Source organism: Caretta caretta, chromosome 4 (assembly GCF_965140235.1).
Source record: "Caretta caretta isolate rCarCar2 chromosome 4, rCarCar1.hap1, whole genome shotgun sequence".
NCBI lineage: Eukaryota > Metazoa > Chordata > Testudines > Cheloniidae > Caretta > Caretta caretta.
The window spans coordinates 74,983,318-76,136,750 of NC_134209.1; the positions used below are offsets into that span (position 1 = coordinate 74,983,318).

The 1,153,433-nt window shown below is 40.9% G+C and overlaps 3 protein-coding genes and 2 long non-coding RNA genes across 8 annotated transcripts; 3 read left to right on the plus strand and 2 right to left on the minus strand.

Annotated features, from left to right (window-relative positions):
- Positions 1 to 43,776: 43,776 nt before the first annotated feature.
- Positions 43,777 to 50,662, plus strand: LOC125635485 (uncharacterized). Its single transcript, XM_048847224.2, has 3 exons — positions 43,777 to 44,385; positions 44,974 to 45,337; positions 50,005 to 50,662. The coding sequence occupies exons 1-3, from the start codon at positions 43,803 to 43,805 to the stop codon at positions 50,660 to 50,662; spliced, it is 1,605 nt and encodes a 534-aa protein (XP_048703181.2). The 5' UTR covers positions 43,777 to 43,802.
- Positions 50,663 to 209,518: 158,856 nt separating this feature from the next.
- On the minus strand, positions 209,519 to 786,204 carry FSTL5 (follistatin like 5). 4 transcript variants are annotated; one of them, XM_048847574.2, is made up of 16 exons: positions 785,744 to 786,204; positions 745,218 to 745,356; positions 685,933 to 685,966; positions 595,291 to 595,539; positions 442,725 to 442,921; positions 435,862 to 435,982; positions 369,884 to 370,050; positions 325,324 to 325,444; positions 311,212 to 311,373; positions 304,137 to 304,271; positions 266,368 to 266,394; positions 262,447 to 262,565; positions 256,063 to 256,212; positions 248,265 to 248,372; positions 243,422 to 243,546; positions 209,519 to 212,009 (listed from the first exon to the last, which is right to left on the minus strand). In XM_048847574.2, the coding sequence occupies exons 2-16, from the start codon at positions 745,338 to 745,340 to the stop codon at positions 211,307 to 211,309; spliced, it is 2,541 nt and encodes an 846-aa protein (XP_048703531.2). In that variant the 5' UTR covers positions 745,341 to 745,356; positions 785,744 to 786,204; the 3' UTR covers positions 209,519 to 211,306. The 4 variants fall into 4 exon arrangements, with proteins under 4 accessions (XP_048703531.2, XP_048703533.2, XP_048703535.2 ...); XM_048847576.2 differs by lacking the exon at positions 785,744 to 786,204 and adding an exon at positions 764,606 to 764,627; XM_048847578.2 differs by lacking the exon at positions 785,744 to 786,204 and adding an exon at positions 744,442 to 744,520 and having other exon boundaries at positions 745,218 to 745,324.
- On the plus strand, positions 721,905 to 725,440 carry LOC142071804 (uncharacterized). The gene is made up of 2 exons (XM_075127352.1): positions 721,905 to 722,250; positions 725,069 to 725,440. The coding sequence occupies exons 1-2, from the start codon at positions 721,918 to 721,920 to the stop codon at positions 725,438 to 725,440; spliced, it is 705 nt and encodes a 234-aa protein (XP_074983453.1). The 5' UTR covers positions 721,905 to 721,917.
- Positions 786,205 to 800,550: 14,346 nt separating the features above from the next.
- Positions 800,551 to 809,968, plus strand: LOC142071900 (uncharacterized). Its single transcript, XR_012668122.1, has 2 exons — positions 800,551 to 800,660; positions 803,299 to 809,968. It is a non-coding gene; the product is annotated as an uncharacterized LOC142071900 (long non-coding RNA).
- Positions 809,969 to 932,817: 122,849 nt separating this feature from the next.
- LOC125635642 (uncharacterized) lies at positions 932,818 to 941,434 on the minus strand. The gene is made up of 2 exons (XR_012668123.1): positions 937,639 to 941,434; positions 932,818 to 936,721 (listed from the first exon to the last, which is right to left on the minus strand). It is a non-coding gene; the product is annotated as an uncharacterized LOC125635642 (long non-coding RNA).
- Between the last annotated feature and the right edge of the window lie 211,999 nt (positions 941,435 to 1,153,433).

A 1,153,433-nucleotide genomic window follows, 5' to 3' on the forward strand; every position in this document is an offset into this window, starting at 1 on the left:
TTAAAGAAATCATAATCTAACACATACCTAGCTAGATTACTTACTAAAAGTTCTAAGACTCCATTCCTGGTCTATCCCCGGTAAAGACCAGCATATAGACAGACATACAGACCCTTTGTTTCTCTCCCTCCTCCCAGCTTTTGAAAGTATCTTGTCTCCTCATTGGTCATTTTGGTCAGGTGCCAGCAAGGTTACCTTTAGCTTCTTAACCCTTTACAGGTGAGAGGAGCTTTCCCCTGGCCAGGAGGGATTTCAAATGGGTTTACCCTTCCCTTTATATTTATGACAACCCTAAATAATGAATTTCAGTAATATCAAAATCAGGATGACTACTGATTTTGAGCATGTCAACTCTTTATTTCACTGCACAAAACACAAACAAGTAGCTAATGGCAACATAGACTTTCAGTCAAAGCCAAATATATTCCCTTTGCATTAATTTTGGACTTTGACGTATGATAGAATTTTATTTACCATTCCTTCTTTACTAGTTCATCAAGTTTTCATTAATGTATTTCTTATTTCTCTCTTTCCTTTTCTCTGTTACCTAAAATTTAAATTGCACTGTCAAAACCTAACAAAATAGTTATTTTATTGTATTAAATCCATGTGTATTCATTTTGGTATAGGACTTATAATAGCATGAACAACTAAAGTTGTGTGAGCAGCAATAGGTTTGCAAAGTGGGGTTGGTTTTATTTGTGTGTTTTCTCCCCCTCAGGCCATAGCTCTCAAGCTGCCAAAAAGCAAATGAGGAAGAAATTAACAAACACAGGACCCAGCAAGAAGTACTGAATCAAAAACATCCAAACAACATTTGAAATCTAATTAAGCAGTCAACTTGCATTTTAGATGCCTCGATAGTTAATACATTGCACTCTGATCATATGGCGCAACCTACTCCCAATAATGATTGTCTTTTAAATCTACTTGTGTATTATATATGGGTATGAAGGGAGGTGAGCTAGAGAAAGATGGCAATAGAGCATGTTTACTCTCTTTGGCTCGTGAGCAGGTTTTTAGAGTGAAAGAGAACGCAACATGGAAATTAATTCTAAAAATATTTACTATTCCATTATAAGGACATCTTCCAGCGTCAGTTAGGTAAATCTTTGTCAGCATTTCCTTTTTAATTCTCATTTTTGAGAGATTTAATAACCCTGTGGTTATAATCCATATTAGGCAGAAATATAGGATTGGGCTAGAGTCTCAGCTGATGTAAATGAGTGAAGTCAATCAACTATGTTGATTTCCACCAGCTGGCCCAATTTTTATCCAGATTTGGTTGTCACTTGTTTCATCACTGAGATGAGTAAAAAAAAAGTTTTTGTAATCTTCTAATTACAAAATTGATAATTATTTATATTGCAGCAGCACCAATGAGCTCCAGTCCAGCACCATCGTACTAGGCACTGTACAAACATATCAGAAAGATGGGTCCTGTCCTGAAAAGATATGTGAATTAATGTATCTTGTGTACCTGTATTTGTGAGGCTTCTTGAACCCAGGTCCCACATAATTGTTTCTACAGGAACAGAGAGGAAGATGGGGCAGAGAGAAAAAAAAAACTTTTTAAAATTTCAGAAAAACTCTATTTTTATCTAATGCAAGTGAAAGTATAGGTACTTGTTTACCCAGATTTAAGATGGGGAAACAAAGTGTTTTAAACATGTTTCTATCTATTTAGATACTTATATGGTTCTGTAGTGGGTGGTCACCTGCACCAGCTCCAAACAGGTTAAAACACCCTGGGAAAGGGCTGCCTCTGGGAACCAATATGCTAGGCTGATTGAGGAGGCAGCCACAGCTGGGGCCATACCCCAGTCAGGCCGCAGCTGGCCCTATAAAAGGGCTGCTAGCCAGGAACTCAGGCAGATTCTTTCTCTAGCTTCAAAGGGAGAAGGACTTAGCTATCTAGGAGCTGAGGGTATAGGTAACAGAGCAGGGCTAGGGAAAGGTGAGAGGAGCTCCTGCCTGGCAACTCCCCAGGCTGCAGGCCCAGTGCCAGGCCAAACCAGGTACTGCGGTTGCAGAGGCTGTAACCTAGGGGTTAGGTAAAGGCAGTAGGTCCAACCCTCCCCCCTCTTTGCTAATGATGAATGGCTTGTATACTGCAGTTGCCCCAGTGAGTAGGGGCTAGATGGTGACTGGCAGTAGCCATGGACTGAGGCAAGTTGGGTATAGAGGGTTGGGGGTTCCCTGGGGAGGGGAGACCCAGTGAGTGGGGGCACTGCTGGGGACAGCACCCCAATGTACAGGGGCACTGGGGTCTGGGAGGGACATGGGAGGCAGAAGCAAGCAGGACACCAGCCTGCAGAGGGCGCTCCAAAGGCTGGAAGAGCTAATTCCCAGGATGACCAGCAGGAGGCGCTGTGCCAGTGAGACCCACCTCGCTACAGGTCCCCATTATAGTATTGGAAATCTTTGTTGTTGGAATGAAATAAAATAGTAAGAAAGTGCCTGTTTCTATTAATAGTGCTAGCCACTGGAGCTGGTCAAAAATTGACTCAACTTGTTTGCATCAAAAAATGCCATTTCATCCAAACCTAATGTTTTCCCAAATTTTTTTCACTAATCTACCATTAGGAAGGTTTTTCAGATCCAGGATGAAATTTCTGGCTGAAACAAAGAGGAAAACACTGACTCTATAGCCAGGTGGTTATGGCACTTGCCTGCATGTGGGGAAACCCTGCTTAAGTCCCTTATCTGCATCAGGCAGAACAGAGACTTGCACATGGGTCTCCCACCATCCAGTCCTTTTTCAGAGATGAATATACACCAAATCCAGTTCTGAACACCTCCATTCTTTGTGAGGAGGATGGGAAAACTAGACCCCATTTATGCAGCTCAGGACCATCTCTATTTCTTATGTTTCTATTTATTTATATCTGTATTGTTCTTTGGTAAGCATAAGGCTTTGTCTACGCACAAACTTACACAGGGTTAATTAAACTGGTACAAATTCCTGTGTGAACCACACACTTATTGCAGTAACTTAAACCTGTTTCTAATCAACTTAAACTAATAAAAAATAAGGTGGTTTAAACCAAAAATAAGCGTGTCCCCCACATCCTTTCGTATTGGTTTAACTACATCAGTTTAAAATCACACCTTAAATTAAGGCAGTGCAATGAAGATGCAATGAAAAGAGTATAGATTTGTACAGTGCTGTGATACTGGCTTTTTTTTTTGTCAGTCAGCACTCAACGTTTTGGGGCTGGATTCTAAGCTGTCATCAATCAGCATAGCTCCATGACTCCAGTGAACCTATGCCAATTTACACATGGAGAAGATCTCACCCTTTAACTTATTTTTCTGGACATTATCTCAGGCTGGAAAGAATACCAAAAAGGACCATAGCAGCAGCAGGTAGAGTGGAAAAGCATATTTCTCCAGTGAAACAGAGATCTATGGAATGGTTATACCTGAACTAGCTATCAATCTTCTGAGTGAGAATTAGGCCTGGTCCACCCTAAAAAGTTAGGTGGGCCCAGCTACATCTCACAGGAATGTGCAAAATCCATACCCCAAGTGACTTAGTTAAGCCAAGCTAACCCCCTTGTGTGGACAGCACTACGATGATGGAGGAATTCCTCCATCAACCTAGCTACCACAACTCATGAAGGCGGACTATCTATGCCAATGGGAGAATCCCACCCATCTGCTTAGGTAGTGAAGCGCTTCAGTGGCATAGGTGCAGTGGTGCAGCTGTAATGTTTCAAGTGTAGACAAGCCCTTAGTTTCTCTCCTGTTTCAGGTTTAGACATAGTATAATCAGATGTGAAGAGGAGAAAAAAAATCACACACAAGTCTCCCAAATCCTAGATATGTACCCTAATTACCAAGCTATAGAATCAGACTCATGCTCTTGCTCTGGCTCAATGACTAATCGAGTATTTTGTTTGAAGTAGAACAGCTTCAGCAGGAGAAATTGAGAGAGCCCTTCCCTAGAATTGCCTATAGCCTGGTGGTTAGGGAATGCACCTGGGATGGGGGAAGACCTCCAGGGTATACAGCAGGGATTTGAATTCAGGGTGCCTCCCATCTCAGGTGAGTGTCCTAATCATTGGGTATGTGGCAGCTGGGGCAGTAATGCTGCCTGCATACAACATTTTCTGAATGGCAGCTAGGTTCCCTTGCAAATCTAGCCCCAAAGTTTTGTTTTGTTTTTTTGTCCAAAACAATTCAGCAATTTTTTTTTGTCAAACCAAATTTGCAGCATCTGGCAAATAAACTAGTTGCCTGAAAAAATTCACCCAGCTCTAATGAAGTAGCTAAATATAATATGTGCCCAGATTTTTAGAATAAGTACAATTAAATATTTTATATTTTTACTCTGTCTTTACCTTCCACTAAACTGGATACATATACTTTCTCCACATAGCACTACAGCTGTACAAAGAAAAATAGCACATACAGAGCTAAACTACTGAATTCCAGCTCTTTTGTAATGTTTGCAAATACATGACAGGGAGGGAGGAGGTAGAGTCTCTTGGTGCCAGGAATTCATGGTTCATTCATTGCCAGGCAATTGACATTATGCCAATACAATCCAACTTTGCATTTGGGATAATTAAAAAAGGAAAATGTAAATTAGCTGCCTTGTATTTAAGGCTCCGGGATGACACTGACACAGGCAAGTCTGTACCATATAGCACTTGAACACTGAGAAACAAAGTTTTATGACAATATTCACTGCTAATGTAAGATATTACAAATGCCATTGACTCCAAAAGAATTGTACCTTCTCATACCAGCAGGGAATGTGGCACTCTGTATTATGGTTATTAGGCTAATTATGCATATTTTCAGTCCTAAGAAGCCAGAAACCATCTGATGTTGAGGAAAGGAACCTCAGAGCTAAAAGATTCATTGGTGCATATGCAGATGATTAGATATTAAAAACAAATCTTTTTTTTCTTCCCTACTCTCTTACAGTGGAAACAGTAAGTTTCAATGATGAACTGAAGTTTGGGACATTGGAATAACGATCATTTATCTTCCATTCTAGCAGAAAAATTGCAATATTTCACAATTGTCATTTCTATATTTACAAAATTCTGAACATTCATCTTCCTCCCCAACTGGCAGAATGCATCTAATATTTATAAGCAGTTTTGTTTTATTGACTAGGATTTTCGAGGGTAATTGTTTTCTTATAAGATACAGTGGGCTTGCTGTAGAAAGAAAGTTCATCTGAGGACCTGTTTCTGACATTATTTCTATTTGCCAGTGATACATTTTGTTTATTATAAAACATTAAAAAGTAATAAAATATAGTATCCTATTTCATTATAGATTTAAGGGTGGGGGTTTTCACACGAGTTTAAGGAAATGTGTACATGGCAAATTAAAACCTGCAGCAGGCTTGTGCCGGCCAACTCAGGCTCACAAGCTTGGACTGTGGGGCTGTTCTGTTGCTGTGTAGACTTCCAGGCTTGGGCTGGAGTTCAGGCTCCATGACCCTGCAAGGTGGGGGGCTCCCAGAGCTCAGGCTTCAGCCCAAGTCCAGAAGTCTACACAGCAATGAAACAGCCCTGCAGCCCAGGTCAGAGTCAGCTGGCACGGCCCAGATGCAGGTTTTACTTTGCTGTGTAGACATAACCTAAAATTCCACTGAAAATTAGTGTGAGTTGGACACCTAACTCCCATAAGCTCATTTGAATATCCCACTCCCAGATCTTTTACCTAGCTACCTTATTAACATATAGGTTATCATCCCCATACAATACAGGAAGTAGCAGCCAGCACGTCCCTGCGGCCCACAACGCTTCCCACAGTTCCCATGGCTGGGAATAGTGAACCACGGCCACTGGGAGCTGCAGGGCTCCATGCCTGAGGATGGTCAACATAAACAAAATGTCTTGCAGCCCACCAGCGGATTACTCTGATGGGCTGTGTGCCAAAGGTTGCCGACCCCTGCTGTAGACCACAGGGCTAGAACTTACAGGTCTGTCTCCTGTAAGACATTAGCTTCAGCAAGTTACCATAAGGCTTGAGGACTATGAGCTTTGAACAGATAAACGGCCCAATGGGAAAACCCCAAGTATTGAGGAGCTGAAAATACAATATTTTAAGGGAATTTCTGACCAGAGGAACGTGATGCAACCACCAGGGTGTCATGGCAATGAATTGACATACATAACAGGTACATGAGCTACATCGGCAGATACCTAACCACATGAGAGCCATGGTGAAAAATTGACATATATGATAATAAGTTGAGATCATTGATATAATAACCTATAGGAGGACACCCCAACATTAGTAAGGTGCGGAAATTCAAATAAGGAAAAGGGGAAAATCTCCTACTGAATATGCATCAAACATAATGGTGTCAGCATATCATATTATAAGAGTTGCATCCCAGACTAGGAGCAATAGGAGAAAGATGTAGTCCTTGGGAGGTGCCAGAATGATGGCCACTGGTGATAATGGGGAAGGTGATGGTGATGAGGAAGATGATGGCTAACATTTCAGGTTGTTGTGCAAGGGATGGTGAGAGTATATGGATGTGCAGATGTACATTCTGTAGTACCTCTATCTACCTTATTGAGTTGTGACTGCTAAATGTATTTATAAACTATATGTAAATATAGAAGAATTCCTATAGTGAGAGTGTTGCAACTGTGCACACCAGGGTTCCCAACTATATAATAATTTAAATAATACTGGGTCTGATCTTGGAACAAGAACCCATCAACCCTCAAAATTGGGAATTCTTAAGTAATCAATTCAATATATAATCTATAGATCGGGCTACATAACCCAGACCAAGAAGAGGAAAAAAGGAACTAAAGTATTCCAGTGGAAGAAGGGAAGAAATGCTACTGTCCATTGTAGGAGAAGCTGTTGAGCGTGGATGCTGATTGCCTCATTTAGGGAGCAAGGTTCAAAGAGATGCAAGTCTTGGGTGGGTAGAAGCTGAATTTCTCCTCATACAGACCTACAATTAATTTATTGAGCTCAAAATCCTTGGGGCTTTATTCTGTTAGAGAGGGAGGTTTTGTTTAATTAAACCAAGCACGCAGCACCTTTGTCTGCTATCCCCTGGAGAAAAGTGACTGTTAATTTCTGGGAACAGTTTATTTCAGACACCCTTCTGGAAGAGCTTTGTGTCATTCTCCTGAGGCTGGAGAATCAGATTAGGTGTTTGTTCGCTTGCTTGTTGTTTAACCAACAGACAAGCTGTAAGAACGGGTGCAGTGTCTTTTATGACCTCTTTTAGATCATTGCTGCTTTTGGGGATGCAGAACTGCCCGATTTCAGACACCACCAACTACTCTATCCACAAGGTCTTTTGGATGAGCCCCTAAATGTAGGGTTCACAACCAGTCTGCTTAGGTATTGATGATCCCATGTTTCTTATTGTAAAAAGTAGGTTTGTTTTCATGTCCTTGGCCAACATTTCCCTAACTCACGCTGTTCTGCATCCTACTGTGTGCCAGTTGATGGGCTGCTTTCCTTTCATACTAGAAGTGACTATACTTCAATGGTATTATTAAGTCAAGTGTGTTTGTAATAAGAAGAGTGTCTGTAAAAATGGCACCATCTTATTCAACATATCTACTCGCATATCTATTGTTCTATCCCCCAAATTTTTACTCTGGATAGCAATACAGAGACAATATAGCTATGGATGAATGTGCTAGATTGCATTCTGCAACAAGCTTATCAACAAAAGTGATGATAAAAAGCTGACTGAAGAACTGCAAGACACATGACTAGATTCTTATCTCACACTACTCTAAAGCTGAAGTCTTGAATCCAATAGTAGATCCAGATTTAGATCTAAATCTGGCCTTCAGAACACCACTTGAGTTTCTAATTTCAGACTGAGTTGGTTGTGCTGGCAATTAGAATAACAAAATAGTTTGTTTTATAAACTAAGCAAAGTGTATAAAAGTCATACAATATTGTTTTTACAACTGTACTTCAAGAACCATGGTCACTATTCTTTAGGAAGTCTCCAGTCTCTCAGCAGAGACCATAAGGATGTGATTTGGCACAGCAACTGGAGGCCAAAGAGCAGAGTCTTTGACATGTGCCTATAGCGGTGGGAATGGAGCAATGGATCTTGGACACTTTCCAAGCAAGAAAAAAACAAAATTGATTAAAAACTCTTCTAGAGGACATGGCAATGCGAGATGAATAATGCACCTTCCTCATCTGTATACTACACAAGAAAATATACAAAAGATGGAATTAAATCTACTATCCAGTTGAAGCTACTAGTAGAAGTGCCAAGAGGAGAATGATTGCACATGTGGAGGTGATAATGTGCAGAACAATCCAGAAGATAAAAGCGTCAATTCAAGATGGAAATAAAATGAAAAATTTTACCCTTTTTGCTGAACCAGCTGCAAGTCAAACTGTTGGGTAATGGCTAAGAAGATTTGTTAGATTGCAGGAAAGATGCCGAATCCGAATGAAATGCAACAGTAGTCGCTCCAGCTGGAGACTGTAAATAAGATGGAGGTAGTTAAGAAGCCAAGCACAGATTATGTAAACTGGATGGAGACAGCAAAAGAGACACACGAGAGAAGCTCAAAGAAAAGTGGTGACTGAAGAAAGTTGAGATGTGACAGAAATAAATGTGGGTAAATGGAAGCAATACAAATAAGAGATAGAAGAAAGCAAGCTCATAGCAAGAAACTGAAATCATAAATAAAATCAATGCGGAAAACATTGGTTTGGAGTCAGTGTATAAAGATGGTGACTCGTTCTTGATTAAATGTCATCTAAACAACTTGAAGAAAAAAAAAGGTGTGGATTGGAAATTTTTTGGCAATCCCACTGTATGGAAAAACAGAAGTTAGTATATTGTTGCTGATAGAAATAGTTGTGTTATGTTATGTGAACTTTAAGAATGGAGACTTAAAATTACAGAAAATTTTACACAATCTGAGTAAATATTTTGAGGACTTTAGATATGTCAGAGACTTTATAAAAAAAAAAAGGTGCTCAGATGTATCACTATGTGGCCTAATACTAAAATCAAATTAAAAAAATCAAACTGCATCCTAAACAAGCAGTGGGCTGATTAATTTTGGTTTGTTTGCAAACTATGAGGAGAAACCTTTGTGAACATTTCTGCTCTATTCATATGTCTGCAAATGTTACTAGGTTGCTCTTCATAGTATATTTTCACTTTTAGTCTGGGTCCTTGGGAGAGATCACACGGTCTAAATAATATATATAGGTCTCTCACTGGCTGTGTCACTGTCATGTCATCAGGAGGTTTAGCCCTACTCAGAAATTATTTTCATTTGTTTCATAAGGGAGAAACAGAGGGGCAGGTACCTTTTTGTTTACTTCTCTGATCCAGAGGAGAAAATCCCCCTAGCCCCCCTTGACCATTTCCTTGTCTGTCTGTCTCTGGCAGGCAATGAGGTAGTACTTTATTATCTTCTGTAATTCCAGTAATTATTGGTACATGTCTCATTCTTCTGTGAACCAAATGGAACATTATATCACAGTTTTAAAAGGGATCATTCCCTAAAGGTGGCCATGAGAAGCTGAGTTGATAGACACCAGAGGAAACACAGACCGACAGACTATTGCAGGAATATTAAAACCTCCTCCCACTTCTAGATTCCTATGAACCAACAGTGCTGATGGGCATGTACCCAAACTTCAGCTATGGATTTGCATCACACCTACATTATTATTAATTAGTATTAGAAAATGTGTAGGTAGTATTTGTAAGTGATCCATCTAGTTTCCAACAAAAGCACTCAGTACACCACAGGAAGAAAACATTAGATAAAGAAAATATCTGTTATGAATGCTGTAAACTGTTTTACACTCCTCTTGCAAATAAAAGAAAAAAATGAATACTATGTGTCACTTTCTATATCTTTTTATGAGCCTCGCTTTTAAAATCTTTGTGGTTTTAATATTTAGTATTTTATCAGTAATACTTAAAACAACTTTTACTTTTTCTTAATACAATCTACCACCATCTCTTTTTATTCTTTTTTCCAACATATTTATATTCCTTTCATTGTGTTTCCTGCATTACCTCTTTTCCGCCATTTCACTTTTTAATTACAGTGCAACCAGTATTCTCAGTACGATCAATACTCCTCTGTTATGGAAAGGTTATATTCACATGCAGTTCAAAATAAGAATCTTTAATTTTTTACCCACAAGCAAAGCCCAATCAAATATTTTATCTTTCTTAAGGGAATTATGAGCCTTGTGCAAAAAGCACAATAAAAGACTAGATTGAACAGAGTCTCAGTGCCAAAAGATGCAAGTCCCCAAGTCAGCAGGATTTCCCACAGTTGATTTCATAGAATCATAGAATCATAGAATATCAGGGTTGGAAGGGACCTCAGGAGGTCATCTAGTCCAACCCCCTGCTCAAAGCAGGACCAATCCCCAATTTTTGCCCCTGATCCCTAAATGGCCCCTCAAGGATTGAACTCACAACCCTGGGTTAAGCAGGCCAAGGCTCAAACCACTGAACTATCCCTCCCCCCACATCACATCATCTATATGTCCTTAGCTGTGGGGGAATCTTGCTGTCTGCAGGGCTCCCTTCTGCTTGGCACTGAGTGTCTTTTTAAACTATGCTTCTGCTGCTCAATGCTACTAATTCCCTGAAGAAGGTCACTTAGTCCAAATACCGGATTGAGCTGTTTGTAGATGGCTAAAAGACAAATGCACTTTGAATCATGTACGAGTAAAATCTTCTCACCTCACCTCAGTCCCTGGAAAAATCATGGAGCAGGTCCTCAAAGAATCAATCCTGAAGCACTTGCATGAGAGGAAGGTGATCAGGAACAGCCAGCATGGATTCACCAAGGGAAGGTCATGCCTGACTAATCTAATCGCCTTCTATGATGAGATTACTGGTTCTGTGGATGAAGGGAAAGCAGAGGATGTATTGTTTCTTGACTTTAGCAAAGCTTTTGACACGGTCTCCCACAGTATTCTTGTCAGTAAGTTAAGGAAGTATGGGCTGGATGAATGCACTATAAGGTGGGTAGAAAGCTGGCTAGATTGTCAGGCTCAGCGGGTAGTGATCAATGGCTCCATGTCTAGTTGGCAGCCGGTATCAAGTGGAGTGCCCCAAGGGTCGGTCCTGGGGCCGGTTTTGTTCAATATCTTCATAAATGATCTGGAGGATGGTGTGGATTGCACTCTCAGCAAATTTGCGGATGATACTAAACTGGGAGGAGCGGTAGATACGCTGGAGGGGAGGGATAGGATACAGAAGGACCTAGACAAATTGGAGGATTGGGCCAAAAGAAATCTGATGAGGTTCAATAAGGATAAGTGCAGGGTCCTGCACTTAGGACGGAAGAACCCAATGCACAGCTACAGACTAGGGACCGAATGGCTAGGCAGCAGTTCTGCGGAAAAGGACCTAGGAGTGACAGTGGACGAGAAGCTGGATATGAGTCAGCAGTGTGCCCTTGTTGCCAAGAAGGCCAATGGCATTTTGGGATGTATAAGTAGGGGCATAGCAAGCAGATCGAGGGACGTGATCGTTCCCCTCTATTTGACATTGGTGAGGCCTCATCTGGAGTACTGTGTCCAGTTTTGGGCCCCACACTACAAGAAGGATGTGGATAAATTGGAGAGAGTCCAGCGAAGGGCAACAAAAATGATTAGGGGTCTGGAACACATGAGTTATGAGGAGAGGCTGAGGGAGCTGGGATTGTTTAGCCTGCAGAAGAGAAGAATGAGGGGGGATTTGATAGCTGCTTTCAACTACCTGAAAGGGGGTTCCAAAGAGGATGGCTCTAGACTGTTCTCAATGGTAGCAGATGACAGAACGAGGAGTAATGGTCTCAAGTTGCAGTGGGGGAGGTTTAGATTGGATATTAGGAAAAACTTTTTCACTAAGAGGGTGGTGAAACACTGGAATGCGTTACCTACGGAGGTGGTAGAATCTCCTTCCTTAGAGGTTTTTAAGGTCAGGCTTGACAAAGCCCTGGCTGGGATGATTTAACTGGGAATTGGTCCTGCTTCTAGCAGGGGGTTGGACTAGATGACCTTCTGGGGTCCCTTCCAACCCTGATATTCTATGGGTATGTCTACACTACGAAATTAAGTCGAATTTATAGAAGTCAGTTTTTTAGAAATCGGTTTTATATATTCGAGTGTGTGTGTCCCCACAGAAAATGCTCTAAAGTGCATTAAGTGCATTAACTCGGCGGAGCGCTTCCACAGTACCGAGGCAAGCGTCGACTTCCGGAGCGTTGCACTGTGGGTAGCTATCCCACAGTTCCCGCAGTCTCCACTGCCCATTGGAATTCTGGGTTGAGATCCCAATGCCTGATGGGGCTAAAACATTGTCGTGGGTGGTTCTGGGTACATATCGTCAGCCCCCCGTTCCCTCCCTCCCCCCCCCGTGAAAGCAAGGGCAGACAATCATTTCGCGCCTTTTTTCCTGAGTTACCTGTGCAGACGCCATACCACGGCAAGCATGGAGCCCGCTCAGCTCACTTTGGCAATTAGGAGCACATTAACCACCACACGCATTATTCAGCAGTATATGCAGCACCAGAACATGGCAACGCGATACCGGGCGAGGAGGCGACGTCAGCGCGGTCCCGTGAGTGATCAGGACATGGACACAGATTTCTCTGAAAGCATGGGCCCTGACAATGCATGCATCATGGTGCTAATGGGGCAGGTTCATGCTGTGGAACGCCGATTCTGGGCTCGGGAAACAAGCACAGACTGGTGGGACCGCATAGTGTTGCAGGTCTGGGACGATTCCCAGTGGCTGCGAAACTTTCGCATGCGTAGGGGCACTTTCATGGAACTTTGTGACTTGCTTTCCCCTGCCCTGAAGCGCATGAATACCAAGATGAGAGCAGCCCTCACAGTTGAGAAGCGAGTGGCGATAGCCCTGTGGAAGCTTGCAACGCCAGACAGCTACCGGTCAGTTGGGAATCAATTTGGAGTGGGCAAATCTACTGTGGGGGCTGCTGTGATGCAAGTAGCCCACGCAATCAAAGATCTGCTGATATCAAGGGTAGTGACCCTGGGAAATGTGCAGGTCATAGTGGATGGCTTTGCTGCAATGGGATTCCCTAACTGTGGTGGGGCTATAGACGGAACCCATATCCCTATCTTGGCACCGGAGCACCAAGCCGCCGAGTACATAAACCGCAAGGGGTACTTTTCGATAGTGCTGCAAGCTCTGGTGGATCACAAGGGACGTTTCACCAACATCAACGTGGGATGGCCGGGAAAGGTGCATTATGCTCGCATCTTCAGGAACTCTGGTCTGTTTCAAAAGCTGCAGGAAGGGACTTTATTCCCAGACCAGAAAATAACTGTTGGGGATGTTGAAATGCCTATATGTATCCTTGGGGACCCAGCCTACCCCTTAATGCCATGGCTCATGAAGCCATACACAGGCAGCCTGGACAGTGGTCAGGAGCTATTCAACTACAGGCTGAGCAAGTGCAGAATGGTGGTAGAATGTGCATTTGGACGTTTAAAGGCGCGCTGGCGCAGTTTACTGACTCGCTTAGACCTCAGCGAAACCAATATTCCCACTGTTATTACTGCTTGCTGTGTGCTCCACAATATCTGTGAGAGTAAGGGGGAGACGTTTATGGCGGGGTGGGAGGTTGAGGTAAATCGCCTAGCTGCTGGTTACGCGCAGCCAGACACCAGGGCGGTTAGAAGAGCACAGGAGGGTGCGGTACGCATCAGAGAAGCTTTGAAAACCAGTTTCATGACTGGCCAGGCTACGGTGTGAAAGTTCTGTTTGTTTCTCCTTGATGAACCCCCCCGCCCCTTGGTTCACTCTACTTCCCTGTAAGCTAACCACCCTCCCCTCCTCCCTTTAATCATTGCTTGCAGAGCCAATAAAGTCATTGCTGCTTCACAGTCATGCATTCGTTATTCATTCATCACACAAATAGGGGGATGACTACCAAGGTATCCCAGGAGGGGTGGTGGAGGAGGGAAGGAAAATGCCACACAGCACTTTAAGCACAGCACTTTAAAAGTTTACAACTTTAAAATTTATTGAATGACAGCCTTCTTTTTTTTGGGCAATCCTCTGTGGTGGAGTGGCTGGTTGGCCAGAGGCCCCCCCACCGCGTTCTTGGGCATCTGGGTGTGGAGGCTATGGAACTTGGGGAGGAGGGCGGTTGGTTACAGAGGGGCTGCAGTGGCAGTCTGTGCTCCAGCTGCCTTTGCTGCAGCTCAACCATACACTGGAGCATACTGGTTTGGTCCTGCAGCAGCCTCAGCATTGAATCCTGCCTCCTCTCATCACGCTGCCGCCACCTTTGAGCTTCAGCCCTGTCTTCAGCCCGCCACTTACTCTCTTCAGCCCGCCACTTACTCTCTTCAGCCCGCCACCTCTCCTCCCGGTCATTTTGTGCTTTCCTGCACTCTGACATTATTTGCCTCCACGCATTCGTCTGTGCTCTGTCAGTGTGGGAGGACAGCATGAGCTCGGAGAACATTTCATCGCGAGTGCGTTTTTTTTTCTTTCTAAGCTTCACTAGCCTCTGGGAAGGAGAAGATCCTGTGATCATTGAAACACATGCAGCTGGTGGAGAAAAAAAAAAGGAACAGCGGTATTTAAAAAGACACATTTTATAAAACAGTCGCTACACTCTTTCAGGGTAAACCTTGCTGTTAACATTACATACATAGCACATGTGCTTTCGTTACAAGGTCGCATTTTGCCTCCTCCCACCGCGTGAACGGATTTTGGTTGAATGCCAGCAAACATACACTGCAATGCTTTGTTCTACAGTGATTCCTGAGTACGTGTTACTGGCCTGGAGTGGTAAAGTGTCCTACCATGAAGGACGAAATAAGGCTGCCCTCCCCAGAAACCTTTTGCAAAGGCAGAACCGCAAATGCCAGGGCAAAGTAATCCTTTCACATGCTTGCTTTTAAACCATGTATAGCATTTTAAAAGGTACACTCACCAGAGGTCCCTTCTCCGCCTGCTGAGTCCAGGAGGCAGCCTTGGGTGGGTTCGGGGGGTACTGGCTCCAGGTCTAGGGTGAGAAACAGTTCCTGGCTGTCGGGAAAACCGGTTTCTCCGCTTGCTTGCTGTGAGCTATCTACAACCTCCTCCTCATCATCTTCTTCGTCCCCAAAACCTACTTCCGTATTGCCTCCATCTCCATTGAAGGAGTCAAACAACACGGCTGGGGTAGTGGTGGCTGAACCCCCTAAAATGGCATGCAGCTCATCATAGAAGCGGCATGTTTGGGGCTCTGACCCAGAGCGGCTGTTCGCCTCTCTGGTTTTCTGGTAGGCTTGCCTCAGCTCCTTCAGTTTCACGCGGCACTGCTTCGGGTCCCTGTTATGGCCTCTGTTCTTCATGCCCTGGGAGATTTTCAGAAAGGTTTTGGCATTTCGAAAACTGGAACGGAGTTCTGATAGCACGGATTCTCTCCCCAAACAGCGATCAGATCCCGTACCTCCCGTTCGGTCCATGCTGGAGCTCTTTTGCGATTCTGGGACTCCATCATGGTCACCTGTGCTGATGAGCTCTGCATGGTCACCTGCAGCTTGCCACGCTGGCCAAACAGGAAATGAGATTCAAAAGTTCGCGGTTCTTTTCCTGTCTACCTGGCCAGTGCATCTGAGTTGAGAGCGCTGTCCAGAGCGGTCATAATGGAGCACTCTGGGATAGCTCCCGGAGGCCAATACCATCGAATTGTGTCCACAGTACCCCAAATTTGAGCCGGCAACGTCGATTTAAGCGCTAATCCACTTGTCAGGGGTGGAGTAAGGAAATCGATTTTAAGAGCCCTTTAAGTCGAAATAAAGGGCTTCATTGTGTGGACGGGTGCAGGTTTAAATCGATTTAACGCTGCTAAATTCGACCTAAAGTCCTAGTGTAGACCAGGGCTAAGATTCTATGATTCTCTTGAAGATTCTCTTGAGCTGAAAGGCTGAATCCAATTAGGTTTTTACTTTGCTGAGAGAGAAACATGCTTTGAACTCCATCTGAGTAAAACAGTCTCCCTTTCCTATAGCGTTAGTAGAGCCCTGCTCTTCTATTGGCAGCATCCAGATTTCTGCAACAGCCACCAGCTCCAAGAATCACATCTTGACGTTATGCTGCTGCATACTGAAAATACTTCCGGATCTACAGCTGAAACATTATTTGAACACTAATTATTTTCATTTTTTCTTTTCTCCTTTTGCTTTAAACTTCAATTTTCTCTATTGAGAAACTTTCTTCTCTCTTTCCTTTCTCATCTTTTTCCCATGTTCTTTTCATCCTCTGACTCTCACCTTCTCTGTCCTGGACTCATGAGTCTTCCTCGACAGGAGGCATTTATTCAAGAAAATAACTACAATTAAAGACACAAAGAAACAGCTTCCACACAGACTGAGTTCCAGTTTAGCATTCTGGTTTATCAGGAACCACACTCTGCCTGGACCTGTAAAAAGCACACAGAAACATCTAATAACTTAATACACTGCAATATATATTTCTCACTCCTTCAATTCCCCCTTCTTCCCAGTCCCTGAACCTCTCCAAGCTTATCTTTCCTAAACAAAATATTAAAATATTTTACAGACATTTTATACCCCCTAAACTGCTTCTCCTCCTCCGTACAAATCCTAAACTTGGTGGTACAACCTCTGAGTATGCTTCTCTATTCCACAGTCAAGGAAGCCAGGCCAGCCTGCTGCATTCTGCCTCTGCTTTGAACATCATTTGTCAAAAGAGCGTGTCACCACAGAGCACAGACTGAGAAATGAGCCAAAAGCAGTGGGAGGATTGTATCGTGTTGTCATAGAAGAGGAACATGAGCAGTCCTCACCAGTTTGGTAGAAATCGATATATTAACAAATGGAAATAAAAGTATATGTAAATAACTTGATCTGTGTTTCCTCAAATCTGTTGCCTCCTTTTGGTTCTGTTAGTTCACCAACCTCTCTGGAACTGTTTTGCATTGATTTTTTTTCCCTTCTGTTTTCATTATTCACAGTCTGTTTCAAAGTCCTATGATGTAGTATTAATTCAACAAGTCTACCATCACACTTCTCTTAGCACCTAGGGAATATTAGTCGGTGCCCCCTTTAGAGGTGTTTTAATCGGCAAGTAAAATCCCAGCTTTTCCAGTCTTCTTGTATGTGATAAGTTTCCAGACCCATGTAGTAATCTTACTTCTGTTCATCTGGTCCTTTCTGCCCCCTTGTTTGGGCATAATTTTATAAAGTTGGTCTAACAGGCCTCTTCTAGAGTACCAGAACAAATTGATACATGTGCCTAATTAACATAATTTCTAGGCTCCTATTTAAAATGCTTTCTATTACTAGGACTAATTTAATCCCCAGTGTAACTCCACTGAAGTCAAGAGAGTTACATCACAGATAAATATGGCTTATTGCAGTGTCTCTTCAAACTCTTTACAGTGTATTTGTTTCATGGTTCTGTCTACCATAATGCCTTTGTTTTATGTGTCCTGAACAAATGTTCTTTTGGTATATGCTTTCTCCAAATATTTTAATGGTAACGTTTATACTGAAATTTACTAACCCTGTCTGCCTAGGCATTTATCTTTTAGCATAATTTAAATTTTAAATATAAAAGTGGTAAATGCTCATGTTCAAAGACTAGAAGATTTGGCAAGTCTTTGAGTCTTTTGGTCTCATTCTGTTGACTTGCAAGCCTCTTTGCAGATGTTATTTTAAAAATGTAAATGTCTATACGCTGTGAAGCAGCAGACAATTTTAAAAATGGCTGAAACAAATCTAGAACAGTAATACACTGTAAAAACTTGCACTTTGTCCCTCAGATCACTATCAGACACATAGAAAGGTGGGCATGGAATGGACCTCAGGAGGTCATCTTGTCTATCCCGCCCCTCCCCATGTACTACGTTCAAACAATGTCATTGTGCCTGTAGTAGCTCTCTGCCTCTTTTGCTGGTCTATTGACTTTGATGTCATTTTCAAATTTCAACACAAAATACCATCATCTCTCTTTTTACATGTACAACTGTACATATATTGTAATGTAAGATCAGAGTCCTAAACCCTATGATGATTCATTTAGCTTCCTTCATATTATACACTGAACAATACATATTTTCCTTCACAACCTGTGCTTGGTCATGATCTTATCACTTCAGTGTTTATGGCTTTTATATTGTGTTGGCTACTCTTATGTAATGAAGGTCTATAGTGCAATACTTTTGTCAGATCTCTTCATAACACAAGTGGCTTCAACGCTCACTGCTTTCCCTGTTGCCTTATCAAAAACAAATTCCAACGGCTCAGTCAGACGAGATTTATAATAAATAATACCACCTTGCACTTCTATAGAGCCTTTTACTTAAGGATCCGTAAGCACTTTACAAATCTAAACATAGAAGGCTTCTGTAAGACAGATAACCATTGTCTTAATTTTATATCTAAAACTAAGTCAAGCATGTTAAGTGACTGGCCTGGATCTCTGAGTGAGCCCATAGCAAACCTTGTAGATAGAACCCAAATATCCTGAATCCTAGTCCTGTGCATTAGACCATGCTTACTCGATTTCAAACCATACTAGTTATTTTTAATCAGCTCATATTTCTCCATATGTTTTAATATCTATTTAAATTTTACACACGACCCACCTTCTGTGTGTACAAGTTATTATAGGGGCACTGTCAGTTTATAGATAGATTAGATAATAGACCCTCTTTCTGTGTGTGCAGGCTTTATGGTGCTATTCTTCTGTGGTTCTCAGCTAGCTGCTAAGCACTTGACAATTAATAGCATGCACAGGTTTCAGAGTAGCAGCCATGTTAGTCTGTATCCGCAAAAAGAAAAGGAGGACTTGTGGCACCTTAGAGATTAACAAATTTATTTGAGCATAAGCTTTCGTGAGCTACAGCTCACTTCATCGGATGCATTCAGTGGAAAATACAGTGGAGACTGTACACTGTAACGAGAGTGATCAGGTAAGGTGAGCTATTACCAGCAGGAGAGCGGGGGGTGGGGAAAAACTTTTGTAGTGATAATCAAGGAAGGCCATTTCCAGCAGTTGACAAGAACGTCTGAGGAACAGCGCGGGGAGCAATAAACATGTGGAAATAGACGGCTTGTAGTCCATCTTTGTGTGGAATGTTAGTGTAGAGGGCTTCTACATCCATCCGTCAGGAACAGTATCCCTGATAATGTCACGGCAAACCTGGTGGCTGAACTTTGTGACTTTTTCCTCATCCATAACTATTTCACATTTGGGGACAATGTATACCTTCAAATCAGCAGCACTGATATGGGTACCCGCATGGCCCCACAGTATGCCAATATTTTTATGGCTGACTTAGAACAATGCTTCCTCAGCTCTTGTCCCCTAATACTCCTACTCTACTTTTGCTACACTGATGACATCTTCATCATCTGGACCCATGGAAAAGAATCCCTTGAGGAATTCCACCATGATTTCAACAATTTCCATCTCACCATCAACCTCAACCTGGACCAGCCCACACAAGAGATCCACTTCTTGGACACTACGGTGCTAATAAGCAATGGTCACAAACACCACACTATACCAGAAACCTACTGACCGCTATGCCTACCTACATGCCTCCAGCTTTCATCCAGACCACACCACACGATCCATTGTCTACAGCCAAGCTCCACACTACAACCGCATTTGCTCCAACCCCTCAGACAGAGACAAACACCTACAAGATCTCTATCAAGCATTCTTACAACTACAATACCCACCTGTTGAAGTGAAGAAACAGATTGACAGAGCCAGATGAGTACCCAAAAGTCACCTACTACAGGACAGGCCCAACAAAGAAAATAACAGAACACCACTAGCCATCACCTTCAGCCCCCAACTAAAACCTCTCCAACGCATCATCAAGGATCTACAACCTATCCTGAAGGATGACCCATCACTCTCACAGATCTTGGGAGAACTGAATATTATACTAATTTAGTCCAGTGCTTCAGACACCCATTTGCTGAATGGTAACAATAGTCGGGGTAACACAAGCATAAGGAAATATTTTAATGAAATTCATTACTTCCTTTGGAATAGAGTTTTTTTCCATATAATGGTGAGTGTTTTGTGCTTTGTACCACACAAAATATACCCTAACTCTATTGTCCATGCAGGATCCAAAGAGTCTTATGAGGACTCATCAAGTGTCAGGCCCTGTAATTGGACAGATTCAGACAGTGTGTATTAGCTCAATCCTGCATGAGCCCATTGACTTGAAAGCTGAAGTTAGGTGGAAAACAATAACCTGAAATATTCAAAATATATTTTCAAGTCAGATTGAAGCACTCTCTCTATGCAATTTATGAGTTAGCTTTATGTGTGTAAAGGACTTTCAAAAAGACCCCTCTCAATAAGGAAATGGCTCATGGTAGTGGAACCAGGCTAGAGCAGGCCTACTGTCATCTAATAATTTAGAGCAGAGACTTTCTCCTCCTTTCCCCTCCAGTAGCCAATCTGGCTACTTGGGTTGTGAGCTGCTAAGAGGGTTAGTGTCGGGCCACTGTCTGCATGGTGTTCGCTATTCTGAGGCAACTCAGTTTTGTGTTTCCATTGTGTCCTCACCACTGATACAAAGGGGTGAAGGCACAAAGCTTTACCTGGATAAGAAAGAGAAAGTTGGTAGGTTGGAAAAACAACCTGAGGATTCTGATGAAAAGGGTGTGGTCTTTGTTTGTAGCACAAGTTCACAATTTATGAGGCTGGTTGAACCTGATCAGCTGTGGAATGCTCAGGGGGCAGCTGTGGCCAACATTTCTTTTCCATTTGCACCTGATAATTATTTATGCTTTTGGCACCTCAATGCTAGACTGAAGTGATATATGCTATCTTGGCCTACACCTAGAAATCATTCACAAACAGAAACTACCATAGAGTTTCTGTTATTGAGAAGATTTTCCCTAAACTGCACTGGCTGAGTTTAATTCAAAATATTTATTTTGACCTTTAATGATGTAAATGGGTTGAGGCCTTTATATGGAGCTTAGGGCCAGTGCTTCAGGCACTCCTTAGTGCCTAATTCTGCAAGAAAAGCTCAGATGGACAGAATTAGCTAGCTGAGGAGCAGAGCAAATGTTGCATCCTAAAGGTTAGCATAGTGGTCATACACCTCTGTTAACTCTGCAGCTGATACCTCCCAGAGATCCACCAGGAGTAGGATAACTCCACATCATCCCTTACTCAAGTGTGCCTCAGCCTTCTTAGTTTGGTTTTGCTGTTTATAGGTGTGCAAGGAATCCTGGTTACAAATCAGCAAAATAACGTTTCTGTGTCTCTGATACCATGACACAAATAAGGCAAAGAGAGTGGTTTCCAAGATCTGTTGGTTAGTTGGGTTTTTTTTTTTTTTTGCATTAGATAGAGTTTTAATTGCATAAATCATTCACATCTTACCACTCTGATTTTGTAAAATCAGTATTTACTGATAAAACAATGCAGAAAAGGAAATCTATTATTTTGTTAGTGCTTTTGAAAACCAAGACAAATTAGGCAACATCCTATCTCCACAGAATGTAAAGTTATAAATTGTGTGTGCAGAAAGGGAAAATAAAAGTGGGACTATCAAAGACAAGAAATATCATAAGGATGCTGTGCACACTGTTGGAAACAAGGTTGTTTTGGTATTTCTGTCCTCAGCCACTAATCGCTAGGGATTATCACAGTTTTAGAAGGATTCTTTTGTCTGGATATACCACTATAAAGAAGTGGTGTTTTTCTTCCACTTTTTTTTCCAATCCATGTATTCAACAAGAATGCCCTTAATGTCATTGCTTAGGTACCAATACTATAAAGGTGTAATGGGTAATGATGTCACTGCATGTATACCAAAGACACACGAGCAGAAATTTCCTACCTTGTCTGCCTAATATCAGGATGTCCTAAAAATATGCTGACAGCAACAGCCTTCCAGGGAGCATTCTCCCAGTTGGGGATTGCCAGAGTGCATGGCACTTTGGCCGTACCTTCTCCTATTCCCAACCCAGCAGTCCAAGCATAGGAATGGGTGATAGAGATACCACATAGGGATTCCTCTATGTCAGGAAATTCCTGTCTGCCTCATTAGTGCAGCTCGGGGGCTTTTCTGTGTTGTCTGAGCTGCAAAAAATGGCTGGACTGGGAGACCTGAGGATCTGGCTGTTTATTTTCCAAAAAAAGTTTCTCATTAGGTGAAATTTCAAAACTGTGACTGAAGGAAAGGGGTTGTCGCTTTTTCTAAAAATCTGCATGCTATTGTCTGAGTTGTTTCTGACTATGGTGGTGGTGGTACAGAGAATCTTAATTTTCAGTTGTTTAAGAGGAAGTTCATATGCAGTGCTTCTAGCTCAGAATTATCTGCTAATGCACATTCAAAGTCATTTTCCTGTGTTGCAGCAACATTTGTTAGCAGCACCAGTCACCGTGACAGACGCATTATGTCAGTTGAGATTTCTACCAACAGCTTGTTGCTATGGTTAACTTCAACAAGAATGTCATGCCAAATGACAAGGCATAAAATAAATCTGAATTATGACTTTCTGCCTGTAAGATCTTGGCTCCTATGTATGCTACAGCAACTTTGATCTTCATAGTTTCACCCATATCTTGCAGAACATGTAGTGAAGTGCACTCACACTTTTCTACCTAGATTTAATAGAGAATATTTGAAAAATGACTAGAATGGAGTCTTTTCTAATGAAGTCTCCTGTGTAATATGAAGACAGAACAGTGGCTGCCAGTTAGCCAGAAGCAGCTATAGAATGAGACAGGTGTAGCTAGCTAATGTGATATGTCATTTTCTTCTAATCATAAGTAGTGGCTTGCAAGCAGCAGGGAAGTATAAGAATAGCATGGTACAGTATTTAGAACAATAACAAAATAGAACAGAGGGAATATATTTTTAAAAAACGTGCCAATGATTATTTATATACTAACATTTTATCACTTTTCATGGGGAGAACATCTCACCCACCTTTTTTACTGACTTCATATTCCTTTCACTTTGTCTCGATAAAATAGTGTTTTTTTTTAAAAGATAGGGGGATGGCTGGACTCTTAAAAAGATCATCCTCTATTTCTGTGAAAAAAGGAGCAACAAACTATTTAGATTTTGGGTGGTTTATAAAGCAATTCTGGCTGATCCATAACCCTTTTTGATTTGCAAGTTTGGAATAGTTCATTAAAGCTTTGTGATTCAAAATTCCACTTCTCTACCTGAAGAGATCTTCTTTACTTACAGTTGATCATCCTACTAAGTCTATTGTGGTCGGGGGGATGGAAGGGGACTTTGCTGGGCTCTCTACTGCACTCAGATTTTCATGGTGTCTGGATCCTTCTCAGGATTAGAGGCTCAACAAATTATGAAGAATGCAGAAACTGTAAGATTTGATAACAATAGCCAATGCAAATACAGAACGATCAGCTAGACTTGCTGAGCTACTGAAATGGGGTAGGTAAAGGGGGTTGTTAGGAATTTACATAGAAATATGCAGGTGGGGGCTATGGCGGATAGAAAGAAGGGGTAGAAGAGATAAACAGGTGTCATTAGGTACAACTTGGAGAAGTTAGATACTTAAATTAGGTATTAGAATTGCAAGAGAGAAAAGCTGACAGAGCTGGGTGGAGAATGAGCTGCAGTGAAGCATGGGAGGGAAAAGAACTCATGTTAGTATCACCTAAGCTCTTTGATGCTTAGCTGGCATCAGACTCTGAATGCCCATATTCTAACTAAATACCGCACATGATAGAATCAAATTAAAATTTGTTTGGGAGGGTTTAAATTTGAGACCCCTGGGAGGACAGATTATAGAAATAGACCTGAGAAGCAATGTTCAGAACTATATCCAAGCTTCCCCAGAATTTGTGAGGAAGATAGAAGGTATCTGATTCAATCCCATTTCTAGGTGTATGTTCACAAGCCAAATCAAAGGCTGATTTAATGGATCTCCAGCGCATCATCAAGGATCTACAACCTGTCCTGAAGGACGACCTATCACTCTCACAGATCTTGGGAGACAGGCCAGTCCTTGCTTATAGACAGCTCCCCAACTTGAAGCAAATACTCACCAGCAACCACACAACAAAAACACTAACCCAGGAACCTATCCTTGCAACAAAGCCCATTGCCTGCTGTGTCCACATATCTATTCAGGGGACACCATCATCCCTAATCACATCAGCCACACTATCAGAGGCTTGTAAACCAGTCGGAGAACACTTCAATCTCTCTGGTCACTTGATTACAGACCTAAAAGTCACAATGCTTCAATAAAAATACTTCAGAAACAGACACCAGTGAGAGACTGATGAATTGGAATTAATTTGCAAACTGGACACCATTAAATTAAATTAGGCTTGAATAAAGACTAGGAGTGGATGTGTCATTTTACAAAGTAAAACTATTTCCCCATGTTTATTTCCGCCCCATCTGTTCCTCACACATTCTTGTCAAGTGCTGGAAATGGCCCACCTTGATTATCACTACAAAAAGTTTTTTTTCTCTCCTGCTGGTAATAGCTCACCTTACCTGATCACTCTCGTTACAGTGTGTATGGTAACACCCATTGTTTCAAGTTCTCTGTGTATATAAAATCGCCCCACTCTATTTTCCACTGTGTGTATCCGATGAAGTGCGCTGTAGCTCATGAAAGCTTATGCTCAAATAAATTTGTTAGTCTCTAAGGTGCCACAAGTACTCCTTTTCTTTTTGCAGATACAGACTAACACAGCTGCTACTCTGAAACCCACAATAATTAGAAACCCATGGAAAAAACAAGAGTGCTATTTTTGCTGAACTTGGCTACAATGTGTTGAAGGAAAAAATGTGGATGCAAAAACATTGAGAAAAAGAAGATCTAGAGATGACAAGATCATCCCATCCCTACCCTGTCCTTATCATTTCATTTTACTATCCTCAGCCATTTAAAATTTGTTTTGAACCAAGGCAAGCTTACAAAACTATAGTAGCTGATAAACAAGCACAGCTGGATATGAGCTGCAAGACTGTGGTACAGCTCTTCATACAAATGTTCTCAAAGTTTGTGGCTCTTCAGATTTGTGGTCCTGGTTTAGGGCCTGTCTTTAAATAAGATACTGTTTATTGTACAAGATTCCAGTGTAAGCATCAAGATACCTCCACCTCTCTCTCTCACTATGATGTGTTCAACAGGGCAGTTAAGCACATGCTTAAGTTCCACTGAAATCAATGTTTGATGTTAAGCACAAATACTATAGATAAGGAGGCTCATGTGTTCACAGTATCTAGAGGTCTTAGAAGCTAAGTCAATGGGAGCTAAATTGCTTTCACACTTCTGAGAATGGAACTTAGGCTCCTTAAGTCACTTATAAGCTTTTGAAAACTTTACCCTATGAGGTCTAGTTATTGAAGCAAATTTGGGGTTCCCATTAGAGATGGGTAAAATCATTCAGACTAACTGGAGCAAATGCAAACCCCATACCAAAGAAAACATTATACAGGTTCAAAACTGGTTGTTTAGGTTTTACTTTTACTTTTATTTCTCAGGTTCATGAATCTCGAGTTCTAGATGATCCATTAGCAGGAAATACCTGAATAATCTCAAAGGCGAGAGCTTGTTCTAAAAATGTGCAGATGAATTTTGTTTACCAAAGAGGTTTGGATAATTATATGAGGTTCAAACAAACATTCAAAATGCAGCAGTTTTATTAAGTAAGACCATCAAACCTTCTAAAGTTAGACCACCACAAAATTTCCCTTGCATTTACTGCAGCCTGCTAGCTTGTATACATTAGACCTACCCTAGTGGTAATATCGATATGTACTTTATATAGCATTTTAAAATGAAAAAGTCAAGAGCACTGTTCTGTTTCTTGGGAGTGCAAAAGAAAAACACGGATAAGACAGAACTGAATATTACATATTAAAGTAAACTGCAGACAACACAGAGAAGGGAACACAGAGAAGAGCCTGTTCTAATATTGATTTTGTTTTATTTATTTATTTTCTGTGTGCTTCAAGCAGTGAGTTTTTATCCCAATGCAAACAGAGTCCATCCTAGGAAGATATATTTTATTGATAGGTTTTCTTGTAATGCCTTCCGCCTCTGCAAGCCATCTGTAAAGCAAACTGAAATCTAACAGAATGCAGAAAGCAAACTACAGCATTGGGAGAAGGCCAAGGACACGTTTTAACATTTTACAGGGAGCAGCAACTATTTCCCCCCAGGGTTCTTTTTTTATTCTCCATAACCCTCTCTCCCAGACACACGGGCATGCAAAAATAATAATCCCTCAAAGAGACTGCCCATGGAGCAAGATATAAATCAACATAAATAAAGGTGACAGTATCTCTCCCATTGTGTTCTTTGCTTAATTGGTTTGTCTGTCAAGCTCTGCCTGTGTTTTTGTCCACCAAAAATAGCGACAGTCATGCATCTCTCAATAGGCTAAACAGTATTAATGACAATTATTTATGACTAGGGGACACAAGAAGATTATTGTGCGTATGTTCTTTCCATGACAGCAGTGAGATGTAAAAGGTATTTAATTAGCAGTGGTGGTCTAAAATAGTACTGTTCAAATGGTGCTACGTCGAAGCTGACTAGGGAACTGTTACTGTGCACTAGCAGGGTCTACCCAGACCAGTTAGTGCCCAACACAGTAATGCATGTTAGAAATCACACCCTCATAGTGCGCTCTGTCACTATATTATGTTGAAAAGAAGCCTGACCCCAAACCGTAAAAAATAAGAATTGACCAAATATCAAACCTATCCTCAAGCCAAATGTGCAATTTTTACAGGATTGGATAAGCAACTCATCCTTTCTGTATCACATTCTACCAACAGGCGTCCCAGTGACTTCCAGCATCACTTCTAAGTTCATAACTTAGATTCATAGATATTTAGGTCAGAAGGGACCATTATGATCATCTAGTCTGACCTCCTGCACAACGCAGGCCACAGAATTTCACCCACCACTGCTGCAAAAAGCCTCACACCTATATCTGTGCTATTGAAGTCCTCAAATCGTAGTTTAAAGACTTCAAGGAGCAGAGAATCCTCCAGCAAGTGACCCGTGCCCCATGCTACAGAGGAAGGCAAAAAACCTCCAGGGCCTCTTCCAATCTGCCCTGGAGGAAAATTCCTTCCTGACCCCAAATATGGCGATCAGCTAACCCCTGAGCATATGGGCAAGATTCATCAGCCAGATACTACAGAAAATTCTTTCCTGGGTAACTCGGATCCCACCCCATCTAATATCCCATCACAGGCCATTGGGCCTATTTACCATGAATATTTAATTACCAAAATCAAGTTATCCCATCATACCATCTCCTCCATAAATTTATCGAGTTTAATCTTAAAGCCAGATAGATCTTTTGCCCCCACTGCTTCCCTTGGAAGGCTATTCCAAAACTTCACTCCTCTGATGGTTAGAAACCTTCGTCTAATTTCTAGTCTAAATTTCCTGGTGGCCAGTTTACATCCATTTGTTCTTGTGTCCACATTGGTACTGAGCTTAAATAATTCCTCTCCTTCTCTGGTATTTATCCCTCTGATATATTTATAGAGAGCAATCATATCTCCCCTCAACCTTCTTTTAGTTAGGCTCAACAAGCCAAGCTCCTTGAGTCTCCTTTCATAAGACAAGTTTTCCATTCCTTGAATCATCCTAGTAGCCCCTCTCTGTACCTGTTCCAGTTTGAATTCATCCTTCTTAAACATGGGAGACCAGAACTGCACACGGTATTCCAGGTGAGGTCTCACCAGTGCCTTGTATAACGGTACTAAAACCTCCTTATCCCTACTGGAAATACCTCTCCTGATGCATCCCAAGACCACATTAGCTTTTTTCACGACAATATCACATTGGCAGCTCATAGTCATCCTATGATCAACCAATAGTCCAAGGCCCTTTTCCTCCTCTGTTACTTCTAATTGATGCGTCCCTAGCTTATAACTAAAATTCTTGTTATTAATCCCTAAATGCATGACCTTACACTTCTCACTATTAAATTTCATCCTATTACTATTACTCCAGTTTACAAGGTCATCCAGATCCTCCTGTAGGATATCCCTGTCCTTCTGTAAATTGGCAATACCTCCCAGCTTTGTATCATCCGCAAATTTTATTAGCACACTCCCACTTTTTGTGCCAAGGTCAGTAATAAAAAGATTAAATAAGATTGGTCCCAAAACCGATCCTTGAGGAACTCCACTGGTAACCTCCCTCCAGCCTGATAGTTCACCTTTCAGTAGGACCCGTTGTAGTCTCCCCTTTAACCAATTCCTTATCCACCTTTCAATTTTCCTATTGATCCCTATCTTATCCAATTTAACTAATAATTCCCCATGTGGCACGGTATCAAATACCTTACTAAAATCTAGGTAAATTAGATCCACTGCGTTTCCTTTGTCTAAAAAAAATCTGTTACTTTCTCAAAGAAGGAGATCAGGTTGGTTTGGCACGATCTACCTTTTGTAAAACCATGTTGTATTTTGTCCCATTTACCATTGACTTCAATGTCCTTAACTACCTTCTCCTTCAAAATTTTTTCCAAGACCTTGCATACTACAGATGTCAAACTAACAGGCCTATAATTACCAGGATCACTTTTTTTCCCTTTCTTAAAAATAGGAACTATGTTAGCAATTCTCCAATCATACGGTACAATCCCTGAGTTTACAGATTCATTAAAAATTCTTGCTAATGGGCTTGCAATTTCATGTGCCAATTCCTTTAATATTCTTGGATGAAGATTATCTGGGCCCCCCGATTTAGTCCCATTAAGCTGTTTGAGTTTCGCTTCTACCTCAAACTTCCCCACACACAGCACATTATATATATATAAAACAAATAGGACTGTTTTTCTTTTAAAAATGTACTGTTCTCTTGTGCTTTCCCCATCCACTCATGGATTCATCTCTCCAAAGTATGTGAGTTTTGAAATGAGAAGCCAGTCCTGTGTCCAACAGAGTGTGCCAGGCCGCATAATGAGATATCAAATAGAGGCGGCGGTGGCCATTGGGCATGTTATTTTTGGAGTATTAGTAATATAAGAGTCTGGAACAAGTTAGAAAGAGAACTGATGTTATGGATATTAAGGGATATTCAGCTGAGCTTCAATGAAGCTGCAAAAGTAAGATGGAGGAGAGTTCCATTTCTGTTTAGTTCTATAAATACAACACCCACCAACATTCTCCAGTAGAGTAACAGATCACAGGTGTCACATCACTAGCAAAAACCTCCTTGCCTGATCCACTCCTGAAGCAACTCACTGATGATAGCTGTTTGTGGAAGAAACAGGCTTAGAGAAGCAGACAACACTTTTCAAACACATGTGGGGCTGGAAGGAGGAGGGGTTACAGAGAAGAATGTGTGGGGGAGGGTTCCTGGAATGTTGGTGTTCATAAGGAGTTAAATGAAGCCTATTAGGGGATGAACAGCAGAGGAAAAGGAAACATGAATAACTTTTGGATTTTGACCACTATCCGGGCCATCCCAGAACAATGCAAGGGAGACTCCCCCACTGTGGGCACTGGAGCCATTTGGCTGCCCCACTCTCTCCAAATATGTAGGCTTTGGGAAAAACTGCAGGGAGGAGTCAGCCAGAAACTAAGGCCGGAAGAGTAGTTGCAGAAAGTAGTTCAAGCAGGTATTGTTGCACTGGAGAAGGGAAGTGGTAAAATGGAGCCCAGCACCCTAGGACTCAGAACTGTACAGGGAGACCCCCCCCCCTCCTCTCTGGAGGCTTTGGGATGGAAACTGCAGGGAGAAGCCAGCCAGAGATTGAAGTCAGCAGTAGAAGGGGCTAAATAATTGATTTTTCAGTTTGGCCAGAAAAAAAATAAAATCAGAAAAAATATTCAGTTCAGTTCCAAAGATGTTTGGAATTTATTAGCCAATGAGAAAAGCCCAGTCAGCTTCAGAAAATGAACATGTGTGCACGGACGCACACACATCCCATCTTTAGGGCATTTTCCTGGAACGGGGGTGATTGCAGTTTGAATCTCCAACGTGAGGCGACTTGAAGTCAAATTGCACTATGCCTAGGTGCATCCCAAATACTTGGGTATTCTGGAGTGCCAGAAAGGTGTTTATTGCTGAAGCTGTTCCACTTTGTATACATACATAACTATTAAGTGAGCCAAAGAGAGAATGATTCTATGTCCTGGTTATTAAGAGACTCACCTGGGAGGTAGAAGACGTGGATTCAAATCTTTTCTCTGCCTGATTCAGAGGAGGGCTTTTAGTCCACATCTACTACCTCCCAGGTGAGTGCCTTAATCATCAAGCTACAGAGTCACTCTCACACCCTTTGGTTCAATGAATATTTATGTATTTATACACAGTGGAACAGCTTCAGCAAGAGAGATTGAGAGAAACTCACCCCAACACAGCCTATGGCCTGATGGTTGGGCTGCTCACCTGGGAGGAGTGAAATCTGTTTTCAAGTCTCTACTCCAGAGTGGAGATTTAAAGCTGGATCTTCCTCTTCCCAGGCAACTACCCAAACTGCTGGGCGAAAGGATCACACACACACATGCTTTTCCAAAGCTGACTCTAAAAACCTTTTTCCTCACTGAAACTATTCAGGTCAAATTCACAGATTATTTTGGGTTGACCAAAGCTGCATTTTCGGCAAATACACTATTTCTCATTATATATATATTCACTCAGCTAGCCAGCCACAGCAGAAAGCAGGGATTGGTGGACACTGAGGTCAGACTGCTTCCTACACTTTTAACTCTGAACATTCTCTCCATTGTATTGATTGGCTGTTTGCTCCATCCCCTTCCTTTCCCTATCTTTCCATCTAGCTGCTTCCCTCCTAACATAGCCCCATGAAAGGGTTAAAATACAAGAAAACAAAAATTCCAGAATGAACATATTTGCTACCCTTGCACTGTTCACTCAGACTGTAAGCCCTATCCCTCTCTCTATCCCTTTATCTGTCTTATCTATTCACATGATAAGCTCTTTGAGGCAGGGACTGTCTTTTACTCCATATTTGTACAGTGCCATTCTTGGTTGGCTCCTAGACACAACCATAATAAACATGGTAAATAACAATAAAAATAAACATGCAGACATTTATGTCTTTGTAACAGAGGTGGGGAAAGTATTATGCTAACATTTCTTTCCCCTTTCCTGTACCTCAGCTAACCTCTCTGCTGGACTACAGATCCATGTTTTCAGGACTGTGATGTACATCTTATATAAAACTATTTTATATTTAGTTAAATCTCAGAGAACAAAAATGATGCAAAATCACTAAAGGGAAAACATTTACTAAATCTAGATGCTATAGATATACATACAGAAGCTAATTTATAACCCTTGAAAAAAAATTGTGAATAACTCTTGTTTACAGCCCACATTTTCAGGATTTCCCCCCAAATTTTAGTACTTGTTACTACTACAAGTATAAGATATAATCATTCATGCACACATACACTCACATCTCTGGGCTTTTTTCTGAGAGCACTTACCCTTCTTTGTTTCTATGGAATGGTGTCCAAACCCTCTGTAGGGCATGACAGCTCCTTAAAGTCTGGGAAACACATGATTGTTCACAGGCTCCATCCAACTCTGTTTGAGTCTTTGCAGTATCAGTCAGCAATTTGCACAGCCTTCAGTAATTTTCATTCTCTTTTCTTTTCCAGTGGTGTGAAGGAACCTGCAGTCTAAATCCAACAATCTGTCAAATTCTCTGGAACACAAGCCTTACAGCGGACCCTTCTGATCCTAGAGCTGCTCCACCATTGAGTTGTTCAATCTGGCTCCCACTTCTCCTATTTGCAAACTCTTTCCCCTCCCCTTGAGTTCCCTCCTATTAGTTCCATTCTCAGTGCATGCCTGTGGTAGTCCCACCAGGCTGCTTGCCCCCACAGGAAATTAGCTGTTAGAAGCAATGTAGGTAATTAGCACACACCACCCAGTGCCCATGACACCCAATTGCTGGATGATTTTGGCCCATCCAGCAGTCACCCTGCCCAGTCCAGGAAGTCTGCAGGCACACAGTGTATTCCCAAAACTAAAACAAGGCCCTACATATTTTCCCCACCATTTCTCTCCTTATTTACACCACTAAATGCTGCAATGCAAGCATGTGGGTTACATCTTCATATCCTAACTCTGTGTCAGAGTGTAAATCTACACCTAAGCTATAACAACTAAGCCTGGTCTATGTATACCTTATTCAATTTCTTCATATGACATTCATGTCACGTCAGTAGAATCACCGTGGCCTGAAATGTGAGATTATACAGTTCTTCTGCATTAATTATATAGGAATGATGTAAATCTCTTTTAGCTCTTCCTTCTAATTTTTGTTAATGCTACTATTTTCATAATACTGTGATGAAATGGATACTTGCAGTCCTAGGAAATATACAGTGTATATTATTTTTCATTACGAAAATTATATGCTGAATTATCATTAAAAAAGAACAAAACAGATGTTTCTAATACTTTCATAGATAACAATAGAGAAAGCAATTAGCTTTAAATTCCATTTACCAGCTGAATTCCCTCTCTGATCCATTCCCTAATTATTGTTTGAAGAAGGCTGGGGCAGATCGATGGTTGACTCTAAGTGCTATTTGTTTCTCTCCTTTTTAGCATGAGGCATTGGGTCTATTGTTTTTTAATTTTGCATCAATATGGAAACTAAGAACACTGAGTTCATGAGGAGCTGGTAATATGGCTGAAAGGATTTTGAAGTCTTTTTCACAAAAAGGACATCTTTAAGGCAGAATGTAATATTTCAATGAAGTACTGATTGTTGTCTGTAATATATCCAAAGTCATTAAGTCATGTTCACTCTCATTCTTCAAAGGAAAGGTTTTAGTGAACTATTTAAATCTGTCTTGACATTTGGGAATGTATTGATTTTAAATGATGTTCTGATACAAAGCAGATCTTGCATTTGATATTTTCAGGAGTGGTCATACAGTGCTGTGAAGTGGGTGGCTGAATTGCCAGTAGAGATACTATTGAAACTTATCAGTAAAACTATCCCAAAAGATTTTTTAAAAATATAGTATACAAAGGAATATCATGTTACTTCTCTTGGCAAATGCTTTACTTTGACAGCATCTATGTAGAACAAACTCCAGCAGAAAATTTGCTGCATCATTATATTTTCTGTTATACAGCCACATTGTCAGTTTTGTAGTTTGGAATCTACCCAGTAGCCTGTTTCTGTCAAAACCATTGAAGAGAAATAGATAAGAAAAGTAAACATTTATCTGGGAGAGGGGAAAAAGGAAGCTTCATTTATCTGGGGGAGGGGAAAAAAGCCCCTTATTTTTATCTTGAGATTTAAAGCTGATTTAAAGCTGTGAAAAAGAAGTCAATTAAAATAGATTTTTTCCCTTTTATCTTAGTGTTAACATGATGAAAGACCTACAGTTAATAGGTTGGTTTTATTTTTGCCCATCATGGAGAATGAGACAGCCTGTGTCTCATCAGGATACACTGAAAAACAATTACACAGGAATCACATGTTTTAAAATGAATATGCTTGTCTACTGGGCACACTGAAATAAATTTGTATTAAGTGAAGTTGCTCGTTGGACTCATGCTCCTGGAGTTTAACCGTTAGTATCTGTCATCATGGTCTCTTTCCCGAGTTTCTGATATAGCAGGTTGTCAAAATGACAAGGTTTGTGAAGGCCAATACTTATAGGCAGTTTATAGAAAGTGGAAAAAGTTCCTTTCATTTTCTTTCAGGAGGTAACATTATAAAATACTTACGTGAGATAAATATTTTTGTTTTACAGGTAGATTTTCCTCCAACTGTCCAAAAAGCATAACCACTGTGAAAAGTAAGTTTCTCATTCTTCATTATAAAGTGAGCCTTCTTAACTTTTTATTTCAAATTTTTGAGTCACAGTAAAAGCATTAGTACCTCTGACTGGAGATGAACCAGGTCCAGGGACGAATAGCCTAAGTAATGCTGTCAATTAATGGGGAGACCAGAATTCAAATTCTGATTAAGGTTACAGATATTGGGTAACCTTTTCAAAAGTGCCTATGTGACTTAGGAGCCTAAGTCCCATTGAGCTTCAGTGAAACTTTGGCTGCTCAGAACCTAAGTGATTTTTAAAAATTGTATTTAGCCACTTTTGAAAATACTACCCAAAAATAAGTTTGGCAGCCTGACCCAATTTTGATCTGCTCATGATATGTAAACCTAGCTACATAGACACAGACATACAATTTACAGTTTTCTCAAGAGAGGTTTAAGACTAGAATAGAAGAGATGTTTCAGTTTAGATGGAGAACTTGTGAACCTTGACAGAGATGTTTGTTTGTCAGAGCTTACACAGTTTGTCCAGTGCCTAGAATGGATGACACTGAGAATGCCACCCTAGGGTTGCCAACTTTCTAATCTCACAGACCCGAACACCCTTGCCCTGCCCTCTGCCCTGTCCCTTCCCTGAAGCCACACCCCTGCCCTGCCCCTTCTCCAAGACCCCACCTCCCGCTCACTCTTCCCCACCCTCACTCAAATTCACTGGGCTGAGGCAGGGGGTTGGGGTGCAGGCTCCAGGGTGGGGCCAGATATGGGGGGTTCAGGGTGTGTAAGGGTGCTCCAGGCTGGATCATTCAAGGCTGGGGACGGGCAAGCTGTGGCTGGGGACGGGCCTGGGATGAGGGGTGCAGGAGGGGGCTCCGGGGTTCAGAATGCAGGAAGGGGATCAGGGCTGGGTCAGGCAGTTGGGTGTTTGAGAGGGGGTGCAGGCTCTAGGAGGGACTCAGGCCTGGGGCAGGGTGGTGGGGTATGGGAGGGGTTTCGGGCTCTGCGAGAGAGTTTGGGTACAAGAAGGGGTTCAGGCCTGGGGCAGGGGGTTGAGGTGCAGGCTCTGTGGAGGAGCTTGGGATGAGGGGTGTGGGATGCAGGAAGGGGCTCATGACTGGGGCCGAGGGATGTGGGGTGTAGGAGGGGGATCAGGGCTTGGGCAGGTGGTTGGAGTGTGGGAGGGGGTGTGAGCTCCGGCATGGAGTTTGGGTGTGGGAGGGGGCTCAGGGCTGGGACAGGGGGTTAGGGTGCAGAAGGGGGAACAGGGCTGGGGCAGGATGTGGGAGGGGGTGAAGAGTGTGGGTTCTGGCCAGGCAATGCTTCCCGCGGTTGCTCCCGGAAGTGACAAGCATGTCTGGCTCCTAGGCTCAGGAGCGGCCAGGTAGCTCTGCGTGCTGCCCCTGCCTGCAGGCACCACCCCACAGCTCCCATTGACCACAGTTTCTGGCCAATGGAAGCTGAAGAGTCAGCACTCAGGGTGCAGGGGCAGCTCAGAGAGACCCTCTAATCACCCCTATGCCTAGGAGCCAGACATGTCGGCCGCTTCCAGGAGCTGTGCAGAAGCAGGGCAGGTATGCAGCCTGCCTTAGCCTCACTACACCACTGACCAGATGTTTGGCCTTTTAAAATATCCCAGAATGCTTTTAATAGTCACTGGGAAATTGAAGCTGATTCCAGGAGACTCCCGGCCAATCCGGGAGGGTTGGCAACCCTTAGCCACACTAAGGGCAGACTGCAAGAAAAAGGCAGACACACCCCAAAAACTGATGGTTTGTTCTATAATTAGGTTCATCAAACCAGTAACAAAAGAGTTTCTGTAGCACCACACTGGTTAACAAGAAGCCAAACACAATAAACTTTAGGCATTCCAGCCCTTGGTTCCCATCCAGACAAATTGGTCTTATATGATGAGAGGTTACTGTCCCAAACAATGCCTATAGCCCATGTGCATGGAAAGCTACGGGCAAAGATGGAGTCTTAGGTCACAGGTCCATACATGTTTTGCTGAATTACGGGGGTAAGTCATTGGCTCCAGGCTCTCTGAGACATCTTCAGTAAGAGCTCACTGAAGAGTTGATTCCTCTTAATGGCCCATCATCACCTGAATGATCCATCAACAATTGAATTGTTCATCAACACTGGACTGGATGTAAAACTACTTTCTGGGTGTCACCAAGTACAAAACACATGTTTGAGATAAAAATACAGAGCAAATATTCATAACTTCAGGTTCAAAGATGATATGTGCATATCAACAGGATTATCATATTTAGCAGGTTACAACTTTTCCATTGACACCTTACATGATATACCTTGTTTCAGACTTAGCGTAATTGTGCAATAGTGATATAAATTATCATCATTGTTTTCATACAGCATCACACACAGTATCTGTCTGAATGTTTATTGATTATATGCCTATTGATAGTGTGAAGAGTTCCTAATTTTAAGCCCAGACATATAAAGTCTATTTCCCCCCTTTTTATGTATGTTTCAAAGAAACACACACAGATTAATGAAAGGCATACAGACTGTATAAAAACTGCAAGAGTTTTTAATGATAACTTCTTTGTGCCTCAGTTGCCTCACCTGCAAAAGGGGGATAATAATACTTTGTAAAGTACTGTGAGCTTGTATTTAAATAGCTCCTAACAACCCAAAGTACTTTACACACTTCATCTAGAACTGAAATGCTACCACCATTGTGGTCAGATGTTTAACAGGAACACAATGGAACACTGTATAATATTTTAGCACCAAAAATAAAGATTACCACTATACCCAACTGAAATTTCAAGGGAGAGATTTAGATAGAATAAAATTACTAAAATTGGAATTTAGCAAGGACACCAAGGCTAAGTTTTACATTTGTGAAAAATGTCATATGATCTTCAGCAAGTGTCTAGGGTCTGAATTTTATGCCTCATTGCAAAACCAGCACCTCAAGAATCATTACACCTCCTGTCATTATGCTGTAAAAAATATTGACCTTTATCTGAACTAGCCATGAAAATGAGCCAAGAATATCCATATTATATATAGGAGTGTGAGATAAGATAATCACAAGTACATTTTTACAGATTTCTTGGGCAAAATTTATCCTGATGCATTTCTATTGATTTTCAGCAGAGCTACAAAGAGACGAATTTGGTCCATTCTGTATTTTTCTGATTTTACAGACAGAAAATAATTGTAGAAACTCTGTTTGCCAACAGCTTCAATTTTTTTGCTTCTCCAGTGAGTTTAAGTTGTTTCATGGGAATTAATAACAACCCATGTATAATTATATGGAGTACCTGAAATATCCATTCATTAAGACTATAATTCCATTTAAGGATTCTAGTGATACAGTAGAATCAACTTTATATGTAGTTGAGGGGCACATTTTTCCTTATCTTAAAAGCCTGAGGCACTGTGTACACCAGTGGTTCCCAAACTTGTTCTGCCACTTGTGCAGGGAAAGCCCCTGGCAGGCCGGGCCGGTTTGTTTACCTGTTGCGTCCTCAGGTTCGGCCGATCACAGCTCCCAGTGGCCGCAGTTCGCTGCTCCAGGCCAATGGAAGCTGCTGGAAGCAGCAGCCAGTATGTCGTGAACACTGCTGTAAATCGATCTAAGGTATGTCGACTTAAGTTACATTATTTATGTAACTTAATTAGGGAAACTTAGATTGACTTACAGCATTAGTGTCGACCAGGCCTCAATAACATTCTTTCTCAGAAAATCTTGAAATTAGTTAGGCTAAAGTAACTTTTAAAATCATGGAGACCAATGAAATGGAACAAAAATCAAAAACAATCATGGCATAAAATTATTACATTTTAATACCTGAAAGGCAGAATAGCCAAAATGGCTGGAAAGCTTGTCTCTTGTTAAATTCCCATACATTTGCCCGCCTTGTGTTGCTACCTTTTCAGGAGCTTCTAATTATAGTGTCTTTCAGTGGAAAGAACAACGGAATATCTTGGTTGCGGATTGTCCTTGCTTTACAAGAGGAAGGTCAAGGCAAATTAAAGCAGCTGGTTTAAAATAAATGAAAGTCAAGGGTGTGGGTCCTTCTTTCTTTTGGGGGGGGGAGGAGGGTGTTAGTTTTTTTCTCCTAATAAGGACAGTGTACACAGTGAGAAAAGTAATATCCTTGGGAGGATGAAAAGGATAATGCAGACACAAGTGTTACGCACACCGACATGCTTGTGTCATTTCATTCTGCTTTACAACATACACAGGGAGAATAGGGCCATATGACACCTCTTGCATATATGGAAGTCCCACTGAATACTACCAGCCAAATTCAGCATAGATTTTCAACCGGTGTATTCCCAATGAATCCATGGGAATGCAGAAAGTGTAAATCTGTGCTGAACTTGGCCCAAGAACATTGAGTACAGACTCAGAGCAGAACACAGCAAGGTAGGAAATGAATTGCAGATTAAGTATAACAGATTCCCTGCAGACTGTACTTGTGCAGAGCTTTTCCTTTGGTTCAAGTAATAGAATATTTGCTGGAGAAATGAAAGGCATCTCTTCTAGCACCACAGAGGAATTTTCCATATAAATTATTTTTAATTGCACATTTATTCTTGCATAGAAGTTTAAGCAGGTATATGTGACAGCCTCCAGTTGTACTTATATAGAAAATGTCACCGTATAAATGATTTTTAGCTCACAAGTGAAGAAAGATTCAATAATTCATAAGTTGTGGAACCAAAGGCAAAAATTTGAGGTATTTCCACACCTACTGACTAAAATCTGTCCATGACATATTCTGCACTATGTTTATTCAATGGACTTCATTTCATAACTGATATTTGTTCTGTCTTTTTATTTTAATTTTCTTTTTTCTTTTTATGGTCATTTCATCCTTGACCAAAGAATGACATTTACTTAGTGTACATTTGCTGTCAGATATTCTTACTCATTTAAAATCACCTTTCACTGTCTGAGTTGAATAATTCTAAGATAGGTAGTAGTGGGATTGTTTTGAAATTCAATTCTGATTAAAGGGCAGAAAGGACCATGTCAGTATAGTACAAATAGAGAGAGAGAGAGAGTACAAGAGAGCATAAACACTTTGATACACATAATCTATGTCCTTGATCCTGCAAACAACTGCACTATTATGGAACTTTCCTCTCCTGCAACAGCAGCATGCCCTTGACTATCTCTGATTGGTTGTTTTATGGATCTGAAGAAACAGTGTTTTACTTACCTACCATTGTACTTTTAAAATTCTATCTGGGTGCGTATAGTCGATGATAGGCATTTTCTTTTCTTAGCTATAAGTCTAAATAAATAAATAAAAATAGTCATGAAATTTCTCTGCTGGGTAGAATCATTATATGTGGCTATTTAAAAAAAAAAGATGTAAATCACTTTGTCAGAGCAGCAGAAATAATTTAGCTAAGCTGCATAAAAATATGACAGGAGAATATCAGTGTACTTTTAAGCATCAACAAGATATGCTGCCACTAAATGTTGTTACATTCACTTATAACCATGGTTTTGGTTTTGGTTTGATACTGTAGTTTTAAAGCTAAGTCGCTATGGTTTTCCAATGATCTTTTTCACGTACCAAAAGAAAAAAGTGTAAAAGGACAACATAATACCACAGATAGGAGGCATGTTGAAAATGTGGTACTCAGTAGATAGCAACATTTACAGGCGGAGAACAGACTTGTATTAGAAATAATTTGGTATAAAATAATAATCCTGTTCAAAACTCAAACTGTTCCTAGTTTATGTGTGGTGTAAGCCTCTGCCAATGTGACCAACACTACATGTACTAGAAAGATTAGCACCCATTCGACTGTGAAGTTGAACACTGCAGAAACAAACTGGATGAAAAAGCAACTCGTTTCAGACCTGATCCTAGTAAATGCTGGACACTGGACTTTATCTAGCAAAGCACTTAAGCATGTACTCAATGCTTTTTTTGCCTCTGTCTTCACGAACAAGGTCAGCTCCCAGACTACTGCACTGAGCAGCACAGCATGGGGAGGAGGTGACCAGCCCTCTGTGGAGAAAGAAGTGGTTCGGGACTATTTAGAAAAACTGGACGAGCACAAGTCCATGGGGCCGGATGTGCTGCATCCGAGAGTGCTAAAGGAGTTGGCGGATGTGATTGCAGAACCATTGGCCATTATCTTTGAAAACTCATGGCAATTGGGGGAGGTCCCGGATGACTGGAAAAAGGCTAATGTAGTGCCCATCTTTAAAAAAGGGAAAAAGGAGGATCCTGGAAACTACAGGCCAGTCAGCCTCACCTCAGTCCCTGGAAAAATCATGGAGCAGGCCCTCAAGGAATCAATTCTGAAGCACTTAGAGGAGAGGAAAGTGATCAGGAACAGTCAGCATGGATTCACCAAGGGCAACTCATGCCTGACTAATCTAATTGTCTTCTGTGACAAGATAAGTGGCTCTGTGGATGAGGGGAAAGCATTGGATGTGTTATTCCTTGACTTTAGCAAAGCTTTTGACATGGTCTCCCACAGTATTCTTGCCAGTAAGTTAAAGAAGTATGGGCGGGATGAATGGACTACAAGGTGGGTAGAAAGCTGGCTAGATTGTCAGGTTCAATGGGTAGTGATCAATGGCTCCATGTCTAGTTGGCAGCCGGTATCAAGTGGAGTGCCCCAAGGGTCGGTCCTCAGGCCAGTTTTGTTCAATATCTTCATTAATGTTCTGGAGGATGGCGGGGATTGCACCCTCAGCAAGTTTGCAGATGTCACTAAACTGGGAGGAAAGGTAGATATGCTGGAGGGTAGGCATAGGATACAGAGGGACCTAGACAAATTAGAGAATTGGGCTAAAATAAATCTGATGAGGTTCAATAAGGACAAGTGCAGAGTCCTGCATTTAGGAAGGAAGAATCTCATTCACCGCTACAGACTAGGGACCGAATGGCTCGGCAGCAGTTCTGCAGAAAAGGTCCTAGGGGTTACAGTGGACGAGAAGCTGGATATGACTCAACAGTGTGCCCTTGTTGCCAAGAAGGCCAATGGCATTTTGGGATGTATATGTAGGGGCATTGCCAGCAGATTGAGGTACATGATTGTTCCCCTCTATTCGACATTGGTGAGGCCTCATCTGGAGTACTGTGCCCAGTTTTGGGCCCCACACTACAAGAAGGATGTGGATAAATTGGAAAGCGTCCAGCGGAGGGCAACACAAACAATTAGGGGACTGGAACACATGACTTACGAGGAGAGGCTGAGGGAACTGGGATTGTTTAGTCTGCGGAAGAGAAGAATGAGGGGGGATTTGATAGCTGCTTTCAACTACCTGAAAGGGGGTTCCAAAGAGGATGGATCTAGACTGTTCTCAGTGGTTGCAGATGGCAGAACAAGGAGTAATGGTCTCAAGTTGCAGTGGGGGAGGTTTAGGTTGGATATTAGGAAAAGCTTTTTCACTAGGAGGGTGGTGAAGCACTGGAATGTGTTACCTAGGGAGGTGGTGGAATCTCCTTCCTTCAAAGTTTTTAAGGTCAGGCTTGACAAAGCCCTGGCTGGGATGATTTAGTTGAGGATTGGTCCTGCTTTGAGCAGGGGGTTGGACTAGATCACCTCCTGAGGTCCCTTCCAACCCTGGTATTCTATGATTCTATGACCTTAATTTTAAGTAGGAGAGTAGTCCCATTGGGATGAAAGGAATAGAGCCCATATTAAGTAGCAGCAAAATAGATACAACGTCAGTATTCACTGACCTAATTATTTTGACTGCAGGCATCCCAATGTGACTATATCATATATAGAAAAATACAGTACACATTTAGTTTTCATTATATATGCACATTTATATTTAGGTGATTAAATCATTTCATTTCTAAATTTTAGCTCAAAATAGCCATTCAAAATACTGAAAAGTGTTTTCCCTAATAAAGGGCAGCATGATAATCCTAGTTTGAATTTTGTAAAATAAGTCCCATCTGAGTGATGTAGGACCACCCCCCCGCACACACATAGGAAAATATTTCAAAAAATAATGGATATCTTTTCTTATGGAACTGCCAAATCTCCAAAGCCCCTTTTCTGATTTTTGTCAAGTTTCCTAAAGAAATTTTATCCCAGTATAACATTATGGATGCTGTCTTCAGCTTTGATTATGAAAGGACTAGTGCCACTCCAATCTTTTGTATGGTTTTCTAATGCACTCATCACTGTGCTATCTAGTGACTGATAGCAAAGTTAAGACTTATACGGATGCATCTATAAGAGACCTAATTCCTTGATTTTGTTTCCTTCTAGGTTTTGAGGTTTCCTCCCCCTCCCCATATTTTTTTCTTTTTCTTTCCCACTCACGCCCCCTCACCCCAACTTTTGCTCTCTACTTCTTCCACTTTTACAGGGTGCGATTGCAATTTATCTTCCCTAACTCAGCTAACTACAGTATCATTTTATACTCTTTCTACCATGTATTCTGTACTGTCCTGATATTGTAAAATAACTAAAAATAAAGTGACCCCCCTCCCCCAAATGCCTGATGTTTCACTAATTAGACTGCAGAATTTCCTAGTGTCATTCTATAATGAAAATTTGAGGCGGTTCCCTATTAATTTAATGATAACTGTATCCAGGCAATATACAACTTGATCTTCAGCCTCCGAGTTTATTTAGTTCAAAATGCAATTAGTACCAAGTTAATAGGAAACACTGTCAAATCTAAAGATTAAGGGCAAATTAATACCCTGGGATGCATAGACTCACTCACGGCAGCTGGGCAGGAATACAGGCTAACCATCTCTTGAGCAATGGTTGGAGAAGCAGATAAGATGCCTACAGCAAAATCAGAGGCAAGGAGGTGGTTTATTGTCTTTGCAGTAAGAATTAGTCCCAGTATACATTCTGTTTTAAGCAGCAGGAGTAGGGAGACACATATGATTAGAGCTGGCTCTAGACCTGGCAAGTGAATCTGCAAAATGGTTTCAAATTTAAATGTGGAAATCATGATAAAAGGAATGACATTCTGAATATGTTCTTGTACCCTGTTAATATGCTGAGTCTGAAATACAGGGACTTTAGTAGTAGGAATCAGTATGTACTGTATTACTGTGTAGCAACAGTTATAGTACAGAAAAGTGAAATATAGCACTGTTCTCAATATAAAGCTTTAGAAAGAATCATGGCACAAAGCTACTCTAAACAATAGGAGAGAGGTGGATGGAGCAGGGAATCAATTTGAACCATCAATTGGCATTCAGTTAACTGCCTACTTCTGTACAAGTGATGTATAATATCTAACACTGGATAGTGCAAAAAAGAAAAAAACCCTTAAAGTATTTTCCAACCCACAAAAATGAAGCAAGGAGTGCTGGACAGCCAGTGGGATGGCAATTCAACTAAAAGGCCTGTTCAGAGAGGCTGGATGGTTGGTTCATCTGCAGCTCAGAGTGATCACTAAATCACTTTTTGGTGGTCTATGTGAAATGAGTTTTTTGGCTTCACTGATATTCCTAGTGGATAGATGTCCACATCATAAAAATCACCAATACAAGCTGGCAATGGCAATCTTGCCGGCAGCCTCGGAAAAAGAACAAGGATTTAATGGGCAAAGAAACAAAACTATCTTCCACTGATCCAGCTAGCACAATTTGTGTCAGATGGATGTATTCATGGGTGGAAGTATGTACTGCTGATTCTTTTGCTGTACAGGAGGTTATGGGTGCAATTAACACAAACACAAAGGAGGTCAGTTCTCTCTAAAAACCTCAACTTAGCCCTGGTCTACACTAGGACTTTAGGTCGAATTTAGCAGCGTTAAATCGATTTAAACCTGCACCCGTCCACACAATGAAGCCCTTTATTTCGACTTAAAGGGCTCTTAAAATCGATTTCCTTACTCCACCCCTGACAAGTGGATTAGCGCTTAAATCGACGTTGCCGGCTCAAATTTGGGGTACTGTGGACACAATTCGATGGTATTGGCCTCCGGGAGCTATCCCAGAGTGCTCCATTCTGACCGCTCTGGACAGCGCTCTCAACTCAGATGCACTGGCCAGGTAGACAGGAAAAGAACCGCGAACTTTTGAATCTCATTTCCTGTTTGGCCCAGCGTGGCAAGCTGCAGGTGACCATGCAGAGCTCATCAGCACAGGTGACCATGATGGAGTCCCAGAATCGCAAAAGAGCTCTAGCATGGACCGAACGGGAGGTACGGGATCTGATCGCTGTTTGGGGAGAGGAATCCGTGCTATCAGAACTCCGTTCCAGTTTTCGAAATGCCAAAACCTTTCTGAAAATCTCCCAGGGCATGAAGGACAGAGGCCATAACAGGGACCCGAAGCAGTGCCGCGTGAAACTGAAGGAGCTGAGGCAAGCCTACCAGAAAACCAGAGAGGCGAACAGCTGCTCTGGGTCAGAGCCCCAAACATGCCGCTTCTATGATGAGCTGCATGCCATTTTAGGGGGTTCAGCCACCACTACCCCAGCCGTGTTGTTTGACTCCTTCAATGGAGATGGAGGCAATACGGAAGTAGGTTTTGGGGACGAAGAAGATGATGATGAGGAGGAGGTTGTAGATAGCTCACAGCAAGCAAGTGGAGAAACCGGTTTTCCCGACAGCCAGGAACTGTTTCTCACCCTAGACCTGGAGCCAGTACCCCCCGAACCCACCCAAGGCTGCCTCCTGGACACAGCAGGCGGAGAAGGGACCTCTGGTGAGTGTACCTTTTAAAATGCTATACATGGTTTAAAAGCAAGCATGTGAAAGGATTACTTTGTCCTGGCATTTGCGGTTCTCCTAGATGTAGTCCTAAAGCCTTTGCAAAAGGTTTCTGCGGAGGGCAGCTTTATTTCGTCCTTCATGGTAGGACACTTTACCGCTCCAGGCCAGTAACACGTACTCGGGAATCACTGTAGAACAAAGCATTGCAGTGTATGTTTGCTGGCATTCAACCAAAATCCGTTCTTTATCTCTCTGTGTTATCCTCAGGAGAGTGAGATATAATTCATGGTCACCTGGTTGAAATAGAGTGCTTTTCTTCAGGGGACACTCAGAGGAGCCCATTCCTGCTGGGCTGTTTGCCTGTGGCTAAACAGAAATGTTCCCCGCTGTTAGCCACAGGGAGGGGAGAAGGTTGAGGGGGTAGCCACACGGTGGGAGGAGGCAAAATGCGACCTTGTAACGAAAGCACATGTGCTATGTATGTAATGTTAACAGCAAGGTTTACCCTGAAAGAGTGTAGCGACTGTTTTATAAAATGTGTCTTTTTAAATACCGCTGTCCCTTTTTTTTTCTCCACCAGCTGCATGTGTTTCAATGATCACAGGATCTTCTCCTTCCCAGAGGCTAGTGAAGCTTAGAAAGAAAAAAAAACGCACTCGCGATGAAATGTTCTCCGAGCTCATGCTGTCCTCCCACACTGACAGAGCACAGACGAATGCGTGGAGGCAAATAATGTCAGAGTGCAGGAAAGCACAAAATGACCGGGAGGAGAGGTGGAGGGCTGAAGAGAGTAAGTGGCGGGCTGAAGAGAGTAAGTGGTGGGCTGAAGACAGGGCTGAAGCTCAAATGTGGCGGCAGCGTGATGAGAGGAGGCAGGATTCAATGCTGAGGCTGCTAGAGGATCAAACTAATATTCTCGAACTTACGGCTGAGCTGCAGGAAAGGCAGCAGGAGCACAGACCGCCGCTACAGGCCCTGTGTAACCAACCGCCCTCCTCCCCAAGTTCCATAGTCTCCACACCCAGACGCCCAAGAACGCGGTGGGGGGGCCTCCGGCCAACCAGCCACTCCACCACAGAGGATTGCCCAAAAAAAAGAAGGCTGTCATTCAATAAATTTTAAAGTTGTAAACTTTTAAAGTGCTGTGCTTAAAGTGCTGTGTGGCATTTTCCTTCCCTCCTCCACCACCCCTCCTGGGATACCTTGGTAGTCATCCCCCTATTTGTGTGATGAATGAATAACGAATGCATGACTGTGAAGCAGCAATGACTTTATTGGCTCTGCAAGCAATGATTAAAGGGAGGAGGGGAGGGTGGTTAGCTTACAGGGAAGTAGAGTGAACCAAGGGGCGGGGGGTTTCATCAAGGAGAAACAAACAGAACTTTCACACCGTAGCCTGGCCAGTCATGAAACTGGTTTTCAAAGCTTCTCTGATGCGTACCACGCCCTCCTGTGCTCTTCTAACCGCCCTGGTGTCTGGCTGCGCGTAACCAGCAGCCAGGCGATTTGCCTCAACCTCCCACCCCGCCATAAACGTCTCCCCCTTACTCTCACAGATATTGTGGAGCACACAGCAAGCAGTAATAACAGTGGGAATATTGGTTTCGCTGAGGTCTAAGCGAGTCAGTAAACTGCGCCAGCGCGCCTTTAAACGTCCAAATGCACATTCTACCACCATTCTGCACTTGCTCAGCCTGTAGTTGAACAGCTCCTGACTACTGTCCAGGCTGCCTGTGTATGGCTTCATGAGCCATGGCATTAAGGGGTAGGCTGGGTCCCCAAGGATACATATAGGCATTTCAACATCCCCAACAGTTATTTTCTGGTCTGGGAATAAAGTCCCTTCCTGCAGCTTTTGAAACAGACCAGAGTTCCTGAAGATGCGAGCATCATGCACCTTTCCCGGCCATCCCACGTTGATGTTGGTGAAACGTCCCTTGTGATCCACCAGAGCTTGCAGCACTATCGAAAAGTACCCCTTGCGATTTATGTACTCGGCGGCTTGGTGCTCCGGTGCCAAGATAGGGATATGGGTTCCGTCTATAGCCCCACCACAGTTAGGGAATCCCATTGCAGCAAAGCCATCCACTATGACCTGCACATTTCCCAGGGTCACTACCCTTGATATCAGCAGATCTTTGATTGCGTGGGCTACTTGCATCACAGCAGCCCCCACAGTAGATTTGCCCACTCCAAATTGATTCCCAACTGACCAGTAGCTGTCTGGCGTTGCAAGCTTCCACAGGGCTATCGCCACTCGCTTCTCAACTGTGAGGGCTGCTCTCATCTTGGTATTCATGCGCTTCAGGGCAGGGGAAAGCAAGTCACAAAGTTCCATGAAAGTGCCCCTACGCATGCGAAAGTTTCGCAGCCACTGGGAATCGTTCCAGACCTGCAACACTATGCGGTCCCACCAGTCTGTGCTTGTTTCCCGAGCCCAGAATCGGCGTTCCACAGCATGAACCTGCCCCATTAGCACCATGATGCATGCATTGTCAGGGCCCATGCTTTCAGAGAAATCTGTGTCCATGTCCTGATCACTCACGGGACTGCGCTGACGTCGCCTCCTCGCCCGGTATCGCGTTGCCATGTTCTGGTGCTGCATATACTGCTGGATAATGCGTGTGGTGGTTAATGTGCTCCTAATTGCCAAAGTGAGCTGAGCGGCCTCCATGCTTGCCTTGGTATGGCGTCCGCACAGAAAAAAGGCGCGGAACGATTGTCTGCCGTTGCTCTGACGGAGGGAGGGGCGACTGACGACACGGCTTACAGGGTTGGCTTCAGGGAGCTAAAATCAACAAAGGGTGTGCCTGTACATCAAGGAGTATTTCAGGCAGGACTGCACGGAGGGTTCCAATAAGAAATGGTGCACCTAAGTTATCGTTGTTATTGGAACAAGGAGGTTAGCCTGGCCTCTGATTGATACATGGTTAGATTTACCTCGCTGCACCTTCTCTGTGAGTGACTGCAGTGTGATCTAGACAGGGGAGGAGGCAAATGAGTACAAAACAAATCTGGTCTATTTCTTGTTCTGACCCACTCCATCTATCTTTTACATCTTTGGCTGGCAGCAGACGGTGCAGAAGGACTGCATGCCATCCACATCTCATGGCTGCTCGGCAGAAGATGGTACAGTACGACTGCTAGCCATCTTCATCTCTTGCCTGCCTGGCATAAGATGGTACAATACGACTGCTAGCAATCCTCATCTCTTGCCTGCCTGGCAGAAGATGGTACAGTACGACTGCTAGCAGTCCGTATCGCCTGCCCGCTCACCATAAGACGGTTCAATAGGACTGACTGCAGGACTAAAGAGAATGACCTGGTCAAGTCACTCCAAATTTAGTCCCTGCGCCCATGTCTGCCCAGGCGCTCCCAGCCGACGTGGCCAGGAGCACCTCGGACACGACGAGGACGACTACCAGTCGTATTGCACCGTCTGCTGCCAGAAGGTAATGGGTTGCTGCTACTGTGCAGCAAAGCCGTACCGCGTCTGCCAGCACCCAGGAGACATAGGGTGACGGTTACCTGAGCGGGCTCCATGCTTGCCGTGGTATGGCGTCTGCACAGGTAACTCAGGAAAAAAGGCGCGAAATGATTGTCTGCCCTTGCTTTCATGGGGGGAGGGAGGGAACGGGGGGCTGACGATATGTACCCAGAACCACCCGCGACAATGTTTTAGCCCCATCAGGCATTGGGATCTCAACCCAGAATTCCAATGGGCAGCGGAGACTGCGGGAACTGTGGGATAGCTACCCACAGTGCAACGCTCCGGAAGTCGACTCTAGCCTCGGTACTGTGGAAGCGCTCCGCCGAGTTAATGCACTTAGAGCATTTTCTGTGGGGACACACACACTCGAATATATAAAACCGATTTCTAAAAAACCGACTTCTATAAATTCGACCTAATTTCGTAGTGTAGACATACCCTTAGGAATAAACTGGTGCATGTGCTTATGCTATACCTCTGTTGCACAGGGTATGAATTTTACCCTAAAAGTGAAATTTAATCAACAGGGCTGTTAGTTTTTGAGTACCAAATTCATACCAAAAAATGTGCAGTGGAGCTTGGTGGAAAAAAATGTATCAATAGCACCATTCTTTTCACGTTCACCCTTTGAAATGTTTACTTACATGTAACGTTATTTAGTTATTCAAAACTATTGCCATGAAAAGAAACATTTAAAGAAAGCAAAGTAATTAAAGCCCCTATTTTGTATATTCAAACTGACATTCTCAAGACAAAAGTCAGCAGTTAAATTATTTAGGTATTTTGGCTTGTCTTTATACTATTAGTTAATTATTTTATTTATTATTTATTATTTATACACAACTTAAAAGAAGTGCAAATGGTGACTGGTTAGCCTGTAGAGAAGATTGGTAATTAATATGTTTACTCAAATTATGCATTCAAAAATATTTATATCAAAGGAAAAACTTGGTCTAAAAAGAGAAAGGCTTAGCCTTTGGCAAGGAATACAATGTGGGACTAATTAAACAATAGGTATTCCAAAATCTCAAACGAAGACTTTTAATTTTCCCTTGTATCATGCCATTTTATGCTTATATTTTGTCTGTCCAAAATTGGATTTATTGGAGCAGAGGCTTATTCTGCTCTGAGCTCTTCCTAATAGTTTTTATTTTTTAACCATTATACTATTATCAACTTAATTTAGTATGTATTATATGCACTCTATTACATAATACTTGTATGATATTGTTTAGCTTATATGTATTCAGTGTTTTTGTAGCCCTGTTGGTCCCAGGACATTAGAGAAACAAGGTGAATGAGGTAATATCTTTTACTGGACCAACTTTTGTTTGTGAGAGAGACAAACTTCCAAGTTTATGCAGGGCTTTTCTGTGCAAGCTCAAAAGCTTGTCTCTCTCACTAACAGAAATTGGGTCTGTGACGAGGAGGATCGACCCAACATTGGTACGGCGGGGGTTAATCCTTCCCTCCTGCAGGGCATACTCCTGGCAGAGCCTCAGGGCAGGTATAAAAGCCTGCAGAGCTGCTCAGTCAGGGTGGACTGCTGGAGGGGAAGGAGGCTCATCACTCTCTCCAGCAGAAGAATGGCCCGCACACCAAGATGCAGAGGCCAGACATACCCAGATGCACTGCAGCGGGGAAGCAGAGGACGCTACAGATCTGGTTGAATCTGAGGAAGGGGTAGGAAGTGACACAGGGAGTCCTTAAAGGGGCACGGTGCGAAGACCATTCAGGCCAACATGTTTTGGGAGGATCCCCGCTGGACCACTGAGGAGGAGAACTTGCCTCAACCCAGGGCAGGGGTGGGACCAGGTCCACCTACCTCTCACACCCACCTTTTAAAGGGGATGGCCCCACACACAGTGAGTGGATTGGACTTTGTCCACTAGGGTGCATTACCCCACCAGAGGGGGGGAATTAGATGGACTCTGGCCACTGGGCTGTGCTGTCCTAGGGGCACGTTGTATGGATTCCGGCCGCCAGGCTGCATTACCCCACTAGGGAAGGGGAACGAGGTGTACTCTGGCCACTGGGCCACATTGTGCTAACTACAGAGGGATTCAGAACATCGACTTGGATGTAGAGGGTCTGGGTTACCTAACGCCCCCTTGACTTAAGGGGCTGTCGAGGTACTAGCCCTGCCACACATGGTGGAGAATGTGGGCACCAACCAGAGCCTGCTGGAAGGACCCACACCTACAGAATGGAGATGGAGAAGCTCCTGAAATGGCTGCTGGAAAACCAGCAGCAACAAGCTGCCCAACAACAGCAAGAGCAGGTGCAGCTGCTGGCTACCCAGGAACAACTACAGGCGGCACAACAAGAAGCACATAAACAGCTTATTTGGGAATTGGCTGTCCAGCAGCAAGTAAATCAGGACCGACTCTTCCAACAGGTGGCAACCTTGTTGAGGACAGCTCCAAGTCCTTCTTCCACCCCGGCCAGAGGGGGACTACTTGTGCATGTTACAGAGATGGGGCCCGGGGATGATCCCGAGGCTTTCTTGGTGACTTTTGAGCGGGTAGCTACTGCCACTCAGTGGCCCCCTGAACACTGGGCTACTATTCTACTCAGCTTAGCGGGGCCAGCTCAGGCCGCTTACAGCAATCTTGACCCTCAGGAGGTGCTGCAATACAAGATGGTTAAGGTTGCTGTCCTAGACCAAACAGGCATCAACACGGAGACATACCAGCAGAGACTCCACCAAAAGAAATATCCACCAAGGGCCAAACTGCAGGCCGTGGCACAGTGGGTCCGCGACCTCTGTTGGAGGTAGCTAGAGCGGGAACGCTGGTTTGAAAACTGTTCAGGCCAGCGTGTTTTGGGAGGATCCTTGCCAGACCACTGGTGAAGAGAACTCGCCACCAACAAGGCCCTGGGTTGGGACCCGGGGTAGGGGGCGGGACTGGGTCCTCCTACCTCTCACACCTACCTTTTAAAGGGGGTGGCCCCACACTGTGAGTTGGTTGGACTTTGGCCGCTAGGGAGCATTACCCCACCAGAGGAGGGGAACTGGATGGACTCTGGCCATTGGGCCACGCTGCTCTAGGGGTGCGTTGTATGGATTCTGGCCACCAGGCAGCGTTACCCAACTAGGGAAGGGAAAGTACATGGACTCTGGCCCTTGGGCCACATTGTGCTAACTACAGAGGTGTTTAGAGCATGGACTTGGACATAGAGAGGCTGGGTTACCTACCGCCCCCTTGACTTAAGGGGCTGTCGAGGTACAAGCCCTGCCATAGGGTCCAATAAAAGATGTTACCTCTCCCACCTTGTCTTTCTAGGTATTTAACTTATGCATTGTTAAGTTGAAATGTAGTTTGTGGGCTTCACTGTTCACTCTGGCTGTGCTTGGGATAATAACAGAAAGGGAGGGGTGAAGAACAAGGTGACTTTAAGACACCTTGTGCCTGCTGAATTCTTTGCCTTGCTGGTGGCTCAGGGCTGTTCTAACTAAGCCCCCAAGAGACTGGTCCACAGATAAGAATAACTGGAGTGCAGCATGTCTTGGCCAAGAAACTAATGTGAAAGTATAATTAGTGTATTGTAGAATCACAGAATTGTAGTGTTGGAGAGGTCATCAAATCCAGGACCACATGTACCAAGATCAGTGGAGGGCAATCTGTGGAGCGCGGGCCGCGAGACAGCGTTTACATTGACCGTCTGCAGGCACGGCCACCCACAGCTCCCAGTGGCTGCGGTTCGCCATTCCTGGCCAAAGGGAGCTGTGGGAAGCTGTCCCCCAAAGTGCTTGCAACCCCTCTCACAAATTTTATATGCATACTGTCCACAATATTATCAAAGTCATTTATGAAAATATTGAATACTGCCAGACCCACCACTAACCCCACGGGGACCCTACTAGATATACTGCCCCAGTTTGATAGTGATCCATTGATAACTACACTTTGAGTATGGACTTTCAACCAGTAGTGCACCCACCTTATAGTAATTTCATCTGGACAATATTTCCATAGTTTGTGCATGACAATGTCATGTGGGACTGTGCCAAAAGCCTTACTAAAATCTAGATTTATCTACAGCTTTCCCCTGTCCACTAGGCCAATAATCCTGTCAAAGAAGGAAATTAGTGGGTTTGGAATGATTTGCTCTTGACAAATTCATGCTGACTATTCTTTGTAATGCTGTTAGCCTCTAGGTGTTTACAAATTGATTGTATCCAAGGATCAAAGTTAGGTTGATTGGTCTATAATTCCATGAATCTTCTTTGTTCTGTCTTTTAAAGATAGGTACTATGTTTGCCCTTCTCTGGGACTTCACTTGTCTTGTATGATTACTCAAAGATAATGGTTAACAGTTCTGAGATTGCTGCAGCTAGTTCCATAAATACCCTAGGATGAATTTCATCAGACCCTGCTGATTTGAATACACCTAATGTATCTAAATATTTATTCTTTTGTATTCTTCCTTTTGTAGGGTTGTTCTGTTGTATCTATACCATCTAGTTCCTGGAGGCCATTTCTCTTAGGTGTAATGCCCCTGTTATGCCAGTGGAGGCTGGAGCAATATAAAGGGGCCACAATGGAATAGGAACTGGGTCCTTTATGTATTTTAACGGAATCATAGCAGTTAGAGATGGAAAATATTTATTAGTGCATTTGATCTACTGCCCTGTCAACATAGGAGTATTTCTCTATATAGATTTTCTTAGTTCTTTGTTCAGTCTACTTTATAATGAGTCTCAGTGCAAGATTTCCACCATCCCTCTTAAAAGAATTTTAAGTAGTTCTTTTTTGATATTTATAGCTTACAATTACCCCTTCTATATTTCACCCCAATATTGCTCTTATATTTTCAGGATAGGCCACAGTACTTCGGGACATTGGTTCTGCAGATACATCAAGACAGAGTCCATAGACCTCCACACAAATTGTAGTAGGGAAGGGTTGCAGTCACTGTTTCCACTTGTAGAGTAGTTAGTACAAAGGTCCTGCAGAGGCCCTCTTTATAGTTCTGCAGTGTGCCTTTTGGTTGAAGGATTGAATTCCCCACCACCACCACCTGCCCTGCATGAAACCATGCTTATTTCTTGCACGAAGGGTTAAATTTACCTCTGTACAGAGGGCCAATAACAGGGCATATGCACCACTTCAATCCCAAATAAACCCTATTTGCGGGCTTAAATTGGATTTAAATGTTATACAACCAAGCCTTGGGCTGGCTTTCTGAATAGGACTGAATTTCATCATCCAAGTAAGTTCTATTGTGTACAGAAAAACTAGGTATAGCTTAGAACTATCCAGCAAATTTTATGTCATGTTACCAGATATGCCCTCTTACTAAACCTGCAATTATATTTTTGTGACTAGGAAGATAAACAGGAATTACAGTGCACATATTGAACACAGTAATGAGCACAAAAAAGATTTCCAGTCCCAGATTAACTTGATCTTTACCTTTGTTATGCAGTGTTTGCATACTTTATCTCTGCTTAATTATTCTGTTTCACGATTTTCATCACAGATTAGGACACAACCCAATGGAGAAAACAAACAACAATACATTTCAGGATGTAAGAGATCCTATAGTCCAGCAAGCCCTGAACAAGTTAAAATATTACCAAGCAATCTATTTTCTATAATAATAATAAAAAAAAACCTGCTAGGCAAATAGCACTGATTGAAAAAAGATTATCTTGGTCTCTGCAATTTCAGCTGTGTATTTGAGAAATACCTGATATTAATACTGTACTATATAGCACAGGCTTTTCCAAGTGAAAATAAATATCCCAATTTTTACTTTTAATCATATCATTAGTCTGGAAAAATGAAACTATAGCCTGTCAAAAATGTGATTATTTATTGTAGTCTAATAAGCAGATCAAAGGAAGAAAAAATGACACCACTCCTTGAGTGACTGTAATTCGTAAAACATTAGCACAAAAATACATCAAAATAACACTACTGTTTTGATTTAAATAAAAAGCAGCATTTTTTATCTCTTATTGTACTGAGGTATTGGAGGATTTTGATCCAAGTGCTTGAAGGTCTGTAGTAGTATGCCATGCATTATAGGCTGCTGCCTACGGGGATCACTTGAATGTTATGTTTGCAAAGCTTTTAAATTAAATTTATTTTTAAACTGATGCTGTGAAGGAACTCCATTCCCCACATGGGTCCTGTGGTGGGGCGGTGCCCCAACCCCTGAGAAGAAGGGCTGAACCAGGCCAGAGAGGCTGCACAGTCCAGCAGCAGCCAATCAGAGCAGGGGGAGAGGTAGCCAATCAGGGCCGGCCTAGGCCCTATATAAAGGCTGCCTAGCAAAGAGCAGGGCAGTCTCTTCCTGGTGGTCAAGGGAGGAGGTCTGGCTACTGAGCTGAAAGGTAGCACCTTGGCCAGAGCAGTGCTGGGGAAGGGCAGAAGGAGCTGGGGAGCTCCAGCCAAGGAAAACCCCAGGCTGCTGGCCTAGCTACTAAGGGCTGGGCAGGTGCATAGGGCTGAAGGGGAAGTGGCCCAGGGACAATTGCAGGGCAAGGGGAGAGAAGGAGGGTAGAGAGGCTGCTGCTAGAAGGTTCCTGGGTTGGGACCCAGAGTAGGGGGTGGGCCTGGGTGCTTCCCCCTTGAGCTACACCTGGCTGAAGAGGATTGTGGCCTGATCCAGGCTGTGGCTGGCCCCTGTGACAAAGGGGCTAAACTCTGAGGCTGCAGCTGGTGGACTGCTGATAACACCAAACCCCTGGAAGGGGGCTAGACTGGAGCAGTGGGCACTGCCAGAGGGCAGTGTCCTGAAGAGGACTCTGCTGAGCGAGGAGCAATGTGGGTCCAGACACCAGCAGGGTGAGAGACGGATGGGATGCCACCAGCAGAGGGCACCCTGCAGAGGACAGAGCTAATTCCCAGATGTGCCAGCAGGAAGTGCTGCAGTGGTGAGTCCCAACCCCATCACAGGTCCCAATAAAACAAGCGGGGGGGGAAAAAGGAAAGGAGAAATAAATTTAAAATTTCTGCATTGAGATAATATAAAAAATAATAGACTTACAAAATCAGTTTCTTCTCTGAAAGGAAGAGAAGTTTTCCAATGGGCTAAAAACATAAATAGGCCCAGGAAGGAGCAAGTTCACCTCCAAGTCACATACACCTGAAAGCAAACTATATACAGGCAAGGAAGGCCATTGCCTTAAAAAGGACATGTCAATTTTTGCAGTTCAATAAATTCTTCCAAATGGCCCTTCCACTGTAGATCACTGGCCTTAATCAAGGTGGCTCTGGGATGTGAGGAAGCCCTGTCTAGATCATTGGAGTTTTGGGAGTTCTAAGTAGGTAAATGAAGTTTATCAACACAGACAACAGAATAAGTTTTCCACAAACACTAACTTTCCAGTGTGCCACCACCCTGATGCAGGGACTTCTTTTAGTTCTGCCTCCAAGGCTCATTCTCTTCTTGGTCCCCATGCTGAGTCTCACATTTGCTGTAAAGCATGCTTGTCAGTTTGTAACAAGCCTACCAAACCCATCTCATATAGAGGATACCAAACAGCCGTTAAATGGGGTTAACTTCTAAAACTTGTTAGTCAAACTTCTAAAATTTGCTAGAGTGAAACTGGTGACCCAGAAATGAAAGACTTCGTCATTCTTTAGCAAAGCCCTGACGCATCTGGTTCCCCCAGTAAGGGCTAACTATAGGGGGATCCCCTGTATTATACTTTAAAACACTATGCTAATAAAATGTTATGAATGCAAAATCGAACTCCTGAAAGTTAGGAAATACCAGATTTGCGGTTAGCCATCCAACCTTAATTCAGCTTCATTGTGCATATATGTTAGGAAGATATAATCCTTCATTAAATAATCAGAAACTGCGTCTTCCAGCATGGATGATCAGAAGGATTTGAAGAGGGCTATTAGTTCCACAGCACACACCCTTTATACTTGAGCTAAAGGAATAACTATTAGAGGGCTAAGAGAGAGACTGGCACAATTGTGGTGGGTGGGCAGTGGATGTCAGGGGGTTGGTTCTTAATGGTGTGGAAGACCTGGGAATCTCTGCCCCCATTTTCCCCCTATATAGATCAGCCTCCTACATTTTTAGACATTGCCTTATTTTTCCACCTTCTCAACTTTATTCAGGTCCCCATCTCAACTCCCTAATTCTCATTTTCCCCCAGTGTAAACTCCCAGTTCAGTTCCCATCTTCTAATACTTCCCCCATTTCATCTTCACGCTCAGTTCTTCCATATCAGTCTTTCTTTCTCAGATCTCCATTCAGTTCACCCCGATCTGAGCTGTCGTCCTTCTCAGACCATCCGTTCACCCCGCCGGACCAGTCACTGCTCTGTTGGCAAAGTAAAATTGCCCTCGCTGTTCCTCCTGCTGGCTTGGCCCACCAAGCAGGTGGCACTGTAGTCTCCAGTGGCCAGGAGTAGAACTGTAGTTCTATCCCATAACCTGGCTAGATACAAGAGGATCTTGTTGGCATACAAAGATACCTGACCCTTCTCAGCCCTAGACAAGCACAGAGCTCCGGAATACAAGAAGGGGAAATCAAAAGCATGTTGCTTGCTAGAAACGCATGCACAGATGGTTGAGGAAGAGCAGGAACTGAGCACATTGGTTATTGTAGTTCTCATGCAGTCTCAAACCTCCTCAGTCCCCTCCCCTCCATCCGGCTTCTGACAAGACCTTTATGAAGAAGAATACACTATCAGAAAACTGAATTCTTAAAATTAAACATTTGAAAAATTCTGCTTACAGAGCCTCTTTAAATGAGGTTATTCTGAAATAACTCTACAACATTATAGAATTTCAAAGAAACTAATATCCTTTCTACAGAATTTTTAAACCAACCTATAAAGAATTATATCCTGCTATGTAGGTACAATTTTAAATGCTAAAGAAAAAATAATCTTATTAGAATGAGTGCCCTGCACCTTTAATCAGGGTAGGGGGTATTTGACAGGCTGGCAGAATGAAGGGAACAGTGCTTTATGGCTGGTTGGGGGTAGGGGGAGATTAAAACTGCTGCAGAAAGGGTCAGTGTGGTCACTGACTCATCCCCTGGGAATGCAGGGTTTAAAAGGGGCAGCTCTGCACCTGTAGCCTCCCTTTTTACACAGATCAGGCTGAAGCAGGAGGGCTCCAGTGTATAACTTGACTTGGCTCTTTGTGGAAGAGGAGGGAGGGAAAGCCTGGAATAGTGCCTTTGAGTATCAAAGCCAGCCTATCAGGCTTGGGGAAGGAGGGACGCTATGTGAAGCACTCATCCACACAAGTGAGCTGGTTGCGTTTAGTGGTGGGTCAGTCAGTGGGGATTTGATACACGTAATCAGGGTTATTGCATCTGAGGTCAGTTCCACAGCTTTGCAGGCCATACATGGTTTATGGTTTGCCCAGATCTGGGACACCCCACTTGGGTGATTGCAGGAGAAGAGGGAAACACCGAGGGCAGGGGGTACACACATTTCTGGAGCTGGTACCAGGAACCAGCCAGGAACCCAGGCAGATGCCACTAGCGCTATGGCATAGAATGGTGGTCAGTGTGGTGTAAAGATCAGTTGCTTCACGCATATGGCAGAACTATGAGAGAAGTTTTAATGATTTCATGCCATTTCAGGATCAGAAAGGCTGTTTAAAAATATGGCCCATTACAGAGGACCAGGTGCTGTGGTACAGGCTGTCATTGACAACCCGTCAACTGGTTTCCTCCACAATCTCGAATCACCTTTCTGCCATTACATTTGTCAATAGACTAAATGGTTATTCTGATCCTTACAATGTTTTTTGGACAGGTGGTCGCATGCCGGTGGCCCCATGGTGGATTCCCATCATGGTTTACATCCTCAGGGATCTTGTGCAGATACTTAGCACTCTGTCATAGTGGACATGAGGTGGCCTTGTTCAGGGCAGCATTCTTGACGGCATTTTTTTTTTGGTGCTTTCAGGATCAGTGAGCTAGTACTTGGGTCCAGTAGGGACTCTACAGGAAGGGCTTTGCAACTGCGGGATATACAATGGCATGTGCATTCAGTGATATTACACCTGCGAACTCAAAGACGGATCAAGTCAGCTGGAGTGAATCTGTTATCCTCCGGCAGGGTGGTGAGCCTGGGGTCTGCCCAATTCAGGCTTTCAAGGCTGACAGGGTGATGCGACTGAAGGGAGAAGGGCTCCTCTTTATGCACAGTGATGGGAGTACCCTCACAGCATATCTATTTATTACCATGTTGAGACAGGGACTGCCAGCAGCCCAGCTAGATATGGGAGCCGACGCAATCCAGGCAATCGGGTGTTGGCATGAGGACACGTACCAAACATATGTAAGACCTCAGGCGGTAAGTCAGCATTAATTTGGTGTAATTGCATTACAGACGTTGGACAACCATGCAGATGATGGTATGGATATGCGGGTACAGTATTGTATTTTGGGCGCATAGGCACATGTCCAAGTTGCCCAAGGGGTGGCAGCTGGGCTTCGGTGATGAAGCGATACTCACTTGGCATGCAAGGAGGGGCATGTTATGGGATCAACTAATACTGCTGCTGTGTGGGCCCATTAGCGGCCACCAGATATAATTGTGGTGCATCTTGGGGAAAACAATTTGGGAATGCTTAAAGGGGTAGAACTAATGCTCAGAGTAAGGAGGGACTTGAGGCTAATCCTTGAACTCTTTCCAGGAGTTAACATTGTTTGGTAAGAAATGCTGCAGCGCAGGGTCTGGCAGGGAGCGGTGAGCACCCCCTACCTCCCCCCATGGTGGACAAGGCAAGGAGGTATGTGAACAGGGAGGTGGCCAATATCCTTGGGCCCATAGGAGGGGCAGTAATTTCACATCCTGGCATAGTATATGGGGCAGCAGAGTTGTTTCGGGAGGATGAGGTTCACCTGTCCAACTTAGGTGCTGTCATCTTTTTAACTGATTTAAAAGACTGCATTAGGAGATATCTGGGAACCCAGCTGGCTGGGGGAAGAAGGCAGCCAAGCTAACTGCTAGTGCCTCCTTGTGGCAGATCTCCAGTGCAGGTACTCCATAGGGAAGGTATACAGTGACTACATAAATAGCTTGGAAAAGGACTTAAAAAGAGGTGTTCATTAAAGGAATGAATGGGGGGAGGTTGGGGATTGGTATGGAAGGGAGCCAACTCCCCATTCTTATAGCACACCTTAACCCTCCTACAAGGAGGGGTAGATGGTAAGGTCCTGGCCATGGATTTACTGGAGGGATCTGGATGGAAAAAGAGGGGAGCTGGTAAAAGCCCCCCAGGTAATTATGGAATAAACATGGGGTTACCTGCACTGTACACTTTTATCTCCCAGGTAGTCCCAGACATCTAATAATTAAGTTGTGGCCTGATTAAACCCGTGTCAGATGTCTCCTGCCCTTCTTTGGGCATAGCCAGACAACTCCCTAAAGGGACATGGCCTACAAAATACATAAGTACAGGACACATCTATTTTAAATTTTTATTAACGTACATAGTTAAACAGTGCAATACATTCACTCCCATTGGTTTCTCTTACATACTCTTAAACTGATCCCAACTGAAAGATGGAGGGACAACAGTTTCTATTTATTTTGTATAGTATTTATTCTGTACTTTCTCATTTACACTACTGTATTTTCTATCAGTTATAAAATGCTCTGTAATAATTTGCTCTATTTTCATATTGTATGGCTGAATGCACCTCATTAACAAGTTTAAGTTAATTTCTGTTCTAGCGGTCTGCACTACAATATATGCTTTATACAGTGCAGTAATTCCTTGTTGAACTCTGGCTTAATCATCTCTGTGTGTTGTGTCACAATGCAGGGGTTTTGTTTGTGCTACACTAAAAGCACATTTTTGTTTAAACAGTGGTGCATGCCTATCCCTTCCTCTTTTCTCAAAATAGTTTAGTTTATATCACATCATATGCAGGATTGTACTTCTTTACACTAGTTATGGGAGGCTGGAATAACCTAAATTAATACTGGCCACACCTCTTTTTGATGAATTACCAGGTAGGAGTAACATTAAAGATGTTTCTTTTATTAACAATGCTTGACAAAATAGAGCCAGTATACTCTGGTTCTATAAGAAAGGTTTCAATTTTAGCCAACTTTAGCTTTTGCAGATCCTATTTGAGTGGAATATTTGATATAACCGGTTGGTAGCTGACCATTATCAGGTGACTGAAACCAGAAAATAAAGTTCCATCTCTTACCACTTATCACTCTTGGGTGACTCATATTTAATACAAAGCCCACAACCACTCTGGTTGTGAACAGGATAACCAGCAGCCTTTGGTAATGTCGCTGTAACTCAAAACTTGTCCAGGAGCTTTACTCTACAAGTCTAAGGGGTGGACAAGGAGTGTCAAGGGTCAAACAAAGGCCAGAAATAACCTTGTCCTGTAGATTTATTAAGAAATAAAGTTGCAACTTGTTTTGCTTGCTGCAAATAAGAAAGTAGCCCAGTTAATTGGACTAGAGATAAATAAATACAATTGAAAGTATTTTCTTCTGTGAAGGAGGGTGGGGTGGAAGGTCATGGAGATAACTCATTCTCTGAAACATGGATTTGTTTTACTTCCAGGTGTCCTCAATTGGTACAAGTAACTGGTACTTCAGCCAGTGGCAGAACTCATATGAATTAAATCAAAGAATCCAGGCTTGACAGCTTGCATATACATAATATATATGAAAATAAATGTGTTTAGGTTCTAGACCTCTTGAAGAACAGGGTTTACAATGGAATCAGTGACAAACTTTCTTCGTGATAAGAATCTCAGTAGTACTATGAACAGTTTATTAACCTAGAAAGGTCAGCTAAGACTATTAATCAGAATTATTTAGTCTGTCTAAAGATACTATTTTTCTAATCTGAAACATGAGGGAGAACAATACCCTTTCTCGTCAGAAAACCACTCCTATGTCTGGCATGGAGGTTAAGTAGATTTTAAAAAATGCTCTATATAATGTGCATAGCCACATGTCACGCTAGGATCAAGGCTATCATTGCAACATAATGAAGGCTTGGAAGCAACACGGTCATTGGGTCAAGGTCCTCAAATATTTGTCTCAGCCTTTTCTTATTTCCATTTCTCCAATTCTTTAACAGTTGAATAAGCGACTATTTCAGTGGGCAATAATTGAAAAATTTCTTATCTCTAAGGACACATTCTCAGTATGGTTCCTGATTTTCTGTACACCACAAATGATGGTGCATATAACATTGATTTAAATGACAGTAATGCAAGGGCTACTTTTTATAGGATCATACACTTTCTGCCATTTAATGAGTAAGAACAAATTTAATATATGGAAGTATACCCAATCTTCTCACAGTGTCTTATGTTCCCCACCCATAAACATGTAGAAACTCATTTTATTTGTGTGCACACCAGATTAGTACTTTGCTATGTCCATTCAACCTTTTTATTCCACTACTTGAACACCACTGGTTTTACTTAGAGTGCTATTTCAAGAGCACCAAAGGATCCTAATTATTTGGATTAGCACAAATAATCAGCATCTTGATTTTGATAAATTGAGAAGTTGTATACATGAAAGATATGGAAAATATTCCCTGAAGACTGGAAGAGGAGTTAATGCCTGTGTGCCTAAGTGCCTGTTTTGCTACGTTGCTAGAGAAAGATGAACTAAAATAGATAGTATTAACATTAGAAAAATGCCTTGGTCATAAAGGTACCAAAATCATAATAAACCAAGCTAGCATAAAATGCTGGTATACTTAAGTTGTGCATTCTACAATTTTCAAGTTAGTCTTTTTTTTTTTTTTTTGGTCTCGGACTGGAAGAGTTTTTAGGCTTTAGGAGGCAATGCCTGTGTGCATAAGTACTTGTCTGAGCAAACAAATGAGAGGTTGCATGTGCAATTTATGTAACCAATTCTCAAAATGTTGTTCCCAGTTTAACTTAAAAAAATAAAATAAATATTTGTCTTTCAATATGATGTACTGAAACCTCATGAAAGAAAAAAAGAACAATTAGTGCCACATTTCAGGATTCTAGCTCATCAGGAACAAGGAAATTAATTGTCAGTCAGTGAGTAGCAACCTGTCACAAGTTCCTGCATATAATAACCTGTCATATGAGTCAAAAGAAAATATTCAGCAGGGAAATTGTTTAAGTGTGTAGCACAAAATCAGGTCGGTTTTCAATAACATTCAAAGTATAGATAAATTTACTTTGCCAAAAAGAGAGGCAAGTCAAAAGACAAAATAGGATGAATTAAGCCAGGGTTGTAGGATCATCATAGACAGATTACGGTCATAAATGAAATGAAGCCTCTAGTTTCTAAAGCACCATGTGCTGACCAAAGCAATTGTTATGTGGAGGGCTGTGTCTGGAGAGGCAGCTGTCATGTTCTTTTGTATCATATATGGATTGGTCACAGAGCTTGCTTATACACACCAAATGTGTTCATTATAAGATCCTTTAATGTTCTTCCAGGTAGGGGTGAGTCTCATTTAAATAAAATATTTTTCACACAGTGGATGGCTACTATAATATAGTTGAGCATCCCATTACATCTCTCCCTTTGAAGTCTACTTTCCTACCCTTTACAATATTTACACGCTGTAGCTCACGAAAGCTCATGCTCAAATAAATTGGTTAGTCTCTAAGGTGCCACAAGTACTCCTTTTCTTTTTACACTATTCTGCTATCTTTGAAGTTTTATGGATCAGTCTGTTAAGCATCTCTGAGTCATACGCATTCATGTCAGGTAATTACAAAACCAGTAACAGCTTGGTCTCCTGGCTGTCCGTTATTTGTGACAATTGACTATATTCAGTTTGGAATCCTTGAGTCGTCGTCTTCTCCTGTATCTACCATCTGTAAAATTTCCTCAGTTGATTATTCCTTCTGAGGAACAGACTGTAGATGTTGACAGTTTCTCTTGACCTCTCCACAGTCAGTCTGGATAACCTATGATCTGGGCGCTGGAATTCTTTTTCTTTATGACAGCTGCAGTTGTCTATTCTTTTTCTCCATCTAATTTGACACACACAGTCACCAGGGTCTAGAACTGGTAGTTCTCTAACAGACGTCACTCAGTTATAAAAGTTTTAGCCTTTTTGTCCAATTTGGCTACTCTCTTCATGTCTAGCCACTTTGGAGACAGGTTATTTTCCAAAGTTGTAACAGTACTTCTGGGTGGTCTTCCCATCTGGGGTTATGCTGCACTGTATCCAGTAGTTGCTGTTGGTGGAGTTCTGTAACTCTGAAAAGCAAGGAAAGGATTGTGCTGCTGTGGGATTTTCTGGGATGTCTGTACAGCTCTCTCAATCTCTTCATTTGCTTATGGGTAATGTGGTCAGCTAGTACTGTGATCAAAATCATATTTCATTTGGAATGACTTCAGTTCTGCTGCAATGAATTGTGGTCCTTTGTCTGTCACTAGTGTCTGAGCGTATGCACAGTGTGCCCAACCATTTGATGGTATCCGCATCAACCAGCTGGAGAGCCAGTAGCTCGCCATCAAAATAAGTCCGTGGGGACTCATCAAGGATATGTGGCATAATCTGAAGTTGACCACAGCTGAGTCATTAGGAAAAACAAACATTTAAAGAGATTAGATGCACAGTTGCCCTGTCCTGTTTGAAACCCATTCAGATCTAATTAGGTTGGGTCAGTAATGAGAGAGTGATTAAAAACGGTAATCGGTGACCACTCGTTGGGCTAAGCAGATGCCACCGTCACATCCTGTATGCCACCGCAGGATGTCTAGAAGACAGGCAAGCTTGGTAGGTGGTTGAAGAGACCTGTGTACAAAAAGGCAGGTCACTGTTCTCATGGATGTTGGCCAGCAGTATGACAGAGGCCTTCTCATGGCTAATATGAGGCAGTGCTATGTCACTAAGTATTGGCAGCCATGGCAACAGAGTTGCACGTAAAGTCCCAGTAACAATGCACATAGCTTTGTTAAGCTCTACATTTATCATCCTCGTGTAGAGGTGTCACTAATGGTTCTGGAATACCAAAGTGAGCAAAAATCCACTTCCAATTTTTCCATAATACTGCAACATATGTCTTTTTAAGTATGTTATTTCTGTATACCTGGATAAGTAGTCCATGATGACCAAGTAATGTCCTCTGAATTTGCATAAATCTGCGCTTGTCTCTCTCATGCTATCTGGAGTGTCTCAGGACCAAGAGTGCCAACCTCAGAGCAGACACCCCAAAACTGAAGGTATGTTCTACAGATTTCACTAACCCAGTAACAAAGGTGAACTCCTGGATCACGATAAGTCTTACCATGCAGTCACAGACAGTTCCCTGGCCCCTCCCCAGTCTATCTTGCCACCCAGGCAAGCTGGACTTAGTGATAAATGGTCACTTACACCAAATATCTCAATATTCAGGTTGCTCCCTGAAGAGACCAGTCACTTACCCCAGATCGTTTTGTACCTTAAATCTCACACAACATTGATAGCCAATCCTATACTGAACTAAGGATTTATTAACTAGGAAAAGAAAATGAGTTATTTACAGGTTAAAGCAGGCAACATATATACACAAATGAGTTCAGTTTATGGCTACAAACAGTGACAAAGATGTAGTAATCTCTCGGCACTGAACGTCTTTTTAGAGCTAACCGAGGTTGCCGTGGGGATCTCTTCTTCTTGTTTCTTACCTCCAGCCCTTGTAAGAGTCCAAACAGCAAAGAAATGAAAAATCTTCATGTCAGCTATCTTTATTTATCTCTTTCAAGTTTATAGGACATACTTTCTCACATGTAGTACATTCATGGGTGTAAGAGGGCCATTAAACCACAATGGCCCATTTAGTCTTGATAATTCTTCTGGATAGGTGGGAGAACCACTTTTCCTGCCGAGGCTCACAAGTATAGAGCAGACATTTTTACTATGATAAAGCAAACTTACATATTGCCTTATAGCACAGGATATAGCAGTTACAAGTAAGATTAATGCATGCAGCAACTTACAAGCATTTTATAGAGTCTAGATACTAAACACATTCTGACAAGTTCAATACCCATCTTGAACAATATTAGCATACAGGTGAGCTGGTCTCGTTTCCAGCTATGAATTTGTCAGTGATCAGCTGATGCCTACACTTTGGTAAGAGCTGGCACCTGGTTTACCAGCATGAGAATCTCTTCTAAGGTCTCTCTCTTCTAAGGTGTATACTGTATTGTTCAGCATTAAGTAGATTTCCACTCTGTCTATTCTGAAGGTTTGTCATAGCTGATGTTCTCTGGGGCTTTGAAGAGTGGTGCACTGATGAGATCCTGCAAGCTTTGTTGCTTTTTTTTAATTCTGTTTGCAACTTTTGCTCTGTGTTCCTTCTGTCTCTGTTCTTAGTTTATACCTGATGTAAGGCTATATTCTGCAGTGCTTGGAATCTAATAATTAAAGATATCCATGGGGGAAAAGAAATGGACTGTGCATGTGTTGTGAATAAGAGACCATGCAAACTGGCCAGGCAGTACAGCACAAGGAGCAGCAGAACTGAGGAAGCATGCTGTGATAAATGGCTTCTGGATTACTGAGCTTGATGAGTATCCCAGGCAGCTGATAACCTTTGGCATTTTTTTTGTCTGGTACTGTTGGGTATAAATGCCTTTGGGCATCTGCCTGGCACCAGAGGTGTCTTAGTGGAACTCCCAAACTACAAGGTTGTAGCTGATGACTAGAGTTGGGTGGGAAATAGTTTTCCCATCCTGTGAAATTTTGAGACTTCAAAAAATTTTCTATTCCACATTGGGGCAAACATGAGATATTTAAATTTTTTTTGGAGAGATAGACACTAGGGAACTCACCTGGAATGTGGGAGACCCACATGAACACACTGACCACCAGGCTACTGGCTAGTCTACAATGAGTGTGTCTCTCTATATATCTTCTGTTACATTTTATATAAACAATTAAATATTCATTGGGCCAGAGAACAACTGACTCTATAACCCAGTAATTATGCTTCTCAGCTGGAGGTGGGGGGGTGGGTGGAATGTGGGAGACCCAGGTGCAAATCCCAGTTCTGAATTAGGCAGAGCAGGGACTTGAATGTGGGTCTCCCCAATTCCGGTTGAGTGCCCTAACCAATGGGCTGTTGGTTAGTCTTTGGATGCTCTCCCTGACCAAAACTCCTATTCTGGACCTAAGAACCCTTCCCAATGAAGAGTTCATTGAAACAATTACAGTCAGTTCTGATGATGATTTTTTTCATTTTAGGAGGAAAAAAACATGAAGGAAGTGACCATCCAGGACCAAGAGATCAAGTAACAACTCATAACTAGTTGCTAGGAGTGGAATATTAAGTTAAATGCAGAAAAGCTGAAGAGAAATGAGGTCCTGTATCTCAGACATCTGTTGACTTCTGAAGTACTCCAAACAAACCGTGAGAAATGGATCAAAAAAGGAAATGCCTAGACTAAAGGTTGTGAAGGGAATCCAGCAATTTATATGGCTGGCCAACTGTTGGATTGAGATTCACTTACTCAGCATATGGGTCTAACAAATCTTTATTAAGGCAAAACACTCAGCAAGTAGTGATCAATTACTTACAAGTGGGGAAGGTCATAAGGACAATCTCATCACAGTCACCTCCAGCACTAGGCAATACAGCTTCAACCTCCCTTTGCTACACAACCTTTTATCTTTTGTAACCTTTTATCTTTTTTTATACATATATATTAATTCTGATTAGAGAGGCAGGGTGACAGAGTTCCTGGGGATATGGTTCTCATCCCTGGTTTTCCAATAGTTGCTCTTGATCCCGTTAGGCCACATCCTACACTTGTTACCAGTCCATTTAATCGCCAAGGCTACCAGTTTGTCTGCTATTTCTTGGTACACATGGTCACTTCTGGTACTCCTACTGAAGTCTAACATCTTGTTCACCTCACACCAAAGATTCGTCAGAAACTGTTTTCCTGTGAGCAGGTAGCAGCATGGTTGGCAAAGGATTTCTTTTTGTTGGTGGCCATAGCTAACACAGGAGATGGTTCCCTCTGTTTGCAGTTCAGTGGTCAGAATTAAATGGAAGGATTAAACACAGAGTAGTTGTACTTGAACCAGGGGGTGCTACAGCCTCATGAAATCTCAACCCAATCCTGGTAAAAGATCAGAACAGACCATTAACTTTTAGTGACAGGAACTGCCTGGTCACAGTACTACTCCTGTTTCTGGGAGGGGGACTATCCAGGGAGTACTCAAGCAAGAACTGTGATCAGGAAATTGAAGGCACATTTCTCAAGGTATGGCATACATGTCATGCACAGACAATGGGCCACAGTATGCTGCAATAAAATTCAAATGATTCACCATCAAATGGAAGTTTGAGCACAAGCTGTGTTCCCCTTGGTATTCACAAGGTGGGACGGCAGAGCAGGCAAAGATATCCAAGAGACTGATGGCAAAGGAAAAACAGACAGAAAGGGATACCTACCTGGCAACGGTGGACAACTGCAATACACCTTCCCAGGGACTACATGGTAACCCTGTACAGAGACTAATAGGTTGGAGAACCAAGACTTTCCTTCCCTGGAGGGGGGCAGGCTGCTGCACAACAATGCACAGGACACAGAAGTTAAGAGAATGCCAAGCTGAACAGGCAGCCCACTACAACAAAGGATCCAAAAATATGAAGCCACTCCACATAAATGCATAGGTCTGAGCCTAGACGTCAAATAGCTAAATAAGGCAAGGGCCAAAGGCAAAAGTCTAAGCTGCAGTGTGATAGGTCATAAGTGGTAGCTACAGACACAGGATAGCAGTGGAGCTGAAACCAAAGACCACTTTGGAGTGGTGAAAGACAGCTGGCACATCCAGACAGACAGGGCCCAAACCAGGACAAGACAGACTTAGAAAGAGCCTCAGCCATTAGCTGGTCTGAGGTAGGAGTGGCAGAAGAAACCAGGCATATGAGTGATACAGCCGACCAACAGGACACCACCCAATGGAATGAAGGCAGAAACAGATTGGAAGCAAGTATCCCACCGACAGGATAGCACAAAGATGTCGGACTTATTCAAGACTAGCATATTTGAAGGAATATGAGGCCTGACTGGTGATAAAGCCCATGTCCGTATAATGGGACATTTACTAGTAATAGTATGGAAACACTTGCACAAAAGACACAACATAAATTGTGAAAAGGAAAGATGTAGCAACCCACTTGGAAGGAGGAGTTTAGAGGGCATTCGATGAAGTCAGTCTGTATTACAACATGCACATGACTAAAATGTTAGCTGAAGTTTGGGCATTTCTGTAAATAGTTAGTTTTAGTTTTTCAAGCAGGGAATCCTTTCATGTTATTGCCTAGCACGTGGTACATGAAACTCTATGGGTAAGATCCTGAGCCTATGAAGTCAAGGGGAGTTTTGCAACTGACTTCAATAGAGCCAGGATTTAACCCTGTGAATATTCCCACTGAAGTCAGTTGGACTACTAACAATGAAAAATTAAGCACAAGTCTTTGCAGGACTGAGGCTTTTAGACAGTTTAGTTGTGTGCACTTATCAGTTAATAAAAGAACAACCGTTTAAAACAGTGTGCAACAATGACAGGTGCTTGGAGAGAAATTAAGTACATTGTTTAATCTGACTGAGCCTAGTGTATGTGCAATTTCGGCATTCTGGATCAGTGGGAATTAGTCACTTCCTGTGAACTAAAGGAGATAATATCCAGCTTCTACTTTGGATGCTCTGCATCAGATTCACTTCAAGGTTTAATTTTGTGTCAAAGACATGAAATTCAAAGTCACTGCTACCCAAAGACAACTTAAAAAGCTTATATTTTGATGCCTGGGCAATATAGTGAATGTTGAGTAATAAATGTACCATGGTTCACATTCACAGCTGAGATTTCTAATTGTTTATTTACCTTGCTCTTTAAAATATATATTATGGTAGACCTAATCAAGGTCCCATTGAAATCAGTAGGAGTGCTGACATTGTCTTCAGTAGTAGCAGAATCAGACACCAAAGATTTGCTATACCAATTAAGCATTTCTTTCCATCCTTCCTTTTCTGTGATACACATAGAAAAACAGGTCTTCACCACTGCCTTTTCCTGGTTATTGGTTGGCTTTGTTCACAACAACTGAGTATACCACATGCTAGGCATTTTACAGCTGCCCCTGCCAATGATGCAGGGCGGGCAGCAAGCTCATTTATTATCCCAGTGCAAATAGTGCCTCCCTCCAACATCAACGGCTTGTTCAGTATCATGATGTACTTTCATTGCAACACTGTTGCTCCCCAGATAACAGCATTACTGTTTAAATGGTGGTCTTCTATTAAATGGGAGGCCACACAAAGGAGCATCCATTTACACGATTCTGTTGTATTAACTCAGCTAATGAGTGTGTGACTGAAATTTGAGTTGAGACTGGATAGTCCCTGATAAACAAGAGATGACTTTGCACTCATTTGTATCCATAGACAAAAAGATGAAAAATAGTATCCCACACATTATTAATTCATTGCTTCTCTTTTTGTTGTATTAGCATTGACGAGAGATTTTTAAAGAGCTAGTGGAAACTGCTGTGGAGAACAATTCTCTTAGTGGTCTTTTTTATATAAGGTAATCTTGCACTTTAATCATTTTCTTACAATCTGAAATCAAAGCATATGGTTTACCTGCAAATGGATGGTATACGTGTAGGATGGACAAAACAGTTTAAAACAAAACAAAAAAACACAACGCCTGATTTTTGTTTTGTTTTTAAACTGGATGTGTCATTACTAAGGGTTTAACAACTTTCCTGTCTAAAAAGTTGCACGTGCGCACACATGTATTTAATGAGTTAGAAGTTGTATGTTTAATCTTAATAAATCACAAATGTAGGTGAAAATAAAGTGATTTGAATATTAAAGGTAAAAAGCTGCATAATTTTGGATTGTATTGTAGTGTTTCATGTAACACTATCTTGGGGCAGGGGTAACAAGGCTGGCCATTGCCCAATCATCAATAATTTGGGCAGGCTGCCTTAATTGGCATCTCAACATTGGCTTCAATTTGGGAGTGATTTGACTCTCCCAGTCTCAGCTATTTGGTTAGAACATAAATACATCAACTGGTCTTGAGACTGATGATACCCTGTTACTTTGGAGTTGATCACTGAACAGGACTGCTTCCTTAACAAATTAGTATCCAGAGTATAAAGAATTGTTGGTCTATCTGATATGGTTTAATCTAGTAATTACATTAATTTGATTTTATATTAACCTATTTTCTTTTTGCTGAATTATTTAGTTTAGTTAATAAAATGTATAAAATTGAAACCCTGTGTGGTTTGGATGTTTCTTCCCCAGATCTCAGGATTTCAGTCCTGAGGAATCTAAGGATAAATACAAGAGGCAACTCTTTGACCTATCTAGTAGAGGTCCATAGAATTGACCTTGCAAAACCGGTTGTTAAAGAGGAACTCTGAGTTTTGAGGTTGATCATTTCATTCAATAAGCAATGTGGTTTACAGGACCTTTGAGGGGCTGGTAGGGTAGATATGAGCTGGTTAACCTAAAGGCTGACCAGTATCCCATAATATCTTTATACACTTCACAATATACTTATGAAAACAGAAATGTCTCACATAAAAGACCAAATATACTCTAGGAATGTGTGAATTAGGTCATAAAATATAACAGCCTTGATGAACAGTAATCTTTCACCAACCAGAAGCTAATACTTTTTAGAAGGTTTTGAAGGAGACAAACACTTTCTCTAACCAGATAGCATCTTCTCATCAGATATTCCACCAAAAATCTACCCTTACCTCCACACAGTTTCTCTGCAAGTTCCGCCAACCTCCTACAACTCTCTATAATGCCCCTACACCACCACCGAGTGCAATTGTTGATTCCAGGATAGAGCCCTGCTGATCTCCAGTCTCTCTTTACTCAAGTCAAGTTTCACCTTTCAAAACTTTTCTTCTATGGATTTTTCCTGACAGATAAGCACAAGATATATAGACACTACTAATAAAAAATTCCTGAAGCACATGACATATAATAGGGGAAATTAGTCCAAGACCAAGCAGACAGATTAGACATCTAGGTTGTGTTTCAAAGATATGTAGATATGAATCTATAAGGGGAGGCAGGATGAGAGATTGGTTTCAGGCCTGAGAAAGTAACGTAGTGTGACAAAGTCACTGATGACAGATATAAGAGCATGGTGGAGGGCAGATGTATCAGCCCATGAATGGTGAAGGCCCTGTTCCCTATGAACTGAAAAAAGGTTATCCCAGGTTAACTAGAGACACCTGAGGCCAGTTAAGGTCTGCCAGTGACTTTTTAAAAAACCCTCCTTCTGGTGAGAGAGGAGGAGGGGAGAGAGACGCTGCTGCAGGAAGGAAAGGCTTCCCCTGCATGGAATGTTGTCTCTCCTCCCTACAGGGAAATAAACTAAGGGCTTGTCTACACCACACAGCTTTTAGCGACAAGGCTGTGTTGACACAGCCTTGTCGCTAAAAGTCAGGTGTGTAAACGTTCTTTGTCGGTACTTTGTTGTCACTTTTGCCGACAAGATTCTTCCAGCCCCGCAAGCGCTGTTAGCTTTGTCGGCATGAGAGAGCTCCTGCAGACAAAGCTGGGTTCACACTGCCACTTGCATTGGCAAAACTTTTATCTTTAGCGGAGGGGCTTTTTTAAGTACCCATGAAAGACAAAAGTTTTGTCAACAACTTTGCAGTGTAGACGTACCCTAAGTTAACAGCCGCTTGGGGAAGGATTGGCAATTAGGAGCCAGCCTGGTTACATAACCCCCTGGAGAGGGGGCAGGGAACAGTATTTGTTTGCATTATGCATTTTGCGGGGGAGGGGTGTTGTTTGCTTAAGAGAAATTCTTGGGTCTACCCTGAGGCCCACCACGAAAACAGAGGAAAACCATAGTAAAGAGAAAAACTCTTTGGAGTCAGACTGATTTACTCTAGGCCCCCCTACTGCCTGAGGGAGAAACGCGGAGGCCGAGGAGGCAAAGGATGTACCCTGCCACAGTGGAAGAGGAAACATTTGTTGCTGGGCAGGTTCACACATCACTAATTTCCCATACTATCTCTTACCCTCTCCAAAAATACCTTTAATATGACTCATTTCAATTAGAAATGAGCCCAATGGCAATCCCATGCTCATACGCTCTCAAATTCTAGGGAAATTCAGGTATGGCTCTAAATTTCCATCTTGGGTCTCTCTCTCTCAATTGATAATAGACCAGGTTTTTCAGTCACCCATGTAGGAACCGAAATGAAGTGGCTACATTTTCAGAAGTGCTGCACTCCTACTGAGAAGAAGGGAGATAATGGGTGCTGAGCAGTTTTGAAAATCTGTCCATTCGATGTAGATGTCTAAATGGAAGTTTCTTTCACAATCCGACCTAGCATTCTATTCTATTCTATTCTGTATAGGTTTTTATCAACGTAGAATCTTAGTGGCTTCCACTAGTGCATTGAGCAATGTGACTACCTAGCTGTCATGTGTTGTTTGTTCTCTCATCCTCTCTCCCTAGAAGGAGAAGTGTGTGCAGTGGAATATCTTTTTTTGTTTTAAACACACACACCTTTTGCTTGGTTAGTTTTAAATCCTCCTCCGACTATTCTATTTTATTCTTTCTTTCAGCCTTTTCCCTAGCAGGATTCTCTCTTTGTCCATAGAAGACTGACCCAATAAAAAGAAAGGAAAACATTTATTTTTGTAACTGTCTCTACATAGTTAATCTGGAAATTAATACAAAAGAGCTGAGATGTTTCTCTTATATTTTGAAGTAAGCATTTGCAGTTCCAGTAAGTTCATGTGAACTGGTCATTTCATAAAGGCCAATCTTTATTTTGATGATTTAGATTTCAAATACATGTTACATGGAATTCATTGACTCCTCTTCTTCTCTACAGCTTCCCCTATGCTCAGTGATGCTATCCACAAATATAATGTGGATATTTAAATACATTAGGACACTGCCTCTACAAGTTTAATATCAACAGCAGGGCAATCATCCTAGTCTATTCATTTAAAAATGTACTTTTCTACTGTACTAGTTTATAAGCCATATGAAACTTTGTTATTAATAAAGCTGAGTGAATACTGCACAAACATTTTCTCAAGGATTCGTGTGAAAATAATTAAACATCTATGTGCCTAATTTATATCTAGCTAAAAATTATATTGCCTTTAGTAAAACTACACAGGCTCTAACACTGTAATTTACACCACTGCAGTTTGCGAGGTGAGGTGTGTGCGGGGAATGGGGTTGGAGGGGGGGAATGCAAATAAATTAACACTTATTGAAAAGAAAAAAAGTAATTGCTGGAACACTTAATGTTACACTTTAACAGATTGCTTGGGCCAGACAAAACCCTTTCCTAATTGTCTATTAACACCATACTTCAGAATGCAGCTATTGAAATAAAAATGTAACATAATCCATCACTTGCAGTCGGGTTGATTTTGCAAGGCAATGTAGAAACTGTCTGAATTGTGTTGTAAGGTGATCTGCCCTTTTAATTTCTTGCTGTCTAATGGGCAGTAATTAAAAAATGGAATCTAGATTACTATATGGGTGATGCCTACAGTCCTCTGTCTTAAATTATTACATGGGGACACTGATTAATTCGGACTTTATCATAAAAATGCTAGCCTTCTAATACCATTTATCAAAAATACATTAAGGCTTTGTTTAACTTTCTTTTCAAGTGACCTCTTTCCCCTTTAGCAAATATTTTAGCAAATGAGATCACTGGCAGGAACATTCACAGAAACATCATAGTTGAAGTGAATTTTACAGAATATTTGTGGTGACTCAGCTTTATAATCACAAGCATTGTAGCAGGAATTTAAGTCTAAGGGTTACATTCATCCATGCAGGGAACAGAAACAACATAATGTAACCTATATGGTCAGTCAAGCAAATGAGCTGTACATCAAGACTTATTAATGGAAAATAATTATGATCAAATAGATTTTAGGAAATTGGAACCTTTTTGTGAAGAGTTTCAAACAGAAAAAAAAACAGGCAAAATGATTGGATATATTTGTTAAAATTTATTTATCTAGCTGTAATTATTAAACTCATCCAGCCCTAGGAGGATACTTCCAATACAATTCTTATGTCACTGGTCTAGAAGAATGCCTCTCTAGCAGGGATTTCCAAACTTGGTTCATGGCTTGTACCGGGTAAGCCCCTGGCAGGCCGTGAGACCCTTTGTTTACCTTAGTGTCTCCAGGTATGGCTGCTCACAGCTCCCAGTGGCCACAGTTTGCTGTTCCCGCCCAATGGGAGCTGCGGGAAGCAACGCGGGACGCTGCTTTCCTCAGCTCCCATTGGCCCAGAAAATCCAGAAATAGGGTGTGGCAGTTTTTAGACGTTCTCAGTAGCTCTTCCTGTAGCTGTACTCTAAGGCAGGTATCTTTTGTGACGGCTGGGTCTCGGTGCCTGTACTGCTTTGGATAGAGGTCAGTGTTATTCCAGCTGTACTTACTCGGGAACCTCTCCATTAGGATAATATCTGGTCCACCTCAATGCATTATGGAGGTAGAGGGATAGCTACACTCCAAAAGGCTACACAGGTTATGGAACTTACAGTTAATGATTAGTTACAGAGGCCTGGCCACTCAAGACTACCTGCCATCCTAGGCAAAATTTAAGGGTGCCCACCCCACAACCCCTTCCTAATGGGGCTATCATAACGGAGGAGTGGCCACGCCAAACTTAAGTGAGTAGCATTGCAATCTCATGTGCTGGGTCACCACACTGCCATCTGTCCATTATGGCAGAGGGATGGCAGGGCCAAATCTGCCAGCCTAGGCAGCTGCTTAGTTCTCATGTAGCTAGAGCAGCCTGTGTTTCATTAGCTGCTTTAAACTGGGATTTTATCCCCTTTAGAGAACAGGAGAGCTCAGTGAGGTGAAGATTTGTAAATGTTTGCCTGACTTAGCTGAGCTCTTGTGGAAAGATAGTGTCCTATAGAGTGAGATAATTATGGAAATCCAAGGAATGGATGTTTTATATGCTGATCCCCGTACTTTTGATTTCCTATCTTACCAGCTACAGGTTTTCCTTCTTATCACCAACTGAGCAGACTACTCCAGTATGAACCCAAGGACAGGAATGCTGCTAGTTGTAAGGATCCCCAGATTTTTGTTTGCTGTCAAGGCTCTGCAGTGTTTGGAAAAGAACAGCGATACTATCATACTTCCCAAGATCTGAAGAATCCAGGTGACACACACTACATATTATGGCCATGGTACTGAGAAATCATCTGTGAGACTGAGAAATCATCTGTGAAAAAAGATCAGAGGGGAATGTGTATACTAAAGTGCAGGAGTGTATTGAAACTCTGCATTTAAATATATGTAACAGCAACTAAGTGGGGAAGGTTGTATAAGTAGATTTACTACTTAACAACTTTTGTTTAAAAATTATTCATACGTATTGCAAATATTACTCACAATGTTTTTTGTATTAAGTATTTGTTTACTAAAAACTGTATGGTATCCTGTCTTTCAAGCTGACTGGGAACTAATACTATGACAGCTACAGTCAGGGTTTTACATACGAGAGCCCTGAGGTTTAGCTCTGTGTAATGCTTTCTGAAAAGTCCTGAAATGGCAGAACTTTGGCCTATTCCATAGCAAAGAGTTGAGCTGAGATGCAGGAAAATGGAACATGTAATGGAATTAAATGTAATATTATGTCAGAACCCCACTCCGTGTTATATAAGCATTATATGGACTTGGATGTTTAATTATAGTACAATATGTACAATCTTTTTTAAAAGTTAGCTTTTTACTATACATTTCCACTGTCTTTAAATTTGATGTTTAGGTGTATTACACCTGTATATATAGATAAATGGAGAGAGGAATTTAGCCCAGGAATAGTATGTTCTTCCATCATATCTCAGCCTGGTTCTAATAACAAGTCCCTGGGATTTCTTACATTTGTCATAGTTAAGACCCTACTTAACTCACAATATTGTGAAAATTGTGGATCCTGCAATAATAGGCTTCCACCACAATTTCGAGAACAGGAGCCCCCGCTCTCAATCCTGGGTCACTGCTCTCAGGCCCAGCCGACTGACAGTGGGGAGCACCTGCTCTCAGCCCCGGATGGTCAACAGTGGGAACTCCCATTCTCAGACCTGAGTCCCCACTCTCAACCCTGAGTGGCAGACAGCGAAAATCATGAAAAAATAACAACGTACCTTATTACCACAAATAATAAGATCCAATATTATTTTTCCGCAACTTTCCATGGCTTGTCCACAACTCAGCTGCAATTTTTGGACAATCATCCAGCAATTCAAGTGGGGCCTTAGTCATAGTTGATTTCAGAGCATACATACAGAAGAAATAGATAACTAACAAACACTCTCACTGGAAGGTTGCAACATAACACTACTTTAATCCTTAGAATTCAAAACAACACACAAGAACCCAAACCAGAGAGAGACAAAGCAGGCTGTTGCCTATAACAGAGAAGCATAACTCACCCTACCTTACTATAGGTTGGCTGACTGCAGCCTAACTGCTGCCAGGCCCACCTTGCTCACTTCCTCACAGAATACCTTGGCCTGCAAAAAGGACCAGGAAAATTCCCTGAAATTTAAAGTGACAACTTACAATTTTAACACTATTCTCAATACGCTGAAAGTAACGCATCTCAGAACTCATGGTTCTCTTGCCTAACCCTGTGAATGCTTGGGAGCTAGTGAGGACACATTAGGGCCATTTGTACACACAAATCAGGTGTTTTTTATATCCAAAAATGTGGTACTTAGAATGTGGATTCCCCAAACTAGTAACACTTTTGGACATTGGGATCTATTAATAGGGGACATAACCCGCAAAAAAAGATTTCTATATATAATCTAGCTGGGGGTATATTACTGCCATCATATTCACAAAGTAACATTTCACAGACAAATCCCTGAAATTATTAGTTGGGTTCTGTTCTTGCTCCCATTGAACTCTATGGCATTTTGCTATTGACTTGAATGAAAACAGGAGTAGACCTTTAATGTGGTTGAGATTCTCAACTGATAAATCCTGTCTTGGGATTGGAATGTGCCTTGGGTGAAGGTGACTTTCCCAACATTACAGGTGAAGTGATTGAAAGTTGGGTTTAAGGACAGAAGACGACCCAGATGATCATCTCACTCAAAAAGAGAAAGCAAAGTTAAAGTTTTGTTCAGAGCAGAATAGGTAGCTAACTGGGAAGAAAGAGGTGGTGATAAGGCTCTCATATAATAATTATCTTAGTTTAGAAAAGAAGGCCAGACTTTCTGCTGTGTCAGTTATATTCAGGATACTATTCACTAGCTGGGGATTGCCAGAGCAGAGTACACCCTCTCTATGCCTCTCCCCACCCAGAAATCACCTTATGTGCTGGAACTACAAAGGGCACAGTGTAGAAGCCAGTTCCACACCTGAGCCTAAGCCTATATCAGAGAAATCCTCAACTGGGGAATTGTGATCAGTTTCCGCTCCCTAGGCCAGATCTTCACCAGATGTCAATGCACACTAGTGGAGGATCTGGCCCCTCTTTTTCTTTGATTGAGAAAGGGGGGAATCTAACTGCTACTGAAACATGATACTAAACACATCTTATAAAGAATGCTTTAATTCTTAGCCTTTGTCATAAATATAAAGGGAAGGGTAACCACCTTTAAATCCCTCCTGGCCAGAGGAAAAACCCTTTCACCTGTAAAGGGTTAAGAAGCTAGGATAACATCGCTGGCACCTGACCAAAATGACCAATGGGGAGACAGGATACTTTCAAAGCTGGGGGGGGGGGGAACAAAGGGTCTGTCTATCTGTATGATGCATTTGCCAGAAACAGATTAGGAATGCAGCTCAGAACCCCTGTTTCATGTTCTCTGTGTATATAAATCTCCCCACTGTATTTTCCATTGAATTCATCCGATGAAGTGAGCTGTAGCTCACAAAAGCTTATGCTCAAATAAATTTGGTAGTCTCTAAGGTGCCACAAGTCCTCCTTTTTTTTTTTTTTGCGGATACAGACTAACACGGCTGCGATTCTGAAACCTGTCATTATGCAAGGCACTGAATTTAGCCATATGGAGTGGAAGTCTATCAACTGCATGAAAAAACTTGTACAGATGCAGACAGACATCATCTTCCTTTCCAAATGCAAACTGATGGACATCATACCAAAAGGACTGAAGGTAAAAAATCCATTACAATCTACATACCACACAGACTATGTTGACAGCTTGTGCCACACGCTCTCAAAGAAACTGCGGAACCACCTGATCAACATCCTCTACAGCAAACAGGGAAAGATTAAGAATGAGCTCTCAAAACTGGATACTCTCATAAAAATCCAACCTTCCACACAAACTTCCTCGTGGCTGGACTTTACAAAAAGTAGACAAGCCATTTACAACACACACTTTCCTTCTCTACAAAAGAAAAAGGACACTAAACTATCTAAACTACTACATGCTACAAGGGGCCACAACAGTGGTTCCCTCAATCCACCCAGCAATATTGTTAATCTATTCAACTATACTCGTAGCCCAGCAGAAGAATCTGTCCTATCTCGGGGCCTCTCCTTCTGCCCCTCCACCCCCATGAACATGATACAGTTCTGTGGGGACCTAGAATCTTATTTTCAACGTCTCCAACTCAAGGAACATTTCCAACACACCTCTGAACAACATACTAACCCACCTTCCTACCAAGAATACAAAAAGAAGGATTCTGGATGCACTCCTCCTGAAGGTCGAAACAACAGACTGGACTTCTACGTAGTGTGCTTCCGCTGACATGCATGGGCTGCAATTGTGGAAAAGCAGTGTCACTTATCCCATAACCTCAGCTGTGCAGAACACAATGCCATCCACAGCCTCAGAAACAACTCTGACATCATAATCAAAAAGGCTGACAAAGGAGGTGCTGTTGTCCATCATGAATAGGTCAGAATATGAACAAGAGGCTGCTAGGCAGCTCTCCAACACCACTTTCTACAGACCATTACCCTCTGATCCCACTGAGGGTTACCAAAAGAAACGACACAATTTGCTCAAGAAACTCCCGGAAAAAGCACAAGAACAAATCCGCACAGACACACCCATAGAACCCCGACCAGGGGTATTCTATCTGCTACCCAAGATCCATAAACCTGGAAATCCTGGACGCCCCATCATCTCAGGCATTGGCACCCTGACAGCAGGATTGTTTGGCTATGTAGACTCCCTCCTCAGGCCCTACGCTACCAGCTCTCCCAGCTATCTTCGAGACATCACTGACTTCCTGAGGAAACTACAATCCATCAGTGATCTTCCTGAAAACACCATCCTGGCCACTATGGATGTAGAAGCCCTCTACACCAACATTCCACACAAAGATGGACTACAAGCCATCAGAAACACTATCCCGGATAATGTCATGGCAAACCTGGTGGCTGAACTTTGTGACTTTGTCCTCACCCATAACTATTTCACATTTGAGGACAATGTATACCTTCAAATCAGAGGCACTGCTATGGGTACCCACATGGCCCCACAGTATGCCAACATTTTTATGGCTGACTTAGAACAATGCTTCCTCAGCTTTCATCCCCTAATGCCCCTACTTGCGCTATATTAATGACATCTTCATCATCTGGACCCATGAGAAACAAGCCCTTGAGGAATTCCACCATGATTTCAACAATTTCCATCCCACCATCAACCTCAGCCTGGACCAGTCCACACAAGAGATCCACTTTCTGGACACTACGGTGCTAATAAGTGATGGTCACATAAATACCACACTGTACCGGAAACCTACTGACCGCTATGCCTACCTACATGCCTCCAGCTTTCATTCAGACCACACCTGTCAAGGTTCCTTCCCCACTCTGAACTCTAGGGTACAGATGTGGGGACCTGCATGAAAACCTACTAAGCTTACTTTTACCAGCTTAGGTTAAAACTTCCCCAAGGTACAAACTAGTTTACCCTTTGCCCTTGGACTTCCACTGCCACCACCAAACGTTTTATCTGGGTTTATTTTATTAGGAAAGAGCCTGTTTGGAAATGTCTTTCCCCCCCACAATCCTCCCAACCCTTGCACCCCACTTCCTGGGGAAGGTTTGGTAAAATCCTCACCAATTTGCATAGGTGACCACAGACCCAAACCCTTGGATCTTAAGAACAATGAAAAAAGTATTCAGTTCTTGAAAAGAAGAATTTTAATAGAAGTAACAATAAAAAGAATCACCTCTGTAACATCAGGATGGTAAATACCTTACAGGGTAATTAGATTCAAAACATAGAGAATCCCTCTAGGCAAAACCTTAAGTTACAAATAGACACACACACAGACAGGAATATCCATTCTATTCAGCACAGCTTATATTCTCAGCCATTTAAAGAAATCATAATCTAACGCATATCTAGCTAGATTACTTAGTAAATTCTGAGACTCCATTCCTGTTCTGTCCCCAGCAAAAGCATCACACAGACAGACACAGACCCTTTGTTTTTCTCCCTCCTCCCAGCTTTTGAAAGTATCTTGTCCCTCATTGGTCATTTTGGTCAGGTGCCAGCGAGGTTATCCTAGCTTCTTAACCCTTTACCGGTGAAAGGATTTTTCCTCTGGCCAGAAGGGATTTTAAAGGTGTTTACCCTTCCCTTTATATTTATGACAACACCACACAATCAATTGTCTATAGCCAAGCTCTACGATACAACCGCATTTGCTCCAACCCCTCAGATAGAGACAAACACCTACAAGATCTCTATCAAGCATTCTTACAACTACAATACCCACCTGCTGAAGTGAAGAAACAGATTGACAGAGCCAGAAGAGGACCCAGAAGTTACCTACTCCAGGACAGGCCCAACAAAAAAAAATAACAGAATGCCACTAGCCATCACCTTCAGTCCCCAACTAAAACCTCTCCAACGCATCATCAAGGATCTACAACCTATCCTGTTGGTTGGATGACCCATCACTCTCACAGATCTTGGGAGACAGGCCAGTCTTTTCTTATGGACAGCCCCCCAACCTGAAGCAAATACTCACCAGCAACCACACACCACACAACAAAAACACTAACCCAGGAACCTATCCTTGCAACACAGCCCGTTGCCAACTGTGTCCACATATCTATTCAGGGACACCATTATAGGGCCTAATCACATCAGCCACACTATCAGAGGCTCGTTCACTTGCACATCTACCAATGTGATATATTGGCCATCATGTGCCAGCAATGCCCCTCTGCCATGTACATTGGCCAAACTGGACAGTCTCTACATAAAAGAATCAATGGACACAAATCAGACATCAAGAATTATAACATTCAAAATCCATTTGGAGAACACTTCAATCTCTTTGGTCACTCGATTACAGACCTAAAAGTGGCAATTCTTCAACAAAAAAACTTCAAAAACAGACTCCAACAAGCGACTGCTGAATTGGAATTAATTTGCAAACTGGATACAATTAACTTAGACTTGAATAAAGATTGGGAGTGGATGTGTCATTACACAAAGTAATACTATTTCCCCATGTTTATTCACCCCCCACCCCACCCCGCTGTTCCTCAGACGTTCTTGTCAACTGCTGGATATGGCCCACCTTGATTATCACCTCAAAAGGTTTTTTCCCCCCTGCTCTCCTGCTGGTAATAGCTCACCTTACCTGATCACTCTCGTTACAGTGTGTATGGTAACACCCATTGTTTCATGTTCTCTATGTATATAAATCTCCCCACTGTATTTTCCACTGAATGCATCCGATGAAGTGAGCTGTAGCTCTCAAAAGCTTATGCTCAAATAAATTTGTCAGTCTCTAAGATGCCACAAGTACTCTTTTACTTTTTGCGGATACAGACTAACACAGCTGCTACTCTGAAACCTGTAAAAAGTTAGCAAGTAATCTAGCTAGACATGCTTTAGATTTTCTTTTGTTTAATAGCTGGTAAAATATTCTGTGCTGAATGGAATGTATATTCCTGTTTTTGTGTCTTTTTGTAACTTAAGGTTTTGCCTAGAGGGATTCTCTGTTTTGAATCTGATTACCCTGTAAGATATTTACCATCCTGATTTTACAGAGGTGATTCTTTTACCTTTTCTGTAATTAAAATTCTTCTTTTAAGAACCTGATTGTTTTTTCATTATTCTTAAGATCCAAGGGTTTGGGTCTGTGTTCACCTGTACAAATTGGTGAGGATTTTTGTCAAGCCTTCCCCAGGAAAGGGGGTGTAGGACTTAGGGGGATATTTTGAGGGGGAAGACGTCTCCAAGTGGGCTCTTTCCCTGTTCTTTGTTTAACACGCTTGGTGGTGGCAGCATAGGGTCCAAGGACAAAGGCAAAGTTTGTACCTTGGGAAAGTTTTTAACGTAAGCTGGTAAGAAAAAGCTTAGGGGGTCTCTCATGCAGGTCCACACATCTGTACCCTAAAGTCCAGAGTGGGGAAGGAACATTAACAGCCTTGCTTTCACTATTAGACAAAAAAACAAAGGTTTAATTTGGTGGCAGCACAACTAATATGTATTAAAACTTCTAAATCCACTAGGTCAAATTTCCTAGTTACATTTCGTTAAGGTCTGTAATGAAAGTTGTAACCATAAATAGAAAGCTTTCATGGACAGAAGGAAAAAGTTCCTTTAGATGTACCTCACTGTCTACAGGTTGCCTGGTATGGTATTTTACATTAGCATGGTTGGGCTTTAGAGCAGATAGCAAAGGCTGTGTTCTGAAGTCATTCAAGGAAACAAAGATTATTGCATGGGCAATACAAAGGTGTTTAAACTCATGAGATGTTAATACAGAAAATGCATTTCTTGAGAAAATCAGCATTCCCAATGTGACAGCCTTTTAATGCTACATGTGTGAAGGAAGATGAACACAAGAGAGGGAAAGGAAGAAAGTTGCACAAGCCAATTGGATGCCAGTCACGATAATAGTAGTTAGCCAATTAAGAGACCCCCCCCAACACACACACACACATCTGGGGCAGGGCATTTATCATCAGAAGTTCACAAAGTTTCCCATTTTGTTCAGGAACTGTTGTTGTTTTTTTGTTTGGGTTTCTTTGCAATGATTAAATATTGTACCATATATTTTGATTAATTATTGCTTGTTTCAGTGATCACATTCCTTTCATATCTTACAACTTTCTATACAATAAATACTTATTGACAGTAATGTTGGGTTACAGCCCAGAACACACTCTGGGCTTTTCTCTGGATTAAGAAGCAAATACTTTTATGGAGAAGTCTAATTACTTTATATCTTGAAAAGAATAACTAAATGGCCTGGAAAATGAGAAATCTTTGGGAATGTTTGTCTAATTCCACCCAGGCTATGCATAAGAATGCAGGTTGAATTTCCCAACACATGACTTATTAGTTTCATTACCATGATCCAGGAGAAATACCAACAAAGATGTGTTTTTTCATAACTGCTTGAAACAAAACATTCATAAATGTTTTGTTGATGATGAAAAAACTGAGAGAAGTAGTTTCTCATTGATTTTTGGCATGTGTTTGAATTGCAATTCAATATATTTGAAACTATATCTTGAATGCAATTTATTTTATTCATTTTTTGCCAGGTCTGCCTATCTATATGTCAAGTAGCCTTCAAAAATTAAGGGTATTTTCAGGGAGCTTTTCAAAGGCCAAAGGGAAAGTTAGAGGATCATCTGCTGTTCACTTTCAATGGGAGTCTGGCAAGTAACTCTCCTTTGTGTCCCTTTAAAAATGATTATTAATTGGAAAGAGTTTTTAAATTCTGAGTGCATGCCTTTTGAAAACCTTGTTTAAACATAGTTTGAAGACAGATTGCAGCAAAGGGCTTTCTTTAAAAAATGAAAAAATACTAGTAGTACAGGTTTCAGAGTAGCAGCCGTGTTAGTCTGTATTCGCAAAAAGAAAAGGAGTACTTGTGGCACCTTAGAGACTAACCCATTTATTTGAGCATGAGCTTTTGTGAGCCACAGCTCACTTCATCGGGTGCATACTGATGAAGTGAGCTATAGCTGACGAAAGCTTATGCTCAAATAAATGGGTTAGTCTCTAAGGTGCCACAAGTACTAGTAGTACACTTTGTTAATATTCAATAGACTGGCAGGATCCAAGTGTTAATTTCTCTTTATTGTTGGCTCATCTCCCCTTTGGGTTCAGCAAATTAGGTTTCATCTTATTTTGGAACTGGTAATCAGTCGTGAACGTTCAGTCCCAGATTCTGCTTCTGAACCACCACAATGAGAAGTAATACAATAAGCTTTTCATCCAGCCTCATTGAATCACTTTGTTCAGGCCTTTACCTATTGATCAAGTTACAGCTTCCAAAATAAATCCATGCCTATGACTCTCCAAAAAAAAAAAAAAAAAAGCATTGATACGAACCTGCCCAAGGCCACTGGTTATGTACACGGGTGGCTAGCCCATGCTGAAGTCTGTGCTGCTGCGGCTTCAGTGCTATTGGTACTCACACTAGCTAGATTAAAGCTAGCTCGGGTATGTCTGTGTGTGCTGCAGTCATGCCTCTGACAGCAGTGCCGCCATACTTTAAGGAGAATGTTAAAGAACACCTACTAGGGATAAACATTTTTAAATAAGCAGGACAGAGAACTTGCACTTCAGATACATAAAAGAACTGGCTGAAGACAATTAATACCAGTCAGCTTGGTTTTATGGAAGCTAGGTCTTATCAAACAATCCTGATTCCAGTCTTTGATGAGATGACAAGTTTGGCTGGTAAAGGTAAGGGCACAGGAGTAATAACTTCAGACTTTTGTGCGGCGTGTGACTTAGTCCTGAAGAACATCCTGATTAAAAAAAATAGCACTAAGCAGTATGAATAAAGCATACATTAAGTGGATTAAGAACTGACTACAAGAGATCTCAAAAAGTTGTAGTCAATGTGGAATCATCAAATGGGTGTGCTTCTAGTAGGCTTGCACAGGGTTTGGTACTATGCTTGATGCTACCCAATGTTTTCATCACTGATGTGAAAGTAAATACAAAATCATTGTTCATAAAATTTGCAATGACACAGGTTGGTGGAGTGGTAAAGAACGTGGGCAGAGTAGTTCTCCAGAGCCAACTGTATCACTTGGAAAGCTGGGACCACTCTAACAAAAATGTTTTGTAATACAATCAAATGCAAAGTGATACATCAAATAACAAAGAATACAGATCATACCTACAGAATGGGGTATCCTGAGAAGCAGTGACTCTGAAAAAGACATTGGGCTCATAGTGAACAAACAACTCAACATGAGCTCTCAGTGCAATGCTGTGGCAAAAAGGGCTAATGCAATCCTTGGATGTATAAACAGGAGAGTGGGGAGGTAATTTTGCCTCTGCATATGGGATTGATGAGTCCAATACTAGAATACTGTGAACAGTTCTGGTGTCCAAACTTTAAAAAGGATATTCAAAAAATGGAGAAGGTGCAGAAAAGAGCCACACAATTATTTGAGGGCTGGAAAACATGACTTACACTTGGACACTTGAAGATCTCAATCTGTTTAGTTTATTAAAAAGAAGACTGAGTTGTGACTTGATTACAGCGCATAACCACCTTCATAAAATATTGGATTCGAATGAGCTTTTAATCAGAGAGAGAGAGTAATACATAACAAGAACCAATGGGTGGAAGCTGAAGCCAGACAAATTCAAATTAGAAATAAGGCACTTTTTAAAAATCAGCAAGGATGGAACAATCTACCATGGGAAGAGATGGATTCTCCATCTCTTGATGTCTTCAGATCAAGACTAGATGCCTTTTTGGAAGATCTGCTTTAGCCAAACATAAGTTATTGGATTCTATAAAGTGATGACTGGGTGATTATACAAGTGGTGAGACTAGGTGATCACAGGTCCCTTTTAGCCTTAAACTCTATGAAGCAATGAGCTGAAGGTCCTGCATTTCTTTTTTTTAAGCTGAAACAACAGTGATGTAATATCTTACTTACCTAATAAAGAATATAATAATAACTAAAATGGCTTATCTGTGTTAAGAATTCTTGGCTCTTTGATATGTCTTCCAGAAAATATCCTACCTGAAAAATGACAATGACAATTAATCCCTTAAAAAAAATCTAAAGTGAACCAAAAGCAAAACTGAATATTTAATAAATATCAACATAATGCAATAGTTAATTTCTTAACAGACTTGTAAAAGAGAGAGTCAAACAAGATAGATATTTTAAATGTCTCAAATTGTCTATGTAAAGTATTAGTTTCTTAGATAAACATGTCAAAAAATGCAACATAAGAACTAACTTTCAATAATATTAAGAGTGTTATACAAGGTCAGAAAATTTGAATGAACAAGAGTAGGCTACTCTATTGGCCAGATTCAGCTTGTACACCAATATAAATGTGGACTAACTCCCCCAAACTCAATAGAGTTACACCAGTGTAAAAGCAGCTGGAATGAGAATCAAGTTCTGTGTGCATAACACTTGCTGATGCTTATTTGAGTTCTAAGAATGCAATAGCAGCAGAGTACTCTGTCTGCCGTTCTGCCTTAGTTAGATGGTTTATTTAGGAATGAGCAAACCCAGTGAAATTCCGTGAATGCCAATGAAGGCAGAATTTACCCTAACTTTGAGGTATCCTTCTCCTTCACAGCTAAACCACTAAAAGATAAAGTTTAATAATGAGCAAAAGTTTAAAAATAAACTTGATGGCCTAGCTCAGTGGTTCTCAACCAGGGGTCCGGGATCCCCTGGAGGGCCACAGGCAGGTTTCAGAGAGTTCACCATGCAGAGCCCGCATAAGACCTGCCAGGGCCCAGGACTGCCAAACAAAGCCAAAGCCTCACTGTGCAGGACTGCAGCCGAGGGCCACCCCCGTCACCAATAGCTGAAGCCAAAGCAATTTAGCTCTGCGGTGCCCCCCGTGGCGTGAGGCCTGCAGACAGTTGCCCTTTACTACCCTTTAACTACTACCCTACAGACAGTTGCCTTGCTACCCTTTAATGCTGGCCATGGGTTTTATATGCAGAAAAATAGTTGTTATGGCACAGTTGGACCATGGAATTTTTAAAGCACATTGGGGGCGGGGGGGGGTTGGTCAGAAAGAAAAAGACTGAGAACCCCTGGACTAGATTCTCTGCTGCATCCCCTGAGAAAGTCTTTATGCAACTTGGTACTGCATAGAGTCTGGGCTGTGAGAGGGGCTGAAATCTCTCCTGGGACGAGTTAGCGAAGCACGGGCATTATGGTTATTACATCCTTACCTGGACTGTTCTGCATCCCAGAATCCCCAATAGAGCTGAGCACTAAAAGAACCCTGATCTGCCTTCTTGTACACAGCTCTACCCCTGAGGTTGGGGCCTATTGGGAGGGGGAGCAATATAGGGTCACATATAGAGACACTATGCTGTTCTTGTGCCAAGGAAATTCTTCTGCAGCCCATTGTAGGGGCCAGAATCTGGCTCCGTATTTCTTCAGGGGAAAAGCTAAGCAGTCTCTCTCTTCATTCCCCTGTGAGTAAATCACCAAGTAAATATTTGTAAAAAATATGTGTTTGTAGAACTTAATAGCCCTGAAGCACCCATTAATGTCAATTATGTGTTTTTAAAACTATGTTTAAAAATTGCTCGATTCCTTGTAAAGGGATTTCACTCACTATCAAATTATTAATATGTATAAGTGCATGAATGAATACATGAATGATGTGCTGCCTTAATGAGAATGTGTGCTATCATGGAGGCTAATATAGAAAATGGATTATACCTCCAACTTTTGCTGAAATAGGGTTTAAGTTTTGGCAGTGTGCATAAAATTATGATTACTGGTGATGGAGTGTGTGGCTGAGGGCATAAGAATGTTTGGGACTGTTTCTAAATGATACACATTTTTAATTATAAAATACATTAATTATTTTTAGATGAAATACTAAAAGTACCAAAAGAGATAAACAATAAAGAACTGTTTATAAAAATATACTTCTGGTACAAAAATAAGTAATTTAAATTATTTTTGTAAAATGTAGGGGAATATATATTGCTATTCTGTTTCATGGTTTACCAGCATTAAATCAGAACATTTGAAATCCATGGTTTTCTGCAAGTTTCTAGTTATATCAGAAACAAGGAATACAAAGATAAAGGTGCGGGGGGAAGATTGCATCTTGTCCTAGATGCCCATATAGGATTAGGTAGTGTTACTCCTTCTCTTGGGTTGCCTACTATATCACCAGTCTGAGCAGGGGAATGAAAAAGGTTCTGTGGGGTCATTACCTCTACTTCCATGTAAATGGTCAAGAAGTAGGCAGGCACGGGAGGGGAAAGGATGTAGCTTTGGCTCCACCTTTCAATGAACCAGTAAGCACAGCACAGCTGTGGGTTGGTGGGAGAAGTGATTCGCTACTGGTATAGGCCAATAGTAGGTTATTTCAGCCCTGAAGCAGGTGGGCAACTAGGGAGGGAATTGTACCTTTTAAAATATCACTACCTTGAAAAAGGGCAACTATATACCTGCCCTTACTATGGGCTTGAAAGTAAGATTATAATCTACCCCCAGATAATTCCTTTGGGTCACTATCAAACTAAAATGGTATTATGAATATGGCATTAAATAAATGAATTTGATTTATGGTTTAAAAAAATCTACGTAACCACCTATAGGTTTATGCAAACCTTTCCCTGTGAATAGCCCCATTATTCATTTGTATATGCTTCTGTGACTGCTAGATAGGGCACCATATGTTAGTTCTCTGTATCTCCCTTTTCTTTCCCCTGAAGATTTTTGTTTTATTTTTCACTGCCTTCCTCTTCTATTTTTCTTGTCTCCTTCCTCCCATTTCTCCCAGATTGACACCACTTTTAAAACTATTAATATACATTTTTATTGTGTACTTTTCCTCATGTCATGTTTTTATTATGGAATTAACTGTGAATGAGTGCATGAATGTAAACTTCCATTTTTCATACAGACTTTCTTGTATTACAGTGAATAAAGGGATATTCAAAAATATGTTATATTTGTAGAAAGATGAAACAAACAAAATTGTTTTTAGACTGATGATTTGAAACTCTACTCATAATATCAGGTGTTAGTAGTAGATTATGACTTAGTTTTCATAGTCTGATTTTTAAGTGTCATTTTAGGATAATGGTAAAATGCCTATGCCTGTTGTGTTGAAAAATAAAATTATCCATTTACTTTCAGGGGAAATGGAGTACTGTATTAGCTGCTGGCAGCCACATGTTGTTTGAGAACACACCTAAATGGGATAAAAGGGGAGTAATTTGGCTATCAGTAGGGACACACTTTACCATCACATAATCTTGGAGTACTACAATGTATTTTTCAGTTTTTAGACTGATAAATTTTACTTTCCTATTTTCCAAGTAGAGGTGAATGTGATTTCCCAGCCTGGTGGCAACTCATAGGTTCAAAAAGCAACCTTGAGGGATTCATATGCTTCTCAACCTCCACTATTTCAGCAGGGTGTTCATTTTTGGGTGTGGTGGGGTCATCCTGAGGGATCAGCCCTTCTGGATTCCCTCATAGACCTGCTGCCCATGGAGCAGGAAGATCCTATTTTGAGTCTCAGTTGCAAAAATGTATGGAAGCATAGGGAGTCCTGCATTTGGAAATTCTGCTAAAGGAAAAGTATATTCTAGTGTCTGGCAAGCAGTGTGAGAAACTGCAATTCCCACATGACATGCTTGTCACCTTTGCCATCCTATCAGATCTGGAGGATTGCATTAGAAAAATGATATACAGAAAAATGAATACAATGAAATTGCGTTGAATCATCAACAAACTGAGTGCCCATTAAGGACTCAATATTTTTGACCTTTGAAAATGCTGAATTTTGAATTTTCCCATAAAAAATGGAAAATTTAACCAAAACACATACTTCCTTGAAAAATAAAGATCAGAAAAATTTACCACTTGACAACTTTTACCCAGTTCTAGTCTCAGGTCTATACACATTAAAAAACCCGACAACCTTGAAACTTGATTATGGTCTACAGTACTGCCAATCCAAACCAGTACAGCTACTTTACTGTGCATGGAAATCTCTGAATAAAGAACCGCTCTTCATCATTGGAGTAACATGCATAAAGAATATGTAAAGGATTGTCCTGTCATACGTAAGTGGCAATATTATTCTAGAAATTAATGGAGTTCTTTTAGAACTGATAAATTGATTTTTTTAAGAAGGGAATAGAATGACAGATAACATAGAATTTTTATATTACTGTAAGAGTGACATTGTTATTTTTGTAATTTAATACTGACATTACCTTCCTCCTGACTACAGTAGAGTTTACTCCAGCTTTAGGGTTGTAGTAACAACTGTGGTAGTCACTACCTCAGCAGATGGGGTGGAGGGGAATGGAGGATCTGTGACAAGGAGGTGTGTAAGGGACTGCGGAAGACTTGGTTACGGCCTAGCTAGGGAACTTCCGCTTTCTCGGAGCCGACGGGTCACTGTAGGACATGGAAAACCAGCTATAACCAGCTTTAGGCCGGTTTTGTCTGCCCTGCATGGCCCTTTGCCAGGTAGTGGAAAGCCCCTTAAGAAAAATACCTAATTATATATTCATGAGCTGTTTCTGTGTACTGCTTATTATGGCTCGCTGGTTGCCCTTCGTCAGACTCCGTCCCAGGCAGAGCTCCAGTGCGCTGGGTTCCCCACCTCTGTGACAGCAACGCTTGGAGTCCCCATTGCGGGTGTGTCACTTACCTTCATTAAAGCCAATAACTCGCTGTCTTGGTGCATGTAGACCTCGTTCTTTCGGAGCACTCCTAATAGGCCTGCGGCCTAGCCCAGAGCAAGGTGAAGGCTGCCCAGACCCAGGACAGCTCCACAGCTCGCATCAGACAAGCTAGTATTTCTATTTTTTATTCCTATGCAGTGGGTGAACCTTTGTCCTTAATAGGTCAGTCTGCTGCTACACGGTCAACATAAACAGCCTTGCAAACCCTTCCTAGCCTGTAAGACCATATGTGTTCTAAAGTGGATAGAGTTGTAAGGCTGGACTCGATGAGTTCTCTAAGTTACTTCCAGCCCTACATTTCTATTATTGCATATTAGAAACCATACAAACCCCTAAACCCACGACTAAGACCTCTGGAAACATTAAAACAAACAAACAAAAAACTTCCATTTGAAATAATGTTAGTGATAGTGTAGGTTGGGAGATAAATATAAATCAAGAAATGAAGGATTTTAATGAATTGCCTTGAATCAATTAAAGTTCCAGTAAGCTATAATTTTCTTTAGAGGTGAGAAGAATATTTTTTTAAAAAATGTAAATTATGCTGAAAAATTGGGATGAGAGAAAACAATTCAAGCAACTGGTTTCTTAAAGAAGCAGCAGCAGAAAGCTTCACTGGCATCACAATATTTTGTTAAAAATATCAAAACATTGAAATAGGTGTAATGTACTACAGTATAAAAATGCTTCACATTTTGTTAAAAATAACTGAAGTGTTGACCTTTCTGGCTTTGGTTAGGATTTTATTACATCCTCTGAATAATCTTCTCTTTAACAGGTTTCAGAGTAGCATCCGTGTTAGTCTGTATTCGCAAAAAGAAAAGGAGTACTTGTGGCACCTTAGAGACTAACAAATTTATTTGAGCATAAGTGACAGTGGGGAGATTTTTACAAGCCCCCCAACCTGAAGGAAATACTCACCAGCAACCACACAACAAAACCACTAACCCAGGAACCTATCCTTGCAACAAAACCCATTGCCAACTGTGTCCACATATCTATTCAGGGAACACCATCAAAGGGCCTAATCACATCAGCCACAATATCAGAGGCTCGTTCACCTGCACATCTACCAATGTGATATATACCATCATGTGCCAGCAATGCCACTCTGCCATGTACATTGGTCAAACTGGACAGTCTCTACATAAAAGAATAAATGGACACAAATCAGACGTCAAGAATTATAACATTCAGAAACCAGTTGGAAACATTCAAACATTCAAAAACCAATCTCTCTGGTCACTTGATTACAGACCTAAAAGTGGCAATACTTCAACAACAAAAAACTTCAAAAACAGACTCCAACGAGAGACTGCTGAATTGGAATTAATTTGCAAACTGGATACAATTAACTTAGGCTTGAATAAAGACTGGGAGTGGATGTGTCATTACACAAAGTAAAACTATTTCCCCATGTTTATCCCGCCCCACACACACTGTTCCTCAGACGTTCTTGTCAACTGTAGGAAATGGCCCACCTTGATTATCACTACAAAAGATCCCCCTCTCCCCCACTCTCCTGCTGGTAACAGCTCACCTTAAGTGATCACTCTGGTTACAGTGTGTATGGTAACACCCATTGTTTCCTGTTCTCTATGTATATAAATCTCCCCACTGTATTTTCCACTAAATGCATCCGATGAAGTGAGCTGTAGCTCACAAAAGCTTATGCTCAAATAAATTTGTTAGTCTCTAAGGTGCCACAAGTACTCCTTTTCTTTTCTCTTTAACAGCACTTCCTCTCGTCTATTTGGGCAAATGTTTTGAGACAAAAATAGGGAATTAGGCACTGGGACTTTATCCTGTTGTACATTTTGAAGATTGATGAAATTCTGTCCTCCTTAAATGACATACTGGATACATGGAGCAGGGGATGTGGGAGTTGTTTGACTCAGTGAAGTTATTTATGATTTATAAACTGCAGAAGGCTTTCCATCAAAACAGCAGGAAAGGCTGTTGTGTTGTCTTGAATGAAATCCAGATACTCTGCAAACAGAGAAACTTGATTTAAAGGGTACCATTTTCCTGAAGCTAAAAGCACCCCCTACTGCTACTCATCCTAAATGAGGCCCTCAGTTTAGATTCTGGCAAACAGCACTTCTTGCTATCTCATAGATTTATTGTCCTTCTGCAGTGGTTCCCAAACAAACAGTAGTACTCAGAATATGAGGTTACTGGCCTTAGTCTTTTAAGGTGCAACTCTTTATCAAGTTTGAAATCATGAGTGATGCCTTGCTATGTTTATAGTAGATATGGACTACCATAGATTGAGCTTCACCTGTGACCTCATTTTAGGCAATGTCACAAAGAGATATGATTGCTGGTCTGGATTTAAAGAGGAAAGAAACTGTCCCTTCACCTTGACGAGTTCTCTTTGTTCCACAAAGTTTTAAGACAGATCCTACTCACACTGGAGCACAGGTACTCCAGCCCATTAAGAGTTTTGTGAGCCTTTAATGCAGCAAGACATTGGCTAGCTAAAGAGTACTAACAGAGAATTTAAGTGGGGGAAAGGATTTGTAGCCTATAGGTATTTTCTAGGTGAGGTATAAGTAGAAGTTAAGGTAATAATGCAATGCACCTACAAGCCTGTAACACAATAGCTTAGACAAACTAATTAAGGGATAAGGCCCCCAAAGCCTTAGCATATGTAGCTAACCACGGTAAACCCCAGATCATAAGATAACACAAAATAGCTAACCTGCTGGTAGGTAATCACAAGATTTATAACAGTTTGGGATATTTTTAGTTAGGGACATCAACTGATGTCTGAGCACAAGAATGTCATGGTAACCAATTGACATACATGCTAATAAGTTTGAGGGAAGAGGACTAATAACTATGAGAGAAGGGCTCCCTAACATTAGTAGGAACTACAAATGAGGAAAAGGTACTGAAAGCCCTGCTGAATATGCATCTGGCATAGTGACATTAGCGTAACACATTATAAAAGTTGTATCCAGCCAGTGTGCTTAGAGACAGAGAGATGTAGCCCTCGTGAGATACCAGGATGACCACCACTGGAGATGGGGATGATGGTGAGGGGAAAGATGAGGAAGATGATAACTAATGGTTCAGGTTGTTTTTAAAGGGGTGGTGTAAGTATCTGATGCTGACCTCGATCTATATGATCTCTACCTGCCTTGCTGCGTTGGAGTGTTTGTGACTTTGCTAACTGTGTTAATAAAACTATTATAAATATAGTTTGACTTTCTAAGTAAGGGTGTTGCACTGTGTACCTCGGGGCTCCCAAGTGATAATTCTGATAATACTGGGCCTGATCTTAGGACAAGAACCTACCAAATGTCAGAGTCCTAACCGGGGAAACTAAATCAGTAACATAATCATTATGCAATCAATTGATCAGGCAACAGATCCTTGCATAATTCCTTCACTTGCATGCCCATATAATGGCCAGTAACAGTCTGGCAAATTGTGAGTAACGACTTGGAAATGTGGGCCATTTCATAGTCCCAGAAAGTGGTTTTGCCCTTGTAATGACAATAAATAAATAAAAATAATACTTCACACTAATATAACTCCTTCTAAGGATCCCAAAACACTTTGTAAATAGAACCCTTCTGTCAGGTAGGGCAGAAGGACCAGATTCAATATACCTATGGTCCTTTTTGACAAATAACTAAGCCAACATAAACCCCCAGCCAAGAACCTTGGGAAACTCAAGACCTCCCATTCTACACTTGTGTGCTATCTGAGCCTGTATACAAATAAGGGAATCTTTATTATGGGTAATGGTCCACAGTCATAAATCTGGGAAAACACACACACACACACAAAGTTATATGCAAATAGAGAGTGAAATATTTCCTCTGCCAGTATTTTTGTCAATAGTCCATTTAACTCCCTTCCTGGCCACCGGTCAACATGTCCCACAGGTAATAGTCTCTTGACTGTACCACTTCACCTGTCCACCAAACCCCATTAATTGTTAGGATCAGTGAGTGAAGTAGTCTCTTTACAAATCTGTCTCTAGTCCCAAGGACTCCAGTCCCAAATTACAAGGACCCACCTGAAGGTGCCACCACCTACCCCAGCTAGAGATTCAGTTTTATTAAGGTACTTGGTACGCTACTGTCCTCTGCATGTCTCTTGCAGTGAAGTCCTCTGTCTGTACTCTCTCTCAGAATTCAGGCACCACAGGAGAAGAGCAAAGAATACTAAGGACCACTGAGTAAAGTCCTCATGTTTGGAAATATCAAAACACTTTGTTTTTAAACTCATGGAAGACTCAGGAGAGACTTCCGATTCTATTATTCTTTTACCTGTTTTAAAAATATCAATTATGTATGTTGCATGGCTTGTATGTTAGGTCTAAAATAAACGAAGAGACATCAAAAGCTGACAGACATGAAAGAGACCTTACAACATATTTTTGATGGCTAGAGACATAAAGGGGTTGGATGAAAACTGTGTTTAAGTTGCAATGCTTATTATAAAGATTCTTTCATGTGAATGCTGGAAGGAGATTTCCAGCATTGTTTTAGCACAGCTAAATCTGAGCACGTACAGCAAAAAAAGATTCCTCTATATTCTTGTGAATAAACCTTTCCAATACACTTTGCTGATAACTACCTCTTGTATTCACTAGTGCTTGAATATTTGAATGAGTGAGTTTTTTTTCAGAAATATGTTCATGAAAAGCAAAGGCATTTGAAACTAGTGTGAATAGATATTTTGGAGAGTATACAAATTGGAAATGGGCTCATATACTTTTCAAAAAGCTTTTTATTATTTACAGAATAGATGTATTGAACATTTATGAATGTTCACTGCAGCTGGTTGGACATTTTTCATAGTAGAATGTAAATTAGTTGAAACTGAAACCGTTCCCAAACACTAGGCCCTTCAGTTCTTTTGCAGCTTGCTGGTGGGTTCCCAGCTCCCTTCAGACCTGCAGGTGAGATGACAGGAAGTGAGGCACAAGGAACTCTCAGAGTGTGAGTTCCCAGGCTTGCAACTCCTCAGCAGACTCCTAGGGCTTCCAGGGTATGTGACTCCAGGCCAACCAGCCAGGCAGACTGACCTGGAGCAAGGGCACCATTCCCTTTCACTTAGAATTTCAATTTTTTTATTTTTATTTTCCAAATTAGAACAAAGTCAGATTTTGAAATATCAAAATTCTCTGTGAAATGGAGTTACATTTCTCTGCACAGATCTAATGTTCACAGATAATTTGAATGTAGAAAAGGGACAACTGTTTATAAAAATTACCATATCCATTCACAGAGAAAAAAACAATACCGCATGACATACGTAGCCAATCATGTGGCATAAATGTCAAATGAGAACATCAAATACTCATAACAGTTAGCTCATAAATACATAAAAGGCTAAACATTATGCAAAGAATGTTGAATAATGAACAAATTTGTGAAAATCATGACCTTTGTGCACAAACAGCAAGCATTGCGGGGGGGGGGGGGGAGGGGAAGGAAGGGGGTGCGCTGTACAGTTGGATATGTGAATTAGATGGTTCCTGGGAAGAAGTGTAATGAGCTGTCTTAATTACATGACCAAACAAGACCTAGGTCACAGGATACAATACCTATGCATCCCAACCAATAGCACGTTCACTGCTATGTCCTGCTGAAGTGGATATATTCAGGCTGGTAGATCGGAGATACAGAAAAAGAGAATTTGAGTGGCTACTTAGAGACTGGAGTGGCAAAACCAAAACAATTGGTGCACAGGCTCCCAAACAATTGTAGCGAGCTGTATTACAAAATATAGTCCAGGAGCTCTGGTAAATGGTTGTCTCTGCTGGGATGACTGCATGAAGAATTGTTCCAGGACTAAGAAGTAGAGTTCCACTAAGCTGTGGTGCCAGTCCAGTAAGTAGAGAGAGAACACAAAAATCATGATAGATTTTAATGAGAAAGCTAGGTTATCTGAAGGCTAGTGAGTTAATTCAAGAGCAACACACTGCTGATGCTTGTGAGGACTGAGAAAGGCCGAGTGGATTAATGGCTTGACTGCTTTTCTTCATGATTTTTAGAAAAAGGGATAATAATCTAGATATTTTTCCTTCGTATATCTTGCTGGGAAAAGAGGGATGAGCGAGAGGCAAAAGTGGCAGATGGCCAAGAGAATTTAGTTCCACTGCTGTTCTCACATGAATTTCCTTCCACAGCTCTAAAGGACGAAGGCAAATAAATACCATTAATGGGAAAGAGGTAATAAATGGATATGAAATGGATCATTAGTTGTTGCCTTGTACCTCAGCTTCTTTCAGGTAGATTCAAAAGCCCATTAGGTAGAGATCTCTTCTGACTGTTGAAAAAAGGGAGCAAATGACAGAAGGTTTTATAAAGACAGGCATTTTTAGTTTCAGGAATCTTCTGACAAGATGTCTAATAAAACTGTTCTATAGCCAGTTACTTTGAAACATATTAATATTTTGGGGTTTAAATAAAACTGCAGCCTGTCAAAGAGGTATTTGTACTTTGTTTTGGCAAGGTGAATGGTGTGGGAGAGCCTGCTAGTCTAACTCTCGTTTCTGCCTAAATCAGTGTGTGACACAGCAGTAGTTTTCAATGGAAAGACATCAGAGCAGCACAGGATTTCCTGGCAGCAGCATGAAAACAGTTCCATTGAGCAGAGGAGGTGTCAGGATGCCAGAGTGTCATGCAGGCGGAGCACACCTTCTAGCCAGTATGGAGGTCATTTCCTAAGAGTCCCTCACTGCCAGCATATAAAGGGCAGGTGATGGTGGGTCAGGGCAGGCCAGAGAAGGAGCAGTCTTTATGTATCTGTTAAAATCAATACATCCAAGGGGAAAATAAATCTACTCATATATAAGGATACTCTTTATGACAAATATTGAAGTTCATGCCATTTTGTTTAATTCTGTGCAGCTGTGCTCCTCCTTCCCATAATATTTTTTTAGTTGATGGAAATGAATAAGCAAAATCAGTAGCTTTGGCATGTTTGATTTTACATGAATGATCATGGAAGATCAGATCAAACATTCATCCGAACCTGGAGAAATGGCTGTTTGTATTGCACATGTGCCTGGAAAACTAGTCTATTGGGAAACTATGCAAATTCCACATGGTGAGATTTTACAGACTTCTCAGTAACAATAGAATACATTCCATGTGTTAATGAAACCAAGTCAACTGAAACATCTGTAGGAATCACTACCCTAATTTACCGTGGTTTCACATTTTCCACTGTAAATGAATACATATGCTACATTCTATAATGTTTGTCTTATAAATAGAATAAATTCTAATATTATTAAAGAATAAACAATGTGAATTAAAATTTATCACAGTATCAAAAATATAGTCAATCACTTTGTAACTTTGCATTAAGGAAGAAATGCAAATCAATATTGTCACTATGAAACACAAGCACTATGAAATGTCTCTTTTAGTGCTATTTGTAATACAAAAGGTCAATCTACTAACTATTATTATGTGTACCATAAATAAGTATGAGACCTGTCGCTTATCAGTAAAATCTACGTTCTCCCTGAGAATTCCTCCTCTCTCATTGATGCTCCTTTTCTGACCTTTCCCACTAATGGATCCATGTCTTTTATCATCTTCCTCCTAAGCCTGACACTACCTCCTTCTTCTTATATATAAATGATCTGATTTCACTAGGAGCTGCATATTCTTTGCCTCCATTGCATTCAACTACTTGGATTCAGTGGTAATTGGAAACTTTTAATACCTTGCCCATTAGAGTCTCAAGAGCCTGATACAAAGCCCACTGAAGTGAGTGGAAAGACTCCCTTTGACTTCAACTGATGTTAGATATGACCCCAAATGACCGCACCTTATTCCTTCAAAATTTCTCTTCAATCCATTCTTCCTTCAACCAAATTTCCACCACTGATCTCCACTCCAGCTCATGCACCTAACCTAGCAAAAACAGTAACAAAGAGACATGACACAAAGCAACATATATAACTTGCTCACCCATAGACAAAAATGATGCTCTGTCAATAGAAATTTTCTCTTACCACTGATTACTGTTGTTTCCCCTGCACACCTATACACATCTCCTGTGGTTTCCATTGTCTTAGTGGAACTATTTCATCCAGGAGCTCTTCAGAATGGAAACCTGACCCTAGCACTGACAACACCATGTCACGTACACAAGTGGTCACATGAATATAGGCAACATATTCCCAGGCAATGACAAGATAGTGTTATTAGAGCTGAAAGAAGAATTTTTCAGTTCAGTGACTGAACCAAACAGTAAAAAAAAAAAAAAAAAGTTTGTTTCTAACAGAAACTGAATTTCTCTCTCACTGAAACAGAACCACCAAAAATTTGTTCTGACTGAATGAAGCATTTTGACTATCTATTTGAACTGACATTTTGTATTGAAAATTTCATTTTGAAACAAAATGTCAAAATGGTTCTTTTAAAAAATGTTGAAACAAACCATTTCAGTAACAGTTTTCCCCCACTTTTTTTTCCAACCAAAATTCTTTACCATATTCAGATTAATTCGTGATTAATTTTGGTGTCTAAAAAAATGTTTTTTCAGTGAATTTACTGTTTGCCAAAAATATTTTTTGCCCACCTCTAATCATTATATTATCAGTTTGTGGCTCTCTGAGTCTCTGTTGGAAGCAATATTAGATCCATCTCCCTTCTGTACCCATACTGGCTGCTTAGAGAGTTAGAGAAAGAACCTGCTCCAATCTGTTTTCCTATTTCTCCCAAACTGCTTTGTAACTGAGCAGTGTGGGAAATGCACCTGTAATGAGCGTTCAGTTTAATCTGCTTTAGATAAGGCAAAGCAAAAGGTGTTTCAGTAAGACCTATGAAATCTGCAAGTGCCACACTAAGCCCCAAGTGCACATACCAACCATCACTAGTAGAACATACTGTAAAATGCGTTTTTCTCGATACAATCTACACACTTGCTTTAATAGTCATTAAAATAAATTTTACTTAAAAGATAAAAAAATGTATTTTTTAATTGTTACTGGCTTTTAGATTTGCTACAGTAGCTATTTGTTAAATTCTTGTCATGGCTAAGCTAGGATATCAAATTAATTCTGCAAATGTTTCTTGATACTTGCCATGGATTTTATCATATTTTGGAAGAAGACTGAATTGCTGGAGAAAGGAATTGAACCTAATATGAATCAATTTAAAATTGTCAGGGAACTATTGAATATCTTCTCTCATTCATTGTACTTGTGAAATATTTAATGAGGTATGACATAATAAAGGAAGGGGATGCTACTGTATTTAATAATCAAGGTGTATATGCACTGTGGTATATACCATAAGTCTATAAATCATTCAGAGTAAATCTTTAGTACGTACAAAGCAATTTTATTTTGTCTAAGAATTCCTGATGTGCCTAGAATACTGGGGAAACACACATGAATTTAATTATATATTGATATATAAAGATTCAGAAAACCTTGTTTTACAATATATAGATTTACTTTCCAAATCTTTGCTTGTCTGTGGTGTCCCCTTACATTCAACTTGGCTTGACAGAGATGAATGGGTTTTTGGTTCAAGCACAGGTATGATAATCAGGACATCCTGGTACTATGCCTCCAAACCTACCATGGGATGTAACTGCAAATTACTCTGAGACTAAAGTCACAACAATTAATCATGGCTGCTTTTGGGTGGTGGATTCTGGATGGTCAGTCAGGATATCTGTGGTAGATGGAGGAATAGTACCCAGGTCTCCTGATTAGTCCTGTCCATAATCAACAGACCATCCTTCCTCTCTCTGGGTTGTTCTTCAGTCTCACACCAAGCTGCCCATATAACTCCAGCTCAATAGTGAACTTAAAACATAGATAGAATTTTGATCTCCCCAATACACAAAAAGAGAATCTTACAAAGCAGGAGGCAAACCTTAAACAAGCTGAGCAAGAATATAAATATGACCTTTGAAGAAAAAGATATGAGCACATGAATTTTTCTATTTCTTAGCAAACATAGTATGCATTTGAGAGCTCTAAACTCTCAGTCCAGGGCTTTTAGAGATTTTTGCATGTTTTATTGCAAAACATACGTATCTCCTGAAAGCTTGCAAAAGAGAATAAAATCATGAAGAATAAATTGGTGGAAATTTTCTTAAAAAACGTGTTGCTAGTTTAAGTCATCTATATGAATTATCAAAAGTAAGTGTCATAAATATAAAGGGAAGGGTAAACACCTTTAAATCCCTCCTGGCCAGAGGAAAAAACCCTTTCACCTGTAAAGGGTTAAGAAGCTAAGACAACCTCTCTGGCACCTGACAAAAATGACCAATGAGGAGACAAGATACATTCAAAGCTGGAGGAGGGGGGGAAACAAAGGGTTCTCTCTGTCTGTGTGTTGTTTTTGCCAGGACCAGAAAAGGTCAGAACTCCTGTAAAAAGTCAGTAAGCAATCCAGTTAGATATATGTTAGATTCTGTTTTGTTTAAATGGCTGATAAAATAAGTTGTGCTGAATGGAATGTATATTCCAGTTTTTGTGACTTTTTGTAACTTAAGGTTTAGCCTAGAGGGATTCTCTGTGTTTTGAATCTGATTACCCTGTAAGATATTTACCATCCTGATTTTACAGAGGTGATTCTTTTACTTTTTCTTCAATTAAAATTCGTCTTTTAAGAACCTGATTGCTTTTTCATTGTTCTTAAGATCCAAGGGTTTGGGTCTGTGTTCACCTATGCAAATTGGTGAGGATTTTTATCAAGCCTTCCCCAGGAAAGGGGGTGTAGGGCTTGGGGGGATTTTGAGGGGAAAGGCGTTTCCAAATGGGCTCTTTCCCTGTTATATTTGTTAGACGCTTGGTGGTGGCAGCAAAAAAGTCCAGGGACAAAAGGTAAAAAGTTTGTACCTTGGGGAAGTTTTAACCTAAGCTGGTAAAAATAAGCTTAGGGGGTTTTTCATGCAGGTCCCCACATCTGTACCCTAAAGTTCAGAGTGGGGAAGGAACCTTGAGAATAAGTTATTAACAAATTTATTTTTGGTGAAATAATGCCCCGTGCCCTATAGAATTCTCAATAGCAGAGGTAATAAATCAGTATTCTGGTACATCTAGCTATACAGTCTTTAGAAGAAATCATCATAAAATTTGAAAGCCCACAGTGTCTCTTGTTGGAATCAAGTCCTGAAAAATCTGATTACTATCCGGCCACCACAAGTTTGTAATTGGATTACCATACCTTGCTTTTTAGGTGCTCCCATAAAATCATTTGTTCAATTTGGATTTAATCTATGATCCCGGAAAGCACTTACAGACATGCTTAACATTAGTAGTTAATTTAGTAAGATTAATATCCACATAGTTTTGTTACTATGAAAAAATAGCTAACTCATTCAACATGATAGAACACTAATTAAATATCTTCTAATACAGATAGATGTAAGCCAAAAGGCTAGCTCTAGGAATAGTGTGTTGTAACACAAGAATATATTGCTCCCATCAGGCTTCATTACAACTCCTGGATATATTTAATTCTGCTCATATCTAGCACAGCCCCCAGAAATAACCAAAGTATATTGTCTGGCTTGTCACAAAAAATTAGGTCATCACTTTCAATCTAAAAGTAAATGCTAATGCTTGCGTTTCTGTGAAAAATAACTGCTTAATTTCTGATCTGTTTGTTAGCGGTTGGTGTTAAAGTTCCTGTGACCTTAAATGTGCAGTCACCCTAATCTTTGCCTGGAACAAGAAGGCAGCAAAGAGCAAATGTACAACTATGCTGACAAAAGGCTTGAGAAGACTAAACTATCTTTGACTATTTTTGGTGAACTGTTTTGAATGTTTTCTTGTGTTTATGCTGCCTTCTTCCTTACCAAAGTCTCCACACTTGTGCCTGGCCAGTAAATAAGCTAATGACTGCTTTCTCCTTCTCTTAGATGAATGGAGAGATTACTTTTGGGTAAATAACTGATTATTCTGAATTGAGTTACCAATACTAGATGCAATCCATATTATAGTTACTTTGATTGGTAATTTCTCCACTTTTGCTTTTATGCAATACTACAAATCCTACTCACTTTAATCATGTCAACTATATTCCAATTACATTGAATGAGACCATAGTTTTCATGACGAATGTGACCAGGATTTATTCCTGAATGTTTGTATCTTTAATTGACAATAATGCATAATGATACTGTATCATGGTTTTTAACCTTAAAAAGCAGAACACATTCAGATGAGTGCATCTCCAGACTGGGCCTACTACCCATCCATTTATATACTGACACATGGGTACTGTTGTGACATTTTGCTCATGACACCCACAGTGAGCCACTGTGTTACTGCTCTGCCTTAGCAAAAGTGAGAGCTTTGCTTCTGCTAAACTGTGAGTGTCAGTTCCCAGCCTTGCCAGCAAACTCTTCAAGACTCTGCCAGTCTAAGCCTTGCCTTGCAGTTAACAATCAATCAACCCCAGTTCCTCAGAGAGGTCTCCCTGCATTGTCCAGTCCCGTTTACTGAACACTCACAGAAATTGTTAAGTTTGCTGCCTCCAAAGAGAAAGAGCACACATCAGCCTGTTCAATTAGTTAAAGTCTCATGCTTCACTTGAATACACAGCAGTGAGATAGCTTTATAATAAAACAAGAATAATGGAGACCAGAGACTTAAGTGATACTAAGCAAGAGAAAAAGAGACAGGTCTGGTTACAAATAAAATAAAACAAAAGTACTTTCTAGTGACTAAAACTTAATCTTAGCACATTACATTCTTTGCCTAAGCAGTTTTCTTACTTACAGTAAGTTAACAGCATCCGCAGACTTTCAAACTGAGGATCGAACTTTCACAGGTTTGAAGGGTGTTGTATCCTATATCTCCTCAGGAAAGATTAACAAAAAAAGATCTTTTTGCTCCCCTGTTATTACTCAAAATACATTGCCCCTGCCGAAAGATCCAGGAAGGTTCCCTGGGGTACAGATTCTGTCCCCCAGCATGGTTATTCAATTATCCTTTGCTTGTTTAGCTTAATGGCTTTGTTTACTTTATATGTAAATGTACTTGGATTGTCCTATGGCTTACAAAGCTTGACCCAGATGGATAAACACACATTTCTTTGTCTAGGGCATGCTAGGTTGTAAGCTCTGTCTCTCAAACATTTTAAGTACATATATCCAGCATCCATCTATAAGGCTTTGTACGCAATCTGTACGTATATCACAAAATGATTTTCAGGACCAGCATGTCACCAGTTTACATACAATACCTTACATGACACTTTTGAAATATATATTATCAGCGTGCTGGGGAATGAGTCTATCAGGCTTGATGTGAGTTGCATCATGAGGGTGGTCCTCTGCCTGTTGGCACTGAGGGGTTCCCAGGGTCAGAACTGACTCAGTATAGGAGTCTCTGAAAGAATTAAAAAGTGTGCAGTGGAGAACTTCTGTGTCTCATTCAACATCTAGTAACAATGCTGTCCAATAAAACCATTGATAAAATATGACACCTAATGCACTCCATAACTGTCTCAAGATGGGAAAGGGTACTGAGTTTAGAATTAATGATTGACAAGGGTATATAGTAGACTGCATTAAATTTTTTTGATAAAGTGAATTGTCCACCATTTAAAAAGTTAAACACATTTCACTGGTATCATTTAAAGACCTGCTGTACATATTACAAAAGGAGCTGATATTACACTACTCTTCTGGTGCAACAAGCATTTTCTCATAAATGAGATCAACTCTGCCTACGGCTTTGTGTAATTATGCTAGAACCTCAGTTCTAGTAGTTTTTCAATGTGTTGATTTTCAGTTGGCATTGGCATTTTCACTCATTCTCAGCTGACATCACTTAATTTTACTCGCTGCAATAATGCAATCATCCTCTTCATACTTATTTATTACAAAGAAGTGAAATCAGAGTATTAGAATGTCTTCACATATCCCATATTAGTGGCATTTAAAAATTGGAGCCAGATTTTTTAATTTGGGTTCAGTTAAGAAATTAAACATAATAACAGAATCTGAATTTTGTTGCAAAATATAACAAAACAATAAAAGCCTAATGCTCATTTATATTCTATCTCCTTTACATCATTGTGGCATCCCCTTTACACTGCCAGAGTGGCATGAAGGGATTTATGCAAATGATTATCAGACCTCAAATATACTAACTACTCTGGTATATCTGTAACTTATCAATATATTTATCATAGCTACACTGTAGTGTCATATATTCCTAGGCCAGGAGGGATCACTGTGATCATCTGGACTGACCTCTTGAATAACAAACGCCATAAAACTCCCTCCCCCTCAAAATTCCTAGAGCATATCTGTCAGAAAATCATCCAATCTTAATTTAAAAATTTCCAGTGAAATCTAGCATCACTCTTTGAAAATTGTTCTAACTGTTAATTACTCTCACTGTAAAATGTTACCCTGGCCATTCCATTCTAATCAATATTTTAAATCTCTTACTACCTTTCACAAACACATTATTTTGGGTTAAGATTTCTCACACGTAGCCTCATACCAGAAAGACTAATATTGAAAACTTGGACAAAACTCATGGAGCCATTTTTAATTATAAAGCAGTTATGAATGTGCATGTCTCTGTTTTTAAGTGCATCTCTAATCTTCTTTCTCAGCTCATCTAAAATGTATTGATCAACAATTTAAAGGTATGCATAAGAGCTCTATGTAAAAGAACATCACAGGACAAACACAGAAATTACTATTTACATATATACAGACATCTTTTGTACCAGCGAACATCTTAATATTGCACCATTAAGGTCACTGGGAATTTCTGAAACCCCTTCTAAGACATGAAGCAAGTCTCTCCCCTTCTAAAACATGAAGCAATTCCATATTCCCTCTGGAATTGGTAGCTCTGACCTTGACTCAACATAAGAGCAGGGATGTCAAGTACCAGTGGCCTCCCCTCACTTTCTAATCCATGATAGTCCAGGAACAGCAGGAGCAGCTCTGGGAGTGACATTACATTTCCTCTAGATCCTCAAGAGAACAAACCAGCTGCAGCATCTGCTGGGCCTTCAGAGCTCTAGATGCAATTAGAATGATCACACGTGAAACTCTTCTCACTTTTCAATTATGCTGATTGGTTGTTTACTCTTGCCTGCAACTGCCACCCCTTTCTGCATGAGGTTCTCGTCCTTCCCTCTTTGAGTATCCTCCTTCCCTTTCTTCCCTTCTATTCATCCTTCTCCTCATTATTTTTCTCTTTCAAATTTTCCTTTCCTTCCCCTCCTCCAGAAAAGCACTCATTTACAGTTTTGTTTTGTTTTTTTAATAGTTTGAACTAACACAACATCCACTTTGTCTGTCTGTCATCTTTTCTGGACTGTAAGCTCTTGGTGTGTCTTTTGATAGGTTCAGAAAACAACTTTGCATGCTATGGTTTATATCGATTGATATAATAAGTAACAGTGGTGCAGTAACTTGAAGTAATTCTCCCTAATTCTCTGAGGTACTGAGCACCCTTGACTCTTATCTCCATGTATGTGCTCAGCCCCTAGCAAGATGGGTTTCTATTGGTTTTCCAAATATGTCTCTAGTCTTTGAGTTCAATCTATTTATCCAGGACTTTTTCATGTTTTCATTTCTTTTATTTTCTATATGCCTGCTGCTCAGTGCTCTGTAAATAGCAGATTGCACTCCCTTTGCACTCCAGTTATTTTTAATAAAGGTTTCTATTGTTGACAATTCTCTAGTCATTACATTCTTATTTTTCTCCTGAATAAGATAATGTTTGATTTGAATATATAGCATAAAGGAGAGATCAGAGCACTTATATTTCAATTTGGGTTGAAAAAAAAACCCTGATTTGATGTCTTCCAAATATTTATTGAAATTTACTTTTTCTGCCTTCTTCAGCTACAGTAGAAGAATATTCCTGTCTAAAGAGCACGAGTTTAATTGAGGTTTAGTCTTAGCAAAATTTGTCCCTACTTGCCCATTAATACCTGTTTACCCACTTGGAGTACATATTCTGTTATTAATTTTACTAAAGAAACAATTGTTTACCAGTACAATATATTTCCTTATCTAAGCAGTAGAAGATAGTATGCGAAACAAACTTCTCAGACTGATCCTCTTAATATGAGAGTTAAAATGTATCACACTTTTTGGTGGGATGAACATTACTAGGCTTGAATATTTGCCGGGATCACGAGAAACAAACAAACTACTGTAGAGAAGACAAGAAACTCTGGCCTTGCGTGCACAAATTGAATACAATTATAAGAACTTCTACTGATCATTCTGAATAGCTCTCCTGTTTTTCATTCTGCACTCTGATTTTGTTTTGCGCAGATGGGGTCTGAAAATAATTTAATGACACCTAAACTATTTGTTAAAAATGAAGTTGAAAAGCCTTTCCCATTACATTCACTCACACATGTAACTTGTGATCTTTGGACAAAGATAGAAGACAGAGCCTTTTGGATCCCCAAAGGGTATTAATGGATATTCTCAGTTCAGAGCTTTCATTTTACTAACTATGGCCTGAGGCAGTAATAAATCATTTTCAAACAGTGCAGTGAATAAAAGATAAGTACAAATATCACCAGAATCAATAGCCTGGGGTTCTATCATTGTATTATAATTACTAACATAATTTAGCTCTAATGCTATCTAAAATTGAGTTTAATTACCTAAAGGGAGCAGAACAATGGGATAGAGCATATAAGCTAAAAATGACACAAACGATTTTGGCAAAAACAGACCTTCATCTAAAATTTTCTAACCAGACTAGACATCTAAACTGCCACTTGAACCCACACTGACAATTCCAAACAGATGCAGGAACAGATAAGAAATGAGTTTGTTAACTTCTATACATGTGAAGGAAAATGTTCTGTATGCTTAAACAACAATGGGTTTCTGTTCCATCCATTTACATCTTCCTTTCTTGTTAATGACAGTTTTGAAAACTCCACAATAATTTTCTTTTAGTAGGGAGATACTGGGGGCAAAAAGCCTTTCTTTGCTCTACTAGTAACTATGCCTTGCACTACACTACTTCACTTCAGTCCTGACCTGAAAAGACCGTATTTTACCTGGATAATGAGTCCCCATACTCATCTAAGCAAATACTGACAGTTGTACCAAAGAGAGGTTTTTATTTATGCCGTTATCTGCACAGAGTTCAGCAGAGACCACAATGCTTACCTCAAGTGCATTCATTAGCAGAAGGCTTTTAAACAAAATGCTTGAGTTGTTCTCATTAGTGTATTTTGTTTTAAATTGGAGACTTTTCTAGCATACAATTAATTTAATTTTTCTTAATATAGCAAATGCCTTCTCTAAATCACTTTAGAAATCCAAGTAGGTTTTACCTTCTTTACATTCAGTTTCTAATTTTTTAGACTGTTCCATATGCGTATGTAAAACAGTGAGAGTGACATCACCACCAGCTTCCGTCTTGGTAAATTATATTGTTGTGTGCTCAGCTTCAGAAACCATACTTCTACTTCAGACAAGAATTTAAATGCTGTGAGAACAAAGGATCAAAGAAAATCCTACAGTTCTTATTCAAGCAAAACTCAGCTGATCTGAGTGGGAGTTCTGCCTAAGAAATAACTGCAGTCAGGTCCAGTTTTGACACCTCTCCTGACTGAGTAATATTTTACTTCATAAGTAATCCCACTGACCTCAACAGCAGGAAAGAAAACCACATGGTTTATCTCAAAGAGACTATTCATGGAGTAAGTACTAATCAATAGAAGAGTGGAAGAACCTTGTCCTAAATTAACTTTTTCATAAGGAAGCAAAGCTTTCTTCAATTACAAACACAAGAAAAAAATCCGGGCTGCTTTGATTATTTTTATCATCTATGGAAAAAATAATTCATTTTAAAAAAATGTTCAGCTGAATTTTCTTCTATTTTCAAGACTGTCCCAAATTAAAGCTCAATTCAACAGTGCACTAATAGAAAGTAAGTGGGTGCAGCCATAAGAATAGATTAATGGAGCAAAGAAGAAATTAGAAAAAAAAATTGCGTGGGGGCTGAAGTACAGCATTTATAGTGCAGTTCCTGCAAATGAAGTTCAATTTGAACATAACCTGTCTATCTGCTCCTTTTGGGATAAGATTGTCCATTATTTGAAGGATTAAAGGAATGTGATCTAAACATTACTTTTTAATTTTAATCCTGGTCTTTTTCGTGATGTGATTTACATCAAGATGTGAAGTTTCTCTCAATTATTTTTAAAAGGCAGAATAATCATCAAAAAATAATCATTTTTGCCTATTTACAAATCAGTGGGTATGGATAAATTTTTTCTAGCATTTAGTGAAAGTCTGTGTTGACTCATATTTTGAGTCTTCCTAGATTTCTCTCTGCATTAAAAAGAATAGTTTGATGGCTTAAGATTTTTAGGTTGATTACTTTTCTACTTTCTCTGGTACCTGACTGTGGGTATTTTACATTGATTATGGGGAATTTTACCATGTGAAATGCTGGGCCAGAGACTTATCCCCATTATGTTTTCTTTCCATTACTGTGGTAGGACAAAGCAAATGTAAAGTCAAGAGTGGCACAAAGCTGGCATAATAGGTGCCTTACAGACATGTTAGAAGAGAAATGCTACATAGTAACATGGAAGTTAGCCAATGGCAGTGTGGCTCCTTTACGGAGTGCTGCCTGGTGGGAAGGGCCATGTGGAAAAGTGAACTCTCCCTGAGAACCTTTCCGACTCAGTGGTCTTTAGGCTTTCCTTTCCCATGAATACAGAGGATATGTAAGTTTGGAGGCTTTGACCCTGGCCACTCTATGCACCAAAGATCACTTCTACATCACAGTAGCAGCCGTGTTAGTCTGTATCCGTAAAAAGAAATGGAGTACTTGTGGCACCTTAGAGACTAACAAATTTTTTAGAACATAACCTTTCGTGAGCTACATCCGATGAAGTGAGCTGTAGCTCACGAAAGCTTATGCTCTAATACATTTGTTAGTCTCTAAGGTGCCACAAGTACTCCTTTTCTTTCTACATCAGAGTATGTGCCTGGAAGACTCAGCAAGACATTCACCACAGGATTTTCTGTCCCCTCTGCTCTTTCCCCAAAAGATTTTTCCTCAGAGGTGGGGGGTGGGGGAAATGGTCAGGTCAAACTATTTATAATCTTAATGCCACATCTACCCAGATTGTTTGTTTTGGTAGGTTCAGAAAGCAAAGTATAGTTTACCCCCACAAGCAGTCAGAATGAGAACTCAGAAAAAGTGTTTCAATTAAAAGTTCTTTTCATCTACAAATGCCCTTTTTTGAACATGAAAAGTTTTACCCCAAACTTGACTTTCATATTTTTTCATGATTTTTTTAATACAAACTTGTAACAAAATTGTTACCAAAATGGTTCTTGGCAGATTCTTCAGTAAACAAGAAGTAGGATGAACCTGAGACTATTATATTTAACATAAAGTTATCTGTATGTTTGAGCCAGGTCTCGAAAGTATGAAAACTTCAAAGACCATTATACTGAGATAGGCCAGATGATGAGAGCCCATAGATTATTCACAGACAAAAATAAGTCTTCTCCTGACTCACTCAGGGGCAGGATTCCTTATGGAATCCAGAATCAGTAGGGGTCAATTAATGCAAAGTTCCAAAGCAGGTTATACAAATACCCAGCCCTTTGAGACTTAAGCCCCCTGGGGAAAAAAGAGCAGTGACTGGTTTTACTGGGAAACAAAGGCGTTGGGGGTAAAAGGCTGAGTTTATACAGACTCAGGAGCCCTCTTTTTGATTCAGCAAACTGCTATGACCTTTTGTCAAAGGGAGGACCCAACCCTACTTGGAAAGATTAGAGCCTCCAAGTGTCACAATAGGACTGATGGGTAGGACACTGGTATAGTTTTATACGTTTTGCTGTGTGTTTTTATCCCTGATGAATGTACTCTGCTTATGACATTTTGACAGTTAGGATATTGCTTAACAATTTGTATTCCTATTGACTCCTACTGCTGCTGGTGAACTCCTGGCTCTGTTTTATATCTTGAACTTAGGGTTATTGTATTTCTCTTCTATTTTGTTCTTTTGCAGCACTGCAAAGAACTAAGCCTATTGATCTTTATATTTAGATATTTCATAAAAAAGGGACTCTACCAAGTCAAAGAACCTTAATGGCAGCCTACCTTTTTGACTTTTGTTACCTTGTCAACTACTAGAACAGAAAACAAAAGTATGGAATTATGCAAGTTTCATATATCAACAGCCCCCCAGCTTGGTTTAACTTTTGCCAGTCAGTGGTCTTTAAAGGGCCCATTTAATTGACCTACCTGCTCCACATTTCATCTGAACCATTTTATTTTATACAATGTGATGGCTGCCATTTTTTCATAGTACTGTATTGTAATATTTCCTTTTCCAAATAGAGAGAAATAGATCAGATACCAGAGGGACAGATTGTGCCCATACCCTGAAGAGAGGCTAGAAGCATATCCCCCTTGTGTTCAGCTTTGCAGCAGTAGCCTTCCCAAAGGCAGTAGGGAGGAGGCAGGGCATCTGGCCCGAAAGGAGGGGAAGATATGGTACATCCTTGTGAGAGCTGGTATAGCAGCTGTGCTATTCAGAAGAATCTACTGGGGCAAGATGACTCTTCACTACCACAAAAACAGAGGCATACTAGACAAGGCATACTAGACTCCAGAGTATGATAACTCAGTAAGTATTGACTTTTTAATGGCTAGCTCTGCAGAGTGACTAATACAGGGGTTCTCAAACTGGGAGTCAGGATCCATTAGGGGTCACAAGGTTATTACATGGGGGGTTGTGAGCTGTCAGCCTCCACCACAAACCCCGCTTTGCCTCCAGCATATATAGTGGTGGTAGATAAATTAAAAACACCTTTTTATATATAAAGTGGGGGTCGCACTCAGAAGCTTGCTATATGAAAGGGGTTACCAGTAAAAACGTTTGAGAACCACTGGACTAATACCAGTCTCTCTTGATTTTAAATTAAGATCTTGACCTTTTGCTGTTGACTTTCAGTGAATAATGTTTAGTCATTAAAGTCCATCCAGCAGACTGGAACTCTGCTGGAGAGATATTACTTTTGTTCTTAACTTAGCTGTTTCTCTGCAAAAATACATTTTCTTCTCATGGTCATCCAACTAGTTATGTATTCACCAGTCACACTCATAAAATATACTTTAAATAGATTGCTTCTAGCTCTGGATTTTAATGATCTTTCCAATGAAATGATTCACATTAATATTCCTTTATTCAAAAGTCCCATTTCCGATGGAGCTCTCCCATTAGCTTGAGGGACTGAGCTGCATACAGTATGATTTGATGGTGGGGAACTCATGTATTCTACAAGCTAATTATTTAGAAATTTCCTAATAGAGGAATGCCAGCATTTACAAGGATTAGTGAGTCAACTAGTTAAGTTTATCACACAGTTAGTCCATAAAGTAATATGTCTCCAAATAATTTTAACAAGGCTATAGAGCAAATTATTTCATAACGGATGGTGCCCCTGATTTATGTGTCAGGTGTATTTTATCATTTTCCTTTCTAACGTATAAACTAGAACTGTCAATCTTGCAGTGCCTAAGAGCTTTATTGTCCATTGATCTTCCTTTGTCATCTGTTCCTTTCTCAATTTCCACATTGCACAATTCCCCTAAAAGCGCTCACACACACCTTCATAGGAAATAATTCATGTACATTGATTGGAAGGCACCTGTTGGGCTTCTGAGATGATATTGTATTTTACCTCCAGAAGTCACACTCATTACATGCCATACTTTCATGAAAAGCAAAAACAAACAAAAGAAAACATAGGCACTGAGGTCCAGTAAATCCTATACACAGTAGTTCAATATATCTCCAATAAAATAGTGATCAGCAGTTTTGTAAAGATAATACTTGAGTCAATTGAGGTACTAATTTCACAGTTCTCATTAAATTACCATATGCAGAAAATTACCTTCAAGCTATCATTACTAGATACTGTGTCATGACAAAAATCCAAGAACTGTTGAAAAAACTCTCCATGCATTGCTGGTGGGAATCCATCTAAGCACACATGATTTGAGCTAAATTGGTAAGACACATAATATTTTTTAAAAAGTAAACCTCTATTAATCACTTGTGATATCTTTATTTTTCTGAGGGTATTTAATTCCAATGGTACAAAAAGCCTCTACCTAAATAATACGTTTAAAAATAATTGGCAATATGTTGCAGCATTTAAGAGGAAAACAAAGATCTGCATAAGTTTGGGTTTCATTAATTGATTCTAAATGGTAAGGGATTTCTTGACATTTATGCCAACTTGGCTATTACTGTTTTCTCTATGTAAAATGAAAATCTCAGGAAACTGTGCCCTCTTCTTTAGGACATAGACCTTGCTGTGGTGATCCATTCCTTTCAACACCTTTAGACTGCACTATCAAAATGTTCTCTACATGGGGCTACATCTTGAGACATTTCAAAATCTTCATTTGGTGCAAACTGCTAAAGGGTGGTTTTTGCTGGAAGCACATTAAATCAGTGCTCCAAGCTGTCCACTGACTTCTGTTAATTATTGGGGGCAATTTAAGGTATAATGTTCAGGACCTGATCTCTCACTGTTAAGCTCTAGATTATGGACTTTGCCACAAGACCTGAATAGGGTAGGACATAGTTGCCCTGCCACAGCGGAAGGCAAGGGATTAGACTGGTCTGACTCAGAGAGAGGCACAGTCTGGTCCCTGGTTCCCCACTTAGACCAACGGGAGACATAATCTGCCCAATACCTGGAGTATATTACTTTCCTCCCCCACCCGTAATGGCTGTGCTGGGTGGCACACTGAAGAAGTTAAGTCTCCTCTGACTCCACTTCTGCCTATCCACTCCCCTCCCATCTGTGCCAGACAGGGGGTAGCAGCTCTGAGAGTATAGCTTATCCCTTGTGCTCTGTGTGGCTCAAATAAGGAGCAGTGGAAATACTTTCTGTATAGCAGGTCACAATCTGGCCCTAAATCACTGGGAGCTCCACTATTGTCTTAGACTGTAAATGCCTTTCAGTGTGTTGGGGCTTGGAAAATTCTACGACAACCTTTCTCCCTGTGTTTCCTGTGGCAGGTGAGACTTGTTGTCTACCTTGCATTTTAGCAGAACTAATTTTAAGGTAACTCCTTCATCCAAAATGCAGAATGAAAAAAATTATTAATTTAGATCGCTTAATTACAAACATCTTTGAGGAAATAATTAAAATGAATACCTCTAGAAAATAATTTTTAAAATATATTACTTCATTCTCACAACCCATTTTGTTAGTATGCAAATGTGCAAGAATAATTTTTAGTTTGGGTGTTTTCCCTAATGATGATGGCAGAAAATTCTACCTTCAAAACAAGCTTTCCACTAGCCTCCTCAAAGCACCTCGTGTGGTTAAAAACAAAAACAAAACAAAAAACCCAACAAGAACAAAAGCCTGAGTACAGCGGCGATGGAAAAGCTAAAGAGAACAGACATAAGTGCCAAGCTAACTGTAGTTGCAGTAATTATACTCATAAAGGTATCCTTTTGCACTCCCACTCAGGGAATTGAGAGCGTCGATAAAAAAAAATGGATGGCTTCCATTCACCCAGTCTTTTATGGCTTGCAAGATATTTGGTGTGTTAAGAATACAACAAGATGAATCCTATTTATTCCGTCTTTACTCCCTTAGACTTCCATGTGCGTTTTGCTTGAGCAGAGTCTGGTCATAATCTTATTCCCATTCAAATCAATAGGATCCTTGCCACAGACTTCAGATGGTGCTGGGCCAGGCTTTAAGTGAAGGACCTGGAAGAACTGATCCTGGAGTGAAATGTTCATCCTCTTTTTCCTGTATTTATGAAATGAAAATAAAAGAACAATCCCATAAACAGATCCTCTAGGTGGAAGGGGGGGGGTGTCCTTCCAGCAATACCTTTAAAGAATGGTGGGTTGAAACTGCTCAAATATTCCTGCTATATCTACAGGTTCCTTAATATCGTCCATGTCTAATTTCTGTCATTTATTTTCTGTAGAGCCTAGAATGAACTAAAGATAATATAGTATAAAGAGAGTACTGCTAAATTCTGCACTATCCTCCCCGTGAAGAATTTTTGTGTCTCTTATATTTTGCTTTTTAGCAAACTTGCTGACACTGCTCTCCCCCCTGCCCCGCCCCTTCCCCCCCTCCCCCCCCCGCTCACGAAGCCTAGTTTATATGTTTAAACAACATAATTCACTGGCCATGGCTATGTGTTCTGTCTAAGATCTCATTTCACACTGTGTACAGTAGTGTAATGTCTTGATTGTATTGCTGCTGTGATTCATTCATTGCCCTGATACAGGGATGAAATGCTCAATATCAGCACATATATCCCTAAACTGCAGCAGATATTTTACCTCACTATTTTACAGTGTTCATTGACAAGAAAAAGGTAATTAAAAATGAAGATGTACCTCCTACTCTCCTCACAAATCACATTTTATTGTTATTCATGCTTTTTTATACAAGCATTTGAAGGGAATACATCATAAATTTTTATGGTGTACATGAAAAAAGTAGGTAATATTCCAAATAGGTAATAACTTTACAAATTGCATGGGAATTAATGGTAAATGGATTGCTAGTGCTGTTGCCTTTTAGATACACACCGCAATAACATTAATCATTTAGAAAGATTTTTATTCAAATGCTCGTAAGTTGAGAAATCTTTTTCAATATAACATGTTCATTGCTTTGTTCAGTGGTCTTATAGATTGTAGAAAATGTCCACAGGTAATACAAAACACATTTCCTGCTTAAATTATTGGTCAGTCAGTCTCTATGTTTGAGAGATTATAGAATCTACGGGGAGGGATTAAAATCACAGTGGCTGAAATGATGGTATATAGGTGAGACTTTCTGGCTCTGTTGCAGACTATTGTATGTGAAAGGTAGCTTGATGAAATAGTCACTAAAATTGGACTATGAAGAGCTTTTCCCATCAAAATGACAACTTGCTATTGATTATGTTGTGCTATGTTCCAGCACCATGGGATTTTCTGGAAGAATGAGTTACACATCTGTACTGCAGTGATAATATTCACAAACCATTTCTGTGGCATCGTGTCTACAACCATAAATATTTACAATGGGGACAATTAATATGCTCTGATATCATGATAAAGAAGGAATGTCAAGCATGAACCCAGATGTATTTCCACTGTTATGGAATCACTTAACAGCATATTCTGCTATCTGATAGTAAATAAATGACAGTTTTAATTTTAATTTTAATAAACTCGTTTGAAAAATCATTCAACTGGTCTGTACAGATGAGTATTTCTGGGTATGTCTACACAGCACATTAAACCCAGGTGTGTGTACCTTAGCCTGAGAACTCTGTTTCCAAGTCTGTGCTTGAGCATCCACACTACATTGGAAAGCCAGGCCTCACAACTGTACTGGAACTATGCAGGCCTGAGCCACAACTTCATCTTCTGCGGGCATATACTATTATATCTCAGGGGTTTTAGTGCCCCCACTGGCTGAAGATGGTCTAGAGCTCAGATCATAGTAGTTGTCTAGGGTTTTTAGCCCATGAACACATTCACCCAAACCATTGTGTCTGCACAGCCCTAGTAATCACAGTCATCAACACGGATCCCGGCCTAGTGGGAGAACATTACTATCTCATGCTGCCAGTCCTATTTCGGGAAACAGGTGGAGCATCTACAAGATGCTGGGGGACATTTTGGTGGCACTTTTGAATTGCCAAAAGCACCCCTCCAAGGGGGATATCATGCTGGCTATAAGCCAGCTGATGCTGCTCATGCCTGTTGCTTGAGCAGCAGACTCTCCCGATGAAGGCTAGTGCTTATGGAGCAGGGCCACAAGCACAGTGTGGTAGTGTATGGGGAGATTTCAGCAAACCACTAAAGTGCCTGAAACCACTATTGCTTATTGTTAAAAGCAGCCAAGTCAGCAGGCCGTAAATTGGACATGCAGCAGCCTCAGTTTAACCAAGGCAGGAGGGGAGGGGGTTCTGGGTGCCACAGAAAGGGCAGCTTGACCTCACGTCCTTCCTGATAAGAAGTGTGTTGAAGTTGATGATACATGCTGTCAGGGCTCCCTCCCCACTCTGAACTCTAGGATACAGAGGTGGGACCCTCATAAAAGACCCCTAAGCTTATTTCTAGCAGCTTAGGGTAAAACTTTCCCAAGGCACAAACTCTTTGCCCTTGGAGGGTACGCTGCCACCACCAAGTGATTTAACAAAGAATCAGGGAAAGGACCACTTGGAGTTCCTATTCCCCCAAAATATCCCCCAAGCCCTTATACCTCCTTTCCTGGGGAGGCTCAAGAATAATATCCTAACCAATTGGTTACAAAGTGATCACAGACCCAAACCCCACGGTCTTAGGACCATAGAGAAATCAGTCAGGCTCTTAAAAGAAACAGAACTTATTTAGAAAGAAAAAAAAGATAAAAGAAGCACCTCTGTAAAATTAGGAGGGAAGCTAATCTCACAGGGCAATCAGATTTAAAACACAGAGGATTTCCCTCTGGGCAAAAACTTTAAAGTTACAAAAGAAAACCAAGAATACACCTTTCTCTCAGCACAGAGAAAAATCACAAGCCAAAACAGAAGTAAACTAATGCATTTCCTTGCTAGTACTTACTAATTCTAATGGAGCTGGATTGCTTGCTTTCTTGATCTCTCTCTGGCAAGCACACAGAACAGATAGACAAAAGCCTACCTCCCCAATCGCCCAGATTTGAAAGTATCTTGTCCCCTTATTGGTCCTTTTGGTCAGGTGCCAGCCAGGTTACCTTAGCTTCTTAACCCTTTACAGGTAAAAGGATATTGTGTTTTTGGCCAGGAGGGATTTTATAATACTGTATACAGGAAGGTTGTTACCCTTCCCTTTATATTTATGACACATGCATTTTAGAAGAGCAGGATGTGCCCTCAGAAATGTCTATTACGACCTCAAGGCTACAAACTCTGGGAAAAACCCACACCTGGTTAATCAATAATCAGAAGGAAACCTCTTGCTTGACCATTGAAACTGCTGCTAAGCAAAGTTTTCTTTAAGGGATATGTCATTGTGTTACTAATTTATAAATAAGGTGAAAAGTTTGAGATAGTTGGACTCTTCAGAACTGGACTCTCCCTCTGGATACATCTTGTGGTCCCCTCCAGAATATTTGGTGACTGGAAGGCTGCCACTGTGCCACTCGAGAGCCACACTCAGCTTCGGTAATTATCAAGGGTTGGGGGTGTTTTACTAACCTGTTGCAGACATGTATAAGTGCTTGAGACTAAGTAAAGTTTAGCTTTAAGTGAAATCACTCGTGTTGTCCTGTTTGCGTGAGCCATCTATCAGTCGGACGGCCATGTCTCCCCTGATTTATTTCCTGAAACCACTTCTCACAGAATAAAAGTTACCAAGAGCTTTGGGTTAAAAGAACCCCGGATAACAGTGGGATCCTATCATCATGCAGACCTGGGATGACCAGTAGTAGGTTCACAATTTTCATGATAAGAAGCAGATGTTCCTTGAGGTTTGTGATCAGTTTATCCCAACATGCCAGCACCAGACCACCACAGAGGTAGACCATGCTGGTCCAGAAGCAGGTCACCATGGTCATCTGGAAGATGGCTACCCCAGTCTTCTACTGGTTTTTGACTAACCAGTTAGGAGCTGGCAAATCAACTGTGGGGTTTGTGGCAGGTTTGTGAGGTGAGCTGGATTGTGATGTACCCAAAAAGTGGTGGCTATTACAAATGTTCCTGAAATTATTGCTGACTTGAGAATGGGGTTTCCAAACCACACCAGGACCATTAATGTGACTCATATGCCTCTAGTTTGCCCTCTGTAAGGAGCACAAACTACATAGGGACTGTTCATTATACAGTCCCTGGTTATCCCCACAGGGGTAGATTCCTGGGCACTGATGCCATGCACCCTTCCAGTGCATCCCATGTTAGAGCGTTCCAGAGATCATGACTTTACCTTCATAGACAAGCTGGCACATTATTCCCACAAGAATTACTGCTATTCTAGGAGACCCTGCTCACCCTGATATTGCTTATGAAACCATAACCTGATTTCAGAGGACCTGGCAAAAGAAGATTCAACTATACACTCAGTAGCTGATGTAATGTACATTTGGCAGATTGAAAACTCACATTGGTGCTGCTCTCAAAGCCATTTGGATGCCAGTGTCATCAATAGAGGCCACAGTAATATGGCCTTCTGTGTTCTGCACAATGTCTGTGAGGAAAAGGGGGAATCTTTTAATCAAAACAGACTCAAGACAGTGCTAAATTTTTGAACTATTACATACAGCAATGGAAGTTAGGAATGCTTTGTGCACCCATATAATGGGTCTGTACTGTCCCATACATGAAAGAACATGAATTGTTATTGGAGTTATTGGGGGCAGCTATGGGATGTTTATTAAATATGTTGGGATTATGGACTGTAAATTCTGTAAACACTTCCATGAAGTGTATGGAGGTGTGTTCTGCATTTTATCAATACCAGCCATGTACTGCAACTGAGTTTATAAGTTTCTGTGATGACAGTTCGTAAACTTTTTATTATGAAAGTTACTGAGAATAGGCATGTGATTTATTAAAATCTGTGGCACTGAACATTACATATAATAAATCCTGCTATTATAGACTTGTGTGCAAATTCAACACTTTGGTATGTAAAATAATGCAAGAACTAGAAAGGCAGACCAGATGACATCAAAACATACTGCACAATAAATAAACTCAGTGCCAAAACATTCCAAGGTCCATGTTCCCTCATGGCATGTCCAGTTATTTCCTAGCTATCCCTTCTCCCTCTGGCCTTTTTGGTGCATTTTGAACATGGGGCCCTTGACTGGACTGGAGTAGATGAATGTACAGGTTACATTTGTCCATGCCATGTGCTAGTAATAATTGCATCTGATGTGGTCCAGCCATCTCCCGAATTGTCCAAAGGCTGCGTGATCTTCAGGGCACAATAGTGCAGAGGGAACTCAGGGAGTAGGAAGGAGCAGCTGCTAACGGTGGCACTGGAACCTGCAGTCTGGTAGCCATGAGCACAAGTAATCACTCAAACAATTGTGCTCTTTCTTCCTCAACCTGCAGTGACACTGAACAAACCTGTCCACCAATTTCATCTCACACTGAGCAGCCTCTGCCTCTTTCCACCTTTCTTAGGTCCTTGTCTTTTTCATACTTCCTTTGGTCCTTCTGGAACTCTGGCATTCATTTTATCTTGCAGGTCTCCCATTAGCTCCTCTCAGAACTGTTTTTTGTTTGCTTGCATTAGGTTGGTCCCCATGCCCAAGCTCCTGGTGCCAGGTGTTTGCCCTGTGGAGGTGGAAGAGCCTTGAAATGAGAAAGAGGGAGCACATTATCATCTGATCGTGAAAAAAAGATTATGTTTCCCACTCTATGAAAGATGCTGCACTAATTCAAAGTAAAAAATAATACTTTTTAATCAGTGGGCTGTATTTTATTCACACAATAATACAGGTCAACTCAGATATCCTTTGGAGCAGCACAGAAGACCACCACACATTGTTTTAAGGTACACATACAAAATTCAATTGAAATTATTTCTTTATCCTCTTCATTCTCTCCAGCGCAGGCTGCAAGGCTTAGGAGTGGTCTAGTTACTAGCTATAGTTTTTCAATTCTGTCAGGCAGGGCAAGCTCTGGGGAACACTGATATTCTGGAGGTTCCCAAGTGGAAGTGTGAACATCTGTTCAGGCCAGCGAAGGACAGCCATCTGTGTATACTAAGGAGGACATCCAGGGAAGGGAGTATTAGGAGACTGGCTTGGATTCTGCCCTGAACAGAAGCACACCAAATCCCTGACTTGTATTAATTGAACAGGTTCCTAAGCTGGAAATCCCTCTCATCCATGTATTTGTAATAAACAAAACACTACAGCAGAAACTTACCAGGCTCCAACACTTTCTCTGATGCTGGTTCCCCAGCAGGCTGCTCTCCAGAGCCATCCCCAAACACCACCTCCAAGTACGGACTGAAGATGTGCTATAGCTGCTGTGTTGGCATAATGTCATTGGTTACCAATCTCAGCACCAGGTCACTTCTTACTTTTCATTAGGTAGCTGGTTCTCCTCTGGCAGTGCCTGGGATGGGGAAAGTTATAAGGGTGCTATCCCCACTAAGCAGCTCATCATGCACATTGTGGGCTCAGTGCTTACTACAGTTCCCAGAACCCAGTTTAATTCCTCATAAAACAGGCATGGAGATGGGGAGTTCCCAGAGGTACCACCAGCATTCTTGACTTTGCAGTATTCTGTCTTCAGCTGCTTGATTCACTTTCTGCCTTGTTCTTCTGTCCAGTCAATCCCTAATGCTGCCAGCTGCTCAAATATAGTTGTGTAGACAGCAGCAGCAGGAGCACAAGAAATGAAACCAAATGTCTTGCTTGCCTCACACCAGTGGCTAACTAGAATCCAGCTTTGTTCCTCTAGCCAGCTAGCAGCACACATGATGCAGGACTTCTTCTGAGTGCTACCCATGCTAATACTTGTGAGGTTGGGAATCTCCATCACTGGAGATTTTTAAGAGCAGGTTAGATAAACACCTGTCAGGGATGGTCTAGATCAGGGGTTCCCAAACTGTGGATCAGGACCCCATTTTAAGGGGGTTGCCAAGGCTGGTGTTGGCCCTGGGCTCCAGCAAGTCTGAATCCCAAGCCCAAGCCACACCACCCAGGGCTAAGGTTATATGCCCTCTGCTCAGGGCAGAAGCCCTTGGGCTTCAGCTTTGGCCCCCCCAGCCCAGGGTAGTGGGGCTTGGTCTCCTGGGGTCACGTAGTAATTTTTGTTGTCAAAAGGGGGGTCATGGTGCAATGAAGTTTGAGAACCGCTGGTCTAGATAATACTTCGTCCTGCCATGAGTGCAGGGGACTGGACTAGAAGACCTCTCAAAATACCTTCCAGTTCTATGATTCTATAATCTTAGGGCATAGTGCTATGGTAATAGTTTCACATTTGACTGATTAACATGACCTGCTACCCTCTGTGACAACATTTTATATCTACACAACACACAAACCCAAACTCTGACTCAGGTTTAAGCTCAAGCCCCGCTCCCCTTACACACTAAGATTAGTCTCAGTCCAGGAACTCTTCTGGGCTTGGATCAATGGACCCAGCAAGAGGATTGAGTCAGAGCTTGAGTCCTGCTGGTCAAGTCACCTTTCAGTGTGGATGCAGCTCAAGTGTGGTTTGCCAGACTATGGTCTGGAGAGTCTGTCAAAGCCATTCTACTACCCCCTGGGGCTGTGGTTTCCTGCTCTTCAATCCCAAAACTTCCAACTCACCACTCACTTCCCAGGAAGTGAAAGCAACCTCCTGGTTAAAACGTTTTTGCTTGGCATTTAACCCTTAACTTCCATGCAGACTGCTCAACTGGAGAAACTGTTGACTCATATTTAGGTTGTGGTCTACTATGACCCCCCCCAATCGCTTTCCTCAGTACTCCTTCTTGGCAGTCATTTCCCATTTTGTATGTGTGCAACTGATTGTTCCTTCGTAAGTGGAGTACTTTGCATTTGTTCTTATTGAATTTCATCCTGTTGACTTCAGACCATTTCTTCAGATCATTTTGAATTATAATCCTATCCTTCAAACCACTTGCAACCCCTCCCAGCTTGATATCGTCCGCAAACTTGATAAGTGTACTCTCTATGCCACTAGATAAATCATTGATGAAGATATTGAACAGACCTATCTCATGTATCTAATGACCTACAGATGTAGTAACATGTCATACTACAATTACTTTGATTACTTAATAGGTATGTGTTAAGAAGGCCTTCCTACACTGAGATACATATTTTTATTGGCGTCTAATTCAGGGCCCAATCCTGCAGTATACTCCCACTGACTTCACTGGGAGCAGCATCAGGACCACAACTAGCCTGGAAAGAAACACACAAGATGTAGGAACTTTAAACACATTCATTAAATTTACTTGTCTTAGGCAACATTTCTTCTTTATCCACATTTTTTCCATTTCTTTATTCCTTTGTCTTTCCTTTCGTTGCCAAAATGTTCTCTTTTTTGTCTTTTGTATTTTTCCCCACCCAAATTTGCTTTCCATCTGCCCATTTCTCTTCATCTCCATTTTTTCTCTCTTTTGCAGATGGGATTCAATAAGCTTCCCCTCCTTATCTCTCTCTTTTGCTCTTCTCCCCATGTTCAAGTACCGATGACCCTGTAATACATGAGTGTGACACATAGGAGTGCCAAGAAGAGGCCAAGTGATCTTTACCTTCTGGCTCTGGTCACTTGATGTGGGCCAGGGTTCCAAAATGTTAATAGTTGTCACATAACAGGAATTAGTATTTGCTGACTCCAATGGCTACTTATATAGTCCTGACAACTGCCTCTTGGCTCACCTGCTTCTCCCCCCCTCCCCCCAGCCCCTCCGGCTACTCCTTTCTTTACCTACAGCCTTTCGTTACCAGCCACTTCTTCTTTGCCCTCACCAAAAAGAGGAAGCAGTGGACTGTCTCTTTTCTCCTTATCAGAAAACCTGGGGGAGCACCAGTAGGCCTACATGCCTGCCTAAGTTACTGCTGATAAGCCGTGAACCTCTTCCCCAGTTCTCCTGACATAATTACTGTCACACAGGCAGGAAGGAATGTGGTGGTGCTCTGTTTTGCCTACTTTCCACATGTATAGGGTCCATAAACCAGTGGTATAACTCAGAGCAGCCTCAGAATCAGGTAGACAGAACTAGTTCCCTAATAACACCCGTCTCGACACTGTCTCCTGCACCAAGGAGCTCTCTGCCACCAAGATGTAGACCAGCCCTTAGCCTCTACTTAAAATGCTACATCAGTGCAGCTGCACCACTGTAGGGCTTTAATGAAGATGCTCTATGCTGAAGGGAGAACTTCTCCTGTTGGCATAGTTAATCCACCTCCCCAAGAGGCAGTAGCTATATTGACAGGTAAACTCTCCCACAGACAGAGCACTGTCTACAGCAGAGGGTTAGGTCGATACAAATACATTGCTCAGGGGTGTTTATTTAAGTAAGTTTGTAGTGTAGACCAGACTAAAGTGACTTGCACAAGACCAAAGAGAGACTTGGATCAGAATTCAAGAGCAGATCTGCCTAACATCTGGCTTTGGGGCATTTCCTTAAACCTGCTAGATTGCAGCACTCTCTTGGCTTCCTGAGGTACTGTCTGCACTTTCTATGGGTTTCCATGAAGCTATTGGCTGTGCTGAGATAATGAATCTTTATGGTTTACACTGTGATATCACAATATAGGCTCTGTATATGGTACACCTGCAGAGGGGAGGTATTGCTGTCTCCGCGGTAAACAGCAGAAGTGAGTTGCTGCTGCACAATTTCTCCCCACACTATGCTCCCTACTACAACCTTACATAAAGCATGTGCTGAGTGGGTAGTGCTTTGCAGCTGTTCAGTTATACAGGATGTTCAATGTACGGAGGCAGCATCAGTGGAGGAAGAGAGAGGAGTACTAAAGCAAGCAGTTTTGAGTATGGTAGGCATTGTAGCCTGGCCAATGGTGGTTCAAAGACGGACTAAATAATAAAGAAAAGTGAAGAGAGGAAGAGGAAAGGCAGAATATATATAGACCGAGCATCAACATATATAAAATGCCAGTGCCTAAGGGACAAGGAGAGAAAAGGAGATTTCTATGATTAAGGACAGTCCAAGCATCGGTGCAATGGCTTGTAGGAGACCCAGGATAGGAAGATGCCTGAGAATGCCTGATGTAGGAACAGAGGCAGTTTGCTTCAGGAAGATGAAAATGTCAAAGAGCTGGAGGACAAAAGGAAGAGTCTGTGTGTACTGGAGGGCTGCAGGTAGCAAAAAAAAAAAAAAAGATTGCGGAAAGTGCAGTTTACTTAGTAAATATATTTGGTTTTCATATACTTGCCTTCACTTTAAGTCATAAAAATGCATTTGCTTTATTTTCAGAATCCTGTCTTTTCCTACAGCTGACAAATATCCAATCACATGTCGATGAGTGGAGCTGAGTAAGCTGACAAGGGCTGTGATGCCAAATGCCTCTCTGGGAGCGGGGGTGAATACCTGGTGCTAACTCATTTTTCTGTTTGCTCTTGTTTAGTACTATAAATTACTAAGAAAAATTGATGAGTGGTAAAACTAAGTGTTTCAGTACAATTTTAAAATAAGCAACCATCCTACTTCAGTTAAAAATATACTGCTTGATCCCAACCCTAATGAAAATCACTGAGTAGATTTCATTGCGCTTTAGACCAGGCACATAAGGTTTCCATTCTGTGAAAAACACGTCTGAACAGTATAGTACAATAAACCACAAGCATTTTCATGTAAATAATTCTATCAAATTATTCTGTCAAATTTAAAAGGACTAAAAGGTAAAAAAACCCCAAAAATTATAAATACATTTTAACGCCCCTTCAACTGCCCATGAAATAAATCTTGGACTCTCCAACTTTCTTCTTGTGTCACGTGAGAGAAGGCAGGTGGGGAGAATGGCACATGAGGGAAAATGACAAGGGGATTTGAGTAAGGGAAATCAGAAGAGTGGAGATGGGCTCTTTTTTCCAGACAGGCCACAAATAAGAAAAATCCTGATTCTAGGATGACCAGATAGCAAGCGTGAAAAATCAGGATGGCGGCGGGGGTGGGGGGGGGGGGGGAGGGATAGGCACCTTTTAAGGAAAAGCCCTGAGTATCAGGACTGTCCCTATAAAATTGGGACATCTGGTCACCTTACCTGAATCTCACCACTATCCAAATTGAATAAAATAGATAATACTTACAGATTTCACTGAACTTTTACAGCACATATTTACAGCACACTTTTACATTGGTAGGCCCCATGAGGCGGTGCAATGGCAGCTCCAAAAGGCATTGTGCCTGAAGGAGACAGAGTGATACTGAGCACTCTGAGAAGTGCCACCTTTGAAGAGGGTGCAATGTCTGCTTCTTTGCTCACCTATCATTGCACACAATGGAGATGCTAGTATCACCAATAACGCTTGCCTGGCATAGCCTGGGACTATATATGCTGGAGCATGTGGAACAGGGAAGAAGAGTTTGACCCCTTGGAATCCTCCCCACCTCATCCCTGGTACTGACAAATCTCAGGATCCTAGTTCTGTTTTCAGATCATTAGACCAGTAGCTCTCACTCTCCTTACACATAATGAAAGGATAGCATTTTGGTCTTAACTGACTTTCAGTAAGTAATGTAGCTAAAACAATTCGTATGATTTACTTTTCGTTTGAGCTTTAAGCAATTTAAACTCTAACAGAGACTCCTAATGAAACAAAATATTTAAAAGGTCCTTACTAGCCTTGGGAATATACAGCCTTCTTAATAGCGAGACATAATTTTATGCTTTTGCTGCCAAGAAAAAAAAAACCCGCTAAGCACGTCTACATTTAATTGCAAATGACCATAAATACGAACAGCCATAGGGCCTGAACAAACATTGATAGGATTAATTAGATATGGCGTCAAAAATGAGCTTTAAACTTCCATTATTTTCCTCCATAAACATCTGCTTCGTTATTTCCTCTTCCCCATTATATAATGGACATTTCTCTACAACAAAGTACTGTACAGAAAAAGCTGATCAGTTGCTAGTTAACCCTGGAAAAGTAGGCTCTAAATAATGTTACCTTTTTCTAAAAGAAATATTTTCATTTTATGTAAGCCAACCAATTCACAAAGAATCTGAAAACATCAGTGTCTAGTGGGCATTCCATGAGTCATCATCCCAATTATTATTATTATGGAAATTAACTACAGGGATTCAGTTGGGAATCACTTTAGAAAATACCTTATTTGATCTTTAATACTTGATAATGTTTAACACTTGTTCAAGGCTTTTGATCTTCAGAGCACTGTACAAACATTGTTACGTGGACGTGGGAGGAACAGCAATTGTCACCAGGCTGCTATTCCCCTCATCCTGTGTACGTGGGCATGAATGGGGACATGGAAGAACCCAGAGGGAGCAAGAGGAAAGCCTATAGCCATAATTCAGTCCATGCTGTGTCCCTGGGGCAGTAGAGTTGTATATTGCCCCTTACTCAGCTTGGATTGCAGGGCGACCATCCACCTCAGAGGGATGCGGGGTGGCGTGTGTGTGAGAAGAACAATTCCACAGAAAGTGGTAATATAGAAGGGGTTCTATTAGAATCTCCTTCAAGAAATCTGCCAATGCCACCTCAGCCATTTTCATTTAAATTGCACTTTTTAAAAAATATATATATATAAAGTCAAACATGTATGCATATTTAGTGTCATCCACAGTGGATGGGACACACAAACTCCATAAACAGCCAAAAGAGTTGCACAATACATTCAGTGAAAATGCACATCCTAAAAATTGAAGGATGATATTTTTCTTACTTTACCCTATGATTTTCCAGAATGCTAATATAGCACAAAAATGTAAGTGACTGTCAGGATTTTTGCCTTTAATTAGAGACAATAGAATACTTTGGGCAGTCCTATATTTTTTTTTTAAAACCACACTTTCAAGGTATCTTTCTTACCAAAGCACCATAGAAGAGCTATCAAGGTTTAAGTGACCATAAAACTTCTAAAACACTTTGCCAGCTTTTCCAAGGCTTATATCTTTGATGAATGCTTGTTCCACGTTCTACACTTTTCTACTTCAATTGCTATTCAGCCACTCATTTAGCAGATTTTGCTCGCTCCCAGACCTAATAATTATCTTTTGATGAGATATAATTTCTTAGACTTCAGCCATTTACTTTCAAGTGTAGATGGTATGTGCCCATATAAAGTATTTATTCTCTTATAGCAATGGTTTTCACCTTTTTAATACCAAGGTCATACACTTCCATCAAAAAACATCAAAAATAAATTTCAGCCTAAGCAAGGCTATGATTAGAAACTGGAAACAATACTTTTGGGACAAAAAACAACCCCATATACTGAATGAGATGTTATGGCCTTTGGTGAATTCTTTGTTTTTTCCAGATTTGAAGAAAATGAGTGAACCTACACTCCATGGTAGCATAGCTAATAGCCATAGCTAACAGTGTAGGTCATAAAAGTATTAGATAGGCCCTTTGCACAAGAATGACAGAGGAATACCTGAAATATCATCCAATAGCATGCTGCCTTTGTTGCCTGAACTGTTGTGATAAGTTTGAAGCTTATCTGTTTTCACAAGCCCAAAGGAATTTTGTAGGGGAAAACAAGCAAACTCATGATGTGTTCTGAAAATACTTTTGGGAGGCACTTCTATTTAGGAAGTTAATATTCTATGAAAAAAGTGCACTGTTACAAAGGTTATAGAGCTGATTAAAAATTTCCCTTAGTTTTCCTTTTAATCAGAAAATAGGGTTTTAGCAAACTTGAAAATGTTGGGAAACTGTAAGAAGCGTGGGAAGTTATTTACTTTCACAGTTTTGAGATTTCCCATTGGAAAACCAGAATTTCCAAACAGGAAAAAACCTAGAGAAATCTTCACAGGAAAAATTCTGCTTTTCTGGCCAGCTCTCAAAATTTATATTGCAAAATATAGCTTATGCCATCCCCAGAGTGGATTCCAGATATAATGAGACAAAAATAGATTTAAAATAGGATTATAGAAGAGGAATGTAAATAGGTTAGAAAACAATGAGAAAAATCATTGTTTGTGGGATTTATTATATAATTCTACCCCAGTGAGTTTCGGAGAGCTTCACATTACATTTGTCCAAGCTTGAAAAATAAAGTAAATAGGAAATATCCTGGCAAACAAATGGAGTTTAAATTTTGTGATAACTTGCAGGTTTAACAGATCTCTGTTAATAACTAGATCTTACTTATCCTTTAGCCTCCTATGTTTTCTTCTCATTGTTGGGAACTAGTGAACTTTGCCTTGGACGTAGGCCAGGGGTGGGCAAACTACGGCCCAGGGGCTGCATCTGGCCCTCCAGATGTTTTAATCCAGCCCTCGAGCTACCGCCGGGGAGTGGGATCTGGGGCTTGCCCTGCTCCAGCGCTGCAGCCACAGAGCAGGGGAGGGGGCTTGCCCCGTTCCACACAGCTCCCAGAAGCAGCAGCATGTCCCTGCTCCGGCTCCCACACGTAGGGACAGCAAGGAGGCTCTGCATCCTTCCCCCCCAGCCACCTGGCCCTGCCTCCACACAGGAGTTGGAGGGGGGACATGCCGCTGCATCTGGGAGCTGTTTGAAGTAAGAGCCACCTGGAGCCTGCACCCCTGACCCTCTCCCATGCCCCACCCCCCTGACCCAGCTCTGACTCCCCTCCTGTCCTACAAACCCCACCATCCCAGCCCAGAACAACCTCCAGCACCCCCAACCCCTCATCACCAGCCTTACCCCAGAGCCCATACCCCCAGTCAGAGCCCTTCCCACTCCCCCCCACACCCCAACCTGGAGCCCCCTCCTGCACCCTGAATTCCTCATTTCTGGCTCCACTCCAGAGCCTGCACCCCCAGCCAGAGCTCTCACCCCCTCCTTCACCCCAACCTCCCATTTTGTGAGCGTTCATGGCCCACCATACAATTTCCATACCCAGATGTGGCCCTCAGGCCAAAAAGTTTGCCCACCCCTGACATAGGCACTGAGTACTTGCTGTTGACTTTTTGCACTGCAGTTCCATCGTGTTCTTCCTGAACCTCTGTAAGATGCAAGGTTTGGGGTTATTTTTTAAGATTTTTCCTCTAAGAAATCAATGTTTTTGATGTTTCAACTTCAGAACTTTAAATAGCTTTCTTGCCAAAAGAACCAAAGACTAGGTGGAACAAACTAGTGTTTCCTTTTCATAATGAGTGGTCCAGGAGCACTGTTATTTCACTTCTGAGAAGTCAAAGTTTTGAAAATCTAATACACTAAATGATAGCTCACTCTTTGAGAAGGCTGATGTTCAGTTTATGCTATTAAACCCTCAAATCAAATTATTTTTCCAGGTTTTTTTTAGTAGAGATGAGAAATATATTTGGGGAAAATATCCTGGTATTAGCAGTCACAGACAATTAATTAATTTTACTCTTTTGCTGCACTGTAATGTGTGTAGGTGCTATTGCATTGCTTCCTTAGCAATACCTTCTTGAACAGAATGAATTCCCGAAGTTGCATGTTTAACATTCTCTGAACATGTATACAGAGCTGTGTAACTTGGGTTCTGCATCTCAATGCACAGTAACTAAAGGAAAAGTGATATTTTACTTTAGATTGTTGGATTTCACGTTGTCTGACAGACTCCAAAATGGTGGAGGAATTTGAATACAGGGAGTAATGCTAGTATATTTCAGCTTTGTCTGTTATGATAGGACTGCAGTACTAGCTCTCACTGTTACTATCACTGTAGTACCACATCTGCTGGTTCCTTCAAGAATGGCTTCAAGCTCACATCCTCAGAACGTCCTGCAACTTCATTCCAATCTCCACTCCTGCACTACTCAACAGCTTCTCACTTATCTTGTTCTGGGAGGTGGATATTAGCCTCATGCTTCTAAACTTCCTCTCTTCACTTGAGGCTGAGTGTCTTTTTGCATCTGTTATTTAATTAATACTGATGTCTATTTCAGATTTGCAGTGAAGAGTTTTATGTTTCAAACTTTCAAATGCTGGTGCATGTTACATGCGTATTGGTTATGCGCTCTATATTTCTCGCCAAAAGAAATAGAAATAGTTTAATTCTGAGAATATTCCAAAAGCTCTCGCTCTAATTTGTCTTCATTTAAAGGAATATTCAGAATCATTTCCTTTTGTTACATATCCTTACTGAGTTCAGGACTGTGTGCAATATAATAAATACTCTGAAAATGAGATTAAGATGTCTCTTCATCCTTCTCCTTTTTCTTTCCTGAAATGCTCTGAAAATATCATTTAGGGCAGGTTTGAGAGTTAATATTTTTGGATGCCATGCAATGTGTATTGCCTTTTGTGGGTATATCGGTAGGCAGTTGCTCTGCACTGAAGAAGTGATTTAGCTTGAGTGACTCATCCAATAAAATACCTTTTCTTGTGTATGCAAACAACATCAGCAATGAACTGCTAGCAACAGCATGCCTTCTACGACATAACCCTTTGCTCATGCAAACAAACATGTAGGGCCATGTCTTTTCCTCCAAATAAGGTGTGTTTGTTTTTAATAGCAGCAAGATAACTAATGCAAATTACCCCTTTCTGTAAAATCCTAGGGGAGATTTACAAAGCATAGGGTAGTTTACCTGGATGTAGCTAGGCTAGGCTAACACTATACCATACACAGGGTTGATAACAATAGCATTGCTCAAAAAAGATTCCTCCTGAAGACAAGGTGCTCCATGCTCTCAAGGGATGAATGCTTTGTGCATTACAGGAGTTACATCCATTCCCATCAGCAGTAGCACAAAACTAGATATGGAAACCAGGTCTCTTTCAAGGAGTTTTACATCACTAGACCACATGATCTCTCTTTCTTTCAGTTCTCCATTGATGTTTATAGTAAGGAGCTTGCAATACAAACTTCATGCCAATATGACATCGCAAAGTTATAATACAGCTTAGTATCGATATGCTGGAGGTTGGGTGGTTCCCCGCAAGCATATTTTCTATCAGTGAGGCAGTCACAAGCCTTGCAGAAATTGGTGGGCTTAATAGCTTTAGCCGAACTGGAAGGTAGCTATCAGTTAAATCCCCTTTGTTTATTAATAGCTAGAAAAAAATAGAAGCGACTGTCCAAATCACAGACTTTTGAGGGGTCTGAATGCAAATGTGGGGGCTGAGTATTTTTTTGGTGGAGCTGTGTACATCTGTAAGTAAAAAGCAGCCAGCCAAAAACAAGCAGAAAGGCATGAAACAAAAGTAGCACTGACAAAGTGGCTCAAAGAGAAAGCTTTTTGGAATTATGAGCAAGAAAACTGTGTCCTGTTTATTTCTTACTGTGTTCAGGGAAGGAGGACTTTGGGTATATTCTTTGTAAGAAAGCAGGTTTGCATCAAAGAAATACCCAACAATCTTTGGTTTCTCCTCTTAACAGAAACAACCTTCCAGGCTCTGAATATTGGCTAACCACTCAGGCCAAAAGAGGGTAATACTATTTAATTTGTATAAAAATGACAAAAATGTGTGTTTATTCTATGTTGATTTGCAAGTTTATGTTACAATTAATTTGAAACCTGGTTCAGAAAAGAAAGGATTAAAGAGAGTGATGCTACTTTTATATACAACAAAAGGATTTTACAATATTGGAGTTGTGACAAGCATTGCCCAGGGGAGCTGGGGGCAGGCTTCCCTTCAGCTCCTGCCTGATTCTCAGTTCCGTTACACTGATTTTAGGGTGGTCTGTTTTTTCATTGAACAGTGCAAGTACGAGTTTAATTATATGTTGAAATAACCATAGCTCATAATTAAATATTAACTCAATTTCTGTGCTAATCTAGTCAATTTATATTGTCAGGGCTTAAATTCAGCCAGAACCCATTGGAGTGGAATGGAGGTAAATATTTTCAAACCCTGAAGCCCTCAGCCCGCGTGCGCGTGCAAACTCACTCTCTCTCTCTCTCTCCTCCCCCCTCCCCCCCACGCAGCCCTAACGCCCCAGGGGTGGGGGTTCAGGAAATAATGTTTGAGAATTTAAGCCCTGTATACTGAAAGCAAATCTTTGCTTCATGTCTGTTAAAATATTGTAATGAGCTTCCAATCCCTCACTATCTGGATTGCAAGTGGGCATGATTTCAGTGAGGCTGATGGAAAGGAAAGTGAAACAATGTGTTCTGTTGTGGGGGGTTGCTGCCTGCTGCATTGATTTGCTTAAAAACAGATTAGAGACAGAGAACATAAACCAGTTCAGTAAGTACTGTTACTTTGACCAAACTTATCTCATGTGATATTGAAAACAACTAGTACCACAGTATTGTTTTAGATTCTAAGGGCTGGCTTATGACTTTGCTACAAGCATTGAGTTAGGAACTGCACATACAGTAACTCCTTACTTAATGTTGTAGTTATGTTCCTGAAAAAATGTGACTTTAAGCGAAATGATGTTAAGCTAATCAAATTTCCCCATAATAATGAATGTAAAGGGTGGGGGGCATAAGTTCCAGGGATTTTTTTTTCCCAGACAAAAGGCATTATATACTTTTTAAACAAGCAATTTAATATAAGTATAAGTTTTAAACAATTTTAAAGAAACAATTTAATACTACAATCATGATTGCTGAGTATGAAGCTTGGTTGAGGTGGTGGAGTCAGAGAGTGGAAGAGTGTGGATTGTCCAGCTGCTCCTCTTGCTGAACTTTCTGAACTCGAAAAAATACATCTAGAGATTGTTGTTTTGCCTTCCTTTTTTTTTCCCCCTTGGTAAATTTCTTTATAGCAAGTCATTAGATGACCAACTCCCCTAATCACTTTGGAGCTGTTCTCCCTGTCAGGATTGTCAACTCTCAGGATTTGCAAGCCAGCCTTAACCCGCCTCTTCTCCCCGCCCTCGCCCCCATTTACTCTACGCACAGCATCCTCGCTCCTTCCCCCTCCCTCGCCTCCTGTCTGTGGCAATCAGCTGGTTTGCAGCATTCAGGAGGCAGAGGAGTGATGGGGGGAGAAGAGAGGACACAGCGGGCAGCCTCCCTCCTCCCTCCTGCCCATGGCAATCAGCTGGTTTGTGGTGTTCAAGAGGCAGGGGAGGGAGGGGAAGGCTGTGCGCTGCGTCTTTGCTCCTCCTCCTCCCTCCCCTGCCCCCTGAATGCTGCAAACCAACTGATTGCCATGGGCAGGAGGCGGCAGGAAGGCACTGATCCGCGGGGTCTGCCAGCGGGTGGGAGGCTCTGGGGGCGGGGTGTAGGGGAGCTGATAGGGGGCCTGCCAGCTGTGGACAAAGCAGGCAGCCAAAGGATGTTATAGCGGAGCATTGCACAGCTTTAAATGGAGCATGTTCTGTAATAGAATAAGGACATAAGACTGAAACAATGTTAAGCGAGAGGACATTAAGTGGGGAGTTACTGTAATTGCATCTGAGTAGACCAGGGTCAAATTGTGGTGTCTTCCCACTCCCCACATACCTGCACTGGAATAGGAGTGGTGACTCTGCAAAGCTGCTCAACTGCAGGCTACAATACAGGTCGCCCATACTGCAACTTTATGATAAATGTAGCGCTTTATTGCCCTTACTCCTCTACATGTGTGCATAACAAAGGTTGAACTTGTCCTCAAAATGTAAATGTTTTCCTATATTTTATTCATAAATTTGTTTCATTTTTAAAATTCTTATATATAGTACATAGAGTACTGGACTAGGACACAGAAAACTTGGATTCTATTCCTGTCTCTGCCACTGGTCTGCTGGGTGACCTTAGGCAAGTTACTTTACAGCTGTGCCATCTGTAAAATGGGGAGAGTAATACTAGCCTTCTTTGTAAAGCACTTTGAAATCTACTGATGAAAAGAGCTGTAGAAGAACTAGGTATTTATGATGATAAATGTAATTCCTAAAGACATTGGAACAGATAGATCCTCAGATGGTATAAATCAGCACAGATCTATTTACAAGTTCAGCACAGATCTATTTACATCTATTTACATAGAAGCTTAGGATCTGTTCCTTTTATATTTTGGGAAGCTCATTTAAAGGGCAGATGGTGACCATTTTTTTCCTCTTTATGTTAGTTGTATTGAAATGATACAGCTGAATAGGTTCTTTATTTATAGGATGAATGAACTGTTCCCTGTAACTGGTGAACAGGTACAAAAATACTTTTGCATAGATGAATCACAAGTGTGTTTTCAGTTATAATGCCATATATGAATTCAAATAAACCCAGAATAGAGTTAAGATTTAATACCAAAATAGGATTATTTAGGTCATAATTTTAAACCTTTATTTGCAGTGTTCCATAAAAGAGCATATTTTCAACATGCAAAGAATAAAGTCAGTCAACTTTCTACCTGTACTTATACGAAAGTAGTGATGCTTTATTTATATTTTACCAAATCAGACAGTGATTTCTTATTTTTCATATCCATTAATACTTTGTGTGATATAAAAACCACAGAGAAATAAGCTATTCTAGATATGGGCAAAATTTTCCAGACAAATAGTTATTTGCCAGTGATGATGCTCTTATAACCCATTGGCCAGGGCATTCACCTGGGATGTAGAAAACCCAGGTTTAATTCCCCATTCTGCCAGATGTAGAGAAGGGGGTTGAATGGGGGTTTCTGAGCTCCCAGGTGAGTGTCTTAATCATTGTGCTTTGAGACATTCTGGGGTAGGTCTTAGTCTCCACTGCTGAAGTGGTTCAACTTTGTATACGTAGTCATGGAGCAGTGACTAGAATCTAGGTCTCCTATGTTCCAGATTCAAGCTCTAACCTCTGAGACAGAGAGTTGTTCTAATGCTCTGTCTCTTGCCCAGTGAAACCACAGTTCATCTTTCAGCAAACATGTAAAAATTGGCCTGGGCCTGAATTAAATGTTTTGGGCAACAAAAAAAGCTAACCCATTTCATTTTAGATTTGTCAAAAACTTTTGGAATTTTTAGTTTGTTTGACCCAGCCCAATATTTTTTGATTTCCAGAACTTCCAACCAACTGAAGAATTAGTTATTCTCCCAGACTTATTGTACATCAATGGATGTTAAGTTTACTGCAACTGATTCTTTGTAAATTTTAGAACAATTTGCTGCAATATTTGTTTAGAAGTAATACAGAGAGCTGCTGCTGCTTCATCACAGACATGATCATGGAAAACTATTCTGTAGAGCATGTTAAACTGGCTATTTTCTTAACACTGTTTAATGGCTTATGCTAATTGAATCTGTGGTCTCAGTCCAGATCTTAATAGATGTATCTGCAGCATAACCCGCCCCCCCCCACCCCCACCACCACCACCACCACCACCGCCAACAGAATTAACTGGGACACTTGCCCACTGGAAGATTAGATTCCCATTGTCTTCAGTGGGCTTCCAATGAGATCCAGATTCAGCAAAGACTAAAGAGCGACTGGGTGTGCAAACTGAATGTTAAACTGAAAACGGAAACTGAAAATTAAAAGTTTTGAAGAGCATCCAGGAACAATGAGACCAGAGAAGAATGGTGAAACAATCCAATTTTTATAACCTTTTGGTGCTGGAGTGACTGGAATAGATTTTTGAAAGAAAGCAGGAATTGGCTGGAACCTTCTTCCATCCTGTCTCCACCCTTCACATCTAGGATCTTTAGGAAGAATTCCTCTGGAATAGAGGTAGGAAAGTGGCAAGCAAAGAATCTGACAAGTCCTAATCCTGGACCTCCATTTATAGGAGGGGAAGGGACATGGAGGCCGTTGTCCCTATACTCCGAATCCAGACGTTTGAAAAGAGTTTAAAATAAAGAATATTACTATTCACTATTAATATTGCAAGTTAAAATATAATTTCATGCTCAAATTTTGTTACTACTAGTACTGTACTAGGATGACTACCAAGCTCGTTTCATTCATAGCACTCAAAGCATTCTACAAAGGAGGTCATTTTATGGATGAGAAAACAGAGGCACAGAAAGGTGAAATGACTTGTAACTTAGTGGTATGGTCCCACTGTTGACTGGACATGTGGGGGTGAAATTACATTTGCCCTTCCACTGATTCAGACACATCTCTTACTTTCATTGGCACTAGTTCTCGATTAACAAATGTTTTTTCTTAAGACTTCCATACATGGAAGGGGTGGGAGAAGTGAGGGAAAGATAACACCATTTTCTCACCCTCAGTGATTCTATAGACCACTGTAATTGGGTTTCTACCCCTGTACCCTTGCTAGCTGCACTTTCTGTGATGTGGGTGTCCTGGTCTACTCAGCTGCTGTTTCAGTCTGAAACCTCAAGGTTGGCAAGCAGCTGCATGGATTAGGACAGCAAAGCAGTAGTCCGTTCACTACAGAGCCCAGCAGTGGTAGCTGACTACAGAACAGAATAAGTGTTTGGTTTGGGGGAAAACTGTTTTGGTTTAGGGAAAACTGTTTTGAACTTACGCACAGAGGTGCCTTCACTAGAGAGGAATACTTGAGTTTTGTATCCGTATTTAAAACGGAGTGTGGGTGACATAAAATAGTGACAGTTGGGAGTTTTGGACTCATTCTCTACAAAACAGTTGGTGACTATGATATGATGGTTGCTCAGGATTGACAGGAATCCAGAAGGTGCTCATGGCATAACTGGACAAATCGTCAATAGCAATGTGTGCACTGGTTGTTAACTATTTGAAAGGTGTGCAACATGATCGGATCTATCAAACAATTATCTATACTTTGAGATAGTACACTAAGGAAATACCTCATTTTTTCCATACCAATACTATATAAGGATAGGCTGGATTCAAAGGGAGAAGTAATAAAGCATTCCCATTTTTACTGTAAACTTCACATCCAATATTACATAGTTTGCAAAGCCCTGTTTGTACCAGAAACAGGCAAACAAGGTAACTTGCACACTAATTCTTTCATGCAGCAAGTGCACATGACAATTATCGGGGCACCTAGGACTGAGAGTCACTTTGTTACCCCCTGCCTGCAACATGAGGAAATCTTTCATGTGCCTGGCTGGATATCAGTTCCCTAACACAATCAGCCTCTTAGCCACTCGAGCACTCTCCTTTGGGCGATGCCAGTCTTGCAATCTCGGAAACAAATAAATACTTACAACACAAACCTAGCTCTATACTTTATTAATAAAGTAGGTTCCCTCCCTACCTCCAAGTTCACTCTGGACAAGCATAAAAGGACAAGCATCCAAACATTCATGAATACATCCCCACTTCACAAGGGGTTTCCTCAGTGAATGGAGTCAAGAGACCATTCCTCCCTCTGCATTATACTGAAACAGTCTTTTATTTTAGTTGCTATCGATAGACCGGGTAAACCCCTGTCTTGCTGTAACATTCCTTTTGTACCTTCAAGGAGTTTTGGTTGTTTGCAGTTGCCTCAGATGCCTTTCCAGTCAAAGTCTTGGTACTGAGCAAGACTAAACAATTGAGCCTTGCATTACACCCCCAGCTAAACAGGGCTGAATGACGACTTCCTCCTGCTTGAATGGACCACCACTGAGGCATATTATCCCCTGGCTACTAATTTTCATGCCAGATCCATAAAGCATACTTTCAGTACAAATACATTATCCCCTTAAATATTGCCTGTTCATACATGTCAGAATGATTACAAGTCTTGACAATTAATGAGCTTTCTTTAGATATTTTACATGTTACTCTACGGAAAAATATCCTGTAAGAGATGTGTTTGATGTAGTGAGTTTGTCATGTCTGAGGTGAGAGTTGTTTGCAAAGAACAGGGAACCCTTTGCTAAGGAGTCTGTGTCACATTGCACATCAGGCTTATATAAAAAGGACAAACAGGATTGAATTAGCCACACTGGAAAAAAAAATTCAGTTGGTTTTCTTCAGAGAACTAACCAGGATTCATCTTGCTCAAGATAATCCTTCCCAAGCGACTTTCAAGAAACTAAAAATGTTCAAAGGTGTGCATGGCACAACTATTTTCAAAGATACAGCTATGTTGTGATTTCGTAGCAGAATGCTTGTGGAGAATATGGGTTACACTAGTATTCTGGAACATATCAAATTTTACCCTCTCATTAATATGGTCATCTTGCCTGCTCCTGCCCTTTCAGGCTCAACTTGAGCCATTGAACATTCCTTCAGATCTTTGCAGCATGAAGATGTGGCTCTGACCAGCAATGGGGAATCAGAGGATGAATGCATTGTGTTTGGATTTGAGTCCATCAGAAGAAGATTAATCTTAAGGACACACTTCTGGAGAGAGTGCTGAACCAATTGGGACTTAGGGAAAAGAAATTTTGCTTTAGGAAAAAAAAATCTTGTGCATAAGCAAATAATTATGCTACATTCATCATTCAGTTAATATTCTGTTTAACTATGGTTAACAATCATTACTTGATTAAAACCTTGTGTGCCTGGCAACAAAATTTAGCTTGTCTAAAAAATGGTGGGGCAGGGAAATGTACTAATGCAGGTAAGGGGAAAAAAAAGGCAACTGTGCAAGTTACTAATCAAATCACTTAATTAAAACTAGTTTGTGTTAAACAGGAATTCTTAATTTAGGACTGGGAATGTCAATGCGAAACAGTCAATTTTGTTCAGATAGTAAACAAAAACACACAAATAATGTTAACATTAAAATCTTTCCAATGAATACAATACATTGATAAAATTGAACAGAAAAAAATATTATGCAAACAGCTGATTTCAACCTTCCACACAAACTTCCTCGTGGCTGGACTTTACAAAAAGTAGACAAGCCATTTACAACACACACTTTCCTTCTCTACAAAAGAAAAAGGATACTAAACTATCTAAACTACTACATGCCACAAGGGACCACAACAGTGGTTCCCTTAACCCATCCAGCAATACTGTTAATCTATCCAACTATACTCTTAGCCCAGCAGAAGAATCTGTCCTATCTCGGGGCCTCTCCTTCTGCCCCTCCACCCCCACGAACATGATACAGTTCTGTGGTGACCTAGAATCCTATTTTCAATGTCTCCGATTCAAGGAATATTTCCAGCACACCTCTGAACAACATTACTAACCCACAGAGACCTTCCTACCAAGACTACAAAAAGAAGAATTCTGGGTGGACTCCTCCTGAAGGTCGAAACAACAGACTGGACTTCTACATAGAGTGCTTCCGCCAACGTGCATGGGCTGAAATTGTGGAAAAGCAGCATCACTTGCCCCATAACCTCAGCCATGTAGAACACAATGCCATCCACAGCCTCAGAAACAACTCTGACATCATAATCAAAAAGGCTGACAAAGGAGGTGCTGTCGTCATCATGAATAGGTCGGAAAATGAACAAGAGGCTGCTAGGCAGCTCTCCAACACCACTTTCTACAAGCCATTACCCGCTAATCCCACTGAGGGTTACCAAAAGACACTACACCAATTGCTCAAGAAACTCACTGAAAAAGCAAGAACAAATCCGCAAAGACATGCCCATAGAACCCCAACCAGGGGTATTCTATCTGCTACCCAAGATCCATAAACCTGGAAATCCTGGACGTCCCATCATCTCAGGCATTGGCACCCTGACAGCAGGATTGTCTGGCTATGTAGGCTCCCTCCTCAGGCCCTACGCTACCAGCAATCCCAGCTATCGTAGAGACACCACTGACTTCCTGAGGAAACTAAAATCCATCGCTGATCTTTCTGAAAACACCATCCTAGCCACTATGGATGTAGAAGCCCTCTACACCAACATTCAACATTCTACACAAAGATGGACTACAAGCTGTCAGGAACAGTATCCCCGGTAATATCACGGCTAACCTGGTGGCCAAACTTTGTCCTCACCCATAACTATTTCACATTTGGGGACATGTATACCTTCAAATCAGTGGCATTGCTATGGGTACCCGCATGGCCCCACAGTATGCCAACATTTTTATGGCTGACTGAGAACAATGCTTCCTCAGCTCTCATCCCCTAACACCCCTACTCTACTTGCGCTATATTGATGACATCTTCATCATCTCGACCCATGGGAAAAGAATCCCTTGAGGAATTCCACCATGATTTCAACAATTTCCATCCCACCATCAACCTCAGCCTAGACCAGTCCACACAAGAGATCCACTTCCTGGACACTACGGTGCTAATAAGCGATGGTCACATAAACACCACCCTATGCCAGAAACCTACTGACCGCTATTCCTACCTACATGCCTCCAGCTTTCATCCAGACCCCATCACACGATCCAGTGTCTACAGCCAAGCTCTATGAGACAACCGCATTTGCTCCAACCCCTCAGATAGAGACATACACCTACAAGATCTCTATCAAGCATTCTTACAACTACAATACCCACCTGCTGAAGTGAAGAAACAGATTGACAGAGCCAGAAGCGGACCCAGAAGGTACCTACTCCAGGACAGGCCCAACAAAGAAAACAGAACACCACTAGCCGTCACCTTCAGCCCCCATCTAAAATCTCTTCAACGCATCATCAAGGGAAGTGAAAGGTGGGAGCACGGAAGAGGCATAGGACATTAGAAGCAGTGAGGCAGAAAGGCATAAACACTAAGGAAAGAGGGTGTGGAAGGCAAGGGAATAGTGTTCTCAGTTTAAAAAATACCCCAACAACTACAGTGTTTGTCATCACACTGATCTCTCTGCTTATATATTAAAGCCCTTTCTCCAACCCTTTAGCTGTCTACATCCTATTAGATTGCACATTTTGGGGGAAAAGACTGTGGCTCTTTCACCATAAAAAATTAAATCATCTGGATGATATTCCTACACATCATGGCAATGTACTCCGATTTTGGGCCTTCTTCTAATTCCTTCCTCCATGTGACATGGTACTCCACTCACTACTGGAATGGCACCCTCTCCTGGTCATTCTGGGGAATAGCTTGCAAGGTTGATGCCCTTCCCAATGGCCAGGTCACCAAACGGTTTCCTCTTCTAGGGTTGGAAAGTCTCTTCCCCCAAACAGGCTCAGGCAATCTTGCTATTTACTGCCCCATGGTGCCGTTTCCCCAGTGGGTGGCAGGGGAACCAAGGCCCACCTCTAGCTCTACTCCAGGTTCCAGCTCAGGGACCCTCTTGTCAGCAGTCAAGATCTGTTCCACCCCAAACCTTGCTGCATTCCCCTGAGCCCTTTCCTAATCTTCTGGCTCTCCCTTTCTTCTCTGGGTCTACCAGCTTCACCACTCCCTCCTCCTAGGGAGAGACTACAGCCTTTCCCAGCAACCCTGTCTTTCTGCTACCAATTTCCTGTCATTGTAAATCCAGCCCAACTCATTCCTCCCCTGCTGTGCTCCCCTCACTCAGTCCAGGGATTACTTAGCACCCGATTCCTCTCAGCTGTGGGCTGTTGGGTTAAGTAGCCCTCCTCTTACCCTCCATTAACCTGTCAGGGCAAGTGTGGGGTGAGCACCCCATCACACTCCCCTGAGCCCTTCGGTATAAATTCAGATCAAGAGTAGAAAAAGCTACAACTAAAGGAAGTATTTCCCCATGGTCAGCCTCTATACTTTGAGGTTTAGAAGCATATTTTTCACATGTAATTAAGCATCTCCATTTTTGTGGGCTCACAAATATGAATGCAAATTTCTATTTTCACAGTGTGAAAATTCCTGTATCAAAGATGTTTTTAAATTTTACATCCACTTATTTTCAGCTACTGAGATTCCTAAATCTCGGATTTCACCTGCCAAGATTAGACAGGGTTCCAATTGTATAGGAATTCAAAGTCACTGCCCAGCATCCACACAGGCAAAAATAAAGTTCAGATGATTAAGACAAAGCTTTAAAAGTTCCTTGGTTGCAGTGACTATGTAGCCATTCAATTTTCAGTCCTCGGTGTAAGATGAGAAAGGTGAAAATTAAGCTATTTGTGTAGCACTGTAAACTTTTTTTTGTTTTGCACAACACTTTGCTCTGCTCCCTCTTTTTCTGGTTACAATTTAATCATCTGCACTAACCTGATTAGCAGATCTACTTGGAGATCATTGCAGGGCATGCTGACTCAGGAGCAGCCTGGCAATATGTAGGTCCAGTGGGTCCATTTTGTTGACTAGATATATTAATTGTGCTTGATTGATTTAGAACTGTGAGCTGAGTTGCACTCACCACACCAGCATTGATCTTATCTTTTTGGGAAGGCAACATATTTTTTCCTCAGCTGCTGCTCAGTTTTGTATAGCTGTTTATTCTACTACTAATGATAGAATGGTAATTTTTGTGATCAATTCTGAGTGCCACTTAATATCATTTTGATAGACGATTCTTCCCCAGTTAAAACATTTGGGAATAGTAGTAAGCTTTAATAAAATATAAAGCATACACAAAAAGTTAAGGACAATAGTTACTACTTGTGTCACATGTGGCCGAAGGTGATATGAAAAGAGCATTTATCCTTACCCTGTGCCACGAAACTCTAAACAGAAAACCATATTATAATAAAGACACAACTTGTGCTCATTTCAAAAGTTAATCTTTCATAGTGCCACCACAGGACTTTCTTATAACTGCTTCCTACCATTTGTCAGGCAAAAGTCTTGACTCACAGAAACCATATTAATTAAGTTTTTACTAGCTTTTCCAAACAGATGGGGAAAAAACCAAGACAACCATGATATTTGACTGTCAGCATAATACTAGTGTAATACTTGTAACAACAATAGAAGAGTTCAGTCTTTATTGACATTACATTGAACAGAGCAATGACTCGCCATTTAATATCATGACCAACGTCTTCCTTTTCTCTTAAAATGGCCCTGATTTTTTTCCTTGCTCTATTAAAGGCACTTCATTTTAACTTATGTATGAAACATAAAGGCCAAGTTCTTCTAAACTCATTCTTACAAGCCTGCTTAAAACGCTCAGTGCATAATTATATTAACTAAATTTCTTTTTAGAGAAGCAAGGTTATGTTTGCACATTCTTGACAGCTGGTTTGGCATAGAAAGGGATTTTAATAAGTGATGGGTAATTTTCAGAAAGTTTAGAGTCCTGGTTTGGTTCAGATAAGCATCCCACCTTATGTAAAATATCTGAATTTTCAGTCTTTCTTTATTCAGGAACTTCTCTGTCCAGTGACTCCTGCTACACAAAATCCTTAGTTCACTATGCTGTTAGTTATGCCCCTTCCATATAAGCCAACAGCTTTCTATTTCCTCTACTGCATTTTTCCCCTTTTTTGTGCAAGGTGCAGCAGCTTGTTCCATGGCCTTCAAGAGACATCTCAACCGGCCCCTAGCATTACACAGGGGAAAGGTTCTCTGGCTAGCTATACTCTGTGAACAAGTATCTTTAGAGATTAACCTGGCAACCCACCTTACCTATCTATGGCACTTATATGCCCTCAGTTGCTGTAATATCCAAGTACCTCTATCTGTCATGTATTTATCCTCAATACCCCCAAAGTAGGGAAGTGCTAACATATGGGGAATTGAAACAGAGATTAAGGTTTTGTCCTCAAGGGGGAAGATAGCGCTCAGCAAGCATGGGTGTGAAAATTGCACAAAGGCACTTTAAATTCACACCCTACTTTGCTGCCTCCCCCTGTAAACAAGTCCCAAGTGATTTGCCCAAAGTCACACAGGCTGTTTCTGATGGAGCAACAAATTGAACCCAAGTCTTCAGGGTCCCAGGCTAGTGTCCTAACCACCAGATTACCCTTTCACTCTTAATGGGTGGGATTTTCAAAAGCACTCAGCACTCACCTCATTCTACTTCTATCAATGTCAATGTGAACATTAACACTGATTTAGGGAGTGTCTACACAGTAGGGATGGGGGGTTAATCTAAAGCTTTCTGATGCACATCATGTAACTCACAGTACACAAGTCACACAAATAGTGTACACACAGAATGCCTGCTTTGTTTTCAATTCAAATCATGTGAACACACAGCAGCAGTTTGCTGTGAACTGAAGGTGTAGTCCATGGTCCTCTGTGTTGCTTCAGAGCAGTATCCATCCTGGGGTTGTTTTCACCCTGATTCCACTGTCTCCACCCCTATGCTTCCTTTCTGGGATGTCTCGCATCATTTTCAAATTGCTGTTGGCCAGCAAGGATCAAACAATGCTCTGCACCACTACGGTGACCAGTGTGAATAAGCACAGGCTACTTGGGCTGTATTACAGCAGTCAGAGCTAGATGAATTCAACATTGGACTTCACCCATCACACTACTGAGCAGATGGAGCAAGAAAACACTCTGTCAACAGCAGCTCCTTTGGCAGCAGGATGAGGCAGAAGAAGAACAGGATGACACTGAACTGCTGGAACAAGAAAACCAGTTCATGGATCACCAGAACAGCATTCAGTGCCATTTCTGGGCCTGGGAAACCAACATGGATTGGTTGGAGGCTCACTCTGCAGATGTTCTCTTGCTAAAGCTGGTTATCCCACTTTAGGATGGGGGCAGCTACCATTTTTGAGCTCTATGCAGAACTGGCCCTGGATACCAACATGCTGGTCCTAAACCTATAGAGAAATGGGTCACCATTGCCAGCTGGAAGCCAGACATCCCAGAATGTTACCTGTGTATAGTCAATCAATTTCAGCATGGGGTGATCAACTGTTAGGGACACTTTCCTGCAGATCTGCTCTGCCATTGATAACTAGCTGTCTAACTGGATCATGAAGCAGGGTAATGCTCAGGAAATTGTTGATGACTTTACATTCATGAGGTTCCCAAACTAGAAGTGCAACTGATGGAACACATGTACCTATCATTTGCCTCTTCCCCTAGGCAAAGCACAGAATTTATAAACAGAACTGGGTAAATTTATTTAGTGCTCCAAGGACCAGTGAACCCAGCAGTAGCTTTACAGACATAGGCAGGGGACAGTCCATAACGCTAGGATCTTATGGAACTCAGTTCTATTTAAATTAATGGAGACAGGACTGTTTGTCCGTAGGTCATTAATGGTGTGGAGGTTAGTGTGGTTATTCTGGGAAACCCAGACTATACTCTGGTGCCATGGCTAATGAAGCCATTCAGAGGAGCATTACTGTCTGTGCCTTGAGAGGTTATGCATACATCACGTAAACTACAAGAACTAACCAAGTGTCTTTTCCTGTAAGCATTGTCTCAGTGAACTGTTGGAACTTTGCACAAATGAATGCTATATGTATTCACATCTGCTGTGGGAGGTGGGCCAGGAGAAGGATGAGGTACAGAGTACAACTGTACCATGCTAGCGTGTGCCATTTTGAAACAGCAAAAGGCCGGGGCGGGGGAGGCTGGGACAGGCTGGCTGTCATTGAGATCCTGAATCCCAAAAAGATCCGGGCTCTCAGAGGGCTGCTCCTCTCATCATTCTCCTGCTCATCCCCCAATGGGTCAAGCTGGTCGTCCACAGCAGGGGTGGGTGGGGGGAGAAAGTGCAGGCAGCAGGCTCCTAATAGCCCCTGGGACAGTTGTCCTGTAATTGCATAGAATCCTTCCCAGTTCATCCAAAAGTGAACAGGTCCCATGTGCCCTACCAAAATGTCTCTTTATTCCTTTTTTCAGTGTACTTTCCCCTGAGCTGCTTGTTCTTTATCCAGCACTGGTTAGCATTGCAATCATGACTCCTCATGGATATCTGTTTAGCAGTATCCACAAAAGGGTCTTCATTCCTCTGCCTGGCCAAAAGAGCTTCATGCAGTGATGCTTCTCCCCAGATGGCAATGAGATGTAGGGTCTCAGCATGGCTCAAAGCAGCTATGTGAGACATGTTGTGGGCTTTCAGGAGTGCAATCATGATTGTATCACCAGAACAATATACTGGGATCCAGGACTAATGGGCAAAATCTGGCTCTGCTTTTAAAAGGGGGAAGGGCCATCCTGGAAACTTAACAGGGCAGGGAGGGTGCATAAGTAAACAGACAGGCCAATAACAGTTGACCTACAAAGCATTGTGCAATACCACTTTCTGCATGCTTCCAATGCTATGCAGCAACTGCATGTACACAAAACACTAATACAATTCAAAACAATTCTAGTCCACTTTGCAAGAGGATGCCCGATAAATGCTGAGTACATGCGCAGTGATGGGTTTCATCATGTGTATGCAAGTGTTTTCAAACCAGATTAACCTCAGTTTGATCCAGTTTAAAACCTACACACAGACAAGCCCTTACATGGAAACAGAGTTATCCCAACATCAAAGTCCTTTACAAAAAAAAAAAAAATATCCACCCTCTATCTGTACTGCATTTACAGTTGTGCCTCTCCAGCCTTATCAAAAAGTCTCATAACATTTACAAAGAGAGGGAATTTATGTTCGTGGCATACACACACACAGTTCGAAACAAAACAAATACATTGCAATCTGTCAGGAAGAGTAACTACTTTTTTTCCCTTAAGAATCCAGAATTCTAACATACAACCACCACCAAATACAGAGAGGAAGAGAGAAAGTAGGCTGCTACCTAAAGCAGCGAGGCACAACTCAACCCCATGTCCTAGGCTGGCTTTTTGCAGATTGACTGGTAGAGGACAGAATGCACACTTCCCTCTAAGCCCCGAAGCAGGACCAGTAAATCCCTTAGGATTTAAAGGGACCGCTAGTAATTTTTACACTTGAATACACCACAGTAACATCTGTCTCAATTTTTTTAAATTACCCTATAGGTTTCTGTAGCAAGTAAATATCTATTAAATTCCATAAGACATTTAAAAATTTCTACTGTGTATCCAATGTGTATTAAATTCTATGCGTTTTAGAGTACCTCTATTATATACTAGGACTTTTCCACGAATGAGCCATTTGTGGATCCTATTCACAGTCCTGGTCTTAATTTTTTAAGATCCTTAATAGGCTCTCAGTCCTTCTCCCTCTGTGACCCACAAAGAGAGTTGCACTCAAAGTTGTGGTTGACAAAGCCCAGGATGAAACTTATCAGGAGCTCAAGGTTGAGGCCTCTCAGCAGAGGGCCCTGAAGCTGCAGAACTGTATTGAAAGAGGTCGCATTGAGCCCAAGTCTAAAGCACACAATAGAAGTTAGCCTCTTTGCATGATTTCTCCCATGAGGTGGTGGAGGATGGTGAGGATGCAAGAGAGAAGTGAAAAAAGGATGTTTATGGGGGGAATTAAAAAAACACACACACACACACACACACAATAACTAAGCACTGGAACAGCTTCAAGCAGGGATTGTTGGATTGCAGAGATCACTGCCTATCAGGATGACCAACGTTTTCTCATTGTTTCCTTGTACTCCATCTGTTGTCTCCCAAGTTATAATTAAACTGTAAGCCCCTTGGGTCAGGATCTTTTTGTACAGCACCTAGCACAATGGGCTCCTGATATATGACTATAGGCACTAGGGTTGCTGTTATTTAGGTCCTTTTGGACTGAATTAGTGCTACCTTTAGCCTTTGAGCCTGCAAACATACATGAACTTGCTTAACTTCATTCACATGAGTAATCCCACTGAAGTCAATGGGACTGCTTAGGTGACAAAGTCACATGTATGCACAAGATTTTGAAGGAATATTTTTTTTTTGTTTTAATTTGGTGCTGAGCTATCATGATTATAAAGATGCAGAACATAGAAAGAATATGCCCTTAAATATGGACTCATACAATACGTCCATTTAGAGCATTTGAAAGGTAGGGCCTGGAATTATTTTATTTAGATTTTGTTTAATATGATTTGTCACCTTGTGTTATGTGAAATTTTCTTTTATGGGTCATAAAAAGAAACTTGAAATTGAATTTAAAATAGGTGCCACTCCAAGCTAATCTTGCAAACAAATCCTATTTAAAACTAAGATCGATTTGCTTCTCCTGTGTTAATAATTTCCCTTGCCACTTTTACTAATTATAAAATGGTTTTATTGTTTACCCAAAGGAGTTTTCTCTATTCCAGCCCATCTGCTCCTCCTACTTTGATGTTACAGGAATAATTAAAACAAGATTAAGCTAAAACTGATCCAAATTTTTTGAAAGCATATAAAGAAACAACTTTTTGATGGTCAATATAATTTTTTGCCGTATACCCACCCCATATACAAAAATATTCAGCCCCTTAGGTATTTCAAGTGGGGCACTTAAAGCCAGCGGACAACTTTTAAAATGTAGATTTAAAGGACTAGAGAGGCAATAGTCTCATGCTAGAGGGAAGAGTCCAAAGTCTGAGAACCTTAACATATACTATCCAATGTATCTTATCAAAGTTAGATCTGATCGGGGAATATTTTTCCACCTGAGAAATCAAAGATAAATAAAAAAACCTTGAGAAATTTTCTTTAACATTTTTGAAGGAGTGGGGATGGAAGGGGTGTTGGGGAAAAAAATAAAACAAAGTTTTCACACACCCCCCCATTTTTTTTAAACCTGCTCTGCTCCAAATGTGCTTTTGTTGGCATGTGTTTATGTTCTTTTTTGTCTGTATGTAGATAAAAATAAAATATTCTTTATGGAAGTCTGCAGCATAACTGCTTTTATTTTTTTTAAAATCCAGAATCTTAAACACAGGAGAGGGAGAAAGCAGGCTGCTCCTTAAGGCAGCGAGGCATAATTCACCCTCCTTACTCTAGGCTAGTTCTTTGTACAGTGAATGCTCCTAGACCTAGATTACACTCACTACAAATCCCCCTAGACTTCAAGCAGGACTGGAGAAACCCCAAAAGTTGAAAGGACAGTTTACAATTTTAACAGTTTTTAAAACCACCACATATCTGACTCCGAGTTGGGAATAGGAAACCACCTTGAAACTCCTTGTAGCTGTGCAGAAAGCTTTTGATTCTAAAACAAAGCTGTAAATTTATAGTTTTCCCATTAGTCATATCCTACCATCAGGTTTTTTCCCCCTCCTCCAGAGATTCCATAGACTTTAATGTAGTTTCCCCCACAGAACATGGCCTGACATTTGGGAGATTAAATGTGAAGTTTGCAAAAGGACCACACTATTCACAAAAGAATAGGGCATCTGTATAATGTTCTGAAAATGGGGGGGTGGAATAGAATGTTCACTAAATGTTTCCATTAAAAGTTTTGCTCTATCGTAACGGGGGAGGAGGGGAGGACAAAAGGAAATATACATTCCTTTACTTTTAAAATAAAATTGCCAACTATCTCCCCTCCTACTCACATTGAGTTCTTTGTTTCTAGCCATACCATAACTAAGTTACATCTGAGAGGTGTATTAAGCCTGCAGACTTGCTTTGGTCAGCCATAATTCATAACTAGATGTGTGCAGAAAGTCCTAAAGCTTACAATATTTTATGGTCTCAAGTGGGCAGGATCCTTGGTTACAGTTGCTTCTTGAAAAGGTCAGTTTTTTAATATGTCATTATAAGAAGAGGTTTCAGAGTAACAGCCGTGTTAGTTTGTATTCGCAAAAAGAAAAGGAGTACTTGTGGCATCTTAGAGACTAACCAATTTATTTGAGCATAAGCTTTCGTGAGCTACAGCTCACTTCATCGGATGCATACTGTGGAAAGTACAGAAGATCTTTTTATACACACAAACCATGAAAAAATGGGTGTTTACCACTACAAAAGGTTTTCTCTCCCCCCACCCCACTCTCCTGCTGGTAATAGCTTATCTGAAGTGATCACTCTCCTTACAATGTGTATGATAATCAAGTTGGGCCATTTCCGGCACAAATCCAGGTTTTCTCCCCATCCCCCCACAAACCCACTCTCCTGTTGGTAATAGCTTATCTAAAGGAGAGTGATCACTTTAGATAAGCTATTACCAACAGGAGAGTGGGTTTGTGGGGCGGTGGGGAGAAAACCTGGATTTCCTTAGCTGAGCCTTCCCATGCAGAGCTGATTTCAGGGTCTGTGTTTCTGCAGTTGGGTATGTCCCTACCTCTGTGCTGGTGAAAGTGAGAGACCAGAAGCATGTCTTCAGCTTGCCAGAGCATTATAGGGTAAAAGTGAGCCCAGGCTGGTGGGCTCAATAGTGCCCCAGTTCCAGGTAGTACCTCAAAGGGGGGATGGGGAGGATCAGTCACACCCACCTTATAGTAAATTTAATCTAGACCACATATATGACATTCTCACATGCAAAGTAGAAATAAGACTGTCAAAAGTCTTACTAAAAACCAAGCTCTATCACGTCTACTGCTTCCCCACTGCCATCCACTAGGCTGTAACCCTGCCAAAGAAGGAAACTGGTGATTTACCATTATTTGTTCTTGACAAATACATGCTGGAGATCCCTTCTAATCCTGTGATCCTTTAGGTGGCTATACATTGATTGTTTAGTAATTAGCTTCTGGTACCTTTCCAGGTATTGAAGTTAAGCTGACAGGTTTATAATTCCCTGGGTCATCTTTGTCCCCCTTTTTAAAAAAATAGGAGAAACATAGTAACTTCTTCAATCCTCTGGGGTCTGATCCATCTACCAGGAGTTCTTGAAAATAATTGTTAATGGTTCCAAGATTCCTTCAGCTAGTTCCTTAAGTACCCTAGGATGAATTTCATCCAGTACTCCCACTTGATTACTTCTAACGTAGCTAGATATTCTTTAACCTATTCTTTCCCTATTTTGGCCTGTGTTCTTCCCCCTGTCGGAGAAAAACACAGTTCTCACTCTCAGTTTGGGTGCAGCAAATCAGATACACTTTATTATCTCAAGCAATTGCACAGAGGGAGAGAATACACTAGGACACAGGGTTTCCCCCACCTAGGCAGGTCTCTCCCAGATAAACAATTTGAGCAAATATTTATACCTTTATTACAGACAATAATAAGCAACAACTGCATATTGTTTATACATATTCCTTCATGATATCTTATTTTTCTTACCATTTCTCTTATAGTCTGCATTCTATTCTTATCTAATACAAGGTCACAACAGCCTCTTTCACAGTTGTATTCCACTCGCTTCGCGCTATCCCTGCTTCTACAAATCTTGCGTTATTAAAGCTAGAGTTAGCCTGACTCCTGCTCATTTCAGAGGACTGCATCCAAATTCCCTTTTTTCCACACCCCCTCGTTAATATTAATTGTGTTGAGTAGCTAGTCAGCATTAACCTTTTTAGTGAAGATTATAGCAAAATAGGCATTAACTCAGTCTTCTTGAGGTCATCAGTTATTAGTTTTCCTTCCCTGATAAGCAGAAGGAAAGGAGAAGGACCTACACTTTCCCTCAGTTTTCCCTTCTGTCAAGGTTCCTCCCCCACTCTGAACTCCAGGGTACAGATGTGGGGACCTGCATGAAAAACCTCCTAAGCTTATCTTTACCAGCTTAGGTCAAAACTTCCCCAAGGTACAAAATATTACACCCGTTATCCTTGGAATGGCCGCTACCACCACCAAACTAATACTGGTTACTGGGGAAGAGCTGTTTGGACACGTCCTTCCCCCCAAAATACTTCCCAAAACCTTGCCCCCCACTTCCTGGACAAGGTTTGGTAAAAAGCCTCACCAATTTGCCTAGGTGACTACAGACCCAGACCCTTGGATCTTAAGGGCAATGAACAATCCTCCCAACACTTGCACCCCCCCTTTCCTGGGAAATGTTGGATAAAAAGCCTCACCAATTTGCATAGGTGACCACAGACCCAAACCCTTGGATCTGAGAACAATGAAAAAGCATTCAGTTTTTACAAGAAGACTTTTAATAAAAAATAGAAGTAAATAGAAATAAAGAAATCCCCCCTGTAAAATCAGGATGGTAGATATCTTACAGGGTAATTAGATTCAAAAACATAGAGAACCCCTCTAGGCAAAACCTTAAGTTACAAAAAAGATGCACAGACAGAAATAGTTATTCTATTCAGCACAATTCTTTTCTCAGCCATTTAAAGAAATCATAATCTAACACATACCTAGCTAGATTACTTACTAAAAGTTCTAAGACTCCATTCCTGTTCTGTCCCTGGCAAAGACCAGCATACAGACAGACACAGACCCTTTGTTTCTCTCCCTCCTCCCAGCTTTTGAAAGTATCTTGTCTCCTCATTGGTCATTTTGGTCAGGTGTCAGCGAGGTTACCTTTAGCTTCTTAACCCTTTACAGGTGAGAGGAGCTTTCCCCTGGCCAGGAGGGATTTCAAAGGGGTTTACCCTTCCCTTTATATTTATGACACGCCCCCCAAATCTCAGCTAGGGTGGAACACTGGCTGGGATTTCTTCCTGGAGCTCTAGGAAAAACAGAGTTAATAAGACACATGCATCTCTAAATATACTACCAAGTACATAAAGACTAACAATATTTTCCACATCTCAAGGACGATTTTAACCAGTTGATTCTGGGAAACTTTCACGGGAGAGTGCATCAGCCACTTTGTTAGAAGCTCCTGAGATGTGTTGGATGTCGAAATCAAAATCTTGGAGAGCTAAACTCCACCGAAGAAGTTTTTTGTTAGTTTCCTTGACGGTGTGAAGCCACTTTAGTGCAGCATGGTCGGTTTGCAGGTGGAAACGCCGTCCCCAAACATATGGGCGTAGCTTTTCCAGAGCGTAGACAATGGCGTAACATTCTTTTTCAGTGACCGACCAGTTGCTTTCCCTCTCAGACAGTTTTTTGCTGAGAAACACTACAGGGTGGAATTCTTGATCAGGTCCTTTCTGCATTAAAACTGCTCCCACACCACGTTCGGACGCATCCGTGGTTACTAGGAACGGTTTGTCAAAGTCTGGGGCCCTTAGTACAGGGTCAGACATGAGTGTCGCTTTAAGCTTGTTAAAGGCCTTCTGACACTTTTCGGTCCACTGAACAGCATTTGGCTGTTTCTTTTTGGTTAGGTCTGTTAGTGGGGCAGCGATTTGGCTGTAGTGCGGTACAAATCGTCTGTAATAACCAGCCAAGCCTAAGAAGGATTGAACCTGTTTCTTTGACTTTGGGACAGGCCACTTTTGGATAGCATCCACTTTGGCCTGTAGGGGGCTGATAGTTGCTTGACCCACCTGGTGTCCGAGGTAAGTCACTCTGTTTAGGCCTATTTGACACTTCTTAGCCTTAACAGTTAGTCCTGCCTCCCTTATGCGCTCAAGGACTTTTTGTAGATGTTCCAGGTGGTCTGCCCAGGAATCCGAAAATATGGCCACATCGTCAAGGTAGGCGACTGCATATTCTCCTAATCCCGCTAGGAGACCATCTACAAGTCTTTGGAAAGTGGCGGGTGCATTTCGCAGCCCAAAAGGGAGTACATTAAATTCATACAGCCCGAGATGTGTGATGAAGGCTGACCTTTCCTTGGCAGATTCATCTAGCGGTACCTGCCAGTACCCCTTGGTTAAGTCCAAGGTAGAGATGAACTGGGCCCGTCCCAGTTTCTCTAATAGTTCATCTGTGCGTGGCATTGGATAGTTGTCTGGGCGAGTTACAGCATTTAGCTTACGGTAGTCCACGCAAAAACGTATTTCCCCATCTGGTTTGGGAACTAGAACCACTGGAGATGCCCATGCACTTTCAGAGGGGCGGATTACACCCATCTGTAACATATCCTGGATCTCCCGTTCTATAGCAGTTTTAGCTTGAGGAGACACCCGGTAAGGTTGGACCCTAATTGGGTGAGCATTACCTGTGTCAATGGAGTGGTATGCCCGTTCAGTCAGTCCTGGGGTGGCTGAGAACATTGGTGCGTAGCTAGTGCACAGCTCCTGGATCTGCTGTTGCTGCATACGCCCAAGGGTCATGGAGAGGTTCACCTCTTCCACACCACCAGCACATTTCCCTTCGTAGTAAACACCTTCAGGCCACTCAGCGTCGTCTCCTCCCTGGGCTGTAAACTGACAAACCTTTAATTCTCTGGAATAAAAGGGCTTTAGAGAATTAATATGGTACACCTTAGGCTTCCGGTTGGAGGTGGGGAATGCTATGAGATAATTAACAGCTCCCAGGCGCTCCTGGACCATGAATGGCCCTTCCCACGATGCTTCCATTTTATGGGCCTGGAGCGCCTTTAAGACCATGACCTGGTCTCCTACTTTGAAGGAACGCTCTCTGGCATGTTTATCATACCAGGCTTTTTGCTCTTTTTGAGCATCCTGTAAGTTTTCTCTAGCAAGGGCTAAAGAGGTTCGGAGGGTGTTTTGTAGGTTGGTTACGAAGTCCAGAATGTTAGTTCCTGGAGAAGGTGTAAATCCCTCCCATTGCTGCTTCACCAACTGCAATGGCCCCTTAACCTCACGGCCATATACAAGTTCAAATGGGGAAAACCCTAAACTGGGATGTGGTACAGCTCTGTAGGCAAAGAGCTACAAATCTTGTGTTATTAAAGCTAGAGTTAGCCTGACTCCTGCTCATTTCAGAGGACTGCATCCAAATTCCCTTTTTTCCACACCCCCTCGTTAATATTAATTGTGTTGAGTAGCTAGTCAGCATTAACCTTTTTAGTGAAGATTATAGCAAAATAGGCATTAACTCAGTCTTCTTGAGGTCATCAGTTATTAGTTTTCCTTCCCTGATAAGCAGAAGGAAAGGAGAAGGACCTACACTTTCCCTCAGTTTTCCCTTCTTTCTCCTAATGTATTAAAAGGCAATAAGAAGTAGTTTTTTAATGTTGCTTAGTTGGCGTAATTCATTTTGTACTTTAGCCTTTCTGATTTTGTCCCTTCATGCTTGTTCTAGTCTTTTGCACTTCTCCTTAGCACTTTGTTCACATTTCTATTTTTTGTAGGATTCCTTTTAGATTTTCAGGTCATAAGGAGCTCCTGGTAGAAGCATATTGTTATCTTTCTATTTTTTAATGTTACCTTTGCATCAGAATACTTTGTTGTTGTGCCTTTAATATTGTCTCTTTGAGAAACTGTAAGCTCTCCTGAACTCCTTTATCCCTTAGATTTTCTTCCCACAGGAACTTACCTACCAGTTCATGGGTTTGTTAAAGTCTGCTTTTTGTTTTTTAAGTCCATTGTTCTTATTCTGCTTCGCTCATGTTTTCTTTCCTTAGAATCAAGAAATGTATCCTTTCATGCTCATTCTCATCCAACTGCTCTTATATTTTCACAACCAATTCCTCCCTGCTGGTCATAATCAAGTCTAAAATGACTGTCGTCCTGGTTACTTCCTAAAACAAAATGTTGCCCCAATACTTACTGGAAATTTTGTGTCTTACCATATTACTTTTCTAACAGATGTATGGATATTTATAGTCCCCCATTAGTACCAGGTCTTGTGTTTTGGAATATTTCGGTTATGTGTTCTAGCAATGCCTCATCCACCTCCTCTTCTTCTGGCAAGTTCCAATGTGGATGGGGAATTAGGAAGTGTCCACGTGAGGTCACTGAGTAACAGCCGTGTTAGTCTGTATTCGCAAAAAGAAAAGGAGTACTTGTAGCACCTTAGAGACTAACCAATTTATTTGAGCATGAGCTTTCGTGAGCTACAGCTCACTTCATCAGATGTATACCGTGGAAACTGCAGCAGACTTTATATACACACAGAGATCATGAAACAATACCTCCTCCCACCCCACTGTCCTGCTGGTAATAGCTTATCTAAAGTGATCATCAGGTGGGCCATTTCCAGCACAAATCCAGGTTTTCTCACCCTCCACCCCCCCACACAAATTCACTCTCCTGCTGGTGCTAGCCCATCCAAAGTGACAACTCTTTACATAATCAAGTCGGGCTATTTCCTGCATAAATCCAGGTTTTCTCACATCCCCTCCACCCCCATACACACACAAACTCACTCTCCTGCTGGTAATAGCTCATCTAAACTGACCACTCTCCAAGTTTAAATCCAAGTTAAACCAGAACATCTGGGGGAGGGGGGTAGGAAAAAACAAGAGGAAACAGGCTACCTTGCATAATGACTTAGCCACTCCCAGTCTCTATTTAAGCCTAAATTAATAGTATCCAATTTGCAAATGAATTCCAATTCAGCAGTTTCTCGCTGGAGTCTGGATTTGAAGTTTTTTTTGTTTTAAGATAGCGACCTTCATGTCTGTGATTGCGTGACCAGAGAGATTGAAGTGTTCTCCGACTGGTTTATGAATGTTATAATTCTTGACATCTGATTTGTGTCCATTTATTCTTTTACGTAGAGACTGTCCAGTTTGACCAATGTACATGGCAGAGGGGCATTGCTGGCACATGATGGCATATATCACATTGGTGGATGTGCAGGTGAACGAGCCTCTGATAGTGTGGCTGATGTTATTAGGCCCTGTGATGGTGTCCCCTGAATAGATATGTGGGCACAATTGGCAACGGGCTTTGTTGCAAGGATAAGTTCCTGGGTTAGTGGTTCTGTTGTGTGGTATGTGGTTGTTGGTGAGTATTTGCTTCAGGTTGCGGGGCTGTCTGTAGGCAAGGACTGGCCTGTCTCCCAAGACCTGTGAGAGTGTTGGGTCATCCTTTAGGATAGGTTGTAGATCCTTAATAATGCGTTGGAGGGGTTTTAGTTGGGGGCTGAAGGTGACCGCTAGTGGCGTTCTGTTATTTTCTTTGTTAGGCCTGTCCTGTAGTAGGTAACTTCTGGGAACTCTTCTGGCTCTATCAATCTGTTTCTTTACTTCTGCAGGTGGGTATTGTAGTTGTAAGAAAGCTTGACAGAGATCTTGTAGGTGTTTGTCTCTGTCTGAGGGGTTGGAGCAAATGTGGTTGTATCGCAGAGCTTGGCTGTAGACGATGGATCGTGTGGTGTGGTCAGGGTGAAAGCTGGAGGCATGCAGGTAGGAATAGCGGTCAGTAGGTTTCCGGTATAGGGTGGTTTATGTGGCCATTGTTTATTAGCACTGTAGTGTCCAGGAAGTGGATCTCTTGTGCGGACTGGACCAGGCTGAGGTTGGTGGTGGGATGGAAATTGTTGAAATCATGGTGGAATTCCTCAAGGGCTTCTTTTCCATGGGTCCAGATGATGAAGATGTCATCAATATAGCGCAAGTAGAGTAGGGGCTTTAGGGGACGAGAGCTGAGGAAGCGTTGTTCTAAATCAGCCATAAAAATGTTGGCATACTGTGGGGCCATGCGGGTACCCATAGCAGTGCCGCTGATCTGAAGGTATACATTGTCCCCAAATGTGAAATAGTTATGGGTAAGGACAAAGTCACAAAGTTCAGCCACCAGGTTAGCCGTGACATTATCGGGGATAGTGTTCTTGACGGCTTGTAGTCCATCTTTGTGTGGAATGTTGGTGTAGAGGGCTTCTACATCCATAGTAGCCAGGATGGTGTTATCAGGAAGATCACCGATGGATTGAAGTTTCCTCAGGAAGTCAGTGGTGTCTCGAAGGTAGCTGGGAGTGCTGGTAGCATAGGGCCTGAGGAGGGAGTCTACATAGCCAGACAATCCTGCTGTCAGGGTGCCAATGCCTGAGATGATGGGGCGCCCAGGATTTCCAGGTTTATGGATCTTGGGTAGTAGATAGAATATCCCAGGTCGGGGTTCCAGGGGTGTGTCTGTGCGGATTTGATCTTGTGCTTTTTCAGGAAGTTTCTTGAGCAAATGCTGTAGTTGCTTTTGGTAACTCTCAGTGGGATCATAGGGTAATGGCTTGTAGAAACTCGTGTTGGAGAGCTGCCGAGCAGCCTCTTGTTCATATTCCGACCTATTCATGATGACAACAGCACCTCCTTTGTGATATATGCCATCATGTGCCAGCAATGCCCCTCTGCCATGTACATTGGTCAAACTGGACAGTCTCTACGTAAAAGAATAAATGGACACAAATCAGATTTCAAGAATTATAACATTCATAAACCAGTCGGAGAACACTTCAATCTCTCTGGTCACGCAATCACAGACATGAAGGTCGCTATCTTAAAACAAAAAAAACTTCAAATCCAGACTCCAGCGAGAAACTGCTGAATTGGAATTCATTTGCAAATTGGATACTATTAATTTAGGCTTAAATAGAGACTGGGAGTGGCTAAGTCATTATGCAAGGTAGCCTGTTTCCTCTTGTTTTTTCCTACCCCCCTCCCCCAGATGTTCTGGTTTAACTTGGATTTAAACTTGGAGAGTGGTCAGTTTAGATGAGCTATTACCAGCAGGAGAGTGAGTTTGTGTGTGTATGGGGGTGGAGGGGATGTGAGAAAACCTGGATTTATGCAGGAAATAGCCCGACTTGATTATGTAAAGAGTTGTCACTTTGGATGGGCTAGCACCAGCAGGAGAGTGAATTTGTGTGGGGGGGTGGAGGGTGAGAAAACCTGGATTTGTGCTGGAAATGGCCCACCTGATGATCACTTTAGATAAGCTATTACCAGCAGGACAGTGGGGTGGGAGGAGGTATTGTTTCATGATCTCTGTGTGTATATAAAGTCTGCTGCAGTTTCCACGGTATACATCTGATGAAGTGAGCTGTAGCTCACGAAAGCTCATGCTCAAATAAATTGGTTAGTCTCTAAGGTGCTACAAGTACTCCTTTTCTTTTTTCGTGAGGTCACTGTAACCCAGTGGACTACCTGGGCATAACAATGCATGGTGAGGAGGTATGCCTCTATGTCTGGCACCCCTTGTGGCTTGTGGCTCCCCTCATCTTATGTCTCATATCTCCAGTGTGAAGGAGGGGAGTGGTTCAGGAGTCAGGCTTCCACTTAGGGTTCCTTTCCAGACTTAAAAGGGGCATGGCCTTCGCACCCACCCTCAGGTTTGCAGTATGTTGGGCCACGAGTGACAGTTGAGAACTGCACCAAAACAAACCTGCCAGGTAGTTTGGAGTAGTTACCTCAATTGAAAGCTTTAAATAAAGTTGCAGCCTCTGCATTTAATCATCCTCTGTCTGTGTCATGGGCACAAACAAGGACAATAACCTTAAGTTAAAAAACACACAATACTTGTTTTTAAACAGTGTTTTGAGACTTATCAAATTATAGACATTTAAATGATTTAAAAGGTTACACTGTTTACCAAGGTTTTCAGTGCATGAACAATTCTGATAACTATTTTAATACATTTGAAATCGTTTGCTAAACACTTAAAGTTACCAAGACATTTCACTACCTCTTCCCCAAATTGGCCCCTGAAAAACTAACATTTAAAGTTTTTTTTGCAAAATGGGGTTCCATTTTTTGACCAGCTCTAAAGATATTAATGGCATGAGGAAAAGTAATAGGTTTATATAGACCCTAACCTTGCAAACATTTAAGCACATTGAAGTCAATGGGACTATTCATGTAAGTGAAGTGCATATGTACATGTTCAGACTCAGGACCTTAAATTGTAAACCAGGATTGTCAAGATGTTTGTACAAGTTCTCACTACTAATGAACTACAAAGTTCAAGATCCTGTAGACAGATAAAATAATGTGATTAGTGATTCCTCTAGCGTTTATGGTCATTTTGTTTAACTCATGCTCACCTCTATCATTGCAAGATTCTCTCTTCTTGTTTAAGGGTTAACTTTTTTTCTTACAGCAGTTGATAGTACTTTAATATATTTCTCATTGGCTAGGTCGTTAGCTAACATAAATCAGTATAGCATCATTGAAATCTAGCAGTATCAGTGGAAATATCAGTCCCTCCACAGTACCAACCCCAACCTAGTGGGATAACCTCCAATTCTAAGAGAGTAATGCATGCAGACTCAATTCCTTGGTCCATTGGATAAAACGATCAACAGATACAAATATGGATTGTGGGGCTGACATTTCCCCATTAAGAATCGACTCAAGTCCACAAACTTATTTCATATGGAAAAAAAAAAGCTAGTCAATGACAATAGTTTGTGTTTTATAACTGATTTATCAATAGGACTCACTGAAGTCAGCAGAATTCTACAGCTGAGGATCTGACCTAATTATTAAACTTTATTAGGGCTCTCTATAGCACTCGTCACTGTAATATTTGAAACCTGGAACACGAAGCCAGTGAAAGGCTCAATATCCTCTACCAATCAGTCCCTAACACAAGCTCAATTTTAGATAAAGCAGTTGACTGCACCGCACTTAAAGTGGGGCAAATGGGTGGGCTTGCTGAAGGAGGGCAGCTGTGCTTTATGGCTGGGGGGCGCTTTATGAGCTAGTGTGATTGCTCAATGTCAGATCAGAAAGCCAGGCATTGAGAGGGAGAGGGAGAGAGAGAGAGAAGGTAGCTTAGCTCTCTCTTGTGCCAACCCTGTTTTTACCAAATCCGTGGGGAATTAGGTTTCGCCTCATTCCTGCTTGGCCAGATTAGCACTGGGAGAAATTTACCTTCACTGCGGGGAGGGTAACAAATGTTGCACAGGGCAGTGCTAGTGCGGGTGAAGGGGTAAATGGTGGCCCAGGGTGGGCTCCCCACACTAGGGGCAAGGGGTTACCACCAGGACAGGGGTTGGGGAACCCCACAGTGGTGTGGTAGATCACCCAAGGTAGACTCATGCACTGGGGGAAATGGATGCTCCAGGGGAAGCAACTACACATGTAGGTGAGCAGGCTGTTTGCTGGTGGGTTAGCCAGCAGCCATTTGCAGCAAGTGACCAGTGAGGTTGTTTCCACAGTACTGCAGGGCTTCCAAAGTGTACTGAGCCACCCAGAACCCCAATGTTCTTCTACACTGAATCAAGGAGACGGGGGTGAGGCTGGTTCCAGCAGTAAGGGGGTGCTTTGCAGGACCAGCTCTTGAGCAAAGCAAGCACGTGCTTGGGGCGGCACAATTCCAGGGGCGGCGTTCTGACCACTCCCCCCCCCCCTTTCTTTTTTTTTTTGGCTTGGGCAGTTGCCATCGGAGCTTGTGGCGGCAAAAAACCTAGAGCTGGCCCTGGTGCTTTGCAACAGACAGAGGTGCAGGATCTGGGCTCAAATTATACCACCTCAGAGTGTACTGGAGGGAGACGGGAGTGAGCCTTGTGGGGTAACAAATAGGCCAGGGCCAGGAATGGGAGTCCCAGAATCCATATCAGATCCATCTGGAGGGTGCACCCCGGCTGGAGACACCCCTGCTGGTGTTGTGCAGCTGCTGCAAGCTAATCTGCAGTGCTGCGCCAGCTTCAGGCATGTGTGGGTGAGGAGTTTGGCCTCGATTCCAGGGGAGGCCCAGCATGTGCCTGAATTTGGGAGTCAGGAGACAGGCCGGCGGGGAAGACTCCCCTGCACGGGTACGGGGGGCAGCAGTGTGGTGGAAACTCCTGGCCACATCAACTCACTGGCTGTTGACAGATAACCTTCTGGAAGAGAGGTGAGCTTCCTGGGGAGGCTGTGGGGGAACAGGGCACAGAGGAGGCCCCATCAGTCAGTCCCAAGTATGGTTATGCTCAGGTGGGTGACCCCATGGGCGTTCACCTGCTCAGTACAACGAAGGACAAAATCCTGCGTGGGGAATACGTGGACCTATTATCCCTCTTGCACAGGGAGGCATTGACAGAAAGTAAGCTGGAACACAGCGCACAGAATGAGTTGCCCAAGCGGCCACGAGTGCCTAGAACGTGGGAAAATTGGGAGGCTGCCTTCCTTATTTCTGCAGGTGTTATAGGGCAGGCCTACCCAGAGAGAAGCTCAGCCTTGTTTAAGTATATGGATAGAATCAGGCGGGCATACAATACGTTGGGGGGCATGTATTGGTTTACTTATGACGAGCAGTTTCGATTAAGGCCAGTAACACAAACTGGGATCCGGTAACACATACCACATCACACGCTGTGGTTAGAGTGGATGACTCCACAGGGACCAGGATTTCACACGAATAGTGGCCTGTTCCTTCCACTGCAAGCTCAGGAGAGGCACGAGTCACATAATATTTGCTGGGCATTTAATAACAGTGTTTGTTGTTGCAGCCCCTGTAGATTCAAGCATATGTGCAAGATATGTTTTGGGACCCATTCAGCCTGTTCTTGCCGGAGCCATAGGGGATGATCGCAAGAGGAAAACATAACTGGGGGCGGTCCAAGTGCCAACCGCAGGTTTGGCTCAGCTGGACAGGGTATGGGACACAGAACACAAGTTGAGGAGGGGGCCCAGTTGGTGGTGGTGGTGCAATGGGCATGGGCACCACTGCTAGATGTGTTAAACGTTCTCCTATGGGATTATCCTAACAAGACAGATGGGGCATATTTGTGGAAGGGATTTACTGTGGGATTTCAGATCCCCTTTGTGCGGAATAGGACTCATGTGATGTCAAAAAATTAAAAAGTCAGGAACTGGGATGGGCTATATTGTTCAAGAAAAGACTACATAGGAATTAAAGGAGGGCAGGGCAGCTGGGCCCTTTGACCAATTACCTATAGAAAACTTGAAGGTGATGAATTAATCACCTGCCATACCCACAAGGTGGCTCTGTTAACGATGGGATAGACCCGGCGCTATGTTCTGTGCACGGTTCCTCCATTGATGAAGCCGTTCATATGGTTAGGGCTTCTGGCCCAGGGGTAATAATGGCTCAGTGAGATATCAGGTCTGCTTTTCAACTGGTTCAACATTGGACTTTGACCTTTTGGATTTCTTTTTTGAGGCACAATTTTATTTTGACTATGGCTATGCCCATGGGCTGTTCGGTATCCTGTTCAGCATTTGAAAAACGTAATACACGGTTGCACCAGGCAGTGGTGCAGGCAGCAGAACTATGTCAAGTAGTGCATTATTTGGATAATTTTTTGTTTGCAGGATGAGCCTGGTCAGATGGACCTAATGGACATTTCAGTCCTGGCTAAACAGTTGGGGATACCCCAAACAGAAGAAAAACCAAAACCAAAACAAAACACAAACACACACAGAGGGCCCTTCCATTACACTGACTGACCTGGGGATCAAGCTGGACACCAACGAGGGCATATCTTCCAAGCACGTGCCGGGCACGGATAATGGCATAGCAGACACCTTGTCTCATTTCCAGTTTTGTGAGCTTACACAAGAAGCTAGCAATAAATCTGTGCAGATGCTGCTGGCTCTATGGAACCTCAGCATATGATGTAGTCAGTGTCATGGAGATTTGTGGCTCAGGGCACGCAGTTGAGCTATGTAAGAAGGTTTTTTTTTTGTTTGGTTGTTTTTTTTTTTTAAAATGAGTTTTCAATGTAAGGATCCAGAGTGCTGGTCACCTATACTACCCACCACAGAGGGCGATTGTTCTGGTACCTGGTTGAGGACAACCCAGCTGCTGGTACCCTTTGACAATCCTGGCATGGTGCAAGGGACAATGGGTTCTTTCAGGAGAATGGGGCTTCACCTATTGGGGCTGCTATACAAGAGGTCATTGGGAGATGTCTGGGAACCCAACCAGGTTGGTGGGGGGAGGGGAGGGGGAAGAGGAGGCAGCCGAGCAAATTGTTGGTGCTTTCTTGTGGTGGATGTCCAGTGCAGGTACTTCATAGGGAAGGCATCCAGTGACCAGATAAATGGCCTGGTAAAGGACTTAAATGGAGGTGCTGGATAAAAATAACAGAATTGGGGAGGGGGATTGGGGACTGCTATGATTGGTATGGCAGGGAGCCACCGCCATTCCTCCCCCCAGCCACCCATTCTCATACCCCACCTTAACCCTCCTATGAGGGGGGGTGGATGGTAAGGTCCAAGCCATGGGTTGGCTGGGGGGACCTGGATGGAAAATGAAGTGTGACTGGGTAATGATTTGAATAAATATGGATTTGCCTGCACTGTACACTTCATCAGACATCCATATAAAGTTGTGGCCTGATTAAAATCCATATCAAGTGTCTCCTGTCCTTCTTTCAGTATACCTAGACAATGAACTTCCCTCTCAACTAACATGATGTTGTAGCACATTTTACTGCCATATAGAAGAGCTGAGTATAATTGCCTAACTTGGTATTTACTCCTTGGTCCAAAAGTAGTCAGGAGACATACAAGTCAGTGAGCAGTCTCTCACAATAATCCGTTGAAAAGTTTGCAGGCAGATTTAGAAACAGTGTTTTTGGCTCCAAAGGAAGTTCTATGAATTTCTCCCGAGTTTGAAACTGCCTTGCAGAACAGCGTCTTAAAAAAGGCACAGAAAGACATGTAGACACTGCATAAGCCTTTTGTGGTTACGTATACACTGAAAGCAAATTTAATTGTTTGACCTGCCTAAACTGTAGATAAATGTATTTCAAACAAGAATGGGGCATCATCTTTTCTCCAATAATATAAAATTAAATCCTGCAATAAGAATCAAGATAGGTAGATTTGATTTGAAGTCTGTTGTCAAATCATGCATCATAGATTTATAAATATCTGCTCTGGAAGCTAGTCTCTTAAGTATGAAAAGCTCACTGAGCTGATGAAGTAAATCCCACAGAATGCCTGTAATCAGTCTCAGAGATCTTACATGTATAAGTATATGATACTGCAGACAGATGGCATGAATAGCCTCATCCACGAAGCAGTGCAACTGCTCTGGGGCTGTGGGGGAAGTCCATATCAATAAGCAAATGAACTACCATAGTTAGTTATTCTGAAAGACTGAGCAAATGGAATTAAAGAATTTTTCTAGTTAAATTGTATGTGAAGTATGCTGTAAACAATGCATTTTATGAAGATGCAAATCGTTCGTAAGACTCCTAACCACTATTAAACAATTGGCATGACCTTGGGTTTCCAATTTGCAAGTATTTTTAGAAATCCATAACTGCCATAATTGATTAAACTTTCCGTTACCATAGTTAAAAGCCTTGTAAAGCTTCCATTGTTCTTGAGTAATTGGTAATAATATGCTGTTGTTCTAATGGGCGCTTGTGCATGACTGCAATATTAACAATTTACCCTTTGATTTTTAGCACATTATAACTAACAGGAAATAGTATATCAATTTTCAACTTTGTATATTTGGTATAGCTTCAAATCACATCAAAACTTCAAATCATCTCCTCCCTTTGTTAGAGGATATATTCTGAATGCTTGAAATCATGGAACTTAGCTACAGCTCTAGCTAATGAATTAATTATTTAATGACATCTGCAGAATAGGAAGGAAAATATATTAACCTAAAGGCTGTCCCCATGCATCAGATAGGAATAAAACTGGGAAGCTTAACAGCTTTGACTTTATTAATGAACTCAAACCACTAACAACAGAAGTCAACTTAATCATGCTTTATTTTTTAACATGTATTCTTATTATCATGATGCAAGCAGTTAATTTCTGGAATATACTATTTAACCAGGAATGGGTTGGTTATAAAGGACACTGGATATTTACTAATCAATGGAAATATTTTAATTCATATTTTTCAAAGTATACTTTCAACATATTAAAGTTATTATTCAGTTATTACATATTCAGTATTTACCATAGAAGCCATCTGTGTATTATCTATGTTCAAGAATAGGGGAAAATAGGTCTACATTAGCTCCCCTTGAAAGAGTGATTTTTTTCCCATTATACAATTACTGTAGCTATCCAACCTCAAAACTAAATGTATCCTCCCTGATTCAAGTCACCCTTTGTTCCTAAAGATAGAAGTTCCTATAAAAGCCAAAGACAACCCTAAAACTACCACCTTCTCACATGAGTATTATACCATGAAAGCATCAGAAGAGACCATCTTAATTAGGCAGCATTTGTAGTTAAAAGACCCTCCCAAAGCCTCTCCAGAGATGCAAGAACAATTCTGTTGCACCTTTGTTAGAAGACTATCACTCCTAATAAATGATTGAAGCAACCAATAGTCACTCAAAAAATACTAGTCAAGTCTCACTGTCTTTATTTCCAAAGCTGATAGTTACCTGCGTTTCCAGGTTAAATGGCAACTACTGATCAACCTTCCACCATCCAGCTCCAAATGGAATGGGGCACTCTTGGTGAATCCCTATGCAATGAAACATGAAAGCTAATATAACATAATACATTTTCATCATTGCTCAACCTATATCTATTTCAAAATTAATACATTCTAGCAGACACCAGACTGCAGAATCAACAACTTTCTGGAGCTGCAACCTCTCACTCGTTGCTATACGCTGTCTTTGTGTATATGAGGGAGGAAGTCATATTGTTCTCTAGTGGCTGCCCTGATAATTACCTGTTACTACCACCTACTACAGTGTTTGTCAGATGTTCAGCTGTGTGCGTGTGTTCTTTCAGTGTGCTGTCCCAGCTCTTCACAGATAGCAGAGATAGCAGACTTCCACTGAACTGCCCAATAAATCCACAGACTCTGTTTTTAGTGAAAGAACCTGGCCAGGTTTATTGTCAACGAGGCATGGTCCTAGTATCCTGCAGACTCTATGGGACCACTAACACATGTATGCCTGTTACACTGAGCTGTCCATTGTATGGCAGGACTTTCCGTTCCTCCCTGGGCCAGACGAAGACATTCCCTCTGAGACTCCATTTTATATACCAACACAAACAAGTTACGAATTGCCCCTCTGAAATGGCTAGTTGCCACCCACTGATGTGGCTCGCTTCTACCTATCACCTTGTACATGTTGGTTGAATCAAAACATCTCTCCCCATCTTACTGTCATCCTGACCTTATCTCTGAGGAGCATGCTTGTACTATTCTTGGTATCGTGGTGTTCTGATACTGCCCATCTGGAATGCGTTTGTGTGAGTGTTCCATGCCTAGCACTTATTAGGAATCTGTGTTTCTCCAACATCAGCCCTGGTCTTACCAGGTTCTGGGAGCACGTTCACCTTTAGTTCAAATAGTGGAAGGATGTGTTTGTGGCTGAAAGTAAGGGTCCAATTCTTGCTCCCTGTATATGGGTATATATCGTGTGTGATTTATACAGTAACAGTGGGCTTGTCTATGTGGTGCACACACACTAAATGCTTCCGAGAGCACCTAATATAGTACGGAGGCTACATTAACATGCACTAGGGAACTTTCACTGTATGCCAACAGGGTTCACAGAGGCCGCCAGTTAGTGGACAATATGCTGGTGCACATTAGAAAGTAGTAAAAGTGCCTGAGCTCAATCTACACAACAGTGAACATCATTGGAGCAACAGAGTGGTACTCTTGTTGGGAAAAAAAAAGGGATAAGAAGTTTCCTATTGTACACAGTCTCTTTTGTGTTGTGTTATGTGACGTGACTAATGAGTCTGGATGCCTAGATTTCTGGGTACCAAATTACAAACAGCTTAAAGGAATCTCAGAGGGCAGTTACTCAGCACTTTCCGAAAGTCAGGTACATTTAGATTTTCTTCACTTGCATACCCGAAATCTAAGCACCCAAAATATTTAGTCACCTTTGAAAAAAGTCAGTCTACTTTCCCATTAGATATAAAAAATGTCCAGGACAAGAATTTTTATTTCTTGAATAGGAGTCAAGTATTGTATGTAAGACCCAGGAATTAGTTGTTCCATTCTACTCTGCACTGGTGAGGCCTCAGTTAAAAAGTGTTGCGTCCAATATTGGGCACCACACTTTAAGAAAGACGTGAACAAAGTGCAGAGAGTCCAGAGGAGAGTGATCTCAATAATAAGAGGTTTAGAAAACCCCACCTAACGACAAGGCTGCAAGAACGACTACAAGGGACTTGATACCTCAATAATATTAAGGGCTGTTCTAAAAAGATCAATTGTTCTGCATGTCCACTGACAATAGGTCAAATAGTAATCATCTTAGTTTGCAGCAAGGGAAATTTAGGTTAGATATTAGGAAAAAAGCTCTTTAAGTAAGCACTGGAACAGGCTACCTAGGGAGGCTATGAGATACCTATGATTGCAGGTTTTCAAGAACAGGCTAGATATACTCCAGTCAGGGATGGTCTAGGTATACTTCATCCTGCCTCAGTGCAGGAGAATGAACCAGATGACCTCCTGAGGTTCCTTTCAGCCCTACATTTCTATGATTAGTGAAATCAAGTACAAATAAAGTCTCCATGAAAGAGCACATTCACTCTAATGATCAGCACATGTGTACTAAAACACAAATTTGGAGCTGCATCCTTTTTGTTATTAAACAGTGTGTCTTAGAAGAAGTCCTAAAAATGTTAGAAGCCTAATATACCTACAGTGGGCCTGGATGAAAAATATTAAATGTTAATCGAAATTCTGAGAAATTGAGCAAAGAGCAGATTTGAGTTTGGTTCAACTTTTGGGTGAAGGTTTGAGTTGTGTCTTATTTTATCTGAAGGGTTTTTCCGAGTCTGGTAGGCTAGTGTCCCAGAGGGGTTTGCACCAATGCACCTATACCAACAGCTGGCAGTTGATGAGGCCTGGCCCTGCTCACAGCCAAGGCCCTGGTCAATGGCCCTGGCAACACCCTGTGACTGAACACATCCCTGTATTCACACCCTATGCACCATTGTAATAATCTTTGTGCTACATATGCTTTATGAGTTATCAGATTTCAAATGATACCTCACTGGTCAGTAATATCATGGTGAAATATATGTAGCAACATTATATGTAAAGTTATGCATTCCCCCGAATGCTGTTGGTAGCAGCTGTTCAAACCCACATTGTCCCAGTTAAGTAGGAATGGTCAAGCAGGTCTATTTTAAAAGAATGAGTGTCTACCTCAATTTACATATGCAGTAAAGAAGGTCCTTGAGACAGCAAGAGGGAGACATCCCAGACTCCCACCTCCTTCTTTACTGTTTAAGTAAACTTCGCTTTGAGGGGTAGTCCTCAGAAGAATCCATTTCAAAAGGGGATCTAACTAAAAGTGAGAGGCAAAAGGATCCCGGGTATTAATTATTATTTTCCTCTAACATTCACACAGAAGATGGCAAAATAAACTAGACCTTTGGACAGGGTTATGACCTGATAATTTTGTGAGTCCTGTTGCTGGGAAGGATTTTACTTTGAACCAAGTCTAGTTTGTTTAAATTTAGTTATTGGAAGTTGTGATGCATGGCTAGAAAGGGTTAAACATCCTGCAAAATAAATAACTCTCAAAAGACATGTAGGGAGATAATGTTTGTGTTTTTGTGTATTTACGTATGTATGAGTAGGGTCAACAATGTAATCAACAGTCCCCATCTATGCTGTATTCTGATATCATTTAAATGAATTGTAAACACAGGATCTGTCAGTATTCATCTCTTTGAAATGTACTGTGAATGGTGGAGGAACAAGCAAATGGCCTTATGTGAATTCATCTAGCTAAGTACTGGTGAAGGACCTCCTTCAAAGTCATCCTAATTACGTTTTGTTCCCTGAGGAACTCCAACTTGTCAAAAGACATGAAATTGTATAAAAGATCTTTGGATCCTGATTCTGTCATCTCAGATCTGCTTAAGCTTCATCAGGGGAAGTTTGAGTCACAAGCCTGAGGTCCCAGTTATGCTGGTATGCCCTGAATATGATATTTGGGCATTGGACTATGACCTATAAACTGAATTCTGAAAGAATTCTTTGCAACTACAAAGCTCACCATCTCTGCTATGAATCTGAACCTCAATGATTGAACTCATGTCTGTATGTATATTGATCTTTTAACCATTCTCTCGTTTTTTTTTTAATAAATTTTAGTGTAGTTAATAAGAATTGGCTGTAGTGTGTATTTGGGTAAGATCTGAAACATTCATTAACCTGGGCAGTAATGTGTTCAATCCTTTGGGATTGTTAAAACCTTTTCTTTTATATGATGAAATAAGATTTACAAAAATTTTCATCATATTTGATGTGGGTAGCTGGAGGCCCGAGGCTGGATCACTTAAGGGAACTGTGTTTTTTGGACTTCTGAGTAACCAGTAAGGTAAATAAGAAACAGTTTTATGCTGGCTTGGTAAATCACTTAGCTTTATGGGGATTGTCTGCCCCATTCTTTGCAGTTCACCCTAACGGAGTGACCATATCTGGCTCCCCACTAGGGCCTCGGTCACAGAAGTGTTATCTTTTTCTCTCTTGTAACCATTTCTGACTTCAACTTTTTTATTCTTTAATTAAAACTATTCCAGTGTTGTGGTTAAACTGGGCGGAGTAGTAACTCCATTTAAAGTAGTCAATTGTTAGATATTGTTCCCGTACAGGGGCAACAGGCCTCCAATATCTGGACTTTGCATGAGAAGGCAGTGTAGAATACATGATTGGGTGGAAATTTGGGACAGAGTTTTGGAAGTCATCCTGCAGATAGTAACTAAGGCTGCTGGGCTCAGTGTTGCTAGCAAGCTGCAGCTATACTCAGACACTCAGGTTGTGACCTGCATGCTGTTTGTGAGGAGCCCAGGTTGAGAGCTACAGCAGAAAAGCTGTAAACACAACCCAGGTTTCAGGGCAGATGGTGACAACCTCTCACTGATTTGGATTGTACCCCAGAATACACCAAAATCAGCTTGACCAAAAAAAGTCTACTCCCACTTATAACAGACTAGAAGTGTCCCTGACAGTGACTCCTTCCAGCTTCAGATCACTTGTTAATGATCTACTGGCACAGATGAAGTTGCAGAAATGGCCCCCTGCTCCTGGTGCCCCCAAGCATCGGTCCACATAAGGGGCTGTTTTGGGACCAGAGAATACCAGGGTCTAAGGGAAATCCAGCCATTCCATTGGCACTGGTGGATGTGCATGGGTAGTACAGGAGCTTTCCCCAGTTGCTCTGAATCACCTGAGGAATCCTCTACCCAGGAATATTCCTTTAGAATCTTGATCTGCCAGATTTAAGGACGTTTTGCATCAGCAGAGCAGTGCCATTTTGCACTCACTGTTCATTATACGAGGAGTTTTGCACCCCACTTGGATTAGAGGTTAGGTTGAGACATATTAAAAATAGTGTGTTTTAATGTACGAAATTGTTTAAATTCTGATCTACTAAGTATATGATTTTTTGGAGGGCTAAATCACTACTAAAGGATAAAAAATTTGGTAGGGCTGCATCTTTAAGAGGAGGTAGCAACAACCATGTATGTTGCCTCTCTAAAAGTGAATAGTTATTGAAGTTAGTCAAATCCAGAGAAGACTGAGCAACTTCAGAGAACCCACCCAAGCTAGGTGATTGGACAGCAATGACAAATGAAGTTCAAAGCTGATAAATGAAAAGTAATACACATTGGAGGGAAAAAGCCGGAGTACTCATATCTTACCGAGTTCACCATATCAATTCAGGAAGAGAACCTTGGCATCACTGTGGAAAGTTCTATGTTTGATGTGCAGCTCTGATCCAAAAAGCCAACAAGATATTAATATGTACAACAGTGGTCCCCAAACTTTTTACCTCATGCCCCTGTCAAGCTGATTCCCCACTCTGGCACTTTGAGTGCAGAAGGTGGGGGCCTACAAGGATTATACAAATTAATCCTGGCCACTCCAGGCTGGTATTAAACTTCCAATGTTACAGCTTCTCTCTGACCTTGTATGGGTAGATGCTGCCACCACACAAGTGAAAAAAACCCCTTTTGACCCAGGAAGGCACAGTTGGGAATTCTTCCTTGTGGGGTACCCTCAAGCCCTTTCACACACCCCTCTGGGAAAGAGCTGAGAAAGAAAACAAAGGAAATCAGTTGTTGCCACCAGCTTATTAAACATATGCACAAACCTTTTAGGACACACAAAACCCCAATCCAGTTCTTTAAAAAGGTAAATTTTATTAAAAACAAAAATAATTAAAATACATCTGGAACTTAGGCTTTTGCTAGATTTAAAAAGAGCAAATATAATAATTAAGAATCAAGAATGGTTTTCTTGAGGTCCAGCTCAATGGTTACAAGCAAAACAAAAGCATTTGGGAGTTAGCACAGAGGAGTTCAAAGCCTTACAAAAATAAAAGATAAACCTAATCGCGTCTTTCTAGACATTTCCTGATCTACTTACATATCTGGGGTTTCAAATTGAGTAGTTTCTAGGTATGATCTGGTGATTTTCATACACGGTTTACAGATTTTTACAGCATAGCTCCAGCCCGGTCTCTGCTGTGTTACCCGCCCCCCCATTTAAAAAGTTCTAGCCCTCCCATTGGCTCTTTTGGTCAGGTGCCCACTCCCTTCCTTTTACCTATGGGCTTTTTTAACCCTTTACAGGTAAAGCAAGTAGAGAATAGCTACTAACAGGGATTTTATAGCTAACTGGCTGGCTGGCTGGCTGTCCATAAAAGGGAGCTACCCACCCGTCCCCACCCCCCTTCATTTAGCACACCCCCACCTTACCCCTGTCCACACCACCTCCAGCCTCCCAGAGCTTCTGCCAGGAGTGGGGCCAGATTTCCAGGAGGGAAGGGGACACGGAGAGGGGTAAGGGTGCCAAGACTGGGGCCATAGCTGGGATTGGCAGTGGAGCTGGCAGTGTGGGACTGCAGGGCCAGTAGCAGAGCTGGGTGGTGCTCCCTCCCCACCCCCTATAAGGGCTGGCCCAGGGCCCCAGCTGTGCCCCCCCAAATGTTCCTCCGTGCCCTCCCTAGGGGGGTGTGCCCCATAGATTAGGGACCTCTGATATATAAGAGGTGGGATAGAGAATGTGGAAATCATTCTATTATATCAATCAATGGTATAACCTCCATCTGAAATAGTGTGCAGTACTGGTGACCCCATCTCAAAAAGGATATGCAGGGAAACATGATGAGAACAATTAAGGGCCTAAACTCTCACATGGAGAGACTGAAAAGATTGGGATTGTTTAGCTTAGAAAGGAGATGAGTAAGGGTTGACATGATAGAAGAATGAATGGTTAGAGAAGGTTTCATTTTCGTTGAATGTCAACATGGCAAATTCAAAACGGATAAAGGAAACTAGTTTTTCAAGCAAAATGTAATTAGATTGTGGAACTGATAGCCGCAGAATGGCATGGAGACCAAAAATTTAGCAAGATTCAAGAAGAGTTTGGACATTTATGACCAAGAATATTCGGAATTGTAACAGTTCATGCTAACAAAAAAATCAGAAGGTATGCTTCAGCACTTAAATCAATCTCCAACTATTACATGTTAGGTTGAGTCCTTCATGGGAGATGAATGCAAAGTAGGCAGATGTGGAACAATCACATTTCTTGCACCTTCCTGTGACGCTCCTGGCTCTGGCCCCTGTCAGGAGGAGGATTCTGGACTAGGTAATTCCTGGTTCTGATCTAGGTTGGCGATTCCTATTGATGGCTCGAGCCTGATCTTTGGTTTATGATTTAGTTTTGATATATTGAGCTTGTTTTATGCCAGTTTTGTAACACAAAGATCAAAGTGGTGAACCAGCTCCATTAAGAGATGTGACTTAAAAACTAAAACCAAACCCTATTGTTTCTATATTCTCCTTGTCAGGTTTTGTTTTTGTTTTTTTTTTAAACTTAATATCGTTCTTCCCCCATTTTCTTCTGCTTAGCTTAAGCACACAAAAGGCTGCTCTTTATGGTATTAAGGGACTCCATTTCTGTTTTATTTCCACTGAACTATGCCACAGAGTCAGTTTAACTTGCGTTTACTGAGGTGTTTTAGGTGGCTTGATTAAGGTTTAGGAGTTTCATTGCTGTGTTGGAAAAAAATCCACTAAAATAGCAATAAGTAAATGAATAAAATACATGATGAAGATTTAGGTTATACTTCCAAATCAACTAGTAAAATAAACAAAATAGTTCAAAACAAAAATAATTAAAATACATCTTAGCAATCACTTTCTCAATCAGGCCATAAAAAAAAATAAACCAAGCCAAGTAACAGACAGTGTCAGCACACTAATTCCAACCTCAGTTAAACAATGATGCAGCGGATTCTGTTGTCCCGCCAATTTATGTAATTTACCGTGCAGTCTCCAGCCTGAATATTAAAGCTAAACATTTTTACATGTTGGACATGTGGGCTAACAGTATCAAGGGAGAGTGAAAGCAAGTGTTGGCTAGGGAACAAACATACCTGCTATACTGAAGGCAGTGCTAATGAGGTCCAATAAATCTCTTTCTGGCATTGAATTTATCAGAAGTAAAGCTTTCTTGTAGGATCTTGGTCCCCCTTTTCAGAGTTTGCAGGGGTCAGGATTCACAGCTCACTTAATTTCAGAGAGAGAGAGAGAGAGAGAGACTACCTTTTGCCTCAAGTAACTTAAAAGTGAGCTTTTTGGCAGGATAAGGGAGACTGGCTGCAATTGGAAACCCACCCATTCTTCCACCATCCTTCTAGCTGAGGCTGTGAAGCAGGACTTCAAAGGTTGTGAGACAGAAACAAGGCCAAGAGAAGGATCCTCTTTTCATTGTAAGGGACGTCTGATCCCTTAAGGAATGAATCTCCAAGCTAAACTCCAATTTTTATTCACACATAGAAGCACAGGTGCCTTGTTCATTAAAATAATTCAATATCATTATATAATGATATCAGTATGAAATATGCTTAGTAACTACAATCCAGTTATAATTACTTTATAAATTTATTTGTGGAAGCTAAATAGACATTCCGAAAATTGCAAAAATATCAAGCTAATGGCATTTACATATAAATCACATTTTACAAAAATCTTCTTTATAATAGAGTCTATACTTTTGTCATGTTTCTATACACAGAATAAAATTACCAAGTTCCCCAGTGGCTGACAAAAGAGTGCTAAATATACACTAGCAACTCTCTCATGCATCAAATTTGTAATAAAAAACATGGCTAAGTCTGAAGGAAAAATCTGCACTTTAGAGAAATCATTAAATAAAAATAATTGTTTTAACAGAGGGATGTTTTTCATTCCCCCCCCCTTGCCCCCACACAACACACACATTCCTTCTCCTAACCTGTTGTGTTTCACACCAAAGTTGGCTGCATTTCAGTGGTGAGAGAAGTGTAATGTCATTTGGGTTCCTTCACACAGAGGCAATATAGATATTTAATATAGTTAATAAAGTATATTATTTAATGAGACTCATCTATGCCTCAATTTCTGTGGCCTCTACCAGCCTAATCCACTGCAAATCCTTTTAATTTGGAGGTTTGGGTGGTGGTTTTATCTGGTACTGAAAGCTCCTATCAGGTATAAATTGGCAAATCTGCCAGAGCATAGCCACTTTGATTCAGTGGTAAGTGTAATGAACAAAGCTGTTGACTGCATCTAAAAACCTTACCTTGCTAGAGAAGGTCTCAGTCCTAACTTTAACAGCTTTTTCTCCATATCAGTATACATCTCCCATTAAGGAAACATCCAGGATATGTCCACACTGCCATTAGACAACTGAGGCTGGCCTGTGCCAGCTGACTCAGGCTCAGAGGGCTCAGTCTAAGGGGTTATTTAACTGTAGTGTAGAGATTCAGGTTTGGGCTGCACTACCTGTGAGACCCACCTCACAGGGTCCTTGGAGACCAGGCTCCAGACTGAGCTGAACATCTACAATTCAATTAAACAGCCCCTTAGCCCAAGCACGGTGATCCCAAATGAGCTGGCATGGCCATAGGGTTTTTAATTGCAATATAAAACATACCCCCATTCATCTACAGCTAGTGACCTGGCCCTTAAACTGCCAGCACAAGGACTTTTATTCTTTAGAACATTTGGCTCAACACCATTAGGTCTGTCACATCTTTTCATGCTTTAAATCACAGTTTAAGGTTTTTCTATTTAATTTTGTTAAAATGGACCTGTCTGCTTACTTTTGCTTTGCTCATTGTAGGTCACTGACATTTTCTTTTCACCTGTCTTATGTGCTCTTTTGTAAAATACTTCAAGATATGCATGAGAAGTAAGTTATAAGTGAATTGATACACTGGATGGGTGCTTGTCAACATTAACATATTGAATGAATTTCAAACATTTTAATGGAACTATTTGGCCAACATAATATAATCACTTATGAGACAAACTATCTGAAACAGTTGTTTCTTTCTTATAGGAGTGCTGGATTTCAGTCCTGCATAAAATATATTAGCATTTAAAGGTTCCACAATTCATTTTCATAGCTGGCTTTCTGTGCTCATGCAATTTAAAAAGCAGTTTCTTGACTGTCCATTTAGCTGCCCCTGCTGTTAAAGATGTGCTCCTTAATCAGAACTTTAAAAAAAAAAAAAAAAAAAAGCTCAATATGTATTGAAAAATGCTGCAAGAAGTCTTTTGGAATTCTGCATTCCATCTGTGAAATTGAAATACATTCTTTAGAAATGAGAAACGGTGCAGCCTGCTCTCACAAAAAGAATATCAATATTCTGTAAAGGAGAGTGCTCCCAAAAAGAAAACCTAAATGTTTTCCATAGGACATATTTCAATACTACCTCTTCAGAGAGTCTTGAGGAAAGCAGCACAATGAAAAGGAACTCAGCTCTCTTTTTCCCTCAGTCATGACTAAAGGCAAGAGATACAGAAAGGTGTATGTCATTTAAGAGGAAAACCCCCCACATTTTCCATCTTGAGAACAAAACTATCAGAAGTCAGTAATACCTTTCAAGATCCAAGACCACTGGAAATAAAAAAAAAAACATTCTTGTCAGCAAGTTCTTGAAGAAGCCAATTGGTCTGTAAATCTTATTAAAATGAGATTACCATCCTAAATGTGACTATAAGAGTGTCATTATGGGGCTCCATGTTTGTTGTCTCCGCACAATTCTGTTTCAAATTTGCTCAGTTTGAAGGGTGAAGATTTTTGTTCCTCAGCAGTCAATTCTGCAAAACTCACTCAGGCATTTAAAAACTAAGCTGAGTTGTTCTTTCTAGTCATGTACCCAAGGCTTGAAATAGCCCAGTGGTGTGGGGGGAATTTGACCTTCTCCCAAGCTCCATCCAGTTGAGACAGACACCAAAATGAGGTAGACACCTATGCCTTCAACCTTGCTCAACTTTGCTTGCCCATGGTGGAGCTTGAATCCTCCTCTGACATCTGCTGGTCTTGACTCACCCTCAGTGGGACTTTGTTTGTCCTCTGTCAGGCTTGGACGTCATTCTGGGCTCAGTTGTTCTCAGAGGGACCCGTTTGTCCCCCTGAGATTGATGGAGTGGTTGGTTCCCTCTAGTTGAGATGTTGCCTATCTGGCTATTGCACCCTGTTCTAGTGGACATAGCAATATTGCTGCTGCCTCTACCTAGTACTCTCTCTCAGGAAGGCAGAAATGCTTGCTGCTTCTGTGTTGAGGGTAGCAAATAGACTCCCTCCCAGGGGTTTCAGACAGCAAAAGATGGGGAAATTGGTAGAAGTTGGGGGCCCAGCAGACAAACCCATAGGGAGAGCTCCTCTCATGAGGGACATTGTTTTTTTTTTCCCTATGCTGAGCCTTCATGGGTGGGGCTACGGCTGTGTTTGAACTTGGATCATTCTCCCTCTGTAAGGAGAATGATGCCAGGGACAACACAAAATAGCTGTTGAGGAGCAGACAGGAAATCATCAGGAAGCCCAGAAGTAAAATAAAAAGGGTAGATGGCCAAAAATGCCCTGGTTCACCAAGCTGGCATAAGTCAGAACAATTTGAGAACTGCAAGCCCTCCTGACTCAAAAAAGGTGTATTATTGGGGTCAGTAAAGTGCAATTGTTTTGTTCCTCTATATGCAATTCAAGGTAAAGATGAGGGTTAGGTTAGGGTTAAAAATTGTGTTCACAATGCATGAGCTGAACTAGTTATTGCCCAGTGTTTATCCTCCCTTTTCTAAGGGAAAGAATCAAGAAGATAGAAACTTTGTTTTTCTAATAGCACCCATTAAATGCCAATAGCCTGATGCCGGTCAGACTTAAAGTCAGAGCAGGATACAGAGACACCAGTTGCAGCACCACCGGATGATGACCTCCTAGCCATACTCATTCTGCTGGGTCTCTGTGCATCATTTGATTAATGAATGATGCCATTTTCCAACCCCAGTGCAGAGATGCATTGAAATGCACTGAAATGGCTGAGATACTTCACATTCTGAATTACAGGTTCATTACATGCAGCTGTTTCTCCACCACCAAGACCCTCACCTGTGGATTCTTACTGGATAGTCACAGAGGGTGAGCGTCACTTTGCAGTCCCTCTTGAATATGCCCCATGGGTAAACTTTGCTACCTTCACCCCTTTCTGGGTGGAACTATGCAGTCCTACCACATTGGCACACAGACTCAGTGACAAAGTCCCCATTTACCACTCATGATAATCAGTAGGCCTAACTGTATTTGGCATCTGAACTTTCCTTCAGGACCTTGTGACCAGCAGCTGACTGAAGTGACTCAAAACAGGCCCTTCAAAACAAACTATATTTGTTTACCCAAAGGTACATATTCAGAGAAATGAGCTAAAACAGAAGTCTGTACACATCCGGTCTCACCTAAACATTATCTTTTCTTTGCAAATTTTGGTAAGCTCCACTTAGCCCATCTATAGCTGGCTGGAGAAGAAAATCTGCAGCACTCTGCCTCTGTGTCTTGCCCAAGTAACTGCTGCCCACTCACCCCCACCCTGCCTCTCTAGGTAGGGTTCTCAACTGTTCATTGGCCTTTTTGAATCTAGACTCTGGACTTGCAAAAAAAAAAAAAACAAAAAAACAGCTGGCACCAGGGAATAACATCCTTCCAATTAGTAGCTTCCTCACTGTTATCTTAACTCCCTTAAAGTTGTTGACTTCAGATGTCTTATCTGACCATTATTTCGTTTCCCATTTGCTATTCCTAAGGCACCACCTGCATCAACTTTACCCAGCAACAAACAAAGCACTGCAACACATCATTACAATAATCTCACTTCAATCCTACCTTCCCTCCCAGAGGCTCTGATAGGCAGCAGTTTCGCAAGCAGTTCCTAACTCAAAGTGAAAGCTGGAAGCCTACTTCTCTTCCCAGCCAATCTAGAGGTGACCTGGGCTCTCTCCTTTTAACTCCTCCACCCAAGCCTAGCACCTAAGGCAAGGGTAGCAGGCTAGGGCTGATTAAGCTCACAAATGCTAGTTAACCTTTTCCTGGCCAGTACGGGGTTTGTACACCCTTTCATATCTGATGCTACAAAACCCTTTTGATTCTTTAAAAAAATCATTTTAACTCCATACATAAAACAAACAAAATGTAAAACAAACAAAGAACCAAATATCAGCCTGGGGGTCCATGTCCATTGTGTGAAGCCCAACACAGCTTTTTGTAACTGCTGAGTTCCACAGCTGTAGAAATATAAGCACTGTTGCTGATTGAGAATTTTTCACTGGAACAAACTTTTGTTAGAAAATGCAGATTAATCAAACCAAAACTTGTGGCAATGTATTGGATGTAGAAGACAACAAGCTACAAGCCAAACAAGCTACAACCCAAAACTAGCCAACAAGCAACTCACAAGCCAATTAAGCCAAAAACAAGCTCAATTTCTGCTTTTTTTTTTTTTTCAGGTTTGGCATGTCTGCTTGGGACACATGCAGGGTTCAGCTGGTCAAAAAATGCAGAAAGAAAAGGTTTAAAAATGATTTTCACTCTCTCAACCAGTAAAATAAACAACAAAATCTCTTTCAAAAAAAGACAAAATTTTGAGAAATCCAAAAGTTTTGACCATCTCTAACATAGGGTTGTTCCGGTTGCACTATGCACATATAAATGTGAGCCTCACCCCACAAGCAGTTTTACAGCTTCTGACTGCACAGCAGTTAGGGGTCCCTGCACCTGCTATACACCAATGCCTGACCTTCCATAGGAGACTCTTGCCCCAGAATTATTGTAGCCAGTTTTTATGGTATGCTGGGACTCCCATGCTCTATACTGCTGCATACACTGACCTTAAGATTTGGCCCCAAAGTAATAAAATACATAAAACAAACTGTCTAGTCAAAAGTTCAGCTTGAATGAGAATGGAAAGAATCTTATTGAGCCTACCATAAAGGCTCCAAATGTCATCATGCACTCTTCTCCTTTTTCTGTCAGTATTATTTTCATTAATGCCAGCTTGGACTATCACAATCATTCTTACATTCATCAGGCATGTGGCACTTTGCACTGCCTCATTAGAACTCTCAGGGCTACAGCTAGTGCAAGAGAAACCCATCTGAAGGCAGATGGAGAAAGATGGAAATTAGGAACAGGGAGACTGAAAGTAGAGTGCTTAGAAGATGGAACTAAATACATGATTGCAAGCAAGAAGGAGAGGCTGTTACAAATGTCAATGTAATACATTTTTGCCTTCAAGACACAGGAGTAATCTGAGGGACAGATTTGCAGGTTGTCATTGCCGCAGGCACTTCCAGAATGTTTCATCATTTGAACACCTTGCCTTGTTCATTCTCTCTGACAGCCAAAAGTTCCCGAAGGTTTTTAGAACTCTTTGGCAGCTTCTACACAACAGATTTTCCACTTGTCAATTGTCCAACTCTCTCTGTGATTTCTTTCTCCAAGCCTGAATGTATTTTTTCCCTTAAGAGGTAGTAGCTGCAAACAGTGCATTAGTGAGAAGAAAATCCACCTCAATCAGCAATAGAATATGGGATAATTGTACCTTCCAATTTTCTTACGATTGTGGAACCTTAAAAATTCCACCTGTCCTGCAGGGTCACTTCTGAATAACATTACATTTCTGATAAAACCCTATAGGCCTTTTCTTCAAACAAAGGTGAAGCTTTATGTCTGAAGGACTATGTACCTTTGAGAGATCAGATTTACATTTTAACTTTGTTAGTTTGAATTCTAGCACCAAAGCACATAAAGTTACTTTGGAACAAATGTCAGCTCATATAGCACACAACTTTAAATAACAGAGCTGTGAACATTTGCCAGTATATTAGCATTCACATGCAAAAATGGCTACTCTTGGAAATAGAGTATTTGCAATTTAAATATGAGATTATAATTTCCTGATGATACATATGGGTTTTTAGAAAACGGATTAATTTATTACACGGGCAAAGTCATGTCATTCATTTGCACACAAGGAAAAATCTCAAAAAATTTAAATCAGAAATACGAAACCATTGAGTAGCACAATCAGTTTCTTGAAGGAAAAATCTTCCTTCTCCTCCACCCCCAAATTAGAGGCAAAAACAAAACAAAAAGTGTTGCTTTTATGGAAACTCGTGAAATGTATAGCTTCAGTGCAGGGGACTGGATTTGGTGATTTCTTGAGGTTTCTTCCAGGTCTACATGTCTACAGTGCTATGGTTCTATACTGTTTACTGGTTTTGCCAGTGGTAAGAATTGTATTACATAGTTCTGGTAACTTAGTGACATCCTCATATTCATGAATTTGCAGAAACTCTCATGCATTTGTTTCCCTTAAAAAAGTGAGAAATCTATATGCTATGCAAAAAGGGTAAGAGGGGGGTGTTTGTTTTTCTTTTTAACGAACCCCACTCTATCCATTTAAGAGAGGGCGGAACATATACAAGTAAAGGATGTTGTCATAAAAGTTAGAAATATCCTTTCTCTCTAACAGCTTCTGGGGCCTATCTACATAGCAGGCTCTTTGTTGTGTAGTCAGTTCGTTTTATTAACTTTCTATTTCTGGGAAGCCCTGAAAGGCAAGAATTTTCAGAAACAGCGGATCCTGACAACGTGTACTGTTTGAGCAAAGCCAAGTGACGAGTTTTATTGTGACAGCATTTGCAGATGCCAAAAAAAAGTTCTGAATCGATTTTCAAATCATAAAAGAAACAGCATATTCTGTATGGCAAATCAGATTGGTAACTCTTTTTGATCTGAGTAGTTAGCTAACGTCCAGGGCCCTGAGGATTGTTCTGTTAGGAGGAGAAATTGATGAGGGAATCAGGTAACTTTGATGCAATCTTGTTTATTTACAAAGATTGTACAAAGTCCTGTTTCCCTGAACACAGGAGAAATCAAATAACAACATAGTTTTCTTGCTCACAGCTCCAAGCCTCTTTCCAACCAGCATTCAGCACAAAAGTTCTTTCTCAGGGCAAGGCTACCAGTGCTTCTGCCACTGTAGCTGGTGCTTCCTTTCTGACTTCTTTATCAACTTCTCTGATCTTTTTCTTTCTTTTTTTTCCTTTTTCCTTTTTATTGAGTTACAATAAAATGTTAACATTCTTATTATGTACTTATTCAGGATCAGGTGAATACTCAAAGAACCTGGGTAAAGATTCTGGCTTGCTGCTGTTTCTCTCACCGACACATAATAATAGCCAGCAAAGCACTTCCACCCACATGTGCCTTTGCTTTGGATGGTAACATGTGCCTGTGTTTGAGGTAGAGGCCACTATTATTTTCACCTATATAAAACAGCTCATTAGCTTCTACAATTATCTTACATGAGGAGTTGTGATTATACTCCTTGCCCCAGTTTCAAAGAGATTTAATCTAACACATAACAGTGTAATTTAGTTCCTTCTTATTTATGTATACAGATTTAAACGCATCCTAACTACAGATAGGAAAAAACCCACAACTGCAACCATCATTTTCAATCCTCAGTGTCTACAGTTAGACATCTAAAAAAGTGGCCTGATTTTCACAGGACCTGAGCACGCACATTTACTTGTCTACATTTTGATTCAGGTGCCTAACTTTGGGCACACATGTTTTAAAATTTTAGCATACGCCTGATGAAGTGAGCTGTAGCTCACGAAAGCTCATGCTCAAATAAATTGGTTAGTCTCTAAGGTTCCACAAGTACTCCTTTTCTTTAAATAATTGTCCTTTTGGATCTTTTCTTTCCCATACAGAGATGGGCCAGAATCTTTCTATTCAGTTGGTGCACTAGATGGAGGAGGTGCCAGTTACCTCTCCCTACTGCTCAAACTGCCTCAGTCCTGACACAGAGGTAGATAGATAGGAGCAATCTAGGGACTACTCTAATTTACGACACCTGGCTCTGGGCCCTAAGGGACCATATACCAGCTGTGGTTTGACATACGGAGTTCCCTACCTCTGACTTGTCCCCTACCTCAGGGGAGGGGCTGATGGCATAGGAGCCAGTTATGACAGTTTTTCACCAGTTGACTATTCCCCTCCATCTGGGGAATTCTCTGCTTGTACCTAGAGCAAGAATCTTGCCTCTTTGTGCTGCAACGGGGTTACAATAAGGACACAGCAGCTGGACCTACTTGCGTATCATGTTCCATTTCTTAATGTTAACTTTCACACTAAAGGACAAATTGTCAAAAACAGTTTCTAATGTAGTCACTATTTTATGCCAACAATCAACTGTGGGAGCACATCTGTGGGTAGATTATACTTTAGGAACAAAGGACAGAATTTAGATAAATCACTACCTGATTTTCAAGTGCAAATAATTGCTGCTGTTTGTGCCCTCGACTGAGCATGTACAATTATGCCTACAAGTTAAACTCACACCAAATGAGAGGCTGAGGGGAGCACTGTAAATATCATGAAGGATGATGGAAATCCCACCCCAAGGAGTTTACAAATCTGAGATGACAATGTTTTAAAATCCTCTGCCATTCTTCTTGCCTTCCATATCCTTGTTTTGTTTAATGAATTGTAACTGTTTGGAAATTAAACTGACTGGCCTTACAGAAGAACTATGCTTCCAGGAGGGATTAAAAGGAGGAATGTGTAAAGGCTAGCTGCACCAGGGAGGGGATGGCATTCCTAGTGCAGCGTGGGCAGTGTGGGGAAGGAGAAAATGAAGGGATGAGCATAGGAAAAGGATTAGGAGAGGTGAGATGGAGTTCACTGAGGGAGCAAAGTGGAGAAGTATTTACAGCTATAGGGTGAATGGAGCCAATGACTTATAAAACATTAATATAATCAGAGGAAGATGAATACTATTATCTTAGTAGAAGCATTTTGCAGGTAGCAGGCAGAACTATTAGATATTGCAAAACCTACCATACATTTATTTAGCCAGGAAATTTAAATTTAAATTTAATATGTTAACATATGTATGGGCATATGTTGCTTGTGTTGAGGGAGCCAGAAAGGATTTTTTCCACATACATGGATCATTGCACTGGTGGCTTGGTGCATTATGGGAAGAATTGTGTTTTTTTTTTTCATTCTCTGAATAATCAGGCAGTAGCTACTTCCCAGGATGTCCAGATTAACAGTAGTTATGATGTATTTGAAAGTTCAGATAGTACATAGCCCCGGTACAATTTTGCCAGTAGATACATTGATTACTACAGTGCATGTTCTGCATGTTTCAACTGTCTGAGAAGCAGTTCCTCTAGAAAAGAGAAAATATCATATTTCTGTCTGCCCAAGAAACTATAACGTGTCTTGGTGTTTATTGCTAAAATGACAATTGTACACATAGAATCATAGACTTTAAGGTCAGAAGGGACCATTACGATCTCTGTAGTAACTCAGATCCCACCCCATCTAACATCCCATCACAGGCCATTGGGCGTATTTACAGCTAAAAGTCAAAGATCAATTAATTGCCGAAATTAGGCTATCCCATCATACCATCCCCTCCATAAACTTATCAAGCTTAGTCTTGAAGCCAGATATGTCTTTTGCCGCCACTGCTCACCTTGGAAGGCTGTTCCAGAACTTCACTTCTCTGATGGTTAGAAACCTTCGTCTAATTTCAAGTCTAAACTTCCTGATGGCCAGTTTATATCCATTTGTTCTTGTGTCCACATTGGTACTGAACTTAAATAATTCCTCTCCCTCCCTGGTGTTTATCCCTCTGATATATTAAGAGAAAGCAATCATATCTCCCCTCAGCCTTCTTTTGATTAGGCTAAACAAGCCAAGCTCTTTGAGTCTCCTTTCATAAGACAGGTTTTTCATTCTTCGGATCATCCCAGTAGCCCTTCTGTGTACCTGTTCCAGTTTGAATTCATCCTTCTTAAACATGGGAGACCAGAACTGCACACAATATTCCAGATGAGGTCTCACCAGTGCCTTGTATAATGGTACTAACACCTCCTTATCTCTACTGGAAATACCTCGCCTGATGCATCCCAAGACCACATTAGCTTTTTTCACGGCCCTATCACATTGGTGGCTCATAGTCCTCCTGTGATCAACCAATAGTCCGAGGTTCTTCTCCTCCTCTGTTACTTCCAAGTGATGCGTCCCCAGCTTATAATAAAAAAATTTTGTTATTAGTCCCCAACTTGTTATTAATACAGAACTGAAAACAAAAAGGATCTGATCTGCTAAGGCAGGGTGGCCAACCTGAGCCTGAGAAGGAGCCAGAATTTACAAATGTACATTGCCAAAGACCCACAGTAATACGTCATCAACCCTGCTGATCAGTGCCTTCCCCTCCCTCTCCGCACCTCCCAATCAGCTGTTTCGTGGCATGCAGGAGGCTCTGTGGGGGAGGGGGAGGAGTGAGGGCATGGCAGGCTCAGGGGAGGGGGCAGCAAGGGGTGGAGTGGGGGAAGGGCCTGTGGTAGAGCCAGGAGTTGAACAGTGAGAACCCCCGACACATTGGAAAGTTTGCGCCTGTAGCTCTAGCCCCAGAGTCGGTGCCTAGACAAGGAGCCGCATATTAACTTCTGAAGAGCCGCATGTGGCTCTGGAGCCACAGGTTGGACACCCCGGTGCTAAGGTAAGTCCTGAGGTCCTGTGATATAGATTTGTAGATTCTAAGGCCAGAAGGGACTATCGTGACCATCTAGTCTGACTTCCTACATAGCACAGGCCTTAGAACTGCCCCCAAAATAATTCCTGTTTGAACTAGATCATTTAGAAAAATATCCAGTCTTGATTTAAAAATTGCCTGTGATGGAAAATCTACCATCACTTTTGGTAAATTTTATCAACGATTAATTACCATTGCTAACAAAAATGTACACCTTATTCCAGTCTGCATTTGTCTAGCTTCAACTTCTAGCCACTGGACCTTATTATACCTTTGTCTCCTAGATTAAAGTGTCCATTATCAAATATTTGTTCTCAACATAGGTACTTATAGATTGTAATCAAGTGACTGCTTAACCTTCTCTTTGTTAAACTATATAGATCGAGTTCCTTGAGTCTGTCGCAATAAGGCATGTTTTCCAATCTAGATTATGTGAGGGAGCAAGAAGAGGTTGATGGATAATTCATTTTTGGTTCACTGGAATTTCTGAAAACCGTTAAATAAAATATAGGTTCAGGTCGAAACAAATGTGAAAAATTACAAACAAAAATGGTGAATCAAAAAAGTATTTTTTGAATTTAATTAATAGTTTTAATTTACTATTCACTGAAAACCAAAAATTCAGCCAGCTCTAGTGGCAAGTGATATTGGTTAAGAAAATTAACAAATAATATAGAAATGGAGGCTGGAATGCATATCTGCATATATCTTTTTTTATTTTTTTTTAATTAGACATTAGTTCTCTGAGAGTCAATTGAAAACAACAATAAAATGACCCTTCAAACAAAATAACAATTTATTTAGAGATCCAAAATACTAACTGCATGCAGAAGCTCCTATGAGCATCTAGACCTTTCATTGTCTGACTCCAAGCTTTTTTAATGCAAATCATATTTTAATTCTACGTCTCTCACATGTACCGACATACATTGTACAATAGTTGGTGTTGATACATGGAAATCACATGCATATTTCTACACTTTGCTATGAGATATTTCTGGTTGCCTGTATTTTCGATGGAACCAACATATTCCAGTAACTTGGACTGGTGAAGCATGCAAAATCATATTTTATGGGTGTCTCTGGTGTGTGTACATCACTCACTTTGTGGATTACTTGTTTTTTTTTTTAAAGTCTGTGCACTAACACAAAAGATCAATCTTTTAAACTCCGCCATATGAAATGTTGTGTCATTCATTTCAAAAATTGTGATGACTAACCTCCAGGAGGCATAAAAACATAAAGGTGGAATTGAACAAGTATAGTGTCACAGAGAAAAAGTTCAAGCATTAAAATATTTCAGTCAGAAAACTAACCACAATTATCCCAAGAATAAGAAAACAACCTGGGACAGACTTCCCTTTGAGCCATCCTGCCCTACATTGGCTGCATGATTCATGGACTTCCTGCAGGTGATTGGCTCCAATCCTATAACTTTACACAGCAGAAAAAGATGGATTTTGCTGTAAGTCTGGGACGTACAGCAAGCATGCGAAAAGTAGCAGGTGTCCACCTTACACAGATGCCTTGCACAGTGATACACTCTCACAGAGATAACCATGTAACTGCAGTTTTCCATTCATTACAACGAGCACATTAGGGGATTGAAGAACACTACTGAGGAAACACCTGCATGAAATCTCCCATCTTCTACAAAACAAAGTAATATTAACAGGGAGCACATTACCATTGTGCAATTTGAAGTCTCCCCTTTAACAAGCTGATTTTTTTGTCTGTAGCTCATATTGGATTTTTAATGGGAGTCTAGTAGCATGAATGTAAGAAAACTAGGAAAGATCTATTTTTCTGCCTGCAAGGCCTTGTTTGCCTGTTCTTTCCAGAGATGAGAGTCAACCATCTCATACTTCATGGGAAGCAATTCTCAGCAGTCCAGAAAAACAATATTTGCTGGCATTTCCTAATAATCCACAGGTGGAGAGAAAACATGCAGCTGCCATTTCTTTGTGCGCTGAACTAGCATAAAGCTCTCTCATTCTTTTCATCATCTCACTCATTTTAGGTACTTTAAACTCTGAAAAAAAAAAGGTGAAACAACTCCTTTGGGGTGGGAAAAGAAACTTCACCATAAATACTGAATTCAGACATTTATTTCAATTTGTCTTTTTTTCTTTTAGAGTCTTAATATTATGGGCCAAATGATAGCCATTTCCTGCATGAACTCTCCCTGGTATCAGCCAGTATTAAAGCCCCTTGTGATCTCCTGAGAGTAAGACCTAGTGCTCCATAGCGTACTAGCTTCTCCAAAAGTGCTGGTGGGCTGAGGCAGGAAATAAAGAGAGTGCCATGTTTCTTATTTCCCTCCCACAAGCAACATAACCACCGGCAGGCCAATGATGCAAATGGGCAGCTCACACTGTCTGATGGCTATTCTCTGTAGAAGTTCTGCACTCTACTCTACTCAGGGCCACTCTAAATAGCAAACTTTCTGACTTTATTTATGTAGTGATGTTTGCAAGCTATAATACTACAAATAAATAATAGGACAATTAACATACATTTGAATGGTTGTTACCTTCCTGCAAATACAATAGATATCTATGTGTAAATGGTGAGAACTCCCTAAATAATAAAGTGCTCCACACCTGTATACATGCCAGATAAAAGTTTTGTGCCTTTCTTGATTAACATGGCTCTTCCTCTTCTAATTCAATATTCTCTCTTTATTCTTCAGATTATTCATTTTCCCCACTCATTTCCTCTCCCTCCTTACAGTACCATAGATTTATGTCATTCCACATATGATATAGACAGAATTCTTGTCTCATTTATCCTAGTAGAAAGCAGGACAGACTCCACTTAAACTTAGGAAATTACACTACTGTGAGATCATAATCAGGCCCCGTGCTGTTCATTGCACCCAGCAGGGCCTGCATCTACCAGTATATGTAGGGGCCCAAGCTTTCTCTAAATCAATTGCCTGAATTATTGTAGTTGCACATTGATTTTCCACTGAACCATAAACTTGGCCTGACTGGTAGGATGACATTAATACAAGGAGTTCTTTTTCAAAATCAAATTATCTTGCATAAAGCTCTTCACATTGATTCCCATAACTAGTGCTGATGGGAGCCACTTCAATGAGGTGGTGGGAACTTTCCTAATTAGATTAGATGCTATTCTTTCTAACAGATTTCTGAGGTGTTATTTCTAACAGGTGACAGACTGATAAAGAGAACAGTTGGACAGGAGAGATTGTGAAGTACTTGAATGATAAACAGTTAAAGGTTTCAGAGTAGCAGCCATGTTTGTCTGTATCCACAAAAAGAAAAGGAGTACTTGTGGCACCTTAGAGACTAACCAATTTATTTGAGCATAAGCTTTCATGAGCTACAGCTCACTTCATTGGATGCATGCAGTGGAAAATACAGTAGGGAGATTTTATATACACATAAAACATGAAACAATGTGTATTACCATACACACTGTAACGAAAGTGATCAGGTAAGGAACAGTATGGGGGGGCGCTAGTGGCGTTCTGTTATTTTCTTTGTTGGGCTTGTCCTGTAGAATTTACCTACTATCTATTCTGAAGGACGACCCATCACTGGGAGTGGATGTGTCATTATATAAAGTAAAACTTTTTCCCCAGGTTTATTTCCCTCCCCCCATTGTTCCTCAGATGTTCTTGTCAACTGCTAGAAATGGCGCACCTTGATTATCACTACAAAAGGTTTTTTTTTCTCTCCTGCTGGTAATAGCTCACCTTAAGTGATCACTCTGGTTACAGTGTGTATGGTAACACCCATTGTTTCCTGTTCTCTATGTATATAAATCTCCCCACTGTATTTTCCACTGAATGCATCCGATGAAGTGAGCTGTAGCTCACAAAAGCTTATGCTCAAATAAATTTGTTAGTCTCTAAGGTGCCACAAGTACTCCTTTTCTTTTTAGTATGTATTGGGAGCACTATAAAAAAGGAAACATCAGAGAAATAGGGCAATGCATTGTTTAAAAACTGAATTTATCCAACTAAATTTAGCTAAACAGCTATTGTGAACCTAGAATGGAAGTAAAAGAACATTTACTTGTTTCAGCTAATCTGAGTTCTTAACTTGGATCCTCTGCTTGGGTTACCTAAAAGAAAAAGTAAAATATCTTTTCTTGGTAATATATATATTTTTTGAGACAAGTGTTAATATTGTAGTAGAGACAGTTACCATGAATTAACATGTATTAATCTCATCAACTGTGGCTATTTTGTAGGTTTTTTTTTATTTTCAGATATTTACCAGGCCTATTATGATTTTCTGTTTTCGTTAAAGTAACTCACTCTACAGTTCTATGATTAAGGGGAATGAAATATAAAATTTGTATGAAAAAAAGATTAAAAAAATTCAAAATACTGAATAATAATGATACAAAACAGTTACAGTGTAACAAATTCTGTCAAAACTATGAGGCAAATTTGCATAAAGGCACAAACCTGGTAGCATACACCTATATAGTTACTGTGATGGCACACACAAATACTCTGGTAGTTTGATTCCAGGTTGATGATAACTAACAATTCCTAGCATCAAATGAAAAATTGTAATTTGAAGTATAAGCATGAATAAGCCTCAAATCTTGCAGTCAAATATGGCTGGATAGACACCTATTTACTTTAGTAGAGATGTGCACAAAGATAGTGTCCACTTACATGGATCCAAGAACTAGAGCCGAGTAGGAAATCTTTTTCTGTCCTGTGAGATTTTCTGAAATTAAAAAAAAAAAAAAAATCCTACCCGACATCAGGACAGTTGAAATCTCAATGTTTTTTGCACCAAAAAGCCAAAAATAAAATAAAATAAAATAAAATAAAATTAAAATAAATAGCTCGATCTTGTGAATTAAAATATTTTGTTTCAATTTTGACATTTTTTTAAAGAATTGTTGGGTTTTTTACTATAAATTAATTTAAATTTATAAATTTTTAAAAAAATAAACAAACACATTTATAAAATGTCAGCATGGGATGTTTTGACAACTTTGAAACTTTGGCTTTGACAAACTGGCATTTTCTGACCAAAATAAAACCAGTATTGTCAACAAATTGCTGACCAGCTCTACTAAGTATAGTTTTGGGACACAAATTGATTGTTATAACTGGTGACTTAATTCATTGTCTTGCATTGGAGTATGTTGATTGAAATAAATTTTGTTACATTTACAAAAAAGGACATTGCATTGTTAGATTAGAAGCAATTTATGTTAGCAAGATCCTGGCTGTGAATGCTACAGAGACTTTTATTCTGATGAAATAAAGTGTACCTTTCTGAAGTTAGAGATCACTCAATCAGCAAAGTCAATATGAGAGGAAATATTACAGCTTTGACGTCTTTAATGGGCCTGCCAATGAGCAGAGTCTCAGATGCCAGTAAGATGACTAGTGTTCCTGAAATTCTGAGGGGAGGAAAAAAAGATGTTTTCCTGGAAACAAGACATCAAAGACAAATGGTCATGTCTTCTTAGCATATGCACAACCTGCCTCAGGTGGCACATGCCCAGGATTCATCACCGAATTTGGTACGCTGGTTTAGTAGCATGCTGTACTGCTCACTTACAGTATGCTACTAAATGAACATTCGAGTTGCTCAGCCTCAATCATGCAATGAAACCGCGATGGAAGTAGTAATGGACCACTGGAATACCTCAAAATTACTGCAACAGGTAGCAATGGAAAAACATCTCCAGTTTTCTCCCTCTCCTTGTGTCAGGGAAAAGTATGAATCTATTTTTTCAGGATTCTGTGGAAATAAATACTGCATGATGAGGATAATACTGATACTAAATGATACAAGGATGGATGGAAGGCACTATACTACATGTAACTGTCCTGAAGGCTCTAGCTAAATGGTCAGTGAAAGTAACTTTAGAAAAGCAGTATGAAGACTGCAATTCCCTAATTTTATAGACTACTGAATTAACAAACTGTCTTCTAGGTATAAAAAATCACAATCAATCTCTTTATATGAAAACCCGCATTCAGGAAGCTCTAAAAACAATGTTGTAGCAATGGTGGGTTTTTGTTTTTGTTTTTTTATTTGTTTTAAATCTACAAAACAAAGCAGCTTCCTAATTAAAGAAAAGGATTGATCTGATTCCAAATCCTCTTTCTTGGTGATTAAGAAATAAGAGTATTAGATTATTGAAAAGTACTCACATTTACTGAACCAAAGATTTTCAGTGTTTGCCAAATGTAACTATTAATATGATTAGGAACCATGTTATAGAATAATAGATATTTTTGTTAGAGCTATGTGAAACCTCTGTATAAATACACCAAAATAACAGAAAGGTAATCTACTGCAGTACTGTATCTGGAAACCATTCCTAGATATATTTTCTAAGTGGCTGACACTTGAGATGAACCCTTCTGCTCATTTGGGGTCCCATTAAAGTCAATGGAAAGACTCCCCTTGACTTTGATAGGAATTTTATCAGACTCCTGTTTACACAACTGGTAGATTTGCAATCTAGATACCATAGTTGGGGCTTTTGTTTGTTTTGGAGTTCAATAAATATTGAGCCAGTCTATTCTATTTGCCTGGTAGTACTCCATTACTTTGTCATTAACTGCTATCATGACATAATGAGATATTTATGTATAAGCATATTTATGTATAAGCATCAGTGTCACCAGCGTGAGAAATAGCATGGGTCTAGCATGAGATAGCAGTACTGTAGTGCTTATTGCTTTTTGTTTTGTTCAGTGGAGATCTTGACTTATATGGTGGTACCTCTGCTTTATGGCTTTCCTCCTGAGAAGACACAAAGGAGTGCTGCTCCCAGGGCATATAAAACACTAACTGTTCAAGAATAATACACATTCCCCTCAGAAATTAACAAACAGAGGCATGAAAAGAAGGCCAAGACATCCCTCTGGTGAATCAAAGAAAATATGTCTTATTTGGATCATAAAAATAAATAAATAAATAACTACATACATGCATACATAGAGGGTAGGAGAAGAGCAAAGAACTTGTACCCATGGGGTGAGCACTGGACAGTTCCAATGGACATGCTGCTGGGTCCGACACATTTAGCATTACTGTGTGAGAAGAATGGGGTCTAAAGGTTGATTTGGGGGTGTAAGAATGCTGGTTCTGGCGAAACCCAACTGAGAGTGCCAATTCAGGACAAATTGCTTAAAGCAGGGCAGTTACCGCCCAAGGCTGGGGTTTCTATGCACACCAAGGCAAACCAAACCAGCCAAACAGAGAAGACTTTGGTTTCACCCCACTGGCTAACCACAAGTCACACAAGCAGTTCCCTTAGACACTCCAGTTTCCCAGTATCACAACCAGTGCCACTCGTTATGGGGACAAATGGTTATGGGGGCTACTCGTTATGGGGACAATACCCCAGTAAAAGAAGAAAGGTTCTCTCGATCCCGAAGGATCAAGCCCCAGACCCAGGTCAATACAAATCAGATCTTACCCACAAATCATGCTGTTGCCAATCCTTTAGAATCTAAAATCTAAAGGTTTATTCATAAAAGGAAAAAGACATAGATGAGAGCTAGAACTGGTTAAATGGAATCAATTACATACAGTAATGGCAAAGTTCTTGGTTCAGGCTTGCAGCAGTGATAGAATAAACTGCAGGTTCAAATCAAGTCTCTGGAGTACATCCAGAGCTGGGATGGGTCATCAGTCCTTGGTTCAAAGCTTCAGTGTAGCAAAGTTCCTCCAGAGGTAGGAAGCAGGATTGAAGACAAGATGGAGGAGCTGCGGCAGCTTTTTATAGTCTCTTGCCATGTGGTCTTTCTTTCTTTGTTCCAAAGACAAGCTGTCCATCACATGGCCTGGAAAAACCTTAGAGTTCTGTCCATAGGCAGGTCCCTGCATGCCTTGCTGAGTCACAAGGCGTGTTTGCCTTCTCTCAATGGGTCAATTGTGTAGCTGATGGTCCTTAATGGGCCATCAAGCAGGCGAGGCAGGGCTGACACCAACTTGTCTGGGGTGTCACCCAGAAGCATAGCGCAAGTTTGAACTACAGACAGTACAGAGCCAATGTTCATAACTTCAACTACAAAAATGATACACATATACAGATAGCACAATCATAACCAGAAAACCATAACCTTGTCTTAGACACCTTATTTGACCCCCTTTATACAAGATTTAGTGCCACTATAGGACCTTGGTTGCAACAATGTTCTATATGGTCCCAGTTCAAGTCAATCACGTCACAGGGGGCTTAGGGAAAATGTCCCTACCTCCTTCAGGTGACTCACACTGTGGCAGACATGTCTTGGATTAGATTGGGCAATTAGTGTTCTGAGCATCGATGCTGCCATATTGACTTGCCTGGAACTTGGAGTCAGGAGAACCGTTGCAGGGGATTTTCTAGCTCTGATCCTGCTCAGCCTTCCACTGTGAGACCTCAGTTCTGCTGTCTCCACGTTATCATTAGCAAATGACAGCTGGGTTTTGGGTGTGCCCTTTTGGCCATCGAGCACATTAGGTTAATCTGTAATAGTTGTATGAATATGTGATCTACTCAGTGAACCAATGCATTGCTATATCAGGCCATTGGAATGTGGGAATGTCTTGCAACAGTTTAATATTGGACTGTTGGGACAACAAGAAGGCAGGCAACAGTAACAGCCCAGATAAGGAACAGCCAATTTGAAAGACAACAGCAGAGCTGGCAGTTGAGAAAAGGCCACTTCCAGGCTCCAGTATGAGTTGCACAGCTACTTTGCTAAGATTGGGCACCTAGAGCTCAACAGAACTCTAAAAAATTGAAAAGATTCTCCAGAGAAAGTGTGGAGGTGGGGGTGGGGTGAGTGGTCAGCAGCTGTTGCAGAGGAGAGCCACTGATACACAGCAAGTCTGCATCAAGAGACTTGTCTCTGCAGACCAGAGGTGATGGTACACTTGGATTAAGAGGAATTTACCAAAAATCTGGAAAGGGAGGTTAAGGTTTAGGCAAGGTCTACAGCTCTGCTAGGTTCAGCCCTGTCCTCTGATGGCTGTGTACCTATGGGTGATTAAACATGTTTGTCTGGAAGAAGTTGTTTTGAATAACTTTAATTAGCCTTTGGTCACAGACTCCCAAAGGAAAGTTGCTTGTGAGTGCCAAGTACAGTTGGGCCTGTGGATTTATGATGGTTGAAAAGAGGGATGGGGGGGTTGCCACCCTGGTATGCAGTCGAATAGTGGCAGACCTATGGGGTTCCACTCAGAGAGATGAAGGGAACAGAAGGGGACAGTTGAGAGGACTGCAAAGGGATCTAAGGCACAGCTCATCCTGTAAATGTGACAGTCCATGGTGATCCAGTCTAAAGTAGGATGAACTTCAGAGTTCCACTCAGAAGGAAGTGCAGGAAGAGGGCTGTCACTTGGAAAGAGTACCCAAAGAGACATTGGGGGAGTGGTTATAGGTGCAACTCACCCGTGAACCATGATATCAGTTTTGTAAGAAAACATCTATTTATTTAAAATAAGAATGAAGTCACCTCAAAATTAGTTTTGGAGTAAATTGGAGACCTAAGCTACAGTCCTCTTTGAGCAATAGCTTTGTTATGAAAAACATTTAAAAAATAATTGAACTGCATAGAAAAATAATGGGATTTGAAAAGGACTCTAGGAATCTGGAATTACTCAGACTTCCCGCAAAAAAAAAAAAAAAAAAAAAAAAAGAAATGCAAAAGCACTGCAAATGTTGGATTCCCTGTTTATTTTATTCAAAAAACTACATTGGCTCACTAGATTTAAAGGTTTGAGAATCCCATTGAATGGAAATCCCTGATTCAACTTGAAGTATGCTCTTGCTACTAATCCACTATACTAAACTGATGAGCCAAATGCTCAGCTGTTAATCAGCACAGTTGCACTGAAGTCGAAAAAGCTATTCCGATTCACACCAGCCGAAGATCTGGGCTCATATATTTTAAAACAAGGGTTCGTTTTAAACTTGCATTACAGTGGCTGCTGCTCCGCTGAAAATGCACCTCTATAGAATATGTGTTGAATTGTTTCAATACTCACAAAGCCATTTACACACATTGAAATGCAGAGTACTAGTAAGGGCTCATCACATGAATAGAATGTACCTGTATGTCCATTCCATTTAAGAGTTTGTACGTACTTTTACACTTTGCCTCACTTAGTTTAGTAAAGCATCACTTGCTCTAGCTGGAATAAACTTCCTGTGGAACAAACAAGAAGTTGTTTTTTAAAGAGATACCATTGTTTTGAGTCGTAGCACCTGATCCTTTGAGAGTTGTTGCTAGCTAGCATCCAAGGCTGCTCAGTCACCACTTTCCTATCTGTGAACAGAGAGTGTGCTATCTCAAAGATAAATGAAAAGTTACACAGTTTATACAGTATGTCTGAAAAATTAAAAGCTGCATGTTTTGTATTTTTAACAAACAAAACCACATTTATTTGCTAAAATCATTTATAAATTCACAATTCAGAATGTATCATTCATCATTAATCCTTCACTGCTAAAATAAACTGTTCTTGCATTTTGCTGGTGTATGACCTGCTGGTAGATGTTGACTGAACTGCCTGTACATAAATATTCATCAAAATCCGCAAAGTCATGGATTTAGACTCACCTGGGATGTGAGTAAGCCAGTTGCAACAGTGTCACAGTGTATGACAGGGTCTTATAGGTCATCTTTACACAGACAGTTGTAACATATACAAATTTTAAACTGGTGTCATGTATCCTTTGGCCTTAAAACAAACTTTAAAACAAACAAAAAAACAACAGGAATGACTATGCCAGGCTCGCTCCCTAAAACCTTTCAGTGGTGGCTTGTCATGAGCATTTGTCCTTAGGAAGGAAGGCATGTCATATTGTGTCTTTGGAGCTTATTATTGGTCAAGCTTATCGAGTTCTATACTCAACATGGTGGCATTTCTCTGTTTGCCTGTGTGGATATAACACAATAACTTTTGAACACCACATCCAGAAAGGAGAAATGATGGACACATGGAGCCCCTGCCATCTGTTTAGCAGAACCACAGCTTCATGCTCCTCTACAATTGTCTGAAGACCAAAAAAGTGGTTGATGGCACCCATCAGCACCTTTCAGCATAACAATATCCCTATCACATCTCTGTACATCCTCCCAATGGAGATGACCATGTTGACATCCTGAATGAGTTATCTCCCCTAGATAAAAAAAGAGAAATAATAATTGTTGAGGAAGAGGAGAATGGAGTGATGTACAGAACCCTGTGCAGGGGGAGATTAAGGGATCTTGGTATGGGGTGGAAGAGAGGGCATACAAAACCCATGGTACTGGGGAGGCTGCTGGGAGTTCCTGAAATACGGGGGGAATGGGAGGGTGGCACACAGTGAGTTTTTGAGACAGAAAGGAGGGATGAAAGGATTCCCTGGTTTTCTCAATGAATTATGCGACCCTCCCCTAGGTCTTAAACCATAACATCCTGCTGGTAAAGGTCACAGTTCATTTTGGGTTTTACACTCACACACACACACGAAAACCCCTGAAGCATCTCGTCAGAGAACACATTGTTTTTTTACCATACATTTAATTAAAAGGGGGAACAAATGTTGTACCAATAAAATAAAAACCAGCAGGATCTTATTAAAGGGAAAAAGGCAAAATACCACATTTATTGTGAATACAGAAAGAATCATAGTAAGCAGTTAGTTATAGTTATAACATTCCATTCAATCTCATATTTATTCACACATTCATTCATACAAACATACACACACACACACACACACAGGTTCTGCAAGGTTGTTATCATAGTTACCAGCCTTAGAGTTGCTCATGCCAAGCCACTGGCCAGGTGGCCTGGACATGAGGAGGGAGCAGGGCCTTGTCAGATGCTCATCTGATGCTCCTGGAAGTTGGTTTGCAGAATCAGACCCCAAAGTTCTCACTTTTTAGAGTCTATTTTTATAGGAATTTCTTCCTATGCCAGTCTATGGGAATTGCTTCATCATGCTGTTGCTGAATCAATCAGCAGATAGCACATTCCTGACGGCTCCAAGATGTTATCTTGTTCTTTGGTTCTCCCATTCTTGAGGCTGTTGGGTGGATTCCAGTCTGCCCTCCGGGGGGTCCTCTGGTTATTTCCACTTGACGCCTTCTTCAGCCGATGGACACTGGATTCTTAGGCTGGCACCTCCCTGATCGTTCAGTTATTATCCACACCAAGCATCCATCCACATACATCCTCTATCTCTATTTTAATCACAATTGTTAATACAACAAAAGGGTGGGGAGTCTCTGGGTGCTGTTTCTGTTGTTAGAGTATTGCTTTGAGTCTCTCTCTCTGTGAATTGCTTTGAGAATAGACTCTGTCTTAGAATGTACTAACACAATTAGCAGCTTGCAAGTTTCACACATAGGGGGAGAGAAACAGTACCAAAAACCAAGAGACCTCTTAATTAGTAATACCCTGGAATTTAAACTCTGGGGAATCAAACTCATTTGTGATTTTAATACAGAACTTCTTTAATATGATCCAACATAATCCCCCTTTTGACACTAAGATTTATAATCGTCAGTGTCACTTTCTATGTAGCCTATTCAAGAGAAAGTACTGTGAGGCAATTTGAGTTTGTGATTCCAATTCATGCCACATACATGATCCTAGTGATGTATCTTTACTACAAGGTTCTGGGGCAACAGGCAAGGTGAGGCACACCCACTTTTGAGGAGTCCATTCGGTACAACCTCTAGTGTCCAATAGCTTCCCTCCCTCCCCAGCCCACTGGCTCAAGGTCCAGGGTAGCCAAAAGGATCCCATGTGTAATATGGGGAGTGGGTTAACCTTCAATACCTTTGCCTCCAGGGACTGTTGGTGTGCAATTTTGACAACAATTTCTCCCATTAACAAGTCTGGTTTACAGTACTGGAAACATATTGCATCCATTCATATTGATAAGTGTCAAACAATGATCTCTTTCTTTTTTTAACAAATGAATCAAACCCTTAATATTTCCCAATATGACCCAGAACATTTTGTGTTCCAAAGTAGCTAGTGCAAGTATCTGCATTTCAGTGCATCCCATAGCTATGGCTGTGTAGTTTCCTATTTCTAATATTTTTTTTTTCTTATGGATAAGCCATGTGGTAGTATTAAGCCATTACTAAAGATTCCATCGGCCTTTTAGGTTACCCAGACCAATTTGGACCAAGTCTACATTGGCATGTACTTGTTTTTGTATCAGGCTGTCCTGTAGCTGGGACAGAAAGCTTAATTTATTTTTAAGTTCCTGCAGGTCTTCAGTATTTTTTTTTTAAACACACAACAGTGCTAGCAACAAGACAAAACACAAGACAAAACATAGAACACAGAACACAATTTCTATTGTGACAGTAGATTCATGGTATTGGGTTGCTTTTCAGCTGGCATCAGCTTTTCCTGATTTTCTGAAAGACAAAAAGAACATGTTTCTACCCCTTTTGGGGTGGCAGATTATTGCTTAAAATATTTCTTTTACAAATACCCTGGCTGATTGCAGGCAAAACAGAGAAATTGCCCCCATATTTTCCTGTTTTTGTTCTATAGGCAGGCCAGGTTTCAATGGCTTTTATCTTTTAAGGGTTATGGGGAAATTATCCCACTGTTTAGTCATTAAATCCCTGAGTTTTCCTTCTTATACAGCAGACCAAGTTTATAATGTTTTTCCTGCTGTGTTAAGCTTTAAGTTCTATTTACAGATAGTAACTGAGAAGCATCATTACCGTACGACCTTAAAGGATTTTTCCAAAAATCATACACACTATACGTTGTTACAGGGATACTTATTATCATTAAATTTATTAAAATTATCTTGTTATCCCATGTCTTTTATTTAGACAATTTGTTTGCTGACCAGGTATGTCCTTTATCTGCAGCTCCTTTGTGCTGCTAGTTCTTTCCTTCATCATTTAGGTAATTTGCATTTTCACAGAAACTTCCTGCTTTTGGATTTAAAGCCATCAGCAGCTCAGAGAGTCTATCTTAAAAGGGACACAATCAACTTTCACCAGAGTTTTGATTACTTTTAACTTCTGCTTCCAAAACACACAGCAATCTGAAAAAGAAAACCCAACCTATTGTGGCTCCCTTTGGAGCCCTAATAGCATTTTAATTAAGTAGCATGGTATGTTTGCATTTCTTTTGCCCCTTCTACAATATACCCTGCACATGTTCTGGGGCAAATGCACATTCCTTCCATAGTTTAACGTCTATAACATTATCCAGATCCATTTTTACATAAGGTGTCACTATTTCTTTTTTTGCTTACAGAGTTTTCATGTACCTTTATCAAAGTGACAGTCTGATTACGCAGAGCCATTTTAAGACTCAGTGTTTCTAACATTGCTCCTTTTTGTTTTGTGCACCTCACCCCTGCTGTTGCTTCAGAGAGGCACTGTCTTTTTTAATTTTTTTTTTTTACTACAACTCTCATTTGCTATTTTGTTACAAAAACAAACAAACAAAAAACAAACAAAAAGAATCAAAATTTTTTTTTTTTATATTCTCCTGATTTTGACTGCCCTGCTGCAGCCACAACTTAAAAACATTTTAAATTTTGTAAAGCATTGAGTTACCTTTTAAGGGTTAAATGCCAAATCCCAAAGCCAAACAACACTAATTACCTGTGTCTAGCAAAAAGGTCTGTCAGTTTTGCAACTTTGAATTAAAGAGTCAAATGGATTTTTAGTGGCATTATTTAAAACAAAAACAAAACTAACTGGTCCTTAGAACTTTACATATTTACACACACACAGACAGATACATACACGTTTTCTTTTCCTTAACATCCCTTCCACACTGCTCTGTTTTTACATCTTACATTCCCTTTATACATTTGAGGCAGTTAAGTTCCAATAGAACCCTCTTATGTTCTTTTATCAAATTTGACTAAATTGTCCAGTCAAATGATTTTCATCAGATAGTTTATTTTTGCCTGGCTAATTTACAGACATTCCTTTGGAAAAGGGCCCATTTTTCTTTCAGAATGGCTGCAAAGAAACCAAGAATGCTCTTTCTCTAACATTTTTCCTTTTTAACATTTTCGGTTAAAAGTTGTTTGGGTGAAATACAAAGTTTAACTGCTTAATTCCCTCCAGCCTCTGCAGAGTTAACTTTTTTTTTTTTTACTCTCTTTTCTCTTTGTAATTATGCCTGGGGGTGCCGTACATAGGGCCTTCTCCCCCTTTACCTGCGTCCCTCCAGCCTCTGCAGAGTTAACTTTTTCACTCTTTTTGTATTCCTGGAGTGCCTCTTTCACTATTTTCAGCTGGCTTTGGGTATTTGTAGCCAGCACCTTCCAATGGTCTGCTCCCTTTTCCGTTTGTGCCTTTTCCTCTTTACATGAAGACAAGCGGAGGGAAGAATCCTTACATGCCTCCCACAACAACCAAATTGCTGCTGCATCTCTTTTGGCAGCACTAGAAGGTTTGTATATGAGGATATACTGAGCCAATCTATCCTCTAGGTCCGAAATAGTGCAGACATCAGCTAGGGCTTGTTTAGTCCAAGGACTGTGCCCACATTTTTGAAGGATTTGTTTAAAAGGTGTAATTTCTTTAACAAAAGGTGAGGTTGGAGTTCCTTCTGACTCCATTCCTCCCTCTGGTACTGGCTTACCCTTAACATGGATATTTCAATCTCTTTGTCCCTGCTGGTATTACTTAGCAAGTGACACAGCCTAGATTCTGAAATCATAGCTTAATCTATGCGTTTTTCCCCTGCTACCTTCCCGGAGGCCAGCAGGTCCCCTGCTACCTTCCCAGAGGCCAGCAGGTCCAGTTAACCTATTTCTCCCTGCTACCTTCTCGGAGGCCAGCAGGTCCGGTTAACCTGTTCTTCCCTACTACCTTCTCGGAGGCCAGCAGGTCCCCTGCTACCTTCTCGGAGGCCAGCAGGCCCAGTTAACCTATTTCTCCCTGCTACCTTCTCGGAGGCCAGCAGGTCTGGTTAACCTATTTCTCCCTGCTACCTTCTCGGAGGCCAGCAGGTCCGGTTAACCTGTTCTTCCCTGCTACCTTCTCGGAGGCCAGCAGGTCCCCTGCTACCTTCCCGGAGGCCAGCAGGTCTAGTTTAATCTGTTTTCCCTGCTACCTTCTCGGAGGCCAGCAGGTCCCCTGCTACCTTCTCGGAGGCCAGCAGGTCTGGTTAACCTAATAGAAATGCCTAGCTCACTAGAGCTGGCGGTGTGCACACCAATATTTACAATAACTAAGGTTTTTTACCAATATTCCCCCTTTCGCAATTCTCCACCAAAATGTTGTACCAATAAAATAAAAACCAGCAGGATCTTATTAAAGGGAAAAAGGCAAAATACCACATTTATTGTGAATACAGAAAGAATCATAGTAAGCAGTTAGTTATAGTTATAACATTCCATTCAATCTCATATTTATTCACACATTCATTCATACAAACATACACACACACACACACACACACACAGGTTCTGCAAGGTTGTTATCATAGTTACCAGCCTTAGAGTTGCTCATGCCAAGCCACTGGCCAGGTGGCCTGGACATGAGGAGGGAGCAGGGCCTTGTCAGATGCTCATCTGATGCTCCTGGAAGTTGGTTTGCAGAATCAGACCCCAAAGTTCTCACTTTTTAGAGTCTATTTTTATAGGAATTTCTTCCTATGCCAGTCTATGGGAATTGCTTCATCATGCTGTTGCTGAATCAATCAGTAGATAGCACATTCCTGACGGCTCCAAGATGTTATCTTGTTCTTTGGTTCTCCCATTCTTGAGGCTGTTGGGTGGATTCCAGTCTGCCCTCCGGGGGGTCCTCTGGTTATTTCCACTTGACGCCTTCTTCAGCCGATGGACACTGGATTCTTAGGCTGGCACCTCCCTGATCGTTCAGTTATTATCCACACCAAGCATCCATCCACATACATCCTCTATCTCTATTTTAATCACAATTGTTAATACAACAAAAGGGTGGGGAGTCTCTGGGTGCTGTTTCTGTTGTTAGAGTATTGCTTTGAGTCTCTCTCTCTGTGAATTGCTTTGAGAATAGACTCTGTCTTAGAATGTACTAACACAATTAGCAGCTTGCAAGTTTCACACATAGGGGGAGAGAAACAGTACCAAAAACCAAGAGACCTCTTAATTAGTAATACCCTGGAATTTAAACTCTGGGGAATCAAACTCATTTGTGATTTTAATACAGAACTTCTTTAATATGATCCAACACATATACCTGAGTTTTAATTACCACGGAAGGATACGTTGTTTTAAACCTGCTGACTATTAATTTCATTTGGTGACCCCCTACTTCTTGTGTTATGAGAAAGAATAAATAACACTTCCTTATTTACTTGCTCCGTACCAGTCATGATTTTATAGACCTCAATCATATCCCCCTTAGTCATCTCTTTTCCAAGCTGAAAAATCCCAGTCTTATTAATCGCTTCTCATATGGAAGCTGTTCCATACCCCTAATCATTTTTGTTGCCCTTTTCTGAACCTTTTCCAATTCCAGTATGTCTTTTTTGAGATGGGGCGACCACATCTGCACGCAGTATTCAAGATGTGGGCGTACCATGGATTTACATAGCACCAATATGATATTTTCTGACTTATCCTTTCTTAATGATTCCCAAGGGCAATTTCAAAGTAGTTCAGTCTTTTGCAGAAACCTGAATTTGTCAACCACTGTGAAGTGGAGCTCATCTGAAGATGTTCAGAAGAAGATAATTTTTGCATATTTTTAAAAACACTGGCACAGTCAGTGGATGCAATTTTACTATTAAAAGAGATATAATTGATTAATATAAAAAGTTAAAAAAACATGATGGTTAAGAATGTTCAGTCAATGATAGACTAATACATTTCTTTCTACACTAATAGTTTTTGTCCCTGCAATTATTAAAAAGTGATTTTCACATGGTTTTTCTCAAAACCAGGATTAGGCTCTTTTCTTGTTACTCAGGTGACTGCTCCAATTAGCAGTTATTCAGAGTTTATATGCGATGGCGAATAGATATGTCTCTAGTGCAAACTGAAGACATTAGCAAAAGCTACTGAGTGCTAGCACTTCCAGAGTGTTTGTCTTCACCAGTGTACCAGTGATATAGATTAGCTCACTGTCTTTATTTGCTGCTCCGATTCATGCCTTATTTCTGTGCTGCTCTCTGTGTCTGAAATGGCCTCCCAATCCCAGCATACCAGGGTTCTACCCACTTCACATTCCTCAAAAATCCACATCTTCCATGAGTCCCCCAAACACTAACTACCTTTAGCCAAATGCTTTCTGCACCTTTGTGTTATGTGAGAGGAGGAAGAAGAGGGAAAAGCAGAGGAACTACAAAGTTACTACTTTCTAGTTTCAGAGTAACAGCCGTGTTAGTCTGTATTCGCAAAAAGAAAAGGAATACTTGTGGCACCTTAGAGACTAACCAATTTAGTTGAGCATGAGCTTTCGTGAGCTACAGCTCACTTCATCGGATGCATACCATGGAAACTGCAGCAGACTTTATATACACACAGAGATCATAAAACAATACTCCTCCCACCCCACTGTCCTGCTGGTAATAGCTTATCTAAAGTGATCATCAAGTTGGGCCATTTCCAGCACAAATCCAGGTTTTCTCACCCTCCACCCCCCACACACACAAACTCACGCTCCTGCTGGTAATAGCCCATCCAAAGTGACAACTCTCTACACAATGTGCATGATAATCAAGTTGGGCCATTTCCTGCACAAATCCAAGTTCTCTCACCCTCTCACCCCCCTCCAAAAAACACACACACAAACTCACTATCCTGCTGGTAATAGCTAATACATTGTAGGGAGAGTGGTCACTTTGGATGAGCTATTACCAGCAGGATAGTGAGTTTGTGTCTGTGTTTTTTGGAGGGGGGTGAGAGGGTGAGAGAACCTGGATTTGTGCAGGAAATGGCCCACCTTGATTATCATGCACATTGTGTAGAGAGTTGTCACTTTGGATGGGCTATTACCAGCAGGAGAGTGAGTTTGTGTGTGGGGGGGTGGAGGGTGAGAAAACCCCGATTTGTGCTGGAAATGGCCCAACTTGATGATCACTTTAGATAAGCTATTACCAGCAGGACAGTGGGGTGGGAGGAGGTATTGTTTTATGATCTCTGTGTGTATATAAAGTCTGCTGCAGTTTCCATGGTATGCATCCGATGAAGTGAGCTGTAGCTCACGAAAGCTCATGCTCAACTAAATTGGTTAGTCTCTAAGGTGCCACAAGTACTCCTTTTCTTTCTACTTTCTAGTGTATCTTGTTTTAGCTCTATCTGAATTTAGGAGGATTAAAATTGTAAGACTCAGATTTGCTTCTATAAATTTCACCTCTTCATGATGGCTGTAGTCACTGATCACTTAATTTCACTCTATTGTCTGGTTACAACTGTATACTCCTTACTTTCCTCTTGTTCTTCCATAGCAATAGCCTTGTGTTCATGGCTAATCACAGACAGAATGACATAATTAGTAGCTTTCTGAGAATCTGATTCAAATGAAAATTAATAAGCAGACCGAAGGGAGAATGTACAGATCAAAGATGCCAATTTTGGCTTTCTCCAGGAGGCTAATACTATTTTCTTCATGAGCAAAGAGTTCCCTTTGAAGACACTCATACTATATACCTGACATGCTCTTGCCTGTCTCAAGCCAATTAACCAGTTAGCTTCTCTTCTACTTTACATACCCCCATGATGAATACAATATGGTAGGCTTCTAATATTAAATATTTGTTCAGTGTATAAAACACCCAGAACTGCTGCATTCAGAGCTGTGGCAGGTCTGGGCCATTTGGAGGCCCACCACAACTGGGCCATTAGGAAGTCTGGGAGGGGCGGGCCTTGGCTGTGAGGTTCAGATTTGTATATGCGCTATCCAGTGCTGCAGTTGAGTCCCACTTCAGTTGTGCTGTAGCTGTTCTTCCACAATTTGTAAAGGAGTACTTAGTGTGCAATGCCCGTTACAGGCTCCTTTGCATACCTGGGTCTATTTGACACCCGAGGACTGCATTCTAAGTATCAACATAAGACTGCTCCTGCCTCAAGATGAAATATTCAGGGCTCTAGATTAGCCAAATGTCAACACAGATTTCTGACTGTATCTTGGGCCAGATTTTTAGCCCCTCCCTAACTGAGTCTCTGGGCTTCACGCTCGCAAATTAGACAATTTAGCTTTAAGCACTGATATGCAAGTGCAATCAAGTAGTTTGACATTTGAAACACTTAAATTATGTCTGTAATTATTTTCAAGCACTGGTTTCATGAGCAAAAATGAAAGCCAGCATTTATGAATCTTGCCCTTGATTATGCTATCACATCTCCTCTTTGCCATCTTTTCTTCATGTTGGCTTTTGAGGTAGTGTGTCTCCCCCTAAACAAATATTCAAGAGCTACTAGAAAAATAACCCATCATACACACCTATACAAATGAACTGTGGAACAAAATTCAGATACTCTTTCAAGCTATGGAATGAATACTGCTTGGATTAAAACCTGCTAATACTTCAAGAAACACCATGTCATTCTCTAACTACTGTTGTTTTTTTTATAGGATGGTAACTATGGTTTGTTGGTTTGTATTTTTTTAAAAACCCACCTGATCTATAAAAAAAACAGCTAATTTTAAACTTTCTTTTCTAGTATAAAGTTTTAGGGTCTTATTCTCTTCTCATCTATATCAAGAATCAGTGCCTTTAAGTCAATGGATTCATACTGATGTAAAATTGTTGTAGGTGAGAAGAGTATCAGCCATTTGCTAAACAAACCAAAAGAGGCAGCCTATGTCATGAGGTGACCATTTGATTATTTGAGGTGGTGATGGTTCTCTATATTTGTTCATCTGTTATATATTTAGAGCTAAATTTTCAGTAAGATGCATGTAAATGTTCACATACATGTATGGCCTCAGAAGTTATGAATGCAAGTATGTAACAAAACCACATAGAAAGGGTATTTGTATGGGCCTTAAGTGAGCCCGCTACTCTCCTTGTTTAATGATCTCATTCTGATATTGGACAAAAATTAAGTGTCCATGCTGATTCTTTTAGCAGAGACAGTGAGGCGATGAGGGCAGCAGTGGCTGCAGTATGTGGAGAACGTGCCTCTCTACGGCTCTTTCATTGGACAGTTCACTAGTTCAGTTTTCCCAACATCCAGCAAAGATCAGGACTTTACTGATTTAGACTCAGTCCATATAAAGACAAAGAGAACAGAGTAGATTTGGGGAAACAACCAGAGGAATTGTCAGAGATTATACTAGTGATCTCTAATGAGTAACAATGGGTCGCCCCTTTGTTACTCAGGTTCACAACCGAGAGGTCTTGATGGATCCTTGGACGTAGGGAGATAGAAGCAGTGGCAGTGGCCCTCACCCAGAGTCAATTTTCCACCTGTGCTTAGCCAGAATGATGATGGTGTTGAGTTTTTTTGTCACAATTCTCATCACATTTAATCGTTCGTTTGTCCTCTGTTACCACAGCACGTTCTTCATACTTGAAGACAGCTTTCAGACACTGTATTTGGTGCAGAATACAAGTATCGACTCACATAACTGTATTTCTACAGACCATTATTCAGTATGAGCTCTAAGTTCCTGTTTATTTCTGGGTGCAATTCAAGCTCTTGGTTTTGATATGTAAATTCTCAGCAGGTTGGGGCTGGTCACATCAGATACCACGATTTCTTTGTGTAATGCATTAGTAGTTGAGATTAGCTGAAGTGGGCAAGGAATTTACTTCCACAAATATGATCAAGCAAGACCACAGTCTGTTGACCTTCAGAACATGAAATAAAACTCAACTGTTTTCACACATTTCCCACCCCCCAAGGGAATGGGATGAATGATTGCAAGGCTAAGGGGAAACAGTGGAAGTATTCCTGGATGGTGGAATTGGTGCAAATTTATGGCTAATTTACAGATAGTATGTGTATTTTTTAGGCGCTTTTGAAATATTGATGCAGGTGATTATCCTTACTCAAAATACCATGAGAGGTGAAAAGTTAAACATCACAAGTAGAAATGAAAAAGGATGGAATGGCTAACACTGGTAAATGTTGTAGGACGTGTATGAATAATTGACAGTCCTTTTTCAAAAGTTAGCCGGACACCTTTCCTGCCAATTAAAATAAATGGCCCAAATTAAGCTGGCATTGCTAATTCAGTTACAAGCCTAGTCAGGGTACCCAAGTATTTTGAGCTAAGTGGGCAAAAGGATTTAATAATTATACTTTGACATTTATACAATATTTTTCATTTATAATTCTCCTGAATAACTTTGCAAATATATTCAAGAATAATTTCATTCATCACTGAAATCCCTGGGTGGAAAATAGCAGCTGCTTAACAGCACACTGCAAACTATACCCATTTAAACTTGAAAGTGTAGAAAAAGTCTACATCTAATTTAAACTGCAAGGTAATATATAGCAAGACAGAATATAATTATCCTATCTCGGGTATAGCCAAGACTCAAGACTTAAAAACCAAATAATGTTATGAGATTTTAAAAGCTAAAAATATTCAGGGGCTCACCCAGCAAAAATCCCTCCAGTAAAAGCCACCTAACACCATGTTAATTCCACTGCCATCCACATCACTTACAATAGCAATAGTCTTTTCTTTAGAAGTCTCCCACGTGAGAACTTGTTAAGACAGATGCTTCTTAACATTTGCTTTCGTAGCTGACAAGATCACATCTGAGATGGCATTGCTAGAGACAAAACCCACTGATTATAATTTTCAGCCTATACTTTTTTTAAATCATTACGAGCACCAGTGTTCTGTTTTAAATGTGTCTGTAAATGTATGAACAACAAATATGCTTGAATTTTTGATGGGATGGGAAACTTTCAGATATTTGCAAAGGTGTTTTTGGGCCCATATACTCTTTTGTGCCATATGTCTTCACATTGGAAATAACTTGTTTGCAGCAAATATAATTAAACAAGTTAAAGTAGGTGTTTTGAGCTTAGTTTACCTATTTCTGTGAGCGAATTAATTGGTGATTAATTAATACTTAGGAAACAGAGCAGTCTGTTGAAAGAATGTAACTGAAGGCAACGTGTACATGTTGGAAGATACAACCATCAGATTTCTGAGTGGCTACCTCCACTAGCTTATAAAAAGAAACTGCAGTGGCCTCTCACCTTCCCTCCCCTGCGTCCATTGATGTAGGTACTCAACACAAGGCAGGTAGATCATATTTCAACTGATTATTGGTATGAAAGAAGTTATTAAAAAGTAAGTGCTCCAGAACGCTGCCTCCACCACTCTTCCCTTCTCCTATCAAACTGATGGAAAATTCAACATGATTTCCTTGCCTCAGGTGGAGTTCATTCTTCTCTCTGGATACTGCTAAGTCAGCCCTGCCAGAACTTTGTCTCATAAAAGTACAGCATTCTTTTGGAATAGTTCAGGTTGGAACACATAGGAAGCTTACACAATTCCCAGTGGAGGTCTCCATTCTACCCCATACCCGTCAAATTACACATTTTAATGCTGTGCTGTTCTTTCAATATACTCAGTTTTCAGAAACAAACTTTTCCAGCAAATTTATATTTACTGTAAATTTGTTTGCCATGTGGTTTTTGACTCCTTTCTGTGTTATGACTAGGTTTCTCAATTTGTATCTATGAGCAGACCATAAATCTATGAGCAGACCACAGGTTACAGAGGAAAATCAGGACTTTTACCACAGGACTTCTTCCATTTTTGTGGGAGGCCCATGCTAAAGTATTGTCACAGAACATTATTAGACTATATTTTAAAAGATAGCATTGATTGGGACTTCATTTATAACAACAATTAATAAAGTAAGAATCTGAAACTGCCTACTGTATCTTGCATATGCACATCAAGGTGGAATTTTGGCTGCATCAAAGTCAATAGGATTTTTGCCATTAACTTCAACAGAGCCAGAACTTCACCCCCCGATGCAGGGAAGCTGGAAGGACTTTTTAAAATCAGCAACTGGAAACCAACCAAATTGTGGGCCTTTGTGACAGCAAAATGTGAGAACAAAGCAAGCAAACAACTGCTTCAACCACCTTATCCAAATATACTTACAATAATGGATTTTAAACTAGAATTCAGCAAGTTACTGGGCCAGATTCTGTGCTCGTATAATGTAATTTCATTGAAGCCAATTGAGTTATTCCAGTTCACATGAGCAGAAAATTTGGCCCACTATGTTAATGGAAGTTTAACATATTAAATTTACAACTGAAGGTGCCTACTACTACCAAATATTTTTGAGTTCTTAAAGAAATGTACTTTGACCAAACTGTTAATTGACTATTTTATTTATACTTCAATGAGACAGTGGGGCTAACACACAATGTGGCACAGCTTCTCAGAAATATCCTTTACTGTTGGAGACATAATCACACTATGCTTTATAGATAAATAGAAGTCCTGAGTCTTTCTGTGTAAAAGCAAATGTAAAGCTTCCCAGTTGGTAAAGTTTCTCCAAACAAAAAACATATGCTGCATATATCATTCATGATACGCAGTAGGTGATGAAAGGCAGATGAGCCTCTTCTCCCTTGGCCTTCAAATAAAAAGCAGTGTTATATGTTTCTTGGTTTACTACAATAAAATATAATTTATGGCTGTACTGCAACATTCACTGAAGTCAAGAATGTTTAAAATTGAAAGGGTTTATTCTCCTTTTGTCAAGCATTTTCTACATACAGAACATCCACATGGTGTAAATTACAGAAGAAAAATGCATAAGAGACAGACTACTGTAAATAATTGAGTAACAGTTTACATGGCTCTCATTCACAATGGGAAAAATTGTTAAAAAGGAAAACAGATTCAGTAGCTAGAAATGTAAGCAGATTTTTTATTTTAATTAAATCTACCTGCCAGGAAGTTTCCTCAAGCTAAAGAGAGATCTACTGTATCACACAGCACAGGATGCTACATACACACACAATTACAATGCTAGAAAATTTCAGGTTTCTAAGTGATTTTACACAATCTAAACTGGAGCAAAATTTTACTTAGAAAAGCTTTTTTTTTTCTAATTGTCTTTAGTAAACAGAGGACAGTTTAAGAGCTCATAAGCATTCCTTAGGAAAATAAAAATAAATAAAAATTACCCCCAAATATTTATGTCATTATTGTAAGTCTTAGATGTTTTACTGCTGGCTTCAATTAGTCACATGTTTATTTTTTTCTGATTTTATGTGCTAACATTGTTCTAAATTTAAGAACCTTATTCTCATTTAGATGTGTAAGCTATGTTTAAATTTAGAGTAACAGTTAGTTAAATTAAAAAAAAAATACAAGGGAACTTTTTTTTGCAATAATCCAATTAGAGATTTGGAGTGGCAAATCTACTAAGCAAATGGAAGAGGTTATGAAATACTTGTACATGACATAACGCACAAGCAAAAACTCTATCCACTGGTTGTTGTCTTAAATCCAGTTCTGAGTTTTATGTTAAGTTCTTCAAAATGCATGTCTCACAAAATTATTTTAAAAAATAACAGTTTTCTTGCCAGTATAAGTGAAGCTTCATATCAGTATGAGAAAGTGTGATTTATTCTAAGCAGATACACATCTTGTTTCTCTTTAGTAGAAACTCCCTGTTGATGCAACCCTGTGATAGCAAAATAACCTGACACTTAGATCTGTTACAAAAAGGTAAAACTTCTGCTATCAATTGAAATGATCTCAACTAAAACTCACAATAAAAATAAACTTCTCAAACTGCAGTGATCAAAAAACAGAGTACAGAAAAAATTGCAAATATAATTTGCCATTTTTTTCCTTAATGTGCTCCACAACCTGATGGAGACTAAAAACTTGAGATACTAAATGCTTCTTTTCAATGACACAAAATCCTGTAGCCACACTGGGAATAAATTATATAATTTCTACTCTTCCTTTTCCTTGTGAGACATTCCCTTCAAGGCACAAAAAGATTAAACAGTGGACAGGATAGAACATTTCAGTTTAAGAAGTCTAAGGTTGCACAACACTTCTTATTTTTTGTTGGAAGAAAACCAAACTGGAATTTAAGTATATTTCAGTATGCCACTTACAAATGCAATGGATCATATTAAGTCATTTGAAATTCCCTGAAGCATAGGTTTGTTGTTTTACTACCTTAAAATATTGTATCATCATTTCATAATTAAGCTTTAGAATTGCTCTCATTATTAAGGTGTAGCATAAATTTCAATATTGATTTTAATCAACCAACGTATCCTCAGATGGTGATTAGTAATAAGTCCCTTTGATGAATAATCAGTTTTAACAATTTTCTATGTCAGAGTTAATATCAAATTGTATCTGAACCAAACAAATGACAGATACAGAAGGGTCTAAATTTCAAAGGAAAACAATATAAATTTAAAGAATGAAGTTAAGTGCAATGTACTGTAGAACTATTCATTCGGTAATTATCTAATATGATTCCTTATGCTTCTCCAACCCAAATTACTGTGTTGCCTCTCTCAACTTCAGTGATTTCACAATTTAACTTATTGAGTCTTCCATCCAGGATAAACAGGGATTCCTTGGAAGGTGTCATAAGGTACTGGCCAAAGAGACCACTGTCCTTGATTAGCCGGTTCTTACTGCTCCATGGCCATTCTTCTGTCTTGACAGGCTCTTTAAGGCTCTTCACCATTTTCACTTTGCCAGAGGAGAGCTCTACAAAGAGCACATCAGTTTGTGTGCTGGAACTAGCATAGATATTGTATTGATGGGCTTCAGTAAATGATGGCTGAAAAGCAACATCAGATATGTGCAAGTTAGTGTGAATATCAAATGCATCCTGTACTTCTCCTCTGATTGTAATGGACTGGACCCTCATGAGACCTTTCACATCATCAATGCTGACAAGGTAGTGCCCATCTGGAGAGATATATGGGGTGCCTGTCACATCACCATTGTATCCAATCACAGAATCAGTGACACTGTCCACAATAAGCTGTGGTAGAATAGCCCCAGTTGTATCAGGCTTGCAGCAGATAAAATAATATCCTCCGAGGTGTGTATAAGCCAGAGACTGAGGAATGCAATTATAATCCTTTAAACTAATTGTCTTGATGTATGACATAGTTTCAAGATCAATTTTCTGGAGCACAGGCTCATCTTTGTGAAGAATAAATCCAAACCTAAGAGGAAAAAGCACAACATCAAAGAAAGAAAGCCCATAGTCTAATTATGCACAAACGTGCAATCTATGTAAGCAAAGTAGATGAGTTAAGATGTATAACAATATGTTCCTGCATATCTCAGCTTCAAATGTTTCAAACAGTAAGCTGCTTATAAATATCTATGTTTTCTTGGCTTCTTTGCAATTATAATTCAGAATTTGTAAAGCAAAATATTTTAAAACCATTGATCTAGTTAATTGGAAGAGTATAATTTGTTCTTTTTTTACAAAGGGTAAGAGGTAAACATTATTCCGGATGTGTCTAAATCTATTGGCATTTTCTATGTTCAGTTATAAAATCAAGTAACTTTTACCAAAACCAGAAGGGATACAAAACTTGAATATCAAGATGCAGTACATCCCACATATTTTAATTCACTTCATTTAGTTCTCATATTTTGTTGAGAACATCAGATTAATCCATCTGAATTGCTATTCAGATAATAATCCAAATCCTTCTAATTGAATTCATCTGAAATAAATATCAAATAAGGATTTAGATTTATGTCTTTCAACCACAAGGACCTCACTTATAAAATTTTTAAACAGCCCTTCTTAAATCACAGAATGTCGATTGAAAATGAGCTGTACAATTAAACCCTAAAATCCCTAAATTTTATATTGATAAAAAAATTAATATAAACTCCATAGTAGTTCTCTAACTATCTGCACATTGTCCCACAAAGGAGCATTTCTGGTCCCATTAATTATTGCATTGCACTCACACAAAAACCTTAAACATTTTCTAAAGCTTAGGAAGTGCACAGTACTTGTTTCCCTTCAAGACAAGAGCATCAGCAGCATTTTTTCTTAATAGGTGCTTCATCTCGACACACATTTCAAACCCTAACTGACCCCTGGATCCTGAGAGCCAGGCTTTCTTGCTGCTGAGTGCTAATATATCTGGAAAGCCTGACAATCTGAGCCAACGGGTTAATAGGATTAACAACAAATAAGGATGACAGTGATGCTGGGACAGGAAATTGGAATGGATTGACTGAACAAGATTAGGCTCATATTGTGTTTTGGAAAGTCTGATTTTGGATGCCTTTTCTTTTAGCTTTGACCTTGACTAAAATACGCTCCCACACTCTTCTCATGAAGCCTACTGAGACTCTTGATGCATGATATTGTGTTGCTGAAGGTAAAATACAGTATTCGTACTTCTGCGGTAAGAGCAATGTAATTTGGCTAATGCTACACACATTGTGAATTGGCAAATGCACATGTTTGTCAGACATTTAAAACAATATTGGGCACAATTACATACTGAATTACCATTTGTAACACGAGGGCTCTTGTCGAGCAACAATATGAAATCTTAAAACTATATGGCCCACTTCAATGCATATATCAACACACTGCATCCAAATGCAGAGAAGTAGAATGATTTAATAAAGGTGACTAGAAAAGAGTAAATAATAACTAAATCCGGATGTCCTTTATGTAATGGCCTCCACTGAGAGTTATCTTTGGGGATTGATCCCCACACCTCCAGTGCTAAACGTAAAGGAACATTAATTGGTAGCAACAATGGACTCATACTCTCCATGAATCAACCGGTTTAACACACTTAACAGTACTTACCTATTACTCAATCTTTCCCATACGAACCATTCAACTGGATTTTTATTTGGCAAGCAATGACTGGGCCAGATAACGTCTTCAATTCTGAAACAAAACTCCCCTTTGACTTCACCTTTAATACCAAATTCCTTCCTCTTCCCTCACAAAAATTGTAACATTAAAATTGCTATGTCAAGCATTCAAAAGTCAGTAAATAAAAATCAAAAATGGTTTGTCCCACAACATTAACTCAGCTTAACAACACAGCCTTTCTACTCTATGGTGTACATTAATAAAAACAAAAAATACATTTAACAAGGAAAACAGGATTTGAAACCACCATGTATTTGTAACACAGCTGAATTAACGCTGTGGGAGAAAATCTTAACCTTTGGCATTTCTTGACTTTTGAGATGAGTGAATACAATTGACGATTTTAAAAAAAAAATCAGATGTTTTCATTTAAATCAGATTTTTTTTTATAAATTAAATACATTTTTCTTTTAAAAATAAACTTGTTTAAAATTAAATCTAAAATTATAACAATGTATGTTAAGGCCTAAACTTGCTACAATTTATAAGTTGACTTGTGGCCATGATCCTGAAGAGGTTCTGAGGCAAACTTAATTTATATATAGTTTGCAAAATTACCTTTATGAGTCAAGCCAATATAGCTAAAGTGAAAACAGAAAACATACAGTATAAATATTAACATTATTAATGTTAAGGTAAGTTTGGCAATCAAGCTGAAGCCTAGCGATGTCTATTAGTAGTTATATTTTTGTTAGTAGAAATAGCATAGGAGTTAGCATAGATTATAAGATTTAGCAATATGTGCCTTGTGATAAATGTGTAAACTGCAAAAGTACCAGTATAACTTTTGAAATAATGAAATTTTAGAAACTTTGTAACAGGAGCTGATCACATTGATGTATTAAAACTATTAGGAAATGTACTGATGCAAATAGCTTATGTTAAGAGTTGAAACCTTAATTATGGTCTTTCAGGATACCATACACAGGCAAGAGGCTAAAATTTAACAAGTTATCATCCTGGACATGTGTGGGTGTTCAGGGTATAAAAGCTAATGTGTGGATATTCACAAGTGGGTTCAATAGAATGACAAGAGCAGGCAGTAGGCCAGATCCTCACTTCCACTTACAATGTGCTCCACTTATTGTTCTTTCCATCTTCATTTCTAATGGTCGCCATAAGATTGTAAGTATGAGCAAGAGAGGGGGACACTTTGTTATCTTTACTTTGCTTTATGATAATTTTCTATTCTTTCAATTATATTTACCTGTAACACCTAAAACTCAATGTCTGTGTGTGCACCTACCAATCTCATACATAATAAAAGTGACTGAAGAAAAGAATCTGTTGTTAGTGACCTGTGCAATTTCCACTCCAAAGTTATCAAAGGCTACAATTAAAACATTTAAATAAATAAATTTGCTGGAACAATGAGCCCTCCTCTGGTTGCCCCGTCTCAAAAGAGATATTAGAATTGGGAAAGGTGCAGAGAAGGGCAACAGAAATTATTTGGGGTACAGAACAGCTTCCATATGAGGAGAGATTAAAAAGACTGATGACATTTTCCTGTGGAGTCAAGGGCTCAAGTAACAACAAATAGGCTGCGGGCAAACCAGCTTATCTAGCAGCTAAAAAGTTGTAATTTAACTGAATTGTTGCAAAACCTTAAAATCACCAGTTTAAAAAAAATCAATTGGAGGGAAAGTGAGAGGAAGAGAGAGATTTTAAAGAGCATTTTAAAAGGCTTCTTTTCTATTTATAACTGGCTTTTTTAGAGAGAGTCTCTGAAATTGGGATGGGGATGGGTACATGAATGTGCAGGGGATGGGTGTATGTGTGTGAGGGGGACAGCTGTGTGTGTGTGTGCGTGCATGAAAGGAGAGTCTGCTAGTTAAGGCACTGGACTGGGATTCAGATATGCAGTTTCAGTTCCTGGATCTGCCACAGACTGCTTGTTCGACCTTGAAGAAGTTAATCTCTCTGTGCCTCAATTTCCATCTCTAAAACAGCGATACTACTACTTTATTTCTGACATCCTTTGTCATCTTCTTAGATTTCATATTTTTTGGGGCAGAGACTCTCTCTTACTTTCTGTGAACACAGCATGACTAGATGGTGATCTCGATTGGGGCCTCTAGGTGCTACTGTAATAAAAATAAAAGGAAAAATAATGTACACCTCCAGCCGCTGGAGGTAGGATGTATTGCCACTTCTCTCACTTGGAAAGTCTGGTGGGAGGAAGCAGAATTAGATTATGGTTCAATCTCAGAAGAGTCCCATCAGCCAACCTGCTGTGTGGACACATTAAATCAACACACCTCAGTTTGGCCTGACAACTTATTCTTGGCCAGATCTTCCCTCATGTTGGCTGTGCTGATCCCCTAAAGTCCTTCAGTGGAGGGAAGATTGCAGCTGCCTTCTGCTACAAACCCTACCCAATAGACTTTTCTCTCCCAAAGGCCACAGCCAAGGACTGCACCAGAATAAACACTGGGTTGCTGATTCCAGCCCACTCTATTAAAACACTTATGGCTGGAATTTTCAAAGGATCTGGGCACCTAACTCACTTAGGTTCCTTTCAAAATTAAGCCTATAAAGTAAACACACCATAAGATAGCATGCAGAGGCTCGTGTATTCATATAGACCTTGGATTTTCATACCATGTTTTGAAAAGAAACATTTTAAAAAGAAAGATTTTAGTTTTAAAATTAACCTCACAACATTTTTGATCTATAGCTTTTATCATGTCCATGCTTTGCTGATTTCACACAAGGGCATTTCAATTAACTTTTTCTGAAATAAAAAGAACGAATGACCAGTTGTGATCATACACTGTTCAAACTAAATGTTCCCTCCAGCCTAAAACCATGTCTTCTTATAAGGCACTGATCTAGTAACTGGGGAGGGGGTTTGTTGGTGTTTATAATTTTACATTTTAAAAGATTGTCAAAAGGCTGGCCATTCTTTTGAGGGATATAAATCTAAATAAATAAATACTAATACAATGCACCATTGCTGACAAGTGTTTTTATGTTAATCAGCCATAACAATGTGGAAACTCCTCAAGTAGCAGTGAATGGCTTGGGGGACTAGCACTGGGATTGATATGGAAGCTTTTCTCTCAAGATTGTCAGTTGTATGCAGTGTTGTAGCTGTGTCAGTCCCTGACTATTAGAGAGACAAGGTGCGTGAGGCAGTATCTTTTATTGGACCAATAGCTTTTGTTGGTGAGAGAAACAAGCTTGAGGGCTTGTCTACACTGGCACTTCACAGCGCTGCAACTTTCTTGCTCAGGGGTATGAAAAAACATTGTATCACCACTGCACTCCCAGCGCTGGCAGCTACGCCCCTCGTGGCAGCGCTTTAATGTTGCTAGTGAAGATGTGCCCTGGGTCTGGAAAACACAGAGTGTCACAACTAAATACAAAGTGGAAGAGATTGTTTAGCATAAGTAGTTAACAAATATTTCAAATGACTATTCAAGGTGAAATGGCCCATTAATACCTCTCCAGTCATTGGAGGTGGGGGAGGGGGAAGGGGCAAGGGGGCTGTTAGTGGGTTATATAAAGTGTTCACCCATGGATGATGTGGTATTCTTGTCTTTTATCATTTTCCTGTGAGAGTCCATTTAAGAGCGTAGTGATTGTCTGATTTCATCCACATAGTTGTTTTGGGGGCATTTAGTGCACTGGATGAGGTACACCATATGCTGTGATAGGCATGTGTAGGACCCCTGGATCTTGAAAGGTGTGTCACAGACAGTATTGATCGTTGTAGCAGTGGAGATATGGCTGCAGGTTTTGCTTTGGTTGTTCTGGCAGAGTCTGGTGCTGCTTTGAGTTGGTGTGTCCTGTCTGTGGGGAGCTTGCTTCTGATGATGAGTTGGAGAGGTTGTGGGGTTGTATGAAGGACAGAGGAGGGAGTTTAGGAAAGATTTCTTTCAGGATGGGGTCCCATTGAGTATGGATTGTAGTTATTTGATGATACCCTATATGGTTTCAGTGTTGGGCGGTAGGTGGCAATTTGGGGTGTGCAGTTGGAAGGGGGTTTATTTCTGTATTCAAGCAGGTTCTCTTGGGGTATTTGGTGGCCCATTCCATGATGCAATCTACTCTGGTGGAGTGTCCCTGTTTGGTGAAGGTGGTTTTGAATGCATTAAGGTGTATATTCCAGACTTTCTCCTCAGAGCATATTCTGTGGTATCCGAGTGCCTGACACCTCTATAATAATAAGCACCCCCCACAATACACCTTTCAATATCCATGGGTCCTACACATGCCATCACATCATGTAGTGTACCTCATCAAGTACACTAAATGCCCCAGTAACAACTATGTGAGTGAAACCAGACAATTACTGCACTCTTGAATGAACTCACACAGGAAAATGAAAAAAGACAAAAAGACCATATCAGCTGTAGCAATTCTCACAAAGTGATCACTCTGTATCTGACATATCAGTCCTCATCCTCCAAGGAAACCTGCACAAAACTTTCAAAAGATGAGCTTGGGAGCTAAAATTCCTAACTTTGCTAGAAACTAAAAACTATAGAGCAAATAGAGACACTAGTTTTATGGCTTATTACAACAATCTATAATCCACTAAAAAAAACCCCTCACCACACTTCTTTTCCCTCCAATGACTGGAAGGATACTAATGAGCCACTTTACTTTGAACAGTCCCTTGAAATATTTCTTAACTACTTATGCTAAACAATCTTTTCCACCTTGTATTTAGCTGTGACACTTTGAGTACATTTCCCAGACCTGAAGAAGAGCTCTGTGAGAGCTCTAAAACTTGTCTTGCTCACCAATGGAAAATTTCCAGTAAAAGATATTACTCACCCATTTTGTGTCTATGACACGGCCAGTTAGAATTTCGCCTAGATTAATAGCAAACTGATTAGGTTGGGGTTGGTTCTACTTTGAGCGGGTGGTTGGCCTAGAAGACCCCCTAAGGTCTCTTCCAATCCTAATCTTCTATGATTCTATGACTCTATGAAATGGCCATTTTTGCCATCTCATGTTTTCTCAATGTCCTATATGACATGAATGGTTTGTTATTTCAGTGCTGATTCCTAGTAGAAGGATGTCCACTTCACAAAACTGGCTTTAAATAGAACCTATTGTTGACAGTCTCAGCAGATTGGTTAGTGATTGATTCGGCAGAGATGTCACTATCCACTTAGCTTTATATAAGGTTCTTTCTGAGCTGTGTGGGAAAGTCTGTACTGCTACCCCCTATGTTTCACCTGCTCTGTGGATGCAGGAATTCAATCTCCATGACAAATTTCAAAAGCACTTAATTTTAAAATATTTTTGTTTTTTAAAAAAATATAGCCACGCATAATCATGCCAAGAAATTATGCCTGTGGCTTATGTGCTGCACGACTATTTTATGACTAGGCCTCCAGTAGAACAAGTGATACATCACAGAGCCTTCAGTTTTCCCAAATGATTCATGGGTAAGACGTGGTGTGTTTAATGCAAAGTTTCCTCTCATACAAGTTGATATAAAGAGTCCTCCCACTGTTCATTAATCCCTGATTAATATTTATGAGTTCAACCCTCATGTCTCCTCCATGCAATAAAATAATGCTCAGTATCAGGCAGCCTATATGGCATTTGTCAGAGCATGTACTGGGAGCTCAAATAACTCAAGTCTGTAAGACTAAGTAGCTAAAACTTATTTTTTTCAACCATTTACTTTACAATTAATGAAGGTGAGAAGCTGTAACCTGCAGGCACATCACTGCATGAAGAATATTTGTCAGAGTTTCAAAAGCTGTAGTCAATTGTTTCTTTCTTCATTTATTCCATCTGACTATCTAATACAAATCTCAATCTTCCTAGAGGTAAAGAAATTTAGCCAAATTGTATTTTGTGACTAACAACCAAAAGAAGGGTTTCAGAGTAGCAGCTGTTTTAGTCTGTATTCGCAAAAAGAAAAGGAGGACTTGTGGCACCTTAGAGACTAACAAATTTATTTGAGCATAAGCTTTCGTGAGCTACTGCTCACTTTGTAGCTCATGAAAGCTTATGTTCCAATAAATTTGTTAGTCTCTAAGGAACCAAAAGAAGAAAATTGAAGCAATAATACCTTGCTCTTCTATAGCACTTCTTAGCTGGTTGTGGTGCTAGAAGCACTCTACAAGCATGAATGAATTAAGCTTCATAATACCCACATTAAGTGCTCTGGGTAAGTACTATTATTATAGTACCAGCTTGGGTAAATTGAGGCAAAGAGAAGTTAAATGACCTCTCCGAAATCACACAGCGCAGGTTGGAAGACAATCCAGGAGTCCTGACTCAGTGCCCCGCTCTAATCATTAGACCATACTTCCCCCAGAAGTAAAGCACAACCAATACAGATAGTTATGTATTTTTCTAATTCAAATGAAAGTAGCTATGTCAAGGTTCCTCCCCCACTCTGAACTCTAGGGTACAGATGTGGGGACCTGCATGAAAAACCTCCTAAGCTTATCTTTACCAGCTTAGGTCAAAACTTCCCCAAGGTACAAAATATTCCACCCGTTGTCCTTGGACTGGCCGCTACCACCACCAATCTAATACTGGTTACTGGGGAAGAGCTGTTTGGACGCGTCTTTCCCCCCAAAATACTTCCCAAAACCTTGCACCCCACTTCCTGGACAAGGTTTGGTAAAAAGCCTCACCAATTTGCCTAGGTGACTACAGACCCAGACCCTTGGATCTTAAGAACAATGAACAATCCTCCCAACACTTGCACCCCCCCTTTCCTGGGAAATGTTGGATAAAAAGCCTCACCAATTTGCATAGGTGACCACAGACCCAAACCCTTGGATCTGAGAACAATGAAAAAGCATTCAGTTTCTTACAAGAAGACTTTTAATAAAAATAGAAGTAAACAGAAATGAAGAAATCCCCCCTGTAATATCAGGATGGTAGATATCTTACAGGGTAATTAGCTTCAAAAAAATAGAGAACCCCTCTAGGCAAAACCTTAAGTTAAAAAAAGATACACAGACAGAAATAGTTATTCTATTCAGCACAATTCTTTTCTCAGCCATTTAAAGAAATCATAATCTAACACATACCTAGCTAGATTACTTACTAAAAGTTCTAAGACTCCATTCCTGGTCTATCCCCGACAAAGACCAGCATATAGACAGACACACAGACCCTTTGTTTTTCTCCCTCCTCCCAGCTTTTGAAAGTATCTTGTCTCCTCATTGGTCATTTTGGTCAGGTGCCAGCGAGGTTACCTTTAGCTTCTTAACCCTTTACAGGTGAGAGGAGCTTTCCCCTGGCCAGGAAGGATTTCAAAGGGGTTTACCCTTCCCTTTATATTTATGACAAGCTATATTAAAACATATAGTATCTTTAACAACTAAGTTAACAATATGTTCCAGCTGACTCCCTGAATTATCTCAAAATCTATATCTGACATGAGACTTTTTTTATGTTACGTGTTCCTTAATACTTAGCTGTGCTTATATTAATGTGTCTTGCCTCCTGTAAAGGAAAGACTGAGTAATGTTCAGCCTAAAATACAAAAGAAACAGCTTTTTAGCTGAACTTCATACGAAAGCTGAGGTGAAATATTTCAGTTCTTAAATAGTAGTTACATTCATAGTTAGGAGAAAAAAATGCACAGAGAAGTACAAATGAATACATTTATTATAGCTCTAAAGCTAGAATTGGAACAGATTCTGAATAGCTCAAATGCTGGGACATAGTTGAGAAATGGATGAGCTCTTCTGAGCTCTAGATTTATGGAACCAATAACCAGTATACAGGCAAAACCAGAGAATGGGAAAAAAACTACCAGCTTAGATCTCTGCAGCATGTTTTCTCACATACCCTCCCTCTCCCCCCATGATGAAAGATTTCCACTACCTCCCTATATTCATTGACAGCCACTGCAAACTAGTTCTTTTTCATTAAACACCCTTCATGGTCATGCCTCTCAAAATTCCTCTCTCCAGTTTCTCCATTCTGCCAATAACAGCCTCTTCTCCCACTTTGAAGTCAGACTGGACTTCTACATAGAGTGCTTCCACCAACGTGCACGGGCTGAAATTGTGGAAAAGCAGCATCACTTGCCCCATAACCTCAGCCTTGCAGAACACAATGCCATCCACAGCCTCAGGAACAACTCTGACATCATAATCAAAAAGACCGATAAAGGAGGTGCTGTCATCATCATGAATAGGTCGGAATATGAACGAGAGGCTGCTAGGCAGCTCTCTAACACCACATTCTACAAGCCATTACCCGCTGATCGCACTGAGGGTTACCAAAAGAAACTACACCATCTGCTCAAGAAACTTCCTGAAAAAGCACAAGAACAAATCTGCACGGACACACCCCTAGATCCCCGATCAGGGGCATTCTATCTGCTACCCAAGATCCATAAACCTGGAAATCCTGGATGCCCCATCATCTCGGGCATAGACACCCTGACAGCAGATTGTCTGGCTATGTAGACACTCTCCTCAGGCCCTACACTATCAGCACTCTTAGCTATCTTCGAGACACCACTGACTTCCTGAGGAAACTACAATCCATTGGTGATCTTCCTGAAAACACCATACTAGCCACTATGGATGTAGAAGCCCTCTACACCAACATTCCACACAAAGATGGACTACAAGCCGTCAGGAACAGTATCCCCAATAATGTCATGGCAAACCTGGTGGCTGAACTTTGTGACTTTGTCCTCACCCACAACTATTTCACTTTTGGGGACAGTGTATACCTTCAAGTCAGCGGCACTGCTACGGGTACCTTCATGGCCCCACAGTATGCCAACATTTTTATGGCTAACTTAGAACAACACTCTACTTGTACTACATTGATGACATCTTCATCATCTGGAGCAATGGAAAAGAAGCCCTTGAGGAATTCCACCATGATTTCAACAATTTCCATCCCACTATCAACCTCAGCCTGGACCAGTCCACACAAGAGATCCACTTCCTGGACACTACAGTGCTAATAAATGATGGTCACATAAACACCACAATATACCGGAAACCTACTGACCACTATACTTACCTACATACCTCCAGCTTTCATCCAGACCACACCATATGATCCATTGTCTACGGCCAAGCTCTACTATACAACCGCATGTGCTCCAACCACTCAGACAGAGACAAACACCTACAAGATCTCTATCAAGCATTCTTACAACTACAATACCCACCTGCTGAAGTGAAGAAACAAATTGACAGAGCCAGAAGAGTACCCAGAAGTCACCTACTACAGGACAGGCCCAACAAAGAAAGTAACAGAACGCCACTAGCTGTCACCTAGAGTCCCCAACTAAAACCTCTCCAACGCATCATCAAGGATCTACAACCTATCCGGAAAGACGATCCCTCACTCTCACAGATCTTGGGAGACAGGCCAGTCTTTTCTTACAGACAGCCCCCCAACCTGAAACAAATACTCACCAGCTACCACACACCACACAACAAAACCACTAACCCAGGAACCTATCCTTGCAACAAAGCTCGTTGCCAACTCTGTCCAAATATCTATTCAAGGGACACCATCATAGGGCCTAATCACATCAGCCACACTATTAGAGGCTCATTCACCTGCACATCTACCAATATGATATATGACATCATGTGCCAGCAATGCCCCTCTGCCATGTACATTGGCCAAACCGGACAATCTCTATGCAAAAGAATAAATGGACATAAATCAGATGTCAAGAATTATAACATTCAAAAACCAGTTGGAGAACACTTCAACCTCCTGGACACTCAATTACAGCCCTAAAAGTAGCAATTATTCAACAAAAAAAAGTTCAAAACCAGACTCCAACGAGAAACAGCAGAACTGGAATTAATCTGCAAACTGGACACCATTAAATTAGGCTTGAATAAAGACTGGGAGTGGATGAGTTATTACACTAATTAAAAACTATTTCCCCATGCTAATTTCCCCCCCTACTGTTACTTACACTTTCTTGTCAACTGTTTGAAATGGGCCATCCTAATTATCACTACAATTTTTTTTTCTCCTGCTGATAATAGGCCACCTTAATCGATTGGTCTCGTTAGAGCTGGTATGGCAACCCCCATTTTTTCCATGTTCTCTCTCTATATATATCTTCCTAATGTATTTTCCACTACATGCATCTGATGAAGTGGGCTTTAGCCCACGGAAACTTATGCTCAAATAAATTTGTTAGTCTCTAAGGTGCTACAAGTACTCCTTGTTCTTTCATTTTATCTCTATTGTCTCAACCAGTGAGTACCCGCATACTTTAGGTGTGATCAATTTTCCACTTTCTCTTATAGAATCAATGGAATTGCCATGGCAGGTTAGACTAGTGGTCTGTCTGGTCCAGCATCCTGTCTGACAGTAGCCACTACCGGATATCTAAGAAACCCTGCAGTAAGAAGTTATGAAATAGCCTACACCCAGGGAAAGTTTCTTCCCCAGCCTTTTCATTTAGAGTTGGTTTATGCTCTGAAACATGGGGATTTAATTCAGATTTCAAAGTATATTTATTTTTAAATCCTAACAATGGTAATTCTGGATACTCACGCTATCCATATTACAATGACTCTATTGGTTTTTCAAGTTCTACTTGCCTCCTTTTGTTAGTTATCTCTACCTACTCTTGCATTGTTTTTCAATATTTTTCCATTGTTTTAACTGTTGTGACCTGTGAGAAGAATGAATCATACATTATACAAATATATTAGGTTGTAATGTATAACCTCAAAAGGAATAGAACAGAAGTCTTCCAGTGTATGAGAAAATATTGTGTAAGAGTGTGGTATACATATTCTGATGTCACCATGGGATTTAGGTAGCTACCTCCTTTCCATTCTCTGAAACATTTACATAAGAGATTTGTCATTGTCTTAGTGCATGAGTTATTTTCACAACTGCTCCAACGCTACTGCTACTGCAGAAAAAGAATTCAGTACATGGTAATATCCACTGTTGGGTATGCTTTATACAATACTCCTATTCAAATTCTACATCTGTGCCATTTGGACTGGAGCACCCTCCCTGATGCCGTAGAGTAGACCAATACAAGTAAAGATTCTCTTTTATTGATGGAAGGAGAGTCCTCAGTTTGATTATTTTCTTTCTGTGTTATATTCATCTATATTTCTACCCCTACTTTAAAAATGCTTTGAAGGTATTAGCACAGTTTAAAGTCTAGGTGACTCTGTGGACAGATGAATCTGAAGTCCAGATGCTTATTTGAAATTTATATGAACTACCAAGCCTATGGAAGCTTCCCCACCCCAAATCCTCCTTGCTCCCAGAAAAAAAAACACCCCTTATAGCCAACAGGTTCTCGCTCCCCCAACCTTGTCTGGGTACCTCTCTTCCTGTCCTCTAGCACTGAGAAGAGTGGGGGAGCCATCTTCTAAACTCCCACAGTGGTGAGCTTCATTGCAGCACTTCTATCTCTGTTTAGGGATCATACAGTCTTATTTACCCAAACCAATATACATGGCTGTGAAGCAAGCAGGATAAATGTTGTCCAGTTCCCCTCTGAAGAGAGGATATAGAGCCAGAGGACACATGTGACAGCAGATGTTGATGGTCATACTGAAGAATAAATTTTGTAGCCTCTTTTAAAATCATTAAAAACTTACTATGATATTTTTAATGCTTTCATCCGGAAGCTGCATTCCCTCAGGCTGATTCTACTCCCTATATGCCACCCTGGCAGGGTATGCAAGCTGCAGTAGAGACACAAGTAGCTAGGGAAGAATGTCTATGGTAAAGAAGCTGCATGGGGCCAACACGTGCCCCTATCCAGCCCTCCCCTCCTTCCCTTGCAATTTCCATTTCAGGGGCAGAAGATGGTCTGAGGGCTATGGGAAATTCTGGGCTGCTGCCATAAATCTGCATTGCTGGATTCGGGTAAGCCACTATAAGTTAGAGCAGCACTCTGTTGGGGTCTGTCATGGCCCCCTCAGCAGCCCAGAATCCATTGGGTGCAAGATTGGCAGGAAAATCAGCTTTTTCCCCATGTCCCTGTGCTGTACCACTCTGGAATTGGAGCTCAGACACTACCCCTCTCTATGGTGTAGTCTGCTTCACCCAACTTTCAAGATGGCACTTTCTTTTCTGATAGTTAATTATTATTTTTGTTAGAATTAAGACACTTAAAATATGTTGTCATTTGCTTTGTTGGTGATTAGCTGCAGTGATGAAAATATCTTCCATATATTATACAAGGATTTTTAATTCAGTTACTGCTTGACACATTCTATAAGTTTCTCCGTTTTCCTTGTAATGAGGGCAGTAAACAGTTTTACTTCTGATCTATTACTTTCTAAAGGAAGGAAACAGAATTTTGGTGTCAAGGATAGGGAGGTCACATGACTTTTCTTCTCTAGTCTCCTCTCAAAAGGCCACAGGTAGAGTTAGTGCACAAATGCTTCTTTTGCATGTTAGCTACTTTTGCGTCAAACAGAGGGTCCTCTTGAATGTAACATGAGGCCCACCTTCCTCCCACCCTCAAAGGATGAGCATACTGCCTCTGCTTATAAATAAATTCAGTCTTGTGCTTCAGTTTATGAAATGGATGCTCAAATTTATACTTCTCTCTCATAGAACAAAGTACACTGCTAGAGATGGACTCAACAAGTCCTGAAATTTGGGGGATTCACCATCTAGATCCAAATTCTGCAGCTCAAGCATATTTTAGCCTCATCACCGTTGGCGATGTTTTCGAACGCTGAACATTTAAAAAAAAAAGACTCTGCTTCTTAGGACCAATGGTACAAAGGCATTTGGTAGAACTGCAGATTATACTGCTATATTTTTAAAGTCTTGTATTTCCCACAATGTATGTCTTGGATCAGTTTATCAATAAATGGCACGGAGATCACATCCCCCCTTTTGGGTTAGGCATGGTGTTACACATGAGCCCTGCCTCATTGCCCTTCACTCAGGTTACAAACAAGTCCAGACAGACCTTTTTATCAAAGAGCATCCCTTTTCCTATAAGTGTAAATAGGACCTTACCCAGATGCACTTGGGCACTGATACTCTCTGACTCCTTCATTCTTCACTGCACAAGGTAACACACACTGTTTCTGGAACCCTTCCAAGTTCCTTCTCCTTTTCAGACTTTTCTTAAGCAGGAGGTCTACTTAAAACAGAATTCCCTCCAGCTCTCCTGCCTGGAACCGTTATTCAGATTTTCTAGGCCTTCTTAAGTAGGAGCTCTCACCTCTCCTCTCTGGAGCTAAGTTAAGGTCAGTCAACTTAACACACCAGCTTCTCCTTCAGATGGTTCCTTTTCCTTAATCAGGTTTCAGACTGTTCCAAATGCTAGGCTTTCTTTATTGGGATCTCCTGGTGTCTGCCCTGCTGTGAGGGAGGAGGCAGCATTTATTCTCCCACCTCATCCCCAATTGGCTGCGGGAGAGGGAAACCTAACCCTACCCCCTCTGCATAGTTGGTCTCAGGCCCGCAAAAAACTGTAAAAGGATTTTCCTCTGAACACTTCTTACTCATAGACTATCAGAGTTGGAAGGGACCTCAGGAGATCATCTAGTCCAACCCCCTGCTCAAAGCAGGCACAATCCCCAATTTATTTTTTATTTTTTTTTGCCCCAGATCCCTAAATGACCCCCTCAAGGATTGAACTCACAACCCTGGGTTTAGCAGGCCAATGCTCAAACCACTGAGCTATCCCTGCATAGATCCCTAATTTTTAGAAGGAAATTAGAATTTTTAGAAGCAGACTGCTTCTGCTCCAATATCTAAGATCTCCTTGTAGCTATAATTGGATCTTTCTAACTCTTAAAGGACCATGCCAGGTGACAGGGTGGGCTGACCATTAGTCATCACTACTCTTAAGCAGTCAACTAACCCCTCACATGCTACTTAGATCTGTTGGACTAACAGCTTCCAAAACTTTTGGCTTTCTCCTTGTGGTAGGTGTCCAAAGCCAGCCTACCATTTTTGAGCAAGCCTGTGAAGCAAAGCATTACTTTTCTAACCAAATACAACTGATGACTCTTCACTATGACCACACCACTATTCATTGCAAAGGCCTGAGGATTTTAGAGTTGTGGGTGCCCAACAACCCTGAAAATCACACTCCAAAAAGTTTCAAATTTGGCATCCAAAAAAATGGAGGCATCAAAAATCTGTAAATACTTTTGAAAATTCTAGCTAAAAATGACCAAGGCTGCAGTGAGAATCAGAACCAGAACTAGATTTCAAATATCGGTGGCCCTTTCCCCTGTCCAGGGCATAGTCCACTAGCTCAGACAGACACTCAAGCTACTTTCCTCCATGGTCAGAAATCACAGTGGCTGCTCAAGAGAGAAGCTAGCTCATCTACAAGTAACTGGCTAGGATGGTGATGGATGTCAGTCCCAGTCCCATATTTGCAAATTGATTTGGTTTCCTTCTAAAAATTCAGGGATCTATGCAAATACTATCTATAGGCTTCAAAGATTAGTCCTGGGTATTTGTAATGAAGGACCATAAATAACTCTGTGTTTTAGGGAAAAACTACTTTTGAAACACTAGTGATCAATTTAGATATTTTTATACTTTTACATTTTCAAAACTATGTTCCCAAGGAAAAGGGCTAGACATTTGAAAGAAAGAAAGAGAGAAAGAAAGAGAAAAACAAAAGAACAAAAAGAAAAAGAGAAAGAAACTTGTGATTCTCCCTTGCATTTCTAGGCCCCTAACAAGTTTTCCAAAGGTAACTGTGCTTATTGCAAATCTAAATGTGCTAGATATTGTTTTTACTATTAAACTAAAAGACTTGACATACTTTGCTAGTATTAATGTGATAGCTGCCAGTGATATGGCTTCTACTAGATTTCTTTCAGATATTCCATTTACAAATGTGGAAAAATGTTTAGAAAGGAAGATTAAACTCTGAAGAAAACATTAATATTTTTCCCCAGGAAATCGTATATACATTATCGGCACTGTAGCTTTAATATTTTATGGATGACACTTAAATAACTCAAGATGATTTTTTTAAAATCTACCAAATACACAGCAGTCGCAAAGCACTGAATCACATAGTTAGTGTATAATAATGTGGAGGTTTTTAAAGAAATATTGTGATTGGTGTGATTAATTATTTTAAGTTATTCCTTTTAAAAAAGGCATTTTGAGTGTGCCTTTGTATGTACACACAGTCTGATACTGTCAAAGATAATAAGGAAATTGGACATCCACTTTCCATGAATTTCTAATGGCCACTGGGCTTCTCTCTCATTAAGGTGGCATGCACATACTGCTATATATTATATCTTTACATAATATGTATGTATGGAACAGAATGGCCACCACTGAAAAAAGAAGTCAGCATTTGCCAGTTGTTTCACACAGTGATATTTGAGGTTACTATAATTTCCCACTGTTTAGTATAGGAGATGGCTGTGTGAATTGTGTGATATCTGACTTCTGTACAACACGCTAGTGCTGGGTGGATAGCTCAGGAAGAAATTCAAGGCCACTTAAAGGTAACATTTGAGTTCCTGCTGCTTTTAGTTTTAGTCCAATTAACGTTGATTGAACTGCTGCATCATATGACCTCAATGTAAATATCACTGAAGGGTCAGATGCAAGGGCAAAAAGAACTGCACCTTCTGAGAACTGATCTCTGGGGAGCAGGAAAAGCTGTTTCCCTGCATTTCTGAAACCCATTTCTGGAGTTCAGGTGATTCAGATTTGACCAAACTCTGTATCTAGCTGCTGAATGTGAACATCTCTAGGCTGTTCGATACCAGTAACACTGCATCCCCAATAGTACACTATTGCCATGATGACATCTGATACAGTTAACTCCTAGAGTGAAGTAATATCGTCTGAAACCTCAGATGTATGACTTTATTCACAACTCTACTGTTATTCTGAAAATAGTTTCAGACAGTTACAAACGCTAGTGAAGATGTGCCCTTAGTCTGGTCTTATTCTAAATGTTACTTCTTAGAGAAACTGTGCTCACTATTACACAGGGATATCTTGGCAGAGAAGGAAGGTCATACAGGTATTGAAAGAAATAATTAAGGAAAAGTGCACTCAAATAGCGAAAAATTACCATTATCTCTCTTGCTTTTTTTAAAAAAAAATTAAATGTTATATTTATTTTTAAATATGTTTATCTAATGAAATGAGCAGGAAAATTGGTTGAATGGAATGTGCTGTAGTCTATGGAAAATATAAAGTCATTTTCAGTTTCTATCTTAGTCCCTGCTCCCACAAAATACCTACGGAAGTCAAGAGGCATATTTATGGAATCAAGAGTAAATAGAGTGAGTGAGGACTCCCAAGAATGTGATGCTATGGAAGGAGAATGAGCACTTAAGGACAAATTTCTCTCTCAAAATAAAAATAGATAAAATAGCAAAAGGAAAACAAAATAGGGGAAAAAGAAAGGGCTGGACCAATTAAAGAAGCAGGATTTATCCTTTCTATCAGCCAAGAGCAGTGGAAGATTTAGTGGTGCCCAAGACCATGGGACTCCAGGTTTACATAACTGTCTGTAAATAACACTTTGAAGGACTGGGGTCTAACATCATGAAGAGCGTCTCTTCAATCCATATAGAAAACTACTAATTATCACAAACAAAATTCAAAAGAAGCAAAATGTTATCTGCTAGCTATTTTTCTCATGAAATGGAGTAATATTCACTATACTCCCAGATAGGGAAATATTCATTTAAAAAAAACAAAAAGAAGCATGTTTTTTCATGCTTTACTAGGCTGTTCAGCTCAGTTACTTTCAGGGGCCCATTTAGTTTTTGTGATAAATAAAATATCAAAATTATTACACTTTTCACTCTAAATATTTGATCCTCTAGGAGTCTGACATTTAGTATCCCGAGTATTCGCTATTTATTTCTTTTGTTGCTCTCCAGTTTATAGCTACACAGAGATGGATGTGTGAGCGTGACTGACTGGTTGCACAGATCATTTATTTGATCTGGACATTTTAAAGTACCACACGGGTAACCTTCTCTGACTAAAATATTTGTAAACAGGCTATACTTCTTTAGAACCATTTTATATTAAAATATCCTATTATGTATTACACGTACATATATTTATCTATAGATAACATATACTTTAGACTGAACTGTTTCTGATGTCAAAAACTGTCAGCAAGTGCACAGCAAACATCCCTTCATTCTTGCCTACGACAGTACACTTCCGGCAGATGCCGAGAAGGGCCCTTTGTTTAATTTCTGTAACTCAAAAATTGTTGTTTGATGATAAGGAAAGGCTAAGTAGATATTGCCAGTGGCTATTGCTCATCAGAATAAAAAGTTGTTTTTCTTTTGGGTGCTATTACAGTCTCTGACCTTTAAAGTTCATTTCCTTAATTTTCCTTTCCTGCTGTTCTCTATGAATAATAAAATGATACTGAACTTTTCCATCAATATTTAGTGCTCTGTTTCTGTGGAAAGATTAATCATTCATTTTTTGGTTTGGAATATTTGTGTGTGAAAATTCTAAGGAGGTAGAAGTCCACCTGACTGAGGACTCATCTAAGTGGCACACACTGATAATTCTGTGTTGTTTCTGTTATTGAAGGCCTTCTTCCCTTCCCTTTCCTTCCACAATTTATTTTACTTGTTGCATCACAGAGAGTAATATTGCAATATTTTTTATATAAAACACAACAATATTTTACTAGCCTGTAATACTGCAGTATCACTAGTAATCTACTCATTAGGGGAATCCAAATATTGTTACTCTGAGGATCACAATATGGGAGTGGATTAGTAGGCCAACCAAAAAAGGCAGAGCAGAGGAATGACAGGAAAACTGAGTCTTATAAACTGTTGCATAAAAACAGCCAACACCGTGTGAAACACCCTCATTACCCCCAAGTCAAAAGGTAAGCTCTGATGAAACGCAGGATTGATGATAGGACTGTTCCTTTAGTCCTCAGACTGTTCATGCTGCTCAGAACACGGCTGTTCCAAAGGAAGTGCTGGGTTCTGAGCTCTGTAAACAAACCTAAAGGTGTGTGAGAGCTTATGAACATGAAAACAGAGATAAGTACTGTGTGTGTAATTGAGAAGAATGGAAGGATTTTCCCACTTTTAAATTCATTACTTTTACTGAATGTGCATTTATCGACCTCAGCCCAAACTGACCTCAGCATGCTAAAGTAATAAAGCAATAATAATAATGATGATGCAAAGCATTTGTGAGGGTTTCCTTTGCAAACCAGTCTTGCCCATCTAGCTGATACTTCAGAATGTGAGCAAATTTAGGGCTCCATTTCCCTTACATTGGAATAACCCTTGAAGGGAAAAAGAACTTCATGAGTTGCAAATTTTTGGATTTTCTGAATAATTCTTCTGTTGCAGTGGATGGCTGGGAATGGTTTGCCCCCAAGGAAAAGACTACAGGTTCAGCCTGAGAACCCATGAATCCTGAGACTCAAATGGATGCTGACGAGTCCCCTGGAAGCTCTGGTCCATCATGGAGATGTGCAGAGCTCATGAAGAGTTCAATGTAACTATAATGATGTAAATGAGAACAGAATTTGGCCATGTAACTAACTGCAAGTGATTAACAAAAACCTCATTACCAACCTTTGCAATTTTACTTCAAATCTCATGATACAGTATCTGGTGCATGGGGGAGGGGGGGAGAGGAGGAGTCTGAGTCATGCCATTACACGAGAATCCCGACTTTCATGACAAAAATTAAAAGTAAGTTTCTAGCATTTGTGGTTGCAGAGGAACGCCTGAAAATGTGAAGTGAGTGTTCCTTAAAGGCTCAAAAATACAGAAAGCAAATTTAATTCTATTTACACCAATTTCCTGATTTTCAGGAGCCTGACACATGATTTTTGAAACCATGGGGTTGGCAATTTTGAAGTGTGGAAAAACTTGGGTCTGACTTTAACTCACAGAAGTGTAAATCATGAGTAATTCCACTGACATTAGTGAAGCTGCATCAGTGAAAAACCTGTATAATAACTGTGAAGAAATCCAAACCCTCTTAGAAAAAAAATGATTGAACAACAGCTCCCATATATCTGAGGGACCTTGGGTTATAGTCTACTTTTTTTGTTCTTATAATTCAGACACAGGAATATATGTCTGATAGATATTTCAAAAATACAATCCACTTTATCATTTGCTATTTAACTTGTCGGTGGAAAAGCCACCAAAGTAAGTTTAATTAACTTGTGGTCATTCTGTGCAAACAATAAAGCATTTAAACAAACAAACAAATAAAAAAACAGTCCCTTACCACATATACTGAATTTAGTTTAAAAATCGTGCTTTGGAAGCTGACAAAATGGGTAACTGTTAAATTTCAAGATCACTTAATACGTCTTGCCATCACTTGCCATAATCTTTATAATTTGATTTATCTGAAATATGTATGATTAATTAGGAGGGCATTAAAGAAAAGTTACCTGCTGCTCTTTGAATACCATGGACAACAGGCTACACCTCTGTGGGTTAGTTTTCTGCTATACTTGAATGTGTTTTAGAATAGATTACACACGTGCTTTATTTCCATGTAGTGCTACATGCTGCTGTCCCAAAAAGAGTGGATGAAAGAAGGTGCTACAATTATTTGAAATAATGGTTTATTTGGCCACTTCTAATGGACTGGGTACCCATTATCCCCTCCTGTACACCAGCTCTTAAAGATATTTGTACAGGCATTAGGGAAGAAGAAACATATAGGGTGAAATTCTAGTCTAACTGAAGTCAATGGCAACATTTCCATTGACTTCACTGGGGCCAGGATTTCATGCACACAACTTATTTATGGCCGGATTCTAGCTGGTGCCTGAATTGCTGTGAAAGTAGGATAGGTCACAAAGAATTTCCTTTCACCACCACCTTTGTGCCACAGCACACAGCTGATCTGAATCCCACATGTTTCTAACAGAGTACTAAGCATCAATTTTGATAGTTATACTGAAAGAGTTAGGTATTTACTATCATCTTTACTCAATTAACAATTAGCAGCTATACTTCTGCAGCCCTTGCAAAAATTCTACTCCACTCACTCACAACAAAGATTTTGGGTGGGTTTTTTTGGGTGTGTGCGTGAATTAAATCAAATATTTTTTTTCTTTATCATCAGTTTTCACTGTATAAAGGAAGCAAGTAAATGTCACGCCCGAAATAATGGTCAATTTAATAAATGTAATCAATGTAAGAGTTAGCTATGTTGAAATAGCCTTTGTCTGTATAAATCAATGACTTTTAAATAAACATAATAAAGACCACAAGGTGAATTTAGAAATGAATTGCTAACTGTACCATACAAAATAATGTCTATTAATTCTCTTTTATCTACCAATTTCATTTGCAAACAATGGCCAGACGAATCCACAGACCTAACTTGAACTTTTACACCAGTTCATTTCTTCCATAAATACTGAATGACCTATACAAGCTAAATCTCTTCTCTTTTGTTCATTCTTTGTATTGCTTTTAAAGTACAGATCCTGGAAGGGAACAATTTAAAACTAGAGGCAGATAAAGTCTTAAGGAAACTTTCTATCTGTCTCACGTTCTTCCTGTAAAACCAAATTGCACTCTTTCCTCCTTTTTGGGCGGGGAGAAGGGACATAGGAATGGGAAAGAGGACTGAAAAGTTTTGCAAGGTTATTTTTGCAGTTTCCAGCTAATGCTCTCCTCACCATTAAGTACTTTAGAGAGTTAGAGTGAGCGTAGGCCTCCAAACTTTGCTGGTCCTGCACAAGCTGTGCTGCTACTGGCTGCTCAGAGTATCAACTGGATACTACAGTTACTGTCAATTGCAGTTGCTCCACAGATTCTCCTCCTCCTCAGAGAAGGCATCTGCTCTTGGAAGTCTTGATCCCACAGGGTTGGGGCATATTAGCTTCTTTTGGTCTAAGGTAGTGTGCTGTGATGCTGCTGAGCCTTCTATAACTGTGTCCTTAAGCACCACCTGAAATGACTTCCCCCTTAGCTTACATTACCACTGAGAAGCACTGCTCCCTATATTATAAACCCATCATTAATATTTTGTTCACTAATGTGTGTGAATTGGCATAAATTATCATTTTCCTTACCCAACTTTCAGTAGTATTTGTAAAATACTAAATTGTTGTTTATTATCTTTGAACTAGACCACATTAGCTAGTTGGATATACAACCCAAAATTTAATTGTATCCCTTTGTTGTTGTTTTGACAATGATAGACACAGAATTTACTGCTTGCATCATCTGATTTGCAAAGCAAAATTTCATGATTTCTAATCTTTCAGGATTCCTGAAGCAAAGTGATATTTTTTTAATGTGCTGATTTACACTTGGTTCAAAGAATGTGCTTCCAGCTTTTCAGCTATTCCACAGCAGTGTGCGAGCCTATGCTTTGGAATGAAGTTGGAAGCCTTGTGAGTTTTTTGAATGCATTAATTCTTCCCAAAGGGCTTACTTTTAGGAACTCTTACAATGGTGTATTTCCAATCTCTTTTTATAACGGCTCAGTTTTCAGAAAGTTTGGCGTGAACCAATGAATATAATTTCAGAGTGGATATTTCTCCTAATAACATCTACACAACAGAAAGAGAAGAATGAAACATTTCAAACAGAGAATATTTAATTTTACTCAGCTCATGAGCCTTCCCTCACCAGTGGGTTGATTGTTCATTCTTTCACAGATTGAGGCAGGTAACTGTATGATGGTCAAAATGCTTGTTAAAAAGATTAAAACAGCTGAAGAGTTAGCGAGAATCCATTACAACTAGTTCATTTAATATTGCTTAGAAACATTGTACAGCAGTGTAATGATAGACTTTAATTTATTCCAATTATCTTTTGTTCACTTAGATTTATGAACTGCGGAACTGAAATAATCAGCCCTTGTGCTCCTTAGACTTCTAAGAACATCCTTTCATGGGCACTGCAAAAATAATCTTTTTGCAGCCATCCCACACACTAATTACAAATGTCTATTTTTATGATAAGGAACAGATATTAAGAGACAACATAATTGCTTGTATTGATCTATCTTAGCAGGAAGGGTGGTTCATTTAATGAAATTTTCTTCAAGGTAAATATATGGGGCCAAAGACTGAAGCCCCTACTCAATTTTTACAGGCAAATCTCTAAAGGGAATAAATTGGGTGTAGGTTTGTCTGAATAAAAACTAAGTAAAACAGAATAAGGACCTTGGAATTTCTTCTACTACTACTACGTTCCATCTTAACTATTTGTCTCCTTGTATGACCATGGTATCTGAGTGCCCTTGGCTGCAACAGTGGGATCTACTTTCAGGCTGTGCACTCTGAAAATGTGGATAGAAGAAACTATATTTTTACATAGATGCACATACACACACACACAGAGCATGTGCTCAGGCATGATTTAACTAAAACCAGCAATGAGCCAATATGTTACAGGTACTAACAAAGTAGAAGTTGATAACAGGCTACACATTTTTTTTCAAGATTTGCAAAATGAAAAATAAAAACAAAAATCCTCCATTGAGGACCATACACTCCTAACACCAATCCCTCATTTATTTATAGATTTGGAATCACTGGTGCCTTAGTGGGTTGTACCACAGTGTCCTTCCAGCTTGTGATCTGCCCGAGATGGAATTCTCGGGCACTGGACTCAACTAGTAGCTCTAGAGTCTCAGTAAACAGTGCAGAAGTCACTACTCGGTTCTGCTGAAGTCAATGGAACTTTTACTTGAGTAACAACTTCAAGCATGTGTCCTTCATTTTTAAGTCTCAAGGGGGTGATGGTCTTCTGCTGTCCCTTGGAGGAACTCCCACATACATGACACCACGTGTCCCAATGTAACTAGCAGGGGGACCACCCAAGCCATAAAGTGACATGAGGATTATGGGGTTAAATTCACACGATTTTCAGAGGCTCATCAGGGAGTCCCTGACCTTAGAGTAGTTGAGGAAATCTTACGCTTCCTATCTGCATTTGAGAAAATCAGGCATGGATTTGGTAACTAGAAAAAAGGACAAGGTATTCTGGAGATATTAGAGCTACCTTTAACAACAGACCTATGCTTTATTGTATGGTTTGCTTTGGTGTTTAAGGATGGTTAACTGACAAGAAAGCAATGTGGCCAGAGTCTGGTAGCTTGTTTAACATTATTTTACGAGGGGAGAGGAGTAGTTTGACCAGACCAGAGGGAGAAAGGCACACCCTGTGCTCTTAGTCATGCTGCAAGATAGAGTAGGGGAGTCACTCAGCCCTTCACCTCCCAATGCTCGTGGCCCTCCTCCTCTTCCTTCTCCTCTGCATGATTACATTCATCTTAGAGAGAAGGAAACGGGTCTGGGGGTGGTTTCAGAGACAAAGCTGGACACTTGCTCCACCCCCTCTTGGCACTCATCTGGCTAGCTTGGGGAGTGAACCAACCAGGTTTGGTCAGCTCATGAGGTCTCTCTCCAGGCCCTGGCACAATCTTTGCTGATGTCTAAATGGCTCCTACTCACTCTCCTCGGTACTTAAGTGGCCTGAAAATGGCATACCTGGGACTCCCACTATGCTGTCAGCTAAGCCATATCACCCCTCAGTTAAAGAGGAAAGTTTGGGAAGAAATTTTCTCTCAGGACAGCATGGGCCATTGCTCTGAGGATTTTCAGTTTTTGTTGTTTTGCTTTTTACTTACTCACAATACCTGGGAAGCCTTTTTGGGTGGGATGGGCTTTGAGAGTCAACACAACATTTAGCTGGTGTCCAGCATGGGATTAGTGTAGCTGTCAGTTGACCAGCTACTGGGATAAACCTGAGCACAGGACTCAAAGCACTGGCTAAATTCACTTTTTGTAGAGTGAGAGGAAGTCTCTTCAGTGTAGCATTGGTCACAGTAACTCCCCTCCACCCCCATTCCTTAACAAGAACAGGAGGAATCAGGAGGATATCTGTGGCTGGGTAGACCTTTAGGATACTAAGCGATTGAGCCTTGTTTGTGTTGTTGGTGTAGCATAAAGTCATATTTTCCTCTATTGGACCACTGTTTTGCCCGATGGAATTTGTCATACTTTTCACCCTAGCATTAATTCATATCAATAAAAAGTTATGGTCTGCTGCTTAAACCCATCTACTGTGTGTTGTCTCTGCATTCATCTGTGTATCTGGGTCAAAAACCCTGGAAATAAACTCCAGATTCCAGTTCTGGATTAGCTTTAGAAAACACATTACAATAATGTTCAGACAGCCATTAACCCAGTCCTATCTCAAATATTATTCTCAGAGAATAATCAGCAGCACCCAGATTAATTCAACTATTCAGTGAAATAGACACAAAGTTTAACTCATTTCCCCCACACCAATCAATTTTCTCAAAACTTCAAAAGTCCACATCTCTTGGGCGTGTTTTAAATGCTTAGAGCTTTGAAAACTATAGGCCAATGCTCATTTAAGTGAATGTTTTAAGTACAGTACACAGTGGACAAGTCTTGCATAATTCATTTCTGTTAATGCTGGTAAGGAGCAAGGAATACCTTTTAAATGACAAATGGATAAATGTAACAACTAATTTTATATGACAGATTTTTTTAAAGAGTAACTTAGAAGCAGTGTATTTTTCTTTTTTAAATGTAAAATTAAAACCAGTTAACAGCTAGGGTTGACCACACATCATTCTGTCCGTGTTAGTCTCATTCAAATTAAAATATAAAACTCATCTGTATTTACACAAAGTTTTAAATAAGTATGTAATTGTGTTAAAAGTAAAAATGAGACAGAACCAATAGTCCACCATTGCTTTACATTCATCATTTTCATTTATGTACATGTACATACAAACATATAGACACTATCTCTCTCATACAAACCTCCTTAGCCTCTATATTTCACAAATAAAAACTCATTAGAAAGTTTAAATGATATCACCTACATCACGCTCTAATTTACACAAGATGTATGGCATCTTTTGAGAGCTACAGTCTTTTTACAAGACAACGTCAGATGGCTCAGAAATGCCTCTTTTAAAAAACAAAACAAAAAACCTCAGACTTGAGTTGCCACAAGATAAACTCAGATTTGTCCTGGACACCAATTTGGTAAAACATGCACATTCTGTAATCTGCCTCATCATTCAAAGAATTAGTTTACAAGTGACAAATGTGCGTACCTCCAGAAGGTTTTCATTATGATGGAAAACTCTGCTCTTGCATGGTCAGTGGGGACTGAATTCTAACAAAGCAAAGAGGAGCTCCTGAACAGTTAAGTTAACCATATCAACTCACTCAGCCAGTGGGGTTATTTCCTTTGTAGCTGTCTCTTGCTATTCAAGTTCATGACATGTTCTCCTGGTTGGTTTATACACAAAAGGATAATAAGCAGGAAATCTGATGTTTGTTGCTTAACGTCCTTAACACGCTTGTGCTGTTATTGAGTATTTTCATAGCTCACTGATGACAGGTTAGATTTAGACAGTTTTCCCATACCACTACTAATTTGATGGATTTCTCTTTTGCAGTTAATTTAAAACCTTCCCTGACACACTGCACATATAGTTCATTTTTATTTAAACAAAACTTCAAAGTGTTTGAAAGTCAGGCACAGTGGAAGGTGAATTTTTTAAATAATGAACAAATTTAAATAGATTTATTCCAGAAAAGTAAAAGAAAAATATATACGTGATCTCTGTCTGCATCATTTTTTTTTTTTTTAAATACAAGATGCATTCAGAGTTGGTACAATTTTAACAATCAAACTCCAGCTCTTTTTAGTGTCAAATTCCTTGGGAGCTAAAAGCTCCACATGCATAACCAAGGTCAGGATTTGTTTTATTGGAATGAATATTGGGAGAATTTGCTGAAGTATTTGAACTATTGGTAATCAAGATTTTTTTTGGTGAAAATAATATCAAGAGAGAGGAAAAGGCAAATAATTACCTCTTTGATTACTAAATAGGAAGAAGTCATTTTCTACTCAGGATCAAATGCATTTAATGATACCCTAGAAAGTATACTGTCAAACTATTTGCAAAAAACAATTTTTGATTTTAAACACTCTATTAATTAAAAATTAAGGGCACTATTTGCACTTTTAGAAATTTGAAAATGGCACATCCTTAAAGGAGTTTTTTCTAAGCATGAGGAGGGTTGTCTTTTTGGAAATATATTTCAGGGCATTTCCAATGCAGCACAAACCAATCAAACTCTGGTGAATTAATTTCATTGGTTATATACATAAATCAATTATGTCAGCATAGGAAAAATATAAGCCCTTTTGAAACAGTAGCCATTTTATTTTAAGAAAATGAAAAGAAAGTGCAAAAGAAATTAGAAGTTAGAGAAATCAGAAGCATCAAAAAATAAAATAAAATTCACTAATCCTAAAAGTTGTGTTTCTTTCTATTTTATGTTGTCACTCCTTATCCCATTTCATTCTTTCAGTATTTCACTCCATTTATGTCTTTCTTTTCTAAGTATTTTTAATTTAAAATTTAATGTGTACAATTCAATTTTTAGTTTTCTTTCTCTTCTTCTTCCCTTTCATTCTGTTGGGTGTATTGCAAAGCCTGCTGAAGCCAAAAGAAAGATTCTCACTGACTTCAATCGGCTTTGGATCAGGCCCTTTGTCTTTTCCCATTCCCATGTCACTGTTGTCTCTTGAGTAGGAGTATGGAGGTTAAATTACCTCTGTATTTAGCACCACTGAAGCTACTGCTGGAATACTATGTCTAGTTCTGGTGTCCACAGTTCAAAAAGGATGTTGAAAAATGGTCAGAGGTTCAGAGAAGAGGCACAGAAATGATTATAGTATTACACTCAAGAAACTCAGTCTACTTAGCTGAGCAAAGAGAAGGTTAAGGGATGACTCCATCACATTTTAAAAGTACCTACATGGAGAACATTTTATGGTGGGCTCTTCAGCATAGGAGACAAAGGTATAACAAGATCCAATGGCTGGAAGTTGAAACTAAACAAATTCAGTCTGGAAATAAGAAGCAATTCATTTAACAGTAAGAGTAATTAACCTTTGGAACAACTTCCAAAGGTTGTGGTGGACTCATCATCAGTGGTCATTTTAAAATCAAGATTGGTTGTTTTTCTAAAAGATATCTTCTACCTCAAAGAGGAATTAGTTCAGGGAAGTTCTATGTCCTGTGTTACACAGTAGATCAGACTAGATGATCATAGTAGGCCCTTCTGTTCTTATATGTCCATTTCCATATTTCTGTTTCCTGTTCTGACTGTAGGGAAATTAATGTACCGAACTGAAATGTTACCTCTGTTCCATTGTACCTTTCCACTGTAAAAATCTGCACAAGGAATATTTTATAGTTATATTAAATTTTGGCCCAGATAAAGTTGGTAGCATCTCTTTAAATAAATGTGTCTGCCTAAATAGTGTAGGATCTTTTTGACTTTCATGAAACAAAATAAATATATTTAATATTAATAAGGTTCATTACTAAGATGGCACAATATGTGCCTATCTGAAAAAAATGTTACAACATATACCTATATTTAATTTAGAAAGTTGACTCAGTCTTTATTCTGGCAAAGCTTTTTACTGGTAGCCATGCTGTGGGATGTAAAAGAACACCACATTTTATTGTTATGCTTAAGCTATACTGCTTAAACTGAATACAATTAGCAACATGTAGAAGTGCCCAACGGGATCCATTAGTTGAAATATTGCCCAGGAAGACAATTAAATCAATCAGTCCAGCACTTTAGGGTAGATCAATGCCAGCTCTTTCTTTTAAATGTTGCTCTGCAATGTGGATTAAGGGTTTGTGGGCACCTGTCCAGGTAAGAACCACCACCACTGCATGCCATTAATGACAGAATTCAATAGAAACCAAGTCTCCCCAGGGCATTAATACAGAAATAAAAAATTATGTTCCATTAATACTAGGAGAAGTGCTTCCTTACTTGATTGCTACTTTATATAAATAGTGGCCATTGGCTTTAAAGTACTACTACTCCAAAATGTAGCAGACATGGTTTAATGATTTTCTAAGCATGAAGATAAGGACTGTTTGTGCACTTATTCAGGTATAGTGTATACTCATGTTTAAATCGATTTAATTAAAGAAATATGTGCACAGTTATGGTACTTGGAATCATAATTTATTATTCAAATGTGTTAATTTACATTTACTATATGTTTTCATTTACATATGACAGGGTGATAATTCACTTGTTATCTAGGAATTACGTGGAAAATTAGACATTTTGCCTTTTAATGTGACAGCATCTTCAGGAGAACTGCAAAGATGTTTTCTAATACAAAGGACCAGATTCAAAGATATAGGGAATATTTTTACTTTTATGAATTCCAACAGCTCAGTCTCTATCCTACTAATTTGAATTCAGAAACTGACAAATATTTTTATTGATAAATTTCTGAATTTCATATTTAAAAGAAAGCCAATGCCAAACTTCTAAATATATATTTTAAAAAGGGAGGATATATATTATTTGAAATTGTAGCTGAATCTCCCTCAGGGTGAATGATGCTTGTTCATTTATAGTGAAGATATTCCTAATTAAAGCAGTTTTGTACAAGTATCCAAAACCTTTGAAACTCAGAGTACTAAACAAACAGCTCAATTATTTGCAACACTGGTTTGAAGTAAAAGCAGGACTAGGTTAATCCGGGGCTGACCTTACATTCCTTGAGCACACAAAGCTCCCAATGAGAATTAATGCAAGTTTTGGAAGTGTGGAAGGAATGTGTGACTTCTGCATCTTCTGTGGACTGAAGCACTAGTAACTGCTATAGGCAAATTTGGGGGGAAAAAGCAATTTAATATACCTGCTAACATACTCAGAGAAAAAAATAGTATAATTAAAATTGACATACATTTACATATATCATTGGTTACAGCACTTGGTGATGGTGTGGGGACAACACCATCACCAAGCCCTTCTCCCTTGAAGTGGGTGGGAGGGAGAAATTGGAGTGTGGGTGGAAACATGAGATTTCTTTTCTCGTTTCTTTCTCATTTAAAATATTTCCCTCCTTCCCTCACCTCTTCACAATTTCTCTTTCCTCTCTGACTAACCCATGTCTCCATAAAATCCAACTGGCCACTTTCTCCCATACCTGGTATATTCATATTACAGGCAGAGTTTATATAGTCTGTAGGACAAATAAGCATAGTTTGTGAAATTTATAGGCTCCAGTGGTTCAACTAGTGGATTGTTACACTTCTTGAGAGAAACAGCTAGAGTTCATGAAATTTACCACCTCTTCCAGCAGAGATTGTAATGAGCTCCCACTAACACCTCTAAGAGGTGTATTTTTGTCATGAAGAAACAACGGGAAACTCACTATACAAGAATTAATGTACATTAATTTGTGAGGGCACAATCAAGAAAGCAATTGGTGACATCTAATGTAGTCTATGCCGGAAAAGATGCTCTATGGTTATCAAGACACCCAGGGCTCAATTCTGCATTGTCAATGGGACTTTCAAGTGTGTGCGCAGTGCATAGCAATACTAACAAACAGGTATCTGTGACCTTCATTCAAGGAAGCATCCAGACTCCACAAATAAATCAAATAACCAGAGAACACTCAATCCCAACATTATTCCATGTGTGGAGCCCTTACTGACATCAGTGGAAGTTTTCAATATATGACAAGATCAGAAAGGTGGTACAAGGCCAAAGTCTGACATACTTAGTCTATACTCAGCAAAACTCCCACCGAAGTAGGCCCATAGAGAATAACTTTATAACACAGTAATAAATGTTATCATTACTGGGGTTTTTTCAAACAATACAGTGCTTTCTTTACATGAGATGTCATGGCTCATTTGAAAGTTAATTATAAAATATTATGACTCATATGGACTTACCTAATATGGGTGATGATTAAGGTTGTAGTTGGAATGAAAAAGTCATCCACTCTATCAAACTGTTTTCCCACGGGCTGAGTATGGATTGTGTGGTGAGCAATACTCCCACTGGCCTGTGTTATTACCTAGAGTAATAATAACAGTGTTACATGCTTTAAAAATACGCCAACAATTAGTTGGAATTAATGGGGTTTGATTCAAAATAATAAGCAGGTTTAAAGATACCCTCTCTGCCTCAACTCCACCATTGTCAGCACAGGAATGCTATTATATGCAAGTCAAATTAATAAATGGTAATAGTCCATCATCAGTTGCCTTTTTATTCCACTCCTGTTTGCATTAATCTTTGGCTATGCTGATAAAGAGCAGTTCAAAGGACAATGGAGTAAAACTAACTGGTATGACAGATTTTGGAGAAACATTGTGTCCAGGCTTTAACCCTGTTGTAATGATTGGGCTTACACATTTATCCTAATTGTAAGCTCAATTGTAAAAGTGCATAAAAATTATAAAACGTTACTGTAACCAACAATAACGAATGTTCATGGGAAAAGGTGCAAAGTAAGACACAAAGACTGAATTAATACAAACAAAAAAGTCCGACTAATATAATTCAAGGACTGTATTAAAATTATGACCGGTAAACAAGATAAATTAAGGATCAGAAATTAATGAACTAAAATTAATGTGCTGGAAATTGGGCCTAATTGGTGGACAAAATGATGAAGGCTACTCCACCCATCAATTTCTTTTGGGGTACTTAAAGAGATTTTGGAAAATAACTGGCTACTTCACCATCATGGCTGCTACCCCTACCATGTCCTGGGACCCGGACCATCTTCATCCTAATCCTGGAGATATAGCCTGATCAGACCAGGCCAGAGAGGGACCCAGATGACACCACCACCTCCACCAGTTCTGGAATGTGAGATTTTGTCTTTCTTACTCACACTCCCTATGTGTTCTTTTCCTTGCTAACCTTATTTCCTGTCTGTGACCAAAAAGAGGCAGCTGAAAGCAATGCCCTACAGCCTGATTCTGGTACAAATTTGCCAGGTCTCAGAGTGGTTAATAAGACAGTATGCTGTAAGGTTCCAGCAGTAAGGTTCCAAGTGAAAGTCAATATCAAAGACAAACTGAATTTTCTATCTTTGCTATTCTTTTCTATTCCCTTTTTGTGTGTTTGCCTTGTTTTATTTCTTTAGGAAACAGGATTAGTCTTTAACAGCAGCAGCCTCTAAAGCTCCAGACCATCTCAACTCATTTCTTCTCTTTTTCTCAAGAGGACAGTTACAACCATCTTTAATACCATCTAAGAGACTGTCAAACAAGATGTTTTCCACCTCTCTCAAACTCTGTCCAGCTAAAGGAAAGGAACAAGGACTGTTGTTAAAATAAAAGCCTCACTTAATACTTTGCATCTCAAATGCTTTAACTGTTTTTCCTTTTTTCTGTGTCATTAATAAAAGGTTAACAAGATGTTGAAAATTGTATTTGCCATGGTACTAAGCAGGCTAAGGTGTTTGTGTACTAAACCTTCTTTAACACTGTTTAATGTTGCACAGGGTTGTGTAACACCTTTTACTTTTTGGGCCATGTCACAGGGCAGGGTTCCCTCACTGTCCTTACTGCCAATAGTCTTCATGAACATAGAACTCATGGCAAGTTCAACACCTAGTGCTTTATTTACAGTGTGAATATAAGAACAAGTACCCCACTGCTTGAGGTTCTTATATTCTCCCAAGGCAGGGTGTGAGAGAGGAACAAGATCGCACCTCTCTGAGATCCTAGGCTTCTTTCTTTCTTCCAGCCTTCCCCTCTTCCTGTCTCTCTCTTAGCTGTCCTCAGCTGATGAGCTGAGGAACCTTGTTAACTGGTTAATCATTCAGTCCGTAACTAATTATTTCCCTAATTTGCCCCATGTGGGGATGCTTAGCAAATGCCCAGCCTGGTGAGTCAGCCTAAGGCTACACTCACTCTGTCACAGGCCCATATATTCCATCTAAATTAGTACAACCACCCTCATGCTTACTTTTTATTCTAGTACAGTTTTCTTAGGCCAAGGTACCAAGATTTTTTTTTTAAATGAGTGCCTGAAATCAGGCTGCTGAATCCACAATGGGGCATCTAAATTAAAGGGCCAGATTTTCAAAGGGCTTGTCTACACTGGCAAGTTTTGTAGCCAAAAACACCAAGTTTTGGTGACAAAAAACTTCCACCCCTATGAGAGACTTGTCTTTTTCCCTCCCTTTATTGTCAACAAAGAGCCAGTCTAGACACTGATGATTGTTCTGTCAACAGAACTAGCTTCCGCCAGTATCCCACTATGCCTGCCCTAATTGTGTACCCAGTAGTTCACACTGAAAACCACCCCACTTGCTTAGGTGCCTACACATGAATTTAGAAGCCTCAGTTTAGGCACTCATTTAAAAAAAAATAAAAAAAAAACCTTGGCCTTTATCTTTATACAGCAAAAAAGAGGATGTATGGGGGAAGATTCTGTAAAGCAGTAAGAAAGGAAAAGGTAAAATAAAATAGCCAGATACCCTGAAATTATAGTAAAAAAATGTCAGGTAGAGCAGGAGATTACCATATTGTCATGATGTTGTTTTAAACAGAAGTAGAAAATGATATGAAAAAAATAAAATTTAAGTACAACTGTTGAAATGTATTTTTTAAATTGCTCTCCAGTGACTGAACTTAGATTTGCATATGCTCACAAACATTGTAAAAGTGAAGCTATTTATTCTTTTATTTTGAAAAAAAGTTCACATTATGGGTTTTTGTTAGCTTGCCCACGTCTCTATAAAGCCCGCATAATTTTACTGAAACACAGTTTAATAATGCTACATCTAAGCAGCAAATCAACATGCTTAAAATCCGCTGAAAGCTCCAGACATTCAGTCACAGTCAGTAGCAACACATACAATCTACATTCAAAAGATATGCAGCTATAAAACATGCTATTCTTCTAACCTGTGTCACACTGCCATTATCAATTCAGTGGAATCACCCCTTTAGAAATAAAAGAAAAGGAGTACTTGTGGCACCTTAGAGACTAACCAATTTATTTGAGCATGAGCTTTCGTGAGCTACAGCTCACTTCATCAGATGCATACCGTGGAAACTGCAGCAGACTTTATATATACACAGAGAATATGAAACAATACCTCCTCCCACCCCACTGTCCTGCTGGTACTAGCTTATCTAAAGTGATCATCAGGTGGGCACGAAAGCTCATGCTCAAATAAATTGGTTAGTCTCTAAGGTACCACAAGTACTCCTTTTCTTTTTGCGAATACAGACTAACACGGCTGTTACTCTGAACCCTTTAGAAATGAATACGATGAAAACAACCAACTTTAGTAAACAAATTCACCGGTTATCTGAATTATTTTCAGGTAGTTCACTTTATCACCATTGTTGAGATTATTAATATTATGTTTAAAGGAAGACAAACAAAAATGTTGTTATTAAGCAGATTGTCAGGTTTCCATATAATTTAATAATTTTGGAACTAGATGCTTTTAAATCACTTTTTATTTGACGAATGAAAAGGTATTCCCAGTGAAAAATTAATCTGGGTATACAATGAAAACGATCTTCCCCAACACCGTTTTGTTTAAGTGTCTTAGTTTCTATATTAAAAAAAACCCCACACATGAACCAAATATTTTATCTCTATTTTTCTTCTCTTAAGTAGTGTTTTCCATTCTTTTTGCTCAATTTTGAGAGATGCTGAGTTCTTCTTGGGAGGTGACGAGCCTTCTAGACTCCCAGTGATGTCAGTGACTGCTCAAGATCCTCAGCACCTGCCATGATCAAACTATATATTTGCTATTTTGTCATGCACACAAGTATCCTCCCAGGATATGCGGATCCCATCAAGGCCCTGATTGGGGAAAGCATCCTTATTCAAGACATTAAATGTTTGCTTAAATGCTATCCTGAATAGGGATGGACATATATAAGGGCTTGCATGCTTAGCTGAACGAGGTCCCAAACTTATGACATAAAAATTTTGAACCCAGGTCTCTAGATGGTAAAATGCCAGGATATGAATCTGCCACTGACCTGTTGTTAGTGTTGCTAGTGCCCCACTGCTTAAGGTTCTTATATTCTCCCAAGGCACGATGTGAGAGAGGAACGAGATCGTACCTGTCTGAGATCCTAGGCTTCTGGTACTGCTATTTCTGGAGCTCATATGTATTCTGCATCAGCAGAGAGTGTAGTTTGTTGATTCAGACCTCGATGTTTTTCAAAGAAAGACCAAAGGCTCGGTTCGGTGGTGAAGGCTTGGCAAGGTTTATTGTCAGCAAAGCACTGTGCTAGTGCCCTGTCCAATGGGTCACAGGGACACTAACACATGTATGTCCATGACAAGGTACCGGCTCAATCAACAGCATTATCCCCTAGGCCAATACGAAGACAGCCCTCCTTCCACTCTCTTCTTATACATTGATACAAACAAGTTACATATTAAATTCCATATGTTGTTACCACCTTTGTACTTTGTAGTTCAAACAAAACATCCTTATCCATTATCCTGTCATCCCATCCTTATCTTTACAGGAGGTCTGTGGTTTCCTGTACCACCATCTTAGGAATTTGTTTACATACTGTTGAACACTCTGTGTGTTCCTATGCCATTCTCTCAGGTCAGGGACATGCTTACTAGTTAGCTGATACCGAGTGTCACTATTCTGACAAGGCCTGCTTTGATTCATAACCTTTCTTTAGTTCATATTTTAAGCTGAGGGCTCCAGCAAGGCCTGCACTACCCACTGACATTTGTTAAGCTTGAGTATTAGCATCACTACAAAGATTCACAAAGTATACTGACCTGCAATGTCGGTGAATTCTTCTCCATGTTTCCCCAGCTGAGCACCCATACCTGATCATGTGATTTGTCATAGTGTAGTTTCACTGGAACAGGGTCTGTGCTTACTGCCTATAGTATAAAAAAAAGTAGAAATAATCACTCTTTTTGATTTCGGAAGAGAAAAATAAAATAGAATAATACAAGAAATTATGACTGAATGAGATCTTCGAGATGCCATAAGACCACATATAAAAATCAGGCTGCCAATTGTTGAAGCAGGTCTCTGATTAATTTGAAGCTACTGTACTTCTGCTTAAATAGTAATCTTCATTATTTGCATAACATGACAGATATATGTTCACTCAGCATCTGACTGTATACTGTACTGGAGCTACAAAGAAGCTCAAGACAAAAGTGGTAAGTCAGCCAAAAGTTTATTTAACCTCCTTACCACATTGTATATTACATTTAATGAATATGGATAAGGGCATTTTTGACTGAAAAGGGAAGGGCATTTTGATAATGTATTTCGCTAAATGTTTTGCATTTCTCTTGAGTTGTAGATCAAAGTTTGAAAAATCTCCCTAAAAATTTCAGAGCTTAAAGCAGCAAGCACATTTGTACAGCACATTTCTTTCCCAGCTGGATTACTTAAATGACAAGGCCACCATCAATAAGGAAACAGTTTGTATAGTATTGTGTATAGATTAGTACTTTTATTAGTCAGTCAACATTTGTTAATGGTTGGTATTTAATTTACTAAACTTGAAAGAAATGACTGCTATGAAAATGTTCTTATTCTACCTAATTGGGTTCTTCTGCTACAGATCAATACTACTTTTGTTTTTAAATTCATTGCAGTTCATATTTTGATATTTTCGTATTTTTACAAAATACGTTCAGTACAACATCTCACCAACCCTTAACAGTATTTACAATAGAGGCAGAATTGTTAAAAGTAGGTAACACCTGCCTTCTCTTATTCAGAGTGAAAATCTTATTGCACTATATAAAATGTTCTCAATTGGATGGGACAATACTGGTTCTGGGGTATTTGCGGGAAACTATGTGGGTGGGTGAAAGATGTTCTGGTTTGGATTCTAGCTACATTTTTGGCAGCTCTGACTTTTCAATTTGATTAAAACTACTATGTGACATCATATGCAATAAGACCCCAGAAGAGGCCTGGAGCCCATCTTCAAAAAGAGAAGATAAGAGAGCTAGCTTCAAAAGCAAACAAACAATCTATATTTTATACTTTTGAGATCATATAGGATACATCTACACAGCAATCAAAGATGTGATTGCAATTCAGGAAGGCATACCTGCATTAGCTTTAATCTAGATAGTGTGGTTGAAAGTAGCAGTGAAGATACAGCATCTTGAACCTTGGACCAGGCTACGGTTTCAGGTGCAACTGTACAGTTTGTGTTAAGGCCTGTATTGCCATGCCTTCACTGCTATTTTTAGCCATAGTAGCTAGATTAAAGCTAGTGTGGATATGCCTACCCAAGCTACATTCACATCTTTGACTGCAGTGTAGACACACCCGTAGTGTGAGATCTTCATTATGATATTACAACAGAAACCTCACTAATTGGAAAAAAATATGTCAGGATGCAATGTCATTTCAAGGCTGTGGAACATATAGAAAAGTGTATTGGGCTGACTCAAAGAAAATGTATTCATGCTAGTTCAGAATTCCACCAGAACTCTTCATATAACCGTAATAAAATACAGAAATATTTAAACGTTTAAATTAATTGCAAAGCTAGACAAAAATTGGGAATAGAGAAAAAGTAGACTTTTTCCTCCCAGTAATTGTAATAATTCACTAATGGCTGGATTCAGAGACTTAGATCCTGCCACTTCAGGTGCCTGAATACCAGAATCAGGCCACAGTGGAATTCACAAAACCTCTGCTCAGCTGCCCCCAAGTCCTACAGGGGTACAGCATCACCATGGCTGAGTTTCTTTGTGAATCTAGCCCCAAATCAATCAATCTGGAGTAATTCTGTTGGTATCAACAGTTATACCAGTGTGAGATCAGAATTTTGGATCCAGTAACATTCCCTGCTCTTCGAAGCTTTGTGATCAAGTCCTAGTAGGTCACAGAGTTCAACAGGCTAATTCAGTATAACTAATTTGAGTTCCGTGCCTCTTCAGCCCAACCAATTATTTTAGATATTTGCATGCTCTTCTTTCCTTTCTTGGAAATGGCTTGTTAACAAAATCACACCGCTGAGAACATATCTGAAGACTTTATAAGTGGAGGACAACAAAGCATTTGATTAAGTGACACATTGTATTATAAGTGAAGTAAAACAACTGTAGGGCTAATTTTTCTATTTTGGTCATTACAGTAGAAAAAATAACATGTGGCACTCTGTTTTTTGGTCTTGCCATTATGGAACTCTAAAGCACAGCTTGTTTATCAGTTTGTCAAGGAGAGTACCAGCTGGCTAATTAAGTGAACCTAATTTAAACTAATGATGTCGATCCTCAAGATAATGCACTAATGGCTGGATGAGACTGCAGATGATACTTAACTGTACTCCTGAGGGCTCAGAACAAGCCTCTTCTGCATCTAAGCAAAACCTGATTTTCCTTTTGAAGACACAAAATGAAGCCAGTTGTTTACTAGCTCTTTTTAAGCAGCAAAATCACTCCTGTAAAAAGTCATTCACACTTTATAAAACTTTTATAGTACTGTTGAGTTAAGCTACTTACTGTCTAAAACAATAGCTAGACTGCTGTACTATTTAATTTGCCTCAAATTTCCATTTAGCTACTTCAAAGGAAAGGTATGAATGACAAATATTTATGATTACACGTGAATGATTCCATTTCTTCCTTCTTGGTAGTGCCCCAAATTCCCAATCCCAATCCCCATTGTGCCAGACACAGCACAAACACAGAAGACAATCACTGCCCTAAAGATTTGCTTAAGGTCCATATCCTGCAGATACTTAATTTTATGCATGTGAATATCCAACTAAAGTCAAAGAGCTCATTCGTGCTTAAAGTTAAGCATGTGCTTGTTTGCAACAACCATTTGTAACTCAGAACATTCAATATAGGATCGGTCATCTCATCTTCACTATTTTATATATTTCCCTAAAAACCATCATCTTAGAACCAAATTGTCACAGGTGTACCTCTACATTTTTTCCTTTACTGTCGATTTTTATCAAAGAAATTAATAAAACTAGCTAGAACAAGTTCCGTCCAGACAAAATCACCACAGAAATGAAAAAGGACAATAAACGAATGAAGCAAAATAAGAGATAAAAATTTAGATAGGAAAAACTAGAACTCTGCAGCATAAAAGTTTGCACAAAACATGAAAAATTGATTTTAGTGACTTAGAGTTTCTTCACTTTAGAAACTTGACAGATTTTTTTTCATTATTGAATCCATGCCTCTGTTTTTCCCACTTTTGATCCTGATGAGAACACTTTTTTTTGCATGTCTGAAAACTCAATTTTGCAAAGCAGACATAAGAATGGACATACTGTGGTAGACCAAGGGTTCATCTAGCCCAGTACCCTGTCTTCCGACAGTGGCCAATGCCAGGTGCCCCAGAGGGAATTAACAGAATAGGTAATCATCAAGTGATCCATCCCCTCTCACCCATTCCCAGCTTCTGGCAAACAGAGACTAGGGACACTATCTCTGTCCATCCTGGCTAGTAGCCATTGATGGACCTATCCTCCAAGAACTTATCTAGTTCTTTTTTTTAACCCTGTTATAGTTTTGGCCTTCACAACATCCTCTGGCAAGGAGTTCCACAGGTTGTGCGAAAAAATACTTCCTTTTGTTTGTTTTAAACCTGCTACCTATTAATTTCATTTGGTGACCCCCTAGTTCTTGTGTGATGAGAAGGATTAAATAACACTTCTTTATTTACTTACTCCACACTAGTTTTATACAGTTTTATCTTGAGGAATTAGAGTTTAAGTGATAATCAACTTGAAATAATTATGCTCAGTATTTAAGTAACATATTACTAAAAGAGAGGACAGCTAGAAATGGAACAAGAGACTCCAAACTCCCTTCCCCCCCAAAAAAAAACCAGATAAGGGTTTAAATTAATGATGGAGGAGTGCATCAAGCAGGTCCTGTCTTCCTCTTGCTGGACAATGGGACACAGCAAGCCCAGGGAAGAGGAGGTACTACCTGCATTCCTCCTGCTTGTATCACCCCACTTTTACCTGCAGAGTCTGTTTCCTTCCCAGCAGGTCCAATCAAGTCTTTAACCCACTGAGCCAGGTGGACTGCATTTTAGGAGGTATGGCCTTATTTATATACAGAGGAGACAGGTTTTCTAGATTTTACATTAGTTACTTACAAAGGAGGCAATCTATTAAGGAGCAGCTGAACAAACAGCTTACTATTGTATTTTCGAAGAAACTTTGACTTTTTGCAATTTCCTGTGCTAGGAAATTATACTCATATGAACAACAGAAATAAATACTTTTCAAACAACTGACCTGAGTAAGAAGTTAAACTCCCTTTTCACTCAATTTTAAGGTATATATTTACAGACCTAACTTAAAGGGAAATAAAAAATTACTAGTGCTTAGAGGAAAAAAGGGTGTGGAGGTGAAAGCAGATGTCTTATTAAAAGATAAGGAGAAAAGGACTGTTTCTGCGGTAATACCAGCAATGCTGAGCAAAGTATTTCCTGTACTATGTGTAGAAACTTTTATGGACTTTTTTCTTCTTCTCTACTCAAACACTCGGAGACTTTTCAGGTTGTCGTCAAGCTATATATTTTAAGTATGTGCATGGTTAACAGCAACCAATCATCTGAGGCAAGTCCCATGGTATTTTTGCAGTGATTGGCTAAGCGTATCCCATGTTCAGGAAAATCAGTTGAGCTCAAAAGAAGCTCTATTCAATCACTTCAATAGAGAGACAGGCTGCCTTTCAGTTCATTTCTCTAGTCCAACAGTTATTCTCAGTCCTATTATCCTACTTCCTATAACAACTTTGAGGACTATCTTATATTTATATTTGTCTGAATTAAGTATTTTCAAGTTTATTGGGGGAAAATGCATTTCTTTCACTAAGTCTCCTTGTACCATTAAGACTGAGGCTTATATTCCTGGACAAAAGCCACCTCTGTAGTTCCCTAAGTTGGTGTCCAGCAGTATTATCATTTGATATTTTGCTTTATATAAATATCTCTCAGTTTTACAATAGCAATTTTCCTTGACATTCAAATTTTTCTTTTGCAAAAACTTAGATTTTCTGGGGAAGTCATCCTTGCACTGGCAGTAGGGTCAGTCTGGACTGGTGGGAGGTGGCTTGTGCCTCCCATATTAAGGGGATGTCTTAGTCCCTGGTGCAGAACAGGATAGCTCTGTTCCCCATCCACAATCCTTTTCCTCCCCCAGCACTAGGGACTCTTGCAGGGGAACACAGAGTGGGCTCCAGAAAAAGGCCTTTGTTGTTGTTTTTAATTTAGGGTAGTTTAACGATGTATTCCACTGCATTTTATGATGACAAAAAAGATAATTTTAAAAACAAGTAATTGGAATGATACCTCAAGTAAAAAACTTCGAGTGTATTTGCATAGTTTTTGTTAGAATCCTAAAGTGTTATTAAAATCAACTTTATATATTGTTAAAAAGCATGTGTTATGCATCAGCATTACATCATGTTACACAGAATCTTGTAGACATTATGAACACTTGTGCGATTGCAATTTGAATGAGAACATGCACTGTGGTATAAGAAACCCTCACTGAAATAATTGCCTTTTATTCTGAGGATGACAGCTGAATTGTTAACAAGTTATTAGGCTTATTCATGAACTGAATTCATAGATGCTTGCAATAGAGTTAAATTTATTTTAGCAAGTGCAGAGTTTTACTTTTAAAATAAGTTTAAAGATGATTCTACATGTTCTGAAATGGACAGTAATTAGAAAACTCCTTTGCTGGCAAAAGACTGTTGACAGTTCCAAACTGAATGCCTGTAATTGGTTGACCTGTGTTGCAGCTGGAAACAAAGTAAAGCTAATTTTCTTGGTCGGATGACAACAGTCAGAAAGACTGTATAGTATAATATATTCCACTGTAATAATCTTTGGCTTAAAAATGAAAAACTGAGTATAATGCCTTTGTAGAGGTATTAGACAAACTGAACTAAGAGGAAAAGGAATTCTACTGCAATTGTGCCTTTGTAAATTTTATCTGTCTTGTTATGAACTGTAAACACATGAGAGTATACAACAAGTAACCTCTTCGTATTTTGGAGACACATTTTTAGACATTGTAAAGCTTATTCTATTATTCTCCAAGCATATTTTTGTATTTGAGCATCCCATGTAGCTGGTGATAGAGGGCCTGATCCTGCTGCCATTAACGTCAAGTTTGCACGGAGTTCAAATGGGGCAATATCAGGTCCACAGTGCTCAGTCTTGTAGTCCTTACTCACATGAATCCTCATCTTGATTGACTTAAATGGGAGGACTCACATGAGTAAGGACTACTGGGTTATTGACGTCAGTATGACTGTACATGTGAGTAATGTCACCAGAACCGAGTGTATCGTAAGATTTTACATTGCCTTGTTAACAAATCAAAACTGTACACCATGGAGCAATTGGGAGGGATTCTCACCTCTGCTTGAACCTTTCTGTGGAAGCATAAAAGAGCCTGAAGACCTCTTGATCCAAATGAAGAAAACAGGTTTCCATAACTTAAGAAGCCCCTCAATTTGTCAAAGTCATGTTGGGGGCCTCCCTACTGCCATAGCAGCCGAGAATTGAGAGGACAGAAAGGTGGCTTAAAGTCACCTTGAGCTTCACTCTCCCTCAGCTGTGGAATTTTGTGCTCTTGCAATGCCGACAGACCCTGGTCGTCAGTGGGCGGGATCGAACGGGGACCTCTGGAGCTTAAAGCATGAGCCAAAAGCCAACTGGCTGTTAGCTAAGGCTGTAGAGCAGACTCATTAATTGCTCTAAGTGGTCTCCGTGCCACTAGATGGGACAGAACACCACACCCAGGAGGTGTGTAGGTTACATACTTCCCCTAGCTGAGGAAGCGTGACCCGAGCTTCAGAGGGCTTCCCAGCTGAAATCCTGGATGAGCCCCCACCTACAACACACAGACCCTGACAGACATTGGCCATCAGAGGGCAGGATCGACCCACGGACCTCGGGTGCTTAGTGCATAAGCCTCTACCACATGAGCTAAAAGCCAACTGCCTGTTAGCTGAGGCTGTAGAGCAAATTCATGAATTGCTCTCTATGTGGTCTTGGTGCCACTAGATGGGAAAGAACACTACACCCAGGAGGTGTGTGGGTTACACTGTGTTTAAGAGGCACAGCACAGAACCTAACAAGTAGCATCTTGAATGTCTGTATATAGGGACTGTAACAACATCTAAAATGGATACTATTTTTTTAACTGACAAATTAAAAAAAATCATTTTCTGATGGAGCACCCTTTAAATAGTATATTAAAATATTTTTTAATGTTGTACTGATTCTTTATGTTTCTAAAGGTCTTTTCAGTTAGTTTCTCTCTTGCTAACTCTCTATATGCAGGGGAAAAGTGAAAGTGACTAAATACAAACTACTGTCAAATACGCAAAGTAAACAAATTGGTTTGGGGCAGGAAGTGTTCATTAATTACTTTCAGTGTAAGTAATGTTTGGTGTGAATTGTAAAAACAATATGTTGAATTGCTTTCAGACATAAAAGGTAATTGTCAGGTTGACTGTGTCCCTGAAAAGCATATAGAGAAGCAGAGCTGGAGATGTTGCATCCATACTTGTCATTAATTGTAAAGTTAGAAATAAGTACCTGCACAACTTTTTGGGATTGTACATCAACAATAAGCACTCTGTCCAAAGTAGGCTGAGTTATGTAAATGAACTTGTCTTTGATATTAACAGCAGATGCCCACACACACCTCTGAACAGTATCTCTTTCAGCTTTGGGACAAACTTCATCCTATAATGCAAGAGAAACAAATAAGAGAGAGAAATGAAAATCAAAACAATAAACTCAAGCAATGCAAAAGACTGGTCACAATTACTGTTTGTAACACGTTTCCTCCTGGATCAAATACAAGGGATATTGCATTTCATCTAAGGAATTAAAAAAAAAAAAAGGTTAGAGTATAGACTATTCCAGGAGTTTATCATCTTAGTGTTAAAACCAATGTGGACAAACACCTTTAAGTCAGATTTTTTTTCAAAGTCTCTTAGGTGAAATCCTGAATCCATTGAAGTTAATAGCAAAAATGTCCATTGAATTTGAAGCCTTAGGAAGAATTTGAAAAATATTCTGTTTAGAGATGTACATCAAGGTTTTTTTTTCCTGTTTATTTCTCCAACTTTTACTACTTGAATAAATGAAGACTTGGCACACCACTTCTGAAAGGTTGCCAACCCCTGCGATAGTACATAAAAAACATGCCCTTTAAAGGAACATGAATGCAGAATAAAATTCCCTTGGCACTGGCTGTAAAATTGTGCTAGTTCAAGGAACAAGATATATTTTAAAAAAGCAGCATGAATTTAGATGAGGGAAATTCTTGCATATTTATTAAAATATTGTTTAACATAGCTCTTTGTTGTATAAAGAGTATGCATATAAGGCTGCTAGTATGAGCAAGCAAATATGTAACATGATCAATAATTGTCAGATTTCAAGTGATGGGAGTTTCTATCACCTTCTCTGAAAGACTATCCCACAGACCTCCTGGCCATCACTCCTTCAGAAAGATCCATGCTGATGGCCTCTGACACCTCTTTATGCTCAGGGTTTATCAACAGGGAAATTATTTCTGATGCTCAGCCTAAATGTTCATTTTCTCAGTTTTATGTAATTAATCAAATGTATAACCTTTTGGATCACTCTAAAAATTCTCTTCCCTCCTGCTGGGAGGATTTGAGGACTGGCACTGGACCTAAGGTAAATTGAGTTTGAGACCCCTAGCATAGATCAAGCTATTTGAGAATTTTAAAATATATCTCTATGTGAAAATGAAGTAAAAATCATGAGACCCATGAAACAAATTTCAAGTGCTAATATTTTTTTTTAAATTTGCAATTATGTGAAAGTAAGCTGGAGATATGGAATATTCAGAATCTTTTTCTCTCCTATTCTACGTCACACACACAAAATGTAAAGCAAATGCTGTCTCAAATAATAAATTAAAGAGGTGGTCAAATTAAAGTTTATAAATTAAACTCCCAATGCAAATGCAACCATGGAGTCACTATAGTGGCTTTATGATTTTTTTTTTAAATTCCACAATATGCTAGCTGACCCTTGCTCTCCCCCAAAACATCCTCTACAAAAATATATAGAAAGATTCAAATCAGTGGTATAAAAACACTACAATCTCCAAACTCTTTTATCTAAAATATGATTTTGTTTCCCCACATGAATCCATTTCCCATTTGTTTCCCCACTTATTCATTCCCCCATTTATCTGGCATTCGAGAGGTCCCAGAAATATCGGGGATTAATGGAGCTGAGATTTTGCCTTTTAAAGAAGTAAAAATTATGTGAGGAGGCTGAATTTGGAGTTCTCTTTAAAACTATACTCTCTGCTATTAAGAGTCAATATTAATTTCCCTTGGGGTTGGGTAACAGGATAAAATATTTTTTCCTTAAAGTATAGGTATAAATGCACTTGTTTTTTTTTTTAATTAAAAAGTGAGCAATTTACCTTTTTTTCTAATTTAGCCTTTGTACAAGACAAGCAAACATCTGTTAAAAGGCAATGGAAAAAGTTAATTTATTTAATTCTTTTCACCGCATTTCCCTACTCAGAAAATGACTCTCCTAAATCAAATCAAGGGATGGTAGAAAATAATTCCTTGGATGTACTGTAAAGAATGTTTGAAGATGTTGGGGCAACAATACATTCTAAAGAGAAAACATCTGTTTGTGGACAAATTTTACTTTAATCCAAAGCCACTGAAGTCAATACAATGATTCCATTGTCCAGCTATACCAAAAAGAGGACAGAAGACACTTCATATGGTTTTAATCAGGCTACAACTTTATTATTATATGTCTGGCATGACCCAGCAGCTAAAAGTATACAGTGCAGATAACTCCATGTTCATTCAATATCTACCTGGGGGGCTTTCACCAGCCCCCCCCTTTTTCCATCCAGGTACCCCAGCCAACCCATAGTTTGGACCTTACCAAGCTCTCCCCCCAAACAAATGAGAGTTAAGGTGGGTTATAAGAAAAGAGGGTGACTCCCTGCTGTAGCAATCATAGGAGCCCAGAACTCCCCACCCCCATTCCACACCTAAACACCTCCTTTTAAAGTCCTTTACCAAGCCATTTATCTGGTCACTGTATCCCTTCCCTGTGGAGTACCTGCACCGGACTTCTACATCATGAGTTGCAACATCATAGCCTAAATCACCATAACAAAGCCCCCTGAACCCACGGTGGGGAAGGCAAAAAACAAAACAAAACAAAAACCCACTGCACCTTGGCCAATCTGATGGTGAGGGAAAAATTCCTTCCCTAGGAGGGGGAAACTAGTGTGAGGCCCACAGCAGGTCCTGAGTCCTGACCAATCCTAGTATTTTGCCACCTCCAAGGATGGGGAGGATAGGTGCTGCTCCGTCTGGTCCAGGAAAAAGGGGCTTGTTCTGCCGGGTTGGCCCCTTTCTAACTCCGCAGCCCTTCCAGTCCCTGGGGATGAGTCAGCATCACCACATTGACCCACTCTGCCTTTGGCAGCAGCTTCTGAGCCCCTCTTCCCCCCTCCAACCCCTAAAGTACTATTCCCTCTCCTCCGGCAAGCTGGACAACAGCCTCCCCACCTACTTAAAGGTGCAGTGTGGCCAATTGTATGTCATGGGCTTTCAATCAAGTTGTTTAAACACAGATTTGATAATCTGATGAACTCTTATTACATAATTGTAATTAATAATCTCAAAAAACCCTCTTTCTGCTGGTTAGGGCTTACGTTTTCAATGCAAATAATTTTCCACAAAAAAGTGTTGGACAAGATTCCAGTCTGAAATTCAGGGTGAGCACCCCACACATATCTCACAAAGAGTACAACTGTCTTTGGGCACGTTGAACCAGTCGTGGCTTTTTCAAAGTATACAGTGAAGTATTGCTTCCCTTTCATAATCTAGTCCTTCGTTTGCTAGTGTAATTCAGCTGAGATAGACCAGCAACCTGAAAAAGCTAGAGGAATGTGTATACTGTCCCCAGAAAAACTGGTTGGTATCAGTGTTAGCTATTGTATGGTATCAGGTTGTACAAGATACTGTATATGTTATTATGTGCGCTCATTTTAGAAGGACAGGATCCTGGTTTAAAACGTTAAACCTGTAATTTAACAACAACAATTACAACACAATTTCAGGATAAGAAATAGTGTTAAAGAATCTGGCCCCATTAGAACTTTATGTGCTTAAATGCTGTCATGAACTGGTATAATTGTGTAGAGGACAGACAAGGGTTGAAATATTGGCTCCACTGAAGTTAACGGGAGTTTTGTAATGAACTTCAGTGAGCCCGGGTTTCCACCAGCCTCAGGGGAAGGGAAAGAATCTGGGTTTTTTGCTTGTTTTAAGAGTAACTCAATGATTTTCACTCTGCAGGGCAAAAGATCCCCTGCACAATGGTAGAATGGTAGAACCAAAGCCATCTACGAAATATTTTAAGTTCTTCATTATTGCTCTCAGAATAAGTGAGATCCCCTTTCCTCTGGCACAAATGTAATGAAAGGAATCAATACATTCAGAAACTTCTGAAAGGAGTGTAGGCTTCTATTTTTCTGGGGAAAAAACAGAGCAAGTTTGGGATGCCACTGAACCAAATATGGATGCATGCAACAAAACAAGGCTTCAGTCCAGCAAAGTACTCAAGCACATACTTAACTTTGAAGATGTGAGTAGTCCCATTGATTTAAATGTTAAGCACCTGTGTAAATGCTTTGCTGGATTGAGGCTCAATAGAATGAGTGCCTAGAAAATCTTAATATATACTTGGTGGGAACTTACATTTTCTCTCATCAAAATGTAGACATCTAATTTACTGAACAGAGTGTACACAACTACCAAAGAGCCCTAAATATGAGCTTGAGTGTATGGAGCATTACATCAGAAAGGTGTTTAAGAAAAACTAATTCAAGGAGCTGTGCATATGCTTCACTTTTTTCTTCTTCCACTGAAGGCCTCATATTTAGAAAGCTTTGTAAAAAAAACACTGCATGGTTTCTTGTAGACATATCAAAGAATTAAATAATGGAAATGTTTCATTCATGGTAGGTATATTAAGTGGTGGGGCAAAAATGTATGCACAGCTATAAAAGTAGATATATCTAAAATACTACCCTGTAAAGCTCTCTGGCAAAGGAAGCCGGAAGAAAGAATAACTCAGAATGCATCACATGAACCCTGACCAGTCAATGAGCACAAGCTGAAAGTTGATGAAATCTGACACTGCACCAAAATTGATTTTTTATTTAGAACAAACCCAGAGCTTTTTCCAAAGAGGTATGAGAAAGATAACAACTGACTCCTTTGCAGAGTGGATCTAAAGTTCCTGCTCAATGAGTTGTTTTGAGTAGCACACAGCTGTCTTGATATTAAGAGTGTATATAGGGAATTCTGTTAAATTCACACTTCAATCCTTCTTCTAGGAAGAAAATCTCAATGGACTTCTATTTGTCCTATCACACTCCAGAATCTTTCACTGAAAATCAACCCCTTTTTCTTGGACAGGGAAGTGAAGAGTGGTTTAACAAGTATTTGTAAAAACAGAAACAAAAAACCAAACAACAACAACGAAACAAAACACACACACCAAGGTAACTGTCTGAATACTCTCATGTTTCTTTCTGCAAGAAAAAGTCCCCATTAACCTGCCTATTCAAGGGAGGAAAAAGTCAGTCTTCTGATGTACGTGCAGCACTAGTATTGATGTTAATGGAGGTGACCCACACATTCAAGGGCAAAATCTACTGCTCCTCCCTTTTAAAAAAAAATATATATATATCCATGTACTACCTTATAAATTTTATACATAAATCAAAATACATTCTACAGAGACACCAAGTTTGTTCCTATTTAAAGAAAAGAGTCACTCTCTAACATTTCCTTGGCTTAATTAGAATGTTATTTTGGAAATGGAAAGCTGCAAAAAAGAAATGTGTTTTTTTTTTCATTAAACTTACTTATCCATACCATTAATCATTCTGAAGATCATTAAATTCTTAAACAAAACACAGGATACATTTAAAATATGCCACTCTCATTTTCACTTTAACCCAATAAAATTTTCAGAGATTTCTTAAATAATCAGCTTTTGAATTAACCATCCATAAAGAAAGGTCTTTAGCTTATTTTTGGCTGTGTCAACCTAATTTAACTTAAGCGGCACAAATCAAGGTATGATTAGCTGCTGAAAGTATAATTATTCACAGTAAAAATATATCTTGCTGTTGTGTATTGCATACTATGACTTCTGTAATGACAGCTGAAGAGGCAAACTCCATAGAGACAGTTCTGTTTTTTTTTTTAACTTAATGTACTTTTGGTAATTGAAAAACATTGCATGGGGGATTGCTCATGGATTGTTAGACTGAGGTTTTCATCTAAAGCTCCATCAGTCAAATCCAGTCCAGATGTGCAGTGAGAAAGAGTTATTACCGTTCGAAGGCTTTATAATGGACTATACAAAATGAGTTAATCTAGATATGAGCACACAAGTGTTCCTATCAGAAGTGCCCATCACCCCAGTCAATAATGGAATGAGTGGACATGGAGACTAAACTACTGTTTACAGAGTGCTTTACAAACACACAAAAATTTAACACAGAAGTGGATGAAACTGGGTACAACACCAGTCATTGCAAAGAGATGCAACTGCTTACATCAACTTTAATTGTGGTCTTCTGGTGTTAACTATCTCCACTGACTATGACAATTTACACCAGCAGAGGTCTCTGATCTCCGGAGCTGACAATCTAATTTAGACAAATAAAATAAAATGGAGAACAATACAAACAGTTCAGCACTGAGGCACATTGGTTTGTAGCAATTACCTGTTACAATAGACACGTAGAAGACTTCACTTTCCATGGTCATCATCCTGGCACATTTGACCAGTATTAAATTGACATTTTTATTTTAAAAGAAAAGAATCACTGAAGAAAAAAAAACCCTATAAATAAATTCATAAAATACTTGCCTGAAACCCGAGGAGTTTTTCACTGGGCTTAATATGTCTCTGAAATTCACATTCTACAGGTTGTATCACTTTGATTCCATCTTCATAAAACACATAGAACATGTTCCCAATTCCCAGACCTTAGGAACAAAAACACATTCAAATGAACAAAATTAGAGCCTAAAAAACACACAACCAACTCCTCCTTTTGAATGCAAGCCCTCACCATATCACTGGCATGAGATCAATTTATTAATGTGCATGATGTTAATAAAGCTAATCCTATGGGATCTTTTATTGTTTAGCTAAAACAAAAAAATGACATTATTCAGGATTTCACATTGTTTTTTCCCCCCACGAGTAAGCCAGTGGGCTTCATGAATACAGACTTGGAAATGTATACCATATTGAGAGCTTCATTAAGGAAAATGATCATGTAATTTTTTTTTTTACATTTGGATCAAATGAAAATAAATTCCACATATTTTTCACTTTTCCTTTTCTGAGGGATGAGTTCAAATAATTTCTATAAAACCTTAACAGAACCATCCTGATTTTTAGTTATTCATTATTATATATCACATTTCTTTCAGTACTGTAAATAAGATATTCTTTATAATATTTTATTGGAAAGTCACGGTGGAAGAAGAAGGGGCCTACTTTAATGCTAATTTGAACAAACACAAATGTTTAGCCACTGTGCAATCACAGAAATGTAGGTCTGGACGGGACCGTGAGAAGTCATCTAGTCCAGCACCCTGTGCTGAGACAGGACAAAGTATACCAAGACCATTCCATAGATGTTTGTCTAACTTGCTCTTAAAAATCTCCAGTATCAGAGATTCAACAACATGCCTTGGAAGTTTACTCCAGTGCTTAACTATCCTTATAGTTAGACAGTTTTTCCTAGCATCTAACCTAAATCTCCCCTGATGCAGACTAACAGTATTACTTGTTGTTCTACCTTTAGTGAACATGGAGAATAACTGATCGCTATCCTCTTTAATAACAGTCTTCTAATACGTTTATATGTCCCTCCCCCCGTCTTCTTTTCTCAAGGTTAGTGTGCCCAGTTTTATCTTTCCTCCAAAGTCATGTTTTCTAAACCCCCTTTTTTTTCCCCCTTCATTTTTCTCTGAACTCTGCACTCTCTAATTTCTCTACATCTTTCCTAAAGTGTGGCACTTAGAACTGGACACAGTACTCCAGTTGAGGCTTCACCAGTGCCAAGTTGAACCCCTGTGTCTTACATACAACACTCCTCCCCCACAAATTATATTAGCCTTTTTCACAATTGCATCACACTGTTGGCTCATATTCAATTTGTGATCGACTATGACCCCAGATCCTTTTCGGTAGTACTATTACCTAGCCAGTAATTCCCTGTTCTCTAGTTGTGCATTTGATTTTTCTTTCCTAAGTATAATACTTATCTTCATTGAACTTCATTTTGTTGATTTCAGACCAATATTCTAATTTGTCAAGGTAATTTTGAATTCTATTCCTGTCCTCCAAAATGCGTGCAACCACTCCCAACTTCTTTTCATCCCACAAATTTTGTAAGCAAACTCTCCACTCCTTTATCTAAGTCATTAATGAAAATATTGAATTGTACTGGATGCTGGACACACCCATGTGGATTAGATACTTTATCCCAGTTTGACAGTGAACCATGATAAATACTCTTTAAGTTCAGCCTTTCAATCAGTTGCGCACCCACCTTTTAGTAATTTCATGTAGACCACATTTCCCTAGTTTGTTTATGAAAATGTTATGCGAGCCATGTGAAAAGCCTTACTAAAATCAAGATACCTCATGTCTACTGCTCCCCCCTCTCCACTAGGACAGTAACCCTGTCAAGAAATAGAAAACCAATTACGTGGTCTGGCATGATTTGGACTTGACAAATTCATGTTGGCTATACCTAATAACCCTATGTAACCACCCTCTAGGAGGTTACAAATGATTGCTTAATAATCTGTTCCACTATCTTTTCAGGTATCAAAATTAGGCTGATTGTTCTATAATTCTGTAGGTCCTCTTTGTTCCCCTTTTTAAACATAGATACTATGCCTGCCTTTCTCCAGTTGTCTGGGACCTCACCACATAATTGCTTCAAGGCCCAGATGAATCCATGCTGACGAATAACTACAACTGTGAGAGCCTATATTAACTCTATATAATACTCAACTCCATCAAGGCACAGCAATAAGTAAATATCGGACTTAAAGGAAAGGTAAGGATGGTGGGAGTGCTGCAACAGTGTAGAAAGGGAGAAAAGGCATACTTCCTCCTGGCTTTGCCTTTATTGGATGTCTGCTGTCACCTTCCTGCCAGCCGCAATAATTGCTAAAGGCACAGGGACTGACCTGACAATAACAGAACTGCCATTGGCCTGTGAGTGTTTGGTTACAGTCCCTGATCCACAAATAGGAGTCCTGGGGGCATACAAGAGTCTGGGACATGTTTACTCTGTTCTCATCAGTCCACACACTGGTACATCATTTTTTTATTATTAATAACTATTGTTACAGAAGCAATAAAAATGTGATAGGTACTCTCTAATCACAGAAGATGACAGAGGATCAGGCTTGAAAAGTTTACACTCAGCTTATACTCAGCAGACAAAAAAGGGCCAATAACGTACTCAGTTCTATATAAGACAAGAAATGAGCGAACCCTTTGCTAAAGTTGCAAAATAAGCTTGGAGGGTGATACATGTTGGATTCTCAGTCCCCACCAACTGAATCAAGAACCCTAGTATGTGACTCTCAGTGTTGTCTTGGAAAACTCACTTGAACTCTCTGGGCCAGATTCCCACCTGGTGTACCTTGGCTTAGCTCCACTGAGGTCACTGGATTGGCAGGTTTATATCGGGACCCGTAAAATAGGGATGTTGAAAGAACCTAGTTAATATTTGTAAAGCACTTTGGCAGCCTAAAGAATATGTGCTAAGTTTTATTTGTAATTAGGCCATTTCCAAGTCAAATGTTATATTTTGAACTTTGATTTCTATGGAACAGAAAATTCAGTCACAAAAAGTGTATTTGTGTACCACACATCAACATCTACCATGGCAAAAGAGCACTGTAGCACAGAGCAAAATCTGTGGGAAACTCAGCTACCATGAATCTTTCATTGGAAGTAATTGAAAAAAAAAAAAAACCCCTTACATTTATGGAAATATCTGAAAGTTTCCCTATAACTTTAATTGAATATACGGCTAGTCAGAGTTAAAAATAAAGGGTCTTATTAACACTTCGGTTTCAACATTTTTGCTTGTGCCTAGATATTGCTATGGTAAGTCATATTAAAGCACAGACTCAGATCCTGCAAAATACCTATCATTGGAAGTAAACCTTAGAAGGCAACAGTGTTCTAAACTGCACAAACACCTGATACTGCTTATGCCATAAAATGTATCCCTTAGAGAAGTTTCCAAAAGGTCATGAAATTTTCCCCCAGAGTCACAACATTATATCAAGAAGAAACTGCTTTGTCTTATGGACTAATTAACCAATCAGAATTCTCTATTATTCTGCGAGCTGCACAAGATGACACTCTTGACAAATGATTCACAGCATGCAGTCAAAATTCTAACTACAGATAGACTGAATGGATGAAAGATTTATAACAACAACAGGACAAGCTAAGGGCAAAGCAACAGCCTGGATTTTCAATTCTGACTCTGAGTTTCCTTGTTCCTATACCCTTAACATTACACAGATGTAGGTTAAATACAAACAATAAAAAAGTTGTTGTAAATAATCAATTTGCCCCAAAATAAGCATGTTTATATAAAGGCATTAACATGCCATGATATTTTACAAAAAAAACCCTGCAAATGAAAAGATAATTACTAGAACTACTGACTGCTAACGAGAAATGTAATAGGCACAAAAGAAAAAATATCATAGTATAGAAAAAATAATGTGTTAGTACCTTCCTCTCGCCACAATATGTTTGCAACTGCAGCATGTAAGAGAGAAAGAACAGAAGAGACAAATGAACAAGAAAAAAAAACCATGAAATGGTATATCAGTCCCTGAAATAATTATGATGCTACATTTTCTGGTTCATAAACTAAAGAACTTGTATTTACAAAATACAGTGAATTTACCAAAAGTTTCATATCAAACTATTGTACTTCAAAATGGGAAAAGCAATGACTTATCCATGCTTGTTGTTGATGTTTTTTGCAATTAACATTTCTAGCCTTTTATTAATAATGAGTATGTTCAATATTCCATTACTAACATATCTCAAGTTTATGTTCATAGAAATATAGATAAGACTATAGCTGAAGATAATTTTCATCTACTGTTTTAGTGCAAGTAATGAATTTTGAAGAATTATTCATTTTAGAAAAAAGTGATGAGAGACGTACACACTTAAGAACATATTTATAAGAGGCACTTAAAAATCATTGTTACTTCTATCCTGCTGTAACATGAGTCCTGATCCTTCAAAGTTAATGGTATGTTTGCCATTGACCTCAAAAAGAGCAGAAAGGGACAATAACTTTGTGGGGCAAACACACATGAATTGTGAGTTGTTACATTTACATGACATCATGAGCCATATCTGAAATTCTTGCCTGAAGTGTTTGGATTTTTGACATGTGGGATGGAGAAAAATGAATTATACAAATTCTGCTACTCCTTCCATCTATATATATTATATATAGCACCTAAATATAACTACCCGCTAAATATTTCTAAATATTTAAAGCACAGCCTGAAGTGGAAGAAACTAATCAAACAAACACACGAATGCCTTGAAAAATAACTGTCCTCACAGATACATACATATTTCAAGGAAAAGGAACAAAGAGAGAGAAAAAAAGTTTTTGTAAGCCCCTGGAGAACACCATTAGACTTTTTTCTAAGTTAATGATTCAGAGGCTTTGGAAAACATGGCAGTTGGGTTTTTCTTATTATCTTATTGCCTCCTCATTGTATTTCACACACTGTCTCTCTTAGTAGTATTGACTTGCTATATGACCTTAGCCATACTACTTAAAGTCACTGTCTTTCAATTTCCCTATCTGCACTAGAGGAGGAGAACGTTTATGAACATTCAGCACTTTCAGATCTATGGATGAAGTTTTCTATATAAGTGTAAATTATTAGTAGCAATAGTGAAATGTAGCATTATTGAATTTTGGAATCAAAGCTTCACTCTTCTACATGACAGCATACGTTATTAACATATTACTATATTAATGTTTATTAGCTTTATAACTGTTTAATTTTTGTGCCTTTGTTAATTGCCCCTTGGGCGTATAGTAACTTCGAACTCCCAACACTGTATTGTCTTCATTGTGACCCATTAATGTATTATACACTACAAACGGCTAATACTGATTGTGGTCCTGATTCTGCCACCCTTTATTCACATTATGACATTTCTACATAAGGGGGCACATCCTCCCTCAGTTGGTGTAAATTGTAACAGACCCATTGAAATCAAAATTGAGACACTGCAAATTAAAATCTGTTTGTATATTCTCTCAATTTATTTTTTATACTTGCTCTTTTGAAGTCAAGTTGGCTTCCTATTTCAAAAAGAGATTAACTTCAGTGGAGTTATGACAGTTTACACCAGCTCAGGGTCAGTCTCACTGAAAGCAGCAGGATACCTGGGGACAATCTGCAGAGTAAATTACTACTCAGCAACAGTGAGGAGGGCAGAACTGGGCTCTATGTTAACAGTACAAAATATGCTGGGCTTGCAGTGTGATATTACATTGGCAATCACAAACACAGTACTTAATATGCCTCTGTTAGTGTAAGGTACAATATTTTTTACTTGGCTACTCATGTGTAAGCAATTTCGCTGTTTTGCTAAATGATATTTCTTTTGTCCTTGTGTAAAAGAGTTTAACAGTTTGAGGCAGATCTAGTCCTCTTGCTGTAAGCTGCATTCATGTAGGGATGGAAGATTAGCTTGGTGTCTTATTGACTGATTCTCTTTGTGAAGTAAGAAACCAACTTGACATAAAGAGGGCAAATATATTGTGGCAGAGCTCCGACCTTGTTCCCGTGGGTCCCGCGCTTCCAGGGGGTTTATGCTAGCTTCAGAGGCTCACTGCAACCCTCCACATAGCCCTTCTCTCCCAAGGGCCAGGGATACAGTCTACGGAGTCCTTTTCATCATAAGCCAGCAATGGAGGTTGGTGAGAGAATTCCCAAAGTCTCTGTTGCTCCTACGGACTTATGCCAAAACAGTTTAGCCTCCTGTCCTGACAGGGGCCTGTTTTCCCCTCCCAGGAGGTGTTTCTGTAGTGGAGGGTTGGGGGGAACCCAGGCCCGCCCTCTACTCCGGGTTCCGGCCCAGGGACCCTAATGGTAGCAGCTGTTGGCAGCCAACCTTTTACTGCCAGAGTTGCTACATTTTCCTGGGCCACTTCCCCACAGCTCTAATGCTTCACCCTTCTTCACCCTTACCTTAGGTCTCCCTTACCAACGACTTGGGGGTGTCTTCATTAACCAGCCCTTCAGCTGCACTTCCTCTCCTCTGGTTCCTCTCTGCCCAACTGGAGTGAGCCCTTTTATATTATCAGAGGGGCCTTAATTAGAGTCAGGTGGTCACATTACCTTAATGGACTCACCTGACTCTTTGCAGGTTAATTGGAATTAGGTGTTCTCATTAGCCTGGAGCAGCCCCTGCTCTGGTCAGTCAGGGAACAGAAAACTGTTAATCCAGTGGCCAGTATATCTGCCTTCTGCTTAGGCTGGGGGGCCGGTGGGCCAGTCTCTATTCCACCTTAGTCCTGAGGCCTGCCGGGGATATCAGTTGGCAGCTCCTTCACGGGGCCGTGAGCACGAGCATGTACTTGGCATGGTTCACCCCAATCCCGGACAACTGCCCCTTTTGCGGCGTGAGGGAAACCCTGGCGCACGTCTATCTGGAGTGCGCCAGGTTGCAGCCCCTATTCCGGCTCCTCACGAATATTTTGTTAAGTTTTTGGTTGCACTTTTCTCCTCACCTTCTTATCTATGCACTCCCTGTCCGTGGCTCCACTAAGTCACGGGACCTCCTGGTCAACCTCCTCCTGGCCCTGGCTAAAGTGGCTTAGGCTGGGGGGGAGGAGGGCCTGGATCCCAATAAGGCTTAGGCTGGTGGGGGGGAACCTTTAGCAGTGGGCTAGCCCGCCCATATAGATATATATTAAAAAAATTGAGATGGTATAAAATATAGATTTTAAATTGTGTTACTCCAGACAATGGAGAGAAAAACGTTGAATTTGGATTTTTTTTTCTACTTAAAGAAAATTTTCAATGAGATAATCATAGTCCTGCTGCTACAGAGCCAAGCATTCCCTCTTCTGCACAGGAAGGTGAGAGCTGGTGGTACCCATAAAGAGAAGGAAGTACAGCCAATAAAGCATTACCCTTCCCTTCAACTTCTTTGAAGCCCCTCTTTGCAAACAACCTGCAGTGGAGCCTCTTCACGTGCAGGGGACACCAGCCTGAAGGGGGAGGGGGTGCAAAACAAGAAAAAACACTCTATATGTCATACACCCCCAGCAACTCAATCTTTCCAAGAAAAACAAACAAACATGGTAGTTAACACCCCAGCATTTAACTACCCTTTGTACATCTGCAGGGGGGTAGGACATAAACAGGGATTCAGAGAGCAGCATGGACGAGCAGGGTGTCCTTGCAGATGCACTAGGATAGTGTGGCTGGAGACTATTATGCACGGACATTCAGTATCTGCAGCATTTGTGGACTCAATTTGCCTATGTAATGCTATGCAGGGTCTCTCTGCAAGACTCAAAAGCTGTCTCCTTAGAGTAGTGGTTCTTAAACTTTACTTCAGCCTGCACCCGTTTGGTTCTCAAAATATGTTCCTGCACACCTGATCAAAATCAAAATATGTTCTCGCACCCCTTATCAAAAATTGTTGAAGTAGGTCAGTTCTTTAAACCTATTTGTATATTACAGTAATCGTTAAAAATGTATAACGTTAATAAATACATAGGTTTGATGAAACAAAGTACTTGTACTTATGTGCCTGCGCTTAATTTGTGTTTTTGATGATTTACCTTCTAAAAAAATCTGGCATGTCTCGCACCCCCAGGGGGTGCGTGCGGTCCAGGTTAAGAACCACTGCCCTAGAGCAAATTGGAAGGATTTTTTTTTTTAAATTAGTGTTCCTCTCCAAAGATTTTCTTAAGGAAGGGCAGCATGTGACCCAAATGTATTCAAGGCCTCCTGCACAGAGCTGTAACTCCTGCATTTGAACAATAAATTCTAGGAAAGGTGGATGTGGGGGAGCGAGACAAAAGAAAATTAAAACCATTCTCCCAATTATTTCAACTACATGTAAGGACATGGCATTAACAAATGCATGACATCTAAGACATTCAATACAGAATACAAATAATCTGGTTAATGCAAAATGACATATATGATATCTAGATTTGTTACACAAGACAAAAAATGAATGAAAAAAAACCCCTCAGCTTTAGAAAAACTGACTTACTAGCTTGAAAATACCACAAGATACCTGGTAAATTGTAGTGGGAAGAAGATTTAGCATTGCTTTTTGAAACTGCAGCTTGGATGTGAAATACAGATTTTATAGATTTTAAGAGTGGACCATTATCACCATCTAATCTAACCTCCTGGAGAGCACAAGCCAAAGACGCTGCCCCAATATTTTATGCATTAAGTCCACAACTTCTATTTGAACTATAACATATTTTTAAGGAAGATATCCAGTCCTGATTTAAAGATTTCAATAATGGAGGATCCATCACATCTGCACTACAGATGGGAGGCACTACAAGGAACATGCCCTTCAGATTCTATTTTAAATAAAAACTAATCACTCAGCCATACCCCAATACTCAACTCTTGCATTTTTCTTAGGCTCAAGATGGAAAAAATGCACAATTATTATAAGTAATCTCATAGATGACAATTCTTCCCATGTATTAAAATGGAGAGTTGCTATGTTCCAGTCATGTCTTTTTTGTGTCAAGAAATGCGGTATGTAATGCATTACAACTACTGATTAAACAGTTACGTATATACAATATACAATTATTAAATAGTAATACTGGTCAAGATCCAAATCTTTTCCCCTTGAACAAGAAGTGTTCTTAACATAATCAGAAACCTCCACAAATAGGCCAGAGAAGCTCTGAATGGCTAGGAAAACACACATACTCAGTATTTACAAAAGATGACTTTCAGTAAAGAAAACAGGTTTCAGAGGAACAGCCGTGTTAGTCTGTATTCGCAAAAAGAAAAGGAGTACTTGTGGCACCTTAGAGACTAACCAATTTATTTGAGCATGAGCTTTCGTGAGCTACAGCTCACTTCACTTCATCAGATGTATGAAGTGAGCTGTAGCTCACGAAAGCTCATGCTCAAATAAATTGGTTAGTCTCTAAGGTGCCACAAGTACTCCTTTTCTTTTTAGTAAAGAAAACCCCTCTCTGCCAGTATGGGACCTCTCTGCCACATCACATGGTATTACAGTGTCCTAATTTTCTTCTTTATATTGAAATGGTGGAGAATGGATACAAATGATGGGATCTTTCTTGTTTATTTTTCACGACTTGAAATTCAACAATTTTGCAGCTGAATTAACAATTTCCTTTTGCCAACATAACTGGATCATCATATTGCCAGCAATCAATAAGCAGTATACTATGTTTCAGGAGAAAACAAAGGGTGAGGCCACTGAGAATCAGAAAAGTCACTTCTTTTGTACAAAAAAATGCTCTTTCATGTTTTCCATAGAACAGTTTTACTTCTTGACTCACATGCTTCAATGGCCATCATATAAAAAATGGCTGATGACCTTTAAGATCTATTAGCTTTTATCTTCACTGAAGTATTGTCATTTTTTTACTGGACATATATTATGCAGCTTGTGGATAAATAAGCTTTCCTTCCCTCTCCATTGATATTTCAAATCACAGGGCTAAACAAAACATTTTCAATACCATTTTGTTGCTTTGGTGCTAATGTAGACTAAGTGGAAATCAATTGAAAGCTTAAGTTTAGAAATGTTTCCAGAATCACTATGCTGGCTGAACATTTTAATTCAAAACAGCCTCATAAGAGACGGGGAAAAAAACCCTAACAAAAAAGACACCAAATTCTCTTCTGGGTTTGCATACTGAACTAGTAAGAAATACATTGTTTCAACATTGTCATTTATGATATTAAATTAACAGGTTTCAAACTGAACATCCATTTGTGGAAACCTGGCAAATGGAGAAAAACAATGATCTCTCATGACACCTTATGAAATATAACTCAAACTCAAATTTCTCTATCTCTAACTCCTCAAAATGCCTTTCCATAGTTTGCATTTAATAAGAATATATTAACTGACAAATTGATGGTGAATCAACAGTTTCATTTTTCAGGGGGTTGTGCATAATTTTTATTATGTCAATACATGTCATCTGTTTCTTTATCCCCCTCCTTAGAGACTATCCGCAGAAGTTCCTTTGTCTAGTATTATTAATTCCAATAGATGGATCAATAGATACATGCACAGTGGCACCACAACTCAAGTAACCTTCTTTCACATTAACCCAACAACCTAGGGTGACTGCTCTATAGGGGTCAGGATATCGACTGAGAATTCCTTCTACTGGCTCTGCAGCTGCTCAAGGGTAGGAAGGGGATTCTGTAGAGTTGGCTTCTAAAGACAGTAATTCCAAACGTTTTCATTAATTGTGATCATGAGTTTATATCACATGAATTTCAATTTAAAGGTTGGATTCAAAACCATCAGGTTTCATTTGGTTTCCTGATTATCATTTAAACCCACACAGTTTGCAATATTTCTAAATGAACCCAATTTGAGTTTTAGCTTAGTCGTGAAACCAAGAAACAAGATGAGAATTTTTGCATGTGTTTGGTTTTTTTACGTTATCTTTAGATCGTGTAACCAAGTATAACACTTAAATCTCTCTGGTCACTCGATTAGAGACCTAAAAGTGACAATTCTTCAACAAAAAAACTTCAAAAACAGACTCCAACGAGAGACTGCTGAATTGAAATTAATTTGCAAACTGGATACAATTAACTTGGGACAATTAAATTGGGAGTGGATGGGTTATTACACAAAGTAAAACTATTTCCCCATGTTTATTACCTCCCTCCCCGTTCCTCAGATCATAGAATCATAGAATATCAGGGTTGGAAGGGACCCCAGAAGGTCATCTAGTCCAACCCCCTGCTCGAAGCAGGACCAATTCCCAGTTAAATCATCGCAGCCAGGGCTTTGTCAAGCCTGACCTTAAAAACCTCTAAGGAAGGAGATTCTACCACCTCCCTAGGTAACGCATTCCAGTGTTTCACCACCCTCTTAGTGAAAAAGTTTTTCCTAATATCCAATCTAAACCTCCCCCACTGCAACTTGAGACCATTACTCCTCGTTCTGTCATCTGCTACCATTGAGAACAGTCTAGAGCCATCCTCTTTGGAACCCCCTTTCAGGTAGTTGAAAGCAGCTATCAAATCCCCCCTCATTCTTCTCTTCTGCAGGCTAAACAATCCCAGCTCCCTCAGCCTCTCCTCATAACTCATGTGTTCCAGACCCGTAATCATTTTTGTTGCCCTTCGCTGGACTCTCTCCAATTTATCCACATCCTTCTTGAAGTGTGGGGCCCAAAACTGGACACAGTACTCCAGATGAGGCCTCACCAATGTCGAATAGAGGGGAATGATCACGTCCCTCGATCTGCTCGCTATGCCCCTACTTATACATCCCAAAATATCATTGGCCTTCTTGGCAACAAGGGCACACTGCTGACTCATATCCAGCTTCTCGTCCACTGTCACCCCTAGGTCCTTTTCCGCAGAACTGCTGCCTAGCCATTCAGTCCCTAGTCTGTAGCTGTGCATTGGGTTCTTCCGTCCTAAGTGCAGGACCCTGCACTTATCCTTATTGAACCTCATCAGATTTCTTTTGGCCCAATCCTCCAATTTGTCTAGGTCCTTCTGTATCCTATCCCTCCCCTCCAGCGTATCTACCACTCCTCCCAGTTTAGTATCATCCGCAAATTTGCTGAGACTGCAATCCACACCATCCTGCAGATCATTTATGAAGATATTGAACAAAACCGGCCCCAGGACCGACCCTTGGAGCACTCCACTTGACACCGGCTGCCAACTAGACATGGAGCCATTGATCACTACCCGTTGAGCCCGACAATCTAGCCAGCTTTCTACCCACCTTGTAGTGCATTCATCCAGCCCATACTTCCTTAACTTGCTGACAAGAATACTGTGGGAGACCGTGTCAAAAGCTTTGCTAAAGTCAAGAAACAATACATCCACTGCTTTCCCTTCATCCACAGAACCAGTAATCTCATCATAAAAGGCGATTAGATTAGTCAGGCATGACCTTCCCTTGGTGAATCCATGCTGGCTGTTCCTGATCACTTTCCTCTCATGCAAGTGCTTCAGGATTTATTCTTTGAGGACCTGCTCCATGATTTTTCCAGGGACTGAGGTGAGGCTGACTGGCCTGTAGTTCCCAGGATCCTCCTTCTTCCCTTTTTTAAAGATTGGCACTACATTAGCCTTTTTCCAGTCATCCGGGACTTCCCCCGTTCGCCACGAGTTTTCAAAGATAATGGCCAATGGCTCTGCAATCACAGCCGCCAATTCCTTCAGCACTCTCGGATGCAACTCGTCCGGCCCCATGGACTTGTGCACGTCCAGCTTTTCTAAATAGTCCCTAACCACCTCTATCTCCACAGAGGGCTGGCCATCTCTTCCCCATTTTGTGATGCCCAGCGCAGCAGTCTGGGAGCTGACCTTGTTAGTGAAGACAGAGGCAAAAAAAGCATTGAGTACATTAGCTTTTTCCACATCCTCTGTCACTAGGTTGCCTCCCTCATTCAGTAAGGGGCCCACACTTTCCTTGGCTTTCTTCTTGTTGCCAACATACCTGAAGAAACCCTTCTTGTTACTCTTGACATCTCTGGCTAGCTGCAGCTCCAGGTGCGATTTGGCCCTCCTGATATCATTCCTACATGCCCGAGCAATATTTTTATACTCTTCCCTGGTCATATGTCCAACCTTCCACTTTTTGTAAGCTTCTTTTTTATGTTTAAGATCCGCTAGGATTTCACCATTAAGCCAAGCTGGTCGCCTGCCATATTTACTATTCTTTCGACTCATCGGGATGGTTTGTCCCTGTAACCTCAACAGGGATTCCTTGAAATACAGTCAGCTCTCCTGGACACCTTTCCCCTTCAAGTTAGTCCCCCAGGGGATCCTGGCCATCCGTTCCCTGAGGGAGTCGAAGTCTGCTTTCCTGAAGTCCAGGGTTCGTATCCTGCTGCTTACCTTTCTTCCCTGCGTCAGGATCCTGAACTCAACCAACTCATGGTCACTGCCTCCCAGATTCCCATCCACTTTTGCTTCCCCCACTAATTCTACCCGGTTTGTGAGCAGCAGGTTAGGAAAAGTGCCCCCCCTAGTTGGCTCCTCTAGCACTTGCGCCAGGAAATTGTCCCCTACGCTTTCCAAAAACTTCCTGGATTGTCTATGCACCGCTGTATTGCTCTCCCAGCAGATATCAGGAAAATTAAAGTCACCCATGAGAATCAGGGCATGCGATCTAGTAGCTTCCGTGAGCTGCCGGAAGAAAGCCTCATCTACCTCATCCCCCTGGTCCGGTGGTCTATAGCAGACTCCCACCACTACATCACTCTTGTTGCACACACTTCTAAACTTAATCCAGAGACACTCAGGTTTTTCTGCAGTTTCGTACCGGAGCTCTGAGCAGTCATACTGCTCCCTTACATACAGTGCTACTCCCCCACCTTTTCTGCCCTGCCTGTCCTTCCTGAACAGTTTATAAGCATCCATGACAGTACTCCAGTCATGTGAGTTATCCCACCAAGTCTCTGTTATTCCGATCACGTCATAGTTCCTTGACATCACCAGGACCTCCAGTTCTCCCTGCTTGTTTCCAAGGCTTTGTGCATTTGTATATAAGCACTTGAGATAACCTGTTGATCGCCCCTCATTCCCAGTATGAGGCAGGAGCCCTCCCCTCACAGACATTCCTGCCTGTGCTTCCTCCCGGTATCCCGCTTTCCCACTTACCTCAGGGCTTTGGTCTCCTTCCCCCGGTGAACCTAGTTTAAAGCCCTCCTCACTAGGTTAGCCAGCCTGCTGGCAAAGATGCTCTTCCCTCTCTTCGTAAGATGGAGCCCGTCTCTGCCCAGCACTCCTCCTTCATGGAACACCATCCCATGGTCAAAGAATCCAAAGCCTTCTCTCCGACACCACCTGCGTAGCCATTCGTTGACTTCCACGATTCGACGGTCCCTACCTAGGCCTTTTCCTTCCACGGGGAGGATGGACGAGAACACCACTTGCGCCTCCAACTCCTTTATCCTTCTTCCTAGAGCCACATAGTCCGCAGTGATCCGCTCAAGGTCATTCTTGGCAGTATCATTGGTGATAAGAGATGTTCTTGTCAACTGCTGAAAATGGCCCACCTTGATTATCACTACAAAAGGTTTTCTCGCCCTCCCCCCCCGGCTCTCCTGCTGATATTAGCTCATCTTAAGTGATCACTCTCGTTACAGTGTGTATGGTAACACCCATTGTTTCATGTTCTCTGTGTATATTAATCTCCGCACTCTATTTTCCACTGAATGCATCCGATGAAGTGAGCTGTAGCTCACGAAAGCTTACGCTCAAATAAATTTGTTAGTCTCTAAGGTGCCACAAGTACTCCTTTTCTTTTTGTGGATACAGACTAACACAGCTGCTATTCTGAAAACTATAATAGTAATGACTGCAGACACTATGGCTAAGGCTTGCCTTTTCAGACTATTTTCTTCAGAAAAATATGAATAGCTGTCCTTATGTCATGAGTGAGGAATCCTGGTTTCTGTTCCCAACTCTGTCCCAGACTTCCTGTGTGATAATGGGTAAGTTTTTTTACTCTGTGGTACAGGTTTCCCATAATACTTTCTTAAATTATGTGTTTCTGAATTTCCTCATTACCATTTAGTTTCCCTTTATTGGAATTTTGGGTAAATTTAATAGTGATATCAGATCCTAATTCAGATTTTCTCAGGACTCGCTATCTACCAATGTTATGGTCAAATACTCTTCATCCATGGTGAAACTCATATTAATATTAATGAAGTGTTCATGTGTGGGCTCAGAGCAACATTGGCCCTAAAAATTCATTTCTAGTTAAGTTTCAGGCCTGTCTCTATAGTACTGTATAAATGAGTACAAACAGCATGAGTGAATTTTAGGAAGGTAGTTGCAGTACACTTTTTCTGCTCTCTGTAATAGCTATAAGATTAATTGTTGAAAAATAATGTCATTATTTGGGAGAGACATTCTCTGCTTGATTCATATGGTGATAACTCTCATAGGAAACAGCTGTACATCGATATACACCCATCAAGAAGAAACCATATCCTGTGACAGGGTCGGTCCATATGACTACAGGAGAAGAGTAATAGAAGGCAGATATATTAGCTGCAAGCTAAGTAGGTCCCTTTTCCCTGGGTAAGGTAATAGGGAAGGTTCCAGAACAATCAGGAACCTTCTGGAGACAACTAAGACAGGCAGGCTGATTAGAACACCTACAGCCAATCAAGTAGCTGCTAGAATCAATTAACGCAGGCTAATCAGGACTTCTTTTAAAAAGGAGCTCACTTCAGTTTGTGGTGTGCGTGTGAGGAGCTGGGAGCAAGAGGCACTAGGAGCTGAGAGTGAGAATGTGGACTGTTGGAGGACTGAGGAGTACAAGCATTATCAGACACCAGGAGGAAGGTCCTGTGGTGAGGATAAAGAAGGTGTTGGGAGGAGGCCATGGGGAAGTAGCCCAGGGAGTTGTAGCTGTTGCACAGCTGTTCCGGGAGGCACTCTGGACAGCTGCATTCCACAGAGCCCTAGGCTGGAACCCGGAGTAGAGGGCGGGCCTGGGTTCCCCCCAAATCCTCCCAACTACTGGTCAGACACAGGAGGAGTTGACCTGGACTGTGGGTTCACGAAAATGGCCAAACTAAGGGCTGCCGTGAAGCTCCAAGGCGAGCAAATCCACCAATAATCGCAAGACTCACTAAGGTAGAGGAGGAACTTTGTCACAATCCCTAATGATATAATTTTTTCTGGTACTTCTAAAACATAAACATGATACTCCTAAGTGATAGGAACAATGTTGTGTCATTAATAATTCTTGGTATGTGAATAAAACAATGCACTTTTTCAAAAAGAACCATGACTTCTTTCAATTGGTATTCATGTGATCGAGTATATCTGACAAAGTAAGCCTGACTCTTTTGTTCTATTAGCATCATCTCAGATTTAAGAGAAAAAAAATGAGCCTGCTCTCCCTTCATGTGATACGTGCTTTGATTTCATCTTGGGGTATATTAAAACCAATTATCTAACATTTATTGTCCTGACTAATTATTAAGCTTTTATTTATCAGTTAAAATGTCACAACTTCCATATTACTTCCTCTGATTATATTGCTCAGAGCAGAAGGTTGTTTGATTTTAATTTTTCATAATTATATCTTGAGATAGTGTAACAAAGCATAGCAAAGATGACATTTCAGTGATAGCGGTGCATATTATGACACAAATAATTTTGCTGTAAGAGATTAAATATTGACACCTTTCAGTGGAACTGACTTTTCAGGGGTAAGATAGTCTGGAGTTCATCATAAATGTTCGTGACCTTTACACTGCACTCTTATTTATTTTCTGTAAGTTCTGGTAGTGATCCAACCTGAATTCTTTTGTCAGAGCACCCTAACACAATACAATGTACATGAAAATAATCTGAAAGTTTAACCTTATTTAAGCTTTGAATACCTAGCCATAAAATGAAATGCCAGCATAATTATCTCCAAAGAAATTAGGTAAATAGGTGTCACTGAGTATGAGAGTCGACAGGGAGATTCCATTAAAGGTGCATAAAGCCTTGCAGGGAAAATTTAGGCAATAAAACATAGTCAAAAAGCTTTTAGTCTTATTCCAAATTCTAGGCAGCGGAGATGCCTGGTTGCTTATGATGGCCATAAACCTGTCAAGTCAGTAGTATTCAGATCACATAACCTCTTGTTAGGTGATAAGACTATGACATTACCTCCAAAAAGGCATTGTGTTAGACATAGATCTATTTAACGGCATGGAAAAGGCATATTATTTTTTAAATACAGCCCCAAGGCAGAGAGTGCATGAGGCAGATAATTTTCAGCTTCCTCTGGGTGAACAGACGAAAGGATTGTATAGAAAAAGTTGCTTCATGGAATGTGACAGCATCACAGTGGCTAAAGTGAGTACATGGGAAGCTGCAATTGATGTTAAAGAATCAAACCTGCTTGATAAAATTTTTAAAATATTCTTAAACTGCTCCAGAAATACCATAATGACATCATGTGACAAATTTCTATCTCACTAGATTATCAGGTACATCTCTGTCATAAATATAAAGGGAAGGGTAAACCCCTTTGAAATCCCTCCTGGCCAGGGGAAAGCTCCTCTCACCTGTAAAGGGTTAAGAAGCTAAAGGTAACCTCGCTGGCACCTGAACAAAATGACCAATGAGGAGACAAGATATTTTCAAAAGCTGGGAGGAGGGAGAAAAACAAAGGGTCTGTGTGTCTGTCTATATGCTGGTTTCTACCGGGGATAGACCAGGAATGGAGTCTTAGAACTTTTAGTAAGTAATTTAGCTAGGTATGTGTTAGATTACGATTTCTTTAAATGGCTGAGAAAAGAATTGTGCTGAATAGAATAACTATTTCTGTCTGTGTATCTTTTTTGTAACTTAAGGTTTTGCTTAGAGGGGTTCTCTATGTTTTTGAATCTAATTACCCTGTAAGATATCTACCATCCTGATTTTACAGGGGGGATTTATTTATTTCTATTCACTTCTATTTTTATTAAAAGTCTTCTTGTAAGAAAACTGAATGCTTTTTCATTGTTCTCAGATCCAAGGGTTTGGGTCTGTGGTCACCTATGCAAATTGGTGAGGCTTTTTATCCAACATTTCCCAGGAAAGGGGGGGGTGCAATGGTTGGGAGGATTGTTCATTGTTCTTAAGATCCAAGGGTCTGGGTCTGTAGTCACCTAGGCAAATTGGTGAGGTTTTTTACCAAACCTTGTCCAGGAAGTGGGGTGCAAGGTTTTGGGAAGTATTTTGGGGGGAAAGACACGTCCAAACAGCTCTTCCCCAGTAACCAGTATTAGTTTGGTGGTGGTAGCGGCCAATCCAAGGACGACGGGTGGAATATTTTGTACCTTGGGGAAGTTTTGACCTAAGCTGGTAAAGATAAGCTTAGGAGGTTTTTCATGCAGGTCCCCACATCTGTACCCTAGAGTTCAGAGTGGGGGAGGAACCTTGACATGGTGGCATAGTGGTGGGATTAACCTGAAATCATTTTGAGATCCAGTTGAGATTTTTTGAACTAGACATACAGATTTTAAAAAGGAATTTTTTTTTTCCTTTGGAAAGGAAGTCCAGAAAGCAGCTGAAACTGAAAGCAGCTTGTTTTTTCTCTGCTTTGTGGCCAAGCAGAGACAAAAGGGGATTATCTTTGTGAATTGCAGGTTTTCTTTGCATGGAGGCAGGGTACTTAACTCCTGCAGGGAAATTCACAGTCTTCCAACCCAGAGGGTTTTTTTTTTTTTTTCTTCCTAGAAGTAAATAGGGTGTGTGTGTTCTACCCATTTGCTTTTTCTTTGGGCTGGGTAAGCAGGTTTCCAAGTAGTTGGAGGTTTTTTGCTTTAATTTGGGCCCAGAGCAGAGACAAGAGAATTGTCTTTTTCTGTAGGCTGACAATCACTATCAGAGAATAGGTATTCTATTCCAGCACAGCAAAATTTTACAGCCAAGTTTTGTTTGTTTATTTCTAAACCTCGGGTGTAAAGTTAGTTAAAAACAGAGAGGTTAGAATGACAAAATCCGCGGCTCAACTACAGCTGGAATTAACCAAATTTCAGGCTGAGGAAAAACAAAGGGAACATGAAAGACAGATAGAACTCATGCAGCTGAAGAAGGAGGTACAGGAGGCTGCCCACAAGAGGGAAATGGAGGCAAGGAAGCATGTGGAGGAGGAGAAGGAAAAAGAGAGGAAGCATGTGGAGGAGGTGGAGAGGATAAAGGCCCGGCAGAATATACCAACAAACCCTAGCAATCCTTCTCCAGGTACCACTTCCCATCCCAGAAAGTTCCCCACCTACAAGGCAGGTGATGATACTGAGGCCTTCTTAGAAAACTTCGAAAGGGTCTGCCTTGGGTACAGCATCTCTACTGACCAATACATGGTAGAGCTGAGGCCGCAGCTCAGTGGACCCTTAGCTGAGGTGGCAGCTGAAATGCCTAAAGAACACATGAACAAGTATGAACTGTTTAAATCCAAGGCAAGAGTCAGAATGGGGATAACACCCGAGCAGTCTCGTCGGAGGTTCAGAGCCCTAAGGTGGAAACCAGACATGTCATTTACCCGACATGCCTACCACATTGTGAAACATTGGGATGCCTGGATATCAGGAGCAAGTGTTGAATCTCCAGAAAATTTGCCCTTCCTAATGCAAATGGAACAATTCTTAGAGGGTGTTCCTGAGGAAATAGAAAGATACATCCTAGATGGGAAACCCAAAACTGTAATCGAGGCAGGAGAGATTGGAGCCAGATGGGTGGAGGTGGCAGAGAAGAAGAAAACTGGTCGCAGTTGGAGAGGAGACCAGAAGGGACCACCCCAGACCACACCCTATTACCGGGGGCCGCCCAAAGCCCCACCTACCTCCCAAAGAACCCTCCAGACCCCTTATCGTCCCACCACCCCATTCTCCAGCAACCCTCCTCGCCCCAGTGACCCGTCAGCTGGACGATGTTTTAAATGTAATGAGCTGGGGCATGTAAAGGCCAACTGCCCCAAGAACCCCAACAGATTACAGTTCATTGCACCGGAATCACACCAGAGGTCCGCAGGCCCAGATACCTCCCAGATACCCTTGGAGCGGAGGGAAATTGTGAGTGTGGGCGGGAAGAAGGTCACCGCGTGGAGGGACACCGGAGCACAAGTGTCAGCTATCCATGCTTCCTTAGTGGACCCCAATTTAATCAACCCAGAGATCCAAGTGACGATTCAACCCTTCAAGTCCAACTCTTCCAATTTGCCTAGAGCCAAGTTGCCTGTCCAGTACAAGAGCTGGTCAGGAATGTGGACTTTTGCAGTCTATGATGATTATCCCATCCCCATGCTGTTGGGGGAAGACTTGGCCAATCATGTGAAGCAGGCCAAGAGGGTGGGAACGGTCACCCGCAGCCAGGCTAAACAAGCCGTGAGGCCTAGCTCTGTTCCGGAAACTTCTATCAGGACCCGGTCAGAGGTGATGGACCCGGACCCCAGGCCAATGTCTGCAACCGCAGTAGTGGATCCAGTCCCAGAGACCCAGACGGAACCAGTCCCAGAACCGGAACCAGCCGAACAACCAATACCAGACCCCGTGTCAGCACTGAATCCAGTACTTGCAACCTCAACACCAGAGGGCCCTACCGACCCTGAACTGGCAGCAGCCGATAACCCGACACAAGAGGCTCAGCCGGAGCCTGAATCCCAACATAGTGCACCAGCGGAGAGCGGTTCACAGTCAACAGAAACAGCTCCATCCCCTATATCGCTTCCAGAGGGACCAAGCCTAGGTCCACAATCCAATGAGGAACTGATGTCTCCAGCATCAAGGGAACAGTTCCAGACCGAACAGGAAGCAGATGAAAGCCTCCAGAGAGCTTGGACGGCGGCACGGAGCAACCCACCGCCTCTCAGCTCTTCTAATCGATCCAGGTTTGTTGTAGAAAGAGGACTTTTATACAAGGAAACTCTTTCTGGGGGACACCAGGAAGACTGGCATCCTCAGAGACAGTTGGTAGTTCCAACTAAATACCGGGCCAAGCTCTTGAGCTTAGCCCACGATCACCCTAGTGACCATGCTGGGGTGAACAGGACCAAAGACCGTTTGGGGGGGTCATTCCACTGGGAGGGAATGGGCAAGGATGTTTCTACCTATGTCCAGTCTTGTGAGGCGTGCCAAAGAGTTGGAAAACCCCAAGACCAGGTCAAAGCCCCTCTCCAGCCACTCCCCATCTTTGAAGTTCCATTTCAGCGAGTAGCTGTGGATATTCTGGGTCCTTTTCCGAAAAAGACACCCAGAGGAAAGCAGTACATACTGACTTTCATGGATTTTGCCACCCGATGGCCGGAAGCAGTAGCTCTAAGCAACACCAGGGCTAAAAGTGTGTGCCAGGCACTAGCAGACATTTTTGCCAGGGTAGGTTGGCCCTCCGACATCCTCACAGATGCAGGGACTAATTTCCTGGCAGGAACTATGAAAAACCTTTGGGAAGCTCATGGGGTAAATCACTTGGTTGCCACTCCTTACCACCATCAAACAAATGGCATGGTGGAGAAGTTTAATGGAACTTTGCGGGCCATGATACGTAAATTCGTAAATGAGCACTCCAATGATTGGGACCTAGTGTTGCAGCAGTTGCTCTTTGCCTACGGAGCTGTACCACATCCCAGTTTAGGGTATTCCCCATTTGAACTTGTATATGGCCGTGAGGTTAAGGGGCCATTGCAGTTGGTGAAGCAGCAATGGGAGGGATTTACACCTTCTCCAGGAACTAACATTCTGGACTTTGTAACCAACCTACAAAACACCCTCCGAACCTCTTTAGCCCTTGCTAGAGAAAACTTACAGGATGCTCAAAAAGAGCAAAAAGCCTGGTATGATAAACATGCCAGAGAGCGTTCCTTCAAAGTAGGGGACCAGGTCATGGTCTTAAAGGCGCTCCAGGCCCATAAAATGGAAGCATCGTGGGAAGGGCCATTCACGGTCCAGGAGCGCCTGGGAGCTGTTAATTATCTCATAGCATTCCCCACCTCCAACCAAAAGCCTAAGGTGCACCATATTAATTCTCTAAAGCCCTTTTATTCCAGAGAATTAAAGGTTTGTCAGTTTACAGCCCAGGGAGGAGATGAGGCTGAGTGGCCCGAAGGTGTCTACTACGAAGGGAAATGTGGTGGTGGTGTGGAAGAGGTGAACCTCTCCATGACCCTTGGGCGTATGCAGCGACAGCAGATCCAGGAGCTGTGCACTAGCTACGCGCCAACGTTCTCAGCCACCCCAGGACCACTGAACGGGCATACCACTCCATTGACACAGGTAATGCTCACCCAATTAGGGTCCAACCTTACCGGGTGTCTCCTCAAGCTAAAACTGCTATAGAACGGGAGATCCAGGATATGTTACAGATGGGTGTAATCCGCCCCTCTGAAAGTGCATGGGCATCTCCAGTGGTTCTAGTTCCCAAACCAGATGGGGAAATACGTTTTTGCGTGGACTACCGTAAGCTAAATGCTGTAACTCGCCCAGACAACTATCCAATGCCACGCACAGATGAACTATTAGAGAAACTGGGACAGGCCCAGTTCATCTCTACCTTGGACTTAACCAAGGGGTACTGGCAGGTACCACTAGATGAATCTGCCAAGGAAAGGTCAGCCTTCGTCACACATCTCGGGCTGTATGAATTTAATGTACTCCCTTTCGGGCTGTGAAATGCACCCACCACTTTCCAAAGACTTGTAGATGGTCTCCTAGCGGGATTAGGAGAATATGCTGTCGCCTACCTTGACAATGTGGCCATATTTTCGGATTCCTGGGCAGACCACCTGGAACATCTACAAAAAGTCCTTGAGCGCATAAGGGAGGCAGGACTAACTGTTAAGGCTAAGAAGTGTCAAACAGGCCTAAACAGAGTGACTTACCTTGGAGACCAGGTGGGTCAAGGAACTATCAGCCCCCTACAGGCCAAAGTGGATGCTATCCAAAAGTGGCCTGTCCCAAAGTCAAAGTCAAAGAAACAGGTTCAATCCTTCTTAGGCTTGGCCGGTTATTACAGACGATTTGTACCGCACTACAGTCAAATCGCTGCCTCACTGACAGACCTAACCAAAAAGAAACAGCCAAATACTGTTCAGTGGACCGAAAAGTGTCAGAAGGCCTTTAACAAGCTTAAAGCGACACTCATGTCTGACCCTGTACTAAGGGCCCCAGACTTTGACAAACCGTTCCTAGTAACCACAGATGCGTCCGAGCGTGGTGTGGGAGCAGTTTTAATGCAGAAAGGACCTGATCAAGAATTCCACCCTGTAGTGTTCCTCAGCAAAAAACTGTCTGAGAGGGAAAGCAACTGGTCAATCACTGAAAAAGAATGTTACGCCACTGTCTACGCTCTGGAAAAGCTACGCCCATATGTTTGGGGACGGCGTTTCCACCTGCAAACCGACCATGCTGCACTGAAGTGGCTTCACACCGTCAAGGAAACTAACAAAAAACTTCTTCGGTGGAGTTTAGCTCTCCAAGATTTTGATTTCGACATCCAACACATCTCAGGAGCTTCTAACAAAGTGGCGGATGCACTCTCCCGTGAAAGTTTCCCAGAATCAACTGGTTAAAATCGTCCTTGAGATGTGGAAAATATTGTTAGTCTTTATGTACTTGGTAGTATATTTAGAGATGCATGTGTCTTATTAACTCTGTTTTTCCTAGAGCTCCAGGAAGAAATCCCAGCCAGTGTTTCACCCTAGCTGAGATTTAGGGGGCATGTCATAAATATAAAGGGAAGGGTAAACCCCTTTGAAATCCCTCCTGGCCAGGGGAAAGCTCCTCTCACCTGTAAAGGGTTAAGAAGCTAAAGGTAACCTCGCTGGCACCTGAACAAAATGACCAATGAGGAGACAAGATACTTTCAAAAGCTGGGAGGAGGGAGAGAAACAAAGGGTCTGTGTGTCTGTCTATATGCTGGTTTCTACCGGGGATAGACCAGGAATGGAGTCTTAGAACTTTTAGTAAGTAATCTAGCTAGGTATGTGTTAGATTACGATTTCTTTAAATGGCTGAGAAAAGAATTGTGCTGAATAGAATAACTATTTCTGTCTGTGTATCTTTTTTGTAACTTAAGGTTTTGCTTAGAGGGGTTCTCTATGTTTTTGAATCTAATTACCCTGTAAGATATCTACCATCCTGATTTTACAGGGGGGATTTATTTATTTCTATTCACTTCTATTTTTATTAAAAGTCTTCTTGTAAGAAAACTGAATGCTTTTTCATTGTTCTCAGATCCAAGGGTTTGGGTCTGTGGTCACCTATGCAAATTGGTGAGGCTTTTTATCCAACATTTCCCAGGAAAGGGGGGGCGCAAGTGTTGGGAGGATTGTTCATTGTTCTTAAGATCCAAGGGTCTGGGTCTGTAGTCACCTAGGCAAATTGGTGAGGCTTTTTACCAAACCTTGTCCAGGAAGTGGGGTGCAAGGTTTTGGGAAGTATTTTGGGGGGAAAGACACGTCCAAACAGCTCTTCCCCAGTAACCAGTATTAGTTTGGTGGTGGTAGCGGCCAATCCAAGGACAACGGGTGGAATATTTTGTACCTTGGGGAAGTTTTGACCTAAGCTGGTAAAGATAAGCTTAGGAGGTTTTTCATGCAGGTCCCCACATCTGTACCCTAGAGTTCAGAGTGGTGGAGGAACCTTGACAATCTCTTACATGAAAATTTAGATCTAGGCAGTAAGTTAGTTTTAAAAAAACAATTTAAGAGACACTGTTCAATTTAGACCCATTTGTTTTGTAAAACAACGTTCTAGAAAGTTTGAAAACAATAGAAATGTTGCCATGATTTAAAAATAAACAAAAATTAACTGAACCAGTTGATTTTAAAAGAACGCATATTTTCATTATCTGCAAGCCCAATATTGTAATATTCAGCGAATGTGCAATGACCCAGCAATGAAACTAACCATAAGCAAGTGAAATTTATCTAGTTGCATTGTCAAAACTGAGTGAATAGCAAAAATTAAACAGAAAAAAATTAAAGGATTTTTGTTTAAAATATTGTTAGTAATTATTAGTTAGACAGATAAAAAAGTTTTTTTTTTTAAATACATGACAATTAGTATTGAAAGTGTCCCTTTGGCATACACTTTCTTCCCTCTTTAATGCTCATTCTTTTAAAGCTCTTTCTGTAGTATACTGTCAGGTTATCTTTTCCCCTCCCTATCTAATCTATTCCACACTCCTAAACATGTAATTAATACTACTCTACTTCTGTAGCTTTCCTTTATTTTTCCAATCTGATTTGAGTTTCCACTTAAGACAGATTTCACTGTGCCTCCCAACTTTGCATTTCTTCTCTCAGAAGGCAAAATTCAGGCTTGCTCCTTAGCTATTTATTCAAATACATCTTGGTTGATGTTACTTTTACTAAACTAAAGCTTGAGATATATATTACCAGCACTGTTACTGCCTGGAAGGATTTGTAACTTAACTTTAGGTTAATGAAACTAAAATAGCCCGCAGACAGACAAAATCACTTCTGCCTCCTCAATGTTTCATTTTGATACAGTAAAAAAAAACCTAACTAAAATGGTCATTCTCTGCATTGTCATCTAGATGCTGTCAACTCAAATTTACTCACATTCATTAATATTTAATGAATGCCAATACCTCAGCCAGAGAACCTGCACCCTTTGCCTGGTGGTTTTCAGCATCCAGTTGACCAGACTGTAATTCTGATAGTAAGAACACGTATAGTAAACTGAGTCAGCACAGGGCCTGCTGCAGACTCACACTCACATAATCTAATCAATAATACATTCGTTATGATGGAGGGAGAAGCTGCTCATATCAATGACTTTAATGAGAGAGTTGAGAGCTTCTTGAAATTCAGCTGCATGTACGGCAAACTACGAAAAGAAACAGCTGTCTTATCAGCTGTTGCTGGAGATGATGGACTACTGGAATAAGAATCATGTTCAGAAAACAGCAAGATTAACTGTTCCTCTTAGGAGAAGATGTAGCTTTAACTACACTTGATACCTTTGTTTTAAACCGAAGGAATTATTTCTAGCTGCTTGAAATTCATTCCATGCCGTTTTATTCTCCTCCACTCTGTAACAACAAAGGCCACATCACAACAACCTATCAGATACGAGACAATAATGTGATGCAGAAGCAAAAAAGGCAAACATAATTCTATATTATATTAACAAAATTGTCACATGTAAGACATGGGAAGTAACTGTTCCACTATACTCAGCATTGGTGACACCTCAGCTGGAATATTATGTCCAGTTATTAGTGCATGCTTTTAAAAAAATGTGGACATACTGGAGAGAGTCAGAGGAGAGCAACAAAAATGATAAGAGGTTTAGAAAACATGACGTGTGAGGGAAAGTATTTTTTTAAAGGACGTATTTAAGTCTTGAGAAAAGAAGACCAAGGGGGACCTAATAATATTCTTCAAATATGGCAAGGGCTGTCATAAAGAGAGATCAGTGATCAGTTATTCTCCATGTCCACTGAAGTTAGGACAAGAAGTAATTGGATTAATCTGCTTCAAGGGACATTTAGGTTAGCTATTAGGAAAAAGGTTCTAACCATAGGATAGTAAAGTACTGGAATAGGTTACCAAAGGAGGTTGTGGGATCCCCATCATTGGAGGTTTGTAAGAAAAGGGTAGACAAACACCTGTAAATGATGGTCTAGGTATACTTGGTCCTGCCTCAGTGTGGCAGGCACGGACTCTATATTTCTATGATTCAAGCAAATATGTGCATGTATGTGAGGAGAAAGAAAATATGGCCAGATGGTGCCGTACAAAGATAACTAATCCAAATGCTAAATCATGTGGAAAAGCTGTAAGAAGAGAAGGAAAAATATTCCCTTTTAAGAGCTACTTAAAACCTGTCAGGTTTGGTTTGAATGGATGTTGGAAAATTTTATAGCATGTTTCATTGTTAATATTGTTCAATAAATATTTCTAGTCTTTATTTGGAAAGAAGTAGGATGATATACACTTATCACATGGATAATTTGCATCGAAGAGTCCCAAAAGTATTGGCTGAGAAAATCTATGGCTCATTCATATTAATTTTTAAATTTTGAAACACCACAGACATTCCAGAAAACTGGAAAAGTGCTACTATTGTGCCAATATTCAAAAAGAGCAAGAGAGATGACCTAAGTAACAATACACCAGTCAGCCTGACATAATCCCAACCAAAATAATGCAAAAACTGATAAGAGATTTAATTGATAAAGAATGAAAGGATAGGACTATAATTCATGCCAGTCAACATAGGTTTTAAAGCAAATAGGTTTTATCGAAGAAATCTGATTTCATTCTCTGAGGAGATTGGAAGTTTGGCTGATAAAGGTACTACAAAGTTGTAATACATTGACTTAGTATTGCACAGCATTCTGATTAAAATATTAGCACTCTACAATATATCAAAAGGCACACTTTAAATGGAATAAGAACTGGATAACAGAGAGAACTCAAAAAGTAGTAAAGTAGTTGTCAATGAGGAATCATCATCAAATGGGGGTATTTCTAGGGGTGTTCCATAAAGATTGGCAGAGTGACAAATAATGATAAAAACAAGGCATTCATATTGCACAATCTTGATTGCTTGTTAAACTGGGCCCATTTAAAGAAAATATGTTCTAATATAGTCAAATGCAAAATTATACATCTAGGAACAAGGGATGCAGGCCATGCTTACAGAACAGGGGACTTTAACCTGGAAAGCAATGATTCATAACAGGCAAGCAACTCAACATCACCTCCCAGTGGGATGCTGTAGCAAAACGGGCTAATGCAATCCTAAGTAATGTAAACAAGGGAGCAGTGAGAGTAGGATAAGGAAGTGATTTTATCTCTGTATACTGTATTGAAGAGACTGATCCCAAAATATTGTGTACACTTTTGGTGTCCACATTTTAGAAAGGATGTTGAAAAACTGGAGAAGGTGCAAAAATGGACCACAAAAATCATTTGAGAGCTAGGGAAAATGCCAGATAGCGAAAGACTTACAGAACTCAATCCACGCATCTTATCATAGAGACAAGGTGACTTGATTACAGTGTATAAATATCTCCATGCGGAGAAAACACCTGAGCTAAAAGTCTCCTTAATCTAGCATAGAAAGACATAACAAGAACCAATGGATGGAATGTAAATCCAAAGAAATTTAAATTAGCAATTAGGCACAATTTTTTTTAACAGTCAGTATGGTTAACCATTGGAACAAACTACTAAGGACAGTGGTGGATTCTCCATCTCTTGATGTCTTCAGATGAAGACTTGATGCCTTTCTGGAGAATATGCTTTAGCTAACCACAAGGCACTGGGCTTGAACAGCCATGACTGCTGTTTGATTTCCTGTGATATACAGGAGGTCAGACTTGATCAAATGGTCCCTTCTAGCCTTGAACTCTAAGTGGTTACAGTTTCACTCTGAGTATTGAGTTCATTTGAATTTGAGATGCCAAACAAAATAAGATAGAAGTGGAAAGCCAACAGGTTTCATTGCTTTTATTGTGAAACTGATGAAACTAGCCCTGATCTTCCTATCCACAATAAGTATGCAAAAGACACTAGAGGTGATAGGCTAAATACTAGAGGTGATAGGCTAAAGACACTAGAGGTGATAGGCAACTAGGGGGGGCGCTTTTCTTGACCTGCTGCTCACAAACCGGGTAGAATTAGTGGGGGAAGCAAAAGTGGATGGGAATCTGGGAGGCAGTGACCATGAGTTGGTTGAGTTCAGGATCCTGACGCAGGGAAGAAAGGTAAGCAGCAGGATACGAACCCTGGACTTCAGGAAAGCAGACTTCGACTCCCTCAGGGAACGGATGGCCAGGATCCCCTGGGGGACTAACTTGAAGGGGAAAGGAGTCCAGGAGAGCTGGCTTATTTCAAGGAATCCCTGTTGAGGTTACAGGGACAAACCATCCCGATGAGTCGAAAGAATAGTAAATATGGCAGGCGACCAGCTTGGCTTAATGGTGAAATCCTAGCGGATCTTAAACATAAAAAAGAGGCTTACAAGAAGTGGAAGATTGGACATATGACCAGGGAAGAGTATAAAAATATTGCTCGGGCATGTAGGAATGATATCAGGAGGGCCAAATCGCACCTGGAGCTGCAGCTAGCCAGAGATGTCAAGAGTAACAAGAAGGGTTTCTTCAGGTATGTTGGCAACAAGAAGAAAGCCAAGGAAAGTGTGGGCCCCTTACTGAATGAGGGAGGCAACCTAGTGACAGAGGATGTGGAAAAAGCTAATGTACTCAATGCTTTTTTTGCCTCTGTTTTCACTAACAAGGTCAGCTCCCAGACTGCTGCGCTGGGCATCGCAAAATGGGGAAGAGATGGCCAGCCCTCTGTGGAGATAGAGGTGGTTAGGGACTATTTAGAAAAGCTGGACGTGCACAAGTCCATGGGGCCAGACGAGTTGCATCCGAGAGTGCTGAAGGAATTGGCGGCTGTGATTGCAGAGCCATTGGCCATTATCTTTGAAAACTCGTGGCGAACGGGGGAAGTCCCGGATGACTGGAAAAAGGCTAATGTAGTGCCAATCTTTAAAAAAGGGAAGAAGGAGGATCCTGGGAACTACAGGCCAGTCAGCCTCACCTCAGTCCCTGGAAAAATCATGGAGCAGGTCCTCAAAGAATAAATCCTGAAGCACTTGCATGAGAGGAAAGTGATCAGGAACAGCCAGCATGGATTCACCAAGGGAAGGTCATGCCTGACTAATCTAATCGCCTTTTATGATGAGATTACTGGTTCTGTGGATGAAGGGAAAGCAGTGGATGTATTGTTTCTTGACTTTAGCAAAGCTTTTGACACGGTCTCCCACAGTATTCTTGTCAGCAAGTTAAGGAAGTATGGGCTGGAAGAATGCACTATAAGGTGGGTAGAAAGCTGGCTAGATTGTCGGGCTCAACGGGTAGTTATCAATGGTTCCATGTCTAGTTGGCAGCCGGTATCAAGTGGAGTGCCCCAAGGGTCAGTCCTGGGGCCGGTTTTGTTCAATATCTTCATAAATGATCTGGAGGATGGTGTGGATTGCACTCTCAGCAAATTTGCGGATGATACTAAACTGGGAGGAGTGGTAGATACGCTGGAGGGGAGGGATAGGATACAGAAGGACCTAGACAAATTGGAGGATTGGGCCAAAAGAAATCTGATGAGGTTCAATAAGGATAAGTGCAGGGTCCTGCACTTAGGACGGAAGAACCCAATGCACAGCTACAGACTAGGGACCGAATGGCTAGGCAGCAGTTCTGCAGAAAAGGACCTAGGGGTGACAGTGGACGAGAAGCTGGATATGAGTCAGCAGTGTGCCCTTGTTGCCAAGAAGGCCAATGGCATTTTGGGATGTATAAGTAGGGGCATAGCGAGCAGATCGAGGGACGTGATCGTTCCCCTCTATTGACATTGGTGAGGCCTCATCTGGGGTACTGTGTCCAGTTTTGGGCCCCACACTTCAAGAAGGATGTGGATAAATTGGAGAGAGTCCAGCGAAGGGCAACAAAAATGATTACGGGTCTGGAACACATGAGTTATGAGGAGAGGCTGAGGGAGCTGGGATTGTTTAGCCTGCAGAAGAGAAGAATGAGGGGGGATTTGATAGCTGCTTTCAACTACCTGAAAGGGGGTTCCAAAGAGGATGGCTCTAGACTGTTCTCAATGGTAGCAGATGACAGAACGTGGAGTAATGGTCTCAAGTTGCAGTGGGGGAGGTTTAGATTGGATATTAGGAAAAACTTTTTCACTAAGAGGGTGGTGAAACACTGGAATGCGTTACCTAGGGAGGTGGTAGAATCTCCTTCCTTAGAGGTTTTTAAGGTCAGGCTTGACAAAGCCCTGGCTGGGATGATTTAACTGGGATTTGGTCCTGCTTTGAGCAGGGGGTTGGACTAGATGACCTTCTGGGGTCCCTTCCAACCCTTATATTCTATGTTTCTATGATTCTATGAAATGGTGCTCAAGCTTCCCATCCTAATCCAAGGAGACATCTGATATTTTGGGAGATCAATACCTGCTGGGAATGGGTCCTGGTCAAAAATCTTACTTGAAGTTTGCTGAAAAGTTTATGGTAACCATAGGCATTTTCCAGTTTTGTTACAAAACTTTCACAAAGCCTGCTTAATTCACCACTAAGGAGCTTATGACAGGGGATGGATCACTTGAGGATTACCTGTTCTGTGCATTCCCTCTGAAGCACCTGGCATTAGACAGTCAGAAGACAGGATAATGGGCTAGATGGACCTTTGGTCTGACCCAATATGGCTGTTCTTATGTTCATATGACCCAAATTCTACTGAAATGAATAGAAAGACTCCTTTTGACTTCATAGGCTTTAGAATGGTTTTGCTTTGCTTCCACTATTGCTCCTGTCTTCTGCTGACCTAAAACACAATCCACACAGAGCACTAACCACAAGACCATTTGGATGTCATTTACAAAGTATGATTCAAATGGTTTTGGCTCTCTAAATTGTGAGGAAATCAAAATGGATTGCTTCAGATGTAAGGAAAAAATGTATTCATTGGTATCATTGCATGGTTAAAAGCTTGTCAGAGTGCATCCTGCTGTAGTTCCTGTATTAAAACAAAACTGGTGTCAGGAATTTGTTTGCACAGTGAAGTCTACACCCTCACGTGCTATTTTTTTAGTCCACAGAATAAATAATGAATTAAAATATAGCTAGTGGTCTACATTTAAATATGATTACTGTTAGACAAGAACACTGAATATATGTGCTAGAAATTTTACCAATTTTTGGTGTATAAAAATTTGCTTTAATTGTAAAGTATTTTATTTTAACGTTTAAAGAGGCATTTTCCTTCCAAAATGGGTTGGGCCATTAGTTGAAGGTCAAAATCTGCGTACATATACAGAACTGCATGCACCAATTAACTCCCATATGTATGCTAACAATACATATAGATTATATAGACCAGTCGTTTCCAAACTTGTTCCACTGCTTGTGCAGGGAAAGCCCCTGCCGGGCCGCGCCAGTTTGTTTACTTACTGCATCCGCAGGTTCGGCCTATTGTGGCTCCCAGTGGCTGTGGTTTGCTACTCCAGGCCAATGGGAGCTGCTGGAAGCGGCAGCCAGTACGTCCCTCGGCCTGCGCCACTTCCAGCAGCTCCCATTGGCCTGGAGCAGCGAACCGTGGCCACTGGGAGCCGCGATCGGATGAACCTGCGGACATGGCACATAAACAAACCGGCCCGGCCCACCAGTAGCTTTCCCTACACAAGTGGCGGAACAAGTTTGGGAACCACTGATATAGACATACATTAACAAAACTATACTAAAACATCAATAAGAGGTTGCAAACTCAAGCACTCAAAAGTTAGGAAATGCCAGAATTAAGATTACCCATGCAATGTTAATGTGATCTCCTTCTGTGTATGCACTATGATACAATCTTTAATTTCATGGCCATATACTATTTTTTCCACACAAACCCAGCCTCATGCAGCGAATCAGCAGCTATTCAATATTTATTTTCTTCTCCATATTCAATGTATGTCCCTAGGCCTTGTTTAACATACACCATCCAATCCCTGAACTGAATAAAAATTATTAATTTCCTCATGGATGTTTCTATGGTGTTTTCATCATAGTATCTGAGTGCTTCACTAACATTAATGAATTTAACTTTCAAATGTCTTGTGAGATTAAGTGGCAGTCAGTATTAAATCCAATTTGCAAATGGGGAACTCAGGCACAGAGAGATTAAAGGACAAAACTGTCCACTAATTTTGTGAGCTCAACTTGAGTCACTTAGGACCTGATATTTTAGAGTACTTAGCATTATATAGTACAGTATATATTCAGTGCACAGCTCCCACTGACTTCAGTTGCAGTTGTGATTGCTCAACACCTCTGCAAATCTGTCCTGAGGTTTCTCACCTGGGTATCCAGAAAATGAGGAACACACTATTACTTGCCAACGGTGCAGTTTGGATTAAGAGATTTCCCCAGCATCACACAGGAACTCCGTGGCAGAGACAGGGACAGAATCCATTTCTTCAGGACAGAATACAACTGCCTTAACCATTAGACCATCCTTTATCTTTTCCAGTTCTCTGCCACCACACATCTTTCAACATCTGCCACAAATCAGGCAGGTGTTCTACAAACGACAGCCTCCTTCACTACACAATCCTGATTAATTTGTGGAGCACTGTCCATCCTTTACATTGAATGAGGCAGGGATCCTCTGGAAAAAATAGTATATAATCATGTCATTATAGCATGTATCATAATGCATACATAAAAGATGGACGAATTAAGTTTACACAGGTAAACTTAATCTTAGCATTTCCTAACTTTTGAGTGCTTGGCTTTGCAAGCTATTTCTAACATTTTTATATAGAATTTCTTAATTAAAAAAAATTTAAAAAAACCCACAAAATCTGTCATGTGGAACCACACTGAGCCCCAGATTGGGTCATCGGCAGGATTCAGATCATTATATTCACAGCATAGACCTCTAGCACTTGAGCTTACTTAGTAATTAGTAGCAGCAGTACACAATTATCCTCTATATGGACCAGATACTAGAGAGTGGACAAGACACACATCTGCCATTGATTTCACAAGTATTTGCTGACAAGAGAGGAATATAAAGAGTGAGGACACCTGGGTTCAGTTTCAGGTGGAGGAGGGTGCTCTCATGGTTATAGACCCCATTACCCCAGGCTGCTCCTCTTATCCTCTCCTGACTTCTATCCATTTAATAATCCCACGTTCCTGCCATCCTCTAGCTCTATGCCTATATAACTCCAGAACCGCACTCTCTGCCCCTATCCACACACCTGCACACCTGCTATCCTTGCCTCCTTTGCTTCCCCACACTCTTTAGTCCCTGGTTCTAGCAACCCGCTCTCCCTGTCCCTGGATTCCTCTTCCCTCTGCATTCCAATCAATTACTTTCTCCTTCTCTGCCATACAGTCTAGGTGCCTGCAGGGGAGCACTGAGTACAGGAAGGAAAGACTCTATGCTTTCAGTTTCTGTACCAGTTCCACAGTGGCCTCCAACAGCCAAGAAAGCAATTACGGGAAAGTCCTGCTCAGTTCCTGCAGCCCTAAGGATGGAGCATGCCCAGTAGAGACAAAATTTGAAGAGAACTTAGCTGCCAAACTTTAATAAATCTCTACTGACCGTGTATAAACTGGGATTATTTGGAGGCTTATAATGTGGCCAAATTTGGGCAGATTTTAATTGGGATGGCAAAAGGCATATCCCAGTGCCACCCCTCCCCCCCAATTCCAGTCCTTGTTCCAAAATGTGGATATGCTAAAGCTTCTCAATAAAACTATTTTTTAAACATAATCAAAAATAATGTATTTTCCCCTAAACCTTTTTCTCAGAAATGGCTGAATCTATTAGTTGAAACTTAAATGAACAAAAAACGCATTCTAAGGCAGACAACCATCATGGAAAGTTTCAGCCTGAACGGTTAAGGCTCAGCAAATGAAAATAGGGTCTAATGATGGGAAGCATCAGGCAACTTCTGCATATAATATAAATGTTTTGCGGAATAGTATGTAACTGGAAAAATTCTCATGGCATTTTTTTTCAGATCTGGCAAGAAAAAGGTATCAATTCTTGGGCTCAGATGTAAAATATATCAAGTTTCAATTCAAAAGGGAGTTTGTATGTTGACATAGTAATCCCCTGAAAGTATGTTGTTTGAAAGAAAATGCTCTTGCATATTCAAGTATTGTGCTTCTGGGACAATCCTAACATGAAAATGTATTTTTAAAAGTTTGTTTTGTTTTCTTTTAAAAATATATACTGCATAATGCTCAAAGGCTAACCAGAGGCTGGACTTTTCTTGAGATTGCCATAATTTATTAAAATCTTACCTATATGTAACAGAACACCAGCTCATTGTTTAATGTAGGCATAAATTTAACAGCTCTGGGTGACAAAGCACTTTCACAATGTTTTTCATCTACTTTAATCTTGAATTTCCATCTTGATGATGAATCATTATCATCTAGGTGTAGTGACGTCTCCTAGGAATGGGAATGTATCAAATATCTGTGCTACCTGCTAGAAACTTTAAAATAAATAACGTCCTTACTGATCTACCTAAACCATACCTCATACTATTTATTTCCTTTTATTCTTGCTTCTAGCATCAGGCACCACACAATCCACTACAGGTCCTATCCATCACTCTATTTCTCTTTCTGTTATAAACAACAGGACATTCATCTCTAACACACCACACCATAAACTATTAAATCTCAGCAATCTAATCTCAAATTTAAAATATAACAATAAAGGAAATGCTCTGATTTTTGTTTACAGTCAGTGGCTTCAAAAAAGCAAATTTCAGAGTCTAATTTTTGCTAATGAAACCTAAGTGATGACATTATGACAGAAGCACAGGAAAATGCAAGCCTTACTATCATATTCTGCAAGACCTTGTTCTTTCCAAGACCTTTTGTGGGTCCAAGAAGGAATTCATTCTTTACACGAGATAATTCTAGGGCTCTGGTGAGAAGATAGCATTTATGTTTATGTTCACAGCACTGTGTGTACTCTTTAATATACAAATTAAGCAACTCATTTTTGTTGGACTGAAAATGAGATCCCAGAGATAAATGGCCAAATGTAATCTATTATGGAACACTGATTCTATATTCATTGCCAAAATGTTTTACACGCATACAAAAACAGTAGATGGAATCAGTGCAGAAAGGCAACCCGTCATTCCAGAAGTGAAATATTTACACTCTGTGTACTTTTGTTTGTTGAGTGGATCATTATGTTAGTACTATTAAGTGCGATGCAATGCAATTATAACTCTTTATACTCCAGATAGACACTGGAAATGCTCATTATAAATCATTACCTCCTCAACAGCCAATCAGCATTCTGAATTCCCCAATACTCTGACATACTGTTCTCAGAAAGCAGGGGAGTTCAGGCGAGCTGACAAGCTGGAGAGGAGCTATGTTGCTTCCCTCCTGATGCAGAATTCCACTATAACATTTCCAACAGGGAGGTTTCTGTGCTTCAGTAAGAAAGAAAAAAAAAGCCTAGATTAAGAATATAAACATGTCCACTTTATTCCCTTAATGGAGAATAAAAGTGGAATCATTTATAATGAATGTAGTATATAAGAGCTACAGCTTATGTGAGATCATATGAAATCACATTTGCACCACTCACCAGAGGACATTCTTGGATCAGAACCTGTGGCCTCAGCAGCAGGAATTAGATTATAGTTGAAAAAAAAATGTTGCATTTAAGTAACAAATAACTAACCAGACGGTTCTGGCTGTGTCAGTCTCATCCCTGTTAAAAGGGTAAAGCAATTTTTTCTAAAATGCAGTGCTTGGAGGGGTCTGAATAAAAGCAGACTGAAGTTAGTGACAAAGCCCTCCTCCTCTAACTTCAAATATAAATTAAATAAATATTCTGTAAAGGTGCATCTTTTTCAATAAGAATACAACAGAAATGATAGCCAAAAAAAGTGTGCACCCTGGTGTCTACAAAACATCAGTAGTTGTGCAGGCAGGCTAACATTTGTGCATGTAAAAACAACAACTGGATGCTAACAGTAACTACCCATTTCCATTTATATGCCCATATGTCTGATTTGGACATGCAAATATAGGTTTTGAGTGCACGTGCATCTTCTGGAAGCGCCTGTTGAACCCACGTTTGAAATACTCACTCAAAGTGTAATGAGGTATAAGAAGCTGAGGACAATAATGTCCATACCTATACAAAAAGAAAAGGAGTACTTGTGACACCTTAGAGACTAACAAATTTATTTGAGCATGAGCTTTCATGAGCTAAAGCTCACTTCATTGGATGCATTCAGTTGAAAATACAGTGGGGAGATTTATTCACATAGAGAACATGAAACAATGGGTGTTACCATACACACTGTAAGGAGAGTGATCACTTAAGATGAGCTATTACCAGCAGGAGAGCCGGGGGCCGGGGGAGGGGGAGGGGAGAGGAAAACCTTTTATAGGGATAATCAAGGTGGGTCACTTCCAGCAGTTGACAAGAACTTCTGAGGAACAGTGGGGGTGGGGAAATAAACATGGGGAAATAGTTTTACTTTGTGTAATGACCCATCACTCCCAGTCTCTCTTCAAGCCTAAGTAAATTGTATCCAGTTTGCAAATTAATTCCAATTCAGCAGTCTCTCCTTGGAGTCTGTTTTTGAAGTTTGTTAGTCTCTAAGGTGCCACAAGTACTCCTTTTCTTTTTGTGAATACAGACTAGCACGGCTGCTACTCTGAAACCATACCTATACAGTCACAGATTTTTAGAAAAAAAAACATCTTAAGAATCTCTGAACAATAGGATAATAATACTCCCTGTCCCCAACATACAGCAGTCTGTTTTACTTAGATGGATCCTCTTAGAAACATTTAGGTTTATAGTCTGTTTTTCTCCTGTTACAAATTTCAGTTAAACCCAAATGTCTACACTAACTGCTCCCAACATATTGCTACTGAACCTGACTGCATTGTAAGTCTTATAAAGTTAGCTGCTATAAAGTCTTCGCATCATTTTATAATTCATGAAAACAGTATTTTGAATTTGTAAAGGGAATCTTTTCTGAGTTTAGACCTCATAAATATCACAACTTAAAGTGATTTTTCTCTGACTAACTTTAGTTCTCAGTTTTATAAATTAAGACGAATATACATGGTTGTTAAGCATAAAATAATAAATAATAATATTAATAATACTAATTTTGTTTGCAATAAAGATATCAAAAATAGAAAAAATATTATACATTAAGTTTAAAAAATCCTAAAAAGGATATATATTGAACATTAAAGTTGAAAGGCCCCAAGCTTTACTTAAAACACATACATCACTTTAAAACGTGACCTCCTGATCCTGGAAAATCTAACAGTTACTCAAACTGAAGACGACAGCCTTGATAAAAATTAAAGTTTACGGTATCCGTTTTGTAATCCTACAACAGCAAAACTAATATGCAGGATTTCTTTGTGATCATGGATGTTCAAGTGAGCTTTAAATTGTCCTTCACACCCTTTGGTACATTCTTAGCATCATGAAGAATTTATTTTAATATCCCCCCTCATCACACAAGGGTGTTTTGAAAATAAATCAATTAATGTTTGTGATACACTCAGATACCATAGTGATGACACCCCTGACGAAATTACTAATTCAGTCTTCGGAACAGGATATGAATAGTCTGCAGTAAATAAAACCTGGGGCCACACACTGAATCATGAAGATACAATAATATATTGAAGGCTGCATGCCTTTAGCACCATCCTCTGCACTGAATGAGGCAGGGATTCTGTGAAAAAAATAGTATGTGTTAATGTAATTAAAACCTGCATCAACATGCATGTGCAAAAGGGGGTTGGGCTAGGGTTACCAGAATTAAGGTTATCCCTTTGCATTTCCTAACTTCTAAGTGCTTGACTTTGCAATCTTAATAATGTTCTTTCAATGTAGTTCTTTGTGTACAACTTTTTCCTAGATTTAAAAAAAAAAAAAACCCCGCAAAAATAGAAAATCTATCACACGGCATAGGGTCCAGACAAATTGGAGGATTGGGCCAAAAGAAATCCGATGAGGTTCAACAAGGACATGTGCAAAGTCCTGCACTTAGGATGGAAGAATCCCATGCACCGCTATAGGCTGGGGACTGACTGGCTAAGCAGCCGTTCTGCAGAAAAGGACCTGGGGATTAGACTAGATGAGAAGCTGGATATGAGTCAGCAGTGCGCCCTTGTTGCCAAGAAGGCTAATGGCATATTGGGAGGCAAAAGTAGGAGCATTGCCAGCAGATCGCGGGAAGTGATTATTCCCTCTATTTGGCACTGGTGAGGTCACATCTGGAGTACTGCATCCAGTTTTGGGCCCCCCATTACAGAAAGGCTGTTGACAAATTGGACAGAGTCCAGCGGAGGTCAACAAAAATGATCAGGGGGCTGGGGCACATGACTTATGAGGAGAGGCTGAGAGAACTAGGCTTGTTTAGTCTGAAGAAGAGAAAAGTGAGGGGAGATTTGATAGCAGCCTTCAACTACCTGAAGTGGAGTTCCAAAGAGGATGGAACTTGGCTGTTCTCAGTGGTGGCAGATGACAGAACAAGGAGCAATGGTCTTAAGTTGCAGTGGGGGAGATCTAGGTTGGATATTAGGAAAAAATATTTCACTAGGAGGGTGGTGAAGCACTGGAATGGGTTACCTAGGGAGGTGGTGGAATCTCCATCCTTAGATGTTTTTAAGGTCAGGCTTGACGAAGCCCTGGCTGGGATGATTTAGTTGGGGTTGGTCCTGCTTTGAGCAGGGGGTTGGACTAGATGATCTCCTGAGGTCGCTTCCAACCCTAATCTTCCATGATTCTATGAAAATGACACCCATTGTGGAACACTGGGTTGGAACATTTAGATCCACCACACAGACTTTTGCCACTTGAGGTAAAGGAGCAACTGATAGAAATATTTGGTTGCCATCCTCTAAGTGGACAAGTATTAGAGGGAGATTTTGATGGAGTTTACCCCCTGCACCTGCAAGGCAAAGGAAAGAACCCATGTTCCACACCTAGATGGTAATTAACTGATTGCCTTCTGGCCAGAGGACACAGAGCTAGGCCTTATAAGTAGACTGATGGAGCTCAGTTGGAAAGAGGCAACAGAGGTGACTGGACTCTCTGATGGAGAAAAGTCTTAGCTTAGGGTTTAACAGACAGAAAGCAACAGAGAAAGAACACTACAAGACCAGGTTAGACTCCTGCAGGGGAAGCCCTTGAGCAGAATGAACAAGTGATGTCTGAAAGGCGTGGAATGGCTATTAGTTATAAGATTTATTTGGATTTTCATTTAGACCTGTAAGGGGCTTAAACTTTTATGTGATTTGGCTGGAGGGCCACCGCATACAATACCCCAAGAGGGAGCCAGGAGACGATGCAGGCTGAGAAAGAACATTGCAAATCCAAGGGAGAGCCCAATAGGGGGACTCCATGAAATATGGTGACCAGAGACAAGGGGGCACTCCTGAAGGGTGGACATGCTACTATTGGGATGAGACATTTTGTCAGTGAGTTTAACAGATATTTGCTGACAGAAGTGGAATAGTCAGACTTAGGAGTCTTGGGTTCCATTCCAGATTCTGGAGGGGAATGTTCTCTAGTGGGCATAGACTCCAACCTCAGTCTCTTCCCCCACACCCATCTTATCCCAATCTATTTACTCACAACTCCCATCTGGCTCTGTCCACTCTGCATTAGATTCATAGAGCTTCCTCCTCTACAATGCATGGTCCCAGCAGGTTGAGCACAGGAGAAACAGGCTTTCCTGCCTCAGTTTAGGTACCAGGACATAGCATAGCATGGACAAGAGTAGCAACTTCACTTTCTGGACCGTGCACAGTGCAGACAGACTCTTCAGAGATATTGGCTGTTAAGCCCTAGCAAGTCTTGACAGAACATATTCTAACTGATTTTTTTCAAAGGCTTATAACTTAGCAAAACTTGGGTGAATTTTCCTGGGGAAAGCAAAAGACACATCTTTGACATAAAAACCAGCTCCTGCCAAATGTCAGGTCCTTACTCCAAAGCATCTCATAGCAAAGGTGACCAGAAATATTTAATATGTGCATAAAAGTATTTTTCCTGAGAGCATCATTCTCAGAAATGGATGAACCTTTTTGGTTGAAGTTTAAAAACCAAAACCAACAAAAACGAAACCTCCACAAAGCCCAAGGTAGATATCCCTCATGCATAATTTCAGCCCAAATGCTTAAAGTTTGGTAAAATTATATGCAACTGAGAATAGGGTCTTATAATGAGAAGTGTCAGACAACCTTACTGTAATACCGTAATCTTATATATATCATCTATAATATCTATGATTGTTGAATAATCATCCAGGTTACTAGGGATTCCTTGAATTAACACGACACTCATTATTAAACTATACTGGATGTACTTGCAGTGAATGGGAATCTGCATGGTATTAAATAAAACTTGCAGAGTTGTTCCGCCATGAACGGGGCTTAGTGTAAAACCAGGTCGGGATTCTTTGGAAATGTCTCTTATTCAGTTGATATAAAGGCCAATTGTAAGATCCTCGGCATCTACAATTCCTCTGTATCACTCTAGTTCTGCAAAGGGCCGTTAAAGCTGCCTTAAGGTAACAGCTAAGGATTTTCCTGGCATTGTAGAATCCTGTGCTGGCATAGGACTAGCATCACTGCTGTTTCTTATTTCCCCAGGCTAACAGGTGCTTAGGGGAGGGTTGGGGTATGCAGGGAGAATTACAAGAGCACAAGATTGCAGAGACAGACTACAATTCTTCGGACTCACTGGAGTCTGTTATCTACTAGACTTTACTAACTAGAGCAGTGGTTCCCAAACTTGTTCCACTGCTTGTGCAGGGAAAGCCCCTGGCTGGGCCGGTTTATTTACCTGCTGCATTCGCAGGTTTGGCCAATCGCCAGTGCCTGCGGTTCGCTGCTCCAGCCCAATGGGGGCTGCGGGAAGCGGCATGGGCCAAGGGACGTACTGGCCGCCGCTTCCAGGAGCTCCCATTGGCCTGGAGCAGCGAACCGTGGCCAGTGGGAGCCGCGATAGGCCGAACCTGCAGACGCAGCAGGTAAACAAACTGGCCCGGCCTGGCAGGGGCTTTCCCTGCACAAGCGGCGGAACAAGTTTGGGAACCATTGATCTAGACATACAAACTTTAAAACTTCACAGTGGTTTCCAATATCAATTTTCTTAACACATAGCTGAGGGCTAACATAAGAAATAGACTTTCTTCCCAATACATACGGGTCTTCCGAGCAGAATCTTCCACAAAGAGAGAAGAAATGTCTTCATCCACTCCTGCTTCATTCTTTGCAATACAAGTATACGCTCCTGTATCTTCATAGCGCACATTGCTAATGTGAACCTCACTGCCATTTGCTGAAAACAGAGGGAGAACACGCCATGTGAACAACCATTTCAGTTTTGCTACAGTGCTTTCAGATTACACTCAGGAAGTTATCTCAGTTCATCCTAATTAAACTGCTTTCGTTCCTGAGTTCATGCTTTTGAGCCATGCCAAACTACTCCAAAGGTATAGTAGTACTATCAACCATTTCACAAAGAACAGGAATATCTCAATTGTACTTGCTGCTTGGATCTAGATATCAGTTCCAGATTAGATACCTGCTTGAGTGCTGATATGCCCTCTTCTATAGACTTTAGCTGTTGTTACTTATGCTGTATATAATCATTGACATTCTGGCGTCTTGTATTACTGATTCAACACAAAATAACATGGCTTCCATAGAACATAATGGGGTAAATTTTCAGCTCAATTCAAGCTGAAAGAGAAACAGCTTCTAGCATATGGGATGCTATATTAATTGTATTTATTTATAATTTGGTATAATTGAGTTAGAAAAATAGAGAGTCGAATTTGCATAACCCAACTTCTTGTTCATGCGTACACTCCTGCTCACCAATCAGAGTGCCACTGCACACGCAGATGACAGTTTATATGTGCAAAATGTGGACAAATGCCCTTGAAAATTCACTCATATGTGCTTACAGCAATAAAAGTCAAACACATGCAAACTGTCAAAAGCACAATTACACCACACGCTGAAAGACAGATATAGCTCCTAGTTTCTGCAATGCTACTCAAGGAGGCTGGGCTGAGGGTCCTTTGAAATATCAGTCTAAGAAAATCCACCTTTCTGAAACGGTTCTCAAATATGCAATATTGCTCTAATACACTTTTCAATTGATAATTCTGCCTTAAAAAAAAAAAAAAAACAACAGCCATAGCGATTACTACATCTGGAAGTGAATGCAGAATAGCAGCTGACAGGTTTGTACAGGATTTTATAGTAGGATTCTGTGGAAACCTGTCTCTGAAACAATTTCAGGGCTATATTTCAGATATGCTTGTGAAACAGTACACTCAAATAGTGTTTTGTGCACAAGTTTGTACACACAAAATCAATCTTTGTGCATACAAATGAGAAATTGTATGTGGACTTGGGTAGATAGGTGTACAATTTTCTGGTTTTCATATGCAAATACCCTTTTGTAATAGGAGTGCCACTCTGCTGTAAGTGCAAAATGTGCCTGCTCAAATTCAGAATCCATGTTTAAGAATCCAATCTTTACAATTGTATATGGACAAAATGGGACTCAGGGATGTGGCATATAGCTTGTCAAGGAGCACTTTTCTTTTGTTCCAGTCTTTACATTTTTTTTTACTGCTGATTTGTGGGGTAAAGGATAGACAGGTTACAGGAAAAATATATTAAGATTATCCATAATTTAATTTTTAATAAAGTGTATTAAGTAAGAAGGCATGAAATATGTTTTCCTTGAAAAAAGATCATTCTCCTCATTGTATTTATCTCTAGACATCTAATGTTAAAGTCAGAAGAGAACCTCCCTAAACAACCCTCCAGAGCACAAGTGAGCTGTCAGAGTCCTGAAGGCATGTTCCCATGGACAGTGATCCTGCAGAAGGAAACTTTTCCATGGTATGAAGTGCTCCTTCAAGGGGAAAGTGGGTATGTCTCTTGGGGGAGCTGAAGTGGTTAAGAGAGCTCAGGATGATCACCTATAAGGGTAAATACAACACTCTCTGCACAGAGTTATCTGCTACCTTCCCATCTGTACTCTTTCCCCAGATGCACTTTGGATTATTGTCGATAGGAACTCAACACTCTCACACTCCCCAGACACTTCTCTGTCTAGAGGAGTCACTGCCCCATGCCCTACCTTTGAAGTTGAACATAATGGAGTTGTGGAGGGAGACTAACACCACAGGGTCCCTTAAAGTGGCAGATCATCCAAGAGAAGGATGGATAACAAGTAGCTCTGCACATGGAACAGAGGGATCTCAATGAGCTATTTACCCTGCATTCAGACAGACCTGAGATCACTGTTCCCTGTAAGCTGTGCGCATGTGCGTGTGCGCAGAGATCCTAAACCCCATGCACACGGCGAAACACCACGCGCACAAAAATGTGCACAGAAGCACAACAATTTGCACAGAAGAATTTTTTTGTGCACACGGCCTGTCAAAAATTAGAGGGAACATTGCCTGAGATCCATGGGATCACTCCCTTTATCTGCCTCTTATTGTTTCACAAAAGCATTTTCCTTTAGATTGTCTGTTTGCAAGAGTGCTCCCCACACATCCCTTCAAGAGAGCTTTCATAGCATCCCCACTAGCTGTGCATATTTTGGGTGCTTCTCTTGCTCTTTCTGCTACCAGGTTCCTTATCAGAGGTCTGAGTGTTCCTCTCCTTCCTGTTCCCAATAACTTAGCAAAACTTAGGGCAGCCTTGCGTTTAGGCAGCCTGCTAATTCAGGTGTTGCTCATTGCTGACAACATAGTAACTCTCAGCACTGGGGGACTCTCTCCTATGAAAGGGTGGGAAGTCCTTGGGATTAAGTGGATAAGACTGCACTTTTTTAAAAATAGAGAGGGGAGATTAACAGCCCAAGATTGGCCTTTAATTTACACTTTATATAAAGTACAAGTTGCTAATATAGAAATAAGTATACAGCTGTACTTTGAAAGCTGCAGGATCTCCCATGCATCTTTATATTATATCCATTTCAATGGATGTTCAATCAAAGCTCCTACCAAAGCCCAAGAACTATCTTAGAGAAGTAAAGAAGTTAAAAACACAAATGCATTTCAGAAGTGACAAGTGATTTCAGGTGCCTCAATATTTGGGCGTTCAACCTGAGACCTCTTAAAAGGGCCTGATTTTCAAGAGTTCTGTGCATCTGCTCCTGAAAAAAATCAGACCCTTTTGAGGTGTCCCAACTTGGGCAAAAGTGGAAGCACCTACAATCACTAATCACTTTTGGAAATTTAGACCTAAATGACTAAAAATACACTAGAAATTAGATCCATCAAATCAACTTTAAGTACAACTGAATCTAGTGTCGGGAAATAGAGGATTATTTAAATTTTGTTTTAGAGTTAAGGATAAAACTGGACCCTAGGATTTGATCCCACTCCAAACTTTGGGAAAGATCCAGAACTAGACTTTGTGTCTTGGGATTCTTCTTTCATATTAGAGAACTAGATTGCCATTATTTACAAATTTGCATTAAATATTAAAATGAAAACATATGGAAACTTATATCCTCCCTCTGTTTTTATCAATTATTTAACATTTTAAAGTATCTGGGAATAACATATGTATGGAAAGTCGTACAAAAAATAAAGCCGCACAGTATTACGTGAGACTGCATTCTGGATATTAGAAAGCATAGGGGCTGCTTCAATAGGACAAGAACTGACCTGAATCTTCATCCAAAAGAAATGAACCAGAAGCGAATTTTGTTAGGAGTTGGAAAATGTTGATTATTTTTCTTTTTCTTTCATTTTTGCCCTTCTCTATATCATTACTTTGGCTACGACAGGAAGCACTGAAATACTGCAGAAGGCGAATCTTGTGATATATCTGACCTGACCAGATTCATTACATTTAGAAATCTCATGAAGGAGCCTGCCCTCTGTCCAATTTCCAGCCAAAAGTGATATCCACATTTTCAGTGCTGTCTAAAACCAACTTTGAGGGTTTTCTCTATATTCTGACAGCCTTACTTCTATTGAGTTGTACCTTACTCCTTGAATAGCCTCACTGGCATTAGTGGAACTACTCAAACGCTGTGGTACTATTCACCCTGAGTAAGGGTGCCAGAATCTGGCCCTGGCGCATTTTCAAAATAAAAACCATGACACACTTTGTCATGAAATACTTCTACAAAAAGATAAAAAAGAACACATTTCCAAAAATGCTGCACAGTTGTTGCTAACTCACACCTGCATATTTCTCAGAGGGGAGGATTTTTTCCAGTCACCGAAGGCAAGTCTACACTGCAGCTGGGAGTTTACTTCCCAGCGTGGATAGACAGACCTGGTTAACTAGAAGGGTTGAGACATGGGCTAACTGCCTCAGTACAAACCCTCTGGATGCACACTAATGGCTCAATTCTGCAACCCCTTTTCAGGTCAAGTAACAGATATTCACAATAGTATCCCCACTTACTACAATGAGATTACTCACATGAATAAGTACCACTCACCAGTTATGTCTTCACATGACAGCTAGCTGGAGTTAGCACACTAGAGTTAACTGCACTCAAACTAGCCTAGCTTCAGAGATCTTGTCCACACTTCAAAACAACAGAGGGGTTACACAGAGTGACTTGATTACCAGCACAGAGCAATTGAATTAGCTGCTGATGAATTGTTGTAATTCTAGCTGTTGCATCCACATTGCATTTCTATCTCAATGTAAGCGGAGGAATAGTCCCACTATTGTGGGGAACTTTCCTGGCTTCTGCACTACCCTGGTGAAGTGGGCTAGTGAAAGGATCTGAGTTCTCGCTCCCACTTCCTTTACCCAGAGGCCTCCCTGCCCTTGAGGACTCCCCTTCCACTCTCCAGTCTGGCAGAGTACTTGTAACCCTGACAAGGCTGGGTCCAGGATTCCTCGGGGGCTCGACCCCTAACCTTGCTGTGGTCACCTAGGACAGGGGCTAGGGTGTCCCCACTCCAGGGTACTCTCTCTGCACTGGGCACTTCCCTGACCCACTGATCATTATATACAATTTAAAGCAAATACAAGTTGTTGAATTAACAATTAATTTAAAAAAAGAATAAGGAAAAATGGGAAAGGTTAAAGGAAAACACATCCCCCTGCTCTGTAGCAGGGAACATTGAAAACAGTCTCTGGACGCCAGGGCACTTCACAGTCTGTTCCTTGTAGGTCCAAGGCCTCCTTCTCAGGCCCTGGCTGTGCTGCAGGGATGCTGCGGGTTGGACACTTGCAATGGTGGTAGCCACACACCTCTGGGTTTTGGGTGTTGGGACCCTTCTTGATAGTGTCAGCCCCCCATCGGGTGTAGATCCCCCTCACAGTCTGGCCTGCAAGGACCCTTGGCTGGGGGTGTCTTTCTGTGCTGGGCCCTTTGCCCAAGGTCCCCCCTTGACTGGCCCCAGTTGTTCACCACATCTGGCTCTGTGGTTGCAGCCCTGTTCCCAGCACAGGATCTGCTCTCTCCCTGGGCTGTTTCTCTGGCTCTGGGGCTGCAGCTCTGCTGCCAGAACAGGATCTGCTCTCCCTGGGCTGCTTCTGTGACTGCTCCTAACTCAGACCTGTTTCCTGGGCTGCTTTTCTGGTCCCTCTGAATCTGGCACAGCTCTGCTCCCCAGCTCAGCTTGGGCCCTTGCTTTCTCCTTAGCTCGGCCCCACTCTGTCTGACCCAGGCAATTCCAGCTCACACGGAGGACGGGACCCCTCCTGGCCTCCTGACTCCCTGATTAGCCTGCCCACCCTGTCCTGGAACATTGGTCTCTCCCCATTGTTCCTGGGGACTGTCAGTCTCTGGGTCCTGATTTCCCATTGACCCTTCCCCTTTAAGTACTGGGAACTAGCCAACCAAAACAGCGCCACTGAATGTTAGTAAGGGGGCAACAGTCCCCTGACATCAATCTTCAACAACAACAGAGCTTTAACAACCCCCTTCACCCTACCTCCAAGAACTAGCTAGCTTGAGTTTAAAGCACCATCTAACTCCAGCTAGAGATTGTTCTGTATGGAGAGGAGTTCAGCTGAGGTAACACTCAAGTTATAACTCAAGCTAACTGTGCTGAGAAGACACATCCATTGTGAGTAAAGGTGGCAAAATAGGATCATGACAATTCAGATACTTAACTCTTGGAGTCTTCTACTCAACCTGCAAAGGAAACTGCTAGTATTGCTGGACAATTCTATTACTGCTTCCTGTATTGCCAATTCCTGTCCAGCAGGCAAGGGTGGTTTTTAAATCTTAAAAGACTATATTTTCAGCCTGGCTTTTGGCAGAGTTCAGCTCTTCGCTTGCATTTTATTTACAGCATGTATTACAAAATGGTATGAGACACCTTTACTAATACATTTATATATGTTTCATTATAATGTCCAATAACTGATTAATGCTCTGTTCTAGTCATTCTTTACTTATCTCAGTGAACAGATTTTGCTGGTTTTAACAGAAACTGCAAAATTTACAAAATTCACTTAAATCCTAATCCATCCCTAAAGTAAACTCTTTTGTTTTCAATGGAGGTAGAGTAAAAAATGAATTTGGAACATTGGGCCAAGTTCTGCTCTCATTTGTGGTGGAGTAAATCTGGAAAAATTCCATTAAAGTCAATAGAATGAGTTTTGATTTACACCAGTGTAACAAATAAAAACAATAACTGAGATTCTTGGCTATCTTTTTTTAAACATATTATTTTCTCCTAAATTAGATAAATGGCAAAAACAGCATAAATTGCAGTAGTTCCAAGTCAAAAACTTTAGTACTGAATTGCAGTTAAACGATGGTCTGGATTGTGTGCCTTGTGCTACACAGACCTGTGCAGAGGAGTAAGGGAGAGTAAGAATCATCACCCTTCATTTACATGGATCTTAGGTTTAATATCACTTGCCCCATCTGGTACAGGTTGCAGGGTAGGAGGAGTCTTAGCTCTTCATTGTGCTGACCCACACAGATAAACTCTAGTGCAGGACTGGGGACAGGTCCAGGTATTGAAATGTATTGCAGGTACAGGCCAGAATCAATTACTCTCCCCATTCTCTCACTCAAGCAAAGGGGGAGCAGGGAGGGATTTGTGCCTCAGAGGGTACCCCTAAGGCACAGTGTCTCCTGAGGTGGTGCAATTCACACTTGTCTCCTTGGTTCAGGGCTGTGCCTAATGGCACAATGTCTCTCTAAACAGATAAATTAAAGCAGCATGAAACGTAAAATTCTACTGTAGAATCTCCATTGTTTGTTTTAAATCAAGTCTTGCCCTTAGACAGTGGTAAGTATGCCTCTTTACCTTGAAGGGTTAACTGTTTGGATAACTTTGGAGTAATATCAATTCCATTCTTCAGCCAACCAAGCTGTGGGTTTGGGATACCTTCAGAGTAGCATCGGAGGCTTGCTGTCACACCAGGCTCTCTGGCCTGGCTCTCTGGATAGACTCGAATGACTGGTGGAACTGAATACAGAAAACAATTATCAGTCAAATGAAAAGCAAAATTATCACATTAAAAAAAAATTCTCCAAGCAGTTGATTCTAAGAACCATGAAGCCATATATAATGAGATAATGAAAGGGTACTGTGATATTACCAGCATATTTAACAGTATCTAGCATTGCATTCCAAAGCAAGTCAATTTCTGAAAGAGAAGGCATGTCATTGTGAGAAATCCCTCTTTCCCTTGTCAACAGTGTGACTGCACAATTCTGAATTTTAATTCAGTTGTTCTAAGGGTTTGATATTGATTTCTTTATATATATTTCCTTTGAAGAACAGGATTTTGTATGAATCATTTACAATATACCAACATCTTTCATTAGGATTTATACATAATGTTCAGATCATGTTTTACCTACACTTCACAGTTTGATGATATTTTTGGTTGGTTTACACTCTTGGAAAAACGTTCTCCTCCATCCTCCTCCTGTGCTGTCATGCATCTTCATATCTCAGCCTTTACCCCATCACCTCACAGAGCATTTTTCCAAGCAATGAGCATTAATCCATTTTATATGAACAAAAATATCCATACTTATAATAGTTGATGCTAACAAAAAAAGTGAATGATAAATCAACACTCAACTCTTAAGAATTAGAAAGAGATCTTTAAGAGGGGTAGATTGCCTATTGCAGGGTTTCCTGTCCCTTCCTCTAAAGCATGAGGTGCTGGCCACTGTCAGACACAGGATACTGGGTGAGATGGACCTGGGTCTGATCCAATACAAAAATTCCTATAGTCCTAATTATTTTAATTGATAAATAAGGCTGGCTGGATAAAAAGAATTTAGCGTTGTGAAAAATTTTAAGGTTTCAATTTTTGTTTGCATTGCATATTGGAAGAAAACAGAGATCTTTGGAAACGTTTACTGAAAAAACAAGGGGAGAGAGACAGATCCAGTTTCAAGTCCCTACTCTACCTGATTCAGAGCAAGGACTTGAATGCAGGTCTTCTACATCACAGGTGGTGCGCTAACCACCTGGCTAGTAGCAGAAGATCTTTGCTTTCTCTTCTTCCCCCTCCTCCTTCCCCAGAGATACCCTCCTGGACCCAAGATGCTTTCCCAACAAAAGCATCATCAAAACAACTGCTTCCACAAAAAGTTTCAGTTTCAACCAATCAGCATTTTCACACAAAAGAAAAAAAAAAGAAACAATTCCAATCAGCTTTACTGATGAACTACAAGTAACATTTACAAGACATAACTATAAAAAAACTGAACATGTAAGACACAAACATATAAAAACTGAAGCAACTGCTTAAATTTATTATATTGCTCTGAGCCTGCCTTCCATGAACCCTCCACCCCTTTTTGCCTGTTATCATTTGTTACATTATTTCTAAGTTTAAGTTTAGACCCCAAAGATGCTATGTGGAAGGATCCTTATGCATGCATAGAGACTCATGGACATCAGCGTGGCTCTGCTTGGACACAAAGATTAACTTTCACAGATTCAATTTCAGGATTGGGGCCGTAGATCATAAGATATTTGGGGCATGCCTTTTTTCATGTTCTGAAAAATCTCATGCATATTTAAGACATTGTATGCAATTTAATAACCATAATAATTAATAATGAAAAGAGAAAAAGATTAAATGGAAAGAGAACAGAGGCATAAAGGGTAGGAGAATAAAGGGAGAAGAGAGCACTGAAATATGCTTGGATAGCACACCTCCATGGGGCATCCATCAGCCAGTCTATAAAAAGAGAAATTGGGAGCCCCTGCATTTTAGGCTGCAGTATTGCTAATATAGGAATGATATTTAACTTCACATCTCCTTTTGTTGAATCTGGATGTTGTGGTGTCTCTGCCCTCCCAGAGGTTACTGGAGGTAGTGATATGGATAACAGAATACTGTCAGAAGCTCAATCTAGATAAAATGGAAGTAGTGAATATCAGTAAGGAGAAGGTCTGTGTGTGCATGCCTTGTGTTCTTCCTTTTACCCACACAATCCACAGTGTATGAGTTATTCTTAATGTGTCACTGCTTTTGGATGCCTATACAACAGCAATGGTTCAAAGCACCTATAGAATTTGCGCATATTGAAGGTCCATCAGAGTTCACATTTAATGAGGTTTAGAGGCAAAATGCTTGCACTTTTTTTACTTTGATTAAAACTCATTATATTCCCCATAATTTATTAATTTAAACTTGTTGTTCCTACATGGTACTATTTTATGTACATTTAAATGCTGTTATGGTGCCCAAATGTTATGGTAGAGATATTAATTAAACATAAAGGAAGAATAAACAACAAAATAATTACTGAAAACTGTTGAAGAGATGCTTTACTTCCATGCCATAACGTGCTTAACTTCATCTTCACTGCCAAGGAATAACTCTTGAATGATCCAGTGAAAGGTTCAGAACAGCAACCATACATACAGTATCCACCAATACTTCATTACACTATATAGTATTGAAAGCATTAACATATATGGTGTATGTCATTTTTTATATTGCCCTTAGAAGTTTTTTGGGAATGCTTTTCCTGAAATACTGGATATCTGTATTTTACACATTTAACTGATACAGCCAAAATTCCACTAGCAGCAAAAAAATCATATTTCATGGCTACATTTCAATCAGAAGCTTATTTTCATCTGATCACTTTGTTAAATAGTAGCTGAAGACCTACAGTATAATCTATAGCTACTGTATGACAACTGTAAATATAACTTTTAAAGTCACAGGAAAAAAAACAGTATTTTATGCTAATAGTGAAATCCTCTAATTAAAAATTATTTTTGCTTCCCACTTTTGGTTCCCACCCAGTTTTATTGTGCTTGTAGTAGATCCCCTTAAGGGCGGGAGCTAGCCAAGGCTGATTACAGAATGAGCCATACTTTGGGAGAGATCAGGGTACTTTCCCTATAAAGAGCAGGAGGAGCCAAAAAGCTTGGGAAATGGTAAAGACTGTGAGTGACTAGTCCAGGGAAGATCCTAAGGGCTTGTCTACACTGTGACGTTGTTGACAAAACTTTTGTCTTTCATGGGTACTTAAAAAAAGCCTCCCCGCGAAAGACAAAAGTTTTGCTGACGCAAGTGGCACTGTGAATGCGGCTTTGGCAGCAGAAGTGCTCTCCTGCTGACAAAGCTAACACCGCTCGTAGGTTTGGAAGTATTTTGTCGGCAAAAGTGCTGACAAAATACCAACAGAGAGCGTTTATACACACTGACTTTTAGTGACACAGCCTTGTTGCTAAAAGCTGCGTAGTGTAGACAAGCTAAGATTAAGGGAGTTATGACAGAGGAACTGTAGTGAGCAGGATGTTCCTACTAGAGACCCTGACTGGGATAAGAGTTTAGGTCCCTGGAAGTAAGAGGGCTGAGCTCCAGCCAGGTACAGCTTGAAGGTACATTTATACTACAATAAAAAATTGGCACTGAGTCTCAGAGCCTGGGTCAATTGATTTGGGCTTGTGGGTCTTGGGCTCTGGGGCTAAAAACTGCAGTGTAGGTGGTTGGGCTTGGACTGCAGCCCTGACTCTGAGTCCCACCCTCCTGCAAGCCCAAGTCAGATGACCCAGGCCAGCCAGGGCCATGCTGCAGGAGACACACAGAGGTGGGTGGGGGAAGATCAAAAATCAACTAAAAAGCATGTTTTTTTAAAAAAATAATAATTTTTGACTCTTAATTTTTGAACCTTCAGGGTTGGCACTATTGTGAATAAAAATATTTGTTGACTGCATCAGTTGTAGATTAGTATTTAAACATCTTACATATTTGAGCAGCTCTTACATATTCCATCAGGTTTCAAAGTAGCAGCCGTGTTAGTCTGTATTCGCAAAAAGAACAGGAGTACTTGTGGAACCTTAGAGACTAATCCATTTATTTGAGCATGAGCTTTCGTGAGCTACAGCTCACTTCATCCGACGAAAGCTCATGCTCAAATGAATGGGTTAGTCTCTAAGGTGCCACAAGTCCTCCTTTTCATATTCCATCAGGTAGAGGGAACTAGAACTCATGCCCATGGTAGGGGGGCGGAGGAAGGAGGAGGCGGCAACCAGAAAAACAGAAATTTTAATAGAACTGGTCAGGTTGATATACTAGTAAGTATAGGAGCTTGTCAGACTATTTAGCTAATAGAACTGTTTATTTTTAGGAAATGGAAGAGTGCCTATAGCTGTTCGAAGACACTTGCAGGAAGTAACAGATAAATATTTTTCTTTCAGGGATAAAAGCAAAATCCTTTTTATTGAGAAAAGGATGTTTTAGTCTGCCATATATGGTGTTTGGAAGCCTTTAATCTGTAATTCTACATATTAGAACCTCTTTGCTACCTCTAATTTTACACATCCTTCCTGAGATACAATACATTGCTGTACTTCTTAGTAGGCAGAAATCTGAAGCATTTCTTTATTAACAGGATCTAAATGGGGCAACATACTGGGGCATTTCTTGTAAACAGTTTGATAACACTTGAAAATATTTAACTGATTATGTTGGAATGGGATTCATTTTTTCATTTAGTTATCTTACTTCATATCTCTCCAACTGTGTTTTGTGACACCAGTTAACTGCTCCAAATTCTATTTAATTGTAGGAAATAAAACTTTGGGGAAAGGGAGGTATGTTTCTTTAACCTTCATTACAACTTGTTTCTCTTTTACAAAGAAGCTCAAAGTTCCTGCTATTTAATGTATAATTAAAGATAAGATCACCAATTACTTTTGCTTAAAAAAAATCTAATTAGCGGATTTAAGAAATCTTGGTTAATCATTGATTACTAATAGGAATATGCCCACTGTGATATCATATATTTTTTCTGCCAATAGTGACATGTTACATAGCAGACTTTCATTGATAACTGTGTACTGTAGCACCTTCACAAGACCTTGATAAGTGTTCGTGATTATCGTTATTTTTTTGCTAAGGGGAGTGTTAGTACAGCAGATTAGTGTGGCCTGTACCTCTGGAGTTCATTTAAACAGGTGGTTTGGCTCTGGGATTTAAGAACAATTAGTTGGATTGCCTCAGGTCAATTATTGTGAAATACTCCATAATAAAATACATACATATACAGTCATATGTCTAAAGCACAAACTGGAAGAAGAAAGTAAGGCACAGGGAGGTGAAGAGAATTGCCCAAGATCACCCATAGGCCACTGACAGAGCCAGGAATAGAACCCTGAGTTCCAGTCGAATGTTCTAAGCACTAGACAACATTGTTTCCCTGTAAATCTTTAAATCTGAAAGGGAGTAGGCCTAGCAACAGGGAGAGGCTTTTACTTTCCCCATGAAACTCCATTCAGAATCAACTGACTTTTAAGATATCAAAAAATTGCCATTTGCAGTGTGTACTAAGCTCATTAGAGCTTGCTTAAAGCCTGTTGCTAAAATCACTGACGATTTCATCTGAATATATTCCCAGCATTGTACAGAGTTAAATCTCTTCCTCTGCCATCTCCTTAAAATACCCTCTGGCTTAGGGAAGGTGCACAGAGCTGGGAACCAGGAGATCATACATTCTAAACTTACCACTGCTGGTAAATGATGAATAATTCAGTGGTTTTCTCAAAACTTATTGTTGAACTAGCTTCACACCCCACAGAAAAATTACACAAGGTGGGAGATCTTAATCTTATCCATTCTGCTTCTCAGGTAGAATATGCCAAATATATGTGCTTGGCTATGTTGTCAGTAAAACGGGATTACTAGTGTATACATAACACACTATTTCAATTAATTACGCTTCTTCTTCCAGTGAGTGGTCCACAGGGCATATCTGCGATTATGTCATAACTGCTCTTTAGTCATTTAGCCCATGTGATCTGTGTTGCAACGCAGAGACTCCAGAGTTCATGCTCTGCTGATGATGTATGGAAGGGAAGCATTATAGTTGAATGCATCCGATGAAGTGAGCTGTAGCTCATGAAAGCTTATGCTCAAATAAATTGGTTAGTCTCTAAGGTACCACAAGTACTCCTTTTCTTTTATAGTTGCAGTTATAGTATACTATGTTTTGCCTGTTTTCTTCTTAATAAACCAAAGGAAGTTATAAAAAAACCAAAACCTTGAACAACAACAAAAACATGACATCAGTCCCTGGAAAATCATGGAGCAGGTCCTCAAGAAATCAATTCTGAAGCACTTAGAGGAGAGGAAAGTGATCAGGAACAGTCAGCATGGATTTACCAAGGGCAACTCATGCCTGACGAACCTAATTGCGTTCTATGATGAGATAACTGGCTCTGTGGATGAGGGGAAAACAAGGGACGTGTTATTCATTGACTTTAGCAAAGCTTTTGATACGGTCTCCCACAGTATTCTTGCCAGCAAGTTAAAAAAGTATGGGCTGAATAAATGGAGTATAAGGTGGACAGAAAGCTGGCTAGATCATTGGGCTCAATGGGTAGTGATCAATTTTCTCCATGTCTAGTTGGCAGCAGGTATCAAGTGGAGTGCCCCAAGGGTCGGTCCTGGGGCCGGTTTTGTTCAATATCTTCATTAATGATCTGGAGGATGGCGTGGATTGCACCCTCAGCAAGTTTGCAGATGACACTAAACTGGGAGGAGAGGTAGATATGGTGGAGGGTAGGGATAGGATACAGAGGACCCTAGACAAATTAGAGGATTGGGCCAAAAGAAATCTGATGAGGTTCAACAAGGACACATGCAAAGTCCTGCACTTAGGATGAAGAATCCCATGCACTGCTACAGACTAGGGACCGAATGGCTAGGCAGCAGTTCTGCAGAAAAGGACCTACGGGTTACAGTGGACGAGAAGCTGGAAATGAGTCAACAGTGTGCCCTTGTTGCCATGAAGGCTAATGGCATTTTGAGCTGTACAAATAGGAGCACTGCCAGCAGATCAAGGGAGGTGATTATTCTCCTCTATTCAACATTGGTGAGGCCTCATTTGGAGTACTGTGTCCAGTTTTGGGACCCACACTACAAGAAGGAGGTGGCAAAATTGGAAAGCGTCCAGCAGAGGGCAACACAAATGACTAGGGGGTTGGAGGCACATGACTTATGAGGAGAAGCTGAGGGAACTGGGATTATTTAGTCTGCAGAAGAGAAGAATGAGGGGGGATTTGATAGCTGTTTTCAACTACCTGAAAGGGGGTTCCAAAGAGAATGGATCTAGACCGTACTCAGTGGTAGAAGATGACAGAACAAGGAGAAATGGTCTCAAGTTGCAGTGGGGGAGGTTTAGGTTGGATATTAGGAAAAACTTTTTCACTAGGAGGGTGGTGAAGCACTGGAACGGGTTGCCTAGGGAGGTTTCTAAGGAAACTCCTTCCTGAGAGCTTTCTAAGGTCAGTCTCGACAAAGTCCTGGCTGGGATGATTTAATTGGGGATTGGTCCTGCTTTGAGCAGGGGGTTGGACTAGATGACCTCCTGAGGTCCCTTCCAACCCTGATATTCTATGATTCTATGATCAAAGGAAAGTTATTAAAGTTGCAAAGTCAAGCTCTCAAAGGTTAAGAAATGCCAGAATGAAGGCTATTCATACAAACTATATTATGTTGCCAGTTTGTATGCATTATAATACATTCTTTAATTATACAAACTCATACTATTTTTTTTCCATAGCCTCGTTGTGATACACCCTAGGAAATGAGCTTCACCCTAAGAGTATTTTCTCAAATTTAATAACTAATAACAGCTGTGATTGTGCTCCATGTGCTCATGGAAAGAAAATTTTATGCATGCATGCTAAAGCACTCATTAATGGTGTATTTTAAATGCAAATGCTTGAATACTTAAACCAAAAGTTTTATAATGGACAGAGGATCTTATGACTAAATGGCAAGGATAGGGTTCCTAGGTCCCCTCATCAGAGCCCTGCCAAATTAAATGAATCAAAGAAGGTTCTGACTACACTCTTTGCAACTAAGACCATTAAAGTACATGGAATTACTTGATTTGAATGTGATGCAGGAAGAAATCTATCTTCAGCTAATAAATTCTACAGTAACATAATTTTTCTAGGAATGATGCCTCAGGCAAGAGTTGTCGATCCCTATTCCCCAGAGACATATAAATACTAGAAATGAAATGAAATCTATTTAGTGAAAAATAATAATAATTCCATAATGAACTGGAAACTACTAATGCTCTAAAGAATCATCTTTTCTTTTAGAATTAAGGAGAAATATCTGACTTGGATGCAAAAAGCTGTTCAGGTTAAAAGGTACTTGAGTACAATGGGCCAGTTCCTCAGCTGGTGTAAATCTGCATAGTTGTACTGATTTACACCCACTAAGAATCTAGCTCAGTGATTGTTCGTTTGAAGTAGTAAAATATAACCTCACTGAAGAGGGTTTAGTCCAGAACCCAAATGTGGCATGAGGAGAACACATGCAATCATTTTGCACGAAAGCTCCATAGAAGTCAGTGGGGCTTTTGGGAAAAAAATCAATAGTAATGAGCAGAGATAAAGATCTCATGTTATGTTATTACTTATTTAGCTCTTCTGTAAAATACACAATGGAAATCAAACTATTTCTATTCCAGCTTTTAAAAAATATATGCCTGAATTAACAGATGAAATCCTGGACTTTTCTTTATCACAAAAGATATCAAGTCCTGGAATTTATCCTTTGGAAAAGCCATGCAAGTATATCTATGGTCATTTCATTTACATGAAAGAACAACTGAGCTGTAAATAAGGATCTGGTGTCATCTAGATATTGTGCATATAACTCCCAGTAGAATCAGTAAGATTAACATCCATGGGTATGCAGAGAATAGATCCATAAGAACAACATCATATACTCAGATGACATGGTAAATGTTCAGGTAATGAGAAAAAGGAAACCCAAATGCAATTACTTCTAAGATATCTACATTATGCTTTTCCCAGGGCACTTTTGAGAGCTTGCATGTGTCAGCTGAAGTAGAGTCATCGTTTGAAACCTCAGGTTACTGTAAATTGTTCTAATCATATCACGCTAACATAATCCCAAAGAACAACAACAAAAAGATTGATTTATATTCCGCATTGGTCCTTAATAAATACATTCAGTTAGAATAAAGAATAACATCCCAGAGCAAGGAAGTAAAATAACTCTTCTATGATACAATCTATTTTTCCCCCTAGCGTCAAAGTGTGATCTGTTATCTTGAGAACTAACTGAACTCTTGTGATTCAAGTAGGAAAATTGCATGATGTAGGTACTTTGAGAGCAGTGGGTTGGGGATATTTGGGATGAATAGCTGACCCACCGCAATTGTTTTATTCCAGGAGAAAACAAGAATGAATTGGAGGTGAATCATAAGGTCACTCACAAGTAAACCAATCAAAAAGTTAGATTTTTTGAAAAAAGTTTTTGCTGCTGCCATTATTTGCTTTTGTTTTAAAGAATTCTGCCATTGTTCTTCCACAGTGTAGTCGTACAACTGCTGTAAAAAGGGTTAGAAATAGGTTTGATGGAATGAATACAAATGTCTTTATAATACTGGTAACTCACCACTGCATTTGTGGTGTTCTATTTGCACTATTTTCTTTTGTGACTAAAGCAAGCTTTCAATCAAAAATTATGGGGCTGATTTTATAAATATGTTATGGGTTAGTGAACTAGCCAATGCCTCTTTGTCTGAAATATAAAAGCAATCAATTCACCCCATCATTGTCCTAGAACAGGCTTCATGATTTTCATATTATCTCTTGCCACCAAAACAAAAAACAAACAAACAAAAAACCCTCCCATACCATTAATGTTTCCAACATAGAAACATTTCAGATCTTAAAAACATGCAAACATACTCCAATATCTAAATAATCTGCTCAAAATTTTATGGCCACATTAATCCCTCAATTTCATCATCATCAAATCACAGAAATTTTAGAAGAAATGTTGTTGACAAAAATTAAGTTTTTTAAAATAGATATTTCATAAAGGAATTAAGAATAGCCCATTTCAGTTTTTGACATATCCAAAATTGTGGGGAATGATCTATTGAGTCAGGAAGACTCAGCTACATGTGCTCTCCACCATCAAGCAGGATTTCAATGACCAGCCAAAAACATTCCCATGCTGAATAATTCATTTAGTGTGGAGCCAAATCTTTAGCCATTTTTGTTGAATAGGTTTAGTTAGTCTTGTATCTTAGTCCCTCAGGTTAGAAATAATCCATGTCATGAGGAAGAATTCTTCAACCATTACATTTTACATGTGGAGTTTTGAGGATTCCAAATGTGATATATGTTCATTTAATACAGGCCCCAGTCATGCACTGTCAATTACACAGCCAATAGCTACAATACTGGGCCCATAACATGTAGTGATAGATTTACCTACTGTATGCTGACAATATAATTTAGCTTGATTTCACCAGAGACAATTGAGTGTGGACCCATGGAAACATTTGGATGAAAGGGATCAATCCTATGCTCAACAGCAAGAATTTAAATATTCTCTTATTAGGATTATCTAATGATTCTATAACACTTTGACAATGTAAAGTGTTACATAAGTGCAAAGAATTATTAATCAGTAAAATAATTATTCCTGCACCAGCATTGTTTTGTGATGAGTTGTCTATTTACTATATGTATGAGAAAAGGCTTAAAATACTTAATGTTCACATAAAACATTATTTACAAAAAAAGTAAAGAATGTATTCTGTCCATAATATGCAAATTTTTATGCAGTGATTATCTGTATTATTTAAATAAGGGCTTCACTGATTTTTTTTAACACTTAATATGCCAATTCAGAAAATTAGAGTTTAATCCTGATATACACAAAATAAGCCAAAGTATAAAATATTTTTTGCAATGTTTAAGGATTGGGCAAACTGGTGAATGCAATATAGATATAGATATATAGATATATAGTACCCTCACGCTAGATGTTAAGATCAACTAAGCCTCCCTATCTCATTAACCTTCTTTTGACTCTTCTGTTAGACTAGTGTCATTATATTAATTGGTTATTATCCTAGCCTATGAGTACTGATTATCTTGTCTCTCTCTAGGAACATTACAGTTTAGATGTACAGATGTAATCTATGGAAGTGCTGTTCATTTGACCGGAACATTAAACTTAATGTTTTTCATCCCATTTAACTACAACATACAAATTATAATGGTTAATCAGTATGCAGTTTCATTAGATAATGCTACAACAGAAACAAAATAATTGTGTAACCGTGTCTTCAAATATACAATATTCTTGCTATTACATTAAATACATAGTGGTACAGTTCACATATATAATACGATAACACACCAACCTCGGCATTAAATGCCCATCAGGAATTATTTTAACCTGATCCTAGATCTGACAGGCTAAAGAAAAACAGTATCCAAACTTGTGAGAGAAGGGGTCACTCCAGTGCTGACTCTTAGAGCAGCAGCTGTCAGGGCAGAGAAAAAACGGACTAGTCAATTTGCTTGGGTAGCTTTAAATAATCTGATAGTGACATGTAGTAGCATAGGCAGCTATTGCCTTCAGCACCATGTACATTTACAATATGCTCTGAATGACTAACACACAGTAACAGTAATATGCTGATGGACATATCCTGCAACTGCAAGAATGTGTAAAAAAATCAGTATTTCAGTTGTGGATGTTTTATTGTATAAGCACCCATTCTGAAAGTGCTTTTCTGAAGATAGCCAAGAAAAGCATGAAATGGTTTCCACCTCTAGTGTCCTGCATTTTTATGGCCTCATTATCAGAAGTGTTGAGCACCAACAAATCATACTAAAGTCAAGGGAGTTGAAGAAGTTACATCTCATTGTTTCCTTGGGCACTCTCTGCCTATCTGTTGCATTCATCTGTTGTCTCTTGTCTTAGCTTTTCAGGGCAGGGACCGTCTCTTTGTTCTATGCATGTACAGTGCCTGGCACAATGGGACTAGGGCTTTGAGGCACTACAGCAATATAAATAATAAACAACAATAACAGCAGCAGCAACAAAGCAGGTGCTCAGTACTTTGATAATCAGGCCATTGATGTATAAATTTTAGGAACCATCTAGCATTGCTTACTCAGGCAAAGCTTGCACATACTTCAACAGGAGTTTTGCCTGAGTAAGGAGTGCTAAATTGGGTCCAAATGACATACATTAAGAACTGCACAACACTATTAATTGTGCTATAATAACACCCAAACCCCCTCATTAGGATAGGGTTCCTATTCTGCTAAGCACTATGATGATAAGGGTAATACTAATATGTCCATGTAGTTACATAGCCTTGCTATGTATTCAAATTTCAGGTTTAATGTTTGTCTTTAAATAAATATCAGCTGTCTCTATTTCCTCCTCAGTTTAGCCAGAGTTAATTGGCTGGCTTCTTGTTGGCTTCAAAGCTTGAGGAGAGATTTCAAGGAGCAAGGTTAGTGGTTTTATGCATTACTGCAGGAAGGGCATTCAACCTGCAACAGGCTGCATGGAAGAAAACACGGAGACACTTGTGGAAGATATGGACAAATAGGCATTCAAGGTTGACAGCACTGAAGGAACACAGGGAATGGGAAGTCAATGTGAGAGTGAAAGATCATGAAGAGACTAAGTTAGGGCAATAACAAGAATCTTGAATTTGATGTGATGGAGAAAGTGGAGTTACCAGGGAATGCAAAGGTGGAGGTGGTAGATGTAGTCAGACTGAAGGACAAGGGAATGGTGCATTTTTTTATGGATAGGATGGACAAATGTGGATATCAGGGAGGCCAGTGAGAATATTTTAGTTATCAAGGGAGGAAATAATGAGAGCATGGATGAGAATCACAGATGTCTGGTCAGAGAAGAAAGGTCATATTGTAGAGTTGAGAGAAGAAGTGTCAGGGAGTGGACACACGTTCAATGGATCTGAACAGACAGGGAGCATCAAAGTTGACAAGAATTTGGGCCTAGCTAAAAAGGAGAACAGTAGTGGTACCAACAGTAACAAAGACTGGGAGAATGGAGTAGGCTTCAGCAGAAAGATAAGGAATTTTGGGCTGCTGGCCAGACATCTAGGGCCAGATTACAGAGAAACAGACTTTAAAAGCTTTAATCCTGACCAAAAATATTGGATTGGATGAAGAATATTGAAATCGGAGAGTGGAAAGGTAAATATCATCATAAACATGGAAATTGAAGCCATGAGCACAGATGAAGTCTTTCAAAGAAACGATAAAACAGAAAAAGAGAAGGAGGCAAGGACTGAGCTCCATGAGGTGGAGGAAGACCACTCAAAAATAACTTGAAAGAACAACCTGAGAGGTGGGAGGAGAATGAGGAGAGGACAGTGTCTTGCAAGCCAAGGGAAGGGCAGATGTTAAGGATACTAGTACTGATTTCAGTTGAGGTTCTGCCTGAGTAAGGAATACAGGAATGGGGCTTTATATGCTGACAAAGGCCTTGAATATTGTGGACAAGATTTTCAAAATCCAAAGCCTAAATTTGTACTCCAAAAACCACAATTAGGCACCTAAACAGATGCTTTGATTTTAAAAAAAAAACAGAGAAGCCAGTGATTCTCATGGAGATTAACTGAAGCTCAACACTTACGCCTTTTTAAAAACAAATGTGTTTTTTTTTCAATTTGTATTATACTTAATATTTTTGCAGAGAAATAGAGCTGCAAACATATTTTTTCACAGATTGTGCAGTATAATGATTATGTTGTTATTCAAAGTTACTTTTTCATAAATACCTATTGTACAAATAGCATAGTAATAATGTGCACTAACAATGTTAAGGGATTGGTGTACAGAAAAAAATGTTTGTTTTTTTATTATTCTTTTTAATAAATATTATTTATGTAGGATCACTAAATACTGTGATTATATTTTGTTTTCCTGCAATCTTTTATACAGAAGAAAAGCTATTAATGAAAACATATTGCCTGCTGTATCTACTATTGTATTCAGCTGTAATATGAAGTTAAATAACTGAAAAAAAAAATCTACCAAATAATATCCAGAGACTGCCCTACGACTGGCAATTAGAACTTCTTTCCTTACCATTTACTTGGACGATATGAGTCTGATAGAGATTATCATAGCCATCAGCATAGCAGCTGTAATTTCCCATGTGAGTTGTGGTAACCTTAGTAATGTACAAGGACCCATCATCTCCAAAATCCTACAGGGAAAGATTAAAAACAAGGTGATCGTAATTATTTCAGCAGCACTATAATAATTGTGTATTTCACCTTGGCAACAGAGCTGATGCAACTATCAAACATCTACATTTCGAACTAGATAGGCATTGGTGGCATACATAAAAGCAGCCTTTGGTGTTAATATTTTATCTATAGCTTTGTTTTTGTGTGTGCCTTCCCTGCCCTGTAGTTCATCTTAATTTTACGAGTTTTCTATTTGTAACTCATTAAACCTCAAAATTAGTATTAGTATACTTTTTATTGCATCTATTTTTTTTATTTCATTATGGTAGTTATGGGGGAGAGGTTAGTTTTGCCTCTACCTGTTCACATGGAAAAAAACCACCAATCACTGCCCAATGTATGTAATGTTTTAAAGTAAAAAATCAAATAACATGTTGCAGGAATAAGATTGTATTTACCCTTGGACATGAGCTGTTATACAGAAAATAATCTTATTTTTCATGAAGTTTGCTCTCACTGTTAAATTACATCTTCTAGTTCCACTTTAATTAGTGGACAGGTTCCACAGGATTAGGACACAGGTTGGAAATCAGAAGACCTAGGTTTGGTTCCCCACTGCCAAGGTCTCACCATATACAAGTCACTACTTTTCTATTCCTTAGTTTCTCCATCTGCAAAATGGTGATGACAATATATACTTTTCATTATAAAGTGTTGTGAAATCTTTGGAATAAAAGTGTCAAGTTTAAAACATTATTTTTAGTAACAAGATATAACATCAAATTTACAACAAGAGGTTAACAGTTATCGCAATTTGGCAGATTTATAGCAATATAGCTATTGAAACATATTCAAGTTTTCCTTATCTTTCATGCCTTCAAAGATTGGTAACTTTAACACAAAAGTCATATTCCTCATATGCCTAACTGCTTGTTACCTAATAGCATATGTGGTTGTTTTGTATTTGCATTATTCGCCAAGATAGCTTCTGTTGTCTGATATTTAATTCAGCACCAAGAAATACAATGGAAAATTAATTTAAAGACTACAGAAATTTTTGAAAAAATTGTATTCCTTCCACTTTTTGAAATACAACAAAGACTTTCAAAGCCTAGAAACCTGCAAGGATGGAAGAGAGTATAGGTCAGTGGGACTACAGCCATCTTTCCTAAAGCAATAAAGAGTTGAATGGTTTGAATGTACATATATAGAAAACCAAGTATCAAATAGGCCTCTTTGACTAGAACTCTGCTAAACACAAGGCAGCCAGTGATAAATTAATGTGTGTGCCTCATTAGGGTCAAGGACGTTGCAACAAAAGCAATAAATTTGTAAACATTAATTTTCAAACTAGGAAGAGTTATTGGGCCAGATTCTCAGCTCCACTTGTGCACCACTTAAGTGGGTGCAAAGTGGGCATATTTGGGCTGCAATGGTGGGTAATTCTCATAAAACCAGTTAGGGTGACTCCAATGTCAATTGTCCCCACTTCTTGGCATTGGAGTATGAGTGGCAGGGCATACCTCTATTCCACTATTTCAATACTCAGTTGGCATATGGCCCACTTACATAAGGATTGGGCGAAGACCCTTGAGAATCAGGAAGCAGTAACCTGATGAATCTCCATTTCCCCCCTGTGCTGAGTATATTTCAGTGTTGGAAAGAATCTCTGGCCCATCTTCTTTAATGGATTTTTGGCATTGTGTGTGTGAGGGGGAGGGTGACATTTTAAGAGAGGTGGAGAAGAAGAGCTTACAGAGAGTTCCTGCAAGATGCTGCAATGGCAAGTTTAGAGCTGTCTATGGGAGGCAAAAAGTATCAAAGCAGCTATTTTGTTTAATCACGGAGGAGACTGAATCTTCATCCTCATTAATGACAGGTAAATGCTGATACAATGATTGTTCTCTTAAAAAATCCAGTTCAGATGACAGGATATTAGAGTGCCATAAAAATACAGTTAAAATACAAACACACTGTATATCACTCCAGAGATAAATCAAAAGCAGATGATACCAGAACAAAAGCAAGTTCTATTACAACAATCAACTAGAGACAATTGTCGACTAGTATAAGCAGCTGATCAAAGACAGACAATTATGTAATAAGAGCTAGGTTCTATTATTGCTATTAGTCATTGTATGTAGAGTACAATGACAGTCCAAATTGCCCATTTTCAGAAGCATCTATTACAGTAATTATGAGAAGTATTAACATTTTTAGTTCAATCTTGGGGTTTTGTTTGCGTAGCAAATGCTGTGAGTCCAGTGACCAGGATGACTTTTTTCTAAACTGCATCTAGTCATGACATGCAATGACTCTTGGATGCGACCCACACTGTCATTTATGCCTTTGTATTTGAAAATTAGATTACTGCTTGATATTATGTATAGGGCTATAATTTACTTCTACTTGAAAACTGAAAGTGGTGTATAGGAGACAGTGTCCCACTTGTCACTTTATGTATCTTGCTATGAGTACATGACACTAGTACTCAGTAATCTGCATTGGCTGCTTGTTGATTTCCAGGTGGAATTTAGGAAACTGGTGCAAGCTGTATGGAATATGGGTGACTATTTATAATATTATTGATACCAAGATTACAAAATTGCAATGAATCTTATACAAGATATGCCATGTAAGGTATCACCTGAAAAGTTATGATTTGCTAAATATAGTAAGCTTACTTTATATGTATATATCATCTCTGTATCATCAGTTATAAATATTTGTGGTATATTGATATCTCAAACTTGTGCTATGCATCTGGGTGACACCCCAAGAAAGATAGGCATCAGCACTCTCCAGCCTGCTTGATGGCCCGACAAGGGAAAATCAGCTGTACAATAAAGCCATTGAGAGAAGCTAGGGGCTGTGCATATCAGTCAGCAGGACTTTTAGGGACATGCCTAGGGACAGGAGACTCCAAATACTTTTCCATGCCCATGTGCTGTGAGCATGTGTTTAGGACAAAGGATGTAAAAGCCACATGGCAGAGAATATAAAAAGGCAGCTGCATCACCAGACATACCAGGATCTCCATGTGGAAGATACATAGATACCCAGTAAGCTAGACATGTATAGTCTATTTATTGTTTTAACACATCTTTTTGTCTGAACTGCTTTGGTTCCAATTAAATAATACTTTGCTTTAAGAAGATTGTCAGGTCACTGGTTACCACTGTAATTGCTCTTGGAGGGAAGAGAACTGCAGGTACTTAACCTATGTCAGGCCTGTGGAGGTAATCACAACAGATAAATGGGGCACTGCAGCCCAGGATCTAGTCTGACAGTGAGAGAATCATGTGACTCCATCCTGAAAGACAGGTGGAAGCTTGAGGCTCAATACCTGAGAGGAGATGCACTTGAAGAGACCAGCAAGGGTCAGAGGTGCACTTTTCACTTGACTGTTTTCCGCTATTATTGCCCTTCCACTCCTTCCCTCTACTCTACTATCCCCCTTTCACTCCTGACTGTCTTCACCCACACCTACTTATACAGCAAGCTGACACCAACCCATCTCCCTACCAATTCAGATATCACCCATGTCCCCTCGGCTTCCTCCCACTGCTCAGAAGCTTCCTCCCAGGTAAAAATATCTCCCTTCCCACAGCTGAGAACTCCCCCCCACATATTTTCTACCCATCTGCCCAAAGCTCAGAGCAAACTCTGCATCTCTCCGCAGAGCTCAGAAACCCCTGGCTTTCACACATTCCTGCCCCAGCCTCAGAAACTGTCTACCTACAAGGTCAGAAAACCTCTGTTCAGGTGCAGAGGTCTTCTCCATACTTCCTAACCCAACCTCAAACTCAGAATTCTAGTCTCACAGAAACAGGATGGGAAGGGAAAGCTGAATTATTGGTACTTAGCCTCTGAATGATAGCACAGCAAACTCCATCTTTGCTTCTCATGCATAATCATTACACGGGCAAAAAGTATGCCCTCACTCAGTTACACCTCTGGAACTCCAGTGGGGTTTGATGAAAAAGGGATTAGCAAATCTGGATAAGGATATATCAGTTGACTGTAGAATCTTTGGTACTAGTGATGATCCATGAGAAGGAAAGAACCCAGCATGCCTCTCAGAGCCCAGATGAGTTTGTAGGACTGATAGTTAAGGGGGGAAAATTGTGTGTGTGTGTGTGTGTAAACTGTGCATATTTAATATGACACACAAACATAAAATTAATTCTAACTGTTTTAGAGTACTTTTTCAAGTAGAACCAGGCTTTAAAGGTATCTGCCCCCTGTACTCTCACTTTGTTCTTTTATCTGTTTAATGGCATTTGGCATTTTTTTGTAATTACCTATATATATTGCTGTGTTGTGCGCTTTACTTCAGTATCTGGTCTGTCTATTGTCCCCCCCCCCCCTTTTAGTCTGGGGTTTGTTATTTCAGCTAAAATATAGGCCTTCCAACAATATTTTTTTCCTTACCTGTCACAGTCCTGGTCCTTTGAGGTAAGAAATGCTTTCAGGGTTCACTGTAGTGCTGTGGGTTCTGTGTTTGCTTTTGATAGGTTAGAGATTTTGTGCACAGAGATTTAGCGCTGAGTTACTTGGAGTCAGCTGATCCTTGTTGCCAAATGTAGTTTTTTTGTTTTTTGTTTTTGTCATGAATGAAAGAAAAGAATACTAAAAGTGTTTAAATATGCAACATATCCTTTTAGCAAGACCTTACCAGAGGACCTCCTTTCTTCATCACATACAGTATGTTCTTTGTGAACATTCACAGTCGAAGGCTGCTGGTAAGGCTGGCCAGAAAACAAGAATTCTGTAGTTTTGAAATTTCTTTTCATTCCAATGCAGAATGAAAACACAACTGTTCAAAAATTTATGGGGAAAAAAAGAAAAAAAACCCTCACAAGAGAACCACCTCAGAACAGCCAACAGCCCTGTGGTTTAGGGAACTCAGCTGAGGTATGTGTGCCCCAGGTTCAAGTCCATCCTGTGAATCAGGCAGAACAAGGACTTGAACCTGGTGTTCCACATCCAAAGTGCTCTGATCACTTGGCTATTCTGGGGTATGTCTCTAACTAAAAATTCCGTCCTGTATCTGAGAAATTGTCCTAATAAAATTTTCATTGAAACCAATGCATTTCTGTGAAACATTTCAGTTTCAACAACATGGCATGTTTTAATAGGGAAAACACTGAAACATTTTGATTAGCTCTTGTTGCTAGTGAAAGTCTGCAATGTATTATGTAGTTCACTGGACCGGAGTCTGCAGCGCTAAAGCAGATTATAGAGAGACATCACTGGAGTGAAATTCATACAGTAATATGACTCAGGCTTCTGCCATCCAAAATAGGCCAGAGCACCTTCTTGAGTTTAAGCAAGAACACATAGCTGAACCAATTTTATATTCTCTGGTTAGTAGCTGCCTTAAGCCACTATATAATTGGCTACTATAACCTTTGTAAAACTTAGAATGATTTTTACTCACATGGTATCTGTATCCAAGGGAAGAAAATTCCTACATTAAACTCAGAGCTGGAGCGCCTCAAAAATGTGCCCGTTGTGCTGATCAGTTTAACTCTGCCCTTCAGTGTATTTTAATCACTTGAAGCAATGTCAGAAAGTTCACCTATATCATAGACCCTCTATTATCTCCAGTGTTCCATGAAAATGTGACTTCTGTTTTAAACATGGAGTGACAAGCTATTCTACCCTAACTTGTCATACTCTGTATGTATGTACATAAAATTCATATTGAGTAAAAGATAATACTCTAGAAGTACCAAACAACACTGAATAAATGACACAGCTTTATGTAATGATCACTGATTAGTTCTGACTGTGCACATTGTCTTATTTCCTGAGTGTGCCACTCAATTAATAGGTCTTTTCACTATTTCACGTGAGATACTGTTATATTTATGAAGAAACTACATCTTAGAATTTAGCATTCAGCTGGATTATTCGAGCAGACAAAACTTGGTTTGTCAGCAGAAAATCTCTCCAGACAAACTTTGAGGTTTGATACTTATATTCTTTATCTCTTTCTTGGTTCTAATAATAAACTCCTTTGACTGATATTTTCTCATCGCTAGCTGCTACATATTATCAAGGAGTGGCTGTTTAACTAAATGGAGGCAGTAGGTACCTTCAAAAGAGCCATAACAGAGGGAGAGGAGTAGAAAACAGGCTGTTCTCTCCTACTGCTTATACACTACGGGTATATCAATTATGTGATTTAGTTTTATTGGGATTGCACCATTTTTCCATATGATATCCCAGGATATCTTTTTGGGACAGATGAAATATCCCAGTTTTTCATTTCATTAGTCAAAAAGGTTTTTTTTTAATAAATACAGAATAAATGTTCATGGCATATTATTACACCAAGTAGAATTTTCCCTGAAAAAAAATTATTTGCTCTGAAAAAACAAGCAGATGTCACTGTTGGGTCAGAAGCTGGTAATAGTAACCTCAGCACACATGAGGGTGGGCAGGCGAAGAGGGGGAAGCATTCTATTATCTTTTAAAGGGAATTTAAGGTTTTGTCACCTGAAAAAAAAAAGTTATTACAAAAGTTTCCCAGTTTTTGAATTTGAAAATATGGTCATCTTAAGCATAGAGAGTGCATGGTAACCACTTCTGAAATATAAACTCTTAGAACTTCTAAAATTAAATTGATAATCTCTTTCCTTATTTTTATCACACAAAAATATTGTGAAAGTCAACTGTTATTTTGGAAATCATGATTCGTAAAAGGCCTTGTATACTGCTAAGGGACTTGGCATTTAAGCATGTGTGTGATGAATATCAATTAAAGGGATTCTGTTAAACTAAAAAATATGTTTACAATCAATTTTCACTTAATTATGTTACTGACAATAGAAACCTAAAGTGATATTTGTTTTCAAATTGGTCATTTTATCTTCTTTACATTTTCAGTTTGTTTTCATGTGCTAATCCCTATGCAGATGGAAGGAGTTTGTGAACACTTCCAGGTCCTGGATTATGTGTGGCTCTAGAAGCCACTAGCTTCCATCCTATACAATAAAGAGGAAGTGTGTATAAAGAAAGCAATTTAACTCCAATCTGTGTATAAATTCATATATAAATTTCATTATATTATTAAACTACTGTTATATTACTTTCTTAAAGTGTATTTATATATTTCCTATTTGCCCTCACAAACTCTGATCCTTTTCCTCAGTTATAAAACACCACCTTACTTTAAAAAACAATAAAAAAGAAGAAAACCATCAGTGGCTTTCTCCCTCTCATCCCATCCTGTAAAATCTCCCCATGCAAAGATATCACAGACAACACACACAAGATGTCCTTCAATATCTTCTCTCACAATATACAATATTCTAGAATTTTTCCGAAGGTGGCACGCACCAGAGTTTCGGAAACAATCTCCTACAGTCATACAAGATTTCAAAAAGGGACGACCTAACATATGGCATGTTGGAGGGCTGCCATGGCACAATATTTAGTAGGGCTCTTGGCCTTGTTCTTTATCTCTCTCAACCTGAGGGGTTAAGACCTGAAGTTCTCCAAATCTTCCATGACTTCTCCAAGAGCAACTCTTTTACTTAGAAGAAGTCCTGAAGATAGTAGTAACACAGAACTGAAGTGCTCCAAAATGAGCTGTCGTGAATTAGGTTGGCTCCATGTGCATATGCACACTTCTATACCAGCATTTGTTTGTGGCCTGTGTTAGGCAAATCAAATTAAATAATCACCATGGTTCCCTATGGCCTTAAAATATGATTTTATGGACTACAAATGACTTCAAAACATTAACCTCGCATGGGTACCTGCTTTCTAAAACTCCACATTTTGGAACAAAAATAATGAAAAGAAGAAACATACAGAAAAAAAGGATGGCTCACAGGACATAGACGTTATTTTGAAATAGAAAATTTGAGTGATTAAAATGAATTACTAGCATAAACACAAAACAAATTAATAGTTTATAATATTCTACAAATGTGGGCCTAAACCTACAGGAAATCATTTCAAACCAACCTGGCAGCTTTCTTTGACAGGACAACAAGCTTTCTTTGATAGGACAACAAGCTTTGTGGATGGGGGGAAGCAGGCAGGTAAACAAACTGGCCGGGCCTGCTAGGGGCTTTCCCTACACAAGCATCCCAAGTTTGGGAAACACTGATCTAGATAATTAGTCCTGCCTTGAGTGCAGGGGACTGGACTAGATGACCTCTCGAGGTCCCTTCCAGTTCTATGACTCTATGAAGCAAACCTACCTATAAACAGCACAGTGATCATACATTATCTGCTATCTCTCAAAGAGCACTTGCTGAACATATATAACTCCTTCTGAAATCAATGGCATCTGAGAAGGCTCAGCAAGTCTGAGAATTGGCAGAGAAACTTTCTGTTATTCTAAACGAGTGAAATCCATTTAAATTGATTGAACTGTGTCTGTTTATACCAGCAGAGGATTTGACCTTAACGCCTGCCTCCCTCTTCGCAATTCTGAGTATACAATAGGGACTGAAGTTTTACACTAGAGATAAATAAATGGCAACAGCTATTGCCCGCTGCTGTTTTATGCTGCAAATATCCACCAGCTCTGTGCTCTCCAAAATCTGCAGACAGAGTGAGGGCTCCTTTTTGGCTCTGTCTGGCTGGGAGAAAGTATCACTTGTTCAGGACTGAAGAGTTAGAGATATTGCCCAGCCCCCTCTAAGAAAGTAATGATAAATCCAACAGATCTCATAGCACCATCACCAACCAGGGGAAGAAGAAAGTAGAATAGTCAGCCCCTGGACATTGACAGAGAAGGTGACTTTCCTTCTTGCAACACTTCTCACTGAAGTGCTAAGGCCCATCCCTTCTGAATCAATGATGAAAACAGACATGAACATAGAAGTTGGATGGCATATATTGGAAGACATGGTTATGAAATTTGAATCCCAGTTTAGAATACTGACTCTTGAAGGCCATCTACTGGAGTGTATATTGGCTTGCTACATCACCAAGTGTGACGAAATTAATTTTTGGACAATCAACTCTCCACTTTATGACTATAAATGACTTTTTACTAAAAGGTCTGTGTTCTCTGATAGTGCGGCTCCTTATGAGATGGTTTATTTTATACACTGGGTGGGATTTTCAAAAGTTCCTAAGATTTTTAGGAGTACAAATCTCATTGACTTTCTACAGAGTTTGTGCTCCTAAATCGCTTAGGAACTTTTGAAAATCCTATCCATATTCTGATATATTATGAATATTTACATAATAATCCTGTGTCAGCTGATCAAGCTCCACAAATTAAAAACTAATGTGCCATCTGCACAGTCCACCTTTCTACCTACTTGTCGACTTTTCTTTTCTACTCAAGTTGTTTTTTCTATCTTGGCTAGTTCTATCCCATCTGTTTTTTTTCCAATCTTGCTGTGTCTTTGATTTCACTGGTACTACACACTGAAGTGTTTGTATTATGGGAACATTGTCTCACAATATTTAGTGAAAATTTAATTAAAAATTACTTTATTTTTTAAAAAATAATGAGAAAAGAAAAGTATTTTGTCAGTAGATCTCTCATTTTATTATTATTTTTACATTGTTATACACTGCAGTTTATTTAGGTAAAGCTATTTAGCATTCCCCCAGTATGCTTTGAGCATATTCTCCCCATTAGACAGATTTAACAATTGCTCATGCACTTTTTTGACATTCCTCTGTAACAATTACTCCATCCTCATAATCATAAAAGATAAGTTAAGCTAGGGTGAATTTAACACAGCATGTTCCATATGAATTCTGGAAAAAAATATAACCCTGAGTGAAAAGCTGTAATAAAGCTTTCCCATCATTTTCATCCTCAGCATGCCACCTATTACAATAGAAGCAATGCATTCTCTCTGTAGCCGTGCCTCAAGAAACCAGCCACTTCCGAAACCTTTTCTATCAAGTTCTGTTTAACTGAAACTGTTTAGAAAAACACTTTGGGTTGAATTCTCAGCTAAAGTAAATCAGTATCACTTTATTCAAAGCAATGAAGCTGCACTGATTTACATCACTTGAGGACCTGGCACTTTCTTCATTCTGAATATGTCAACCTTTACTCTTGCAAAGCGATCTTTACATTCTAGTTGTACAGGATCCAGGGGGCTTCTTAAGCATTAATAGCACTATTCATTCTAGATACAGATGGCAAAATATGGCCCTCAGTGAGCTTGCTTAATTTCAATGAGTCTATATCCCCAAACACCATAATACGTCACTCTTCTGGGTGCATCCTGTCACCAATTCACCATTTCATGAGTCAACTATATCACTTTTTTTTTTTTTAAACTTAGGTGTGGTTGAGACTATTTCACTCTTGGTTTCATTCTTTCATTTGCAGTTACCGTTTAACTACTTAATTCTACATATTTCTAAATAAAGTAACCTGTACCCTGGGTTTGCTTCCAGCTTTGAGCACAGCTCCACTGAAAGTACTCCATCAATTCACAAATAATGAGCTATTTTGGAGGCGCTCTATTCAAAACTAGAAATGGTTTGTACACAGGGTGTATATAATTATTTCTTTTATATCTCTTTCCACACATAATAGTGTAATAGTCTGAGAACTGATATAATTTATGGCTGAAACCCTATCCTAGCATTGCCCTCTTTCCTTCAGTCACATCCTTCTTTCCCTGCTACTCCAATAAGTGAGCTGTAGCTCATGAAAGCTTGTGCTCAAATAAATTCGTTAGTCTCTAAGGTGCCACAAGTCCTCCTTTTCTTTTGGAGGACAAGGAGGGTAAATGGCATTAGAGTCCCATATTCTGAGGTAGTTTCCCCTCAGTCAGTGACATTAGATTTAAAGCCAAACAATGTGAACAGCATGGCCCAAAGAGAATGCACACAATGGATAATCTGATCCAATACATATAACTTAAGTATTCTAATACTTCACATCCAATAACACAAGAAAGTGTGCTAAAAAAACCCCAACTCTACCAGTTCAAATTGTCCAGATGAGAATGAGTTCACCTTTCATTGATGTTGCAAATAAATGTTAAAAGCATTATTTTTTCCTTGAAGCTCTGCTGAATGTACACTGCTATTCTACTGTTAGTACCATTAGCCCTTAACATTGCTGCATTAGAAGTAGCTTGTTGTCATCTATTGGAGGTGACTTTAATATTACCTTTATTCCAACTACTTTGCTCTAAAGCCACACTTAGAGAACTTGTTATAGATGTTTAAGTATATTTCTTTTGACTATTATGGAAACAGTATTTGGGGGTCAGATTTAACTCCATCTGTGCAAACCCCTTCCCTTATGGTGGAAGTAATTTACAATTTTAGACTGAAGGGCTGAATATATATTTTTGTTCCTTTAAGATACTGTAGGTAATAGCTTTCTCTCTTTTTTCCCTTTTGATTATACAAAATTTCTCTGGTTGCATGTTTAGGAGCTTACAAAATTCTCCATAAAATACAAAAATGAGCCTTAAAACCTATGTTCCTGAATTTTTCATCCATCCACATTTCCAAAACTGTCAGAAACAGTATGTTTGTAAAAACATATGCGTCTTTGAGGTTTATACAGGCAACAAAAGCTCTGTGAGCTAAGTCTACATTTTATTACTGGGGAACAACACTAACCTGCACAGATACGATAAAACACCCAAAGGACAATAAAATACCCTGCCAAACATATACCTTTCCTTCAAGTATGTTACAATCAATGCAGATATTTGAGAGCCACCTCAAAGCTTTGTCTTATGTTATCCTGCTTGCATCTAGAATGCACAAGAAGGATACTCTTTCTTTCTTTGCTTGTTTTCAACATTGTATTAACACACTGGAAAGTTTTGGAAATTCTGATGGTTCCTTTGCCCTTTGTTACAATAGAATTCCAAGTGTCCGAGTGGGTCAAAATCAGCACTGTATTTTCATGTCTTTTCACTTGAATTCAAAGTCTACAATATTTCTAAAAACCACAAAAGAAGGGCAAGTCAGTTTCACCACAACAGAATTTCCAAGTATTAATGGCAGGACAGGGGAAAGGGAGACTGCTGACCACAGTGCCCTGAGTGGTTCCCTCTGGGTCCAGATGGGGAACAGGAAGACCCTGAGTTATCCTCTGCACACTTGGCATTGAAAGAGAAAAAGCAAGAGAGAGAAAAGAAAAACAAAAAAACAGTTGATGTGGTACTTCTGGGTGAGAAACTTGAAAGACAATTGCTTTCGTGGCATCTCTTACCCAGTTTTGATTCAGAAAGATCAAATAAGCTGCTTACACACTTTTGGGTACTCATCTGAACCAAAGCACAGAAGATTTTCTACCAATCATTTAGTCATTGCCCACCATACTTCAAAACAGTTGCTTGTTTGACATTAAGAAAGTATCTGACGCTTAAAAAATGGGAAAAAAAGATTTGTGAATTATCAGCTGATTCTGATACAAAGTGGGGTGCTCCTAACATGTAGGTCTACAGAATTAGATAGGAACTCTCAGAAGAATAGCTTCTCCTATTGTATTCCAGATCTTTTGCTTAATATCCCAAATGGAACAAAATTAAAAAAAAAATAATTACACCTAGTAGCCTTAAATCAAAATGACTCAGCTATTTAATTTTGGGAAACACCAGAAAATAATTTTGGGGAACACTGAAGAATCTTATTTGAGTTTATTTGCCTATTCCTAGCTCTCAAGTCATATGCAGCAGCCACACAGAATCTCTGAACAACAACATAGTACTAGAAGTAACTGTTGCATTTCTCATCAGGATTAATAACAGATTGCCATTTTGGCAGTTCATTATAACAAAATGATACAAATATATATAAAAAGATTTGAAGGCCACTTATTTTTTAGAAAGATCCTATATGAAGGATAGGAAAAGAATATAGACTAACATATATGCAAACGCGTGCGTACACACACACACGCACACACAAGTGACATATTCCTCCCATTTTCTTCCTTAGTTCCCAGACTATGGATAAAGCAAAGTGGTGAAAGATGACACATTTGTTCTAGCTGCTTCGTTTTAGCTAGGGCTTTTCCCAACTTAACATACTTTACACCCATTGTATCTTTTTTGTTAAATAAATTATTTGTGAAAACGGCTTAACTCCAGTCAATCTGAACTAAGCATTTAGCATCAGCTGGCGTACAGCAAGTAGAATGAATTAGTAAACAAATACATAGAGAATGATGAATTACACTAATTAAAAACTGGAAGTTTAGAGAAGCAAAGCATTTATGTTTAATGTCAGTTTTAGCTAGGGGCAAACTGAATACCTAGACATTGCCTTTCTCAGATCTCTAGCACAATGTAAAATTATTTTCAGATTAATCTTATATCATGAGAAAAACTTTACTGTGCAAGATCACTTCTGTTACAGAAGTGGAAGAAAAGACCTTTCCGTTCCATTGGCAGCACCTTCAACACTTTTATCGTAACTATTGAAACCAATTACATAGGAATGACTCAATTTTTTTCTTCTACCAGAAAGGGTCATAAAGGTGGCCTCTTTAAAAATGGCTTTTGTATTTCACTCTGATATTGTGTTCTGAACAGGCAAGGTGTAGGCTATTAAAGGAGGGCAGAGCCTGGGGGTGGAGGGGGGGACACCGTTGGTTACTGTGTTGACAAGTTGTCTTCACAAAAAGGATTCAGCAGCTATATGGCACTGGCAGAAGTTACTGGTTGGAGCTGAATTGAAACCAGTGACATCTTTTCTTTTACCAAATGATGTGAAACCAAGATGTTATCAAGAAATTAAATAACTCTACCAATAACCTATTATGCCTTACCTTGCCCACTTGCATCTGTATTCCCACCTTCTGCAAAAGCTTAAAAAAAACAGTCCACACACACAACTCTTCAGGGTACAGCACAACAGATTTTGACCATTCTGGACCAAAGGAAATGTGAATTCCAAAACCACAGGGAATACTATGCTGACAGTTTGCTTACTTTCACACACAGCCAGTGATCTTCAGCTCAAGCACCTCAGCTATTTTATGGCAGCATTGCACAGGGAGTGGAGAAGGCAGGTTATCTTTCACGTAGGCAGGCCCTAGAAAATGTAGGGCTTATCTGTTGACATCAGCACCTTATTCTCTACCCAGAAGGCAACTCATAACCAGTGTTGATCACAGAAATCTCATGCCCGGTACTGCCAGCAAGAATCCCATCAAGGCACATCAACAGTGCAGGGAGCTTCATTGCACATAAGCTTTAGCTTCCAAATAGACTTCAGGTGTAACCTTATGCAATATCTAATTGCAGTAGTTTGATCCTGAAGTAACAAAGGCCTGGTCTTTTCTACTCACTATGGCCAACAAAAAAACTTCAAAAACAGACTCCAGTGAGAGACTGCTGAATTGGAATTAATTTGCAAACTGGATACAATTAACTTAGGCTTGAATAGAGATTGGGAGTGGATGGGTCATTACACAAAGTAAAACAATTTCCCCATGTTTATCCTCCCCCTCCACCCCCCACCCCCATTGTTCTTCAGACATTCTTGTCAACTGCTGGAAATGGCTCACCTTGATTATCACTCCGAAAGGTTTTTTTTCTCCCCGCTCTCCTGCTGGTAATAGCTCACCTTAAGTGATCACTCTGGTTACAGTGTGTATGGTAACACCCATTGTTTCCTGTTCTCTATGTATATAAATCTCCCCACTGTATTTTCCACTGAATGCATCCGATGAAGTGAGCTGTAGCTCACAAAAGCTTATGCTCAAATAAATTTGTTAGTCTCTAAGGTGCCACAAGTACGCCTTTTCTTTTTGTGAATGCAGACTAACATGGCTGCTACTCTGAAATAAAACATTTGTGTTCCTTCTCTCCCACATTGCTTTTTATTTTGCCTTATCTTGTACCTATGGGATGTAAATCGGTGAGGAAATTACCCATTTGCTAGTGTCCCATGGGCAGTAGGTATCATAGTCTGGGGGAGGCTGTGCCTCCCCAAACAGCCTGGCATGGACCTGCCCACAGTCCGCTCCTAGGCTCCCTCCTGAAGTTTCCAGCGCTCTGCCCTGGCCCAAGCTGCCTGAGGCTGGCCGGTCGGCCTGCCTGCTATGGGGACTCGGGGCAGCTGGCACTGGGGCCATGTTGTCTGTCCAGTGCTCGGAACATGCCACTTGGCTAACTGGCACTCTGGGGCTAGTGGCGCTGGGCATCCGGCATTCCAGGATTCACACGAGGGCTGGGGATGCTGTGCACTGGACCTAAAGGCGCTGCCGCCTAGTGCTCCAGGGCTGGCCACCCGGTGCACTTGGAAAGATATTGTTTGGAAATGGCCTTGCCTTTCAATCTTTCTGCCATTGATAGGTGTGGTAACCATCTGAAAGGTTTAGCTCTGGCCAGGTAAAAGGCTAATGCTTGCCTGAAGTCCAACTTGCTCCTTCTGATTGTTGTCTGGTTTTGAAAAGAAGCATGGAAGGTGGATTGGTTGATTTATATGGAAAGAGGATGGTACTGTGGGTGAGAATTTTGGGAGTGGATGTAAGGTAAACTTATCTTTATGAAGTATTGTGTATGGGGGGAAATATCATGAGCACACCAATTTATTCCACCTGTTGGGCAGAGGTGATAGTGACCACGCTGTTTTCATGGATAAATTATTATAAGAGCATGTTGCCATTGGTTCGAATGGTGCTCTAATAAGGGAGCGGAGTACTAGGCTGGGGTCCCAAACAGGAGTGGAATCCCATATGTAAGGATAAAAATTTTGAAGACCCTTCAGAAATCTTTTCAAACATGAATGGGTAAAAATGGAGTGACCCTCCATACCAGAGTGAAAAATAGTGATGGCGGTTAAGTGTATGTGATTGGAGCTGGTGGATAATTCTGATTCTTTAAGATGTAAAACACAATCTAGGATGAGTGGTAAGGGAACGTTCATTGCATGACATGATTGGTGGTGCACCAGGATTAGAATCTTGTCCATTTTTGGAGATAAGCGTGTCAAGTTGTGTCACATCTCCTCGTCAAGAGTATCTCTTTTACTGCCTCTGAACAGCTCATCTCTGAATCCCCAAACCATGGAAGAGCCATGCCTTCAGCTGGAGTAGCTGTTGATTGGGATGGAGGATTCAACTCGAGTTGTGGAATCAGTCTCAGAGTGATCAGAGGACATACCGCCATGCGAATCAGGTAAGTATACCAGATAACGTTGTGTCCATGTTGGAGCTATAAGGTCCGCTTGGATCGTGTGGAGTATTCTGAACAGAAATGGGAAGGAAGAGAAAGTAAAGATTAGCGGGGTATCTCATGTGAGAAGGAAAGTGTCTCCCAGGGATCTGCGGCTAGGCCTGCTCTCGAGCAGAACTGAGGACAATGTGTGTTCTCCAGTGTGGTGAAGAGATCTATCGTGGGGAATCCCCAGCGGCTGAATATGTGGTGTAGGGCTTGCGTGTCCAGCTCCCACTTGTGGTCGTGGGAGAATCTTCTGCTCAATGAGTCTGCTGTGGTGTTCTGGTGGCTAGGGAGGCATGCAGCTGAGATGCTGATGTCATGCTGATGTTGGATACACCAGTTCCATAATTTCAGCGCCTCCGAGTATAGAGAGTGGGATCTCACTCCACCTTGCCTGTTGATGTGGAACACGCAGGCAATATTGTCCATTGTAACACTTAAAGTGTGATGCCAGATCAATAGTAGAAAATGTCAGCAGGCATTGTAGATGTCCCATAGCTCTAGGAGGTTGGTGTGCAGGGTGGATTTGGTTAAGGACCATCTGCCCTGCACTGGATGTGTCTGTAGATGTGCTCCCCAACCAATTAAGGAGGCATCATTTGTTAATATCATGGACAGTGCTGGTTGAATGAAAGGGACTCCGACATAGTTACTTTTGGGTTTAGTCCACCAGCATCATGAACTGGTGACCTTGATAGGCTTGGATAGTAGCTTGTGAAGGCTGTGTCTGAGAGGTACATAATTATACACAGGCACACCTGGAGGCAGCACATGTGCAACCATGCATACTTTACCACTAATGTGGCTGCCACCATTTGGCCAAATAGCTGGAGACACATCCTGGCTGAGATCTGGGGACAAGTCCTCACTATGGATATGAGATAAATTATTGCTGCAAATCTGCGAGGAGGGAGGAAAGCTCTGGCTTCTATGACATCCAACTGTGCCCCAATAAACTCTAGGTATTGCACCAGTGACAATGCTGATTTTTCTAGGTTTATGTGAAGTCCAGGTCTCGAAAAGAGGTCTATTGTCACTTATATGGTGTGAATGGCATCAGGTTCGAATGGGGCCCTGAAGAGACAGTCATCTAAGTATGGACGTATGACAATGCCCTGTTTGCGTATGTAGGCAGCCACTACCTCGAGGAATTTGGAGAATATCTGGGGGCAGGTGTGTGTGTAGAGAGTCCAAAGGGTAGTACCCTGTATTAGTAGTGGTCGGTCCCCATGTTAAATTGGTGGAACTGTCTGTGGGCAGGATATATTGTGATATGAAAACTTGTGTCTTTGAGATCGAGGGACGAGGACCAGCCCTCCTGTTCCAGTGCAGGGATAATGGTTGATAGAGTAACCATCTTGAAATGCTGCAGTTTGACAAACTTGTTGAAGTTTTGTATAGAGCCCTGCAAATCCACAGGTATCCGCTTTATATTCATGAACCATTTCTTCAGATACCAGCATGGATGCGGATACAAATTTTGTATCCAAGAAGGGCTCTGCAGTAAGAGCAAGTGGGCAGCTCTGAGGAACCACGGCGCAGATCCTCCACCTGCCCAGGGAAGAGAGCTTGGGGGGCAGGGATGGAGGCCGGGGACTGCTCGGGCCCCACATCCAGAAAATGTGGAGGGTCTGCCGGGGCTCTGCACAGTTGCCTGCCTGGCTCTTACTATGGCAGGGGTGCAGCTCCGAAGTGGCCCCCTGGCCAGAGCTGAGTCGGGAGAGCCGCTCTGGCAGCTGTGGGGAGCCTGGGTCCCTCCACCTGCCCTGGGTGGGGGGCTGAGACACTGGGCAGAGCGCTGCTCGGAGGGCTGCCCAGGGCATGTGGAGGATCCACCGCATCGCCACATAGCTGACAGCACATCTCTACCAGACCAGGCTCCGTGTGTGTGTGTGTGTGTGTGTGTGTGTGTGTGTGTGTGCGCGAGCGCACGCGCGTGCCTCGGAGCCTCAATTCGGCTCAGCCCTGGTGTAGAACCCTGCAAATCCGCAGATCATTTTTGCGGATCGTGGATCAGATGCGGATACACAATTGTGTAGCTGTGCAGGGCTCTAATTTTGTACCTCTAGGATCAGTCTCCACCCTCCAGATTTCTGTTGGATCATAGAAGTACAAACCCTTCCCTCTGTGTTGTAATGGGACTGCTTCTATGGCTCCCAGTTGCAGAAGGTAGTTTATTTCTTCTCATACATGTGTTTGTGAGAAGGGTCCCTGAGGAGGGACGGAGAGAAAGGGTAGCTTGTTGGGATAGATAGGGAGGAGGTTTCTCGGACTCAACCAAACCTTCAAAATTGTTGTTTGGATGAAGGCATATGAGATGTCGCCCCTTGAAGAGTCAAGTGTCTGTGCTTCAAAGGTGGTTTCTGTTGTTGGCACTGGGTGTCATATTGTCGATAAGGAGTGAAAGATAGAGGTCGGGGTCTCTGCGGAGATTGGTATTTTCCAGGTTGTCTCTTTGGGGCCAGCATATAAATGCAGAGAAAACAGAGAATTGCCCGTGAGTCCTTTAGGGAGTGTAGGAACTGGTCAGTGTGTTCTGCAAATAATTTGGGGCCCTCAAATGGTAGGTCCTTAACAACGGTTTCTATCTCCTTAGGGAGACTGTAGAGGTATAGCCATGATGTATGGCCGTCACAATGAAACAGACAACTGTATCTGCAAAATCCAAGGAGGCTAGAGGTGTCCTTCAGATCCGAGCGCCTGAACCTGCTCCTTCTTGTGGTCAGGAAGGTCATGGCAGAACTCCTGTATCTTGGAATACTTGAGATTATTGTATTTGGCCATGAGAGCTTCGTACCTGGAGATGCAGAATTGGAGCATGGTGGAAGAATAAGCCTTGTAACCGAAGAGATCAAGTTGCTTCCAATCCCTGGTAAAAGGGGTGGATCGTGGGTGGAACTGGTGCCCGTTTTCATGAACGGCATTGACCACTAGGGAGTTTGGAGTGGGATGAGACAAAAGGAACTCCATGTCATAAGTGGGACATAATAGTTCTTGTCTGCCACCTTACAGCTATATATAGATGCTGCTTACGGTGTGAGATGGGAAGGTGTGAATGTATGGTCCAACGGACACTGCTACTGGAGACCTCTGATCCCAGTCACAGTGGGCGCTGTCACACTTACAATGGAGCACTCATAAGGACATCACTCAAAGAAAAACATTCTGTTTTTCAACAAGTTTTTTATTTAATTCCCAATAGCATATAATCAGAAATACAAGGTAACTTATGAGGTACATACCTTGACCTGTTTAGCAAACTATTGCTAGAAATTTGATGGGTTTTCTTTAGAAATAAAAATAATAAAAATACCTAGCTGATTTCAATTTGTTTATTGAGTCTGTTTCTTCATTTCACTCACATAGTTTTCTAAATTAAGCATCATTCAGAATTTCATTCAGATGGCATATTGCGTTGTGTACCATGAAACCACATACCTAGAAAATACTTGTTTTTTTTGCGCCTTTGTCACACATTTCCATACTAGACTATGCAGAGGCACTACTATTGTAAACCATGAATGTTAATGTCAGCTTATGTGACTGGGTTACGGAAGCACTAGTAAGGCAATTTTTGTTAGGCAGAGTTCATACTTAGCTGGAAGACAGAAGGGCAGAAAAGGTTCCTTTAAATTGCTGATGCCATTTGCTGACGCCTAGTTTCAGTTATATTTTACTCTATTTATAACCCTATCATCAATAGTTGCTGATAGGTTACATTACTCATTCCAGAGACAAGACCTTTAGAAAAATGAAATCATACATGGGGGCAAAAAGTAGCAAAGGAGTTTTGTTTCTTTACTTCAATTCAAAACGTTTTAATGTTTCAATGTTATCTGCTTAAAGTACACTGCTTTCACTCATGAATAAATTGTTTAAAATTAAGAATAGTATGTGTCTTGTGTCCAAAACATGCAGACAAGGCAAAGCCTCCACCATTCCTCAGTAATCACAAGTGCTGATTCTATTTCATAGAACTAGGGGGAAAAATCATGCATATTGAAATTTCATGACATTACCAGTTTGAATATTTACCAATACTTCCTTTTACATTATTTATTATTGTAAGCAGAGTCAGGATGAGCTCTACCCTGACATCTGGTGGCGAGTCATGGTGGGTTGTGGAAAAAAACTTCAGGGGCTGATCTCATTTGCATAGACACACCCACCCCGCCTAGATGGTCACTTTGGCTGCTGTAGGAGCCCCAGTTTCTCTGTTATTGGGGCAGGAATAAACTGTTATTATCCCGATTATGTGAATCAAGGACAGTGGAACTGTACTTGACTTTTTGTTATGATGGAGGGACTCACCATCAACTAAGTAGCACTCGCTAGGCAAGGGTCATGGGTTCCACAACTGAGTGAATGTAGAGAGGTTTGGAACAGGTATTGATACCTGGTGGTATGGGTCCCCTTACATGCTAATTACACTTCCTCCTCTCTTCACTGTGGAATATCAGAGCTAATTTTGACTCCATTAGGAGTCTAGTTACAGGCTGCTGAGCTGAATTCACTTTGAGCCAATAGTGCACCAGCACTGAGGCTCCCCTACTACAAGCTGAAATCACAAAAGAGCTAAACTTACTAAGAGCTGAAATCACTGAGTGTTGTGTTATGTAGTGGGGGAGCCTGAAGATATAGTGCGGAGCAGTTCGTGGGACGGCTGGAGTAGCTCATAGGATGACTGGCAGGGCAGAGCAGAGCAGAGGGGCTGGTGGAGTGGAGCAGTTTGTGGGATGCCTGGAGCAGCTCATGGGGGTGGCTGGCAGAGCGGAGCGATTTGTGGGATCGCTGGCAGAGCGGAGCCCCATGGAGAGGTGGGGTGATCGACTTTGGACCATGTAAGGTGCCCCTTTAACCCCCCCCCCATCTCCACCTATGTTGGGAGGTAAAACTCTGCAGATAAACTTTCGGACTCTGGGGCTGCAATGACCAGGGACAGACACTTTTGGGTTGTTGGACTTTTGGGACTTTGGGTGATTTTGGGTTCCTGGACTCAAGAACCAGAGGGAAAGGACATGCCGCAATTTGCTTGGGGTGGGTTTTTGCTCACGGGTAGTGTTATAAATCCTGTTGGTGGTATTTCCCCAACATAATGCCACATTGTTTCTCTCTGTTATTAAAAGGCTTTTGCTACACTCAGACTCTGTGCTTTCAAGAGGGGAAGTATTGCCTCTTAGAGGCTCCCAGCGGGAGTGGTATATATTTGTCCCAGGTCACTGGGTGGGGGCTCGAGCCAGTTTTGCATTGTGTTATTGGAATGGAACCCCTAGATACTGAACCCGGCCCTTGTTGCTGCCAACTCTGACGGGCATAAGGGTTACATTATTATGGGAGCATCCAGAGGCCACAATCAGGATCAAGGTTAACTGTGCTATATGCCGCAGAGAGGAAGATACAGTCCTTGGCACAAAGAACTGACAATCAAAGGACTTGAGCAAACTTTTGGGCGTGTGGACACAAAGACACAGCATTTAAAAATGTTATGCAAAATGACATGGCAGGATTTGAACAAAGAGGGTGAAAAGCAGAACTGGATTGATGGAGAAAAATCAGGAGTGGAAAGGTAAACTTATGAGTCATGGACATAAAGAAGGCAGTTGAAGCATGGAGAATGGAAGACATAATCCAAGGAAAGGGTGTAAAGAAAGGAGAGGACAGAGGTTAGTGAAATTTTTTTGGAAAGTAGGGAAGGGAAGAAGGTGGCCCAAATAAAATGGATGCTAAGGGAATAGTCACAGGAAAACTAAGGTGGAGAAGGGCAGTATCACAAAACTCAAAGACAGATAAGATGTCATGGAAAGGAAAAGCAGCAATGTCAAAAGAGGCAGAAAGGTCAAGGAGGATGAGGATATAGTAGAGGCCCTGAGATTTAGTTCTGAGCACATCATTAGGGGCCTTGGTTAAACCCGTTTTAGTGAAATGGAGAGGATGAAAACCAGAATAGAATGGATCCAGCAAAGACTTGGAGAAGAAGTCAAAGCAATGCTTTTAGACTCTATACTGTAGTGAGTTTACAGAGCAAGAGAGATGGAGTAATAATAGGAGAGGCCAGTATGTGTGAATTTTTCTTGAGGATAGAAAAATGGAGATTAGAGCATGTTTGTGCTGCGAACAGAAGGAACCCAAGGAAAGTAAGAGTTTAAGGACAGTGATGGAGGTAACAAAAACAGGAACAAAGGAGGTCAGAACATAGGATAGGATGTGGTTATGAAGGCAAGTAGAGGGGGTAGAGGAGGGCAGCTGTGAAACCTAGATGTCAGTAACAAAGGGAGGGGAGAGGAAACAATTTGCAAGACTGCATGGAGATGCATGAAGATGTCGGAGGCAGAGTGATGTTTTAATACGTCCAAGGTGGTAAATAGGCTTCTGAGATTATGGGTGTGGGAGACAATGAGTGAGGAGAAATAGTGCTGCTTGAGCAGGACAATGACAGAACTCCCAATGGCCATCTGCTTTTTTCCACGGATATTCAGAGGTGTCAAAGCAGATACTGAGAGTAAACCAGGGTTGACATGACAGACTTTACTGTAGGAGAGAGGGACAAGTTACACAGAATTCCAATAAATTTAGTTGCAAAGAGACCAGGGAAGGTGGAGCATGTGAGACTAAAGAACATGTATTATTAACAAAGCAGCGCAGCAGGAAAGATAAATGAAGAAACCAGAGAAAGGCCACCCATGGCAGCACTAAAAGCAAGAGTATAAGCATGAGTATAAGCAACAGCACTGAAAATCTCATGTCCATGCTCCTACACTGCTTAATACATATGAATAAAAATTAAGGAATTACATATTTTAAGGAGTTTTGTATGCACAGGGAATGCAAGATTGAGCCCTGAACCATTACCAAGGGAAGCAGGTAAAATCTGGATGTCCATTGCACCTTGATTGTATCCTCTATTATATAACATGGCTATCAACTAAAGTATAGGTTCCTCCAGAACAAACAAAGGTCTTCCTATAACTGAACAGAGCAATGACTAAACCAGATATATACTCCTGAGTTTTACCATCCTCTGTATACCCCTGAAAATGAAATGAACAGAACCAATACAAAATGTAAGCAGAAGTAGCACTATCAAAAACAACAAGGAGAATCAAACAGACTTACTACTGATGATGGCTACTGGCTAGTAATGCAAAGATAAATAATTTTCCAAAAACACATGTTGTAGCAGGGTTCAGAAATTAAATCAGCAAGACAGAGTATTTATGTACCAGAAGTGGCATCTGTCACTCAGGGGAAGTTTATGGTGTTTCTGTTAATTCTCTATTAGATAACATATAGAATTAAGGTGGAAAATACACTGAAAGAAAATAAAAGTTCTCCAGTAAAGACAAACAGTAGGACCATGAATAATTGTGTTTCTGCATCCAAGTACTATCAGTTTTCAAAATGAAGGGGGAGGTGTGTGTAATCTGGGTGTTTCAAGGAACAAAGTACAGAAAATGGAGCCTTTCACCTTGAGATGACCCATTCAAATCCAGCTGAGGCAAGCCGCCATCATGTGTTTCAGGTCCTATGTGTACGAATTTGGTAGTGCCTGTCTCATTTCCAGTAGAGAGGTGTCAAGATAAAAGAAACATCCAATGAATGGCACTTCTGTTGGGAGAGGGAGGCCAAGATAGGAATGGTCATGGAGACTGCAACATCCTCTGACTCCTTGAGGTGATCCTTCTCCATCATTGTTAAGGCACAAAGCCAGGGAAGGGTGGTGAAAAAGTGCCCTTGATTTGGCTGAGTTTGTTCTGTGAATCAAGACCTTCGTGACCAATAATTCATATGAAAAGTTTTAATTAAAAAACAAACAACTTTTTACATAAGATGCATTTAAAAATTGGCAATTTAGCATAATAGGCATGGATTCAAAAGAGGAAAACTATGCCAGACAAATCAAGTAAAAAAGGAAGTATTCCAAGTTTTATGTGGGGAATTCATTGTCATGAGTTTAAGAAAACTTTTGTACAGTGTTGTTCAATATTCCATAATAGAAATGTGAAAAATAATACAATACGCAATAAAGGGAGAGCTATTTGAACATATAAAATGCCTTGCTATGAAAAGAAAGGCTACTTACGTATGTCTGGAAGTGGAAACAATTTGGGATGAAAAGTGGTGAAAAATGAGTGTTACATTATTTAAATGGATTTTAACTTAGTATAAAACAACAAAAAGGAATACACAGGAAGATGTTAAAGTTTATATATGGTACAGAACTTGCAATGAGGAAAGAGAAATCAGTCCGTACTAAAGTAGATCATCAATAAAATTTAGAAGTAAATGCATGCAAGGTACTAGGAGCATGGGTAGATAGATCAGTGAGCAGTTTAATTTAGAGAAATGTTAAGTGCCATCACTTGAGAAGTATGTCAGACAGACCATCTTGCATTGTAATCCTGTCAGAGCTCACATATTAAGCGGGGGTAATCTGGATAAGTAATTTGCTGCATCTCAGTTTGGCTGGGAATAGTTCTAGTGATTTTATAGTGGGAGGCAATCTGCTTTTTGAGTCAGTACTGAATCAATGCCACAGCACTATGATGAAACACTTGTTGTCCTGTCCTCTTGCAGTACTTAAGGATTGTATGGTATTTTGGGGAACATTATAGATGTTAGCTCTGGCCATATTCCAAGCATGGTAATTACATTCTGCCTGTCTGAATTCAACTTCCCCAGATACCTAAACCAAAGGGTAGTGCTGTTGTGCTCAGTTAAGATCCGGACTTGCTGCTGGCCACTTCCGGGACACAGTGCAGAGTCAGGACAGGCAAGGACAAGTCTGCCTTAGCTCTGCAGCACTGCACACCAGACTTTTAATGGCCTGGTCTACAGTGCTGACCGGAGCCACCAAGGTCCCTTTTCGACCCGGTGTTCCAGTCAAAAACCGGACACCTGGTCACCCTAGAATGGAGACAACAATGATACTCAGATTCTGAGATGTAGAGAAAATGTAAGTGATACTAGATCTAAAGAGGTTCTAAGAGAAAGAGCATATGAAAAGGAGACCACAGTAAAGTACACAACTTCTGAGGCAAGCTGAAAGGATAAAAAGTGTTTTCTATGCAACAGTCAAATGCAAGAATGATGAGGCATAAAATTAAAGGCAGGAATGGACACTAAATTAGATGGAATCTCTTGGAAAAGTACTAAAAGCTACTGTAGTAATAGAACTAAAGAATAGTTTTTGAAAGAATAAATTCAGAGAAATGCGTATCAGAGAAATGCCTGCTAAAAGGAAGGGGTCCCTGACCTCCTTTTTTCTTGAAATGCCCATATTTCTAAAGAATCATGAACAGTTAATTGCTATTCATTTTATACAACTTAAAAATAGAACGGGTATCAAGCAGGGCACAGCTGTGCAGAAAAATACTAAAAACAATGATACAAGTCAGGAGAAAGATATTTTTGTTTTCTTTCACAAGACAAAATTAGCTCTATAGTTCCGATAGAAGAAACTATTTTTAACACCAAAAAAAAAATGTGCATTAGTGCAAAACAATAAATAGGATGTTTACAAATAAAATGATACTTTCATGTTTTATTTTAAAAATCTAGACATTTATTTAATGCTTTATTTAAAAAACCTGGACATTTGTTTAAAATTGCAGATATATTTGTGCTCCTTCCCATTTGTTGTTAAGTGTGAGTAAAATGAACAACGTAAAATTTTGTGTGCTCGAGGGAAAAACAACATATGCAGTGTCTTGCTTCCCTAACACAGCATATAAAATAGCCATGCACTCTTTTTGTTTTTTTAGGAGTACATTTTCTGTGTTGAAAATTTAACTCAGAAATATCCAGACTCTTTCCAAGCCTTTATGCTTTTGCTGCAATCTTTGGATAACATTTGTTCTGCTTCTGATACTCAATTCCTGTAATGTGAAAGAGAAATCCCAAGGACTGAATTAGCAAACATGAGCCTCTGTACCCAGCTTTCATATATGTTTTTGTCTCCCCAGTATCTCCTCATGAATGGAAGCTTGCTCCTTACTTAAACTGAATGTTCAAGTCAAGATTTTCAAAGGTGACTAGTGATTTTGGATGCCTCAGTTTCTGGGTGCCCAACTTGAAACACCTAAACGAGCCAGATTTTGAGTGTGGGTTCTCAGAACTTTCTGAAAAATCTATCTTTTTAAGGTTATTTTATTACAATAAATAATGATTGATTTAAATAATTAATTTTAATCATGTTTTGAATTTGTACTTTTTCCATTATTTTCCTAAAGAAAGATTGATTCTTATTGGTTGGTAACCATGAACACATGTTGATTTGCCACTAAATATAGCCTTTACACTAAATGTGGTGCTTCTGTTTGCCACCCAGGAGAATATACGATATCTATACATATTTAAACAATAATATTACTCAATTTCCATTTATTCAGATTCTTGTACTTTACATTTTTCTTACGTTAAAAAATGATGAATGATGCATTTCTTAATTACTAGATGAACTCTCTCACCTAGTTTTTATTCATCTATTGGAAGAAGAAAACAAGCTTTTCTGCTTTTTCAACTTCCAATTTTTTTTTAAACTTTGAATGAATTAGTCATTGAATTGAACTACTTGAATCAACTGAAATACAGAAAATATTTTCTCTGCACCTGCAAAAGAGGCTACTGTAATCAAAAGCTGGTTTAGCACTTCAACAAACTCTGGTTCCAAGTACTTAGCCAGTGACTTCCAGCAGTTCAGTGATTTGTTTTTCTTTAAAATTTGGGAGAAAACGTGTACTGCTTAATATTAATTTTGTCTTCAGCATAAGTTATTTAATATATTATAGTAAGTTTAGGCCTTAACAGAGCGTGTCAATTTCAATGTTAATTGGGTTTATTTGAAGAAAAAAACCCACATTTAAATGGCAAAAAAGCCAATTTATAAAGTCTGTTTTTTTTTAAATCATCACTTTTTATCTATCTTGGCAATAAGTGTTGCAGTAGACAGACCAAATTATTGGAAAGAGATCTGCATTTTGCTTCTTTATAGACATCATGCTGCTTATCCAGGGGACACTGGAATCTAACACAGCACTGATACCTCTTCTCACAGACACAGTCATACAGTGCCAATTGAATTTTCCTCTGTGATGAGCACACTGGCTCAACCAGTGCCTCTGCTTCCAGTCACAGCTCTCCTTCTGGACAGCCATCACCCATTCTTTCAAATCATCTCCATAGTCCATTGGACTAATCTGCTTTCCTACTGCACATACAAAGTTCCAGTGCTCAGTGCTTATAATCAGATCCCTGGCTTCATTAGCTGGGGTTACTGGCAGTTTACATCCGCAACCACATCTTTTTTCTGGTTTGTAAATGTGAGATTCATTTTCATACTGGCTGTATTGTGCTCTCACTGTTCATTACCTTGAAAGCACCTGCTCCGACTAAAGAGTCAAGTCTGGGAATTACTCTGGGGGATCGATCACTCTACATGAGCCCCTAATGTCCAGCTGTAATCTAAGCCAGTGGGTCCCCCAAAACATTGTTACATACAGTGATATTGGTATTCTGCCCCATTGCTCTTCTGCCCCAAGTCTCTGACCTCTATATGTATTTGGAATTAGGTAGAGAATCATGATATCATTATCTTCCCATACTGTCTATGGGGCCATCCACTTCCTGTACAATTCTAAAACAACAACTCTGACACCTATCCTCAGTCTTGTACATTCTACTAAAATGGTTTAGTTTTCCATACTCCTTATCACAATGTTCAATTGCAGTTTTCTTTTACCCAGTACTTGGGACAAGTCACTAAAGTGGGAGATTCAGCAATTTCGAGCAGAAAACAGTTAATAATACATTTTAAGTAGGAATATTGTGTTAAAAATATGGGAATTAAGATATAGTACAACACATTTCATTAGATATGTAGCTGTGATATGATGCAATACTACTTGAGGAAACAGTGTATTTGACTGATTGTATACAAACAACAAAATGGAATTTTCCAACTTAATTCTAGTAAAATATTTCAGGTTGTGAAAGGTGCAAAGTTTAATTAGACAATAAATGCTTTTAAAATATTGGATTTTCAATGGAAATCAAATTGAAAATAACACATCTGTTGTGAAATCTTGTACCTATTGTTGTCACAAGAAACTCCTTGGATTAATATAACTCAAATAGACTGGGAAAGGGAAAGATCTTTCTCTCTATTTCTGTTTATTATCTGGCAGCACTTTGCATAGGGTCAGTTTCACTTTTATTTATTTATATTGCAGTACTGCCTAGAGGCCTCAATTAGATCAGCGTCCAGTTGTGCAAGGTACAGAACAAAAAGAAGATCCATTCCTTCACAATCTTACATTACAAGCCGATACACGAAAGCAGTGAGAGAAGGGGAGCGCCAGGGTCTGTATCCACAAAGGGATTTAGGCACTATTGTGAGACATAAAACCCCTACTCAGCTGCCACTTACCTCCGTAGATGCCTAAACTCTCTCAGCACCTGAATTTCTGAACTATAGAGTGATTGTTACTTTTTCTCTGGCCCAATTAATATTTAATTATTGAATTAAAGAGCTTCAACAGAAGAGATTGAGGGAGACCCACATCAGAATAGCCCCTGGTCCAGTGGCTAGGGCACTCACCTGAGAGGTGGAGAACTCTGATCAAATCTGTTCACCTAATTAGGCAGAGGGCGGCGGGGGGGGGGGGGGGGGGGGAACGACTGAATCCTTGTTTACCACATCTTGAGTAAGTACCCAAACCACTGAGCTAAAGGTTTCAAGGGAGGACTCCTCCCTGGCCATTTTGTGTGAAGTTAGGCAGGCACCTAACTCATTTTTGCAAGAAGTGCGAGGGGTTCCCAGCTGTGGATTGCAATAGATAGGTATAGAATCATAGAATATCAGGGTTGGAAGGGACCTCAGGAGGTCATCTAGTCCAACCCCCTGCTCAAAGCAGGACTAATCTCCAATTTTTGCCCCAGATCCCTAAATGGCCCCCTCAAGGATTGAACTCACAACCCTGGGTTTAGCAGGCCAAAGCTCAAACCACTGAGCTATCCCCCCCCCCCCCCCGTACTGCAACTTGTGAGGTACCTCCTCACAGCCTGAATTTAGGTGCTGAACTCTGTGACTGGGGTGGAATTTAAGACACACTCCTCTTGCCAGCATCTCCCATTGGCTAGCTTGGGTGTCTCCCCACCTAGAGGGGTGGCTTTTGTGGATTGCGTTCTTAGGCAACTCTCTCTCTCTCTCTCCATGCATTATATATAGGGAGTCTAGGCTTAGGCTAACTTAGGCTTTGTGGATAGCAGTTATTTCCAGTGATTTTCGAGGCACCTAGATGTTAGGCAATGCAACACCTAAGCCCCGTTGTGGATCCATACCAACGTGGCAATGAGACTGTCACAGGGTGAGCTGGCCCTTTAAGGGGGCTGGGAGGTGCCTCCCTTGGTGAAGGGAATAAGTTCAGGAGTTACATGATAAGTGTTTGTGACTCACAACCACGCCTGCTGATATATCAGTATGAGATCAGTGAGGGACTTAAAGAAACAGGAGGGTTGAGTGAGCTGCTCTACACAGAAAGATGTACTCAGATTGTAAACTTTTGGTGGGGGACAGGGGTCATCTTAATGTTCTGTGTTTTTTACAGTGCCTAGTACAACTGGGTTCTACTCCTGGAGCTCCTAAGCACTACTCTGTATTTATAACAATAAGAGAGAGACTCTCTTAGTCCTAAAGCAGAGATCTGGAAAGTCAAGCCTTTAGGGAGCAGGAGCCAGCTAGGAAGGGTCGAGTGTGAGGAGGAAACACGCTGGAAGAAAGCCTCCACAGAACCCTGTTCCAGAGCTTGTGAGACATCTGTGTGGAATTTTTTGTGTTGCTCTGAAATTTACGTTAATAAACAAGACTCCCAAAAGAAGAGAGTTACTGAGAAAACTCCCACAGAGTGAAATTTCCTTACATGAGAAAGAAGTGGAAACTGAGACAACAACAGGGAGAATTATAAGTGGGATAAGTTGTGGACACAGCATATGACTTTGTGTAGGGTTAATTTCACTGTTTATTGATGGCACACGCTTCTCTCAGTGCTGAAAAGAACATTTTCCAATTAAAAGCAGCAGAAGAGAAAAACTGGAGGATGTACTTCAGCCTACTCAAAAGACCATTCTAAACAAGCAGGGATCAGAAAATCCCCTTTAACTGTTTTTAAAAGGGTGTTTTAGATAAAGCATGCTCAGGAGTGTCATGATAGCAAACTGATTTAAAATTAGTTTAAAAAATGTCAATTTGGCAATATCCCTTTAATTTTGTGATTATAACTGCTAACAAAACACATATGTAAGGGTAAGAAAATGTTTAAAATTCTCAGAGTGATGTGCAAGATAATTTTTCATTTTGTTAGCAATTCATATAAAACATTTAGTGCGTATCTCCTTCTAGCTAGTTTCATATGGGTTGTTTCAGGTTATTCTCATCAGGGCAGTTAGGAATGGATATACATCTTATATTACAGCCTTTCAGGGACATAAGGCCTTTCAATCTGAAGTTATAAAAGATAAAATCAATTATTAACAGACCCAGCTATTTTAGATATGTTTAAAAGAAAAGACATTTGGGTGTAAAATGAGAATTAATGGAAAACAAAACAAAAAAAAATAGAACACAAATACATGTAACAGAAGTTGTCACCCATCTCACCATAGGGGACCATGTAGACCTGCACTCCTCCTGTCAGCCATTGGAAGACCATGGACCAGATTCTGCCCTCAGTTACTCTGATGGAAACCTGAGAGCAGAATGCCACAGTATGCAGCTCAACAGGTCAGAGACTTGACTGGACATACAGTGTGGTGAACAGTCCTGCGGAGAGGTGGATGCTGGAGAATGCAGAGGTGGGACCCTCCGCTTCCAAAGCTCTCCACCTCTCACTGACCAGCCAGAGGGAGATGGTATCTGACTGGTCCCCAACTCCTGTTTCTTCCCCTCCTCTGCCCGCCATTAATTTAAACCATTGACTGGGTCTTTTGGAGTCTCTCGCTCTCTTTAGCTGTCCCACCCTCCCTCCTTTTAATTGTAGTATAGGGGCTGTGTTTTTTTAGCATGATTGCCTGTTTTGGGATCAGAAAGGAATTGTTTTCATTGGGGACAAATTGACAGAAGCCTGATGGGATTTTTCACCTTACTCACAGCATCATGGAGACACAGTTAGATCAAAGAGGAGGACCTAGAAATTAATATTAGGAATTTGTACAGCTGTTTAATTCATCATGGTTGGAGTTCAGCACAGATAAAAGGCAAAAAGGACAGCTTCCAGAAGTAATGGACACCTCATATTTCATAGGTGGTCCTTACATCTATCGGAGAAGGGAGGACCTGAAGACTTCTCTGACCGAGGTCCCCCTTAGGGTAGGAAGATTAAGAGGTTTCACAAGCATGAGCAGAATCCTTTGGGTAGGCTGAGGGGGTGTCTACCCTGAGTTATATGTTATATGGTGGGAGCCCTGTCACCCTCACACTTTCAAAGATTCATAGATTCCAAGGCCAGAAGAGAATATTTTGATCATCTGGTCTGGACTCCAGTATACACAGGTCATAGAGCTTCCCCAAAATAACTCCTAGAGCAGATCTGTTAGAAAAAAAACCATCCAATCTTGATTTAAAAATATCCAGTGATGGAGACTCCACCACCATCCTTAGAAAATTGTCCCAATGGTTAATTGTTCTCACCATTAAAAATTTATGTCTTATATTTCCAGTCTGAATTTGTCTGGCTTCAACTTCCAGGTACTTGGATTCTGTTATACCTTTCTTTGCTAGAAAAGACTATCACCAAATATTTCTTCCCCATGTAGGTACTGAGGGGCTGTAATTGAGTGACCCCTTAACGTTCTCTTTGTTAAACTAAATAAAATTTAGATAGATAGCTCTTTGAGTCTATCATAGTAAGGCAGGTTTTCTAATCCTTTATTCTTTCTCGTAGCTCTTTTCTGAACCGTCTCCAAACTGTATACACTCTTGAATTGTGAATACCAGAAATGGCACATTATTCCAACAGCAGCTGCATCAGTGCCAAATATTAAGTAAAATAACCTCTCTATTCCCACTCGAAATTCCTGTTTATGCATCCAAGGATTGCATTAGTCCTTTTGGCCACAGCTTCACACTGGGAGTTCATGTTCAGCTGATTATCCACCATGACCCCTGAATCTTTTTCAGAGTCACTGATTCTCAGGATGGAGTCCTCAGTCTTTTAAGTATGGCCTACATTATTTGTTCCAAGATCTATTTATTTACATTTAGCATATTAAAACACAGTGTTTGCTTTTGCCCAGTTTACCAAGCAGTCTAGATTGCTCTGAATTAGTGACCTGTCCTCTTCTTTATTGACCACTACCCCAATTTTTGGATCATCTGCAAACTTTATCAGTGATCATTTTATGCTTTCTTCATTATAAGAACATTAAATAGCATAGGGCCAAGAACTGATCCCTGCTTGCTGATGATTCCCCATTTACAATCACATTTTGAGACCTATTAGTTAGCCAGTTTTTAATCCATTTAATGTGTGCCATGTTAATTTTATATTCTTCTCATTTTTTAATCAAAACACCATGTGGTAAGTCAAATGCCTTAGAGAAGTCTAAGTATTATTACATCAACATTATTACCTTTAGCTACCAAACTTGTAAACTCAACAAAGATATCAGTTTACTTTGACAATTTCCATCAACTCCTGTTGATTTGCAGTAAATACATAACCCTCTTTTAATTCTTTATTAATCAAGCCATTCCATTATCTTTAATAATTATGCAGGTCATCCCGTTTACCCTTTTTAAAAATTGGCACAGCATTATCTTTCTTCCAGTCTTCTGGAACTTCCCCTGAAAGTCAACATTAACAGTCCAGTGAGCTCTTCAGACCACTCTTTAAAAACTCTTGGCTGTAACTTATCTGAACCTGCTGATTAACAAATGTCTGCCTTTAGTAGCTTCTGTTTAACATCCTCCAGACAGACTAGTGCAATGAAAAGAGTTACCATCACCATATGATGAGACTATATCATCTATTTTTAACCCCAAATACAGAACAGAAATATTACTGTACACCTTTGCCTCTTCTGCATTGTTATTGATAATTTTACCATTTCCATCTGGTGATGAGTCAATATCATTGTCAGGATTCATTTTGCTCCTAATATATTTTGAAAAAAACCTCCGTTTTTCCTTAACTCTTCTGGTCTCTTAGCCCACTTAAATGTCTGGTACCGGAGAGTTGGGAGAGATGAGTTAGAAAGCACCTTTCTGAGGTGTTAAATTAATGAAGTTGAGGCTTGCCACTTAAATCGATCCCTGTTTGTCTTCATACTTCTGTGTGTCTTGATCAGTTTGGCCCTCTGAGCTTGATTTTGTTCCCATTGAAATGAATAGTATAATTCCCATTGATATCAACAAGCACAGGTTCAGGCACATGCTGCTTCTGCAACAATCCTGTGGCACAAAGAAAGTGGAAAGCTCATTCCCCAGCAGGGAATTCTTCCACCAGGGCAGAATTCCCAGATGATATATAGCTGACATAACTAGCTGGCCACCAGCATATTGAATGTGGCCAGATCTCAGATTATAGTTGGCATAAGATTCCGGAAGACTGTTCCCTCTTAGCTTAAGTCAGAGCACCTAGAGCTCTGACATATGCCAGGTCCAAACAACCCAAATAATTGGTGAACTGTAACTGGCACCCCAATGCATCTCCTTACCCTTTCTCTCCTGTGCTGAGCAGATCTCTGAGCAGGAGAGTACCTAGACCCATAGCACCTACTCTATAGTACTGAACAACATAATGAAAAATATTAAAAAACAATAAAAATATAAATGTACGAAGTCCTCTTAATGTTCAAACAGATGAAAGCAAATGAGATGGTGCATATAAAAAGAGCATGATCCTACAAGTCTTACTCCTTGAATGCCAGTGGATCATGTGAATAATGTCACTAATTCTTTAAATACAGCTCATTGTGAATAAGGGTCCAAAAAAGAGATGGAAAAAGTGACTGTGGAAAAGGGCTAGTAAATATAGGGATAACATTGGTCAAAACAGAATACTTTTTCCATAAAAACATAAATAAATAAAAAATACAAACTATCTTTTATGCGTAGTAAGATAGTAAAAAAACTGAAAGGTGTTTGTATTATTAAATAATAGGCAGTTGTATCAGTGAGAATTTAAAACAAATGTAATTGTTTTGATGTTTAATTCTAAAGATTTAACAGAGCCAGCAGTATTGGTATTTGATCCAATAAGGAAAGAGAAAAAAGTAAATAATAATACTCAAGACTTGGAAGACATTATCTCTTAATACTTAAGAGATAACGTATGATAAAAATAAAAATGTGCCAACTTTGATGAATTAGTATTAGTCAAATGCGACTACCTCAGAAAATATAAACAATAAAAAGTATAGGAGCTAGGTAAGAGATAAGTTTGAGTGTCTCAATAAAAATAACATATGAGGAAAAGTGACAACTAGTTTGTTAAAATGACCTTCACACGGTCTGTTGGGAACTCATACTAAAGAGTGTGCACCAAGTGGAATTTTGGCAACTAATTTCATTGCTGGTTGACTGACCGTTATTTACCCAGTGAAATTTTAAAGAATTTATTTTAAAACTAGCTAGTCAGAAGCCAATTTACCTAACAATACTGTATTTTTATCTAGTTAGACTGAAATTCTAATCTGAATACAGAACAAACACAGAATACAAAATTCTGTTGGGAACAAAGGATAACCATATCTAAGAATATTGCCGTCAGCTACAAATATCTAAAACAGCCTCCTCTTATAATACATACAATACGATAAAACAAGAGCCTGATCACTTCATCCTGCGGGAGAGGTCCACGGACAAGGAGTACTCCATACGGTCCTCCTAAGAGCTTTTTCCAAGCCATGCAGAGGAGTAAGGGCAGGTTTCTCCCTTGCAGTTCTAACAGGGGGGCTCTACTCCCACAATCCATGTATCGTAAGATATCTAAAGAAGGCCATCTCTGTGGAAGCCCTGTACTTCTTCAGTGGTGGTTATCTCACCTGCTTCCCCCTTTAGGCTTCCTTCACAGAGGATGTGCTTGGAACCTTTAGTGAAACAGAATTCTACATTGTGGAAAGGAGCATTATCTCTGGGATATTAACTTCTCATGGATTCACTGATGGACCTTGGGGAAAGAAAATGGGGAGAGGGCAAGAAGGAACATGCCTTTGCAAATCAGGTAGAGTAAGTGTATCTCTCAAGCAGCTGATACTTCCCTGTGTAAGAAAATGTTGGAACCCATACACAGTTCTTTCCCTCACAGTACAGGACACAGCAGGATGATTACACCTCAGATGTGTATTTGATATGCTGCTGTCTTTACTAGTGAAAGCTAAATCGCAGAACATCTATAAAGTTGTTGAGAAAAGAGAAATTGTTTTTTCCTTCCAAATTAGACCACCAAATTCACATTTCCTAAAAGGAACACCACATTTCTCCTCCCATCCAGGTACTTCAGAAATAGCTGGGATGCCTTTAGTTTACTTAAAACCTAGATGCTAAACTAAGAACATTTAAAGAACAACCAATTTAGTTATGTCAGCAAAACAAACTTTTGTAGTGGACTAGTTATCTGACTAGTTGTAGTATAAATATAATACTATTTAAAGAGTGGCCAGACGTGCTGTAATGAAAGAAAAGTGCTATTGCTAGTAGAGAGTGGGTAAAGAGATGAGAGGGGTGGAGAGCAGTAGAAGGAAACAGTATGTTTTCTATATTTTATGTCCTCAGAGTTTAAACAAAACACCAATGGATACCTGATCAAAGTAGTTATTCAATACCCAGATTAAATCTTCAGAATTGGGTGTAAAGAGGTCCTGACCTATTTCTGACTCCACTTTTCCATTTATGTATTATGACACAAAAGTGGAGTTTATAGTGGGTGATTTAGGAATATGGACTGAAATCCTGACCCCATTGAAGTCAATGGCAAAACTCCCAGAATGCTGTGTGAAAAGCTGTATGTAGGGGAAGGCTGTCATTTCTACATCTGGAGTGTTTTCATGTGTGTTTGCCATGATGTACAAATTCTCTTCATGCTTGCAGCTGTACTGCTTAGGCCGATGCAGGATCAATCTCTCACACATGTAATGGTGTAACGTTGACAGAACCTGGTTGTCGGCGGGTGGGATCTAACCTGGAGCTTAGTGCATGAGCCTCTACCGAATGAGCTAAAAAACAACTGGCTCTTAACTAAGGCTGTAGAACAGACTCATTTAACTCTCTCTAAGTGGTAGCATGTATTTTTCAATCAGTACAAATTGTATCGTTGGTAGTTTATTATTCCAACAACAGTGATCTACCTGTGTTTGTAATGTAATTCTGTGCCATGGCTAAATCATACTGCAAGCTTTATGGGACAGGAATTTTCCTATTTGCCTATAAAGTGCTATGTACACTCATAGTGCTTTATGAATAGGCTTGGCAGAGTTTGATTATTTTAATATAATTTTGAGGGATAGCATCAATGTTTATTTTTAATCATTTATTCAATTTTTATCTATATACATTTTTACAGTTGTTCAAAATTATCGGTGTTGAGCTTCCCGCCCTCCAGTTTCTACTGATTTAAGTTTTCACACTTGTGGGAAATTATGGGGGGGCAGAGAATAGGGCTAGAGAATAATTATTTAATGACAGTAGATGTTGAGATTCAAAAGTTAAAGCCTTATAACTGTTAACACAAATGATCAACATCATTGTCAAAAAGAAAATACCCTTAAATCAAAGTCCAATAGGTTCTCAAGCAGGATTTTTCTTACTTTGCCTATCTGTAAATTTTAATTATTATCGAGGTAAATATTATTTTTTGGTTTGTGTTTGTACACTGATATCAAAATGTATTGACATTTACTGATAAAAATGAAATCCTTCCAAACCCATCTAAGAATAACATTAATATGGAGATTTTCTTGAAACAAAAGATGTAAAACCTCACAGTTCTAAGTTTTTATATTTGGTAACTTAAAATGGCCAGACCAACACTATTACTTTAGCTGAAAGTTTGTATGTCAAGTTTCATCTGGAGGTGTTTGTTTTTGTATGTAGCAAAATTGCAATTCTAAAGAAAGTTATTTATAATTAAAATGCTACCAAAAATTTTGTGATATTCATGATCACATTAAGATATACAATATACACTATCAGATTCTTAATAAAGCCTCCTATTCACAGTAAGTCCCTTATTTTGAAAAACAGTTTCCCTTTTTAAAGAAAAAAGTCAGCAGTTACTCTTCTTATTATGATCTGTTTGTACCATGATTCATTTTCATGGACAAGATCTTGATGTTATTATATGCAGTATGACACTAACTATATTTTAATATGTGATCTTGTCTCAATATTCTTATATTGCTATACTCATTCTCTGAAATGGTCATCGGATACATCTTGGTTTCTCTGTGTGTGACTTTTACTATTGAATCCTACATTACAGTAGGGGTTTTATCATTGACTTAAATGGGAGGACAAGTAGACATTACAGTCACTATTGATCATCATAAAAGGTATAACAAATTCAGTTACTGGTGAACAAGTGACTGTGGATAAACTGGTGAACACTGGCACTAAAAGACCAATAATTAAAGTAAAACTATAATATGTGCCAGATATTAAAGTACTTCACTTAAAAGATATTTTTGGTTGCTTCATTTTATGGACAAGTATTGTATAAAAACCTAAATCTTGTATAGCTTTACATTTGTCAGCAGAGATGTGCTAAACCCATAGTTCACCAAGGTAAGTAGACAGATACTCCATCTCAAATTGCATATTCTTTACAAACTTGATTATCCAAATGTTGCTGGGGTCATATTATAACAATGCACAATGTGACAGGTTTCAGTCAGTCCTCTAAGCCCCTAGGGGGCGATGGAGAGCTATGGTCCCACTGGCAGGCCTCAGTCACACCTTTCGGGTGCTGGGGAATTAGCGGGGAAGGTGTGCCAGCCGGAGTCTGCAGTGCGCCCCTCAGGCAGGGGAGCGCGGGTATGGGTTTGTAGCGCACAGTTCTGCTACCCAAGGCAGGCTGGCCAGGGTAGGGGAACTCAGGCCCACCCAACTCCACTGCGTTCCAGCCCAGCGCCTGGTCAGTGGAGGGAGGCGAAGGTCCCGCCGCTGGGCCATGCGCTCCCGCTGACCAAACACACCCACCCCACGGTGCAGTTCTGCCTCTGGGCTACTTCCTACCCGATCTCTCAAGCGGGTCTCTCCGGTCCCTCCAGCTCGTCCGGGTATTCCGCTGCTGGCAGCTCCAGCTCCCCCTCTGTGTCGGACTCACGCTGGCCCGGGCTACAGCCAGGCCCCTCCAGGTCCTCCGGGTAGTCAGCGGCTTGCAGTCCTGGTCGCCACAGGCCTTCCTCCTGGTCAGGTTCCTCCTTGCCCAGGGCCTCCCTGGCAGGATCGTGAGGGAGCAGCCTGTGTCTGCCTCCCTCCCTGGTGCTCTCCTCACTGGGCAAAGGGCCCCGCCCTTTGTACTTCCTGTCCCACCCCTCCCCTTCCGGGGATTGGCGTAAGCTTGGCCTGGCCCCGCCCACTCAGGCTGAGAGGGTGGCTCTTTACCCTCTGGTTTGGAGGGGAGCCACCCTGGCTCCCTACATACCCACCCCTCAAATCCAGCTCCTGATCTTCAAAGCTGGCATCCTCCCCCTCTCTGAGGCGGGATAGGAAATCCGCATTGGCGTTGTCTCGTCCTGCACGATGGTGGATCGTGAAGGCATAGGGCTGCAGAGCGAGATACCACCGCATCAGCCTGGCATAGTTGTCCTTCATCTTATTAAGCCACTTCAGGGGTGCGTGGTCCGTAACCAGTATAAAGGGGGCTCCGAGGATGTAGTAGCGGAGAGCATCGACTGCCCACTTAACTGCTAGGGCCTCTTTCTCCACGATGGAGTAGTTCCGTTCTCTGGGGAACAGCTTCCGACTGAGGTAAACAATCGGGTGTTCCTCCCCGTCCACCTCCTGTGAGAGGACCGCCCCAAGCCCTACACCTGAGGCATCAGTCTGAACAATAAAGTCACGATGAAAGTCAGGACTGAAGAGTATTGGATCGCTACACAGCCGTTCTTTGATAGTTCGAAAGGCCGTCTCGCACTCGTTGGACCAATGCACCGAGCGGGGACTGTCCTTGGTCAAGAGCTCCGTTAGCGGGGCCGTAATGCTTGCGAAGTAGGGTACAAACTGCCAGTAATAACCAGCTAAGCCCAAGAATTGACGCACCTGCCTCTTCGTGGTCGGCACCGGACATTCCTGCAGTGCTTGGACTTTCCCGATGAGGGGGCGGACCTGTCCCTGGCCCAAGGTGTACCCCAGGTAAGTGGTTTCCTCTCGCCCGATTTGGCACTTTTTTGGATTGGCTGTAAGCCCAGCTGCCCGGAGGTCCCGGAGGACTGCCGCTACTTGGTTAAGATGTTCCTCCCAGTTATTGCCGTAGATGACCACATCGTCCAGGCAGGCCGCAGCGTACTTTGTGTGTGGTTGAACACCTAGTCCACCAAAAGCTGGAAGGTTGCCAGGGCCCCATGTAGGCCAAAAGGCATCCGGGTGAAATGGTATATCCCTGTAGGGGTGGCAAACGCAGTCTTCTCCTTGGACCTGGGATCCAAGAGGATCTGCCAGTACCCTTTGGTGAGATCTAAAGTGGTGATATAACAGGCCTCCCTGAGCCGGTCGAGGAGCTCATCGACGTGGGGCATCAGATAGGCGTCAAATTTTGAGATGGCGTTTACCCTCCGGAAGTCAATGCAAAACCGCCGGCTCCCATCTGGCTTTGGTACGAGGATGACGGGGCTCCGCCACTTGCTCTGGGAGCGCTCAATAACACCCAGATCCAACATTGCCTGGACTTCCTCCTCTACGGCCTCCCGCATTCGCCTAGGCAATGGCCAGGTTGTCTCTCGGACCACCACCCCGGGTTCCATCTGGATCACATGGTAGGTTAGCGTAGTCCGCCCAGGTTTCGTGGTGAACGTCTTGGGGAATGCCCTTACTAAGCAGAGTGCCTGTTCTTGCTGCTCGACTGTGAGTGTCTCTGCTAGCTGGGGCTCACCATTATCCGATTCCTCGGGCGGTTGGGGCCCCAGTTCCGGTTCAGGGGGATATGGGGCAACTAGGAGCCCTTCCCGGTCCTGCCAGGGTTTTAAGAGGTTTACATGATAAATCTGTTTTTCCTTACAGCGACCAGGTTGCCGAATCTCGTAGGTGACTGGTCCTACCTGGTGGAGGACCTCATACGGACCCTGCCAGCATTCAAAAAGCTTTGATTCCTCCGAGGGGAGCAGGAGGAGTACTCGGTCCCCTGGCCCAAATGATCGAGCCTGGGCGCCCCGATTGTAGTGCTGCTCTTGGGCTCTTTGGGCTGTGTTTAAGTTCTCCCTCGCGAGCTCGCCCGCCTACGCCAGCCGCCCCTGCAGTTGTAAGACGTATTGCAAGAGACCCTTGCGGACGGGTTGTGTTCCCAAGTGTTGTGTTCCCCTTGCAGACGTGTTGCGGATGGGTTGTGTTCCCAAGTCTCCCTCAAGAGGTCCACCCTTGCGAAGATCTTCACGAGCTCCGCAGTGATAGTGCGGGTGGTGATACTTCTTAAGAGGATGGCCTCGGGGAAGCGGGTGGCGTAGTCCATCAGGACAAGGATGTATTGATGGCCCGCCTTACTTTTTGGAAAAGGCCCGACCAGGTCCATTGCTACCCGCTCAAATGGTACACCTATGACTGGTAACAGGACCAGGGAGGCCTTCCGTACCCCTGCCGGGGCTGCATGTTGGCAGTCCGGGCACGACGCACAGTAATCCTTCACCTCACAGTGGACGCTGGGCCAGAAGAACCTGGCCAGGAGCCTGGCCAGAGTTTATTCCTGCCCTTAATGGCTGGCAGCCGGGATGTCATGTGCAAGCTTCAGGACAGCCCGATGATGAATGCGGGGGACCACGAGTTGGGTCCGGACCTCTTGGGTCTGGGGGTCTTGGTCAAGGTGGTGGAGCCGCTCGTGGTTGAGTTCAAACCTGGGCCATTGGGTGGTGCGCCGCGCCTCCACGACTTCACCATCCACCCGGGCCAGCTGCTCATAGGCAAACCGGAGCGTAGGGTCCTCCCTTTGATCCCGGCTAAAGTCCACCAGGTCAGGAGGGGGACCAGCCATTTCCAGGCCATCCTGCCCGGGGGTGGGACCTGGGTCAGCTCCAGGGTCGGAGCTCAAGTCAGGTCCTGTCTTCTTCTCAGGCGGGGCTCCCTCGAATGCCTCTTTGGTGGGTAGGGATTGGAGCACCTCGATGAAGTCTGGCCAGTCACGGCCCAGGATCACTGGATAGACGAGGGATGATGCCACCACCACATTCATTAACTGAGTTGCTCCGTTCATGACGGGGACCCAAACCGTGGGGTACAATTTTATGTCTCCATGGATGCACTGAATCCGTACTTCCGCAATGGTCTGCTTGGTGTCCGAGAAGAGCGCCTGGTGGACAAGGGTCTGCCCACAGCCCAAATCAACTAGACCCACCACGGGGACCCCGGCGACCTCCATGGGAGCTGTCAGTTTGACCACAGAGGGCAGACAGGCCCGTCACTCCCCTGCGCACACAAGGCCAAAGTTGCAGTCCATTGCAGGACAGCCCCGTTGCAGGTGACCATACTCACCACATCGGAAACAAGGTCCTACCTCTGGGTGCGTTGGCCGCGTGGTGGCACCAGTGGGGTTGCAGAGTGGGCTGGGGCCCAGTGGTCGGGTTAAGCATCCAGGGCCAGAGAGTGGTGTGGACTTGGGGCGTCGGGAAAACTCGGTCCTGCCGCCATCTGGTCGTCGGGTACGGTGGGGTGCGTTGGTTTGGGAGGTGGTCCCCCTCCGTTCAAGTTTCTGTGCATTGGGTCCAGGGTTTGGGGGGCGGGCGGCCGGTCCTATCGGGGCCTCTGCCTCGAGAAAGTCCTCCATAAGCGCGACGGCCGTGCTCAGACTTTGTGGCCGGTGCCGCAACACCCAACCCCTCCCCTGGGGTGGGAGAATGTGCACTGTTCAGTCACCTCAGCTGCGGTTCAACTCTCGGATTGGAGCCATCGGGTACCTGCTTCCTTCAGTTCCTGGGCCAAGGCCCGGGGGCTGGCGCCCGGTGGGTAGACCTTTTCCTGAAACCGTCGCTGAAAAGTCTCCAGGGTAATGTCGAAGGCATCCAAGATAGCTGTTTTCACTTGAGCATAAATGCGGGCCTCATCATCTGGGAGCCCACGGTAAGCCTTCTGGGACAGCCCCATCAGATATGGGGCGAGGAGCGTCGCCCATTGGTCAGGCACCCAACCAGCCAATGAGGCAACCCGCTCGAAGGTCACTAGATAGGCCTCCGCGTCATCCTCAGGCCCCATCTTGGCCAGACGGATCGGTGGGGCAGGCAGGGGCGGGGTGGCTGCCCGCTCCGGTTGAGTACCCCGTGGCCTGGCCACAGGGTTGCAAGCTGCTGGAAGCATTGGGTTTGTTGTTGGGTGCTGGGCCCCCAGGGTTTGAAGCAACTGCTGCTGGTGGACGCCCAGCTGCTGTACGAGTTGGTGCTGCTGCTGTTGTTGGCTCTCAGCTAGGAACTTAAGAAGCCTTTCCATCTCCATCTTTCCAGCAGGGGAACTTCAGAGGCCCCCTCGCACTAACCCCTTTCTGCAGGGATAGGGGGTCGAGTGCCCGCATTCTCCACCACTTGTGACAGGGTTCAGTCGGTCCTCTGAGCCCCTAGGGGGCGATGGAGAGCTATGGTCCCACTCGCAGGCCTCAGTCATACCTTTTGGGCGCTGGGGAATTAGCAGGGAAGGTGTGCCGGCCAGAGTCTGTAGCGCGCCCCTCAGGCAGGGGAACGCCGGCACAAGTCTGCAGCACGCCCCTCAGGCAGGGGAGCGCCGGCCTGAGTCTGAAGCGTGCCCCTCAGGCAGGGGAGCGCCGGCACGAGTCTGCAGCGCGCCCCTCAGGCAGGGGAGCGCCGGCACGAGTCTGCAGCGCGCCCCTCAGGCAGGGGAGCGCCGGCACGAGTCTGCAGCGCGCCCCTCAGGCAGGGGAGCGCCGGCACGAGTCTGCAGCGCGCCCCTCAGGCAGGGGAGCGCCGGCACGAGTCTGCAGCGCGCCCCTCAGGCAGGGGAGCGCCGGCACGAGTCTGCAGCGCGCCCCTCAGGCAGGGGAGCGCTGGTATGGGTTTATAGCGCACAGTTCTGCTACCCAAGGCAGGCTGGCTGGGGTAGGGGAACTCAGGCCCACCCAACTCCACTGCGTTCCAGCCCAGGGCCTGGTCAGTGGCGGGAGGCGAAGGTCCCGCCGCTGGGCCATGCGCTCCCGCTGACCAAACACACCCACCCCATGGTGCAGTTCTGCCCCTGGGCTACTTCCTACCCGATCTCTCAAGCGGGTCTCTCCGGTCCCTCCAGCTCGTCTGGGTATTCCGCTGCTGGCAGCTCCAGCTCCCCCTCTGTGTCGGACTCACGCTGGCCCAGGCTACAGCCGGGCCCCTCCAGGTCCTCCGGGAAGTCAGCGGCTGGCAGTCCTGGTTGCCACAGGCCTTCCTCCTGGTCGCCACAGGCCTTCCTCCTGTTCAGGTTCCTCCTTGCCCAGGGCCTCCCCTGGGTCAGCTGCAGGATCGCGAGGGAGCAGCCAGCAGCCTGTGTCTGCCTCCCTCCCTGGTGCTCTCCTCACTGGGCAAAGGGCCCCGCCCTTTGTACTTCCTGTCCCACCCCTCCCCTTCTGGGGATTGGCATAAGCTTGGCCTGGCCCCGCCCACTCAGGCTGAGAGGGTGGCTCTTTACCCTCTGGTTCGGAGGGGAGCCACCCTGGCTCCCTACAACAATGATTACAAACCAATAGATAAGTAAAGATCTGAAAGGTTTCAGAGTAACAGCCGTGTTAGTCTGGATTTGCAAAAAGAAAAGCAGTACATCCTATGAAGTGAGCTGTAGCTCACGAAAGCTTATGCTCAAATAAATTGGTTAGTCTCTAAGGTGCCACAAGTACTCCTTTTCTTTTTTAAAGACCTGAAAACAATTCATTTTCATTTGGTTTAGGCTGTAAAGAAACATTCACAATTTAATATATCTAAGCTCAGCATGACACAAAATAAGGCAAAGATACATCAATAAAAACAAGCATATTAACTCTTTCACTTCCTCTTTTTTCTATATTACTCACAAACATCTGGTTACAACATTTGTGAGCAATATCCCATCAGAGGCAATTATCACCTGCTCAAATAACACGGCTAATTTTTATGGCTAACATTTTATAATGAGGACATTAAATCATTTTAGAGCGTTTCATTACTTACATTGATGTCTTCCAAATCTAAGTTATTTAGAATGACATTGTTCCTTTTCCAGATGATAGGAGGTCTCAGGGCTCCCTGAATGGCACAACTTAGGACAGCACTTTGTCCTACTGTTGCTGTAGTGACACTTATTTTCTGATCATCTGGCAGACTCAGCTGAACAATCTCTGTAAAAGATATATTATTTGTAAGGTTAATTAGCATGCAGTTTCATAAGGTTAATTGGCATGCAGTTTCCGCACCTTTGTAATTTAAGGATTCTAATTTGAATCAAAGGAAAAAGAACTTTCAAAGGACTGTTGGAAGTTTAAACTGTTCCAAATAAAAGGTCAGCATGACATTTCAATTAAATTGACTGACAAGTATCGCCTAGTCAGAAAATAAGCATTTAACATGAAATAAATTTCAGAGATACAGTTATAATAAATATGGCAGACTAGATCCAAAGGTAGACACACACAAAGTTATTTAACTACCAAGCCAGCATCTGCAATTGAACCAAAACAGATCAGTTTATTCACCAATATATCATTACAATAGCCATTGAGACATGTTCATTTCCTGCTAAGTCAGAACATAAATGCAGCTGAATGAATAAAATATGCTCATGTATTTGGAAACACATGAGAGGGAAAATAAAATGTGTTTAAGATAAGGCTCTGAAACAGGAGATTTGTAAAATGTAGGTTTGTTTCTTTATATCTAGTACTCCTTTATTTAGAACCAGTTTAACTCAAGAATATAAGGTTCTGGCAGGCAAGTGATGAAGCTGACTTAAACTGATTTATTGTTGAGAAGCAATTGTACAAATATTTTTATATATATTAAAGAAAAAACACAACATAGTATTTTGATTAGACTATTCCAAAAAAAACCCTGCTTTGATGCTATTTGCAAACATCTGCTCTAATGGGACACGTTGCAGGCAATATGGACAAAATCCTAATTTAAACCAATTTAAAGAATACTGAAAGAACTCAGAACTGTGACAGAAAATGTGTCCCAGAAATACAAACATCCAAAAGAAGACTTTTCCTATCTAATCTAAAAGTCTCCAGGGAAGAGGTGAAAATGAACATTATAATCTAAAAAAAGAAAGGAAAGTTTCCAAAAAGCTGAGAAAAAGTGTACATTTTAGTACTAATAAAAACCTACAAATAATGTCCCACAGTATAATAAGGTGTTAAAGTTGCATTGACCAAATACAGGGTTGATCAAAATCACTTGATTTTTTAAAAGAAATAAATAAAAATAACCAGATTTTTTTATTTAAATTGGATTTTTAATTTAAATTACATATATTTTTGTTTTAAAAATAAACCTATTCAAAATTAAATTTGAAATTATGACAACCTGTATTAAGGCTTAAACTTACTATATATTAATATCATGTAAATTAAATACAAGGAAAATAAGATTAGGCAATGCATGTTTGCTGCTGAAGTTGTAAAGAAAGTCAAGCACTGACCCAATGGCTAAGCACCTGAAACTACAGTGTGTTGACATGCTAAACCAGCTTTGGACAATAGCCTCTTCTGCAGGTATAGAGAATATTTTCTTCATTTCAGTTTACTCAACTAGTTCAGTTCACTGACTAGTTCATTTAAAGTTAAGAAACTGATTGGGTGTTGAAAAAAGCAGGAAAACTTGTTCTCTTCTATTAATCCAAGAATAAAAACTTAGAAATGTCTAAATTTACAAGTTCTATTACCTTGAAGGACATGGTGAACAGAAAAAAATAATCAATTAAATTTACAAAAAAATACAACCACTATAAATAAACAACATATAAACCTGTTTTGTACATTTTTAATTGAATTCCAATTCCCATCCAAATAGAATTTGACACAAAGTATGAATAAAAATAAATAAATCACCTAGTAAATAAGAAATGCATTATTTACCATTTTTAACATAATATAAAATGTTAACTTTAAGAATCTGAATCAGTGTGCTACGATATATAATTACTTAATTGAGAGTATACACACAGCATATCCTCTTGGTTTGCAAGAAGACAGACACATTTACTGTAAAGGCTATGCCCTGGTCTACACTAGGACTTTAGGTCGAATTTAGCAGCGTTAAATCGATTTAAACCTGCACCCGTCCACACAATGAAGCCCTTTATTTCGACTTAAAGGGCTCTTAAAATCGATTTCCTTACTCCACCCCTGACAAGTGGATTAGCGCTTAAATCGACGTTGCCGGCTCGAATTTGGGGTACTGTGGACACAATTCGATGGTATTGGCCTCCGGGAGCTATCCCAGAGTGCTCCATTCTGACCGCTCTGGACAGCACTCTCAACTCAGATGCACTGGCCAGGTAGACAGGAAAAGAACCGCGAACTTTTGAATCTCATTTCCTGTTTGGCCAGCGTGGCAAGCTGCAGGTGACCATGCAGAGCTCATCAGCAGAGGTGACCATGATGGAGTCCCAGAATCGCAAAAGAGCTCCAGCATGGACTGAACGGGAGGTACGGGATCTGATCGCTGTTTGGGGAGAGGAATCCGTGCTATCAGAACTCCGTTCCAGTTTTCGAAATGCCAAAACCTTTCTGAAAATCTCCCAGGGCATGAAGGACAGAGGCCATAACAGGGACCCGAAGCAGTGCCGCGTGAAACTGAAGGAGCTGAGGCAAGCCTACCAGAAAACCAGAGAGGCGAACAGCCGCTCTGGGTCAGAGCCCCAAACATGCCGCTTCTATGATGAGCTGCATGCCATTTTAGGGGTTTGAGCCACCACTACCCCAGCCGTGTTGTTTGACTCCTTCAATGGAGATGGAGGCAATACAGAAGTAGGTTTTGGGGACGAAGAAGATGATGAGGAGGAGGTTGTAGCTAGCTCACAGCAAGCAAGCGGAGAAACCGGTTTTCCCGACAGCCAGGAACTGTTTCTCACCCTAGACCTGGAGTCAGTACCCCCCGAACCCACCCAAGGCTGCCTCCTGGACTCAGCAGGCGGAGAAGGGACCTCTGGTGAGTGTACCTTTTAAAATGCTATACATGGTTTAAAAGCAAGCATGTGAAAGGATTACTTTGCCCTGGCATTTGCGGTTCTGCCTTTGCAAAAGGTTTCTGGGGAGGGCAGCCTTATTTCGTCCTTCATGGTAGGACACTTTACCACTCCAGGCCAGCAACACGTACTGGGGAATCACTGTAGAACAAAGCATTGCAGTGTATGTTTGCTGGCATTCAACCAAAATCACGCGGTGGGAGGAGGCAAAATGCGACCTTGTAACGAAAGCACATGTGCTATGTATGTAATGTTAACAGCAACACGTACTGGGGAATCACTGTAGAACAAAGCATTGCAGTGTATGTTTGCTGGCATTCAACCAAAATCACGCGGTGGGAGGAGGCAAAATGCGACCTTGTAACGAAAGCACATGTGCTATGTATGTAATGTTAACAGCAAGGTTTACCCTGAAAGAGTGTAGCCACTGTTTTATAAAATGTGTCTTTTTAAATACCGCTGTCCCTTTTTTTTTCTCCACCAGCTGCATGTGTTTCAATGATCACAGGATCTTCTCCTTCCCAGAGGCTAGTGAAGCTTAGAAAGAAAAAAAAACGCACTCGCGATGAAATGTTCTCCGAGCTCATGCTGTCCTCCCACACTGACAGAGCACAGACGAATGCGTGGAGGCAAATAATGTCAGAGTGCAGGAAAGCACAAAATGACCGGGAGGAGAGGTGGAGGGCTGAAGAGAGTAAGTGGCGGGCTGAAGAGAGTAAGTGGCGGGCTGAAGACAGGGCTGAAGCTCAAAGGTGGCGGCAGCGTGATGAGAGGAGGCAGGATTCAATGCTGAGGCTGCTGCAGGACCAAACCAGTATGCTCCAGTGTATGGTTGAGCTGCAGCAAAGGCAGCTGGAGCACAGACTGCCACTGCAGCCCCTCTGTAACCAACCGCCCTCCTCCCCAAGTTCCATAGCCTCCACACCCAGACGCCCAAGAACGCGGTGGGGAGGCCTCCGGCCAACCAGCCACTCCCCCACAGAGGATTGCCCAAAAAAAAGAAGGCTGTCATTCAATAAATTTTAAAGTTGTAAACTTTTAAAGTGCTGTGCTTAAAGTGCTGTGTGGCATTTTCCTTCCCTCCTCCACCACCCCTCCTGGGATACCTTGGTAGTCATCCCCCTATTTGTGTGATGAATGAATAACGAATGCATGACTGTGAAGCAGCAATGACTTTATTGGCTCTGCAAGCAATGATTAAAGGGAGGAGGGAGGGTGGTTAGCTTACAGGGAAGTAGAGTGAACCAAGGGGTGGGGGGGTTCATCAAGGAGAAACAAACAGAACTTTCACACCGTAGCCTGGCCAGTCATGAAACTGTTTTTCAAAGCTTCTCTGATGCGTACCGCGCCCTCCTGTGCTCTTCTAACCGCCCTGGTGTCTGGCTGCGCGTAACCAGCAGCCAGGCGATTTGCCTCAACCTCCCACCCCGCCATAAACGTCTCCCCCTTACTCTCACAGATATTGTGGAGCACACAGCAAGCAGTAATAACAGTGGGAATATTGGTTTCGCTGAGGTCTAAGCGAGTCAGTAAACTGCGCCAGCGCGCCTTTAAACGTCCAAATGCACATTCTACCACCATTCTGCACTTGCTCAGCCTGTAGTTGAACAGCTCCTGACTACTGTCCAGGCTGCCTGTGTACGGCTTCATGAGCCATGGCATTAAGGGGTAGGCTGGGTCCCCAAGGATACATATAGGCATTTCAACATCCCCAACAGTTATTTTCTGGTCTGGGAATAAAGTCCCTTCCTGCAGCTTTTGAAACAGACCAGAGTTCCTGAAGATGCGAGCATCATGCACCTTTCCCGGCCATCCCACGTTGATGTTGGTGAAACGTCCCTTGTGATCCACCAGAGCTTGCAGCACTATCGAAAAGTACCCCTTGCGGTTTATGTACTCGGCGGCTTGGTGCTCCGGTGCCAAGATAGGGATATGGGTTCCGTCTATAGCCCCACCACAGTTAGGGAATCCCATTGCAGCAAAGCCATCCACTATGACCTGCACATTTCCCAGGGTCACTACCCTTGATATCAGCAGATCTTTGATTGCGTGGGCTACTTGCATCACAGCAGCCCCCACAGTAGATTTGCCCACTCTAAATTGATTCCCAACTGACCGGTAGCTGTCTGGCGTTGCAAGCTTCCACAGGGCTATCGCCACTCGCTTCTCAACTGTGAGGGCTGCTCTCATCTTGGTATTCATGAGCTTCAGGACAGGGGAAAGCAAGTCACAAAGTTCCATGAAAGTGCCCTTACGCATGCGAAAGTTTCGTAGCCACTGGGAATCGTCCCAGACCTGCAACACTATGCGGTCCCACCAGTCTGTGCTTGTTTCCCGAGCCCAGAATCGGCGTTCCACAGCATGAACCTGCCCCATTAGCACCATGATGCATGCATTGTCAGGGCCCATGCTTTCAGAGAAATCTGTGTCCATGTCCTGATCACTCACGGGACCGCGCTGACGTCGCCTCCTCGCCCGGTATCGCGTTGCCATGTTCTGGTGCTGCATATACTGCTGAATAATGCGTGTGGTGGTTAATGTGCTCCTAATTGCCAAAGTGAGCTGAGCGGGCTCCATGCTTGCCGTGGTATGGCGTCCGCACAGAAAAAAGGCGCGGAACGATTGTCTGCCGTTGCTCTGACGGAGGGAGGGGCGACTGACGACACGGCTTACAGGGTTGGCTTCAGGGAGCTAAAATCAACAAAGGGGGTGCCTGTACATCAAGGAGTATTTCAGGCAGGACTGCACGGAGGGTTCCAATAAGAAATGGTGCACCTAAGTTATCCTTGTTATTGGAACAAGGAGGTTAGCCTGGCCTCTGATTGATACATGGCTAGATTTACCTCGCTGCACCTTCTCTGTGAGTGACTGCAGTGTGACCTAGAGGAATGAGTCCCCTAGACAGGGGAGGAGGCAAATGAGTACAAAACAAATCTGGTCTATTTCTTGTTTTGACCCACTCCATCTATCTTTTACATCTTTGGCTGGCAGCAGACGGTGCAGAAGGACTGCATGCCATCCACATCTCATGGCTGCTCGGCAGAAGATGGTACAGTACGCCTGCTAGCCATCCCCATCTCTTGCCTGCCTGGCAGAAGATGGTGCAATACGACTGCTAGCAATCCTCATCTCTTGCCTGCCTGGCAGAAGATGGTACAGTACGACTGCTAGCAGTCCGTATCGCCTGCCTGCTCACCATAAGACGGTTCAATAGGACTGACTGCAGGACTAAAGAGAATGACCTGGTCAAGTCACTCCAAATGTAGTCCCTGCGCCCATGTCTGCCCAGGCGCTCCCAGCCGACGCGGCCAGGAGCACCTCGGACACGATGAGGACGACTACCAGTCGTATTGCACCGTCTGCTGCCAGAAGGCAAGGGGTTGCTGCTACTGTGCAGCAAAGCCGTACCGCGTCTGCCAGCACCCAGGAGACATAGGGTGACGGTTACCTGAGCGGGCTCCATGCTTGCTGTGGTATGGCGTCTGCACAGGTAACTCAGGAAAAAAGGCGCGAAATGATTGTCTGCCCTTGCTTTCACGGGGGGAGGGAGGGAACGGGAGGCTGACGATATGTACCCAGAACCACCCGCGACAATGTTTTAGCCCCATCAGGCATTGGGATCTCAACCCAGAATTCCAATGGGCAGCGGAGACTGCGGGAACTGTGGGATAGCTACCCACAGTGCAACGCTCCGGAAGTCGACTCTTGCCTCGGTACTGTGGAAGCGCTCCGCCGAGTTAATGCACTTAATGCACTTAGAGCATTTTCTGTGGGGACACACACACTCGAATTTATAAAACCGATTTCTAAAAAACCGACTTCTATAAATTCGACCTTATTCCGTAGTGTAGACATACCCTATGTTTAGTTGCAAATCAACGTGTTTTAATAGTTACCAATGAATGAGAATCAAACTTTCTTTAAGAATATAATTAAAAAGTACTAATGCAAAAGAAGATTAAAATCACTTATTTAAATCAAAGTTTCCTGCTTTCTGCTTTAAATCATGATTAAAATAGTTGATTTAATTTGCTTTGATTTGAATTAATCCAGCCTGACCAAGGAGCCCTAATAAAACATGACACTTCTCACTTAAATCTGGCTCAATCACCCCCTCATTAGAATATTTATTTGAACACCTGATGGGTTTCTGTGTTCAGAAAATAAGAGGAAGGAATTTGTTGCAGTTCCTCAAGAGACAAATCTATTGTGCTTATGCTTTCCTTCTTTCTGTCAATGAAATCATGGTTTATTGATCAAGCTAGCACTGCTAATGAAGGTGGGAATGTTCTCTCTTTATATCTCTCAGAAGAACTTTATTATCCATGATCTACTGAGCACAATAGGATTTCAAATTATTTCCTTTAAAAAGAAACAGAACTAAATTAATTTCTATTGGATTACTGCAGTAAGTGAAATGTTTCCTTTGACTTCTTATGAAACTCATAACAGTAATAGTAAAGAGCACATTTTACATGCATGGAACTCCTTTGAATCCAAAAGAGATCAAAACACTTTACAGAGTACATACACAAATCACTGCATCCACCGAGCAACCTACTTCTGTGATGGAACATGGCAGCTATTATAGAGCACGGCAAATTTACATAACAGCTGAGGACAAGAATTAAAGTGCATGTTGTTTATTCTAAATGAAACAGTAGGGGGAATAGAAGGAGGTTAGAATTTAGTTAGGAATGATATGCTATGTTCTGATGACCTATTTGCAAAAGTATATCACCCAAAGAGCAAAAATAACAGAGTCCAATAAGATTGGAGGATCTCAGCAATTCAAATACAATAGTTTAGAGAAACTGAATAAGTTTGCAAAAATGAAGAAGAGCCTCTCTACAGTATACATAGCTCCCAAAGGAAGACAGAATTACTGAAATTTTGGCAATTAAAAGGTTTAAATATTGAAATAAATAAGCACACAGATATTGTTAAGGAACAGTGAGGCAGTATTTCTTTAACTGGTTAGCCTTAGAGTCACACAATCTACATTATCAAGCTGGCATAATTCATACAAAAATTTTTAAGGAGGTCGGTGTTAGAAATATTGTGTTCTTAGTGGCCTGAGCAGCGGAATTGAAACCAAGGATATCAGAGTTCTAATTCTGGCTCTGACAAAGATTCTTTTTATGGTCATTGGCATGTCAATCAAACTCTCAGTCTAAGTTTGTCTGTAAAATAGGAGTAAAAAATATTTAATTAGCTACCTCCCAAGTTTGGCGTAAGGATTAATTAATTTATATTTGTAAAGTACTTTTATGGGGAAGTTGTTATTTAAGTCCTAAGCATTTGCAGAAAACACATTGTGGAGTGAAGGTACTGATTCAAAGAAGATTAAAAGGGCTGCATGGTCTCTTGTCCCAAGCTTCCTATTTAGATTATGGTAAAAATTAAAGAGGCAACATATTTCTGAATTAGGGAAGTTGTTATAGTATTTCAGATCCATATATTCATCACATACAATCCCCTATGCATGGAATGTCCTCACTAATTCAGGTTTCAGAGTAGCAGCCCTGTTAGTCTGTATCCGCAAAAAGAAAAGGAGTACTTGTGGTACCTTAGAGACTAACAAATTTATTTGAGCATAAGCTTTCGTGAGCTACAGCTCACTTCATCGGATGCATGCAGTGGAAAATACAGTGGGGAGATTTATATACACAGAGAATATGGAACAATGGGTGTTACCATACACACTGTAACAAGAGTGATCAAGTAAGATGAGCTATTACCAGCAGGAGAGCGGGCCGAGGGGGGGAACCTTTTGTAGTGATAATCAAGGTGGGCCATTTCCAGCAGTTGACAAGAACGTGTGAGGAACAGTAGTGGGGAAGGGGGGTGGGATAAACATGGGGAAACAGACTCCAATGAGAGACTGCTGAACTGGAATTAATTTGCAAACTGGATATAATTAATTTAGGCTTGAATAAAGACTGGGAGTGGATGTGTCATTACACAAAGTGAAACTATTCCCCCATGTTTATACCCCCCCCGTCCCCGTCCCCGCTACTGTTCCTCACACGTTCTTGTCATCTGCTGGAAATGGCCCACCTTGATTATCACTACAAAAGGTTCCTCCCCCGGCCCGCTCTCCTGCTGGTAATAGCTCACAAAAGCTTATGCTCCAATAAATTTGTTAGTCTCTAAGGTGCCCAAGTACTCCTTTTCTTCTCACTAATTCAGTTTGCCAAGCCTCCAGGAAATCCACTTCTTTTATGATGCTTACAAGATGCAATTATATAATATTTAAAAAGCAAATGACCAACTAAATTGTGTCTACTTCTGGATTTTCCGGTGTTTTCTGTTTTAGATGGGTCAGGTTTTCAGAAGTGCTGATCATACAGACGTCCAGTTCAAATGTAAGACAGCAGAGCATATTCAACACCTAAGAAAAACTAAGCACAATGTCTGTGCTAAAACAACAACATTACATGTAACATTTCTTACTAAAACTAAAATTTTGCACTGTAACAGAATCACATACATAAAAAATATTTAATACAGTCATTGCACTTAAAATAGATTAATTCTGCCTCTGCATTTTTCATTGTCCTCTTTATACTTACTATGGAGAACACCGAGGGGGATATTGCAAAGAGAGTGGTATTTAGTAATCTAAGAAAAATTAAGTTTTAAAATGTGACTACGGTACTTGTACCCGAGGAAGAGAATAACATTTTCCCACGGGAATTATAAGAGAGCTGGTTATTATCCATTTCATGAAAAATCCAAAGTACTCCACTAACAATGTTTATATACTGCATCTTTTTATTCAGTCATTTTTAACACAAAGTGCCTAAAGTTTGAGATGCTCCCCCCCCTTTTAAAATTCTAAATAAATAAAAGTTTAGAACAACAACACTTAAGAATACTTGAACCAAACATGGATAAAACTGACTTATTCAGCTGTATTTCTGCTGTACTATAGTTTAGAGCTTGCCATCTAGCTAGGCAGTCTTGGCAATTTAAACAGGCCAGCCTGCTGTAAACAACACAGTTAATGCGTGACCCACTAAATGCTTCTTATGTTAGAAAAGCATGCTTTTTTAATAACTGCATCACATCACATACAGCCAGGAGGATTTTCTCTGCCAGCACCAGAGCCAATAGACCTAAATCTGTATAATGTAGTGAGGACTGACACAAAACTATGCTCCAGAGGAACAGCCGTGTTAGTCTGTATTCGCAAAAAGAAAAGGAGTACTTGTGGCACCTTAGAGACTAACCAATTTATTTGAGCATGAGCTTTCGTGAGCTACAGCTCACTTCATCAGATGTATACCGTGGAAACTGCAGCAGACTTTATATACACACAGAGAATATGAAACAATACCTCCTCCCACCCCACTGTCCTGCTGGTAATAGCTTATCTAAAGTGATCAACAGGTGGGCCATTTCCAGCACAAATCCAGGTTTTCTCACCCTCCACCCCCCCACACAAATTCACTCTCCTGCTGGTGCTAGCCCATCCAAAGTGACCTCTACCGGAAGAGGTGTGGCCTCTTCTGGAAGAGGCTGTGCCTTTACATCCCCGGGCTCTTTAAATCAAGATCAAGATTTAAAGGGCCCAGGGCTGGGACTGTGGTAGCAGCAGCTGGGAGCTCCGGGCCGTTTAAATCACCATCGGAGCCCCAGGGGCTCCCAGCTGCCACTGCTACCCCGGGACCCCGGGCTCTGGTGGAGCTTTAAAGGGCCAGGGGCTCCGCTGCCGCTACCCCCGCTGCCACTACCAACAGCAGGGCTCGGGTGGCGATTTAAAGGGCTCCAGAGGGTAACAGCAGTGAGAGCCCTTGGCCCTTTAAATCGCCATCCAAGCCCCACTGCTAGAGCACTGGGGTAGCAGTGGCAGCCAGGGGCTCCGGCAGTGATTTAAAGGGCCAGGGGCTCCCAGCCGCCACTACCGCAGCGGAGCCCCAGGCCCTTTAAATTGCTGCCGCGACCCCCGGGGCTCCTGCAGCAGGGCTTGGACTGCGATTTAAAGGGTCCAGGGCTCCGGTTGCCGCTACCTCCCTGGGTCCTTTAAATTGTGCCCGGAGCCTGCCGGAGCCCTGGGGTAGCAGCGGCGGGGCTCTGGTGGCTATTTCAAGGGTCCGGGGCGGTAACGGCGGTCGGAACCCCAGGCCCTTTAAATCATCCCCAGAGCCCTACCGCCACTACCCCAGGGCTCCAGCAGGCTCCGGGGACCATTTAAAGGACACAGGGAGGCAGTGGCAACCGGAGCTCCGGACTCTTTAAATTGTCCCCAGAGGGGTATTTAAAGGGTCCGGGTTGGTAGCTGTGGCAGCAGCCCCGGGCCCTTTAAACTGCTGCCTGAGCCCCGCTGCCACTTCCCCAGGGCTCCAGCAGCAGGGCTCTGGAGGCAATTTAAAGGGCCCGGGGCTCCAGCTGCTGCTGGGAGCCCCAGGCCCTTTACATTGCTGCCTGGGAAAGCCGATCCACGCCAGTACGGCGCACGGGCTCTTGCTGGTACACTGTACCAGGCGTCGGCTTACTTTCACCTCTGGTAGGGTCCTACAAAATTCACAGTCCATTTTGGTCATTTTCATGGGTTTTAAAATTGGCCAATTTCATGTCTACAGATGTTTACATCTGAAATTTCATGGTGTTGTAACTGTGGGGGTCCCAACCCAAAAAGTACCTGGAGGTGCATCTGATTCCCTCCCCAGCCCAGCTAGGATTTACAGCTAGGAGTCCCCAGCTGGGGCACTCCCAGCAGCATGGGGGAGATCAGATTTCATGGAGAAGGGCTTATTTCACCATCCGTGAAACATTTTTCACGCCTGTGAATCATAGGATACTCTGAAGGCCTAGGACAACATTCTGGGGATGTGAGGACGCAGGCGATCCCTCCTTTACTTCCCCTGCCCTCCTCCTGCCATGTGGGCTGCAGAGAGAAGCCAGCCAGAGATTCCAACAAGTAGGCGCACAGCAGCCAAAGCAGGGACCTTTTGAACTAGAGAATCTGAATCCCCAAAGTGCTGCAATGGTGCTTCTGCTAGAAGACAGTATTTCTGAAATGAAGATCAGTTGACTGCATCCATACTTAGTGGGAGAGACAATTGTTTATGATGCATTGTCTGACATTTTAAAACATTTGTTTCCCAAATATACTGCATCTTTTTTATCCACATCCATATTCATCCGTCCATTTGATCTAGTGCATAAGGCAAGCAGTACTGAACAGGAAGTAGCAGAAGCTTACTCTTTTGTTCTGCTCCTGGTGTAGTCATTTACACCAATGCAAAATGAGTGCATATAAAATGCTACCATTCTGACTTGGTAGCATTTTACACCCACTTTGCACTGGTGTCACAAGGAGCAGAGCAATGGAATATCAAGCTAAGAGTAACTTTCCATACACTGTCCAACTCTGTGTCTCAGCCCTGAGCTGGAGGGACCACGACTCCAGGTGAAAGCAGAGTTTATGTCCTTTCAAAATCCATGGCCTCATGCTGAGGCCAACAAAGATGCAAGTAATAGATAATTAAGAGAGTGTTCTTCTGTGGTCACCTGGGCCCTACAAATTTGGACTGAGAACAGCAACTCATTTCACCTAGATTATTGAAGAGCCATCAGCTCATAATGACCTAAAGCAACTACTAACCTGGACTCAATTAGAACCAGTGTCCTAGAAATGAAAATGTGTTTATCCTATAACAAATTATCTTAGCCATTGTTCATTTAAAAACAAACAAACAAACCCAAGATACACTTCTGCAGGTCCTGCTTTGAACCTATTCCAATCCAGCCAAAACCAAAAGCTTTTGACCTATTATAAGAAAGGTTGTTTTGGTCAGATACTGAGCCTGATTTTCACTTGAGTGTTGTCTACAGTTTCTCATTTTGGAGAAGGGAGTTGGGGGTTCTGAGAGTTGGAACATTGAAAGTTTGTATTTTTGGCTGCTGGATTAATCTAATCCAAAATAATCTAAAAGTGGCATACTTAAAAGAAACAGCATAGTTAGGAACATGTGTGGAATTTAAAGAGGTCAGGAAAAAGGTGTTGAGGAGAAGTTCATGCTGTTTCCACCAGCAGGAATCCTTGGAGAGATGTTCATGGGAACAAGGACATCATGGCTTCTCTCTTAATCTGTTCTCTCCTACCCCCAGCCAGGCTGACTCACTCAAACAAGTCAAAAAGCCTAAAGAGTATTTAGCTAGAAGCAACAGAAGTGAATACACAGGATTTAGGGTGGAGCAAACACTGAACGGGCTGCTCTGTTCCTGATCATTATTTGAAGGCTTTCCTGCCACTTTATGCTTTCTTCTGAAATGCACATCATTTTCCCCACAGGACAACTTCCTGGTTTCCTTCTGCAGAAATCATATAACAATGTCATTCTCACTTTTCCATCTTCTGTACAATTACTTCAGTCATTCAGAAATTTCTATGGAGTCAAAGAAACACTCAGTTTACAACAAATTCTTAAACCTCCCTTTCACATCTCAAGCATACAACTGCTGAAATGTGAAAATCTTAACGTTATAGGGCTTTCATCCTCTAATGCAATTAAGGGGAGAAAAGTTTGTATAATTTGAAGAAGTTTAGTATATTACCTTCCTCACACTGGAGGCCTTTACTGAATCTTGAGAACCTTTCAGGGCTCATCCCAGGCTAACCATTTCACTGCCCAGTGAAAGACCTTCAGTTATTTTATCTATCAGTCTTTAAATCACTGGAGTGACCCCCAAAGGCTTCACTTTTCTCCATTCTTTTTACTTTAGGTTCATATAAAACAGGCATTAATCTTTAGATTATGACAAAACAGCAACCTATGAACATGCTGAGATCCTTAACTAGCTCTTTTTTACCCACCAAGGCAACATTTAGTGATTAGCATTAGCACAATTAAAAAGATAGTAAATTTTGTCTAATGTGTTTCAAATAGTAGGCATCAAAGAAGTATTTCAATTGCTTTAGGAAGCAAAGCTTTGTTATTTCATCATTAAATCATAAAACTCAGTATTTCAGTTTTCTTTGGAGTATAAATATTAATCTTCTATTTAGACAAGAAGAAAAATTACATCAATTTGTTCTTTTCCAAAAGGCATGCTCTATAAGTCAGAGCTTAATATATTGCCCAGAAGAGACATGTAAATGTGATTTACACATTGTTTTACTGGACTCATCATGTGACATACAGTTATGAATGTCATCAGCTAGAATATCTTTTTAAAAAAGAAAAGAAAGAAGTGAATCAAGTAGAAGATCTGTGGTCATGTATTACAGTTTCTAAGGTCAAACATATCCATTTGGAATATTTCAATCCCCTGTTCCCTCCACATTATTAGAGATATATATGGGGTGGACTTCCTGAAACTATCTGTTTAGCCACTGGCAGATTCAAAACAGATAATTACTTCTTGGAGACAAACACATACTTTGCTCATTTATAGTAGTGTAGCAGTTATTTTTTCATCCAATGATCTCAAGATGTTTCACAAACTGTTATTGGTGGTGGTAGTGGCCTGTGGTATGCTGGAGGTCAGACTAGATGATCAGCTTTAAACACTATGACTCTATTAATCCTAATGTACACCCGGGGAAACAGAGGCATAGGGGGATTAATTGACTTGTCCAAGGTTACATAGGAAGCCAGAGTTGGACTAGTCTTCAAGACTCCCAGCCCTGTGCCTTAACCTCTATACCATGCAACAATGCCAAGTGTTATTGCAGAGTAGCAACTTTAATAAAATAAAATAAAATACAAAAGTCCCACTTGTTTTAAGATTTTTGTTTTTATCTTTTACATGTCTTTGCCGAACTAGAAATATTACAAATGGAAATGTTCAGCAGAGCGGAAATGTTGCCATAGAACCTTTCGAGCCATGTTGCCTCCAACGGTGGAAAACATCAACCTTATGTTTATCTTCTTATTTTCTTTAGCTACTCAGGAAGCTTGCCTTTCATACTAGCTCACAGTGAGAATGGTTATGTTTCTTCATGCCCTCGGTCTCCAACAAACTTTGTTAATGTCTTTATCTTTAATGCAATATTAATCTTTTAATCTTGAAAGTTGCACTCAAAGTTGGGGCCTGATTCATCTACCCTTACTAATATTCAGTAGTACTATAGTCTGGCTCCATTTCAGCAAATAATTTTACATCTTGAAATTCATATCTATTCAGCAAAACACGTAACTTTCAGAGTGTGTGGGACTTAAGCATGTGCTTAAGTGCTTTGTTTAATTGGAGTGGACTGCTGAATTATGGCCCTATGAATATTCATTGATTCCAAGGAACTATTAAAAGTGAATAAGGATGGAAGTCTGGATTCCTTGATTTTTAACGGCTGTCAGTGACAGCAGGGACAATGATTACATAATACAGCGAGGTACCCCTAATGGAAGATACACTTCTAATATTAGGCTTTTAGATAACTGATATACTACTTACACATAAAATACAGTTCTAGTTCTGTGTTTCTCCAGGGGGCCATGAGAAAACAAACAAAGTGAGAAAAGTCTATTTACAAATTATAATGCAAGAGGCAGAAATTAGGAGAAAAGCTATAAAATAACAGCTTTCATATTTTCAGTTTCTCCGTGAATATCAGAAACCTACCTTCACTTGTAAAGTTCTGGCCTAATGGATATTAGGACGTTTCTGATTTTCACTGAGTTTAGATTGCTTTGGAGAATAATCTCTATATACACAGAAGTGGTACTGATTTGCCTGATCCACTATTACTTAATGTCGGATATCCTTGAAACAATAGTTGTTTGCTATTGTCTCTTTGTTGAACTGAACTGTGCCAGGCACAACCCACTTTCTGCACGCATTAGAGAAATTTAAAACTGCCAAAAGGGAAGGAGGACAGATTTTCAAATATTGCTCTCCACCTGACAAAGAGGCTTCAAGAAATATTATGACTATTAGTTTTACTTAACTACTCTAAATACTTGTACATACAGATAAACAAAGACAGTGAGTTGTGTTTCACATAACAGAAATGTTGTCAGATTTTTAAATTTTGAGAAAAAATATAATTTTTCACCAGCAGAAAAGACAACTTTTACCACTTTAACCAAGATGGCATACACAATTAAAGAGATATACTAGCTCTGCCACTTGATTGAGGTGATATAAATAAGCCATGTGCAAGATATATTTTTCTACTGCTCTGCTAACCAGTGGTACTGATAACCTTGTACATTACGCATTCATTAAATGGCAAATAATGAGCTGGAAATGAAGGTAAAATTATAGTACTGATAGAGGAATTCCCTTAAAATGACTTCAGTAACACTCAGTCTTTTATATAAGATACATTAATATTCATTTTGGTACTATGATTATAATTATAAATACATATGTATAATATTTTTAAAACATAAGATGAGTCATGCCAGGTCAGAACTGGTCAATATACTTCCATGTGTAAAGAAATAAATGCGATAAGAAAGCAAATAGGGAGAAGTCTATTTGCAAGTCCTTTATGTATCTATTTATTTATTTTGCAAAACACCATATGTATGTTACATATGCAATGCAAAAGTAATCATGAAATTATAGGGGGGGGAGGGATAGCTCAGTGGTTTGAGCATTAGCCTGCTAAACCCAGGGTTGTGAGTTCAATCCTTGAGGGTGCCATTTAGGGATCTGGGGCAAAAATTGGGGATTGGTCCTGCTTTGAGCAGGGGGTTGGACTAGATGACCTCCTGAGGTCCCTTCCAACCCTGATATTCTATGATTCTATGATTCTATGTATTTGTACAGGCAGGCCTGTCGACAGCAATGCCAGGTCCCAGGGCCAGGGCTGTCCCTGGGGGGACGGAGGGAATCCGGGCTGGAAGTGATGAATCCCTCACTCCTAGGCACGCGTGACCACTCCAGTCCATGCACTTTGGGGGGCCCCGCAGGCCGGCACGATTGTCCAGCACGGTCATATGTGCCTTCGAGGTATAAAACAATGCCCGCCCGGGAGATTCAAAAGGGCCTGGGGGCCCCTGGCCGACACCACTGCTGCAACTACCAGGAGGCCACGGGCCCTTTTAAATCACTCAGGCCCCTGGGCAATTGCCCCCTTTCCCTCCCCCGTCAGCGGGCCTGTGTACCAGTAATATTGTGCAAGTTGAACAAATCTTACTTTTTTCTGATATTCTACAAAAAAATGTAAATATATTTTATACACTAAATTTTCATAAAGAAACCTACATTTTTCCAGTGAAATATTCATTTTTGCTATAATAATCTCTTGCTACTTACCAAAAAGAATCATAATTTTACCCAAATAGTAGTATTTAACCAGTTATACCACTAAAAAATTTACTAAGCAGAAATAGCTAACTTTTGTGCTGAATTAATTTCACAAAAGACTCAAGAATATACCCATTTTTTCATATGCATATTTGTAATTCAAGAAGTTAAAAAGACAGGTACATAGGAATCGCCATAGCCAAACAAACAGATGGTCTGGTATACTGTTTCCAACAATGATCACGGTCAGAGTTCTCATTGGAAGATATAAAACAATGTCTACACTACTCACAACATTGTCTAACAATTGAGGGCTATTTCTTCCTTACACTAACTGATCATCAACATATGACCAAAGCATTAGAACTGATAACAGAACTATGAATCATGATTTTAAACAGCTCATTGAGGACTGAGTTATCAGATCATTGAAGACAAATAAAAATGGAAATCCAATAAATTAATGGAAAGTTTGTCTAACATCAACAGTGTAAATATTTGAACAAACAAGTGGAGAAAATTTCAAAGTAAATACAAGACAGAAATTTCTTGCACACACAATGGACAGAATGGGTTTAAAAAGGAAATTGTAATAGACAATCCACAATAGTCCTTCTATGAGGCAATTACACGTTTCATACACAGGCAATGCAATGATCCTATAATACTGAAATATGATCTTCACATGTTAATCTAGTTGAGAAATTAAATTGATGAATAATTATACTATGATGATCACATAGATAAGAAGTTGGTTGTTGAACTAGATGAAAAATGATATGAATGCTGTATGCAAAGTTTAGAGAAAATGACAACAAAGGAGGTAATACACAATTGTGCATAAATAACTGCTTGGAAGCAAGAAAGAGAGAGGGAAGAAATTGTCACACTTTCAGGATTAACTGCACCATTGACACCTCCTCCCACCTTGGTCTTTGAGGGAACCAGCATATGGTTTCAGGCTCTCAGCAGCCACCTCTCTCAGGTAGAGACCCTTTTCCCACTCCCTTTTTAGGTTCTATAGGCTGCACTGTCCAGTCTCATATTGTAATATCCCCAATAAGCCTGAGTGTCCACAAGGAAGACCAGGAGGGAAATCAAATGTGCAGTTAACCCTGAAACTGAGACTATATGGTGGCAGCACGTGTAATCTATGACAGTGTGGAATTGCCAGTAAAGCGCCGACAGCAGTGCTGTTTCCTATAGAAAGGAAAATAACAGAAAAGTCTCAGTGTCTTTGGGAGATGAATAGTGAAAAGAGAGAGGGGGAAACTGAGTTATGAACAGCTGAAAAAAAGTTGATGGCTGTGAGCCTGAAGTGGGTGTCCTTGAGAAAGACTGAAGTGGGAATGGTTCAAAGGTGCAGTTAACCCAGTATCCGTGTCAGATATATTTAAGATTTTACAATAAGACATTGAATCCAGAATAGTCAGAAATATTTTCTTAATGCTTAATAACCGTGACATCAGTTAAAAAATGGAATCTTTTTACCAAGAGAAATCATTGAAGTCCTTAGAAGTAGACTGGCTAGAATATTTAAGTTTTACACATAGGACAGTTCTGCTTCGTGCAGAGATGTGCTCTAGATAGGTGAAGCCTAAATCCATGTCTATACTTCAAAAAGGAATTATTTTTAATCAATGGTTAACTGTGGCCATTCAATCCTGTAGCATAAGTAAGACCCAGGAGGTAATGTCCTCTCATTTATAACTTCCCAATATTGTTGTAGTCCATGATTGACTTCTCAAAAGAAAACATTCTTATTTTTATTCTAATCCCGCCTCCCCATAGGAATGGGGGTGGGGTTGAACAAGATGACCTCTTGAAGTCCCTTCCGGCCCTATTTCTATGATTGTGTGATTATTTATTAGTGTCAAGCAGAGCTTTAAAAGGACAGCTATTGCCCCCTGTGGCAGGATGCTGCTGGAGACATTCTTAATCAGCTCCTGCCACTCCAGACCCAATCAGGGAGAATGGATTGAGGCTGGGGGAACCGCCCTATGTTTGCCTGGTAACTGACTACACCTGCCAGCCTCATTAGCGGGAGCTATAAGGCTGGGAGGAAGTGAGAGAAAGGGGGGAGGCGGAAAATGAGAGCGGGAGGTCAAGCTCAGGCTCAGAGGAAGTAGGAGCCTCCTAGTCTGTTGCTGGCCAGGCCTGTAGTAGGCCAAGCTGTTGTAAAAAGCCTGTATATAATTGGAAACTGGTGGTGAGAAACTGATCACGAATAAAGAACACAGGTGTTGCAACAGACTGAAGTGTCCCTGATTCATGGAGGAGAGGGGCCCAGGGGCTGAATCTGGAGGGGCACAATGTGTCCCCCGTTACACCCCCAAAGTTTACTGCCTAAAGACTGTGAATTTACTGCTGCTGATTCCACTTTATTCACTGTTGGAGTTCACTGCACTAGACATAACGGGTATCGCATTGATCACATTAGGTAGGTTTAAGATTTCAGCAACCGAAGCGAAGGAGAAGAGATCAGCTGAGAGAGATTTCTGGAGAAGTCATCACAAATGCCGAATGGCTGAAATGTATATCAATTCTCAGAGAACGGGAATACTTTATTTTATTCTGAATACTTCCAGTTAACTGCTGTGTACTGGAGGCCTCTCTATTTACCAGACAGAGGGACAATCAGGGTTCAAAGAAAAATAAAGATTGTCAGACAAGATAGCATTTTGCAGGGATATCCTTCCTTCAAATAGGGAAGCAAACTTCATGCCACTCATCACTAAGCCTCATGGGCTGTCATAATTTTGTTGCAAGTTAGCACCTAATAGCAATAATACCATACTTTTAAAATATATAGTAAGATACTGCTTTAAAGACAGGGACCAATGATCTTCAGGTATCACTGAGCTGCACTTTAAGTCTCCTTTCTGTTTCTCTAATTCTGGAGATAGCTAGCAGCTGGTGTGGCCCCCTATGTAATTTAAAGTAGCCTTTGAGATGTTCTAACTTCAACTTGCTTACATGAGCTCACCTTTACCCCCAAGAACTATAGACTGGCTGGGGAATAAAGTTCTCTCATTGCACACCTCCTTATACTTCTATGTTCATGCGAGAAGGACCAGGGAAGTAAGTGGGTGAAGGAATAAGCCCCCTAACACATTTCTCTGCACTTTTTGCAATTCCAATATATCTTTTTTGAGATGGGATGAACAGAATTTCATGCAGTATTCAAGGTGTAGGTGTACCATAGATTAATATAGTGATATTAGGATATTTACTGTTTTATTGTCTATCCCTTTCCTAATTGTTCCTCACATTCTGTTAGCTTTTTTGACTGCTTCTGCACATTGAATGGACGTTTCCAGAGAACCATCCATGATGACCCTAAAATCTCTTTCTTGCGTGGTAACAGCTAATTTAGACTCCATCATTTTGTATGTGTAGTTGGGATAATGTTTTCCAATGTATATTACTTTGCATTTATTAACATTGAATTTCATCTGCCATTTTCTTGCCCAGTCACCCCATTTTGTGAGATCCCTTTGCAACTCTTTGCAGTCTGCTTTGGTTTTAACTGTTTTGAGTAATTTTGTATCATCTGCAAACTTTGTCACTTCACTGTTTAGCCCCTTTTCCAGATAATTTTTGAATATGTTGAACAGTTCTGGTCCCAATACTGGTCCCTGAAGGACACTACTATTTACCTCTCTCCATTCTGAAAACTGACCATTTATGACTACCCTTTGTTACCTGTCCTTTTAACCAGTTACTGACCCATGAGAGGACCTTCCCTCTTATCCCATGACTGCTTAGTTTGCTTAAGTTCCCTTTGGTGAGGGATCTCGTCAAAGATTTTCTGAAAGTCCAGGTACACTATATCCACTGATGCAAAGAATTCATTTAGCTTCTCCACAAGGCCATTATCTTCCTTTTAGCACCTTGCTCATCTTGTGGCTACACTGATTGTTTGACAGGCTTCCTGCTTCTCATGTACTTAAAAAAATTGCTGTTAGCTTTCGTGTCTTTTGCTAGTTGCTCTTCAAATTCTTTTCTTGACTGCCTAATTATACCTTTACACTTGACTTGCCAGAGTTTATGGTCCTTTCTATTTTCCTCAGTAGTGTTTGACTTCCAATTTTTAAAGAATGCTTCCCTCTTCCCCCCTACTGCCGCTTATACTCTGTTTATCCATGGTGGCTTTTTTATTTATTTATTTTGGTTTTCTTACTATTTTTTTATATTTCACAAATACGTTTATTTTGAACCTGTACTATGGTATTTTAAAAAGTTTCCATGCAGCCTGAAGACATTTCACTCTTGTGACTCTTCCTTTCAATTTCTGTTTATTTAGCTTCCTTATTTTTGTGTAGTTACTCTTTTTGAAATTACATGCTACTGTGCTGGGCTTTGGTATTTCTTTGGTTGCCAGCCTTATGGTTAGCCCAGCAGAGCACTATGCCTTCATAACACATTAATATGGCATCCAAAAACAAAAACTCCTAATAAATTAGAATAAATCACAGCTGTAATTAAAATACATTTTTACTCTATTCCCAAGTCAATTGAAAGTCACTTTTCTGTTGACATATAAAGCTGATGCTAGAACATTTCAAGTTTGTAAGATATCTTGCACAAGCTGATTCCATAAAGAAAATCATTACAAACTGTAAAAAAATCTGTAAAAGATTTGTATGTTGGAGCAACGGGTATTAATAAAGGGTAATTTATAGGTCATGTTAGTCAACATCTATTTCAAGGAGGAAGAAAAAAATACATAACAGAGCTAAAACATATGCAAACACTGCTTTTTTTAAAATTACATACAGAATGAAACATTCTTATTTTATTGTCTGGAAAACCAAAAGAATGTTTCAGCTTTTAAAATGAGCATTATTCACATGACTAATAAGGTGAAATACCTCTGTTAACATCTTGATTTAGTCAAATCACTATTAGATACCTGCATTAACTGGAACTGATGAAACATCTTTCATCTTCTGATTAGATTAGGGCCAATATATTAAATAGAAGCAGATGTCCAAACAAGACACATCGGCACTGAAGTAAATTAATGGACTAGATGCAGGTATGCAAGGAGACAACAATTTCTGTAATACCAACCAACTACTAAACATTTTATAACCTGAATATGAATTTCATAGCTAAAAACGTGCATGGATTTGGAGTGAATTTTACATGTAGCTTTTCAACAGTAACTGTGCTTGGTACAATCTCTCAATTTTTCCTAACATGGGAACCACAATATGGTAAACAGATTTCCTGGTGTATCTAAAAGTTTTTCTCAGTCCTGGGCCTTGTGCAGTTTTCCATCTGAGTTAAAGACTGCCTATCCTCCCTAGTGTAAACAATATTTATAGTTATTCAGATCCACATATAAACAATTCCCAAATAAATAAAATCCATAGGAATTTATACCTCAGGGACAGATTAAGATATAAGCAAGTACACAGGGTCCCAGTTTCCGGAATTGGAAGATGACATCCGAATCTCAGTTTTTGTTGTTTTTAATTTTTAGGGAGAAAAAAAATCCATTTCCAGACCTCATGGCTGTGACAAAAACATTGAGTGCAACCAATGCAGTGACTTCCTTTGGAGTATGCATAAAGTCTGAAACATCCCACACATCACAATAAGTTGTTAATTCTCCAGCTTGCTGCTCTGGAACATCTCCATACACTACCTCAGTAGAGGGGGGAGGGAGTCTTCATTGCTGCCACTCCATTATTGACTCTAGGGTGCCCTGTAGTGTCCAGGAAGTGGATCTCTTGTGTGGACTGGTCCAGGCTGAGGTTGATGGTGGGATGGAAGTTGTTGAAATCATGGTGGAATTCCTCAAGGGCTTCTTGAGGAATTCCTGCTTCTGCTGGGCTGAGAGTATAGTTGGATAGGTTAACAATATTGCTAGGTGGGTTGAGGGAAACATTGCTGTGGCCCCTTGTAGCATGTAGTAGTTTAGAAAGAGATCCACACAAGAGATCCACTTCCTGGACACTACAGTGCTAATAAACAATGGACACATAAACACCACCCTATACTGGAAACCTACTGACCGCTATTCCTACCTACATGCCTCCAGCTTTCACCCTGACCACACCACACGATCCATCATCTACAGCCAAGCTCTGCAATACAACCGCATTTGCTCCAACCCCTCAGACAGAGACAAACACCTACAAGATCTCTGTCAAGCTTTCTTACAACTACAATACCCACCTGCGGCAGTGAAGAAACAGATTGATAGAGCCAGAAGAGTTCCCAGAAGTTACCTACTACAGGACAGGCCTAACAAAGAAAATAACAGACTGCCACTAGCCGTCACCTTCAGCCCCCAACTAAAACCCTTCCAACGCATTATTAAGGATCTACAACCTATCCTAAAGGATGACCCAACACTCTCACAAATCTTGGGAGACAGGCCAGTCCTTGCCTACAGACAGCCCCGCAACCTGAAGCAAATACTCACCAACAACCACATACCACACAAGAGAACCACTAACCCAGGAACTTATCCTTGCAACAAAGCCCGTTGCCAATTGTGCCCACATATCTATTCAGGGGACACCATCACAGGGCCTAATAACATCAGCCACACTATCAGAGGCTCGTTCACCTGCACATCCACCAATGTGATATATGCCATCATGTGCCAGCAATGCCCCTCTGCCATGTACATTGGTCAAACTGGACAGTCTCTACGTAAAAGAATAAATGGACACAAATCAGATGTCAAGAATTATAACATTCATAAACCAGTCGGAGAACACTTCAATCTCTCTGGTCACGCAATCACAGACATGAAGGTCGCTATCTTAAAACAAAAAAACTTCAAATCCAGACTCCAGCGAGAAACTGCTGAATTGGAATTCATTTGCAAATTGGATACTATTAATTTAGGCTTAAATAGAGACTGGGAGTGGCTAAGTCATTATGCAAGGTAGCCTATTTCCCCTTGTTTTTTCCTACGCCCCTTCCCCCCGACGTTCTGGTTAAACTTGGATTTAAACTTGGAGAGTGGTCAGTTTGGATGAGCTATTGCCAGCAGGAGAGTGAGTTTGTGTGTGTATGGGGGTGGGGGGTTGAGAAAACCTGGATTTGTGCTGGAAATGGCCCACCTTGATTATCATGCACATTGTAGGGAGAGTGGTCACTTTGGATGAGCTATTACCAGCAGGATAGTGAGTTTGTGTGTGTGTTTTTTGGAGGGGGGTGAGGGGGTGAGAGAACCTGGATTTGTGCTGGAAATGGCCCAACTTGATGATCACTTTAGATAAGCTATTACCAGCAGGACAGTGGGGTGGGAGGAGGTATTGTTTCATGTTCTCTGTGTGTATATAAAGTCTGCTGCAGTTTCCACGGTACGCATCCGATGAAGTGAGCTGTAGCTCACGAAAGCTCATGTGCAAATAAATTGGTTAGTCTCTAAGGTGCCACAAGTACTCCTTTTCTTTTTGTGAATACAGACTAACACGGCTGTTACTCTGAAACTTCCCCAAAAAGGAATCATTGTGTGCTCCCTACATACCAGCAAACTGTTTTTGTGTGAGTGGCCATGGCTAATACCATCCCAAAGAGGAGTGGGGGCTCCTGTGTTAGAGTGTGTCTAATCTGATTCTGTATATGACCTTAAAAAAACCCCAACACTTTATCTGCATTCCACATACAAGATGTGCATTATGAGCAAGATAGACTTCAGCTATGATAAATTTCAGATTAACAGCCGTGTTAGTCTGTATTCGTAAAAAGAAAAGGAGTACGTGTGGCACTTTAGAGACTAACCAATTTATTTGAGCATGAGCTTTCGTGAGCTACAGCTCACTTCATCCAATGAAGCTCACGAAAGCTCATGCTCAAATAAATTGGTTAGTCTCTAAGGTGCCACAAGTACTCCTTTTCTTTTTAGCTATGATAAAAAATGGGAAATGAAGAATATGTCTTTGATTCATAGATTTTAAGACCTTTCCCCTTCACAGGGTCCTAGAGCTTGGGCTCCAGCCTGAGCTTAAATGTTTACAGCATAATTAAACAGCCCTGCAGCCCGATTCCCAGGAGCCTGAGTCACCAGCCACAGGTGTTTAATTGAAGTGTAGACATACCTTAAATCTCTCACTGCAAGGTACTTCTCCAGCCCTCAAAATAATTTTTGTAGCTCTTTTCTGCACCATCTACAATTTTTCAACATCCTTTTTAAAATGTGGACACCAAAAATGTACCCAGTATTCATCTCACCAATGACATATTCAGAATAAAAAAACCCCTCCTTATTCCTACTCATTATTCTCCTGTTTATAAATCATTCATGAAGTGACCCTCAAGTAATTTAGTAAAGACTGTTTCCTTGGGGAGGAAGTTTCTTCCCTTCCCAGAGTATAGACAGGAGGTTCCATTTCCAATATCCACAGATTTAGGAAGATATGCCAGAAGAAAAAAAGAATCAATATAGAAGTCATCTCCATACTGACTCCGGAACCCCCTGGGAGGTTTCCATCATAGGCATTGTTTGAGCGGGAGTCCAGGATTAAGGACTGATGTCAAGAAAGAGAATAATAATAATATATCAATTAATTAATAAACTCCCTAAGAAGCCCAACTCCCTTGGCAATAATAAAATAGTACATACTTGTCTTATTAAAGTTAGTTTTAGTCTTCACATTGTAATTTTAAAATGAAAAAGAAAAATAGTTAAATAAATGTTAATTCTGCAGCATGAAGAATGCTAATCCCTATGCAAAATGATGGGGTTGGAAATATTCAGTCAATCTGATAGGAATACTCAGCCAATTAGAGTTTAAGTACTTCACAGAGTTAATGAAAGGATTTTATTTTGATTTGTTCCTTAGCATTTTGGTAACATTAAGGGAATTATAGGCAAACTATTTTGTTGACAGAATAGTAAGGCTGGTTATATGTTGCACGATGTTCTCTAGTCTAGTATGTTATTCAGGAATGTCATGTTTAGTTACCAGGTCCAGGGCTCTTGTTTCTTGGGCTGACAGGAACTGGAAACATTCCAAAGACAGTATGCTTGGCCCTTGATGGGACGGGAATAAATGGCCTTCTGTCAGTAAACAGTGACCTTTGACTGATCATGGAGCAACAGATGGGCTTTTAAGGCAGACCTGTCGAGACAGTCATCTTCAGATAAAAGGATGATGCTAATGCTTCAGGGCTTTCAGAAAAGCTGGAGTGGGGGTTAAAGTTGGGACAATGTAGTGATCAATGGCTCCATGTCTAGTTGGCAACTGGCATCAAGCGGAGTGCCCCAAGGGTCGGTCCTGGGGCCGGTTTTGTTCAATATTTTCATTAATGATCTGGAGGATGGCAAGGATTGCACCCTCAGCAAGTTTGCAGATGACACTAAACTGGGAGGAGTGGTAGATATGCGGGAGGGTAGGGATAGGATACAGAGAGAACTAAACAAATTAGAGGATTGGGCTAAAAGAAATCTGATGAGGTTCAACAAAGACAAGTGCAGAGTCCTGCACTTAGGATGGAAGAATCCCATGCACCGCCACAGATTAGGGACTGAATGGTTAGGCAGCAGTTCTACAGAAAAGGGGTTACAGTGGACGAGAAGCTGGATATGAGTCAACAGTGTGCCCTTGTTGCGAAGAAGGCCAATGGCATTTTGGGCTGTATAAGTAGGGGCATTGCCAGCAGATTGAGGGACATGATCGTTCCCCTCTATTTGACATTGGTGAGGCCTCATCTGGAGTACTGTGTCCAGTTTTGGGCCCTACACTACAAGGAGGATATGTAAAAATTGAAAAGCGTCCAGCGGAGGGCAAGAAAAATGATTAGGGGACTGGAACACATGACTTACGAGGAGAGGCTGAGGGAACTGGGATTGTTTAGTCTGCAGAAGGGAAGAATGAGGGGGTATTTGATAACTGCTTTCAACTACCTGAAAGGGGGTTCCAAAGAGGATGGATCTAGACTGTTCTCAGTAGTAGCAGATGACAGAACAAGGAGTAATGGTCTCAAGTTGCAGCGGGGGAGGTTTAGGTTGGATATTAGGAAAAACTTTTTCACTAGGAGGGTTACCTAGGGAGGTGATGGAATCCCCTTCCTTAGAGGTTTCTAAGGTCAGGCTTGACAAAGCCCTGGCTGGGATGATTTAGTTGGGGATTGGTCCTGCATTGATCAGGGGGTTGGACTAGACCTCCTGAGGTCCCTTCCAAGCCTGATATTCTATGATTCTATGAACATCTCAGGGTTCTGCCAGAGATGCAAAGGACTCACTGGGAATGAAACTGTATTGGATAACTTGAACACATGTATAGGAATGGTTTACAGTGGGGGTTTGTGCATTGATAAAAGTGCAGCGGTGCAAACCCTCATGGTCTGTATTTTTATTTTATAGAAAGTATTTTCAAGGAGTGTTGGGGAGGGGAGGGAGAAGGAGGCTAGCTGGAGTCCATGAAATAATTGTTTTTTAACTATATCTTTTGTTTGGGAAATAACTTTTGTGAAGTAAACTCCCCCACTCCGTACTACCCCTCAGAATCCCAGGACAATCCAAATGCTTGAGTCACATTGTAATAGAGAGCCCAGGGAAGTTGCATGGTGTCCACTGTGGAATGAATTGCTTTAATCCACCTTTAATGAATTGCTTGTTGCTGCTGCATGTGTAAACCCTGCCCCCGTCAGAAAAAAAAATCTAGTCCATATCATTAACTTTGAATTTGGTTTCTGTGTGCTATAAGACTATTCCAAAGGATGTCTGGGGAAACAACCGCTCCCTCAGACTTCAGATGCAGGGAAGGAAGTCAGTAAGCTAGACTAACAACCACAAAGGCTTTAAGGGAAAATGGGTTTTCAAGGGCAGACCTTGCAAGTCCCAAGAAAACAAAATAAGATAAACTAAACTCACTGCTATAGGTTTGCCAAAACTATACAAATCAACCAGTGAGTTTTTCATAATGTTATTATAACAAAATGGCTCCTTCAGGCTGCATGAAAAGCAGGGCTAATTAAAAACTTTAATTTCAAACTCACAGTGTGCATGTGTATATATATATATTTAGTGAGATTTGCATCTCAGTTCTCAGATTGTAAAGGTGAGAATTAATGCTCTATTAAAAAAAAGATGTAATCAAGATGTCACATAAGAACACTGGTAAGAGACTGCGTCATCTACTAGTTCCTATCATATTACATGTTTATAGAATCATAGAAGATTAGGGTTGGAAGAGACCTCAGAAGGTCATCTAGTCAAATCCTCTGCTCAAAGCTGGACCAACACCAAGTAAATCTTCCCAGCCGGGATGTTAGGCCAGGCCCTAAAAACCTCTAAGGATGGAGTTTCCACTACCTCCCAAGGTAACCCATTCCAGTGCTTCACCACCCTCCTAGTGAAATTATGGTTTACAACATTTTTATTTGTTCTGTTTGTACTTGAATGAGGTCTGGGAAAGTTATCTTCACCGAATGTAAAAACTGGGCCAGATCTTCAGGTCTTTATTCAAATAAATTCCACTAAGCTCAAAGCTTTGCTGATTTACACCAGTTTGATCTGACTCACTGTGACCTTGGAGCCCCATCCTAGAAAATACAAGCAGTGACACTCAGGTTCATATATGGCACTCATCTAGTAAATCCTGTTTCTAGTTTCTCCTCCCAGATATAGTGTCCTCACTTTTTAGCAATGGGAACAAAGTCATCTCTAGCACATCTCCATTGACCCCCAACAGGACAAACATTTTGTATTATTCTTTCAAGTATTACTATAAAACAGTAATTTAGATATATTGATAGAGTAGTCTATCTTCTGAACCTCAAGTGTATTATCATGGATTAATTAAATAGTATCATACATATTGTTTTCTAATTATTCTGATATTTTAAAATTGCTCTAATTAGACTACATTTGAAAGGGCAAATAAGCTTAAAGTATATGAGTTTTAGGATAAAAAAATGCAAAATGATACTAGTAGGGATTATTAGTGTAATTAATATTTATAAATTATATCTATTTTAAAACTAAAAAACCCACCACCCAAAGCTTTTATGTAATTTCTCATCGTTATCCTATAGCATGCATTTAATTTGTTACACTCACTCATGTTTTGACTATAAACTCTTTGGGACAAGGAACATCTCTTTGTTTGCTCAGAGTATAGCACAATGGGACTCCATTTATGAATAGGCCCTCTGTTGCTACAGCGATGATGATGATTCATATAGGGCAATACATAATAAAGCATATGCCTTTACTTGCACATCTCTGGAATACATGGAAAACAAAATTAAGATACTACATACATTGAAATGTTAAAAGGCATTAACATTACAATATTTTTGTATTTAAAACTACCAATGCCACTGTTTAGAAAGACTTAGAATGTAATCACATTAAAAAAAAAGTCAGACAGAAATATAATCAGCACAAACAGATTAGGGATAATCCTTAGCTCATTTCCATATATTCCACTTTGGAATTAAATGAGTTGGTTTGCAAAAAAAATGTCTCCAAGAAGCAGCACTGGGAAGGAATAATTGCCTTCACTGATAAAAAACGTGCCCAGGAAAATAACTTCTACAATTGTATGCCTTAAGCAAAAGGATTACTTTATAGATTCTCTATAGGTAATGCAAATTACTATAGCTGTGAGAGGCGAATGCAATTATCTGATTCATGAACATCTACCAAAATATTATTATGAACAAGGGGATTTTGCAACTGATCACAGACTGATATGATATTCAAAAATCAAAATACAAATCTGAAAATGCAAGAAAATAACTATGGTATAAAAAGTAACAAGCATACGCACACATGCACACACACAACTCAATCAAATCAACACTTAATAGAACTTCATAGCTACTTTCTTCTGGGTGCTGAAGATTTTGTGGAAGTCTTGAATATGCTGCAGGGAATTTTAACATTTTAATATGTTCACATTTTAAATGATTAGGAAATACATTTGTGTAACCTAGATGTAAATGCAAACAACTATATTCAGCCTATTCCTTGTTACTCAATTTAAGGTGGAAAGTATGGTTTGACTTACTCCAATTATCACTCCCCCAAATCTTAAACTTACTTTACAAAACCTTTACTAACTTTGAAAACCAAATAATAAAAGTATAGAAATGAAAAGTTAAGAAACTCAGCCAGTCCCTGCCACCATCACTTACTATCACTCCACATCTGACCTTCACTTTTCCCCTGGATTTGTTCTGTAATTGATTTTGTGTTTAGTAAAGATTTCAAAACGAATATAGCATCAGGGTACCTCAAGTCATGCAATAATTATATCATTTTTCTCATGGCGTGATGTATTGGCTCAAAGAATATTTTTTATAAATGATGCTGGATTGACTGATCTATTCAGTGTTCTCAAAATGTATGGTGTTGCAAGCTTGTGTAAGTGTATGCAGAGTTGCAACCTTTTATATAGCAAATATTAAAATTATATAATTAATACCATTTTAGAAGCCAATAAATTTGAAGTAAATGTTAACAAAGTATATTTAGAAATTGATCTAAAAAAGAACAACAAAAATTTATAGTCTTCTAGTCATCTGTAATTTTATCCTTTGCACGTATTTTACCAAATATTAAGCAGTACATTTAATATTGGTTGGGCACTGTTAAAATAGAGGCTCACTAATCATACTCACTGCACGAACTGAATCCACAATGGTTTGGAAAAGTGATTAGCCCTCCCACCTACAGTGCTACATCACTGTACGGGAAAAGAGCCACTTCAATGGGGCTACGTACTGAGCTGGAGTGACTTTGCCTGTCGTATGTGATGATATGACAGCGGCAGCCACGAGAGCTCATCCACCCAGTTATCCTTAGTCACTCACTCATTCATTATTCATTGATCCCAGTGCATTCTTGCACCAATCATGTGGTGATAATTACTTTAAAAATTGCTACTACTGTGGTAATAGTTGCTAAAAAAAAATCCCACAAGGAAATATGATCGCCAATGTTAAGAGCTGCAGGGAAAATAAAACTGTGTGTTCAATTTGGCCTTAACTAAGTTCACTTTTGTGAAATAAAGAGGGGAGAGTTGGAATGTAGCAGTGTATTGGACTAATTAGCATACATGTCTAAAACTGATAAAGCACTATTGGGATGCCTTAAATCTGAATTCCCTTGTTTTGTTTGTGACATTTATTATATCATATTTTTAGTGTTTATATTTAGGGTTCACCAAAGAACATGTTAGACAAATGTTCAGGGCAATATGTCTCACTACAGTAATATTGGTTCCTTTGTTAATTAAGGGGAACACTGGATAGGCTAGATTTCAAGTGATTTTGTGCTAATAAACACAAGAACATTTCTTGTTAACTTTAATGCCAATATGTCATTGTGGGCATTTAGCAGGTAAACAGTAGCAGCAGCAGGTGGTGTTTCGGCCCCCTCCTCCCAAACCAAAAGCAATAAAAATTAACAGTCATGTTAAACTTAGCCTCAGTACCTTTTAATGACATCTCTGTTTAGTTTGAGGCAAATTGGTATGTGCAACCAAAGTTTTAATCTTTTAATAACTGTGGTGATGAGGGATGAGTAATAAATAGGAGAGGACTTGAAGGAAAACACAAAAATATTAGGAAAGGGGAGAGGTACAAATGATCAAAAAACTAAGGTGGGACAGACAGGGAGAGAATGAATGAGAAGGGAATGAGAGCACAGAAAAGGACAGAATCAGAAAGGTGGAAAGGAATGAGCTAAGAAAAGAGTGGGATGGTGAAGAAAGAGGACCAAAACAGAAAAAAAGGACGCAAAATAAAAGGAAAGAAAAGATTAAAGATAGTATATGAGGGACCCTCTTACTATCATATAGAAACAACGAGGCGTTCATGGCACTTTAAAGACTAACAGATTTATTTGGGCATAAGCTTTCGTGTGTACAAAACCCACTTCATCAGATGCATGCCCAAAGAAATCTGTTAATCTTTAAGGTGCCACCGGACTCCTCGTTGTTTCTGTGGATACAGACTAATATGGTTACCTCTCTGATACTTACTATCATATAGAGTTCTACAGCGATTAGCAATGGCCTGAGCCTAAGGGAATCATGCCCAACAGGTGAAATATATCATCAAATATTTTGCAAGATTATTAGGATGAGTCAAAATTTCATTTTGACCATTACCTACATGAATTTTTGGCTATGTTTTAAATTAGTCAAGGGCAGACAGAAATCTGAGACTGAAAAGAGGCTTGAGTATTATATTATATATTGCATTTTTCTGTCACTCCAAGAACATCACCCCTTCCCATATTCCTACTCTCTCTCCAAACCAATCCCTTTATCTCTGTCCTTGTCTACACTACAAAATAACAATTGCAATTTAGCTGCTGGTGATCAGTAACCAGTGTAGCTGAACCAGAGGTTTTCAGTGAAATTCCTAAATGGGTCATGCTGGCTTTCATGGAGGAAGGTCAACCTGGCAAGCATTGCAGTGACACAAAGCACCCAGAAAATGGGGCCAATTGGCTCCATCAGCCATAACTGAGCCAAAAGAGGGTTGCACCATCCAGGGAGGATGGAGAATGTACTTTTTCAGTACATCTCCCAGGCGATCTCTGCTGATGGGGCTTCCATGAGGCCCAACCACAAGTTAAAGCTGAAAACCCCAGAGATGCCTCAAGAGCTATACAGAGACAGAGTTTGCAGCTCACTACAACCAGCAAAGGTGAGTATAGCCCAGTGTCTTGTATTAATTTTGTATGGAGTTGGTTTACACTTATAATACTTGATGATAATAGCACAGGGATGATGTAGCTGTACTGACCTTGATGGAGCCACAACGATTTATGTCTTATCTTCCCTTTTATCCCATAGCAGCTTACTTTGCTTAAGACACTTTGGTGAGGGACCTTGTCACAGGCTTTCTGAAAATCTAAGTACACTATATCCATTGGATCCCCTTGTCCACATGCTTGTTGATCCCCTCAAAGAATTCTAGTAGACTGGTGAGGCATGATTTCCCTTTACAAAAAACATGTTGACTCTTCCCCAAGAAATTATGTTAAGCTATGCATCTGGCAATTTTGTTCTTTACTATAGTTTCAACCAGTTTACCCAGTACTAAAGTCAAGCTTACTGGCTTGTAATTGCTGTGATCACCTCTGGAGACTTTTTAAAAAATTGGTGTGACATTAGCAATCCTCTGGTCATTTGGTACAGAAGCTGATTTAAATGATAGGTTACAAACAACAGATAGTAGTTCTGCAATTTCACATTTGAGTTTCTTCAGAACTCTTGGGTGAATATCATCTGGTCCTGGTGACTTATTACAGTTTAGTTTATCAATAATGCATAGTGAGATAAGGGGAAAGGAAAAGAAGAAAGGTTGCTGTACTTATTAACCCCACACTCAAACTAATAACAATAAGCCTAATAGCCTATATGTCAGTTTTAAAGAGGAAGGATTCAGACAGAAAAAGCTGATATGTAGGAAGGGTTCTGAAGAATGACATCTGTGGTGCAACAGATTTTATTAGCGTATATTTTTCCGATCTCCTGAATGAAGCAATGACTGGTGGTAGAAAAAGGAAGTGGCTGAGGGCTATTAAAGACTCTCTCTGTAATGATATTGGCAGTCCGACTGGGGATAGATCAGGGTATAAACTCAGAGAGCAGGGCTCAACTAGCTGCTATGAGCATCCCAAGCAACACCTTCTGAACCACTCATCCAAGGCACGATTAGACAGAAGGGATAAATCCTTCGTAAAAAGCTAGGCACATTCTCCCCAGGGAAGTATTTTGAAAAATACCTGCAATTTCATGAGAACTGTTCCCCTCAAAGGACAGAAAGGTTGTTCTTCAGAACATCTTCAAAGGACATCTCTTCAAAAAACAATCCATTACAAGGGTGATTTACACATATTAAGAAATGAGGCTGAAATGCAACAAAAGCAAGGATCCCCTTGCAGTCCTATATTCAGTTCAAAGAGTACACATATGTATATCTCACATCTATAGAATCTACGACAGTATTGATGTATTTAATAGTAACATTTTGGCAATCTATTTCAGAATTTTTTTTAGATCTTTCTTGCTTTTGTCTCTTCCTTCACTTTCTCTTTTTTCCAGTAGTAAGCCTTATTGTTCTTTCCTCCATTGCTTTCAGTGATCTGTGATTTCGTCATTCTCTCCTTCACAGCCTTTGTTCCACTTCTTTCTTTTCCTGAATTATGCTGTCTCTCCTTATCCCCACCAATCTAATTTCTTCTGTGCCCACTACTTTTTACACTTTTCCCACAAACCTCATCACTTTTCTGCTCAGTGATTCCGTTACACCCACATGTACACTCTTACTGGTGCTCAGATATGCTTTCATGTGTCAGCTCTAGATTTCAAGATGTACACAGGTCAGTTTTATTTGGGTTTGTATTTTCTTATAAAAACTCCTCATAGTTCTATGTATAATGAAGATAAGGATAAGCTTGCACTCCTGCTACCAGAAACATGGTCATAGCATCTACTTTTAGATAGACACACACACACAAGGTTTAGATTGTTACATTTAATAATTGAAACTACCTCTTAAGGGGGAATAGTGCACTGGAATCTAAGTCCAAAATATCAAATAAATGCATATATAAGGATCAAGTATAACAGTTCCACTATTTAGCTGAGGTAAAAAATATATAATTCTGCAGTTTTCAAGCCACATATTCTTGCTACAATATTTCCAGTCACACAGTAATGGCATATCTTGTTACAGCTTAAAGACTTTTCTGTTTGTACATTCAAATACAGTACTTCACAGAATATATCATCTTCACTGATGTTTTCTTTTAAGGCAAGTGTGGTACCTGCATATTAAACAACCATAGTTTAAAATCTTTCAACCCTATTCTCCAGCTGCAGAATAGGAATAACTGTAATTGAAAGTAGTACAAACAGCCTACATTTTCTCATGTTTTCCAAGAACAAAAGTTGGAGGGACGAAATGCATATGAAGGGAATCCCAAGAAATATTAAAATACTGGTTAATGGGGTAACAGAAAAGAGGGCATTAAACAGAGGGAACAGAGAAAAAGTACTAATGTTAATTGGACTGCTAGCTGACATTCAGAAATAAAATTTCCACCCTACTGCCTTAACACATTAGAATTCCTTCATCTGGAAGAGGGAGTATGGTTAGTTCTTCCCTCAAGTCAAAAGAAAATTAAGCCCGTCACTATATGCGTACAGTAAGATACTTTTAAAATTTAACAGCGCAAAGGTACAACATTGCTTATTTTTAGTTAATGGAGGTAAAAAAATCTTCAAATCACTTTTGTTTACCTTATTCAATGCTTAGCTAAACCAAAGACACCCCTGACCCCTAAAACAAAACAAAAACAAATATGCTCCTAGGCCGATTCCTCCAATAGCAAGTCATGAACCAAAAATAAATCATGTGGTCCATTTTCAAACCCATAAAATGAGAGTTTATAATGATAACCCAAATCTTTATAACAGGAAATTCAATATAGAGAAAAAACAGTAGTTCTTTGTATGGAAACAACTGATTCATTCCAATGATAAAATGAGTAAGGTGTCAAGAGTGAAACCTTAGGGCATATCAATCCACTCATCCAGTTACAAGTAAATACTCCATTTACAAACAGCTGAAATGGAAAATAGGAATGGAATTAAATAAAACAGGATTGTCTGGCCTTGAATGTGAACAATACTAAGATAAGTTATCCTACTTGGTCAGAGAAACTTCAACAGAATCATACTGACAGAATATGTAGTTTCATCAAAATGCTTTGCACGATCTGGTCAATTTTACTGGAATATCATTTAATAATAAAAGAGGGAGAAGTTCTGGTGATACTGAAATTGGATGTTTTGACATTTCTGGAATAAAAAAAAATGATTTTTTTCACTTCTTTTAACATTTCATTTTATTATGTAATATACAATTTTAAAAAGTCTACATAGAAACAAAATACTTTGACTAATCTGAGAATTTTTTTCAGAATTTTCTTTCATGAAACATTTCAAAGTTTCTGTTTTGTTCCACTTCATAACTAAGCTGAATTTCAAAATATTGAAATCCTTCAAGAAACTGAACTTCAATTCACCACACAGCTCAAATAATTAATTTAACAGCTTCCTGTTATCTGTTACAAGATCTGCTGTAATGTCAATATATGGCAAGGATGACAGTGGCAGGGGGATCTTGACTATGAAGTGTCCAAATTAATTGCTGTGCTTATGTTCAAAAATAAATAAATGTTTTTGGTATGTTGTCAAGGTTCCTTCCCCACTCTGAATGCTAGGGTACAGATGTGGGGACCTGCATGAAAAACCTCCTAAGCTTCTCTTTACCAGCTTAGGTCAAAACTTCCCCAAGGTACAAAATATTCCACCCTTTGTCCTTGGATTGGCCGCTACCACCATCAAACAAATACTGGTTACTGGGGAAGAGCTGTTTGGACACGTCTTTCCCCCCAAAATACTTCCCAAAACCTTGCCCCCCACTTCCTGGACAAGGTTTGGTAAAAAGCCTCACCAATTTGCCTAGGTGACTACAGACCCAGACCCTTGGATCTTAAGAACAATGAACAATCCTCCCAACACTTGCACCCCCCCTTTCCTGGGAAATGTTGGATAAAAAGCCTCACCAATTTGCATAGGTGACCACAGACCCAAACCCTTGGATCTGAGAACAATGAAAAAGCATTCAGTTTTCTTACAAGAAGACTTTTAATAGAGATAGAAGTAAATAGAAGTAAAGAAATCCCCCCTGTAAAATCAGGATGGCAGATACCTTTCAGGGTAATTAGATTCAAAACATAGAGAACCCCTCTAGGCAAAACGTTAAGTTACAAAAAAGATACACAGACAGAAATAGTTATTCTATTCAGCACAGTTCTTTTCTCAGCCATTTAAAGAAATCATAATCTAACGCATACCTAGCTAGATTACTTACTAAAAGTTCTAAGACTCCATTCCTGGTCTATCCCCGGCAAAGCCAGCATATAGACAGACAGACCAGACCCTTTGTTTCTCTTCCTCCTCCCAGCTTTTGAAAGTATCTTGTATCCCCATTGGTCATTTTGGTCAGGTGCCAGTGAGGTTACCTTTAGCTTCTTAACCCTTTACAGGTGAGAGGATTTTTTTCTCTGGCCAGGAGGGATTTTAAAGGGGTTTACCCTTCCCTTTATATTTATGACATACATGAAGACCAAGGCAGCTCATCAGGCTAGTCCCATGACCTGATCTTTGACAACGTGAATACAAATGCATTATATACAAGGCAGTACTCACTGCAAAATCTTCCATGCTCAGTTCAAACAAAATGGCATTTTAGTACACAAGGGACCATTTTTAATTTGTTGTAAACTTCAATTTCAATTTGTTGTAAATTTCAGATTCAAATTAGGCTTTTCAAGTGCCTTGGTGAAATAAATGTTTATTATATTATACACAAAAAGCTATGTTAAGAAAAAAAAACTATTGATGTTGCGTAGCCAGGCCAGAATTAAGAAATGCCAGAATTAAGATTGCCTGTGCAACCTTATTTCAGCCTTATTTCCTTAGCTTTCTTAATTCTGGCATTTCCTAACTTTTAAGTGAATGATTTTGCAACCTTAATAATTTTCTTTTAACACAGTTTGTCTGTGTGTAATTCCCTAGGGTGTTTTTTTTTAAGAATTTCCCTTGTTTTTAAAATGATATTCCATCATACTGATTACACATATGGGTCACTAGTAGGGTTGGAACCTTTAGATCCACTACTCTGATCTCCGCCACCTGAGCTAAAGAAGTAACTGATAACATCTCATCCTTTATATGGCCCAGCACTAGGGGGGGTAAGACACATACTTTGTCAGTGGAATCACAGATATTTGCAAATGGAGGAATGGTGAGACTCAAGAATTTTGGTTCCATTCTAGGCTCTGGAAGGGAGTGTACTCTAGGGGTCATGGACTCTTCTTCTCTCTTTCCCCCAAGCATGACCTCTTATGCCCCCTCTACCTGTCACAATCCTATCTCTTCCCTACTCCTGCATCTTTGTCCCAGTCCCATTCTCTTTGCCTATCCCATCTTAGTTCTCTCGCTCTTGCCCCAATCCTTGTCCTCAGTCTTCTAGCCCAGCAAGTCCCAATTCCCTTCTCCTGGCTCATCACCCAGTGTGTATCTCCTCTCTGCCACAACCTGGTTCATAGTCCCAGTCTCCCTGACTGGGCTTTTCATCCAGTGTCAGTATCCCCCAACCCAGGCTCCTTGACTTAGTCTTTCCTCTAGATCCCTCATTGCCCAGTCAGTCCCAGTGTTCCCCTGCACCCTAGCTCCTTTTCATATCTGTCTCTGTTCCTCTCATCCCCACTTTCCTCCACCCTGCTTCCTGGTCAGTCCCTCTTTTAGCACAATGAGTTTGTCCACCCATCTCCATAACTCGTTTGTTTTCAGAACCATCCCTATTGTTACTTAGATCCTAATCCTACACTTCTTATTCAAAATGGAAGTTATTGAGTAAAATCTTGACGTCAATAAGAATTCTGTCACTTAGAAGTGCAGAATCAGAACTGTAAAATTGTTGAATTCTTTACTTGTTGCACAAGACAAGAGAGAGTTTTATTTAGACCACTACTATCCTAGCTCAAATAATATTACATAGCAATAGGCTGAATCATCTTTTGTGTGGATTCCACATGAGATTTGGGGGCAGGGCAGCTAAATAGCTCCAGTCAGGCCATATTAACGTACACTCCAAATGTGAATTTATGAAAAAATGCACACGTATGTAGTGCATCTTTCAAGTACAAACTCTCAAACCCTGACATTTTTATAAATAAGCAAATGCTACCAAATAAGAAGTACTACATACAATAGATTTATATTTATGTACTTACCAGTAATATTTTCATGTTAAAACTTTTCAGTAGATGCTTATGTTACACATATTTAGGCAGTGAACCATTATTTCTGACTGGTTCCTTTTCAACAATATTTGAACTAGGACTTCCCAACTTCCATTGTTCACAAAAGGTTGACATACAATAGATCAGTGATTACATATGGCATTTTCTAAATCCACACAGGAAGTCTAATGAGGAATAAAGTCAATCATGAGTCTTGATAAGCCTGATTATAAAGGTTTATTACAGCATTAATTTCAAATTCATCCAATATCAGAAATTAGAAAATGATAAAACGGAATCCCATCAAGCTGAAAATAGTGTTTCCCATGGAAACAGTGGCATGTTACAGCATGCATGATTGATGGCATGTGAGGAACAAGAACTGAATGCTAATTTTTGGAACTTTAAATAAATTAGTTCAAATTATATATGTGTGAATGATGGCAAATTTTAAATTCAAAATATAGCTTTTAGTTATGAGGAGGTAATTGATAAAGTTATGTAACTGTTCATAAAATAGAATTCAAGTGGAAGGTTATAGTGTTTATGGACAGACAGACAATGCATACACAGACAACTATGTATTCCTATCACTATTTCTCTCTTGTCCTCCCTCCACATTCCCTCCTTTTGTTATGTTTGTGTAGCTGGGATTATATTTTCCAATGTGCATTACTTTACATTCATCATCACTGAGTTTCATCTGTCATTTTCTCACCCAGTTTTGTGAGATCCGTTTGTAACTCTTTGCAGTCTTTGGACTTAACTATCTTGAGTAGTTTTGTATCATCTGCAAAGTTTGCCACCTCACTGTTTACCCCCTTTTCCAGACCATTTATGAATATGTTGAATAGAACTGATCCCTATACAGACCCCTGGGGGACAACACTATTTACCTCTTTCCATTCTGAAAATTGACCGTTTATTTCTACCCTTTGTTTCCTATCTTTTAACCAGTTACTGATCGATGAAAGGACTTTCCCTCTTATCCCATAACAGCTTCCTTTGCTTAAGAGCCTTTGATGGGGGACCTTGTCAAAGGCTTTCTGAAAATCTAAGTACACTGTATCCACTGGATCACCCTTGGCTGACCCCCTCAAAAAATTCTAGTAGATTGGTGAGGCACGATTTTCCTTTAAAAAAAAACATGCTGACTTTTCCTCAATAAATCATGTTCGTCTATGTGTCTAATAATTCTGTTCTTTACTATAGTTTCAACCAATTCACCAGGTACTGAAGCCAGGCTTACGGGCCCATAGTTGCCAGGATCGCCTCTGGAGCCCTTTTTAAAAATTGGCGTCAAAATAGCTATCCTCCGGTCATCTGGTACAGAAACTGATTTAAATGATAGGTTACATACCACAGTCAGTAGTTCCGCAATTTCACATTTGAGTTCCTTCAGAACTCTTGGGTGAATACCATTTGCTCCTGATGACTTATTACTGTTTAATTGATCAGTGTGTTCCAAAACCTTCTCCACTGAAACCTCAATTTGGGACAGTTCCACATATTTGTCATCTAAGAAAATTAGCTGAGATATGGGAATCTCCCTCACATCCTCTGCAGTGAAGGCTGATGAAAAATAATTCATTTAGTTTCTCTGCAGTGGCCTTATTTTCCTTGGGTACTCCTTTAGCATCTCAATCGTCCAGATGCCCCACTGAATGTTTGGTAGGTTTCCTGCTTCTGATATACTTAAAAAAATACTGTTAGTTTTTGTGTCTTTTGCTAGTTGCTCTTCAAATTATTTTCTTACCTGCTTAATTATACTTATATGCTTGACTTGCCAAAATTTATGCTCCTTTCTATTTTCCTCAATAGGATTTGACTTCCAATTTTTAAAGAATGCCTTTTTTTTCCTAACCACCTCTTATATTCCATTGTTTAGCCATTGTGGATCTTTTTTGGTCCTCTTACTATGTTTTTTTTTCAATTTGGGGTACCAAGAAACTTTGGCTCTGCATCCACCATGAGGTGACATATACCTAGCAATATAGGGATAGGTATAGGGAATATAGGGAAATCCCCCATTATTATTGAGGTCGGTTTTATTTTATTTTATAGCCTCTTTAATCTCCCTGAGCATTTCACAGTCACTATCAGCATCCTGGTCAGGTGGTCGGTAGTACATCCCTACTGTAATATATTTATTATTCAACCAGGGAATTACTATTTTATGGTAGTTTGATTAATTTAAGATTTTTACTATATTTGAGTCTATACTTTCTTCCACATGTAGTGCCACTCCCCCACCAACAAGACCTTTTCTGTCCTTCTGATATATTTAGTACCCTGGAATTACTGTGTCCCATTGATTATCCTCATCCCACCAAGTTTCTGTGATGCCTATTATATCAATATCCTCATTTAATATGAGCCACTCAAGTTCACCCATCTTATTATTTAGATTTCTAGCATTTGTACATAAGTTCTTAAAAATTGTCACTTTTTAGCTGTCTGCCATTATGTGATGTAACTGAATGGGACTCTTTTACATTTGACTAAAAGAAGTGAGCTGTGGCTCACGAAAGCTCATGCTCAAATAAATTGGTTAGTCTCTAAGGTGCCACAAGTACTCCTTTTCTTTTTGCGAATACAGACTAACACGGCTGTTCCTCTGAAACCTGTCATTACATTTGACTGTTTCTCATCAGATCCTACCCATATTTTATCATATTCCACCCTTTCCTCCTTACTAGAATATAGAAAATCTCCATTAACAGATCCTCTCCTAAGGGAGATCTCTGCTCGAACCATGTGCTCCTCTCCTCGAACCATGCCTGTCAGCTTTTCCCCAGCCCTTAATTTAAAACCTGTTCTACGACCTTTTTAATTTTACGTGCCAGCAATCCAGTTCCATTTTGGTTTAGATGGAGCCCATCCTTCCTGTATAGGCTCCCCATTTCCCAAAAGGTTCCCCAGGTCCCAGTAAGTCCAAATCCCTTCTTCCTACACCATTGTCTCATTCACACATTGAGACCCTGCAGTTCTGCCTGTCTAACTGGCCCCATGCATGGAACTGAAAGCATGGAATAGAGAATGCTACCATGGAGATCTTGGATTTCAATCTCTTACTTACCAGCACAAATTCGGCCTTCAGGACTTCTTGCCTATTCTTCCCTATATCATTGGTACCTACATGGATAGGCGTGGGAGTCCCAGGGGGCCTGTCAGGGGGCGGGGGTATGGATATGGGTTGGGGCAGTCAGGGAACAGGGGGGTTGGATACGGGGTGGGGTCCCAGGAGGAATCGCTCCTTGCTCCAGCTCACCTCCGCTCCACCACCGCTGCCGCTCGGCTTCTCCTCCCTCCCTCCCAGGCTTGCCACACAAAACAGCTGTTTCACGCGTGGCAAGCCTGGGAGGGAGGGGGGAGAAGCAGAGCGGCGGCAACGCACTCAGGGGAGCAGGCGGAGGCGAGCTGGGGCAGCGGGAGCATATTTCTAGGGGCGGCATGGCTGGCGCCGGAATGCTGCCCCTCAAAATGTGCTGCCCCAAGCACCGGCTTGTTTTACTGGTGTCTAGAGCCGGCCCCGTTCATAGGTATTTTCTGACAGCAGAGAATGTAGAAACTTGGTTCAATGTCAGGTTATATAGGAAAGCTGTCATAGTAGTTGGTAGTAGACTGGTACAGTGTCAGAAGTGTCTATTTCTTGTTCTGCTTATACCCACCCTCTGCTTCCCCATTCTGTCTCTTCCAACCTCCTCCCCCACTCTACTCCCTACGCACACCTCCACCAGCTCCCAACCACCTAGCTCCTCCAATCCCCCACCATCATCATTTATCATCTTTCTGAATTCCAGTAAGGCTATATATACATCATCAGATAAAATTACATCATTAGAAGTCTTGCCTGAATAAGGACTACCTTTGGCTTAAGCTTATTATCAGCTGCCCCTGAAGTTTGCTTTCCATTGATACAAGAATTTTCCGGAATGCAATGGAACTTTCTACAGTGTCCATCAAACCACTAGGAAGCACAGGAAATAAGCTCTCCAGTATAATATAAATTCTTGTTTTCATAAGTAATTTGTATCTCCACACATTGCATCTAAAACCAATAGCCTAAGGGGCAAAATAGGAACTCATTTCTGATGTACAGATGATGTTGTTATGCAACTTCAGCTGAAGACTAGTCTGAATTTACTTTACTCAACCCTTTTAAAAACTGAACAGCATCCTAGGCACTTAATTGGGTAGCAGCCTGGAGATCAACAATGCTCAAAGGGTTAATGATAAATTTGTTAAATTCTCATACTGTAACAAAGAAAGGATTATTCCAGTGTTTCATTTATAACTTCAAATGATGTGTTGACTCTCTTTTCTGTTATGTCTACAGGGTATGATCTTAGAATGCTAGCCAATAAAACCCATCATGCAATACAAAGAATTGAAATTCAGTATAATTCCCCCAATGAATAAAGTGATGTGGAACAGAATACGCATTTTCAAAGGGACAATATTTGATTAAACATTCTGGTCACTAAGAAATAAGAGAAATCTGAGTCATTCATGTTTTGCTTTTTAGACTTTTCCAGTTGTTCACTATAAATAACTGATGAATTAATTACTTTTAAATCTGGGCCACCTGTTTCCTTCTTGCTGAAGGAAAGATAAAAACATCACTATACTGGTTTCTATTATGCCGAGAGAGAGAATTAAATTTTGCTGCTAGCTACACTTCCTAGACTTGTTAAGGGGTGGGGGGTTATGGCTATAAATGGGGGCAGAATTTGACCAACAATGACCAGTAGGTACAAACATACACAAATGGTAATGCCGACATCTTCATTACTTTTAATAAAATCATTTGACATTTTTTATCTGAAAATGTTTTATATAAAACAGTTTTATGTAAAACACTGTTTAGCCCCTATACCAAATGCACATGGCAGTTCACTAAAGTGATAGTGATATAATTAGAATAAAAGGCTAATCATCTTTGGCCTAATATATTGTAGAATAGTTTGGTGAATTTGTCTAACTGGAAAAGTGAATTTATGAAAAAATCAGTTACAATGAACATCTGTTGTGTTTGCACATGACTAGCTCAAGCAAAAATATTTTAATTAGATGTTAAAAGTTTAGCAACAATTTTCAAGCAATTTTACTGGTATAGATCCGAATCTAATGCTTTTATGTTTACTACAAATACAGATGCTGAACATCAATATTGCATACTTGCAGTTACCTCAAATTAAATACTTAAAAATTAAATACAGCAGTTCAATCTACAAGGTATTTCTGGAACTAATCAATAGTAATGGGAATTTTAAGAGAAGAGTTGACATCCCCAGTAACTCATGGTTTTACACATGAAGGTTTAGGGTTTTTTAAATATAATACATTTACCCATTTTATTTAGTGCATAGCTTGATTTACATTTTGAATTCCAATGTTCCTTTCTCAAAACTGTAGTAGAAGGACTAAATACTTACAACCTTTGGAATTATCTAGAATTTCACAATAATCAGACTTGTGTAACTACTGTCTTCTAGTTCTATCAGCAAAGTGATAAAACAATAAATCTAATATAGTCATCAAGATTAAATCTTCCTAACCAAAGAGGGGCCTCAGACATCCTGAAACATAACAGAATTGCAGCATTTCCACTGGATCAGAAGGAGAGAGAGGCCACACAAGAAGAACTCTACAGTTCTCTGTGTACTAGAAAGTGGAGCTGTGCAGTAGCTCTCCACAGAAGTCTGAAATGTGGAAATAGTTTGAGCTGGAGTGGCAGTGGTCTAGCAAGTGACTCTGCAAATCTATCAATCAACTGGACAATTATTCACAGGCAAGGGGAGAGGGAAATAATACAAGATGGAGAGAGAAGGCAATGGCTGCCACCCAGCTGTGCAGATGCAATTCATTTTGGCTATTGGTTGTGGGAAGGTTTCCACACCCTACCAATACTGATTTCCATCAAATGTTTGTGCTTTGCCAAGAAACCAAATTTCACCTCTTAAATTAAATTAGTTGGTATAAACTGAGCATGATGGAGCATATTCTGTAAGCTTTGTTCAGGGTTGTAACTGCTTGATCCTCACTAACATCAATGTGCCAAATTCTGTCCTCAGTTACATCTCCCACAACTCCCATGGCTTTGGTGGATTTGCACAGGGTTTAATTGAGGACAAGATTTCAACCAGTGTGTTTTAATCTTAGCAACAAAACTAGACAAATCCCAAGTCAAAAGAAAACAGACAATCAATAATTTGTGTGGGGCGGAGGGGCTCAGTATCCCTAGTGTAGTGAATCACCATGCACTTGAAAGCTCTTATCACACTAGACAATTAAAATTGGTCTGCTGGAACTCCTGGTGTCGAAAGAGGAGATGGTAGTAAGCTCAACTACAACCCCAGTCAGCCTCCACAAATGCTTCCAGCCTGTATAAAACAAACTTTGGTGAGATTCCATGGATGTGGTGGCTAAATATTTAGACCCCAATTCTGCAAAGACTTAAACATAGGTTTAATTTTGTACAGAGTGGGTAGTCCCACCAACTACTCACTGGCCCCCATTATTGAAAGTACCTGTTTTCAAAAAAACACATAAGCATGTGCTTAATTTGAAGGCAATGGGACTTAAGCACATGCTTAACTTTAAGGGCTTTTCTTGAATCAAGGCATGTATGTAACTCTTTTTGCAGAACTGGTACCTAAATATGTACAAAAATTCCAGAGCTGCAGTAAAATATATATTAAATGAGAACTATGTTTTTGCACAGATCTACTGTTGGATTTATAATTTATGAAAGAGTTAAGTGCACAGATTTTGTTTTCATTTACAGAATTTTGATGAATGACATACAATAGATGTCTACTACTGAATTTTAACTGAGAATCATCAGTGTGTATTTTTCCTATTTTAAAAAAATATTTTGTGCGTTCAGTTAATAACTATGGGTGAGACAACATACTGTACCTCTAAGGGTATTTCTACAGTGCAATCAGAGGTGTGATTACAGCTCGGGTAGGCATACCTGTGCTAGCTTTAATCTAGCTAGTGTAGCTAAAAATAGCAGTGAAGACATGGCAGCATGGATCTCAGCATGGATTAGGAGCATGAGTATGTACTAAGGCAGTAATTCTCAAACTTGTTCCACGGCTCGTGCAGGGAAAGCCCCTGCCTGGCCAGGCCGATTTGTTTACCTGCCACGTCTGCAGGTTTGGCCAATCGCAGCTCCCAGTGGCTGTGGATCACTGCTCCAGGCCAATGGGAGCTGCTGGAAGCAGTGGCCAGTAAGTCCCTTTGCCCGCGCCACTTCCAGCAGCTCCCATTGGCCTGGAGCAGCGAACCGCGGCCACTGGGAGCCGCAATCGGACAAACCTGTGGCTGTGGCAGGTAAACAAACTGGCCCAGCCCGGCCCAGCAGGGGCTTTCCCTGCACAAGCGGTGGAACAAGTTTGGGAACCACTGTACTAAGGATTCCAGGCAAATTTGTATAGCCCACAGCATGGTCCGCACCAGTCATCTTCATGGCTAATTTCAGTAGTATTAGCTAGATTAAAACTAGCATGGGCATGCCTGCAAAATAGGGTTGCCAGGTGTCTGGTTTTCGACCGGCGTGCCCAGTTGAAAAGGGACCCTAGTGGCTCCAATTACCAACCCTGACCAGGCCATTAAAAGTCCGACCCATGGTGCAGTGGGGCTAAGGCATGCCCTGGCTCTGCACAGCTCCTGGAAGCAGCGCATGTCCCCCTCCAGCTCCTAGGTGCAGGGGCAACCATGGGGCTCTGTACGCTGCCCCCGCCAAAAGTGCCAGCTCCACAGCTCCCACTGGTTGCACCCCAGCCCGCACCCAGCCTATACACTGCACTCCCTCCTGCACCCCAGGCCCCTGCTCGCAGCCCCCTCCTGCACTTTGTACCTCTGCGCCCAAGCCTGGAGCCTCCTCCTGAACATCAAACCCCCCATCCCCCTCCCAGCCAGAGCCCGCACCCCCACACCTCAACCCCCTGCCCTAGCCCAGTGAAAATGATCAAGTGAGGGTGCAGGAGAGTGAGTGATGGAGGGTGGGGTATGCAGTGACCAGAGGGTTGGGCCTCAGAGAAGGGGCAGGGTAGGGGCAGGGCCTCAGGCTGGGGCAGGGACAAGGCAAGGGTATTCAGTTTTCTGCCATCAGAAAGTTGACAACACTACTACCCAGGTTGCAATCACACATGTGACTGTAGTTATATACCCAAAGAGGCTCAGCAATATAGCTGAGCAAGTAACAAACCTTTGGTTGCTGGCAATTCTGGAAAGCAAATGTTTCAGGTTGAACAGAATTTTTTATTTTATTTTTTTTTAATTTTCAGCTAACAGAAAAGTAAAAAAAGAAACAAAAAACAACAACTTGTTTTTGGGTCAAATGTAAAGTTTTGTTTGAACCAAACCAAAATGTTTCATTTCAAATTTTTAAATATTTTAACTATTAAAAATTAACTTATAGAAAAATTTTAATGTGAAAAGTAGTTTCAAATAAAAAAGTCAAAATGTTTCAATTAGAAAATGTTGAAACAAAATATTTGGTTTATATGTTTGTTTTGTTAAATAAAACCAATTTGGTAAAATTGACATAAATCCACAAAATGTTTTGAGGAAAAATAATCTGCATTTTTCCCTCACCTTCACAGCTCAGCCCCGAATGCCACTGGCCCTCTCACCCCCCAGTAAAATCACGGTATGATGGGTCCCTGGAAGGCAGCTTTATTGCTTCCTCAGTTCTTGTGCTGGAGAAATCCTTCCCCAGCCTCAAATGGGAGTTGCAGGGCTCATTTACACTGCTCCAGCCAGAGACCTGAGTGGAGGCAAAACATCTCACCCCATGGTTTGATATTTCACATATAGTAACTCTTTACAAGACATATGATTCAGATAACATAAAAATCAACCCAGTGCTCCACCCAAATTAATCTGAAGAGAACATTTTTTGTCTGTGAAAGGTTAGATAACTTCTACACTTAAATTAAATTTTCATGTACCTTTATACTTTTGAGTGTCAGATTGAACCAGAAACAAAATGCTGAAAGAGTGCAAAAAAGGTTATTCTTGTGATATTTTTAGTCTAATCAGATGCAATACATCTTATAATTTCAACCCAGTTTTGAAGGCTTGGGATATTCTGAGAATTCATAAAAAGCATCCAAACTTTCGCCTTGCACAAGAAATTGAATCCACTAGCATGGAACCAGGGTGGATAAAAAATAATTATTAAAAAAAAAAATTAAAAAAATTGGATTTTTTTATTTAAGTATTATTTTTGATAAAATGCTTTTTTGAGGAAAAGACCTATCTAAAGATAGTTTTAATTAAACTATTAAATTAAACTTAAAAGAGATCTCATCATGGAATAGGGATTATAAATTCTAATTCTATAGTATGAAACAATATATTCATGTAATGTTTAAGAAAAGTTTTGTAAATGAGTTCCAATAGTTCATGGATTAGGGTCCCAATCTTATGGGGTTTCAGGGGCTTCTCTATACATTATTTAGGTTAATCTTTCTATCTACCCCGTGGGACTCAGTGCTCAGTCTAGAAGATATCATCAGAGATGTTTAGTTTTGAAGTTTTCAAACTGTGGATTTGTGTATCCAGAGATAACATGCTTGTTAACAGCAAAAAATGTTTTAAAAGAAATAAATAATATATAGAGATGAGAAATAACAGACCTTCTGCAAATTTGTGTACACAGAGTCAATCCTTTACCTCTCTCTAAAAATGCAAAGTTTCAAAAAGTTCAATGAATAGAAGATTGTTGGGGGAGGAATAGATCTGGACAAGGAGAAGAAGTCGGGAAGTAAATGTGAGAAGGGAGGGGCAGGCAGTAGAAACAAAAGTGAAACTGTTTAAGTAACATATTCCAGAAGTCTTGAGGTCTTTCTGAGTGTAGCCTTCATCGATTTGAGATCTACCATACCATTCTCTCACTAGAAGGGAAAATCTATAATGGCAGCAGGCCATAAGAGAGACCCAGTTTGGCAATATTTCAATGAAGTTCCTCTACCTGTGGGTAAAACAGGCATGGATGCAAAATCCAAACATGCAACAAAGAAATGCAAGGCCTGGTTTCCCAAATAAAACAACATCATGAGGAGGAAGTTGTGTTGAAGATGATGAAATGAACATGTCTGAACATGCAGGATCTTTAGGTATGTAAACTTTTTTTATTTCATACTTCTTTCTTAAGTACTGCCTGTCTTCCTTCTGGACTATTCTTGAATTCTCATGTTTGAGCAAAAAATATAGTTACTCTATGGTACTATCATTTTAGATGCAGTTGTGACAAAAAATAAATAGCTGAAATAGGCAGATCTTCCTTTTACAATTTCACCTTTAAAGTAGTACTGAGTGTCAGTGAATGTAATGAGTAACACTAAATGAGCAGTATGGTAATAATTAAATAACTGCATTGACTTATTTTGTTTAGGAGAATCCATCCTCAACATACAGGATTCTGAAGACCATCCACCTTCAAGATAACCATCATTTTCTATAGTTTCAGAGTTATCTGCCAATGATAGTGTTTCAGTCACATCATGTATGTCACATAGCCACAGTATATCATATAAAAATAAAAGGAGGACTTGTGGCACCTTAGAGACTAACCAATTTATTTGAGCATAAGCTTTCGTCAGGTACAGCTCACTTCATTGGATGCATAAAGTGGAAAATATAGTGAGGATGTTTTTATACACACAGACCATGAAAAAAAGTGAGGATGTTTTTATACACACACACACCATGAAAAAAAGTGAGGATGTTTTTATACACACAGACCATGAAAAAATGGGTGTTTATCACTACAAAAGGTTTCTCTCCCCATACCACACTCTCCTGCTGGTAATAGCTTATCTAAAGTGATCACTCTCCTTACAATGTGTATGATAATCAAGGTGGGCCATTTCAAGCACAAAGCCAGGGTTTAACAAGAACTCTGAGGAAGGGGGGGGGGGAATAAACAAGGGGAAATACGTTACTTTTTATAATGACTCAACCACTCCCAGTCTCTATTCAAGCCTAAGTTAATTGTATCCAATTCAGCAGTCTCTCGTTGGAGTCTGTTTCTGTTTTCTGTTTCTTATAAATATGTAAAAAACACTTAAAATACAATTTTAAACTACTAACACAGAAAAAGAAATGTTAAAAACAACACTTTTTCCTCTTAAAAGCTTACCAAACAAAATTTTACTTTCATAACCCTAGCCTAGTTATTGTGCTATAAACAGAAAATGAGATAGCTCCTTTCTGCTACAGTTTTGAGATCATTGACCATTAGGATCCTGTCCTTATGGTTTATGTGAGATACAACGAACGTAAATGACTTGTGATATTAACAAGAGCAGAGTCAGGCTATATTTTAAGTGGATCCAAAATAAGTAACCTTGAAAAGAAGCAAACAAAACCAGCAAGGACAATTTGCATCCTTGGTTGTGAAATTCTTAAATTAAACAAAGATTATCTGCCAGGAAAATGGTATTAATATCAAGAGTGTGTTGAATTTATGGCTTTTATTGAAGATACCCAATAACAGAAAGGTTTTTGTAGTATAGCTTTCATTATATGTTTTTAGACTAAATTTATGAACCGCATCATGCATGTTTAATTCCATGTTTTGCTTTCAACAAGGAAGATGAAAACACTCTAGTACTAGTTGCATATTAGACATGTCAACAGACATCCATCTTCAGTCTTTTTATGTTTTCTATGTGTCACAGATATGGCCAATTAAAAACCACATGTTATAATTGCAGCAAGCTCTACCGTATGAATGTGAACAAGTTTTGTGGACTCACAATCAATCAATAAATCCTCCTCCCTATATGCCCTCTTTTTTTTCACCAGGAAAATAAATAGATAAATATAAATTCTACAAACATTTTAAAGGGGCTTGCTAGAAGCATTCTAGATCAGGGATCTGCCTCAACTCCCTCTTTAGCTAGGTGGAGTACTTAGATGAAGATAAAACATTTAAAAAATGAACCATTTATCCTCTTTTTGCTGATTGATTAGAGGTAGAGACATTTTCTGAAGCCAGGAAGCCATTTCACTGTACTGTACATCTCTGAAATCAAAGCGGAGCCCTATAACAGACTAACCTGCAAATACCGAACCTGCAAATACCTTCATGTGTCCTTAAATCAATGCAATTACTCATGTTTTTAAAGTCAAGCATGTTTATAGATGTTTGCCCAAGAGCTGAATTCTGCAAGGTGCTAAGCACTTTGGCCCCAATCCAAGCAAGCATTTGAACAAATGAATAATTCCATTGGGACTTCTCACAGTCCTAAGTGCTTGGCTGGATCAGAGAATGAGAGAACTATTTGTTGAGTTCCTTGTTAAAGTACTTGTAGTACACCTTGGCTCTGAAATAGAACTTTCCAGCGCACAGCAATACATCCATATTTAAAAACACTTACGCTTGGTGGCAGAGAGAAATATATATTAACCACAGCTTTAAAAACATCAGACCCCCAAATAGTTGTGAGTTTTTTAATTAAATATTGAAACCCAACAACACAGCTTTAAACCCAACAACAGAGGTAATAAAAATGAAATACATAAAAATAGTCAAAATAATAATAAATATCAGAAACTTCAGAAATGCACCTGGAAGGTATTGATCTGCACTGTTTGCAGATGGGAGACTTCAACTACCCAGACATTTGTTGGGAAAATAACACAGCAGGGCACAGATTATCCAATAATTTCTGGGAATGTATTGGAGACAATTTTTTATTTCAGAAGGTGGAGACAGCTGCCAGGGGAGAGGCTGTTCTAGATTTGATTTTGACAAATAGGGAGGAACTGGTTGAGAATTTGAAAATGGAAGGCAGCTGCGGTGAAAGTGATAATGAAATTATAGAGTTCACGATTCTAAGGAATGGTAGGAGGGAGAACAGCAAAATAAAGACAATGGATTTAAGACGGCAGACTTTAGCAAACAGAATAATAAATAACAGAAAATGTGGAAATGGCAGAGGTGCTTAATGACTTCTTTGTTTCAGTTTTCACCAAGAAGGTTGTTGGTGATTGGACGTTTAATGTAATGAATGCCAGTGAAAATGAGGTAGGATTGGAAGGGGCTAAAATAGGGAAAGAAAAAGTTAAAAATTACTTGGACAAATTAGATGTCTTCAAAGCACCAGAGCCTGGTCCTGCGGAAAAGGACCTAGGGGTGACAGTGGACGAGAAGCTGGATATGAGTCAGCAGTGTGCCCTTGTTGCCAAGAAGGCCAATGGCATTTTGGGATGTATAAGTAGGGGCATAGCAAGCAGATTGAGGGACGTGATCGTCCCCCTCTATTCGACATTGGTGAGGCCTCATCTGGAGTACTGTGTCCAGTTTTGGGCCCCACACTACAAGAAGGATGTGGATAAATTGGAGAGAGTCCAGCGAAGGGCAACAAAAATGATTAGGGGTCTGGAACACATGACTTATGAGGAGAGGCTGAGGGAGCTGGGATTGTTTAGCCTCCAGAAGAGAAGAATGAGGGGGGATTTGATAGCTGCTTTCAACTACCTGAAAGGGGGTTCCAAAGAGGATGGCTCTAGACTGTTCTCAATGGTAGCAGATGACAGAACGAGGAGTAATGGTCTCAAGTTGCAGTGGGGGAGGTTTAGATTGGATATTAGGAAAAACTTTTTCACTAAGAGGGTGGTGAAACACTGGAATGCGTTACCTAGGGAGGTGGTAGAATCTCCTTCCTTAGAGGTTTTTAAGGTCAGGCTTGACAAAGCCCTGGCTGGGATGATTTAACTGGGAATTGGTCCTGCTTCGAGCAGGGGGTTGGACTAGATGACCTTCAGGGGTCCCTTCCAAACCTGATATTCTATGATTCTATGATTCTATGAAATGCATCCTAAAATACTTAAGGAACTGACTGAGGAGATATCTGAGCCATTAGCGATTATCTTTGAGAAGTCATGGAAGACAGGAGAGATTTCAGAAGACTGGAAAAGGGCAACTATAGTGTCCATCTATAAAAAGGGAAATAAGGACAACCCAATGTTGTCCAATCAGCCAATCAGCTTAACTTCTGTACCCGGAAAGATAATGGAGCAAATAATTAAGCAATCAATTTGCAAACATCTAGAAGATAATAAAGGGATAAGTAACAGTCAGCATGGATTTCTCAAAAACAAATCATGTCAAACCAACCTGATAGCTTTCTTTGACAGGGTAACAAGCCTTGTGGATAGGGGGGAAGCAGTAGACATGAGATATCTTGATTTTAGTAAAGCTTTTGATACTGTCTCGCATGACCTTCTCATAAACAAACTAGGGAAATGCAAGCTAGATGGAGCTACTGTAAGGTGGATTCAAAACAGGTTGGAAAAACGTTCCCAGAGAGTAGTTATCAGTGGTTCACAGTCATGCTGGAAGGTTATAATGAGTGGGGTCCTACAGGGATCAGTTCTGGGTCCGGTTCTGTTCAATAACTTCATCAATGATTTAGATAATGGCATAGAGAGTACACTTATAAAGTTTGTGGACAATACCAAACTGGGAGGGGTTGCAAGTGTTTGGAGGATAGGATTATAATTCAAAATGATCTGGACAAACTGGAGAAATGGTCTGAAGTAAACAGGATGAAATTCAATAAGGACAAATGCAAAGTACTCCATTTAGGAAGGAACAATCAGTTGTACACATACAAAATGGGAAATGGCTGCCTAGGAAGGAGTACTGTGGAAAGGGATCTGGGGGTCACAGTGGAACACAAGCTAAATATGAGTCAACAGTGTAACACTGTTGCATAAAAAGCGAACATCATTCTGGGATGCATTAGCAGGAGTGTTGTAAGCAAGGCATGAGAAGTAATTCTTCCACTCTACTCTGCTCTGATTAGGCCTCAACTGGAGAATGTGTCCAGTTCTGGGCAGCACATTTCAAGGAAGGATGTTGGACAAATTGGAGAGAGTCAAAAGAAGAGCGACAAAAATTATTTAAGGTTTAGAAAACATGACCTATGTGGGAAGATTGAAAAAAAAATTGGGTTTGTTTAGTCTGGAGAAGAGAAGACTGAGAGGGGACATGATAACAGTTTTCAAGTATTTAAAAGGTTGTTACAAGGAGGAGGAAGAAAAATTGTTTTTCTTAACCTCTGAGGATAGGACAAGAAGCAATGGGCTTAAAATGCAGCAAGGGAGGTTTAGGTTGGACATGAGGAAAAACTTCCTAACTGTCAGGGTGGTTAAGCACTGGAATAAATTGCATAGGGGGGTTGTGGAATCTCCATCATTGGAGATTTTTAAGAGCAGGTTAGACAAACACCTTTCAGGAATGGTCTAGATTAGTCTTGCCGTGAGTGCAGGGGACTGGACTGGATGACCTCTCAAGGTCCCTTCCAGTTCTATGATTCTGTGATTTATTACATTCAAAGTCCAATCTGTTTTTGAAATAATATATGTTTCCCCCCAACACATCATCAACCACTACCATATGTCCTCAATGTGGGGGATTGTATCTATAATACAATAAGAATAAAATGCACTAACACTGCTTCTAGCTTCAGTGATTTATTCATTTGCGGAGGAAGTAACCAGGTGAATTTCCCCAACCTCACTTCCATTCTAAACAATCTATTCCCTGGCTCTGTATATTCAATAATTTCCCACCCAGAAAACACATTTGTTTCCCTCCTCCTCTATATTTCCTTTGTTTTTCATTATCTCTTTCTAAATGTTTTGTGACACAATACTGCAATATATTTACCTCTGCCTGCAGCTTTGAAACCTTTGAGTGGTGCCCTCCAGGAATTTCATAAATAAATCACTACTCACTTAGTCACACGAGATTCTGGGTACCTAAGAATTCCAGGGGATGTGCTCAAGAATCCATTGATAAGTTTATTTTGGGTACAGCACAACCCCACTTTTTGGAAAGGCTTTGGAATAAATATAAAAATCTCTGAACAAACATGATTTTGGGTAAGTGGAAGTGCAGTGTATATTATGAAATGCAGTTAGGGTGACCACCTTTTCAAAAAGCGAAAGCAAGACACATGCAGGAGCCACCCCCTTCATAATCCCACTCCCTGCTCCTCCTCTCCCTCCCAAGCCCTCCACCCCCTGACCCTCTTCTTCACCCGCCACCAGCCAGGCCAGAACCCAGAGCCAGGCCATAGTAAGAGCCATCTTGGAGAGGTATGTGCGAGGGGTGTGTGTGTGTGTGTGCCAGGTACCCGAGAGCAGGCCCGGGTCCCCGCCCCCAGGGTCACACCGCCCAGGGCGGGTAGAGCGTTCGGGATTCCCCACAGCAGCCAAGGCTCCCTGGGAAGCTCTTACTACTGCCCGGCTCTGGCTTCTGGCCTGGTCAGGAGAGGGGCCTCAGGGGAAGGAGGAGGAACGTGGGCAGGACCTGGAGGCAAAGGCGGGGCAAAAGCCCACCTAACTCCCTCCGCCTCCAGGAAGAGGCTGGCACCACCCCTGAGTCTCGGGCAGGCATAGAGTGGTGCTGCAGGGAATCCGGGACAAATGCTGTGCCTGGAGTCATTCAGCTCAGGACTGGGACTTGAACTCTGCATTTCGGGACTCTCCCACCCAATTCAGGACAGGTGATTACCCTACATGTAGTAAGAACAGGACTATTAGCAACCTAGGAATTTTGGCCTATCACAGTCTTCAGTGATTGAGTTGTCCCTATATGTTGTTAATTTGGTCTCTCTCTCTCTCTCACAGACACACAGAGACAGGTCTATACAATATCCAAATATACATGTAAATATATGTAATTATGATGTACTATTACTTGAATAGGCAGAAAACCAGCAATGATCAGCAGTGATGAGTATCAGTGTAAAACAACATTAATTTTCATAGATTTCAAGTCCAGAAGGGATCACGATTATCATCTAGTCTGACCTTCTGGATACAATAGGCCATAGAACTTCCCCAAAATAAGAGCGTATCTATTATGGGGAAAAATGCAATTTTGATTTTAAAATTACCAGTGAAGGAGAATCCACTATTACCCTTGGTAAATTGTTCCAATTGTTAGCCGAGATCATAAAAATAGCTATGACAGACTGAAGCATTTGATACTCCCTCTCCCTTCTCCAGTACACACATGCATTGGTTTCTATGAAAAAGTCTGCACTTACTAAGAATCACCATACCACTCTATCTGGAATATTACAATTATTTTCTATTCTAAGAGTAGAAATAAACCAAAGTGTAACCATTATTGGCACTTTTTTTACTTTTTAGCAGTGACCACAGTAGACATATTTTGTGTAAACAAAAAAGAAAATTAAATTATATTACCATGCAATATGGGCTGACAAAAGATCCATGCTTTATATACGGTCTCATAAATTTTTGTGTGTTCCAGTTTTAAAATATACTGAAAGAAATCTATCGCTAGAGGGTTAAAGAGACCTACTTTTCAAAACTTCATAATAGCTCTTAGGGTTCAGCTCATGGTTAGTAAAAGATATATTCAGCTTTCATACCATATAGGATTGCAGAAAATGATTTTTCATGTTTAGTTTAGACTTCCCAAATCTATCAACGAGTCAGAAATAGCCAGCTGTCACAATGGAAAGCTTTTTAGAAAAGCATCTTGTGCATGTACCAAAATGATAGACACAGTCAAATATGGTTATTGGAAATGATCATTATTACACACTGCCCTGCTGAGATTATTTGATGCTTTAAAGAGACAGAAGTAGTCTCTCTTTAAAGAAAGGTTTCCTTCATATCTTTTTTTTTTCTCTCAAAGAGATTGCTCTTTTAAATGATAACTTTTAGACTACTGTATAGCAGGAGCACTAGGAAATTAAGAAACTAGGAAAATAAGTTACTCCCCAGCTAAAATAAGCACTCATTTGCTAATTGATAGATTTACTCATTTTTTAAATAAAAAGTAAAAACCAAAATTCAGATTTTTATTATTTAAGTGATGGCAGTGTCCTCAGTACTCTACAAGGGAAAAAAGCTGAATTAGGTAAGGGAACTTAACTAACTTAAGACTGTGTAAGATAAGTGGAACAAGGAAGTAAGATTAGAGTAGGGAAAGAGCTACTACAGATTTTTTATTGTTCAATTTGGGGTTTTGGGTAAAGATGGGTTGAAATACTGCAAACCTTTGTGTAATGCAATTGTCCCACTCGTCTAGTGTGTTTAAAACCAGGGATTTTGAAGTCATCAATACTTTGTGACTTTAAATTTTCAAAATTAAATAATTTTTTAAAATCTTCTTTGCTATTTAGAGAAGCATATCCAACTTAGGGACCAGGCCCTAGCAGGGGTGCCCTACCTAGTTCAGGGGTACAGAGAAGGGAACAATACTTGGGTGGATTCTATGATCTGTTCTTCTGCAGTGAAACTATGCTTCTGTAACTGCATGTAATGTACCCTCTTGAAAAACACCCCTTTTCCCTTTCTTCTTCCATAACCATTGCTAATAGAAATGATTAGTTGAAGCTGACATGCACAGTTCTGCAGGGTACTCCTCTTCTCCAATAGCACTCAGCTAGACTGCAGGAACATGAAACCCCAACCTTTAGCATCATTTAACCTTCTGCTAAGGTGGTAGTAGAGTAGAGTAGAGTACAGAGGGAAAGCCACAAAACAAAAATAAAATGTACTAAAAACTTTAGAAAGCAAGACCAAAAAGAGGGTACATTTTAGGGGGGTGGGGGTGGGGCACAGAACAGTTGCAGAATAGAAGATAGAAAATGGGTAGGAAAAAAATGGTACAACTGTGCCAGGGAATGGCAAGAGGGGACACCAGAGGTCGGGCACCCTGAAACTTTCATAAGGGTTATTGTAACTAATTGTAACGGCTTTTCAAAGGGGCCTACAATAAGGGTGGCACCACCAGAAAGAAATTGGTAACCAGTGAGTTAAAGGCTTCCCTCAAACACTTGCATGTCCAGCTGTAGTATTTTTTTCCTAGGAACTTTCTGTGGGGTGAGAGGTAGGGAGGGAAATGGGGGAGACAAGAGAATGTACTTCCCCCAATCTCTACACTCCCTTCTTCAGCTAGCCCACTGCAGCCCTGATCAATCCCCAGGCTCTGTGGGGAAAGATGGAGGTTGGAACACCCCCGTGGAAGGGGTATAAAGGTGCTCTCCCTTCTTCCATGTGGAAGGGACCATTATCCACAGGCATAATTGGGCCCAACGAGCATAATTGGGCCCATTTAAAAATCCATGTGCATCTGTGCATACATGCATAAACACACACACGCAGAACTGATTGTTATAGGCCACTGGGTACTAAACAAACAACAAAATTCAACAACATTTAAAAACACAATATTACTCGTTTTAAAAGAGGAAAACCAGGGTGTAATAAACTTTAGTTGTTTCTTGAATTGTTAAGTTTGTTGTGTTAAGATAAGTGATATGAAAAAAAAGCTTTGATTATCTATTTCAAAACCAAGTATAATAAGTTGACTACATATAGAATAAGAATTAACTATTTACCCCCACCCTGTCTTTGAAGATTTCTATAAATTCTTACATCCAATATTACATTTATTTTTATTTCAGTTGGTGAGCAATAATCTCTTTCCAGGTCTTTGATGTAGGCAAGACATGAACTTAAAGAAATCATAGTATGATAGCACGTTATGGGAGCACAACACTAAAGGGAAAAAAAGGATACAGGAATGAAAAGCTATGGATTAATACCATAGTAATTCTTGAAAATGTGCTTATTACTTTTGGGAATGGAGTTTGTAATGGAATTTCCTGAAATCAGTACATTTTGCCATGGTGTTGTTTTCTAAAGCAACAGAATGAAACTAAAAGGGTTTCCCCCTCTAATATTGTTCCTTGAAATAGAGAGATTTTTTTTAATGCTGATTTTGTTCACATTGTATGCATTTCATATTTAAGAACATTCAGTAAAATAATTTATCCACCTTCTATGCCACAAAGTTCTACAAAAGCTTTGCAAAATTGAAAACATTTTTTTAAATTAAGCCCAACCCTGTGTATCTTAGACATTTCTAACAGATCTCTTAGGATACTATGTAGGTGTTTACTCCAAAAGAGCAACTTGAAACATATTCTGTCCTTCTGTATATTGAGACTATCATGAATGCTCAGTAAATCTAAGTAATTTAGACAGTACTGAATGGCTTTTCTGAAAATTGTTCCTGTCTGCAATTAAGGTTAATAATCTAATTAATATTTACCTATTCATGTAAACGGAGTCCCTAAGCTCCCTTCTTCTCTGAGGCAGTGAAAGAAGCAAATGAGTAAAAAAAATATAACAAAAATAAAAACAAACAAAAACAGATGGACAAGCCTTTGTGGTAAACTTATATATTCTGAGAGGTCTGTTGGGGAAGGCAACATGTTCCCTTACCTAATTGAGTAAACTAAGGGCTGTCTGTGATGGGTTCGGTCACAGAGACCCCTTTGAGGCTGTCACCTGATGTGCTGGAATTACCTCTGAGCCTGCTTTCCCTGCCAACTTGGGACTTCAGAACCCTGCCTTGTTGAGCCAGACATGCCAGTCTGCTGCAATACAGACCCAGATCTGGTCCATACCCCCAAAGCTGCAGACTTTAACCAAAAACTGCTCAGCAAGTCACCTATCTCCAGCACCCAGACACCCAGCTCCCAATGGGACCCAAACCCCAAATAAATCCATTTTACTCTGTATAAAGTTTATACAGGGTAAACTCATAAATTGTCCACCCTCTATAACTCTGAGAGAGAGATATACACAGGTGTTTGCTCCCCCAGGTATCAATCACTTATTCTGGGTTAATTAATAAACAAAAGTGATTTTATTAAGTATAAAAAGTAGGATTTAAGTGGTTTCAAGTAATAACTGACAGGACAAAAAAGTTACCAAGCAAAATAAAACAAAACACACAAGTCTAAGCCTCATACATTTAAGAAACTGAATACAGGTACATCTGACCCACAGAGATGTTCCAATAAGCTTCTTTCATAGGCTAGACTCCTTCTTAGTCTGGGCCCAATCCTTTCCCCTGGTACAGTTCTTGTTAGTTCCAGCTCAGGTGGCACCTAGGGGATTTCTCATGACTGGCAGCCCCCTTTGTTCTGTTCCACCCCCCTTTATAGCTTGGCACAAGGTGGAGATATTTTGTCTCTCTGGGTCCCCAGTCCTCCTTCTAAATGGAAAAGCATAAGGTTTAAGATGGATTCCAGTACGAGGTGACATGATTACATGTCACTGTAAGACCCCATTCTCCATTCTTTCAGGGCTGGCCTGAAGGTTCCCAGGAAAGTTTTCAGAGTAGCAGCCGTGTTAGTCTGTATCCACAAAAGGAAAAGGAGTACTTGTGGCACCTTAGAGACTAACAAATGTATTTGAGCATAAGCTTTCATGAGGATAGCTCACTTCATCGGATGCATGTAGTGGAAAATAGAGTGGGGAGATTTTATATACACAGAGAACATGAAACAATGGGTGTTACAATACACACTGTAACAAGAGTGATCAGGTAAGGTGAGCTATTACCAGCAGGAGAGCGGGGGGAGGGGTGAGGGAAGGGGAACCTAGGCCCAACAAAGAAAATAACAGAACAAAGAAAGTAGCCATCACCTTCAGCCTCCAACTAAAACCTCTCCAACGCATCATCAAGGATCTACAACCTATCCTGAAGGACGACCCATCACTCTCACAGATGTTGGGAGATAGGCCAGTCCTTGCTTACAGACAGCCCCCAACCTGAAGCAAATACTCACCAGCAACCACACACCACACAACAAAAACACTAACCCAGGAACCTATCCTTGCAACAAAGCCCGTTGCCAACCGTGTCCACATATCTATTCAGGGGACACCTTCATAGGGTCTAATATACCTCTACCAACCTGCCCCACGTACTGCCTCCACCGTTCAAAGCATTTAATCCTGCTAAAACTCACACAGTGAATGCAGGGCAGTGAATGCAGATAATTCCCAGTTGCTGTTGCAGCTCCAGGAAAGCAAAGTTAAGGCTAGCTGGGTGTTTACCTTAATGCTGTATTTTCTGAAGTTTGAGTTTTGCTGAACTTGACATGCTGGAAGGGCACAAGCTGGCACTGGGAAACCTTAACTCTGCACTAATGAACTTTTTTGCCCAATTAATTATACAAAGTCAGCAAATCCTTGAAAAATAAAAGACTTCTTTTGTGAATAATTTTTAATTTACAGAACCTAAAACTCTGAATATTCTGTACTTGATTCCTCTACTTGTTGACTAGCTCCATTGTCTTATGTTTCAGCCACTCCTCTGAGACAAAATACATGTATTATTTGTCCATTATTAAAAGAGGTATTCATAAATATAAATCACTTTGACTTTACTTTTATTTGTTCTGTTGTGTGTGTGAATGTGTGTGCGCTTACATTATACATATTATATTTTACCCACACACAGGCTATCCATATCCTAAACTTCAGAACCATGTGATAACTAGAGTCAGTCTGAATTTTTCCAACGGACATCATTTTGGTCAACAAATGCTCATTCTTTGAACTCAAACATTTGCAGGAACCTCTTGATTTCAACAAAGCTTTTGTGGAAACCAGACAGGTTCCTGCCTCCCTGGCAGCTCAGCAGTCTGTCTAGAGGAAACTGAGAGCCCTGCAGTCCTGGGGGCCTTGCCTCCAGATGGAGATCTCAAGGCTTCTAGTCTCCCTATTCCTCAAGGCCTTTGTGGCCCTGGAAGCTGTAGGAGTCCAAGCTTGAGCCAAGTGTTTCCTAGTTTCTAAGCTTCCCATTCTGTGGCAGATAACTCAAATGGAAATGCTCCAATTTTTCAGAACCAAAATTTCCTTTCCACAGGAAATTTCTCATTACAAAAACAAAAATGAAAAAAACAAGAGAAAACAAAAACCTGATTCTGAACAAAAACTTCTTCTGATATGTTAGAATTTCCTTTGGAACAGAAATTCCAAGTTTGAGCAGTTATAGTGAGAGTCAATATTCAACCTCTTCCAACCTACACACCAGACAGTGAAAAATTCCTTTTTGACCTAAAAAGGTGGTCAGGTAGAATCAGAAGGGTAGGGAAAACTTTATCTATGTTACATACTCCATGTCCCTGCTTTAAATATATCTTTATCATTTTAGATTTAATGATCCCTGTTTATGAGTCTTGCCCTGAGAGACTGTTCAAAGTCTAACAAGATCTGATTAGGAATTCTTTTCCTAATATTCAGCTTAATTTTTTCCTTTTTACCCCGACTATTATTGGAAATAATTAGTTTTTCTCCTTTGTGATTGTGCCATTCAAATAGCAGGCCTGGAAATATAACCTGTAGCCCCCCAAAAGCTCATGATATATGTAAAACGGCTAACACTGGCATGTGTATGTTAAGGGTAAAAGAACAAAAGCCTCAAAATATAAAAACCCCACAAATGCCAAGGCCCTACTGAAGCCAATAGGACAACTCAGATCCTTACATTTCCAAACATGTTGAATTATCTTGATTAACTGGGGCCCAAGTCACTAGACTTCAAAACAGAGTTCTGTCAGAAGCAGTTCTCCCCTCGCTGTTATTGACTTCATCACCTACTCACAGAAGAGGAAAAGCCCTGAATTTAAGGACCATAACTCTAGGCTACTTCATCCCAAGAGATACAGTCTGTCACTCTGTATTCTCCCTTACAATAGATACCAGAAATATCAGACTACACTAACCCACTGATACTTGAAAGAGACCTTTGTTTTAAGGGGTGCCACTTAGCTGTCTCTTACAGCTATCTTAAATGAAAAGTGGAGCTCACAGCTGTTTAATGGAGGTTTAACCCAACACACCACTTACTATTTAAATTACAGATCTTCCTAGGAATGATGACATCTACTTTTGTCAGCAACACTATTATATGAACTGATAGTTGGTAAAAGTAGAGCACAAATACACACAACTTAAAAAACTGCAAATTTAAATGAACTGCATATTTAAGGGGTGATATTTGCTTATTTCACACATACTTATTTTACTTGCATTGAAAAAGTGGGAAACACCCCCCAGTATTTATCTCAAATGCATTTTGTCAGCTGAAGAGATATTGTCTAAATAATTAGCAGTAAATGAATATGAATATAATATGTTAATCTTTACACTAGGCAACTACCTGTTTATTATCAAGAAAACCAACCTCCTTTAATCTAAAATATGTATTATAATCTTTAAAATGGATGATTTCTCTTTGTCCTGAAGGTAGTTATTAATAGAAGAAAAATAAAAGTTCATATTGCCTGACTGGAGCCTTATCGTTAAACTCACAATGTAATTCATGGTCATATTTGATTCTGAACTCACAATCTTTATGTGACAGTCAAGGCTATAATCAACTACACTGCTGGGGAAAAAAAACTATTAGGAGATGCTAATGAAACAAAAGATAATTAATTAAAACAGATATTGCACTCTGGTCCTTGTCCGCATATTGAAATGAAATTTAATTGCCTAAAAAAATAGTTTTCAATATGGGGTCCACAGACTGCAGGGGGTCCACAGACTATGTCTAAGGGGTCTACAAAAGGTGGTTGTTACTACAAAAAGTGGTTTTCAACTTGGGATCTACAGACCCCTGAGGGTTCACAGACACATCTAAGTTTTCACTCCATAACTGACCTATCAGTTCTCATCCTCCAAGGAAACCTGCACCATACTTTCAAAAGATGAGCCTGGGAGCTTAAATTCCTAATTTTGCTAAACATTAAAAATCCTGGATTGAATAGAGACACTGGACTTATTACAACTATATATAACCCAATAGAAACCATCCCCACAGCTGTTTTTCCCTCCTCTTTCCTTTCCTCTCTGTGACGGGAGGGATGTTGAAATGTGTGGTAAGTACTTATGCTAAATATTCTGTTCCATCTTGTATTTAGCAGTAACACTAAGTTTCCCAGACCTGAAGGAGAGCTCTTTACAAGCTCAAATTCTTGTCTCTCTCACCAACAAAAATTTGTCTTCTAAAAGATATTCCCTCACCCACTTTACCTATCTGACCCATAACACAAGTAGTAAGACTTCTTAACTGTATTAATGTACCCAAAATAGATTGCATAAGCAGAATTGCACATTCAAAATCAGAGGATGCTTTTTTGAAAATCTGCCCCAGAAATAGTTTAAATGGATCAAAGTTTATTTAAATGAGTTATCCAATCCCTAACAATCGTATTCAGTATCTTGTTTAAATGTCCAGATTCTCACTGGCTACAACCAAGAGTGTAACAACGTATGTAACAATACATAAAGTATGTGATGTAGACTATTTAATTCTATGCCTATCTTCATTTTCTTAATCTTTCATGATAAAAAACCATTATACAGACATATCATGTGTCATACACTAGCTTCCTGGTGGACCCTGCATATATCAACAAGGGGACAAATAACTTTTATTGTTTTCACAAAAGGTTTAGTATACACACATAATTTAAGTTGAACAATAATGCATCCACTGGCCTTTCCTAAGAATTTTTAAACCATACAGGTTTCAGAGTAGCAGCCGTGTTAGTCTGTATCCACAAAAAGAAAAGGAGTACTAGTGGCACCTTAGAGACTAACTAATTTATTTGAGCATAAGCTTTAGTGAGCTACAGCTCACTTCATCCACTGAATGCATCCGATGAAGTGAGCTGTAGCTCACGAAAGCTTATGCTCAAATAAATTGGTTAGTCTCTAAGGTGCCACGAGTACTCCTTTCCTTAAAGCCATACAGAATAATTCATATGGAATCATTTATAAATGATCATCATGCTTGCACATTTCAAAGAGCAGGAGTGTGATATTTCTGGATACACTCAATTATTTCCCTTGTAAAAGGGTGAAGTTTGGCTCTCATGTATGAAAAGGACAAATAGCAACTAACAGCCAGCACCAGAGCTAGTGCATGCAGTAGTTGTGCAGGTTTCTCCACGTAGCTCTGTCACTGAATCTCAAGACTGACCTTCAACACTCCTAGGCTTCACTGCTGATTATGCCAGAATGTGACAAATTATGAAATGGCTTACCTTTGCCCTGCACACAGCAACTAGGAAGAAGACACCAAATTAATTTCCACTTGTGATCTGAGTGAGAATTAACACCCAAACACACCTTACACTCCCAGACTGCTCTGCTCTCACTTATATAAATATAAATTATATGCCCCTTAAAATCAATGCAGTTACATCAGTTGGAAAACAGTAAGAGGTGAAGCCACCTTTTCATTTCCTAACAGAAAAATCTAAGGTGGCCGTGTAGCAATGCTTTCATTATCCATCACCTCCCATTTGTTTTCCAATAGCTTCCCAATTTTAAATATGGACTCCTCTAACATTTTGTAGTGGTAAGCAGAAAAGAAAACTTTCAGTTCATTATAAATAGTGTTTCCCCTTTTGACTCAAGCAGCTAGCAAAAAAATTGGGGTCATGGAACAGAGACAGGGAGAACAGTAGTGTCTGGAGATGCAACAATACCATATAGCAGTAAACTTTTGTTCCCAGACACCTTGGACATCCAGTAATGAGGGATGGTTGTCAAAAAACAAGGACCATCCACAAGTTACACTGAAAATTCACCTTGTTTTATGAATCCTCTATAGAGTACCCTTCCACATATTTTGTTGAACAAGCACAGCAGGGGTATATCAGCATGAAATGAATACCTGTATCTGTTAGGCTTGTAGCAATCAGAATATAGAAAAGGGATGTGGCTTGACCAATTTTACAGATTACAACCGGATCTTGAATACAGTAGCTTTTCACTAGTGCATCCGTACATTCGTTTGTTGGCAGAAAAGCCGATCTTCTACAAATGCCCCTTTATCAGAATCATTGTCTTGAGAAAACTGGACACAAATGCATCTCCTATTGATTTCTGTTTCAGGATGTTTCCCTACATCATAATGATCAAGTTGTGCTCACTGTTGAAGCACTGCATCATGGCACTTCAAATTAGGACATTTTATTTTTAAAAAGTGAGACAGAAAGAGAAAACTGTGAGAAGAGTAGAAAAAAATCTTGTACTTACCAAATGCTCTGTAGAATTCTTCTAGAAGTAGGTGCTTGTCACCGTTATAATCATCATATTTCAGCAGATCGAATAGAGAGCAGTCAGACAGATCCTTGCCAAGCTCATCCTGTTTTATTACCTGACAAGAAAATTATAACCATGAAATTACATTTGAACTCTTAGAGTTTTGCGGTATAATTAATTGATCTATTAAATGATTATTAGAAACATTTTAAGGCTGCTTGGGGCAATGAACTGAAACTGCGTAAAGTTGGGGATTTCCACTTGCTTTATAATTATTTATTACAGTTTAGAAAGTTAATACCTTTAAGTCAGTGCCAATGAGTTTACACCAAAGTTTGTGAAATATGAGGAATATATACTTTGGCACAGTATGTAATAACATTGCATAGATATTCTGGTTTGCAATTAAGATTTCACTATATTGAAATTCTTTACAATGACATTGACCAAAAAAAAAAAAAAAAATGAGATGCGTGAACAAGGTGCACTGTCCTCCTTATAACAACATGGATTAATAGTAAGTTTCTCCCTCCTATTACCCTCCCTTTCCCTCACCCCAAATAAGAACTTCTTTTATTTACATGAGGTTCCAATTCTTATTACACCAGCAATTACATCAACTTCTTATACACGTCTGACAAGCCTATTATATTTCCTAAGAACCTGTTATAAAAGACCTCAGAAGATAACTCAGTGTCTCCACGAGGGGGGCATCCATTTTGTAAGTGGATTATAATTAGTGGTTATTAGATTTTAACACTAATGAACCTCTGCTGAAGGAATGTTCTTCTAATTTGTGCATCATTTCTATTCAGTCTCTAGACTTTGCAAGGACAAATGTAGATTACACCAAAAATTGCCAGATGCTAGTCTGCAAATCCCATTGATGCACCTAATATCTTAAAAGTGCCCTGAGATCTTTCATAACAACAAATGCTCAATGCCTGTGTTTTACAGCACAGCTTAAAGAGAAAACTTAATTATGCATCCATAAGAATCAAAGAAAACACAGTCAACTTTTGTAATGCTGCAAGAAGCTCAAACTTCTGCAATGAACACAGCTCAATTCAATATAAAACATATACTTTCTCCCTCTTAAATAAATATAAACAAATAAATAATAAAAACCTACACTTCAACTGAAGAGATATTGCAGTTTACACTACTAATTTTGAATGCTATGTTTTCCCAAAACCAAATGTAGAGGATTCAGACTGTTTCACAAATATGTAATTGGGATATTCCAATTGCTCCACCAAAGGGACAAACAAGAGCAGAAAGGAGCAATGCTGACAACTGAATTCACAGCTCTCCTTAGGGTAAAAGAAAACATTTCCAAACATGCAAATACCATAAAACAAAAGGACCAATAAGCCTAAAGATAGGAAGTGCAAACTTATTTTTCCCTAAAAGATGGTATGGCTCTCTTATAGAGCTGTACAAAATTCTTTAAAAATGTATAATGACCTCGTTAATAATTTATAAATGATAATTTATAGAAGCACAAGCACAAAAACCATAAAAAACACCATGCAAATAGTTTAGTTATTAAATAAGATGTTACCTGAAGAAAATTAGTACTATTATGCATTATTTATCTAGCTTGTTTATTACAATTAATGCCACCAGAATGCAGAAAAAGGATGCTGTATGGAATCTATGCAATGATGTCTTTAACCACTCAAACATCTCCTTAGCTGGCTGATAAAAGGCAGAAATGCAGCCAAAGACAATTAAATATACATACCTTACGTTCCAAGTTAGTTACTGTGCTTATAGCATTTGGAAATCTCACTGTTATAGAACTCTTACAAGTTTCAGCTAATTAACTTCTAAATCTAAGATGCTTGTGGATGTTAAAATTCACAGTTGGCTCATGGAAACAGAACTTTGTGTACACAGAATCCCTCAGAGCAACAGAGCCTGCACTGTCAAGGCCAGGCCAGGGCTACAAGGGCAAAAACACACTTTCCACATAATAGCTACTCTGGGCCAGGCATCTGAACTGACAGCAGGAACCCTGTCTCTCCTATGCTCCTAATTATTGCTGGGCCCCACTTGACTCAAATGCAATGGGGACAAGAGCTGGGGTTGAGTGTGTGTATGTGTGGTGAAATCTGTTGGAATGAGGAATGAGGGGGAGACCAGAACTGGATGGGGGGGAGGGTGGGGAAGCAAAGAAAATGAAACTGGAACTGGGAGTTGGAAAGCAGGGGGAATGGGACTAGAAGACAGATTGAAAATGGAATAGGGGGACTGGGAGTCAGTGAGTGAGAATGAGACTGAGATTGGATGAAGAGCAGGGGCAAACGAAAGCTGGGCGAGGATACTGGTACCGTAAATCAGTGCAACAGGGAGCGGAGGTGGGGAAAGAAAGAAAGAGCCATGGCAGTGCAAGAGGAGGGACGAGAAATCAGGAGGCAGGCAGAGGGTTGGGGGGAAACTAAGAATGGCTTGGTAAAGAGACTGGGATTAAAAACGTCAGGAGTGGAGACTGGCACTGGTAATGTGAGAAGAATGGAACTAGAATGAGGAGCAATGGGTAACAAAGAGACAATACTGGGCCAGGTCAAAAGAGACAGAGAAGGGGTCATAAGCTTGGGAGTAAATGGGTGGAGTCTTCTGTCAGCAAATAGCTGTGAAACTCGCTGGCAAAGTATCCCACCTCCTTTCAGCACTAACTCATATAATTTAACAACCTACTACTATTAGTCACTCAAATGGCAGAGTACATTGGGTCTGTACATTGGGTCTAAAGGTCCCAAACCCTGCTGATGAGCCACATGGGTACCAATATGCTGTCATATGATACAACTTCTATTCTTTATGTTGGCTTTTTTTAAAAAAATCTAGGAAACCACACATACACACTTTTAAAGAACATTATTAAGTTTGCAAAGTTAAGCATTCGAAGAATTAGGAAATGCCAGGATTACGGTTGCCTATGCAACCTAAATTCAGTCCCCTAGTGCCTATGCATTTTAACACATTCCTTAATTACATGATCACATGCCTGATGAGCAATCACAGTTGGTACTCAGGGTGTACCCTGGACCTTGTCTAAAGAGTAGGGAAAACCATGACATTCCATCCAGAATAGGTGAAGGCAAGACGTCTAACACCTGAGGGGGATGCACTCAGAGAGATCAAAGGTGCAGCTAGCCCTGTGACATACTGTATATTTAAATTGTGCTTGTCCTGTATCTAGTACAAACATCCCAAGTATAAATAGGAGTCTTGTTTACATTGCTGTGCTTCATGAGAAATCAGACACTAGGCCTCCACTTTTGCTTGCAGTGTACAATTTTTGGCAATACATTAAAAAGGTGTATTCCTCATCTGAGTTTAAAGTTTTTTCTATAGCTTCAATGCCTCACCCTTGGAAATAGCAGTCAGCTTCATAAGTCAATTTACTAATACATAACAAGTCTCCCACCACCTTAACTGAAATGTATTCAAACTGAGACAATATCAAAATACGAAAGAATAATTATGAGTTTTAAAAAATATCCCACTAAATGTTTTCATTTGTCATATTTTAAACGAAAAAAAAAAAAAAACAAGAAAAGAAAATATATATCTTGACATCTGATACTCTAAACAGTAGGTCACGAATAAGAGTGTGAAACAGACCTCATTCTTCATCATTATTCTACCTGACATGCTTAACCTGCTTTTGGATCAAGTCCTTTTAGGAGATTTTCCCCCTTTTTCATCAGTATACATTCTTTTGGATGGCCCCCAAGCAAAACAAAATATAGCGTCTGGGGACTTAATCAAGTATAAAATTGTTTCATCTTTTTGTTATAGTACTGCAAAAAATGCACTTCAATATGTCTAGTTGAGTTTGATGAAGCATATTAAAAGCCCAAATACCTTTCAGTGAACACTTATGGCAAAAAAGAAAGGTGGTTTACTGTTTGTAAAAGGTCAATCCTACCATATGGGAACGACTACATTCTTCACCGGAAAAGCACAATTTTATTCCCATGTCTCCCCATAATACTTTGGATCCTTGTTCTCGCTCTCTCTCTCTCATACCCACACCCACAGCAGCATAAAGTAACTTAAGTAACAAAGAGATCTGCAATAACAAGAAAACAGGCAGAGTTTATAAACAGGCATTAAATAATAGTTTGTTTTATGTGTGTGCGAGAGAACAGATAGCTAGAAAGTGAGTTTGCCAGATGCAATTTATAGCTAAGGATACGATTCTATCATGGAGGTCATGGATTCTGTGACTTTCCGGAACCTCCATGACTACTTCTGCAGCAGCAGGGTTGAAGCAGCTGTCAGCCCCAGGGCTGCTAGGGCAATGGCTGGGGTTGGATCAGCCCCCTCAAGGCTGGAGCAGCGGTGGTCATCCCCTGTGGCAGGAGCAGTGTCGGTGCTGGAACAGCTGGCTGGAGCAGCAGTCCTCAGGGCCGCTGGAGCAGCAGATGGGGTTGGATCATCACCTGCAGCAGGAGCAGCAGCAGAACTGGAGAAGCTGCTGGAGGTCAGCCCCTGGCAGCGCTCTGACTGTTAGTCCTCTCCTCCACCAAGGTATATTTAGTAAAAGTCAGGGACAGGTAGTGGGTTTATGTGAATTTTTGTTTAGTGCCCGCAAACTGTCCCTAACTTTTACCAAAAATACCTGTAACAGAATCTTAACCTTATTCATAGCTAACCACCAGCAGGGCCAATGTATTATCTTCTTTTATTCTGGTTAACCTGAAGTCTGATCCTGCAAGGTACCAAATGCCTTCAATCTTGACTGAATTTTCCTATTGTTACAAATTGTTTAGATATTTTGAATTACTATTATTTCTGAGAGAGGGGGAAAGATGAAATCTTAATCAGTATGGTCTAGATTGTGCAAACTTTACCCATCCTGGGTTAGCACTTACTCACATGAGTAGTCCCATTAGTGACCATTAAAATAGTTGCATAAGTAAGTGTTCACTAGCATGAGTAAAGACTCCACAATGTGTCATATATTTACACTGGATAACTGAGGTAAATATATTCTTGAGCTGTAATGCTGTATTAAATTATAGTAAATCACAATCATTTGTTAATAACAAATCACATCAGGATTATGGTTGTTCAAATGAAAGAGAAAATGATTAATTATTGGCCAACTTTAGATATTGTAATGATACATTAAATAAATTAACTTTTTGGAAAGATCTCACTCTTGGAAATATCAGTTTTAACAATTCATAAAAGGAGACAGCTATACCACTGCAAATGCCATAATCCCTTTGCTGGGAAAGGTATTTGCATCTCACATATTGTGGGAAGAAATTTCATGATTGGTGAACCAAAATATTCCAATCAGGAACCAAATCCTGCTGTCCTTATTTCAATGAAGTCTCCAACTGATTCATCTGAGTTGTTCACTATTATTCACTTTTCCAACCCATTTGTAAACAATTTCCAACACTGACACTCAGCTTTACACGCACACATAGTTGTGCTATTCATATGATTAACTGCATATTACTTTTATCTTGCACCTTTAACCAACTGACTTTCATTTGGCTCATTAACACATCTCTGCTAGGACTATATCTAACTTGCCTTCAGAATACCTCCAATCTGTTTTTCTTTTCTTTAAATAAAGTACATGCTAGGAATAGGTTTTCTTTTTTCCACCAAACTACTTATTTGACTGAGATCCAAGATAGGCAATGTTTGGACCAGTGACAGGTTCAAGGTCATATATTTCAAGACAGATTTAAAAACTGGAGTTTGCTGGCATACAAAAGCTATGAATCCCTCTTCCTAATAGTATAAGACATATGCATCTAGCCCTCTTAGATCATGTTAGATCAATATTTAATTATTATATAACATATAGAAAATCTATTTTACGTATTTTAGAAAGTTTTTAAAATTTGTCTGTAGAATTGGATTAACTAACTAGGCTATCTGGCTTTACAGGTGAAGAGATATGACTAATAGGACCAATAATGTGTTTTTAAGCACTTCTGTTTTCCCCTGTAAAATGTGGCATGTCAGTTGATGTGTCAGTGCAGTGGCACCGCCTGTGGCCAGACCGGGCATTGCACCTGAATTTACTCAGCCTGCTGGGGCTGTTAGTCTATTCTTGGTCCCCAGGAATCTGGAAGCCTTCTACTCTCTTAAGTCCATTAGGGGCATGGTACAGCCCTAAGCCTACCCACTCCACTGGGTTCCAGCTCAGGGCCCTCAAGCTAGATCAGGGTTTGTCAACTCTGGATGTGGCCTGAGCTCCTTCCTACCTTCCCCTGGGTTTCCGCAGGCTCTTCGGTGTGTTGGTCTGGTCGTCTCCTTCTAGGATGTTGTACCCAAGTAGCTTTTCAGAAGCTTGCTGACAGGAGTTCTTTTTTCCAGCCAGTTCACTTTTCTGGGAGCTGCCCTACCCCTCTGCTTCCAAGCTTTTTTGTCTCTCAGCTGTTATGAGGCTGACAACAAGCAGTGGCTGGCAGTGCCTGTGTTAACCCTTTGGTTGCTGGGCTGACGTGGGGTACATACACCCCATGACATTATATACAGAATGGAATGGTATGAAGATTATATTGGGATACAAGATTAAGTAGTGCAGTTCAGCCTGGTCAACATTTTTACAGAATTTTTGAATTTCCTGACTTATTTCAACCTTAACATTGTCTTAATGACTCAGGATAATAATAATCCTTTTCAAGCAGTCTTAAATCCTTAAGTGAAGTTTCACATCTCTTAAGCCAACATGTAAGTATCAAATGAAGGAAAAGGGTTGCATCAAAGGACACCACATACCACATAACTACACCGCAGTAGAGATTTTGCAAACTTGACGACAGGCAAAGTGAAGAGGTATTGTGCTGAGGAAAGCAAAATCCAAATCTTACCTGGGAGAGTTCATTACTGTCCACAAGTCCATTGTTGTCAGAATCGAAATATTTAAACATTTGATCCACCAGCAATTTCTTTAAAATCATTTTATCTTCAGCATTTTTTTCTTTTGCTTGTGCAATGTATCTCTGGTTTTGTAGATCCAACAACATATTTTTCACTTTGCTGTATTCAGTGGATGTGCACTTGTCCCCTGGAAAGGAAATGCACAAGATAATTTTGAGGCAGATTTTAAAAATTGTTTAAATGGATAAAGAAAATATACAAATACTGAAGACAGTGATATCTTCTTCTACCAACACTATCCAACAGGGTTGACACATGTGGGTGCATTGCCGTTTTCATTTGTACATCTAGTGAGCTAGAGATATGTCCTATAAAGGCTGAATCCAAATCAGTGGGAGGCTTTCCATTTACCTATATGTGCTTTGGGTGAGGCCAAATAGGTTTATAAAGGTGTAACAATCATATGTGTTTGCTTAGTTTTCTGTCTCACAAGACTTACCATTAAAAACATTTTGTAACAACTTAAACAGTGTCCAGCAGCCCACTATTCTTTTCCTTGTAGGTCATTTTAGAGCTGGACTATCGGAAAATTTTCATAGAATTTTATACATAATACATTTTGAATGAAGATTAACAAAGTATATATTGCAATACAATATATGTGGTAATGATGGTAAACATGATAGAAAATGATATATTACAAAATGTATACAGTTCATAACAGGATTTGACTTCAAAAACAGAAGTGACAACTGTGAGTACTCATAAACCAACCCAACCTCTTTATCCACCTGGAATACGAATTTAGTTTTAATAGGGGAGGGAGAGTAAGAGGGAGCAAGAATATCTATGACATATGATCTAGTAGACACACAAAGTGGGCGAGTTAATATCTTTTATTGGACCAGCTTCTGTTAGTCCACTAAAAGATATTACCTCAGCCATCTTGTGTTTCTTGTATCCTGGGATCAACACAGCTATGATGGAACTGCATATAAAAGGATCTAGTTTATTCCTTTCATTGTCAAGTCTTTCTATAAATCAGGAACTACATTATGCACATGTCCTGCTTACAGTGACTATAGAAGCTATTTTATCTACAACAAAATGTAATAAAACCTCCTAATTTCCTCTAACCTCCATCACGCACATACAGGCCACATTTCAAGGTGAAGATAGAAGTTTTGTTTTAATATTAGAAACAAGCTTAAGGTTTCAAGACACAATTGTTTCTTGAGATCACAGAAATCATAGAAATGTAGGACTAGAAGGGACCTCCAGAAATCATTTAGTCCCTGGCTGAGGCAGGATTAAGTGGTTCTCAAAGCCAGTCTGCTGCTTGTTCAGGGAAAGCCCCTTGCAGGCCGGACCGGTTTGTTTACCTGCCGCGTCCGCAGGTTTGGCCGATCGCAGCTCCCACTGGCCATGGTTCATCACTCCAGGCCAATGGGGGCTGTGGGAAGGGCGGCCAGCATGTCCCTTGGCCTGCGCCACTTCCCGCAGCCCCCATTGGCCTGGAGTGGCGAACCGCGGACAATGGGAACTGCGATCGGCCGAACCTGTGGACGTGGCAGGTAAACAAACTGGTCCGGCCCACCAGGGGCTTTCCCTGAACAAACGGTGGACCGGCTTTGAGAACCACTGTACGAGACCATTCTTGCCAGATTTTGTCTAACCTTTTTGTCTCAAAATGTTCTCGTGATGGGGAATTCAAAACCTCCCTACACAGCCTGGTCCAGTGCTTAACTATCCTTATAGTTAGAAAGATTTTCTAATGTTTAACCTAAATATCCCTTTCTACAAACTAAGTCAATTTCTTCTTATCCTACCCTCAGTTGACATGGATAATACTCCAGCTAAGGCCTCACTAGTTCAGAGTAGATCAGAATAATTTTATTTTGTGTCTTACATATGACACTTCTTTAACAGCCCCGTCTCCCCAGCCACTTGATATTTGTCTCTGTTTGCAACAGCATCACACAAAAGAACATAACAGCCATACTGGGTCAGACCAAAGATCCATCTAGACCAGTGTCCTGTCTTCTGACAGTGGCCATGCCAGGTTCTTCAGAGAAAATGAACAGAACACGTAATCATCAAGTGATCTGTCCCCTGTTGCCGATTCACAGCTTCTGGTGAACAGAGGCAAGGACACCATGCCTGCCAATCATGGCTAATAGTCATTGATGACGTATCCTCCATGTATTTCTCTAGTTCTTTTTTGAACCCTGTTATAGTCTTGGCCTTCACCACATACTCTGGAAAAGAGTTCCACATGGTGACTGTGTGAAGAAATACTTCCTTTTGTTTGTTTTAAATGTGCTGCCTATTAATTTCATTTGGTGACCCCTAGTCTTGTGCTATGAGAAGGAGTAAATAACACTTCCTTATTTACTTTCTAAAAACCAGTTGTGATTTTATAGACCTCTATCATATCCCCTCTTAGTCGTTTCTTTTCCAAGCTGAAAAGTCCTAGTCTTATTAATCTCTCCTCAGATGGAAGCTGTTCAATGCCCCTAATAATTTTTGTTGCCCATTTATGAACCTTTTCCAATTCCAATATATCTTTTTTTGAAATGGGGCGATCACATCTGCATGCAGTATTCAAGATGTGGACGTGCACGGATTTATGTAGAGGCAATATGAAATTTTCTGTCTTATTATCTATCCATTTCTTAGTGATTCCCAACATTCTGTTCACTTTTTTGACTGCTGCTGAACATTGAGTGGATGTTTTCTGAGAACTATTCACAATGACTCCACGATCTCTTGATCTTGTTGACTCATATTCAATTTGTGATCCACTATAACCCCCATGTCCTATTCTGATGTACTACTGCCTAGTCAATTATTCCCCATTTTGTATTTGTGCATTTGGCATTTCCTTCCTAAGTGAAGTACTTTGCACTTTATTGGTTTACATCTTGATTCAGATCAGCTCTTAAATTGTTCAAGGTCATTTTGATTTCTAATCCTGTCACAAAGTGCTGGCAACCCCTCCCAGCTCATTTGCAAATTTCATAAATGTACTTTCTACTCCATTATCCAAGTCATGAATGAATATATTGACTCGTAGCAGACCCAGGACAGACTCCTGCAGGACCCCACTTGATATGTCCACCCAGTTTGTCACCAAACTGTTGATAACTTCTTTGTGAATATAGCCTGTCAACCAGTTGTGCATCCACCTTATAGTAATTTCACTGAGACCATATTTCTCTAGTTTGGTTATGAGAATGTCACTTGAGACTGTGTCAAAAGTCTTATTAAAGTCAAGATATATTACGTTTATTGCTCCTCCCTATCTACTAGGCCAGTTATCCTGTCAAAGAAGGAAATTAAATTGGTTTGGCCACTCTGTCCCATATGCCCTTGAGGAGAGTGGCACAAAGACATGGCTGGCATAGGCATAGCCCCAACAGACACTGCTGGTCAAAAGATTCTAGTTGCATGCCACAAGTGGCATTCATACAAAGACTTAAAGAAGAATCACATCTAATATTTATTGTGTCTTACAAGCTCTTAGTTTCTCAATGCTGGATAATATATGTAGATCCTGCCTCATGGGTCGTATGTATGTTCCATGACCAAAGGGTTAACAGTCTTTGCCATCAATTTTGCAAAGGATTCCATCTACAGATGCCTTTGGTTAAAGTACGGTACTGAGACTCAGGAGATCTCAGTTCAATTCCTATTTCTGACACAGACATCTAACATGTGACCTTGGGCAAGTGGTTTAGGGTTTGTCTAGTTTTTGAAAAGAGAACAAGGTTAACTAAAGAAAACATAGCTTTTTCTCGAGTGTAGACTTAGGTCAATATATTTTACTTTGTTAGCTGGTCCAAGCTGACTCTAGAGTCTCCCATCTGTGTAGCTGAGATAACACTTCTAACACACAGAAGTATTATAAAGCTGTAAACATTATTATGTGGGAAGGAGTCACATGGGGAGCATCAAATCTTCTTGTAGATACAAAATTACTTAAAGTTTGACTTTAATTTGAGATAAAAATCATAACACTTAAACAGTGAAAGTTCAATAATTTTACTTTAAATGTCACTACACGTACTAAGGAACTAATTAAGCAAGTGAATTTTATTGAAAGAATTCAATCACTTACTAATGAAGACATTTTTCATTCCTTAATGAAAACCATTTTAGTTCTCAAGTTTGAACAGGTCAGTTACTTGAACTAATTACACTTACTATGACAGGCAGAGGAGAAATATAGAAATGTTTCTGTGGGTCTTTTATTTACATAGCTTGCTTATTTCAAATTGACTACAGTAGTTATATTTAGACAAAGTGGAGTACATAATTATAATTTACATCTAGATTTGACAATGATGGGGAATCTATTGTTTCTGTTCTGCATTAACTGACTACATACAGAGCGATATATGGCATTTACTATCGGCATAATAATTTAGATACTGTCTTTTAGATGAGTCAGCATGACTATAGAGTAAGGGAGGGATGCAGTTAAACTCTCACCTAAACTCTTGCCTGCAGTCACTCTAATTATACTATAACAGTGTCACTGTCAACTAAATACTTTAAATCACCCCCTATCAGTTTATACTTACCACACTGATAAATCAAGTCTTCATGGACAAAATACTTCTTTAACTAAAAGTCTGTCATGGGGTTTCTACAATCAAGGTAATTTCTGGTCCCTATATCTTTGATTTTGGTAGGAAATTTAATATTTTTTTTCTAAGGGGAAATCATACCATTGGTATAACTTGCTGGTTACACACACACACAAAATTAACAGAGTTTTTATTGTGTTAGTATACCATTAATGATTGTTAGGTTAAACAATTTTAATGTGAAAAAAGATTTAGGAAAAAAACTACTTGTAATTAATTTGAGACAGAAATCGGTAGCTAATTATTGTATAGATTCTGAAACATTAATCACAAGGCTTGTCTCCGGCAAGCCAGCTGTCAAGGTTCCTCCCCCACTCTGAACTCTAGGGTACAGATGTGGGGACCTGCATGAAAAACCTCCTAAGCTTATCTTTACCAGCTTAGGTCAAAACTTCCCCAAGGTACAAAATATTCCACCCGTTGTCCTTGGACTGGCCGCTACCACAACCAAACTAATACTGGTTACTGGGGAAGAGCTGTTTGGACGCGTCCTTCCCCCCAAAATACTTCCCAAAACCTTGCACCCCACTTCCTGGACAAGGTTTGATAAAAAGCCTCACCAGTTTGCCTAGGTGACTACAGACCCAGACCCTTGGATCTTAAGAACAATGAACAATCCTCCCAACACTTTCACCCCCCCTTTTCCTGGGAAATGTTGGATAAAAAGCCTCACCAATTTGCATAGGTGACCACAGACCCAAACCCTTGGATCTGAGAACAATGAAAAAGCATTCAGTTTTCTTACAAGAAGACTTTTAATAAAAATAGAAGTAAATAGAAATAAAGAAATCCCCCCTGTAAAATCAGGATGGTAGATATCTTGCAAGGTAATTAGATTCAAAAACATAGAGAACCCCTCTAGGCAAAACCTTAAGTTACAAAAAAGATACACAGACAGAAATAGTTATTCTATTCAGCACAATTCTTTTCTCAGCCATTTAAAGAAATCATAATCTAACACATACCTAGCTAGATTACTTACTAAAAGTTCTAAGACTCCATTCCTGGTCTATCCCCGGTAAAGACCACCATATAGACAGACACACAGACCCTTTGTTTCTCTCCCTCCTCCCAGCTTTTGAAAGTATCTTGTCTCCTCATTGGTCATTTTGGTCAGGTGCCAGCGAGGTTACCTTTAGCTTCTTAACCCTTTACAGGTGAGAGGAGCTTTCCCCTGGCCAGGAGGGATTTCAAAGGGGTTTACCCTTCCCTTTATATTTATGACAGGGGGACTGGGAGTCAGTGAGTGAGAGTGAGACTGAGATTTACTCTACAGATCAACCAGATTCTGAATTACATACAATTCCAGACACAATAGTAATGTGTGATCCAAAATCTTCATCTCTTTGAGAGTGATATACAAAAATAGTCAATATTTAGCCACCAAAGCATGGCCATTTTTTTCAAAACAGACAATAATAGCAATTATTTATTGTATTAAAAAAAAACCTTTTGCCTGAATCAGTTAGGATTTAAACAGATACCACTGTACTTCTCACACACAATACAAATAAAATAGGGTGACAACTGTAATTAAAATGCTCTAGTTGTATAGGTTCTTTTACGGTTAGGTCTGTGCTGTTTGTGACCTTGGCAAGTTATTTAACCTCTCTGTGCCTCATTTCCCATCTACAAAATGAGAATAATACTCCCCTAACTCACAGAAAGAGCACTCAATTTTTGTAAAGTACTTTGAAGTTATTGTGTACAAAAGCATTATATAAAAGTATTGTCAATAATTATGTTTGTCTATTGCTGCCTGAGAAATGATAAAAGAAAATAACTCTTAACACTTGCAATAAGTTTTCTGTTACCATTGTTTTTGTTTGTTTCTTTTCAATTGTTCAAGACAGCTATCAATAAATAATGCAAAAATAGCCTGAATGTGTTGACCTTCAGGCATGCTGCAAAAGGCATCAATTTGACAATACTGCAGGGGAGGGCTGAATCCAGGTGGAGGATGATATATAATTTACTGATGTACTTACTGGCTAGTATGCTAACTTATTTTATTGTCTTATATTGCTGACTGATACCCCTATAAATTTTAAGTTTTCATTGTTAGATTGCTTAGCGGTTATATATACATGTTTACATATTTTAAATCAAAACAAATATATAAATAAAAAGTATAACTACTTTTCAACACATGCTCAAATTCTTTAGCCTTCATTTTCTCTACACAGTTTCCTCTTAACATTATAACAAGTCAAAGAAACGAGGATGGGTAGAAAGGTACAGACTACCATTGGCATTCTTTAAGAGTAAGAATGAATCAAGAACCTGCACAACCTGTGACAATTCTATAGAAAAGTGTGGTTATGTCTAACTTTCCTTACCATTCTTTCTGTTTCATTGTATTTGACAGAAAGAACTTAGCTTATGCTGAACTTTGCTACCTAGTATCAAAATTGCTGTGAAGGCTCTGGAAACTTTTGTATGATGTGCACCTCTCAACATCACTAGGTGTTCCTACAGAGTAATTTTGTTTTATGTTAGCAGCAGTTTAACCTTTGGTAATGGTTTAAGATGATTATATTTGTGATATAACAGGTATATGTAAGAATATGGAGTTAAAATAATTTGGTTTTAGTTCTCTTTATCTGTAAAATAAGTAAGTATAACAGAATCAGAGAGCATTTTCTGTTTGACCTGCCTCTCCAATTACCATCCCTTCTCCTTTCTTTTCACCTCTAAGCTCCTTGAAATTTCATTTAGAATTGCTGCTTTGACTTCCTCTCTTCCAGCTCATTCCTATATTCCCTCTAATTTATATAAATACACTAAGAAAACACAATACTGTAGTATAGTGTAAAGCTTGTATTGGCATAAGTTGGCATTGCCAAAATTACTTTAAAATGGTGAAGCTATGTCATTCCAAATGAGTGCCAATAAAGTCTTATATACTATACCATCATGTACGCTCAATATGCCCTACATACCACAGAAAATTATGCTTTAGAGAGTCTTAAAAAATTGGGATAACTTTGTGCATGCTTCTGCCTATATAGCTCAATGTCTTAGTCAGCATGAGTCCAATTGTACAGAAGTCATAGGGAGAGAAAAATCAATCAAAATTTCACACACCTCTAAAAGTGATCACAAGTATTTTTTCTGATATTTCAATATTTCAACTTTAATATTTTTGAGACTTCCAGGGCTAGAAAGTAGTGATAGGCATCCTGATAGGAAGTTATGAATCTTTTCTTTTCAAAAATATAAAGCTCCTATTCCTAACTATGCAGCTAGATAACAGATCATAAACCTATCAGCCTTGATCTAATACTGAATATTGCCATTTATATGGGCCTCAAGAAAAATACACATTTCAGGGGAAAGGAAAAAACATTCCTCCGTCATTTAAAAAAAGTATGATTTTTGAAATAGCATCTGTTTGAAACTCCTCATAGGCTCAGAATTTTAGAAGTAGTCTGGGCAAAGATGAATTATTGTGTGCAATAACAGTGACTGGCACCACATATTTATTTATACATATTTAACTCTAAATACATAGGTAGTCCTGCTGACTTCAAAGGAACTATTATTTATTACTTGCATTGTTGTGGCAGCTGGGAGCCTAAGTCATGGACTAGCTCCCCATTTTGTTAAATATTACACAAACACATACCTAAAAAGCAGTCCTTGCCCCATAGAGCCTACAATCTACGCACAATACAACAAGGGATATAATAGATGGAAAGGGAGAGCACAAGGAACCAGAGAGTGCTGGTCCGTATGATAGGCAAAGGTCTCAGCAACCCACTGAATATTTATTTTCACGTTTGTTTGTAGAACACATGGCAAAGTGTTTTAAGTAGAGAGCTTTAAAGGAAGGGCAACGTGGTGCTCTGCAGATATCTGTGGGTGAGTCACAGCATGGAGGAAAAGAACAAAGATGCTTGTTTGAAAATTTAACCAGTAGATGATGAAGGCTTGCATTTTTGACAGAGCAGAGGCACGAGTTGTCATCTCAATAGCATACGACAGTTGGTAAGCAGGGTAGGGACAGGACATGAAGGCTTTGAAAGTGAAGACAAGTAATTTGTTTTTAATGTCATGGAGAAACAGCAGCTGGGGGAGCATGGAGGGGTGAAACGAGAGGGGTGACATGGCCAAAGTGAGAAGACAGAAAAATTATCTCTGCAGCAGTTACACGTGAGTAGTTACACGTGAAGCAAGATTGTATTTGTCAAGACCGGAGAAGAGGATGTTGCAGCAATCAAGAGGCCAGAGTTTCAGCTGTGTGGTGGAGAGGAAAAGCTGTATCTTAGGGTATTACAAAGGAAGTCCCAGCAATATTTAAACACAACCTGGATGTGAGGACCTAGAGTCAAAAGATGGTTATGGGTCTGCGTAACAAACAGGATGGTTGCATTCTTCATGGTGACTGAGGGCATATCCATACTTTGAGCTGGAGATGTAAAAATTCCATCTCGAGGAGACATACCTGTATGAGCTCTGATCATGGTAGCATGATAAAAATAAAGGATAGCTGCAGAAGTCCAAACAGCACAGGGGCTAGCCATCTTGAGTACATATTTAGCAACTTGCCCTTGGGGTGGCTAGTCCCTCCTGCTGTTTTTAGTGCACTAGATCAGTCACAACTAATGTGGGTATATATCCTCAAGCTGGAATTTACACCTGCAGCTTGAAGGGTAGACATACCCAAAGAAAGGAAGGAGGGGAAAAGGGCATGGGAGGAAAGATTAATAGCATAGTTTTAGTCATACTAGAATTCACAAGATTACTCACATGCTTAGGTATAAACTCACGCTTGCATGCTTTCCTCGATCAAAGCCATTGTGGCTGCCTTTTTCCATCTCCCCCTTTTTGAACCTGCACAAAGGAGCTGCGTACAATCTTTCCCTTAATGTTTCTCATAACCACTATAATCTTGAAAAAAGCTTAAAAGGAGATACTAGTGGTAAATACTAATTATATTCTGTGTTTTATTCTTTTCCATCTTTAATGCTTGAATGCTCCATGGGAGGAAGTAATCCAGCTATGACGTTTTCAGGTTCTTGCATCTACAACATTCCCCCCCCCCCCAATTATGCATGATTTATTTCACTACTTTTTTATTGGCTTCATATTGGGTTTTAGATAATATAGTTTTTTTTAATGCATGCAGAAACTTAAATAACATTAAACAAGTGAACCAACAGGAGTAAAAGAAGTGTCACTCCTCTGTCCCCCAATTTGTATATTTATTTTTTGAAATATTGATAGGTTTGAATGGGGGAGTGTTAATATGAGTTCAAATTTAGTGAAAAAAATTAATGATTTTCCTATTTGTTTCCTTCCACTCTGCAATTCATTCTTTTAGCTGTGTGTTAGTTACCTAGGAAACAGCTGTAAAGTGGAATTTTTAAGTGCTATTGTCCTCATAGGCAAAGTTTTGAATAGAAGTTTGCCTATTATGCATAAGAAAAGTAAATATTTGACAATTTAAGTTTTATTTAATTTGTAAGGGGAGCAGAAACACTGAAAATTAATTGGATTATACTTATGAAAGAGTAGTTAGGAAAGGAAATACCGTACTAGCATTACAAATTTGTGTGAAGAAATATTTCTGATTGCTCTAAATAAAGGTATTCTAGGAAATTATTTTTAACATCTCAAATTATAAAATATTACTTATCTCAGAGGTTATTGGAAAATACTTGAGTGTGTAGAGAGAAAGGATGGTCTCATGGTTAAAAAAATAAAAGGGGCTATTTAACTCCCAGCTTGAAGGGTCCTAAAGCCTGCGCTGCAGCCCTAGACCGAACATCTACACTGCAGTTAAAGAGTCCATTCGCCTGAGCCACATGAGCCAAAGTCAGCTGTCATAGGCCCGTCATGGGATTTTAATTGCAGCGTAGACATATCTAAAGAGGCTAAGTGACTTACCCAAGGTCACACAGGAAGTGTTTGCCATAATATGGCCAAACCTAGATGTTCCAGTTAAGCTTCCAAAAAGCAAGCAAACTTGTGTGTGTTCTGCGGGAACAAATTACAGTTTTCATAGTGCTAAAAGATGCACTTTAAAAGATCTTTTTATAACATAATAATGGATGTCTCTGTAGGATTTTTGACATCAGTAAACAACTTTGTAAAAAAATTGGGAATTACCTCAAGCCATATTAATTCAAAAACTGGAGATTTCTTCGACCTTGGTGGCATGTTACGTTTCAGGTATTTACTTCAACGGACGGATGTATAGGTGTGTGCACTGGCGTGCGAGCGCAAATGCACACATCTGTCACTACCACTCTTAGCAAGTAATCAGGAGTACTCTCCTCTTTGTTAAAAGCTAAACAGAGATCCTTTTTTAGCTCCAGATAATAGGTACTTGTGTTTTTAGGACATCAGAATCTGAATTTTATCTCCTTTATCAGTGTGAAATTTTAAGTGGCTATGACATGCAGTGAAAATACATCCAATGCATCCAGTAAGTTGCCTTGATGCTTGTTATAATATAACAATATGTAATAAACAACATATATAACAATCACATACAATTAATTTATGATAATTTTGTCTCCTACACATATTTGGTCCCATTACAAACATTTTCCATTCATCATCATGTTGCTTCTACAACAGACTTGAGGTCATATTCTACTCTCAGTTCTACTATGTAAGTCTTGACTGACTCTAATGAAGCATGCCTTTTTTAGTTATTAATTATTGGTCATAATATTTTATTTTTTTATTTTTCAGAGCTATTAGAGTAATAATGCTGGTATCTCCAAAATATGAGTCATAAAATATTGAATTAAAATATATTCCAGATCAATAATTTGTCTGGTAAATGACATCTTTGCCAGCTATATTTTCTGAATTTCAATAAAAAGGATTTCAAATGTAGAACTTGAAAACATACCCTCTAGATTTTGAAATTTCATTAGAGAGTGGTATAAAATTCAAGTTTCTGAAAGTCCTAGACTGTTTTCCTTTACTAAGGATCAAGTTGACATGTATTTGTGTGTCATATCTTGTCTACAGAGACACATAGACAAATCTTCAGTACTTAAGAAATAATTTACAATATGCAGATAAATTATTCAATCTCATCCAAGAGATAATGTCCCAGTTAAGGCAAATACTAGTAGAAGCTGAAATAAATAATTTAGGATGTCAAAAGCTATTTTACGTAACTTGTCTGAATGTGGTATTTGCCAAATTCTGACCACAATTACATATTAATCACACTAAGAGTTGCACAGAGTAACTAATAGCTTGACTGTGATTACATTATTCTAGTAATTACTGATGACTCTGCCTGAGTAACAGAGTCTAATGATTATTTTTTCCTTACTGCAAAAGTGTTGTTATATTTAAAGACTTTATACTTTTCCCTTTTTGTCAGCATTATCTAGGATTTATATTATTTCAGTAGGTGATATCACTTCATATTAAATGCCATTGATCTACATAATTGAACCTTTAAATACACCAAGTTACGCAAAGCTGTGTTTTCATTGACAATCTACTATTCATTCTGTGTTCTTTGATTATACAGAATAGGGCTCATCAAACATTATTGGTAATCAAAGTTAAAAGAAAAGACTCAGGTTCTTTCAGAAAATAATATATCTGTGTGTGACTTTGTTAAAGAAAATACATCTTCCAGACACTCCATTTAGTTCCACTTATAGTTTTTTTTTATATATATTTATCATCAATTCTTAGGAGGCAGTGAGGGAATTACTTTAGCCCCTTTTTTCAATCCTTTTTGATCCTTACCATCAAGATCTCTTTTGTTTTATTTTTCTACTTGCCCCCTTGAACTTGCAACTTCAACAGCACTGAACACCTCTATATGTAACTTTAACAAAAATTTAACCCTGCAGTTGTCTATACTTTCCATTCACTCAGTCTATCAAAGAAAAAAAAAATAAGAGTGAGAAAGACACAAAAGCATCCTGTCCCCCTGGAAGACATCGCTGAAAGCAAAGGTCAAGACGGGAGTTCAAAGTGGTGCTTTATTTTCCTCTCCAGTGGAGTTAGCCCAACTGTTGCTGTCATACCTTCTCCTATAGGGCCTGGAGATTTTTCCTTTTCAATATTTATTCAGAATAATACTATAAAACAGGGGCGGGCAAACTTTTTGGCCTGAGGGTTTTGGAAATTGTATGGAGCGCCGGTTAGGGTAGGCTGTGCCAGACTGCGCCCCCGCTCCCTATTCACGCCCCCCTGATTCCCCCCCACACACTCCCTGTCCCCTGACCACCCCCAGAACCCCTGCCCCTGACTGCCCCCCACCGCCCCATTCAACCTCCCCTCCTTCCTGACTGCTCCCCCCCGGGGCCCCGTCCCCATTCAAACACCCCCCATGCTCCCCACGCTCTGACCGCCCCGAGCCCATCCACACCCCCGCCCTCTGACCACCATCCCAAACTCCTCTGCCCTCTATCTAACCACCCCCCCCGCTCCCTGCCCCCTTACCACGCAGCACGGAGCACCCGTGGCTGGCAACGCTACAGCTGTGCTGCCCAGAGAGTTGCACCAGTGTAGTGTAGTAAATTGCTCTCCGTACCTGCTACCAGTAGCACATTCCTACATGGAACAGTTTAATACACTACACCGGCAGCATGGCGCGCTGAGGCTGCGGGGGGAGGGGGAACAGCGGAGGGAGGGCCAGGGGCGAGCCTCCTGCTCCAGGAGCTCAGGGGCCGGGCAGGAGGGTCCCGTGGGCCGGATATGGCCCGCGGGCTGTAGTTTGCCCACCTCTGCTTTAAAAGTATAAAATACCACAGTTTTAACATGTTAAAATAAATACTGAAAGGCAAAAGAAAGCCCAAATCTAGAAGGAAAATGCTTTAAGACTTGAAAAGCTGCCATAACAAAGATAGAGAAAAGTTGTTCTCTGTTGCCACAAACAGCAGAGCAAGAGGCAATGGATTCAAACTACAGCATAGCAGATTTAGATTAAATCTCAGGAAAAAACTTCCTAACTGTTAGACCAGTAGGACAATGGAACAGACTAGGGAGGTTGTGGAAGCTCCTTCCCTGGAGGTTTTCAAAAGGAGGCTGGATAGCCATCTGCCTTGATGGTTTAGACACAACAAATCCTGCAACTTGGCAGAGGGTTACACTAGATGACCCTTGTGGTTCCTTCTGACCCTATGGTTCTAAGGCAGTGCTGAGTTAGCCACAAATCTACACAAACTGTTTGCTTTTGTTTCTTGTCATCTCTGCCACAAGGCTATATTACTACCCTTTCACACAGTATCTGGAAAAGGGAAATGTGGATTATATTAAGCCACTATCTTCAATGTTTCACAAATGTTTACCATATACTCGACCAATCAATTATTCTCTAGAGAGACTCAGCTTTCATTTAAAATACAACAAAAATGTGAAGTGAGTGAAACCAATGAGTTTGCAGAGATATCTGAAGTGTTAACTGCTCCATTCATTGCAATGGCTGCTCAGTCAGTCCCCTTACTTTAAAACTTCCCTACTGTTAACTATCTCAGTGCTCATATTAAAACAAGTAATTATCATACTATGAAGCATTTTCCTTGGGGGGTATGTATGAAGAACTAGATACTACAGTAATAGGCCACACTATAAAATCCCTAAAATGCCATGGAAGATGATGTGTAGGTTATTAACAGCACATAGTAGAGGACATGAGAGGAGGGTAATTATTGGTTTCATTTTCATGAAGGAGGATCAGTTTTCAAAGGTATGAATCACAACTTTATTAATATTCACCATTTTATTTTTAATTTGAATACTGATGTATCCAGTAATACCAGGGTACAAAATATGGAAGAATGACAGAGTAGGTGGCAATGGGGGGGTGGAGGGGTGAAGGGGGCACTATACATGAAAAAAGCCATAGAATCAAATAAAGTAAAAACCTTAAATAAACCAAACTGTACCACAGAATCTCTGTGGATAGAAATTCCATGCTTGAAAAATGAGAGTATAGCAGTAAAAATATACTACCAACCACCTGACCCGGGTGGTGACAGTGACTGGGAAATACTAAGGGAGATCAGAGAGGTTACAAAGGCAGAAAACATAATTAATGGGCTATTTCAACTATCCTCATATTGACAATGTGTCACCTCAGGAAGGGATGCAGAGATAAAATTTCTAGACATCTATAAATTACTGCTTCTTGGAGCCCAGAAGGGGAGAAACAATTCTTGATTTTGTCCTAAATGGCATCCAGATGGTGAATATTGCTGAACCATTCCTTAATAGCAACCATAACAAAATTAAATTTAACATCCTTGTAGGAGGGAAAGAAACCCAAAGAAACAGTAGCATTTAACTTCAAAAAGAAGAACAACAGAAAAAAATGAGGACCTAGGTAAATAGAAATCACAAGCATGAAATGCCTACAAATTGCATGGATACTATTCAAAAACACCATACCAGAGGCTCAAACTAAATGCATATGACAAATTAGAAAAAAACAAGCATAAAATGCACACACACCCACACCAGTAAGAGGACCAAAAAATGCCACCCTGCCTAAACAACAGAATAAAAGAAGTGGTCAGTGGCAAAAAGACATCTTTTAAAAACTAGAAGTCAGATCCTACTGAAGGAAATAGAAAGAAACATAGACTCTGCAAGTCAAGTGCAAAAGTATAATAAGGCAGGCCAACATAGTTTGAAGAGGAACTAGCTAAGGACACAGAAAGTAACGAAAGTAACAAAATAACCCCTTTTTTTGTTTTAAAGTACCTCAAAAGCAGGAACACTGCCCAATCAGTAGGGGTACTGGACGACTGAGCTTCCCCATCACAAAATGGGGAAGAGATGGCCAGCCCTCTGTGGAGATAGAGGTGGTTAGGGACTATTTAGAAAAGCTGGACGTGCACAAGTCCATGGGGCCGGACGAGTTGCATCCGAGAGTGCTGAAGGAACTAGCGGCTGTGATTGCAGAGCCATTGGCCATTATCTTTGAAAATTCGTGGCGAACCGGGGAAGTCCCGGATGACTGGAAAAAGGCTAATGTAGTGCCAATCTTTAAAAAAGGGAAGAAGGAGGATCCTGGGAACTACAGGCCAGTCAGCCTCACTTCAGTCCCTGGAAAAATCATGGAGCAGGTCCTCAAAGAATCAATCCTGAAGCACTTGCATGAGAGGAAAGTGATCAGGAACAGCCAGCATGGATTCACCAAGGGAAGGTCATGCCTGACTAATCTAATCGCCTTTTATGATGAGATTACTGGTTCTGTGGATGAAGGGAAAGCAGTGGATGTATTGTTTCTTGACTTTAGCAAAGCTTTTGACACGGTCTCCCACAGTATTCTTGTCAGCAAGTTAAGGAAGTATGGGCTGGATGAATGCACTACAAGGTGGGTAGAAAGCTGGCTAGATTGTCGGGCTCAACGGGTAGTGATCAATGGCTCCATATCTAGTTGGCAGCCGGTATCAAGTGGAGTGCCCCAAGGGTCGGTCCTGGGGCTGGTTTTGTTCAATATCTTCATAAATGATCTGGAGGATGGTGTGGATTGCACTCTCAGCAAATTTGCAGATGATACTAAACTGGGAGGAGTGGTAGATACGCTGGAGGGGAGGGATAGGATACAGAAAGACCTAGACAAATTGGAGGATTGGGCCAAAAGAAATCTGATGAGGTTCAATAAGGATAAGTGCAGGGTCCTGCACTTAGGACGGAAGAACCCAATGCACAGCTACAGACTAGGGACCGAATGGCTAGGCAGCAGTTCTGCGGAAAAGGACCTAGGGGTGACAGTGGACGAGAAGCTGGATATAAGTCAGCAGTGTGCCCTTGTTGCCAAGAAGGCCAATGGCATTTTGGGATGTATAAGTAGGGGCATAGCGAGCAGATCGAGGGACGTGATCGTTCCCCTCTATTCGACATTGGTGAGGCCTCATCTGGAGTACTGTGTCCAGTTTTGGGCCCCACACTTCAAGAAGGATGTGGATAAATTGGAGAGAGTCCAGCGAAGGGCAACAAAAATGATTAGGGGACTGGAACACATGAGTTATGAAGAGAGGCTGAGGGAGCTGGGATTGTTTAGCCTGCAGAAGAGAAGAATGAGGGGGGATTTGATAGCTGCTTTCAACTACCTGAAAGGGGGTTCCAAAGAGGATGGCTCTAGACTGTTCTCAATTGTAGCAGATGACAGAACGAGGAGTAATGGTCTCAAGTTGCAGTGGGGGAGGTTTAGATTGGATATTAGGAAAAACTTTTTCACTAAGAGGGTGGTGAAACACTGGAGTGCGTTACCTAGGGAGGTGGTAGAATCTCCTTCCTTAGAGGTTTTTAAGGTCAGGCTTGACAAAGCCCTGGCTGGGATGATTTAACTGGGAATTGGTCCTGCTTTGAGCAGGGGGTTGGACTAGATGACCTTCTGGGGTCCCTTCCAACCCTGATATTCTATGATTCTATGATTCTACTAAAGGAGCACTCAAGGAACACAAGGCTGTTGCAAAGAAGCTAAATGAATTCTTTGCATTGGTCTTCACTGCAGAGGATATGGGGGAGATCCACAGACCCAAGCCATTCTTCATAGGTGATAAAGTTTGAGGAACTGTCCCAGACTGAGATGTCAGTAGAAAAGGTTTGGGAACAAACTGACTAATTAAACAGTAATAAGTCACTAGGAACAACTCAAATATGAAATTGCAGAACTACTAATGGTGGACTGTAACCTATCACTTAAATCAGACTCTGTACCAAATGACTGGAGGACAGATAATGCAATGCCTATATTTTAAAAAGGCTCCACAGGCCATCCTGGCAATTATAGGCCAGTAACTCTAACTTTAACTTTAATGCCAGGCAAACTGGTTGAAACTATAGTAAAGAACAAAATTATCAGACACAGAAAAACACAATATTTTGGCAAAGAGTCAACATGGTTTTAATAATGGGAAATTATGCCTCACCAATGTATTAGAATTATTTGAGGGAGTCAAAAATCATATGGATCAGCACTTGGTGTTTCAGAAAGTCTTTGACAAGGTCCCTCACCAAAGGCTCTTAAGCAAAGTAAGCATTCATGGAATAACAGGGAAAATCCTCTCATGGATCAGTAACAGGGCAAAGACAGGAAACAAAAGGTAGGAATAAATGGCTTCACAATAGTAAGAGATAAATAGCAGGATCCCCAGAGGATCAGTACCAGCACCTTTGCTATTCAACATATTCATAAAAGATCTGGAAAACAGTGTGAACAGTGAGGTGTCAAAATTTGCTGATATACAACATTACTCAAGATAGTTAAGTCCAAAGTTGATGTACAAGAGTTACAAAGCGATCTCATTAAACTGGGTGACTTGGCAACAAAATGTGTTGATAAGTTCAAAGTAATGTACATTAGAAATAAGAATCCCCATTATGCATACAAAAGAATGGGATCCAATTTAGCTGTTACCACTCAAGAAAGCTCTTGAAGTCATGGTGGTTAGTTTTCCAGAAACATCCACTCAATGTGCAGTGTTAGTCAAAAAAAAGCTAACAAAACGTTAGGAACTCTTAGGAAAGGGATAGACACTAAGGCAGTAAATATAATGCCACTATATAAATCCATGATATGTCATCTCCTTGAATACTGTGAGCAGTTCCAGTCACCCCCATCTCAATATATAAAGAAATGGAAAAGATACACACAAAAGACAACAAAAATTATTAGCAAAAAGAAAAGGAGTACTTGTGGCACCTTAGAGACTAACCAATTTATTTGAGCATGAGCTTTCGTGAGCTACAGCTCACTTCATCAGATGCATACCGTGGAAACTGCAGCAGACTTTATATACACACAGAGAATATGAAACAATACCTCCTCCCACCCCACTGTCCTGCTGGTAATAGCTTATCTAAAGTGATCAACAGGTGGGCCATTTCCAGCACAAATCCAGGTTTTCTCACCCTCCACCCCCCCACACAAATTCACTCTCCTGCTGGTGCTAGCCCATCCAAAGTGACAACTCTTTACATAATCAAGTCGGGCTATTTCCTGCATAGATCCAGGTTTTCTCACATCCCCCCCACCCCCATACACACACAAACTCACTCTCCTGCTGGTAATAGCTCATCTAAACTGACCACTCTCCAAGTTTAAATCCAAGTTAAACCAGAACATCTGGGGGGGGGGGTAGGAAAAAACAAGAGGAAACAGGCTACCTTGCATAATGACTTAGCCACTCCCAGTCTCTATTTAAGCTTAAATTAATAGTATCCAATTTGCAAATGAATTCCAATTCAGCAGTTTCTCGCTGGAGTCTGGATTTGAAGTTTTTTTGTTTTAAGATAGCGACCTTCATGTCTGTGATTGCGTGACCAGAGAGATTGAAGTGTTCTCCGACTGGTTTATGAATGTTATAATTCTTGACATCTGATTTGTGTCCATTTATTCTTTTACGTAGAGACTGTCCAGTTTGACCAATGTACATGGCAGAGGGGCATTGCTGGCACATGATGGCATATATCACATTGGTGGATGTGCAGGTGAACGAGCCTCTGATAGTGTGGCTGATGTTATTAGGCCCTGTGATGGTGTCCCCTGAATAGATATGTGGGCACAATTGGCAACGGGCTTTGTTGCAAGGATAAGTTCCTGGGTTAGTGGTTCTGTTGTGTGGTATGTGGTTGTTGGTGAGTATTTGCTTCAGGTTGCGGGGCTGTCTGTAGGCAAGGACTGGCCTGTCTCCCAAGACTTGTGAGAGTGTTGGGTCATCCTTTAGGATAGGTTGTAGATCCTTAATAATGCGTTGGAGGGGTTTTAGTTGGGGGCTGAAGGTGACCGCTAGTGGCGTTCTGTTATTTTCTTTGTTAGGCCTGTCCTGTAGTAGGTACCCTATGATCCCACTGAGAGTTACCAAAAGCAACTACAGCATTTGCTCAAGAAACTTCCTGAAAAAGCACAAGATCAAATCCGCACAGACACACCCCTGGAACCCCGACCTGGGATATTCTATCTACTACCCAAGATCCATAAACCTGGAAATCCTGGGCGCCCCATCATCTCAGGCATTGGCACCCTGACAGCAGGATTGTCTGGCTATGCAGACTCCCTCCTCAGGCCCTACGCTACCAGCACTCCCAGCTACCTTCGAGACACCACTGACTTCCTGAGGAAACTTCAATCCATCGGTGATCTTCCTGATAACACCATCCTGGCTACTATGGATGTAGAAGCCCTCTACACCAACATTCCACACAAAGATGGACTACAAGCCGTCAAGAACACTATCCCCGATAATGTCACGGCTAACCTGGTGGCTGAACTTTGTGACTTTGTCCTTACCCATAACTATTTCACATTTGGGGACAATGTATACCTTCAGATCAGCGGCACTGCTATGGGTACCCGCATGGCCCCACAGTATGCCAACATTTTTATGGCTGATTTAGAACAACGCTTCCTCAGCTCTCGTCCCCTAAAGCCCCTACTCTACTTGCGCTATATTGATGACATCTTCATCATCTGGACCCATGGAAAAGAAGCCCTTGAGGAATTCCACCATGATTTCAACAATTTCCATCCCACCACCAACCTCAGCCTGGTCCAGTCCGCACAAGAGATCCACTTCCTGGACACTACAGTGCTAATAAACAATGGCCACATAAACCACCCTATACCGGAAACCTACTGACCGCTATTCCTACCTGCATGCCTCCAGCTTTCACCCTGACCACACCACACGATCCATCGTCTACAGCCAAGCTCTGCGATACAACCGCATTTGCTCCAACCCCTCAGACAGAGACAAACACCTACAAGATCTCTGTCAAGCTTTCTTACAACTACAATACCCACCTGCAGAAGTAAAGAAACAGATTGATAGAGCCAGAAGAGTTCCCAGAAGTTACCTACTACAGGACAGGCCTAACAAAGAAAATAACAGAATGCCACTAGCCGTCACCTTCAGCCCCCAAATAAAACCCCTCCAACGCATTATTAAGGATCTACAACCTATCCTAAAGGATGACCCAACACTCTCACAAGTCTTGGGAGACAGGCCAGTCCTTGCCTACAGACAGCCCCGCAACCTGAAGCAAATACTCACCAACAACCACATACCACACAACAGAACCACTAACCCAGGAACTTATCCTTGCAACAAAGCCCGTTGCCAATTGTGCCCACATATCTATTCAGGGGACACCATCACAGGGCCTAATAACATCAGCCACACTATCAGAGGCTCGTTCACCTGCACATCCACCAATGTGATATATGCCATCATGTGCCAGCAATGCCCCTCTGCCATGTACATTGGTCAAACTGGACAGTCTCTACGTAAAAGAATAAATGGACACAAATCAGATGTCAAGAATTATAACATTCATAAACCAGTCGGAGAACACTTCAATCTCTCTGGTCACACAATCACAGACATGAAGGTAGCTATCTTAAAACAAAAAAACTTCAAATCCAGACTCCAGCGAGAAACTGCTGAATTGGAATTCATTTGCAAATTGGATACTATTAATTTAAGCTTAAATAGAGACTGGGAGTGGCTAAGTCATTATGCAAGGTAGCCTGTTTCCTCTTGTTTTTTCCTACCCCCCCCCCCCCGATGTTCTGGTTTAACTTGGATTTAAACTTGGAGAGTGGTCAGTTTAGATGAGCTATTACCAGCAGGAGAGTGAGTTTGTGTGTGTATGGGGGTGGGGGGGATGTGAGAAAACCTGGATCTATGCAGGAAATAGCCCGACTTGATTATGTAAAGAGTTGTCACTTTGGATGGGCTAGCACCAGCAGGAGAGTGAATTTGTGTGGGGGGGTGGAGGGTGAGAAAACCTGGATTTGTGCTGGAAATGGCCCACCTGTTGATCACTTTAGATAAGCTATTACCAGCAGGACAGTGGGGTGGGAGGAGGTATTGTTTCATATTCTCTGTGTGTATATAAAGTCTGCTGCAGTTTCCACGGTATGCATCTGATGAAGTGAGCTGTAGCTCACGAAAGCTCATGCTCAAATAAATTGGTTAGTCTCTAAGGTGCCACAAGTACTCCTTTTCTTTTTGCGAATACAGACTAACACGGCTGTTCCTCTGAAACCTGTCAAAAATTATTAGATATATGGAACAGCTTTCACATGAGCAGAGATTAAAAAGACTGGAACTGTTCAGTTTAGAGAAGAGATGACTAAGGAGGAATATGATAGCAGTGTATAAAATTATGAATATTAGGGATAAAGTAGACAGAGAAGTGTTATTTACTCCATCACATGAAGTAGGGGTCACCCAATGGAATTAATAGTTAGCAGGTTTAAAAGGATCATAAAATAACTTTTTCGCACAATGCAGTGAACCTGTGGAACTCATTGCCATCGGATGATGTGAAGGCTAAAAGTATAACTGGATTCAAAAAAGAATTAAATACATTCATGGACGTCCATCAATGGCTGTTAGGCAAGATAATCAGAGATGCAACCTGATGCTCCCGGTGTCCCTAAACCTTTTACTGCCAGAAGCTGGGACTAGATGACAGGTGATAGATTACTCAAAATTGCCCTGTTCTGTTCATTCCCTCTAAAGCATCCGGCACCAGCCATTGCTAGAGACCAGATACTGGACTAGATGAAGCATTAGTATGATGCAGTATGGCCATTCTTATGTTATGTAAAATTAGCAGTATTTACACACTGAGTTTCAAACTTTTTTTTTTGCCAAACGCAGTTCAGAAATAGGTTAGTATTTTTCTTTGAACTTTAAAACAAAAACAAACAAACAAAACATTTGGCTTTTACAAACAAATGTAACATTAGCCCAAATGGAGAATATTTTGGAAAGCTATGAGAGCGAAAAAAATCTTAGCTCTAGTATTCACTACCAAGCAATGGTACAATAATTTGGCATTGCGTACCAGTTTTGTATAAATTACATCTACAAAATAAATTAAGGATCACCAAACTAAAAGTCAATTATTGCATCTAATATTGTAATGTAATGCAACTTCAGTGTTAAATACTACTGCATTCATTTTTAAGATAAAGAGCTGCAGTATACATACTACAATGTGTCATATTCTATAATGTTATGTGATCATGTAATGAAAGACCTGAACATTATCTCCCATCATAAAAAGGGTGAAGTTAAAGGTGCCTTAAATCTGTAATTCCTGATTTTGGGGATAAAAATAAAAAAAATACTATTATGCTAATTAACATTTTTGTACTGTGTGCAATATAATGAACCTGGTTCTTCTCTCGCACCAGTCACTGGAGCCATGCCAAAGTGAAAGCAAAGTCAGGCCCAGACAGATTTACAGTAGCTTACTTTCTGATGTGTGATTTGTTTCATGAGTTATGGGATGACACACATAGGCGTGTTGTGACAAGTCATTCCTATACAACATCTGGATCACAGTTTCCTCTTACAGAAGATGACATAAAAGGTTATCCTAAGAGAGTAGATCAATCATTTTATTCTAGCTTCACTACTAAGAAATAAATGTTTCAACGCAAGATATCTCTGTACAACTACAAAGGAGGCTGTTGACATAATAGCTGAAGTTAAGGTGTTATAGGCTGTCTTCAAGTGCAGTTTCATATCACTATCCTTCCTTTGTGGTTTGATGCAGAAGTGTGTGATTAAAAAGGATTTGAATCCACAATTTGGTCCCAGATTATTATTTTTTTAAACAGTGAAGCTTGTCTTTCCTTTGAGTTTTTATTTCACCTTTTGGCCTTCAGAAGAGAGCCCTCATTCACATATAAGCCCTTCTAATAAAAAAGGTACATGGTTTCTATTCTATTCCATATTATGAATATGATTCTCCCTCTATTTCACAGAGACAGAAATGAAAATGACTAAGGACTATGAGAACAAGTCATGAAAGATGTTTCTGTCAAAATGGAAAGCATTTACTTAAATTCAGCTCCACAGATATCAGTTTGGATATGAAATTTCATCTATCTTGTCCATTAGTCACAAACCAGAAATGGCATAATTAGTTAAGGGTTCAACCCAAGGAAATGGTATGTTGCTATCTACAGCACCTTATTTTGAAATGCATACACTTTTCAGTCACAGTAACTTAAAGATATGAAGTTATCTAGCTATTCAGAAGGCCTGATTAGCAGTGGGGGCACAGGATCTGATTAAATCAAAACAAACTTATGACATGTCTCTTCTTTCACTCCACTCTCTCTCGTGAATGGAGAGTGAGGATGGAGATAGACATTTGGATTTTTGGTTAAATGGCTGCAACACTACTATAATTTTGTAATTTTAAAATAAAAATTCCTTGAGGCACACTGCCCTGGCAGCAGTGAAATGGAGGAGGCAAAGGCCACCCCACACTGTTACTGGCCTTTTCCCCTTGAAAAGTTTGAATCCAAAGGATCCTGCAAGTCCCATGCTTAGTCTGTGTATTTAAACCATAGGCTCTACCATGGCTCTTATTATTCTAAGTAAAGCCTGCAACCCAAGCTACTAACTAACTAAGAGACCTAAGCAAGGCTTGCAACTACATCAGAGCTGATGCACAAAGGCACTTCCGTGATATAAATATTAAATTTCACACAACAAACCACATTAAAAGAATACTATTGAGATTTCAAAATAAAGCACTCCCATTCCACTCTAGGTCTAGCTCTTGTTCCCACTTCATTCAAATCAGGCAGCTTCCTCCTTTACACTGCCTGGGCACCAGCACTGGGGCCATTGAGAACATAGGAGAAACCACTCCCTGCTCCCATTTCTGGTGTCTAGCCCCAACCTGGCCCTCAGCAGCCCAGAATCAGCAGATGGAATCTTGAGATATTTTAAAGCCATATTGTAAAGCCATATCTAAATGTACATGTGCAAGGTGTGATTCTCTGAAGGCTTATAACGTGGCCAAATTTAGGCAGATTTTCTCAGTGATAACCAAAGTCACAACCCTAACAAAAAACAAAAAAAACCTACCAAATTACAAGTCCCTGCTCCAGAGCACGGAGTGCTACAGCTTTTCAAAGAAAAAGTCATCTGATTTTTTTTTTTAACAAGGGGAAAGCAATGAATTACTCACTAGTCTCATTCTCAGAAATGGCTGACCCATTTTGGCTGAAATTTTCTAAAGCATACAACCCAAGGCCAATACCCAGCATGGAAAACGTCAGCTTGAATGGTTAACATTTGTCAATGTTTTAAGCCATTACACGTTCTGATAATGGGAAATGCTAGGCTACGTTAGCAGGTGATGCTACCAGCCCTTCCTATAGTAATAAATATATTTTTAAAGGAATAACAAATCACTAAATGAAAAAGCAGAAATTCAGGCACAGCTACTAGAAATATCCCTCAATAAAATGACTAGATGATAATACCCTTTAATCTTCCCATATTTTCCTGCCATTTTAACTTCAGTTTTTACACCATTGTTTCTTCCACTCAATGGCTAACATGCATTTCATAAAGAAAAGGAGTACTTGTGGCACCTTAGAGACTAACCAATTTATCGGAGCATAAGCTTTCGTGAGCTACAGCTTCCTTCATCATGTAGCTCACAAAAGCTTATGCTCAAATAAATGCATTTCATAGGAATCATAGGACTGGAAGGGACCTTGACAGCTCATCTAGTCCACTACCCTGCACGTGTAACACCGACAGACCCCAGTTGTCAGTGGGCAGTATTGAACCGGGGAACCTCTGGACCTTAGTGCATGAACCTCCACCGCATGAGCTAAAAGCCAACTGCCTGTTAGCTAAGGCTACACAGCAAACTTATTAATCTCTCTCTAAGTGGTCTCGGAGCTATTAGATGGGACAGAACACCACACCCAGGAGGTATGTGGGTTACACATGTAAGGACTAAATATTATCTAGACCATTCCTGACAGGTGTTTGTCTAACCTGCTCTTAAAAATCTCCAATGATGGAGATTCCACAACCTCCCTAGGCAATTTATTCCAGTGCTTAACCACCCTGACCATTAGGAAGTTTTTCCTAATGTCCAACCTAAACCTCCCTTGCTGCAATTTAAGCTCATTGCTTCTTGTCCTATCCTCAGAGGTTAAGAAAAACAATTTTCCTCCCTCCTCCTTGTAACAACCTTTTACGTTCTTCAAAACAGTTATGTCCCCTCTTAGCCTTCTCTTTTCCAAACTAAACAAACCCATTTTTTTTCAATATTTCCTCATAGGTCATGTTTTCTAGACATTTTTGTTGCTTTTAAGAAAGGAGCAGAAAAGAAAGAGCAGCATTTGGGCAGAATAAGTTATGAAATATCTCAAATAGAGCAACACAGTTGCCTGCTTCTTGATTTAATTTGACCTTGTTTCAACCAAGAATCAGTTGCAAAAAACAAGATTGCAAAAACATTATGCCGTGTGATAGTGTCTCAGCCAAATGCATTTTTATGGTAATTTGAGGATAAAAGTATATGTGGTAATTATACCATGGAACAACTCCCCTGCTCCCTGTCTGATAAAAAAGGTTGTGTAAAATGGGGCAATGTGCTATGGAATTTTCAGGAGTAAGTAGGGTTTGAACCATAATTCTGCCTTGCTTGAGAACCACTTCTCTCCTAGAAACTTGTGTGTGAGACCGGGAAACTGTCCTGTTTGCCCAAAGCCAGTTTACCACTCATCCTTCCAGTTCCTTTGGAGTATCTGATCTTGTTTTAAATGGGGGATTGTTTGTCTCAAAAGGTTATAACCAGGGTAACCTGTTGGGCAGACTCTGAAATCTGTGTTCAGGGATGGGAATCTTTTCAGCTCCTTTGACTATTTGAAGATTTGAGTTGTCCCTAGAATCTTCTAGATAACTGAGGTTTTACTGGATATAAAGACCACCTGATAATATTGGCACTCACTTCTCCTGAAGAAAATATGACTTTTTTGTTCAATTGCACTTTCTATACAAAATATATTTATTTATTAACAGATTTAGTTATTTGAGGCATCACACAATTTCCTTTTGAAACCACACGGAGATAAAATATTTCTGTACACTGCACAAAGGTACTACACTGTGTTCATCAAGTTGTTCATATTCCAGATGAGTTGTGATTGAAATTTAGGGAGAACATATTAGAAAGGACCACCTGGTGAGACTTGCTGCTGGTATGTTCTGTTCACTCACTGAACTGAAATATATGATGTTATTTCAAGATAATCTTTGAAGACACAGGAATTTCTTCTTTACCTTAGAGTTCTGGAAATATTAGAGAATAGAACCTTTAACTAAAAGAGAACTCAGATCAAAAGCAAACATGATAAAATTAAACAAAGAATATCTATAAACTCTCCTCATAATAAAATACCACCACCTAATTCTTTTTATCAGTAGATCCCAATGCACTGTACAAATGAAGGCAAGCATCATCATCCCCATTTTATAGATGGGGAAATGGAGGCAGAAAGTGGTGACATGAGTTGCCCAAAGTCAACCAGCAGAACAGCGGCCAAGTTGGGAATAGAACCACAGTCTATTGTAATAATTGGTGCCTAGCTGACCTACTGCTGCTGTGAGCCAAACTCTGGTAAAGTAGGCAGAAGTTTATAAAATGACGCAGTCAACTGCAACAACAAATGTTGATGGGAAAAGATGAAAAAGGTAGACAAAAAGGCTGAATTAGTCCAAACAAAAAGGCCTACTGTTACATCATGCATGGTAAACAAGAAAAGGGTGGAACCAGAAATTAATGAACCAAAATTGGTATTTTGGGAATTAGGCCTAATTGGTGTACAAAACAATGAGAGGATAGACTATTTGTCCCATCACTCATTTTTGGGGTCCTCAAAACAAACAAACAAACAAACAAGAAAACACTTTGTGGAGAAAAAGCTCGCTGCCTCGATGATGGCTGACTGAAAGACAGGGAAGAAGTAAGCATCACCATTATGGCTAAAACAAACACGATCTTCTGGGACCCCAGACCTTCTTTCCTAATTCTAAGAGATGTCCTGACCAGACTGGGCCAAGGAAGAAGTCAGATGACATTGCTACCTGGACACAAACCTATGTGTCCTCCTCCTTTCCCACCTTATTTCTTCTCTTTCCTATCCCTCTCCTTTTGTCTAATAAGAGTCTGGCTTAGCTGGCCAAGACTGCATATTTTGCAACACTGATGAACCGAAAGAAGTAGCTCAAAGCAGGGCCCTAACCAGCCCAATGCTGATACAAGTTTGTCATGTCTCAAAGTGGCTGATAAAACAATGTGCCATGCCTGTGTTTTTCCAGCAGTGAGGTTGCAAGTGAGAATCAACACCAGAGACAAAAGCAGCATTTTCTATCTTTGCTGTTCTTTTGTTTACCCTTTTGTGTGTGTTTCTTTTGTTGAGTCTTCTAGGAACTTGAATTGAACTTTAACAACAACAGTTCCAGACCATCAACTAATTTCTTCTTTTTTCTCCAAAAGTGACAGTTACCATCATCTTTAATATCATGTAAGAGACCATCAAACATGTTTCCCCCCCGGCCCCCAAAGATTCTCTACAGCTAAAGGGAAAGGGAACATGGGATCTTGTTAAAATAAAAGCCTCACTTAATACTTTACATTTCAAATGCTTTAAGCTGTTTCCCCTTCTTTTTCTGTAGCTTTAATAAAAGGTTAAAAAGAGGTTTAATGGTCTGCCATGTCGCTACGCAGGATGAAGTCTCTGTATACCAGACTGCAAACCTTGTTTAAAACTGTTTAATATTGGACAGTTTCAGGGTCATGTTAACACCTTCAACTCTTTGGCCTCATACATTCCACCTAAGTTAATACCACAGGTCTCTTGAGTCCCTGTCTAGTACTCTTCCATTAGGTCACTGCCTCTCCCTCCAGGTAAATGAACTGTGTCACCTTAATAGATACTATTTTGATTTTCTTTTTGAATATGAACACACTGATTCATTTATTATAATCCTACTGGATTCAAATTCTGGTTGTAACAGAATCTTGAGCTACTACCTAACCTAATGATCCTATGCCATCTTTTATTATGTAGTTTCTATAGGCATCATAGTTTGAACCACATCCCAAAAAGGACCTTGCCTTTGAGCATTCATGACTCCTGTCAGGGTTCCCTTCCACACTCTGAACTCTAGGGTACAGATGTGGGGACCTGCATGAAAGACGCCCTACGCTTATTCTTACTAGCTTAGGGTAAAGCTTCCCCAAGTCACAAACTCCTTGCCCTTGGAGGGTACGCTGCCATCACCAAGTGGTTTAACAAAGAATCAGGGAAAGGACCACTTGGAGTTCCTATTCCCCCAAAATATCCCCCCAAGCCATTACACCCCCTTTCCAGGCATGAGAATAATATCCTAACCAATTGGTTACAAAATGATCACAGACCCAAACCCCTGGGTCTTAGGACCATAGAGAAATCAGTCAGGCTCTTAAAAAAACAGAACTTTATTAGAAAGAAAAAAGATAAAAGAAGCACCACTGTAAAATTAGAAGGGAAGCTAATCTCACAGGGCAATCAGATATAAAACACAGAGGATTTTCCTCTGGGCAAAAACTTTAAAGCTACAAAAAGAAAACCAGGAATACACCTTCTTCTCAGCACAGAGAAAATCATAAGCCAAAACAAAAGTAAACTAATGCTTTTCCTTGCTAGTACTTACTAATTCTAATGGAGTTGGATTGCTTGCTTTCTTGATCTCTCTCCGGCAAGCACACAGAACAGACAGACAAAAACCTTCCCCTGCCCCTAGATTTGAAAGTATGTTGTCCCCTTATTGGTCCTTTTGGTCAGGTGCCAGCCAGGTTACCTGAGCTTCTTAACCCTTTACAGGTAAAAGGATATTGTGCCTCTGGCCAGGAGGGACTTTATAGTACTGTATACAGGAAGGTTGTTACTCTTCCCTTTATATTTATGGCAACTCCAATCAGTGTAAACAACTGGGGGCAGGGAGAGCAGGGAGGAGAATTCTGAAGGGAATGATGTATACATGTTAGCATATGCATTTGTTCCAACAAATAGTTCTATTTATTACAATTTTCTGAAGGGGGGGGGAAGAATCCATTTAAGAGAAGGAATAAAACCAAAGCAATTTCAAAGACAGGAAAAAAACATGCTTACAGTTGCTCAAACTATTTCCTACCCTGAGGGGGTTTCTGTCTTCCTGGTCCTCACTTTTTTTGGCTAAATTCTAACTGGGTAATTTATTTTCAAAAATTCCTCTGTGGTAGTTTTTGTTGGTTATATTTTCTTCTACACTTTCTGCCCTTAAATTGTTGTGTTGTATTTTTGTTATTATTTTAATACTGCAGTCTTCTACCCAACTGATGGCTGCTTTTTAGCAATGGATGGAACATAGGTATGTGTAGTTTTTAAGTGTGTAAAGCACTTTGGGATACTTGGATGAAAAGTAAAGTATTAATCACCACCATTAAGCTGCCCACCAACAAAGTGAGTTATATACTGATTATATTAAACTATAAGGATGAGTCAACATTTCATCTAAGTGTAGAGAACAAATCTACCAAAGAAAGATGTAAGGGTGGATTTCTGTGGACTTACCATGAGCTTTATACTGTCAGTGTAGCCTAGACAATTTGTGCCTGATATACCTCACATTTGTGCTGGTGTCAGGAATAACATTCTCCACTGAACTCCAGAGAAGAGTTACACTAGCATAAAAATTAAGTCAGAGGACAATCAGACCCCTTAAAGAGCTATAATACCTTCTACAAAAAATAAAACTATAATCCACAGATCTTTTAAGATACACACACACAGGGTACACTTAAGAACATAAGAACAGCCATACTAGGTCAGACCAAAGGTCCTTCTATCCCAATATCCTGCCCTCCGACAGTGCCCAATGCCTGGTGCCCCGGAGGGAATGTACAGAACAGGTAATCGTCAAGTGATCCATCCTGTTGCCCATTCCCAGCTTCTGGCAAATAGAGGCTAGGGATACCATCTCTCTCCATCCTGGGTGTCATAAATATAAAGGGAAGGGTAAACCCCTTTGAAATCCCTCCTGGCCAGGGAAAAGCTCCTCTCACCTGTAAAGGGTTAAGAAGCTAAAGGTAACCTCGCTGGCACCTTACCAAAATGACCAATGAGGAGACAAGATACTTTCAAAAGCTGGGAGGAGGGAGAGAAACAAAGGGTCTGTGTGTCTGTCTATATGCTGGTTTCTGCCTGGGATAGACCAGGAATGGAGTCTTAGAACTTTTAAAAAAAGAAAAGGAGTACTTGTGGCACCTTAGAGACTAACCAATTTATTTGAGCATGAGCTTTCGTGAGCTACAGCTCACTTCATCGGATGCATTCCGTGGAAACTGCAGCAGACTTTATATATACACAGAGAATATGAAACAATGTCATATTCTCTGTGTATATATAAAGTCTGCTGCAGTTTCCATGGTATGCATCCGATGAAGTGAGCTGTCTCACGAAAGCTCATGCTCAAATAAATTGGTTAGTCTCTAAGGTGCAACAAGTACTCCTTTTCTTTTTGCGAATACAGACTAACACGGCTGTTACTCTGAAACCTTAGAACTTTTAGTAAGTAATCTAGCTAGGTATGTGTTAGATTATGATTTCTTTAAATGGCTGAGAAAAGAATTGTGCTGAATAGAATAACTATTTCTGTCTGTGTATCTTTTTTGTAACTTAAGGTTTTGCCTAGAGGGGTTCTCTATGTTTTTGAAGCTAATTACCCTGTAAGATATCTACCATCCTGATTTTACAGGGGGGATTTCTTTATTTCTATTTACTTCTATTTTTATTAAAAGTCTTCTTGTAAGAAAACTGAATGCTTTTTCATTGTTCTCAGATCCAAGGGTTTGGGTCTGTGGTCACCTATGCAAATTGATGAGGCTTTTTATCCAACATTTCCCAGGAAAGGGGGGGTGCAAGTGTTGGGAGGATTGTTCATTGTTCTTAAGATCCAAGGGTCTGGGTCTGTAGTCACCTAGGCAAATTGGTGAGGCTTTTTTACCAAACCTTGTCCAGGAAGTGGGGTGCAAGGTTTTGGGAAGTATTTTTTGGGGGAAAGACGCGTCCAAACAGCTCTTCCCCAGTAACCAGTATTAGTTTGGTGGTGGTAGCAGCCAATCCAAGGACGACGGGTGGAATATTTTGTACCTTGGGGAAGTTTTGACCTAAGCTGGTAAAGATAAGCTTAGGAGGTTTTTTCATGCAGGTCCCCACATCTGTACCCTAGAGTTCAGAGTGGGGGAGGAACCTTGACACTGGGTAATAGCCATTGATGGACCTATCCTCCATGAACTTTTCTAGTTCCTTTTTGAACCCTGTTAAAGTTTTGGCCTTCACAACATCCTTTGGCGAGGAGTTTCACAGATTGGCAGTGCCTTGTCTGAAGAAATACTTCCTTCTGTTTGTTTTAAACCTGATGCATATTAATATAGTTTGAAATAGTATAATAATAATATTAAAATAGTTCTTGTGTTATGAGAAGTAGTAAATAACACTTCCTTATTTACTTTCTCCACACCAATCATGACTTTATAGACCTCTGCAATATCCCCCCCTTTAATTCATCTCTTTTCCAAGCTGAAAAGCCCCAGTCTTATTAGTCTCTCCTCAGATGGCAGTCATTCCATACCCCTAATCATTTTTGTTGCCCTTTTCTGAACCTTTTCCAATTCCAATATATCTTTTTTTGAGATGCGGTGACCACATCTGCACACAGTATTCAAGATGTGGGCATACCATGAATTTATATAGAGGCAATATGATATTTTCTGTCTTATTATCTATCCCTTTCTTAGTGATTCCCAACATTCTATTCCCTTTTTAGACTGCTGCTGCACAATGAGTGGACATTTTCAGAGAACTATCCACAGTGACTCCAAGATCTCTTTCTTGAGTGGTAGCAGCTAATTTAGATCCCATCATTTTATATGTGTAGTTAGGATTATGTTTTCCAATGTGCATTACTTTGCATTTGTCAACATTGAATTTCATCTGCCATTTTGTTGCCCAGTCACCCAGTTTTGTGAAATCCTTTTGAAGCTCTTCGCAGTCTGCTTGGGACTTAGCTATCTTGAGTAATTTTGTATTATCTGCACATTTTGCCACCTCACTGTTTACCCCTTTTTCCAGACCATTTATGAATATGTTAAATAGGACTGGGCCCTGTATGGACCCCCTGAGGGATACCACTATTTACCTCTCTCTATTCTGAAAACTGACCATTTATTCCTACCCTTTGTTTCCTATCTTTTAAACCAGTTACCAATCCATAAGAGGACCTTCCCTCTTATCCCATGACAGCTTACTTTACTTAAGAGGCTTTGGTGAGGGACCTTGTGAAAGACTTTCTGAAAATCTAACTACACTATATCCCCTGGATCCCCCTTGTCCACATTCTTGTTGAACCCCTCAAAGAATTATAGTAGATTAGCGATGCATGATTTCCGTTCTCAAAAACCATGTTGACTCTTCTCCAGCAAATTATGTTCATCTATGTGTCTGACAATTTTGTTCTTTACTATAGTTTCAAGCAGTTTACCAAGTACTGAAATCAGGCTTACTGGCCTGTAATTGCCAGGATACCCTCTGGAGCCCTTTTTAAAAATTGCATCACATTAGCTATCCTCCAGTCATTTGGTACAGAAGCTGATTTAAATGATAGATTACAGGCTACAGTTAGTAGTTATGCAATTTCACATTTGAATTCCTTCAGAACTCTTGGGTGAATAACATCTGTTTCTGGTGACTTATTACTGTTTAGTTTATCAATTTGTTCCAAAACCCCCTCTAATTACACCTCCATCTGCAACAGTTCCTCAGATTTGTCAGCTAATAAGAATGGCTCAAGTTTGGGCATCTCCCTCACATCCTCAGCCATGAAGACCGATGCAAAGAATTTATTTAGTTTCTCCGCAATTGCCTTATCGTCCTTGAGTGCTCCTTTAGCATCTCTGTGATCAGTGAACCCACTGGTTGTTTAGCAGGCTTCCTGCTTCTGACCTACTTAAACATTTTTTTTTGCTATTACTTTGAATCTTTGGCTAGCTGTTCTTCACATTCTTTTTGGCCTTCCTAATTATATTTTTACAAATCATTTGCAGAGCTTATGCTCTTTTCTATTTTCCTCAATAGGATTAAACTTCCACTTTTTAAAGGATGCTTTTTTGCCTCTCACTGCCTCTTTTACTTTGTTGTTTAGTGGCACGTTTTTGGATCTCTTACTATGTTTTCTTAATTTGGGGTATATATTTTAGTTGAGCCTCTATTATGGTGTCTTTAAAAAGTTTCCATGCAGCTTGGCAGGGATTTCACTTTTGGCACTGTACCTTTAAATTTCTGTTTCACTAACTTCCTCATTTTTGTGTAGTTCCCCTTTCTGAAATTAAATGTGACAGTGTTGGGCTGCTGTGGTGCTTACCCCAACACAAGGATGTTAAATTTAATTATATTATGGTCTCTATTACCAAGCGGCCCAGCTATATTCACCTCTTGGACCAGATCCTGTGCTCCACTTAGGACTAAATCAAGAATTGTCTCTCCTCTTGTGTGCTCCAAGAAGCAGCCATTTAAGGTGTCAAAAAACTTTATCTCTGCTTCCCATCCTGAGGTGACATGTACCCAGTCAATATGGGGATAGTGGAAATTCCCCATTATTATTGAGTTTTTTATTTTAATAGCCTCTTCTCTACACCATCGTTTCATCCAAGCATTAAGACCCTGCAGCTCTGCCTGTCTAACTGGCCCCACACATGGAAATGGAAGCATTTCAGAGAATGCTACCATAGAGGTCCTGGATTTCAATCTCTTACATTGCAGCCTAAATTTGGCCTCCAGGACTTCTCTCCTATCCTTCCCTATGTCAGTGGTACCTACATGTACCTTGACCACCGGCCTCCCCAGCACTACCTATAAGCCTATCTTGATGTCTCGAGAGATCCGCAACCTTCACACCAGGCAGGCAAGTCACAATGCGGTTCTCCTGGTCATTGCAAACCCAGCTATCTATGTTTCTAATGATCGAATCACACCTTACTAATACCTGTCTCTTCCTAATAACTGGAGGTCCCTCCTTTGGAGAGGTATCCTCAGTACGAGAGGATACGACATCATCAACTGGAAGGAGGGTCCCAACTATGGGATCTTTTACCTCTGCTCCAGTTGGATGTTCTCCTTCCCTGAGACTTTCATCCTCCTCAACAGCACAGACCAGGGGTGGGACCATTCCACTGTGTCCCAGAAAGTCTCATCTATATACCACTGTCTCCCTTAGCTCCTCCAGTTCAACCACTCTGGTCTCCAAATCCCATACATGGTCTCTGAAGGCCAGAAAGACCTTTCACTGAATGCACACATAGGCCACCTGACCACAGGGCAGGTAATCATACATGCTGCATTGTGTGCAATAAACTGGTTAGCCCCCACTCTGTTTCTGGACTTCTGCCTTCATTATCTTTTAATTCCTGAAGCTCATTCTTTTGTTGTTCTTTTGTTTTTATCAGGGGATGTCTTGGGCTTTAAGTTTAAAGTAGCTTAAGGAATGTTAAGTGTATCTAGCCCCCACTCCTACTTCCCCCTGTAAATGCCTCGCAAAACTCCCGTTAGATGCTCCTGTTCGCTAGCAATTCAAACAAAGTGGGCAGGTGTGACACAATGTACCTGTGTCCATACCCTACACACTATTGTAATAATATTTGTACAAAGTATGCTGTGTAAGGTGTGATTTGAAATTCATATTTTGCTGGTCATTATTGTCCTAATAAAATGTGTCTGGAAACATTGTATGTGAAGTTATAAGATTCCAGTGTATGGTGTTCTTAACACGTTTCAATCTAAGGTTGGCAAACAGATATGTCACAAACAAAGGAATGTGTGCTCTGCTTAATTTGCACTTACGCAGTAAACAGTCAGCAAGCAGGAATGGAAACAAAAGATGAGGAAAAGCAGCAGGAAACATCCTTCCCTATACTGCCCCCATCCCTTGAAAAACATTTCCAGCTGAGATTCAGGAGACAGACACTATAAAAAAGGAGGGGCAAACGCTCCAAGACTTCCCCCCTCCCCACCCGTTGCTTTCACAGCACCAGAAGGGACAAAGGAAGCACTCGTTGAACACTGGGCGAAGGGGTCATGACCTAAGAAGTTTGGTCAGTAAGACTGCTGAATTGTGGTGAGAAAACTTTGCTTTGAATTTAACATAGTTTGTTAAGTTAGGCACTAGTAGCATTATCTTTAGTTTCTTGTAACCATTTCTGACTTTTATTCCTAATTGCTTTTAGTTACTTAATCTCTCTCGTTGTAGTTAATAAACTTGTTTTATTCTTTTATCTCATACAGTGTGTTTAAATTGAAGTGTTAGGGAAACTCCATTTAGGGTGGCAGGTTATGTGCATATTATTTCTATTAAAGCAATAATGGACTTTATATGAACTTATATAGTCCAGGAGAGGGCTGGGCAGTACAGAACATACATTTCTGGGGGAAAATCTAAGACTGAGAGTGTTGGGGTCACCCTGCAGTATAGCTAAGCCTGGTAAGAGATAAAGGGTGGCTGGCTGCAGCACATGCAGACACAGCTGGGAGTGACTTGATGGCTGGAGGCTGTTTGTGAGCAGTCAGGGCTGGAAGCTACAGCAGCCAAGCACTGTAAAGGGTGTCCCAAGTTAGAGGGCAGGGGTAATACAGCTACTTGTTAGTCTAGATTGTACCCTGGGTATGTCACAGCAGGGTATTACAATAATCACTCACAAAGAGGAATTGTAGACTTAATTCTCCATATTCTAGCCTAGAAAGGTGTGTTGCTACATTCATGTTTTTCAGCACACTCTAATTTTAATATTACAACGATTCAGATGAAGTTATAGAAGAAAATGGGTATAGTATGGCTGACAAATTCAATGAGCTATTAAATGTGCAACAATAATTAGGTTACCAATTGAGAATACTGTGTCAGAGGAACAAAAACACATAATTAACTTAATTACTAACACAGACATCATCCACAGGTGTACCCATGGAGTGTCTCCTTTCATCCAATTATTAAATAACAACCTCCTAAGTAAAATGAAGAATCCAGCCAAGAAAAACAGGTGATTTGGCAGTTAATGTATTAGTTGGTCTGTCAGCCTGCTAAGTCATAAACACAAATTTAGAACAAGTTCAGTGTTGGCACTGTAATTTACCCTTGAGCTACCCCTTTGAGTGTAGTCCTTAGTAAGAAGCCACCTTTTGCTAAAAGATACCAGAGTTACCCCTAGACTTAGTAAAATACACTGAAAAAGTTATATAAATGCATGAGTGAGATATTATGCAAAAAAAAATTGCCATTTGATGAATTATGTATCCGATAAATATTTGCTCAAAGCTGCACACATACAAAAAAAACCTGAATTGATTATTCAGTTAAAGTGCTCAATTTCACTGTGTAACCTATTTGATAAATAGTATTTAACAGTTTTTATTACCACAGTTATTTCCTCTTTAAAGTATGATGGCGAGGGGTGGGGGCGAAATGTGAGTACACCGCTGTGGTGCTTGCAAGTGCTTACTTTTTAATATCAAGCAATGTTATAGCAAGAGATGTAACAGCCCATTTCTCGTCTTTATTGTGAACACTTTGAGTACTGGACATAAATGGAAACTATAGGAATCTTTTTTGGAAAAATTAGGATTTCATACCAACTTATCTTAAGTTCAGTCAACCTGCAACTTCGTATAGTGCCAATTAAAGTTTTTATCTTCCCAATCTTCGGTTCCAAGAAATCCTCACAAAGGATCCCTGCTAATAAATAAATAAAAATAAGTGGGAGGAGAGTGTTTGTTTATATTTTATTTGGAAACAGAATAATACTTGTGGATTTGGCCAAGTTTCTCTCTGTTTCTCCAATTCAAGAAATGTAAAACCATATGAAACTAATTATATGTATGTATTTAAAGGAGGCCTCACAGTCCTACCGGATCCTGCCCCAAGAAAAAGAACAGTGAACTTCGGTCATCCTGACCTGACTACAAAAGCTGCAGAGAGCAACCAATCAGAGCACAGCAGGCTTAGTTAAAAGGGGCTGAGCAAACCAGTTCCTGGCTGCCGTCTGAGTAGCAAAGAAGGGTGTTCTGGTCAAAGGTAGAGTCCTGCGCAGATACAAAATTAATATCTGAGGATGTGGATATCCATAGATATAAATCATATATCCGCAGAGCTTCAGGGCTCTACCGGGACTGCAGCGGCAAAAGCAGCCATAGGTCAGGCTGCCACTTGCAGGAGCCAGTGTCTCGCACGGGCAGCTCCTCTGGCCTGGCTGTACCTCCCCCAGCCCAACCCACTAGGGTGGGCACCAGGCTCACTGGTAGCTGTCTCTAGTCACACTAGTGTGTGCAGTGGCTTGAACGCTCCCAGACAGGAGTCCCTTCCATGCCGCTGTCTGAGTCTCCTGTTTGAGGGACAGCTGCCAGTGATCCTGGTGCCTCCCTCCGTGGGCGGGGCTGAGGGCCATGCAGCCACGCTGGAGGAGCTGCCCTGCAGGGCACTGGCTCCTGTGACTGGCGGCACAACATGGTGCTTTTGCCTCTGCATTTCCTGATAGAGCCCTGCAGCTCCACAGATACAAAATTTATATCCACAGATATAAATTGGATATCTGTGCAGGGCTTTAGTCACAGGAGCCTGAGAGATAACCAGAAGTTGTGTTCTGGTTGCATTTTGCTTTCTGCAAGGAGAGAGCAGACCTGAGAATTTTAACCCTGAAGTGCTGTGTGACACAGAAGAGACCCAGTGGGAAGAAGCCCAGGAGAAACAGTAGCAGCTATGATGGAGTTAAAGGCAGCTGTGTGTGACTGCTGTTCATAGTGTCCCTGGGTTGGGATCCACAGTAGTGGGAGGGCCTGGGTCCCCCCCACCGGCCACTGGGGCACTGGCCTAAGCCCCAAGAAAGGGATAAGACTATCTGCTAGAAGCCTGACAAAGGGGCTGGAATTCAAACAGCCCAGAGACAGGGCTCATGTGTTGAATTTTGCTACCCTGGAAGGGGACTGAATTCAAGGGGCAACCTGACCGGAGAGCTGGGACAGTGAGAACCAGTGAAGCCAGAGTCATGAGGGAGAAAGCCCTGAGGGGCAATTCAGTGGTGAGCTGGAGCCGATTCACACCGGTTCGCTAGAACGGGTTGTTCCGCAAGGGACAACCGGTTCTAAGAGGGCTTCTAAATTTAACCAGCCAAAAGTGGTGCCTTAGGCGCTGACTCCATGGGTGCTCCAGCCCTGGAGAAGCCAAGGGGAAAATTTGGTGGGTGCAGAGCACCCACCGGCAGCTCCCCGCTCCGGCCCCAGTTCACCTCCGCTTCGCCGCCTCCCCCTCCCCTGAACGCGCCGCCCTGCTCTGCTTCTCCGGCCCCCCAGGCTTTCCGCGAATCAGCTGTTCGTGCGGGAAGCTGGGGGAGGCTGAAAAGCAGTCTGCAGCTTCCCGCTCAGGCCAAGGGATGTGTAGGTGAGCTGGGGTGGAAGGGGTGTGAGGAAGGCCGCCCGCGCCACAGCAGGTAACCCGGGGTGGGGGAGGTGGCATGCAGGGGAACCGCTCCTTGCCCCAGCTCACCTCCACCACCCTCAGCCTGAGTGTGAAGCCGCCGCCTGCTTCTCAGCCCTCCCAGGCTTCCCGCCGAACAGCTGATTTGCGGAAAGCCTGGGGAGGGGGGCACGGAGAAGCAGAGCGGGGCAGTGCAATCAGGGGAAGAGGCAGAGCGGAGGTGAGGTGATCTGGGGCCGGGCGCGGGGTGGGGAGCTGCCGGTGGGTGCTCTGCACCCACCAAATTTTCCCCGTGGGTGCTCCAGCCCCGGAGCACACAGGGGGTCGGTGCCTAAGGTGCCACTTTTGATCTGATCAGTGGGGGAGCAGTTGCTCCCCCTGTTCCCCCACTAGCTACACTCCCCAGCCTCTAGAAGCCGGAGGGACCTGCTGGTTGCTTCCTGGGAGCTACCCCAGGTAAGCACCTCTGGGACTTTTCACCTCACCCCCCGGCAGATGCCTCTGGCTCTTAGGGGTGGGGTGGGCACCCACTACGGTGGCCCATGAGACCCTCCTTCCCAGTTCTGGGGGCAGTCAGGGGACAGGGTAAGGGGGTGGATGGGGCAAGGGTCCAGGGGGGCATCAAGGAATGCAGGGGGATTGGATGGGCCAGGAGTTCCGGGGGGATGGGGGTGTACAACGACCCCCTCGTGGGGTGAGGAGGGAACCCACTAAGATTTTGGCAGCTCATCACTGGGGCAATTGTCTATAACAGGGCAGGGATGGACTTAAAATTAGCCAAGAAAGGGCTGAGAACTGAGCCTAAAAACACTAACAAGGGTACAGTGATTGGCCCTTTTGGACCTTTGTAACCCCAGAAGGGATTCATCCATTGACAACTGTGTGACTGAGCCTCAGGGCTCAGCCACTGAAGACCTGCTTGATGAGGTCAACAACGTACAAGGAAAAAGAAAACTAGCACCACACCCAGCCAACAGGAGACACTCACGAGAGGTGAGTGCACCATGTCACAATAACAAGAGTCCTGTGATTCAACATCACCGTTTCATTCAGCTCTAAAACTCTTTTCCAACAATTACTTATGTTACCAGAAGCAAATATTTCAAAAAGTACGTGCAGGAACAGGAAGCAGCTATTTACTACCATTAATCTCTAGAATTTCTAGTTCTACTATCTGATTGCCCTCATAACTTTCATTTTTATGGCCTTAAATCTAATAGAGGAATGTATTGGAAAGTAGACTGATAATACTGAAGAATGCAACCCATTGGGTTTTGAGGGAGATTTCTGAATCTATATAGTCAAGAGTGGTTCTAATATATAGGAGTGTTCCTCTCTCAGTTAAATCTGCCTCTTGATATTGAGCATGGCAGAAGTGGAAAGAGCTTTCGATCCCCTGAGGCGTTTCCCTAAATATCTTTTTTCCAAGTGTGTTTTTTTTTAAAACTTCTCAAGGCTTCCTACCGTTGATGGGTCACCCGCTCCTACTCAGTCATCAATCACAGAGCCTCCATTTGCTCTCATGCATTGACAGGCATGACTTCTTCATTCATACATCAGACAGCTAAGAAGCCTTTATCATTTCTTCTAGAGCAGGAGCTGGATTAAAGTACTCTGCGGGTTTACTTGGCAAGATTAAAGTTTTCCACAGGTCAGTTCCAGCCCATGTGTTATATGATTGACATTACTGTTGAAAATTAAAGATTGCCCTACATTTCCACTAGATTACCAAATACAGGACGTAGTTTCCTGACAGCTGGGGGGTCACATAGAAGCTCAATCACTGTACTGCTTTTTCTGCTCTCACTGGGCAAAAAAGTGTTTTCAGCCAAATTTTGCTGTGTTTAATAAACAACAAAACTGAATCTAGCAGCTGAATCAAAGTTGTCCAAAGCCACCCAATACCGCAGTGCTATTTCTCTGTTCCTCATACTTAATTTATTACTATAGTTTATTATTTTTAAAATCAAAGACCACTACTCACCTGGTTACTTCCTAAAAGTGCAGTGCATTCCCATTAGATATCCTAAGATTAGACATGCTGGAAAAGTTATACGGTAGAAGGAGGAAACAAGATTTTTTATCTCCCAAGATTCAAAAGGTGACATTCTGGAGTTTTGTAAAAATTATTTATGTTGGTTAAGAAATAGGCATTTAAGCAAGCCCATACTGAGTGCAGCACAATATCTTTACATTGTTTCAAGTAAACAAGCTAAGGGCCGAGTCCTACTCAGGTAGTTGACTGTGCAATGGGTACTTCAGCAGGATGGGTGAGGGCAAGAAATTCTCTTCAGTAGAAGCTGCTTCAGCTCAAATGTTGAAGCAATCCTCATGTGCCCAGGTGGGGAAAGGACAAGAGGATTCTGTGACCCACCCCCAAGCCTTCCATATACAGGGTACCATGCTGACAAACCTCTGAGATAGGACAGTGCATAATCCCTCTTTATTCTTTTATATCCTGTCTCTGTGGCACTGCAGAATGACATTGATTCTGCTGCCAGCGTGTGCTTCTCAGCAACAAAGGTGGGAGCTGGACTTGCTCCTCTAAGCCTTTCGCAATACAGGCTTTACTTTTGTACCTCAACATTTGTCAAACAGAATTATTAGCCAATGACAAGACCTATATTGTTTCCAGAATTCTAAGATGTAGCTTTCTAAAGAAAAAGCTGAGCTTTCTATTATTTTTTGTCAGCTGAAGTTAATCAAGCCTATTTTATTTAGATTATCCATTGTTTGCTCAGCAACAACCACTCTTGCTGCTGCAGAAAATACATAGAGAGATGCCCTTCAGAGAAGGCACTACATTCTAAAAGACAGAGACATGGAAGAAAACAGAATATTTTAGAGGGTTTTTTTTTTTCATTCTGTCTCTCCCCCACTGATTTTTCCTTAAGCACAGATTTTGAACCCCTTACTCACTGGTGAGCACTTATAAACCCAAGTAGTCCCATTGACTCCAATGGGATCAGTCATGTTAAAAAAAAAAAAAAAAGAACAAAAACCCTATATGCCAATCCGTTAGTACTGTGTTGCTTAACTATCACAATGCCTTCTGCCTCAGTCTACCTATGAAATAACATATGTGGATTCTTGTCCATATCTATTGAATATTTTCATACACGATTAAAATTGTTTTATATCATTGCTTCCCTCTCCCCTGTAAATAGAAAAGAATGGTGATAAAAGCCTTGACATGCTTTCCCCATGGAAAAGATGTTTCTATCAAGCAGATGGGTGGATATTCCTCAATCTTTCTAATAAGAATTAATGGAAATTAAAAAAGGATTTATTGACTGATGGCAGATGGCTGGAGGATTTTGTGGAGGTGCATCTTGTGTAAATTACAGCAACAGCACACTCAACCTCTTGCTGTGGACAAAAGGTTAGTTCTGCATTAAATTAGAAATGTTCTGCTTGATTAAATGTTAAGAAGAAAACAACAGTTTTGTTCTACCTTGTCAGATATCAGCATGCAAGATCCACCCCATCCCTTGATCATGATATTTAACTACCTATTTAGCTTCTCAGGAATTAGTACTGCTCAACTCTCTCTCATACTTAACAGCCTTTAGGTTCAGGCCTACCACAACTGCTTTGTAGAGCAGGAGTGTTCTATATTCTGAACTTCTCTTCTTTCCCCACAAGCCACACCCTCCCCACATCTCTGCCCACAGCTCCCATTCCGTTCTGCTATACCAGTCCATTCCTCTCCCTCCCTTGCTTTGGGAACACACAGCCCAAGCAGAGAATCAAGTTTGTTACTCTCCAATATCTGAACATTCTCCTGATCCTCTTTGCTCTGGCTTTGAGAGTCACATTGAGTCTGGGTGGACTCATAAGTGAGTGCACACTGAGACAGGGAAATGGGCTGGCAATCTGAAGGTGTGCAACACTCCAATTACTGGCAGGCTTATAGGGAAATGAGGCACAGGGAGTAAAAACAGATCAAACTAATTCCCACATTGCTTTCAGCATGGCATAAATCTCCCTCAAACCTCTGGCTGAGTCTTGGGAGTTCTGTAAATAGCACTGTCATGCTGGGCTGAACATACCAGATACGGAGACAACTGAGATGCAGAATTTAGGGTGCTACTCCCCTTGTGGCTGCACTGATGTTAGGTCAAAGCCCAATGTGTCCTTCAGTCAGAGCAGCTGATGCACTGCCAGGAAATTTTAATTTGTTTTTGGACAACTGTTCTTGAAGCTTGGTTATTTTCATTTCTGTGGTCTTTCCACAACCCCCACATACTGGTAGTCATGACCCCAGAATCCATGTATCTCCTGCCCAAAGGCACCCCATGAGATAGGTCCTCCCACAACTCCGTGCAGGGTGAGACAGGCCAATCTGGGATCCACTCAGCTACTTCTCAGATGAAGCACTGGATGAAGGACAGATGGCTCAAACTATAGGTAGGGTAGACTTAAGAGATGTTGGCTGGAAGAGGGAAACACTTAGTGCAGACGTTGTCTTCCTCTTCCATCAAAGTTGCCTCCATCACATTTATTCAAACATTGACACAGCTGGAAGACTTATTACTAGGCCTACATGATGAGGGAAGATTAATGATATGAGTCATATTTTTCCATTTTCTACTTGGGAAGTAACTTTGCTCCTGGCCACCATGATCCATGCATTTGTCATCTCCAGACTAGATTACTGCAATTCAGTGTATCTGGGACTAAAAGGACTAAGTACTGGAAAGGCTCCAGCAGTATAAAGTTGCTCACCTCCAGAGCTTCAGCGGTTCCTAATCTGCTTCATTTGCCAGTTCTAGGCCCTGCTTCTAATACTTAAAACCATCAACAACAGATGCAGCTGAATCAGCAACTGCATCTCTATGTGACCAACCAAGACACCTACACTTTTCTGGGAAAATGCAGCTGACAGCATATGATGAAGTCAAAGAGTGCAGGAGATAAGCATGGTTAGTTGAGAGGTTTCAGCTATTGAAAGAGCTTCCAGAGGAGATCAAACTAATCGGGATTCTGACCATATTTAATGCACGTAGCAAGATCCTTTTCCCATGATTATTCCCTCTCGCTGTAACCAGACTGACTGTATTTCACATAAGGTGCATGCACACAGCAAGAGTTTTCTTTCAAAGGTTTTATCATGAAGTCCACTAGGAACCTTGTCTTGCAGACCTAATTTACCATAGAGTTTTTTTAAGGCCCGGCTTGACAAAGCCTTGGCCGGGATGATTTAGTTGGTGTTGGTCCTGCTTTGAGCAGGGGATTAGATTAGATGCCCTCCTGAGGTCTCTTCCAATCCTAATATTCTATGATTCTACCTGAACAATGTTTATGTACTTCAGTTATGGGTACTAAAAAATGATAGTAACCAAGATCAGAATCTGGTATAATCTTTTTACTGGTATTTCAAAGCATTCATTGTCATCACACTGCAACAATAAAAAAAAATACTACATTAATTGATATTAGGGCCAGAAAGGCCTTCTTAGGCAATGTAGACCATCTCACTGTGTCACTTAAATAGATTGTTAAATCCATAAACTGCAAATACAAAGTATAATTACAGAAAACAATTCTGTAAGTTTTGCAGTAACTGGGAAAGCATATTGAGCAAGATATTTATTTCAATACCATATGTCAAGTTTGCAATAATAGCAAAGTCACATAGAGTACCTCCTTAACTCAAATTAACCCCTGGAGTGTTCTTTGCAGAGGTAACATATGTCTATAAATGGCAACTGTATGGCCATATGAGATGTTTGTCACACATCCTGCAGCACAGTGCTTTTTTAAACAAAGGAAGGTGGTAATTTTCCATCATGAAAGCATGAGAAGCAGCACAAAGATTGGAAATGTTGTTTCTGTATATTTATTACTGTCTGTTACAATCCAAACTGTAACATATGGCAGGCACCAACACAGTGCAGTAGGATGTCCTTTAACCCCACTGCCCCAGAGATGTCCCTTTACCCCTCATCTCCAAAAAGCGTAAGCTATATGTTTCAATCACTGATCAAAGTGCATGTGGTTGAGATGCCTCATTGATGCCACTACTCTCCCTCCCACCCACGTGCTCAGGACTGAGGATTGGGCAAAGCCTTGATGCTGTTTCACCACCCCCTCCAAGCTTGTTGGCCAGTATGGCTGAGCAGGAGCAGAAAGTGCAGCTTGCTTCCTATGCAAAGAACAGGCAAGTGGAGACTAAATTATGACTCTGATATTCTGGTCCCTGATCTGCTCCTGGGATTGTGTATTTAGGTGCTGCCACTTACTCAGCACTGGATTTAATTCCACAACCTATCCCTAAAGTTATTTTTTCAGGTGCTGTCCCCACTATAAAACTGCCAGTGTAATAAATTACACACATGTTTTGTGAGACTGAAGAGCTGCAGAGGCCACATGAAGATCTAACTGATAACCCAGGACTGGCTTGCACATTCACTCTGCAGAATACTTGGGATGTAATTCCTTTCCCCCATTAACTTACAGGTGTTTAAGAATGGCTGAGAGTCATGACTTTTTTGTGTCTTTCCCTTCCCCCTCCCCCCCCATGAAGGTTGCATTTCTCTATTTACTAGAGAATAATTATTTAAAGCAAGGGTACACTTCTCTACCATTAATTGAATAATAATAATTTATTACTGCTAAGAAGCTGGGAAATATAGAAATAAGCAGCAGTAAACCAGTTGTATGGATGGACATGTAGAACTATAATTCAGACACCGTAATACATCTTGCTTTTTCTTTACTTAGAAATGGATGGAGAAATTCAGCAACACATTTAGAAACTGTATAAACAATTATCAGAGGGGTAGCCATGTTAGTCTGGATCTGTAAAATCAGCAAAGAGACCTGTGGCACCTTATAGACTAACAGATGTATTGGAGCATAAGCTTTCGTGGGTGAATACCCACTTCGTAGGATGCATGTTAAACAATTGTGTCAATACCAGTGTGTGTGATGAAGGATGGTGGCAGAATGGACTCTAGAATAGTACTCATAATTTTCACTTATAATGCATCTTCCATCCAAGGATCTGAAAGTACTTTATAAACATAGCAGTGTTGTTTTTAAATCTCTTTACTGGAATATGGTAGAGAGGGAACAGCTTGTTCAGGAAGAACAGACAGGGGAGAAAAGGGAGGAGATGTCATGTTATACATCAAGAAGATATAGGTTCAGGAGGTGAGGCAGACCAGATGAAAGTCTCTGGGTAAAGACAAAAGTGGGAAAAAAATAGGGGTGACATTCTGGTAGGAATCTACTGTTGGCCACCAGATCAGGGAAAGGTAGAGGATGAGGCATTTTCAGAACAAGTAAGAGAAATATCCCAACTACAAGACCTGGTAGTTATGGGGTGAGGGGAGGGGGGATTTTAACTATCCAGTCACCTGTTGGAAAAGAAATGTGGCAAAACACAAACATTTCCAAAATGTATTGGGGACAACATTTTGTTTCAGAATGGGGTGGGGGGGGGAGGGGGAGGAACACAAGCCAAAATAGGGAAAGAGATTAAAGAATATTTAGATAAGTTAGATGTGATCAAGTTGGCAGGGCCTGATGAAACTCATCCTACAGTACTTAAGAAATTAGATGAAGCAATCTCAGAACCACTAGCAATTATCTTCAAGAACTCCAGGAGGATGGGTGAAGTCCGAGAGGACTGAAGAAGGGCAAACAGAGTTCCTATTTTTGAAAAGGGGAAACCAAGAGGACCCAGAGAATTATATAGACTCGTCAGCATAACTTCAGTACCTGGAAATATACTAGAACAAATGATTAAATCAGTTTGTAAGCAGCGATCCTAAAGGATAAGAAGGTTATAAGGAATAGCCAGCATATGTCTGTCAAGAACAAATCATGTACGATGAATCCAGTTTCCTTTTTTGACAGGGTTACTACTGGCCTAGTGGATAGAGGAAAAGCAGTAGAAATGATATATCTTGATTTTAGTAAAGTTTTTGACACAGTCCCACATGACATTCTCATAATCAAACCACAGAAATGTGGTCGAGATGAAATTACTATAAGGTGGGTGCACAACTGGTTGAGAGAAAGACTTTACTTGAAGTATAGTTATCAATGGTGTTCTGTCAAACTTTGAGAATGTATCTAGTGCAGTCCTCTAGGGATCAGCCCTGTGTCTAGATCTATTCAATAATTTTCATTAATGACTTGGATAATGGAGTGCAAAGTATGCTTATAGTATTTGTGGATGATACCAAGATGGGAGGGGCTGTAAGCACTGTGGAGGACAGGATTAGAATTCAAAGTGACCTTGGATTAGAGAACTAATCTGAAATCAACAAGATGAAACTCAATAAAGACAAATACAAAGTACTACACTGAGCTAGGAAAAAAATAAAATGAACAACTACAAAATGGGGAACAACTAGCTAGGTGTATTATTGCTCAAAAGGATTGAGGTTACAATGGATTACAAATTGAGAGTGAATCAACAATATGATGCAGTTGTAAAAAGGCTAATATTCTGGGATGTATTAATTGGAGTGTTTTACTTAAGACATAGGAGGTAATTGTGCTTGTTAAACAATCCTTAGTAAACCTATGAGCAGCAATAACTTATTAATTCAAATTTTACACCAAATTGCAGACTGTGGTCCACAGTTGGTGGGTCCCACCAACCCATTTAAAATCAAAGCACTAACGCTGCTTTTTCTATTGTTTTAAGAAAAATAACTTAACTTTTCATACTCTATTGGTCCCAGGGTGACCACAGTTGCAAAGTGTATCCCCAACACAAATAACAAGGGTGAAGTTATTTCCTTGGTAACGTCTTTTCGGATTTTTTAAATCTGATATTTATATTTTGGTTTACGTTAACTAGATTAGAATGTTTTAAAAACAGGTTAGATTTTATCTTTCATTTCACCTAGAGATAGCTCACTGCAACAAGAGGTGTTATGTTTTTCATAACTACATACTACACCCATACAAAATGTAAAGCATATTTCTCCATACCAAAAAACTAAAACATGTATGTGAACATTCAAAATATAGTTATTTTATAATTAAACTTTCATCTTAACAATAGGCATTTAAAATCAACATGGTGATGGGATTTTAAGTACATTTTCATGGTCTACAGTTAACACAAAATTTCCCTCAGTCAGCTTTAGTCAAAACAAATTGCACTACTAATCATAAAATGACTTTTGAGAGAGTTTTTGCATGATGCACTATGTTTCTGGTAAAGTACTACAGGTTTATTTAGTAGCAAAGACATTGTCAAAAATGCTCTTTGTAGATTAATTTGTAATTGCACTTGTACAAAAATAAATGCATTATGAGTCATATCCAAATTCATCTAACCATTGAAGAGGCACTGCATGGATTTAGTGATTTGCTGGCTTGATTTCAGATATAATGTGTACTCTGATACAATTTTATTTAATAATATATCGCTGAACTATTCAGCCAGTGAAGGTCTGCATACAAAGGTAAACTAAGGGACATGATTAAAATTATGGATTTGGCCAGTTCATTCCCTTTGCAGACATTGTTGGAAGATTCCATGTAAACATTCTATATCTACAGGTAATCAACCCCCCTCCCAATACTGTTGAAAGCAGACATGGGAGTTAAACTGAATTTAAAATTACTGACACAAGATGATGTGGGAATATCTTTTAGTGGACCTACTTCGTTGGGGAGAGAATCTTTTTGAGGACCTGAAGACCTCTCTGAGTCAAAAGCTTGTCTCTTTCACCAACAGAAGTTGGTCCAATAACAGATATCATTTCACCTACCTTTTATCTCTAATCTCTCTTAAACAAAGTCAGCTCTTATGGGATAAGAGGAAAGGTCCTCTCATGGATTGCTAACTGGTTAAAAGATAGGAAACAAAGGGTAGGAATAAATGGATAGTTTACAGAATGGAGAGGTAAATAGTGATGTCCCCCCAGGGGTCTGTACTTGGACCAGTCCTATTCAACATATTGATACATGATTTGGAAAAAATGGTAAAGAGTGAGGTGGCAAAATTTGAAGAGGATACAAAACTACTCAAGATAGTTAAGTCCCAGGCAGACTGCGAAGAGCTAACAAAAGAATCTCTCAAAACTGGGTGACTGGACAACAAAATAGCAGATGAAATTCAATGCTCATAAATGCAAAGTAATGGACATTGGAAAACTATACGTATAAACTGAGGGGGGGTCTAAATTAGCTGTTACCACTCAAGAAACAGATCGTGGAATCATTGTGGATAGAGCTCTGAAAACATCCACTCAATGTGCAGCGGCAGTCAAAAAAGGTGAACAGAATGTTGGGAATCATTAAGAAAGGGATAGATAATAAGACAGATAAGATGTGGTCGCCCCATCTCAAAAAAGATATATTGGAGCTGGAAAAAGTTCAGAAAAGAACAAAAATGATTAGGTGTATGGAACGGCTTCCGTATGTGAAGAGATTAATAAGACTGAGACTTTTCAGCTTGGAAAAGAGACAAAAAAGGGGTGATATGATAGATGTCTATAAAATCATGACTGGTGTGAAAAAAGTAAATAAGGAAGTGTTATTTATTCACTCTCACAGCACAAGAACTAGGCGTCACCAGATGAAATTGATAGGCAGCAGGTTTAAAACAAACAAAAGGAAATATTTCTTCAAACAATGCACAGTCAGCCTGTTTGAAGGCCAAGACTATCACACGGTTCAAAAAAGAACTAGGTAAATTCATGGAGGAGAGGTCCATCAATGGCTGTGAGCCATGATTGGCAGGGATGGGGTCCCTACCCTGTTTGCCAGAAGCTGGGAATGAGCAATGGGATGGATCATTTGATGATTACCTGTTGTGTTCATTCCCTCTGGGGCACCTGGCAATGGCCATGATACTGGGCTAGATGGACCTTTGGTCTGGCCCAGTATGGCTGTTCTTATATTCTAGGAACACTGAAAAAAAATATTGTAATTTCATTGTGCATCAAGGTTCTATTCCTGGAGCTGCACAGTTTGCTAAGGATCTCTCATTTTAGCTAATTTCCATGGCCATCAGCCTCATGGCACTACACCATGCAGCTGAAAAAAAAGCAAGTGGCCCACACAAATAATATAACTGAATTGAACACGTGTTGTGAGAACAGAAACATTCATAAATGAAGGAAAGGCTCTTAAAAAGCTGACTGGCTGGCAGAAACACATCAGCCAGTCATCTCTAAAGTGAAACACAGGGTTCTGTTAATACCTAAAAGGCCTTTGCAAAGAGACATTCAGAGTCTCATAATGCACACAAAATTCTGTTACGCTGTCTTCTTCCTTTCACCTCCTGTAAGCCCTACACAATAAGGTGCAAACAAACATGGATGATATGAAGAATCAATATTTTTAAAAATGTATTTTTGCCATTGTTGCACATCAACAGACCTATTGTCGATGTACTGGACACCTTCTGTTGAGTGTCTGCTCTTTCACCTGAAATATTCGTATCTTGAGAGCTTGTGCTCCTCACTCTTACTGCACACAAAATACCATCTACTCTGTCATCATGGTATAGTGTCGCTTTCTACCAGGTAAAATAAAACGTCTTTCTGGAAACCTCAGCTGTGCACATTTCAAGGGATATGAATAGTACTTTCCCATTGGATAAAAGTTATAAAAGTTGAGGCCAGCTCCATTTAAAAATCCATTGCTGTCTCTGTGTTTCATTCTTTTGCGTATCCTGATCAACATGGTATTGCTGTCACAGAAGGGTGCGATAAATATAAATTAAGTTGTTCATAGACCAGAGAGCAAAATACCAAGCCTACATTTATGCATGAAAAGCAACAAAACATATGGACATCAATTGTGGCTGATGATTGGATTCCTAGCCTAAGGCTTTCATCCTTAGCTTAGGTGCCTATGGTTAAGGGACTCTCTTATGGCATCTTCATCATATAACTAGGTTAACTAAACAAAATATCATTACTTGCTCTACAAGTACTGTTTGGGGCTTTTGATGAATCTGAATTTGTTTTCCCTGGAGGGGAAAAAAAATAAAAGAGATCCAACCTCATGATTTGTCATTGAAAACATTTTCACACCAACCTGCATTGGTGAAAGAGAAGAGTTGAAGAAGAGCTCTGTGTCAGCTTGAAAGTTTACATAGAGCTCTTCTTCAGCACTCCTCTTTCACCAGCACAAGTTAGTCCAATAAAAGATATTACCTGACCCACTCGTCTCTCTAATATCTTGGGATCAACAAGACTACAACTACTTTTCACAGAATTGGTTAAGAACATTTTTTAGAGAAGCTGCAGAATTTTTGCTGAATAAAAATGCCTATTATCTGGTCTTCTACAATATTACTTCTGAAAGAGTGCTTGAAAAGAATACATGATTCAACCTTGTTTTCATGGAATATGTAAACAAAATATACACAATAATCTCAAAGAGTTTTTAGTTTTGCTAAAAGTGTCTACTTGTATATGCTTGCTAAAGCTTTTATAAACTTTCATAGTAAATCCAGTGCAAATTCAGTTAACAGAATTACTTGTGACTCTTAAAGGCTTCTGTGTTGTTGAAAATCAATAAATGCATCTAAAAATGTAGCATGTGTTCCAGTAATGCATTTTTCACAGGTAGCTTTCAAACAAAATATATCCCATGTTCTGTTCTTAGTCTATTTCATGAATAATTTAATATAATATTAAAAAGAAATTTGTTGAATGCTTTTGTGAAAATCTGTAGCTAGAGAATTTCTAATTGTGGTTTTCTGTAACATGATGAAAGACCATTGTTCCCTATCTCATGTACTATATAAATGGATTTTTACACAATTTTGTAACACAAGTTTAAAGAAATACTAGACTGTATTTCAAAATTTCATTTACTACTAAAATGAATCTACATTAGCTGTTTTACCCTTATGAAGGATCACATTTTAAAAAAAAAGCAAATAGATATTAAGAAGAAGATTCAAATGTTTAACTGAGTTAAAGTTGGCTTGAACTAAACTACTCATGCTTTAAACTAAGTTCATGAGTAATTGTTTGCAGGATCAAGGTCTAAGTTTTCCTCATTCCTAAAAATCTACCTACATAACGTGTTTTCAAAGATGTAAATTAGTTTTAGTGCTTTAATAAGATACTAACACAGCATTAACTAAAACAGATTGCTCATCAAACAGATTGTTTTCGTCAAAAATTGTCTTTTACTAAATTAATGTTGCTAACTTATTGCATCTATATAATTTAAAGTGCTTTAACATTTCATGACATTATTTTGCTTCCTTTCATAAAGCAATATTTATCCTCAGGCACACATGTATTAGACTAACTTCCAAAAGCATATTTTTGTTGGACAGCAGTCAGTCTCTTTTTCCTACTGTTGTACTTACTTTCTGAACCTGTGTATCTGGAGAACCAAAAGAATATATATTTTAAGGGTCAGTTTTGTTTAATCTGTATCGAAATAACTTTGAGAAAGTGTGTAAATTTGCTTCTGACATAATTGGGAAGAAGCGCAAATACAAATGAACAAAGCAAACACATTTAAATTATTTTGAACAGATTAGGTTCATGAGCGTATTAGTGGCTCATGAAGTTCAATGAAAAAAGTGTAAAATAATGAGATGAGGGACCAAAACAATTACTTAAGGCTATAGCATACAAGAAGGAAGTAGGACTAGGAAAATTAGTTGTGGATGTTATTAGATAGACCAGTAATTCTATCTATTTAATGTTTACCAGAAAGAAGAAAACAAGTTAAGTATGGTATAGAGTATAAATTAATGGAAGTTATTTACAAGACATTACTAAGTATACATTAAAAAGGTATTACTGTGTTAAGTCTTGTCTCAGGTATTTAAAAGACATCTATTCTTAGAGTTTCAGACTATAGCCTGAAACTGATGGCTTTTCCAACTACTCATTTTTCAGGAAGTCAATCGCAAAAGAGATCATAAGGATCATGAACTCTGCTAGAACTAATACCAACCATATTGTACTGGAATGATGACTAAACAAGTAAACGTGTACTCATGGATGTATTATAGTGTGTAAAGTGGCTTGAATCATTACACTAGGAAGTTAATACTGTGGTACATACAATACACTTCCTCAACTAGGATCTATTTCAAGGCACCTTGGCTTCCTTTCAATTATATTTCTGTATTGATGTTTACAACATAAACACTGTTTAAGAATTTAAAATGTTATAGCAAAAATTCTTGAAAATAATTTTATTTTCTTTAAATTATAGTGTGTACTAAAGTCAGTGTGTACCAGATGTGCACCCAAACTTCAGAATTCAGATCTGGGTTTCACTTACTCAAAAAAAAGGAATTAGCAGCATATGGGGTTTTGGTTTGACACATTACAGAGGTAAGGACCAGACTCTCACAAGTTACTTGCAGAAACCAATATTGTCAGGAGAGGTCATTTAAAAAAAATTCTTCTATATCATTGAAAATATCCTCCACATTCAGCCCTCCATTGCCACTAAGGCCTAGATAGTGGAGTAAAGTTCCTACTATAGACCAAGCCTATGTCGGCATAACTACGTCATTTCCACTCCCCTGAGTGATGCAGTTATACTGACCTAATCACCAGTGTAGACAAAACTAGGTTGACAGGAGTGCTTCTCCCATTGACATACTTACCGCCTCTTGGGGAGGTGGAATACCAACATTGAGAGGAGAAAAGCTCCCCTGTTGGCCTAGATATCGTCCTCCCTGAAGCACTATTGCAACACAGCTGCAGTGTTGTAAGTGTAGACAAGCCCTCCGAGTGATAGAGTCTAGCCATAAATGATTGGAAATAAGAAAAATGCATCAACACTGTTTCTGGAGGAAAATCACAATGACCAAAAGAACGCTGACTGTGATTCATTTTACATTTGATTTTCTACAAATTATTGAATAATCTTGTACACCTATATAGACCACTGATATTCCATGCACTTTCCTTGACACATATCCTTAAATCACTCACCTCCTGCACTCTTATTTTCTACTTCTTTTGTTTTCCCATTCTCCTCACTCTCCTTTATTTACTCTTTCTGTACTCTTTTTAAATGGTTTTCCCCCACTTACTGTTACATTTTAAAAGGCTCTGTGATTCTCTTACTAAACATTTCATTACCAGTTAATGTGTTTGTGTTGCAACAAAAGAGAAACCAAATTTAGGTATTTTATCATATAAGTTGCAAAATTCACTTAAAAATAAATGAAACATAAAATACTAATTAAATAAAAGTTTTAAGCAAAAAGACCAAGAGGGCAGCAGGGAAGTTCCAGTCTGGATAAAGATAAAGATCTCAAAAAAAAAACAGTGTCTTCCTCCAAAGTTTAAAAGAGTTTAGTTTCGGTGTTTGGCTTAGGAAAGCTAATCTCAACTGTATATGTTACTATTTCTTTTTTCTTATTCACTTCACAAATATCTTCCTGTTTTCTTGGCAAAACCTTTTGTACCTCTCTTGTATTGTCTGTTGTCAGCTAATGTCTGTAAATTTACATCTGTGAACATTAACATTTTTCAAAGATGGTCACCAAGCTGCAGCCACAAAAACGTTGGGACACACCTATTTTCAGCAAATAGTGCAATTCAGCACGAAAATAAGGAGGTGGCTCAAGGTGAGAAAATCTTTGCAAGGATCCCTTTATGAAGCTCCTCCTCCAATCTTCCTCTGGGAGGCGTTTAACTGACTTGGAAGAATAAGCCAGTGTACCCACCCACAAACCTGGGGAACTTGTGGGAGGGAAGTAGTGTTGCCAACTCTCATGATTTTGTGTCTGATAATTACTGTTTTCCTTAAAGCCCCAGCTCCTGGAGTCAAGTGAATATGTGATGATTTCAGCCTTCATTCTTAAAGAAAAAGTAAGTTTCTACCCCTTGTGGCTGTGGAGAAAGCTTCAAAATGTGACCCCAGTGCACCCTAAAGGCTCAAAAAGCAGAAGGCAAATCAAATGAACACCAAATCTATTCTTTTAACAATCTCAATCTCATGATTTTTTTATGATCTTAACTCATGATTTTGGAATATTTGAGGTTGGCAATACTGAGGAAGCACCTTCTACATTGAAGTCCTATGCCTCCACATGAGCTCTGGCTCTTGGCAACCTTCCCTGTCTCTCAGGTTCCCTGAGAACTGGACTGCCAGTGTGAAACCCACAGAGGAGATAAGGCCCCAGTCATACTACCTTTTCTGCTGAACCTCCGCAAGAGTGATGGAGGTAGAGTGGGGCAAATGTGCATACCTCCAAGGCAACTTTGCTTCTGACCCTTTTCCTCAATGGATCTAGAATATGGATGGGGGGGAGGGGGAACAATGACATACAGGGTTCATACAAGGGAGTCGATCCAGAGGCATGGGGTGTGCTACAGCATGTGCTTTGTCCTGGGGGAGGGGAATGATCGGACCCATAAATACTAATTAGAACAAGCAAATGCAAAATTTGTGTGCCTAATAAGCAAACAAATTTTGTGACAACTTCAACAGATGCTTTGGAAAAACTGGCTCAGTATTTTAATCTTCCATCTACAATTTTGTTGGTGCTTAGTCAGTACTAGATCCAATGCCCACTGAGGTTAATGCACATGCAATGGAAGAGGCCACTGGTGAACTGCATTGGTCTTCTGTTGGATTTTCTATCTAGATGACTGGCTAACATAAAACAATGACTCTTATTTTTCCCAATATTCATTTAAATACTTATTCACTAAAAGTAGACATATATAGCAGCTATTAATTTTGCTTTTTGTGCAAAACCAAATAGTTTTATCCTATTTATTTACTTTCCAACTTACTGACCCAAATACTGTCATCATTTATAACCACATAACCCCACTAACTGTAGGTTGAGCATGGCATATAGAAGCTGTAGTTTATATTTTGGCCATAAACCTTTCTTCAAGTGTTTCTCACAGTAAAGTTTTTTGTTTTGTTTTGTTTTTTTGCCAAGAAACTTACTCAGCAAATAACTAGCAATTTACTGCCTAAAATATAGGGAACAAGCTCAGTGAATAATCTTCAAAAATATTTTGAGATTTTAGTTTTTTATTGCTAACAAAATGAGCAGAGTTTATAATGTTAAAGAATTAATCTTCTGCTTGTAGTATATACCTTTCACTTCATCATGGTTTTTTTCATATATCATACATTTAGAAAATGCAACATTTGCATTTTGATAAGATACAGCCATTTTTAGCAATGGGTGCTGAATCTGATATACTTTAATTTGCTTTCATATCATTACATCTGACAGTTCCACTTCAACAATATTGCCCCAGCAGCAGAAGACCTGCTATAAATTCAGAGAAGACCTTACTCTATTTTAATCTGTCTTTACCAAATTCCAACAATCACCAGGTCCATGGAAAGCGTAGTGTTATATTCCAGAAAATTGTTATTGCCTATCATATTCTGCTCAGCATATTTTTTAACCTTTTGCACTGCACTAACATTTCTCTCTGAATGCAGGCAGATGACAAAGCAGGATCTCATTTTGCAGTGCTAGCTTTTGTGAGTAAGAACACTGAAAATGTTCTCCCCCTCCTTATACCCTATATTTGCAGCCCAACTAGTTCCATCCATTTTTGGTCAGTGGGTTCCTCCTTCTCAGGACATACAGTAAATGCACCACAAAGGGAGGATGTTTTTCAGACTAGTAAAGTGGACCACATGTTACTATATTACCTTGTGGAACATCTCTCTTCCCATTCATGCTCACACAGACCATCTTCGCTCCAGTTTGCTATTGCATAATAATCTCATGACAACTACAATTGCTTCCTAAATCTAATTTTCCATGTAAAGTATTTAATGTCCTGTTAGCTTTTTTAATGCAGTTCAGCAGCTAGAAACCAAGACAAGAGTCTGCACCATGTGGCTAGCCCGTTCTCTAGGACCACCAGGCAGTCCTTTAAGGTACACAATACATAGTTTTACTACATAGTTAAACTAGTGCTTTATAGTCCTGCTCCTTGATTCTGTTAACCTTTGTGCATATAAGCAATTAAACAAAAAAATGTTAGTTGGAAAAAGTGTTCTCTGGATACTGGAAGTTTTTGGAAGGATCAGTACATGACAAGCTGATACAACCTATGTCACTTTCTTCTACATTTGAAATGGAAAACTAACACAAATATTTTTACAACAAGCTAGATTAAACACTTAGTTTAAAACCCTTTCAGAATTAAACTTATTCATGTATTTACACCATGGAAATCACATGGTGTTTGAGTGCCTTACGCGTTACATTACAAGATCCCTTTCCTTGCCCATGAGGGTAGGATATTTTCCACCTTTTCTTTCACTTCTTTTTGGGGAAAGCTATGACAGAGCAACAGGTTTTTCATTTTATTTCTAAATCCACATTAATTCTAATCTCTCCCAGAAGTGAATTGTACAGTTGTGGGCCAGGAGACTGCACTCAGGAGTCACACCTTGTAGAGGGATAGTTCTATTATTCCTGTAGAATGTAGTTATGAGAGGTTATGATCAGAGAGAAAGACAGAGGGGGACAGATGGTCTCAGGTAGCTTGGGCAAACCCTATGAATGGTTTTCAAAATTAGGATCGCAACTTTGAATGTCAGTTGGTGAAGTGAGCAAAGCACAGGGATATTGTGCACTCTACAACCTGCATTATTAAGGAAGCAGGCAGTTACATTCTAAACTGGAGCTTTTTCCCCCAAACTGATGCCTTCATTAGTAAGTACAAGTGGCAATATTTTAACCTGAATCATTCAAATATAAACAAGACACCCAATTTCCTGTCCAATTGTTGGTGGAAAATGGTCTTTAAAAAAATCAGACATAGCTATATGGGTATCCAGTATGAATGAGTACCCCAAAGTCTCAATTATTTGAGGACACTTTCGATGGAGGGTAACATTATGATAGTGGAGAGTTCTACAAAGGATTTCTTTGTCTTGCACAGTTCAGCTATCTGCTTATCATTCAGGAGCTGATCTCTTAGGCACTGTGATAACAGGTGACGGTGTTCACAGTTGAAGTAAAGGATGTGCAGAATCAGGGTTTTTTTCCCCCTTCAATATATTGCTGCCATTTAAGGATTTGGGGCTAAAAAATGTATTATTGTTTGGACATTGTTGTAAACGTGTTCAGTTGAGCATCCATTAGTCAAGAGAACAGATAGTTATTCACACCTGTGTACATAATAGGAAGAACAAGCCCTTAGACTTTTTTAAGCAGTAGCTGCACCTCTGAGACACATCTTCAGCTAATTAAGACAGAGGTTGACAAATAATTTTTCATCTCTTTCTCCAGCCATATGTTGGGTGTAGCCATGGCAGGTGTTATTTGGGGATAACTATAGGAGAAAAGGACATTCAAACAAAAATCTTCTGAAGAGTACATAAAACTGTCATTGCTTTTCTTCAGAAGGTATTAGCAGTTATAAAAACTTATTGATGAAAAACAGGTAAGACAGTTCTGTTAGTAACAAAGTAATAAATGTATTGTACATGCCAAAGCAACAAGAATCTAGTTGGCTACTGTGATAGCAGAATTACCTAACAGCAGGTGCTTACAATAAGAACAACCTTGTTGTTATATAGTTAACATCTGTGCTTCCTAAATGGTAAAGTAAATGAACATAATGGTTATTGCCCTGGATTCGCATTTTGCCACCTGTTTTTGCATGGCAATATACTCAGTGTAATCAAACTACAAAAGCCAACAAAACCCTAATTCCATTCTTCCAGCTTCTCTTGAACATCTATGTGTAATATGCTTATATCTAGACATCCAACACACCAAGAAAAGTTTATTAAAAAAACCCCCAAAAATCTCAGAAACATTGATTGCAATAAGACATGGCCAAGATCAAGAATGCTGCCTTTTAGCTTGGCAAATGGCAGAAAAATGTTAGCTTCACCAAGGCCAACAAATCATCGCATTTTTGTTTACTTGATTGAACATATCGAATCATTTTGCAGTTCTAGTTATGCAGTGAAATCACAGAGATTATAACAAAATACCCCTTATGCTACACTTACTTGAAGCAACACACCTAAATGAATGTATGGAACTTTTATAAATCAGGTTAAGTGAACGTTTAAAAAATAATCTTACTCTCAAACGCAAACCACAACATGGATGACTGAGAATCAAATAAAGTGACTAGGCTGCAGGTGGCACTCTGTAGCCATCCCCATCTTTTCAGCCAGCAACTTGATCAGATCTTTAAAGTAAAAAAAATGAGGATGCTATGGTTGGGAATGCTGCAGGGAAACTTTTGGTGGGGGAGTGGCAAGAAAGATGGTCTCCTGTTCCCTTTCAAAATGAAAAACTGGGACACTTCCTGACAAAGAGCAGGATGGGAGAAAATGGTATTTATCACTCTGTTATTCCTTCATTGTTTATTCCTAGCCCCAAGCCTAAACTCTCCAATCTTGCCCTTACCCTACCGTGCTCTTTCCCCCATACACACAAGCACATCATCAAGTTGACTCCATGCCCTGCTGCACTCAGCCCTGCCAACCCTGCTCAAACAATTCCCTCCCAGTTCAGAATGCCCCAAACCACTTTCTCCCTTCCATCCTCATCCGCTCAGAAACACTCCCTCCCCACCTCAACATGCTAGTTTAAACTAGTTTGTCTGGCCAATCTGTAATTTGTTGCTTTTATTTTATGCCCCACCGCATGCTTGTATGATAGACTAAGTTATTAGTCCCAATGAATTTTCAAGTGGTGAGCAGTTTTGTTGTTCAGCTCTGCACAATTTGCGGAACCAAACTTGGTGAGGTCTGATCAGAACTTGTGTGAAACATATATTAGTTACATTTGTATTTGAGCATAAGCTTTCGTGAGCTACAGCTCACTTCATCGGATGCATTAAGTAGAAAATACAGTGCGGAGATTTATATACATAGAGAACAGGAAACAATGGGTGTTACCATGCACACTGTAACCAGAGTGATCACTTAAGTAATAGCTCACCTTAAGTGATCACTCTGGTTACAGTGTGCATGGTAACACCCATTGTTTCCTGTTCTCTATGTATATAAATCTCCGCACTGTATTTTCCACTGAATGCATCCGATGAAGTGAGCTGTAGCTCACGAAAGCTTATGCTCAAATAAATTGGTTAGTCTCTAAGGTGCCACAAGTACTCCTTTTCTTTTTGCGAATACAGACTAACACGGCTGCTACTCTGAAACCCATTAGTTATGTTATATATTGGAAGATTGTTTTGAAGACATTATATACACAGATTTCAGAGTCACAGCCGTGTTAGTCTGTATTCGCAAAAAGAAAAGGAGTACTTGTGGCACCTTAGAGACTAACCAATTTATTTGAGCATGAGCTTTCGTGAGCTACAGCTCACTTCATCGGCTGCATACCGTGGAAACTGCAGCAGACATTATATACACACAGAGATCATGAAACAATACCTCCTCCCAGTGAGTTTGTGTGTGTGTGGGGGGGGGGGGGGGCGGAGGGTGAGAAAACCTGGATTTGTGCTGGAAATGGCCCAACTTGATGATCACTTTAGATAAGCTATTACCAGCAGGACAGTGGGGTGGGAGGGGGTATTGTTTTATGATCTCTATGTGTATATAATGTCTGCTGCAGTTTCCACGGTATGCATCTGATGAAGTGAGCTGTAGCTCACGAAAGCTCATGCTCAAATAAATTGGTTAGTCTCTAAGGTGCCACAAGTACTCCTTTTCTATATACACAGAGTTGTTCTCATCTGCATCTCTTCATTATCAAGACTTTTTTTTTAAAATATCAGGATTATAATCAGATTCTGTTTCTGGAATACATCTGACATTTTAAAAATATTCCCTCTGTTCATTCGGGAATAAATTTAGTATAACTACTGAAATAATTATACTTTCCTAGGTGAGTTTCGTAAATGTTATGGATGGTCCCTTAATCAGTAAGTTGCGGGGAGGGTAAGAGAGGTCTGCATATGGAGTAACTAATTTATTTGATTGAATTCAAGAGAAGATCTGTGAGCAGAAGCAGCAAATAAATTCTCATTAGGTTGGGGGAGGAGGAAACCAACAGCTTTGACCCTAAGGAAATCTAAAATGTGTTAACTATGATTGTTTCTGATTAGTTAATATTATGTTCAGCCGTGCTCAAGAGAGAGTTAATGAAGTGTTAATTAATTAAACTAAAACACACAGAAAACTATGAGCATTATATATGTTGTTTGTTTTTATGTAGTAATTCCTATAAATGTTGGCACTGTAGGAATATGAATAAAGGGCAGAGTATTTAGAGTAATGATTCTGTATGACCTTATTTGTTTTGTTTAAAAAACAAAACAGGAATTGGTTTTTTTTTAAAGAAAAAAATTAGATATTTAAAAAAAGGAGGAAAATTTTTTCAGTTAAGAGCATGTATGGTCAATGAGAGAAAGTGTGTGCTTTTTTGGAATGCCGTAATTGATGTAAATACAATTCTGTATTAGATGTACTGGCACACTAAAATACTTATTGCCACATTGAAAAAATCAAAGAGGTATTTGGTAGTCAATAGAGTCCCTGTAGTGACTGAGTAGGAGTTGCTGGGCATACAGCTGTGGTGTTTTGAAAACAGTATTTATAATGATAAGCCATTAATATAACTTTAAATTCTAAATGTTTCCTGGTTCTGCCTGAAGCTTGAGAGCTTTGTAGGAAAGCATGCAATCTGGGTCTTAAGAAACCAGCCTGCAAGGAGCCACCCTAAAGCAAGGTAGGGTGGGGTATGGTTGGGTGTGCCTCTCTACTTTAGGAAGCAGCCTGCTTTCTCGCTTTGTACTTTTGTCTCTTACATGTTGAGGTTCGGGTTTTAAGAAATAATGTTGTGTTACATTGCAAACTTCTACAAAGAGTGTTTTATATAACTTCTCTGTATGCTGTTAACATAACAGAGAACTGGCCTTGATTTTTTTTCTTTTTTTAAACAACATAGGAGTTTTCAAACAGGAATATACACTGTAAATATCCAAAGGTACTAATAGAATAGATTGAATTTTGTATGATTGAGTTGGTATCCACAGATTTGTCAATGTTAAATTGAAAAGTTCTGTTTGGCCAAGTGGGTCCTGTCTGTTCTGCTTGTTTATTAGAGCAAATTTATTTATTGACATTTTCAATTTGCCTCTGCAGAGATGAAGCTGACAACCAAGAAGGGAACACTATCTCCTTTGAACTTAAATGTTAGAGAGGGACTGTAACCCTGTCCCAGAGCGAGTATGACAGCAATACATTAGGAATCTTTTTGTTATATACGTTTAGTTTTATTTGTCATCTGTAGATATATGTGCAAAAGTCATGCAGGATTATAGTGTTTTTGATGTCCCCAGGGATCGGGCAGGGTATTTTTTGCTTTGATACTTATCTAATTCTGAGGTCTGTGACACACTGGCTAGTGCGCATGTGTAAAATCTGTTCTCTGTAAAGTGGAATGTCAGACCTGCTCAAGTGAGTGTCAAGAATTTTAATGCTGCTAACTGCTCAAAGAGATGCTCAAGTAGCCTGAGAATGGGTTTTTGGACACAAACCTGAGTTTCTAGTTTCATTTATGATGTTATATCATATATATCGTATCCATGACAGCATCACTTTGAGGGGTCTAGTGGTTTTTCCTCCTTGCTTACTTGCATCATTATCCAAATAACTTCTCTTTTTATCAACCTAGGTGTATGGAATAAACCCTTCCCAGTGCAGTATATGAACCCTTAAGCAAAATATTAGTAATACCTTCTTAGGCCCTAATCGTGCCAACACTTATATACATATATACAATGATTTTACATTTTAGGGTAGTTCCATTGATTCCAATGGGATAATTAATGTGCCCAAAATTAGGCAGATCCATGTTAGCAGCATCACAGACTTATTTATCCAATTGTGTCAATGGTTGAGAGAGACAAGGTCATCTTTCTGACAATTTTTTTCTCTCCTACATACGTATATGTGATTGTACCTGCCAAAGTTGACATAGCTGTGAGAAACAACAGTGTCTTTCAGTTAAAACTAGTAGCTATTTCCCTACATCATTTGCATCTCATTTCCCATTTTCAGTATGTTCACTGAAGGTAAGCATATTAATTCTATTATTTATCTTCCATTTCAGAATAGCACCATCTTCTGTATTGTTCACATTAAAGCTACATGCCAAATTTTGAACTAAACTTAAATTATTCCCTTTCTTCGCTTCTCTCCTATGCGGTTTATGGCAAGCATTTAGCATTTACATGAATTACAAACATTAAAAATACCAAGCTTATTTTTCAGATTCTTCTTTGTAATCTATTTTATGTGTTTATTGAACATTTTACCAAAGAGTTCAATAAATGTACTGGGATATATGATCCACTTGAATGCAAAATTACTAAGCAATATTCCTGAACAGATGCTCAAACCCTAAGATGTCCCACCATGGTACTGGAACGGAATTTGCCATATGTCTCCTACAGCAATTCTCCTTTGTGTATTGCAAAGTTCATATAAAATCAAATCGGAAGATTAACAAATGGATTCACTAGTTGACAAATCAAAACATTTACAACCTTGATTTAGTGCTCTAGATACAAAAACAGTGAAAAGATTAGATTCAAGCAATAATGCCTCACTGCACATTAAGTGGTGGGGGCTATTGTATGGTTTGTAGGAAAAGGTATTGGGACCCTTTAAGGGGTAGATAGCCAGAGCATGACTTGCTGTGGCAGCTTCAGATGGGGATGCTGACCCAACTCCCTAGGCGACCAGAAGAGAGGAGACACTATTTTTAGGTCCAACCTAGTGCAGGAAAAGCTCCACTCTTTTACCTAAACCAGGCATAACTGCATCCTACTGATAGGGAAAAAAACCCAGAAAACGACCCTATAATCATGTAAAGCTACGCTGCTGTCTTTTTTTCTATGCTTATCTGTCCTTTCTACTTTGTTTATGGATAGGAAGAATGTGAACTGTGTGTAACCTGCACTCCCTGCTTTTGGGAAGAGAATTCCTTATACAGATAAGCCTCCATGCTCGTACCTACCCCAGGACTTCAAACAGACTGGGTTAACCGGTTCGAACTGGAAGAGATATCACAATGTATGCTGGACCAAGCTATAAAAGCTCACCCCTGTTCTTTGTTCGGGGCTTCACCATTTTCCTCTGAAAAGGAATTGGTGAGCCCTTCAGCTGTCGTATTTGCTAGCAATAAAGTGCCTCACTTTATCAAAGAGCCCAGACTCTGTGTTTTGTTTGGCTAATACAGAAGTCCAGGGAAGGCTACTCTCCTAACCCTAGACGGGAGGGGAACCCTTTTTCCCTAACAATTTGGGGGCTCGTCTGGGATCGCCTCTTCTCCGGACCGGTGGACGGTCGGGACTCTGAACCCTTCTTGCCGGCACCCGGGTTGCTTTAACCCTGAAGGCTTCCCATCTCGCTTCCACCTGCCGCTTCGGCGAAATAAGGCATCCCGAAGGCACTAGGGTCCGGACCTATTGGTGAACACCGGCTGGTGGCAACTTGGTGAGTTCTGAATTTTTCCTTTGTGATTGTCTAGACAACAGCCGGGGGTCCCGTCTTTGGGAAAAGATGGGGGGGGGGTCCAGTAGAACTGTTGATCCTTCTACGCCTCTGGGCTATATGTTAAAACATTATGATAGGGATATCAAGGCCTTACAATCGGATGGCAACAAAGCTTTGTATAAGTTTATATTTTTGTGTCAAGGTCCCTGGGTGGGAATGACGCAAGACGACCCGGAACCAGGAAATCGCTGGCCAGGGGAAGGAACATTTGAGTTACATAACATTGTTCAATTACGAAAAGTATTGTATGATTTACAACCGCGGCAACTTAAGTATTCTGATGTATGGATAAGGGAGGCCGAACGGCGCAAAAGTGCCAGTGTAACTACTAGTTTACGTGCTGAGGTAGAAAAACTTAAAGCCATGCGGCCCCCACCATACAATCCAGAATCTAGTCATGCTGACCAGAAGCTAAAAACGTCAAAGTCTATTTATCCCCAACTCCCATTGAAAGAAGCGGGGGATCCTATACCATTGGAAGAATGTAGCTGGCTATGGGGTGGGGTACCGCAGCCTGACCCTGATGCACCCACGCCCCCAACCGGGGAAAGGAGCGGTCCCACTCTCCCACTAGCTACCGATACCCCCACAATTAACGCAGAGCGGGGGGGCGATCCGGAGGCTGGCACCTCTACCAGGGGGTTGACACGTCCTGATCCGCGACACCCCAGTGATGCAACCCCTGCAAAGACCCGGTCTCATGGTTCTCTAGGCACCCCTAAGGCAAAAGTTCTTGGAGCTGCAATAGCTAGTGCAGTCCAAATGCCTATGCGACAACTGCCGAGCGGTAGGGGGGGGACACAGATGGTGTATGTCCCTTTTACCAGCACGGATCTAATGAATTGGTCATCTACTTTTCCCTCATTTCGACAGTGTCCGGAAGAATTTATTAAAAAGTTAAAGGGTATTTTCACAATGTATAATTGTAATTATGACGATGTGGAAATGATTTTAAATCAAGTGCTAAGCGAGGGTGAGAAGGAAACGGTGTATAAGAAAGCTAGAGAGACGGTGCAAGGCAGGGTGGCTTATCCGCAAGAGAAACCTGAAATGGATTGGGATGTTCCAGAGACCGTTCAAGAGTGGGATAAAATGAGAAAGCGAATCTTAGAAGCATTAGAGGATATGTCTAAGCCTGTGTATGATTGGGGAAAGGTAGATGCATGTGTTCAAAAGCACGATGAGCACCCAGGGGAATTCTTCCACCGCCTTTGTAAGGTTTTGAAAAACCACGGCGGCTTAGATCCAACCTCCCCTGTAGCGAAAACACAAGTGATCGGCCAGTATGTAAAAAATTTATTACCATTCGCTCGGAAGTATGTGTGTAGTCAACCAGCTTATGAAAACAAAACGCTGAAGGAGGTGGTGGGGTTAGCAGCCCATGCCTGGAGGAATAGGAAGGAATTAGACACTAGGAGGTCCGAAAAGCTCCTTAATCTGCAGTTGCAAGGTTTCCAAGACGGCTCTCGGGGACGGGATGCAAGCCGCAGGAGGGGAGGCTTTCGGGGACGAGGCGGAAGAGGAGGCAGCTCTACCCAGGGATGGGGACCACAAGGTCAGAACTTCCAGCCACGGCCCAGGAGGGCAGGGCCAGATGAGTGCCGGCGGTGCCGACAAAAAGGACACTGGGCTGCCCAGTGCCCAAATTACCCCCTTCAGCCAGCTGACCCTCTTATGCAAGCCTACCAGAGGGTACAGGAAAGGGGGGGAGAAAAAGGAAGTACTGATTGAAAGCTAGCCGCCCACAATGCTTCGTCCCCCTCGCCAGGAACCCCCTCCGCTTCTTGGACAGTGCAGTTGAATGCAAACCACCCGGAGCTTCCAGTTGTGGTGGGAGGAAAAACTTATTCAATGTTAATTGACACCGGGGCAGATAGAAGTACTCTACAGGACCCCACCCTTCCTACCACTTCTGCAACCGTAAAAGCTATAGGCGTTGGTGGCACCGTGTGCGCCCTTCCTCTTTGCGCGGAGCAAACGGTCCAGCTTGGCCCGTTATCAGAGGATCATAGCTTTTTAATTGCAACTTCCTGTCCTGCAAATTTATTAGGTAGAGATCTGTTATGTAAACTACGAGCAACTATAACTTGCAGCCCGGAGGGGCTATATCTCTCAGTCCCTACTTCGGTCCCTGAAGCTACGGTAATGGCATTGTTAGCCACTACACCCACCGCCCCCTTTGTCCCTGCTGAGTTATCTGATATTCCTGAAGCATTGTGGGCCTCGGCGTCCACTGAAACTGGACTTTTAAAGTCAGCAGAACCGGTGTATATCAATTACCGTACAGATATCCCTCTGCCCCGAAAAATGCAATATCCATTGCCTAAAGAGGCCATAGAGGGCATTCGGCCAGTCCTACAACAGCTTTTAACTCAAGGAATCATTAAGGAGGCTACCAGCCCTTGCAATACACCTATTCTTCCTGTTAAGAAACCCAAGCCTGGCCCCGATGGCAAACCGGTTTACCGTTTCGTGCATGACCTCCGACTGATTAATGCTATTGTGATCCCGAGAGCTCCGGTTGTTCCCAATCCAGCAACTATTTTAACTGCTATTCCCCCAGGGGCTACTTATTTTACTGTGATTGATCTGTCTTCAGCATTTTTCAGCATCCCTGTGCACCCAGACTCACAGTTCCTATTTGCCTTTACCTTTGACGGATGTCAATACGTATGGACCCACCTCCCTCAGGGCTACAGGGAGAGCCCTACCATCTTCAGCCAGTATTTAAAGCGAGATCTGGACTCTATTTCATTGACTATGGGTTCTACTTTGATTCAATACGTTGATGATCTGTTATTGTGCTCTACAGCCAAGGCTGCCTGTGTACAGGACACTCGAATCCTTCTTTTTGCATTGGCCGAAAAAGGTCACAAGGTGGCACTCTCCAAGCTACAGTTTGCCCAACCCGAGGTGGAATATTTGGGGCATCGTATTTCATATGCTTCTACTGCACTTACTCAGGACAGGATTGAAAGCGTTCTGAGTATGCCAAGGCCTACCACTAAAAAGCAACTCCGCCATTTACTGGGAGCAAGTGGCTATTGTAGAGCCTGGATTCCGGCTTATGCGGAGTTAGTGCACCCCCTCACCGATTTGCTGCTGGATTCCGTTCCCGAACCCTTACCATGGACGACTCTACACAACAACGCCCTTACCGCCCTCAAACAAGCATTAACTTCTGCACCAGCCCTGGGCAGACCGGATTACGCAAAGCCTTTCACCTTATTTTGCCATGAACAATCTGGCACGGCGTCTGGTGTGCTAACTCAGCCCTTTGGGCCTGGCCAGCGACCGGTGGCTTATTTTTCGGTCCTTCTTGACGCAGTGGCTCAGGGTCTTCCGCCCTGTCTCCGCGCTGTTGCGGCTGCCGCTGTGTTGGTCGAGAAAGCTTCGGGGCTTACCTTGGGCCACCCTCTTCTAGTTCAAGTGCCTCATGCCGTTGCAGCACTTCTTAATCGTGGATCCACGCAGCACCTCACAGCAGCCAGACTGACCAGGTACGAATTGGCCTTGCTCGCCAATCAGGCTATTACCCTACGCCGCTGCGAAGTCCTGAATCCTGCAACCCTTTTGCCTCTGCCTGAGGATGGGGAACCTCATAATTGCCTCCACGTGGTGGGTTTGATCTCCACGCCTCGTCCTGACCTCTCTGATATTCCATTGCAGAATCCTGACCTCCAATTATTTTGTGATGGTTCCGCCTGTTGGGACGAGTTTGGGGCCTTACGAGTTGGCTATGCAATTGTTACCCTGATGGAAACGCTTGAAGCGCATGCCTTACCTACACAAAAGTCAGCGCAAGCAGCAGAACTCGTGGCGCTTGTTAGGGCCTGTCAATTAGCCGAAAACAAAACTGTGGCCATCTATACTGACTCCAAATATGCCTTTTCGGTATGCCACTCTACTGGACAACTTTGAAAGCATCGTGGGTTCCTTACCTCCAGTGGCTCTCAGATCTCCCATGTTGCCTTGATTTCTGCCCTGTTAGAGGCTATTCAACTTCCTGCAGCTGTTTCGGTTACACACTGTAAGGGCCACTCCCGCGCCTCGGACGAGGTTTCCAAGGGAAATGCTGCAGCCGATTCGGCGGCCCGTCATGCTGCCCTCTGTGGGGCTCCAGCCCCTTTTCCTTTTTTGGCACCCCTGCTACTGCAACCAGTGACGCCAGCCGTTTTGCTCTCTGCCCAGCAGATGACGCCCCCGGCCGAAGTTAGCTGTTGGAAATCCATTGGATGCCACCTAAATGAGGACAACCTCTACGTCAGCCCGGACGGTCGTCCGGTTCTCCCAAGACAACTCCTCCCTCAGGTTTCCCAGGCACTCCACCTGGCCTCGCACCTGGGAAAGGGGGGATTAGTGGCTCAAATGGAGAAGTTGTTTTTTGCTCCGGGGGTCCATGCAGCTGCGAAGACCGTCACTGCACAGTGTGAATTGTGTCAACGGTACAATCACCAAGCAGCAGTCAAACCACAAGCTATGGGACATTGCAAACTGCCTGAGTACCCATTTGCTGTGGTCCAGATGGACTTCATGGACTTACCACCAGTGACAGGACTAAAACACTTGCTTGTCCTGGTTGATCTTTTTTCAGGGTGGGTTGAGGCTTTCCCCACTCGAAGGGCAGATGCAGTATCCGTAGCGAAGTGTCTCCTCAAGGAGATAGTGCCCCGCTTCGGGATAATGACTCGTTTGGAAAGTGACCAAGGCCCCCATTTCACTTCCCAAATTATTCAACACTTAGCAAAGGCCCTCGGCATAAAACAAGCCTTGCATACCCCCTATCATCCACAAAGTTCAGGAAAAGTAGAAAGGGTGAATGGACTAATAAAAACCCAATTGGCAAAGCTATGCGAGCAGACTGGATTAAAGTGGCCTGAACCCATAGTGTTAACCAATCTTCGTAATACACCCCATAGGAAGCATTCGTTGACACCGTTCGAAATTCTATTTGGCCGACCCTTGCCGATTCCTCTAACCGGTGTAGACGGGTTTGCCCCAGCAAAAACTTCATTAATAGCTGGGCAAAATAAGTTGGCGGGTTATTGTCGCATGTTGCAAGATGCCTTGAGTGATGCATGGGCCAAAGTAAAAGATGCCCAACCTTTACCGCTTGATACTTGTGCGCACTCTCTTTTTCCAGGAGACTTTGTCTGTGTTAAAATCCATCGAAGGAAGCATTGCCTGGAACCAAGGTGGTCGGCCCCGGCCCAAGTCCTTCTGACTACTCCAACTGCAGTGAAGGTCGAGGGCATCGATAGATGGGTGCACTGCAGCCACTGTAAAAAGGTTCCTGCTCCAACATCCCCAACGACTCCCATCACGACCGCCCCTTCTACATGAACTGGGTACCGGTCAATCAGCGGAATCAAAAGCAGTTACAGAACTCTGGAGTATTAGTATACTGTTACAAATATTGTATTAATATTATTTTTTTTTAGAGTTGTTAGTAGCTGGTAGTGTTTATAATGTATGTATGGCTATGGGCGTTAACCTGGACCTCTGCCCTGGGGGGTTGGGATAAAAATACGTTTCTACAATTAGCCCAAAATTTAACCAACGCATGGAATGTTAGTGACTGTTGGGTGTGTTCCCACTTCTCTTCCCATTCACTGCAAGGGTTCCCCATTTTGCCAGTTCCAGCGCTCCTCAATTCTTGGCAAAATGGTTTGGCGTGGTACGGCCAAAAGGGAAAAAGGGGAAGGGGACCCATAGATTTTAGGACCTGGATCCCGAACCATTGCCCAGACTTGCTCGTTAAGGCCCCCTTGTGCGTAGAAAAAAGGTCGCTACGCACCCGAGGCAAAACTACTCTGGGAAAATACCCGAAAACCCACTGTGAGAAAATTCTAATTTTGGGAAACAATGCAAGTACTACTCTTTTGCTGTATCCCAATGGTACTGAGGTAGCCAACTATGCCCGTGCTGGAGGCTATGTGGGGTACATTCTCAGAGAAAATGCGACTCAATTTGCCGGCCTTACATTATGGAAATGGGGGGGAATAGGACCCAATCCTGATGATGCTGCATCCCTGGTGGGACGATTGCAGGAAGTATCTCAGAACTCAGGGGGCAATAAAGGCAACTATAGTATAGTATTAGGAGATCATCACTTATGGTGGGTATGTGGCACTTGGGCAGGAAAGACCTTGCCCCCAAAGTGGTTGGGAAGATGCACGGTGGCCTTTGCCTGGCCAGGAGGGATGCATCGTAGAGACTTAATAGAAATCAGAGACACAACCCGACAAACCCGTCGAGATACCAGTTATAATCCTATTGTCGAGGAAGGCAGTACAGGCATGCGCGCCTTCCGTATTCTTTTTCCGTGGGTGGGGGTGGGCCAACTTGAATACGCGCTAAAAAATATGTCAGCCGAAATGGAAATATTTACTAACGCCACTCGAGATGCAATCCAAGCTTTGCAAGAAGAAATAAGCTCACTAGCTCGCTACAGTATGCAAAACAGGTTGGCCCTGGATCAGCTTTTAAGTGCACAGGGAGGGGTGTGCACATTTCTCAATGCCACATGCTGCCTTTATGTAAATCAAAGCGGACGCATAGTCACAGATACTAACATAATTGCAAACGTGTCAGCCTTCTTTCATAAGCAGGCCTCTATTTCTCCCAGTGTGGGCTTTGACTTGTGGGGCTGGCTCACCAGCTGGTTGCCTAACTTTGGATGGCTAAAAACCTTGTTTGTGTATGGAGTGGGATTCCTTATAATTGTGGGTCTGCTGTTCTGCTGTGCGTCCAGTTGTTGTGCCCTCTTCCACCGGGTATGTACCAAAACCATGAGCCCAGCAAAGATACTATATGTAAAGAAGGGTGGTGTTAACCAAGATGAAAAACATATGAACATGTTAAACAATAAATAATGAGCCATGTAAGATAATTATCTTCAGGCTCAAAGGGGGGAACTGATAGGGAAAAAAACCCAGAAAACGACCCTATAATCATGTAAAGCTACGCTGCTGTCTTTTTTTCTATGCTTATCTGTCCTTTCTACTTTGTTTATGGATAGGAAGAATGTGAACTGTGTGTAACCTGCACTCCCTGCTTTTGGGAAGAGAATTCCTTATACAGATAAGCCTCCATGCTCGTACCTACCCCAGGACTTCAAACAGACTGGGTTAACCGGTTCGAACTGGAAGAGATATCACAATGTATGCTGAACCAAGCTATAAAAGCTCATCCCTGTTCTTTGTTCGGGGCTTCACCATTTTCCTCTGAAAAGGAATTGGTGAGCCCTTCAGCTGTCGTATTTGCTAGCAATAAAGTGCCTCACTTTATCAAAGAGCCCAGACTCTGTGTTTTGTTTGGCTAATACAGAAGTCCAGGGAAGGCTACCCTCCTAACCCTAGACGGGAGGGGAACCCTTTTTCCCTAACACTACCTCCCACCCAAGGAAGTAGTTAAATATCAAGTTTTTTTCATGATCCACTGTGGACTTTGTGCCAGTCACTCCATTCTTGTGGGAACTGGGAAGTAACTTTTCCCCTCACTGCCAGATTGGCCAAGGTGAGGAGTTTTTTTGGTTTTGTTTTGCCTTTGGGCTGGGAGCTTAGCAGGGGTGAACATGAAACGGTGGTTAGGCTATGATGTCGCTACTCACTATGTAAGCCTGGTAAGTAAGTCCAGTGCACATACTCCATAGGGAAGGGATACAGTGACCAGATAAAATGGATTTGGAAAGCATTTAAAGGAGGTATTCTTTAAGGGACAAGTTTCAGAGTAGCAGCCGTGTTATTCTGTATTCGCAAAAAGAAAAGGAGTACTTGTGGCATCTTAGAGACTAACCAATTTATTTGAGTATAAGCTTTCATGAGCTACAGCTCACTTCATCGGACGCATTCAGTGGAAAATACAGTGAGGAGATTTATATACACACAGAACATGAAAAAATGGGTGTTTATCATGCACACTGTAAGGAGAGTGATCACTTAAGATGAGCTATTACCAGCAGTTACATGCCAAGCCAAGTTTTCACAAAGCAGTGAGAGTTCTATTCTAGCACTCTGTTCTGCTAATAAGATCAGATATGCCCCCATAAGGTATTGTATTTTTTCTTCCTTTGGTAACACTATCTATAAAGTCCAACCTTATGCATCATGCAGTTAAAAAGTTCTCAAATGATAACTTATTTATTTTGCTAATTACATGACATAATTCAAAGATTGAGGAACGGAAGTGTTTCCATTGACTTTACTGAGTGTTGGATAAAGCCACATATGTTAATTTCCAATTAAACAGATGTCTCTGCACAGGCACAGACTCTCACTTTAAAGAAAAAAAAAAACACCAAAACACTTCCCAGTTAGACAATTTGAGTTTTTGTCATATTCTACAGAAGACTGGAGTATAATATACATATAGCACAACCTCACTAATTGACCATTGTCACAGAGCTCCATCCATCACACATTACCAAATGTTGTAAGCCAGTCTGCAATTCAGGAAAGCATTTAAGCACATGCTTAATTCCTATCATGATCCATGGATCTCAAATAATCAGCAAGACTGCAGGGTTCATAGGAGCAGCTACGCTCAACCTGCCATCTGGCAGCCTGCTAGCCATTGCTTACCTGGCACCCACGAAGCCTAGCCCCAGTTTGAGGCTCCACCCATGAGCTTCTATTGGCAGCATCTGGGAGCAGCTAATGAGCCCGCTGGCTCTACTTAAGCCAGCAGCAGGCATTGGAAGTTGTTTGATCAACTGGTCTTCACCCTATTGTTGACTGTGTTCCTTGTGCTTCCTGCTTCCCTGGCTTGATTTCCTGGTATGACTCCTGGTACCTGACTCATGGTTCTGATCTCCAGTTTGTCTCTTGCTTCTGACCTTCCACTATCCTGACCCAACCAACACTTACTCTTCAGGGTTGCAGATTCTGGTTCTGACTACTAGGTCTGCCTGCCCATGAACTTGCCTTGACAATTCCACCTAAAGTTAAATAGCGCTTAAATTCTGTGCTGAATAGGGGTGGATTTAAAGTTATGCTTAACTGCTTTGCTGAATTGGGGCTCTAGTGAAAAGGCAAACACACAGCAAAAAGCAAAGATAATGCAAACCACAATACAATACTGCTTTGGCAATTGCAGTTTACAGATGTTTAAAATATTAGTTCTTCACAGTACGCTGTAAAAAATAGTATGCAATGATTTAAGAACATAATGACATTGTGGGAAGTATCAGACTGTCCTCCAGGACTTTGATATTAAAATCTTAGCTGAGAAGAGGGTGTTTCATTCGCAAAGTATGATGTGAAACACATGGTATGTTGAACAAAGGGAATTTTGTTAAACCTTGTGGACTGTTCTGTCCATGTATCTGAGTTGCTTCCAGCTTAACTCCCTGTGTTTCCTGTCCCATTGGTGTCCCATCAATAACAGCTTCTCCAGGGAACACTGGCATTAAGACTCCAGTTCCATTGATGAAACACCTTCCCTATTTTACAAACATTAATATAAACATTAGAAACAAATAATTGATGGCCAGAACCCCACCCCATATCCCATTATGTAACCAGCTGAATCTGTTGTAGTCTTTGAGATCATGTGGTTGCCTGTTAAGGAGACCAAACTAGGAGGGCCCTCTGCCTGTCCAATTTTCACCTAACTCCAAATCTATCAAATACTCTCTGGAGTCTCCTCCCTCCCTGTGGGGTTGGCTTCTGGATGATTTTGTCTCTCTGTTCTGTGATTATCTCCATATTTATATAGGTTCTCTTTGGGTGTTGTGTCTGCTGGCTTGTAAGTGTCTCCTGATCCTTTGGCTCACTTGTCCCTCTTGCATAATCACCTTGTATGACCTGGGTGCCACTGCACTCCTCATGACTCTTACTCCACTCCTTCTGCTGTCTCTAATGTGTGGATCCTCCAGTGCCGGTAAGTCTTTGGCTGACCCATCCAATTCTCATGCCTGCTTTCTCTGACTGTTTGCCATTTCTTCTCGGTGGTGTCTCCAAACTTCTGGCTGCTGCATTGGTAGCAGGGTCAGTAACAGCCCCTCCAGGGATCATGGGCCCTCTGAATCCACTTCCATTGATCATGATGCAAGGGGAGAGACATTCCCCCCCCCCCCCCCAATGAATTGTGGTTTAGTAAAGTTTTGTTGTACTAAAATAATGTTAACTGTGGAATTCAGATCAATCACAAATCGTAAATCACATGATACATTTCTTCCAAGGTTTTTATGGATATCCCTTTGAAGCCCACTTGTTTAGGAACTAAATCCATGCCTCCTCCCCCCACACAAGCAGGTGAGGAGGGCAAGGAGTAGGCATAGCCTTTACAGCTTCCTGGTGAAGTTATGCTGATGTTTCAGAGAGCACATGTTGTGCTGGCAATAGACCTTGCACAGTTCACTCCTTCCCCAGAGCAGTGGGATGACCGAGAGATACTGTGATGCACAGTTTCCATTCTCGCCACTCCAGAGGCAGCCCAGCAATGTATTTCCCATTGGACACCACAAAGCACCGTTGGCCTAGAATTATACATTTCATTTTGTTCTCCGCACTCATGCAATATTGTGCACTGTTTCCAGTCAGCCTCTCCTTTCAGTTCTTCAGGGTCAGAGTCTGATATATATTTTAGCAACAGGATCATCGTCATTACTTTTAATATTTTAATATACTGCACTTCATTAAAAGCAGCCAAATAAAAGGGGCTATAGAAGTTTAAATCTGTCAACCTGATGTTCTTCTTTTAAGTTCGCATAGTAATTCCTGAAATATAGCTGGCACTGCAGAGCCTACTGCAGTCAATGTGCCTATGCATTAGCAGGTGTGCTGTGGGAACATCATTTTGAATTTCATCAGCTCTGATCATTAACTTATCATGCAGTGAAAGGATATTTCAGAGTGACTATTCTGCCATGACATACTAAAGAAGCTTAGGAAAATTTACTCAAGTTAGAACCAAGAACAGATTTTCAGTTTGCAGGCAGGCAGGCAGGGAGGGAGGGAAAGCAACAGTGCACCACAGTGTTTTGAAAGACAGATGGCAGAGCACTAGATTCAAATTCAGCCATTTAAAAAAATCTTCATGTACTTCATGTTCAACTAGGGAAAAGGAAGAGACACTTGTAACAAGCTGGGGATTTGTGTGGGGAAGAGCGTCTCTTATCTGAAGAGCAGAAAACCTTTACTTTCTCTGGCATGGGCCCACAGATACAAGCCAAGAAATGCTCCTCTCTCTCTCCACTCTGGTGGGACTTACATATACAAATGGATACAGAGTTTATCAAGTATCTAGTAAAATCAATGGCAATTTACCAAGGGAAGAACTATTTATTATAGGATTCTGTGTGTCAAAAAGCTACTAAGCATCGACAAGAATGTAATATCTCAAGTACCGGACAGATTCAGATTAAGATGGACACCCACTGTGCACTATGAATACTGCATACTGGCTCGTTGAAGGCAGCTAACATAGAAACAGAAGCATAAGTTTACTTCTATGGCTCTTCATAACCTTTAAGTTTTATAGATGGTGAATAGCAATATGATCTCCTAAGGTTTCCTTTACTGTTTGTTTAGTAAAATCACCTGGATTACTTTGCACAGTGCTTTTCAACACAAATTGCACAAACCTAATGTAACAGGATTTCCTCTGGACAGAATGTACTTTCTGTGAGTTATGCTTTGAGCAAGCTCTCGTCCCCAAAGAGTTGGATTTACCAAAGCCAGTGTATGAATTCAAGGGAAATAAATTCTGTCAGTATTATTCTTCATCTGGCTCTGTTACCTTGATAAGAAAAGGCATCAGCAATGGGTCCACATATTTCCTTCCAAACACAGTCCCTCCTGCAACATTCAGGAAAGCTGCTTTCCCCACTACACATCTGTCATTAAATTAACCAAACCTAACTAGGACCAAGCAGTTACCAGGGATGCACATGACAATGAGAGTTATTATTGCTGATTCTAGAGAAGAGGTCTCCTTTGCAGATCCTTAAATTGGCCACAACTCTGAAACAGGTTCTATGAATGAGAATCATGAGTAGGGAAAGGATGATGGCATATGAATAGTGAGGAATGGATGACAAACTTTGTTGCCAAACCAGAGGCAGACAAACTACCCTTTTGGCAACAATGATGAACTCCCACTAGAATGTCTTATTTCCTACTAAAATACACAAATACTTGAACCATGCAATCTATTGGGAGTATCAGCATAAAAACTATAAGGAGCAGTAAAGGAAATTCTCTCATGAATTCACAAACAATGTCTAAGTTAATAGCGAGCCACAACCCTGAGGAAGAAGTCGGAGCTTGTGTGAATTTGGGATTTTGGCATCTTGTTTTTTTCCCTCCCCACACACACAACATCTCTGTCACTGCTACTATGCCCAAAACTAACCTATTTCATGTTTTGGGGAATGGCTGGTGTGAAATAAGCTCATATCAAGTGAAAATAGTAACTGAAGGCATTCCAAAAGACAGAACTATAAACCTATGGGATAATGTAGGCTTCTGTCCAGGAGTAACACACAGAGTGCTCATCTGGTACAACAAAAGGACCCCAGCATCCGGAAGGGTTTTCATTGTAAAAATAGGCTATGTCAACCAAAATATAGAATAACTCCCAATAATAGCAGAATTAGTCCTGGGCGACACTACAAAAAAAACTTACATTGGTATAACTACGTCACTCAGAGCTGTAGAAAATCAAAGACCCCTAAGCAATACAGTTATAACTGACCTAACAACCCATGTAGAAGCCCTCCTGCAACATAGCTATGGACTCTAAGGGAGGTGGAGTAGTCGGGGAGGTGGAAGCTCTCCCATAACTGTAGATGGCATCTTCACTAAATGCTGCAGTGGTACAGCTGCAGCACCGTACATGTAGACGCCCTTAGAGAAGGTAATGTACTAAGTTACTGCTTACCAGTGACAAAGAAGATAAGAATATTTTTTCTGGATTTTTCCCCCCCTTTGGATGAAAAAGCTCAAATAAAATGCAGAGTCTCTTTCCGACAGTGGTTTCACCAAGCTATTTTAAAATGTGGATCTCAAATATACTGATCTGGATATCCCTCTTGATCAGAAGGTACATGTTCAGCCAATCACATATAGAATCCCTATCTCTTATACAGTGTTTTGCAGAAGTAGATCTCAGGCACTTTTAAAAAGATGCCAGTATCATTATCCCCAATTTACAGAAAAGGAAACTGAGGCACAAATAAGCAAAGTGACTTGCCCAAGGTCACCCTCTAGGCCAGTAGCAGAGCTGGTAATAAAACCCAGATCTCCTTGGTCCCAGATCAGTGCTCCATCCACTAGCCAACACTGCTCAAAGAATTACATGACTTCCCCACGATGTTTAGATCAATGTCATCTTTGCCAACACATGCAAGCTTGATCTCTGAAAACATCACAAACCACAGGCTAATAATGTTCACAGTAATTTGCAAACCAAAAGGTTTTAACAAGTTATTGGTGACTCTCAGATGTTGGCTGAAGTCAAAGCAATGATGATTTAGAGTATTTTATGGTTCAAGTCAAATATTTTACAAGCTTTGCTTCAGGGATAGGATTTTGGAATGGAGATACTAATGTGCAAACAAGGAATAGTAAGAATCTACTGCAAATATTGCCAACCATCCCTCATTTTACCAGGGTAAAATCTTCGGGTACATATTCCATCTATCCTTGGTATCTGAACTGTAACTTGAAAGAGGGTGGCTATAAATTTAACTAATTTACTAAGATGAATGTTTATGCTAAATATTATTAATTTGTGATTTCTGTACCATTTGATTATATGGTTCATATTGCACATATCAGTATGGAAGGGTAGATAAAGGACATAGTAAGTTTAAGCTTGACATTTTCATTTTTCTGTAATTCATTTAACAGAACTGGACTTCGTTGTCACTAGATAATATTTATATATAGAAACATATTAATATAAAGACATTGTATCTTAAAAATTACCTGGCTGGCAATTGTGGCTTGATCCAACTTAATATATTCAGAGTATGCAGATCTGCACAAGCCCTGGAATGCACAAGCCCATTACTAACTCCTCATAGTTGGAAAACACTTCCCAGAGCTGCTCCTTGGTAGTTAATAAAGGATTCTGGGAACGCATGGAGAGATCATGTAAACAAATGTTTTAACTCCCATGTTGCATATAACCAATTATCATGCTCTCCTCCAATTTAGGGCGACATAGCACCCTGGAGTTACAACAGACAGACTTGAATAATAACTTTTTGCCCTTTCCAGAGCGCCTTTGACCTAGAATTTTTACATCAATATACAAAAGCAGATATAGATGTGTGTATACGTACGCACATTTGTAGGATGCACAAAAATATTTGGTCATTTTTCTTCTCTTTCTCAACAAAGAAGCAAGGCTTCAAACCATGCAGTAGTTGTTAATTGGCTCCATTACTTAAATTTTCCACCTTGCAGACATGGAAGAGTCCACTTTTAAACCAGCAATTGCAAGGTTCCCAGAGGAACATTATTCTCATCAGTCTGAGTTGGAGAGCAGAAAGAAGGGGAAGATAATACAACTCCTTGTCGAGATTAGGATTTAAAGTGGGATGTCACCATATGTTAACTAATGTGCTAACTAATGTGTTTTAAAAGTCTAGTGTAGACAAGGCACAACACCTATCAAATGCACTAAACGCTTGAGTTATAGCCAACCCAAAATTTAACTCTACCAAATTAGCACATGTGAAAGGCAGTCTGCCTTGTCTACACTGGACTTTTGAAACCTGTTAGCTACCACATTAACATCACACTTTAAATCCTAATCTAGATAAGGCCAAATAGGGTTTACTTACTGCATACCTTGGAACAGCGTGAGATTCTGTGGCAGCAGAGACATCTCTCTCAACATCTTAATCAAGCAACATATGATAAAATGCAGTAAAATAGCCCAACTGTATGATCTGGGGGCAGGGTAAAGCAGGACCTCAAAGAATCAATCCTGAAGCACTTGCATGAGAGGAAAGTGATCAGGAACAGCCAGCATGGATTCACCAAGGGAAGGTCATGCCTGACTAATCTAATCGCCTTCTATGATGAGATTACTGGTTCTGTGGATGAAGGAAAAGCAGTGGATGTATTGTTTCTTGACTTTAGCAAAGCTTTTGACACGGTCTCCCACAGTATTCTTGTCAGCAAGTTAAGGAAGTATGGGCTGGATGAATGCACTACAAGGTGGGTAGAAAGCTGGCTAGATTGTCGGGCTCAACGGGTAGTGATCAATGGCTCCATGTCTAGTTGGCAGCCGGTATCAAGTGGTGTGCCCCAAGGGTCGGTCCTGGGGCCGGTTTTGTTCAATATCTTCATAAATGATCTGGAGGATGGTGTGGATTGCACTCTCAGCAAATTTGCGGATGATACTAAACTGGGAGGAGTGGTAGATACGCTGGAGGGGAGGGATAGGATACAGAAGGACCTAGACAAATTGGAGGATTGGGCCAAAAGAAATCTGATGAGGTTCAATAAGGATAAGTGCAGGGTCCTGCACTTAGGACGGAAGAACCCAATGCACAGCTACAGACTAGGGACCGAATGGCTAGGCAGCAGTTCTGCAGAAAAGGACCTAGGGGTGACAGTGGACGAGAAGCTGGATATGAGTCAGCAGTGTGCCCTTGTTGCCAAGAAGGCCAATGGCATTTTGGGATGTATAAGTAGGGGCATAGCGAGCAGATCGAGGGACGTGATCGTTCCCCTCTATTCGACATTGGTGAGGCCTCATCTGGAGTACTGTGTCCAGTTTTGGGCCCCACACTTCAAGAAGGATGTGGATAAATTGGAGAGAGTCCAGCGAAGGGCAACAAAAATGATTAGGGGTCTGGAACATATGAGTTATGAGGAGAGGCTGAGGGAGCTGGGATTGTTTAGCCTGCAGAAGAGAAGAATGAGGGGGGATTTGATAGCTGCTTTCAACTACCTGAAAGGGGGTTCCAAAGAGGATGGCTCTAGACTGTTCTCAATGGTTTCAGATGACAGAACGAGGAGTAATGGTCTCAAGTTACAGTGGGGGAGGTTTAGATTGGATATTAGGAAAAACTTTTTCACTATGAGGGTGGTGAAACACTGGAATGCGTTACCTAGGGAGGTGGTAGAATCTCCTTCCTTAGAGGTTTTTAAGGTCAGGCTTGACAAAGCCCTGGCTGGGATGATTTAACTGGGAATTGGTCCTGCTTTGAGCAGGGGGTTGGACTAGATGACCTTCCGGGGTCCCTTCCAACCCTTATATTCTATGATTCTATGATAGGACCTGTAAAATGTAGGCTTTTTTCCACTAGCTCTATGAAACTGTTTTACTAAATTAGGACATAATTAAACTCCCTACCAATGCAGAACTGAACAAGAAAGGGGGGTGGGAGAGAGCAGATAGTAAGGTCAGTTATAATATCACAACAAAATAGGAAAACATATTAGACTCCTTCTCCAGGATCCCAGGAGCCCCTTGTTCCAGTCTTGGAAAGAGTCTCACACTCAACCTCATTCAACTTGTCTGGAATGCCCATCTTTGCTTGCTGCTGGCCACCTTATGTCCTGCCTCTCTCCCTTAGCATTTCCACAGATTGTGCTTTCTGTGGAAGCCCTGTGTGCTTCCTCCTTGATAAGCTGGTGCCGAGAAAGAGGCGCAGTAAAGGGCCAAACAGGAAAGAGGCAGGTAAACTGCTCAGGCAAAGGCAGCAGCAGAATGTGCAGCATGGCAGCTCCTATCTCTTGGCAACAGAGAGCTGGCAGGAGAACATGCAGTATCTGTAGATTTGTAAGTTCTTGAGTGCTGGAACTGTGATTGGCCCCAACACTGCAAAGGGATTCAGTCTCACCAAACACCTACAACCTGCACTGCATCCCAAATGTTGGTCTCCAGTTATTTCCATGGCCTTGTCTTCACTGCAACAGTTAGGTTGAGCAGAACACTCAACACTCTAGCTAGCGTAATGCCACATGGCCATAAGAGTGTTCGCGTTACCACAACCCTCGGAAGGAGCAATGGCTTCCTCTATGTTAAAAACAATACCAAATCACATTAACAGTTCTGAATTCAATTAACAAACAACAAATAGGTGTGACCTAAGGGAGGGGGAAAAAAAGACTTTTCAAAGAAACTGACAGTAATACCCAGGGTGTCGTAAGTGGCACAACATCAAGAGAAGCTTATTTCAACTCAGTGGCCTCGTACTTGTATTGCTTAGATTTTATTACAATTTGCAATCGGATGGAGACACCGCTTTATAAGCAAAGATTGGTGCTGTAATTTTTACCTCTATATCCCTTATAACGAAAGAAACAAACAAAATGTCTTGGCCTGTATTAGGCAGTGTTTGCTTTCACATGAATAACTTAACTTGGAATGTCTTTAATTATATTGACAAGCCTCACTGAAATAGATGTTAATAAAATACCCAATCAGAATCTCTTTTCTTACCATATGCAAATGTTTATTTGCACGTTCAATTCTGGATATTTTTGAGACGCTCCAGTTAAAAACAAAATAATCTAATGTCTAAGAACGATTATTTTCTCACAATGCAGGGTGCATCTTTAATTGACTCAGTGCTAAAATATTAATTAAAGCTTTAGAAAAAAAAAAAGAACAGAAAGTCTTACAGTAAAATCAGCAATGTCTGGTTTAGCCCATTAGCAGAAGTCAACAACCTGGTAAATTCATCATAAGTAGTAACTATAGAAACAGGGTGTTTGTAATAATTTCTCATTAACTTAATTTCCAATATATAAAGTGTTTTTAACAATCAATCACTATCTTGTTAGTTCTCAATGAATAATGAAAACTATTTGTGCACCCACTGGTGACACAGGAGTGTAAGCATGAAAGGGAGTCAATTACATGAATTTGCTGAGGTGCCAGTTAGATTTCAAATTTAAAATCTAAAACTAGATTTGTCAATTGGATAAGTGTTACTCCCTTTTTACTGAGTTAGCTTACTAATAGAGAGCTATATTCCCTTCAGGTCGCTTTCATCTTTCACAGTATCTCTCAAACAGGAAAACTGGCTATTCTTACCTAATCAACCATTTATTAATTATTCCGAACCACATCAGTTCCTCAATCAGGTATAAATACAACCATTGCTCTAGGTGTGTACTGAACTCACCAATTCAGTCTTGCAAGCAATTATCAGACTAGGTTTGATGCTCAGTAATTCTATAAAGGAATAGTACAAATCAACAAGATTCCATAAAACATTTACTTTTGATCATTAGTTATTTAGTATCTAACATATTTATCACACTTCCAGTATTTCTCCAAGAAATAAGGATGCACTTTAAGAGTGAGGTCCCTGTTATTTAAGGATTTCATATTGAAGGGACAAGTTTACAATATCAAAACCCATTGCTTAAAGTTATTGTTCAAATCCCTTGGGTCAATTTGCTTGGATTTATAAAGGAAGGTATGCCTAGAGCAATACTTAGGTTATTTGAAGTCTCACTAAGTGTGTGCATTCAACAAGAGAACCGTCAGTTATTTATACTAAAGAACAGAAGATTAAATACAATATTTGAAATGAAATCTCGCCACTTCTTATCCTGTTACCCCTAGAATGAGGAAAACTCTTTTCCATGCAGCTGTCCAGGCGTCAGTCACACTTGGGATTCTGAAGTTTCTTTGTGGGTTCAGTGAACTCCTTTTGGTCCTGTGACCCTGGCCAAAGAGAGGTGTTCACAGAAGTTCAGGTAACTCTTCTTAGTCCTCTGACCCTGGATGAGGCCACACAGGGGTTTAGCAAGCTCTGAGCTTTTACACACTGGCCTCAGTTTTCTATATCCCAATTCCAAAGCTTACTGGAAGGTACCATCCTCTGATATGTCCATGTGCCAAATGGCTCTCAGCTTCAAATTCTCTTAATTTCTCTGTTGTGTCCATTGTTATTAAGTAGATGGTGTTGGTGTATAAGAAATTCCTTCAATGCTCTTTAGTCAGAGGGTTTAATTCATTTCATGTATTGCACTTCAGTATTAGCCCTGACTATCAGCTGGAATCACCTTTCTAAAGCTATTTCTCTTAGCTTTCCAAGGTTTATCCTGGCTAGTGCTTATAACTTTCAACATTCCTTTCCCAAAACCACTCTCCCACCTTCTGCTTACTGAAAAAAGAAAAGGAGTACTTGTGTACCAGGACAGTGGGGTGGGAGGAGGTATTGTTTCATATTCTCTGTGTGTATATAAAGTCTGCTGCAGTTTCCACGGTATGCATCCGATGAAGTGAGCTGTAGCTCACGAAAGCTCATGCGCAAATAAATTGGTTAGTCTCTAAGGTGCCACAAGTACTCCTTTTCTTTTTGCGAATACAGACTAACACGGCTGTTACTGTGATCCTAACAGTGCAAAAGGGCAAGGGGCTTGCAGGTATCTAGTAGTGAGTTTCAGCTGACTGTCAAGTTGAATGCACTGTAATTCACTAATGTCATAACCTGTATCTAAAAGGACCCGAAGAAGAGCTCAGAGACTAGCTTTCAAGCTTATGCAATCAACAGAAGTTGGTCCAAGAGAAAGATATTACTTTGCCCATGCTGTCTTTCTAAAAGGTATCATATAGAAAGCTAACACCATACTGATCAGTAAGATTATTACATGTTGCTTGTATAGAGGACAAATTCAAAATTACAAACATATTGTAAATTACATTTTTAAAGTCTGCCAAGTAGGGCTTTAGAAGTTACCCCACGGTAGACAAAGGTATTTAGTTCTGCAACTTTGAAGGTATTTGAAATCTACATTCAGAGACAATTGGAATGCAATTTACGTAGAAGGTAAAAACAGGACCATCAAGCCAACAAAAGGAGGAGATTACCACCCAGCATCGCAGCTGGAGAAGGAGTTTGCAGGAAGCAGATCAATTTGCATTTTAGCAGACACAGCAGGGGAAGAAACCAGCATGAAAATTCCTTTTCCAGGAGCTCTATATTGCCCTCCTCACTGCTTGAATGAGGTTCACTTTTTTGGGGGGGGGGGTGCTTTCAGAAAAATCCATTTCAACAGTTCACAGGACTATGAAAGAGAGGCAAAGAACACCAAATCATCTTTCGCCTAAAAAGACAAAGGAGCTGAACTTTTTGGACTTTGTGGGAGAACCTGAAAAAGGAGCTGGTCAGCTATCTTGCTGGAAGGTAGCTTGGAACAAAGGCTATAGCTTGTTTTAAGTCAGCCTCTACAAAGCATTTTCACTTATTTGCTTGTAACCATTTCTAATGCTATCCTTTATACTTGAACTTAATTGAAGTCCTCTCCCCTTTTGTTAATAAACTTTTGTTTTACTTCTAATCTAAAACAACCCAGTGCTGTATTTGATTTGAAGTGAATGTTAACTACAATTAAGGTGGCAAGCTGCTAGGTATTGCACCTTGAAAGGAACAAGAAATCTTAATATCTCTGAACGGTCCAAGAGAGCTAAACATTGAAGTGCATACAAGTTGGGGAAAACTTGGGACTGGAAGAAAGGGGTCATCTTACCAGCTGTAACCAAGGCGAAAATGTGGCAATGGTGTAACAAGCAGGCTGCTGGGATCAGAGTTGCTGAGCCAGCGCTACTTAACTCACTGACACGCAGTGCATGCTTTTATGCTGACTGGAAATGCCCAGACAAGGGAGCTACACCAGCAGAGGATTCTGAGGCACTTAGGGTTACAGGGCAGGCAGTGACACAACCTCTCACTTGTCTGATTGCACTCCAGACAGTGACACTAATACAATTGCTATCATTTCTCTAGTGCAACAATCACAATCAGAGAAAGCACACAAAATCCCTTATAGTTCTTCTAAATGCAGTGCACACAATCCATTCATTCTTTGACTAATACCTGTCACTTCACATCCTTCAAGGTTTATCACATGATATAAGACATTACATGGAAGGAACAAGACATTATTCACAAGGAGAGATATAGATCTGTTTCCTCAGGCAAACAAATGTGCATGCGCACAAACACAAACACACACACACACACACACAAACACCCTCAAGAAGCTTTTATGCATCATGATGTTTGACCTCAAACTTTCAGGTTTTGGGATCAAACTATTCCTAATTGATTTTGTTTTGTTTTTCCACTCCTGTTTAATATATAGGAAACAATAGGTTACTCTGCACAGAAAAGGAGGCAGTAAAAAAGTTTGTCACCTAGCAGTTCTTCTTAGATTAAGAGAGATGGATATGACAAAGAATGGCAATATCCTGAATGTATTTTATTTAATTAAGTTTAACATCTTTGGGGTCCATTATATTAAAAATGCAATTATGTGTGTGTGTTATATATATGTACCTTCTCTAGGAGACTAATTAATGCAATCTCTGGAAGGTTTTAGGAACTTCAAAGGACTTTTTGGAATAATACCTGTGTAGTGGATTTGCTAGGAAGTACCTAGGTAATGGAAATGACCCATTTCAAATCCATCCTTTTGAAGCTAAGTCCTGGGTAGGAAAACCCATTGTCTACTAATTACCTGCTCTCAGTAACTCTATATCAAAGACCCCTGAACTGTAAAAAGGGTGGACTAAACATGCTATGAGTGTGCTTGTTCTTAGCTGAAGTTCTAATGAACTTCTAATCACAAGAAATCCCTTTGTGTTGGGGTGGTGGGGGCTAAAAGACCTCTCCTGCCAGAATCCATGTTAGGATGGAGTGATCTCTGATAAATGTATGGGCATGATGGGCTCAATGCTTTTTTTGCCTCTGTTTTCACTAACAAGGTCAGCTCCCAGACTGCTACGCTGGGCATCACAAAATGGGGAAGAGATGGACAGCCCTCTGTGGAGATAGAGGTGGTTAGGGACTATTTAGAAAAGCTGGACGTGCACAAGTCCATGGGGCCGGACGAGTTGCATCCGAGAGTGCTGAAGGAACTGGCGGCTGTGATTGCAGAGCCATTGGCCATTATCTTTGAAAACTCGTGGCGAACCGGGGAAGTCCCGGATGACTGGAAAAAGGCTAATGTAGTGCCAATCTTTAAAAAAGGGAAGAAGGAGGATCCTGGGAACTACAGGCCAGTCAGCCTCACTTCAGTCCCTGGAAAAATCATGGAGCAGGTCCTCAAAGAATCAATCCTGAAGCACTTGCATGAGAGGAAAGTGATCAAGAACAGCCAGCATGGATTCACCAAAAGGGAAGGTCATGCCTGACTAATCTAATCGCCTTCTATGATGAGATTACTGGTTCTGTGGATGAAGGGAAAGCAGTGGATGTATTGTTTCTTGACTTTAGCAAAGCTTTTGACACGGTCTCCCACAGTATTCTTGTCAGCAAGTTAAGGAAGTATGGGCTGGATGAATGCACTACAAGGTGGGTAGAAAGCTGGCTAGATTGTCGGGCTCAACGGGTAGTTATCAATGGCTCCATGTCTAGTTGGCAGCCGGTATCAAGTGGAGTGCCCCAAGGGTCGGTCCTGGGGCCGGTTTTGTTCAATATCTTCATAAATGATCTGGAGGATGGTGTGGATTGCACTCTCAGCAAATTTGCGGATGATACTAAACTGGGAGGAGTGGTAGATACGCTGGAGGGGAGGGATAGGATACAGAAGGACCTAGACAAATTGGAGGATTGGGCCAAAAGAAATCTGATGAGGTTCAATAAGGATAAGTGCAGGGTCCTGCACTTAGGACGGAAGAACCCAATGCACAACTACAGACTAGGGACCGAATGGCTAGGCAGAAGTTCTGCGGAAAAGGACCTAGGGGTGACAGTGGACGAGAAGCTGGATATGAGTCAGCAGTGTGCCCTTGTTGCCAAGAAGGCCAATGGCATTTTGGGATGTATAAGTAGGGGCATAGCGAGCAGATCGAGGGACGTGATCGTTCCCCTCTATTCGACATTGGTGAGGCCTCATCTGGAGTACTGTGTCCAGTTTTGGGCCCCACACTTCAAGAAGGATGTGGATAAATTGGAGAGAGTCCAGCGAAGGGCAACAAAAATGATTAGGGGTCTGGAACACATGAGTTATGAGGAGAGGCTGAGGGAGCTGGGATTGTTTAGCCTGCAGAAGAGAAGAATGAGGGGGGATTTGATAGCTGCTTTCAACTACCTGAAGGGGGTTCCAAAGAGGATGGCTCTAGACTGTTCTCAATGGTAGCAGATGACAGAACGAGGAGTAATGGTCTCAAGCTGCAGTGGGGGAGGTTTAGATTGGATATTAGGAAAAACTTTTTCACTAAGAGGGTGGTGAAACACTGGAATGCGTTACCTAGGGAGGTGGTAGAATCTCCTTCCTTAGAGGTTTTTAAGGTCAGGCTTGACAAAGCCCTGGCTGGGATGATTTAACTGGGAATTGGTCCTGCTTCGAGCAGGGGGTTGGACTAGATGACCTTCTGGGGTCCCTTCCAACCCTTATATTCTATGATTCTATGATTGTAGGTTCTTTTACTGTTTTTAACATGTTTTCTCTGTAGTATTTTTACCTTCATAAATAAGGCTTGCAATAAAGAACTGTGTGGTAACTTATAACCATTGCAATTACACCTATTAACTGTCTCTGAAGGCACAACAAGCCAGTATGCCTAGGCTACCGTCTCTGCTGGGAATAAACACAGTAAGGACAGAACTGTGAAGCCTGGAATTACCCTGGTCAGAAGGGAGAGAGAAAGACATGTCACAACCCAATAAAGGCAACAGCTGGGGAGCTGGAAGCCTAAAAGCGGGTACCCTAGCTGAACCACTGAGGGGAAATACAGGTGCAGTTGCCCAGCACCGTGACAGGAAGTTTTATCCATAAGTAAATTGTGGGAGTCATAAGTTGGAAAATTCCTTACCAAATCTCAGAGCTTCCCTTTTCTGGGAATTATGTATTTTAACTTTAGCTTAATGTTTCCCAGATTAGATTTCCCAGTTGCTGGTGTGGGCCAATTGATCCTCATTGTCTTTATTTCTGAGAAGTTAAGAGTTTGGAAGATGCATAAAAGTGATTGCTGTCAATCTTAGTTGCTTCAGACTGATAGAAGGGCAGAGTAAGAGAACTGTAGTTAACACATTTTCATGTCTATATACCTTACAAGAGTCCTTTACATTTTCATCCTCATTAAAAAATCCTGGCATTTCCCCCTCAGAAACCACACAATTTGTTTCAGAAAAAAAAAAAAAACGGTTTTACACATTTAGTCAAATATCACCTCTTATTAAAAACTTGAAAAGGAAAGAGGCTAAAGGGCTTTTTGGTTTTTCTCACACTCATGTCTGACCAAATTTTCTAAGAAAAGGTTGGGGGGGATGGGGGGAGAGGAGAAAACAAAGCAAAAGCCTAGGACCTATGTGCCTAAGCTCAGGTCTGCTGGTACAGATAAAGAAAGAACTAACCAGAATTTCTGTGCCAAAATTCAGTCCAATCCTTTCTTGAGATTTGGAAAGATACATTTTCATATGCTACAAATTTCTATTTCTGCTCCCATCTGGAAGTACCATTGTACTACAAGAAAGGCTGTACTTCATAGGGCTGGCTGGGAAACTAGAATTTTTTTTTCTAACTATTTCAAGGTTTTGATGTTTATTTTAACTCTGTGCAAGAACAAAAACTAGACCTTTCAAAAATTTTCATGAAAAAAAACAAGGAGGAAGCCAGCCCCAGATTAGTCAAGGCATCCATCTGGCATGCAGGAAACCTGGGTTTCTCAAATCAGACAGAGTAGGGACTTGAACCTGAATCTTCCATATCCCATGATTACTATTTTCAGGTGAGTTCCTTAACTACTTGTATGAGTGAATCTTTCTCTCTTCTCAGACTATCCTAGGCCTGAAAAATGCTGAGTGCTGAAACTTATGTGGATATGTCTCAACAAATGGGCATTTTCTGATTTAAAAAAAATAGTTTTGTCCAGAAACTCCCAACTAGTTCTAGTATTTTCAGTTTACCAGAAGCAGAGGTTACCAAAGAATTGTGGAAGAACTTATCCTCATGAAATTTCCAGCACTATTTTGCTGATTTGGATGGAATTTGATGTATCACTGGAATCATGTTTGAGTAATGTAGATAAGCTTCTGAAAATCTGGATAATTATTGAAAGAATCTCTTAACCTTTTGAAGTGTGGATATCTCTGAAAATTTTATTCAAGTCACAAGAGGAGCACATATTTCCACAGTTTTCATAATATAATAGTTTCCATTACAAATTTATTCTAGATACTTTGAGAGACCTCCCCCGCCCCAGGCATTAATCAGCATAACTCCATTAACAGCTTGATTCCATCGACTTCAATGGACCTGTGCAATATACATCATTATCTGATGACCTGGCCTTTTGTAATTTGAGACTAGTACAATAAAATAAAATGGAATGTAGTTTGGAAAGCATCCTATTAATGATTCCTATTTCCATATAGTTGCAAGATATAACTTGCTAGTTCTGTACTGCACATTCTAACAAATGTATTCAGGCTATTCAAGAAAAATAGTAGAATGCACATTGTTGTATCTAATTTAAAAATGTTTACACTTCTGTGTTGTTGCATTTCATGGAGTCCTATTTGTTCCCTGCGTGCACATGAAAAGAAATCCTTGATCAGAATACAGAAAACTTGCAAAGAATTTCTGTTACTAATAACTGAAAATAACAAAGAACAAAAATACTAGCCCTTGAGTAGAATTTCTCTCAAGAGGTCAGAAGGGAAGTTGACCATGCTGCTTTTCCCTGTTCTTCAGGCATATAAACAGATGACCAAAAAAACAAACCACCACAACAAAATTAAATAAAACTTGAGAGCATCATGGGTTTCAGAGGACAGATGAGTTACATTCTCTGCAAGACGAACTTCTCTGTGCTGTCAAAGCAGATGGAAATTCACATTACCTTTAGTCTCTAAGAGCCATGCAGAGAGCTTCAGATGTTCTGTATTGCAAAACTCTATTGTCAAGGTTAAAGAGAGATACTAGTAGGAGGCTTCTATACGTGTCAGCTTCCCCAATTCTAGCATCTTTCATTTTTTGACCCTGTTCTTTTTATATTAAGAATCCACACTGAGAGATTAGTCAGTCTTCTTAACTCCCTCTACAGGAGTTCAGCAATTGGTTACTGCTGTTATCTTTAGCTATTTTCCTTAGTGAAGAATTCCTCATTCACTCCTATGAGAAAAGGTACACAGTAACAGGAGCATATCAGATAGGAAAGATTCATCTTCTCTTATACAAGTCCTATTAATGTTTGTACAGTGCTTTTGAAAATCGAAAGTACTATATAAGAGCTAAATATTATTATTCCATAGCAAAAAGATGGCTGCTGTTAAGTTCTTCCATTGTACAATTTCTAAACTAAACTAAACAGATGTGACAGGTGCCAGAAATGTCTATATTTAAGATTGTCTAACTTTTTCTAAATTTTCTAATATTCTCACCACTATTTTCACTTGTTTTTAACTCTGCCAAACTTTATCCATTTTCTTTGCAAGATATTTAATGCAGACTGGGTTTCTTTTTTTTAAAAGTCTCAACAAAAACAGTTCACCTCTTTCCAAGAATGAGACTAGAGGAAATACAACCGCTTCATTGAGAAGGTCCAGTGGCTTCATGGAGCAGGATATTGAAATTTGACCAGGGGATGATGTTACTTGTGACACATTCTGTGACAGACCGTACCTCAAAGTAGCACTCTGTAACCCCCATATTCATCATTCATATATGGTTGGGTATTTCATACAAAGCATGCCTTGTAAGATATCATATGAAAGGTCATGATTTGCTGAAACCCATTGTCCTGTCAAAATGTGTATATCGTTAGTGTGCATGAAGTTATGAGATTTTGCTGTACGGTTGTTACTGAAATATGTTGTGAGTTTAGGCATTACCCAGTGCTAGCTCTCTAGTGACAAAGGACGTGACCAACACCCAGGCATTCATTGAACAGCCATTAATCATCAGGGGAGTTGTAAACAAGGGATTTACAATTCTGTAAGAGAGTTGCAAAACATCACTCAGCTCTGCAACTCAGCAAGGCCCACCAGGACATGTTTGGGATAGTATTTTCCAGGCACATAGACTGAGGGTATTTTTCTAAGGGACAGTGGCATCATGCAATTACCTTTCTCCTCCCACACCTAAACTGACAACAACGAGAACTCTGGGAAGACAAAGACTTGAACTGAGGAGAGCAGTCCCAGGCTTAAAGGAAAGCCTGTAAAGTGAAAACTGTAAGCTACCTGCAACATCCAGTGGGGTGAGAAGCTGCTTGATCCAAATATTGCTTAGTCTAATAAGGTTTAGGATTTATATTGCTTCCTTACCTTTTATATCTATCTCTGACTTTTATGCCTACTTAGAATCAGTTAAAAATCTATCTTTCTGTAGTTAATAAACTTATTTAAATGTTTTATCTTAACCGGTGAGTTTGTCTGAAGTGTTTGGGAAATCTGTTCAGGTTACAGGTCCAATTTCCTTTGATGAAGTGGTGAATTCGTTAATAAACTTGCACTGCTCAAGAGAAGGGCAAGACTGTACGTTCCTGGGGTGCAAAGCTGGGGGCTTGTGAGGTTCTCTGGTCTCCTGCTGGCATCAACACCCAAACTTCATGAAAGTATTCATGCAATGTAGCTAGGTGTGCCTCTGCATGCTGGTGGCTGAATGGCAACTGTGCCTGTAGGGGTTTGCTGCTCATCACTGGCAAAGCATAGTGAGAGACAGCCCAGCTGCTTGGGTGGCCCTGGGGTCAGCCTCCCTGACTGCTGCAGAAGTCACGGAGATCATGGAAAACCACAGAAGATGCTATGGATGTTGTAGCACCAAACACAGAAACAGAACAAGGAGACTCTCGAGTATGATATCACTGTGCCTCCTACTGGCATTCGGGGAGAATGGAGTAGAAGGAGGAAGCTGCCTGACATGATACAGAAGGGTGAAAGATGGTCAGAACAGGGTTAGGCAAGGGACAACAGAAGCAGAAGATGATGGGTATAGACTTGGGCAGAGGATAGGGGAAGCTAGAATAGGACTAGGTTTGGGCAATAGCAGCAGAAGTTAACAAGAGCATAAAAAGGGACAGCTGGCAGAGGAGCCATGCTAAGGCTCAATTTCACTTACCTTCAGAATTTAGGATTGAACACGAGATCCTCAGTTTCAGCATTTCTGTATTGTTTAGCAAATAGCTGTGAAATCCACAAGCAAAGTATGTATCTCATTGCCCATTAGGGGCTGGCCAAGTGCTGCTACCACTTACTCCATTAGTACAGTTCTGTGTATCTAAATATTTCAACCCCTTTTGAAGACCCATGTAGGGATCAATATAATTCCATATGATGGAAATCATCATTATATTGTTGAGACAAAGTAAGTGAGGTAATGTCTTTTATTGGACCAACTTCTGTTGATGGAAGGAACAATCTTTCAGACTTACACAGAACTCTTCTTCAGGTCTGTGTAACTTGAAAGCTTGTCCCTTCCACAAACAGAAGTTCTCTCTGACATCCTGGGACCAACATGTTTACACCACTTTATATCATCAGTTTTTTTGCTTTTTAATATAGGAAATCACATATCAAAAAAGTTCCTCCTTCAAAGCACAGGATGGATAGTGCTCAGCAAATGATTCAGGATTGTGAATCAGGCTGCGGTTACAAGTCCCCTACTTCAATATAACATCAAACAGCACATACATGTTCATAACGAGTCAGGGCCTGCTAAATCACAAAGACCTACTAAACCACAAGGCTCATCTTTATGAACTAGCAGAATATAGCTCCCAGATGAGAAGGTCTTGAAGGTGGTGGTGATGGAATTAAGCTGCTGTGCATTCATTGTCCTGTAGGTACTGCAACCCACATTTCTTCCTGTCCCTGCCTAACTTGCCCAGCCCCAGCCAAGCATCTGAACAGCTCACACACACACTAGCAGGGAACTGGCATCCGTTTCCCCATTCAGTAGCCTGCTAAGACCCAGATCCCATCTTACGGAGAACTCCAGTAGCCAGGGCAGATATGCCCAAATAAAGAACCAAAGAGGATCCATTTGGAGCTTGAGACCACAGGTGCTGCTGGGAAGAACAGCTCTCCAGTAGGGAAGCCCCTTAGAGGAGATTCAATGTGGTAGTGGATGGGGGAGGAGAAATCAAGAAATACTGTGGCAGAAGTGAGGAAGTATTGATAGATTTTGGAGTGGAAAAAGTACACAACTCCTGGGTTATTACTGGTGGGAGGAAAGTGTGGAAATAATGACAGGTTTCAGAGTAGCAGCCGTGTTAGTCTGTATTCTCAAAAAGAAAAGGAGTACTTGTGGCACCTTCAAGACTAACAAATTTATTTGAGCATAAGCTTTCGTGAGCTCAGCTAATGCTTATGCTCAGATAAATTTGTTAGTCTCTAAGGTGCCACAAATACTCCTTTTCTTTTTGTAGAAATAATGTCTCTCTTATCAGAGCCAAAGTATTTTACACCAAGTAAATTTGTACACATTGCTGACTAAGGTAAAATTTAGTCTAGGAAGACTGCTTATATTTAGGTCGTATGTCCCTCATCATCACCATATTATATATTGTATCTCTGACTCAGGGCCCTAACTTGCAAACCCTTCCTCACATGACTCATTCCATTGAAATCAGTGGAACTATTTGTTCAAATAAGGGGTGGCAAGTTTAGGTGTTGATGCCAGCTTCTGCATGGCACAAGAGTGGGTGGAGAATGACAAAAGGATCATTAAATGCTTTCCAGAATAGGAATGGATTTAGACACATCCTTAAATGCTTTCCTGAGTCAGCATCTAAAGGGTTACTAGTCCTGATGGGATATAAATGGGCTTGCATCCAGGGCAGTATAGTGCTCTGTAGAGGTAATTCCTGAGGCAGCAGTATTCAAAACTCTGAAAAACTGGGAAAAGCAAGTTCTGTTTCAATTTACAGTGGGGGAAAAGAAAATGAAGAGCGAGCCTTATGGTCCAATTTCTGTCCAACTTTTTAAATTAATGAACAAATATGGACAGAGAAAAACAAAGCAGTAAAAGTAAACTATTTGGATTTTAGTAAGGCATTTGATACAGACTAAAATCTTGCTTTCAAAATTAATTCAAATTGCTTTGGATGCAAACAACCATGTGGATTGAAAACTTGCTGAAAGTCTGTACTCATACATTTATGAGGCATTGCAGCATATTGAATTATGGAGAGGTTTCATTTGGGGTACTATATGAATCTGAGTTAGGTATAGTGTTTTTTGTCATCTTCCTCAATAAACTGGATAATAGATCAGCAAGTTGATGAAAATTACATATTATAGAGAATTGGTAGGTATAGAAATACCAACAAGGACAGAAGAATTATACAAAGATCTAAAGAGATTCAAAACATGGTCAGAAAATAATGAAATTAGATTAAATTGGGGTGGGGGGATTTAAACACAGCGCTTGTTTACATGGCACAGTCATGCACATTTAATGTAGTCCAATTTCAGACCGCACTACATTACAGTATTGAAATTTTAGTGCACTCCAGCAGGGTCTGTACAGACCAAGTAATTCACAGTACATTGGTGCACTTTAGAAGAAGTCACACGATTCTAGGGTGCATTGCTTCACCATGTAGACAAGCCCACAGTTATTGATAGGGGATACTTGAAAGCAAATTTGCTTGTGTTTTCAGTGTGAATTGACAACAAAAAAGGGCAGGGCAGTGTTGCACTATGGGTATATACCATACACTGATGCAATGCTGGAATACTCAACATGCTGCTCTTTACAGCCGCAGCTGGAAGGGTGTGTTCTGGTCTGGGCACATTACTAGAAAGTTATTGACAAATGTACAAGCTAAGATTTAAGATGAGCTACATATAATGTCTTGCATAAGTGAGAACTAAAATGAAAGGTAGAACATAAGAGTCTCCAAGAATTTGAAAAAAATGCACAAATCAAGACAAAAGACGAATTAATTAGCACATGAAGCATGAATAGGAATAATATGAAATTAATAAATGGAATATTTAGGCTCAATAAAAAGGATAACTTTCTAACTGTAAAGTCTATTAGGTTGTAGAACAACTTCTCTATGGCAATGGTGGGAGACATTTCCCATGACACATTTACAACTAGACTAGACAAAATACTAGAAAATAAACAAGAATCAGTACTCCCTAGAGATCATTACTAGGAGATCGATTAGATGACCCAATAAATAATTTTCCATCTCTACTGTCTGATTCCATGACAAATCTATTTTGCAATACTGAATCTATAATTCTTAAACAATCACACTTCCACTTTCTGGCCCCATTCTGACCATGTTTATACCCATACAACCTCACATATTACAAATGAGAGGGAAAATTTACCTGTGTGTCGCATAAGAAAACTTCTTTTGATTAAGCCGTTCTCAAAATGTGGGTCAGGACCCCAAAGTGGGTCGCAACCACATTTTCGCCAAGGCTGGCTTAAATTTTCTGGGGCCTGATGCTGAAACCCAAGCCCCCCTGACTGGGGCCAGAGCCAAAGCCAACACTTGCAAACTAACTGGCTATGTAGGCCCTGTTGACACACTAAATATTCTGTTGTATATTTATGCACACTAGGGAATTTTTAGTGCATGCTAGCAGGATCTACATGGACCAGTTAATGTCCACTGGTGCCCTTTAGAATTCACACTTTGCTGGTTCGCATTATTGCACCTTGTATACAAGACCTAACTCGAAAAAGGTAAAAAAAGGTTAAAAGGCTAAATTCAGCTCTCAGTGATGCCTGTATAAATCCAGAATAATTCCACTGATTTTAGTAAAGTTATTCCAGGTTTATGCTATTGTAACTGAGAGCACCATTTGGCCTACTCTATTTCTATCAGTCTTAGAATGATATATTAAGCACGTCTGTGATAAACTGCAGTACTTCATTTAAAAAAAAAAAAAACTATGCTAAAAAAGGAATTCTAGCTCTTAGAGTATTTATCCAGTATATATAACCCTCAAGTATGTCTTAGTGTACTGCAAGAACTTTCATTACAGAAGCACTGTTATGTCATAACCATTTGGGGCTAAATTCTGCTCAGTTATACTAGTACAAATCAGCAGTAATGCCCCTGAATTTAAGTTCAGCTGAAGTACTTGATTTACACAATATGAAACATAACAGAATTTTCTTTTAATATCTTAGGCAGCAATTGGATTGCATTTGTTATGTGCCAAACATTCACAAGGGCAATGAAAAGCAAATGAAAACACATGCTCTTAAGATAGATATTAATCCCTAGCCATAGTTCTGGTTAAGATTCAAATAGTCCTCCTACAGTCACCTTCTTGCCTAAATCCTACAAAACCTTAGTATCATTCAAGTGTGGATTGTTAGTTTGCAATAAAATTTACTAGAAAGTTAGAAGAATGTCAGGCTTTACATAATCAATGAACCTTTTTAGTTATTTTACTAAAGCAGCCTTTTTTTTTTTTTAAGACCAGATATTTCCTTTTTGATTCCTGTGTGATCAGGCTAGAGACTATTTTCCCTCAATCTCACAAGATGAAAAAGGATAGACTTTTCTGTAGATTATAGATGGGAATTGAACATCTATTTGATCAGAACAAGAAAAATCAGTGTAATTTCTTCACTACAGTTTCACCCACTATAAGCCTGTATTTTGCCAGGCATACCTTAACCCTGAGGATTAATTGTAAAACTTCACAGAGGGGTCTGTGGCCTTAGGTGGAACCTTTCCTTTTCCCTCTAGCAGTCTGATGAACTAGATGAATAGCAGCAGCAGTAGTATTAGAAAGTTCAATAATTAAGGACATTTGCAAGGCTACATCTTGGTTTCTAGCTGATGTGGTTTCAAAAGCCATTATGAAAAAAAATACTTAGGGTCCATTTTGTCTGTAATCAAAAACTGAATGTTCAGCCCTTGACTTGTGTCCACTGTGTGCTCACTTCCCCAATCCTGTTTTGATGTTCACTTAGGCACACTGAGTGAATAAGTAGAAACAGGAACGATTTCCTAGAAATACTGAACATAGTGATAGTACCAGAAGGATTAGAGTTTCCATGCCCAAACAAACTGAAGTCTCCTTCAGCACACACTGTCTACCCATGAACATTATCTGGGGGAGTGCGGGGAAACCTACCCTTTCTGCTCTCAGTAAATGAAGGTTCCTGTGCATCTCTCCTATTAGATAGGAAACTCAGAAATGCAAACACTAATGACTCTGCCTACTTTTTTTCTCCACTTTGGGAATGGGTTTCTGTCTTTTTTCTAACATTAGTACATATATGTTGATAATTACATACACAGTGTCAGACTCCTGTCATTAAAGAATCTGCACGATTCCCAGAGATATCAAACACCAACCAAACCAATATAATGAAACTTCATTGTTAATATAAAGAACTTTATACAACAGAAGTACAAAGGAATAGATTTCAAAAAAATTATCCCTTAAGTAAAAAAATAGAGCAATTTTTATTGTCTTTATTAAGGCATAACTGCCTGAAAATTGGACTTAAGCACATATTCATTAAGGACTGCAAGATTTGGCTCTATGCTAGTAGATTTACTTTAATGACTCTTAATTTAAAAATACAAGTTCTCATGGACGAAGAAGTTAACTTAAGGTTGAAAAGGTTCAAGATAGGTAAAAGTTTCTAAAGGACAAAATATTTACGGACAGAATAAAAAAAATAAGTGGGGAAAAAACAGATCAATGGTTCAAGGAAAATAGAGAGAATCACTGACAGACTGAGATATACGAGGATACTGAAGACATATAGGAGCAAAATTCAGAACAGCAAAGACACAAATGGAAATACTATTAGGAAGGTTATAAAGGGGAACAAGAGAAAAAAAGATTTAAAGCACCTTAGTAGAAAGAGGATGATTTAAGCCTTAAAAAAGAAAAAAAAAAGGGAAATCTGAGATGTATAGTTGCTATCCTATTCAGCCCATATATAATAGAACAACAACAAGATGTTTAATGCAATAATAGTATAGTAAGAGAGGAAAGAGAAAAAACTCAGGATATAATATGAAAGTAACATATTAAATAAAAAATGGACAATTTGAATAGACTTCACATTAGCACAGCCTGATGAAATTCATACTGATAGTGTACTAAAGGAACTCACTGAGGAATCAGAATCAAAGGCAATTATTTGAGAATTTGTGAAGGATGGGCAAAGGAATTTCTAATGGCAAACACACTGCTAGATATGGTATGTTAATCCGACAACAAAGTGGTTAATTATCACTAAGTTTATTGAATATGGTTAAATTATAATACTAATAGTTGTCACGTCCCACTGACTAGCAGAGCATGGGAACAAATAGAAATACATTGTTGCAACAATGTTCTAGCTTTCATCTGTTTTAATCTGCAGAAAGTTTCCAGAAGAATAGCTTGAGAGCAGATGGAAAAAAAGAGAGCTAACTTCTAAAATGCTTAAATGGTGATTTTAATTTTTATCATATTTTAGAAACCTTTTCTTTAATAAAACTTAGCCATTGTTGGTTATGTAAATTCCAACATGTAGTTAGTCTTGAGTTTTAATACAGAAAACATCATAGCTATTTTTTCAAAGGAAAATACAGACTGGCAAGTTTAATTTCAGTGAGAGGCAAATTGCTAGTATAATAAAGCAATCATTTTGTAAGCAACAAGAGGACAATAAAGTGATTAGTTGGTAATCTGGATTTGTCAAAAATTGCCATCAATTTGTTAGCATTTCAGTATCAAGTAGGGAGGAGGAATTGAGTGAGATCCTATAGGGATTTGTGGTGAGTGTTCAGGGTTATAGTTAAAAACTAGGAGGATAGAGTGGAAAGCACATTAATCAAATTCATAGAGGACATTGAACAGGGACTACCAAATTTTTTGGTAGGTAGAATAAAAACACAGTGGAGTCTTTATATGAAAGATTAAATCAATAAAATGAGATACAAAACAATGCAAAGTGGGCTCCACAGTAAAGAAAAATCCAATGAATGCAAATTGAAAGGAAAAATGTTGTCTCAGAAGAGGTGCCATTTGGATGATAGTACATTTATAGTAGATTTAAATTCGATGATATCAATAGATAACTGGAATAGGAATCTATTTGGTCTAGAACAAGGCTTCACATGTGTTACTCTTTCCAAATGTCCCTTTTATAACGTCCAAATATTTGAGATATCCTTACAGGTTTATATTTATTTGTAAGACACAATATCACAAAACAGAACACATTAGTTTAGCTGAATTTGAAGTATGTTTCCCAAAGCAAGCTAAGCTCATTGCACTAGAGAGAAGATATGTTTTTCTTAAGGACAGTCTAAATTATTATGATTATTTTTTAGCTCTGCTCTACCTGATCTGAATGTCTATTTTATTATTATTTTTTGGTGTTTGTAACAATTATGCGACTGGTTCTTTCTGCTTCAAACTAAATAAATACATAAAAGAAAAGCAAATGTAATGGGGGATAATAATGGGTTTGTGTATTATTAATAACTATTATTTTCATTACTATAGTTGAAGAACACCAGTCATGGACCTAAACCCCACAGAAAGATTGTCCCTGCCCCACAGAGCTTACACGCTAAGTATAGCCATTAAACAGCTATAGTACACACATACCTTCAGGAACACAAAAGATCATGATGCTGAAGCTAGTGAAGTATTTTGGCAATTTAGCTAATTGCAGAATGAACTGAGAAAAAAATTCAGATGTCAAGGTTATTTCTGCAGTGTGTTATAAATCCTACTTATCAAATGACAATTTAAAAGCACATTTTACCAAATTGGCTCTCTACTTCTTGAATTCCCATGAGAATAACATTATGAAAATTTAAAAAAATCAGAACATATCTGTGGGATAAAGTCCCAAGAGTTATCCTGTTTATAAACTGTCTGTCAGTATGAGGAGGTGAGTTCATGTTTCTAGATCTTCCAGCTTTTATGTTTAAACAGATGGTTTTAAGTAACAGGAATAAATCCACACTAAAATAGTAAAAAATGTTTAAGAATACCTCTTCTGATACAGATAGGAAATAAGTCTCTCATCAGTGGTACATTCACAAGAAAACTTTAGATACATTTGTAAAAATGACATTTTAACACTTAACACATAATACTATATGACAATCTATATCTAAAGAAGAAAAGGAGTACTTGTGGCACCTTAGAGACTAACAAATTTATTTGAGCATAAGTTTTCGTGAGCTACAGCTCACTTCATCGGATGCATTCCGTGGAAAATACAGTGGGGAGATTTATATACACAGAGAACATAAAAAAAAAAAAAATGGGTGTTACCATACACACTGTAAGAGAGTGATCAGGTAAGGTGAGCTATTACCAGCAGGAGAGTGGGGGAAGGGGGAACCTTTTGTAGTGATAATCAAGGTGGGCCTAGACTATTTCCCCATGTTTATTCCCTCTTGCCTCCCCCACCCCCCCGTTCCTCAGACATTCTTGTCAACTGCTGGAGCGATGACAAGTTGACGAAATGAGCTGTAGCTCATAAAAGCTTATGCTCAAATAAATTTGTTAGTCTCTAAGGTGCCACAAGTACTCCTTTTCTTTTTGTGGATACAGACTAACACGGCTGCTACTCTGAAACCAATCTATATATAGTTATTCACAGGAATAGAAAATGTCCAACATAGACTGTTCTAAAGTTAAATCAATTGTTCCCTAGCAGAACATTCCTTCCCTTCCCTAGAGCACATGATTAAACAATACTGGTAATGAGAGAGAGCCACTGTCAGTACTTGCAAGTTTGGTTGGTATTCCTGGCCAAAACAAACAACACACACAACCAACCAAAATCAGAAAACAAAGCAAAACCCCACAAACTTCAAATGGGATTTGCCTCTGAAAAAATAACCTTTGTTATTGTTTTTACAAAACCAAAAAGGACCACATTTACTATTTATAAATTCTGTTTGCCTGTCTCTAAACCAGTTAATGAATCATTAATGTTGACTGACATATGTTAAGAAACCGCCCTTAACTACTGTTCAGTGTGTTATGTGTTCCCTTCTGTGAATGATCCATAGTGGATGGGTGTGACCCTTTGTACTCCAAAGCAACACCCTGGCACCTCCTTATTTACCACAGTGATATAATTTTGATGTTTTGTACAAATTATGCCTTGTGAGGTATCATTCTAAAAGTCTTGATCTGTTGAACTTTAAATATCCTGTTGGATTGTGCGTGCTGTTATTGTATGTGAAGTTATGAAGTTTTGCTATGTGTGTGTTACTGAAATATATTGTGAACTTGGAAACACCCACAACCATCCTTTCAGGTACAACAATGGGGCCACCAGACAGAGTTGATGGCCCATTAAGGGGAATCCACACTACTAAGGACTATCACAGGATCTGCATACAATAAAGGCTTCTCAGAAATCATGTAACAATGGAGATTGCTGGAAAGATGTTTCCAGCAAACTGGAGGAACCTATAAAGGCGGGGAAGTTACATCATTGTTTGGCCTCAATTCTCCCACAACTCAACACCTGGAAATACATCTGGAAAATAAAGACAGCACTTGATTCAAATCCTGTCTAGTTTATAGAACTCGGATTGCATTTTTACTTTTATTTCTTAGATAATCAGCTTTGATCTGTACACTTACTACTTATAATCACTTAAAAACTTTCTGTAGTTAATAAATCGGTTTTATATTTTACCTAAAACAGTGTGTTGCTTGAAGTACTCGGGGAATCTGCTCAGCGTACAAAAGCTGGTGCATGGCCACTTTCCTTTGTGGAAGTGGCGGACTAGATAATGAACTTACACTGGTCAGGCTTCTGACCAGGGCAAGATAGTACAGCTATGGGATCCTAGGTTGGGGAGCTGGGATAATTGTCTGGAGCCTCTCTACTTTTAGTTCATGAGTGGCTAGGAGAAGCATTCATATAACTCAGCTGGGTTTGTCCCTGCCTGTGGATGGCTGTGTAAGTGCAGGATCAGGATCATGAGAGCATTGCAGTTCGTCAGAGCATCACAGTGTGAGAGGGAGCCCAGGTTGGTATGCAGAGGACTCAGTGGTACCCCTGTTCCAGGTTGGACCCCGGGGAACCTGTCACAATGGGTATTTTACAGCTCCCAGATATAGAAATTGGTTCTTTAGGTCAAGCTGTAAAGGCTCATGCTCTTCATTCTAGTTCAACCCCATCATGACCAAAATAGAAGTCATCCTAAGAACATCGCATAATTAAATAAAACAAATCCTCTCTCTTCACTTAGTTGCTATCTTCATGTTCCAAGACAATACTCTAAACAATGTGATTCTAATGTCACTTACACTAGAAGGATTAACTTCATTAAAATCTAGGAAATTACACCAGTTTACAACAGGTATAAAGTCAGATTCAGGCCTGACATGCACTTAAAACTATACACACACACACTTAGAGACTATCCCCTTAGTGCATAGTGGTTTGCACTGCAACATTTTATATCCTCTCAATTTGTTATTTAGTAGCACAAAGAAATGTACATTTGACATTAAAATTGATGTGTAAAAGATACTAAAGAGCTACAAAAGGTGTAAATAGTCACTAGTATGCAAGTGATTCACCTCAGATTCAAATACTAGTATCTTGTATAAACAAAGACTTTCAGCTCTTATTAGCTTCCTAGGAAAAAAAACCAAACCCCACAACAAATAGTATTAAAAAAGAACAAATCATGCATGGGTATCTGAATTTCCAACAACAGGATACTCTCATTCAGTGATATTCTGCATTCTGACTAGGAGACTGACCTCACTGCACATTTAGCAGTGGGGATCCTTGTCTGAGTTATCAGAGAAGGTGTATTGTCCCTGTTAGGGTAGCTAGAGACCCAGAGAGTTACCTGGAAGCTTTTGTTCAAGTTGCATCTTCTAATGATAAAATTTCTAAAGCATTTTGTAAGACAATGAGACTTTTTAATTATGACAGTGGCAACTGCTCTTGGTGCAGTCTCTCTGGGGTCCCAGCTGTTTCCTAAATGGTCCCCTTCAATTCACCTACAGTTAGACCAGTCCATAAATGCTTTTTAACCTAAACTGAGTCTACCAGCTCTTCAACTGTAGGACTTATAGTCTTCTTTTTATCACCTTCTTCAAAGCATGCATGGTGACTCTTGCTCTTCTACTATCCCAGACTTTTCTGCTGTACTTTTGCTCTCTGTTCTCCCTCCATTATAGCTGGGCTTGTTTTCTTTATTGGTCACAGGTGTGGGTGCATGCCTCTGTGATTGGCAGTTCTGGCAGCTGTGTGGCGGCGTGTCCAGCCTGATTGCCTGGAAACAAGGAAGAATCTCCTCTCCCTTCTGGCTACGCTCAGTATAGGGTACATACACTTCATTACAATCAATATATTTTCTTCTTATTTTTTCTAATATTAAGGATGCATTTTAAAGTTAAGGAATTTTGTGCGTATATTGGTGATGCGGGTGTGTGTGTGTGTTATATTTAGCACTTAGGAACCTTGAAAGTATCCTTCATATTGGAAATGATTATGAGTGTTTTTACCACAGCACATCTCCCTCCCTTCTCCTATCAGTACTGATTTGAGATGTTTATAATACTAAACATAATTCAACAAATGCCAGTTCTGACATTTTCTTCAAGTTAACAAGGTAGCTGTTTTGGTACCGAAGCTCTGCTTTCAGGTATGCTGTTCCATGAATCTGCAAGGTCTATATTTGGAGGCTAATTCAGGATGAACTCTGGCTTGGGCTAACAGAAGTTGGGTTTATCATCATCATTATGTCCCTGTGGACTAGGGACAGGGGAGGATTCATGGGGGTGGGGAAATCATGACTGATATAAACAAGGGCTATGAAAGCTGCCTCCTTACTCTACTTTATGAAAATTAAATTGCAATAAAAATTGAAAGGAAGGGAAATGTATAGGAGTAAGCTGCTCAGAAAGGCTTAGTGAGCTGTATCTAGGGATGCAGTAGTTACTTTATCTTAGTGTATATTTAATATTTTAAGTCTCACTGAAACATAGTATAACACCACTAGCATTTCCTAACTTGGTCCATCTGAGGTACATGGAACAGATTATTTTTTTCCATTCCAAGACGACCTGTGGAAATGGTATTCATTTTTCATGTTGAATGGATTCTTCATTCAAAGAACCAGAGAGTGATATGATTATATCTTTTAAAAAGTCATCAAAGCTCCAAATGATAGAGTCAAAAAGGTAGTACAGTTCTATGGGCTCTTGTGGTACCATTCCTTACAAAAGCTGTTTAGACTAGCATACTCATACTCTGCCTTGGGGACCTGGTAGTGGGGGACAAAGGACCAGCCTCGTCTCTGGCATGCCCAATGATTCCGATGGTACAGGTTCCTCGAACCCAAGATGGTGGCAATAAGGGTCAAGTGTCGAGTAGCTAAGTTATACTGCAAAAGCTGAGCTGATGGCTAAATAAAAGAAAACTAAAAATCTATACAAATCAAAGAGTCAAAGAAGACCTAATTCTACAGGGGGGTTTGCCCTCTTATAGGTCTTGGCACTATCCTAAATATTCATGTCAGTGCTCAACCTTCCATTTCCGAATCTCATTCCCTCACCTACATAAACCTTAGGGTACATTTACTCTGTAGGTTTACATATTCATGTATACTAATGCCAATTATCTCATTCTTGAAACCCATTACCTTTGGCCTGGATCATTACTTCCATGTTCTTGAGGTGTTTCTTGTGGTTACTGCTATGTTCCAGAATTTTGGTAAACACATTCAGTTCCCCAAAGTCTAAAAAGATAACCATTAGGCCATATACCTATGTCAAAGGTTACAGGCACTTCAGAAGTCACTTATGAATTTAATGATAAACCATTTCTGTAAGAAATGATATGGTAGAATACAGAGGTGGGATGAGAGTAATAGATATCATCCTATTTCTCCCTTCAGTCTGGGAGCAGATTTTTAACAAAGGACAACTGAAAGTTCCTACTGGCAGCACCTTACCAATTTAAGGAGTTAAAGCAATCTTTGATGCAAGGAGATGAGCATCAAAAAGCTTAAGGAATCTATTTCTACTAGGAACTATCAGAGAGTTCGCTAAATATAAGTACATTACAATCTAAAAGATAATTTGATCAAACCAATTTAGGTAACAACCTTCTAAAGAAATAGATGAACACATGTGAACACACTATGGGCCTGATTCTGACTTCACTTACAGTAGTGTAACACTCAGAAGTCATAAATCCGCCCCCCCCCCCCCCCCCCCGTTTTTTAAAGGCAGAATTCATGGCAGCTGGTAAAGAAAAAGAGACAGATGGCAGGTAATACAATTGTCATAGATGGAAAAAGAAGGGAATAGAGAAGAACAAGTAAAAGAAAACAAGAGAGTCAACTGTATCAGCAGCCAATATCCGGAAGTTTCAGTTTCTTCTGTTTAACAAAAACAAAACAAAGAACAAGAAGCAAAGGAAGAAATAGAAACAATACTTCCAAACCATCCACACAACCCATTCTTACTGCCAATCATATTCTGCCGCTTCTTTGTTTTGATCCTGTGGTGAGTCAGGATATTGAACAAGCTGACTAGGGAATTGGGGAGAGGGAGTGTGTCATGGTTAGTGTGCTGGTTATACCATGCTCAGCTGAGGACCACATCAGTTAGCTCCTATTCAATAACTTATTGAAACAAAGGGCTAGAGGACTTATCACTGAGATTCCAAAAGTCCCCCTTTATTTACCGTCTACACATTAGTGATCCTCTGTTGCCCATTTGTGGACTACAGCATACTTGGCTCCAGTAGGCTTATCATATTATACCTCCACTATAAATGTTAATTAAAAAAAAATCAGTAATCTGCAGTGGACTTCTCCTGACAGTGTAGGTTAAAGTTACTTTACTGTAGTGCAAGTTGGAGTTACAATAAAATAGTATAAATGTACCTCCTACAAAATTGCAATAGTCAGTATTCGGATATACAAATAAAGACGCAGCATGTATATATTTACCTCATGTTCAAACAAAGGTTATATATTTTGTTTTGCCTCCTTATTGCCCTTGTGCCCCTAGGATGAAAATTCTGGCCACAGTGAAGTCAATGGCAAAGCTCACATTAACTTTAATCTAGTCAGGATTTCACTCCTAGTCACAGACAAGAAGCTAAAATGCACACCCATTAAATCCTACTCCAAACAACTATGCTGTAGGGAGGGAAACACTTAATTGAAGGGAGGAAAAATTCTGGCCACTCAAGAACATTTATATAATAAGAAGCATCAAGACTGTGCTGAACAGGTCAAAATACCACAAATCAGGACTCTCCAGAACTTGGGCCTTCCATGCTGCTGCTGCACCATCCTAGTGAAATTTAAAAGAACGTTTGTGTGTGCAGTGTGCCGTTCCCAACCAAGGGTATATGAAGTTGGATCTTATATTACAATAAAATATTACTTTTTGAAGTTAAAGCAATGAAAACCTCCACAAGGCAGATTCCCCACAGGTAATCCTAACCTTTACACAGCTTCTTCATAACATAAATGTCTGCACCTTATAAATATTACAGTGTAGAACATAAAATAACTGAGGTTTACATACTAACATTCAGTCTGAATAAAGTCTTTGAATAAGTTTAAGTTGTTCAAACATAGAACTTTGATTGGATTTCTGAACTAGATTAAATGTCATGTTGCTATGAAGTCCATCTCAGCAGACAATTGTATGAATTCCCTGCCAAAGTATATACTCATAAATATATATTACACATTAAGAGTAGTTTTGGCCACCAATTGTTACATAGGAAAAATAACCATGATATCCTATGTAGTAACTTTTGGTAAGTTACTTTTTAATTGTAACCTTAGTATATACATATACATTATGTACACACACATGCATACACACACACAAATCTCCATGTGATAATATGGATATACAAATACATGTTTTAAGTCAAGCACTGAAAATTTAAGAAATGCCAGAGTTAAGGTTTCATCTGCAATCTTAATTCATCCTCCTTGTGCAATTACATTATCACGCACTATTTTTTCCACAGAACCCTGACTTGTTTACTGTACAGGGTAGACCATGCTTATTGAATGTGCAGCTGTTCCATCTTTCTTCATACTTGAAATGCTAATAAACACAGCTATGACATATTCAACATCACAGAGACTTGGTGGAATAATACACATGACTGAAATATTGTTATAGAAGGGTACAGCTTGCTCAGGAAGGACAAGCAGGAAAAAAAAGGGGAGGAGGCGACGCCTTATATATAAAAATCGTATACACTTGGACTGAGGAAATAGGAGACAGGCATTTGAAAGTCTATGGGTAAGGATAAAAGGTGTAAAAAACAAGGGTGATGTCATGGTAGGTATCTACTATAGACCACATAACCAGGAAGAATATGTGGATGAGGCTTTTTTTAAACCACTACCAAAATCATCCAAAGCACAGGACTTGATGGTGACAGGGTACTTCAACTACCCAGATATCTGTTGAGAAACTAACATGTCAGGACACAGATTATACAAGTTCTTGAAATGTATTGGAGACGTTTTTTTATTTCAGAAGATGGAGAAAGTTACTATGGGAGAGGCTGTTCTAGATTTGATTTTGGCAAATAGGGAGGAATTGGCTGACAATTTGAAAATGGAGGGCAGTTTGGGTGAAAGTGATCATGAAATGGATCATGATTCTAAGGAAGGGTAGGTGGGAAAACAGCACAGTAACAATAATGGATTTCAACAAGGAAGACTTTAGCAAACTCAGGGAGTAAGATTAGGTAAGATCCTATGGGAAGCAAGTCTAAGGGGAAAAACAGGTCAAGAGAGTTGGAGTTTTTCAAAGAGAGATTATTAAGGGCACAAGAGTACACTATCCCACTGCAAAAGAAAGATAGGAAGCATGGCAAGAGACCACCCTCTTCAGAGATCTGAAGCTCAAAAAAGAGTCCTACAAAACGTGGAAACTAGGTCAAATTACAAAGGATGAATATAAACAAATAACACAATTATGTAGAGATAAAATTAGAAGGGCAAGGTACAAAACAAGTTTAAACTAGCTACAGACAAAGAGTAACAAGAAAACATTGTATGAGTATATTAGAAGCAAGAGGAAGACCAAGGACAGGGTAGGCCCGTTATTCAATGAGAGGGGAAAAATAATAACAGAAAATATGGAAATGGCAGAAGTGCTAAATGACTTTTTGTTTCAGTTTCTCAAAAACAAACTAGGGGAAATACAACCTATATGGAGCTACTATAAGATGGATATATAACTGGTTGGAAAACCATTCCCAGAGAGTCGTTATCAGTGGTTAATCATCAAGCTGGAAGGGCATATTGAGTGAGATTACACAGGGATCAGTTTTGGTTTCAGTTCTGTTCAGTATCTTCATCATGATATAGATAATGGTAAAGAGAGAACACATAAGTTTGAGGCTGAAACCAAGCTGGGAGGTTGCAAGTGCTTTGGAGGATAGGATTAAAATTCAAAATGATCTGGACAAACTGGAGAAATGGTCTGAAGTAAAAAGAATGAAATTCAATAAGAATAAATGCAAAATACTTCACTTAGGAAAGAACAATCAGTTGCACACATACAAAATGGGAAATGACTGCCTAGGAAGGAGTACTGCAGAAAGGGATCTGGAGGTCATAGTGAATCACAAGCTAAATATGAGTCAACAGTGTAACACTGTTGCAAAACAAGCAAACATAAGTCTGGGATGTACTTGCAGGAGTGCTACATTGTAAGCAAGACACAATAACTAATTCTTCTGCTCTGCTTCGCACTGATATGGCCTCAACTAGAGTACTGTGTCCAGTTCTGAGTGCCACATCTCTGGAAAGATGAGGATAAATTGGAGAAAGTCCAGAGAAGAGCAACAAAAATGATTAAAGGTCTAGAAAACATGACCTATGAGAGAAGATTGAAAAAATTGGGTTTGTTTAGTCTGAAGAAGAGAAAACTGAGAGGGGACATAACAGTTTTCAAGATTTTAAAGAGCAGGTTAGACAAACACCTGTCAGGGATAGTCTAGATAATACTTAGTCCTGCCATGAGTTCAGGTGACTGGACTAGATGACCTCGTGCAGTCCTTTCCAGTTCTATGATTCTGTATCTTCATTATTCAATGTCTTTGCCTTAGAACATATTTACCACAATTCCTCCATACTCTAAACTGAATAAAGCATTTTTTATTTTCTCACCTGCTTTTCTATTGTACTCATCACTGTAGTATCTGACTATTTCACAAACATTTATGAATTTATCTTCACTACGCTCCTGGGTGAGGTGAGGAGACGTTATTAAATCCATTTGAGAGTGGAGGAATGAAGCACAGACATATTAAGGCCAAAACTGGAAAAGGTATCCACTAATTTTGTGTGCCCAACTTGAGATACATAGTGCCTGACATTTCAGAGTACTTAGTATTGCGACAGCACTTTATATATTTAAGAATAGCTTCCCTTGCCTGCAGTTGAAGTTGTGACAGCTCAGTACTTCTGCAAATCAGACCCCACGATTTAGAGTCAAGTACCAAAAATTGGAGATACAAAGTTAGTGTCTACCAGTGAAAAGTTATGTTTAGGTGACTTGCCTACCATCACATAGGAATTCTGAGGCAATGACTGTTCCATAGGGTGGTGATTTGACTGCTTTAACCATGAGACACTACTTTCTCTTCTTGCAGTTCCATCTCTTATTCACCACGTACCATCCAACTTCTTCTAAAAATGAGGCAAAGGTTCTACAGACAACAGACTCATTCACATACCACCCTGATTTATTCCCTGGAATTCTATCTGCTTCCCATTTTCTTGCCTTCTCCCAACACACCTCATTCTTCTCCTGTTCCCCAGTATGTCCTCTACCATCTTGTTGCCCTCTCCTTCCACTGACACAATCACCATGGCTCCCATCATCCCAAACCTGTTCTTAAACCCTACATCCACCCTCACATACTTCTGTGCCTGTAACTTCCAGATTGTTCCTATTCCTTTTTACTACAATCCCTTCAACCTGTCCTTATCTCCCATCTACTCATCCCACTGTACTCTAGTAAGGGTGCCCTCTCCTTCTCTTTGATTCTGTCTGGAAGCCAGCATTTCTGCTCATAGTTCTGTTACTTCCAGAAGGAGCAGTTACATGAGTCTTGCTCAACCCTTGTTGTTCTCACCTATAGCACACTCAGTTCAGATGGAATCATCAGATTTTTAAAAAATATCAGCCTAAAACAAATCTCCACTAGGCATGTGCAAACAACAAATTTTCAGAGGGTTACACTCAGCCAAATACAGGTGAATTTTCAAAAAGACACCAAAAAAACACCAACTCTTTTCATGCCGGGCTACCCCTCTGCAAAATTCTAAGTCCCCACTTCAAAGCATGGAAGTGGCACAGTTTCTCAAATAACTGACTGTAAGAATTTAACAGTCCTAAAATATTAGACCTTACAAATCAATTTATAAGGTGTCTTGTGTTTCACTGGTTTCTATTTTCATATGATGGATTTTTTAAAGAGGAAAAAAATTAGACAATTCCATAAAAAATACTAAGGTTGCACAGTGTTTGTGCATGTTAATTTATATTATAAAGCCATTCACAATGATCTGATTATGGACTATTTCTCAAATAAAATGAAAAATAAAGTAGCTGATTTTCAGTTTTCAGTATGTTTTTCAATTTCAATCAATCAATTAGGGCTAATAAGTACATTTTCTGTGCAAAGATCATTAACAGAATATTTTCTGGTTATGAACCACTAGGCAAATGAGGTCCAAATATATGAACTTGTTTTCAGTCTACTAATGCATTACAGTCCAATTTATAAAACAAAACCTTCAGTCAATTCATTATAGATATTTGGACCTTGTAAACTATTTAAAAATAATTATATTCATTAGAACATTCTCCACAGGCTAATACAGTTTAACCTTGCATAATGAACATGGAACATGGAGTAGATATTGGCAAAACATACTTTGCATATCTACTCTTATTAGTAAGAAACATTTGTCATAAATCTATTCTTCTAAAACTCATTTTCTGAACAAAACAATAGCTACTGATGATTTTCTTATATAAAGGTCATGGTGCTTAGTTTGTAAGGAAAGTCTGCTATTTTCTATTTTCATTTGAACATTTCCTCTAGATAATAACTACTATTTAGTAGGTTTCAGAGTAGAAGCCGTGTTAGTCTGTATCCACAAAAAGAAAAAGAGGACTTGTGGCACCTTAGAGACTAACCAATTTATTTGAGCATAAGCTTTAGTGAGCTACAGCTCACTTCATCGGATACTTAAGTAGGATACTTAAGCCTGAATATGATGACAACTTTATTCCACTTGTCTAAAAAGCTACTTGAAAGCATAAAAGACCTTCCATTCTATTTAATACACCTCAAAATAAGGAGAAAATTCTTCCTTCGGAAGCTGTTTTGCCATCAGATTGACCTCTGTACATTCAATGTTGAATTGAACAAAAATACACTGCTTCTGGAAACATGGCTCTTTGCATTAAATATTGTAAGAACTGAATTTGTTTTGTATCCTAATAATTTTGCCTGTGGAATCATTATGTAAAATATAAATTATAGTAAAAATATAATATAAAAATATCAATGTGAATGACACTAATTTGTTCATATTTTCTATTACCAAATACTCCCTTCACAGCATTGATTCATTTCACATGCTGTGGAAATTTATCATCTCAACATTTACACCTTCTCTGGCCTTTCTGCATGACCTGTTTCTCATTCAGTCTAGCCAAGATATCAACTACATTCATTTGCTTTCTGACTCTTACAACATCAAATCCAAGCTTCCTGTTCTCAATTTCATGGTTCTAATTACTCTAGTTCCCACCTACATCAGTGTTTTCAGGCCCCGATTTCAACAAAGCACTTAAGTACAGGTTTCACTGACTTGCTGGGCTTATCTGTTTTGCTGAATAGGGATGATTTAAGCAGAGGTTTAAATGCTTTTCCTTCCATTTCTCTGTCTCCCACTTTTAGCTTCACATGCTGTCTTCTAGGTAGGCTCTCTTTTGTCCACTAGGTGCACTCTATCCCTCTCCCATTTGTAAATCCCTCCTTAAAAGTCATTGCTACTTGGAATCCTTCCCTAACTACTACTTCTCGCCAATAATTCATCACACCCTCTCTTTCCTTAATTTTGTCAAAATTAGATTGTTTGAGTTCCTTGGAGCAGGACATGTGAGCTATAATGATTTTCATAATAGAGAACAAGAATAATTTCTTATATATACATTGCATGTCTGACCACTTATGCACTAAATAAAACTTCTGCTCAAATGTTTTGTGTTATAGGATAAGTGAAGCAACAAACTTTGGCTTTTCTTTTTATCCCAAAGGCTTAAGTTTACATCTAGCTAAGGCTCTCTGTGAAACACGTTTGCTGATTTCAGCTTTGTTCATAAATCCTATTTCTAAAATAAAACAAAATAAAATGCTTGACCAGGAGGTAGGAATGACTGCAAAAGCAAGTGATCCAACCTGTACAAAATTATCTGAGCTACAGATTTAAGTGCCACCTGTTCCCACAAGTTTTGGCTAGTGCTATAGGTCTCTCACTTATATGACTGCAATTTTTTTCCAAATAAAAACGAACAAACAAACCAAACAGCCATTTGTATCTGACCTCATGAACTGAATAACATTCACCCAGGCTATAGCTCACTTCAGGTACTGCATAGAGCATTCCCCAATGTGAAGTGTTTATAAAATATTTCTGTACCCATATAAGTTAAGGAAATATTTTATTACTATAATGGGAAGACAATAGATTTTTCTCTAAGCATCATTTAGTTATATTTCTCATTGCAAGAAATAGCTAGTGTTTTATATAATATTTTCTAAATAAAGTTGCTCTAAAAACTTGTCCATTTTATAAGAGATATTTAAATTGACAGATATATGTACAATAGAAATACATTTTATACTCGTGGCGATTGAGGGAGGTCCCGGACAATTGGAAAAAGGCAAATATAGTGCCCATCTTTAAAAAAGGGAGAAAGAGAATGCGGGGACTACAGACTGGTCAGCCTCACTTCAGTCACTGGAAAAATCATGGAGCAGGTCCTCAAGGAATCCATTTTGAAGCACTTGGAGGAGAAGGTGGTGATCAGGAACAGTCAGCATGGATTCACCAAGGGCTAGTCATGCCTGATCAAACCTGATTGTCTTCTGTGATGAGATAACTGGTTCTGTGTATATGGAGAAAGTGGTGGACTGATGTATCTTGACTTTAGCAAAGCTTTTGATATGGTCTCCCACAGTATTCGTGCCAGCAAGTTAAAAAAATGTATGGATTGGACGAATGAACTATAAAGTAGATAGAAAGCTGGCTAGATCGTCGGGCTCAACAGTTAGTGATCAACAGCTTGATGTCTAGTTGGCATCCGGTATCAAGCGGAATGGCCCAGGGATTGGTCATGGGGCTGGTTTTGTTCAACATCTTCATTAATAATCTGGATGATGGGATGGATTACACCCTCAGCAAGTTTGTGGATGACACTAAGATGGGGGAAGAGGTAGATATGCTGGAGGGTAGTGACAGGGTCCAGAGTGACCTAGACAAATTGGAGGATTGGGCCAAAAGAAATCTGAAGAGGTTCAACAAGGACAAATACCAAGTCCTGCACTTAGGACGGAAAAATCCCATGCACCACTACAGGCTGGGGCTGAATGGCTAAGTGGCAGTTCTGCAGAAAAGAACCTGGAGATTACAGTGGATGAGAAGTTGGATATGAGTCAACAGTGTGCTCCTGTTGCCAAGAAGGCTAACGGCATATTGGTCTGCATAAGTAGGAGCATTGCCAGCAGATTGAGGGACGTGATCATTCCCCTCTATTAGGCACTGGTAAGGTCAGATCTGGAGTATTGTGTCAAGTTTTGCCTCCTCACCCCCACCCACACTACAGAAAGGATGTGAACAAATTGGAGAGTCCAGTGGAGGTCAACAAAAATTATTAGGGGCTGGGGCACATGATTTACAAGGAGAGGCTGAGGGAACTGGGCTCATTTAATCTGCAGAAGAGAAGCGTGGGGGGATTTGATAGTAGCCTTTAACTACCTGAAGAGGGGTTCCAAAGAGGATGGAGCTAGGCTGTTCTCAGTGGTGGCAGATGACAGAACAAGAAGCAACAGTCTCAAGTTGCAGTGCGGGAGGTCTAGGTTGGATATTAGGAAAAACTATTTCACTAGGAGGGTGGTGAAGCACTGGAATGGGTTACCTAGGGAGGTGGTGAAATCTCCATCCTTAGAGGTTTTTAAGGCCTGGCTTGACAAAGCTCTGGCTGGGATGATTTAGTTGGGGTTGTCCCACTCCTGAGGTCTCTTCCAACCCTAATCTTCTATGATTCTGTGATTTTATAAAAAATGTTTATTTCCCCAATTAAAGACTTCATTTAATTTTCCAGTAATCTGTTTCCTCTTGGATCTTATATTCCATAGCGCCCCCCCCCAGCCTGTTTCATACATAGTAAATTCTTCTCCTAGACAAATTTAATAATCCTTTGCCACCTCTCTCTCAGATGATCTGTAAACTTTTCCCTTGTAAACCACGAGTTTTAAATAAAAATTACAGTGAAACTGTTCTTGTATATTTAACATGTTAATAATCATAACCATATATCATCAATTAAACATTTCCAGAGATATATTCGGTACAAAATTGCAAGTCTTCTTTGGAGAGTCTCCCGTGGTGATCATCTAAGGTTTCCCATCCAACCATTATTTGCTTAGTGTGTCTCAAATGTTTACACGAGTGTCATTTGCAATTCTGCCTTCTGTGAAAGTATGCACATGTTGAAGATTTCTCCTAAAATATAATTCCTCTCAGTTAAGATAAAATGTGACATAACTTTGTCCTTTAATTTAAAGAAGAGTTTCTGGTATTGTGACACCATTTAATGTCTATTCTCTCCACTTGCTCATGAATGAAAGTAGCAGCTCTACAGAGTCTGATTTTTCTTCTGTGCTGTGTGTGGCAGTACAGATACCTGCTATAAGATAGTAAAGGGAACCCTTACGCCTCATTATTACTTCTCACAGCTGCACAAATTGGGCCATAGACTGGTCCAAAGATGATAAGTGGTCATAGACATTCATAAATAATTTTCAAAAAGAAAAGGAGGACTTGTGGCACCTTAGAGACTAACCAATTTATTTGAGCATAAGCTTTCGTGAGCTACAGCTCACTTCATCGGATGGCTTATGCTCAAATAAATTGGTTAGTCTCTAAGGTGCCACAAGTACTCCTTTTCTTTTTGCGAATACAGACTAACACGGCTGTTACTCTGAAACCCATAAATAATTTTGCTTAGCGACTCTCTGCCAATTTTAGTTCCAAAAATAACTCTTGCAAAACTCAGAACATTGTTGCTTTGACAGAAATATCATCTAGAACAGAATTAAATAGAATTAAATAGAATTAAAAGGAAATAAATATATGGAAGTCATTTCATCATAGTTATGTTAATGATGCATTTTTCTTAGGTATTTAATGCTGCTCGGGATTAATAGTTGTCAACCCTCTCCAAGAGTTAGTTACCTAAGCCAGGCCAGTCCTTCCTCACCCAAAAACAGTGAGACACCTCCTGCACCATTATAATGTATACTCAGTGGTTAGGGCACCCATCTGGAATTTGGGAGACCTGATTTCAAATTTTTACTGTGCCTGATTTAGAGCAGTGACTTGAACGGAGCTCTCCCATATCTTAAAATACTAGCCTAACCACCAGGCTATTTGGCATCCTGAGGTTAATGTTTCTCAGTCTCTCCTACGGAAGTAGTTCCACTTTGTATTAAAGAACTATCTATTCATTGGGCCATAGAGAGAGACAGCAAGAGAGATTGACTCTAGAGTCCAGTAGTGAGGGCACTCTCCTGGGTTATGGGAGATTCAAGTTTAAGTCCCTATTCCCATAAATATTTAATGGTAGTATATCACCAAATATTTTGTTGTGTGTATGTTGTTACTTATAATATTAGGATTATAATAGTACACTTTAGGAAGCTATTACAGTTTGAAACAACGCTGAGATGAACAGTTTCACGCAGTTCATCAATGATCTTTGCAGAATGCTTTCTGTGAAGAACTGTAGGAGTTTCTAAGTGGTATTTTTCCAGCTTATTTTAGGCTATCTTGTATTAAGAGTTCTGAATGGTCTAACAATTAGCACTTTTTTATCTAATCCGTCAAAATGATACTCCTTCATGCTGAAAAACAACAAGATGCTTCAAGCTCTGGAAACTTCTTAAGTGTTGTGTTGTGTTCTGTTTATTTTTAAATGGTTCTATAGAAGATGCAGCATATTTGTACAAGAAATGCATACTATTTGTACAGTATTAAGATTCTAATATCCTTCTTGTTCATGGCGTGGGCCATGTTAGTGTTTTATGAAGTCATATTGGAGAACTGAAAATATATGCACAATATATACTTGCAATGGATCCTTATCTTTTTGAGCTAATATGATTAAGTCCTTGTCTGAGCCTTTTTATGTAATCTTAAAATTACCATCTTTACCAATATGTATCTCATCATCTTGGAGCTACAAAGAGAGAATGCATAGATCAAGAGTGCCTGGTTCACTTCCCTCTTATAGAAGTAAACTGATCAAATGTCTTAAGGAATTTCCTCCCTGATGCATCACTAATCCCTCTTCAAAGCTCTGTTTTCAGTCTCTCCTTCCCCCTACTAGTCAATACTGTCAGAGTCCCAGGATGGTGAAGGAACTAATACCCTTTTCTTTCTATAATATGTAAGACAGCATTAATGAACTGTAAATGGATTGCCTACCTTACCTCAAGTTGTCCCCATCTAATTCAGGCTTTTCTCAAGTGATTACTGCCTCTACTTCAAAAGCACAAAATTTCAACTAATTCTCTCACAGATTACTTAGAGATGTCATCTCTTGTGTCCCAAAAGAGTTAAAACTGCTTGGAAAATTGAACTCGATCCATTAGGATACATTTTGGCAAGACACTAGTAAATCTCCCTCAGGAAAAGGATGTGTGTGTGTGTGTGTGTGTGTGTGTGTATGTGTATGTGCGCGCACTTTTGGTTAACTATCTGAGCTACACAGCAATCACAATCCTCAGCATCCCATGTCTGAGCTTATAGTGTATAAATAAAATGTATATTTGCACTACGCTCTATTTTCTTGTATACTACAATAGAAAAGCAATTTGAACAGAATATAAGCAGAACTGCTAAGTGACAATAATGTATCTGACAGCCCTGTCACACCTGCTGGCACACAAGACAAAGAAAGAGAGAGAGAGAGACAGAAACTATCTCCACAAGATACACTTTGGCTTACAGGAAAGTGCATTGCTCTAGGAACCAGGCTAGCACAGGCCCTGGTCTCACTTCTTCTACTGACGGTATATACCTGTTCTAAGTGGCAGCAACCATCATCCCTTTTAGAAAATAAGTTAACTAAGTATCTTGAGAGCACAATGTCAGAATGTCATTTCAGGCAGAGCCTTGACAAACCTACATCTCTAATACGACAGACCTGACTCTAATCCACTCAGCCACACACTTGCAGACAAAAATGTATAAATCTGTATGTTTGGCTATTCTGTCTGTAACCATTAGCCCACATTCTGCTTCCAAAGTTGGGAGTAGAACCCCAAGAATCCTGATAACCAACATTCTGTTATCTACAAATAGCTGTATAACCCATGACAAATTGTATGTTGTGTCTCCATTTAGGAGCTGGTCCACAGAGGTGAAGTACCAGTTGCTACTTCAGCTCATGTGGAAGTGGCATATACTTTGTATCTAAAGGGCCTGGCTTCAATTCTGATGACCACCAATACAGAAAAAAAATAATATCATTACAAAATGTATTATAGAACTTATGCACAAGTGGGCAGAACATGAACATTGGTATTTCTCAACTTTTAAGAGCTTGATTTTGCAACCTGAACAATCTTAGCAGAGGCGGAGAGAGAGCGAGAGAGAGAATAAACTACTTCTTAAATTCGCTTGAGGACCTGAGAATAATTGTAATGGATTTTACACTTGTTAAAATGACTTTATATTCCAAAACACCCTATTTAGAAGTGAATGAGTATTGTGGTAACATTTATTTTTTACTGTTGCATTTTATTGTTTGCATTTTGGTGAATGGAGTTGTCCCTTAAAAAAAGCTGAAGAGAGCACTTGATTGTGAAGTATGTTTGCAAGAGACAGAACAATATGTGGCCAGTGTTTGTCCATGTGTCCAGAGAATGCTGAAGTAAACTTTAAAATGTCACAATTTGATTTAATAAACATTTTTTTAAATTAATCTCACTCTAGAAGGTATAATAGTAGCATATATTTGAGGATTAGACACCTTAAATCATTATTAATGAGGTAGCTCACTAGTCTGTATCTAGCACATCTTAGTAAAAATCAAAATGTAATTAATTAAAAAAATAATAAAAAATCATTAGTTGTTTGCAGGCCCTTATATGAGATGAATTTGGTGGGTCTTAGTGCTTGTTCCCAAATCACAATTTCACCACCATGCTTTGCACTAACTGAGAAACTCAACAGGCCAAGAAATGCCTTGGCCACTGAGATCACCTGTGTTATCCCTAGAAGTTGCCTCATATGAAAGTTGAGAGATGCTGGCGGGGCAGTGTGAAAAGGAAGCTTGTCATGCTGCTGCCCTGTAGATTAAATAGAGGGCTTCACTCCGCAGGGCTATCAAGCTAATGCCTTTCATCAGCTATAAATCCACAATTTTTTATTTTAAAATGAAGTGTATTGTTATGTGAAAATAAGATGATTAAATAATTTGCACAAAGTGTCAGAGTTTCTGAATTTGGTGTCAGAGTAGCAGCCGTGTTAGTCTGTATTCGCAAAAAGAAAAGGAGTACTTGTGGCACCTTAGAGACTAACCAATTTATTTGAGCATGAGCTTTCGTGAGCTACAGCTCACTTCGTCGGATTCATTGGTGTGTGTTTCTTATTCCAATTAACTCCACCAAATAGTTAACAGACTATATCAGGCCGTGTCCTGTGTGCTGGTGAAAGTTACCAAGCGATAACTATACTGCAACCAGAAGGGGCCGGGATAGCACATACTCCTTCATGTTATGCCTGAGTACTATTCTACAGGAATTGCTTTTATGACCTCTCCATTTATACTGCCGACAAAGGTGCCAATGCTGCTGGTGGTGATGTAGTCACCTATTCAATGGAAATGCGAGCAAGATCATTAAACTTACTTCTAAGAGTTTCAAGCCAGACAGCGATTGGATGATAACTTTCAATGAATACAGATCTCAAGTGGAGTCAGTCTGATGACTTAGAATAAAGGTTATATGGGCTTGATCCAACGTCCACTGCAGTCATTAGAAAGACACCCATTGACTTAAATGGCTTTTGTATTAAGCCCTAAATCATATTACCCAAACCTCATGTGGTCCCTCATGTAAGTACCACCCTCACAGTTTGGCTAAAGTGGCCCTAATATTTTTTTTTCCCGGGCTTTGTTAATATATGATTTTACCAGAAAGGAAAATACTTTAGTACCATAAACCATAACCTAAAGTTCTTGTGCTAGGTGAGAGGTTTGAATGTGTGTAGATGAAACAATATTTTTAAAACAGAAACACAAAAAACAAACCAGTGACAAAATAGGTGTGCAGAATTGTTTAAAGTTATATAGTTTTCCAATTCTGAATTAAAGATATGGTTTGGGATATGTTAGGCTGACTCAATTGCTGTGACATGATTCAGCTGTCATAACAGGATGGGATGTATCTGAGAAATGATACTGCATGTCAGCTGAGGAAATTGAAAACAGTGCAATTGATGGGTTTTTTACCTTTAAGAGGTTTCTACTCTATTAAAAAAGGAAATGGTGCAATTGCCTGAAAACTGAGTTTAAAATGCTATTAAATGCCTGTACTTTGAAACATAGCCCAAAGCTATTTGATGGCCCTTTATGCATTTTATCAGCATGCTGAAGACAATTGAAATATCCAAGAGTGTTACCTGGAGAAGACTGCCTTTTTTCCGAGAAAAGATGATGACCAGGTAATTAAGGAACATTTATTTGTATATGCATTTGAACTGGTCATTTAAAGTTCATGTTGAAGAAAAAAAGCTTGTCATATGTTCAGTCTTGATTTTAGACTCACTTATCAGCTGCATTTTTTTCCTTCTAAATATCGTTTTATAATAATTTTCTCTTTCTGGCTCCAAGTCTCTTTTGAAAAAATACAATTTATGAATGATTTCTAATCTGAAAAATTCCCAAAACTTCTAGCCAACAAGTTTTAGTCTCAGTCCCTTGTAGTTTTATGTTCCCGACTATCTTCTAATCTATTCTAATAGGCTTAACCTACTGTATCATATTAAGTGTTACTTCCTTCTGATATTGTTGTTCCTAGACTGATGAGGATTTTTTCCCTTTGTATATATGCATACTGATTATATACGTAGATGGTCTTCCCCCACTTCTACTGACAACCTATCAGTCATACAAGAAATTTCAGTGTCCATGGATCCAAAAAAGTTATCTTCTTTGCTGACAAATCTCTTATGGAGAGCTCTAGGGGAAACAAAAGGAACCCAATATGCTGAAGGTGTCTTCCCCAAACCTCACAAAACTGGAGATTATATGATTGAGGAAACCTGAATTACAGAATTCCCGGTAATTATAAGTGGTGTAGGGACCTTCTAGCCTCCATTTCTCTCCAGCAGTTAGGAACAAGAGAAAAACACCACTCTCCTATGGGTCTGTAATTTCATACACACATACATAAAATAATACTGGCTTTGGACTGGTTGGTTGGTTTTGGGCTCGCCAGGACCTGTGCCTTTCACCTTCTTGGCAACATCCATATGAGTTTTATATATGTGTGTGTGTGTGTGTATATATATACACACACACACACACAGTAGCCACTTTCATGAGTTTTAAGACCCCAGTGCAATCTATTAACAGTAGGATACCAAGGGAGAAAAAAATCACTTTTGTAGTGGTAATGAGAGTGGCCCATTTCAAACAGTTGACAAGAAGGTGTGAGTAACAGTAGGGGGGAATTAGTATGGGGGAAATTAGGTTTTGTAATCACCTAACCACTCCCAGCCTTTATTCAGGCCTAATTTGATGGTGTCCAGTTTGCAAATTAATTCCAGTTCTGCAGTTTCACGTTGGCGTCTGTTTTTGAAGGTTTTTTTGTTAAAGAATTGCCACTTTTAGGTCTGCTATTGAGTGACTAGGGAGATTGAAGTGTTCTTCTACTGGTTTTTGAATGCTATAATTCCTGATGTCAGATTTGTGTCCATTTATTCATTTGCGTAAAGACTGTCTGGTTTGGCCAATGTGCATGGCAGAGGGGCATTGCTGGCACATGATGGAATATATCACATTGGTAGATGTGCAGGTGAACGAGCCCCTGATGGTGTAGCTGATGTGGTTAGGTCCTATGATGGTGTCCCTTGAATAGATATGTGGACAGAATTGGCACCGGGGTTTGTTGTAGGGTTTGGTTCCTGGGTTGGTGTTTTTGTTGTGAGGTGTGTAGTTGCCGGTGAGTATTGCTTCAGATTGGGGGGCTGTCTGTAAGTGAGGACTGGACTGTCTCCCAAGGTCTGAGAGAGTGAGAGATCGTCCTTCAGGATAGGTTGTAGATCCTTGATGATGTGCTGGAGAGGTTTTAGTTGGGGGATGTAGGTGATGGCTAGCCGCGTTCTGTTATTTTCTTTGTTGGGCCTGTCTTGTAGTAGGTGACTTCCGGGTACCCTTCTGGTTCTGTCAATCTGTTTCTTCACTTCACCAGGTGGGTATTGTAGTTTTAAGAACGCTTAATAGAGATCCAGTAAGTGTTTGTCTCTGTCTGAGGGGTTAGAGCAAATGCGGTTGTATCTTAGAGCTTGGCTGTAGACAATGTGTGATGTGGTCTGGATGAAAGCTGGAGGCATGTAGGTAAGTATAGCGGTCAGTAGGTTTCCAGTATAGGGTGGTATTTATGTGACCATCACGTATTAGCACTGTAGCGTTCAGGAAGTGGATATCTTGTGTGGACTGGTCCAGGCTGAGTTTGATGGTGGGGTGGAAACTGTTGAAATCATGGTGGAATTCCTCCTCCTTCCCATGGGTCCAGATGATGAAGATGTCATCAATGTAGCGCAAGTAGAGGAGGGGCATTAGGGGACGAGAGCTGAGGAAGCATTGTTCTAAGTTAGCCATAAAAATGTTGGCATACTGTGGGGCCATGTGGATACCCATAGCAGTCCCGCTGACTTGAAGGTATAAATTGTTCCCAAATCTGAAATAGTTGTGGGTGAGGACAAAGTCACAAAGTTCAGCCACCAGGTTTGCCGTCATGGTATTGGGGATGCTATTCCTGAGAGCTTGTAATCCATCTTTGTGTTGAATGTTCATGTAGAGAGCTTCTATATCCATAGTGGCTAGGATGGTGTTTTCTGGAAGATCACTAAAGGATTGTAGTTTCCTCAGGACAACAGTGGTGTCTCGAAGATACCTGGGAGTGCTGGTAGTGTAGGGCCTGAGGACAGAGTCTACATAGCTAGATAATCTGCTGTCAGGGTGCCAATGCCTGAGATGATGGGGCATCCAGGATTCCCAGGTTTATGGATTTTGGGTAGCAGATAGAATACCGTTGGTTGGGGCTCTAGGGGTGTGTTAGTGTAGATTTGTTCCTGTGCTTCTTCAAGGAGTTTCTTGAGCAGATGGTGTAGTTTCTTTTGGTAATCCTCAGTGGGATCAGAGGGTAATGGCCTGTATAATGTGGTGTCAGAGTTGCCTAGCAGCCTCTTGTTCATTTTCCGAGCTATTCATGATGACTACAGCACCTCCTTTGTCAGCCTTTTTTATTATGATGTCAGAGTTGTTTCTGAGGCTGTGGATGGCGTTGTGTTCTGCACGGCTGAAGTTATGGGGCAAGTGAAGCTGCCTTTCCATAATTTCAGCCTGTGCACGTCGTAGGAAGCACTCTATGTAGAAGTTCAGTCTGTTGTTTCGACCTTCAGGAGCAGTCCACGCAGAATTCTTCTTTTTGTAGTGTTGGAAGAAAGCTTTCTGTGGATTAGTGTACTGTTCAGTGGTGTGTTGGAAATATTTCTTGAGTTGGAGATGTCAAAAGTAGGATTCTAGGTCACCGCAGAACTGTATCATGTTCATGGGGATGGTGGGGCAGAAGGAGAAGCCCCGAGATAGGACAGAGTCTTTTGCCAAGCTAAGAGTATAGCTGGATAGATTAATAATATTGTTGGGTGAGTTAATGGAACCACTGTTGTGGCCCCTTGTGGCATGTAGGCGTTTAGATAGTTTAGTGTCCTTTTTCCTCTGTAGAGAAGCAAAGTGTGTGTTGTAAATGCCTTGTCTAGTTTTTGTAAAGTCCAGCCATGAGGGAGTTTGTGTGGAAGGTTGGTTTTTTTGGAGAGTTTCTAGTTTTGAGAGTTCAATCTTGATCTTCTCCAGTTTGCTGTATAAGATGTTGATCAGGTGGTTCCGCAGTTTCTTTGAGAGTGTGTGGCACAATCTCTCGCCAGTCTGTGTGGTATGTTGATTGTAATGGATTTTTTACATTCAGTCCTTTTGGCATGATGTTCATTTGTTTGCATTTGGAAAGGAAGATAATGTCTGTCTGTATCTGCATGAGTTTTTTCATGAAGTTGATGGATTTCCACTTCATACGGCTAAATTCAGTGCCTTCATAGTGATAGGTTTTTGAGTGGTAGCCGTGTTAGTCTGTATCAGCAAAAACAACGAGGAGTCCTTGTGGCACCTTAGAGACTAACAAATTTATTTGGACATAAGCTTTCATGGGCTAGAACCCACCCAAGCTGAAGCAAATACTCACCAACAACCACACACCATACAACAAAAACACCAGCCCAGGAACCAAACCCTGCAACAAACCCCGGTGCCAACTCTGTCCACATATCTATTCAAGGGACACCATCATAGGACCTAACCACATCAGCCACACTATCAGGGGCTCATTCACCTGCACATCTACCAATGTGATATATGCCATCATGTGCCAGCAATTCCCCTCTGCCATGTACATTGGCCAAACCGGACAGTCTTTACGCAAAAGAATAAATGGACACAAATCTGACATCAGGAATTATAACATTCAAAAACCAGTAGAAGAACACTTCAATCTCCCTGGTCACTCAATAGCAGACCTAAAAGTGGCAATTCTTTAACAAAAAACCTTCAAAAACAGACTCCAACGTGAAACTGCAGAACTGGAATTAATTTGCAAACGGGACACCATAAAATTAGGTCTGAATAAAGGCTGGGAGTGGTTAGGTGATTACAAAACCTAATTTCCCCCATACTAATTTCCCCCTACTGTTACTCAACCTTGTCAACTGTTTGAAATGGGCCACTCTCATCACCACTACAAAAGTGATTTTTCCTTCCTTGGTATCCTACTGTTAATTGAATTGTCTCGTTAAACTGACCTCCCACTTGGTAAGGCAACTCCCATCTTTTCATGTGCTGTGTATTTATATCTGCTACTGTATTTTCCACTCAATGCATCTGATGAAGTGGGTTCTAGCCCACAAAAGCTTATGCCCAAATAAATTTGTTAGTCTCTAAAGTCCCACAAGGACTCCTCATTGTTTTTGCTGATCCAGACTAACACGGCTACCACTCTGAAACTTAAAATCAATAGAAACCTTGATCCTATGTGGAGAATGAGGGAGTTTTGTGTAGTATTTTTTGAAAATATCATATGGCGCCAAGTTATCTGTTTGATAATATCGTGCCTTACTGCCAGGAGTTAAACAGGAAGCAAACAAATGAAACAATGGCACAGACAAAAACCTTGAGTTAAAAGGCTTCAGAAGGATTTAAGAAAACAATGGAAGGGCCACCAATTGTGAAGATGCTATCTGCTTGACTCTCACCAAACTGGCACGGTTTACTTCCTAAGGTTGAAAGCCCGGGATCAAAGGAGATCCTTAGCCTCAAAGATGCTGGCTTCAGGAAGTAGGAGAGGCTGCCGGGGAGTCAGTCAGTGCTGATAGGCATACAGGGAGACAGACAGCGTGCTTCAAGCAGGACAGTCTGCTTCTGCAAGCCATAGATGGGAATGAGCTGGACCTACATGAGGCATGGATAGAGAGTGTAAGCTTAGGTAAGAAAATATGTGTAGGACTCTTGTTTGTGTTAACCCATTTCCTATATTCAGAGATCCTTCTGGGAATTAAACACTACTTTGTTTTGAAGATGCTGCTTTTGAGTCACTTTAATCAGCTGCTGCCACCGGTCCCCAGAGAAAAAGTTCTCACAGTTAGACTCTTGCATTAAGATGGTTGGGAATTGGGGGGCGGGGGGAGTGCAGTGCAGAGACCCAGTCTAGGAATGGCTGGACTATGTGGTTCCACCCATAGTAAGGTGAAGGAGGCCAGGTCTGTCAGCCAAGGGATGCACTCAAGAGGGACTAAAAGGGTTCTACAAAGTACAGCTTGCCCAGTAACTGTGACATCATTTTTCAGAAATATTAACACATTAGCCAATACTAGTATAAAATTAAAGCCAAGGACTGATAATATTTTAATCTAAGTATCAGAGGGGTAGCAGTGTTAGTCTGGATCTTTAAAAGCGGCAAAGAGTCCTGTAGCACCTTACGGACTAACAGACATATCCGAGCAAAAGCTTTCATGGGTGAATACCTCCACCAGACTCAACAAAATCAATATCTAAGATAAGACCATGTACATATTTTTAAGATGAACAGATTAACTCAGTGGTACTGCATATTCTTCATAACACAAATTATTTGGTTAAGCAAATATTCTAAATATATTAGATTACTATGCAGAAACCATTCCCCTTGTTTTGTAGGACTTATGTTCAGTATATTTAGTTGAAATATTTTGGCACAGGTACAGGACAGTTACAAATTATTATGTTTTTGTATTAATGCTTGCTTGTAATTGTTGGTTCTATAGTTCAGACTAAATGTCTTAATCAAATTCCTTGGGCATATTTGTTTCTGAATGTAACTGAAGTGGCCTGTTTATGATATTTATATTCTATCCTTTAGCTACTGACATTATAGAATTTACCAAAAATTATGAATAGTTCTGTACAAACCAGGCTAATATGAGTATTTTATTTCAAAGCTATTGTTTTATGAATTCATAAGTCTGTGTAGACATGTGAACTTGACTTCCCTGGCACACTTCAGAAAGTGGTGTCAGGAACTATTCTGGTGGTCAGGGTAGGGAGAGTGACACACACTACCCAAATGGCATAAAGCCTGAATACAGAATGAAAAAACAGAACACTTTACTCATGGGCACAAGAACCAGACTGCAAATTAAGCAATACTACCATCAGGCTAACATAGAGATTCCTTTCTCACAACCTTGCCATGTTTTCAAAACTGCTAAGTACATACTCCAGGATGGTTTGCAGGTTAATGAAGGTAATGATAATAATACTTAGCACTTTGCAAACATTATCTAATTAACCCTCATTATTCCTGCAAGGAAGGTATTATCCTCATTTCAGATATGCAGTAAATTGTCTATTGCCACAGATAAAGTCAGTATTGATGTCCAGACAAGAATCCTGGACTACAACTCAGGATTTCCTCAGTCCAAATCCAGTGCTTAAACTAGCGGTCTACAGTTCTTTCTATGATCACAAGGGACCTGGTAGAAATCACATCTGCATTAGACCCATCCTTTTACATTACCATTTCAGAGCTCCTGAATGCCCTTGAACAAACAACAATGCTACAATGACTGAGACAAAAATCACACACTTGATTTCTACAGAGGAGGAAAAAATACTGATTTTTTTTAATGTGCTGATAGTTCAGTTTTGCTTCCTTAATAACCAGCATGCAGTGGGATTTTCAGAATAGAGTGTAATGAGGAGATCTGGATGAGTGGGTTTCATTCTAAAAAATAACCGTAAGTTTGAGTAAGTAGCCAAATGTTTATACATTGACTCAAGTTTTTAATAGTAAATTTTAAATTTGAGCTTCACTATAATGTGACTTGATGAAACAAGCAAACTACACATATGGGTGTACAGTCTCCTCTTTGTATACAGAAACCTTCATTGTCAAGGGAACAGTATAGCCAATTATTTCTGAAATGGCTAAAAAACTATTAAACTTCCTGGGATGATGTCAAGTCTCATAAAGTTAGAGTGACATATCTCCACCCCTTAAATTAGGGGACATTTAGGTGCACTGAATGTGAGTAAAGAAGTCATTCTCTCAGAGAAATTTGTGAGCTACTCTCTATCATCCCAGAGAAGACTATTTACTTCTAAATGTAGGTAAGATTAGAAGAGAAATTTCCACCTTCAGCCATCCATGGGGTCACCATTGCACCTGTAATAGGTTACTGCAATAATACAATATAATTTGCACATTCCAACTTTCAGAGGCCATCCTCAGATGAGAAAGACTTAAACAAAATACACCGAGAATGTTAAAGAGATCACTTGATCACAGTCTATAAGTACTTACATTGGGAGAAGACTTCTGTTACTAGAGGACTCTTTAAACTACCAGAAAAAGGCATAACAAGATTGAATGGCTGGAATTCAAAACTAGACCAATTCAAAGTGGAAAAAATGCCCCCAATTTTAAGGCTAAGGGTAGTCAACCTGGGAAAAAATTACTCAGGGGTGTGGACCATGTTGTTGATTTTCCATCACTTGAAGCCTTCAAATCAAGGCCTCTTTCTAAAAGACACGTTCTAGTTCAACCAGAAATTATGGCCTGTGATACACATACAGAAGGTCAAATTTGATTACCATCTATGAACCTATGTGAAGCCATTTACACAAGAAAGAGTCTTCCTACCAATCCAGAAAGGAGAGAGGAGACAAATTATATTGAGAGCCAGTACGGAAATTATGCATCAGTCAGGTGCTAAGTAAAGCTGCCTTTAATCTTATTAGTGACTCATCCTGGGCTATTTTTCTGTACAGTTGAATACTGCCAGATCCTGTGAGTACCATAGAGACCTGGAAGATGTGTAGAGCCGCAGCCAGCCAGTCAATTCACCAACTAGTGCAGCCAGCAATCCCTTGTCCGGGAAGAAAGTAAGATGCCTGCAATAGCCATTTTGAACGGCTTGTCTTGTCAGAAACCCAGCCTGAGAGTTTGAAAAAAGGGCTGTGACTTTTCTACCTTATTACAGCTTTTACACGTGTTAGTTTAGGGATTAACTAGCAAGACCCTGCTACTGGGACTGTCTTAACAAGTACACTAGGCCCATAGCCAAATCAAAGTGCTTTACAGCGACTGAGGTACTATTAAACTGTGAGCTTCCTAAGCACACTGCATAGCCTAGCTCCAGACAAATAAAAATCCCTATGTTAAAAAATACGGTTGCTAGGTCAAGAATTTGAAAATTAGGAAATGTCAAAATTAGGGATGCATATGTGTAAGTCTGATGACATTATCTTTAATTACATAAATCTTATGATTTTAGTATCCTAGTGTCTCTCAAACATAAACAAATTTATCTTTACAGAACCCCTGCAATTATTTCAGATTTACAGATGTGGAACTAAGTCACAAAGTGATTAAGGCCAAAATGTACAATAGCATCCATATATTGTTAGTCCCTCAATGATTGGGTGCCCAACTTGAAATGTTTTGGGCCTTATTTTTACTTAATATGGAGTTCACTTAAAATGGAGTTACAAACACTCAGCTCTTTTGAAAATCAGTTTCTAGGTGTCTCAGGTTAGTCGCCCAGAAAATGAAATCTACACAGTTAACAGCCACCTCTGAAAATTTTAGTTGACGTAATTTTTGTGGCATGCCACAGGAATTTTACAGCAGAGTCAGATATAGAATCCAGTTCTCCTGAGTCACAGTCAAGTATCTTAAACACAAGACCATCCTCTCTCTTCAACCAGTCCCTTTACCCCCGTTCATTTCACACCTTCCAATTTTTGCAGTAAATGAGGCAGGGAACCTACAGACAACCTCATTCATAACAGAACCCTAAATCATTCACGAAGCATTATCCATTCATAATGCAGGGCCCTTTGGAAAAAAAAAAAACATTAGGCAATCATGTATAACCAAAGGCTAGATCACAATGCAAGTGCATGAGGAAGAAGACTTAAGATTGCACATAACACCTTAATAAAGACATTTCATAGTTTTTGAGTGCTTGACTTTTCAGCCTTAACAATATTCTTTCAATTTAGCTTTTTTGTTTGTTTAATTGTTTAATGGAACGTTCCACTTAAAGAAATGCCAAGTGGAAAAAGAAAGAAAATTAAAGAAATTACATCATTATAACCCCTGTGCATGACTCATCTGCAATGTCTGAACTTCACAACTGCCACATAGACCTCTACTGACTGAGTTTAAATATCTAATAACTTAATTAGCTGGCAGCAGGAGTAGGTCTGCAGACTAACGACAAAAGAAGGCATGTAATACACTGAACAATTGAGTTACATATGCTGAAGTAGTCCAATTTATATAGCATAGACAAGCACGTAGACAGAGAAGAGTGGCTGATACTTGAGTCTATCATATTAGAAACCTGGTTTGTACTCAGATTAACCTTTACAACCTCTCAGTTACCCATTTTGTAAAATGGGATAGAGGAGGCTGATATTTGCCACCTACCTAGCGTTGGCATATCAGATTTAGCTCAATAATAATATTGTGAAGTACACCGAATTATTAACTCCAATCAATACAGGAAGTGGGACTAGAACTTAGTTTCTTGGCTTCCAGTCCAATTCACCATCCCTTAGAACAAACCTTATTTTGATGGGCAAAAACAGGAGGAGAATCAACTTGGTCAGTGTTCCATTGTATAGTAAAAGTGCAAATGGTAATTTTCCACAGCTGGTAGATCAGCCAACTTGGATTATTAAAGGGTCATCAAAAGGCACTCTCTGACCACAAAATTATCCCCCATCTAACTTCAAGTTCTTACCCCCAAAACACAGAGATGCTACAATTGTTTTTAAAAGCATCATGTTTTTTAACATTGGAAGAACTATTCAGTGTTCATTAACCTTGTTCTCAAAAATGTCATTTTTGCTCAAACTTTCAAAGAAATGCAACCTGCCACAGTATTATCACTCCCAAACATTCAAAAATCAATAACCTAGCTTCCAAAAAATAATTAAATTGGCTTAAAACATGAGATTTTTTTTTAAAAAATAAGTATTTATTTGCCTTTCTGTCTTGGAGCATTCTGCGGCAAATTTCCCAAGCTCTTCTCTGAAACTATATAGCTAGAAACTTATTTTTGTTTTAATGACAGCTAAGATTCCCACAAACATGATACTAGGAGCTCGAGTTTTAGGAAAAAACACCAAACATTGTAAGACTCATGAGACAGACATGTGAGCTGCTGACATGGCTGCACAGACTGAGCATAGAATATTTCAAGACTAACAGATAGGGTTTGGCAAAGTTATCAGTATCTAAAAATAGGGGGTTGTAGAGGGAACTGTTTAGCGACTTTAATACAGATGTGAGTTCCACTTCACTTATAGGTCAACACCATCTTCAGAAATTACCACATTTACTAATTATGTCCATATATGTTAGTTGTAATTGCTTTTATTGTTTGTAAATAGTTTAAGTGTAAATAGTTGCATCACCATCAGAATTTGTAGTGTCTGTTTATCACTACCCGACTATACCCACTTTTATTTCTGTGAACAGACCACTCTGCAAGATATTGAGGCATCAAGAACTGTTGTGATTTCAGGCATTAGACAGTTTACTCTGTATTGCCTTTACCTTCTGCTGTCCCTGCCATCAGATAGATCTATCTTTGTATATACTGTCTAGTTACTGCCTTACAGCTGTAGAACGGATTTTCCTTGACTAATTCACTTGTGTACTATATCACACATGCACAAATGTGAGACATACTAAAACATCTTTGTAAAAAAGATACAACAAAACAATTTGATCCCACTGAAGTCAATTGGAGTCTTTCCACCAACCTCAGACCCCTAGTGCCCATTCAGCACACAAGCATCTTCCAGGGAGAGAAGTTACCTAGAAAATTTCAATCAGAAACTTGTACTTGAGATGCTGCTTCTTACTGGTTTTGGTTATAGCTTTATACTCTTATTTTTAGGATGAACTCCCCTAGGATTATGTAGTAGCAGTCAAGGGTGTGGCTGCGCTGAGACAACTTTCTAAATGGATTGTTTATTTCTAATTTAATGGGAATTACTGACATATTTGCTCCTTGCATTTTGTCCTTATTCTATTTGCAAATGGTCACAGGAACTGGTCATGATTTTTTCATGAATTTGTTCCTTATCACAGTTAGAGGAATAATTTTTGTGAACAAGTTTATGCAATATCAAATTAATATTTCAAAGTCCTAATCTCTTTGGCAAAATGAAGGGAAAGCACTGCCTTATGTTTAATAAAAATAAGTGCAGGACTTGTAAGTTATCTGTGCCACCATCTATTTTCAGTTTCAAATTATTGTTCTTTTTAAACGACCCAGAACAAATGTAGGAAAATGTTCTCAATACTGACTGAAAGCAAACGACAAAATTATTTTTTTAATTTAAACACGATTTTTCTTGTAAATTTTTTTTATTGATATAAATTTTAATCCTTCTGTACGGGTCAGCTTTCAAAAGAGGCTCAAAATAATGTACAGACCTTAATTAAGCACATAGAAAGATTACTAGGTACACTAGAGTTATACCCATTTTATATATGAATAAACAAAGGAGCAAGGATTATAAGCATTAATCTGAAAGGCAGTGTTTTCTAGTGATAAAGCACTAGACTGGGTGTAAAGGAGACCTGGGTTCTATTCCTAGCAGTGCCTCTGACCCACTATGTGTCCCTGGGCAAGTAACTCGACATTTGTGTCTCTGCTTCCTTTCCTACCCTTGTATATTTTATCTGCTTAGACTTTAAGCTCTTTGGCGCAGTGACTGTCTCTTGCTCTATGCTTGTACGGTTCCTAGCTCGATGGGAACCCAGCATGAGTTGGGGTATACAGGTACTACTGCAATATAAATAATAACATTAATCCAGGCCTCATCCTGCCTCAGTGGCAGAGTGGGCAAGAGAAACCTTGCTCCCAGTGACCTCTTAACACATACACAAAACATTCTGTAAAAATCAGTGGATGTATATGGAGTCGTCCAAGTGTTTGTCCAACTGTAGTTTCTTGAAAGTTCCTAAAAATTGGATCCGGTTTTAATTTGAAAACACATCAGAGTTGATACACACGGGTACCATTTGGGGTACTGTGTAATATGAACAAACAGCCACCAGCCAGGGTCTAATTAAACCTGCATTTGCCATTGCCTCTCCCAATCTTTCACTAAGAAAACTAGATTTATTGACAGAAATTGCTACATAACAATTTAGAGGCATCATCTGTGCTGATACCTACTGGACTTCTCTTGTGACTATTTAATGTTGCCTTCCTACTACCTCTTTTCAGTAAACAACAATTCAATTTCACAAAGAACTTCGAGGTTTCAGAATCTGTTTTTGTCCCATTATGGAGTGAACCTTCAACCTTTTGAATTTTTTCATGAAAACAGAGACAGACACATCTCCACCCTAGAATAGCCAATAGCCTTGTGTGTGAGAGGTGGTGGTAGGTTGTTCTTTCTCTGTTTTCACAAAATATTCAAAAGATCTTGGGTTCGTCCAAATCTGGCAGCTCAAAGACTTGAACCCATGCCTCAAGTCAGTGTCGTAGCAACTGGGTTATAATGTCAGTTTCTACTATTGGAGCGGTTTTCCCCTTTGTATGAATTCTTAAATATCCTTTGATCCAAGTAGAGACTGATTCCATAGCCTGGTGGTTAGTGTGCTAGTTTGGGACAGACTTCAATTCAAGTCTTTGCTCCAAATCAGGCATACCAGAGTCTCTGACAACACCAGGCTATTACCTATGTTAAGGTGGCTTTGTGCTTTCTCTTTATGATTCTGTCCTGGACCTGAATAATCTTCCCATCAGAAAGTTAATTAATACTGGCACATTCTCATGAAACTTTTTGGTTTTGACAGAAAAAAAGTTGCCAGCATTTTTTCATCCGGCTGAAATCTCTCCCGATACACGTCCCAAGCCTTCCATCTAATGTCCTATGGATCTTCCCCTAGCTCTTGCTTTTTGCCTGCATGATACTCCTTATGCTTTTCTCCTCAAGGGCCTGATCTAAAGTCCATTAAAGTCACTGGTATTCATATCAATCCTGATATGAGGTCTTTCCAGTGAATTATGCCATTGCCTGGCTACTTCTTTACTTTAAGCCTTTTGCCAGAAATCCTTACCACTTGTTTTGTTTTAGTTAACATTCTGGAAGGATGCCTGCATGTGATTTTTTAAATCAAAAAACAGTTACAAAAAAAATTAAGTAAAAAATTATTAGAGTCCTTAAATCCACAATATAAGTGAATGCAATTTTAGGTCACAAATCCTGATTTATGAAATCTATACCAATTTCCTACACTCTAGTATTAGAAGCTTCAGGCTCTTATACCAGTTCTTTTATATACAGTTGATTATACAAGTCTGTGTTTTCCTACCCCCATTGTTAAAATTTCTGCTTTAAAACTCCATCATACAGTAAAAAAGATGGATGTATTCCCAGTGTGACCATTCACCATCTGCTTAAGCAAATACACTTAAAGATGCTTCTACAATTGTGATAAAGTGACAGCAGATCTAAGAGCATACAGAGCTCAGATTTTGAAATGATGATTGTACAGCTGTAGTTTGCATCATTAGGGACCAATAAAATCTTTATGTTCCATTTGAATGGCAAGGACCTTTATCAAAGAGAAACTGAAATGGGCAAATAACAAAGAAATGATCCATTCAGCAGTTGTTTTAAATTTAGGAGTGCTAATGAAACAAACTTCTTAACCATAATTAGTATTTAACACTGGAAAGATATTTCCTCACTTTCATATGTTCCTATCAATATATCAAACTTACCATTAAAAAAAAAATTCTAGACTGTTTTTCGTCTCACTTTCCTGTGCAGAAACTATTACATAAGCAGAAGCAAATTCCAGATTCTTAACAGCAATGCAATTAGAGTTCTCTGTGTGTTTCAAGGATTTCATTTTAAACTTATGAAAAAGATATTTGGAAAAATGCTAAGTTCTTTGTGTCTTCCTTGCACATTGGAATTTCCTAGAACATGGAGAGTGAAAATGCTTTAATTTCTTATTCACAGATACTAAACACTCAGTACTTTTGCTTTTTCTAGTCTACACAAATATAACATTACTAAATAGCTATAAAATTACTATTAAAACAAGAAGAAAAACAAAGGCTTCAGTGTAGTATATTGGCAGCCTCAGCAATAATCCCTTAGAGAGCACTGCTAAGAACCCTATTGCTTTAGGTTGACATCAGCAGTTTTTCCCAGTGAATGCATGTTTTCTTCTCCCACAGATTCAGCAGTCCTGGTCTCTAAATATTTCAGCCATCTGCTCCAGCCCTCAGGGAGACAAACTTTTCAGCCAGTATACAGTTCAGAACTTAATTGTGACACAACCAAATAAAGATAAATGCAAAAATTCCAAATCCTATCCATTACAAATGAAAGTATTTGTATGCTTGTACTTTAGTTTATGTCATGGGATGACATTTTAACCTGTTTTTGTTGTAATATGTTTTCATTGTTTCTTTTATTTGCTTCTAACCATTTTAAACTAAATCAATGTTATCATTACAGACAGAAAGTCAGTGAATCTAATTAGTGTGTATTTGCCCAATTTGTTATGAGTTTCATTTAATATTCACTTCAAGTATAAAGGACAATTGGCCATAAAAATGTTTTCCAATCTCAAATAACCACTTTTCTGGAAAATTAGTTTCTTTATAAAATGAGAAAATCAATCTCTGTCTCTCTCTCTCTCTCTCTCTCTCTCTCTCTCTGACTTAGTTCTATTCCCATTGAAGTTAATGGGAGTTTTGCCATTGATTTCAATGGAAGAAGGTTCAGATCCCAGCAAAAAATAACTAAATTAATATTGAGGCTAACAAACCGGTTTTGTTGTTCCTGGAAAGAATTTCTTTAAAACAATTTCTGCCATCAGAGTCATGTGGCCATCTCATATTGACTTCAGTAGGAACCATGTATGGATATCAGAGAACAGTTTAGTGGTGTAATTTATTTTGTTTCTAGATTATGTTATAGAAAGTAAAATGAAGAGAGGTAGTTCTATAAAGAAGATGTTCTTTAAAGTTTTAAATTTGAATCTCTCCCCTTGATCTGCTTTCTCTACCACATCATGTTATTATCCTTGCCTTATTCAGAGCCTTTTGTCATTGTTCCAGGATTAGCTACACCTCTGTCCTGTTGTGATCTCTCTGAGTGCAGCCCACTCAGATGTCAGGCCTTGTGCCTTCACCTACATCCTGGGGAGCCTTTACCTATCTTAAAGAGATTTTTTCCTTCCTCCATTCCCCTCCCCCGCACACCAGACAGCCCTCTAATGAGTTACCCAATAGCCAGACCAACATATAGTATTCATAAATTATTACAGAGCAGCTTCAAATCCATCAGACCTAATATGAATCTGCCTTTCTAATCTAAACTCTTAGTGAATCAACTCAAACCTTGATATCAGTCTACATGCCTCATTCATCCATCCCTATGCTAAGAGTTCACTAGTGTGCATTAAAGTAGTGTACCTTGTTTATTTCAGACCAATTCTGCAATTTGTCAAGGTCATTTTGAATTCCAATTCTATCCTCCAAAGTGTTTGCAACCCCTCCCAGCTTGGTGTCCTCATCAGATTTTATAAGTGTGGTCTCCACTCCACTATCCAAATCTTTCAAGTAAATGTGGAATAGTACCATATCCAAGACAGGCCCCTGAAGGACCCCATTAGATACATCATCTCAATTTGACAGTGAACCATTGATACTACTCTTTAAGTACGGGCTTACAACCAGTTATGTATTCACATACACCACATTTCATTAGCTTTCTTATGAGAATGAAATGGGGGACTGTGTCAAAAGCCTTACTATAATCAAGATATATCACATCTTCTGCTTCTTCCCCATCAACTAGGCCAGTAACCCCATCAAAGAAGGAAATTAGGTTGATTTGGCATAATTTGTTCCAGACAAATCCATGCTGGCAATTTCTTATTATCCTATTATCCTTGAGGTGCTTACAAACTGATAGTTTAATAATTGGTTCCACTATTTTTCTAGCTATTGAAGTTAGGCTGACTAGTCTATAATTTCTTATGTCCTCTTTGTTTCCCTTTTTAAAGATAGGTATTATGTTTGCTCTTCTCCAGTCTTTTTGGACCTCACCCTTTCTCCATGAGTTCTCGAAGATGATCACTGTACCCTGATCCATCAAAGCTGCACATCACCTCTCACTTCCTGTGTGACCATGTTTGAATTGTCTGGATCATGGCTCTGGAATGGGAGACAGACAATGGAACTGTACACCTGATACTTTTCACTCTGAGCAAGTAGGTGAAGTGTGGAAAGAAAGGGATGTGTAGCAGTCAGAGTCATATCTCCAGCCTTACACATGCCAACCAATGGAGCTGAGGAGGGAGGAAAGGAAGGTTACAGGCCATTAATCAGCCATCACATCACTGTAAACTGTCAGTGGATGTTAACCATTTGAACTGAGAAATACATGGCTTTTATTTCAGATTACTAAAATCCTGTTACTCCCAACAACCATGAGCAAAACCACATTCAACTCTTACAGAATGTTAACCAACAGAAGTGCAGTATGCAAATTAACTACTGTCAACTACCGTATATAGTAACTAGTCTGAATTATTCCTGATAATATCGCACCTCCCAAGACCTATTGCTACTCTCCTGAAGTCAAACTACTCTATTTAAAAAAAAAAAAGATAGAAGTTTTCTTCTCTCTCACTGTTTTTTCCTCAATTTTTTCTTAAAAAAACCCAACAACAAGCTCCCTCCACATTTCTGCGATTGGCAGGCCAGACAATCTAGCTGCAAAAAGTGAAGAGAAAGCAGCCCAGACTGATCAATATTCTGAACAGCAGAGCCAGCTTCCAGAGCTAATTCCATGCAGCCTTGGCAGCTGGAGGCATTTTAAACTGTGAAAGTGGGGACCAAGAATGGGAGAAGGAATAAATAAGCAGGAAAGGGGGAGGTTTCAGAGTAACAGCCGTGTTAGTCTGTATTCGCAAAAAGAAAAGGAGTACTTGTGGCACCTTAGAGACTAACCAATTTATTTGAGCATGAGCTTTTGTGAGCTACAGCTCACTTCATCGGATGCATACCGTGGAAACTGCAGCAGACATTATATATACACAGAGATCATGAAACAATACCTCCTCCCACCCCACTGTCCTGCTGGTAATAGCTTATCTAAAGTGATCATCAAGTTGGGCCATTTCCAGCACAAATCCAGGTTTTCTCACCCTCCACCCCCCCACACACACAAACTCACTCTCCTGCTGGTAATAGCCCATCCAAAGTGACAACTCTCTTCACAGTGTGCATGATAATCAAGGTGGGCCATTTCCTGCACAAATCCAGGCTTTCTCACCACCCCCACCCCTTCTTTTTTTTTTTTTCCCGGGGACACACACACATACACAAACTCACTCTCCTTCTGGCAATAGCTCATCCAAACTGACCACTCTCCAAGTTTAAATCCAAGTTTAACCAGAACGTCTGGGGTGGGGGGGAGAGGGGGAGGAAAAAACAAGGGGAAATAGGCTACCTTGCATAATGACTTAGCCACTCCCAGTCTCTATTTAAGCCTAAATTAATAGTATCCAATTTGCAAATGAATTCCAATTCAGCAGTTTCTCGCTGGAGTCTGGATTTGAAGTTTTTTTGTTTTAAGATAGCGACCTTCATGTCTGTGATTGCGTGACCAGAGAGATTGAAGTGTTCTCCGGCTGGTTTATGAATGTTATAATTCTTGACATCTGATTTGTGCCCATTTATTCTTTTACGTAGAGACTATCCAGTTTGACCAATGTAAATGGCAGAGGGGCATTGCTGGCACATGATGGCATATATCACATTGGTGGATGTGCAGGTGAATGAGCCTCTGATAGTGTGGCTGATGTTATTCGGCCCTGTGATGGAGTCCCCTGAATAGATATGTGGGCACAGTTGGCAACGGGCTTTGTTGCAAGGATAAGTTCCTGGGTTAGTGGTTCTGTTGTGTGGTATGTGGTTGTTCATAAACCAGTCGGAGAACACTTCAATCTCTCTGGTCACGCAATCACAGACATGAAGGTCGCTATCTTAAAACAAAAAAACTTCAAATCCAGACTCCAGCGAGAAACTGCTGAATTGGAATTCATTTGCAAATTGGATACTATTAATTTAGGCTTAAATAGAGACTGGGAGTGGCTAAGTCATTATGCAAGGTAGCCTATTTCCCCTTGTTTTTTCCTACCCCCTTCCCCTCCCCCCAGACGTTCTGGTTAAACTTGGATTTAAACTTGGAGAGTGGTCAGTTTGGATGAGCTATTGCCAACAGGAGAGTGAGTTTGTGTATGTGTGTGTGTGTCCCCGGGAAAAAAAAAAAAGGGAGGGGGGTGGTGAGAAAGCCTGGATTTGTGCTGGACATGGCCCACCTTGATTACCATGCACATTGTAGGGAGAGTGGTCACTTTGGATGAGCTATTACCAGCAGGAGAGTGAGTTTGTGTATGTATGGGGGTGGGGGGGTGAGAAAGCCTGGATTTGTGCTGGAAATGGCCCACCTTGATTATCATGCACACTGTGAAGAGAGTTGTCACTTTGGATGGGCTATTACCAGCAGGAGAGTGAGTTTGTGTGTGGGGGGGTGGAGGGTGAGAAAACCTGGATTTGTGCTGGAAATGGCCCAACTTGATGATCACTTTAGATAAGCTATTACCAGCAGGACAGTGGGGTGGGAGGAGGTATTGTTTCATGGTCTCTGTGTGTATATAATGTCTGCTGCAGTTTCCACGGTATGTATCCGATGAAGTGAGCTGTAGCTCACGAAAGCTCATGCTCAAATAAATTGGTTAGTCTCTAAGGTGCCACAAGTACTCCTTTCCTTTTTTTTAGGAAAGGGGGAGTCACTTTTCAAGGGTCCCTTTCCAACAAAAATCTTCTAATAGTTTTCAAATATATATAAAAAGAAAACTAAGGAAAAGACTATGTGTCTCAGCTCTGAAATCTTAAACCAGATGTGCCTCACATGATGTTGTGAACAAATTAGGGTTGTTATGCTAGCATGTAAATGGGAAGAGCATTGAAAACCGCACAAGACATGCTTTTAACGTATAGGCTCTATCCAGTCCAAATTTGTTTTCCTGACAGTTATTAACTACCTCTTACTCAGCACTGACAATTTGTGTGTGTGTTTATATGCCTATTTACTCTATTATTAATGAAAGAAGTTGTTGCTTTATCTACTGCTATGTCATATACCAGCTATCTCTGAGTTACAGCTATTATGCCAATATGTCATGTAAATGTGGAAATGTATCCAACTCTTAAGATCTTTAAAGGCCAAAAATATGTTATATTAATCAGACATGGTTCCTCAGATTTAATGATAATTCTGGCATGACTTTAATTAAAACTAAAAAAAACCATGTTGCATGCCTTGTATTAGCTGATGTGCATCAGCTAAATGCTTTGTTGTTATTCCAAATTCTGAAAAATACATTTCATGTAAATGTCTGTGAAAGAATAAATTTTCTGTTACATTTAAATTTATGATTGGATAGTTCAATTTTAATTTGATTTACTATCCCTTTTCACTAGCCCACATTGTCTCTGATTAATAAAATTTGATAAAATTTGATAAAAACCTGGAATTACACCTGACAGCGCTGAAGTTGACAGAGCAGACAGAATGTTGCTATACTGTTGGCCACAGTTGCCTATGCTTTTTTCCCTGTGTTAGGAGAAACTCCCCCAAAGTAAAGAGTGCTGATATTTATTTTAACACACTCAATGAAGTGTTTGTTTTCACTTTTTAATAATTTTGGTTTAGATGAAAGTTGCCCAGGTGTTGAAGCCCCATGTACCACATCAGCCCTGCTCTGCCTTTCAAGCAGGTTGGGGGAGGTGGGTAGAGCAATCATTCAGCAGGCTCTGCACCACTGGTGCTGTGAAAGGGTGGCTCTACAGTGATCCTGAATTGGCTAATATATAGGGAGAACTAAGGATTGGTCTCCTGGATCTCCACTATCATGGATCCCGTGTCCCAGTTACCCATCACAAGGAACAGAGAGGAGCTGTGTTGCAATAGCAAAACTTAACTGCTGGTCCTGGTACAGAGAAGGAAGTTGGAGTCTAACTCACCCAGGACTCTCCACACAGGGTTTGATTACATGTGTTATATTTAGGATGGGAAGAGAATGGGGGAATTTCATCCTTTATGAAAAATCTAGTACTTTGTAGACCAATTTATAAATAATGTTATATATGTTCTAGCTACTGCACATGGTAAATATTATACAATCTTCAGAACAGAATGAAGAAGATGTGGATCTCTTTCTACAAAACAAAGATCTCGTTTGCTCACAATACATTAGTGAAGTCAAATTATACTAGTTTTGGAGAATTACTGTATTGTACTTCACATGTATGTAGGTGTTTTTAAGCATTAGTGAAACTATTCATGCAGATATAGTATCACCACTTGCAATTAAACCCACAAAGTGATAAAGCTGATGAATCTTGCTAAATCATTTTACAAAGAGGGACAGGGTCTTCTAATACCCTGTTCTATCAGACGAAAACCTCACTTCAGTCATCCATGCCTTTGTCAGGTTGCAAATGGATTGCTGCATTGTGCTGTACAACAGCTACATATAAAGACTGTTCCAAAACATGAAACAATGCATAATGCAACTGTCTATGTAGATAATTTTACATGCATAGCACATGTATAATGTGCTCACTATCCCACACTGGCTTCCAATTAGTTTCTGAGTGAAGGTATTATTTTTGGCTTATAAATTTCTAAATGGTTTGGACGAGGGCTATATTTGAGATCACCTCTTTTCTAGTGACTGTGTGGCAGTTTCCATCTGTGAATTCATAGGGGATGGAAGCCCTCTGTGAAGAGGGAGGGACAGAGAGTTACAAGCAGGAGTGACAGAAGGTACTGAGTTGGTGGCGGGGTGGGTGAGGGGGGAAGCAGGGAAAAGGCTCCAGGCTAGGGATGAAGATCCTGGAGTTTCCTACCTGCTCCCAGGCCCACTCCAGCCCCTCTGGTCCTGCTCTCTGGCCTGATCCCAGACCCCACAGTGAGCGCTTCAGTGCCCCTGGATCCCACTTTCATCTCCACCCTCCCCTTCCCTTCCCCTGGGCATATGTGAGTTTATATGGGGGCAGAGCCCCCACAATATTTCCACTGAAGCCCCACTAGCCACACCACCATCCTGGTTCCATTCCTCCTGAAATAATTCCTGCCAACAGCCCTCTGGTTTAAATGGGATAGGATTGATAGCAGAGAATTTTTCAACTCTGATACTTGGTTCAACAGTGTCCAGATGTGCTGGCCTTCAGAGCATGTTGGAAGAGCTATTTTCCAGGCTCTCTCTGAGGAAGTGAACTGAGTAGGACTGTGGATGTAGATCTTACTGGTAGTGGTTGCAGAAGTTGTGGGGATATTAAAAGAAGCAAAATCAGAGCGTTATTTGGAGCAGACCAAGGTGTTTTACATAGCTATTGGTCCAACAGATTTTTTTCTTAAGTGATGTATAAGGCAGCTGAAACTTAGACAAGTGCACTTGATTAATCAAGCTACATAATTATACAATAAAATAAAGTCCAAAAAGAACAATATTATCATGTTCCATCTAATTATTTATACACATTAACACAAGCTGGATAAATATTAATTGTTAAAATCTAAAACATGCTACAATAATAAGTGAATAAAGAATCTCACACAAACCAGTTTAAATTATCCTATATTCTAAAAAGCCAAAACACAGCTTTAACCTTATTTATCTATAAACTACATCTGCCAGCACCTAAGACTAAATGCATATGACCATTAGTCATTGTAAAAAGACCTCTTTTACCAGTTGCTGAGAGATTAGTTTTAGAAATATTCATATTCCAGTACTGATGTAGACCCTTTCCTATTCATTAGGGTTGAGACAATCTAACTTCTGCACTATTTGTTGCAGCTACAGTGACTGACTGCATACTAATGCAGAATTTACAACCTTGGAGGCACTTCTTATAGGTATAACCTGCGGCATCAAACAGAGATAAGATGTCTTTGTCAGATTGTTTGCACAAAACATCTGCAGTATAAACCAGTTGAAGAATACAGTCACTTCATTCTGCTGATTTGTCATTGTTTTAAACAGGTTACATTATATTAATTCTTCCTCTTAACCCATCAACTGGGGTTGGGTCAACATGCAAGCATCCACTATCTTTGTCTGTTTGATGGGGCCTTAAGATCCATCTGTTTACTATTTTCTTTGGTGCAATCCATTCATCACTTCCTCAGCTTTCCTTGGTGCCTCTTTTCTACCACCATCTCCTGCCTTGCTGTTGTGACCAGGTGTCTTTAATTCATCCCCTGCATTCATCCAAATCAGCAAAGTTGTTGCTTCCTGGATTTTGTCAGCCACATCACAGACTTTGACTTTCATCCTAATATTTTCATTTCCAATCCTGTCTCTTCATGCAACTCCTCTTGTGGCACAAAGACATCTGTAGGTGTTGAACCTGTGATCTCTATTGCCTATGCTTCTGCACCATACTACAGGATACACCATTATTCTATTATACAGTTTCTCTTTTAGTCTCAATGGCATACCTCTGAGATGTCACTCCGCACTCTTCCAACACCCTCGAGTCTGGCCAGTATCTCACATTAAAGCCCACCATCTTCCATGACCTGGCCATGAAGGTACTTGAACTGGTGAGTCTGGTTCATGCTCTCATCTCATTAGGTCCAGTCACACTGTGGCTCCTTTAATTACCCACACAACCTCAGTCTTAGTCATGCTCATTTTCATTATTATTTCCTCTAGATTTTCTTTTGAGGATTCCCTTATTGCTAGGTTGTCTGAATATAGCAGCTTCTCACCTTTTCCCACTGGGGTCTTCCTGCTGACATAGCCCGTCAATATGATAAATAGCAGCAACTTAGTGCCAACCCTTGGCACAGTCTGGCTTTCACTTCAAAGGTACTTGTTCAGATCACTGTTTTAGGTGATCTATATAGGGCATTCACCACAGTTATTAAATCCTCAGATGCTGCATATTTTCCCAGCACTGGTATGAGCATCCTTCTATCCCCTTTATCATATGTCTTTTCTAAGTCTATAAAATCTGGAAACTATCCTGCTGGCAGAATAGTCATTTCTCTACACCTTGATGAATTACAAACATGATATCTGTGGCTCCCCGTTCTTTCCTAAGCCAAACTGTTCTTGTTTGAGGAGGGGTTCCACCATTCTCCTAATACTAGCAACCAGGATCCATTCCCGTACCTTCATCTCATGCAACAAGAGGTTTATCCCTCAATACCTTCCACATTCCTGGGTATTTACCTTATGTATTAGACCAGGATAAACTTGAACCAGTCTTCAGGAATTCTCTTACCTTGCCACACAACTTTAACCACTCTGCTCATCCACTTTATACCTCTGTTGCCCAAGATTTTCACCAGATCTGCCATCCCTTCATCGGGTCCCACTGTCTTACCAGTCTTCATTTCCTGGATTGTATTTCTCACTTCTACCTCTGTTATATCAGACTCAGGCACCACATTAGGATCACAAGTTGAAAACTCCACCCTAAAGGAGTTTGCCTCATTTAAGGCCTTGTCTACACTACCAATTTGTGTCAACAAAAATGATGTCAACACCCAAAGGTAAACAATAAAAATTGCAATTTCAAGTTTACATTTGCTCCCTCTGTCGGCAGATCGTGTCCACTGTTGGGGCACTATCATCGACAGTGTGAGCAATGCACTGTGGGTACCTATCTCACAGTCCTTCTGTCACTATGTGTTGTGAGATGATGGTGAGGATTGCAGTGCATCTTGGAACAGTGCTAAATGTCCAGTGATGCATTGTTTTCTGTCCCAGAATTCCATGGGTTTCCATCTTTCTTTCATGGCATTTTTTCAACGGCCCTCCTTTGCTGTGCAACTTGGCACCTTTGTGAGAAGGATGGATCCTGCACTGCACTCCTGTCCTCTGTTAACTATCACAAAGACATTGCGGATGGCAGTGCAGTTAATCGTGAAGTTCCTAACTGAGGAAGACTCGCAGGCGCCCGACGTTCTGTGTGATATGGATAGAAACAACTTTAGATTGCTTTTGCCATTCACAAAGCAAGTGTATAGGGTAGACCATCACTTCTGGGCTTGTGAAACAAGCACTGAATGATGGGATCGTATCATCATGCGGGTGTGGAATGATGAGCAGTGGCTACAGAACTTTCAGATGCGGAAACCCACCTTCCTGGAACTGTGCGCAGAGCTCGCCCCAGTCTTGTGGCATAAGGACACCAGAATGAGAGCTGTCCTCTCGGTAGAGAAGTGTGTGGCCATTGCTGTGTGGAAGCTGGCAACTTCAAACTGCTACCGGTCAGTCAGGAATCAATTTGGAGTGGGGAACTCAACCGTTGGGGCTGCATTAATGCAAGTGTGCAGGGCCATAAATCGCATCCTGCTATGAAGGACCATGAATCTGGGAAATGTGCATGAAATAGTGGACTGCTTTGCAGAAATGGGTTTCCCTAACTGTGGAGGGGTTATAGATGACACACATATTCCAATTTTGGTACCAGACCACCTTGCAACAAAATACATCAATAGGAAAGGATATTTCTCCATAGTGTTGCAGGAACTTGTGGATTACCGTGGACGTTTCACTGATATCAACACGGGTGGTCTCGGTAGGTGCGTGATGCACACTTCTTCAGGAACACTGGCCTGAACAGAAACCTGCAAACAGGGACTTTCTTTCCTAACCACAAGATTACAGGGGAATGGTGTTGAAATGCCCATAGTGATCCTGGGGGATCTTGCATATCCTTTAAAGCCATGGCTTATGAAACCTTACATGGGACAACTGTACAGCTGTAAGGAGCAGTTCAACAACAGGCTCACTAGGTGCCAGATGACAGTTGAATGTGCCTTCAGCAGATTGAAGATGTGCTGGTGATGTCTTTATGGTAGGTTGGACCCTACTGAGGATAATATTCCTATGGTCATAGCTGCATGCTGTACGTTGCATAATCTCTGTGAAGCCAAGGGTGAAAGGTTTGCTCAGGGCTGGGATGCTGAGGCAGACCGCTTGGTAGCTGATTTTGAGCAGCCAGATACCAGGGCTGTCAGAGGAGCCCGGCGGGGGCTATTAGAATTAGGGAGGCTTTGAGACATCATTTTGACAATGAGCTCCAGTAACACATATCTGTGTCTGAGCTGCCTCAATGTTACATGCCATATAGTTTTCCTAGGGAGCAATGGTGATATTTGAAACCTTATATTCCTATAATAAAGTGATTTCTATGATGGTTTATACTGAATTATGGAATTACAGTTTGATTTTCAACCCCTAAAAAAATTCGAACGGAAGTGCAGACTTTTTTGGAAATCTTAGACATCTTCTGTGGACCCCCCAAGGGCCTGTGGACCACAGGTTGAAAATCACTAACCTAGAGATTATGAGCTACCAGAGTATTTCTCAATCATGTGTTTGCAGTGAATAAAATGCTTTTGACTTTTTTTTTTAAAAAAAGGTCTCTTCTTGGTGCCACTATATTGTTTCCAAACCTGCTAATAGAAATTATTCTAACATCCCCAGCAACCTTGAAATAAATACAATAGCTTAAATTGTGTCCATTGGGTTTGAAGCTGAGTAAAACTACAGGCTAGAATCGTCCACAAAAGAAAGACAGACATCAATTTCAGTATCTAAGTGTTTCAGGTAGAAAAATAATCTCAGCAAAATAAAAACAAACAAAGAATCTTGCCAGTAGCAATTTAGTGAAAAAATAGTATTCTGTAGTATCTCAATGGATAGGAAGCTTCTAAAAAATAGTAAAAAAGAAAAGAAAACAATTTAAGATAGAAGTGTGTCTTCTTTTAAACTACCAATAGGCTAAAATATTAACTATAGAATTTGATATGTTTTGAATGATACACGAAATACATACATAGAAATACACAACGCCACTTTGTATACTTTGTCTCATCTCTTTGAAAAGGTATCAGATTTAATATTTATCACAGGCAGCAGAAAGATCAGCCAACATATTGCATTTTAATGCCAGGATCTCAAAAATGTCAGAATCAGGTAAAACGGAAAACAGAAACCTCAAAAAAGATTTAGTGAAATTAAAATGTATTGGAATGAAAAATGGCCCAGATATTCCAAATCTGAAATCAACCTTCTGAATTTTGAGGGGAACTCATATCTGAACCCACTCAACTGGTTTTGTTTCTAAACCAATCAGGGCAAAGGGGAGTGTCAGACTCCAATCCAATTCTCACAAATTTTCCAGCATTTGGGCCACAAAACAGCTACAAAATTGCCCAAAGGATTTTAGTCCTTGCATCCAATGAAGTGAGCTGTAGCTCACAAAAGCTTATGCTCAAATAAATTGGTTAGTCTCTAAGGTGCCACAAGTACTTCTTTTCTTTTTGCGAATACAGACTAACACGGCTGTTACTCTGAAACCAGTCCTATTTATGGCTTCAATACGGTCAACACTTTATCCATCATGACTATAAATATGAGCACCATGCCTCCCAGGTATGGCCATTTGAGTGGTGATGGCACTGAATCAGCAGCTCAGGCAAACAGCTTAGAATAAGAGCCTCCCCATAAGAATAAAAAAGTAAACAAGGATCAAAATTCCTTGCCACGTGGCATTCTGTACAGAAATCCATATTACAAGAGAACTGCAGGCAGGTCTGTGGTGTAACATAAGTGAAAAAGAAATACCTAGTGTTAAAGGGGAGTTTCTAGTCGACCATTTAAATAAAACTTTATCAAAGTTACTGACATGGATTTAGTGAGGCCAACACACAGTGCAGTGCATGTGACAAAAGAGGAAAAACTCTAAACTAAAATCTCTTTAATGTCCAGTTTTGGACACTTGCCATCTACTGTGTGTCACACATCAATTGTAGTGTTTGATGACGTCACTGCTCAATCACACAGAATTTTTATTGTCCCACACATAAAAGAAGTCCAGTTTCCAAGTGAAAGAACAATTCTAGCCTTCTAAACTTGCCAGGCAGCCATTGGCTCTAGCTGAGAATACATACAGCAAAGATGCTGGCAGAAGCACACAGTAGAGCAGTTCTAATCAATTGAAATCACCACCCACTGGAGGTTGTTAAAGATAGGTTGGCAACAGAAAGCAGGGGGTTATTTATCATCATCATCCTCCTCTTCTTCCTCAACCAGTGCAGTCATCCAGCCATTTCCCAGTTCTCCCAGTACACCAGTCAAAAGCAATTCTGGGGCACAAAGCACATGGCCCAAGATCAGCAACATCATGGAGGGTGGCTTGTATGTGGTCTCTACATCCAAAAAGTCCTTTCAGCCAGCCAGCCAAACAGGCAGCAGGAGCACAGCAGATCTCACAAGCTGCTGACATCAGAAAGATGATTTTCAGCTTCTCATTTTGTCTTATACTGTCCACTTCAGTTCATCAGGCATAACACCCTTTCCCTAATCTAACCCAGTTCTCCATGGCCATCATCAACCTCTCTTTTCCTTCCTTCTCTTCCTACCCTCCATCATCTTTTTTTCTCTCTTATCTTCAGAAAAGCTTAAAGTAATTGTCCAGAAACTGCAAACTAAAATGTTATCACATATAATCACCATGAAGTATGCAAAACAAATCAAGCCAACCCTATGATCTAATTTATATAAACACCTGTCCTCCAATCTCCTTATTCTCCTACTGAGCGTAATCACTTCTTGGTATGTTCTTAGAATGTAAGCTCTGTGGGGCACAGACCAGGTCTTTCAAACATTCTCCTAATTGTTCAGCATATTTTAGGCTTGATATCAATAGCAGTTTTAAACATCCACATATGGTAAAAGGTTGATCACATTTCTGACAGTGGTAGCTGTACATTGCATTCATTGACTGGGGATACTTGACTATGCAGCTGAGTAACTCTGGCTCAGAAGATACTGATGAGGAATATGATCCTACTTTCTGGGTGTTTCATATAGAGGTTAGCTTCCCAGCAGAGTACATTTGTCCCCAAACCTCAGAAGGCCTACAGATCAACATCTAACAAAACCCTTCTCCTCTGATTGCTATTCCATGCTAGTGCAGTCCAATGCCCAAGAGACACATAAGGTATCATTTGTGGTTGCAAAGGAAGATGGCAGAGGACAGTGGTCCAGTGAGTCTTCCCATGGCCATATCAGAACATTCTTTATCAAAGAAACTGGAGAGGGCAGAACAACTGATCTGTTGATTCTGCTGCTGTCAGTTCACTTAGCATAGCCACACAGACTGACAGCTTGCCACTGGGGCCAATGCAAAAAATTGTCTAACTGCTTTAGAGACAAATAATTTATGTTATACACAAGAAATATGTTGATATCTGAAGATCTGCATTGCATCATAACATAAGCAGAGGGACTGACTACATCTCCTCAAAAGCTCATGGTCTCTACATACATATTCCAAAGGTATTTCAGGTATTAGTATAGAATGTTATTCCTTCTGTCTACAGGACAACATACTGACCTCAGACAAGACAAGCAGTTCTCTGTGATTTCAATGGAAGTTTCTAAAAATAAACCAAAAGCGTTGTGGGGGAGGGGGAGTTTTGTTGTTGTTGGTTTTGGGGTTTTTTTGGTCTAATATATCACTCCCTCAACCTCACATATAACACACACCTCTGTTCAAAGGGCAATTTCCACATCACTAAGCCAGAGCTCTGAAGTTCTTGAAGATCAATTTGAAAATTATTCAAATGTACATTGTATTATTTTAACAATTATAGCTGCTAAGCTGTTATTGTTTGTGATGCTAATTGAGGTGCACAGAGCATTTGCTGCTGTGATTTTCATTCTCTAGTCAGTGAATGGCAAGTGGTTTTCCATGTAGTAGTGTTTCTTATAAAAGGGGTCATTCTCAATTATTTTGTTTTAGGATTTATATTCAGTTTCTGTCTGAAGCTTTAAATTTAAACCTCAAGCAAGTAAATTATGTTTTCTAACAGACTGACCCTGTGTCAGTGTTGGAAGTAATCGTGCTTGTTAGAAAGAACTGTATGGATTAGATCAGTTGTAAAGTTATAGGAAAATGACAAAGTAAATGTCTGCCTAGTCTGAAAACTGAATGACTAGGCATGACACAGAAACTGAAATATTTATATTAAGGCATCATTCAAAATGCATCTATGGTGTCAGTGATAATAGATGATGATGATGTATTCGATCTTGAACGGAAACAGTTAGAAAAAATTATTTCTTACTAAAAAAATAATAAATCTCTATGAGTAAACCCTACCTGTGATAACACAGGAGTGCTTAGCTGTTTTCTGCATTTAGTTTCAAAATAATTAAACATGATTTATAATCAGTGGTAGATTAAGACCAGATCCTCTGTGCATGAGGATCCAGGGCAGAGGACCTGCCTCACAGCCCAGCTAAGGGCAGCTGATGGTTATGGAATTCTTCTTCTCTAAAGACACCATCTATTCAGGTTCTGACTGTTAGTTCTTGTCCATCCATGCAAGAAAATTTCCTTAGCTCTTAAGGTTTTGTCTACTGACTGACTCAAGGGCACTGCCCCACTGAGCACATCCTGGGAATTCTGTAAGATGATATGGTCAGAGAAGCAGAACTACTATATTCAATTTGTGTGGGAGGTGGAAAAAATCCCTTTCTCGCTCTTGTTCCCCAAAAGTATGGTGAAAGGTGGGTGGGAATCCAGCCCACATAACTTCAGCCTTTCAGAAATGACGCATTCTCCTTACAACACCTTCCTTTCTACATTCTCTCTCTGAATTGGCTGCTGTATAACAGCTTCCTGCACCCTGCTTCCTGTCATAATGGTGGTAACAAAGGGACTAGAAAGTGACTGTACTGTGTGGTGGTGGGCTGCAGAGCAGGAAAACGTTCAATGATTTTAAAAACAAATTCAGAAAAAAACAGGCCACCCTTTAAATTAATTGAAAGAGCTGAGTCTACAATTTCAACTGTTCTTGAACTGCAATGCAACCGTTTAATATCCTGGGGTCATATTATGCCATTCATGTACAAAAGTCCCTACTTAAATTAAAAAAAAAACAAACGAACAACACGATATGCCCCAATGTAATTATCAAAAACAGGTAACAGAAAAACAGTGTTTGTCAAACTCTGCCACCAGTCTCACTTGTGCAACCTCAATGAAGTCAGAGTTTGATCCAGTGTTCACTCCAATCTTGTGGAGCTTAGCCAACAAAAGTGCAGTAAAACTTCTGACAGCATTTGTCTAGCACTTCCAGTAAACCTTCTAAAATAGACTGTTGGTATAATATTCTGCATGTGAGAGACACCATTGCAATGACTGAACTGGTTGCCTAAACTAGCTGAAACTTCCAAGTGATCTTCAAGGATACCACATGGAGGGCGCATAGGAATAATTCATCTGGCAGTGACAAAGCATGGCTAATTGGCCCATAACTTCAAGAGATCAAAATCTCCTTTTTTAAAATTTTGAAAGCAACATTTTCCCCAGGAAGATAAAGAACAATGTAGAACAGCTTTTTTATATTGTACATGATGCAGTGTGCTATACTCATTTTAGCCATTACATGCTTATTACCAGAAAGAAGCTAAAATTTTAGGGGCAATTTCAGTTATTTAATACATCTTTCTAAACTGTAAAGTTAGAGGAAAACACAGGAGTGAAAATTTTAACACATAATATTTGCATAAATTTACACCATAATGCAAGTCATTCTCTTATTTAAAATACATACACACTTTCCCTTAAAAATCTTGAAGTCTCTCTTAATTTCTATGACTTACAATTATTATTTTATTTACATTTGATGTTGCCTAGTTGTATTGTTTTATGTGAAATAGAACTCTCTTTTCTGAGTTTTGAGTGGACGTCTTCATGTAGTGGTTATTTTCAGATTCATTGTTGCACCACTAAGCCATTCACAGGTATTTATAAACATTAATTATCACAAAAATGTTAATAAAATAATGTTAGTCGCAAAAAGAACACAAATTCATTCAACCTAGTCAGGCCATTAAGAGTGCCTCACTTGAAAAAAACAATGAGGAGTCTGGTGGCACCTTAAAGACTAACAGATTTATTTATAAGCTTTCGTAGGTAAAAAAATATACTTCTTCAGATACAAGGAGTGAAAGTTACAGATGCAGGTATAAATATACTGACACATGACACACCTTACAAGTGGAGACCCAGTGTTGACAGGGAAACTTGTAAGGTAACTCCCTTCTCTTCATGTGTCAGTATATTTATGCCTGCATCTGTAATTTTCACTCCATGCATCTGAATAAGTGGGGTTTTTAACCCACAGAAGCTTATGCTCAAATAAATCTGTTAGTCTTTAAGGTGCCACCAGACTCCTTGTTGTTTTTGTGGATACAGACTAACACAGCTACCCCTCTGATACTTATCACTTGAAAAAGCAGCTTTTCTTGAAAAGCCATCTGCTTCTCTCTGCTTTAAACAAGAAAAAGAGACAATGCAGAATTCAGAAAAAATACATTAAAATATTTCCATCATTTACATTGGTGGATACAAACAGTGTTTAATCAAGGACTGTACTGGTGATGCTCTAGGAGCCTCAGAACTGCACTTCAGTTGCATAAAATGGAAGAGGCTCTCATTTTTAATATGATAGATGTAGCTGCTGCCAACTGCTTTCTCTCAGTATTTGGTGTGGCCTTCAATTTACAAGCAGCTCTATGCAGGGGGACCCCCGCACCCACATGGAATCCCATGGAAGTTTTTGATTGAATTTTTGTGTCCCTGGCATGAATTTATACTGCATGTTGGGACTACCACCCGACGTTAATGATGAACGTGGTCATCAGCTACATTTGTATAGCTCTTTGGGTATATTGGTCCCAGAGCCCCACTTTGACTTACCCAGGTTTATACACACTGTTTTCAGAGGATATTGAGTAAAATGAAAAAAACAGCTGCAAGAAATCTCTAGAGTGAGATACTTGTCAAATCAACTTTTTGCATTACTTCTTCATAATACACTCTGTGCAGTCTCACTGGTGCTTTAATTGAATTGCTTCAAAATATGTACCTGATAAGAGTATTCCAGACTTTGTCCAACCACTTACCTTTGAAGAAGCAGTCTTCATTGTGAACGATGGTAACCTTTTGCTTTTTCAAGCAGGCAGCCCTGTGCACTTCACAATGGTTTTTATAGAATTCTCCATCAGAACCACACACAGGCTTGTAGTGAGATTTGCAGTGTTCCATGCATGCACATTCAGCTTGGCCAATCTCTCTGTTAACAACACAGTGCCTACCTAGACCACAATATTTATTTTCACATGATCCAAAGGGGCCATCCTGATCAATGTGCCCTAAGGAAAAGGAAAAAAGAAAAGAAAAAAAGAGGCTATGAATTTACATGTAATCTGACAACCAGGATAATATATAATACCTGGCCTGCAGGTTTTCTTTGAAAACAGAAATTGTACCCCATGAATCTCATATAAATTGTTACATACCATAGAAGGAAGAATTGTCTGTGATTTGCATGGGTGAGAATTGTGACATAAGAAAGCATAATTCTACAATCCACAGAGTAGGTTACTCTGTAAGAGTTACTATGAATGGAGCATTGTTTTACTTTAAATCCCCTGATTTTTTCAAGTCAGTATCCTCTGATTCTTTTAAGGTTGTTTGCATACTTTGTATAAGGAATGAGAACCCAGTTATAATGTAATGTCCTATTGGGAGAATACCAAACCTGCCCTACAGCCAAATAGGATGTTTAAGGTTTCTGAAAGAGGCAGACTTTAGAATACCAGTGTTTAGAAAATTAGGAAATGTAATCTCTGGCTGATGAAGAAACAATGATATAACATTGCACAAGAAGAGTTAATGACAATATACTGCAAATAGTCTGTAGTGCTTTTCTTAAGTAAATTGTAACCATAAGATCAATTAGCAATAACTTTAAATTCCACTACTGTTCTCACTATAAGTTCAAGAAGCTTGAAAATACTTTATTTCTCCCATGAATTATTTGTTGTATGCATTTACTTTACTTAAAGATTCTGCATTTAAGCCAATCCTCAGTCAATTGCAATTGTGGCTCCTCTCTCTCTTTTTTTTTTAACTCTGAGGCTCAGTAGAAAATTTTAACACTAACTTCCAACTTAATAACCCAATTTTGGAGGAGCTGACTTTACTTTTGTGGGTGAGAACTTCATTTTAAATGGCAGCTGTGAACCAAATTGGGGGATGAAGAGGAATGTTTGTTCTTAAAAGTACTGACATCTGAATATTTCAAGAAAGAAAGGAATTCACTATTTAAAAAAATCAAAACACTCTATTCTCACTAGTTCTTTCTCCTTCTCTCACCTATCTTCCTATTAAAAATATAACCACCTCTTCCACCAGATTAGGATAGCCACTTCCTTCCCCTTGTTCACTCTTCGCTTCTTTCTCAGACCAGCCCATTTCTCTGGTCTCTCCTCCTCATTTGCTCCTCTCTTCCCCCCACTTCTCTTCTGTCTTCCTTACTGCTCATATACTCTGTCCCAATTATCCTGCTCTGATTTTCTCTTCCTTATTCGCCACTGTTTTATATTCTATCATCTGTCCCTTTCTCTCCCATTTGCTTCTCTAGTGAATACATAATGTCCAACCTTGAAAATAGTATTTCTACTCCACATATATGAGTGCCCCCATTGACCAGACAAAGCATTTACAAAATCAGGCCTCCAAAACAATTTTACTAACACGCTGGCAAAATAGACAAAAGTGCTAAACAGAGCAGAAAAGTGTTATGTTGGATCATATAAAGAAGACCTGTACTAAAATCACAAATGAGATTGATTCCCCATAGTTTAAATTGCAGGGTAAATTAAGAGGTCTCTTGGTTTTCGGTTTCTTGTTTTTACGAAAAAGAAAAGGAGAACTTGTGGCACCTTAGAGACTAACCAATTTATCTGAGCATAAGCTTTCGTGAGCTACAGCTCACTTCATCGGACGCATGCAGTGGAAAATATTGTGGGGAGATTTTATATACACAGGGAACATGAAACAATGGGTGTTACCATACAGATTGTAACGAGAGTGACCAGGAAAGGTGAGCTATTACCAGCAGGAGAGCAGGGGGTGGGGGGAACCTTTTGTAGTGATAATCAAGGTGGGCCATTTCCAGCACTTTACAAGAACAGTAGGCGGGGAAATAAACAAGGGGCAATAGTTTTACTTTGTGTAATGACAAATCCACTCCCAGTCTTTATTCAACCCTAAGTTAATTGTATCCAGTTTGCAAATTAATTCCAATTCAGCAGTCTCTCCTTGGAGTCTGTTTTTGAAGTTTTTTTGTTGAAGAATTGCCACTTTTAGGTCTGTAATCGAGTGACCAAAGAGATTGAAGAGTTCTCCAACTGGTTTTTGAATATTGTAATTCTTGACGTCTGATTTGTGTCCATTTATTCTTCTATGTAGAGACTGTCCAGTTTGGCCAATGTACATGGCAGAGGGGTATTGCTGGCACATGATGGCATATATCACATTGGTAGATGCGCAGGTGAACGAGCCTTTGATAGCGTAGCTGATGTGATTAGGCCCTATGATGGCGTACCCTGAATAGATATGTGGACACAGTTGGCAATGGGCTGTGTTGCAAGGATAGGTTCCTGGGTTAGTGTTTTTGTTGTGTGATGTGTGGTTAAACATCTGAGTACTCTTCTGGCTCTGTCAATCTGTTTCTTCACTTCAGCAGGTGGGGACTGTAGTTGTAAGAACACTTGATAGAGATCTTGTAGGTGTTTGTCTCTGTCTGAGGGGTTGGAGCAAATGTGGTTGTATTGTAGAGCTTGGCTGTAGACAATGGATCGTGTGGTGTAGTCTGGATGAAAGCTGGAGGCATGTAGGTAAGCATTGTGGTCAGTAGGTTTCCAGTATAGGGTGGTGTTTATGTGACCATTGCTTATTAGCACCGTAGTGTCCAGGAAGTGGCTCTCTCGTGTGGACTGGTCCAGGCTGAGGTTGATGGTGGGATGGAAATTGTTGAAATCATGGTGGAATTCCTCAAGGGCTTCTTTGCCTGAAAGACCCCCTAAGCTTATTTTTACCAGGTTAAAAACTTCCTCAAGGTACAAACTTTGCCTTGTCCTTGAACCCTATGCTGCCACCACCAAGCGTGTTAAACAAAGAACAGGGAAAGAGCCCACCTGGAGACGTCTTCCCCCCAAAATATCCCCCGAAGCCTTACACCCACTTTCCTGGGGAAGGCTTGATAAAAATCCTAACCAATTTGCATAAGTGAACACACACAGAGAGACTCAAAGCGATACTTTGTAACAACAGAAACAGCACACAGAGACTCCCTGCCCTTTTGTTGTATTTATCTTGCTTTGTTAACAATTGTGATTAAAATAGAGATAGAGGATGTATGTGGATGGATGCTTGGTGTGGATAATAAATGAATGATCAGGGAGGTGCCAGCCTAAGAATCCAGTGTCGACTAGCCGAAGAAGGCGTCAAGTGGAATCAACCAGAAAATCCCCGGAGGGCAGACTGGAATCCACCCAACAGCCTCAAGAATGGGAGAACCGAAGAACAAGATAACATCTGGCAGCACGGAGCCATCAGGAATGTGCCGTCTGCTGATTGATTCAGCAACAGCATGATGAAGCAATTTCCATAGACTGGCATATGAATAAATTCCTATAAAAATGGACTCTAGAAACTGAGAATTTCGGGGCTCAGATTCTGCAAACCAACTTCCAGGAGCATCAGATGAGCATCTGACAAGGCCCTGCTTCCTCCTCGTGTCCAGGTCACCTGGCCAGTGGCTTGGCATGAGCAACTCTAAGGCTGGTAACTATGATAACAACCCTTGCAGAACCTGTGTGTGTGTGTATGAATGAATGTGTGAACAAATATGAAATCGAATGGAATGTTATAGCTATAACTAAGTGCTTACTATGATTTTTTCTGTATTCACAATAAATGTGGCATTTTGCCTTATTCCCTTTTACAAGATCCTGCTGGCTTTTATTTTATTGGTATAACAAAAGGACTGCAAGACTGAAAGGTTTTGGTGCAGGTTTTACTATTGTACCTCTAGGGCAATCATGTTATAAAATAACAATATTCCTCTGTTGTCTATAGAACAAGGCCTTTATTTTTCTGCTCCACTACTACCTATGCTGACTGTTTAGATACTTATGTCAAGTAGTGAGCATGAGAGCCCACTTTACAAGGCCTGCAAAGAGCAGTGGAAGGGGCGAATGCTTTTCCTCACACAGAAAATAACCTGATAAATGGCAGCTATGGGTCCCACAGAAAGGAAGAGTAGCAGTCTAATATGTCAAGTAGGCTTCAAACTGAATATCAGTGATGTGGGGGTGGGGGTAGAAATGGAATACAGTGTGCATTTACAGTACAACATCAAATATGGTATTCCTAAAAGTAGCAATACAGATAAACTGGTTGCATTAGAAAATTAGCCATTTTCTAGGAATTAATTATCTGTTTTACACCACCTGCAAACGTACAGATTCTAAGTAGCTTCAATACAATTAAACAAAATGTAATTAATCCATACAAGCATCCTTTTGCATCTCATATTATGTAAATGAATGGTGAGAACATGGCCTTTCTGACTGTAATTATCCAAGACTAATGTGAAACATAGTTCAGCCTGAGATTAAATCAATTTAATCTGATTATCATGACTAGGTATACATTCAGTTGTCATTATACACTAAATGAATTGCAATCAGCAGCAACCAATAACTTTGCACAATTTACTCTTCTTAAAAGATATATTTTCACACTAAATCATGCCAACTCTTACAAGTCTTCTTTAAAAAAATTCTACTACAATACTTCATATCACTGGAATGGTTTACTATATAGCTATTTAAAAACCCACAAACAACTGTATCAAAAAGGCTGATAGGAAAAATAACCCATACAAAAACAGAACTGCCAGTCATTACCTCCTTTGGTAGGTCAATAATGTAGAATACACAATATTCACTGTCCCATAACGTCAATAATATTAAACACAAGAAAACACCTCTCCATATTGTAACAACCCACTTTGCGAGTCTGCAAACTCCATAAGGTTCCCCCTGCAGGTTTTTTTTTAGTGATATTATTTTAGGGTTTGCTTTTAACTCCCAGAATGAGCAAGAATTTAGTTCCCAAAGTGGTAGCTGTTCCAAACTCTCTCCTGGCTCTCTGCTCCATTGTAACTCTTTCCCAGTCCCTCTCCAGATCCATGCTGGACTCTGCTGCCAGCCAATATCCCCAGTGGCTCATAGTGACAGGAAAAAAGAGGAGTGTCAAAGGTAATTCTGCCTTAGATAGCATACAATTTAGGTTCTACTATGAAAATTGAGAACTTCTTACTCAACATATATGCTCCCTGAGTGCATTCACTCTTACGCTGACTTAAATGATTAAAATACGTTATTACTTTTTACAATCGCCTTGTTAGTCCTATAGAACTAATACAGCTAAGACATGGGTTCTTTCCTTTCCTGTGCATCAACACAATTGGTTTTCTGAGTTTTAATATCAGGGCCAATGAACTGCACCTCTGCCAACCCCCTGAAGGCAATTGGTATATACAGGTGTCACCGAGGGAATAACACAAAGGCAATGGGAAAATGAAGACACAGTTTGGCCTAAAGTATTTTATTACTGGTGATGATGTATTAGAAGGAAAAAAAACCCAGCCAGCCTGACTCTGAGACTCCAGGCTTAGCTCACAGGGTTGGCAATTAGGAAATTTGCTCATAAACTAAACACATGTTAATTAGTTAATGTTAAGAAAAAATAACCATGGTTATCCATTAAGCCATCATAGACAACTGCTTTTCAGAAGAGAACTACACTAATTTAGGTGGAGATTTACCACCGGTTAGGGTAATGACACATGGAGATAACACAATCACTTGGCCTCACTGTCTCCCATATGTGTCTGCCCCCTTCCCAACTGCACATATGGAGCCATAGGGGGCCCTTACAAAGGGGTTTCTGCAGGGACAGGGAAAGGGTTGTGAAATAATGCCCTGGGTACAGTCCCCCAAAGGGATCTGCTAGTTTGTTTGTTTGTTTCCCAGGCAACCTTTGCCCTGAATGACATTCTTTAAATTGATTTTGCTGTACTGGGTAGACTGTCGGTCCTTCATCAGTTGAGACTAAGCCAATAACAACACATCTTCCAATCTTCTCTCACTCTGGCCATCCTTCGCCATGCTTGTCCATATCTCCTTGTTAGGAAATTATCCCACCTCTTTGGAGGCTGACCGCGTGGACGTTTCTGTTCTCGCGGATACTACTCAGATATAGCTGCGGTCCATCTGTTGTCTCTGAGTTGGGCCACATGTCCCACCTACCGCATTTTGCTGAGCCTGCTTTCAACAACAACATCTCACACTCCAGACTGCTGCCTAATTATTTCGTTGGGGATGTGATCAAGGAGTGAAATGCCCAAAAATGTTCATTCCATCATTCTCTGTGTGACAGACAGTTGATGTTCTTCAATCTTTGTCAGCGACCATGTTTTGCTGCCATATAACAACGCTAGAAGCACGGTCGTGTTAAAAAGATTTGCACGAGTTGTTTTGCTGATCTTTCCTTGGACGATGTCCTTGATGTCATTGAACGCGCACCATCCAGCTTTTTTTTACTGAGACGTTAAAAGGTACAAAATACTTCCAACTTATCCATATATTTTGCCCATATTAATGGGAAAAACCCCTTTATATGTGTTATTTTAAATTACCCAGCATGATGAGTCCCTCTGAATAAAAGTTATCCCCTAGTATTTTCTATAGCTTTATTTTTCTTTTCCACCTGGAGACTCACAAACACAATATTTCTCCCTACCAGTTGGTCAGTTCCATTATCCAAACACTGATCTGCTCACCCCCACTATGAATAATGTTGCTTCCTTTTCCTTAAAAAAATGAACTTTCAAAAGATGCTCCAAAAGTATTTCAAAATAGGGCAGCATTAAATGCATATGGTAGTATCACATCAAATCTCGGCAAATTTTTAAAATTGGGAATTGGTGTTGTTCCAGTGAATGATGAAGTTCCATATACAAAGTTATTTATCTAAAGTAAACGCAATGAAAGCAGCTGTGTTTTCATTTTGGAGACCAAACATCTAACAGAGAGCATTTAACCACGGAAATTAGCATTGGTGTGACAGTTCCTTTTGCTGCATTGTGTTACACCGATTTGGGGGTAAAACTTAAGTATGCATGTGGTCTTTAATGTGTGATAATTCTAATATATCTCTACATTCCATTGGTATTCAACATATATGGGAGGAACTCGCTAGCCAGATTGGTTTTAATGGGTACAATTTTCATAAGTGCCTAAGTAACTTTGAAGGTTTGGTGTCATTGGATTTAGGCTCCTAAGTCACTTTGGTGCTTATGAAAATTTTACCAAACATGCCAAGAAATTATTACTATTGGTGGGCATTAGATACTAACTGATACAAGTTCATGTAAATCCAAATTCCTTATATAACCACTAATCTCAAATAAAGTAACATTTTTCAGGATCTGAGACTACTTTATGGACTAGGTTGTGCACACACATTATAAAATTATGAGACTCCCTCCCATGAAGGGATAGAATCGTTGTAGTGTGAAGCCAAAGTCTATAAATCATTATTATTTCTGCTTTCTGAATTAGAAGATAAGGATCAGAGACTGGCAATTGTTCTGAATTATTGCAGTATGTGTGGAGACTTAACAATGTATAGTGCAGCATACTGCTGTGCAAGTAGAGATTGAAGTGAGACTTTGCTTGGGATTTGATTTTAGTAATGTAATTGACTGATACCTGAAAGTAAAAGGACAACTAAATAGCTTCTTCAGAACAAAGGAAAATAATATATATAATGCAATCTGATATCCACTATATGCCAGAAGTAACATTCATATGCGGAATTAAACAAACAAGCTCTCTCTCCTAATGGAAGACTGCATTATTAGTTTGCTGGGAAAGACCTTTTATCAACTGTTTGCTTTATACCACTAACCATAAAATGAAACAATACTCTCATTAACTTCAACAGGGTGAGAATTTCACCCACAGTCTTGATCTGGAATTCATTTGTTATTGAATGGCCTCAATATATTTAAAAAAGAGTACAGGAAATAGTTTTGCAGGTTTTAATTTGAATTTAGAAAATGGCAGCATATTTTCTAATGACCTTCACAAAAGGACTGCACTGTATTTTAAGCTTATGTATCATACAATAGTATGTTTTGAAGTATAACACTTCAGAGATTTGTTTTTAAAAAGAAGGCCATTGACTTTTGCTTACTGGTCGCATGTGGCACAAAATGAAAGAGAAAGAATCCCACACTTTTCAAATAAGGTGGTATGAGGCTCACAATAACCCAACTCTAAATCTAAACTAAGGTATGTACCAAAGCCTGAAAATGTAAATAAACTCATAGGTACTAAGAAGCAATAGGAAAATAAAAATATATGGAAAATATTTTTTAAAAATTGTGATACATAAAATAAATAAGAATTGTGGTACAATAAAAATGTGAGTTAAGGTCATCTATAGAAATAAATACTTGATCCTGAGCACTGAAGTCAATGAGAGCCCTACTGTGTGCAGGATCAAACCCAAAATCAATAAAAGGTGCAAGGCTCTCACAACCTTCTCAGAACATTCTTTTCCTGAGAAGATCAAAAGAAAAGGGAAAACCAGTATATCAGTAAGTGCTATGTCTGAATAATACATCCAGAGGAGAAAGGAAAGTGGTGTGAAGTACTATTTTAAAGAATTACTGAGCCAATTGTTCCCCCAGATGCATACTCACATCTCTTTCAGTGAATCCAATGAAACACACATGTGCAGCAGAGGGAAGAATTAGACCTCTAAGCTGAAAATAAACAAATATAAAAGAGCCCAGATATTTTGAATTGCCTAAGTAACGGGCATTTTCAGTGGCAGATGAAAACACTGACATTCTGATATCAAGAGCTGATAATTTACAGAATATCTGACCCAAATCTGATGGTAAAGAGATATGTGTGGTGATCGATGACCGTTCCGTCTATCTATGCATGTCATCTATATTATTACCCTGCTATCACAGTAAGCCTCCAAAATATATACGTGGGGTGAGGGGAGGAAATATACTTGTTAATTAGGCAACTAGCTAACTTTTAACTAGGTACTTTATCTATTAACACTGAAGCATTTGTGTGGGTAACTTCTGCTAGATAAAATATCATCTCCTCACATCTATCACAAACACATTTCTAAATTATGTCAGAGTCTGGCTTAAACCCAGAAAGACAAATAAAGTATTGGGGGTGATATTTTCATTAATCCAGTTAATTCATCTAGGTAGCACAGCACAATGGAATTTTAATTTTATCATGCACCATTTGAAAAGATTCCCTGAAATACTTAGGCACAATAAACCAGCTGAAGACCCTTGAGGCTAAATTCTGCTCTCAGTTACAATTATAGTGATTGTACTGGTGTAACTGACTGAATACTTGGTCCTGAAATCTGAATACTGAATGAAAGTAGCCCCAAAAATTTGAATTTGATGAGCTAACTTCATTCTCTATTCAGACAGGATGTATCAGTGTATTGGTATTTCTGAAGTAAAGTTGGGTCAGTTACAAGCATCTAATGGACCTAAGCTTTAATATCCCCTGAAGAGGCACCATTCTTAAAGAGCAGGAAGTTAAAGCCTTGCACATCAAATGTCATATCAAAAGTGTACCTTATTTGTTCATGTTTCATGAACACAAAATTTAATGTAATTGCTGGCCTAAACATATGAGACTCCACAGCTGTCTGGTCAATAGCTTTCTCTGCCTTCATGTGACCTATAAGCTGTCAACTGTAAATAAGATATATTATGTAGATTTTAGACACTGTCCAGGAGACTGTGGATCCATAAAAAAATGAATACAATACACTTGAACATACATAAAAGTTCCCATCTGAAACAGATATATTGATATTCTTTATTTAACAAGCTATTCAAGTGCAATTCAATTTAACTTTCTCATAGAAGTTAGAAATGGTCTATATTATTTTCACAGAACATAGCCAAATAGGAATTTGTTTTTAAAGATCTGAGTAAGTTTACAGGATGAACCACAGAAACAGAATGCTGTAAATTAATATTCTGCACTAGCAAATAATCTCCACTGATCTTGAAATGCAGTAGGTCCACCCCATGTCCCCATAATTTCCTAATGGAAAAACTGCAAATATCTTGGAAGGATTGGGATTGCTAAACCAACGGCCTCCTTCAGATAGAGTTTAAACTGAAGGACCAGTAGCTCCACTTATAACATCTTTTGGATGTTTTGTGGTATGTTTCTGGAGGTGTTACAACCTGAGTGATTTAACTTGATCTTTCCCTACTGTTTTTACTTCCTTGGAGGAGCTATGGTAGCCCTCCCTCTGTAGCATACATACAATCCCTAGCCCACAATGATACATAATCATACATGTAATACAGTACTAGTTTACCAAAAATATTGCAGGAAGTTGCTCTAGCTGTCACAGTCAGTTCCGACTTGGCCATAATCTTTATTTTAGAAGAGTGATCTTCCTGAAAACACCATCCTGGCCACTATAGATGTAGAAGCCCTCTACACCAACATTCCACACAAAGATGGACTACAAGCCATCAGGAACACTATCCCCAATAATGTCACGGCAAACCTGGTGGCTGAACTTTGTGACTTTGTCCTCACTCATAACTATTTCACATTTGGGGACAATGTGTACCTTCAAATCAGCGGCACTGCTGTGGGTACCCGCATGGCCCCACAGTATGCCAACATTTTTATGGCTGACTTAGAACAACGCTTCCTCAGCTCTCGTCCCCTAATGCCCCTACTCCACTTGCGCTATATTGATGACATCTTCATCATCTGGACCCATGGAAAAGAAGCACTTGAGGAATTCCACCGTGATTTCAACAATTTCCATCCCACCATCAACCGCAGCCTGAACCAGTCCACACAAGAGATCCACTTCCTGGACACTATGGTAGTAATAAGCGATGGTCACATAAACACCACCCTATACCGGAAACCTACGGACCGCTATGCCTACCTAAAAGCCTCCAGCTTTCACCCAGACCACTCCACATGATCCATTGTCTACAGCCAAGCTCTACGATACAACTGCATTTGCTCCAACCCCTCAGACAGAGACAAACATCTACAAGATCTCTATCAAGCATTCTTACAACTACAGTCCCCACCTGCTGAAGTGAAGAAACAGATTGACAGAGCCAGAAGAGTACCCAGAAGTCACCTACTACAGGACAGGCCCAACAAAGAAAGTAACAGAACGCCACTAGCCATCACCTTCAGCCCCCAACTAAAACCTCTCCAACGCATCATCAAGGATCTACAACCTATCCTGAAGGGCGACCCATCACTTTCACAGATCTTGGGAGACAGGCCAGTCCTTGCTCACAGACAGCCCCCCAACCTGAAGCAAATACTCACCAACAACCACACAACAAAAACACTAACCCAGGAACCTATCCTTGCAACAAAGCCTGTTGCCAACTGTGCCCACATATCTATTCAGGGGACACCATCACAGGGCCTAATAATATCAGCTACACTATCAGAGGCTCGTTCACCTGCGCATCTACCAATGTGATATATGCCATCATGTGCCAGCAATGCCCCTCTGCCATGTACATTGGTCAAACTGGACAGTCTCCACGTAAAAGAATAAATGGACACAAATCAGATGTCAAGAATTATAACATTCATAAACCAGTTGGAGAACACTTCAATCTCTCTGGTCACTCGATTACAGACCTAAAAGTGGCAATACTTCAATAAAAAAACTTCAAAAACAGACTCCAAGGAGAGACTGCTGAATTGGAATTAATTTGCAAACTGGATACAATTAACTTAGGCTTGAATAGAGACTGGGAGTGGATTGGTCATTACACAAAGTAAAACTATTTCCCCATGTTTATCCCCCCCCATCCCCACTGTTCCTCAACTGCTGGAAATGGCCCACCTTGATTATCACTACAAAAGGTCCCCCCCCCTCGCTCTCCTGCTGGTAATAGCTCACCTTAAGTGATCACTCTGGTTACAGTGTGTATGGTAACACCCATTGTTTCATGTTCTCTGTGTATATAAATCTCCCCACTGTATTTTCCACTGCATGCATCCGATGAAGTGAGCTGTAGCTCACGAAAGCTTATGCTCAAATAAATTGGTTAGTCTCTAAGATGCCACAAGTCCTCCTTTCCTCCTGTTCAGGAGCCTAGTCGCAGGCTCGTCTTGTTAGTATATGAATAGCCATCTATAACCAAGATAGAGATGGAGTTGTGGGCCATTTCTGAAAAGGCTATGTCTGTACTCAGAATTTTCAGGAAATCTCCACTCTTGCTCTATCAGTGCAACGCCACTGGTGCGGCAACCGTGGGAGATTTCTGAAAAAACTGCAAAGTAGATAAAATTCATGTCACTAGTTCACGGAGGGTCAACATTATTTAGGAGAAACAAGTGGTGGCATACACGAAGAAGAAAAAAAGTTCTCCGAACTACTCCGATAGGCAATATGCTACAAAAGAATTTAGACAGAAAGTGTGTGCTGATATGCTGTGTACTCAAGGATCCCCACTTTGAGCACTTTACTGATTCTGGATAACTGAAAAAAGAAAAGAAACAGTCTGCTCTACAATGTAGTTGGTAGTAAGGAAGATTGAGATAAAGGAATCAGGGAGACAGAGAGAACTACAGTTCTTGGGTGCCCAAACAGCAGTTTGACTGAAGTTCTGAATATTACTCATGTGAGGAGAGTGAATGAGCCCACAGTTCCCAAATGGTACATCAGAGTTGCAGAAACTGTATTCCCTATTCATATGTGCTCTGGCTAAAATGCTTGGACTGCACCTGCTCAGTCAAAGATAATGATTTCTCCCATAATGTTAATCACACATACTTATTGGCGTATGGTCCTGTAAAGAAGCAAGTATTCTTTTTTGTATTGGACAACCAGAAAAAGGCACATTCAATTAGACAAGACACTTAGGACTTTTCTAAAGAGTATGGTGATGTGCACTACAAGGGTGAGAACTTTAAAGCACTCTAATGAGCGGCTAATTAATTAGTCCATGCTGCTGCTCACTGAAAGTTCCCTAACGCACTCAGATGTGGTGCTGTTTGAAACAGTACTATGCTAAACCGCACTAGGCAGCTTTTAGTGTGGACCTGAAGGGTCTACATGGACCAATTAACACGCAACAGTTTAGGACTCTTTTGAAATCACACTGCTGTCGTGTGCACAGCCCCACTGGGTAGACTTGCCCTTAGAGGAGTAAATAGCCATAGGCATAGATTAAGCACTCACTATATTTGTTGGAAGTATCACTATGGAAAAGCTATCATACAGAGAATTACCAAAACACAGAGCAGTCAATGTACAGTGTAAATTGTCCTTATAGATATCCTACTGTTCTTAATTATACATGCAAGGGCACATCTAGTTTTTGAATCAATATTTTTATCACACAAGGAACAGAGTTGAATTCTGAACTTTTAAGTTTTTATTTTGTACTACTAATTTGTTAATCCTAGGCTCTGTAGCACATTCTTTAGGTATTTTTATTTATGGTAACTATGGTTTAGCTGTTCAACTTCAATTTTTTTTTATTACAGTTGCTCCCAGAGACTCCAATCATGACTATAGCCCCATTGTGCTAGGGGCTGTATAAACATCTTGAAAGATGGTCCCTTGCCCCAACCAACTTATAGTCAACACAAAAGTCTCCCAGATCACATCTGGAAAGATCCTGAAGCAAAGATTTATGATTAAGTTTATCCACCCACCACTCCTACCCATACTACATACAAATGAATTACAATACATCATTTGTTTGTAGGCATTCAGGAAAATCTTTTTTGCAAAAGTTCAAATACTAGAATGGCAGTTCACATAATCTTAATAACCAAACATATGAGAATTTGGAGATTAATGAAAAGAAAAGCTTCTTAAAAGGAATAATTATGTTGGGTAAACAAAACAAAAATGCTACCACAAGCATCGAGTAATTTGGCTGTTCAACAAAATGCTTTTGTGTTATGAAAAATACTAAAGAAAAAATGAGCTCATAATTGGAATATTTACAATAGTTGAAAATTAAATGGATGTTGTCAAATTAAAATTATTACGTGTTACTAATAAGAATCTAGGTAGTCAGAAGTGAAATTGATTTTTAAAACTCTCTTTGTCACTATGTTCGCTAGAACAGTGTTATTCAAGTTTTACATCAGCATAAGTCCTTTGGTGTCAATATTTACACCGTATAAACTGAAGTAATGTACTTGTGATTCAGAACTTTTTCTGATTAACTTTTGCATTCCTCTGATTACGTTTAAAAAATCAGCTGTGTCTGCTTTGTTTATAGCCTGTTTAGTTCAATTTCTAAATTTCCAAATTGGTGCGAGGGGTCACCAAATCAGAAATAATGACATGACCCCTTACAATCTAAACGCAACACGAGAGGGCCATAGACAGACTAAAGAACAAGAGAAGGGAGAGAAAAAGGTGATGCTAACAAGACTGTGTGGTTTGTTGTTTCCATCTCAGTTACTACAACAGGTTACACAGTAAGGTGAACATTTTGAGGGCTTTGTTAAAAAACTGGTCCGCTCAGCTGCTACTTTCATCACTCCATCTCAGCCCTGTTCCCTCCATGCCAGCTAAGTTACTTTGCAGCTGCTCCCAACAGGTTGCCCCGGATCTTCTTCCTGGACTTGAGGCAAGGGAGAAAAACCATACATTACTCCCTTAATTTAAAGTATAGAGGAGGCAGGAAGACAATCACACAGGCCCATTTCTAGGTTAAGGAAGAACGGGAAGAAGAAAGCTGTAGAGCTCCTCACAGCACTAATTCCAACTTGCAGCAGAAAAATCACTGGTAAGACTCACCACATCCCTCTCTCCTACTGCCCAGAGCCTTCCCTGTTTCCCTGTGTGCCTCTTCTCCAACTCCCTCTCCTTCCACAAAAAGAAAAGGAGTACTTGTGGCACCTTAGAGACTAACCAATTTATTTGAGCATAAGCTTTCGTGAGCTACAGCTCACTTCATTGGATGCATACCGATGAAGTGAGCTGTAGCTCACGAAAGCTTATGCTCAAATAAATTGGTTAGTATCTAAGGTGCCACAAGTACTCCTTTTCTTTTTGCGAATACAGACTAACATGGCTGTTACTCTGAAACCTCTCCTTCCACAATATGCTCAGCCCTTCCACTCCCTGCTTACCCTGTGCACCTGATACAAATTCCCCCATTTCCCAATGTCCTACCCCCACACTTCCTGATTCCCTTGTGTATCTTCTCTGCAACCCCCCTCACTAGCCTCCTATTGTCCCCAGCCCTCTCTAAGTACCTGTTCTCTCACCCCTCCACTCCTGTCATCCCCTTTCTCCTTTGCAATTCCCTGGTGCACCTGCTACCCATTGGCGGACTCTAGCAGCCCCACACACTTGCAGGCTCTGCCATTCACACAGCCCCACTGCTCCCAGAGTCCCCTCAACAGCAGGGTTCAGCAGCTGTCCTCCCTGTCTCCAGACTTTAGGGGAAAGATTTTCCTTTGGCTCTAACAGCTTCTCATTGCACTGGGCTGGAGGATAAGACTATGGCTCCAAACATCAGTGGATGGCAGGAAAAGAGACAGCTCCAATGAGCTGCACTTGCTCCAGGGCTATGCCCCACAGGGAGTGCCTAGCCCAGGCAAGTGCCCAGGCCTAGTACTGGAGGCAGCCACTGAACTTGCAGCTGGGATTCACACCTCCTAGGACAATGCCCTAACCACCATGCTATTGGCTATTCTGGGGTGGGTGTCTTTCAATCTCTTCCTGGATCTGTTCAACTTCACCCAAGAAGTGGGAGACCCAGGTTCAAGTCCATCTGAACCAGGCAGAAAAGGGAATTGAACCTGAGTCATATAGCCCAGGCAAGTGCTCTAACCACTGAGCTAGTGGCTATGCTGGGGCTGGTCTTTCACATTTTTCGTAACATTACTCCAAAAGTCTCAGTTTTGTCCTAATGCAGGAATGACATTTTTTAAAATATGTCAAAAATGCTCACAGGATGGGAAAATCACTTCTGGCCCAGTTCTGCCCACAACTACTCCTCTCACTGCTCAAGGCAATATCCTAAGCAGCATGACAAACCCTACCTGTGGGCATCCTCCATATCATTTGCTCACTGGCACTTAATCTGTAAAGCATCCATGGGCTCTACGCAAGTTAAATGCTTTAAATGATAGAAATGGAAAGAAAGTACAGATTTGAAACAACCAGCTGAGAAGACTTATAAAATGAGCACCAGGGAGCTCAGATTTAAACGTAGACTGATGTCCTTCAGGTAGTTTCAAGACAATAATTAATTAAATGACATTAAACCTGGAGAGTGGTCAGTTTAGATGAGCTATTACCAGCAGGAGAGTGAGTTTGTGTGTGTATGGGGGTGGGGGGGATGTGAGAAAACCTTGATCTATGCAGGAAATAGCCCGACTTGATTATGTAAAGAGTTGTCACTTTGGATGGGCTAGCACCAGCAGGAGAGTGAATTTGTGTGGGGGGGTGGAGGGTGAGAAAACCTGGATTTGTGCTGGAAATGGCCCACCTGTTGATCACTTTAGATAAGCTATTACCAGCAGGACAGTGGGGTGGGAGGAGGTATTGTTTCATGATTTCTGTGTGTATATAAAGTCTGCTGCAGTTTCCACGGTAAACATCTGATGAAGTGAGCTGTAGCTCACAAAAGCTCATGCTCAAATAAATTGGTTAGTCTCTAAGGTGCCACAAGTACTCCTTTTCTTTTTATTAAATTCTTGGTTGCATCTAACACTTACTGTGTTCCTTCTCACATATTTTGTCTTTTAAAAAATGTTTATTTTTCTATTTTGTGAAACCAGTGACAAACAACAGACATCTAAAGCAAAATGAGAAGTGACACACTTGCCTCATCACAGATACAGGGACCAGTATTCAAATGAGTTGAGTGCTTTTCAGTAGCAGCACTGCACACAAGCCTTCAGTCTGGTAACTTTGCTTTACCCAGTGCCACCAAGTAACAGAAGGAAACAAAAAGAAAAGGAGTACTTGTGGCACCTTAGAGACTAACAAATTTATTTGAGCATAAGCTTTCGTGAGCAACAGCTCACTTCATCAGATGCATTCAGTGGAAAATACAGTGGGGAGATTTATATACACAGAGAACATGAAACAATGGGTGTTACCATACACACTATAACAAGAGTGATCAGGTAAGGTGAGCTATTACCAGCAGGAGAGAAAGAAAACCTTTTTGTATTGATAATCAAAGTGGGTCACTTCCAGCAGTTGACAAGAACGTGTGAGGAGCAGTAGAGGGGGAAATAAACAAGGGGCAATAGTTTTACTTTGTGTAATGACACATCCAGCCCCAGTCTTCATTCAAGCCTAAGTTAATGGTGTTCCGTTTGCAAATTAATTCCAATTCAGCAGCGTCTCGTTGCAGTCTGTTTTTGAAGTTTTTTGTTGAAGAATTGCCACTTTTAGGTCTGTAATCGAGTGACCGGAGAGATTGAAGTGTTCTCCGACTGGTTTTTGAATGTTGTAATTCGTGACATCTGATTTATGTCCAATGTACACGGCAGAGGGGCATTGCTGGCACATGATGGCATATATCACATTGGTAGATGTGCAGGTGAACGAGCCTCTGATAGTGTAGCTCATGTGATTAGGCCTTATGATGGTGTTCCCTGAATAGATATGTGGACACAGTTGGCAACGGGCTTTGTTGCAAGGATAGGTTCCTGGGTTAGAGTTTTTGTTGTGTGGTTGTTGGTGAGTATTTGCTTCAGGTTGGGGGGTTGTCTGTAAGCAAGGACTGGCCTGTCTCCCAAAACCTGTGAGAGTGATGGGTCATTCTTCAGGATAGGTTGTAGATCCTTGATGATGTGTTGGAGAGGTTTTAGTTGGAGGCTGAATGTGATGGGTCGTGGTGTTCTGTTATTTTATTTGTTGGGCCTGTCCTGTGGTAGGTAACTTCTGGGTACTCTTCTGGCTCCGTCAATCTGTTTCTTCACTTCAGCAGGTCGGTATTGTAGAAAACATGCATCGCAGTCATTACATTGAAAAAGGTCATACTGTGAACAACATTTACCTGAAATGCCACTTAATAAAAATCTGAGGCCTGGATTAGTTCTACCACACAGGCAATGCTACCTATATAGTACATTCAGTACACAACATAAAGAACAGATTTGTTAGAATTAAAGTCAATAGTTTAAACTTCTGAATGAAATCATTGGGATTTTCATCTAGTCGAGATTTAATAATAACAAATTAGTAAGGACTTTAGGATTTGGTCTTAGAAGTAGTAATAACTATGGTATCTCAAATATCAGGGGTGTACTAATTTTTCTTCAATGTTGACTTTAAATGCCAAGCATGGATTCTTACATAGGACCCATTGCATATTTAGTATGTCCATACAACTCCCATTTGGATTAAATAAATGAACACATCAAAAGGGAGTATAATCACAATTTTAGACTCTTCCAACTGAATCAGCATCAGTCATAAGGCATGTCACTCAGTCTTTCTTTGCTATATTTCAACTTATTGTAATATTATACGAATATTATGCTAGTAAGGTATAAAACTGATGTTTTAAAATTCTTTGAGACCCCCCCTCCCTAGTAGAACAGTTTGCAGCTGCTTTCAAACTAAGTTCCCCATGAATCTCTCTTACAGACATGACAGTGTACAGTGAACTACATAATATGGTTGAAAGTTACAAACAACAAAATACAGCACTATAACTGTGCAGGAAAAACTAAGAACTCAGTAGACGTGAGAGTGTTGGTCTGGTTCTGCCACATTTCAGGCATCATGACATCTCGCTAAAAAAAGTGGAGAAGGAGAAAAAAATGAAACAGAGTCAAGAGAGTAAGAAAAATGTACAGTAATTTCTAAGCTGTCCTTATAACTCCAGAGTCAATAGAATTTTGAAAGAAAATATCATTTTGACCAAATACAAGATAAGAGTTGATATATACAGTTTCTACTTCAAACTAGTGGAAGGATGATCTTAAAAATGCTAGGGGACATAAAATGTTCTGTCATCTCTCCAACACCCAGCTGGAGCAAAAGTACTCTCATGAAAAATATAATCTTTTGGGAATATTAAAAAGGGCAAGAGTCCTGTGAAAACACTATAGTAACATCATCCAGAAAGAGCAGCAACATGCACTTGCACCCTTTGTAAGCTTATAGATTGCTTCCATCATTTATAACGAGCCCCCAGAGTAGGACAGGATCTTTCCAACAAATTCAATCTGCATCATCATCAATAGGTGTACATCATTCTGCCTGGAAAGGTGTATGTATATTAGCAGAAGACCACTTGTTAAAATAAGAAGTTGGAAAAAACTGTTGGAAGCAGCTCTGACAAAAAATTAATTACTATTCACTTCCTGAATTGCTCATCATCAAGCAAGCACTCAGAAGCTGCTCCTAGTTGCATGAGGCCAGACTGAAGAATCCTGCTTAAGGTAGTCAGGGCTGTGAATAATGAGTACTTTGACACGAGTTCATCTCTACAAGTTAATTTCATAACGTGCTTGTGCATGGGCTGCCATCAATTATTCATTTTATTACAGAAGTATATTAATGTTTCTCACATCATGTAAAAGTGAATGCAAAAGGAGCCATATGAATTTTAACTGATATTTTGAGTTGTTTATTAAAAGAGTTACAGAATTAGAAATCCTATTTCCATAATGTATGTTTACCTGTTCACTGAACTTAAATGTGTATTGTCTTTTTAAATTCAGGGGGAGGGGGGGAACTGAGTGATCCACAAATTTCCAACTGAAATAAAAAGAACAAACTTTTCAATTTATTGTTTATTGTTCAATATGGAATCTTGTTTCTTAGAGCCAGGCTCTTGATGGGAAGAAGAAAGGGGAAAAAAATGAGTTGAGAATCACTTGGCAGAACTAACCTACTTTGAATGCTTCATAACAAGAGTAGATACTCCCCAAAGACACCTAACTCAAACAACAAACTTTGACATAAATAGCATTCTCATGTGAGTCTCGATTTCTGGATAGAGACGTCCAAACCTAAACGTCATTTCTAAACGTACCATCAGTGGCATGTCTGAAAATGATGTTTCAGAGGCAGTAAGACAGAATCTTCAAAGGGTTGGTTCTTCTAAAAATGGCTATACATATGGTAAGGCCCTTTGCTTTTGCCCCTGTGGCAAGCAATGGAACATGCAACACTGATTTTTGTAGGTACTGGAATCTTCATGGCTCAGCTCTGCTCTCTTATGCAAGTATGCACTGCAAAATTACTTGTCAAATCAGTTGAGAATCCATAAGATGCACAATGTGTGTCTGTTTTCTGTCTACAGTCTATATATTTCAGCAGACACCGATCAGCATAGGAAACCTAGAATTTTCTCTGATGGACTCAATTGTTGTGAAACTTCTATACTCATTAACAACTGTGATGAGCAGACCTCGCTAAGACAGAGAAAAGTAAAACGATTTTTCCCCCTCTCTATTTGGCATGAAAACTGGTTGATTAAAATGAAATGTAGATGGCAGGATAAAGTAATAGAAATATTTAATTTTGATGTATGGTAGAGACTGCATATTTGCAAGGACACTGTTTTTTAAAAAACTATACAATAGAAGAAGTTCACACAAAGAAAGGTCTATAAAAAAAAAACACTACATTTTCTGTGTTCTAAATGCTACCTGTCAAATACTGCAGAGAAGCCCATTGAAATGAGTGTAAGCAAAAGGAATAAACTATTTGTAAGGATGATGTCCTTTACTAATTGTAACAAGATGACCCAAAAAATAGAACTATTGAAGATTATGTTTTCCATTTACTAATGACAACACACTGTATCTGATAATACAATGATGTTTTCATAAATATATACTTGATGAAGAATGTTTCAGAATATATTAGATGCGAAATCACATTAACAGATTTTAAGTATATAAGAATGACCAACATTCTCGGTTAGAAACCTTTCACAGTGGAGACAAGTATTTCTGTTCCCTTTATCCTTGTGTTCAATATGTCATAGACACTTAAAGCACAAATAAAATGAGACCCATGTCCTCGATGCTGAAAGATGAACACTTTTAAGGAAGTGCTTTGTATAGTAAATGTAAGGGGAAAGTATTTTAGATCGCAGTAGAAAGGATAGTTCATGTTCTAGTCACTGGACCGACACATTCTGTATTCTAGGTGAATGTTTATGTAAGTAAAGAAAAACTGGTACTAATGCAAAATTATTGAAAATAAATAATCCTGTGTTTTTACTTAAAACTTACTGAGCCAGAGCCATAGATCTTAGATCTTTGCTTGCATGAACCATTTTTGTTTAAAAAAAACCCCTCACAATAATTAAAAAAAAAGCTTCATACATTTTGCACTAAGAATAATCATTTGCGCAACAGGAAGCAATGTCACTAAATTTCACATGAATCACACTGAATTGAAAGTTTCTACAAGTTTACCCACTCTATTTTTCACATTCCAGCTATGCATTATTAATCTCTTTTGACAAAGATAGAAATTTGTACACAATTTTTTAAAGTTAAAATTAAATGGCTGAAACTACAATGCAGAGTATTTCTTCTAAGCTTACTTACTACCAGAGGAGGTCTCTTCTCTTCCCAACAGTTTGAAAGCTGGTAAAGAGACCTAAATAGAATATGCATGGCCTTATTAATTCAATTTAACTTACTTCAAGATGTCAATATGTTAATGTTTTCCAGAAGACATGTATTTCTGTCATACTGTAGTTTTATTCTTACACATGAATAATAAAATTAAATGACTATAGATATATTCATTTAATTACCACAGCAAAGTGCCAAAAACTTTGTTATGATATGGCTTTTTTAGTCTCCCCTGGAGATCCTTATTTCAGTGTACGCATTGGGTGGCTGCGGGGCTGATCCTATGCTTCTGTACAGAGGGGATATAGAGGCCTTGGTGTTATTGTTGTGGGAGTTTGGATGCCTTGATCCATGGCAGGCTGGATCCTCCATGATCTTTGGTAGGAGATAGAGACAGGAGAAAAAATCTGGAAGATTGTGAAAATGTTGGTTGTCAGATGATTATTATGTTAATCCCTTTGATTTCTCCATAGTTATTTCTTGAGAGTTTGGGATGTCAGTGGACAAGGGTCCTTTGTTCTTCAGTTCATGGTGATTAATGTAAGTTTGGTGATAAACAAGACTTCAAAATCATTCATGATTCCATAAGGGATGAGATCTCCAACGTTGCATAGATATTCAAAATCTAATTAGAGGACAGTGCTAGTTGGTGTTGGCTCATTTGTCTCCAGAAAGGTATTCAGTGCATCATGAACCAATGGGTGACTGGGGAGGAGGTGGAATAACCGTACTGCTAGTCATGCCTTACTTGTAGATGATCTCTCGCTCCATATCTAAATTTGAACTAGTGTGTTCACCTTCTATATAAACCGTGGGATAGGGTGAAGGTGGGAGTAGTTTCAAAGTACCTATCACCCTAGTCCAATGCAAAGACCCTGGGTTCAATTAAGCTTCTCACTATCATGGTATTGAGAATCTCCCAAAAGCGGTAATTGTGTTTGGTGAATTCAATATCCATGGAGAATATAAATTTTCTAAGTCAGCTCAGGATTTCATGGCCATTCTGACTACTATCAAGTATGGCTTGCAGTGAGGTTCTACTTTTTCACTTATTTTTTTCAACATTTATATGGGGGTTGCAGGGTTAGTGAGGAGGTGTGTGTTTCATGGTCAGTTCTGAATCATTCCCGTAGCAATTAGGTCTTTCTTCATCTGAGGCACTGGTTGGGAAGTTGTACACTTCTTGGAGTAGGCACCATCTCTTTTTCCTTGGTGAAGCAACATGGTGCTATGTAAATAACAGTAATAATAATTAGAGGTGATGCAGATAATGATACCTACAATGAAGGTTGTCTGATTCTTTCCAGTATAAACCCGTTTTCAGTAATTTATAACTTCGGCAACCTTGCAAAATGGTCCAGCCATTTCTGAGAATGAGATAAGGGAAAATAGAGACACAAATAGAGTGAGGTAATATCTTGTATTGGGCCAACTTCTGGACCAACAGTGCATGCTCCATCCCAGGGGTCTAGGTCCTGAGCAGGACTTTTCTCACAATTGTTCTTCAAGTTGAGAGCTACTATGGCACCAAGCATCAGAAATTAGAGCTGGGAGACAGTCTCTCCTGTGCTCTCCATTGATACCCTGGGAGCGTGGAGAAGGAGGAAGCCACATGATTTAAATTCAGAAGGTGTGAGGAATCGGGGGGGGGGGGTGAGGGAGGAGGAAAAGATACCAGGCAGAGGAATGAGGGAGGACAGGAATCTGAAATGAGGGAAGAAGGAAGACAGGGACGGGAACAAAGGGGAGATGATGGAAGGAAAGAGTAGGGAGGAGGATATGAGCAGAGAGAGGCATAATCAGGACTAGGGAGGAGAAAAACTAGAACAGGAGCTGGGTAGGAAGATAGGTGCAGGGAGGGGGGAAAGATGGATAGAGGCATGAACAGGGGAGGAGAAGAGGGGAGAGCCAAAGGGAACAGAGAGAGACTGTATGGACAGGAGAAGAATGGTCTGTAACCACTAGAGAACATTCCTGTATAGAACCTGGAAATGAACCCATTATTTCTTAGTCTCAACATTCCTTTGCTTACTAGAAAATAGCTGTGAAACCCACTGGCAAAGTGTGACTCCAACCCACTCTAGTGACAGGTCTACATAGAAGATAACAGCATTCTGTTGCTGCTAATAACTCCATTAGCTTAAGTGGTAGACAACAGTTGTGTGGATCTAAAGATTGCACAGGCAACTCCTAACTTGTGAGTGCTTGACTTTGTAACCTTGAAGTTGTTTTACTTAGTTTTACTTCTTGAAGTAATTAAGTATAAGGTGTATATTTATTAGCATTAAGGATCATAATGCACAATTCCTCTTTGCAACAAAGGTGGCAGCTATGAAGCTTTGGTTGGAAATAATCCAGTTCCATACTTTAAGTTGTTGTGAACCTGATGCAAAAAAAATCTGAATCATAATCATAAGGATGTTAAGCAACAGGATGTGAATAATGAGCATGGCCACTCAAAGAAAAAATATTTCATATTTTTTGGTTACTGAAGGTAAAATACCTGCCATTGACTAGTGATTACTTGGTTTGGGTATGAAAGTTAGCAATTTTTATGACTAATACCATATATATTTTTATTAAGAATTACTTAAAATCAGATGATGTAATTGTTGAACAAACTAGAGCAGAGCCTGAATTAGTCAAGTACTAGGAGTACAGGCTCAACTGCCTGGTATGGAGAGGCCTGTATTCCAAGTTTTTCAATGAAACAAAAGTCCAACCCAGTCCATTACATAAAAATTGTTTACTGAAGTCAGCCAAAGTCAGAGGCAGAAAAATAACACAGTTTGTACCAGTCTAAGTTAAAAGAATCATAATAATATGCCCTCAGGGCTGTTAAAATCATAGCTTTGCTTAACAATGAGCTGAAATATTCTAGAAATGGGAGGAAACATTTGTAGTTAAAAATCACCTATTGTTTAATTGTAATGGGATGCAGTTTCCACCTCTTTCTGGACATTGCTTATCTTCTAGTGTATCCCTCATACAGCTTCACCATCAGGGCTGCTGCCACATTCACTGTTTTCTGGGAGCCTGGGTATCCACCGTGACAATACTGGTCTTTGTTGTACTGATCCTGAAAACCCTCTTGATCAGACCAGGTCAGAGCGAGGGAACCATATGACATTGCCACCTTCATCCGCTCCAGGTACATTCTGAACACCACCTGAGATGTGAGTCTTCGGTTGCTGCTGTTAGTCTGCCTTATTATGTCATTTTTCCTCCTTAGCCTGCCTTATATCTCTTTTTGCCTTCTGTCTAATGAAAGTCTGACTTATCCGGTCAAGACAACTTCACTTTTTTCAACTCTGCTGTAAGCTGGTGACACAAAAGACAAACTAAGACCAGTGTCTTGAACAGTCTGACAATGGTAAAAGTTTGCTAGGTCTCAGAGTAGCTTGTAGTTGTAAGTGTGTGTGCTGGGCCTGTACTCCCCAGGATCTTGGTTGCAAGTGAAAGTCAGTCCCAAAGGCAGAAGCTGTGTTTTCTATCAACATTATTCTTTTCTCTCTCTCTTTTTATGAGTTTGTCTTGTTTTGTTAGAAGATCAGACTTCAACAACAGCAGCTCAAGACCATCTAAACTAAACTTTCTTTTCCCCCCAAAACAACAATTGATGCCAATTTTAATACCATTTAAAACAAGTATTAAACATAACTTTTCCCCTATAAAAAGCTCTACACACCTAAAGCTAACAGGAATTAGGAAACTAAATAGATTAGGGACATTAATAGATTTTTAATGGTGGTTGTTACAATGGAGTAAGCCAACAAGGACTTGACAGAAAACCTTGGACCACATTTAACTGTTTGACCCCCTTATAAACGCAACATTTTAACGCAATTTTTTAACACCTTCCTCCCTGTTGAATGCACAAACCTGACTTTATCAGTAATGTCCAAACTAGTGTATGCCCATCTATGATAAACTTAAAAAAAAAATCTTCAAAGCTGCTTATTGGAAAGGTTAGGCTTCCTTAGAATAACTCCAGCTAGAAAAAAATATTTTGCATATACTGATAATCAAAATATTCATAAAGAAGACAGAGAAAAAAAACACAAGTTGATACCACAGCCCTCCAAGTAACTGAATGGAGAATTAAAGAAACCATCTGACGCTGTACTGTGTGAGTACCGTTGTACTCATGACTCCCATGATCCACACATAATGCAGACCATGTGGTAATAATTAGATTATGCAGGTTTTCAAAGTGTTTTTGGTAGGTGGACTGTTTATCACTTGGTGAGTGTGTTTTCTTAATTTTATATACATATTAAAAATGAATAATCAAGCTGTGCATTTTCTAAACAGTCTCCATGATATTTTTTTGTTTACTGAAGTCAAGCAAATAAGGCTAATTGATATTGTATTATGGTTTGTCTATATGACAAATTCATGGGGAAATTAGAGCACAATAGTTAGGGTATCAATCTAAATTGCAAAAGCTATTTCTCACTGAGTCCCAGTATAGACGCTGTTATTCTACATTAAAGTGGCTTTGTGGTGTTTAGCTTAATCCACTTCCAAAACTAAAGTGGAATAGTTATTCTGTCACACAAAGACACTTTTATTTCAGAATAAAGTGTCCAGTCAGACAGTTAGTGAGGAATAGCCATTCAGCAATAGATGTTCTGGGTTTTTCCGCCCCACAGATCCTGAATTCTAACCTTCCTTACATGTTATAAATTAGGAGAGACTCCACTGACATCAGAGCTACGCTGTTGTAAAACTAGTGACAGACTGAAAGAGACCAATCAAATTAGTTTAACAAAGAGAAGGTTAAGGGGTGACTTGATTAACGTCTTTAAGTAACTACCATGGAAAACAAATATTTTATTAGGGGCTCTTCAATCTAGCAAAGAAAGGTATAACGTGATCCAGTTGCTGGAAGTTGAAACTAGACATTCCCAGACAGAAAAGATTTGGTCACGGGTCATCCTGGGAGGGTCTGAAATCCAGATAATCATCTATTTAGTACAGAGCACTGTGTATTCTTTAGTTACCTAGAAGAGAAAACGAGGACAAAAGGAGATTGCAATTGGCAGGTGGGAGCAGGAGACTGGAGGGAAAAGCCTGGTTTGACTTCAGGGGAAAGGACAGACAGAAGCGTCTGATGGGCAGCTGCTGGAGAAGAAGCAGGCCTGAACCAGGACAGAAAAGCAAAGAGCACTGCCATCTGGTGGGATTGAAAGAAGATAGGGGAACCAATAAGTAACAGCAGAGCCAGGATTGGGGAAAGCATGGCTTCAGCAGTGGACTGCAGAGCTGGGCTGGCAGCAACTGGCAGAGAGCAAAGAATGAGGTATGGAGGAATATTTGCACAGACTCTGGTGATGGGTCCAGGGTTGTGTTATGTAATGTCTTACTCACAAAAGCAGAGAATGTGGGCAAACAGCACTCAAGGCAGCAGAGAGAAGACATGAAGGGGGCCACAATGTGACCATCAGGAGATACCCAGAATACCAATGTAGAGAAAGACCAAGCCTATGGATCCAAGTAACCTGGACTTTCTCCCAGAGAGATCAAAATTGTCAAATGAATAAATTGTCAAATAAAAAAACATAAAGAGAACTATAAAACTCTATCACCACTGGATATCAGAAGCAAATCTAGTATTAGAGACCTAAAATGGTTTAAGAATTTTAACCACTCTGCCTGCTGGTAAGTGTTGTTTTCTTGCTTCTCCAAATAAACCTTTTTTTGCATCTTCTTTAAGTCTGTTTCTAGCAACACAGTCCTAGCTTCTACAACATTTTACCAGATAAACCATTTTTGCATTTGTTCGTTCAAACTTAGATTCTGGGCCTTGAATGGCCTGAGTGTTTCCTCCAGGTACAAAATATAATTTTGAGAGACTTATGGATAGCAACAGAAAATGAAATTGAAATTGAAATTATGAAGTTTTGTCACCAAGATTAATTCTCTCCAGCTTGGCAATTGTTAAAAGGACTAGTAACAAGGACTGGAATGTGAGGAACTACTATCATTTCTGCAGTCTCCTTAGACAACAGAAGAGTGTTAGGAGGTAAACATTTATCTAAATAAGTCCCACCTTTGTTCTTCTGCTTCCTTTGTGGAGCTATATTTATAAACCACATAATGGGAAATATGTCTCCCTTTGATGCACAGGGAATGCAGGATCAAAGAAGCAAAACAAATTGTTAGGAAAAAAATAATCTATAAACTGTAAGATGTGCTGTATTGTTGTGGAATGTCTTATCAAAACAAAGTCCTATTTAATGCTTATTAATAATCATCTACAATTATTGCAAAAATTAACTCCATTCTTAAAACTATTTCACTGTAAATGATGCATAGGATAAGTAATTTCATGGGAAGTTCTTAAAATTAACCCAAAGCAAAGAATTAAAAACAAACATTTGATTTTTGGTGTAGATAGAAATCTCCTAAATAAGCCCTCATATAATTTGAGGCTAAATTGAGTTGAACAAATACATTTTAAATCAATAAGTTAGAGTCTTATAGTACTTGTGTCACACTATCTGTTATTACTAAACAAGACACACAGTATTCATAATAATACACGCTCTTATATTTTATAAACTTTGGTATAAATTGCAAGCTATTATGCAAAATTAAGTTTATTCTATATTCATGTGCACCACTTTGTTCTGGTATACCAGTGACGTCATTGCTTGTATTATAGTAACTCATGTAATTCTAAGAAGGGATGCTTAGGGAGAGAACCAAAACAAAAGTAGCAGCACCTAATGGTGGAGTAAAGGTGTCACAAGCAGGAATCTGCTGGCCACTTCTTCACCCCTCAAAACTTCTGTCCCCTCCCCCTTCTTTTCTCCAACAGGAGAGAGGAGGAGGAAAAATATTCCCTTCCCCCCTGTATTTCCACACAATACACAAACACATGCACAATTTTGTTCAGCTGGCTGCACACCTTTTGGATAGTCTGAAAGACTTGCATTTCCATTTCTTCTTTGGCTTTTATTCTCTTCTTCTTGCACCCCATCACCATGTAATTAGTCAATGTCCCATCATTAGGCAATATTGAGAGCTGTAATGGAAGCCACCAAAACTGGTCCAACCACCATTCTATTTGGATTTATTCCTGCCACTCCTTGTAATTTAGACACACTTGAGCAATGCAGTCATCCTAAGATTATAAATACCTTAGAGCACCGCTCTAAGGTGAGGGTGCTCTAAGGTATTTATAATCTTAGGATGTAGGACAGTCTCTGTATACTGGACTATATATTTATCAATCTTTAGATATCCTCCATATACTATATGCATATCAGTCTTGCATGGCACAGCAATAGGAAATGTCCTATATTAGCATATAGTGTATGTAAAACAGAATATAATTGCATTTAACAAAATATTACCTTGCTAATTAACTGAAAGTTTGCTTCGAAATACCATATTAAAGGGAATGCAATCTGGCTTGATTTGAAAAACAAAAAAAGTCTAATATTTTTACTTGAAAGTATGTTTCTCCCACTATGAAGTCCAATCCAAGAAACAAAAGATTGTGAAGTAATGAATAAAAACCAATGTATTTATAGACTGAGTTCACTGTAAATGGACTTGGAATCTCTGCAACATACACTTACATTTGTGTTGGATCTTTCACTTAAGAAAAACTGAATTCCAAATCAGTATCTTGCAGCTTCCTGAATTCTAAAAAAATTTCAATCTACATTTATCAATCATCATGCCCCATTAAATTGCACATAATAACTTTTAGATTTTTTTTGCTATTATCCTAGGACTATGAGGTACTGATTGTTCTGAAACTAGAGAACAAGGTTTACACAGCAGGAATTTCAGTGTTAATTACATTTCTTGTACAGTACATATAAATCCCTAATGGATAGCAACAAAATTGATTCACCATTACGCACAGATCGCCAAGACTTCTTTTTTGCACAGCTGGATTCTGCTAGAATCCTGGACACAATGGAGAGGCACATCAAACTTTGTAAAAGAGTCATTTCAAGGCTGTTTTCTCTTTGTTGACAAAAGGACAGAAGCACCTTTAAAAGCTTTATGACAAGTAATACTAATACTGGGTTTTAAACTGTATTGTAAAATTTTACATTAATATTCTCAAGTTATAACCTATAATATATTTTTCTCTCTTTCTAAAGAACATTTTTAATATCAAAAGGGAATATAATAAAACTTAAAAATAAGCTATTTTCAGAAATCTAGATTGATGTGGACTCTGCATATAAATAATACCCAGAATACATATGCTCTGGTTTAACTGTCTCCTGCAACTTTATTGAAGTGCTTAAACAAGCAACAATAACTATAAAGGCTTAGTGTATAAGAGCCCTTTCAGATGTCATTTACCGCTTTCGCAATCCAGTGTAGTATGCAATTACTGACTGTCTGACACCATTGGGGATGCTACCTTTTTTCATACATTCCAATCCAAGTCAGGAGAAGACTAAGGCAATTGCCAGAATTCCCCCAAATACCTCTTCCTAATGAGAGGAATCCAGGATCAGATGAGGAATGCCACAATCTGTATATGACATTGAAACTGAAGACCACTATCCGACTGCCTGCTGATGGTCCCAGACCACTTTCTTCCTAGCCCCGCACTTTGGATTGGGATCAATAGACAGCCTGAGCTATGCTATCACTCCTTCACAGACTCCTGCCCCACAAAGTTACAATAAATGATCACTAACGTCAATGGGTATTACATGCATATATCAAGGAGATTGTGGATATGGTAGAACCTCAGTTATAAACCCCTCAGGAACAGAGGTTGTTCATAACTCTGAAATATTCGTAACTCTGAACAAAATGTTATAGCTGTTCTTTCTAAAGTTTACAACTGAACATTGACTTAATGAAGCTTTGAAACTTTACTATGAAGAACAAAAATGCTGTTTTTCACCATCTTAATTTAAATGAACCAAGCACAGAAACAGTTTCCTTACCTTGTCAAATCTTTTTAAAACTTTCCCTTTATTTTTTTTTAATAGTTTAGTTTAACACAGTAATGTATTTGTTTTGGAGGTTTTTTTTGCTTTTTGGAGGGGCGGGGGGAGGGTTGTGCACTGTGGCCTGAGGGCGTACTTGCAGTTCCAAATGAGGTGTGTGGTTGACTGGTCAGTTTGTAACTCTGGTGTTCATAACTTAGAGGTTTTACTGTAAATAGTGTACTCCTCCAACCTTTCAATAAGCTTAAATCCACGCACTCTAAAATCAGTGTGAACCCTGAAATAGTCAAACAAGTAGTACAGTATCAGTATCATACACTTAAATCATTACAAAATACTGCTGCAGGTATACAATCTGAAAAGGACTTTGCTGGATATTTTAGAAAGACTGATTTCTTTTTGCATACAGTAGTGTCTGCCTTCTATCAGAAAGCGTCGCTCACTGTATGTATTTGGAAATGCTTGAAATGTCATGTTCTGATATTCTATTGCTTCAGACAGAAGGGAAAAAAAGTACTTCCTTTCACCAATTTTTATGGCTTGGCATGTTGAGCCATAGAGAGCAAACATGTGACGGGATTAATATTTAGAGGTTGAGAATAAAATGTTATCAATTAAATATAAGCTTTTTCACAGGGCTAGATTCTGTCACCTTACTAATGATGATCAGCACCTAACTCCACAAGTTATCCTATGGTGTTCAAATAAAGACTGATTTCAAGGGGAGTACTTGCAAAGTAAGGGACTACTTAATGTAAGTGTGGCAGAGTCTTGCCTATACACAGAAAGGAAATCTGACCTCAAGGGATGAGAAAGGATTTAATACGGTAACAGAGAAATAAAGGCTAAAGGAGATCTTTAAAATATTTAGCCATTAATATTATTTAAGACAAGCTCTCTCATGTAAATAAAATATTCTATTCTGCTGTGGTCACTCCTGATCTACATTAGTTAGGATACTGGGCAGCTCTAATCTATATCAAATATAGGACTATTATTCCATGGAACCGGAACTGTTCTTATCAAAAAAGACATGTGATGCACTTTATGCACCTAGAAGAAAAGCCAAAAGTTTGCACTTCACGAATCCAACAGAAATTGTCCTCATGTATGATTCTGCTAGAAAATGTCTTCAGAGAAGGAGTGCCATAACCCTCTATATTTTATTAGAGAAATGTTATCACTACAGTCTTGCAAATTTTGCAGTCTGAAATCAAAGTGAAAGCATGATAAATTATGCATTAATTAAAGAATAAAAAGAATAAAGGATGTCAGTGAGCAAACTTATGCACATACTCTTTTCTGCTGAAGAACTACTCTGACTCCAGGTTTTCAATTCACATCACATGGTTGTCAGTCTATAACAAAATCCCAGAGACACTCACCAGAGTACAATAAAAGCCATCTCAAATTTAGCTGCTTTACTTATTAAACACATTTCAGGGTCATACAAGTGTTTAGAATGTATTTTGATTCTAAGAAGAGTGAGCTTGTAGCAAGAATTCATAAAGTTTTAATGAGTTTGCAAGGAAACATGGTTCTTGTATACCATTATTCCACTGCATCTTTCAGAAAAGGCAACTAGGGATATGTCAAACATGACATTTACTCTATTGAGTTGAGTTGAGAATAAGACCACTACAGAGCCTATGTCGCCTACGCAAAAATACATATAAATATGTGGGATATACACCAATTTATGGTGGATCCATACCCCTGAACGTCACATCAGGATCCAAACTTTACTTCAGTTTTTGTCTGGCTGGAACACGATAAACTTCATCCCTGGCCATATCTCTGCTCATTCCAACAAGTGCCACCCTCTGTCAAGCCACAACAACTGTCTATATATCTTCTGGACTTTGTGGAAAGGAGCAAAGCCGATATGCAGAAAGCAATATTGCTTTTGTGCTGTGTAATTCTGCTCTCTTTATCCCCCAAAATGAAGAGGCACCTAATAAATAAATAATCTATAGGATTATAGAAATCTTGAGAAGTTCGTTCTCTCACACCGCGGTATGACTTGAATTCCATTCTAGCTCTGGGTCTGACTTGCTCAGAGTCTGGAGCAAGTAACCTCTGAGAACTTCAATTTTCCCATCTGGAAAATGAAAAATATTACACCTACCTCGCCTTGTAGATACAAAGCAAATTTAATATTGTGTAAATAGGTGATATGTAAGGGTAGTGGTAAGGCCACACAGTGTGGCAAAGCCAAGGATAGAACTCAGGAGGTCCTGGCTCAGCCTGCTGCTCTGTTTATTAGACCATTTGTCCTCAATATCTCTTCCTAATCACAACATATACAGGTTAGCCTTGTTATCTCAGTTTGGTCTAATGTCAGGGCTGTACTGTTGGAATCAGACCATGCAGTCATTTTAGGTTTGGAAAATATGAAATGAGTAATTTAAAAATACTATCCTAGAATTTCCCACAAAGTTAGACACACCAGTGCTGGTTGAGGCCTAACAAGAAAAATAAATTTGGAGTATATAGTTGTAGGTGGGTGAAGTTCCTACTCTGCTCTGAACAATGTGAACACATTGTAAAAAGCCAAGATTTACCCTCATCTTGGGATCTTGGCTTTCTTGCTAACCTAAAACAAAAACACAACAGAAGCTTCAGCCTACACATTTGTCCACACGGCTGTACCTCCGTTTTTTCCTGCAGGACCTCTGTCCTAAACCCTAGTTCCTTCTGTTTTTCAGAAAGGCTCCCACCCCCTCCATAGCCTAGTTAAAGATAATATAATCCACTTACTAGTATGACTTAGTAATAATTATACACTACACCTTCATACATGGTTTAAATGTGCATGATACAGGTACTTGGTAACAAGATGCAAAGTAGGAGTTCTATATCCTTATGCAGGACCCTTGTGTCTGGCATCTTGCTACAGTACAGCCAAACATTTTTTTTTGTAGGACATCTGAAAATAAAAGGGCAATGGTGAAATACCTCCATGTTTAAATTACTGTATATCCTTAAATGCCTTGTACAATTCACTCCAGACCAAGCTTTATAAAAGACTTTTCTCCTTTGGCAGAGAAGCAAACATAAGAACTTCCATATGTATTGACTGAGTTTTGGTCAACTGAAGGTGAACAAATTGAACTTTTAATAGACAGGAAGTCCCAACTTTAATAAGCTACTGCTCCAAAAAAAAAAAAATCACATCGTATTATCTATTGTATTAGAATGTTTCAGTAAACAGATTGAATATTTCATTTTAAAAATAGCAACGTATTGCCAGTGTAACATTTTATATGGACATTATTTGGAAAAAAGAAAATTACTACAATTTGGGGCCTGGATTCTCTAGGCCAACTGAGCCGCACTTGGCACAAGTCAGGTAATGGGGACAGGGTGCAAAGGCAGTCTTAAGCCACCTTTAAACTCTTCCAATTCTGCAGCCACTGGGCAGCATCCAGGTCCGTGGTGTGAAACAGAGTAGTTTGCTCTATTCTACAGCAACTGCCAATAACCTATACAGGCCATACGGTCATCCAGGGACCAGCTGGGAGCAGAGTGACAAGAGGGGCATGGTGCATGAGAGAATCCTCCACTGGCTGGACAGGGGCTCAGAATAATCTTTAAGGATCAGAGAATTCAGCCCTGATTTTGTATGAATATATACTGCTAGCATGTCTTACTATATTGTACTTATCTTGTTGTGTGAGAGTACATTATCTTTTAACTAGGATTAGAACTTCCAAATAACATTTTTGCTAAGATTCAGAATAGTATCAATTAATATATGTTATGTCCTCTGTTGAGCGGCTCTGTCTTGCCCTTACAGGAAAGTGAAGTTTATGATATAATAGGATTCTTCCATCTCTAATTACTGTGATTTTACACCATTTTCCTTGCTGAGGAAAAGCCACTCATTCTGCTTTGTCCATTAACAATTACAAATAAATGAAAAAGAGGAAAAAATGATAACTGCTGGGAAGATCATCAATAGTGTACTGTTTAGGAAAACATCCAATTTGCTGTCAGAGAGAGTCTTTTACACAAACAACATTTGTCTACGAGGTAGGGTACCCACCCTGAGCTTTTCTAGAGGTGTGAAAGTGTTTCACAAAATATTATATACTGTACATAGACTCCAGCTAAAAATTGATCCCACAGATAAATCTTTTGGATGTGTTAGGTCTGGAGCACCTGCTTTAAGTAAATAAATCCCAGAACCCAGAAAAAGATTGCACTGTGCTCATGACTGTGCTCAAGTCACCTTTGTGTGATGGTGTTAGCTTGTTAAAGCAACAGTTCATTTTAGGGCCATCACAGGATTTGTTTGATTTTATTATTGCTGGATATGCTCACCAATAGATAAGTTTGCTAATAACCTCCTTTAAAGAATTATCACCTCGATTGGTCTTTTAATTAGACCCAAGCTACATATAAAATACCAACCCTTAAATTTTCAAAAACTGTGTGCAGGGCTTTTATCACATGACTCATTAAAAGTAATAGCAGTCTCAGCTACAATCACATGCAATGCTTTGAAAATTCCCTCTTATCAGTAACTTGCCCATGAATCAAAGATGGCCTCTGTTTCTAGTATCTATAACATGTGCATTAATATCATGAAAGGACCGTTCATGTACATATAAAATTTATGTGGTGCCTATTGTAAAATAATATAGTAAACTGCTATCTTAAACCCCATCTGAAATGGTTCAAATCAATGCAAACTAAACATGATTAACATGATTTGTTTGGTCAGTGTGTGTAAAACCGACTGAGATAATCAATTGGTATAACCAATTTGAAAATGTGTATTTATTTGTTTACTTCAGAAGTCTACATTAAGTATACTGCACAGGATAAATTCAATTCTGGTTTCAACAAAGTTAAATTCCAGTTTCCAGAATACAATTTCAATTCTAAAACAGCTATGACTTGTCCACATTAGACCAACTTAAACAAGATGGGTGCAAACTGACAGTTTGTGTGCTGAAGGTCCATCTTAATTTTAAACTACAATTAAAAACAGTCCTATTTGATAGCAGTTTTAGCCCCAGTGTGCACTGAGCTTTAGGTAAATTATATGATTGTTACATTGTAATTAAACTTGAACTAACTGAGCTATCACTTGAAGATAGGTAAAAGCATAACACCTATTATACTGTATTTATCAAAGTAAACAAGATGTACAGCAGGGAAGGAATAGTTACAGTGTGTATCACTAAAATGGCTTCAGAACTGGTGGCTACTGCCCCAAATAACTGATGGGATGACATAACAGTAGTGGTGGGGTGAAGGTGTCACTGGGAAGCATTCTCCTGGAGGTAAAGAAGGTTGGTGGGCAACTGGGAAGACAAAGGGCCACTTCTCTCTCCTGCCTAGCCCTTTCAGAATGAATAACTGGGACAGTTATCAGTGAAGGACAGGATGGGAGAAAACAAGTATTTATCCATCTGTCAACGCTTCACAACCACTCCCCCTCCAATGTACCAGTTACTCTAGGGAGATGGTAGAGTGTCTTTTTCCTCTCCACCATGCACACCACCATTTCACCAACACCCTTTTCACCAATTGACTCCATTCAACTCTGCTTACCCAACCTGTCCCCCTCCCTGCTCAGAACCTCTCCAATCCAGATCCAATAGCTGAGACACAACCCCATCCAGACACACATTTACCTCCACTTCCTATCTAAACTCTCCACAGTTCAGAAACATTCCATAAGTTCAGAATCTTAATGCTTCCTACGTGACATCCACTCACCATCATGCTCGGGAACCCTACCCTCACACTGTTCAGAACCACTTACTTACTACTTGCTAGACCTGAGGAAGCAGACACAGGAAGCAGGAAAAAGTGGACGTTGCAGGCAGCTTCCAGCAATATGCTCTTCCCCTGAGACCATGACAAGAATCAGCCCCACTGAAGCCTGTATTCTCTGTTTTGTACTTCCTCCCTTTGCCACTTCCATTCTGTGCGCTGTGTGACCACAACAACTTGGTGGCAGCCAGATGTAATTTTCAGTTGCCAGGCGCAGGACTTCTTAATTTCCAGCAAAAGTCCCCCCAGTGGCACAGAGTGTACTGCACCATATAAGACATCGGCTTCACTACACAGTATTGATACTACATTGCAGCTAACAGCTGTGCCATTATTGTTGGGGATTAGCACTCTTAGAACCTATAATCAAATGGCCCTGCTGTGTATGACATTGTATCCTGTATCACAAAACATCAGACAACACTTCTTGGTTAGGGAAGCACTTTCAGGAAAAAAGCCTATTCCAGGAGCACTCGGCTAGCACTGAAATATGAATTAAACTTATTTCAAGAAATTTCCATGTGAGCTTGAGGCAAACTTCAGACAAGGCTCAAATTGTTCTGCAGTATAAAGATAACATAAAAATGCACATTTGCCTGAGACAGCTCACTTGGAATTTCACCAACATTTCAATTTAAAAAGCAGGAAATCCTTGATAAGAACATAGTAACAGCCATTGCAGAATAAAATGAATGTATCTAGCCCAGAATCCTGTTTTCAGTCAGAAACAGTGCTGGTTACTTCAGAGAGAGAAACACAAAAGTCTCAGAATGGAGCTAATTGCAAAATGCTGTGGAGGATAATGTCTTTCCTACTCTAACAGGTGATCCATCCATCCCATGAAACCTGGGCTACTGAGGCCTCATAAGACTGAGTGCTTATTCTGAGGTGAAGCTCTAATGAACTTGTAACCACAAAGAAACCCCTAGGGTGGGGTAATGCCTGGTAAATTTATTAGCATATATGCAGGTTCTTTTATTATTTTTAATATGTTTTCTCCATCATGCTTTTTACCTTAAGAATAAAGGAGACTTGCATAGCCAGTGCTGTTATATAGCAAACACCCCGTTTCTAGTCCTGCAGCCTTTCCCTGATTGACTGCCTCCTGCACAGTGTCTCTAAGCTGCTCGGAGGTCTTAGCTCCACTGCTCCTTTCCTGGAATGGGACTCTGGGCCTACTCCACCCCATCACAAAGATTATAATCATAAAATTATAGTCTATGAACTATCCAGAGACATTTGCAAAAACAATACAAAGAACAAAAACAAGATTTGTATTTAAGGAAGTCAAAAAGAAAACTCATCTGTTGTTAAACAGAATTCAAATTCACCTCTACCTTTCTCCTACTTACTCCTACTCACTAAAAAAAAAAGAAAAAGTGAGGAAAACCTGTTCTAACAAAGAAAATACAGATGCAATTACATGCACCCACTTTCTTTTTCTTAAGTTATAGGTTTTGTAATGGGTTTAAATGGAATATATGGAGTGTAAAATGTTTCTGGTTGTTAAGACTGAGAAGATAAGAACTCAGCTTTTTGTAATCACTGTCGGTTGTGATGGCTGAAGAGAAGATGAGATCAGATCTGTATTTTTAATTATTAGACTTATAAAAAACACAAACTAGTTCATTATCAATTTTTCAAACAACATAAAATGAAATGGTTTATTTTTCATTATATGGCTTTCATTATTTAGTAGGGGAAAATGAACAGTTTCATTATTTATCACTTGCTGCTTATTCATTTAGCGTACGGCTGGCTGAACTTTTTGGCCCCACAAACAAAAGTCTCTCAGACATATGTTTCTTTATTTCCAAAGAAGAGACACCAAAATGTAAAAAAGGGGTGGGGGTGAGAGAAAGAGCAGGAGATCAAAAAACTAAACAAAACAAAAAACAAACTCTGAAGCAACAGGAGAAAAGCAGCATCTGCTGAAGACAGAAAATAAAAGAAGGAATAACACACAATGTCTAAAATGCTTGCTCACCCCATCAGTCTTTTAAAAGCTAAAAGAAATAAAGCTATACATGTAAAATAGTTCCAATTTTCCTTTAAAAAAAATGTGTTTCCGCCTCAATCTCTCCTCTCTCTGTTTCACTATTTTGCCATGTTTTAGAAGTCCACAGTATTCTTGTCAGCAAGTTAAGGAAGTATGGGCTGGATGAATGCACTATAAGGTGGGTAGAAAGTTGGCTAGATTGTCGGGCTCAACGGGTAGTGATCAATGGCTCCATGTCTAGTTGGCAGCCGGTGTCAAGTGGAATGCCCCAGGGGTCGGTCCTGGGGCCGGTTTTGTTCAATATCTTCATAAATGATCTGGAGGATGGTGTGGATTGCACTCTCAGCAAATTTGCGGATGATACTAAACTGGGAGGAGAGGTAGATACGCTGGAGGGCAGGGATAGGATACATAGGGACCTAGACAAATTGGAGGATTGGGCCAAAAGAAATCTGATGAGGTTCAATAAGGATAAGTGCAGGGTCCTGCACTTAGGACGGAAGAACCGAATGCACAGCTACAGACTAGGGACCGAATGGCTAGGCAGCAGTTCTGCGGAAAAGGACCTAGGGGTGACAGTGGACGAGAAGCTGGATATGAGCCAGCAGTGTGCCCTTGTTGCCAAGAAGGCCAATGGCATTTTGGGATGTATAAGTAGGGGCATAGCGAGCAGATCGAGGGACGTGATCGTCCCCCTCTATTCGACATTGGTGAGGCTCATCTGGAGTACTGTGTCCAGTTTTGGGCCCCACACTACAAGAAGGATGTGGATAAATTGGAGAGAGTCCAGCGAAGGGCAACAAAAATGATTAGGGGTCTGGAACACATGACTTATGAGGAGAGGCTGAGGGAACTGGGATTGTTTGGTCTGCAGAAGAGAAGAATGAGGGGGGATTTGATAGCTGCTTTCAACTACCTGAGAGGTAGTTCCAGAAAGTATGGTTCTAGACTATTCTCAGTGGTGGAAGAGGACAGGACAAGGAGTAATGGTCTCAAGTTGCAGTGGGGGAGGTTTAGGTTGGATATTAGGAAAAACTTTTTCACTAGGAGGGTGGTGAAACACTGGAATGCGTTGCCTAGGGAGGTGGTGGAATCTCCTTCCTTAGAAGTTTTTAAGGTCAGGCTTGACAAAGCCCTGGCTGGGATGATTTAATTGGGTATGGGTCCTGCTCTTGAGCAGGGGGTTGGACTAGATGACCTCCTGAGGTCCCTTCCAACCCTGATATTCTATGATTCTATGATTCTATGATTCTAAGTCCACGTATATGCACAAGACAAGTCAGAGCCCTGGCACCTAAATGCACACTGACTTGCTCAGGTACCTGGTCAGATACTTGGATAATAAGGATGGTCCTACTTAGGGCAGAATGATGGTCTAGTGGATAAGGCAATGGACTGAGACTTAGGTTCAATTCTAACTATGTCATAGCCTTCATATAATTGGCCTCAGTTCCCCATCTGTAAAAATAGGACAAACCTTCCCTGCCTCATAGAAGTATTATGAGGCTAAAATCCATTAATGATCATAAAGCATTCAGATAATATAGATAATAAGAGTCCATGGATAGGTTACATATACACCATTTTATTGAGTTGGTAAAACATGAGATGATACAGGGGGCATAGCTAGGTGCCATGGAAAGGGAATAAAGTATATGTACCGGGGCAATATTTTCTGACACTGGTGAGGGCTGTAGAGTAGACTCATTTACTCTCTCTAAGTGTTCTTGGTGCCACTATTTGGACACAACACCAAACCCAAAAGGTGTGTGGGTTACACTTGCAACATGTGCACTTGTGCCCCATGGTGGGAAGTATCAGCCTCCGCTTGTTGACTGAGCACTCTATGGTGAAACTAGATTTTTACCTCCTATCATTGCCTTCCACATCAAAGGTTTCCCTTCCGGCTGATTAACAGGAAATCTCCATCCACTATTTTCCTAATTCCTATCAATATTCACAAGTTCTAAATATATTTAAATTAGAAGGGGAAACAGCTCAGTCCTCTTTTCCCCTTTTCCATGCAAGTCAATGGAATTCTCATGCTCACTACGAAAATTTGGACACTGGCTCTTCTTAGTAGGCCAGACAGCTAGTATTTCTACATTCACTTTTGAAGTAGCAATCCTATATTGAGAATGAGACAGTCTACCAGCTACACCTAAAGAATGGTTAAATCAGAAGGACATTCTAATTACATTAAAATCCTTCTCCAAAGTCTACTATCAAATTCCAAGGAAAAACAGAGGAGACTAATTCCCTGATGCATAATGCCAAGCTATTTTTCTCCTTTATCTTAGTTACTATATTACAAAGAGATACTGGGCACTTTTACTTTCTGGAACTGCTTCCCTCGTGATTCTGAGGTTGTCAGAGTTCCCTCCCCACTCTGAACTATAGGGTACAGAGGTGGGGACCCACAGGGAAGACCCCTAAGCTTATTTCTACCAGCTTAGGTTAAAAACTCCCCAAGGCACAAATTCTCCCTTGTACCTTGGATTAGGTAATGCTGCCACTACCAAGTAATTTAGACAAACTCAGAGAAAGGACCACTTGAAGTTCCTACTCCCCCCTAATATCTCCCCAAGTCCCCGTACTCCCTTTCCTGGGGAGGCTTGAGAATAAACAAGATGAGCATAGACCAACCTTGGGTTTTTTTAGGACACACACACACACACAAAACCCAATCAGATTCTAAAAGAAACAGAACTTTATTAGAAAGAAAAAAGGTAAAAGAAGCACCTTTTTAAAATTAGAATGGAAGATAATCTTACAGGGCAATCAGATTCAAAAACACAGAGGATTTCCCTCTGGGCAAAAACTTTAAAGTTATTTAAAGAAAACCAGGAATACACCTTTCTCTCGGCACAGAGAAAATCACAAGCCAAAACAAAAATAAGCTAACGCATTTCCTTGCTAGTACTTAGTAATTCTAATGGAGTTGGATTGTTTGCTCCCTTGATCTGTGTCCGGAAAGCACACAGAACAGACAGACCAAAACCTTCCCCCCCACACCCAGATTGAAAGCATCTTGTCCCCTTATTGCTCCTTTTGGTCAGGTGCCAGCCAGGTTACCTGAGCTTCTTAACCCTTTACAGGTAAAAGGATTTTGTGCCTCTGGCCAGGAGGGATTTTATAGTACTGTATACAAGAAGGTTGTTACCCTTCCCTTTATATTTATGACAGAGGCCCAGGTGAAACCAGCAGTACTTGCTTACTGCTGGAAAATGCCATCTAGGAATCATGGCAGTGAGGCCAATTTATAGTTTCATATAGCTCCACTTGGTGGCAGAAATGCTATATTACAGCTTCTCTTTAAATCGAATGATGAAATTGCAAAATATGTTATTTTGTTTTGTTTTCCCATCTTTTGTTGTTGTTATTGGTAGGGTATTGGTAGCCCCAAATTTTGTGCTGGTCAGAGAATGCAGTCCGTTTGTTTTATGACTAAAACCAAACACACAAAAATTAAAGGGGGAAAGGAGAAACAACATGGAGAGAGCTGCCTGGCTGAAACCAAAGGACAGAGAAGTCAAAGCCCTTTTAGACCCATCTTCAGAATTTAAGTAGGCAGTTCAGGACAGAAAATGTTTTTTAAGTTTAAGTTTGCATCGTGTTACATAATTTGGAGTTGCACTAAATTTTATGGCTTCAACAAGCTGGGGGAGATGTTTATCAGCTAAATTACCCGTTCTCTTTGTAGAAAATAACCAAAAATAAATTATGCAGGTAACTAAATTGTATAGCAAAACTGAATCCGATTCTTCATTAATTAAAAATTACCAGATAAAAAGCACAAGAGGTGCCAAGGAGTTGTTGGTGTTCAGAATATCTCAGAGTCTGGTCCATTAAGCCTACCTGCGGCCCAATCCTGCTTCTCTTCACACTGATGGAAGTTCTTTGATTTCAAAATGGGAGGAGGATGGAGACCTTATTTTTAATCTTTTTGTCATATAGCATTGCTCTCTTAGAATTCTCTCTCTTGCTTTCCATTTTAGCAACGGATTGTGGCTGGCTTTTCACAGATACACAGAATGGAGGAAAGGAATCATACATGAGAAGCACAGGCAGTATGTATGGCTAGAGCCCCCAACAGCTGTAGCCGCCACAAAAAGGGAGAGAAAGGCCAACGAAGGCAGGGCAATCGCTCCAAGTCTATCCCTACCACCTCCAGTGGGTGGCTGGAGACAAGAGGCCAGTTTCTGGGGCACCCTCTCTCAGAATAGCAGAACAGCCACCTCAGCATTCCCTGGAAGCCCCCAGGGAGGGTCATTCAGAATGTCTCATGAGGACTGAGCCCTTTTGCATTGTCATTAGTGTGGCTGAGATGGTAAACCACAAACTGGCCCTTATTTGTAAACTGTAATTCTTTGAAATTACAGTTTACAAAAAAAAATAAGATGTTGATAGTTACTTTGAAGTGAGGTAAAAATTCCTAGGGAGGTGGTAGAATCTCCTTCCTTAGAGGTTTTTAAGGTCAGGCTTGACAAAGCCCTGGCTGGGATGATTTAACTGGGATTTGGTCCTGCTTCGAGCAGGGGGGTTGGACTAGATGACCTTCTGGGGTCCCTTCCAACCCTTATATTCTATGATTCTATGATTCTATGATTCCTTGTAGAAGTACATATGAAAAACTATTTAATAATGAGAGAAGTGACAGGATACTACAATTCATGTAGCCTTTTGCCTTCTGAAGACAGTATTATCTAATACTCACTGTGAGAATACTCATAGTGAGCTCAGTACATGATTTAGAAACTGTCAAACAAAAATTGTACTGTTGGCATGTGGCTTCACAATGTCATATGACTGGATGCGTCATGTTATTTGGAAAGCAAGAGTATATTTGTGAGCTGAAGCAGTAAAAACAGACTACAAGCTTTTAAATGACTGATTCCCATTCAGTAGTGTCCAAATTATATGTGAACAATTTGGCAAACACATGTTCTCTATTTCTTCTGAATTTTTGTGAATTCTTTGGAAAAGTGAAATAATTGCAGGATGATCTTTTTTTGTTTTTTGTTTTAGACAGGCCTGTCAAAAGATTCCTAGATGAAAGCTGAAATAATGAGGGCCATTTACCATAAAAGAGGATAATTTAGCTTATTCAGAAAACTCACTTTCAGAAATGGTGACGTGCTCTGGTTTGAGTTAACTGAATTAAGCCCCTATCTATGCAGGCAGATCCCCACATCCTTGTACAGAGCCACTGAAATCAATGTGGCTCCATGTGGCCTCATAGTCTGTAAATCATGACTGCACATCAAGAGTAAATATTCATGATTTGGCCATATCAGTCTTTGCTAAAAAATATATAGATTAGGAAGAGATAAAAGTTAGTTACTTTTATCTTCTTGCATCTTGATTATGGCAGCATACTTTTCTCTGCCTTGACAAATACAATCTTGCCCTATCATTTTCTCTTAGTCCATTGCTTGATGATGTCACTGCTCTCTTTGCATCCTTTCACTAGCTCCTATCAAATATAAGCTACTTGTCTTACTTTCAAGGCCCTTCACAGCCTAGCCCATCCTACCTATCGTTTCTCATTCAGCATCAAAAAGTCAACTCCCATCTCTGATTAACCCCAGATATCAGCCTCTACTGCCCACTTGTTAAATTTTCAAACAAGCACCTTTATGATGTCTTTCATGCTGCTCCTTGCACTTGGGAGAAGCACTTCGTAAATATCCACAAAACTACCTCATTATCCTCCTGAAAACCCTCTTTTGCCGTCAGGCAAAAAAACTTGACATCGATTAAGCTGCTGATGTGCTGAGACCACCACCTATCATGCTGCCCATTTTGTTATATTCCTGTGTTCGTCTGTATCCATCTTTGTCTTGTTTATATTTAGATTGTAAGCTCTCTGGGACATGGACCATCTTCTTTGTTCAGTGTTTATACAGTGTCTCACACAGTGGGGTCCTGGTCAAAGACCAGGGCTCCTATGAGCTACCGGAATCTAACAAATAATAACCACCACCACCAAAATGGAAGCTTAAAAAATTGGAAGAAATAATCAGTAATTCAAAAACATCATTAGTCCTCTTGGACTGCTGAATTATCTATAAGTTAATGCTTCTGGATGCTCAGTCTGGTTCAAAAGCCCCCAGTGAAGCAATATATTAGCATACCATAAACTCCAATAATAGCTGCTACCTTGCTGCATGTGCACTTAGCATTCTATGGCCAAAACAATGTTCTTTTGTGTTTTTCTTCAAGCTGTCCTTCTAGTGCTCTAGTTGATTTAGGGGAAACGATGCTAAAACTGGTTTATTTGGAATAGCAAAAAAAGAGTTAATTCTAATAATGATATAACCCCTTACGGTGTTGTCTCTGAATCATTAGAGGATTTGCAGATAGTATCTTGTGAATGCAAACAAGATAATCATACAAGTGCAGATATCAAGCAGTCCTTTTTCCAAACAGTGGTGGGCATGCATATTCAACAGAATGCAAATATTGACTTTTCTGATAGCAACCAGATCAGATTGCTAAAGTGTCTGATGGAAAATTGCAGTCCCATTGTGGGAAGCCGTACTGACCTTCATGCCCTATATGGCTACCATGTAGTCTACTTGCATTTATTGCCACAGTTGGAAGAATATAATAGACATCTGGAAAAGGGCAGTCTCTGTCAGTACAAAAAGGTTTGAAAGAAAGTAAACAGGCTTCATGTCTCATAATGTTTCTCTAGAGATGCAAGGCAAGTAAGAACTGCAGGCTGCAATAGACTGCTCGTAAAGACAACTCAGAAGCATGAAAAGGGTTTTCTTTCTGAATAAGCAAGCAAAAGTGATGATAAAAAGGTCAGATGAGAGTGTGCCCGCTGATCAGTATTGCCAGCAAATATATTAGTACATATAAATCTATTCAAACATTTAATATTTGAACAGTAACTGATCAAGCCAGGATGCAATCAGAGAGTTTCCTCTCCTACAGTGTTTTACAAAACTCAAAGTGTGGCACAATAGCTCTCCATAGTAGATCCAGGAATATGTTTTAATGTACACTTACTGTACACTTCCAAACACTTTTCCAAATGCTTAATCCAGAATTTCCAAACAAAGTACAAGATAAGAAATGGAACGAAAGGGTCTCCGTACTTTCCACTATTTTTATTACACTTGCAGTAGGCGTTGACAGTGGTGAAAGGGTAACTTTAAAAAGTTTGCTTAAAATAAGCATTCAAAAGTTTATCTAAACCTCCTTTGTCTGGAAAACTCACAAGAGGATGCTTTCTTCTGGGATTTCCTGTATTTTATGTTCTGGCTAGCTAGGAACTAGTGTGAGATTTGCTTCTCTCATTATTTCCACTTTTCCTGGCTCTGGTCAGGACAGTGTGAGAAAGTGCAAGTTTTTTGTATGTTTGTTAAGTTAATATTTTTAACCTCCAAAAAGGGTTAGTTTATTACATTTTGATCAAAGGTTAATCTGTCCTCCCTCAACAGTGGTCAAAATTTGTATCTCATTTGATAAAATTCTTGCTTCTAAACTAGATAGATAATCAAGTAATTTTCCACTTAACCTACAAAAATATCTGACTATTGTTCTTTCCAGTTTGGGCACGTTGGTGCTGCACACATAAGAGAGGACGTGTGTCATGTTTCATTGCCATCATCACTATTCATCGTCTATTAAAAATAAAACTTGCAGCTATTTTATTAATAGAGCTAGGCAATATTTTCAGATGAATGGTTTATTTGCTGAAAAATGCAGTTTCAGGGCCACCAAAACTATTAAGGAGTTTATGTCATGTTTGCCAGATAATTTAGACTGAACTAAAAAAGTTTAAATGTTTTGGTAATATTTTCATTTCAACCCATAAAATTTGCTTCAATTTTCAGGCATTTTTTTTAAAAATGCCAAGGGAAGGATTCCCAAACCGGCTACAGGAACAGGAGGAAGAGGTGGTATTGGTGCTGCTTTCCTTATAAGCTTTAGCTCAGGGGATAAGCCACACAGATGACTATGAATTGCCACTATGAATGACAGTGTGCCCACTGCAGTTTTATGTAGTGGATCCTCGTCTAGCTGGCTGGAGAAAGGGGATTGTTGCCCTTTTAAGGATTCCACCTGTAGCTGGTAACAGAGAGGAGGAAGGGGAAATTTCACCTTTATGAAGCCAGGAAGAGCAGGAAACAGCTGGACCAGGTGAGGGTGGGTGTATTTGTATCCAGTATAGTCCAGCCAAAGCACTCTTTCACTTGGACCAGGCTGGCAACTGCTGCTGCTGCTCTGGTGTCTGCATGTGCTCACCACAGCCAGGGCAGCAGAGAGCATTTTTGGAGCCCACAGCAAAATCTGAAACAGAGGGCCCTGCCCTTCCAAAAAAGTGACCACTGAGGGGAGGTCCCAGATGGAGAGTGAGCCCAGTGACTCGGCTCCTGTGCAGCAAGGCTGAGCCTGGCTCCCTGCAATGGGCATTAAAATCTGGCACATGGGGTTGCAGGCCCACTCTGGCTTGGCTTGGCCACCCCTCCATCATGACAGAAAGGCCGCTGGGCCAACCGAATTGGCGCTCTGACCCTGTACGCCAGATTGCAATACCGCTCAGTCTGGGGGCCCTCTCAGATGGTGCCCCTTTTGCTTTGACCACAGCAGCGTGGAAGTGGGAGGGGGAAATCCTCCCTCTCAGTATGAAGGGAACCCCTAATTAGCATGGCCTGGGAATAGGGAGGCCAAACACATGGGACAAGGTGCAGGGTTAGGGTACTAGTACAAAGGAGAGGGAAACCAATCCAGGCAGTAAGTGGGAGTGCAGAGTCAGGGTCCTGGAGGCATGGAAGGAAGGGGAGCTCCCTCTCTCTCACCCCAGAACGGATGGAATGCAGTCCTGTGTGGCAGTTAGTAGGGAAGCACCCAGGTGAGTTGGGGACAATGACTGGCTGTGCTCTTCCTGTCACATGATTGTGGCCCCTCTTGGGAGAGGATGGAGAAAGGGCAGCAGCGGCATTCTCCCCACCCCAACAGAGCTCTGAAGGGCAAGAAGGAGAGCAGGGAAAATACAAGCACATTCCCAGAGTTTGGAATTTATTGCCTGGGATTCCACAGGTTCTAGAGTCCAGACATTAAAGAGTAGGCAAGAAACCCCATAGACACACTGCAGGCTATGCTGGGATGTGGGACGGGGTCAGGCATCAGGCAGCAAAGCCTGGGTCTCCCCAGAAGGCAGAGTGTTACAGAACAAACACCTGAGATCCAGCTCAGAGAAGGAATCTAGGGAGGGGGGGCAAAGACCACTGAGAACTCCCCCTACAAGGAAGGGGCATGTGGTATGACAAGCACATCCTCAGGTAACAGAAACTGGGGAAACTGAGGCACATCTCAGGGCGGCCATACCTGCCGAAACAGAGGAACAGCTCAAGGTTGGCTACAGCCAAGACTCCAGCCCAATTTAGATACTAAATTTGGTAAAACTGAGGCATCATTCAGGGTTGCTGTCAATGGCTAAGACTTAGCAAAATTGGAGAACAAAAATGGGGAAACTGTAGCCCTTGGAATAGGAGCCCAGGAGTGTGGGATGGATGTGGTCAAGATTCCAGCAGAAATGGGGGACCAAAACTGGGGAAACAGGTACTGTTCAGGGTGGATGCAGCCACGCTCCCAGTAGATACTGAAAACTGCAACTGGGGAAAATCATGCAGTACTCAGGGTGGCTGCCAGTGGAAATTTGAGACCAAGTTTGGGGAAATTGAGGCATGGCCCAGGGTGGCTGTGGCCAAGTTCCTTGCCGAAATTTGGGAAGCTGAAGCACAGCCCAATGTGTCGCTGGCCAAGATTTTAGTGGACATTGCAGAAAGTGAGGCAGGGCATCCAAGATACATGTACAGCAATTGGGAAGCTGTGGCCTATAACTAAGAACTATTTAAAGAGGTCAACCCTGGATTTTTTGGGACACCTCAGTCAAGGGACCCTGGCTCACAGCACACACTGTGGTGGAAATAAGAAGTTGTTCTTGGGAAAGAAACATACCCTTAACTCTAAAGAGGGGAGGTATTTTCCTTATACATGCAGACAACCACCCCAGAAAGGGATGCTATAGCAAGTGGGGAGAGGGGACATGAATCTTCCCCATCTGACAGTGAGTAATTGAAGCCCAGGTGTAACTTAAGACCAGCTTTGCATGTGGTGCGCCACCTGGATTCATTTTTGTTTGCAGCAAGTGGATTCAAAAGAAGATGCAAGCCCGACTTCATTGCACTCTGTCTGGTAGGTTAGGAGCTGCTAGCAAAATATAATACAACTACCACCACCCCCAGCCCACAGCCCATTTGTCTGGTGACAAGTTAGAGGCAGGCAGGCATCGCTATTCCCTGTTAATAAACTGGCAGGATGGAGGGAGTTGGCTAGGAGGACAGGCATCGCTGATTACTTTGCATGAACTACATGCTTAGCCATCTTCAGTTTCACACCCCAGGTATCCCCTTGGGATAGGCATTGTACACTTCCTCAGTCATGGCAGATCCCATTTATTGAGGGAAAATTAAGAGATGGAGCGGGGTTGAGTGTTGGACAATCACCTAGTCAGTGCAATAGTGTTTGCTTGGAGGGCGGATGGGGTGTCAGAGGTCAGACCTGAAAATGGAGCGGTGTGCACTGGATGTGGGGAGGGATGGGAGCATAACTCTTTCCTGTCCTAGTGGCAGTGACGACCTATACACGAATGAAATCGGGCTAGGGAAGTGATTCAGGCAGGTGTCCACACTGAGTCTTCTAGTCACTCAGAGTATGAGGTGGGTGGAATTTGAGAGTTGGTGTAGAGAACCATCAAAAGAGACAATTTGGGTGGCGGGAGACCTCAGGGAGCCTGATTCTATTTAGACCAATTTGGGGAGTGTGGGAGAATTTACTTCACTTCATTATCAAGTTTAATAAGGCTTTTGATAAGGATGGATTTAGATAGGGGCAGAGGTGCTGGAACAATTTGTATAGTGGGGGTGTGGAGAGCCATTGAACAAAATTGTAAACCTATATATGATAGAAACCACTTCAAGCCAGGGGGTGTGGCAGCACCCCCAGCACCTCTGATTCCAGCAGCTCTGGATAGGGCTTTGGGGATCTGCAGGAGAGATCTGACCCTTTAACTGAGTGTCAAGAAGCTGATGAGAGATGGCAAGGCAGGTTGTAATGCTACAAGAGTGTGGGGAAGGCTGGAATTGATTGGAGTGACAGTCTTTATCTGTGTTAAGGAGGGCTTCAGCAAGGAAAGTTATAGATAGGGCTTTGGAATTCAGGGAGGTGGGAGTGACCTGGCAGCCTGACTTGCAGACTGTCAGAAAACCACTTAAGGGGCACAAGGAGAGTCATAATTCTACAAGAGCATGGAGGAGGCTGGGATTTGCCCAGTCAAAGCAATACAGACTTGCTTAGTGTAGGTGCCACTTTTCTTCCTGGGAAATGGAGTTACCTTGGAGAAGGAAAATTCAGTTTGTGGTCATGTCAACGAATGCATGTTGTTGATGTTAACCTGGTGAATTCATGCAGGATTGCATTGGTTATACCCACACCACAGCTTGAAATAGAAGCCCTATAAATCAAACCTATCAGTAGTGGCACCCAAATACATACAAGGTTGGCACCCTGAGATAAAGAGAGTAATTTATGTGCTAAAGTCAGTGTTTATTCCTTACGTCAGGATCACGTGACTGGATTCGGGTGCTGGCGACGGGATGTTTGGGCTTAATCTTGTACATTTGGCCCAAAGGTTCACGAATTGGTCTCAGCAGTGAGGCAGTTCTGAGTTAGCATGAATGGAGGGACACTCTCTAGAGGGACGGGTCAAGTGGGGGCATATTCTGGGACCAACTGATGCACCTTGTACACTCTTTGGCAGTCCCAGAGCAGGCAATAGATAAATATATTGTTCACATTGATTAAAATGATTTGGGAAGGTGTAAAGGGGTCAACTTGATAGACAGATCTAAGAGGGATTTGGGGCAGATCCCGGATATTTGCCCAGCATGATGATTGTTTGGGATTACATGTTGCAGTATAGGGGGTGTTGAGGAGCAGCGAAGCATCTGGGGTGGATAAGTCCAGGAGATATTTGAATAAGAATGTGTCTGGATTCATATGCAACAAAGGGGGGTTGGTCGTTCCACATCCAGACATATCTTACAGGCACCCAAGTTATTCAGTGTGGATGGGGTACTCCTCTCTGATTGGGGAACATATATAATTTTGTCTGATATTAAGGAATGAATCAGTGAATATCTGGGAACTCAACAGGAGTGAGGGGGAAGCAGCCAAGCATACCTGCTGGCATCTCCTTGTGGAAGATATCCAGTGTATGGTCATTGGATGGACCATTGGATATGGTCATTGGATGAAAAGGATTTGAAGAAAAGCATCCCTTCAGGGAGTTGAGTAAGTGGGGTTTGTGCTCCTAGGTATGGTAGAGTGGAGAGCCGATCCTTTTCTAGCCCCCTTTAGCACACATATCAGGGGAGGGTGGCAGGGTTCCAGCAGTGAGATAGCTGGGGCCAAGTTCAGGATTACATGTAAAGACTTAAGGAAATGATGATAACCTGGACTGTACAATTTATTGCTGGGTGCTCCCACATATTTTAAATGAATAAAGTTGCAGCCTAAATAAACAACAGTCATTGCCTCCTGTCTTTCTCCCAGTGTAGCTGGACAATGTGGATAGTCATTGGACCAATGAAAAACTGAGAATGACCCTACACCCTGGTAATTGGGTCACTTGCCTAGGATGTAGAAGACCCAAGTTCAAATACATGCTACCATGGCTATTTAATTATTTATAAAAAGTGGAACCTCCCCCTACAGCCATTTTGTGAAGACTTCCTTTTGCTTTTGTCAAAACGCCTGAAAAAAAATCAAACCAACATTTTCCGGGTCAAAATGAAACATTTTGTTTTGATACTACTGAAATATTTCCATTTGTTTCAATCTGAATTATTTTTTACTTTGTGATTAACCAAAAAATGTCATTTTGTCCCGCCCCCTTTTTAATTGTCAGCAAACTGAAAAGCCCTTTATTTTCCCAACTCTACCTATGAGTAGAGTCCCTTCCAACCCTGATATTCTATGATTCTATGATTCTATGATAAATTACAGTCAAAAGTTTTCATTCATATAATTCCGAAACATTTAGGTGGCTGTACAAAGCTTCTCAAAACTATTGAGGTCTTCTTCCTTCCATCCTACATCTTATATCAACCCATTTCTTACCTTCCTTGTGCCCTAGTTTCATTTCCAGCCAAATAACCAATACCTGATGTCCCTCTCTCTCCCTTACTGATTCCCCAACCTGGCCTTCCCCTCCCCCTTTACCCTTGGACATATTACACTCTGTTACTTTTTGGGTGCGTTCTGCCAGCACCCATCACATAACATTCAGCCCAACAGTGAGAGCCATGTCAGACTAGATATTGTAAGCCACATAATTTCACACAGTAACAACAAAGTTATGGGGACTGTCGGATAGCAGAAGAGATGTTTGATTAGGTGGAGTCCTAATTGTTGAAACCAGGGTCAGCATTAGTTCAGTTTGGCATCTGGGCTCAGAAGAAGGCCATATCTTTCCCCTCCTCTAAACCAGATTGTCTTTCCTTCATACCAAGACTTTCTGAATTTGCCAGCCACAAACATTATCTGATTATTTTTCAGTTATCAGTACAGCTTTTAACCATACAGTCTAAATCCTTATTACATTGTTCTACATGAGTCACTATAGCAAAATAAATTGTTTACACTGATATGAGATACTTCTGGATTGCTATGATAATTAAACATTTAAAAAAACAAAACCAAAACAAACAAAATCCTGCAAATGGTAGCAATGCACAGGTTTAATAACTCTGCTTTTCAAACCAGCCTCACAATTTAAAGGCTATTCTGTGAATCTTTCTGTAGGCACAAAGAGCAGAGTAAGCGGGCATAAAGAACTCCCTTACTCCTGTGTGATTGCTACTCTTTTTTGTGGGTAGCTGTGCAGAGGAGAAAGAATACCCTGTGCAGTATGCTCTACCCCTCCAATATGCTTCATGGGTAGATGCCAGGAGTAGACAGAACCTTGATTCCGCTCCACCACCTCATGTGCATTGCATTGGTTACTGAGCAGACACAACAGAGGAAATAATCTGCAGCAGTATAAACCAGGGCAGATTCTGCTTCCGAGCCCCCAGCCAAGCAAGGAGAAACCAGGGACCAGATAACCTTCTCCTGGGGCAGCACAGCCACTTGCTTTCCCCTACTCAGCACTTGTGGCAAAGCCATTCATTATTTAGTCCTAAAATAACTGTTACCTGACACAGTTTCTCATTGTGAAACATCACAATTTATTGATAATATTTCGTGATGTAATGCAAAATGAAATGTAATTTCAATACTATGGGAAAGAATTGTTTTACATATTTTGAAAAAATAGTGTTTATATTCTTAATTTAAGCCTGGAATTTTAAAGGGATTTAAGAGTGCTAGGCACCAACTAACATTAGCACTTAACTGCCTTTTGCAAAATCCCAGCCTATATGTTCAAATTAATACTGCCTCTGAAGTTAACATTCTGGTTACATTTTTTTAATCTAAATAAGGAACTCAATTTGTCCCATACATTTCAAATTCTGTATAAAAGCACTGATAACTTGACTATGAATGATCTCAAAATATTAAAATATCAAAGGAAGAACAACATTATAAAATCAGTCAGTCAAGAAATTCATACTTATGAACCACGATGATCTGTAAACTAAATTCATGTAAGTCAGACCTTCCTTACACAGAGATTCCTTTAGGGAAACTTACACCCATTCTACTTATGTGAAAGGAGGCCCAACTGGATGTAGTTGAGGAGGTAGAAGAACATACAAGCTCCCTTCCATACTTTAATTTGCACCCCTCAGATACTCTTTTGACTCCTCAGCATGTAAGTTGCACATCGTCTTTCAAACGATTGTGTGAATGAATCCCTGTCCCTAGAGGAAGAACCACTGAAGTCAGTGGAGCTCTGTGTGGGTGCAGGGGTTCGCTGGCAAACCACAGTTAGCATGAGAAGGGCCTGAGTGTAAGGGCTGAAGACACACATTTTATGCATAACTTCTGAATTTGTCTTGTGCAAATTACAAAGTTACACACAATGGGTAGCAAAAGCCTTCCATAGAGTACCACTGAAAAAGAAATAAAGATTTTTGCCTGGCTTACGCTGCAAAATCTTGTTTTCTGTCTGCACAGCCTTGCACACGTCCATACACAATTTTGAATTCTGCCAAGAAAATCCTCAACTTTTTCAGATGAAGTTAAACCAGTTCCCCAAGCAACTTAAGCCCTCTCTCCCCAGTATGTTTCTGCCAGCACAATGCCTGTATACACAAGTACAAGCAGGCCTCCAGGAACAAGCTCACATTGCAGCTGTTCCTGCAATACTAACTGCTCTGGTCAAATATTTTAACTCAACTTCATTATCAAGTCTTGTATGACATTCCATTGTTAAACTGAAATGTCTTTCATCATATTTTCTTGGTGTTTTGGTATCCAAACAAATTGTGCACTCTTATGCTGACAACCTTTTATCTCCAGATGTTTAGATCACAGAAGCTTAAATGTAACTCTACAATAGAAGAAATAATCTAAAACACTTATTGTCAGATTTTTTAATATTTTTCTAGTTATAATTAAGAAAAGATAAGCTGCATTTTGACTGGAATCTTATAAAGCATACTAACTGTACCACTATTTGCCATGGAAAAAAAAGGGAACCTAAGCTAACAATGAATACAATTTATTATCCTTTCCATGTGTGAAAAAAAACCCATCTATTAGTGATCTTATTCCTTTTGTAGAAGAAAAGTGTGCTGAAGAACTCTAGAGACTCTGTTTAAAGGAGGATTTTATTTGAGACACTTAAACATATTCCCTCCAGGCTTTTTGGTGCTCTACCAGCTATGCCAATTTTATTTACTTTCTTGTAATTGTAACTCTGCATAACTTTCTATTTTGAGATGTCTGCTGACTTCCTTATAAACAGTAACAGGATTCTTCAGTGTTTGGGGTGGAGGGAGGTCATTTTAGTGCTAATTAGATCATATTGCAAGATGCACAAATGATCCTCTAGGGATAGAAATTATGATAACAGAATATTATTTTTATAGGTTTGTTCTCCATTTGTAGCACATTTTTAGTGGGCAATTATCCCTAAAGCTATGAGATCACAACTCTTACATTTTACAGGGATGAATCAATGTGTGTGCTAATTAGAGCCTCCATGGAACATAAAACAGGAGTGGGATTTTTGTGTGTCATTTTGATTTGTTAAAATTCTTTATTCTGCCTCCCTCCTCAGAATTCTATGGTGCATGTTCTACAGCTAAGAAAAATGCTTAGTGTAGTATTCAAATATAATTTTGGGGACAAATAATGAAGTGCTTATTCAGTTTTTCTTTAGTCTTAAATCAAACACTCCCATTGATTTTTAAGGGAGTTTTAACCGAGTAAAGACATCAGGATTTGGCCAATTAGCATTGGAAGGGTCATTCACAGTGATATCTAATTTATTTTAATATGCACTGAATTTGGGAGCAAATTAACATGAATTGTTAGCAGTGCATGCACAGGGACCCCTGAAGCACAGTAATTTAATGTACTCAGAGAGAAGTCCAGACAGTGGGCTGAAGCTTTAGAGAAACAAAAGTTCATAATTAGTGCAAAGCCTGGGTAAATAGATGCCTCTTGTAATATACTGATTTATTTCCAGTTCTACAGGAGACTTTATCATCGGATCCAGTGAGCCTTGCTCTTGGGACAATTAGATTAAACATTGTGGATGTACACAGGTGGTGTAAAAGGTCAGAATAGGAGAAGTAATCTCTTAAGTAATTTATGTCTAGGCCATTTAGGGCTTTCTAGATCAAAACCAGTGTGAAAGATCAACTTTAATCTGTCAGTAGTTCATATATGATATACAACAGAAATAAGGTTAAAATAGAATTACTGAAAAATAGAACGCATGTCTCTAAAGAACAGGTTTTAGGTTAACAACTGAAAAAAGGAACAGAAAACACTTGAAGGGAGATTGATTAGCATACCAAAATTATCACTTCAAAACTCAGATGGTTATGCTGGGGGCGGGGGAGCACAAATATCAACTAAGAGACAACTACTATATGGTGTGACAAAGTTCTGTCCTTGTCTCCGTGGATCCCACATTTCCTGGTGGATTTCACTAGCCTCAAAGGCTCACTGTGACCCTCCACATAGCCCTTCTCTCTCTAGAGGCAAGAGTCACAGCTTACAGAGCCATATTCATCATAAGCCAGCAAGGGAGGTGAGGAGAAGCTACCCTCCCTTGCACAGTCTCTGTTGTCTCCCAGTCTCAGTGACTAATCAGGGGGGCAAAGAGGGGAGCCCAGGCCCGCCCTCTACTCTGGGCTCCAACCCAGGGACTCTAATAGTATCAGCTATGGCAGCTGACATTTTAGAAACAGGACACATACAATTCCCTGGGCTACTTCCCCACAGCAACCCCCACTTCCTCAAGCTCCACTTCACCCTTACCTCAAGGCCTCCTTCCTTGTGCCTGATATGGTGTGTACTGCTCAGTTTCTCCAACAGCGCAACTTCCTCCCACAGCTCCTGACATGCGCGCCCACCTGTCTAACTGGGAGGTTTTTAACTAGTTTCAGCCAGCCCCTGACTGGCTTCAGGTGTCCCAATGAACCTAGCTGTCTCCACTGCTTTCTGGAAGAATCTTAATTGGCCCCAGGTGTCTTGATTAACCTGGAGCAACTGCCATTTGGTTACCATGGTAACGGGGATTTGTTTAGCCTGGGGCTAACATACCTGTTTCTCACTAGTTTCCTATAGCCATCTGGTCTTTCCCTGTCACATATCTCCCCCCATCCCCCTCTGCCCAACACCATGGAGTTGGGCAACTTGGGACACCAGGCAGTGTGCTCGTCACAGACCATCAGCATTGCTGTGGTGGCATCCAGCCCTGTGCTGTATGCGGAACTGGAACTGTTGGAGGGATAAGAACCACCTGGTGACCCTTGCATTCTTTTCTTTATTTCACTGCATGCACTGGAGGGGTCCGTCACATGAGTAAATTGCCGGCCTAAGAGGTAATAACGCAGTGTTTCCATTGCCCATTTGACAGCAAGGCATTCTCTCTTGACTACTGCGTATTTCTGTTCTCTTGGGAGCAGCTCTCTGCTTAGGTAGATGATCAGGTGTTCCTCTTCTCCCACCATTTGTGACAGAATTGCCCTCAATCCCACATTGGAAGAGTCTGTTTGTAAAATAAATTCCTTGTTAAAGTCCGGGGCTATGAGTACAGGGTCATTACAAAGGGACATCCGAAGGTCTGTGAATGCCCCCTCTGCTGCGTCGGTCCACTTCACCATGTCTGGAACTCAGGTCTTTACCAGGTCCATTAGGGGATTTGCCCTAGTGGCGAAGTGGGGAATAAAACTACAGTAATAGCCTACCACGCCTAGGAACACGCGGACCTGCTTCTTTTGGGTTGGCCAGGCCCAATTTTGAACTGCCTCTAGCTTATTCATTTGGGGCTTCACTATACCCCTTCCTACAATATACCACAGGTACCTAGCCTCTGCTAACCCTATGGCGCATTTAGTGGGATTAGCAGTGAGGCCAGCCCGTTTTAAGGTGTGCAGTACTGCCTCAACTTTCTCCAAGTGGGTTCCCCAGTCTGGCGTATGGATTATGACGTCATCTAGGTATGCGGCTGCATAACTAGTATGGGGATACAGCAGTTTATCCATGAGGCGCTGGATTGTGGCCGGTGCCCCATGTAACCTGCAAAGGAGGACGGTGTACTGGAATAGCCCGTCCGGGGTGGAGAACGCTGTCTTTTCTTTAGCTTCTTTAGTCAGGGGAATCTACCAATACCCTTTTGTCAGATCCAGTGTAGTCAAGAATTGGGCACTACCCAGACGTCAATGCGTGGTATGCGGTATGCTTTGATTTGGGATACTTCGTTCAGTCGGTGAAAGTCATTACAGAATCCCATGGTACTGTCAGTTTTAGAAAATAGAACAACTGGACTGGACCACTGATTGTAAGATTCTTCAATAACCTCTAATTCTAACATTTTCTTTACTTTGGCCTTGATTTCTTCTCTTTTGGCTGCTGGGATTCGGTAGGGTCAAAATATTACCTTGGCTCCAGGGATCGTGTGGATATGATGATAGGTCTCAGTTCTCCACCCTGGTTTTGTAGAGAGCACATCTCGGTTGCAATTAATCATGCCGGCTGCCTCGATCTTTTGGATCGGCGTCAAGTTGGGTGATATCCTCACTTTCTTGTTTAAGTTATCCTCCTTGGGAAGGGTCTCCTGTGTGACTAAGCATGCCTCTCGATTGTGCCAAGGTTTTAGAAGATTGATGTGGTAAATCTGCTCCGGTTTCCTGAGGCCTGGCTGCTGCACTTTATAGTTCACCTCTCCACTGCTTCGATCACTTCGTAGGGTCCCTGCCACTGGGACAACAATTTACTTTCTGCTGTGGGCACCAGGACCATCACTCGATCCCCTGGTTGGAACTGTTGAAGCTTTGCTTGGTGATTATAATGGGTTCATTGGGTCTCCTATGCTTTCTCCAAGTGTTCCCGTATAATGGGCATAACTCGGGCTATCCGATCCCTAATCTGCAGTACATGCTCGACTATGTTCCGTCCAGGATTTGGCTCCTCTTCCCAGGCTTCTGTGGCTGTATCCAATATGCCCCTGGGGTGGGGCCCATATAGTAGTTTGAATGGAGAGAAACCTGTGGGGGCTTGCACAACCTCCCGGATGGCGAACATGAGGTAAGGGAATAGGGTATTCCAATCTTTCCCATCCCGGCTCACCACTTTCCTGATCATTGCCTTGAGGATCCTATTGAAACTTTCCACAAGGCCATCTGTTTGCAGGTGGTATACAGAGGTCCATAGGGCTTGTACGTGAAGCAATGAACAGAGATCTTTCATCAACTTGGACACGAAAGGTGTCCCTTGATCAGTCAATATCTCCTTGGGTAGCCCAACCCGGGCAAAGATCTGTACTAGCTCCTTAGCTATTGTCTTGGAAGCAGTGTTGCATAGGGGGACGGCTTCCAGGTACTGGGTTGCATAGTCTAGTACAATCAGCACATGTTGGTGGCCCCAAGCTGTCTTCTCTAGGGGCCCAACCAGATCCATGGCTATGTGCTCAAATGGTACCTCTATTATTGGAAAAGGTATCAAAGGGGCCTGCAAGTGTGGGTGAGGGCTATGTAGCTGACACTCCGGACAAGAGGTGCAGTATTGCTGGACATCTTCGTGTACTCTTGGCCAGAAGAACCTTCGCAGGATCCGTGCCTGGGTATTCTCTACCCCTAGGTGTCCTCCAAATAGGTGACTGTGGGCGAGGCTCAATATGGCTTTTTGATGTTTTCGTGGCACCAGAAGTTGATGTATCTCTTGCTCTTGCATTTGCATCACGTGGTGCAGGAAATCTTTCTTCACTATAAAGTAAGGTCCTGGAGCCCGGACCTTCCCATCCATGGGTATCCCATCTATCTCAGCCACCTCTTTCCTGGTTATCATATCTAGGCTCCTCTGCCCGGTCCCACCCGAAAGTCTCTCTCCTGGGACTAACCTGCCCGAGCTCCCAGGGGCCGCCCTCTGCTTCTTCCAATGGCTCGCTACCATCACGGCTGGGGCCAGCCTCCAGCTCACCTTCCATGGTGGTAGTTTCTCGAATGGCTGCTTGTGTCCATCTGCCTACTAGGGCAGTCTTCTGGCCGTGGGTCAGGATCTGGGTTCCCAAAGGTTTTGCAGACTTCCTCTCTTTTTTTGTCTTCTGGGTCTTTTGAGGGGCTGAGAACAGATCCTGAGAAATCTCAGCTAACATCGGGGGTTGACATTCCCCGGTGATGAGTCGCTGCTCTCAGCATCCCCACCTCCCTCCAGCTGACTCCGGGGGGAGTAAATTATCAAACCCTGGATAGTCCCTCCAATGACTACAGGATTTGGGAGTTTAGGAACTACACCCACTGTCACCTCAATGGGGTTCCCTTGAACCTCTATCTCCACTGGGATAGCGGAGTAATGGCTCACGGCCCCATGCCTGCATGTCACTGCTATGCATTTGGCTTGTAGCAGCTGGCTACTTTTTACCAGCTTATGCGATATAAGGATGATAGCACTCCCAGAGTCCACAAGCACTGTAGTCTCTGTTCCATTTTTCTTCACCGCCCTGGTGTAGTTATGCAGGGCTAATGCAACGCCCACAACGTGGATAAGGGAGCATGGGACCTCCCAATCCCCGAAGTTGCATTGCACAGGCTTCTCGGTGCTGGGACACTATGCTGCTATGTGTCCCCACTCCCCACATGCATAACATCTATAATTGTTTCTAATCATTCCCCTATCGTGGAGATTAGGGGATTTAGTCCCAGGGGGTTCCCCCACTCAGGCCAATCCCTTCCTTCTGGGGTCCCCTCTGGTTTTCGCCCCCTCCCCCCTTCCACCTAGGACTCCGGCTGCCCAACCTTCCAGGGTTGGGGTCAGGTGCTTGCTTCAAAAGGGACCTTCCTTGGGTAGTTAGGTCAATTCCCTGGCTGTCATGCATCTTTCTAACAGCATGATCATCTCATCTCGCCTACCCATTTGCAAAGATCTGGTGGTAGTCCTCACATGTAATGGTTCATGACCAGGGTCTACAAAATCTCCTCTGGGCTGCACACCTCAGGCTGTAACCACTTCCGTGAAAGGTGTACGAGGTCAAATAGCTGGGACCTCAGGGGTTTGTTCTCCTGGTATTTCCATTCATTGAACCTCTGGGCCCGTACTGCTGTCATCGTGCCTGATTGTGTTAGGATCTCTGCCTTCAGCCGGGTATAGTCAGTGGCATCCATGGCAGGCAAATCAAAGTAGGCCTAGAAATGCCTTAAAACCACAGATGATAACTAATTACATGGAGCTTAAAGCGACAACCTTCACCCTGAACTTCACCTGGTGGATGAGCAATCAGTGTAGAGAGTAGAACACGGATGGTGAAATGCCCTCACCTATTTGTTTCACTCTGAAGACAGATTCTACTCTAGCAAGAGCTTCACAGTTGTCTTTATGGTTAGCCTCATTTCAATAGTGTAGTTTAAAGGTGACACAGGGATGGATGACAGAGATAAGGCTTAAGTCTGAAGTGAAAGTGCACAATCAATTGGGCAAATTAAGATGTTTCTTACCACTGACTCAGTCTTAGAGTTTTAGTACTAGTAATGGCTGTAAACTAGTTTGAAAAACAGACAGACACCCTCCTTTGAAAGATCGGGTAGATTTCAGCAAATCCTCAAATTGCTTCCCCCTACATGCTTTGTATCTACTATTTCAGTCCAGTTTAAATACAGAAGAAGCATAGCATGGGTCTGTCATTCAAATTACACACCATTGTTATATTTCCCCTGAAATTTTGAGTGCATCTTATTAAACTTGCCAGGCACTAATGGCCTGGATGGATAAATAGGGAATTTGTACCTGCAAAATGGGGTGCAGGTGGAAAATTAAAAGAGAAGGTTCTAGTCCAAAAGATTAAGTTATATGAACTCAAACAAAAATGCTTTAACTTTCATAAGCATTGCATAAGAAGCAAATGACTGCTTGACTTTTACAGCACTATGGAAATCTGCCCATAAGAAAAACCACTTTGAATATATTCTTAAAATAAATATTGCTTCAAAATCAAGTAACAATTTAATTTAATTGTACCACCTTATTGCTTTCTGACCATATTTTTGTAGCCATGATGCAAGCCAAATTTTAATAATTACAGAAAATTATAAGTGGGGCTGTTAGCACTGCCTATTATTATGGTTGACTGACACTTCCCATTTTAAGACCCTGTTTTCAGTTGCTTATAACTTTGCCAAACTTTAACTGTCTGGGCTGCCACTTGCCATGCCATGTAATTGCCTTAGGCTGCATTGTTTCAGAAAATTTCATCCAAAATGGTTCAGCTGTTTTCAGGAAAGAGGCTAGGGAAAATTACATTGTTTTACTTATGTTTAAAAAAATTATTATTATTATTATTTATTATTATTTTTTAAGTTCTAGTGTCCAATCTTTTCAACAAGGACTTGAAATTCGGCAGACTGGTGTCCTTTGTGTCAGGGAGGTGACTTTTGCTTGCCTAATGAAAATCCACCCAGATTTGGCTTATTCAAATTTAATTTGCCCCCTTTTTTCATAGGCATTATGATTATATATTTAATTATATGATCATATATATTTTTCTACAGGATCCCTGCCTTATTAAATGCACAGAATGGGCTTGCTCTGGGGATGAATCAGAGTTATATAATGAAGGAGACTGTTGGTTGGACCCCTACCTCATTTGTTGTCAAAGCTGGAAGGTGTGTAGTCAATAAGGCAGGATAATGCAAAAAGAGAAAATAGGTACTAATGGCTAAGGCAGTTGAATGCTGTCCTGGAGCACTGGATTCTATTCCTGCTTCTGCCACAGTGTTCTGACATGATGTTGCGCAAGTCCTCATTCCTCATTTTCTGGATGACTGACTTGTGTCACCGGGCTCTGATTTGCAGAAGTGCTGAGAAAAGTGGGGCAAAGAAAGGTGTAACTATTTCACAAAGGATTTCAGGGTTTTAAAATTTGTTTTCATTTCAATTTGGAATGAAAAACAAACAAAAAATGCTGGAATTCTCTTTGAAACAGAATTTTAAAAAATTTTAAAAATTGAAACATTTTGTTTCAATATTTTCAAAACAAAATTCCATCTGGCACACTGAAGTGGACCTGGGATCCTGGAAGTCCTGGGAGTCCTGGCTGAGTTGGGATGCCCAAAGGTTGGGAGGCAGCCCTGTCAGGGTACGTTCACACTGCAATTAGACACCCACAGCTGGCCCATGCCAGCCAACTTGGGCTTGTGGGGCTTGAGCTGCAGGGCTGCTTCATTAATGTGTAGACTTCCAGGCTCGGGCCTTGCGAGGTGGGAGGGTCAAGAGCCCAGGCTCCAGCCCAGAAGTCCACATGGCAATGAAATAGCTCCACCGCCTGAGCCCCAAGAGCCTGAGTTGGTGGCATGAGCCAGCTGTGTGTTTTTGTTTGTTGTATAGACATACCCTTATGGCTTCCAGTCTCCTCTTCAGCCCTGGGCTGCCAGAAAGCCAGGAAGCCGCAGCTCTGCAACAGTTTGCCTGGCACCCTGACTCATGGGACAGCTGGATCTGGGCTGCCTGAATCTTGGGAGTTGGACAGCATGGGGAGCCAGTTGCCCAAGTAGTCTAGAAACTGTGGGGTGCCCGACTCCAAATAAATCTACCTGAAGGGCTGCCCTGGAACTGCAGACCATGGAGCCTCGGGCTCACCATTAGCCTGCCAGATAAACTGCAGAAGAGTGGGGCAAGTAATCTGGAAGGAACCAGGTAGGTTTAAAACAGAACCCTGCCAGGGTTCCATCAAAACTTTGTGAAAAGTGAACCATTTCCGCAAAATGTTTAGATTTTGATGAATCCGCAAATTTCAATAAAAAAATATTTTGTCAGAATTTTTCCAGCCAGCACTAGTGCACGCACAGCTGCAACTAAAGTCAGTGGGAGCTGTGCTTTGAATACAGAAAGTGCTATATGATGTTTAGTACTCTGAAAAATCAGAAACTAAGCATCTCAAATTGGGCACCCAAAATTAATGGATACTGCTGGGCTTACTCTCTCTGTGCCTCTCCATTAGTGAAATGGGGATGATACCACCCCCTTATCTCACATGGGCATTGTGAAGATTAATTAATTAAAAGTTAGTGAAGCACTCATGTACTATAGTGATGAGAACTATAGAAAAACCTCTGTGGAAAGTAATAATTGTGTCTTCAGAAAACGATTTGAATAGTATGCAATAAATAAGGCCTAGGCCACACAGTGAACAATGAGGAGAAAACAAAATACTGAATAGCTGCTCATTCAGTGCGTACCATCCATCCTGTGCACTGAGACAGTGATGCTGTGGAAAGCATAGTGCATGTTCATGTAATTAAAGATTGTAGCATAATGCTAATGCACAAGAGGTGTGAAGTAAGGTCGCACAGACAATCTTAATTCTGGCATTTCCTAACTTTTGAGTGCTTGATTTTTCATGTTTAACAATGTTCTTTCCATGTAGTTTTTGTATGTGTAATATCTGTAGACATACACATGCAGACATACTTCATATACATATATAGTCCTATTTCCTTCTTGGGATGGAATGCAGATATGCTTCATTTCCAGATTCTACAGTGCTTGGAAACGGTAGCATCTGTGTTTCCCCCAAAAGGATGCCAGTAAAGGTGAATAACTAAGTAACTGACAAAACTCACTATGCAGTGATAGGGGGAATAAGGTATTTCTTTCCCACTTTTCCTTCTTGTGTGTAGGTATTATGGATTGCATTTTTAAAGCTGAACACATAAATATTCATTGCTATCAACGATAGTGTAATATGTATGTTGAGGTTACAAGGATTCTTTTAGGGAATGGGGGTGGGGTTATTGCGATGGTCAGTGGATTGTTTTTTGAATGTGTCTTAAATACTATCGGTAAAAGTATTGTTCAGTTGCTCTATGCTGTCTGCCCATATCTTTCACTGTTGGATTAAGAAGCCACAGAGAAGATACTGAAATAAATTGCAAGAACCGAAGTTAAAGAGAGGCTCACATCCTTGGAAATGTCTTGGGGCGAAAGAAAGGACCATGAGCATTGGTCTACTAAATGTCCTTGAATTGTGTATAAAAATTGTATGTCCTCATTTGTTTGGGATGTGTAATGAATGTAATATCAGTTGGTGTCCTTTAATGAATTAGAACAGAAGAACGGCCATACTGAGTCAGACCAAAGTATCCTGATCTAGCCCAGTATCCTGTCTTCCAAAAGTGGCAATGCCAGGTGCCCCAGAGGGGATGAACAGAACAGGCAAACATCAAGTGATCCTTGATGCCCATTCCCATTTTCTGGCAAACAGAGGCTAGGGACACCATCCTAGCTCATCCTAATAGCCATTGATAGACCTATCTGCCATGAATTTAGCTAGTTCAATGAATTAATGAAACTGCCAGAGTACTGAATGGTATAACTGCACAATGAATGGCATAAAGTGAATCAGTGTTAAAGATTATATCTGAGTAGCTCCAAAGCACAATTTCAGTTAGCACTTTGTTTCCTTGTTGATACATCAAAACAAAATCACACGTCAGCACCCACCCAAATAATCCAATTTTTTGCATATTTCTATATCAGTTAGGTTTAAGAGCAAACCCTGCTTATCTTCCTCATGTGAAGTTGTCAAACAGAAGTAAATGGGAGTTCTATCCTTTTATGTTATAAGTAAATGGCTTCAATATGACCACTCTAAGGAGTAAGGTGAGCAGACTTCGTCCCTTAACCTTGTTTACTTTGTGGGCTGAGATAGATGGAGATATTGGCACACATTTATTGGCATTTTTCAAGAAGTATAAGAGCTGTTTAGCATAGCGGTTGCTATGGAAATTAATGGCTGAATATCAGAGTGATTATTAGAATAAAGGTATCTACAAATTACCAGCAGGTACACATTTTTGGGAAGTGTTTCTACTGCTTGTTTAAACTAGGCTACCTCAAATAATAATCCTAATCCTTTCTGTATTTCACAACCTTGTAATACTGGCAAGTAAATATCTATTACATTGATTTCAGGTATGACTAAGGCAATGTAGACAGATCACTGGTAACCCAGTTTACATTTAGCTAATCAGAATATGTAATATAAGACCTCCCTTTTTTAAGAGTCTGTAATGCATAGAAATTGCCTGAACAATTCCTGCATTTCAGAGGCCTAACATTTAAATATTTTTGGCGGGGAAGGGGGTGCTGACGAGTCATAACAAGGAACAAATAACCACACAGAAGCCTTCACATATAGAAAAATCTGGTAGAGTGCAACAAATACTGCATGCATAAGAAGTAGGACACTTTTTAGTGATAATTTGTACTTATACAGTGCCTTTCATCTGAAGATCTCAATGCACTTTGCAAACACTAATTAATCCTCAACACCTGGTGAGGTAACAGAGTACGGCTGCCTTCGTCAAACATTTTCCACCTTATTTATTTGTTTTTAAACAAAAATGTTGTTGGCATGGGGATGCAGCAGTATTGTCCAAGAATTCCAAAATCCTGAGTCACATTCATTTTTTAATATTTTTATTCAGAGATTGACTTAAAAATAATGAGATTTTAGAAAATTAAAAAAAAATCACATTATTTTGCCTATCTTATTATTTGTTTTCATCTTTAGGGGGAAGTTACCTACTCTCAATTTTGGTGGTTCAGCTCAGGTTCAGAATTCAACCATAAATAAAATATGCAGGGTTCCCTATTCACTACTTGGATGGATCTCCATTTACCTTCTCCTAGTCCCTGGGTTGTGGGGAGCTGACAATCTTTCCATCTTTAACTAGACAGGGAAGACTGTCCTGCTCACTTTCTCTCAGCATACTCCTGCACAGTCTCCTGTCCCTAACTTCTCCTCTACATTCATTTGCACCCATATTTCTCTCCCTTTTCCCTTGTCTCCTACTCTGACACACCGCATCCTCCTGCACCCTATTAATTCTGCATCCAGCTCCCCACATTTCCCTGAATCCCGCTCAGTCTGCTTTCTGACCTCCATACTCCTCTACCTGCCTGAGTCTGTCCCTTGCTCCCTACATAGCCCTCCGTCTTCTCTTACTTCTCCCATTATTCTGACTCCTTACAGTGTCCTGTTCTGTTTCCCACTAGATGCCCAGATTTCCCCTTCCTCCTACCCATGCAATTGCATTGTAGGCACCTCCACATTCTCCTGTCGTCTGTCTAGCCCTCATATGGTGACTAAGAAGACACCATCTTCTCTTAGGACAGTCTGGCTTTAGCCACATTGGAAACGATGGGAGGTGGGAGCCATCTTGCCATGGGAAGCCTAAGACTTCAGGCCCATTGACAGTAATTGGTTTTAGCATCCATTTGGAATTATACTTGAGGATTATACTTCATAAACTTGATTCTCATTTACATGTATTTTAAGGCCATTTTACCCTGCCAGAGTAATATGAAGGCACCTTATTGTAAATGAGAATCAGGCCTAATGTGTATATCTTGACACACAGAATAGGTCCATTGCTCTCTCTCCAGTCACAGGATTTCACTTTCTAACATTTCTAAACGTTGGAGTTGGTTTAATTGTTGCATATGGAACATGCTGTGGTATCACACTCAGGTTCATTTACTTGAGATGCCTACAGAGTTAGCGTTATTTCTGAAGGCCCTTAAGTTACTCAGAGTAGGAGACAGATGGCAGAGAACAGCATTTCATATTTCTGTTAAGTAGAAACAGTGGTAGAAAACTACTGCCAGAGCTGGTGTGTTCCTGCTTTGGGAAAGAAGCCCTTATTGTCTTAATTGGGTTCCTGACAGACAGCCTCAGCAAAAGGAAAGGGGAAGAAATAAAATTCCAATAAATTTCTCATAATTTTGTCTGAATGGATTTAGACTGTCCTATTTGTAATATCTAAAGTAATACTAGTTTGCAGCTGGTGCTTCCAACTGGATAGCCTCAGCTACTCAAGGAGCTATTTAAATAGAAGGATTACAAATTTTCTTTTCTTTTAGAAAAGAAACTGAGTTTTTTGTACTTGTAAACTGAAAAGTAGAAAGACATTTGATTGACAGCAGCCTCTTTCTATAAATGGGTCTAATAATTACCCACATTTAAACTGCTAGTTAAGAATGGATGAATTCATTCCTTGCAAAGTCTCCCTAGAAACACTAGATTTTAAGCATAATCAAAACAGACAGCTAGGTCCACCCTTTATGATAATGTGCCATGCAGCTTTATTAATCTGACCTTTGGAAATAAATGAGAAATTTAATACGGCCCCACCATAATTGTCAGTGGCAGGCATTTTAGCAGTCTTTAATGTGAACTTCACTTTAATATCAGCTCCCAGTTATGATGTAAATGTTAACAGGATCTGACACTATTAATAGTATTCTAATGTCTGGAACAGTGGCAAAAGAGTGTTCTTGGAGTAAACTAGAACATGACCTTAATAGATAATGAAATGTGTCAACCCTTGTACGCAAAGACTAGAGCACAAAATGAATACTGTAATTGTTTCAACAGGCACCTGCATAATGTACAGTGCTGCAATTATAGAGTATGCATGAAGAAAAAAGCATACTCATTGGACTCATATTTCAAGGTTACGTAAGTTCTGATTGTCCTTTAAATCGCTTGTAAGAGATATGAGAAAATAATATGTTCCCAATATATAATTAATAGCACTCCAAAGAATTCAGAGTGAGCACAGAAAGCTAATACTGTGTCTTAGATGGCATGAGTAAGAAAACTGCTTCTGTAAACCCTGTTCAACACAATTAAATCTGGATTTTCTGCACAAAAGTGTTCTTAACAGGTCATGCATATTGCCCAAATGTTCTTTGCTAGTTATAGGATAACGGATAGCTATTTAACTTTATTGAAAACATGTTGTGGCATGCTATTTAAATGAACATATTCTGTAGTTGCAGGTACTTACTGTACAGCAATTTAGTTCTGTAAAGCCAGGATATGTGATTCATTAACTTTTGCTCTTACATACTCCCCCTTTCTTTTATTCATCTTTCATGCCACCCTTTTACATGTAAAACACTTTCCCTTCCTCAAACACCAAACTACACTTCTCCTTAAAGATCTGTGGATGAAAAGGGCTACATATTTATATTTATTATTTAAGTCTTCTCTTAAAAAGCACTTCTATATCGCACTTGAATGATGAATTCCCTAAAGATATTTGTACCATTTTTAAAAGAGTCCTTCATATGTGTCATGTTCAGATCATAAACTCCTTGACACAGAGATCACAACTTCCTCTCAATTCAGTAAGAAGACATCATAGCAGCTTCTTTTAATTCAGGTTGCCTGAGACTGGCACTTAAAGCAGGAATTACACTTATTTGTTATGCATGAATAATGTCAAGGATCCTTCCCAAATTTAGAGTATTTACTATTAGATTACAGTGTGAATTTTCTGTGATTTGAAAATTGTTTCACATCTAGAGTATAACAAAATATGAGACTACTTTTAAAATTTATTGGTGTGGATTTTTAATTTATTAACTAGAGCTGTGAAAATAACTGATTTTTTGGTTTGCTAGCTGTTCCAAAAAAAAAAAAAAATGGCAAACAGAAAAGTAAGAAAAATTATTGTTTTGGGTCGAATGAAACATTTTATTTGAGCTGAAATGGAATGTTTCATTTTGTTTTCAAACTAAATTATTTTTTTAAAACACACTGAAGCAAAATTTTGAACTGAAAAGCAAATTGACCTGAAGTAATGAAGTGCTTCATTTGACCCAAAAACTACATTTTTTGGTGAAAATATTTTGGCCAAACAATTTCACCAAGTTTTATTATTAATACTATGCATCATAACCATTTATATGTGTATCACAATGTATATCAATGGAAATATTAACTAATATTATTTTTCTTTAATATTTGTTGTCAAATAGATGTTCCAGAATCTGCTGACAAACTAAAACACTCGCTCTAATAGATCCACATGGCCTCATTCATATAAAAGGAAACCACACTGCAACAAGCAAACAATTCTGATCTATACAGTTATTAAATGATATCTTGTAAATATACACATACTTATTAATATGCATATGGCACAGTGTATATGTCTAAATTTAAATATTATTTATGTATACACAGTTTGACCTGGTGTGTTTTATAGCGGATGTATTTTTCAATTTCATTGTAAATTACACAGAAGTAGTTTCTTTTTTTGACAGGGTAAACAATTTTGAATATGTAATCAAAGTTGCATTCTTTATCTGCCTGGTGTAAGGCATATGAAGATGCTGATGGCAGGATCTGAGGAACACTCAGCAGAGCCAAGGAGGGTGCAAAGATGTCCTTTGCATGTCCCTGATCCTAGGACCACTTTGTGTAAATTCAATATGCTATCACACATAGACTGCTCTAACTTGCTCTAGCTGCCAATACCTCAACCTGCCATTACTGCAGCTGTGGTTTGCTAGGACATAGGGGAGCCCCAGCTATACCCCCTGTGCAGCCTGAACATACCTTTATACAATGGAGGTACTCCCAAGTAGAGATGCTCAGAACACTTTTGACTAAATGAAATTTTGTCGAAGCCAAAATGTTTTTGGAGACGTGTTGGTTTCGATCGAGTTCTCATCAAGAATGGTTGTGGGGTGGGGAGAATTGGTAGAGTGACAGAGCTCTCACACTCTTTTGCTTGATGGCTAGGGCACTGGCCTGAGATGTGGCCAACATAAGTCTCTGCTCTGCCTGATTCAGAATGACAAACTCTTCTCTGAGCCAGGCATAGTAGATACTTGATCCAGAGTTTCCTACATCAAAGGTCAATGCCCTAACCACAAGTATGTAGACACACACACAAAGAAGACTCACATTTTGATCTAATAACAAACATTTCAGTCCAATTCTGTTTTTGTGAAAATATTCAAAAGGTTGTGTTTTTATTCCAATTTTGGAATAAAAACAAATGTTAAAACCTCAAAAGTTGTCTCAAAATGGAATTGTCATATTCCAATCAGGTCTACACCTAAGTCCTAATTCATCAGGTTTAGGGCCACCATGCATATGTGATATGGTACCAAACAATGGTGCATCTCCCCCAACTGTAACCCAATATTGTAATTTTAAGATTTAAATTGTCATTACAATATTACAGAATGTAGCACTCTAAATATGGAGCTAAATTTGTGCATTCTGTCTGATTTTCAGTTCCTGATGTGTGTATTGAGGGTGATAATGTTAAATTGACAATGAGTATGTTAGACCGGGTTCTATCATATGGGTGTCTAACTACAATGACTTTAGTGGCTAATACATACATATTGGTTTATGTGTTTAGTGTTTCTGTGGCAAGAAAATACATTTGAACAACCATAACCTTACTTCAGTGATGATTTTGAAAGGGAATTCCACCCCCCCACACATCATTTCTACATGCTGTTAGAGCTTTCTAAATAATAATAATAATCTACAGAAAATTGAAATTAATTAGCCCCTAATCCTACAAAGACTTTATGCATATGCCTAATTTTACCCAGTATAAGATGTCCCATTGAAGTCAAACAGGGCATATGATTGTTAGCTCTTCTGGGCAATAATTGCCTCTTACTATTGGACAGTACTTAGAACAACAGGGTTTTGATATTGGATGGGGGTCTCTAAACACTGATGTAGTTAACATACATAATAATAACAATTCCATGTTATTTAGTAAGTAAAATATACAAAGTCACCATATAAATACAAAGGACTTAATAAACATGTTATTTTGAGATGTAATAATTACTCTGGCATACTCTTCAAAGAAAAGAGAACCACGGCCGTGTGCTCAAATTGTTTTTACTTCTATTTTGAACGTATATAATAACCTTAAAGAAACTATCAATTTTCTGTTGTCATTGAAAGAGTTTACATGAAAATGACTTTAATTATAACAGTTTCCTTTCTTCCTAGTAAGGACTCATGTTCTTTGTGAATTATTTGTATAGTACTAACAGACCAAAACAGCATGTCTTGGCTGCTTGAAGGAACCAAACTGTTGAAAACCAAGAGAAATAAAAACTCCCACAAAAAATGAGGCGAAAGGGACCACCATGTACACATCCCAGAGAAAACAATAGTATTAACAATAAGAAAATGGAGAACAAAAGTTGCCAATGCATTGTGAGGAAGGGATATAAAACCTTATGCTTCACTGTTTAAATCATCTCTAATGTTAGTGCTAGTGATATTTTTGTTTATTTGCAGAAAGTGAAAAAGCCGTAAGGCAAATATGTAGTTGTGCTGTAAGTGTTTACGTAGCCAGGTTTATGATTACGTATATTACAATAGTGCCCAGAGAGTGAATTTGTGGTCCCATTGTGCTAGGTGTTGTATGCATATGTTTACATAGTAAGAGAAAGTAAGAGAAACTTAAAGAAAGTTTCAGAGTAAAAAGAAAAGGAGTACTAGTGGCACCTTAGAGACTAACCAATTTAATTGAGTTAGTTTACATACACTTTAAGTTAGTATACATACAAAGTTAGTACACATACGTTGTATGCATATGTTTACATAGTAAGAGAAAAGTTATTTACATAATAAGAAAAAGTTATTGCTCCAAGGTCACATAGACAGGACAGAAGCCTTGAAGGAAACAGTTTCCCTATTTTTAAGGTTGGGACGGAAGCACAAAGACTTAAAGTGACTTGCCCAAAAGTCACATAGGAAGTGACAGAGAATAATCAAACCCAGATCTCTCATATTCCAATCCAGACAGTAACCACAAGGCCATATTTGTTCTCCAATTACACATTAAATACAAATAAAGCCATGGAGTCCATGCATAAATTTGATTTTTCTACTGTTTATAAATATTGAGGTCAACCAGAGAGGGAACAAAAGCAATAGCAAGTGAACAATAACGCACCACAAATACTGAATAGTCAAAAATGTTGAATGTTTGTGGACAATGCATATGCTGAAGTATCTTTGCAAAATATTTTCAAACAAGTTCACTTAACAAACAAGTTAGTCAAAATCAAAATGGATAACTCAAAAACTGAAAAAAGGCTCAACTCAGTAAACACATTCTTTCCTCTGTATACTTTACTCACCTTTTCATGTAACTGTACAGATCCTTGTGTTTGAGCTAAGTTGAATGGTAGAGTACAATGGAAATATATTTCTTATATACAGAAATGTCTTACTTTAGGAAAATAAAATGTAAAAGAAGTCTAATTGTATTAACAATATGCATTCTTTATTCTGTTTCTTCTGTCATGTGAAATACAGCCTGAGCCAAAGCCCATTAAAGTTCCTGAAAGTATGAAATGACCCAAACATGAAGCTAAAATATCAGCTAAAATAACCCGTTTAAAAAATAGAGGGGAGGAGAGGAGCAGCACCAAACAAACAACTATACTCCTACGTGATTCTTCATTTCCTCTTTACAGCCTGGACCAGAATACAAGTACCAAAATACAATAAGATACTACTAATTCTGCTTTTTAAGTATTTCCAGCCTCATGTCCAGTCCAAAGAGGGTTAGATAAATTCATGTAAGCTTTGGAAAAGCACCCAAGCTTTATCCTGGACTTGCAGGAAGAATGACCAAATGAAAGGGATTTGGTTTGATTAGGCAACAGCTTCATGCCTTCCCCTCATCTAAGGATTAAGGGGCTGAAGAATGGGGCTTGTCTCCTTGCTGTACCAGACATTAGAAACATAACCCCATTCCCCTGCTTCTTTATTGGATGGCTCCCCCTAAATCCACTTTCAATTCCAGTTTACCAGAAAACTGGACTCCCTATAGAACGAGTACCTGCATTCACCTAACATCTGACACCTGCTAGATTGTGACAACTTGAGCCATGTCTCCTGACCTACTCCACTGGGTCCCTGATCTGCTGTGGGGAAAGCAAACACACACACATACACACACCACACTCCACCTTGGCCAATCTAGCAATGAGGGGAAAAATTCCTGACCATTCCTGAAGGAGGTGACTATGCATTGCCCAGAACAGACCACAACACCCAGTTCTACTCTGATCTCATAGGTAGGAGGGTGAGGACTGCTGAGCTGGGAATGAGAGGGACTCTGTCAGGACCAAGTTTCAATATATACCTTTCCCCTGTCCTGGAGTCAATGGCATATCTGAGCCCCTCTGGACAATCTGCAGCTCAGATGATGCCCCCTAATCCTCATTCAACTTGCAGGAGAGAAGGAACCCTTACAGGAGCCACAACTCCTTTCTTCCTGCCTGACTAGACAAATCCGCCCCCCTCCCACACACACACACACCTTTGAGGTTGCAGGTATTGCATTAGGATTATTATTCAAATTCCACCTGAATCCTGAACCACTGGAGGTTCACACATCACTAACATTCACTCTATTAAAACATTTTCAAACAATTAAGCAAAAATAGCTAAATTCATCCCTAGGGTGAATTCACTGAAGTCAGCGGAGTCACACCAGGGATGAATTTAGCCCAGTAAGCCCTTCTTCTCCTTCACGGCATTGAACTTCTTATTCTTTGTATCTGTGCAACCTGAAATGTTATGTTCACTACAGGGATAGGAAGTTTATGAATAATATATTGTATAGAAATATGCTCTCTCCAATATATTTCATAATGTTTGTTTCAAAGTTTTAACAATTTAACAGCATGTAGCCAAAATTTTAAAAAGACATTAACAGGAAAAGAAGCTGGTAATACAAATCTATAGCGTTAGCTTGACAGGCTTTCTACCATGTTACCACATACAGTAGCGACTATTACACATCATCCTAATGCAGGTAGATAATTTTGCAATATGGGAGTTCTTCAGGTCATTTTCTCTGGAGCTTGCTGAATGACAGAGAGGTCACACTGCAACAAAGAGCAGTCTAAATGACAATCTTTCTACCTTGCAAAAACTATGAGCAGTAAAATAAATAATAATGGATTGCCATTTTTGTGTCATTCTAAAGGTGCTTATGCAACTGAAACACAGGATAAGTATCCTACATAAATTCCAGGGGAACTCTGTTCCATTTACAATGCAGTACAATAAAACTGCAGTGTGAAATACAATTTAGCTACATATATTTTCCCCATTATACAATAATATGCCAATTATTTTAGTGCCACTAGTGACAAGTCTTCAACCTTAGATCTATATTCTGTGCAATCTGCAGGGATTATATATAAATTTGAAACTGTTTACTGTGGATCATATTCTGCAATCCTTACGGACACTGAATAGCACTTAACTCTGGAAATACACCATGATGTCTACATCAGTGGCATCAGTCACCTGGGTTACTCAGGATGAGACAGGATTGTTGAAATGGCGCTAATCAACAAATTAAATAGCATAAAAAGCCACATTGCCCAGGAGAGGAAACTGATTACTATTATACACAGAAATTCTTATTAGTGGTTATTTTTGCCTTCAAAGACATTTTGAAGTAGAACAAGCAATAATATTTTTAATAAAGTATGTAACCAAATACAGAAAGATAAATGACCAGTACATCTTTAGTTTTACATTTCATAATAACAAATCAGTTAAACTAGGCAAACCAAACAGATACAGAATTTACTTAACTATCTTTGATCTCAGAGAAACAAGAATGTTTAGATTTTAGAGAAGGGATGGGGAGGTGCAGATTCTGACATGTTACCTGGATGTAAATCTAGAGTAAAGTCATAAAAAGAAATCAATGGAATTATCCCAGATTAACATCACTGCAAGTGAGATTTCAATTTGGCCTAGACTATCCACTACCAGTCACTATTTGTGGATAGGGATTTTTAATCATGCAGTACTACCCACAGACAAAATCATCTTTCGGGAGGATTCCCTCTGTGGTTTATAGATACAAAGGTACTCAAAGTGTCTGATCCTAATCCTATCAAACCAATTGGTATATTTCCTTTTGGCTTCAATGTGTAGAAAATCAGGCCTCAAAACAACTTAAGGACAGAATATGCATGTCTGTTCCTGGAAAGTGAAGGGATGATACAAGAAACATTGTCACCCTCTTTGCTGCCCTGTGTATCAGTCAGGTCCAACCATACTACCTGAGAGGTGTAGGGATTGCTTGTGCCTAGTAACCCCTAGATGCCAAGATCCCTCAAAGGGCCTGGAGAGAGAGACTACACATCTTCCAGGGGCTTTTTGGCAGTCACATTTCCATGTCACGCATTGATTTATTCCATCCTGCACTTTACTATGATATTGAACTTCCATAATCTCATTTACTCATTCTGGGCCTGTTTGACACTCCTGCAAAAGGAATTGGCAGGGAAACAACCTACTCTTTGCCTTCGCACAGGTGGGCAGGCAGGGATTGCTTGCAGGTGAAGAGTGAGAGGAGCCAAGGCAACATAGCTGGTACAGCACACTGAAGGACATATGCTACATCAGATATAGAGATGATACAGGGTACAATGCTCCACATCCCCTGAGCAGGGAGAAACTGCTCAGTAGATTCTGACTCTTTGACTTCATACATGGGATTTGTGACAAAGCTACAATTTAACCACCAGTGCCTATCTACAGACCTAGTTAACCCTTCACGCTGCCCAATTCAGAAAATTAAACATATCCATTATCTAGTAATACATTTCAAATTTTTCAACTTTCCTATTCAGTATATGTATAACAGGAAGGCTTTTGCAATGGCTTGCAGATTACATGCTTACCCAGGTTAGAAATAAGTGCTACTGATCTCTTAATTTCATTTGCACTAAATTTTTTCAATTAAAAAAAATGGCAAAATGGCTTTTTCCCATTTTTCTAAGACCCTTGTCATAAATATAAAGGGAAGGGTAAACCCCTTTGAAATCCCTCCTAGCCAGGGGAAAGCTCCTCTCACCTGTAAAGGGTTAAGAAGCTAAAGGTAACCTCGCTGGCACCTGACCAAAATGACCAATGAGGAGACAAGATACTTTCAAAAGCTGGGAGGAGGGAGAGAAACAAAGGGGCTGTGTGTCTGTCTTATGCTGGTTTCTGCCGGAGATAGACCAGGAATGGAGTCTTAGAACTTTTAGTAAGTAATCTAGCTAGGTATGTGTTAGATTATGATTTCTTTAAATGGCTGAGAAGAGAATTGTGCTGAATAGAATAACTATTTCTGTCTGTGTATCTTTTTTGTAACTTAAGGTTTTGCCTAGAGGGGTCCTCTATGTTTTTGAATCTAATTACCCTGTAAGATATCTACCATCCTGATTTTACAGGGGGGATTTCTTTATTTCTATTTACTTCTATTTTTATTAAAAGTCTTCTTGTAAGAAAACTGAATGTTTTTTCATTGTTCTCAGATCCAAGGGTTTGGGTCTGTGGTCACCTATGCAAATTGGTGAGGCTTTTTATCCAACATTTCCCAGGAAAGGGGGGGTGCAAGTGTTGGGAGGATTGTTCATTGTTCTTAAGATCCAAGGGTCTGGGTCTGTAGTCACCTAGGCAAATTGGTGAGGCTTTTTTACCAAACCTTGTTCAGGAAGTGGGGTGCAAGGTTTTGGGAAGTATTTTTGGGGGGAAAGACGCGTCCAAACAGCTCTTCCCCAGTAACCAGTATTAGTTTGGTGGTGGTAGCGGCCAATCCAAGGACGACGGGTGGAATATTTTGTACCTTGGGGAAGTTTTGACCTAAGCTGGTAAAGATAAGCCTAGGAGGTTTTTCATGCAGGTCCCCACATCTGTACCCTAGAGTTCAGAGTGGGGGAGGAACCTTGACAACCCTTTGATAACGTAATGGACTACTGGCTAGTGTATTTATGTGTCACTGCTATCTACTTGAGACAATTAGAACCGCTCAACTGCTCCACATACCCTGTGAGAAGCTCTATACTATTAATAGCTAAAGGAAATTATCTCTTAGCTCAAATGCTCAGTGCATTTTTTTTTGTTGTTTTTGTTTTTGTTTTTTTATCAAAAGGGTCTCAGGTCTGCTTAGGTTCCTGCTGTTATTGATATGTTATGAATAAGTCAGGTATGTAGCACCGTGACAACTGTAAAGCCTTAGCAGGTCTTAGATCAGTTTGAGAAGTGAGATTTTGACCACAGATGTTTAAGGATGAGCTTTTTCCCAGTACAGGTGTATGTCCCAAACTGGCTAGTGTTGTGTATGTGTACTACTACCCTCTGCTGGATGGTATAAGAACTGCTAAAATGCAAATCACAGACCATACATTGCTAACAACTAACAGTTTATATTTTGCCTCAAGTAGTATGAGCCAGGCCATTCTTTTTGATAAAACAAATTGAGGCTTTATCCCCCCTGCCATGATAAAATTCTGAGTATGGAAACAATGGCAACTGTGAAGTCCCTAGGTGGCCAGAGATTTGTTACAATGCTTTGAAGATCAACATCAAAAATAGAAAAAATATTAAGTTTTCTGGCTATTATGTTGCAGCTATAGGTATACATATAACAAAAAAAAAGCAGAAGGTTTTCGAACATACAAACATCAGAGTCGAGTCTCTCTTATCAAAAGGAAATTAAAAATAAATCATAGGTTGCAATATTGAAGTTATGCACAAACCAATTTATGAAATTCTATGAGAAGACTCATAATCCTTACAGACCTCAAGCCTGACACTCTGGCCAATATTCTCACTTTCAATAGGTCTGAATTAATCACCTCTACATTTAAGAAATGTTAAATAGTACAGCAATGATACAATAAGCATGCAATATCTGAATCATCATTTACCTGTTACCACTTGAATAATTTTGATTTTCTTCATTTACCTGTAATTTCAGTAGAACCAGCCTAGCAAGGTAAAAGACAGTGGGTCAAATTCATCCTTGGTGCAACTCCAAAGTCTTCATTCAGCTTGTACCAATAATAAATTTGGCCCAATGTCACTGGACCACAAATACACCAAAGAAAGAGCTGACTTCCTTTTAACTAGAATTTAGATTCTCTTTAATTAGTATATTGAAATAAGATTATCACCTGTTATACTATATAGGCCTTATTCTTATCTGACATTGGTTTTATACCTGTGTAACTCCATTAACATCAGTGGAGTTACTGCTGATGTACTCTGAGTCAGATGAGAAAAGAATCAGAGTTTAAGATACAAGTTAATTCACCACTTCATGCCAGTTTATGCTCATGTAGCTTTAATGAAGCCAAAAGAACTATACTGGTGCAAAACTGGAATGACACCTTGGTGAATCAGATCCACATATTTTATTTTCTCCACTAAAGCTGGTTTCACAACAAATGTCAGTTATCTCCACAAATGGAATTTTGTTAAATGAAGAGTCTGTTTGTGGGAAAAACACCATTGACCCTTCACAATTTGTTTCAGAGTTTCATGTTATAATCAATTGATTCTCTACTGGTTCATAAACTAAAGAAAATCACAAACATGTAACATATTCAAGCCGTTCCAAACAATAAGATGAAAATGTTCTATTGATGATCCAAATCTGCATCAATGGGACTGATTGTGAGAGTCAGGTGACCAGTAACTGCTCTTACATTGACCTCATAGATCAGATCCTTAACCCAATTCTGTTCCTTTTGTACTGCTTTTATGGTGTAAAAAGGATGGTGAATTGACCTATAAGGACAAATGGTTATTGGGTTCCCTTGCACTGGAGAATTTTCAACTGACATAAAGGGGACTCTGAAGGGGTTTGACAAGGGTTGAAGAGGATGTGGTGCAGTGTCTCATACAATGAGAATTGTATATCTGCAGATCAACCTTTAGGATGCTGTAAGTTGGGACAAGTTAACATAAGAACATAAGAATGACTATACTGGGTCAGACCAAAGGTCCATCCAGCCCAGTATGATGTCTACCGACAGTGGCAAATGCCAGGTGCCCCAGACGGAGTGAACCTAAGAGGAAATGATCAAGTGATCTCTTTCCTGCCATCCATCTCCACTCTGTGACAAACAGAGGCTAGGGACACCATTACTTGCCCATCCTGGCTAATAGCCATTAATGGACTTAACCTCCATGAATTTATCCAGTTCTCTTTTAAACCCTGTTATAGTCCTAGCCTTCATAACCTCCTCAGGCAAGGAGTTCCACAGGTTGACTGTGCACTGAGTGAAGAAGAACTTCCTTTTATTTGTTTTAAACCTGCTACCCATTAATTTCATTTGGTGGCCCCTAGTTCTTATATTATGGGAACAAGTAAATAACTTTTCCTTATTCACTTTCTCCACACCACTCATGATTATATATACCTCTATCATATCCTCCCCTTAGTCTCCTCTTTTCCAAGCTGAAAAGTCCTAGCCTCTTTAATCTCTCCTCATATGGGAGCCGTTCCAAACCCCTAATCATTTTAATTGCCCTTTTCTGAACCTTTTCTAATGCCACTATATCTTTTTTGAGATGAGGGGACCTGTACGCAGTATTCAATATGTGGGCATACCATGGATTTATATAATGGCAATAAGATATTCTCTGTCTTATTCTCTATCCCCTTTTTTAATGATTACTAACATTCCGTTTGCTTTTTTGACTGCCGCTGCACACTGCATGGATGTCTTCAGAGAACTATCCACAATGACTCCAAGATCTTTCTCCTGATTAGTTGTAGCTAAATTAGCCCCCATCATATTGTATGTATAGTTGGGGTTATTTTTTCCAATGTGCATTACTTTACATTTATCCACATTACATTTCATTTGCCATTTTGTTGCCCAATCACTTAGTTTTGTGAGATCTTTTTCAAGTTCTTCACAGTCTGCTTTGGTCTTGACTATACTGAGCAGTTTAGTATCATCTGCAAACATTGCCACCTCACTGTTTACCCCTTTCTCCAGATCATTTATGAATAAGTTGAATAGGATTGGTCCTAGGACTGACCCTTGGGGAACACCACTAGTTACCCCTCTCCATTCTAAAAATTTACCATTTATTCCTACTCTTTGTTCCCTGTCTTTTAACCAGTTCTCAATCCATGCAAGGATCTTCCCTCTTAACCCATGACAACTTAATTTACGTAAGAGCCTTTGGTGAGAGACCTTGTCAAAGGCTTTCTGGAAATCTAAGTACACTATGTCCACTGGATCCCCCTTGTCCACATGTTTGTTGAACCCCTCAAAGAACCCTAATAGATTAGTAAGACATGATCTCCCTTTACAGAAATCATGTTGACTTTTGAGCAACAATTTATGTTCTTCTATGTGTCTGACAATTTTATTCTTTACTATTGTTCCAACTAATTTCCCTGGTACTGACATTAGACTTACTGGTCTGTAATTGCCAGGATCACCTCTAGAGCCCTTCTTAAACATTGGTGTTATATTAGCTATCTTCCAGTCATTGGGTACAGTAGCTGATTTAAAGGACAGGTTACAAACCATAGTTAATAGTTCCGCAATTTCACATTTGAGTTCTTTCAGAACTCTTGGGTGAATGCCATCTAGTCCCAGTGACTTGTTAGTGTTAAGTTTCTCAATTAATTCCAAAACCTCCTCTAGTGACACTTCAATCTATGAAAATTCCTCAGATTTGTCACCTACAAAAGATGGCTCAGGTTTGGGAATCTCCCTAATATCCTCAGCCATGAAGACTGAAGCAAAGAATTCATTTAGTTTCTCTGTGATGACTTTATCGTCTTTAAGTGCTCCTTTTGTATCTCGATCGTCCAGGGGTCCCGCTGGTTGTTTAGCAGGCTTCCTGCTTCTCATGTACTTAAACATTTTGTTATTAATTAAAATTTTTGAGTTTTTGGCTAGCAGTTCTTCAAACTCCTTTTTGGCTTTTCTTATTACATTTTTACATTTAATTTGGCAATGTTTATGCTCCTTTCTATTTACCTCACTAGGATTTGACTTCCACTTTTTAAAAGATGCCTTTTTACTCTATCTGCTTCTTTATATGGTTGTTAAGCCACGGTGGCTCTTTTTTAGTTCTTTTACTGTGTTTTTATAATTTGGGGTATACATTTAGGTTGAGCCTCTATTATGGTGTTTTTGAAAAGTGTCCATGAAGCTTGCAGGGATTTCACTCTAGTCACTGTACCTTTTAATTTCTGTTTAACTAACCTCCTCATTTTTGCATAGTTCCCATTTCTGAAATTAAATGCCACAGTGTTGGGCTATTGAGGTGTTCTTCCCACCACAGGAATGTTAAATGTTATTACATTATGGTCACTATTTCCAAGCGGTCCTGTTATAGTTACCTCTTGGACCTGCGCTCCACTCAAGACTAGATCGAGAGTTGCCTCTCCCCTTGTGGGTTCCTGTACCACTTGCTCCAAGAAGCGGTCATCTAAAGTATTGAGAAATTTTGTCTCTGCATTTTGTGCTGAGGTGAGTTAGAGTATTACTAACAAAAGGACACCCAAACCAAAAAATAGATGTTTAACTTTCTTTTCAAGGGCATGGTTAAACTGTTCATTTAAATATGTTCATGATTCTATTCCAGCATGAAGGACATTTTGGATTAAAAAGTCATGAGCTTAACTGATTTTTTTTTCAATCACTTCAAACACAAATCACTTCAGTCCATATCAGAATGTATCAAGATATTCTGGACCTGATTCTGATCACGCTTACACCAACATCACTTAATTGAAAATAGTGGAGTTATTGGAATTTAGAACAGTGTCAGAGAGCAGAATTGCAGCCATGTATCAAATGACCCATGACAAACAGGAACAAAAGATTATGTTTATACAGTGATATAATGAAGTGTGTGCATATGATGTAATATCAGGAGCAGATACAGTACATTGTACATTTTAATGTAGTTTGCTTTGCTCAGTATTAAAAGACATATCAAAGATTGCCATACTATAAGATGTTTAAAATATTTTCTGTCAAGTATTTCCCATTCTCTAGCATCTGATAGTATCTGACAACGTTTCTGGCCATTTTCTAGCAGAGGCAATCAATTTAACAAAGGTCGCTTTTAGACTCCTTCCTAAATATATTTTAATGTTGAACAGTGTTCAGCTGTTCTTCCCTTCTCCTTCTCCTATTACTTTTGTTTATGCACAGAAAAGTGTATGTATTTACAATACCATGAAACTAGCTACAGTATCAGTCTGGCATTCTGTCATAAATATAAAGGGAAGGGTAAACCTCTTTGAAATCCCTCCTGGCCAGGGGAAAGCTCCTCTCACCTGTAAAGGGTTAAGAAGCTAAAGGTAACCTCGCTGGCACCTGACCAAAATGACCAATGAGGAGACAAGATACTTTCAAAAGCTGGGAGGAGGGAGAGGAACAAAGGGTCTGTGTCTGTCTGTATGCTGCTCTTGCCAGAGACAGAACAGGAATGGAGTCTTAGAACTTTTAGTAAGTAATCTAGCTAGGTATGTGTTAGATTATGATTCCTTTAAATGGCTAAGAAAAGCATTGTGCTGAATAGAATAACTATTTCTGTCTGTGCATCTTTTTTGTAACTTAAGGTTTTGCCTAGAGGGGTTCTCTATGTTTTTGAATCTAATTACCCTGTAAGATATCTACCATCCTGATTTTACATGGGGGATTTCTTTATTTCTATTTACTTCTATTTTTTATTAAAAGTCTTCTTGTAAAAACTGAATGCTTTTTCATTGTTCTCAGATCCAAGGGTTTGGGTCTGTGGTCACCTATGCAAATTGGTGAGGCTTTTTATCCAACATTTCCCAGGAAAGGGGGGGTGCAAATGTTGGGAGGATTGTTCATTGTTCTTAAGATCCAAGGGTCTGGGTCTGTAGTCACCTAGGCAAATTGGTGAGGCTTTTTACCAAACCTTGTCCAGGAAGTGGGGTGCAAGGTTTTGGGAAGTATTTTGGGGGGAAAGACGCGTCCAAACAGCTCTTCCCCAGTAACCAGTATTAGTTTGGTGGTGGTAGCGGCCATTCCAAGGATAACGGGTGTAATATTTTGTACCTTGGGGAAGTTTTGACCTAAGCTGGTAAAGATAAGCTTAGGAGGTTTTTCATGCAGGTCCCCACATCTGTACCCTAGAGTTCAGAGTGGGGGAGGAACCTTGACACATTCCAAACAGGATTGGTCCTGAGTACTGCTATTGTGTATGTGTGTCATCTTTTTCCAAGTGCTAAATACAAGTAAGATATGCAAGTGACTTCCATATGGCATACTCCTTATTCCTGATAGCTAAAGATTAGAAAAGGGGCAGATGTTTGTTAATGAAATAAGAAAAGGCTGGCAATATGTTCATAATAATAGAGAATTAAATTTTTGAAATTCATCTCTAAGTCAACAGTCATTTTGCATTCATATTGTTAAGGTAAGCGTAAAATGAAAAGGATTGAACATTTTGAGAAACTAATACTGTAATTAAAGAGCTGTCAATCAATATTCTTCCATTTAGTTGTGTGTGTTGGTGACACTATGCTCAGCTGATCAGTAGCAGATCACAAAAACCTGAAAATTTTTAGTCAGTTTCTAAAATGCAGTTTAAATAAAAGAAAAACAGTTGTACTGTAAATTTTAACACCATTCAAATCAACCAAGCACATATGCCATTGCTTACAAACTGAAAAATTTGCCAGTATCCATTTGGCCCCTTTTTATATTTTTATTCTCTCTCTTACAAGTTATTATGTGAAAGACCCAAATTGACATTGGGCTCTGCCCAGTATGATTTCAAATGAGTCAGTGACTGCAGGATGCTAGTCCTTTAGATTTTGTTTTGTTTTTCCGTTCTGTTGATATTTGGTAAAATGGGTTCTTGGACATTGATTGTAAATTAGTTTCTATTGTTCTATTGTTATACTGAAAGAATGACAGGAGATGTTTGATATGATTTTAATCAGGCCGCAACTTTATTATTAGATGTCTGGGACTACTTGGCAGATACAGTGCAGGTAACCCCATGTCATTCAATAATTACATGGAGGGTCTTTTGCCAGCTCCCCCTCTTTTTCCATCTAGGTCCCCCAGCCAATCCATTGCTGGGACCTTACCATCCACTTCCCTTATAGGACGGTTAAGGTGGGCCATAAGTAGGGCCCTACCAAATTCATGGCCATGAAAAATGCATCACGGACCATGAAATCTGGTCTCCTGCTGTGAAATCTGGTGTTTTGTATACCCTCTACTATACAGATTTCATGGGAGAGACCAGTGTTTCTCACACGGGGGATCCTGACCCAAAAGGGAGTTGCAGGGTGGTTACAAGATTATTTTAAGAGGGTAGCGGTATTACCACCCTTACTTCTGTGCTGACGTCAGAGCTGGGTGGCCAGAGAGCGGCGGCTGTTGGCCGGGGGCCCAGCTCTGAAGGCAGCGCCCCACCAGCAGCAGCAGAGAAGTAAGGGTAGCAATACCAGACCATGACACCCTTACTTCTGTGCTGCTGCCTTCAGAGCTGGGCGGCCAGAGAGCGGCGGCTCCTGACGGAGGGCCCAGCTCTGCAGGCAACAGCACAAAAGTAAGGGAGCCAATACCATACCCTGCCACCCTTACTTCTGCTCTGCTGCTAACAGTGGCTCTGCCGCCTTCAGAGCTGGGCTCCCAACCAGCAGCCGCCACTCTCCAGCTGCCCAGCTCTGAAGGCAGAGCCACCAGCAGCAGCAGCACCAAAGTAAGGGTAGCAGTACTGCACCCCCCCACTCCCAAATAACCTTGCAATCCCTCCACAACTTCTTTTTGGTCAGGACCCCTAAAATACAACACCGTGACATTTCAGATCTAAAGAGCTGAAACCATGAAATTTACAATTTTTAAAATCCTACGACTGTGAAATTGACCAAAATGGATTATGAGTTTGGTAGGGCCCTAGCTATGAGAAAGGGGATTGGCTGCCTACAATACCAGTTACAGGAGCTCCAAACATCCCCCCATTCCACTCCTTTAGCAAGCACCTCCTTTCTAAGTCCTTTTCCAAGCCATTTACCCGGTCTCTGTATTCCTTCCCTGTGGAGCATCTGCACTGGATATCCACCCTACACTTAAATAATGAGTTGCGACCTACAACTTACTGCCCTTCATACCATGCATGAACAGAGCCCCTGCTGAACCCACTGTGGGGAAGGCAAAAAAAACAACAACTCCACCTAGGCCAATCTGGTGATAAGGGAAAAATTCCTTCCCAGCCCTGCCAAACAAGGGATGGCTAGCACAATGACCACAGCAAGTCTTGACCAAACCTGGTATTTCACCACCTGAAGGGGAGGGAGGGTAGATGCTGCCTCAGCCTGATCCATATAATAGGGGGCTTCATGCACAGGGCTAGCCCCTTTTAAACCTTCCCACCCATCTAGTTCCCAGTGGAGGAGTCAGTGGGTGCCCTGTCCCCTTTTGCAGCAGTTTGCTCCCCCCCCCGCACCCCTGCAGCCCTGAAGCCATAAAGCACTCTTCCTTTCATTCAGCCAGCCAGCCAGATTCCACGCTGCCCGCTGCCCCTACTTAAAGGTGCGGTGTAGTCATTATCAATAAAAAGGAAATAGAAATAGAGCTATAATTATTTTTCTACTTCCACTGTGGGAGCATTTCAAAACAGCTTTGGTGTGAGTTCAACTTTTGATCATGAACCACAGTGATTTATTAGACTATTTGTGCCTCCACAAACTGTACCTCAGTGCTTTATTTATTTATTTATTGCAAACTCTGCTATTCTAGCTGACTGACCACAAACTATTTCTCAGCACCCCACACTGTTGGCATTAAAAGGCTGCTCATTTTATCTGGAAGTGGTGAATATTGGAGAACGCTAAACTGTAGTTATTTGGTTGCAAAGGTCGGACAAGGTCCTAGCTGGTCATTTCTTGCCTTATTATCATTGTGTTGTTGGCATATGCATTTGAGCAATCCTAGTTGCAATTTAGTTATGGTTTTTATTTAGATTAATTCTATTAAAACAGATCAAGTACACCAATTTTACATAAGTACTCTAATTTGAGTTTCTAACAGTTTATGGTATGTTACATTTCATATATGTTAAAATATCTAAAATTATACAGGAGACCCTTATCCAAGCTTATATGCATTACTTTACTTTAAGGCCCTATTCTACCACCACTCACATGCTATGTTTAAATTTGCACATACTTAAACAAGAGACTTGTGTTAGGATACTCCCTCACTTACTTTAAGCACAATTTATATTCTTTCTGATGTTGACGAAATCACAATCATCTCAAAAATATTCTAGTAACATAAGGAAGGGTGACAGCACATTCTAAAGCTGTGATTGGAACATTTTAAAATTATGTAACTTTGTAAACAGAAGCAAATCTTCTGACTTAAGCTATGCATGGTAAAAGTTCAGAGATCCATATTATGGAACAAGGAAGACAATATTATAGACAGAAAGCAGTTAGTTTATTTGTTTCAGTTTTGGTGTGAGTGACTGGAGGATGATAGCAGAAGTAACAGCTGGAACAGAGGAGCAAAGGAAAAAAAAACACCAAAATATAAATATAAACTCCAACATCAAAAATGATACAACACAATCACTATGAATTTATTATAGGACTGAAAATTATAGACTCATACTTAGATACTAAAGGCTTGATCCTACTCCAAATCAAATCAACAGAAGACGTCCTATTGACTTCAACGATGCTGAATCAAGCCTTAACTGGATAGGTATTTTATAAGGTAAAAACTCAAAGAAATGCCAGGGTAAGGAGAAGGTATCGGAGTATAACTGGCAGCCAAGAGTTATGAGGTACTGCAAATCATTAAAATTGGAAGAAAAAAACCCCTTGATTTATATTTTGGGAAAGCTGTTGGACATGATCTTCACTTACCCTCCAAATTAAAACAAGACAGAAGTCCTGAAAGGTTCAGAACATTTCAGGAACTTCAGATGTTTATTAGTTTTATGTATCCCTAATTAAAGACTATTGTTAATGGAGTCTATTACTTCTTTTTAGAATCAGGCAATTAGAAGAGCATTATCTCAGAACAACATACAGTGTACACAGTGGTTATCCTGTGCATAGGATGTAGGAAACATAATTAAATTCTGTCTTGGAAACTTAAAACTACTTTAAGTTTACCATAAGAATAGGTACAGTACATTAGTTTTATGAAGTGAATGACAGGAGAAATGTGACTCCCTGTTGCCAGTAAAGGAGTTTCTATAAACTAAAATTTGAATGTAACCTTACATTATTTAGTGTTGATCCAACCATTGCTACTGTAACACATCTTCCTCTACATGTAAAATAAGGATCATTTTCGGAAACTTCACAATGGCACAGAGAAAAAGAATGAAAAATGTGACAATGAAAAGCATGAGAAAAGCACTAAGTACTATATGAACAAAAGCAAAAAAGAATATATGAACATTATTGTAAAATCCAATCTGTGTGTCTATTTGGCAGAAAAGTGGAATCAATTTTCCAGAGAGTGCCTTGTGCCTCAGTGTCCTTTCAAATCACTGGAATCTTCAAAGTTGGATTGTCAGCGTAAACAGAGATATGCACAGCATGCAGAAATATCAGTAGATTAAAAATTTCCTTTCGAGATGTCAAAGTCATAACCATGAAGCTGAACACCAATTTAACTGACTACTTGGAGGTAATGGATTTATCCCTGAAACTAGTGCTTGGCATAGTTTTTGTAAGCCCCTGACAATTATTTACTTATTTAGTCTGCTAAACTCATAGCCCAATGCATCTCTGAACATGTGAGCCCTGCCAACTGGCAGATAATTGGTTCCCTACCTTAATATATTCCTCACTGCATGGAGGTAACACCCAGAAACAATAAATAAAAACTAACCAATCAGCATGTCCCATGACATACCTTCCAGATAATTTAATGCTGTAAGAATTGGATAAGTGGCCTGAGAGCTCTCTCATGGGTAGATACAAGCTGCACGTACTTATGTACTGTATCCACAAATTTATAATTTATTTTCACCTAAATGTTCTGATGAATAAAGTAAGTGAATGTTTTCAGCAATGTATCATGGCATACCAATGAGAGTTCTGAAGGGTTCACCTGTGGATTATGCTGTCTGAGAAAACACAAATGCACGAGGGCAATAGTGAAATGTCTTAGATTGTAAACTCTTCAGGCTAAGGACTATGGGGTAGATACTTAGCCGGTATAAAATGTTATAGCTCCATTGCGGTCAATAGAGCTATAACAATGTACACCAGCTAAAGATCTGGCCCACATCTTTAGACCGCTCTAGTGTAGTGGGGCCCAAATTGTGACTATTGAAAGCAGGCTTTATATTTATATATATACTAATTATTGTTTTATTTACTGTAAATTGTAACACCTAGTTCAGACAGTACAATTAAGCACTTCACCAGGACATTAATGAACAAGTAAGCAGCACCAGTGTCAGTAGTGCAGTTAAAAAATAGAAATACAATTTCAGACTAATTCAAGACCCAAACTGTAATATATCTATCTACCTGTTATTCAGAAGCAAAATCAGGCTTTGCTGTGCCAAGGAAGCATCGGAGAACAAATGAACGCAAGAACTACTGTGTGAGTGTGTATATACATATGCAATTTCTACTAACAGTGCTTTGTGTTTTTTGAGGTTATAATAAGCTGCATATACAATACATAAATTAGATTCTAGCCTCTTGGACTTTAACTTATATTAATTGCTTAGTGTTTTTCCCCTTCTGTTCAACTGCCTCATGTTTAATTTTGTTTTGCTTTGTGTTGCAGCAACATTTCCTCCCGTGGCATAACAAAAAAGTAATAGTAAATGCAATACAGATAAAGCATCAAAATTATGATAATAATTATGATAATAAATATAGTGGAAAAGGTTACTATACAGAAAAGCCAATAAATATCTTATCAAATAAAATTCTATTGCTAGACCTCTCTGTTCCTGTACATGTTGCTGCAGCCTCCACTTCTCTGGCTTGACAGATGTTATCTCGCACACTTATGTTCACTCAAAGCACTGTTGCAAAGAGCATTTTCCTGGTATGTCTCTTCAACTATGTCACCCTTCTTTTTTGTATCCTTCAGCTGGTTCCCCCTTCTTCACTGCATCAAACACCAACTCTTGTCTTTATTTTTAAAGCCCATTATGGCTTATCCTTGCACTATCTCTCACCTCTATTGTGGTACTAACTAGACATTGATCCCTGCCTATAGTCTGACCTCTCAGTGATGCCAGCCTGCATTAACCATTTGGCAAGCTTTCCAACAAGCAACTTTGGGTGGAAACAGTTCCCTGCAAAAATCTGTCTTCCTTCAAATATATTCTTAAAAATCAACTCTGCTATAATGGCTTCAAAAAACTCGATAATGATTAGGCAGCAGGTATGCTGTGATTGTTGCATAACACTCTAATTTGAATGATCTCACTGTTACTTGCACCCATCCTGTCTGTGTTGTATCCACCATTTGTCTTTTGTCTTATATTTGCACAGTAAACTGTTCAGGGCAGGAACTTTCTGATTGTTATATACTTATTCAGTGCCTAGCTCAATGGGGATGGGCCTTGTAGGTACTACCACAGTATAAATAATATGTGGAAATAAATTAGACCTATATTGGAAATTAGGTTTGGCAACCCAACAAGTTTTTCATGCACAGCATTTCTTTATACTTCTTGTGCCAAAGGAATGTGGTCTGCTTCCTCATGTGGAAATGGCAAAGGGTTCAAATCCCAAAGTACATGGGTCTCCTGAGATCTCTAAGAAGCAAAATGAATCCACATGGAGGGCCCTTGCTTCTGTAATGGCACCTGTTCCTCCCTCCATTCCTCTCCCTCAATTCTGTATCTGCACAGCACAGTTCCTGCAAGAACTAGACTGAGAAGGGGCTCCCTGGACTGCCACTGCCTTCGAGCCTGCTTAGAATAGTATAAAAGAGTAATCAGTGCAAATAACTGCAGAAGCTAAACACTAGCTGAAGTAACTCTTGAGTTTGTCCCCTGAATTTGAGTGGCAGGAGAATCTGGTGGAGCACGAATTCTCTGCCCTTTTACAACAGATCTGGTTGTTAGTGGAGCTCCCATGGAGTTGATGGAAAAGGGAAATCATTTTATGCAGACAGATCTGTTGCACCTCCTTCAGCCAGATTGACCAGTTTTTGGTACAGGCCATAGGCACTGACTCCATGGGGAAAAAATAGCGGTGCTCAGCCACAGTTGTTTGGAGCATCCCCAATCAGCTGTTTCACCCTGGCTTAGCTGATTGTAGGTGCTGCCAAACAGCTGATTGGTGGCTGGGGAAGGGGGGAGGGCGGAGAGCTGCAAGTGGGCGGGGGCCTTGGGGAGGGGAAGGAGCAGGGGCAGGAGAAGCTGGGGCGAGGGCAGGGCCTTGGGGAAGAAGGCAGAGTGAAGGCAGGGCCCTAGGGGAGGAGTGGAGTGGGGGTGGGGTCTCGGTGCAGACCGGGGGTGGAGCATTCCTGGGGAAAAGAAAAACTCAACACCTATGGTCCAGGACCTTCAATTTCCATGCCTCATGCTGTTTTACACTGATATAATATTTTAATCTAGTGTATAATCACTGAAATGTAGGAAAACTGCAATGGCAAATAAATATAAAGAAGTGAATGCTTGCCTAAAACACAGAATATTATTGTTTCCTAAGGAGGTCTATTGAGGCCCGGATTAATTTGTAAATAAAATTGGGATCAACTCTATGCAAGGGTTGGAAATGTAGAAATGTGAACTCCAGGTTTTTTACATATATTTTTTCTATGTAGGTTTGTCAAAAGTTCTTTGGCTTTGGTTCTATATCACACTAAAACACTCAGTAAATAACATGAAGATTATTTTAAACACCTATGAAGATTAGGCTCCTGATAATGGCATTAAAATAGTTCTGCATTTTAAAAATAGCTAGTACTTACCTTTATTTCTTGAACTTTCTTGGCTCTTTTCTTGCTGGAATTAAAAAATAGAAAGAAAAATGTGTCATTAACTGTATTAGTTGTATTAGCAAATTAACAAGGAAAAGGTTTATTCCACTGAGAACAGCACCATATAAATAATGTCTGTTGGCGTGTTTGTAAAACTTAATTAGCTAAAGAAAAGGAGATCTGAATCCCTTTTTTAAAATAAGCAGAGAAAGTGAGTTAAAGTAGACACACAGAATTTTGCAACAGAAAAGCTTCAAAAACAGACTCCAATGAGAAGCTGCTGAGCTTGAATTAATATACAGACTAGATACCATTAACTTGGGTTTGAATAGAGACTGGGAGTGGCTGGGTCATTACACATATTGAGTCTATTTCCCCATGTTAAGTATCCTCACACCCACCTTCTTGTCAACTGTCTAAATGGGCCATCTTGATTATCACTGCAAAAGTTTTTTTTTCTCCTGCTGATAATAGCTCATCTTAATTAATTAGCCTCTTACGGTTGGTATGGCTACTTCCACCTTTTCATGTTCTCTGTATTATATATATATATATATATCTTCTTACTATATGTTCCATTCTATGCATCCGATGAAGTGGGCTGTAGCCCACGAAAGCTTATGCTCAAATAAATGTGTTAGTCTCTAAGGTACCACAAGTACTCCTGTTCTTTTTACACTCAGAAGACTAAATCTGGATGAACTGTACATAGGGGAATATATTCTGATTTTATTAATACTTCTTCTTCTTACTATTAATTATTATTATTATTATTATTTATTAACAATTGTCCGATTAACACTTTATACATATTTAGCCTATGAATTGTCCTTCAATGAATATACTTCCACTACATCTTCAAATATTACCAGTCATTCTGTGTGGTGAGGAGCTGGTCACCTAAGCCACATAATATTGTTTCTACTCCCTGACTGGATGACACAGAAATGTAGGGATCAGACTAGTCCAGTAAAATGTCTGACAGCCAATACCTGATGTTCCTTAGAAAGGTGCAAAATAACCCATGATGGGCAATTACACAATAACTTGCCCTCAAGGGATGTTTTCTCCTCATTCCAAGTAATCAGTGGTTGATCTATAGCCCTTATAGATGTTATAACTGCTGCCTCCTCATCCCTGAGACAGGCCTGAGCTTGTGCACACACTCGTGAACAATAATTGGTTAGTATTGGTAGCTATGACAACCACACCACAACCCTGGAGGCAAACTCTCAGAGCAATATGGGCATCTAACACATGGTAGGTTCATCCAGGAATGGTGCGCTCCATCAGAAGTGACACTTCACTTTCCTCAGGCTGCATCCCTGGAGCCTCCTTTCCTCTCCTAAGATTCAGAGGGTTGCAGATGCATTTCCTGTTCCCCTGGGCACCAGACACATACTATTTTATCCTCCTTCCTTCCAAGGTGTCTCCTGACATGGATTCCAGACCCAAAGTCATTTTACTGGCTGAGGTGGAGGGACTCAGCTATCTATCAAAGTATCAGTCTCTGATCAGCCAAAAACTGTATCAGCTCAGTCTTCTGCTGGGGAGACAGTAATGGCCATTTCGAAGCTCAGGACAACATTTACACTATCTTCTCCCATTGTCCATATAAATAGCTACAAATTGTTTTTAATCCTGAAAAGTTCTTATCCACTTATTGTATGGCAGTGGGTTGTACCATTGATTCTTTTATAACATAAAAAGCTATTTCCTTTAATCAGGTTTTAATTTTTAATTTTTTTTTTGCCTGGCAATTTCATTAGAGAAACATCTATAACGAAGAGGAAGGAAATCAAAGAGATTTAAAGATGTCTTCATAAGCACTTCCAGTCTCAACCTTCCCACAAACATGTATCTAAATGAGCTTCCACAAGACATTTACTTGCCACAAACATTCCTGCAAACAATTACAAATCTCTCCTACAAATATTTGTGGAGAATGAACAGAGAAGGCTGTGAAAACAGTTGAAGTGAATTCATGGTTTGTTTGGTTTTTTTCATTTGAACAGAGATTTCTGCTTTTATCTGCAGTATTTTCCCATTTATGTTATATGTTCTCATATAATAAAGCAATATCTTGAGTGAAAAAAAATGAATTTGAAGGTTAAGGGTAGCATATTAATACAGAAACTCAGTGTTAGGTGGCTTCCATCTTAAAAGCTCTATTTTTCCCATTAGGAATAGGATAGCAATTTAACAATAACTTACTAAATAGTTTGAACTCTGTACCTAGTATTAATAATAAATCATTGATAAGGAATAAAGAAAAGGGTCAAGCAAGCTGTGGAATTCCCCAGAAGGATACAAAGAACTCTCAGCAATCCTTCCAGTTAACTTACCAAAGGGCCCCCCTCTCACTCATCTGAAACAAAAACTAAAGTAGACAACTCTTCTGTTTATTCATTTAGATCTGTCTCTGGATTTGACACACATCTTGCTGGTTGCTTGGCAACCCAGGAAGTATTATTTCTCATTCAAGCACTAACTGCCATCATACCATATTCTTCTAATTTAATCTTTAAACATATTTTACTTTCTGAATGACAAGTTACTTCTCTAGTAGTGTTGAAGTCCATGTAACATTCGAGTTTGGATGTACCTAACTCAAAATAGGTGTCTGACAAGTACACACATACAATTGCACATGGTCACTAAACACCCTAATAACTTTCTCTAAAGTAGGAGCACAATAAAGAAAATGTACTGCTTAGTGAAATATTCAGAGTTTAAAAGAGAGGTATATCCTCAAGTGTAAACTGTCTTCAGTGGAGCTATGACCTGAATAAGACCTGTCCCCAAATCTTCAAACATTCTTATTCTACACAATGGCTGCCACAACAGTCAGTCTCTGATTTCTTTACTTTGGGCACTTTTTCAAATCTTTTGTTCTCTATCAACTGTTATTATACCAGCAATGTGTGTTGAGAATAAGTTAACACAAAATACCTCATCAAGAATCTATTTTTATTGGAACACACGAGTATTTACAATACTTGAAAAGTAGCTATGATACTTCGAGTTTTGTTTTTGTGGCAAATTTATATATAACTAGTAATGAGAGACTAATCTTAAATTTAACCACTATACTGGGCATTTTGTGTGTGTGTTTCCCTACAAAAAATAAATCAGGCTGATTACACTTAAAGTCCAATTGCATTATTCTATTTAATTTATCTATAACATTTACCAAACATCTATCTAAAGTATTTCTAAGGTTCCTATTATTGTGGTACCCATATAAAATTCATTCGTATCAGTCATGAACAAGCTAAACATTACACACAATGAACATCTCATGGGTGGCGGGATAGGAATTAGAAGCAGATTCTCCTAGTGCTATATGCTTGTGTCTAGATTCCAGAGTACCCTTCTAACATTCCTTTTTCCCAGAAGCCAACAAGTGATGATATGCTGTGACTTAACACCAGTCTCTGCCTATTGGCAATGACAAAATTTCACTACCTGAAGCTACTTTTATGTTCCTACATACTTATATAAAAAGCTACTGGGTATCCCACAACTTTACGGAACAAAATTATCACAGCACTGAGAGAAAAGGAGTACTTGTGACACCTTAGAGACTAACCAAATTGGTTAGTGCCACAAGTACTCCTTTTCTTTTTGCGAATACAAACTAACATGGCTGTTACTCTGAGCACTGAGAGAGTATTTGATTATTCTAGTATAGACAGAAACTTAACTCCATTGTGAGACTTTCTCACCCGCGTGATGCCAAACGTATTTATTATTTTTACTTTAAAACATTCTCTTTATATAGGATAGTCTCCTACTGGCCACGGGTCCATGCTGTATCTATCTGGAACAGTGGTCCCCAATTTTTTTACATCACAGTGCCTCTTACTTCTGTCCACACCTCCTCCCCCGAGCCACGGTTTGGAACCGGGAGCAGGGCCACAGTGGGGAACAGGGCCGGAGCTGTGGCTTGGTCTGGGGGCAGAAGCAGTGTCGGGAGCAGAGCCATGGTCAGAGCCAGGGGTGGGACAGGGGCTCCGGCCAGGTGTAAAGCCGCGGCTAGGCCAGAAGCCAGAGGCTGAGGACAGAGCTGCAGGTCAGAGCAGTGGCTGGAAGCAGGAGCCGTGGCTGGAGTCAGCAACTGAGCAGAGCTGGGGCAAAGTGATACTGTGTGGTGCTCCATGACCCGCTAGGTGGGTGAACCCCACAATTTGAGGACCAGTGATCTAGAATGAGGTACATTTTGAACATGCTGCATATGAGTGTGTTTAAAGTGAACAATCACCAGCAGTGCTCCCTCAGGTCAGACAGGAATTGGCAGATCATCTCCCTGTTAAAACACAGTCCTGTCCTTCTCTGCTCCTGTCCCCAAGGATTTAAGCACAGGGAATTTGGGGTCTGGGCCCTTGAATGGTCAAGGTCTTTTCAGATGGTCTCTCACCCTAGGTGAAGACTCTACTATTTGTAATGTCCTCCCTTAGTGGTGTAAGGAGAGTCAGGATGAGCTCTACCCTGACATCTGGTGGCGAGTCATGGTGGGTTGTGGAAAAGAACTTCAGGGGCTGATCTCATTGGCATAGGCACACCCACCCTGCCTAGATGGTCACTTTGGCTGCTGTAGGAGCCCCAGTTACTCTGTTATGGGGGCAGGAATAAACTGTTATTATCCTGATTATGTGAATCAAGGACAGTGGAACTGTACTTGGCCTTTTGTTATGATGGACTAAGCAGCACTTGCTAGGCAAGGGTCATGCGTTCCAAACCCCAGTGAATGGAGAAAGGCTGGGGATATGTATTAATACTTGGTGGTATGGGCCCTCTGGTAAGGGCCTTACATGCTAATTGCACTTCCTCCTCTCTTCACTGTGGAATATCAGAGCTAATTTTGATTCCATTAGGAGTCTAGTTACAGGCTACTGAGCTGAGTTCACTTTGGGCTAATGGTGCACCAGCACTGAGGCTCCCCTACTACAAGCTGAAATCACAAAAGAGCTAAACTTACGAAGAGCTGAAATCACTGAGTGTTGTGTTAAGTAATGGGGGAGCCTGAAGATATATGGTGGAGCAGTTTGTGGGACAGCTGGCAGAGCAGAGCGGCTGGTGGAGCAGAGCAGTTTGCGGGACGGCTGGCAGAAGAGAGTGGCTGGTGGAGCAGAGCAGTTTGTCGGATGCCTGGAGCAGCTCATGGGGGGGTGGCTGGCAGAGCGGAGCCCCATGGAGAGTGGGGCAATCATCTTTGGACCATGTAAGGTTCCCCTTAACCCCCCCCCCATCTCCACCCAGGTTAGGAGGTAAAACTCTGCAGATAAACTTTTGAACTCTGGGGCTGCCCTGACCAGGGACAGAGACTTTTGGGTCGTTGGATTTTGGGGACTTTGAGTGATTTTGGGTTGCTAGACTCAAGAACCAAAGGGAAAGGACATGCCCCAATTTGCTTGGGGTGGGTTTTTTGCTCATGGGTTGTGTTATGAATCCTGTTGGTGGTGTTTCCCCAACATAATGCCACATTGTTTCTCTCTGTTATTAAAAGGCTTTTTGCTACACTCAGACTCTGTGCTTGTGAGAGAGGAAGTATTGCCTCTCGGAGGCGCCCAGCAGGGGTGGTATATATTTGTCCCAGGTCACTGGGTGGGGGCTCGAGCTGGTTTTGCATTGTGTTATTGGAATGGAACCCCTAGATACTGAACCCGGCCCTTGTTCTGAACTCAGATGGGCAGAAGGGTTACAGTGGGTAGAGAGGAGCCTGGGCCTGCCCTCACCACCAGCCTCTGGGCCAGGACCCAGTGGTGAGCAGCTACACTCAGCACCTTGGGGTGCTAAGCCACTGGCCCCCGGACCACTTCTACCCCAGTCTCCTTTAGCTACCCAGAGTAAATCAGTCCAATCAAGTCTCTGACCTGCACACTCAGTCACCTTCCTCTCTTTCATGGGCTTGCACAGGTCTGTGGTGTCAAGCTTCAGGCAATGAGCCTCTGGCCAGTATTTGTCCCTCAGAGCAGCCATTTGCTCCCTTCCACTGCCTGCCTCTGACTTGCTCTGCTGCCCCATTTAAAGCCCTGCCTCTAGCTTGTACAGACTTTGCACATGTGGATGGGTGAGGCTGCCTGAGCTCAGAGCTGCTCCTTAACACCTTGCTCTCCAGTGTGGCATAAAAGCCTCACTAAAAACTAATTAGAAGATATACTTTAGTCTTAATTGCAACATAATGGATAATACAATGGACCTTAAACTGTTTTAGATTACATGGCTAAATGTTTCCTTATACAATGGGATGGTATTTCCTGACATTTTCAACAGACCACATAAATCAAATTCCAAGGTAAATAGTAGGATCTAATTTTGATCTCACACTAGTTTTACTCCTTTGACATCAGTGTAAATTAAGCCATAATTTTGCTTAAGGGAGTCTAAATGGATGTAAATTACATTTTCTTCCAACCCTGTGAAGAATCTGCTCTCATTCCTATGGGGTAAATTTAGAACAACTTCAGTGGAGTTAAGAGGTGTTGTAACTCAAACTTCTTCACATTTACATCAAATTCCAAGAGCAGAATCTCTCTTTTAAGCAGTCCCTGCTTATAACAGGTTCAGAGTTGAAAAATGTTAGAATTGTGTCAACATAGAGATAACAGTATTTTACTCCATAGGCCTTAATCTGAAAGAATGGAAATTTGAGACTACAATAACTAGATTATGAAGACCCAGACCGCACAGACTGTAAAATCAGAGGGGCCTTGTAGGAAAGCAAAGGAGGAGGCGAATCATCTACTGAAAAAATGGATTTTGTGCATACCAAAAACATTTTGAAAGGGATGGGAAGGGGAACACTAGACAGGCGCATGAAGAGACGCTTTGCATGTGGTGCTCTCAGCCTGTCTCTGGCAGAAAGGGCAAGAACAGAACAGTTTAGAAAATGGGGAAAGATGTTAATGAAGAAAATTGTTTTCATTAAAGTGTTCAGCAAAAACTGAAGAGTTTTCATTTTTCAAGATTCTGAGAGTAAAAAAGTAAAATTGCCAGAAAAGCAGATGCTATCTGTAATTTTTTTTTGTTTTGTTGAAAATCCAAATTTCAGTTTGAAAAAAGTTCAGCCTGAAAATTTTCAACCAGCTCTAGGCAAGAACCTGAGTCTCAATTTCAGTTCCCTGACAAGAGACTCCAGCCTTGTGAATTCTGGCTTTATACCATCTAGCTTCCTACCCTCAGTGCTATTTGAGTTGTCAGACCAGAACTCATAAAAGTGATGCTCACCCAGAAAGAATTGTGAGTTATCAGGCTAGAAGCAACATTAATGAGTTATGAAAGAAATCCTATCTATCTCTTCTGGCTGGAGGGAATTTGCTGCAAAGTGATGCCTTTGACCAGAAAAGGGAGAGTTAAAGTGTAGAGAAAGCTAGCTTTCAGTGAAAGTGCATACATTCAGATTCTTCACTACCTAAATCCTGGGTACCTCCAGGGTACTACCACTATCTGGGTTAAATTATGAAATGTACCCAAACAAACAAAAACAGCACAGGTTAGTGAGGATTCTGGTATAAAATTGAAATAAGTAAGCAGTATGTCTTAAAAATCTATATTTCAACAATATAAAGTTTGTATCCTAAGGGGACAAAGAACAGCCCTGTTGGGGGGAGAAGCCAACCCTCAGGGACAGAGAGAATTCCCTTCCCCCCTCGCTCGGCAGGAGTCATCAGCAGCCACAATTGTCACAACCCATGCACACCAGTGAGGTCAGCAAGCTGTTCTTTTTTATTTGAACTTGGGAAGATTTTTTCTATTTTTTTCCTAATGTTTGTTCAGCACAATGGGTCTCTGATCCTAAATGGGCTCTTTGAGTGCTACTTTAATAAAATAATACAACAAAATAATTAATCTTTTTAACAGTTATTACATGTAAATATTCAACTGTTGTAATTAAAACAGACAGTTGTGTATCCAAAAAAGTAAGAGTGTATCTCTATATAAAGAAATACTACGACATATTATAACAAATTTCTGCTATTGCACTGTAATATATAAGCAAAACATTTTCAACTGATGGTTTAACATTCATGGAAAGGAGATCTATTTAAATAAAAACAGAAATGATTATGTGATTTAAAACATAAACAGTATCCACTGCTGCAAGTCATTTGCAACCAGCACAAATTATCTTGCTTCCCAAGAGCTTCTCATCTGCCACAATGTACCAAGATAGTTTTGAATCCAATATGCTCCAGCCAAATTAATCTGATGAGTTGCACGGCATTGCATCATATTTTCTTGCATCATGTTGTGTCAGCCTAGTCCAGTGAAATGTAGCAATACAGAATACATCAGAACTGGAAAGAAGCCAGTCTTTTGTGTCAGACAGGCTCTATTCAAACCTAACTTTTCAACGCACAGTAGATGAAAGTGTAGCAAATGTCAAATTTTCCACTTTGTTTGTGAACTAGAAAAGATCACGGATGGCTGGCCACAAAAATTGCTACTCTGGCACATCACGAGTTATAAGCTACTTGCAGTATATCTTAAACCAGGGGATGCAAAGGAACTGATTTAAATACACTGAAATGCGTTTGCAGGGGTAAAATCTTCCTTTATAGTAACTGCTATAATATCTTAGTCATAATACACAAATACACTCAATCTTTCTTAAAGGATTCTGACATTGTTATTGCTCAGCTATGACTGGGTAAACAGCATGGGTGTAGTTAAATTTTTTTATTTGTCAAGGAAGCTTTATCACTAACTTCTCAATGACAGGAAACGAACAGAATAGCGGAGCTGGGAGGTGAAGAGGACTAGAGAAAGAGATAGGCTGGTAGTCATAAAGATATGCAGAGTGACAGACTTGGGAGATAATATATGTTAACTAAAACCTCCAGACCATTATATGAAGAAGGAATGTGGTTTCTTATTCAGAGCCTTTTTAAATCTATACTTAGTGACTTCTGTTTTGTTTTGTTTGTTATTTATGCCTAGCTGGCTGAAGCGAAGTTGATATTTATTTATGTATCAACAGTGGAGAGATTTTCAAACGGGCATATGGGATTTCAGAGCACAAGTTCCACTGAGTTTCAATGGGTCTTTTGCTCCTAAAATCTTTAGGCACGTTTGAAAATCTCTTCCTAGATAAATATGCACTCTCACAGCACCTATCTCCACAGAGATAAGCGTTGTATTACACATATGCCTCTTTGGGTTAGGGATGAAGGAGAGAAGCAATATCTCTTCATCCTCAAAGCCTCCCACAAATTCTACCACGGTAAACAGATCTTTTTGAATATTTGTTGTATTAAAAGTGGAAAGGTATTGAATCAATAAAACTCTTAAAATAAACACAAGTGATAATTAGTCTAACATATTGTAGGCTGTCCTTTGTGAATGAATGATTATAATTTTGCAAACATAAATTACTAATTAATGAAACTGGGAAGGAAGAGGGACTATAAACCTATTTCCTTGATTAACATATTTTATAATGAAAAATCATCATTAATCATCATATGATGTAGTTATGATGCAGAATATGACTCTGGTACTCATTAAATGTTGTGTTCTTTCTGTGATAGTATTTCATTACTAACAACATATTTCATTACTAATAATTCTTTGTAATGAACCATAAGGAATAATTGCTATTAAAATATAATATGTTGATATGAGAACATTTGAAATAAAAAATCAAATTTTCCATGATTTAACAAAAGCCCACACATGTTCAAGTATTTGAATAACGATATATTTATAACTTACATTTATATAACAGCTTTAATACCAATTGATCCCCAGTATCTTTATGCTCTATACACCTACAGAAATTTCTTCTCTCCTGGATAGGTAGCTAACTCTGCATTAGGACAGTCAGAACCAGGTAGACAACTAAAGCACAGCGACAAGAGCTTGGTGGAGAATAAAATTCAGTCACTAATGTCACGAGCAGACATGTATTCTTACAAAAAGAATTAATGGATCATTTTTCAGCAGAAGCTCTCAATGACAGCCATGCAATAGCAGGGTAACCTGCCTTTGTATAGATTATACACACAGGACTAGATTGTGACATACACTGAGCACCCAGGGAAAGGAGCAAGAGCCTTCCACTCCTGCACAGCCATCCTGGCACACAGTAGTAAGCAAGGCTTCACACTCACTAACTGTCCAAAGCAGCCCGAACAGACAGGTAGGAAGGTATAGAACAGGCAGGGCTTGTGTTACATCCCCGCTACTCACTGGGCAGGGCAGCTGTGCCATCAGAGAGGGTATTGTAATTGGCTGTTTGTAAAAGGTAGTGGTCCTGAAAGTGAAGGCATGACCCAGCACTGCTGTTATAAGGCTTCTACCCTTTAAAACCAGGACTTCTGGGGATGTAGTCTGGAGCAACTGATGGGGAATGTAGGCTCGGAGTCATATTACTGATAATGTGAAGAAGGCAGGAGATAAAAGTCTGAGCCTGCTTCTCAAACACACATAGACCACGGATTGGAAAAAAGAGATGCTGTGAGCCTCACCATGGAGAATGGAAGGATGACATTTGCTTAGGAAAGAGCAGTGCCAAAGGTCCAGAGTAGTTACCTGCATAGAGGGAGCTGGGGCACAGACTTAATAGCAAAACTAATGGGAGGCCTTCCTGGGTGAAAACATGGTGAAGCCTTGATAGCAGGGTAACTGTGAAACCCTAGAAATGATTGGGGAAGTCCAGAGTGAGGGATTTTGTTTAATACTAATAATAAATGAAACTCCAGCAGGGAAGACTGGTGTGAAACATAACATTGTGTTTCGTTTCAGAGTAACAGCCGTGTTAGTCTGTATTCGCAAAAAGAAAAGGAGTTCTTGTGGCACCTTAGAGACTAACCAATTTATTTGAGCATAAGCTTTCATGAGCTACAGCTCACTTCATCGGATGCATACTGTGGAAAGTATAGAAGATCTTTTTATACACACAAAGCATGAAAAAATGGGTGTTTGCATACTGTGGAAAGAATAGAAGATCTTTTTACAGTAAACACCCATTTTTTCATGCTTTGTGTGTATAAAAAGATCTTCTATACTTTCCACAGTATGCATCCGATGAAGTGAGCTGTAGCTCACAAAATCTTATGCTCAAATAAATTGGTTAGTCTCTAAGGTGCCACAAGTACTCCTTTTCTTTTTGCGAACATTGTGTTTGACACTTTATTGAGCTGAGCCATGGAAGAATGGAAAACTCAGACATGGTGGCACTCACAGATGGGGAATATTTGGTAACCCTCCTGCACTGCTGTTATAGGCCACAGCGAATTACTACTGCATCAGAGCAAAGAGGAATTGTGACATAGAGGCATGTTTCTGAGTTACAATGCCTTCAGGGGTAGTGCACCAACCCTTAATTGAGACTGTGCCTAAAGGCACAATCTAGCACGTGACTGTATTTCTGTTACAGCTTTTCTGTCATCAGTTGCATTCAGCTCACTGCAAAAATGAGAATCAATATCACAGTAGTATTGTATAAATCATGTAGATTGCTGCAAACTTATTTACCTTATACTGACCAACAAAGAAAGAGGCAGTGAGAGAGAAAGAGGAATCTCTTTTAAAAGCAAACACTCATCTGGGAAGCTTACACCTGCAAAATCACTGATGATGTGAGAAATGTTTGCTGAAAACTGCTGCCTAATGTAAAAAGACCTATGTGCAGCAGGTTGCAAATAGATCCGAAGGGATTTAAGCACCCCCAGCTAGAGTTAGATCCATCTGCCCTGATTAGCACTTATGGTTGAAAGGAGCTGACATGCAGCTTCTATTTTTATCTTACCTTTAAATTCCAGGAACCTCATTTCACTAAATCATCACTTTCCAGTCAGATTGTAAAGCACTCTCCCAGTGTTTGTTTATTTTAAATCTAGATCTACTAGCTCTCGAGTGTAGCTCTAAGAGGGCTACTGTCCTGATCACTCTACTTGACCTCTGTCATTGCTTTCACCCACCCCACAACTTATTGGTTTAGAAAAAGGCATGCCTGACAACCATCCATAAGTAACTCCTCTTTTACACTAAGGCTGGAATTCACTTAGGATGATCAGATGTCCTGATTTGATAGGGACAGTCCTGGTATTCTGGACTTTCTCTTATATAGGTGCCTATTACCTCCCACCCTTGTCCCGATCTTTCACACTTGCTATCGGGTCACCCTAAATTCTCTTCATTTGAGATGACCAGTGCAAAGCCTTCCACACTAAGCTCCATTTGAAATCTTAACGTGAGGATTAAGTGGTATAAACTGGAATATATATTTCACTTGGGAAGAATGTAGAATATGACCAGTACCGCTACATGGATTTCCATAACCAGCTTCTGTACTGAATTGATCATCTCCTAGTTTCAGTTGGGAAAGCTCCTGAACTGAGCAGAAACAGCTTGGTTATGGCCATGGAGCAGAACATGTTTTGCAAAGAGTGGTCAAACACAGCTGAATTATTACTGTTAGTGCTTGTTATTGCCCTAAAATTTAACTGCTCAAGCAATAAAAACATGCTTTCAGCATGGAAGTACCTGTCTGTGTATGAGCAGTATGGAGATTTTTCTACATATCACTACTGAGAAAGAAATAAGGTATTGTGGGAAGGCTAATATGCTGTACTCTCACATGCATAATAATAAACACCTGAAAAAGTGAGGTAACCACTGGTTATTTGTACTGTAAATATCTCCAGAGTACCCAATGATATACCCCAGATTCAGGTAGCATGTTAAAAAGTTAAAGGGATTTTGAGAAATGAGATTTCAACGCCATCAATTGTTATTCAGTGTAATAGGGGACCGATTTAACGGTATACAATTACCTTCTCCAGCCTGTGAGTTCCTAAAGCTCTTGATCTTTACAAATTTCTAAAAAGTATTTTTCTTCCGAAGAACATTGTCTTTTTTCTTCCAAAAAAATCACAAATGGATTTTTGCTACACAACTCCCATTGACATTAATGGGAAGTAATTTACTAAAATCCCATTCTGCTCTGAAAATTTTGGAGTGGGGGTTTAATTGTAATTTTCTAAGAAATCACATAATTTGTGTTGCATTTCATTATTCATCCTATTTAAAGCACATTCTGATCCTACCAAGAAAGATGTATTTTTTTTTTGTTCCTTGCTCATTGCAAAAATTTGGTGAGATACAAGAAAAATCTGAGGGAAGAAGGAAAATTTGAAAAGTAAGATGTTTTACAGTTTTATTGTCAATTACCTTCTCACACACCAAGAATGTAAGTATTATTTAGGCTGTTTGGAGACATAATTATTGAACAGACTTTAGCATATCCTGTGGTATTGATTAGAAACCAGATTCTGAGGAATATTCTAGGAATAATATACAGCTTTTACCATTCAATAATATACTGCTTTTACCTTAAAAGGCCAGATAAGGTAATGTTGCAAAGAAAAATAGAAGTGGGTGATATGAATATTAATCAGTTGCATCTACCCTTTGGTAAAGTGTCCGACCAAATATTTGAGGGATAGGCTCATTCTAACTTCAGACTTGATGAAAGATAATATTATATTGCCTACTTTGTGATATTTACAAAACTAGAGTACAAAACTAAGATGGGAATTCGTTATTAAATCTTAGAAAATTCCACATTACATCAGTATGTGATAGCTGCATGTCAACGAACTTTTCAGAATTAACTAGAAAGCAGAGCTACACAGACTACAGAGGTACTGGCAATTGACTGCAATCACCCTACTGTGAAGCAGGTAATCAGTTTAAAGCTTTTAGTTATTTTCTTTTAGTGTTTATGTTAAAGGCAGGAAGCTTCTTATTTTTAAAGCAAATGCAATAATAATTTAATAATAGAAATGAAAATCAGTTGTAATTGTTCTAAATATATTAAGCATTAACGTATATATTATTCACCTTGCTTTTTTAGATCTGGCATATCAATTTTTTTAACAGCCATCAGCTTTTCATCTTCTTTTCCTGAACACATCACATCAGATTTTAATTTAGCAGAAATTGCTAAAGTACATACACTTCAGAGCACAGACACCTGTTCTGCAGTGACCTCCCTGTATTGGTTCTGATCTCCTGTCAGACTCTCATTGTTTCTACGATGAGGTCTTCATTTTGCTGGGTGTTTCTCAGCTTCTTCATTTGTGCCTTGGGAATTATTTTTTATACCTTGGAAACTTGTCTTTATCACCTTTACCCTTGTGTATAGTCGTTCAGTGGTCTCACTTTTGTTTTGATCAGTTCTCGTAACGTCCATGTCAGCGATCAGCTTCTTGCTTTACTTACAATGTTCTTACTTTAAATCATATGATGACAGCTGATAATATGATAAAAAAAAGACTGCACTTCTTTACAATAGGTTAATGTAGTGGTTTGACACCAGCTCTGCATGACCTAACTTTAGCTCAACAGTAGTCCCAAGTTTCCCGAATTTATGAGGTTGCAGAACTCAAAAGTGGCACTCTGTAGCTCTCAGAAGCAAGTAGCAGTCACACTCTCTCTGAGTATCTTCTGACAGCTTATCCACGAAGAAGCTTTAATGTCAACTGAAGCAAAGGAAGCCACTCGTCAGCCAGGCTGAATGAGTTGAAGATTGCTTAAATGTCTTATAATATTGCAACCATTTCAAATTGCATTGTGTTGAAAGGTAGTATAAAAAGTATTAGTATGAATTCAATTTATGAAAAGCATGGTTTAAATCCATTAATGTTGCTGAAGTTGTAGAACTGCTGAAAATGTAATCACAAGTTATCTTTGTCAAAAAGTTACAGCCAAATCCTGAAGCCAGTGGCAAAAGGCAGTAGAATCAGGATATAGGCCCAGAATCAGGATGCTTAAGACACACTGACTTCAATTAGACTTAATCACATACTTTTGTTCTTCTTTTTTACCCCTTCCCTATCTGGGGTCAGCGATTATATCTCCTTCATATTTAAAAATAGGCACCATAAAGTTTTATGCCATTCATCTGATATTTCCCTTTCTTACGAATATAATTGAACAAACTTCTAAGATATTTGATGCTTTCACTTACCAATAACTTCAACAGATCCACTGGTACTGGATCCAGCTAGGGGCTTTCTTCTTTTTCATTTTCCTAAATTCCTCTGCAATGTCTTCCTCCTGTATACAATCTATCATGCCCCAATTTGGCTTACATGTTCTCAGTTCCAGCCTTGGGTTCTCCTCATCGATCACTCTTTCAAAATAATCACTCCAAACTTCGTTGATTGATTCACCATTCATTTACAAAATACCATATTCATTTCTAATGTAAGCAAACTCGTTCACATCCCTCATCATTTTCTCTCTTGCCTTGGGGAGTTTATAGATGGCCTTCTGTCCTTCATGTCCTCATAGTCGGTTATATAGCTCATCACAAGCCATACTTTAGCTGTCACAATACTTCTTCTGACCTCCTTTTTTGCCTCCACATATGCCATCTTATCACTGCTCAAGCCACTGGGCTGCCATTTTTTTGAAGGTTACCCTTTCTTCCCCTCAATGGAGTTTTTAACTTGATGATTTCACCACCAACCCTCCCCCTTATCCTTTTTGGCACTGGTTTAATCACTCCTAGGACTTTGTGTGCCATTTCCCGCAAAGCTGACTTTAGTTCAAACCAGTTGTCCTCCACATGTGTGTAAGCACTTTGCTGAATGAGGACATTGGCTGTTAGACCTAATTCTGCACCCACTGCCTTCAATATATACAACACTGGATCAGCTGGTAAACTGGACTGATTTCAAACAAAATGAGTTTTAATACAGCTAAATGAAAAGTCATACATCTAGGAATAAAGAATGCAGGTCATACCTGCAGAATAAGTAAAGATCTCATGGAAACAATTTCTCTGAAAAGGATTTAGCAGTCATAGTGGACAAGCAACTCTACCTGAGTTCCAAGTACAATGCAGTGGCAAGAAGGGCTAATACAATCATTGGATGTATAAACAGAGGAATAGTGAGTAGGTGCAGAGAGGTGATTTTACATCCTTATATGGCATTAGTGAGACTGACACTGGAATACTGTGTACATTCTGGTGTACATATTTTTAAAAGGATGTTGAAAAATTAGAGGGGGCAAAAACATAGCCACAAAAATGATTCAAGGGCTGGAAAAAAATGCCTTACAGTGAGAGACACAGAGTTCAATTTGTTTAGCTTACCAAAAAAGATCAAGAGGTGACTTAATGACAGTGTATATGTACTTTCATAGAGAATAAATATTGAATACTAAAGGCTTTTTCATCTAGTGGAGAAAGGCATATAAAACACTATGTCTGGAAGTTGAAGCCAGACAATTCCATTTAGAAAGAAGGCTTTTTAAAAAAAAACAAAACATTAAGGGTGATTAACCATTGGAACAAACTACCAAGGAGGTAGTGGATTCTCCACCTCTTGATGTCTTCACATCAAGACTGAATGCCTTTCTAGAGCACATGTTTAAGTCAAGCACAAGTTATTGGTTCAATAGAGGGGTAATTGGGTGAAATTCTATGGTCTGTGTTATACAGAAGATCATACTAATGATCTCTTCCAGCCTTAAAATCTGTGAATCTGTGAAATAGGATCAGGATCAGGCTTTTAGTCCTTTCCATTTTCTTGTATTAATATTGTAATGATCATTCATTTAAATTGGAGTTTAACTGATGGACAGGCTCATGTTGATACCATTGCAACAAATCAAGACACATTATGACATCAACATAGTTTTGATGAGTATGTTGTTCTATGGAGATCTAATGGTGGAAAATGACCATATCAAAACTATATGCTGATGAAAACTATGTAGATGATTCAACAATGTTAACTAAATTTTATGGCAACAATATTACATAATGCTAAATTATGTACCACTTGTTGCCAATTGGGCCAATTCAAAGAGTAAAGTCCTACTCAACATGAGTAAGAATCAGTGGCAGTCCCTATAGTAAAAAAATGTTTTGCAATGTGAGTATAGTAAGACTTCAGTACAATAGCTCATATTATCATGGCTAGTTATACTACTTGTTAAAAAAAATCAAACAAATAATCTAGAAAAATGTTATCATTATGACCCTCAAAAATGTAGTGAAATTGTAAAGTAAGGCTGTAAAGCGCTGCTAGAGGCAAATCCTTATTCAATCCTTCCTGCAGCAATTGAGTGGGAGTTTTGTAAGAGGAAGACCATCATAAGAAAGGCAGGATTTGTCCTTTCATGCACACTCCATATAGGTCATAGTGTTGAACACAGCTTTCAGAGTAGCAGCCGTGTTAGTCTGTATTCGCAAAAAGAAAAGGAGTACTTGTGGCACCTTAGAGACTAACAAATTTATTTGAGCATAAGCTTTCGTGAGCTACAGCTCACTTCATGAGATGCATCTGATGAAGTGAGCTGTAGCTCACGAAAGCTTATGCTCAAATAAAGATGAAATGAGCTGTAGCTCACGAAAGCTTACGCTCAAATAAATTTGTTAGTCTCTAAGGTGCCAAAAGTACTCCTTTTCGTGTTGAACACAGAAAGTGAGAGAAAAATGTAACCCCATGTACATGACAGCATTTATCAATGTCTATGAAAAAGTTCCATAACATGTTCTCTCTCACCATTTTCCACTCTCTCATTCCAAAAAACTTTTCCATCTCCTTGAGGCATTTTATCTGCCTATTCTGCTGTGTGTTGGATGTCGCAGTGTTGCTTTGCAGTCCCCACTTAAGAAAAAAATTCCTGGATATGGAAGCTCTGCTTTCTCATTTGGATCACCCTAATGTCACTTCTGACATACTGATCTCTGAATATTTTTGTCTGGCTCCTCACTATCCCAGAGTCCCTTTGTTCCACTTGGAAAACATAGGACATGAATCACATAGACACTCCCATACAGACAGACTTGTCTCTGCACAGAAGGAGGAGGAGAAGAGGAGACTTGGCCCACCTACCACTCCACTGAATGCAAGCCCTACAGCAGCTGAAGGCCACCTTTCCCCCTTTCTAGCCCAGCCCACAGTTTGAACAATCTTTCTAGGATGGCGCATGGAAACCTGTTGCCAAATCAGCCAGCACCACAACCCAGCGGAATCCTATTCCGTCCATCAGCCCGGGAGACCCACTGCTACAGATGACCCACCTGCTTCAAAAACTAAATAAAATCTGTTCCCCAATCAACTACCCAACCCTTAATGAGAGGGAGACCAGTTCCTCTCTTGATTAACCATGCCCCTGCCAAACACACAGGGTGATTTGCCCCCAACCACATGCTGCCAGCAGAGTACTTGAAGAAATCAATGTATATCCTGTGGGAGCAGTGAGAAATGATTTGGGGTAGAAGCTTAGGTGAGGAGAGAAAAGTAAGGGGATTAATATTTTACCCAGCAAATGCCACATTCTGTTAGCTAAACAAGTTTTGAGGGAGTCCCTTATTAAAACAAATATCAGTTTATCACTGCCATATTTCAAGACAGTGGGAGCACCATTAAAAAAAACTGGATGGATTATTGTTGAAGGCTTCATGGAAGAATTGTATTTTCTGAAAAGTTTTAAATAAGAAGGGAAAGATTTTTTTTTCCAGAAGCTTCTCATCTGATAGTGGAACCTGTTCCACTCCTTTTCTCCATATTTGAGAATACAGTCAAAGTTCTAAGCCATATGTTTCTTCTCAGGAAATCTTCTAGCCTGTGCTGAATTTTGAGGGAACCGATGTGCTCATTCCCTTATTTACTGAACTAGTTAACCCTTCATGTTTCACACAACTGATAAGCTTTTTACATCAGAGATTCTGTTTAATATATTTAGTTAAAATTGCAAATGATTTACCTGTCTGGTTTTAGTATATACACACAAGGATATTAAACGGGACTACAGATCTTCAGAGAGCATGAATTACAGTATGTATTTATGACTCTGTTTTAGGCTGGTGGGACTGAACTTGCACTGTCTTACAGCAGTAGTATTGTAGCATTGTAACAGATTTATAATGTACATTTAAGGCATTGATGAAATGTCAGATTTATTTATAAAAATTACAGCCTGGATTATTGGTTGTTTTTCCCAAAGTATGTACTTTACCATGCCATAAATGTTTGATGTTTGGGGGGGGGGAGGGGAAGAAAGAAAAAAGGGGCTTTTTAGAATTGTGTTTTCATATATTGTTATAATGTCCAGAGTGTGAATCCAAGCAAAAGAAGTATAATTAGCAGCTAAAATTAAGAACTGACGGATCATTAAGCAGCCATGCTTTAATATAAACTAACACTTAAAAAAATATTTGTTGCTGTTACACTTGATTTAGGAAGTATAAAGCTATCTGTAGTAATACTTAACTAGCTGTGGTGAATTCAGACAAGGAAGAGCTATGTGGTTCAGATACAAGAAGAATCTTCTTAATTCCTCAGCTTTATTTAGAACTGAGCTCAAATGGAACCTTTCTGAAGTTCATAATGTCTGGATTTTTGGTTTTGTTTTAATATCTTGGGGTGTTCATAGGGAAACTTCATAGGGAAACCACAGTCTCCTTTTAAGCTTTGGATACCATGATAATGGGTGCATAACTGAAAAGGACAAAGAAAAAAACAAAACAGAACATAACACTTACTACTTTCAGTCAAAATATCATTAGAATATCTGTTTTCCTGGTGTTTCAGCTCTGACCCGAACTATGAGGAGCTCTCACTTCCTCCCTTAAGATTTTGAGCCCAATTATCTGGAGTGAGGGAGGTGAATAGTAGTTTAAAATGCTGCAGTTTCATTATTGTATGGCTGGGTGGAGTTGGAGATAGTGATGAGGATGGTGTTCTTGGTTGAGGGGGATTGGCTGTGGAACAAGTTAGCAAAGACAATTAGACTAATCCAGAGTCTGACCACTTATGCAATTACCACCATAAATGGGAAAGGTGAAGAGCAGAATACTCCATGAAGTCTCCCAAGGACTTCACAGTGCAGGTCTACTTGTGCTGCACTTAGATCCTGCAGTGTTGGGTATTAGAGAAAATGCTGAGAAAGAAGTAATTCATCCCTGGATATTGGTAGATTAGAAATAACATTTAATAACTCAAAACTCATTTAAAATTAAAACTAAGATCAGGGTGGAATGATGTCCCATTGAAGTCCCTGGCAAATCTCCCATTCACTTCAATAGGACCAGGATTTCAGATTCTTAAAAAAGCTACTCAAACGGCCAAACACAGTGTACTCTTGTACATGCACACAGAATCACAGCTGCTTCCCCAACAGAAACAGGGTTATCCATCAGAAACTTTTGTTGATAGGGGAAGTTTAATTTCCGTGCCTGTATCTAACAACCTGAGCGGTAACACCATTCATTTTCTCACACAGGTTGGATTAGGGGAAGGTGATATCAAACAAATCAAGAAAAGGATATAACATATCCACAGTGGGTGGGCTGCTCTGTCCTGGTATCCAGAATGACCATCTGGGTGCCAGATTCTGATCATAGCAAACCAATTATTCTCCAGGTTTCATAGTAATATCACAATTGTAAGTAAAGCCAAAGGAAGGCTGATGCTTGATTATTAGTTTTGAGCAACTGAGAAAAACTTTTGTTTTGGTGATATGCACCATTCTACCTTTTTATCTGTCAGAAGGAATACACTTAGTGCTTTGTTCAGCAGATAAACTTAATTCCTCCACTAGAGGTATGAGGATTGCTCTGCGTATTGGATTCTCTGTTGCAGTATACATCATGAGAATTATTCCTACCACCACCAAAATGGTGACAAAGGGGGTGGGCAAATAAAAACCAAAACATTAAATCTTTGAATTACCTATGAATGTTTGGGGATACATAGAGGGCATTCAAAGAGGGACTCATCTTCCTATTGTCTGAGAATATAGGGTTGGATGGCTCAGTTGTGGCTCTTGGAAGCTGGGAAGATCATGCAGAGGTATTCCATGCCTCATACAAACAATGTATTTGTTTGGTTTTTAAAAAAATAAATACTGTTTGGGCTATTAATAATTCAGAAAACCATTTAAAATCAATTTGTTTGGCAGGTAAAATAGAAATTAACTTTAAAATAAAGGTTGATACTATATAGCATTCTAAAATCTACACCTAAAATTATCAAGGGATGAATGCTGCTAAGAATTCTTCAGTTCTGATATTCTTATTAGAGTCTATGGAGGAAGAAATGTGCTCCCACCTTACAAATAGATAAGGTTTCTGCTGTCCAATAATATTTTTCATCACTTACACTACTGAAAGAGACCCTGGAGGTAATTTTGAGTTTACAATTTCTCTATGTTACAACAAAATACACTGCTAACATATCACAGGTTCATTTCAAACTACATATACAGGAACAGTGCAACTAGTCAGTCAAGAAGAAGGATATGTGGGGGAGGACATTTGAACTCACACCGTTAGAATATACCTGATTCAGAACAGAGATGTTGCCTGATCCAAAATAGAGATCTTTGTGAAGCCCACAGTAAAACTAAAAATCTGTAAAGACAAAAATATCCACTGATGTAAGATTTTTAAAAACTCTTCAGAATAGCTAGAAGATGGCAGAGCCACCTTGTAGCACTGATTTAGATGCTTACAAGCCTCAGTTTTCTGTGAGTGGGACAAAGTCTGGTAATTAAAGCTGGTAAAAAATGTAAAGGGTTTTTTCAGCAAAATTTGATAACATTTTTGATAAACAATTTTTGGAAACATTTTTTGACCAATGCTAGGGGTAACAATATACTGAAAAAAAATCATAGCAATAAGAATACCTTATTTAGGGTGACCAGACAGCATGCATGAAAAATCGGGACACAGGATGGGGGGTAATAGGAGCCTATATAAGAAAAAGCCCCCAAAATCTGGACTGTCCGTATAATATCGGGACATCTGATCACCCTAACCTCATTGTAAACTCTTGTGGTAGCCATGGATACCAAATTAGACAGGTTAGCCCCTGACGTTATTACTCCAAAAACCACATGAATATAATGAATCAGGTATCAGTGCTGGTTGAAAGGGACCTTATGAAGCAGGGAATAAAATTGGTTAAACTTACTATATTACTCCTAGCAATAACTGAAGAAAACCATTCACCACTAAATTGAACTTTTGGAAAAATGGGCATGCAGTAAAAACGGATGTTTGTTGGAGGTCCCAAAGAATGAGTATTTGATTGCATTTCTTCAATTAATTCTTAAGGGTCTTAGGTAAATACATGAAAAATCCAATATATATTGAGGGAATTCATACACTCCCAAAAAAGGCTTCAGTTGACAGTAGTGGCTAAAAGGAAACCATTGTTTTTATTATCTGACTTCACACAGTGAAGACAATGGGATTACTGACACATGCTCACAATTAAGCACATGAGTAAGTTTCTGTAGGACCAGGACTTCTCACTGTGACACAGAATTAAAGAAAGAATACAAATACAATGAAGTGTTAATTGTTTCAATAACCACAGTATTCACTTTATGCCAATATACTGTCATTCCATTTTTCTTGCTATAATTTGTTCTTAATAGTTAGCATAATTAAAATTTAAGTGCAGTAATCTATGATTTAGATGTTATGACCTGTACGTTTAATAGGAATCACTTAATGCTAATTAAAGAAGTAAGATGTGACTTGTGTTTGTAATACTTACTACCTGCCAGTGTTCTGTATTACCGTTTTGATTTATTATATTTATCAGCACCAAATGCACATATAATTACAATTAAAAACTGACGTTTTCCCCTGTATCCACAGTCAGGATAAACAAATTATATCACTATCTCCAATAGGGAATAGGCCATGGATTAATATATTTTTAATTCACTATATATGTAGAAACCTATTCAGAGAATCTTCATTGTAGAGTAGTGATACACACTTCTTTTTACGTAGACATTGTAGTTTCATGTATCAATCCAAAACTTTACCATCAATGAGACCGTGTTGACAACATTAATGTCAAAACCTCAAAATGTCAACAACAAACAGAGTAAGTGAAAAATGTGACTCAGGGGTCATAAAAGCAGTTATCGCAAAGTTCACTTTGGCATACATGTAATAGCTTTTCCCTCTACTTTTAGAAATATTTAAACACTTTACAGCAAGACAGGGAGTCATGGACATTTCTACTCATGTAGCCATTTTAAAAAAGATACTTTCAATAATCTTCAGTGAAATGCTAGGATATCTATAGCATGTTTGGCAATACAGTAGCTACATGTTTCACTTCGCATAATAACTGGAACATATTGTAATAGATTCATCCATAGATATATGGACCAATGTGATCATCTAGTCTGATTTCCTGCACAACACAGGCTATAGCACTACCCTGAATTAATTCCTGCTTCAACTCCAGTTGCTGTAGTTGCACTAGAATATATCACCCAATTTTAATTTAAAAGTTGCCAGTGATGGAAAAGTTCAACACAACTCTTGATAAGTTGCTCTGATGGGTATTTACTCTCACTGCTAAAAATGTGCACCTTATTTCTAGTCTGAATCTGTCTAGCTTCAACTTCCAGCCAATAGCTCTTGCTATAGCTTTGTCTGCTAGACGGAAGCATCTTCTTTTCCCAAATTTATGTTCTCCACGTAGACTGTGATCAAATCAACCATTAAACAACCTTTTAGTTGAGAAGTTAATAAATTGAGCTCCTTGATCCTCTCCCTCTAAGGCATATTTTCCCATACCTTTAGTCATATGTGGGCTCTTCTCTGAATCCCCTCCAATTCTTCAACATCTTCCTTGAAATGTGGACACCAGAACTGGACACAGTATTCCAATGTCAGTTGCACCAATGCCCAATACAAGAGTAATATAACCTCCCTACTCCTACTCAGTAACCCCCTACTGAGACATCCAAGGATTTCATTAATCCTTTTAGCTACAGAGTTGTGGTGGAAGCTCCCGGTCAGCTGATTATCCACCATGACCCCTGTGACGTTGCACCCCATAATGCTTTATAGAAATATGCTTATGAAAGTAAATATAACATAACTGGAATATATGTTATGCTAGATATGCCATGTAACATATCTCTGCAAAAGTTATGATCTACTGGATATATTCATCCTATTTGTATGCATGTATCATTTTTTATTCAGAGTTATGAATATTGGCTATGAACATGTTTAATTTTAAGTACCCTCAGTGAAGCAGTTGGTCAGCTTCCTGAGAAAAGACTATTCTCAGTAAGTGCTCAATCAAGAAACACTTAAGCTAACAATGAACTTGGAGACACCAATCCACATCTGAGCTTTCCCAGGAATGTGGCCTGGCTGGTAAGGAACTCAGTCATGCATGGACATGTGACTTCCCCATGTGACTCCAAAACTCCATCTTGGAGCTGGATTCTGGATAGGAGAGAGGAGGGAGAAGAGAAAGTCTATTTAAGCCCCTGGGAGACCCCTGGGAGGGAGAAGAGAAAGTCTATTTAAGCCCCTGGGAGACTCCTCCATTTTGTCTTCAGCTGGCTCAAGAGATAGCCTCCCCACCCCCAAAGAATACCTGAAAGAAACTGGAATAAAGGACAGTAACCACAGGGGTGTGAGTGATTGCTGGACCCAGACTAGAAGGAGGCTAGTCTGTAAAAGAATCTTACTGGAACATCTCTGAGGGTGAGACTTCATCTGTAATCACTTTCTTACTGTATTAGGCATAGGTGTGCATGTTTTATTTTATTTTGTTGATAATTCTCTTTGTTCTGTCTGTTATTAATTGGAACCACTTAAATACTACTTTTTTGTATTAAAAAATCACTTTTTACTTATTAATTAACCCAGAGTATCCGTTAATACTGGGGGGGTGGGGCAAACAGCTGTGCATACCTCTCTATCACTGTTATAGTGGGTGAACAATTTATGAGTTTATCCTGTATAAGCTTTATACAGGGTGAAACAGATTTATTTGGGGTTTGGACCCCACTGAGAGCTGGGCATCTGACTGTTGGAGACAGGAACACTTCTTAAGCTGTTTTCAGCTAAGCCTTAGGCTTTTAGAGGATGTTGTTCAAACCTGGGTCTGTGTTTGCCACAGGCAAGTGTGTCTGGCTCAAACCAGGCAGGGCACTGAAGTCCAAAGCTTCCAGGTAAAATGGGCTTAGAGGTAGTCCCAGCACATCAGGTGGCAGTTCCCAAGGGGTTTTCTGTGATCCAACCCATCACAACCCCAAAGTCTTCTTTAAAGAAACTACTTTACAGAATAATCCCCCATCCTGTAGTATGGCCTACTGTCATGACTTTACGGGTCTCAAACTTTGGTCCGTGGGGTTCCCAGACAACTGACATTTCCCTGATTTCACACAATGGCTTGCTACCAACCAATTGGGAGGAGAGACTATAAAATCTGAAGCTACATCAGAGAGGGTTCCCTTGGGCCCTGATTGGAGGAACAGCTGGACCTCTGATTGGTCAAGACTTTCTATTTAAACCCAATGAGAGGCACAGGAAGTTGTCTGCACAACTGGGTGAATTTCTGGTTGGCTGCTATATTGGTCCCAACCTTCTTGTCTGATTCTTGAGCCCTGCTTTCTCACTTTGTCCCTGGTTCCTCCTTTCCTGACCTTTTCCTCAACCTTGCCCCTGGTCTCTGACTTTTTGACTCCAGCTCTTATCCTTGGCTCAACTCCCAACTCCAATTCTTGGCTTGATGCTGACTCCTATTCTGACCGCTAGGTTAGACCATTCAAGACCCAGTCATGACACCTATATTCTTTGTTCCTAGCTGTGTAAGCTTATATTTGGCCATACTGAAACACATCTGCATACACTCAGCTGACCAGGCAATTCAAATTGCTCTGTATTAGTGAGATGCCCTCTTCATTATTTATCACTGCTTCAATCTTTGTGTCATCTGCAAACTTAATCAGTGATTTTATGTTTTCTTCAAAGGTATAGATAAGAATATTAAATAGTGCCAAGAACCAGTTCCTACATATCCACATCAGAAATGTCTGCTGCAGTTTCCACGGTATGCATCCGATGAAGTGAGCTGTGGCTCACGAAAGCTCATGCTCAAATAAATTGGTTAGTCTCTAAGGTGCCACAAGTACTCCTTTTCTTTTTACATCTGCTCCATGGTTCCCTGTGTACAATTAAATGTTGAAACCTATCAGTTAGCCAGTTTTAATTCATTTAATGTGCTGATTTTGTATCATTCTGGTTTCTTAATTAAAATGTTGTGCAGTACCAAATCTATTACAGAAGGTTTTTTTTTATATCAACAGTATTATTTTTTAATAAACCAAACTTGTAGTCTCATTCAAACCTGATGTGAAGTTAGCTTGACAAGATGTATTTTGCATAGCCTCACATTGAGTGGCATTAATTATAATCTCCTCTTTAATTCTCGATTAACCAAGTTCTGTATCTGCAGTTCCATTATTTTTGCTGGGATTGAAGTCAGGCTGAAAGGCCTATAATTACTCAAGTCATCCTGTTTACCTTTATTAAATACTGGCACAACAGCAGCTTTCTTCATGTCATCTGGAACTTCCCCAGTGTTCCAAGCCTCCCTTAAAATCAACACTAAGGGTCCCTCAGTCAGTTCTTTTAAAACTCTTGGATATACATTATCCAGATCTGATGATTTAAAGATGTCTAACTTTAGTAGATGTTGTTTAACATCCTTCTTAGTTACTATTGGGATAGAAAGTATTTCATCATCATTGTATGATATGCAGCCTTGCTTTCCCATCCTGAGACTTAAGTCTGCTGGGCTAAGTAGGGCCTGCTTTAATAAGCCTAGGGAAGATAGAAGGATAGGCAAGAGTCATGCATGTAGGGGTTCTTTGTTATTTTAACCCATATCTCTAGCTGTGTTCCTGTAGACAAATATCATTTTGTTATTAGAAGACTGAACTGTATCACTGCATACATTTTCTAGTTACAAATGTCTCAAGAGAGAAGACACCTGCAGGGAACCAAGCCAAATTAACCCTGTTGAAGGAGCTTTGGTGAGAAACAGGGACCCAAAGAGAGTGGCAATCACAGGACCCCCTTGACTGAACTGGAGACCCAGACCTATCACAAGGAAAGGTGCACTCATGAGACTGCAGAGAGTACAATGTGTAGCTTTTTGGAATACTTTTTGGAACATGCAAAAGGGGCTGTCTGAAAAAAAATCCCTCCATCAAACAGAAAGAGGGGAAAAACTTATAGGACTTAGCAACAAAGAGGGCATGCAAAACGCAGCATAGAATAGATCGGGATGGTGGAGCTTTGTTCACGCTCTAAGCGATGTCTGATATTGCAAGGTTTTAGATTCAGATAGGATATGAATACATGCAATAGCTTTTCCCAGATATAAAACAGAAATATTTAAATAGTTAAGCAAATGACAGACTTTTAGAAGTAAAAGTTTGAAAGAAGTAATGATATATCTGGCAACACTACATGATTGACTACCATTAATAAAAGTGTTGACTGCTGTAGCAGTTCCGAAACTCCAGTGCCAGCCTTATTTAAAGACAGAGAAAATTACCAGCTTGCATCTTTGAAAATCCATTTGATGTTATGAATATCCCTTTCTCCTTCAGCTTTGCAGATGAATCAGCATTTCTGTAGTGGTGCATCTATACTCTATTGAACGTAATACACTAACTGAAATGAATGAAGCAAGTCCTAGTCCAGTATTTGCTGATACTTGAACACAAGAGTTAGCAAAACATTCAGATTCAGTGACAAAATGTTTGGCATAATGAAAAGGATAGAACTTGTTCAAATACACTTGGAACTCACTAAAAATATAGAAGTTTAAAATGTACTAAACCCTGAAAATTTGTGTCCTTGAAAAATTATTTTCCAGTGATGTATGAAAATGATTTAGATTGTCATCTACATAATTTACCAACATGCAAATACTCTTAGAATGTAGGTTGGATATCAATAAAGTCTTTCTGAAAGTAAGATATCAGACAATGGAATCATTTCCAAAGGCTTTGGTGGAAACTCATCACTGGAGATATTTAAAACTGGAGAGGAAAACCACACTAAAAAAATACCTTAGAGAACAATCCTTCAGTAACAGGAATTTACTGCAAAGAGCTGAGCACTGTGGCCCTAAAGGGTAAACAGGATTGTTTTGGTTCTTGGGGCATGCAGGAATGAGTGCCATCTTATTACCCCCTGTGTCAGGTGAAACGGAGTCTTTTTGTGGTGGCTGGGTGTCAGTTCCCTGACACCACCAGTCTCTCAGCCATTCAAGCACTCTCCTCTGGGCTATGCCAAACCTCACCTCACCCAGTAGGATTGTTCCCCTGTGATATCCAGCTTCTGACACTGGCTGCTCACAGAAATTCCAGATCTTCTCCACCCAAAGGTGCAGCATACCCCAGTTTTACCTTAGTTCCCTACTCCTGTAAACCACAAAGAACTTGTGAGCACGTATAATAAAACAAAAGTAGGTTTATTTAAGAAAGAATAAAGATTTAACTAGAAGTGAGAGAAAGTGATGGAAACAACTGGTTACAAAATCATAAACAACTGCAAATCAAAATCATAACCACTAAACTTTGCCAACTATTAGCAATATTTATATTTCTTATATAATAAATATATAGTCTGTACTTATAGACTATATAAATACGTAACTTCCCCCACAAAGTTCAGTCCATTGCAGAGCTGGCAGGTTTCACCAGAACCAGAATCCAACATTCCTGGAAATCCCTTGCTCCCTAATGGACGTCCTTAGTGAATGAATCCAGAGTGCCTTTCCCTACTTTCTGTTGTATTGAAACAGTAAAGAGCTTTCTATAGCTACGTTATATGTTATTCTTTATGGATAAATATATTGTAAGATGTTTTGTGTAATGAGTTTACCAGGTCTGAGGGGAGAGTTGTTTGCAAAGAATAGGGGAGCATTTGCCAAGAGGCCTCTGTATCACAGGGTTGACCTGGGTAGCTGTAGGCTGGTTAACCTACAATATGAAATCATGGAACAGCTCATATGGTAGTTTAATCAATGAAGAATTGAAGGACAGTAGAATATTTAGTACCATTCAACATGGTTTTATGGAAAATAGGTCTTGTCAAACAAAACTTGTTATTGTTTTTTAGGACATTTCAAATTTTGTAAAGGTAACTGACAAAATACTCAGATTTATCACTATATCAAATTAATGTAATACATATTAAATGGATTAAAAACAGATTTCAAAATATAGTTATTAATGGTGAATCATCATCAAATGGGGATATTTCTAATAGGGTCCTGTAGGGATCTGTTCTTGGCCTAATGCTAAGCAATATCTTTATCATTGGTCTGGGGGAAAATATAAAATTATTGCAGGTATATTTTGCAGATGACATGAAGAATGACAGAGTGGTAAATAATTTTTTAAAAAAAGAACAAGTCAGTTTTTCCGAGTGATCTGGATCACTTGATAAACTGGGTGCAATCAACCATTTGCATGTAACCCAAAGCAAAGTCGTTCATCTGGGTACAAAGCATATAGGTCATACTGTATTCTGGAAAAGTGTGACAGTAAAAAGGACGTTGGGGTCGTGGTGGATAATCAAGTGAACATGTGCTCCCAATGAGATTCTATGACTAAAAGTGTAACATGATTCTTTCATGCAGGAGAATGTCAAGTAGGAGTTGGGGGAGGGGGTGATATTACCTCTACATGCACCATAGGAGACCATTTCTGAAATAGTGTGTCAGTTTCTCGCATCCACATTCAAAGAGAAGGTTAACTGGTGATTTGATCATTGTCAAGGTACCTACATAGCAAGAAGATTTCTGATACTAGAGGGCTTCAGAAGACAAAGACATAACAAGTGACAATGGCTGGAAGTTGAGGCTAGACAAATTCCAATGGGAAATACGGCTAAAAAAATAATAATTAAGGTAATTGACCAGTGAAACTATAAGATGATGCATTCTCCATCACTTGAAGTGTTTAAATCCAGACAATGTCTAACAGATATGCTCTACTTAAACCATAAATTATGGGCTTGATATAGGAATTACTGGGTGAAACTCTGTTCCCTGTGTTATTCAGTAGATCAGACTACATGATAATAATGTCCCTTTGTCGTTTATTAAAAAAAATAATCTACAAATACAGTATTTCTAAACGCTGGGAAATAGTTCAAATACGAATATACAGTAGTTTGCCACCACCTTTTCTGTTGCCTTCATATTATATGGTATACTGCAGTAATTTCCAAGAAATTCCATGACAGCAGTGCTTCACAGATTGTACACTGAATACTGAAATCTAGCTCCCTATGATAAAATAAAAGAATAATCAAGGAGGTGCCCTAATGTCATGATGCAGTTTGGTAACACATTCTGACATCCAATAAAAAATTTATTAAAAATGGTAATCTATTATAGAGGGAAGAGAGGAAGCAGCAAATATACAATCTATGAATAAAAGGCAAGAGATCAGCAGGTTAAAAAGTCATGAAGCTACAGTAGGAATTAAAAAGTTATTTATATTTGCTAAAAGTTATATAAATAAGACCTTTTCAGTTTCCATGTGAGAGTCCAGCTAATGCACCTATTAAGTAAGTGGAGCACAGGATCCTCCAGAGACCCTTTCTTTGTCTTTGAAACACATATCTTAAAATGAAAATCTTTTGAAAATAATCTGACTTCTTTTTCTTCGGGGAATTTAGGCTTGTCAAGGTTCCTCCCCCACTCTGAACTCTAGGGTACAGATGTGGGGACCTGCATGAAAAACCTCCTAAGCTTATCTTTACCAGCTTAGGTCAAAACTTCCCCAAGGTACAAAATATTCCACCCGTCGTCCTTGGATTGGCTGCTACCACCACCAAACTAATACTGGTTACTGGGGAAGAGCTGTTTGGACGCGTCTTTCCCCCAAAAAATACTTCCCAAAACCTTGCCCCCCACTTCCTGGACAAGGTTTGGTAAAAAGCCTCACCAATTTGCCTAGGTGACTACAGACCCAGACCCTTGGATCTTAAGAACAATGAACAATCCTCCCAACACTTGCACCCCCCCTTTCCTGGGAAATGTTGGATAAAAAGCCTCACCAATTTGCATAGGTGACCACAGACCCAAACCCTTGGATCTGAGAACAATGAAAAAGCATTCAGTTTCTTACAAGAAGACTTTTAATAAAAATAGAAGTAAATAGAAATGAAGAAATCCCCCCTGTAAAATCAGGATGGTAGATATCTTACAGGGTAATTTGATTCAAAAACATAGAGAACCCCTCTAGGCAAAACCTTAAGTTACAAAAAAGATACACAGACAGAAATAGTTATTCTATTCAGCACAGTTCTTTTCTCAGCCATTTAAAGGAATCATAATCTAACATGTACCTAGCTAGATTACTTACTAAAAGTTCTAAGACTCCATTCCTGGTCTATCCCCAGCAGAAACCAGCATATAAACAGACACACAGACGCTTTGTTTCTCTCCCTCCTCCCAGCTTTTGAAAGTATCTTGTCTCCTCATTGGTCATTTTGGTCAGGTGCCAGCGAGGTTACCTTTAGCTTCTTAACCCTTTACAGGTGAGAGGAGCTTTCCCCTGGCCAGGAGGGATTTCAAAGGGGTTTACCCTTCCCTTTATATTTATGACACGCCCCCCAAATCTCAGCTAGGGTGAAACACTGGCTGGGATTTCTTCCTGGAGCTCTAGGAAAAACAGAGTTAATAAGACACATGCATCTCTAAATATACTACCAAGTACATAAAGACTAACAATATTTTCCACATCTCAAGGACGATTTTAACCAGTTGATTCTGGGAAACTTTCATGGGAGAGTGCATCAGCCACTTTGTTAGAAGCTCCTGAGATGTGTTGGATGTCGAAATCAAAATCTTGGAGAGCTAAACTCCACCGAAGAAGTTTTTTTGTTAGTTTCCTTGACGGTGTGAAGCCACTTCAGTGCAGCATGGTCGGTTTGCAGGTGGAAACTCCGTCCCCAAACATATGGGCGTAGCTTTTCCAGAGCGAGACAATGGCGTAACATTCTTTTTCAGTGACTGACCAGTTGCTTTCCCTCTCAGACGGTATTTTGCTGAGAAACACTACAAGGTGGAATTCTTGATCAGGTCCTTTCTGCATTAAAACTGCTCCCACACCATGCTCGGACGCATCTGTGGTTACTAGGAACGGTTTGTCAAAGTCTGGGGCCCTTAGTACAGGGTCAGACATGAGTGTCGCTTTAAGCTTGTTAAAGGCCTTCTGACACTTGTCGGTCCACTGAACAGCATTTGGCTGTTTCTTTTTTGTTAGGTCTGTCAGTGGGGTGGCGATTTGGCTGTAGTGCGGTACAAATCGTCTGTAATAACCGGCCAAGCCTAAGAAGGATTGAACCTGTTTCTTTGACTTTGGGACAGGCCACTTTTGGATAGCATCCACTTTGGCCTGTAGGGGGCTGATAGTTCCTTGACCCACCTGGTGTCCAAGGTAAGTCACTCTGTTTAGGCCTATTTGACACTTCTTAGCCTTAACAGTTAGTCCTGCCTCCCTTATGCGCTCAAGGACTTTTTGTAGATGTTCCAGGTGGTCTGCCCAGGAATCCGAAAATATGGCCATATCGTCAAGGTAGGCGACTGCATATTCTCCTAATCCCGCTAGGAGACCATCTACAAGTCTTTGGAAAGTGGCGGGTGCATTTCGCAGCCCGAAAGGGAGTACATTAAATTCATACAGCCCGAGATGTGTGATGAAGGCTGATCTTTCCTTGGCAGATTCATCTAGCGGTACCTGCCAGTACCCCTTGGTTAAGTCCAAGGTAAAGATGAACTGGGCCCATCCCAGTTTCTCTAATAGTTCATCTGTGCGTGGCATTGGATAGTTGTCTGGGCGAGTTACAGCATTTAGCTTACGGTAGTCCAGCAAAAACATATTTCCCCATCTGGTTTGGGAACTAGAACCCAACCGGTGGGTTGCTCCGTGCCGCCGTCCAAGCTCTCTGGAGGCTTTCATCTGCTTCCTGTTCGGTCTGGAACTGTTCCCTTGATGCTGGAGACATCAGTTCCTCATTGGATTGTGGACCTAGGCTTGGTCCCTCTGGAAGCGATATAGGGGATGGAGCTGTTTCTGTTGACTGTGAACCGCTCTCCGCTGGTGCACTATGTTGGGATTCAGGCTCCGGCTGAGCCTCTTGTGTCGGGTTATCGGCTGCTGCCAGTTCAGGGTCGGTGGGGCCCTCTGGTGTTGAGGTTGCAAGTACTGGATTCAGTGCTGACACTGGGTCTGGTGTTGGTTGTTCGGCTGGTTCCGGTTCTGGGACTGGTTCCGTCTGGCTCTCTGGGACTGGATCCACTACTGCTGTTGCAGACATTGGCCTGGGGTCCGGGTCCATCACCTCTGACCGGGTCCTGATAGAAGTTTCCGGAACAGAGCTAGGCCTCACAGATTGTTTAGCCTGGCTGCGGGTGACCGTTCCCACCCTCTTGGCCTGCTTCACATGATTGGCCAAGTCTTCCACCAACAGCATGGGGATGGGATAATCATCATAGACTGCAAAAGTCCACCTTCCTGACCAGCCCTTGTACTGGACAGGCAACTTGGCTGTAGGCAAATTGAAAGAGTTGGACTTGAAGGGTTGAAGCGTCACTTGGTTCTCTGGGTTGATTAAATTGGGGTCCACTAAGGAAGCATGGATAGCTGACACTTGTGCTCCGGTGTCCCTCCACGCGGTGACCTTCTTCCCATCCACACTCACAGTTTCCCTCCGCTCCAAGGGTATCTGGGAGGTATCTGGACCTGTGGACCTCTGGTGTGATTCCGGTGCAATGAACTGTAATCTGTTGGGGTTCTTGGGGCAGTTGACCTTTACATGCCCCAGCTCGTTACATTTAAAACATCGTCCAGCTGACGGGTCACTGGGGCGAGGAGGGTTGCTGGCGAACGGGGTGGTGGGACGATAAGGGGTCTGGAGGGTTCTTTGGGAGGTAGGTGGGGCTTTGGGCGGCCCCCGGTAATAGGGTGGAGTCTGGGGTTGTCCCTTCTGGTCTCCGCTCCAACTGCGACCAGTTTTCTTCTTCTCTGCCACCTCCACCCATCTGGCTCCAATCTCTCCTGCCTCGATTACAGTTTTGGGCTTCCCGTCTAGGATGTATCTTTCTATTTCCTCAGGAACACCCTCTAAGAATTGTTCCATTTGCATTAGGAAGGGCAAATTTACTGGAGATTCAACACTTGCTCCTGATATCCAGGCATCCCAATATTTCACAATGTGGTAGGCATGTCGGGTAAATGACATGTCTGGTTTCCACCTTAGGGCTCTGAACCTCCGACGAGACTGCTCAGGTGTTATCCCCATTCTGACTCTCGCCTTGGATTTAAACAGTTCATACTTGTTCATGTGTTCTTTAGGCATTTCAGCTGCCACCTCAGCTAAGGGTCCACTGAGCTGCGGCCTCAGCTCTACCATGTATTGGTCAGTAGAGATGTTGTACCCAAGGCAGGCCCTTTCGAAGTTTTCTAAGAAGGCCTCAGTATCATCACCTGCCTTGTAGGTAGGGAACTTTCTGAGATGGGAAGTGGTACCTGGAGAAGGATTGCTAGGGTTTGTTGGTATATTCTGCTGGGCCTTTATCCTCTCCACCTCCTTCACATGCTTCCTCTCTTTTTCCTTCTCCTCCTCCACATGCTTCCTCTCTTTTTCCTTCTCCTCCTCCACATGCTTCCTTGCTTCCATTTCCCTCTTGTGGGCAGCCTCCTGTACCTCCTTCTCCAGCCGCATGAGTTCTGTCTGTCTTTCATGTTCTGAAGGGTTAATGTTTAGCTATTCCACCTGGAAGCAGGCGGGGCACACCCTGACTGTTTCGTAGAAGCAATGCACACATTGCTCTATCCAAGGACAAGGGCTAGATATGAACCATGAGAATTTGATTGTTTGGACAGCAACTGTGGGAGGCTTTCTTAGCCTGGGCTCAAGGCCTGAGAACCAGGATTGTAGTAGATAAAGGATGGTAACTAAGTATATGAATTAACGTCATACATTCCTTTGTGTAGCAGTGTGTAATGCTTAGGGGGAGAAATATAATAAAAGGAGAAGGTGGAAGGCGGGGGGGCAGAACAGCCCATCTCCGCTGACCAGCCTGTTTGCTTGCATAAAGCTGTGTTCTGTCTCATCACTGAACCGCCACAACTGGCGCCCAAACGTGGGGCCCTCAGCACTCACCTCGCCCGGCAAGGGTTTCAGACGCGTCACTCATCCGCTTCGTGGATCCCGGTGAGTATTTTTCATTGTGGTAAGTATGGGAAGCTCCCTCTCTGCTTTGCAAGTGCAACACCACAATGAGCTGCAGTATTTGCTGCGTAAGGCTCAGCATGACTGCCCGGCTCGAGCACTTACTCTCCTGCTACAGGAGGTGCGTGCCAAGTGCCCGTGGTATCCTGAAGCCGGAAGCCTTAAGCTAGCGGACTGGGAGCGATTGGGCCAGACATTGCACGAAGAGCCTCGGGCGCCCGTGCAGGCTTTACATGCCTGGCACCTCTGCCGCGACGTGGTACAGCGTGTCACCTCCAACAGGCCCTCCCTCGCGAGGCTGGTGATCTCGCCACGCCCGTCCGCTCCTGCAGCCATCCCCCCTCCTGGTGATGCGACAGTGTGTCGCCTCGGAAAGGCCCTCTCCAGCACCAACAGAGGGGCTGCCGATCTCGCCGCCCCCGTCTGCTCCTGCAGCCATCCCCCCTCCTGGCGATGCGACACAGCGTGTCGCCTCGGAAAGGCCCTCTCCAGCACCAACAGAGGGGCTGCCGATCCCGCCGCCCCCGTCCGCTCCTGCAGCCATCCCCCCTCCTGGCGATGCGACACAGCGTGTCGCCTCGGAAAGGCCCTCTCCAGCACCAACAGAGGGGCTGCCGATCCCGCCGCCCCCGTCCGCTCCTGCAGCCATCCCCCCTCCTGGCGATGCGACACAGCATGTCGCCTCGGAAAGGCCCTCTCCAGCACCAACAGAGGGGCTGCCGATCCCGCCACCCCCGTTCACTCCTGCAGCCATCCCTCCCCCTGCTTCGCCCCCAGTGCCTCTATTACCACCGCCTCCCTGGCCTTCCCCACCGGAGCCGGTGTGTGATCACCCTCCCCCCGTGGGGCCTCCCGGAGGGTCATCTGCATCTGTTCAGAAGCTTTCGCTGGTGCAACAAATGGTTCACGCAGCGAAAGCTCGATCAGATCTTACAGCGGAGGAGCTGGCTGATCTGGTCTCCGTTTGCCCGGTGACCTGGCAGAATGATGACCAGGGTAACCCCGTGGGCACCTGGACCACTTTGCCATACTCGGTGGTTAGAGAGGTAAAGAAAGCAATTCGTGAATTTGGCCTGACTAGCACCTTTGTGCGTGGTCTCATTGAAGGGATGGGTACTGGGTACTCCCTAATCCCTGAGGATTGGAAAACGCTGCTGCGCATGATGTTGTCACCCCGTCAGTATGTTATTTGGCTTAGTGAGTATCGGCAGATGGCAGAACGCCAAGCTCAGGTACATAGAGAGCACGGTATCATTTATGAGCATTTGGCAGGGGAGGGCCCGTTTGCTACTATTGAGATGCAGTCTCAACTCCCTCAGGCTGTCTTCCCCATTATTTCCACCTGTGCCCAGCATGCTTTCAAGAAGGTCCCGGATTCAGGCAAGCCTACCAAAAGCTTTGTCAGTATCCGTCAGGGTGCCTCAGAGTCCTTTTTGGATTTTACCAACAGATTGCAGGAGGCTATCCTCTGACAGGTGGATAACACTGAGGCAGCTCACGAGCTCCTGTTAAAATTGGCAGTTGAAAATGCAAACGAGGATTGCCGCCGTGCTCTCCAGGCAGCACAAGCCTCTGGTATTTTAAAGCTCTCGGGCGTGCCAGAACATTGGCACACAAGCCCACAAGGCTGGAGTTCTGGCTGCCACCCTCAGAAAAACTGGGAAGGAGGGGAAGCGTTGTTACCGCTGTGGTAAGGAGGGTCATTTTCAGCGGGAGTGCCACTCATCTAAGGCACCAGCCCGACCCTCAAAGAAGTGCCCCAAGTGTGGGAAAGGTTATCACTGGGCTAATCAGTGTCGTAGCGGGTCGGGAAACCGCGCAATGGGTCCCCCCCGAACCCAGGGCCAAACGGGGGTGTTTCCTACTCAGACAATCGCTCCTCTCCCTTGGAATCCGTAGACTCTATGAGGGCGGCGACTGCTGGAAGTGCAGGGCTTGATTTGATCATGCAGGAGGACACTGATTTTCGGCTGCCAGGGGAGGTCTGTGCCATACCTACACAGGTGACGGGACCTCTCCCTGCTGGCTTTGTAGGTCTTGTTCTCCCTCGCTCACATGCTGGGAAACAGGGCTTTTTTGTCATTCCAGGGGTCATTGATGCTGATTACACTGGCATTATTAAGGTTCAGGTGTGGACTCATCTTCCACAGTCGCTCCTGCGTGGACGGTCAATTGCACAATTGATTTTAGTCCCCTATCAGGTGCCAGCTGCCGAGGATCGAACTCGGGGCGGAGGCGGCTTTGGATCGACGTTGTCTCACTCGCCGTCTCACAGCGCGTCTTCTCCACTTGTTGCTCTGACAATGTCAGTCCGCCCCTCGAAGCCTCAGTTAACACTTCTCTTAGATGATGTTCCTTTTACAGGGCTGGTGGACACTGGAGCTGACGTTACGGTGATTCGTGATCTGGAGTGGCCGGTTAGTTGGCCTACGGTTCCTTCTAAAGAATTGTGGGGGATCGGGGGTAGTAAACCCGGGCGCCAAAGTTTGTCTTGGGTCACGGTCTCTAAACCGGGAGGCCGTACCCTTGCTACTATCCGCCCTTTTGTGCCCCCTGTCCACCTCAATATTTGGGGCCGTGATTTACTTACAAAGTTAGACACCACCCTCGATATTAACATCTGATGGCCCAAAACCCTCCCTCACCCACCATGCCCTCCGCCTTACCCTTGGTATGGCAATCCTTAGAGCCCGTATGGATTGATCAGTGGCCCCTCCCTCTAAAAAAGCTAAAAGCACTTCATTCGCTTGTGCAGCAGCATTTGCAAGCACAGCGACTGGAGAGCTCCACTAGTCCCTGGAACACCCCGGTGTTCGTTATTAAGAAAAAATCGGGTGCTTGGCGGCTGTTACATGATTTAAGGGAAATAAATAAACGCATCCAACCTATGGGCCCCTTGCAATTTGGCTTGCCAAATCCAAATTTAATTCCTCAAACCGATCAACTTTGTGTGTTAGATTTAAAAGAATCTTTTTTTTTACCATCCCCCTTTGCCCTCAGAATTAGCTGCTGTTATTTTGGCCTTTCAAATTTTGCTGATTGTCCCTTTAATTTAATTGTGGATACCTATTATGTTTATTAGGTAATTGATTATTTACCCCTTGCCCTCATTACCCCTCAGGTTGATGCAGACCTCCTTCGCCTGTTTTTGTTTTTGCAGCACCTTTTTGCCACTTGTCATTTCCCTTACTTTGTTGCTCATATTTGCAGTCATACCCCTCTGCCTGGGCCACTCACTGAGGGCAGTGCACGCACCGGTCGCACGTTGCGTGGTCAGGTAAATTCCCTTTTTTCTGACCCCATTGAAAGCCATGCCTTTTTTCAGCACTCTGCCTCTGTTTTGGCCCGGCAGTTTCACATTCCTGCTGATCATGCACGTTCCATTGTTCGTTCCTGCCCCCACTGTGCTGCTGCTGCTCCTACTTTTTCTTATGCCGTTAACCCCCGAGGTACCGCAGCAAATCAGCTGTGGCAGATGGATGTTACTCATGTGCCACAATTCCGCCCCTATTTGTTTTTACATGTTTCCGTTGATACTTATTTAGGTTTTCTTTTGGGCTTCCCCACAACGTGGGGAAGCCACTAACAAAGTTATTCACCATTTGCTGGCCTGCTTTTTTGTTATGGGTCGCCCCTGCCAAATTAAAACAGATAATGCCCCAGCCTACTGCTCTGCAGCCCTCTCCACCTTTTGTGCCCGCTGGGACGTCCGTCTTACACACGGAATCCCTTATAATTTCACGGGCCAAGCCATTGTTGAACGTGCCAATCGCACACTCAAAACCTTGCTAGATAAACAATTAAAACAAGGGGAGCTGCGTCTCCGAACCTTAGGAGACATTTAACAACAAATGCATATCCTCTTGTTTACTTTAAATAATTTAACACTGAATGCAGATCAGCAGACCCCTGCGGATCGGCATTTTCACAAATCTGAGGTACTGGAAAGACCGCGTGTCTTTTATCGTCAGCTGCCCGATCCACAGTGGCTGGGCCCAGTACCTCTAATCACTTGGGGTCGGGGATATGCTGCTGTGTCTCTCCCTGCAGGACCGTTGTGGGTTCCAGCTCGGTGTGTGCGACCGGCACTTAAACAACATGGCATGGCACCAGGGACTGTCGAATCCCATACCAGAGTTTCAGCTGACCTTGGAGGAGACCGCGTTGCCCCCCGAGTCGACAACGACGGGACGGAAACGGAGGAGGCGTAGCGTCCCAAGCCAGCCCGTGACATGGGGAGCAGTAAAAGCATTGGTCGCCGCGGCCCAACGAAGACTGGCAGCAGATCAACAGCCAGAGTCTCCTGAGACTTTGTTTGTGGCGATTCTCGCCCAAATCACTGCTAATTCTGTGATGATTGTGTGCCTTTTGTGCCTGCTATTTCCTGTAGGGGTTGGCTCGGAGGCGCCTCCCCCGTTATAAGCCCGAATGACATATAATATATGGGAAAGATTGGCTTCAATAGCAAATGTTACCCACTTTTATTTATTTAATTTTGTAGCAGCCGGAGATTTGTTAGGTACATGCCTTATTCCAGTATGTCATCACCCTGAGGAGATGGAGAATAAGACACTGTTCTCTGCTTATGCTAATTTTTCCTCCCAGTACTCTAGCATGGCTAATTGGGGCCCGGCCAACTATACTCTGCCTCGCACGGCTATATCCCTCTACACACCGTACCCGGCCAGGGCTCACAATCTCACCTGTGCGCGTGTAGTTAACTGCACTAGTACAAAGGTGCCCTTGGGCTGTCGAAAAATTTCTCAACCCCTTTTAAATTGTTCCCATGCTGTTAATGTTTCATATAATTATGGCCATATCATCCTACCATCAGGATGGGTTTTTACTTGTGGTTCACGCACCTTTAATTATATTCCTGCAAATTTAAGTGATGGCACCCTTTGCTGTCTTAGTAGAATGATACTTATATTGCCTTTTGCTGGTTACAATTGTAGTAAAAGAAGTGTACCCCTTTTAGATGATTATATTGTAGATGTTGAGCTTTTGGTTATTCTGTGTTTGTAATCATTGGGCTTATTTTTTTGCTGCTGCTGTGTACAATGTATTCTTTCCTTGTTAAGACTTTGTAAAATTTTGCCCTGGAAAGCTCCCCAGGTTATGTCCTTGTCTGTCTGGGAGTTAAATAGCATGACAAAACAAATTGACAGCTACCATGAGATGGCCAAATATCAATAAATAAAAAACGGGGAGATGAAGGGTTAATGTTTAGCTATTCCACCTGGAAGCAGGCGGGGCACACCCTGACTGTTTCGTAGAAGCAATGCACACATTGCTCTATCCAAGGACAAGGGCTAGATATGAACCATGAGAACTTGATTGTTTGGACAGCAACTGTGGGAGGCTTTCTTAGCCTGGGCTCAAGGCCTGAGAACCAGGATTGTAGTAGATAAAGGATGGTAACTAAGTATATGAATTAACGTCATACATTCCTTTGTGTAGCAGTGTGTAATGCTTAGGGGGAGAAATATAATAAAAGGAGAAGGTGGAAGGCGGGGGGGCAGAACAGCCCATCTCCGCTGACCAGCCTGTTTGCTTGCATAAAGCTGTGTTCTGTCTCATCACTGAACCGCCACAATGTTCCCTTTGTTTTTCCTCAGCCTGAAATTTGGCTAATTCCAGCTGTAGTCGAGCTGCGGATTTTGTCATTCTAACCTCTCTGTTTTTAACTAACTTTACACCTGAGGTTTAGAAATAAACAAACAAAACTTGGCTGTAAAATTTTGCTGTGCTGGAATAGAATACCTATTCTCTGATAGTGATTGTCAGCCTACAGAAAAAGACAATTCCCTTGTCTCTGCTCTGGGCCCAAATTAAAGCAAAAAACCTCCAACTACTTGGAAACCTGCTTACCCAGCCCAAAGAAAAAGCAAATGGGTAGAACACACACCCCCCTATTTACTTTTAGGAAGAAAAGAAAAAAAAAACAAAACTCTGGGTTGGAAGACTGTGAATTTCCCTGCAGGAGTTAAGTACCCTGCCTCCAGGCAAAGAAAACCTGCAATTCACAAAGATAATCCCCTTTTGTCTCTGCTTGGCCACAAAGCAGAGAAAAAACAAGCTGCTTTCAGTTTCAGCTGCTTTCTGGACTTCCTTTCCAAAGGAAAAAAAAATTTCCTTTTTAAAATCTGTATTTCTAGTTCAAAAAATCTCAACTGGATCTCAAAATGATTTCAGGTTAATCCCACCACTATGCCACCATGTCAAGGTTCCTCCCCCACTCTGAACTCTAGGGTACAGATGTGGGGACCTGCATGAAAAACCTCCTAAGCTTATCTTTACCAGCTTAGGTCAAAACTTCCCCAAGGTACAAAATATTCCACCCGTCGTCCTTGGATTGGCCGCTACCACCACCAAACTAATACTGGTTACTGGGGAAGAGCTGTTTGGACGCGTCTTTCCCCCCAAAATACTTCCCAAAACCTTGCCCCCCACTTCCTGGACAAGGTTGGGTAAAAAGCCTCACCAATTTGCCTAGGTGACTACAGACCCAGACCCTTGGATCTTAAGAACAATGAACAATCCTCCCAACACTTGCACCCCCCCTCTCCGGGGGAATGTTGGATAAAAAGCCTCACCAATTTGCATAGGTGACCACAGACCCAAACCCTTGGATCTGAGAACAATGAAAAAGCATTCAGTTTCTTACAAGAAGACTTTTAATAAAAATAGAAGTAAATAGAAATGAAGAAATCCCCCCTGTAAAATCAGGATGGTAGATATCTTACAGGGTAATTTGATTCAAAAACATAGAGAACCCCTCTAGGCAAAACCTTAAGTTACAAAAAAGATACACAGACAGAGATAGTTATTCTATTCAGCACAATTCTTTTCTCAGCCATTTAAAGAAATCATAATCTAACACATACCTAGCTAGATTACTTACTAAAAGTTCTAAGACTCCATTCCTGGTCTATCCCCAGCAGAAACCAGCATATAGGCAGACACACAGACCCTTTGTTTTTTTCTCTCCTCCCAGCTTTTGAAAGTATCTTGTCTCCTCATTGGTCATTTTGGTCAGGTGCCAGCGAGGTTACCTTTAGCTTCTTAACCCTTTACAGGTGAGAGGAGCTTTCCCCTGGCCAGGAGGGATTTCAAAGGGGTTTACCCTTCCCTTTATATTTATGACAAGGCTAAATCAACCAGGAAGAAACGGGAGTTAAGACTCTTGAGATCTTTTCCTGATGTTAAAAGGAAGGCCATTTTTCTGTGAAAAGTCATTTGTTTTTCCCGCAAAGACAAAACAGGTGAGAAAGATGCTTAAAAGCTTAAAAATAAATCAGCAAAATAAATGCATGAATTAAAAATGGGATCAGATCTAAATTCTGTATTAAATTCCACACAAATTCTTTGCCTGAACCCCAAAGGCAGGCACAAACAAAATAACTTCTACAGTTCACCCTCTTATTATTTATAGTACATATTTCTTCTGATTTATACTACAGCAGTTTGCTAATTGGAATCAGAATAGAAATTTTAAAAATCCATTAATTTAGAACAGTGGAGCTGGGGTGCATGCCAGTTTGTCAACACACCACTATTAATGATTAGATTGACTTAATTGTCCTGCTAAGATTACATATAGTTTTATAAGGCTTTCATATTGATTTTGAATTTTATATTTTATATTACAATTTTATTCAATTAATATGTATGCTCTGGAACTATCATTCTCACTCATATGAGCCAAGTGATAATGTGTGCAGATCACACCTCTCCAACACACTGTAATTCACTTAATGTATGTACTTTGTCCCAGTGCTGCCCAAACTCTCACACCCTAGAGAGGGGATGAAGGAATTACATGAACAATGGAGTCAGAACAAAGAATGTACAAATCCATTTTTTCATTCATTCATCAGAGACTGGGTTATGCGTATCATCATTCTATAGATAATAAAAATGGATAATCAGATACTAGGAGGAATAGACGGAACCAGGCAGTAGGACAGAAAGAACTCATTATGCAGTGCTGGGCTGATGCACAGGTGGGAGTGCATAGGGAACAGGTTTGGGGGACTGGGAGGCTAACCAGAGACAGAGTGGCCAAAGGAGAGGAATCTGGACCTTGCTTATTTACATGGTAACAGCTATTTTAACTATCTCATATTTGTTCTGATCTTAGGGATCAGAATTGTGTGAATAGGAATCCAGGAGCAAAGCACCCTCATTTGTACATTTGTCACATTCCTAAACCAAGGCCCATGTGATTCAACATAAACAATATTTTATTCATCATTAAATTGCAGCATACAGAAAAGGTTTAGTAGTAGTGGTTCTTAACCTTGTCTGTACCAGGAATGCCCAGCCCTCTTCCTCCTAGTTATCAATATGGGGCGGACAGGGTGGTCATGCCTCCGAACACTTAGTTATGAGCCGAGGTAGAGAAGCTATGTTTTACAGGGTAATTACATGAGCTCCCCAGAACATGGACTATACATGGTTAATTTATGGTTGCAATAGTATGGCATGTGACATAAAGAAGCAATGCTGCTAACCAAGCTCTAGGTGGTGCCCCTGATATCTGCATGCATAAAGAGCCCTATGAATATAGATCTCATCCATCCCATGAAGAATGGGATGAGGTCAACCACCTCCAGTGTCAGGATTCACATGGGTGGAGAGGACAGTGGATGGTGCTAAAACTTCTACCTCTCTCATCATTGACACCAGAGAATTTCCCAAGTGAAGGTAGTGCAGCCAGATACTGCCAACAGCCAACAGTAAGACCCACCACAGGGCCTCTGCATCCATAATCCTGGCCTTTTGCAGAATGTAGTGTTTCTGGCCAGAACTCCTGCCTCTTCCACAGGGAATGTTGGTGGAAGAAACAATGTGCAGTAGACTTTTTAAGGGAAACCTCAATTTCCTTCCCAAAAAAACTTCTTTCAAGGGTTTTCTATGGGAGAGAATGTTCTTGATTTCCAACCAATATCAGCTACCATATGATGGTTATAATAGCACTTTTTAAATAGGTTATGTCCTGAAAATACTAATGGACAAAGGAAAGAAATAATATATTAAATTGTCAAATTTTATTCATGTATATCTGGAAGAAAATATTAAATATTGTTACTGTTTACAAGACTACAGGATTACAGTTAAAAAACAAAACAAAACCAAGCTGTCATGTAGCTTAGGGGAAACCTGGAATTTGCAACTCAAACCCTGGACATATTAAAAGGGCAATGGGTACAGAGTATAAGATCCTTCAGAAATAAAAGAATTCTCACATTTTTTACAAGTGAGAACAGCACTGTACTCTGAGTCTCCAGCATTCACTGCTACATTTAACAGCAGTAGAAAGCCTTTTTTCCAGGGCAGAGAGGATTTAAGGGGATGAAATTATATGAATTCTCAGAGCCTTCAGGCAGGCAGGACTTCTAGATAAACACTGTGAACTTTTAAACTTGGGATTGTTTGAAGCTTTATAATCTGGGCTTTGCCTGCTTGACCCCTCTCTGTATCTCTGAGTAGCATTATTTTGCATGTAATCTTTCCTGGATAAAATGTTCCAAATGAGCATGTGAGTGTAACCTTAAAAAACATAACTAGCATACACAGTACATATATCATTGAAAAGAACATCTGTATAAAGCCTCCCATTTGCTGATATACATTATACAACATTCTAACTAATTTACATTTCATAATTTGTAATGAAAATAATATATTATCCCAATTTATTATATTAATTGGAATGCATCTGTTTCTTCCTACAACATTTTATTTTTCTATTTCCCTTCTTTGTTTCACCTGAAAGTGCAGATTTTTCATAAGAAGGCAAAAATGGAAATATTTGGACTTATAGAAATATTTGAGAAAACTTTGAATGTTGTGAATTTTATTTGTTCTCACACTTACTTAACTGTAAGTTAAGAGGGTTTCCAATTGTGTTACACTGGGGTGAAATAAGAATCAGAAACATTATTTTTAAGAAGGGGGTGTTTGTGATGTTCTGTACCCCAGCAGATCACTCTGCACGCCCATGTTCATCCTTATATGATTGTGTGGTATCCTATGCAAAGTTTTTCATGCCGGGTGTCTTCAGAAGTCTCATAATGCACTGAGTATTGTTATTATAGTAATATTATAGGTTGTAATTTCATGTATGTAGTTATGAGGTTGAAAATGTGTTCTCATAGCTTAAAACAAGCCCAGGCAAAACTCCCCAAAAGCAGAGGGGCAGTTCACACCTCATCAGGGCATGTATGGGACAAACCCAGCCCAGCCTCACAGGAACAAAGGACACTGGCCTAGGCAGCAGCAAGGTATCTGTTGGACTCTTGAGTGAGCCACCCCCCTTCATTTTGTCATTTTGGGACTATGATGTCGTAATGCTCACCTAACTCTGAAGGAGTGAGGGACAAACCCAAGAGGGAAGAAAGAACATGATAAAAGGGAGAGACGTTTGCCATGCTCTTCCTCTCTCATCCACGTCCATCTACAGACATCACCACCAAGCGACTGAAGCACTGATCAAAGGGGAAAGCCTGGCTGAAGGGCAACCAGCCAGCCTGTGGTGAGAGGAATCTAAGTTTGTAAGGGCACTGAAAGTGTTAAGATCAGCTTAGAATGCATCTTGCTTTTATTTCATTTGACCAAATCTGACTTGTTGTGCTTTGACTTATAATAACTTAAAATTTATCTTTGTAGTTAATAAATTTGTTTGTTTATTCTACCTGAAGCAGTGCATTTGGTTTGAAGCATGTCAGAGACCAGGGCTGGCCTTACCATGAGGCGAACTGAGGTGGCCACCTCAGGTGCCAGACTGTGGGGGGCACCACTAGGACCCAGAGCGTAGAAAACTGTGTCTGCTGCTGGTGCATATGTATCCTCTCTGCTCTAGATACACAGAGATGGTGGAGTGCTGTGCTGGAGGAAGGAGGGAACAAGAGACATAACAGGCAGGGAGTAGAAAAGGTGGGAATAACAGAAAGCAGCAGGAGCTGCAGGGAGACAGAGGAGGAGGAGCCTCTTATGTACCTCTCTAGCACCCCCAGGAGCCTGGACTGATTAACACCAGCTTCTCAGGGAGCTTCCTGTTTCCTGCTGCTTCCCTGAACCCACTTGAGGAGAACAGGCAATCAACTAAAGTAGTAGGGGCCTGTTAGACCCTTAAGATGCTGATATCTTCCCTCACTCAGGCCCTGCTACCAGCCTGCTTATTTGTCCCCTTCAACTGAGTGTTGAGAGCCACTATAGCTGGCACAGAACACCAGTCATGAGTGAAAGAAAAAAATGCCCCTCTGGGGCAGCATTCAGAAAAAGAAATAAAGCAAAGGAAGCTTTTCTATCTAAGCAGGAAGGAGCTCTCCTGAGTTACATAGACACAAATGTTCACGGTGAGCCTTCCAGCCCCAGTGAGGATGTGAGTGGTGAGGAGATGCCTGATCTTCCAGTTAGTCAGAGTGCAGGTGACCTGGCAGCTACTGCAGCATCCATATCTCCATCTCAAATGGATGTAACCATGCACATTCCTGAAGAAAATGGTAGATCAGAAAAGAGTGTGGTGGAGGCACAAGAAACAGCTGCTGCTGAGTTTAGTTCCTTAAGTCTAGATGATCCAGGACTGTGGACGCACTTGAGCAGTAGCCTGAGGGACTTCCTTGTACTGCCTGGGCCACAGCAAGTGAAAATCTTCATGTTCCCTGAAGACAATGAAAATAGAAGTTTCCAGCCAACACATTACTGCCGTGAAATCCCCAATGGTGACAAAGTGGAGAGGCCATGGTTTATGTACTCAAAACCCCAGAATGCTGCATACTGTTTTTGTTGCAAACTCTTCCACTCTAATGTTTCAGCCAGTTTGGGTTCTACAGGAACAAAAGGACTGGAAAAATCTGGCTAGAAATCTGGCATGCCATGAAAAGGCAGCAAATCACCAGAGAGCATTCCACAGGTTGAAAGAGCTTGAGATGAGGCTAAAGCTAAAGGCCACCATAGATGACCAGCATCAAGAGAAGATTTCATCAGAGTCTCTTTACTGGCAAAATGTTCTGAAAAGGCTCATTGCCATTGTGAGAATGCTTGCTACCCAAAACCTAGCAGAGTGTGGCACTTTGGATCAGCTGTATGTGCCAAACAATGGAAACTTCCTTAAAATTGTGGAGCTGATGGCTGAGTTTGATGCTGTACTTCAGGAGCATCTAAGAAGAGACACCACCCAAGAAATGTACACACCACTACCTTGGAAAAACAATTCAAAATGAGATCATACAGTTACTGGCAACAAAAGTCAAACAGAAGATTGTGACAGATCTGAAGTCAGCAAGATATTACTCTGTTATTCTGGACTGCACTCCTGACATTAGCCATATGGAACAAATGACTTTAATGGTGCATTTTGTAACAACAACAGAACCTAGTGAAAATGTCCCTGCAATGGTGACTGTCTTAGAGCACTTTCTAGAATTTTTTGACATTGATGATACTACAGGACCTGGTACGACAAATGTGGTTCTTAAAAAGCTGGAAGATATGGGAATTGCTTTACTGACATGAGAGGTCAGGGCTACGATAATGGTGCCAACATGAGAGGAAAGAACATAGGAGTGCAAACATGGATCCGAGAGTTAAACCCTTGAGGTTTTTTTTGTCCCTTGCAGTTCTCATTCATTGAATTTAGTGGTCAGTGATGCAGCATCAGCTTCTAGTGAGGCTGCTGAATTTTTCAATGTAATTCAAAGCATCTATGTATTTCTCTCTGCATCAGCTCATCGATGGCAAATTTTGAAGCAACATCAGGGATCATCCTCTCTGACACTGAAACCACTGAGTGCCACATGATGGGAAAGTCGAGCGGAGGCGATAAAGCCTATCAAACATCAAATTGGGAAGGTAGATGGTGCCATAGTTGCCATTATGGAGGATAATGCTATGACAGAAACTGTTCATGGGAGAACAGTGGCAGAGGGAAATGGAATCACCAGAAACATACATAACTTCAAATTTCTGTGTGGCTTAGTGTTGTGGCATGACATACTGTTTGAAATAAATATTGTAAGCAAAGTCATACCTACAGTATTACTGGTCAGATGAGGGATTTCAAAATGTTCTGAAGAGTGCCCAGAAGTTGGCAGAGGAACTTCCCACTGAAGCTATTTTCCCACCCATTCAAGAATACAAGAGTCACCAAAGAAGAAGACATTTTGATTATGAGGCCTGGGATAATCCCATAAGAGATCCCAAACAACAATTCAAAGTTGAATTCTTTAACCAGGTGCTAGATTGTGCAAGAGTCAGTTGAAGAACGTTTCATGCAGCTCAAGGAACACAGCGGTATATTTGGGATGTTGTATGATATTCCAAAACTCCTCACTATATCTGAAGAAGACCTACACCAGCAATGCAGGGCACTAGAGACAGTGTTGACACATGATGACATGCCCTATATTGATGCGAGTGATTTAGGTGATGAACCGAAAACCCTTTCAAGATGCATTTCAGCAGGATGAACTCCAAAGGCTGTTCTGGAATATATGTGCACATATAAGATGACCACCCTCTTTCCAAATGCTTTTGTTGCTCTGTGCATAATTCGAACACTTCCTGTAACAGTTGCCAGTGGAGAACGCAGCTTCTCCAAGCTGAAGTTAATAAAAAGACATCTATGCTCCACAATAACACAGGAGAGGCTGGTCAGCCTTGCAACCATCTCAATAGAGCATGAGCTGGCCCAGACTGTGGACCTTCAGCAGTTCAAATCTTTGCAACCAAGAAGGCATGGAAAGCACCACTTTGATTATTCAAACAGATAAAAATGCCAATGTTTACTATGCAGACAAAAAAAGTTACATTTGCTGTTCAGGTGTTTGAAAGTTAAGTGTTACTTAAAATTTTTGAACAAGGCATTTTAAGTTGTTAGTTCTCCTTTATTGGGGTAGGCAGCAGAGCAGTACTGTGAGAGGAACAAGAAGAAGGCAGAATTGAGACCTTTCAAAGTTTTGGCCCAAGCGACGGGGCATGAGGGCATCATTTGAGCTCCTCACCTCTGGCACCAAAATGTTCTGGGCCGGTCCTGTCAAAGACTCCCCTTAGGATAACAACCTTGGTACATATCAATTTATTTGTTAAATTGACTAATTCATATAAGCTTGCAGTGTCCAGCAGGCATAATTGGACACTGCAAGACCAAGGTTCCTAGGGTTGTGTCTGGGACCAGAGATATTGGCTAATGTCATTCGGTTGCACAATCATAGGAGCAGCTTACATGCTGGAGGCTGTACGTGAACAGCCCAGGAGTGGGGGTTCTCACAGCAGAGCAGGGTAAGGCTGGCTACCAGAGTTGAGGACTGGAGTGACTTAGCAGATCACCGGTCCAGATAACACCAGGAGAATGTCACAGTGGCACAGCAAGCAGGGTGTATGTGCGGCTTGTTACTCCACTTGGAGTTCATACTTTAAGCACTGATATTTGTGATGTTAAGTGAGTCTTACGTGCACTGGCTAAGAACAGTCAGAAGGAGGTCACAGTTTTGTTATTTTTCTGTCTGTTTATTTCAGGTAGGGGAAATAAGCACAAGAAAGCAGAAAAATGATTACCAGTGAAGCAGCTACAAAACTAGAGCTGGCCAGTCTGGAAGTAGCAGAGAAGAAAAAGGACCATGAGTTTCAAGTGTGGCAGGCAGAAATGAGGCTCAAAGAAGAGGAGCTGCACACAGAAGGGCTATGGAGGCAGAGGCAGCCAGAGAGGAGGCTGCACACAGAAGGCTATGGGAGAAAAAGGGAGAGGAAGAGAAGAAAAAAAGAGAGAGCGAGGAGAAAGAGAGAGAAAACACCAGCTCGAGAAGCAGAACCAGAGGCCCCCGACCCCAATGACTCCCATCACTCCAAAAATCCACAAATGGGAACACTTATGTCCTGCATACAGTGAAGAGGATGATATTGCTGAATATCTGAATACCTTTGGAAGACTGTGTGTAATACATGAAATCCCTGATGATAAGAGAGTTCCTACCCTGACTGTGAAATTAACTGGTAAAGCTCGAAATGTATTCAATGGAATGTCTATCAAAGAGGTTTTAGACTACTGTAAATTTAAAAATAATGTTTTGGAAAGTTTTCAGATTACCCCCAGAAACATATGGAATTAAATTTGGGAATTTTAAAAGGGATATTGGGATGAGTAATGGGGAATATGTAAACAAAATGAAAGATTTGTTGGGAAAATGGGTGAGGCGTAAAGAGGTGGCAAGTTTTGAAGGAATGCTTGATCTTGTTGCTCAAAAGCATTTCCTACACATATGTAAGGCTGATGTAAAGCAGTATCTATGGGACAAAGATGTAAAGACTGTGGATGAGATGGCGTTTTTAGCTTATGCCTTCAAACAGACTCAGGCATCTATTGAGGGCAGGCCATAGAAACAGTGGTTTAAAACTGGTGGGAAGGGAGGATCCCATTTTGCCCCTGGGAAGAGAGAAGGGGGTTGGGAGCCTAAACATTCTCTTACCCAAAAACAGACCTCTACTGGTAACTCCTATCCCAAATTTCCTGTAAAAGCAAAAGAGCCCATAAGGTGCTAATTCTACTGCTCACCTGAGGAATAAATGCCCTGTGCTGGGAGGAAGCAGGCAACCAATAGCTCATGTTAACTCTTCTGTCCTCAACACAGAAAACCCCAAAGCAATTGAAACCTATCATATTGGTTTTGTGAGGTTAGCCTCTGCAGAACCAAATATGGAGCATGTTAAGGCTGTCCAAATAGATGGCAGGGCATACTTGGGATACAGGGGCCCAGATCTCTCTGGTTAAGCAGAGTGTGGTCCCAAAGGCCAGTATGCTAACTGGCCAATGGCAGAGATTGTGGGGGTGGGCAAAAGCAGATTTCTCATACCACTAGCTAAAATCCATGTGGTGTGGGAAGGTTTGGAAAGTGTTTCGACTTAGTCAACCTGCTTCTTGGTAATGATTTTTTCTGTGTAGCTCAGGTTAAAGTATTTGCCTGCAGCAGGAGGGAGTTTTATACTGGGACACCCGAGGGAAAGGGTAAGGTCTCAGGAACTGCTGAGAGAATGGAAGAGAGTCTCCTTGATTCTTCTGCAGCAGGGGGAAGCCACATGCTTCCAGGTGGGAGGGTGGTTGAGACCAACTCCTGCACTGCAACTGGAGGCAACACCACATCAGGAATGGATGGGGGTGTAATGCCTGCCAGGGAGAGAACTGTCCAGGTTGTTAGCTGCCAGCAGGTCACAGCTGAACCAGAGATAAACCCAGCTCTAGGAAGCATAGAGAAATGTGTTCCAGAGAAGAGCCCAGAGAAGGGGCAGGGAATCTCAGAAACCACTGAGGTGGGTGAGGATTCCTGTGACTCTGTAACACAGGGAAGCAGTGTGCTTCCAAGAATAGGAGAGGCTGAGACTAGCTCCTTTCCAACAGAAGGCAACATGCCCTCAGGCACAGGGGCAGGAGAGGTGTTGTCAGTGATTAAGGAAACTGTCCCACTTGTTAGCTGGCAGAGTTTTACAGATGAACAAGGGATAGAAGCCTTCTTATGGAACACAGAGAAATGTGTCTTAGGAGGGGGCCAAGAGGAGGAAACTGGGGAAGGAACAGTGGGGGTACAGGAATGTCTCCTCAAAAGTCACTTGGGGCAGAATGCCCAGGACACTCGGAGGATGGCTGGGTCAGCATCTGTGCACCCAGGCACTCAGCCTGTGACCCAGGTTTTGAGAAGCAACTGTGTAACTGACCTCCTAGAAGGAGCAGTCACACAGCTGACTTCTCAGGGACAGAGAAACGGGTGATGGAGGGTACCCCAAGCCAGGTCCCAGTTTTTCAGGATGCTGTTTCTGGTAAGTTTTTAGAAAGTAACTCTGTCGCTTTACATCAAGATGCAGCTCTAACACTTGTGACAGCAGAAGAGTTGAGATCAGGAAATTGCCAGGTGGTAGTTTGTAAGAACACAAATGACCCAGCTGACAAAAGGGGGTGTTTTCCCACAGGCTAGTGAGAGACAGTTATGGGAAAACTGCTGGGAAGAGGTGCATGTGATCAAAGGGTAAACACACCTAGCCCACAGATCACAGATCACAGCCCTCTAGGGGACAGGGAAGGACTCACTGCTGGGAGGGAGAAACACCAGGTAACCTCAAAAAGGGAACTGGATTTCCTACATATGTACAGTCTTGGGGTTGGGAGACCGTTCCCCAAAGGGTCAGTCAATGTGCAGGATCCCCCTGAACACCTATCTTGCCAGATCCTGAGGCACCAAAATTCCAGAAACATTATTAAATTAAGAGCCCACACAGAGGGGAATACTGGGGGGAAAGAAAAACCAGTGACTGATTACATGGGAGAGAGTTGAAGGACACCCTGGGTAATGAACAAACTAACCTAAAACTACACTATCTGAACAGAGGGTGTTGTATCATAAAGATACAATTTCTAATGATTTCAGATGTGAGACTTCATATTAATAAATGATCTACAACAGCTCATTAGCAATGCAAGACAACTTCCAAATGGAAAGGCCCTTACACATTTATTCAGTGTCTTTGCTTATGGAGAACCTGGAGAAACTTGCAAAACAGTAAACCCAAATAACATTCAGACATAGCTTAACATCCCTCTGAATAACCACAGCAAAATATTCTGTGGAGTTTGATCTAAAATGACAACCTGGAGTAAATTTTTTAGAAATGCTCGCTCATCACTGACTTTACTAAATGCTTCTGTTGATGCCAACGGATGTTTTACCATTGACTTGGAGTGGCAGCAGTTAGGCCAGTGCTGAGTTCTTTTAAAAATTCTACCCATAATCTCCTCCAGATTCTAGAACTTCTTATTCATCTTTCTGAAGTATTACACCAATGAAATCCCCCTTATACCTAAACCCACTCTTCGACCTGATTTTCTGTTTTTGTGACCACAGTGAAAGATAGGACAAGGATTTTGTTCATTTTCTTTTTCTTTTCTTGCATGGCATAATTTTGACAATGTTCTTTTGAATAAAACCAGTGATGATAAACCACTTAAGCAAGACCAAACAACTAATAGTACTGCACAATTAAAATATAAATACAGATCACTGTTCTAAAATTAATGGAAAATCTTATTAAAGGAAATGTACTCTTTAAAGAAGCCCCATTTTGGACAACAGAGATATGATACTGAGCAGTAATTAAAATTCTGTGATCAAATATAATAGGCTATTGTTGAGCCAAAGTGACATAATCACAAGAACATTTTCTTGATAACTGGAAATTTCCCAGTTGTCCAATGGTCCATTAGTTTAAGTTTAATTCATACAGTCAAACATTTGAATTTAACTGACATGATATTATGGTAATGTCTGAACTATTGTCAATTTACATGCACAGAGTTGACAAGTTACAGATAATTGAATTTTATTCCCTTAGAAAATTTTCAGAAGGCAGGATGAGACATACTGCTTAGATGCCAGCTGGTCATTTTGTATAATGGGTACTAAAAATACCATAAATGAAACTTTTAATAGTTTCAATTAATAACTGATAAAATTAGACTTCTTCTCATAAAATCATTTTCTTGTATGGACCCTTCACATTTTGTGATCTTTTTACTGAAATACTATAAAGTGAATTGATTAGCTCAAATGGGGAAGAAATTTCTGGTAATTCCTAATGATAAAATGAAATCTATCAAAATAACATTAAACATTTTTTCTATTAACATATAACTATATGTAATGGTATTGTCATGAGAAATTGCAAATGGGGAAATGGTAGTTCCAATGGCATTGGATCCAAATATTCATTAACTACCAGTGTGATCACCCACACCCCTAGACTGCACTGGGGTTGGCCAGGACCATTGCAGCCCAGGCCCAGAACTGAGGTATCTAAGTACTCAGACTTATATTGCCACATCTTTCTGTGTAAAGTTAGCCAAAAATGAAAGATTAGATATTGAAAGCTTGTTTGCAAGATTGTCAATGTCAAGTGATGCAAAAGACAGCACCGCTGTCTCCTTGAGAAAGTCTTGTACATATAGTCTCAGGGAAGGGTTAACAGTCTTTGTCAATGATGAGACTAGTTGTTCCCTGCTGGCCTGCATCAATCATAAAGAACTAAGTTCTCTACAGTCTCAGCATAATTTTTTTGTATAATCTGTATGGTCCAATCAGTCTGAAGCATCTGTTGTCAAACATCTTTCATCATATTTCATCTATTGCTGGTATGTGTAAACCCAGATGATCTGTGAAAATGAAGCCAGAGAACAGAAACTACCCTTTTGATGGCTGAAAATAAAAAAAATAAAATAAACAGATAAAAGAGATAAAGAAAAAAATCTTTTAAGAGGATACAGACTCTTGTGGCCTTCTGAAAGAGCTCTGATTCCCTTGACCAGTAAGGGCAGACCATCAACACAAGTCCCTCACCCCAACAAAGTAAATCTGTCCCAACCTCAAAACTGAGGAAGGCAATGACCAGACCATGACAAATTCAAAAGTGCCTACTACCTAACCTACAATCCCAATCCAGAAACTAAATTAAGAGTGTGGCAAATTATGTGAAATGAGACAGTTATTACCTGTTATAGTTCAATGGTCATTTTGTTAGCTAAGAAATCTTGAGCTGATTCAAAAGATGTCATGAGATGGCTGTTAAAGGCACAAAGCATTAGCAGCCACAGAGGTTTCAATGCCACTGTGGTGAGGAAACCCATAAACTCATGCAGGGACTTCCTGTCTAGCAAGTGACTGGTACAGCAGAACCAGTCCTAATTTAACTCCACCTCATGACTCCCACGCAAGATAGATACATTGTATTCTATCCAGTTATGGTGTAGGGCACCTCTTGAATTGCAGATTGGATACAAAAAGCACAGCCATATCACCTCCTCATTAATTCCTCCTTAATTCAAGCTGAGCTGAACTCCTGGCCAGAATCAACTGCATCGAAAGCAGTCCAGCAGTATCACCCAACAAGCTTTCAGTAATGCAATGCAAACCATTTGCATGAAATTATGGACATCTGAAACTTTATTAACCATTGAACATGCACTTAGCATCACGAACCTAAAACCGGCATCTTTGTTTAGCAACATCACACTGAGAGTTAATGACAAGCAATACCAGTTGGATTAATATTAAACCTCTCCATTCTGGTTTACACTGTAGACATGATTTCTTTCTGCCTTGTCTTCCTCTGTCTGCTACAACAGAAATCAAAGAACCCAAGAACTCACCATTGATCTCTCCCCGCAGGCCTCTCTAACCCTGGTTAGGGTAGCATTGCGAGAGAGAAAGAGAAACAGTTTGGAACCAAGTGGTGTATTTGTTTTCTTGTAAGATAGAGAGGTTCTCTGGGGCAGGAGGAAAAGGCAAATGGAAGAAGGGCTGTGGGAAGTCATACGATGTTTCTAGGAAAGCTGACAGTGACCCACTTCCAAATTATAATGTCTTCACGGTGAGAAAAACACTGGTGATTTAGGTCCTGTTCCACTGTTTTCACAGTACAATAGGATTTACATGGGGAAGCTAGAGGTTGGTAAGTATAAGATGTGTATATTTGTTTTCCTGGGTGATGTGGTTTCAGTTGGCTAATTTGCATCGTATTTCTAGAGAATTCATACACTGAGCATTAGTTAGTGATATCTGAAGAACTTGTTGATTTAATTTATAATAGACTTTACTAAGACTATTAAATCAGTGGATTAGGGAATCTTCTCTCTTTTTTATTATCTTTAGTAAGGATGTTGCTGCCTTCAGTGGCAACTATAGCTTTCCCTGGTAACATTCTTGGCAGCTATTTTGTGTTTGTGTGTGTAACATTGTGACATTTTAATAGTCAATGATCTCCCTTCAGAACTAAATTCCATCCATGGAAACCCACTAATTTCAGGATTTGGTCATGAATACTGTAAATTATATATATACCATATAATATGGTCTAAATTAACCTCAAAGTTGCCTGAGTTTTCCTATACCTACTTGCAACTCTGTGAAAAAAAAAATCTGCACAAAAGTGGTATATAACCCATTTTTAAATATAAATGCACAAAACCTTTGTGAATATCTAAACTTGCTAACTACAGAAACAGTGTAAACAGTAACTACCTCCTCAAGCTGATAAGTTAATCATTTCAAGTTAACTAAGAAGAAATGGGATACTTGTGTTTTCACCTGACAGTTGAAACTACTCTGACTGTACTGTAATCATTGGTTAAGCTTCCCAGCACTGCAGCAACAGTGAATCATCATTTGTTTTCACTTTATGTAGCCATAAACCATTCAGAAATGTTACTTACTCAATAGCAAGCAACACCTTGCTGTACTTGTGATCATCTTTTACCCGCAATAAGCAATCTTGCATAATTGAATTTATTTATTTAAACATTTGAAATATAAAATGCTTGTTGGAAGCAGAAAAGGCTCAGATTCTCAGAGTACATACCCGATATAAAATATTATTTGTTAAATACTTTGAATGTATGTCTGTGCCAGAATTGATTCCAAAAAAGCTGACTTTAGGACATGTTTTTTTATCTTTTTGTTTTACACTAATATTGAAAGCTAGATCATTTTATCATCTAGAAACATTTTCCAGAAAATAATCAACACAGAGATTTTGTTGGTTAGAGGTCAGAACTCATTTTAGTTCTCAGTTTTATCTACTTCACTTTTATCACTCACCTTTTTTCTCTTTTTAAAACTTTAATTTTATCTTTTTCAAAGAAATAAAAATACAAGGTATGCTAACAGAATGTGCCATCACTTCTGCAGTAAAACATAACATTCCAGTCCCCCTACTTCTTAACAGTTATTTTCAAGGACAGTGGACATGATTCTGAACTAGTGTAACTCAGGAATTACTCCATTAGAGTAAATCAGAAGTTAAAAATTCTCATCATTAAAGTTGGTCAGGAAATTTTTTGACAAGTAGGTTTTTTTCCCCTGGAAAATGCCAAATGTCAAAATCAAAACGTTTAATGGGAATGTATCAATTTTAATGAGACTTTGGTTAGAAAATTTCCCCAAGTCTGGGATAGAATTGTGGTCAATACCAGAGAGAGAAAGAAATAGAATGACACCCCAGAATAGCCAACAGCCTGGTGGCTAGGGCATTCACTTGAAATGTGGAAGATTCAGAATGGAGTCTCTGATCTAAATCAGGAAGATTCTTCCATATCACAGTGGGTAACCTAAAAGGTTATTCTGGGTGTTTATCGAAAAACTTTGAAAAGTCTTGGTTTCATACCAGTGTGGAATGGGAAAATTTTTGAGATCTTGTAAATTTTCATGGGACAGGAAAACCATTTCCTGACCAGCTCTATCCAGCATTGATTGCACTCTGTAAGCAGGAGCCATTACCAACCTGCAGTATAAAAAACTCCACACACTTTAAGGTCCAACCTCACCTAATTCTGGGGGTTTAGCTTTACAGCAATAAAGTAACAAACACCAGCTCACACTTTCTACCAGGTTTGACTGTTCAGAGGATTTTTCCCCCTTAGGAATGTTCAGTCCACAGTCTACATCTTTCTTTTCCCCGAGAGAGAATCCCACTTCCTTTATAGACAGATGGTGATGACAAGTCATGTCAGTGAGTCAACAGGACTCATTTAAACCTTTCCCAAAAGTACCAACATTCACTAGACGGAGGGTGTTTCAGGAAAACACTGCCAGTCTGGTACATTCTCACAACTAATTGCAAACAAAAAATTATTAGTATAATATCAGAGGCCTTTTTAATAGAATTGACTAAATAAAATAAAGCAATGATGGTTTAGAGATGAGAGACAAAAAATAATCTTCTATTTTTTATCTATGTTAATCTCCACAAACTATGTTTGTAATCTGTATCATATTCTGTTCCAAACATAAAACAGCTATCTAAGAATTACTCCACCAACAACACTACGAACAGACTAATGTTAACCTAACTAGAGGTAACTAGAGACCACGTAAATCTAAAAAATATATTCTTAGTTGTTTTTTTATCTCCTGCTTCTGTCTCTATCTCTGCTTTCATCTCCATTCTTCCTCTTTTTTTCTTTTCCACCTAAACTGTCTGTATTTCCAGTATTGTTTTCATGGTCACCCTTCCTGTCTGTCTGTTTTAATTTCCTCCTAGTTTCAGTCTATTATTTTCTCATTTTTCTTTCTTCTCCTTGCTACTATAGAGTATGCTTCTCTGAAACTGTAGAGTATGCTTCTCTGAAATTGCATAAATGGAACTGAATTAACAGGTAAAGTCTAAGACCCTGATCCTGCCAAGTAGTCCACTTACCAGTTTAAAATGAAGCACATATATGAGTGTTTGCAGGACTGGGCCTCACGTACTCAAGACATTCTTAGCACGTGCTGATATTGGAACAATAATCCACAGAGGATTCATACTATAGCATTTCTTTGTAATTTTACTAAAATACAGTGTTTACATATTTTATGTTCCATCTGTAAGAAATATACTGTACTTACACAAAAATGTACATTCATGGGCAAATCCTTCAATATTTACTTAGGCAAAATTTCCACTGGTTTCAATGGTGAGTTTCACCTGAATATAGACCGAGTGAGAACTTCAGGATTTGGGCTCATCTTTACAAACTTACAAATAGCAGGAAATAGTTTTGATATTTTGTAAAGTACATGAAGAAATTTAACTAAAACACCTTGAAATGTTAACACCAACCCACTTAGGTGGTTTCAAAATACTTAGATATTTAATACAGATAATGGCCCTGATTCTCCAACTGAAGTGCACCTTGCACAAGCCCAGAAGTAGGGGGCAAAGGTGGTTTTAAGTCACAGTTGTGGCCCCATGCTTGTCCAGGTGCTGCTTCTGTCTTTGGCATAAGTTAAAGCAATTTAAAGGCTATTTTAGTCTATGCCAACTGCAGGCAACCCCCAGGGCCCATTATAGCAGTCAAGTATACCTTTCTATGGCCACTCACCTACATTGGCAGCCCAGTGAGGAGCAGTTTAGGAGATGCTATGATGATTCTATACCACTAGAGAATCACTGTATGCAAGGGGAGTTATCTGGTGGCTATGGAAACTGGATTTAAGGCTGTTTTGATCCCTGGAAAGTTGCAAAGCATCTCCATTATACTGATTAATTAGAGCAATATTCTGAAGATTTTATTATTGGAAAGAGTTTCTTCCTAAATGGTTACTCTGATAAAATAAAAGTTTACTGAGTAAATTATTCCTTATTTGTGGAAAAGCAAAGAATGCTAGAAAATAATCAGTACCTTGTGGCGTAATCTTATTAGAGGCTGATAGGGCTTAAAGTCATATCCTTCCTTGGCTGGCCACCCTTCTGCTCCCAACAAAATGCATCCAAGAAATAAAACAGCTGACCACCACATAAACATCCTTACTGGTTTCCTCCTGTCAAAATAAAAAAATAGTAAAAGATTAATGACAGACCATTAAAATAATTTTGCCACAAATAATCTAATAAAAACTAAAAATATTTAAATTCCATTTGTAGACTAGAATAGATGCTATTAAAATTATCTAGCATAAGCTGTCTGATAGCCCAAAAATAATGATGGGCTGGTGTTTAGGAATCAAAAAATGACTAGGTTGTATTGGACTAAATATTTCTAATCAGCATTCAGCACCTATACCATAGTTTGACTGTGGAGGAAAAAAATATGTAAAGGACAGTACATAAAAGAAAAGCATTGAAGAAAACAAAAATATTTTTTAAACTGAAGAGCAGAAAAGAAGGAGAACACCAATGACATGACCCAGTGTTTTTTGTTTATAATCATATTCTCCAGCATTTCACTGTCTATGTATGATGCCATCTCCCATATATATTCACTATGCTAGTTATCGTACAGGATTTGCAAACATAAACTATATGCAATGCATTGTACATGTGAACACATACCCTATTATGTCCCAATATGCGGGAGAACTTCTTAAATCAAGGTACTGGGGGCACACATTTTATGAGCTTCATTAATGATGTCTGCACTCTATGTGTATTTATATTCCAGTGACTAAAATCCCGAAGTCCTGGTCCAATATGTGATGGAATGCGTAAAAAATGCGTTGGATTCTTTGGGAGAAAACTCTTCTTTGATTGTTTCAAAACCCCCAGCTGAGCTGTGGCTGAGCTCAGTTAGCATAGCTTAGGAAGGTTGTGAGGGAACAAAGATTCTAAAACCTGTCAGGGACTACTCTGATTATTGGCATAAAGTAGACCAGCCCCAGGAGCTGTTATAAAACTGTGATTATCAGCAATGACAGCCAAGAGTAGATAAACTCATAGAATCATAGGACTGGAAGGGATCTCGAGAGGTCATCTAATCCGGGCCCTGGACTGAACGTAGCACAGTCCCACCATACACCTTCCATTACCCAACACAACATGTCCCTTAGCGCTGTACGCGTTGTGTTACAAGACTATTATTCCATCAGCAGTAGGACACAAGAAGAATTCTCTAGTCTGGTATTCACTAATGGCTAATTCTGCTGACTTTGTAGCCCAGCAGAGGTGGCATAATGAAGAAGCCATAATGAAACCCAGAAGTAGGGCCTCAATCAGGAACCTGGATAGTCTATCCTCAAGACATCACTCACAGGAGGATTAGGGATTAGGAAGGTTTTATATGTTTGTTTAATGATTTGTTTAGTGAATTTCCTAACAACTTTTCCTTTTATATGTGTGTATCCCCTAAAGTATGAGACAGGGAAAATATAACTTTAAATATATAAAATAAATATCCTGTGAATTGGTACTTCTCTAGCCATCACCCAGAATTAAAGGAGGTATTGTTTGTACCTTTGTTTTGTTTTACTATATTCTAGGTGCTGTGTCTATAAGCATACATTGGGAAACTTGATCTTCGTTATGCTGGTTTATATCCTGTTAACATCAGTAAACTCAGAATTTAACATATTCCCCTCACCCCCCGCTATTCAGCCCAGACCCACCCACGGAAATCCATGAGCCTAAGGTGAGATATATGTCAGAAAAACAACGAAATAACTTGACTTTTCAACAGTTGATGTTTTCGACAGTTGTTTTGTTCGCATATGCAGTGCTGTTACTTTGTGTACGTTTGTGGAGTGAGAAAGAGTTTTTTGGAACACACTCAAGGTGTGTGGATGAAGGATGATCCTGTGATTATGACAGGGGCTCAAGAGACTCTGATTCAGTTTGGGGTTCTGCTGCAGAATTGCTGTATGAACGTGGGCAAGGCACTTCATCTCTTTGTGCCTCAGTTCCCCATTGGTAAAATTAAGATAATACTTCCTTTCTTATTTCCTTTGTGTGTCTTGTCTAGAGGACCCTTAGCAAATTTGGATGGAATATAGCGAATAGTTTTGGCAATAAGAACTGAAAACAAACAAACAAAACAAAAACAAACCATTTCAATTTGAAACAAACAGCAAAATAGTGATCCAAGATGACATTTCATTTAGAAAATGATATTTCAAGTCAACATTCCAAATGTTTTCTGTGACTCAAACACATTTTTTTTTCTGTCTTTCAATTTTGTGAGGGGAAAAAAAGCAGTTTCATTAAAAAAAAAAAACCTCCTCCTCTCCTTTCCCTCCCCCAACCCCACCAGATTTCCTGTTTGGCCACTGAGCTGAAATATCAATTATTTGCTCAGCTCTGGTCTTCTCTCCTCCTACTGTAAAATCTTTGGGGCAAGGACTCTTTCTTACTATATGTTTATACAGAATCTAGCACAATGGGACCAGGATCTTGGCCTGACATTGTAGTACAATAATAAATAATAATGACTACTTCCATTCACCTAAGTTTGGTGGGGATGATGAAGGAGAAAAGATAAAGGTAGAGTGAGGGGAAGGGCAAGTAAATCCAACAGTTTATGGATTCACCAACCATTGCATACACCCCTCAGAGAATGGAGGAGCAGGAATAGTAGGAGTCATTGTGGGTTCAAAAGTTTAACAGTCCATAACCTTTGTTGGGGAGACAGATTTAAGCAATTTCAGCCTTTGAGGAACTCTCCTTTGCCAAGCCTAATTACCTGGGCTTGGTACAGGCGCAAGGTAAACCTCTATTACCAGTGACCTATAAAAGATATATCATGCACTATGCACATTTATGATACTATAGAAATTATTATAAAGCATACAGCATGATCTGCTGAAAAGGTTGGAAAGCCCACTGGTAAAACCATAGAGTTCAAAAGTATTCCACATAACTCAGAAAACTGCAGCTTCCATTCTGGGCTATTTCTGCAATTGAAACAGAGTATCTTGCTTTGTGTTTAGAAAGCACTCAACATTTTGAGAACTGCTGCCATCTAAATACTGAATGCTAATTACCTCAAAAGGGTTGATCCAAGATCAAAGTTTCTAAAGATTTAAAATAGCCTCTCAATCCTGAGCCTCTTTAGAATCAAATCCAAAAAGGCAATTGAAATTTAGTAAGGTGGATTTCATGAGTCACAACGTGATCTTCCAGGATTCATACTTAATACAATTGTATTAAAGCTAGTGGTATTTAGTTAACGTATTTCACCTTTAGAAATAATTTTAAAAGGTCGAGATTTCTTTTTAACTTTATATTCAGCCATTTTGAATTGTAAATAACATTTTATATTGTGAACACCACAGAGGACACTTTGAAAGACAGTTAAGAACACAGGGATAATTTATTTCACAATATTTTGAAGTAGCATCTCTAACTTCAGGTGCTGAAACACCTCAATAGCTATTCTTATTTGCATAGATGGTCAATTTGCATAAATGGTCAATTTGTTGACAGCTCAGTGGGAATGCTGAAAATTATGTGATAAACCCAATGTAACTTTTTATGATACACTGAAACTTGAAAGAGATAAAGTTTAAATCCAGATCTTCTCTGTTCAAAGCCCAGTTATTGGACATTGCTTTGGATTATGCAGGAATCAAAAAGGGACAAAATCCTCTTGTTTAGATCCAGAGCATCCTTTGTTGCTGCTGCAATCTCCTATTCTGGGTGCAGGGGACGTTGGCTGATGGAACACATCAGTTACTCAATTTCAGGCTGTTCATACCCATGTACAGGCAGGCCAAGTTTGCTCTTTACACATACAAATCAGACTATTAAATTTAAAAATAATTATAAATACATGGGATGGTGATATCAATATGCTAAATTTCATACATCATGCACCTTTGACAGCCTTACCTGCACTCTACCCATTACTCCATTACCCTGGACTCTTTCTAACATTCCAAATCTCTGAGCAGCTCCAAAGTCTTTATTTTTTTTAAATCAACATAGCACATAAATGTTTGCTTCAGGCCCTCAACCCAATATGGAATTTCCCTACCAAAATTGCACTGTTCTGGAGGTGCTGGACATACATTATTCAGTCCCAGGCAAGTGACAGGTTTACGGTCTGATTTATTAGGATTAAAATAGGAAATGTATGTTAGTGAAAAGGGGAGAATCCAAGCTAATGCACTGGCTTCTAGCTCTGGCAGGTCCTTAGATATCAGACTTTAAAATTATGACACACAAAAGAGGCTGCCAGGAACTACTGAAAAGTCATAGAAAGTTCATGTCACAGTTGCTTCTGAGGAAAGGTGAAGTCTTTTCTTAAAACAAATTGTTAACATTCTCTGCTAGTTCAGATCTCCTCACTTTCTGCTGACACCTAGAGAAGCAGAAATACAGCTGGGAAGGTAATTTATATAAGCTTTCCAGAAAATTCTATTTAGGTACTTACATATGTTCAACCTGTATTATCTGAGCACCTCACATACACAAGACCAACCTTATCCCTTAACATTATATTCTATAAAGAGCAAGAGAAAATCAATACATCTGTTATTGAAATTGGTGCATTTTTCCTTTTAGGGTTCTTGTATCTTCCATTGGTACTGGGAGCCCATATCATATACTATATTTTATAAATAAAAGTCTTCTGGCTATTCAGCTTCTATAGAGGAGTCCGTAGAGTTTGTAAGTGTCTATGGACGCTCCATACATTCTTCTATAAGATACTATAAAATCATCCATTGAGATACCAAAATTACACCTGCTTGCAAACTCTTCTGCATTATAAATACCTTCCCTCTATTAGACGTATCAGTCCTACATTAATGATTGTTTCTTCCAAAGCAAATCCTAACCTAACCTTTGCAAAATGGCATAGGAACAGGGATTGTTTCACTGCACAAAGGGTGGGACAGAATTTGTTTGCCATGATGATAGTGCTACTCCTCTCCCCTGTGAAGTTAAGCTTCACTGATCTCTGGCTTCTTATACAAGGGAGATGAGTGAGGAGCAGATCAGGCTGGAGAGACTACTGCATCTGCTGAGGGGCACTCGTAATGGTTTCTTCTCCCCTTCACCACATGAACTCCTCAACTCCCAGCCCAGCTAACTGGCATGGACAGTGGGGGAAAGCATTTGTGCAGCAGATACTTTTATCATTTAGGTGGATTGCTATTTGTCATCTGGAATGTACTGGAATCCCCTGCTCCTCCACCTACACATGCATAACTCCCAATGATATTAATGATGGTATATAGGGAGAGAAAAATCAAACTACTTAAAAACAAGCGAAGTTTAATTACAAGGAACTTAGTAAGGACCAGATAAGATCTATCCAGGAAGGACCTATAAGAATCACACTTACAGTCTTATACAAAATGTCTGAGAGTCTCCTGTTTATATTTCTTATAGGACCATGAATTTCAGAGATATGCTATATACTGAAACTAGCATCTCCACAGACAACACAGTAAAAAGATGGGGGCTGAGATCTATGCAAGTCATTCTGTTTATTCAGTCTTGAAATAAGAGATCAGATTGATCTCTCTATGCAAGATGACTTACTATTTACTTTTTCCCTTAGCATCTTGCAGCTAGTATCCCTCTGCTGCCAATTTGTAGATTTTTGGTAAGAACAAAAAGATACACGAGTAATTACACAGAGGCAGAAGAGCGCCCTAGGAGTCCAAGAACATGACTGTGATTAGAATGTTAAAGTCTGGACTATAATTTACTTTTTACTCATTTTATGGGAACTCAGCTGAACTGAAAATGTGAACAAGTTGAGGAACAGTGGTTATCCTACATACTTATGTCCACACTCCTGGAACTACTGCTACTCCTCTATGCTTGTGTCATAAATATAAAGGGAAGGGTAAACCCCTTTAAAATCCCTCCTGGCCAGAGGAAAAATCCTCTCATCTGTAAAGGGTTAAGAAGCTAAAGGTAACCTCTCTGGCACCTGACCAAAATGACCAATGAGGAGACAAGATACTTTCAAAAGCTGGGAGGAGAGAAAAAAACAAAGGGTCTGTATCTGTCTGCTGCTGCTTTTGCCGGGGACAGAACAGGAATGGAGTCTTAGAACTTTTAGTAAGTAATCTAGCTAGGTATGTGTTAGATTATGATTTCTTTAAATGGCTGAGAAAAGAATTGTGCTGAATAGAATAACTATCTCTGTCTGTGTATCTTTTTTGTAACTTAAGGTTTTGCCTAGAGGGGTTCTCTATGTTTTTGAATCTAATTACCCTGTAAGATATCTACCATCCTGATTTTACAGGGGGGATTTCTTCATTTCTATTTACTTCTATTTTTATTAAAAGTCTTCTTGTAAGAAACTGAATGCTTTTTCATTGTTCTCAGATCCAAGGGTTTGGGTCTGTGGTCACCTATGCAAATTGGTGAGGCTTTTTATCCAACATTTCCCAGGAAAGGGGGGGTGCAAGTGTTGGGAGGATTGTTCATTGTTCTTAAGATCCAAGGGTCTGGGTCTGTAGTCACCTAGGCAAATTGGTGAGGCTTTTTACCAAACCTTGTCCAGGAAGTGGGGTGCAAGGTTTTGGGAAGTATTTTGGGGGGAAGGACGTGTCCAAACAGCTCTTCCCCAGTAACCAGTATTAGTTTGGTGGTGGTAGCGGCCAGTCCAAGGACAACGGGTGGAATATTTTGTACCTTGGGGAAGTTTTGACCTAAGCTGGTAAAGATAAGCTTAGGAGGTTTTTCATGCAGGTCCCCACATCTGTACCCTAGAGTTCAGAGTGGGGGAGGAACCTTGACAGCTCAGAAAAGAGCTGTCCTGAATAGAATGACTATCCCTGTTTGTGTGTCTTTTTTGTAACTTAAGGTTTTGCCTAGAGGGATTCTCTATGTTTTGAATCTAATTACCCTGTATCTACCATCCTGATTTTACAGAGGTGATTTCTTTACTTCTATTAAAAGTCTTCTTGTAAGAAAACTGAATGCTTTTTCATTGTTCTAAGTTCCAAGGGTTTGGGTCTGTGGTCACCTATGTAAATTGGTGAGGATTTTTACCAAACCTTCCCCAGGAAGTGGGGTGCAAGGATTGGGAGGATTTTGGGTGGAAAGACGTGTCCAAACTACATTTCCCAGTAAACCCAGTTAAGTTTGGTGGTGGCAGTGGAAATTCCAAGGGCAAAGGGTAAAATTAATTTGTATCTTGGGGAAGTTTTAACCTAAGCTGGTAAAAGTAAGCTTAGGAGGTTTTCATGCAGGTCCCCACATCTGTACCCTAGAGTTCAGAGTGGGGAAGGAACCTTGACAGCTTGTGACTATATTATACAACATACAACTGCAGTCCTTCAACTCACCTGAAAGCAAGGCTATTTTCTCTAGAGGTGTTGACCACCATGATTTGCAGGGACCTCAAGTCCTCCCTCTACTCCAGGCTCCAGTCCTGGGACCATATGTAGTGAAACAGCTGCTTTCCCCAGTGTTCAAGCTGTTCCTCTTTATAAGTGCTACTTACTATTTCTGCCTGTTTCTGTCTTTATTTATGGCATTTGCCAAGCCCGACCCAGCTTTCATTCTCTCTTAGCACAGACCCCCACACCTGTCTCAGTTCAAAACCTAGCTCCCTGGAGAGTTCCCACCAGCAAGCCACTACTATTGCTCCTTCCAGGTTTCCCACCATGTAATCCTCCCTAGTCCTCTTCCTCCTGAGGGTAAAGTTGCCCCTTATATACTACATCATTCCTTGTTTCAGCAGTCCATGATTCCAGTCTGCAGTGATGTGACCAGTTTGGAGTCTACAGCTTCAAAAATTCCTGGCCTTCACAGGGCTGATGCCCTTTAACAGATGTTCTGGCCCATGCCTGCTTTTAAAGGGCCAGTATGCTCTATTAAAGAGGGATGCTTTTGCATAAGTAAACTGATGCACAAAAGTCTCTGACTCTGTATGTTCTGTAACTAAAACACTCTGGTGGTAATTCAAAGTCAGATATAGATGCTACTAATACCAGGCTAACACAGAGGAAAACCAAATATTCCCAGCAGATCTTTGGCACTGAAGAGTTGAAATGGCCCTGCAGTATGGAATATTGGCATATATTTCATTGGAATTTTGGAATTCAGGTATACACAAAGAATGGTATTTTTCTTTTATTGTCTCCAGTAACAATGATTTAGAAAAAAAATATGTAGAAACAAGGAAATTTGACTTCTAATGTTGGGGTAAAGCTTATTTGTATCTAGTATATTGGTGAAAATGTTTGAAAGTAGTTATCTGTTAACCTCTAGATGACACTGACCTTGAAGTTAACAGTTATACATGCTAAAACTAGACAAGGACTGGCCTGTCTCCCAAGATTTGTGAGAGTGTTGGGTCATCCTTCAGGATAGGTTGTAGATCCTTGATAATGCGTTGGAGGGGTTTTAGTTGGGGGCTGAAAGTGACGGCTAGTGGCGTTCTGTTATTTTCTTTGTTAGGCCTGTCCTGTAGTAGGTCCCCTTCCTCAGACGTTCTTGTTAAACCCTGGATTTGTGCTGGAAATGGCCCACCTTGATTATCACACACATTGTAAGGAGAGTGATCACTTTAGATAAGCTATTACCAACAGGAGAGTGGGTTTGTTGGGGAGGGTGGGTAGAAAACCTGGATTTGTGCTGGAAATGGCCCACCTTGTACAATATTATACACGTTGTAAGGAGAGTGATCACTTTAGGTAAGCTATTACCAGCAGGAGAGTGGGGTGGGGGAGAGAAAACCTTTTGTAGTGATAAACACCCATTTTTTCATGATTTGTGTGTATAAAAACAAACATCTTCTGTATTTTCCACAGTATGCATCCGATGAAGTGAGCTGTAGCTCACGAAAGCTTATGGTCAAATAAATTGGTTAGTCTCTAAGGTGCCACAAAGTACTCCTTTTCTTTTTGCGAATACAGACTAACACGGCTGTTACTCTGAAACCTGACATTGTACAATGTAAATGTAGGCTACAGAATAGTAATTACACATAAGACAGAGAGGAGAGTGACATTCCACCACTCTTCCATCTAAACTGCATAAATTGTGGCCACGTGTGGTGTGAAAGAATAGACCCCTTACAATTTTAAAAATTATCTGACCTTGAAGGGTTTTTTCTTTGTTCTGGTTCAAAAGAAGAGAAAATTATTACACGTTCAGTCTTCTGATTTCATTGCCTCCTAACTTGATGAGCACTTAAAAAATAAATTAAAAAAGAAATGCAGCTTTTAGGACAGGCTCTGCCTAAAATCCCAGAGGTATGATGTCTGCAGTTCTTATTTGCGGCTCATTTAACTTTTGTCAAAGTCAGACAAAATTTCTCTTGAACTTATTGCATAATGTGATTGATACAATGATCATTTCTACCTTAAAAAGTCATTGCAAGGGGTACTACTCTTCCTTAAATCAATGAATACTTTTTATTACATCTTCATTATAAGAGTAACATGATTTACATATTAATACTATTCAATTTTGAGGACTAAACAAGGAGGGAAACTTACCATATTATATAAGAGGAGACACTAAAACTTCATCCACAATTCATACTGTCCCCTTACTTTACCAAAAATTCTAATATGTAGAAGGAAAAAATGTTTTCAGGAAATAAACTTTCTCAACAAAAGTAGGGTTTTTTTGCACCCAGCAAGTACACAAATCATGCATCCTTTGCATTTTACTTCCATCACTGCAAAGGGAGATGATATTTGGAACAGTGCGGAAAGAGGGCTTGACTTTAATTTTTTGAATCTCCGGAACATAAAAACTGAGTGCCCACTAAGATTGACTCCGTTTGACAGTCAAAGGTGTTAGAAATGTCATAAGCATCAGTCATGCAGAGTGATTGAGTTGGGACAGAACAGGGAAATACTTATGCTAGAGTGTAAGGGGATAGCTGGAAACTCATAAGAGAAACCCATCCTATGCCCCAGAATAAGTCAATTGACTAATATCTTTTTCCGTATATCTGTCATTTGTTGTTTTAATAGTAATTGAAATCATAAGGTATGCTTTTAGTCCAAATAAAGGTATGAATTAATAAATCTGAGTGTATCAGCCCCGAGTGTGTTGTGTTCCTCACCTAACAAAGGGCAACTAGGGCATCTGCCTCACTGTATCCCCCCAAGGGCAACATGGTCTTTATGGTCCCATTGTTATGAAGACTAGGGTCTGGATTTGCTGGCTGGAGCTCTAACCAGACAAGACAGAGGAGATGTTGGCCTTGAGGGAACAACCAGAGAATTTGGCAAGGGCTATAATACTGGCCTATGCTCCCTATTGAATTGTTGGTTGCTTCTCTTCACCATTGCTTAGGGCTAGATTATGCCAGTGAAGCACAGCATATAGGAAGGGGTGGTTCAGAGCCAATGAATAAATCATTTGCTCATATTGTGAAAGTAGTTTGATCAGATTGTCAGATATTCAGTCCTGTGTAACCTTTAACAGCTTTGTCAGCTTTGTCAACAGTTTGTGGCTGTTGACCCATCCCTCCCTGCAGGTGACCAGAAGCAAGGGGTATTATATAGGTCCATGCCAGACAGGAGAAGCCCACTTTTACCTGACCCAGGCAAAGCAGCATCCCCTCTCCCATGGAAAGCAGCATCCCCTCTCCCATGGAAGTGGTGAAATAGCAGGCTGTAAGGATCTGCTGTTGGTATTTCACAAGTCACTTCTTTCTTGGGGGGCTGGGAAGAAATCTCCCCCCTCACCACCAGATTGGCCAAGGCAAAGTAGGGGGTTTGTCACTTTTCCCACAGCAGCTTTTGGGGTTGGGAGGGGCTTAGTTGGGGCAAACATAGAATAGAAGCTAAGCTATGATGTCACAACTCATTATGTAAGCATGTGGTGGATGTCCAGTGCAGGTACTCCACAGGGAAGGGATACAGTGATCAGATAAAATGGACTGATAAAGAATTTAAAAGCCAGTATTCATTAAAGTGCTAAAAAAGGCAGGTTTGGGGCTCCTATGACTAGCATATTAGGAAGCCAATCCCTCCTCCTTTATAGCCCCCCAACCCTCATTTGAGGGGTGGGGAGGGATGGTGAGATCCCAGCAAGTTGGCTGGGGTCCAGGATGGGTATATGGGGGAGGGTTGATGGAATATTTATGGATATATGAAAATGATCATGGAGTTACCTGCACTGTACACTTTTAACTACCGGGTAGAATAATATTGCAGCCTAATTAAACCACATTCAGTGCCTCCTGTCCTTCTTCTGGCATAGTCAGGCAACATATACCCAAAGCCTATATATTACAATATGTCTTCTACTACACGTTTGTAGCCATTTCGGAATAAGTCAAAACACACATTCTCTAACTCTATCCTCAATATTAGTATCATGTATTAGCAGGAGTGTGGTAAACAAGACACAAGAAGTAACTCTTCCTTACTTCACCTACAGTATATTGTTCACCATTATACTGCTAAAAGCATTCTGGGCCCATTACCTTTAAAATATGTCTTAGTTGTATTCTGTCTTCACTCACACCAACAGGGATTGTTATTCAGCAGCCATCACAGAATATCATTTGCACTTCCAAATATCACATTTATATTATCTACCTCTACGAGATACATATATAACCACTGTCCTCAATAATCTTAAACAGCAGCAAAAACTACATAATTGCAGTTCATTAAGTGTAAAACCTCCCACTTCAACAATTAGAATTCAACCTAGCATATGATCACATGCAATCTTTACTGGAAAGTGCCACACATAAATACATTGGTCAGAATGATCTCAGTCAGGATGAGTCTTTAGTCTGGCCCGACAACCGTACTGGAACACATCTTTTGAATCCTGACACCCTCTGATTGTCACTGGAGTGGTCAATGCCGCAAATCATTTAGTTAGTTAAGCTGCTCCTCTCTGCTGAAGTGGACAAAATGCGGGAAACCCATGCATTACCCATACCAAAGGCATGAGATTAATCCAGAGAACCTGTTTCTCTTTCCTGCTGATGGATTCTTATTGCCCAATATTATTTTATAATTAATGTATTTTACCCTTGAAGTATATTCAAGGCCCAAGAAGTCAGGATAATTTGGATAACAATCCTATAAGTATCTGAATTTTTGAGCTGGCTAAGATTATATGAACTGAACCTGCAAATATTTTGAAGTTTGACTATCACCTCAGTAATTTAAACTTCAGCAAAACTTCCTCTAAACAGTGAAATAATTCCTAAGAGGTGTTAAGCATTTACAACTCCTATTTAAATCCCAAGGAGTTGTATGAGTCAGTGCCTCTCGTACTTTTGCCCAGTACACACACACACACACACACACACACACCTGGGTTATAGTTAAAGCATGAAACAACAGAATTCTATGCAACAAAAGAGAGATTAGGGATACTCTACCACTCAGCACATATCGTCTGAAATTACTGCACCATTGTAAATATCACAACAATAGAACTGATATAATTCTTTTTCCATGTTCCAGCATAAAAAGAAATAGAGCAAAATAGTGCAATATTCATGTTTTATTCTTTCCCCCACATAAGCTTTTCTTTCTCATCAAGCACTTCCTGAAAGTAAAGTTCTCTAAGTTCCTACATGCAGTCATGCTATAGCACTTTATAGAAAGAAGCTATTTATCCTAAGCTCCTTTTTGTCATATTTATTTGAAATAACAAAATTAACCCTAAATACCATAATGTACTTGCAAACTTAACATTCTATTATACCTATATAAAGGTCACAGCATCATACATATAAAACTTAGCACCAACTTTTTTAAGCTAATCAAGGCCTTACTTGCTTGGCAATTAAGATATTTTCCTCTGAGTTTGAGAGGATTGTTCTTTAAAGTATTAAGATTGTCCAGAGTCTTGTATAAACCTTGCAGGTGGTTTGATGTTGGAGAGAACGTGAGTCTCTCTTATGGCAATGGGAGACTACCTTGCACTTGGTTTTGCTGGTGGGGTATTTTTGAGAGTCTGTTCCTTCTTTGTCCTGCTTATCAAGTATCAGCAAAATGCACATTTTGTCATCTTTCACATTCTTGGTTCTTTCCTGTGTTCTTGTGGGTGAATGCATTCTTAATTTTGGTGATTATACACCATTCACTGTTATGTAACTTATAAGAAGGTTTTATCTGCTCAATACATATAGCTTGCTTCCAAGTGCATGACTTATCCTGAGAAAATAGTTTGACGATCTCCCATATGTAGCTCTGGGAAGTTTTTTGTTTGTCGTATGTGGTAGATTTTGGCCTTTCAGATCTTTTTTTCCTTTTAGTCTATTACTTCTTCCACCACTGCCAGTATGCTGAGGCTATAGGCACATAGGTACACATGCAGCATAACATTAAGTATTGTTCTGGGCTGCTATTAATGCCTTGGTTGGGAGTGTTCAAGGATCCAGCCATATATTTGTGTTGTTTTTTACAGCTTTCTTTAATAGAGCTTTAGAAATTTTAAGCTACCAATTTGGCTTTACCATATTACTGTCTCTGGTGTGGTGATATGTTATGAATGAATTCCCATGCCCAGGCAAATTGCTCAAATTCACTGTAAGGGTCCGTTATCTGAAACTGCACAGTTTGGGATACCATGCGTGATGAAATGCTTCACTGCTTTGTCTGTGATGGTCACTGCCATAGTGTCTGACAGTTGGCCTAGTTCCCAGAAGTCTGAATAGCAGCCTGCAATAATGAGGTAGTTATTGAGTGTGGTTTGCAGTGAAAAGGTCTGTTCCTACTTTGCTCCAAGGTCTGATAGTGATTCTGTCCATTTTTATTGTCTCTTTCTGCTGCTTGGCCTGCATTTCCCTGGAGTATCACAACTGCTCCCCAGGTTTCAGATACCCGGGGTCATGTTTGACCAGTATACTATGTCTCTGGCTTTCAAGATACATGCTTCTATTCCATAACGGTTCTAATATATTCTTGAGAGAATTTGTTCTCAATAGTCTGGACATTATGATTTGACAGCCTTTATAGATGAAGCTATCTTAGATGTTCATATTCTCAGGATAGTTCCAGTATTCTTGGGAAGCAAGTGGGGCTTCTCCACTGGTGTCTGGCCATCCTGACAGAATGATGAATTTTAGCACTGAAATATATAGCTTGTATAGTTTGTTCTCAGATTCTTTCTAGCTGCTGCCTTGAAACTGACAAATAATTGATTTAGCTGATTTTTTTGTCTTTCTGTATTTTCTATATTTCTACCAGGTTGTGGGTATCATATTCTTGTCCAGCTGCCTTATTTTCATGCTGCAAGGCTGCTCTGGATAAGAAGTCAGTTATGCTCATGTCTGTCCCTTTCTTGTAATATATATCTCATTTGCAGCACTTGTGTTTCAACAGCATGCACTGAAGTTGTTTTTGGGCCACTAGCTGTCATTTGTAAAAAGCTGATGCTTCTGATTTATGATCACTTTCTATTGAATAATTTCCCACTCTTAAACATACTGGTTGAACTTTTCACATGTGAAAACTATGCAATGTTGTTGTAGCTATGTCCATCCCAGGATACTGGAGAGTGGTGACACTCTGAGTCCCTCTCCCAGGCCAGAGCAAGAGATCAGTGTAGCTCAAAAGCTTGTCTCTCACCAGCAGAAGTTGGTCCAATAAAAGATATTACCTCAGCCACCTTGTCTCTCTAACACTGTGGAAGACAGTCCTGTTCACTCTCAGCATATTTTTGTTCCTTTGACAGTAGTACCCTTTTTATGAAGACTACTTTTGTAGCAGTGATGCTTAACGCTAAGATTTAGTCACAGGTAGTTTTGGGAAAAGTCATGGACAGGTCACAGGCAATAAATAAAAATTCATGACCTGTCCATGACTTTTACCAAAAACACCCCTGACGAAACCTCTACTTCTGAAGCCCTGCTGCTCCAGGGGCCCCTGCTCCAGTGCTGGGGGTTGACTGCCCCTGGCCACTGCTCCCCAGGGACTACTCTCCGGACAGCCTCTGGGTGCCCCTGAGGCCACTGATCTAGCCCTCCCAGGACTGCTGCTGCTCGGGTGGTCACCAGGACCTCTGTTTAGGAACTCCCCAGAGCCAGCTGCACCTGCTGCTGCTTTGTCAGTCTCTGGAACCAGCTGCCCGGGGCTGCCTGAGCAGTGGCCAGTGTGGCTGGCTCCAGGGACCACCCGAGACCGCTGACTGGGCACTCCCCAGGGCCGGCCCCAGGACCACTGCTTGGGTGGTCCACGGGACCAGCCGCTGCTTGGATGGTCCCCAAAGCCAGCTACCAGGGGCCTCCCAAGCAGCTGCTGGTGCAGCTGGCCCTGGGTCGCTCCAGCAGACTCAGACACACCAGCTGCTGTGGAAGTCACGGCGGTTGCAGAAAGTCACAGAATTTGTGACTTCTGCAACCTCCATGAGACAATCACAGCCTTAGTGATGCTCCAAGCCCTATCTTACTGGCATTATGTTGTATGGTTGTTCATCACTCACATCGTAATATTTCAGGATAGGATAGTTGGTCACCAGCTCCTTGATACACAACACAGGTACATCAGATTGAGGTAACCATGTCCATTCTGCACCTTTGTCCAATTGTCACCTTAGGGGTTCAGACACATCTGACAGGTTTGGAAAATATTTTGTCAGATAGTTTCTGAACTGATTTAATATCTTTAGTTGTAGGCATCTGTTGTATTCCTTTTACCTTTTCAGGGTCAGGTTGCAGCCTTTCAGAGATCAGCAATTGTCCCATGTATGGTATTATAGTCAATCACAATTTAATCTTGTTTATATTCAATTTTAGATTTATTTGCCTGGCTCTTTCTGGCAGACAGATGAGGTTGTGCTTGTGATCTGTCACAACTTTCACCATGTTGTCTTTGCATTCATTCATCAGAATGTCGTCAGCTATGACCGTCATACATGTGAGTCCTGTCAGCATATCTTGCTGGTAATGTTCATATTCTTCCACTGCATCTCTGATCCCAAATCACATTCTCAACCATCTCTACCTACCTGTGGAATCCAAAATGTGATGAGGTAGCTGCCTTCCTTACTCTGTTGCATTTGCCAACATCTGCCTTTGACATCAAGTACTGAGAATAGTTTGTGTTTCGTGAAGTAGGTACTATTTCTTCAGGTTTTTTAATTGCTTTGTATAAGCTGCTTGGATCTATGCAAATGCACAATTTGCCAAGCTTCTCAATAGATATAATGCCACTTATCCAACATGTGGGAACTGTGACTTTAGAATATGAAGGAATCATTGCTATTTAATTTATTGCACCTAATATTTTTTTTTCTCTTAATGCAATGGGCACCATTAGGAAAACGTAAATGATGAACAGAATACCAAGGAAGCCTACACAGGCTGAAATTTGACATTAATACAGGCAAAATAGCCAAAATAAATGGTTTATAAAGCTCAGGCACTGTACTGGCTGAATCATTTTATCTATTTCTAGATATAACATTCCTGGAGGACATCTCAGTCCTACAGAAATATCCTGGTAATCTTTTCTCAGCTTTTCAGCAGGGATGCCACAGTTCTTTGTTTTTTTTGTTCTGCTTGCTTGTCTATTGTACGAATAATGTGTCACTGGCTTAATGTCACTAGGTTCATGCTTTCATTTGTTTTAGCTGAAAAAAGTGGCTTCTGCGAACTACCTGAAATTTCAGCTTGTGTAGGTTTCCTTGGTATGCTGCTCATAATTTACATTTTCCTAATGGTATTATGATCATTCAGTTGGTATAATTTTTAATTTGACTTTGCTTGGTTGTAATTTCACTTTCTTCTCTTGAATAATGCTGAGAGAAATCTTTGTAGCTTAGCATATTTACTGGTGTCTCACTGTCTATTTGGCATTCCATTTCCTCTTTGTTTTTGTGTTGCTGCCTTGCCTTTGCATCCGGTGTTAGACTGAGCTTCATAAACCATTTATTTTGGCTATTTTGCTGATATTAATGTCATATACATGCAAAATATCATCCTCTGAGTCGCTGCGTCTTTCCTCAATATGAGGATGACATTTTTCTTTTGCTGCAAGCTTTGACATCATGATTAATTTTGCCGCAATTATTGCATATGACGCCATATGCTAGGCATATGCTAAACAATACTTTTAAGTACCCTGATGTATTAAGAAATATATCAGATAAGAAAAATAAAAGTATATGTTTTGGGCAACCCTTACCAATCAGTTACATTAAAAAGTTGAACCTATATATGTATAGTTGGATATACCAAAGTTCCAAATGAATTAAAGTTCATTGACTTTTGAAACACATCTTAAATTATACGAAAGAAATTGTATCTAAAGAGGGGAATATCCTATTTGAATATGAATGTATTTATACCTTAATTATCCAGTTTTCAAGTTTCAAAGAAACTGCTACAGGAAATTTTTCACATATTTTACTATTATGCTTTATTACTTGAGGGAAGCTAGCCAGGATATTGTCATTAGAAACCTTCATATAATTCATTTGAAAATATGAAAACTGTCCTATCCAAAGACATTGATGTTAATCAACAATACATTTAGTAAAAAGTAATAACGGAATTTAAATACTGGTTGGATTATTGAATTCATTCTCCTGAGACCATCTCTAAGACAGAGAACATATCAGATATTAAACTGATACCTCATTTGACCCTATCAGAAAGGTTATATTAAAAATATCAAGGAGTGTTTCTATATACTTTCAGGATTTGACAGTTGTTTTACTCAAATTGCTAATCTGGAAAAGAGAATAATTAATTATTTACTATAGACCAGGCATTGGCTATGAGTTCAATCACCATATTTTGTGTTATTAATAGGTTTATAGTATAGCTACAGTGGTAAATATAAACTATGCTTCACTGCCTATGATTTGAACACATCATTGTATATGCTGATGCAAATAAATTCCTGTCAGTGAAGAGTATACTTGCTACCCTTTCCTAAATATGGTTTTGCTATACACACTCCTTTTTTTCATAGCATGATGAACAAACAAGTTTACTTTTATAGGAATGATGGAGAATGTTCAGTGACGTCAATTATAGATTGTTCAAAAATAAACTTTGTTAAGAGTGTCTAGAACTGCTGCTACGAACCATGTATGATATACAAGAAAACCAGTCATATTTACCCTTAGTGGTAGAGCTGAACAATGAAATCCACTATATGGATTTTATGTACATTTTTACATATTTGGAGCTAGATCCTGAGACTGAGGTGCATGAACCACAGATCAAGAGAGATATAGTTGTAGCCATTGATCACCATTAAGTGACTGAAATCTTGGGGCTCTACAGATAGACAGAAAACTGTTCTAGTTTATGCTATCTGCCACAGTCCCAAGGAGCTATGGCAGTGAACAATCACCTGAACCAATAATTGTTCGAGTAGCCAAATTTTCTAGAAATAACGCCCAGAAAAGGTTTAACATTTTATAAATGTCTACAATGCTGTCTTATCTACAGCTTCTCCCTAAACTGCTCACTGTCCCTGAAAGATTCTTATTCCCAGCGTCTTCCTCAAGTTGTCCTTATATGTCTCTTTCTCTCAAAGAACAGAATCATAGAATCATAGAATATCAGGGTTGGAAGGGACCCCAGAAGGTCATCTAGTCCAACCCCCTGCTCAAAGCAGGACCAATTCCCAGTTAAATCATCCCAGCCAGGGCTTTGTCAAGCCTGACCTTAAAAACCTCTAAGGAAGGAGATTCTACCACCTCCCTAGGTAACGCATTCCAGTGTTTCACCACCCTCTTAGTGAAAAAGTTTTTCCTAATATCCAGTCTAAACCTCCCCCACTGCAACTTGAGACCATTACTCCTCGTTCTGTCATCTGCTACAATTGAGAACAGTCTAGAGCCATCCTCTTTGGAACCCCCTTTCAGGTAGTTGAAAGCAGCTATCAAATCCCCCCTCATTCTTCTCTTCTGCAGGCTAAACAATCCCAGCTCCCTCAGCCTCTCCTCATAACTCATGTGTTCCAGTCCCCTAATCATTTTTGTTGCCCTTCGCTGGACTCTCTCCAATTTATCCACATCCTTCTTGAAGTGTGGGGCCCAAAACTGGACACAGTACTCCAGATGAGGCCTCACCAATGTCGAATAGAGGGGAACGATCACGTCCCTCGATCTGCTCGCTATGCCCCTACTTATACATCCCAAAATGCCATTGGCCTTCTTGGCAACAAGGGCACACTGCTGACTCATATCCAGCTTCTCGTCCACTGTTACCCCTAGGTCCTTTTCCGCAGAACTGCTGCCTAGCCATTCGGTCCTTCCAAGAAACAATGTCCTTCCATGACTAATCACAACTAACATAATTAAATTTCCTAATACAGAATAATGGATTGAATTGTTCCCATTCAATGTATAGATTTAAAAAAGAAAAGAAAATCTCTTATGGGAAAAATGTTAAGTAAGTAGATTTGGGGAAATTTCCTTATGCATGCTAGATAGTACCTTATTCTGAGAAGTCCCAGCAGAGTCAATGGAAGTCAGGAATTAGCAGAATAGGGTATTACCCAACATGAGTAAGATTATTGGAATAGTATGCTGTGTGAGAAAAAAGAGAAGCCTTAGTAAATTATTTACACTTATTTTTAACTTGAATTTAATATTAACTTTTTTGCAATAAATAAAATTAGATATACCCATAATAATACCAGATTCCTTAGTTCCTGTGACACAGATCTAAATGGAATATAATGAAATGGGAAACACTGCAAACTTAACCCCTTCTCATTACATCCTTGAGATTGTAATCTCAGAGTCTCTCCTGAATGCTGTAAGGAAAGAAACATGATAAAGGTATTATCCTTCACAGGCCTCAGAGGAGCCTTTTTAATAGAATTGAGCTGTGCCTGTTGATCTTATTTTCCCATAAAGCTTCAAAGCTCAGTCTCATGGAACTACTGTGTTTACCACCATTGCTATTTGTACTCAGTGCTAGTATACAGAACATGTATAGTCAGCTAAGCAGTCCCTTTCTTCTCTTGTTAACTGGGCTTGTTATTACTGCTTCCTTAATATCCTAGGGGATTCATGTACATGATCATGTCAGCTGCCGAACCGGTGGGAATTACAACTGTTGTATATTATGAAATCATGAGTATTATGTCTGTCAGCTTAAAACTCATGTAAACACTATGTTCTATGTTTTCAATAATATTAATATTTTGGCGAGTATTTTTATTTTTTTTTCATTGCATAGACTTAGGACAGTTATCAAGAGAGGTGCAGAACTGGTTTGAAAAAGTGCAGGTGTATGTTTCTTCTAACATGAAGGGTTTAACTTCTCAGCATTGTATTTTCTACATTCTCTGTGCACGAGATAGATTTTTGTCATGTAATTTTTCAATATAACCTTGAAATAATTTTAAAAACCCACTCTTTTAAAAGGTATTGATTGTTTTTGTTTTGTTTTCTGGCTATGGAAAATACTAAGTTTGAACAACTAAAATAATGAGAAGAAAAAACAGCAGTTGCTACTATGTCAACTCACTGTTAGGCTTATTCTAACAATTAATTGTTGTTAATTATTATTCTCACTGATAAACTTATTCTTGCTTATCCTGTAGCAAGAACAGTGCCCACTAAAGTTAATGAATGTTTGTCCAATCAGTTAAGGATATCAGACTGTCCAGCCTTAGATAGTATGCACTATTTATTTTAACATCCCCTTTAATCTTTGACAATCTAGGGAAACCTCAGAGTCTGCACTTCAGCTAGAAATTAGTTAGATAGTGGGTCTGTGCCAAAGCCAACTGAAGTCCCTAGAAAGATCTCCAGATTTTGGAGCCAGCTGTGTATACCATGAGGTTTTGAGCACCCTTCAGAGTCACTGACTACCATGGGAGTTAAGACCATTCAGCAACTGTCACGGCTGGACCCAAATTATATTTTCCCCATTGACCATCTCAGACTAATTCTCCAACAGACTATGGATGAAATCCTATCCTTGCTAAAAATCAATGGCAAAACTTCCATTGACTTCAATGGGACCAGGATGTCACCCTGTTTCTAGAACTGTGCTGATATCATTGATGATGCTGGTGCACAGAGAAAGAATGGAGCAAAAAAGATCTTTGATATGAAATCTGCCATTCTTCCCTCTCGCTCTCCAATAATCAGTTTAAAAAAATTATGAAAACAAATCTTAAGTTTCTAAAAGAATACTTTATAAAATCATAACAACAGGTCCTTAAATAATACAAAATAATTGACCATGTTCTATGCTTAAGGTAAATATACATTTGTGGAAAATATTTTTTCTTCCCTGTTTCATTGCTCTGGGTTTTTTCCTCTCTGCTTGGGAGGGAGCTAGCTTTGGTTCTATGTTAAAGCTATCAAGGTCAACTTTCTTGATGAGGCTGAATATATCATAGTCAGAAATAAGTGCAGAAAATTGCACTTGTTCTGTCAGTCAGGAAAGAAGCTTGAGTTGCTAGGGTAATGTAATGTATTCAACATCTTTCTTAGATCTGTCAATCGAGGAAGCTTCCAGAACCTATAAGAGCTTCAGTCTTTGGGAACAGTTTGGAGAGACATCGTTGGCCCCAGTTAGAAGTGGATCCATCATGCCTGCTAGCCTAGGGGCTTCACTTGGACAGTTTGTTGAAGATTAAATAGAACTGTGGGGAATATAAAGTGAATTATATATTTTCAAGCATTTAAAGAACAACAAATAAAGAAGTAGCAGCAGCAAATATTCTAACCCACAGATTATCATGTTCAATGAAACATATATACCATAATTGTAGGAGTTGTCTCTAGCATATACATTCTACTATTGATAGACCTCTAGTCTATCAATGCATAAAATATTTTCATTTAACTGCACTAATATAATCTCATTTCAGCTTTTCTATTGCAAGGCCATTGATGATATAAGAATTTATTTACTGTCTCCTCTGAATCCCATCTATTATAATCAGGAACTTCACAGCATGCAATGTACTATTATGCTCAAACTAATTTTATTTGATTCAAAAGAGTTTTAATAGTTTAGTGGTAATATATGTAAATAATTAAAAACTACTGGAATTGACAATGGTCATATTATATATATAATATATATATATATATATACACACATACACACTGATGACTTAGACTGCTCCTCCAGGGATGGTGCAACTACATGTTTCTCCTTACTGTGGGCAGATTGTTAATCCCTATGATATCGCTAGATTCATTATACAAAGAAACTGGCCTCCAAACACAGAACACACTGTTGGTATCCATGAAATGCAATGCAACTGTATTTGGCATGCCCACCCATTCTTGAAGAGTATAAATCAGCTATTTCTTAATCCTCACTACTGTAGTTTAATTTCACGCATCAACCTCCAAATGCTAACTCTTGTAGTAAGTTGAAAGAGGGGATCAAGGAAGATTAATTCTTAATGTTAAGGGATGTAGAACACTCACCATTTCAATGGTGGCAACTGTTCCTTAGTGAGCAACAAAATTACCTCTAGTTAAAAATATGTGCAACACAATGACCTTATTCCTCAGTTTTCAAGGAAAAAACATAGTATACAATGTTTATCAGAACTACTATTAAAAGAACCTAGCAGTCTCTCAAATCAGAATTCTGTTTTCTTTAATCGTCATCCTTAAGGATATGCATCAGATGCTGGCCCATGTTCTAGTGGCACAAAAAGGCTGAAAACTTGCCCTAGGAGGGCATCTAAGCATTCCCCCTGCATGGGGGAATCAGAGCTAGCACCAGCCAGCACTACATAACATCCTTCTAGCCCGTCCTATTGTACTGTGCATGTCAGAGACATGACAGGGGAGGGAGCATAGGAGGCCACAGCTATCCTAATGCTCACACTTTGTTTAAATGACTTTTGTGTACATCTGGTGAAGGCTTATTTGTTAGATTTTGATTTACTGTCAACCATCATGTCTTTCATTCATTCTTTATGAAAGATTTGCGAGATAGTGAGTTTGTACTTCCAGAGCATATTCCAAAGTTTCTCTTAGCATTTTAATGTAATTTTGTTTTACCTTCAGTTTCCGGTTAATTACAAGAAAACTATCTTTATATTGGACGTGGTCTAAGACATCTTGTAGTTCCTCAGGTTATTTGGATAGTTCTGTGCCTTACTTTCTCAATATCGTCAGACAGTTCTGGTAAAGAATCTTTATGTCAGCCTGTCTAATACAATTCTTGAATGATTCTTGCCAATGCTGTCTAGCATCCAACTTCCAAAACATGGGTTAATGTAGTCTGAAATTTGTTCCTGTTTTTTTTTCTGATAAATAACTTAGCATAATAAGGGCATATCCCTTTAGACTAGGAGCAAGAAATATAACTTTTTGTTCTCTGGTCCATTGGTTCATTTGCCCTATTATCTCAAAATGAGCATAATAAGCTTCAAAATATTATTTTACTTCAAAGCTGACTGGTTTCTGAATTGATTGATTAACCAAGCTGTCTACATAAGCACTTGTCACAGTTTTTTGTGGCTGTAAACTTGTTTCTGGATTCCATAGCATAAAAGTGTAACTTTCCTCTGTAGGACTTCCCTGAATTCCTGAAGAAGGAACTGTAGGTTGTAATTCAGACAGATTCTTTCCACAGACTTTGTAGCTCAGTGTGTGATGGTCTAAAATGGTCTGCATTCCTTTTGAACAAAAATTAGTCCTTGATTTGTTTCTTCTTTAAATTTGTTAATCTTATGAGCTGTTTCTTCAATCATTTTGTAGAATTTTTTCCTAAGTTTTACTTCCAGCCATGATTATTTTGTGACAACATTCATGTTTTCATGTTGCTCAGTTTATTTGATCATGCTTTTGTAGCAGGTTTTTATTTACCTTTCTATATTTCATAATATTTGGTTAGGTATACCTGGCTGCTTTTCTCCCGTCCTTCTATTTCATTTTATGTGGCTTTGATATGGTCTTTATGTGTTCCATACATATTTGTCCCGGTTAATTTTATTTTTTTCCATTAGTTGGCCACTAATTTCATTTGCCAGGTTTTTGGTTTCATCAGTATTTGTAGAATGTTAATAAAGACCAGGTAACAGAAAACAGCTCAGCTGCTTCTGTGAACTCTTTATGGAATTCAAGGGAAGTAATCTCTTGAAGGTTTTTTTAAATATAAAAAATAAAGTCAAAAATACACTGTAAAAGTGGATCTGTAGAACCACAACTACATGGCTCAAAACTACTACTCAACATTCCTCAAGCATGATAGACACAGAGCTATGTGGTTTCATTCTGTGTTTGAACACTCCAAATCTTTTAGGTTACAGCAGAGCCAGCATGAGAACTACACCTGTATTACAACTTAATTTACATTAAAATCCTCACCTCCTTAATATTGCTTTGGAAGCTGATGACTATTTTTAATATTATTACATTTATCCAAAAGCTAGCCTAAATAGAAAGTCTAATATAAAATCATATATTTATAAAATATTAAGACATTAAATAATGAAGCTAAATAGTAGTAATAATATTTTTCCCATTAGATACATTAGCAAGAATTATTTACAGTTCTCCATTAACAAAAGGTGACACTGAAATATATACTTTTTCTTAAACAAGGATCACCTGCAGGTTTTTCTTGCACTAACTGGTGGCTCTATCAATTTCTGTTTTTATGTCTATGCTCGCCAAGCCTCCCTACATTAATATGGAAGATTTGTTTCCAGAGATGCATGTGTAACTCACATGTTCTTGACTGAAGCATTTGACTTTGTTTGGCCTAAAGAAAGGGAGATAAGCAGTGGAGAGGACATAAGGATTTCAGCTGGAATATTCTGTCTTTATACACTTGCAGCATGCTGTGCAGGTCAACTCAGCTAGAAGGGCACAGAAACATCCAGAAATAGGATATGATGGTTAACTAAACATGCTCACTAGCTGTTTCTGTAGCTGTATTGGTATTTTTTGTGTTGGATGAACCCTGTGGTAGGTCACACTCTATTCACTAATCTGAGAGCTGAGCCACTCAGCATATAGGGGCTGGGAAGATAAAGGAAAGGATATAAACATATGGGTTAAAGACAGCCCTGACTGATATAGGACTGAGGAATGTGTCTGCTGCGAAGGTGGGTTCCAATACCAGAAGCACTCTGGATACAGGTCAGCGCTATTCCAGCTTTACTTATTAGGGAAGCTCTCCATTAACATGTTTGGTCCACCCCGGTATATGGACCTAGAGGAAGAGCTGGTAGGGGAGCATCTATTACCCCTAGAGGCTACACAGCTATTAACTAACTGGAACTCTTTCAGGGGCTAGTCTGAGGGAGGTAAAGGTTTGTAAATTCTTGCCTGAATGACCCGAGTTTATGGAAAAAAGATAGTGACCTATATAGTGAAACCTTTGTAGAAATCCAGGGAATGGATATGTTATACGCTGATCCCACTACCTGTACCACTCTGGATGCAGACCAGAGATTTCTGTTTTACCAGCAACTGAGAAGACCAATCAACTGTTAGCCCAAGGGCTCGAATGCTGCTAGCTATACAGATTCCCAGACAATTTGCTGTCAGGGTTCTGAAGAATTTGAAAGGACTGAGATGCTGCCACTCTTCCCAAGTTCTGAAGAATCCAGGTGACACATACTACATATTACAGTCACATTACAGAGACTAATAAATCATCTCTATAAAAAGATCAGAAAGAAGTGAGTTCATTGATATCCGTTAAAGTATAGAAGTGTACATGTTAAGTTGAAACATTGCATTTAAATACGAAAAAACAAAAAAAAAAGAGGGAGGGGGGAGGGGGAGAAGGGAAGTCTATATGAGGAACACCAGTAGATTTACTATTTGATAGCTTTTGTTTAAAAGTTATTCATCGTCTTCTATGTACTATTTATAATGTTTTCTGTATGCAGTAAATGATTGTCTACAAAGAAACTGTATAGTTAACTCTTTGAAGTTGACTGAGGACTATTACCACCTACTCCTCAGGGTATTACATGCAATAACCCTGAGGTTTATCTCTGTGTAATACTTTCTGAGAAGTCCGGAAATAGACACAACTCTGGCCTGTGCTTCAGGAAAGAGAGCTTGTCTAAACAATGAATTAGTCTGGAGCAAGCTGGAGTCTGAATCTACTGTGCTCCAGTGTCCACGTGGATCCTGCTGCTGCTCGCTAGTGCACAATGAACAATGCAAAGCATAATAGGCAACTTTTAGTATGTGGCAGCAGGGTCCACATGGACAGTTAGCGTGGAGCACACTGGAGTGCAGTAGATATACACCCCAACTTGCAGCACACTAACTAATCATTTAGACATGTCCAGAGTTAATCTGAGATGCAGGAAGAAGGGCATGCAGTAGAGTTATACATATTTCCTCAGCGTCCCACTACCCCTTTACACATGCTTTCCGGAGAAGAGCAGAACACTAGCAAATCATTCATTTAGCACTGAAGATGTAGACAGCATTTGTAATGCATACGTTATTCCACTTTGGGAAATTTTGTTCAGATACAGAAAAAACAATTTTTAGCATTGCTGGCCAGAGCTACCTTTACACAAGTCAAATTAATGTAGTTTTTCTTGATACCACATATCCATCACCATGAATGTGCTTTCATTGCTGTAGTAAAACACTGTTTTGGATTTGATAATATATCATGCAGACAGGCAAAAGCTAATATGCATACATGGAAACTGAGGAAGTGACACATTTCTGGTGGTGAGGTGGCATAATGTTTATTATTCCAATTACTATAATATCCCTTCAGTAGTTATATCTGCAATGGGAATATGCTGGGCCTGATTCTCCTCTCCTTTTAACTGATGTACATTTGGTAAGATCCTATTAATGTCAATAAAGTTATGTGTAAGAGTGGTCTCACCACTGGCATGCCCCCTCATGGCGGGGTGTGGCATAGCCAGCTCTCATCTAGTGCCCCCTACTGACAATCAACCACTCCAGCCTTGTGGGAGTTTGCCTCTTCTTGTGACTCAGCCCTCTAGCCAAGTCATCATTAGTCCCACTCCCTTCAGGATAACAAAATTCCAATGTTCTTATTAAAGGTCTTCAGCTCCAACTCTGGGCCCTGTGGTCTCATCTCAGGGTTTTCAAATGTCCTCATCTGAGTATATCAAAGGGCGCTTTATGCCACCTTCCCCAGTAGTTGGTAGGGGAACCCAGGCCCTCCCACTCCTCTGAGGTCCAGCCCAGGTACCAGTTAATGACAACACAAGGTCTGTCTATTCAGACCCACCCCCGGCTACCCTTGTGGGTTTCTTCCTACCTCAGGCTATCAGCAAAACCTTTCTCACAGATTCTCTAGGTTCATTTTTTTTTCAAGGGTGGGTCTCACAAGGCTTCCCCCCTTGAGTTCCCCAACATATTCCAAATGAAGTATAAACCTAAACAAACATTTGCCCCCCTCAGGGTTGACCTTTCCTCCCTCTTAAGTTTCCTCTGCTCTCTTCCTCAGTTGAATATCTATAAGGAAGTAAGCTTGCTTCATATTTCTCCTGGCCTCTTGTCACCCTTCTCTTCTCAGGAGATCCCAGGGGCAACTCTTTTCCTGGGCTTCCTCCTTGACCTTGCCAGTCACTCCATTTAATGCCAAAAGAAGGATTGCATAGTTCAGTTCCTTCCCTTCCTTTCTTTTTAACCACTCACCCCCACCTCAGCTGAGATCCATCTTTCATTGTGCCTGACCCACTCTACAGGTACAACCAGGTGCCATAATTGAGCTCTCCAGCTGCAGTTAATCCTTTCCTTACCTGTGTGGGGAACATACCTCCTCACAAACAACATCAGTTTAAAATTAGTATGAAAGGAAAACAGGATCATTGTTTTGTTTCAAAATTTCCACTGGAAACCTGGAATCAGCAATGTGACCAGTAATGTCAAAATTTTAATTTAGTTTAGAAATTGGAGACTGCTCTGGAATCTGTAAATTTTCTAACAAGTTGTGAGGAGGGAAAAGTGTGTCAAATTGGTATTTCTCAACATATTAACTCTTCAGCCATATTTATTTCCTTTTAAGTTCTAGAGCTGTGTTCTCTTATTGTAGGGTTATAATAACAGCTACCCACTGACTTTGCTGGGAGAAAATCTATCAAGTGGTCAAGAAGATTTTTGCCAGTGAAGTATATCAGAAATGGAAATATAGAAGGAACCTCAAGAAACCACCTAGTCCATCCCTTACCACTCCCTGTGCTGAAACAGGATTAGGTATACCTAAGTAATTGGTTCTTGTCCCTGTCCTATTTAACGTGGTTATCAATGACCTGGAACAAAACATAAAATCATTGCTGATAAAATTTGCAGATGATACAGTGGAAGTGGTAAATAAATGAAGAGGGCAGGTCACGGATACAGAGTGATCTGGATTGCTTGGTAAATTGGGCTTAAGCAAATACTGTTTTAATACCGGTAAATGTATATGAACAAAGAATGTAGGCTATGTTTACAGGACAGGGCTCTATCCCAGAAAGCAGTGACTCTGGAAAAGATTTGGGGAGCCTAGTGGATAATCAGCTGAACATGAGCTCCCAGTGTGATGCTGTGGCCAAAAGAGCTGAAGTGATCATGTGATGCATAAACAGGGGAAACTCAAGTAGGAGTAGAGAGGTTATTTTCCATTGTAATTGGCACTGGTGTGACTGCTGATGAAATACTGCATCCAGTTTTGGTGCCCACAATTCAAGAAAGATGTTCATAAATTGGAGAGGATTCAGAGAAGAGCCACAAGAATGATTAGAGGATTGGAAAACATGCCTTATAGCAATAAGTTAAATAGAGTGAGCTGCTTGAGTCTAACTGAGAGAAGAGTAAGGGGTAACTTGGTTAGTCTATAAGTATTGACATGGGGAACAAATGTTAAATAACGGGCTCTTCAATCTGGCAGAGAAAAGTATAATGCTGTCCGATGGCTGGAGGTTGAAGCTAAACAAATTCATACTGGAGAAAAGGCGTCAGTTTTAATGGTGAGAATAATTAACCATTGGAATAATTTTCCAAGGGTTGTGGTGGATTCTCCATCACTGACCATTTTTAAATCAAAACTGGATGTTTTTTTCTAAAAGATCCATTCTAAAAATGACTTTGGGGAAGTTCTCTGCCCTGTGTTATACAGGAGGTCAGACTAGATGATCACAATAGTCCTTTCTGGCCTTGAAATCTAGGAATCTATGAATGCCTGACGGCTGTTTGTCTAACCCAGAGGTTCTCAAACTTTTTCTTTCTGAGCCCCCCCCCAACATGCTATAAAAACTCCATGGCACACCTGTGCCACAATAACTGGTTTTCTGCAAATAAAAGCCAGGTCTGGCATTGGGGGTAGCGAGCAGGGCAATTGCCTGGGGCCCCAAGCCACAGGGGCCCCCATGAAGCTACATTGCTCAGGCTTCAGCTTCAGCCTTGGGTGGCAGGGCTCAGGGACCTGGGCTTCAGTCCCATGTGATGGGGCTTCAGCTTTCTGCCCTAGGTCTAATGCTGTCCCTGCTTGGAGGCCCCCGTGAAACCTGCTTGGGGCCCCCTAGGGGCCCCAGAACCCTGGTAAGAACTACTGGTCTAACTAGTTCTTAAAAACTTCCAATGACAGGGATTCCACAACCTCCCTAGATAACCTCTTGCAGTGCTTAACTATTTCCTCCTGAATAGAAAAATGGCAATGTGTCCCTGTATGGATTGAGGGACATGGCCCTCTGTCCCTCACATTCATGTTAGCATTATTATTTATGACACTTAAAAACAAAGTGTAGGACAAGTTTAAATGTCTCATATCTCATTGACTTAGCGCAGTTCATGTGTGTTGAGAGCAGAAATTAGCCCAGAAGTGTACTGCAATACCACTTACCTTGTCTTTTAAGTGGCTTGTTCAGACAAATGGATTGTTGAATAACTTTCAAAATATATTATATAGAGTGATAAACACCAGTAAGTGCTGTTTCGGGGCCTATATAGAACAATGTAGAATTCTGAAGATAAATCTGTGAAGACGATTTAAAAAAAAAAAAAGTCTGTTTGGTCTTACCATATTAGAATGCTTCTGTCAAGAGACATCATTTTCAGCTGAGAATCTCCAACTGCAGAGCTCACTTCCCTCATTGATCTGATGGAGCCTAAGTTTGTTAATTTTCACTGCACATTGCCAGGACTGTCTGTTCAGACTTTTGCATTAGGGGTTGACTTGAAGAGGTGTGACTTTCTTATGTGGCTCTTTGAATATCTTTGGAATGACTTTTTCCTCAGTTTAGTTATGCTATGACTTGTGATTTTAAAACTGATGTACTCTATACCCACATAGATTATGATTTCCATATTTTATAAACTGAAGAGGTAGTAAATTTATGTTTGGGTGTATCCAAATATTCTCTGACTTATACAACAAAGAAAGGAATTGAGAAAAAAAATGACTCACAAGAAGATAAAAAATGCAGTGAAAAAATGGAAAAAAATAGCAACATAGAAGCTGGCGGACACGATAAGTGCCAAGTGTGAGGAAAGTGATGCCTGGGACAGATATTATATCCAGCCAAGACATGCAGTTGAGGTAGAGTAGGTACAAGATTGTGACAGAGCTGATCCCTCAGATACTTGTCAAAAGCAATGAAAATTTCATATGGATTGTTAGCACATAGGCTTAGTCTGCATGCAAGGCAGACAAATAACCTGAGGAACTAAATACTCAGTACTGAATACTCAGTGACATGACAGACTGTACTGCACTGTGTCTTGTCAAACGGAGGTGTGTTTCTTGCTCCCACAAAGACTCGGTAGTTTGTGGGGCAGTGGCCCTTCTCTGGTGGTCTCCTCAAAGACCCAGCTCCAGTGAGGCTGGCCAAGTGGTGCCCCCTACACACTAGTTAAGGCACCACCAGGCTAGGAGATTATGAAATCTTGCCTCTGCTATCTCCCTCTTCTGAAGAAAATTCCGATAAACAGAGTGATCCCAGGGTTTAACAGAGTGCTTTACCAGGAATGGAATTGCTAGAGGGTCTCTCCACACAGCAGAGGTCTAGGTCTGCCAAATGTTGATTAAACTAATCTGATGATCAAAATCATAATGGAAACCTAGAACCACTACGTTTTCAGATAAATTTGAAGCTTTATGTGAACCTTGCTTTTGAGCCATTAAGATCAGGCTGATTTTTTTTCAAGTCCTTATATAAGTATTCAAACTGCAGTATTTTCAAAAAAGAATCTATAATGTAAACAATTGCATTTTTTAAAAAAACTCTGAGCTTCCATGAGTACAATCTATTGTTCTTTTTCTGCTTTAAAAAGAAACATAATTGCAGACACAGTCCCCACTCACATTTAAATCACATTAAGAGCTGCACTTTCAAATATTTCAAGTTATGTTCAACATTTATACTCATTTGATGAACAAATACCTATTTTATCACTCAAATACAAGTCTGGTGGATGCAACTTTGGCTCCTTCTCTTCTCCCCAGAGAGATGAATGAAGAAGCATACACACATCCTTGATGTTAGTCATGTTCCTTTGCACAGTTCTGGAAGATGCTTAGGAACTATGGTGATGAGTGTGGCATATGAACTTGAATAAAACAGATTGACTCACAATAGCCAGGATATTCCAAATTGCATATGAAATTTGAACTCATGTCTTTGTATCCATGTGTTGTGGATGATAGGGTACATTTAATCATACATACCACAATGTATCATATGAGCTGCAATAACCAGGAATATTTGGATAACTGGAAGAGAGGCTATCAGTTTTCATACTGAATTTCCACACTTGTGTGGATATAAACAAGACCTTACTATTGTTTTAGCATTTTTGTGAATGAAAATACAGATAGTATATACAAAGACAAATGCACACATACCATTTGAAAAATTTAACTATAGGAGAGAAAATTTACTAACTGAGAGGCTGGATCAGTACATGAATGAGACATTCACAATGAAAATATGTAAATAACATAAATATATTAAAATATTAGATTCTTGGCCTACAGGGGCATCTTCTTTTAATTTCTGAGGCCTACAGCATTCTGTTTATGCTTCAGAGGAAAACCCTCAGGGGTATCCTACCCTCCCTGTTGAATGCAACAAGAACATGAAAATGCAAGTTATTCCAGTATGTTTGTTGCAATAATTCTCTAGGTATGAAGGAACAAAATCAGTCTAGTAGGTGACAATAGACAAAAATGTAACATAGCCAAAGAACCCCATCTAAAGTCATCTGATATTCTGTCACCAGTTCTGGGCTTTTACTTAGCATAACACCAAAATTAAACCTCAGGAAAAACATTGTTCAGTTTCTAGTGTCCCAAGCAAATAACTAAACTGCCCATGCATTAATAAGCAGAATACCTTTTACTAAAATTTACTATTGATCAAAAACTACTCAGAGCAAAACCATAAAAAATAAAATAGGAATATCTTTCCTTTTATGTATAACCAGTAGACAGTTGCTCTGTTTCTGAATGGTCTAAGGAAAATAATGGAATATAAATGGATGAGAGAAGCACAGCAGGTGCATTGGAGGCAACTGTTTTAGGATTAATCTTTTAGATCTCCAGTGCAGTAGCTGAGGTTCTTTCTTCTTAAATATACAGTGTGTTCAACTGACAATATTACCTATCTTCAAATCATGATAATGTGGTGAAAAATGTCGTATGGTTTGTTATAAGATCAGATATTATATCTGCTTAGGAACAAAATGTTTTCAGAGATTAGTAATGTTATAGTGTCTGTCATTTACAGATTATTTATCGCAATTTGGTTGATGGCAGTAGTGACTGAAAGCCAGTATACTTTCCACAACAGCCCTGGCTTGTCACTGAGGATGATGTCATGATTAGCCTTTACATAGTGTGACAAGTGGGTAGGGAGCTTTTCCCTACTCATACATAGCACCGATAAGGGCCAGACAAAATTGCACACAAGGACTGCTGTTTCTCTATATACTTCCAGGAGCTATACCCCTGTATCAGTCTGCAGAGCAGATTGAGGACACATTGTGAGGAACAAGCTGCACCACCATTCTCGTAGATCGGTTAGCCACTGGACCTCTGTGGACAAGATAGAGCTTAGACAGTGAATGTATAGTGACTATATTACTCTCTGAGTTACTGTCTGATCCCTCCCAGTTAGGACTGGAAAGACCACTGGAGACAATATTCAGAAAGCCTGCACTTTCCCATGAGGTACTTGGTCTGATGACTTCACTCTCCAAGGCTGACTATTCATCACCTTTTATAAAAAATGAATAATCACTTAGGTTCTGATTAAAAGTCCAGGAAGGACAATAAGAGACATTTTATTGACTTAGATGTGCTTTGGAGCAGAACCTTAGAATGGGGGAAAAGAAAAAAAAATAGTCATTGCTGAGAAAATGGAAAGAAGAACAAAACTGTGGCACACAGAAGTCGAAAAGGCAATAAAAAAAAATCAAACCTAAAAGAGAGATTCCTTGCTTGTGAAAGGAAAATATGGTCTCTCTCAAAATGAGTATTAAGGAACTGTTTTCATACTGGTACATATGGGAGTTATTTGCATAAAACCCTCTCTATCACATCAATAAGAGAGAGTAGACTCCTATATCTGGGGGAGGGGAGGTAATCATTAAAGGGTTTATTTTCTTGTTCATGTGCATATTTAACTCTTAATAACATTCTCCGGCATTCAGCACTCCAGCATTAAGAGAGCAGATGCTGGTATTTGTGTTTGTGTATTAACTTTTATTTTAAAAGTTCAACTGTATAGAGCATACATATGGCATTGGTGGCACAGACACACAAAAGAAGAGAGAGAAGAATCTGGCCTATCTGTTCCAAAAAATGAACTACATCTGCAGAATATTTGTGTTTGTTTGTTTTTTTCACAATGTGATTACTCTACTTAAATAAACAGAAAAACAACATGGTATTGTTCGAATGATGTCATATTTACATTTGGTGCATTTTCATGGCGATATTTCAATTTCTGAACAAACGCTTTCTGAGAACTATTTTGGAAAAGGCAACCATACTTTTATTTTAATTATATATAATTAAATAATAAAATATAGCAAGCAAGTAGGTAAGCATGTTTTCTTAAACAACATAAGAACTGCCATTCTAGATCAAACCAAAGATCCATCTTATCCAGTATCCTATGTCTGATAGTTGTCAATATAAGATACTTTAGAGGAAGGAACAAGAAATACCATAGTGGAAAAATCAAGGTATACATAATCCACAGGAGAAATTTCTTCCTAACCTAAATTAGTGGTGAGTTTATGACTTGAAGATGAGTTTTTATATCTCTTATAAAGTCTTTCATTTTTATGTAATGTATTTGTAGAAATTCTCATTATCTATATGTGTCTACTTCTTTTTTTACCCTGATAATCACTTGGCTTCAGTGATAACTTGTGGCAATAAGTTCCAAAGACCAATTATGTACTGTGCAAAAAAATAATCCTTTAATCAGTTTTACATTTGTTTCCATTCAATTTTATTGAATGTCCCTTTGTTCTTGTGCTATGAGAAAGAGTAATTGGATTACCCTGAATTACTGTCTCTATATATTTCATTATTTTATATTATTTTATCATGTCCTGTCTTTTTCATCTGTTCTCCAATCATTTCAGTCTTATCAATTATGGAAGTTTACACCCACATCCAATATTTTTGTGGCCCATCTCTGAACCTTGCATATCTCTGCTCTCCTAGCGCCTTCCTGAGATAATGTGACCATCACTGAACATAATATTCAAGGTAAGAAGGAATGGAATTATATTATCTGTTATTGTCTATCTCATTCTTTATACATCCTAACATTTTGCTTACTTTTTTGGCTGCTGTTTCACACTGAGCAGAGTTTTCCACTGAGCTATCCACAGTGATGCCAAATCTTTTTTTCCTGAGTGGTAACTGTTAATTTAAACCCAGTAAGTCCTATAAGTGACACACTGTACCAGGCTATACAACATTGTGCTAAATCAAATTTATAATATAATACAATACAAAATATTCTACCTTGAAACATGATACAGTACTCAAGATATTTGAAAGGCAAATTATTTCCTGTTTATTTCCTTATAAATTAAGATCACCAATTTTCCCTCCTGTTTACTCTTGAATTCCCTCATTACTAGGTTTGTTTTAGTGCAACTGAGAGCTTTGTCCAAATAATTTATGTATTAGGATTACCTCAAAATTTTAGATATTTTCAAAAGAGTTACACTATAGAAAGCATCTAGCATTTTGTGGTGCCTTTTTTAATCCAAATGATCAATACTAATAAACTGGAAGTTTCTCTCATTTATTAAACTGTCTTATAGTGATAGACTGTAGTGCATATGACTAATATTAAAAGATAAACCATACATAGTTTAATTGTCAACGCAGGTGCTCAACACCACTGAAAATAAGCCATTTTTATTTAGGCACCTAAACATGCCTTTATAAAAGCTTAACTTTAGATACCCAGGTTTGAAAATGCTTGCCCTTATTAACACAAGAATGCATACTTAGTGGTATAAGTATTTGAAAGTTACTATAAAGCTTGCTTAGATAAAACATATTTAAGTACCAAAAACTGTCAGACAGAGAAAAATATCTTGAAAATATCTTTCACCATCTTCCCTCTAACATATACAAGAATTCATCAAGTACTTTATTATACTAGAGTTTTTTCCGGAACCCTGTTCTATAAAGCTCAGCTGGACACCAATCTCAATTAATTCAAATGCAAATAAACCCTGAACTTCAACCTACTTCAAGTAATCAGTGACAGTACTGCCAACTAGTCCTCAGATTTAACTCTTCATACTCTTTTAGCACCTTGTGGTTTGGATAACCTAGTGATACAATCCAAATAAAATGCCACTAATTTCACTTTAAATGTGTCAGAACGGTAGTTAATTAAATCAAGCAGTCATGCTTATTTCATGGTTTATTTCTAAAACAGTAAAGGGAAATATCTCAGTGAAAATTAGCTGCCAAATAAATAAATATATCTCTGTATCACACAGAATAATAAATGTATAATTCAATGTTCACTCAAATTGTCACTCCCACTCACCTGGGAATCACAAATTTCTGGGTCCCAATAGGACTAGTTGATTTGAAGAACACCAATCTACTCACCTGTTCACATGGATGATTATGGGGAATGGAAGATGCTGTCAATGGGAAACAGCTCTTCAGCTTCTCTCCCACACAGAGAGTGAAGAATTACCCCTATCCAGATTTCCCACCCTTTATTGTTCAGGCAAAGGTGGGACAGAGTTAATGATAACATGTCTGTTACTTCATTCAATGCATTTTTACTACTGATATTTTTATTTCAAACTCATAACTACAGTATCTGTCAGCAAGAAGTGCCTTCAAGCAGGAGACATTAGAGAGGGTGTCACTAACACAAAACCTGGGTATTGAATTTGGAAAGTGAACACCACAAAGTAGCCACAGAGGAAAGTCTGATTATGGTAGGGTGACCATATCTCCCATTTTGGTAGGGACAATCCCTTTTTTAAGCCCTGTCCAGGCCGTCCCAACTTTTCCGGCAAAAGTGGGAATTTGTCAAAAAAGTGGGATGTAGAGGAACGTGTGGGGGGGTAAGTGGTGATGCCAGCCTCAGGCTGGGGGAGGGGCGGGGAAAGCAGGGCTCAGGCGAGCAATGATGCCAGCCCTAGCTTAGTGTAGGGGGCAGGCAGTGCTTGGGTGAGCAGCAACTTCAGCTCTGGGTGGTGGGTTGTGGGGTTTGGGCAAGCAGCTGGGGTGACTCAGGCTAGCCGCATAGGGTATCCCATTTTCCCTTTGGGAAATATGGTCACCCTAGATTATGGTGAAGAGATATGAAGAACCATTGCGAGTGGGCTTATTCTTCCTGTGGGCAGAGAGTGAAATCAGGGAGTGGTGGAAAGGATTGTTTTCCCTGAAGACTGGGCAATGATAGTAACTTTGGCCTTAATAGTTGTTAGACATTACCAAAGGGGTTAGCTTTGTGCTCAGCACAGTTTTCAGAGTTGTTGGACACCCACAACTCTCACTGAAATCAAAGGTTGCTCTGGATGCCCTGCACCTCTGAAACGTGTTTTTTATTACCCAGTATAATGTGTGTAATGAAAGTTGCAACTTATGGCCCTTTTACCAAAATACACAAGAGCGCTAACTGTCTTTTCTGCCTAAGAGGAAGAAAAAACAACAACCCTATTGCATCAAACTATAATATCCTGACAACAATTCCCTACCTTTTGATTTGTTGTCAGGCACCATCAATGCTTTGAAATGGCTGCAAATTAGAAGAGCAAATGAATTCACTAAGCCATCCATTTTGCTTTAGAATTACATAATGTAATGGAACAAGTTATAGTAAATAAAAAAGATTGCCTAATTTAATCTAAAAAAATAAAAATATTAAACTTAAGACATGACCCATAAGTCACCCTTTGAGAGCTACATCATATTCTTTTCTGAGATCACTGCCACATCTGGCAATAATAGTGTAATATTGTGAACTGAAAACTGAATTTTTTTCTCAAAGCCAATTTTTACATCTAGGCTTTGAACCCTTTAATGTAGGCCCTTTAGGCTAAACTCAGAATTGCTGTAACTGGGTGCAACTGAACATAATGGAGTTGTCCTCCTGTGTTTCAGGTAGAATTTTTTTAAGGATGGGTGTTATCATGGAAACAATGACAGGACTTGAAGTGTAGCATTGCTGTCAGTAGAAGCTAGGGAAATTAATGGAAAATTTACATCTTTTACTTTGTATAGAAATTTAGAATACTGCTTATTGCAGATGGAAGTTTGTGATTTTTTGTATTTGTTTATGAGTCTTAACCTAGATGGGTAAAATATTTATCTTTTAAAGAAATATTGAAGGCTAGACAACCACAAAGAAAAGTGCAGAATGACAGTTCAGTATAATTAGATCACAACCGAGAAAATCTTTCAGAGTAACACAGACACCATTCACTTGAAACCCAATCAATAACTTTTAGTTGCCATTGTATAACTCAGCAAAATAACTGAATGGTCCACAAACAAAAGTATGCTAAGAACTACTGGAAAGCTTTTTATTGACATTGATAAAATCCTTGTACATGCATTTGCAAATACATTCACGTACTTGGTCAGTGTTGGCAAGGCTCACACTGCGGCCCTTAGTAAATAGGAGGGTTTGACTGAATAATGATTTTTGTAAAGACCTAAAATAGGCAATAATGTTGTGTGAAGCTGTGTTAGTTTGAGAATTCAATATACCAGTGATTTGACTGTATAAGTATAGTTTTCATCAGCTATCAAGAGATAATTTTGTAATTTAGAGTTTTTGGAACTTTACACTAACAAATCCCATTGTTATAAGTATATATATATATTGCAAGGATGAAAAATGACTGTTGCCTAATCACACAAACTGAACAAAAGAAATATTCATGGGCTACAATGTCTGAATTACTCTTAGATTATATGTTTAAAATGTCTGTTTGAAGATAACAATACCAAGATATTAATAACAAGATAATAATTTTACTACTTGGAAAGTCTCTCTGCCCAATAGGTAAAAATCTGTTATTTTTAAACCTGTGATTCATAGCTCTAAAAGAATGCAGCATAGTGTAAACCTCACAGGCACATATAAAGATTTACAAGAGGTACAATAAGAATTTATATGTTGTAAATTCTAAGTACATAATTTATCATATGATTAACCCTAGTAACACAATTGATGGCAGAGAGCTCAATTCTGCTCACTCTTCCTCATGAGAGTCCTTAATCTTGCAAGCAGTGACACTGGTGTTAACATGACTACCTATGTATGAGTAGGGACTACTCCAATGAACAAGGCTCAGGCCCTTTATATGTATATATCAACATTACAAAATGTGGTCGTGTACTTTATTTTTTAAAATTTTCACTGAATTGTTCATGTAACTTATTTTAGAATATAGTTTTCAAAACAATAATGTAATCAGTCTTTGAAAGCAAACTTCCTGAAATTGCACACTTCTAAAAAAAAAAAAAAAAAAAAAAGAGGCAGGGACAAAAATCAAGGATGAACATGTTTTAGTTTATGAAAAATCTGAACATATTTATAAACAAATATTCACATGCATTCAAAGAGATATAGATCTTTTCTAACTGTAGGCTTATGAAGGTTAGCAGTCTATTTTGAATGCTGTATATAAACTCCCACCCCTTTTCTTTGAGGTAGGAAGAGGGGAGAGCTGCTTTATAATTAGTGAGGGAAAAAAGGCATTTCTTAAAACTCAGTAACAGGGTTCAATACTACTTAAATGTAATAGAACATTTACTTTTGCCTGAATTGATCAGTTTTTAACTTTACATTTCAGTATGCCTGCACTGCTGCCAAGTAGCCTAACTTATTCTGTAGCTGATAAATATTCACTAACATCACACTTCAACTTTAAATAAATTGTACAGAAAAAATGTTGCTGTAATAACGTGGCACATAACTTTTCTGCTTCTGGAATCAAACAGATAAATGGAGATTCTCTCATGCTTATACCTATTAAGGCTACTTGTACATTACAAATATGTGATGCAGCACATGAGTTTTAGATTTGGAGTCTAAGGAAAATTCATTGTGTTGGCCAAAGTAATAAATAACGTCACAAAATGCAGGATGGGGATTTAATTTGTCTCCCTATTCCGCTCAGTCACCTCACTGGCGCTGGCTACAAGCAGCACCAGTCCATTCATTTTGGAGTCCGCGTTTAGCTCTCAACACACACAAATCCCTGCTCCTCTCGTTGCATACCCAGGACGCTGAGAATTCACAGAAGCAAGCAACGCATCTTTAATAGTAAACCCTTAAATGGAGCAGAGCACTCTGCTCAGCACGCCGAAGGTTAAACGCTGCTGAAACAGCGACGTTTCATCTGCCCACGCTTCCCAGTTCCATTCAATTACCAAACAGCAGCGGCCCTATAATACAATATAATACTGTACTATTAAATCAGAGCTCCACATTTACATCTACTTCTAGCCCAGAGGAAGGCCTGACATTCACCAGTCAATACCGGAACAAACAACCCACAACTTGCAAAACACGCACCCCAATCCACCTTGGGGAAGAGGCGAGGACGAGCCCTCAGCGAGATTTCAATTTCACAAGTTTGTTGTTCTTGTTGTTCTTATCAATTACCCTAAGGCATCACTCCTCTTCTCAGCCACACATACAGCCGCCAGGGCAAACATCAGGCATTTCTTTTGCAGATCCTCTCTAATTCCTACTTTGCTCACTAGTTCCCAGCCTGACCTTACATACCACTCGCCCCCAGCGAAATCGATTAGAGATTTACTCGCCCCCAAACCTGGAAGTTATGTGGAGTATCTTTTCCAATGAAGGTTAATTAAAATCCGTCAAAAATATAGTACCCACCTTTACAAACTGTTCATTTATTTGTTTATGATAAACCCAACCGACAGGACTACAGAAACTTAGCAACAAAAATAACCCTCCAACTTCCCATTCTGCATTCATTTCTTGTTTGCAGAGCCCATTTTGACGCTGAAAGCTGCTGAAATCTTTCCCAAGTGTTTCCTTTGCACTGACCTCAGGGCTAACAAGCTCACAACTTTGCACTTTTTTTTTCTTTTGGTCAATGCTCCTCTCCAACAATTAGACATGCATTTCCATTCAAACCGAGCTTCCTCCTTACCTGGTCTAAGAGTCACAAAAGTCCCCCAGAAGAAAAGGTTGTGTCCTTTGGCAAGAATGGTGGATACAGAAATATTTCTTTTCACCACACGTCCAAACTGGGATCACGCAATGGAGAGAAAAGGGAGCCAACAGTTTGGGTAAAACTCTGAAGCAATCCCCAGGAACTCGTCTAGCCGGGCGCCCAGGAGCAGCAGAGCCGGGGGAATCTCTTCCAGGGGCGAACAGCTCCTTTGCCAAGTTGCTCCTAGGCGGGTCGGGGGTGGAGTGGAAGGGGGTGGGGGCGGTTTGGCCTTTGGGGCGGGCGAGGAGGGGAGCGGGCGCGCGGTCCCGGGTTCAGCACCAGCAGCGCCGTGGACAGCACCAGCTCCTCTCGCCTCCAGTTTGTCTCAGTCACTGAACCCGCCTGGCTCTCCCGCCTCCTCTCTCCCCGGCGCTGCCACTCAGCCCGGCGTGTCCCGCCTCCCCCTCCCCAGCCCGCACGTCCGCCCCGGCTCTTCCCTCATTTGCATGGAAGCCGAAGAGGGGGCAGCCGCGGGCAGCTCGGCAGCCAGAAGGAGCAGCCGGCCGTAGCGGGTAGCGGGGACGGCCAGGGGCTCACGGCCCAGCCGCAGCCCTCCGGCTGCAAAGCTCCCAGCCCACGAGCTGCCGCCGCTGAGCAGGCGGCTCTTTCTGTTCTCAGTCGGATGCTAGTCTTTGTACGCCCAGGACCCGGGGATCAGCCGCCGCACAGAGCTGCAGGAGCCCTGTTTCCTAAGCACGTCTCGTTGCCTCCGGCGTGGGCACGTGCTGAGAACTTGTTGGGTTTCTTGAAGGGGATGAAAAACAGGAATTTAACCCCCCCCCTCGTATTTTGGACCCCTAGTAACGAACTAGCACCTCTAACTGCACTGATGCAGACCCCCCCCCCCCCAACACTGGGACTTAAAGACAGCCAGCCCCGGCCCTGATCGTCTGCACTGATGTGTGTGTGTGAGAGAGAATCTGTCCAATGTCTGGTTGGGGGAAGAGTGCAGTCACCCCCAAAATAGCAAATAGTTCCCATCTTGAACCCAAAGTCTGCTTCCATTCTAAAGGCGGAATGGTTGTTATGCAATATTTATTAGATCGCATAGGTCAACTGGCTAACTGAAAGATCAAGTATGCTAGAAGCATTGCACAGCCTGTAGCAGTAATCTCTACTCTCTATATCATGTTTTAGTGGCCCAGTTCTGAGATGGAGCTTTTCACTAGAATCAGGATAGTGGTTGCTCAGGCAGAATTCACACTGAGGTAATTTTTATAGTTAGTACACATAAGGAAAAATGTGGCTGAAGAGCAGGACCAACACCATTATGATACTCAGCTCTTGTAAAAGAAAGTTGGTCCCTTTGTAAAGGGCAGAAACAAAGAAATTGACAGCAATAGAATACCTAAAACATTAGCAATATTTTCATAGAGATTGGAGACTTGTGCAAAAATAAATATACCCCACGGAGAGATTCACTGGGAGGTGTTAACTTTCTTCTCTCCCCCGTAGAACAATCTGAGGTATTACTTTTTAAATTTACTGGTAGAAAATTAATAAATATGAACCTCTTCTCTTGAAAGGGTTACTGGTGTTGAAATTACAGGTTACATAGTTCTGGCCTTTGGGGTTAATACATGTTCCAGATTAAAGTATTAAACTATCTTTACATCATCCATGACTACGGTGAGACAGACTCAGGTCAGCTGCAGTGATCTATGGTAGCATGCCAAATTAGTGAATTATCCTTGCTGCTATATGTAGAATCAACACACATAGCAGCAAACATGAACAAATATTTGATCATTCTAAATGATTAATTTTTCGATATATCTGATATGGCATTGACCTAGGTAAACACAACATTTAGCTTTAAGAACTCAACAATTTAAAACAGAAAAAATGTAATGACACATTATGATTGCATTTGTTATTGTGGTGGTGGGGCTGTTACACACACACACACACACACACAGAGCTAGGCATAATACCGTAAATATGCATCTTTACTCATGAGACTAGTCCCTTTGGCTATATATGTAGCACATGCAAAGGGCCATATCCTGAGCCTCATACATTCCACTTGTATTCTGATTGTGCAATAGGGTCATGAAAGCAAGCTTACCTTACTTCCAGAGGATTCTGGATCATCCGCAGAGGGCCAGCAAAGCTGGCTCTACTCCAGCCCTGTTGTGATTTACAGAATAGGTATATGGGAGATTGTTAAGCACCATTGTATGGTTGAATCTTCTTTCTGGAGCACAATGTAGAGCTGCATTGAAATGTCCACACAGCTTTGACTCCTAACTACTCAGCTACCCTGGAGCTGCTCTGGCACAGGTGAAGATCTAACCCAAACACAACTTCTGCTCTAAAGTCAGGAAAAGTTGAACTCATGTACATGACAGCAAAATCAGGACCCCACATAACACATATAGAGACTATATAGATAGTTAGGAATAAACCATCAACACTAGCATGTATAATATGAAGAGAAAAAAAAAACCAAACCAAAGTCTGCTAGATCATATAAGTTCTGACAAAGACAACATAATATTCCTTATTTATACTGTTTGAGTTGGTAGGGCTTTTGATTTAAAAGACTACCAAAAGTAGTAACTGAAGGCAGTAGAAAAATCTTCTAATCTGCAAATCTCATGTCCATTTAAGCCTTTTAATTTGCATACTAAATGTGTACACATGAGAATGACACACATGAATTAGAAAGATCATTCTGCATTTCTTCTGTATGTATAATGAATTACATGTCTCTAATCATGTTCCTGTTGTCTTCTCTTTTCAGGACACCGACTGTGACATCTAATTTTGCAAACTTCCATTTAATTATAATTCTTTTTTGTATTTGTAATACATATACTATGTTATTTTTCCCCTTCTTGCATCAGTTATCATAGCAATATTTGTTGCTAATTAAAAACACTTGTTTTGAAAACCTGAGCTTTGCATCTTCCACTGGACAGATGATGTTTACCATTTTTCATTTTGTGTACTCCAGAAAAGTAGGCCATAAAGCAAAATGTTTTGTGAGTAAATTAACCCAGACTTCTTCTTAACTATTTTAAGCAAGCAATAGATTGCACCATCACTACTTACTGCTGAAAAGCTTAAGTCCACTGAGTCTCAGCTGTATTACAGCATGAACATTCACTTGATTACTTGTACCTTGCTCTAACACACACATATATACACACCACATTATGGAGAATGTGGTCTGTATTTAGCAATTATTTGTTAAGTAGCAGGAATTGCTGGTGCTTAGTTTCATGTTTCTGCTTTCCAGGGCTGTTTAATTTGGATGGTATTTGACATCTTGCCAAATGCAGTGTAATATGCCACACACTACAATATTCTTTATAATTAGTTATAGTTCACAATCCCAAATGCATGATTTTTACCTGTTAATGTTTGTTTTGCTTCCTTTTGGTAACCTTAACTGTTATACTCAAAGCATTTACAGTTTCTTTCTGCTGTACAATAGCTGCATACCTGCTGACTTTCTTAGAAGATTGTGATAAATTGCAGTGAATGTTGCCTTACTAATTTAAGTCTACTTGAGAGGCAGTGTTGCTCTTTGTTTTAACATTTTATGATTTAAAACAAAACAAAACGGCAGGCTTCAGTGCAGCAGTATACCACATGTTGGATGGACAACAGAACAAAGATTAAGAGGAAAATACAAGATAAGTCCTGATTAAAGTTGTTCAAACACCAGAGACTATTTGTCCAACATCTCTCTCATTTATTATGTATGGCACACTTACAGTATGTTGAACAACTGGCCCATTTTTAGTCTGACAGATTTGGGACTGTTTTTTCTTCTACAAATGTATAAGGGCCCTCTCCTAAATTCTTTGCATTGGAAGTTTTGGATGCAAAAGGAATGCAGAATTAGGACGTGAAAGTGCAAGAACACTTGGTAGGTTTTTTTCTCTTTTTTGCTTCTGTTATCTTTTCCATTTTTAGTTCTTCATGTCCTCTTTATTCAGTTTTCTATACTTGGGGCTTGTTGTGACAGTATATCAGCATGCTGGCACAAAAGAGTTTCAGAGGGACAGGTTTTGCCACCCTTGCTCATGTGGAGTTGCACTTTACTCCACAAGTCATCCCAATGACTTCATTGGGGCAAAGTACTACTACAACAGGAATAATATGAAAAGGAGGACTTGTGGCACCTTAGAGACCAACCAATTTATTTGAGCATAAGCTTTCGTGAGCTACAGCTCACTTCATCGGATGCATACTGTGGCATCCGATGAAGTGAGCTGTAGCTCACGAAAGCTTATGCTCAAATAAATTGGTTGGTCTCTAAGGTGTCACAAGGACTCCTTTTCCTTTTTGCGAATACAGACTAACACGGCTGCTACTCTGAAAGGTGACATAATATGGTGCTGAATGGTTACTTCATCTTTCTTCGGCAGAATTGAGGGCCTTATCCAAAGCTCATAAAAGTCAATGGAAAGACTTGCAGTAACTTCTGTGTGTGGTTCAAGACCTGAATGAACTAAAATGTTTAATATTGGCAATGTTTTATCTTTACTTCTTTTATGGTCTAGTAAAGAAAGTTCTTCCACTGAAGCATACCATTTTTAATCTACCGTATACCGTTATAATACTACTAAAAATAGTCACCTTAGAATTAGAGAATTTTGCATCTGAATATTTCCCAGTATCAATAAAGTTTATTTCCTGTTATTTGCTAGTTTGTAACATACAAGTCTGAACAAACCTGAATTGAATTATACTTACAAGACAAATACAAACAAATATTCTTTAACTCAAGCCAGTACAATGATTTAAACACACACCAGTTATTATACTCTAATTTCCAATCAATTTTACACATTGATTTCTCTTATTAAGTATTGTCTCAGGAACTAATGTTAAGGAGATATCTTTCAGGGCCAAATTATATCATTCTCCCCTTCCATTCTGCTACATCCACCCTGTGCTGCTGAAGTGGCAGAAAGTAATGGGAACCAGACTCAAATTGCCTGCACAGGGGAATTTTGCTAGTATAAAGCTGCTGGAGGTGCCCTTCCTCCCCCCCCCCCCCCCCAATGATATACAAACTCCACAGCCCACCTGTGCCAAAGCAACTGTTTTTCTGCATATAAAAGCCAGGGCCAGCATTATGGGGTAGCAAGCAGGGTAATTGCCACAGGGGTCCCTGCAAAACTAAGTTGCTCAGGCTTTGGTTTCAGCCCCTGGTGGTGGGGCTTGGGCTTTCTTCCTTGGGCCCCAGCAGGTCTAATCCCAGCCCTGCTTGGCAGACCCCCGAAACCTGCTCGCAGCCCCTGAGTGGGCCCCGGGATCCCTGGTTGAGAACCACTGATTAAGAGCTGCTCTTGCACCTAGGCCAAGTGATGCCAGATCAGAGCTACAGCTGGCTTCTAGAAGTCTCCTCTCCCTCCCATCACTGTATCTGAGTAGAGCTGAGACACAGATGAGAAACTGGCCCATTGAGTAATATCTGATTCTATGATGAGTATCATTGAAATCAATGAGTGCTTGCCATACTAAGGTTTCTACTTGATAGATTCTGGCCCTAAACAAATGTTCTTTTAAAACAAATGATCTCCTTCCTCTAATGTTTATTTTCCTTTTCCCTCCAAATCATTACTTTCATTCCAATGAAGGAAGGAAAAACTGATTAGAGGGTAGTGGCCTCTCTAAAGCAGCTGATGCTAGTAGAGCACATTGGTTAGCTAGAAGTAAATAGCTGCAGGAGAGGTTAGCTAGCTTCCTCTGTATCCAACATGAGACAGAATGAATTGTGTTCCAAATACAACTAATCTCTCACAAAATGAAGCTTGGAAGCCTGACTTTCTTCCCCACATCATCCAGTGGACACATTCACTTGCTGTCTGTTTGAATAAATTTGAATCTATAAAATGTTGTTGCATAAAATTATAGACTGTGAGCATATTTACAGAGTAAGCACAATGCAATGAGACTTTATATTTGCCATGATCTGGCATGATCTGCTGGCTTAACAGCAGGACATCCTGAGCACGAGGATGGTAGACACTGACAATGGTATAGAAGATAATTATTCAGATGGGAGCCTGGAGAGAGGGTGTACCAACCATCTGGAATCAAAGAATTCCCTATTGACCAAAGAATGATAGCAATGTAGGACATTAGGATACCATACTTCATCAAGACAACTTCCCAACATCGGACTCAAATCCTCAAAAAAGCAAGGTGGAAATATGCTTAAAAGATGCATTTAGGGTAGAGAGCACATCCACAATAAGAAGTTAGTGATAATAAATAATAATGCCAATGCATAGAACAAAATAACCAAAGTAAATTCATTCAGGAGACCTTGAAGTGATGTTAGACTTGTAGCTTTCTCCATTATTTCTAATAAAATAAATGTTATTCTTTTACTCACGTTCTAATAAAATAAATGTTATTCTTTTACTCAGTAACTTTGCAATGGTAATAATGCATAATGAGGTAACACTACATCTATCTGCTATTTCTCCAAATAGAACAAAATGTAAAATACACTTAAAATCTAGATGACATTTAAAATTACTACTTAAAGCCAATCTTAAAAAATGGTGCTAAATATTTTATTTCTTAACATCCAGTCTTTTTGGACTAGTAGTAGATCTTCAAGCTAATTATTCAACATATCTTTGAAATCTGAAAGCATTTGATATGTAGAGAGAAGCAAATTTTATAGGTATATAAACACAATACTGATGATAATCAGTAGTAAGTGGTCATGTTTACAAGAGATCTCTTAGGGCATCTATTGGAGAACCTTAGTACTGCATGTGAAAGAAAAGGGCCTTTGGAATTAATCAGGACCTAATAATTAACTGTTATTCCACATTTTCCACAAACTAATAATAAATGTACATTTTAGTGGGGACTATGTGGATAAAATTGGTCAGGTTGATTGTGGGATTTAAGAAAGGCAAGCAAATAGTGTATTAGTACTGATCTTGCAATTCTGTTACTATATGCAAAGTGATGGCAATAAAAGTGAATATTTTCCATTTTATAATTTACAAGATAACCTAATCTTGAGCACTTAAATATGTTCAGAACAATGCACTGTCACTGATTTTTACATAGTGTGCCGTTCATGTTTAGATAAACTGAAATAATAAATAATAATAATTTTACATAAAAAACACCAATAATCCAATACAAAGATGAAATTCACAGTTAAGGACTAAACATTTGATACTGTGATACAGCATGACCAGAGGGCAGCAGGAAAGTGTTGTTGTTGTTTTTTTTTTGAAGCAAAAAAGGTGTTTTTATTTGCATAACACACTTACAAAGCAAAAACAACAGCATATGCAATGTGTAACACAGCAACCAATCACAATTGTTTTCTCATTAGCTTCAGGGGAGGGAAGTGTTCAAGCTCGCCTGGGCCCAGGGTGGGGGGCTTCCTCAACTCTCGTGGTCTTCCACCCTTCCGAGTTACCTGGTGGCCCAGAGCGAGGGGGCTTCATCGACTCTCAAGGTCTGCCACCCCCTCGAGTTACCTGGCGCCACGCCCAGTGTCACCAATAATTCCCTCCTTTGAAGGCACCCAACATGAGGGACAGGCTGTGGGGTGGACAATCCGGGGGGGGGGGCACGTGCACCCATGTATGAAAGGACCCTCTAATGTGGTGGTGTCCGCAGCAGCAATGTCTGGGACTGGGGTCCCTTCCTCTCTCCCCCAATCAAAGGGTCAGATAAAGGGAACTGGATGGCGACACCGAGCAGAGAACCTCGGACAGCACCCACCGCTCCTCAAAAGCATCAAGGGAGTCGGTGGATGCCACCCAGAGGAACTCCGCCCGGATATGTGAACGGACCGAGAATCGGAAAACGGCCCCACAGTCACAGGACACTCCATTGGCCAACCTCCTCTCTCTGGTTTTATAGATGGCCATTTTAGCCAGGGCCAGGAGGAGGTTAACTAGGAGATCCTGCGACTTTGTGAGGCCACGGATGGGGAGTGCATAAATAAAAAGGTGAGGGGAAAAATGCAACCAAAAACGTAATAGAAGATTTGTGAGGAGCCAGAACAGGGGCTGCAGCCTGGCGCACTCCAAATATACGTGTGCCAGGGTTTCCCTCACACCGCAAAAGGGACAAGTATCTGGGATGGGGGTGAGTCGCGTTAAGTATGTGCCCATGCTCACAGCTCCGTGAAGGAGCCGCCAACTGATGTCCCCGACGGGCCTCGGAACCAAGGTGGAATATAGGCTGGCCCACCGGGGCTGCTCACCCTCCAAAGGTGGCAAAAGGTCTCGCCACTTTGTGTCGGGGCGGGACACTAGGGTGAGGGCGTGGAGCACGAGCGTGTATAGATGTTTCCTTGGCATGATTTGGAAGCGTACCGGCTGCAGTTCATGCAGCTGGCTCACAGTAAAGGGGTGAGGGGGTCGATTTGGTCTATGGGGCAGGGGTCCAATTAAAAGGTCCGGCAGGCCTGGGGTAGAGGATGGGCAGGGCGTGCCCTAGAGTAGGACCCGGTCGAGGTAAGCTCGAGCAGCGGGTGGCAAAGTGGCCTTCACCTCCTGAAGTACGCGCCGGGGGGTACGAGGACTGGAGAGCCCCATGCGCCGAGCGAGCATCAGGGGATCCAGCCAGTCTCCCCAGTTGTAGTCCAGGAGGTCTCCAACTCTCGTGACTTCTGCCAGGATCAGGCTCTGGCGCACAGAGCGGGACTCCGCCACCTGCACACGGAGCTGGGGGTTGTGTAGCAGGGGCTCCGCGAGGAGATCTGCCCCCTCGGCGGAGAGGGATGCATGGCACAAAGGTAAATGCCGAGGTAGAGCAGCAGACCCGCGCTCCACCAGATGGTCTGAAGCACGGGTGGGAGGGAGCTCGCCTGCCACCAGTCTCCTACCACCAAGCCAGAGCTCTTGACCCAGTTGACCCGGGCAGAGGAGGCTGCCGAATAGATGGCCTGGCAAGCCTCCACCCTTGCCAAGTGGCCCAGGTCCTGGACCATGAGGAGCATGTCATCAGCGTACGCCGACAGGACCAGCCGCAGTTCCAGCTCCCACAGCACCAACCCTGTCAACCTCCTGCGGAGGAGATAGAGGAAGGGCTTGATCGCCAGAGTGTACAGCTGGCCCGAGAGGGGGCACCCTTGCCATACTCCTCACCCGAAGCTGACCGGTTCGGTCAGGGTCCAGTTGAGCTTAACCAGACACTCTGCGGAAGTGTACAGCACCCGGAGAAAACCCACAAACTGGGAGAGGGTTAGGGTTAGGGTTAGGGAAGCCAAACGCCTGCAGAGTGCTCAGAAGGTACCCGTGGTCCACCCTATTGAATGCCTTCTCCTGATCTAGGGACAGGAGGGCGAATGACAGACCGTCTCTACACCGGAGTTCCAAAAGGTCCCGAACCAGAAATAGGTTATCAAAGATACTGCGGTCCGGGATGGTGTAGGTCTAGTCTGGGTGGATCACGTCCGCCAGCACAGACCCTAGCCACAGCGAGATTGCTTTCGCTACAATTTTGTAGTCCGTGCTGAGGAGCGAGACAGGATGCCAATTTCGTAAATCACGGAGGTCCCACTTCTTTGGCAATAAGGTGAGCACTGCTTGCCTGCACGAAAGAGGGAGGACCCCGCTCTGCAGAGACTCGGCCCAGACAATGACTAGGTCTGGCCCGAGGACATCCCAAAACACACAGTAGAATTCCACGGTCATCCCGTCCCATGCCTGGAGATTTATTAGTGGGCATACGACAGAGGGCTTCCGAGAACTCAACCAGAGTGAGAGGCAACTTTGGCCGGTCTCGGTCTCTCACGCTGACCGTAGGGAGCTCCTCCCAGAGCACTCTGCAAGCGCTAGGGTCGGTCAGATCTGGGGAGAAAAGACTTGCGTAGAAGGCTCGGGCCCTCCCACACATCTCCACCGGTTCCGTGAGGGGGGTGACATCTTCTGCCAGGAGGCAGGTGATGTGTTTCTTGGGCCCCCTCGTTTTCTCCAGGGCATAGAAGAAGCGGGAGCCGCGATCCATCTCCCGAAGGAGGCGGATGTGGGATCGAACAAAGGCGCCCCAGGCCCGATGGTCCTCGAGGGCCCGGAGCTCCTCCCGCTTCTCCCAGCACGCTCCGCAGAGGAGCAGGTCCTTGGGACTGGCGGCCAGACGCCTCTCCAGCTCTAAGACCTCCCATTCCAACTGCTCTATCGCCGCATTTCTCCGTCAGCTGGTGCCCCGGATGTAGTTGCGGCAGAAAAGCCGGGCGCGCACCTTCCCCAGGTCCCACCATCACCGCGCCGAGGGAAAGGCACGCCACTGCCCTCGCCAGGCCAGCCAGAATTCCCGGAAGGACGTCACGAAGCCCTCACCCTCCAATAGGCTGTTGTTAAAATGCCAATAGCCCAGCCCCAGCCTCTCCGCACAGAGGGAGGCTGTCAGGGTGGCTAGGTGATGGTCAGAAAATGGGGCCAGCCAAATGCTGGAGGAGTGGGCTCATGAAAGATGGAAGCGTGATAAATAAATGCGGTCCAACTGGGAGTGGAACAACCAATGGGCCTCCACCCGGACAAAGGTGAACATGGAAGTGTCATCCGGGTGGTGGTCACGCCAGATGTCCACGAGGGAGTGATGTTTGACTATCTCCCGGAGGGTGTTTGCAGCGGCCGGGCTCTGCTCAATCCCCGAGTGGTCCCGCTCCTCGAGGGTGGTATTAAAATCCCCTCCCAGGACCAGGCACTCGTGAGAATCTAAGGTGCCAAGGAAGGCGGATGCCTGCTGATAGAATTGCAGCTGCTCCAGGCCCGATGTCGGGGCATAGACGTAACAAGGTTAACCACGAGCCCCGCCATATGAACCCGGAGATGCAGCAGGCCACCCGGCACGGCCTTGGTGACCCCTAGCACCTCGGGCTGTAGGTCGGGGGAGAACAGGGTCGCCACTCCAGCCTGTCGAACCGTGGAATGGCTAAAGTAGACCCTGTCCCCCCAACTCCAGCTGCCAACTGACTTCGGCAGTCGGATCTGTATGGGTCTCCTGCAGGGAAATCAGAATACCCTCCCTCCCGAAGGAAGGAGAGCACCTGGAACCTGCGGAGAGCCATCCTACAACCCCGGGTGTTCAATGTTGCGATGGTGAGAGGTGTCATGGGGAGGGTCGGGAGGGATCCTCACTGGCAGGGACGCTCGCATCGCCCAGCGGGCCATGCAACAGTCCTTGACCCATCCCATAGGTGAGTAATTGTTCACAGAAGACGCGGACCCACCAATACGCCGTGGCATCCCACTTCCCCGTCCCTTTATCTTCCCCCATGAGGGTCCTGGTGGCCCAGAGGATTTGAGAAAAGTTCCCCCATCGCTGGAGAGCAAGCTGTACCTTGTTGCGGGAGCCACGGGCATCTTCTAAAAACTTCCGCAGCGCTCTTCGCAGCTCATTGGCGGGGTAGGGTTACGGTTTCCCGATTGTTCCCCGGTGGGGCCCTTGGTGCAGCCCCATGGCCCACTAAAATGGGCAAGCAGGGTGCGGACCCCTGATGGGGTGCCTGATGGGCTGGAGCTTCTAGGCCCGCCTCAAACCCTGGGGCAATAGGGGGTGGTGGAGGGAAAATAGCAGCCCCTAATGGGTCGGGGCAGGAGAACACAAAGGCCGCTCCCTGGGGGTCATCAGTTGGAAAAAGGAAGGAGACAGCCCCGGGGGCAGCAATAACATTGCAGGAGGTAGACTGGATGGGGTAGGGGCGGGGGCAGGGGCAGAGGCGAGGTTCTGGGTTTCAGGAGGCAAGCAGCTGGATGGTGGTGCCTCCCGCTCAGGTTCGAGGGTTAAGGGGATGGGGAGGGAGCTCTCAGTGATACCGGGCGCGGGCTCTATGGTGGATTTAGCGGCCACAGCATCAGGAGGTGGATTATCTTCTGTTGGACCCCCGCCTGGGAAGGAAATAGATTGCTCCGCACCAACTGGGGGTGCCCCTGGCGACTCGTGTCCCGGCTGCGTGGCACCGGCTGTCACCTGAGCAGACTCGGTGGTCGTCAGCGGGGTGCCATCAGCGGCCGGGTTGATGGAGAAGTCCAGGGGCTCCTCGGAGGTGGGAGCAGAAGCAGCAGTTAGGGGGAGGGAGCATGGGGAAAAGAGGGGTGGAGTGAGGTCGCCCAGATCGAGGTTTGCTGGGAAAAGGTCGTCCTCCCCCGGGCGACCAGGGTCAGATCTAGAGCCTTGATCTCCTCGAACATGGAGGAGAGGACACTTTCCGCCACCCCGGGGTTTTCCCCGCTGGCACCCGCCATGACGATTGCCTCGGGGTTCACGGGGGCTTCAGGTAGTGTCAGGACAGAAGGGGCTTCCTCGAGGGTCTCGGAGGGGACGGTCTCTCATGGAGGGGAGACACTACCTTCCGGTGCTACCACGTCTTTCCCGGCTGACACTGGTGGATGGGACGCACTCGTGGGCAAGGCAGAAGGCTCAGCATCGGTGCCCCCCTTCCTGGTCTTCCGGGGGACCTCTGCTTCGGGTGGATGAGGCGGAGCTCGAGCCTTCCGCTTGCCTCGCTTCCCCTGGACTAGGGCCCGGTCCTCCATGGCATCATCTGGGGGCTGGTTAGCAGGGGTCGTGTCAGGGGGTAGAGGCGGTGGCTCAGGGACTTGGGGGGGAACGGTGGGGCAGCATAAGGGAGCGAGGATTCTCCCTGGGGCAGGCTCTCTCCCATGCCTGGTGGTATCTGGTATCTAAAGCCCTGGCTGGGATGATTTAACTGGGAATTGGTCCTGCTTCGAGCAGGGGGTTGGACTAGATGACCTTCTGGGGTCCCTTCCAACCCTGATATTTTATGATTCTATGATCTCTGCCACACCCTCCTCCATAGGCCCTGCCAGATTGTCAGCAGCGAGGGCGGGGTTCTCAGGAGGTGCCCCTTGGGCCTGAGTGGGAGAAGTGGTGGTCCGAAGAGGGGGGGGGCGGGTTCAGGTACCGGGTGGCCAAGGGCATTGGCAATGACAGGGCCGATGTCCTGCCTGGTCTCGGGGATCCCAGGTGCCCCTCCTTGCTGGGCTAAAGGACAGTTCCCCCGTGGAGAAGTACACCCGGTAACGGGCCCCCGGTGGGGGACTAGGAAGGACCTCTCGAGCGCCTCTCCGTCACGTGCTGCCGACGGCAGTAGAAGCTGCACTTGCCGGTGGAAAAAAAAGATGTGATGGAGGGTGGGGTCCTTGCAGCCCAACGGGAGAGGGCTGATAACAGAAACAGGTTTCCCCAGGGTGGAAAGGGCAGGTAACAGGGCAGCATTGGGGAGAAAAGGAGGGACAGAGGTCAGGACCAGGTGGACGCCCAGGTCCTCTAGCGGCTCTAGGGGGACAAACACCCCACCCCCCTGCCAGGCCCCTCTCCACTGCTTTCTGGGAGGCAGCGTCTGATGCTAAGAAGAAGACGACCTTCCCATACATTTTGGAGGCCGCCACAATGGCCGAGGGCCCCACCATCCTTGCCAACGCCCCCACGTAGGTCTCCATGTGGGGCGAGGCAGGCACCAGGAGGCATTGGACTCCATGCTTCCTTGTCATGGTGGGAAAGGGGCCCCGGCCGCTATTGATGGTGGTGGAGGCGATGGGCAGGAGAGATGACGAGGCGGGAGACGGGGGGCTGCCACCGCCTGGGCATACATCCTGGAGGCTGAGGGAGGGACACCCGCAGAGCTGGTGGAGGAGGCAGCAGGGAAGGACGCCGAGGTCGGTGGCGGGGCCGCAGCAGTGGGGGTAGCCCCTGGCATGGAGAGCCTGGTGGTTTTAGCGGGGCCCTTCCCCTTCTTTTTGCATTGGCCTTTCCCGTCGGTCTGGGGAGGCGATGGGCATGGCAGCGGCGGAGGTCATCCCGGTGCCCTCCATTGCCGATGCCCCAGCAGGGGCGGTGGCAGGTGGTTAACAGGAGTTGGAGTCAGGTAAAAAGGGACAAGCTGTGAGGTGGACCATTCAGGGCGGGGGGGCACATGAACCACCGTACGCTTGTACAGAGAGTCCTGTTTGGTTGGCCGGTGCTTCTGGCCCACACGGTGGAATCAGGGTGAGCAGCTGAGTCCAGAGGCAGATGTTAAACAGCCAGAAAAGACGGTAGAGGGGGGCAGTGGTGAAGATAGTAGTGTGGGGGTTGGGAGGACACAGATGGATCAAGGGGCAGCTCCGTGCCACACCCCCTGTTCCCTACAAACACAGTCAAGACACAGTCAAGGCCTCCCCCCACACGAGAGCACAGTTCGAAGGTTACTCAGTCTTAAGGCCCCCTCCACAGCAATTTGTAAATTCCCCGGGTGGTGTTCCTCCAGTAGACGGCTTTTTTCCTTTCTTTCCCAGGCTTTCTTTGTAGCTGTAGCATTCCAGGGATGCCGGAATAGATTATAAGAGTCTCTCTCGGCTGGATACGGGTCCATGAAAAAACAGCAAGCGGCTGGGTCTAGGGGCTGGGTCCCTCCACTCCCTCCCTCCGGGGAGAGGGCCAGCAGACCCCCCACTCTCAGGGGGCCTCAGCTGGAGCGGCAGCAACGTCCAAGGGCGGGCGGGGCGACAGCCTGCCGGCAGCTGACCAGCACTCAAGCAACAGCAGAAAAACAAACAAAAAAAATAGTGGGGAGGAGGGGGGAGAACATCTAGTGTGGTCAGGGGGGGAGCTGAAAGCAGGGGCAAAAAGCAAGGAAAGCCCAGACCAGGGGGCAGCAGGAGAGCATGAGAAGGGAGCCTTATTCGCTGTAGAGGGAAGAAAGTTTGCTATAAAATAATTAAAGCACCTGAAGCCAATTAAAGCACCTGAAGCCAGTCACCTGATTAACCCCCCCGCCCCCTTCAATCAGACAAGGGAAGGAGTTGAAGCAGAGTGGATTGGTGTTGGAGCAGTTTGGAGGGAAGTAGAGGAGAGCTTGGAGAAGTGCTGCGGTGGGCTAAGAAGACCAAGACCCTAGGTAAAGGGACACCTGGTTTGTGCAGAGGGAGGGCAGGAAGCCCCACAAACTGAAGGGCAGGAGAGGGAAGGAACCGCTAGTTCAAACAGTTTACTGCTATCCCTAGGGCCGCTGGGCTGGGACCCGGAGTAGAGGGTGGGCCCGAGTCCCTCCCTCTCCATTCCCCTCCTCTAGGACACTAGTGGGGCAGTTAATACCCCAGTTCAGGGGTGAGAAACGGTGCCCTGAACCCTCCCCAAGAAGAGAAAGCGTGAGACTCATCAAAGTAGTGCCAGCAATTTGCCACAATACCTAAACAAAGTATCACTAAAAAGGGGTTTAGGATTATACTTGTGTATTCATTAACTGGGATTGCCATAATCTTTGGTTTAAATTTTCATCTTTATCTTAATGTTCTTTCCACATTGCTCCAGTAGAGTAATACCAAACTCTTTATTCTTCAGACTCAAAACCATAACAGACTCATTAGGCTTGGCCTCCTAGTGCTAAGCTTTATTTCTGTCCTTCCCAACAGAGGATAGCCCCTTCCTGAGCTGATATATGGCTGAGGAATTGTTTTGAAGACCTAAAGAGAAAGGTGCCTGGCTTGGGAAACTTGCCTGGCTTGCCCCATAGAAACTCTAATTCTTCAAGATTTTGTCAGTGCAGGTCACTGCCTCATGCATGTAAGATTGCTGTTAAAAAAACCCAGTGTCTGTCAGGACCACACATGGAACCTGTGCCTGCTTGTGCTCCCCTCAGAGGGCATAAAAGGTGGAGTGATCATGACCCTCCCCCAGTTCCCTCACAATTCAAAGCCCTTAGCAACTAAGTTGGATCAGGGAATATACACTGACTACAACATCTCAAAAAGAACAAAGTACTTGTGGCACCTTAGAAACTAACAAATTTATTTGAGCATAAGCTTTCGTGGGCTACAGCCCACTTCATCGGATGCATGCAGTGGAAAATACAGTAGGATGATTTTATATACACAGAGAACATGAAACAATGGGTGTTACCATACACACTATAATTAGAGTGATCAGTTAAGGTGAGCTATTACCAGCAGGAGGTGGTGAGGGGGACCCTTTTGTAGTGATGATCAAGATGGGCTATTTCCAGCGGTTGACAAGAACGTGTGAGGAACAGTAGGGGGAAAAAATAAACATGGGGAAATAGTTTTACTTTGTGTAACGACACATCAACTCCCAGTCTTTATTTAGTCATCAAGCCTAATTTAATGGTGTTCAGTTTGCAAATTAATTCCAATTCAGCAGTCTCTCCTTGGAGTCTGTTTTTGACTTTTTTGTTGTAATATTGCGACTTTTAGGTCTGTAATCGAGTGACCAGAGAGATTGAAGTGTTCTCCGACTGGTTTTTGAATGTTATATTTCTTGACGTCTGATTTGTGTCCATTTATTCTTTTACATACAGACTGTCCAGCTTGGCCAATGTACAGGCAGAGAGGCATTGCTGGCACATGATGGCATATATCACATTGGTAGATGTGCAGGTGAACGAGCCTCTGCCGTCACCTTCAGCCCCCAACTAAAACCTCCAGCGAATCATCAAGGATCTACAACCTATCCTGAAGGACGACCCATCACTTGTGAGACAGGCCAGTCCTTGCTTACAGACAGCCCCCTAACCTGAAGCAAATACTCACCAGCAACCACACAACAAAAACACTAATCCAGGAACCTATCCTTGCAACAAAGCCCGGTGCCAGCTGTGTCCACATATCTATTCAGGGGACACCATCATAGGGCCTAAACACATCAGCCACACTATCAGAAGCTCGTTCACCTGCACATCTACCAATGTGATATTGGCACATTCCTGAAGAAGGTGGAGGATGTTGCTTTAGCTTTGGTGGAGTGAGCCTGTATGTTAAGCGGTAATTTCATGAAATATAATGTGATGGTCATTTTTTATATCCTTTAAGGAGATAAACATTTAGCACACCTACCTATGGCTATCAATTGATGGGGCAACAGTCTGAAAGGTTTGATCCTGTCAATCTAACATATGCAATTTCTTTTCTCCCAGGGCAGAGTATTGCTTCGGGAAGAAGACAGGGAGGTTGACTGACCTATTTAAATGAAAATCTGAGGCCACTTTAGAAATAAACTTTAGGTGAGGCTGCAGCTTCACCGTGTGCCTATGGAATATCATATAGAGAAGTTTGTCCATAAGCACGTGAAGCTCATGTAGTCTGCTGGCCACAGTGATAGCAAGAAGAAAGTCTTCAGAGTGAGGAACATTCTGAGAGAGGTTCAAATGGATTCTCCATCAGTCTCAGGAAGACTATATTGAGAACCTTGAAAGTAGGAAGGTGTCCTCTTTGTTGGGGTTGATACTTGTAGGACTTTCTGTAGGGAGCCAGGGTGAAAATTCTCAGGTATCGCAGAGTGGTCATGAAGGGAATGGAGTTCTCTCTCTGTCCTCTGGTTGAAGAATCCATTTCCTTGAAAGAATTGTAGTCTGTATTACATGTGGTAGGCCAAATAACTTGAGCCAGGTAACTTGTCTCATAGTGACGTCTGTGGCCATGGACCTTACAGCTGTACCAGAGGTGTTCATGGCCACCTGCAGTGATATTCTAGCTATTAACTGCCTCTACTTCATCTTTCATTTCATCTCTGCCATTCTGCAGGATTTTTCAAAGGAAGAGAGATATTTATTTCCCATGGACGATATTTCTACTTGGCAAACAATGCCTGGTAGCTTGCAACCAGAAGCTGACGAATATGCCTTTCACCCAGACATGCCTAGTTTCTTGGAATCTTTCTCCTGAGAAGTGCCTTTAGTGGACTTTGATTTTTCTTGAACTAAGATGACCAAAGACCATGAGTGTGGGCAGTCATTTGAAAAAAGCACTGCTCGAAGATGTCTTGGGCACCTGCAACTTTTCTCCATGTACTTGGAGGTGGAGGGTGAAGAGTGTCTGGAGTCTGCCACAGCCCTTTAGCTGATTCCAGGAACCCTTAATTAATAGGGACGCCAATTCTGGCCAGTGTCATTACACACAGGCAATCAAAAAGCTTGCAAATCTTTTCTAGTTGCAATGTCCAGGGTCTCTGCATTTTGGGACAAAAGGTCCTGGAACACTTTACAATCACCTATTTTCAAGGCAAGTACTAGTGTTACTGCCTCATCTGGTGGATGAAGAGAATTTCTTAGGTGAAACTCCCTTATCTCTTTTGCAGATATTTTTTTTAAACCACTTCTTACTTTGTCCCTCTCCCTTTCAGGACTACAGAGGAGTTAGCATGCCTTAGTTCCAGTGTCAAATAAAATGACAATGCCTTAATGGTACAGAGCTGTGTAACAAAAGGGGAGGCCCACATCCTACCCTTTCCCTCCCCTGCAGGATACAAGTAACTTCCAGTATCCTGAAGGTGGGGGAGAAAATAGGCCTCCAGGCTTCTAATGTGCATGATTTTCTCTTCCCTTTCCTCTTCTCAGCCCAGTCCACAAATCCAGGATACACAGGATTTCTGCCCCTCTACCCGCACCCCACACTTTTTGCCATCTGCAAATCAACCCTTTTTGTGATTACAGCAGCTAGCTATGGAGTCAGTAACCACATACCTTCTTAACAAATAACAGGGCCATGATACTTGAGCTGTATAGGACTCTACATTGTAGTGTTGGGAACACTGGGGCATGGCCACTAGGTAACTCGAGGGGATGGAAGACCACGAGTGTCGATGAAGCCCCCTCGCACTAGGCCCCGGTGTCCTTGGCCCCCCCTCCTCCTGCCTGGAGGCACTCGCAGCAGCTCTGCGTGCTAGGCCCAAGTGTCCTTGGCCCCCCCGCCTGGAGGCACACACAGCAGTTATGCTGAGAATCTGCGACAGTATGTTGCAGAGTCAGACTGCCTGAAACTAAGCAAGGCCAAACAGGGGAGATATGGAAGAACAATGCTGAATAAAGCAGCTTTATGTATAGTTTAACAAATGATACAGAGAATCAGGGAACTAGCTGGGAACTGGATTGGCTGGCTATATGGATACTTGGAGCAGCTTGCTATTGGATAAGTATGCTGGGGAAAAGGATGTATAAAAGCCTGTGTAACTTCCTGCTCTATTGTACAGGATTTGAGATTCAAATCTCCCTGTACCTTTTTGAAGCTTCAAATAAACTTTTCTGCTTCTCCACCCCGTTGTGATTATTGGGTGTAGCACACCGGGTAACGAACCAACTCAAGCTGTTGTTCAGCCTCTCGGCACTGGGTGCCGGCAACAGCTTTTGGCGTCCCTGGGTGGGCGACGAGGCTGCAATTTAGCCTTGCCCGGACCCCTCCTGGAGGTCGAGGATTGCGGCGAGAACCGACGCCCAGCGCGCACCGGTGAGTTCATCGGGGGCCTCGGAGGAGACGCGATTTGATCGACCCCGGAGGGCACAACGGTGCAACGCACTCATATAGTGGAGAAGCTGTTGTGGACGGCGGTGAAGAACCGGTCCCTTAGACATGGGGGAGGAGCAGCTGCAGGCCACGGTGAAGAACCGGTCCCTTGGATAAGGTATGAACCTTTTAAAATCCGGATTGTATGCTCTGTTGGAACCTGGGGACGCCCAGAGTTACCCTGTAGGTATGGGACAGGGACAGAGCTCAGAGGTTAGGGCATGGTGTACGCCCCTAGAGTGCATTCTAGCAAACTGGAAGGTATTTGGTGCGGATCCGATGACTAAGAGCCAATTAAAACGATTCTGTACAGTTGACTGGCCTCAATATCAACTAGAGGACCAGGAGTGGTGGCCACCAGGAGGGTCAATTAATTACAACACGATCCTCCAATTAGTTTTGTTTTGTCAGTGAATGGGTAAATGGAATGAATATTTGTATGCACAAGTGTTTATGGCTTTAAGAAATAGAAAAGAGCTGTAATTCTGCAAAGTTGTAATCTGACTCCGACTGGTTCGGTAGCAGCTAATGTTAGTCCCCAGACCCCCACCCCCACTGTAATGGCAGAGCCGGTGTCCCCTTCGGCCCCTACACCCACACCTTGTAAGTCCCCAGTGGTTGGCCTATACCCCTTAATCACCGAAACTAAAGTCGCCCGGTCTGGATCAGACAGGCGTCCTGCCACAACTATGCAGGTTTATACTCATGTGCCCTTTAATCCTGTGGATTTGGCTGCTTTCAAAGCACAGGCAGGAGAGTTTTCCACCAACCCAAGCAGGTTTATTTCAGTCTTTGAGGGGTGCCTCAGTAGTCACAAGCCGATTGAGAGGACTGTAATATCCTCCTGAGAACCCTGTTGTCTGAGGTGGAGAGGGATCAGGTTACAGCTAAGGCAAGGGGAGCGTCAGCTTTCAAGCGAAAGAAAGGAAGCTATCTGTCAAGTTTCTACCCCAAGTAACCGTAAGCGGCTCAGGGCATTTCTGGGTATGGCAGGCTTTTGCAGGATATGGATCCCAGAGTTTGGACTGTGGGCTAAACCCCTGTACGACTGTGTAAAAGGAGCAGATCATGACCCCTTCTATTGGACCCCAGAGGCTGACAGGGCATTTAAAATTCTGAAAAGAAAATTGATGGAAGCCCCGGCTCTGGGCTTGCCAGATCTCTCTAAGCCGTTTCAGTTGTATGTACATGAACGAAGGGGGGTGGCCCTAGGAGTGCTCACACCGCTGTTAGGAGCATGGAAGCGTCCTGTGGCTTATTTTTCTAAGCAATTGGATCAGGTTGCAAAGGGTTGGCCAGCATGTTTACGGGCGGTCACAGCTACTGCCCTATTGCTTGAGGAAGCCAAGAAGCTAACATTGGGAGGGGTTATGCAAATCTATACTCCCCATATGGTCCGAGCCTTATTGGATGCAAAGGGAGGATCAAGATGTGGCCAGAGGTAACGCCCGGGCAGATAGAGAGGCTAAGCATGCTGCCACCCTGCCATCCCCTCAGGCTGAGAACGCCCATATGCATGCCCTTATCCCATCAGTAGGGGAGCTTCCAACCCCTCAGTACTCTGGGGAGGAGAGACAGCTAACTGACAAACTCTGTCTCCGGGAAAAGGAGGGATGGCTCCATTCCCCAGAAGGGAAGGTCTTCTTACCAAAGGGCCTAATCCGGCCAGTGCTGCAGAAACAACATCAAACCACTCATGCTGGCAGGGAAACACTTATCCAGCTAATGGGAAAATACTTTATCACTTCCGGACTCCGACCCCTGGCTGCCCAGGTACAAGCGGACTGCTTAGTCTGCCAAAAGAATAACCCCCGACCGGGACATCCTGTGCCACCAGCTGCCCTAGAACCACTCCGGGCCCCAGACAAGTGTGGCAAATAGATTTTACTGAGTTTCCCCGGACCCAAGGGTTCAAATATCTCCTTGTTATAGTGGATCGGTTCAGCGGATGGCCAGAAGCCTTCCCATGCCGTAACTGCACTGCCAGGACAGTGGCCCTCAAGGTTGTTAAGGAGCTCATTCCTCGCTTTGGACTCCCCCTGTGGATGGAATCTGACAATGGGACACACTTCACGTCAAAAATCATTCAAAGCATCTCACATGCCTTACAGATCCCCTGGAATCTCCATACGCCCTGGAGACCGCAAGCCAGTGGGGTAGTGGAGAGTACCAATCAGACCCTTAAACGGCATCTCTCAAAAGTGTGCCAAGAAGCCTCACTGCGATGGCCTGATGCTTTGCCCCTCATCCTACTCCGTATCCGCGTTCTCCCAAAGGGTAGATTAGGGCTCAGTCCCTTTGAAATTATGTTTGGAAGGGCATGGCCCATGAATGGCACCCCGGTTCTGTCAGGGGAATGGGAGTTGGGTAATGTTTTTTTGTCACAGTATATGTGTTCCCTGTCTGCTGTTCTCTTGTCTCTTCACAGGTATACCAAGGATTCTCAGCCTCTCCCCTTGGACTCTCCCGTTCACTCCTTACAGCCCGGTGACTCTGTGCTTGTTCGCACCTGGAAAGACGAGCCTCTCCAGGAAAAGTGGAAAGGACCCTATACCGTCCTGCTGACCTCCCATACAGCGGCAAAGATCGAGGGACACAAGAACTGGATCCATCACTCTCGTCTGAAGGCAGTAACCGCCCCCTCGTCAGCAGAACAGTGGACCGTCCAACCTGCTGACTCCTCATCTAGTGACGATCTCGGGCTAAAGCTACTGTTTAAAAGACACAAATAGCGGGCACCTTAATGCTAAAATGGGCCCACCCAGGTATTGGAGACTTTGGGTTGGGAAGACTCTGGTAATAATTAATTGGGTAACATTGTTATTCTTTGTATTGGTATTTCCAAACTGTGCATATCGGGAGCATAACTCCTTTGTTTTGCTTGCGCACCATGTTGCTAATTTAACAAACCAGACTGATTGCTGGGTATGTGCTCCAACTCCACTATCCCCCAAGACGGGAATGCCCCTTGACATGCTGCCCTTGACCCTAGCAGAATTAGCCACCACCAAAGAGCAGGAAAGAACGAACTCACCGTTCTGGAACAAGACCTCTTTACAGCAAGCCACCTATCAGGACCAGGAGTATTCAGTTGCAGTACTCACTGAGGGAGTGTTATGTTTTACCCGAAACCAATCTGATCCCTATGGGCATCCTGTGGGAAAGAGCTCCTGTGTTATTACACAGTGGGCTGATGGGTATTGGATAAAAACCAACAGGGGAGGCCAACAGTGTGGGTGTAATGGTTCCTCCCCTTTTAGGGAAACACTTACAAATAATCTTACATTTCCAAACCCCTTTTTTTGTGGTAACTTGCCGTCCAGTTAATATCTCCAATGTAGCAAGCCAATGGTGGGTTTGTAGTGGTCCCTATGGCGAGTGTAATTTGAACGGGACAATTAGAAATGCCCCCACTTGTACCCAATCAGGAGGATGGGATGCCCCCCTAGGGGCATATGACCTGTTTGGAAAAGCAGCCTTAAATATCCCAGGAATCCCCTTAAGAAACAGTCCTTACTGGGCCCTACAGGGTCACTATTTTGTATGTGGCCGAAAGGCTTACAAGGTGCTGCCAGCCAACTGGACAGGTAGCTGTTATATAGCTCATGGAGTTCCTCATCTTTCCATAACTGCCACACTGCCCAAAGGAAAGATTAGAAATGCCCGAGACACCTCTGTTGAGTCACGAGAAAAGACCCTGCGGCGACTGACTAAGGCATTGGAGGACAATATGAAGAATCCCCTCACAACTGAGAAGCTGGTAGGGTGCTCTGTACTGGGAATAGCGCCACTGTTTACCGGGCCAGCCCTGGCATGCATAGGCCGCTATACTGTAAGGCTGCAGATGGTACTTGAGAAAGTGGCCTTAGAGTTAGAGGACTCGGTTAGTGATTTAGGGTCAGCAGTAAAAACATTAAATAAAGAGGTACAGCAGCTCAGGACGTTTTCCCTCCAAAACAGGCTGGCTTTGGACTATCTCTTGGCATCCCAAGGAGGGGTGTGTGCCCTCATCGGGCCCCGATGTTGTGTATATGTAAATGATAGCAGTTATGAGATCTATGAAAAGGTGGTACAGGCTGAGGCCCATGCCCGAGCCGGAGCACAGGTTGCCTATACTGTCCCCGAGAGCGATTGGTTGCAAACCTTGTTTTCAGGCTGGGGTTTGTCGTCTTGGCTTGGTGGTTTATTTAGCCTGCTATTGAAATTTCTCTTTCCTGTATTGCTTGTATTACTGGTATTATGCTGTGCAGTATCATGTGTTAGGGCCCTTTTGCAAAAGTTAATAAGTCAGTCTCTTCAGGGCTATCACAAAGTGCTTATGCAAAGTCCTATTGTAAAGAAATAAGTAGCCCAAGTGAGAAAACTCAGAGCCAAGGTTGTTGAGTGTTCTCAAAGGGGGGAGTTGTTGGGAACACTGGGGCATGGCCACTAGGTAACTCAAGGGGATGGAAGACCACGAGTGTCGATGAAGCCCCCTCGCACTAGGCCCCGGTGTCCTTGGCCCCCCCTCCTCCTGCCTGGAGGCACTCGCAGCAGCTCTGCGTGCTAGGCCCAAGTGTCCTTGGCCCCCCCGCCTGGAGGCACACACAGCAGTTATGCTGAGAATCTGCGACAGTATGTTGCAGAGTCAGACTGCCTGAAACTAAGCAAGGCCAAACAGGGGAGATATGGAAGAACAATGCTGAATAAAGCAGCTTTATGTATAGTTTAACAAATGATACAGAGAATCAGGGAACTAGCTGGGAACTGGATTGGCTGGCTATATGGATACTTGGAGCAGCTTGCTATTGGATAAGTATGCTGGGGAAAAGGATGTATAAAAGCCTGTGTAACTTCCTGCTCTATTGTACAGGATTTGAGATTCAAATCTCCCTGTACCTTTTTGAAGCTTCAAATAAACTTTTCTGCTTCTCCACCCCGTTGTGATTATTGGGTGTAGCACACCGGGTAACGAACCAACTCAAGCTGTTGTTCAGCCTCTCGGCACTGGGTGCCGGCAACAGTAGGGCAATTGATCATTAACATGCTAACATAATATAAGGCTAGAAACTGATTTTGAGTTAACTAATCCTAATATACATTGTGAAAATGGAGAGGAAGGGCTGAAGAGTACTAAACACCATTACAAATATTTTATAAACATTGTAACCAAACGTTGTTCAACATTTTAATTGAAAAGAGACATCTGTTTTATAAAAGGCCCACTTTGACATTTCGCAGATAAGTGGGAAGTAAAAGGTACTTGTTACTTGTTAGTGAGCTGAAAGTGCAGCTTCTTTAGTGCCTGTACATTTTAATAACAAATCTGTTCCAGGATTTAATTAATGCTTTTCCAAAATTCAGCTAATTTAAAATTAGGGACTCTGAATTAAATGTGACATACTAGTCAAGTGCTAAAGTCTCTTTTTTATCAGCACCATCCTTTATTATTTAGAGAATTATGAGATTTGTCAGGAAAGTCTAATTTTCATTCAAAAAAAATTCCTCAAATATCTATAAAAGATGACAAGAAAAGTACACTTCAGTCTATTCAAATACTCAAAAGATCAGCTTGTGCAAAATATCATGTGGGAAAATCATATATTCTTTCCATTCAGTCTGAAAGTCAGGAAAGAGGCTGAATGGATTCATACTGCTTATTCTTTCTATGTTTTAGGAAAGAAATTTAGAAAAAAATCCATTGTCATGGGATTAAGATCAAATCACAATCACTATTTTCAGAGGAACTAGTAGTAAAGAAATACAAGGAAACAAATTCACCACTTTTTAAGCGAAGTGCTAGATTAGTAGTTCATATTCACAAGTGTCAAATCTATTTATGGTACTTATGTGGCTCCCATCACCACATATCTGGGCATTTTTCAAATATTTATGGATATATCCCTGAAGCAGCTCTGAGTATGGAAATATTATCTCCATTTCTCATAAGTGGATTTGTGCAAGATCATACAGGAAATCTGGGGTGGAGCTAGAAACCCAGATTTTCTGATTCCTATTCAACTATGTTAACTACAAGGCAATCCTTCCTTCCAGATCAGTATACAGATTTCAAAATGGTGGCTATACTTACTGAAGCAGTTAGAGGAGGACAGCAGACAAGAAACTTCAGTGTCTGACTGGGGAGGAGGAGGGAGTTGTAGGAGAGGAAGGGGTAGGGAAAGTGAGTCAATGGGAGAGGAAAGATCATGTACTATTTTGTCAATTTTCTCTTGCAAGAAGTCTGAGATCTTGTGTAGAGAGAATAGTGAAGGCAGATGGAGGGGAGGAGTTTCAGGAGTGAATTAAAGGTAGTCCAAAGGCACCTGGGTTTTCAGGCATGGGATTCAATTAAATGGGAGTGTTTAGCTACAAAGATGGCAGAACCTAGGAGAAGAGAATAAATTTGTAGTGGTGGAAGTCAGCCTGGTCACAGTATTTCCACCAGAGAGACTCTGCAGCCTGAGGACAGGAGCAGAGGAAAAGGAGGCTGGGGTGAGCCAAAGCTGGGAGTTGGCAGGGCTGACCTTGTGATGGGACAGAGGAGCAAAAGAGTTAAGGCAGGAGGGGAGCAAAGCATGGAGAGATTGTCACAAATATCAGGCTAACTGCATCTCTGACCCCCTCAGACAGGGTCTTGGGCTACAGTTACCTGGGCCTAACTGTGATTACCGCAGTAGGCCCAACTTGGGTTCAGTACCTGCAGTTCTGCTCCTTAGCAGCTATGACCAACAGCATCCATTGTCCACACAGGCATCTTATGGCAAAATATTGTTTATTTAGAATCAAAGCATTTCAGAAAAAATAGGCCTTAAAAGAATTACTAGTCTTTATACAGGACTATCTTCCCTAAGCCTTACCATTCCCTGTGAGTTTGGGGAGGTCTCAATTGTTTCAGATATTGCTGCAGGACTTGTCCTGCTGTTGTATTCAATTAAGGAATAACCCACCTCTAGGAAAGATTTCTTCTCCTCCTCCAACTTAATTGAATCCCATGCCCACATTGCCAGCTGCCTTTTCACCACATACAACTAGATGACTTATTTCCTGAAGCATAAGAGTGTGCATCCCTTATACATTTTATTCTATTAAATGTAACTGAGGGAGTTTTTATGATAAACGTAAATGCCTAGTAGCTATTTGATCCCTACTCAGCTCTTGACCTCAATGATATTTTGTGGCAGTAAGTTCCACTTTAGTTATGCATTGTGCAAAAATATGTGGTGTTATTTTCAACTTGCTGCCTTTCAGTTTCATCAAATGTTGCCCCTTCTGTTGGGAGAGGGTAAATAGGAGCTCCAGACTGGCCACAAGACTATTTCAGTCAAGCTATATACTCAAAAGAGGAAGCAAACAAGTATCCCATGGGACATATCTAAAAGACACACCCAATACAGCAGTTGACATTTCTGAAGCTTCATCACAATTCAGTGTTGATGCTTGTTCTGTTTATCCCCCATTATAGCACCACAAAGAAGGATCAGAAGACTATCTGCCAATATCCATCTCCTATCCAATATGCTATATTAATGCTGTTAGCTATTGTTTTCTACCTTCCCAGAGAAAAAAATTGTTAAGATGAAGTTAAGATGGACAGTGCATATCAGTAGTTTTGGGTAAGATACTTTAGGGGGAAGTTTTAAATTATCCCAAAATCAAAAATAGATAGACTGTAAGTAGTTATGGTTACACTAAAGAAATCCAAACATGCTAAGATATGGAAGTGTGAATTAAGGCACAAAAACAACTTTACCTCCGCATCCCAAAACTGTGAAAATTTGGTTTTCAGTATTTACATGGGGACATAGGACTGGAGGAAATCTCTTTGGTCATCAAGTCCAGTCCCATGTTATTGCAAGCACTGCAGTATATAATCCCCATTCATAAATATATCTAGCTCAATTTTCAGACTAGTTAGGTTATTTGCCCATCTATTAGACTGTAGTCTATTTGACCAGCTCTATTAGATTTCAATAGCAACAATTTGCAAGTCACATGCTACTATTTCCATTAGTCATCCAATCAAGGAACAGATGCAACAATAATTTTGTGAATATTCATAATAAACTGCAAATTATCTGAAGTTTAAGATGTTTTTACTGAAGAAATTCACATGTACATTTGAATAATGAATTAATTTAAGAACGATTGAATAGAAAATTTGGCTAACTGAGCGGGGGGAAGGGTGCACGATTAATTAATTATTCATTGCGAATTGTTTTCTCAGTTCTGAGCTATCCCTTCAAAAAGAAAGGAAAATAATATTAGACAACATTGATTAAATCACACTACACTATTAAGTACCAGCACACAGATTCTGCTAGACATAGGTATTCTTCTGTTGGGGTCAGCCATGATATTGTTTGACAGTGTAAACAATTATGCAGATAAACACACGTAAAACCAAAGTTACAAATCAAATCTGTTTGTACCAGACAGCAAGCTCCATGCAGAAGCTAACTCCACCCATGAGCAAGTGGATAGAGAGAAGACAGTGGAGGGAGGTATAACTAAACTTGGCTTTGTCCTCAATCCCCCCCCCCCCACTAGCCAGTAGAGCTCATCTGACATGATAGGGGAAGTAAGATTCACCCTTTCCAAGGCTGCACTTAATTACTTTCTCCCTAAAGCAATTGGGCAGCAGGGTAGGAAATGTGACTGACAATTCCATTCCAGGGCTACTCCCCGGGGTGGCACATCCACACTTTACCAAAAGTAAAGAGAGTAATCTCCCTATCTAGCACAAACCCACAGTAGTAACAAACCAAGTTCTGGGAAACAGAAACCATGGACTAAGTGTTGTACTTAACTTCTGACACACAAGATACCTAACAACAGGATTTTGAACTCTAAATAACCATAACAATTCAGCTTTATTTTACACAATGCTTTTCTTTAGAACTGTATTTCAAAATCTTTTCTAGAAGAGAGTACATGGTGCATGTTACAGACAACCCTGTTATAGTGACATGAGGCCAGACTGTGCGCTCACAGGGGTAAATCAGGAATCACTTTTCTAGTCAATAAAACTTCTCTGGATTTAAACCAACATATCCGAGGGCAGACTCTAGCACATTGTGTTGTGAATAAATTAAAACATTCACTCAAAGTCAATTTAAAAAAAGGACTTAAGAGGAGGCAGAGACAGAACAGAAAAGATCAGTCTTAAAATGAGATTAACGGAACTCATTTACTACATTTACTGTTCAAACATTAAAACAATATTAGAACAAATAAATAAAGGCATGTACCTGCAGTCAATAGGACTATTTGTGTGAGTAAAGGTTGCAGAATTAGGCCCTAAATGAAAAAGAAGATTGTATTACCGTATAAAAGGAAAGCAGAGAAAACAGCTTATAGTAATTTAGATGCATGGATCTCATTTCTACACCCAGTCAACAGCTCATCAGGCAACATTTCACAGGCTAGCATCTCAATGATAGGCTTGAACTAACCATTACACATCCTGCAACAGTTCACTCACCTCTGCTTCTCTATAATCCTATCCTGGTGTTCAATTAATAGTTGCAGCTCCCTTGTTTCATTGTTATTTTAACAGTTAATCAATACTAAAAACAGAGCAGGAGGTGTCCGGAATACTTCAGCTCATTCATTGCAGAGGTACACAATTTTTCCTCAAAGCATGTCTGCTCCACTCAGTCAGCCTGCAGAAAACATTTAGACTAAGACTGATTGTTGGAACATGATTCAGCCCTAAATAGTTTTCCAGCGATTAACCTGAAATTTCTCACAAAACCAAGTCAGGTTTGGTGAACTTTCGCTGAATCCCAGACAGGGTTTGATGGAATCCTGAGAGCTGGCCTGGTGGGCTGATTGGACTCCAGGTGTTAGGGTTCATGGCTCTGGGACAGCTCCTCCATGCAAGGGTTTCCAGACTCCTTCCCGTGGAACCATGAAGCTCTAGGAGACCCAACTAACTGAAGCTCAGCTCCTGGCTAAGCAGCAAGGAGTCTGGAAATCCTTGGGTCTCTCAGGGCTCCCAGGTTCACTGCTGTAGAGCTGGGAGCCTCGAAGTCCTGGGATGAATCCCAGGGTCTGCAGCTCTGGGGCAGACTTCAGGGTAGGTTTCTCCCCAGAGTTGCAAACACTGCCAGCCACAGTAGCTGCAGAGTGAAATTGATATTGCCAGCTTCCCCACTGCAATAGCAACATGAATGTAAATGTCACTCAGCAGCTGTCAGTCCCAGGGAGCAAATTTTGTTTTGGAAATATGTCAGTGTTTCCAAAATTAATTTTTCCCCGGAGTTTCTGGTTTATGAAAAGTTTTGAAAACATTGGAACAAAATCAATTTGGAACGAAACCACATTTTGAAATGCTAACATTTTTCACAAACCAGAAATCATATGTTTCAGCCAGCTCCACTACTAGTTGTTCTGCCTAGCCCACTAGGAATCAAATCCTGCTCAAACTACTAACAAAAACTCCCAGCTGGAATTTTCAGAGATTCCTAGACTCCAAGGCCAGAAAGGACCATTGTGATCATCTAGCCTGACCTTCTGTATAACACAGGCCATAAAACTTCCCCCAAGTAATTCCCAGAGCATATCTTTTAGAAAAAATATCAAATCTTGATTTAAAAGTTGCCAGAGTGCCATCTACAACATCCTTGGTAAACTGTTCCAGTGATTACTCTCAATTAACAATATACTGATTTCCAGTTTGAATGCCCTATTTTCAGTCTAAAATTTTGCATTAATTAGATTACCAGGATTGGGCCTTAAATCCATACTGCCTTAAATCATTTTATCAGATACAACACATTTCCCTTCACTCTAGGGTATCAGTAGCTCCATTACTCCATTGACTCCATTACTAAATCTGATATATGGAATATAAGAGTCAAGTGAATATTTGTAAACATATATTTCCTAAATATTGTTACATCTCCATTTATTTAGCAATTCCATGCAAAGAAATCTCTAGAAGGGTGGGTTTTGGTGAAGTAATTGATCATCATCGCCATGAGGAGAAGAAAGAGTTGGTTCGATTTCCTGATGAAAGCTGCACATGTTAGTGTTTGCCTACAATGCTAGTCCTAAATTTCCAGATGTTATATAGGTTCCTTGTGATGCCTAAAGACATATTTGGGCACTGAAATAAAATACATGATTGTTCAAGAATACTTAACACCCTTAGATCCCATTGATATTCGCAACCTAAAGTTTTAACATTTTGGTGTTAGTGATTTGTTTTTACATTAATACTTTCTTCTACTGGCAATAGTCTTCATAAACTTTTTAAAAATTCAGTAGGAGTTTTGCCATTGACTGCACCATCTAAGCTGCAGTGTCACACTGGGAGATCATATTCAATTAGTTTTGTATCATGAATATTAATTATTTTGAGAATCTCTGCTTTCTAAGATACAGTCCCCCATCTTGTAAATGTGACCACTTTCTTTGTTCTTAGGTGTATTACCCTACGTGTGTCAGTCTTAAAAACTTATTGTTCAAATGAGTCTACTTTACCAAGCCATCTAAGTATTTATAACTTTATCAACTGGAATTGGTAAAGTTATAAATTGGAATAACAGAGACTTGGTGGGATAACTCACATGACTGGAGTACTGTCATGGATGGATATAAACTGTTCAGGAAGGACAGGCAGGACAGAAAAGGTGGGGGACTTGCATTCCACACTACAAGAAGGATGTGAAAAAATTGGAAAACATCCATCAGAGGGCAACAAAAATGATTAGGGGACTGGAACACATGACTTATGAGGAGAGGCTGAGGAAACTGGGATTGTTTAGTCTGCGGAAGAGAATGAGGGGGGATTTGATAGCTGCTTTCAACTACCTGAAAGGCGGATTCCAAAGAGGATGGATCTAGACTGTTCTCAGTGGTGGCAGATGAGAGAATAAGGAGTAATGGTCTCAAGTTGCAGTGGGGGAGGTTTAGGTTGGGTATTAGGAAAAACTTTTTCACTAGGAGGGTGGTGAAGCACTGGAATGTGTTACCTAGACAGGTGGTAGAATCTCCTTCCTTTGAAGTTTTTAAGGTCAGGCTTGACAAAGCCCTGGCTGGGATGATTTAGTTGGGGTCCTGCTTTGAGTAGGGGTTGGACTAGATGACCTCCTGAGGTCCATTCCAACCCTGAGGTTCTATGGTTCTATGGATTGTGGTGTCATGTGCAAACTTCACCAGAAATTTTTTTTTGATCACTCAAAGATATTGAATAGCATTGGAACAAGAACTCTGTGGGACCCTACTAGAAATACACACATTTACAATTACTTTTAGTGAGTTTTTAATCAATTTATTTTCACAATAGACTTTTTAAGTTTAGAATATCAAGCAGGTGTAAGTACAATGCCTTGCAGAATTCTAAGTGTTACAGCTGGTCAGAAAATTTCCAACTAAGTGTTTTTCCATTGGAAAATGCCAATTAACTGAGGCATTCCATGGGAATGTCAATTTCAACAAACTTTTGTTTCAGAAAAAAAATCCTAAGTGCTTTGATAAGGTTGAAACATTCTGACCTTATCAGAATGCAAAGTTTTGATTTTAAAATGACTTCTTGTTTCAAAGTTTTATCATATAAGTTATAATATAGAAATATAAAATAAAATAAAAATGCAATGTAAAAAATTAAAATGCCACAAAAGGAAACATTTCAATTGACCAAATATAACATTTTTTGAAGATTATTTTGCTGGAAATTTCAAAAGTTTGTTTTGTTCCCAGTCAAATGAAAATTTTCAAAATATTAGCATTTCCCATGTAACAGAAATTGTTTCCTGGGCAGTTCTATTTAGAATATTATATCAAACGTTAAGTTTGGTTGAAAAAGGTGTTATCTCATCAAAAAAACTATACTTGAGTTTGAGAAGACCTATTTTCCATGAAGCCATGTTTACTGCCATTAATTATGCTACCATCTTTTAATTTTAAGCCTTTCCATGTTTTTGCCCAGAATTGAGGTTAGTGTAACTGCCCTATAGTTTCCTGGGATATCCTATTTACCCTTTTAAATATTGTTAAAATATTTACTTTTTTTCCTAGTCATTTATGTCAATTTGCCATTGAACATCTTGAAAATATTTCTCCTCATCTATTTGCCATTTCAGCAACTGCTTCATTAAATGGTAGCTCTCTATGAAATAAGTCCCACCTTATTCATTTATGATTATATTGTTAATATGGCTTGCATTACAGAGACCTGGACTGGTTCTAATGCTCAGATTATTTTATCTGAGGGACATATACTGAATTTTAAATATTACTATTGTTTTCTTTTCAGTGACACTTTGTAGTGATTTTTTTCATTTTCCCCTCTAGAACAATTCAACTGCTCCCCATATTGTCTTTCAAGAATATTATCATGTTTAAGCACTGAGGTTGCTGAGCTCATGTGTGTCATTCATGAGTATATGAACATCTACTGGGTATTTGTGAAAATATTCACGAATCCTAAAAGTTTCATTATTCAGCTAAAAATATCATACGGACAGTTATTATATTTGTTGTTAACTATTTATCATCTACAATTTTTTCAGCCATTACTCACTAGTTTCAAAAAGTTTCAGTATCCCACTAGAGAGCATATATAATTCTGTCACCCACCTTAAATAACAAGCAGTGAATGGTTGAAGAGAACTGTTCATAAACAACCTATAGACCTAATTATTTTGTGGATACAAGCTAGTGAGTGAATACTTGCCTATGAATCAGTACATTCATAGAAATCTAAATTAGTGTGTGAATGATTTCCAATGAGAAATAGATGTTTAATGGGCAACTAATATTATTCACAATGAATAATCTGATGAGCTCTAGAATTTGGCTTATTTAACACTGTAGATCTCCATGTTTTGGGGGTGTTTATGTCCATTTTGTTCGCTGGTACTTCCACGGACGCAGCTACCTCCAGGAGTATCCCAAGGAAGGAACTGGGGCTGAAGGAGGTAATAATTGCTGCTGGACTATATTAGCCTTACATTACTACCACTCCCTTTGCTGGCTCAGCTCTGCTGAATGGAATAGAATAGAATAGAATCATAGAATATCAGGGTTGGAAGGGACCTCAGAAGGTCATCTAGTCCAACCCCCTGCTCAAAGCAGGACCAATCCCTAATTTTTGCCCTAATCCCTAAATGGCCCCCTCAAGGATTGAACTCACAACCCTGGGTTTAGCAGGCCAATGCTCAAACCACTGAGCTATCCCTCCCCCCTGACACTTGAAGGAGGATGCCCCCACCTATTCCTGGCTTCTTCCTTCCCATTCAACTGTGCTAGTGGGAAGAATTAGCACACATGCAGTGTTTCCAACGCCTGCACCACAGATCTGAGAGATCCATATGTCTGACTCCCCTTACCCCCCCCCCCCCCCGCAAGCAGGAGTGCAGTCTGGGTGGGGTAGGGTGTTGGGGAAATCTAGCTCTTAATATTATGCTGATCTGATCTGACTCCTTTCTGGGATGCACACAGGTTTTATAGAATATCTGGCTTCCACAAGAATTTTCTGTCACATACAACTATTCATTTCTCAGTGTCAGTTAGCAGCACAGTTCTAACTGCATCAGATTTAACTTTTTGGACAAACGCTTTACTTTATGGACATATTTTAAAAAAGCACAAGATACCTCCCTCACTTAATGAAAGGGAATTTGTTCAGTTGACCTCTGATATTTTCATTGGAAACTAACATTAGTTATTGATCAGCCTTTAATTTTTTAACTATCCCCAGTTATTCTATTATCAAGCCTCTATTCGAATTTCCTTGTATTGTCTGAGATGGAATTAAAATTTTTAAAATTTAAAAATTCCTCCCGGATGGCAATTTAAGAACCAAAAAGCCTGACATGTCAGGGAAAATACAGGAGTATGTTAACCCTACCTAAAGTTCTTTTTTAAAAAGATGGGCCTGAACTAGAAATAAGCTCCATTTCATATGGGGGTCCCCGCCACTTCCTGGGGGTGTGCTAGGGTGACCAGATGTCCCGATTTTATAGGGACAGTCCCGATTTTGGGGTCTTTTTCTTATATAGGCTCCTATTACACTTACACACACACACACACACACACACACCGTCCTGATTTTTCACACTTGCTGTCTGGTCACCCTAGGGTGTGCACGTGTGTGAGTCCCAGCTGCTCCCTGCCCCCCTCACTGAAGCAGGTGTGCGGGGCTACTGCCCTGGGAACTGCAGGGCACCAGTGGACGTAGGGCCAGTGCAAACAGGGGCATGAGGCAAGGCTAGCTGGAGGCAGGGGGTGCGGGGCTGGCTGCAGGCAGGGCGGGAGTGCGGAGCTGGCTGGAGACAGGGGCTGGCTGAGGGCAGGGTGGTGGGTCCTCTGGGAGAGCGGCTCGGAACAGCCTGAGCAGCAGGACACAGCCCACACCCAGCAGAGCACCCGGGGACCCACCAGGCAGCAGTGGGAGCCCCAGGGCCAGGGGTCGGGGGAACAGCAGCAGCAACAGGGTTCATGTGCAGGGCCAGGTGGCAGCCCACATGGCTCCTGCAGCGCAGCGCCCCCAGCGGCCTGAGGAGGAATTACATCACTTCTCGGCCGGAGCCCATGAAAGCCTCAGCGCCCCCTGCAGGGAAGCAGGTTAACAACCGGTTCTAAAACTGCTTCAAAATTTAACAACCGGTTCACGCGAACCGGCTCCAGCTCACTACTGGTTACAAGGGTTTAATTCCATCAGGAAAGTAGACAGCATACAGAGAACAACTATTGTGAAGTTTATCCGAGACGCTGCTTGATGGAGTGCATAAACTGCTTTGGCCAGGTTCAGGAAACTTTGAGGGGGACAAAAGGGACCGATCACCCATGAAAAGCTGGGAAGAGGGCAGGAGGCATGGACACTTCATTGTGTTAATATCCTTTGTCATGCTGTGATCCTTCTGTTGATATTAAACAATCCTTTGTTTTGTCACTGTCTTCACACTGGACACAGTTCCTGAAGGGAAGTCTTGCAGGGTAGCTGAATCTAGTCAGGCCTGCTGAGCAATGACAGGTGGTACACAGGGGACTGTACCCTGGTATTTCAATGTGAGGGAGTGGGAGAATCACAAGATTCCACCCCAGGGAGGTGAAGGCCAGAAGGCTGTCACCCGGAGGGGATGACTGAGACGGTTCAAAAGTTGCTGATAGCCCAGGAGTGACTCACAGGCTTAAGCCCAATCACTATTCGAAAGTACTTTACTTCAGTGAGATGTATGCACACATTTAAAGTTAGCATATGAGTATTTGTTTTCCTAAATAGGGATAAATTCCTGATTTGGGAGCTAAATAAGTGGATTATCTGTGCTTTGACCCCACCAGATAAACCAGGGGTGGGAAAACATTTTGGCCCAAGGGCCACATCTGGGTATGCAAATTATATGGAGAGCCATGAATGCTCACAAAATCAGGGATGGGGTGCGGGAGGGGGTGATGGCTCCGGCTGGGGGTGTGGGCTCTGGGGATAAGGGGTTGAGGTATAGGAGGGTGCTCTGGGCTGGGACTGAGGGGTTCAGAAGGTGGGAGGGGGGACACAGCAGAGGCTGAGGCACTCAGGGGTGCAGGCTCTGGGAGGTACTTTCCTCAAGTAGCTCCCAGAAGCAGTAGCATGTCCCCACTCTGGCTCCTATGCAGAGGCATGGCCAGGCAGCTCTGTGTACTGCCCCTTCCTCAGGTGCCACCCCTGCAGCTCCCATTGGCCATGGTTCCCAGCCAATGGGAGGGGCGGGGGCAGCACTTGGGGTGGAGGCAGTGTGAGAAGCCCCCGGCTACCCCTATGCATAGGAGCTGGAGTGAGGGGGAACGATATGCCACAGCTTCCAGAAGTTGCACGGAGTGGGGCAAGCCCCTGACCCCACTCCCCAGTGAGAGCTTGAGGGACAGATTAAAACGTCTGACAGGCCAGACGTTTGCCCACCCCTGAGATAAACTATGGCTAGCTGAGCTCTTTCATGCTAAGATAAAAAGACAAGATAGCAATCCTTTTCCAGACACTTAACATTTTCTCAGCCTCAAGAAGATTCTTGAACCTGAACCTTTGAAAACAGAGATAATTTTCCGGACAATTGCTTGCCAGTTTTTCAGGTCATAGTGGTTGACCTGCAGAACCCCAGGCCATTTATTAGAGCTGCTCGAAAATTTTCCAGTGGAAAATGCTATTTTGTTGAAATCAAAAGTTTTTCTGGGCACAGGTCAATTGACAACATTTTGTCATATAAAATAGAAAAAAAGCATTCTGATAAGGTCACAAGATTCCAGTCACACATTATTGGAATGGAACATTTTGATTTATCATTTCAAATAGATTGTATTTTATATAAGTTAATGGAAATGTTTTTATTTTGACTTCTATTTCCTAGAAAAACAAACATTTCAATTGACCCATAACTATTTTTTTTTTAAATTTCATTTCACAGGAAATTTCATTTTTTATTGTTTGGTTTTGTTCAGATTTGAAACAGATACATTTTGAAATGTCAGAATTCTGAATTTCCACCACCTCCATTAATTATTTTATATTAAAAGTGGGCCTAACACTTTCCTTGTGTCTGACTTAAACCCTCTTCTCCTGTGGCTAAGACAACTTTTCAGATGGTCTCTTCTCTAGAGTTCTAATTACATGATCATAATGGCTCGTTCACAAAGTGTATTTTTGTGCTTGAATCAGTTTGTGACTGATGCTTTGGCAGTGGGCCCATTTCTTCTTTTCAGAAATTGACTTCTATTTTATTCTATTGCCTGCAGGTATTTTATGAGATTTATAATTTGACTATCTTTGTATAGGCAGAAAGGCCATGATAATCCAGTCTTAGGCACATGTGTTTGGTATTATTCAGTTTTAAAAATCGGGTCACAGTACATAGACTGTTTTAGTCAGAAACTACAATCAGCACATTATCTCGATATCGCATCTTTAGACTTTACCAGTTCAGTTACAAATTTCAGCAGACTGTCACTGTGATCCACACACTTTTACTGGAACATCTAAATATTTTGGTTTGATTATCTCAAAACATGCCCAATGGAGCATAAATCTCCATTATAAACTTAGAACATTCCCTACAGTTCTCATAAATAAGACTATGATACATTTGAGATAGTGAGAAAAGTACATATGGGATGGGATTTTCAAAAGCATTCAGCATTGACCTCACCCAGCTACCACTGAGGTCAGTAGAATTGACTCCAGTAGAAAGAGAGTTAAAACAATGCTAAATGCTTTTAAAAATACTGCCCCTTGTGTCATCCAGTTTCTCTTCTGGAGCTGGTTCAAAAATTGGCCATTTTCTGGATTGCATGATTGGGGCCTGTCTACACAAGAAAGATAATCCAGAATAAAGTGGGGGCAAGGATTTAACATGGATTAACTATTCATGATAGATTAACTCCATGAGCGGATACTCTTGTTCCAGAACGAGAGCGCCAGTGAATTAAGCTAATTCAGAATACAGCACTCTAACTCCATGAGTGGATGCTCTTACTGCAGAATGAGTGTTTTATTCTGAATTAGCTTAATTCACTAGCGCGCTCATTCTGGGACAAGAGTATCCGCTCATGAAGTTAATCAGGAACAGCTATTCTGCAGTAACTCTCTATGTTGACAAGTCCTTAGACAGTCAAAGTTGTTCTCTCAGTCATGCAGATCATAAGTTTATCTGTACTGAAAGAGACACTTTCATTTATTTAGAGGCCTTTTTACAGTACTCATGATAGTAATATTTAGCTCAATTTCTGACTGATGATTTGGAGTTAGTTCTACAGTATTTGAACACCTCACAATCATTAATGAATAAAGAATCTCAGAAGAAAAGTAGAGAACTGGAATGGTTATCATCCATTTTACACATAGGAAACGGGAAACCGAGTGAGAAATTAAAGTTACTTTTCCAAGGACACCCAAGAAGATCATGACAGAGCTGGGAATAGAACCCAGATATCCTGATTTATAGTCCTATGCATTAACAAGGGTATCCTTGGCCTGGTAAGCGTTTCTTGTGAAGTTGCTTGACTAAGTTTTGCTCTTAGATGGTCGGCTGACGTTACCTTAATACAGACACAAGTGAATTGCAATTGATTGATAGCAGACACTGGAGAATCACCGCCCTGCTCTTTAAGCATTTAACTTTCTGGCTTGGGGGAGGAGGGGAGATGTAAAACTGCTGGAAGAGCAGTCAGCATGGCAGATGACTCACCACATAAGAATGAGGGTTTAAAAAGGTCAGCCTGGGCCTGGCCGCTCCCTTCATTCACTCAGAACAGGCCTGTCAGCACCCACCCTCCCTCCCTCCCTATGTAGGTCACAAATATGCCAGGTGTTTAGCTATATCTGCTGTGGGCATTATGCTAGCCGCCCTGCTAAGTGGGGCTGGGAAGGAATTTTTCCCTTACTACCATGTTGACCAGATGCAGGGGGGGGGGGTGTCACCTTCCTCGCAGCAGGTTCAGGTGGGCTCTGTTCATGATAGCATGACAGGTGGTAGGCCATACGTGGCAACTCTTTATTTAAGAGTATAGCAGATGTTCAGTGCAGGTACTCCATAAATTAAGGCACAAAAGAACTGAAAAATGGCTTGGAAAAGAATTAAGGAGAGGTGTTTGGTAATTGAGCAAGCCTGGGGCAGCTGGGGACTCCTCTGATTGGTACAGCAGAGAGCCAACCTCCCCATCATTATAGTCCACCTTAACCCCTCCTATAAGTGGGGGTGGTCAGTAAAGTCCAGGCAAAGGAATTGCTGGAGGGACCTGGATAAATAGGGGGGGAGCTGTGGAAGCCCCCTCCCACAAAAAATTGGCTGGAATTGGAGGGTCCCAGTAGTGGATCTGCTGGAGGGACATAAAATGTGCAGTGCAGGTGCAAAATGTATCTGCCAGGTTAGTCCCAGACATCTAATAATAAAGTTGCAACCGGATTAACCTCATATCTAATGCCTCCTATCATTCTTTCGACATAGCTGGACAATAAAGCTGAGCTTCCTTAGCTTGTACTTTAAGATAGATCTAGCTGCTGATTTTGTTAACAGCCTTGGATCATTTGGAATTACAGACTTGTTATCTGAACATATGACTGCCCTCTTAAACTCAGTTGTCTCCATTTGAAAAAAATACAGTGAGGATAACTCATACACATTCTGTGCTGACAGTCTTCAAGATTTTATTCTATGTACATTTGATTAGTGCACTTCTTTCTGCTGTTATACAGACATTCTCTGTTTCTATGATACATCAGCAAAGCTTTCCACATAAGTTGAATTTTCTGATCATATTACTCCTGTATTTGGGTCACTTTAGGTCTTTTCATGTCAGCACATTAATCTTTTAAATTTCATCTGTCAAGTACTGAATATTGTTCTACATGGTCTAGCACCATCCTTCTGACTGAACTGTGTACCCTGTTCAAATCTTTACATTCTTCTGGTTGGGACTTTCCTTTAGCAACTAAACTTTTCTCTTTGAGTGAGCTTTATTCACACAATGTTCCTGCACTAATCTGGTAGTGCCTTTCATGGAAGGACCCACTCTAAGTGATTTTAAGAGTAAGGGCAAAGGTTCTCCTTTCAATTTAGCTTACAGCTGAGCCATATTGATTTTCTTTTTGATTTTAATATAAGGCACCATGAAAATCACTTACAATATATCACCCTAACATTGTTTTGTATTCTCTTGTAGGAATTTTTCACATCTTCAAAATATTTGTCAGTAGATTTAAACTATTATCATGGCATACTATGGTTACCATAACAAATCTAGTTTCCCATTGCAAAGTACTGAAATGACATGAATTGTATATCATAAACAGAGTATTGTTTTTAGAAATGAAAAGGATAGCATAGCTCATCTTTCTGTGTGTTAAAAGTAAGGAAAACACATTGCATTGTACCCTAATTTCTTAACAAGCTTCATTCCCATGCAAGCTACCCTGCCTTATTATAACAGTTGAATTTCCTTTCCTTTCTACAGCTTATTGGTACATGACCATTTTACTGCTGCTCTCTTACTTGGGAGTATTATTGTTTTGAATAGGTTAAAACTCTGTAAGAGACTATGATTCCTTCTCATCCTTATCAATCATAAGTAAATGGCTAGGTTTGATATATACCATTAGTATTTCCTGGGGATGATGGCACAGAAAATGGCAAAATACGCATCTGGCAACAACTAGAATAGATATCACCTGAAGCTTGCTCTATTTGGTATGTCAGCCATGTTTTGCCTAAAGCTAATTTATCTTGGAGTAGTGAAGTTAGACCATCTCTACCTTAATTTATTTCCTCTTTTGAGGCACTTGAGCACAGTGGACAATGTTTTGTAACATTGGTGTCTTACACTAAGCACCCAAATTCATATTTAGGGACCGATATTCTCAATTACGTCATTAAGAGCAACAGCCCACAAATTTTGGGGTTCTAATCATAGATTTAGAAGCCTAATTTTAGTCACTCAGATTTGAAAAAATTGGTGATCGCCTCATGTCTGTACTGGTTTGGATCTCCCAGCAGTGTTTTTGTTTTGTTTAGTTAAATAATTAGAAACCTCTCTATATGGATGTTTTGTTGCAGCTTGGAACACTTCTTCCTTCTCAATTTTGTGTTGCGGTTGTTCCTTTGTACCTCAGAATTTTAAGCTATTAGTATTTGTGCTTTTTTGTTTGAGTTTTCCCACTACCCTCTATAAATTTCACACCAAATATGAAATAGGGGGAAACTAAGACTGTGCTGTAATAAATCTGTCACAGTCAATGACCAACAAAAATGAAATGTAGGAATTCAGTGTTCTATTTAAAAAAATTAACTAATTGAGCAATCTGCAAAACATTCATTATACTATATTGTGGGAGTTCATTGTGACATAACTCAAAATATGAGAAGCATGCAAACAGTATCCTTCCTGGAATTGTAGCAAATCATTGTGCAATTAAAATCTGGATTGCTAGAAGAGCAAATATCCTCCTGAGATGTATGGACCTTTTGATTTTATTCAGTCATTAGTACACTACAGGCCCACAATTATTTCCTTTTTTATAAAATTAGATTGAAATGCATTTATAAACAAATCAACTACCATAAGTGCTTTTTGGAGAATGAGTTATTTAATTTTTTTTTGAACTTTTTGTGCAATAGTTATATAAAGAATTAAGCAAGTCATGTTTAATTCAGTTTGTCTATCAGCAATGTTACAACAATGATGTTAAAGAAAAAAAGAAAAAGAAAAAAACAAAAAGCAAAGCACTATTAACTTTGATGGTCTCTTGGCAATAATCATTAAATAATTGAAGCTTTAATGAACTCACTGAAATTCAAGGCAATGTATTTTCAAAACTATTGAAATAGATTGTCTTAGTTTATTAGTCCTCTTCTATTTAAAAAAAAATCCCCCCCCAACATTACACATCACAAAAAAATACATACTATCTGGATCTGGTAAAAGCTATAGGTCCAAATCCTGCAGTCTTTATTCAGGCTGAGCTCCCATTGATTTTGGTGCAATATGCATGACTTCTTTTGAGGTTTTGCCTGAGTAATGTCTATATGATTGACCTACAGCTGACAGTGATTTGTCTTATAGCCTCCAGGCATACAATTTTTTTAATTAAAATTAACATGACACACATCAATTGAATCCAGACAAAGAAGATACAAAGGTCAATTAATGTTTGCTTTTCTGCCCCATTGCTATCTCAGGAAGAAATAGACTATGTGGCACACGGTCACCTAATTCTAATCCACTCCTCCTCCAATATTCCACAGTAAAAGTAAAAACAAAAAAGAAACAGTCCTCGTCAACATGCCCTAGCTATTTCCTTCACCTAACGCTGGTGTTTGGTTTAATACTGTACTTAAGAGCAAGAATCAGCAAACTTTAATATCTAATCCCATTTAGAACAAAAAGTATTAGATTTAGCTACAATTACACGGGGTGTAGATTAAACCTGTCTAATCTAACTAAACTACTGTCACCCCAACTGTGAGTGTGCTGTGTTATAATATCCATGTCCCTCTGGGTTTGCATCTGGAGGGAGGCATCTTTAATTTGTGCTGGAACCTTGCAGCTGTTAAACTGGCAGAAGTCACTCGCACTATGCCCTTTTGGTTTAAGCGTTAGAACCTATCAAACTAAATGAAGATCCTTGCTACCACTGATCAACAAAGTAGCTTTTTCAGGGCAAGAAACACGTGTGACGAAGTGGGGGAGTTTCTTGCTCTTCCTTGTTTCCTATGGGGGATTTTTTTGTTTTTCCTATGGTTTGCATGCAGAGGGGGTGGGACTCAGTTTTCCTAAGTGCTACAGGTTTAACAAGGTGAGGGAGAGGGAGTTTGTTGTTACAGAGGACCGGCGAGGGAACTTGAGACCCCAACCGCTGGCAAGGAGAATGAAAACCCCAGTGACTGGTGACCTGGAGGCCCAGCTCAGGAGTCACAGCCGATTCTGGCCAGTGGGAGGGCTCTGGGCTGGAAAGAGGGAGCAGGCAGAGCCCACCTGGATGCAGGGGAGACTTGTATGTGCTGTGCTGAGGGAGGCCAGGCCTGAGGCCCTGAGAGTTTCCTGTGCTGTGTTCAACACTCAATAAACCCTCCTGTTTTACGCTGGCTGAGAGTCACTCCAGTCTAGAGAACAGAGTTGCATCATCCCTTCTGGGGGGTGGAGGCCCTGGGGGTCCAGAGCAAGTGGACTCCCTGAGGGGGCCCACAGTGAGAAACAGGTGTGCTAAGGCTCAGTGAGATGCGGCTCCAGGAGGTGGAGGGGCTTAACCCCAAGAGTGGACCCACGCGAGAAGGGCTGGCTCACTGAAAGGGGAATTTAGGGTAATGCAGATGCAATTCGACGGTATTGGCCTCCAGGAGCTATCCCAGAGTGCTCCAATGTGACGGCTCTGGTCAGCACTTTCAACTCGGACGCACTAGCCAGGTACACAGTAAAAGCCCCAGGAAATTTTGAATTTCATTTCCTGTTTGGTCAGTGTGGCGAGCTCAGCAGTACAGGTGACCATGCAGTCCCAGAATCGCAAACGAGCTCCAGCATGGAGCGAACGGGAGACACTGGATCTGATTGCTGTATGGGGAGAAGAATCTGTGCAGGCCAAACTCCGATCAAAAAGAAGAAATGCTAATATATATGCCAAAAAAAATTGCACAGGGCATGGTGGAGAGAGGCTACAACAGGGACACACAGCAGTGCCACATGAAAGTTAAGGAGCTCAGGCAAGCCTACCAAAAGACAAAGGAGGCAAACGGTCGCTTTGGGTCAGAGCCCCATACACGCTGCTTCTATGATCAGCTGCATGGCATTCTAGGGGGGGGGGGGACCGTACCACTACCCCACCACTGTCTGTGGACACCTGCCGGGGGGAATCTCACGCAACAGGGAGGAGGATTTTGTGGATGAGCAGAAGGAGAACATGCTGCAGGCAAGTGGTGACTCTGTTCTCCCCGGCAGCCAGGACCTTTTCATCACCTTGGAGCCAATACCCTCCCAAGGCGGGATCCCTGACCCTGAAGCTGGAGAAGGCAGCTCTGGTGAGTGCACATTTGTAACTACAGTACAGAGTTTAAAAGCAATAGTGTTTAATGTTTGATTTGCCCTAAAGAATTAGGATGCATTCGCAGCCAGTACAGCTACTGGAAAAGTCTGTTAACGTGTCTGGGGATGGAGCAGGAATCCTCCAGGGACATCTCCATGAAGCTCTCCTGGAGGTACTCTGAAAGCCTTTGCAGAAGGTTTGTGGGGAGGGCTGCCTTATTTCGTCCTCCACGGAAGGACACTTTACCACACCAAGCCAGTATTCTGGAATTATTGCAGCACGGAGCATGGCAGCAAATGGGCCTGGGTTTTGGTCGCATTCAAGCAACGTTCGGTCTATATCTTTCTGTGTTAGCCTCAGGAGAGTGATATAATTCATGGTCACCTGGTTGAAATAGGGGAATTTTTGTAAGGGAACAGTAAAAGGACCCCATTCGTGCTGGGTTGTTTGCACTTGACTAAAAGGGATCATCCCGGAGAATAGCCATGTGGCGGGGAGGGGTGAAGGGATCATCCCAGAGAATAGCCATGCAGTGGGGTGCGGGAGAGGTGTGTGCTGCACATCTACCCAAAAACTGCAGCCCTTCCTTTTAAATGTGAAGCCCAACCGGCATTGCTCACTTTGGGAAAGGATGGTGCTGCAGTTTGAAACCATTCCCACATGTTATAAAGGCGGAAGAAGCCAAGCCCACATACCAAAAGGCTTACCATGGCTGCCTGGAAACCAAATTCTGTTGCCCAGCTGAGTGTGATGTGTCACCATACCGGCAGGCGCTCAATATAAAAGGCAAAATGCGACCTTTTACCTAAAGCACATGTGCTGTCTGCTGTGAATTGCTTGATTCACTGTGAAAGACTCTCCCTTTTGTTCTCAGAAATGTATCTTATCTTTTACTCTCCCTTTTTATCTCCCCCTAGGTGCAAATGTCTCTATGCTCCCCCTATCATCTCCTTCCCTGAAGTTATCACAGATTAGAAGGCCAAACAAAGCAAAACCACCATGCACTCGCAATGACATGTTTTCCGAGCACATGCAGTCCTCCCACATTGATAGGGCACAGCTTACTGCATGGAGGCATTCAATGGCAGAGGCCAGGAAAGCACTAAGTGAGCACAAAGAGCAGAGGGAAGGGGTGATACCGAGGCTAATGGGGGAGCAAACAGACATGATGAAGCATCTGTTGGAGCTGTAGGAAAGCCAACAAGAGCACAGACTCCCACTGCATCCATTGTATAACCACCTGCCCTCTTCCCCAAGTTCCATATCCTCCTCACCCAGACTCCCAAGAACACGGTGGGGGAGGCTCTGGGCACCCAGCCACTCCAGAGGATGGCCCAAGCAACAGAAGGCTGTCATTCAAACAGTTTTGATTTGTAGTGTGGCTACAATAAGCAATGGGGCCTTGTCCTTCCCTTCTCTTGCACCCCATCCCACCCGGGCTACCTTGTTGGGTCTCATGTCTTTTTGTTTTAATTAAGAAAGAAAGAAATACATAGTTTCAAAACAATAGTTACTTTATTTCCTTTGCTAGCAGTGATCAAAGGGGGGAGGGTGGTTGGCTTACAGAGAATTAAAATCAACAAAGGGGCCGGGTTTGCAGCAAGGAGAAACACACACAGCTGTCACACCGTAGCCTGGCCAGTCATGAAACTGATTTTCAAAGCCTCTCTGATGCGCAGCGCACCTAGCTGCGCTCTTCTAATCGCCCTGGTGTTTGGCTGCTCAAAATTGACCACCAGACGATTTTTCTCAACCTCCCACCCCGCCATAAATGTCTCCCCTTTACTCTCACAGATATTATGGAGCACACAGCAATGAGAATGTTGGTTGCACTGAGGTCTAATCTAGTCAGCAAACAGCGCCAGCGAGCTTTTAAACATCCAAAGGCATGTTCTACCACCATTCTGCACTTGCTCAGCCTATAGTTGAACTGCTCCTTACTACTGTCCAGGCTGCCTGCGTACGTCTTCATGAACCATGGGAGCAAGGGGTAGGCTGGGTCCCCAAGGATAACTATTGGCATTTCAACATCCCCATCAGTAATTTTCTGGTGTGGGAAGTAAGCCCCTTCTTGCAACTGCTAGAACAGCCCCGAGTTCCTAAAGATGCGAGCGTCATTCACCTTTCCTAGCCATCCCATGTTGATGTCGGTGAAACGTCCCTTGTGGTCCACCAGTACTTGCACAGCACCATTGAGAAATACCCCTTGTGGTTTATATCATAGAATCATAGAATATCAGGGTTGGAAGGGACTCAAGAAGGTCATCTAGTCCAACCCCCTGCTCGAAGCAGGACCAATTCCCAGTTAAATCATCCCAGCCAGGGCTTTGTCAAGCCTGACCTTAAAACCTCTAAGGAAGGAGATTCTACCACCTCCCTAGGTAACGCATTCCAGTGTTTCACCACCCTCATAGTGAAAAAGTTTTTCCTAATATCCAATCTAAACCTCCCCCACTGCAACTTGAGACCATTACTCCTCGTTCTGTCATCTGCTACCATCGAGAACAGTCTAGAGCCATCCTCTTTGGAACCCCCTTTCAGGTAGTTGAAAGCAGCTATCAAATCCCCCCTCATTCTTCTCTTCTGCAGACTAAACAATCCCAGCTCCCTCAGCCTCTCCTCATAACTCATGTGTTCCAGACCCCTAATCATTTTTGTTGCCCTTCGCTGGACTCTCTCCAATTTATCCACATCCTTCTTGTAGTGTGGGGCCCAAAACTGGACACAGTACTCCAGATGAGGCCTCACCAATGTCGAATAGAGGGGAACGATCACGTCCCTCGATCTGCTCGCTATGCCCCTACTTATACATCCCAAAATGCCATTGGCCTTCTTAGCAACAAGGACACACTGCTGACTTATATCCAGCTTCTCATCCATCGTCACCCCTAGGTCCTTTTCCGCAGAACTGCTGCCTAGCCATTCGGCCCCTAGTCTGTAGCGGTACATTGGATTCTTCCATCCTAAGTGCAGGACCCTGCACTTATCCTTATTGAACCTCATCAGATTTCTTTTGGCCCAATCCTCCAATTTGTCTAGGTCCTTCTGTATCCTATCCCTCCCCTCCAGCATATCTACCACTCCTCCCAGTTTAGTATCATCCGCAAATTTGCGGAGAGTGCAATCTACACCATCCTCCAGATCATTTATGAAGATATTGAACAAAACCTGCCCCAGGACCGACCCCTGGGGCACTCCACTTGACACCAGCTGCCAACTAGACATGGAGCCATTGATCACTACCCATTGAGCCCGACAATCTAGCCAGCTTTCTACCCACCTTATATATGGTTTGGCAAGGTGATCCGGTGCCAAAATAGGAATATGTGTTCCATCCATCACCCCACCACAGTTAGGGAACCCCATTGCAGCCATTCAGTATGACCTGCACATTTCCCAGAGTCACTACCTTTGATAGCAGAATGTCAGTGATTGCATTGGCTACTTGGATCACAGCAGTCCCCACAGTAGACTTGCCCACTCCAAATTGATTCCCGACTGACCAGTAACAGTCGGGTGTTGCAAGCTTCCACAGGACTATTGCCACTCGCTTCTCAACTGTCAGGGCAGCTCTCAACTTGGTATTCCTGCGCTTCAGAGTAGGGGAAAGCAACTCATAACGTTCAAGGAAAGAGGCCTTACGCATGTGAAAGTTTCGCAACCACTGTGAATCATTCCATACCTGCAACACTATGCAGTCCCACAATCTGTGCTTGTTTGCCGGGCCCAGAATCAGCGTTCCACTAGATCAACCAGCCCCACTGCCACCATGATGTCCCAATTGCCACAGCCCGTGCTTTCAGGAATGTCTGTTGTCCATGTCCTCATCACAGTCGTCCTCTTAGCCCGGTTCTGTGCATACTCCAGGATAATGTGCGAGGTGTTTACAATGCTTACAACAGCAGCAGTGAGCTGAACGGCCTCCATGCTTGTCGTGGCATGGCGTCTCCATGGGTACCCATGAAAAAAAAGTACAAAATGATTGTCTGCCGTTGCTTTCACGGAGGGAAGGAGGGGCGACTGACAACATGTACCCAAAACTACCCTCAACAATGTTTTTGCCCCATCAGGCATTGGGAGCTTAACCCAGAATCCCAATGGGCAGTGGAGATGCGGGAACTGTGGGATAGCTACCACTACGCACCGCTCCGTAAGTCAATGCTAGCCTTAGTATTGAGGACACACTCTGCCGACTTAATGCGCTTAGTGCGGACATACACAATCAACTGTATAAAACCAATTTCTAAAAATCGACTGCTATAAAATCGACTGAATTTCATAGTATAGACATATTAATGATTGGGATTTAATGTCATTCTTGCATGAGCAATTTCTTTCCTATGCATCCTATGTAGAATTAGATATTTCTCTAGCACCTTCCATCAAAGGATAGCAACATGGGTTTTCTGCCCCCATGAAATGAAGTTAGTAACCGGAGAGGTAAATATTCAAACATATGTCAGCAGACAAGTTCCACCTATTAACGGAGGACCACATGACACAATCATTCCCACTTTGTAAAACCAGTAAAGATGGCTGGAAGAAATTGAAATGGGAGGAAGAGATGTCGCTGCACCAGCCCAGGAGAAAGGTGAACTTTTGTGGAGAGTGCTGCTCACCCAAGCAGGGTGGTGGTGAAGGAGAAGCTCACCCTGGCTTCCAGCCAGGGGAGGGCAATGGGCTCCCCACCATTCTGTCCTACTTTAATCTCTGGATAAATATTTAGTAACATAAAATAAATGAGTTATAAGGGATTTCAAAGGGTTTTTCCCTCCACATGTGCCCCAAAGTACAAATCCCAAACTACGAGTGTATTAGTGACAGAAGTCTGTTTCCATGCTTAAAAATATAGGACTTATAAAATTTCCTCCAGATTTATTGCTGGAATAGTTTAAATTCTGAGTGTTTTCCTTAAAATTAAAAAGATAGATTTTCATATGGAAAACGGAGGTCTCAAATACTATGTATTTGTAAATTATATACATGTACTATCAATTCAAATGGCATCATTATGCATTGCTTAATAACTGAATTATGGTAGTACCCATTTTACTCTCAGTAGCTATGGAGTCATTTAACATTTATACTATGAAGTTCATTTTTCAAAGGTTTAATAACTCAGATGTTTGCAATCATATTAGCGTGCAATGCTATACATGAATTTTCTAGTAAAAATACATCAAATACAGATTATTATATAAGTAGAGGAGTTTAAAAAAAATTTTTTTTTGTGACACTTGGTTTTTTTAACCACACTGGTACTGAAAGGGAGACCTAGGTTGAAAAGCAGCTGGCTTGAATGCATATAAGATGTTGAGACACCATGACCATAGCTATTGTACTTTTACAATAAAAAGCTGCTATTTTATTTCATTTGTATTTTCTCATAAAATTTCAATCTAGTTAATACCTGATGTAATTCCATTCATTTCAAAAAAGAATTACACCAGAAATAAATTACACTCACCAGAGTCCAGTTTACCTAAACTTTTTTTTATGTTTTATATATATATATATATATATATATATATATATATAAATAAAAATAAACAAACACACACAGGTGGAAGGGTGTAGATGAGAAGTGGAATAGAAACTGCTATATGAGTAACAGATTTTTTTTGGTTCAAATATAGCAGTGAAAAACATGACCGATAAAATATTGCAAGATAGTACTTAAAGAAGAGGGTAAAATGCACAATGATTTGTGTACCATTTAAATTGGCAAGAGGTGGCAATCCATTGTTCACTGGAAAACAGACTAAAAGGATAGTATTCTGAGGCTGCTGTTTACTAAGAATTAGAAGGTTTTCACATTATCTCAGTAGGTTTTATTGTTAAGATCAAAAGCAAAATGATACAACTGAACTGCCTGTGAAGGATGACATTTTTAATCTATTGCTGCTGATTTACTAAATTCTAGAAAAACTGAAGAATGCATCAGGATCAAAGTGAAAGCATCAAGTTGCAGTACTAATCTTACAGACAGATAGATCAGCCTTCAAGGTGTATGCAAAGGGGGACAGGGGAGGAAGAGACATAAGGATTATTGGTTGCAGTAAAGTTGTTTGGACTGCTTGACAGGAATATTTATTGGACCAGAATATGGTTTGATTTATCACTCAGCCCAGTCCTGCTCCCACAGAAATCAATGGGAGGCTTACCAGTGTATTTCCCTGGGGATTTTGATGTGAACAGTCAGTTGGGATTTGATCCTGCATGCTGCTGAAAGAAGAAATGTTGAGAACCAGAATGTTAGCTCACAGCACTCTGCACAAGTACTGATGAATGCTGAGGACCAGCCACATAGGACAGATAAATGTGTACAGTGCTCAGCAGTGTAAACCACTGGCACTCAAAGCATGGATGAGTCGAACTAGGGACATGGACTTGAATGGGAATGGGCAGGGATATTGGGTGGCCAGCGTGTACGTTCTTACATGTAATGTAATTTTTCAGTCATTGGATGAGTAGCAGCCATTTTAGGGTTTTCAAATATCCCTACTGCCAGGAGGGATAATTGAAGTCTGCTTATGAGATGCATTTTGGGCCGGGGGGAATAAGGAAGAGTAGCAGCTCTAAGGACCAACTACTGAGACACAACTGTACCAGGGGGTGTGCCGGAGAACCATACCATCCTAACGGATTCTGAGGATACTTTGATGGGCACAGTGGGAAGGGTGGTGGATAGTATAAGCTGCCTAGTGGCTACAGGCCTGGATCTAAGAAAGGGGACAGGGAGCTCATGCAAATTAACTCCTTTGCCCCCTTATTGGATCCTGCCCCTCTGTTCTTGGTACAGAAAGGTAGACGCTACTAGTGCCCTGCTACATAGCCTCCATGGAGCTATCTACAGGCTGAGAGTAAACATAGGAACCTCAGGGCATATTCCGAGTCTCACAGAAACTGAGAATCACAGCATCTCCTGCTGCTTTCCCTCCATGTTCAGTGACTTGGCAGGGGGTGGGGACCCTTCCTCCCCAAGAAGCCTGGCTGAAAGTTCCTGCCTGGAGCTATCAATTAGCACTGGTGCATCTGATGGAGGCAGCTTAGCCCCCTCATTGTTAGTCTCTGGCAGTCACCCTAAATCCTGCAAAAGAGTGCCTGAAAGAACCATTCTGTGGTTGTATTGAGTGAGTGGGGTCTGGATGGGCACTGAGCTCTTGGGTCAGTATTTTACACATCTATTTCTTGATATCGTTACATAGGTCCATAAAACAGAATAGCCCTAAATTTACAACAGTAACTCATTCTCACCTCTTACTTATGGATTAGATATACTCTAAATTGTATTTGCTGTTCTATTCCACATTATATAACATAACATCCTGTTATTGTATAGAAGAAGATAAAACTTTCTGGATCATTGTAAGAATTCTTACATGCAAAGTCTCTGCAAAACAAAGAATGTCTAGCAACTATCATGGAACAGTAATACAGCAGCTACACCTTCACTTCTCTTGTGGCATATTTAACTCCTGCTGATGTTAATAGTGGGGGGATAGGGGTCTGTGCATGCATTAAAAAGGAGAATATGCTCCATGGTGTACGTGTTCACACATCCCAGCACAGTGGTTGGGAAGGTAATGTGCCACCACTGTACAATGTGTCTAATTTAAAATACCCCAAGATGTGCAGTTGTGAGTTGTTTTTTGATAAAGTAAACAGTTGTAGGGTTGAAGTACAGTACACTGCCTCTCAGAGCTGGGTCATGGGAAGCCTGTGTGCACCAGTCAACTGCTAAACTGCAGTCAGGAGATGAGTAATGGGGCCTTGAGCTAGCTGGGTCTGAATGCCAGGAAGTCAGGGTCAGACTCCTAGTTGCAGATGGCAGGTGAGTCAGAGTCAAGCTGGGTCAAGACATCAGGGTCAGGCACCAGGTTATAGACAGCAAGCAAATAGAAACGTCAAGGATGAACCAGAGTCAACAGCCTGAGTCTAGCATATACAGCAAGCAAGGTCTGATAGGAAGTCTGCATTGTTGCTCAAAAAGCTCCTCATGATGGCTTCCTGGTTTAAAAATACTAGCATCAGGGGGCTATGATGGGCCTCCGTTTAGGTCCTTCTGGGCGTCTCTAAACAGCCTCGTTCCACAAGGTCCTCCAACAGAAAAAACAGGCTCAGCTTCTACTGGTAATATAGATGCATCAGCAGTTTAGCTAATCCCAGGTTCTAGTCCTCAAGGTTCTTACACTGCCAGTGTCATAAATATAAAGGGAAGGGTAAACACCTTTAAAATCCCTCCTGGCCAGAGGAAAAACCCTTTCACCTGTAAAGGGTTAAGAAGCTAGGATAACCTCACTGGCACCTGACCAAAATGACCAATGAGGAGACAAGATACTTTCAAAGCTGGAGGGGGGAAGAAAAAAAGGTTCTCTGTCTGTGTGTTGTTTTTGCCAGGAAAAGAAAAGGAATGGAGTCTTAGAACTTAGTAAGTAATCTAGCTAGATATGCCTTAGATTCTGTTTTGTTTAAATGGCTGATAAAATAAGCTGTGCTGAATGGAATGTATATTCCTGTTTTTGTGTCTTTTTGTAACTTAAGGTTTTGCCTAGAGGGATTCTCTATGTTTTGAATCTGATTACCCTGTAAGGTATTTACCATCCTGATTTTACAGAGGTGATTCTTTTACTTTTTCTTCAGTTAAAATTCTTCTTTTAAGAACCTGATTGCTTTTTCATTGTTCTTAAGATCCAAGGGTTTGGGTATGTGTTCACCTATGCAAATTGGTGAGGATTTTTATCAAGCCTTCCCCAGGAAAGGGGGTGTAGGGTTTGGGAAGATTCGGGGGGGAAGACATTTCCAAGCGGGCTTTTTCCCTGTTATATATTTGTTAGATGCTTGGTGGTGGCAGCAATAAAGTCCAAGGTAAAAGAGGTAAAAAAGGTAGAATAGTTTGTACCTTGGGGAAGTTTTAACCTAAGCTGGTAAAAATAAGCTTGGGGAGTTTTTCATGCAGGTCCCCACATCTGTATCTTAGAGTTCAGAGTGGGGAAGGAACCTTGACAGTCACATAAATATGCTTCATGGCTAAGAAAGACTAACAAGTAGAAGTAATCTATTTCTTTCCTCAAAATAGTTCTCCTGGTAGTGTTACAAAAATAAGGGATTGTTTTCTTAGCACCCCCCACTCCACCCCTCCTCCTGATATCATTGCCATTATTAATAATGAATAAATAAATAATAAGCAGCAGTATACTCCTACATTTGCCAGGAATATTTCTCACAGCTTTTTGCAGCACTCAGCAACTCCTGATCTTGTACAGAGATGAAAAAAAAAAACAAAGGCTGTGCCCTGTAATAAGGGATTGTTGGCAACCCTACCTGGTAGCAGCACTGGAAAGAAAGGGGATTGGGGTGGGATGGGTCTTCTCTAAGAGAAATGGGACAGCGCTACAAATCCCTGTAAGAAAGGCAATGAATCTAGATAAGTAGACTGAACTAACTTGCATAGGATTCAAACAGTAAAATCTTAGCCAAGACATATGTTTATCCTTCAGTGAGAGCTTTGTTAGTCTCTTTCCAACTCTAACCTTGCCTATAATATCAGACCTCAGTTGTGGAGGTCTCAGGAGTCAGACGGTAGCAGCCTGAATCACAGGCTTTATTTACCAATGCTTCTTTATGAAATGTGAACCTTCATTTGTGTCAGGTTTATTGAAAAGGTTTGTTTGCTTTTTAAATCTTCTTGGTTTGTTGTGTAGCTACCAGGGGAACTAATTTGAGAAAGAAATGGAACATTTTAATTTTGTACATGCTTCACAGGAAGATGCAAAAAATCTCCTACTCGGGAGGCATAAAACAACAAGGTTATGGGGAAAGTTTCTTCCTAATCTCGGTCAGTGACAGGCTGTCTTGTGCCGTGAACATGAGGGTTAACCCTTCCATTTTTTATTTCCTATCGTATAGCTATGGATGTTCTCATTGGCCAAATAAATGTTTAATAACTTTTTGAATCCTCCTAACCTCTTGGCCACAGTATCCTTTCAGTGAGTTCCACGACTTAATTATTCATTTTGTAAAAAATAATTGTCTATCAGTTTCATTGAGTGTTCCCTTGCCCTTCCTTTTATGACAAAGGGTAAATGGGAGCTCCTGATTTACCTTTTCTCCTAATCATCATTCTGTACATCTCTTCCATGTCTCCTCTTATTCCCCTTCTCTCTACACTAAACAATTTGGTGTTTTTTTTTAAATTAGTCACCCACCTCTTAATCCTCTAATCTTGTTAACTCCTTTGAGAGTTAGTGTAGAGCCTTGACTACTCTCAGACTCCCATCAGTGCAACAGAACCTACGGTAGCATCAGTGTTAAGATTTCACTCTATTCTCCAGGAAAGAGCACTGTAGCTTTGCCTAGGACATGGGATTTTTGGTAAAAATTGAGTCCTGAGTTTTTGGTAAAAATTGAAATAAATGGAAAAATCCTCAATGACTTCAATGGGGACAGAATTTCACCCATGCTTTGTTACATAAGAATGGCCACACTGGGTTAGACCAATGATAATTTAGCCAGTACCATGTCTTTTGACAAGTGGGCAATGACAGATGCTTAAAAGAAATGAGCAGAACAGAGCAATCAAGGGATCCATCATCAAGGGATCCTCCACTTCCAGCATCTGTCTAAGTCTCTGACTGCAACACCCAGAGCACTGGATTGCATCCATGACCATTTTGGTCACTAGCCATTGATGGACCTATCCTCCATGAATACTTCCAAATTTTTTTGTGAACCCAGTTATACTTCTGGCCTTCACAACATTCTTTGGCAATGAGTTCCACAGGTTGACTATGCATTGTAGGAAGAAGTACTTCCTTTTGTTTTAAACCTGCTGCCTATTAATTTCATTAGGTGACCTTAGTTCTTGCATTATGTGAAGGGGTAAACACTTCCTTATTCACATTCTCCACATCACTCATGATTTTATAGACCTCTATCATATCCCCTGTTGATCATCTCTTTTCCGATCTGAACACCACTAGTCTTTTTAACCTCTCCTCATATGGATGCTGTTCTGTACCCCTAATCATTGCTGTTGCCCTTCTCTATACCTTTTCCAGTTAAAATACATCTTTAAGATGGGGTGATCAGAACTGAATCCAGTATTCAAGGTGTGGGTATCCATGGATTTAGGTCATGTCATTAGGATATGTCTTATTATCTATCCCTTTCCTAATTGTTCCTAACATTCCATTAGCTTTTTTGACTTACTACACATTGAGTGGATATTTTCAGAGACCTAGCCACAAGGCTCCTAAATCTCTTTCTTGAGCAGTAGCAGCTAATTTATCATTATCATGTTTAATTTGTTTATGTTTTCCAATATGCATTACTTTGCATTTATCAACTGTGACAAAGTTCCTCCTCTTCCTTGGTGGGTCCTGCACTTATTGGTGGATTTGCTTGCCTCAGAGATTCAGGGCAGCCCTCAGTTTGGCCACTCTTGCTAGTGGCTCAAACCTGCCGTCCACTCAACTAACCTCATCACTGGCCAGCATGGGGGAAAACAGAACAATCCCCACAGTCTGTGTCCCACCTAGTGGGTCGGGGACAGGGCAGATCCCTTTCCAATTTAGGCCTTCCCTTCTGGTATTTCTCACAGACCAGGTGAACTCTTCCTGTGTCCGATCAGATGTTGTGGGGGGATTGGGGAGGGAGAACCCAGGCCTACCCTCTACACCAGGTTCCAGCCCAGGGCCCTGAGGATAGCAACTGTCCACAATGTTCCCTGTATCAGCTGCATGACAGTTACAACTCACTGGCTACTTCCCCATGGCCTCCCCCCCAGCACCTTCTTTATCCTCACTGCAGGATCTTCCATACTGAAGCCTGATCACACTACCTTCTCACTCCCTGCTCCTGGGGCGCCTCCTACTAACTGATGGGAGGTCCTTTTTAAACCAGGTGTCCTGATTAGCCTGCCTGCCATAATTGAATAGAGAAAGTTCTTAACTGGCTGCAGGTGTCTTGATTAACTTGCCTGTCTTAACTGGTTCTGGCAGGTTCCTGATTGCTCTAGGGCAGCTCCTAGGGCCAATATATTTGCCTTCTACCAGACTCCTGTATCCCACTGGTCTGGGTCTGTCACGCAATACTGAATAGGACTGTTCCCAGTACAGATCCTTGTTGGACATTGCTGTTTATATCTCTCCATGCTGAAAACTGACTATTTATTCCTACCCGTTGTTTCCTGTCTTTTAATCAGTTACTGATCCACAATAGAACGGTTCCTTCCCTTTTATTCCATGAATGCTTACTTTGCTTAAGAGCTTTTGGTGAAGGACCTTGTTAAAGGCTTTCTGAAAGTCCACTGTACACTATATCCACTGAATCACCATTGTCCACATGGCTGATCCCCCTCTTCCCGCACCCAGAAAAAAATTCTAGTAGAGTGGCAAGATACTACTTCCTTTACAAAAGCTGTGTTACTGTTCCCCAACAAATCATGTTCATCTGTGTGTCTTGTTGCGTGTCTGAGTTAATAACTCAAGACGGTAGAAATAACAGGCTCCATTGAAATTTAATCTAAGATTATTAATCAGAAATTAGTACAGCATGATACAGAAATACATAGATATATTACCACCCTTTGTTGTCAGACTAAGAGCTGGATGTGAGTCTTTCCTGCATCCCTACCAGATGCGGAGTCTTCATTCACTATCCTTATATAGGGTTTCAGACAAAGGAAACCTAGTTGCCAAGAATATTCTCCCATAATAATATGTTGTGATGTCATTTCTATACAGTCTCCGTTTACCTGACTCATGTATGAAGGCATGATTATTTACAGCTCAGAGGACTAACAATAGATTCAAGTTAATATCTCTCAGTAGGTCTCTTACCCCACAATCATTCTTCCATGTTGATTTCCCCCCTCACTCCCAACAGAAAATATCTGCTATAACAATAATCTCTTTACTTTCCCTAGTCTATATATGTTTGTTAGTTTCCAAGAGTATCTGGAGTTTTATAGACACGAAGGTGCCCTAGAGTTATAAAATACAGCATAATGAATAAATTCCTGAATAGAGTTACTTATTGGTCAAGACCAGTGTTCTGGGCCTTAAACTTCAGACAGACACTCTCTTTGTTGAAGATTCTAAAGAACACCTATATAATAAAGGAATCAAATATACAGAAAAAAGAATAAAGGTAAGTAGATCATAAGAACAGGTACTAACAGTCTGAATTCTGTTCTTTGCTATAGTTTCAACCAATTTGCCCAGTAATGAAGTTAGGCTTACTGGCCAGTAATTGCCATGATTGCCTCTGCAGCCTTTTTGAAAAATAGCTATCCTCAAGTCATCTGACTTAAATAAGTTAGATATGACAATTAGTAGATCTGCAATTTTATATTTGAGTTCCTTTGGAACATCTGGTCCTGGTGACTTATTACTGTTCAATTTATCAATTTGTTCCAAAACCTCCCTTATTGACATCTCATTTTGGGACAGTTCTTCAAATTGGTCACCTAAATATAATCGTTGAGGTGTGGGATTCCCCCCACCCACATTCTCTGTGGTGAAGACGAAGGCAAAAAATTCATTTAGCTTCTCTGCAATGGCCTGGTCTTCCTTGAGTGTTTCTTTAGTACCTCAATTGTCCAGCGGCCCCAATGATTGTGGCCTTGATCATCCAGTGGCCCCACTACTTCTGATGTTATTACATTTTTTGCTGTTTCTTTTTGAGTCTTTTGCTAGTTGCTCTTCAAATTCTTTTGGTCTGTCTAATTATACTTTTACACTTGACTTGCCAGAGCTTATGCTCCTTTCTATTTTCCTCAGTAGAATGTGATTTCCAATTTTTAAAGAATTCCTTTAAAGAATGCCTCAAACCACATCTTTTACTCTGTTTAGCCATTTTTGTCCTCTATTCTTTTTTTAAATTTGGGAGTATATTTAATTTGAGCCTCTATTATGGTGTTTAAAAATTGTCCATGAAGCTTGCAGGTATTTCACTCGTGACTTTTTTAATTTCCATTTACGAAGTTCCTCGTTTTGTAGTTAAATGCTACTGTGGTGGGCTTTTTTGGTATTCCCCTCTCCCCCCAAAGGATGTTTAAATTAACTTATGGTTGCTATTGCTGCATGGTTCATCTATATTCACCTGTTGAACCAGATCTTGTGCTCCACTTTTGACTAAATCAAGAATAGCCTCTCCCCTTCGTGGGTTCCAGAATTAGCTGCTCCAAGAAGTAGTAATTAATGGTGACTAGAAACTTTACCTCAGCATCCCATCCTGAGGTGACCTATGCAGTAAATGAGGATAGTTGAAATCCCCCATTATTTTTATAGCCTCTCTAACCTCCCTGAGCATTTCACAATCACCATTACCATCCAGGTCAGGTCAGATCAGCAATATATGTGTACAACTATACTCACTATTCAAGCATGGAATTTCTATCCATAGAGATTCTATGGATCAGTTTGATTGATTTAAGATTTTTAGTATATTTGAGTCTATGCTTTCTTTCACAAAGTGCCACTGCCTCACCAGCAAGACTCACTCGATCATTCCAATATAGTTTGTAGCCTGGTATTACAGCGTTCCATTGATTGGCAGAATTCTACCAAGTTTCTCTGGTGCATAGATGCCAATATCCTCATTTAGGCACTCAAGTTCACCCATCTTAGTATTTAGGGTCTTAAAGTGACATTTCATATTGGCTTTCCTGTTTATTCCTTTCAAACAGGATTATACTTGAAGTAAACTGCATACTGTACCTGTGTTGAATGGGGTTTTGCTCCTTCATTGTTTCCTTTCACTGTTTTTGAATGTTTTACATTGTTGATCACTTAAGCTCTCACTGATAACAAATGCTCATACTGGCATTTTCAGAGCTTTCTTGGTTTGACTCCTTTTACTCAGCCAACTAAAGTTTATTATTTCAGAGCCCATGTTTTCACTTGCCAAAATGGCTTCTAAGTCCCACAGGACCTTTTATTTTGACCTTTTTGTTTGTGCCTATAAATAGTCTCCACAGTGATGAGCTGCCAACATTTTAACAACCAGTTCCCTCCTCAACCCATGAAGGGGTCTTGGCCTGCTCCCCCACCCTTGCAGGACCCCTGCCCCATCCACCCCCCTCCCTGGTCCCCTGACTGCCCCCCAGAACTGGGTAGGAGGGTCTTGTGGGCCACTGTAGTGGGTGCCTACCGTGCCCTGCCCCTAAGAGCCAGAGGGACCTGTCGGAGGGTGAGGTGGGGAGTCCTGGGAAGCATCCAGCAGTTCCCAGGAAGCATCCGGCAGTTCCCTCTGGCTTCTAGAGGTGGGGTAGTGTAGCTGGGGGAGGGGAACAGGGGGAGCGGCTGCTCCCCACACCGATCACATCAAAGTGGCACCTTAGGCACTGACTCCCTGGGTGCTCTGGGGCTGGAGCACCCACAGGGAGAATTTTGTGGGTGCAGAGCCCCCACTGGCAGCTCCCCGCGCCCAGCCCCAGCTCACCTCTGCTCCGCCCCTGAACGTGCCGCCCCGCTCTGCTTCTCTACCCCCACACCCACCCCCCGTGGCTTCCCGTGAATCAGCTGTTTGTGCGGGAAGCCTGGGAGGGCTGAGAAGCGGCAGCAGCTTCGTGCTCAGGCCCAGGGAGGCCGAGTTGAGCTGGGGCAGGGAGCGGTTTCCCTGTGCCCCCCTCCCCCCCCCAGGTTACCTTCTGCGGTGTGTGGTGCCCTCCTCGCGCCCCCCAGCCCCAGCTCACCTCCGCCTCCCTGGGCCTGAGTGCAAAGTCGCCACCTGCTTCTCAGCCCGCCTGGCTGATTTGTGGGAAGCCGGGGGGGAGGGGAGGGGAGGCAGGCGGGAGAGAAGAAGAGCGGGGTGGTTCAGGAGAGGAGGCGGAGATGAGGTGAGCTGGGGCCAGGCGAGGAGCTGCCAGTGGGTGCTCTGCACCCACCAAATTTTCCCCGTAGGTGCCACGGAGGTGGCGCCTAAGGTGCCACTTTTGGCTGGTTGTCAAATTTAGAAGCCCTTTTAGACAACTGGTTCTAAAAGTGCTTCTAAATTTGACAACCAGTTCCAGTGAACCAGTGCGAACTGGCTCCAGCTCACCACTGGATATGTGAATTAGCTTTTCCCCCCAGGCTTCAGGCAGTATTGAGCAAAGATAAAAATAGTGTGAAACAGGTACCTGAAGAACACTACTTTTCATTTTGGCTTAGGGCTTGGCTACACTTGTGAGTGAGAGTGCATTAAAGCAGCTCTGGGCACCCTAGCTCAATACCCGTCCACACTGGCAAGGCACGTAGAGCACTCTGACTCTGTGGCTAGAGCGCTCCTGGTACTCTACCTTGGCAAGAAGATTAACACTTTGTGCGCCTTGGCTGAAATGCCCGGGCATCAGTGCGAATGAGGTGTTGCATTACTGCACTCTGATCAGCCTCTGGAAACATCCCATAATCCCCCTAAGTCAAGTGGCCACTCTTCTCATTGTTTTGGAATCGCTGCAGGAATGCAGATATGCCCTTTGAAAGCTCTGTTTCTGACAGCTGGCATGCTTATCTGCTCCCGAGACAAAGCAAACCATTTCTGTGGAATGTTGTGTGAGAGAGAAGTGGGGGGAGGGAGGGTCTGCCGCTCTCTGAACTTACAAGACAGCATGCTGACATACTATCAGCCCCCCAAAAACCCACTCCCCCCCCCACACACAATACACTCCCTGTCACACTCCACCCCACCCCCATTTGGGAAGCATTTTGCAGCCCCTTGCACGCTGGGATAGCTACCCAATGAACTGCTCTTTGTGGCCATTGCAAGAGCTGCTAATGTGGCCATGCCAGTGCGCTTGCAGCTGCCAGTGTGGACAGACTGTAGCACTTTCCCTACTTCGTTCTGTGAAGGCTGGTTTAACTCCAAGCGCTCTACACCTGCAAGTAGAGCCATGCCCTTAGATGCACCCAAGATCTGCATTCAAGAGAAGGAAAATGCTAAATAGAAGATGCTATTTTTCTGTGATCAACAGCTTGTGGAATTTCCTCTCCCCCAAATCAAGGATTTTAGAAATGAACAGAATAGCCGTATTGAAATAAAGCCGGTAAATAGTAGGGTAATTGTTTTCTTAAACCACACACTGATGGAGGAGATTTCCTACACTAATGCTTGGACAGATTCTCTGACAGAGTCAAAACAAAGCAGCCAAAGCCACCGTGCCTCGAGCTCACTCTCATACTTCCACCAGACACATTAACACATGTTAAAGCAGTCCAAGGGCCAGCACACTGATGCAAAATAAAATACAAAACCCCAAGTTATCCCCTCCCCTATACAACAGAATATTGGCCTCTTGTGTGGCTCTCCTATTCAGTCAGCTCTCTCAAACCTTGTTTTACATAGTTCTGTGCAAACCAAACAAATTGTTCAGTGTAACGGTGTAGCAACAGACAGACAACATTTTGTCTATGTAAGCTTGCTTCTGACTTTTCACTAGAGTTATCCTGGTGCATAACTGATATAATAGAGATCAGTCAGGCCCATTATGTCTCAAGTTCTGTTCTTCCTCTTCCTTTCAATAATTCACCCCCCCCATTGCTGCCTCCTGATTCTCTAATTTTTCTTGACTTTTCATCTAAAGTTCTCCTAAACGCTGATGTTCCTTTTACTTTTTATCCTATTCGCTCTTCTTCACACCCTGCTCTCTTCTCCTAATTCCATTCCACCCCCCCCCCGCACTATGGGCAAGTCTACATTACTGCATTATATGGGCGCAGCTATGCCACTGTAGCACATCTGGTGAAGACACGGTATGCTGATAGGAGAGTGCTCTCCCATTGGCATATGTATTCCTCCTCCACAAGTGGTGGAAGCTATGGCTGAGGGAGAGCATCTTCCACTGACTTAGCACCTGTATGGACAGCTCTTAGGTTGATGTAACTGATATTGCTCAGAGGGGTGTCTTTCACACCCCCGAGCAACATAAATTACAGCAACTTAAGCGGTAAAATAGACCAGCCCAATGGAATGCAAATGGGGACATGGATCTGTGAGGACCATTCTGTAATCCCTGGAATCTGTGTAGGGGAAGTGGCAAAATTTTCCTCCTCTTCCTCACACATCAGAGGATGGAAGAAACTCACCAGCAGTGGAATCTATTGCTTTTCCTTCATCATCTCCACAGAAAGTAGAGGTTGCTGTGATATTTTCTTGGGACAATCAGAACGATAAGTCACCATTAGTCTCTGCAACAGAGAACTTTGGCAGAACTTAAGCTGCATCAGGGATCTGATATACCAGACAGACAACCTTACCAGTAAACTCCTCCAGATTCTATCAGTCTCAGCCTTGCCTTGCATGTAACATCCAGTGGACCCAAGTTCCCTGTCACTGGACAGTCACAGAAATTATTTAGTCCACTGTCTCCAAAGAGACAGTATATACAGAATCTGTTTGTGTCCTCAGTTGAGGACACACTATCTCAGTTTCACTATAACGCATCTCAAAGCTCAGTACAAGTTATTAGCAAAGACCATAGATTTAAGTGATATTAAGCAAGAGAAAAGAAACAGGTATGTTACAAACAAAACAAAAACATGCATTTTAGTGACTAAAACACAACTTTAGCAAGCTACAATCTTTGACTAATGAAACTATCAGCATCTCCAGCCCCTCAGAAAGGAGGAGCCACCATTCACAGAATCAGAGGGTGCTGACCCCCTTGTCTCCAAAACAATGGATGTGAAAATGGCTTCTCTATTTCATAAAACTCATTGGTTCTGTCCCCAGAACCAGGATGACCCCCTGGGGTTCAGGCTCTGGTCATGCTATTTGCTTTCCAGCAAGCTGGGACTCTCTTGCTAGTTTGATCATTCTGTTTACCTTCAATGCAAATGTACTTTCATTGTGTTTTGCTTGTAATCAAGCCATGCTGTTTACTCCTTCACCTATTAGGTTGGTCAATCAGTTTAATATATATCAGCAAATATATTATCCATTGTCTCTGGCTTACAAAGCTTGACCCCAGTGGACTGGGAAAATTTACATTCTTTGGGTAGTGTAGACCAGGCACTAAACAGTTAGGTCAATTTAAGGCAGTTTATTCAGTGTCTACACTACAGCATCGTCCTGCCAGTGTAAGTGCTCTACTACACCAACATAACTCCACCTCCACAAAAGGTGGAGGGCTTATATCGATATAGTTAGGGCAACATAGTGTCTGTTTAGACATTGTTACTTACATTGGCTGTTCCCTATCTTGTTAATTTCAAAACTCTAGCCAAAAGCCCTTGAGTTCAGCTGCCCCACCCCCTTGGAAAGTTGGGCCATGCTTCCAGCTAGGAGTAGTGGCTAGAAGCCCAGTAGTTGGACCCTGTTCCCCAGGGATGAGAAGCCCTAGTGGCTGGACCCTGCTGCCAGCAGGGAATGGGGAGGAGAGAAGTTCCTGTAGGCTCCCCCTGCCTCTGCTCCTGGATGGGAACCTTGGCTGTCTTGTCCATTTCAGGGCTCCATGCTGGAGTTGTGAAATTCACAAGGCTGCCCAGCTACTGGCAGGGACCAGGGAGGCAAGAAGCCCCTGGGCAGCTTCCCCTCAGCTCCTGGCAGGAAACAGGGAGCCAAGAGGTGCTGAGAGACCAGGCTGTCAGCTCCCAACACTGCCCCTCTTAGGTTTGTGAGAGCACTCCTGGTGAGGATGCATACCAGCCCAAGGAGGTTAGAGTGGACATACAGCCACCTCAGTAATTACTGCAGTGGTACAAGTCAACCTCATATAGTTTAAAGTTTTGAGTGTAGAAATATGCCAAGACAAACCTGTTTATCAGCTCTACTTCGATTGCTTTGTCAAAACAAACATACTTCTAGAACACCTGCATAACTCTTCACATGCTAACCATACATTATGCAAGAATATTAATGACCAGAGTGTCAGTTTTATTAAAAAACCACCAAATACACCTTACAAGATACACTTTAGATAAATATTATTATGACAGTTGTGTAGTGTGTTTGTCAGGCATGGTAGCAGTTATAGTTATCAACAGTGAACTTTTTGGGGCATTGAGGAGCATATGGTTTATTGGTCATGGTCCCCAGCTGTAATCCTGTCAGGTACACTGGCTGTAGAAGAGCTGGTTGGAACTTTTGCAATGAAACTTAGTTTAGTCAGAAACTACCCATTCAAAGAAAGCATAATGTTTAGTCACCAAAACTTTCAATGAAACACAGGCAGGGTTTCCCTTGGAAACTGTCCCAGGAGCCCATGTTCCAGGGTCCACATCTCCATAGTTGGGAGCCTGCCAGCCCCTGAAGCCAGGGCTCTTGGGGCAGCTAAGTTCCCCAACCTCACACATCAGGGAGCTTAGAATTCAGATCCCAGGCTCCCTCTGGGGCTCTGCAGCAGCCTCGCTGTGTCAGGTTTCTAGGCTCCCTGTATGGAGGCAGGAGCCTGAAGGTTCTGGGTGCTCCAGCTCAAGCAGTAGCTTGGCTCCTGGATTCACAACAGGGAGCCCAAAAGTCCTGAGAACCCTAGCTCAAGGGGCTCAAGTTGGGGAGTTTCTGGGGCTTCCAAAAGATGGAGCAGCAGATCAGAGCTGGCCAAAACTCGGTTTGCCATTCACAAGGAATGTCTTTATGTTTATTTTCTAATATTTTATTTTGTTTAATCAGTGAATAGTTTTAAATAAAGTGTTTTGGGGTTGAGTTTTTTTTGGTGGGGATGTTACAAGGATTCTACTGAAATGCACATTAAATCTTAAATTCCTAAACACATAAAATTATTAATTTAAGAATGACATTTATGAATAGTTCTTAGTCTTACTTGAACTGTTACAGCTGTAAGGAAGCATTCAACTCCAAGGACTACAAACTAAAATAAACTTGTAACAGATACTGAGAAACAGAAAATGGCATACTGTTAACATTTTAACAACCTTTCCTTTCTCTAATTAGAGGTGAAAAAGTTATACCTTGACTTTCACAAGAAAAGCTACTCATTTCACACATTTATTCCTTAATGCCTGACTTGCAGCACAGTAATTAAGAGCAGAATACAAAAATCACACCAAATTATACACAGGTCAGTCATGTGATTTGGATTTTTAGTGCCTTTTTAGTCAGTTTATGAACTTGCAATGGGATTAGCGTCAGAGGGCCATATTTACAATGTACCACATTATAAAAAAAACTGAAAGCAAGGCAGAAAGATGGTCTGTGTTAGATGTGTTATTGATGCAAAGATTTCCTAATTGGAGATCCAAAGTTATGCACCTAAATCTTAAATTAATATTGAGGAATCTAAAGAAACAAAAAGGGCTTTATTTTCAGAGATGCTGAGCACCTACAACTTCCATTGCATTCAGTAGACATATAGGTGATCAGCACTTCCGAAAAGTAATAGCACTTTTTTAGGTACCTAAATATAAAATCAGGTGCCTGATTTTAGTCAGTCAAGTTTGAAAGAGTGGGCCTTACTAAATAAGGTCAAAATATAATTTTTAGATTAGTTGCTGTGGCAGGTGAACGTAAAGACAAAAAATTTACACCTTCATTCTCCTGTAAATACTTAGTTCAGGTGAGAACTAATGGAAACTGCATATGGTGACATTAGGTGTCACAGCTTAGTTTGTCTGTACATGAGCTAGTCAGCAAGAACAGCTGAGTCTATGTCCAGCAGCCTGAATAAATTATCCCTTTTACTGTTGCCCCTATAGTTGGCCCTTCAGAAACCTCATAGTAATCAGGTACCATGTTCTACCTCAAGAATTAGCTAATCAAAGGCCACAACTCCCTCTCCTAAAACCCATTATGTAAGCGGGGGAATAGTCCCGCTCTTGTGGGGAACTTTCCTGGCTTCTGCACTATGCTGGTGAAGTGGGCTAGCGAAAGGATCTGAGTTCTCGCTCCCACTTCCTTTACCCAGAAGCCTCCCTGCCCTTGAGGACTCCCCTTCCACTCTGTCTGGCAGAGTCCTCGTAACCCCAACAAGGCTTGGCCCAGGATTCCTGAGGGGCTCGCCCCCAACTCTGCTGTGGTCACCGAGGACAGGGGCTAGGGTGCCCCCACTCTGGGGTACTCTCTCTGCACTGGGTACTTCTCTGACCCACTGACCATTACATACAAGTTAAAGCAAATGCAAGTTATTTAATCAACAATTAATTTTAAAAAGAATAAGGAAAAATGGGAAAGGTTAAAGGAAACCCATCAACCCGCTCTGTGGCAGGGAACATCACATACAGTGCCTCTGGAATGTCCGGGCAGTTCACAGTCTGTTCCTTGTAAGTCCCAGGCCTTCTTCTCAGGCCCTAGCTGTGCTTTAGGGATGCTGTGGGTTGGACACTTGCTCTGGTGGTGGCCACATGCTCTCAGGCTCTAAGTGGTAGGACCCTTCTTCCCAGTGTCGCCCTCGCCCTGTCGGGGTTACGATTCAAGCCTGGCCTGCAGAGCCTCTTGGCAGAGGCGTCTCCCTGTGCTGGGCCTGCTGCCCAGGGTCCCCCTCGCTCTTCCCAGCTGCTCACGACACCCAGCGCCGGACTGCTCCAGCCCCAGCTCCACCACTCTGTCTCTGCTGCTCTGCCTCCAGCTCCCTGGGCTGCTTCTTTGGCCCCTCTGCTTCTGATTGCTACAGCTCTGCTCCCAGGACAGGTCTGCTCTGCAGGCTGCTTCTGACTCTGCTCCCAGCACTGACCTGCTGTGTGGGCTGCTTTTCTGGCCCCTCAGGCTCTGGTTGCTGTAACTCTCCTCCCAGGGCAAGTCCGTTCCCTCTGGGCTGCGCCTTTGGCTTTGGGGCTGCAGCTCTGCTCCGAGGACAGGGTCTGCTCTCACTGGATCTGGCTCAGCTCGGGCGTCTGCTTTCTCCTTAGCTCAGCCCCACTCTGTCTGACCCAGACAAATCCAGCTCACAGGGAGGATGGGACCTCCCTGGCCTCCTGACTCCCTGATTAGCCTGCTCACCCTGGCATTCAGGCTGACCAGGAGTATTGGCCTCTCCCCATTGTTCCTGGGGGCTGTCAGTCTCAGGCTCCTGATTGCCCATTGACCCTTCCCCCTTTTTAGTATTGGGAGCTAGAAAACCAAAACACCCCCACTGAATGTTAGTAAGTGGGCAGCAGTCCCCTTACATTTGCATAACTAAGTGAACATAAGAATTTCTTCCCAAGAGTGAATATTTGCTGGCATGCTAAGAAAAAGAAACTTGAAAGAGTATGTGTAACAGCACCACCTACTGAACACCACCAAATATGTTGGTAAAAAGTCAGGGCTCTTTCTAAGATGAGGGACATTTGCCTTTCCTTCCAATTGCAAACAATTAATTTTTCAGTACTGTCAGAACAACCACAGCTTTAGTCTTACATAGCTAATTTTAGCACAGATTACCACTGTACATGATGGGAAGTGAGAAATGGGTTCAAGTCTCAGATTCAATTCCAAATACAGTCAGAAAAAAAGGGAAACCTCCCCACCCCCATTTACAGGGTTGCCGACTTCTATGATTGTCAAAAGTCTTGCAATTGTTTTTCTTAAAGTTCCAGCTCCTAGAATACCTAGAATAAAATTACATGAGAACCTCAGCCCTAATGGAGAGAGGACAGAGAGGCTTGAAACTGAACTCTATATGTCTACACTGCAAATACCCACTCACAGTTGGCCCATGTCAACTGGCTCAGGGGATGCTTAATTGAGATAGATACTTGGGGTCAGGCTGAGCCTGGGCTCTGGGATCTGCCTCCCCTCACAGGCTCCCAGAGCCCAGTCTCCAGATTGAGTGTGAACATCTACACCACTATTAAACAGCCCTGTAGCCTGAGCCCTGCAAGTCCAAGTCAACTGACGTGGGCCAGCCACAGGTGTTTATCTAGTGTGTGTCTACCCTAGAATTATTTACTATTGTCTGTGTGCTCCCATGACCATGAAGCTGTGCACTTCGCAAAAGACTTCCTCTGCTCATTTTCCACTGTAAACACAGAAGGCTCTCGGATGGTGCGTTTGCAGTTTGCCAATTAGAAGACAAGGGAAGGGTTAATGCTCACTCACTAAACTGCTTCACTGCACCAAGAGACAGGGGGTGGGGGAGTTCTTCTGTTTCCCTGTTGTTGACTGCAGATTCTTGGGCTAGAGAGAGGACAAAGGCATTTAACCGATGGCATTGTTGGGTTGGGAGTTGCCAAAAGTAGCCAGGACCCAAGTGGGGGGAGGGCTTCGTCTACACCACAAAGAAATAGGGCCTGGGTCTCAGCTTGACTTGGGCTTGAACATTCCAGCCTCACAGGGTCCTAGGACCAAGCCTGAGAGATCTGTGTAGATGCATGGGGCGGGGTGGGCTCAAGGCCAAGTCTGAGCCCAGGTTTACATTGCAGTATAGACAAACCCTCAGTCCTTAAGAAAGGGGGCAGAGTTAAATGCACACAGAGACAAAATGAATAAATGACTAGGCAGTAGTACTGCTGAAAAGGACCTGGGGATTATAATGAGTCAAATTTATTATGAGCCAACAGCACAATGCTGTTGTGAAAAAAGGGAAATGTCATTCTGGGATACATTAGCAGGAGTGTCATAAGACACAGGAGGTAAATGTTGCATTCTACTGGACACTGGTGATGCCTCTGCTGAATGGTCTCCAGACTGGGGGACTGTACTATGAGAAAGGTCTGAATAAAGTGGAGAGAGAGTCTAGAGGAGAGCAACAAAAATTAGATTTAGAAAACAGGACCTGTGAGAAAAGGTTGAAAGAAGTTGGCATGTTTAGTTTAGAGAAGGCTGAGAGGGAACAGAAGTCTTCAAAATACATGAAAGATTGTTATAAAGAGGACAGTGATCAGTTGTTCTCTATGTCCAGCAGGGTAGGACAGGACAGGAAGTAGTCAGCTTAGTTTTCCAGCAAGGGACCTTTAGGTTGGATAATAGGGGAAAAGGGAAAAAAAAATAATAAAAAAAAACTTTCTACATAAGGATAGCAAAGATTAGAATAGGTTACTTATGGAGATTGTGGAATCCTGTCCTTGGACGTTTTTAAAAATAGGTTACACAAGCACCTGTTAGAGATGATCTAGGTATAGCTAATCCTGCCTCAGCACAGGGGAATAATGGATTAGACGACTCCAAGAGGTCCCTTCCAGCCCTTCATTGTGCTTTCTGTTAACACTTGAAACCCAGACAAACAGGTATTTTTTAAAATCTCATGGTTTTTAAGCCAATCTTATGATTTTTTGGGGCCTGACAGGGTTGTTCAATGTGTGGAGTTTAGCAATATTATGTACATAAAATGAACTGCAAAAACCGATGATGGCAGCAGCATGAATCAAAATGATGAGAAAGGACTTGAAATCCTAGAGCAAGAAAAGATTTCTGCTTGAAGAAAGTAATAATTGGCCAACAAAACACAAGTTCTTTCATCTCTTTCCCCTGACCCATTAGCTACCAAGGACAAGCTAGGGATGACCATCAAGATCTGGAGGACTCTTGTGCAAATGTTGACCACCTGACACTGTGCATGCATGTCCTCTACTCACAAGACTGTACTGTTACTGAAGTAAGGCATAAAAAATAGTTTCAGCATAAAAAACTGCACATGAAGATGTAAGCATCCACTCACTCCACTCATTGATTCCTTTATCTTTTGAGTATGTGGTTTTGTTGTTCTGATTAATTAGTGACTAATTTGAGAAGGTATGATTTGGTGACCACTTCAACTTGTGATATTGCATGTCAATATTATCTTCCATGAATGTGAAAATTAACATATCAGTAAGTTCTAGATCCCAATTCCCAAGGACATGAAACTGCCTTGACCACTTTAAGCTTATTGGGGGACAATTGACAGTACTAGGACTGAATGCAACACCTTGCCTCTCGCTTCAGCATTAAACTACCTTCATACTTGTAGAAGGCAGCAAATATTTTGGACTACATTTGTGGCTCTGGAGGCCTGAGTGCAATTCAGGAAGGGGTATTGAAAAATGGCCTTAAACCAGCTTTGAGCTCTCCTCTTCCTGGCTGGTCCATTGGCATATGACAGAGCAGCCTGAAGGCTGTCCAGCTTGTGCCAGCTTCCAACAGTACCAGAGTACCATAGAGGCAGCCAGGGATCAGTGGGGTGTAGGGCCATGCTTTATTTCCCTAGCCATGTTTCCTACACAACCCACAAGGGAGGGGAGGATAAGCACAGGAGCCGATACTACATCAGTTCTATGCCACCAAAGGATCTCTGAACACTAGGATAATTCTGCTGTGGCCAGGTACATCAGCTTTAGAGCCTCTTTGCACTAGCAGTACAGCACACACAACCTACAGTGCAGCCTGGGTTGTAGGTGTAAGCAGTCAGGATGAGCTCTACCCTGACATCTGGTGGCGAGTCATGGTGGGGTGAGGAAAAGAACTTCAGGGGCTGATCTCATTTGCATAGGCACACCCACCCTGCCTAGATGGTCCCTTTGACTGCTGTAGGAGCCCCAGTTTCTGTTATTGGGGCAGGAATAAACTATTATCCTGATTATGTGAATCAAGGACAGTGGAATTGTACTTGGCCTTTTGTTATGATGGAGGGACTCACCATCAACTAAGCAGCACTCACTAGGCAAGGGTCATGCATTCCAAAACCCAGTGAACGGAGAGAGGCATTAATACTTGGTGGTATGGGCCCCCGGTGAGGGCTTTACATGTTAATTGCACTTCCTCCTCTCTCCACTGTGGAATATCAGAACTAATTTTGATTCTATTAGGAGTCTAGTTACAGGCTGCTGAGCTGAATTCACTTTGGTCTAATGGTGCACCAGCACGGAGGCTCCCCTACTACAAGCTGAAATCACAAAAGAGCTAAACTTACTAAAGCTGAAATCACTGAGTATTGTGTTAAGTAGTGCAGGAGCCTGAAGATATATGGTGGAGCAGTTTGCGAGCAGAGCAGCTTGTCAGATGCCTGGAGCAGCTCATGGGGCAGCTGGCAGAGCGGAGCCCCATGGAGAAGTGGGGCAATCAGCTTTGGACCATGTAAGGTGCCCCTTAACCTACACCCCCCCCCCCATCTCCACCCAGGTAGGGAGGTAAAACTCTGCAGATAAACTTTTGAACTCTGCGGCTGCCCTGACCAGGAACAGAGACTTTTGGGTCCTTGGACTTTTGGGACTTTGGGTTGCTGGACTCAAGAACCAAGGGAAAGGGCACGCCCCAATTTGCTTGTGGTGGGTTTTTTGCTCATGGGTTGTGTTATGAATCCTGTTGGTGGTGTTTCCCCAACATAATGCCACATTGTTTCTCTATTATTAAAAGGCTTTTTGCTACACTCAGACTGTGCTTGTGAGAGGGGAAGTATTGCCTCTTGGAGGCGCCCAGCGGGGGTGGTATATATTTGTCCCAGGTCACTGGGTGGGGGCTCGAGCCGGTTTTGCATTGTGTTATTGGAATGGAACCCTTAGATACTGAACCCGGCCCTTGTTGCTGCCAACTCTGACAGGCAGAAGGGTTACATAGGCATCCAACTCTGATCAAGAGCATATATTCAGGTGTTCTTAGGAGCACTTCACTGTACCTTATGTACCTTTTATTTATTAATTACTTATCTTACTTCTCTTTGTTACTGCCACTGTTTACTAGTATTATATAGCGAGTTATGGGGAATTATGACTAAAGATAAATATCAACTGAAAAAAGGGGAATGTGCATTTCTTAAATCTGTGATGAAAACTTGTTAACATTTCCATTACTCAATCTTGGATAAACAGGATGGATTTAATACTACTCTATGCTCACTAAAATTTGAGTCATGAGACTGATTCAAATGAATTGTAAAGCCTGAGAGCTAAATCCTGGTCCTATTAAAGTAAGTGACAGTTTTGCCACTGACTTCAATGAGACCAGGACTAAAATTAGCACACTGGGTAAATAATGACTCAACTGCAGTAGGTGTCATGTTACAGAGCTGTACATCAATTTGTCTGCTTAATTGCCTGACATTCTTAAATCACCCATATAAATTACAACTGATCCTCAGAATATAAAATGGCTACCTGAATAATTTGTTTAAAGAAATATATTTTTTAAAAAATAGGTTAATTTTAATTTTTACTGCAAAAATATCAAGGGCTAGTGAACTAAGCCCACTGCTAAAAAACTGAAAACTTTGATGGGTACTTCAGAATGTTATGACATTTTAGAATTTTTAAACCAATCTATTCAATTCTATAGAATCCAGGGGGGGGGGGGGTAGGGGGAAGAGCTACCTCTTTACCTGTTCCTTCCAAATGCTGTGGGATTATGGTTATATTCTCTGTGGTAAAAAAACTTATGATCTTGTGGAGGTGTTGATACACCAAAAAAACACACAAAACCACACTATAAAAATAAAAACTTCCACAATTTATCCCCTTGTGCAGAAAAAATCATTTTTTAAAGCAAACAAATTAAACTAAGTCAATAAAAGGCTCCAAATTTTGTTCTGTGTTACTGGTACTTGAGTGTACACAATAGTAAGGGATCTTAAAGAATACCTAAACAAAACCCCAGCTGTTCAAAGTCCCTCACTTGCTTCTTGCACATAAAGAGGTGTTTGGCAGGGCCAAGTGCTTTGTTCATTTTTGTCACAGCCAAACGGTGCCTCATGAATGGAGCAGAGGGGCTGTGCATGCAAAGGAAACAAGAACGCAGCAAAGAACTGGAGAAAGTGGAACACAGAGGAGAGGCATGGAGGCAACCGTGGATTGAAGAGGGGGAAGACATTGAGTTGTGGCAGAAAAGGACAGTTGGGCCCAGGTTTTGAGCTGCCTACAATGACCCCTCCCTTCTTCTCCCCCCTCACATATTTGTTTTTTTAAGTCCAAGCCTCCAAATGAATTGAAATCTTTAGACTGGGCATGAGGATGTACCTAAATATGGTTTGGGCACTCATAAGAAATGGTTTGATTTTTAGGAGTGGCAAGCAAGCAGAAATCCAAGTGAAATTAATGGGAGCTGTAGATGCTCAGCACCTTTGAAAATTATGAAATATCACAAGATATTCATTAAAACTGAATTGTCGCAATACATGGGGGAAAATACTACTTGTGTGGCATTATGCAGAGTTATTGCATTGGTCAGTTCAGGCCTGCCTCTCCTCTTCAATGTGAGCCGGATCAAACCTTGACCCAATGGCCACTAAAGTTAACTAACTAAATAAATGGGCACAGATCCTTCCCAATTCACAGCAGGGCTGTGTAACTGAGTGGTTTGCTCCCCCCTTCCCAAGGGGGGAGGCTAGCTAACCCTGATTACTAAAGACACCTGGGATGGATCAAAGGACTCCTCATCAAAAGCAGCAGGAAGTTACAGAGAGTATGGGTGACAGGAGAAGGAAGTTAGGGCCAGAGAGCTGAGCAGACTAGGCTAGAGGAAGATCTCAGGGTGTCAGAAGAACCAGGGCCCAGTATGATCTTGTTTTATGGTCATGGACTTTATTTTGGGGACTCTGAGCACTGTTTGAACCTTTTTATTATTAAGCTAGCCATGGGTAGAGGGGCTATTAGAACCAAGAGAGGTGATGTGGAATTCTTAAGTTACCTGCAAAGGCAACCCCTGGCCACAAGTGGCTGCTTAGTAAGCAGCTACCTGCTTGTGTATCGTGTAGTACCTGCTAATTCACATCTTTAAAAATTCTTCCCTAAAGAGGTTGGTGTGGACATTTGGGGCACAACTAACTTTCACACTTAACAAGTCATTAATGTATATATCCATCAAAAAGATAGCACAAATTAATGGAAACAGTGGAAAAATCTGATGAAGTAAGCAGATTATTCCTATCCCATACAAATGTTATCCAACCTACTTTGTATATCTAAGGAATAGAGAACTCTTTATCAGAGAAATACCTATGAGGTTGTCTCAATCTTTTGCATCTATATTATAGAAGATGACATTTCAAAATTACTGAGTTAATTATCTGTCAGTAAGTCTGTTACCAATTTTCTTATCTATTTGTGCACATACCTAATGACAACTGATTTTACTGTATTTTCTTCTTAGGTTTCTAATCCAGTGTAGTAAACACTTTCCCATTTTGAAAGAGATTAATATTCTAGCTATGTTTAGCTAACATGAAGATTTACACTTCCCTTGAAACAACTCAAATGCAAGGCCACACAACTCTTATTTCTTTCATTGCATACCACTAGTCAGTGACAAATTTCTGGTCTTCTCATTCTCACACCAATTTAAGTCTCAGCAGGCTATTGTATAATTTGCTCATGTACTTAATTTAAAACAAATATAGGACATTAGAAATATTCTTATGCTATCTTCTGAAAAGTCAGCAAGCAATTCCCTTGCTTTACTACAAAAATTGTCAGTAAGATAATCAGTTCTATTTAGTACAAACCTGTTTTCTAGGGTGTAACAACTATAAAAATTTTAAAAAGACAAATTCAAGATCTTAGTTAATAAATGGAACATTTACCAACTATTTTAATATATAGCAGAACAAAAAGTAATTAGGAGAACCATTAACTGAATAAGTATTTATAAAGATATAAAAAAATATTTAAAAGTCTGGGTGTCTACTTCAGGCATCTACTACAGTTCACCTAGTGGTAATCATGATCATTTGTATAAGAGTTCAGCCTACATGATGATCATATCCAAACCAGTTGGAATTAATTTTACAAATAAGACTTCAAGGACACTCAGACATTATCCTAAATTATCACACTTGCTGTGTTATTGGCTGAACAGAACTGTGTCAAAAAACAAAGGCAAAGCTAATCAACTTGTCTTCCAGACTTGCCCTATATACATGTATTGCCCATGGCTCCATTATCTTAGATGCAGAGGGTCTGTGTTTGTTTTTTTAAGTTTATTGATGTGTTCCATAATTTAAATCCCAAGTAAAAAAGCTTTACACACACAGAGCATTAATTGCCACAATCACTCTTGTATCTTTTTTCTGGAAGTTGCAGCCACACTTGCTTTTCTGCAGTGTGCCTGTACTTCTGCAGTTCTCAATTACTTGCAATTACCTTTGAAAGCTGTGTCATTGTTAGTACAGGTTCCAGATTCCCAATATCAATAGGTGTGTCTTTCCTAGTTGTCCCTAGTCATTTATTATTTTTGGAACTTTAAGTCAATTTTAGAGTAATCAGTCACCACCACTCAATGTTTCTACTCTTCCTCTAAATACTGTTAGGATAAAACATTTACTGTTCTAAGCATTTTAGGCTAGCACTAACTTCTTCTGTGATTAAAACCTTTTCTTCCTTCCCCTGACAAGCCACAGACAATGTTCAGTTGCCTCTACTATGCCATTTCAAGTATTACTGTCCCAAACAGACAGAATAATGAGATAAGGATGTGGTTTAATTAGGCTACAAATTTAATAAATTATCTAGGAATGATCTGGCATTGACTTGTACAGTGCAGGTTATTGCTTCCATTTTTATTGAAGGGCTGTCATCAGCCCCCACAGCCTTCCCCATACACTCCACCCATATGAGGGTTAAGGGGGAGGGGGGCAGCCTCCTTGCTGTAGTAGACATTAGAAGCCCCAACTCCACCATCCTCAGGAGAAGGCATTCCCCAAGTCCACATCCAACGCTGCTTTATCAGGGAACCAGATGTCCTATGTGTAAGGGGACTGTTGCCCCCTTACTAACATTCAGTGGGGGTGTTTTAGTTGCTAGCTCCCAGTACTAAAAGGGGAAAGGGTCGATGGGGAATCGGGACCCTGAGACTGCCAGTACCTAGGAGCAATGGGGAGAGGCCAAAGCTCCAGGTCAGCCTGAATGACACGGTGGGCAGGCTAATCAGGGAGTCAGGAGGCCAGGGAGGTCCTGTCCTCTATGTGAGCTGGAATTGCCTGGGTCAGACAGAGTGGGGCTGAGCTAAGGAGAAAGCAGGAGCCCAAAGTTGTGCCAGATCCAGAGGGACCAGAAGAGCAGCCCAGAGAGAGCGGACCCTGTCCTGAGAGCAGAGCTGCAGCCCCAAAGCCAGAGGCACAGCCCAGAGAGAGCACTTGCCCTGGGAGCAGAGCTGCAGCAACCAGAGCCAGAGGGGCCAGAAAAGCAGCCCAGGAAGCAGGTCAGTGCTGGGAGCAGAGTCACAGAAGCAGCCTGCAGAGCAGACCTGTCCTGGGAGCAGAGCTGCAGCAACCAGAGCCAGAGAAGCAGCCCAGGGAGCTGGAGGCAGAGCAGCAGCAGTGCTGAGGCAGAGTAGAGCTGGAGCTGGGGCTGGAGCAGTCTGGGGCTGGGTGTCGTGAGCAACTGGGGAGAGCTGGGGGGACCCTGGTAAGTGGGCCCAGCACAGGGAGACACCTCAGCCAGGAGGCTCTGCAGGCCAGACTCGGAGGGGGATTGGTAACCCGGACAGGGCGGGGGCAATGCTGGGAAGAAAGACCCTGCCACCTAGAGCCTGACAGTGTGGCCACCACCAGAGCAAGTGTCCAACCCACAGCATCCCTGCAGCACAGCCAGGGCCGGAGAAGGAGGCCTGGGACTTGCAAGTGACAGACTGAACTGCCCTGACATTCCAGAGACGCTGTTTGTATTGTTCCCTGCCACAGAGTGGGGTGATGTGTTTCCTTTAACCTTTCCTGTTTTTCCTTATTCTTTTTTAAAATTGTTGATTAAATAATTTGCATTTGCTTTAAATTGTATGTAATGATCAGTGGGTCAGAGAAGTACCCAGTGTAGAGAGAGTACCCCAGAGTGGGGACACCCTAGCCCCTGTCTTGGTGACTACAGCAGGGTTGGGGGTCAAGCCCCCAGGAATCCTGGGCCCAGCCTTTTTGGGGTTTCGAGGACTCTGCCAGACAGGAGAGTGGAAGGGGAGTCCTCAATGGCAGGGAGGCTTCTGGGTAAAGGAAGTGGGAGCGAGGACTCAGATCCTTTCGCTAGCCCACTTCACTGGGGTAGTGCAGAAGCCAGGAAAGTTCCCCACAATAGCGGGACTGTTCTCCCACTTACATATGAAATGAGTACCTACACTGGACACCTACCACAAGAAGGAGATAGCAGTTAGCTTGACTGCCTCCTACTCCAGAAGGCTCCCAGCCAGGTTCCCTGACAGGGAGGGAAGTGTTAACCAACATCTGCTCCCCAGTTGAAATATACCCTTAACTTGGGTAATTAGCAATCCTCCCTGTTTGTGTGCAGATTTAGTGACCTCCTGTCATAAATATAAAGGGAAGAGTAACCACCTTTCTGTATACAGTACTATAAAATCCCTCCTGGCCAGAGGCAAAATCCTTTAACCTGTAAAGGGTTAAGAAGCTAAGGTAACCCCACTGGCACCTGACTCAAAATGGCCAAGGGAGCAAGATGCTTTCAAATCTGGGGGGGGGGGGGGAAGAGGGGGAGGAAGAGGAAACAAAGGGTTTGGGCTGTCTGTGTGATGCTTTTGCCAGGAACAGATCAGGAATGCAAGCCTTACAACTCCTGTAAAGTTAGTAAGTAATCTAGCTAGAAATGCATTAGATTTCCTTTCATTTAATGGCTTGTAAAATCTGTGCTTTAGGGAATGTATATTCCTGTTTTTGTGTCTTTTTGTAACTTAAGGTTTTGCCTAGAGGGATTCTCTATGTTTTGAATCTGATTACCCTGTAAAGTATTTACCATCCTGATTTTACAGAGATGATTCTTTTACCTTTTCTTTAATTGAAATTCTTCTTCTAAGAACCTTATTGATTTTTCATTGTTCTTAAGGTCCCAGGGTTTGGGTCTGTGTTCACCTGTACCAATTGGTGAGGATCATCATCAAGCCTTCCCCAGGAAAGGGGTGTAGGGCTTGGGGGGAAGACGTCTCCAAGTGGGCTCTTTCCCTGGTCTTTGTTTAACACACTTGGTGGTGGCAGCACACTGTTCAAGAACAAGGCAAAGTCTGTACCTTGAGGAAGTTTTTAATCTAAGCTGGTAAGAATAAGCTTAGGGGATCTTTCCTACAGGTCCCCACATCTGTACCCTAGAGCTCAGAGTGTGGAAGGAACCTTCACACCTCCCAACTCAGGAGTCTGGCCTTGTCAAATCAAGGAAACTTAACTCCCTCCCACACACTTTACTACAGCATTTTAGAACAGTTTATAGTCACCTGTCACCACTGGGATGTGGGCAGTCTGAGCTAATGGTAGGACCAGGAGTAATTACTAGTGGTCAGAGCAGGAGTAAGGAGACATGGGTCAGAGACAGAAACCTGGAGCCAAGCCAAAGCTCTGAACCAAAGTCATGATCCAGGAGTCTAGTCATATAGTTCGACTCAGGGATCAGGAATCAAGAAAAGATAAGAGCTGAAAAACTGAGTAGAGTCTGTTGTAGTAGCAGGCCAGGTACCACACAACTTCCTGGAACTCCCTACATGCTTAAATAGTGTGCCTGGACCAGAGGCAGCATTTCCTACAGTGCTTGGTCTTCTAGTATATTGATCTTGGCTCTACCATAGCTACCAGGTTGTGGCCTAGAAGCATCAGTCATCCAATACCCTGCAGACCTGGGTTCTACTCCTCCGATCCCCCTCTTGGAAAGTCATGTACCTGTCCAAGATCTCTTTGCCCAATGATTAAAATCAACTCAGTCACAAAATCCCAATTTGATTTCATTCAAGCAAATAGAGTGGCAGCAGCTGCCATAGAGTGCAAGAAACATCAGCTGGTCTCACAGCAAACTTCTCCTTCCAGGCCAACTCAGGTTGGTCTTACTATTGAGGCCGAGCTCCAAACCCCTGGGGCAAGTGGCTGCCTGCAGGCCCAGTGGACAACACTGTCCGCAGATCCACATGTCCGCTTACCAGTTTGGTCAGTCATGAAATTGGATCAATAGCACAGTCACTCACACCATTGGAGTCAATAAATCCCTCTTAAAACTGCCACAATCTGGGGTTTTGTGATGGGACTCATCTCCAACCAGCCTTGCTACTATATAAAGCCTTAATGACCTGCCTGGGAAATCTGCCTTGCTACCCTCTTGTAGCTCTAGGGACTCACCTTGCACTCCCCAATCTGCTTTGTCAACCACAGGCTCAAGATGACCAATCATTCACTGCAGTGTAAACCCCTTAATCCTATAGGCCTCCCTGAAGTATCCCTTGCTAACCCAGGCATCAGTTCACCAACTCTAAATGCTCCCTTCCCCCACCCCAAATAAAGCCACCAGGAACGTAGCCTTTAAAGAGGCTACCTGCTGGTCACATTGGCGTATCAGGCCAAGAACTTGCACCAGATCCTTAAGAATCTTAATAGTCATAGGTTGTTGGGGACCTTCCTCAGGGCCTTTGGCTAGAAGCCACTCATCTAGCAGTCTCCAATCTAAAAATCCCACCAAAAGGATCTAGGTAACTTATCAGGCATCACATTTTATAGTGGGATAAGTGACCAGGAATGGTGGTTGATGCTAGCTTATGGTGCAATGACACCAGATACTGAAATACCTGCTCTTCAGAGATTGGCCAAATCCTAGGCAGACCCAGCCTCATCTGAAACGGCATTAAATGCCTTAATTCCTCCCCACCCCCAACATAATCCTAGATATTTCTACTGATCTCTTCACTCCTGATTACTGCACTAGTCCAAGAGCAGTCATGAGCCATGGTTCCATAAGGCCACCAGCATTTGTTTGGGCTCCTTATTGACTGCTGGCACCAAGTCACAAAATCTGTCCATCTTTAATCCTAGGTATATATTTAGCAGTAACACACGTTATGTTAACTACGACATGACAAATGCCTTCAGATCTCTCAGGATGGAGGACTGGCCAGCGAATAAATGTACCACCAAGTTGTCCCTCTAGAATTACACACTTATTTGTAAAGGCTTGTCCTCAAACAGTCACTGCCACCAAAATGGCAAAGAATTCCAGGAATGTATGTCCAATCAGTGGACCATTTCTGAGTATGCCAACTGACCCAGTTTAACAAAATCCCTTAAATCTAATGTCACACCAATCCAGCTCAGTGGAATTTTGTGTCCACTTCTAGTCAATTCCTTTCTAGAGTGGAGCAAATTAGTGTGTACACATGCTGAATCAAAAACCGCACAATCAGTATGAACCAAGAAAAAAAACAAAAAAAAGGGTCATCTGGAGTCAAAATGAAGTGTTTTGTTTGACCTTAAAATTGGTTTTGTGTTTTCATTGTTGGATGTTTTATTTTAAAAAAAATAAAGCTAAGTTTGATAATGAAGTGTCATTTTCAAATTAACTCAAAATGTCATTGCCCTTTGGAAACCCCATCCTCTGAAATCCAGCTGCTATTTTTAGAACTTTTCTTATAGCAACCACCAGTGGTTAAACCACAGCATTAACTGCCACAAACCAGCAAACCCATGACCCCAATAGATGGCTTTTCAACCACAAAGGGGTTTGCAACAGACCTATACCTCTCTGGTGTAGCCAGCTTCTGTGGGGCAATAGCGACCCACTTGATTCAGGAAAGCGATACCGATTCAGGTTTTCATGGCATTGTAGTCTTGGTAAAGCTACCTATACACTGCCATGAAGGTCTGTTTCCTCATTCTGAAGGTCTAAAGCCACTGTTGACCATCCCAGGTTTCCAAAACATGATCCCACCATGACATTCTGGTTCTAACAGCACCAGAAACAGTCAGCAAAAGGATAAAGTGTGGCAATATTGGCATTCATGCACACATATAATGTGAACTGAATGAATAGTCATTGACGAGATCTGACCTAGAGGGTCAATGTGTCAGAAGATACCCAACTTCCATCCATCATCTCACCAATCACCCACTCCACTGTATAGCCATTTGTCACACAATAATGGCAGGAGCAGAATCAGATAATCTACTTGTTCCATGTCTTCCTCCTGGTATTCCTTGCAAAACTGGGTGCAACAACATGATCAGGAATTACCATCATCAAGAGTGTGAAGGTGGGAGACAGTACCACAACACACAGCAAAGCAGGTCCTAGAGAGTGTCTCCCTGTAGTACACAGAACCTTGGGATACCACCCCTGAAATGGTAGCTCCAGTGTCACACACCTACAGCGGCAGTGTGGACATGTGTATGTGTATCTACACAGTATTACACCCATATCCACCACTGCACATGTGAGCTCTTTGGCATTGATCTGGGAAGCGCTCAGGAGCATTACAAGATACAGTACTCAAGTATGGGTGTAAGTATAGACATACCCTATGTGTAGTTATGAATCTATCTGCCTAAACCCTGAACATGCCTCTGTGCTGAGAGAGACAGGGAGCTCCTGAAGAAGTGAACACCAGAACACTTGAAGTTGTGGCCCCGTGGAAGCCCCGCATCCTGTCACCTCCCTGCATGGTAGAACCACACCAGTTCCAAGAAGAAAAGGAGTACTTGTGGCACCTTAGAGACTAACCAATTTGAGCATGAGCTTTCGTGAGCTACAGCTCACTTCATCGGATGCATACCATGGAAACTGCAGAAGACATTATATACACAGAGACCATGAAACAATACCTCCTCCCACCCCACTCTCCTGCTGGTAATAGCTTATCTAAAGTGATCATCAAGTTGGGCCATTTCCAGCACAAATACAGGTTCTCTCACCCCCCCACCCCTTTTAAAAAAAAACAAAAACAAAAAAAACCCACACAATAACTCACTCTTCTGATGGTAATAGCTCATCCAAACTGACCACTCTCCTTACAATGTGGATGATAATCAAGGTGGGCCATTTCCAGCATAAATCCAAGTTTAACCAGAACGTCGGGGGGGGGGGGGTAGAAAAAAAACAAGGGGAAATAGCCACTCCCAGTCTCTATTTAAGCCTAAATTAATAGTATCCAATTTGCAAATGAATTCCAATTCAGTAGTTTCTCGCTGGAGTCTGGATTTGAAGTTTTTTTGTTGTAAGATAGCGACCTTCATGTCTATGATTGCGTGACTAGAGAGATTGAAGTGTTCTCCGACTGGTTTGTGAATGTTAGAATGCTTGACATCTGATTTGTGTCCATTTATTCTTTTACATAAAGATTGTCCAGTTTGACCAATGTACATGGCAGAGGGGCATTGCTGGCACATGATGGCATATATCACATTGGTGGATGTGCAGGTGAACGAGCCTCTGATGGTGTGGCTGATGTTATTAGGCCCTTTGATGGTGTCCCCTGAATAGATATGTGGGCACAGTTGGCAACGGGCTTTGTTGCAAGGATAGGTTCCTGGGTTAGTGGTTCTGTTGTGTGGTATGTGGTTGTTGGTGAGTATTTGCTTCAGGTTGGGGGGCTGTCTGTAGGCAAGGACTGGCCTGTCTCCCAAGATTTGAGAGAGTGTTAGGTCATCCTTCAGGATAGGTTTTAGATCCTTAATAATGCGTTGGAGGGGTTTTAGTTGGGGGCTGAAGGTGACGGCTAGTGGCGTTCTGATATTTTCTTTGTTAGGCCTGTCCTGTAGTAGGTGACTTCTGGGAACTCTTCTGGCTCGATCAATCTGTTCCTTCACTTCCGCAGGTGGGTATTGTAGTTGTAAGAATGCTTGATAGAGATCTTGTAGGTGTTTGTCTCTGTCTGAGGGGTTGGAGCAAATGCGGTTGTATCGCAGAGCTTGGCTGTAGACGATGGTTCCTGTGGTGTGGTCAGGGTGAAAGCTGGAGGCATGCAGGTAGGAATAGCGGTCAGTAGGTTTCCGGTATAGGGTGGTGTTTATGTGGCCATTGTTTATTAGCACTGTAGTGTCCAGGAAGTGGATCTCTTGTGTGGACTGGACCAGGCTGAGGTTGATGGTGGGATGGAAATTGTTGAAATCATGGTGGAATTCCTCAAGGGCTTCTTTTCCATGGGTCCAGATGATGAAGATGTCATCAATATAGCGCAAGTAGAGTAGGGGCGTTAGGGGACGAGAGCTGAGGAAGCGTTGTTCTAAGTCAGCCCTAAAAATGTTGGCATACTGTGGGGCCATGCGGGTACCCATAGCAGTGCCGCTGATCTGAAGGTATACATTGTCCCTAAATGTAAAATAGTTATGGGTAAGGACAAAGTCACAAAGTTCAGCCACCAGGTTAGCCGTAACACTATCCCCGATAATGTCCTTGATGACTTGTAGTCCATCTTTGTATGGAATGTTGGTGTAGAGGGCTTCTACATCCATAGTGGCCAAGATGGTGTTATCAGGAAGATCACCGATGGATTGTAGTTTCCTCAGGAAGTCAGTGGTGTCTCGACGGTAGCTGAGAGTGCTGGTAGCGTAGGGCCTGAGGAGGGAGTCTACATAGCCAGACAATCCTGCTGTCAGGGTGCCAATGCCTGAAATGATGGGGCCTTCCATAGGCTGCATTTCGTATTTTAATTCCAACTAGTAATTAGACTTCAGTATATTCACAAAGAAATAACCACCATTACATTCAAAATATCTAAGAAATATCATCCAAGTAATTAGGATAAACTTAGAGCAAGATCACTTCCATTCTTTTTTCCCCTATCCATAGTCTCTAAATAAAATAGATGGATAAACAAATGAGTAGGATGAATGGAGATCAGAAGGATATTTTTCAGAAGTTTTGAAGGCAAACATTTTTGTAAGTATCAACTAATATAACATGAAGATAATGGAGTTCTGACATACAATAACCTCTTTGCTACAATTTGAAAATTCTAATTCTGTCCATGTCTGCTTTCATCAATGCAAAATAAAAGCTAACAAACTGTATGCAGGTACTCCTTTGGCAAGAAAAATGTTGTCCAACATTCATAAGGTAGACCATAATAAAATGAAAAATTCAGTTGAGTAGTCTACAGTTTGACACTGTTCAAGTACTCGAGTAAAGGTTATGTCCCCAAAACCTTTAACAAAGCCTCTTAGGAAAGGGTGGCTAACACATCAAAGAACAGGGTAAAATAAACAAGACCTTCTTGACACAGGTGATGGTCAAATTATTCTGATTATAAACATGTAGATTCCACTTGGGTGATTACAAGTAATGAGGGTTTATTTTAAAAGTTACAATGGAATGTAACTATATGTAATCAAAACAGACATGACAATTTACAGTGTTTTTCAGAATTGTCCTTTCAGAGATAGATAAGCATTAGGCTATTCACACTTATGTCTCCTTTGCAAGTATTGCCAAGAGACAGGAAACTATTATGGGCAGTAATTGTAGCATGCCTCATGCATTTACTATATATGATTTTAGAATTATTTTGTGAAGTATTAGCCCAACAAGAAAAAAACAAACCAACTTAAAGACACAGTGCAGCAGCTAGTTAGAATATCAAAAATAATTAGCATCTTAAAAGTGATTCGCTACAGCTAGATAGAGGACTACGTACCAGTGAAAGTGTGGCCTCACCACTAGAGTCTGCGTGTGGCTGGGCATAGCAGTTCTCTCCCCATCTGGCACCCCAGGGTCCTGTGGTGGCTCTCCTCTTCTTATGACTCAGCCAGGTCATGATTTTGTCCACCCCTTCCAGAGCAACAGAAAACAGTCCAATGTTCTGACAAAAGGAAAATCTGCACCCCCAACTGAGCCCCTTGGCCCTTGCACCTTCTTAGTCCAGGACTTTGAAGGTCCTTCCCCCCTACATTGTGGGGGGCTCCATACCAACTTCCCCAATAGCTGGAAAGGGAACCCAGGGCCTTCCACTATACCAGGTTCTAACATAGGGACCCCATAATCAGCAGCCAAGATCTGCTTTGCATAACTCCTAGCTGCTGCATTTCTAGACTTCTTCCTACCCAGCCTTTCTCAGGCTACCTTCCCCACGACTTCTCTAGCCTGACCCTTCTAAACAGGGCCAGCACACTTCTCTGAAATCCCCTAACAAACACCCAAACTAGAAAACCCAAAAGCCTATTTCTACCCTCCTTAAGCTTCACCTTACAGACCCAGCTTTCTGTGGGATCTATTCCCTGTTTGAATGCAACTAAGGGTAGCTCCCTAGAACTCTACTCCCTGCCCTTTGGTCAGGGTTTCCCAGCAGATCTTACTGCTCTACTCCTATAGCTTCTCTGTGTGCCTAGCCAGACTTCTCTAGGCAGGAGGGGATCCAGAGGCTTTCTCTCCTCCTAGGATTCCTCTCTAACATACCAGTCTTTGACACTCTACACCCAGAGAGGGCCTGAAAAATTCTCCTCTGGGCCCCTTTGCCCTCAGCTTCCTGTGTTTATACCACTCACCTAACTAATTCTCCAGCTTGACTTCATCATTAACTATCAGGTGAAGCTGGGTAGCATAACTGGCCTAAGAAGCCCATGTTAACTCTTTCAGGGTACGTCTATCCTGCAGTTAGATACACATGGCTGACCCATACCAACTGACTTGGACTCCCAGGGCTCAGTGACTAACTGGTTATTTAACTGTGGTGTAGCTGTTCAGGCCCAGGCTGTAGCCCAAGCTCCGGGACCCTCCCAACCTGTGGGTTCCTAGAGCCCAGCTCCCAGCCTGAGCCCAACCATCTACACTGCAATTAAACAGCCCATTAGCCTGAGCCCCGCCTATCTGAGTCAGCTGGCATGGGCCAGTGCGGGGGTTTTAATTGCAGTGTAGACGTACCCTGTGTGGAGGTGCATGCCCCATCACAATACCATTATTTCTGAACATTCATTTATATTTTTGAAGTAAATTACACTTATGTTCAAGTCCTCTCATTAGAGAGACAAGATGGGTGAAGTAATATCTTTTATTGGCCCAAATTCTGTTCCCGAGAGAGACAAGCTTTCAAGACAAGTCTTCTCATCTCACTTTTTGTTGGGTTGGAGTAGTTGTTGTTTCCACAATATGCTATCAGAAAAATTTACTGGCAGGAATATTAGTGAATTCTGGTGGACAGCTAATTTTGAAATCATAATGATTTGCATTAGAAATCTGTTTGCATTGGAAATCTGATTTTACACTCATCCAGAGTTACAGTAATCTGAGAACACAAACTTTTCATGCATTTTTATAGCTGATAAGCATCTTGATTTTTGAACTGTAGATACTGAATATTTGAACTAGTACTCTCAGAACAGTTTATAAACTGCACATAGTTTTACATAGGTTTAATGAACATATTCCTGAACATTTTGATCTCTCTGTGAATACTATCAGAACAGAAAATAAAGGGCTACATTTGTGCTAAAATTTGTATAATAAATATACTTATTCATCTAATGTGCGGTACTCCAGATGTGGTCTATAAAAACTACATTAGCAGTTCAGTTTAAGCATGTCTAGAGTTTTTAAAATTTCATTTTCTCTTTGATGTGCAGCAGCCGCTTTCTAATGAACAAGTTACAAAGGGCTGTCTGGGAGACCATTTGTTTTACAGTATATCCACAGGGGATTAAAGAGATGTAAGATTTTAGTGTTATGTTGAGCTCTGTTTTCATTATTATTTAATTTTTATAAAAGGAGGTAAAGGAAAAGGAAAGGGTTAATCTTTTCCCATCTTTCAGCACTATCCAAAGAGAGAAATTATCTTTGAAAAGCAATTATGTGCAGATAACAAGACGTGGAAATGTCTGATAACAACATACAGAGTGCACAGTTTTTGTTCTGAGACTCTTATAATCTAATTCATATCAAAAACAGGTGTCAAAATTGATTACACACTATTTTGATTGATTCATTAATCATTTTAATAATACCATTGTTGAGCTATAATCTGACAGTTTACAGTTCCTTCCGCTAAAAATGTTTCTCCTATTCATATCATTATAAAATATTTTAAATTGTAGCATTAATCTTAAGGGAAATGTAAATATTACTTCTATATTTTATGAAACAGATGAAGACATTGGAGTAGATTAGTCTTTGGAATAATGGACAGCTATTTTTCTTTTGTGAAATTTTAATGGTAAATGGCATTCCTATTTGTTATATATCGATTCCTGAACTTAAAAAAATATGCTTCTAGTGATAATTACCCAGTGGCTGTGCTGTATGTGCAGAAAACTGGCACCCATGGAGATAATTTTGACAGACTATTTTTTTCTGTATTTAAAAATTTGAGATTTGTCACATGTAGAACAACCAACAGATTTATGCCCTAATTCAGCAAAGCACTCAAGTATGTGCTTAACTTTTATCATCTATTGAAGTTTCATTGAACTCAATGGGATTTATGCATGTGCTTAAGTGCTTTGCTTAATTGGGATCCATTTTCTCATGCTCTTGAAGATAAATGTACTTGAGTGCTTTGTTGAATCAGGGCCTAAACACTAGTTTGTTGTACATTTGTCTTCAAAACTGGGTTCCTCTGAGAGAAGGGGGCCAAGGTCTCCTTGTGGAGGCTCTGTAACTTCACTCTGTCTCTTGCTTCCTTCCCTTCACTCCTCAGTCCTTTCAACAGATGTTCCGAACTCCCATACTTAATGGGAATACTTCAGTATGGAAAAGGAAGACACAATAGTTATTAGAGCATCACATTAAAATTATTCCTGTCCCTTTTACCTGTCCCTCAAATTGTATGTTTGGCTTTTAAAGTAGTTTAAGTGAGTAAAGGGGGGGGGGGTGTCCTGGATTTTATATTTCTTTACATGTCTCTCTCAACTAGTCTATTTGTCTTTCAAAGTTTAATTTTCATATTAAGATGGTGAAAAACAGAGGAGAGTTGTAGTATGGCAGCCTCTTGTTTTATAGGTCCAAGATATGAGAATGTGAGCTTTTATTGTAGACTCCACATTAGCTTCAGAAGGTATGGAAATTGTTATATGAAACAATAAGGAGCTAGTGATGGTCAACTGGGCTGACTACTGCAGTTGTATTATATTCCTATTATACTCATATTAAGGATTCCCAACTCTCAGTGCTCCCCCCACTCCATTCCCAATAGAATATCAGTCCTTCCCCATGTAAACCTTTATCCAATTAACCTGGTTTCCTCATTTACTCAGAAGTGACAGGACAGCAATCTATATTTTTACTAATGCTCTAATCCCTGAGGTTTTTGTGTGGCTAGCTGCTTTGCTCATCAAAAATCCAGGAGCCAGGAATTCAGCTGATGTAAACTGTTACAGTTCCATAGAAATAAACTACCTTACTCTGAAAATTAAACTAGGAAAGAAAGACCATTGAAGTCAATGGAGCTATTTACAATTTACACCAGCTGAAGATCTGCCTCCTGGTAACAACAGGGTCAGGAGCCTTTCCAACAGCCCATTCTACCTGGCTTACAAGTGGACAAAGAAATGTTCCTCTCTTCTTAATTGACTCGTTAACATACTGGGAGTGAGAAAGCCCAGGACACACTGAGCCTAACGAGAATCAGTTTCTGGCATCAGAAGATTTCCATAAGTCCAACACAGGGACACCTCACTTCTCCTAACTTCCTAACATGGTTTACAGGATGAATGCACCCAAGAAGCACCAACCAGGCATAATTCTGTCTGGGCAAATGAAATATCTGTCAGATGAATATTGCTTTCTCTGCTTTATAAACTCAGCACACCTATATTCATTTATCTTATCCCTAGAATGTGCTAAATTGTCAACAGTATAAGCTAGTTTAGCTACAATAATGGCTGGAAGTAGACAGGAAATCCTTAATATTAACAATATGATAGCTACTGCTAAAGAGCTCAGAAGAAAATATATCCTAAGTATTGTGATTTATTGTGCTGCTTATCTTTTATTTGCATGCTTGATGGGAATTTTATACTATAGCGTAAATAATAATAATTTGGTATGGCACCTTTAAATATCACCGTCAACATTTTCCTGGAAAAAACATTGTCCAGTAAATTACACTATATTTTTTAGTTTGCATTATGTCTTTATGTGAAAAATCAGAGACGTTTAATAAACTTTCTTAAATTGCTTATGAATCATTCTAGCTAGACTAATCAGGGTCTTTCTGTGGTGTGCACTGGAAAAAATTAATGAGAAAAAAATTATTGAAATGTATCCAAAATTTTACAACCACAAAGATTTATGAAATATTAATATACACTTCTCTATATCAATTGAAGATTGAGTGTCACCTCCCATATCCTTACAGTTGCACAGTTACAACATTCAGCTTTGCTCAGTGGTTCTTTCACCTTAATTGTACTAAAGGTGACACTCTTGATCTGCCAAGATAGGCAGGAGCATATACAAATATTTGATCTTAGATAATGGAATGCTTTGGTTACCACAATAAATAATGTAAGGTATATGCGTGCTTGTAATGTAAAGAACATTTTTGTCTTATTTCTGCTGTTGAAGAATACTTTATGCCCCTGATACCATTCTCCTAATCAAGAACAGAAAATTTGTAAGATGTCTACATAGAGCTAGAAATGCTCCTTGTCCAAGAAAAATAATATGATTGCTTTAAAAAGTTTGCCATACTTATCAGTATTAAGAACCTTAGGGTTTATTTATTGGCAATGAAGAAACACAGTAAATGTTCAAGTGCTACGTAGTTAGCCACCCTAGAATATTAAGAGTCCAGTCCAGCAGATATCAGGCACAACTCTAATTGACTTCAACAATGAGTGTTGAAGTGAGTCACTCAAATTTATCTGTTATCTGGCTTCAACTATATTAGATACTGAAATTTTATGCTTTGCCTAACTGGGGTACAATGTATTACCCAATATTAGATAGAACATTAAACTTGCTCATGCATTTTCTGGCTTACTGAAGGTATACTAGAGCATATCTTCTCTATTAATCCTATTACTAGGTGCTGTAGTTCTTCTTTAGCTAAAGTGATAGAGGCCTGTGCATTTGAAAATGAAGACTTCCAGGTGCCACGAGTGTAGGACATAGATGAAAAATATGGCATATCTGTATTTTCTCTGTTCTAGCTGCACTGGTTATGGAGGGAAGGGACAATTACTCTGTTTTTGGAAGTCTAAACTCTGGAGAAGGCAGTGTTCCTTACTAGAGTCCCCTGGAAAGAATGACAATCCGTCAGTCCCTGACCACCTAAGTGAAATGTGGGAGAGGTCAACTCGCTCCAAAAATATCAGAAGGCCTAAATACTAGCCACCTTCCATCATCCAAACATATAAACAGTAAGGTTGATAGAATGGGGTGTGGAGATATCTGTAGATGGAGGTTTGGGTTCAACAAACCTGAGCCCCCATGGGGAAGTAGCGATAGAATCATAAAAATGTGGAACTGGAAAGGACATCAGTAGGTCATCTTGTCCAGTCCCCTGCACTCAGGCAGGATTTAGTTATCTTCCTCACAACTCTCTAAGCCAACCTGGATGATGATGGGTCTCTGCTGACCCAAGCAAATAGAACGGTGAGGTTCTGTTTGTGAACTAAATGCCTCAGTTGCCATATAGGCCTAGACAACATCCACAGTGTCTATCAAAAGGGAGAATTGTCTCATTAAGTAAAATGGTTTATTTTAGAGACAGAATATGAAAATATCACCAACTGTGTTGATCAACTGTCTGAAATGTGTCACAGTACAGACAATTTTTTTTAAAATACAAATAACTGGAGATTTTAAAGTCTTCATCCAAGGACCAAAGATCTTCCCTCCTGTAGACCTACTCATGCACAGGGATAATGAAGTTTCTTATGAACATTCAGTGATTCATGTCTTTATTACTTTTTTAAAAAAAATAGTTACAATTTCTCAGTGCTCTAAGAGTGCATAGAACAATTACCACAGACCACTGAATTGATAAGTACCTCCAGTATCATCTGAATCCAGTAGAGAGAAACAGTAAAACATATTTGACCTCACTAGGGACGACTGAAATCCCCCCCAATAATTTCCAATAATTACCTTCTATTTAACATGTCCACTGGCATTCTCTAAAAGAACTTAACTTTGAGTTTTCAATGCGGGAGTCAGAAGCATTAATACATTTCCAACCAAGCAAATCAACCAATCTATCTAATCTACCAAACTGTTGATGCATTTCTCATCTTTCTCTTATCATGTTATATAGATACCCTGCACATAAATTAGGAAATTGCTGGTCAGTATCAGCACAGCTCACTCCACAGTCACTGATCCAATTCTTGGTGATGAATGCAAAGTTGAACATTTTGTATGCAATCAAATTACAGTTGCTACTGGTTTTATTCATTAGTTGGAAACTTTTAAATGGGAAAATAAAGTAAAATCTATGGTTTCAGAGTAGCAGCCGTGTTAGTCTGTATTCACAAAAAGAAAAGGAGTACTTGTGGCACCTTAGAGACTAACAAATTTATTTGAGCATAAGCTTTCGTGAGCTACAGCTCACTTCATTGGATGTTATCTGGCACTTTCATCGGATGTTATCTGGCAATTTACTAACCGGAAAACTCTATAAACTGGCATTTCTGATCTTCGTTGAAAGTCCAGTTTATAGTTTGGTTGGCATGGGGCTGGCAGGCTCCCTACCATGTGGCTCCCCAGACTTGTCCCTGCTACTCCTAGGCAGAGGAATGACCACAAGGGGTTAGGAGTGCAGAAGGAGGTATGCGGCGTGGGCTCTGGGATGCAGTTTGGGTGCGAGCGGGGGGCTTGGGCCAGGGGTTGAGGCATGGGAGGGGGTGCATGGTGCTGGAAATGGGCAGCACCCACAAGCAGCAACATGTCCCTGCTGCTGTGAGGGTGGCACCTGCGGGGTTCCCTGCCAATGGGAGCTATGGAGCCAGCACTTGGGGTGGGGCAGGGGCCGTAGGCAGAGTCATAGAATCATAGAATATCAGGGTTGGAAGGGACCTCAGGAGGTCATCTAGTCCAACCCCCTTCTTGTAGTGTGGGGCCCAAAACTGGACACAGTACTCCAGTTGAGGCCTCACCAATGTTGAATAGAGGGGAACAATCACCTTGATCTGCTGGCAATGCCCCTACTTATACATCCCAAAATGCCATTAGACTTCTTGGCAACAAGGGCACACTGTTGACTCATATCCAGCTTCTCGTCCACTGTAACTCTTAGGTCCTTTTCTGCAGAACTGCTGCCACGCCGCTCGGTCCCTAGTCTGTAGCAGTGCATGGGATTCTTCCATCCTAAGTGCAGGACTCTGCACTTGTCCTTGTTGAACCTCATCAGATTTCTTTTGGCCCAATCCTCTAATTTGTCTAGGTTCCTCTGTATCCTATCCCTACCTTCCAATGCATCTATCACTCCTCCCAGTTTCGTGTAATCTGAAAACTTGCTGAGGGTGCAATCCACACCATCCTCCAGATCGTTAATGAAGATATTGAACAAAACCGGCCCCAGGACCGACCCTCGGGGCACTCCACTTGATACCGGCTGCCAACTAGACATGGAGAAAATTGATCACTACCCGTTGAGCCTGTTGGATAGAGAGGCAGCTTTCTACCCACCTTATAGTCCATTCATCCAGCCCATACTTCTGTAACTTGCTGGCAAGAATACTGTGGGAGACCGTATCAAAAACTTTGCTAAAATCAAGGAATAACACGTCCACTGTTTTCCCCTCATCCACAGAGCCAGTTATGTTGTCATGGAAGGCAATTAGGTTAGTCAGCCATGAGTTGCCCTTGGTGAATCCATGCTGACTGTACCTCATCAATTTCCTCTCCTCTAAGAGCTTCTGAATTGATTCCTTGAGGATCTGCTCCATGATTTTTCCAGGGAGTGAGGTCACCTAGCTGCACCTCCACCTAGAAGCAGCAGGGACATGTCACCACTTATGGGGAGTTGCGCAAGGTAAGCACCGCTGGATACAGAACCCCACACCTCCTCTCACGCCCCAACCCCCTGCCATGAGCCCCCTCCCGCACCCAAACTCCCTCCCAGAATCCTTGCTCCAGACCCCCTCTTCCATCCCGATCCCCAGCCCTCAGCCCCATCCCGCACCCAAACTCTCTCTCTCTTAGTTAACTGGAATTTTTTACTTACTGGAACCCACCATTCCCCCAACATGCCGGATAACAAAGCTTTTACTGTAGTTTGGCATCTATTTAGCCATTTGTGTGCAAATATTTAAGTTAAACTTACCGACTGAGCACACACTGTAGTACATAGTCATTGCTGTCAAAATCTGCTATCACAGTAATCCTGTGACCAAACACACTACTTCATTGTTTTGTCTTTAGTCATCTTTAGTGCTTGTTAATGGGTTTGAATAAAGGTAGATTTAATGTTAGTCCGTAAGAAATCTAGATGATGTATGTATACATTTGCAGCACTATTGAAATGATAATCCTCCCAATTGCTCCTTTCCTTAATAGTAATGGCACTTCATGCTGTGCCCTTCCATCTTCTTTCAGTACTTCCCTAAGCTTTCAAGGAAACATTTAATAGCAAGTGTCAGGCTCCAGGAAATATCATTCAAGCAGTAACATTTGAATTTGCTGTTAATTCCTTAAGTAGTGTCTCCACTTCCTGCTTGGCTTGCACTCCTCTCTTAGCTGCCAATGTTGTAATTACTGGGCTATGAAAGGCATCTGCAGAGCTTGCTGGCCAAATCACATTTCCTTCTTTCTGTGTATTAGATGATGTTCATTAATGACTCTGCATCTTTTTATAAGTATGATAATGAATTTCATTGGAAACTGCCCTGTTGTTGCAGCAAGCTGAACTTGGCAGAAAATCTGCAACATACTGTCCGCTCTCGAAACCCAAAAGATAATTTAGAAGCAAAAGGAGTATTTCCAGTTATATCCCTATATGAAAGTCAATATTTTACTGGTCTAAATGGTTACTGACATGTTTTTTACATAGGAGTTAAGACACGGACACTATCAGAAGAACACAAAAATTACACTATTTTAACACATATTTTTGTGGTCTGATTTTTTTCATAACACTTTTTTCACTCAGTCTTTGTGCTCCTGACCATCCCCCATTTTTTCCACTCAGCATGATGGATGTGACTTGTGTACTGATTACCTTATAAAGCATCCTTTCTATGGGCAGAAAGATTTTAATGAAAAGAAATATACAGGAATTTAACTTGACAAGAATTATGCTACACTTTAAAAAATATGTAAGGATTCTATCAAATTGCTGCAGATATCTTTTGAAATGCCCTTGGGGATAACTTACATTCCAGTCCCTGCATTTCTTTGAGAATTAGAAGCAAATTCTCTAATCTTTTAGGTAAATAAAACTATGATTTTCTTCAGCAAAATCACATCTACATTTTTTCTAGGAAAGGAAGGTTCTTTATTTTTAGCTTTCTGGTAAATTGCTGTTGAAATTGCAATCTCCTGTGTATCATCCAGCTACCTCATCTCTCACACACATCCTGAATCTTCCATACAAGATCTGTACTGTGATGACTGTGGCCAGTGTTTCATTTCACTGACAGTCTGATTACACTGTCTAGTTGCATAAATCATTTTTAAACATCAAGTTCAGTCCCACATTTTAGGAAGCACCTGTAAGTGTTCTTGGGCAAACTATGCCTGCTTTATTTTAGCAAACATTAATTTTTATGAAAGTCATAATCCAAACTACTTTATAAAAGTTGCAGATTTGACTAACTGCATCATTTGCAGTTTTGTTAGCACTGAATGTCAGAGCACTCACATGGCGTATTCAGTCAAGCCCACCTGATAATGACATTGCTGAGGTGTTATTTACACCTCTAAGTATATACTACATGTGTACCTGGAATAAGAAGGTCACAGTTAAGGAATTATGCTCTTAAAATCTATTATTGGGCTTTTATTACACAACAATTTATATAAATGTACTTAGCCCCCAGAACCATTCCCCCAGGATGCTGTACAATTAGAATTATTGGCACTTGATGTGAGAGAACAAGATGAAAGAAGTGACATTTTGTAATTTGATGCAGAAATTCATTCACCTTCAGCCATTAGCCTTATAAAATTATTAGAAAAATTCTGACATTGAGACTTTTCTCAACTACTTATCTTATCTGTGTTATCAGAAGAGACAGGTGAACATAGGTATGAAAAAACAGCATGACCCTTCTGCCCCATATAACCTTGCAGTGATGAAACAGAGTTTGAAAGAAAAAGACAATTTTTTTTTAATAAGAAATGCTTTATGGAACCGGCAAAAGTTTCAGAGATCCTTTAAGAAAGTTTGAATGGACAAACATGAAAGGAGGGATCTGTAGTTTTCCCTTTTAATTAGCTTAATTAAAGCAAGCACCATTTAAAATCCACATGAAATTAGAAAAAAAATTTGAAATTATCCCATTTTAATTATATGGGAAAGCCAAATTACTGTCAGCCTGCATAATAATATTGAAGATGGATGGGAGATGAAGATCTAGTTTGCATGCTTTTATAATATATGTATATACAGATATAATTTTCTTAGTTCATTGTGAAGTTAGTAACATCAAAAATAATGTGCTGAAAGTTGTTTGCAAGATTTAACAAGAATGAACAAGACTACCCATTTTAGCACCTTAAACTATAGAAAAATCTATTAGTTCTTGTAAAAGCTTGGTTGTTATGACAGAAAATTATTCATAATATCACATTATAAATCACCTTGGAGCATGGGTGACATATAAAGGTCCTAGATAAGTTTATTATAGTTGGTATTCAGACTCTCTGGTGTGTTGCCATTTAAACCAATAAAAATATTTCAGATATATTATCGGTCCTATTTTAATTTTAATGATATTTCTTGCATTGGAATTAATGCTTGAATACTGCAATAAATCTCACAGCATTTTTTTAATTGTAGGTACACGTTAGGGCTAAGATGAACTTGCTCACGAACAGTACATGAAAATTTAATTAAAAGGCTATTAAATTATTCATGATCAATGAAATGGTCAGGAACTCTGCAGAAAAGTTCAAGTACATTTATCATATTGTTCCATTCATGAACTTATTCTTCACAGTTAATGAATAAGAATTCATTAGAAATTCCTAGATACTTTTTAAAGGTTCATGTACCTTTATGTATATAAAATCTCATTGAATGTTCACAGTCCTTAATGAACTAGATTATGAACTTTAAAGAATGTCCCTGAGCATGGTAAAATGAACAATTTATAAACACCTTACTATGGAGCTCATCAGACATCAGAAACCGCTAACAGACTTATTTAGCCAGATGACAAAAACTAGTCGAGGAAATAAATGCAGACTAGAAAGGCACACAAAAAGCAAGAGAATTGATCATGAGAGCATTTAAAGTATTCCAGCACTGACTAGAATAAACATTTCAGATTGATTAAGCAAAATAACTATCTATTTGCATAGAACTTTTCCATAAATAGTTGTATGAGTAGCTAAAAAGATCAAATATATTGTACATTTAGGGACAAAACATTTACTTCACTATAAATAATATTTGAGATGGTAAACATCTATACTCTCATCCCCTATCATTGTAAACAATTTATATGGTATCAAAATAAAGATATCCATGCCTTTCATGGCTAAATGCCAAATGCATACGCTACAGAAAACGTTAATATTTACATTGAGTTAATGCTAAAGGGGTTCCAAACATTTGCCAGAGCCTGTATGGTTAAATTAGCTATTTTCAGTAGCTCCTGGTCAGTTCATATGAAACATGCAGGGATTATGTTGCAAGAGCAGATACAATCCACTATTGGTCTAACCAGATATTATCAGGAGTTTGTAAAGGGATTCAGTAACACTGTTATTTCCATAATGGACCTTACAAAGAAAAGGCCTGCATTATTCAGTCCTGATTTTGATTAATCATTTCTGTTATACACTGATACTTATAATGTTGGGTTAGAAGCTGTAATAACATAAGACCAAGAATGGGAAGTTCCTAGGATGTATTCAGCAGTGTCTGGGACACCCCTTCTTGCATCAATTTTGCATTGAGGGATTAATGATGTATGATTGAACACAGCTATTTATCTCATTGATATTGCCACTGTTATACAATTGCAACACATCTTGTACAAAGTCTGTCATATAGGGTGTCAGTGGAAAGTTATTATTTGCTAAGGATGATTATAATGTTTATAGGTGCATATGGATTTGTATTCTATACATGTGATTGTATTCCTGGATAACACCCACCAGATAAAATGTATATTGAGGCCAGACAGCTACATGTTGATGGCTCATCAAAGGCACTTAGCCGCTCACAATGGGCCATGGAAGAAATACATTCCACCTAGATAGCCCTCTCTGCTGAAGCTTCAGGCTCCAAGACGCCAATGGCTACTCCCTGTGAGTCATCAAGCCATATAAGGACTTATGATATGATCATATGACCCTAGACTCCATCTTGTGCCAGTAATTTTCCACAAATTGGGCTGAGAGCTTTGTTTGAGAGAGTAAATTTCCAGGCTCATGTCCGAGGATATAAAAGACCCCTGAGATGTCTGCATTTTGCCTTTGTCCTGCTCTGATTCTCTGGACTAAAAGAAGCATATTGAACTATGGACTGAGGACCTTCCAATCTTTCAGAAGTTAGTGGAGACTTTATAAGTCAGCAGTTATTCCATCAATGCCACACACCTGATATAATGACTTTGCAATTATTTTTATGTGTAGAATCTATTAATCTTTATTAACTCTCTTATTCCTTCTTTTATTATTAAACCTTTTAGCTTTAGTTACTAAAGGATTAGCACCAGCATGATTATTGGGTAAAATCTGGGTTATATATTGACCTGGCTATGTGGCTGATCTGTTGGGACTAGAAGAGCCCTATATTTGATTAAATTGGTTTTCAATAACCACTTATCAGAGTCCAGTGTCTGGGTGGTGAAACAAAGTCTGAAATGCCTAAAGAGAGTGCATTTTTGACTTCTTGTTAACCAATGTGGTGAAACAGAAGCTTACTTTTGTTACGGGCTTGGTATAATCTAATGATAGAATATCCTCCAATTTGGTGTGAGTCTACCCTATGTCTCAGCAGTTTGTCCTGAATTTGATATTCTCAGTTGTGACCCACTGAGGTACAGTGACACCAATGTTTTTATGAAATTAATTTCTATATGAAACATGATATAGCAAAATGTTTAAATCTATTTTGTTTGGTTTCAATTTTGCTTTTCCAGTTTAAAACCATTTGTTGAGGTTCTGTAGGGGAACACATTGTTTCAGAATATCTTTGTAACATGGTATATATGACATTCTATCTAGTAGTATAGTTTGAAACACATATTTCCCCCCTAAAATAATGGTAAGTGCCTCTTGTCTTCCATACCAAAATGGCAGGCATAACAAATATAATATAATGTGGTCACATTAATTAGTTGTCAATAGTGCTCTTTTCTAGTCACTACAATTTTCTTTGCATTCAGATGCAACCTTTCAATTCCCCTTCATTATCCCAACTACCTCCATTTTCCCCTAAGCAAAGCTGCAGCTTGCAAACACCCAGGAATTGGCACAAGTCAAAATATTCAGAGTCCAAATTCAAAAGTTTTGGTGCTTATTCAAACTAATCAAATCCCTTCAGTATGAAAAATGGGCCTGCAAATTTAATAAGAACAGGCTTCTTATTTCTATCCAGAAATACATCCACTGCTCTCTGTTTATATTATACCCACTTCTAGATCCAGTCAAATGTCAGAATGTTTGTGTGTCATAAAAGGTTTAGTTCTTTTTTGAATGATTGTCCATGTGTATTCCACTCTTGGCACATATTTACCCGGGATCTTGCGTTCAGAATCTTTTGGCCACCAGCATCTGTTGGGGCCACACCTGTGCCCTAAATGCTGTTCCTGTATTCCAATCCTTATCATCGACTGACAGGGCTAGGATACAGCATTACCATCTCTGTCTTACAGATGGAGAAAGTGAGGGCACAGAGTGGTTAAATGACCTGCCAAAAGTTACACATTGAGCCAATGAAAAAAATGGGAACAACCAGGGGTGAAATCCTAGCTCTACTGAAGTCAATGACAAAACTCCCACTGACTCTCATAGGGCCAGGAATTGTACCCCAGTTTCTTAATTGACAGTGGGACCTCTTATACTGCTCAGTACAAGCAAAACAAAACAAAAAAGAGTGACAGGAAATCACATACAGAAAATATCAACCATACGCATCTGTCTAAACCTTTACATATTTATGTCTTGTCTCAATGGGCATAAAAGGGGAGCCTAAGCTGCAAAGCAAGCAGTTCACATACCTTTAGATATGCTAGCCTGAATCTTAGCAAAGTTTTCACTAACATTAATTCAGCTAAAAGAAAAGGAGTACTTGTGGCACCTTAGAGATTCACTTCATCCGATGAAGTGAGCTGTAGCTCACGAAAGCTTATGCTCAAATAAATTGGTTAGTCTCTAAGGTGCCACAAGTACTCCTTTTCTTTTTGCGAATACAGACTAACACGGCTGTTACTCTGAAACCTGTCATTAATTCAACTGGCTTAGGCAAAACAGGTATGTTTATTTTTTCAGTTGCATTAGCTATCAAAACATGGTCAAGTAATCTTAAGAGCCTGTTTCCACTCACCTATGCATTTCACAAGACAAATTAACTAATGCAAATGCAACTTACAAGAGTGGAACAGTTAAAGGCTTTGGAGTTTCATGACCTTTTGTGACTAGACAGATTAACATTTTATTTAATCTGTCCATATGCAGCCCAGAAAGCCATTTTACCAGTTCTGTGGCAGTCTGAGCTCTGAACTGAATATCTTGTCCTAAACCATCCATTAAATGTATCTCATTATGCTGTTCTTTATCACCTGAGTTACAAATGTATATGCTTTGCTTGTTGTTTTGCAAGTGTGGATAGTCAGCTCTGTTTCTAGAGTTCCTTGCTGGACTGTTTGATGGCCCTAGACAAATAAATAATAGCTTTGACATCAGAGACCAATTTATATCTAAGCTCCTGCAAAGTCCTGTTTAATGTTCCTGAGTTCAGATGGATCACAATAGCACACAATGGCTAATGCCTCAGAGAATCACATATTAGTTACAATAGCTAAGCCCCATCCATTTCTGTGCTACTTTACTAGCCTAAATTGACCACAGATCGCCATTTCCCAACACATGATTAAAATGTGTGGTCACTCTGTGCCAGGCAGATCAGGTAATAGTGCCTATTATGGAAACTATGAAAAACAAGAAAATGAAACAGTCAAGCAAGCAAATCTTTATAAAAATAGCCTCTTCTCACTTTAAGGTCACTGTAATAATGCTTTCTAAACTTCAGAGCTTCTGCATTTCCATAGTTCTGTTCCCTTATTCTACTCTGCTTCAAAGACTGCCTTTGCTGCTAACATAGTTACCACTAAATGAAGTGAATCAGACATAGATTTTACTCAATATGCTTTAATTAAAATTTCTTGACCTTCACTAGCATTCATTGCTCCCCATTTTCTTTCCCTTTTTCAATTCTCCTTTTCATCTCCCTTTCAGTATGTGCACTTCAATCTCTGTGCCTTAACTAGTGCATGTCCTCATTTCTGATATACCTATCTTCTGATGTGATGATGCTTGAGACTGGACCACAGGGTCCTGAATGGCCTTGAGTATGAATACTCCATCTTTTTAAACTCCTCCTAAATACTGTACTGGGGAATACATTAGAATTCATGAAAACTACTAATTTCCTAGAGATAGCAATGCCCACAGGTTTGGCCATGCCCTTCTTGTGTATATTAACATACTGAATGGCATAGCCCTCGGACACTGGTAACAAGGAATGTAATTGCTCTTTTAGCTGGAATCACTGGAGACAGACAGCATGGCTGGCTGCATGGGTCAAGATGGGGAGGATCAGGAAGAATATTTTTTAATATTAATTAGGCCCAAACAAAAACCCTGTGCCAGAGGAATTCTCAGGGTGAGAGAGGGTGGAGCTGGATCCATATTTTGCCATGTTTTAACTTAGGGAGCCTATCTCTACTTTTAATATATGTTGTAGATATAGGTATTCCAACATCCTGTAATTATAAGAGATTTGTTGTTTCACTGCCATTCTTACAGCTGGTTGAAAACTTTAAAATGTTTGCATTTCAGAAATTTCAAAAATAAACAGGAACATTTTGAACAAATATTCACAATGTCCCTCCTACTTCCCCCCCACAATATTTTAACCAGTTGTAGAGCCAGTCAAAATTTTTCATGACATTTCAAATGATGGGGTGGGGGAAAGGAACAAATTTCAAAAGACTATTTCCCCTAGACTTCCAGACTCATTCATTTCTTCTGGAGGAAAAGGTTTTATTTTTTCTTCATCAAGCTGAGTTGTACTATATTTTTATTTGAGAAGAGATGCTCTTTTCATAGTTAATATACCTCATTTTGTATCTAAAAGTCATTTACCTAAAGAAGTAAGATTTGAAAATAGGAAGTTCATGAAGTTAGTAAACAGAATAAAATAATAATAATTAATAATAAGCCCCCATACAAAACAGTAAGGTAACTAAATACTGTGTCACTTTCATATTCTTTCATTATTAATGAGAACATTTGAGAGAATACAATAAACTAATAAAACTATTACTGTTAATTAAGATAAAAACAATGTTAACAAAGCTAAAAATACTTGATGTCAAACCATTCCAAAGTGTAACAACATCTTCCAAGCAAAAGCAACTGCTTTAATCTTTTCCTTTGAAAGTTCTGTTTGTTTGTTTATTTTAAGTAAAGATTTGTTTCTCTGTCCCTGTTCATTAACTATAAAGCTTTAAACCTTTCTCTAACAGACTTTAAAAAGAATTTAAAAAAAAACCCCAAAACCTGTCTGTAGTAGCTTTTTCATCTGATTACAGAAAACAGTTAAATATCTTATTGTTTGAATTAGTTTACTCAGTTATGTAGTTGAAGAGTTACCAATGTGTCCCGAAAAACTTAAAAAAAATGTTTATAAAACCATTTTTAAAATAAGGATATATAAACAAATAACTGCATCTAGGTTTGACAGGAAGAGCACAATTCTGCTTCACAGTTAGAAATAATGCAGCTCAAAAAAGCTTTGAAGAAAAACATCTTTGGGAAGGTAATGTTGATTCTTTAGGTGAATGCTGAGGTCTTTAGACAGTGTATTGTGTGAAGGGGATGTAATTGATTTCTCTTGAGGAAGAGCAAGAGAGGCCTGTAGGCTAGGTATGAGGTTACAAGTTTGATAGTGATTATGGATACACCTGTGATATGAATCTGAGAATGAATAGTGTGTACTAATGGTTTCAAGATCCTAAGAAGACTCAGACTGAGCTGAGTAATTGTAGAGTTAATAAAGTACAGCTGATCTTCTTTCAGTCTACCCAATCTGCCATTTGATTGCTCCCTGTATGAATGTGCACAACCCTGTCTCTCAGACACACACATTTAGGCCAACAGGGCATAGAAATCTGCCAGTGATATGTGCCTGACAGGTACAGACAGACCCCCATTATATTTATTATATGGCATTTCTCCTTAGAAGTCACCAGAGGAGAGAACTGGCCACTTTAAACCCCCCAAAATTTAGAGTCTTTAAATGTAGGGGGGCATGGGAACTCCCAGGGCAGCTGTGGGTGAACAGGATGAAGAGTTTTTAGTGAAAGGTTAATTTTTTTCCTGATGCGGCCAAAATAACCACCCAACAAAACATCTAGCACCAGTCCCTCAATCAACAAACTCCATAACACTATAAAACCTCTCCTAGTATCTCATCAACAACCTTCCTCAACATGAAAATAGGAGTCAGTCCCTTTTCAAGACTCTGAGCCTAACTAGGCTCAGCTGCAATTGGTCACCTTGGACAAAATAAAATCAGCCAATCAAACAAGAACCAACATTTGTGTAACAAATCCTAATAATAAAATATGATGATTTCTTTAAAATTTCACTATTTCTGAACTTAACTGCCTCCTGCATGAGCGGACATCAAACCATTTCACGTTTTGCGGTGTAAGATGACTTTGTAGGCCAGATAAAGGGAATATATGGCCATCCAACAACTTGACATGAAAGGAAACACAACAAAGTCAGTCAGTCAATGGTGCTTGACAGTAGTGTGGGAGAAGGACGCGATGCGCAAGAGGCAAACCTTACCACAGTGGCTATGAGTCCACTCGTCAGATGGAGGTTGAAGCACTCTCTGCTTCCTGGCTCGTCTGCAGGCCTCAGCCTGGACTCTCTGATGGCTCTCTGCAATGACTGCATCAGCCTTGACCTGGCTTCTCCAGACTGAGCGATTGTGGGCAGAGTTCTCCCAGATGTCAGTGGGATGCTGAATTCCTTGAGACCTTGCTTTACCTTGTTGCTGTATCTGAGCTTTGGCCTTACTCTGCATCGTGGGTGGTTCTTAAGTTGGCCATAGAGTACAACCTTCGGCAGGCAATCTTGAGACATACAATCCACATGTCCCAGCCATCGAAGCCTGTGAGCAACCAGCATAGTCTGCATAGACTGTAGGCCGGTTCTCTCATTGTTAGTGATCCGTTGGTTCCAAGTGACTGCAAGGATTTTTCTGAGGCGGCAAAGGTGGAAGCTATTCAACCTCTGCTCCTGCTTGGAATACATGACCTAGCTTTCATAACTGTAAAAGAGGGTACTGAGGACACAAGCATGATAAACAGACCCCTTTGTGTTCAGGGTTAGCAACTTGTTGTTCCAGACAAGTTTCCCAAAGGTGACAGAAGCTTTGCTGATTCTCACATCTAGTCCCCTATCAAGGCTAAGTGAGCTAGTTAGAGTTGAGCCAAGATAGCAGAAGTGATCCATGTCGTTCAGAGCTTCATTATTGATGTAGATTTTAGGTAGAATGTTGGTATCCTGTGACATGACAACTGTTTTCTTGATACTGATTGCCATGCTGAACTTGATACATAGAAGTTATTCATCATGACCTGAAGCTCGTCAGATAATTTAGAGAGGAATGCAGTGTCATCTGCGAAGAGCAGATCCTGAATAGTGAGCTGGGTGGCATGCCTTCTGCTCTAGAATTGTCTGATTTTGAACAAGTTGCTGTCCATCTTTGATTTAATTAGTCCACCAGATTGATTGTTTCCAAAAGCGTATTTAACAAGAATAGAGAAGAAGATGCCAAAGCCAGTAGGCGCTAAGACATAGCCTTACTTCATGCCAGTATCAATGCTAAACTCAGACAATGTTTCATTTTCATACTGGGTAGTTGCCTTCATTCCCTCATGGAACTCCTTAAACAGGGAGAGCATTTTTTGCAGACAGACAATTTTTGACAGTATCTTGTATATGCCATTCCTGCTAACCATGTCGAAGGCATTTTGAAGATCAACTAATGCTACATAGAGAGGTGCCTGTGGTTCACGGGTTTTTTCTTGCAACAAGTGTATTGTGAAGTATACGTCAGTTATGGTGCATCCAGCTATGAACCCACACTGGCTCTCAGGGTAAACTCTCTCAGCGAGGACTTGGAGTCTTTTCAGCAGGACCCTTTCAAGCACCTTGCCAAGCATGGTGAGCAGAGTTATCCCCCAGTAGTTTTTGGAGTCTGCTCTGTCCCCTTTATTTTTGTATAAAGTAATTATATTTGCATCTTTCAGATCCTGGGGTTTGTAGCTTTCTTCCCAGCAAGCACAGAGATGTCACTAGCAAGCTTTCCCTCTTCTGCCTTTAGGAGCTCCAGAGGTATCTGATTGTTGCCTGCTGCTTTCCAAGGAACAATCTCTTTGATAGCATTCTCTACATCTTCAAGAGTCAGTATTTGTTCCAGCTCCTGCATCACTGGAAGCTGGGAAATGGCAGCTGTCATTAATATAAAGGGAAGGGTAACCACCTTTCTGTATACAGTGCTATGAAATCCCTCCTGGCCAGAGGCAAAACCCTTTCACCTGTAAAGGGTTAAGAAGCTGAGACAACCTCGCTGGCACCTGACCCAAAATGACCAATGAGGGGACAAGATACTTTCAAATCTGGAGATGGGGGGGAGGAGGGGGAACACAAAGGGTTTGGGCTGTCTGTGTGATGCTTTTGGCGGGAACAGATCAGGAATGCAGCCTTACAACTCCGGTTAAGTTAGTAAGTAAGCTAGCTAGAAATTTGTTAGATTTCCTTTTGTTTAATGGCTGGTAAAATAAACTGTGCTGCATGGAATGTATATTCCTGATTTTGTGTCTTTTTGTAACTTAAGGTTTTGCCTAGAGAGATTCTCTATGTTTTGAATCTGATTACCCTGTAAGGTATTTACCATCCTGATTTTACAGAGATGATTCTTTTACCTTTTCTTTAATTAAAATTCTTTTAAGAACCTGATTTTTCATTGTTCTTAAGATCCAAGGGTTTGGGTCTGTGTTCACCTGTACCAAATTGGTGAGGATTCTTATCAAGCCTTCCCCAAGAAAGGGGGTGTAGGTCTTGGGGGGGATATTTTGGGGGAAGACGTCTCCAAGTGGGTTTTTTCCCTGTTCTTTGTTTAAAACACTTGGTGGTGGCAGCATACGGTTCAAGGACAAGGCAAAGATTGTACCTTGGGCAAGTTTTTAACCTAAGCTGGTAAGAATAAACTTAGGGGGTCTTTCATGCAGGTCCCCACATCTGTGCCGTAGAGTTCAGAGTGGGGAAGGAACCTTGACAGCAGCTAAGGCAATATCACAGATAATGGCATCCTTTGAGTAGAGTTCTTTGTAATGTTCATTCAATCAGTGAAGTTGTTCTTGCCTGTCAATCAAGATAGTAACATCCTTTGCCTTCATGTTTGCAGTCTTTTTACAAATTGAACCAAGTGCATCTTTGATTCCTTCACAGGTACCACGAAGATCCCCTCTTTCCAAGCAGGTCTGAATCTTTCTGCACAAGTCATGCCAGTACTTTTGGGCACATTCTCTGGTGTCTTTCTGGACTGCAGCCTTAGCCTCTTTGAACTTAAGAGTTCAGGACTCAGCTGGTTGTTGAAGTAAAGTTGGGTGAGCTTGCTTTTTCTTTTCTATGAGTGGGAGCAGCAGATGTTCAGAGGCTGTGAATCAGTCAGGTTGTTTTTCCTTTGTTGTTCCAAAGACATCTTTGGCACTAGCCAGTGTCTTATTCTTGTAATTTTCCCACAAGGTGTCAGAATCAGGGAAATCATTTTTCAGAAACAAAATAAAGTGCACATTGAAACTTTTCACAGGTGTCAGAGTCCTTCAGATTAGTGATGTTGATACAAGGTTTGCCTTTGGGTTTTGCACGATGGATCTTTTTAGAGTGTAATTGGAGCTTGACCCGGACAAGGGCCTGGTCAGTGTCACAATCAGCACTGCATTGATCAAGCATGCAGTACTTCACAAATGTTTCTGTGACAGATCAAGAGGAGGTCAAGCTGATGCCAAGGTCTTGAGTGGGGGTGCCCTCATGTGATCTTCCTGGTGCTGCTTCTACCAATTAGGACTAACTGCATCGAGGTCATTGGCACTACACCAGTTTAAAGCTGGTGTACGTGACAGGAAATCTGGGCTTGAGTCTTATCTCAAGCTATCACCTAATGAGGTATGATCTAGCAGGCAAACAACAGTAGGCACCCCTATTCTCAGGAAGTATTGCAGTTAGCCAGGTGTGGACAGTAATGCAGTGAATCATGATGAAAAAGGCAAAGTGGTGAGTTTTGGGACACTTATTAGTGTCCTCTGCTTGTCAGGATACAACTTACCTTAGCCCAACATTTCTGTGAGAATGATCCATGTGCTGTCCAGTATTATCTTACACCATTGAAGAGTTTAGGTAAGATAGACCTGTATGCACCTTTGGTTGTTTTCAAACTCCTTTTTCTCTTATGCTACGCTTTCTTCCTGCTTTTACTATTAAACAATACTTTGGTGTTAAGGCTGGCTGGCTGCTGGTCACAACCTCCCAAAGGGAGGAATTGCAGATACTGACCCCAGTCGGGCCTGCTGGGCTTTCTGATGGCTCTCCGCAATGTCTGCACCAGCCTTGACCTGGCACCCATTGTATTGACCTGGGGTAAGCATGGTTGATACAATGGGTGCTGTAGCCTGGGACCTGGTCTAAGAGTGAGAGAATCACAGGATTCAATCCCAGAAGAGGTAAAGGCTCAGGGCCTGAGATCCAAAGGGTGTACTAGACCAGAGAAGAGGTCTGAGGTTCAGCTAACTCTGAAACCATGACAGGTGCCACTTTTAAAAATATATATAAATCTATTTGCATAGATATTATTAATGTAAAGTCTTAATGGAAGAGCTATTTGGCAATAGCAATTCTGTTTTCCAGCCCTTTCATGTGTACACTTTTCACTCTGCTTTTTGCATCACCTACTTTACACTTTATTTTTTTCCTACAGCCTCTATTGCAATTTTTTGTATTCATTTATTTTTGCATGTTTGGCTTCACTTAGTTGTCTGTCTAGAGAGTTTCAAATTCCTTTGGAAAAGGAAGTAGTTTTCAAAATGGTAAAGCTGTTTTGTTTTGGATGCGATTCTCTGATGGCAGATTTCAGCAGCAAGACTTCAACAGCCAGAAACTACCAAATTAGAAGAGTCAGAAAAAGAAGATATTTGAGATGAATAATAATCACACCATCACATTCATATTTTCTTGTTTATTTAGTATACACCTGTGGCTTGTTGGCAGTGCATCTGCTTGCAATATGAGAGACTCAAAGCTGGCCCACCTCCCCTTCTGTGATCTTTAAATAGCTTATGCATGTTCTTTTAACTATATAGGTAGAAACTGTTTACTTCAGCGGGCAAGTTAAAACTCATTCTGCACAAAGGACCAGATAACTCTTTTAATTATGATTTCTGGGGAAGGGCTATGTTGATGTGCTACCCTCGTTCCACTGAAGGCCTCCCACAGATGATAATGGGAGGATAGAATGTTGTAAAAAGACTGACGGTAGAATATGGTCCTTTATTAGTAACTAAGGGCTTGTCTGGATAAACAGTTAGTATGTGGCAAGCTGGGTGAAATCTACAATGTGATTGTGCGCTGGGGACTAGTTGCCTTTGTGGATCCTGCTACTGCACACTAAACGTTCCCTCGGGAACTTTAATCTACACAGCTTTGAAGCAGGAGCACATCAATCAATACTAGGGAACTTTTAGTGCACGGTAGTGGGGTCCACAGGGACATTTAGTGTGTGATACACTAGTGAGCTGTGGATTTTCACCCAGCTTGCTGTGCTCTAACTGCTTATCTAGAAAATGCCTAAGGAAGAGATTTTTAAAAGGTATGTAGGCACCTAGAGATCGAGAGAGGCTTTTGAAAAATCCCATTAGGCCCCTACTTGCACCTTTAGGTACCTACATATATTTAAAAATCTGGCCCTTGGGGCCCAAGCCAGAGCCTACTGACATTAATGGAAAGATTCCTTTTAACGTCAATGGCCTTTGGATCAGGAATTCATTGACGTTAAGTAGACTACTCACATGAATGAAGTTAAACAAAACCATAAGCATGGGTGCCAACTCTCATGGTTGTATCATGAATTGCCCCTATTCGGTGTTTCTCTTAAAGCCTCAGCTCATGGATTCACATGATTGTAAAAATCGATCCCTCAGCTGAGGAACAAAGCTTGAAAATGTGATCTGAGTATACAATAAAGGCCCTAAAAATAGGAGGCAATTATGAAGCACCCAACATTTATTTTTTTTTAAATCACGACTTATGTCAATTTCATGATATTTTGGAGTGGACTCATGATTTTTAAATGCCTGAGATCGTCAATACTGCACAAGTGTTTGTAGGGTTGGGGCCTAATTTTTCAGCTAGTGAATTTAGTGTTGCATTCAGCATCACTCCGTGGAGGGAGGGGGGAAGGAGAAATGATGCAGGACACTTTTAGGATCATCTTTATTTCTATCCTTTGTTTATCTATGGATGCATTTAAATAGACAATAAAAATACTAGCATTATTGCATTAGCTGTACAATTCTGCCCTACATTATTTGAAAATCTGTCTGTCAAAATACCATCATCAATTTTTACAGTGAACATCCCATTGGAATGACTGGGGGCAGCTCACACATCAGAGTTATCTAACATAGTTCTACATCATTTCATATGCAGAAGGTTCCCAACAATAAGTACTAGAAACGTAAATTTCATGAAATGAAATTGTACATGATGCAGAATATGAATCTGTTTAGGGGACCAAATAATCATAGCAAATAAACCAGTATCTGACAGTCCTCAGATATAAATATAATTGCATGAATATCAATTATTTTGAAAGTACTAGAGCAACTATTCTAGTAAATACAGCAACAAAAGTTATACTTCTCACAATTCAGGGCAATTGCACCTGTATTTCCTCCCTCAGAAGGTATAAGCAGCCTAATTAGCTACAGTTAAGTTACCATGCAGCTCTTTCAAAGGAAGCACATTTATTCTTAAGGTAAAAGCATTGCAAATAAAACATTGCAAATAATAAACAAGTCTATTCATGTTAATAAATTTAGCAGAGATCACCCCAGCTCCAGCAAAGGCTCTGGCAAGTGAATAGTCCTTCAAACCCCATCAACAGACTTTTCTGTGGAGACAAGTTCATAACAGCTGTTAGCTCAGAACAAGCAAACCCATGAATCTGAGACACTCTTTTATACAGTTTGGATAAAAAAACATGCTGTTGTGTAATGGGTGATCAGCAGACAGTGGGGTTCTCCTCAGGAGGAAGCTCCAAAAGGTTGGGCCTGGAACTGATAAGTAGCCTACTCCTCCTCCCAAGTATTTCCTGGAAATGACACTTAACTTTGTTTGTCAAGCACATTGTTTCAAAGAGCCCTTTGTAACTCATAACGCTTCCCAATGTTTACATTAGCCAGGTCTCCTCCACAGGGACATCTCCTATAATTCCACAATAATACATACACATTTGCATTTTTAATACAATGAACTCCTAAATATGGAAACTTAATTCAGAAAGGTTTGTCCAAGATATTGCATGAACTTACCATATCCGTCACTTTACTGTAGTAAGTAAAGGAGAACATGGCATACATTTAGGTCACAATCCCTTTCAGAATTTTTGACTCAGTCTTAATCAACATTTTTTCCACATTAAATTACATAAGCTGCTTGATAGCCTATCCCTCCAATTTTTGTTAAGCCCTTTGCTCCTCATTTGACGAGGACTGGCCCTCCAGGTTTTATTTCACATGTTAATACTCCTTTATTTCTTCAAAATATTTATGTTAATGTAAACCACCAAATACCCAGCTGTACATCATTCTAAAGTTTCCCTCCTATGGTTAGTACACGTGCACATATGCACACACACACCAATAATTCAGCATTGACAGTGATAACTAGGTGCTATCTACGTAACTAACATCAAGTGAATACATTTTCTCCAAAGTAGAGATTATATATTCTTTTCCACTACAGTGACCAAACCATCTTCTCTATTAGGACTAATAGTAAAGGCACTCCACTCAGGAAATAAACATACAAAAGGATTCCAAACTACTACAGTTAACAGAGAGGTTAAATAAAGAGTTGGGTCACGATATTTAAGAAGTGACCAGCGATTTTGTTTGCCCAATTTGAGATGCCTTGAAGAGGGCTGATTTTTAGAAGATGGACACTTAAGACATCTCAGGTTGGGTACCTAAAAGGGTGAAGCAACCAGAATGACAAAGTCACTTTTAAAAATCTTGGTCATGAGACTTACATGTTCTAAAAGTGGCAATGTGTATAGCCATACAAGTCTCCTTATCATTAGTGAGAGCTGCAGAGTTACATACATATGCACTGCTCTGAATAATACAAGGTTTCCAAATTTGAGCACAAACCCAGTCTAATTCCATTTTGTTGGATTCTTGAGACTCTGCTGTGCATCTTGAGTAATTTCAAAAATCAGTTTTGCAAAACTCTGCTTATAGCACTGAAGATGGTTGCCATAGTTATTTCAGTGTATGCTAAGTTGCCTACACAGTTCCCGTTTTCAAATCTCATTCTATGATATATCAGCTAAATATGAATTGCCATAGTATGTTTTTTTTCCTGTAATTTAAAATTACTATTGTTCCGTTCTGACCTTAATTTCTGTTACCATAGAGAAAGAATAACCTGACAGTAAATCAGTTCTCATCAGAATTAGTCTTTGCTTGTAATATTACACTTCCTATGCCTTGTGCTGCATCTGTTTCTAAACCTACTTAAGGAAAACTGGTTGCTTTCACTACAAAATGTAGGACATAATTTAAGGATTTTAAAAATGAACATGTTTTTCAAAGCTAAATTCTACAACTATTAAAATTTTCCCCTCCATGTCAAGGTTAAAAAAAAAATAGCAATGGGGAATTGGGGCTGCTACCATCTCTGTTTTACCGTGCTATAGTTAAACAGAACACTTCAGAATTCTAGGGATATCATAACTGTAACTTTCATAAGCACTAAAAATGCAGTTAAAAATGTAGTGGGTCAAAGTTGTGCTGCAAGTATTTGTGTTGAATGTGAATTTGTGGGGGGTTTACTGGCTTTTTAATGCCTCTGGGAGAAAAAGCAGACTTGCAATAAAAACAAGCTAACATCACTCTCTCATGTCTGAGTGCACTGGTCCTTGATCACAGAAGAAAATAATTTTAAGGGAATGACAGTTCTGATTGTAATAGTTACAGGAGAATTTACTGCAAGTGTAATCATTCTCTGCAAAATACTGCAATGCTGCCTGATGAAAAAACTGCTGCTGCCACAGATTTAAATTGGCACAGTAAACAGGTACATTTCTCCCTCTTACACAAGTCTCAGCTTCTAGATAAATGAATGGTTCTCACCTATTTACTCTTTAGTTACTGTTCATGAGCTCTAAGTTATTATCATTTGGAAGGGTCCCTGGAATGAATGCATTTTCAAACCTCTCAATAGTTTAACATCAGGTATTTTTCAAATAATCCAATAAAATTATTGAACCAGATGCTCAGCTGGTATATACAGCATAGGTCCATAGACTTGAATGGAGCTACACCAATTTACATCAAATTGAGAATCTGGACTATTATTATTTATATTTCAGATGCACACTAAAGATCCAAATCAAAATCAGCATGCCATTGTGCTAAACTCTTCATGATACACAATATTTCATATATGTTAATAGGATCCCGTCTCAAAGAGCTTATGATCTAAAGTGAAGCGAGATGCCACGAGTGTAACAAATTGTAGGAGGGAAAGATGAAAGGGTGGACAAATGGTAACTGGAATAAGATAACCTGGTTACACAGACAGATATGTGCTGTAAGCATAAAGATAGGACCACATTACCAAGTGCCGCATCTGAAATGATGGCGTGGATCAAGGCATAGTGTTTAGAAAACATGTGTATTGAAGCCCAGTTAGCAGCCTTGTATATCTCAGATAGTGAAATGTTTTTGAGTAATGCTGTGGATGGATGCTGTTTGTGATCTGATAGAATGTGCTGTCATCGTCTGTGGGCATTGAACACCAGCTGCATCATAACAAGAGGCAATGCACTCAGAGATCCACCTGACAGTCGGTGGGCAGAAATCATGGACCCCTTGGATCTGTCTGTGATGGAAACAAACAGTCTAGGTGACTTCTGAAATTGCTTGGTCCTATCTAGATGTTAGGCCTGTCTAACATCTAAAGGTATGAAAGGGGGTTTATACATATGTGGTTTTGAAAAATAACACCAGCAGATGAATTGGCAGGTTAAGATGAAAATCCAATAGTACCTTAGGTAAGATTTTAGGGTGTGGGTGAAAAAAAACCTTGTCCTTGAAGAACACCACAAGAGGATGGTCTGCCAACAAGGCCCTTTTTCTCTGACTCTATGGGCCGATGTGATATCCATGAAGGTGGCCTTTTTAGAAGTGAAGTTAAGCAAAGAACTTATCATTGGTTTGAATGGAGGCTTTGAGAGAGGTTGCCAAAAACCTTAATAAATCCTGAAAACATAGGATGAATAAATATATAAAATCCTTCTATCAGAGAATGAAAGCTGATACTGCAGTCAAATGAACCTTCATCCAGCTAACCGATAACTCCAGTATCTTTAGGGCTAACAGGTAATCCGGGATAGCAGAGGGCTGGAGGCATTGATACCAGTGATTGAATCTCTTCCACTCCTGCAGGTAAGTAAACTGGGTTGCCTCCTTTGTACTATCCAGTACCATTGGCCATACTTCCACAGAGCAGGTAGATTCTAACCCCATGAAACACCAAGGAATCATGCCTGAAGCAAAGGATCCCTAGGTTGGAATGGAGAAACTGACCTGTGTCTTGAGAGAGGTGATGAGGAATAATCAGAAGTCTGATTGCTGAGTGGACACACAGGTGAAGTAGGAAGGATACCAAACTGGTCTTGGATAGGTCAGTATTGTAAGAATAACCTTGGCCTTGCCCTGTCTGATCATGTTTGTCACTCTCAGTATTATGGGTGTTGGAGGAAACCATAGACTAGCCCTTTCATCCAAGAAAGCCATCTCCCAGACCATGACGGCCTAGACCACCTCTTGAGCAAAACAGGTGACATTTCGTGTTCCCAGAGGTAGTGAAGAGGTCCATCTCTGGAAGTCCCCAATTTTGGAATATATTGTGGAGAATTTTAGAGTCCAGTTCCCATTTGTATTCCTGGGAGAAATGCCTGCTGACAGGATCTGCTGTGGTGTTCTGAACCTCAGGAAGTTAGGCTGAAATTTGGATCTGATGGGCTATAAATCAGTTCAGCAGCTTTATTGCTTTGGCACATGGGGAGGGAGGAATCTTGCCCCCCTAGTCTGTTGATATAGAACATGCAAGCCACATGGTCATGATCCTGATGGGTATGCACTCATGACAGCTAGGAAATGAAGGCAAGTATTCCTGACTGCCCTGAGTTCCAACAGGTTAATGTTGGGACTTGTTTACAGAGGTGACCATCTGCCTTGAGCAGTGAGGTGTTAAGATGCATCACTTGCATGGTTATCGTTGGAGTTGGAAGAACAAAAGGAATGTGCTGACAATAAGTTGATCTTTTCACCAGTCTAGGGAGTTCTTTACATGAAAAGGGACTGTGAGCTGCTTGTCCAAACTGTCTTTGGTAAGTGAACGTATCATTCTGAGCCAGTTCTGGAAGAATCGGAGGCTTAATCTTCCCTGATTGTTCACAAAGGTGTAAACTGCCATATGGTCCAGGAGTTGCAGGGTGTTCTTTCTGTGATTCGAAGACTCCCTTGAATGGTCCTGACTAGATCTGATAGAGTTAACAATCTGTCTGTGGGAAGGTATGCCCTGTCTGTCAACGGATGCAAGTACGCTCCTATGAACTGTATTCTCTGTACGGGGTTCAAATGGATTTTATTATGTTGAGCTGAAGACCCAGTTCCTGGAAAAAAGAGAGTGCCATCTTAGTGGATGCTTCAGAAGATCTATCCTTGAGCAGCCAGTTGTCAAGATCCAGGAAGACTAAAATCACCTCCCGGTGAAGGCAAGTGGTCACTACCACTAGAGCTGTTGGGAACACCGTTTGGCCAAGGAAAGGCCAAAAGGGAAATACTCTATTGAAAATGTTCCTGGCCTATAGTAAATCATAGGTATTTTCTGTGAGATGGGTGTATCATTATGTGGAAATAGGAGTCTTGAAAATTGAGGGCTGAAAACCAATCTCCTGCCTCTAGTGAAGGGATTATAGCTGCCAGGGACGACATCCTGAACTTCTGAGACATTACAAATTTGTTTAGTAGTTTTTGATCCAAATCAGTCTTCACCATCTGCCCTTCTTTGGCACAAGGAAATACCTTGAATAGAACCCCCTTCCTTTGTGAGGAGCTGGGACCAGCTCTTTAGCTACAAATCGAAGGAGAGAGTCTATTTCTTGTCTCATTAAAAACTAATAGAGAAGTCATAGAATACCAGGGTTGGAAGGGATCTCAGGAGGTCATCTAGTCCAACCCCCTGCTGAAAGCAGGACCAATCCCCAATTGTTGCCCCAGATCCCTAAACGGCCCCCTCAGGGATTGAGCTCACAACCCTGGGTTTAGCAGGCCAATGCTCAAACCATTGAGCTATCCCTCCCACCCTTTAAGAAGGCTGGGGAGGGGGCTGGAAAGGAGGGAGTGATACAAAGTGGATGGTGTAGCCCAATGTTATGACCTCTGTGACCCACCAGTCTGTCGTGATCTGCCTCCCCACATGTGGAAATGGTGAATGCAGTCTCCAAAAGAGAGAAGGCAGGGAAAGGGTTGCAGCTGTTGAACTAGAAGTGTGGTAAGATTTGACTGGCCTTTCAAAAGTGTTGTTTCAATGATGACCGGGTATTCTTTTTGTGGGGGAGGGGACTGGTCAGTGGATCTGTGAATTCAGAATGAGCCAGGTGAAATCTCTGGGCAGTTTATGACCTACTTGATCTTCTTTTATTTGTAGGAATATATATATACCCAGTCATCTTGATTTAGCCCTGGAATCTTTCAGTGTGTGAGGAGACTTATTTGTGGTTTCTGCAAAAATGCAGCATCCACATTTTAAAAGAAATATATTCAGAACAAATCCATCCTAATGTGGGGTTGTTGTACTTTAGGTACAATGGGGGTGGAAGTTTCATGGTTGTATAGAAGTGCTAGGATAGTACAATCCTTAGCCTGACTCTAGAATTGGAAAGATTAAAAAACAACAACAAAAGAACCAAACATCAGATTTCAAAGAGCTAATTAGAATACTACTAGGCTTGCACCTTTATGAGAACTAATTATGTTAAGAAGCCCCATACTGACTGACTCACTTTTCTATTAATTACACTATTTTTATAAGTTAAAGAAGCGAGAAACAGCTCTATGCAATGATAGACAAAGAGGAGAACATTTTCAAAGCAGTGTGTGGGAGTTACAATGAAGGTAAGTCTGGCCATGACAGCAGCTTTCACAACTGTTGATGTTGTAGCTCTGTAGTCAACTGTAATAATTTCAGGGTCCAATTATTTTACCATCTCTCTTCTGTAGAGATAAGTGTTTTTTTTCCTGTCTTTCAACAAGATATAAAGAGAGAAAATATGCACTAGTTTCCTCACATATAATAGCTAATAAATTACTGTAATAAGTTTATACATATAATATTGTAAATAAGGGAGCTATTGGCATAATTAAGTTTTTTTCCTACTCTGCAACCCTTGCCATTGAAAAATGGTTAAGCGTGGAATATTTTTATTGAATGGTATAATAAATACTGAAGGTTTTAAAACTGTAATCTTAACCCTTGTAAATTAACCAACCCAAAACGACAGCTCAAACTACACTGACTCAACTCTGCTGTGTTCTTTTACCTCTCAGATTTGTCACCCTCTCTTTTAGAGCTTGTGGAAAAGAAATGATTTGTACTGTTAACAATTCTGTTTATCTTCAATTAAAAAAAAGTTAAACTAAAAGCCATTCTCCCAAACAAGATAAAACCTAAAAGGCATCTCACCTTGTTACCTTAGGTTTTAATCAATTAAGACTAAATGTGTGATTTTACAAGTAATCCTGGCCAAGGTATTAAATCTGATTACTCCAGTATACTTCGTAGCTTCTGTAGCCCAATATGGAAGAGCTGGCTGTGTACGGCAATAGAGCAGCGCTGTCTCTTACAGGCAAGCTGGAGAGCGTTATCTGTTTCTTCTCCTAGGTGTCTTGGCAACCCATCCGTCCAGAAGTTATTCCATCATTCTACCTACTGAATTGACCATCTGCTCTATGGCATTTTATGAACTTCGTAATAGCAGCCACTAGAACCAGTGATAGGTCTAGCAACCTTTTTGTAACTCAGCCCCAGATGATGTGACTAGGGCCAGGAAATAGAGATCAGACTTTTTACGATTGACCTTTAACCATAATTATATTTTTTTTAATTTAATTTATTTAAAATCTATAATTTAATTATAGAGCTAATTACCACCACTAGATCAGTGATACATTTAGCCTTCCCATTAACTTTGATGACGAGTTCGTTCAGAAATTGCACAGACTATTTGATCTGTTGCTCATTCTAGGCTCTCCCCTATAATGAACCCTGCACTTTTGTTGTTTATTTAAATAGTAGTTAAAGAAGATTTTACTATAATGCATTGTCTTTCTACTTTGTAATTGCAGTGCAGATTTTTGTAGCTCAAAAGTTTCAAGGTCAGAGATTAAAAGTCACATCCGTCACAGAATACCAAACTAATGAGATTTACATCAGTAAGGGATAAGAAATTCCACATAGGTTCCTTAGTACTCAAATGTATACTTTCAATATACAAATATAGAATCCTGCACTCCCACAGTATTCACCTAAAGTCAAAGATTTTTTTCCTCTTCTATTTCAAGTGTATTTAGTGCCAGCTAAAAGTACCAGATTGACAGCACTGATGTATGAAATCCTCGGTTTATTCAAGGTCAGATTTTGCAGCCCAGTCTCATACTGAGAAGTACTTTCTCATGATTTCAAAGGAATTATTCAGGTGAATAAACACTACTCACAATAACATCTGCAGAACTGTGTCTTCAGAGAGCAAGTGCAGGATGGTAAGTGGCAGTGAAAGCTTCCCCAAACCACCCAGAAAATGTCTTAGTCCTCAGCTAGAAGGACTAACTTTAGAGGTTAACGGGTAGTTCAGTCTTTATGACCATTCACTCTTTGGTCTCTCAGCTGAGACTAATGCTAAAATGTGATATGGATATGAGACTAGCACGAAATGAAATGAGATCAACAACTCATTTCATACAGGTTACTAAAAGGCATTCAGCAGAAAAGGACTTTTGATAATGAGCTGGGCTGGATTTAAACAGAAAACCTAAAGTTTAAGGTTTATGTACCATATAAGTCACCTAACCATACAGAAGACCTATACTGTGGCTGAAAATATGTTACATGCATGCTAATTTAAAAAACCCAAGAAGTCAGAATAAGTCACAAATGCTATCCGTGCCTAGATAAAATAGTGGTTGGATTAGATGTGCCGTATTTGACAGATAGGTCATAGAATATCAGGGTTGGAAGGGACCTCAGGAGGTCATCTAGTCCAACTCCCTACTCAAAGCAGGATCAATCCCCAACTAAATCATCCTAGTCAGGGTTTTGTCAAGCCTTACCTTAAAAACTTCTAAGGAAGGAGATTCCACCACCTCCCTAGGTCAGTACAGGATTCTACGTATCTCTTCGTGCATCACACCAGGTGTGTCAGAAACTACCAAAGGTATTTAATTGTCAGCATACAACCTGTGAACGTTATAATATTCTCCTATGTGACCTGTCCAAGTTTGTCTCATGCACATAAAAAGAAAGTGCGGGCTTGACAGTGGATGAGATTTGTATATCTCTGGAATCAGTTTCTAAACACAATGACCACTGCACCTGAAGTTCTAGTTACATTATCAGGAATAAAGCTGATTTCTCTGCATCTTTGCACGAATAATTGTAGATATGCAGCCATTGTTCAGCAGGCTAGGGAGAAATATTTCCCCTTGCTCAGATGCATATATGTCCCCACTTTTTTATTCTTCAAAAGTGTAAAATCTAGTCTGTAAATTTATCTGAAATTGTGAATTGTTATATTCAACACAGTTCATTCTCTCCTCTATATCATAAGGCTTTACTATGAATTAAAAACTTTTTTGTATTCCCAACTGCCATGTTAATTGCCCTGAGAAAAGACCTATATTTGTATCCAGCAGCTTAATTAAGACTGACAGGACAGTTATTCATCATTTATCCATAGTTTGATAGTTTCTCATTTAAGGGTGATACACACAGATTATTGGTCTGGTTTATAGATTGTGAAAATTACAAGAGATTCTAATCTACAGTATAATAACCCTTAGCCCCAGCATTTCAACTTCATACAATGGTTCAGTTAAGAAAAAGAAATGGGGATTATCAATTTTGACCTTTGGCCTGTAATCTTTAGATAGATATTTTTGCTCTATAATCAAGTAAAAGCTACCTACAAGTAATTCTTTGGCCCTCTTAGCACTACTTCACAAAGCTTCATGGGAGTCTTGCCTGTATGTGAACAGTCTTTTGGCATAACAGTAAGCAATGCCGGTAACTCTAGTATGGCAACCTAAGAATACACAGTTCATTGGTAATTGCTGCTACGCTGATATACCCAAATATAAACACAGGCAATTGTTACAATGTTGTATGCTGCAAGGTCAGTTAAGATTGTTACAATTTGCTTTACAATATCCTATCCAAAGCCAGAACTAACATTTTTCATTCATACAACCACATCAGAGACATATCCAGATTCAGAAAGCCACCTTTCCCCCCTGCACCCCTCAAATTCTGTGCCAAGAAAAGATCACTTAGACATAAGGATTGGGGCCTAAATATGAGAGATGATTTTGCACTGGGATCTCTGTAAAAGAGCATGACTCTCAAGGGAGAGCCCAAAGCTATGTTACAAAGGATACATTATTTCTATGGGACCGGTTGAAGCTGCTCTCCAGCTCCCGAGAGGGAAACCAAGACATGTAACATTCTTTAGTGTGGCACTTTGGAACAAGTACCACATCAGTAAATGTAGATCAGGCTTCTCAGTGAAACTGGAACAAGTTTCAGAAAGGGAGTTATAGTCAAGGCCCTTTGATATTGGCTTTTATTTTGTTTCAAATGCCCTAGGAATTTCAGTGTTCGCTGCAAAAGTTTAAAAACTGGTGAAAAGCAGTGCAAAAAAAATAATTTAATAATTTTCTGGGTAAATATTGGGGTTAAGATTGGGGGAGAGGGAAACAAGAAAAAAAGCAACAAATAGAGAAAAGTAAGAGTATTGAAAGCAAAAATAGTTTAATGTTTTGGTTTATTTAATGAACTGTACATTAACAATACATTCACACACACACACACATGCATATATGTATCTTCAACTACACTGTCTTACTTTAACAGACAGCCTAATATTTATACTTTCTCTGATTTATAATAGACATCTACCTAATGTTCTGTGTTTTCTTAACATAATTAGTATTTTCATATATTTGAGTGGTCCAAAATTCAAGTAAAAATACACATCAGTAAAAAGCAAATAATAGCTTTTGGGAAAACTGGGACATTAAGTAAAAATATCATAAAAACTAAATCCAAGGGCCTTAGTTATAGTTTATGAAAAAGATACCCAAGTCATTATCCCTTTAGGAGCAGGAGATGAAACTTCCTAACCAGTAGCACATTCCTGGCAACAAAATACAGGATAGGAGAGAGAAAGTAAGTCATATATGGACAAAACTAGAAAGCTCTCTGAGCATCTGCTCCTTTCAAACACTTATAAGGGCGGAAACAAAAAACATTCACACTCACCATTTCTAGCCTTCAAATCATGTCCACTGCCACCCATCTTCACAATAAGATGAATCCACAGCTCAACTGATAAAGCTGAGAAGTCCAGGGCAGCAATGCTATTCACTAGACAGAAACATTGGCAGAGTGTCCAGAAAGTCACCTAAAATATCACAGCAATAAAGGACAGGACTATCACTCTGCAGCAGAACTCAATAGATAAAATAACACCACAATGAGATTGCTTCAGTGAAAGGATTACAAACATGGAGTACTGTACAGAGCTCATTTTTATGACAGAATACAGCCCCTGGAAAATAAAGCTATGATACTTAAAGGAAAGGAAAAACAAAAAATTACGAGAGCGGAAGTAAATGGAAAAATGACCACTTTGTTGGGCTGTCACAATGCGCTGAACTTCTAAACCTCATCTCCTTGGAAATATGGCTGCCAGAACTTATGTATCTTTTGCTCAACGAAGGTAAAGAAAGAAACTCATTACATCCTTGGACTGGCTCCTGAGCTGGGGTATTCCCTATGGTATGTACTCATTGGGTTCAATTACTTTCATGAGCATCAGCTACTACCAGCATCCATAAAACACACAATATTAGGGATAGAAGGTCTGTGTAAATTCAAGGGTTCTCAGTCAGAATGAAGTTACCTACTACAGGACAGGCCTAACAAAGAAAATAACAGAACACCACTAGCCGTCACCTTCAGCCCCCAACTAAAACCCCTCCAACGCATTATTAAGGATCTACAACCTATCCTAAAGGATGACCCAACACTCTCACAAATCTTGGGAGACAGGCCAGTCCTTGCCTACAGACAGCCCCGCAAATACTCACCAACAACCACATACCACACAACAGAACCACTAACCCAGGAACTTATCCTTGCAACAAAGCCCGTTGCCAATTGTGCCCACATATCTATTCAGGGGACACCATCACAAGGCCTAATAACATCAGCCACACTATCAGAGGCTCGTTCACCTGCACATCCACCAATGTGATATATGCCATCATGTGCCAGCAATGCCCCTCCGCCATGTACATTGGTCAAACTGGACAGTCTCTACGTAAAAGAATAAATGGACACAAATCAGATGTCAAGAATTATAACATTCATAAACCAGTCGGAGAACACTTCAATCTCTCTGGTCACGCAATCACAGACATGAAGGTCGCTATCTTAAAACAAAAAAACTTCAAATCCAGACTCCAGCGAGAAACTGCTGAATTGGAATTCATTTGCAAATTGGATACTATTAATTTAGGCTTAAATAGAGACTGGGAGTGGCTAAGTCATTATGCAAGGTAGCCTGTTTCCTCTTGTTTTTTCCTACCCCCCCGCCCCCCAGATGTTCTGGTTTAACTTGGATTTAAACTTGGAGAGTGGTCAGTTTGGATGAGCTATTACCAGCAGGAGAGTGAGTTTGTGTGTGTATGGGGGTGGGGGGGATGTGAGAAAACCTGGATTTGTGCAGGAAATAGCCCGACTTGATTATGTAAAGAGTTGTCACTTTGGATGGGCTAGCACCAGCAGGAGAGTGAATTTGTGTGGGGGGGTGGAGGGTGAGAAAACCTGGATTTGTGCTGGAAATGGCCCACCTGATGATCACTTTAGATAAGCTATTACCAGCAGGACAGTGGGGTGGGAGGAGGTATTGTTTCATATTCTCTGTGTGTATATAAAGTCTGCTGCAGTTTCCACGGTATGCATCCGATGAAGTGAGCTGTAGCTCACGAAAGCTTATGCTCAAATAAATTGGTTAGTCTCTAAGGTGCCACAAGTACTCCTTTTCTTTTTGCGAATACAGACTAACACGGCTGTTACTCTGAAACCAATGAATTGTCAGAGACAGGTGTTTACAGATGAAATAAAATACTTTTAAAATAATGCAAGCAATTGTTCATGGTTCAATCCATTAGCAGGATACAGGGGTAGAGAAAATCTTTTTAAAACAAGGTATCTGAAAATCAAAGCATGTTTTCTGTGTGAATGTTTGAATGCCTGCATGACTATGTGTGCACATGCACTGGTGTGCACTATTCAACACTATTAGTACAACTAGCATTTCATTGGAAAGGAATGGATAGTTCTATAGAAAGGAAAGAATTCAGACCCTCTATTTAACTACAAGGTGAGAGTCATTAGCAGTCACCATCCATGACTTCTTGTCTAGTTTGCCCATTTGTTCCTGGACTTAGAGAAAAACCTGGGTACCAGTTATTACAAATACTCGCTTTATCTGCCTCTAAATACTAACATGATTAAACCTTCCCATGTTGCATCTACTAAGCAGGTAATTAGAAGTGTTAGCTTCTATAATTAAAACCTACAGACTCTCTGAAGTGCTATCTAGTTCAGGGAAATGTACTATTGGGCTCTTCCAGGAATCAAGTAATCCTGGAGTAGATATTGGTTGGTGAAGTCAGCCTTCATTGAATGGTAGAGGAGTTGTGTAAGGAAAATATAAGTAGGGAATCCTTAGAAACTCTGTCCAGGACTAAGGATACAAAAAGACTCCTCCACTTAGAAGAAAAAAGACAGAGGAGGAGAGACAGACATATCAACATGGAGAAAAAAGGACAGCAACTATTACTCAAATGATGAAAGGGAGATTGTGAATAAAGCAGAACCAATGAGCTGAATCCTCTATGTTTACACAGAGATGTACAGGGCACTGAGGGGACACATCCCATGTATATGCTTTCAGATTCATGGCTAACAAAAGATCTTGGTTTGGATACAAATCCGCTTATAGAGAAAGTGAGTAGGGATGGTGCAACATGGAAGGCATGGGAGAATCTGGGTACTTTAAATTAGCTTTCTAGAAAATCAGAAATTCTTTAACACACTTTTGCTTACATCACCCTCCATCCCTCCTCCTCTTCCATAAATGCCTGTTCTGCAAGTTGCAAGCTACAGAATATACTTACCAATAGCCTGAAAAGTTTACTGATAAAACCTCAGAATTCAACCATGGCCTTCTCATACAGATGAGTATTAAGATACTGGCAGAGTGGTTTGAATCTGAGGATAGGTACTATTTTCTACGAGGTCATGCTTCACATCTAAAAGAAGGTGAGAATCTTGAATCCTAGGGAGAACTGTTCTGTTTAATGGGATTGAAAGAGTTGATGGGGTGGAATGACTACAACTGCCAGGCTTGGAGATTAGGACTAGGCCTCAGATGCAGTGCCTGAGCTGTTAAAAAGGCAGGACTGCAAGTGTTACTATATTACAAGGCAGGGCTTAATTGATTAGACAGGACCATGTGGTACCTCAGTGCTGTGTGAAAAAGAAGAGATATGCTGCAAGCAAGCAGATGGATATTCAGCTGTTTTCACCGTCACCTGTTGAGGGTCACCATCATGAGGATGGATCACTAAGCCCAAGCTCTGAAGAAAAGGGGCAACTTCTTAAAATAGTTGTTCAGGTTACTGAAGAGTTCCACTGAGGCCATCTTCCAGCTCCTCTTCACTTACAGGTCCAAAGTACACACAAGGATGAGAACTGAAAGGATCTCTCATCTTCAGATTTGCAGACTAGTTTCTCACCTTCACTAGAATTGAAAATTTTAGAGGTCACACTTTTTATTTATTTATTTATTTTATTTACTGAGTGGTATGAATCTACAACTGGGTCTGGATTACTTGGTAAAATGTGTGTGTTTTAAAATGGTAAAATATAAACTCAAATCTAAAAGCAAAGAATGAAGGCCTTACTTACAGAATGGGAGGCTGCAACCTGGGACGCAGGTTGAAAAAAACTTGGAATCATGCTGGATAATCAGCTGAACATGAGCTCCCAGTGCAATGTTGTGGCCAAAAGGGCTAATGCAATCCTTGGGGAATATCAAGGAGGTTATTCTACCTCTGTATTGGCACTAGTGTGGCTGCTACTGCAATACTGTGTCCAATTCTGGGGCTCACAAGTCAAGAAGGATGTTGATAAATTGGAGAGGGTTCAGAGAAGAGACACAAGAATGACTAAAGGACTGGAAAAGGAGCTCAATATGTTTAGTTTAACAGAGAGAAGGGTAAGGGGAGACTTGATCAGTCTATAAGTATCTATATGGGTGTAGCAGATCAATCCAATAGCCAGCTGACCTAGTGGTTAGGCAATGGCTTCAGAGTTCATTTCAATCTGCTTGTCCTGGAGGGGTCGCTGCCAGGTCATATGTAGCGGGCGTTAGTCTCTCCTGCATGACCCTTCATCCCCCCGTTCTGGGTTCTCTCATGACAGGGAGGAGGGGAAACAAGGTAGGGGAATCCAGGCCCTCCCACTCCACCAGTCCCAACCCAGACCCTTCAATCTAGCAGACAAAATGTATAATCCCTCAAAGCAAGAGCTAGACAAATTCAGGCTGCAAACAAGACACACCTTTTTTTTAAAAAAAAAACAGTGAGGGTAATTAACCATTGGTACAACTTACCAAGAGTGGTGGATTCTCCATCATTGGAAAGATTTAAGTCAAGATTTAATACTTTTCTAGAATATATGCTCTAGAATGAAAAAAGGAATTAATTCAGAGAAGTCCTAGGGCCTGTGTTATACAGGAGGTAAGGCTAGATGACCACAGTGGTCCCTTCTGGCCTTAGAATCTACATTTTTTTTTTTTTTATTTCCAGACATTCACCATTCTCTGAATTCCTTATTTAGTAAAGATTGAATGGGGTTTTATTCTGTCATCAGTACCCTGGGTCATTGCTGTAGCACCTATTGAGTCAGAATCTTGTCTCTACTTTAATAAGCAACACCAACAAAAACTGGCTGTATTTTGATCAGTTCCAGCTAGTGTACAGGGCCAGTAAATGAGACCCCAAAGCTGAAGCAGCATTTACATTCCCTAGCTCAGAGCTCATCTACTCTAGAGCTAGCCCTTCAGTATCATAGCAACAAACACTGAGTCACAACAGGCATGACACAAGAGGCTTCTTTAGTCTCAAGTGTACTTAGCCTACTCTACAGTTACATCATTAAAAAGGATCTTTGTTTTCAGATTTTTCTGGTTATAGATTAATGTGTTGATGCTTTTCAGCTGACACAGCATTTTGGACTGCTCTGCCATTGCCTCTAGGATGATCCTGAAGTCACATGCCTGTGATAGGCAGCTGACAGAGAACTCCAGGATCTCATCCATTTGCTTTTTTAACCTGCAGTCGACAAGAGATTCAACGCCATTGTTAACCTGTCCCCCTAGGACTTCTACTCTGTAACTATGTTTACGGTAGTGACAATAAGGAATAACAAGCAAAACAAAAAACAACTCCATTCAGATTGAAATCAGATTCTTTCACTCAATTCTGTACTTGACCAGTGTCTATAGTCTTGGGAGTGGTGGTGGTGGTGGTGGTGGGGAAACAACCGAAAAGCAGACTCAGACATTCTAAGGTTTTAGGGAAAACTTCTGGATCTGGCCTACAAACTATATTGTAGTATTTTAAATACACACTTCTGAGAGACTGTTCTGGATTCTAACAATGCTGTGATGATTAGTTGCATTTCTTTTGGTTTGCTTGCTAGAGAATTATCAAAGACAGTTTAGAAATAGTTGAGACAGGGAGGGAGCACTAGTTGCCATCCCACTCAAGGTATATGTTTGTGTGTTACTTTACTAGCCTTGTTCCATCAGTATCAATAGAATCAGTAGAACAAAGACTAAAATTCCTCTCAGTGCTGGCCAGGATTTTTTTTTTTTAATTTTTTTTTTAATTTTTTTTTAATTTATTCTCCCTTATATACTCCTGGTCTAGTAAGACAGCAGAAATAGCTCATCTGGGGTGCACAAGGTGGGGTATTCTGTGCTGTTCAGCTACTGGCATTGAAACTATGTATTCTTGGATGAACAAAGCAGTGCTTCCATCCCCTGCAACCAACTGGTTAGACCAGAACAAATTGTCTCTGCAAATAGAATTTTTTTAAAGTGGCCCGCTTCTGGTTCTTGTATACCTGCTGGCAGCGAAACAGAACCTTATCTTCTACTGCCTGACACAAAGGAGTTAAAAGCACAAAGTGTTTGCTTTTGGGTTTCTGTAGAGCTATGGGATCTGGTATCATTGTCAGGTTCACTTTTTGCTTTTCATTTCTATGACATCTTTAATTTGAGGATCTCAAGGCTCTTTACAAGAATTAATTTACTACCCATACTGGCAAAAGTATGGATAGTGAAAAGCATCAGTATTACAGGACCATGCAGAGATCATTCATGCCTAATAAAAAACATAATTACATTGACCATGCATTCATTATGCCAAGTTCTTAAAATGCAAGGCTAGTGAAATATGTGATGTAGAGTGGTATGCTATTAAAAGTCAGTTCAGAGAGAAAACTGAAATGAACCTCTGAATTACTTATTGATGGACTTCATAAACCCCATGAGGATGCACAGGGTGCCACAGATGACTCTATAATCCTCATTCCAATCTATCTGAAAAGGAAAGTGGGGAGATTTTAACAACATACAAATTGCTTGAAAAGACAGTCTGAATCATTGTTCCTAATCACAGACAATGAACTGAACACTTGCTTTCAGACTAACCAGGAGATGGCAAATACATTTAAAACCAGGGTGCAAAGAGGCCCAAGGACAGGGGTTCTCATGACAAATTTCTTGGTGGCCTCAGAGTGAGGCCACCAACTCTTGCTGGAGGCCACTCTGACAATTTTTCCTAAAATACTTAATTAACTTTAGGAAAAGAAAAGAAATATGCACATCAAAATCATTGTAATTTATTTATTGCTAGCTAGTAAGTCTGTGAAAAGTGACATTTGTATGTCTGTTAATATTTTTCACAGCCTCCCAGCTACTAAGTCTGCTGTGAAAAGGGATATTACCAAACATAAAAGTTTCACTTTTCACAGCAGACTTACTCAGCCCTGGCAAGCCCGGGGACAAATTAAGCCCTGGACAGGGAGGTGGATGGATAGGCAGCGGGGTCAGGAGCAATGAGGCATGGGGGAGGAGGCAGGGAGCCAGAGCCAGAGCCTGAAGCCTGGGGCACGGTGCCCCAGGAAGGCGCTTGAAGCCCTGGGGCCATAGCCCAAAGCCCCGTGGCCAGCGGATGGGGCCCTGCAGCCAGGGGACAGGGCCAGAGCCCAAAGCCCCACAGCCAGGGCCTGGGGATAGGGCTGGAGCCCAAAGCCCCACAGCCAGGGCCCAAGGACAGGGCCTGAAGCCTGAAGCCCTGCAGCTGGTGACTGCCACCCCAGGGCTGAAGCCTGAGCCCCACCACCCCTGGGAAGGTGGGAAACTCACAGGCTGCCTGCTCCTCCAGTGTTGTGCCCCAGGTGTCTCCAGAGGGAGGGCAGGGCCCAACCCCTGCTGGCAGAACCAACACCAATGTGGCACATCCAGGACCAACGGGGAGTGGGAGAGGCAGCTGCTTTGGCCCTCACAATCACTGCCCAGGAGGCTGAGGCTGAAAGAAAAGCCCCTGGTGTCCGCATGCAGTCATGGTGGTTGCATTTGAGAAACACTGCTCTAGGCTACAATAACTTGCTGAAGTTCAAACAAACTTTTTTATTTTTCACCCAGAATTATCAGGCAGCCAAAAGCCTGCACTCTCATTTTTCTAAGTGCACTCAAGAAGGATGACATGTATAAGGAAAAGCCAATTTTAGCATGGGAAGATGAGATAAAACCATCATCTGGATCAAGTGAACACTGGCAATTTTCGTAAGACTGTGGCCAACCAAAGCCATAATGTAGCTACTTATCTTTTTGCCTGGATGGCCCTGGACAGAAAGCTCAGAGAAATCCGCAGAATCCATAGAAAGTTAACAAAGGTCCCATTTGTTTAACCCCTTCTGGTCCTGGAAGAACCACTCTTGTGGCAGAAGAGGTATGGGCCTTCTTCCTGAGGACATCACATAATCAGCATGCTATCAGGCCAGAATGATTACTGTGTCCAGAACAGACTATCACATGCACTAGTGTAAAGTAAGAAAATATCGCTATGGATAGGAAGGAATCAGAATTTATTTAAGGGTATCTACAACTTTCAGGGCTAACTAATCCCAAATTACAAATTATGAACCTACAACCACAAACTATCCCAAATTAAGGTAGTTTGTGGTTAATTAATTAATCTGGCAAAATGAACCAGATTACAAGAAAGCTCACTTGCAGTCTAAGGATTTCCCCTTGTAAGCGAAGAAGCTCCCATCTCATTCCAAGCCCATATAAATATAATTCTTTACAGCCTTTTGATGCAGATATAAACCAGTCATTGCTGCTCATGGCCTTGAGTAACGTATGTGGAGGCATGAGCGAATACTAGTAATTCCTATGACTCACCATTGGCATTCAGTGGACTTACTGAAAGTTTGTTACTTTCAACCCCACACTAAAGTGGCAAAGCAGATAAAGGTACCAATATGCAAAGCAAACAAGTAGCAGCCTAAAATGAACTCAGACAAAACTCCTACATCAAACTATCTATTGACGAGTGATATTATTTATTTAGATTTGTAAAAATGGGCCCCTATGCAAAGCTCTAGGCATCCTTGGCACAAGCGATTTTGATCCAAGAACTTAAGAAAATTGAAAGGCAGCATACTTTCCTCCAACCGCCAGCAGAACTCAAACTGCTAAAAAACACAAAACATCCTTCTCCATTGCATAGCAAATCCCCATCAAATTCCACCCTTTTGCAGCAGTCTGTGCAAATAGATGCACCTTATAATGCGCCCTGAGGATTTAAAAAAAACCCAATAAACAAACAGGGCTATTTCAGACCAAAGGGAGGTCAGGATTACTTAGTCCACACAGTACTCATGCACAGCTTTTTCCTGTTCGTGAAAATATAGCAACGTATGCAAGGTAAAAATCTACTGAGAGTGATATTTTGCGTCAGTTTCTTTACAGTTTACTTTGGTTTGGCTTGTATAGTAAAGAGAATATTCACAACTTTGAGAAAATGACTACGAAGATTGAGTGAAATATTCCTCATGAACTTCTCCAGAAACGCTGCTCTCAATGTCAGTGACAATACATCCTGTTCTCAATTCTGGTGAAGAAAACTCACGTTTATTTTGGTCTCAAGTAGCTTTATGAGGCTTTTTAATGGCTTTTAGACCGCAATGCCATTCTCCCTGAGATTTTGTTGGCAAGTGCTTTCTATAGGTGATGAAGAAGAAAGTTAATGAGTAGTGAGACACACTGCCTGCTTTTTTGTACATGCCACAACTTTTCCTTTGTCTTCCCTGAATAATTACTGCCTGACCAAGATTCAGACAACTCACTATACCTTGTGAATTTTGAAAGAAGAGAAATAACACCTCAAAGAAATTTAAGAGTACCACAGATCTATATACAGAAGGAAGGGCCCAAACCTGGTATTTTCCCCAGGAGAAAACTGCAGAAGTTTTATAGCTATCTAGGTATTTTCTGAGTGAGAGCTCTAATGAGCTCTGCTTAAGCCTGTTGGTTATAGAAATCTTTACAAGTGACAGACTGTGTTGGTTGCAGACATGCTAATAGAAAAAAGATGTTGCAATGGTACTAATGTCACCTTCATCCTCAACTTTATCCACAGAATATATTTCACTGTCTGAATTCCAAACTGCATAAAAGCCTTTGAAATGATGGTGGAGTGAAGATGTTCCTACCTGAATAAACATGACTGACCACAATCTTGCAATGTGTTTGCTTTTGGGGGGGACACAGATATCACAGCAAGTAACTGTTTCACTGGTGACGAGAATGCAGCACATAGACCCCACTTTGACTTCTCCCTCTCCTCCTCCCTACATATTTAGGGTGTTTCCAAAGCTTTGGTTTTTGTTCTATAACATATAGAAAAATCTGACGTTTGAAAATATCTTATTCATGGCACAAAAACAAGAGGACCTATGGATATTAACAAACTAAATTAATATAATTTTAACTGTAGAAGGAACAATACGTATTTATACTATATATCAAAAGATGAATATGTAAATCTGCCTGCATACAAGATAGATGGGATAAACCAAAATAACTAGAGGAAGGACTCACTCTACAGCTGCAAAGAGAAATAATTCTGGCTTTTTTATATAAATAAGAAAAAAGGAAGTGACAGAAATTAACTAATCATAGTAATTGTGGTCTTCTAACACTTAATAGTTGGCCTTCGATTTCTTCTTCCCTAAAAAAGCTTTCTAGTCAATGAGTAAGTGCCATGAACCTCAGTATAGCCTGAATAGAGATAAGTAGGAATAGACTTCTGTAACAAGAAAGCTGTGATACAAAAGGGAGAAAGGTGATTTGAAGGCCAGAATGCTTACTAGCTTTCGCACTTTTAATAGCAATTTTATAGTTTGATTCAATCAATTCATGTTTTACAGTGATCCTCTAAGCCAATTTAGAAGGCCAGACTATTTATAGAAGTGGACCCTTTGTGTTTATGATAAACAACTACAAATCAAGGACCTACAGTTCTGAAAGTATTCAAGTGAATCTAGAGGGGGGAAGTGAACATAAAGACCATTTCAATTTTTTTAAGCTTTGCTGAAATTAGAAATCAGCATTAACAACAGAGAGAACAAACAAACCACATACACCTAGAAAGAAATGTGGGACCTGATTCTCCACTGACATGCACCCTGTGTAATAATTTACACTTGGGCAAATTTGCATTCAGTTTTGGTGTATTTTACACCCACGTGTAAATAATTACACAGGGTGTAAGGGAGAGGAGAATCAGGCCTGATTGTTTTAGGGCAATCTAATAGATTTAGATCTAATACTGTTTGATGTTACCAGAAGCCTTTCTGTTAACCTTAATCAGGCCCCGAGTCTTCAAAAGGAAACAACAGAGAGAATAAGGTATGCAAATATAGATCATAGTTACATGACATAGTTTTTAATGTAAGACTGCATTACAGTATTCAGTCACATGAGCCTTTAGTACAAGTAGGACATAAGCAAATTTATTTTGTCTAATTTGTTACATATTCATATATCATAGGAGTAAAGATTCAACTTTAATATCATTAGGCTCCTGCTCTATTTAAGAGAAACTGTGGGGGAAAGGAGGGGACAGAGAGTGGGCAGAAAGAGAAAAAATATTCCAGTGATAAAATATGGTGTAAATGGATCATACATCAGGCAGAATTAAAAATAAATACTGAGAGCGTGTGAAAAAAGGCACACAGAGAAGGTAAGATAAAATTCTAAGGAAAATAATATGTCTGATCACATCTGATGAAGTGAGCTGTAGCTCACGAAAGCTCATGCTCAAATAAATTGGTTAGTCTCTAAGGTGCCACAAGTACTCCTTTTCTTTTTGCGAATACAGACTAACACGGCTGTTCCTCTGAAACCTGTCAATATGTACATAATGTTTTTTCCCACAAAAGTCTTTATTATTCTGAAGTTAAGGTTGCAGGCTGTTTGAAAGCATGTTACCACTCAAAAATATTACAGATAAAAATACTAGTAACCTGGCAAATGTACATCTCAAACAAAGCTTTTCTGTGTTAATTTGAATGGAGTAAATGAACACAGAGAATCATAGGTGTTAATATGACTGCCATCACAACATTAAAAAGTTTTAAACCAGGTTCAGTGTTCATAGAATCATAGAATATCAGAGTTGGAAGGGACCTCAGGAGGTCAGCTAGTCCAACCCCCTGCTCAAAGCAGGACCGATCCCCAATTAAATCATCCCAGCCAGGGCTTTGTCAAGCCTGACCTTAAAAACTTCTAGGGAAGGAGATTCCACCACCTCCCTAGGTAAAGCATTCCAGTATTTCACCACCCTCGTAGTGAAAAAGTTTTTCCTAATATGCAACCTAAATCTCCCCCCCTGCAACTTGTTCTGTCATCTGCTACCACTGAGAACAGTCTAGAGCCATCCTCTTTGGAACCCCCTTTCAGGTAGTTGAAAGCAGCTATCAAATCCCCCCTCATTCTTCTCTTCTGCAAACTAAACATCCCCAGTTCCCTCAGCTTCTCCTCATAAGTCATGTGTTCCTGTCCCTCAATCATTTTTGTTGCCCTCCGCTGGACTCTTTCCAATTTTTCCACATCCTTCTTGTAGTGTGGGGCCCAAAACTGGACACAGTACTCCAGATGAGGCCTCACCAATGTTGAATAGAGGGGAATGATCACGTCCCTCGATCTGCTGGCAATGCCCCTACTTATACATCCCAAAATGCCATTGGCCTTCTTGGCAACAAGGGCACACTGTTGACTCATATCCAACTTCTCGTCCACTGTAACCCCTAGGTCCTTTTCTGCAGAACTGCCATTCGGTCCCTAGTCTGTAGCGGTGCATGGGATTCTTCCGTCCTAAGTGCAGGACTCTGCACTTGTCCTTGTTGAACCTCATCAGATTTCTTTTGGCCCAATCCTCTAATTTGTCTAGGGCTCTCTGTAGCCTATCCCTACCCTCCAGTGTATCTACCACGCCTCCCAGTTTAGTGTCATCTGCAAACTTGCTGAGGGTGCAATCCACACCATCCTCCAGAACATTTATGAAGATATTGAACAAAACCAGCCCCAGGACCGACCCCTGGGGCACTCCACTTGATACCGGCTGCCAACTAGACATGGAGCCATTGATCACTACCCGTTGAGCCCGACAATCTAGCCACCTTATAGTCGATTCATCCAGCACATACTTCTTTAACTTGCTGGCAAGAATACTGTGGGAGACCGTGTCAAAAGCTTTGCTAAAGTCAAGGAACAACACGTCCACTGCTTTGCCTTCATCCACAGAGCCAGTTATCTCATCATAGAAGGCAATTAGATTAGTCAGGCATGACTTGCCCTTGGTGAATCCATGCTGACTGTTCTTGATCACTTTCCTCTCCTCTAAGTGCTTCAGAATTGATTCCTTGAGGACCTGCTCCATGATTTTTCCAGGGACTGAGGTGAGGCTGACTGGCCTGTAGTTCCCAGGATCCTCCTTCTTACCTTTTTTAAAGATGGGCACTACATTAGCCTTTTTCCAGTCATCTGGGACCTCCCCCGATCGCCATGCGTTTTCAAAGATAATGGCCAATGGCTCTGCAATCACAGCCACCAACTCCTTTAGCACTCTCGGATGCAACGCATCCGGCCCCATGGACTTGTGCTTGTCCAGCTTTTCTAAATAGTCCCGAACCACTTCTTCCTCCACAGAGGGCTGGTCACCTCCTCCCCATGCTGTGCTGTCCAGTGCAGTAGTCTGGGAGCTGACCTTGTTCGTGAAGACAGAGGCAAAAAAAGCATTGAGTACATTAGCTTTTTCCACATCCTCTGTCACGAGGTTGCCTCCTTCATTCAGTAAGGGGCCCACACTTTCCTTGACTTTCTTCTTGTTGCTAACATACCTGAAGAAACCCTTCTTGTTACTCTTAACATCTCTTGCTGGCTTCAACTCCAGGTGTGATTTGGCCTTCCTGATTTCACTCCTGCAAGCCCGAGCAATATTTTTATACTCATCCCTGGTCATTTGTCCAATTTTCCACTTCTTGTAAGCTTCTTTTTTGTATTTAAGAGCAGCAAGGATTTCACTGTTAAGCCAAGCTGGTTGCCTGCCATATTTACTATTCTTTCTACACATCGGGATGGTTTGTCCCTGTAATCTCAATAAGGATTCTTTAAAATACAGCCAGCACTCCTGGACTCCTTTCCCCCTCATTCTGTTCTCCCAGGGGATCTTGCCCATCTGTTCCCTGAGGGAGTCAAATTCTGCTTTTCTGAAGTCCGGGGTCTGTATTCTGCTGCTCTCCTTTCTTCCTTGTGTTAGGATCCTGAACTCGACCATTTCATGGTCACTGCCTCCCAGGTTCCCATCCACTTTTGCTTCCCCTACTAATTCTTCCCGGTTTGTGAGCAGCAGGTCAAGAAGAGCTCTGCCCCTACTTGGTTCCTACAGCACTTGCACCAGGAAATTGTGTTTCAAGTACAGAAACCACAGTCTGCTTTGTATCATCACAAACGTGCTAGAAAATTCATGCCAAAGTTCAGAAATGTATTGCTTGGCATACACAAAAGAAAAAGAATCAAAAGAAAGCAAAAAAAGCATTGAATCTGAACTTGAGGGGTTATGCAAAAGCAATCAACTATCTAAGGCCCTTTTTCAGACACCAGGGATTAGCTTCTTATTCTGTCAAGCAGTCCTTCTAGGTGGGGAAGAAAGGGTTGGTGCTGTTCAATACGTTCATGAATGATAAGCACTTTCCTGCTTTTGGCAAAACAGACACACAGAGGATAGAATGGTAAAGATGGGGAAAATATGGCTTTTTGTTGATGATCTCAGGCCCCAGGTCAGCTAGTCAGTCTTGGATGGATGCTTTGCGTTTGGGACAGCAGGTTGGCCGCAAGAGCTGCTATTCCGGATTCCAGCTCACCTTCCTGAGCAGGGATGTCACCTGAGTGGTTTGGTCACATCCTTTGTCCTTCTCAGGCTGGACAAAGCTGGATGGGCCATCTCATGTAGCTGTATTGGTGCCATGTGGTGTGGTTGATCTCAGGATCAGATAGAAATCCAAGAAATAGATGGGACAGTAGAAAGATAGTGGGGGATGAAGAGGGACATGAGGGAGGGAAAGACAGAGCTAGATCTCATAGGTATCAAGTTGAGGTCCTCCCTGGTGCAGTGGTGAGCGTCAGGCATCCCCAGCCATGTGCCAAGGTGTGGGTGTATTCCCCTTCCCTTGGAGGAATAAAATATACTAGTCTATGCATTTATATATATATATATATATATATATATATATATATATATATAACTGCACCCACACTGGATTGAATAATGCCACCTTAACTATACCAGCATATTTAAAGGTATATAGATAAGGCCTAAGTCTCCTGTCAATCACTGTCCTTACCCTAGGGAGGGAGTTAGTCCCAATTCTGAAGACTTGTAAGTGCTCAGGATTAGGGCTCCTTCTGCAGAGCTTAGAGAATGCTTACGGTGGTCATGATTAATATTTTTTTTTCCTTGAGAACGATTCCCTATATTTAAAATGGAGAGCACTATCATACAGAAAGTGTATGAAAGTGTCCCCTCTTCTTGACTTCCTAAAGTTGAAAGAACATCTTAAGGTACACAGAAAGGGAAAGCATGAGGAAATGTGGCTGTCAATAGGCTTGGGAAATCTGCAGATTTTAGGGATGTGCATGGATGCAGGCGGGAAGGACAGAAGGCTTCCTGTTGCTCTCAGCTGACACAAAGGGAACCAAATGGGTTATGAACCTCTTCCTTGCTTCCCCTGTGGCTTTCTGCTGATGTCTGGGTCCCACCCAAAATTCCTTTGGGGATTTTCCCTGATCCCATCACATGTTAGGAACTTAAGCTACCTGACAGCCTCTATTCTCTGCCTCTTCTTGGCCGTAGGAAGCTCATGGCCTCCACATCTCATGAGCATTAGGGCTGCCAGCCCTCACAGTCCTTAGCTGGCTCAGATTGGCCTCTGATGAACTCTAACATGATCATGACTAGCCTGACTACTAAGAGTCATTGGGATAGAAGGGTTTAGGAGTTCCCTGGTGAACCTCCTAAGGCTCATGAAGGGGGCCAGATGAGCCTCTTAGGTCTTGCTGTGGATTCCACATCCTACTACCAACGGTCTGCAGGATCTGGCTCTCTTCCAGCAGCTCTTATGAGCCCCCACTTAGTGAGATTGTGTCAGAACAAGGAAATCCTATGGGCCCGATTCATCACTGCCTTGCACAGGCATTTACACAGATGCAAAGTGAGCATGACACCACCAATCAGAATCAGAGATAAGATCCAAAATACACCAGTTAGGTATCTTCACTTGTGTAAAGTTCATGCATATGGAGATACAGGGTATGTCTACAGTGCAATAAAACACCTATGGTTGGCCTGTGTCAGTTGATGTGGGCTTAGGGGGCTTGGACTTCAGGGCTATAAAAATCCAGTGCAGACATCTGGCCTCAACCCAGAGCCCAAATGTCTACACTGTAATTTTATAGTCCCACTGTTACTCCAAGAACAGATCCAGGAATGCCAGGAAAGCCCTCCTATTGCTTTCTTCCAGATTCCCAAAATGTTGACCTATTAATCTGTTCCTGCAAGGTGCAAGGAGGTGGCCTGCCCTAGTAGAAGTGCCAAGATCTCCCTGTGCCCTTCAGGAAACTCAGAACAGACTAGATCTTTTCATCCCTGGGAGGACATGGATACAACCCTCCCCTCAAAGGATTTACACTCAGGCAGTACTTTTCCAAAACAAAGTATTTTCTTTATTTAGTGTAACCAACTTTTCCTAATACAATTAATCTAAACCTAATTTAAAGCACTAAACATAAATCCCTTAGCACAGGTATACACGTTAAAGTACCCAAGACCATCATACATTTGGAATGACTTAAGTGATTTCTGCACATGATGATCAGTCACATGCAGGACACTGACAGCAGTCTTAATAAACCCTAAAATTTATATATAGTAACAAAGATACACTCCACAAACACTCATCTTTATTGTCCCAAGCATACACATTCATTAACCCTATTTCTATTCTATATACTATTGCGGGCATGCTTACTCTCTGTAGGCTTCTCTTCCTCTGTTTTGGAAGGAACTGCTGCTGCCGCTGTCACCCTGCGGTTGCTTCTGCTGCTGCTTCTGATTTCTTTGCTCTTTTAGGTTTCTTCTGATCTCTTCTGGTTCTCCCTCCTTCTCCCGCTCCTATCTTGACTGACTTTTGCCTGCTTGCTCTCTGCCTTATATACAGTTTTGGGCCTGTTCTGACCGGCTTATTCTAAATGCTAGTATTAGCATACCTATCCTCCAATCACTTTCAGACCCTTTCTGATTGGTCCATACTCATAGACCAATTACAACAGCCAAATCTAATTGTCATTCAAAGTTATTACACAGCAAGTTTTTGTATTATGGGATGGTGACCTTCACATAATTTTGGACTGAGCATGCCTGACTGACCCCTCCCTTCAGTTTTGGAGTGATCTTTACCTAACCTCACGCCACACTCTGCCTACTAACAGAGTGGTCTCCAAAGTGGGGTGTGCAAGACCATCCCTGGGGTTGCACGATAGCAGGAGCACCGCTGAAGGAGTGCCGCCGGCACAGCAGCAGCTCGGCTCTCCCCGCTCCGTCTTCGGCAGCACGCAGCTCTGGTTTTTTTTTTTTTTTGCTTCCCTAGAGCTGGCCCTGGGGGTCCGCGATCCAAAAAGTTTGGAGGCCACTGTACTAACACACTGACCATAGTTTAACTACTTAAAACAGCCACCTCACTATCCTTGGCAGTGTGCCAACATTGTACACTCAGTTAAATTACCAAAGTTTGGAAGTATAAACCATCACCTTATTTCTTTAGTATATGCTTAACTGTTAACTTGTGCACTTTAATGATATGGTCTACTGCTGCCACCCCATTCCTTATCAATTAGGTTAATTTTATTCTGTTTTTTCCCCGCTATTTTCCGTTAATGGTGACAAAGCAATGTTTTCAGTACAAGCAATCTTCTCAGTGCTGTGGTTAAGAAACAAAATAGAGCAGCTCAAAACCCTTCGTATCTCCACAGCCCAAGCCCATGTCAGCTGACATGGGCCAGCTGTGGGTGTTTATTGCAGTGTAGACCCTGCCTCAGTGACCTGGGTGGCATCACCCTATTCAAGCTGGACCAAAACAGGATGTGATTGGGCATAAGTTACATTGCTCTGATTCTCACCCAATATCTGGGTAAAGGTGTCATAAGCAGTCTGCATATAATAGCAGCCATCAGTCACTTCTATATTCCTATGCAAATATAAGGCATAAAGCAGGTTTCAACATGTTGGGTATTATGGCATCCTAATTTGTAACATCCATCACATTAGTATTTCTTCTATTTTTCTTTGCAGTCTGTGCAGTAATCCAGTATGCCTATTTTGATACCGTCTCACATCCTCAAAGGTAAATTCTTTCTAGAAAAAGAGATCCAGAAGGAAAATATACTCTACCACTAATCAAAACCTTGACATATAGTTTTATATGCCAAACTAGTGGTTTGCAGAATTTTTCTTGTGAATAAGAGACGTTTTACAGTATACGCAAACATTGTACAGAACAATGTAAAAAACTGAATGATAGTCTGTAGATCTGAAATTGCTCTTACTGGATGCCTGGACCATAAACAACCACAGGGCAGGTTACCAAAGATAAGCACTGAAGTTCCAAGCTAGAATGCCAATGTGCAAATATAATGCACCTTTCCATAAGCAGGAGACCCTGTGATTTAGATTCATTGAGCTCTCATCCTCCCCTCACCCTGCCCCCCCCCCACAAAAAATTCCAAAACATTGAAGGTACTGGAAGTCCTTCCATTTGGATTAAGCTCTTGATGATGAGTGCATTTCTATAGCATATGCTGTCACTCTATGCTCTCTGTGAATTACTGCTAGACAGGCAAAGAAACATACAAAGGAGGGAGAAGTTGTGTTCAACTTCCCTGTGCCTTTGGCACTGCCCTTCACCCAGCTGTACTCCAGACTTTGTCAGTAGATCCGGGGTGTGGAAATTCTGAAGAATCAGAGACATGCAACTGACTTGAATATCTCTATTGGAGGTGCAGACACACTGCTGACTTCACTTGGTCAACCCAGGCTCAGAACCAATGGGTTTAATAGAGAAAAAAGATTCACAAATTCCAATTCATTTTGTGAAAACTGAACCCACAAACTACCATAATACCTTGGAAATTCATGTGGCTCGTCTATCCCTAGAAGGACCATATTAAGTTACAGACTCTAGGCTGTTCTGCCTCCCATAGGAAGCCCAGGCTGCTCCAGTTTATACCCGAAGTTGTTTTGGTTGGGAATATTACCTCCACCTGAAACTTGGAATGTAGTATGGAAATAATATTTAGGATAAAAAGAGGTTAACAGGTATACATCTGAATTCTGGGTAGGCCAAGCATGTGTAAGAACTTACACTGAAACTCCACATTGAAAAATAAGTATGCAAATCAATTGATTTTTACATTAAGGTGTGATTTGTTCTGAAAAATGACGAAGTAAAATGGTATGTAAGAGGCAAACATATACACTGATGCTTAGGCAAAGCAATTAATATTTATTTGTGTTGAGATAAAAAGATAAATACAATAAAACAGAAGAGTCAGAACGGCTATGGCTATGGCGATAGTTAGAATTTGTTAAAGCCCCAGCTCCTTGAGCCAGGTGATCGCAACTTTCCATTTAAAATAATGACGTTTCTATCACTCACGGTTTCAGAAAACAGTTTTAAACCATGGGCCCTGACAGCTCATAAATCAGAAGGTGAATAAAAAAAGATCCTACAGTTATTACTGTAAAATCTCATGACGTTTTGAATGCTTGGCAATACTACAAGTACAACACTACTTCTCACATATTCAGCACCGGTCTGAAACGTTCTCGTCTGGCACTCCTGCCTTCTGGTAATAGGCCTCCAATTCCCCTCTGCCGCTTCAACTCTCCATCTCTTTCCAGTCTCATCTGAAAAGATCGCTCCTCGCTCTTACTGATATCTCTTAAATAATGAATAAGAGAAGTAATGAGAGACGTGAACTCTACTTAGAAGTTCACAAAAGAAGTGTTTACAAAAAATCATGGGAAACCTGTCTTTGCCTATTAATGACTTATTTAATCTATTACCAAAGTCTCTACATTCTTCCCTTAGTACAAAAGTAAATAACCCCAGTTCTCAATCTTTATAAGCAGTAGAGTTAATAAAGTATTTTACTGTTATTGGGTGAAGTTCATTCAATCCAGAAGGCCTGCTGAAAGTACCAATTACACGGTCCATAAGGCGAATTTCCCCAGCATTAAGTCTAAGTAATACCTGCTGCCCTTGTGCCTCACCTGCAGTGTGTCAGGGACACAATCTATGTCAGTATAAATCCCCTAGCTCATCTCCCACCCTTCCCAAAGCTGCTCTGAATACTGTCCTGTGTCAGACCAGCACATAGACCTCCTCCATGGTACATGGGTAGAGAAGCCCCACTGTGTAGTTGCTCTGCCGTGCAATACCAACTCAGGGTTTAAGCACTGAGCCTTGTACTGGCCCTTTGCACCTTGGGGAATTTCACCCTTTGAACACAAATTTTAGAGCACTTTTGGAAGACACATGAAGAATGCTTGCATTGATGTTAACACCTCCAAAGTGAGAGGTATAGAACAGAGTAGAAATGGAATCCACAAGCAATTACAAATAAAGTATGGATTTGGCAGTGGAATCTTAAAACTCTTTTCAGACTTTCAGGAGATATCTTCCAGGGACCAAGTAATACAATCATTGCATTTGTTTAGCCAGCTCAAGTACTACAGAAATATTATGTCAAAAGCTAAAATGCCAATTAGAGGGTGCAAAGTCATCTATTCCTTCAGCTGGCAAAATGAAAAATTGACTTGGGCTCTCTCTCCAGTTGCAGCGGTGCCAGGCATGAAACATAATTAAAGTGGAAATAAGACTATTTTTGGTACAAATCATGTGGAGTCTCATGGTTTGTGAACAATTTCCTAAAGCACTATCTTAGATTAGGGGTTTTTTTATACTGAGTGCTATTTTCCAGCAGGTCAGCAATCCTGACAAACTTGTTACAGTAGCGGTTTCCTCACAAAGCAATAACAAAAAATAATAATTCTTTACTCAGCCAATTGTAAGAAATGGCACTTACAAAAAAGACAAGTTTTTGCATGTTGATTGAAATCTGGGCTCTTCCAAGCTGATTTCATTACTCTGCACTCAGAATAATTACTTATTACAGAACACACACCTGAGACAGGGAGGAATGTCAGCTTTGTGGGACACCTTCTCCTCTTTAATGGCATTTATAATTTTATACAACTGACAGTATAGTTACAGCACCTAACTGTTTGAAAACATTGACTATAGATTTATTATGAGACTTATTAATGCACAAAATATGTTTTTAGCCATTAAGGGCTAGATCCACAAAGGGGAGACTTAGACTCAGCACCTAAATTAGCCGACGGAAAATGTGAAGAAAAGAGGTCGATCTTATGCTCCTCCCCTCCAGAAGCTTTGGATTCACAGCCATGAACCCTCTCCTGGAGTTAGGCACTGAAGTCCTTTCTCTCCCCCTCCAACTCCTCCCACCCCCAAAAAATAGGGTAGGCAGGAAGTTTAAGGATCTTTGAGGATCTAGCCCTAAATTCCTAATTGTCAGTAGCATTGAGCACCTGCAGTTTCCATAGAGCTTCAACTAGAGTTTCATGGACTCTGCACCTTTAAAAATATCAAACCCCAGAGACTAAATATAGAACTATGCAAAACATTTTGCTTCTACTTGCATTGTCAAGATCATTCATGGGACACAGTTCAAATTATGCAGCCTTTAAAATTCATGGAAGTTGTGGCTTTAGTCAAAGTGAAAATCAACTGATACTCCTGACCACTTTGCACTGTTTTTAATAAAAAGTTCTGGGGCAGCCTCTCTTTTCCCAAGACCTCCTTCCCCCTACCAGACAGTGTGACCTTGTTTGACTTTTATAGTCTTTGGAAATATCAAGGGATTTGATAAGCACTTGGATTGTCCTACACAATTCTCATTACAGATACCTTTATTCCTGAGGTTAAAAAAATCATATAGGCTACCAAGATGAGGAGGGCTGGGGGACACACAGGCTGGAAAAATATGGTCACCCTATCTCTCAGCGGCTTTGACAGAATTTCACTTTGAATTCACTGGTTCTGGAAATGGCAGCAGAGCAATCTGCTAAACTGGGAAAAATTGGAACAGTTTTCTTCAACTGAGCAAAATGATATCCATCACAGATGGAAATGCCATCTCAGTTACTTCTGTTTAGATGGTGGAATATAAATAACTTACGCATATTACTAAAAGTCCCCAATTTACAATAAACTATGCCACTTTGGAGAATCTTCTGTCAAAGGCAGATATGTACATTTTGTCTAATATGCTGTTAGGAAAAAGGCATCAATGCAGTCTATCAGTTTAGACTCATTAGTTTGATAAGCACTTGGATTGTCCTACACAATCTTCATTACAGATACTTTTATTCCCGAGGTTAAAAAAATCATATAGGCTACAAAGATGAGGTGATACTATACTGCATCATTTGGTTGGATCAGCACTTTCAGTTCTGTGGTGATCAGAAACAAGAAATATTCATTGCGCTCAGGCAACCAGCCTGATAGGTGTTCAGGTTAGAAACACATCTCACAGTGAATAAGCTGTGTAAGCTTCTTTTCAGGTATTGTTCTTTACTTAATTTTGATGCACAGTGTTGCCAACTCTTGCAATTTAATAGCTAGGAACTCAGTTTTAGCCCCAGCTGGAGCCAGTTTGGAATGACACGAAAAGATCCAGCCTTCACATGATTTTCAGCCTCTCCAAGGGGAAAACTCCCTCTGACTGCCTGCCCTCCTCACTCCCTCACTTTCTGAGGAAGACCAGCCAATCAGAGCTACTGTAGGAATCAAATAGAGCTCTCTTTTCTTCCTTCAGGAAGGAAACAGAATTAAGTAATTGTAATTTGGGGGTTTAGGGAGAAACCTCCAGCTTCTCTCTAAACCCCAAAATTCTAATTACTGAATTCTTAATACTTAACCTTCCAGCTTCTCCCCCTTAGGCAACACTTTATAGAAGCCTGTAACTTGGTTTTAGTTGGGTCTTCCAGTGTGAGCTCCTTTAAATCTTTGTCCGGAGGAGAGGAAGTGCTGATTGTTCCATGAAAAGGAAGGGTTGTTTTCTGGGAAGGGAAGTATGGAGACAGGGAAAGTGAGAGGGTATGTGTGCCTGGAGCTCCAGACTGAAGGGCTACAACAAGCAGGCCCTCACATAGCGAAGCGGCCGAGAACCTGCCCAAAGCCTGGGAGGGACAGAGTGGCCGACTGGGGACAGGACCCAGAAGGAGCATTGTCTCTGCTGTGTTCCTGCGTGCACCTTTTCTTGGCTGGAGCTGTCTGCAGAGCAGACTCCATTATGGCCACTAGGGCACTAAAGTTACACATTGAAATCAATGGAAACAAGGAACTATGACGTGATTGGAATAACAGAGACTTGGTGGGATAACTCACATGACTGGAGTACTGTCATGGATGGTTATAAACTGTTCAGGAAGGACAGGCAGGGCAGAAAAGGTGGGGGAGTAGCACTGTATCTAAGGGAGCAGTATGACTGCTCAGAGCTCCGGTACGAAACTGTAGAAAAACCTGAGTGTCTCTGGATTAAGTTTAGAAGTGTGTGCAACAAGAGTGATGTAGTGGTGGGAGTCTGCTATAGATCACCGGACCAGGGGGATGAGGTAGATGAGGCTTTCTTTCGGCAGCTCACGGAAGCTACTAGATCGCATGCCCTGATTCTCATGGGTGACTTTAATTTTCCTGATATCTGCTGGGAGAGCAATACAGCGGTGCATAGACAATCCAGGAAGTTTTTGGAAAGCGTAGGGGACAATTTCCTGGTGCAAGTGCTAGAGGAGCCAACTGGGGGGGGGCGCTTTTCTTGACCTGCTGCTCACAAACCGGGTAGAATTAGTGGGGGAAGCAAAAGTGGATGGGAATCTGGGAGGCAGTGACCATGAGTTGGTTGAGTTCAGGATCCTGACGCAGGGAAGAAAGGTAAGCAGCAGGATACGGACCCTGGACTTCAGGAAAGCAGACTTCGACTCCCTCAGGGAACGGATGGCCAGGATCCCCTGGGGGACTAACTTGAAGGGGAAAGGAGTCCAGGAGAGCTGGCTGTATTTCAAGGAATCCCTGTTGAGGTTACAGGGACAAACCATCCCGATGAGTCGAAAGAATAGTAAATATGGCAGACGACCAGCTTGGCTTAATGGTGAAATCCTAGCGGATCTTAAACATAAAAAAGAAGCTTACAAGAAGTGGAAGGTTGGACATATGACCAGGGAAGAGTATAAAAATATTGCTCGGGCATGTAGGAATGATATCAGGAGGGCCAAATCGCACCTGGAGTTGAAGCCAGCAAGAGATGTTAAGAGTAACAAGAAGGGTTTCTTCAGGTATGTTAGCAACAAGAAGAAAGTCAAGGAAAGTGTGGGCCCCTTACTGAATGAAGGAGGCAACCTCGTGACAGAGGATGTGGAAAAAGCTAATGTACTCAAAGCTTTTTTTGCCTCTGTCTTCACGAACAAGGTCAGCTCCCAGACTGCTGCACTGGACAGCACAGCATGGGGAGGAGGTGACCAGCCCTCTGTGGAGGAAGAAGTGGTTCAGGACTATTTAGAAAAGCTGGACGTGCACAAGTCCATGGGGCCGGACGAGTTGCATCCGAGAGTGCTGAAGGAATTGGTGGCTGTGATTGCAGAGCCATTGGCCATTATCTTTGAAAACCCGTGGCGAACGGGGGAAGTCCCGGATGACTGGAAAAAGGCTAATGTAGTGCCAATCTTTAAAAAAGGGAAGAAGGAGGATCCTGGGAACTACAGGCCAGTCAGCCTCACCTCAGTCCCTGGAAAAATCATGGAGCAGGTCCTCAAAGAATCAATCCTGAAGCACTTGCATGAGAGGAAAGTGATCAGGAACAGCCAGCATGGATTCACCAAGGGAAGGTCATGCCTGACTAATCTAATCGCCTTTTATGATGAGATTACTGGTTCTGTGGATGAAGGGAAAGCAGTGGATGTATTGTTTCTTGACTTTAGCAAAGCTTTTGACACGGTCTCCCACAGTATTCTTGTCAGCAAGTTAAGGAAGTATGGGCTGGATGAATGCACTATAAGGTGGGTAGAAAGCTGGCTAGATTGTCGGGCTCAACGGGTAGTGATCAATGGCTCCATGTCTAGTTGGCAGCCGGTATCAAGTGGAGTGCCCCAAGGGTCGGTCCTGGGGCCGGTTTTGTTCAATATCTTCATAAATGATCTGGAGGATGGTGTGGATTGCAGTCTCAGCAAATTTGTGGATGATACTAAACTGGGAGGAGTGGTAGATACGCTGGAGGGGAGGGATAGGATACAGAAGGACCTAGACAAATTGGAGGATTGGGCCAAAAAAATCTGATGAGGTTCAATAAGGATAAGTGCTGCGTCCTGCACTTAGGATGGAAGAATCCAATGCACCGCTACAGACTAGGGACCGAATGGTTAGGCAGCAGTTCTGCAGAAAAGGACCTAGGGGTGACAGTGGACGAGAAGCTGGATATGAGTCAGCAGTGTGCCCTTGTTGCCAAGAAGGCCAATGGCATTTTGGGATGTATAAGTAGGGGCATAGCGAGCAGATCGAGGGACATGATCGTTCCCCTCTATTCGACATTGGTGAGGCCTCATCTGGAGTACTGTGTCCAGTTTTGGGCCCCACACTACAAGAAGGATGTGGATAAATTGGAGAGAGTCCAGCGAAGGGCAACAAAAATGATTAGGGGTCTAGAACACATGACTTACGAGGAGAGGCTGAGGGAGCTGGGATTGTTTAGCCTGCAGAAGAGAAGAATGAGGGGGGATTTGATAGCTGCTTTCAACTACCTGAAAGGGGGTTCCAAAGAGGATGGCTCTAGACTGTTCTCAATGGTAGCAGATGACAGAACGAGGAGTAATGGTCTCAAGTTGCAGTGGGGGAGATTTAGATTGGATATTAGGAAAAACTTTTTCACTAAGAGGGTGGTGAAACACTGGAATGCGTTACCTAGGGAGGTGGTAGAATCTCCTTCCTTAGAGGTTTTTAAGGTCAGGCTTGACAAAGCCCTGGCTGGGATGATTTAACTGGGAATTGGTCCTGCTTCGAGCAGGGGGTTGGACTAGATGACCTTCAGGGGTCCCTTCCAACCCTGAGATTCTATGATTCTATGATTCTAAGATTTGCCCGTGAATGGGCACACTGGTGTTCATCTATGTTGGGCAAACCGGGTACATCTAACTCGAACAAAGTTAACTTTGGGCGCTGAAGTTTGAGATGTTTTGCCTGCAAGGCTGTCACAAAGAAATGACTGGTGCATAGTGCTGTGTAAATCTTTGGTTACAATTCCAAACCTTGGACCATTTTTGCTTCATTTTTTAACTTGTAGTTAGATGGGAACTGATGTCTGAGCAAACTTGAGCTGACTTATGGTTTCCCCTCAGTAAGGTTTTGGTCGGGACAGTCCCTTTTTTTAAGCTCCGTCCCAGCTGTCCCGATATTTTTGGCAAAACTGGGCATTTTCCCATTTGCTAGTTGCAAAGAGCAAACTGGACACATGCATAGTTTTGCCAAAGAAAAAAGGGGGTGGGGAGACGCGATCCCTAGCAGGGCACAGAGAAACGTGGCTGGGGGGGGGGGGGGAGGGGGACAAGCAGCAACACCAGCCCTGCTCAGGCGGGTGGGGCTCATGCCAGCCTCACGCATGGGGGAGAAAGGAGGGTCTTGGCCCGGACCCACGGGCAGGAGGCAGGGAGGGCTGGGAGACACACAGGCTGGAAAAATATGGTCACCCTATCTCTCAGCGGCTTTGACAGAATTTCACTTTGAATTCACTGGTTCTGGAAATGGCAGCAGAGCAATCTGCTAAACTGGGAAAAATTGGAACAGTTTACTTCAACTAAGTAGAATGAAATCCATCACAGATGGAAATGCCATCTCAGTTACTTCTGTTTAGATGGTGGAATATAAATAACTTACGCATATTGCTAAAAGTCCCCAATTTACAATAAACTATGCCACTTTGGAGAATCTTCTGTCAAAGCCCGATATGTACATTTTATCTAATATGCTGTCTGGAAAAAGGCAACAATGCAGTTTATCAGTTTAGAACGGAAGCTGCTAATAGCATAAATTATTCCACTTTCTAAAGATTAGTATAAGTATTCAATTCTTGTAAAATTTCACCATGAATACATACAAAGTTCCACTTGTCCCGCAGAAGAGAAGTGTTTTATTTTTAAAACAGTAAGTTGATGTTATTCAGTGGACTTCACCTTGCATAACAGGACATATTTTTCATGACAGGGAGAAGTTTAAACTCTATGGGTGAAATCCTGTCTCTGTTGAAGTCAATGGGAGTTTTGCCATTGATTGCAATGGAGCTAAGATTTTACTTCATAAATGTAAGGAAGTGGAGGTGGGATAACTTATTGAAAGATACTTGAAGAAGGACATCAAATTAGGGCCTGATTCAGGAAAAGCACATGAGCGTGCGCTTAGCTTTTGGGGACTCCAATTTAGCAAAGCACTTAACCACAGGCTTAAAGTTAATTGTATATTCAAGTGCTTTGCTGAATTGAAGCACCAAAAAGCTACCTAAAATAAATGACATATCATGAAGGTGCATCCCCTCCCAGGTGCTGAATGCTCTGATTTTAATCTGTGGCCCAGGATTCATTACACAATATTTCTGATATGCCAGGAAATGTGTAATAACATGTTCTTGAAGAGAACTATTGCATAAATTATTTCCCTGAAAACTGTTTTGCAGCCTGCTAAGATGATCCAGGGAAGACTAGTGTCATCCTTTATACTCCTGGACTATAAAATGGGAGGTATGTGCTGTTTTCATCTTTACTAATGCACATACTGCAGACAAGAAGCATTCTAAAGATGTAACAGTGTAAGGTAGGAATGGGGAAGCAAGGAAGGAAATGCATTCTTAATGATGTTTGCTCAAATGGTTCTAAAACGTGAGTGTAATTTGATTTTTAATATTAAAAATGTTACTCTTTGTGGCGGTTCAGTGATGAGACAGAACACAGCTTTTTGCAAGCAGGCAGGCTGGTCAGCTGAGATGGGCGTTCTCTGCCCCCCCGCCTTCCACCTTCTCCTTTTATTATATTTCTCCCCCTAAGCATTACACACTGCTACACAAAGGAATGTGTGATGTTAATTCATATACTTAGTTACCATCCCCTATCTACTACAATCCTGGTTCTCAGGCCTTGAGCCCAGGCTAAGAAAACCTCCCACAGTTGCTGTCCAAACAATCAAGTTCTCATGGTTCATATCTAGCCTGGTTCATATCTAGCTTGGATAGAGCAATGTGTGCATTGCTTCTACGAAACAGTCAGGGTGTGCCCCGCCTGCTTCCAGGTGGACTAGCTAAACATTAACCCTTCATCTCCCCGTTTTTTATTTATTGATATTTGGCCATCTCATGGTAGCCGTCAATTTGTTTTGTCATGCTATTTAACTCCCAGACAGACAAGGACATAACCTGGGGAGCTTTCCAGGGCAAAATTTTACAAAATCTTAACAAGGAAAGAATACATTGTACACAGCAGCAGCAAAAAATAAGCCCAATGATTACAAACACAAAATAACCAAAAGCTCAACATCTGCAATATAATCATCTAAAAGGGGTACACTTCTTTTAGGAAATAGCAGGCACAAAAGGCACACAATCATCACAGAATTAGCAGTGATTTGGGCGAGAATCGCCACAAACAAAGTCTCAGGAGTCTCTGGCTGTTGATCTGCTGCCAGTCTTCGTTGAGCCGCGGCGACTAATGCTTTTACTGCTCCCCATGTCACGGGCTGGCTTGGGACGCTACGCCTCCTCCGTTTCCGTCCCGTCGTTGTCGACTCGGGGGGCAACGCGGTCTCCTCCAAGGTCAGCTGAAACTCCAGTATGGGATTCGACAGTCCCTGGTGCCATGCCATGTTGTTTAAGTGCTGGTCGCACACACCGAGCTGGAACCCACAACGGTCCTGCAGGGAGAGACACAGCAGCATATCCCCGACCCCAAGTGATTAGAGGTACTGGGCCCAGCCACTGTGGATCGGGCAGCTGACAGTAATAGACACGTGGTCTTTCCAGTACCTCAGATTTGTGAAAATGCCGATCCGCAGGGGTCTGCTGATCTGCATTCAGTGTTAAATTATTTAAAGTAAACAAGAGGATATGCATTTGTTGTTAAATGTCTCCTAAGGTTCGGAGACGCAGCTCCCCTTGTTTTAATTGTTTATCTAGCAAGGTTTTGAGTGTGCGATTGGCACGTTCAACAATGGCTTGGCCCGTGAAATTATAAGGGATTCCGTGTGTAAGACGGACGTCCCAGCGGGCACAAAAGGTGGAGAGGGCTGCAGAGCAGTAGGCTGGGGCATATCTGTTTTAATTTGGCAGGGGCGACCCATAACAAAAAGGCAGGCCAGCAAATGGTGAATAACTTTGTTAGTGGCTTCCCCACGTTGTGGGGAAGCCCAAAAAAAACCTTAAAGAAATATCAACGGAAACATGTAAAAACAAATAGGGGCGGAATTGTGGCACATGAGTAACATCCATCTGCCACAGCTGATTTGCTGCGGTACCTCGGGGGTTAACGGCATAAGAAAAAGTAGGAGCAGCAGCAGCACAGTGGGGGCAGGAACGAACAATGGAACGTGCATGATCAGCAGGAATGTGAAACTGCTGGGCCAAAACAGAGGCAGACTGATGAAAAAAGGCATGGCTTTCAATGGGGTCAGAAAAAAGGGAATTTACCTGACCACGCAACGTGCGACCGGCGCGTGCATTGCCCTCAGTGAGTGGCCCAGGCAGAGGGGTATGACTGCAAATATGAGCAACAAAATAAGGGAAATGACAAGTGGCAAAAAGGTGCTGCAAAAACAAAAACAGGCGAAGGAGGTCTGCATCAACCTGAGGGGTAATGAGGGCAAGGGGTAAATGATCAATTACCTAATAAACATAATAGGTATCCACAATTAAATTAAAGGGACAATCAGCAAAAGGTTGAAAGACCAAAATAACAGCAGCTAATTCTAAGGGCAAAGGGGGATGGTAAAAAAAACAATCTTTTAAATCTAACACACAAAGTTGATCGGTTTGAGGAATTAAATTTGGATTTGGCAAGCCAAATTGCAAGGGGACCATAGGTTGGATGCGTTTATTTATTTCCCTTAAATCATGTAACAGTCGCCAAGCACCCGATTTTTTCTTAATAACGAACACCGGGGTGTTCCAGGGACTAGTGGAGCTCTCCAGTCGCTGTGCTTGCAAATGCTGCTGCACAAGCGAATGAAGTGCTTTTAGCTTTTTTAGAGGGAGGGGCCACTGATCAATCCATACGGGCTCTAAGGATTGCCATACCAAGGGTAAGGCGGAGGGCACGGTGGGTGAGGGAGGGTTTTGGGCCATCAGATGTTAATATCGAGGGTGGTGTCTAACTTTGTAAGTAAATCACGGCCCCAAATATTGAGGTGGACAGGGAGCACAAAAGGGCGGATAGTAGCAAGGGTACGGCCTCCCGGTTTAGAGACCGTGACCCAAGACAAACTTTGGCGCCCGGGTTTACTACCCCCGATCCCCCACAATTCTCTAGAAGGAACTGTAGGCCAACTAGCTGGCCACTCCAGATCACGAATCACCGTAACGTCAGCTCCAGTGTCCACCAGCCCTGTAAAAGGAACATCATCTAAGAGAAGTGTTAACTGAGGCTTCGAGGGGCGGACTGACATTGTCAGAGCAACAAGTGGAGAAGACGCGCTGTGAGACGGCGAGTGAGACAACGGCGATCCAAAGCCGCCTCCGCCCCGAGTTCGATCCTCGGCAGCTGGCACCTGATAGGGGACTAAAATCAATTGTGCAATTGACCGTCCACGCGGGAGCGACTGTGGAAGATGAGTCCACACCTGAACCTTAATAATGCCAGTGTAATCAGCATCAATGACCCCTGGAATGACAAAAAAGCCCTGTTTCCCAGCATGTGAGCGAGGGAGAACAAGACCTACAAAGCCGGCAGGGAGAGGTCCCGTCACCTGTGTAGGTATGGCACAGACCTCCCCTGGCAGCCGAAAGTCAGTGTCCTCCTGCATGATCAAATCAAGCCCTGCACTTCCAGCAGTCGCCGCCCTCATAGAGTCTACGGATTCCAAGGCAGAGGAGCGATTGCCTGAGTAGGAAACACCCCCGTTTGGCCCTGGGTTCGGGGGGGACCCGTCGCGCGGTTTCCAGACCCGCTACGACACTGATTAGCCCAGTGATAACCTTTCCCACACTTGGGGCACTTCTTTGAGGGTCGGGCTGGTGCCTTAGATGAGCGGCACTCCCGCTGAAAATGACCCTCCTTACCACAGCGGTAACAACGCTTCCCCTCCTTCCCAGTTTTTCTGAGGGCGGCAGCCAGAACTCCAGCCTTGTGGGCTTGTGTGCCAATGTTCTGGCACGCCCGCAGCATGTCTGAGAGCTCTAAAATACCAGAGGCTTGTGCTGCCTGGAGAGCACGGCGGCAATCCTCGTTTGCATTTTCAACTGCCACTTTTAACAGGAGCTCGTGAGCTGCCTCAGTGTTATCCACCTGTCGGAGGATAGCCTCCTGCAATCTGTTGGTAAAATCCAAAAAGGACTCTGAGGCACCCTGACGGATACTGACAAAGCTTTTGGTAGGCTTGCCTGAATCCGGGACCTTCTTGAAAGCATGCTGGGCACAGGTGGAAATAATGGGGAAGACGGCCTGAGGGAGTTGAGACTGCATCTGAATAGTAGCAAACGGGCCCTCCCCTGCCAATTGCTCATGAATGATACCGTGCGCTGCATGTACCTGAGCTTGGCGTTCTGCCATCTGCCGATACTCACTAAGCCAAATAACATACTGACTAGGTGATAACATCATGCGCAGCAGCGTTTTCCAATCCTCAGGGATTAGGGAGTACCCAGTACCTATCCCTTCAACGAGACCACGCACAAAGGTGCTAGTCAGGCCAAACTCATGAATTGCTTTCCTCACCTCTCTAACCACCGAGTATGACAAAGTGGTCCAGGTGCCCACGGGGTTGCCCTGGTCATCATTCTGCCAGGTCACCGGGCAAACTGAGACCAGATCAGCCAGCTCCTCCGCTGTAAGATCTGATCGAGCTTTCGCTGCATGAACCATTTGTTGCACCAGCGAAAGCTTCTGAGCAGATGCAGATGACCCTCCGGGGGGCCCCACGGGGGGAGGGTGATCACACACCGGCTCCGGTGGGGAAGGCCAGGGAGGCGGTGGTAATAGAGGCACTGGGGGCGAAGCAGGGGGAGGGATGGCTGCAGGAGCGAACGGGGGCGGCGGGATCGGCAGCCCCTCTGTTGGTGCTGGAGAGGGCCTTTCCGAGGCGACACTCTGTGTCGCATCGCCAGGAGGGGGGATGGCTGCAGGAGCAGACGGGGGCGGCGGGATCGGCAGCCCCTCTGTTGGTGCTGGAGAGGGCCTTTCCGAGGCGACACTCTGTGTCGCATCGCCAGGAGGGGGGATGGCTGCAGGAGCAGACGGGCGTGGTGAGATCACCAGCCTCGCGAGGGAAGGCCTGTCGGAGGCGACACGCTGTACCACATCGCGGCAGAGGTGCCAGGCATGTAAAGCCTGCACGGGCGCCCGAGGCTCTTTGTGCAATGTCTGGCCCAATCGCTCCCAGTCTGCTAACTTAAGGCTTCCGGCTTCAGGATACCACGGGCACTTGGCACACACCTCCTGTAGCAGGAGAGTAAGTGCTCGAGCCGGGCAGTCATGCTGAGCCTTACGCAGCAAATACTGCAGCTCATTGCGGTGTTGCACTTGCAAAGCAGAGAGGGAGCTTCCCATACTTACCACAATGAAAAATACTCACCGGGATCCGCGAAGCGGATGAGTGACGCGTCTGAAACCCTTGCCGGGCGAGGTGAGTGCTGAGGGCCCCACGTTTGGGCGCCAGTTGTGGCGGTTCAGTGATGAGACAGAACACAGCTTTTTGCAAGCAGGCAGGCTGGTCAGCTGAGATGGGCGTTCTCTGCCCCCCCGCCTTCCACCTTCTCCTTTTATTATATTTCTCCCCCTAAGCATTACACACTGCTACACAAAGGAATGTGTGACGTTAATTCATATACTTAGTTACCATCCCCTATCTACTACAATCCTGGTTCTCAGGCCTTGAGCCCAGGCTAAGAAAACCTCCCACAGTTGCTGTCCAAACAATCAAGTTCTCATGGTTCATATCTAGCCCTTGTCCTTGGATAGAGCAATGTGTGCATTGCTTCTACGAAACAGTCAGGGTGTGCCCCGCCTGCTTCCAGGTGGACTAGCTAAACATTAACCCTTCAACTCTTTCCCTACTCTTTCCCTTTTCCCACAGCATTTTACATAGTGCTTGGATGGATATCATGTATTTAATTTGCAATCAAAAATCTGAAATGCTGCAGCTGTCTGTGTTGCTCTACAATAATAGGAAAATGGACTGTGATGCTGCTTATGTCTACCCTGTTTCAAAGTCAGTACTGCCATCTAGGGGTAGTTTGAAAGACAAAGTTCCCTTTCGTAAAACTTCTGTGACTCTCAGACGTCCTGCCTTTGAGTTATACTTTATGCTAGCTCTGTTAGATATTTGCTCATCATTCCCATGCTGAGTGTAATTAAATAGCTTACAAAGCAAGATGATGGCTCCAGAACATTTCTTAAAATGCTCATAATTTCATTTGGTCATGAATACACTTTCTTACCCTTCTCATACCATTTCACAGCTCCTAACATATTTTTGGGGAACGAGATAGAGACACATACTGTACCTAAATATATAATGTAAAATGTTTACCAGAAGAAATGCATTTGTTGTACATTAGAGTCACTGCAACCTTCAACCTTTTTTTTTTTTCTGACTCCCTATGGCATGTCACATTTTTCTGCACCCTCAGTTTATGCTTTACACCACTGCTTATGTTGTGTACAACTCTCAGATAACAGAAATACTTTTGTAGTCCAACTTTAGAAAATTCCTAGCACAGGAAGTGTTAGTCTTCCATTGTCTGGGTTGCCTTATTTATGAAGAGTCTTCCCCCCCCCCCCGACTCAGTTTGATGTATTTTAAAATAGAAAGAATGAACTAGGGTTAACTATTGTAATGAACTAACTAAAAATCAAGTCTTAATAGTTATATCCACATACATTTTCAATAAAATCCATTTTTAAAGATTACAGTGTAGTGCTAAAATGATTGGACTTTCTAAACTAATTGTTATATTTAACAAGAGAACCATGAGAGAATACAGGTTTTGTAGTCTGATATAACTGATTTTAGCAAGTTGTTTAATAGCTACACATCTGTTTTCTGTGAAGGCAAATTGTTTACAGTCAGCGCGGATTAGGAATATAGGGCTTGTCTTACCAGACCAGACCAAGGTTTGTCATACCAGATCCGACCACATCCTTTCCTCCATGGAACCAAAAATCCCTCCATACTTCTGGGTCTTCTCTTTTCCTCAAGTCATCCTGGAAAGTCTCTCACATTTCCAATTGTTTGTGTACTCCAGTCCGAGGGGTGCGGGAAACCCACATATAACTGTCAACCCAGCTTTTCATTACGATGAAGAAACCTGGCTCAGTCTTCCCATTTACCAAATGGATGAACAGTCTGTAGCCTGAGTTTTCCTTTCCTGAAGGGGCCTTCTCTCTTCCAAGTAGCGTAGCCATGTTTGTTGGATGGAAATAAAGGGACAATGCTTTATTTTAAGGGACATCTTAGAGAAACAACATTTCTCATAGCATATCATGTATTTTTATTTTTCTCTCAAGTTGCCCTCAGGTATACAATGCAATTGTCCTACGCTTCAATTTAATGCTTAAAATGGTACTACTTATTACTTTTAATACATTTCAATACATCTTAAAATAAGGAATGGGTGATTACCCTACTTCCAGATATTTTGTATTTCTCAGGACCTGGGATTCATTTTCTTCCACAGAAGAGCTCTTTCTCCTCTACCAGGATTACCAACTCCTTGAACCCTTCTTCCTCCTTTTAGCCTGTTTATTCCATTTAGCTTGAGGGGCCTGCCTCCAAACTTGATATTTCTGCCAAGGGCTACAGGGAAGAGCTCACTGCAGCCCTGGTCTATAGGCCAGACCACCAAAACCTCATTAATCCAGTGTACAGGTTTGCATACCCCGTAACATATATATGATTGTTAGTAACTTAAAATGTACAGTATAGGTAAAATGGCCCAACTTATATTTAATCAAGCTACAACATTTGACATTAAATTTCCTTTGTTAGTAATTAGCCCACATCAGCCCTTCTGCTTCCTTTACCTAGTGCCTGGTGTGACTATGTATTGTCTTGTTTAGATTGTTAACTGCTGGGGTAGAGACCTAACCATTTTATCTGTAAGTCTCCATTAGGCCTTCTGACAATGCATAAATAAATAAGTGAAATTCGAGATCATGGTCTGAGATCCATGAGCATAGAGGTTCCACTCCATTTGCAGGCCTCAAGTAACTCACCAAGGAATGGATGTAGAACTAGCCACTAGAAAATGAACATCTGGGTCTCAGTCCTTGTATATATGGTATCAGAAAGAAGCGACATTTTTTACAAAAATGGGGCAGATCCCTCAGTCTGGAAGGGAAGAGTTGGAAGAGTAGGCTGCACTGTTTCTAAAATTTGTTTGAAAGAAGCAATATGGCAGAATATGGCATGGCATCATCCTGCTCCTGTTTCTTTTCTAGCCACAAACCACTTGGAGACCTTCTTTTTGGTCAAAAAATTTATTTACAAAATATTTATTTCCCCACCACTTTTACAGACTTGTGCAGCTCAGTAATTACAAACATACTCTCCTTAGCTCACTCAGCAAAGGAGAGGGAAGACGGAAGGTATCTTCACCCTGAGAGATCCCTCAAAAGCCAATCAATCACTCTCACACCCCCAGCCCCCAGGCACTTCCTTCTTGTGACTTTTCTACTTTCTAAATTAATGGGTTAATTACAGTTGTAGCTCTCCCACCCCCATCCCCACAGTTTTGCCTCTCAGGTTTACTCCAGGGCAATTTAATTGGTAATCTAGTGATCAGAGTGCTGGCACAGCTGCTGTTGACCAGCACTCAATCATATAGAAAAAAAAAAAAACCAGAAGGGTGTTTCACGTGGCAGACCACGAGGCATTTGACAACTACAATACAATACATTCCATTGGGAACATGAATGAGGCTGCACACTGCTAGATAAACTCATTCAATAATTTGATCCAGATAAAATTGTCAAGTGGGAAAGTCAGTTGCCTTTTCTTTACAAGAAATTAGCTGCCAAGTGAAAGGCATGCTGGAAATCAGCATAAGAACATACATCCATTTGCACTTGGGTTAAACAGATGTCTGCAAATGCATGTGATCAAACAGGTATATAACTTGTCTTCTGAAGAGGTCACGGCATATATTCTTAAATGATATGATGAGGTGCTCCATGAACAGATTCAGTGAGAATGCAATACATTATACTCACACACGTATGCTGCCAAAAATACATGCACAACATGAAGTCCTCCTAGCAGCAAGAGTAAGAAAAAGATGATCTTGACCAAATGGCATAATTAGTTATTATTGATTGAATACAGACAACATGCAACTGGCTTGACAGTATGGTCACTATAATAAAAAGTCAGTCCCTTACTAGCACTTCAGTTTAGCATAGCACTCCTATGAATTACCTGGGGGAAAAAAAATCTGGTCTGCTGTTTGCTTTTCTATTGACCATCTCTGAGCCTGTAAGGAAGGTCTTTGAGGCAGACATAGCAAGGAGAGGCTGCCCTCAGAATGACCTTCAAGAACTCCTTGAGGGGCTCTTCTGTAAGTAGTTTTAAATCCACCGGTATTTCTGCAGGAGGGGATGTTCTGGGCCAATATTATCACTATGTGATTATGTTTTGTTCTCTCCTTTGTTGGGAAGTTAGTTCATGGAATCATAGAACACTAGGGTTGGAAGAGACCTCAGGAGGTCATCTAGTCCAACCCCTTGCTCAAAGCAGGACAAACCCCAACTAAATCATCCCAGCCAGGACTTTGTCAAGCCAGGCCTTAAAAACCTCTAAGGATGGAGAGTCTACCACCTCCCTAGGTAACCCATTCCAGAGATTCACCACCCTCCTAGTGAAATAGTTTTTCCTAATATCCAACCTAGACCTCCCCCACTGAAACTTGAGACCATTGCTTCTTGTTCTGTCATCTGCCACCACTGAGAACAGCCTAGCTCCATCCTCTTTGGAAGCCCCCTTCAGGTAGTTGAAGGCTGCTATCAAATCCCCCCTCACTCTTCTCTTCTGCAGACTAAATAAGCCCAGTTCCCTCAGCCTCTCCTCATAAGTCATGTACCCCAGCCCCTAATCATTTCCATTGCCCTCTTCTGGACTCCAATTTGTCCAAATCCTTTCTGTAGTGGGGGGAGGAGGCAAAAACTGGATGCAATACTCCAGATGTGGCCTCACCAGTGCCAAATAGAGGAGAATAATCACTTCCCTCGATCTGCTGGCAATGCTCTCACTAATACAGACCAATATGCCGTTAACCTCCTTGGCAACAAGGGCACACTGTTGACTCATATCCAGATTCTTATCCACTGTAATCCCTGGCTCCTTTTCTGCAGAACTGCTGCTTAGCCATTTGGTTCCTAGCCTGTAGCGGTGCGTGGGATTCTTCCCTCCTAAGTGCAGTTGTCCTTGTTGAACCTCATCAGATTTCTTTTGGCCCAAACCTTCAATTTGTCTAGGTCACTCTGGACCCTATCCCTACCCTCCAGCATATTTACCTCTCCCCTACCAGCTTAGTGTCATCTGTGAACTTGTTGGGGGTGCAATCCATCCCATCATCCAGAGCATTAAGGAAGTTCTTTTAATGTCCCCACCCCTTTCTCTTGAACTGAAGACATGTAATAGTTGTCCTGAAATGATTTATGTGGTGACGTTTTTTGTTGTTTGTGTTTTTAATCTTTGGTAAGCTAGTTTCATGACTGGGGAAGACCCCCTTTTATTTGTGTCCCTTCCTTAGGCAAAGTCAATATAAATGTAATAAAATTATTTTGTATGTCATTCTGCTGAGAGTTACACGAAAGCTCATGCTCAATCAAAGTGGTAGGTATTTTGTATGAAAGTCTTGGTAAGTCTCCTTCACCTACTGGACCTGAAACATTGTTAATTAGTGGCTAAGGTATCCTACCGGCATGTAATACTGTAGATATTGTAACACACATGCTTTTTGACTGTGCCTAGTCATACTTTGAGGAACACTGTTCACAGGACTGTATCAATAAATAGGTCCAGGCAGATAGGGCAGTGATTTCAGGCCACCCTTTAAGAGAGTGAGCCAGGCAGGTGGCTTGGAGTGCAGCAACAGTTGTATGTCAGGTATTGGGGGAATCTGAGGAACAACTGACTGGTGAAAGTACTGTAGCTACACACAGCCCATATGCAGTGAAGTATGACACGTTAGCTAGTGAAGTGATAGTGTGGAGAGGAGGAGGATTTGCGGTACACCATGCAGTGGGGGATGCAGTGCGTGCTGAGTATAGTTGGAGTGCTGAGTCTCTGACCCGTTCTCAACATGCCACTCTAGTGGCCCACTAGAAACAGCCAGTTAAGAAGGGGAGGTTTAGTGCCTTTGCAGAGATCATTGGATAAATCTAGTCCTAACATGTCACTTTACCTGTTATATTCACTAGCAGGTTTGCTCGTTCATCTGCCATACAATATTCTGATCTCATACCCCGTTCTGAGAAGATGACAGGAAGGCACTCTTTCGTAAGTGGGATTGTTTTTCTTATTTAATAACCCTGCAGCATTACATAATGGCTTGTTTTCAAATGCTGTTCTTTTTCCTCAAGGAGAACAGTTAATGAATGAATTTCCTTTCCTTACTAAAAACAGACAGAAATACAGGCAAGCTGGATTGATGATGATAGGTTGATTTTAAATACATCTGTTACTAACATTATACCATCAGGTAGGAATTCAAATGAAAAGTCATCAGAAAGGAATTATTGGAGGCTGAATCTTAAGGGATGTAATTGATAGGTTGCTTCCCTTGATGGCTTTTTTACACTTGCAGGGAACTTCATAAAGTCATCTGTTGGTGCCTTGTTGATGTTCATAAATGATTCTAGTTGTGTTAAGTAAATATTTTTAGACAGATTGAAGGCCTGTTTACTTTATGACAGTATACCATGAAGGAAATTGCCTGGATTAACACTGATCTGTACTCTCTGACATCTATTAGTTCCCATTATTGAAACAGCCTGTCTGGAAGAGTTCATTTTTAAACATTGACTTCCTTCATCAAGTATTGCTGAATTATGATCAGATTTGCATATTTAAAAGAATACTTTTTTGATTGTCAGTGGTAACAGCTCAATTTCTTAATTAAAGGTTTCACATACAAGCATTGCAGACTTCAATTTTACCACAACAATGAAACTAATAACAGTTACATGATGTGCCATGGCATAGAGAGTGAATTGTTGTTTGCATTTTCCCAGCATAAAATCATTTCTTCCTTCTAGACTATCCAATCCAATAACCCTTTGCAGTTGATATTGAATCCTACTGTGCTTGAAGCTCACTAAATCAGGGAAGCAACATAAATTACTGTAGATGCAAAATGTGACTTACTAATACTGAACAATCATGAGGAAAATTGGTTATAAATAGGCCATCTGATCAAAGCATTTTTAGACTTTTGATAGTAAGAACACTGCCTCCTCAGTGTTCTTTTACAAAGGAGTACTGACTTTTTCGAAGGACCTCATTCAACAAATGCTTTGCTGTCTATTTCCTTACAGCATCTTCTATATAATGGAGAAGAGTCTTATGGATTGCAAATACTTAACTACAGCATTGTACAGAAATAATATAGCTTAACACAGACAAGTCAAGTTGTAATAATATTTGGAAGGAGAAACCAAGAATCTAATATGGGATAAGGTGAAGTTGTTCTAGTGAAAGACCTGCCCTAAAGTAGACCTTCTTGGAGGAAAGAACCAAGTCAACCAAGGAAGAAAACATTTTAAAAGGAAAGGACCCACACTGAAAAACATAAAGGGTATATCAGTCAACCGAAATAGAAAAGAACTTCTTGATCTAGATGAGATTAAATAAGATCACAAAATACCAGAAAAAAATATTTGTAAACTACCAATGATTAATGATCATGTTTAGGTAGTAAATCAGAAATAGGAGTATTGTAATGAAGCCTTTAAAAATAACATCTTTTGGTGCTTTTCTATTTTTTCTAAACAGCGAGTAGAGAAAGCTGAAACTGAACTCCTTTAGGTCAGAAATGTATAGCATTCTTGTCAAGCGGCTGAAAAAAATCAAATCTAAAGGTGTTTTCTCTGAGTAAAAACCTATCCTTTTCCAACAACTGTCACACAGTGTTTGTGTGTGTGCGTATTTTATATATTGTGACAAAGTTCCTCCTCTACCTTGGTGGGTCTTGCGCTTATTGGCGGATTTGCTCACCTTGGAGCTTCACGGCGCCCTCAGCTTGGCCGTTTTTCTGAACCCACAGTCCAGGTCAACTCCTCCTGTGTCTGACCAGGAATTGGGAGGATTTGGGAGGAACCCAGGCCCGCCCTCTACTCCGGGTTCCAGCCCAGGGCCCTGTGGAATGCAGCTGTCTAGAGTGCCTCCTGGAACAGCTGTGCGACAGCTACAACTCCCTGGGCTACTTCCCCATGGCCTCCTCCCAACACCTTCTTTATCCTCACCACAGGACCTTCCTCCTGGTGTCTGATAATGCTTGTACTCCTCAGTCCTCCAACAGTCCATGTTCTCACTCTCAGCTCCTAGTGCCTCTTGCTCCCAGCTCCTCACACGCACACCACAAACTGAAGTGAGCTCCTTTTTAAACCCAGGTGCCCTCATTAGCCTGCCTTAATTAATTCTAGCAAGCTTCTTGATCGGCTGCTGGTGTTCTAATCGGCCTGCCTTAATTGTCTCCAGAAGGTTCCTGATTGATCTGGAACCTTCCCTGTTGGGAAACGGAACGTCTTTTGCTTGCTCCTCAGCTATCTGCTTTCTGTTCTTTCCTAAAGCCCCCTGGCCCGGATTTTTCTTACTTTTTGCACCTGCCTTAGTCCCCCCCCGACCGGGCCAGACACTTTTTTGTTTTTTCTTTTCATTTTTTGTGTTTTTTTTCCATCTACGTCCTTCGCCAACATCCGCCCCCCCCACGCCTGCCTTCGGGCGCAGCTACTTGCCTCAGCTGAGCCCCCGGAGGAGGGGGGGGAAGATTGCCGATTTGCTGTCCGGGGGAGGGGGAGTGGAAACCCCCAGACCCAGCCGTCTTGCCAGCAGCTCGGACGTTACAGCATTCTTAATATGCCGAAGGCCTTGGAACACAGCCAACACGGCCGGAGAAGGAGATTTCAGCGGACAGAAGAAATAATTCAAGGGAGCTATAAATCATCGTGAAGAGGGCCGTAAGATTGAGTAACTTTCTGAATTATACTCTCGTGGGGGGGAGTTTGACTGTGCTTACTTGCGTTTGTGGCGGCACAGGGGGTGTGGCGTGGAGACCCCCACCCCCGATCCATCGGTGCCCCTACCCCCCCATCGTTATTACAACTGTCACGGCCCCCCGCCGTCTGTCTCTGCTGGCAATCTGCCATCTCCTTTCGGATCCAGCTGTTCGCTTTGAACTTTGCCTTCCGGACCGGACACAACAGCCGACCAACCGAGACTCTTTGGACAAACGTGTGTGGGTCTGCACCCCCACCCCCCCGGATTGCTTATCCCACAGCTTGCCCCTATTACTAGACCCCGATTTTGTTCCCCCCCCCTCCTGCCAGTCCCCCCCCCCTCGGCATTCCTTCTTTTCCTGTCTGCAATCTAGCGGAAGGAGGGGCTATTCCGTTTTTTCCCCTGCCCCCCTCCTCCTTCCGGTGTCTCCCTGTCTTTCCCTGCTCACAATGGCGGGGAACGAGAGGGGTGAGATTGCTTCCACAAAATTAGTTGTCCCTTCCCCACCACCACCTCTGCCCGACCCCCAAGGTCCCCCCCCGCCACTATTGCTAAGATACTTGCCACCCCCCCTGCTGGGGCACCGGTAGCAGGAGGCACCAGGGTGATTGCTGCTGCTGCTGCACCCACCGCCCACCCAGATTCTAGGAAACCCCCCCCGGTTCGCCGGAAGGGCCAGGGCGGGTGGAAAGGAAAGGGCCCCGCTAAAACCACTGAGCCCGCCATGGCAGGGGCTGCCTCCACCGCTGCGGCCTCATCATCAACCGTGGCGCCCCTCCCTGTGTTTCCCTCCACCAGCTCTGCGATTGCCCCTCCCCCGGCCCCCAGGACGTATGCCCGGGCGGCGGCGGGCTCTCCCCTACCTGCCGCCTCGTCATCTCGCCCCCCCCCCCGCCTCCGCCACCATCACCAGCGGCCGAGGCCCTTTCCCCGCCTTGACCAGGAAGCACGGCGTCTGTTGCCTCCTGGTGCCCGCCTCGCCCCACGTGGAGACATACGTGCAGGCGTTGGCGAAGGTGGTAGGACCCACGGCTATTGTGGCGGCCTCCAAGATGTATGGGAAGGTTGTTTTCTTCTTAGCCTCGGAGGATGCCGCCCAGGAGGCGGTAGAGAGGGGCCTGACGGTGGGGGGTGTGTTTGTCCCCCTAGAACCGTTAGAAGACCTGGGCGTCCGCCTCGTCCTTACCTCCGTTCCTCCCTTCTTACCCAATGCTGCCCTGTTACCCGCTCTTTCCACCCTGGGGAAACTTGTCTCTGTCATCAGCCCTCTCCCGTTGGGCTGCAAGGACCCCACCCTCCGTCACATTTTTTCGTTCCGCCGGCAAGTGCAGCTTCTACCACCGGCAGGAGCGCGTGACGAAGAGGCGCTTGAGGGGTCCTTTCTAGTCCCCTACCAGGGAGCCCGCTATCGGGTCTTTTATTCTACCGGAGAGGCCCGGTGCTACCTCTGCCGTTCAGCGGGGCATGTCCGCAGAGACTGCCCTTTGGCCCGGGGGGGAGGGGCCCCCGAAACCCCCGAGACCCGGCAGGACATCGGCCCCGTTGCTGCCGACGCCCCTGGCTGCCCGGCACCTGAAACCAACCCTCCTCCTACTCGACCCATTGCTGCTCCCGTCCGGGCCCAGGAGATACCTTCCCTACAACGCCCGGGCGAGCAAGGGAGTTCCACCCTTGCTAGTACCAACCCAATAGAGCCCATGGAGGAGGGTGTGGCAAGGATATTATCGGGTATAGGAGAGGGCCCTCCCCAAGGAGAAGCCCCCGCCCTTCATGTTGCCCCACCGCTACCTCCCCGAACCCCTAAACCATTGCCTCCGCCCCCCGACGCGACCCCTGCTAACCAGCCCCCAGATGATGCTATGGAGGTCTGGACCCTAGTTCAGGGGAAGCGAGGCAAGCGGAAGGCACGAGCTCCGCTGCATCCACCCGACGCAGAAGCCCCCCGGAAGACCAGGAAAGGAGGCACTGCTATCGAGCCTCCCGCCACGGCCGTGAGCGAGATCCATCCGCTGGTGTCGGGAGGGGAAGACGGACTGGCATTGGAGGGCAGAATCCCCCCTCCACGGGAGACCCTCCCCTCCGAGACTTCTGAGGACGCCCCTTCTGCCTGGACGCTACCCGAACCCCCCGCGGATCCTGAGGTGGCCATTGAGGCGGGCCCTAGAGGAGAGGCCCCCGGGGTGGCAGGAGTTGGCCTCTCCCCCGTGTATGCGGAGATTGAGGCCCTAGATTTGACCCCGGTCACCCAGGGAGGGGATGATTTGCTGCCGGCTGGCCTTGAGCTGGGCAGCCTTACCCCAGCCTCCCTTTCCCCATGCTCCCTCCCCCTAATTGTCTTCCCGGGTGAGCACTTTGCAGAAGGTGGTCTACCACCTGATGCCATGGCCGCTAAGACCACCATGGAGCCAGCACCTAGCATTATTGGGAGCCCCCTCCCTTACCCCTTAACCCTTGACTCTGCTCAGGAGGCACTTTCCTTTAGCTGCTTGCCTCCTGCACCCCAGAGCCTTACCCCTGCCCCTGCCCCCACCCCTGCCCCTGCCCAAGGTCCCTCCTCCTGCAATGTTAATGCCGCCCCTGGGGTTATTTCCTTTCCGCCTTTTGCAGATTCCCCCCAGAGAGCAGTCTTTGCATTTTCTAGCCGCGACCCATTAGGAGTGGCAATTTTTCCCCTGCCATCCCCCTCCACCCCAAGGCGTGAAATGAATTTAATAACCCCAGCCTGTCAGACGCCCCGTCGGTGGTCCGCACCCTGTCTACCTGCCTTAGCGGACCACGAGGCTGTATTAAGAGGCCCATCAGGGAATACCTCGGGAATTGTAACCCCACCCCCCCCATGAGCTGCGGCATGCGCTACGGAAGTTCCTAGAGCACACCCGTGGCGCCCGCGATAGGGCACAGCTGGCTCTTCAGCTATGGGGGGACTTTGATCAAATCCTCCAGGCCACAAGGGCCCTTATAAAGGAAGGCAGGGGGCAAGGAAAGCGCAGTGCTGCGGCCTACGAGCGAGCCCGCAGCTTCCGACACGATCTACTCACCCACGGGATGGGTCATGGGTTGCTGTGCAACCCGCCGGGGGCCCTGAACCCCCCCTCCAATACGAGGCCCCCACCCCCCCAGCCCTCCGCATGACGCCTCTTATTATTGCGACCCTGAATACCAGGGGCTGTAGGATGGCTCTCCGCAGGTCCCAGGTACTCTCTTACCTTCGGGAAGGGAGGTACTCTGTAGTTTTCCTGCAGGAGACCCATACGGACCCGGCCGCCGAGGACAGGTGGCGGCTGGAGTGGGGGGACGGGGTATACTTTAGCCACTTCGCGACCTGGCAGGCTGGAGTGGCAACCCTGTTCTCCCCCAACCTACGGCCTGAGGTGCTAGGGGTCAATGAGGCCATGCCGGGCCACGTGCTGCACCTTCGAGTCCGTATGGAGGGGCTCGTGGTTAAACTTGTTAACATTTATGCCCCGCAAATGAGCTCCAGGCGGCCACAGTTTTATCAGCAGGTGTCCAACTTTCTCGGCACCCTGGATTCGCACGAGTGCCTGGTCCTGGGAGGGGACTTTAACACCACCCTCGAGGAACGGGACCGCTCAGGGGCCGAACCGAGTCCGGCTGCTGCGAATATTCTCCAAGGGATAGTTGACCATCACTCCCTAGTGGACGTCTGGCGTGACCATCACCCAGATGACACCTCCACGTTCACCTTTGTCCGGGTGGAGGCCCATCAGTCACACCACTCTCGGTTCGACCGTATTTACTTATCCCATTTCCATCTTTCACAGGCCCACTCCTCCGCCATTCGGCCAGCCCCATTCTCCGATCATCATTTAGTCACTGTAACGGTCTCCCTCCGTGCAGAGAGACCGGGGCCAGCCTATTGGCACTTTAATAACAGCCTGTTGGAGGACGAGAGCTTTGTGATGTCCTTCCGGGAGTTTTGGCTGGCCTGGCGAGAGCAGTGGCGTGCCTTTCCCTCGGTGCGGCGATGGTGGGATCTCGGGAAGGTGCGCGCCAAGCTCTTCTGCCGTGACTACACTCGGGGCACCAGCCGATGGCGAAATGCGGCGATAGAGCAGTTGGAACGGGAGGTCTTAGAGATGGAGAGGCGCCTGGCCACCGATCCCGAGGACCCGTCCCTCTGCGGAGCGTGCCGGGAGAAGCGGGAGGAGCTCCGGGCCCTTGAGGACCACCGGGCCCGAGGTGCCTTCGTTCGGTCCCGCATCCGCCTCCTTCGGGAGATGGACCGCGGCTCCCGCTTCTTCTATGCCCTGGAGAAAACGAGGGGGGCCAAGAAACACGTCACCTGCCTTCTTGCGGAAGACGGCACCCCCCTCACGGATCCGGAGGAGATGTGTAGGAGGGCCCGTGACTTCTACACAAGCCTTTTCTCCCCGGACCCGACCGATCCTGACGCTTGCGAGGTGCTCTGGGAGGAACTCCCCACGGTCAGCGTGGGCAACCGAGACTGACTAGAGTTGCCTCTCACCCTGGCCGAGTTCTCGGAAGCCCTCTGTCGCATGCCCACCAATAAATCTCCGGGCATGGACGGGCTGACCGTGGAGTTTTACCGCGCGTTCTGGGACATTCTCGGCCCAGACCTAGTCACCGTCTGGGCTGAGTCCTTGCAGAGCAGGGTCCTCCCTCTGTCATGCAGGCGAGCGGTGCTCGCTTTGCTGCCGAAGAAGGGGGACCTCTGCGATCTACGAAACTGGCGTCCTGTCTCACTCCTTAGTACGGATTACAAAATTGTAGCGAAAGCAATCTCGCTGCGGCTAGGGTCCGTGATGGCGGACGTGGTCCACCCAGACCAGACCTATACTGTCCTGGGTCGCAGCATTTTCGACAACCTCTTTCTAGTCTGAGACCTTTTGGAACTCGGGCGGAGAGATGGTCTATCGTTCGCCCTCCTGTCTCTTGATCAGGAGAAGGCGTTCGATAGAGTAGACCATGGGTACCTCCTGAGCACTCTGCAGGCGTTTGGATTTGGACCTCAGTTTGTGAGTTTTCTCCGGGTGCTGTATGCCTCCGCGGAGTGTTTGGTTAGGCTCAACTGGACCCTGACTGAACCGGTCAGCTTCGGGCGAGGAGTGCGGCAGGGGTGCCCCCTCTCGGGCCAGTTGTATGCTCTGGCGATCGAGCCTTTCCTCTGTCTCCTCCGCAGGAGGATGACAGGGTTGGTGCTGCGGGAGCCGGAGCTGCGGCTGGTCCTGTCGGCGTACGCCGATGACGTACTCCTCGTGGTCCAGGACCCGGGCGACTTGGCGCGAGTGGAGGCATGCCAAGCCATCTATTCGGCAGCCTCCTCCGCCCGAGTCAACTGGGTCAAGAGCTCTGGCTTGGCGGTGGGGGACTGGCGGCAGGTGAGCTCCCTCCCACCCGCACTTCAGACCATCCGGTGGAGTGCGGGTCCACTACTCTATCTCGGCGTTTACCTTTCCGCCACGCATCCTTCCCCGCCGGAGAACTGGCAAAATTTAGAGGGCGGGGTGATAGAGCGGATCCGGAGATGGACGAGGCTACTCCGATGTCTCTCCCTCCGAGGGAGAGCACTGGTGCTTAACCAACTAGTCGTGTCCACGCTCTGGTACCGGCTCAACACCCTGGCCCCGGCCCCGGGTTTCCTGACCCACCTCCGGAGATTGATTCTAGAGTTCTTCTGGTCAGGAATGCACTGGACCCCTGTTGGAGTTCTTCATCTACCCCTGAAAGAAGGAGGGCAGGGCCTGAAGTGTCTGTACACTCAGGTCCGCGTTTTCCGCCTCCAGGCCCTGCAGTGGCTATTTTATAGTGCACGTAGTTCGGCGTGGAGCATACTGGCGCACGCCTTCCTGCGCCGTTTCCAAGGGCTTCGATATGACCGGCAGCTCTTTTATCTTTCACCGAGGGGTTTTCCGCGAGACCTCTCTGGGCTGCCGGTCTTCTACCAGGACCTCCTCCGGACCTGGAAACTGTTTCTAACAACCAGGTCCGTGGCGGCCACCGTGGGAGCAGATCTCCTCACGGAGCCCCTGCTACACAACCCCCAGCTCTGTGTGCAGGTGGCGGAGTCCCGCTCGGTGCGCCAGAGGTTGGTCCTGGCGGAAGTCACGAGGGTCGGAGACCTCCTGGACTACGACCGGAGAGACTGGCTGGATCCCCTGACGCTCGCTCGGCGCATGGGGCTCTCCAGCCTCCGTACCCCCCGGTGCGTACTTCAGGAGGTGAAGGCCGCCTTGACCCCCACTGCTCGGGCTTATGTTAGCCGAGCCTTGTGCGAGGGCGCACCCCGCTCATCCCTTACCCCAGGCCCGCCGGACCTTTCCATCGGGCCCCCACCCCGTAGATCCCAACAAACCCCCCACCCTTTCACTGCAAGCCGGCTGCACGAACTGCAGCCGGTTAGCTTTCAAATTGCTTCACGGAAATACTTATATACACTTACGCTTCACACCCTTCACGCCCACACCCTGGTGTCCCGCCCCGATACAAAGTGGCGGGATCTCCTGCCACCTTTGGAGGGTGAGCAACCTCGGTGGGCCAGCCTGTATTCCACCTTGGTCCCAAGGCCCGTCGGGGACATCAGTTGGCGGCTCCTTCACGGAGCTGTGAGCACGGGCGTGTTTTTGACACGGTTTACCCCCATTCCGGATACTTGCCCTTTCTGTAATGTGAGGGAAACCCTGGCGCACGTGTATTTAGAGTGTGCCAGATTGCAGCCCCTTTTCCAGCTCCTCACAAATATTCTATTACGCTTCTGGCTTCATTTTTCCCCCCACCTTTTTATCTATACACTTCCCATCCGTGGCCCCACAAAGTCGCGGGATCTTCTGGTCAACCTCCTCCTAGCTTTGGCTAAAACAGCCATTTATAAAACCAGAGAGAGGAGGTTGGCCCATGAAACGTCCTGCGATTGTGGGGCCGTTTTCCGATCCTCAGTACATTCATGTATCCGGGCAGAGTTCCTCTGGGCGGCGTCCACCGACTCCCTTGAAGCCTTCGAGGAGCGGTGGGCGCTGTCTGGGGTTCTCTGCTCGGTGACCCCGTCCGGTTCCCTCCGTCTGACCCTTTGATTGAGGGGAAGAGCGAGAGACGCCAGCCCCAGCCATTGCCGCTGTGGATACCATCATTCCTGTCATCTAGGAGGGGTCCTATAATACATGGGTGTCTACCCCCCCCTCCCTAAACCGCCCACCCCGCAGCCGTGCCCATCTTACCGGGCACTCTCAGGAGAGGGAGGATCGGTGACACTGGGCGCGGCACTAGGTAACTCGAGGGGGTGGAAGACCATGAGTGTCGAAGAAGCCCCCCCGCTCTAGGCCACCAGGTAACTCAGGAGGGTGGAAGACCACGAGTGTCGAGGAAGCCCCCCCGCTCTGGGCCCAGGCTAGCCTGAACACTTCTCCCTCCTGAAAGCTGTTGTGTTATACCTTCTGATTGCGTTGTTTTGTTGCATAATTGTTTTGTTTCCTTTGGTAATTTTGTAAGCGTTACCAATAAACTTTCTTTCTGTTTCAAAAAAAAAAAAAAAAAACCTTCCCTGTTACCTTACCCAGGGAAAAGGGACCTACTTAGCCGGCTCTCCTGCTGCTGCCCGCTGGCCTGGGCTTTCCTTGCTTTTTGCCCCTGCTTTCAGCTTCCCCCCGCCCCCCGACTGGGCCAGACGCTCTCCCCCCTTTCTTTTCCTTTTGTTGTTTTTTTTCTTTCTCCTCTGTTGCTAGAGTGCTGTCCAGCTGCCGGCCGGCTGTTAGCCCCCCGCAGCCCACACTCGGACGCTGCTGCCACTCCAGCTGAAACCCGCGCCCTGAGAGGGGGGGACCTGCCGGCCCGCTTCCCCAGAGGGGGGAGTGGAAGGACCCAGCCCCCAGACCCAGCCACTTGCTGTTTGTCTGCGGACCCATCTCCGGTTGAGAGGAATCTTATCACTTGCTCCGACATTTCTGGAATGCAAAAAAGAAAACCTGGAACAGACAGAGAAACAGCCGTCTACCAGAGGAACACCACCCAAGGAACTTACAAATCACCGTGGAGGGAGCCCAAGACTGAGTAACTTTTGAACTGTGCTCTCGTGTGGGGGGAGGCCTTGACTGTGTTGTGACTGTGTTTGTAGGGACACAGGGGGTGTGGCACGGAGCTGCCCCCCCGATCCATCTGTGTCCTCCCAACCCCCACACTACCATCTTCACAACTGCCTCCTCCACCATCATTGCTGGCTGTTTAACATCTGCCTCTGGACTTAGCTGCTCACCCTGATTCCACCGTGTGGGCCAGAAGCACCAGCCAACCAAACAGGACTCTCTAGACAAGCGTACGGTGGTTCATGTGCCCCCGCCCCCCTGAACTGTCCATCCCCCAGCCTGTCCCTTTTTACCTTACCCCAACTCCTGTTAACCACCTGCCACCACCCCCGCTGGGGCATCGGCAATGGAGGGCACCGGGGTGACCTCCGCCGCTGCCATGCCCATCACCTCCCCAGACTCTAGGGGAGCCCCCCCAGCCGGCGGGAAAGGCCAGGGCAAGAAGAAGGGGAAGGGCCCCGCTAAAACCACCAGGCCCTCCGTGGCAGGGGCTACCCCCACTGCTGCAGCCCCACCACTGACCACGGCATCCTTCCCCACTGCCCCCTTCACCAGCTCTGCAGGTGTCCCTCCCTCAGCCCCCAAGATGTATGCCCAGACGGTGGCAGCCCTCCCGCCTCGTCATCTCTCCCACCCACCGCCTCCGCCACCATCAACAGCAGCCGGGGCCCCCTCCCCACCATGACAAGGAAGCACGGTGTCCGATGCCTCCTGGTGTCTGCCTCATCCCACGTAGAGACGTACGTGCGGGCGTTGGCGAGGGTGGTGGGGCCCTCGGCCATTGTGGCGGCCTCCAAAATGTATGGGAAGGTCGTCGTCTTCTTAGCATCGGAGGCTGCTGCCCAGGAGGCGGTGGAGAGGGGCCTGGTGGTGGTGGGGGGTGTTTGTCCCCCTAGAGCCGTTAGAGGACCTGGGCGTCCGCCTGGTCCTGACCTCTGTCCCTCCTTTTCTCCCCAATGTTGCCCTGTTACCCACCCTTTCCACCCTGGGGAAACCTGTTTCTATCATCAGCCCTCTTCCGTTGGGCTGCAAGGACCCCACCCTCCATCATATATTTTCCTTCCGCCGGCAAGTGCAGCTTCTACTGCCGTCAGCGGTGCGTGATGGAGAGGCGCTTGAGGGGTCCTTCCTAGTCCCCCACCAGGGGGCCCATTACCGGGTGTATTTCTCCATGGGGGAAGTCCGGTGCCACCTCTGCCGGGCGTCAGGGCATGTCTGGAGGGACTGCCCCTTAGCCCGGCAAGGAAGGGCATCTAAGATCCACGAGACCCGCCAGGACATCGGCTCCGTCATTGACGATGCCCCTGGCCGCCCGATACCCGAACCCGCCCCCCCTCCTCTTCGGACCACCACTTCTCTCGCTCAGGCCCAAGGGGCACCTCCCCTACAATGCCCAGACGAGCAGGTGAGCCCCACCTTTGCTGCTGACAGTCTGGCGTGGCCTATGGAGGAGGGTGTGGCAGAGATACCACCAGGCATGGGAGAGAGCCTGCCCCAGGGAGAATCCTCCCTCCCTTATGCCGCCCCACTGTCCCCCGCACCCCCAAGTCCCTGAGCCATCGCCTTTACCCCCTGACACGACCCCTGCTAACCAGCCCCCAGATGATGCCATGGAGGGCTGGGCCCTAGTCCAGGGGAAGTGAGGCAAGCGGAAGGCTCGAGCTCCACCTTATCTACCTGAGGTGGAGGCCCCCCGGAAGACCAGGAAGGAGGGCACCGATGCTGAAACTTCCGCTTTGCCCACGAGTGCGTCCCATCCACCGGCATCAGCCGAGAAAGACGTGGTAGCACCGGAAGGTAGTGTCTCCCCTCCATGGGAGACCCTCCCCTCTGAGACCCTCGAGGAAGCCCCTTCTGTCCTGAAACTACCCGAAGCCCCCATGAACCCCGAGGCAACCGTCATTGTGGGTGCCAGCGGGGAGAACCCCGGGGCGACGGAAAGTGTCCTCTCCTCCATGTTCGAGGAGATCGAGGCCCTAGATCTGACCCCAGTCGCCCAGGGGGAGGACGACCTTTTGCCAGCAAACCTCAATTTGGGCGACCTCACTCCACCCCTCTTTTTCCCATGCTCCCTCCCCCTAACTGCTGCTTCTGCTCCCACCTCCGAGGAGCCCCTGGACTCCTCCATCGACCCGGCTGCTGATGGCACCCCGCTGACGACCACTGAGCCTGCTCAGCTGACAGCCAGCACCATGCGGCTGGGACATGAGTTGCCAGGGGCACCCCCCGTTGGTGCGGAGCAATCTATTTCCTTCCCAGGCGGGGGCCCAACAGAAGATAAATCCACCTCCTGATGCTGTGGCCGCTAAATCCACCATAGAGCCCGCGCCCGGTATCACTGAGAGCTCCCTCCCCATCCCCTTAACCCTCGAACCTGATCGGGAGGTGCCACCATCCAGCTGCTTGCCTCCTGAAACCCAGAACCTCACCTCTGCCCCTACCCCTACCCCTATCCAATTTACCTCCTGCAATGTTATTGCCGCCACCAGGGCTGTCTCCTTCCCTTTCCCAACTGATGACCCCCAGGGAGCGGCCTTTGTGTTCTCCTGCCCCGACCCATTAGGAGCTGCTATCTTCCCTCCTCCGCCCCCTATCACCCCAGAGCTCGAGGCGGGCCTAGAAGGTCCAGCGCATCAGGCACCCCGTCAGGGATCCGCACCCTGCTTGTCCATTTTAGTGGACCATGGGGCTGCACCAAGGGCCCCGCTGGGGAACAACCGGGAAACTGTAACCCCACCCCCCCATGAGCTGCGAGGAGAGCTGCGGAAGTTTTTAGAGGATGTCCTTGGCTCCCGCAACAAGGTACAGCTTGCTCTCCAGCAATGGGGGGATTTTTTTCAAATCCTCCAAGCCTCAAGGGCCCTCATGGGGGAAGGTAAAGGGACGGGGAAGCAGGATGCAGCGGCCTACTGGCAGGTCCGCGTCTTCCGTGACCAATTACTCACCTATGGGATGGGGTCAAGGACTGCTGCGCGGCCCGCTGGGGGATGCGAGCGTCCCTACCAGTGAGGACCTGCCCCCGGTCCCCCCCATGACACCTCTCACCATCGCAACGTTGAACACCCGGGGTTGTAGGATGGCTCTCCGCAGGGTCCAGGTGCTCTCCTTCCTTCGGGAGGGAGGGTACTCTGTGATTTTCCTGCAGGAGACCCATACGGATCCGACCGCCGAAGACAGTTGGCGGCTGGAGTGGGGGGACAGGGTCTATTTCAGCCATTCCACGATTCGGCAGGCTAGAGTGGCGACCCTGTTCTCCCCTGACCTACGGCCCGAGGTGCTAGGGGTCACCGAGGCCATGCCGGGTCGCCTGCTGCATCTCCGGGTCCGTATGGAGGGGCTTGTGGTTAACCTCGTTAACGTCTATGGCCCGACATCGGGCCCGGAGCGGCTGCAATTTTATCAGCAGGTGTCCGCCTTCCTCAGCGCCTTAGATTCTCACGAGTGCCTGGTCCTGGGAGGGGATTTTAATACCACCCTCGAGGAGTGAGACCACTCGGGGACCGAGCAGAGCCTGGCTGCCGCGGACACCCTCCGGGAGATAGTCGAACATCACTCCCTAGTGGACATCTGGCGTGACCACCACCCGGATGACACTTCCAAGTTCATCTTTGTCCAGGTGGAAGCCTATCGGTCGAGCCACTCCTGGTTGGACCGCATTTATTTATCATGCTTCCATCTCTCACGAGCCCACTCCTCCAGTATTTGGCTGGCTCCATTTTCTGACTATCACCTAGCCACCGTGACAGCCTCCCTCTGTGTGGAGAGGCCGGGGCTGGCCTACTGGCATTTTAAGAACAGCCTGTTGGAGGATGAACATTTGTGATGTCCTTCCGGGAATTCTGGCTGGCCTGGCGAGGGCAGCGGCGTGCCTTTCCCTCGGCATGGCGATGGTGGGACCTGGGGAAGGTGCACGCCTGGCTTTTCTGCCACGACTACACCCGGGGCACCAGCTGACGGAGAAATGCGGCGATAGAGCATAACGGGAGGTCTTAGAGCTGGAGAGGCGTCTGGCTGCCAGTCCCAAGGACCCGCTCCTCTGCGGAGCGTGCTGGGAGAAGCGGGAGGAGCTCCGAGCTCTTGAGGACCATCGGCCCCTGGGCGCCTTTGTTTGATCCCGCATCCGCCTCCTTCGGGAGATGGATTGCGGCTCCTGCTTCTTCTATGCCCTGGAGAAAATGAGGGGGGCTAAGAAACACACCACTTGCCTCCTGGCAGAAGATAGCACCCCCCTCACGGAACCGGCGGAGATGTGCGGGAGGGCCCGAGCCTTCTACGCAAGTCTTTTCTCCCCAGATCCGACCGACACTTGCACTTGCAGAGTGCTTTGGGAGGAGCTCCCTACGGTCATCGCGAGTGACCGAGACCAGCTAGAATTGTCTCTCAATCTGGTCAAGTTCTCGGAAGCCCTCCATCGTATGCCCACTAATAAGTCTCCAGTCATGGACGTGCTGACTGTGGAGTTCTATCGCCTGTTTTGGGATGTCCTCGGCCCAGACCTAGTCACTGTCTGGGCCGAGTCTCTGCAGAGCGGGGTCCTCCCTCTTTTGTGCAGGCGAGCTGTGCTCGCCTTATTGCTGAAGAAGGGGGACCTCCGTGATTTATGAAATTGGCGTCCCATCTCGCTCCTCAGCACGGACTACAAAATCGTAGCGAAAGCAATCTCGCTGCGGCTAGGGTCTGTGCTGGCGGACGTGATCCACCCAGACCAGACCTACACCGTCCCGGACCACAGTATCTTTGATAACCTATTTATGGTTCGGGACCTTTTGGAACTCGGGCATAGAGACAGTCTGTCGTTTGTCCTCATGTCCCTAGATCAGGAGAAGGCGTTCGATAGGGTGGACCACGGGTACCTCCTGAGCACTCTGCAGGTGTTTGGCTTCGGACCCCAGTTTGTGGGTTTTCTCCGGGTGCTGTATGCTTCCGCAGAGTGTCTGGTTAAGCTCAACTGGACCGTGACCGAACCGGTCAGCTTCAGGGAGGAGTGCTGCAAGGGTGCCCCCTCTCCGCAGGAGGTTGATAGGGTTGGTGCGGCGGGAGTCACAGCTGCAGCTTGTCCTGTCGGCGTACGCTGACGACGTGCTCCTCGTGATCCAGGACCCCAGCGACTTGGCTCGGGTGGAGGCTTGCCAGGCCATCTATTCAGCAGCCTCCTCCGCCTGGGTCAACTAGGTCAAGAGCTCTGGCTTGGCGGTAGGAGACTGGCGGCAGGCGAGCTCCCTCCCACCCGTGCTTCAGACCATCCGGTGGAGCGCGGGTCCGCTGCTCTACCTTGGCATTCACCTTTCTGCCACGCATCCCTCTCCGCCGAAGAACTGGGAAAATTTAGAGGGCGGGGTGATAGAGTGGCTCCAGAAATGGACGGGACTACTCCGATGTCTCTCCCTCCGAGGGAGAGCACTGGTGCTTAATCAACTAGTCCTGTCCATGCTCTGGTACCAGCTCAACACCCTGGTCCCAGCCCCGGGTTTCCTGACCAACCTCCGGACATCGATTCTGGGGTTCTTTTGGTCAGGAATGGACTGGGCCCCTGTAGGGGTTCTTCATCTACCCCTGAAGGAAGGAGGACAGGGCCTGAAGTGTCTACACACTCAGGTCCGTGTCTTCCGCCTCCAGGCCCTACAGAGGCTCCTTTATGGTGCAGGCAGTTTAGCGTGGAGCACACTGGCGCACACCATCCTGCGCCACATCCGAGGGCTCCGATATGACCGGCAGCTCTTTTATCTCCGTCCAGGAGGTCTTCCGTGAGACCTCTTGGGGCTGACGGTCTTCTACCAGGACCTCCTCCAGACTTGGAAACTGTTTTTAATGACCAGGTCCATGGCGGCCACTGAGGGGGTAGATCTCCTCGTGGAGCCCCTGCTACACAATGCCCAGCTCCGTGTGTAGGTGGCGGAGTCCTGCTCGGTGCGCCACAGCTTGATCCTGGCACAAGTCACGAGAGTTGGAGACCTCCTGGACTACGACCGGGCACGTACTTGGCACTGTTCACCCCCGTCCCAGATACTTGTCCCTTTTGTGGTGTGAGGGAAACCCTGGCGCACGTATATTTGGAGTGCACCAGGCTGCAGCCCCTGTTTCAGCTCCTCACAAATCTCCTATTACGTTTTTGGTTGCATTTTTCCCCTCACCTTTTTATTTATGCACGCCCCATCCGTGGCCTCACAAAGTCGTGGGATCTCCTAGTTAACCTCCTCCTGGCCCTGGCTAAAATGGCCATCTATAAAACCAGAGAGAGGAGGTTGGCCGATGGAGTTTCCTGTGACTGTGGGGCCGTTTTCCGATCCTCGGTCCGTTCACATATCCGGGCAGAGTTCCTCTGAGCAGCGTCCACCGACTCCCTTGATGCTTTTGAGGAGCGGTGGGCGCTGTCCGAGGTTCTCTGCTCGGTGTCCCCGTCCGGGTCCCTTTATCTGACCCTTTGATTGGGGGAATGAGTAAGGGATCCCAGCCCCAGTCATTGCTGCTGCGGACACCACCACCTTAGAGGGGTCCTTTCATACATGGGTGCATGTGCCCCCCCCCCCGATTGTCCACCCCACAGCCTGCCCCTCTTGTTGGGTGCTTTCAGAGAAGGGAAGTGTTGGTGACACTTGGCTGTGGCGCCAGGTAACTTGAAGGGGTGGAAGACCACAAGAGTCAATGAAGCCCCCTCGCTCTGGGCCCAGGCAAGCTTGAACACTTCCCTCCCCTGAAGCTAATGAGAAAACAATTGTGATTGGTTGCTGTGTTACACATTGCATATGCTGCTGTTTTTACTTTGTAAGTGTGTTATGCAAATAAAAAAACATCTTTTGCTTCAAAAAAAAATTACTCTCCTATAGCCATCTGGCCTGACCCTGTCACAATATATATACATATAATTATTCCTGACTTCTTGAATGTGTCATTTCCACCAATATATATTTATATCCAAAAGGAAAAAATGGTCTTGAGATGTTTAAAGTTTAGTCCATAGACTGTGAGACACTGTGAGGGGGAGGAGGGGAAGAGAAGCCCCTAGAATCACAGTTGGTTATAGTTATTCATCATTGTTATCATCCAGACCAGGATACTGTAGAATACTAACCAGATATTGGATTATATTTATCAGAACAAAAGGATGCCCTTCAAGTCTTACTTTGTAACAATACAAACTTTTTATCCTATGTACATTGAGAGAAAATGGGTTAAACAGTGTTAAGAAAGGGAGTGGACTGATAGAACCAAAGAGGTTCTTTTTAGAGCATTTGCCTTCCCTTACCATTTATGCTATTTTCCCTCCATTATCAAGAATATAGTTTAATCTCCAGATGTAGTTATTGAATCTGTCTCAACTGGTCTTGTAGCATATTCTTGGCTAACTAATGCATAAGGACAAGGAGTGGCCAAATACCATTCATCTCTAAGAGTTTCTGCAGTCTGTCTGGGCTACGCAGCCTGACAAGTTCACTATTCAGAATAACTGTGAGGGCAAAGCTAGTATTTTTCAAAAACAGAAGACAACAATTCATTTCAATTTCCTGAGTGTATTGGACCCTTGTCACCTGTAGAAAAATTGTGCTAAAAGTAATGGTCATTGTAATGTCTTCCTTAAGCTATTAGTTACTGCAATGCCATCTATTTATAAATGTAGAAAACTAAATAATTACCATTACAAAAAAACCCCTCACAGTAACAATTAGTTTTAAATCTCTGTATAAAATTTCTACTTGTACTTGATAACTTCTATGGATAAATGGCTTACTGACAGTTTCATAGCTCCATTTTCCAGTTTGTAAGGAGTCCATAGCCATCCTTCAGTCACTTGACAACTTCATTTGTAAATTTGACAGTATTTATGCAGATAATCTGATGTTCAGCTTCCATAACATCTGTCCTCCAGTGAAACTTGTTTAGTACACTTCTGTCATAGACTCTCTCAGTCAGCTTCTAGGACTTGATTTTTGTTTTGATGAGGTGTTTAAAAATAAACACACACACAATCAATATACAGCTGACTTACATTTCCATACAAAAAACTCATGAAGACAAAAACCTGGACTTCACCATATAGTATCTGAACACATCCCAATGAGTTCATCTTGCACTCTGTTGGCTGTTTTTTTTATTTAGGCTATTTATGGATTTTTAAATAGAGTTTCTATTAGTGTAGTGTTAATGCACTAAGGACCTGATCCAAACCTCTGTGAAGTCAATGTCAGAGACTGTAAGACTACTGATCAGCCTCCTCTTTCTGTATACATCCTCCTCCCATCTAAAGCCAGGATGCCCGTAGGGGCAGTTGTCTTAGAGTGTCCTCATGCTTCCATATCTGCTTTCCAAGTTGGTGTATACAAATGTCTGCATCCCAATATCAGAAAATCCACTGTTCAAATTAAGCAGAATCTTCACAAAAACCCTAGGGCTGAGAAGGAAGTCTGGTGCAGCTCTGTTGTTTCCAGATGGCCCACTCCAGGGGGTGCTGATGCCCATCCTCCAACCCAAACAGCATAACCTGGGACCTTGTGCCAAAAAAAGAGGCTCATTCATCCCATACTGCTGGTGGATTTCCCCACCAACCAGAGGACTCTAACACCACACCACTTTTGGCAGCATATTTGGTATGCATTGCTAAATGCCACAATGAAAACCAGGCTGACTGCACAGTACAGTAGGGTTGCCAATGTTCTAATAGCACAAAACCAAACATCCTTGCCCAGCCCCTGCCCCGCCCCTTCTCTGAGGCCCTGCCCTGGCTCACTCCATCCCCCCTCCCTCCATCGCTTGCTCTCCCGAACCCACACTCACTTTCACTGGGCTGGGGCAGGGGGTTGGGGTCCAGGAAGGGATAAGGGCTTGAGCTGGGGGTGAGGGCTATGGGGTGGGGCCAGACATGAGTGGTTATGGGTGCGGAATGGGGTTCCAGGCTGCGTCAGGGGGTCAGAGTGCCAGAGGGGGCTCTGGCTGGAGGTGCAGGCTCTGGGATGGGACTGGAGATGAGGGATTTGGGGCACAGGAGGGGATGCAGGGCTGGGGCAGAGGGTTTGGGTACAGCAGGGGGTTCTGACATGGGGTAGGTGTTTGGGGTGCAGGCTCTGGCCAGGTGGTGCTTAACTGCCTGTCCTGGCTTTTGCGGCCAATGGGAGCTGCGGGGGCAGTACCTGTGTGTGTGGGCATCACACAGAGCCCCCATGGCTGCCTTTGCTCCTAGGAGCCAGACATACCAGCCACTTCCGGGAGCTGTGCGGAGTCAGGGTTGGCAAGGAGCCTGCCTTAGCCCTGCAGCACTGCTGATGGGACTTTTAATGGCCCAAATCAACAGTGCTGACTGGAGCCACCAAGGTCTCTTTTCTACCACGCGTTCCGGTCAAAAACCTGGCGACCCTACAGTGCAGTGTGTAGCTACACATCTGTGAAAGGATCTGGTAGTGGGGAGGCACCAGAGAAAGGCTTCAGCAGGTCCCTGCTGCCAGAGCCTTTCCCTCCTGGAGGGAAAGGCTCTTGCAGCAGGACACTCCAGGGCTAAATGTAGCAGCGTAGATGTGCAGGCATGGCTTGGCCGAGTAAAGAGCCGCATAGAATACGCACTTGCATACACACCCACACCCTTCCGACATTCTTACTCTACACGTCTAAGCTGTGCCTCGCTGTCTACACCACTATTTATACCTGCGCAGGGTGTGTGTGTGTGTGTGAAATAATTGGTTATGTACTCTGCACGCCATTGAAAGCAGGCAGTGTAGATGTACCTTATTAGTCAAGAGCAAATAGAGTTAATATGTAATGCAGTGGCTTTATTCATTAAAGATGTATAATGAGTTGTAGTCGTTCCAACGAATGAAGACTGAACTGTGCATGTTGGATTCATTACTAACTTTAGTAAAGTTAAGCCCACAGATGGAAGAGAACAGAACTTGACACTTACCAATGCTATTAACGAGCACCAAAATCATGCACAAGTTTAAAAATAAAAACTAACTCCCCCTACCCCCCAGTCATTGTAGAACAAAAGCAGTATCCCATTTATTCAGCATTCATAATAGAACTATGTAAATTCTTGACATATTGCATACATTAACCTTTTAGTAAAAGACTGAGTTAATTTTACACAAGAATAACCTTATTACAATAACTGTGACTAAATTTTAACATCTGGATCACTGCTCTGTATCATTAAAAATTTCAGATATACATGTTTCATCTAGGAGCAATATTTATCCTGTTTCTCTTTTGTCCCTGGGTTCTGTGGCTTCTATTCTCCTGGGTAGTTGTGTCTGTATAGAGTTGGAATAGGATAGACATGCAACTTACCACTAGTGAACTGTACTGTACTCTGCACTTTTGAGGACGTTTGAGGATAGTAGTTGTAGGTATTCTGTCTAGTCCTTACCCAAATGGCAAACTCCAAAAGAGGTGTAATGGAGCCAAAAAGGAGCCTAGTTACTAAAAAATTACATTGATACCCACCTGGTGAAGTGAAGAAACAGATTAACAGAGCCAGAAGGGTACCCAGAAGTCACCTACTACAAGGCAGGTCCAACAAAAAGTAACAGAATGCCACTAGCCATCACCTAGAGCCCCCAACTAAAACCTCTCCAGCCGCATCATCAAGGATCTACAACCTATCCTGAAGGACAATCCCTCACTCTCACAGACCTTGGGGAACAGGCCAGTCCTTGCTTACAGACAGCCCCCCAACCTGAAGCAAATACTCACCAACAACTACACACCACACAACAAAAACACCAACCCAGGAACCAAACCTTGCAACAAACCCCGGTGCCAACTCTGTCCACATATCGATTCAAAGGACACCATCACAGGACCTAACCCCATCAGCCACAACATCAGGAGCTCGTTCACCTGCACATCTACCAATGTGATATATGCCATCATGTGCCAGCAGTGCCCCTCTGCCATGTACATTGGCCAAACCGGACAGTCTCTACACAAAAGAATAAATGGACACAAATCTGACATCAGGAATCATAACATTCAAAAACCAGTAGGAGAACACTTCAATCTCCCTGGTCATAGAATCATAGAATCATAGAATATCAGGGTTGGAAGGGACCCCTGAAGGTCATCTAGTCCAACCCCCTGCTCAAAGCAGGACCAATTCCCAGTTAAATCATCCCAGCCAGGGCTTTGTCAAGCCTGACCTTAAAAACCTCTAAGGAGGGAGATTCTACCACCTCCCTAGGTAACGCATTCCAGTGTTTCACCACCCTCTTAGTGAAAAAGTTTTTCCTAATATCCAATCTAAACCTCCCCCACTGCAACTTGAGACCATTACTCCTCGTTCTGTCATCTGCTACCATTGAGAACAGTCTAGAGCCATCCTCTTTGGAACCCCCTTTCAGGTAGTTGAAAGCAGCTATCAAATCCCCCCTCATTCTTCTCTTCTGCAGGCTAAACAATCCCAGCTCCCTCAGCCTCTCCTCATAACTCATGTGTTCCAGACCCCTAATCATTTTTGTTGCCCTTCACTGGACCCTCTCCAATTTATCCACATCCTTCTTGTAGTGTGGGGCCCAAAACTGGACACAGTACTCCAGATGAGGCCTCACCAATGTCGAATAGAGGGGAACGATCACTTCCCTCAATCTGCTCGCTATGCCCCTACTTATACATCCCAAAATGCCATTGGCCTTCTTGGCAACAAGGGCACACTGCTGACTCATATCCAGCTTCTCGCCCACTGTCACCCCTAGGTCCTAGGTCCTTTTCCGCAGGTCACTCAATAACAGACCTAAAAGTGGCAATTCTTCAACAAAAAAAACTTCAAAAACAGACTCCAAAGTGAAACTGCAGAACTGGAATTAATTTGCAAACTGGACACCATCAGATTAGGCCTGAATAAAGACTGGGAGTGGTTGGGTCATTACAAAACCTAAACCTAATTTCCCCAATACTTATTTTTCCCTACTGTTACTCACACCTTCTTGTCAATTGTCTGAAATGGGCCATGCTCATTACCACTTCAAAAGTTATTTTTCCTCCCTTGGTATCTTGCTGTCAATTGAATTGTCTCGTTAGACTGACCTCACACTTGGTAAGGCAACTCACATCTTTTCATGTATTTATACCTGCTTCTGTATTTTCTACTCCATGCATCTGATGTAGTGGGTTCTAGCCCACAAAAGCTTATGCCCAAATTTGTTAGTCTCTAAGGTGCTACAAGGACTCCTTTTTTTAGGTAAAGCTAGTGTAAATCACAGCAGTCATGCGGCTTCTGTAATCTGACACACAAAGCTGGTGTATGTGCCAGAGTTGGTTTGAAAATTTTATGTGTTTGTGTGGAACTCAGCTTTTTGGTCAATAGTCAAAAAAAATTCAGAGAAAAAGAGTTTCCAGGTTTTTAATTTTCTGATGAAAAATTGAAAATTAGAGGAAAGCAAACATTTTTCAAATAGCCCTTGTATGTACTATAAAGTCTTAATCTTCCTCAAGAAATTTAAAGTTGCTACAAAGCCTGCAGGCTGCTATCAAAGTTCACATGACCTGTTCAGTCTTCCTTGCCTACATGAAGGAATTTTGTTACTTTTGCTAACATAGTTTCAGATTCGCTGGCATTAACAATCTCAGGACTCCTACATAGACAGCTCTCTGGTCCCAGAAATTGTATTCAGTACAGTTCAATTAAATCTGCTCAAAATAAGACTAATCATTTTAGTATTGAAAATGGCTGCCAGAGAGCCCTTCACACCATGGTTTTCAATGTTACACTGATGTAAAAAAAAAATCACTACTATAAACAATGCTACAGAGGCCGGAACAGTTGCAGATACAGACACAGTGAATGCAGCCAGCACTAACAAAATTACATTTGTTTGATAAATTATATCTTGTTTTTAATCAAGGTCTAGATGCTGATTTCAATGGGATTCAATGCTCAATGAGAACAATACTCCTCAGCTTGTGTATGAGTGGCAGCATCTGGCCCTAAATAAGTTATCCTAACAGCTACTACAATCTTGACTAAAAAGCCGCATTATGCAAAAATTGGATGACACAAAAGTGGTGCTGGTGTGACAGACTGACAATATCCTGGACAATTAAGATAGATGTTATTGGATTAGGTTTAATGTATTTTTAATACAAGGGACGCCAAGGTAATTGTGAGATTGTATGTAAATTTGGGTGTGCTAATGTAATTCCTCTGATTATCAGCCCTTTACAACCATCCCCTTGAGAGTCTCACATAAACTAGTTCTGATTGGATTCACAAAGAATGGATTTTTTTTTAATAAATAGCCTTATTTTAAAATACGCTTATGGGGTTCTTCCTGATCCAGGAAACAGACAGGACCCCTGCTCCATGAAGCCTCCAGTCCTTAGGGAAGCGTTGGAAGGACTGGAACTACTGAGGTTCCCTAAGTTCTTGTTCTGAGATGAAGAGGTAATGAACTTGAAACCACAAGGAAATCCCTTGGGGGGAGGTTGGAAGGACCACTCCTGCCAGAACCTATGTTAGGATTGGGGTGATCTCTAGCAAACTTATTAGCTTGTGTGTTGGTTCTTTTATTGTTTTTAAAGCTTTCTTTGTAGTGCTTTTACCTTAAGAATAAAATAGGCTTGCATAGGAAGTGCTGTGGTACATTATAATAGTTGGCAATTACTCTGTTACTAGTCTCTGAAGAGAGAGTAATCCGGCCTCCTTAGGCAGAGTCTCTCACTGGAATATCACCGTATAGCAAGGCAGCCATGCGGCCTGGTCAGAAGACAGCAAGATGCAGGCTTCTGCTCAAGTGAGGTGATGGCCAAGGGAGCCTGAAGCACAGAGTGGGTGCCTTTCTAGAGCACAGAGTGGAAATGCAGGTGCAGTTACCCTGAACTGTAACAGCTGGCTACAAGGTGAATGGTAAAATAAAAATAATGTCTGTAAAGTCTATGCAACTAGGTCATGTAAATTACCTTCTAGCCCTAAAAATTATGAGGAATGCTGAGGAACCCTGGAAAAAATTCAGGTAGAAATTTGAACTGCAGTTAAAAAAAAAAGGGCTAGTGAAATGGAAGATGAGCCAGAAATGTTGCACTGCTTTAATGCTTACTGGTGCTGAAATACTTGCACCATGCATGTCTAAGGAAACAGATGATGAGGAAAGGGAAGAATGCTTTGAGGTATTAGTGAAAAGATTGAGAATAATTATGTCATGAGAGTGTTCAGACAATAGATTTTTTATAGGAAAGAAGGGCCCAGAAAGAAAGGTAAATGTTACAGTACTTTGTTGTTGACTTCTTAAAATTAAGCCCATCATGAATTTGGATGACTTCCTTAAAGGCCAAAGACCCTAGTTTATGATGCAGCAAAAAAGTGAAAGGCCAAATCTGAGACACAGACCTGATGCTTGCCAAGGCAGTATCCCTATCAAAGCAGTGGAACAAATTTGAACATGGATCTGGTTGAAATGCAGGATTTCTGGTTTGCAAGAAATTTTGGCATGTTAAAATTTGGTTTTGTCGCTGACTCAGCGTTATATCTTTTTTTTTTTTTTTTAATTTCTCATGTACTGGAAATGCTGAAATAATATCTTTTTGGAAAGACTGACAAATGAAATCTGTCAAATAAAGACTGACAAAATCATTTATGAAATGAAATCTGCTCCCTGAACCTGCAACTGCTGACTGAAGTTGAGATTCTTGTCAGTTTCACTGCTTCTACTTGGGTGACCTGACTCCCAAGAAGACAGCCTAGTGAGCCAGCTGACCAAAAGTCTGGAAGCCCAGAGTGCCAGTCCTAGGGCAGTATGCATTAAGGGGCTGCCCTAGAATTGTGGACCAGGGAAGCCCATCCCAGGACCAACAGACTCCCACCTCTGCAGCATTGAGCCTAGAAGCCCTGAGATCCCCTAGGATTTCCAGTCTCCCTGCTCTAGAACATTGAGCTGAGCTCCAGGTAGAGTCAGGGCTTCTAGGCTCCCTTCTCTGTAGGAGACATCCTGGAAGTTCTGAAAGCCCTGATTTGAGTTGACTCACTTTCACAGGAGATTTCAAGTTTGCTAAACTGTTTTTTTCCAACAAAAGTTGGTTGTTATTTTTTTTCCAGAAAGTTTCATACCAGATCTAGTTAAGTGCAAATAGAGGCCCTAGATAAAGAAATACTTCCAGCAACTCCTCACACTTATAGCCAATCTGGATTTCTTTATAGGTTTGATATCCATTTCCCTAACCCCATTTCTACTTCAGATTTCCTGTCCTTGCTCATCTGTAAATTATTCCTCGCATTTTCAGGCTGATATCTTTCACAGTGGCACAGGCAGTGGTGCACTGGAGTCAGTTCGCACTAGTTCGCTAGAACGGTTGCTAAATTTAGAAGCCCTTTTAGAACCGGTTGTTCCATGAGGGACATGTTCCATGAGGGACAACCGGTTCTAAAAGGGCTTCTAAATTTAACCGGCCAAAAGTGGCGCCTTAGGTGCCGACTCCATAGGTGCTTCAGCCCTGGAGCACCCGAGGGGAAAATTTGGTGGGTGCAAAGCACCCACCGGCAGCTCCCCGCCCCACCCCTGGCCCCAGCTCACCTCTGCTCTGCCTCTGCCTCCTCCCCTGAAGGCGCCGCCCTGCTCTGCTTCTCGGCCCCCCACCCTGGCTTCCCACGAATCAGCTGTTCGTGCGGGAAGCCAGGGCAGGCTGAGAAGCAGAAGGTGGCTTCCCGCTCAGGCCCAGGGAGGCGGAGGTGAGCTGGGGTGGGGGAGCGCGAAGAGGGCTGCCCACGCCATAGCAAGTAACCCGGGGGGATGTGCAGGGGAACCGCTTCCAGCCCCAGCTCACCTCCGCCACCCTCGGCCTGAGCGGGAAGCTGCGGCCTGCTTCTCTGCCCTCCCCGGCTTCCCACCGAACAGCTGATTCGTGGAAAGCTGGAAGGGGGCGCAGAGAAGCAGAGCGGGGCAGTGGGTTCAGGGGAGGAGGTGGAGTGGAGATGAGGTGATCTGGGGTCGGGCACGGGGTTGGGAGCTGCCGGTGGGTGCTCTGCACCCACCAAATTTTCCCCATGAGTGCTCCAGCCCCGGAGCACCCAGGGAGTTGGTGTCTAAGGTGCCACTTTTGATGTGATCAGTGGGGGAGCGGCTGCTCCCCCCCAGCTATGCTCCCCCACCACTAGAAGCCAGAGGAACCTGCCGGATGCTTCCTGGGAGCTGCCCCAGGTAAGCACCGCCGGGACTCCCCACCTCACACCCTGGCAGGTGTCTCTGGCTCTTAGGGGTGGGGTGGGCACCCACTACGGTGGCCCACAAGACCCTCCTGCCTAGTTCTGGGGACAGTCAGGGGACGGGGCGGGTGGATGGGGCAGGGGTCCTGGGGGACGGGGGTGGGCAGCGACCCCTTCGTGGGGTGAGGAGGGAACCTGTTAAGATTTTGGCAGCTCATCACTGGGCACCGGCCATATCAGAACTAAATAGATCAATCTTAAATATGGGGTCCATCATTTCTGCTTCCTTTCATCTGTCAGATATTAGAATCATGAAGCTTTCAGCAGCCCATTCTTCAAGGGACACATGATAAGGTGCTTCTCTGAACTGAGACTTTTAATAAGAGCAAAAGCAGACCCTTTGTCTTTGCACCAGCAAGTAGAGCATTTTTTTTTCAGGATTTGGCTTCTATGCTAAGGAAGTCAGAGCAGTTTTTAAGGTGAAATGCACCTTAGTGAAGAAAAAAGACAAGGTGGATGAGGTAATATATTTTATGGGAGATATTACCTCACACACTTTTTCTCTCCAATATCCTGGGAGTGACACGGCTACTACTACACTGCATACCATCTTAATGGTGAAGGCATATACAAGGCCCTATGCTCCACCAATACATTAGTGTTAAAAGCTCAGAAGGGCTGAAGTGCAGCATAGAGCCTTCTTGGGTCCTTTCCACATGGCTGAATCTCTATCCCTTTATGAGAATCACTGTTTAAAAAACTTTCACTAAACAGTTTTATTAGCAATAATAAAGAGTGGTTGATAGTACTACAACCAGCCACAGGGAGGCAGCAAAGGATAAAAGGACACAGATATAGATATAGACACACACACACACATAAAATCAACACAAACAAAAAAAAGACCAACCCCCCCCCCTTACAATTCACAACAATTGTAGGACGATAAGGTCAACAGTAAAAGTAGAAGCCCTCACTCTCAAGGTGCAATGTACGGACTTGTCCAGACTTCCCTAGACTTAACCATATATGAAAGCAAGGGAATTTAAGTTGGAGTAAGTTACACACTGAATGGCCAGAAGAAAGTTTAAGTTAAAGCCGTGCGGGCAATTTAACATACCTACATATACCCTCCTGCGAGTTGTTTTCCTCGCAAACTCCTCTATTCTAGCTGCTCAGCATACTTATTACACCAGCTAAGAGTCCCTTATGCCCAAGACTCAGTAGGTCAAGCTCAGAGATGTGTAAAGTGTCTTTATGCATAAGTTACACATAGGTAAGTGGGTGTAAATTTAAGTCAGAAGTGAACTGGTGAAAAACTTCCTGGGGGAAAGAAAATACAAATTAGCATCACTGCTGAGTTTGGTCTACTGTATTCAAAATTATGTTAATAGAGATTTCCCATTTTGTTTAAACACCTCATGACTGAAGTGTTAATATCCATTCATAAACATATTTCTAATGCAGAAAGGGTGTAATGATATCTATACCTCTTTGCACTGGATAGGTCTATCTATGTGAAGACAGCATCTGCCTGCATTCATTACAACCCTCCTGTGTGTAGGTGATTAGCTCTTGAGGCTTCAAAAATAATTCAGAAGTAAATAGTGACTTAAGTCAGGTCTGTATTAAAAGTTTTTGCCAGTACAGCAATGGCATTTAGGGGTATGATTTTTCTTATGACAATTCTATACCAGAGAAAGCCCTACTATAGATACAGTTGCACCAAAACACTAGGGAAGAAGAAAAAGCTTTTGCTGGTATAGCTTATTTTGCTGGTATCAGCTCTAGTAGCCAAAGTACTCTTTTTGCAGTTACCTGGGTAATTATAGGCCTATCAGTCTGAGATCAATCCCAAGCAAGTTAATGGAGCAGATGTTATGGGACTCAATAAAACATTAAAAGAGGGCAATATAATATCAATCAAGTTGGATTTATAGAAAATAAATCCTGACAAACTAAATTGATATATTTTTTTTAAATGAGATTACAAGTTTGGCTGATAAATGTAAGAATGTTGACATAATATATTTAGAGTTCTATAAGGTGTCTGACCGGATACATCGTGACATTTTGAGTAACGAAAACTAGAATATAAAATTTACCTGGATTAAAAACTGGCTAACTGATAGGTGTCAAAATGTAACTGGAAGCAGTGGACCATTGAATAGACGTGTTTTTAGTGGGGTCCTGCGGGATCAGTTCTTGTCCCTACACTATTTATCATTTTTATTAATAACCTGGAAAAAAACAAAATCCTCACTGATAAAGTTTGCAGATAATAGTTGGGGGAAGTGGTAAATAATGAAGAAGACAGGTCACTGATTGAGTGATCGAGATTGCTTGGAAAGCTGAGGGGAAGCAAACAATATGCATTTTAATACGGTCAGTTAAACGTAAATATAAACAAACAAAGAATGTAGGCCATATTTACAGGATGGGAGGCTATCCTGGAAAGAAGTGACTGTGAAAAAGGTTTGGGGGTTGTGGTGCATAATCAGCTGAGCATGAGCTTCCAGTGTGACACTGTAGCCAAAAGAGGTAATGCCACCCTGAGATGCATAACCAGGGGAATCTTGAGTAGGAGTAGCGAGGTTATATTACCTCTGTATTTGGTACTGGTGTTACCACTTCAGAACTTGACACAGTATTCCAGGTGTCCACAATTCAAAAAAGATGTTGATAAATTAGACCATGTCGAGAGAAGAGCCACAAGAATGATTAAAGGATTAGAAAATATGTCTTATAGTGAGACTCAAGGAGCTCACACTATTTAGCTTAATCAAGTCACCCCTTAACCGTCTCTTTGTTACAGTCTGTGAATACTTGGATGGAGAACAAATCTTTACTAATGTGGTCTCCAGTCTAGCAGTGAAAGGACAACACAAACCAATGGCTGGAAGTTGAAGCTAGACACATTCAGACTGAAAATAAGGTGTAATTTTTAAATGGTGAGTAACTAACCGCTGGAACAATTTACCAAGGGTTGTAGTGGAGTCTGACCATTTTCAAATCATGATTGGATGTTTTCCTAAGAGATCTTCTCTAGGAATTATTTTAGAGACGTTTTATGGCCCACACAGAATGATCATAATGGTGACTTCTGTCCTTGCACTCTATAAATCTAGAGTCTGCCAGTATAGCTATACCAGTAAGCCCTTTCTCATTTCGGCAAACTTTCAAAGGATTGCTCAGGCTCTATTTTTCCCCCTCACCTGAGAATTGTTGCTTACAGGCAATGAGGATAATAGCTCACCTTAATTGATTAGTCTTGTTATAGTTGGTATGGCAACACCCATTTTTTCACGTTCTGTGTATATATATCTTCCTACTGTATTTTCCACTGCATGCATCCGATGAAGCAGGTTTTAGCCCACAAAAGCTTATGCCCAAATAAATTTTTAGTCTCTAAGGTGCCACAAGTACACCTCTTTCTTTTTTCTTGACATCTCAGCATCACTATGAGCAAGATGGTCTCATGGCAAATCCAGCCACCAGATGGCAGACACTACTAATCTATTAAACCCACTCATGTTTGGCCACAGATGGTATTTGTAGTTGTCAAAAATAAATCAAAAATACCAGAGAGAGTAAAGGTTGGTCTGCAGAGCTAGTCACCTATAGAGGAAAAGGCTTATGCTTTAGGACTTTGCTCTTTCCACAGAATATTTTTGCCAAGTATGTTGAGTTGTCTACATAAAAATACATCCTGCTCAACTGGTCACCCAGCAGGGCAGAACATTTTAATTTTCTCTTCAAAACCAAGTCAAATATCCATGACATATCATGTATATGAATTGTCTAATTGATTCATATATTTGTATTAGTCACTCAAATATCTAATTAGTTGCAGCACTTAGTTTTTAGTTATAGGAATTTAGCATAGAGAAGAACTTCCCATTTATGCATCCGCATAACAGGTAGAAAGCAAGTGTCCCTACGTTGTCCAGACAATAGAGTTGGTTGAGTTGTTTCTTACAAACCAGTTCAAATTTCTAAGAATATATGCAATATTTGTAAGGCTTCCTAGATTAGTTTGAACAAATAGTTTTCCACCTGTGGTTTGTTCAGAACCTCTTCATCACAACTATTCATTAGTTATTTTTTATGGTAGGATTGTTTGAAAAGTATTTAGTCAATACTTTAATCAATACATTTCACTGTTACTCTTTATTAACAATAGTTGCAAATGAAAAATTCAGTATTTTCCCAGCTCTAATTTGTGGTGTGTAATTGACTGAGGTAAACAATCTTTTCCATTAATTGATGACAGTGTGTGGAATATAGACTTATTATGGGGAACTGGCCAGCGTATAAATTGATCTACAAGTAGTTCTGATACAAAACTACTCAAGATAGTTAAGTCCCACTCAGACTGCGAAGAGCTACAAAGGATCTCTCAAAACTGGCTGACTGGGCAACAAAATGGCAGATGAAATTCAATGTTGATAAATGCAAAGCAACGTACATTGGAAAACATAATCCCAACTATACATATAAAATGATGGGGTCTAAATTAGTTGTCACTCAAGAAAGAGAACTTGGAGTCATTGTGGATAGTTCTCTGAAAACATACACTCAATGTGCAGCGGCAGTCAAAAAAGTGAACAGAATGTTGGGAAATCATTAAGAAACGGATAGATAATAAGACAGAAAATATCATATTGCCTCTATAAATCCATGGTAAATCCACATCTTCAAAACTGCATACAGATGTTGTTGCCCCATCTCAAAAGATATATTGGAATTGGAAAAGGTTCAGAAAAGAGCAACAAAAATTATTAGGGGTATGGAATGGATTCCATATGAGGAGAGATTAATAAGACTGGGACTTTTCAGCTTGGAAAAGAGACGACTAAGCAGGAATATGATTGAGGTCTATAAAATCATGACTGGGGTAGAGAAAGTAAATAAGGAAGTGTATCCTTCTCCTAATACAAGAACTAGGGGTCACCAAATGAAATTAAGAGGCAGTAGGTTTAAAACAAACAAAAGGAAGTATTTCTTCACACAATGCACAGTCAACCTGTGGAACTCTGCCAGAAGATGTTGTGAAGACCAAGACTATAACAGGGTTCAAAAAAGAAATTCATGGAAGATAGGTCCATCAATGGCTATTAGCCAGGATGGGTAGGGATGGTTTCCCTAGCCTTTGTTTGCCAGAAGCTGGGAATGAGGAACTGGGAATGGATCACTTGATTACTACCTGTTCATTCCCCCAGGACACCGGGCATTGGCCACTGTCAGAAGACAGGATGGACCTTTTGTCTGACCCAGAATGGATGTTCTTCTGACCAGCTCACTAGGCCCTCAAAGGTTCTGGAACCCACATAGCTTATGAAAAGAAATGATCACTACATGAGTCAACTTTCATTCAAAAAGGAACAGTTGACCACTTCAGTCACAAGTTCTTCAAGGCCTATAGGGGCAGGTCTACGGACTACCACTAAGTTGGTCAGAGAATTGCTTTTGGTTTATTCAAGTGATGACTCAGGTCCAGAGATCTTATGTCAAAGGATGAAACATCCAAATCAATAGGATTCTGATTTTATATACATTATTAACAGGCTAAATAACTCAGCAAAAGCATTAAATAAAATACATATGTAAAACTAAATCAGACATAAGGAAAGTAGGTTACTAGCAGATTAATCTAGTTATGCTGATTAACAGTATAAAGTAAATCAACAATTCCTTAGAAATTCTATATAATAATTCGGGAAGGCAGCAGTCTTGTTTAGCAGTCAGCCCCCAAACAAGAAGGCATTATCAGTCTCAATGTCAACTGATATATTTATATTCTAGCCAAACAGCTGATACAGAGAGGATCAAATCAGTTCCAGGTTGAAGCTAATGTTGAAATTATAACTCTGAAACCATTTAAAGCAGCCTGCCCAAATTATCTTGTCTTCCCCACCCCGCTCCAACACCGGGTTACATGGAAACACAATTCATAATAGCAGATTGAATAGTAAATGTAACAGATGACATCAAGATTGTTTTAGGTATCTGACTAACTATTACATAGCTAACTTTCTCAAATAAATTCTGTATGTTTTACACTCTCCCCCGCACCAGCCATCAACTGGAGTTTTAAAACACAAGCGCAAGAAGGCTGAGATAGAGGCATCCCTCTACTAATAAAGATTGGAAAATAACTAAAAGAGTTGATACTTACGCCCAATTACTGTAGTGACTTTTTGTGGTTTCATTCAACTTCAGGAAATCTGATAGAAAAGTTAAGTGGGTGGTCTTTATTGGCTTTGATGATTTATGTTCACCGAATTGCTGTCTGGCTGGAAGTTATTTTCTTGTAGATGTCAAATCTTAGAAATCACAGATTGTTGGACTGCTACTCCTTGGTTGTCAGATGCCAAGATAGAGGAAGCACAGGCCACTTTGTCAGCGTTGCATGACCAGAGGCAGCAAACAATGGTTGTAGCAGCAGCCATTGCAGACAACAAAAAAAACAAAACAAACAACAACAAAAAACAGAGGCAAGCAAACCAGCCAACTGCTTGCCTCTTCCTTTCATTCAGTTTTGAAAATGGTGACCTGGCTGGCTCATCCTCCTTTTAAGTCTTCTCAGGTGCTTCTTGGCAAATCAGAATGAGGTAACTGGTATCACCAAATGGGGTCCAATTAGGTCACCATTATGGAAATGAACTCAACTTTGGCTCAGAAAGTCCACATCTCTAAAAACAGATCCAGTCACTCAGAATGGTCATAGATATTCTAAGCCATTCAAAGACATAGGTCAGTCCACATGTATTATGTCAACTATCCTAAAAAGCCCTGACTCAAAAACAATTTCAAACATGCAAAGCTAGGAAAAATGTTGGAATTGTAATCATAGCAATAAACCAGTTGTGCTTACATGCCCACAGAGGGCAATTCCTGATAAACAGATGAATGCCTATAACTTCCTCTTTATATTTTAGAATTCAGCATCTCAACTTTGAGCAGCTTTCTTGACAAAAAATCTGTGAGAAAGGTTAGACTTCCTCTTGGTCAGAGTAAAACAATGCCCCACCCCACACCTACACAAAATGTTGTGTTTCGATTTTTTTTTACATGCAGAGCTATCTGCCTCACAATTATAGCATTTTGAAGTGGAGGTAAGAAATCCTGGCTTCATTCAGCTCAATGGGAATTTGAACATGACATCAGAAGGGCCAGGATTCTTCCTTTCCCCTAAGAATGACAAATTAAGCTCTTCTGATACAAGTTTTCAACACGTATTAATTTGGAGACTTTGGGGATTCACAAGCATTTCACAAACATCCAGCCATTGCCTGAATATTCATTAATAATATGATACCACAATTAAAAGGAACTGAACTCTATCTTTTTTTTTTGCATAAATAACAGTCACCTTTTTAGTCAGTATTTGACAAACTTTTAGAAGGGTGACAATTACTGCCAGTTTAAGTAGTTTCTGTAATGAGGACAACTGGGAACTAGATTGATGAGCCTGCTAAACTCATTTTATATAGGTCAATGAAAAGCCAGCAGGTGGTAACAATTTTCGATCACTATGGCTTGGATTTGCACACAAAGAACTTGCAGCAATTTATTCAAGGGCTGTTTATGTCTGTAACCTGATACTAATTATACACATTGTAGCTACATGTTTTTCACTGATTAAATCCTCTTGAAGTTGGATTTTGTTCTCTGTTCATAACCGCCAAGACAACTGCTTGTAGTTACACATTCTTACCTCATGGTCACCCCCTCATCTCTAGTCACAGAACTACACAGGATCCTTATCTCTAGCATCCCTTACTATGCTTTTCCTCAGCCCTACAATGGCCTTTCACAGCTTTTGTTTTTTCCCCAGCTCCCCTTGTGGGTGTTCTGTGGCTTGGCCCTCCAGCCACATCAAATGAAAGTCTAAACCCCTTCTAGCATAAACACAAACATGTCCAAGTGAAAGCACAAACAAACCTTCAAACTAATACCACTTCCACCCCTCTCAGACGCCAATGCAGTTCTCCTGCTGGCCATATCTCAGGAACTCTCCCTACACGGTCCTAACCTGCTTCCATAGTGTTCTTCCCACATTGCTTACTGTCTGTTAAACTCTAGCCGAGGGCTTCTCGCCCCCAAAGAGATCTATCCCTATGTGGTCTCTCCCCCAGTCTAGTTACAAGATCTAGCTCCACCTCCTCTGGCCAGGAGGCAATTTAATCACTCTCCTCCCACCAGGTGCAGAGCATGACTAATTGAATTTTTTCCCTTGCCTTGTAGATGATGGAATTAAGTCCATCACAGTGCTATTTATTAGAACTGGTACTTTGTTTGTTTCTCTGTCAGCAGTATATATATATTCTGCTGGCAATGAAACAAACACATATATCAGAGTTAATGAGAACAGAGTGATCAAAGGTGTTTGGTTTCATAGTGTCGGAACATATTTGATGTTGAACTGTAAAGCAAACATTAGAAAAGAAAAACAAAGACTAACATTTTCAAACCTGGTGCCTGAAATTAACCTCCTAAATCCATATTTAGACACATTAATAAAAGTGGTAAGATTGATAAGGAATACTAAGCACCTACAAATACCACTGAAGTCAATGGGAACTGTGGGTGTTGAGCACCTTTAAAAACAGGCCAAATTTTTATTTATTTGCCTAAGTATGAATTTAGGAGCCTAATTTCAGGCATTCAGGTCTGAAAATTCTCACCAGAGATCCTGGTATACAATATTGTAAAGTGAGAATGTCAGCAATGCTAGAGTTTATAATTGTGCACAAACTGCTGAAGTATTGATCAAACTGGTGCAGCTCTACCAATAAAAGCATATGTGCTGATTTACTTCCACAAGACATTTCACCACTTCAAAACGTGATGCTCTCAAGATAAACAGGATAGTGCAAATGATCTGTCAAATGCTTCCAGACTTCTGAACCATAATTTCTGTTTCACTGATCAACTAAATCCTCAAAGTAACTGGCTGGTCATGATGTCCTGACTTTGAAAGTTACAGGACAGTTGCATTGGCAAGCGAATGGACTGGATAGTGGTAGAAAGAGGCTTTGGGAAACTAGAGTAAGCAGCAACAGTGAAAGTGGAAAATTTAAGGCCAGAAAGGAATGCTGGGTATGAGAGACTAGAACAAAGGGGAGGCCACTGGACTTCTGCAGTAAGTATAAACACAGTTAGCTGTCACGGGCTCCATGCAACTAGTAGATCCTGAGCCTATTGCTGTTGTAAGAACTTCCCCCAGGGACCTTCCACAGCACACTGGCAGCATGATATTTCCCCTTTATTTTACCCTTGATATCACCCCAGCACCTCACTTCCATCTCCTGCTTTATCCTTTATCTGCCTCATTTAATTATATTAACTTTCCTTATGTTTATATCATCTAATTTCTGCCCTGTGCCAATTATTACAGCACTTTAATTGTGGTCTGTATTTCACTGACTAAACTGTACTTTGCCAGCACCTGGTTACATCACTCCCTGCTTTCACCCTCATCTTTCCCATTCCTTCATCCCACCATCTGCTAACCCTCCTTTGGTTTCCTCAACCCATTTTTGAGCAACTGGCCTCCTCAAACCTCCTTTCCTGTTTCATCTTCCTCTCTCCAGCTACTCCTCCTTCTCTCCAGATCAGTTCCTGTACCTCCTTTCTCTTCAGAACCTGCTCCTTCTACACCTAACATTGACAAATACCTGGCTGTGTCCATATGACCACTCCTGTATGGCAGCCTTTCCTTTATTTCCTCTCACCCTTTCAGCAGTGGTATTGGCCTCAGGTTTCATATCACTTCCTTCCAAACTCCTCCTCCTCACCACTCCCATTTTTTCCCTTCATAGTACATCTTAGTTCCTTCCAGCTTTTCTCTCCTGCTTCCTTTTATACTGGATATGTCACCCTCCCAGCTCATCCACCTATTTTTATGTTTGATTTTAAATCCTAACTCTGTCTCCCCTTTCCCTCCCAATCACTCTGAGGATTTCAAAGGAACATAGGAATTGCCATTCTGGATTAGCTGCATGGTTTATCCCCCTACAAAGGTCTCTTTCTAATCCCTAATAATTAAAGATGGCCTTCAAATCTGAAGTCAGAGGTTTTGCATCCCTGATGAAATGTGTTAGCTCTCCATAGTGATGACTGCTGCCTTTTTATATTTCACTGTTTCTATCTGTTAGGCTTATTGTCCTGTATCTACTTCTATACCCACCACAAAGGATACTCCCTTAACCTTGTCTTTACCAACAAGATGAGCAAGCATCACCATGATCTTACAGTAACCCTTATGAGAAAGTCCTCTAGAACTGAACAGGATTAAACCAATGGAGTTATAAAGGGCTTACGCTGAAAAGCTATAGAACATAATAGATAATGTAATCATTTCTAGAAGATTTTTGAGTGATGCTTTAGAATGCTGTTGCACGGGTATAATTCTTTAGTAAATTCTATAAGATGGTTCAAAAATCTTTGGAATCCTACTGGACTGTTCCATAAGGAAACCCTACTTCTTTCAGTACACTGACCTCCCTCTGCTTACCACAATCAATGAGTAAAAAGAGCCTGTAAAGAGACCGTGGACCATACCCCCAAATAATTCAGCCTAACTCCTCTAACTTCACTGTAGCTAAATTGATTTACACCAGATGAGTGTCTTTACTACGTTCTTCAACATTTGAGATGGAAGTCTTGAAACCCTCATCTTGTGAAACTTTAGGAAAATGCATATTTCTTGACGGTATTTTTTGATGTTTTATCACTGTGGATTGTTGATTCAAACAGCAATATGCAAATAAAACTCCTATTGTTCTTGCTGCCTTTATAAAGATTAAAATGCATATACTATTTTTTCCTTAGAACTTTTGGGTGGGTTGTTGAATATTAATTCACCAACATTCTTGTTTTAGTGCTGCAATATTATACAGATTTATTTTTCTAAGAGCTGCATTTTATTTTTCCATACTTACTATTACATAAATTTTGACTAGAATGTTATGACCAGAAACTACAGAATATAGGCACCTATAAAAAGTGCATGTTGTACCATAAAAAGTAATACAGTACAGCCTCAGAGTTATGAACTGACCGGTCAAGCATACACCTCATTTGGACGTCGAAGTACACAATCAGGCTGCAACAGAAAGGGAAAAAAGCAAATTACAGCACTGTGTGAAACATAAAGGGAAAGTTTAAAAAAAAAAAGATTTGACAAGGTAAGAAAACTGTTTCTGTGCTTGTTTCATTTAAATTAAGATGTTTAAAAGCAGCATTTTTCTTCCTCATAGTAAAGTTTCAAAGCTGTGGTATGGTAACACTGCATTTCTAAGGTTTGGACTATCTGTATTTTGATCATAAACCTTAGAAACTCACTGTTCCTATCAATTTCTGTAACAGGGGGCTTGGAGGGTCAGGCAGACAAGTGGTTGGAATGCTTGATTTCCAGTTGTCTGCTTGGTCAAGGTGCCTCAGTCTTTAAGGATAGAGAAAGGTAGGGGGACTCAGGATCTTGCAATCCTCGGGGTCCCAGCCCAGAGCCCTCGGTAAGTCCATCCCAAGTAGGGGAGATCCCAGCAGGGAGTCTACGTCCACTACTGTGGGCTATTTCCTACTGTGGTCCCTTTAGTTTGGGGCATGAGCCCTACACTCCAAGTTGTAGTGGTGGCTTTTTTCTAGGAGTGGCCCCACATGGATCCTGGGTAGTGTCCTGTTGTGGCCCCACGTTGCTCCAGTTTGGGGAAGTTGTAAGTTTGGTAAGGTTGTTAGCCGGTGTTTTCAGAACCCCAAAACTATAGTAACAACCTGTTTTCTCCAGGCAGTGTCAGGTATAAATCAATGGAGATTCAGCTCCTCTGTATGATAAATGATTGGTACAAACAACAATGCTTTCACTCAAAACTACTTTTTTATTAGATCTCAAGTGCACACACACACACACACACACATATGCAATAGCAATAGGTTCAGAGCACCCCCAAATTATAGTTACCCAAAGTCTGAGATGGTTTTGAGTGATCAAGAGCCAGGCTTCCAGAGGCCCTCCTTCCATCCAGCTGCTGGGGAGTTTAGATGTCATCTCCTTGCTCAAAGAAAAGCTCCTTCAGATTGCTCCAAAGTGTATTTTTTTAAATTAATCTTTCATAGATAACTTAAACAAAGCACATAATACATGGTGACTCCTCGCAGGTTACAAATTGATTTGTAGGTCACCATAGTAACCCCTAGTGGGTCACCAATTTTCCTAGCTTCAGCAAAATTACTAATTGTCTCTTATCATCAAAGCATTTCTAGTATTTCTGATAATATTGAACAATAAAACTTATCTTAGGGGCACTTAAAACCAAAGTCTGCTGTCCAAACATTCCTTCCATTATCACGGTACATTAACTCTGCAGTTTTACTAATCAGAATGGAAGGATGGGAGAATCATACAGCTGTTTGGCCTTGTCTCTTAGAATCCTAAAAATGATTCCTAAATATGCGGTATTTGGTTTTCAGCTTGCAGTGATTAGACAAACAAAATGGCTGACTGCAGTAATCTCAAGTTTAATTCTCCCATAACAGGACTAAAACCCCACAAGGTCTCAGTACTTCAGTCACCCAGTTCTGTCCTAGACCAGGTACTCCCTTTATCCTCAGTCTTTTCTGGTCAGGGAGAAAGTGCTGGTCACATGTTGGCTGACTTGTCTGGCAGGCTAGTGATCCTTCCCCTCATATAGGGAGGAAGCTAGTTCCTCCCTCTTCATCAGACAGCCCCAAACTGAGCCAGGTTCTCTCTTCTCTCTCCCCTGGCATTGGCTTCAGGTATAGTGGGGCAGGGCTAGCTGAGGGCTAGCTGTTCCATTTCTCTGCCTCAACACAATTTCAATAGGAATTTTAATGCTATTTCTTTAATGCAAGGAATAAAAATGAACTTTAATAGATAAATGATTGATGCTTTCATTGTTTCTACACTTCCTGAAAAAACAACAAACACACAAAAGACCCTCACCTTCTTCAAATGCCATGAAGTAAATAGGAGGGAAGATATTTCTTAACTTTCTCCCCAATTTTGCAGGTTTTCTTATATCTCTGGCCTTTATTGTGCTCTCTATAGTCAAAGTTTTCAAATTAGGTGTATGAAGTCAGGCCCATAAACCCATATTTTAACACATAAATGAGTGCCCTGATCATGAGATGGGTTGCGCACCTGCAGCAACTTTTGATTTCTCTGGGTGGTGTTGAAATTGTTTCAGTATACAGGTATCATGTTGCAATCTCTCTTTTGGAAACAGTACTTGACTTTAAGACATTTTCTCCCAGCAGAAGTCCTGACAAGAAGGGACTTAGCAGGGGTAGAATACACACAGCCTGGGCAAATTGCCGAAAGGAGGCTTGGTGCTGTAAGCAAAGAGTCCATCTCCTGTTTTTTGGTTCCTCATGTATTCATAGAAACAGGGCTTCTACATTCCTTATAAATAAACAGGACTGCATCAAAGGTACCTGACTGCATCAGCCGCTTCTCCTCCTAACAGCATCAACCTGCAAGACCCCAAAATTATTGGCACAATGGCAGTGTGTCATCTATTAAAAGTGTTATTTTAATTTGCAGAACTTCTGTTGTCATGTTGAGCCATGTACTGAATATTAAACTAGATCTTATTATGTAGCATACTGTACACCTGGTTTTCCTTCCTGAGCTGCAAAACCAAAGCATTTTATAATCTTGATTATGTTCAAAATCTGTTCAGACAGTCTCTAAAATTCTGGTTTTATTTTCTGATACCTTTTTACTTTTACATTTTTCTACTTTGCACCCTATGCTAATGATGTGTTCAACAGTCCCCATTGTAGTCATCATTGTTAATTTTTATTAATGGGTTTACCATATATTTTATTTAAACTGTTTTAAATTAATAATTTCAGTTTAATAATTAAATAACATGGAGTTGCGATCTCAATGATGTAGGGGTAAGCTACATGAGGTTTATACATATAGGCATAGAACTATAATGGACTAGGGAAGCAATAGGCCTCTTGCCAGCACTAGTGAAATGACACCTAAATTATTATGTTCTTATCTGAGCAGCTCAGTGCCAAAAGTATATTGAAGAAATTCAGAGAAGGGCAAAAAAATTGATTAAAACTCTGAAGGGATTATAAGGAAAGACTAAAAAGGTGACACATATATAAATATAAAAATACACACACACACGCTCCTTAGAGGATATTTATCCAAATGTGTGTGTTACATTTAATTATCTGAGGAATGTAAATACCAAATAGAACTACTTAGGGTCTTCTAAGGAAGACAATTAAAAGTAATGGTGTGAAAATCAGCAAAGGTAAATTAGGCTGAATATAAAGAATGAATCTTATGAGAAAGTTGAATTTCTTTGATTGCATAATTTAAAAAGGTGTACAGACAAGACAGTAGAAAACATATGGTAGGAAACAATATAGATTGTCAGGAGAATAGATTGGATGGTTTAGTATGCTTTCCTATATCTATTGTATATGATTCTATGCTAAGTGTGATTACAATGAATAAAAAGCTTGATGATTTTCAAAGAGGTTCATATAATTCCTAAACCTATGCACAGTTGCATTAAAAATCCCTATTTTTTTTAAATGGTATTAAGGTTGCAAAGTCAAGCACAACACTCAAAGGTTAGCAAATGACAAAATTATGTTTGCATGAGCAACATTAATTCTGCCCCCTTGTTGTTTTTGGGGAATGAAACAAAGGTGTGTAGAGAATGGCCTATCCCAGGACAAGAAAAGGAGTGAAATGATTAAAAGTTATGACCTGTTACTAAATTCATTTCTATAACAAGTGTAATCAGCCTTTTAGCTTGATACTAAACATTTGCCTGAAAAATTATTTTGTAACAAAGTCAAAAAAAAAAAAAAAAGCCAACCAAACCAAACAAAAAACGGGATAGATTTTATCCCCTCTTTGCTTTATATGAAGAAAAAAATGATTCTGGAATAAAAAGTATCTATCTTCTGCAATAATGTGTTGAAGAGACATATTGGATAGTAGAGGACTTCAGTAAATCCTCAGGCAAGATGGTTAGCTGTTCCTTTGGATACAAGATTCAAGTTACTTTTAAGCTTCTTAAAGACCAAGCTATTGTTCTTGTCATCAACTCACCTACTTCTACAATTTGAACAGGACAGAACTCTGAGGGGAAAAGGAATATTAGGAGGACCAAGCTCTATAAGCAAGGTTGCATTTTTGATTTATCACAGTTTCATCATGAAATTGCCATTGTTTAGTGGTAAGGATCTGAATCTCCACAGAGTTTCTGCTCTTCTGAACAAAGACTGTAGAACAGTATAAGATACCAAGGTTTTATATGAAATGTAGATGTTCTTGTTCTCAGTAAAGAAATGCTTCACAATTAAGTCTACTGTATATTTAGGAGAAAGAAGTCCTGTCATTCCCTGAGAAAAGGGCACACAAAACCATTTGGGTATTTGCAGTTTTATATGATTGGAGGCCAGCTATTACCAACAGTATAAGAAAAGATGGCATGCTTTCATATTTTAGTACAACATATACAAATTACCCATGGATTTTGTATTCAGAACTGGTATACCCAATATGGAAAGTCCTATGGAATTTAATAGGGATCAAACATACATGGTCCTATAGAAATTTAATAGCATTGTATAGCAATGTCTCTAAGAAACCTTTAACTGAAATTGCTAACCTTTCTATAGGTTTTTTTGAACTAGCCCAGTGATACACTGTAGCTGTCTATTGAATTCTATATTTTTCTATAAGCTTTTGGGTGCGCAGAGAACCTCCCCAACCCCTATGGAAGTATCACAGCGCTTCCATGGTATGGAGAGTCTTTCACAAGCCTTCTGTCCAAGGACAAACTTCACCCACAGTGAAAAACCTAAAGGAAGTACTAGCATGCACAGGGCTGGGGTAAAGATATACATTCAGAATTAAGTGAGTTTGTGGTGTATGTGACATTCATGAAAGGGTTAATTTGCCAAAAATATCAGCTCTTAGATGCTACTAGATGCAAGGCTTCATGGTATGAGCAACCAAAGAGATCTTTGTTGATTTAATGCTTCTGTCCTGGTGGCCATGTATTAATATTATCCCAGTCTAGAGTTTAGAGATGAAGTTTTGAAGATGTTATGAAAGCTGTTTGCTGCATATAATTTAGTTAAGCTCTTAGTAAATGCAGGTTATTTCTTTGGACTTGTAGTAACTATTGCTATAAACACACCAGTGGTGATTGCATCATGACCTTTTCCTTCACAGTTTACTGTTGTATTTATTTTTCACTGTTTAGGATAGCCAGAGGCCAATATTTCTCTTGAGTGTACAGTATTATTGCAGTGTTTAAAAAAAATTCTCATTTAAATTTAAATCCCCATCCTTGGAGCTGTTTAAAACTAGATTGGTAAAATCACTAGAAAAATTTTCACTGGCAAGAAGACCCTCTCTCTAATTTCTTTGGGATCAGTTAAGAAAATGAGCTTTCTGTTAATCAAGAGAGACACATATTGCTGAACACATAGAGTAAAGTGAAATTAGTTCTATTTCATATCTTTAATTCATTGCAAATATTGAGTTTATAAGAATGAGAGGGACTGGCAGACAGCATAGGATGTTGTTAAACTTTTTTTCTCCTGTTTCACTTTTGAGAATTCTTAAACCTTGGAGAGAATATGCTGATAAGTAACAGAACTGAATATTGTATTAGAACCATTACCAAATTCTTATTTCTAACACCAGAAAAGGGGAATTCTTTTGTTTTTTCATGTCTTTGTGAAATTAAGGCTTTTTAAAACTAATTGCAGAATTTTCCACAATAAATGCTTTCCTGATTTTCTTCAAAGTTATATGTGGATGTTTGAGATATATAAATTTTATTACAATGAATTCAATTTAATAACAGCTTGTATAATTATTATTGATTCTGCAGCTTAAACTACATTCTGTATTAGAAACATGTTCAAAGGAGTGCTGAATTCTGTAATATTTTATCAGACATCTCAAGTTCATCCTATGCTCTAAGGAAGACTGAATGGCATAGGAGATTAGTACTGGAATACAAATCGTTCCAACTCTAAGTCAGCTGTGTGTGTTATATAATTACACACAAAACACCATGTTAAAAGAATTTTATTAAAACTGCAATGTCAAGCACTTGAAAAAGTTTTGAAATGCCAGAGTTAAAGCAGACTGTCCAACCTTAATTTGCCATACCAGCCTCAGTCTCCTTGCTTAGCTAGTCTTAGTTCCCCCCTTCTGTCTTCTTATTCAATCTATCTTTCCCCCTTCTCTTCTTCACCCATGTTTTCTAGACCCTTTGGCTCCCAATCCCAATCCATCTTCCTGCACCAGCTCCTTTGCCTAGTCTCTTTGCCAGTTCTCCTGCTACCCCAGTTTCTCATCAGTTCCTCTTTCTATTTACCTCCTTGCCATGGCTCACAGGCTCACATGCCCAGTCTTCTTGCTCAGGTTTCCCCACAGCCTCCCCATCTGATCTCAGTCCCACAGATTGCTCCTTGCCCAGCGAATCACAGTCCCTGTCCCAAGCTTCCAGTCTCCTTGACTGGCCAGTCCCACTCTTGTCCACTGCAGCTCCTAGTTGCAATTTCCTGCTCCCTCCTGCCCGCCTTCAGGTCCAGTCTCCTCCCTCCCAGGTCCTTTATCCCAATATTGCCCCTCCCCACTGCTCAATCTGGCAGATCTGGCTCTTGTTCTCTTTGCATTTGAATCAGGCAGCTTTCTCCTCCAAGCTGCCTGGATCCAGCAGAGGGGTCATTACTGACAGCACAGCACACCCTGCATCAGACCACAGCTGAAATTGAAAGGAATGCTCAGCTTGAGCATGCCTAGTGTAGATGGAATATTCAAGGAATTTAGCTGCTAAAATCTATGAAGTCTCTATTGATCATGTGGAAACTGAGGTTTTTTCAAAGACTTACAAGTTGGCCAAATTTGGTAGATTTTCAGGAGGATGATCAAAAAACCCCCCAAACCCTTACATAAAGACCACCCCTCTTATAAAATGTAAGTCCCTGTTCAAGGATTGTGGGCATTAGGGCTGTAAAAAAGTGGCCAGATTTTTTTTTTAAACATTTTCCTTGCCTCATTCTGAGAAACAGTTGAACTGTTCTGGCTGAAATTTTAAAAGAAGTCAGCCTCAGGCAGATAGCTGGCATGGAAACTTTCAGCCCAAATGGTTAAAGTTTGACAAAATTATAAACAACCGAAAACACAGTCTTATAACAGGAAGTGTCAGATAACCTTAGCATCACATACATAACAAGCATACACACACTCCCCTACCTCCAGACAGACACACCTTTCCAGCTTCCCACAAATGGTACTTATATCTGCTTGTATGATACATTTCTTTTTCATAGAATCACAGAATCATAGAATATCAGGGTTGGAAGGGACCTCAGGAGGTCATCTAGTCCAACCCCCTGCTCAAAAGCAGGACCCATCCCCAATTAAATCATCCCAGCCAGGGCTTTGTCAAGCCTGACCTTAAAAACTTCTAAGGAAGGAGATTCCACCACCTCCCTAGGCAACGCATTCCAGTGTTTCACCACCCTCCTAGTGAAAAAGTTTTTCCTAATATCCAACCTAAACCTCCCCCACTGCAACTTGAGACCATTACTCCTTGTCCTGTCCTCTTCCACCACTGAGAATAGTCTAGAACCATCCTCTCTGGAACTACCTCTCAGGTAGTAGAAAGCAGCTATCAAATCCCCCCTCATTCTTCTCTTCTGCAGACTAAACAATCCCAGTTCCCTCAGCCTCTCCTCATAACTCATGGGTTCCGGACCCCTAATAATTTTTGTTGCCCTTCGCTGGACTCTCTCCAATTTATCCACATCCTTCTTGTAGTGTGGGGCCCAAAACTGGACACAGTACTCCAGATGAGGCCTCACCAATGTCGAATAGAGGGGGACGATCACATCCCTCGATCTGGTCGCTATGCCCCTACTTATACATCCCAAAATGCCATTGGCCTTCTTGGCAACAAGGGCACACTGCTGGCTCATATCCAGCTTCTCGTCCACTGTCACTCCTAGGTCCTTTTCCGCAGAACTGCTGCCTAGCCATTCAGTCCCTAGTCTGTAGCTGTGCATTGGGTTCTTCCGTCCTAAGTGCAGGACCCTGCACTTATCCTTATTGAACCTCATCAGATTTCTTTTGGCCCAATCCTCCAATTTGTCTAGGGCCCTCTGTATCCTATCCCTGCCCTCCAGCATATCTACCACTCCTCCCAGTTTAGTATCATCCGCAAATTTGCTGAGAGTGCAATCCACACCATCCTCCAGATCATTTATGAAGATGTTGAACAAAACCGGCCCCAGGACCGACCCCTGGGGCACTCCACTTGACACCGGCTGCCAGCTAGACATGGAGCCATTGATCACTACCCATTGAGCCTGACAATCTAGCCAACTTTCTACCCACCTTATAGTGCATTCATCCAGCGATACTTCCTTAACTTGCTGACAAGAATACTGTGGGAGACCGTGTCAAAAGCTTTGCTAAATTCAAGATACAATACATCCACTGCTTTCCCTTCATCCACAGAACCAGTAATCTCATCATAGAAGGCGATTAGATTAGTCAGGCATGACCTTCCCTTGGTGAATCCATGCTGACTGTTCCTGATCACTTTCCTCTCATGTAAGTGCTTCAGGATTGATTCTTTGAGGACCTGCTCCATGATTTTTCCGGGGACTGAAGTGAGGCTCACTGGCCTGTAGTTCCCAGGATCCTCCTTCTTCCCTTTTTTAAAGATTGGCACTACATTAGCCTTTTTCCAGTCATCTGGGACTTCCCCCGTTCGCCACGAGTTTTCAAAGATAACGGCCAATGGCTCTGCAATCACAGACGCCAGTTCCTTTAGCACTCTCGGATGCAACTCATCCGGCCCCATGGACTTGTGCACGTCCAGTTTTTCTAAATAGTCCCTAACCACCTCTTTCTCGACAGAGGGCTGGCCATCTATTCCCCATGTTGTGATGCCCAGCACAGCAGTCTGGGAGCTGGCCTTGTTCGTGAAGACAGAGGCAAAAAAAGCATTGAGTACATTAGCTTTTTCCACATCCTCCGTCACTAGGTTGCCTCCCTCATTCATTAAGGGGCCCACACTTTCCTTGGCTTTCTTCTTGTTGCCAATATACCTGAAGAAACCCTTCTTGTTACTCTTAACATCTCTCGCTAGCTGCAGCTCCAGGTGCGATTTGGCCCTCCTAATTTCATTCCTACATGCCCGAGCAATATTTTTATACTCTTCCCTGGTCATATGTCCAACCTTCCACTTCTTGTAAGCTTCTTTTTTATGCTTAAGATCTGCTAGGATTTCACCGTTAAGCCAAGCTGGTCGCCTGCCATACTTACTATTCTTTCGACACATCGGGATGGTTTGTCCCTGTAACCTCAACAGGGATTCCTTGAAATACAGCCAGCTCTCCTGGACTCCTTTCCCCTTCATGTTAGTCCCCCAGGGGATCCTACCCATCCGTTCCCTGAGGGAGTCGAAGTCTGCTTTCCTGAAGTCCAGGGTCTGTATCCTGCTGCTTACCTTTCTTCCCTGTGTCAGGATCCTGAACTCAACCAACTCATGGTCACTGCCTCCCAGATTCCCATCCACTTTTGCTTCCCCTACTAATTCTTCCCGGTTTGTGAGCAGCAGGTCAAGAAAAGCTCCCCCCCTAGTTGGCTCCTCTAGCACTTGCAACAGGAAATTGTAATTGTCCCCTACGCTTTCCAAAAACGTTCTGGATTGTCTATGCACCGCTGTACTGCTCTCCCAGCAGATATCAGGAAAATTAAAGTCACCCATGAGAACCAGGGCATGCGATCTAGTAGCTTCCGCGAGCTGCCAGAAGAAAGCCTCATCTACCTCATCCCCCTGGTCCGGTGGTCTATAGCAGACTCCCATCACTACATCACTCCTGTTGCTCACACTTCTAAACTTAATCCAGAGACACTCAGGTTTTTCTGCAGTTTCGTACCGGAGCTCTGAGCAGTCATACTGCTCCCTTACATACAGTGCTACTCCCCCACCTTTTCTGCCCTGCCTGTCCTTCCTGAACAGTTTATAACCATCCATGACAGTACTCCAGTCATGTGAGTTATCCCACCAAGTCTCTGTTATTCCAATCACGTCATAATTCCTTGACATCACCAGGACCTCCAGTTCTCCCTGCTTGTTTCCAAGGCTTTGTGCATTCGTATATAAGCACTTGAGATAACCTGCTGATCGCCCCTCATTCTCAGTATGAGGCAGGAGCCCTCCCCTCACAGACATTCCTGCCTGTGCTTCCTCCTGGTATCCCGCTTTCCCACTTACCTCAGGGCTTTGGTCTCCTTCCCCCGGTGAACCTAGTTTAAAGCCCTCCTCACTAGGTTAGCCAGCCTGCTCGTAAAGATGCTCTTCCCTCTCTTCTTAAGGTGGAGCCCGTCTCTGCCCAGCACTCCTCCTTCTTGGAACACCATCCCATGGTCAAAGAATCCAAAGCCTTCTCTCTGACACCACCTGCGTAGCCATTCGTTGACTTCCACTATTCGACGGTCCCTACCCAGGCCTTTTCCTTCCACGGGGAGGATGGACGAGAACACCACCTGCGCCTCAAACTCCTTTATCCTTCTTCCCAGAGCCACGTAGTCCGCAGTGATCCGCTCAAGGTCATTCTTGGCAGTATCATTGGTGCCCACGTAGAGAAGCAGAAAGGGGTAGCGATCCAAGGGCTTGATGAGTCTCGGCAGTCTCTCCGTCACATCGCGAATCTTAGCCCCCGGCAAGCAGCAGACTTCTCGGTTTTCCCGGTCAGGGCGGCAGATAGATGACTCAGTCCCCCGGAGTAGAGAGTCCCCGACCACCACCACCCGCCTCCTTCTCTTGGGAGTGGTGGTCGTGGAACCCCCCATCTCAGGACAGTGCATCTCATGCCTTCCAACCAGCGGAGTCTCCTTCTGCTTTCTCCCCCCAGACATATTATCTGGTCCACTCTCCGCAACGGTACCTGTGGAGAGAACATGAAAGCGGTTAGTTACCTGTGTCCACGTTGCTGGAACCCGGACATTCCCCCTTCTTCTTCTGGAGGTCACATGTTGCCAAGCTTCTTCACTGGCCTCTTGGCTCCGCTGTGCAACCTGCTCTAAATCTTTAGAGCTTTGTGCCCGTAGAAGCATATCCTGACTTTTGTCCAGAAAATCCTCCGTTTCTCATATGCAACGCAGGGTCGTTATCTGTTGCTCCAGACCTACAATCTTCTCTTCTAGTATGGAGACCAGCTTGCACTTTGTACACACAAAGTGGCTTCTGTCCTGTGGAAGAAAGACAAACATGGCACATCCAGTGCAGGTAACAATAGCTGAACCCCTCCCTTCCATATCACCTTCTTACTATGAGCTTCCTCAGAGAAGTTGGCAAGATGTAAGCCTCACTGAGCTCACTCCAGGCGAACTCCCAGGCAAACTCCTGCTGTATGCTGCTCTGCTGTCCCCCGCTGCTCAGCTGGTTCGCCGCTGCTCCTTTTTCCCACCCTTTGTCTTCTCTCTTTAAATTGTGAGCTCTTTTGGGGGAGAAACCATCTCTTACATAATGGGATTCTGTTCCTGGTTTTCCGCCACTCTGTTGTGAGAGAGAGAACAAACAATAATCATGCAAACATAACTCAGCTTCATAATAATGACCAAAAGTTGTTACTGTCCCTTGGCTGCTCGGAGTCCTGTGACAAATGAATTGATATAATTATTTGTTATGACAGCACTTGCAGTGTCCTAGGCACTTGTCCACACCTGTAGGAAGACACAGTTATAATCCAAGATGACAAGAAACAGGCAGAGGTCCGTTATCATTAACCAGTCTTGAGAGTAAGGGAGACAGGTTACTCTCTTACGGAGCAAAAGTGTTGGCTTTAGCTCTGTATAATGCTTCTGTATAAATACGTTTAGAATTCTGAAAAAAAACATATGCTCCATCATAGTGGCTGTCAAAGTTTTGCCAGCTGATGTAAATAAGACATTAGCCTTAAAACTTTTGTTATCTGGGAACTCAGACTATACAGTCATTCACTAAATTTTCATTATTTTACAGCAAAACTCTGGAGATTTCCAAGTGTTTTATACTGCTGGCTGAAAACCTTTTGTCCTTCAGACTGATGCTGGAATGTATGTTCTGGCTGCTTCTGCATAGCTTAAAATGTTCATTATGGTATGGCTAGGACTGTATCCTAAGTTACCATAATAGTAAGGGACTACAACTGGTGCAGAATACTCGTTGCCTGTGTGACTTAATTTACATTCTTTAAGCATTTTCCATTCACCTCTGCCCTCCTTCCCACCCTACCAGGACTTTATTTGTATCCTTTTGCAGAGATAATTATCCATTTAATGCAGATATGTCAAGTTAATTGTCCATTTATGGATATATAGCTCTATTTAAACTTTGCATCCATTTTTGCACAAACCATAAATACTTCAGTACATAGACTGATGATGAACAGCAGCAGTTAGAGATAGTTTGGTCTTGCGTAACTAAAATATGAATTTAGGTTAGCACTGATGTTACCTAATAAAACAAAATTGGCAGTACACAATTAACTCATTTAAGATATATATTTTGCTATAATCTCTGATTCATTGTTCATATAATACTTATGGCATTAAATTTAATCCATATTGTAGCATATCCAACTCACTCCTTTATAATTGCTTGTCAAAAAATTTGAGTTAGAAGATCCAATACGGCGTCCTTATTCATTGCTATAAATGAGCTGACTCATGAGTAAGTTACATGGTTGGAACTTATTTATAATTAACCAGTGTTTACCTTTTGGCTACACATTCATATTTCAGGCTAGTTATAGATTTGGATAATGGCATAGAGAGTACACTTCTAATGTCTGCAGACATTCCAGATTGGAAGGGGTGTAAGATCTTTGGATGACAGGATTAGAATTCAAAGCGATTTTATCAAACTGGAGAAATGGTCTGAAATAAATAGGATGAAATTCATTAAGGACAAATGCAAAGTACTGTACATAGGAAGGAACAATCATTCACACAAATAAATAGGATGAAATTCATTAAGGACAAATGCAAAGTACTGTACATAGGAAGGAACAATCAATCACACAAATACATAGTAGGAAATGACTGCCAAGCAACGAGTACTGCAGAAAAGGATCTAGTGGTTACAGAGGATCACAAACTAAATCTGAGTCAACAACGTTAATACTAGGTTTCAGAGTAACAGCCGTGTTAGTCTGTATTCGCAAAAAGAAAAGGAGTACTTGTGGCACCTTAGAGACTAACCAATTTATTTGAGCATAAGCTTTCGTGAGCTACAGCTCACTTCATCAGATGCATACTGTGGAAACTGCAGAAGACATTATATACACAGAGACCATGAAACAATACCTCCTCCCACCCCACTCTCCTGCTGTTAATAGCTTATCTAAAGTGATCACTCTCCTTACAATGTGTATGATAATCAAGTTGGGCCATTTCCAGCACAAACATGATGATGGGTGTAGAAAACATGACCTATGAGGAAAAATTGAAACAATTAGATGTGTTTAGTCTGGAGAAGAGAAGACTGAGGGGGGCATGACAAGTCTTAAAATATGTAAAGTTATCATAAAGAGGAGGGTGATGCATTGTTCTCCACTGAGGACAGGACAAATAGTAATGGTTTAAATAGCAGCAATGGAGATTTAGGTTACACATTAGGAAAAACTTCCTAATTGTAAGGATAGCTAAGCACTGGAACGAATTACCTAGGTAGGTTGTGGAATCTCCCTCCTTTGGAGGTTTTTAAGAACAGGTTATACAAACACCTTACAGGGATGGTCTAGATAATACGTAGTCCTGCCTCAGTGCAGGGGACTGGATTAGATCAGTGACTCTCAACCTTTCCAGACTACTGTACCCCTTTCAGGAGTCTGATTTGTCTTGCGTACCACCAAGTTTCACCTCACTTAAAAACTATTTGCTTACAAAATCAGACAAACATACAAAAGTGTCACCGAACTCTGTTCCTGAAAAAATGCTTATTTCTTATTTTTACTATCTAATTATAAAATAAATCAATTGGAATATTACTATTGTACTTACATTTCAGTGTATAGTATATAGAGCAGTATAAGCAAGTCATTATCTGTATGAAATTCTAGTTTGTACTGACTTCACTAGTGAATTTTACGTAGCCCGTTGTAAAACTGGGCAAATAGCTAGATGAGTTGATGTACCCCTGGAAGATCTCTGCATTCCCCGAGGGTACACATACCTCTGGTTGAGAACCACTGGACTAGATGACCTATTGAGCTCCCTTCTAGTTCTACATTTTTTACTTTGAAAAAAGTCAGACGAGGAAAAAAGAAAGAGAGAGATGGATAGAGATTAGTGTCACAGTTTTGGGCTTAACTTCACCTCTGACCCCCTTCATGGCACCTACTCAAGTCTCAGGCCCCTTTCTTTCTATGGCCAGAAGCCCACATCCTTCACCCCCTTGACTGTGGAATTAAATGTGCCATTTCCCTGCAATTCACAGTGTTCATACCAGCAGATCTGCCCTTAGTTTAATACCTGCGGTTTTAATTTCTCACTGCCAGGGACTATGCCAGCGTATACCGGTGACCAGTCACCCTTTATAAAAAAATACATATATATATTTTTAGGACAAAAGCATTGCACAGAAAACATAACAAAACTATAAAAGGTGTACATGCCCGTTGTGTCTTACCAGGAGTCACCCATCTTACACATGAGTAATTAGGTAGACTTCAAAGGCCTTCAAAGACTTCCAGAGGTGCCTTTCTTAAAGTCTCCTGTCAGTTGGCAAGTTCAAAAGTGGGGATTCTAAGCCAGTGTAGGCTGGTCTTATATACTACAGGCTGCACTAATTACCCCCTTGGTTTTAATTCCCGAAAGGAGCTTGGTAAGCCTCCCCCATGGTGCCGTCATACAGTCCCCGGCTTACAGATATACAGATAATATGTATTAAGTTGCTACTATAGTCATATATATATATATTACATGTGTCCATAACATCTGTCACAAATAGATTTTCTTTTTCAGAGGGCACCTCTGCACCTGTGTTTATTTCTGTTTCCCCCTAAAGATTTCTGCCAACCAAAGAGGGCAATAGTGCGATGGTTCAAGAAGCAGAAAAAAACCAGATTGTGAATAGGTGCTTTTCCCAAGTAGTCCTAAAATAGAGAGTGTAGAGACAAAACTTCACCTCCTCACTGGGGATCTCTTTTATTAAAGTAATTAAGATAAAATTCAGCTCTAGCCTTCTCACATAGTTTGTAGGATTCCTAGTTTAATTCAGATCAGCCTCAAGAGTTGCTGGTCACTAGATGCTAATGAGACTAAACTTCACCAATAACAGCAAAATGCAATGTAGGCACTGTCGTGTGGCTGATCTACTCATAGGCACTGATCCCATGGGTGCGCCGGGGCAGAAGCACCCATGGGGAAAAACATAGTGGGGGCGCTCAGCACTCACTAGCCACAGTTGCTCAGTTGTAACTGGGGGTGGGGACTGTTTCTGATATAGGTATGGGGGTTCTAAGCTTGAAGAGTAGCTTCTCAGTGTGGTTTTGGTGAAGAGGAAAAGGTCTGATCCTCTGACCTGGAGGAGGATCCCTGGGGTGTCTACCCTGGGGTGTCTACCCTGGGGTGGGGTGGGGGTTACAGAGGAGCTCTCTTGGCCCAGGGATGTATGTGAGAATGTGAGATAGTGTTTTTGCACAGGCAGTTCAGGATGGAGGGTGAACTGAATCTGTAGAGAGGTAAGTCAGGTCTGGCAGGGTTGAATGTAGCTAATTGGTTGCATGAGGTTGTGGGATAATTGATTGTGCATGTGCGAGTGATGGGTGTATATATTGTAGGGTAAGATTAAGATTGAAGGGTGTGAATAAATTGAACAACTGTTTTGTCAAGCTTGAACGAAATAAAAGCATTGCAAATGTTAGGCCTCAAACTTCCGTATACTGCAAAATGTAAGCCTTGCAAAAATAAAGCTTAAGCTTGTGGCCAGGACTCGCTGCTACCAGATAGCAATTTCTGCTGACTCCTATGTACTTATCAACCCCAAATTACACACAATCAATATTTAATTGGCTACAGAAAATAAATAGGCCTCAATTATACAAACAACTAACAATTGGACATAAAAATTAAATACGAATCAATTATACAATTAGGGCAACCACATAAACAATGTGGCCCACCCTGATTGGTCTGTTCTAAAACACGGCCATCAGACCAGACGAAAAGGACGAAGGCACGGGGCGGGAGGAGGGGTGTTGAGTGTGTGTGTGTATTTTCGGTCATACCTGACCCACACCCCCTGAACTGAAGGGACGTGCACTTTGCGACTGTTTGTACCTGGCCAGTGTGGAAAGCGGCCGACTGAAGGGTAATGTATTTTTCGGACGAATGCAGGGTAAGTCTATGGAGTAAAGTAATCTAGTTGCTCAAGCCAAATTGATCATACTCATATCGATACCATAGTATAAAGTCGATAGTAGGTAGCTGATGCATAATAGCTTTGCATGTATTTGTGCTTGTCTTTTAAGTAGTCCGAGTGGATGCATGTGGTGCTGTTGTTCATCAGCTTTATGTTGCCTTTGAAATAGTTTGTCACCAGAAATATAAAGCTGGTGAATAAGAGCCTTACTTATGCTTGTTTTCTGGGCTTTTATTATGACTTGCCAGGACCAGCATATGTAGAGTAATTCTTATTCAGTGCTGGTCTTTGGTTTTCCTTTTCTTGTTTTGTTTATGCTGTTATTATAGTCGGAAATCATTAAAAGCCTTCCTTGAGGAATAATCAGTAGTTCTTACTTATTTTATACGGACACCACTTAACCTCATTACATCGGTGTTAGGTGGTGGGTAGTAGCCAACACACCGGGGGGGAAATAGGGCCCCGAGCCGTGCCTCCTTCTTCCTTGATCTCCGCAAAGGGGAGGAAAAGGAAGGGAAAGTTGGGATTACGAGAGAACAGTGAAGCGCTGATAGTGAATATATACCATTTTTCTTCAACCTTACCCTTTCCTGCAAGTGTTTGATTGTGTAATGGGGATAGATTGGGAAATGGTGCCTCATATTGGTCCCATTTCAAATTGGGAAGCCTGTTATATTAAACTATGCCCTCCTCTCCATCATTTTAACATAATCCATCCATAATTATAACAGTATGCTGTACGTCCCACACTTTCGGGAATGCAGGTGTCAGTGACCTTTCACCTGAATTAGTTTTTTTCTGGAGAAGTGTCTCTTGTTTAGTCATACTGACATTGTGCATAGGAACAGTCATCTAGTCCATCTCTGTGCCATCACTGAATTATTGCCTATTGTTCATTTAACAGTGCTTTTTCAGTCTATTTTTAAGTATTTTAGGCAACCATTACTCCCAGTTTCACTTTGTTTCAGTGCACTCAAAGCTTCCTCTTCCTAGTTGGTGTTTAAATATTTCATATATGTATGCAGTGGTCTCTCATATCTCATGGCAAACATTTAGCTGTGCGGAATAGGGAAAACAAAGTCAGGTCATCTGAAGAAAAAATATTTCATTAAAAATAAAACAATGGAAGTTGGTTAAACTAAGACCTGATATCATGCTGATGGCTTGCCTTCAGTCAATTTTAATTTAAACCAATAATAAAGAAGTTCAGCACGTTCAACTTTTTGAATGTTATTCTGGCATTTCTAGATCTTTTCAAGCATTATCAGAATTTTTCTACTATTGGGATTGTTCCTTCTATCTGTATTTGGAGAGGAAATTAAGAGCAAGAATGTTTACTACTGAGTACATATTTTAGTTAGTAGTTTTCTTCTAAAAAAGATGAATGACTATGACATTCTAGGTACATGGTGCACACTGGCAACAGTGTCTCTTGAAAATCAATATGTGTACCTGAGTATGTTTTTCTAAATGAAAATGCCATCAATAGATTCAACTTATCTATTTGAATATTCACATTTCTTAGTGCTTTGAGGAGAAATTGCATAGGTCTTTTGTGCAGTTGTTAAAGGCAGGAATATGCAGTCCAATGTGAAGACTGCTGTCAATGAATTTCATTTACAGGCTTCCAAAATATGGACAAATATTGCTGCTTAGGAAGTATAGCAGACTTCTTCTTGGTATGTTATGTCCTTGCTCTATTCCATATTAAATATTTTTGGTAGTAACATACAAGAACTAAAATCCTGTGTTTGTGTCACTAGAGAAGGAAAACCTGTCTGCTAACAGAATACATTCTGTGTAGTGCACTCCAGCCATTGCAAGGACTGGAAATAGATTGTGAGTCCTCTACTAATACAATATAAAATTATAGTAATTATGTAAATATTCCTTTATAGGGAGACATGTATCCAGTATAAAGCAATTGTACCTTAAATATAGCATTACGATATTCAAATTGAAACAACACAATAAAACATCCTGAAAAAAATATATCAGCATATTTGAAAATACACCTCTGTCAGCAGCAGATGTTCTTTGCCAGAGGGAAAAGAAAACCAACACCCCACAGACATTCACAGTGGTTTAAAATAATGAATGCTTTAAATGAGCTACTTTACAGAAACATAATGTGTTGCTAGAGTGCATGTCCCCTAAAGCTTAATATGAAATAAGTACACAGTTATGCTGACCCTGTTCTTTAGGAGGGCTCTGAGTGAGGAAATGCATCAAATAGTTCCCTGCTGACTTGTCTGGCCCAACTGAAGACACCACTAGCAAACTGCACCACAGTGCAGAACTTCTGAAGTTGGAAGGAGATCAATGAAAGAAAAAGATGCAGAATCTCATTATTTAACGTTACTTTTGCATATAGGGCCAATCTTTAATATGCTGACGATGATGTGTATGTGCGCATGCACCAGCAAGCTACTGGACAGAATGTCAGACATATATTTACATTATTTGGGATCAGATCTAAAGCCCACTAAAGTGGGCAGATTTCCACTGACTTGAATAGGCTTTGCATCAGGACCTCGTTATTCTACCGGCTGAACGAGTAAAATTGTTCGTTTTGTTAATCCTGATTCAACATCTAAGTCTATACAGTCAAGATTACCTACTCTAAAGTTGTTGCTGGGGGGTATGCATAGTTTTATTTCCCGAGAAACATATGAAGTAAGTAATTCCTCATCCAGGCTAGTAACACATTTAAGTGATCACAACTGTAGATAATTGCATGCCATGCCATGACAGAACTTCTGATTTTACCTAATATGCTAAATGAGGCTCCTCATTTTGAATCACTTCTTAGACTGGTTAGTGAAGGTTTTGATGTAACAGACTTCCATAAGGCATTTGACTTGGTACCACACAACATTTTGATTAAGAAACCAGAATCATACAAGATCAACATAGCACATATTAAATAGATTTAAAACTGGCTGATAGGTTCAAAATATATTTTGAGAGAAACATCATTGAGTTGGCATGTTTCTATTGGGGTTCTACCAGGATCATTTCTTGACCTATGCTATATTTTTATTAATGACATGGAAGAAAATATAAAAACCATCACTGATAAAGTTTGCAGATGACCAAGATTGGGGGAGTATAAATATTGAAGGGGACAGGTCATTGAGACAAAGAGATCTGGATCACTTGGTAATTAAGCACAAACAAATAATATGGCCAAATGTAAGGAACAAAGAACATAGGTCATATTTACAGGATGTGGGACTATCCTGGGAAGTACTAACTCTGAAACAGACTGGGGCTCACAGTGGACAATCAGCTGAACATGAGCTAACAGTGTTTGCCTGTGGTCAAAAGGGCTAATGAGATCCTGGTATGACTAAATGGGGAAATATGGAGTAGGGAGTAGAGAGGTTATATTACCTCTGTATTTGGCACTCTTGTGGCCACTACTGGAATAGTTCTGGTGTCCACACTTCAAAATGGATGTTGAAAAATTGGAGAGCATTCAGATAAAAGACATAAGGATGATTAGAGGATTGGAAAACGTGCCCGTGAATGCACTGAAGAGCTCAAATTCAATAAGGACAAGCGCAAAATACTAGACATACGAAGCGGGAAAATGCACAAATACAAAATGGGGAATAACTGCCTAGGCAGTAGCTCTGCAGAAAAGGATCTGGGGCTTATAATGGATCATAAACTGAATATACACCAACAATAGGATGCAGTTGTGAAAAAGCTAGTATTCTGGGATGTATTAACAAAAATGTCATATGTAAGTCACAGGAGGTAATTGTCCCACTGTCTCACAGCATTGGTGAGGCTTCAGCTGTAGTATTGTGTTAAATTTTGATCATCACACTTTAAGAAAGATGTGGACAAATTGGAGAATCCAGAAGAGAGCAAACAACAAACAAAACAGAAAACCTGACCAATGAAGAAAGATTAAAAAACACTAGGTATGTTTAGTCTTGAGAAAAGACGACAGAGGACCTGATAAACTTTAAAATGTCTACTGAAGGTAGAACATAAAGTAATTGGCTTAATCTGAAGCAAGAGAGATTTAGGTTAAATATAAGGGAAAGCTTTCTAACTTTAAAGATAGTTAAACACTGGAACAGTCTTTCAAGAAAGGTTGTGGACTCCTTGTTATTGGATGTTTTTAAGAACAGGTTAGACAAACTCGCATCAGAGATGGTTTAGATATATTTGGTCTTGCCTCAGCACAGGGGGTAGGACTAGGTGACCTCTTGAGGTTCCTTCCATCCCTACATTTCTGTGATTCTGTGCTTCTATTCAGCTTATCAAAGAGAAGGTTAAGGGCAACTTGATCACAGCCTATAAGTAAATAGGAAACAGAATTTACATGGGAAAATCTATTTCCTAGTAGAGGGCTCTTCCATCTAGCACAAAAGGTAAGATCTGATGGCTGAAAGTTGAAGCTAGACAAATTCAGACTAGAAATAAATGTGCTCCCCCCCCCTTTTTTTTATATAACAGCAAGGGCAATTAACCATTGGAGCAACTTACCAAGGGTTGTGGTGAAATTTTTAAAATCCAGATTAAATGTTTTTTTCTAAAAGAGACATGCTCTAGTTCAATTACAGCTATTGGAGTTGAATCAGGAATTCACTCAGGGAAGACCTATGGCCTGTGTTATGCAAGAGATCAGACTCAATCACAAATGGTCCTTTCCAGCCTCAAAAGATCTATGAATCTGTTATTCATTATTTACTTTGTGCGACTGTTCAAGGAACCAGTCTGTGTCACATTGCAAAAGTTATTTTGTTTTGTATTCTGCATTGTGCATTAGAACTTCCATTTTGTACATGACTACTTTGTACTCTGTGTTGAAAGCTAGCTTAAACTAGTATATGCATTGCTTGCTTGTAATGCATAACAAGACTGGAAAAGGAGTGTGTGCTTCTTACCTGGGGGAGAGATAGCACAGAAAGTTCTCCAGCCAGCTCACAAAGATTAGTGACTTGCTAATGACTCTTACCAGCTCTACCCCTCAGCCCCATCCTAAAATTAAGGGGGTTTGTGCACAGGAATTCAGCATGGCTGTGGCATGGGTTCTCACATTGGGACACATGTCCAAGACCACCTATAAACAGGAAGGCTTCTGAGAAGACTGACATGGAAGGTTTCAGAGTAGCAGCCATGTTAGTCTGTATCTGCAAAAAGAAAAGGAGTACTTGTGGCATCTTAGAGACTAACAAATTTATTTGAGCATAAGCTTTCGTGAGCTACAGCTCACTTCATCGTGAGCTGTAGCTCACAAAAGCTTATGCTCAAATAAATTTGTTAGTCTCTACGCTGCCACAAGTACTCCTTTTCTTTTTGAGATGGAAGGGTGGAGTTAGGAGTGTTCTGAATCACTTGAAGGCCACTGCCTAATACCCAAAAGGCTCCTAGGAGGGGAAAGAAAATGGAGGGAGGGTTGTGAGCGCAGCTCTGTTATTTTTCCCTAGATGAGTAACTTGTGAACTTTGTTATGAGTAAACTGTGCATGGTTAATAAGTGCCTTTGCAAAAGTTTGTGTGTTACATGTTTAACTCTCACATAGTCCTGAGTTAAATTGTAACCAAGAGTACCAATGAGGGTGAAACTCTGGGGAAGGAGAGTTTAAGCATCTGGGGATATGTGAGGGCCTAAGTCAGTTGGACCACGGGATCCTACATCCCAAGAAGGGATACCAGACAGGAAGTCTGTACTCTAGGAGACTGCTCGAGAGGCCAGATGAAGAGATGGTTACTCAGACCCAGTAGGCTTGGAAGCACATGGGATCCGGAGGTTGGGTCCAATACAACAGTCTGGTGTGTGATCACAAGGGGGACCTTCACTAGGTCCTTCACCTTATATGACAGGTTTCAGAGTAGCAGCCGTGTTAGTCTGTATTTGCAAAAAGAAAAGGAGTACTTGTGGCACCTTAGAGACTAACCAATGAAGTGAGCTGTAGGTCACGAAAGCTTATGCTCAAATAAATTGGTTAGTCTCTAAGGTGCCACAAGTACTCCTTTTCTTTTCACCTTATATGAGTTAACTGAACATTGATGAAATATGCAGTGCAATAATATTTCAAAGGACAACTTTTTCTCTGAAGTTATAAAATTAGAATATAAAGTTCTACATTACAATTCCTTTGCGCGTCAGTTGAATAGTGCAATGCCCAAATATAGCCTTGCCAGTTAATTACAACCAGAGTGGACTTTCTCAAGGTAACATAGCACAGCATCTCTGGAAACATCACTTGGTGAAAGTAAAGAAAATATAAGTGCATGACACTTTAAATATTGCAGTGGTTGAGGGGTAAAGGCAAAATCAGAACAATGTAGTCTTTATTGCAATGTGTCAAACTGATGCTTTCTCAGGAGAAGAGAAACAAACTGAAAAAAATATTGAAGCAGGTTATATTTTGGCTATAGGAGGCCAACTGCTTTCCTTTTACTATTTGTTGAATTATGAATTCACAAGTATTGTGAATTTTTCTATCTTGCATGCAGTGCTCTGTGTGGCACATAAGGTGATATATACAGAAAAACCACCAATAGTAAAATGCTTTTAAGGATTTATATTTTTGGTACAATGCACCCGTTTAAATGTGTATACCTGCTATTTCTGAAAAAACAAAAAACAAAAAACAAGACTTTAATACAAACCAATATAATATACTGTGTGCTGATAGTAATCAATCAGAGGCAATATATTTGTCTAGCATTGTGTGGACTGGGGATTTCAAAGACTTACTAATAGATACTTCTTACAATATCTAACAATGTTTCTCTGAATTGCATCTCTAAATTGATTTTGTACTCTAGCCATATCCTGGCACATTGTTGGAACAAGAAGAGAAAATGCCTCAGTCTGCACTGAAAGGACAGCTTCAAAAAACTGTTCAAACGTGCACAAACATAAGGGAATGGGGCAGAGAAACACTGGGGATAAAGGGGCTAAAACCAGGGAAAGTGTTTGAGCTATTTTAAGGAGTGATGCATAATACAGTACTAAAACCTGCATTGCTGGCAGATTATCCCCTTCTATATTAAAAGATTATTTGGGGAAGAAAACAATCCCCAGTAATCTCATACTAGTTTGCTATTATATGGCAATGGCAAAACAGGTTAGGTTTTGTGACAGACTGATAATATCCTGAACAAACTGTATAAAATTAAGATAATCCTTACTGTATTAAGTTAAACCTTATTGAATTAGGGTTGATACCTTTGAAATACTTTGTATTCAAATGCAAGTGTGTGCGCATGTTATTGTGGCATTGAATGTACCTTCCCTAGTAGGGACATGGATGCTAATGTATTGCCTTCATTATCAGCTCTTTGAAGGCACTCCCCTGGTGGCTTCAAATACTAGTTCAAACTGGATTCTCCAGGGACTAACAAAGAAAGGGGTTTTGAATAAACAGCCTGGTTTTAAACAGCCTCAGAGCCTTTTTGCTGATCCACAAATAGACAAGATTGCTGGTCCAATCCTTAGGGTAGGGGGTGGAAGGACTGGGTGCTGAGGCTGTGAGGAACTTGTGACCACAAAGGAAACCCAGTGGTGGGGTCTTGAAAGATTGATCTGGCCAGAGCCCACATTAGAGTTGGGATGATATCTGGTAAGCTTATTAGCATGCACTTATGCTATTTTAATATTTTTGTAATGCTTTTTACCTCAAGAAAAAAGCAGGCTTGCATAGGAAGTGTAGTGTGGTACCTTATAAAACTGTAGCAATTACACCTGTCAACTATGTCTGAATTGAAGGTAAGCAGGTGTCATGTCTCTGCTGCGAATAACACAGTGTTGAACTCCTTCTGACTTCATTTGGGGTTTAACTGTAATCTGTGTTAATTAAAAGCATTATTATGCTACATGCATGACATCTCTAACCAGGCCTGTCAATAAAACTTTAAGTTATTGTAGTCTCTCTGCTATAAACCATTTGTATGCATCGCTATTAATCATTTTAGGTGGTACCTTATTCGAATTTCAAGACTGAGCTTAAACCTTATTTTTGATTCCTTGATTGACATTAATGTGACTTGGACCATGCAGCATTATTTAATTAATAAATGTAGAGCTGGTTGAAATTTTGTGTATTTATCAGTGTCTGGTCATCCTGGTGCATTTATTTAACTAAAAATTCAGACTAATCTGCAAATAAAAAAGAGAGACTGACTGTGGAAGTTGCATCAATTAAGCTACAATTAATGTAAAACAATGATAATCTTTGTTAAGGATTCAGAAATCTTTTCCAAACTGCTGTCTAAATATGGCATTTTGGATGTGTGTTCTTGCTGTGCAAGAGCTGAGAGGTGGTACAGCTGCAGGAATGTGGGAAAAGCAGATGCTTTGGGAATTTTCTTCTCCCAACCCCATTACCTCATCTTCTGTAAAAAGCTCCTGTTTAAAGTGTATAAAATCTGGACCCTTTCAGCAGAAAGAAATCTGACGGTATGATTAACACAGCCTTGTAATGTGCATATAAAGAGAGACTGGATTCAACCCTCTCTGCAATTCAGAATCAAATATTTATTCTGTTTACTTCTCTCTTATTGCCATTATCATTAGTTAAGGATACTCTCAGACACCATTCCATGTTCATCAAGGCTGATATGGAATTTTTTGTTCTGTTTTGTTTTTAAAGGGAATTGTCAGGAGGGACACACCTCTTGAGTGCCTTCTTGCAGCTGGGTGCGGTATTTCAGACTTTTCCCCACTCCTGGAACTCCTGTAGGTTGTTGACCTCACTTGGCAGGTTTTCAGTGGCGCAACTCTCTGGCGAGGTCACACAATCAAAACAAACTCATTGTGGGGTAGCAAAGGGCCCAACAAATAAACATTGTATCTCTCCTCCCCAAGGTCTTCACTCCCAGCTCTCTAAATTCAGCCCAATCCCTCAGGTTTTAGATTAGGCCCGCCCCCGCTTCTCAGAGTTTACACCATTTTGCTGGTGGACAGCAGGGGAACATGGGCCCACCCACTACTCTGGGTTCCAACCCAGGGAACCTATAAACAAAAGCCTGTACTATTCAATTCAATTTGTTGTTACAACTTTCATGGGCCTCTTCCTACCTGGCCCCCTTATCTTCAGCCTTATCTCAGAGTCAAAAGTTCTCAAGTCCCTTTTGCTGGGATCGGCCTTGTCCACTTGGTTCCCAAAAACTCAGTTTGATTCCAGAATGTGTCAGTCAAGTACCTTTATTTGGCATATAGCAACACTATTCCTGAGCTGGCCAGGCTCAAACACAGGAGATGGACGCAGGGTACATCACAAATCCAAAGTTACATAGCAAAACCTTTCCTTATATATAGGTTTACTAACACCTGCTTTCCTGACTATACATTGCATCACACACTTCATGAGTCACTTAGTTACATTGCAGGAACCAATCCCTGTACAGCATGCTCTGTCCATATATCACCTGCTCTCTACATTCCAGGTTTATCTTGTCCACTGTTCCTAGTACCAGGGGTTTCATGCTTATCTTAGTTAGAGTGACTTGTTACACCCTTATTTACAGCTTAATTACGCTCACAGAGAAATGAGATCTTACTCATGTCAAGTTAGGCTTACACCTTTCTCCCTGCAAACCCAGCTATGCAGTGCAGCCAGAGAGAAATCCTAGCTAGTCCTCAGGCTCCTGCTACCAGAAAAAAGCAAATTTACCTACTCTTGTGGTCCCAGCCAGCAACTGAGCTGCAGCAACTTTTAGCTGAGCCTGCTGGGTTATGATTGGCTGTCACCAGCCCTTCCAGGACCAGGTGTCTGTAGTTTCCAAGATGACTGCTCCACAGATACTTGTCTTGGTAGGTGTAGAAGACCCATCTTCACTGCTCCATTCCACCCACATTGATTCTTCCAGGGGCAGGGTGTAGGTGGATGGTGGGGCCTCCTGTAGAAAGCTGCAAAGGCCACGTGCACCCCATCACAGGAGATGAAGCAGTTTTATTTTCCTGGATGGATGGCAGTAACTGTCTCTATAGAGGAAGACAGGGTGATTTACTGTTCTTCAGTTCGGGGGGAGAACTTGGGGACGGAAGAAAGGAATATTATTGTCAAGTTGTGGGACTAGAAATCTGGAGATCTGATTGCAATTTAATTCTAGTTCTGCCAAAAACTTCTTGTGTGGTTTCAGGCAATTTACTTAATCTCTTTGTACCACACTTTCCCTATCTGCAAAATAGAGGTAGTACCTTATAGGAACACTGTTGACTTAATTCATAGGTACTGAAGTGTTGTGTTTTTTATGATTCTTAAATGTTATTTCTGAGTCTCTTATGCCTGATTTGCTGTTTTTTTCTCTACTCCCACTTACCAGTACCCATTTAAAGTACATTTCCTAATCCTATTCAGATTCTATACCATGCATTAGGCAAGGGCCAAGGGAAATTAGAGTCAATTAGTACTAGCATAAAGGAGTACTCTCTCTTTATGAAAGAGAAAAACAGAGAGCTTGAAAGCTACACTCTACAGTCAGCTTTCCTCTATGGGTAATTATAATAAGTGACTGATAACTGTCTTTTCCCCTTTACTCATTGGAGGGGGGGGGAAGAGTGATTTTTGTATGCATTTAAGTGATTAGACAAAAGGCAGTGTCAATCTCAAACAAAGAAACAGAATTTTAAAATGAAAGACTCAAGCCACATTGTCTTTTTTGCCATCAGTCAGGGGAGCACCCTTGGTAGTCTTAAATAGGCACATAAATATGTAACATTATGGATAAAATCAGTGGCCAAAATTGTTCAAATGACTAATCCATTTTCATCGATTAATCTACTAACCACTATGAAACGATTTTTCTTTTTTGTCTAGCAATAGAGTCTGAGTCATTAATATACATTTAAATTAGCAGGTGTAATATGAGGACATTGCAGAACATCTGTTCACTTTCTTGAAGAAACATGGATTCGCTGATAAATTATTTGTCAAAACTTTTACAGCATTTGGTGCAAATGGTGAATCCAAGATGACAGTTGGAATAGCAGGTGTTAGAATATCATTGGCCCAGAAGTATGCCAGGCATGTGACTTGGCACTCTTGCAGCCAAAGCTATTGAATATACATCAATCATTTTAACTCTAAAACTTCTCAGAATTGTCTTTGCCAAATTGCATAGGCTTTATAGTTCTTCATATAATTTCAGAATGGTAAGTGAACGTGACATGAACCTATTTTCACTTGTAAAGATTTCTGTGAACTTGATGGGTCACATTTAGAACAGATTAAAAAAAACTGGTAGACTGAAGTGTGGTTGTACAATAGTATATATTCTTCCAAGTTGTTTTTATTAAATTGGTTTAAAGATGAATTTATGGATAATTTTCAGAGAATATTTAGTGCAGTCAATAATATGTAATACTATTGTTCTTCAGTCATGAGGTAACACAGGTATTCTCTACAATAATGTGTCAACTCATACTAGTCCAGTCTGTCTTTTGATCAGTATATTTAGGAAAGAAGATTTTTGTAAGACAACAGGTATAAATTCCATTGATCAGAGGGACAAAATGTGATGGCCTGGCAGGGATGCTAGAGATGCATTCCTCAACCTGTGGCTCTAATGCAAATAGCTTCAGTTTAGGCAGCATTACTCTAGAAAACAACAACATCTGGAATTACTCTAGAGGAAATGGAAACTTGATGCTGTTGAAAGGGAAAAAATGGGCAATAGAATATACTAATTACCTGAATTTTTCTGCCACTACAGAGGTATCTGCTTCTGAAAGATATATATTATACAAAATGAATATACATTTTCATAGAGCCTATACGTTTGCTTGAAGTTTCTCAGAGAAAAAGCAGAGAATGACAAAAATTTTATTAGACATATATTAAGGATAAAATTTTCAAACCAAGGTGTTTAAATCCCTATTGAGATTTTGAGCCTGTGTTCTCCCTATGTCATCACAAGAACAAGGGAAAAGACATTAAAACAAAGTTTCTAATTCAAATTCAAAATTAAGGAAACGTTTCCATACATTCACTTAGACTGTGGAATTCATTTCCACATGATGTCATCAATCCCAAGACTCAAATAAGGATTGAATGTTTATATAATAGTTAATGCTAACAAAAAGAATTTTAGAAAAGAGATGAAGTCTCATGTTTCAAGTCTTAAACTAGTCTTTAACTATTAAAGATTAGGATGAGACTTTCATGGAGCCAGATTATCTCATATGTGCCTACTGGGGGGAGGATTGTGCTTTTCTCTGAAGAATCTGATGCTGGCAAAGGTCAGGGACCTTAAAAATAGCATAAGAAGAGCCTTCAATGGACTAGATGGACCAATGGTCTGATTCTGTATTATAGCCTTTTGTTTTATTTAACGTGAATTTTCTAATGTGGTGTTACACCACTGTAAATTCATCTCTGGTGGCTACAGACTCAAGCTCAATAGAGTGAAAGTCACCTCTGCTACTTGCTTCAGATTTAGAGTGTCTAGGAACACGAAGACCAAGGATAGTGACCACACATCCATTTATAAGAACAAGGTTTAGTCTGTTGTACAAGGTTTATTAAAGTTACAATTAAAGTAATGATTACCCAAGCATATAGAAATCCTATAAAGACTTATGCACAAGTTACAAATATAGTTATACTCTCATCCTTAATGATATTCTTAAGATCTGATGGATGCCTTGCCAATTGATCATCAGTAGAAGGATGGTTCCTGCTGCAGTTTTCCCAGAGCGAATTCATTTTTCCCAGTCTGGGCGCTATCTTTTTATAATGTGATTCTGACTATAACTCATTAAACTTTTACACACAGTGCACTCTGCTGTTAGGGCATGTGTTAGAAAATGTGACTACCAGGTATCTTGTAGTCAAAAATTACTCTGTTAATTTTTTGCAGTACTACCCATTGGCACATCTTTTCTTTCACATAGGGTCATTTTTGGTCACTTACTTATGTCAAGCATTTCTTAAGACTATGGCCTAGTATGGCTAAGCTAAAATCCTACAGGCCTCAGGCTGTAGGCCTTGTGTTTCAACCCTATTTACTGAGATACCTAACACATACTTATCCCTTCTGACTACTAAACAATCTTATACTTTTATAATCCTATAATTTAAATCTATTTGGCATACAGTGATTATATATGATATACAACGTTATCATGACATCACACAACACACAATAAATGAATGATAAAATGAACTAATTCGCTACAGTCTGACAATTCCTGTTTTCAGGCATTTAAGCAGAAGTAGCTTGATTTTTAAAAGTTTCTGGGCATTTATTACTCCCTTAGAAGCCAATGAGAGCTAGAGTTATAGTCTTTGAAAATCAAGCTACTTCACTTAGGCGCCTGAATATGGACTCAGGAGCCCAACTTTAGGGACGCTGCTCAGAGAAAACCTCTCTGGGTGGAGATAAAAGAGCTACCAGTTATATTGGAGCCCTCAGAGATGGAAGAGGAAGGCATGTGCCAGCACACTCCATGCTGGGTTACCTGCACTATAAAGGAGACTGTTTTGGTGTATGAGCATTCGTAAGTGTTAGTGCACTGTGACTGCTCAAACACTCCCCTCTTTAAAAATAGCATCAGAAGAGCCTTCAGTGGTATTTTGGTATGTCCACGTCCAGTCCTAACTGAAACCAGGAAGCGCAGAGGTGGGCAACAATTTTAAAAGGTTAATTGAACTTTTCCAAATCTCAAATTCATTTGAATAATGGGGTGCAGACTTGAAGTGAAGTTAAATTATCTTGTACCCTCTTTCTATTCTTGGGAATAATTGGAGATTTACATCGTATAGCATAAATGCTACTAGTCAGAGTACCCATAGCTGATTCTATTTCTTTCTAATTTGTAGTATCCAATCTTTGGTACTTCATGCTTTTTAGGCTTTTTTTATTCATAATTTTTAGAAACAATAATAATGATGACATTTAGACATATACTAGAGATTTGGATAGCTAAAAGTGACTAAGTGCATCTTTCAGAGTAACAGCCATGTTAGTCTGTATTCGCAAAAAGAAAAGGAGTACTTGTGGCACCTTAGAGACTAACCAATTTATTTGAGCATAAGCTTTCGTGAGCTACAGCTCACTTCATCGGATGCATACTGTGGAAAATACAGAAGATGTTTGTTTTTATACACACAAATCATGAACAAATGGGTGTTTATCACTACAAAAGGTTTTCTCTTCCCCCACCCCACTCTCCTGCTGGTAATAGCTTATGTAAAGTGATCACTCTCCTTACAATGTGTATGATAATCAAGGTGGGCCATTTCCAGTGCATCTTTGTGATTTAGATCACATGAATATAATTAACTGTACCATTCTTATATGGATAATGTTTTTTGTAAGCTACAGTCATAACATGGATGCATATGTTATATAATCAAGCATAATATGGTACAATTAAGGGAAAAGTAAAATTTAAAATGGGTCACTTCCCAGCTTATCTTTCTGATGAATCACCATTAAAGATGCCTTTTCTAGTATCCAGTTTTAGTTCCATTTATCAAGCTATTAAATTTGATCTGAAAATCATATCTATATATGGTCCCTGCACAGTGATTCGTATCACTTCCATTATGAAAGTATAGGCACAGGGCATGTTCACTTCCTATGGTCTGAGAACTCAACTTTGTCTGGGGGAGGAGGAAAACAAAACAAAACAAAACAAACCCACACAGAATGGTCTACAGTTTAACCTTTGTCTAAAGTGTCTACAGGCTTAGAACATGCAGTACTGTACATCAGCGTACAAGACATATTCCACCTTGTCCCTTGACTGTCCCAGATTTTGTTATCTCCATTTGCCACCCATTTTTGACACTCCTTTTAAGAACATAATCTAAATGAATATTTTCCTTCCCCAATATTTAAACATTTAAGGTAGAATTCAAACATTATGTTTAAGATGCTATAAGTTATGCTCCCTTAGCCTCAGAGGACTGATCCAAAGCCATTGACTAAATTGGGCTTTGGATCAGGCTCACTTACACCATTTAAGAATATGCCAATGTACCAATAAGTGAATGTCAGAGAGAGAAACATACATTGGGAAGACTGGGAGGTGGTGTGTAATACACTAGCCTATACTCCATTTATACCTACTTACACTCACCTCTGAATATAGCTCTAAGATTGTCCATTGGTGCAGAAAGGATTTAAATTTAATCTAGTTCTTTTTATTCATGCACTCCTATCTCTTTCTTTATTACAGTTACAAATTGTATGAAAGCAAGTTTCAGTTCCATTACTGGGTCAGCTGGTTTCCTTTCAGTAGAACCCTATTTTATTTACTTAGATAAATGTGCATACCAAGATACTCTGGAAATACATATCTGTTTCATGAAGATCCCAGTGGCTTCCAATCATACTATTTTACACCTAAATACTTGAGGACACCAGAAATATAATGCAGACTTCTTATTCTTTGGACTAAATATTCTCATTTCCTGGAAAAAAAATGTACAAGACCCCAAAATCTACAAAACAAAAGATGACATATGAATCCATAATGTTGTAAGTTACAGGAGATTTGACTATGAAAACTCATCAGTGAAGTCCTGCACTTCTAATGATGTCTGAAACAAACCCCATGCAGCCAGTGTGATGGGTTGTATAAGACCCTCTCCAGACCAGTGCAGGTTAATGAAGTTAGTGGTACGGCCTGCAGATATGGATCACAAATGTCAATCCTAAAGAGAAAGTCATCCATCTGGGGGGAATAACTAGCAGGTGTCCAGGAGAAAAAATGGTAGATGCAGGGTTCAAAGGCCTCTGTGTTCTCAGATTTCTGATAATTTTTAATGTCATAAGATATTCATTTATTTACCTATCTGTAGAGGTTATTATACTGTATCCATTACTGAAGTAACTGGGTGCATCTGAAACATATTAAATTGCACATGAGATCTTTCCTCCATCTTTTGCAATATTTCTTCTATGCATGTATTTCATAATATTTGATTTTGATGATGTTACTGAGTGGTGGCTAGGTCTAGCCAAGAGGAGGGTTTTAATGTTTTTGCTGAAGATGGTGAGGCTCATGGCCACTGATCAAATTCTTACCTTTTACAAATGACTGTTGCCATAAGCAACAGTAGCTTCAATGTGCATTCTTAAGGAAGTTAGATTTTGTTTCCATAGGTAGGTACTGTAGTACATAAGCCTGCCTCTTCCTTTTTCCACATTTTGCAGACCCACACTATTTGCTGTTTGTTGAGCATCAGATGTTCTGTATGGTACTAATTTTCTGCTGTATTATTAAGTTTTGGTATGCTATATTCCAAGAAAGATTTTGGACAGGCTTCTGATATTGAATTTGTATCAATTTGCTACACTTTGTCACTCCTCGTTCAAGAGTCTTGAGTTTTTTTTATCTGAAATAAGACAACACCGAAGAGTCATGACTGTTCCAGCTCTTCACTCTCTCCTGTGACTTTCCAAACTAAGCTGCACAGTAGCCAGAGCTGTGAAATATTGAAGCCTTAGCAAAAAAAACATTCTCAATGATTTCACAGAGATCACAACATTCCATGGTTTTACCTATATTCTTGCTCATATTTTGTGCACAAAAGGGACAGGAAAGTTTACATTAGAGATAAACACCGAGATAGTTAATCTATGTGAAAAACTTTTCTTTACCGTTATCTTCAGCAGCAAGGTGCTGCAAAATCTCACTTGTATCTTAAGTTCCTGTGAATTTCACAATAATGACAAAAACATTTCACTAAAGTAATGCTTATATAACACACACTTTGACCTCTAAGAGATCCTGGAATAATACTGGGAGTTAAAGAAATTTGGCATTCAACGACTCACAAGAGTCGTTCCAAACATCACATTGTGAAGGGTAATGGAGCAGAATTCCAGGTACCCAAAAAGCATTATGGTCCAATTAACTGGTTGTAAAGCCTCAACCTGGGTCAAAATCTTGTTGAGCTCCAGAAAACATGGGGGACATTCCCTTCCGCAACCCCAAAGCGGCTAAATAGCATCCAAACATGCTCTACCTGAGAAAAGACCACACAATTATTAATATAAGATCAGGTTGTATTAAACTTTCAAGGCTTTCCAGCTGTTTTCTGTAGAAGAGAGAGCAAAATATTCTGGCCCTAGCATTCACCATATACATCCCCTCCCTACATGACATTTAGGTTCTCATCTCAGTGAGTCCTCTGAAGGATCTAAGAGCAATATGGCATGATGTTGCTGAGGCAGCTGACTTCCATACACTATGAACATTGTTGCTACTTTCTTTTATACAAAAAGAAAACCTTACTGCCAAGATATAAAACTAAAAGAACACAGAGGGATTCAGACCAGGATGCTACCTTCTCCATAGCACTGCCATCTCAACCTACGTGTGGCTTTTCAGTGGCGTTGAAGCTTTTTGGAATAACTGATTAGGGATGGAGTTTAATAATACTGTAATGGTTAAATACACACTTGGGATCTATCAAGTGAACAACTGTTCAAAACATTTTTTTCCAAGTGTATTCAAGTGAGTGGCTTTCAAGGAGGACAGGAATATAACTGGCAGAGCCGAGTGTCACTAGAAGCATGTTCACAAGAAGAGTCTGGTTAAACTGTTCCAAGCTGTATAATTTTATTAACAATGACCTCCTATATTGTGCTTCTTAGCCAAATACTTCAGACAGATAGTTCTCTTGTAGCTGAGAACATTGTGAGCAATTACATTTTGTTAATGTACACTTCCAAAACTGGAGCCCTGAACAGCATTCACTGGAATTGCTACAAAGTACACACATCAGGTCATGTGGGAAATCAGATTATTCTCTCCCCTTTTGTCCATGTTGATAAATAAGTTGTTATGGATGCATCTCACCATTACTTGATTTGTTTTTCCATTTCTAACGATGCCAGATGCTCACATCTCTAATACAATTTTCTGCCTTGAAATTTTTGATTACAAACTTTCTGTATAATATTTCCTCTCTCTCTCTCTCTCTCTCTCTCTTTTTCCATACCTTTTCCATAATTTTAGTGGTGATGTTAGGATAATTGTTGCAACTCTCCTATGGACCATTGAGGTAGAGGTTCTCTCTTATTTGTACTATCTAATAAGATTCCAGGAATGTCACTCTGAAACCTAGAATGTCTGTACAGTATGAAATGCTGGGAACAGCTAGAAGCATGGCTAAGAGCACTTTTTGTTAGAACATCACTGGGTTCAATCATTACAGGGATTTGTGGTCTGTTACCATCCAATTTTTACGTTCTCAGCCATTTTCAGATTTTTTTTTTAATATACATGACTTTACAAATTTCACTCATGTGACAGCATGGGCTTTCAGCTACTCGTTCAGATATGAGAGGAACATGAGTGCAATTCATTTTTGGAACAAACACATAAGGAGTGTAAAGCCTTTCTAAAGTCCCATAATACCAATCTGCATGTATGATTACCATCTCTCAGATGCTGTAAAACCACCTCTTCTAACTTTTTCTGACTCTATAGCTATATATATGCAATTAAAGGTTTTAATCTTGTAAAGTTACATATAGTGTTAAAGGACAAACAAACTTGAGTTACTTACTAAGGTTATGGCTACAGTAGAGAGCGTACAGTGGCGCAGCTGCACTGATGCAGCTGCTCCACTGTAAACTCTCTAGTGTAGCTGCTCTAAAATGAACAGAGAGAGCTCTCCTGTCGACTCAATTAATCCACCCCCAACCAGTGGGCAGGAAAAACTCTCCTGCTGACATAATGCTGTCTACACTGCACTTAGGTCTGTGTAACTTATGTCACTCAGGCGGGTGGCGTATTCACATCTGTGAGCGACATACGTTATTACAACATAAGTGGTAATGTAGACATAGCCTGTGCCCCAGTGTCTGCCTCTGTCCCAGTGTCAGTTGTGTAGTTGCTTATTCTACAAATAATTCAACTGATACAACTCAATGGAGTAAACTACTACACAGTACAAGTAAGGGTATCAAAATGTGACCACAAAGAAGGGTGTGTTATGCAGTCAGTAATCAGGTAAAGCTCCCAGTGAGGTTAACGACAGATTAAAGAATGGGTCATATATTCTCTCTCCCCTCACAGGAAAGACTTTAAAAACAGGTTGAGTAAAACACCAATGCTTAATAAGATTATAAAGATGACAGAAGGTAAATGGTATTATCTGGATGGAAAACTGGTGCGCAATGTGACAAGTGGACAGGGTGACCTATATGAAATTATTACAGCCAGATGGGAAAAAATGTAAATGATCTCAGTAATAAAGTGTATAATTCTCAGAAATTCTAAATCCATCTTCTTTCATTATGGTGCTAATAACAATAAAATGAATTAAGTGAGAGAAGTTAAAGTAAAGATGGAAAAGCATGTTTAATTCCAATAATTATTAAGATCTTACAATAAAAACTTTAAGAACATAATATAGTTAAAATTAGTTTCTGTAAGATTTGAAAAGACAAAACAAAAGGTGAGAATGTATTGCCCTTTAAAACAATATTAGTAGCATTTCAAGAATAGAATAGAAACTGTCACAAAAGCCAGAAGTTAATGCTGCTAATAATAAAATAAATAATAAATAATGTTTTAGACTTCTACTGCACATTCCACAAAAGGGTATCAAAGTATTTTGAAAACATGAATGAAACTATTATTTTTATTAGTGTGCTAGTTGCTATACATATAGATGAAAAAAGACACTCCCTACTGCAAAAGCAAAAACAAAAACTGTACACTTTAATGCTTCAATTCATCAGAACAGTTAAGCACACATGTATCAGGGACTTACCCAGTCTGGCTTCTGGCCCATCTGCTGCCTCAGTTTCCACTCTCAGGTGGGGAACCAGCATGGTTAGGTCACTGAGCTGCCTTAGTCCTCTAGGTAAGTCAACCAAAACCAGATCTTCTGCTCCAGATTCTTGCTGATCACAACCCTTCATCTCAGGCTATGTTCTCTTTCACTTGTCTTTAGCCCATTTCTTGGGCTCAGCTTCCTACTTGCCTGGGCTCTAATCAATTCCTCTTTCTTATTATTGACAAGGATGGCCATACCACACCTCAAGTTAACTACCCTCTACTGTGGGTTTCAAGCCCTAGAACCTTGAAAATTGGGCTGAGAATTCTTCGCAGCCCATCTACCCCATAAACTTATCATAAGCCCGATACTCTTTCCCTCCAGCCACCTGTGGAGACAGCTAAAGTTGGAACAGGTGAGCATGAGCCCCAACCGTCCCCCCCCCCCCCCCCCCGCCTGTGACAACGTGCTTAAACTTTAAGTATGTGAACAGTCAGATTGACTCTAATGCACTACTTGCATGCTTAAGGATAAGTACATGTTTAAATGCTCTGCTGAATCAGGGTCCAAACAAACAAGTCAGACAAAGGATGGAAGATAGCAAGTATCATTTTGCCCATTTGGCTGATGAGGAAATTGATGCAGAGAGTGTGTACTTTAACCATGAAACCATTCTTCCTGTCCTACCAGAAGTAACGCTTACTCCACAGCAACTCAAGAGAAGCATAGAGACTGTCTGTCTGTCTGTCTCTCTCTCTCTCTCGGTGCCCAAAATCCAGTGTGAGCATCAGATCTTCCTATGTTTCCTCAGCATCATTTGAAGGCCACCTGTCATTCCTCAGAAGCCACACAGCTACTAACTCCACCCAAAGGGGAAATCTTGGGAGTAACTTCAAGAGCCTCATGGAAGTTTAACAGGACTATTTTCCCTCCTACAGATGCAGGAGGGTGTAGCCCCTTGTGTGCAAATGTGACAAGCCCTGGCTGGCCAAAATGTGTGTTACTATAGTCTGTCAGAGCAAAAGAAAAGGCCCAGTATATGCAGCAAAATTATTTTTAGTAGATCTCAATATATTATTTATGCTGCTCATAAAATTATTCATAATTCTGTTTACCTCCTCCACAAATTAAAAAAAAATATTTGGAAACAGCATATTAATCATGATTTCTCCCTTCTTTTTCTGCTCTCCTATGCTCTTACTTGTATATGGAATTGATAGTACTTTAGTGGTACTCAATGTAATAAGGATACATTTGCATTAAGTTAACATATCACCATATTATAGTGGCAAATTGTGTTCTGTTTCAATATAATTGAATTTATTCAAACTATTAAACAGTGAATATAGATTTTTTTTCAAAATCATAGAATTCAAATGTAATTTTAGCACTTTTGCACTTCTTACTTATAGTGCTCTCACTGAATTTTGAAGGCTGTTGGGCAAGTGTAATTTGATCCTCAAATGTGATACCTGGTTAGAAAAATGTTGTCTGGAAATCCATTAAGAGATATACTTTCAGCCAGCTGTTCAGGCATTTTTTTTCCCTTTGTGATTATGTAACTATGTCTTTTGTGTACAGACAGTTGCACTGCTAATCCATACAGAACTTGGGAGAAAAGGTATTATGGGCCATGCTAAATAAGCATAAACAACGAATAGAAATGTTGAAAAACAAATTAAAAAACAGGCACATTAAAGAAGTAATCAAAAGTTAGATTTCACTGGAGAGGTGTTAACCTCTACCACATTGTAATGCATTTTAATTATACTAATATTTACTTAGACATGTACAATACATACTGTAGCAACGAAAAAGAATATTAGCCAGTGTAGATTTCAATTGGTACTGCATATTAAATTTGGTAGTGAAGGCTTTTCTCAGAATTAAGTGCCATATCTGTATTACATTAAAGTTTTCTAAAACTACTGGCAAGTTCAAAATTCTTTAGCTCAGTGGTAACAAAGTTTTTAAAGTTCTGTTTTATTTAAAGTGCTCTGAGTACAAGAAGAAAATAATTAAACTGAAGAAGCTTTAAGTGGCACACTTCTCCTACAAATATTTTGAAAACAAATTTTACTAAACATTTTGCTTTTTTATTAGGATAAACGTATCGATTGCATCACTCAGTTAATGCTACACCAATTTCTGTTGGAATCATTAAATAATTTCATTGTAGTTCTTGTTAAATTTTTCTTTTTTCTCATAATCAAAAAAATGCCTTTTCAACTCATTGGTACAAGGAAGTGCAAGATTACTTCCTATGGTGAGAAGAAAGGATTGCTTATTCAGGCCCCTATTTAGGAAAGCACTAAAGAACACATTTAAACATAACGTGTTTAAATGCTACCCTGAATAGGGATACTTTCTGGAACTGGAGCATTAGATTGCTGACAAAACAGTATTAAATGTTCTTTAATAATTTAAATGGCCTATTGCCCACTTAAAAGAGCGCAAAGGAGATTTATTCTATGTTAGCCGATACGGCACTTTTGAAAGTTCCAACGATAGCTAAGTTTCAGCAATGCTGTATTGTCCTCCATTTGTTCAAGGCTGATACTTGGTTTTCCCTAATCGGTATCTAGCATGACACGATGGGACAGGTTTTCTGGGTGGGTGAAATAAAGAAATAAAGAAAAAATAAAGGTTAAAAAAGAAGATTAGTGGGAAGTTTCTATCCATCTTTAAAAAGATGAATTCATCAATAACAACGTTCTGAAATGAAATCAATCGTTTTTTAAAATCTTACTTTTCGTGTCACTTAAATCAGCTTCTGTACCAGATGACTGGAGGACAGGTAATGTGCACCAATTTTTGTAAAAGATGCTCCAGGGGCAATCCTGACAATTACAGGCCAGTAAGCCTAACTTCAATACCAGGCAAATTGGTTGAAACTATAGTGAAGGACAGAATTATCAGACACAGAGATGAATAGGATTTGTTGGAAAAGAGTCAACATGGCTTTTGTACAGAGAAATCACGCCTCACCAATCTAATAGAATTTTTTGAGGAAGTCAGCAAACATGTGGACAAGGACAAATACATATTCATGCAGTTGCCTTTGATGAGAAAGACAACCAGCAGAAAATAGCAGTCTTTTTAACTGCAATTGCAAGTTTTTTTAATTTTAATTGCAAGACTTGAGGCAGTAGATGTCTTTAATAGCATGCAACTATGTCAGGCAGAGAGAGCAAGTTATAAAACAATTTAACAGAAATTAGAAGAATATAGTATATCTAAAAACACTGAAATATTTGAAAGGTATAAGCTTCACCTCTGAAGACAAAAGGAAGGAGAGTCCTTTGCAGAATTCAAGCTAATAAGCCAAACCTGCAAAAATGGACAGTTAACAGATTTAATTATAATGGGTCAAATTATAATTCAGATCAGAGATCCAAAGCCACAAAGAAAGACTATTGGAAGATATGGATCTCACTTTGGATAAAGCAGTAAGACTGTGGCAAGCAGAAGAATACATAAAGAACGCTTGGGCATGCAGAAATGTAAAAACAGAGTCAGAGACAGATACTGTATTGGCAACACATTAATTTTTTTTCTATCTCATTGTTCATATATAAAACATAAAAAATACCAACCTTGAAAACATTGTTTATGATGATAAACAATGAACAATTAAGGGCATGGTCTAAAGTTGGTGTGATTTACATATGCAGGTAAAACTATGGTTTTATTTTGGATTATTATTCTCATTATCCAGAGGGTATTAGAAAATACCATATCAAAGCATGTTCTAACATCCATGAAATCCATATTTTCCAGGCATGGAATCCCTGAATTTATGTTTGATAAGGGTTCACAGTTTGATTGGTCATGAATTTAATTATTTTTTTAAGAGAGTATGGGTTTAATCATGCAACTTCAATTCCCAAGTGTCCTCAATCCAATGGTCTGGTAGGGAATGGTGTCAAAATTATTAAAAGACTTTTGAAAAAAAGGCCACTGACTCAGATATAGCTCCATATTTGTCTATACTGAACTACAGAACAGCACCAATGAATCATGGACTGTCACCTGCAGAGAGACTGTTTGGCAGGAAGTTGAGAACAAGACTCCCTAAATACAAGCAACATGATAAGTATATACAAAAGATGTATTATGACAGTGGGTCCAGTGTGTTAGAGACTTGGAAACCCTCAGTTGCTGTGCGGATTCATGATGGTACTTCCTGGGCACAGACAGTAGAGTGACTCGTGAGGTCGCCCCATGGTCTTATGAAGCACAGACTCCTAAAGGACATGCATTTCAGAGGAACAGAAGACATCAGCCATCTTCTTGAAGAAGAAGAAGATGATAAGGAGGCAGATGCTTCACTCACAGCTACAGACAAAAGCAATTCTGAAAACCACTGACGGTCTTTCAGACCAGAAAGCAGAAGAGGCTGCTGATTCAGCTAGTGCAAGGATTGAAGTGGTGCCTCATAGATCTAATAGGCTGAACAGAACACGTGGAAGACTCATTGAACACTGCTAACAAAGATGATTATGTTATTGTATTTGTACAGAAAGTTAGTATACATGTTAAATTGTTGGGGTTGCTTTTGCTGGAAAAAGGGAGGTGTTAGGAGTATATACTGTGCCATTAAGAGCAGAGCACATGCTAGGAAGATCTGGTTGGAAGTAGTCTAGAGTCAGCTTCACCAGACACATAGCTAGGAGCACCTGGCTCTCCTTTGTCTTATGTACCTCTGTTTTAGTTCTAACAAAGCCTTACTTCTAAAAGTCCAGTCTTACAAATCCACAAGACAACACAGCTCCAATATACGCTGGGGGGGGGGAGGGAAGGGAATACCATATACTGACTGCTATGGGAATTATTGAGGGAACACAAAGGTGGTGTACAACCACTTTCTGACCCTCCCCTCATTCTATACTGAATATAGGCTAGCCAGATTTAAGGACTAGAGCCTTTGGGTTACATTTTCAAAGCAGATGAAAGTGCCCATATAAAATGTGAGTGCACAGCTATCATAGCCATACAACATCAATATCTAGGAAATCTAGTAGGTGTTTGTGAATGCAGCTATGAAGACAAGTATCCAATTACTTGATCTACACCACAACCATCTACAAATGTTGCATGCATAAATGCAGTGCTTGTGCACACAAAACATACACAAACTCTTTGCATTTAAAAAAGTGTTTTGACCATATGGTCCATTATGTCAGTTTAGTTCAATAGAAAATCTGAACTAAAGTGCCAGACTCTGGGGAATGGGTATGGTAAATACGTTGGTTACAGTTGCCACCACATTGTGTTACGTAGTTAGGTCTGTGATAGAACTGGTCGTAACATTGTGGAGGAAAGAGAAAGAAAAAAGTCCTCATAGTTCTGCAATTGGTGTTTTGTAAATTCCCAAAATGGAAAGGATTTACCTTGAGCTAACCTAAAACTGCATTTGAAAAAAAAAGAAGTCAGTCTTCTTTAATAATGTTACACAATGGGTTACTTCTCACAGATATCAGAATGCCAGTAATATGGGATCAGGGATTGTGTTAAATTGCCCTACAATATTAATTTTCCTTGTCTTATTTTCCCTTATCAAAGTACTACAGTTTCTACCCAACAGGTCTAAAATGCTGCAGTAACATTTCTGTAAGATACAGAACTTTGGACCTTCACTATAAAATATTATAATATTGTTTACAGGGGTGAATCTAAGCTTTCACAGCGGGGGGTGGGGAAACCTGGTTACACTGCAGTTCTTTGTCCAGGAGATCAAGAAAAGAACCAAAGGAAGCTTGGAAAAAATAGAATCAGCTCATTAGGGTATTGGGAATTGAAGGGCAGCCTTCTATCTGCATAGAAGTGGAATTAGATAAATCCTGTAAGTTGTGCCACCTCTAGGTTGTTGGAAATATAGCATCATAGATATAGAATATATAGAATTGCCATGCTGCCATCAGATCTCAGATCCTTCTCAATAATAGGTCAGTACCAGATGTTTCAGAGGAAGGTGTACATTCACCTCAGTAGGCAGATGTGGGATAATCTGCCTCCTCCTTCCCTTCCCCCCTTCCCCTCCCACCATATTAGGTCTCATCTTGATCTCCAAAAAGTCCTGAAGAACAAAGTTTAATATCCTTTCCAACATTTGTCATTAAAAACTCCTTGGATATCATTGATATCCATGCAAATATCCAATACTTTTTTTGAATTTTGCTGAACTTTTGGCTTCAATGACTTCCTGTGTCAATGAGTTCCACAATCCAATTACACAGTGAATGAAAAAGTATTTCCATCTAGGAGTTTTGAATTCTCCCCTGTCAATTTCACTGAATGATTCTTGTGTTATGAGATAGATCAGGAACTTCTGTTCTTCCTATCTTCTCTATATGTCATTATTGTATATACTTTTATTGCATCCCTTCTTATTTGTCTCTTTTCGAAGGTGAACAATCCCAATCTCTTTTCATATTAGAGTTTTTTACATACCTTAAACCATTCTCAATTCCCTTCTCCAAAGCCCCTCTAATTCTGCAAAATCCTTGTTGAGCTGAAAGTTGATCGATGAAATGAAAAGGGTAGGCTGGGAAAGTGTCAGGACCTCTAACAGAGGATCAAGACCTGTGCACTATGGGAGTTTGTGCAGTTGGATGACACTGGGCAGGCTTTGTATTATTTTTTCTTTTGGTTCTCAATAGCAAGCCAACATTCCCCTTGGACTAGAATGACCAGCTTCAGAATCCACCTCCAACAAGTGACAGTGGCTTGTGCAGCTCAGAAGTCAGGTTATTTTTCAGCTGGATCATGTCCAAAAAGGCTGCACAGAAACTACTTCAGAGGATTTTCCTCATTCTAAGTAATTTAACTGACTGAGACGACTGAATTAATCTGGAATTAGCTGTGGCCATCTGAATTTTTTTTATATATACAATTAGATCTGTACAGAATCATGAACAGAAAAACGTGGTAATACCTTAAGGTCCCAGCCATTTGTACAAATTTCTGCATGTGAATATTCTCATGGAACTCAGTAGGACTATTCATGCATGTAAAGTTAGGCACACACTTAAGTTTTTGCAGGAACCAGGCCTATGAGTATAGTCAGGCTGGAACTTCACCCTTAAAAGAAAAAAGAGCACAGAGGCTCACTGGCCATTTTCTGGGCTTGGGAAGGCAGAATTTTCCCCAGCTAATAGGGAGTAACAGTTTCTGATAGCAGAATTTAGGAGGTCTCTGGAGATTTCAGGGGCCAGCTACCTCATAAATTATATTTGATGGGGTCAGACCCTTAGGTGCTGGCAATGGAGCAAGCATGAAATAAATGAAATGTTGGCAAATTATAAATATATTAGAATATTTTCTATAGTACACAATAGGCAGCAGGTTTTTATCCTTTATGATCTTATGCAGCCTGTCATCTATTAGGAAGATATTAACCACATGTTCAGTAATGCTTTAAAATATTAACCTTGGACATTGGTGGGAAGAGATGTTCCCAATAACAGCTTTCAGTGTTATAAATATAAAAAACAACAGCCAGTCTGATAACAAATAGCAAATGTTCCAGTAGGCAAGCATTGCAATGTTGTTACATGGAAACAGAGGAACAGCCGTGTTAGTCTGTATTCGCAAAAAGAAAAGGAGTACTTGTGGCACCTTAGAGACTAACCAATTTATTTGAGCATGAGCTTTCCTGAGCTACAGCTCACTTCATCAGATGTTTACCGTGGAAACTGCAGCAGACTTTATATACACACAGAGAATATGAAACAATACCTCCTCCCACCCCACTGTCCTGCTGGTAATAGCTTATCTAAAGTGATCAACAGGTGGGCCATTTCCAGCACAAATCCAGGTTTTCTCACCCTCCACCCCCCCACACAAATTCACTCTCCTGCTGGTGCTAGCCCATCCAAAGTGACAACTCTTTACATAATCAAGTCGGGCTATTTCCTGCATAGATCCAGGTTTTCTCACATCCCCCCCACCCCCATACACACACAAACTCACTCTCCTGCTGGTAATAGCTCATCTAAACTGACCACTCTCCAAGTTTAAATCCAAGTTAAACCAGAACATCTGGGGGGGGGGGGGTAGGAAAAAACAAGAGGAAACAGGCTACCTTGCATAATGACTTAGCCACTCCCAGTCTCTATTTAAGCCTAAATTAATAGTATCCAATTTGCAAATGAATTCCAATTCAGCAGTTTCTCGCTGGAGTCTGGATTTGAAGTTTTTTTGTTTTAAGATAGCGACCTTCATGTCTGTGATTGCGTGACCAGAGAGATTGAAGTGTTCTCCGACTGGTTTATGAATGTTATAATTCTTGACATCTGATTTGTGTCCATTTATTCTTTTACGTAGAGACTGTCCAGTTTGACCAATGTACATGGCAGAGGGGCATTGCTGGCACATGATGGCATATATCACATTGGTGGATGTGCAGGTGAACGAGCCTCTGATAGTGTGGCTGATGTTATTAGGCCCTGTGATGGTGTCCCCTGAATAGATATGTGGGCACAATTGGCAACGGGCTTTGTTGCAAGGATAAGTTCCTGGGTTAGTGGTTCTGTTGTGTGGTATGTGGTTGTTGGTGAGTATTTGCTTCAGGTTGCGGGGCTGTCTGTAGGCAAGGACTGGCCTGTCTCCCAAGACTTGTGAGAGTGTTGGGTCATCCTTTAGGATAGGTTGTAGATCCTTAATAATGCGTTGGAGGGGTTTTAGTTGGGGGCTGAAGGTGACCGCTAGTGGCGTTCTGTTATTTTCTTTGTTAGGCCTGTCCTGTAGTAGGTACCCTATGATCCCACTGAGAGTTACCAAAAGCAACTACAGCATTTGCTCAAGAAACTTCCTGAAAAAGCACAAGATCAAATCCGCACAGACACACCCCTGGAACCCCGACCTGGGATATTCTATCTACTACCCAAGATCCATAAACCTGGAAATCCTGGGCGCCCCATCATCTCAGGCATTGGCACCCTGACAGCAGGATTGTCTGGCTATGCAGACTCCCTCCTCAGGCCCTACGCTACCAGCACTCCCAGCTACCTTCGAGACACCACTGACTTCCTGAGGAAACTTCAATCCATCGGTGATCTTCCTGATAACACCATCCTGGCTACTATGGATGTAGAAGCCCTCTACACCAACATTCCACACAAAGATGGACTACAAGCCGTCAAGAACACTATCCCCGATAATGTCACGGCTAACCTGGTGGCTGAACTTTGTGACTTTGTCCTTACCCATAACTATTTCACATTTGGGGACAATGTATACCTTCAGATCAGCGGCACTGCTATGGGTACCCGCATGGCCCCACAGTATGCCAACATTTTTATGGCTGATTTAGAACAACGCTTCCTCAGCTCTCGTCCCCTAAAGCCCCTACTCTACTTGCGCTATATTGATGACATCTTCATCATCTGGACCCATGGAAAAGAAGCCCTTGAGGAATTCCACCATGATTTCAACAATTTCCATCCCACCACCAACCTCAGCCTGGTCCAGTCCACACAAGAGATCCACTTCCTGGACACTACAGTGCTAATAAACAATGGCCACATAAACACCACCCTATACCGGAAACCTACTGACCGCTGTTCCTACCTGCATGCCTCCAGCTTTCACCCTGACCACACCACACGATCTATCGTCTACAGCCAAGCTCTGCGATACAACCGCATTTGCTCCAACCCCTCAGACAGAGACAAACACCTACAAGATCTCTGTCAAGCTTTCTTACAATTACAATACCCACCTGCAGAAGTAAAGAAACAGATTGATAGAGCCAGAAGAGTTCCCAGAAGTTACTTACTACAGGACAGGCCTAACAAAGAAAATAACAGAACACCACTAGCGGTCACCTTCAGCCCCCAACTAAAACCCCTCCAACGCATTATTAAGGATCTACAACCTATCCTAAAGGATGACCCAACACTCTCACAAGTCTTGGGAGACAGGCCAGTCCTTGCCTACAGACAGCCCCGCAACCTGAAGCAAATACTCACCAACAACCACATACCACACAACAGAACCACTAACCCAGGAACTTATCCTTGCAACAAAGCCCGTTGCCAATTGTGCCCACATATCTATTCAGGGGACACCATCACAGGGCCTAATAACATCAGCCACACTATCAGAGGCTCGTTCACCTGCACATCCACCAATGTGATATATGCCATCATGTGCCAGCAATGCCCCTCTGCCATGTACATTGGTCAAACTGGACAGTCTCTACGTAAAAGAATAAATGGACACAAATCAGATGTCAAGAATTATAACATTCATAAACCAGTCGGAGAACACTTCAATCTCTCTGGTCACGCAATCACAGACATGAAGGTCGCTATCTTAAAACAAAAAAACTTCAAATCCAGACTCCAGCGAGAAACTGCTGAATTGGAATTCATTTGCAAATTGGATACTATTAATTTAGGCTTAAATAGAGACTGGGAGTGGCTAAGTCATTATGCAAGGTAGCCTGTTTCCTCTTGTTTTTTCCTACCCCCCCCCCCCCAGATGTTCTGGTTTAACTTGGATTTAAACTTGGAGAGTGGTCAGTTTAGATGAGCTATTACCAGCAGGAGAGTGAGTTTGTGTGTGTATGGGGGTGGGGGGGATGTGAGAAAACCTGGATCTATGCAGGAAATAGCCCGACTTGATTATGTAAAGAGTTGTCACTTTGGATGGGCTAGCACCAGCAGGAGAGTGAATTTGTGTGGGGGGGTGGAGGGTGAGAAAACCTGGATTTGTGCTGGAAATGGCCCACCTGTTGATCACTTTAGATAAGCTATTACCAGCAGGACAGTGGGGTGGGAGGAGGTATTGTTTCATATTCTCTGTGTGTATATAAAGTCTGCTGCAGTTTCCACGGTAAACATCTGATGAAGTGAGCTGTAGCTCAGGAAAGCTCATGCTCAAATAAATTGGTTAGTCTCTAAGGTGCCACAAGTACTCCTTTTCTTGTTACATGGAAAGATTCACGTTCATTCGAAAAGAAGAGGTATGTGATTTTCTTTCAAACAGAAGTCCCCATTCTGTCAAGTTAGGCTTATGGAATTCTATTTTATCCACAGTACTATATCTAGATCCCTAGTGAAATGAAATTCATTGCCACTATAAAAACTATGTGTGTGTGTGCGGGGGGAGACTTCAGTTGATTACAGAGACAGATTTAGGAAATGTTTGCCCTTTTAAATTATGCCTTCACACTTTTACTGATGACAGTGATCGTTCTTTACATGCAGCCTGTTAACGTAGGGACTACAATAAAAGGCATTGCAGTGTTGCCTTTGCTTTTCACATAAACATCATGAACTTTATAGAGTCTGATGAACACCACAGACTTTCTTTTCTTCCTAAAGCATTTTGAAAGATTCTCAAAATTTAATATAGATTTTTCAAGAATGGGTGCATAAAGTTAAGGTCCAAAGTCCAGGTTTAGGCATCTAAAGAACTAGCCTCATTTCCAGAATTACTCGAACATCTAGCATCTTCAGATGATTTCAACTTTAGATAGCCATTTTTTGAAAATCTTGGCCATATATATTATACAGTGCAAAGGTGTACCCAATACTCCACCCACCTGACCTAATGCCACCTGCCTGCATCAGTGAGTGGAGGAAATTGATGGGGCTAGTGGCGAAAGGAGGAAAGTCCCAATACAAGGAAGGAAGACACTTGCCAAGGGACAATAGTTAGGATCTCTTCCTGGGAGTCTCTGGTACCCATTGGCTGCCTGGGAGAGAGGGGTGCTGATTGGCCAGCATTTCCCTGTTGCCAGGTTTTAGCCCAGTGCAGGGGCTATGTAGAGTCTCTCTTGGTCTAATTCCAGTAGCCTACACTGCCCAGGAATGAGAACCTGGCCTCACAGATGCTGCGGGTCTAGCTGATAGTCTGTTTAGGGGGATCAGGAAAGTATTTTCTTTCCCATGGCCACTTGGCTGAGGACCAGGGAGTTTTTGCCTTCCTTGCAGCACTTCAAGCCACAGTGGGTTAAGTAGGAATGTGGTCAGTACCTCACTGAAGTACTGGGGTGGTGTTTATTTATTGCAATTTGCAGCCAGTTTCCAGTGCAGGTAAAAGAATAAAGTGAACTGTTCCCAGAGGTAAAAGACCTGGCATTTTGGTGATAGGTCATAGGCTCATGTGATTGAGGGAGACCCCGTGGCCCTTGCAGGCTAAGGGCCCCACCCTGCTTCACCCTCTGTCCCCTTCGTGGTGCCCCACCCTTCTGTTAAAGTTTAATATAAGCTGAGGCCAATCACTTAATTCCATTCGTGTCTGTCCTCATTTTGCCACTATGTCCACATCAATTATTAAAATATCAATTCAATGGCAATGTCTTGTGTCCCTCTCTATCAGCTTAGCAAAAAAGGGGACAGATCAGCAGTATCTCTCCACCAGTCATGTGCTATTCACTAGATTCACTAGTGATAGTAAGTCAAGATGGATGAACAAGGTATTGGGCAATATTTTCAGTAGTGCCTAAATTACACAGGATCCCAAGTCCCATTGACATTCAAGAGAACTGTTGCTAACATTTTGCTAAATTAGCACTGACACAGCCTATGGCAGATTTTTTAAGGCTAGTGTCTGTGAAATCTTGAGTCACAGAACCACTCCTCCACTCAGCATTTCTCTACAGAGGCAAACTAGTGAGTTTGGAACAGCTAAGTTGTGCACCCAAGTGAGCAAAGGCTCCTGCACTAGTACTTACACTTTTATCCTTCTAACAAGCTGAAGTTTTCTTAATTATCCTGGCACAGTTCATCTTATGCCAAATCATGTGTCATCTGTAAAGCTTGGAACCTTTGATCTATTAGAGTGTCAAGCAAGTACCTATTTTGTACATCTTTTGTAACTTTTCAGGATCCTGCAATTGGTCATTTATTTCTTAATCTTACCATGGTGCATATCAGCAATGTAGTACTCCTTCATCCGGTTTAAAAGCTTTCTTTGTAAAGAGGAATACCTCATTCTTAGAAATCTTCTGAGTGATATGACCTGACTAGAGAGGATGACTCAGCACCACAGTTGCCAACGTTCATGCAGTAAATAAGCACCCAACTTTCAAAATAAGCCAAAAATCAAGCTAATCCCATTTCAAAACAAGGCCAAAACAAGCCAATGCCTAAGAACCCCAACACTATGTGACTAGATCCCCCTGGCAAGCAGTCTGGTACTGTGGGGGGCCTGATGTGCACCCCTGACTTTCTCTCCCTCCTGGCCCCTGCTTGCTGGGACACAATTTTAAAAACAAACAAACAAACAAAAATAAGCAACAAGCCAAAAAGCAACTCACAAGCCAGTTAAGCCAAAAACAAGCCCAATTTCTGCATAGCCCTTCATAGCCCATGTCAAGGTTCCTTCCCCACTCTGAACTCGAGGGTACAGATGTGGGGACCTGCATGAAAGACCCCCGAAGCTTATTCTTGCCAGCTTAGGTGAAAAACTTCCCAAGGTACAAACTTTGCCTTGTCCTTGAACCCTATGCTGCCACCACCAAGCGTGTTAAACAAAGAACAGGGAAAGACATGGAGACATCTTCCCCCCAAAATATCCCCCCAACCCCTACACCCCCTTTCCTGGGGAAGGCTTGATAAAAATCCTCACCAATTTGCATAGGTGAACACAGCCTCAAACCCTTGGATCTTAAGAACAATGAAAAAGCAATCAGGATCTTAAAAGAAGAATTTTAATTAAAGAAAAAGCAAAAGAGTCACTTCTGTAAAATCAGGATGGTAAATACCTTACAGGGTAATCAGATTCAAAACATAGAGAATCCCACTAGGCAAAACCTTAAGTTACAAAAAGACACAAAAACAGAAATGTACATTCCATTCAGCACAGCTTATTTACCAGCCATTTAAACAAAAGGAAATCTAATGCATTTCTAGCTAGATTGCTTACTAACTTTTTACAGTTCTGAAGAGCATTCCTGATCTGTTCCCGGCAAAAGCATCATACAGACAGACAGACCCTTTGTTGTCCTCCTCCACCCCAGCTTTGAAAGTATCTTGTTTCCTCATTGGTCATTTTGGTCAGGTGCCAGCGAGGTTATCTTATCTTCTTAACCCTTTACGGGTGAAGGGGTTTTGCCTCTGGCCAGGAGGGATTTTATAGTTCTGTATACAGAAAGGTGGTTACCCTTCCCTTTATATTTATGACGGCCCAGAATGTGACTACCAGAAGGACACAGGCAAGAGGAGCTGACTGACCATCCCAACAGATCAAGCAGACTGCAATGCTTGGTCTCACCAGAGGGGATGTTGTTATATTAGCATGCCCACCCAAACGGCTGTTGGCATCTTACCTTCATTATTGCATCTCACCAACATGAGTGGTACTGCTGCATATAATTTTTAACAGCAACTTCAGACAATCCCTAATAAAACACCAAGGAGGACCAGTTTAACTAACTAAAAAAACCAACAACCCACCATACAGTTGATGGTGTTCTTCTGTATACTGGAGGTGGGTCATTTCTGAGTCTTATCACATATTATCAATATTTTTCCTTGGGCATTAAATACACTTAGACGGGATCCACATGAGAAAAGGTTAACTAGTAAACATCACTTTAACCATAGTTAAACCACCTTGCAAGAGGTGCACAGTGTATGAAAAATTGCATATATGAGATAATAGACTAAGAATTTTTTTTAAAGTTTGCAAGTTTTCATGTTAATAGATTCTGTAGATTCCAGAAGTATAGCTGTTTTACCTTTAGCTCTGATTCAAATTAGAAAGGTTACGGTAACCTCCAAGAAAAAGAAATGGTAGTGATGAATCAGGTCATAATTTTGAACTTGTTTTTAATTTTGCTTATGAATGAACATTGAGCGATTGGTTTTTCTAATCAGCTATTTTTATAGAGTTGTGTGTCAAAATTTCCATAACCTGGTGACACAATGTCATTTGAAAACATTTTAACCCAGATAAAGCCATGTGAGCTTCCTCAAAAGTGGTCTCACATGTCTAGAGTTTTGATATTTGGGGAGGGGAGGATGCACAGACTAACAGTCTCCATAGTATGAATAACTTCAAATATTTTAAAATTTTGCTGAGTTAAGTGGTACTGATGCTAGCTAAGCATGACCTAAGTTGAACCCAGTTGAACCAATTTGCATTGCTCCATTGTACCTGATTTGTCTGAAGGACTTGGAAGGAGATTATATAAGGTTGAGTTCTTTGCAAACCAACAGACTGAAGAGTAAGACCAAGAAGGCTTTGCCTTTTGAATCAACAAGCCAAGTGAGAGAAGAGTGACATTCCAGAATCCCTAAGATTAGTCACCTTGAGGGAAGGAAGTCACAACATCCACCATTCCAGCCTTTGACCAATCTCTCCCTACACCCAAAGGAGGCCCACTATTGGGAAGCACTGGGTCAATAGATCACCACCGCTGGCTTCTTGTCTGCAGATCCAGCTCCGACTCTACAAGAACCCAGAAACTGCAAGAGCTGAAGAGTGTGCAGCCCCCGTTAGCTTAAATATCTTGTTTTGCTTTTCTGTTTTAGTATTTTTGTTTTTTTAGCTGGCACATGTCTCAGCCTATTTAGCCTTTTTATTCAAAAGATGTGGAAGTGAAATGTGGCTGTTTGAATGCGTCTGTGTGCCCCCACACAGAGCATATGGGGAAGGTTCCAGAAAAAAAAATTCCCCAGGTTTAAACAGCCTTAAATATTGTTTCATTAAACTATTCACAAAAAGTATGTTCTGTGCTTTATGTTTATAAGTCCTAAAAGACTTAAGATAGTTATCTGCAAGATTCATCAAACTTCAGTTTATCAAGAGAGATCTGTTAAAGTCTATATTACAATCTCTCTCTTTTGGGTGGGCAAGGGCTAGCCACCACATAAGAGCTGGATTTTAAGAAGGAAGTTTTATAATTGGCTCTGAGGCTGTGGTTTAGACCTTTTGATAAGAATTTGGCTTCAGTATTAAGACATTTAATCAGCTCCAAGTTATAGAGTTGGCTTTGGCAAAAAAATTGTTCGGGTTTATAACCAAATAGACAACCATCTCCTTAGAATCCTTCTTAGAATTTGTATGAGGCTTGATTATTTTTAATATTTGAGTATTTAGTTTCATTATTCAATTTTAATCCAATATTTAGACTAACCTGTTGATTTGTTATATTGCTTTATTTTTAGTTTAATGCTATTAATAGTTTAGCTTGGATATATTTTCTTGATTTTATTTTTAAGTTTAATAAAATTATAAAAAGATATGGAGTCACATTCCTGTCCATAAGCAACATGGGTCCAGAACCTTTGAGAGACTGAGGTGGATACCAGCCAGTCTTACCAGCTCTCTCTAATTAGCCTTTTGTTCCAAAAAGTGTGCTAGAAAACGCCTAAGACACGTACCTTGGAAATATTACAGTGCTGGAAGCTTGATAGAGTGAAGCTGATGACACTCAGTGTAATTATCCAGTGACACTGATGGGTAGCAAGAGATTCATAATTCAAACCACCAGAGGTCAAATTCTCACCAGTGTAAAACCACTGAAGACAAAAGAGAGCTGTGTGTGTGCATTCAGAACGTCAGGGGGTGGGGAGGAGGACAGGGAAAAAAAACAACTTCAGGCTACTTAGTTAGGTGTCTAAATATGAACGTGAGAGCCTAACATTAGGATATTTTTGGTCCAAGCTTGACATTTTTGGCTTTTGACTTTAATTCTCTAAAGAGTTGAGTCAGCATCTAAGCTGGAGTTTCATATTTTGTTGATTTATTTAGTCTTCTAGGTGCTACTTTGTTGAACTCACATTATATACTTGTGCCACTTTAAAGTCCACTTACGAACAGACATTTCACTGTCTAACCTATGAGCAATCTCCTAATCTGTTTATCTACAAAAGTAAGGTTTTAATGCTTTTAACCCATTAGCTCCCTTTCTCAGCACTGCTGAGATAAAAGTAATGGGAGAAGGAGCTGAATGAACTGTTTACTAAGTTTGTTGCAGAATTTTTATTACTAATTATATGAGAAAGTAGAAAGAACATAGCTTGAATCTCACATCCCATGCAGGGATGGCAGATGGGAAAAAATATACTTATAAACTGAAGAGAACTCAGAGAAATCACTGAATAACAATAAAAATGGAACCCTATGAAGCTATTGTTTTACAAAATCACTTTTCCAGAGTAAAGTCTCACATCAAAGAGCCAGATTCAGAAATGGTGTAAACTTCAATGGAATTGCACTGCTTAATACTAGTTAAGAATTTAGCCAGTCGGCATCATTAGACAAGTGTGGATGCCATTAAAAAAGCCTGCATTTATTACACTGTCATCAGTTTCACTCTATCAAGCCGCTAGCATTTCAATATTAGTGTCTTACTGTGCTTTTATTCCCTATTGTGCGAGTAGAAAAGGCAAGGAGACACTGTAGTAATGTCAAACTGCACTGATTACTAATTACTGCTGTTTAGTTGTAGCCACTTGCAAGCAAACAATGTAATACAGGTGCGTGGCCAACAAGAGCTGTTTAAAAACTATAGTCTTTTTATAACTACTAAAATCATGCACACTCCCAATACTTTTTCCAATCTGATTTTTCTCCTCATTTTCTGCTAGCACTACCCAGTCAGTGAAATTATGATCACAGAGGATGCATCTTCTCCTACACTGAAGACGAAGAAGTAGTTCTATAGACTGAAGTAGTTCTATAGACCAGATTGTGACCATAGATCCTGATCCTGGACATTGATCCACATGGGTGACTACTGTGCCCTTGTAAAGCCTTGTTGATTTCACTGGGTCTTCACATGGACCAGTTTGTACATTTGGGGTCCTAGTAAGTGGAAGGCTGGAATATCTTTTCAACAGAGTGCCAGCAGCTATCAAGAAAACAAGAAGCATGCTTTTCCTCTTTATTGGGAAAGACTGCCGGGGCAGTGTTGTCAGCATACCTTTGAGAGGGTGCTCTTGTGTTGACATCACTCTATTCTTAGTCTGCTCATTTAAATCAATAATACCGAACATAATCACTGTTTGTCACCCTCAGTATCAAAGGGAACTGTGTTATTTTATGCTCCACATGAAGTCCAGTATGTGACCAACACACACTGATCCTTTGGACTGAGCACAAAGAAACAACTCCCAGTTCGCATTTAAAAAAGAAACACAATACTTTGACTTTGTAGTGAACAAAGACAGGTAATTGCAAGGTGTGGATGTGAAAAATAAAAAAAAGGTGTATTGTGATAAAAAAAAACGATTTGCTGAAAACACAGTAACAAAAAGTATAATTACTGCATACTGTGAATATATATTTTAAGCATATTGTGTTTGACTCCATTTTTGCACAGTTGCTACAGGATGGCAAGAATTGGTGGTGGGGAAGGATGGACAGGAGAGAAATAAGATTTTTGCACCAGCTTTTAAAAAGTAATTTTATATTTAAAACACCCCAGAAACACTCAGGGCAGTGCTAGGGAAGACATGGGAGGCAATAGCCAGCCCAAAATTTGCCTTAGCCTCCTGTAGCCACCCCTCCTAATGCAAAGGTCAAATGTTATACAGAAGTAAGGGTGGCATGGTATGGCCCTGCCTTCACAGCTAGGCAGCCAGAGAGCGGCGGCTGCTGCCAGCAGCAGTGCAGAAGTAAGGGTGGCAATGCCATTCCATGCTACTCTTACTTCTTTGCTGCGGGTCTGCCTTCAGAGCTGGGTGCCTGATCAACAGCCGCCATGCTCTGGCTGCCCAGCTGTGAAGGCAGCTCTGCCTTCAGAGAAGAGTGGCTTATGCCTCCCCCAACCCCAAACACTTTCACACACTCCTGAATCAGTGCCCTCAACATCATGCACCACTATGTGAATGTGAACTAAAGATAGGAGCTAAATTATAGCCCAGTGTGGTAGGTAACAGTGGGGGCAGGTTGGGGCTCAGCAAGGCTCGACTTCACAGTTGGACTTTTATACAGAGCTGGTAGCTCACGCTACCGGACGCCATTTCTACTCCAGCCCAAGAGCTGGGCATGGGATTTCAGGACCTGGCTGCTCTGAAGTCCAACCACATAAATCCCAAGTATTCAAGGTTTAAGCAGGTGGAATGGATTTTGCCCTGTGTGATTGCATTCCATTCCATTGTCTCTGTGCAAACTGGCTCATTTCACAAAGGGTGCATAGTGTCTGTAGACTTAAATTTGCAAGTAAAATATTTTGAAAATGGACAAAAATATGCACACATGCTTGCTAATGGAAGTACAGTTAAGTAATATTTTAATATAAGAAGGTAACCATTGATCCTTACCTGACTGAGCAGCCCTCCTGTTTGCTTAGCCAGAGACTTAGTAATGCCAACACATGCTCCATTTAACAGAGGTTTAAATGTAAGAGCACTCAGCACTGGTATATACGTCTACAAAATCTTGAACCTCACACTTCAATGCATTTGAAAATATATGTAGGATACTTCTACATGAGTTAGAAACACAGCCCTCTCTTCCCGCAGAAAAAGTTTAGTGCCCAGTTTTCATATACAACTTATTTGATGACTACTGAAAATTCTCCCAGACCCATTCCTAATTGTTAGGATTGGGCAAATAGGTTTATGTTATATTTACCTTCAGCAGCAAATCAGCAGGGCTTTTTCCTGAACATTCAGAACCAGCTGCAATGTTCAGCCTGCAGGCTGAATCCTACTGATAAGACAGACCGACAAACTAGTATGAGGCAGCTTTCCACCTCTCCAAGCACTGTCTCAAATATTGTTCAAGTTTCAGGTGAGCCTGAACCCAAAATCTAGCTCCTAAAACCTCTAGGTGATGGATGAGGATAAGAATTCAACTCCAGGCCCAAATCTGAATTTCATATCACAGGCTGTACCAGATTACAAGATCCAAATATTCTGAGGTTTGGGACATTTGAAATCCAGATTTGAATTTTATAGTTTAGACCTGTCATTAACGCTAGTATTAGTAACCTGTAATCTGAGATTGTCAAGGCTTTTTTATGAATTTCTACGCATTTGACCCAAAACAAGATTTCAAAAATTGATATCCAAAACATTGATTTTTTTTTCTTTTGTTCCAATTGGAATTAAACAAAATTTGAAACTGTTGAAATTTCCCTTGGAATGGAAATTTTGAGTTTTGACCAGTACAAGTTATGAGATTCACAGCCCAGATTCCAGATCAAAGAGGTTCTGATAATCTTCAGATAAGCATTCAAAAGTTCCAGTGCTTATCATGCCTATCTAATTCATCTATTATATTTCTAAAGTACTGATCCCCTTGGTATCAAACCTAAGGTAGAAACTTCTCTTTGTTTGATCGATCACTTCTCAGCAACTAAATCTCATTGAGAAATACATACAGTTGTCTCCCACAGACTATATCAATATCTTTCTTTCCTTCTATGTTCCCATTTTTGGAGGAGGAGCTAAGATGGAAAAGCATCTAGAAGCAGCCCACCTGGGCTGTAGTAGATGAATTCACTGAAAGTATGGAACCCAAATTGCTTTTCCAGCGTTAGTCTCTGAACCAGCCAACATCACAGCAGAAGAAGTGTGATCAAAATTAATTCATTTTGTAGTTGCATCAAAATCAAGATTACTTCTGCATAAAACATGAATAGCCCCCCCCCCCACACACACACACTGAGACACGGTAAACAAAAGTGCACATCTAGCACACAAGTGGTAGATGCAATAGCATTAAGAATAATCACAAGGGGATTTCTTGGTAGTCACAGAAAGGCTCATTGTTTGAAGCCCAGTTCATCTTTTGGTTAAGATGAACAAAAATAGCTTATGCAGATTTCCACAAGCATTGTGTATTATTTGGTTTAGTGATCACAGCTTAAAAGCGTGATTTTAATAATGAGGCCCAATAAGCAGATTAAAGAAAGATTCAGGGGCTGCCTTATTGCACTAGAGAACAAAATGAGCTAGTTTCATTTAAATAAGTCTGATAATGATAATACATGTAATGTATATAACCTAATTTGACCGGCTTTTGTTTTGCACCCCTATATTTAAAGTTGCCAAAATGCCACTGATGCGAAGAAAGACTTTAATCACCCACCTGGTCTCCTTGGCTTGAGCCTTGCACTGCACAACATTTTTTCTTTTGGTGAAGTTGAGGGGGGGGGGGTGTTGCCATGGGTGTAGATTCTTATTAGTACCCCCAAATCATCCAAGAATCACTGATAGGCATTGCGGCCCTCAAACTATATGCTGACTGAACTAATCATCCTGCATATCAATACTTGTGTTAAAACAAATAAATGCTGCTGTAAACTTAACTACAGTCTGTTGAATGGTTGGGACAACTGAAATCTAACTTTATATCAAATCTTTATATGAAAAAGGAGGAGGGGGGACTGGACACCATAGATATCTCAGGGTGTAAGTGGAATTTGATTTCTACAGTAGTTTTTTCTCACATGGACAGGATTAAACCGATTGCCAGATTTGAAATAAGAAACAAAATTTTGCCTCTGAGCACACTAGCAAGGGACCTTAGAACAGAGGTTTTCAAACTGTGTGGTATGCCCCCCTAAGGGGGCACAGGGGAACATTTGGGGGGCAGCCCCATGTGGATAGCAGAAAAAAAAACCATAAGTTTAAGTGTGTATTGTTAAAATAAGTATGTGTGCCCACAGGATTTATAGCACAACCCCCCCCCCCCCCATTTTCTGTCTGGCACACCTCAGCCAGCCCGCCAGCCAGCCAGCCAGCCCCCCCCCCCCCCCCCCAAGAGGCTGGTGCTGCCCCAGCAAATACTCTATCAATATTTTAGCTTAGTGGTATTCAATGTAGATATATTTGCTTTAGACAGGAGATTATTTGTATCATAATACGTATCTTCAATTTATATCTGTTTGAAATAATCATAGAAAAGGTGCAGGAATCTGTCTCAAGCACAACACACAAAAAAGACAACCCTCCCCAACCCCATATCTTGAAGCAGCCTATACAAGTTACAGAAAGGTAGGCTGTCTATATTCTTTATGGAGGGAGAAAATACAAAAAGGACCTGAATTTCATTCCCACATTCACCTAGGACTCTGGGTGTATAGAAGAAGTTATCTGAATAAAAACTGGATAACAAATAGATGCAATCAAAAAAATTCTCTCTGTTCTATGCTCGTGACAAGAATATCCAGAAGTCTCAATCCTATAAGTGCTTCCCTGTGGTAGGCACTGGACCGATAGATAATAAATGACAATTCCTGCCCAAAGAGTTTACAGACTAAAGATAAGAACAAGGAACTGAGACATACAAAGGAAGAGAGGGCTGGGTAGCCAAGATGACAATAGAATATTTTCATTATTTTGTGCTTTGAAGGAGCTGGCCTGAGCTAACCCCTCCCAGATGGTCCCTCTCATGCCACCCTGGGGATAGGCCCTCTGTCTAGAGGCATTGTGCTTCAAGGAGGTAAATTTACCCAGAGCTCTATGGAATGCAGTTGAAGTGCTCACATTGCACCATCTCTTCACCTAGCATAGCCTCTCCTCAAAGCACATAGCTGGTTGGGAAACAGTCAGTGGCTCTCCCTTCTCATTTTGGCAGTTTGTGATGCAGAAGGTGATAGGTTCTTATTAAGGAATGGGGATCTAGTATTTAACAGTCAAATTACTTTTTTTAAAACATAATATAGCTGAAAGCTTCCTGTAGGCTTTAGCCAGCTGCAGTCTCTTCTGCCTCCTGGAACCCAGAACCTCATCTTCCACAGTGGAGGATTACCCTCAGTCTCTGCAGCCACACTCATCCCCACACAACAATGGCAGGTACTCCACACAAGTGATAGGGGAATCATCCCTTGTGCTTTGGGAATGTCAGGGACTGCAGTCATGCCTCGCCCTTACATTGGAGGCACACTGGTATTGAGAAGGGCCCTGGCCTTAACACTGAATTGGTGAAGTCAGTGGAGTTACATCACAGACTAATTTGACCCTGATACTTTAAGTGACTTCACGTCTAGTCTCTGATTTTGGATGAACAATTTTGCATGATCCTTATGTTTCAGGATAGAAACAATATCATTGTCCTAGTTACTTTACATATGTAGAATCTTGCTTGGGCAAGAACAGGGACTGCAATCTCCCTGGCCCTCAGGCAGGCCAAGCATGGACTGAAGGAGATTCCTTCCCACAAGACCACAAACCTGCAAAAAGGTCCAGGAGAATTTGTCCCAAAGAAATCATCTGTCCACATCTTAAAGAGAATGGAGATGAGAAGGTTCTTGACCTAGTTTCCAATCCAAAAACATGCTTAATGTTTGGCTGAATATGAAATATATTTCAACAGAATTGTTTTACGGTAGTGGGAAATTCTGAAACCTAATATTCCTTTAGCATGGAAAGTGAATTGGTATTGAGCCTAATAACTTGTATTTAACTAAAGCATTGCTGGTTATATCATTGTTTATACCAGCTTAGCTTATTCTGGTTCAGGAACCTAAATAAGCTGTAACAGTATTAGGTACCATTATACCAATATGGTTGTGCTTACACTATGGCTTTTACCAGTATAACTATATTGGAAAAAAATCACAACTTTAATTGACAGTTTAACTATATAAACCAGCTTGAAGATTAAAAATGTTGTGAGCCCTATTTATAAAAAATAAAAAAAATTAATTAGAAATAAAAAGGCTCTAAACAAGTCAAAGAATGCCATAAGCACATGCATATCTCCCATTTTTCAAAGTAAATGACAAAAGTTCAGTAAAGCAAGACTGATCAGCAATCTGAGCAGCACAGTACAGAACTAAATGCAAAGTGCAATATTATGGTACTGCAATATAATTTAATGAAGACTGTTATTCATCAGACAAGTGTTAAATTCCTGATGTTTCTTGAAAATGTAAACTAAAATAACAAAACTACACCATAACCCAACATGGACACTTTCTGAATGCAGATGGATCTTTTTGGTGGAGATAAGGAAGTGAGGGTTTGGGAAAATGGGGTTTGGAAAAACAAAACTGAAATGCAAATTGACCCAAAGGGTTTAGTCTGTTCTCAGACCAACCCTCAGTCATTCTGGATCCATTCAGGGTAGGTTCTTTTGGTTCTATCTTAGCTGTATGATCCCTAAAACACACATCCTTCCTGCCCTATAGGTGGGAGTAGGAATAATTGCTAAGATGTATTGTCCGCTGATTGCAATCATGCATGTGATCACAATCAGTCTTCTGACTGGAACAGAGATGTGACAAATCTACTTTTCTCAGATTTGCCAGATCTTAAACCCCACCTTAACTGTTTTCTAAAAGATTAATCGCCATGGAGCCAGAAAGACAATGACAATTCTGATCTCATAATACTGTATTTAGCTAATGTTGCCTCACAAAAAAATAAGGTATACTTCCACCATTAAACAGGGATACTGCTGAAGCCCTGGAGTCAGTTCTGCCTTAGTAATGTAATATTTGAATGGTGAAGATTTTATTTTCCCATTTGTTCTCTATATCCTCCTTTCAAAAATTTGCACAGCACCCTTCCAGTTTGTAAAGAAAAAAAAACATTAAACATTGTTAGTCTATTTTGCACAGACATCTTAAAATAGCACAGATACGGAAAAGATCTATTTAAATAAATTACTGTTCCTGCTCTATGTTCCTGTGTTTACAGACATGGAGCTGTGGAATTCAACAACTGCATCATGAAATGTGGTAGGATTTTTGCTGTCAAAGACAAGGATTTGAAGACTGAGGTTTTTTCAGTTATTAAAATTATCTAACCTTTCTGTGCAGTTTTTTCAGTTATTAAAATTATCTAACCTTTCTGTGCAATTTTGTAGATGAAGTGTGACCTTCCTATTGAATAACAATTAGCGCTTATAGCAACTGAAAATTCACCCAACTCAAAAAGCATCTTTCATTCTGTCTCTTTACTGAAGCTCAGTATGATATATAGGTTGTAATTATAACTTTTTTTTTTTTTTTTAAAAAAAAGCATAATTGCAAAAGCTGACATGGTTGAAGAAAATCCTTACAGACATGAAATCCATGATGCTAAAGCCTTTTGGTTTTAGTCAATTTACATAGCTGTCAGGCTTAAGCTTCCTAAAGCTCCTCAGCTGAAATAGTGTCCAATTGTGTTACCAGGAGAAGCCTGACAGCTTTTTCAAATTAAACTGTCACTACATTTCCTCTCAGTTTCTCATTGCATGATTGAATGGGAGAGGTCCATTTTCAGTGAATGAGAAAAGAAATGTTTCATGGCAGCTAGTGTATTTCATTTCAGTATTTACTCAATCCACTTTCCATACCAAATGATGAAGGGGGGGGGGGGACTTAGAATTTATTTGCATCAGACTGGTGGCATAATTTTTATGAATTAAATAGCAGTTCTCTGTTGTCTATCATTTTTTAAAAAATCCACCACAGTGCCTTTTACATACATATTTGGAAAAGGTGATTTCAGATCAATATAATGAAAATTTAGTAGTCAATCTACATTGCATAAGCAAATGCTTTTGATGATTACAAAACAGAGCCACAAAATAAAACTCATATAGGCCTGAATGAATGAAATATACCTTTTAGTTAGAAGGCAAGAGAAACTTCACTTCTTGTGTCAGGGGTGATAAGCCAGGGGATGCCAAGGACAACTGAATGTGCACAAAGTAGCCCAAACTAGAGGATTTCTCAGTTGCCCTGAAGGACAGTTACCTCTATGGAAGCCATCTGGTATGTGACTGGTCCAGACGAAAGGAGTGACCAATCTATAGACTCCACCAGCTCACGTGAATCCTTGTGCTGGGTGGTGAGCTTGCGTGCTCAGAAAACTCCAGAACCATAGAGTGTCTAATTTTGTGTTGGCCATAACAGGATTCCAAAGCTGGAAAGGGAATTGGAGGGAGAAAAAACTTCCCTAATTAGTGAACCACACTAGAATCTTAAGCTCTGAGGCTCTGTTGATAAATTAACTATGCAAATTAGCAAAGAGAGTATATTATCATGAAATCATACCTGCTCAATGACACCACATGGCTCCATAATGCTGTCTAGTCTCAATTATTTGCTATATTTATCACTTGGGGTGGAACTACTCCTTTCACCCTTAAGAGAATTATTACATCCTCTGCCATAGTTACACTGAATACACCAGTGACATCATTCTGGCAAAGTACAGGTATGTATTTTCCAATTATAGTGCATGTTTAACCCCCCATACTAAGGTTAATACTGTACATCATTAGAAAATCAGCCCCAACCAATGCCCCTTGATCACAGTCCTCTGCTACGTTAAAATCCCATACCAGTTTAAGGTTATCAGTTTCTATGGTGGTTTGCCAATGGCCCATTACATTCAGTCTTTGGCCATTTTCCCCTCTGACCACCACAGAGTAGGATGTTAATTTCCATGTTGGCTAGCAGAAAGCTTCTTTCCATAGCTTTTTCAAGTAAAACAGAAACTTGGGGCCCAAAATGGCTGCTTCTTGTAGCAGCTAGTCCTGAAACACACAGGGAAGAGGCAATTCTTGATTTAGCCCTAAGTGACACACAGATTTTGCTCCAAGAACAGTGATCATAATGTAATTAAATTTAACATCCTGGGGAGGGGGCAAAGAATACCAAAGAAACCCAGTACAGAAGCATTTAACTTCAAAAAGAGGAACTACACAGAAGTGAGAACTCTAGTTAAAAGGAAATTAAAAGGAACAGTCAAGAATTAAATGCCTTCATGCTGCATGGAAACATTTTAAACACACCATAGAGGCTAATAGTAAATGCATACTGTGACATTGCATTCCATATGATTTTGTGAGGGCGTGCTGGTGAGTGTGAATGTAGTGTGGTTGGAGTGTGCTTCATGTGGAAGGTGTCTTGTAAGGTATCACTACAAAGCTTATAATCTACTGCGTGTGGTCATCCAATTTGTGTAAATGTATCATCCTTGTATCTGAAACTAGAAATATGAAATATAACTCTGAGGTCCTATTGTAATTATGCAAAGTGTTGGCCATTAATGGTGGTTTGGAATCTCGATGGCTCCCGTCAACTAGGACAATTGGTTGTAAATAGCTCTGTTTAATTGCAAGCCTTCCTGTGAGTCAGGCCAGGAAGAATGAAGGCTCGGGGTCTCCAAGGACATGTGACCATGTCACCTGGTACTGGAATCCATCGTTAATGTGGTGCTTTTCCATTTAGAAGGACGGATGGGGACCCAGAGAGACAAAAGATTCCCACCTTGTGCCAAAGCTATATAAGGGGATGGAACAGAACAAAGGAGATTCCAGTAATGAGAAGTCCCCTAGTTACCACCTGAGCTGGAGGTAACAAGAACTGTACCAAGGGAAAGGATTGGGCCAAGACTAGGAAGGAGGCCAGTCTGTGAAAGAAGCTTATTGGAACATCTCTGAGGGTGAGATTTTATCTGTATTCAGTTTCCTATTGTATTAGGCTTAGACTTGCATGTTTCATTTTATTTTGCTTGGTAACTTACTTTGTTCTGTCTGTTACTTGGAACCACTTAAATCCTACATGTTATAGTTAATAAAATCACTTTTGTTTATTAATTAACCCAGAGTAAGCAATTAATACCTGGGGGAGCAAACAGCTGTGCATATCTCTCTATCAGTGTTATAGAGGGCAAACAATTTATGAGTTTACCCTGCATAAGCTTTATACAGAGTAAAACTTATTTATCTGGGGTTTGGATCCCATTGGGAGCTGGGTGTCTGGGTGCTAAACACAGGAGCACTTCTTAAGCGGTTTTCAGTTATGTCTGCAGCTTTTGGGGGATGTGGTTCAGACCTGGGTTGGTGTTTGCAGCAGGCTAGCATGTCTGGCTCAACAAGACAGGGTACTGAAGTCCCAAGCAGGCAGGGGAATTGGGCTCAGAGGTAGTCTCAGAACATCAGGTGGCAGTCCCAAGGGGGTTTCTGAGACCCAACCCGTCACACATATCCCAAATAAAAATTGTAAGAGGACAAACAAAAATTGCTTCCATGGCTATCCAATGGAGTAAAAGAGGAAGTTAGAGGCAAAAAGGCATCTTTTAAAAATTGGAAGTCAAATCCTACTGAAGAAAGTGGAAAGGGAGCATAAACTCTGGCAAGTCAGGTGTAATTAGGCAGGCCGAGAAAGAAAGAAAGAAAGAAAGAAAGAAAGAAAGAAAGAAAGAAAGAAAGAAAGAAAGAAGAGGAGTAACTAGCTAAGGACACAAAAAACAGCAATTTTTTTGTTAAAGTACATCAGAAGGAGGAAGCCTGCCAAAAATCAGTGGAGTCACCGGGCAATCAAGTTGCTAAAGGAGCCCTCAGGGAAGACAAGGTTGCTGCAGAGAAGCTAAATGAATTCTTTGCATCAGTCTTCTCTGCAGAAGATGTGAGAGAGCCATTCTTTTACCTGACAAATCTGAGGAAGCGTCCCAGACTTGAGGTGTTGATAAAGTTGGTTTTGGAACAAATTGATAAATTTAACTGTAATAAGTCACTAAACTGTGATATGTAAACTATCACTTAAATCAGCCTCTGTACCAGATGATAGCTAAGGTAATGCCAATTTTTTAAAAGAAAGGCTCCAGAAGTGATCCTGGAAACTACAGGGCAGCAAGCCTGCCTTCAATACTATGCATACTGGTTGAAAGCATAGTAAAGAACAGCATTATCAGACACACAGATGAACATGATTCATTGGGGAAGAGTCAACACAGCTTTTGTAAAGGGAAATCATGCCTCAATCTATTAGAATTCTTTGAGGGGGTCAACAAATGTGAACAAAAGTGATCCAGTGAATAGAGTATACTTGGACTGTCAGAAAGCCTTTGATAGGTCCCTCACCAGCAGCTCTTAAGCAAAGTAAGCAGTCATGTGATAAGACAAAAAATGTTCTTAGAGATCAGTAAAAAGGTAGAAACAAAGGGTAGGAATAAATTATCAGTTTTCAGACTGGAGAGAGGTAAATAGCAGGGTCCCCCAAGGAGCTGTACTGGAATCATTGCTGTTCAACATATTCATAAGTGATCTGGAAAAAGGGGTAAACAGTGAGGTGGCAAAGTTGGCAGATGATACAAAATTACTCAAGGTAATTAAAACCAAAAGCAGACTGCAAAGAGTTACAAAGGGATCTGGGTCTCACAAAACTGAGTGACTGGACAACAAAATGGCAAATGCAAAGTAATGCACATTTGAAAAAACATATTACCAACTATACATACCAAATGAGCAAAGAGGGTCAGGGATGCACCCCAGTGCTCTGGGTGTCTCTAAGGATCTGACTGCCAGATGCTGGGAGTTGACGACAGAGGATGGATCACACACTAATTGCCCTGTTCTGTTAATTCCCTCTCACGCATCTGGCATGGCCACCATAGGAAGACAGGCTACCAGTCTCTATAGACCATTGATCTGACCCAATAAGACCCTGGTTATATTCTTAAAAGCAATTAGGATTTCACCTGAGGTTCCTCCAACCTCCTCAGGCAGATAGATATCACTCTCTAAAATAGCACTCAGATAACTCAGTGGCCTAGAATTAACTGACAGCTTGTGGAGCTATTCCTTGCACCAGTCTGACCAACATCAGTTTTAATCAATGGGTATTCCCATTTAAAATGTCCAGTCTTTCCACATTTCCAGCAGGTCCAGTCCTGTGTGGCATTCAGTAATAAACTCCAGTGTCCTTTCGAGCCCTGGTCAGGGAGTTATCTTGTGTCTCTTGACTGAAAATCTACATCTCTCTCTCCCGGTACCTTTTGTTGCTGTGCAGTTACAGGCTGCCTTTCCCTCTTCAGACTTCCTTGGTCAGTATGTTCATTGCTTCTTGCAGACAATTATATTGTTGATCCTTTTGCCCTCATTGTTCCGTCCCTGAGCTCTGTGGCCCCAGATCCTCACGGCTGCTCCTTCATACCTTTCCAGCTCATGTATCTGTTCTAATTCACTTGCTAGTACAATGGTTTCAATTAGTATTTACAATTTTGCACTCTACAGTTGTATTCAAATAGCCTCTCAGCCTGCCTTAATAATGAAGTAGTCTCATGTTAGGCTATCCTCTATGTCCCTTCCCAAAAGGGTGAATGAAATGCAAAAACAGGGGAAATCTTGAGTAGGAGTTGAAAGGTTATTTTATCTCTGGATCTGACACTGATTTGACTGCTGCTGGAATACTCGTCCAGTTCTGGTGGCCACAATTCAAGAATAAGCTGATAAGGGTTCAAAGAAGAGCCATGAGAGTAATTAGAGGATTAGAAAACATGCCTTATAGTATAGGCTCTCAGAGCTCATATTATTTAGCATAACAAAGAAAAGGTTAAGGGGTGACTTGATTACAGTCTGTAAGTATCAACATGGGGAATATGTAATGGGCTCTTCAATCTAGAAGAGAAAGGTATAACACAATCCAATGGCTGAATGTTCAAGCTAAACAAATTCAGTATGGAAATAAATTACTTTTGGGGGGTGAAAGGGGACAGTCAGAGTAATTAACCATTGGAACAATCTGACAAGGGTTGTGGTGATTCTATCACAGACAATTTTAAAATCGAGATTGGATGTTTTTTTCTAAAAGATCTGCTCTAGGAATTGTTTTGGGGAAACTCTATGGCCTGTGCTACACAGGAGGTCAGACTAGACGATCATAATGTGCCTTTTGGGCTTGGAATCTAGGACTCTAGGGAAACACTTTGACCGATATCAGTCTCACAATAAAACCTACAGCTGAATGAAACAAAATGCAGAAAATTCAGCAAGGTCAGCCAAGCAGCTTTTCCACCACTGGGGAAGGGCTTTGTGAGCTCATGGAGGGTGTAAAGGACACAATGAAAATTTTAAAATAACTTAAGTGACTTAGGAGCGTGTTATGTGTTTTGTGTATACCATAGGTTGCAGGGCTTCTGTATCATATATGGACAGACTACAGAACTTCCTTCTCGCAGAGATACACCAGAGATGTGTCTTCCATAAGATTTAAATGACCTACCAGATATAAATGAGGTTAGCTTAAATAAGATATGTTATTCACATGCACCATAGAACTTCTTGAAGTTAATGTCTGTCAAGGTTGCTTTTTTTGTAGATGGTGTAGTCTTTTCTGACACTGTTCTGTATAGGTCCACAGCATCCGCGTATGACTATGTCATCTCTGAGCTCATGGATAGCGGAGTTTGATGCTGGGCTCCATCACAGAATGTTTGCTACTACCAGATTTTTCCCAGGAACATATTCAGCAATTGGTTTAAATCACATTAACCTCATCAATAGTGATTTTTAGTCTTCATGCTGTTTACAGCTTCTAAGGTAATTTCAGGTTTTTCCAAGTTGCCTTTTGTTCTGCTGCTTGATTAGTTCAGACTGCCTTGCATCTACATAGCTGTGGGTAGGGTTAGTCTGTTTTTAATTGCAGTTGCTGTGAAAGAATTTTATCTGTTAACCTGCCTGTTGCTGGTATTTTCATGTTTTGCAATTCCCCCAAAATCTCAATTTTTAGCTAATGCATCCAGAGCTCTTATAAAACACAACATTTTCTCCTGGTCCTTGAAATCTCTGGTGAAAACATGCTCTTTTATAAACCACATTTCTCTGTGTTATAAAATATACATCAAACATAGCTGGAACTTTTTCAAAGTCATATTTGTGACTATTTTCAGTAAAGTCAAATGATTTAATGATATGCTCTGCCTGCTTCCCCATAGCATAAATTAAAAAGCCTACCTGAATATCTTCAGTTTCCTTACAGAGTTTTGTAGCAATTTGAAATCTTTCAAAATACTGCTTCCAGTCTGTCCATTATGAAGGTTTGTCAAAGTTGAAGTTCTCTGGGGCATTGAAGAGTGGCATGTTGATGAGAACTTGCAACCTTTGTAGTTTGTTCCTTCTGTTTCTACTGTCTTCTGGCACTAGAATTATTCCTGACACCATGTCATGTATTTCGTGTATGGAGTAATAATACCACTGAAAAAAATCAAGAGTTTTCCAGCAGGACCACAAACTGAAAAAGCTGATTCTCCAGCAAAAACACCTGAAGAACTAGCTGTGACATGGTCTTCCTCTTCCTAAAATGTGTCCCATTCATGCAAGTGATGCATAGCTAAAGAGTTCTACTAGAGTCATTTCTAAGACTAGATGACCAAGTAGTGTCAGTGGTGAAAGGTGGCTTCCTTCAATGTAATCTTGCTAAGAAATGTTACCTGTTTCTCCTGGATGAGGATTTGGCCACAGCGATCCACTCCTTTGTCACCTCCAAACTAGATTACTGTAACTAAAGTGTAGCTGGGACTGAAAGTGACAGCAATGCAGACTCCAGCTTATACAGAATGCATCAGCCTGCCACCACAACACATCATCCTTGTACTCCAATACCTCCACTGGCTCCTGGTATGTTACATTTACCAGACAAGGTCTCTGTCCTGTTCCTCAATGCTATTAATTGGTTAGCACCCAGTTAAACTAGTGTCTGCATCTCCATCCAAGAAAACTAAGCAGATTATATGAACAGATTTAACACACACACTGAAAACCCAAAATGATCAGCAGAAGATTAAGCAGTGAGCAGATCTCATGGCTCAGCACTGTCTCTAAGTCAAATAAGCTAATTAACTACTGTAATGAATTACTGGTAATATTTTTACAGATGTCTCCTCCTTTCTATTCACCTACACAAATATAAGGATAGTAGTTTGTACTGGTCATTTCTACCTCTATCACCTCTATATTCATTTCACTGGCCTCTAGAGAATTGGAGGCAAGAGCATCAGGTGTCATGCTTACAGCATGGGACAGGGAGACAAGGAATTTTGGTTCTGTCTCTAACAGTGCCGCTTTTAAACATTTAGCCTCAGCTTCTGCATCAGAAAAATGAATGCAATAAAAACTTCTTTCACAGTGGTAGCCATATTAGTCTGTATCAGCAAAAAAAGTACTCATAAAAACTTCTGTAGCTCTCAGGGGTTTGTGTCAATTAATTGACTGTAAAGCACTGAGATAATTCCATGAATGATGTAATGAAATATATTGAAATTTTATTATAATTAAGTTTTATAGCTAGGACTCACGCAATAGTAAGGATGTGAAAACAAGCATTCAGCCGAAGAAATTCCAAGAGTCATATTTGCTCTGGCAACTTAAACTTGGTACCATCACATTTCCTTTATATTTTATGGAATTCTTTAACACATTATGAAATGAAAAAATACTACAAATATACAAAGTGGCACTGGCCCATTGAAAAATAGGTTTGCCCATGCTTCTCTTCTCCTCTAGTTGACCTGTATGTGTTGTGCTCAGCATTGCAAATAGGCTTTCATTTTTCTTTAACATGAGATCATTTTGTATACTAAAGAATGATTGATACATGATTAATTTTACCCACACACTGAAGCTTTTATTTATTTAATATATTTGTAACTTTATGGACACTGATCAAAAACTTGATCTAGTGTTTCATTCTGGCAATAAGGAAATAAATAAAACATCGGCTATATCTTTACAGACACTAGGGCCTGGTCTACACCACAGCTGCCGGTAGAGCTCAGCTATGCAATTTGAGTTATGTTAGTAGAGTAACTCCAGTCGATGTAGCTTAGCTCTATTTACCTCGGGGTCCACACTCTGCTATGTTGATGAGAGACACCCTCCTGCCGACATTGTGTCTGCCTCTCATTGAGATGGAGTACAGAAATCGATGGGACAACTCTCCCCCATCGATTGAATGTGTCTTCACTAGACCTGCTAAATCAATGCCTCCACATCCACTGCAGCAGTGCCAATTTAGCTCTGTAGCGAAGACAATCCCTGAGAATAACTATTGGTTCCTAAATACTTGACCTTTTGATTCATCCTTTTAAATCTCCACATTACGTCAGAGTTACTGTGCCTTTACATATTAAATATAATGCCGCTGTATTTATTCGACAACTTACCCGTTTTATCCAAAGTGATTAGAACTGGCCAATTTGTCAGAGCTGTTTGACTGCTTGGCAGAATTAAATGATTCCTCAAGATATTTTGCTGAAATAATGGAGGAAAAAAATAATGAAAAATAGCACCCAAGGAAGTTCTCTGGGGCATTGAAGAGTGGCATATTGTGGCAGGTCTGCAGGTGATTTATGTGTCTCTGCAAATAACAGTCCTTTGTGCTGATCAGCAATATCCCTGCTATTCTAAATAAATGGCTCACATGGAGTACTGGTTGCCAACCAATATTTCCCCTAATGATTTTTTCTGTGTAATTTTCTCCTCCTCTTTTTTTTAGCCATTAGATGTATTCAGGCCATATACTACCTTTGATTCATACATGCAACTCTCATTGCCATCAACATAATAGGCTTTCAGATCAAGAGCAGAAGATAGTTTGTGTGCTGTCAAAATTTCCCCCATATCACCTGCTTGTGACTAAAGGAGGAGCTTCTCTTTTTCTCTCTGGCTTCTCCTAAAATGGAAGTGTGGGGGCGGGAGAAAAACCAGCTTAATCTCTGACCATCCCATGGGAAAGACCCAGTTCTTCTAAACCATTGGACCAATTTTTTTAGTACTGCCTGAGTTGCCTAATAGTGTCAAATACTCCAGTGTGCAGTGCTATGATGGATGGTTCTGCCTAAATCCATGCAGAGAAAATAAACAGCATTCCCCACTCAGTCAAGCACAGCAGGAAGTGTTTCTTTAAGTCTCCCCTTGAGCATGAATTTTGTCAAAAATGAGTGAACTAGTCAGGCATGCATTAACATGTGCAAGGAGGCATCTTTCACATTTAAAAAATGATCACCTTACCAACTGGAGCATCCTTAGTCTCAGTTTGATTGTGTTACTGCTGCTGGAGTGGAACCATAGAACAATTTTAATCCTCCCAATTTAAACCAAATGACAACTAAAACTTTTAGCGTCAACATTAAAAGATTAAAAGGGATACTTAATCTCAGACTGATGTAATCTAAATGAAAAATCCCTTTAGAGTTGGCACAAATAAGGCAATTAAGTACTGTTTCCATAGCTGCTGCTCTCATGCTAAATGTTTACTTTGTGACTCCATGTATGAGCACAGAAATTATCAATCATCTCTCTCGTCCAATATCCTATCTCTCAGAGTGGCCAGTTCCAGATGCTTCAGAGAAAGGTGCAAGAAACTGCACAGTAGACAGTTATGGAAGAACTGGCCCACAGTGGAAATTTAGATGTTGTCTTATGTCCACAGCATGTGGGTTTACTTCGCTAATTCTTTGTTGAATCTTATCTCATGTACCTCTATGTTCTCATTAGTCACATAAATCATTTCTTGGGTCCTGCTATGCTCTTAACCATGATATGTCATGCTAATCAGTTACACAGATTAATTATGTCCTATTTAAATAAAATATTTTATCAGTTTTAAATTGCTGCCTTTCATTTTCACTCAGTGTCCCCTCAATTTTGCATTATGAGAAAGGGTAAATAGGAGTGTCTAATTTACCTTCTCTTCCCCATTGGTTATTTTGTATAACTAATTTTTTGTAGTCTCCTTTGTAGATTAACAGTCCTAGGGTGAGATCTTGACCTTCGATCTGGCCTATTTATGGAGGATGAAAGGGCCAAAGCGGCATGCAGAGACCTAAAAACCCATGTGCAGGCATTGTGGGAAATAGTCATGAGGCTGCCCTCTGAGTATACCCTTGGCAAGCCCAGGTGTAGGACCGTTCTGGGGCAGACCTGGGAATGGAAGGGACGTTCTGGGGGCAAGGCTACAACATACATCACTGGAGAATCCAAGCACTGCTACAGTCCATAAGGTAGCTTGGGGAGACAACCGTAACTTAGACAGGACTTCAGGGTTGTCTTCCTTACAGCAGGTGCCATTCTAGTCCTCTGAGCAGCTCTGGATGAGGGGGCACAAAAGTGACTTAAAGCCTCTTAGAGACCCAGCATGCAATGTTACCCCAGTGTTTTCAGTCTCTCCTCATATTTACACATTGATTCAGACATATATGGCAAAAAAGTGCCTATCCTGGGTTCTAGAGAGACAAGGTGAAAGAGGTAATATCTTTTATTGGACCAAATGATATTACCTCATAATAAAAGATATTACCTCACCTACCTTGTGTCTCCCGGAATATCCTGGAATTGATACAGTGCATATCCTGGGTTCTAGGCATCTTTTATGTATTTATTATATAAACCCACCAATCTCCCCCAAACCAGAAAAACAACCAGAGTTGTCAAATCACACAGCATATTAGGAAACCATCAACACATTTTACATAAGCCACTAACAGTTAAAATATTTTTGATCTGGGCTACTTTCATAACGACGATGCAGAAATGAAAGTTTCTGAATAATCCCTTGAGGATCTTACTCCATTCGAATGGGACAATTACATTTGTTTCTGTACGACAAAAGATCTGGACAGAGTGCAACAGCAGTAATATATAAACAAAAAGCTCACACACAGCACTTTAGGAAGCATCTGAATAAAGCTTCTTTCAATCATTTTATGCGGTTCTGTACCAAATGACTGACAACTTCCTCTTTTTTTATTGTAAAGGTGATTATAAACCACCTAATTTAGATTTTATAATAGAAAGTGACAACTTAATTTGCTGCATTGCTAGCAATTGAAAAGCAAATTGAAGTGGAAGTCGTAGCAATATCCAAAGGATGCACAGCAGCTTTGGCAAACTGAAAAAGATAAAACAAAACTATTGTTTAGAAGAGAACTTTCTTAGTATCGTTCAAATTTTCTTGTGCTATTTTTTTCTGAATTATTTATGTATGATTATTGTGCACATTTAAAAAAAAATAATCCAAGAGGCTGTGAGGGCATTTCGAACATGGCCAGAAGGGCTGCAGTCTCTCTGTTAGTTTGAGTTTTGATTTAGATTTTGCCTTACTGTTTTACTATATCGCACCTTCTAAGTCATGGAAAGCCAAGCATCTTCCATGAGGTATTGATCAGCTGTGATTCATAATGGACTTCAAATGGGAAGATGTGGCCTTCCCTGGACTGGCTTCTATGCCCCTTCAGGTAATCTTTCAAAATATAACCAGGAATTCTCTTGCTTATTTTACTAGTCTCTTCACAGTGACCATCTCCAGTTTTGAGGTCCAATTTGTATGTATCGAACAGAAAAGGGAAGCAAAGAGAGATGCCAAATTAGCAGATGTGATATTATATGATCATTCAGAGCTAAAGGTGCTTGCAAGAGCTCCGCTGTATTCTGTCTGGTTTCAACTGGCCAATCACAACAAGAGCTTCACAGAGCCTACCCAGATTCTGTTTGGGAAGCTTAGCCCTTAAAGGCACAGTCCACCATAACTCAGATGCACTAGAGTAGTTACAACATGGATAGCAGTCCCATACCATAATTGGGTTCCACTGCTCTACCCTGTTCCATCCAGCTCCTCCAAAAAAACAAAAGAATGTCTTATAGACTTGAGAAATGAAACAGGAATTACATGGTAAAAGAATGGAAAATTTGTCTACACTCTGGCAATTACCCAGCACAAGTTCCAAGTAACATCAAAGGAGAAACTAGAGCAACCTTTGAGGTTCTGGAAAGTAATGGATACTAAGGGAGTTAGAAATCATATTAAGAGAAGGAGTACTTGTGACATCTGCATCCGATGAAGTGAGCTGTAGCTCACGAAAGCTTATGCTCAAATAAATTGGTTAGTCTCTAAGGTGCCACAAGTACTCCTTTTCTTTTTGCGAATACAGACTAACACGGCTGCTACTCTGAAACCAGAAATCATATTGAATTTCAGTAGAATTCAGATCTCTAACTCCTTTAGGGTACTTATGCTTGCATAAAAGGGAGATTTTCACAGTTGGGGGAAAAATGTACATTTCCTTTAATTATACTATACATCTGCCATATGCAACTACCTACATTTTTCACAGCTTTTCATGTCCTTTTTGTTTCCATCCTTTCCTGCTCATGTAATATGAAGCAAAGTTATAACGTAGAACATATGACTTTGCTGTCATTTGCTTGGCAAACAATTATAAATACAGGACTATAATTTCATTACAAGATCCATCAGAAGGAGATAGCTCCTGTTCAAACACAATCATCAACAATAGGCAAATAAAGAGAAAAATTCACAAAACACTCTGATTCCAAAAATCAACTCCATGGTAATTTATGTGTCTGCGGTCATAAGGAGCCAATGGGATTTTGCGTGTATGCAAGAGTCTAACCTTACAGATATCACAGGATTGGGGCCTAAATTGCTACAGTAGTTATATAAATATTGTTTTAAGAATTTTTCACTGTCTAGTTTCCTTTTTATAAACAGTTGGCCATTGCCATTGGTTTAATTGTTCAGATCTGAAGAAAACCCTATTAATATTGGTCCAAATCCTTTAAATAGTTATTTAGTTTTTACCTGGTCTTTTCACAAGCAAAATGCCAACTCGGAAAAAATTCTGATGGCAAGAACATTACTGTATTAGAATTAGACACACTCTTTGTAAAAACAATTTGTTCAATTCATTTAGCCCCTGAAGAATTCTTGATTAAATGACTTAGGTTTTTATTAATTTGTTCACTCTTCAAAATCCTTCAGTTAAAACAATGCTTCTCTGTCTTTCTTACAAACTACTCGGGGTAACTATTGCTTTGGATTTTTGGCTTTCGTAATTCCTTATTTGTACTAGGTGATTAGTGACGTGGAATTGTTTCTTTTCCTTGTTTGGAGAACTGTAAGGTTTAGCAACAGGGCATGGGCTTGAGTAAGCCATATCTGGCACGAACATTCTTGCACAAAGAAAACCTGCAATGCTTTCTGAAACATTTCTAATGCGTCACTGATCACATCTGCCTTTCGGTGGTAGCTAGTAGACCTTTCTGCACGCAAATGCATAATTGTTTATTCTAATTTGAATTTGTGTGTCTCTCTCTAAATGCAACGTCTTCCCTGATCACCAAATAAAAATAAAATAAAATGGCCCAGATTCTTTGGTCTGGTGGAGCTACACTTTGTGCCAGTTGGTTCACTTACACAAAATTATTCCTTTCTGGCCATCAATGCTATTGCCCAATACCATCTTTCCGAACTTTGATAGTATTACCATCGCTTTTCAAATATGTGGTATGAAGTTTTACGAGAGACTTCCTTGAGTCTTGCTTTAATCACAGGTTTCCCTCCTCTACCTTAGAGATATTGGTGGCCTCTTGAGAGCTTTTAGCATCTGATATTAAGTGATACATGCACTCATCCTCCAGCCTTGACTGGAAATCTCTAATTCTTTATTGGCCTTCCTCATGCTCATATTCTGTAATTGTAACATGTACAAAATGCCATGACCTGACTACTGACAAGCTCAAACATATTGATCGGATCTTCCCAGCTCTCCACAAAACTCTATTTCTCGGACATTTAGCACTTCCGTGCAATTTGTCTTTGGGGCATTTAAGCATCTGATGCCATTACAGCACCTCATTTTTCTGATTGGTCAGAATCATTTATTGTCATATCTCCTATCAGATCATTTAAGTAACCCAGGTCTATGCCTCAGGATAAAAACCGTTGATAACTAAGAGTCCTCTTGCTATGCCCTAAATCTTTGAAACTTGGTAAAGTGCACAAGATATTAGATCAAAACTAACTTAGGTGACTGATAAATTCTGAAGTCCTACTCTACAGAAAGAGGTTTATTCTCATTTGGAATATAACGGTGGTGTTGTATCAAGTTTTACTAATTTGGGGCCCAATTCTTCCTGCACTTTGCCTAGGTGCAATGGGTCATATTTCTTTTAAATAAATTATCTATTAGAATTATATTAATGTTGGTACTAGAATTACCTAGAAGTTGAGTGAGTTTATGTTTGTGAGTAATATGATCCTTCATTGTCTGTAAGGACAAATGAGGACACTTGCAAGTGGGTATCAAATGAGCTATTGATGATATGTAGCATCAGGAATGACTTTGTACAGAAACACCAAAACAATGCCTGCATGTGTGATGAGCCTGCTACAACAATTAAACAAAACCATGTAAGTCTTTTTCTGGCAAGAAATGCTGGAAGTGATTTCATCAGTTATATAAAACAACTGGAGGCAACAGCATTCTTGAAGGCTCTTGGAGCCTGAGCTATATTTTGGAGTGATAGCAGGAGAGCAGCCTGAGTTGTGCTGGCTCATGTGGCATTATAGCTAAGATTTTGCCTAGTCTCTGAAAAGTTTCAGAGTGGAGGAATGTGTCAGTACCTACCCACTCCCTTGCACCTCAATGCAAGGCCACCAAGAATCAATAGCAGGAGCATAATCCCTATGCTTTCTTATCACCCCATAAAAACTGGTTCTGTGCCCACAAGGGCTGGGAGGGAAGATACCAGCGAAAGGAGGACACTCAGGCCTAAGAATAGTAAACTATGCTTTATTGAAGGAAGGAAGAACTTATGCTCCAATCTGCGTGGGGAGCCCCTAGGACGCGCAGAGGGGCTGCAGGGGACTCTGGCCATTCGGAACAGCTGACCAGGCAGGACTCCGCTGTGGGGGGAGTCCTCTGCGGCGCTATATTCTCTACGCTTATCTTGGGGTTACATGGGATCAACAGCCGGTTACATTCTTACATGTATAATTTATGCTTATTACATAAACGGACTTGTTTACAGGCAAAAATATGCTGTGCTATGTAACAATATCTTTTGGCAGGGGCTGTCAGACAAAGTTCATTGAAACTGCCTGCATCCTCCACTTACCTCCAGTCACATACTCAGTCCACCACTTAGCTCCTCGCCAATCTTCCGCAACCTTGCCCCTACAGGGTCCATTGGGGTCAGGGTGAAGTTGGGGCTATGACTTCCTCCTACTGCATCAGCCCCTGGTGATGACTAGGCCAGAAAAAAAATATTTTGCAAAAATGGAGCAAAGAAAGCCATTTGAATCCCTCAGAAAGGAGAGCTAGCAGAGAACTGGAGCAGCCCGGCCGCTGCCCATCCGCCAGGCCGAGGAAAGGGACAGCGAAGCCCAGCAAGAGGCGAGGTTAGGCGCGGGGAATTGCCGGGCAGGTGAAGGCACCTGGCCCCGGCCCTGCGAGTTCAGTAGGGCGTTGCTGGGATGATGTAACTGGGGATTGGTCCTGCTTCGAGCAGGGGGTTGGACTAGATGACCTTCTGGGGTCCCTTCCAACCCTGATAGTCTATGATTCTATGATTCTATAATTGTAGCACTCCTCAATTTGCCATGATGTCAGTGATAATTCAGAGGAGTCAAAGAGGGTGAAATCTTCACCCTGCTGTGAGATGCCTAGAAGCACTGAAGAGGTACAATAAATTCCAGTGGGTAATTCGACATTGGTGAGGCCTCATCTGGAGTACTGTGTCCAGTTTTGGGCCCCACACCACAAGAAGGATGTGGATAAATTGGAGAGAGTCCAGCGAAGGGCAACAAAAATGATTAGGGGTCTGGAACATATGAGTTATGAGGAGAGGCTGAGGGAGCTGGGATTGTTTAGCCTGCAGAAGAGAAGAATGAGGGGGGATTTGATAGCTGTTTTCAACTACCTGAAAGGGGGTTCCAAAGAGGATGGCTCTAGACTGTTCTCAATGGTATCAGATGACAGAACGAGGAGTAATGGTCTCAAGTTACAGTGGGGGAGGTTTAGATTGGATATTAGGAAAAACTTTTTCACTAAGAGGGTGGTGAAACACTGGAATGCGTTACCTAGGGAGGTGGTAGAATCTCCTTCCTTAGAGGTTTTTAAGGTCAGGCTTGACAAAGCCCTGGCTGGGATGATTTAACTGGGAATTGGTCCTGCTTTGAGCAGGGGGTTGGACTAGATGACCTTCTGGGGTCCCTTCCAACCCTTATATTCTATGATTCTATGATTCTATGATAAAGAAAGGAACTGCAAACTTTTGACATTTATTCAAAAATTTCAGGAACACTGAAGCTAGACACTAGATGAGGCCATTGATCATGATATTACAGACCTGTATAAAAAATGTGCATGTTATTTTAAAAAAAAAATCATTAACTGTCACCCCATGCCCTTCTCCTCTTCTCATCAAGGGGAGGGAACCATGCAGTGGTATTCAGCTTACGTCAATGCTGCTATCAACAACATTAACTCCCTTGGGACACTCCATACTCACTTTCTATGTCTGGGGGAGAATACTGCAGATCAGTCATTGCCAGTTTGCCACCACTCCAGATGGGCTGCTTTCCTTCCAGAAACTGGACAGTCCCAGTTGTGTGTCAGTCTGAGGAAGGGGTTTCTGCATCCTCAGTGGGAGGAAGATACTTCCTAAATGCTTCCTGGACCTATTTGGACATTATTTGTTATTGTCATCTCCTGTATGTCATCCAGTGGAGAACATAATACAGGCCTTGGACTGTTATTATTTAGCCATGATATATAGGACCTGGTCAAATATGCCTAAAAATTAATGCATATGCACTCAGTTAACACAATGGTATTATATGCCAGCAACGTTATGACTGACATTAAGCCAAGACTACTGTCAGGTTTATGAACGTTTTGTAGAGAACTACTTTTTAACTGATGCCTTTAAAAGCAATAGTCTACTTGTTGGGACTTTACTTACAAACTGAAAACAACTACTAAAGGCAAGCTTGTAATTATTAAGCACCATTCTCTTCAGTAGCTAAGTGAATTGACATGTGTAAGGGTTTTTCAGGTAGTATTAGTTCTATTTATAATGAACAATTTGTCACAAGAGAAATGCTATACTTGATTGTATACAATATCAGTGTCGAGGGGGCAAAGCTGTGCTTACAGTTGAGGAATTTTCATTATAAGCCAGTTTCAGCTATATATCAACATAGAGATGGTACTCAAAATGTTTCCAAAGTGTCTTTATTAATGCAGTTTGGAAAGTTTAGAAGTATGCAACCTTTCTATGTATTTCAACTTTATATCAATATTCTGAGTCATACAAATGCAAGCATGCATGCGCTTCTTTATCTTTAGTATATATACATATGTAGGTAGAGTTCAACTCATTGAGATAAGCGCAGTATATTTTATGGTTTGTATAGCATTTATAAAAATACTAACTTCTACTGAAATGACACATTGGAAATATCAACAAAATGCTGTGGGTAAAAATGTGTACTGGCACTAGAAATTTGAAATAATTAAAATAAATTACATTTCCCTTTGTAGATGTACAAAGTTCCTTCTTTCCTTTTGATAATATATCGAAGTCTAGTTGAGTGGACCTTCTAAAAGGGAAAAAAGCATTTTTCTGATGTATTGTTGTGCAAAAAGTACTCTTGTTAACATTATTATAGTTCATAACAAAATGGTTGCTTTTCAAAAATATTCATTGAGTAGCTTCTTGAATTTTTTCATTGTGGTATTACATGAAATTCACAGGTTATTTACTCTTTAAATATTAATGTTGTCTAAACCATTTGTGTGTGTGCACACGTTAAAAAAACAGTACCCATTCAATAAAACAGTTATTGAAGTCAATGGGATTTAAGTCCACATGAAATTGCTTTTCTGAATCAAATCTTACAAGCATACAGGATCTCATTAAGAGATGAGGGTTTTGTAGGAAGCAGTAAGCACCTTGAAAGGTTAGAGCTGTAATTTGGTTGAGATGAGGGAGAGACAGATTTTATGTTCAGCTAAAGGTGATTTCTCCCCTATGAAGATGTCTTCTCCAAGCGCCTGATCCAGAGCTCACTTAACTAGTCCATTGTCTTCACACTGGAAAGTATGCCATTTGCTTCAGTGACCTTAGGATCAGACCCCAGTGACTCAGTTGTTGGATATGGTCTTTTTTCTGATAAGAAGGATGCTGTTGATAATTCTGACTAACATAAGATGTAAAGTTTCCTGTAATACCATCCAATCACTGTCTAATGGCAGAATTGTGGGGATGTAGGTAAAACATTGTCCTGAGAGATGATTATTCAGAGTAGAACTAATTCCATATGCATGTTTCTTTTGAGTGCCATACTCCATTATAAATCATGGAAACTGGTGCATGCCCAATGTTCCTAACAGTAGTTGAAATTATGTTTGCAATCAAATGATGCGACAGTAAAAATTTAATCCAACAAAGAGCGAGAAGACTGAATCCTGGAGTAGAATTCATAATTCTGCTCCTCCGAAAGAATGTTTCAGCTCCCAAAGGCCTAAAAACGACATTCTTTCATCATCACCATTATCTTGCTGCTTGACCATAGAGAATCTGTGCATTATTGCCTGTGGATCTTACCATGTACATATCTGCCAAGAATCATTCATTTGGAACAAAAAGGTGGGTGAGGTAATATCTTTTACTGGACAAACTTCTGTCCCACCTGTATCTCTAATATCCTGGGACCCACATAGCTATACCACTACTGGCAGGAACACGCATCTGGAATCACAATCACATATTTGACTGCTGTTACTATTGGTCTCTCATGCCAGCTGAAGTGTTACATGTAAACTAGGCTGCCAGGATCATGAAAGGTTTCCTCTTCAGCTCAATGCTGACTACCAAACGCTATTTGTGGACTTTCTGAGCATATAGTTACGGCTTTCTCTTCTCAGTGCTCCCTGTGCTGGCTTCCTCACTCCACATCTTGTGTGTTTATTTATTATGGGTCAGACCTTGAGAAGTGCTTGTACACATTTGCATATGCCCAAAGTAGACATGCACAAATCCTGATGTGCATGCAAAAAGTCATTTTCCCACATACGTTGTGCATGTTTAAATGTATGTGAACACTTCTGAAAATTTCCTCCATTATCCCTATGTTTAGGGATATCCCAATCTAATTTATGCCATACAAAAATAAACCCTCTATTAAAATACATTATACTTGCAAAGAAAACCTCTTATGCTACAATTAAGGCTGCCTTTGCAATTTTTAATTCTACCTTCTTGGGCATTTCAAACACCACAATATAAATCAAAAGCCAAGCTTGGACAGGACACTGAGATATCACCAGCATTTCCCTCCAGGACCTTCTCTGTCTTAGCTCCTTAGTGTGCTCTCTCCCTCTCCTTCCACCCTCTCCCTACCCCCCCCCCCCCCCGAGTGCCCCAGAAACAGCTAAAGATGGATATTGGAACAAATCTTGTCTTATCATAGAATGGACAAAAACTGACCAGTTTTTCTTCTGTGCCTACACAGAACTTAATTAACAAAACATATCTGTATTTATTACCATTTTCATTCCAGGCCAGCCTAGCAAAAAAACTTATTTTACCTAGAATGCACTTGTTTTTAACGATGTTTAACAAAACTTTAACATGAAGAACAAAGACATCTTTTTAATGCCGACAGACGAACATGTCTTTACTTTTGTTTATTCTCCTGTGAAAGAAATTGGAATGCTAACTTAATTAAAGAACCACATTTCATCATCTGTTTAGAAAGATAATAATGTCCAATTGCACATTATAATCCTTTCAAAGAAGAAATTTGAGTAATATATTTCAAACAGACAAAACCATTTAAAAAATTGTAGAACTTTTGCTCTTAATAAACAGGAAGCACTGAGTTGCCTAGCAGTCCTGAAGAATGCAGTTTGTCAGTCTTCAAAGTCCCGAGACAATGTGATTTGTTTGGTACAATCACTGATTTCTTAAATTCTAGCCGCTGACATCTTAAACATTTTCCATATGAAAGGAACTTATTATAGATCTCAGCACCACCAGCATGCATAAATCAATCTACAGTTTATATGCATTTGTTTTTCTACCGCTTTAGAAACTGATTGAGAATTCATAGAGTAGTACTCCATCTGTATTCTCAGATGCAATAATGAATGTCAGATTGTAATTTTCTTAGCAAATAACGTCAATTACAATTCTTGCTTGGGTCAGTTTGATGGTGACCAATTGCACACCTAAAATGTCTGTTTTAACATTTTATTCACAGTACTATTCTGAACTAGAACAGATTAAAACAAAGCTAAGCCAAACTAAAATACCTTATATAACATCCAAGCTGTAAAATCATTGCACTCTGACAGCTAAACATGGCTCAGAGGTTTTAAACTGGCACAAAGGACTATGGAGTAATTCACTGAAGCAGTGACAGTGGGAACAGTTCATCAGTCACAATTCCCAGACATTACACAACTCTATAACAGTAGAGGAGATAAATTATAATATATGCTAGGATGTTAGACACTTAGAGAAGTCTAATTTCATATGCAGCAAATGAAAGTCTAGTTTAATATGAAACCATTGTTCCACAAAATCTTCACAGATCTGTAGATGCTTGGAAAACTACTCTTGCTTTCCACATAACAGAAAGCTACAAGGAGCATTATTAATTAATATGACTTGATAATTTCCTCTATTTTTAGCTTATAGATCTTTTAGAATAAAATCCATCTAGTGAAATTTCTAAACACCTAAATAAAAATGTCAAGCTTGAGACAAAAGGTTCATTTTAGACCAAATTTGTATTTTGGATGAAGGCTTCAAGGGGTTGGAAATATATATTTTTGGTTATATATATATATATATATATATTTGGTATATATTTATATGTATATATATTTGGTTATATATATATATATATATATTGGTTGGAAAATATATTTTCTTTTCTTCAAAATAAATAAATAAATAAATAAATAAAATAATCATCAAATTTTTTAATGGAATATGTTGGGTTTCTCACCCAATGGAATTAATAGGCAGCAGGTTTAAAAAACAAAACGTAAGGAAAGACTTCCTCACACAATGCACAATCAACCTGCGGAATTTATTGCCAGGAGATGTTGAGAAGGTCAAGAGCATAACTGGGTTCAAAAAAGAATTTGATAAATTCAAGGAGGATTGGTCAATCAATGTCTTTTAGCCATGATGGTCAGGGCACAACCCCATATTCTGGGTGTTTATAAATCTCTGACTGCCAGAAGCTGGGACTGGATGATTATTGAATGATCCATCACCTATCGCCCTAGTCTGTTCATTCCCTCTGAACCATCTGGCACCACTGTCAAAAGACAGTGTACTGGGCTAGATGGACCATTGCTCTGACCCAGTATGGCCATTCTTATGTTCTTATGGTTATATATAGATCTTTTCAGTCTAAGTTTTATTAATTGGTTATTTAGATCTAACAACATCTTTCTGTTACTTCAAAGTTTATAACTTAAGTAAGCCAACATTTCTCATGGGGAGAGAAATTTCATGCACTTTGTGGTAACCAACAAATGTGTGTCTCAGTCTGTTAGTCAGTTTCCCACTCTGATTACAATTGGTTTCTCATATCTCATTTTCTTTTTTTTAAAAGATATGATGAATAAAGGTTATAGTTTATTAAAAGGGCTGAGTTTGTTTTACTCACAAAAGCATTCAACAGTTGGTTTGGGTTAGATAACCAATTTTTGTACTGATTGTCTGATTGTCCAGCTATGCACATTACTCTCTTAAGTGGAGTCCAAAGTAATTATCTGGTTCAATTTTCTAGAGGAACTGGTCACCCAACTTAGAAGAAATAAAAAATGAAGACTCCAAAGTGCCAGTGTGTTATGTGTTATTCAGTATAAAAGTGTGAAATTGGCACACAAGTTCCTTCTTTCAATGCTTGTTTAAGGACCAGCAGCACAAAGTGTGCTTTGAATAGAAGTGATGCTCAAGGACTTTTGAATCACTTATTTCTGTGAAGTAAGTGCTTTCTTGGCTCAGTCAGGCAGAGTCAATTTACAATATTACTAGAATATAAATCCTTAAGATGAACTAAGAAATGAAGATGAACTTAGTTAACTTACTGTTGATTTGGTGTGTGCATACATGTTGGGAGAATTAAAAGATTAATAAATTGTTAGTTGAACAGCACAACTAGTAAATACGGTCTTGGTGCATCTCTGAGCTGTTAACAGGAGCATTTCCACAGAGAACCCTTGTAAATTCAATAGAATGAATGGTGAAGAATTCTTTGCCTTAATGTAAAGCAGGATGATGGGGTGGTAATTAAGATAATGGGTGAGAGACCAGCTGAGGACCTTAAAGATTAAAACTAGACCTCAAAGAGTTTCCAGAATCAAATATAGAATTCACAGACCATTCAGGGCACTGGGGTGATGTTCACTATATTATCTATGTGCAAAAGGCTGGTGCTGCTATATTCAATATCAAAACATTTCAATTAGAAAACTTTCAATCAAAAAAACAAATTTTTCATGAATTTTTGTGGGGAAAAATATTCCCACTTTCTAACTATCTCTAGTTGCTGTGTGGCATACAGGATGGAGTTTCCATATCTTTATCCCTCGGTAGAGTGAGCTGCAGTACTTGGCTGAGACAAAAATACGATTCACGGTGGTTAATGAAGCTTCATCCAGGAGGAATAAGCATAATCTGCTGAAAGTGGAAATATACATTTCGAGTAAGTGTTGCTATCTGTGTCTACAAGCAGTGAGGAGTCCAGTAAAATCATAAAACTATACATTAGTAAGTAATAATCTGATGATCAGAGGTTAGACATCCTTGTTAGAGGAAGAGGTCAGTGTCTTCCTAGATACTTCCTTGGAGTGCTTCCCTCTTCCTAATACTATCATCTCTGTTTTACATGAATTGAGCTGGAACCAGCTATTTTTTAAATGCATGCGCTCATTTTTCACAAGCACTGTGGTTGATTGGATGAGTTATGTAGTTTAAAAGGAATTCCACTGCTATTCAAGCCTGGGTATCTTTTCCTGCTGTAAGAAAACCAAGTTGCACTTGATAAACATAGCCTTTCTGGCTTTTGTTTAAAAAACTGGAAGTTACCAGAATTCAGATCAGATTAACTTGCTAACTTAGGTTACAGTCATTTATATTTCTGTTATGCTCTCTTTGAGGCAACAGATCAGACTCTCCATAGCACTGTTGTGATTAAACAAAGACGGCAGACTTTGGCTCTAAATCCCCTGCTAGAATTGGAAACATTTTTTCTCTGTTTCTCTTTGCTATAGACAAAATGAAGTTTCCAAGAGCTGAGAGAGTGCTCTGATGGCCTCCTAGAGGAATGACAGGAACAGTCCTCTCAGATCCTGAAAGTTAACTGCAGTGCAGGTTACTATGTATGCAAATCAGACTGCAAAGTTCTTACACAAAATACTGTTACATGGCTGTCAACTGTGGGCAAGAACTCCTTTAGATTCGACATTTTGAAAGAGTGGATTGTTTTTGTATTTAATGCAGTGAATACTTCTATTCACTTAATTTCTGTGCCTGGCTTATTGTTTTTATACTCCTTTGTATCAGTTTGTGGACTTTTTCCTCAATTAGTTCTAATGCATGTTTGCATTACTATAGGAACTCTTGGCTTCCAAAGCGGGGATGAATGTATGTATTTTTTCTCCCTCCTCAGGAACAATGGGGGCAGTGGTGCGGAAATCCTCTTTGGTATAAATTTAACTTGATTTGATCAGATATCAAAAACTAGAGATCTGAATTAGCTCTAAAAAGATGTGAAGATTTAATTGCACATGAACTTCACTTCATGCAGTTAAATTTGAACAATCAAGTGTGATTAAATGAAAATATATGTATTAGTGTTATTACTACATAGGGTTTAATGACAATAAAGGGGAGCTCACTGATAACACGGTGGCTGGTCTCATGATCTAACCTTCGTGCTCTATGCGAACATACAGACAATCAGATTTTAAGATTAAGATTGACCATTTGCTGGTGCAAACTCACGATGGTGTGGAGGCAACGAATTCAACCTTGCATGAGCAGTTTACATTGTTGTCCAGCATTAAGACGTTCTTGGATTAGCCATAGAAACAGTTGAGTTATAGCCAAATCCAAACCTCCTCAGTCAGACAATAGTCACTGTAACATCTGGCCTTGAAATCACAGGGAGTGAAAAAAGAAGAGGGTCCACTAAGGCTCAAAATAAACCCAGTGAAGAAAACTGGACAAGTAAATTGTTCAATTTAAACAAAATGTACTTGGAATTTGTACAGATCCTTCGAACAAAACCTGAGTCAAATTTCAGATCCATAGATTGTAAGGCGCGAAGGGACCACTGGAATCTTCTTGAGGGAGATGTAAAAGTCCAAACATGCTCTTAAATCTTCTGAGCTCTGCATTTCTTATGGTAGTGGCCTGTCTTCAGACCTAGTGGCATGCTTCCTCCCTCCAGATATCTTCAGGGTGGTCTGAGACTGTACACCTCTGAGTGGCCCATGGTTCTTTGCTGGCACGGTGATACCCTGCAGGGTGTTCACTGCTCTAATTCTAGAACATTACCCTGACAACTGCATCCCAGACCACACAACTAGATTAGGAAATTCCTGAACTCAGACTTATCCCTCCCTCTTTTTCTTTCTGTGAGCTCAGCAGTTATCAAGGGAACCAATCTCTTATCAATTTAGTTATATATAAACTATTTGAGAGTGTTTTATTTGGTTCCCTGGCATGGTTACATAGGTTAAAAACCTTGCCTTCTAATTTATAGGGTTTTTTTTACTCTCCACAGACAAAAACATAACATTCCCCATGTCCACAAATGTTCATTCTACCAGGGCAAAATATAATTCAGTAGTTTTTCCTTTTAAGTTTATACCAAGGCAGTCTGGGCACTTCCACATCCAGGGCTAGGATTATCTTCATATTATTGACTGACGTAACTGAATTCCCACAGTAGAACAGTGATGAGAGCATGATGTCTTTGTATTATTCCCAGGGATAAAACAGGGGGGGAGTCTGCATGAAATACCTGATATCTGCATTCCCCCATCTAGGATCCCATGTATGGAAAGTGTGGTCCTTTTCAAAAGGATGTCCTTGCAGTGTATATATAGAAATCCCCTTAATGAATAAAGAATGAAGAGTCATAATTGCTTGACCTAACGTAGAATAATTCTGACTTCAAATGTTGGCAGATTGGGAGCCATCTATTAAGTGAAAAGTAGAATATGATTTTTATTATGCTACCAAAATACTGACTAGCATGCTTAATGATTAGAGGGTTTTGACAGCTCTCCTAGAGGAAAAAAAGTCACACATAAAGGAGCTAAAGTACAACCTAAAGATAACAGAAATGTGATCATTAAAGCAACAGAATGATAGGAAAATTTATAGCCAAGGAAAAGCATATGACTCAGAAAAGGAGTTTTGATGTGAATCAAAACAATAGTGTAGAAAACTTCTAAGAACCAATGATAACAGGTCCTCACTTGGGGAATAATTGCCACTTTGTCCTAATATTTAAGTGACTATGATCAACACTGAAATATCTGATCCATTCCAGATTACCAGAAAAAAAGTTTTATACTGAATAATTTGCCAGGTCTGTATCACAAACCTCTAGACTTGCAGAATACAGAACTCCACATGCTTCAAAAGATCATAATTTTTATTGAATCTTCTCCTGTTATTGATTAGGCAAGTTAAAAGGATAGTCATGGCTGAATCTCTCCCTGAATCCTGTTTCTGTTATTTATCGGCTGCTTTGTTTGTGTGCCATGTATTTCCACAGAACTGAAAGAAAAAGAAAGCAAAATGCATAATTGGCTAAAAGGAAGGGGAATGATAACAGATGTGTCAGAAAAGGAGGAACAGCTTAGAACAGCTAGACAAGATAAGCAGAAATAGAAAATATGACAGCATTTGGAAGAGGAGTTTGTAATTGAAAGGAAGTTAGAAATAGGGCCAGGGAATGATTACAAATAACAAGAACATAAAAGAACAGCTGAAGTGAAGCAGATGAAATAGTTTCACAATCTAGATAATAACAGGAGGGGGTATCACTTTAAATGGCTCAACTAAGAATTTAATTTCACTATAATTAAATTTTACTTAGTTGTACAGATTAGAAGTCTAATAAAGCTTAAGTGTTCTTTTAAAAATATAACATTAAATATACATTTAGTATCTTATAAAATCAAAATTAAATGCTTATTTAAGGCAATTAAAGCATCTTCAATCCTTTTTTAAAATCTACAGGACTTATTCAATGTTTTTTAAATCTAATACCTTCCTTAATTCTCTAAGGGCTTCATATTTCCATTTTTCTTGTTCATTTTGGTGCATGGGCAGTTCTAAGAATACTTGGGCCTCCCTAAAATTGGGGAGGGCCTTAGTATTTCTCCTAGTGTTTTCATTTTAAACAGTTTTACAAGGAGTTATGTCTTGGAGTTAGAACCTACAAGGACTCCAGGATTCGGTTCCCAGATTTATTGCTGATGCACAGTGTGGCAAAGGGCAAGATATTTGGGTACTGACTCCCACTTACACTAAGGCCTCTTCACACTGCTTCAGTACTGTAAATGAGACTAAGTGGATATAGTTTACATTTATACCCACTTCCAAGGGCAAAATATTCCATATATGCAAAATAGGTATAATTATGTTTTACTTCAAGAGTGTTGTGAAGTTCAGCTAATTAATACTTGTACATAGGTAGCAGATCCTCCAATATAAGGTGCTCTATAAATGATAACATTTTCACATATTACTTATATCTCTCGTTTACCTTTTTGCCCCCTTCTTGCAAGGCCCAATCCCATTAATTCAGTCAGCTTTGGATCAGGTCCATATTTTTCCTGGCCAAAATTTAAGCCTGGGTGCTTAAAATTCAGCTTCTAAATAAAGATTAAAATGTTTCTCTAAAACAGGCACCTAAATATAGATATAGGCACCTAGGTTCGTGTGATGGGGTGTTAACCCCATACTGAAGAAGAGGGGTTAATGGAGGCCTTGTGGGCCTGCACGCTGTCTCAGAAAGGAGCAGTGGAGGTGAGTCCTCCAAGCAGCCTAGAGAGGCTGAGCAGAAAGCAGCCAATTGGAGGAAGGCTGCAGGGAACAACCATTCAGAGCCCAGTGGGCTCACATAAAGGGAGCTGTAGGGAAGAGCCGAGGCAGCTGCTACAGGGAGCCCAAAAAGAGAGGACTGTGTTCCTTGCAGGCTGCAGGAAGGTAGCACCTTGGAGAGGGCAGTTGCTGGTAGGGACTGAGGGTATGTTTACCCTACGGAAATTAGGTCGAATTTATAGAAGTCAGTTTTGTAGAAAGCGTTTTTATACAGTTGATTGTGTGTGTCCCCACACAAATGCTCTAAGTGCATGTAGTCGGCGGAGTGTGTCCACAGTACTGAGGCAACCATCAACTTCTGGAGCGTTGCACTGTGGGTGGCTATCCCACAGTTCCCGCAGTCTCCGCGGCCCATTTGAATTCTGGGCCGAAATCCCAATGCATGATGGGGCTAAAACATTGTCGCGGGTGGTTCTGGGTACATATCGTCAGGCCCCCGTTCCCTCCCTCCCTCCATGAAAGCAAGGGCAGACAATCGTTTTGTGCCTTTTTTCTTGAGTTACCTGTGCAGACACCATACCATGGCAAGCATGGAGCCCGCTCAGCTAACCATCACTGTATGTCTCCTAGGTGTTGGCAGACGTGGTACTGCATTGCTACATAGCAGCAGTTTATTGCCTTTTGGCAGCAGACAGTGCAGTATGACTGGTAGCTGTCATCGACGTAGTCCTGGGTGCTCTTTTAATCAGGCACCTGGGCAAACATGGGAGTGACTCAGCCAGGTCATTTCCCTTGTTTCGTCTCATGGCGATTCAGTCCTACCAGCAGTGCACTGTCTTTTAATCTGCAGGTAGCAGAAGACGATGGCCAGTAGTCATACTGAACCGTCTTCTGCCGAGCACTCTGGAGATGACGATGGCTAGCAGTTGTACTGCACAGTCTGCTGCCAGCAAGATGTATAAAGATAGATGAAGTGGCTCAAAACAAGAAATAGACCAGATTTGTTTTGTATTAATTTTCTCCTTCCTCCCTCCCTCTGTGAAATCAACGGCGTGCTAAACCCAGTTTTGAGTTCTATCTTTGAGGGGGGCCATTCAGTTTGTTGCAAAACTTTGTTGATTTTAATTCCCTGTAAGCCAACCCTGTAAGCCATGTCGTCAGTCTCCCCTCCCTCTGTCAGGGCAACAGCAGACAATCGTTCCGCACCTTTTTTCTGTGCAGACGCCATACCACGGCAAGCATGGAGCCCCCTCAGATCACTTTGGCAATTAGGAGCACATTAAACACCACACGCATTATCCAGCAGTATATGCAGCACCAGAACCTGGCAAAGCGATACCGGGTGAGTAGGTGATGTCAGCGTGATAACGTGAGTGATGAGGACATGGACACAGACTTCTCTCAAAGCAGGGGCCCTGGAAATGTGAGCATCATGGTGCTAATGGGGCAGGTTCATGCGGTGGACCACCGATTCTGGGCTCGGGAAACAAGCACAGACTGGTGGGACCACATAGTGTTGCAGGTCTGGGACAATTCCCAGTGGCTGCAAAACTTTCACATGCATAAAGGCACTTTCATGGAACTTTGAGACTTGCTTTCCCCTGCCCTGAGGCTCAAGAATACAAAGATGAGAGCAGCCCTCACAGTTGAGAAGCGAGTGGCGATAGCCCTGTGGAAGCTTGCAATGCCAGACAGCTACCGGTCAGTTGGGAATCAATTTGGAGTGGGCAAATCTACTGTGGGGGCTGCTGTGATGCAAGTAGCCAAAGCAATCAAAGATCTGCTGATATCAAGGGCAGTGACCCTGGGAAATGTGCAGGTCATAGTGGATGGCTTTGCTGCAATGGGATTCCCTAACTGTGGTGGGGCCATAGACGGAACCCATATCCCTATCTTGGCACCGGAGCACCAAGCCGGTGAGTACATAAACCTCAAGGGGTACTTTTCAATAGTGCTGCAAGCACTGGTGGATCACAAGAGATGTTTCACCAACATCAACGTGGGATGGCTGGGAAAGGTACATGACACTCGCATCTTCAGGAACTCTGGTCTGTTTCAAAAGCTGCAGAAAAGGACTTTATTCCCAGACCGGAAAATAACCATTGGGGATGTTGAAATGCCTATAGTTATCCTTGGGGACCCAGCCTATCCCTTGCTCCCAAGGATCATGAAGCCAAACACAGGCAGCCTGGACAGTAGTCAGGAGTTGTTCAACTACAGGCTGAGCAAGTGCAGAATGGTGGTAGAATGTGCATTTGGGCGTTTAAAAGCATGCTGGCGCAGTTTACTGACTCGGTTAGACCTCAGCGAAACCAATATTCCCACAGTTATTTCTCTTTGCTGTGCGCTCCACAATATCTGTGAGAGTAAGGGGGACACATTTATGGCAGGGTGGGAGGTTGAGGCAAATCGCCTGGCTGCTGGTTATGCACAGCCAGACACCAGGGCGGTTAGAAGAGCACAGGAGGGCACAGTGTGCATCAGAGAAGCTTTGAAAACCAGTTTCATGACTGGCCAGGCTACGGTGTGAAAGTTCTGTTTGTTTCTCCTTGATGAAACCCCCCGCCCCTTGGTTCACTCTACTTCCTGGTAAGCTAACCACCCTACCCTCCTCCCTTCGATCACCGCTTGCAGATAAAGTCATTGTTGCTTCACATTCATGCATTCTTTATTAATTCATCACACAAATAGGGGGATAACTACCAAGGTAGCCCAGGATGGGTGGTGGAGGAGAGAAGCACCAGGAGGGGTGGTGGAGGAGGGAACGACAAGGCCTCATAGCACTTTAAAAGTTTAAAACTTATTGAATGCCAGCCTTTTGTTGCTTGGGCAATCCTCTGAGGTGGAGTGGCTGCGTGGCTGGAGGCCCCCCCACCACGTTCTTGGGCGTCTGGGTGAGGAGGCTATGGAACTTGGGGAGGAAGGCGGTTGGTTACACAGGGGCTGTAGCGGCAGTCTGTGCTCCTCCTGCCTTTCCTGCAGCTCAACCATACACTGGAGCATACGAGTTTGATCCTCCAGCAGCCTCAGCATTGAATCCTGCCTCCTCTCATCACGCTGCCACCACCTTTCAGCTTCAGCCCTCTCTTCAGCCCGCCACTTACTCTCTTCAGCCCGCCACCTCTACTCCCGGTCATTTTGTGCTTTCCTGCACTCTGACATTGTCTGCCTCCATGCAATCAGCAGGTTATCTCAAGTGCCTATATACAAATGCACAAAGCCTTGGAAACAAGCAGGAGGGCTTTAAACTAGGTTCACCGGGGGAAGGAGACCAAAGCCCTGAGGTAAGTGGGAAAGCGGGACACCGGGAGGAAGCACAGGCAGGAACGTCTGTGAGGGGAGGGCTCCTACCTCATACTGAGAATGAGGGGCGATCAGCAGGTTATCTCAAGTGCTTATATATGAATGCACAAAGCCTTGGAAACAAGCAGGGAGAACTGGAGGTCCTGGTGATGTCAAGGAATTATGACGTGATTGGAATAACAGAGACTTGGTGGGATAACTCACATGACTGGAGTACTGTCATGGATGGTTATAAACTGTTCAGGAAGGACAGGCAGGGCAGAAAAGGTGCGGGAGTAGCACTGTATGTAAGGGAACAGTATGACTGTTCAGAGCTCCAGTATGAAACTGCAGAAAAACCTGAGTGTCTCTGGATTAAGTTTAGAAGTGTGAGCAACAAGAGTGATGTAGTGGTGGGAGTCTGCTATAGACCACCGGACCAGGGGAATGAGGTGGATGAGGCTTTCTTCCGGAAACTCACAGAAGCTACTAGATCGCACGCCCTAGTTCTCCTGGGCAACTTTAATCTTCCTGATATCTGCTGGGACAGCACTACAGCGGTGCATAGACAATCCAGGAAGTTTTTGGAAAATGTAGGGGACAATTTCCTGGTGCAAGTGCTAGAGGAGCCAACTGGGGGGGAGCTTTTCTTGACCTGCTGCTCACAAACCGGGAAGAATTAGTAGGGGAAGCAAAAGTGGATGGGAATCTGGGAGGCAGTGACCATGAGTTGGTTGAGTTCAGGATCCTGACACAGGGAAGAAAGGAGAGCAGCAGAATACGGACCCTGGACTTCAGGAAAGCAGACTTCGACTCCCTCAGGGAACTGATGGGTAGGATCCCCTGGGGGAATAACATGAAGGGGAAAGGAGTCCAGGAGAGCTGGCTGTATTTCAAGGAATCCCTATGGAGGTTACAGGGACAAACCATCCCGATGTGTCGAAAGAATAGTAAATATGGCAGGCGACCAGCTTGGCTTAACGGTGAAATCCTTGCGGATCTTAAACATAAAAAAGAAGCTTACAAGAAGTGGAAGATTGGACAAATGACCAGGGAAGAGTATAAAAATATTGCTCGGGCATGTAGGAATGAAATCAGGAGGGCCAAATCACACCTGGAGCTGCAGCTAGCAAGAGATGTCAAGAGTAACAAGAAGGGTTTCTTCAGGTATGTTGGCAAAAAGAAGAAAGCCAAGGAAAGTGTGGGCCCCTTACTGAATGAGGGAGGCAACCTAGTGACAGAGGATGTGGAAAAAGCTAATTTACTCAATGCTTTTTTTGCCTCTGTCTTCACAAACAAGGTCAGCTCCCAGACTGCTGCACTGGGCATCACAGCATGGGGAGTAGGTGGCCAGCCCTCTGTGAAGAAAGAGGTGGTTAGGGACTATTTAGAAAAGCTGGACGTGCACAAGTCCATGGGGCCAGACGCATTGCATCTGAGAGTGCTAAAGGAATTGGCGGCTGTGATTGCAGAGCCATTGGCCATTATCTTTGAAAACTCGTGGCGAACGGGGGAAGTCCCGGATGACTGGAAAAAGGCTAATGTAGTGCCAATCTTTAAAAAAGGGAAGGAGGAGGATCCTGGGAACTACAGGCCAGTCAGCCTCACCTCAGTCCCCGGAAAAATCATGGAGCAAGTCCTCAAGGAATCAATCCTGAAGCACTTACACGAAAGGAAAGTTATCAGGAACAGTCAGCATGGATTCACCAAGGGAAGGTCATGCCTGACTAATCTAATCGCCTTCTATGATGAGATTACTGGTTCTGTGGATGAAGGGAAAGCAGTGGATGTATTGTTTCTTGACTTTAGCAAAGCTTTTGACACGGTCTCCCACAGTATTCTTGCCAGCAAGTTAAAGAAGTATGGGCTGGATGAATGCACTATAAGGTGGGTAGAAAGTTGGCTAGATTGTCAGGCTCAAAGGGTAGTGATCAATGGCTCCATGTCTAGTTGGCAGCCGGTATCAAGTGGAGTTCCCCAAGGGTCGGTCCTGGGGCCGGTTTTGTTCAATATCTTCATAAATGATCTGGAGGATGGTGTGGATTGCACTCTCAGCAAATTTGCGGATGATACTAAACTAGAAGGAGTGGTAGATACGCTGGAGGGTAGGGATAGGATACAGAGGGCCCTAGACAAATTGGAGGATTGGGCCAAAAGAAATCTGATGAGGTTCAATAAGGATAAGTGCAGGGTCCTGCACTTAGGACAGAAGAATCCAATGCACCGCTACAGACTAGGGACCGAATGCGGGAAAGGACCTAGGGGTGACAGTGGACAAGAAGCTGGATATGAGTTAACAGTGTGCCCTTGTTGCCAAGAAGGCCAATGGCATTTTGAGATGTATAAGTAGGGGCATAGCCAACAGATAGAGGGATGTGATCGTTCCCCTCTATTCAACATTGGTGAGGCCTCATCTGGAGTACTGTGTCCAGTTTTGGGCCCCGCACTACAAGAAGGATGTGGATAAATTGGAGAGAGTCCAGCGAAGGGCAACAAAAATTATTAGGGGTCTGGAACCCATGAGTTATGAGGAGAGGCTGAGGGAACTGGGATTGTTTAGTCTGCAGAAGAGAAGAATGAGGGGGGATTTGATAGCTGCTTTCAACTACCTGAGAGGTGGTTCCAAAGAGGATGGTTCTAGACTATTCTCAGTGGTAGAAGAGGACAGGACAAGGAGTAATGGTCTCAAGTTGCAGTGGGGGAGGTTTAGGTTGGATATTAGGAAAAACGTTTTCACTAGGAGGGTGGTGACACACTGGAATGCGTTACCTAGGGAGGTGGTAGAATCTCCTACCTTAGAAGTTTTTAAGGTCAGGCTTGACAAAGCCCTGGCTGGGATGATTTAATTGGGGATTGGTCCTGCTTTGAGCAGGGGGTTGGAGTAGATGACCTCCTGAGGTCCCTTCCAACCCTGATATTCTATGATTCTATGATTCATTTGTCTGTGCTCTGTCAGTGTGGGAGGACAGCATGAGCTCAGAGAACATTTCATCACGAGTGCATTTTTTTCGCCTTCTAATCTTCGCTAGCCTCTGGGAGGAGAAGATCCTGTGATCCTTGAAACACATGCAGTTGGTGGAGAAAAAAGCGACAGTGGTATTTAAAAAGACATTTTATAGAACAATGGGTACACTCTTTCACGGTAAACCTTGCTGTTAACATTACATACATAGCACGTGTGCTTTCATTCCATGGTCGCATTTTGCCTCCCCCCAGCGCGTGGCTAGCCCCTCCCCGTGGCTAACAGCGGGGAACATTTCTGTTCAGCCACAGGCAAACAGCCCAGCAGGAACGGGCACCTTTCTTAAGAAAAGCACCCTATTTCAATCAGGTAACCATGAATGATATCACTCTCCTGAGAATAACACAAAGAGATAAAGAACAGATGTTGTTTGAATGCCAGCAAACATACACTGCAATGCTTTGTTCTACAATGATTCCCAAGTACGTGCTACTGGCCTGGAGTGGTAAAGTGTCCTACCATGGTGGATGGAATAAGACTGCCCTCCCCAGAAACCTTTTGCAAAGGCTTTGGAAGTATATCCAGGAGAGTCACGAATGCCAGGGCAAATGAATCATTAAACATGCTTGCTTTTAAACCATGTATAGTATTTTAAAAGGTACACTCATCAGAGGTCCTTTCTCCGCCTGGCGGGTCCTGGAGGCAGCCTTGGGTGGGTTCGGGGGGTACTGGCTCCAGGTCCACGGTGAGAAACAGTTCCCGGCTGTCGGGAAAACCGGTTTCTCGCTTGCTTGCTGTGAGCTATCTACAACCTCATCATCAATCATCATCTTCCTCGTCCGCAAAACCTGCTTCCGTGTTGCCTCCATCTCCATTGAAGGAGTCAAACAACACGGCTGGGGTAGTGGTGGCTGAACCCCCTAAAATGGCATGCAGCTCATCATAGAAGCAGCATGTTTGGGGCTCAGACCCAAAGCGGCAGTTCGCCTCTCTGGTTTTCTGGTAGGGTTGCCTCAGCTCCTTAAGTTTCACACGGCACTGCTTCGGGTCCCTGTTATGGCCTCTGTCCTTCATGCCCTGGGAGATTTTGACAAATGTTTTGGCATTTCGAAAACTGGAACGGAGTTCTGATAGCATGGATTCCTCTCCCCATACAGCGTACAGATCCCGTACCTCCCGTTCGGTCCATGCTGGAGCTCTTTTGCGATTCTGGGACTCCACCATGGTCACCTCTGCTGATGAGCTCTGCATGGTCACCTGCAGCTTGCCATGCTGGCCAAACAGGAAATTGAAATTCAGAAGTTTGCGGGCCTTTTCCTGTCTACCTGGCCAGTGCATCTGAGTTGAGAGTGCTGTCCAGAGCGGTCACAATAGAGCACTCTGGGATAGCTCCCGGAGGCCAATACCGTCTAATTGCGTCCACAGTACCCCAAATTCGACCCAGCAAAGCCGATTTCAGTGCTAATCTCCTTGTCGGGGATGGAGTAAGGAAATCGATTTTAAGAGCCCTTTTAAGTCGGAAAAAAGGGCTTCGTCATGTGGACGGGTACAGGGTTAAATTGATTTAATGCTGCTAAATTCGACCTCAACTCCTAGTGTAGACCAGGGCTGGGGGAGCTCCTTCTCGGGATGTTCTGTCTGGAGGCCCAGAGAAGAGGGCAAAGAAGATACTGGGGCCATGGGGAAGTGGCCCAGGGAACAGAAGAAGCAGAGATGAAAGTTAAGGAGGGTAGAAGATGACTGCTATCCACAGGGTCCCTGGGCTGGGACCTGAAGTCGTGGCCAGGCCTGGGTCCCCTCCACTCACCACTGAGGAAATGGCAGGATTCAGACAGAGACAGAAACACAGATGGTGGCACAGCTGGAGGGCCAAGTCATGAAAAAGATGCTGGAGTGCTTGGGCCGAGATGGGTCAGCAGCAGAGGTGCAACCAGAAGAGGCTGCTCTAGCTGAAAGAGCTAATCTCAGACTCCCAGCAGGAGGTGCCACTTTGGTGAGTAGGACCCCATCAGAGTTTGGAAACTCTGAATTATAGTTGAAATAAATCATATTGCCCTAAAAATTAAGTAAGCTTCTTCTACCACCCTTGAAAATCTGAATCACTTATTAAAGTTCACCTTCTGTTTTTTCCTCTTTAATGGCAGATTTGTCAAAGAGTTGTGTTTTATTTTAGAGCAAAGTGATGACGGTAAAAGAAAACACCCAAATTTTAAAAATGTATGGATGATGCAGTTACCAACGTACTACATACTTTGAGGATCTGATGTCATATGGCCATTCAGTTATATTTCTCACCCAAACCACTCACTAGATGACACTCTTGTACCGTAGGAGGTATTCCTACTAATGAGTGCTGGCTATGAAAGTCAACATTTAAAAGAAAAAAACATCAGCTTCAAATTATGTGATCATAATCTGTTGCAAAGAATAGCAAAGGTGTAATATTACTCAGTTGTAAAAAGTAAAAAATAAACTTATGTAATGTAAACCAAACCAGAACACACAATTTAACATCATGAATTGTATCTTTGTATGTATGTAGCAGAGATACCAATTTGTCATTTCATTCCTCACAAATATGGGCTGGCTCAGATTCCAGCAGTGGTGAAATATTACCCAGGAGTAATATATTAGTTTCTGAAATATAGTGGTATATTGCCTCAATATAGCTGAAGGGAAAGAGCAGTTTCAAGATAGAGAGACACAGACACACACACCCTGATTGGGCAGAGTTTGGGAGTTTTCTGTCTCCCTGCAGTGAGTTACGACCTCCTCTCAGCAGATGTGATCTTGGGGAACAGAGTGACCACCCTTCTCCTCTAACAAATTCTCTCCATTCCCCCACGCCCCCATTATTTTCACTCTCCCAAACCCCATTCAACTCATCCCCAGCTGTAAAGTCAGGGTAATGACAAGAATACAGCCAGCATGCTCTGTTCCTCCAGCCAAGGAAACCTCAGGAGAACTTAAGGCAAACTGAAAAGCTGGTTTTAAACGACCATTGTATGCGCTTTTTCTGCAGCATTTGTGTAAAACCGGTGATATGCAGTGGGCCACGTGTCTTATAACATGTAAATACTTTCTGTAGAGGTTTCAAATGACTAATCTATTCCAGTCATGGTATCCTGCTTAGAGCTAGTCTGGTAACCAATAGCTCAAATTATGAAATCATTGTACTGTAATATTTTATACATCTGGCATATCATGCTCTGATAAAGCAGCCAGTGCAGTCTTGTACTTGCAAATCTGGTACATTTCTGTTAAGAATCGCTGATAGCTTGCAGTCTAGAAACTGTCAGATATGTAGCTAGATGTGTGCTGTTCTCAAGTTGTTCCTTATTGAGCAAATAAGGTTTATTCACAAAAAGTGATAAGCTAAACAAAGATACTTCAGGATTACTTATGGATGTATCGTACTGCTTTTTTTCTGAAATGTACTGTTTTTTTTCCTGAAATAGAACTTGTTATGGAAGAGGTGCTGTGTGTGGAGTTTGGAGCTTTGTTTTCTGTGGCCTGCATTTTTTAAAAAAATTAAGTACTATGCATTTGTGCCAAGATATATGCTCATTATGTTTTCAGCACATATGCAGTATGTGACAGAAGAGAAACTCTCAAGGAGACTTAGACCTGGTCTACATAAGAAAGGGTTGGTATGTATAGCTATGCTGGCAATCCCTTCTAGGGGACATGATTTTATAGCAGCAAGTTAATGTTTGGCTGATATAGCTACACCAGTTCTCCAGATGAAGTGAGTTATACCATCACAAGCACTTTTTTGTGGTATAAGTGCATCTACACTAGGAAACTAGTTTTGCTGCTACAAGTGTCCGTAAAAAAAATTTAACATAACCCAAACTGCCATTACTATACTGGCAAAAGTTTCAAGCTATGCTGACAAAAGACTTTTTTGCTACTATAACCTATGTCTACGTGGGTGACTCGCTGATATAAGGGGTCTACAGAGGAGGTTTTGCTCTCACAACTATGTTGGTTTGGGGGGAGATTTTTTCTCTTGGGCAAAAAACTGTTTTAGATTAAGTCAAAGTCCTTCACACTGAAAATATAGGATAGCTTTCAGTGCACAGTAACGAGAATGTTTGTTTTTAGGACCACATCTACTCTTATCCTGGTCTGGGGACTAGATGGTGGATATGTTCCAAATAAGATAGGGAACAATTCACCCAGATGCAGACTCAAATGGAGACCAGATTAGGAATGTCAAAGCTTTTCCCATCTGTTGCCTTGTTTGGAGTCATACAGGAAATAAATTTGGTAGTCTCACTCTGGTTCTTGGTAGGCATGTGTCCATGTCACCAAATCCACAATAAAGGAACTAATTAGCACTCTTAGTAACAGTCAGAAGCCAAAGACTAACTGTGTTGGAAAACAATGTAGGTTCCCAGCTTCCAGGTCAGGGTATAGGTATTCTAGAAGAGCACTGTAAGAAAGATTGCACCGCTGCTCCTTATGCTCAGTAGCTCAAATGAAGACTTCATGCTCTGGCACGGACTATCAATGAACATTACTATTTTGTGAGCATAAGTGTAATTGTAAATATATTTGAGATTTTTCAGTAAACTTGTCTGTTTTTTGTTCAGCCTCCATAATGCCACTAATACTCTTTTAAGCAAGGCAGAGGCAACCTTGTAACAGGTTGTGTGGCGTATAAACCAAGTATTTAAGTTATTCATTGTCATGCAGATAATGAAATGAGCATTTTATTGAATTCTACTGTTTTGTTTGATCTAGTACATGTCTACACTACAAATATTTTTGTATTATAATGGTACTGGGGGCAAGACACTGAATTTTAACATAACTGTTCCCTAAACATGTTAATATATAAGTCTGGCCTATCTGTACAGAAATGATCAAATGAGAACTGGACTAAATGTTAAGGCTGTAGCATATTTCCCTTATGGTTTTACAGTTTTGCTTCATTTGCACAAAAGCAATCATGTTATAACAGCTCACAATTGTGCTGAAACTGGGTGTTCCAAAATATTTGGAATTGTATTATAGAAAGGACTGATTAGGCACTCTAGCAAACTCTTCTTCAGATCAGAATTCCTGAGTAGTGATCTCTTGTCTTAACAGGATTCCAAGAACCAGGAATATTAAAACTCAAGTAGTCAATTATTTCCATGTTAGGAGAGAATCTGAAATAAAAATAGAAATACAAGTGTAGTATCTTTCTGTTTTTACAACGAGGAGTCTAGTGGCACCATAAAAACCAACAGATTTATTTGGGCATAAGCTTTTGTGGGTAAAAAACCCACTTCAGATGCATGGAGTGAAAAATCACAGATACAGGCATAAATACATATACTGGCACATGAAGAGAAGGGAGGATTTGTGGATACAGAATAACACGGCTACTCCGCCGATACTTTATATTTTTATTGGTTACTGTTAACTTGTTGACTTCAAATCCGAGTGAAGTTAAGTATCAAGAGAAAAGGTAGAACACTTAGAAATATGTATTCATAAAGCTGCAGAAAGTCTTATATATGCCAAACTGTCTGTCCTTATATCAAGCAGATAAAAAAACCCTGTCTCTTTGAACAGTCAGAGCCTCATCCTGTTTCCTTTGAAAATAAATGGCCAAAGTCCAATTGACTTCAACATAAGCAGGATCAAGAGTTCAGGTTCAGAAATTAAAATGCAAAAGCTCTGTGCCCTAATCCACTCCTCCAGCGATCACAGGGAGTCTTTATTCTCCGAGGAGCGTGCTTTGACCATGTGGTTCAAGAGGGTAGACAAAGGTTATCCTTTGCTGGTCTCAGAGCCTGCTTCGCTCTCATATTTGCACTAAGAAAGAAAATAGCTTGAAACATTCAACTTTAGAGGGTGGGGAAAAAGTTACACTTAACTATGTAAAAAGACTATAAAAGCAGCACCAGATATTCTTAGCCTAGGATTTGATACCACATGGGGAACAGAACCTGTGCCTGAACCGTATGATATCTTATATCTTTGGTATCCCTAGTACAGCTGCATCAATGCTGAAAAACACTTTTAAGTTCTTTGTACTGAGGACCCACCTTTCTACACTTGGATTTGGGGGTGAGATTCCCAGCTCAAGTAGATCATAGAATATCAGGGTTGGAAGGAACCTCAGGAGGTCATCTACTCCAACCCCCTGCTCAAAGCAGGACCAATCCCCAATGTTTGCCCCATCCTAAATGGCCCCCTCAAGGATTGAACTCACTACCCTGGGTTTAGCAGGCCAATGCTCAAACCACTGAGCTATCCCTCCCCCTCCGTGAGCTATCCCTCCCCCTTCCCCTCCAAGTAGACAAATGCTAGCTCTGATTTTTTTTTAAACGCACTAGCTCAAACTAGTAATCTAACCCATGGTAGCAGCAAATGGCAACATAGACTAGGTGCCCTGAGTACATACCCAGAGGGTCCGGGTGGGTTTCTACTTGGTGTCTATCCCAAGCTGTTGCCACCACAGTTGCATTATTCTTAGCTAGTTATACGTCTTATATACTCACACACAAATAGGTATTATGTTCATGTACTAATTGTTTTTAACTCAAACTACTATATTATAAATATGACTGGTTTTGCATGCATATTTGGGAGCAAACCTGCCATGTAGGGCATGAGAACCACTTCCCAGAAGGATAGATATTGTACTGTTGTCTTTAGACAATAAATTGGCTATTTGGTCTGCAACATTTTTAATATTGAACCACAAGTGTAGTCAAGTAATTGGCTATACTTTGGACAATAAGCTCAGAGCTAGTGCATGTCTACCCAACTCCAAGTGTAGACCTAGCCCTAGTTTAGTCACTATCTACATTAATTTTTCTATCACTGGTTTGATGCCAGTAGTGCTGCCTTTTAAATAAAAATGGTGTGTTAAAGGTCTGTTTACTTGCCTACTTAACTCAACTTGTTTTCCTGATGAGTCTGTCTTTGGACGGATCACTTTCCTTTATAAAAGTGCTTTATCTAGTTGCTTTCATGTTTTATAGAAAAGATATTTTATTTGAATTCAAAGACTCATTTCTTCATAGTTTCAATATATTTAAACAAGGATAAAATCTGTCCAATATAAATATAGGGGATCTCCATATGTATTTAACAGCTTAAAGTGGGGGAAGGCACAGTTTAAAATAAACTAGTGATTTGTTAGTCTTCCCACAACTTTAAACTTGCTGTTCATATAAGCCTGAGCCATGCTGGGGCAAAGGAGGATACTGCCTTTGAACCACACACACTAACTCAGTAGTAGCCTGGAGAAGTATGGGGAATGGATTCCCTCCCTACACCTTTTACAGAGTTAGCTGCAGTGCTGTCATCTCAGACCATAGGCCCAAGTTCTTGTCCTGGCCTTGGCCAGAAATCTCCCATGTGGCCAGTAGGTTGTACCTGTCCTCCATGCAAGTGCACCAAAAAGGAATAAGACTCCTCGTGCCTTTGTACTCACTGCTATCAGAGAAGCATAACTTAGGCCATTAATTTTCAAAGTTAAATTCATATTATTTCTATCAAATATTTGTTTAAATAAATAGAGCAGGTTAGATGTCATGTTTTGGTAATTCAGTACAACATAGCACTATGGGGCAGAGTCACTTCAGACAATGCTGCTAAATCTGAGTCTGTGTATGTCCCCAGAGAATGGGGACCCACTCTTGCTACATGTTTACCATTCATTGAGCAGTAATTGTATATCGCTTTGTGCAAAGCGAGCTAGTAGGAATGATAACTTGAGTTTACTAAGGAAGCTGGAAGTGTCAGTCTCTCATGGATCTGGTTGAGTTAATCCTCCCCTCCTCTTGTTAATTGGAGAATTTGATCTCTTATTTCAAAAACACTAAACATTTACATCCATTTTAAGGCCCTTTTACACTGCCAGAGCAGTGTAAACAGGCTTTACTGAAAATGAGAATCGGGCCCTCCGTTTCTATATTTGTGTATGTAAGTTAACTACTTGTGCAGAATAGCTATTTAGGTGCCTAACGCTCAGATTTCAAAACTGATGTATGCAATTTATGGTGCACTTGTTCATGCAGCTGCATGGCTAAATCCATGTATTGTGTGTGTACTAAAGTTTACACCTTTTAAAAATTTGGTCCTAAAAATCATGTTACAGGATTTTTGTGGAGGGTAACAGGTTAAAGGGCTTTTATGAATTAGGATTAGCATTGCATCTTGAATTTAAAAAAGTCTTGACTGGTTTAAGCAGGTGATCTTTCTTTAAGAAGGCTCTTAAATACTATTGAAAGTCCATGGACTTAATCATTTTCATCTTTAATCTCCCATTATCAAGAGATCAATGTGTGTTTTGGTATTTTTCCCCAGGAATACCCAACAGGTTGTGACCCATCTCCATCCAGATGTTAATAGTAAACATAACCAGATAGACACAAAACATGGCTTAGCAAAAGCATGAAGAATATTTGAAGTATATTTAAATTCTTGTTTACTTAACACATTAGAAATTGATGGTATGTCATTCTTTTTTCTTAATGTGTGATCATTTCAGCTACCCAAAGCTGTAAGAACACGCATCTATGATCAGACTCTGGTTATATTTAATTTATAAAAGGTTTTGATTTCTTCATTTATAGGATCTGGAGGGGGTAAAAAGAGACTGTTAAATTAATGTGACAAATGCTACACTGTGGGTAGCAAGTCGTCTTTGCATTTATTCTTTTTAATTTCTTCTGTCTCATTTTTATTGCCAAAGGGTTTATCTTGCCAGAGGGAACAAACATGTAATATGCTTGAATATGTCTGTGTGAACAATATTATGCTAAAGAAGAAATGTTATGCAATTTTAACTTTGCTGCATTATGGCCTAATAAAAGTAAGTGTATATGAAGGTTCAAAGTCTGCTCAATTATATTAGTGCAAATCCACAGTAACTTGCCTTAAATCCTGGAGTTACTCCAGATTCATCTTGGAGTAAGAGTAAGGAATTCAGGCAAGATTTTTTTTTCTCCCTGTAACCTAAAACTACTTCTACCAGCACAAACATTTTAATATTCTAAGTAAACAGAGGCAAATAGTGTGGAGATAGTACTGTTCTGTTCAAGAACATATTAAAGGGGCAATGTCAAACCATCTAAGATCACTAGAAATGAAAAAAAAGCCCACTCCAAAAGTACCATTGTAGCATTCAGTGATTACCACTTTGAAATAAAGGTCTGTAGTACCAAGTGAAAAAGGAAAGCTGATGTATGCCTGCTTTCTTTCAAAATAAGGAAAGTTTGGAGAGCATATTCAGCATAATGGAAGCCATGAGAGGGGTATGGATCATGTCACAGTTTCAAGAGGATGTACTTTCATTGAACCAGCAACAAGGTGTGGATGCTGTGAAAATGCCAGATTTATCTTTTGAATTGCAATTAAGCTATACTGACAGTTCTCAGGTTGAAATTGATGTTTTACATTACATTTTACTAAGGTGGTGGTTGATTAAGGAAAAAACTCAATTCTCCAATTACATTACGCCCACACAGAGTATACACAAACAGCAGGAGATGCAGTGAGCAAATGAACATATGTACATGACCAAACATTTTCTTGACAAAAATGTACATCAGTAACTTACTAAGTCTAAACAGTGAGAAGCCATCTATTTTAAATTTTTGTTTGCATTATTGTAGCTGTGTTGGCCCCAGCATAACACACACAAGGTGGGTGCAGTAATTTCTGAAGAGATTTGAAAACAAGAAATTCCTCTTTTCCCCAGTCTCCAAGCATTGCAACCCATCTCAGCTTCCTCAAACTCAACTGAAAGTTATCATGATATCCAGTCCTCAGCCCATCAGTGGGCAGAGGCATGTAAAATCCTGTATTGTTTTACCTCTTCCCATTGCTGTGCTGCTTTCTGCCTCTTCCTCTTCCTCCTCCCGACCCCACACAGCTTTTCTTCTATCCTCTCATTCTCTCAGCTTTTCATCAACTCCTGAGATCAGCTGCACTGAATTCATCCAAGGCTGCCTTGTCTAAAAAGAAACAAACCAATCAAATGACATCCCTGACCAAAATGTGAACCAGAGTTGAAGCAGCAGGTGTTCTATTCAGCTCGCCAGCCAAAGCATCCACTTGTAACTAACCAGTGGTCCAATGTTCCAAAACCACCAACAAATGGTTTAAATACAGCTTTTTCTATCCTGTCTCTCTTCCACCTTATCTGTCAAAAACAGGATAAAATGAATGCCCTTCACATATCAAAACAGAGTAAAATGAATACTTTCCTTTTCATCAAAGAAAAGTTAACAAAAAAGTGACTGATATTTTAATTTCAAAAGGAGAGAGACTTTGAGAGGATCTAATTAATTTTCTTTTTTATAATCACTCAACCAGTTTCAGGGTTTTTTTTTTAAATAGGAAAAATATTTGCTTTGCATGCTTATTTTAAATAGTTTAATATAGTAAAGAATTTTAAAACAATTGCCTGTTTACTAAGGTGCTAGCTTCTGAGTATATATTACACATTGGGCACTATGTTGGGCTGCTAAAAAAATGTTATATTAATTTAGACTGAATAAATGGGCCAAAGTCATTAATACAACATCTTGTTTAATGTTAAATAAGATTTGGTATTTAGCCTAGGTAGTATGACATTCTTTAACTTCTTATGAACAATACAAAAAAGGAAAAATGGTTGAAATGTAAAGTATTAAGTAATGCTTTTATTCCCCCTCCCCTTTATCTGGAGAGCGTTTCAGTAGGGGAAAAAACCTTGTATGAGCCTCTTAAATGGTACTAATGATGGTAATAAATGTCCTTCTGGTTAAAAAAACGTTGAGAGGAGCTGGAGCTGTTAAAGACTGATCCAGTTTCATTTCAGGTGATATTTGGGATTCAACTGGAGCCAGTAGAGTTGTCAGTGTTAATTGGGTCCCTTTCTCTGGTCCAACCAGATCTGAGGATTAGGGAGATGAAGGCCCAAGGTGTCAGCCACTGTGGTGAAGCTCACTCTAGTAGCCTCCATCCGTTCATCCTTCCTGTTCTCACCCCCTTCGAAAACTATCTTCCTTTAAGGACATAAAAAGGGAGTGGTGGGTGGAATAATTGATCCCATCATTCTGTAGGTCAGTTAGGGTTAATATTTGACACCAATTTTGGTTTACTAGTTTTCCATTCTATGTGTTTTTACTAAGCATTAGTTTAATGTTAGTACTTAAATTATATTAATAGGCTTGTTTAGACTAATTTAGTTTGTCTCCCTTTTGTACTTTTCTATTAACGTTTGTTGTAGGTTTGTGACATTTTTTGAACTTTTACACAATTTCTACAATTGAGCTTAAAATTAAGTTTTTAGGTCCCATAATGACAGCAGGTCCTCAATCCCACAAACATGTGTTTGTCTTCACCCATGTAAAGTTCTCACTGAAACAATCACTGCTGCTCAATGGAAAATCCCTATTATGCAGCTGCACTCTCAACTAAAGGAAAGCTGGTGGAAGTGGTATAGACATCTTGTGTGTTCGCTGCACCCTCTTCTCCAATTTAGGAGTGACAGTGTCAGGCAGGGGAGTGAGGCAGGACAGAGCAGCTTCTTGGCAGCTGTGATTTATGCCACAGGCTGAGTGGCAAAGGTTCAGGGCTCCCTGCAGCTTTTGCCTCCAATGGAGTTTGAATAGGGTGCTGAATCTCGGCCATCGTGTTAATACTACAGAATCTAGACCACATAACAATAGTCTATATGCAAGCATAGTTTGGTATATAATTTAAAGCCTGAAAAGTTTACTTTTAAAACTTTGAAAGGGAAGCTACACTGAAAAGAGGAAAATGAAAGAGTAGTGAATTAAAGCACCTCTAAGTCTGTGCAAGCTTTAATAAATGCATCTGGAGGAGGTAGATGGACACATGGTAAACTATAGACCGAGATAAACCATAAATACCAAGCAGCAGTTAGAAAAGTAGGATAAATTAAACTACTATAATGACTGATGCTGGCAGACCAGGTGCCAGCTCATTCCAAGGGCCCTAGGCCTCAGTGAATACTGACAAATGCATAGCTGGAAACCAGTCTGACGCATCTGTGTGTTAGTGTTGGTAAAATATGTATTAGACATAGAGATGGTTTTAGTATTTGAACTTTATAAAATGCTTGTGAGTTTCTGCATGCATTAATCTCACTTAATATCTGTATTCTGTATTATAAAAGTAAATATTTAAGTGTTTGCTCTGTCATTCCAGTAATGTTTTCTGTGAACTTGGAAGCCATTTTCTCCCACCGTCAAAAGAAAAAAGTATTACCGAGTGTGAAATACTTGTTTACCACAGGAGGTAATACTGCCCAACAAAAGATGACCTATGAACAGAAGACAAACCACTGTGGAACATCAGTAGACAGAAGAATTTGTTGATTATTTTCCCTGGACCCATGAAGAAGGGACATGCAAAAATGTTAGTTTATTCACAACTTGAACTTTGGGAGAAGGGAATAAAAAATCCCCAAGAGGAAGAAACTAGATCTCTATGCAGAGTGGACTTTGGGAGGGCAGGATTTTTAAGCATAAGTTGGGATCCCCAACTGCTTAGCCTGGGATGCCCTAGAGGACATATAGAGTTTGAATAATATAGGAGCTTCTATTACCTTTTGGAACCTAAGACTAACTTGTTTATGTTTTATGTTTATGTTTACTTGTTTTAACCTTGTAAATAACATTTGTTAATATATCTTTAGTTTATTATAGGTTTGACTCAAACATGGTCTTTGGTGTAGGACCTAAGGTGCAGTTGACCTGGGATAAGTGAGTGGTCCTTTGGGACTGGAAATAACCTGAATATTATTGTGATTTTTGGTGTAAGAGACCATCTATCACAAAGGCAAATTTGCCTGAGTGGCAAGATCAACTGGAGTGCCCAAGGAGACAGTCTGTGACTCCACGTTAAGGATGTTAGTGTTTGAGGCTCATACTTGTTACATGGTTGGTGAATTCTAATTATAGAACCAACATCAGTTTGGAGTTTGTGCCCTGGTTTGTAACAGTCTGCCCTGAGGTTGGCACCTGCATTCGTGAGTCATGCCAGACAGCTTGACACGGACTTACTTTGAACTGAAAGTAGCGAAGGATGATTAGTAAGACCTATTTATTGTTAGATCAGATGTTATGATCTTTGCATATAGTATTTCATGATTCCTTCCCCTCCTCCCCCCCCCCAACACACACATGCCCAAGTATAGGAAGTGAATGGGTGACATGGCCTAAAAAAAAGCTGAGGTACTTACAGGCCTTTTGTTATGTGGATGGCATTTGTTACCAAAAGGTTGTTTGTTTATTATTTTTATCGTCTAAGATGCCATAAGTGTGTTATGGGACTGAAATAGTGAACATTAAGGTTGTTACCACAAGACAACTTCTAGAGCGCTGCTGTGCTTTTTGGGGGGTTGATAGTGTTTTTGCCAGAATTACTTTCCATACAAGACTTCCTATGCTGCGGTCTGAACAAATCCTGACCTTCTTTGTGAGCTTGCTTATTTATATTCAGAATTTAGGAGATGTGCTGGTGGTTCTGTAGGTCACAATGAACATTTGATCCCCCAAACCCTTAAGGCAAGGTGTTCCACACAGTGAGTATAGATAACCCTACTGTACAGGTGTTTAATTAAGCTAGTCAGAGGAAATTTTCAAATTATCAGATTATTTTGTGTTGGATTCCCCCACCCCACCCCGCATTGAAATTGTCCTGTTTCCATGAAACATTTTGCTTTCTGTGAATTGGCATTTTTCAACCAAAAAACTAAAGATACCATTCCATCAGCTCACAGTCAAATATGAACACCTCAAAATATTATCCTATGCTTCTGTCACCTTACTGCTCTTTAGAGACTGGATGAAACAAATGGGCCTTGCAAGATACCCTGAAAGTTGACAAAATTTGGACCATGGTAGTAAGATGTTCCAGATTCCTGGGATACTTACAGAGAATGCCCTGCCAGCCATTCCCTCTGTTATAACCAGGGGGAACTAGCAGCAACACCTACCCTGATCACATGCATGTCAGAGCATCATGGGGAGAGAGATGGGCTCAGAAATAAGACCTTATAAATGTGCTAATGAACAGATGTCATTAAACCTCACACTTCCTTACAAACCTCAAATCACACACAATCTTCCTTCAGGAGATATACTCTATCACTGACATGCAGCTTTCAGTTCCATGCTATGCTGCCATGGCTCATCACTATCACATGCAGTATAGAATAGCCTTTTACATTACAGAAGGACTGTCTGTCACTAAATCCACATCTGGTCTAAATGACATATAATGGCAGGCAGAGATAAGAGCTTGTGCTGATTAATATCTACAAGCCCCCATCAGTTAACTTTACGCACTCTATGGTGGCAACTTTAATTCTTGAAAAGTCAAACTGTATTGACAACAATGCAGATGGAGAGGGTAATGGAATGGGCATCAGTTGCTAACATACAACTCTAGGACCCAAAACAAACGCCAAGCTCACAGTAGCAGATGGACAATTGATTTTTCACCCAACATAGCCTTTTCATTTTCCAAGCAACTGCTGTCAGTTGTCAGAGTAGCAGGAGCTTGAAGCTTTCCTGAAGTCTCAGCATTGGTTGTCTGTTTGATATGGACAGGCCCATGGTGGAAAGTTTGCAGAAGGCCAAGTGGAATTTTTGGAAAGCTTGATATGAGGGGTATGCAGAAGACATCTGTCAGCAAGCTAGAACTTGACATGTCCAGGCAATGTAAACTCCTCCAACCAAACATTACATTAATTAGTTCAGGCAGCTTCAAATAAATTGATCTCCAGAGGCTATCGCCGACAGCATATCCCTGGGTAAAAGTCACAGGCAATTAAACTCTACTAGGAATTCAAATCTGCTGATAATAAACAGACCACCATTAATAAGAGCAAGGACCTCATTCAACTGCTGGATCAAGCCAGGCACAATTGCTGGAGACAGTCACAAAGATGGACTTTCCATGGTCTGCCAGAATAAGTAAAAAAAATTCTGGAGTTTCCAGCCTCAGCAAAAATGATTTTCAGTCACCGCAACTACTCTCTCATCCTACTTCGAGGCTAATGGCCATGCACAGAACTTGGATAAGTCTTTCAGCCATGCAGTCAATATTGAAGTTAGAGAGGTGACAGGCCCTAGTGTGGATTCAGACTTGACAGGTCCTTTCTCAGAGAGCTGGACCAAGCCACAAAGCTTATGAAAAACAGAAAAGGCTCTTCAGGCCTGGATTATATCCAGATGGAACTCTTATTTCACGTAAAACCAAAGCTGCCAGCTTTTGGGACATCAACTGAATCCCAAAAAACTGGTGCAGGGCAAAGCTCAGCCATTCCAAAACCAGGAATACTTCTGGAAGATCCCCAAGATCTATGGACAAGCTTATGGAGAGACTGATTCTGCTGCACATCAACAAGGCTATTGAACCAAAGCTGTCCTGTGTTCAGGCTGGCTTCAGTTGAGAACCGTGCACCCAAGATCAAATCATTTATCTAAGCATAAGACATTGAAGATGCCTTTGAGAAATTGGTGCCATTCTGGTGGTTCTGTCAGCTGCAGACGATACTGTCTGGCATGTGGAGCTGCCTCTGCCAAGTTGCTGAACACTATTCCCTGTAAGATCATGATGCAGTTTATCATGGAAATTATAACTAGGGCCCTACCAAATTCACAGTCCATTTTGGTCAATTTTACGGTTTTAGGATTTTAAAAATCGTAAATGTCATGATTTCAGCTATTTAAATCTGAGATTTTACGGAGTTGTAGCTGTAGGGGTCCTGACCCAAAAAGGAGCTGCGCTGCGGCTGGTGGTGGCGCTGCCTTCAGAGTTGGGCACCCGGCCAACACCACTGCTCTCTGGCCACCCAGTTCTGAAGTCAGTGCAGAAGTAAGGGTGGCAAGACTGAGATACACATCCCCGCAAATACCTTTTGGGTCAGGACCCCCAATTTGAGAAATGCTGGTCTCCCCCATGAAATCTGTATAGTATAGGGTACAAAAACATAAGACCAGATTTCACGGTCCATGACTCATTTTTCATGGCCCTGAATTTGGTAGGGCCCCAATTATAACCAACTGGAGCTTTGTCTCAAGCAGGAGAGACAAAGTCAGCTAGCTGGCTTAGGCATCTCCATAATTCACTCCTGCAAGGATCCAATCTAGCTCCTTTCCTTTGCAAGATATATATTTAAGATCAACACGGAGACTGATAAGTATGTATATATGGATGACATCTGTCTTGTTGATGTGAATGGTGCTCTGCATTATATAGTGTGTCAGTCAGGACATGAATACTCTGGCCACTTATCTGACTCAGTGGATACTTACATTAAATGAGTCTAAGATGACGGTCACAATCTTTCATCTGATCACCTGGCCAATCAACCCTTACAGTCCCTGTTGAGGATTGCCCACTCCCTTTCCAGCCAGTTGTCACTTACTTAGGAGTCAAACTGGACTGCAGTCTAACATACTGGTCCTGTCTAGAATGCTTAAACAAACAGATTATCTCCCACACTGCCTTGTTCTGGAAGCTAGCAGGAACTTCCAGGGAAGCAGAGGCAAAATATTTGCTCCAGTGTAACATTTTTGTGTAGTAGTTTGGGGCAGAAGTCAGCATGCACATCGTGAACACAACCACAGAATTATTGTTCTTAGCCACTTATGAACATCTAATTTAATCAGTGTTGGCTCTTATACCTCCTTCAAAATTTTGACAAGATGCCATTAGCCATAGAGTTGAGAGGAGGGCTATGATCAATGAAAGCAACCTGCTGCACACAAGGCTCACAATGTAGGAGCAGGATTTTATAACTGTACTATAAGAATAGAGGTACTAATGTATGTCTTGATTTCATTTTACCAGCCACCCTTTTTGAATAGCAGAAAGGAATGACCCTCTGGGACATTGGTAGAAATGCATCTGACGGACTGCCAGTGTCTGTATTGATAAGGCAGGGACAGACCAGAACAATCCTTATGACTAATTATGGTCACCCTTTTGTTTAGGATAAGTTATAATGTTTACTATGGTTTCCTATATGTATTACAAATTAGGCACTCTAGTTAAATATATATTTCTTTGTTTTAAGGTTTAGTAAGTAAAAGACAGGATCTTGTATTGTGTCTATGTGAAGGAGATACTGACACTGTTTGTATTCTCAAAGGTCTCTGTAAAAAAGACTGTTTGTGTGAATGAGGAATGTATGCATCAGGAAAAGATAAGGTGTGAAGGCCATTGTTATAGCCAGATGGTCAAGGAAGGAGGAGTAAAGAGACTTAAAGACACCAGAGAATCATCAACACGCATCCATAATGAAGGAACGACAAATTGACGACCCTGAGGTGAAGGCTAGCACCCCTAAAGAGAGGACAATTAATTAAATCGGAACCAGGACAGGATGACCCTCTCGGAGGTGTACTGGAATGTTTACATCAAAAGATGCACCAATTAATGGATCCGATGAAGTGGGCTCAAGTAGCCCATGAAAGCTTATGCTCTAATAAATGTGTTAGTCTCTAAGGTGCCACAAGTACTCCTGTTCTGTTTACCAATTAAGAAGTAACCAGTCACAAACTGACACAGCAAAATCCATAGACTTCAACAGAGTAAAAGACTAAGAACAGGGTGCTTGGCCATGGGACTTTGGGTTAGTCTTGCCACACTCCAGGGACATCAGATGGTGACTGACAGAGCTCTGCTCCTCTCTGCGACCAATCTGGCTGGCCACTAGATTGATCCGGACTCTGGACTGGTAACTATAAACATCAACTGGCAGGAGAGAGAGAGAGAGACTGAAAAGCATATGCTAACTGTTGTATTCTCAATAAATGTGGCATGCTGCCTTCTTCCCTATAAAGATCCCGTGTGCTTCTTATAAGTATAAGAACAGTGGTTCTAATGGGTGTAAATAAGCGCACACTTCCTATAAGATTTGCCTGCTTCAAGAATACACTTACCCCAGTAGTTCCTGCTGATTTGCCACTATTTACTTTGCAATATCCTTTTGTAGCCACTGTTCATGCTCTCATGTGCAGTGCTGCCAGCCCACTGCCAGTCTTGGCTGAACCACCACACATCAGGGCTGATAGCTATATCCTTGCAGAGTGGCAGCAACTCTGGCATAGAGAGACAGGGCTTCTGAAATTTGTCAGCATGCATAACTTACATCCATCTCTTGGCAGTCTGGGATGCAGATCCTGAACTAGGCTTAACAGGCTGCTGATTGGAATGGCCAGAGTGGCTGCCACAATGCAGAAGTTTGCTTATCCCTATCTTCAGTGTGACTGTGAGAAAGTGATGCAAATGGCAAAACACGTGGTGGAGTCTCATTAGAAAACAACAAGGTGTTGCAGTACACCTTCCAACCCTCAATGATACACCAGTTTGATGGCTGAACATTCCAAATGTTGACTTTGATGCATACAAGAAGATTAAAACATACTACAAAGGCCAGGTCAGATGAAAAGACGGCCATTCCTGTGCAAAAGTGTGAGGACATGAATGAGGGAAGGGAAAGGAACTAACCATATAGATACAAACCCTGTTAAAGTAAAGGTTTGGACAGATCTATGAAACATAGCATGGACCCCAAAAAAAGGTCCTACCTTTTTGGAAGAAAAATAGTGCAATAAATGAGGCCAGAGTAGCCGTGGCACAACAACTGAAGATCAAACATGCAATGAAGTCAGATATGTCTGATTTTTAAAAATCTGAAGAATGGTTTAGACAGCAGAAGTCAGTCACTTTAATGAAAGAATGATGCTCTAGAGCTTAAAACTTTAAAAAATATTAAATAGTACTCCAACTTTTGTGAATTCACGGTTGAGGAAGACTTTATTCATGAGGTTAAAGTACATGAATTAAACATAGAGACAAATCTATGATGGAATACACAGCTAAGTTACCTCCATGTTATATTGCCTTTCATTGTAATAAGGCTAGCTGTACTGTTACTCTTATGGAGCGGTAGAGACTCTACAGTAAAGTTGTGTTACAGATTTCAGTTTAGCCAGAGCTTTAAACCTTTATTTTGGGTGTTAAAGTCATTAAATGGTGAAAGCTAAGACCTAGATTGTAAGCAATTTGATTCTACACCCCCATAATTGCTTGATGAAAAATGGTTTTAAACCGAAAGACTGACCAGTTCAAAAATCACCTCTTTAAGGCAATTGTTCACTGGATTGTCTTGCTTTTCTTTGCGTCCTTTTTGCAAGAAGTCTAAAATCCTGGAATCTGTTTTGTCCTTATTGGAGAGTTTCCAGAAGTTGTTTCGGCTAATTGTGTAACTCAAGAGTGCTCGTAGGTTAGGGAGTTTCACTGGGAAGCTATATTTTCCTTCTTAGTTACTCCTCTAAAGACTGCATGCCACTTGGCCTTACTCACTGTGGAAGACTAGACCTGACATCTTCTGAACATTCCATGCTCAAAATGGCTGCTTGTTTTTATTTATCACTGATGTTAAGTTCCATGTAGACTTACTGGACTATCAGGTTTGAAGAGAGGTGTATCTCAAAAGTGATTAAGGTACTCCCTACCCTTTAGGCCTTCCTCTTCAGTACACCCAAATCTGGGAACAAAAAAACCCCACCAGGCTCAAAACCTGAAGTCAGGCTCTTCTCTGGGGCCATGATCCAGGAAAGCACTTAAATATGTGCTTAGCTTAGAGCATGCATATAGGCTCATTGAATGTTTTGTTTGCTGCTTGAAGATAACAGAGAAAATAAGCATGTTTTTAAAATATCGGACTGCTCACAAGCTTAAAGGTAAGCATAGGCTAAGTGCTTTGTTCAATCAGGGCCTATGTACTTGATCCAATACCCATTAAAGTCAATGAGGTGGAAATGGAGCTTTCCTCTTAATCCGATATCAATGAATTATGCTCACAGTGCACTTGTTCACTGCATTGTTTCTGAATATTAAACAGATAAAAAATACATGAATAAGTTATTGAATGTTGTAACTTTCAGAATTTCTTATTTTGCTTAATGTTTTCAGATTTGCAGAAATAAAGTGTCACTGATTAGTTTCAGCTAGTGAGATGCCAGCTATAGTTAAAAGCAGTGATGAGCTGCCAAAATCTTAACGGGTTCCCTCCTCACCCCACGAGGAGGTCATTGCCTACCCCCACCCCCCAGGACTCCTGCCCCATCCAACCCCCCCACATTCCTTGAGGCCTCCCCACAGGACCCCTGCCCCATCCACCCCCCTCCCCTGACTGCCCCCAGAACTGGGCAGGAGGGTCTCGTGGGCCACTGTAGTGGGTGCCCAACCCACCCCTAAGAGCCAGAGGCACCTGCTGGGGGGCAAGGTGGGGAGTCCCAGAGGTGCTTACCTGCGGCAGCTCCCAGGAAGCATCCGGCAGGTCCCTCTGGCTCCTAGGGGCAGGGGAGCATAGCTGGGGGGGAGCAGGGGAGCGGCCACTCCCCCCCACTGATCAAAAGTGGCTCCTTAGGTGCCGACTCCCTGGGTGCTCCGGGGCTGGAGCACGCACGGGGAAAAAACCCACCAGCAGCTCCCCACCCAGCCCCAGCTCACCTCACCTCCGCTCTGCCTCCTTCTCTGAATGCACCGCCCCGCTCTGCTTCTCCGCGCCCCCCCTCCCGCCGGCTTCTCGCGAATCAGCTGTTCGGCAGGAAGCCTGGGAGGGCTGAGAAGCAGGTTGCGGCTTCCCGCTCAGGGCGAGGGTGGTGCAGGTGAGCTGGGGCGGGGAGTGGTTCCCCTGCGCACCCCCTCCAGGTTACCTCCTGCGGCGTGGGTGGCCCTTTTTGCGCATTCCCCCCGCCCGAGCTCACCTCCGCTCTGCCTCCCTGGGCCTGAGCAGGAAGCCGCAGCTTGCTTCTCAGCCTGCCCCGGTTTCCCGTGCGAACAGCTGATTCACAGGAAGCCTGGGGAGGGGTGGAGAAGCAGAGCGGGACGGTGTGTTCAGGGGAGGGGGAGGCGGCAGAGCGGAGGTGAAGTGAGCTGGGGCAGGGGGTGGGGAGCTGCTGGTGGGTGCTCTGCACCCACCAAATTTTCCCCTTGGGTGCTCCAGGGCTGGAGCACCCGTGGAGTCGGCGCCTAAGGCACTACTTTTGGCCAGTTAAATTTAGAAGCCCTTTTAGAACTGGTTGTCCCTTACAGAACAACCGGTTCTAAAAGGGCTTCTAAATTTAACAACTGGTTCTAGCGAACCAGCTCCAGCTCACCACTGGTTAAAAGCAAAGGGAGTTCAAACACTTAAGTCTTGCCATATGGAGCTGCCTTATTTATCTGCTACTCTTGACTGAAAAAAAAAAAGCATTCTACAGAAAATATGAAAGAGAAGTGAATGATGGGTGGGGGGGATTAAGACAGCCTGGATACTTGCAGCTGATGTTTCTGACTGTTGTGTGTGGAGTTGTCTTACCTTGTCAGAGGAAGAAAGAAGAAGAAAAAAACAAGCCTGTTGCTAAAAAAAAAACAAAAAATCCACACACAAGAATGTTGTCCTTGAGAAAAGAAATTAAAAAGAACAATCCTGGCATATAGAAATTAACACAACTAGTCTGAAATCTGCATGCTCATGGAATCAAAAAGGGCTAATTCTGGCACTAAGTTAGTGCTGGTCCTGTGAGGTGTTTGATCCTGCAAGGTGTCCTTAACTTCTATTGACTTCAATGCAATGATTGATTTAAAAATTCACACTTTTGTTTGTAATGACTAATTTTCAGTCATACAAAAATAAATAAATAAAATGAAGACTGGAAAAGGGGTTTTTGCCAGAATGCTGAAAGATTTTTTTATAAGGAAAAGTTAATTTTCCGACTATGGGAGGACCCATAAGGTGCACACATCTGATGACAGAAAAGCACTTCACACTCCTATTGTAATCTGGCATTTTCTTAGAATTGTGACAGGCTGGCAACCTCACAGCCACTGACTAGATTGAGCAATCTTGATAGGTGAAAGGAAACATCTCAGATGGTGATCTGTTATGTTTAACTTAATCTGTTCTGATCTGGATCTTTGCCATTTTTGTGAAAGATACAGAGAAGCCAGCAAAAAGAAAAGGAGTACCTGTGGCAGCCTTGGAGACTAACAAATTTATTTGAGCATAAGGTGCCACAAGTCCTCCTTTTTCTTTTTGTGGATACAGACTAACACGACTGCTACTCTGAAAGAAGCCAGCAAGATTCCAGTCTCCAAAAATGCAAGCTGTCACAGTTTCTGAAAAAAACTGGGTGGCAGCGAGTTCTTCTGTGTTAAATTAAAATGGCATTAGCTCACGCTGTGCTTGCCAAGACACACTCATCTCATGTTGACTGACAGATAAATAATAACCCTCAGCTAAACACCAGTGACAAGATGCTACCTCCATAAATCTCTGAACATTCTCTGCATGTCAAAGAACATGGGTAACCGAGCTCTCTTAACTCTACACCATGAACAAAAAAAGCAGAATGCCCTATCTTTAAGTGAAAAGATCAATGTCCCTCCCCCATGAGCATGTCAGTGAATGACAAGGAGAAAGATTCAGACAAAAAAAAAGTAGAGTTCACATTTGATCACCTATACACAACAGTAATTACTATGAAATTAGATCATTTCAGAATTGCATTAATGGTGGTCATATTTTGGGGTGCAATACAGACCTATGAAGAGTTATCACCTCTTACCCTGTAACCGCGAGTGCCTCACAATGCATTGCTTCTGTAGCTTGCTGACTGGGATACCCACAGTCAGCAACAAGCGTGCTCTGTCTATATATTGGAAAGCCCAGGTCCAATGCTTTGGATCCTGGAGCCTGCCTGCAATACTACAGACTTCCAAACTAGCTCCACCACCCTTGGTTAACAACTGGTAAGATGACACCACACTCTACCCACCCCCATATTTCCCCCAAAATGTGGGTTCTGAAGTCTCCAGTCCTGTGTGGAACAATCAGAGGGATGTTAATATTTGTTGCTTCTTTAAGGAGCAGTTATTCAACAGTTCCTTACTTTAATTGGAGTTATTAAACAGTTAAGTTCAAATGAAGAACTGGATTGCTTTAAATTAAAAATAAAACCAGTGTATTTAATTACATAGATTTTAAGTAAGTACAAGTGTAAGGATTAAAGTCAAATGGTTTCTGGAAAAAAAAAAAGCATGCTTTCTAGTAACTAAAATAAACAAGCTAGACTTGGTTCAAGGTAAAATCCCCACCACATGTTCCTAACAAGATGTGGGAACTATCCCCCAGCGTCAAATGGTTGATAAGAGGGGGGCCAAGAAACCGTAATTGTCCAATGAATCATTGAAATGGATTCTTCACAAGGAGACCCCCAGATAAAACTATTTCCAGCTGTGGACAACATGAGGCTCTTGAAGGAAGCTCCCTGCTGCTTTCCCCACTGCTGGAGTGGTGTCTGCTAAAATGCTAGTTATTTAATTCCTGCCCTCTCCAGTGTAACTGAACGAACATTGAACATGTTATTGTCAATATTCTCCTGCACCATGATAGTGTGAGGTTTTCCTCCAGATCTTCTTAGTTTGATGAATCTGTTTATGTAATATATAAATACATTCTCATTGTCTTTCAGAAGTACTTTTTTAGTAACTCCCTTGTGGAAAAGCTACATTTGTCTGGGTGAGGTTATTCCTGCTTGGATGGCAAACAGTTTAAGAATTCTAATTTTAGTTTATGTCCATAACTTTGCATCAGTTGCTTGCACCTACATTGTGCAATATTAATAGCCAATGAGTCATGAGCTTTTCATTAACACCTTACAAGGCATATTTTGTACAAATATTATTACAGTAGTGTGTAGTCAGAAGAGAGCACTGCTGCATGCTCACCTAGTTACTTTTGCTTTGAAAGATGGAAGAGAGGCCAAATAGGACTCATAGGAGCTAACCATTTCAATTTCATGAGAAGAATTTTCCTAAATTTATGTCTCCTGCGACATCCATTCTCTGCCCTGCCCCACCTCACCCCCTTTTCATCTGATTTAAGCTGATTTCTAATTCAACTATTTTTGGTAAGAGCTACCACTAGAACATATCTGCATTTTTTTAAAATGCAATACCGTCTTAGTAAATAATTGAAGAATTTAAAATGTAATCTCATGTTTGCTTCTCCATGGAGTTTGCTAGGTGGCAAGTCTCCTGTTCCCCACCACAATCTCCAAGTTTTGCTGCTTCTCTTTCGTTTTTGGTAATATTAAAATACTAGCTGTCATAAATATAAAGGGAAGGGTAACCATCTTTCTGTATACAGAACTATAAAATCCCTCCTGGCCAGAGGCAAAACCCTTTCACCTGTAAAGGGTTAAGAAGCTAAGAGAACCTCGTGGCACCTGACCAAAATGACCAATGAGGAGACAAGATACTTTCAAAACTGGATGGGGGGGGGGAACAAAGGGTCTGTCTGTGTGTGTGATGCCAGGAACAGATCAGGAATGCTCTTCAGATCTCCTGTAAAAGTTAGTACGCAATCTAGCTAGAAATGCGTTCGATTTTCTTTTGTTTAATGGCTGGTAAAATAGCCGTACTGAATGGAATGTATATTTCTGTTTTTGTGTCTTTTTGTAACTTAAGGTTTTGCCTAGTGGGATTCTCTATGTTTTGAATCTGATTACCCTGTATTTACCATCCTGATTTTACAGAGGTGATTCTTTTACTTTTTCTTCTATTAAAATTCTTCTTTTAAGAACCTGATTGCTTTTTCATTGTTCTTAAGATCCAAGGGTTTGGGTCTGTGTTCACCTATGCAAATTGGTGAGGATTTTTATCAAGCCTTCCCCAGAAAAGGGGGTGTAGGGCTTGGGGGGATATTTTTTGGGGGGGAAGATGTCTCCAAGGGGGCTCTTTCCCTGTTCTTTGTTTAACACGCTTGGTGGTGGCAGCATAGGGTTCAAGGACAAGGCAAAGTTTGTACCTTGAGGAAGTTTTTAACCTAAGCTGGTAAGAATAAGCTCAGGGGGTCTTTCATGCAGGTCCCCACATCTGTACCCTAGAGTTCAGAGTGGGGAAGGAACCTTGACACTAGCTAATTAGAAAAATAGAAGATTAGGGTTGGAAGAGACCTCAGGAAGTCATCTAGTCCAACCCCCTGCTCAAAGCAGGACCAACACCCACTAAATAATCCCAGCCAGGGGTGTCTCAAGATGGGCCTTAAAAACCTCTAAGGATTGAGATTCCACCAACTCCCTAGATAACCCATTCCAGTGCTTCACCACCCCCCTAGTGAAATAGTGTTTCCTAATATCTAACCTAGACCTTCCCCACTGCAAGTTGAGACCATTGCTCCTTGTTCAGTTATCTGCCACCACTGAGAACAGCTGAGAGCCATCCTCAATGGAACCCCCCTTCAGGTAGTTGAAGGCTGCTATCAAATCCCCCCTCACTCTTCTCTTCTGTAAACTAAATAACCCCAGTTCCCTCAGCCTCTCCTCGTAAGTCATGTACCCCAGCCCCCTAATCATTTTCGTTGCCCTTCGCTTGACTCTCTCTAATTTATCCACATCCGTTCTACAGTGTGGGGACCAAAACTGGATGCAATAGTCCAGTGCCAAGTAGAGGGGAATAGTCACTTCCCTCAATCCGCTGGCAATGGTCCTACTAAAACAGCCCAATATGCTGATGGCCTTCTTGGCAAGAAGGGCACACTGCTGATTCATATCCCATTTTTCATCCACTGTAATCCCCAGGTCCTTTTCTGCAGAACTGCTGCTTAGCCAGTTGGTCCCCAGCCTGTAGCAGTGCATGGGATTCTTCCTTCCTAAATGCAGGACTCTACACTTGTCCTTGTTGAACCTCATCAGATTTCTTTTGGCCCAGTCCTCCAATTTGTCTTGGTCACTCTGGACCCTATCCCTACCCTCCAGCATACATACCTCTCACCCCATCTTCGTATCACCTGCGAACTTGCTGAGGGTGCAATTCATCCCATCATCCAGATCATTAATAAAGATGTTGAACAAAACCAGCCCCAGGACTGATCCCTAGAGCACTCTGCTTGATACCGTCTGCCAACTAGACATCGAGCCATTGATCACTACCCTTTGAGCCCGACAAAATAGCCAGCTTTCTATCCACCTTATGGACCATTCATCCAATCCATACTTTTTTAACTTGCTGGCAAGAATACTGTGGGAGACGGTATCAAAAGCTTTGCTAAAGTAAAGATATATCACACCCACCACTTTCCTCATGTACACAGTGCCAGTTATCTCATCATAGAAGGCAATCAGGTTGGTCCGGCATGACTTGCCCTTGATGAATACATGTTGACTGCTCCTGATCACCTTCCTCTTCTCCAAGTGCTTCAAAATGGATTCCTTGAGGACCTACTCCATGATTTTGCTGGGTCCTGAAGTGAGTCTGACCAGTTTGTCATTCCCCAAGTTCTCTTTCTTCCCTTTTTTAAATATGAGCACTATACTTGCCTTTTTCCAATCGTTCGGGACCTCCCCCGATCGCCATGAATTTTCAGGGATAATGGGCAATGGTTCTGCAATCACATCAGCCAACTCCCTCAGCACCCTTGGATGCATTAGATCTAGGGTGACCAGATAGCAACTGTGAAAAAAACGGGACAGGGGGTGGGGAGGGGGAAATAATAGGCTCTTATGTAAGAAAAAGTCCCAAAAAACAGGACTGTCCCTATAAAAACAGGACATCTGGTCACCCTAATTAGATCTGGACCCATGGACTTGTGCATGTCCAGCTTTTCTAAATAGTCCTTAACCTATTCGTTCACCACTAAAGGCTGCTCATCTCTTCCCCATACTGTGTTGCCCAGTGCAGCAGTCTGGGAGCTGACCTTATCTGTGAAGATAGAGGCAATTAAATGGTCTACATTCTGCACTTATACCCATACAAATTCACTGACTTCAAGATGACTGAATTGGTGTAACTAAACAGTTGGTTCAATGTTTCTAACATTATGACAGGGAACATGCATATAGGGCAGTGGTTGAGCAGCATCATAGTTACCCCAGTATTAGGCCTCCACATTTTTCCCAAATCTTTCTATCTTGTCTCTAATTGAAGATTTTTTTAAAAAAATATTCAAGTCTCATTTCACTTCCACTAATTATAGGCATGGGAATGCTATCATCACAAATGTACTGTTAGTTTCCTTAAACCTTGTAATATTTTGGATATTTGCATGATAATGAATGATTCCTGGTGCACAATGTTTTCACGTTACTGCACAGCCATTCATGTCTGCAAGAAGTGTAAATAACTAAAGAACCTGAAAAAAAAAGTTAGACTGGGACTAGTGTTACTATACTTCAGTTAGATTAGTTGCATTATCCTAACAATGTGGTGTTCTTCCTATAGCATAATCAGTCAATATTTATGCAACACAACATTGATCCACAAAGTCTTCACTGTTATAAAAGTCTGACAATGCAGAGTTCAGCTCCAGACTGAGTAGAAATGTAGGCTAGCCCTAGCATATCTATGTAATGTCTGAAGAAACTGTGTCCCTAGTGGTTGTCGTGTGCATATAAAATGAAGTGATTAGGAGACTTTCTTTGGTTATGTTAAGATAAACCAAAGCTCTTCTAGATGCTAACATGTGCAGCTTTGACTCACCTACAGACGATCTAGAGGAAAAAATACTGGCAAATTAATCATTTGATTAAAAGGTGAGAGTCAGCTACCCCTATGGAGGATTAGGATGAAGCACTTTATCTTTGTGAAAGATAGTGAATAGGTGGTGTCCTGGGTTCGGTCACAGAGACCCCCTTGGAACCGTCACCTGATGTGCTGAGACTACCTCTGAGCCTGTTTGCTATGCCAGTTTGGGCCTCCAGAACCCTGTCTTGGTGAGCCAGATATGCTAATCTGCTGCAACACAGACCCAGGATCTGAACCATGCTCCCAAAGCTGCAGACTTAACTGAAAATGGCTTAGCAAGTGCTCCAGTCTCTAACGCCCAGACACCCAACTCCCAATGGGATCCAAACCCCAAATTAATCATTTTACTCTTTATAAAGCTTATACAGGGTAAACTCAAATTGTCTGCCCTCTATAACACAGAGAGAGATATGCACAGCTGTTTGCTGCCCCAAGTATTAATCACTTACTCTGGGTTAAAAAGCAAAAAAGTGATATTAAGTAACAGACAACAAAATAAGTTCCCAAGCAAAACAAAACAACACACACAAGTCTAAGCCTAATACATTAAGAAACTGATTACAGATAAAAATCTCACCCTCAGAGATGTTCCAATAAGCTTCTTTCACAGACTGGACTCCTTCCTAGTCTTGGCCCAATCCTTTCCCTGGTACAATTCTTGTTAACTCCAGTTCAGGTGGTAACTAGGGGATTTCTCATTACTGGAACCTCCTTTGTTCTGTTCCATCCTCTTATATAGCTTTGGCACAAGGCGGGGATCTTGTCTCTCTGGGTCCCCACCCCTCCTTCTAAATGGAAAAGCACCAGGTGTAAGATGGATTCCAGTACCAGGTGACATGGTCACATTTTGTGTGTGTCAGGCCAGGAAGAATGAAGGCTTGGGGTCTCACAGGATGGCTTGCAAGTAAATAGAGCCATTTATAACCAGTTGTCCTAGTTGATGGGAGCCATCAAGATTCCAAACCATCATTAATGGCCCACACTTTGCATAATTACAATAGGACATCAGTTATATTTCATATTTCTAGTTTCAGATACAAGAATGATGCATTTATACAAATAGGATGACCACACTCAATAGATAAGCTTTGATGCCTTACAAGAGACCTTTTGCATGAAGCATATTCCAGTTACATTATATGCACATTCATTAGCATATTTGCATAAAATCATATGGAGTGCAATGTCATAGGCGACGTTCAGTCATTGGCCAAGCTGATGTTATAATTTGAGGAATGCCATTTTAATAAGTGTAACAGAGAATCTCCAGGAGACTTCCTTAACTGTGAAAAGACTAAGTTGAGATCCCGCTATAGTACTGGATCCTATATTGGTGGGTACATATGGGTTTTCATTGGTAAAGGCAGTAAACATTGATTCCACCATACACCCATAAACCAGAAAAAAAATATTTCCATTACAGATAAACAACGAAAGAGAAATGTTGCTTGAGAATTTGGAGTTTAAGGATATTTACTTTGTATATTTTGAAATGTCCTCTTCACCCCTCCCCCACCCCCACTCCCACCCCGCAGGCCATTTTGCATATCCAATCATTTACTTTTGCCAAAATGTCCAAAATGAAATTGTGTCTGATCAAAACAAAAATACTTGACAAATCTCCTGATTCCCAAACCACACAGTTTTGTGAAGTTTTGGTTCAAAGAATTAACATTTGATAAAAAGTGGATAAAGCACTGGTATGGCACTCAGAGGACCTGGGTTCTAATCCCAGCTCAGCCACTGACCAGCTGGGCAACCCCTCCACTCAGTTTCCCCATATGTACAAGGGATAATACTTGTGCTTTACAAAGGGAGACTTGAAGACCTGATGAAGAGGTAGATATTAGTGGAAAAATTCCCAATGAGCTGTATTTAGGACTACTTTAAAATGATGATGCACATTTCCTATGAACAAACACATGGAGCCTAATCATCAACTGGCAGTTTCTAATCTATAGTGATTATATAATATCAAACATTGAGATACATGATTAACAAAAGGCAATCATTTTCCCTGAAGGGTACTGATAGAAATAGTAGAAGGCTGCTGGCCAATAACAAAAGCATCAAAAGTGGACCTGGCCATTACCAATTTGCCCTATTGTAAAAGTGTAGAAACAAGAGAAGTCATACAGGTAGCTATGAAAGCCAGCAGGCTCAAAAACCCAGGGTCTAATTGGAGTACCAGAGGAGACCACTATTTAGGATTCTATCAAAGCATTTAAACGTGTTTCATTTTAAGCACATATGTAGTCCCACTGAAGTTGAAGTGTTTTCCTGGCTTGGGGCCTAGAAAAGTTCAGTTATCTGATGACACTGGGCATATGCCTGCTCGTGAGGAAAGTGGGTAATTTACTGCAGATGGGTTAGAGTTTGGAATATGTCTGGTACCATTACAGGAGAAGTCCATGGAGGATTCTTTGGAAATATATGCCAGATATTATTTTGTTGTTCTGTCTTTATTAGCACATAGCTGTAAGTCAAGGACAATCTCTTTGAGATATGGACAATGTGAGTCCGAGATTTCTTCAACACTGGGCTTTAAAATTATCAAATTAAATTCTCTTTTATCAGCCCATGGCAAGCTTTTTCATCCAGGTGTTGGTGTACATCTGATGCCTGATAATAAAAGCATGGTAAAGGCTACTGAAGTGTGATGATGCAAAGCAGGAAGAACTCTATTCTGCTGCTGTTTTCTGCTCTGTTGCCATTTAGCAGGTGGAGGATGAGATACATGCAGAAAAGCTAGCCGAATGGTGATTTGCATAATTACATTGAAGATGTCCTATTAAAGCTGTACTGCCCAAATCATCATCATCTCTTATGAAGATCAGACAGAGCACACACAAGGACATGGATCATGAGGGTTCTAATTAAAACTAGTCCTGAACAAGTGATGAGTGGTTTCTTTGGGGAGAGCTCACTGGCCAAGCATGTGGTCTGATTGTAAAGAAGATGCTGCTGCTGTTCCTGGACAAAAGAATGAAACCAGGAATGAGTAAGAAAAAGAGGCGGTACTATGAGCATCAACTTCTGATAATTTGTACTTACTCTATACCTTTCCTCCAGCATAACACCAAAGCACATTACAGGTGGCCTATGCAGAGATCACCCCTTTGCTACTGAGCTACAGCTTCCTCCAGGATACAAAAGGGTAGCAAAATATACCAGCAAGTGCCAAACCACCCTGTGGTGACATGTCCATAATAATATTGTGTGTTTGCGTGCCACGTTCCTTAGTAGAGTCAGTGTGTAACCCCTCAGTGTCACTAGCCAGGCTCCAATATGTATCATCTGAAAAATATTTAGCCTGCGGCTTCAGAAGATTTTTTTTTAAACTTAATGTGTGAATAATACACATGAAAGTGAGGGATTGATAGTGTCATTACACTTTTTTGACCCAAGCAGTTAGCTATATTTGGGGTGTTGTGGGTTGTTCCAATTAGGAGAAACTGGTAAGAGAGAGTCAGGTATTTTCGTTGATGCAGTCCTGTTTATTTACAAAACTACACAAAGTCATTTTTTCCCCCAAATACAGGAGGAACTAAAGAGTTTTTGCTTACAGCCCTGAGTCTTGCCAGTACCAGAAGCCTCCTCTCAGTCTCTCACATTATGCCTGTCCAGCTTGTCTCTAACACAACCCTACACTTCAGTCACATACCGCAAACCCTCTCCATCCAGGTCATGTAGTTCAAGTTTCTGGGCAGCCTTACATTTGCCTTCCTTTTTGGCATGTGTCTGAGTTTTGGGGTTGGAGCCTACTGTTATTTCAGTCACTTATTCAGTTCAGGATGATCTAAAGTCATTGGTTATGCCCAACCTATAACAAGGTTGTACTCCTCCTGTGCATGAAATTAAGCATGTGCCTAAGTCTTTGTGGGATCAGGGCTTAAGGGGTTTATTCTTCCCTAGCAAAAGGGTACATTTGCCACTGAAGAAAATGGGAGCTGCCCCCCCCTGTAAATGATGCAGAATTTTCAGCATTAAACTCAATGGGACTTGATAGAGGTGTGAATCAGAGCAAGAATTGTCTTTAGGAACTTGCAGTTCTTTCCCAGGTAAAACTCCCAAATTATGTTAATAGTTGACAGGTTGGTCAAGCTTCAATCGTGTGCTCTACCCAGTACATAGAGGACCCAGTTAGTGAACTTGGCTAGAGGAAATTAGGCCTTATAGAGAACAGGTGGTTTGGAAAGAAAAGCTTGCAGATATAGAACAGACAAATAAGTACAAGCGGTGCTCTCTGCCATGGAAGTTGGCAACAAGGAGATAAGCATAGAAACAAGCTAAGGTAAATGTGGTACAAGAAGGGTTAACCCGATCTAGTTCAGAGGATAAGGCATTTTCTTTAGAAATATTATAGTATCTCCAGCAAAGATTTGGATACCTCCGGGTAAGGGATAAACAATAGACCCTACTAGCAGATATTTTGCGGCTTATGTTTTTCTTCCAATGTACAAGATTAAGAATGATACACGATGAATAAGTCAATGAGCCCTCCAATTTTTTACAAAAGGTTGTTTAAAATGGGATTAGTTTTACAAGCTACATTAAGAAAACATTGACATACAGTGAAGCAGTCAAAAGGAAGGAACTGGCAAGGTAAGACTATATGCACAATTTTAATTGTCCGTTTGTATACATGCTTTCTAATACAATCTTTAATTGCATCAGCTCATATTAAGAGACATCCAGTGACATCAATGGACTTTGGATCAACCTCATTTATGGTTGCCTAATGGGTTTATCACAAGTAGAATCATGTGAGGAAAAAAAAAAAAAACCACACAAAACTCTGAAGGAGGCATGGGTCATTACCTCCCTCTGAGAATGTTCACTTAGCTATCAATGAACACATCCTGGAAAGCTATAGTGAAATATACTGAAGACTAGGCCATCCATGCTGAAGTCCTGAGTCCTCCCCTCATCCCATCTGGTAGAAACCCCCATGTTCATTTAACTGGATGAAGGAAGCCCCACCACTTGGAATGGTGGGAAATGTCTGAAAGCTGAAGTCATAGGGCCCTTCTATAGATGGATGCTTAACATTTCAATCTGACCCTTAACGTTCTAAAGTACATTGAGATACTCAGATTAGTTGCAGGATATACACACATGATATTTTTTCTGTCACTGAAATAACCATGCGTATGCTGGAGCACAAATAAAGGCAATTGAAAAGTTTCCCATTGTTTAGAAATTCAGTGATTTTCAGCATAAATTGCATCCAGATACCAGCCTGCGCTTGCACTTAGTTCTTTACTTTGATTGATCTAGGTTCTGGTTCAATCCTGCACCAGTGAATGTTTGGCCACAGACTTCCGTAAGGAGCAGCTCCTGTTCCTAACTACATGGAGCTGAACCAATGCTGGGAAATTTGTCAAAAGTGTCCCTAATATTGACAGGGCACATACAGGCCCTCACTTCCACCCAAAAAAGTGGGTGTACCATTCAGGATGTATTATGCCCCAAAAAAATTGTTAGTCTCCAAGGTGCCACAGGGATTCCTTGTTTTTTCTAACACTCCTGAATGATAACATCAGATTGGGAAAATGTGATAGCAATTTTGACACTTTCTATATATTCTGCCTCCAAATAGTTGTGCTATCAATTTTAGTCATTTACCGCCATGGCTTCCAAACTGACACTAAGTGCCACTTATTGAAGAGATTCCGATCAAGACTATGTGACATAGAAGCTAAATTTCAATTTTGACCAACTTTTATATTTAGTGTGTTTGCAACTTTTGTTTCTCCTGAGAAATGATTTGTATAACTGCATCCAATAAGAGGATTAATAAAGCAAAGGGATCAACGGTTATTTTTGTGTGGAATATTCTTGCACACCATGAAAATAAAAATTGAAAATGTATTTAGATTCAAATGATGCGAGTCTTTGCTCTGGCAATGGAAAAGTCTAAATTTAAATTAACTTGAAAATGCAACTTAATTCCTGTATTCTAATTTAGAGCGATAAAAGTATCTGTAATGGTAAGGGGAATTAAGATACAACTAGCATGGGAGTAGCTGTACTGATGTGTAAACAAGTAGAGATAGACTCTCCAGTCTAGTATGTCTGCTTTGTGCCACTTTGTCAGAACAAAAACAAAAAACAAACAAACATTAAAGTTGGCTCAGTTGGCCCAGGGAGGATCAGTTTAGGATAAGGTTTATCCTTCGGTGGCCTAGAACTGACAGAGGCTCTTATACCACTCCCTCACCTCTACTGGGAATGTAGGAGGAGAAAGAGGACATGGGTGGAAAAAACAGATTGACCAGCATGCCCCTAAGCCACACCAGTCTGCAGTTTCAGTCCATCCTACTGGCTGTTTGCAGGTTCCTCTTGCACAACCCTGGACTGAGCCTGCAGAAGAGTCAGGGGAGCATTAAGTTAAAGCTTTAACTTACTTTTGCATGCTTACCCCAGAATTATGTTTGGTGCAGATCAGCCTCATCTAACATGTGGACCAAAAGGTCAGTGTATGATAATTGTACTGAATAAAATATGTCCACAGATTACTGAGGAGGCAGGGGGAGAGTAGGGTTGGGTTGTTTATTTTTAAAACACTTTGTTTGTTGTCCTTTTATATTTTCCTATTTCCAGCATAGGTGATTTCTACTTTGATTAAATAAACCCAAGCAAAAGAAACTTACAGTACTATTAACATAGTTTATTTTAATTTAGTAATATTTTTGACATAGCACCAACACTGCACAGATGCTTTATACAGGAGACAGGGACCAGGGCTCAGAAGCGCTCACACACTCAGGGGCCTGTTGACATCAATGGCAAGACTCATTGACTTCAATAGGAGTAGGCCTTTAATGGTAAATAAGGATTAAGTTCTGTCCCTGAGCACACATGAATGGCTCCTATGAAGAGCTAGAAATAAATACTTTCGCAGAAGAATGGACAAAAGCACTAATAGTACTACATTCAGAGCTAAATCCTACAAATCGTACTCCAGCAAATCTTCATCACCTGATGTCAATAAGTCAATTGATAAGTTTTCTAGAGTAAAGACTGAAACGAGACCTGTTCCTGCCCTTGCTGAACTCAGTGGCTTGATTACCATTGATTTTAGCGGGAATAGGATTGGATCAAGAAAGCAGGCAGAGCTTTGGCTCCAAATATAAGAACATTTGTGCACTCAGGGTCTAATCTTGGACCAGTGAAGCTAATGAGAGATTTCTCCACTGATTTCAAGGGAAGAGGATCAGGCCTCCATATGTCTTAAAATACATGCAGTAGACTATTCCCACAAATGTCTTCTATCAGTTTATATATTTAAAAAAAAATCACACTTGAAATTGTGTTTTGAAGGACATACTTTAAAAGACCCTATTTGCATTTCTACTACAGCCAACCATTTCCTTTGTGCCACTCAGACTTGAGTGACACACTCTTTAAAATAAAAAAAAAAAAAGTAGTAATTGGAATAGTCCCTTGGGCATTTGAAGCTGATTGCTTTTACATTTTTAATGTTACAGTATGAAATGAGATAATGAAAAAACTTTATCCAGAATTACTGTGAATTTATGATGTACCTTTTGGGACTTTTTCCCATTTAAATTAGATGCTGGAAGACATGATAGCTTGCTGTCTATACTATGTACTTGAAATAAATCATGCTTCTGATATTTTTTCAGATATGAAGACAATAGTATCAGATGTCCTATTAGAGAGAAAGCATCTTAATGTACGACTAAAATACCCAAGAATCATGGTAACACTTAAGGTTAGACACATCAAAATAAATGTTCACTTTTGAGAGAGGAGTGCAGGTATGGGCTGGGAACTGCTTGAAAAACTGTGAGAAGAACTTCACAAAATTATATAAGAGTTATTGCTTCATCTGGTCCTGTTGTACCAGATCCTCAGCTAAAACAGTGTAGCTTCATTGACTTTCATGGAGTTACATCTAATTGATGTAACTGATGAGTTACAGATCTGTCTCAATGACATGTTTAAAAGCTGTTCCAAAAGTCTACAGTTGGAATTAGAACAAGTCAGTCAAAATCCCTCAGTGAATCCTCAAGTAATCCTGGAGAGAATTTTCTTAAATAAAAAAAAAAAGCATTTATTTTAGTCTTACATTTAGACCAACCCTAGCTATCTGCCAAAAACCTGCACTGTTGTCATAGCCAGTTAAGTGTCCAAAACAAGAGCCACCCTTTTGTCACAGGGTGACAACATGCTATGATAAGCTCTTTATGGTTCATCTTAGCAAGATCAAACTCGGTCCTGGACTGTTTTTGTTCAGCACCTAGAGCCATCGTGTCTGTACCTGGGGATTCTGCACACTACCCTAATACAAAGAACTAATTAATAGCATTAAGTGAGGTAATTGATTATAGCCAGATAATGGCGTTTGGCTACTAATCAGTTTATGTGGCAGTCATGCCTCTATTTTTGCTAACTATGCCATCTTTGTTAATGGTTCATATTCTATCACATTAGGTAGTTCCATTCAGAGGGAATTTTGTCATGCTTCCTGCCAGTCTGCATCATTTGTGGCGCTAGTCAAAAAAATTTAAGATGGAATGTTCTCTTCCCCCCACCAGAAAATAGGGTTTCAGCAAAATTGAAGTTCCCATTGGGAAAACTGACAGAAATGAGTAATTTCATCACCTGTTTTTGAAGGAATAATCTAAGTGATGTAATATCTTAATCTTATTACCTAGGATAAGACAGGCATTACCTATTTCTCCAGAATCAACATTTTCTTTTCCCAATTGTATTGATTTTCAGCCATGGAGATGCATAGTGGGCAACTAGAAAATTACTAAAACATTGAAACCTATTCTTCATATTGTCTTAAATAACAAATGAAATCTATTTAGTCCCTTTGTTTTGTTATTGCTCATCCTATGGAAATAGCTGACAGTGATCTTCAGAGAAGAGCCACACATAATTTCTGCATCTAGATATCTCTATAGCTATGAGAGCTGCCTTGAACCCAATTAAAATGAAGCTATGCTTCCTATTCCACTGCTTTTTAATATTGTCTCTCTGGTCACTTGTTTATAGATTAATTAAAGGCATCATAACTGTCTCAATATATGTCAAGAATCAGAGGGGTAGCCATGTTAGTCTGGATCTGGAATTGTCAATATATGTCAAATCTCTATTCCAAATACAATTTAAATACATCACCTGAGTCTGCCAAAGGGGATAAAGAGTAAAGAAATATCAGTTATTCTGAAGTACAAAGTTTAAAAAAATTGTTAGCAATAGGATAAATCAACTAATGTTAAGGTTTGAATTCATACACTGTCAAGTTGTTCCTAAAGATAACTGGAAAAAATCATTAAAATTTTCTTGATTCTGTACTCTACTTATAAGTCATTATGATAGCATGGTTATTTACTTTGATACATGATATTTATAATAAGAAAGAAGATGCAATTTCATGAATGAAGAGGAAAATGAAGATGCAATTTGGTAGACATAACATACCCGGATTTCAACAAGGCTTTGACAGAGTCCCACATGACATTCTGATAAGAAAGCTGGAGAAATGCAGTCTGGACAGAACTACCATTAATGATTATATAATTGGTTAAAACATCCGCAAACAAAAAGAGTAACTTTAATTGAATGACATCAGATTGGAGGGAGGCCTCAAGTGGGGTTCCACAGGGATCTGTTCTGGGTCTGGTGTTGTTCAATATCTTTATTAAATGATGTGGATGTGGATATAGAACACATACTGATTAAGTTTGCAGATGACACAAAAGTGTGGGAGGTTGCTAACACTTTGGAGGATAGAGCTAAAATTCAGAGGGATCTTGATATTCTGGAGAACTGGGCTATGGACAACAAAATGAAATTCAAAGACAATGTAAGGTGCTTCACTTAAAGAATAACCAAATGCACAAATGAGGAATGGGAGGTGAGGGGAATTGGCTTGGCAACAGCACTACTGAGATGTATCTGGGTGTTGTGGTGGATCACAACCTCAACATGAGTCAGCAATACCACTCTTGCAAAAATTGCAAATGCAGTTTTTGGTTTCATTAACAGATCTAGTATGCAAGTCACAGGAGGTGATAGTACCACTCTACTTGGCACTGGTTAAGCCTCAGCTAGAGTACTGGGTCCAGTTTTGTTCACCAATTTTGCTCGCCTCCAGTGATCCCTGCACCCCAACAATCACTGCAGCACACACCCTGTTGCTCAGTACCTGGCAGTGCAGCCTTCACCTCCAGTGATCCCTGCAGCCCAACAATCTTGGCTACAAACACTCCCGTTCAGTCCTCTTGCCTGTGCATCCTATTGTGGTTTGCATTAAAAAGGGGGTGTCTCAGGGAGTCCCAAACCAAGGTGTGCACTAGAGGTGGTTAGTAAAAAGGTACTTACTTCTGGTTGTGAGAAACTCTGAGGATTCCCGATCACATCCTGCTCAAGTCCATGGGACCGGAGGCACTGCATCCGAGGGTGCTAAAGGAGTAGATGGATGTGATTGCAGAACCCTCAGCCATTATCTTTGAAAACTCATGGTGATTGGGGTAGGTCCCAGAAGACAGGAAAAGGGCTAATGTAGTGCCCATCTTTAAAAAAGGGAAGGAGGAGGATCTGGGGAACTACAGGCCAGTCAGCCTCACCTCAGTCCCTGGAAAAATCATGGAGCAGGTCCTCAAGGAATCAATTCTGAAGCATTTCGAGGAGAGGAAAGTGATCAGGAACAGTCAGCATGGATTCACCAAGGGAGAATTTCTAAATAGTCCCGAACCACTTCTTTCTCCACAAAGGGCTGGTCACCTCCTTCACATGTTGTACTGTCCAGTGCAGCAGTCTGGGAGCTGACCTTGTTCGTGAAGACAGAGGCAAAAAAAGCATTGAGTACATTAGCTTTTTCCACATCCTCTGTCACTAGGTTGCCTCCCTCGTTCAGGAAGGGGCCCACACTTTCTTTGACTTTCTTCTTGTTGATAACATACCTGAAGAAACCCTTCTTGTTACTCTTAACATCTCTTGCTAGCTGCAACTCCAGGTGTGATTTGGCCTTCCTGATTTCACTCCTGCATGTCTGAGCAATATTTTTATACTCCTCCCTGGTCATTTGTCCAGTCTGCCACTTCTTGTAAGCTTCTTTTTTGTGTTTAAGATCAGCAAGGATTTCACTGTTAAGCCAAGCTGGTCGCCTGCCATATTTACTATTCTTTCTACACATTGGGATGGTTTGTCCCTGTAACCACAATAAGGATTCTTTAAAATACAGCCACCACTCCTGAACTCCTTTCCCCCTCATGTTATTCTCCCAGGGGATCCTGCCCATCAGTTCCCTGAGGGAGTCAAAGTCTGCTTTTCTGAAGTCCAGGGTCCGTATTCTGCTGCTCTCCTTTCTTCCTTGTGTCAGGATTCTGAACTCGACCATCTCATGGTCACTGCCTCCCAGGTTCCCATCCACTTTTGCTTCACCTACTAATTCTTCTCGGTTTGTGAGCAGCAGGTCAAGAAGAGCTTTGTCCCCAGTTGGCTTCTCCAGCACTTGCATCAGGAAATTGTCCCCTATGCTTTCCAAAAGCTTCCTGGATTGTCTATGCACTGCTGTATTGCTCTCCCAGCAGATATCAGGGATTGAAGTAACTATCTAGTAACTTCTTTTAGTTGCCGGAAGAAAGCCTCATCCACCTCATCCCATACTCATTAATGGAGTATGTGTAGCTACATGCTCCATCCACAGTATGATGCATGGCTCTCCACAGTGGGGAAAGGCTGTGGCAGCTCCCAGCAGGAGGACACTACACTAGTAAAAATAGTGTAGATGGGAGAGGCACTGTTTGGGTGCAGAGAGCGCTGTGTAGGGTATGTACCATAAGCATTCAAGTGGGTCTCCACTCTACTTGCCTAAGTAGTGCTTCACCATCTAACCATCAATGTATACCCATTTTGGGGTGTGTGCTGTGTAAGTACTCAACACACCATCATAAGGAGCATGAAGTGTAGAATACCCTTAGAACCTCACCTTTTTCATCCCTTGGCATCACAACACAAGGAGATGTTTCCTGATGTCAGTCAGCTAGGAAATAGAAAATATTACCTCCCTCATTCCAAAATTATATTTCTAGCCAGTGACTCTGTGGTGAAGAACCTGAACTGAGACATCTGTACCCTAAATAAAGGAATTCTTTAACTAATTAAAGATTTTGTCTTGGTGGCAGATGTAATATTACAATAAAAGCATCACATTTGGATGAGGGCCCAGTTTTCAAAGAGGAAATGCAATATACAATATTGAAGTTGTCCTACTTCCTACTCTCTTAGTGACCAAACCAAAGTGTCCATTGTAGCACAGACCACCATCTTCTCAAATCTCCACCCCAGACCCTTAGGATTCTAACCCCCTCCTCACATTCCCCCACGTCTCTGGTGGTGTTACCCTTCTGTTACTCCTGCAAACTTTGTCTTTGGTCCTTTCCCTTTAGTATTTCTAGATACTGCCAACTACAAATTTGTAGCATTGTTTGACTTCATAGTATATATTCCATAAATTCTGTAATTAAGGGGCCATACTGAGACTGTGGAATGAATTAAGGACCTTCGCACATCTCACCACCTTCTCTAAGCACGAGGCCTATTTTTTACTTTGGCCTTTCTAACAAATACAATGCAACAGGTTTATTTAAAAAACTCTATACAACCAAGATGCTCCACTGTACACATTTCTACTCTCTGAAGGGAGGATCAGAGAACCACCACCTCATAACAGATATTAATCACGCTGCTTCACGCACTACTGGAAGATGCTCAATACTATGGTGATGAGTGTGATATAAGAACCTATCTAGAATACAATGAAGCTTTAACAGGGAGAAGTGAGGAGGCCTCCACTACAGTCATCACCACTACTCTTTTCTTTAATGGCCTGGAATATGAGTGAGAATTTTCCCATATTTATATTATTTTACCAGTACAAATTCCTATATGAATGACTGAAATTAAAAGAGAAGATGGCACTCAGAAATGTCACTGTAAAATAAAGACATTGAATAGATGAAAAGTTGAACCAAAGTTATTTCTGCTGATTAATAAGTCTGGAATAGTGAACAACTGATACCTGTTTGTATTTCCTTAAAATATTTTTTCTAGGTTTAATTTGTGGAAGTTTTGGATGATTATAATTTGACTTCCAGAATAAGATGAGAAACTTCTAGCCTACATTTCGGAAGGAAACATACAGTTTTCCTGGTCACTTACTGATAAACCTGTGCCTGGAGACAAACAGTTCATGAAAGAGGAAAGAATTGGAATTCTCTATTTAAAAAAAAACAATTGTTCAAAAACATAGCTGTTACAACCTTCTCGGTATCTCAGTATCAAATCTTAATTGATTTCAGTTACATTTGTTTAATTTTCATCCGTCTTAGTCTTAAGTGAAAATTTGGCTTAAGCCCTGCAGCTCTTTGTTTTCATGTGGATAATAAATTACTAATCAGGTTTCAAAATTTGTACTACATGCCAGTAAGTTTTATTTCATATCCAAAGGGCTAAGTATCTTTGACAACACTAATCTCATGCCTCTAACTTTCCTTGTGTATTATTCAGCTACACTAAGCACATTTGGACTATTTACATTCTAATGTGATTGTTTTGTTACAATCCTATTTGTTTAAAGCATCAGTACTCAAAGAAACAGTCTAGTACTCTGTTATATGATTAAGGCCAATATTTCGGCTTCAGTAAATGAGCTATTCAAAAGCTAATAGGAAGGGATATGTTTTCATGAATTAAAAGATAATATACAATTAATCAACATGTGTTGGACAACAATCCCTGCAGTTTTGCTAATGTGCATGAGAATCTGAAAAAGAAATTGCCAATTGATCTATAAGGAGCCAGATTCTCTCCCCAATTCCCTTCTCTAAATGTAGAGTCTGACAATACTACCACTTAGAGTTTCCTGTTGGGCCCAGTCTTGAAATCACTACTCCATCCTTATTCAGGAAGTCAGACATTGGCCTCCATAAGGCCAAAATTTTCAAATGCAGTACCTAAAGTTAGGCACCTAAATAGGTGGCCTCCTTTTCAAGGGTATTGGGCACCCACATCTCTTTATGTAGAACTGAAGGTCAATAAGTCATTCTGTGGATTTATGTACCTAACTTTGTGAGTTTTAGCCTCAGCCTGTGTCAAGGTTCCTTCCCCACTCTGAACTCTAGGGTACAGATATGGGGACCTGCATGAAAACCTCCCAAGCTTACTTTTACCAGCTTAGATTAAAACTTCCCCAAGGTACAAACTATTTTACCCTTTGCCCTTGGACTTCCACTGCCACCACCAAACTTTATCTGGGTTCCTGAAAAAACGTAGTTTGGAAACGTCTTTCCCCCCAAAATCCTCCCAACCCTTGCACCCCACTTCCTGGGGAAGGTTTGGTAAAAATCCTCACCAATTTGCATAGGTGACCACAGACCCAAACCCTTGGATCTTAGAACAATGAAAAAGCATTCAGTTTCCTTACAAGAAGACTTTTAATAGAGGTAAAAAAAGAATCACCTCTGTAAAATCAGGATGGTAGATACCTTACAGAGTAATTAGATTCAAAACATAGAGAATCCCTCTAGGCAAAACCTTAAGTTACAAAAAAGACACACAGACAGGAATATTTATTCTATTCAGCACAGCTATTTTCTCAGCCATTTAAAGAAATCATAATCTAACACATACCTAGCTAGATTACTTACTAAGTTCTAAGACTCCATTCCTGTTCTGTCCCCGGCAAAAGCATCATACAGACACAAACCCTTTGTTTTTCTCCCTCCTCCCAGCTTTTGAAGTATCTTGTCTTCTCATTGGTCATTTTGGTCAGGTGCCAACGAGGTTACCTTTAGCTTCTTAACCCTTTACAGGTGAGAGGATTTTTCCTCTGGCCAGGAGGGATTTTAAAGGGGTTTACACTTCCCTTTATGACAGCCCGTTCTTCAAAAGAAGACTACTTAAAATTGATATGCGTGCCATAAAGGAAGGACTGAAATGCCAATCTTATAGGTAGACTTGGTAGAATTTATATTTATTCAATTTTGACAGATTTTAGTTTTTATTGATTTAAATTTTCAGTTGTGCAAAATTATGGGGGAATCAGACAGTTTAATGACAGACAGATTCAAAAGTTAAAGCTTTATAACTGTTAAAACAAATTGTCATCACATGTCAAAATATGCAGAGTAAATATCCTTATGTCAAACTCTAATAAGTTCTCAAGCAGTATTTTTCTTACTTTATTTCCATTGATAATCAAAATATACAAATAGGCATTTTTGTCAGTTTGTGCATGCACAGTGATATTGACATTTACTGATAAAAATCTAATCCTTCCAAGCTAATTTGTAGGCCATCCAGTAGAATTTTGTCCTAACTTTGACCCTGAAGTTCAGCCAAGGCCTAGCTGACTTCAGATGTGTTTACAATTTTAAGAAAGAAAAAAAATGTAAAAAGGTGGGAGCAGTTAGACTAATATAGCAGCCTAACCTTGCGGCCAGGTATAAAAAGTGGATACTTGTCATCACTGAGACAACAATTAAAAACAAAGTTTCTACCTATCTGGGGATATTCTCTCTTTTTGACCTACCTTTCTAGCATTCATGACCAACAGGGAAAATGACCATCTTTTCTTTGAAAGCAGAAGTGAAGCAGAAGCACCAAATAATCATTTCACCCTGTGGCTGATGAGGCAAATCATCTGATATAATGAGACTTAAACAACTGTTTTTGTATTTCATAGCTGTGAATTCAGCTGCTGCATGCCTAGATCACATAGCAATCGGCATGTTTTTGAGTGTATCCTACAATCTGGTCTGGCTACATGCTTGTCATTGACCTCTCAACCAGTTTGCTTTTACAGATATTTCAGTATAGTGCCAATTCTCAGAAAAGTATACCTGAACATGGTCCATTTTCAGTTTTTTTGCAAATGTCTTTGCTTCCTGGGAAGTCAGTTTTTAACAAAGCCTTTTCCTTTAGAGTTATCTACCATAACTAAGAGCCAATATTGCAAATGGCTAAGATTTTATTCAAAGCTTTTGCATGGAAAATTAGTTTTCCTGTCTTAACCTGCTGTGTGGATTTACAACTCAATGTATCAAATTGCTTCTTCCTAGTACTTACAAATAAACATATATTTAGCATCATGCAATAAATCTTCCCTTCTCAGGACTGATATTTCACATACCTATGAAAAAGCTGTTGCAGTCAATTAAGAGGTTTGGATTCTGAACTTTAATATAGCTTTTCAGACTAATTAACTGACATTTCAAAAAGAGTCTTTTGAACCAGAAAACTGGATTGGGGGTGGGGGGGTGTCAAAAGCATCAAAAGCGTTAAGTCTTTTGAGTCTGGAAATTATTCAAACCAGACCCTATGTTGCAAACTTTTGTTTTGTTTTGTCTCCATTGGTAAAAACAAAATGCACTGTAGTCAAAGAATTCCTAACCAAAGTCTATTTTAAACTCACTATTTAGATCTACTACCTATGGTTAAACTTCCAGGAATTGCAGAAGCCCCAAGGAATTTTTGATTTTAAGGCACCATATTTGGGGTTGGTGCTTTTGGAAATGAGGACAATAAAGATGGTAGCATGAGTGATGAGCCATGGTAGAACTGTTAACAAGGCTTCCATTGCAAGTGTCTTGCTTTCTGTAGCTTTAGACTTAGATATAGTTCATTATAACAGATAAGAACACCCTTAGGAGGTTCAGATAAAAAAAGTCTCTTTTTAATATATGGTCCTAGTAGAGACCCTGAACATTGTGACAGACTAACAATTTAACTTAAACCTTATTGAATTAGTTTTAACATCTTTGGGGTTTGTTGTTTTCAAAATGCAAATGTTTATGTATTATTGTGAGACTGTATGGAATTTCTTTAGCAGGAAGAAAAGACTAATGCAATCCCTGGAATGGATTGTGAAGATTGTTTCACAAGATCCTATGACAATGTGAAATTTTAAGATTAACTGGGTTCCCATAGGAGGAGGGTGTATGTGTTGACATAATTGCTCTGGTTTTACCTTTGAAGCCACCCCGCCCTAAAATGTTTGAATATACTAGTTCAAACTAGATTCTCCAAGGACTGACGAAGAAAGGATTTTTGGATGAATAGCCTGGTTTTGAACTGACTCAGGGCCTTCTTCCTGATTTAGCAAACTGACAAGACCTCCGGTCCATGGAGGTCCCCGGTCCTTTGGGAAGAATTGGATGGACTGGGCCTATTAAGGCCCCATAAGTCTGGGTGCTTGCTTTCAGCTGAACTATGATGAACTTGAAACCACAAGAACTCCCTGGCATGGGGGGTTGGCTTGTTCTTACCAGAATCCATATTAGGGTTAGTGTTAACTCAGGTAAGTTATTAGCATGTGCCTAGATTCTTGTGTTCTTTTAAGTAGGTTTTCTGTAATTCTTTTACCTTAAGAGCGAGATGTTCTTTCTAAGCAAGAACTGTTGACAAACACTGTTATCTTTCACCTCAGAGACTGCAAGCAGATGTCATCATTTGTACTGGGAACAACAGTGTAAGCAGGGAAACTACGCAACCTGGGAATACCCCAGTAAAAAGGAAGAGAAATGTGGGTCTCCACCCATGAAAGGCAACAGTTGAGGAACTAGAAGACTGAGAGTGGGTGCCCTTCCTGGACCATTAAGAAGGAATACAAATGCTGTTGCCCTGAACTGTGACATAAGAAAAGGAAGATTTGCCTGGACCTCCGCCTATGACCCTAGTGTGGGCTCTGAACAGAATTTAGGAAGTTATATACACGAACAGACATAGGACAGTATTTGAAAATATTCAAAAAATTATGTTTAGAAACATTTAAGAAAAGTAGCCGAGAGCTCAGGACCAGATTGTGTGATACTCCCTGTGAATAAAGGTAATGTCTCCACTTTGTAAGTAAGGGGCTCTGCCTGATGTGAGATACTATTCAAAGTAATTAGTTCCACATATTGGCCTTTACACTATTAGTAATGGGAAGTGTATCTCATACCTTCAACAAACTGGTAGAATGTAGAGAGAAGCCTCCAGCTAGGCACAAACAATTTGAAGATTCTTAGGAGGATTGAATCTACAGGGGGCAGGAGGGGCAGGGGGAGAATCAGCAATTTAGATCTGACATTGTAGGCTTTACAATGCATAGCAGCAAACTATTTTTGGTTGTCTCACTGGGAGTGAGCAGAATGAAAACCTTTTCAAGCTGCGCTTACCAAGCTGTTTGATAAAGCTTATGGTGCTTGGCTAAGAGATTCATATCTCTGGATGGCAGAGCTGTTTTGTGCCAATAGCCATGACGTTTGTCCAGCCCTGTAGCTAGGCAAACATAGCAGGGATGCTGCAGAGAGCTAAGGGGAGAGAAAAAGAATTTTAGTTTGGGGTGGGAGTGGTGAGGAGGGTCTGCCTATTTCCCTGCAAATAGGATCTCTGCATACCAGCCTCCCCACTCAGTTATCTCCAGGGCTCTGTGCATGCCTTTGTGAGGTTCCTAGTGGCTCCTTCTCTCTTCTTTATAACTGCATTCCTTAACTCTGGTATGTGAGAGGTAGGAAGGGAGCTATCCTGTACTTAGCACGTACCTTCCTTGGCTCAGATGGAGGCAGGTGAGCACCCATCTTGCTTCCCCTACAGCCTTAGGATCTCTCTGGTGTCTGGCAAACAGACCTGGGACCTTCCAGAGTGCCTCTCTTTCTAACCCTCCCAACTTCACCAATTGTGGGACAGCGGGTGACTGCTGGAGGCACTTGCCGCACAGCTGAAGGGGAAACAGAGCAGCTGTAGCTCAGTGCCTTGAGCCATTTCCCTGAAGCAATGGGCTTTGTCATATTGCTGAGGGAAATTATGTAAATACTGTAACATGTAAGTACTGTAAGATGTGGAGCTGCTATGTAACAATTCTGTGAATAGTGTATATGGACTTGATCAGTAAGGTAAAGTTACTATATAGTTATATAGACTTCCCTGTGTCATTGTGTTGATCTAGCTTGACAGGGGCCTGCTTAAAACAAAAAAAACAAAGCATGAAAAGCAATGCAATGGGTTTAGGTAGAGAACTATTAATGCCATGGAACTTACTGTGCATAATTACTACATTTTAGAAGCAGATTGTAACCATTCTAAAGCTTACTTTGTTTCGTATTGTATATAGAAGCGAGTGCCTGGGAGGGGTAACCGTCTGTTCAATCTTTGGGGTGTTTGGGGAGATGGGGGGGCGGCAAAAAGAGGCATGCCATTATATGGGTGTCACAATGAACAATGAAAATCTAAATTTCTCTTGTAAGCAATTGTCCTTGAAACAGGTCAGATTGAGTCTGTCTTCATGCTCAATGACATGAAAAAATTATACTTTATGAAATGATATGTTCCAAAATATTGGTATTAGATGTTGTGCTCACAACATGTACCTGTATCTTGACGTACTTACAGTACTTGAAAGCATCTTTTTTCTCCTTCTAGACAGATGTGTGAACACTAAACCTTAATTAGTGAAATATTAACAAATAGGCAAGCAAGGAATGATGGCAGGCCATTTTTAATCCCATAAAGATAACCCTAATTATTGTTTCTTCATAGTAATTACTCTCAAACCTCCACAGGACTGTATGGACAACTTATTTAAATTACATATTCAGGGCTTAGGATGTTGTGGCAAAAGGCACTGTAGAAAAGCTTCAGCGAGACAGATAGAGATGGTCCCAAGACATTTTTTGGGAGATTGAGGAGACCAGCATAGAAGAAATATGCAGTGCCATTCTCTGTGCTTTATCAGTTCTGTAGATAGCTAGAGATCTTCACTCTCCAGCTCGGTGCCTGTCTGAGCACTAAAATCCACTTAATATAAATGCACACTAGACTAACTTGTTTCCTTTTACTGAAGCACTTTCAAAGGTTAACAGTTATTATTCCTGTCAGAATAGCCTTTGTTGAGGGAAAACAAGCTTTGTAATATCATTTGAGAGACTGAGCTGAGCTGAAGGCTACTCCTTGTACAGAAACAGACAAATCACTCTGCGGATAATAGGCCAGCTTCAGACCTCCGTTACATCAGACTGCCCAGGCTTCTATCCCTCTACAGAAAGCCTGTTCAGGGCAGTTAGAATCTGAAATCATGTTGTTTCTGCTCAGTAGTCATATCTGAATTTGAATAGGTGTGAACCAGCATTTTATCCAGGACTAATAGTGAAAGCAAACATTGACTACCAGCGGCATGTACCAGGAAAAGACAATATTTCAGCTACATTTAAACTAAGTTATCTCAGTCTAGTGATGCTTATGGTGAGTTACATTGAAATACAATTCCTCCCACCCCCTCTTCTTTTGATCAAGAGGACCTTTTACCACATAGGGGAGTAGTAGCCAGAGCACTCTTAAGTTCAGGTCAAGTCACTACCAAGACCAATGGTTAGGTGTAAAACAACAAGAAAGGGTTTTATTTAGCTGTCATCACCTTCAAGCAAGACACCAACTGCAGTCTTACCTAGCCACAAGCAAGGCACAGATAGCAAACCATAGTTTCATATCTGGCCTACCTTCCTTCAGGGACGCTCTATCAGACAGCAAGTCTGAGGTAGATACTAACTGTAGTTCCACATCAGGTCTACCTTCCCTCAGCAAGGCTGACAGGAAATAGCCACAGAGGGAGGGGTTCCCAGACAAGCTTCTCTCACCAAGCTAATCATCTGCTATCTTTTCCAATCATCCCTGAAACCACCTGTGCTCTTCCCTCTTCAACTTCTCCCTCCAAGCCTGACCCCTACTGCAGGTATAGCACAGCAGGGCAGATTAAACCCACAGCAGATCATTAACCCTATCCCAGCAAGGTGCGATTTGTAGATCCCATCACAAGGAGTTAAAAGATAAAGTTTTATTTAAATCAGAAAGTTTGTGTATTCTCAGATCTTTCACATTCATGAGTCCTTGTTGACTCAATTAGGCCTTTAAGGCACAACTCTGCACCAGGGTTGATGCCAAAGCATGCTGCTGTAGTGAGAGCTGCAAAGTAATAATCCAGCCCGTGAAATTGCTAAATTTCATATAGAGGAGCATACAGCTATACAGCAATCAAGCTTCCTGTATAGCCAAAATAGTATAGGAGTAGACAGTAATGTGTCTTTTCTCAACATGTACATATTAGATGTCTTCCACCTGTTTTTAAAGGGCATTTTTATGATTCATTTGTTAAGCTTGTATTAGTTCATGGTGATTTGCCAATACTAAATATTCATAACCAAATTGCCTTCAAAGTAAGCTTGTTTTTCAGATCTACTTTAAAATTTAAAATCTAACCACATTGGAAGAAAAATGATTTGGTAGTATTAAAACTGTAACTGCTTAAATTCAGTATGTCCTTTACAAATGTGTGATGAATTGGGATGTCCCTTAGAAATAAATCATGAAAATTCATAGAAAAATAACAGATAACTTAATAGTTGTGAATTATTCACTCGACTCTAGTTTTATGCATTTAAAATACATATTTTTGATAACTACCTTTTCCACCTTTTTCTCCTTCTAGATGTACCAATCAAAGAGTAAAAATAATACCATGTATCTTATCAATTATATACTTTTTATTCTTTCATTGGCACTTCTGGCATAAACACTCATGCATGACAATTTAAAATTCATTCCCTGTGTACATTTAATCTTTCATCCAACCATGAACCTCCCTTTCTGCAAATGTTTCTGCCATTACAACTCAACTGCATGAATGTATGCAGAAATAAAGACAAGTGAATGCAATCATCGTTGAAGTGAAATTAAAAATTCAAACGAATATTTTGCAGTATTGTCACCAAGTTCTCAGCCACTAATTGGAATTATTTAAATATGGTTTAAAAGTTAGGTCTTAATTAGATCTACCAAACAAATGAAGTTTGATATTTCTAGTTTCAGACAGTTTTGAATTACTAGAGCACAAAAGCTTCCTGGTGGAAGTGAAATCTAAACAATTATGCTCAAAGGTATCTTTGCATAAAGTGATGACATTATTAATCTCTGATTGTTAGACCCAGCCAATTATATTAGTTACAAGCCCTGTAACTAAGATTTTTCACCATGAGGGAGATTCAATGACTAATTTTGGATAAAAAACAGATATTAACCATTAAATTATTATTTGGTAACTTCCAGAAGACAGCATTACAAAAAAGTGCTTTTTAGTAAATCATGGTTGTTGTATATTTGCAAATTCACTGACTAAATATGGATGCACATTACATGACTAATTATGCTGAAAATACAATTAAATACTTGAACAGAATATCCTGCCTCAGTGTTCCTGCTCGCTTATATAGACACAAAATTGTTTCTTTGCCTTGATTCAACAAAGCACTTCATTTAGATTTAAACATATGTATAAGTGCTTTTCTGAATAAGAGAGAAGTTCAAGAACATGTTTCGCTGAATGAGTGCCTTAAGCATCACCTAAAAGCCCATGTAATTGAAAGTGCATAGAAGAACAATTGCACACCTGTTCAGACAGGCAGTTGCCATATTGTACATCTGTTTAATATGTTATTTAGAGAGAGCAGTTTGCTTCCCAGAATGATTAAGGGGTTGAAAGGACCTTTTTTGTAAGTGGCAGGCTGGTAGAGGTCCTTTCAAAATGATTATTTTAATGCTGCTGCAGGTTTGTTAGACTGTTCAGGTAATAGACCCTTGTACAGGCATATTTTTATTAATATTTCAAATTAATGTAAATAAATAAATTTTATTGAGCTAGTGAAAATGTTTTGATGGAACTGTATTTAGTCAAAAAATGCTGATCTGATGAAATTGAGATACTGTGGGAATTTCTTGGAAATTTTGACTTTTCATTCCAGTCTGGGATGACAGGAAATTTCAAATATTCAGAATTTTCCAAAGAAAAGAAATCATTCCAAGTACTGACCATCTGTAACATGGTACAGGAATCTCTTCATGTACATTTCTTCCCCCCTCCAACCCCGAAGATGGAGGACAGGCGTGAAACTGACAGCTTCTGTGAAGGGATATATTAAAGCACTACAACACAGAGTTAACATAATTAAAATTAGTGTTTTAACAACTGTTGTAAAAACATCTATTCAACTGATTTCCTCTTTGGAATATAATGCATTGATTTAGGTTTCTTTGTAGACTTTTTAAACATAAAAGAATGATATTGCATGCATGTTGCTTGTTTATCTTTCTTTATCCATCTTGTCTAATTAGATTGTAAACTCACTGGGGCAGCCGCTGTCTTTCATTTTGTCTATATAGTGCCTAGCACAATGTGGCCCTGATCCTGAATGGGGTCTTGAGGCAGTACCAGAAAATAAATAAATAAATAAATAGCCCTTGTGAATTTGTAGTCTTCCTACACTCTGCCTTTTACTAATGATTATAGTCAGGACTAATTTCAAACTTACTGAGTAAATTGAACAGTACATCACCAGATGTAAACACCATTTACATCTGAGACCACTGGGTTTTAATTTCATGGCCCTTTGACATGCTAGTAGTTGGCCCTTCTATTCTTCTTGTTTCCAGTTTTAGCTAATTCTGGATATCATGACTTTCATTTCCCCCTGGACAATTTCTGTCCCAATGATATGCATCTGTAATACGTTGTTTGCCCTGTGTCATAAATATAAAGGGAAGAGTAACCACCTTTCTGTATACAGTGATATAAAATCCCTCCTGGCCAGAGGCAACATCCTGTTACCTGTAAAGGATTAAGAAGCTCAGCTAACCTGGCTGGCACCTGAACCAAAGGACCAATAAGGGAACAAGATACTTTCAAATCTTGGGGGGTGGGAAAGGCTTTTGTTGTGCTCTTTGTTTTGCATGGTGGTTCTCTCTTGGGAGTGAGAGAGGGCAGACAGAAATCCATCTTCTCCCACCCATCCTTAATCCAAGTCTCCAATATTGCAACCAGTATAGGTAAACCAGGCAAGGTGGATTAGTTTATCTTTTGTTTTATGTGAATTTTCCCTGTGTTAAGAGGGAGGTTTATTCCTGTTTTCTGTAACTTTAAGGTTTTGCCCAGAGGGGGATCCTCTGTGTTTTGAATCTGAATACCCTGTAAAGTATTTTCCATTCTGATTTTGCAGAGGTGATTCTTTTACCTTTTCTTTAATTAAAATTCTTCTTTTAATAACCTGATTGATTTTTCATTGTTCTTAAGATCCAAGGGTTTGGGTCTGTGTTCACCTGTACAAATTGGTAAGGATTATTATCAAGCCTTCCCAAGGAAAGGGGGTGTAGGGCTTGGGGGGATATTTTGGGGAAAGACGTCTCCAAGTGGTCTCTTTCCCTGTTCTTTGTTTAAAACACTTGGTGGTGGCAGCATACTGTTCAAGGACAAGGCAAAGTTTGTACCTTGGGGAAGTTTTTAACCTAAGCTGGTAAGAATAAGCTTAGGGGGTCTTTCATGCGGGTCCCCACAGCTGTACCCTAGAGTTCAGAGTGGGGAAGGAACCCTGACACCCTGTAACACTCTCTTTACATAATGTAATGCTGCATGCCTATCCCCAACTCCATATTCTGCTGCAGAACAATTCCACTGAATGCTGCACCTGAGCCTAATGATGTGTTCATTTATTATTCTGTATAATCCTGTCTCATCTTTCCTGGTGTGACTTCATTAAATCTTGATTAGCATTGTTTTGACAATCTGGACTGTGTCCCAGGTAGTTTATGCCTAATTCTCTGGATTACCATGAGGTAAGAGGCAGTGTTGGGGTAGTTTTCTTTTTTCCCCCATTTGATAGATACAAATTTCACTTGTGACTTGGCTGTGGCATTTAATTCCATGATTGTTAGTTCCAGCCCTGATTTTGCAAGCAGTTACTTGTTCCAGCTTGCACATTTGAACTTTCCTATTTTATCATTCTTCAGCAAGTGCCTCCTTCACCCTTAATACCTTCTTCATTGTTTTATTCCCCCTTCCTCGTTGTCTCATTTCCTTCTTTTCCTGATTTCCTAGAGCACCTTCAGGGTTTTTTGCATTTGTTTATTTTTGTTTTTTTACTTTCTATCAAACCCCTAGGTTGTCTCATACTTTTGTCTGCTTAACAACCTTCATCTGCAATTGAGAGGCGTTTGGTCTGGGATTTTCAAAGGGGCCTGAAGTATTTAGGAACCCAACTCTCATAGAAAGTCCAAGACTTGGGCTCCTAACTGCCTTAGCTCCCTTTGAAAGTCTCCGCCTAAGTGACAACGCTTCCCCCACATTATAAGATCATTCATTTTCTGTTCAAGGTCATGCATGCTCGCAATGCAAGACACTGCATGTCTGCAATGTCCAGTGAAAATGAAACTGCTTAGCCATCATTCTCTATCCTTTTTTAGGAATTAGTCCTGTCTACACTGAAAAAATGTACAACAGAGTAACTATATTGATTTAGTTACCCCCACAGTAAAACCCAAAGGTGAAACCCTGGCTCCATTAAAGTCAATGGCAAAACTTCTATTGATTTCAGTGGGGTCAGGCTTTCATCACTCACATAAACAGATTGCACCAACAAAAATGTGGTCTTATAGCCTACTCTACCATTAGAAGCCCCACTTTGCACCACTGTAACCCATTTTCATTAGTGCAGTGGTTCTCAAACTTTTTTTTTCACGGACCACTTGAAAATTGCTGAGGGTCTCAGCAGACCACTTAATGATCATTCCAAATGTTGTTTGTACCGTTAGCTAACTATTGTAAAGCACTTTGGATAAAAGCGCTATATAAAAAAACCCCTAATAATAATAAACATTTTTTGTTCTACAAATAAAAGCACACAACTCATATTTTAATATCAGTAGTCTTACGTTTCTAATGAGATAGATGTGCCCTCTCTCCCCCACCATGGTAGCCCTCGAGCTGGGGCTGGGAAGGATGGGGGTTTCTCCCCCACCGCAGCAGCTGCCGAGCTGGGGAAAGTCGCCTCTTTCTCTGGCCGCTGTAGTCCTGCACGTCCCAAATTCCCCCCATGCCCTCTTCTCACTGCCCCTTCCCATGTACCCCTTATTCCCCCCCAAGACCACCCTCTCACCATACATGTGCACCATGGTCCAGGCACCTAATTAGTGGAGCCACACCTGCACGGCTCCACTAATTAGGTGGATGATCCCTCATTCTCTCCTGTGTGGCCATCCAGGTGTGCACCTTAGAGGGAACTATCTGCAGACCACCTGAATGGAGCTTGCGAACCACTGGTGGTCCGTGGGGGCACAGTTTGAGAACCTCTGCATTAGTGGATTGTGCAGTTTAACTAAATTGATATATTTCAGAGTAGCAGCCGTGTTAGTCTGTATTCTCAAAAAGAAAAGGAGTACTTGTGGCAGCTTAGAGACTAACACATTTATTTGTGCATAAGCTCTCCGATGAAGTGGGCTGTAGCTCACGAAAGCTTATGCTCAAATAAATGTGTTAGTCTCTAAGGTGCCACAAGTACTCCTTTTCTTAAATTGATATAGTTCTACTGATGTGAATGTTCTTAATGTAAAGAAGGTTTATTCAGTCTTATTCACATTTAATCTCCTCCTTCTTGGAATAACAAGTTGGTCTCCAAAGACAAGTATGAAAATAGTCTTATATAGCAGTAGGTCCAAGATTAAAAAATCCTGCTATTTATACAGTAATACCAAGTATAATTGTTTGTTAACACAATGCTCATTTTAAAATATTTTAGGACTACAAATTTAATTTTCAAGCTTTAAAAGCTCATATGCAAATGCATTATTTTATTATTGATACCCTGAATGAAAAATTGTACTGTAACTTGATGGCAAAGATCCATATATGATATATTACCCAAGAATATGGATAGGAGACACAGCTGTGTTTTCTGAGTATGCTTAGCAGCTTTAGCTGATTGCATATACAATAAAGGTCATTAATACTTAGCTTACTTGATATTTGCAGGCAAGCAACATGAGGAAAGAATAAAATAGATTCACAAGTTCATAAACTTTATGGCCAGAGGGGACCATTTGATCATCCAGTCTGATCTCTTGTATATCAGAGGCCACTACTTTTCACACAATTACCTCTGTACTGAGGCCAATAACTTGTATTTGGCTAAAGCATAGCTTCCAGAAAGACCCAGTCTTGATCTGAAGATATCAAGAGATGGAGAATTCATTGCAGCCTGTGATAGATTGTTCCACTGGTTAATCACCTCATTGTTAAGCATTTGTGCCTAATTTCTAATTTAAATTTGTCTGGCTTCATCTTCAAGCCATTAGTTCTTGTTATGCCCTTCACCACTCGATTAAAGAGTCTTTTAGTTCTCAGTATTTTCTCCCTGTGATGGTACTTATAAATTGTAATCCAGTACTTTAGATAAAGAGCTCAATCTGTTTAGTTTAAGTCTCTCACTGTTAAAGGCATTTTCTCCAGCCCTCAAATTATTCTTGTGGTTCTTTTCTTCACCCTCTCCAAATTTTTCACATCCCTTTTAAATGTGGACACCCAAGCTGTACACAATATTCCAGTCTCACCCATACTGTATACAGAGGTAAAATCACCTCCTTACCCCTAATCACTACACTCCTGTTCATGTATCCAAAGATCACATTAGCCCTTTTGCACAGCATCACACTGGGTTTGGCTGTGTTTTATGCCAAAACTCTGCTCTGAGCACAGGAAAAAGATAATCAAAGCTGTGATGGGTTGAGAAAGAAGTTTGCAAATTCTGCAAGGTGACAGCAGTTTGGTCATTTACAGAGACACATTATCATTGCTCAGGGAAAGCCATGCACAGCAAAGGAAATGGGTCACTGGGATGGTGTTGAGATCACTTTTGCGCAGATTGGCAGTTATTGGAAACATATATAGTGGATACTTAACCCACACCACCTTAACCATCAACCCAACCCTTTGCTGTGGAAGAAACTCAACAACGAAACAACAGCGGTGGAGTATCTGTCTGCAAAATATACTATTGGTGTATATTAGAGTATGCACATCGCAGTATCGGCAGGAAAAGCACATACCGAATCAGATCGCTGTCTATTTCACAAAGACATTTTATGTGCAAACTCTGATTTCTGGTTCAAGCTTAGGAGAAGGAGAAAATACAGCCCCCACTGCTCTTGATAATAGTGCAAAACAGGCTCTCTTACTTTGCAGGAACAGAATGAATGACATTAATATCTCTAGTTTTGTGTTGATATGAAACAAAGAGAGGGGGTCAGAAAGCTCACGCATGAGTTTTGGATATTGTCTGCTACATAGGACCATGAAAACCGCTTTCTGGTATGAGCCTGTAAATGAGCTTTACAATGTCCTAGACAGAGTTAGAAAGAGTGCACACTAGACAGCCACCGGTGAGCTTACTGGAACATTAGAGATCTGGCATGGTATGCTGGAAGTTAATGAATTAGACCAATAATGCTAACTAATACTTCCTTATCTGATACTGTTACTAAAAATATGTACATTTAACTGGACTTACAAATGGACACTAATGTATCAGCTTTTTTTTTTTAACCCAAACCATGTTTAAAGTGTGTTGCTTATCTATTTCCAATTTAAAAACACACCATTAGAATATTCTAAATATTTTTCAGTACTGCACTTTGATACTGTGACACAACCCAGGGTTGTGAGGCACCTCACAACCACCTGCCCTTAGCGTGAGAAAGCTTTGGCTGTGCCTGCTGTGGGTCAGTTCCCCAGCTCCACCAGCCATGGACAATACAAGCACTGCTTCTTCAGCCTACGCAGGTTAGCAATAAGCATGCTCCAACACCCGAGCCTGCCATGCATCCCTCTGGACTGTCTAGCCCCTGATCCACTGCACACCCATTGTCTTTACAGATTAGCTGCTCCCAAAGAAGCAGTACACACCAGTTTGCCAGTTTCCCTTTAGATTACTGCTGCATTTAACACACAGCACTTAGATAGGTTTATAGTGAAAACAAGCAAACGTTTATTTAACAAAGTATAGCTATTTAAGAAGTAGCCAGTCAGAGTACTGGAAACAAATGGTTACATATAAAATAATATCATAATGTGCATTCTGAAGCCTAGATTTAATTACTAAGATGCTCTTCTAACAAAGTTTTGCTCACCCAAAATCTTTGCAGTGTTTTCCAGCCAGATTGGCTGTGACCCTCCTTACATAAGGCAGAACACACTGAGCATTTGTGTCTTCAGTGAAGAATTCCAGGTGTACTTTAATACCCCAAGTTATTCCCCCCCAAATCCATTGACCTTAGTCATAAACTGAACAGACCCTGATGTTTTTTTTTTTTTGGGGGGGGGGGTTCTGCAGATCTTCTCTCATGTGAATTTACAATCTCTTCATTAGCTTCAGGCACAGTAATGCAACTAGACTTACACTTTGTAACACACAGTACACAGTGACCAGCCAGAGAGATAAGTGTCTGTTCCCTCCTGCCTGAATAGAACCTTATCACCACCTTTGGTGACCTGCCTTAAATCACATACCTTAAGAACACAGTTTTCAGTATAAATGCATAACTCCTTTAATATTATCCATATATACATCTCGCAACGATTAGGATGACCAGGGCATTACTGGCTGTTGGTAGTATCTCATGCTACCCTCTTGTGCATGGTTATGTAGACATCTGATCAGGGAATCCATCATGCATCCTTTATGCCCTCTGCCAGTTGACACCAAGGGGTCCCTGAGTCACATATATATCAATTTTCACTTAACAGTGTCTCCCACTAAAGCAATAAACACTCAACCCAATCATACCATAAAATCCCACCATAAATCAGTCATCCTCCAATCTCTACCTCTAGGAAATACCAGCCTACCTAAATGCCTATCGGAAAGTGTGGTCTTTACAGCATACTGAATCTTCAACATATTCAGACTCTGGTGAACCCAGGAGCAAAGCAAATCTTTTAGTCTTGGATTCTTCATATCCTGAACAGTGTCCAGCTGACAGTCTCATTTGTAGAGAGAGCTCCTACTGCCATGTTTCCACTGAACTCTAGTATAGCAATATGACACTGGAAAGAAGGGGGCTCTTAGGTAACTGGGTCCCAGAGCATTTGCAGCTTTATAGCATAACACCAATTCACTGACCTCCTCACAGAAACTTATATAAAGGCAGTATCATTCACAGAATATTGGCCTTTAATGTTCTCTGCATGACACGTTGTTCAACAAATGGGCAGCTTGTTATAAAAATCTAGGCTTAGGCTCAAAAGCTTAAGGCTCCAAAGTCCACATTTAGCCTTCATTGGGAGCTGCTGAGCAATCAGTACTTTTAAAAGTGGGCCACTAATTTAGATACTTAAATATGAAGTTGGAAATCTGACTTTAGGCACTCAGTTTCAGTCTAGTCTTAAGGAAAGGCAGGAATGACTGTAGCAAGATATGCATCAAATAGGAAAAGTCACAGACTTCTGACCAATAAAAGATTAATAATGCCTTTTTGGAAACAATTACAATTTGATCTTTGAAAAGCAGTGCTGGATTTCATGTTAATTATTTCCCTGAAAAATAACTGAAGTGGCTTTGGCAGCTGCAAAATATATTGAGGCTTTCTTGATGACTCATTTCAGTTATTTCACACAATGCCTGCCTTTTTTCCTTTCTTTTTTTTTTTTTCGATCAACCCAGCCAGAAAATGCTTTTCGCATCCTCATGATTTTTTTTTGTTTGCTTAGTTTCTTTTTAAGCATAACTTAAACTCTTTATTCTTCCTCAGATAATAGTAAATGGCCTCCAGCTGAAAATTTCTGAAAGCTGCTGGCATATAGATGAAGAACAAAACAGATGGGAGTTAAATGTGAGCGTATGGATACAAATAAATAAATGCAACCGTAGGATGGAATCAGTACTCTGCCATAGAGTAATATAATTTTTAAAATTAAAACTCTTTGGCTTACAAGGATCATGCTAGACCAGTGATACTCAGATCTCAGTGGTTCAGGAGACAAATTAGCAATCATTACCCAAAAGAGTCACAGAAGTATGAATTCACTGTTTCATTTACTATAGTACTATATGTTCATATTGAAACAGTATGACAGGGGAAATATATAGTATTCTCACAGCAAAATGACTGACCAAATATTATTATTTTATCAACTACAATTGGTTAATAACATAGTGAAAGCATCCTGATTGGTTAATAATTAAATCACATTGTGTTTTAATATCACGTGCTGCAAAGAGCAGCAGGAAACACATTAAAGAGACACTTGTGGCTGACGAGCCTCAGTCTGAGTATCACTGTGCTGGAGACTTAGTGGTTGCTGCTTCCTGCATTTTGAGAGACAAAGTAACAGAGGTCAATAGGCATAATAGGCCAAGAAGCAGAAATAGTGCATCTATTGTTAAGACTGCTCAGTGGATAGCCGTTCCATTAACTTCACATAGTAAATATTTCTTCTTCAGCTTGAGAAGTAGGAGATAACATTTAGGACAAGGTAAATAGACATTCCAGGGAAGAAATGGCAATTGGATCCACCAAAAATAATGGAATTCAGTCATTTTCAAAGAAAAATGTTTTAATTTCATTTCACTTTTTTTCCCAATCCATTCCTACAATACCAAATCCAATTTAAAAGTATTATCCCAGCAGACTTGCATAGGGCTTTTTAAAAATATTCTGAATGATGGATTTTATGATGACATAAAAATTACAGCCAAACCCAGCGTGATGTTGTGGCAAAAGGGTTAATGTTTGTCTGTCTGTGAACAGGTGAGTAGCAGTTAGGGATGATTTTAAGGGAAAGAACTACAAAATATAATTGTGCTATCAGGAGACCTCTACATTCACAATACAATAAAAGCCCTAATCGGACAGCAGGGAATCCAATCTATGTGATGCACAATCAGGGTCACCTTTCACCCAATTAGGGAGGATGTTATATTAGTGATGACTAAAACTAGTAAAATATCATCATGTCTTATCTAAAATTAAAACTCAAAATCCATGTGAAACAAAATCCATACACTCCAGGCATACAATTAACAGTTGAAGGATTATAGGTTTATTCTATTTATTGTCATAAAACACCTATTTGAATTTGTTTGATTATATGCACAGCTCTACCTATTTCACACTTCAGGGGACGAACTTTAATAAATAAATAAATGAATAATTTTGGATCAACCTAATATAATTTTTTCTAATCTTTTGACAAAATGAAAAAGCTAAAAAAAATTAGGTTAAATTAAATGTTTTGTTTCACACAATCGAAAAAACATATTTCATTTTGAAAATGTCAAAACAACCCCAAAATAATTAAAACACTTTTTTCTTCCAGCCAAAATCCTCAGACAAATTTGACATGAATTTGCAAAACATTGCAGTCTACCTGAATATGTATTTTTGGTGAAAAAATGTTTCATCTAAAAAATTTCACCCGTTTCTATTGTCAGGTCCACCAACAAAGCACCATCTAGGTAGTAATTTGAATTCCTTGGATTTAATAATATAAAAAGATGAAATATCATTAAGGGAATCCAATTTTACCATAAATATTAACGTATTGTTTGATGGATCAAGTTCTCCTTTATTTTCTGATAAAAATACCTAAAAGATGAAAAATAGCTGCTATGTGATGCACAAGAAGGCTACCAGCTTGCCTGCTGATCAGCTTGCCTGCTGCCTGGCTCCTGGGTTGCCTGGACAGATGCCTGGATGGTGTGGGTGGACTGGCCAGCTGCGTGTCTCCCCAGCTGGTGGGCAAGCTATCCAATTTCCCCGTTGTCGGGCTGCTGGCTGCTTGGCCAACTTTCCAGCTGCTCTGCTTGCTTCTAGCCAATTGCCTGGCTTTCCAGCTGCCTGGCTTCCTAGGTGATCAGCTTCCTGGCTGGTTGGCAATGGCAGTGTCGTTTTCCAGAGGAAAGGAGTAGCACATTTAAAATCTAATGATCAACATTAAATAAATATTTATTCTTAGCTCCATTATTAAATCATTTGAGATCCCAGAATAAAACTGTTATACAGATGAATGACAAAGCTGAGCAAAACTTTCATGTGGAACCCAAAAATCACAAAAAGCTGTCACCTGAACTGTTGTTGTATCACAAACATGTAATTCAGCCCAGGTTCACAAAAAGGCTTGCAGACTACTTAAGGGAACCTTGGCCCAGTTGCAGGTGATCCAAGTTCCTGAAAATCTTGGGTGAGGTATGCTTTCATGCTGAAATCTTGTCATCATTAAATCAGGTGGACATGGAAGTTTCATCTGAGGTTTGATTTGATTTGAGGAGTTTGCTTGAACCGATAAATCTGAGTGAAATTCCAGAGACCAGTTACTGTAGGGCTTTAAATCCCATGCAACCCCATTTACTTTAAAGGAGAGCAAAAGGTACAATACAGAATTTGGCCCATAGAGGAAGATACCAATAAACCCCAAAAGATCAAAAACCTGTGCACTGAAACCAAGTTTCACAGAGATCTGATAATTCGTTCATAAAACATTACATCTTGGCCTGGGAATCTTTCATATTTTTAGACTCCATTGGCCCCGTGAGGCTCTTAGAGTCCAGGATCCTGCCTGAGTCTGAACGTCTACACCACAATTTAACAGCCCTGGAGCCTGAGACCAGTAAGCCGGAGTCAGCTGATATGGACAGTGATGGGTATTTGCAACAGAGTCACCAGGCGATGCTCTGGAACTACTCCATACGAAGCCAGTCAGGACTCTGGGGGAGTCTCCTCTCTGTGAGCATACTGTCTCCAGGGCAAGAAGCTTAGACAGCTTCGACCTTCCTGAATCTGACCTTGGAGCATTCAGCATCCCCTTCCACACAGTGTGCTTCCCACAGCAAGTCCACCCGGGCGGGGCTCCTGGGGAAGCCAGAGGGCCCTGCACCCCAATTCCGCAGTCAGACGTGACTCTCAGCCAGCCAGTAAAACAGAAGGTTTATTAGACAACAGGAACATAAAACAGAGCTTGTATGTACTGAGAACAGGACCCCTTAGTCAGGTCCATCTTGGGAGGCAGGGAGGCCAGAGCCCCATCTGGGCCTCCCTCCATTTCCCCAGCCAGCTCCAAAATGGAACTCTCCCACCCCTCCTCTTGCCTTTGTCTCTTTCCCAGGCCAGGAGGCCACCTGATCTCTTTGTTCTCCAACACCTTCAGTTGGCACCCTTGCAGAGGAAGGGCCCAGGCCATCAGTTGCCAGGAGACAAGGTGTCAGCCATTCTCTGTGTAGACACCATCACACTGGTTCTCTAGGGCTCTGCAACAATCACACACCCTTATCCCGCTACCTAGATACTTAAGAACTGCATTGGGGAAACTGAGGTACCCACACAGTATTCAGAGAAAACATTAAGAACATTCCCACTTTGTCACAGTGTTTAACTGCAATGAACCCTCAGTGACCTCAACCAAGGTTTGTACAGTACATCTTTAGACACAGTGCTGCTATTAGCCCCGGTCTCTTTTGAGGGGGGGAAATGAATAGTGCGTTAATGGAAATGCATTAAGTAGTGTGAACTCATTTTTCTTATTGCCATTTATTGCCATTTAGATGAATTCATTTCAGAGAGACTTAGTGAACTAGATGCCCTGTATTATTAAGGGAATTTCCAATTTTTCAATGGACTGTATCTTTGCTCAAGATGCTTAGGTTCAAAGGTGCTTCTTCTGCACCCTGGCTTCCCAGCTGCTGTTCATTGATGTTATTTTGATCCTCTCTTCTTAAACAAGGACTATCATACCTCTTCTCTCCTCCAATCCCTGCACACTCAATTCTGTAATGAGCATTTGACATAGGAAAAGTTAACCAAGTCACTGAGGCCCAGGTCATCAAAGGTATTTAGGTGTCCAAGTCCATTGAAGTCAATGCGAATTAGGTGCCTAAACACATTTGAGGATCTGGAATGTAGTTCTATGCCCAATAAAGGGCTCTTTTCCAGTCTCTTGTGTTGATAACTTTATGTTTTGTGCATTGTCTAGTGGCTGAAATACGTACTCTGAGTATTTTGTATTATGCTTGGGTGGAAGGTGACAGCTTTATATTGTTTTATTGAAGAGCCTTTTTGTGTTTGTTCAAAAAACTACAGTGTCCAAATATGTCAGTGAAGAAAGATGCCCTTTTTGATGGCTGTGTAAAGCAGATGCATAGTGTAGGAGTTATTGAATTTACACCATATGACATTTTAGCCTGGAACATGGAGAAAAATAAAAGTGGAAATCTCAAAAGATTCTAAAATGTATCGAAAGGACGACTAAACAAAAGGTCATTCAAATGTGTATTCTCCCATCCAAAGAGATCAAAGCTGAATAGGGATGGAGGATTAAAGAGACTTGTGAAGGATTTTTTTTTTAATTTCAGTTTGTGCCATTTTTGCTATTTTACGATACATAAACAAGACCTGAAATTTGTGGTGGTGTTTTTAGTAACTATTTTTTCTGCTTTTCTCTTTCATCAATAATGTGAAGTCTGGCTTTACCTGGATTTCCAGAAGGACATCTTAAGGTCTCCTCAATATTTAGCTTGAACTCCCACAACGTAACTGAAGAGGACAAAGGGCTCCCTTCTTCCAAATGTTCGTTAGCCATTGGAATCAAATAAATATTAACAAAAACAAAGAAAAAAAATCAAACAGTTTGGTTACAAGTTTCTTCTGATGCCATTATTTTATTGGTTCTGCAGTCACCAGAGTCTTCCCTTACAGACAAGACCTGAATTTATAATTTAAAAAGAAGCAAGTTTGATAAACAGTTTTCAGACTTTGTCCATCGTAAATAAGCAAAAAATTGCACAAAGTTTTTTTTTCCCCTCCTTTGCCGATCAGCTTTAAAAGGCGTCCTAGAAGAAACAAACACAGCTCAAAGGATATATGGTATTGTGACAGCTCAGTGCACAGAATACACTAAGATTTTTAAATGAGCCGTTTTTTCTTGCACTTCTTAAGATGTTAACTAGCTCACTCACCACAGGCACAACCCACTGGTCAGGCAGGGCATAGCAGATCCTCTTCTTTCCTGGTCCCCCTGTTGAAGGCGCTTTGAGTCAGCAGGGTCTGTTTCTTCCGTGACTTGGCCCTCCAGCCAGATCATGTGTTTTCTGTCTGCCCCTTTCCGAGTATATAAAAAGTCCAGCAAGGGATAGTTCTTTGGGTTAGTCAAAGGCCTCTGGGTCTCCCCCGACTGAGGTCTCGGAGTCTTGACCCCTCAGTCCTCAGGGCCTTCTCTCCCCTAGCTTTGCCATAAGTCCATTTGATTGCATTGTGCAAGTAAAAGGTGATATTTTCTCTCTACAACTCTAGAAGGCGTATTATCAGAGTCCTGCACTGTATACACAGATCTGGCTGTATCCTATGTGAAACAGTCAAGGACAGTATTCGAAACAAACTCACATATTATATTGTGAAACTTTAGCAGGAGCTCTACCTAACTCAGGAGATCACACATGCAGCAGCTTGGCATCTGGGCTTCCCTTTGAATTCAGCCTGCTTCTGTCAGTCTAATTAAAATTGGTATGGCAGTCTGTTCCTCAGTTTCCTCATCTTCAAAATGGACATAAAACCTATGATACAGGGAACTGGAATGAAGTGATTCATAAATCTTGTAAAGCAAATTGAGATCCTTGGAGGCTGCTAGATTATTTTTACTATATGCATTTTAATTTTCAATCTTATAGTAACACAGGAACATAAGAATGGCCATATCGGATCATAGCAATGGTCCATCTAGCCCAGTATCCTGTCTTCTGACAGGGGCTACTGCCAGATGCTTCAGTGGGAATGAACAGAACAGATCAATTATTGAGTGATCCATCCCCTGTCTTCCAGGCCGAGCCACGATGGACCTATCCGCTATGAAATTATCTCATTCCTTTTTGAACCCAGTTATACTTTTGGCCTTCACCTCATCCCTTGGCAATGAGTTCCCCAGGTTGACTGTGTGTTGTGTGCAGTTCTCCTTTTGCTTGTTTAAAGCTTCTGCCTCTTAAAATATGTATCTGCAAATTTGTTTTTCAACTTTTATAAAACCAGATTATTACTTTAAGCCATTGGTTGAAGTGAAGCATAAATGTGCCATCCTCTCAGGAGCTCCTACAAGCATTGTGCCTCAGGCAGACAGACACAATACTTCCAAAAGCCCTGCTGCAGAAACACAATTTATTGTGCCATTGTCAACAGTAGCTCTGAGCAGTCCTTACATTCAAGTTCTCATGCACTGCAGTAAGGCATGAAGTCTTCTTGCCCTTCCAGCTCAGATTTGAGCACCTCTACCGAGCTACTAGTCTTCAAGCATATGGTGTGAGTGGGCATCTCGAGACTTAAATGCCTAATGAGTCCTGCGATTCTTGCAATTTTAGAATAAAGACCAAACTATTAATGTTTATATAGTATGTATTTTAACCATCTTACTCTTGGCTGTTCTTAATAACTGTTTTTCACTAAATAAGGCAAAAATAGATAAACACTGGGAATGATCCTCATTCTCTGTGGGAGAATGTCTGTAGCTGAACAAGACTGAGCATTTCATTTTTTTTTTTAAGGACTTGAAATATATTGTAAACACATGTCCACTTCATCTTTATTAACTTACCCCACTCTATGTGGCCTGACTTAAATAGCAGTGCTGTGAATCAAAGCAGCACTCAATCTAAACTTGTCACAGCACATTATCAGTAAGGTAAAAATATTTATTGCCACTATGACTTTGAACACCAGACTACAGATAAAATGTTTCATTCACCAAATTACACATGGCTTTTTAAATAAACTTTAAAGTGTTCTAAAGGAATAGTTTATGCAAAGAGCCTCCAGTTGATTCATTTTTGCCAGGAGATAGTTATTGTAATAAGAACTGTAGACAGATTTCAGAGGAACAGCCGTGTTAGTCTGTATTCGCAAAAAGAAAAGGAGTACTTGTAGCACCTTAGAGACTAACCAATTTATTTGAGCATGAGCTTTCGTGAGCTACAGCTCACTTCATCAGATGCATACCGTGGAAACTGCAGCAGACTTTATATACACACAGAGAATATGAAACAATACCTCCTCCCACCCCACTGTCCTGCTGGTAATAGCTTATCTAAAGTGATCAACAGGTGGGCCATTTCCAGCACAAATCCAGGTTTTCTCACCCTCCACCCCCCCACACAAATTCACTCTCCTGCTGGTGCTAGCCCATCCAAAGTGACAACTCTTTACATAATCAAGTCGGGCTATTTCCTGCATAGATCCAGGTTTTCTCACATCCCCCCCACCCCCATACACACACAAACTCACTCTCCTGCTGGTAATAGCTCATCTAAACTGACCACTCTCCAAGTTTAAATCCAAGTTAAACCAGAACATCGGGGGGGGGGGGGTAGGAAAAAACAAGAGGAAACAGGCTACCTTGCATAATGACTTAGCCACTCCCAGTCTCTATTTAAGCCTAAATTAATAGTATCCAATTTGCAAATGAATTCCAATTCAGCAGTAGAGTTATCCAAAGACACCTATATAATGTTGCTATAGAAGCTAAGATAGAAGTGCTCACATGCCTAGGGTTTAATGCTTATATTATTGTAATTGCAATTCAGGTTTTAATAGTGTGACATTGAATCATTGGGTAATAACATTATAACCTACATAATATAAAATCAGTTTAGAAATACTTTGTGAAAAAATATATTGCTGATTATAAATAATTCTGATTACTCTATTTAATCATAAAACCTACAATATGATACCTCTCAAGAGTTTCTGAGCCCATGGAGTGATTTTAATGAAAATGTGGGAGAAATGCTTTGTAAGCTCCTCTAATATATCCATTTGTGTTTTAATCACATGCCTTGGAGGAGCGGTAGTAAGATAAATGTTTGTAAAGTCACAAAGGGGCAACTGAATTCCTCAAAATGACATTTAAGCAGACCTGAGTGAAATTTTTTGACTAAAACTTTTTAAATAAAAGAGCAAATTCAGTGACACCAAAACATTTGCAAATTTGTGTCAGTGTTGACCTATTATTTTGGCTGACAAACAGCTAAAAATAATCAAAACATTGTTTCAACATTATCTGAGCTTTTAGTTTTATTTATTTTTAAATTTTAAAAAAAATTAAAAATACTTGAAATCAAAACGTAATTAATTTTTTCTTCAACCTCTTTTGATTCACTAAAAAATTCAAAAAGATTCATTTTTGTTTGATTTAACCAATTTAAAAAAATTCCCCACTTTTGGGGGGGAATTGAGAGAGAACTAAAAAAACCCTCGTTATTCATCGAAGTCTAGGCATAACAAAATCCAATGGCTGGAAACTGAAGTTAGACAAATTCAGACTGGAAATAAGATGTACATTTTTGTAGTGGGGTTGGGGGATAAGAATAAATTGGTTGGAATAAGTTAATTAAGGACATGGTGGTTTCCCTTTTCAAGCTGTCTCGAGTGGCTCAGGAGTACAAGTACCATCCTCAGGGCAGACTGTTAAGAAGCTGGGCACAAACCCCAAACTTCCTGTGAATTCTGTGCTTTGATTTCACTAACCAAGCATCAAGCGTGAACTTTTCAGGCACTACAACAGCCTTAACATGGCATCACAGACAATCCCCCTGGGTACTCCAAGCTATTTTACCACACCAGTAAGCTTGCCTTTGTGGTAAATGGTTCCTTACAGCAAAACTCACAACAATATTCAGGTTTCTCCTAAGCTGGGAGTCCCAGTCCCAAAGGACAAGTCACTTACCCACATCAGTTGCACCTTAGATCCTACACAAAAGATAATTCCTGTAGCCTATCCTACAGTAAATAAATATTTAGTTAATTTATTAAGAAAAAGAAATGAGAGTTATTTACAAGGTTAAAGCAAGTAAACCTACACACAAATGAGTTACAGTCTTAGGTTCTATAAGGTAATAGAAGCTGCTGCAATATACAAGCTCTACATGTCCTCTAGGACTAACCCAGGCTAAGCAGCTTGCTAGTGCTTAGAAATCTTCCCCTCCCAAAGTCCAAGAAGCATAGAGATCCAAGTTCTTCCTGTCACAGATTTTTATTCCCTTCTCCCAGAGTTCAAGCTGATGGGACAAGCCTTTGTGCACATCTCCTCTTCAGGGGTGTGGAGGGGAATAATCAATAGAGTCTTTGTACTTTGAAATTTCACAAAGGCTCATTTGGTTTCAATGGGCCTTCTTGTGTGCAGAATCTAACACCTTATATAGGAAGCTAGCCTTTACATTAGTTAGTGCTTCTGTCTGGTTTGGCGAGTTACACAGTTAGGGAGGTTGACATGGCAAACATTTAATATAACCTTATATCACAGGGTACAGATGTTAAATGAGATTAATACATGCAGCATCCTACAAGCATTTCATAAAGTCGAAACAGTAAACATATATTTTTTTCAGATCTAATACCTATTCTAATACTAACATACAGGTGAGCTAAACTGGTTCTCAGCTATGCATTCATCAGTGTTCACTTGGGGCCTAAGAACCTTGGCATGAGCTGGCCATCATTACATCCCTGTCATTTGAAGGGACTGGATGTCTTTCTAAAAGATAAATTCCAGCTCAACCAAAAATTATTGGTTTGATGCAGGAATCAATTGCAGTGTATGGGACCAGGACAGTCTGGCCTAGCAATCACAGCTGGGCTGTGGTCCACACATCAAGGAGTAGTCAGTGAGCAGGGGACTGAGAAATTGCTAGTGCCAGACTCTATATGCAGGAGTTAGGGTCAAAGTCAGGCCAGAGTCCAGAGATAGTATCAGGCTTGAATCAAGATCAGAATGAAACCAGAGTCAGAGACCAGAAGTAGCAAAAGGCTAGAATCAGGAGGCACAGGGTCAGACTGGGATTGGAGATCAGGAGACAAGATGAGATCTTCTAGGGTTAATTAGGGGGCTTGGCCAATTAGAGAGCCTCAGAGTACTGTCACTCTGGATATCTCAGCTGGTACTTCCTGTGGCGCCCACACTTCACACTGCTTCCTGGCTGCAGTACTGTAGAGGCTCCTGGTGGCCTTGTGAGAACCTCAGCTACCTCCGGCTTTACAGACCCTGGTTCTAGTCTACAGATCCTTACATGCAGGAGGTCAGAGAAGATAATCTTTGTAGCCTTAAAATCTATGAAACTTCCTAAGAACACACAGGTAGAACTGGAAAATGAACTGTAGTACATAAAACTATCCTTTCCAACTCTTGCAAATGGAATTGGCTACAAACTGGGGTGAGGAAGCAAATTGGGGTATTGACTCTTCCCCCTCACAATAAATTATATTGAAAAGTAGAAAATTAACATGTGCAGGGAAGAAGAAATCAGTTTCAGGAATCATCATGAGAAAATAAGTAAGGAAAGAAACAGGAGTCCTATGGAAAAACTACTGTTTACTGACTATCATAATGATTATTCACAAAGGAGCAAAGTTACATGGGCAGCTTTAATACTGGAGTTTCCTTTTTTTGAGTGCTTGACTTTACAACTTCAGTACTGTTCTTTAATGTACAGAGTTCTTTTGGATATGGAATATTTTATACTTCATCATGGATAGTGCACTTGAGAATATTTTGTTTATCCTTAGGACCAAGCAGAAGGATTTGACATCCAGTTTGTAAATTGTTTCCACTACACTGCTATGTTTTGGAATTGGAATTCTTTAACAAGAAATATTCACTAGCTTGGCTGCTTTTTGGCTCTTCTTTGACGAAGACTAATTTGACAGACTTGCTTCTTTTGTCTTCCTGAAACATATACCAGTAAATGAATATATGCTAGAATGTTATGAATAGCTCGATGCTCTCCTTTGTATTTTTCTCCTTTTTAACCACATTATAGCACATCTCTGGGTGGCATAATTGCTCAATTTCACTACTTCCTTGAAACATGGATTTTCTGCTATTTTTTCCATGAGGACTATTGACTCCTTGTAGCTATCAGAATCTTGTTAACATCAAAACATAAACAGGAAACAATAATCAAGCAGTGGAATCCATGTCTACATTGGCACTTACTGTAAAGATAGCTCTACTTGGCTCCTATCCAATATCCACTGAGGTCAATTGAAAAACTGTTTTTGACTACAGTGGTAATTGGCTCCAAATTCTTTGTGGGTGAAAGCTAGCTTCTTAGTGATTCAGATCTGGATAATTTGAGGAGGGTGCCATCTCAAATTTTTGTAGCCCACCCTGACAACAGCCACTACCTCCATTAGCACAGTTTATATGGACAGGCTCTAATGTATTCACAACCAGAGTCCAAAAATAAAAGGGACTCAGGAAATAATAGCCACAGCTAGTCACACAGCAGCAATAGTAATAACAAAAATGATTGCTGCCCTTACTCTAAAATCAATTTGACCTTGATGATGATAACTTTGTCCTTTAGTCAGTAACCAGAATGGGACAGCTCTATTCAGGCAAATTCATTTCTGCTTCTATCTGCAGAAGAATATTTCCATAACAAAATTAATGGCTCAATACAGGTGCAGGAAACTGTTCTTCACACAGCTGAGCTCAAGGGAACCCACTTAAATAGCGGTTTTGAAACTCTTGCTTGAAAGCATTTCAACAATCTGACTGTTGTTCAGCTTCAAGTCTCAGCTAATGACTTTTTAATTCAACATGTTTCTTTAAAGTTTTTAATATATTCTTTAAGTGTTTCTCTGTACCACACTCTGGGTCCCTATGTCATGTAACCTGCAAATTAAAAGGACTGAACTGGCAGTGCTAACAGATTAATTTAACAAAATCTATTTGTAAATCTTTATCCTAATAAAGAGTAAGATAACATTTACATTAACTTGAGTGAGACTAGGATTTAGTCTTGATACTTCCAATTTCTGGGGGTTTCCCATCTATGTCTGATGTAAAATCCAATCCTGTGTGAGAACAGCCATGGTGCATGGGCAACACATTATTTTAAATAATAGTATGTACATTAGAGAGACAAGCTGGGTGAGGTAATATATTTTCCTGGACCAACTTCAGTTGGTGAAATGTACAAGCTTTTGAGCTTCACGGAGATTTTCTTCAGCTCTGGGGAAGGAAACCAGAGTACCTAAGCTAAACACGCGTTGGGACAGATTGTTAAGTATAAGGGGTTTGCATATGCTGTAGGAGACAACTTAAAATGAACTGGGCAATTAAGGGTTAGAAAGCAGTAGGATGTTACAAATTGTTGTCCATAAAGCCAGTGTGTCTGTTGAGTCCATGGTTTTTAGTGTCTAGCAGCCTTCTGAATTTAAGTTCCCAGGCTTGTCTTTTGAAGGGGTTGTGCTCATTTCCTTTCAGGACGAGTACTGAGAAAACTGAAAAGTGTTCAAACACAGGTGATATGGTGTTTTTGTCTTATCATTTCGCTGCATGAGTCCATTCGAGAGCGGCTGGTTTCAGCCAAATAATTGTTGGGAATTTGATGCACTGTGTGAGGTACATCATGTATTGTGGTAGGCTGGTGTAGGACCAATGGATCTTGAATCGTGAATGGTGCTGATCATTGTAGCAGTGGAGATATGTCTGGAGATTTTGCATATGTTGATCTGGCAGGGTTTGGTGCTGCTTTGATTTGGTGTGTCTAGTCTATGAGGAGCTTGCTTCTAATGTGTTTGGCCAGGTGGGGGGAGGGGCTTGTTTCAAGGCCAGAAGAGGAGTTCAGGATGTGGTCTCCATCAGATATAGCTTGTAATTCTTTGATGACACTTTGTATGCTAACCCTTAATTACTGCCAACTTCAGACCCACATAGAGTGAATTACAATAATCCAATGTGGAGACTGTGGAGAACTGGGACGTATCTGTATTATTTTTTATGGCTGTGGTGCATACCACTGGTTATTTATACTAAGGAGCATGATCAAAACGGGAAAGCCTGGGGCACAAAGCAGGAAAGGCAACACAATGGGCTACAAAAGGAGCATCCCAACAAACCCTCTACACAATAACCAGCTGTGAAGAAGCGACACCTCAGCCACAACCCTAGTCACATAGCTGTTTTACCAAGGCTGAAAATCTGGAAATCAAAAGAATTGATCATTCAGAAGATCTGCCCCGTAGAAAGTGAAGGCTTAAGTTGTCAGCTGCAGCAAGCTGATTGAGAGTCAGGGTCCACACTAGAAATCCTATAACTTGGTCCCCAAGAGAACAGAGGCACCAAGGATAAGTCAGGTCTATCTAGGGGATGGAGCAGAAAGCCAAACCTAGGTAAAACAGTATGGCTACAGGGCTCTAGTTTTAAATCCATTTCTCTGATTGCTGTGTATCTTTTGGCAAATAAATCACACTTTGTTTTGAAGCAGGTTTTTCTGGAATATTGCATGCTGTTACTGTCCACAGGGTCTTGAAGGCACACTCTTGCAGGCACCAAGCTCACTGAACCTGCTCTGTATCACAGTTGGAAACCAGGAATCACAGTTGTAACCCAGAAATCCATTCAGAGTGGTTAGAAAGCAGGGTGCCCCCCAAAGAGAAGTGGAGGCATGGGCTTCCACTTAACAGAGATGCACCTGAGAAACTGTAAAAGGTTCTCAGAAGGGGCAGCCTATACAGGGATCATAACAGAGATGGTGAGAGCATAGATCACTGTGAGCATACCCTCCTGCAAGAGGAAAAGGCAATGTCTCCAAGCAAGTTGTAGGTGGAAGACGACATTTTTATCATGGATACTAACGAGTGTCTATGCTAAGATCTGAGATTTTGCACCACTTTGACAAATTCTGTTTATCCTATTCTATTGTATATATTCTTATATCCCACTTAGCACTTCCAGTAGTGCATTAAGCAACATGACTACACATCTGTCACTTGCTGTTTGTTCCCTCATCCTCTTCCCAGGGAGAAAAATGTATGCAGTGAAGTATCTTTGGTAGGGGTTTTTTGTTTGTTTGTTTTAACTAAGTATGCCTGTTACTAGGTGTTTGAAATGGCAGGTCAAAGAAATGCAACTTGCACTTTTTATGGAATGTGATGAGTTTTATGATGGTCCCTAGATCTTGGGAGAGTTCATTCCACAGTCTTGGACTGCTCCTAAGAAAGTTTTGTCTCCTGCACAGACAAGCTTTACTTTTATTGTTGAGAGTTCCATTGTGCCAAAGAAGCATAACTGTTGACCACACTCTTTCCCTTAGAAATTTAGGCAGTCTTTTAGGTATCTTGAATCCGGGTCATGGAGCACTTTGGAAATAAGGACTGAGATCTAGAACATGAATTAAAATGCCATAGGAAGCTAGTGGAGAGCAGAGGAGTTTTGATGTGCCCTTGTTAGCTTGTATTGCAGACACCTTCGATCAAAGGGAGGACAGTGATCAGTGATCCATTTAGTTCATTTGAGTATTTTCTCCTTCTCACCAGCATCACTTTAGTCATGCTGGGATGAGCTTGAGACAGCTTTTCACAGGCATTTTGTCTTGTTACTGTGAAAAAATTGCACTTGCACTTTTGTGTGAAAAAATTCAGAAATACAAGAGTGTAATCAGTTTATTGTGACAGCAGATACTGTGGTGTACCTCTCCAGGTGGTCTTATGTAAATATGGAAAAGGAGTGGGAACAGAATAGATTCCTGGGGGACTCTGCAGAAGAGGAATTTGGGGGAAGATGAGCAGTTACCCCTTACTTTGTTCATTGTGGCAGACCATGCCAAAAGCTGGAGAAAAGCTCAAGTATTCTTAGCAGTGAGATGTGGCTTTCACCCATTGCTACTAAGATGTCATCCATTATTGCTACTGTGGTGGTTTCCATGTGGTGTTTGAAGCACAATTGTGAAACATCCAGATTAACACAAATTGTAAAAATTTCCTCTCAGATCTACTCAAAAGATCTCAAATCTGCTCTTCTAGCGTGCTTATAATTCCTATTAACCTCAGTACATCTGTGCATTTGAAGGGAGCAGAATATTGGAGTTAAGCACTGTCCTATGGATCTGAGAGAAGAATGTTGCCCTCTATAAGCCCTGTACAGTATATGAGTGCTGTACTGTATTAGTATTTAATCTGGATATAATGGCCTTTTTGTGTTTCAAATCTTGTAAGAAATTTGAACACTGTCATGATTGTCAAATTTCCTACCTGCTACTGGTAAATTAAAAGAGAATGTGTTCTGAAAAATTAAAGAGTAGAAATATTGGCCCTGATTTTCCTCTCATTTACTGTGGTGCAAATCAGGAGTATATCAATTGATAATGAAATTACACCAGTATAAAACTGTCCACATCACAAAGAGAATCAGACCCATTATTTATTTAACTTGCTTTCTTTACCCTCATTTCCCTGGTCTCTATTCTCTGACAGGTTTTATCAGCCTCACGGTACAGCATCTTTTGTTTGGAGAACAGCTTGCATATTCTAAAACTATCAAAGCTTCAAGTCTCAGCTCTTTTCTCTGCACCTGTTTGTATACTAAGGACATTGTGCTGTTGTAAGTTTCTAATGAAAGAGTTCTTTCATCCTTTTCAAAAACTTATGAGCTGTGACTTGCCTAAAAGGTGCAGCTCTTATTTAATATAGATTGACTGTACCTTTGGTATTAAGCCTCCTTTGAGGCCAGCTGATTATTGACTGGTTATAATGCCACAGAGAAAATATTGGACATGAAGTGATGCCACCTAGTTTGCCTTCTTAAAAGGAGGCATTTATCCCAAACACAGAGACTGCTACAGCCAAACATATAATCCTGCCTAAATAGAATTACAACATATTGAGTGGGCACACTTAAAATATTGTTCCATTTGTTCGTTTGCAAATTGAGACTTGCAGTAATTGCAGTTATTATTTTCAGTGACTCACTATCTTCTAATCTAATTGATCCAGCCAATGGTAATCACAGCCCCTCTGCTTGCTACAGGCCCTCTAAGAGAGGTATTAGCCGTTCTGCAGATAGATACTTCAGCTGAACTATGCCATGGTCTCTAAGGCAACGAGTTGTGTACAGCAGGGAGCAGCCACATTTGTTTACCTTATCATATGAATGCTGGCAGAGCAACCATTTAATATTTTGTAGCTCAAAAATTACCTTTCTATTCACCAAGAGCCTAGAGAATTATCAGCTATGAGTTTTTACAAACACTTGTGTTGCTTGCTCCACATGCAGAAAAGTCTCATGGCAGCCATGAGTGAGGCATAACACAATGTAAATAAAAAATACTCAAAGTTGGTTGACAGGACACTCAATGAGTCTGCAATAGGTACAGAAATGACACCAGCAGAGTGCCAGCTGTCTCACTGAGGCAGCCAGCAGTACAATTATGTGTCCTCTGGATGCATAAACTCTCTTTTGTCCCACCATTGGATCATTAAATGACACTGTTTTATATATCTCCATAAAATTCATTGGCTCCCACTGATTAATTGTCTTTGGGTGCTCTTTTGCTGTGTAGGAGCATTATGCTAATCAGGCCCCACCCACAGTTGGATGCACCAATACTGCATCCATCTTATTTTACATTATGGAATCAGTGCATACACTCAAACTTTGCATACTGTTTAATTCACATGTAAAGTTGCATTTCTTTAGTTATAGCATGTATGCCAGGAACTGAATCAAACCTACTTTGTGAGCTATCTCACTGGTACACCCTAAGAGAAAAGATATGGACAGGGTCAAAATAAATCAAACATATGTATTTTAGATAAAATGTTCTCTTCAAGAGATTAAGGCAATGATCTAAATCTACTGGTTAGCATATAAACAGTTAAAGAGGCTATCATTAAAGATGTAAAAGCCATGTACCCAGTGTATTGTATGACACCATAAGACAGTCTGACTTTTTACTCTGCAGGGTTACTGAGCAGCTATATTGAAACCTGCAATTTTGATGAAAATATTTCACTGTTTAGCTTAAATTAAATATATAAGTCACTTTATACTCTATTATTCATTTTTACACTGTTGCTTAGGGTTTCATATATTCAATCTTGCAGACAGAATTATTTTAATAGCTTAATGCTACTGAAAATATAAAAGATTCAAAATATCTTTTCCAGTGATTCAAAGGCAATGGAATGAAATCATCATGAAGTTGACTGACATGAAATCAAATGCATGTCCCTTAGCAATAATTCTTGTCCAATTCATTAATTCATTACAACACAAGGTTTGAACATGAAAATGAATTATATATATGTGTGTGTGTGTGTGTGTGTGTGTGTGTGTTTCAAAATGTAAATCAACTAGACGCTAGTGAAGAGGAAATCAACCTCTCAGGTAAGTACAGGTGAATAAAGGCTGAACTGGTCAAAATATTAATCTGGTAGAAATGATCAAATTACAGATTGAGGATTCAGACACTGTGTCTTGAACAGCCAGCCACATTGTGGAACACAGTATTTGGAAGGTCACAGAGCACAGATTGAATGAAAGGACACACCTTGATACAGCAAATGGGGAAGCTTCTCCAGTTTGACTGGGTTGCCTAGTAAGCCAGTCTCTAGCATGGGCTGCTCCTGTGATCAGCTGGATGCTGTCTGAGAAGATCTGAACTGGGCTCCTGTTTGTTCTGCATTTCCTCACACCAGACACTTATTACACATAAAGACCTGGTCATATTATAGCTACCACCAGTATAGCTATTACTGTATTTTTTCTTTTTGCCCCAGTGCCTTACCAATCTGCTCAAAGATAAAGAAATGAATAGTTGGTGGACTGAATGTATGTGGAGTGTATGTGTGAGAAAGACAGTTCTTGGGGTATCCAGGACTGGATTCACTTTGTTACCCCCTATCTCCAGTGAGAGGGAGTCTTGCTTGTGTTTAGCTGGGGTCAGCTCTCTGACACCACCAGCCTGTCAGTCACTCAAGCACTCTTCCCTGGGCAATACCAGCCCTATCTTCATCTTGCAGACTAACAAGAGATGAATCCCAGTCCACACGTCCCTTTGAAGCATTCCTCTGTGCTATCCAGCTCCCGACACTGGCCACTCACAGAAATACCATGTCTGCTAATGGAACAGTGTACGTACCAGCTCAGGCCGAGCACTTTGCTTAACACCTCAGCCCTGAGACATATTTATAAAAAAAGCTTATTCTTCTTTTCACTAATCAAAGACTAGAGATTCAGGAGATACTAAGGCTACTGGAAGCGTAAGGTTACATATAAAATAAAAATCATAATATGCCTTCTAGAGACTCAACTAACAGTTTAACCTCCTATCTAAACAAGTTTCTCTCACCCAAAGCCTTCTGCAGTGTTTTCAACCAAGGTTGGTTGAGATCCCATTTTCATGAAGGTAAACATGCTGTCTATTTACTTCATAGGTGCTGTATGAGGGGATGTCCTCTTTGCTTTCTACGTATACCTCCAAAGTTAATTGCCTGTACGTAGAGACAGGATAAACACCTGTGGCTTGTTTTTCCTGTGTGCTACTGTCCTGTTGACTTCATATCTCCTTGTTAACATTATACTTTGTATATAAATGGGCATCCATTGTGTTAACTTACAATGAATACTTTACATCCCTGACAGAGAGATATACATTTCTTACTTCCTGTCTGGAGGCAAACCCGGTTTTCACTTTTGCTGGTGACTTAATATGTTGATACAGATTTAAAAAAAAAAAACAACACATTTTCAGTATATATACAAAATTCCATGCATACTATCTGTACATACATTTAACATTTATATTAATGACCAGCATGAGCATGGCTTACGTTT

Coding starts and splice junctions, on each gene's coding strand:
- LOC125635485 (XM_048847224.2), top strand. CDS start 43,803: ATGCAGAGCTCATCAGCACAGGTGACCATGATGGAGTCCCAGAATCGC. Junction 44,386..44,973: donor AGGCGGAGAAGGGACCTCTG/GTGAGTGTACCT, acceptor TTTCTCCACCAG/CTGCATGTGTTTCAATGATC. Junction 45,338..50,004: donor ACGGCTGAGCTGCAGGAAAG/GCAGCAGGAGCA, acceptor CCTTGACTTAAG/GGGCTGTCGAGGTACTAGCC.
- LOC142071804 (XM_075127352.1), top strand. CDS start 721,918: ATGGTTCACGCAGCGAAAGCTCGATCAGATCTTACAGCGGAGGAGCTG. Junction 722,251..725,068: donor TGGCAGAACGCCAAGCTCAG/GTACATAGAGAG, acceptor CTCTCCCTGCAG/GACCGTTGTGGGTTCCAGCT.
- FSTL5 (XM_048847574.2), bottom strand. CDS start 745,340: ATGTTTATGTGGTGGTCAGCTGTTTTATTTCTTGGATGCATTTTGTTG. Junction 442,922..595,290: donor TGAAGACTGCTTCTTCAAAG/GTAAGTGGTTGG, acceptor TTTCCTTTCCAG/GGGACAAGTGCACATCCACT. Junction 262,566..266,367: donor CATATTGTGGCGAGAGGAAG/GTACTAACACAT, acceptor TTTGTTCCTAAG/GTCTGGGAATTGGGAACATG.